Consider the following 1,153,433-nt stretch of genomic DNA (forward strand, 5'->3'; position numbering starts at 1 on the left):
CTCAGTATTATCTTTGTATACTTCAATAAATCTAAAATTACTTCAAAAGTTAAAAGAAGGATTGCTAGTAGTCAATGATGAGGAGTTTGGAAAATTGGAGAGAATTCTCATGAACTCTTAGTAGTAATATATGTTAATACAGCCTGTTTTTAGAGAACAATTAAGCAGTATTTATAAAATTAAATGGTTTATGTATTTTCATTGAGAAAATCTACTTCTAAGATTTTCTCTTATAGAAACTTGAATGCCAGCTTTAGAAATCTCTTTTCCCTTTTAAATAATTCAGAATAATTCCTCCCAATGAATGTAGGAGGTTGTCAGAGAGAGGAATGTTTGGTTTTATAATTTCAGGGATTAAACAATCCATAGTATGGTTAATGTTTGAAGCATGTAGAATGGAAATGAAGTTCCTGGAGTGGAGCTGGTTAAATATTTAAGTTGCTAGGCTTTTGACTGGAGAAATAACAGATCTGAAAGGCAGTGGGGAACATTAAGGACCAGATGCCACATTTGGATGTTGAGAAAATGAGTGGCTTCCATCTGAGGGGGCTGCAGGGTAACTTTCCACTTTATACAAGGAGGTACAAGAATGATCATCGAAAGGGAAAAGGGTTTACTAAGGTTTTAAAATTTTGGAATGGAAGTTTCCTCGGCAAGATAGAAAGATTTGAGTGGGTACATAGCAGTGGTAGTTTGGGTCAGGGAACTAAAGGTTCAGAGAGATTGGAGGGTCAGAGAGACTGCATTTTTAGCAGTGATTAGGAACACAGAAATATGAGGTTGCCGTAACTACTATTGTGGTGGAATATCCTGAGGCACTAGAGGTAGTCCAGCTTTCGGGGAATCTGACTAGCCATACTCTCTTCGTCCTGGTCATTTGCACATGTCCTTTCTTTGGTCTGGAACCTCTGTCTCTTTTTCTCACTTCCCCAGCCAGTTCAGACACTGTGTCTGGATCTAAATATAACTTTCTCCAGGAAGACTTATTATGTGTACTTTTTCTCTGGCAGTCCTTTTCACAACAGAGAGCAATTGCTCACTGACTTCTTTGTGTCCTCAACTGTACCTTAAGCTCTGGCAGGGAAAAGATAACAACTTTCTTGCTGAAGGTTCAGCCTGTATGTAATCATCCCATGACTTGTACTATATAGGTATTTACCAATTTTTCAAATTTAATGTTATAAAATTTAATTCCAGTTTACAAAAGAATTCAACACGTTTTCTTTAAAGAATAAGCGCCACTACTGCAATGTATGATTTGATTCCTATATATTTCATTTACAGTCCTTTGTAACACGGTATTTCCCCATGTTACAAACATTAGCACTCAATGTATATCTGGGGAATAAATGAATCAATTGAATCGGCTTCATTCAAATCTTCCTCTATCCTTGATATATAAACATTTAAAAAGTATTAATACTGCTCAGAGTCTAACATTTTAACATTGTTTTTAAAAATAATTAACCTGTATGTGAATAAACGTGGCGTTTGAAATTGTTGAAGGACTGACGTACGATTGTACATACTCTCCTCATATTTTTATGGATTTAAAAATTCACCTTATAAAATAAATGATCTAAATGTATGCAAGGCACTATTCCACATTCATGGGGACACACATCCTGCTCCGTCTTGTCAGACACAAAAATTGGCCTTCCACGGATTTGGACTGAGGGCCGGGCCTCGGGGACTTATTGGCCAAGGGTCTGGAACTCTCTACTCCCCCCTCGCACTGCTCGGCTCCTCTCGGCTCCCTCTCGGCTTCCGTTCGGTTCCGTCCGGCTCCGTTCGGCTCCTCCTCCCTGAGGGAGAGCGGAGGCGAGGCCGGCGCACGCGCCCTCGGCTCCTGCTGCTCTTAGGGCCGCTCTCTGCCTGGTGTTTTCACTTCCTTCTCTTCAGAGCTGTATCCGGGTCGTTGCTTTCCCTATTGTTTTAGGCAACCGGCCTCGGATTGTGTAAATTCTGAGTCTTTTGTTGCTTTTGTTGCAGGCTAATAAAGTTTTTCTTTCGTTTATTTTTTTTTCTAGGAGTTTTAACAGGGGACATTAACTCCCCAGGGCTGCCGGGTTAGCCGCGCTGCCTGGGCCGGAGGGCGCCTTTGGCCGGGGAAGCGCCAAAGGAAGGCGCGCTAGCGGCCGGGGTCGGTTCTGCGAGGACCAGGGGCCGGGGGGCGGGAGGGGAACCGCGGGGCTGCACCTGGGGCGCCCCGGTCTGGTCCGCGGCGCCGCCTATTTTTAATAGCATCTTTTGGACTCGTTTCCTTGGTCTCAGTCCTCGACCTCGGCGCTGCCTGGGCTCTCGCAGCCTCTCCCTAGGTCTACTCCAAACGACCACCTCGGATTCCTTAGTAAGTGTGTCGGAGGCGTCCGCGGGGCGACAGGTCCATTTCAGCCCTTCTAGAAGTCAGGGCCGGCTGGAGCAGGGCGGGGGTGGGAGTGTCCTGCGGGAAGCTGGACCCTTCGTGGACGCTCCCCCTCCACGGTCCGTGGGAATGAACATAGCTTTTCATATTCCCTGGTCTTTGCATTTTCTATTGACTGTTAAACGATGTCTAAGTGAGGGATTACAAGCGAGTTTCAGAAGCAAGATGTTCAAGAGGGCCAGTTTCGATTTTGGTCGGCCTGGGTTCGTCTTTGCTGCACCTTGGGGCTGGAGCTGCCCGTGGATCTGCCCGGCCCTCCCCAGCCAGTGTTCCCACCCCAACCTTCCCCCACACCTTTTGCTGAGAACTGAATTAAGACAGAGATTTGTACCACCTGCACGAGGTCATCTGTACCTTCCCTCAGTACCACAGCTCTCCCCTGTGCTTGGCGTGATTATGAATGACGGTGTAATGTTTTTCTCTTAACAGTGGATCGCAGCTCCAAGAGGAGGCAGGTGAAGCCTTTGGCAGCTTCTCTGCTAGAAGCTCTCGATTATGATAGTTCAGATGACAGTGATTTTAAAGTTGGAGATGCTTCAGGTAAATGTTTCCTTCTCGCTTCCCTTTTCCCAGCTTTCTGCAGTTGAGCTGATTTTCAGACTTTTCTTAAAAAGAACCCGTTTAATTAAAATGCCAGTATAAAGTTAAAGCACATAAACTTTATTTTGTCTGTTTATTTCCCACCTTTCCCTAAGATCGTATCACTAGATACTATCACTGCTTCTGTTTTTTTTGATACTTCCTCAGATAATTATCAGAGAAGGCCTTATTCCAAAGATACAGTAATACTGTAAATCAACTATACCTTATTAAAAAACAAACAAAAAGGTACAAAGATGCAAAAGTGTTTTCTCTATTCTTTACTTTAAAATATATTCATGCTTATTTTATGGACAGAGGGGAAAAAAATCTAGAGATACCCTGAAGTAGAGTGCCATCCTGAGAATAACGTGAGCCATGAACAGCCCAGGAACAGAGTTCTCTTTTCAGATCACTAGGCATCCCCTGAGGGGAGTTTTGCTTTTTGTCTATTAGCTCCCTTACCAGAATAGAATTGACCAGAAAAGAGTTGTACTTTGGTAGGTGCTGGATCTTGTGGATTGGGCCTTTTAAAAATATGAGGTACAAAGTATGCCTGCTTGCTCGTTATATTTTGTGATTTTAAGAACAATAAACTTCTTTAAAGAGTTGTATATTCACATGGTACAAAATTGAAAAACAGAGAAGTGTGGTTTTCGTTTTATCTCCTGTTCATTGTAACTCACACACATGCACACATATATAGATATAAAGTTTTCATTGCAGGAATCTGAGAAATACAAATTATGTTTAAATATTTTATGTGAAAAATACAAATACATGAACAATAAAAATTACTTAATTCTGTCCCTTTTGACAGAAATTTAAATAAAGTGAGAAATTGGAGCCCTTTCAGTTTTATCTTTTTAACAGTTTTAAAATATTCTTCCAGAGAATTTTTGATGCTTAGTCATATCTCTCTCCTTTCCTCTGGTTTTTCTTTTTCTTTTCTTTCTTTTTTTTTCTGTTCGGTACGGTAGGAAGGGATGAAATTTGGTTGTGTTTTGTTACTATTTTACTTTTAATGGCATCAGCAAGCAGAATTTGCATCGTGATTTACTGAGAACTTTTTGTTTCCACAATCTCATTTAATTTTTACAGTAACTCTGTTTAGCAGATATTATTTTACAGATAACAGGGGCACTGAGTTTAAGGAATTTGCATGAGGCCACTTAGGCCTAAATGGATCTAATCCAATTCTTTTGACTCCCAACATTTAGAATCTTTTTATTGCTTAGATCCTGAAAGTAGATAGATGTAATCTTAAATTGAAACTACTTACTTACTGTATCAAGGTGACTAATTGAGGTTACTTCCAGCAATTAAAAGTTGTTAAGTTTATTTTGATCAATTTTTTTAAACCTTTACTTCTCAGCTCTTTCATCTCCTGTTTCGTGTTTGGTACTTCCAAAGAAGGGAAAGAAAGGGAAGGTAAAGGAAGTAAAATTCAAACCTATTTTAGTGCTCCTGGTGAAAACCTTGGCAGAAAATAATATTCTTGGCTAGAATGTAGCTTTGGTTTGTCATCGTTGAGATTGTAAACTGACAAAAATAGTTAGGTCTCAGAAGTTATGACTTAATTTAAATACCATTAGGGAAAAACTCCAAAGCTTAATTTCTTTAAGTATTCCATAATTATTTTTATGAAAATAAATCCTGACTTTGTATATAATTTTTCTCTTTTTGTTTATTGAGATGTATTACTTCCCTTTACAAGGGTTAAAACAATCTAATGATACAAATTACTTTCTCAAAATAATTTTTGGTATCAAGCAAATTAGAGACTCCTGACCTTGTTAAAGCTTAATCATGGTTGATGGGAATTATCTGTTACTTGTGAAAGTGGTAGAATGAGTTTTGTTAGGTTGATAATTTTTTTTTTAATCTCCTAAAAGCACTCAAAAATGTATACTTTCTGTTACCTAGTCTGCTATACTTGTAATTTACTTCCTGGGCCCCAAAGGTCACAAATTTATTTGTGTAGTTCTTGATACATTATCATAACTGAGAGTTTAGAAGAAAATGATTTTGTTTGAAATAGGTATTAGTAGAAATTGAGTCGTATTTTACACTCCTGGTTAAGGTGCATTGTTGTCTCCAATAGCTGAGATGTTGGCTTACTCTAGATTACCAGTGTTTCCTGTTTGAATCCTCTCTCGTCTCTGCGTAAGACAGTTGGACTCTTACAGGAAATAAGACATTAGACTTATCACTGTTTTCCAAACATGCTGAAGTTGTGGAATCCCAACCCTATTTAGTAATAGGTGATTAAACTGGAGGTGGAGAAATAATAGCTAAATAATAATCTTTAATGATAGCTAATAATAATCTTTCTGATCATAGCTTCTTTCAAAACAATCTGTAGACATGACTAACTCAATGAACTACTGACTTCCTTCAAACTTAATGTTAAAATGGTTAGATTGGTGGCCCTCAATTTTTAACTGATTCTATGCATCAGTTTCTTCTGATTTTCATTTTGAATTCTGAAATTCTGACTACAAAACTTCATATTTCTGTTTGGCTTTAAGAATAAATAGAGGGACTTCCCTGGTGGTCCAGTGGTTAAGACTCTGAGCTTCCAGTGCAGGGGGTGTGGGTTCCCTGGTTGGGGAACTAAGATCCTACATGCTGCAGAGTGCAATCAAAAAGTAAATAAATAAATAAGAATAAATATAGACATTTCTGAAAAGTTATCACCCTTGCAGATAGACATAATTTTATTTTTGTGCTTCTCAGATGATAACATAGAGAAAGATAAATATTATTCAAAAATGACCTGCCAATAAGATTGGCAGGTGATTATAAACAGTTAATAATTATCAGGTTCTACCTTTAGAGAATTGTGAACTGAAAATAGATCATCTTTTATTTTATCTTTAATGTGAAAGTAGGGCTAAATTTCTCATTTTTGATTGAGGACAGTCAATAAATACATTTTCAAATTAGTCCTAAAACAGTGTGTAAGTGTATTAGAGTTATGGTGGTAACCACCAGAAGAACTGTATGTAGAAAAGTTAGCTGGTACCATATGAAATTATCAGCATTATAGGTCTAAGACAGTTAATTATTGGCAATTTCATGGTTTGGCCTAGTTAAAGTGGTTATATTTGAGACTTGGACTTAAGATTGGGTATAGGATAGGAGACATTTAAGATAGGATTGATTACATTTAGTAATCTACATAACGAATGATTATGAAAATAAGTGCATATATTACTTTTATTAAACAAGACAAAATAGCAGTGCTGTGTCTTCCCAACCCCCTAGCCAAAGTAAGATGGCTAATTTTAGATCTTGAGCCATAGTTTAGTTGGTCCAAATTGCCAGAAAACAACTTAACTGGAAGAGTCAGCCTGAGAGTTTGCCATGGTAGTATTTTGTGCTTAACTGCCTTTGGCTAAGTGGATCAAGATATGTTCATTGACCAACTGTAGCTTTGTTTTAAAGCACTTTGCTGGATATTACGGTGAATTCACAAATAATGATAATGTTAGAATAATTAAATAAAATAGCAGATAGATGTTATAAGGCATGATCGATCACTTGTGTAGTTCAAGTCTTTCAAAGGAGATGGGACTACTTGAGACTGGATTTACAACGATTCTTTGAGGAGATGAGACTTGAACTAGGAACTGAAAGAGAAGCAACCTAGGTAGGGGAAACGTTAGGTGTTAAAAATGTGGAGGATGGAAAATATCGTTTATACATGGAGATCAGGTTTCGAGTAAAAGCGTAGTAGAAGAGATGAGCCTGGGGAAGTAGAATGAGGTCAAATTGAGGTCTTACATGCTTGACCAGTGTTTCTCAATCTCAGCAATATTGGCATTTTGAGTTGGTTAAATCTTTGTTGTGGAGGCTTGTCTTTTGTATTGGAGGATGTTTAGTAGCATCCCTGTCTTCTACCTACTCAATGCCAGTAGCATTTACTGTACCTAACCCCTACCCTAACCCTGCCCTTTTGTGGCAACCACTGTCTCTAGACATTGCCAGATGTTTTCTGTGGGAAAAATTGTACCCACTTGAGAACCACTGGTCTAGATCTACTAAGAAAATGTAGAATGACACAGCTGGAACTGGAGTCAGAAGTAGAAGATGAGTTGTGTTGACTGATTGGCTTTTTAGAAAGAGATATACTAGATGGGTTAAAAATGTTTCCAAGATGATAACTGAATAGTAGACTGGTGATCTGTCTGTTATCTGTTATATATATTTATAATCCTAATTACTGTTGCACCAGATCAATAAACAGAATAGTTAAATAATTAAGGTTGATGAACAAAGATGATTTTTTATATTGCAAAGTTAACATAAAACTCTGAATTAAATCATATTGATTTTATTATTTAATATTTATCATGGGGGAAACTTAAGCATTGAATATTGTGAAGGGATTCTTGAAGGTTGGTTTCTAATCTCTGTAACTGTAAAACATTTAACTGTCTGTTAGCTGAAATAGCTATATTGCTTAGAGAGGTTTTGATATATTGTGTTTGAGAAAGGTTACCTCTTATTTAACTGAATAGGAGGTAGGGATTTCCATGTTAAAGATTTTTCTTCTAATGTAAACATTTTTATTGTAGACTTAGAATTAACTCTGTTCTTATACCTAAGATAGCTGTATTTGAAATATCTGGTTTATTTCTCTAGTCTGTTACTACTTTTTTCTTTTATTTAAGGTTGTAAGAGTGATGGATTTGAAACGTTGTTTGAATTGGTAGGAATGGGAAATTTTTCATTACAGCCTACAAAAATAGAATTATAGACAGCCAAGGACAGTGATTTTCTCATTGTCATTATTACTAAGTAATGCCATAACTAAATATTGTTTATCTCCATCCCTCAAGTGCGTATGTACCAAAAAGAACTTATGACTAATCAGTTGAAGAAGTTATTTTTCAGAAATCAGAGAAAGATAAAATTTGATATATTCCTGATCCCAGCAGTTGGAGTATGGATAATGTGATATATGGAGAATGAAGGGTTGGGTAAGCTACTAGGATTTAATTCGTGGAAAAATCTCACATTCTTCTAATAATGTTAACAAATATAAAGCATTTAAATCTTTTTAAAATTCTGCTTTCTATTTAGGCATGATAACAAAACAAAATCAGAATCAAAGAGTTATCAATTTCCCTGTACTTTTAAAAATAATCGGTTGGCATTGCCAACAACAACCAAAACAAAACTGCAGAAATTCTTGACATTCTGTAAAATTTACAAGTAATAGCACAGTTGGATTGGTCTCAGTTTTGATCAGGAGCCCACGTTTGTGCCCCACTTGATCGTTCTTTTATATCTACTGTTATGTTTTTATTGGTAAAAATTATTAGCTGTACTTTTTAGTTACTTAAGAAAAAATTCTACAAGGTTAATCCAGAAGAAAAGTTCCTTTCTCCATTTCCCAGGGCTGTTAATTATAGCATTGCTTGCTTTAGTCAGTGTGCACAAGGATCTATCTTTGCCTTAGAAGCGTTTGGTCAACTCTGCTTATTATTATATCCTTATCTAAAAATATCTAGGAACTATTATTTTTTACCAGGGGTATTTTTTCTTGGTAGGTTGGATTTAATTGTTTTGAGTGGTATAAAAAAAATCACTTCTTTTCTTAATGATTTGTAGAGCTGTTGGACTGAAAATAAGTCCCCTATTTGTAAGTGACATTGGGTCCACGCTCTTTTGGAAATTTAAGAAGCTCACAAATCCAAAGATGTTTCCTAAGTTTGGCATGAATTTATTTGATGGTAAAACCTGACTGGAACTGATAGGAGTTTATTTGTAGCGTTTACTTATCATACTTGTAAATATTCATACTTTTCACTGCAGATGTATTTGATTACAGTATAGTACCATAGACCTCACTGGAGGTGTTAGTGTAATATATTGTGCATACACTATGCTACCTTTCTAAAATCTGAAAAAAATCTAAATTCTGTAACATGTGTGGCTCCAAAATTCAGATAAGGGATGGTTGGCCTACATGATATTGCTTTTGTGTCCTTTACAAGATTGTTCAGGATGAGAGTGTCTTGTCACAACAGTCCTGAATAAGATGTAGGCACCTGTATGATAATCTTGAGATTGACAGTGATTTTATAGGTTCAATCAACATCCACTAAATGTTAGTCTTTATTTTTTATGTGATTTAACTTGCAGGAATTTTTTCATCAGCCATTTGTAAAGGATTTCTGAGATATTTTAGAAACCAGATACTAATTACAGACAATTATTTTTACTTTGAACACCCAGGTTATTATAGAGGCTAACACTGGTTGAGTTAGCAGAAATTAGAATGGTGTGGAAACATGAATTTTTTTCACCGTTTTATTGTTACCCTTATCTTGGTTATAGGTGCAAAATATTCATCACCCTACAGATTTTACTATTGATGTTGGTTACAACTTGACTGTGACTGGTTTGTTTCCCACTGCCTCCTGCTCCCCTTCCACCAATAACCCTCTCCACAAATATTTTAGATTTTTATTGATTTGATTATGTGTAAAGAGGATTAGAATGTTACTGAGTAGTGTTGGTCTAAAAGGGCCTGAGCCGCCCTAGACAGGAATGGAAGGCACTTGCTAGAAAGCTTATGGTCCTGCATGAACTCTTTAATGTCCTCAGCCTATCTTTTTAGTGACTACTGTGCTTGCTCATTTCCGAGATGGATTAGGTTTTAAAAAAATGCATTAATCTCTTTCATTCTAGGGTCTGTAGTAGTTACTGCCTAGAATTTTTGGAAGTTTAGGTAACTCTTTTATTGATATGAACAGTATCCTAATGATCAGAAAAATTGATAACTTACCTTGCAACTTCCATTTTCTGTGCCATTGCTATTGTCTGTTTTTCACTTGTGTATTTGGTGATCCTAAAATTGATTGGTATATTAGGGATGTGGTACAAATTGACTGTCATAAATATCTGTGTTCATTTTTGCTGGGTGAAGAGTGAGATAAATGAAACAAAGTTTTTGGGTCATATTTTTCTTGTTCTGAATGTGACTCAATGCATGTAAGTCCATATAATTTATGAAAGAAAGATGTAAGAGAAGAACAATTTGGTATGTATTACATTATCATAAAGTTAAAATCAAGTGCTCAATTTAAAAAGAAGCACATTTACTTTTCAAAAAAATTGCCTCTAAGGTACGCAGTATAGCATGAGATGTATGACACAAAATAGTGGTCCTCGTTTTAAAGCATATTTTAATTTAGAGTTACATATATTCATCTTCATTAGTGCTATATTGAACTAGAACCATTATTCCAGCTTCATTGATTTATTATTTAATCAGGTTGGGAACGTCTACCATTCTTTGACTTAAATTTGTTTATATTGTTTTGCAAGTTATTCACAAATTTTGGTGGTTTCATTTGTGTCAGCGTTGTGTGTGTGTGTGTGTATGTATATACATATGTGTGGTTTTTTTTTTTCTCATATTTTCAACAGATTCTGAAGGGAGTGGTAATGGAAGTGAAGATCCTTCAAAGGACAGTGGAGAAGGTTCCTGTAGTGATTCTGAAGAAAATATTTTAGAGGAAGAACTGAATGAAGATATTAAAGTAAAAGAAGAACAACTTAAAAATTCTGCAGAGGAAGAAATACTATCATCAGAAAAACAGTTAATTAAAGTGGAAAAGAAGGAGGAAGAAGAGAATGGAGAGAGACCTAGAAAGAAGAAGGAAAAAGAGAAGGAGAAAGAAAAAGATAAAGAGAAGGAGAGAGAGAAGGATAAAGAAAAAGCAACAACATCTGATAATGTGGCTGCTTCTGCTGCTTCCACCACACCAGCCACAAGTCCTCCTGCTGCTAACACATCTCCTTCAGTCCCCACTACAGCAACTACAGAGGAACAAGTCAGTGAGCCAAAAAAGTGGAACCTTCGTCGCAACCGACCTCTTTTGGATTTTGTATCCATGGAAGAGCTGAATGACATGGATGACTATGATAGTGAAGATGACAATGATTGGCGACCCACTGCAGTAAAGAGAAAGGGAAGATCTGCATCTCAGAAGGAAGGAAGTGATGGAGACAATGAGGATGATGAAGATGAGGGAAGTGGGAGTGATGAGGATGAGAATGATGAAGGCAATGATGAAGATCATAGCAGCCCTGCCAGTGAAGGGGGTTGCAAGAAGAAGAAGAGTAAAGTTCTTAGCAGAAACAGTGCTGATGATGAGGAACTGACCAATGATAGCCTGACACTATCTCAGAGCAAGAGTAATGAGGTAGATCAACCCAATTTTTATGATATCTGTCTGTCTGGGGAAAAGGGAATTCTTCTCTAAACCATTCTACCCGTTATATTAAGTGGCTTCCTTGAAATCCTGTTATAGACAGCTGTGGTAGTGAGTGAGCACCCTAACTGTAACATTTATTCATTTGGTCAGCCCGCCTTTATTGAGTATCTGCTGTTTGTCACCGTCCTCAAGGAGCTCACAGTCACCGTCCTCAAGGAGCTCAGTCTCTATACTTAGAGAAATATTTCTATGTCCATACCCTTGGGAAATAGTGGTTTTCCTTTCCCTTTTCTGTCCTCTCACTCCATTGTTCATAGGACTGCTGAATGGTGCTGAGTGGATTATGAAAACAAAGGTCACCTTTCTTTCAACTTAGTTATATCCATATCCGCATAAAAATTTAGACTTTTAGAATACTTTTGAGCAGGGCAACAAACAACTTAATGATCGTCTCAGGCTTTTAGAGATTCATTTTAAAGGTTAATTCCTTTTTCAGTTGTAGCACCCATCTGAATAGTCACCAGATCTTTGCTTTAGATGTATGGGAGTAAATACAAACTATATATTTACATATTTTTAGTGAATAAGTTCTCTCTACAAAGAAATGAAAACAAACAAACATTTCTTATCCTAAAACAAACATTACTATCATAAAACTACAGTAATGACTCAGTTCTTCCACTTGAAGTTCTACTACTGAAAGTTAGGTTTATCCATTGGTCCCAGGATGCAACATTCAAGACTCTTCAGTCAAACACATTTGTGTCTCTTTGTCTGTGTGTTTATGTATATGTTTTTCTTCAAAAGAAAGACTGAGTTGTCGTCTTACATGTAGATGTACCTGTTACATCACATGTAGAACTATAATAAGTCTGTCATGCCATTAATGTGTTTATAGTCTTAAAAATTCACTTCTTTAACAAGCACTTATTTTTTTGTTTTTTCATATTATTGAAATAGGTTAAATTGGTAGAAAGATTTTCCTTCTATGCTTTATTTGTTCTTTTACATTTCTTCTGTTTACAAATTTTACATAGCAGTGATTTTCTATTTTAAGTTTCATTTAAAAATTTGGTGTTTTACCAAAATAATATATAGCAGATTAGGAGGTGTTATATGTCAGTAGAGATGAAGCAGTAGTTTATATTTTACGTTATAAACATTGTTGGTTAACTTCCAGGTTGCCCATTTTCTTAAGAAGAACCTTGCCTGATTCCAGTGCTTACCTAATTCCTATCTTTAGGTAAAGGAAAATTGTCATTTGGAATATAGTATAGTATTCATAATGATGTAGCACAGACAGTTCCATATTTCCAGTTTAAGGAAACAGAAGTATGGAAAATCTAATTGTTCATACTTTATTTAAACATGTATCCAGTTTATTTTATAGCACTTAATACTAACCTATATCTACTGACTAAGGTTACCTTCTGCAGTATCACGTTCTTCATTTTTGTTAGCCTGACATTCACAAAAGGAGGCTGGCTAGGATAGAAGGCAGTATGGATTAGATTTATGCTAAGGTGTGGGGGAACACCTGCATGTGTCTAGAAATTTGCCATGTAAAATATATATAAATTATCCATTTGTTAATAATCTGTAATACATAACAAGTTGCTTAAGAGATTGTAGACTATCCTTTATGATGCATTTAAAGGCCACATGTGCTGTTTAGTTTTTTTCCTACTAAACAGAAGAGATTTTAGTAAATAATGGGACTTTATTTATTTAGATTAACAGTCCGAAAGGAATGAGATTCCAGGGCATTTCTTGGATAAGTGCCTTGATACAGTTGTCAAGAAGATTATTCTTTTTTTTTTTTAATATCATTATTTATTTATTTATTTATTTATTTTTTTTATTTTTATTTTTTGGCTGTGTTGGGTCTTCGGTTCGTGCGAGGGCTTTCTCTAGTTGCGGCAAGCGGGGGCCACTCTTCATCGCGGCGCGCGGGCCCCTCACTATTGCGGCCCCTCCCGTTGCGGGGCACAGGCTCCAGACGCGCAGGCTCAGTAGTTGTGGCTCACGGGCCCAGCCGCTCCGTGGCATATGGGATCTTCCCAGACCAGGGCTCGAACCCGTGTCTCCTGCATTAGCAGGCAGATTCTCAACCACTGCGCCACCAGGGAAGCCCCAAGAAGATTATTCTTATAGTAACTAAATGAATTCCTTTTGTGTTAATTTATGTTAATTTTCCTTTTGCTCTACCCTATGCAGAAATGTAGAATTTATATAAGGTTAATTTTTGCTCAATAATATTCTGCCTGAAAGCTTGATAACTGTTTTTTTCCAAGACTATTATTCAAACTCTTAAGTAATTTTTGATGATTCTAGTTCTATGTAAATGCCACTTAAATTAGATATTAAATTTTAAGAAAGAACTAATCGAAATTATTTTATATTTCTAAATTTCCTGTTCTTATAATCTTGATTTTGTAAAAAAGATGACTAAAGGTAATCCTTGTTGTCTTCTGGCCAACGTTTGTATTTTAATCTTCCTGGTTATTTTAGGTAGTGATACCTTGCCAAGTGTTCATTAGTTAATATGTATATATTTGATTGTATTTGAAGTTTTATTTTTCTATGCTTTTACTTTGTTTTCAAATACTACTTTGTAATAGAGATAGCTGAAAATGTGGTTTTAGAATACATAATAAAATTGTATTTAGTCTATAAGCAGGAAAATTTTTTCTTGGGTGCTATGTCAGGTGCTTTTGTAGGGATATGGTGTTGGGTATCATGTAAATGATGCCCAGGAACTTTCATAATTTTGAAATTTCTTAGGGGAATTTGACATTTTTTTTTTGAGTGGAGGCCTTTTATAATTATTGGCTTTTAATGGTCTTACCATGCCTATGTTGTAGGCCTTGAAATGCTCTAGAGCAGTGGTTCTCAAACTGTTTGGTTCAGGACACCTTTATAGTCTTAAAAATTGAGGACCCCGATTATTATTCATATAGGTTATATCTTTTGATTTGCCATTTCCAATTAAAACTCAGAAATTTAAAAAAATGAGATGTATAGAAACAAGAGTTATTAGATTGATGACACCATCCCGTGTCATGTAACTTCTGGAAATCTTCACCATACACCCATGAGAGAGAGTGAAAAGGCAAATATCCTTAGTATTTGCCTTTTGGATCCCCTGGAAGAGAGTTCCCCAGACCACACTTTGGGAACTACTGTTCTAGATTTGGGCATATGATAGCCTGCATTTTCTTCACATGGGCATATACCTTTGTCAGTGGCATTATGGCATTTTTTGAATTTAGTGCTATCTGAAACAATCCCCTTGGAATATGGTTACATGTCTTTTTCAAACTTTTATCTTGAAGTTTTTGAGATTCACCAAGGTTATCTTGCCTTTAGTTTTCTGAAATAAATTTTTTGGGGAGGGCTGTATAGTATTTTCAGATAATGGTTCCCATTTTCAGGACTTTGAAACTAGAGCTTTGAATGAGAATTAGTATATGATAGAAAATCATCTCAGTATAAATTTCAGGTGGATGTTTTTTACTTTTTTTTTCATAAGGTTAAATAGATTAGATGTCTTGCCGTGTGAAGAAATAGCAATTGTCATCTGAATTTTGCTAATTAAAATGTAAACATTTTGCCAAAATTTTTAAATAGCCATTTCTTTTGGGGGCTTCTGACTTATTAATCATTTGTCTTTTTACACATTTCAAAATAAAACAAATTGCTCTAAAGCCTAAAAAAAAAAAATCAATTTGTAACATTGTACAAAAATTACTTGAGATTCTTGAAAATTTAACCTTCTTTAAAAACTTCTAGGAAGAACTATTGGTCAAACTTGGTATAATAATTTTTTCTCATTTTCAGAGCAATAGGATTCTTTTAATTCTGGTTTTATATGAAGGGTGCTGGAATTTCCTCCTATTAAACACACATATAGCTTAGTTAGAATTTACCCTGTTGTATATGTTATTTATAATAATCTTTGTGGAATACATATATAAATGAACACGAAACATATTTGAGAGCCCATAAAAAACATTGGGCAGAATTATTTTTGGTGTAAATTTTAAATCCCAAGGAGAAAAATGAAATAATTTACAATAAGGAGTCATTGATTTATTACTATAGTGCCCCATTTAATCTTAATAATTACCATTAGAGTCCATTAAATTATTCCATAATATTAAAGTTATATCCTAGATGTGCCATTCAAAACCCATTTTCCCAAATTCTATTTTTATGGAAAAATCATATTTTCAAATGATGTATTTTGTGGTAAAAACTTAAGCTTAAATATTTTCTCCGGAAACTTGAAAAATGATATGTGTTCAGAAATATGCTATTAAAAATTGATACTAAATTGACTTTTGTATTCTGATCAGAGGTGCGCTTCAACCCATGTTTGATCTATTGAAGACAACCTAGATAACTTTTTAAGAGGATGTATTGTTTAGATTTTCCCATTGAAACATTGTCAGCAATTCGGTTAGGGTAATACTGTAGGACTCTAGTTATCCCCATTTCTATCTCTTTGTATTTAATGTCTAGTAAGCGTCTCAAATGATGGAGATCAGAGGGTCAAAATTGCCAGTTAATTTTGTTTTCTCTGCCTCTAAATGATAATATGTGTAGAGAGAAAGTGGAATAGAGATAATTTAGACATTTACTGTTTTTCTGAGCAAAATGGCCAAATAGGAAAATAATGGAATAGAACTGTTGATGCTAGTTTTTCTGATCCATAGACATTTACTTGTTTCCCACATGGGTAAACCTCTTTTTTCAAGGGCTGATTAGTTTTTGTAGTTCCACCAGAGAAATATTGGCAGAGCCCATAAACATGAGTAGCCTCTCAGTCATCAAACTCTGGTTGTTTGCTAGATCTTTTTCTGGTCTGTGATTTTTTTTAACCTAGGTGTGGTATTTTAAGAAAAAATTTTTTTGGACTTACCATGGGAAAATATTTAAAGTACCAGTGTTCATTGAGGCTTATAACCTTTCTTTTGGGGTTCCAAGGAAGATTCCCCAGTGTAATAAATGGTCAACTCATGTTTCTCTTTTTGGACCACCTACAAAGAAGTACAGAGGAAAGGAGAATGGGAATGAACATTTATTGAGTACCTAGTATGTCTCAGGAACATTCTTGCCATACATTATCTTGTTAAGTCTCAAAACAACCTGATGAGGTAGGTATTATTTTTATCATCCCATTTTACAGATTAGAAAACTACAGCTTCGAGGTTCAACAGCTATTAAGTGAGAGCTGAGAATGAAACCCAAGAACATTTGACTTTAAGGCAAATGCTGTTACATTTGAAGCATTGCTAATGGGATGAAAATCTGGGCAGATTTTTGTTTTGCTCAGAAGTACTGTACTAAAGTACTTTAAAACATGAGTTTTCTTTTTAGGAAGTTTTAATCTTTATTTGCCAGCGACGTCCAAAGCCCCAAACTATTGATACTTTGGTTTTATAACAAAAAGGAGCAAAATATAAAATTTTAAAATGCTAGAATTCTCAAGAGAAATGATGCCTCCTTGTTAACTTTCGCATTCTTTTTTGATTTGTTTTTTAGATCAGCTGCAAGTTTAGATTTATTACACAGAAAATATATTGAAAGAATGTTATTGTGACAGTCAAGTGTCTTTCAGATGTTATTTACAAATTGCTATTGAAATAACTCTAAATGTTACTTTTGGATATTGGTCAGTTTAAAAGAATACAGAAATACAAAAATGTTAATATGAAACAATATAGTTAATGTGTGATATGGAACTAATTTATTTTGTTTCTGAATATGGTTAGGTTCTTAAATGAAAATATATAGACTCAAGTGCCATCTTTTATTATATGTAATGCTGAGCCCAGTGTGTTAAATATGACAAGAATCATCATCATGTTAATTTGTCATTTAAAGTTTAAATTCATAATGCTGAAGGTTTAAATTAAATGGAGCACACTCTTCCCTTTATTTTTTTATATTCATTAATACATCTTTCTTTCTCCTTTTATGTTACAATTAACTAGGTATCTTTATTACTAGTTTTCACTAGATATTTCTTGACATAAACCTAATAGAGTACTCTGACTCTTCTAGCAATCAGTCAATCTGGATTCTTTTTTAGATGGTTTTCTGTACCTGTATACACAGATTTCCTATGCAGGCTTTCATGGATCTGTCATCCAGTGGTTTGATGACCCTGGAAATTCTGGATTCCCCAGCACTAAAGGAGTGTAGTCTGTAATATGCCATCACATACATATTTGCTTATACGTTATCTTGATTTTTTTTTACTGTTTAATATGTGTGTGTCTTGTCTCCCCAAGATAGGATTATAAGCTTCCTAAGTGTAGGAAACGTGTCTTATACTTTTAAAACCCATATATAGGATTAGTAATTACTTGTGGGTTAATTTTTCCTTTCTTGTAATTTCAGGGGTCAGATATAGATCCAGAATGGGAAAGCAGATGAAGGGTTGTTGGTTATAAGCTTGGTTTTATATTTCCTAGAGGAGAGAGAATATGGGACTTGCAGAGAAGTGAAAAATTAGGGAGAGGGTGCTTAGAGGGTCTTTGGACAAAGAGATTCACTTCTCAAACATAGCATACTTTGAAATTACTAAAATAATGGAATATGCAGCATAATTTTGGAAATGCCTAAAATGATTTAAGGTGCGAATTTTATTTATTAAAATTACCTTTTAAATATGTGATTTTCTGATATTTTAATATTAGGACTCGCTGATTCTTGAGAAGAGTCAAAATTGGAGTTCTCAAAAAATGGACCATATTCTGATTTGCTGTGTTTGTCTTGGAGATAATAGTGAGGATGCTGATGAAATAATTCAGTGTGACAACTGTGGCATTACAGTCCATGAAGGTAATTTTGCTTTGTTTTGTTTCCTTTTAGAAATGGCTGGTTGACACTGCATTTATATAAGTAATATCAGCTATTTTACGTATGTACTATGCTAAGGTTTTCCTGTAATATTTTATGATATTTGAACTGAAATAAGACATACTGAATTTTCAAAGTATAATGGGTGTTATTTTTCAGATTATGTTCATTTAAAATGTGTTTAAAAATAATTAAAATAGATTATTACTGTATGGAAATCAGTATTTCTTTGAAGGTCATTGTTATGATATTTTCCTTCATGGCATTATTTCTAGTTTTTAACTGAAATTTAGATATAGGAAAACGTCTAGTATGTTAGTCTAGTAGAATGTATTATTTAAAAAGTTATTGTTGGGCTTCCCTGGTGGCGCAGTGGTTGAGAATCTTCCTGCCAATGCAGGGGACACGGGTTCGAGCCCAGGTCTGGGAAGATCCCACATGCCGCGGAGCAACTAGGCCCGTGAGCCACAATTACTGAGCCTGCGCGTCTGGAGCCTGTGCTCCGCAACAAGAGAGGCCGTGATAATGAGAGGCCCGCGCACCACGATGAAGAGTGGCCCCCGCTTGCCGCAACTAGAGAAAGCCCTCGCACAGAAACGAAGACCCAACACAGCCAAAAATAAATAAATTAATTAATAATTAAAAAAAAAAAGTTATTGTTGAAGTCTAGTGGTATTATAGTTTCTTCTTTAATAGTTACACTTTTTAATTTTGAACTTGAAAGGAGAATTTGTAGAGTTCATCTTTTAAAATCTGAATATGTTGAACATATTTTTATATGTAATTACATATTACATATAATATGTTGTAATATGTTGAAAATGTTTTTCCTGATTATGAATTTTGAACCTTTTTTTAATGTAATTTTTTGTTGTACTTTATTTAAAATTTTTTATTTTGACATAATTTCTGACTTATAGAAAAGTTATAAGAGTAATAGAAAGAATTTCCGTATACTTGGCACTCAGATTTCCAAGATGGTGACATTTTGCTATATTTGTTTTATCTTCTCTCATATAAGTTTTTCCTCACCTCTCTGAGGGTAAATCGTAGACAAAATGTTCAGCTCCTAATACCTCAATGTATATTTCTTAAGAACAAAGAACAAGGGCATTCTCTTACACAATCACATAATTATCAAAGTCAGGAAGTCAGCATTGATAGAATACCATAATCTACTGATTATATTCACATTTAGCCAATCATCCCAATAATGTTGATTCTAGCAAAATAAAATCCAGGATTATGAATTGCATTCAGTTGTCATGTCTGTGTAGTTTCCTTTAATCTAGAACATATTTTGAGTCTTTTGTGTTTCATGCCATTGGCATTTTTGAAGAATACAGGCCAGTTCTTTTATAGAATGTCCTCAATATTGGGGTTTTCTTATGTTTTCTCATGATTAGTTTCAGGTTATGTGCTTTTGGCAGGAGTGCCACAGAAGTTATGTTGTGCTCTCAATGTATTATATTAGGAAGCATGCATGTATGTTTATTTGTCCAGTTACTGGTGATGTTATTTTGATCACTTGGTTGAGAGGGTGTTTCTCTGTGGTAAATTTATTCTTTTTTCCTATCAGTTAATTTTTTCTTATCAGGGCCATGACTACTGCAAAACAGTGTTTCTGTGGCCCTTTCTTACTGGCCTTTCTGGTATTATAGCCCTCCTCCCAAATACTTCTGGGCGTCTGCTGGACTCGTGAGACCTGTGGGGCCTGTGCTTCTTTAACCAGTCCTCTTGCCTTCATGTGAAGCTCCCCTCCCTTGCTCTAAGACTCACTGTGGGAATGTCTCCTATTACTGTTATTCATTCATTTTTTTTTTCAGTAATGTTTGTTTAGTACCTTCTGTGTGCTAGGCGTTCTGTTGGTTTTAGGCATGTAAAATAAACAATATAGACATTGCTGACCTCATGGAGCTTAAAGTATAGTAAGAGAGACAGGAATGAAAACATAAAACAATAAATATGTATCAGGTGGTGGTCTGGACTATGGAGAAAAATAAATCAGGAAAAGGAATATTGGGAGTGCTACGAATGGGGGTGGTTGAGTGGGTAGGTGGAAGTTTGTATGTATAAAAGCTTACACAGAAAATCCTCTCTGTTAAGGTGATATTTGAGCAGTGACCTGAAGGATGTGAGTGAGCAAACCATGTGAATATTTGGGGAAAGAGCACTCCAGAATGAGGGAGTAGTGAGTAAAGATGTTGAAGTGGAAACGTGTTTGGGGTGTTTGTATAATGACATGAAGGTTAGTGTGGCTAGAACTGAGTGAGTGAGCTAATTAGTGGTAGAGGCAGAGATGGGGGCAAGCCAGATGAGGCCTTGGAAGTCATAGATTTCAGATTTTACTGTGATGGATCTGGGAAGACCGACATGAGTTTTGAGCAGAGGATTAATAGGATTTGATTTATGTTTTGGAAGGATCACTCTGACTGCTGGGTTGAGAGTAGACTGAAGTGGGTCTAAAGTGGGAATCAGGGAGACCATTTAGGAGACCATAGCAATGATCCAAGAGAGGAATAGGTTTTGAGGTGGAGAGTAAAAGTTTGATTTTAAATTTTTAGAGTTTAGGTAAGATATAGGGGCTGGCGAGATAAATTTGGGACTCATCAGTCTGCAGATGTTATTTAAAACTGTGAGCCTGGATGTGCTATCTAGGGAGTAGTAAAGTGGTCCTAGCACATCAGAGGAGATGGGGAACACATTGCCAGTGAGATAGGAGAAGAACCTTAAGTAGTGACCTGGAGGTTAAGTAAGGAAGATGTTTCAAAAGAGAAGATAGCTCTCAAATACTGTTTTTAGAGTAAGATGAAAACCTGTCTTGTGGGGAATTACTCTAATGCAACCATAGACCCCCAGTACACTACCAGGCAAGCCATCCCAAAGATTATGGGAAAAAAAGGGTTACTAACAAAATGTTTATATCACATGGCTTATTAAATAAATGTAAAATACATAAAAGCAAGGGGAAAGATACGGAATTAGTTAACAGACTATGTACTATCATTTCTGCCATATTCTGTTGTTCACACAGAACAACGCTAGTCAAATGTAGGACGGGACATTCCAAGAATGTTAATACTGTGGGCCATCTTAGAGGCTGCCTACCACAGATGCAGAGATTATATGGCATGTTAGTGTGCTGATGGAAGTGACCAGTGGAAAGAGAAAGGTGACAATTGATGATATAAGGAGAGAAAGTGGAACAGTTGGTGGAGCAAGGGCTTTGTGTACAAGGCTAGAGAGGATGGGATCCAGTACCAAGTGGAGAGATTTAATAGATAAAGGTAGCCATAGTAACTGGAGGGAAAATAGAATATGTGGATACAGATGTAGGTGGGTTGTTAGATGTGATGGTCAGAGCACGTGGAAGTTATTTTTTGAATGCTTCTTATTTTTTCAGTGAAATAGGAACAGTCATTAGCAGAGTAGAGGTGGGGAGGTGTTGGAGATTTGAGGAGTGAGAGGTTGGTGTAAAATAGTTATTTGGGGGAAAAACACAATACATAATATTGTGTGGGTGTGTATACATACATACATGTATTCACACGTATATATTATGTGTATATATCATTACCAGATAGCAATAAGGGACCACTTTAGATTAGTAATGAATATAAATCGAGACCAGTCAACATGATTGTATGTATGCATTTTTTTTTTTTCCTCCAGCAGTGGTTCAGATTTTTGAAGGAGTTACAGAGTAGTTGAACATCAAAAGCAGCAGCTGTGCTGCCATTGTTGTATTGATCACCACTGATGGTCACAAGTATGTTACCATTGCTTGTATTCATGACTGTCATTGCTGATGTGTGATGCAGGCATGACCAGTACTATTAGTGTTGTTGACTTTTCATCATGCTGAGGGCACTATCTCTACTTCATAGGTCATGGGTTTGACCATGGATGTGATTTTTAAGGCTAGCACAATGGTTTTAAGAAATTGAATGGATTGCTAACATTTAAAAACTGGGAGATTTTATTTTACACATTCTGGAATTCGTTCTCTTGAAGTTCTGACAGCAGTAGGTTTTCACTCTCTTATGGCAACAATCCTCTGGAGCTGAATAGGGCTGCCTCCTGCTGGTGAAGCCTACAGTCTTCAGTTTACCACTGTCTTCTCTCAAATCCCTTGCTCATTTTTGATAGTTGCCTGGTCCCTAGAAGTGTATAACTGTATAGTTCCTCATCTACTTTGAGGGTGATGTGTCTTGCTGCTGGTAGGTAGGCTGCTACGGCCATGTGGTCTCAATGTCCCACAGCTATGATAGTAAAGCAACTGTTTTATTGTACTATAGGTCCTTTATTTTGGACTCAGGCCTGAGTCTCCTGGGGACTAGTACCATGTACAAATCAGAATGAACGCGCCCCTCTGACCTCTTATTTATTTATTTATTGAAGTATAGTGGATTTATAATATTATATTAATTTAAGATGTACGAAGTAGTGATTCAGTATTTTTATAGATTTTACTCCATTTAAAGTTATTACAAAATAATGGCTGTATTTCCATGTGCTGTACAATGTATCCTTGTTATTTATTTCATACATAGTAGTTTGTATCTCTTAATCTCCTACCCTTATCTTGCCCCTCCTCCCTTCCCTCTCCCCACTGGTAACTGCTAGTTTGTTTTCTATATATTGAGTCTGTTTCTGTTTTGTTACATACGTTTGCTGTTTTATTTTTTTAGATTCCACATATAAGTGATAACATAGGTATTTGTCCTTTTCTGGCTGACTTACTCGCCTAAGCATAATATTTACTCTCTAGGTCCATCCACATTGTTGCAAATGGCAGAATTTCATTCTTTTTAATGGCTGAGTAATATTCAATTGTGTATACCAGATCTGCTTTATCCATTCATCTGTTGATGTACACTTAGGTTGCTTCCATATCTTGGCTATTGTAAATAATGCTGCTATGAACATTGGGGTACATGTATCTTTTCGAATTAGTATTTCTGTTTTCTTTGCATATATACCCAGCGGTGGAATTGCTGGATCATATGGTAGTTCTATTTTTAGTTTTTTAAGGAACGTCCATACTGTTTTCCATAGTGGCTGCACCAATTTACAATCCCACCAACAGTGTACAAGGGTTCCTTTTTCTCTGTATCCTCACCAACATTGTCTTTGTCTTTGATTTAGTCTTGTACCTCTTGGATTCTTAGTATGAATTCTTTCCCAATAGATTCTTGTTTAAATGAATGTAGATTTCTGGAAGGACACCCCATTAGTTCTCCTGATGTGTCTAGAGCTATTAAAAGTTCATAATGATACTTGTGCTTCAGATGAATAGTCTCAATAATGGCAAATCTACTTTCTTTCTAAAGAAGCTTTGATTTTTTAGAAACAGCCAAAAAGTCTTTCTGAGTCAAGGCAGACAAAGAAGATTATCAAACTGAGTGGTAATTTCATTTAGGTCAAAAGCAAGTTGTGTCTATAAAGTCATGTAGCATTTTTTCTTGTGTTATTCATTTAAATGGCTCTGATGGCATTTGAGCATTTGCTCAAATTTTCTCCCAAGACTAACTCGTTAGAATAGGGGAACTATTTTTATTATGGCAGAAGGAAGAAGGGAGGACACGGAAAGGGAAATTAATACTCCTGAGTGTGATGCTTTGTAGGCTTTTTGAGAACAAACTAATATGTGGAAAAAATAAATAAGGAAAACAATAAATAGAGAAACTGAATAGTTTCTCTATTCAGAAACTGAATCTTTATGTTGTAGTGTAATTGCTTTGTTGGGAGTATTGTTAATTCTGTGAACTTCAGATACATTCAAACTTAAAGATGCAAATTGTAAATCAAAGTAAAAAATAAATCTTGAGTTTTTTCTTTTATTGTTACTACTTTCTTCCTTTAGTATAAATAATTTTCCCTTTCATTAATTTTGAGGTTTCTGTTGTATGATTGTGATTATATAATTCTCTTTCTCACTTTCTTAGTAGCTTTTCTTTCTTTTCTTAGTAGCAGTATTAGAGCTAATATCTTGAAAGATTCCTAGTTTTGGAGATTTTAAATGATCTGTTTTGGTTTAAGGGAGAAATGTTATTAAACATCAATGCATATTTTTATAAATCTAATGAATTAAAGTTATGATTAATATAGTGTTCTAATAAAATTGTTATTCCCTGTTTGTCAGTAAACATACCAAATATGGTATTTGGGATCCTTTTTAATGTAATTTCCTGTAGGTCATTTTTATCTGACTACTAGTCCAAAAGATTCCTTACCAAATATCACTATTTGTTTGAGAAGGGGTTGTTTTGATATGGATATACCCCTGACTTTTCCATTTAAGTTTTTTTAGTAGCATTTGGATGGCGTCACTAAGAAATTGTGTTGATTAGTAGATCTGTGAAGACTTTTTCATCTTCCACTAGCTTTGTAGCAATCTTGTCTACTAAATAGAAAAAGAAAAAAACCCACATCAAACCCTGCTTAATAATCTTTGGTTACATGGTTGAATTTCTCTTTTGAGGAAAAGTAACAATAATCCTCAATACAGTAATGTGCAGCCTGATCAGCATATATATATCCTGGAGCCAATTTGGGTCAAGTCTTACTGACACTGTTATGCACTGTTGCCGCCCCATATTAATTGAAACCTGGGTTGAAAAAATAAGTAATGATGTGTGACCTGGTCTAAATAATGTAGATTTTTTTGTTTTTTGTCTTTTTTCTAGGTGGACCATGTTCTTACTCCTTTTTAGCTTTTAATTTTGTCTTCCTTCTCTAAAACAGGGTCAGCAGCCTCTCAGAAGTAAAGTTTCAATCCTTCCGTTGTTTATCCAAATAGGAGCTTTTATCACTACTTAATTATAGTTTTTTGTAAAAAATTTATTTATTTTTTTATTACTTATCTCCATGATATCATCTTATTTTTTATTTTATTTTATTTTTTAAACATCTTTATTGGAGTATAATTGCTTTACAATGGTGTGTTAGTTTCTGCTTTATAACAAAGTAAATCAGTTATACATATACATATGTCCCCATATCTCTTTCCTCTTGCGTCTCCCTCCCTCCCACCCTCCCTAACCCACCCCTCTAGGTGGTCACAAAGCACTGAGCTGATCTCCCTGTGCTATGTGGCTGCTTCCCACTAGCTATCTATTTTACGTTTGGTAGTGTATATATGTCCATGCCACTCTCTCACTTTGTCCCAGCTTACCCTTCCCCCTCCCCGTGTCCTCAAGTCCATTCTCGAATAGGTCTGTGTCTTTATTCCCGTCCTGCCCCTAGGTTCTACATGACCCTTTTTTTTTTTTTTTTTAGATTCCATATATATGTGTTAGCATACAGTATTTGTTTTTCTCTTTCTGACTTACTTTACTCTGTATGACAGTCTCTAGGTCCATCCACCTCACTACAAATAACTCAATTTCGTTTCTTTTTATGGCTGAGTAATATTCCATTGTACGAATGTGCCCCATCTTCTTTATCCATTCATCTGTCTATGGACACTTAGGTTGCTTCCATGTCCTGGCTATTGTAAATAGAGCTGCAATGAACGTTGTGGTACATGACTCTTTTTGAATTATGGTTTTCTCAGGGTATATGCCCAGTAGTGGGATTGCTGGGTCATATGGTAGTTCTATTTTTAGTTTTTTAAGGAACCTCCATACTGTTCTCCATAGTGGCTGTATCAATTTACATTCCCACCAACAGTGCAAGAGGGTTCCTTTTTCTCCACACCCTCTCCAGCATTTATTGTTTGTAGATTTTTTGATGATGGCTATTCTGACTGTTGTGAGGTGATATCTCATTGTAGTTTTGATTTGCATTTCTCTAATGATTAGGGATGTTGAGCATTCTTTCATGTGTTTGTTGGCAATCTGTATATCTTCTTTGGAGAAATGTCTATTTAGGTCTTCTGCCCATTTTTGGATTGGGTTGTTTGTTTTTTTGATATTGAGCTACATGAGCTGCTTGTAAATTTTGGAGATTAATTCTTTGTCATTTGCTTCCTTTGCAAATATTTTCTCCCATTCTGAGGGTTGTCTTTTCATCTTGTTTATGGTTTCCTTTGCTGTGCAAAAGCTTTTTAAGTTTCATTAGGTCCCATTTGTTTATTTTTGTTTTTATTTCCATTTCTCTAGGAGGTGGGTCAAAAAGGATCTTGCTGTGATTTATGTCATAGAGTGTTCTGCCTATGTTTTCCTCTAAGAGTTTGATAGTGTCTGGCCTTACATTTAGGTCTTTAATCCATTTTGAGTTTATTTTTGTGTATGGTGTTAGGGAGTGTTCTAATTTCATTCTTTTACATGTAGCTGTCCAGTTTTCCCAGCAGCACTTATAGAAGAGACTGTCTTTTCTCCTGTATATTCTTGCCTCCTTTATCAAAAATAAGGTGACCATACGTGCATGGGTTTATCTCTGGGCTTTCTATTCTATTCCATTGATCTATATTTCTGTTTTTGTGCCAGTACCATACTGTCTTGATTACTGTAGCTTTGTAGTACAGTCTGAAGTCAGGGAGCCTGATTCCTCCAGCACTGTTTTTCTTTCTCAAGATTGCTCTGGCTATTTGGGGTCTTTTGTGTTTCCATACAAATTGTGAAATTTTTAGTTCTAGTTCTGTGTAAAATGCCAGTGGTAGTTTGATAAGCATTGCATTGAATCTGTAGATTGCTTTGGATAGTATAGTCATTTTCACAATGTAGATTCTTCCAATCCAAGAACATGGTATATCTCTCCATCTGTTGGTATCATCTTTCATTTCTTTCATCAGTGTCTTATACTTTTCTGCATACAGGTCTTTTGTCTCCTTAGGTAGATTTATTCCTAGATATTTTATTCTTTTTGTTGCAATGGTAAATGGGAGTGTTTCCTTAATTTCTCTTTCAGATTTTTCATCATTAGTGTATGGGAATGCAAGAGATTTCTGTGCATTAATTTTGTATCCTGCTACTTTACCAAATTCATTGATTAGTCCTAGTAGTTTTCTGGTAGCATCTTTAGGATTCTCTATGTATAGTTTCATGTCATCTGCAAACAGTGACAGCTTCACTTCTCCTTTTCCGATTTGGATTCCTTTTATTTCTTATTTCTTTTTGTTCTCTGATTGCTGTGGCTAAAACTTCCAAAACCATGTTGAATAATTGTGGTGGGAGTGGACAGCCTTGTCTTGTTCCTGATCTTAGTGGAAATGGTTTCAGTTTTTCACCATTGAGGACGATATTGGCTCTGGGTTTATCATATATGGCCTTTATTATGTTGAGGTAAGTTCCCTCTAGGCCTACTTTCTGGAGGGTTTTTATCATAAATGGGTGTTGAATTTTGTTGAAAGCTTTTTCTGCATCTATTGAGATGATCAAATGGTTTTTCTCCTTCAATTTGTTAATATGGTGTATCACATTGAGTGATTTCCGAATATTGAAGAATCCTTGCATTCCTGGGATAAACCCCACTTGACCATGCTGTATGATCCTTTTAATGTGCTGTTGGTTTCTGTTTGCTAGTATTTTGTTGAGGATTTTTGCATCTATGTTCATCAGTGATATTGGCCTGTAGTTTTCTTTGTGACATCTTTGTCTGGTTTTGGTATCAGGGTGATGGTGGCCTCATAGAATGAGTTTAGGAGTGTTCCTCCTTCCGCTATATTTTGGAAGAGTTTGAGAAGGATAGGTGTTAGCTCTTCTCTAAATGTTTGATAGAATTCACCTGTGAAGCCATCTGGTCCTGGGCTTTTATTTGTTGGAAGATTTTTAATCACAGTTCAGTTTCAGTGCTTGTGATTCGTCTGTTTATATTTTCTATTTCTTCCAGGTTCAGTCTCAGAAGGATGGGGATTTTCTAATTCTATCATTCCTTCTACATTTATCAGGCAGCATTTATTTTGTAGAGAACTTCTTCCCTTTTATCCTTTTCAGTATTACTGTGGTCTCACACATTATTATCTATAACCTGATTACTCTTTCTGATGCTTAAATTGTCCAAATTTGACCAGTGAAGAGCCCCTTTCGTCAGGCTCTTACTTACACGCACGTGTGCACATACGCATATGCATATTTGCACAGTCCCTGCCCTGAAATAAGTGCATAAATAAGATGAATTCCATGGTATTTTCCTCCCCTATAACTCACTCTATTTCACTCATCTCTATTTCTCTCACTCATCTCTTAATCTTGAGAATCTTTTCATATGAGTACATAGGGATATTTTATTATCATTTTTTAATGGTATGTAGTTAGCTATAGAATGGTTCAACCATAATGTATTTACTTTTTTTGTTTGTAGTTTTTCGGTTATATATAGTGCTAACACATATGTCATATATATTCATGTAATAATTTCTGTGGGATAGATTCCTAGAATGAATCAAAAGATAAGTGCATTTAAACTGTTAACAAACTTTGCCAGATTGCCCTTCAAAAAGACTGTATTTATTTGTATGCTTACCAACAGTGTACAAAGTACTTGATAACTCTGCAACACTGCATATTAATAAATTAAAAAAATATATTTTAGAGACTATCTCAATTAAAATATATGTTCAGTTTATTTGTATTGAAGTTTCGTATCTGTGGCTATTTTCTTTTACTTTTTTTTTTTCTGTTACTTTCTTTATATTTCTCTTGTCATTTCTTGTCTTTTTCTCATTGACTTCTTGGAATTTTTTTTTTAATGTTAATCCTTTGTTAGCTATATGTGTTACAAATAGTTTTCATCCTTGTGAATACTTTTTCCACCCTGTCCTGTACCTTTTAACTTTGTAGTATTTTTCACTGTTTAGAATGTTCATTTTTATACACATATGTAGATATTTCTCTGATACTTTTAAAGTTCCAAAATGAATTTTTATCTAAAATTAATGAATTTAGAAGATGTGAAATTTTCTAAGGCATAATAGGAAACTAGTGTTGCTAGGTTTTATGTTTTTGGTTTTGGTTTTTAATCAGGTGTCTAAGTAACAGACTTCCATATTGTAAGTCGGCCATGCAACTTTTCCTTAAACATTTCATGGTTAAACATGAACTTATTAAATGTTTTATTTTAGAGAAAACTAACTGTCCTTCATAATATATTGCATGAATAGTAAATAAAATGTGGGAATTATAGAACAGAGAGAGAAGATAAAACATTTCTAACAGTCCTAATATCCAGACAACCATAGTTAGTGCTTTTGTGTATTTCCTTTATCATTTCTTTTTCTTTTTTCCCTTTTTTAAAAAAATATACTTATGCTTAAGTAATTATAATTCAGGTAAGTTTTTTAAAAAATTAATTAATTAATTAATTTTATTTTTGGCTGTGTTGTGTCCTAGTTGCTGTGCGCAGGCTTTCTCTAGTTGCGGCGAGCGGGAGCTACTCTTCATTGCGGTGCGCGGGCTTCTCACTGCGGTGGCTTCCCTTGTTGCAGAGCACGGGCTCTAGGCGCGCGGGCTTCAGTAGTTGCAGCACGCAGTCTCCGTAGTTGTGGCTCATGGGCTCTAGAGCGCAGGCTCAGTAGTTGTGGCTCCCGGGCTTAGTTGCTCCGCATCATATGGGATCTTCCCGGACCAGGGTTCGAACCCATGTCCCCTGCATTGGCAGGCGGATTCTTAACCACTGCGCCACCAGGGAAGTCCTAGGTAAGTTTTTAAGTTGAGATTTTGCTAAAAGATAGTTTTCCAGATGTGCTTATTAAATGTATAACTGTCTATTTTTCAGAGTACTTATTTCATCTAAATGTAGATGAATCTCTTTTCTTTTTGGGTTGCAACTTGTCACTTAGTATAAGCACCTTTGTGACAAGATCTTGTAACTGACTTGTAATAGTAGGGTACCCCTGACTGTGATGTCAGTTATCATGATGTATTGATTGCACTGTGTCTGGAGAAGAATGTCACCTACATGTCATAGTACATGACGGAGCATTAGGTAGCACACTTGCCAGCAATGCATTAAATAAGGTCTACTAAGATGTTTTCCCCCATTTGTTTATTTTTCAGTCCGTTAGCCTAGTCCTAGACTATTTTTATTTCTTAGCATATGCAAAAATATATTCTTATGAGTGTTTACTGAGTAGTAAAGTATGTTCAAGTTATAACCATTTGGACTCTATATGTGAGCAGGCACTTTCTCTCTTTTATGCTTTAGGATATATTTGTGACAGGTATCATGCATGTTATAAGTTCTTTTCTCATAAACAACAATATTACTCAATTTAAAATCTTTTATTTTAGTGGGTTTTGTAATCAGAGGTCTAGTGATAGAATGTTAAGTACAGAAAAATGTTTTAAATTTTGTGTTCCTGTTTTTTTATTTTTTATACTGAGAGATAGTTAGAATAGATGTTAAATACTTACTGCAGATGAGGTAACTCAGCCTCAGAGATGTGGTTTGTCTAAAGTTACATAGCTAGAAAGTAGAAGACTGTAGGTCTTTTGGTCTCCCGTGCCAAGCTGAATGGGAAAATTTCCACTGATTTGGATTATACGTATTCTTGTATAACTCAAAACAGTTGTAAGCACATTTTATATTATTTTGCATTAAATATGATTTGTATAAGTTGCATGTGCTACCCAGAGGTTGATTGTTAGACATAGAACCATGTTTTCTCTGTTTACCCATTTAAAAACATGAAAAACCTATATGAAATAGGTTTTATATATCTATAAATTTTTTATTTTATATGTTTACCCATATAAAAAAAAGACTTTTTTTCTGTAATCATATTGAAGGTGTACCTTTTGTATCTATTACTCAAAATTAGATAGGTAGGAGAGAATAAACCTTGTTTTATGGTAGTTTAAATTCTTTTATCTATGGAAGAAAGAAAAATATTTAAAAATGTATTTAGTCATTAATTAAAATGGATTAGAGTGGATATAAATGCTAGAACTTTGGTCTAGAGCTCAGTAAACTCAACAGGTATGGCAGAGAAATAGGGGAAAAGTGGCAGGGGAAAGTGGCAAGTAAAGAACTCTGTAAGGGTAATAACACAGTGTGGATTATTTTTCAAGGGCAGTGCAGCTGAAGAAGAAATACTTATCCACTTGCTGGTTGTTCTTTGTGCTTATCTGATACCAGTCTTGTAGGTTACAAAGTAGGAATTTCCTAGGAGAGACCCTCAGAAATCACTTCTCAGGTTGTTTGTAGGTGGTTTAATCATTATGCAGGTGTTTGTCAGATGTGTGGTATATTCTTTAAAAATTAGAATTGAAACTGCTTTATTCTAAAAGAGTGAACTGCTGTGATTTACCTTGATATTGGTGAATGAGGTGAATAAAATGGATAGTCACTTGGGGGTTTTATTATCTTGGGACTTTGTGTGAATACAAATGAAAGAATTTGCCTCAAAGGAATATTATTTCGTAAAGAAAATAGACTTTTCTCTTTGTAGTATTGCATAACCTTTTGAAAAATCAAATTGACTGTTTTTATTGTTTTATGATTTTTTTGAATAAAATATTTTGCTTACTGTTGCCTTTACTGAAGAATATTCTTCTATTGGTGATAGTTAATAATAACTACTCCCAGAAGAAAATTTTATTTCTTTTTCATTTTATAATTTATCATTTTAAAAATGTATATCTAAACAGAAGTGATGAAGTTGATAATTATTACCAAGCACAATTTAATGATATTAAAGAAATTAATATTTTGATTCCTTTTCTTATCTTGTGCATGATAGTCTAGCTCCTTTAAAATCTTTTCTCTGGCATTCTTTCGTATGACTTTTCAGATTATGTTAAGGTTCACCATTATAAAACCTTTGAATAACATAAGCTTGACAATAATTAAGGGATTTGCGTGAGGCAGCTTATGTAAGTCACAGTTGCAAACAACTTTTTAGTTTTCTGCCTACTAGGATATTTTAATTATAATCTATATGGAGTGGTACTACTGTGTGAATAAAATACTTATGCATTACTGTTGACCTATTAACGACATCTAGTAAATTAATGTTGGTAGTTTAAAATTATTTATTAATGTGTATGGTTCTTTTTCTTTCTGGGTGATTTGTTCAACTCAGTATTTATTTACATACTTATTTATTTGTTTTAACTTGGATGTCTTTGGTGGTTATGAGAAGAAGCTTTTCAACAGGCTCCTGTTGTCTGTGTAGTGTATAACCAGTTTCAGTAATCACATGATCTTACATTGGATGCATATAAACTCACCTACATGGTGAATCCTTTTGAGAGATGCTTGTTACTTATATATGTTTCTCATAGTGGTTTTTTTTAATGGCTTCAGTTTATTGAAGGGTACTTTGGGTACTTAGTGCCCTTTCGAATTTGGCACTAAGACTACCCTCCTAGAATAAACCTGGTCAGAAGTATCCTGGGAAGGTTGATAATAGGCTATCTGTAGAAGTGACCTATCTTGACGGGAAATAAATGTCTTAGGATATCAGAGAAATGCCCAACCCTAAAGATGATGAGCATACATTGGAACTAGAATAAGGTTGTAATCTATTTAATTACTACATATGCATTAAATTATTTTTCTTAAGTATGTTTTGTCATTAGGGCAGTATCTTCCTTTCTGGAAAAAGAGAGTTAGATAATATGAAGTTTGTGGTGTATCCAGCACTATTTAGGTAAAAGAAAACAATTTAGGAGTCATGACTATTGTAGTCACCAGGGAGGTACTCTTTATTATAAGCCATCAATAATAGTTGATGTCCTACTCTAAAATGTAAAGAACTATGCTACATTATCTTCTCTGTTTGGTATGTTCATGAGGATATTTAAAATTTTTAAAATCACATTAGCTGCTTAAATAATTTAACCCTCAGAATATCGAGTTATCAGTGAATGAAAAGAGGAAAAAGAGTATTCTTTTCATTCATTTCAGTTATGGATACATTTTTACGGAAGACAGAAGAATTATAAATGTTTAAAAAGATCAAATACCTAGTATAGCTCTAGATTGGCTCAGCTGTGAATAGAACTCACTTGTCTAACTCTAGTCTGAACTATTCAAATTGTTCTATAGCCTTAATTTATGTGTGTGTGTTTCTGTATTATTTTTCTTTTACTAATACTAACTTTGCATTTGTGGTTGCATGAATTTGTGTTTTAATCTGCCACCTCCAAAATTAGATCAGAGGCTTTTTGTTTGTATGTTTTGCATGATCATGGTCTTTTATATATAAGTGTTCAGTACAAAGGGAGCTCAAAAATATTTACTAATTAATAGTTCCTAGACTCAATAGTTCTGATTTCTTTTTAATGAAAATGCATATTTTTATGTATTTTTTTAATTAAAAAAGTTTTTAAAGAACCATAAAATTTCCCCCTTCTGTAATGCTTTCCAGTAGGTCTAAAACTATCTTAAAGAGTCATTTATTTCATTGCATGTACTGTGGTATGTGAAAAACTATTATTATAAAATGATTTCACTTCTGTGTTTTGGCTTTAATATCATTCTTATAAACCATTAATTTTTCACTACTTCCTTTCTGTTTTTCTTTTGTAACTTTATAAATGTGAGTTTAAAAAATAAACTCTATTTAATCATACTCTTTTTTTCTTCTAGGTTGTTATGGAGTTGATGGAGAGAGTGACTCTATTATGAGTTCAGCTTCTGAAAACTCCACTGAACCTTGGTTTTGTGACGCCTGTAAATGTGGTGTTTCCCCTAGCTGTGAACTATGTCCCAATCAGGATGGAATTTTCAAGGAGACAGATGCTGGAAGGTTGATGTCATAATTCTGTTGGGTTAATATGCCTGCTTTATAATGCGTATGCTTCTGACTGTTTTCCTATTTATGATTTTCTGAGTTACACACTTTCATTTGATTGCTTTTTTGTGTCTTTTTGGCATAGAGTAAATGGACAGGAGGCTACAGATCACGGCAGGGAGGAGAAAAGATCATTTATTGAGGATCTGCATTTGCCTTTATAACCCATAATCCCATTTAATCTTAGTAATGACCATATGATAAGAGAGATGGTAAAGTTTCCTATTTTATAGGTAGTAGCTGAGGCTCAGATCATTACATAGTTTTAATTTGAACAAGTCCATAGTAAATTTGAACTCAGATCTGTTTGACTTCAAGAGTATATCAGGAAACAGAACCCATACAGTGATTTTAAAAGGGGATGTTTAATGTAAAGAATTACTAAGCTATGATAAACAGTAACCATAAGATATAAAAGAACTCTAAAGAATAACACTGTAGGGCTGAGGGAGAGTATCCAGGGAATGACAAACTTGGAAGGAAGAAACCTTCCCCAAGGCTGGGGTTCAGGCTTTGTTAGAGAAAGTGTAGTTCCAGCCTACTGGATGGCAGAGAAGTTGGCTGGTTTGCCTGGGTCACTACCTAGTCTACAGTTCTTGGCAAGTGGGTGACTGGGCAGTGGTTCAAAGCCTGGAGTGTATGGTGTCTGTGTTGAGAGGCCCACAGAAAAGTGATCTCCAGCCTGGGCCTGCAGGGTCACTGAGGGACGATGCATGTGGTGGGGCAGAGCACTGGCGGATGTCCTCTTCCCATCCTGCAGAGAAGCCCCTTCCTCCTACAATGCCTTCTTCCACTCCCTACTGAGACAGCTTAGTATGATGCTCACTGTAAAGGAGAAATGCTGAAGGGATTCTGTCCATTGTTGCAAAGCAGATATTGAAGGGTGGATTTGAGCTGAGAGGCAATAAATTGATAACTGGCACAAAGACCTGTGTTCTTTTCACTATATTCACACTCATCTTTATTACCACATTTGAGCAGTTGTCATCATCATAGTGTTGGCATCTGTCATGTTTTTCTTCTAAGGAGACTACCAACTGGGATGGGTGACTGATATATAAGAGTAGTTCCTAACCTTTTATATTTCATGGATCACTACTTACCCTCCTCCCCCATGTCAGAGGGGGTGCTCAACTTTTTATTTTGCCACATACGTATATTTCAGTATTTTTACTAAACATTTAATATTTTAACAAGAATAACAAAATAACTTGTACAAATTATCACCATTATTTTTCATATTTTAACATATTGAAAAGGATAGGATACATTTTATCCCAAAATAAAGGACAGTCTTTTAAATTTAATAAATTTTTTTTAGTAAAATAAAAAATATTTTTCTCATTTTTACCTCAATTGGCGGATAGGCCCTTGAGAAGTATTGCCATACAAGATTATTGGGATTGCATAGGGTCTACCATGGAATCTTGGAGAACCCTGTGTTGATGTTTAGGAAAAATGACTAAAAATCTTACCTCTTGTCCGTCATTGCCCATCCCCAAAATAAAATAAATATATAACAAATTATTTGATGTATTGACTTGAGTCTGTGGTCTGTATCATGGACAAGAGCATTATTTTATGTTTGGAGTGACTTTGGCCTAGAATTAGGGAATTTAATACAACATTAAAAGCATGTACTTTCAGGTTGGACCGCCTATATTTGAATTCTAGTCTTTTCCTTCTAACTGTAATTTTAGATTTAACCATTTTATGCCTCAGTTTCCTAGCACTTTTGAGAGAATTAAATGAGATGATTTCTATAAACAGTGTAGTTTCTGGAGTGTAGTAAGTGTTTAATAAATATCTCCTTAGTTCTGCTACTGCTACTACTAGTGATTTTTATTACCAATATTATTCTACTTACTTAAGGTAATCTTAGAATACCAACTGCATAAATTCTTTCTTATTAACTCTTTAGTCCTGAGAGTTGAAATTTATGGTGATAAATTGTTGTGAAGTAAGTATGGCAGCTTTGGAAAACCCAGAGCTTCGTTTTAGGGAAGAGCATTTATTTTACCTTTTTTCTTGTCAATAATTTGAAATCTCTATTGAAAAGCAACTATAAAGTAGCTCTCTTATCACACTAATATATAATGTGTACTAATACATAGTCCACAAAATAACTTGGAAAGTTTTTCTGAATGAAGGAAAGGGAGGCCTCTTTAACCATTTAGTTTTACTGAGAGATATTTGTATTGACTTCTGTGGATCTTACGTGTATGTAGGCACCTCCCTTCATGGTGCAGCCTGGCAAGTTTTTTTTATACTGTTTGAACATTTTATTTGTGTTGATGTTCACACTCACCTGTAGGCTAGTGTGGAAAGTACAGGTCTTGATATAGTTTGAAGGATGTAATACTAGCTTGAATCAAGGCAAAAAAAGCCAAGACATTTGACAAGCTATTTAGTATTCTAGCTAAAATGCAAAACAGATGAAAGGAAAGAACAATGCATGGAAAGAATGAAAAAGGTTTTGAAATTAACTTCTATTACGTAGTCTAATTAGACTTTTTCCCCCTCTGTTTCTGATGGGACCCACAAATTCTACAATAGAAGATGATGTGATTTAATGTGAGAAGACCATCAGCGCATTCTTATCATTAAATTTTTATTTTTTTTCCTTAGGGAATGTGTTTTATCCTGTGTTAATGGTATTAAAAACCTGATTATAGGAAGTATTAGACATGCTTTAATATAATAGGGTACCACGCCCTATGCTGCAAACATTTCACATGCATCATTGTAACTTCCAAACTACATGGTGCCTACATGGTGCTCCGTCCCTGGTAAACACTTAGTAATTAATTACTGAATGAATAAATGAAGGAATGGAAATAACATCCTGGAAGTGAATTTTTTAACATGTTATAAAGGCACTACAAATACAAGACATTTCAAAATCAAATTTGATTGATGAATATAGTTCCCATCCTGAAATGAGTTTTTTGAGAAGTAGCTTTCTACTTAGTTTGCTTTATTAAAATATGTAAATTTAAAAGAATCTATTAATAGCTTCTATGCTAGAATGAAAATTCTGACGCTTTGTTTTTTGGTGGTTTTATGGGATGCTTGTTTTCTGCTCCTTTCCCTAATCAACATCTGTCTTCATAGCTCCAAGCAGAATGGATGGTAAAGTAACAAGGAAAATTATTCCTTTTTGATTTCTCAGTTTGTCTTAGTTACAAGGTTCTAAAGTATGTGCAGCTAAACAAATGAACAAAAAAACTATATACAACATATATTAAAAGGGACCAAAATTGTCTCAGCTGTTTGATATGTATTTTAATAAAGAGTCAAGTTGGCATCCTCACATGAGTGGTTGGGGGAAATGACACACTTGTGTGCCAATCACACTGAAATGTCAGTTTAAATCTGTAGTACTTGTGTGACTTGTACTAAAACATTTTAAGAAGGTCAGTAGGAAGCAAGCAGCCAGCTGTTGGGTTTATCAAAGATAAACTTGTACAGAGTACAACAGCATTTAACACACCAGTGGAGCATGAGAAAACTGCGCAAATTAAATTGAGAAAGCAGCTGCTTGTTGAAGATGTGTATCTTTATATTGAACTCCACAGGATGCATTTGGGAGGTTGGATTAAAACATTTTATCTAGAAAATCTCAAAACCTTGGAGTTTCTTCCCAATAAAAGAAGATAATTTTTAAAGATTTGTAACTCTTTTCCCCAGTACATCTATAAAGTGATTCTTAGTCTTATTTCTTTAAAACACATAATGCATCACAAAACAGAACCATGTAGCAATGATAGCCTCTCAAGCTGTGATAAAGCAAAATTTGTTGTTAATATTTTCACAAGGTTAAGAGATATTTGCCATCTCATTTTTACCCTCTGTCTTGCAGAAGTGATATAGATCTGTTTACATTTCAAAATCTAGTGATCCTGTGTTTTGTTTGATTGTAAGCAAACAGGGTGCCTAATATATTTTAAAAATGTTCAGAGCAGTTTTTAAAAAATGGAATTAGAATCAACTCCTATTTATTTTTTCTGTTTAGTATACTTAAACTGAACATTCTTTGTTTAGTGTTGTAGCATCATTCAGACTTCAAAAAATATATGTGGGGCACCTACGTTTTAGTACATAGGTTTGTATGGTGAACAGATGAGTTGAATGAAATATGACTTTCTTATATTATTACAACTGTTCTGTACAGTCTTCTAGCAATCAGTTTCAACCTGGGAAGAAAGAAAGTTAAGATGCACACCAAAAATTGTTTTAAAATATGTCCTTAAGGATTATCTAGTAGCTTTTAGAAAAAAGTAACAGGAAAGAGCAATTTTATGTGATTTATGCAGAGTAACTTCCCAAGTCTTAAATTAGGATCTTTAATTCTCAGAGTACTTAAAATAATGAATGTGAATACCTTTCCGTGCATGTGAAAATGATGTTTCATTTGAATAGTGGTTTTGTGCAAATATTTAAGAATAACAGATAAGTGCAAAGTGCGGTGAATTTTAAGTGAAAGGCAATTATAGATGTTAACTCTCACCTTTGGCTAAGCTGCTGGAAAAGTAGCGCTTATTGCAGTTCCTTTTTCTATAAATGATATCATTGTATAGGTGTTCCATATTCTTTAGTTGTGTGTCTGAGATTGTGAAATCTGATCATAAAATTCTTGGAGTAGTTATTTGAGATGACACATATTTTACATTTATTTTCCTGTGGGCATTTTATCCGAAGGTCTGATAGCAAAATCATATCTTTTCTCTGTATAGATGGGTTCACATTGTTTGTGCCCTGTATGTTCCTGGTGTAGCCTTTGGAGATATTGACAAATTGCGACCAGTAACACTCACAGAAATGAACTATTCCAAATATGGTGCCAAGGTAAGACAAAGTGTTTTTGATTGTCTAAGAGAAAGTTTTTACTTGTTAGTTTACATGACTTTTTACTAATATCATTGTTGACTACAGAAATGCTTATTACTAATTGTGCTATTGGAGAGCAGTTAGCACTAAATCATTTAGTATTGATAGTAATTTTCCCAGAGAGCCAATAATGTATAAATTCTTCTGTATATTTGTATAACTTGTGGGGTAAAATGGTAGTTGATGCCACTGCTGTTTTCCTCGTATTTAGCACACTGCTTAGTGCATAATGAATTCTCAGACTACGTCCTTATTTTTAATCAGTTGGATCAAATACAAGCTTAATTTCTGACTTTACTTTTGAAGTGGAATTTATTAAAATTATCAAAAGAGTACAAGAAGCACCCATTATTTTACTTCCACTGCAGAAGGCCAACATAACTTTTTTTTTTTTTTTTTACTAGCAAATGATTCTCAGCCTCCATAGTTTATAAATAGGTTTTTAACTATGACTGAGTTTTAGGATTATAAGTGATAAGATTACCCACTTATGAATTTAAACTTAAGTATGTAATTATTGCAAACATCTTCAGAATACTACAAATAATTAGGCAATGATATATTCTCTTTCCATTACTACGTATTGGGCAGTTGGGAAGGAAGACTCTTGAAGAGCATTAGTAACATATTAAAGGTGGGGTGGGAAACTTACAGATTGTTGGAAAATTCTGATTTGAAATTTTTAAAATTTCACAATTTCTGCTGTTATATCCAGAATATCCTCTTTGGGCTTTTAACACCATCCCCATCCGTCACCTTCTACCCTCGAATAATCTTGTGCTTTAGTTTGGGAGGTTGTAGCTTCCCTCTCCAGAATTAGATAAAGCTTCCAGGCCCTAGTATTTTTTTTTTTTTTTAACATCTTTATTGAAGTATAATTGCCTTACAATAGTGTGTTAGCTTCTGCTTTATAACAAAGTGAATCAGTTATACATATACAATATGTTCCCATTTCTCTTCCCTCTTGCATCCCCCTCCCTCCCACCCTCCCCATCCCACCCCTCTAGGTGGTCACAAAGCACCGAGCTGATCTCCCTGTGCTGTGTGGCTGCTTCCCACTAGTTATCTATTTTACATTTGGTAGTGTATATGTGTCCATGACACTCTCTTACCCTGTCACATCTCACCCCACCCCCTCCCCATATCCTCAAGTCCATTCTCTAGTAGGTCTGTGTCTTTATTCCCGTCTTGCCACTAGGTTTTTCATGGCCTTTTTTTTTTTTTTTTTCCCCTTAGATTCCATATATATGTGTTAGCATACTGTATTTGTTTTTCTCTTTCTGACTTACTTCACTCTGTATGACAGACTCTTAACTCCATCCACCTCATTACAAATACCTCCATTTCATTTCTTTTTATGGCTGAGTAATATTCCATTGTATATATGTGCCACATCTTCTTCATCCATTCATCTGTCGATGGACATTTAGGTTGCTTCCATGTCCTGGCTATTGTAAATAGAGCTGCAATGAACATTTTGGTACATGACTCTTTTAGACCTATGGTTTTCTCAGGGTATATGCCCAGTAGTGGGATTGCTGGGTCGTATGGTAGTTCTATTTGTAGTTTTTTAAGGAACCTCCATACTGTTCTCCATAGTGGCTGTATCAATTTACATTCCCACCAACAGTGCAAGAGTGTTCCCTTTCCTCCACACCCTCTCCAGCATTTATTGTTTCTAGATTTTTTGATGATGGCCATTCTGACCGGTGTGAGATGATATCTCATTGTAGTTTTGATTTGCATTTCTCTAATGATTAATGATGTTGAGCATTCTTTCATGTGTCTGTAGGCCATCTGTATATCTTCTTTGGAGAAATGTCTATTTAGATCTTCTGCCCATTTTTGGATTGGGTTGTTTGTTTTTTTGTTATTGAGCTGCATGAGCTGCTTGTAAATCTTGGAGATTAATCCTTTGTCAGTTGCTTCATTTGCAAATATTTTCTCCCATTCTGAGGGTTGTCTTTTGGTCTTGTTTATGGTTTCCTTTGCTGTGCAAAAGCTTTGAAGTTTCATTAGGTCCCATTTGTTTATTTGTGTTCTTATTTCCATTTCTCTGGGAGCTGGGTCACAAAGAATCTTGCTGTGATGTATGTCATAGAGTGTTCTGCCTATGTTTTCCTCTAAGAGTTTGATAGTGTCTGCCCTTACACTTAGGTCTTTAATCCATTTTGAGTTTATTTTTGAGCATGGTGTCAGGGAGTGTTCTAATTTCATACTTTTACATGTTCCTGTCCAATTTTCCCAGCACCACTTATTGAAGAGGCTGTCTTTTCTCCACTGTATATGCTTGCCTCCTTTATCAAAGATAAGTTGACCATATGTGTGTGGGTTTATCTCTGGGCTTTCTATCCTGTTCCATTGATCTATATTTCTGTTTTTGTGCCAGTACCAAACTGTCTTGATTACTGAAGCTTTGTAATATAGTCTGAAGTCAGGGAGCCTGATTCCCCCAGCTCCATTTTTCGTTCTCAAGATGGCTTTGGCTATTCGGGGTCTTTTGTGTTTCCATACAAATTGTGAAATTTTTTGTTCTAGTTCTGTGAAAAATCAGGCCCTAGTATTGAACTTACTTTCCTGGTGCTCAAGTAATTGTACACTATCTTGTTACCTCTCTTAAATGCCTTTAAACTATAACAAAATAATTTGTCCACATTATCTAGTTGAGTAGGAGTAATACAAATTACCTGGTCCACCAGTGTTGGAAATGGAAGTTACTGCCTTTTGAGGGCAGTTTCATAATTCATAAGCACAGCGCCTAGAAGGGAGTAGCTTCCATCTTTTTCAATAAGCACATGTTTTTACCATAAATATAAATCTAGAAGCAATTAAAAAACAGTAACCAGATATTACTTCATATAACTGAGACCAGCAGTGACCTCTGGACTGAAAAGGAGAGTCATTAAATGTATAATTATCAGCTGATTATTTTCATTATCACCTGCTTTTGTTTTGAAGTATTACTGGGACATGGAGTCAAAAAATTATGTACTCTCTAGGTCATCTGCAAAATCAAACCCAGTGCTGTGAATTATATCTGGGATAGCTCTCTAGGTCACATTGTCTATCCATTTCCTCCTCCTGATTACTTTCTCCCCTGTGTTCTCAGTTGCTCAGTTCCCTAGCATTTTATTTATTTACTTATTTTTAAATTTATTTATTTATTTATTTATTTTTGGCTGCGTTGGGTCTTCGTTGCTGTGCGTGGACTACTCTTCGTTGCGGTGCACAGGCTTCTCATTGCGGTGGCTTCTCTTTGTTGTGGAGCACAAGCTCTAGGCACGCGGGCTTCAGTAGTTGTGGCTCCCGAGCTCTAGAGCGCAGGCTCAGTAGTTGTGGCACACGGGCTTAGTTGATCCGTGGCATGTGGGATCTTCCCAGACCAGGGCTTGAACGTGTGTCCCCTGCATTGGCAGGCCGATTCTCAACCACTGTGCCACCAGGGAAGCCCGTTCCCTAGCATTTTAAATGATTCAAGCAATTGAGGAAGATTCTGTTTTCTTCATTAGATTGTTGTATTGTCTTATGAGACTTCATTGTTGGAAATTTTTTCTTTGTGTTCACTCTGAAATCCCTTGCCCAATTTCATCATACTACATTAAGTCACTCACTCAGGGGACTGTTCTAAACAATTTGATTCTGTTCATAGTATTGACATCCTTTAAATAGTTTTAATTTCTCCATTTCTCCCTCTCTGACCCCCTCTCCTTCTCTCTATCTCTTTTCTTTCTCTCTCATCTCAATTTTTTGGTTTCATGTTTAGATTACTATTTGCTGGAATTTTTACCATACATATACTGCTGTTGGTGGAAAAAGACCCATAATTAGGCAGTAGAGTGTCAGGTGTTGGGAATGTTTTCACATCTGTACCCAGAGTCCTTTTCCTGCTATTTTTATTCATCACTGATATGTCAGTTTGGTGCTGTATACCAAGTAGGTACTCACTAACTGTTATAGTATTATGATGTTTTTAGTGTCTATTGAAACTTTTTAATTTTATTTTTTTAAATGTTTCTCTCATATTTAATTTACATAGAATACAATTATTAAGCAGTTCTTCCTTAATTGTTTACTGGCAATCTTTCACAATTTAGCAGGTTTTATGTGAAGGTTCCTATTACCAGAGTAGTATATATTTTGAGACTAGGTTTTTCTTTTTCTCTCTCTGTGGCTTAGTTAAAAGTATAAAAAAATAAATCGGGGCAGTGGCATTTGGGGTAATTTCGACAGTTTATGCCTTTAGTTTTGCAGGTTTTCCCTTTGTATGCAGAAAGAATGTAAATAATTGGCTATATTGTGTATTACTACCAATTTCACAAAATTGTTTACTTAAGATTACTTTTAATTCTCTTAAATATATTTTTAAAATGCATTATATCTTTGGTTGCAATGCCTAGATCTTTCAGCGAATTTTCTATGGCTTCTTATTTATTTTTCTTAATTTTTCTGAGTAGTATTGTTCAAATCAGTGTAGCTTAATGGTTAAGAGCATGGACTTAAAGTAAGATTATCCTGGTTTGAAAACTGTCTTTACCTCAGTTTTCTCATGTGTAAAATTTTCTCATATGTAAAATGGAAATATAGTACCTCTTCCACATATTATTGTGGAATAGAGTGTCAAATGATTATATATATTAATATTTATAAAGTGCTTAGAATAGTGCCTAGCACACAGTAAGCCCTCAAATGATATTAATTATTATTATCATCATTACTATATCAGTGGAATTTTGTTTTTTTAGAACTATATAGAGAATTACTTTTTTCATATAAATACTTGGCTTACCTATAGTTATTGTTTGTATTGACATACTGTTGGTTCACTATTTGTATTTTGTAGATGCTTTGTATGAGAATGCAGTTTCTGTTCTGGAAATATTTTTGCTCTGAGACTTTTCCTGTTATTCTGTTGTAGGAGTGTAGCTTCTGTGAAGACCCTCGTTTTGCTAGAACTGGAGTTTGCATTAGCTGTGATGCAGGGATGTGCAGAGCCTATTTCCATGTGACCTGCGCTCAGAAGGAAGGTCTGCTTTCAGAGGCAGCAGCAGAGGAGGTAGGTTGATTTAAGTCCATAGTTGGTGAATATGTTCATGAGACTTTTCATGACTCCATTATGTCCTACAAACAAGTATGCATCATAAAATAAATTTACGAGTTTATTCTTAAAATCTTTGTCTAGATCACAGATCTAAAACTTTAAGAGTAAACAATATATATGAGTTTCTTCAGTGTTAAACCTAACCATACATTTAGAAAACATGTTAAAAATCTTATAGTGAAATCTGACAGATAAAATGAAACATAATTCAAGGTGTTTTAAAGCATTATAATGTCAGCATATTTTATATGAGAATCTGAAATTATATTTGAGTAATAACCTTGCTCTGTTACTCTTTAAATAAAATCATTACCCTGTCTTCAGTCTTCAGTATTTGCATTTCTACTTCTTTAAATTATTTTTAATTCTAAAATTTTCCTACCGGAAATTTAGATTAAGCAATCAGTTGTTTTCAAAGTATGTATTCGGGACTCTTTAATATTCTTTCAAGGTCTTTGAGGTTAAAACTGTCTTCATAACAGTATTAAAATAGTATATACTTTTTTTGCTCCTAATTTTCTCACATGTAATAGTGGAGATTTCTAGAGATTATATAGCTATCTTCTTTAATGTCCACTATCGAGATATTAAAGAGATTTGTAAAAATGTAAAACAGTGCCACTCTTCTCACTAAATTTTTTTTGTTGTGTAAATTATAGTATTTTTCATAAAAATGTTGTTTTTGTTAACATGTAATGGCCTTACTGTTATTTTAAAAATTACTCAATTTTAACTTCTAATATGCTATCTATAAATATAACTCACATAAGCTCTTTGGGGTCTTCAAAACATTTTAATACTGTAAGGAGTCCTGAGAGCAAGTTTTGTTGATTCTTTAAGCACTTTATATAGGCAGGTAATTGAGTATTCTGTAATTCTTACTTTATATTTGGGATATATTGTTATGTATATATGTTATGTTCCATCTTTTATTGGGTAAATTTTCAGTGTCATGTAAAAATATGTTTTTTATGTTGGGCTTTCATCTTATTCCATTTATTTCATAGATAGGAAACAAAAAAGATAATCTGATGAAGAAAATTTGTTGAGCAAATTTTGAAGGATATATTTTATCAATATAGGGATCCTATTGAAATTATATTTTGGGTACATAAATCTGTTTTTGTGTCAGTCTCTGATTCTGATGAGTTGTACTTTGATTAATTGAAGAAGGGTACTAGATGAACACTGAGCATTTTCACAGCTGTTTGGTAGACACAGAGGTACAATTATAAAATAGGGTCGTGTGGATTAGTCATGGCTATAACTCAAGACGGTGGGCAAAAGTGCAGAGAGACAATACAAGTAAGACTCAAGATCAGATAAATCTCAGTGAACAGCTGGATCAGGGAATCCATAGGTTAAGGTATTACTCTCCTTCTGGCAAACTTTGAGTTTTGCCACCAGAAGGGTTCCTTTGTAGCCATTTCTTTTAGAACTTGTAGAAAGAGCTTTGCCTTTTATGCTATGGTAGTTTGGGTCTCTTTGTATAGCACCATCCATCATTATTTCTGGTAGACAGTAGCCATTTAATTAATGAAAATGTGTGAAGTAGCCATGTATGGGACAGTGGAGTATAATGGGGTCTATAGTGATTTAGAGAGTGTATCCCCATATCTAAAGGCATTCAAATTGAATTGAAACAAACAAAACACAATATTGCACTAAATAAATAGTTTGCAGTCTGTGGTCTCTATGTCTATATCTGTGGGCTAATCTGGAGAAATTTACAGGGAAAGTTAAATAAATCTGGATGTGGAAAGTAGGCCTGAGGCATTTTCCTTACCTTGCTCCCTCCCTTGATTGATTAGGTAGGAATTCTGGATTCTGGAATAATGACTTTTCTTCGCATTTGCTGTCTTGTTAAATGAACTCTTTTTGGGGAAATGATTTAAAGCATATTTACATATGTTTATGGTTTCCTCTTATAAACAGTTTATAGAATTGGAAAATCGTAAAGATTTCTGAACAGTGTTTTAAAACCCAAGACTTTGCATGAATCACTATCAATGAGGTTTGCTCTTGACAGTAAGCATTCTGTTAAAATGAAGTTCTTGGCTACTTCTCATGGTTGTACTTCTGTAGATTAAGATTTATGTAATGTATATTTGATTAAGAAACAAATTTTAAACTAAAACAGACCTACTCTTTGTGGGTACACCTTGTCTTCCGTTTCAGTTTTATGACATTCTAGAAAGCATTTTTTTTTTTATTTTTTAAAGACTCATTTATAAAGTTGGATTTCTTACTTCTTAATGGCTGTTTTATATAGGCAGTAAAAGAAAGGTTGAAAAAGAGAATAAGTACCTCAGTTTCATCCAATGACATCATACACCTTAGCCTATTTTCATGTTTTTTTATAGCCTTCTGACATAGTACTTTATCTTACTGGTGAGAATGCATTTGAAGTTTCTATTCTTTTTGATCCACTTTGTGAAAATTCTAGATTATTTAGAATATTTAACCATGTTATGTTACAACATATCTTATTATTATTAAAACTGAACTATAGCACAGGCTCAGTTATGACTGAAACTTACATTATTATGGTTCACATCATATAGTTAGACTTAAGATTACTTATATTTCATTTAAACCATATGGTAGTATGGTAGTATGATAAAGTATGATTTTGGTACTGTGAACATTATTATAATTTGTTACCATGTAGAAAATTCTCTTTGAAACAATGTAAGATAATTTATCGATTTTTTTCCCACAGCCTTTGATAATGCATTGCAATCATTCATGGATTAAATTTCAAAGGCTCAAATTAGATCTTTAGCTGTTGAACTGATGCCTTAATATTGCTAGAAGAACCAGGATGGATAGGAATGGCTCATGGTGGATCAAAAACTTTTTAAATGAATTCATCAAGAAGTTATGTTACTTAAAGTTAGACATTTTATATCAGATCTTCAGTGATACCTTTATGTGGCTGTGTTAGGCATTATTTTAAAAATTATTCTGGATGAACTCTGAGGTAGGAACATGCTTGGTTTGAGGACCAAGAAGAAGACTGGTGTGGCTGGTACAGAGTTAGGGGCTGGGGTTTGGTAAGAGGAGAGGAGGAGGTCATAGAGGTAGCAGGGAGCTACTTCCTGGAAAGGGCCTGGAAAAATATGGGGAATGACTTTGGATTTACACTCTGAGTGAGATGGAAGGCCATAAGAGTTGCATAGAGTATATATGAACCAACTGATGTTTAAAAGGACTGCCCTGATAACTGTATTGAGTACAGGCTGTAGGGAGGCAAGGGTGAAAGCAGGGAGGCCAGTTAGAACTTTTACTGTAACAGGTTTTAGGATAGAGGTAATGAGAAATGACAAATTTTCTAGGTATTTGCTGAAGGATTGTGGAATGTAACAGAAAGAGAGGGTAAAAAGGGTGACTTCTTTTTGGCCTGAGCTTCTAGTAGAATGGAGTTGTGGTTTACTGAGATGGAGAAGACTGAAGGAAGAGCAGATCTGTTGCAGGAGAAAAGGAAACTGAGGACAGTTTTGGACATGTTGAGTTCAAAATGCCTATTAGACATGTAAGTGGAGATATCAGGTAGGTTGTTGGCCATCAGAGTCTGAAGTTTAGGGAAGCAGTCAAGGCTAAAGATATAAATTTGGGAGCTGTCAGGGTATAGATAAAATATTTATGGTGAGATGACTAGATGAAATTATCTAGGTTATAAGAGTAGAAGGAGATGGGAAGAGGTCTGATGACTGTCATAGGGCTACCTCAGCATTCAACAGCATTCAAATTTGGGAAAATAAGGAGGAATCTACCAAGGAGACTGAGGAGGAGTGATCAGTGAGGTAAAAAAAAGAACTAAGAGAGGTATTTCAAAGAAGTGTTTCAAAGAGGGAGTGAGCAAATTGTGTCAAAGGAGTAAGATTAAGATTGAGAAATGACAATTGGAATTGGCAAAATGAAGGTCATTTTGCACTTGACAGGAGCTATTGGAGTGGTTGGGAGTAGTCAGTGAAAACTTAGGAATGGAATAGAATTGAAGATAGCTAATATGGACAGGCCTTTAGATTTTTCCTTTTAAGAGGAGCTTAGAAGTGGAACGACAAATGGGAGCCCAAGGAAGGTCTTTTAAGTATTTTTAAAGGATATTACAGTATGTTTAGCATGCCATTGGAGAGAAAAAATGTGTAAGAGAGATAGACTTGCTGGAGGGAAGACGGGGTGGGATATAATTGCAACTGAAGGTTAAACTTAGAGAGGAACATTGGGCAATTTATCCATAGTAACAGGAGATTAGTCAGAGGATATGTGTAGACATGCAGATAGGTTGAGGTATGTGGTGATAGGAGGTTGTGGAAGTTTTTGTTTTGTTGCTTTTCTCCTCTCTTCGAAACCCTCTCCAGTGAAATAAACAAACAAGGTCATCATCTGCAAGTTAGGAATAGGGAGGAGATATTGAAGGTTTGAGAGAGAGATAAAGCTATTCAATAATTATCTACAAAAATGGAATACAAATTAATTTGAGAATGCGTTCAGCTGCTCAGGTACAGGTACAAAATAGGGGAAGAGTTGGATTTACCTGTGCCATAGGTTTTGTCAAGCGAAGCTCGTTGAGGAAGAGAGGAACAAGCAAATCAATGTGCCATGCAAAGAAGTAATTAGAGAAGGCATGGGGAAGAGCTCCGTGGTTGGCTCACAGTGAAAACAACTGGTTACCCGAAGTCCCACCTGATGCCCTTGACACACATCTCACTGGAGAGAGGACCTAGGAACCATACCTTTGAATATAATCATCAAGGAAGGTAGCACCCATATGTCCCAGTTTCTGTGACAGCCCAACCATGACCAAGTTGCAAAACTACCACCTGTCATAGAGCTGTGTGGACGAAAGGCTCTTGGTGCTCCAGCCAGGCATCAGGGCCGTGCCTCTGAGGTGGGAGAGCCAACTTCAGAACACTGGTCCACAAGAGACCTCCCAGCTCCACGCAATACCAAACGGCAAAAATCTCCCAGAGATCTCCATCTCAACATCAAGACCCAGCTTCACCCAACGACCAGCAAGCTACAGTGCTGGACACCCTATGCCAAACAACTAGCTAGACAGGAAAACAACCCCATCCATTAGCAGAGAGGCTGCCTAAAATCATAATAAGGCCACAGACACCCCAAAATACACCACCAGACGTGGACGTGCCCACCAGAAAGACAAGATCTAGCCTCATCCACCAGAACTCAGGCACTAGTTCCCTCCACCAGGAAGCCTACACAACCCACTGAACCAACCTTAGCCACTGGGGACAGATACCAAAAACAACGGGAACTACGAACCTGCAGCCTGTGAAAAGGAGACCCCAAACACAGTAAGATAGGCAAAATGAGACGACAGAAAAACACACAGCAGTTGAAGGAGCAGGCTCAAAACACACTGGACTTAACAAATGAAGAGGAAATAGGTAGTCTACCTGAAAAAGAATTCAGAATAATGATAGTAAGGATGATCCAAAATCTTGGAAATAGAATAGACAAAATGCAAGAAACATTTAACAAGGATGCAGAAGAACTAAAGAGGAACCAAGCAATGATGAAGAACACAATAAATGAAATTAAAAATACTCTAGATGGGATCAATAGTAGAATAACTGAGGCAGAAGAAAGGATAAGTGACCTGGAAGATAAAATGGTGGAAATAACTACTACAGAGCAGGATAAAGAAAAAAGAATGAAAAGAACTGAGGACAGTCTCAGGGACCTCTGGGACAACATTAAACGTGCCAACATTCGAATTATAGGGGTACCAGAAGAAGAAGAGAAAAAGAAAGGGACTGAGAAAATTTTTGAAGAGATTATAGTTGAAAACTTCCCTAATATGGGAAAGGAAATAGTTAATCAAGTCCTGGAAGCACAGAGAGTCCCATACAGGATAAACCCAAGGAGGAACACGCCAAGACACATATTAATCAAACTGTCAAAAATTAAATATAAGGAAAACATATTAAAGGCAGCAAGGGAAAAAAAACAACACACAAGGGAATCCCCATAAGGTTAACATCTGATCTATCAGCAGAAACTCTGCAAGCCAGAAGGGAGTGGCAGGATATACTTAAAGTGATGAAGGACAAAAACCTACAACCAAGATTACTCTACCCAGCAAGGATCTCATTCAGATTCGATGGAGAAATTAAAACCTTTACAGACAAACAAAAGCTGAGAGAGTTCAGCACCACCAAACCAGCTTTACAACAAATGCTAAAGGAACTTCTCTAGGCAAGAAACACAAGAGAAGGAAAACACCTACAATAACAAACCCAATACATTTAAGAAAATGGGAATAGGAACATACATATCGATAATTACCTTGAATGTAAATGGATTAAATGCTCCCACCAAAAGACACAGGCTGGCTGAATGGATACAAAAACAAGACCCATATATATGCTGTCTACAAGAGACCCACTTCAGACCTAGAGACACATACAGATTGAAAGTGAGGGGATGGAAAAAGATATTCCATGCAAATGGAAATCAAAAGAAAGCTGGAGTAGCAATTCTCATATCAGACAAAATAGACTTTAAAATAAAGACTATTACAATAGACAAAGAAGGACACTATATAATGATCAAGGGATCGATCCAAGAGGAAGGTATAACAATTGTAAATATTTATGCACCCAACATAGGAGCACCTCAATACATAAGGCAAATACTAACAGCCATAAAAGGGGAAATTGACAGCAACACAATCATAGTAGGGGACTTTAACACCCCACTTTCACCAATGGACAGATCATCCAAAATGAAAATAAATAAGGAAACACAAGCTTTAAATGATACATTAAACAATATGGACTTAATTGACATTTATAGGACATTCCACCCAAAAACAACAGAATACACATTTTTCTCAAGTGCTCATGGAACATTCTCCAGGATAGATCATATCTTGGGTCACAAATCAAGCCTTGGTAAATTTAAGAAAATTGAAATCGTATCAAGTATCTTTTCCGACCACAATGCTATGAGACTAGATATCAATTACAGGAAAAGATCTGTAAAAAATACAAACACATGGAGGCTACACAATACATTACTTAATAACGAAGTGATTACTGAAGAAATCAAAGGGGAAATCAAAAAATACCTAGAAACAAATGACAACGGAGACACGACGACCCAAAACCTATGGGACACAGCAAAAGCAGTGCTAAGAGGGAAGTTTATAGCAATACAAGCCTACCTCAAGAAACAGGAAACATCTCGAATAAACAACCTAACCTTGCACCTAAAGCAATTAGAGAAAGAAGAACAAAAAAACCCCAAAGCCAGCAGAAGGAAAGAAATTATAAAGATCAGGTCAGAAATAAATGAAAAAGAAATGAAGGAAACAATAGCAAAAATCAATGAAACTAAAAGCTGGTTCTTTGAGAAGATAAACAAAATTGATAAACCATTAGCCAGACTCATCAAGAAAAAAAGGGAGAAGACCCAGATTAATAGAATTAGAAATGAAAAAGGAGAAGTAACCACTGACACTGCAGAAATACAAAAGATCATGAGAGATTACTACAAGCAACTCTATGCCAATAAAATGGACAACCTGGAAGAAATGGACAGATTCTTAGAAATGCACAAGCTGCCGAGACTGAACCAGGAAGAAATAGAAAATATGAACAGACCAATCACAAGCACTGAAATTGAAACTGTGATTAAAAACCTTCCAACAAACAAAAGCCCAGGACCAGATGGCTTCACAGGTGAATTCTATCAAACATTTAGAGAAGAGCTAACACCTATCCTTCTCAAACTCTTCCAAAATATTGCAGAGGGAGGAACACTCCCAAACTCATTCTACGAGGCCACCATCACCCTGATACCAAAACCAGACAAAGATGTCACAAAGAAAGAAAACTACAGGCCAATATCACTGATGAACATAGATGCAAAAATCCTCAACAAAATACTAGCAAACAGAATCCAACAGCACATTAAAAGGATCATACACCATGATCAAGTGGGGTTTATCCCAGGAATGCAAGGATTCTTCAATATACGCAAATCAATCAATGTGATACACCATATTAACAAATTGAAGGAGAAAAACCATATGATCATCTCAGTAGATGCAGAGAAAGCTTTCGACAAAATTCAACACCCATTTATGATAAAAGCCCTGCAGAAAGTAGGCATAGAGGGAACTTTCCTCAACATAATAAAGGCCATATATGACAAACCCACAGCCAACATTGTCCTCAATGGTGAAAAACTGAAACCATTTCCACTAAGATCAGGAACAAGACAAGGTTGCCCACTCTCACCACTATTATTCAACATAGTTCTGGAAGTCCTAGCCACAGCAATCAGAGAAGACAAAGAAATAAAAGGAATCCAAATCGGAAAAGAAGAAGTAAAGCTGTCACTATTTGCAGATGACATGATACTATACATAGAGAATCCTAAAGATGCTACCAGAAAACTCCTAGAGCTAATCAATGAATTTGGTAAAGTAGCAGGATACAAAATTAATGCACAGAAATCTCTTGCATTTCTATACACTAATGACGAAAAATCTGAAAGTGAAATTAAGAAAACACTCCCATTTACCATTGCAACAAAAAGAATAAAATATCTAGGAATAAACCTACCTAAGGAGACAAAAGACCTGTATGCAGAAAATTATAAGACACTGATGAAAGAAATTAAAGATGATACAAATAGATGGAGAGATATACCATGTTCCTGGATTGGAAGAATCAACATTGTGAAAATGACTCTACTTCCCAAAGCAATCTACAGATTCAGTGCAATCCCTATCAAAGTACCACTGGCATTTTTCACAGAACTAGAACAAAAAATTTCACAATTTGTATGGAAACACAAAAGACCCCGAATAGCCAAAGCCATCTTGAGAACGAAAAATGGAGCTGGGGGAATCAGGCTCCCTGACTTCAGACTATATTACAAAGCTTCAGTAATCAAGACAGTTTGGTACTGGCACAAAAACAGAAATATAGATCAATGGAACAGGATAGAAAGCCCAGAGATAAACCCACACACATATGGTCAACTTATCTTTGATAAAGGAGGCAAGCATATACAGTGGAGAAAAGACAGCCTCTTCAATAAGTGGTGCTGGGAAAATTGGACAGGAACATGTAAAAGTATGAAATTAGAACACTCCCTGACACCATGCACAAAAATAAACTCAAAATGGATTAAAGACCTAAGTGTAAGGGCAGACACTATCAAACTCTTAGAGGAAAACATAGGCAGAACACTCTATGACATACATCACAGCAAGATTCTTTGTGACCCAGCTCCCAGAGAAATGGAAATAAGAACACAAATAAACAAATGGGACCTAATGAAACTTCAAAGCTTTTGCACAGCAAAGGAAACCATAAACAAGACCAAAAGACAACCCTCAGAATGGGAGAAAATATTTGCAAATGAAGCAACTGACAAAGGATTAATCTCCAAGATTTACAAGCAGCTCATGCAGCTCAATAACAAAAAAACAAACAACCCAATCCAAAAATGGGCAGAAGATCTAAATAGACATTTCTCCAAAGAAGATATACAGATGGCCTACAGACACATGAAAGAATGCTCAACATCATTAATCATTAGAGAAATGCAAATCAAAACTACAATGAGATATCATCTCACACCGGTCAGAATGGCCATCATCAAAAAATCTAGAAACAATAAATGCTGGAGAGGGTGTGGAGGAAAGGGAACACTCTTGCACTGTTGGTGGGAATGTAAATTGATACAGCCACTATGGAGAACAGTATGGAGGTTCCTTAAAAAACTACAAATAGAACTACCATACGACCCAGCAATCCCACTACTGGGCATATACCCTGAGAAAACCATAGGTCAAAAAGAGTCATGTACCAAAATGTTCATTGCAGCTCTATTTACAATAGCCAGGACATGGAAGCAACCTAAATGTCCATCGACAGATGAATGGATGAAGAAGATGTGGCACATATATACAATGGAATATTACTCAGCCATAAAGAGAAATGAAATGGAGGTATTTGTAATGAGGTGGATGGAGTTAGAGTCTGTCATACAGAGTGAAGTAAGCCAGAAAGAGAAAAACAAATACAGTATGCTAACACATATATACGGAATCTAAGGGAAAAAAAAAAAAAAAAGGCCATGAAGAACCTAGTGGCAAGACGGGAATAAAGACACAGACCTACTAGAGAATGGACTTGAGGATATGGGGAGGGGGTGGGGTGAGATGTGACAGGGTAAGAGAGTGTCATGGACATATATACACTACCAAATGTAAAATAGATAACTAGTGGGAAGCAGCCGCACAGCACAGGGAGATCAGCTCGGTGCTTTGTGACCACCTAGAGGGGTGGGATGGGGAGGGTGGGAGGGAGGGAGATGCAAGAGGGAAGAGAAATGGGAATATATTGTATATGTATAACTGATTCACTTTGTTATAAAGCAGAAGCTAACACACTATTGTAAGGCAATTATACTTCAATAAAGATGTTTAAAAAAAAAAAAAAAGAAGTAATTAATTGATGGACCATGAAATAATCAGGTAAAGAGGGCAATCATGTGCATGGGCTCTCGGACAGTCAGAAGACAGAAAGTCTGTACATTGGAGACCTGAAAGGTGTTAAAAACTTGTTTGAGTCTTAGAGGGAGTGATCAGGAAAGATAAAAGATGATGCTCAGAGAATGATATTTTAGGCATTGAATTATGGAAAGAGTACAGAATCTAGGTCCAGTCATGGGAATTAAATGGCTGAGGTGGGGTGGATAAGAACATTGATGGTGTTGTAATTGAGAAGGTAAATATGATATGCTCCTAACTCATTATAGGATTTCAGTAAACACTTCAGTTTTATTAAGGTACCAATAAAGCATCCCTACTTTCTTAAAATTACATTGTTTTTACAAGTGCCAGTTGGTTCTCAGTGTACAAGACTCCCAGTAGTTTCTTTCAGTTTATATTCCTTTGATCTGCTGTATCAGTATTACTCAGGGAGCTTTGTTTAAAAAATATATATATTTTTTAAGATTCTAGAACAAATCATGCAATCCAGAGGTCCACAGCCTAAATTAGACCTGTAGATACATTTTTTGGATAAGAATAGTGCTATAAAAAGACAACCTTGGGTTGAGGGGCATTCCACTTTGTCACATTGCTCCTAGTCCTCACCATTTACCCCGCATCCCCCCACCCCCTCACCCCCATCATTACTTTTGTCTTATAATTTTCCAGTGTCTTTTAGGCCCCTTTGCACGTTTACGTTTACTGGTACTTTTTCTCGAGGCATTCACGTTTAAAACTCTTTGCCTTAGACCTACTGAATCACAGTCTCCAGAGTTGGGCTTTTGTCATTTCTGTTTGGAAAAGTCCTTAAGTAAATCTGATGACAGGTAGTGGTTGAAAAAGACAGATCTTAACTTACTAGCAGTGGATCTTGGGTCAGCAACTTAACCTCTCTTGTTTTCAGTTTTCTATCCATAAAATTGATATTAAAATAATAGAACCCACCTCATGTGGTAGTGTTAAAGGATAAATGAGATAGTATGAAAAAAGACACCTGAGCCTGGTACATGGTAGATATTCAGAAAAATATTTTTCCCTTTCTGTTTTCCATTGGGAGTAGGATCTTGAAAGTTTCTCTAGGCAAGTTGAAGGGACATTCCAGGTCAACCAATGCATTAATTAGGACACTATTTTGAATGGTTTAACAAAACCAAATAGCCAGTGACTTAAACAAAGAAGAAGTTGAATTCTTTCTACATTCCAGACTGATTTGATATTGGGGGAGTTTGGTTCCAGGGACCAGGTGCCTTCTTACTTGTTGCTTCATCTTCTCTTAGTCTGTTGCACTTTCTTACATGGTCAGAGATGGTTTATCACACCTTGACTGGGTTCCACCCCATTGGAAGGAAGGAAGAAAAGGTTAAGAGTAGGCAGTTTCCTTTCAAGGGTATGGTTAGGAAATTTCACAAACCTCATTGGCTGGAACTTATCACATGGCCATATCCAGATGCTGAGAGTCTGGAGCAGAGATTTTCTAGCAAGGTCGTCAAGTACCCAGTAGAAACTCAGAAGATTCTAGTACTAAGGAGAAGAAGGGGAGGATAGATATTAGAAGACTGGTTTCTGTCACAGTTAATATTTGCTTGGTATATCTGTTCCACTGTCTAAACAAGGTTAATCCCTTGGTCATTCTAGCCTTAGACTTAGGGTTTATTGTCCCCCAATCCCAAATAATGAAAACACAAAAAAAATTACTTGGGCTACCTAGTCCCTTTCAGATATCTTTTTGACCAGAGATGACTGGTCTTTTTAGCGAGTCAGAGTCTAGGTCCTAACGCTTAACTCATCTATGCAAGCATGAATCCTATCTCTGATAAGTCAATTTCAACCTTACCTACTACTTTAAAACAGTAGAATAGTTCTCCAGATCATTCTGACTACGGTTCAATGTGTTCTTTATTTCCATTAGCCTATTCTGTGACCAGGATGTAGAGTATGTTGTGAGAAAGCAACTGTGTGTGTGCGCGTTTTAATGCAATCTCCTGCCCGTGTTTTTGTATTGTGTACCTATATGAAGTAGTTATTATTAAATCTGTTTTACTAATGAGTTAACAGAGACCCAGAGATGTTTAGCAACTTGTTTGAAGCCACAAAAATCAGTAAATGGTGGAGCCAGGATTTATCTCCAGGTTTTTATATTTCCAAATTCTGTGATCACAGTGTTCACAGTGCTATATTGTGACATCTTTGGATATCACACTACAGAATTGGATCATATGCTTTTTTTTAATGTCAAGGACACTTTAGTTTTATTATTACGATGATTTCTCTTTTTGTACTTTCTCATTTGTTTCTTCTTTTCTTAGTGTCATCATTTCTCTTTGGGCTGTAAAACCCCACCTTACTAAGAGACGCTTTAACATAACTTAGATAAAAACCTATATGGATAGCTTATCTTTATTTTTTTCTTTGGGACAGACCTAAAGAATGAACTGCCTGTTACTTTGTTGGCAATCACATTGCACATTACTTTTTCTGGCTACACATTTACAATTTATTTCTATTTTTGATAGTAGATTTCTTTTATTTTTGGTACCCTACTATTTATGAATAAAAAATGTACCCATTAAGGTAGCACCATGAAATATGACTGTGAGAGAGCTGTGTTTCCATCTGAGGTTTTAGGGTTTCATGAAGAGTTAAAGGGAATATCTAAAGTGTTTTATTGACAAGGCCTGGCCTTCTTAATCCATTTTTGTCCCAGGTAGAATCTGCATGTGCATTTCTAGTCAATTAGAAGTGCCCTACTTATCTGTGTTGGCTAGTCCTGTATTTTCTAGATATACTGTTGTTTTATAATATTAATCTATGTATGCATAACTTTAATATTTAATGATGGTTTCTACCTAAGATTATTGAAATCTTATTTGTTTTAAACAGTGATTATCTGTTAGGTAACAAATATAACTAAATGGTAATACCTAAGATTTGATTTCAGTATTTTTAAATCCACAAGGCCCTTTAAAGAAAAAAATTGCTAATTTGAACTTGATATATAGGATTAAGTTTCTAAAGCAACAATTTTTATCATTATGTATAAAAATTACTTTTGTAACTTATTTTAGGAATAACCAACACTAGGATATTCTTCAAAAAGGAAATATTATCTATTATCATTGTTTTTTTATGACCCTTTGAAGTAAAAATGTTTACTTTTTCCCCCCTGTTTTTTGATATAGGATATAGCAGATCCATTTTTTGCTTATTGTAAGCAACATGCAGATAGGTTAGACAGAAAGTGGAAGAGAAAAAACTACTTGGCTCTACAATCCTATTGTAAAATGTCTTTACAAGAGAGAGAGAAGCAGCTATCACCAGAAGCACAGGTATGGATGGGATTCTTGCCAAAACTCATGTTTTTTTCTTTCAAGGTTATAGGTTTCAGGGAATTCCCTGGCGGTCCAGTGGTTAGAACTCCGCGCTCTCACCGCTGAGGGCCCGGGTTTGATCCCTGGTCAGGGAACTAAGATCCCACAAGCCACGCAGCATGGCCAAAAAAAAAAAAAAAAAATCAAGGTTATAAATTTCAGATCTCATGTGTGTTTGCCAATGACATGTGAAGTATAATTGTGAAATCTGGTTAGTTACCTAGGAAGTGGATTGTCATTAAGGTAAATGGTGAGTATAGTTTGTGGTTGAATATATTACTTGTCACCTAGTCAACAAAGCAGTCATTTGTAAAGCATGCTTCCAGTACATTAAAGAATGTGGCTTTCCCCGCACCGCGATGAAGAGTGGCCCCCACTTGCCGTAACCAGAGAAAGCCCTCGCACGAACTGAAGACCCAACACAGCCAAAAAAAATAAAAAAAAAAAAAAAAAAAAAAAGAATGTGGCTTAGAGGAAATTATTCTATCAGTGTAATATGTTGACCACATCTTTTTTCAGTCTGTTCTAATGTTCTTTTATGCAAAGAATTTGATTAGTTTGCCCATCATATAAAATGTATTTTTATGTAAATTAAGTACATTTATGGAGACTAGTGCAAGGCTAGTTGAGAAGAGAAACTTCAGCTTAATGATATTAGTTTTTGACAATTCTGATCATAGACTAGGACAGTTGTTACTAGGGGTAGACCTGGTTTATTATAACCCAAGAATTATACAGTATACCTTAAGGACTGTGGATAGATATAATTTGCCTTGATATGTGAAATTCTGGTTATCTTTACTTTTTCTAAATGTGGAAGTAAAAATCATAAGGAGTATGTTCCATTTTAATATCTTTTAAAATTTGTATACATTTCTTTTATAGGCAAGGATCAATGCCCGGCTTCAGCAATATCGTGCCAAAGCAGAACTAGCTCGATCCACCAGACCCCAGGCCTGGGTTCCAAGGGAAAAATTGCCCAGACCACTCACTAGCAGTGCTTCGGCCATTCGTAAACTTATGCGGAAAGCAGAACTAATGGGGATCAGCACAGATATCTTCCCAGTGGACAATTCAGATACTAGTTCTAGTGTGGATGGAAGGAGAAAACATAAGCAACCTGCTCTCACTGCTGATTTTGTGAATTATTATTTTGGTCAGTATGGACACTGATGCATGCACATTTTCATTGATGACAATTTGCCGATGGAGATTTTGATATGCTGTCAATTTTTAGAAATTTACTAGCAATGTTACATATATCAAGTAAACGCATGTTTATTTTCCTAATAAGTTGTGGGTTGTTGTAAAATGCTAAGTTAATTTGTGAATAGAGTTAAAAGTGTTTTGAATAATGTAGATTTATCCATGTGATCATCCCTATGGCTAGCTTCTTCCTTTGTGTACTTTGTATATCAGCTTTTATTTTCTACTAAAGTAAAATTGGATATTTAATTTAAATAGAGAGAAATATGCGCATGATTCAAATTCAAGAAAATATGGCTGAACAAAAGAATATAAAGGATAAATTAGAGAATGAACAAGAAAAGCTTCATGTGGAATATAATAAGGTAAGTTGGCTATAAAACAAACGACATAATATATTACATCTTATTGATGATTTCTTTTGTGATTTTATAACATTTTTATTTATGTTTTATTTTGAAATTCCTCTGGAGTTTTTACAACTTGCCTACAATTCCGACCCCTCATTATTTTCATTACCATCACTAACACTTACTGAGTACTTTCTATGTGCCAGGCACAATTTTGAGCACTTTTACTTGTATTAACTCATTTAATTCTCATTTCAGCTTTATAATATGGTTTAGGATTACTGCTCCCATTTTCAGAGTAAACTGAGTCCTAAACAGGGGAAGTAATTTGCCCAGGCTAACATAGGTAGTCAAGTCATAGAGTTGGGGTTTGAGGCCCAGCAGTCTGACTCCATTCCTTATTCCTAACCACTGTATTGTGGAACTTCTCTTTCTAAGTTGTAGAAAACTTTAAAACCTATTTTGAAATTACTGTTTTTTTCTTGAATTGTTTGTTACTTTTGATTAAAAAAAAAAAGAAACTCCTAATTTAAATTTCCCTTCTACTCCTTCATTCTAAAGATGAGGAAGATCAAAAAGAAATATATAAAAGCAAGTTGTGACTAAATATTAGGTAATAAGTAACACGAGCATATAAAACCAAGATTGACTTATTGATAAATAATATTTTAAGTGATAAAAAAATTTGTAGGAAGTAAATTTCCAATAATCAGCCACGCTGTATTGAAAAGAGTACTGGGATTCAATTCAAAAGACCTAAGGATTCTTGCTTGTCTTATAATTTTGGCTAAGTCACGAAAACCTGGTGATCCTTAGTTTTCTCATTGGGAAAATGGTGGGAGTGCGTCTTGATAGACTCATAAGGATTAATTAGCAGAATGTTTCTGAAATTATATAGTAAACTATAATAGAATATATAAATGTAGGCATCATTATTATCATTAGTAAAAATGGTAACATAAAACAAAATGCTTACATTTTGTTGGTGCTGCTTAAATAATTGGAGACCCTCATTTTTCAATGTATTGTATTTGAATGTGTTAAAAATATATGGACTATAAATATAGATATTTTTGGACATTTATTAATAAATTATTTACATTTTCACATATTTTACTGTGTATTTTAATGGTTTACTAATTTGAATTATTTACATTGTAGCTGTGTGAATCTTTAGAAGAACTACAAAACCTGAATGGAAAACTTCGAAGTGAAGGACAAGGAATATGGGCCTTACTAGGCAGAATCACAGGGCAGGTTAGTTTCTTTCCAATTGCTATCTCTTTCTCTTCTTGCTCTCTATATGATTTCAAAGATCAGAACTCTAATACAACTGTCGCTTCACTAACTAAAGAATTCCATTTAATCAGGGCCAACTAATCCTCTGGGATAATGATTCCTGCCTGAAGTACATCTAGAGCTTTGGAAGCTGCCTACTGAGAACTTGTAGCTTAATTTGGTTGTTTTAACAGCTATCTTGTTTGCAGATTTTTTCATTTGCTCTAACTGATTGACCTGTCGTTTGTGATGAAGCTAAGATTTGAAGCATGAGTTACTTCTACCATATTCTTCCACCTCCAATGTAGGGGTTTTAGATTCCTTGCCACATTTCTTCTGTCCTGTTCTTGTGCTATAATTAGTTCTTTTTTTTTTTTTTTTTTTGGACCGGGGGGTGTGTGTAAAATTTAAACGGAAAACTGGAGAGATTTATTTTCATGTTGATTTGGTTTTGAACTGCGTAAGAAATGGTTTTTGAAACTTTAATGTTAAAGTGTAGTTTTTCTCCTTCAGTAGCTATTATTGTAGTTATGAAAAAAATTAACTTTATCCTTGAACATATTTAGCCTTTTATAGTTCTTGGTATTGAAAAGAAGAATCATTGCCAAATGGATTTCTTTGAATGCTTTTTTTTTGGTACTGTGTACATAATTCTTAAATTAAGAATTCATTTGAATAATTTCAGTTATTTTTTTAAGGATGATGGAGACTCACTGTGGTCCTTTCACTATGAAAATAGTTTTGTTTGTGAAGGAAGGTTTTCAAAGAACAGATATTTTTCATTGTACTTGTTTTAAAGGTTTACAAAGAGTCAAATTCATTAAACAATTTGTGTAGACATATTATTTTAGAAGGTAATGCATACTGATATGTATTGTGCCATGCTGGCTTTGAAGATGCTGCTTTTGTGAACAAGGTGTATGTGGCTTATATTTTATAATGAATAACATAATATAAAAGGTGAGAATGAATAGTCGCATATGGAGAATTGACCTTTGTTTCTATTGTTAGGTTGTTGATGAATTTTTGGAAGATTATGGTGTTTTATATTTTATATTTAGATAAGTTAATATTGAATGCAAGCCTATTATTAGTTTATTTGGCAAGCTAGCATTATCTTTTGGCTTGGTTTGCAAGTTTGTCTCATAAGAATTTCCTATTTAGTATAAAACATTATCTACTATAAAAGAGCATTTTCATTTATTAAATCACTTGTAACAGAAGCGCATGCATTTCCTTGTGCAAATGTAAAATACACAGCAGAAGTAGAATTCATTTGTACCACTTGCAGGACACTTTTCCAGTTGGTTAAACAGATGCCAGCCCACCGGGCCACTAAGAAATGACTTTGATAGATGGTTGCTGTCTAGGAAGCCAGCATACTACTGATTAGTAGAAACCCAAAGAGAATCTACTTCGCTTTGTGGAGAGTTTGGTCCAATAAGATAATTTTTCTAATTAACCTTTGGAGCACCAGTGTAGCTGGGATGTTGAGGAAAATAAACGGCCTCAATATTCTTTTTGTCAAGTGTACTTTTTTTTTTTTTAAGTTCTTAAATTCTTGTCCTTGTCTTTCATTTTTAAAGCTAAAGTAGAAGTTTAATTTTCATAATGTTTTAGTGGTCCACTGAAAATCGATGAAAGTATGTTATTATAGGCTTCTAGCAGCAGTGACTGAGACAAAAACTCATTTTAGTCCTTTTTGCCAATGTAAAAGCTTGTAAAAGATTTCCCCCTCACAATCCTAGCATATTAGTTGACTTGAGCGGTGCATAGAGGAAAGTTGTTTTATATTTTTTCTTTAAAACAAAATAAACTGCATTTGTTCAAATCAATAGAAGTTGAACATACCGGCAATTTTGCGAGCACCCAAGGAGAGAAAACCAAGTAAAAAAGAAGGAGGCACACAAAAGACATCTACTCTTCCTGCAGTACTTTATAGGCAAGTAATGAAATTATGATAGATTAATATTGTGTATTTTTTTTTCATTTTTAAAAATATTATTTATTTTTGGCTGCATTGGGTCTTGGCTGCTGCGTGTGGGCCTCTCATTGCGGTGACCTCTCTTGTTGAGGAGCACGGGCTTTAGGTGTGCAGGCTTCAGTAGTTGTGGCACACGGGCTCAGTAGTTTTGGCTCGCAGGCTCTAGAGCGCAGGCTCAGTAGCTGTGGTACACGGGCCTAGCTGCTCCACGGCATGTGGGGTCCTCCCTGACCAGGGCTTGAACCCATGTCCCCTGCATTGGCAGGCGGGTTCTTAACTACTGCGCCACCAGGGAAGCCCTTGTGTATTTTTAAACTAATACTTTTTAGTAACAAGATGCTTCAGATATTTGCGAATAAGTTATGTTTATATTGGAATTTAAGTTAAATGCATTTGAAGTTCATTTTATTAAAACCATCAAAGATGCTTTCCAGATTGAATGATGATAGAAGAGATTTTGCTCCTCTTTTAATGACAAGCTAAATCACTCTTTGTATCCTTTAAGTAACCGGGGCTATGTGTGCATATGTTCCATGGAAATGAACTGTCCTCTTTGGGGAATTGGAAAGTGACTTTAAATAATGTAGATGATTATTTTCTTAAATAGTTTAAATGATATGTTAGATAAATGGGCATTTATATTTTATTTTACTTGAATGAGTTTTAGAGGTTTACATGTGTTTTTAGGTAGTGATGGGTATTATAATATAGCTTGAACTACTGCCTTTGCACAGTGGTGGATAATGAAGATAAGTTTTAGATTTGAATCTGTCTACATTTTTTTCTCTCTTGGCTCAGTTGTAATAATTTCATTCTCCCAAGTATTTTTGTTCTTGGCTCAGTATTTTACAGTATTCACCATTATAGCAATTTTACATAGTTATTAAGACTTCTTTCCATACTTCAGTAGGTTTGGATCTCACTATTTTTTCCATGTAACTGATGATATTAATTGAGAAAAGTCTAGAAGATGCTAGTATATGTTTGTGTGTATACATACACAAATCTATCTATTCACATACACAAGTATGTATGCTTATGTAAATTTATAAATATTCTCCCCACAACCTCTTCCTTTCTCAGAAATAGCAGCAATAGCAACAATATCAGTCTCTATAATTACTTTCTCTTCTTGGTTGGAGGCTCTCTCCATAGGTAATAGCAGATAACTTCCTTGAACTGTGGAAGCCCACTAGTGTTTTAGTGTACTTTATGAAGACTAGCACATTCTCAGTCTAGCTTTTCCAAATAAAATTGGTTCATTTGGAACCATCAGGCATATCACTTATGCTCCTGACTTTTTATCACTACAGTTCATTTTTATTTCAGAATATGCTTTTAAGTAATTTTCCATTTTTACTCTGAGCCACTTTGAGACCCAGTACTGGTCGTTGTTGTCATTGTTGTATATGTGTGTATGTGATCTTTTTTTCTAGGATTATTTAAAAATTCAAACATCATTGCTGTTTCTGTATATGTATGGCTCTTTTAGGTTCTCAACAACTTTTTCCTCAACCTTCACATTCTTAATATAAATATACCCTAGATTTTTAGGTCATGGTGTTTGTGCTCTCAGGAGTAGTTAACTTGTCCTTTTGCACAAGAAAAGTTGGATTTCTTAAGAACAAACAAAAATCTAAAATAACAGTAACAGGGACTTTCCTGGTGGTCCAGTGGTTAAGACTTCACCTTCCAACACAAGGGGTGTGGGTTCGATCCCTTGTCGGGGAGCGAAGATCCCACATATCTCGTGGCCAAAAAACCAAAACATAAAAAAAAAACAACAAAAAAAACCTGGAAGCAATATTGTAACAAATTCAGTAAAGACTTTAAAAATGGTCCATATAGTAAATAAATAAGATAACATAATGTGACATAACAGTAACAACAATAGTAAAACTTCCCATTCTTTATAATAAATAATCAATTGGTATATTTTTAAGACTCAAAGTCTGATTTTGTAAAGAGACTTATATATGTAGCTTATTTACATGTTGAAAGTTCTTTGAAAGATTTATAATTAATGGTAGAAAATAAACTGAATTTTGTTTGTAAAGTAACTTTTGTAGTTTTAGAGAGGTAGAAAATTGAAAGTTTTTTTGTTTAATAATTTGTTTCTAGAAAAAAATTGGTCTAATGTTAAATGGGTTTTAAAGTGATAATTAAAATTAAGATAAAGACAACGTTAACATAAGTATCTAACGTATGCCCTTCTCTGAAAAGTATGACACCAGCAATATTTAAATTTATACTAGATCCAGGCTACTTTTCTACATTCTCAAAAGTATATAGAACTAATAGTTATTGACATTATAAAAAGACATGTTATGAAAAAATATTTCATTTCAATAAAAGAAAAGTTAATATGGTGAAATTTTGAAATTTTAAACATATGCTATAAGTTAACTGTTCACTATGATGATTATTATTCTAATCCTTTATTTGCTGCCTTTATTCAAAGTTGTGGAATTTGTAAGAAGAACCATGATCAGCATCTTCTTTTATTGTGTGATACCTGTAAACTCCATTACCATCTTGGATGTCTGGACCCTCCTCTTACAAGGATGCCAAGAAAGACCAAAAACAGTTATTGGTAAGTAAAATGGAGAGGATTTAGATGTTAGAACTGCTTTGCTCTTAGTTTCAACAGTGTAAGTGTTATATCATATTGCTTCATATAAAGTTTTCAGTAAGTTTTTAATTGATATTTTTATAATTTTTTCCAATTTTATTGAGATATAATTGACAGTTAAAAATTGTGTAGTTTTAAAAATAAACAAATGGGACCTAATGAAACCTAAAAGCTTTTGCACAGCAAAGGAAACCATAAACAAGATGAAAAGACAACCCTCAGAATGGGAGAAAACATTTGCAAATGAATCAACTGACAAGGGATTAATCCCCAAAATATACAAGCAGCTCATGCAGCTCAATATCTAAAAAACAAACAACCCAATCCAAAAATGGGCAGGAGACCTAAATAGACATTTCTCCAAAGAAGATATACAGATTGCCAACAAACACATGAAAGAATGCTCAACATCATTAATCATTAGAGAAATGCAAATCAAAACTACAATGAGATATCATCACACTGGTCAGAATGGCCATCATCAAAAAATCTACAAACAATAAATGCTGGAGAGGGTGTGGAGAAAAGGGAACCCTCTTGCACTGTTGGTGGGAATGTAAATTGATACAGCCACTATGGAGAACAGTATGGAGGTTCCTTAAAAAACTAAAAATAGAACTATCATACGACCCAGCAATCCCACTACTGGGCATATACCCTGAGAAAACCATAATTCAAAAAGAGTCATGTACCAAAATGTTCATTGCAGCTCTATTTACAGTAGCCAGGACATGGAAGCAACCTAAGTGTCCATCAACAGATGAATGGATAAAGAAGACGTGGCACATATATACAATGGAATATTACTCAGCCATAAAAAGAAACGAAATTGAGTTATTTGTAGTGAGGTGGATGGACCTAGAGTCTGTGATACAGAGTGAAGTAAGTCAGAAAGAGAAAAACAAATACCGTATGCTAACACATATATGGAATCTAAGAAAAAAATGGTCATGAAGAACCTAGGGGCAAGACGGGAATAAAGACACAGACTTACTAGAGAATGGACGTGAGGCTATGGGGAGGGGGAAGGGTAAGCTGTGACAAAGTGAGAGAGTGGCATGGACATATATACGCTACCAGATGTAAAGTAGATAGCTAGTGGGAAGCAACTGCATAGCACAGGGAGATCAGCTCAGTGCTTTGTGACCACCTAGAGTGGTGGGGTAGGGAGGGTGGGAGGGAGGGAGATGCAAGAGGGAAGAGATATGGGGACATATGTATATGTACAGCTGATTCACTTTGTTATAAAGCAGAAACTAACACACCATTGTAAAGCAATTATACTCCAATAAAGATGTTAAAAAAAAATTGTGTAGTTTTAAGGTTTACAACTTAATGATTTGATATATATATGTATACATTATGAAATAATCACCACAATCAAGCTAATTAGCATAGTCATCACCTCACATAGTTACCAGTTTTTTGTGGTGAGAACATTTCAGACATAAATATTTATTATAGCATTATATGAATAAAGATGTAGCAGTTTTTTGATAAATGAATTTTAAGTTAATTGAGGCTATTTTGGTATCGTAGCAATAGTTTCTTAAAGCATGAATTCTGTTTAGTGTGTTTATAGTTCTCTTGCTTTATTATACATTTTTTTAAATGCTTTAATTTTGTTTTGAAATTGAATGAATTTATCAAGAATTTGCCTCCATATTCATGCTTTTATTTGTAATTTAGTATTTTATTTCTAAATTAGTGTCACCTAAGGCTTTACTTCTGGTACTTGTCATTTGTGCTAGTTGTATATTTAAGTTCAGCCATTCTTTGCAAATCTAGAAACATTTGACATATGTTTCTGAATTATTTTTTTCATTAACTTAGGCATGTTGAATCACTACAGATGTTTGATAAAAGCTTATGATATTTATAAGTTTTATTCTCAATTTTAGTCCAAGGAAGAGACAGATGTTCAAATTCTAATAGATTGATTCCATACAGGAAGAATATAGGCCACGGAAAGCTTTGGAATGAACTTGACTCTTCTTATTATACAAACTTTATACAAATTCTAGTTTTAGAAAAGACTGGGCCCCAGATTTTTAAATGGTAATCTATACAAAAAGGTGTGTATTCTTCAAACACATTAAAGCAAGTTTTCTGACCTCATTGTTTTATTTCCTAAACCTACCTCTGTTCATTTCATTAAGAAGCTCACATTCTTTCACCATTTTCACATGATTGCTTTTTCATAGTGTTCTTTTATCAGTTTGTCTTGAGCCAGTCATACTGATCAACTCTTTTTCAAATATAGTGGAATGTATTACTTTTGATACGTGTGTGCTTTTGAAACCAGAATTTAAGAGAAACTTGCTGTCGCTTATTAGAATGCCAGCAGTGTTAATAAACATCCTATGTGGGTTTCTAAATTGAAAGCCAGTTTGGTAGTCTCCAGGGCCAGGGAGCTTTGTCATGATCTTGGAAGTGGAGATATGCATTTCTCTTCTTAAATGAGGTTATTAATTTGTCTAATCCCACTGTGCTTGCAGAGCTTTGTTTTCCAGTGTGTAAGAGTTTCTGGAAGAATATCAGATGAAAGTGCATAGCCTGGGATGTTTTAGTGAAAGCTCCCCCCAGAGAACCTAAACTACTTAGGGTTCTATGCATTAGTTGCAATGTTTTAAAGTAAAAGTAGAAGCTAATATTGCAGCAAAGTGAAGTCTTCACTATCTTGTAGCTTCTAGTGATCAAATTTCCTTTAGCCTCTAAAATCAACTTAGCTTTGCTTAGCAATTAATTGGATGTATTATTTTTGGAGTAATTTTTGGAGAATATTTTTTTCTTCAGTGCTCTCAAATGTGGGAGGCAGTTTTTACTTTTTGCTTTTTAACATTTCCAGTTTATTTTTGAAATTATATTAAAGATAATAAATACTAAAAAAAAACTTCACCTCCTACATACTTTACCATTAACTATGCTTTTTAGTTTATTTAAATCTATTGTATATATATGTTAGAAAAGCTGTGTAATGGTGTGCTACTACATCTTATCCCCATTTCGTGCATGATAGCTTGAAATTGACCACAGGTAGGAGTATTCCTACCACAGAAATTGGCAAAAGCTACAAATTAGGACTTTTGCCCATATTTACCATCACACCGTTGCCTAATTTCTGCTTTAATCTCTACCTTAGTTTTCAGTCTTTTACTTAGGGAAAGAGGTCCTGTTACTGGATCCTTATTTCATGACTAAGCCCTAGTTTGGGGCTTAAATTTCTACAGAGCCCACTGGTATACATTTCTGATGTCACCAGTTTCTGCTTTTGCTGTCTTTATGCTATGCAAGCCTGTGTTAACACCCTTACTGCTATATCCCCCTTATGTTTGCTGCCAGCTAGAGTTACTATGCAGTATGTTGCTTTAATTCTCAAATACCATATTCTGCTCGATAGACTATTCTAAGCAACTGCTATCCAGCTCTTTCTTCCAATATCAGCATTGCTTTCCTGAAGATACTAGTTCTAGATCTGGATGCTTTCTGTTTGGTCCATTCCACAATAGTTCACAGCGCTATGCTGGACTGAGTTAAGATATGTGACAGGAAAGAAGAGATGGATAAAACTACAGAAGTAATTATTGGTAGAGAATAGGGAACTTGAGTGAGTTCATGTTAGATAGACTGTTCAGTGAAATAGAAGTAGTCTGTTGAGAGGGAAAGGACCTGGGATGATAATGGGGGCTTGAGAAGAGAGGAAATAGTTTGCACGAGCTACTGTGGGAAAAAAATCAGAGATAACTGACTTGCTGAGGCTATATAGCAAGAATGTTCAGTGAATTTGTTTAGTAAGTGTGATTAATTGATTTTTCTCCAGTAATGCTGAGCTGCCCAGGAGGAGGAGAGGGGAAAACCCAAGGACTTCTTAGGTTAGATTAGAGATGGGTAAATCAGATGAAGAAGAATATTAGGTGGGGGGGGTAGAGGGACTAGTAAAGGTGTAATCTAGGCTCTGTTTTGTTTGTACCTACTCCCAGTGTTTGAAATATATTTTGTTTCACTTTTAGTTTATGTTATCTTGGTTTTTTTTTTTTAATTAATTTATTTATTTTTAGCTGTGTTGGGTCTTTCATTTCTGTGCGAGGGCTTTCTCTAGTTGTGGCAAATGGGGGCCACTCTTCATTGCGGTGCGCGGGCCTCTAACTATCGCGGCCTCTCTTGTTGCGGAGCACAGGCTCCAGATGCGCAGGCTCAGTAGTTGTGGCTCACGGGCCTAGTTGCTCCGCGGCATGTGGGATCTTCCCAGACCAGGGCTCGAACCCGTGTCCCCTGCATTGGCAGGCAGATTCTCAACCACTGCGCCACCAGGGAAGCCCGGTTTGTTTTTTAAAATATATAATTTTGAACACTACCTTACATTCTTTCTAAGACAAACCTGGTAAGGTATAAATAAATAGTAAGGGTTTGATTCGTTAGAGTAGTTCAAATAGTAAATACTTATTTTAATTTTGGGGTACTAATCTTATGTTTCCACCACCCATCTGATCAGAATTTGTCTTGCATTTTCTAATTATTTAAAGAATATTATGAAGAGTATTACTTGACAGAGAATTGAGTAATATTACTTAAAAAATATTACTCAGCATAATGTCCTCAAGATCCATCCATGAAAAAAACTGTGGTGTGAAATCTTTGAAGACTGAAAGAGGTAATTTGTAAAAGAAAAAAAAGTAAATCATAAAGTATTTATAATATTTGGGAAATAGAGTGTTACTAGATTTATTACGTTTAAAAATTCATAAAATCGTTTTTTCTTTTATCCTTTTATTCTCTGGATATACTTTTATTTATTCTTTTAAGACAAAAAGAAAATATGTAGCACAAACCCTTCTATGAAGAATTTTGCAGGTAGTTTTTTCCCGTGTTTGTCTTCATAATTTGTCTTCCCTTTCTCCCATTAACTCTTTTTTTTTAATTGAGATATAATTGACATTTAACATTTTATTAGTTTTAGGTGTACAACGTAATGATTTGATATAGGTATATTGTGAAGTAATTACCACAGTAAGTTTAGTTGACATCCATCACCAAACAAATTTTTTTTTCTTGTGATGAGAACTTTTAAGATCTACTTTGTTAGCAACTTTCAAACATACAGTGTAGTATTATTAACTGTAGTCACCATGCTGTACATTACATCTCAGGACTTATTTATTTTGTAACTGGAAGTCTGTCCCTTTTGACCACCTTTACCCATTTTGCCCACCCCCTCCACTTGCCTCTGGCAACCACCTGTCCATTCTCTGTGAGTTTGTTTTTGTTTTTAATATTTCACATATAAGTGAGATTATACAGTATTTGCCTTTGACTTATTTCATTTAACATAACGTCCTCAAGGTCCATCCATGTTGTTGCAAATGCCAGGATTTTCTTCTTTTTTATGGCTGAATAATACTCTATTGTATATATAGACCACATTTTCTTTATACGTTTATCTGTTGATGGACACAGGTTGTTTCCATGCCTTGGCTATTGTAAATAATGATGCAGTGAACATGGGAGTGCAGATATCTTTTCAAGATAGTGATTTCATTTGCTTTGGATAAATACCCAGAAGTGGAATTGCTGTCTCATACGATAGTTCCATTTTTAATTTTTTGAGGAATCTCCACATTGCTTTTCAGAGTGGCTGTACCAGTTTACATTCCCAGCAGTGCATGAGGTTTCCCTTTTTTCCATATCCGCAGCAGCACTTGTTATCACTTGTCTTTTTTATGACAGTCATTCTAACAGGTTTGAGGTGATATCTCATTGTAGTTTTGATTTGTATTTCCCTGATGTAGTTTTCTATAGGCACCTTTGAAGATTTCCCTCTAAAAAGTGGGGAAAGCATGGGAAAAGGCTTAGAAATAAGAAAAAAAAAACTATGGTATGAAATCTTTGAAGACTGAAAGTGGTAATTTATAAAGGAAAAAAAAGTAAATCATAAATTATTTATAATATTTGGGAAATAGAGTGTTACTGGATTTATTATGTATTATTAAAAATTCATAAAATCTTTTTTCTTTTCCTTATGCAAATTAAATATTCTATAGATTAAATTAGTATTCTTCCTTGTTTTAGCATTATACAATAAAAATTATTTTTCTTTAGTAATTAAGCTTTTTAAAACCTCCTTAGGTAATTATTCTGAACATAAGTTGTAGTGTAGGGTGCTGGGGATCAAGAAGGTACAGCAAATTGAGGAAAATCTCTTAGTATTTCAGTATGAAGGTAGTGCTTTGTCATAAATTCCTTACCTGAATTTTCATTATTTATACTTTAAAAATCCATTTTTAATTAATGGAATTTTTTGATTACATAAGGTTATCTTTAGTACTATGCATAGGAATTATAGATGTTATAGATTCTCTTCCCTAATAGAATATATTAAGTAAAAATATACAGGATTAAGGTGAGTTTAGCTAAATTCATAGATAATAGCAGCTTAATGGATTATTTTTTTCTATTTTTTTATTAATTAATTTATTTTTTAGTGGATTACTAAAAGAAGCCAGGTATGTGTTTTGATATTATGAAAGATAATTATGACTTTCCCCCAAATATTTGTAACTCCATGGAATTGGACAAGCCATGGCTTTATCCTCAGTTATTATTTTTTAGGATCTTGTGTACCGGTTAATGTAGCAGAGATGCTTTTTCATATCTTAAAGGCTATTTATAAGATGAAGACTATAGGGACTTCCCTGGTGGTCCAGTGGTTAAGACTTTGCCTTCCAGTGCAGGGGCGGGTTTGATCCCTGGTCAGGGAGCTAAGATCCCACATGCCTTGAGGCCAAAAAACCAAAACATAAAACAAAAGCAATATTGTAACAAATTCAATAAAGACTTTAGAAATGGTCCATGTCAAAAAAAACAAAACAAAAAAAGAAGATGAGGACTATAGAGTTTAACAGATTGCTGAAAGAGTTGCAGGTAGTGTTTTCATCTGTGTTGGCTTTTTGTACTGCAGGTATCATGTGGCAGTTGTCTTGAAATAGGAATAGATAAATTTCTGCTTTGGCAGTTACATTTTGTTTAGATTTTTCTGAGTTGTTCAGTGTTTTGTGGTTTTCAGAGCATAACATTTCTATTTGAGTGCTCTAAAGCAAGTTTCTTTGTCACCTAAATGTATTACTTTTGGTGGGGGTGAGAATGAGCATGAGAAGTTGGAGAAAGGTTACTGACAAAGGTTATAGTTACAAAATGAGAAACACAGGGGAAACAATGGAAATAATGGAAATAATGGAAATGAGATGTCCATTTTCCTGGAAATGAGGTTCTCCTCCATCCGCAGGGCTTGCTATGTTTTGTTATTTATTTGTTTGTTTGTTTTTATTGTAGCGGGCTGTCTTTGTGCTGGGTAACAGCCTGAAGTGTAAACTTACGATTTTCTCATGTCTTTTCTGTCTTGCCTTTCCCTGGGCAAGTGTGGTCATTTAAAATTTCTTCCCATATATGCCTTTTCTTTTGAAGGTCCTAGTCTTTAATGTCTGGTTCCCAAAAGGGGAAAAAGAAAAATGAAGGTGGGGGGTAAAGGGTACCAGTCTTCTAAGTGCTGGAAGTCACTTTAGAACAATGGGTGGGGTTTGCAATAATAGGAGGGGTCACCCACCTCTTTGTCTGCCATCATGTGATGAGAAGCAGCAACCAGTGATCAGAGCACAGATCCCCAATATTTGGAGGACAGGGTTCATTTTGTCCAACCTGGCTCCTAAAAGCTGTGACATGCTGCTGCAGGAACATGTGCACAGCTGTCTGCCATGTGGCTTAGGATGGGGGATAGGTAGCTGCTACTGTACTAAGCTGAAATTGACCAAAATTAACTGTAATTTACCTGTGCCAGCCTTTCCCTGGAAGTTGCAAGCCTTCAGTAGACTCCAGAGCTCCAAAATAGATAAGTCAGACAGATTCTGCTAATGTAATTGTTGTCTAGGTTGAGATGCAGATTCCTATTGCTTTCTGTTCTGCCATCTTCCCCCCATATTTTTAAAAACTCTACTTTTTAAAATTAATTAATTAACTTATTTATTTTTGGCTGTGTTGGGTCTTCGTTACTGCGCATGGGCTTTCTCTAGTTGCCGCGAGCGGGGGCTGCTCTTAGTTGCGGTGCGCGGGCTTCTCATTGCGATGGCTTCTCTTGTTTTGGATCACGGGCTTGAGGTGTGCGGGCTTCGGTAGTTGTGGCACACAGGCTCGGTGGCTGTGGCTTGCAGGCTCAGTAGTTGTAGCGCACAGGCCTAGCTGCTCTGTGGCATGTGGGATCTTCCCTGACCAGGGCTCGAACCCGTGTCCCCTGCATTGGCAGGCGGATTCTTAACCACTGTGCCACCAGGGAAGCCCTAAAAAGGCTACTTTAATACATTCTTTTCATAAATAAATTTATATTTTTTCTTTTATACGTAGTATAGGCCAACAACCAAAATGATCCATTTATTTTTGTTCAGCACTTCTTAGAGTCTGTTTTTACAGAACTTCCTTAGTTGGTATATTCAGCACAGCTTGCCATTAATTAAGATTCAAGGATATTATAGCTGTGACAAGACGTAGAGTCAGGGTCAATGAATGACTTTGATTTTCTGGTGTCACAGTGTATGTCGCTTAAGGAAAAATCATGATTTCCTAATGGAAACTATCTTTTTAATCAGTACTGGGCCTCTTATGTTGGTTCACTTAAACATGTGGCAGTATTACATGTGTTTTTATTATACTTATTAGGGATACATGGAATTGCTTGATGCATTATACTTATTGTTGTTTCTCTTACAGGAATGTATGTGCTTTTCTGTATGTATAGTCTTTGTATACCCTATGGTCACATGTTCCTGTGCATATTTTCATACATTCTAAACATATACCTGAATTTTGTATTTATAGAAAACATAGCTAATGCTGGAAGGTAAAAATAAATGTATGAACTTATATTTTTTTCTTTATGTAGGCAGTGTTCAGAATGTGACCAGGCAGGGAGCAGTGACATGGAAGCAGACATGGCCATGGAAACCTTACCAGATGGGACCAAACGATCAAGGAGGCAGATTAAGGAACCAGTGAAATTTGTTCCACAGGATATGCCTCCAGAACCCAAGAAGATTCCAATAAGAAACACGGTAATTTATTCCCTAGTTATCATAACCATTACAAAATTCTGAGGTCAAAATTTAAGGGGTGAGAAAGACAAAGGGTAAACATATACTCAGTAGCCAATGAAAGAAACATGTGTATTGCTATTGGTTATTCTTAAAAGTTTATTTTATATTATGAAATATACCAATCATACATGAGAATGTACAGTTTTTATATTCAACATAAAGCATAATAATAATGAAGGCCCATTGTGTTCACAAACCCACTTCAAAAACAGAATATTACCAAAGCCTTTGAAGTCACCTTTGAATTCCTCAGTACTCACTTCACCATCCATCTAGCCCAGAGGTCACCTCGTTTCTCAACTTTGTACTTCTCATTCACTCCTTTTTTAATACGTATTGATATGTATGTATATATGCATTCATAAATAATACATAGTTTTTCAGGGTTTGAACTTTGTATAAATGGAGTCAGACTTTTTTCCTGTTATTTGATACTTTGACCAACATTATCTTGATTTGATTCACACACGCTGATCTGTGTAATTGTAGTTCATTTGTTTTCACTAATATGTAGTTTTTTATTGAAACAATAGATCATAATTAATTTATCTTTTATATAGTTTGGCAGTTTTGTTGTTTCCATCTTTTTACTTTTATAAACAACTCATTTTTAAATATCTCTCTAAATGTCTCCTGCAGCATGGTAACAGGGAGATAGGGTATATAGCAAGACATGGATTTGCTTAGTTACAGGATATCTGCATCTTCAGTTTTGCTAGGTAATTCCAGTATTTTCCAAACCAGTTTACACTTATACCAGTAATGAATAAGTGGTATAAGTTTTGCTCCCAAACATGTTTTGTCCAATGTTTTAATGCTTTCCAGTGTGATCCATGTAAAATAGTACATGGACATTTTATTTTGCATTTCCCTCAACACTTAGATGACTTAGAGCATGTATTTGTATATTTTTGGTCAGTTGTATTTCCTCTTCTAGGATATGTAGTGCAAGTCTTATTCAGCTTTTCTATCAAGTTGTTAGCCTATTTCTCATTGAAAATTCTTTGAGGTCAGAGTTATTACCAGGTGCCTGGGAGCTCTACCAACCTAAGACCATTTTAAATAAAAGTTTGGCATGTGTGTCTCTTCTATTACATGAGTAGTGTTAATTTCTACTCCAAACCCATGAGGGGTGGCTTGCAGTTATGAATCCTTAGGGGAGACATTTTTTACCTTCTTACCTTGAGCCAAGGCAGGCACATTTAAAAAATCTGCCTTCCCCTGAGGGAGATGTAAATATGTTTTTTAGGGTTAGTTATCATCATTCATTTGTTTTATCTGTTTGGTTTTAGAGAGTCTTAATTTTTTTCTCCTTAAACTAACAGTTTTCTCAAAAGTTTTTTTTAATCTGTAGTAACTGTCTATATTACAATATAATCACTTAAAAGATTTTGTTTAAGAGAAATCACTTAGATTATTTCATTCAGTTTTGTGTTGTGGACTCATTTGAAATCAATGAGGCAAATCTGGGAATTTTTATCTTTTAGATAATTGAAGTAGTTAATTTTGAGTGCTCTAAATTGATCAACTTGAAAGTTTTATCTATAACTTCCACTAGTTTAAAACATTTTTTAGACTTCACAAATATATTTTGTTTACAGATGAACTAGAGAGAATTTTCCTTCTTTAAATAAGCCTGTTTGTTTCTATTTCTAAAATATTTTCTATACTGTTTGTTGCTACTATCTGCAGCTATTCTTAAAATCTTAGAGAAAAACTTATTACTTCTTCTTATGTCTATGTCTGCAAAATTATCCTCTTATGAAACATTTTTTCTAGTTTATTGTTTAAAGAAATCCTTAGAAACAGTATTATCATTTTTAACTTTGGAGTTGTCACATAGAGGGGAATTTTGTACATATTATAGTGATATTTATGTGCCCATAGTTTAGTATTACTTAAGATAAATGAGGATTCTGGGTTTTTTTTTTCCAATTTACCTGTCTGCTTTTCCAGCCTAGAATTACAAGGAAGCTTTTAAATTTTCTAATTTAGTCCAATTCCTCTCATCTTATTCTTTGTCTCTAGTTTTCTTGTGTTAAAGTTTTAGTCTTCTTGTAGATGTTGGTAGGTAAAAGACGAGAAAGGATTCTATGCCCAGTAATTTTAAGAAATATAGTATGGTTATTTTTTCTTTGGGGGGAATTCAAATGCATATTGAAGCTTTGAGAAATACTAATGTTTAGAAAAATGATTACTTTTCCTTATTTATCCTTTTTCCTAACTTATTTTATCAAAGAGCACTTTTTTTCAAGACAATATTTTATTGTGGCATAGAGCACCATGAGGTACCATCTTTGGAAATGGTATTCTAGAGGCCACAGATTCCTTGCATCAGGATCACCTAGGGTGTTTGTTGAAGTGTAGACTTTGGATTCATCCTAGAGCTAATGAATTAGAATTAGGGGGTTGGGCTAAGCAGATATCTTAGGTGTTAGTCTTATGCAGACTAAAGTCTGAAAGTAACTCTCTGGATAACATTTATAATTATTACTCTTACTCTTTTCATTCTTCTCTGCCTTTGCTCCATCAGTCTATACAGCAGTTCAGAAAACTTGTGATGAGCATATTCAGTTGGTCAGGTAACAGATCGAGGAACTTAAGAATTGAGAGATGTAGAAGAGAATGATCAGTCTCTTGATCTTGATCTTGGCTGAGTTTCTATTGTTACCTTAATTTTTTTTTTTTATTAAATTTATTTATTTATTTATTTTTTGTTTTGGCTGCATTGGGTCTTCGTTGCTGCCCGCGGGCTTTCTCTAGTTGCAGTGAGCGGGGGCTACTCTTCATTGCAGTGCACAGGCTTCTCATTGCAGTGCCTTCTCTTGTTGCAGAGCACAGGCTCTAGGCGCGCGGGCTTCAGTAATTGTGGCTCGCAGGCTCCAGAGCGCAGGCTCAGTAGTTGTGGCACACGGGCTTAGTTGCTCCGCGGCATGTGGGATCTTCCCGGACCAGGGCTCAAACCCGTGTCCCCTGCATTGGCAGGTGGATTCTTAACCACTGCACCACCAGGGAAGTCCCTACCTTAATTTTTTATTGGTCATTTTTGTTTGAGTTGTATTAACATTTTAAAGTTTCTTTTCTTAGCACTCTGTTAATTATGGGAATTCAAGTATATTACTGCCTAATAATAATTTGTCTAACCAAGTACCTTTCACAATAAATAACTGATTTATCTCTCCCTTTGTTTAATTTTTCAGTTGTTGTTCCTAGTATCTTCCTACTTACACCTTTTATTTTAGTACATATGTTGCATTTTGGGATATTCCATCCTTAAATTCTTTCTAATAGTATTTTTGCTTTTGTTAGTTTTTGTTTTTCCTGCCATTATTCATCAAAATATAGTTCATTTCACAGTAGTCATAGTATTCTATTAGAATTTTGAAGAAAATTTTACCCTTGTGACATAGGGGATTCATGACAGAACGTAAACTTCAGTTTCTCATTTCAAAGTAATATCTCACTCATTAAAACTGTTGAAATGATCATCTCTTCTAAAACTTTCCATTTCTGTTAAGTTTGTTATGTTCCCTTGGGTTATAGTGATAGCACAATTTTTAGAAAAGTAGTTTGGGGTTATTTCATGCTAGTAAAAATGATTTCATCTTGTTTCAGAAATCCATCTTGTGTGATATATGAATTGATATTCTGTTAGAATAATTTTATTTTTAAAAATTCAGACTCTACAGTATAATTAAGTATATATAGCTCTTTAATCTGTTTTTTTGAAGTCTGTCTCTGTGGAACTGTCCAAGAATCATCAAAAACAAAAAATGATCAGAGCTACTATAGATTGACGTTCCATTTGTATTGAATATCTTTTCTTACCATCTGTTATTACTTTCTCTCCTTTTATACTTTATATCTTTATGTTTAAAAATAACATCATGGTGGTAGTAAGGGAGTGAAAGGGAGAAGGAAGGGATTCACATGTCGGAATATTTGAGTAAATCCTGGTATATTACTACTATTAATTTAACATCTTTTTTAATCTATACTGCTAATAAATCCAACCATTTTATTATTCTGTATTTCTTCCTATTATTTGACCTTTGTGTATTTTACTTCATTACATTTTTCAAAGGTAGGTAAGTCAGAAGTGGATGTGGGGAATTAGTTTACTTTTATATAAGATGGTTTAATAATAATAATACCTAACATTTGCTGAGGATTGATCATATACCAGATACTGTAGTAATCCTCCACCCTACTCCCTCTTTAAAAAAATAAGTTACTTTTAACTATCATAACTCCTATATTACTCAAAATGAAACTGAGGCACAGAAACCTTAAGTAATTTACCTGTGATCTTACAGATAGTAAGAGGAATAGGAATTGAACCCAGACAGCCTGAATTAAGAACTGGTGTCTTTTCTGAGGTCTGTAGAAGAGCATTTAGTTGAGGTACAAATGGAGTAGTTATAAAAACATTTGATCATTAGATAGCATAGTTGGGAATGTGATATTCTAATCTGATACCAAAATGGTCATGTGTCGTTCCATAGCGTAGTGTTATCTGTGGGAAGCCAGGCATATATCCACTTACTAACTCATGTAACTGAGTTCATTCACATTAACTATTACATTTAACACTCCTTTTCTTTGTACTTTCATTTAGGTGTGAACAGTTTTCCTTTTCAAGCTTGTGCAAGAGCATTGGCATTAATCTTGTCAATTACAGTGTAATAGCGTAGAAGTTAATAAAATGTTTGAAGGTTATTTTACCTCAAGGAAATTGGTATTTAAAAAGATCAAACAAAAAGAAAAGAAAAAAATTAGAAGCAGCAAATCAATACGTACACTGACAGCATGTGTATGTATGAACAGCCAGTATATGTTTGTCTTGCTGTTCTCTATTTTGGTTTGCTTTTTTTCCCACCAAATTGAGTACTATGAAACCTGCTGTGGGAAAAAAGGTGTATGCTCTGCATTGAGAGTGAAGTTGGAGAAGTACATAGTGGTTTTCTTTACTATTTTTTTTCTTTCCTAACTTGTCTCTCCAAATCTACCTAAAACATTTGGCTTACCGCATCTCAGGTTTTTTTGATTAAGCAACAAATACCTTGATTGTTTCACTTGGTTTGATCAGTGTTAAGAGAGATGAGCCCATAGACTCAGTCTCTGTGCTCCAGTGCCGCTTTTGTGCCAAACAAGGCTGCTATTAGAAAAATGGCATCCACTTTTTCCTGCTGACAGGCAGTTTCCATTTATCATGGCCAAAGTGTGCAACGGGAGTAGAACACTTTGTTAAACCTTACTATATTTTTATTATTTGGATACTGAGGAAAGTCATTTTTTATTTCATTCTACTCTGATTTCCTTAATAAGGATTTATAGAAATCTGAAGGAATACAGCATATTTTGAGACAGTTGATTTAATAAGATATAGATGCTTTTCAAAGTGAATAGTCTCGGTGTTACTTTTTTCGCCTAGATTATTTTTACCCAAAGATCATAAAAAGATTAGCCAGAAAAGTTGTTTGAAAAAAATTATAGCACTAAAGATTCAGTGTTTTTTTTAAAATGGGTTAAAAGAGCTATTTATCTGTATAAGAATGAAAATAGTATACTTTCAGAAAATACCCTTCTTAAACAAACATGGAGATTCTCTGTTTCATATTTTAATGTTATCATATTTAATTGTTAGTTATCAATGCTTTTGAAATTTATCATTCTGAATGTTAGAATTATTTTTAAATTAAGTTTTAACTATAAAAGTAATATGTGAATACTTTTTGTTCTAAGAAATTAAAAATAGAATTAAAGTCTTCTTTAACTTTTCTCCCAACATTCCCCTTCTCCAACCCAATTCACATGCCTTGAATCTATCTTTATTATGAGGGCACATATTTTGAACTTTGATTATCTGACATTTCTATAGGTATATCTGTCAAAAAAATAAGAAAAAAATTGAAGAATGAGCCATATGGAAAAGTAGTATGGAGATAGTTCAAAAAACATAGAAATATTCAAGTATTAATAAATAAAAGAGGAACAATCTGGTTTTAGAAAATTCTTCACATGTTGTTTCCTACTCCAGAGATAAGACTTTGTAACATCTTCTTAGATTGGCTCACAAATATCCCATCTCCAGTATTTAAGCATCTCAGTAGCCATTATTCTCTTTTATTACTGGGTACAAATAGGAGGACTAAGTCTAAAGAAGAAAAAGGGTTGAAAAGCATATTTCTATTTAACCTTTACCTGTTATTTACTGTGTATTTTATATTTATTCAATTGTCGTAGCTACCCTATGAAGCAGTAACTAATGTCATTGCCATTTACAAATGAGAAACTGAGGCAGAGAGTTTAAGTAACCTATCTAATAAGGACATACAGCTTCAAAGTGGTAGAGACAGGAATCAAATTTAGCTAGCTCCTGAGCCCATACTTTAACTACTTTATTAGGCTGCCTTTCTAGACAAGATTACTGGTAGTTGTTCCTGGTATTTCTTGGGCTAGAGTCACAGTATCTTCATGCTTCCAGCAGCTTAGTGACTAAGGGTTTGGTCAGGAAAATGGAAGTCACTCTATGGAGAATTATGGTCTTATACTATGGTTGGCATAGCTGAGGGCGTGGATATCAAGAAAGCTGTCACCATAGGTCAGAGAAGGTCTGCTGAACATCAGAGAAACTGTCAATGAAATATCTATCCTGAAGCACCAAGCAGGTGGTAGGAGCTGACATTAGGTCAGAGAACTTGATGGTGAAGACCTCAGCCTGAACATCACTGGTGAGTGGGTAGAAAAGTGAGAGTTTGTGGGGAAGTCTGCAAAGTCTGACAGGACTGTGAAGTGGGAGCTGATGGAAAGGTCAGCAAGGCTACAGCATCTGAAAAAGCCAAGCATCCGACTCCCATGACCTCCTGATAAAAAATGGCCTTCACTTTACTTATCTGCTTCAAATATGAGGTTACGGACATGGAACTCTCCAGGGAAGGGGGACTGTGGGGAATGTGGTTTCCACCCTTAGACAGAGTAAGCAAGGGTGGTGGTGGTGGTGGTGTGTGCCAGATTGACCACAGACAATCTAGCATAGTAACCAACTGCAGCTTAAAAAGTGCTTAATGTAGTGCTTACTCGGCACACGGTGGGTGCCCTAAAAAGCAACATTTCCAGACTCCTTTCCCTACCCCCACTCCTGCCCCCTTTTCTTTCCTCTTAGAGGACTGTGATACCGTCGTCTTCATCCATATTCTCCCAGCTCTGAGCCTTCTGCAAGGCAAGCATGAAGTTCTTATAAAACGGTTATGTGAATCACTGACAGCATAAATACAGACAGTGACCTGAAGAGTTATAAAATACCAAGAGGATAACCTCAGTGTAGGCCAAAGAGGGTGAACGTGGGCTTTTTACAGGCTTAGCAGTATTTAAAAGAGACAGAGAGAAGTTTAACTCCTTCCCTAGCTTGCTGAATATCCAGTGGAGCCCTCACAGTGTTTGCCGTTGATTTACAGGTGAGTAACAAGTTTTTTCTCACCCTTGTATTTCTTTTCCTTTCTTTTTTTAGTTAATTAAAAGGAAGCATGAGAGAAGTAGAGAATCTTAAAAGATAAAGGTTCTTGTGATAGATGTCAGCCTTGTTAACCCAATGACTCTCTTCCTCTGTTCCTCTTATTTATAAAAGCTACACAAATCAATATAGGGCTTTTCTCATTAGAGATTTTGACAAAGAGAGCCCCTTTTATTTTGATTACATTAAGCAATTCTTTCTTCCAGAATTCCTACAATTTTTTTTTTTTTTTTTTTGAGATTATAGTATAATTTTTTTAAAATAATTTATTTGGCTGCATTGGGTCTTCATTGCTGCGCACGGGCTTTCTCTAATTGCGGTGAGTGAAGGCTACTCTTCGTTGTGGTGCACGGGCTTCTCATTGCAGTGGCTTCTCTTGTTCCAGGGCACGGGCTCTAGGCATGCGGGCTTCAGTAGTTGTGGCACGCAGGCTCAGTAGTTGTGGTGCATGGGCTTAGTTGCTCTGCAGCATGTGGGATCTTCCCGGACCAGGGCTCGAACCCGTGTCCCCTGCGTTGGCAGGCGGATTCTTTTTTTTTTTTTTTTTTTTTTTTTCACACACACTGTATTTTATTTTTACAAGAGATAAATAGACTGACACCAAGCATTGTACATGGATGACCACAACAAAAGCAACAATGATTGCAATTACCAAACATGAAACACACTTATACTATGTCATAATATTGACATTCAGTCCAGTAATCCTCCACTGTAACAGCTCCTTTACTTTGCAGTGAAAATTGATTTGTATATTCTTTTCCTCTGAGTCCTTGTGGGATTTTTTTTTTTTAATTCAGACAGAAAGTCACAAAAATTATACTCATCCTCATCAGTTCACTCAGTCCCATGTAATTAATTTCTTTTTTTTCATCTTGATCTTTTGTTAGCACTTTTATGAGTTCATCAGTTTTTCATTAGAGTTCTGAAAATGCTTATTCATTCAGTTCAGCAGTACAGTCAGTTACCAGAAACCTGTACTTGTCAGAGTCTTTTCCATGAATTTCTTGAAGATGAAACCCTTTTATAGGAACATATTTGCAAAATCATCAGAGTACACCCAGAACTGTCTGTAAATGACAAAAGACTTAAAAATGACCATGGTTAAAGATTTGATGAAAGTTCATAATAATGCAGTTGACAAGAAACTTAGTTATTTCTGAGATATACATTTTAAAGTAATAACTAGGATTATTACTTATAACATTATACCAGAACATATAAGATTTTTAGACGTTTCCTGTAATGTCTGAAACATTTATATTAACATATTTCCATACATATTTCCATACAAATACAAATATAAGATTTTTAGAAATTTCATGTAATGTCTGAAACATTTATATTAACATATTTCCATACATATTTCCATACAAATACAAATATAAGATTTTTAGAAATTTCATGTAATGTCTGAAACATTTATATTAACATATTTCCATACATATTTCCATACAAATACAAATATAAGATTTTTAGAAATTTCATGTAATGTCTGAAACATTTATATTAATATATTTCCATACAAATAACCCAATGAAAGTTTAGTATTAGTTGTTTTGTTTGTTTTTTTATACTGCAGGTTCTTATTAGGCATCAGTTTTATACACATCAGTGTATACATGTCAATCCCAATCGCCCAAATCAGCACACCACCATCCCCACCTCATCGCAGTTTTCCCCCCTTGGTGTCCATATGTCCATTCTCTACATCTGTGTCTCAACTTCTGCCCTGCAAACTGGCTCATCTGTACCATTTTTCTAGGTTCCACATACATGCATTAATATACGATATTTGTTTTTCTCTTTCTGACTTACTTCACTCTGTATGACAGTCTCTAGATCCATCCACTTCTCAACAAATGACTCAATTTCGTTCCTTTTTATGGCTGAGTAATATTCCATTGTATATATGTACCACAACTTCTTTATCCATTCGTCTGTTGATGGGCATTTAGGTTGCTTCCATGACCTGGCTATTGTAAATAGTGCTGCAATGAACATTCGGGTGCACGTGTCTTTTTGAATTACGGTTTTCTCTGGGTATATGCCCAGTAGTGGGATTGCTGGGTCATATGGTAATTCTATTTTTAGTTTTTTAAGGAACCTCCATATTGTTCTCCATAGTGGCTGTATCAATTTACATTCCCACCAACAGTGCAAGAGGGTTCCCTTTTCTCCACACCCTCTCCAGCATTTGTTGTTTGTAGATTTTCTGATGATGCCCATTCTAACAGGAGTGAGGTGATACCTCATTGTAGTTTTGATTTGCATTTCTCTAATAATTAGTGATGTTGAGCATCTTTTCATGTGCTTCGTGGCTGTCTGTATGTCTTCTTTGGAGAAATGTCTATTTAGGTCTTCTGCCCATTTTTGGATTGGGGTGTTTGTTTCTTTGATATTGAGCTGCATGAGCTGTTTGTATATTTTGGAGATTAATCCTTTGTCCGTTGATTCATTTGCAAATATTTTCTCCCATTCTGAGGGTTGTCTTTTCGTCTTGTTTATGGTTTCCTTTGCTGTGCAAAAGCTTTGAAGTTTCATTAGGTCCCACTTGTTTATTTTTGTTTTTATTTCCATTACTCTAGGAGGTGGATCGAAAAAGATCTTGCTGTGATTTATGTCAAAGAGTGTTCTTCCTATGTTTTCCTCTAAGAGTTTTATAGTGGCTAGTCTTATATTTAGGTCTCTAATCCATTTTGAGTTTATTTTTGTGTATGGTGTTAGGGAGTATTCTAATTTCATTCTTTTACATGTGGCTGTCCAGTTTTCCCAGCACCACTTATTGAAGAGACTGTCTTTTCTCCATTGTATATCTTTGCCTCCTTTGTCATAGATTAGTTGACCATAGGTGCGTGGGTTAATCTCTGGGCTTTCTATCTTGTTCCATTGATCTATGTTTCTGTTTTTGTGCCAGTACCATATTGTCTTGATTACTGTAGCTTTGTAGTATAGTCTGAAGTCAGGGAGTCTGATTCCTCCAGCTCCATTTTTTTGCCTCAAGACTGCTTTGGCTATTCGGGGTCTTTTGTGTCTCCCTACAAATTTTAAGATGATTTGTTCTAGCTCCGTAAAAAATGCCATTGGTAATTTGATAGGGATTGCATTGAATCTGTAGATTGCTTTGGGTAGTATACTCATTTTCACACTGTTGATTCTTCCAATCCAAGAACATGGTATATCTCTCCATCTGTTGGTATCATCTTTAATTTCTTTCATCAGTGTCTTATAGTTTTCTGCATACAGGTCTTTTGTCTCCCTAGGTAGGTTTATTCCCAGGTATTTTATTCTTTTTGTTGCGATGGTAAATGGGAGTGTTTCCATAATTTCTCTTTCAGATTTTTCATCATTAGTGTATAGGAATGCAAGAGATTTCTGTGCATTAATTTTGTAACCTGCAACTTTACCATATTCATTAATTAGCTCTAGCAGTTTTCTGGTGGCAGTTTTAGGATTCTCTATGTATAGTATCATGTCATCCGCAAACAGTGACAGTTTTACTTCTTCTTTTCCAATTTGTATTCCTTTTATTTCTTTGTCTTCTCTGATTGCCGTGGCTAGGACTTCCAGAACTATGTTGAATAATAGTGGTGAGAGTGGACATCCTTGTCTCGTTCCTGATCTTAGAGGAAATGCTTTCAGTTTTTCACCATTGAGAATGATGTTTGCTGTGGGTTTGTCATATATGGCCTTTATTATGTTGAGGTAGGTTCCCTCTATGCCCACTTTCTGGAGAGTTTTTATCAGAAATGGGTGTTGAATTTTGTCAAAAGCTTTTTCTGCATCTATTGAGATGATCATATGGTTTTTCTTCTTCAATTTGTTAATATGGTGTATCACATTGATTGATTTGCGTATATTGAAGAATCCTTGCATCCCTGGGATAAATCCCACTTGATCGTGGTGTATGATCCTTTTAATGTGTTGTTGGATTCTGTTTGCTAGTATTTTGTTGAGGATTTTTGCATCTATATTCATCAGTGATATTGGTCTGTAATTTTCTTTTTTTGTAGTGTCTTTGTCTGGTTTTGGTATCAGGGTGATGGTGGCCTCATAGAATGAGTTTGGGAGAGTTCCTTCCTCTGCAATTTTTTGGAAGAGTTTGAGAAGGATGGGTGTTAGCTCTTCTCTAAATGTTTGATAGAATTCACCTGTGAAGCCATCTGGTCCTGGACTTTTGTTTGTTGGAAGATTTTTAATCACAGTTTCAATTTCATTACTTGTGATTGGTCTGTTGATATTTTCTGTTTCTTCCTGATTCAGTCTTGGAAGGTTATACCTTTCTAAGAATTTGTCCATTTCTTCCAGGTTGTCCATTTTATTGGCATAAAGTTGCTTGTAGTAGTCTCTTAGGATGTTTTGTATTTCTGCGGTGTCTGTTGTAACTTCTCCTTTTTCATTTCTGATTTTATTGATTTGAGTCCTCTCCCTCTTTTTCTTGATGAGTCTGGCTAATGGCTTATCAATTTTGTTTATCTTCTCAAAGAACCAACTTTTAGTTTTATTGATCTTTGCTATTGTTTTCTTTGTTTCTATTTCATTTATTTCTGCTCTGATCTTTATGATTTCTTTCCTTCTGCTAACTTTGGATTTTGTTTGTTCTTCTTTCTCTAGTTTCTTTAGATGTAATGTTAGATTGTTTACTTGAGATTTTTCTTGTTTCTTTAGGTAGGCTTGTATAGCTATAAACTTCCCTCTTAGAACCGCTTTTGCTGCATCCCATAGGTTTTGGGTCGTCGTGTTTTCATTGTCATTTGTCTCTAGGTATTTTTTTATTTCCTGTTTGATTTCTTCAGTGATCTCTTGGTTATTTAATAACGTATTGTTTAGCCTCCATGTGTTTGTCTTTTTTACGTTTTTTTCCCTGTAATTCATTTCTAATCTCATAGCGTTGTGGTCAGAAAAGATGCTTGATATGATTTCAATTTTCTTAAATTTACTGAGGCTTGATTTGTGACCCAAGATGTGATCTATCCTGGAGAATGTTCCGTGCGCACTTGAGAAGAACGTGTAATCTGCCGTTTTTGGATGGAATGTCCTATATATATCAATTAAATCTATCTGGTCTATTGTGTCATTTAAAGCTTGTGTTTCCTTATTTATTTTCATTTTGGATGATCTGTCCATTGGTGTAAGTGAGGTGTTAAAGTCCCCCACTATTATTGTGTTACTGTCGATTTCCTCTTTTATAGCTGTTAGCAGTTGCCTTATGTATTGAGGTGCTCCGATGTTGGGTGCATATATATTTATAATTGTTATATCTTCTTCTTGGATTGATCCCTGGATCATTATGTAGTGTCCTTCCTTGTCTCTTGTAACATTCTTTATTTTAAAGTCTATTTTATCTGATATGAGTATAGCTACTCCAGCTTTCTTTTGATTTCCATTTGCATGGAATATCTTTTTCCATCCCCTCACTTTCAGTCTGTATGTGTCCCTAGGTCTGAAGTGGGTCTCTTGTAGACAGCATATATATGGGTCTTGTTTTTGTATCCATTCAGCCAGTCTATGTCTTTTGGTTGGGGCATTTAATCCATTCACGTTTAAGGTAATTATCGATATGTATGTTCCTATGACCATTTTCTTAATTGTCTTGGGTTTGTTTTTGTAGGTCCTTTTCTTCTCTTGTGTTTCCCACTTAGAGAAGTTCCTTTAGCATTTGTTGTAGAGCTGGTTTGGTGGTGCTGAATTCTCTTAGCTTTTGCTTGTCTGTAAAGCTTTTGATTTCTCCATCAAATCTAAATGAGATCCTTGCTGGGTAGAGTAATCTTGGTTGTAGGTTCTTCCCTTTCATCACTTTAAGTATTTCATGCCACTCCCTTCTGGCTTGCAGAGTTTCTGCTGAGAAATCAGCTGTTAACCTTATGGGAGTTCCCTTGTATGTTATTTGTCGTTTTTCCCTTGCTGCTTTCAGTAATTTTTCTTTGTCTTTAATTTTTGCCACTTTGATTACTATGTGTCTCGGCGTGTTTCTCCTTGGGTTTATTCTGTATGGGACTCTCTGCGCTTCCTGGACTTGGGTGGCTATTTCCTTTCCCATGTTAGGGAAGTTTTCGACTATAATCTCTTCAAATATTTTCTCTGGTCCTTTCTCTCTCTCTTCTCCTTCTGGGACCCCTATAATGCGAATGTTGTTGCGTTTAATGTTGTCCCAGAGGTCTCTTATGCTGTCTTCATTTCTTTTCATTCTTTTTTCTTTAGTCTGTTCCGCAGCAGTGAATTCCACCATTCTGTCTTCCAGGTCACTTATCCGTTCTTCTGCCTCAGTTATTCTGCTATTGATTCCTTCTAGTGTAGTTTTCATTTCAGTTATTGTATTGGTCATCTCTGTTTGTTTGTTCTTTAATTCTTCTAGGTCTTTGTTAATCATTTCTTGCATCTTCTCAATCTTTGCCTCCATTCTTATTCCAAGGTCCTGGATCATCTTCACTATCATTATTCTGAATTCTTTTTCTGGAAGGTTGCCTATCTCCACTTCATTTAGTTGTTTTTCTGGGGTTTTTTCTTGTTCCTTCATCTGGTACATAGCCCTCTGCCTTTTCATCTTCTCTTTCTTTCTGTAACTGTGGTTTTTGGTCCACAGGCTGCAGGATTGTAGTTTTTCTTGCTTCTGTTGTCTGCCCTCTGGTGGTTGAGGCTATCTAAGAGGCTTGATGGGAGGCTCTGGTGGTGGGTAGAGCTGACTGTTGCTGTGGCGGTCAGAGCTCAGTAAAACCTTAATCCACTTGACTGTTGATGGGTGGGGCTGGGTTCCCTCCCTGTTGCTGTGGCGATCAGAGCTCAGTAAAACCTTAATCCACTTGACTGTTGATGGGTGGGGCTGGGTTCCCTCCCTGTTGGTTGTTTTGCCTGAGGCAACCCAACACTGGAGCCTACCGGTGCTCTTTGGTGGGGTTAATGGCAGACTCTGGGAGGGCTCACGCCAAGGAGAACTTCCCAGGACCTCTGCTGCCAGTGTCCTTATCCCCACGGTGAAACAGAGCCACCACTTGCCTCTGCAGGAGACCCCCCAACACCAGCAAGTAAGTCTGGTTCAGTCTCCCCCAGGGTCACTGCTCCTTCCCCTGGGTCCCGATGCACACATTACTTTGTGTGTGCCCTCCAAGAGTGGGGTCTCTGTTTCCCCCAGTCCTGTCACAGTCCTGCAATCAATTCCCACTAGACTTCAAAGTCTGATTCTCTAGGAATTCCTCCTCCCTTTGCCGGACCCCCAGGTTGGAAAGCCTGACGTGGGGCTCAGAAACTTCACTCCAGTGGGTGGACTTCTGTGGTATAAGTGTTCGCCAGTCTGTGAGTCACCCACCCAGCAGTTATGGGATTTGATTTTACTCTGATTGTGCCCCTCCTACCGTCTCACTGTGGCTTCTCCTCTGTCCTTGGACGTGGGGTATCCTCCTTGGTGAAGTCCAGGGTCTTCCTGTCAATGATTGTCCAGCAGCCAGTTGTGATTCTGGTGCTCTCGCAAGAGGGAGTGAGAGCACGTCCTTCTACTCCGCCATCTTGGTTAATCTCCCAGAATTCCTACAATTTATACCATCCATTGCCAGTGTATATTTCAGAAGTCGGCTTTGATGTAATTTATTTATTTTTTAGTGGCTGAGCCTATGCTTTGGATCCATATATTCAGTATAAATGGTATAATACCACTTTATAAAATAATAACTGTCATATGTCTAATTATACATTCTGGAGAAAGCTAGCAGTTTTCTCTAATAGTTTTAACTTCTGCATTAGCCAATAATAATAATTGGGGATAATTTTTAAATATAGTTTTCATTTATTGTAGGAATGAAAATGTTTTGTTTTGGGAACTGGGATCTCATTTATCATAATATAATTCAGCTTCCTTTGCTCTGGGAGAATTGCTTTACTTCTCCTGCATGAAAGCCTTTTTATAGGTATTAGTTTTATATACCTAGCCCACCTTTAAATGTAAAATGACCATACTTCATATATAGTGTTTTCCTTTGATTCCTATATTAGATAAAATATTTTTTCTTGAACTTCTTAAAATGTTATGTGGTTCTAATCTTTCAACTATGAATTTTTATTATAGTACTTTTTTTCTACTAGTTTAAAATAGTATCTTTTTCCTTCCACTTTTCCAGTTTTTGTCTCTGGCATCAAGCCAGAAGAACTTGTAATACCACTGACCTTGCTGTTTTAGTGATACGTGTTGCATTCACTGTCTAGTATCACGCAGTCTGTTTTATGATGTTATAGTATTCTAGTTTTAAGACTTAATTGCTTTGTTTTTTACACCTTTACGGATCCCAGTAATTCTGTAGTTATTTCATCTCCCCTGATTTTGCTAATTTTCAGCTTTATCTCACATCACTTAGAGGGTAGATAGTGACTTGTAATGCATACAACAGAATTCTCAGCCTCAGTGGTTTGATCTTTATTTTGTCCTCTTGGGTAAACCTTCAGAGTCAAGGGAAGACAGTACTTTAAGATGAACTTCTGTTTATAATGTATAGAAGCATGAATTGATGTTATATTTTCTTCACAATTGTCAAAATTGTAGGTAATTATCTTTTGTGTGAGTGCTTTATATTTATTCCTGCATTTAATAGTTAAGCAGTAAAAATTGCCTGCATGGGAATCCACGTGTTTCCATACTCTCTGGTCTTTGTGACTCCTTGTCCTACTCTTGAACCATGGATCAGGTTAATTTTTTCAATATACATCTATTGAGCAAGTAACGAGGTAATACGGCACTGGGCAGTAGATGCTGAATAGAACACTAAAATGAAGACATGGTCTATGTCCTCAAAGAACTATGGTGATAGAAAGTTGACCCTCAAATAATGTAATATAAACCAGAAGGTAGAGTGTCCATATGAGAGGTACATTAAATTACCCTAGAGGTAACATAACTGAAATGGAAGAGGAAAGACAGAAGATTGAGGTGAGCAACAAAACTACAAGTTGACTATTAATACTAGTAGGAAAGTATTCTACTGGCTGAGAAAGTCTTTATTTTCCACTGCCCCAAACCTTTGTATTAAGAAGTTGAACTTTTTAAAGTAACAGCAAGCTGAACACTTGTAAAAGCATTGGAGCCTTTAGCATAAAATTTAGTGTAAAAATTTTGAACCACATTTAGATATCATCTAACACCCGTATTTGTCTTTCTTACAATATGTTTTTATGATAGGCATCTTGATGGCTGGCAACAGCTTCTTGCATTAGTAACTTGGCAAAATTTTAAAGAAGTTTATTGGATCAAATCTTAATAGCTTAGTGTTAGTACAGATTCACTTATCAATTAAGGTTATTGATGATTAATGACTTAGAGCACCTTCAGCAAAAAGTCACTTAATATTTCATTCATTCAGTTTTTTCAGATAAATAGGTGTGAACATTTTTTTAGGATAGCTCATTTCTCTTTAAATTTTTCCTGTGTTAAGGAAATTTTGATCATTAGTATATTGATTGATTGAAGTGTTTTTTTTAACTTAAATAACTTTCTCATATTTATTTAATTAGAAATACATATGGATATGACTTCTAATTATGCTTGAGAAAATAATCAACCATTTAAAATGTAATGGTATTTTCCTCTCTAGGACAGCTTTTTTGTCGCATTATTCCCTGTAAAAGATAAATGGTACAAAATCAAATTCTTGAGTGTTTTAGACAGCATCAAACCCTGTAAGATAGCCTCATGTGTGGTGGAAAGTACCTGGACTAGCACATGATAAATTAGAATTCTGGTCCATACTCTGGCAATAACCCTGTATGTGGCCTTGGATAAGTAATTTAACTTACCCTGTTTGTGCTCAATATCCTCATTTATAAAATAAATTAGATGATCTGCAATCTTTTCTAGAACCAAAAGTCTCTTTCTGAATTTCACAATTGTATTCATTTTTTATCCCTAAGACTGTTTATGGGAGGGTTAAAATATACACATCGACGTTCGAATAATCCGGAAACGGTAATACTTTGTAATTATACTATACTTCAGGGTTTTAATTTATTTATGTATGTATTTATTTATTTTATCATTTTAATCATTTTAAATGTACAATTCAGAGGCATTATGTACGTTCGCAGGGTTGTGCAACCATCACCACCATCCACTTCCAGAACTTTTTCATCATGCCAAACAGAAGCTCCATACCCATTAAACGATAATTCCCTATTCCTTCTTATGCCCAGCCTCTTGCAACCACCATTCTACTTTCTATCTGTGTCAGTTTGCCTTTTCTGCATAACTCATGTAAGTGACTGGCTTATTTCACTTAGCATAATATCCTCAAGCTTCATCCATGTTGTAGCATGTGTCAGGATTTCATTCCTTTTTAAGGCTGAATTATATTTCTTTGTATGTCTATACCACATTTTGTTTGTCCATTCATCTGTTGGTGAACACTTGGGTTGCTTCCACCTCTTGACTTTTGTCAGTAATGCTGCTATAAGCATGGCGTATACAAACACCTGTTTGAGTTCCTGCTTTCAGTTCTTTTGGCTATATACATAAGAGTATAATTGCTGGATCATATGGTAATTCTATGTTATACTCTTTGAGTGACCACCAAACTGTTTTCCACAGCAGCTACACCATTTTACATTTTCACCAGCACTACACAAGGGTTCTAATTTCTCCATATTCTTGCCAACACTTTTTTTTTTAAATTTTCATTTGTTGATAATAGGCATCCTAATGGGTGTGATGTTGTATCTCTTAGTTTTGGTTTGCATTTCGCTAATGACTAATAATGTTGAGCACCTTTTCATGTGTTTATTGGCCATTTGTATTCAAGTCCTTTCCCATTTTTTTTTTTCTTTTTTTTTTAAGTTTTATTTATTTATTTATTTATGGCTGTGTTGGGTCTTCATTTCTGTGCGAGGGCTTTCTCTAGTTGCGGCAAGTGGGGGCCACTCTTCACTGTGGTGCGCGGGCCTCTCACTATCGCGGCCTCTCTTGTTGCGGAGCACAGGCTCCAGATGCGCAGGCTCAGTAGTTGTGGCTCACGGGCCCAGTTGCTCCGCGGCATGTGGGATCTTCCCAGACCAGGGCTCGAACCCGTGTCCCCTGCATTGGCAGGCAGATTCTCAACCACTGTGCCACCAGGGAAGCCCCCATTTTTTGATATAGTAGTTTGTCTTGCCATCCTTGTGGAAAATCTGTTACAAATGTGAGGTTTAGGGGCTTCCCTGGCAGTCCAGTGGTTTAAGACTCCGCGCTTCCACCGTAGGGCGTGTGGGTTCGGTCCCTGGTTGGGGAACTAAGATCCTGCATGCAGCGTGAAATGGTAATACTTTGTGATTTTATTTTACTTTACTTTAGGGTTTTTAGTTTTGTTTTATTTTTAAAGATCACATTGGTTGGTAACCTTTATTTTTTCCCTTTTTGGCAGTTACCTTTGTTGTAATCATTGTCTTCTGAAAAAATCGTATGAATGATTACAAGAAACGCTTGTGATCAAGTGGGCCACCAGATGTATATACTGCAGGGCGACGTATTTTCAAGATTTTATTTTTTTGAAATTTTCCTTTTGCTTCATTTACAAATGACATTTGATTGGCTTAGCCAATTTTCTTCATGATAGAAACTTCCCAAAGATAAAATATTGTTTAAGAATAACAGAGCCATGCTCTCTGAACACTTTATGAACTTTTAAACAATAGCACACTTTTTACCCTATTACTGGTCTAAGGCTGGGTAGGCAGGAGTGAGGCAGATTCTGAAGGAAAGGATACAGTTAGACTGTCTCACTAATTAAATTTTGAGGATCCTCATTCATTCAGTTTATTTTTAAAGAAAGGAATGAATAGTTTTAAAAATAAACCATTTGCCCTTCATTGTATTTTCAATTTGTTTAGTTTCTTTGAATCTAAGACTGAGTCTTCTCATAGCCTTCAACTACCTTGTAAAATATCTCTGATAGACAGTTTTCCATCTGGTCAGACATGTCAGATAATTTCTTAGATATTTTCTCTGAGCCCTCTCTCCTCCAGCTCTAATGTGAATTGGTTTTTTATGTTATCCTTGAACTTTATTTCAGCATCATCCTGGGAATTCCTTTTAACCTTTGGTAGGTGGAATTTCCTGTTGCTTGCATTTCAGTTTCTTTTTTCATTAGTCCCTTATCTTGACGGGGCAATGCGTTCAGTGACTTACTGAGTAAAGATTAATGAGAGGTAAATCTTTTGAGATGTTACATGTCTAAAAATTTTTTAATTTCTTATATTTTATTAGTTATTTGGCTGTGTATAAAATACTACATTTTTTTTTAAAGCATCACTTGACTGACTCCTGGCTTCCAGTATTGCTTTCTGCATTCTAACTTTTTTTTCCCCTTCTCTTGAAACTCTTAGGATTTTCTCTTTCTGAGTTAGGATGAGTATGTACTTTCACTGTTTCTTTTAATAGCAGATATTCTTATTTCATGATTGCAAAGACTTCTTTTATATCTTTATGAATATTAATTATATTGTCAAAATTTTTTTCTGTATCGTGCATTGTCTGTGTTTGCTGTGGTTTCATTATTTCTATTCATGTTCATCTCTTTCATGTTGATGCTTTCAGATGCCTAAGGATCTTTGGATGTCCACTCCTATTTTGTTCTAAAAAAGGTAATTAAGTTTGTGTAGGACTGATAAACCCATTGTTTTCCCTGTAGGGTGATTTTATGATCAGGGGGCTTTTTCTTTGGGAACCTCCTTAATGTCAGGATCTGTAGGTTTTTTTCCACAATAATTCAGTAGAAGTATTCTCTCATCTCCTAACTGATAGGTATAATTTTGACTGTCAGAGTCCTGGACAGGTGAGGAGAAAGGGGCTAAAGGTCTCATGGTTTAGGAAGCAGAATTGCATTTAAGCTTCCTGGTTTCTGTTTGCTGCCTCATTGCTCCCTTCTCTGTGCCTGATAAACCCTTGTACAGAGTCTGTCTAGTTCTTTTTCTCCAGAGGATATGCCTCCTGTGTCCTATGGGAGAGGGGTAATCTCTTGACTGCATAGGGAGGGAGTGAAATCCTTACACCTTTATGTTACTGAAGTTTAACCCAAAGTAGCATTTTATTTCTTACCTATGCGAGTTTGTGTGATTGTAATATACTTAGGGATTTTGTTTTTCAAGTGTTACTACTGTTAAATGCCCCATTTCCATCTATAGGATGATAGCTTTAATAAATTCATTTAGTGTATACATTTGATTTCCACAGTGTTGAGTATTGTAGGCAGAATAATGCCCCCCCGCAAAGATATCCGTGTCCTAATCCCCAGAACCTGTTTATGTGTTACCTTACATGGCAAAAGGGGCTTTGCAGGTATGATTAAAGTTATGGACCTTGAGATGGGAAGATTAAGCAGTATTATATGGGCTCAATCTAATTACATGCGGACCTAAAAGGCGAGGACCTTCCCTGACTGTAAGTTAAGAGGGAGATGTGACTACAGACAATGGGTCTGAGATATACAGCATCCCTGCCTTTAAAGATGGAAGAAGGGGGTCTTGGACCAAGGAATGTTGGCAATCTCTAGGAGATGGAATAACCAAGCAAACTGATTCTCTTCCTAGAGCCTCCAGAAAGGAATGCAGCCTGCCAACACCTTGATTTTAGCCCAGCGACACTTGTGGTGTATCACTGTGGTTTTGATATGCATTTCTTTGTTGGCTAATGGTACTGTTGATATTGTAAAAGAAAAAAAATGATGTAGCCCCTTTTCCCTTTCTGCTATCTATGCTGTGTTACACAGTGCAAAAATGATGTTCTAATTGGACTCTTTAACAAATGAAAAATGACAGAGATTGTAGATCTGTTGTAAAGCGTTAATTAATCCTCTGTCATTATTGCCATCATCCCTCAATTTTAGCTCATATGAACTAAGAAAGCAAAACCTAATGTGATACTATGATGAAGTTCTAGAAAAGTACTCTGAGGAGTAATTAATTGAAACATTATTCACATAGCACTATTTTATTTTGCTGCCCTTGTCACAAGTGTAATTACGTTTTTTTGGTATGTTTATTAGTTTAATAAATGAATAAACAGAGACTCTTTACATAATAAAGACCTGGTCATTTATCTTTAAATATTTAAACTTCTGTTACATGAATGCTAGGATAAGTTCAGATAAAACTGGGACCAACAATTAGAACTGTGTTATATGGAACATGCTTCCTTGTTATCCAGAATAATTGAGGCTATATGACTAACAGGGATATTTTTGGAAGAGTTTTCTGCATTGGGTAGAGAGTATTATATGAAATAATATTTGATTTTAATTTTAAGATGCATGTGAAATAATCACGATTAAATTCATTTGACCTCAGTATGTTGCGGGTTTCTTCTTTACGTTTCTAGTCCAATAGCCATCTTTATTCTCACAGTTACTCAGCAGCCTGGTTATCTAGGTACCTCATGCCTTCACTTAGAGTTCCAGTATCTTTTCTGGATCCTATGTTCAGTTATTTTAGTAATGCTTTTGCTACTGTCCTTGATTCTTTTATCCTCTTGCCAATCTGAACTCTTTCTTTTTCCATTCCTCCCTGAGGGTTGCCAGAGTCACACGTAAGTGTGTTCCTTTGAGAATTTTTTTTCCAATTTGTTAGGCATTTTCTCCATACCCATCTTTAAGGTGAATGTAGTTTTATATCATTATTAAGGGCATTAAAATTATGACTGATTCTTAAATTTAAGAACAGTTTTGATTATAGTGAGATTTTGAAAGATCTGAGCAGTATGTGACTGTTTTTATCCTTCACTTTAGTTGCACTTACCATATTTATAAATCATTATCCATCTAATTATTTGTTTGGTATCTGTAGCCTCATGGGCCTGAACCCAGGTGGACAGGAGCTGTCCTGTTCACCACTGTATGTTCATTACCTACCACAGGAGGTACTTAGTTTGTATTTCACAAATGAGTTCTTTTCTCGTCCACTGTGGCTATGCATCTGAAGACAGTGTACTTTGAAAGAGTCTTTTTTTCTGGCCCTTTACAGTTAGGAAGGGAATTAGTCCCTTTCTCCTTGTACATTAATCATATTTCATTGGTGAAACTATAGAATTACTCTGAAGGTAGCCTGGGATACTTCTCTTTAAGTACCTTGTTAGACATTTTCTCTGCATTTTTTTTTTTTAATGTGGAAACTTTTCACTTGCTTTTAGAGAAGGAAATTACTTTTGAAGAAAATATAAATTAGCTTAACGTTCCCTTTGAAGTTACTTTAAAATTGACCTTTGTACTTTTTGTCATATTTTCTAATAACTTTAATGTAACTTGAAAGCTTTCAGATTTTCTTTTCGTTTTCTTTTCACTCTATGTCATCTAGTGACTTTTCATCTTTTATACAAGTGCCAAAGGGACTTGTTGAGACTATCTTTCCATAGTCTTTTACACAGTGTATCATCTTCTACTCTCTTTGAAGTTGTCAGGTCTTTCTTCCTGTCTCATACATTTTTATATTGTTTTGTATCCTTTTTTGGGAAGATAAATGCGGTAAAAAGTCAAAGTACTTTTTAGCAGCTTTGACTGAAACCATGTTGTTTTTCAGGATGCACCTTTTCTTATAGATCATTATTTTGGAAATAGACTTAAACACATCGTTAATCTGTTTTCCATTTTATTTAACAGTATAAATCAATAGCCTGTTACAAGTGCAGTCTTCATTTGAGAGATAATCAAATATCCTAGAGTCTGCTTTCATTACGTTTATTTTTAAAATATTTTTTAGATGCTAGTTCAGTAGAAATACAGAAACGTTTAGATTCAGCCCTATTGAAATGACTAAAGTGTACTAGGCATTCATGATGCCCATGTCTTAATTTACTTGTTACCTTTATACTAATTGTTTTGATTAAATTAATGCAGTTCTGGGAAGAAAGGGTTATACATGGGGGCTTTCGATATTAGAGTTATTATTGAGTTTATTATCAGACCCAAGGTGATCTCTGAAGTACTAAACAGATTCTATAAACTGTGTCTGTCACAGAACCTTAGAAGAAACCCTAGCAAAAATTTTTGTGGTGAACTAAACCATACTTAAGTCACTTTGGCTCACTTGGAAGAAATCCACTGTGGGTGTTCTTAGGTCAAGTAATCGTATTCAGAACCCAAAGGTTCCTGCTATGCTTTTTGCCTCTTGGAAATTCATCATTTTTATTTATTTCCAGGAGCATGGAATAAAGGGAACAAGGACGAGGCAGAGCTTCAGGATTTTACTTATTTTGAATATACCGTTATCTATGAGAAGAGTTGTATAGAAACATTTATTATGTAGAATGTATCTTTTTTATTTTTAGGCTTGTGGTTATTTTAATTTAGAGTGTTAAGCCAATTAGATCATGATATTATTTTTATTTTCCACCTATTTTCCTAACCCTGTTAATATAAATTAGATTAGATAAAAATAAACTCTACAGCCAACTGACAAGAAGGGAAAACACTCATTTTGGGGGATCACCATTCCATCTGTTGTATGCCGATAGCCCAACAGAAACAGGTGGTGCTTTTGTTCACACTTTGTTTATATATGTAACATTTTTCTTTTGAATATTTTATTAGCTTTAATATATGATTGTTTTCAATATATTGTTTTATAATTGGAAAACAAATACTTATTTTTTAAGGAAATATACATACTGTATATATTTCATTGAAGCATTTTGAACAGCTGCCAGACAGCCCCAACATTTATTCCTCAGCATAAATCTGAAGATATTTTAGCTTGACAGGTTTTCAAGGTTTGACTATTGTCCTAATTAACATTGAATTTGGAATTTTCTCATAAATAAGCATTTTCTCTTTTTATATATAAATTACATAGGAGGGTATCTTTATGTTTCATCTAACCATGTATGGCTTATTTATTGTCATTTGTATAAATGTTGATTTGTCATCAAAAAGATAAGTGTTGAATTTAGAGAAATCAGTGTACAAATGAATATGTGAAATCCATCTTAGTGATGTCAAAGATGCTGAGACACTGTCTTTTAGTTTTAAATTTAGTTCATTTGTGAAATGAATCATTCTAACCTTGGAAAAATCATCATGCATCTGACTTAATTATAAATTAAAACAACCCAGCTCTAAACAATTAATTAAAATTTGTTGCATGTTTTCTAGTCCAAATGAGTGAAGTTATTGAAACATTTAATTATTTGTTTCAGATGAATAAGCTATTAAAATGATGCCTGTAGTTAAAAATGTTTTATTCTTTCCTAACTTAGATACATTGTCTCTAATATCATGCCACTCTTTGTGGATGATTTTATCACGTCCTGTTTTCAAGTAAATGTACCAAAGACAGATAAAGAGCCAGATGATCTAAGCAGCTCAGATTGTCAGTGTTCCCTAAGAAAATTAAGTTCTTAAAAACTAACAAAGAAGAAAAAAATAGGAATGTGTCAAGATTTGGAATGATTTTCAAACTTTCATTTACTTTTAACAGTTTAATAATTGCAAAAGGAAGCACAATTTGGAAATATACCTTCAATCATTTGAAATGTCTAGATAATTTATGTGTTAAGTTCTAAAGCACATACTTGTTAAATAATGTTTTTCCTTCTTCCACACCCTGTGTTCTCCCTTCTGCTTTATTTATCTTGTTTCTAAAATAGTGTCAGCCTCAATGTGTACCATTAAATGACAACCTGGTTACAAATACTTCTGTACATCTAAGATGGGGCAAGCTCTTTGATTATTGAAATTATTATTTGATTATTGAAATCTGTTGGATGAGCCAAACATTTTTTTTTTCCTTTTTTCCATCGTTTCTCCCTCTTTTTAACTCCCCTTATATTTTCTGATTCATTCAGGGATACCATGTTTAAGATATCTTATCTGTTATGATTGTAGGCAAGTATGAGTTATAACAGTTACAGTTGCTGCCACTTCATTAAAACTAGAAAAAAACCCCACAACTCTCAGCATTTTCTTGGTTGGGGAACTTGATATTGTGAAACATTGTGTTTGGATTAAATCCTCTTATTTTCAGTTTTTGGAAATACTAGTTGTGTGATAAATGCTAAGGCTTGCTGCAAGTTATTTCGGTAATGGATCATGTTAGTCATTGTATGTATAAGGTACCAAATTGGATAGAATATAGTGTCAGTTTGAGGTATTGAGGTCCCCTCTCCATTGGGTAAATTGTCTCATTTACTTGTTTCAAAATATAAAAACTCTTCATTTACGCATCCCAGTGTTACAGTTTATTTACATATTCAAGTGAGAATAAGAGATTTGCTTTCTTATGATAATTTGCTCATCTCTACTTGGGATTAAATTATTAATCTTGGATTTGTCATGCAAGAAAAATCACTGAATTGAGAGTTGAGAGACCTGGGTTGAAGTTTACCTCTGTCAGTTATCAGCTGTGTGATCATCAAGTCATTTCCCTGGCCTGCTTTCTCAGAGCTCTAAGATGCTATAATTTCATATTGCTTGTAACAACTATGGTTTTCTGGCTAGAACTTGTTTATGTTGCTTATGTTTAGTTATTTAAAATTACTGCAGGAATACATCAGTGATTACCTTTTTGTAATATTGAAAAATGCATTTAAAATGACTGTTTTAGATAATTATATGTTTATTCATTTAAAAATATTACCTTAATAAAATATAATAAAAAGGAATTTATAAATGCAGAGGTATGTAACTATGTCATTGTGTGATAGGATCATTCTGTGGCATTATGCTTTATGATGCTAACAGCAGTATGGGTTTGAAAAACTTCCAATTGATGGACTCAAACCAGATGTTCAAAGATTTAAAGTATTAATCAGAAATGGTAAATAATTATATATCTTCAAAAGAATTGAAAACATGAACTTGGAGCATTCACACATATACTTCAAAAATTACTTCAATGATTAGATGATTCAAAAACTAGATGACTCAACAAAAGATGGGTTGAATGAAGAGAAATATGGAAATGTGTGAAGGACTTTTGAGCATTCTTTAGATGTTTATAGAATTAAAATAAGTAATTTGAATATTTTCCCTTTGATATTGGTTATTAATTTTGATCACCTTTTTGAAATGGATGGCTATATGCAGAAATTATGCAAATTGAAAATAGATTACCAGAAAAGGGAACAATAATTTATACTTTTTGTCAGTTGTTTTATCATTTGTATTATCTAGCGTGTTCATCTGTGAGTTTCAATCGAAACACTTATTATTTATTTTAATAAAACAAATTTATTGAACTTTTACGTAATATGTATTGTATTAAGTTTGAGTCTAGAAAGATGAATATGACATGGTCCTTACCAGTTTTGGGATAAATTGCACTGGGGGAGAAAAATTGAAGCATGAGGAAAGAAGTGTCACAGAGGGGAAGGATGACTATACAAAGGGTTAGGCATAAGGTTTTAATTAGAACTTGGAGAAGTGTTGTCAATATTAAGGGCTGTTTTCAAACTTTAATGTGTGTATGACTTACTTGGGGATCTTTTTAAATGGCAGGTTCCAATTCAGTATGTTGTTCCGGGCATGAGATTCTTCATTTCTAACTAACTCCCTGGGGATGCCAGTGCTTATGAACCATGATTGGTATTTTGAGGAGCAAGGCTTAGTACTAATTCTTTGGAAGTAAGAATAGATGTAGGGCCTGCATTTAAAACCTTTTCCTAGTTATAGTCTTACTTTTTCTTCCTTATTTCTTCCATAATGTAATTAAAACATACTGATTGGCAATATAAGTATAAATGAATATGTAGTCTATAAATTTACTTATTTTGAACGGCTAATTCAGTCAACTCTTGATTATCTAGGGGCAGATTAAACAGAGTGCAGTTAGCCTGGGTACTGAATAACAAGTGACTAGGTATTGTAGAGAATTGAAATGACAGTAATTTAGAAAAACATTAATGTTTTTTATATTGGACAGCAATTCTCTTTAGAATTATTTGGTACCTACTCTAACGTGGGAGTGTTCTTTGATCTCAACAGTCAGGCAAAGTAATTTTGGGGAGTGGTGCCTCCTTTTTCTTCCAGTCCCTCTAAAGAGCAGTAATCTTCACATGGGGATTATAAACCTCCAGAGGCTGTGCTACATGGGTGGAGATTTTTAACATATTGTCTGCAAATCCTATTGTACTTATATTACTTGCAAACATATGGATGTCATCTTTCAAATGGGAAATGTGTTCTGAAATACAGGATATAAATTTTAAGAAAATAAGCTTGAGTCACTTATACCATGTTTTTTTTAGTTAGTTTTATTTTAACTAGGATTGAGAGACATCTGAGACCTTTGCCTCCCACTTTTTTACAGCTGTTAAAGATTGTTTCTTTATGTTATTCAAACATGTTTGTGCACGCACGCATGCACACACAGAGGCATACAACCGATGTGAGTCCAGGTTTAGCATTTTAGCTCTAGAAGTCGTGTAAGTTATGAAAATTTTAATGTTCTGCATAAATCATCATTGTGTGATGTGTATGAGGTGTTCAGAAATCTTCAAGCTAATTTGTAGAACTTATTTTTCTTATCAGATACCTGTGTTATTTAACAGTAGAACACTGTCACTGTAGAGTGTGTTTAATTTGTCATGTGTTTATTTCCTCTGACATAAATTGTAATAAAGTGCAATAGAGCAGTACAGCATTAATTAGAAATGCTAATTTTCCAAGTGCTTAACCGAAGCAGTAACATTTAACAGAGAAAATTTATTTTTATTATTAATTAAACATTAGATATTTTTGTGGATTTTTCTTTTTTTTTTTTTCTTTTTTTCTTTTTTTTAGAGAACCAGAGGACGAAAACGAAGCTTCATTCCTGAGGAAGAAAAACATGAGGTTGGAATAAGTTAAGCATATTTTACACAATCTAAATTTGAGAAACTTTCTTGCTTAAATTTATTTCTGTTTTCCTCATATCCTGATTTTATGTTTTGTTTCATCCTCTCTTGTATGGCAGGAGAGAGTTCCTAGAGAGAGGAGACAAAGGCAGTCTGTGTTACAAAAGAAGCCCAAGGCTGAGGATTTACGAACTGAATGTGCAACTTGCAAGGGAACTGGAGACAATGAAAACCTTGTCAGGTAAGCTGGATGCTGAGACCTCGTCTTTGGGGGATTAAGGCTCCATCTTCATCATTTTCTCATCACAGATATAATGGGGAAAACAAATCACAGCGTAGGACCTTTCTTAAAGTCTTATTTAGTGGAAACAGTACTTCAGAAACAGATTTCATCCACTTAGGAACCTGCCACACATGGTTATTCTCTGGATTTAGATGTAATTAAGAGTGATTATCTGGATTTTGCACAAAAGAGAATTAATTATCCATTGACAAGAGAAGTTGACCATGCTCTGCATATAGAGGCCACAAAAATATATAATTTGATCCAAACCCTTTGTGCTAAGATTATTATGTTTTATCTCATAAAACAATAAAATTACTAAGTTCTGTTAGCATATTATAAAAGTTGAAGTTTATTAGCGATAATGATGACAGATAATTTTTCTTGACAAGAACTTCGTTAGCACTTATCATTTTTCAAAACAATGTGTTAAATGCTTCTCTCTTATGAAATAAAGAAAGGTGAAAAGATGGCCTAGATAGACATTTTTTGTTTTTTGTTTGGTTTTCTTCTTTGCTTCTTTGTTTTGTTTTGTTACTTTTTTTTTTTTTTTTAAATCAGACATAATTCTAATCAGGAATCTCAGCTGATATGGCACAATGGCTATTCCTGAGGGTCCAGAGACTGCTAATTTTAGCCATTTGCCTCTCTTGCTGAGATGAAGAAATTGCTCAAAGCCCTGGGTGAGATGAAGGAGTGGGGGGGTGATCAAAAGGAGACCTCATCTAAATAAAAGAGGTATCCTCTTTCAAAGGACAGTGACACAAAGAATCTTTTAGTATGTTACAGGAACGCTTTCTGATTTCCTTCAAAAATTGTCTTTTGATAAAGCCCTATTAAACTAACTCATGGCACAGAAATTAAATGTTTCAAAAAGAGTAAGTTGATAAAATGCATATTAGTACTGTTACAGGATTTTAAAGATTTGCTTCCAAAATGATGTCATTTATTTGTCATTAAAAGTATAATTTGTTTGTTTTAATTCCTCAAGTAAAGGCATGTGGTTTTAAATTTCATGAGGTTTTTATACCATCATTGAGGAAGGTAATGAAAAAGTAAAAATTCCAGTAAAGAAATACAAAGTGCTTCAACAAAGTTGAGAAAGTCTATAATATTAGGCCACTGTTTTTTGAAGTAGTTTATGTAGAATATCATGAGAGCTCTCCTGGAGGTTAAACTCATTTAAGTTTAAGGTAAATTAGTTCTAATGTCAGAAGATACAAATCAATAATTCTGACTGCAACATAATTTTCTGATTTCTGTAAAAAAAGAAAGCATAAGCATAACAGTGGAGTACATAAAACAACAAAACAACGAAAATAAATAAAAGAAAAAATTATAAAAACAATCTTATGTAATGAACAAAAATTCAATCTAGAAGAAAATTCCCACGGGGGTTGAGGGTGGCATTATAGGGCATGATCATTTTGAAACAGTAGTTAAAAACTTAAGAGACCTGGTTATACTCTTTAATTACTTAAACCTATGTAAATATCTACCTCTAATTTATTTTTTTAAGATAGTAGCTTGATTCAGGCCTTGTTGCTATAGGCCCTATATGTTTTTGCCAGGTTTTTATTTTATTTTTTTGGTCATGTATTTGAAAGAAAGAACCTAGAAAATAAATACAATTTTATTTTAAAAGCCACTTAATACAAGAGCATCTCCAAGACATTGTATTATATAGTTGTTTTTAAAAAAAATAGGTATCATCTTTCTTTGATTCTTGATAAGATTTTTAATTAATATTAGCCTTTCCTCTCATTTATTTAATTAGTTCCTGTTATAAAATTTTCATCCTAATTGCATTATTATAACATTCCAGTGTCTGGGATTTTTGTGAAAGTCTCATGAAAGGTAAAGATATTTTTGTTACTCTAGAAATGATGGTTAACAAAGTCTTTTTCCTTGGTTTTGCCTTGTTAAGAAGATAACATCACAGATTTTATGCAAAGGTTTTAAAGAGGTTATGAAGAGGGAATTAAATGTTTTATAAATATTATATATTAATAACGTTTCTGAGGATAAAACAAGCTGGATATAAAGCAGTGCCATCAAGTGTTTTATGGTTATAATGTGATTGTTCTTTAAATATATATATATATATATACACACACACACACACATACACACATTCAGTTTAAGCACATTGCTCTTGGGATAAAGAAGAATTTTATGTAGAATTTCATGTGTTTAAAAAGGTACTCTTATAAGCTAATATCTGCCATTTTCCTTAATATCTCTTTTCTTTAGTAATTGGCACCATCATTGTTTGCAAATCTGCCCCAAAAGCCCACACTTTTATGATTAAGTTGCATCTTAAATATTATGTATACATGCTATTTTTAACTTTATTTTAAGACATTTTAAATTACACTTTATTTTCCCTAAAGATATATTTCAGTGCTTGATCCTTATACTTACTTTGTATGTCTATTAAGTTCTCTTATAAAATTAAACTTCTTGGATCATAATTTAATTAATTTACTTAATCTTCTATTGAATTTACTGTATTTTCTCAAGTTCCTTTGAACTAATGTACATGACTCTTTAGAATCAGCTGTTTAGCAGTTTTGATTTTGAAACCACACTTCTCTATGTAATTCAGGCTGTATAAAAAAGTTTTCTTATTTTTTTCCTTTCTTTTTCAGTTATTTGTATATATGTATACATTAATTTACATGTATAATTTTTTAATATCACTAGGAAATTGCATTCAATTTATCAGTTAACTGTAATAATAGGTTCCAAATGTTATTTTCTGTTTTGTCTTTAAGTTTTTCTCAGGCCTTTGGCAAATAATTTAGTATTTCTGGGTCTTAGTTTTTCCTTCTGTTGTACATGATCAGAATTGTACTATGCTCCATTACAGGCTTTGTGAGTAATTCTGTATGAAATAGTAGGGCAGTGGTATTACTTAGTAATTTAAAGAATACATATATGTGGGCTCTGGAATAAGGGTTCCAGTTGGTAAATATGATACAGTAATAATATAAATGCATATTTTTTACTTTTCAGAGAATGTGCATGTTTTTGTATATAATTATTCCTGCAATATGGAGAACAAAAAATTTGAATTTGTTGAAACACTTTCCCTAAAATGATTAGACTAATAAACTATTTCCACTAAACATGGGAAATATGAAAATTACCACAAGGTGTTAAAGAGAAAGATGGTTTACAGTATCATATGGATTTAAAAAAAAAAAATAGTGCTTCCTTTTTTTGCCATCTACTTTTTAAACTTAATTAAAATTTGTCTGCAAAGTTTCCAGTTGAAAATATATTCCTTTATGTTATTTAGTGCAATTAAATGTTAAAGGCCAAATTGAAACTGTCTTCGAATTGTGAGGTCTTTTGGGGTATTTATCTCTTTGCTGTGGATGTTCATTGCTGGAGGTACTTTTGAGCCCTTAGTGATATCTTGGTTTTGCTTCCACAGTTCCTGGGACATTTAATGCTCAGTAAATGCTTGGTAAATGAATGACTGTGCTACATAAGTAGTGACTGATTATTCTTTGCTGAATTAATAAAAAAAAACCTTTTACTATTATAATTTATTCCTAGAACAAATTGGTCACTCAGTATAAGTATTTGATGAAGACATTTAAAAGGCTTAATAAAGGAGGATTACTTTCATGTCACTAAAGAATCGTGGGTGAGTTTTTTCTGTGTATTAGGTAAAGAACTAGGAATCACAGATTTGAGATTAGTTAGTTGATACACTGATGTGACAGTAGAAATGATTCTTCTTTTTGAACATACTTAATTTTCAAAAGGTAGATTTTAGAGGTAGGTAGGCTTTTCTCCTCTATAAGTCTTTATCAAACTATCAAATTAGGAATAAGGCCAAACTTTTAGGCCTCAAATTTTATCTTAACTGTGTAAACTCATTGTGACACATTTTATTACTTAATGGGAGATAGGAGGGAGCAAAAAGGTCTCCTAAAACTAAGAACCTTAAAATCCATTGGTCCTCTTAAATAGCATCTTTGATTTTTATCTTGTATTGTATTTGTATTTTATCTTGTATTATTTTATCTTGTATATCTTCTTCCTTCTAAGACTATGTCAGAAGTAGTGAAGGTAGGAGATGATCTATGAAGCTATTTTACTTTTATAGCTAAGTCCACCATTAAATGTTTGCTGTATTCTCTTCCTTATTTGAAGATATGGCAAATTATATCGATATTGAACCATTTTGGTTACAAGGTTAGGATGTTTGTTTGGTCTGTTAACAATGTTGTTAGCACTTTTATTTATTTCACAATTTAAACATCTAGCTTCTGAGTGCCTTCCCCAAAACCATATGGAGAAGGTGGTATGGAGGCTCTCACTGGTATGGAGGCTCATAGATTGCCTGGGTCATAGAAAGGGGTGTTTTCTCCCAGAGATTTGATTAGACCAAGAGAGCAAGGTTTAGTTGTAACTTTAGTTACTGTGTTCACAGAACATAAGATCACTTTAAATAGATTGTTTTAAATTACTTTAAAAAAGTGAAACCTAGTTTCATTTCTTTTAAGAACAAATAAGATTGCATTTGATAGGTTGCTTAAAACAAATAGAATGACTTATTTTATTTTGATTATACACTTACCAGTTTACTGTTTCTTATGCAGTTTATCACATAATAATCACTCTAAATGGTAAAATTTGCTTATTCATGTAGGAATATCAAATGATTGTAAAGTGATGGTGCAAATGTATATTATTTATACTTATAAATTAGAACTTAGAAACAAATAGAAATTTTAAAATGATTTGTCATCTAATAAATTTCAAATTATTAAAAGCATCTCCTGCACAAAGACATTTCTGGCTAATCTTCTGTTTCTTTTCCTTACTTCTACCAACAATTTCAAGGATAGGTTTTAGGTTTTTGTTTTGTTTTGTCTTGTAACCCTGAGTCAGTGATTGGTATAGTACAAATTACTGTATTCTTAAGGATTGTTTCCAAAGCTTAGATTTCTAATATTTCTTTCAATTATGTGTGGTAAAATATATCCCCTCTTGTCACCCTGATGTCCTGTGTGATATACCTCTTTCTTCAAGTTTCACTGCTGTTAGCTCTGGAATATGTTTCACTTCGCTTTTCTCTCTTGAAAGTATGACCATCTTAAAGGCAAGGTCTCTGTTTTACTTATCTTTACAGCTCCCACGTTCTTACTCCAAGTCACTGAGCAAGGATCGCCTCCCCGTGGTGGTTAGTGGCTTACACACTTCATAGGAGGTTGTGTGAAGCAATCATTGGCCAGATGTTAAATCTTCCTAATTTTTATTTTTAATATAAAATAGACTTAAAAATCTGATCTAAAAATAGATTTAATATAAAAGGCAAAGATAAAGTAGCATATCAAGATGTCTCAGAAAGCATATAGACTTCTTGTAACCCATAGCCTGAGGAAATATGCTGCCTAATTCTTTTAACAGGGTTCACATCAAAAGGGAAGATAAGTATAGCATTCTAAATACAAGCTGATGAAGGAATTATTTAGGAATTATTAGGAATTATTAGAAAATTTAAACAAAGGAATATAATTATGACCTGAAACTTTGTTTTCTTAGATTTTTAACTGTTTAAAAAACTTTTGCATTTGTTATTTTTTAAATAAGCATTATAAGAAATAGTTTATAGAAACAGCTTTTCAATGAAATTCTGATATGAATACCAAACAATAACATCATCTGATGCTTAAGTAAAATTGAAATTCAATAAAATTCAGAAGACCTATTTCTGTCACATTCTGGAGGGTTTAACATAATTATGTCCCTATTTTGAGACAATATTTCTAAATTTTCATTTTGTTTAACAGTTTATTTTTAAGCTTTTTGATTTAAAAACAATAAATTATCAGGTCTACTTTAGTTTTGAATGTTTATTATAGTTTTTGAACACCAGCTCATTTAATTGTATTGACTTAAAAAAAAAAAAAACTAGTTAATTGAATCAGCTTAATACCAGAAGTAGAACTCTCTAAGAATGCCAATATTTAATATATGAGTAATGCTAGAATGTGTGAAGAAATCAGCCTGAGCATTAATAAACAAAAGATATTTTTCTTTTTTTTTTTTTTGTCAAAGATAAGTAGGAAAAAAATGCAAATATTACAACTATTTAAAGTTTCATAATGTATCACCCTTCCTGATATGTTTTTTTAAATAGGTATTTTGACAAAATATGATCTTAGTAATTTTGGTATAGACAAAAAAAATTAAAAATCAAGTAAGAAAAATGGCTGTATCTACATAGAAACGTAATTACATGTGCTTTGTTTCAGTGTTTTTAAATCCAGACTGTGTAAACTACTTAGAGAAACAATAATTCAACTTCCCAAAAGTTGTAAATTCTGAATTAATGATGAAACAAGCTTAAACAGTTTCATGGAAATATTTTTTCAATAATTAAAGTGTATTTATAAATTGTCTTGTCCGATTTAGGTTTCAGGACAATATATTTTCCTATTTGCTCAAGCTTAGAATATATAGGAAGTAGTTTCAGAATTGCCATCCCAAACCACGGCAAAAATGTGAATCTAAGTTCAGTAGTTGTTTGGGTGGGTGTGTGTGGTAAAAGTTACATGCAATGAAATGCATAAATGTTAAGTGAATAAATCAGTGAATTTTAGCAAAAGCATGCACTCATGTAACCCCCATTTCTATCAAGATATAGAACATTTTCATCACTCCCCAAAAGCTGTGCCCTTTCCTGGTCAGTCCCTCTTCTCAAAGGCAACCACTTTTCTATTTTTTTCCCTTATAAGTTGCCTCTTGTAGAGTTTCATATAAATGGCATGTTTAGTATTTATTTGATGTCAGCCATTTTAATGAGTGTGTGAGGGAATCCCACTGTGGTTTTAATTTGCATTACCCTGCTGTATAATGATGTTAAGCACATTTTCATGTGCTCACTGGCTATTTGTATGTCTTCCTTTGCGAACTAATTCTTTTGCTCATTTAAAAAAAAATTGGGTTGTATGTTTAGTATTGAGTATAGGAGCTTTTAATATGTTCTGGATTTAAGTTTTTTACAAATACATGTTTTTCAAACATATGCCCCTTATCTATGGCCTGCCTATTCGTTTTCTTAATGGTGTTAAAGAGCAGAAGTTACTAATTTTACTAAGTCCAATTTAGCAACTTTTATGATTATTGCTTTTGTTTACTATCTAAGAAGTCTTGGCCTAGGTCCAGGTCACAAAAATTATCTCCTTTGTTTTCTTCTAGAAGCTTTATGATTTATCTTTTATATCGAGATATGTGATTCATCAGAAATTAATTTTTATGGTCTCAGGTAAGAGTTAAGGAAGATTTGTTTATTATCCCATGTGGGTTTCCAGTTTTCTAGCACCATTTGTTGAAAACGCTTGCCTTTCCACATTAAGTTGCTTTGGTTCCACTGTTAAATATCAATCAACTTTTTAAATGAGGGTCGATTTCTAGACTTTGTGTTGTGTTCCATCAAGCTATGTACTTTTTCTGTGCCAGTACCAGTTGTCTTGATCCTTGAGGCCTTATGGTAAGCTCTTTTGTTTTTCTGGATCCTTTGCATTTTCAAATGAGTGTTAGAAAGAGCTTTTTATTTTCATTAAAAAGAAGAAAGTCTGTGTATGATACCAAAAAAGCACAGGCAACAACAGCAACAACAAAAATATATAAGTTGGACTTCATTCAAAATTAAAAATGTTTGTGTATCAAAAGAATCTATCAACAGAGTGAAAAGGCAACCCACAAAATGGGAGAGATATTTGCAAATCATATATCTGATGAGGTATTGATATCAAGAGTATAAAAAGCACAACAAATCATCCATAACAATAATGAAAAAACCTGATTAAAAATGAGCAAAGGACTTGAATAGACATTTCTCCAAAGAAGATATACAAACGAGTAATAAGCACATGAAAAGATGCTAAACATTAATCATTAGTGTAACTCAAATCAAAACCACAATGAGATACTGCTTCAGACCCATTAGAATGGCTGTTATTAAACAAACAAACAAACAAAAATAGAAAATAACAAGTTTGGGGGAGGATGTGGAGAAGAAGGAATTTCATTTCTGAGTATATACCCAAAAGAATTGAAAGCAGGGACTTAAAGAGGTACTGTACATTCATATTCATGGCAGCATTATTGGCAGTAGCCGAATGGTGGAAGCAACCCAAGTGTCCATCAATGGATGGATGGATAAACAAAGTGTGATATATGTGTATAGTGGGATATTATTCAACCATAAAAAGGAAAGAAATTCTGACACATGCTATAACATGGATGAACATTGGAGACCTTAGGCTGAGTGAAATAAGCCAGTCACAAAAGAACAAATATTGTATGATTCTACTTAATATGGGATACGTAGTCAAATTCGTAGAGAAAGAAAATAGAATGGTGGTTGCCAGGAGCAGGGTGACTGGGGAGTTAGTGTTTAATGGATACAGAGTTTCAGTTGGGTAAAATGAAAAAGTTCTGGAGATGGTTGGTGGTGATGGTTGCACAACAGTGTGAAAATACTTAATGCTTCAGAAATACACACTTAAAAATGGTTAAAATGGTAAATTTTATGTATATTTAACCACAATTTTTCAAAAGAAGCCTACTGGGATTTTGATTAGCTTTGTGTTGAATACATGGATGAATTTGGGGGAACATTAACATCTTAACAGTATTGTTTTCTGATCCATGAACTAGGTATATCTCTACATTTATTCAGATTTTCAAATATCCATTATTTTTTCTCATTGGATGTTTTTGTAGTTTTCATTGTAGAAGTCTTGTATGTCTATTATTAAATGTATTCCTAAGTATTTAATGTTTTTTGATGCTATTGTATAAGAATAAAATATGATTTCTTTTAACTGTTTATGCAGGTGTTGAGAGCTACCAGGAGTTGAGGTAGTCAATTAGGATCACAAGCCAAGCTGAAAGTTACAATTAAAATTATTAATTTGTTGCAGTAGTATAAGCAAGAGGCCAAACAGGAAAGGTTGCTGGTTCCCGGAATGTTCCATTTCCCCCCACTAATAAGGGTCTAGTGGATCAGTGCCAAAATGGGGAGCGGGTGGGGCATTAAGGTCACTAGTGAGGCAGCCTGGACAGAAGGTCCTTGCTGTTTAATGGACCCAGGGGCTGGAGGGGAGGAAAAGGAGAAGGGGTAGGCAGTAGAAAAGTGCTGAGTCGGTGGAGCAAAGTGTCTTTAAGACCCCTCAATGAGGAGAGCTTGGCAGAGGTGCACAAGCAGTCTTTCAGTCTGGCTTTTCCATCCCCGACGGGAAGAGGCCTCAAAAGTTGGATCAGCTAACACACTATTGTAAGGCAATTATACTTCAATAAAGATGTTTGAAAAAATTAAAAAAAAAAAAAAAAAAAAAGTTGGATCAGCCTTACAGTCCTGGGATAAACCCCTCCTGATCGTGAGGTATTGCCTCTTTTATATGTGTATTTTTTTTTGGATTTCATTTGCTAATATTTTGATAAGGGTTTTGTGTCTCTATTCACGAAAGTATTATTCTTTTAATTTCTTTTCTTAAGTCTTTATCACGTTTTGTTATCAGGTTATATTGGCCTTCTAAAAGGTGTTACAAAGTATTCTATTTTTCTTAAAGCATTTATTGATTGATTTTATTTCTTCATTGAGTTTTCATTGAATTCCTCAATGAAACCATCTGGACCAGAGTTTCTTTGTTGGGACGTTTTTGGTAATTAATTCAATTTTAAAAATAGGTAATAGAGCTGTTGAAATTTTTTCTTTTGTCTTATGTTAGTTTTGGTAAGCTGTGTTTTTCAAGCAATTTATTCATTTCAGTTGGAAGTTGCTTCTTTTCTTTTAGTCTTGCTTTTATTTTGAATGTGCACTACAACTATTTGCTTGAGACTTTGTGGCTTCTTATAATATTTGGATCATATTCTCTTCTTCCTTCTAAGACTATGTCAGTATTTACTTCTTTCATGTATCCTTCCAGACTTACATGATCCCATAATGATCTTTTTCTTACTTTGATTGCCCTTGGGACCCTCATAAAATTCCACATCATGCTGTTATCCACTTGCTTGCAAATTGTCTATGAATTTTTACTTTTTTCACTAGATTAGGTCAGGCCTTCTATTTAGTCATGATGATTTTCATAGTCTTATACAATATGGCACAAGAAGTTAATTCAGAATAAATGCTTATTAAATTATTTACTGATGCATTGCTAAATCTGTATGTATTGCAGCTTTATACACTGAAATAGTATGTAATCTCTTTGAGGGCAGAGACATTTCTTTAAATAAGTCCAAATTGATTGGTTTTTTCATTTTTAATTATTAAAAACAAACTTAAAAATAGTATATATATGTTGCAAACAACAGCAGAAAAGAGTGGTAAATAATGGTTTCTCATTAACTGCGATTACTTCACTTAGAGTAGGAGATCTTAGTTAGTCCAAGCTTGTCACTTGCCAGTGCTGGCAAGTCACTTAATCCCTGTGGATCTCAGTTTTCTTATTTTACTGGAGAAGATGTCAAGGCTATATCATCTCTGAGGTCTAACACACTAGCTCTGATATTCAAAGGTTATGTGATGTTCCAAGTTCCCAAATAGATACTGCCTATGTGTTTACATTCCGTCACAGCTCTCCTGTAAACACCTACTTTCAGAATCTCTTGCTAGAGTATTCTGTAACTATGTAGAATATGATTAATGATCAAGTCTCTTAGAGTGGAAGCCATTCTTGTTGCCCTTTCTCTCGTTTAGCTAGAGAGGAGTGGAAAATAAGTCATTTCCTTTGATAAAGCGTACTTCCTTTGATAAAGAGCAAATATCTCTTTTCTTTTTTAAAGTAAGTATATTGAGATCTCATTTTCATACCATACAAATTCATCCATTTTAAGTATAGACTGTAGTAATTTTTAATAAATTTATAGAAGTGTTCAGTTATCACTACAATCCTATTTTAGAGAATTTCCATCACCTCAAAAAGTGTTGTGCCTCTATACTGTCAATCCTAGCTTCCACCCCAGCCCCAGACAGCCATGGCAAATGTTCTTTTATCACTGGTTCCTCATAGCCTATTCCTTTCCTGATCCTTTTTTTGTTTTCATCTTAATATTACTCTTATACATGATTCTGGTTTTTGTTTTGTTTTTTTCAAAAAAATTTTAATGCACTAAAGGCAACAAAGATTCTTTTCTAGACCAAACTTTAATCAGGTTACTGAACTTTCTCCTAAGCTCATCTGTATATTTCCTTATAAAGTCCAGTGTTAACAAGAACCCTGCTAAGTTACTTTAACCAGAACCCCCCACCCTTGATATCTGATCACCCTAGATATCTGATCAGGTTCCTCATCCTCTACCATTCTGATCACCTTGGCCTGTCTTAAGCAAAAATCCTTTTAGGTCAGTTTAGCCAGAACCCCCTTAGCCCTGATGTTTCCGCTTACTAATTTTCTATCCGCTGATCCCCACCGTGTTCTTTGGCTATAAATTCCCACTTGCCCGTACTGTATTCAGAGTTGAGCCCAATCTTTCTCCCCCAATATAAAATCCCATTGCAGTGGTTCTTAAATCTATCATGATGGTCCTAAATAAAGCCTGCCATACCATCTTGAACAGCTGTCATTGAATATGTTTTTTCTTTAACAAAGGAATTTCTAATAAAGGAGATATTTCTAATTAAAGTGAGTCTTGAAATGTGAACAAACTATCCCATTTTATTCTTTCTTCAGCTTCATATTTTACATTGGATGTTTTTAAAACAAGCCTGCTAAATTTATGTGAAGAGCCTAAATGTTATTAAATTTTAAAGTCTTTCTACATTTTGGGAGACAGTTTTATATAATGAATGATTAAGTGGGGATTTATAGCCACTCCGCTGGGTTTGAAACCTGTTTCTGTTATTTGTGAACTCTGCCTTTATGTTCCCTGTGGCTTAGTTTCTTTATCTGTAAAATAACCATAATCAGTAGTACCTAAACCATAGATTGTTGGAGGATTAATTGAGATAAATACAAATGAGTGGCTTGGCACAAGTGTTAGGGAATTGTAAATACCCTGTATATGCAAATGACAACTGTAATAAACCATTTATATAATGCTTACCGTGGGTCAGGTACCTCATGTATACATTTTGAATCATTTAATCCTTACAGCTTCCCTATTAGGTGAGCAGTAGTATTATCTCCTTTGAATTGTTGGGGAAACTAAGGCATAGAGAGCTTAAGTAACTTCCCAAAAGAAAGTAGTGAAACTGATACTCAAATTCAGGTAGTCTGGCTCCAGAGCCTATGCTCTTAACCTATACAGTCTCAACATAAATTTACATTTCAGCTCCCTGGTAGAATAAAACTTGCCTTTGATAGATGTATTTGTTTCAGGCTAAATGATGACATCTCTTTCAAGATCATATCTGATATTCTGTTTATATTATGGTTTTCAAGACTATTTGATGTTCGTTGAGATTGCAGTGCTATAATCTTTATTCTTCTAACTATGCTATTTGATTTTCTTTGATATTAAAAGGACTTATTTAAATAACTACTTTTCCTTTTTAACTTTAGATGTTATTAAATTATCCTTTATTTGTATTTATATTAAATGAGGATCATAGCACTCATAATAAATCTGACCTTTGTAGATGTTTATCTCTGGGACATTTGTGTTTTTTGTTTTTTTGTTTTTTGGGGTTTTTTTTCTTTATTTTGTTTCTGGCTGTGTTTGGTCTTAGTTGAGGCATGCGGGATCTTTCACTGCAGCATGGACTCTTCATTGTGGTGCGCAGGCTTCTCGCTATTTGTGGTGCATGGGCTTCTCTCTAGTTGTGGTGCGTGGGCTACAGAGTGTGTGGGCTGTGCAGTTTGAGGCACGCCAGCTCAGTAGTTGTGGCACACAGTCTTAGTTGCCCCGCGGCATGTGGGATCTTAGTTCCCTGACCAGGGATCGAACCCAAGTCCCCTGAATTGGAAGGCGGATTCTTTACCACCAGACCACCAGGGAAGTCCCTGGAACATTTACTTTTAACGAAATATACTCTGTCTTTTTTAAGGTGCAAGTTACATCTTTTACAAATAACTTTAAGATTGAAGGGTATATGAATATTATATTAATTTATGTATATGAATGAATATAATATATTTACATTGTATGTTATATATACACACATATTAAAATGGCATATGTGTACATATTTAATTCACACATAAGATACATACATAATACTATATATATTAATTGAAGTTGCTGTTTGTGAAGATCTGTGATGCCATCTATATTTTTACCTTTTTGGTCACTAGTAATTTTAATTGTGATCATCTATTTACTAAATGCTTTTGTAGTCCCTCTGTCTTGAAGAACAACACACATCGCTCTAATTATAGATGAAGAAATCTGAGTATATAGGCACAATGATGTGAAATTTTAGAGAGGTGAGTATTTGCATTAACCACCGGTTGTGGGGGAAAGAAAAAAGATGACAGCACAGTGTAATTACATTTGGTAGATTAAATTTGGAGAATAGATATACCTCACAGATAGTCAGCCTCTTGATTACCTGTGATCTGAGGGCTTTGTTTTGTTTTGAGAAGAGAGGTCATTTAAATGAGTAGAACAATACAAGATAATAGACAAAGAATTGCAGTCCTTTGAAATTTAGTGAGCTTAGCAAATAAGAACATTGTTATTTCAGAATCTTCATAAAATAAATGTCAGTTTGTTCCTTAGTTGAGGAGTTTTGCATCAAGTTGATTCCTTCTTCAGCATACGTGAAACGGAGACTTAAATCTCAAGAAATACATAACTTCAGAATTATATAACCTTAGGGTGATCTTGTTCAGGTTTTAAGACGTGCGCATGCGCGCGTGTGTGTGTGTGTGTATGTGCGTATTATAACGTATTTGAACAATGCTTTCATATTTCTATCTCTATTTTATGATTAAAGATAAAAATGAGAAGATTTCAAGCCTCATTTTTTCCCCTCATTTCACCTGATTCACTTATTCTTCAGATGTGGTATGTGTCGTTAGTATAACTACCTTTCTACTTAATGTTGTTGACCTATATGGAGAGGTTGTTAATTAGGAAAACCAAGAATATAATTTTATTAAGGACGGTTTCTCTCTCTTTTTTTTTTTTGTGGTAGTGCATTTAGTATTTATCTTAATAGGCTCAAAAAATGAACCTCACTTGACAACTTTATTAGGTAACTAACCGGGAAAAATGGTGGGGAAGGTATAGGGCTAAAATTGGGAGGTTCAAGACTGTGTCAACCATGAGGATGCAGATAACTTTTCTGGGAACCAGTGTTCTCATTCATAAAATGAGCAGTGTGTTAGATTGATTTGAAAATCCTTTTTAATTTTCACATTCTATGATTTTATTATACCATAAGAATGAAGAAAAAGAGAAAGAAATTCTGGGATTCTGAGTAATTTACAGCATAAACCTCCCACCAACAGTGCTATTTTTTTTTTTAATTTTTTAAAATTAATTAATTAATTTATTTATTTTTGGCTGTGTTGGGTCTTCGTTTCTGTGCGAGGGCTTTCTCTAGTTGGGGCAAGCAGGGGCCAGTCTTCATCGCGGTGCGCGGGCCTCTCACTATCGCAGCTTCTCTTGTTGCGGAGCACAGGCTCCAGACGCGCAGGCTCGGTAGTTGTGGCTCACGGGCCTAGTTGCTCCGCGGCATGTGGGATCCTCCCAGACCAGGGCTCGAACCCGTGTCCCCTGCATCGGCAGACAGACTCTCAACCACTGCGCCACCAGGGAAGCCCAGTGCTATTTTTTATTGTATTATTAACCCATAATATTTTTTCTAATTTTAATTCAGTTATATACTTTATAGGTCATAGCCTACCAGAAACATATGAGTTAATTATAAGGCAGCCACTTTTCATTTTTTACTAATTGAGATGTAGGTTTGTGAGGAATGGTTTATAGTAGAAAATGTTTTCTTTCAATCTGAAAAGTTTTTTTTTCTTTCTTAACTCTGTAAAACAAGATATTATAGATTGAGCTTTTAAATAGACTAAAACATTTGTAGATAAAAATACCATGCTATCTGGATATTTATAGCATATCTCATATTTACTGTAGCTTTATAGCTCCTCATAGGTTTACATGTATGATGTATGGTTTCTTTTCATTTTAATTCTTAATTTTTCTTTTAATTCTTCATTTTAATCCTGTTTGTGAAACAGTTTCAAGAAGCAATTACATTTATCCTAAACTGGAAGGAATTAATATTATAAATTTCTGAATTAGATCTTCCTATTACAATGCAGTTAATAGGATTTAAAGTTAGATATAGTATACCTGTATACAGCAGGCTCCCATTTAAAAAGAGTTTTCTCCAATTCTGGCCTCACTTTCTAGACTGACCTCCTGTAAGAAAATACACAGTCAAGAATTAGGCTGACATTGTGAAATGACTTGGTAGCTGACTTTTACCATTGCACATAAACAGCACAGTTATTCTGAGTCACAGTATCACTTTCAGTCAGATAACCACTAAAATCACTGCACTGTGGTTTCCTGAAAATGCCATAATCCTTCAAATGCCACATTAAACTGAGAGAGAATACCATCAGTAGTGCCTGCACGGTTATGTAGAAGGATGAGCTATGAACCAAGTGAAAAGATGTTCTGGAAGAACAGTAACCTTTCCCTTGATGTGTGCATTTCCCATTACATTTTTGACACAAAATGTTGCAGAATGATTTAATGGTGGCATTTTGTTTTGCTGACTCCTTTTTTTCATTAAAAAGAAACCAAAGTTTAGGATAGGAATGTAGGGGAAGAGTGACCAAGCACTGAATTCTATTACAGGAATCTGTTTTCAAAATAAATAAGTTAAATTTGTTTTAGGAACATGGCTTTTACCCCTTAACATTTTATGTTAACTGTGATAGACAAATCATTTAGTTTTATTATATCTTTAAAACAATGTTGTTTGTTCTTTAAAGTTAGTTTTTTTCCTCCATTGTCCTCCCCTCTTCTTTTTTCTTCCTAGTAACTCTTGATCAGAAATGACATGTCAATAAATAGGAAAGCTTTGTTTAGTAATTACATAGACTGCACGTATTGCATGTAACCCAGAAAGTGTCCTACTTTTTATTGTCACTTTAGATGTATATTACTAGAGCTGATTTTACAGGGAAACAAAGTACGAATATCACTGGTCTAAAAGATCAATGCCTATTAACTTTGAGAGGACACATTTCTATTGGGAATGAAGTCATAAAGTTGTCCCACATAAAAGTAATACAAAGCTTTTTTGCACCTATGAAAACATGCTGAGAAAGAGAAAGAAACTTGCCAAAATATATTTTGTAAGACTTGCAGCATTGGACTTTCAGTTTTAATGTTAATATGGAGTGCCTGGATATGGGCCCCGTCACACAATTATTTAAAAAACAAAAACAAAAACTTGGGAATTTATTTTGCAAATACATATTTCTTAAAATCTCACTTTTGAATAAAAGATACATCAGATAGTGTTTGACTAAACACTACTTTGGTTCCCCCCCCAACCCCCAGGATTATAAGAATATTCATAAAATGTGCAATTTCAACTAAAGAAATGGAAATTTGACTTGGAATTTCTCACTTAGTATGCCGTTTTTCCCAGCTGACTAACTTTTTAAATAGACTGTCACTCTTTATGAACTCTGTTAAGTGTCCATTATATTTAGTTTCCTGACCTGCTTTAATTCTGCTGCTCTTTCTTCCAAATGTCACAAAATGGGAGGGTTTACATTGAGTTCAACAATTCTTTATCTTCAAACTGTTATCTAGATCAAAAGAACTAATCAGAACAATATGCAGTGTGGATACATGTTTTCAACTAAAAATGACTTAGGGGCTTGTTAGTGATATAATTAAAGTATACCTTACTGAACAAATACCTTTATTTTTCTTTCCTTTCCTTTTTCTCTTTCTTCCTTTTTTCCTTTCTTCCCCTCTGTCTCACCCTCCTTCCCTCTCCCTTCTTCCTTTCTCCTCCTTCCCTTCCTCACCCCCCCACCCCCGTCCCACCACCCACCCACTCTCTCCATCATCAGGACCAGAAAGCCACAGAAATTTGTTACATAGAAATGTCTTTTCTGAAAATTCTCACTTAATGGGAACTCAGTATAGGATTACCCAGAAAGATAATTGGGAAATTAAAAAAAACAGTGGTAAGCAATAAAACCAATGAAGTTGTAAAATAATGGGTAGGTTTAAGCAAGTAGGGAAGAATGGAGCAAGACATTCCAGAAGAGAAAAGAGACTTTGTAAGCATACTCAGGAAGATAGGAAGTCCTTTTATGGCAGTAGGTAGATTCAAGCAGAGATCTGTGCAGAATTATTTGACCTAAAATAGCACGATTTATGGTTGTTTTTTGGGATTGTAACATTACATAAGTAAGATATAAAAAGATACTTTATAAGATGCTGTTTCCTTAGCTATTACTGTTTGCTAAAAATGTAGTTAAAAATAATTACAAAACTTAAACATGTTCAGGAAGAAAATATATACACACATACAATACACATATATTCTGGAAAAAATAAATAAAAACCATTAGTAAAACAAATGTTTTGCATATACAGATAGCCTTTTATTTTGGAGATACTGTCATACAGGATTTAGAACACATTAATTTATCAGATTGTTTTTTAAGTACCAAAGCAATATATGTTGTTTGTAATCACTTAAATAATAAGTGTATAGAGGAATGTTGTTTTCACCCTACTTACTCAAAACCCTGTCCATTTGGAGTAACAGACATAGTTTAGTGTATAATCATCCATACTTCTTTCTTCTACATGCAAACAAAAAATTCAGGGCCCATTGGCTGGCCTCCTCCCTCTCTCCCTTTTACAGCTTTTGTAGGCTTTACTCTGAAATTTGTTTTGTTTTTTTTTTTTTAACTTGAGAACACATAATGGACTTTTTCAGTAAATATAGAACTAAGCCAGTCTTTTAAATAGCTACAAAATAATGTGGATGTACCATAATTAATTGTAGTATTTCCCTATAAGTGGAAATTCATGGGTTTTTTTCTGTTTGATTTCTATCCCAAATTGAGTTTGCTAGACCAAAGTATATGCATATTTTACATTTTAATGGATATTGTTATTTCATTTCCCAATAGACAGGATTGTGTGAGGACGTTATTGCATAAGTTTTTGACAGTCTGGTGGGTAGAAATTGACATTTTGATTTTATTTTGTGACTGCCTGTGAGGTAGAGTGTTTATTCATATATTGATTAGCCATCTGGATTTTCTCATCCATGTTTTGTCTTTCCACATCCTGTGCCTCTTTATTTATTGAGATGCTTTCTCTTTTTTAAAAATGAGTTTATCACATATCTTTGTATAAGTTGCAGATCTTTTCTTTCAGGTATTTTGTGTGTGTGTTTGTATGTGTACTTTGCTTGCTAATGGTACTTTTTGCAAAATTGAAATTTTAATTTTTATATGTTGTGATATTTATGTCTGAAAAAAACTAATATGTGTTATTATGACATAACCAACTAATATCTCATACATTATTTAGGCAGGCAGTGCATATTATTTTTCTTTGCCTTTTAGATGATCTTTGTGCAGTTTTGCTTGAAATATTTTTAAAGATCTGAGTTACTATGTCATTTAAAAATAATTTTTTATTTTACATTTTTGCATTAGCATAATATAAAAATGTTATTTTGCTTTACTAGTATATGTCAAATTCTGTTGATTTAAAAACATAATTCGTTTTACAGAGACTATTTTGTTAATTTTTAAGTATTGAGAATGCAAATTTTCAAGCATGTTGAAGCTACTTGTCAATGTTGTACCTTTTGTGTAGTGTTTCAGACCTTGAGGAAGTTGGATACATGTTTGGTGATTGGACCTTGAGGAAGTTGAATATATGTTTGGTGGTTGATTACAGAGGCAAAAATTATTGTTTTCATTGAAGAAGTCACTGGCAAACTCTGAATTGCTAAATTCAATGGCCTTTTAATTTTCTATGTACTCTTCGTATTTGGTCTCATTTCAGCATTTAACATTGGTGACCAACGTTCCTTCTTTTTTTTTTTTTTTTTTTTTAATTAATTAATTAATTTATTTATTTATTTATTTATTTTTGGCTGTGTTGGGTCTTCGTTTCTGTGAGAGGGCTTTCTCCAGTTGCGGCAAGCGGGGGCCACTCTTCGTCGCGGTGCACAGGCCTCTCACTATTGCGGCCTCTCTTGTTGGGAGCACAGGCTCCAGACGTGCAGGCTCAGTAGTTGTGGCTCATGGGCCCAGTTGCTCCACGGCATGTGGGATCTTCCCGGACCAGGGCTCGAACCCGCATCCCCTGCATTGGCAGGCAGATTCTCAACCACTGTGCCACCAGGGAAGCCCCAACGTTCCTTCTTAAAACTTTTGGTTTTCATAGTTTCAGTGTTTTACTCTAGTTCTTATCAGTGGCAAAACTGTGGTTCAAATAGTTGTATTTGAGAACCAAATTATTTGGGTTCTAATCCTCAGCCAGTAGTTATTAGTTTTGACTTTGAGTTAGTTATATACTCTCTGTGCCTTAGTTTCCTCATTTATAAACTGGGAATAGTAATCGTTCCTATCTCATAGAATTGCTGTGAGGATTAAATGAATAGAAATAGAAGTTATATGCCTTCACTAACTCCCTCTTAGTCTATTACAGTAACCAGCACCTTTACTAGTTTGAATGTCACCAGTCTCCATCTAGCTGTATAAAGAATTTGTTCATGTTGTACTTAAATTTGTACAGAAGCTTCTCATTTCTTACAAGGTAAATCCAGAGTTTAAAACATGGCTTCTAAGGCCCTCCAAACCTGACCTCAGTCTTTTTATCTTCATTTCAGTTATTCACAGCTCCAGATAACCTAGTTCTCCTTCCTAAAACTTTCCTGTTAGTTTCATGCCATCTTGCTTTAACTTTAACTTGCTCTTATCTAAAATGATCACCTGTTTTTCTCTGGAATGAGGGCTTCTCAGTCCTTTATATTTAGTCTATATTTCTTGTTCCACCCATGATTCTTAGTGTATAAGTACCATATCTTAATAATTAAGTTAATTTTAATATTCCCAGTCCCAGGCTCCATGCTTATGACATAGTATGCCCTTTACATAACTGTAGAGAATAGAGAATCTACAGATTTTAATTAAAATCACTCGTATTTAATATTTTAGAGTAACAGTCATCAGATATTAGTGGTAACTTGGCTTAGTTACATTATTTTTATGTACAAAATATCAAAGCCTTATTTATTGGGTTGGCCAAAAAGTGCCTTCGGTTTTTTAAGTAAAAATAAAAGACACATTTTTCATTTTCGCCAGGAACTTTATTGACCAGCGTATTCACCCTTTTGTTCCACTACCTTCTGCCATTTTTCAGGCAACTTCATAATTCCATCTTCCCAAAACTTTTTATCTTTTTGAGCAAAGAACTGGTCCAGGTGCGTTTTACAGTCTTCCAGGGAATCGAAGTTTTTTCCATTAAGAGAATTTTGTACAGACCTAAATAAATGGAAATCTGAAGGTGCAATGTCTGGTGAATATGGCGGATGAATCAGAACTTCCCAGCCAAGCTGTAACAGTTTTTGCCTGGTCATCAAAGAAGCATGTGGTCTTGCGTTATCCTGCTGGAAGATTATGCGTTTTCTGTTGACTAATTCTGGACGCTTTTCGTCAAGTGCTGCTTTCAGTTGGTCTAATTGGGAGCGGTACTTGTTGGAATTAATCCTTTGGTTTTCCAGAAGGAGCTCATAATAGAGGACTCTCTTCCATTCCCAGCATATATACACAACATCACCTTCTTTGGATGAAGACCGGCCTTTGGTATGGTTGGTGGTGGTTCATTTTGCTTGCCCCACGATCTCTTCCTTCCGTTCCACATTGTTGTACAGTATCCACTTTACATCACCCGTCACAATTTGTTTTAAAAACGGAACATTTTCATTACATTTAAGTAGAGAATCGCATGTGGAAATACGGTCAAGAAGGTTTTTTTTGCTTAACTTACGTGCAGCCCCAACATCAAAGTGATGAACATAACCAAGCTGGTACAAATGATTTTCAGTGCTTGATTTGGATATTTTGAGTATGTCGGCTATCTCCTGCATGGTATAACGTTGATTGTTCTCAATTAATGTCTCAGTTTGATCGCTGTCAACTTCAACTGGTCTGCCCGACCATGGAGCATCGTCCAGCGAGAAATCTCCAGCACGAAACGTCGCAAACTACTTTTGACACATTCAATCAGTCACAGCACCTTCTCCCTACAATGCACAAATCTTGTTTTGTGTTTCAGTTGCATTTTTACCTTTCTTGAAATAATAAAGCATAATATGCTGAAAATGTTGCTTTTTTTCTTCCATCTTCAATGTTAAAATGGCTACACAAAAATTCACCAATTTTGATAAGTCTTTTTTTAAATGCGCGCTGATAGGACAGCGGTCACATACACTCTAACAAAATTGTTTCGAATGAAGTTAAAAACTACTAAGTGCTACTAGAGCCATCTTATGGAAAAAACCAAATGAAACTTTCGGCCCACCCAATAGATTGGGATGGTAGTTTTTGTCATACTTTGTTTTATTATAATTTGTGTAGTGATTCAGTTCATTTTTTTCTTCATGGCTGTATTGTTCTATGAGTTAAGACATATTTAAACTCTTAAATGAGTTTTATTACCCTTAACATTCCTCTTGTGTTTCTAAGGATAGTACCTACTTCATTGAAATCTGAATTATCTTTAATCTGAAAATATGTATGTTTACCATTAGTTTTTGCTAATTTTAACTGCTTGGGCAATGCAGAGTCAGTTATGTTAGATCTGACTAGGTCATAATCTAATTTTAGTCAGAGCAGAGGAAATAAGGCTGTACTTTGTTTTATAATTTTAATGGTCTGGGTTTCCTTTCCATTTTAATCTGAAAGAAAATTATTAACAGGTTGAGAATTTCTTTTTTTTTTTTTTTTAAACATCTTTATTGAAGTATAATTGCTTTACAATGGTGTGTTAGTTCCTGCTTTATAACAAAGTGAATCAGTTATACAGAGAATTTCTTATTTGGCTTCTGGGGTAATTCCATGGCAATAAAAGACACTGGTTCTTTCTTTACCTTTTTTTTTTTTTTTGATTTGTTTGTTTGCTTTGTTTTTTGATGTGAAACTTGAACTTTCATTCCTGACAGCACCTATTTCCATTCTTCTCATGCTCCTTATTTCATCACCTTTTCTCTTCCTTCTTCATATTTAACAAAAGACCTCGTCTCCTGCTTCACATAGAAAACAGAAACCATCAGACAGAAATGCGTAAACTTTCTGACATGGAACCTGTAACTTACATATAACCTTATTGATATCCATAGGCATCTCTCTTCCACCACCTTTCCCTCACCTCTTTTCATAACAGTACAGTAGAAGAGGTGTTCCCTGTCACTTTTATCCAACAAGTACTCTTTACTCCAACCTACCAAACTATGTGGATTTTCTGACATACTCTTTTTAAAAATTCCTCTGTACTTTCCTTCTGCCTCAAATTTTACCCCACATATTCTCTCCCTGATAAATTCCTACTTACCTTTTAACACTTGCTTTAATCCTCTGTTAATCTTCTGTTTTGTTTTGTTAATCCTTTCCTTAACCTGCTCTCTCCTACTCATCAAGCAATGATAGACTACCTGATATGCTTCATTGGCAGTTTATATAGGGCTCTATGGTAATAATACTTACCACTCTGTATTGAATCTCTCCTATTTAGAGTCTTACACTTTTGTTCACTTGACCCCTCCATCAGACTGTGAATTTAATGAAGGGTTATACTTTATATCTCAAGTGCTGGGATAAAATTTGGCATACTATAATCTTTCTGTAATTCTTTGGATGGATAGTTTGTAAAAGATCACTTGGTTAGTGTGAATTAGGTTTAGAACCCAGACCTCTTGACTTCAGCATTCATTATCATACTGTTTCTACAGGTTCTGTGTTATCAAGTCCTTACAATAATCCTACTCTTTCTAAAGAGACTATTATAGTGCACAATTGTGTCCTTACATGCCCTATTAACAGTATTACTAGTTTTAATGAAATGTTTATACTTCTTAACACTTTTAGTCTAGTATCTGGATTGTTCATCATTTTAGTTGTCATTTTAGTTTTAGAGAATATAGCTCCTTCTTCTGGATTAACTGCACAAGTCTTTTCATTGTTTAAGTACTGGAAATAAGTAAACCTTTTGCAGTGTCATGTCACTGTATGTCATTGGGTTTCCACATTTCCCTTTTGTGACAGTAGCTACTTTTATTCTGTGACATTTTATTCATTTAGTCTGGTCACTTGAGTGGAAATGGTACAAAAAACTTAATTCTTCATACATTTCTTGACCTTTAATCTTCACAGTCACATCTTTTTAAATTCTGTACCCATTATAGTAGTAGTAGTATATCCCATATATAAAATTGCTCACTTTATAAATTTCCTACTTCTTGTTCTGATGTTGTTTGGCTGTCTTAAATCCCTGAAAATAATTTTTGGTAACCATGTGTGATTTATTGATATCAGACAGACATGTTATCTGTGGGCAAACTTTTCAGTCTCATTAAGCCTCTTTTTATACTGGTGAATAAGAATAACTCTTATTTTATATATAAATATATATAAACACACATATATATATACATAAACTATACATAACATTGCTCCCTTTATACTTCACTTCTTAACGTTTAGTACTCGAAGATACAAATTAGATTTGGGGGAATTTCCTGGCAGTCCAGTGGTTAGGACTCAGTGCTTTCACTGCCGTGGCCAGAGTTCAATCCATGGTGGGGGAACTAAGATCCCGCAAGCCGTGCAGTGCGGCCAAAAAAAAAAAAAAAGGAATTAGATTTGGAATTAGATTGTTTTCATCTTGTTTTTTTATCTTTATCAACTACAATTTTGATTTACACTAACTTTATTGGTTAATAGAACTAGAGTTAGAAACTAGAACACAGTAAGTGAAATAATTACCAGAATCTTCTGAAAATTGCCAGAATTTTCAAAAGATTCATTTACTGTTAAATCGGATTTTTTTTTTTTCATTTTAAAACCCTGCATATTTAAAAGAAAGAGAAAAGGTTCTTGTGATCTTTGTTCCCTTGCCAAAACAATACCTTTTCTCATTTACCCAAATTGGTTATTTTGATATTTAATTCTGTGCTAGGCAAGGGTATGTTGTCATTTAACCAAAGTTTGTTTTATTACACCCTTACTTTAATTCTTTGGTGAATGAAAGTAAAGAAAGAAATTTAGAAAAAAATTAAGAAGTGAATAACCCAGTTTCTACAGCCTGTCTTTCATAGATACTCTATCAGTTACATAATTCTTTATAGTTTTCCTCTGAACCTTATCTGAATACTCCATAGTTTCTTTAAAAGTTGAAATTCAGAACTCTGGAAACATTTTTTAATGAGGTACTTAATGTATGTCTATATTCCTAAAATACTTAGGCAAGTTTGAGAAAAATTACCTCATGACTATACTATTAAACAACTGTATGATTTGACTTTAGTATAATATTGTTCATGTATTCTGTGTGTGTATATGTCATTTTTTGGTAGATAATAGATAATACATGAAGGGCCCTAAGTGTGATTTAGCCAGTTTTGATAGATTGAACTACATAAAAGTAACTCTTTGAGTATGTTCTCTCCAAATAATAGCAAGTGGAGGAGGACTTCTGCTTTGAGTGAAATTGTTAGGCACTCCCTGTAAGTGCTCAGTAAATCAGATGGACACAGACAGCTGCACAAGGAAGATAGGCCTAGGAAAGACTAAATAGGTGGGGTTCAGTCACATCCAAGTGAAATTATATCAGTCAATAACTTTCTTTTTTAAGTGACTGGAATCTTCCAGACCCATTTCTTTTGTCAGTTTACTCATTGGTGTCAATTATTAAAGAATTGAAAAATTGCCTGATTATATCAAGAACCTTGTTGTGACATGACCTGTAAATGTAGATCTTTTTAAAAGGAAAGTTGAGTTTCATGTAGTGAGAGCCTTGAGTACTCTGACCAAAAATTTATTTGACTGTGCTTTTGAAGCTTTCATTTGTAAAGAAAGTATGGAATCTATTTTCTCCCTATTTTTAAAAAAATAAGATTCCTATGTTTACTCTCATCAAATTTATTTTCTAAACTATTTAATACTTATTAAGGATATTAAAATGCATTTATTTATTCATCCATCAAACTGTTATATGGAAGGTATATAAGAGACATAAGAATTTAGAGGATGATGGGAATATTCCTAAAAGGATGAGGGAGAAATCTTATGTAAACCAAGGAGACATTTGAGTTGCATCTTGAAGTATGTATGAGCAGGTTTCAGAAGATTGAGATGGGAGGTACCAAATCCTTCAAGAGAATGAACGAATATGAATAAAGAAATAGCGTGGGATCCTTGGAGTCATTTGTAATGTAGGTTAAAGGTAGATTGGGGCCTGGATTCAGGCTAAAGATTTTAAGAGTCCTAATGGGGATTCATTGAAGGTAAGAGATAATAGGGAGAATAGTCCTTTAGGAGATTGATATTATGGTGGCCTGTGTGATGAATGAATGAGCAGCTGGAGATAGACCAGTTTGGGGGCCTAGAACTTAGACTGATGGAAAAATAAATGGAAGGATTCATTAGTTTCAGGAGACATAAGTTCACACTAGAAGTTACAGCAGATAATTAGCGAAAATGAGGAGGCAAGGAAGAAAGGGGAGTGTTAAACCAAACTATCCGACTTTAAGATAACTAATTTGAAAGAATGGTGATACCAGTAACAGAAAGATTAGTGGCTATATTTATTTTTTGGAGAGAAATACAATAGGTGAATGACATCATAGAGAATTGTGAGGTTTCTTTTTAGGAGTTGTTGAATTAGAAATTTTCAGAGTGCACTTAAAGTTATGTGATTATAAATACAGAGAGGAATCCAAACCCTGGAAATAGATGTAGTAACTGTTGCAGATCTGTTCTGTACAACTCAAGTATCCAATCCTAATTTTCCTACCTTTACTTTAAGTAAATGACTGTGTCTCTGTGTCTCTGAAGGTCTGGTAAGGAATCATGTTCCATAAGAACAGAGGAACTGAAAGAATTAGGTAGATGTCCTTGGTTTAGTGGGACCACAGGCTGAGTCCAGAGAAGTTGAATTATCTCATAGGAGATCCTCAAGATGAGATTGTTTAATATTCTGTTTTTTTAAAGCTTTGTTTTGGTGACCAAAGTATCTATGTGTATAAATAATATTTGTCTCTGCTTAGTTGAATGTCAACTGGTCCACCTTAAGTAAAGTTGTGGAATATTTGTAATTTGTCTCCTACCTCCCTTTATTTTTTTAGCTTTTGTTTCTATGCCTCTTTCTTTGTGATTTCTGCACACCAGCTGAATTTAGTCTACTTTAAGGCTCTTAATCTTTAGGGTACATTGAAATCACCTGAAAGGCTTATTAAACCACAGAATTTCTGCTTTGGACGCTCTGGGGTGGTGCCCAAGAATTTATATTTGTAATAAATTCTCAACTGTTGCTCATTCTGATGATTCGGGGACCATACTCTGAGAACCACTGCTTTGTTCCAGAAGCCCTTTAGCTGAAGCTTTAAGATAGTGGTTCTCAGCTTGGCTAGAGATGCAAGTCACCCATAGGAAGAATTACAAACAACAACAATCATAAAACTATTCTTGGAGATTCTGAATCAGTAGGTTCTAAATCTGTGGAGTAGAGTTTGGCAGAGGCAGAGTTAAGGCTAGCTTAGTCCTCATCTGAAAGTCTCCCTTTCTTTCACATTCTCAAGTTCATTGTTTATCCCCATTGCATAACTCAGTAACTTTTTCAATATCATCACACTGAATAAGAATCAGTAAAGTGTGAACACTCCCAGATCTTGGCATATTTGGCTCTTCCTCTCTTTCTGTGTTTCTGGCATTCTTCGCCTTCATTTTTCTCTACCCCTGATCTGTCAAAGGCACCATGATGTGAAAATGACGACTTTAACATTTAAATTTAAATTTAAAGGGAGATGGGGGTGGGGGAGGGGGTGGGGGAGTGTATGTGAATCTTTGTATAGCTGCTCAATTTTTCTGTAAATCTAAAACTTCTAAAAAATAAAGTCTATTAATTAAAATTTAAAGGCAGGTAAGTGAAATTTTCATGTATATTTTTAAAGTTTTGTTCATTATAAAAATATACTTACAAAAAATCAAAAATATAAAAAAAGTTTGAATCGCTATGATCTTATAGCATCTTAGTATATTTACTTTTATTCATATAATTTTAATAATTTTGTTCTAAAATTTAAAAAAATACACCTGCTGTGCATTATTTGAAAACTAAAAATATCAGAGTAATTGGGGAACCATCTTCCATCATAACATTTCTTGATCTCCATTTCTTTTTTTCCCATTTTTTCGGCTTACTTAAGACTTTTCTCAGTGTCTACACTGTTCTCTACGATGTTATTCTGTACACCTTAGCTGCTTCAGTGTTTCCTCTTGCCTTCTTTCTATGTTTCTCACTTCTGATTAGGCCTCCTCGGATCCCACTCTGTTTGCCTTGGCTGTCCACATTTTTTATTGCTAGAGTATAACTGCTTTCTGTAGCTCTAATGTATCTTGATTCCTCCAACCTTCTGGGCTTTTCTCTTGCCTGATTAAAGGGCCTAAACCCGAACTCCAGTCATTGAAGAAATTCTACCAGAATCCTCCCTAACTTTCAGAGCAGGCCATGCATTCTCCTGCTTCTTCATTTTCTGTTGAGCCCAGCTATTCTTTATTCTCCAAATACAATTATTCCAAGGCTGTCTTGAACATTTACTGAACCATTCAGGGTAAAAGAGTCTAAAATTTAAAATTAAATGCTTTATACCACTGTTCTTAGGAGTTACTCGGCCATCCCTAACACTAAGAGTGTCCCTTTTATGCCCTAGACCTGGCTTTATAAAAAGCAGTGATCAGTGATTTTAGTTAATGTCTTTAGAACTAAATTGATGCTGTATTGTACATCATGAAGAGATTAGATTCCAAAGAGGAAATTAGAAAATAAACTGGGTCTTGTGAAGGAAACAACTTAAAAGTTACATTTTAAGAATGCTTTTCTGTTAGTAAAAATTGGAAAAGAGATGTTTAATATTCAAAATATTTATATTTGGATAATGAAAGACAAGCTGCCACTGAATCTTTCTTATTAAGGTGGTATTCTGATAAAATTTGGATTGAAAAGAAAATGTTTATTCAGTATATTTTTTTCCTTTTTAATTAAGTTGATTTGATGATTTTGTTAGACATGTGGAATAGCTAACCTGCCTCACACATTTAATATTCAATGTATGACATTCTTTGATTTTCATATCTATATTAAAACATTAAACCTTTAAGTAACTTAGTGTGATTTATAAGTATTTTTATGTTATGTTATCAGTGTTTGAATTTTTAAATTTTCTTTTTATTTTTAAAATAAATGCATTATAGACAAGTAAATTGTATTTAAAGAAAACAGAAGCCTGAACATGGTAACCATTAATTACATAGTGAAGTGTGGTATTTCTGGAGTATGCAATTTTAGAGTAGTAAACATCATAATTTCTAGCATATATAGCAATGAAATATTTCTCGTTTCACTCATTTATTTTTCAGTAAAATTTATTTTTTGTCATTTTAAACTCATTTTCTATTGCAATGTGGTAATATTGTTAACTTGTTAACTTATACAAAAGGGATTATCTGTTGTTAAGAAAGACTGGGACTCCACCCATAGTTCTGCTACTGGCTAGATGAATGACCTTGAATTAAGTTACCATTATAGTCATTTTCTCATCTGTAAAATGAAGGCATCAACCTCAATTTTTCCCCAGATTTTGTAACTTTTGTAACTCAAAGCAATTTCAAAACAAGTATTAATACTATACAGTTCTGAAAAGGATCTCACTCTTCTTTGACACTTGAATCATCTGCTCAGTATCACTAATAAGCCACAGGGAAAAAGCTACTGCCAGGGATAGAAGTGTATAAGTAACCCATTCCCTCTTGAGGCAGCTCTGACCACTGGCAATTTCTTTCTCCAAGTGAGCTAACATATCTCTTCTTAATAATTTCAATCCTTGGAATCATATGAAACAAGCATAATCCAGCTTCCAGTATTAGAAACCAACTATACTGTTTTTCTGGTTTTTCTTTCTTTGTTTTTTGAAACATCCTGTTTCATCTGTTCCTCCTATAACAAGGTTTTGATTTGTGTTGTTTTTTTATAGTTTCAGACATATAAAATAGACATATTAATGGAATTAGAATTTGTAGATAAGATTGGATATAAATTTTGGAGTTGATGATGGATTTTGATATCTAGGTAATAATGTATAAGAATCTCATATTTTTAACATTTTAATTGAACCCCATAGAAATGTTAAAAGTCTGTATGAACTGGAAATTAAAATAATGCTAGTGTTAGATGCTTACTATATCCCAGGCTCTATTCTCTGCTTTCTAAGTGTATTATCTCATTCAGTTTTTAACAACAGTCCTCTGAGGTATGGCCATCTCCATTTTGGAGATTAGGTAACTGAGGTACAGAGGCACTAAGCATCATGAAATAGAAATTATTCCAATTATATATTGAAATTGTGTTATATAAATTGTTATATATTAGAATACAGTTTTTTCCTTCCAGTAAATACTACTAGTGTTTGATAAATTTACTGTTGTTCATATTAGTTGCCGAGATTTATAGAGTGCTTATTAAGGGCCAATGTGCTAATGCTTTCTATAGTTTATCTCATGTAATCGTTAAGGAAACTCTATTACACAGATATTGATTTTATCCCTATCTTATGGGTGAGGAAATTGAGAAGTATTACTTGTTCAAGATCATACAACTAGGAAGTGGTAGAATTAGAGTTTTGAGTCTAGGCAGTCTTGACTGTGTTGCTAATGCTCTAATCATTAGGCATACTGCTCACCAAACTATGCTCCTTTAGCATATTTGACTTCATTGGGGCAAAAGTAGGTGCTTCTTCTTGGTAGGCATCCAGCTATACAGGATAACAGACCATTGGTGCTTGAATCAGGGAAGCCCTTTGAAAATAGTTAATTCCCTTTTTTCTACATTAATTTGTAAGTAAGCTTATTAGAAGCATATGGAATAAATACAAAGCCAAGACTTCAACTCTGATATAAAAGACCACGTAGTAGTATTTTGTCCTAAGAAGGTAGTAGTAGCCAAGACAAGTCATGTTGCTTACTCTGAATATTAAGTGAAATTTTAGGATGGAAGAATATTAGTTATAGCTTTTTAGTTTTTTTCAAAGTTAAATTTAGATTTAATTAGAATTTAAAGTAGATTTCTGTGACACCTAATGTATCTATTTGGTTGGCCAAAAAGTTCATTCAGTTAGTGAATCGTTCGATAAAATTCTTGGTGAAAATGTTACTTAAAACCAAACGAATTTTTTGGCCAACCCAATATACATTTACATTCCTCTCAGTGTTAAATACAAATAAATCTTTGGGTTGTCTGCTAGTCTCTATCGTTTGTGCGTGTAATTAAAACTTAAATGTACTTCTGTGGTAAATGATGTGGTTGCTTCCTCTTTCATTTTGCTTATCTAGTAGTGCTTAACCCGCAGGCAAAGCACTTCTCAGAATATCAGATTTAGAATGTGCTTAAATTTCATCACTTGGAGCCTGAAGCACTGAGAAAAGTTAGCACATGTGACTATTTAACAAGGGAATTCAGCTCTTCCTGTCTATTTCCTTGTTACTCAAGGAGGGAATTCTGTTCTTTCTGTTTACTTCTCATATGTTGATAAGTACATATCTCTGAAAACTGTTTCACGTTATATTCTTTTTTTCTTGTACAATTTTATTTTTCCTTTCTTTGGAGGTTATTCAGTTTGGCATGGTAGCTCGTCGATGCCATAGTAGTGCTTTATTTATCTGTGATTGTGCCACTTTTCACTTTCTTTTTCTCAGTAGAACTTAGAAGCATTAAACACATCTCTCTAATACTTAAATATTGAAATGAACTTTTTCTATGATGTGTGACTAGTTGGTAATTTAACTTCATCTACACAGATTTAAATATCTGAAGGAAATGATAAAATTTTGTTTTCCACAATCAAAAAGAAAGTTACTTCTAATCACTAGGCGTCTAAAATTTCTCCTCTGAAAATGCGTCGGTAGGGAAGTAAATACAAGAAACACTAAAGAAAGTTTTGAAAAATAAATGCAAGTGAATGACTTGAAAATTTGGGCAAAATTAGTGTTTTATAATCAATGACCAGGTCTTTACAGTGAGGTGTATTCTCTGTCACTTTTGTTGCACAAATCTACTAAAATAGCTAGCTAGGGATATACTTTTCATAATTGTAACCAAATGTTTCCAATATAGTCTTTAAAAAAAGGAAGGCAGTATAGGCCCAGGGAATAAGAATCATCCGAACATTTCCTCCCTGAGACTCTGTACTTGAGTAGAACCAGTCCTGTAATGTACTGATTAGGTGTGCTTGTTTTCAGTATATTGCATGCTTTCTCAAGCATTGTTAAGTTGACATATTTGATGAAAAAATAGCAAACTGCTATTATTTAAAACATCTATTAATCAAATTACATATTTGCTTATATAAATGCAAACCCCTCATCATTTTTATAGTTTCTTTTTTGTTTTAGTAAGATAGATTTATTGTGACAACTAAAAGTAATAATAATACAAGAGGCAACTCAGTGTTTCAAATGATAAAATAGTTCCATTTCAACTAGTAAGAACCTTTACAAGATCATGGCATTTAGGTTTAGGGCATCTATCTCTTTGGACCAGATCATATGTTATTTGAATCTACTATGGTATTGTTAGTGTGTTTCATAAGACATAGTGCAGAGCTGCTGTGATCTTTAAATGTTAATGTTCTTTTCTTATCACTTTACTGTGTAGATACCCTTCATGAGACCCAACTCTGCCACTGCTCATCCTCGGAGGCAATCCTGGAAACCTCTTTTATAAGTGTGATTTTAAAAATGTGGATAACACTCTCAATAGAGTATATAAAGTAAAGGAGAACAGCTATCTTGTCTTTCCCATAAGCTTATCACTGCAAAAAGTTGCCTTTGCTTGTCAGGTTTGGATAGAATGTAATTGATTGGTTTGTTACTTGGACTGACAAGGCAGTTAATTTGCCTGTGTGGATTTTTTTCTCCTTTTTTTCTTCTTCAACTTTTTTTTTTTGCACTAATCAGAAACATTTGATATGTGCATTGTTGAAAAATACTAGATAATGTCTTGTCAGAATTGTCCTATTAAGTAATGTCTTCCCCTCTTGCTTCTTTGGCAAATGATGTACAGTATTTGGACTTGAGAGTTATGGAAGCCTGTGGGACTTACATGCAATGTGCTACTCGTTGTTGAACAAATCTAGTAACAAACAAGAAAGAGAATGCATTCCATTAGTCTGCTATTCTGTTTCATCCAACTTAGTACATATATTCATATATGAAATGCTGCATTGGGAAACAACTGTAGACTATATTAAATGTTACTTCTATTTATAATATTCAGCAAAAGTGAAAGACTTGTGAAAGCGTATGCCATTCTAGTTTTGACTCATTAGTTCTAGTGTGAAAGCACTAATATTAGTAGCATGCAGTTTTTACAACTTCAGATCTTAAGCTTGTAAATGAGAATATATCTGTGTTGATCTCTAGATATTTTTTAGTAATAACCAAATTTATTCACTCTTTATTGATTTAATACGAACTTTCTCTGTTCAGTATAATTTTATTTTTCTCAACCTTAAGTATGAGGTTACAAAATAAGGAGAGAGATACAAAGCTTTTGACTATACAACCTGCCAACTGAAAGATCTTCATCAACATTTGTATCTTTCCAAAGGTTTACAGAATTAAAATTTGGTCTTCAAGCTTTAATGAACCAGTTTTAAATCAACGACAGAAATATGTTGAATATTTCATCACTTCATCTTGAACTGATTTAGAAGAGACTCTTTGCTGAAATTGAAATACATATATACATGTAAATTGTCAACATGTCTCTTGGAATTTCCTGATTTATAAATGTGGTTTGAGACATCTTTTCAGGTATAGTGGCGTTGAAAATAGTTTAAACATTAGGAATAGAGTAGGAAATGTTATAGATAATTAAAAGCAAGTATAAATATAAAGTTGCTGTATGCTAGTAATCTTTAGTTATACTAAGGAACCATATTATTGGATATTTAATTAAAGCAGTATGTATATAAAATATGTATAAACTGAGATTATTAACTTATTGAAAGACCTTCTAACATTGGAGGAAAAATATTAATAACCTGTAGCAAAACCAGTAGGCTTTTTTTTTTTAGAAAAAGAACTCATTATTTATCACTGCATAAGCTTAAGAAAAAGTTGGTAGTTATTACTATTGCTGAACTCCAGCTGATTTTAAGAAAAATGTCAGATTGCCATTTCCTTAAAAAAGAATATGCTAGTGCATTTGGACCTGACTCTCCTTTGATATATGGTAAGATATTACTAGTGGTCATTTTATTTTAGATTTTTTTTGAAAAATCATTAAACCTTGTGGTTTTGGTGACACTATTAATCAAAGTCCTTTCCACCTGGTTCTATTTAGAATACCATATTATCATCATTCTCCATCTTACTCTTCAGTGGTGGATATATGGTTCCATATTTGGTGCTAGCCCTAAGAATCTTTGTCACACATCACGAATATAAACCACGTATATTCATAAGATCATTGGTCCTGCAAATGTGTATTTGGAGTAGAACTTTTGAAGAGAGTAGAATGAAACACTTTCTCCTAATAATCTCCTAGACACTCTCATATTTCTATGGTACAAAATTAACCCTTTTCTGTAATTGGTCCAGTTGTTATTCAAAGGAGATATTAATGTGTATGTCAAGAGAATATACACTAAATAGTTCATACTTTACATACATGTATAAGAGAAAACAGTCCGACAGGTAAATGATGGTTATTTGTCGCATGATAGGGAAAGAAAAAAAACACTGAAATATCAAGAAGTAAAATAAATAACTCTGAACTACAAGAAGAACGACATGGCAGTATATAGATAGCAGTGGTTCTCAAACTTTATAGTACATCAGAATCAAGGATTTGTTTAAAAGCAGATTGCTCACCTACTCCCCTCCTTATTTTCCTCCTCATTTTACTCCCTCTTACTTCTCCTTGCAGTTTCTGATTAAGTGGGTCTGGGATGAGGCCTGAAAATCTGCATTTCTAAAAGTTCCCAAGTGATGCTGAAGCTGGCCAGGGACATCCTTTGAGAACCATTTGTATATAATATTTTCAAAAGAATCATGGTGTTGTGCTTGACATTGATTGAATGTGGCTTTAATTTTGTTAAAAGGGCCCTTAAATTTTCAAAAATACTTGTTTCTAGGTAAAAGAGATTATAGTAGTTTACAGCACATAGAGTATAACTTCTTTATTATACATAAGTTTAGTTAAACAGGTGTTTATTTTATACCTATTTTGGAGACAGCACAATTTTAGGTACAGAAATTAATCAAGGAACATAGCCTTTGTCCATAATTCACTAATTCCTTTGTTAGGAAAAGATTTGAAATTAGGATTATGTTTAACATGAAAACAAAAATTTAGCCTTAACCTTAATCCATTTTGTTTGTAAATGAAATTTATTTATCATTTATATATCATTGTTATTCGTGTGTTTCTTGAGTGTTTATCTGATTTTACATTTATAATGTTAAAAATAGATCACTGACCAATAAATAATAAGAATATTCACACTCATTATCCTATTTCCCTGTTTTTACATCCTATTACTTAACAGATCACTCTTTTTAAACACTTAATGTTCTTTATTTGACAAAACTTACCACTGTTTTACTTGATTCTCAGTATGGGAATATTTTATTAATATTTCACCAAAATCTATTCAAGGAATTCAGAAGGATTCTGTAGCAGAATGGAATACTAATATTACTAATTTTTCTTTAAACTTTCTGAAATCATTTTGACAATTAAAACTTGTTTAAGAGACTCAGCTTTAGAGTTGCATGGCATATGAAGGCAGAAAGTTTTTCCTACCCAGTCAACACTTTATCAATTTACATAATACTAAGGATTGCGATTAAAAATATTTCTGAGATAGACATGCTTTGCAAATACTTTTTAAAAAAAATAAACATATTAGACCTCTTTCTCCCAGTACACAGTCTTAAGACTTTCTGCAGGCCTGCTGTAAGATTCACTGCTGTTCAGGTACATAAGATATAATGAAACTGGATGTTCATGCTGGGCTTTGTGAATAAAATGAGACTGACCCCCAGCCATTATCTCATTTATCTGATTTACGTTGTAAAATCAAGATCTACACTATTGATTAGAGAATAATTAGTTAATTATGAGCAGGGAAATACAGTTATGTGGGGCTTGAGCACAGCAGGTTGTACTGCTGAAATATTTCCAAGGGCATGAGCAGATGGAGATCAGTTTATTAAAGAACAAAGCAGATGTGTTTCAGGTATGAAAATGTCTAATCATTCTCTCATGCTGTTAAGAGGTACTTGACCTTATTGTGTATTTTTATATGAATTCTTTTATTTCATGTTTTAGTTTTGCCTTTCACTTTTAATCTTGTAACTTGACTACTGCAGATGTAGCTAGCTGAATTGATCCCATTATTTAAGTGATCATTAAACATGAATTTGGATTTCAATAATTATCCAAATATTTTTTCCAGTTAATATACTTTAATGTTTAAAGAATATTTTTGTCTTTCCTACCACTCATTCATTCATTATTGCATGTGATGAGCCTTTAGTGACATTAATGAAAATATGTTCAAGACCTCCACATTAGCCTTTATTTGTGAACTATCATATAAAAGATATTTTCTAATTATTTAGAAAATGCTCATATAGGTGATTTGCACTAGAAGTGTTGTAAAAAGGAATAAAGTTTGCCTTTATTGATATTAAATGTTATTCTAATATTGGTAGAGTGCAGAATTTTGTGCAAGCTTGTATTATTTTAAAAGTGATTTAACTCATGGGCCACAAACCTGCATTTTCTCCCTCTGTTAAAAGGAATAATTGAAATAATTGGCTACTGTTCAGTGAAAGAGTCTGTCACTACTGGTTAATATATTTGTGTAGGTGTTTCAGTTGCTAGTAAGATTTTATGTAAGTAATATTAAGACCAATTCTTTTGGTCATTCTTCTATAGAATTTTTGCATAGAAATGATGAAAAAGTAAGAAAATCCAACCCATCAATTCTCTTGATACTTAGTTGTGAGTTTTTTTTTTTTAAATTGAACGGATGTAACAGTATATATTTTCAAGGTCGGTTCTTTATATTACTCTATATAGACTTGGAAGGGACCTAAATCAAATGTTCATTGACATAAAAAATAGCTATGATTATGGATCAACCTGGTCATAAAACATGTACATTACTTTTCAAGTCCCATGTTGTGGATTTCTCTTTTTCCTGAAATTTAGCTGATCATCTGGCTATAAATTATATATATAGGAGGTGCATTTTTTTTTTGGTTAGTTTTGAAAAGTAGTTATTTAGTGTACTCTTCTAGTGAAATTATCAATTGGAAATTAAGAGAATTTAAGAAACACTTTGGAACACTGGCCTGTCTCTTAAGTGTAGACAGAAATAAATAAGTTGTTTCTTTTTACTTGTGTGCATCTTCTCAGTAATCAGATAAACACATGACTGATTGCTCCCATGGATCATAGGACATATGAACATAAATCATTTTCTTCCTCTTCTATGTCTAGGGTGCTATACTTAACCATATCTAAGTAAGTATTTTAAATACATATAGAACTATGTTTATTTGGTCACTGCATTTTGTTTAATGAATGTGTAAAAGACCGTATACATATAGCTGCTTTATTATTGACATCTGTATCCATTATGAATCTGATGCCTAGGAAGTTGTACTTAGTAAGAATCTAATTAAACAATGAGGTTTCCTTTTCTTATAGATGAGATTTATTTTATCTCACTTAAAATTGTAATATTAGAATGTCCCATAATATGTTAATGTGTACAGTTTTATTAGATGTTTAGAGGATATTCTTTAAGCATCCAGTTTGCATTTTATTAAAAAACATAGTGTATCTTTATAGGTTAGTTTTATATTATCTTTTAATATTTTAAGACATTGTCGTCCTATTTAATATATGTGCTATTGGTATAATAGTCTGTTTTTATTACATAGACATTTGTGTTATTTAATAAAGTATATTGTGTTATATCACTGCTTTTGTGGGTCAATGACTGCTTTTGCACAAGATTTATTATTTTGATACATTAAATATGTACTATATTATGTGTTGTAATTACGTGTTTCCAAGTATATGTAAGAAGTAGATGTAGAGGTCATAAATAATAATTTGATCAATAACTACTTCAACTCTATTTCAGCTTTTAGGTAGCAGAATGATTGCAGATCCTTATGAGCTTCTGATTTTTGAGTTTTTAAAATGATCTATATTTGTAACTTAGCCATAATTTGTTGACTGACAAAATTTGCTAAAGTTTACAAAATGGTGTGTGTGTGCATGAAATAAATTATTCACTATTTTTACCATCTAAATTGCTCTTTGATTTCTAGGGTTCTTAATGGCATCTCTTACATTTGTCTATGGTGAATTAATTCTTGCAAATTCTGCTGGAGTTCCCTTGTATCACTCAGGATATTTTTGTTACCAGCACATGAAGCTATAGATTTATTCAATTAAATATTTTAGTGTAGAAACAACTATATTTTTTCCACGTGGAAATAATTTTAGTCATCTTTAGAAAAGGCTAATATTTATATGTTTGTTTATTAACAGAGTTATTGATTTCAAGATTAGGTTATTTCTTTTTCTTTTTGTTTTTGTTTTTTCCTCTCCTGGATTTTGGCAGTTCCTAAGTGTATTAACTACTCCTTTTTGCTACTTAGTCTTGGAATTACAGTTTTTATTTACCATTGAGTGAGCTATAACTTGAGAGAACTCCCATGTCACCCCTGATTCTAACAAGCAAATTCTTCCTTTCCTCTGGAACCCATCACTAGTACATGAGTTCCATGTGTAGACTAAGTCATTCTAAAAAGTATCACTAATGAAGGAATCAGTAAGGATTAGGTCATTTCCAAATGGCATATACTTCAACATTATCTTCTAACAAATCTAGCATATAAAGTCTTTCTTTTCCCTTTTGCATTTATTATTGAGCTGAAAGATAACTTGAGTTTACAATTAATTGAAATCAGCTACAAATTTGAACTATATCAATGTAGCAAACTTGTTCTTAATTTATTAGCTTGAAATATATATATGTACATATACATAATACATATACATGCACACACACACCAGCAAGAACCACATGTACATGAAGGTAAAAGGTAATGAATTATGATTCACCTTTATATTCATCATAGTGTTTGACTCTAGTTGTACACAAGAAACCATAATTTGCAAGTTATTATGGCACAGACTTATAAAGTAAATATGCAGTAATTAGGTTGTAATTTGATATAAACTAGGAAAGCATTAATACTATAACTCTTCACTTATCAAAAGCCCAGATTATTGGCAATCTAAACTTGCTTAAAAACCCTAAATTAAGCAAAAAAGACTATAGTTAACCCAAATTGAGTCCATGTACTTAGTAGTTCTCATTTTCATGTTTTTTTAAACTTATTGTCGGGGAAATCCTGCTTAGACAGATAACACTGACAATGTCAGAAAGTAGTGACTGATATTTTTTAAGCAAGTGAGGAGGACCTATAAAAGTTGAATACAAGAATTCAAACAGAACAGCAGACTGATGATACTCATATCCAAACACAAAAAGCTGTCACACTGTTAGACATGTAGCAGCATCTATTACTCGTACTTGTGACCCTGGAATGATAAAGATAGAGTAAATTATATTTAATGGATTTCCTTGATGAAGCAAAGAATGTGATTCTCTTTAAATTTCCCATTAAAGATGACTGAAATACTATTTTCCATGCTTGAAGGAATACACCCTCAGCTAACTAGAAATCTCAACCTTCTCATAACTCATAAATGCTTATACTCTGAAGGGTCCTCTAACTATGTGTTTAATGTAATTGGAGTTTTAACTATTGAAGGGTAAATAAGTTGAATTGAGAAGAACAAAATTTTGTGGGCTTGCCATTTAGTTTTATGTAATGTTTGATGTTAGCTATATATTATCTATTACTTTTTCTTAATACTAGAACAACAGGTATTTAAACATTTTAAGTGCTTTTAAATATATTTTTGGATGGTTTATTTGTCATATTGGCACAGTAAATAAAGTACTGTTTGTTATTCCTATTTGATTTGATTTTTTTGTATAGCTAGAATTATTATAGTAAACATTTTTATTCAAGTCCATCTCTTGAGTCTAAGTGAAGGGTTTTGGAAAAGTACATAAGTTTATTTGGTTTATGAGAAGGAAGTTGTAGAGGAAGGAGTGCCTAAACTTAAGACACATAATTGTGTTTTAAACTTCTTTATACCTGAATAACTTAGCTAAGTTGCTAAATTTTCTGAAACTTTTGATTTCTGAAATGGGTCTTTGGGAGATTGGGTTTTATAGCATGACATGAAATTTTTACTATAAATGTAGATTTATAGTTCCCTTTATTGTGAAAATAAATTGCTTTTCTTTGCATGTTGTTTATCACAATAACTCCTTCTCCTTTTTTTCTAATAAAAGTTATTTAAGAGTAATTTTGTACTTTAAGTAATATATGTCCTATAAAATATCCTCCTTTCTTAGTTATGGATTCCTCAACTTTTTAGGTTTAAATCAATAAGAGTAACTATATATAAAGAGAATGTGACAGATTGGTTTGGAGAAAGTATTATTTTTTTAACTTACAAAAAAGCACAAAGAATAAGAGGAATATAACCCTTTCTATAAAATGTATACATCTTTGTTATTTGTTGTTAAATTTTGGTCTTGTTATTCCAACTGATGCAAAATTCTTTTTAAAAAACACTGAAATAATACAGATCTTTCTTCATTGTCAGCAGGATGAGATTGTCTGAAACGAAGAATAGGTATGATAGTTTTCTTAGATTTTGTACATCATAGGTGGCAAAGACACTATCAAAACATTTGTTAATAAGCTTTAAAATGTACTAGGAGGTACTTTGAAAAACCAATTGCACTGAAAGTGACAGGTAAATTTTTGAGAAAATTTATATTTTAGAAAATAAACTTCTTAGAATGGTTTTTATTTGCTGTAGATTATGTTAGCATGCTATAAACATTAGAAATTTTATTTACAATCTACCTTAACTTAGAGAAAGAGAGTGATGAGGTATATCAATTGTATAGAATTAAGCTTAGTGTAGCCTAGTAGAATTCATTAGATTTAAAAGTTTTTTTAAATAACCACAATATATTAGATTGAATTCATAATCTTAAATTATATGTATCTTATATTACTTTTAAAACCATCTAATGGGCAAGTGATTATTATTGAAGTTCAAAATTGAAAATGTTAATGTTTGTTAGTTTTGAACACATAGGGTTATACATATAAATTTATTCCTATGCTGTTAACATTTCTACTATCAAAATGTTCTGAATGATATTTGTTTTGTTTATTTTATTGTTTTGGTATTTTGTTTTTCCTAAAGCATTTATTTCAGGTTTAGATTGTCTTTTTCATAAACATTAATTTAATAATCTTGTCAGCTAAGGATAGAATTAACAGTGTTACAGTTGAAATATACAGTAGTTTGCTGTTTTTCTCTGAAAAAGGTGTTTTTTAATATTATGTAAATATACTGTAAATCTGTTTACCCTGCAGGTGTGATGAATGCAGACTGTGCTACCATTTTGGTTGTTTGGATCCTCCTTTGAAAAAGTCTCCTAAACAAACAGGCTATGGATGGATATGTCAGGAGTGTGATTCTTCATCTTCTAAGGTAAGGGGATAAACTTATAAGAAAAAGTGTTGTTTCTCTTTATTTTGATAGCTTTTCTGTATCTCACCAACAGCTTCCTAACTTTAAAGAGAATTGGAATATGAAGGACCAACAGTTTACTCTATGCACTTTAAGAATATATTGCCTTGATGATTTTATTGCCCTTAAATTAAGGAGTAAAGAGCTCTACTGAATTATATAAATTTTCTCTATGAAATATTTTAGCTGTTTTGTGTATTCTCTATATTACTGTAGCATGTTAAATAGTTCTCTAGTAGCCAAAAAAGTCACCCTCTGCTAATTTACCACCCCTAGGGAATAACCAATAAAATCCAATTTAATTTTATAGATGACTCATCTTAAGATATAGTAGGTATATTGTGAAGGTTCTATAAGGTTTGCTCTTTGAGAAAACTAGTTTTTATATCCTAAAATTTTTTTCTGGTAATTATTTTAGATAAGTAGAAAGGATGAAATATCTAATAAGGTTGTTTCGTAGTTTATCTCCAATAATAAACTGTTGAAATCTTTTGAATATCAATATTATAACCTTAAATTGTGACGATCGACATTTTAAGATTATTATATGCTTTTTTTAAGTGTGTGAGTAAATAGCTGGACCCCTGATGCTTTGACTTACTTGACAGAAATATTAATTATATTTGAACTAAGACAGTATGGTCACCTGTGGGTTAATCAAATAACTCTTCTTTAAATAGACAACAGAAGTTAAGTGTCTATTGTAATATGGACCTCAAGCCATCTCTCCTAAATGCCACTTAAGTGCATTTGTTTTTCCTAGAGTGAATTAAAATTGATACTGAATTCCTGTCTGATCATGGAATCAAAAATATTCTTTTTATCATTTAAAATGATTTACTCCAGCTTACCACAGAAGCCATCTGTAAAAGTTTATTTATTAAAAACTGCAGAAAAGCATTTGGCTATAGGGAAAAAAAAGCTATTTAAAGGGTTTTTTAAATAACCAAATTTATTAAAAATTTTACAAATTTGTATAATGATTATTAATATAGAATCTTATGCATTTTATTTAATAATCAAGCATTTTTGCTCAAGGTTTTAAACTATACAATATCAAGAATTATTTTACAGTTATTTTATTAAGACCCAGATTTAAGAGGGAGCGTATTTAATATCAAAAAGTTTTATTTCATAATTAAAAAATGTTTTCCAGAAATTGTATTTAAATGAGAAAAAAATAATGGTGTACTATAGATTTTAAATAGTTGTCTTATGGGACTCTTTATGGTATAATATAATTTTTCTAAGTGTGTTTTTTGTTTGGGGTTTTCTTCTACCCTCAAAAAGCAATTAGGAAAGCAATTTTTGAAAAAAGATTTATTGCATTTTATAAATAAGCCTTTTTGTATACATTCTTTTGAAAAGGTTTTATACTACTGTAAATATGTAGCATTGAATTAACTGCAGAGTGCCTTTGTTAAGTTATATAGTAATTTTGTTAATGAACATTGAAAATGCAAGAGGACATTTCACATATGTTGGGAATATACAAAATGAATATTTTGTAAGTGCAGTAGGCGCATGCCAGTAGCCATTGAGATGTTCTTTTATTTTGCTTTTCCCTGTCTACCAGAGAATAAGATCTTTGGACTCTGAATGGAAATCCATTAGGAAGGCACATTGTTAGAAAAGTTGCATTGTATTAGCTGTACTCTGTTTGACCTGTGATTGAATGAATCCCAGATATAAACAGCCAAGACTTTTAAAATATCCAAATATGGTATCTACCTGACGAATGTCACAGCAGTTTACTGTAAGGATTACAGCAGTGAAATGGATTTGTATTTTTATCATATCAAGATGAATATTACATACTTCTACTTTTTTCCAATGAAAAATTAAGCTTAATATAATAGTTAAGCTGAAAGTTAAGGAAAATTAATTCATTCCCTTGAATACTTGTGTTACATCAGCTCTGTTTGGCTCACTTTGAAAACTTTATTCCTGACAAGTAAATTTCTGTTTACATTTTCTCTTGTAAGGTGTTTGCTAGTATTGGGTCCCAAGAAGAAAACATTGATAGATAATGTCATGCTTTATAATTCAGTAAATTGCTGTAGAAGCTTTTAAATTCAGAAAGCAGTATATTGTTAACATCTGAGTCAAGAAAATTAGTATCATTTTGGGGCCTAAAAGAAATCCGCAATAAAAGTTAATATATTTTGCTTGTCCTTCATTCTGCTCTATTTGCTTTGGTGGAATGGTATTTTTTAGGTAATACTAAGTATATTTGCCATGTTCATTTATTTTAATAGTATGAAAAGCTAAGGTAGAAGTAGTTATTGCCAGGAGAAAGGAATCAGTTGCCAATAAATTTAGGTGGGGAAAAGTGAATATAAAATTGTTATAGCCATAAAATATATATCCAACTTTCTTTCTTTATGGTAGTCAGGATTATTAAGTCCAAAAAGTCTTAACATTTATTATAAAAATTTGACTCCCAAGTAATAAATTATTTATTTTGCTTAGAATTTTAGATTATATATGGTATGGGTGTGTAGCTGAAAATGTACTTGAAAATGCATTGCACTTTAAGTATTATTTAACTGTTGACATTGTCTCCAAATTTTGCATACCAGGGGAAACTCTGAAATATTGCCATGTATACTCTGAGCAGCATAATGTATTTATATATGACTTTGTCTTTCAAGTAATGGGTTTTTTTGCTGTAACCTTTATGAGAGCAAAAATCTTCTGTCGCTAATCCTGCCTATTGCTTTTAATTATAGGAAGTATAGAAATTCCACAAAAGTCTAACAAGATTCATCATATCTCAATCCATATTAAGCTTTAGCTCATGAAAGGTAAAATATACTATATTAAATTAATAATATATAATTAATGATAATAAATTAATGATATTTATTTAATAACAATTTACCTAGCAGTAGAATGATTTTTTAATTGAGATATAATTGACTTATTATGTTAGTTTCAGATATACAACATAATGATTCAATATTTGTATATAGAATGACTTTTATTCTACCCAGATCCACAAAGTATGGCATGATAAGACTTTCTCTGCCTTATCAATCCTTCATAAACCTAGGTAGTCACTTTAGATTTCATGAAAAATGACCAGCTACATGGATTCAGATATATACATTACATGTAACACACACGGAGACACAAATCTGCACACATTCAAACACATGTACAAAATATACTTTCTCCCATAGGCTATGCTTCAAAGATACTTGACTAAGGCAGCAGCTATCCAAGACAGTGTGCTATGTTTTTATTCAGTGGGGCTAGTTCATTGCTACTGATCACCATGCATTAGGTTTTTTTCTCTTGCTCTTTGCTGTGTTGTGAAAATACTGTTACAAATGAATGCTATATGCCTGGAAAAGCAATGTTATTTTATTCTTTCTCCTCCACCTCACCCATCTTTTATTTCTTCTTTCATCTTTACTTTCATCCATTCTCCCAAGCCAAATACCTGGAATCATCTTCAAGTCTTCTTCATCCTGTCCCAAATAGAAAATCACTTGGTGAGTCCTGTAAAAGTGTTCTTCCTTAAATATTTCTCTGGTTTACTCTTTGCTCCTTTTCTCCACTGTTACTGCCTTGATTCAGTGCCTCACCTTTTCCTCATTCTATCAGTTCCTCCTATTTTAGAGGCTATCTAAATAAGTCTGCCAGACTCATCTCCTCTTTTATCCGTTCTCTTCACTAGGTTCCTTCAAAATGAAGTGTTTGTACCTCAGGAGATAGACAAGATGACTAATTAAATTAATTCTATGTAGCATCCCATTTTAATTTCTATGTCTGAGTGTGTTTTCTAATGTAAGTAACAGGTTACTGCTGTAGAATAGGTATATAACTTCACACATATGTACTTATTAAGGTATGTATTTAAGATATTTTAGTATTGGGGTACATCAACAACAGTGTTTGGAGATCATAGTCCCACACTGCTACTAGAGTAACCTTCCTGAAAGTCTTTTTGACACACCACTGCTTTACATCTGTCAGTGTTTTCTCATCCTCCTACATATCCAGAATATAACTGACAAAATCAGGAAATTAACATTGATACACTGGTACCGTCTAATCCTCAGACCTCATTCAAGGTTTGCCATTTGTCCCAGTAACGTCCTTAATAGCAAAATGATCCAATACAGAATCATTCGTTGCATTTAGTTTCTATGTTTCTTCAGTCTTTAATCTGGAAAGTCCCTTAGTCTTTCCTTGACTGTCATTTCATTGCCACTTTTGAAGATTACAGGGCAGTTACTTTGTAGACTTTTACTTTGCATTTTTATGATCTTTTCTTGTGGTTAGATTTGTGCATCTCTGATAAAAATACCACAGATGTGATGCAGTATGCATTCTATCAGGTGACACATGATTTCAATATGAACCATAAATGGTGATGTTAACTTCAATCACTTGACTGAGGAGTTCTCTGCAAGTCTTCTCCATTCTCTTCCCCTTTCTAATTAATAAGTAATTTGTAGGGAAGAACCTTGAGACTGTGTAAATATCCTATTCCTTATCAGACTTTCATTTTCTGTTTTCAGTGGGTTATATTGGTTATTATCATTATTTATTTTGATGTTTGAATTGTCTCAAATTTGGCTAATGAGAGCCACTTCAGGCTGGCTTCTGTGTTCTTTTCATATGATCCCAGAAATCTTTGAGTGCTTCCTTACTAAAGGTGTTCTAGGCTCAACTTGTTCTTTCCCTTCCCCTACTCCTGGAACCAGTGATTTCTCCAAGGAGCTCTGCTTCCCTTTTAGTGGAAAATGGTATTTAGAAACTAAGATCATGGTACTAGATGTGCTCATTGTTACTGGGATGTTGCTTCTCCTAGGTCTTCTCAGTAGACATAGCCAAGGACTAGATGTATGTATGTACATTCATAGACATACACATTTACTTTTCTTTGTCTTCATAGATATTGGAAACCATTCTGGTTTTTTCCCTTTTCATGTTTATAACTCCCTCACTGAAAACTGGCTCCCATTATCCTTGATATATATTATAAGATTAATCCCCTGTTGTAAAACTAATCTCCTATCACCCTCCATTCCCCTGCTGCATGGACACCTTCTTTGCTTGCCATAACCTGATGGCTTTTAGATTGAATTGTTCAGGAAGGAGGGGAGAGAGAGGGATCGAAGACAGACATTTTTATTTTTTACAAGCTTCTAAAATTATTTTAATGAGTGGTCAGGAATAAGAACCATTGTTTTATGTATTTTACAAATTCTTCAGTTACTAAAAAGTTTTTAAGCTAAAAATTAATGTTTTTGCAATTTTAAAACAAGGCAAACTTCAACAAACTGATACTTTAAAATTATGTTGTATACTTACATATAAGATATAGACTTAATATTGTATTTGTTTTAAATTTTTATTTTATTTTGGAGTAGAGTTGATTAACAATGTTGTGTTAGTTTCAGGTGTAGGGCAAAGTGATTCAGTTATTCATATACATGTATTTATTCTTTTAAAAATTCTTTGCTCATTTAGGTTATTACAGAATATTGAGCAGAGTTCCCTGTGCTATACAGTAGGTCCTTGTTGGTTGCCTGTTTTAAATATAGCAGTGTGTACATGTCAGTACCAAAGTCCCTAACTATCCCTTCCCACAGCCCTTCCCCCCGTGGTAACCATAAGTCCATTCTCTAAGTCTGAGTCTGTTTCTATTTTGTAAATAAGTTTGTTTGTATCATTTATTTTTAGATTTTGCATATAAACGATATCATATGATATTTGTCTTTCTCTGTCTGACTTACTTCACTTAGTATGATAAGCTCCAGGTCCATCCATGTTGCTGCAAATGGCATTATTTCATTCTTCTTAATGGCTTAGTAATATTCCATTGTATATATGCACCACTTCTTCTTTATCCATTCCTCTGTCGATGGACATTTAGGTTGCTTCCATTTCTTGGCTATCGTAAATAGTGCAGCAATGAACATTGGGGTGTGTATATCTTTTTGAATTATAGTTTTGTCTGGATATATGCCCAGGAGTGGGATTTCTGGATCATATGGTAATTCTATTTTTAGTTTTCTGAGGAACCTCTGTACTGTTCTCCATAGAGGTTGTACCAATTTACATTCCCACCAATAGTGTAGGAGGGTTCCCTTTTCTCCACACCTACTCCAGCATTTATTTGTAGACTTTTTTATAATAAATTTATTTATTTTTGGCTGCATTGGGTCTTCATTTCTGTATGTGGGCTTTCTCTAGTTGTGGCAGGTGGGGGCTACTCTTAGTTGTGGTGAACAGGCTTCTCATTGCAGTGGCTTCTCTTGTTGTGGAGCACGGGCTGTAGGCGTGCAGGCTTCAGTAGTTGTGGCATGTGGGCTCAGTAGTTGTGGCTCATGGGCTCTAGAGTGCAGCCTCAGTAGTTGTGGCACACGGGCTTAGTTGCTCTGCGACATGTGAGATCTTCCCAGACCAAGGCTTGAACCCGTGTCCCCTGCATTGGCAGGCGATTCTTAACCACTTTGCCACCAGGGAAGTCCCTGTTATTAGTAGACTTTTTAATGATGGCCATTCTGACTGGTGTACGGTGGTACCTCATTGTAGTTTTGATGTGCATTTCTCTAATAATTAGCGATGTTGAGCATCTTTTCATGTGCCTAGTGGCCACGTGTGTGTTTTCTTGGAGAAATGTCTATTTACGTATTCTGCCTGTTATTTCGATTGGGTTGTTGTTTTTTTGATATTCAGCTGCATGAACTGTTTGTAAATTTTGGAGATTAATCCCTTGTCAGTCTCATTGTTTGCAAATATTTTCTCGCATTCTGTGGGTTGTCTTTTTGTTTTGTTTATGGTTTCCTTTGATGTGCAAAAGATTTGAGTTTGATTAGGTTCTATTTGTTTATTTTCATTTTTATTTCCCTTACTCTAGGAGAGACAGATCAAAAAAGATATTACTGCGATTTATGTCAAAGAGTGTCTGCCTATATTATCCTCTAAGAATTTTGTAGCATCTGGTCTTACATTTAGGTCTTTAATGCATTTGGAATTTATTTTTGTGTATGGTATTAAAGAATATATATATATATTTTAAATTAATTTATTTTTTGGCTGTGTTGGGTCTTCGTTTCTGTGCAAGGGCTTTCTCCTTTTGCGGCAAGCGGGGACCACTCTTCATCGCGGTGCACGGGCCTCTCACTATCGCGGCCTCTCTTGTTGTGGAGCAAAGGCTCCAGACGCACAGGCTCAGTAGTTGTGGCTCATGGGCCTAGTTGCTCCACGGCATGTGGGATCTTCCCAGACCAGGGCTCGAACCTGTGTCCCCTGCATTGGCAGGCAGATTCTCAACCACTGCGCCACCAGGGAAGCCCCCTAAAGAATATTTTAATTTCATTTTTTTACGTGTATCTCTCCAGTTTTCTCAGCACCACTTATTGAAAAGGCTGTTTTTTCTCCATTGTATAGTCTTGCCTCCTTTGTCTTAGATTAACTGACCATAGGTGCATGGGTTTACTTCTGGGCTTTCTATCCTGTTCCATTGATCTATATTTCTGTTTTTGTGCCAATACCATACTGTTTTGATGACTGTAGCTTTGTAGTATAGTCTGCAGTCAGGTAGCCGGATTCCACTAGCTCCATTTTTCTTTTTGAAGATTGCCTTATCTCTTTGGGGTCTTTTGTGTTTCCATACAAATTGTAAAAATTTTTTTGTTCTAGTTCTGTGAAAAATGCCATTGGTAATTTGATAGGGATTGCACTGAATCTGTAGATTGCCTTGGGTAGTATAGCCATTTTGGCAGTATTGATTCTTCCAATCCAAGAACACAGTATATCTTTCCATCTGTTTGTGTCATCTTTGATTTCTTTCATCAGCGTCTTATAGTTTTTGTAGTAAAGATCTTTTGCTTCCTTTGGTAGGTTTATTCCTAGGTATTTTATTCTTTTTGATGTGACTGTAAATGGGATTGTTTCTTTAATTTCTCTTTCTGATCTTTTGTTGTTAGTGTATAGAAATGCAACAGATTTCTGTGTGTTAATTTTGTATCCTGCAACTGTACCACATTCATTGACGAGCTCTAGTAATTTTCTGGTAGCATCTTTAGGATTTTCTATGTATAGTGTCATGTCATCTGCAAACAGTGACAGTTTTACTTCTTCTTTTCCAATTTGGATTCCCTTTATTTCTTTTTCTTCTCTGATTGCCATAGCTAGGATTTCCAAAACTGTGTTGAATGAAAGTGACAAGAGTGGAAATCCTTGTCTTGTTCCTGATCTTAGGGAAAATGCTTTCAGCTTTTCACCATTGAGTATGATGTTAGCTGTAGTTTGTCATATATGACCTTTATTATGTTGAGGTATGTTTCCTCTATGCCCACTTTCTGGAGAGTTTTTATTCTAAATCGGTGTTGAATTTTGTCAGAAGATTTTTCTGCATTTATTGAGATGGTCATGTGGTTTTTATTCTTAAATTTGTTGATGTGGTATATCACACTGATTGATTTGCAGACATTGAAAAATCCTTGCATCCCTGGGATAAATCCCACTTGATTATGGTGTATGATCCTTTTAATGTATTGTTAGATTTGGTTTGCTAGTATTTTGTTGAGGATTTTTGCATCTATGTTCATCAGTGATATTGGCCTGTAATTTTCTTTTTTTGTGTGTGTGGTATCTTTTTCTGGTTTTGGTATCAGGGTGATGGTGGCCTCATAGAATTAGTTTGTCTTAGAGTGTTCCTTCCTCTGAGATTTTTTAGAATAGTTTGAGAAGCATAGGCATTAACTCTTCTCTAAATGTTTGATAGAATTTGCCTGTGAAGCCATCTGGTCTTGGACTTTTGTTTGTTGGGAGTTTTTTAATCCCGGTTTCAATTTCAGTACTTGTGATTTGTCTGTTCATATTTTCTATTTCTTCCTGGTTCAGTCTTGGGAGATTGTACCTTTCTAAGAATTTGTCCATTTTATTAGCATATAGTTGCTTGTAGTAGTCTTTTATGATCCTTTATCTTTCTCTAGTGTCCGTTGTAACTTCTTTTTTGTTTCTAATTTTATTGATCTGAGCCCTCTCCCTCTTTTTCTGTATTAATATAGGGCACAGTTCACTATTCTCTTTTTTCTAGGGTGTACTTGATATGGATCTCAACATCTTCTGTGTACTGAAACACCCCAAATGAAGATAACTTCTTTTGGCATGGTTAAATGAACAGGTATTACTATAAATATTTCTTTTAAAAGGACATCATCCAAGTGATATATATTCACAGGTGCCACTGAGAATTTAAATACACATCATATATTTTACAGTGACTGTGCCAGTTATGATTCTAGCTTTTCATCTCTGTTCACATTCTGTTTTGTGAAAAGCCAAAAGGTGTACATGACAGGTCATTGTCTGAATACTACAAGATGAGCTATCTTAGCTTGGAGACCTCCATTTGGTTCACTCTTACTTGATCTTTCTAGTATAGTACTCTTTTTGAGTGGTAATAAGTTGACTTCATATGCATAAAAATCTCATCTAAATTCTTATGGAAGATTTTCTGGCACTACAATTGCATGACACACCAGCTCAGGCAAGTGTGGTACTTTTTGATAATCAGTTGTATTAGAAATCCCTGAGTAGGGAAGTATGATTTTTTTTAATTTTTGTTCTATTTTTCCAATTTTTTTTGCATTGAGCAGCTAGAATTCTGTAACTGAAATGCTTGCATCAAATGACATATATAAATATTTACTATCGAGTAAAATAGTCATTGAGAATTTTGCCTCTTTAAAAAGTGAACAGAACAATCTCTCCAAGGAGTATCTTGCCACAATACATTAAACAAGCACATTTAATTGAACCTGGTGATACTGGAAATTAAATGTCTGAGTTTTATGTATTATGAAGATTTATGAAAAAATAAAATTAAAATGAATTATCCTTTAAAGTTCTTTTAAATTTGAATCATATAACTGACCCATAAAACAGGACTTTTTAATATTTTAACTATTCATTTGACCTCTGGGATTTTATCTGGTATTAGGTTAGATTTTAAGTTTCTAAATTTAGCACAGTTGACAGATAAGTCATTTCCAGGTAAAACTTATACCACTTAACTGTCTTAATTCAGTATTCTTCTAGGACTTGTGTGACATTAGAGGTTATAACAATATGTTTTATCAAGCTTTACTGAGTTTTTTGATTTGCCTTTTTACTGATACAGTTATGTAAAGTCTGGAGAAAAGTTGTTTATACAGTATCCTAAATTAGAATCCCATAGGAAAATCTTTGGTAGTTTGTAGACTTACTAAAAGTCTGAGAATTAAAACTGTGCTGTGGTTATCCTTGATGATGGCTATAGTTAAATATTTAAACTTTAGATTTCATCTTTGCTAGTGTGCGGAATAAAGCCCAAACACTTCCAGGTGATCTTGTACCTTATCCTAGGCCAAGTCTGGCTGTTGCTGGTTACTCTAGCATTTTTCCTGGCAGGCAAAATTGTTTGTATAAATGTCTTTTAAGTCTTAATTTCTAATAGAGTGCTGTACTTTGAGACTAGTAACAGTGTTTTGTGAATTCAGTAAAAAGTTATAGCCATTAGCAATTCTACTAACTATAGATGCTACTGTGCTTTAAAAAAAAATAGTGTTATTTGTTTAAATTAAACGTTTATGAACTGAACTGAACTTTTTATTTGTCATTATTGACTGCTCAAAAAAGTTGTTTACTTGATTGTCCTAGACATGTTTCTGAACCCTGTCTGTAGGTAATATTTTCACCAAGTCGCAATTTTCAACAAAACAGATTGTTTATGGTTATTCTTTATAACAGAATTGGAATCTACACTGATCTGTTAGTTTTTTAACCTAGGGTACTTTTCATGGGGACTGTACATTACACATTAAGCACACTGGTATACTGCAATAAGTCATGGTCAGGTATTCCTTAAGAATCTTTTCAAAAACAGGATTTCTTTCCTTCCTCCAGATAAAATTTGTTAGTGTTTATGACGTCCATTTTTATATATCTCAGCATATTTATAGAGAAAGAAAATGATTAGAACCTCTAAAATTATACAGATGTTTTCTGTATTAATATTTTGAAAAATTGGAAAGACTGCATCATCTTTTAAGTTACGCTTTCTACAAACTGGGAAAACCAAGCCATTTTCTAATTCAGATGGCATGTGGGCTTGATGTGTTTACATAGCGTGCTGTAAACCATGCTGTGGAATACCATATGATGAGAAACTGAATCATAACTGAGATAAATAATCAAAGTACCGTAGGGTGCCATATATAGGACTACCTTTTAGAGCTCACTAACTTCATACTATCCTTTGGTTTAAAAAATTTATCTTTTTATTTTTATTTTGGAGAAAAAGTTACCTACTAAAAATCTGATGGCTAAGCTGAAGGATATTTCATTACAGCTTTTAAAAAGTTAATAAGAATATTTTTACCTTATTAACCCAACATTTGACATACTAATTTTGGGTTATACAATATACCAAGAAGGAATGTAGAATATATTATTTATGTAAGCATATTATTTTAGTATTCATATGTAATGTGAGTGTGAGAGACATTGTTCATTGCAGAGATGGTCTTAGTTGAATTAAGTGAGCCCATTCCCAGAGCTGTGAAAGTAACACCTGAATGATAGGAATGACTTAAATCCTAGCTTCAAAAAACAGAGTGAGAGTTCATGTATTCTAGATGTAGATACAGTTAGATAGTTACTTCTAATTTTAACATTTAGTTTTACTATTTCATCATTTTGTAGAATTACTTCTCTTAAAAAATTGTCTTTCTGACCTATGTATTGTGGTTTAAGAAGTACCCTTTTGCTAAAACTTAGACTTCTTTAAATCTAAGCTAAGAAAATTAAAAGTATGAACTCAGTTAATGAAATTGAGTTCAGAATTTAAGCATTCTAGTCTTGATTTTCTGATAGAATCTTATCAAGGTTAATAAGAAACTACAGATTAGGAGTTAGTGTGTTATGCTATGTTACATTTTAAGACACTCAGTTTTTGACATCTCTCAAATTAGAATGTGTATCTATAAGTAGTTTATTTCTTTGTGATAATATTTCTTTTTTCCATAAAAATTTGCCATTAAATTTATGGAGTTATAATCTGAGGCATTGTTGAGTAAGAATATTGAGTAATTTTAAATGCACAGAAAGTCAAAGTATGCAGTGTGATGTAGAGGAAAGAACTTTATGAGCTTTGAAAAAGAAGCAAACTGAGTTCAGATATTAACCATTTACAATGTTTGTGACTTTCAGCAAGTTGCTTCACTTCAGTGAGTTTCAGGTTACTCATTTGTGAAAGGTTAATGGCAATATTTAGAATAAGAGAGGCACTCAGTAAATGACACATCTTCTTATTCTTAAAAATAAGCAATCATTGGGCTTCCCTGGTGGCACAGTGGTTAAGAATCTGCCTGCCAATGCAGGGGACACGGGTTCGAGCCCTGGCCCGGGAAGATCCCACATGCGGTGGCAGAGCAGCTAAGCCCGCGAGCCACAACTACTGAAGCCCGCGCGCCTAGAGCCTGTGCTTTGCAACAAGAGAAGCCATGACAATGAGAAGCCCGCGCAGTGCAACAAAGAGTAGCCCCCGATTCACCGCAACTAGAGAAAGCCCATGCGCAACAACGCAGACAAAAAAAATACAAAAACAAATAAATAAATTAATTTTAAATAAAACAGACAGACAAAAAAAATACAAAAACAAATAAATAAATTAATTTTAAAAATAAATAAGCAATAATTTTAGCCACAGAGAGAACAGTTCAGAATCAGTGATAATGTTCTGATTTTTCAAATGTAAAAAATGTTTTTTAAAAGGAAGCTGAAGAACAGTTTTCTGTGTTTTATTTTTTATCTTCACACATACCAAGTAAAAATCTTCCTTGTCTCTTTTCAGAGTTTCACACTAAATAGAGTAAGGTCATGTCTAACTTTTTCATTCAAAAAGGTCCATTTGTTTTAATTTCTTGCTAGAGTTTAAGAGGCATTGAAAGCTATTTTTATAATTATCTATTTTTAAACTAAGGCACTTATAGCTCTCCAAACTTTTAAAATTATATACTATTCTATAAGGTATTTCTTCTAAATTTATTGTATAACATTAGCAAATCGTTGGTATTTTTTATATTGATGGCAATGACTGTTTCGCATTAAATATAGAATTATGGTGCTCTGTGAATCGCACTCATCATATACTAATGTGTTTATTTTGTAAGTAGAAGGAATGATATTTAGAAAGTAAAGGTTTACTATTATATTTAAACCACTGGCTCTATCAAGTATTGAATAATAGGAAAAGACATAACTGATACAGGCAAAAGTTCTCTTTTAGGGAAACTTGTTTTTAACTGAAGACATATTTTAATAGGTGAAGAAATATCAAAGAAATTTCCCATAGACAGGAGGGGTATTATTTCTGTGTCAAGGTCATGAAAACTATAAACTTGAAACTGAAATGAAAATAAAAAGTTAATAAAATTTAAAAGTAATGAACCACGAAAGACAGCTTTGAGATAACTTATGAATTCACTTTGTCAACGTGTATACAGTTTTTGATAACAGAAGATTCATCAAGCCTAACGAATAGCTTTTAGAGAGCAGGCATATATATCAGCAACACATCCTTTTATTGTATAAACGTTTGAATACTTTTAAGGATGGAAATGTGGGAAGTTACGGGCTAGCACTTTTACATTCCTGTGGAATCTGGAAATTAAGGTAATTAGCTCTTAGGGCATACTGTGTAAATACATTTAGAATGTCATAAAATTATTATGTGCCTTCAGTATGTCTTACAAGCATTTGTGCCAAGAGAAATCCTCATTCTTAAGTAAATAAGGAAATTTATACTCATTCTCAGGTGCTACTAATGTCTTTCTTTTAAAAATGTAGAATCTCAATATGTGCTTTATATGTAAGAGTTAAAGGGCAGTGATTTATACATGTAAATTCTTTAGAACCCTATCTTTAAACCCCATACCTCTCTCTCTCTGCCACCTGCTCCCTTGATTCCCAGTGGAAGAAACCATTAAAAATATACTTCCTTAATCATAGCATATAAATTTCTCTATTTGTTTATCTTTATGTTACTTTAAAAGTGGAATATCCCTTTCTGAGAATATCAAATATGCTGTTCTTAACATATTTTCTGCTGGTAAAATGCTAAGTAAGGCAGATTATAAGACTATGGTTCACACTATCCTCCCACTGCCCCATAGCCCCAGCTTAGTCCAGTCCTGTTCTATGTTAAATTGTTAGCTTCAGTTCTTATTTTGACAGGACCGTATGAACTACCTTTAACTAACTTTAATAGGTTAGGTGAACACCACTTTATTTCTTCTTGTGCTTTATTTATCAAAAAAAATTTTTTGATCTTCTGATTTACATCATAGTTTGAGATTTTCATCACTTGTCAACACATAGCCCAAATTTCGGTGATTTCTCCTCAAAGTATAGTCTACAAACCACCTGCACTAGGATCGTCCAGAGTAGTTCTGTTAAGTAGGCAGTTTGGAAGGCCCATGAAGATCTGCTAAATCAGTATCTCTGGAATGGTTCCCAGGAATAAGCATTATTATAAGCACCACAGGTGATAATTATGCTTATTAACATTAAAGAACCACTTCTTTGACCCTAATCTCTGTTAAATTCCTTACACATAGTTTTGTCTCTAACTGAAGTATTCACTTATTGTAACTACAGAATATCATTCACTTTCAGACTTTACTCTTCTCTAAGAGGACTTTCAACCCCACAGGCAGGTTCAAGGTAGGTTGATGACATCTGATTCAGGTTCAGTACCATAGCATTTCTGGATTGCTAATATCCTATATTCCCTTTCTTCTTTCCAAGTTCTGGAATTGTCCAGCAACAGCTCAAGGATCTTCTCTGAGCTATAGATTGAGTTTGTCCCCATCAATCTTCCTCAGTTACTCAGCTTCATCTTTTTTCTACTTCTGTGTGGCTGTTGATACTGTTGGTAACGTCTTCCTTTTTATAAACTCCTTCCTTGCCTTCATTGAACCTGTTCTCTTCCTGGTTTTCTCCCTTCTTAGCAGACCTTTTTTTTTTTTTGGTCTTTTTGATAAGCTTCTTTGGCCTGTTTTCAGTCTCTTCTCACTCTGCAGGTGACAGCATCCGTACCCGCTCACTACCCTACCAGTTTTGCTACAGGAAAACCTGGGACTTAAGATTTAATGATCCATCTACTTTCTCTGAGTTCATGTTCATCAAGAGAGAGACTTTCTGCCTTTTAAAATATTATCCTTTAATCTAATAATTAAGACACAATGTAGTGATAAATTCACTAATAAGTTTTAGTTGGCCATTTCCACTATCTAATAGTCTCCTTTTGTTATAAAGCTTAAATAGTATTTGCTTAACTAGGAGAATACATTACAACTTGATCTCCAAGGGACATATTAGTGTGGAGATATGATTAAATTAGTATAACTGAGGTGTCAGACTCTATTTGAGTTTTGTTTAAAGCTAGAGAGTAATAATTCAGAATAGCAAATTTTTAGTGTAATAAAACTAATATCCTTTATATTAAATATTGCTTAAAAAAATGCTTCGTACTCTTTTTTTCTCCTTTTTTCTTTTCTCTGACTCTACTTTTCTGGAGAAATTTGAAGTCAGAAAAAAATTACATACATTACGTGTGTGTTTTTTAATTTCTTAGGAATGGAATACATGGTTATTGTAGAATATTTGGAAAATTTTAAATACATAAAGAAAAATATTTAAAATTACCTGCAATTATAGCACCTAAATGTATTTATATTTCTGCTCATATTTTAGTGGTATATTCTACCTCAACCTACTCTCTAAAAATTGCAATTATATTATACATTCTGTTACATACTTTTTTTTTCATATAACTGCATTATATGACAATTTTTCATAGTGTTAAATACTCTTTTCTAATGAGATTTTTAAGTACTATACAATATTCTTTTGCTCAGATATACTCTCAGTGTAATTTCTGGCTCAAAAAAAATGAACATTTAAAAAATAAGAAAGTACCCTACTGATCTCAGGTGGCCTTGGCCTGCAGCAGCGGCTTGAAGCAGGATTTTGGCTCCCAGACAGAGATTGAAGTCAAGCCACGGCAGTGAGAGCGCTGAATCCTAGCCACGAGACCAGTGGCCAGGGACCAGGCCCTGGCGCATCAACTGTGTAGAAATGAATTTCCACATAGAGTTGGAAAGTAGTGAAGCAAGTAAAGTGTTTATTAGGAGGAAAAAGGGTACGTGTGGATAGACACATGGGTGGGCTCAGAGGGGGCGAGTCACTCCCTCATGGTAGTTTGAATCACTTTTATGGGGCATTTCTTCTGGGTTTCCTTTGGCCAATCATCTTGATTTGCCTGGTTCTGAGTCCATATTTGGTATATGTCAGGAACCTCCCATGTGTGCATGCGCATCTCTTAGCCAAGATGGATTCCGGTGAAGAGGCCTATGGGTAGCCTGACATCACTTCCTATGAGGTGACGCCCCCCTTCCTTTAGACCTTTGAGGAGCCTTTCTGCATATGTATAGTTGGGAAGGTCTCCTTGACTTCGAGAATGAGGAATATGTGGTCTTTTATCTGTTATCTGGGCAGGGCTCAGCTCTTCTCTCCTCCTGCTGATTTGGAGTATCTGTCCACAGGGGAGAAACTCCAGCTGTTCAGACTGGGGCCCATCTGTCTCCTGCCTCACTACTAGTAAAAATATTAGTAATTAACATTTATTGAGTACCTCTATGTGCCTAGCATTATCTAAGCACTTAAAATGTATAATCTCGTTTAATCCTCACCATAGTCTTTATGGTAGTTACTGTTTTTCATCCTCTCTGTGGATTAAAAAAAATGAGGTTCAAAGAAGTTCAACATTACACAGCTAGTAAGTGGTACAACAGTGATTCAAACCCATATCTGCCCAATTCAAGAGCCTGTATTTTAGAAACTTTTCATTTATTGAAATAGGTATTCTCTATTCCTTGTTGCAAGAGCTTCTCAAATTAGATTTTGTCCTGAAGCCATTTTAGATGTTCATCATGTAGAAACTCAGATAATTTTTCTATTATAAATAAACACTGCTAGTAATAGGAAAAGGAAAAATACTTTTATTGTTAAGTGGGATCTATTTTGGTCTTTTTAATGAATAGGAGACTAAAGCCTGGAGGTAATTCTTAAATGAATCGATTAAGGATGGTCCTACTGTAAGGTATTAAAAGATAGACTATAACTCCTCAAGGCCCTTTCTTTATAAATTTCAGTGAAGTATGTGTCTGTGCTTAGGGAGCTGCTGCTTGACAACATAGATGATTTATGTGGACACAGCAGAATCTAATCTGTTGCACTTGGAGGGAGGTGAGGGAAAGGGATCTAGAAGTGAATTTTTTTTTTTTTTAATTAGGCATTAAGCATTGTATTTTAGCTGAGTCAAATATTACTGTCTAATGTTTGTCATGAGTTGTGAAGCTTTGAAAACCTGTACTGTAAAAAGAAACTAAAACCAACCATATTCAGTCTCTTTGCAAAGATAGTTTAAGAATATTCTGATTTGTGCAGTGTCAGCCACTTTATGTATAAACTGGAAGATTTTGTATATTTTTTTCAGTATTAGCATTATTTTGCAGTAAAAAATCCTCTTATTCAAAAATAATGCCTTGTCTATCAATGGATCAAATACTAATTATCATGCAGTTTAGATTCATTTGGGTTAGTTCTTTTGTTAATTCTTTTGTTTTTTAACCAAAGAGTATGAAATTATTACCTCACCTATAAAAAAGTTAAAAAATGTTTCCCTCCTCCTTGACAGATAAAGATCCATATATGTAACTGTTTTTATTCTACTGTATTTCCACCTGTGACCTAACTCAGCCATCTACGTTCTTTTGTGATTTCAGACTTCTACAAATTATTTTAGCTAGCTTTAATATATTGTTCTCTTTTTTCCTCTGGACCATATTCATATGCTAAATTTAAACTCTGGTCACCTAAGATGTAATCTATTTTAATGTTTTCTCTGAAGGTTTCTTAAAGGTTTATGTTGTAGTGTTATATCGTCATTGAAGTTAAGTTGGTTTTTTGTTAAATGTACCTTCAGTAATGGCTACAAATGATTATCGGCTTCGCTGGTTTGAAAACTCTTTAAAATATGCTTATAGAGGTTAAATTTTTTTTTTTTTTTTGAGGTTAAATTTTTTAAGAATCACTTTGAAAAGTTCAAACTTAATCAAAGCATTTTATCAGTTCACTTTTGTGTTCCTGAGGGACTGGAGTATTTTCTCAGCCTCTAAAGACAAATGGTATTCTGTAAATTCTGTTTCTAAAATCAGTTTTTTAAATGTAGATTAGCAGATATTTGTGAACCAGATCCAAAGCATAGATATATAGTCTAAAGCAAGTCATGAACATGGGATGTTTCAGCATTATTTTCTTATTTTAATGCAGTGGTTTCAACATACACACACAAAAAATCATTACTTAATAACTCAATTCAAACTTTATTCCAGCATCCAATCATTAGTTTAGTTATCATTAATCAATTTTTCCCCACTTCATGTCATCTTAGGATTGTGAATGAAGTAGATATTTTTAGAAAACTTTCTTTTTTCTTTTAAAGAAAGCAAAGTGGTATATAATTTAGACATTTTCCTACCCTTTCCCTGTGACATTTAATGACAATGTGGAAGCTTTAACCTGTTTACAGCATAAATACTATATTAAGTACCATCTTATCCTCCATTTCTTTTTTTTTTTTTAATATTTTCAGGCTTTTTTAAAAAAATTAATTAATTAATTTATTTATTTATTTTTGGCTGTGTTGGGTCTTCGTTTCTGTGCAAGGGCTTTCTCCAGCCGTGGTGAGTGGGGGCCACTCCTCATCGCGGTGCATGGGCCTCTCACTCTCACAGCCTCTCCCGTTGCGGAGCACAGGCTCCAGACGCACAGGCTCAGTAGTTGTGACTCACGGGCTTAGTTGCTCCGCGGCATGTGGGATCTTCCCAGACCAGGGCTCGAACCCGTGTCCCTTGCATTGGCAGGCAGATTCTTAACCACTGCGCCACCAGGGAAGGGAAGCCCCCTCCATTTCTTTTTGAGTGCTTCTTTTTGAGTTCTACTACTCATGAATCTAATATTTTCTGTGAGATAAACTTTCTTTCTTCATGATTTAGCTGTTCCCAAATCCCCAAATTTTCTCCTTTCCTACTCTTTCTCCCCTCCTCATTTTTCCCAGACTTAATGAAAGCAGCATTTGGAAACATGACACTCTGTATATTTATCAAGTGTATTTGTGTTCCTTCATCAGTAAAAAGCTTCCCTAAGATAGGAACCTTCCTAATAGGGCCAAATACAATTAGTTGCCTTTTTTTAAAACTCACCATGGCAATTTGAGGGGGAAAAAAAATCCTGCAGTCTGAAACTGACACCTTTAAACAAAATTAATTTAAATAAAAGGATTCAATAGAAATGGTCTTATCTGTTCTCTATATTAAATGCTTTAAGGACTATCCAGATTACTGTTTTTTTAATAAGCTTTATTTATTTATTTATTTGACTGTGCCGGGTCTTAGTTGCACATGGACACAGATCCTTAGTTGCGGCACGCAAGATCCTTAGTCGCGGCACACAGGATCTTTTAGCTGTGGCATGCGGGCTCATAATTGTGGAAGAGACCACATGCCAGATCTACTTCCCTGACCAGGGATCTAACCTGGGCCCCCCTGCATTGGGAGCACAGAGTCTTAACCGCTGGACCACCAGAGAAGTCCCAGACTACTATTTTAAAAAGACTAATTTTCCTTTTTTATTCCGATCAAAGTAAATTTTGTTCCTGAATTCAAGACAAGGTGCACATAGAAAGCAACTTAATTCTTTCATCCCTGTGCCTTTAAACAGCTCTGATGGATTTTCTTTTTTCGAGTGACTCATGGGTTTTCCAGTCTTCTGAGGTATTAATAGTCTTCTTTTTCAATATCAAAAATCTAGTCCAATTTAATATCAAGGTTTCAGTCTCTCAACCAGTTCAAAGCTTCTCCTCTCACCAGCTCAGACCTACTTCAAACTGGGAAATCTGTAGTTTGGAAGGGGCACATACTGGAGTTTGACTCTTGTCCCTGCTTCCTTTTGTGGGTTTTTAGTGATTTCTCATTGCAAGGGCTTTCCTACCTGCTGCTCCCTTTAAGTGAGAGATGTATTCTATTGTGGGTTGCCTATAACTCATTTTCTGAACCTAAGTCCCTCTTGGCTCCTCTCTGATCGGCATCACCCCACTCCCACTAGGCTGTCCTCTTTGGCCTAGATCCCTTTCTAGACAACAGAGCCTTGCTCTCTTTCACGTGTCTTTCTCATTGGTCTTAAGGTAAGCACATGCAACCCCTTGCCCTGTAAGCTCAGAAGAGCAGTCATTCCCCCTGCATCTTTGCTGCTCAACTACATAGATGCATCACCAGCTCAACTCTGTGTCCCTCAAAACTCCTAAAGGACAAGTTCTCTGAGTACTCTTCAGAAGCCTCTTCAACCAGTCTCTGTGTCCCTGAAACTCCTAGGGGACAAACACTTTGAATACTTTTCAGAAAGACTCTCTTATATAGGGACTTCCTCTAGAGTACCTCTTTTAAAGAAATCCTCTCCAATCTCACCTTTCCTCATTCTTCAGGCTTCTATCTCCTTTGATGAATTACCAGACCAATTTTTGTGTGTGTGAGCCTTTGAAGAAAGTATTTTCTGAAGTATTTTATCAGTGTATATCTTTTAAAAATGAAATTTTAGACTGTTTATGAGACGTAGAATGTCACCTACCCAATAGTCCTTTACTGTGAAAATGTCAAATACCCAATCATCGTGACTCAGATCATCATCTTTTTTCTTAGTTCTTCCACTTTTTCGGATACTTTCCACCAGTTCCTCAAGACTCCAGGACATCATCTTCTTTCTGATTTTACCTCCCTCCCCCTTTTTAAGCTATGATTTGGCACTTTAATGGATACTTTTAAAAAACATTAGAGCCCTCTATTATAATTCCTCAACTTTCTCTGGATCCACTGTGTTGTTTCATCTCAATTTTTTTTTTCCTTCTGACTAGAAATAACTGGAGGAATTCATGGACTTAGGTTCAGTACAAATTTTATGCCTCCTAAGTTAAACCAAGCCTCATTGCTGTCTTTTATGTGCTCCTGGATCAGATTTCTTAGAGCAATTACTTCAGATATTTGCCACATACCTCAAGTCTCAGTTGTATTTACAGCACCCTCGTTTTTTGTAGATGACTCTCTTCACTGAGAAAAAAGGGGCCATACACTTACCTTATCTCCTCCCATCCTTAGAAACAGTCCTTGTTACTTTTCCTACTTCAACCTTTGTTACTTTCAAAATACCTCCATCTCATTTCTTTTCTCAGAAGAAACAAAAAAATGTCACTTACTTTTGTTATTTATTCCCAAAATCTTTCTCTTCAGAATCTAAGTTTCTATTCTCATTAAGCCCTCCTACAGAGTTTTCCAAATCGGTCTTTTTGAAAGATCACTTTTCACATGTCCTTCCAGGTTAGAAAACTCAAAGAAGGAGCTCTTCATTGTCCACTACTATAAGACAGACATCAGAGTTTTATCCCTGACTTTCAAGGCCATCTATAATCTGGCCCCATGCTAATATTCCAGATAGGTCTTCCTCTGTCTCTGTCTCTCTCTCTCCCTGCCTCCCTCCTTCCTTTCCTCTCCCTTTTACAGATATCATCAGGGTGTAATGCTTGTTTGTTTGTTTAATTGAATATTCAGCTTAAATCCTAGTTTTCCCAGCAATCCGTAGGACTACACTAAAATTCTTTTGCATTTTGCTAGACTGTTCATTTGACATTTGGTAGATGTTTCTTTGTATTGTTATTCATCTTTTTATGTCTAGGCTTTTTTTACCAACTAGATTGCAAACTCTTATGCAGAAGAATATTTTTCATAATTCCTTGAAGACAAGGCACCTGAATGTTGCACATAATTTTTTCAGAGATAGATTTAAAATTGCTCCTGGTAGTCCTTCACTGCTAGCCTGTTTCCTATTTGTTGTGATTGAAATTATTTTTTAAACTTTCATTTTGCTGAATGGCAGTAGAAGTGGTACAGCTTCTAGTTTTTGCCTTAGATGCCCAAGGCTGTTTGTTGAACAACAGATCGATGTCTGAAACATAAATTTCTGCCAGCTATGACCCAAATATGCAGAAAAGACCTACAATAAGAGACATAAGAGAATATCTATTCAGCAAGTTTAAAATAATATCCTTTCTTAGAATTGTTTCTGTCTAGATCAGTCAGAATTTCTGTTAACATTTAAAAGTACCTATTGATTATAGTAAATTTCCTTAGAATAGAGATATAGTTTTAAATTAAAAAGAAACTGTCTCCTCCAGAATGAAGAACACTGGGGTTGTCTAAGAGTTTAAAACTAATCTGAAAGAAAATGTCTATTTCATATTTTGTACACAGCATTTGATAAGAAACATAATATTTGATAAGAAACAGTAACTTTTATTTATACAGATATTTTCTTTGTCTTGATGGACCTACCAATATAATCTGCAATAGGAACCTCATTTTACTGAAAAAAATCTGTGTAGTATTCAAAAGGTATGCCACATACTCTACTAGGTGCTTGAGATATACTAAAATAATCAGACATAAATCTGACCCTTAAAAAATTATGTTCTATAGGATAGATAAGGCATGTATGGATATAATTATAGGATTTAAAGTGTTAATACAAGATTTAAAGTGTTAAATGCCATTAGAAGGTACAGATAAACTACTGGGAATTAGAAGACTAGAAACATTGCTTTCAGATCCAAGAATCAAAAAGATTGTGGATAATGTGTCATCTGAATGGAATTATGAAAATTAGGTTGGATTTGATAGGAATGTAAGTCAGGATAGGGCTAGGTTAAGCAGCACACACACAAAAATTCCAGATTTTTAGTGAACTAACACAAGTTGATTTCTCATGCAAGTAACATGTCAATACAGGTTGACAGAGCAACTCTGTACATCATAGTCACTTGAGGACCGAAGCTGATGGCAGTTTTATTTCAACATCTATGGTCCAAGGCACTGTAGCAGGAAATATGGCAAATTATAGAATGGCTTTTAAAATCATATCTGGAAATTGACACATTTAACTCCATACAAATTATATAGTTATACCTAATGTTAAGAGGCCAGGAAAGTATAATGCTACCATGTGCTACCATATTTCAAAGGCCTTTCCGGTGTTTGAAGCAGCATAGGGGGAATCCTTGGAGAGAAGGAGTATGTGTACAATTTGTATTGGGGAAACTGCATAATAATTTGAAAAGCAGTAATTATACTAATAATAAATGCTAATATGTTTAATTTTTTTCTTTTTGTTTTTCTTGATAGACTTTTTTGGAGCAGTTTTAGGTTTACAGAAAAATTGAGTGGAAAGTACAGAGTTCCCCATATGCCCCCTCATTCCTGCCCCCACCCCTGTAATATATGAAGCTGTAGTAATGGTTTCCCCTGTTATTAACATCTTGCGTTAGTGTGGTACATTTGTTACAATTAATGAGACAATTAATACATTATTACTAACTAATGTCCACAGTTTACATTAGGATTCACTCTTTATGTTGTATATTCTGTGGGTTTTGAAAAATGTATGACAGCATATATCTACCATTACAGTATCATAGAGGATAGTTTCACTGCCTAAAAATCCCCTGTGTTCCACCTATTTGCCCCTCCTTCCCTCCCCCTAAACTCCTGGCAGTCACAGATCTTTTTACTGTCTCCATACTTTTGCCTTTTCCAGAATGTCATATAGTTGGAATTACATAGTACATAGCCTTTTCACATTGGCTTCTTTTACTTAGTAATATACATTTTTCTCCATGTTTTTTCATGGTTTGATAGCTCATTTCTTTCTTTCTTTCATCTTTTTTTTTCCTTTACATTTTAGGTTCACAGCAAAATTGAGTGGACCATACAGAGAGTTTCCATGTATCACCTGTTCCCACAGATGCACAGCCAACTTCCCCCACTTGTGACATCCCACACCTCAGTGTTACATTTGTTACCACTGATGAACCTGCACTGACACATCATTACCACCCCAAGTCCATAGTTTACATTAGGGTTAACTCTTGGTGTTGTACATTCTGTAGGTGCTGACATATGAATAATTATATCCATCATTACAGTATCATGCAGAATAGTTTTATTGCCCTAAAAATCCACTATGCTCCACCTATTTACTCCTCCCTCCCTTTCCCAAACCCCTGGCAACCACAGATCTTTCTACTGTTTCCTTAGTTTTGCTTTTTCCAGGATGTCATATAGTTGGAATCATACAGTATGTTTGGATGCACCACAGTTGATTTATCCATTCACCTATTGAAGGTGAGAGAGAAAATGTATGAGTACAATTAGTTGTATAATACAACAATCTTGGTTGCTTCCAAGTTTTGGCAATTATGAATAAAGCTGCTATAAACATACATGTACAGGTTTCTGTGTGGACATAAACTCATTTGGGAGGAACCAAGGAGCATGGTTATTGGATCATATGGTAAACGTATGTTTAGTTTTGTAAGAAGCTGCCAAACTGTCTTCCAAAGTAACCGTACCATTCTGCATTCCCACCAGCAATAAATGAGAGTTCTTGTTGCTCCACATCCTTGTCAGCATTTAGTGTTGTCAGTGTTTTGGCTTTTAGCAATTCTAATAGATGTGTAGTGATAGCTCATTATTGTTTTAATTTGCAGTTCCCTTGTGACGTATGATGTTGAGCATCTTTTCATATGCTCATTTTCTATTTATATATCTTTTTTGGTGAGCTATCTCCTCAGATCTTTTGCCCATTTCTTAATTTGGTTTTCTTATTGTTGAATTTTAAGAGTTCTTTGTATATTTTGGATGCCCGTCCTTTGTCATATCTGATACAGATACAGATCTCTGTGTCTATGAATTTGTTTTATTTTGTTTGTTCTTTTGGGGTTTTTTTGTTTTTTTTTTAAGATTACACATATGAGTGAAATGATAGAGTATTTGTCTTTCTCCATCTAGAGTAATACCTTCAAGATCCATCCATATTGTCACAAATGGCAGGATCTCATTCTTTTTTTTTTGACCGCGCCATGCACGGCATGTGGGATCCTAGTTTTCCCCAACCAGGGACTGAACCCATGCCCTCTGCATTGGAAGCACAGAGTCCTAACCACTGGACCGCCGGGGAAGTCCCAGGGTTTCATTCTTTTTTATGGTCGAGTATGTGTGTGTATATATATATGTATGTAAAGAAGATGTGGCACATGTGTGTGTGTATATATATATATATATACACACATGTGCCACATCTTCTTTATCCCTTCATCCATTGATAGACATTTAGGTTGCTTCTGTTTCAGAAGTTTTTAATTTTAATGAAGTTCAACTTAATTTTTTTCTCTCATGGGTGGTTCTTTTGTTGTATCTAAAAAGTCATGGTCAAATCCATGGTCAGCTAGATCTTCTCTTGTTTCTTCTAGGAACTTTATAGTTTTGCATTTTACATTTAGGTTTCTGAACCATTTTGAGTTAATTTTTGTGAAAAGTATAAGATCAGTATGTAGACTCTTTTTTTTTTCTTTTTTTCACATGGATGTCCAAGTGTACCAATGCCAATTTTTTTTTTTTCTTTTTTTTCTTAACATCTTTATTGGAGTATAATTGCTTTACAATGGTATGTTAGTTTCTGCTGTATAACAAAGTGAATCAGCTATACATATACATACAATTTTTAATATTCAAAAGTCAATTACTTTTTTATATCCAGCAATGAACAATTGGAATTTGAAATTAAAAACACAATACCAATTTCCTTAGCACCAAAAAAAAAATCATATACTTATATATAAATCTAACAAAATATGTACAAGATCCACATGAGGAAAACTACAAAGAAATAAATCAATATCAAATGGAGAAAGAAATCAAAATCAAATGGAGAGGGCTTCCCTGGTGGCGCAGTGGTTGAGAATCTGCCTGCTAATGCAGGGGACACGGGTTCGAGCCCTGGTCTGGGAAGATCCCACATGCCACGGAGCAGCTGGGCCCGTGAGCCACAATTGCTGAGCCTGCGCGTCTGGAGCCTGTGCCCCGCGACGGGAGGGGCCGCGATAGAGAAAGGCCCGCGCACCGCGATGAAGAGCGGTCCCCGCACCGCGATGAAGAGTGGCCCCCGCTTGCCGCAACTGGAGAAAGCCCTCGCACGAACCGAAGACCCAACACAGCCAAAAATAAATAAATAAATAAATAAATAAATAAGAAAATCCTTTAAAAAAAAAAAAAATCAAATGGAGAAATATTCCATGTACATAGATAGAAAGACTTTACTTGATATTCTCAAAATGACAGTTCTTCCCAACTTCAATGATAGATTCAGTGCAAACCCAGTCAGATTCCTAGCAAGTTATTTTGTTGATATTGACAAACAGATCTAAAGTTTATATGGAAAGATGTATGTCCTTGAATAGCTAAGACAGTATTGAAGGAGAAGAACAAAGTTGGAGGACTGAAACTATCTGACTTCAAGACTTACTATAAAGCTACAGTAACCAAGGCAGTGTGGTATAGGTAAAAGAATAGACATAGATCAGTGGAACAGAATAGACAGCCCAGAAATAGACCCATGTATATGTAATAACCCAATCTTTGGCAAAGGAGTGAAGGCAATTCAATGGAGAAAATGTAGTCTTTTCAGCTAATATGTTTTTATTGCAAAGCAAGTGGTTGGGAGGGTAGATGGAGACCATATCATAAAGGGTTACAAATATTATACCGTGAATTTGTAACCACTGAAGTCCTGTTTGGTGCCCTTTAGAGGATGTTAGGGATCAGGAGAGATATTATTTAGACCAGTGATTCACAAGCTTTTTCAGTCAGAGATTTATTTTATATAGTTTGCTACATATAACCTAAAGATTTTACAGAATAAAAAGCATGCTGATAATTTTTGTTCTTTTCTTTTTACATTAAAAAATGCTGATCAGTCTCCACTAAATTGATTTTACTACCACTTGTAGCATTAAATAATTTGAAAAATACTATCTGTTCAAAGTGCTTTATTTTACAGTTAAGGGAAGTAAGACTCACAGAAGTAACCTCTTGTTAATCTCAGGTTTACACAGCTAGTTAATGGCAGAGCAATGACTAGGTTAGTGCCAGTTAGTGCTCTTTTTACAGTCATTTATTAATCTATCACTGAGCACTTCAGAAATTATTTTATATTGTCATTAAATCTGTTCAGTAATTAAAAACAAGTTTAGTGCTAAAATATAGATGTCTAAAACCATTTTGCAAATCATAAGTAAACTCAAACTATGGAAGGGTACACGGTGATTGATTGGGTAGAGCAACACACAGTCCTCTGATTAAGCTTTGTCAAAGACTGAACGCTTTCTTGTGTTATATGCGTGTTATATGAGTACTTGCACATAAACGTGCTGGCTTGTCTATTGTCACTGGAACCCACCTCTGTCTTCACTTGACATACTCTTCTAAGTCTCTGAACTTGATTTTATTCCTTCCCTCATCAGTGTCCCTCATTACTACTGCTGCTACAAACAATTTCCTGAAAATTTGTCTCTTAGATGTACTTGGTGTCCCTGTACTCTTAGTCAAATAGTCTCCTTTAAGAATAGACTTGGAATCAAATAGTCTAGGTAACTGTGTAAATTTGGGCAAGTGACTTAATGTCTCTGTACCTCATTTGCTTACTTTAAAATGGAGACAGCAATAAATAATACCTACTTGTTAGGGCTTTTTTTTTTTTTTTTTTTTTTGGCTCCTTTATCAGTGGTTTAGAGTCTAGTAACAGTGACAATGAACCTGACTAATACCTAATTCACTTTTCTATTTAGTTGCACAGGAAAAAGAAATGAAATAGTTTTCACTAAGAAAGATGAAATATACATTTATGTCTAGTATTTCTGAAACACTGAGAATAGCACTTCCATTGTGTTTTTATTTTTTATTTTTATTTTTTTAAATTTATTTATTTATTTATTTATGGCTGTGTTGGGTCTTCGTTTCTGTGCGAGGGCTTTCTCTAGTTGTGGCAAGTGGGGGCCACTCTTCTTCGCAGTGCGTGGGCCTCTCACTATCGCGGCCTCTCTTGTTGCGGAGCACAGGCTCCAGACGCGCAGGCTCAGTAATTGTGGCTCACGGGCCCAGTTGCTCCGCGGCATGTGGGATCTTCCCAGACCAGGGCTCGAACCCATGTCCCCTGCATTGGCAGGCAGATTCTCAACCACTGCGCCACCGGGGAAGCCCGTGTTTTTATTTTTTTTCTTTATCTGAGGACCATTTAAAATTATTTTAATAGAATTGTTGGCTTTAACTATATTTCTTCAGTATTCTATAAAATTTAATTTTAATTAAGTGTTAATTTTTTGTATATTTTTCACAGTATAAAAACATCTTTTTTTCCTTTGAAACTCCAACTTTGTTAAGGAGCAACAATTTCCTGCATTGGTAATGTTAAATGTAACTTTAGCTTTCAATTCATTGCTGCAGTTACATTTCCAGAGCCTGCTGTAAGAGATAAACCCATTGCAAATGAAGACAGTATTCATTTCCTTCCGCCTCAGGCCACACAGAATTGATTGAGGTAATAAAATGACAGCACCTTGTAATATACTGAAGGCTCTTTAATTCAAAAACCAGTTCTAGCCTGATTCAGAGCTTGTTTAAAGCTAATTTATAGCTTGCATAATTTTCAGCTGGCCAAGGTAAAGGATGATATATGAAAACTGATAAAGAATTAACTTATGATACATTCAGACCTGTCTTGTTAAAGTCAACCGGTATTAAAAAAAACAGAGGTGGGGGGATGGTGGAAAAAATAATTGGTAATCTTTTGCTTCACATAAGTAACATTGTTGACAACAGTTTAAATTGCCCACCGTCTTATTTCAAACCTAGCTTCTTGTCCTTTCTTTGTAAAATCAGTTCTATTTGCATTTCTTATTTTGTGAAGTCCTTCATTTTTCATGACATATTAAGGTCAGTGTGAGGCTGAGTACAGTTAGCAGCTGTTGTGACTTCCATAGCGTCAAATATATTGTATGCCACAGTGGCAATGCTGCTGCTGAATAGTTCTCTGTCGGCATTTTAATTACAAATAATCTTTTTCAAGGTGCAAGCTGGAAGGAGTGAGGGCTGTTCATTTTTGTTTGGGCTGAAAAATCAGGATTAGGCCTTTTTGCCTTTGTGGGCTGTTTTTGCTCTCTTTATTCTAGCATATTTATTCACTTTTGACCCACAAATAATACAACTACGATAGTAAAGTACTCTGTACTATGTATGAAGCCAGATTCTCAGAAATTTCATGTCAGCATTCACAAGTGAAACACGGATTACATTTTCCTTTTTAATGTTTAAATCTTTTGCATGGTTATTCTTTCCTCAAAAAACAAGACAACAGTGGAGGATGGGCATATCTTTTGCCATATTCCATTATTATAGGATCCTAGAAAGTGCTGAAAACTTTCAGAAGTGTGTTTACCATTAGTAACCATGTGAATCACACTGTATATTGCAAATGTTTTATATATCAAAGCTAAAAAAGTCAATGAATAGATATAAATGTAAGGTTAGATATATGAGACTGAGAAATTTTTTTGTTTCTTCAGTGTAACTTGTCTAGATATTTAGGTAGTAAGATGAAAAGATTTTGTTTAGTCTAATTATGATGTCTATGGTAAATGGTCATAATTTTAATTACTTTTTTGAAAGTTATAAGCATACATGCTTATTATAGAATAATATATAAAGATGAAAATAAAAATCATTCAGGGAATAACCACTACTAACATTGTGTTAGTTTTACAACTTGAAGATTTCTATTTTTTAGATACAAGCTCCATTTTCATTTGGTTCACTGTCACTAAAATGTTAACTCCTTGACTTGAGCCATAAAATATAAAAACTTTCTTTTCAAAAATTGTACTCCTTTTTAAGTGAATTTGGAGCCCATGTAACAAGTGATTTTGGAGCCCTAGTAATCCAAACAGAAACATACGGTTGTAATATTTTTCCTGCTTTTATAGCTTGGGGAGAATGTTGTTTTTAGAACAAATATTTTATTTTTCCCCCATATGAGTTTAAAAAATCTAATGAAGCCAAAGGCTTGAAGATATTCTTATTACAAAAAATTCAGGGAGCAGGAATATCTGAAAAAGTATTATTGTTGCTTTTATATTCAAAATATTTATATATAAGAAAAATTTTGTTTTACAGCAGAAAGTTTTTTTAGATAGATTCTTTCAGCCTCACTGGAATTAACAATAGAAAGCCATTAGTTTTGAGTTAATTTAAAGCAAATTTTGTCCCTGGCAAAGAATTGATTTATTTTATTTATTTATTTTTTTATACATCTTTATTGGAGTATAATTGCTTCATAATGCTGTGTTAGTTTCTGTTGTACAACAAACTGAATCAGCCATATGCATACATATATCCCCATATCCCTTCCCTCTTGAGCCTCCCTCCCACCCTCCCTATCCCACCCCTCTAGGTCGTTGCAAAGCACCAAGCTGATCTCCCTGTGCTATGTGGCTGCTTCCCACTAGCTATCTATTTTACATTTGGTAGTGTATATATGTCGATGCTACTCTCACTTTGCCCCAGCTGCCCCTTCCCTATACCCCCGTGTCCTCAATTCCTTTCTCTACATCTGTGTCTTTATTCCTGCCCTGCCACTGCATTCATCAGTACCATTTATTTTAGATTCCATATATATCCTTTAGCATATGATATTTGTTTTTCTCTTTCTGACTTGCTTCACTCTGTATGACAGACTCTAGATCCATCCACCTCACTACAGATAACTCAGTTTCGTTTTATTATGGCTAAGTAATATTCCATTGTATATATTTGCCACATCTTCTTAATCCATTCATCTGTCGATGCACATTTAGGTTGCTTCCCCGTCCTGGCTATTGTAAATAGTGCTGCAATGAACATTGTGGTACATGTCTCTTTTTGAATTATGGTTTTCTCAGGTTATATGCTCAGTAGTGGGATTGCTGGGTCATATGGTAGTTCTATTTTTACTTTTTTAAGGAATCTCCATACTGTTTTCCATAGTGGCTGTATCAATTTACATTCCCACCAACAGTGCAGGAGGGTTGCCTTTTCACCACACCCTTTCCAGCATTTATTGTTTCTAGATTTTTTGATAATGGCCATTCTGACTGGTCTGAAGTGATACCTCATTGTACTTGATTTGCATTTCTCTAATAATTAATGATGTTGAGCATCTCTTCATGTGCCTCTTGGCCATCTGTATGTCTTCCTTGGTGAAATGTCTATTTAGGTCTTCCACCCATTTTTTAATTAGGTTGTTTGTTTTTTGATATTGAGCTCCATGAGCTGTTTGCATATTTTGGAGATTAATCCTTTGTCAGTTGTTTCATTTGCAAATATTTTCTCCCATTCTGAGGGTTGTCTTTTCGTCTTGTTTATGGTTTCCTTTGCTGTGCAAAAGCTTTTAAGTTTCATTAGGTCCCATTTGTTTATTTTTGTTTTTATTTTCATTACTCTAGGAGGTGGATCAAAAAAGATCTTGCTGTGGTTTATGTCGAAGAGTGTTCTTCCAGTGTTTTCCTCTAAAAGTTTTATAGTGTCTGGTCTTACATTTAGGTCTTTAATCCATTTGGAGTTTATTTTTGTGTATGGTGTCAGGTAGTGTTCTAATTTCATTCTTTACATGTAACTGTCTAGTTTCCCAGCACCACTTATTGAAGAGGCTGTCTTTTCCATTTTATGTTCTTGCCTCCTTTGTCATAAATTATGTGACCATATGTGCATGGGTTTATCTCTGGGCTTTCTATCCTGTTCCATTGATCTATATTTCTGTTTTTGTGCCAGTACCATACTGTTTTGATTACTGTAGCTTTGTAGTATAGTTTGAAGTCAGGGAGCCTGATTCCTCTAGCTCCATTTTTCTTTCTCAAGATTGCTTTGGCTATCCAGAGTCTTCTGTGTTTCCATACAAATTGTAAAATATTTTGTTCCAGTTCTGTGAAGAATGCCATTGGTAATTTGATAGGGGTTGCATTGAATCTGTAGATTGCTTTGGGTAGTATAGTCATTTTCACAATATTGATTCTTCCAATCCAAGAACATGGTATACTCTCCATCTGTTTATGTCATCTTTGATTTCTTTCATCAGTGTTTTATAGTTTTCTGGGTACAGGTCTTTCACCTCCTTAGGTAGGTTTATTCCTAGGTATTTCATTCTTTTTGTTGCAGTGGTAAATGGGATTGTCTTCTTTAATTTCTCTTTCTGATTTTTCATTGTTAGTATATAGGAATGCCAGAGGTTTCTGTGCATTAATTTCGTATCCTGCAACCTTACCAAATTCATTGATTAGTTCTAGTAGTTTTCTGGTGGCATCTTTAGGATTTTCTATGTATAGTATTATGTCATCTGCAGACAGTCACAGTTTTACTTCTTCTTTTCCAATTTGTATTCCTTTTATTTCTTTTTCTTCTCTGATTGCCGTGGCTAGGACTTCCAAAACTATGTTGGATAAGAGTGGCGAGAGTGGACATCCTTGTCTTGTTCCTGATCTTAGTGGAAATGCTTTCAGTTTTTCACCATTAAGTATGATGTTTGCTGCAGGTTTGTCGTATATGGCCTTTATTATGTTGAGGTAGGTTCCCTCTGTGCCCATTTTCTGGAGAGTTTTTATCATAAATGGGTGTTGAATTTTGTCAAAAGCTTTTTCTGCATCGATTGAGATGATCATATGGTTTTTATTCTGTAATTTGTTAATATGGTGTATCACATTGATTGATTTGCATATATTGAAGAATCCTTGCATTCCTGGGATAAATTCCATTTGATCATGGTGTATGATCCTTTTAATATGTTGTTGGATTCTGTTAGCTAGTATTTTATTAAGGATTTTTGCATTGATGTTCATCAGTGATATTGGTCTATAATTTTCTTTTTTTGTGATATCTTTTTCTGGTTTTGGCATCAGGGTGATGGTGGCTTCATAGAACGAATTTGGGAGTGTTTCTCCCTCTGCAATTTTTGGAAGAGTTTGAGAAGGATCAGTGTTAGCTGTTCTCTAAATTTTTGATAGAATTCGCTTGTGAAGCCATCTGGTCCTGGACTTTTGTTTGTTGGAAGATTTTTAATTACAGTTTCAATTTTGTTACTTGTGATAGGTCTGTTTATATTTTCTAATTCTTCCTGATTCAGTCTTGGAAAATTGTACCTTTCCAAGAATTTGTCCATTTCTTTGTGCTTGTCCATTTTATTGGCATATAGTTGTTTGTAGTCGTCTCTTATAATCCTTTGTATTTCTGCAGTGTCAGTTGTGATTTCTCCTTTTTCATTTCTAATTTTATTGATTTGCATCCTCTCCCTTTTTTTCTTGATGAGACTGGCTAAGGGTTTATCAATTTTGTTTATCTTCTTAAAGAACCAACTTTTAGTTTTATTGATCTTTGCTATTGTTTTCTTCATTTCTGTTTCATTTATTTCTGCTCTGATATTTATGATTTCTTTCCTTTTACTGACTTTGGGTTTTCTTTGTTCTTCTTTCTCTAGTTGCTTTAGGTGTAGGGTTAGATTGTTTATTTGAGATTTTTCTTGTTTCTTGGGGTGAGTTTGAATTGCTATAAACTTCCCTCTTTGAACTGCTTTTCCTGCATCCCATAGGTTTTGGGTCGTCATGTTTTCGTTGTCATTCATTTCTAAGTATTTTTTAGTTTTGAGTAATTTAAAGCAAAATTTGTCTCTAGCAAAGAATTCATTTATTTTAAAATTACAGATTTATTAATGAGACATACTAAGAGAAAATGTTTTAAGTAATTTGTGTTGTTACTGTTATTAAAAATTGAGCATTTACCCATGTTTAACCTTTTAGTCACTGTATTTATTTCAATGTATACTCACTTATTTCTTCTGATATTGAGGTATTTAATAATGACTTAGTATTATTTTCATTGTATAGGAAGATTAATTTTTTAAGCTCTGCTCTCTATTTGAGTAACTTTACATATTGACCTAGGGGAGAACATGATCAAGTTAGCCTAATGAAGTTAACTAATTGTCACCCTCTTATGAACTTCATATTGAGAGGAAATTAAAGAAAGAGAAATCATCAGCCTTTGGTTTGAAATCAAATTTAAAGGATTTTACAAAGTTGTAGTAAAATTTAAATGAAGAATGTATCTATTTTAAACTAACCCTAAATATAGGTAATTTAAAATGTTAAAAGGCAAATGTCTGGAGCATGCCAGGCATTTAGCTTTGTTTCCAAAAGAAATCAAAAATAAATTACAAAAAATGAAATATATGACAAGTAATTTTTTGAACCTTTTAAGGTACAAAAGGTATAGTAAATCAAAACAGAATTGATGAGAGTTGAGTAACATTTTCCATAGGATATGACTTAATGTACTATTCCTAATAATGTACTAATGCATCATTGTGATCAGCAAGTCCACACATTGACTTCTAGATTCCTGTCTGTGTGAGGGGATAACCTGGCTTATGAGGACCCTACACACATTCATATACGTGATTATACACATACATCAACCTTCTCATACCCCTGTACACCCCCCCACATACATTTCCTACAGATGTTCCTACGTACAACTCTACACATAGCCCTTCACACACCCCCTACTCTTCACAAGACTCTATCGTACACACACCCTGTACATATATATGCACACTCTACACTAAAACAAAACTTACTTTGTTATCCTTACTATGTGTGATGTACCTGATTTTATTCTTTTTAATTAAATTTCACTTTTAAAACAACTCACTAAACTCACTAAACCCACATTTCATCTAGACTAGAGCTGTTACAGTAGATCCTGACATATACAGGCCTATATTTTTGCTAGGTGTCTATGTATATGAATACAGATACAGAAGAAAATACAATCTAGGAGGAAGTAACATTTTGCTTACATTCTTAATTTTGTGTAGATATTTTTCAAGCTTTTATGTTGTGATCTTTCATTGTTCAGCAACAATGAGCTATAGATTTGTAAATTTCCTTTTTTTTTTTTTTTAACCATGCAGTGGACAAACTATAAGAATATTCTACGTAGAAGTATTTAAAGAAACTAAGAGTTCAAGCAAAGAGGTTTAAATGATACGATTTGAAAGAGGTTCATATAATAGGATTGATATTTCTGTACTTTATGATAAAATGAAAGGCTTCGTGTTGGTAAAATGGCAGTACACTGCAGATTTTGGCATTATCTGAAATTGTTCCCAAGTACTTACTGACACTGAGAAATGTTCAATTCCTCGGAAACATCTCTGGTATACAGTCAGTCTTCTCATATAAATGTCAAGAAGCCAATATTGTTTTATGTTTATTATCTGTGAGTTAAACCTCTTTTTTTATATGTCAATTTTTGTAAAATTGACCTTAAGTAAAATAGGCCTGTGGAACATCAGGTTTATAATCAGATAGACCTGGATTTGAATATCTGTTCCTCCACTTAGTAGCTTTGCCACTCTGGGGCAAATTCCTTAAGCCTTCTGAGTTTGTATTTCCTCATCAGTAAAGTAAAGGTAATATTGTGTAGGCAAGTTCTGAACATCAGAGAATAGCATATGTAGAATGCCTAGCATAATTACTGGCCCATTAAATTCTCTATAAATTGTAACACATACCATCGTGATTATTATTATAATTATTACTATTGTAACTAATCCCGTGTTATTTTTATCCAGATTTGTGAGCAAAACCAAACTATTTTGTTACATGTGTGTTTGATTTTTCATAACCCAAAGGATAAGAGATGCCTACGAACTTAGAGAAGCTCTTTATATAATAGTTGTCAAAAAAGATTGAGAAAAATAGGATCATGTATAAATTGGATTATAGACATAACCTATGGTTTCTAGATTAATATGGAATCATATATGGAAATAGTACTATTTCATGGTTTTTTCAACAGAGGATTATGTGAATACTTATTTTCTAGCATCTCAATTTTTAACTCAGGCTCTTAGTGTTGAATTTCATATGATATTAAATTATTGCTAATAAAAGAGGTCAGTAGATACTGCAGATGTGCTCAGGCTTACCTAAAAAAGTAACGTCTGCCTTAAAAATTCAGTTTGCTAGAATTATAAAGCATTTACCCAGGGAGAGAATTGGTTCCCCAAGGTTATTTGAGGAAAATAGAGTTTCACCTTGAGTCTTATTCATAATGGTTTACTTCTCATTCATTTAAAATAGTGGAATCTTAGAATTTAAATCTAGAAGTGACTTTATAAAGTTACAGATCAACTGGTCAAATTGCCTTAGACCTTTTTTCCCTCAAGGTTATCACTAGTTAAGAAATCTAGAGTTCCAAGAGGTTTGTGAATGAATTGTTGAAGACCCATGATAAGTGGCAGGGCCACCAATGAGGACTTTGACTTTCTGTCTCCAAGTCCTTTGGTCTTTCTCCTATATAGTACTAATGCCCAGTGCTTGTTTATGTACGTTTGTGGTTAAATATCTTACAGCGCCTATATAATTCTTAAGTATTATGTAATTTCCATGATTATCTAATTGAGCTTATAATGTTTGGCATATGTAGACAGAATAAAAATATTATCATTTTGATACAAAATAAGTTATTTTAAAATTTTCCATGCATTGTGTTATATAATAGTCTGAATTTCATCAAGAGCATAATTTGATACACAGTTCTTCCAGGAGGTTTAATCAAGGTAGAGATGACATTCTTTGGAATTATCAGCTTCATTTTGCATCAGTGTAGTATGTGAATCTCTGATTATAGGTATTTTTGTGTTTCATTCTTTAAAACCTAGTTTAAAATTATTTCTAGCATCTGTAAGTTTTTATGCTTATGTCACTTTATTAATGATATTGCTGTTCCTACTTAATATTGCCTTCTCCTTTCCATGTAGTCTCTCCAAATGTGTAAAACTACTGCTTCATGGAAGAAAAAAAATGCTAGTATATTTTCCTCAAATTATCAGAGTATGAGAATTTGCCTGCACATTTTTTGGTGGTTACCTTTTGAATATCTAGATATCAGAAATGGCAAAGTAAAGGAATAATTTACTTAAATAGCTTCACTGTTTATTATTTTTACATTAGGATTTCTTAAACTTTTTTTTGGTGCAGGTTGTGGTTGGTTTGCCGCTACAGATGCTTCTCAATTAAAGCAAAGTTTTATTGAGTTTCCTCCAAAGTATGCTATAGAGAACAATGTTAAATTTATTATCAATGCAAAATCATGAACCATAAACACATTATCCCAAACACATAAAATTACAGATTTTTTATTTTCTCAGTAACTTTAGGTATCCTCATATTTAAAGCTGGTAGAAATACTTGATGCCCTTTTCTCTTCAGATGGTGATACAAATAGCAATTATTCACTGCTCCATAATGGATCATTTTTATCTACATCTTGCGTCTGTTCTGTTATATAGAATAAATATTTATGTTTTCTCATTTTTCTCAACTGATACAGATAAAAGAGATTTGAAGTATCAGCTATAATTCATTTCTTGAAAAGAAAGGCCTTATACTGATAGTGTATGGAAGAGAAAACTATCTAAATCATTTCAGCAGCAAGCTTATAACCAAGATAACATCAGCATTTTCCTTTCCCTATATTAAAGTAAGGAAGCAGTATTTTATTAAAAATAGTATGAGAAGCTCAACCTATCATCACAAACCTAGCTTAAAGAAGATCCTGTTATGTTTGATAGGGAAAAAATAATGGTAAGGTTTTGTTTTAGTCACATGTTCACTATACAAGATCATCAAAAAATTCCTAAAATGCAAAAACAACAAAAAAAAGTGAAATAGTTCTTATGTTAATAGTTCATAGTTTTCTACTTTTAAGTTCTCAAAACCAAATTATTATTCTACATAGATATACAGTGATAAGACATTAATGACTTAATGGCTAGTGGGCTAATGTCAAAAAAGTTATCAGTTTGAAAAATCTAGAATTTTCTTTTCTGCTCATACACACGATGTAGCCCTGTAATTTAGTACTGCTAGCTGCTTATCTATTTTTTTGTAGTTAAATATTTGTTTAGGATAGGAGCAAGCTATATAACACTTGATCTGCATTACTTAAAAATTAGACATTAAAAGGTGTTAGTAACGTTAGAAATATTTCACATGCTTTGCGACTTCAGATTACATTTCCTGACTTTGACTTGGTAATGCCTTTTCCTAATGAAGAACAAAATTTTATTGAACTAAGGTCTATATGCTAAAATACATCCTTAGATAATTTTTTGAAGATGGTGTGTTACAGTAATTTACAAACAAAATATATAAACTTCATTTAGCATAAATGTTTTCTATAAATAACTATGTAGCATTAATTTATTTTAATTACTACTTTTTTCATATTGCTTATCTATTGTGTAAGGAATTAAGTGAAAAATTACTTTGAACTGTGTTTTTAAATGTATTAATTATTTTGTTCGCATTATGCAACTAATACATGTTTGTTATAGATAATTTGAAAAATGCAGAGAAATGGATAAAGAAAACAAAACTCATAATCTACTTCCCAGGGATTACCACTGTTGGCATATTGATGTATTTCTTTTTAGCGTTTCTTCTTGCATTCATTTTACAAATATTTACTGAGCCTTTTGTAAGTGTAGGGCCCAGTAATAGTTGTTGGGAGTACTGTGGTATCCATGAAAGGACATAACCCCTTTCTCTTGATGCTTATAGTCTAAAAGAGAATATAGACAAATGAGATGAAAACTATGGAAGAACTCAAGATACTGTTAAAACCAGGAGCAGTGGAAATAACCTGGTTTGATGGGTCCCAGCAAATATTCTTGATATTTTTAGAAAGTGGTAGGACTCTTCCCTCAATTCCACTACTATTATAGCTGTATGTTCTTACTTACATCCCCTTCCTCCCTCCTTCCCTCCTTCCTTCCCTCTCTCTCTCGCTCTCTCTCTGTCTCATGTTTTTAAAATTCCATTGGCCATTTCAGTGAGGATCTAGAAGGAAAAACAATTCTTATATGCATATACCTTCATACCTGAAAAATGCATATTATTTTAAAACCACTGTGCATCATTGTCATTTCTACAAACTTAAATAAACTGAAAAAGAGCTAACTTCCAAAATGTCTACAAGGCAATTACTTCACTATGAGCAGAAAAGAATTTAGCATTTCCAAATTATTTTTATGATATAAATATATAAAATATACATAGTATATAATATATATTGTAAAATAACAGTATAATAAATATATTTTATAAATATTTATATAAATATATAAACTTATAATTTGTATTATATATGAAATATATAATACTATAAAAAGTTGCTGATTCACTTGTTACAATTTATGGAAGTATTTTATTTTATCCAGTTTTAACACTGCCATTTGCCTAAAGCAGCACAGTTTCGTAGCATTTTGTAAAGAAAATTTTGTATTAATATAATTAATTTAATCAAACAATTAAAGAACTGTTTTTCTAATCAAATAATCATGTGCTTTGTTTTTATCATCATGAAATAGTCTAATGAAAGTGAAAACTAACGTGTTATAGATATATGTGATAGTACCACCAGGGAAAATATAAAAGCATATTTCATAAGAAAAAATTTTTTAAAAACCAATGGCAAATAGACTCTTGCATGTGTTGAGACTAAATTCTTTATTATGAATTATTATTAACTATATTAAATCAATTCTAGTGTTATTTTAGAATGTTTCATTGGAAAATCTAGGCTTATGACATAGTTCCTAGTACTTTACAATCAAAATATGAGAATTCCTATAATAGAATATTTATTTACATGTTACAGAATTATATTTTGAAAGCAAATAATTTTGGTATGATCTAAGACTTTATATTTGAAACTAGTACCAGAGGGATATCAGATAGAAAATATCTTAGTTCCTTCGAGAAGAATCTCTTCATTTCCTTTGACATGTTTTAACATTTCCCAATCTTTTGGAGAACTTCACCTCATCCTTTCTCCAGTTATTGCCCATTTCTGTACTACAGCAAAACTTCTAAATAGTTGTCTATACTCAGTACCTCCATTTTCTCTTTTTTCCTCTAAAATTGGAAATGTTTATAAAAAAAATAAGTGAAAGAGTTCAAAAATATTATATACGTCCTGATTACAGTCATGTAGAGTTAATTTTCAGAGTACTCAATTGAAGTTGGAAAGATCATTCTGATTTGACTGTTTATGGTTGAAGGTATAAAGGAACACATCTGCACTTGTTTTTAAAAGCATTTATAGAACCCTGCTACGTGTGAAAGTTTTCCTTTCATACCTACATTCAGCTCCATATGTTCATTTCCAGCATAACTAGGACATGCAAACCTAAAAGGAGATATTGAAAAGGTATTCTTTTTACAGTAAATGCAGTAGACTCACTGTTAGTGCAAATTAGTGCTGCAGTTGTTTTTTGTTTTTTATTCAGACTGAAAGTCTTAGAGACCAGGAGAGAAAACGTATCATATATTATTTTTAGGGAAGGGATATTTTTATGCTGTAGGAAAGGTTTGATTAATATAGAGATATAAAATATAACACATAACAGAAAGCCCAAAGAAATAGTATTGTCAGCAGCCCAGGCTACCAGGAGTAATTTTACCATGATTCTTTTGGTTTTTCCATCATAGTTCAAAGATAGCTGCTATAGCCCCAGTCATTACATCTTTGTTCTTGAAATTAAAGAGTCAGAACAAAGTGCAAAATGGCATCTCCCTCTTTAACTATGTCAGCCAGCCTTTGATCCCTACTACTCCATTAAAATAGCTCTTGTTAAGATCACTTGCTATCTCTTTCTCAGTAGTCATGCCTGTCCTGAATCTTATCTGACCTCTCAACATCATTTGACAATGTCGACCATTCCCTCTTTCTTGAAACATTTTCTTATCTTGGTTTCTATGACCCTCAGAGTCCCCTAATATTCTTTCTACGTAAATGGGAACTCTTTCTCAGTCTTCTTAGCTGAATTCTCCACCTGTACCCAAGTTTTATTATCGTGGCGTAGTCCTTGGGACCCTTTTCTTCTCTGTATGCCATTCCCTAGATGAATGCATATAGTTTCATCTATAAGTTGGGGACTTCCAGATTTCTATTGGTAGCCCTGAACTCCTCCCTCAAGATCTAAATTCATGTATCCTCATGTTTGCCTGACATTCCCATTGGATAGCCAAAGATTGTCTCAAGCTTAATGTTGCTGAAATAGAATTTTTTTTCCTGATCCTTCCTCACTCCCACTCCCATCACAACTTACTTCTCTCTTAGTCTTTCCTAACTCACTACTACCATTTTTGTGTGCCCCAAACAGGAATCATTCCTAATTACTCTCTTTTGTTTATTCCCCAATTTCTACCTCGCAGCCTATCCTGACTCAGAATCATGTCATACATCTTTCCATTCCCACCACTACTGCAGTGCTCCACACCACCATCATTTCTGATTTATACTGTTGCAGTTGTCTTCTGCCTTATTTCCCTATTTTCATTCTTACCTATAACCTCTACTCTTCCTTCTCTGTACAGCAACTAAAATAAGCTTAAAGCTCAAAATCATATTACTAGTATTAAACCCTTCAGTGGCTTCTCACTATAAATGGAATACCAGTGTGGCTTACAAAGGCAACCTAACATTGCCTCCTGCCACATATACTGGTGGTCATACATGCTGAGCTCATTTGTACTATAGGGCCCTTTGCCCTTGTTCCCGATGCCTGGACATTCTCTTCTCACAGATTAGTACCTGACTGGCTCTTTCAAATCATTCACGTCTCAGCCTGAATGCCACCTCTTTAGTAGAGGAACGTCCCTCACTACCTTGTCTAAGGAAAACTGTGCTCCCACACATTGTATTCCTTTCCCTTGTTTTTTCTACTACATCAAAATATGAAATTATTTATCTGTTAATAGTTTATTGTCTCTTTCCTGTTGAAGTTTAAGATCTCTGAGGACAAAGACATGCTGTTGTTTACCACTTGTTTCTCCATCTCCTAGAACAGAACCTGGCACATAGTAGACATTCACATATTTGTAGGTTAATAAACAGTAGAAAACATTTCTATATTATAAGTTTAAGTAATTCTTAACATTATAATTACCATTTGTATTGAAATACTAAAACTGTAGTTAGAAAAGGAAGCAAAACTGATCATTTTTATCCTGGTAAAAAGAAAAAGCACTTTCTCCAACCATGTACATCTGAGCTCAACTTTCGACCCTGGTTTTTGGAAATGTATTTTAAATTCTATAATATAATAGCTGCCATTGTTTTGAGCACCTACTGTGTAACACATTTTGCTAGTAAATGTAAACATTTTACTAGTATAGTTTGCATGCATAATCATACTTCCAATCCCCAAAGGCTGTTTTTTGAGGTTAGTTTTTAATTTTTTTACATTTTACAGGTAAGGAAACTGAGACTGAGAGGTCATGTAACTTTCCCAAGGTCACACCAATAGTAAGTGCCAAAACAGGATTCAGATAGATTTGTCTGAGGCCTAATGTATATACACTCTCCACTGTGCTCATGTAGATACTTTGGGTAAGAATACACAATTATTTTACAATATAAAATCGGTTCAATTCTTAGAATACCTAAATGCACACCACCCACACACACACAACGTCAGCAACATTTTTTGTTTTTATGCATGCTCTATTTTTGCCAGCATTTATTTTTTTTAAATTTAATTTTATTTATTTATTTATTTTGGCTGTGCCGGATCTTAGTTGTGGCACGTGGGATCTTTGTTGTGGCATGCGGGATCATTAGTTGCGGCATGCAGGCTTCTTAGTTGTGGCATGTGGACTTATTTGCAGCTTGCGGCCTCTTAGTTGTGGCATGCAGACTCTTAGTTGTGGCATGAGAACTCTTAGTTGCGGCATGCACGCATTATCTAGTTCCCCGACCAGGGATCAAACCTAGGCCCCCTGCGTTGGGAGCGCAGACTCTTATGCACTGGACCACCAGGGGAGTCCCCAGCATTAGATTTAAAATCATATTGATTCATTATGGTCACTACTGGCTCATCATGACAAACAGTTCCAGACAGCGACTTAGGAGACTTGAATTCTGATTCCAGCTCTACTATTAAGTAACTGTGGGACCCTGGGGAGGTAAATTATGTATTTTAAGAATGGCTTCTCTATCAGTAGAGTAAAAAGAGTGGATCAAATGAACCATCCTCTAAGTAAAATACCTTCTGTCTCTGTAATTTTATGGCTCTTAATAGAGAAGAGTGGTCTGGAAAACCACTGAAATCTGTTGTAACTTATGTTAGCATCTGACTTATCTCTTAAATGTGAATTGCTTATTTAATATATTGATTTGCTCTTCTTAGAAATACACACAGTGAGTAGTATTCTTGCTTCAATCAGTCTTGAAATTTAGAGAGGTAATTAGAAGAATATGGGTACAGAATTTAATAGTTGTCTTGAATAATCTATATTATTTTATTTTTTGTTATCTACCTTTGATTTTCCTCATATTACAAATAGAGGTGCTCACTGAATTCTCTTCTGCTTATTGCAGTGTTTCAGTTGATTCTCTTGACATTTCTAGGTATAAACAAATAGGGATGGTTTTACCTCCTCTTTTACAATTTTATACTTCATGTCCTTCTCTTGTCTAATTGTGTTGGCCGGTATCTCCAAAACAAGATTAAATAATAGTGGTATATTTGTCATCACCTTGACTTGGATTGTTTCTAGCGTGTTTCTTGGATTGTTGCTAGCTTTTGAGCTGAAAACGTGTATGTTATTTTTAAAAAGTATAACAAATAAATATGTAAAATATAATAATGAAAATAAACTGGGAGTTGTAGAAGTATAATATGATGCCATTCATATAAAATGTTAAAATAAAAAAGCATACCAGGGAGTGATTAATGTCCAATTCAGCGTATTGGTTACATCTGGTAAAAAGGAAGGAAGAGGAATGGGACGGGGAAGGAATATCCGGAGGGCTTCAATAAGTGTTATAAGTTATGGTTATGATTATTGCTATGTTTGCAACATTTTATAACAAAATAATTGGACTTGCTGAAGAAACAAGGAGGTGTCTGTTGAGGAATAGAGAAGATAGGAGGCATAAATTGAACTCACTTTTATAATTCAAGTGCATAAATTTCCTGAGAGCAGATATCAGCTCTGTTCTCCTCTCTACCATGAACATATGCACAGCACATAGTAGGTATTCACTTATAATTTTTGAATGAAAAAATAGAGGAAAGAAAGGAGGATATTTTTCATTAGTTTTCCCTATTCCTTCTTTCTCCTTACTCTTTCGTACACATCATTAATTAAGTAAAGCTTAGTTTAAATAATTTAGGCATATAGATCTATTTTGTATATTAGAAGCCTACATTTTTTCTAAATGTACAAAATGTTACCAAGTTTTCCATACAGCTTTCCAGAAATCAACATATTATTACATATTTATTGTGCTGCTTGTGATGTATAAAACACATAATACAAATTAATTATCGGGTACACTACTTGTGTGCTGAGTCCTAAAAATGATTCGTGCTACCTACATTCAGAGGAGGCAAAACGGTATCGCAGTCTCAAATGCCTGCTGTTGCTCAGTTATATTCCTGCTTTATCCTTCTTTTGAAATTGAATATGTCATATATCAACAAGACATTTCAAACTGTGGTGAAATACAGAGTATACAGCTTATTTTTTTTATTTTAAAAGAAAATTAGAATAAAAAGATCACATTCTGTTTATGTACTTTCTGTCTATGATAAAATACGTAACAGTAATTTAAAAAGTTAAGAAAAGTAAAATCATTTTTTTAATGCTGTCATAGTTCAGTGGAGAATTAGAAATTTATGTTTCCTAGGTAATTGTTGAACACCTGTACTACGAAAATTAGCACTTTCCAATTGTTTAACGAATTTTGATTGAACAATATGGTTGCCACATAATGTGGCCATGAGATCATTAACTTTTATTTTCTCATTTTTATATATTTAAACTTATAATTTAATTTTCATTAACTGTTCCATTTTGTCAGTTTTGTATTCAATTTAATATTATACCAGGATTTTCTTTTGAGACCCTTCAGTTTGAACTCTCAACGTTTCCAAGAGCTTCCAAGAGTCCTTCATGGACCTACCTCTGTAGAAGCTTGTGATTCTTCTTCTTAAAAATAGAGGCTATTTTTTCTTTCTCAGCAAGTAAGCTTTTGTGTTAATAACTGTCAAAGAATTGAGAAAGTCATGGACCTCAATAATAAATCCTCTTTACATGAGCTTATTTGAAGACAAAAGAGCAGCCATCCCAAGGTAATGGCAGAATTTTATGTTTCTCAGAAACTGATCCTTGCAACATTTTCCCAATACCCCTTTTTGTTCTCAACTATTCCTGTATCCTCATGAGAGTTAGGAAATATAACACAACAAATCCTAATATTGTCAGAATGCTTGAAAAAATGGAAAGGCAGTTGTTATGTTTATCAGGATTTCTCATAAATAATCTTCAGGGAGCAGAATTCTAAACTGTTCTGGATTTAAAGATTGCTTTCCAATGATTTCTGCAAGACAGACTTAGGATCTTTTTGTATAACTGAGTCATTAATGTGGTCAGTATCTGTTGGGCAAAAAATGAATTATTTTGGAAAAATATGTGCGGTTTAAAATTTATTGATCATGAGCAGTTCTACTTGTCTGCGTGGTATATTGGAAAGAGAACTCTTTGGAGTCAGACAGAGCTGAGTTTAAATCCCAGCTCCTCTTATATTTTTAGGTATGTGACCGAGGGCAGTTCTTTAATGTCTTCAATTCTCAATTTTCTAGATGGGAAATGGGAAATAAGACTTATCTTGCCTGGCATTTGTGAGGATTACATACAATGCATGTAAATACTCTGTATTTAATAAGTACTCAAAAAGTCAAAACTACTATTTGTTTCCCATGCATCTATATAGTAGGGAATTTATTCATATAGTCAAGAAATGTTGAGACACTGTGATATGATAGAAATGACACTAGCTTCTGAGGATACTGTGGTTAGCAAGACAGAGAAAATGTGCTATCATGGAGCTTCCACTCTAGTGAAGGAAGTCTGATGATATATAAAATAAGTAAATGATCATTTCACTGTGATAAATGTTACAAGGAATGATCTGGTTGGTGGAGGAAGGGCAGGTTCCGTGCATGAAGTCAGAGAACTCACTGATTAAGAACGTATAACAAAAACAAAAAACAAAAAAAACTGGGCATATAAAATTAAAGGCAGAGGAAAGAGCTAGTGCTATTTGTTCAGGAATCAGAAGGAAGACCAGCATGTTTGGAGCTGCTTAAGCAAGTTGGAGAACTGTTCAAGATGAAGCCAGAAACGTGGAAGGGGCCAGATGATAATAGGACTTTATAGGCCATGGCAGGAGTTTGGATTCTACTCTAAACACAGTACTATTGGAGGGTTTCAAGCAAAGGTGGGATGTGATATTCTCTGTGTCTTAAAAAAATTGCTGCCTACTATATGGACAATAGGTTGTACAACTGTGAAATGGAAGCAAGAAGGCTGATTAGGAAGCTATTAAAGTAATCCAGGCAAGAAATATGACAGCATGGACTAAGATGGTAACAATGGAGATGGAAAGCACTAGACAGATTTTAGATACTCTGTGGTGAGAGAGACAACAGGAGTTGGCTGTGGGGTGTGAGAGAAAGAAAAGAATCAAGGAATGACTCCTAGAGTTTGCATTTGAGCAGTTGGGTAAATTATAGACCAAGAGAGGTATAAGGCTGTTTGGGGAGGTTGGCAGTGGTTAGGAAGAGGAATCAAGTTTGGCTTTGTACATGGTATGTTTGAGGTGCCTATTTAAAAGTTCAGTGAAGACATCAAGTAGCAGTGGACATACGAGTTTAAAGCATGGAATATACGCCAGGCTGAAGATATAAATTGGAGAGTCATCATAAAATAGATGGCATGTGAAGCCCTTTAGAGCCATCTCCAGATAACAGAGTTCTAAAGACAGTGATGAAAAGAAGTTAAAAGAAATAAAAGATACGGGGAAAATTCAGAGAACTAGGAGAAGAAAATTAAGAAAGATGCCTATGTGGTATTGGTAAGAATGCTTTAACTGCAAGTAATAGAAAGCGCAACTACTTTTTTAATATTTCATACCTTGTAGATTCAGAATTGAGAATATTAGATGTTTATAAGGTGAATAAAGACATTTTCTTTGTCTTCTGATGTTATCTGTGTGTTGACTTTAGGTTTGCCACTCCTTCTTATTCTTCAGGTCTCAATGTATCTGTCATTTTCCGGAGGGGGAGGAGCTTCTATGAAATTCTTAGGTCCTTCTAGTAAAACCCTCATAGCACTATACTTTCATTGAACATATCATAATTGCAGTTACATAGTTGCTCGAGTAACCCATTGTTTTGGACACAGATTACAAGCTCCATAATGCTGGGAGTCTGTCTCTTATGTATCAGTTTTTTTTCTGTTTAGCACCTATCACAATACCTGACACATAGTTGATAGTCAGGGAAGAATGTAAATGGCTTTTGTAGCTCTCTGAATGCTCTTTTCAAATAGGGTTTTAAAATGTCATTGTATGTAACATTTTTTCTAATGTTGTATAGCCTAGATCATGGACTATTGAGAAACACTTTATACTTATAGAATAACTCACTGGTCATAGAAAACATTAGTTAACTAAGTACATTTTCAGGCAGGCTTTATAAGTGATTTGGTACTTGCCACATGGCCTACTTTTTGGAATCATTTAAGAACATAGCAGTACATGGTTTTCATTATGGTAACAGTTTAAAACAAGGAGTTTAAAAACTAATATTTTTCTTTAAAAAGCAAAATAGTGTTTATATGGTTATCTGTGAATTCAAGATGTGGAAATGTGGCTGTTAGGTTTGACACTGATCATGAAATACAACTATCAGAGAAATTTTCTTGTGTGGAATTTTCTAAAATACTATTTTTAATTTTTCTTGAAGCAAAATCTACTTTTTGTCACCCATGAAAAATTAATGTGCCATAAGAAATGTGTTACTTGGATGTCTAATGAGCTATTAATTTCCAATAAAACTGTGACGATTAATGGATTCACTCTAGGGAAAATAGCATTCAACTTGAAATAGAGATATTTGAGGCAACTTAATCTGTTCACTTGGGAGTAAAGTTTTTAAAATTCACTTTCTAAACATAAGTTTACTTCTCAAAGATATAGTCCTTTGATGTTAAGTTAATCTTAATAAAAGAGCAGTCAGTGTAAGTTACATTGAGAGGTATTTTTTTAAAGATTCACAATACCACTCTTTGAGAATGAAGGAGGGTATATTATTTCAATGCCATACCCAAACTCTAGAATATCAATCATTAAAAAAAAAAAAAAACTCTCCTTATGTATTGTCATAGTTTAGTTTTTTTCTCTTAACATTTTATACCTGATAGACTATAATATACTTTCTCCATTGCACTGTAATTCTGTGCCTCCCTGTCTTCCACATTGGAACACGGGCTCCTCTAGGCAGCAAGACATTTCATTCATCTTTGTTATTTCCAATACCTTTCCCAGTGTCCGACACACAATCATCGTTCAATAAATTTTTGCAGGAGGAAGAAAGGAAAGATTCTAGGAATAGAATTTACTTCAAGAGTTAAGATTATCTTAAAAAGATAAAATGTTTAATATGAGTCAAGGGATGAAATGTATTCCAGACTCTTCTAAAATGAGGAAATTATTTACCATTAACAGTTGAATCTGGTTCTAATGGTTCTTAAACTTCACGAATCCACAAAACACGGCAATGAGTTTCATGTGTGAAACATCACTCAGTATTACTGAATGACTGTGATTTTACTAGTGAGCAGTAAATACTGATTTATATTGTGGAATCTGTAATGAGCTGTCCATATCACAGAAATGCCAAAACTCTGTTATTCATAACTCTGATTACCTCTGCATACTATTTTGGTGGGTAACTTTATAGTATTTAAAACATAAGTATACTTATTTCTAAATCATCTAACAAAGCTCATTGCTTGCTTGTCTGGTTTTACTTTTTGTGTTGAGATAATTTTGATTTTAAAAGTATGAAGCACCCAGCTTCTCCTTATGGTAACATCTTATGTAATAGGACAGTTATGAAACCTAAACATCAAGTTACATAAATAACGTCATTTTCTTTAAGGGAGTTTGTGTTACCTTTCACTTTTTGAATGTCTTCTACCTCTTCTCTAAAGTAGCACTAAGATTGTGATATTACCATTTATGTAAATTCTGTTTATTTCTTTGACAGTGATTTGATACATATGAGCTATAACTGTCCTTTGTTTAGAATGTCAAAACTCAGCAAAGGAAGTATAAAACTTCAGTATTTTCTCACATTTTTTATTATGGCATCAATTAAAATGGCCAGAGATTATGCTTTTTCTAATGGCAATATAGAAGTTAGTTTGGGTAAAATTTAACTGTAGGGCTTGACTAAGCCAAAAAAAATTTTTGTTTAGTTGCAATATAGTTGATTTACAATATTGTGTTAGTTTCAGGTGTACAGCAAAGTGATTTGTTTATACACACACATACATAAAATATATTCTTTTTTATCAATACTTTTCCATTATAGGTTATTAAAAGATACTGAATATAGTTCCCTATGGTATACAGTAAATCCTTGTTGTTTATTTTACATATGATAGTGTGTATCTGTTAATCCCATACTCCTAATTTATCCTCCCCGTGCCCCCTTCCCTTTTGGTAACCATAAGTTTGTTTTCTCTGTCTACGAGTCTGTTTGTTTTGTAAATAAGTTCATTTGTATTATTTTTTAGATTCCACATGTAAGTGATATCATATGGTATTTGTCTTTCTCAGTCTGCCTTACTTCATTTAGTATGATAATCTCTAGGTCCACCCATGTTGCTGCAAAGGGCATTATTTATTCTTTTTTGTGGATGAGTAATATTCCATTGTATATATATACACTTCTTCTTTATGCATTCATCTGTTGGACACTAAGGTTGCTTCCATGTCTTGGCTATTGTAAATACTGCTGCAGTGAACATTGGGGTGCATGTATCTTTTCAAATTAGAGTTTTTATCTTTTCTGGGTATGTGCACAGGAGTGGGATTGCTGGATCATACAGTAACTCTATTTTTAGTTTTTTAAGGGACACATACCATTTTCCTTAGTGGCTGCACCAATTTATATTCCCACCAAGAGTGTAGGAGTGTTCCCTTTTCTCCAAACCCTGTACAGCATTTGTTATTTGTAGACTTTTTCATGATGGCCATTCTGAGCAGTGTGAGATGATACCTCATTGTAGTTTTGATTTGCATTTCTCTAATAAATAGCGATGTTGAGCATCTTTTCTTGTGCCTGTTGGTCGTCTGTATGTCTTCTTTGGAGAAATGTCTATTTAGGTCTTCTGCCCATTTTTTGATTGGGTTGTTTGTGGTTTGGTCTTTTTAATTGAGTTGTATGAGCTTTTTGTATATTTTGGAAATTAAGCCCTTGTTGGTCACATCTTTTGCAAATATTTTCTCCTAGTCTATAGGTTGTCTTTTCATTTTGTTTATGGTTTGCTTTGCTGTGGAAAAGCTTATAAGTTTGATTAGGGCCCATTTGTTTATCTTTGCTTTTATTTCTTTTGTCTTGGGAGACTGATTTAAGAAAATATTGTTACCATTTATGTCAGAGAATATTTTGCCTGTGTTCTCTTCTAGGAGTTTTATGGTATCATGTCTTATACTTAAGTCTTTAAGCCACTTTGAGTTCAATTTTGTGCATGGTGTGAGGGAGTGTTCTAACTTCATTGATTAACATGTGGCTGTCTAGCTTTCCCAACACCACTTGCTGAAGAAACTGTCTTTTCTCCATTATATATTTTTGCCTCCTTTGTTGAAGATTAATTGACCATTAATTTATTTCTGGGCTCTCTATTCTGCTCCATTGATCCATATGTCTGTTTTTGTGCCAGTACCATGCTGTTTTGATTACTGTAGCTCTATAGTATTATCTGAAGCCTGGAAGGGTTATACCTCCAGCTTTGTTCTTTTCTCTCAGAACTGCTTTGGCAATTCTGGGTCTTTAATGATTGCATATAAATATTACGATTATTTGTTTAGGTCTGTGAAAAATGTCATGGGTAAATTGATAGGGATAACATTAAACCTGTAGATTGCTTTGGGTAGTATGGCCATTTTAACTATATTAATTCTTCCAATCCAAGAGCATGGGATATCTTTCCATTTCCTTGAATCATCTTCGATTTCTTTTATCAGTGTTTTATAGTTCTCAGAGTATAAGTCTTTCACCTGCTTGGTCAGGTTTATCCCTAGGTTTTCTTTTGTTTGTTTGTTTGTTTTTAATGCAATTTTGAACAGGACTTTTTTTTTTACTTTCTCTTTCTGATACTTCATTGTTAATGCAAAGAAATGCAACAGATTTCTGTATACTAATCTTGTATCCTGTTACCTTGCTGTCATTTATCATTTCTAATAGTTTTTGTGTGGAGCCTTTAGGGTTTTCTACATAGAGTATCATGTCATCTGCATATAATGACAATTTTACCTCTTCCCTTTTGATTTAGATACCTTTTATTTTTTCTTGTCTGATTGCTGTGGCTAGGACTTCCAATACTATGTTGAGTAGAAGTGGTGAGAATGGGTGTCCTTGTCTTGTCCCAGAATTTAGTAGGAAGGCATTCAGCTTTTCACCTTTGAGTATTATGTTGGCTGTGGGTTTGTCACAAATGGCTTTTATTCTGTTGAGATATGTTCCCTCTATACCCAGTTTGGCAAGAGTTTTTTATCATGAATGGATGTTGAGTTTTATCATACGCCTTTTCTGCCATCTATTGAGATGATCATGTGGTTGGTGTCTTTTGTTGATGTGGTGTATCACATTGATTGATTTGTGTATGTTGAACCATCTTTGTGACCCTAGAATGATTCCAACTTGATCATGGTGTATGATCCTTTTTATGAATTGTTGGATTTAGTTTGCTAATATTTTGTTGAGGATTTTTGCATCTATATTCATCAAAGATATTGGCCTGTAATTTTCTTTACTTAGTGTCTGTCTTTTTGGTATCAGGGTGATGGTGGCTTCATAGAATGACTTTGGGAGTGTTCCCTCCTCTTCAGTCTTTTGGAAGAGTTTAAGAAGGAGTTTAAGAAGTTTAAGAAGTATAAGTTCTTCTTTGTATGTTTGGTAGAATTCCCCAGTGAAGCCGTCCAGTCTGGACTATTATTTGCAGGGACTTTTAAAAAAATTACAGATCGTATTTTACTTCTAGTGATTGGTCTGTTCAAATTATCTGTTTCTTCTTGATTCAGTTTTGTCAGGCTGTATGTTTCTAGAAACTTGTCCATTCCTTCTGGGTTGTCCATTTTGTTGGCATGTAACTGTTTATAATATTTTCTTATGATTTTTGTATCAATATTTATGCATTATTCATTGTTATTTCTCCTCCTTCAATTCTTAATTTATTTGGGTCCTCTCTCTTTTCTTCTTGGTGAGCCTAGCCAGAGGTTTGTTGATTTTATTTATCCTTTCAAAGAACCAGCCCTTGGTTTTATTGATTTTTTCTATTTGTTTTTAATCTCTATTTTATTTATTTCCTCTCTGATCTTTATTATTTCTTTCCTTCCGCTGACTGTAGATTGTGTTTGTTCTTCTTCTTCTAATTCTTTTAGGTGGTAGTTTAGGTTGTTTATTTGGGATTTTTCTTATTTTCTGAGAAAGGCCTGTATTTCTATGAACTTCCCTCTTAGAACTTCTTTTGCTGTGTCCCATTGATTTTGTATGGTTGTGTTTTTATTGTCATTTATCTTGAGGTATTTTTTTAATTTCATCATTGACCCACTGGTTTTTTAGCAGTGTGTTGTTTGGTCTCCATGTAATCATTTTTTGTTCTCATTTCTCTTTCTGTGATTGGTTTCTATTTTCATTCCATTATGGTCAGAAAAGATGCTTGAAATAATTTCTATCCTTTTAAATTTGTGGAGGTTTGTTTTGTGGCCTAGTATGTGGCATATCCTAGAGAATGTTCCATATGCACTTGAAAAGAATGTGTATTCTGGTTTTTTTGGATGTAATGTCCTGTAGATATCAACTAAGTCTAACTGTTTTATTGTGTCATTTAGGATCTCTGCTGCCTTATTGATTTTCTGTCTGGAAGATCTGTCCACTGATGTCAGCGGAGTGTTAAAGTCTCCTACTATTATTGTATTCCCATCAGTTTCTCCCTTTATGTCTGTTAGTATTTATTTTATGTATTTAGGTACTTCTCTCTTGGGTGCATATATGTTAACAAGTGTGATATCCTCTTCTTGTATTGGTTTTTTTATCATTATATAGTGTCCTTCTTTGTCTTTCTTTATGGCCTTTGTTTTATTTTATTTATTTATTTTTAATTTATTTATTTTTGGCTGCGTTGGGTCTGTTGCTGCGCACAGGCTTTCTCTAGCCATGTTGAGTGGGTTCTACTCTTTGTTGCAGTGCACAGGCTTCTCATTGTGGTGGCTTCTCTTGTTGGAGAGCATGGGGTCTAGGCACGCGGCCTTCAGTATTTGCAGCGTGCGGGCACAGTAGTTGCGGCATGCAGGCCCTAGAGCATGCAGGCTTCAGTAGTTGTTGCGTGTGGGCTCAGTAGTTGTGGCGCATGGGCTCTGGGGTGCACAGGCTTCAGTAGTTGTGGTGCACGGGCTCGGTAATTGTGGATCGCGGGCTCTAGAGCACAGGCTCAGTAGTTGTGGCTCACGACTTAGTTGCTCTGCGACACGTGGGATCTTCCTGGACCAGGGCTCAAACCTTTGTCCCTTGTGTTGGCAGGCAGATTCTTAACCACTGCACCACTAAGGAAGTCCCTGGTCTTTGTTTTAAAGTCTATTTTGTCTGATATGACTATTGCTACCTTCGGTTTCTTGTCATTTCCATTTGCATGAAGCACCTTTTTCCATCCCCTCACTTTCAATCTATATGTGTCTTTTTCCCTAAAGTATTTCTCTTGTAGGCAACATATTGTAGGTTCTTATTCTGTTATCCAATCTGCCACTCTCTCTCTTGATTGGAGCATTTAGTCAGTTGACATTTAAAGTACTTATTGATGATTATGTATTTGTCATTTTAAACCTTGTTTTCCGGTTGATTTTGTATTTTTTCTTTGTCCTTGTCTTCCTTTTGATTTTCCTTTTGTGGTTTGATGGTTTTCTTTTGTATTATGCTAGAGTTCCTTTCTTTTTGGTTTTTGTGAAGCTGTTGTATGTTTTTGATTTGTTATCCTGGTTTTCAAGTATGCTAACCCATAACTATACCTACTTGCTTTAGACGGGTAGTCATATAAACTCAAACACATTCTAAAAGGTCTACCTTTTCTTACTTCCCTCCCCAACATTTTGTGATTTCGATGTCCTATTTTACATCTTCATGTTTATCCTTTTGCTGTTCATTGTAGTTATAATCGCCTTCACTGAATTTTTTTCATTGTTTTTTATTCTGTGTACTGGCTTATTTAAGGGATCTTCAGTCCTCTTATGTATGTGCCTTTCCTGTTGTGATTTTCCCTTTCCTGTAGATTCTTACTTCTTTTCTATTTAGAGAAGACCTTTCAATATTTCTTTTAGGATTGGTTTACCATTGCTATATTCTTTTAGTTTTTGCTTGTCTGAGAAATTCTTTCTCTCTCCTTCTGTTCTAAATGATAATCTTGCCTGGTATCCTAGGTTGCATGTTTTTCCCTTTCAGGACTTTGAATATATCTCGTCACTCCCTCCGGGCCTGCAAAGTTCTGTAGAGAAATCAGCTGATAGCCTTATGGGAGTTCCACTGTAACTCACTGTTTTTCTCTTGCTGCCTTTATAATCCTCTCTTTAACTTTTGCCACTTTAATTACGATATATCTTACAGTAGGGCTGTTTGGGTTCATCTTGTTTGGGACCTTCCGTGCTTCCTGTACCTGGATATCTGTTTCCTTCTTTAGGTTTGGGAAGTTGTCAGCCATAATTTTTTCAAATATATTTTTGATCCCCTTTTCTCTTTTTTCTCCTTCTGGAATTCCTGTTATGTGTAGATTGTCATGCTTTGTATTATCCCATAGATCTCATATATTGCTTTTATTTTTTAAATTTGTCTGTCTGCTGTTCTGATTGGGTGATTTCTGTTATTCTGCCTTCCAGATCACTTATTCATTCTTCTACATTCTTTAGTTTGCTATTTATTGCCTTTAGCTCAGTTTTCACCTCAGAAATTGAGTTGTCTAATTTTGATTGGCTCCTCTTTATGGTTTCTAGTTCCTTGTTACAGTGATCTACATTTCTATTGATAGTCTTTCTTAATTCCTTCAGCATTTTTATTACCTCCTTTTTGAAATTGGGGTCTGGTAGACTGGTGAGGTCTGTGTCATTGTTTGTTCATTTAGGGGGATTCTATTGTTTTTTAAGTTGGCAGTAGTTCCTCTACTTTTTCATTTTACTTATATTTCTCTGACTCTATGAATTTAGGAGAAACAGTTATCTACTGTAGTTTTAAAGGGCTGTTTTTATGTGTGAGTGACCCTGTGTAGACCATGTGAGTCCAGTATTGTTGGTGCCAGGGTTGTTTTTGGTATGGATGCTTGCCAAGTCTTTCCTCGGGGTGTGCTGGCCCTTGTCTCCTTGATAGACGGTGTGTTCGGTGTTTTGGTGACCAGAGCCTGTGCTGGATGTTGGGCAGGGCCTCCTCTTTGCCCTGTGGTTCTCACAGCCCTGTTGGGGTTAGGGTCTTCTCCCCAGTTGTTGGAGTAGAGGCCCCAGATCCAATTCTGAGCTGTGGTGTGAGATAGGTGGGACTGGAGTGCTCCCTCTGGGAAAGGAGCCACTGCGTGTTCTTCCCCAGGAGCTGTCTGCCAGGATGTGTGACTGTGATGCTGCCTGTCACCTGGTGTGTGTGCCCACAGAAATCACTGTTGCTGCCGCTGCACTCAGGGGCCACCTCCACTACAGGAGCGCTAGTAATCAGTTCAGATTTCAGCCCTGCCTCCACGTGAGCGCCCACGAAATTCGCAAAACCCATGGTGGCAGAAGCTATGCCCTGCTGTGAGCACACTGATAATGAGGCTGCTATGGTAGATCCACACCTCTCCCTTACTGAGTTGACAGTGGGGCTCCCGTGACAGATCTGCCGTCCATCCTGCACACGCCCCCTGTTGTGGCCCAGGCCACACTCCAGGACCTTCGGGCTGTCTCCCCACAACCAAACTGGTTCCTCTCCCTAGGTCTGTCTGCTGAAGCCCAAGTTTCAGCACCTAGCCACTGCACACACCAGAAGGCACATATCTCCAGCTGTGCTGGTCTCTCTACCCTGGGGAGCTGCAGGCCAGCTCCCACACTCTCCTCTCCAGCCTCTGAAGCTCCCTGTGTGTTTCAGCACATTTCCCAGCTGGTGAAGGAGGTTCCCAGGGGTGCAGGTCCTGTCCCGATTCCTCCTCTTCTCCCTTTCCCCTTCGTCTTACCTGGTTACGTAGGGATCTTTCCAGCAGCTTTGGTTGTATGAGATCTTCTGCAAGCTTGCAGTAGGTATTCTGTAAGAATTATTCCACATGTAGGTGTATTTTTGATGTATTTGTTAGAGGAGGTGAGCTCCACATCCCTCTACTCCGCCATCTTGATCTCCTCCACCCAAATTCTTTTAATATATATAAAATGCCTTTTAAATCTGTGTTGCATTAAACTCCTCATTGTATTGTGAAGGATAAACAAAATGCTATCACATCCTATTGAAGAGGGCACTTCTTCCACAATGGCCAGTTCCAGTATCAATGGCTATTGCTTATATTAATAAATAAATAAAATATGCTACATATAAGTATTTTCCAGCTTGTATAATGAACTCAGTTATTGCTGAATAATTTCTAGTCATAAAACAGTGCATGTATGACTGGAAATTTTAATGAGCCAATCACTGATTTTTATACAACCTAGAAATTTCTTAGCTATGGAACTATAATTTGACTGGTGAGCTTGCATATCAAACATTTTTAGACTTTATTTTTGCCTCATTTTTGCTTGATGGAATTTTTTTAACTCCTGGAAATTTAAACCTGTATGTGTATGTTTAAAACAAAAAATAAAACAACATAAATTTAGAAATGTCTCTTCTCCTTGAGTACCTGTGGGAAAAGTAGAGGTTCATATGTATTGTCTTCAAATATTAGTACATTTAGGATTTTTGAAATGTTACATTTAGTGAATAATAGATGATTTATGCAAAAATACTTTCTAAAGAGCCTCTTTAAATGTTATTTCTTAATATACCATAATCTTTTAATTCATATACATTGGACTTGTGCTATTCTCATTTGAAAATATACTTATATTGTCCCCTTATGGAATTTGAGGGGTTTTGTTTGTTTTATTTTTCTCTATAGTCAGTACTGACTACCCACCAACTTCAAAAGCAGGTAGCATTTTTTCTTCCAGTTTAATTGAGATATAATTGACATACAGCACTCTATATGTTTAAGGTATACAGCAAAATGATTTGATTTATACATCGTGAAGTGATTATCACAAGTTTAAGTGAACATCTATCATCTCATATATGCATAAAATTAAAGGAATAGAAAAAAATTTTTTTGTGATGAGAACTCTTATGATTTACTCTCTTAACAGCTTTCATATATAACATACAGTGTTAATTATAGTTATCATGTTGTACATTACATCCCTAGTGCTTATTTATCTTATAAGTGGAGGTTTGTACCTTTTGACTACCTTCATCCAGTTTCCTCCCCATTCACTTCTCCTCACCCCACCCCCAACCCAAATGTGATCTCTTTTTCTATGAGTTTGTTTTTGAAATTTAATTGACCTCCAATACTGTTAGTTCCTGTTACATAACATTCAGTATTTCTATATATTTCAAGGTGATCACCATGATAAGCCTGGTTACGTATGTTAGCATACAAAGATATTACATAGTTATTGACTATATTCTCCACACTCTACATTTCATCAAAAGCAGGTAATATCTTTTAAACCAAAGTGTTACAGATGAAGGAAAGTTAGGAGCCTCTAATGTTCATTTCCAGCATACACTTCTATGCTTATTTCCTAGATATTAGTCTGCCAGAGAAGGAAAATATTTTTACCTTTAAGATCATAAGTTCCACAGGGGTTATCAAACATAAGCCTTATACAGGAACTCATCTGTCAGAGAAGAGTGTGATGGTATTCTTAGCCCCAGCAGGTTAGCACCATATCTTAAATACCTAAAAATTCATATTATGAAAGTTATGCTTTTCTTCATGTTTATGAGAAGATATAAGCTTATAGAATTAGGTTTATGCTCATTAAGTGTCTAACCTAACTCACACTTACCATCCATCATTCATTTTCTTTTTTCTAATCCTATTTTGCCAGACTCTTACCTCCCACTCACTGTTCTTCCTTTCCTTTCCTATAAATATGCCCTCCCTAGATGACTGTACCAGTCCTTAGGGCCTTCCTTCCCAGGTCATAGAGATTCTCTTGATCTGAAATCATACATGGGAAATCCAAAGTCTTATTTTTAACTGTCCCATTTCCATGCCACCAAAAGCCACCACAAAGAAGTAAAAAGTAACAGGAGGAACTAAAGACTTAGAAAAGCAAACCTACTCTACTAGATCTGCTCCAGAATCACAAACTGAGAGATAAGTGATTGCTCAACAAATGAAATAGAATTATTCATATATACTCATACATGAAATTAGAAATTTATTACTGTCCTTTTATCTATCTACTTGCTATTAAAATAGAAGGCCATGATTTTATAATATTAGGTAATGGGATATTTCTTTGATTAACTATCTTTTGAGTCACTAAGTAGAGAAAAAAGGTAGAAATTTACAAAATAGCTCCATTTTGTTTAACGACTTATGTGTTTGAGCTAGGTTTACTAAGAACATCCCAGGTTACTTTAATTTTACAATGTAGCCCTAGACTTTTTTTTTTTTTAATGTATCTATTTTATTTATTTATTTTTGGCTGTGTTGGGTCTCCATTGATGCGCACGGGCTTTCTCTAGTTGCAGCGAGCGGGGACTACTCTTCGTTGAGGTACGCAGGCTTCTCATTGCAGTGACTTCTCTTGTTGCGGAGCACAGGCTCTAGGAGTGCGGGCTTCAGTAGTTGTGGCACGTGGGCTCAGTAGTTGTGGCTCACAGGCTCTAGAGTGCAGGCTCAGTAGTTGTGGCGCACAAGCTTAGTTGCTCTTGTGGGATCAACCCTTGAACCCTTGTCCCCTGCATTGGCAGGCGGATTCTTAACCACCAGGGAAGTCCCAGACTTTCTAATTAAATATGCAACTTCTGTCATAAGAAAAGAACCTCTTATGCTTTTTACTGTGAATTTAATTAAGCATTTCTTGTAAGTTCATTTCAGTATCTCTCATGGCCCACTGAAGTTGAGATTCAGTTGTAAAATAGTAGATTAATTGCCTTTTGTATTAAATGAAATAAGAATCTCAAATATGCAACATCAGGAAATTTAATTGTGGTCTTCAATTGCTTATTCAATGCACTGGAAAACTGAATACAGAAGTACAGAAAAAAGGGCCAAAGGTTGTTAAATGTAGCACATCACACACATTTTGCACTTTACTTAATGATCCAAGTGTTTATTACTATGAAGTAAATGCACCATTTAAAGAATTAGAGTGGAATTGTAAAATGTTAAAAACTCTAATTAATTTTAGTCTGAAGCATGCAGCATGCTCATTTTTGCCTAAAACATTTTCATTATCGTATTTTTCCAGTTATTAAGAAAAATTTTTTCCTTATTGTGCAGCACTAGCATATTTTCTGTATTAAAAGCACAATCTTAAATGCCATTGAGAGTTATATCTGGTATATGTTTGTTTTTTCTTTTTAAGTTTATTTATTTTTGGCTGTGTTGGGTCCTTGTTGCTGTGCGTGGGCTTTCTCTAGTTGCGGCGAGCGGGGGCTACTCTTCGTTGCGGTACGCGTGCTTCTCATTGCGGTGGCTTCTCTTGTTGTGGAGCACGGGCTCTAGGCACACAGGCTTCCATAGTTGCAGCACGTGGGCTCAGTAGTTGTGGCTCGCGGGCTCTAGAGCACAGGCTCAGGAGTTGTGGCGCACGGGCTTAGTTGCTACGCGGCATGTGGGATCTTGCCGGATCAGGGCTCGAACCCATGTCCCCTGCGTTGGCAGGTGGATTCCTAACCACTGTGCCACCAGGGAAGTCCCTCTGGTATATGTTTTAAATGAATAAAAGAGAGTAGTTTTTGACCTCAGATCAGAACAATATATTATATATTGCTTTTCTATACTTAGTCTACAACTAACAGAACAGGTTAAGTGTGTCTTCATATTTTTCACCAAAAGCTGTGTATATACTACAGTTTTAAAAGGACCATTATTAAAGCATACAGATAATTTCAACTATTAATTTGAATCCAATTACAGTAACTTTTCTCTGATTAAAGGAATATTTAAAATCTAAAGAAAATATCATAAGAAAATAGAAATATTTTAAGTTAGTACTTAGTTGTACCTTCTCACTTTATTTTACTGTTTGTACCACCATGTGTCATTGTCTGCTGTGAATAGCAAATTCTGTAAAGTAAAAACAACTGACATCATTCTCTTTGAAAACAGACTCCCATTATGCTTACTTATTTCTGGAAATAAAGCTTATGTTTTCTAATTGTGAAAGTAATCTGTGCTCAGAGTAGAAATGTAAGATGAATGCATGGAAGCACAGACAAGAAAATAAAAATTAATAGCATCACCATTATAAACATTTGAGGTACTTAAGGAATTTTAAATAGAAAAATGGAAAGCAAACAGTTTATTTTAGCTGTGTATTTTTAATGTAGAGGCGACAGTTACCTTGAATATTCTTCCACATAAAATCTTTGTGCATACGTCACACTTACTTTGAATTTAGAAAACTTTCATTAAGTAGTTATTTCTATTTTGTTTTTTTAAATCTTTTTATTTTGAAATAATTTTAAACTTACAAAAAGTTGCAAAAATAGCACAGATAATTCCCATTTGCCCTTCATCCAGCTTCCTGTAGTGTTATCATCTTCTACTGTTCAATTATTTTATAGAGTGTTTATCTGATGTTTTCTCCTTACTAGATTTAGGTTCATGCATTATTGGGAAGGGTACCACAGACCAGAATTAATGTGCCCTTTTTAGTGCATCTTACCAAAGAGTTAATGTTAATATGTATTACTGGTAATGTTAACCTTCATCATTTGGTTTAGGTAGTGTCTGACAGATTTCTCCACTCTAAAGGTACTCATAAAGTCACCTTTAAAGATATAATGAAATAATGGGGAAAGTTTGTCCCTTTGTTTAATCCAACCTTTAAAAGAAATAATTTAAAACTTGACAGTCTGTAGGGTAAATACAGAGTCATCTGTATTCATAGACTAATTTGAGTCCAGATATTACCTGAACAGTAGAAATTCCAGCTGCTAAAATAATTGCTCTTTGTTTGGAGTTGGTTACTTCAAGAGAAGGAAAAAGCAGGGTGGATAGGTTTTATTAATTGACATCAATTCTTTGAACTGTTATGAATCAAATTTGTAAATAAGGAAAAATAGAGGGCCTCCTCTTCCAGATTGATGCTGCAAGCTGAGTAGTATTTAAACAGACTCTTCTGGGTTTTATTTGGTGGTAAAAGGAATCTAGTTTAGATTAAAATGGCAATATTTTTACTTCTCTGTTATAATAACTCTTTTAGTCTCATGTTGCCACCTGGAGCATTAGCCCATAATTACATGGTCCATGTGTGCTTAGAAATTTTCATTCTCCTCACTACAACAAGGCTGTCAGTGTACAAAGAGCAGGAAGGCCAAGGAACCACATTTAACTATTTGGCATTATGAGCGTTATTGTTATGTGCATATTCCTGAAATTCCACATGTAACTAGCAGATCTGCAAGGTTGCTATAATCAACATGTTTTCTGGAGTATAAATTAACAAGCTTAAACATTAAGAGGTAAACCTGTCTGCTTTCCAGCAGCCCCAAAGGGTACATTTTCTTGTTGGCTGCTTCAGAACACTTCATGAAACAAATGTCAAACTTGTCAGGGCTGTCACTAAGAAAATGATCCGTGTAGCAAGGTCTTCTTTCACTGGGAAAAAAACAGATGTCTTATCTTAGCAAAGAGTGACAAAAACTACCATCTATCAGAAGAAAATTTTGCTTGCCTTTAATATCCAGTAGTGAAGAAATACTTTGGTAAAAAAACTTCCTTTCTTTGCAGTTTCATTCATTATGCATTCACTTGTGAATGATATTTGATTTGCTGCCTGAGCTATTTTAATGATTTTATTAATCTTGAACTGTTATAAAGTTCTTATAAAAATTGATGTCTATAGAGAATGGGCTTGAGGACACGGGGATGGAGAAGGGTAAGCTGGGACGAAGTGAGAGAGTGGCATGGACATATATACACTACCCAAATGTAAAATAGATAGCTAGTGGGAAGCAGCCGCATAGCACAGGGAGATCAGCTCGGTGCTTTGTGACCACCTAGAGGGGTGGGATAGGGAGGGTGGGAGGGAGAAGCAAGAGGGAGTGGATATGGGGATATATGTATATGTATAGCTGATTCACTTTGTTATACAGCAGAAACTAACACACCATTGTAAAGCAATTATACTCCAATAAAGATGTTAAAAAAAAAATTGATGTGTAAACTTAGAAACACAAATTAGCACTTCCAAAAAAACAAAAAGAAAAAAACAAAGCAACTTCTAAAATTCTTTCTGGAGCTTTATTATATCTAATTCCAATGTTTTATTTACAATGATTAAAGTCTTTTGCTGTTATTTTTATTATTTTGATGATATTATACCATAGCAGTTACGATGTGTTGGACTCTAGCAGTGGATTAAATGCCTTCTCTGCCCCTCCATAATCCTTTTCTGTATCCAGATCACAGCTATTCTTATACAAAGGAAGAAAGAGATTGTATCTTGTTAACTTACACAAATAGTTTAAAGGCATAGAAAGGCAAGATATTTTAAGACATTTTCTCTGCATAAAGAAACTTTTGTACCTGTCCTGAACAGGAGGCAGTATTAGAATAGACATGCATTTATTAACTATACTTTATTACTAAGAATAATTCAACAACGAAAAGACTGACATTATATGAAGAATGTTAGTTAATTATGAAAGTAAATATTATAGATACTTCGTAGTCCTCAGGATCATCAGGGTAACCAAGCTTGTTAAACCAGTAAGTCATATTGCTGTGGGAACTTAGCAGACTGTCCACATGATAAAGCCTCTACTTTTTTTCAAAAATTAAAGAATATGAATTTGATAAGGGTGATTTTGGCTTATGATATTTCAAATATTTTTGCTTATTTCTGTTTTCAATAATGTTTTAGTAAATTCAGAAGTGTAACTACTGGATAAGGAAGGATATTATGCTTTTCCAAATTACAGACCTCTCTTTTACTCATTTTTTATTCCACTGTTTCACATAGTACAGGAAACATTTATTGGACCCCCCTATATACTAAATGTGCCCTGTTAGGTGGTAGGAATATAAGATAAAGAAGATAAAGCCCTGCCTTGAACAACATATAAACAAATTCAGTGCTACCTAACAAAAATTTCTTGCCACCTTTACCTGCTGTTTTAACACTTTCTGTCAGTGTTTCACTGACAGAAGAGGACAGTGGAAAGTGTGGAATAGGATTTGCTTTTTATTGGGTTGTAATTAAAATGTAATCTCTAGAGACTCTTATCTTAGACTCTTAAAGTGGAAACTACCTGTTAATTAATAGATTTTCAAGAGTCAATTGAATATAATATCTCTATTCAGTAGAGACAAATTGGAAAAAAAAAAATTAAACAGCACACAGTGGCTATTATGCTTAGATAAATAAATTAAAATTACATTGCCAAAATTGAGAGTCAGAAACCCCATTCCTTGCAGCCAACATATCTAATGATTCAGCTTGATTGATAATATTGATAATTTCTCTGCTTTCCTGGTGTTGACAAAGGCTAAATCACAGGTGCTGTTGAAATTTAGAGACAATGTATGTAAAGGAAGCTTTCTCCACCTTAATGTTTATGGGCAAGGGTGTGGTTTTTTGTGGAAAACAAATATATATATATATTTGTTATATATACTATAACATTTAACATATATATATGTTATATATATATATATAAAACATATATAAATATATATGTTTTATATATATATAACATTAACATATAATATATATTTGTTTTATATATATATATATATATATATATATATACTTTGATTTGCATTTACTTAATAAAGTCAGTTTACTAAGCAAAGCTCAATAATTATTTAATTGAATTTGGTTTTATAAAAAGATACGGAGATGCAGGGTGATGTGTAGTGATATTGATGTTATTACTGCTGTCCAGAGATACTTAAGAAATTAAGCTACTCATACTTTAATTAACTCAGTAAAGAGTTAGTGTTTTTTACTTCCATTAATAAAAATGAAAGGCCTATCAGAAATATTAGGAAAGCAAGACTGCTTTGTACTTAGGTGTTGTTGAAGGAACATATATGATGAGATGGGTTATAAAATGTAAGATGAAAAATTTTCCAGATTCTCATGATTTATACTTTGGAGGTCACCATTTAATATTGAACACAAGATACACTTCATTCCTATGGAAGCAGACATTATGATGTCACTTTATTTATTCACCATGTTCCACAGGAACCTGCTATGAACTATGAGGCCACCACTTAGAATCGAAACTGGAGAAGAATGTAAGCGTTCTGTCGCCTCACGTGCCCATTTTAGAGTTTCCTATTTTAGAACTGACTGATCTTCAGATAACATGGTGGCCACAAGTAATTGGAAAATTGGCAGACCTGTCAAGAAAGTATGCTGGATGAGACCAAAATGCCATGCTGGGTACATAAAATGTCTCAGAAGTTAAATTTACTGTTTTTTTAATCAAATAGTGAAGTAAAAATATCTGATTGACCCCCTACAAAGGACACTTTTTAGCAGCAGGTGTTTTCAAAATTAATTCTTAGGTCATTGATAAAATAAGTTGTTTTTAAAAACATACAGAAATTTTTACTCAATGTGTAGTATAAAACAGGTACCCACTGTGAATGTTAATGTTTAAATGTTGCATAATTGTGCCATTTTGTTTATAGCCTTTCCCCTACGATTACTGGAGTCATGATAGTTAATTCTTCAGAGAAATGAAGTTAAAGTGTATTAAGTATAGGTGATAAAATGCCCTGAAGTTTATATTTTAATGTTTTCTAAAATTTATTTCACAGGAAGATGAAAATGAAGCTGAAAGAAAAAATACATCTCAGGAGCTCAACATGGAACAGAAAAATCCAAAGAAATAAAGGATTTTCTGCTGTGTTTTGAAAAGTTTGCAACTTATGTAGTAGCAGATGAAATTTCTAATTGTAAAATGTTAAATTGTAAAATCTAATTTGCAAAATGTTCTCAATAAAGTCGTTGAAAATGAAATAGGAACGTGCGTTTGGAATTTGTATTTTTTTAAGAGCGATTTAAACTTTTATATAAAAGTTAGACCGTTAAAATATTTTTTTAAAATTCTTTACTGAAATTTGAGAATAAGAGACAGAATTTTATCTGTAACCCGTGTTAACACATGTGGATGACTTAAAAAAAAAAAACTCTGAAAGTCTTTTCCCCTTACAAGCCTCTGTTGTCTTCTTCAAGGACCTTAACAGAATCCCAATTACTATAAAGAAAGTCCAACATAGTTCAAAAATGAACAGGAAATGCTTGCATGTGAAAACACTGAAAACCAACTACTGCCACAAGATTAAATACCATTTTCTGATTTCTGCCAATGTTTTTGGCAGATGTCTTTGATTATCTAAAGCAGAGTTTCTTAAAATGAGAAGCAGTTTCTTAAAATGAGAAGCAGAACTTTGGAAGGCTTATAAGAGAACACCAGCATACACTTCTTCCCTGTGAGAACGAAATCTGTATACTTAGCCTGGAGCCATAGTTTTATCACAAGCATCTGACGAGCTCAGTAAAGGTGTGACAGTGGGACAGGCTGGCAGCTATGATACAGTAGGCTGAAATGGGGACAACTGCAAGTAGGCAAGATAGAAAATTCATTGATGTATAGCCTCAAATAATGTAACTATGGATATCAGGAAAACAGCTATATCCCACAGATTGGACTCCCTGGATGAATTTTGAAGCAGAGTTTGAGCCAAAGAAAAGCCTGAGCAGGCATGTCAGAGTCTGAGGAGGGCCTGTGCAATAAGCAAATTGCATAATTTGACTTTTTCTCATTTTTTTTTCTATTTTTTGGAATAGATATTACTCTATTTCAAAAGACCCATATTCACTTAGATTGGAGTTACATTAGCGGTGTCACATTTGAAAAGAAACAATAATACATGATTTATATCATCATTAAAATCTATTACATATTCTATGTTGTAGGTACTGTGCTAAACAGTATGCTTTATACCACTAATCATCCCTATTAACATATAAGATAGTTATTATTACTTTTCTTCACGTTACCAATGATCAAGCTGAGACTTAGGGAAGATAAATTAACCAAGGTTATGTAGTGTGTAATTGGCAGAGCAAAACTTCAAACCCAAGCAGTCTCACCCCAGAATATCACACTTAATTACTGTGAACTACCTATTAATGTCATACCTCTTTTCAATTCACTATCTTCCCCAAAAACATACAGTCTTTCTTGTTAGCACCTTATTTACCACCTGCTACCTCCCCTTTAATTATTTTTCTTCCCTAAATTCTTAGCCATGCTTAATTTGAAAACTTTGGCTTAAGTGAAATAATTAACTACTATTCCAGCTCCCCTAAAACATGAAAATCCTGCTTTATCTTTTCTACACTGAGTTACGATAGAACAAGTGTAAAAGCATCTTACTGCTTCTCTACAATTTTTCAGTAATTTTTTGGCCATATTTTTCAGTAGACTGTTGATGCAGTTACTAGTGTGCTGTCATCTCATCTCTTAATACTTTCATTTCTAAAATAAGTTGCTGAGTATGAGAAGAACAGGGACACTCAGCCACCCAACAGGCATTTTAAATATTTATATTTGTGATACCTTTAATCATTTAAAACTCTAGTTTTCCTTTTTAAAAATATTTTTAAATATTTATGTATCCCTCGGCTTATGGACAATGAGTAATAAAGTAAATCACTGTAAATTTCCTCTAGGAAAAATCTGCTGTATGAATTTATCAAATTTTTAGGGTTTATACACTTATGTCTAAGTATATACACATAAGTCTTGTTATAATGCTAAAAGATTGCCCACATTATATGACTAAGCTGGTCACTTTATTCGAATCAAATTTTGCATATTATGTAGTTTTTTATATAGAGTATAACATACTGTATTAGCTCAGGTGGCCGTAACAGAATACCTCAGGCTGGGGGCTTCCCTGGTGGCGCAGTGGTTGCGATTCTGCCTGCCAATGCAGGGGACATGGGTTCGAGCCCTGGTCTGGGAAGATCCCACATGCCGCGGAGCAACTAGGCCCGTGAGCCACAACTACTGAGCGTACGTGTCTGGAGCCTGTGCTCCGCAACAAGAGAGGCCGCAATAATGAGAGGCCCGCGCATCGCGACGAAGAGTGGCCCCAGTGGCCCCCGCTTGCCGCAACTAGAGAAAGCCCTCGCACAGAAATGAAGACCCAACACAGCCATAAATAAATAAATTAAAAAAAAAAAAAAAAAAAGAATACCTCAGGCTGGTTGCCTTCAAAAGCAGAAATGTATTTTTTCACAGTTCTGGAGGCTGGAAGTCCCAGATCAGGATTCAGCAGGTTTTGGGTTCTGGTGAGGACTCTCTTCCTGGCTTACAGATGGTGGCCTTGCTTCAACCTCACACGGTCTTTCCTAGGTGAGTACACACAGAAAGAGGGCAGGTGAGCTCTCTGGTCTCTTTTTATAAGGACACTAATCCTATCGGATCAGGACTCCCAACTTCATGACCTCATTTAACCTTAAGTACTTCCCTACTCCAAATACAGCCATACTGGGGGCCAGAGCTTCAACATGTGAGAATTGGCAGAGGTGGGGATGGGGGGAGGGGCACATTCAGTCCATAACTTATTTAAATAAGTCCAAATGCCTCTGTTATAACAATTCCAGTCATGTTAAGGAACACTAGAGTGAAGTCCCAATGAAATGTTTATGGCATTGTGGATTATATATATTTAGGATCCTTAGAAACATTAACAATTAGAATATGATCTAACAATTGATTTCTAAAGAAGACAAACCACTACACAGTTATATATACCTGTTTTATCTCTACATCCCCATTACTTAGCTTGTTTCCTGACCCATACTGGGTAAGTTAGCTAAGTAACTAACTTAGCTTAGTTACAGCTAAGTCAGCCTGTAACTAACAATATAGAATACCTGAAAGACAAAACTTCTTTATACTTCACGATTCCTGTATAATTTCCACCCACTCAACTGAATTGTATTTTCTTCATGTTAGTTATTGAGCTATACTTCTTCACATTTTCAAAGAATTTAAAAGTAAAACAACTTTTAATCGGTACTTGTCTCTATCATACTTACATACATCATTAAAAAAAAAAAAAAACTGTATACAGAATTCTCTCTCCTCAGGGCTGTGGAACACACAGCAGAAGTAGAAAGAGGTGTTAATGCTGTCCTTGCAAGGAAGTTGCTGGGCACTAAAATGCCCAAGTTCTTAAATTCATCCAACAAAATTGCATTGGAACCTACTATATGCCATGCACTGTCTATCACCGGGGATTCATAACAGACAAACTCCCTCTGCTGTCACTGTCTTAAAATTCTTAATACTTTTTGAATACGGGATCCCACAGTTTTACTTTGCACTGGGCCTGCAAATTCCATAGCAGGTACTAACATATGTTGCTTTTACTCTTTAAATCAGTTTTATTGGAGTATAATTTACATACAGCAACATGCACCTATTTTGAATTTGCAGTTCAATAAAGTTTGATAAATGTACATATCTACATAGGTACATTTATAGCATTTCAAGATATAAAGCATTTCCATCACTCCAGAAAGTTCTCTTTTGCAGTTTTTCAATCATTCACACACCCCTACTATAGCAATGGATGTGCTTTTTTTTCTTGATTAGTTTGCCTGTTTTAAAATTTCATGCAAATGGAATCATTTCATACGTATTCTTCTGTGCCGGGCTTTCTTCACTCAACATAATATTTTGAGATTCATTCGGGTTATTTCATGAATCAGTAGTTTATTCCTTTTTATTACTGAGTACTTTTTCGTTGTATGAATATACAATTTGTGAATCACCATTGTGTGAATATACCACCTGTTGCTGGACATTTGAACAGACATTATACAAAAGAAGATTTACAAATGGCCAATAAGTGTATGAAAACATGCTCAACATCATTTAGTTATCAGGAAAAAATGCAAGTTAAAACCACAGTGAGTGACTACTGTATACCTATGGAAATGTCTGTGTTGTCCAATACAGAAGCCACTAGCCACATGTGGCTATTAAGCACTTGAAATACAACTAGTCTGAATTGAGATGTGCTGTAAGAATAAAATACATAACCAATTTTGGTGACTTAGTATGAAAAAAGAATGTAAAATATCTTAACTTTTGATTACATGCTTAAATGGTAATATTTGGATAGATTTGGTTAAATAAAATATATTACTAAAAGAAACTTCAACTATTTTCACTTTTTTAATGTGGTTCTTAGGAAACTTGGATGTATAAATTCCATTGTATTTCTACTGGACAGTCATAGGTGATCATTTAAACTCTGATAATGAAATGTTGGTGAGGTTATAACACAACTGGAATTCATACAAAGAACTCAGCTAAGCCATATCAGGCTCATGGCCCATAGAAACTCAGAAATAATAATTGTGTTGTTATAAGCTGTAAATTTTGTGGTAATTTTTATGCACCAATAGAACTCTAATGGAGGTATTACATAAAAGGTTAGGGATAGGTTGCTACTTCTGGCAAGTTAGGCATTCAGCAATGGTAACCAAATCAAGAGTAAACACTAATATTATTTTCTATACACAGCCTTCATCCCTTCAGAATGTCCATTTTATTCATGAGCCTATTAAGAAAGCAGTGATGGAAAGAAGCAGACTAACAGCTAAAGGAATTGTCATCTTGTCCACGTGATTGCTGGTCCAAGTGTAAAATGGTACACCACTTTGGAAGAGAGTTTGGAAGTTTCACATGAAGTTAAACATGCCTGTAACATATGACCCAGTTACTCTGCTATAGATTTTTACACACGGGCAATGAAAAGATATGCCCACAAAAAGATTTATATATGAATATTTTAAACAACTTTATTCATAATATTCTTAATAGCCAAAAACTGGAGGCAATTTTTTTTTCTTTTAAGTAGAAGTTGTGCTTCATAATGGTTATTCTTTTTTTTTTTAACATCTTTATTGGAGTATAATTGCTTTACAATGGTGTGATAGTTTCTGCTTTATAACAAAGTGAATCAGTTATACATATACATATGTTCCCATATCTCTTCCCTCTTGCATCTCCCTCCCTCCCACCCTCCCTATCCCACCCCTCTAGGTGGTCACAAAGCACAGAGCTGATCTCCCTGTGCTATGCAGCTGCTTCCCACTAGCTAGCTATTTTACATTTGGTAGTGTATATATGTCCATGCCACTCTCTCACTTTGTCACAGCTTACCCTTCCCCCTCCCCATATCCTCAAGTCCATTCTCTAGGAGGTCTGTGTCTTTATTCCCGTCTTGCCCCTAGGTTCTTCATGACCTTTTTTTTTTTTTCTTAGATTCCATATATATGTGTTAGCATACGGTATTTGTTTTTCTCCTTCTTACTTCACTCTGTATGACAGACTCTAGGTCCATCCATCTCACTACAAATAACTCAATTTCCTTTCTTTTTATGGCTGAGTAGTATTCCATTGTATATATGTGCCACATCTTCTTTATCCATTCATTTGTCGATGGACACTTAGGTTGCTTCCATGTCCTGGCTATTGTAAATAGAGCTGCAATGAACATTGTGGTACATGACTCTTTTTTTTTTTTTTTTCATGACTCTTTTTGAATTATGGTTTTCTCAGGGTATATGCCCAGTAGTGGGATTGCTGGGTCGTATGGTAGTTCTATTTTTAGTTCTTTAAGGAACCTCCATACTGTTCTCCATAGTGGCTGAATCAATTTACATTCCCACCAACAGTGCAAGAGTGTTCCCTTTTCTCCACACCCTCTCCAGCATTTATTGTTTCTAGATTTTTTGATGATGGCCATTCTGACCGGTGTGAGATGATATCTCATTGTAGTTTTGATTTTCATTTCTCTAATGATTAATGATGTTGAGCATTCTTTCATGTGTTTGTTGGCAATCTGTATATCTCCTTTGGAGAAATGTCTATTTAGGTCTTCTGCCCATTTTTGGATTGGGTTGTTTGTTTTTTTGTTATTGAGCTGCATGAGCTGCTTGTATATTTTGGAGATTAATCCTTTGTCAGTTGCTTCATTTGCAAATATTTTCTCCCATTCTGAGGGTTGTCTTTTGGTGTTGTAGATGGTTTTCTTTGCTGGGCAAAAGCTTTTAAGTTTCATTAGGTCCCATTTGTTTATTTTTGTTTTTATTTCCATTTCTCTAGGAGGTGGGTCAAAAAGGATTTTGCTGTGATTTATGCCATAGAGTGTTCTGCCTATGTTTTCCTCTAAGAGTTTGATAGTGTCTGGCCTTACATTTAGGTCTTTAATCCATTTTGAGTTTATTTTTGTGTATGGTGTTAGGGTATTCTGCAATAGTGTGTGTAACAACACTTTAAAAGTAATAACTATCTATAAAAGATGCTAAAAAAGTTTAAAAAGAAATTAAACAACATATAAAAAATTGTAAAAATTCAACATTCAAAAAATAGTGTGATGCCTTCTTGAAAACATTTAATGTAGTTAAAGATTTTTAATGATTTCATGTTCTGTTTTAATGATTTTTTGAATGACTTTGCACTTGAAAATACATTGAAACACAATTTAAAATGTTTAAACCTTAACTTTATCTTCTGGATAATTCTATCCATTTCCATTGGGATTAGAAAGCTTGACTGAGAGGGAAAGCAAGATGTATGCCCAGTTGCTCCAAATTTAAATGACTATAAACTGCTTTGAGTTTCAACTGTCTATGAACTTCTTTGAGTTTTATTTCCACACACATCAAATAAGACATGCTCTTTCCAAGGTATAATATTTCCCATTTGTATCTTTCTGATCATCCAGATGAAATGAAGTGAGTCTAGGTAGCTTTGCTTCTCTAATATTTTTTGGAAAGCAATAATTATATTCTTATTGTGTGTAGGTATATATTCTTTCGTATATATATATTCTTTCTGTAAAACAATCACTAAGACTCTCCTCTAAGATTAAAAGTTTGGAGGCATTTGAAATATCTGTACTCTTGTAATTTGTCTTGTTTTTCCCAGATGCAACAAATTGTTGCTCTTTAAGTTGGACGTTTACAAAACAAAAAACGGAAAATGTTTCCTATAAGTGCATCTCTCCCATGGCTATGTAAGATTTATTCCAAAATCCACTGAGAAAGAAGAAATAAGTTCAGTTAATTGCTTTGACATTTTCCAATGCCTTGGATCCCTGAGGCCTGCACACATTTCTATTGGTTGGGTGCTAGCACCACATGGAACTAGAGCAACTTACTACTCCTAAGAGTAGGCTAAATAATGTTTACTCTGAATAGTGAAGGTTGATTAGAAACCCTCTCCTTTTCACATTACCTCAAGAAAACAGTTTTTATACAGCCATGAATGAGCAAATTTCATCCCCGTCCCACACTAACCTGAACAATCATAGCAAGTAATAAATGTCTCCCCATGGTGAATTCCATGTGGAGTCTGGGGTTTTGTTATCTAGAGAGGAAGTTAAGTGCTAACAGCAACCGCATGAAAACACATGCAACTATGGCATAATTCTGATTTGTTTAAAAAAAACGATACATTTCCTTGTTACAAAGCCAACTAAGTACAACCATTTAAAACTGTTGAACCATGAAAGCCATTTTCCTTAAGGGTTTTAAATTTAGGAAGAGACGCATGAAATTTATGGCTTTAATGAGATATTCTTTGCCTGCAGTCAAAATGAGAGCTAGATCATTGGTTTCTCAGCATGACACCTATAAGTTCTGTGCACTTGATATCATTAGGCTCATCATAACACAGCCAACATCATATTAACATTTGAAAGGTTCACTTTTGTCTCTTAGTTTATGTCTTTCATTTACACCTATGGCATGCTAAATATCTCACTCTAGAATAAAAGATATACTCTACCTTTATCGATACTGTCAATGGAGTAAAAAAATTGCTATTTTCATATCCATGTTTCAAGCCACAGTCAATAGATATGGTTTCCAGGAAACAATAGATAATTGAATCAGATGTTGTATGTATAAGTCTGAATATGATACCCTTACTTTTGATACATAAGGAGCAGAGAATGTGGATTGCCCTGATGCATGCAGTTCCAACCATTATTATTTTTAACATTGAGTCTAATTCTAAATGTGATAAAAGATTATTGTTGCTTTTAAAGATAGATGAACTCTTTCAGGATATTCAGATTTCAGGGCAATGAGAAAGGCAACTTATTAAACAGTATCAGAAAGAGGTAATAACCACTGTAGAAATATGTCATTTTATGTTCTATGATGAAATAACACATATGAAAGAGCTCTGAAGAATCAAACCTACTATTTGCAAAATATCATTATTTTTTGACATTATACAATAAAATTCTATGATTAAGGAAACTAATCATTTAAGCTGTACTCTTAAATTTGTGCAAATGTTTGAAAGTATTTTATCTGTATCATTTATTATCATCAACAATTCCATATATATGCAAGAGAGTGGAGAGCAGAGTACAATGAATCCCCATGTACTCATAACTGAGATTCAATAATTATTAAGATTTTGCCATGTCTGCTTTATCTATGTACTTTTTCCTCTCTCTCACCAAATTGTCTTAAAACAGATCCCAGACTGCAATACTTTTTAGCTTATATTTCTCTCCTTTAAACAACTCATTGCTGATTGAGGTATATTTCATTTAAACATGCTTTTCTATGACAGATGCACATTTTGTTTTGTTTTTTAATAATGTGAGACAATCAATAGGTTAATATGGTAATGGAAGATTGGACAACAGCATCTTCTGCTTCATGCACGTCAGTCCACAGTTTTAGTGAAATTCAAAAAAATTTTGTTTTGTGTTTTTGTATTTTTTATAACGGTGATGGTCTAAGAAGCAGAAATTACACAGCATCACAGTTCACATTTGCGTTTCTGCACCTTAGGCAGAAAAATAGATCTAGTCAGAGCTGCAAATCATAAAGGAGAACACGTTTCAACCTCCAGAGCACTGCTGGACCAAGACATCTTTCTGATTATACTAATAAGGGACAAAACTGGTGCATTAGAAACAAAGACCCAACACAGCCATAAAGAAAGAAAGAAAGAAAGAACGTGAATTTCTTTAAAAAAAAACAAAAAAAAATGGTGCATTCAGCAATGACTTAAAAAATGTATTTTGTCAGTAAAAATCAAATTAACAATTGAACATTGGTTCAGGGTTCTCTCTTTTTTTAAGACTTTTTGGCAAGTGTTGATTTGAGATTTGAAATTTTACACCTGATTGTATCTAATTCTCTAAGTCAGGAATAGTCTTATGAAAAAGGTTTTAGTAGGCTGTTTGTCTTCATTGCCCTTAGACACACTCAATCTGTGAGTTCCTTCTTCCTTCACCCCAGCCTAGGTCTATCTTCCCTGAGGAACAACTTGTGCTCAAGATCTTTCCTTCACACCTACATTTTTCCTAGACTCCTCTGAAATCAAGCTCTCCTTCTGCCTCCCCTCCAATCCATGATCTATTTTCCATGGGGTCCACATACTCCATTTAGTTATATCACAAGAGAACAGCTGACAAATATGGTGAATGAATTCTTCGTGAGTCTATTAGTCAGGCTAGGCTAGGCTATGCTGTGGAACCAAACAATCCCTGAAACCTCAATGCCTTAAATCAACAAAAGTTTACTTCCCACTCACGTCACTATGTGATATGGGTTAGGTGGCTCTTCTTGGCAGTTCTTCTCTAATGTTCACATTGCAAAGTCTCCATTTCAGTGTTCACCGTGAGTGAGGGGGGAAGAGAGACAGAGACAGAGACAGATTCTGGTTCTGGTTGGGGAGACAAAAAGGGACACAGAAAATTGTCATGATTTAAGTGCTCCAATAGAGGTTGATAAAGGGTGATATAGATCACAGCTAAATAAGCCCAGAGGTGGAAAAAGCACTCCATAAAAATAATACTTGAGTCTGACTTTGAAGACCTGGGATTTTATCAGAAATAGTAGTGGGAAGAGTGTTTCAGAGAGGTGAAAGAGCAGTATGCAAAGGTGCAGAGTTTTCAAATGTTAAAGACAACTCAGTGTCTGGATCCAGGAGAATGCAGGGCAGGAGGTGAGAGGAGCTGAGTCTGGGAAGACAGGATGACGTTTTCTTGTGAAAGCCTTTGGGTCTTTGCTAAGGCACTTGGATTTAGCTCTATAGAATTGGACATACATTAATATCAAATGGTAATGAGGAACTAGTGGTAATGGCTGTACAGTATTGTGAATGTAACTAATGCCACTGAGTTACACACTTTAAAATGGCAAGTTTTATGTTATATACATTTTTTTTGCCTCAACTTAAAAAATTAACAATAGAATATACCAAAACCCATTGAATTGTACAGTTTAAATGGATGAATTTTGTGGTAGGTGCATTATATCTCAGTAATACTTTTTTTTTTTAAAGAGTTAAGCCTAAAAAATAATAAAATCATATGAGGAGCTTTTAAGAAAATTGACATTTGAGCCCTATCCAATAATCAATTAAATCAGAATCTCTCAGGGTGGGCCGAGCATTCAGCAGCTTGAAAAGCGCTCCAGGTGATTCCAATGTGTGGCACAGAATCACTGCTGTAGGCAATAAGAAACCAGTGAAGAATTTTAATCAGGGGAATAACATGATCAGATTTGCATTTGAGGAACACAGATCCCTAGCTCAGAGCTTTCAGTAGCCACATACATGCGTATAGAGACTTTATTCATAAATGCCCAAACCTGGAAACAACTCAGATGTCCCTCAACTGGCAAATGGATAAATAAACTTTGGTATATTCATATAACAGAATACCAGTTAGCAATTAAAAAAAAAAACAAAACAAAACACCATCTTGACCATATTAACTGTATTTCTGATGCCTCAAACTCTATTGGCCAAGGCAGAATCTGCCCTTAGTTCCTTTTGGGCTTGTCTGCTGCCAGCCAAGCTTTCCTATTAACCTCAGCAATGTCACTCTCTGATTGTCACTTAAGCCAGAGACCTCATTTTGCCTTCATTTTTAAGAGTTATGATGTACATATAGTAAAATTCACACTTTTAATGTACAGTCCTGAGTGTTTTGACAAACCGTACACTTGCGTAACCACCACTACAATTAAGTCAGAGAACAGTTCCGTCACAGCCCAAAATTCCCTTGTGCCCCTTCATAGCCAACTGTCAATGTCTCCTCCCCACACCCAACCTCTGGCAGGCACTCTTCTGCTTTCTGTTCCTTTAGTTTTGCCTTTTTCAGCATATCATATACATGAAATAATATAGTATGTAGCTTTTTGAGTGGAGATTCTTTCACTTCAAATAGTTCATACGGGACTTCCCTGGTGGCTCAGTGGTTAGGAATCCGCCTGCCAATGCAGGGGACATGGGTTCAAGCCCTGGTCTGGGAAGATCCCACATGCCGCGGAGCAACTAAGCCCGTGCACCACAACTACTGAACCTACGATCTAGAGCCCATGCTCTAGAGCCCGCAAGCCACAACTACTGAAGCCCGCGCGCCTAGAGCCCGTGCTCCGCAACGAGAAGCCACCTCAATGAGAAGCCCGTGCACCACAAAGAAGAGCAGCCCCTGCTTGTCACAACTAGGGAAAGCCCACGCACAGCAACGAAGACCCAAAACAGCCAAAGATAAATAATAAAATAAATAAATAAATAAAATGTTTAAAAAAAATATTTCATCCGTGTGGCTTCATGCATCAGTTCATTCCTTTTTATTGCTGAGTAGTGTTCTTTGTATGGATGGACCACAGTTTGCTTATCTACTCCTTAGCTGGAGATATCTGAGTGGTTTCTTGGTTTTGACGATTATGAATAAAGTTGCTATAAACATTTTTATACAGTTATTTGTGAGGACATGATTTTCAGTTTTCTTGGGTAAATACCTAAGAGTGGGATTGCTGGGTCATGTGGTAAGTGTATATTTAACTTTATAAGTGCTACCAGAGTGTTTGTCAAAGTAACTGTAACATTTTACAACCCCACCAGCAGTATGTGATGGCTACAATTGCTCCAGATCACATTCTCATCAGTACTTGGTATTTTTTGCTTTGTTTTGATTTGGCATTAGCCATTCAAGTGGGCATCTCATTGTGGTTTTAATTGGCAATTCCCTAATGACTGATGATGTTGAACATTTTTTCATGTGCCTATTTGCCATCTGTCTATAATCTGCTGAAGTGTCTGTTTAAATCTTTGGCCCATTTTTCTATTGGGTTGTCTGCAAAGTCATTTTTTAATGTCCCTGATTGCCTTTCTCTAGCTATGACTAAGGCAGTCAGTTGTTCCTCCATTACAATAATCAGATTTTCTTTTTCTATCATTAAATATCCTTCTTTCAGGTCCTGCTTTCAGGAACTGGTAGTATCCTCGTTAGATTCAGCCACCTATCTTTCCTCATTTGAGGCCCTTCTCTCACAAACCTCATGTCTCTGAACTCCCCTCTTCATCTAATGAAGTTGCTGCCTCAGTTCTACATCCTGCTCTGGATAATTCAGACTTCCTCATCGATACCCATAGCTCCCAACCTGCATTTAGCCAAGGCTGTTGTGCATTGTCTTTTTTTCCCCCTCTCTGTTACCCCAAATATCCTTTTTCTCCCTTTTCATGTTGAAGGCTTTCCTCAAATGTCTAGAAATCCTTTCCTGAAGCTCATACTTAAAAAGTGGGCACTATGTACGCAGGGCAGATTGGAGGCTGGTGAGCTCCACCCCAGGAGGTTTTGATGAGAGAATCCTCCAAATGTCAGCACCTCTGATTCTTTTCTGTGAGGCTGGCCATTTCCTCTGGGAAGAATGCTATCACCTCCGTCTTGGAACTGTATGTCTTGGGACAGTGTGTTGGGTCAGGGAGCCAGGGCTCTCGTGGGGCTAGAGAGTCTCATGGCTCCACATGTATACTCACTCAACCTCCTGAGGTCAGTAGGGAGCCTCCCTCTGTCCTTAGGGGAACCTGCTGTCCCTCCATCTGGAGACTCTCTGGTTTACTTTGGGGTCTCCAGTTTTACTTTAGCTGGAGGAACAATCGCCTGACTATGCAAGTTGGGGAAGTCACCCAGACATCTGTTCCTTATTCAAGGTTTTTTTTTTTTTTTCAGCTTCATTCTTTCACTCCAGCCTCCCATTTACGTCTGGTAGTTCCATTTCTTGAGTTTTTAACGGGGTTTGAGACACATACTGGACTGATTCCCATCCCCCTTTACAGGCACCTGGGCCTCACCTTTTCTGCCTAGCTAAGACAGTTGTCATTCATCATGCTCTTTCCATTGTTCTAAATTTGACTTTATTTTTCTCCTTGTCCCTGTGATTTCAAATACTTTTATTTCTTTACTGCATTTTTACTGGATCTTGGGGAGGCAGCAGAAAGAAACATGGATTCAGTCAACTATTTTTAAATCAAAAAAGCTCTAATTTTTAAATATAATTTTTTACAGGGTTGTGAAATTTCTTAGATATAGTTTGTAAAGAATAAAAATCCACACGAGACTATTTATGTAAAGGGAGATATTATGTGGGAGTACAGGGATGGCTCACAGAATCCAAGTGCTGGAAAACCTCAGACATTCTGGAACACGGAACTGGAAAGTCTTCAAGAATCAGAGTAGCCAATTGGCAGTATTCCTGAAATTGGTTTTTTTTTTCTTACCTGAAATTGGTTCCCTTTTCTCTCTTATATATAAAAACTCTTTCTGATTACTCATCAACATAGGTCCTAAATTAACCTTAACAGGCCCCTGATCTTCTAACACCAGGAATTTCTACTAACTAATTCTAAATTGTCCAATGAGGTGGTCTGATTGGCTTAGTTCTCAAGTCACATGCTTTCCTATATCCAATCAGCTGAGGGCAGGAAGTGGTAGGCTACAAACGTAGCAACAGCTAGGACCATTGGAAGGAGCCATTTCTCCCAGACCAGGGTCACTAAGAGTTATCTACCACATGAACATTAAATAAGTAGTAGACATGACAGTGTTCTGGTCATGATAAATATTAAATAACTTCTTTTCCTCAAATAGTTCCAAATTTATGGAATATCTTCTCTATCTCATCCTTTATAATTTCATTAAAACATTTTACTTCCAAATAAGCTTAAAGGGTATTATAATCTAGTAAGAAAAGAAAATGAACGCTAGTAATAGTATCAAAGGGGCTCAGAGAAACTACACATGGTGTTGAAAACGTAAAGCAGGAAGAATATGACTGTCTACAGAGGCCCTGAATGAGAAGGTAGGTGATGTGCAAGGTCCCAGGCCAGAATCTACAAGTCATTGACAAACACTCAGATCAAGACCTGAAACATCTTAACGTGGCCAGAGCACAGTTAAAGCGAAGTCTCCTGAACCAAACTACTAATGGATTAAAAATATAAATGAGGCTGTCCATAGGAGAAGAAAGTTTAATTGGAAAGTAGGTCTAACTCTCCGGGCTGGGGGAGCAGGGGGCAGAAATGAAATATAAAAGAGGAAGCAAAAATCTATATAGAATTTAATTTCATTTTAGAGCTATTGTGGTTTTGGAATAACATTACTTTTCCCAAGAGTCACATTTTCAAGGACACTATATAATGGGTATTCTGATGACAGAAATGACATATTTTGGAATACGAAAGATAATACAAAACTAGGGAAATAATTGTTGATTTAAAACACTGTTACAGAATTGGAACCAATTAATTTTTTAAAAGGATAAAATCAAGTGGGATGTCATGCCCAAAACTTTGAGAACAAAAAAGTTAGACTGGTCTTTAAGTATTCTAAGCATACACAGGGAAGATATAGTTCTCTGGCTTGTAAAGGTTTACATTTTCTGCAGTTCATTGAACAGATGAAATGTCAAAGAGAGATCTCAGCTCTTGGTGTCCATAGTTTATATTATGAAACACAAAAGAATCTGTGAGTTTCCCTTAAAAAAGAAAACAGAAAACCACTACCTACAAAACCCTCTTGCTCTGTACTTATTCAACACCTGTTTAATGTCTTTTTCCTTTTAGTTTAGTGCACCATGATCCACGAATTACATTTACCCTTTGATGAGCTGGGCTGGAGGTACAGGCTTGGGAGGGACAAGGAAATGAATTCTGCCAACAACTTGATTGGAATGAACCCTTTCTCAGTCAAACATTCAGATGAGACCCATTCCTGGATAACCCTTAATTGCAGCCTTGTGGAAAACAAGGTGTAGCCAGACTCTTGAACCACAGAAACTGTCAGATAATAAATGTGTGTTGTTCGAAGCTAAATTTGTGGTAATTTGTTACACAGCAATAGATAGTTAATACAATCAGTGCTTTCAAAGTATGTTTAGTAGGACACTATTCTCATTTTAAAACAAGATTTCCCGTGCAAATCAGTTTGAGGAATGTTGCATTCTATATCCTATACCCCCTTAGAGGGTCACAGCGCTTTCTGAGAAGTACAGTGAGGAAACTGTTAAATCAGAGATACCTTATTTTTGGAGCCCAGCCCCATTTTGATATCTTAACTTCTAGTAATATCTTATAAAAATAGTTTTCAAGTTATCACACCACAAAGTAGTCATTGCAAAGAGCAATAGCCTACAAGCTGGAGAACACATCCCCTTGGAGGTACATCAAGACCTGCAATAGGTACTGGCATGTGGTAATTTTAAGGAAATCCATTTCCAGATTCTTGCCTCCTTATATTCTTTTTCTCAAACTCACCTACCAGACAATACTCCTGGGGAGGAGTCTTCAAGTTTCCCTTTTCCACTTCACAAAAGAAGTGACATGAGTCCCATCCATTCCCAATAAACCTCTAGATGACACACAAAAGGACAATATGAAACACTGGTGTCCATGTTGAGTGAGTGAATGACCATAAGATTGGGCATCACACTGCAGAAAAGCTAATGGAACGGGAGAAATTGATGTGGCCAGCTTTGGAAAACTCAGTGTGCCGCAAAGGGGCAAATAAATTCATAAATGAAAGTCCCCTCATAGGTAATTAAAGCGAAATGAAAAATGTCCAAGGATAGGACTAGGACATCCCTATGACAAATAAAACCCACAGCCTGGAGCTGCTGCTGAGCCTCTCTGAGCATGGCAGCCAGTCATAAGGAAAGAAAGACGCTTAAAAAGCCCTGGGGTTGGAGCATGAGGAAATTGCATCTCTGCACAACTAGGGCACCTACCAGGCACTGGTGGGGGACCATGGACAACTAAGGGGACGGGAGGAACCCCCAGCAACCAGGTAGGACGTGGGGCATGGGGGGGTGAAGGGGGAGGAGAAGTGGAGGTGGGATGGGACTGGTGCCCCTGAGGGGCAGCTGGGGGAGGGGAAGGGATCCCACACCCGAAGGGGGAAATTGGGGAACCACTGGGAGGGCAGAGGATCAAAAGGGAGCGTGGCCAGGTTTCCCCTGCCCACTTGGGCCCCCAGGAACCTGTTGAGACCCCAGGCCTGATCCTCTGCCTACTGAGGCCCCTTCCAGCCACAGGGGTCCTGAGGGAGTGGAAGGGAGGGAAGGGGGAGCAAAAGTAAAGGCCGGACCTCCAGGACTGGCACCCCTGAGGGGCGGCTGGGGGAGGGGAGGAGTCCCTACACCCAGAGGGACCCACCCATGGTTAGGGGTCCAGCAGCTATGGGGGAGATGCTGGGGGAGACGGTGGGGGCGCGCATAAAAGAACGGAAGGGAACGGGGCCAGGCTTTCCCTGTCCACTTAGGAACTGGGAAGCCTGTTGGGCTCCCAGGCCTAATCCTCTGCCCTCAGAGCCTCCCTCCTGCCACGCAGAGCCCAAGCCCCGCCCCTACACCCACACCCAGGGCCCTACCTCTACACTCAGAGACGTCCTCTGAGACCCCCTCTAATGCGCTGCACCTAAACCCCACCCACAGACCCTCACCCAGGGCCCTACCTCCAAACTCCAGAACTCCACACTGCAGAGGCCCTGCTTTGGACATGCTGCCTCCCCCCTTCCCCACAGGTCATAAGCAGAGGCGCCGCCCCATGCCTAAACATCACCGCCCCACCGGCCTAGGTACGGCCCTACCTTAACCCCACCCCTGCCTAAGTTCCACCCCCATCTAAACACTGCCCCCATAGCCAAGGCTTTTTTTTTTCCTCTTATAGATTGAAGTTCTGTTTTACCTTGTTGATTCATTGTTTTTGATTCTTTTATATTTTTATTTTTACTAATAAATCTTTTATTTTTCTAATTTTATTTTATTCTTTATACTTTATTATTATTCTCTCCTTTTGGCTTGTTCCCCACTGCCTCCCCCCACCTCTTTTTTTCTTTTTCTTTTTGTTGTGGTTTTATTTTACCTTGCTGCAGTTGTTTCAATTATACTTTTATTTTTCCTAATATATTGTTTCCCTATCTAATTTTATTTTTTTTTAATTCTTTGATATTGTACTACTCCTCTTTTTCTTTCTTTCTTTCTTTCTTTTTTTTGTTTACCACGCCACGAAGCTTGGGGATCTTGGTTCACGAGCAGGGGGCTGGGCCAAAGCTCCTGCAGTGAGAGTTCCGAGTCCAAACCACTGGTCTAACAGAGAACCTCAGACCCCAGGGAATATTCATCAGAGTGAGGTCTCCCAGAGGTCCTCATCTCAGCACCAAGACGCAGCTCTACCCAACAGCCTATAAACTCCAGTGTTGGAAGCCTCAGGCCAAACAACCAGTAAGTCATGAACACAATCCCACTCATAAAAAAAAAAAAAAAAAAATTGAGATGGCAAAAAAATATGTCACAGATGAAGGAGCAGGTAAAAACCTACAAGACCAAATAAATGAAGAGGAAATAGGCAACCTACCTGAAAAAGAATTCAGAGTAATGATAGTAAAGATGATCCAAAATCTCAGAAACAGAATGTAGAAAATACAAGAAACATTTAACAAGGATCTAGAAGAACTAAAGAGCAAACAGTGATGAACAATACAATTACTGAAATTAAAAATACTCTAGAAGGAATCAATAGCAGAATAACTAGTCACAAGAATAGATAAGTGAGCTGGAAGATAGAATGGTGGAAATAACTGCCAGGGAGCAGAATAAAGAAAAAGGAATGAAGACAAGGTTGTCCATTCTCACCACTATTATTCAACATAGTTTTGGAAGTTTTAGCCACAGCAATCAGAGAAAAAAAAGAAATAAAAGGAATCCAAATTGGAAAAGAAGAAGTAAAACTGTGACTGTTTGCAGATGACATAATACTATACATAGAGAATCCTAAAGATGCTACCAGAAAACTACTAGAGCCATTCAATGCATTTGGTAGAGTAGCAGGATACAAAATTAATGCACAGAAATCCCTTGCATTCCTACACACTAATGATGAAAAATCTGAAAGAGAAATTAAGGAAACACTCCCATTTACCACTGCAACAAAAAGAATAAAATACCTAGTAATAAACCTACCTAAGGAGACAAAAGACCTGTATGCAGAAAACTATAAGACACTGATTGAAGAAATTAAAGATGATACAAACAGATGGAGATGGAGAGATACACCATGTTCTTGGATTGGAAGAATCAACATTGTGAAAAAGACTATACTACCCAAAGCAATCTACAGATTCAATGCAATCCCTATCAAACTACCACTGGTATTTTTCACAGAACTAGAACAAAAAATCACACAATTTGTATGGAAACACAAAAGACCCCAAATAGCCAAGCAATCTTGAGAAAGAAAAACGGAGCTGGAGGAATCAGGCTCCCTGACTTCACACTATACTACAAAGCTACAGTAATCAAGACAGTATGGTACTGGCACAAAACAGAAATATAGATCAATGGAACAGGATAGAAAGCCCAGAGATAAACCCACGCACCTATGGTCAACCAATCTATGACAAAGGAGGCAAGGATATACAACGGAGAAAAGACAGTCTCTTCAATAAGTGGTGCTGGGAAAACTGGACAGCTACATGTAAAAAATGAAATTAGAACACTTCCTAACACCATACAAAAAAATAAACTCAAAATGGATTAAAGACCTAAATGTAAGGCCAGACACTATAAAACTCTTAGAGGAACACATAGGCAGAACACTCTATGACATAAATCACAGCAAGATCCTTTTTGACCCACCTCCTAGAGAAATGGATATAAAAACAAAAATAAACAAATGGGACCTAATAAAACTTGAAAGCTTTTGCACAGTAAAGGAAACCATAAACAAGACAAAAAGACAACCCTCAGAATGGGGAAAATATTTGCAAATGAAGCAACTGACAAAGGATTAATCTCCAAAATATACAAGCAGCTAATGCAGCTCAATATCAAAAAAACAAAGAACCCAATCCAAAAATGGGCAGAAGACCTAAACAGACATTTCTCCAAAGAAGATATACAGATTGCTAACAAACACATGAAAGGATGCTCAACATCACTAATCATTAGAGAAGTGCAAATCAAAACTACAATGAGGTATCACCTCACACCAGTCAGAATGGCCATGATAAATAAATCTACAAACAATAAATGCTGGAAAGGGCGTGGAGAAAAGGGAACCCTTCTGCACTGTTGGTGGGAATGTAAATTGATACAGCCACTATGGAGAACAGTATGGAGGTTCCTTAAAAAACTAAAAATAGAACTACCATATGACCCAGCAATCCCACTACTGGGCATATACCCTGAGAAAACCATAATTCAAAAAGAGTCATGTGTCACAATGTTCATTGCAGCACTATTTACAATAGCCAGGACATGGAAGCAACCTAAGTGTCCATCGATAGATGAATGGATAAAGAAGATGTGGCACATATATACAATGGAATATTACTCAGCCATAAAAAGAAAGGAAATTGAGTTATTTGTACTGAGGTGGATGGAGTTAGAGTCTGTCATACAGAGTGAAATAAGTCAGAAAGAGAAAAACAAATACCATATGCTAACAAACATATATGGAATCTAAAAAAAAAAAAAAGTGGTTCTGAAGAACCTAGGGGCAGGACAGGAATAAAGACACAGATGTAGATAATGGACTTGAGGACACAGGGAGGGGGAAGGGTAATCTGGGACAAAGTGAGAGAGTAGCACTGACATATATACACTACCAAATGTAAAATCGTTAGTGGGAAGCAGCCACATAGCACAGGGAGATCAGCTCGGTGCTTTGTGACCACCTAGAGGGGTGGGATAGGGAGGGTGGGAGGGAGACACAAGAGGGAGGGTATATGGGGATATACCTATGCATATAGCTGATTCACTTTGTTATAAAGCAGAAACTAACACAACATTGTAAAGCAATTATACTCCAATAAAGATGTTTTTAAAAAAAAGCCCTGGGGTTCACATAAATAGAGTCAATTCTTAGTGCAAGGCAAGGAGGGAGTGGGTAATGATGGAACCCTGTTCAATGCCAAACATTTTCACATTAAGTCCTCACAACCACTTGAAGGTAAGGGGAACTATTACCCATATTTTACAGGTGCAGGAAACCACACTTTAGTGAGTTGCAAAACTAGGACTTGAACCCAGATTTGGGGCCTAAAGTTCAGTGTGCTTTTAATACCACACCATTAAGTGGGTCTTCCTCACTACAGAGGGAAGGAAGCCTACTGACCCTTTTGTTTCCACCTTTAAGGTAAGACTTTAGTTCCTTTATGAAAATTTCACCTCTGTAATGGGATCCTGGGAACATTGGGCTCTCGGGATGATTCAGACACAACTCAAATCCCAGAGATATAAGCTATTCAAGTTGCATTCTGAACTCGTAAGCGTGATGGCAGGCCACTTTTTATCTCATGAAATGTCTGTAGAGAGAATGCTGAGGTGCTGGTGTTTGGACAGTACTTTTCTAATAAATAATGATGTGGCTGAGAAATACTTATAGAAACTGAAAATACAGTATCACTTACATGACGTAAATCATTGTCGGAACTGAAACATACTAATTTGACCTTGTTTGACTTTGTTTATCCATTCCTAAAGTGTGTTTAATAGTTACAGATCATATGAACAGGTTAAGTAAGATACCTTAGTGCTTCATTGTGTCTGTAAATGAAACACACCAGGAAAGAACAATGACAAAGCAAGCGGTAATTTTCCCAGAGAATTTCTGTTACAAGATTAAACACAGAGACATGTATAATCTATGTGTATAAATTTCTTGCCCTATGTCTGGCCTATTCCCTAAAAAAGAAGAGATGGCTTCTAAAATGCATGCAGTAAAACAGAAGAAAATAAACATAAATAAGTAAAATCAGGAACAGGAAAAATATAAATTAGGAACCAAGGTCAAGAATGGAGGATGGTAGAATGCAGGCAGGTAGGGTCTACTGAGTTATTAAAGTCGAGTCACAAATTTGGCTCTGAGCTTCCTAGAGGCAAAGCAGCTAGGAATTAATGAGTAGACTAACAGATTTTGATATGTTATCAGTAGGAGAAAAGTATTTTCCATTACCGTCTAGTTTTTTAATACTTCACACTAAATATTCTTTGCAGATAAAGTTTAAATATGGAAATTTTGTGGAAAATAAGGGTTTTGCTAATTAAAAGAAAAGGCATAAAGAAGTGTGTTTACCAAAGTGTTTCTCATTATGAAAACTGATGGTTTCAAAACACATATTATGATAAGAAAGAGACTTTCAAAGAGTTCCCAGGTTAATCAGGAAAAGTAACCAAGGGCCTGCTGCTTTGAAGGTTTAATCCAAGATGCTTATCCAACCTCTTGGTTGAACAAATCTTGCAAATAAGGGCTTCTCAGAAGATTCACAGCATTTTCTGTGGGAGCTTGAAATGTCAGCAGAACAGGCTTTCTGATGATGTTATGCTGGCATAACATCCTAACAGTTGGGGTGGGTGTGCAAGAGAAAGATAGTAAAATTGTTTCATTGCCGGGTTTTTATGCTATACTACATAACAGCATCTCCGGCAACGATGATAGGCGTAACATAAAGAGAAAGCAAAACAAATAAATAAACCAAAAAGAAAAAAGAAAAGAAAGCTTGACAAGAGCCAGAAGCACAAACCCTCGGTTCTCAACAATTTCTAGTGTTAAAGGATACAATTCGAAAGAGAATAACATTATAATGTTACAATCGTTTGGAAGGAGAATCCAAAGAACAGACACATTCACAGATCAGGAATACTGAAATGAATTTTCAAATGAACCCATAAGGCTTTTCCATGAAGAGGAAGGCTGTCCCTCCACCAGACAGAACTCACTTGCATGTCTGTAGACACATATGATTTGTTTTGCCATCAACTGTGAAATAACTCAAAGGCAATGACAAGCTAGAATCAGATAAACCCTGGAAAGGTGTCTCTAAATAATGCACAGTTTTCCATTGGAGACACCTAGTAATCTTAGTTGTTTATTCTGAATTTCCTTACACTGGTAAGTGAATATGACCTCCATCCTGGACACCCCACTGGTATTAGCAGTACTGAACTTTGGAGCATTTTGAGGCATATGATGCTGTTTATCTTACTTCCTGGGATTCATAAACAGAACAGAGGCCTTCAATCTTACTTGAAGTAAACAAAATAGAGGGTCCTGAACAGAGTCCTACTGTTCTGTGGACGCTCAATATTTGCCCTAATAACAGATCTTTCAATAGCTCCTTTTAACCTAAGACTCGATAAATGGATGAGATTAGTGAACACGCAGATCTCATCAACTTCAACAAATCTGTCTTGCAGGAACAGTTATGTAATGCCACAATTTCAAAACAATGCTCTAGTAAAAACTAATTTTAAACACTCAACAAATAAATAGAATTCATCAGAATTTTTCTTTTGCTAGGTTTTTCCACTGGTAAAATACGTTTTTTGTTCACCAAACTCTTCTCCTCCTCCTCCAGGGCCCACAGTTAGGCTGTGTTCCCAGCTTCCTTTGCAATTGGGGGTGGCCATCTGGCTGAATTCTGCCAAAGCAATGAGGGTAATGATGACTGACTCACTTCCAGGTCCATGGCTCCTCTCCACCACCCCAAACCCACCAGCTGGACGCAGAGGACTCTGAGATACACAGGAGGGAAGGAGACCTATTTTGAAAGAAGCCAGGGTATCTGAATGACCATGAGTTTTTGGACTTACTGTGAGTGAGAAGTAAACATATACTGTAGTAAGCCTTTGAGTTTTATGATTTATTTGCAATAGCAGTTAGTAAGCTAGTATTACTTTAACAAATACACATCCCAAATTTCTTTTGAATTTAAATTTTCAAAAATAGGCAATATATTCACATTGTTTAACAATCAAAACAATATAAAAGGTGCACATTGTCAGTCTCACTCCCACCTCATTTCTGTACATGCTGTTCCATGGTCCCTCACCTCTGCCCTCTAGTAAACTACCTTAATAGTTTCTTGTATATATTTTCAGTGTTCCTTTTTTACATATATACAAAAAATACAGACATTTCTCAAAAGAAGACATACACATGGCCAAAAAGCACATGAAAACATGCTCAACATCACTAATTATCAGAGGAATGCAAATCAAAACTACAATGAGGTATCACCTCACACAGATCAGAATGGTCATCATCAAAAAGTCTACAAACAATAAATGCTGGAGAGGGTGTGGAGAAAAGGGAACCCTCCTACACTGTTGGTGGGAATGTAGATTGATACAGCCACTATGGAGAACAGTATGGAAGTTCCTTAAAAAACTAAAAATAGAACTACCATATGACCCAGCAATCCCACTACTGGGCATATATCTGGAGAAAACCATAATTCAAAAAGAGTCAACTACTGCAGACCACAGGCCCTGCCACACCTTCTTTAGGAGGACTGTTTTCTGGAAGAATTTTTTCTTTTATTCACTAAGACAACAACATAATGCACACAGGGAGAGTCAGATAACCAGAATAAAGTGAGGATGGAACTGCCCTCAGCACAGCAGGTGGCAGGAGAAAGGCACGGCGGCCTCATTCAGTGTCTGCCATATATTATGTGTGCTGACCGAGGAGTAGAGCTATATTTGTACTTCAAGGGCCTCCTTCTCCTATTCCTTACGAAACACCATTTTGGGGGCCATCATTAATCTACAAGTCAAAGCCAAGCTTTTAGCTTCTACCCCTCATTGCTGAAAGGACAAAAAGGATACCAATATTTTTTTCCAATTAAAAAATCTGTAGCTCTTGGCCTCCCTTCTCACTTCTCTCTCTGCCTCCTGCACTTTCGCTTGGATGTCTAAAGCCAGACGCAGCAGGCACACCTTCTTATTCCTCCCAGACTCAAGGTCAAGGAGCCATTGTTGAGTGTCCTACATCTGAAAGGCAGGAGCCAGGTCCTTGTGATTCTTTGTTCACAATGTCCCTCACACTAGGCAATGTACAGGAGGCGTGACTTGAAGAGACGTGTGCAATTTCAAATGCTGAGCTCCGAACGCCTTTCTGTGCTGTATAAATTAGTTACTCAGGATGGTTTGGTATATAGACGCTGTTCCCACACTAGTGTTCTCATCCTCCTCATTAACCACAAAGCACTCTGAGAACACATTAAGGCATCAATCCTGGAAAAGTTTAGGAACTGGGCATTCTAGTGAAACCGTAGATTTTTCAATGTGGAAAGATCCTTAGAGATTAACTTGCCCAACAAACGCCTTTCACAGATGAAGAAACAGCATCAAAGAGGATGTACCTTGCTCAAGAGTCCACACAAGAACGAGTGACAGAAATTTGGTCTTCTGAGGACCATTGCTTTTCTCTTTACATTTTATGCCTTGCTTTCAAAACTGTATGATTGGCCATGCTTTTTACTACTCTCAATTTAGTAAGTATATTAATGGGCTGTGTTTGATCTGCCTAAGCAGTCCTTGGTTTAAATAAGGCTGAAAGAAATCATGAAAAATTGTTGACCTTTGCAACTGTGAGGACTGAAGTGCCCTGCGCTGTTTTGAATGCAATGGCAAGCTTCTTGGGTAGGGGTAGGGGTAAGAGAAGAACAGTTGCCTGGGCTGAGATCTGGAGAATGGCTACAGGTACTCTGGGCATGCTATTCCTCTCTTCCCACCTTTTCCCTGAGCATCTGGAACATTGCTGGTTCCAAATCTTCTGTGTCTGTATTTCAGGGCACATGAGTGTATCCCCAAGGGAGCAAAGGAGAGAAAGACACCCATTTTCTGTTATCATTTGGTGCTCAGTCACATTTTTCCATCTCAGTATAAATTTAATATCCTACCCACAGGGTTGACCTATGCAGACTTAATCCATAACCTGTCCAAAATCTTATTCAATCTGCATCACCTCAAATCATGACTTAAAAAGATGCAGGGCCAGAGTAAAAGTTGTTTGGTTGCTCTATCCTTGAAAGTGGGGGTGGGTCCAGGTCTAGGCCATCAGTTTATAGATTCAGACTTAGTTTGATCTATTAGTCTAAGGACCATTGGATATCAAGCATGACTCATGATAAACAAAGTTGATGGCACTGATTCTGTCTGCCCAAGGAAACACCTACCCCAGACTCTGGGACAGTGTTCTCACCCATCTTCAAGCACATGATCCCAAACTGGATCAATCATCTTATTCCATCCCTGGGGCATCCCTCACAAAGGAGCAGATAATCCAAATCTGAACAATAGGAGGCGTATTTTAGGATTTTCTCTGCTGAAACTAGAAAAATAATTTCTTTCTTCTTTCTTGCTTCTGAACTGTATAAAGATATGACTTCAGAGCTGCTGGTATCTTCCCAGATGTAGAAAATCCCAACACAATGATGAGAGCAGAACGTGGAATTCCAAGTTCCATATCCTGAAGGCCCTGAAGCGGCCCTGAAGCAGCCCTGGTGCCTGAAGTTCCTACTCTGTGATTCAAATGGATAATTTTCCTGGAAACCCCTTTTGTTTAGCTTATGTTGGGTTTCTGTAAAATAGAGTCCTGACTACACACCAGACTCCCAAGAGTTTGTTTTACAAACTAGGTTTTCAATTTTTAAATTTATGCTAAGAAATATAACTGCCAAGGGGATTGGAATATTGCTGTAGGCTGGTTAGCTTCTTCTCTTCCCCAGAGGACAGCCTATGTGGGAAACCAAATTATGATGCAAAGGTCTCTTTGTAAGTGCAATGTCAGGATAAAAGGAGTAGAACAATCTCAAGGGGCACTTTCTATATCCCACGGCACTTTAGGGACATAATGCCTGTTAAGTAGGGCAGAGCAACTCTGCCAGCTGGACAAGGCCCCGTTGCCGTGCATAGTTTCTTAGAGGCACACTGGTGAACTTTTCTAACTTTTCACTTTAAAATGTCTTATCAACTACCAAATGATTCTGATCCCTCCATCCGATATCATGTAGTTTTAAATAGTTCTATGACTTTGCTCGTTGCCCTTGCTATCCTCCGCCACATCAATCCCCTCACTGCCAGCCACCTCCTTCCTCTCCTCTGGCTGTAGAAATCCTCCTTAATCTTCTAGAAATTGACAGCACACATCAGTTCCTCTGTGAGGCATTCCCATTTTTGTCCAGATCAGACTTTAATCCCACCCTCTCCTGCATTTCCCTTTAGGGCAAATTGCACTCATTTTGCAGGGTCACAGCTGTGTTTGTGTTGTGTTTCCTTCTAGATTGAGTTCTTCGAGGACAGGGGTTCAACCTGACCCACTCTTTCTGATGCCCAGTTTTTCACATACTTCATTGCAAATAGTAGATGCATAAAATACATGTTGAGTGTTAGGTATGTTAGCATGAATTACTGCAGTTTTGTTTTTGTTTTACTTACAGGGTACTGTATTGCTCAGAACTTTTTCTGTAACATTTGACAGAAAGTAAACCTAAATTAAAAGAGTTTGGGGTGAGGACCTGAGTAGCAGGCTTGAACAACCAAATGACAGGAAGAGCAGGAACACAGCTAAGGCTTGAAGACAACTGGTCCCAGGGCACAGGCATCCTTGAGACTTTTCTCTGTCCTTGGTCTCTGCATCTCTTCCCACATACCACCATGACCAGCTTTTTCCTCTCACTGGGGTATGTGGGAGCTTAAAGCTCCCCGTCTCATAATGCCACTGACCAACAAAGAACTGAAATTCCCCAGCTTGAGATGGAACATTCCTAGAGAAGTTTATGGGATTGTGTCATTGGTCCCGATTCTTCACTTCTCCCTGAATCTTTATCGTTTCCTTTTCTTAAAATTTTTAATTTATTTATTTATTTTATTTTTTAAAATTTTTGACCGCGTTGTGTCTTCATTGCTACGAGCGGGCTTCCTCTAGTTGCGGCGAGCGGGGGCTACTCTTCGTTGCAGTGCACGGGCTTCTCATTGCGGTGCCTTCTCTTGTTGCGGAGCACGGGCTCTAGGCATGCGGGCTTCAGTAGTTGTGGCTCGCGGGCTCTAGAGCGCAAGCTCAGTAGTTGTGGCGCACAGACTTTGTTGCTCTGTGGCATGTGGGATCTTCCCGGACCAGGGATCGAACCCGTGTCCCCTGCATTGGCAGGCGGATTCTTAACCACTGCGCCACCAGGGAAGTCCTATCCTATCCTTTTGACTGTGAAGTCCTCCTCACAAGAGACAGACCACATATCCCACTTCCTGACTGTATCTGGATGAGGTGAAAACAGCAGTGTGCTGATTCCTAGTTCAGGCCTCAGAAAGTCTCTTTTGGTTCTGTCTGGGCTCTTGCTCTTTGACTATTCCTTAAGAAGGACATGCCCAAGCCAGCCCTCAAGTGCCTGGAGACACATGGAGCACAGCCACCAGCCTGCTACAGGCTACATCTGCTGACCCTAGCAGACCCAGCTGTACGAACCAGCTCAGCCAAGGTCATCAGACACACCCAGCTGAGCCCAGCCTCTGCCAGCCAACACTCGTGTGGCCGCCAGCTCAGGGAAAATACATGATTATTGTTTTAAGCCACTAAGTTGTTTACCCAGCATTTTTGTGGCAATAGCTAATGGATACAAATCAAGTCTCAGCTTTGCAACTTTCTAGATATGTGGCCCTGGGCAAGACGCCTAACCATCTGGATTTCACTCTCCACCTCTGAAAAATGGAGATAATAACGGTACCTATATCGTAGAGTTGTTGTGAGAGAAGGTACAGTATAAAATGTCTGGCACATAAAAACCACTAATATATTTTGTATTATTGTTACTGTTTCACATGCTCATCCACAAACAATTGTAGCCAGGGAGTGGGGAGAAGTCCTAGGGATTGGTCTGGCCTGGGCAGGTGCCATCTCTGGGTCAACCACTGTGGACTGAGGGGTTGAGGGTCTGTAAGGAGAAAGCGGGCAGCTCTCATTCAATGAGATGGTGGGTGTCGTGGAAGGAGCAACCCCCAGAGGAGGCGGGTGCTGATTTCACGTGAAGACAGGAGGCAGGTAGGACAGACAAAACAGAAAAAGTACACCCAGTACGTTGTAGTTATTTCTAGAATCATAGTTTCATTGGCAAGCTCTGAATCACAAGAGATGGTTTCAGATACCCTACGCAGAGCAAGCGGCACGAGTGTATGCTGTCTCTTCTATTTACTAGGTATTTAATCTTAGGGACTACTAACTTGGCTCTACTTAAGTTCTTCGAATATTGGAGAATGCAAACAATAATTCCCATTCCCCAGCCTGGTTTTAGGAATTAAAGGAGATAATGTATGCAAAACAAGTGGTAAAGTAAGTGACATATAGCAGGTACTCCATAAGCGGTAGCTATCGTGGCTGTTGTTACTCTTGGCTCCTTCCATGACGTGCTGTTTCTCATTAGCTTCCGTGATTGGAGGGGACCCTTCATTTCTGGGGCTCTCTCTGCTGACTGCAGCCTAAAGCACACTCTATTAAGATCATGCGTATGATGAGGTCTGAATGTGAGCAAGCTGCCTTCATTCTAGTGCAGTTAATGATGAACATGTCCACGTCCCCAGTTTTTCAAAGGTGATGGACTCAGAAGAAACCTTGTGATATCTGATCTAGAAATCCCTTTTTTGTGTGCCGAATCTGAATTGCAAAGCTGTTATTAAAACCTGCAAATGATCAGCAGTGGTAAACGTGTGATATTAACTGCCTCTCACCCTCTTTGTCTCTCTTTGGCTGACACTCCTGACTGACGCCGGGAACTGGGGAGCAGCTCGCTGTGCTGGCCTGGAATTAACGTGTGCCTGGCAATGCATGTTCACAAATAGACCTTTGCAGGAAATTGCTCATTATTCTTGTGATTTCAGGAAATAAAGAAACACCCCAATTAATTCCCAAGCCCAAGAAAGGAAGAAGAGCAACAAGCAGTTTTCCTCTGGCAACGTGAAGAGAAGCAAATCGGATCCAGGTTGACTGCACAAGGTCACAATCTGATGGAGTGCATTTGTCCCTTCTCACCCCCAAGCCCAGCAGCAAACAGACGCGACCTCCTTCTTGCCCAGAGGAAGATGAAGGTGAGCCTCAGTGGGCTGGCCTTCCTGGGCATGGGAAGCAATTGCCTTTTGTCACACCTCTGGATGGTGTCAGATGTGCTGGGGAGAAGGGAAGTTTGTAGTAGTTGAATGAAAGGATTCACCCTGAGGGGGAGATGCACAAAGAAAACATATCATGTCTCTATGTGGAGTTAAATAAACTGCCAGTCATAATTGTAGATATATTCTCCAGATAAATTACCAATTTTCATCCCAGTCTTCATTCGTTAGAACGTGTGGTATATTGGAGTGAGCACAGGGAGAAGGGGAGACTGTACGCCAAGTGCAGTGGGCTAGTTTGTTCTTATATGTTGCTGAATGTCAGGAAAGTGGGATCATGTGCACGATGGGTTGTCCTGGTGCTTGGCTATTAGTTCATCAAAGGCAACGTGAAGTCAGCAGGCTCAGGCATCTCAGCGTGTCCCCAGAAATGCCACTGCACTTACTATCCTTAGGGAAAAGCAGTGAATTCTCAGACTGGGAAGGGGCTGCAATGAACTATGGGGCTGCTGTGATCAGACAGAACAAGTAGTCCTGGCGCCTGGAGCGTATTCCAATGACTTTGCATGGAAGACATGATCAATAGGTTTATTTCAAAGATCTTGTTTTTAGGTAAATTTACTTTCCTATCATGAGTGCCATGCTATCAGAAAGACAAATTAACTTAACATAAGTGACTTAGTGCTCCTTTATGAATTACTTTCCAATTGTTTTTAATAGCATCTCTTTATCTCCAGCACAAGAAAACACAGTTGACCTTTAACAGCCTCTTACAAACAAACCCAATTGCAGTCCAGGTTTTCCACTTTCAGATCTTTATCTCCTGGCACCTTGAATCCAAACTCATCTGAATGCAGGTCCAGCTGTCTCTCTAATGGTACCTCTCCATTAATTAAACACTCTGTGCTTAACAGCTTGCATGCCAGCAGCTGTAAAGGATGAAAAGGCAGTTCTCCTTTAATCTACAAATGTTTATTTTCTTTTGGGGGGATTGGTTGGGAAAAGATTAAGTGTATAGGAGGATCACCAGCTTACAGAGAATGTGTGTGTTGAGGTGGAAGTTTCCTGCCAAGTCACATCAGGTGCATTTAGTAAGCAGGAAGGCTGGCTCCTAATCCCTGCAATTATAAATTATGAAGTGCTGGTTAAAGAAGCATCTCCCTCTGTCTGGGCTGAGGAATGTGTCTGTGGTCTCTGAGTATTTTAATGTGTGCATGTGAATGAGTTTACAGGGAGGAGTGAATATAACTCACATAGTCTCAGACTCTGATATTTATGGGATCCTGTCTGCCCAGGGGCTGGGTCATGGCCTGCATATTCTTATCCTGCCGCAATGCATTATGGGACCCCCACCCCTTAGTCCATTTACATTTTTCCTTGTTTCTCAGACTCATTTATCACTGAACTGTATAGAAATTGTCCTGGAATAACAAAATAACAGGTTGGAAGTTGGACACAGCATTAGTTTTCTCAAAATATTTTCTTAAAATACAGGAGCAGTTTGTGTGTGTGTGGTAGGATATTAGAAAATACAGGTAAGCAAAACTAAGGGAATAAAAGGATCATACTGCAAATATCTAGAGACTGAACAGTCAGTACCTTAGTATATATCTTTCTGGATCATTTTTTTGTCTTTTGGAATACACACACACACATATTCTTAGTTAACAATATCTATTTTTCCACTTCAGTGTTATCTTCATCTCATCAAGTACAAGGCCATATTCACATTTTTATAATTGTCTCAAAAAGATCTTTTATATCTGGTTTGCCCAAACTAGGATCCAATCCAGAACCACACATTGTCTTTAACTGTTATATCTCCTAGGTCTTTTTCAACCTAGCCCGGTACATCTTTCCATGCACTAATGTGTTAGAGTGGGCTAGTTGTCCAGGACAAGATTCCATGGCTTAGTTTAGGGCATTAACTCCCCTCTGCTTCCAGCTGTGCTTGTGCAGGTCGAAAGCTTGTATAGCATGAGAGAAGGCCCTGGGCAAGAACACAGAAAGGTTCACCTAGCATCTGTCCACTCCAGCTGCAGTGCAATCAGAGGTGGGCCAAGGTGATGTGATGTGGGCACCAGGAGCTAGAGCCCACGACACAAATTTGTCTGTACTTTTTTCCTCATTTTTCCTCCATGTAGTATTATTCATTTTGTTATTCTTTAGGAGAATTTCCTATAACCAGAAAGTTATCTAAGTCTAGATACAGTTAAATTAAGCATTTTGGGGAAAAGAATGGTTTGTTTATTTACGTATGCAAAGATGTACTAATATCTTTTATTTTATTTCCAAGAAATTAATTCTCAAACTTCTACTGAGCACCAGATATTGAGTGGGTGTTGATAAAATAACCCTGCCCTTAAGTTTAGCAAGTTTTGAAAAATAAAATATTGTGGTGCTGTGGGAGAATTTTATACGGAGTGTGGTGTTGGGTCAGAGCGGGGAAGTGATCAATTCTTTCAGAGGAATGAGGGAGGAGGTAGGAGAGAGAAAAGTCTTCATTAATGCACTGATGCTTGACTTGGGTTTTCAAAGGCGACTAGATGAGGAGGAACGTGTTTTAGGTTGAGTTATTTTGGGAGCAAGTGTTATATCAGCAGCAAGGGTTATAGGCAGGAAAAAGGAAAACTTGTTTGGGAAACTGAAAGTCATTCTGTATGACTGGCGAGTGGGTGTAAAGGGGTAAAGCCAGAGTTGGAAAAAGAAGAAGGGACAGATCATGGAGACCTTGTATGTTAGACTAGATATTATAGTCACTACTGATTTTACATGGAACATTCCTGGCAGGAACACAGATGCTCAGATGTGTTCAAAATTGTTAATTTGGGAGTATACAAAACTGTGATGTATAAAAACCAATAACCTTTTGTAGAAGGCAACTGCAGGGGCTCATCACAATTTAGTTAGTGAAGACTCTAATGCATACCTTTTCCTTGATTTGCAAAATGCAGCTATGCAGTAACTTCTTCTTGGGTCATGGAATTGCATTAGACATTAAATGTGTGAAATAGAAGCAACTTAGGAGAAGGACTGATGAGAAGTAGAATTGGGGTCTCCTAGGTCTGTTTGCAAGAGCTGATATGCATGAGAGGAAGTAGACTACAGGAAAGTGGGAAACAGGAATGGAGGGGTCCAAGCCAGGTCTGTTGCCTCTGGTGGCCCAGTTCTAGAGCCTTATGTCAAGTCCCATAAAGACGGACTAGAGGCCAAGATTGACAGAGCTGTTTCCATGAGGTATTGTGAGGCAAGGGCCATGGGCAGAGTTCCTTTGGTACCCAGAGGCCGAAGGGCAGCATGGTTGGCGAGAAGAGCATTCTTCTATTTCCTCAGGAGTACAGGACCACTCTAGATCCTTGAAGTTTGGGAAGATCGGGAGATTGTCCCCTTGACAGAGACATTCAAGTTCCTATAGTAAACATGACTGGTAGGACAGCATCTCCAAGTGCCTTTGCTGGTAGTAGTTACAAAGGAGAAGGCTGGAGCAAAAGCTGCAACATAACTCTGGCTGGAACTGACCACTTGGTATGGGAGCACTTCAGGGTGACCCTCTGGAGATTCCCCATAATAATTAGATGAGACTTTACAGGGAACAGTATGAGTGGATGGAGTCAGTGTCATTGAAATTAATGTTAACCTAACGATAGATATTCTGAGTCCCATTTGTTTCCACAGTGGGTGAGGCCTGGAAGATTTGGGTTACAAATAAATACTGGTAGACCAGGAGCATGCCTGGTTGGGTGTTGTGGTTCAGGACCCTTAGCTGTACCTGAAGGCCTCTCCTGTCTGTGTTTATGGCATCATTGTGATGGTGTCCAACTTGTGGTCATATCCTCCTAAAATGTGTATTACTATTATGGATTACACTGTGAAGGTTAGAAGCACTTCAAACGTGAGACATAATCATGATAAGAGTCAGTCCTATTGCTCTGTCCACCCTTTGTTGGCTAGCTTATCTCATGCAAGTGTTGGTCACTGCAAGGGAAAGAGGCCATATATTCAACCCCTTCTGTCAAAGTGAAGAGATTTATCTGAGTACAAGTAATGAAAGCAGGCAGGGAGATGGGAAATATGGCCAGGAATCAGCTACACTTGATGAGACAGTGTTGTCTGGAGGAGTCGGTGACAAAAAGGAGAAAAATCAGAGACGGGTCACTGAGCACAGCCAGCAGCACCTCCAGGTGATGTATGATGCTACAGGTCACAGAGTGCTGCCTTCCTAACTGGGCTATGTAGGGCACTCATGAACAAGCAGATTTATTGTACTGTCACTGGTGCATCCTTGGGCAGAGAAGATGTAGGGAATTGTGGGTAATAGGTTTTTGCTTTCTCTCCGATGGAAGCCTCCTTTATCTCAGCAAGCAGAGGCAGAGCAAATTGGAATTTATACATACATTGATTATGTTCCTATCCTTCCACGTTTTGTTATAGTATGTTTGACTTCTGTTGTTACAAAAATAATGGAATAAAAATAACACAAACTACATCACATGTAATGACTAACTTTTACCGTTTGTCTTTTCTGCTATTCCTATATTTCTACGCAGAATCTACCAATATTTATAACATTTTAAATAATTGTGAGGGAATAATCAAATACACCTGGGGTTTCCTTTTTTGAGGATTAAAAGAGGGAGAGAGCCAATTGTGACAACATGGATGGACTTGAGGGCATTATGCTAAGTGACCTAAGTTAGACAGAGAAAGACAATACTGCATGATGTCACTGATATGTGGAATCTAAAAATGAATAAACATACCAAAAAACTCCCAAACTGCTAGGTGGTTGCCAGAGGCGGGTGTGGAGTGTGGGTGAAATTGGTGAAGGTGGTCAAAAGATACAAACTTCCAGTTACAAAATAAATAAGTCCTGGGCATGTAATGTACAGCATGATGACTATAGTCAACAATACTGTACTGTATATTTGAAAGTTGCTAAGAGAGGGGATCTTAAAAGTTCTCATCACAAGAACAATATGGAGGTTCCTTAAAAAACTAAAAATAGAACTACGATATGACACAGCAATCCCACTACTGGGCATATACCCAGAGAAAATCATAATTCAAAAAAGAGTCATGTACCACAATGTTCACTGCAGCTCTATTTACAATAGCCAGGACATGGAAGCAACCTAAATGTCCATCGACAGATGAATGGATAAAGAAGATGTGGCACATATATACAATGGAATATTACTCAGCCATAAAAAGAAACGAAATGGAGGTATTTGTAGTAAGGTGGATGGACCTAGAGTCTGTCATACAGAGTAAAGTAAGTCAGAAAGAGAAAAATAAATACCGTATGATAACACATATATATGGAATCTAAAAAAAAAAAAAAAAATGGTTCTGATGAACCTAGGAGCAGGACAGGAATAAAGACGCAGAGGTAGAGAATGGACCTGAGGACACGGGGAGGGGAAAGCATAAGTTGGGATGAAGTGAAAGAGTAGCACTGACATATATACACTACCAAATGTAAAACAGATAGCTAGTGGGAAGCAGGTGCATAGCACAGGGAGATCAGCGTGGTGCTTTGTGACCACTTAGACGAGTGGGATAGGGAGGGTGGAAGGGAGGCACAAGGGGAGGAGACGTGGGGATATATGTATACATACAGCTGATTCACTTTGTTATACAGCAGAAACTAACATAACACTGTAAAGCAATTATACTCTAATAAAGATGTTTAAAAAAAGGTTCTCATCACAAGAAGAAAAAATGTGTAATTCTGTGTGGTGATGGATGTTAACTAGACTTATTGTGGTGATCATTTTGCAATATATACAAATATCAAATCATTATGTTGTACACCTGAAGTGAATATGTTATATGTCAATTATACCCCAATTTTAAAAAAAAAGGAGGGAAGGAGCTTGACGAGACGGAGAGGGTGTGTTCACGTACACTGTTGGTGGCAAAGTCACTTGGTGCACTGTTTTGCGGGAACAGTTTAAATTTAAAACATAATTTTCCTTTAATCCAGCAACTTCACTACTAGAAAGTTTTCCCTACAGATATACTCATACAAATGTGCAAAGACAGATGCAAAGATGATCAGAGAAGCACACTTCAGAAGTAAAAAAAAAAAAAAGGAAACAACCTAAATGTTGGTCAGTAGGGGATTTGAGTAAATGAATTACAATGCAACCTCATGATGAAATTACTCAACATTAAAATGACTACTGTGTGTTGGAAAAGCCAGCTGTAGAATAGTTTGTGGAGTATGACTCTATTTGAAAAGTGTGTGTATATGCTTGTATATGCCTAGAACATATTTAGAAAGGAATGGAAACTCTGAACAATCATTCTGGAAAATGTGACCGATGGGCATTTGCAAAGGTGGAAGTTAGATACTGTTGTACAAAAAATACTATATAACCAGCATCTTTTACTTATGTAAATTTTAAACGCACTTGAAAGTAAAAAACAAAAGGGAATATAATTACAGGATTTTTTAACACAACCTGCCTCAAGATAGGTGGGAGCCCCAAATGACAAATCCAGGTATGTCCCTATAGTGTGATCTTATTTTACATATCCCTCCTCAATGGGGTTTCTCCTCCCTCTTTTTAATTTAATTTTTTTATAATTTTTAGCAACTGCAAAATATGTCAAGGAAAAGGGAAAAATAAATTGAGTAAAAGTGGTTGTGTGGAATTATGAGAAAACACCTAGAAATGGTAGGAAAAAATCCTTGTGGACAGCCATCAAGCAAGAGGAAGGCACTGTTTACTCAAGGTTATTTCAACATTAAATTCTCAAGAAGCTGAGACTGGAGTTCTTCCTAATTTTTTTCCTGTGTAAATCTTGCAGGTGAGGGGAGCCAGCATGTTTCAGAGGGAGAGTGTCCCCGGTTCTCCGCAGGAATTTGAGCTGAGAGACCACCACACCCCGAGGTGTCACCTGCTATTTGGTATTACTTGTAAAGAAAACCTGTGCACAAGGCCTATACCTCACTAGCTAAGCTGAACTTCGATAAAATGACCATTTTATTAAATTGACCACAATTCTACTCCATAGGCATCAGTGAGCACTTTCTATGTCTCAGGCCCTGCTAGACACTGGGGATATAAAGATGAAAGTGCATATTCTTACGGAGTTTACAATCTAGTTGGAGAAGTAAATATATGACACAGAAATTACAATTTAGCGTGTTAACTGCAATGAAGCGAGTAGGTTTAAGGTATAATCACCAGGAAACACACACACACTGATATTTATAACTGAGAAATACATGCCCACTTTAGCTTCTTAATTCAGCTGAAGGAACCTACCACACAGACATCACCCTAAGCTCTTCTCAGGACAAACTCAACAGTGTTGTAAAATCACAAACTAATTGTGGGGACAATGGTTTGGGGAAAAAATAAACCATGATATAATTTTGTGACTGCCCATTTATGAAATGCATCCTATATTCATTCTTGAGAGGTTCCCTACTTCTCCAATTAACATTGCAATAAAAATCAGGGTCCTCTTTAGTTTTCCAAATCTGTTCATTGTGAAAAAAGAATTTTTCCTTCTGAATATGGTACAAGAAATAAACAATTAGATTTGGGTTATTCACAAAAACTTACTAGGAAATTCTGAAGCAAAACGTAGCAGCTATCAAAGAGTAAACAAGAGCGTTCTTGACATCCTCAACAAACAGTAAATTTTTCCTTTCCATCCTAAGATCTTCCACACTTGTCAATTCCATTTGCTCTTAATTATGCCACATGAGTAAGTCATATGGAAAAACAATAGATCTGTGTATGCTAATTATGTTTTGAAAGACAGAGATCCAGCAGATTTAACTGAACAGAATAAATATGTGTGCATTCTTTATTTTTGTTTGGCTGTCTGTTTTAACAAACACTACCCAGATTTACTTTAGCAGTAGTGTAAAAAGAGAGCAAAAGGAATTCGATAGGTAAATCTAGGATTATGTTCAACTAAAATAATGGAATTAAAAATAAAGAGCCCAAAAGTTGTGAAATATTTTTTTGTTCTCTAATTTGATATTAGGGGCCCTCTAGAATGTGAACTCTTTCTGGCTTTCCAGAAGGCTTTGGAGTTTGCCTCCCGCCATCTGCTGGATGGTATTAAGGTTTGCATGTGCACTAGGAAGAGATCTGGAAAGACATCCAGATTCTCATGTAATGTCTCTTATGCTATTGACCAAGGCAGAGTACCCTTTTCTGGCCTATAGCATTTTTCTGTGAATATGTTTTATCTTCCATCTTCACTGCCAGAAAGATGGACAGATTAGGTAAATTCCATTTACATTTTCAAATCTGATGTGTATAAAATATGGCCTTTGCCAACAGATGAGATTTAAGGACAGTGAGTGAAAGCAGAGACCTGACCCTCCTCGTCACACACTTGTTTGAGGGGTTATGTCCTTAAGCAAGGGGCAAAAAAAAAAAAATAGTCTGATAAGCTGATCTACTAAAGTCTTATTTTATTTTTCTGTATTCTATCAAATATCTTATAAATAAAGATGTCTACATTAGGTTTATTCTGACAAATGAACTCTATGTGATATAACAATAGGGTAAAGAAAAAAGGAATTGATAAAATAATGAATATTTAAAATATTAGGTTTATGGAAAGATCATCACTTGAAATTGTGATTGATAATTTATTATTCTAGGATAACTAGGCTGACTTTGAAATCAAATCACTGTCTAAATACCTTATGAAATTCTATCACAAAGTAGTATAAATTCAAAGATTATTTCATTACAGATAGACAAAAACAAATAAGCAAAGCTGCAGAAAAATGCCCAAAGGACATTTTCTCATTGGATGAACATTGTGAGGTCTTATTGGTCATGGGTTAACTATTTGGTGTATTTTAGATTTTGAAATTGCTGGAGCATTCCCATGGGAAACAATATAGCCATTATTTTCGTGGTAAAGATTTTTCCATCATCTCTATCTTTACCCTTTTGCCGTTACGCATGCATTATGGTGATTGTGGCAGTGTTACCTGTATTTCTAACTGTACTTTAAGCCTAAAAACCTGTAATACTTCCCATTTAGCCAACCAGCCCTACTTTAACAAGTTAGGAAAAGAAATGCATTTGAAACACCAAGTCCTTGTGGTACAAATTGTGGGGTTTCATGGAAAACACCGAGCCAAATAGAAAGCCAGCATTTTATTCTTTTATGTATAGAATAAATGTTCAGTGGGATTGCAGCACAGGGGAGTGCAAAGGTCTAGAGACGAGGGACACAACAGAATTGACAGCTTGCTGTAGTCTTGTTATGCAAGATCAGTTGCTCAAAAACAGATCTGATAAATCTCACATTTACTTCCTGTCTGTCACTGAGGTTGGCCACTCTAACAGATGCAGATGACAAGAGGAAGGGAACTGTAACAAAATAGAGCCTTGCATCTCAGGGAAACCTCTGTCACTGCCCTTTTCATTTAAGCTCAGCACTGTGTCCCATTAGAGAAGTCTTACAAACACCTCTTTATCTCTGAGCTGAGTTGATCCAGAAAAGACTGAGTTCCATGAGACTTGAGGAAAATAGAATGCGCATGAATAACTATGGATGAAAACTCTTGAATGAGGCCACTTCTAAAAGACATTTGTTATTACAAGAGCCCCTAAATTATTTAGGAGAGTAATAACAATGGAAGTATAGGAAATAAATTCCATCATCATTATGAAAACAGCTGCCATTGGCAACTTTTAATATGTAGTCATGGCACCTTAGAAAGTTCTTTATTTGTGCCAACAAATGATGGGAATGAAAATTTGTCCCTTCCTTCACCAGATATGTACAGTAGGTCCTCATTATTTATATATTTTGTATTTGTGAATGTTGGGGAACATGGAAATCTATATTTTTAACAAGCTTCCCAGGTGATCTCTATATTACAACATTTTAGAACACAGACTTAGGCTCCAAAAGCAGAAACTTACCCACTGGCAAGCTGTGGTCAAATGGGAGCATGGGCATAGACTCCTTTTACTTTCCCTATCCCTCGCTTCAGAGGTAAACACTTTTAATGTCTGGGGTTTGCTCAATCTGTCAACCTCCGAGGCAGAAAACAGACAAAACACTGGGAGGCACTCTTCTTGGGAGTCATTATAGATACTCTGGAGCTCATCTTTGGGAAGTCCTAGAAGAGTAGGTATGAAGCTGCATTTAGTCCCCAACTACTCCAGTCTGCTCTGTCTGACCTTGGATCATGGTCTTTATGTCTCCAAGGCTCTGCTTCTTGAAGACAAATGGGGAATGATCCTAACACAGTAGTTCACCCATCACCCCTTACATGACTCTCCAAAATTTTCCCTCTAGCCTTCATCTCTAGCCTCCTCTTTTATCACTTTCTGCTCACTTACTTTGCTCCATATGCATGGGTCTGCTAATTTGCCCTTGAACAAAGGAACCTATTCCTGTCACAGTGTCTTTGCACTTGCACTTCCCTGGATCTTCACATGCTTGGTGAGAGATCTCATTTGATTTAGCTCTTTACTCATATGTTACTACATAAGAGGTCTTCTCTGGGTACTCAATCACTCTCCTATAATCCTGTTTTATCCTTTAAAAAAAAATCCCTCTCATTGATACTTCACATTATATTATATGGCTATTTTTTAAATTGTCTTCACCCCAATACTCCTCCTCAGAATGTAGACCTCATGAGGATAGAGACTTTGTCTTGTTCATCTCTGTATTTTCTGCCTACTATGAAAAAGCTTGGCACATGTGAGTTCTCAATAAAATGACAGACTGACTGAACAAATATTTGCCTGTAAAGGGGTCTTTAGAAATCCTTTGGCCCCACTATCATTGCCATTCACCTAGTAAAGGGAATCCAAAATTTGATTGAACAATAGTTAACTTTATGTTGCATTAATACATGCTTATATTTAGAATATGTTAAAATTAATATCAAGACATTAACACAGAACAAAGACAGTGCAAAGCACTTATGTGAATGCTTCCTGGGAAAATATTTTTCCTGTTATAGAAGGGTCTAGAAGAGGGCATATTAACTCGACATGTACATCTGGGGGTTGGGGGTGCTTTGAATGGTCATAGGGTATTTCAGGATGCAGGAACAGCATGAACAAAAGCAAGTCATATTTTTGGAAACTGGGAGTAACTACAGGTGACTAGAGATAAGGCACATGGAGGGATGTGGAAAGAAATGAGGGTAGAAAGATAAAGCTAAGTTATAAATAGATTTGTCTATTATGTAGAATACTCCACACTCAATTTTATTTGGAAAAAATGGGAAAAATTAAAGGCTTTTAAATGAAGAAATAACATAATCATGTCTGCGTTTTAACAACATAATACCAAAGGTGAATGGCATGTGGAGTAGAACAATTCTGTTGTAATTAATGAGGAGAGTTAGGTGGAGTCAGGGAAATATGGAAGAGTGTGGGGTGGTGGCCAGGAGGGAGGGAAAAGAAGAAATTTTCCTGAAGTAGAATCAGTAGGATTTGGAATAGTTTTGGGTGTAACTAGAATAGCCGTGAGCAACCCACTTAATAGTACCATCCTTTCCTTTGGGTGTTGGGTGGGTGTAGAACCCTACTACACAAAATAATGCTTCAGAATGATCAAAGAAAGGGAAAACCATAGTCCCTAGTCTTGAGGAATAAACAGTGAGAATACAGGAAACTAATTGTTAATGCATCAGACAATTTAGGATTTATTGCCATAAGATTTAGAATTATTCAGATACCTGAAAGGTTTCTCTGAGAGAGTTGTATAATAAAATGAATACAGAGCAGAGATTTAAAGGAAGAAGTCAGAAGGTAATTAACTTGAAAACAATAAGACTTGAAACAAATAACCAACAGGAAAAACTGATTTAAAATATGCACTTACATTAACTAACAATATACCTATTCCACCTTCCTTAAGATAATTGTTACAAATACCTCCTTTGAGCCATCCAGAAAGCATATTATGGTTTTCCTATAACTCACTCAGATGTAACAATAGAATTGAGCAGTCATTCCCAGGCACTTAAAAAAATGAAAAAGGAACAGACTTATTTGATAAGTGGCAAGGAGCCAAGCGGAAATAGTGGCAGCAATTGCCCACCCTCATCTATTCCCTGTCCCATGACCAGACAAGCTCTCATCTGGGGCACCTTCCACTGGAATGCCTGAGACTGGTGAAGGATGCAGGGGTTTGGGGTTTTTTTTTCTGATCCAAAATGTTTATTTTTTTCTCAACTACATTGAAAAAATGTTGACTCATATTGAAGCAATTTAGAAACGTACTCAGGCACAAAATGGAAATAGATTACATTAAGTTTAACATTTGTTCCTAGGGTACCTGCTAAAAATAACATCGCAAAGTTTTATACTTCCTTAAAAGGGTTTTAACGGCTGTCACATGTATTGTATCTACTTAACTTTTTTTTTTAACTTTTTATTTTATATTGGAGTATAGTTGATAAAACAACATTGTGTTAGTTTCAGGTATACAGTAAAGTAATTCGGTCATACATATACATGTATCTATTCTTTTTCAAATTCTTTTCCCATTTAGGTTGTTACATAATATTGAGCAGACTTCCCAAAGGATTAAAGACCTAAATTTGAGACCAGACACTATAAAACTCCTAGAGGAAAACATAGGCAGAACACTCTCTGACATAAATCTCAGCAGTTATCTTTTTCGATCCATCTCCCAGAGTAATGAAATACAAACAAAAATAAACAAATGGGACCTAATTAAACTCAAAAGCTTTTGCACACCAAAAGAAACCATAAACAAAATGAAAAGACAACCCACAGAATGGGAGAAAATATTTGCATATGATGTGACCGACAAGGGATTGGTCTCCAAAATTTACAAACAACACATGTGGCTTAATATCATCAAAATAAACAACCCAATCAAAAACTGGGCAGAAGACCTAAACAGACTTTTCTCCAAAGAAGACATACAGATGGCCAAGAGGCACATGAAAAGATGTTCAACATCACTAATTATTAGAGAAATGCAAATCAAAACGACAATGAGATATAACCTCACACCAGTCACAAAGGCTATCATCAAAAAATCCACAAACAATAAACGCTGGAGAGGGTGTGGAGAAAAAGGAACCCTCCTACACCGTTGGTGGGAATGTAAATTGGTACAGCCACTATAGATGACATAATGGAGGTTCCTCAAAGATGCAGGTTTAATGGTACCTCCTTGACTGAGACTTGGTAATGACAGGTCCTCTTACCAAGGATCCTATTCATGAGGCAAAGGGAGGGGCACAGAGCAGCAGAGCTGGGCTTCTAGGCACAGGTATACAGCATGTCAACTGTAACAACCTTGGTCTGTGATCTAAAAAGCTCCCCTTCTCAGAGATATGAGTTTATCCCTCAATGATTATGCACTCTAAAGAACTACTCAGAAAAGTGAGGGCTCAACTGATTTCTCTTACTTATGAGGACAAAGTTCAGTAAGACCTAGGCACTTTGTACTCATCATTTTTCATGGCTAGGCTGTACTCATCATTTCAAAAGTATCTCAAATTCACCGTAAACTCATCATTTCATAAGTATCTCAAATTCACCGTAAATTTTAAACCAAAACAAACTCAATATCCAGTAATAATATATCCAATATGGGTTTTCTTGCCTTTTATGGTGAAATAACTCTCCATAATTAGGGTAATCTCAAATTTTCTCATCTCCCCCAGATAGATTGTCACCAATAAAATCTTGGGAGACCCAGTGTTCAACTATTAATTATTGCTTGCATTTTTGGATGGCCAAACACAATATATGGAGTGACTAACTGGAATCTTCAACTTCAGTATTCATGTACAAATTTTCTAAGAAAACTTTGTTCATCTCACCTGACCTTCACAAAGTACATGTGTGCTCAATTAGCTCTTAGGTTCTGTGATTTCCAAGCCAGTCTCGTTCATCTTTGACTTCATAAAATATATGCTAAAGATGTCATATAGCAATCAAATAAGTATTCAGGAATTGCTCTCCTTTTTTTTTTTTTTTTTGAGAGAACACACTAATTATGCATTTTATTCAGCTTAAGGATTTCATATGAAAACTCTAAGAATATAATACAATTCCAACATATGCAAATCCATATGAAGGTCTGCATTATGACTAATATTATTTAGAGGTAAAATTTTTAAAGTGAGAAAATTTTTTTTTTCAAATTCAAGCAGATTTAATTGTGGGTGATAAAGCACACAGACACAAAAAAGGTGACTTAGATTTAAGGCACACAAAAAGGTTAATGTACTCTTAGCAAAAGTAACAGGTGGAATTCTCTCCATGTGCTTTTGGTCAAGTTTCTTTTCATGGTGTGTGCCACATTGCTACACTCCAGAAACAAATGGCAAAACAAGCCAGCTAGCTGTCCATTGCACTGAAATACCAGGTTTTTATTATATCATAAACAAAATGGTGGTCAAGGAGGAGTTCATAAAAATGCTTTAGCCCTTAAGTGAAAGACAACAGGCAGAGAAGGAATTGCTCTTCTTTATCTCTTGGTTTTATAAATAAGTTTTTATGTCTTTTCTAGTCTGGCACATTAGTCAGTCATCTGTAGGTAGCCTCAGAAACTGAAAAATCTTCTACCTACATATACATATATGAGCACATCCATCATTTCTTATTTTCATAAAGATCCACTGCATAATTTAGAGAGTCCTTGTGACTATTATTGCTAGCAGTATTCCATTTGGAATATTTGTCTTGAAATTATATAGGAAGATTATTCTGAAGGCTTGGAGATCATGGGATTAACTGTAGAACTATGGCTTCGAAAAATAAAGAACTGAGGTCAGTAGGATAATGGGATCTACCTGGGGTCTGAGCATACTGGTAAGTCTGAATCATTTTATAAATGATTCAATTGCTAGAAGTCTTGCATTAAATAGAATTTAGAACAATAAACATTGTGTGCAAAGGATAAAGTGGGATAAAGCCCATATACTACCACAGGAAGCTTATTGTCCAATATGGGCAACAGACTTCAATACATCATACTCTAGTAAAATGCGTTACATGGTGATTATCCCCAAATGAGGGATAAACAGGGTGCTATGAAAAGGTAATTATTCTTAACAATGTAATTAGGAAACACTTTATGGAGGAGATGGCACTGGAACAAGGCTTTAAAGACAAGGGAATAAGAACTAAGGCTGATGGAACAGCTCACTGTCATATCCAGGTCAGAGATAATGAAGGGCTAAAAGAGGCCACAGGGAATTGAGAAGGAATCGAAAGTGTGTTCGGGGAATGGCCTATAGCTGTATGGGGCTGGTGTGTGGGGTATCTGTGATTATGCTTTCCATCCTACTTGAGAGAAAATCAGAAGCCACTTCTATATGCCAAGGATGGCAAACATAGGACCCAAAGCATGATTTTAGGTAATTCTATATAACTTTGCATTTTACAGTTGCATATGTCAATCCAGATTTAAGGCACACAAAAAGGCTAATGTACTTTTAGCCTTTAGCCTTTAGGCTAATGTAGGTCTACTGATGATACTGAATAATTTTCTGGTCCCCAGTGATACTGTGAGAAGGTATAGTTTCACATAATTGCATGGCATCCATTATGAACATTCATTTCCTTGAAATTTTTTAATTGAGTGGCTGTTAATTGCTCTCCTCACACCATGGTCCCAGGAATAATCACTGGTGGTTGTTCTCACTCATCAATAATGCTCACTGTGTTGCAGTAAATTCATCCATGAATACTTTCTGAAAAACTTTATTAAGTTTCTCTTATTGTATTGGAAAGAGCAGCCCCAAGAACAGACCTTTTGCCTGAAGTGTAATCATTAATTTTGCCCTTCTTGCTGAATATCTCTGATTCTTGCTTTGTAAATTGCCTATATTATCCTAGATTTAACCATAGCCTGAGATGACATTTACAGGAGCAACGTCCACATTTAGAGGGCTCCATGCACTTCCAATATACTCTGTGTAAGAATGCTGGTATGGATGGTAATCCCTTACTCATGGAGAGAAATCAGGTTCTGTTTCATAAATATATTTAAAGAATATACATCAGTGGGAGTGGAAGTGGAAAATAAAAGTATTCTTCAACAAGGCCATATAGCCATTATGACATAGTGTCAAGGAAGAGAACAAATTCAGGGGACTGCCAGTAGGACATTGCCTCAGGGTAAAGACTGTAGTTGTAAGTCCCTTTGCCAAGACATTTGAAATGATTAGGGTATCCACTAGATCCTTTTACATGGACAAAAGAGTTCCTACAAAGATTAAGGTCTTGGTTCTGTAGAAGCCAGAAACCTCTGAAGTATCTGTAATTGAGTCTCTAGAGAGAGGCATATCTCAAAAAGAATCTTGGGTGTCACATACTGACATTTTGGTGCAAAATGTTTGGAACTTACAACATTTTTAAAAGAGCCATCTTGAAAAAATCATTGCCAGCCTGAACTAAAAGACTGAAATCATTTGAGATATAAAAAGGTCTTGCACCTCCCATCTTTCCTCAGGCAGGAATCAGTCTGGGAAAAGTACTCACTTTTCTAATTAGAGTTCTTACTACTTTTATTCCACTCCTGTTCTACCTCTGTATGTTGGATGTGTGCTGGGCAGATAACCTGTCTTTTTATTATGAGGCCTCTGGATGAAGAAGAGCTACATTTAGACCTAATGTAGATCATAAGGTCCTGGACTTTGAACCTGATGCTGTGACCAGATGAGACTTTTGAGGTTTTGTACATGAGAAGAATATTAATATAAAATAGAAAGCTGATAGTAATAGTTTGTGCGATTGCTCAGGGAAAAAACTCCTATCTCCCTCCCACAGCCTGATTGATGCTAGGCTTGGCCATGTGTTTTGCATTAGCTAGTGGGATGTTGGTAGACATTATATAAGCAAATGCTTGAAATGTGCTTGTGTGGTGGTGCTTCTGTCACTGCTATAAGAACATGTCCCGGGGAGGCTGCTCGTCCCAGGAGGAGGGAGATGTGTAGAACAGAGCTTGCTCAGCTTCCCTGCACACCTGCAGCTTCAAGATGTCACCTTAGTCAACTCCAGACTTATGAGTATGAGAATGAAAACTTACCGCTGTCATGCCACTGAATGGGGGCTATTTGTTATACATCAATAGCTAACTGATATAATGCTATATCCTAGGCACTGAGCTCAGCACTTCATCATTTATCTACCTTGTGAGCTATATTATTAGCTCCATTTTGCAGGAAACTGGAGTTTAGAGAAGTTCAGTAATAGAGTGTAGCCGATAGCCTGTCCTGTCTGATTATAAAACTTTTCTTGTTAACCCTAACAATACTTTTCAATGTTTTGGAAAATTCAGGTTTGATCCTTTTCTCCCACTTCCCCTGACCCTGCTTGTAAAGAATCCCTGCTTTTGGATGAACATACTCAGCGGGTAGGACAAGAAAGCTTTCTCTCTGCCCACTGCTGTTTTTGACCTAAGCAGAGATGACACTAACCAGGGCTGACCATGGTCCCAATGGTGAAACTGGCAAAAGTTGATTTGAGGCCTCGTAATCACCCCCACTTTATGTTGCTATTTCTTTCTCCAGTGAAGTGTACTACTCCTACCTTTCAAGTACGTTTTTTGAGTCCTTCTCAAAAGAAAAAAAAAAAAGGATTTGAAATATTTACTTGGTGAAAGAAACTCATCAGTACTGTGTGCTCTGGATCCTAGTTACTTGCATTTTAATCTTCTTATCTCTAAATGAAGATTGTGAGGGCTGGAGAGAACCTCTTTAGCCCTGAAATACTGTCATAAGTCAGTTTAGCTCTGAAGGGCAGGAAAGAAAGAGAAGAATGGTAGACAGTAGGTTAAAAGAAAGAAAGAACAAAATGTAGATTTGAGCTCACTTTAAGTGCTGGACACTTTACATGTGTTCTGGTGTAGCATGTAGCCCACCTGGACAGAATCCGCCCTACTGAAGACATGGTATGCGGTGCCCCATACCCCTTTCATCTTCTTTTGGGTTCCTGGACCCAATTCCAACGTGTGTGCAGAGTGCTTCCCACATAATACCAAGCAGTTCTAGAACACCAGCAGGGTGTCTGAGAACTCAAATCTGAGCCTATCTGTGGGTGAAGACCAAATATATATTTATTATAAATCACAATGTTGCAATCTCCTCTGAAAAGCTGAACCTTGGCTGAAATAGCCAGGTAGGGGTCTTTCTCTAGCAACCCTTCTCACCAGTAGAAATGACGTACAATTCTTGGGAAAAAGTCCCTTTAGTTTTGTTTTTTTTTTTTATAGCAAACTATGTCTTATATTGAGTGGATTTTACTTTTAAATTTGTAGGTTTTTCTCCACTAATGAAACTGATACTAGTCAAGGAAAAAATTTCCCCACACCTCACTTGGGACAGAATCTTTTTATGCAATGTAATTCATGACTTCCTTCTGGGAAGATATTAGCATGGCTAATAAAATACTAAGCAATTTTCTGATATACTTTATGGGAATTAATGGTGCTAAAATTTGTTCTTGGAAAACTTGTCACCCATTCTTTCTAAAGAAGATCTTTTAGTGATCTTCTGCTTTTTTCTTTTTGTATTTGATCTAACAAAGGCTATTTAACATTTTTCTGTTTCTAAAAATGTCAGTACTAAGACTGAATCTTTCAATTAGCCTGCTGATTAAATTGGCCTCCTAACAGCAAAACTCTAACCAAACATTTGCCTGTATGTGTAAACAGCAAGATTATAACCAAACACATACCTAAAACTAAATTTCTGATATCAAAAAAAAAATGTTTTAGCATTTGTCTGGGCCAATTCTTCCTCTTATTGTGCGGCTTGAGGCTACCAATCCTCTCTGTGGTTCACCCTGTTCTTTTCACAGGCCAGTATCTTGGTGGGGATGGGAGCTGAATTCAGCCTTGGTGGACCCCACATTACATAATAAGAGTTGCAAAATGCCTGGCATGAAACATCTACTCAATGTTGATTTCTTTCCTTATTTGCTCTGCCGTTCCTTCCTTCCTTTTTCATTCCCTCTGTTCAGAGTAACCATTACTGTCAACTGGCCTTAGGGCAAGAAGATTTACCCCCCGCAAACATTAGTCTCTCATCCTCACTTTTTGCTCATAAATTTTCACAATTTCCACTCTAAGTACTGCCTTTATATTTTCAACAGAGGTCTGTTCTTTCAATATACTACATTAATCACAGAATGATTTACTTTCTCTCTGTGTGGCTGACCTTGCAGGTTGATTTTCATTGAACTTGAACGTGCTTGTCCCTCTTCTGTGGCTGGGGGGTTGAAACAGGTGTGGGGATGAAACAGGTGTGATTGTTTTGTTCCAATCCCTTCAACTCAAAGAACAACTTCATGGCTGAGGTCAAGCTGAGCACAGAGCCCTCCCTGCTGGGCAGACACTTTCTGTCTGGCATCATTAAAGCCTATCCCTGACAGCAGAAGCCCAAGGTTGTCCTTTTCCCATCTCTTGCCCCCTGTGGTGTGTGCAGGCTAAAAATCACACTTAATCACTGCAGGGGATCTGAAACATGGGGACAAGTATCTTTATTTTGTAGAGGGGAAAGCGAACTCTCAAAGAGACTAGGTCAGTTTCCCCAAGGTCATATGGCTAGTGAGTGTAGGAGGGGGATTCCCATGCTGGCTGACCGTGCAGTCCGTGTGCTTTCAGTACACATGTCAGTACCTGCAATGCCAGACATGTTTCCTAAGACCTTGCTATACATAGTACCGGCTGTAGACCAGCATTACTGGCATCTCCTGGAAACTCGTTAGTAATACAGAATCTCAGGTGCCACCTCAATACTGAATCAGAATCTTCATTTTTACTAAGATCCCCAGGTGATTTGTACACATATGAAAATTTGAGAAGCACAGAGATAGGACATAATATGCAGCTACTAAATAAAGGCATAACGAGTATAAAAGTAATTTTAAAAATATGTAGGAAAAGTCAAGAAGTTCTGAAATCAGTCACCTGGGAGAATGAAGAAGAGACCAAAAGAATGGATGGAAGGCAACGTGCAAAGAGCAAAAGAGAAGAATTTCTCTGCATTCAATGTCAGACTGAATGGGCCCATTGAGGACTAAGCAGGGAAAAACAACAATATCAACTCATATCTAGATAAATGGAAGATGCATTTAGGATAAACTTAGGAAAAAACTGTTAAAACTTCCAGAGAGAAGAAACAGATTAACTAGGGAAGGAGAAGCAGAGATATTAGTTGCAAGAAGAAACTAGAATAATATAAAAATTCTGAAGGAAAATATATTTGAGCCTAGAATTTCATACCCAGTGAATCTATTATTCAAAGTTCAGAGCAAAATAAATACATTTTCAAACACAAAAGTTGATTCACTTAGGATTCTTAGTGGCAGATCACAGAATTGTCTCTATCAAGTTTAAGCAGAAAAGGACTTATTAAACAATGCACCAGAGGCAGAAGCACTCACCCACGCCACTAGATGGAGCCAGCGAAAGCCCATGACTGTGGCCATTTTATGCTCAGTGCCCATGATGCTCAGATCTGGACATGAGGAACTCAGCTACAGCCCCCAGAGGAATCCGATGCCCTTAATATTGTGCTTCCCCCAAGACCAGCTCTCTCTGCACATGGCCTTCACTTGCAGGTGCACATTGCCATCTCTGAGCCTCATATGGGTGCATCTGCTTGGCAGAGCTGAGGTCCCATAGAGATACCTAGCTTCTGGGGGATTGGAACCATAGTTTCCGTAAGAAGGACTCTGAAGAATAGGAAGGCAAGCTAGAAGAGGGGTTGAATCAGAGTTGAGTGAACCAGATTACAGTGTTTGACACTCAAAGGCTCAAAAGAGTTTACAATTAGTAAACACACTCTGAAATAATTATTCATATTCCAGAGCAAGAAAAAATTTGAATCCAAGATGAAAAAAGAATTGCAAGAAGTATGGTGATAAAAGAAATTAGTGTTTAATATATGTTTAAATGTGTAAATAATTTAAAAAATAATTTGGGTCAAAAATTTCAATCTATATCAAAATATAAAATAGGGGTACATGGGTAGCAAGACAGTGGAAAAGAGTTCTTGCTATTATCTTGTTAAGTAGAAATTTTAATACTGATTAATTTGAAACATTTTTAAAATTATGTTTCAGAATGTGTGCTAAAAATGTGTGGATAATCACAAGGAGAATTAAAAACAGAATGTATAACTTTCAAACAAGTACAAGAAAAACAATACAAAGAAAACTAAATTAACCTCACAAAAGATAGGTAGATTAAAAAAACTAGATCAATCCAGCAAAAGATCGATAACATTTTTCAAAAGACTAGAAATCTTAGGAATTGGATGCACAAAATGAGAAGGGAGGAATAAATCTAAACATATAGGTAATCGAAATAAATGCTAGTGTGTTGTGCCAATCTTTCAAAAAACAGATTCCCAGATTTTAAAAACCATGCCAGGAAGTTTCAGAATAAAGGGATATTCAAAGAATTACAAGCAACTGGTCACAAAAAGAAAGTGTAATAATTGAAATAATAGACTAAATAAATTCAAGATGAAAAGTGCTAAACAGAGAAAAAAGATAGTTAATATCGATAAAAGGAATAATCAACCAAAAAGATCTAAATTCCTATTCTCCACATTGTTAAGTAATTACGTACCTAAGTCATTACTTAAATCAGGAAGAATTTATAGAAAATTATAGCACTGAGGGCTCAAGTTAAAAAATGGAACTAATGTATAATATTGTAGATATACAATATTTTTTTCTATTTTAGAGGAATACAGAATCAGTGGCATACATGCAGAGCATGAAGGGAGTAAGAAAAATCCTTAAAGCAAACAGAACAAGTTCATAAGTAGAGACGAACTATGCAGATTCTCAAACAAAAAAGTTCAAACTGCAGCTGATCTGGCCCAAGAAAACCAAGTCTCCCAGAAGAGATCAACATAACTTGAAGAGCACAGGAAGAAAAAGACTTCCTAGTTCCTAATCAGGAACTAGAGGTTTATATAAAACCCCACTGTATGGCATTTATACTGTACTTTCAGTATTTATGCCTTAACTAATTATTTATTTTACTTTATAGAAAATGTATTTGGTTCATAGTCTAAAATGCAGCTCCATTATACGCAGTGGATAAAGCTATCACTGAAATTGAATAATATATATACATATTTTTTTATATGATGCTACTTTTTTAAAAATTTATTTATTTATTTATTTATTTATGGCTGTGTTGGGTCTTCGTTTCCGTGCGAGGGCTTTTTCTAGTTGCGGCAAGCGGGGGCCACTCTTCATAGCAGTGCGTGGGCCTCTCACTGTCGCGGCCTCTCTTGTTGCGGAGCACAGGCTCCAGACTCGCAGGCTCAGCAGTTGTGGCTCACGGACCTAGTTGCTCCGCGGCATGTGGGATCTTCCCAGACCAGGGCTCGAACCCATGTCCCCTGCATTGGCAGGCAGATTCTCAACCACTGCGCCACCAGGGAAGCCCCTGAATAATATTTTTAATCCATCGGAATATTACTACCACTTACATGATCAAATAAAATATTCTTTCCACAAAGAAGGTTGTAGTGTAGCCAGTCTTGATTTTCTTTGTATTTGAAACCTCTTGTTTCACAAGTGTAGTTACCCACTCTGGTTGGGAGACAGACACTCAGAGGGTCAAGCTGGAATTTACAATCATTTTAGCAGTTTGGTATTTTGGTAGGAAAAATCATATTTTTCCCAAAGTCACCATGTTATACTCAGAAAATTCAGAAAGTGTTTTGGCGCTTGCTGTTCTTAGAGCATCTTCACCTGCACATCTTTGATAGAAGGAATTGGCTTGGTCAGCAAATCTTCCCTGGGACTTTTTCCCTTCATATTTACTGCTTAAAGTTCTGCCTCTTAGGGAGTCATTGTAATCAAGGGACACAATTTAGTATCTGCTAAAAATCAGAGCATAGTAAAAGTTCGCATTCTCATTTCCTTCATCTGAGGACATCCATGTTTTCCAAGTCCCCTGTCAACTGTGACAAGTAGTGATGAAGAGGATGGACTTTAAAATAACATACACCAGCACTTAAATCCAGGCTCTGCTACTTAGTAGCTATGTGAACTTAAGCAAGTCATTTCCCTTCTCTGAGCCTCAGTTCTTGGTTTACAAGGTAGGCTTAATAGCAACAACCAATTTGCAGAATCAGATAATGAGACAATGAATGTAGAGCATTTGACACAGTGTTGCAATAAATGGTAACTATTATCAATACAACTAAATAGCTATAGATGTCCTTGGGAAAAAGGAAGTTAGCTGGGAGATCTCATAAATATCTTTATTGTTGTTTATCTGTTGATGGTGAACGTGGAGCATTAGGGATACAATGCAAGAGAAAAGAGAAAATAAAAGAGGATTAGGGAGGTAAGCTGGAGCCATTCACCTGTTAAGGACCTTAGTATTGTTTGTATGTCTCATCATAGGTATTTTGACAATATGAAGCTAAATAAAGCATTAATGATAGGCCTTCGGGGGCAGCAATTCCCATTGCAAAAACTTTTCCAAATGAGTTAACTCAATCATTTCCTATGAAGCAGGCACTCTTCTATACACTTGGGGCATATCAATATATAAATTAAACCTGCTAGGTTAAATATTTATATATCAGAATGGTCACTGTCGCATAATTTATGTAATGGGTCTGGCCTGAAGTACAGGTAAAAACAGAACTTTTATTTTTCAAATACAGTCTAATTTGATCATGTCTATGCCAGATTGGCAGCAAGTGCAGTAAATCTATGGTGAGAAGGTGGGAGTCCCTCTTTCTTCTGAATTATGCAATAAACACACAGATTCAGTCAGTCCAAAAGAGCTTTACAGAGATTTTTCAGCTGCTATTGTTACTGCTGCTCTGCTGTGGCAATGCTGAAACCAACCCCTTCAGTGCAAAGTATCAAGTCACACAGCTGCCATGACTAGGACACCCGTGCTGGTTCAAATACTTGTGCGTACCCAGTGGTTTTTTGAGAAAGGGAGCCCCAGTTTGCTGAGCATTATTCACAGCGAAGAGTGCTTCATGTCTGAGAATTAATACAACTGATCTCGAGGCACTGGGATTACGGGTAGTTTCATTTTTTTCACTTTGCTTATCTGCAATTTCTAATTTTTCTTTAAGGACATGAATTACTTGTATTAATTTTTCAAGTTAAGAAAAGCCTCTTTTAAAGTGAACTTTATCAGTTGTATTCAATGTGAAATTCCTCTTCTAGAGCTGATTGAGAAAAGAAGATTAGGCCTGGATATTCACTTAAAAATCATCAGATCAAACTTTTCCTTTATGCACTAGCCTTTTATTCAACAAATCATTTGGCACACGGGTTTTGTAACAGGGAGTCATGGATAGAAAAGAGACATGGCCCTACACTCATGTAGTTTACTAAGTTGTCACTAGATGCTAATGAAGCACATGGGTCATTTTTAGTTGCTCTGGCAAAGTCAAATGCTGACTTTCTGCTCTGAATGTGGTGGTTCTGCCATTAGAAGGCTCCAAATGGCATACCTACCAGTCAAGCGCTAAAGAATCCTTGAACTTGCAGATAGGTGTTTATACAGAGGTACAGAGCATGGTGAACAGATGCAGAGATGAGAGGCAGTTCCATCTGGGATCCCATCCTGGTTCTGTCAGTGACTCCTATGTGGCCTTGAACGAATTACTTAGTTCAGTCTTCATGGTTCAGTTTTCTTATCTTTAGGTAGGGACCCATAATAAATACTTATCTTGAAGTCATAATGTAAACTACGTGGCACAATGTAGTTTTCCATAAGGAGTGTTAGTACCCACATTACTGACACCTGCATACCCCTGTTCATGTAAGGGCTGGATTGAACCCACCTCCTTCCTCCTCAAATCTTTCTCTGGTAGGTTTTGGGAAAATAGGACTTGAGCTATGTGTACTCCTGAGTTGGGGCATACCAAGCTTGCTTCTCTGCTGTCTCCTAACAATTGCTTTCCTTGCTGTCATCTCCAGGAAGCTTCACACACCGGGCACTCCTTCCCTTACTCCTCAGGGCATCCTTAATGTAAAACTGCTGTGTCCAACAGCTGTTTACTGATGATGTGAGTAACATAAGGGGAACCCAGCAACAGAGCAGAATCTGAATACATGACATTGCTCTTAAAAAAATTCCCAGGTCTCACGGGGATGAGGGATTTCTTGCTGTCATGTTTGTCTGTAGGTTCTTTTGCTGCCATGTAACCAGTCTTTTTGACTAAGACCCTCTTCCTGTCTCCCCAGATGCCTCGGAGTACATCCGATTTCTTTATTATAAAAAACAATTTGGTCTTCATCTAGATTAAGCTTCTGGGTCTACTTTTGCATATCCAAAAAGAAACGAATGGCTTCTACTCAACAAAATAATCAATCTTTAAATCAATTCTTCATTTCTTCTAAAATGTGAAACTTAAGGCAGAAATTCTCCTCTTTTTTAAGAGAATATTTCCCCTTCTGCTAAACTAGCTACTGCTGTTGTCATTTCTGCCACATTGAAGCTAGATTCTGAGAACAAGTGGCTTGAAAACAATTCAGTAGACTGGGTGTATTCCTCCAAAACCATTTCTCTAGCTATACTTATGCTTTGAGGTGAAACTGTAAACTCCTTAATCTAATTGAGCTTAAATGGTTGTTTCTCCCTTTATTTCTGTGTTGATTTTTTTTTTTTTTTTAATTTATTTATTTATTTATTTATTTATTTTTTGGGTGTGTTGGGTCTTCGTTTCTGTGCGAGGGCTTTCTCTAGTTGCGGCGAGCGGGGACCACTCTTCATCGTGGTGCGCGGGCCTCTCACTGTCGCGGCCTCTCTTGTTGCGGAGCACAGGCTCCAGACGCGCAGGCTCAGTAGTTGTGGCTCACGGGCCTAGTTGCTCCGCGGCATGTGGGATCTTCCCAGACCAGGGCTCGAACCCGTGTCTCCTGCATTGGCAGGCAGATTCTCAACCACTGCGCCACCAGGGAAGCCCTGTGTTGATTTTTGTCGAATGCCTTGCAGTGCTTTCACAAAAGAACTTCATAAATTTGATTTGATTGATAACTTCCATAGGCCTCATAGGTACCAGGGCTGAAATAAAGCTAAAAGCAGAGCAGGAGCTCTGTTTCAATGGTGGTAAGAGGAGTGAGGGATTACTTCAAATGGTATTGCCAAGATCATTTCAACAGCTTAAAAATAGCTGATAAATGCCATAGAATAAAATATTGAAGTCCTCTGTTGAGTGACACCTGCTTGTCCAGATAGGGCTGGGTGGCTGCCAGTAGGTGAATTAAATGTCAGCTGGGTTTATACCATAGGAGGGAATCTGTTCTAGCAGTACTTGGACTGGAAAAAGGGAGTGAACCGGTAAAAAGCTGTTCTACATCCTGCCCCTCTTTCAAGGAGCTGAAGAAAGCCCACTGAACGCCAGATTATTACAGGGTCAGGGTTGTGCCATTCACCTATTAGCAGGCACAAGAGTAATCATTTTCCAGCACTAAGGATAAGGCTTTCTGAAGAATAGCGCCCGGATGAAAAAATGCAAGAAACACATATGTATGTGTTGAAAACTCAGTGGCAGAACTTGAGTAAAATTCATAGCCTCTGGGTACTTCCCTGGTGGTCCAGCAGGTAAGACTCCGTGCTCCCAAAGCAGGGGGCCTGGGTTCGATCCCTGGTCGGGGAACTAGATCCCACATACACGTCGCAACGTTGGAACTAAGATCCAGTGCAGCCAAAATAAATAAAAATAAATAATTAAAAAAAAAATCATAGCCTCTGGGTTTTGGTACTAACCTAGGAGGACACTGGAAAATAAGCAATAGATTCCTTAGCCTATTTATTTCAGGTTACCTTTTAAGGCTTGAAGATTCTCATTTCTTTGTTAATTACAATTTCAATTGTAATAATTTTTTAAATGAAAATAACTTTATATTTGGGAAGATATGAATAAAATATGCACATATTCAAATATTCAGGCAATAAAATTATTTTGAAATAGAAGGAAAAAATCAACCATAAACCACCATCGAATACAATTATTCCTACACTATATGATGCATATCTTTCCAGATGATTATATATATATGAGAGAGTGAGAGGGAGAGAGAGAGAGAGAGGGAGAGAGAAAGGGGAAATGGGGGGAGAGAAAGAGAAATACAAAAATGTATTTGTTTATGCATTTTTCTATACTTACAAAATGAGATCACACTATACATGTTGCTTTGAAACATGTCTTTTTTCATCTAACTATATCACGGCATCTTTCCATATTAATAAATATACAGGTAAATCATTTAATGGCTGCATAGCATTCCATTATATGAATGTACAGTCATGTGTTTATTTAATTTCCTATTCGTGGGTATTTGGATTATTTCTACTTTTTGCCTGTTGCAAACAATGAGGTTGTTTTGGATTAAATTATATTCCTCCCCTCCTTCAACAAATTCACATATTGAAGCCCTAACCACCAGTGTGGCTATATTTGAAGACAGGGGCTTCAAGGATGTAATTAAGGTTAAATGAGGTCATAAGGATGGGTCCCTCATTCAGTAGGACTGGTGTCCTTAAGAAGAGGAAGAAGTATCAGGGATCTCTCTCTCTCCATGCGTGAACAGAGGGAAGGCCACGTGAGGATACAGTGAGAAAGTGGCCGTCTGCAAGTGAAGGAAAAAGGCCTAAGAAGAAACCAAACCTGCCAACACCGTGACTTGGATTTCTAGCCTCCAGTACTGTGAGAAAATAAATTTCTGTTGTTTAAGCACTGGATCTGTGGAGTTTTGTTATGGCAGCCCTAGGAAATTAAGACCATAGTCATCCTAATGGATGTGAGGTGGTATCTCATGGTGTTAATGTGCATTTTGCATTTCCCTAATGATTAGTGATGTTGACCATCAAATACACAAAATTTTAAGCTTTTTTTTTTTTTAAGCTTTTGATTTACATTAACAGTCTGTTCTCCAGAAATCTTTTACCAATTAAAGCTGTTAACACTAGTGCCTCATTTGCCCTCTCCAGCACCCATAGGTGATATTTATCATGTAACTTGTGAACAACACTCATCACAGATGTGGAAAATGTTGCTGTAAGCTCTTTGATTGCAATTAAAAGGTGCTACATTTCTTCAGTGTTATATACATGGCCTGAGCAGGCACTAAAAATATACTTACTGAATTGAAAGTTACATTTTCAAACATATAATTGATCTTTAGAATGACTACATGAGGTTAAACGACTGATCTGATTCTTTTATATCTGCATTCTCTCTGCCTCTCCTAAGACCTCGTACTTCCAATTCCTAAGTGTTTCATGTGGTCTCCGATCTCCCTACAGACTCTTTGATGATATTTAAGTTTACTTATCTAATCCCTAGTTCATGTCACTTTCCTTCTGTTAACATAATCAATAAATAACAGTTATATTTTATAAGAAAGAAAGAAAAGGAGAGCAGGAAAGCATGTTCTCAATTGAGGAAGCTCACATCTCTTGAACAAGGGCCCAAGAATTCACTGACATGTTGCACTACACCCTTTCATCACAGTTAACGTTTCTTTCTCTCCTATTAACTTTAAAGTGACAATTCTACCAGTAAAATCTACTAATAATATGTTCTTCAGTGAGGAAGTGGAGGCTGCTGAGTAGCCTTCCATCCGTGTCCTCCCCCTTCAATCTCAGATTTTAGTGATTTTTTTTTTTGCTATATCTCTGACTTTCTGATAATACAATTGATAGAAAGAAGAGGAAAACTTTCTGGTTTAGACCTTATGTGACAAAATGTCCTGGCTTGTGTGGAAACTGCTTGGAGATTTCATTCTCACTGAACTCTGTATCCTACCTTGACTTTTTGTGCTTTTCTAATCAAAACAAAGAAGCAGCATTCAGTTTCTCGCTTTCCTGGGAATATACAATAAAATAAATAAATAAAAATTCAAATGTTCTACTGGAATGAAAAGGAAGCCATAAAATGGTTCAGCCTGCAGGCATACATAAAAATACAAAAAATAAAACGGCAAGCAAACATAATCTTTCGAGAGGGCATTTAGAGAATCATCATCATCTACCTTCCCACAGGTAAGAAAAGGAATAGACACCTCATATAGGTGGAATCATGCAGCATTTGTCTTTCTGTGACTGGCTTATTTCACTTAGCATAATGTCCTCAAGGTTCATCTATGTTGCTGCACATTGCAGAATTTCTTTTTTTAAAAGGCACAATAACATTCCAGTGTGTGTGTGTGTGTGTGTGTATCTCCACCTTTTCTTTTTTAAAAGGCAAAATATTCCCTTGTATGTATATATATAAATATATACCACCTTTTCTTTATTCATTTATCTATGAACATCTTATGCTTTCTGACTCACATTTGTCTAATTCTATTGATTTAATTCATTTTGTTTTTTACCACAGAGCACAATCACAATATATTGTTCATCCCAAATTTCTGCCTCATTTTAATATGGGAACTTTTCCTCCTATAGTACGGCTCATCTTGTCCTAAAATTTTCTTTCTAAAATTTTTATTTCCTCATACGTGGAGCTAACATCTGAACTTTCCATATTCTTCTCACTTTTTTACTTAGTTAAAATTTTCCTGTGAGGTGTCTTCTGAGAAATTAAGAAGAAAAATAATGGAAAAAAATATTTTGGGCAGTGAATGGTGGGGGAATATTAGAAGGCGACAAAGAGTCTAAGCTTATTTAATGTAACAGGTCTAACAAGCAAAACACCAAACTGAAAAACTGGCATATAAATGTGTTGGGGGTGCTTAGGAGAAGAAAGAGGCTGAGAAAACAAGTCTGTGAGAAAAATCTGTGAGGGACGGCAAGGTAAACCCAGATGAATCAGAACAACGAAGCAAAGCTTAGTTTATCAACATTGACAGAAGCTATAGGAGGGCAGTCTATAGATTTAAAAAAAGAAAAGATGAACATTTCAGGTATTTTATGTTGTCATGTACAGTTTCTTAAGGCATTGGTTTATTTTACTTGATAGTCAAATTTTACGAAATATTACTAAAATGAAGAGGTTTGAACTAAAAAATGTTTGTTGTGTGACATTTACGGAGTGTCAAGCTGCAACTATTTGTAATGAGATCCATTCAGGCATACTAATTAAAACATAATGTTATTATTGGATTACTGGCTGCTCTATGGGGATATTCATAATGAATTGAAGCTGTTGACAGGGTTTAACGAGATTTTCTACTTTTTTCATTCATTCATCTTTTAATAATACCAGTAGTGCCCATTTTTTATTTCAGTGGGCTGGCAACAAACAGTCATTAGAAAAGCAAAACGCCGCCAGGCTGCTTCAGTGTTAAAGTGCTGTTGCGAATTGTCAGCATTTTAGGATCATCTCTTTTTTCCATCCAAATTCCTCTTTATCTGCCTTAAATGGTAACATTGAATTTCTTGGTGTTGGCTGACAACACGCCAGCTAAGCACCATGAACACCCAAAGCACAACTCTCTGCAGAACAACCATCTATGAAAAAAACCCAAAACCTACCAGAAAAGCCCTTCTACCACTAAAGACGTAAAGGAGGCATCACACAGAGACGGCCAGGAGGGGCAAACGAGTGATATAATCAAGGCCTCCACCCTCAGGTGGGTGACCCACAAGCTGGAGAATAATTATAGAGCAGAGGTTCCCTCACAGGAGTGAGGTTCGGAGCCCCGCGTTGGGCTCCCCAGCCCGGGGGTCCTGCACGAGGAAGACGAGCCCCCAGAGCATTTGGCTTTGAAGGCCGGCGGGGCTTAATTTCGGGAGTCCCAAACGGCTGAGGGAAACAGACTTCACCCTAAAAGGCACACACAACACCTCACATGCACCGGGACCCACGGCAAAAGCAGTAATTTGATAGGAGCCTGGGCCAGACCTACCTGCTGGTCTCGGAGAGTCCCCCGAAGAGGCGGAGCTCCCTGGGGACCAGGCACCAGCCGCAGCCGCGTTTGGAAGCTCTTTCTACGCAGAAGCCGCTGGTAGCAACGCCAGGTGGGACCCTCCCTCTCGCTTATTAGCGCCAAAACCTGGCCCCTCCCAACAGCCTGTAGGCGCAGGTGCCGGGACACCTCAGGCCAATCAACTCAGTGGGTGGGGTCAGAGCGTGCTGCCTCGGGTCTTCCTGAGCCCACAGCTGTCTGGAGACGCCGCTACACGCAGCCCTGGCCACCAGCGGGCCAAGACCCAGCTCTATCCACCAGTGGGAGGACACCGGCCCTGCTCTCCGGGAAGCCTACACGAGCCTCCAGACCAGTCTTAACCGCCAGGGAGCCAGACACCAGATGCAAGGAAACCGCGATCCTAGAGCCTACAGCAGGCCAGACCCTACCCTGGGACCGGCTGGGCCCCGGTCCTTTCCACCAGCAGGCCAACGCAGGCTTCAGGACATCTCGGACCCCATACCCAGCTGTGTCAGGAGAAGCGCCCCTCCCCCCCTCCCCAGTGATTTGACACTGGCTCTGGGATTCCTGGGCCCTGTAGCCAGACTCTGGGACCTGGCGCTTCCTGCCAGTAGTCCCACACTAACCCCAGGACATGGCTTCACCCACCAGTGGGGGGGGGACAGCAGCCCTGGAGTCTTCTGGATCCTGACCTCACCCACCCGTGAGCCAGCACGAGTCCCGGGGCCTCTTAGGGTTGCACAGCCAGCTGCCTTGTGACCAGGCCCCACTAACCAGCAACAGCCGCATTTGCACAAGGCAGGGCTTGGCAACAACTGCGCTGGGGCCAACCAAGCCTATCATACCACCCACACTGTCAGCCCGACTCAACAGAAGGACCCACACAGCCCTCTTACGGGGAATCCCTAGAGCATACAGCTTGGGTGATGAGAGGGGAGTGCCCTGCAGGGACGCACAGGACTTCTACAGAGGCCACTTCTCCAAGGCTAGAAAGGTAACTGACCTACTACATATATAAAAATACCAGTAGTAACTTAGACAAAAATGAGGCAGCGGAGGAACATGTTCCAGACAAAGGAACAAGATAAAACCCCAGAAGAACCAAGCGGAGATAGGCAATCTACCCAAGAAAGAGTTCAGAGTAAAGATTGTAAGGATGATGAACTGTAATTAAAACAACAAAAATTAAAGATAGAGAGTATTAAAAGCAGCAAAGGAAAAGCAACAAATAACGTACAAGGGAACTCCCATAAGGCTATCAGCTGATTTTTCAGCAGAAACTCTGCAGACCAGAAGGAGTGGCAGTGTATTCAAAGTGATGAAAGGGAAAAACCTACAACCAAGAATACTCTACCCAGCAAGGCTCTCCTTCAGATCTGGTGAAGAAATTAAAAGATTTACAGACAAGCAAAAGCTAAAAGAGGTCAGCACCACCAAACCAGCTTTACAACAAATACTAAAGGAACTTCTCTAGGAGAAAAAAGAAACGGCCACAACTGGAAATAAGAAAATTATGAAATGAAAAAGCTCACCAGAAAAGGCAAACATATAGTAAAGGTAAGAAATCATCTACACACAAAGCTAGTAGGGGGGTTAAAAGACAAAAGTAGTAAAATTATCTATATCCACAATAAGCAGTTAAGGGATACACAAAATGGTTAGATGTAAAATAAGATATCAAAAACAGTAATCATAAGGGGAGAAGGGTACAAGTGGAGGGTTTTAAAAATGCGTTTGAAATTAAGAGATCAGCAGCTTAAACCAATCACGTATATATAAGCACTGTGCAGTGTTCCAGAGAAGACATACTTTCTTTGAAGTATTTGTATTATGATTTTTCAAAGCTTAGTCTTGTTGCTAGCTGCCTCTTCTATATCTCAAATTTATACAGAGAGTCTAGAATTAGAGAATTAAACAAACAATAACAAATCCCTGATTACTATTTGGGCACTAATTGGGTTTCGTGTATCCATTTACCCTGGTAATATAATGAACTAAATTTATTAAGTATTTTCATTACATTTTTATTATTCCTTGAAGATTTCCAAGCTATTTGTATGTGGGTGTACACAGGCTGTTATTAACTACATTAGGCACAAAGTAAAGAAAATGGTATGTTTATTTTTGATGCACAAGATTTTAACATTTCAGGGAAATTATATGCAAGCCTGATAAATGTAAAGCAACATTCTGAGTAAAATGTGTAATTATTGCTAGTAAACTCTGAGAACCCTGCTATCATTTGCTGTGGTTAGCACCATAAAGCAAATTACCCTATCTTTTGTTTTATATAGTTTGCTTCACAGATTGTAAGGTAACTACATGCTATATTCTTTGTCTAGAACAATTAATATAACCATCAATGGTAGTGGTTTACATGGCTGTAATTATCTCCGTCTTTTATACAGTTCTTCCTTATTAAGTGTTTTAATCATGATGTTACTGAGTTTATGCTTTTGTTGATGCTAGCAGAAAATTGACAGTTTTCTCTTTCAGGAGCCCTAGGGATTTGATTTTTCTACTATGTTGAAGACGGTTCTTTAGTTTTAAATTGTATGATTTGCATGTAAAAGTCTTCCCATCTTTGTCCCTTCTGAAATTTGCAGTAGGTGTTTAATGAGAAAATTAAATAATTAAAAAATTAAATAATTCTACTAGTAGAATTATACTTTTAAATATTTTTTTCCTATACTGTAAATCTCTCTTGAGCTCTGCTTCTCTCTGCATCTTACAACACTGTATCTGCCAATGCACCAGCAGCGGTCCTGGATATTTCTACCAGGGCCATGGCTGCAGCCTCCTAACTGGTTTTTCTTCCTCAGTTTCATTCTCCTTTGTTCAATTTTCTGTTCAAATGTCACTTCCTCAGAGAGGAATTCTCTGGTCCCCCAGTGGAAAACAACATTCCATCACTCTTTCTATTTCCTTGCCTTATTTTTCTTTGAAATATGTATTTTCTTTGAAGTATATTTGTTGACTCTTTCCCCTTTAGAATGGTTCATGGACTTTGTTCCCTGCTGTATCTACTGTATCTATAGTCCCTGGCATATAGTACATACTTAATAAACATTCGTAATAAGACAGGTAATATTGGTAGGTGTCAATGGCTTAACACATTTGTGTTTTAAGTGAGAATTTCGAAAATACACTGTGCACGGTCCTAATCACACACACCACAGCAAAACTATGGGGCTTACGCTTGTGGGTCCCACAGGTCTGTAACCAATGGAGAAAAAGTTCTTAAATGGCTAACATCTTCAGGGCATAGCAAGAGGCAGTACACCCAGGAGCTCAGTCTTTCTGTGAAAGAAGCCTATTACCTTATCATCATAGCTGCAGCTTGAGGGGCAGGCTTCTAATTAAACACACATTTAAGGGCCAACTGTAATCCATTCCAGAGACCACAGAGGATGGGTGCTATCTTTACTGTCTTCCTCTGCCACACTCTAGAGTGCCAGTATTTCCTGGAGGGGAGCTTCTACGTGTGTCTGGTGTCTTGGTTTTTACTTTGGGTGCTGCTGCCCTGGGTCCTGCAGGACTATAATAATCAGAGGATCGTTCTTGGCATGCTGCCACTCCCAGGACACTGCACAGAGAGCAGACTGTTTAAAAGCTTGAATGTAAGACCTAGAATCATAAAACTCCTAGAGGAAAACAGGCAGTAAACTATTTGACATCAGTCTTGGCAATAATTCTTTTTTTTTTTTTCATTTGCCACCAACGGCAAAGGCAACAAAAGCAAAAATAAATAAGTGAGAGTACATCAAATTAAAGAGCTTCTGCACAGTAAAGGAAACCACCAACAAAATGAAAAGGCCATCTACTGAATGTAAGAAGTTATCATAAATCATAGAGCTGATAAGGGGCTAATATCCAAAATATATAAAGAATGCATACAACTCAATAGCAGAAATAAAAAGAAAAAAGAAAAAAAGGATTCAATTTACAAATGGGCAGAGGATCTGAATAGACATTTTTCCGAAGACATACAGATGGCCAACAGGTACATAAAAAAATGTCCAACATCAGGGAAATGAAAATCAGAATAATGAGACATCACTTTACACCTATTAGAATTCCCTGGTCATCCAGTGGGTAAGACTCTGCGCTCCCAATGCAGGGAGCCTGGGTTCGATCCCTGTTGGGGAACTAGATCCTGCATGCATGCCGCAGCTAAGAGTTTGCATGCAGCAACTAAGAAGTCAACCTGCTACAACTAAGAAGTCTGCATGCTGCAACAAAGATCCCGCATGCCGCAGCTAAGACCCAGCACAGCCAAAGTAAAAATAAATAAATAAATATTTTAAAAATAATAAAAATTTTTTAAAATAAAAAGAAAGATAAGAAAGAACAAGTATTGGTGAGGATGTGGAAAAAAGGGAATGCTCGTGCACTGTTGGTGGTCATGTACATTGGTGCAGCCACTATGGAAAACAGTATGGAGAAATTAAAAATAGAACTGCCATATAATCCAGTAATCCCACTTCTGGGTATATATCCAAAGAAAATTAAAACAAGATATAGAAAAGGTATCTACACCCTCATGTTCATTGCAGCATTATTCACAATAGCCAAGACATGGAAACAATGTAAGTGTCCCTAATGGATGAATGGCTAAAGAAGTTGTAATATATATATTACATATAATGAAGTATATATATATACATACATATATATATATATATATATATAATGAAATATTGTTCAGCTATAAAAAAGAAGTGAATCTTACCATTTGTGACAACATGGATGGAACTTGAGGGCACCAAGTGAAGTGAAATAAGTCAGAGAGAGACAAATACCATATGATGACATATATATGGAATCTAGAACAAAACAAAACAAAACAAAATGAAAAACTGAACTCATAGATAAAGAGAACAAATTAGTGGTTCCCAGAGGCAGGAGGTGGAAGATGGGCAAAATGGGTGAAGGGGGTCAAAAGGTACAAACTTCCAGCTATAAGATAAATGAGTCTTCGGCATGTAACTTATAGCCTGGTGATTATTAATAAATACTGTATTGTATATTTGAAATTTGCTAAAAGAATAAATCTTAAAAGTTCTCATCACTAGAAAAAAAGCTTTGGTAACTAAGTAGGATAATGGATGTCAATGAAAAAAATTAATAACAAATCTAAGAAAAAAATGGAAAATTTTATTTGAGCCAAATTGAGGATTATAACCCTGGAGAAGTCTCTCAAATAGCTCTGAGAACTGTTCTGAAGAGGTAAGGGGGGAGGTCAGTATATATGTGATTTTGGTGAAGGGGATATGTGCAATCAGGCACACATCTTAGTAGAAGTTTGCTATTGGCCATAAGGAACAGACAGCTTAGTTAATGATTTTAGTGCTTTTCTAAGTAGGGGAAGATGCAAGAATCCAGGTTCTTAAAAATTTTCTCCTGAACATATCTATCTGAAGGTTTCTTCTGCCAGTTTTCCCAGAGTACAGAGTGCGTCATCCTGATCTTCACCCTGAGTTATTTTCAGGGTGTATCGTAGGTCAGAGACTGCGGTGGCTAATGACCTGACTCTTGTACAACTGGATGGTGGGCAACATTCCTTAGTTTGCAATGCCTTCCCTTTCAGTCTTAATGTAGACCAAGGTTTGGGAGGCATTTCATGATCAATTTGTCCCACAGTGCTAGGAATGCTCATTCCAAGTCAGATGAGGATTTTTTTTTTGATGAGCCACTCAACGTGCTATAGTTGGACTAGGTCCTGTTAACAGTAGCCAAAAGCCTCTGGACTGCCTGTCTTACTAGTCTATTATGGTTCAGGAAATTGTTGCCTCTTGATGCTTCTTCCCAAATCTAGAGTTATACTATTACAATCGTTGATCTTCTAGAACTATATATTCAATCAATCATTCCAAGTCACCTAATCATCATTAATTTTATCTGGCACTCAGTCACACGTTAGGTAATGCAGGTAATCTTGTAAAATAGGCAGACTATAAGTAGTGTAGCTAGTAACATTAATAAGGTCATAAGTAAATATTAAGAATTTCCAGTATCTCCCCAGGTCATCTGACCAGTCTGTTATGCACCAATCACTATCTTTAAGGGAAATGATATATTGGTATTGTACATAAAATTCACCAAAGATCTCTGCATAAGTTGTCTGTATAAGGCAAGTAGTGGGTCATCGTGACCCCTTATAGAATTGTGGAAGGAATGTTATCTTCTAAGGAGTTACATGGCTGGTACCAGAAGGAGAAAAATTGATCTTTATAGTTGAGCAGGTATTTCTGCCATTGGGGAGGTCTGGTTAGCGTGTAATGCAGATGCACAATGCACACCAGAGGGAAGGGAGGAGGCCCAAACAGGCAGAGAAAATTCTTATGTTTAAATTTTTCTTATCTTGACTTAAAATGTGAATTTTTATTTCATTATGGGCTAACTAGGCTTATTGTGGTTATCATTTTGCAATATACACAAATATTGCATCATTACATTGTATACCTAAAACTAACATATTGTTATATGTCAAAATATACCTCAAAAAAAAACCCAACAAAACAAAACAAAACAAAAACTATGGTTAAAGAGTTGTGTTATCAAATGACAAAGTCCTTGTGAAAGACATATTTTAAATATGGATTAAAATTTGCATTCAGGTAAACATTTTCATTAGTCCAGGTAAGAGTGTATGTAGGCTTATGCCTGTAGTTCTATATTAATTTTCTCAGCACTAACATATTTATTGAGCTTCATGATTAACATGATTTCTGCTAAGGATATGGCACCTTCATCTTATGTTGTTCACCAACCTCATTGTCATTAATGAGTGGAGTGGTAATATTTGCTTTTATTTCTAGAATTTGAATCTTCTCATGACTTAAGACATTTATTGAAATAATTTTTGTAGGGGAGGAAACATTTTCTTTTTACTCTACCCATTTTAGGTTCTCCAGCTAGGTCCCTGTAAATTACACTGACAAAAGACAGATTAACAAGAGAAAAACAAATGAAAGTTTATTAACATGTGCATCGCACATATATGTGGTTGTACTCAGTGATGAGTAACTCACTGGTGTGGTCAGAGCCTGGGCTTGTGTAGCATCTTAACAAAAGAACAGTACATTTTGAAAGAAGTGACAAGTGAAAGGAAAAGGACTTCGAGTTTCTAGGGTGGCAAATTGTGGGAAGGTAAATGTATGGGGGAACTAATGGACAATAAAGTCTAGTTAGTAAAGTTTGATGTAAAGATTCCTCTTGTGCATCTCTGGGCTGATATGGGTCTAGAGTTATCACTGATGATGAACTTCTGTCCTTCCTGGTAAAGGGGGGCAGGGGACAACTTTACAAATTTATGTCCTACTTTTAGGCAAATGGGGGAGGGCAGAGAGCTTTTCTTTTTCCTTTTTTTTTTTCATTGATGTGTAGTTGATTTACAATGTTGTGTTAATTTCTGCTGTACAGCAAAGCGATTCAGTTATACATATATACACCTTTTTTAATATTCTTTACCATAGGATAATGAATATAGTTCTCTGTGCTACACAGTAGGACCTTGTTGTTTATGCATTCTGTATATAAAAGCTTACATCTGCTAACCCCAACCTCCCACTCCATCTCTCCCACAACTCTCTCCTCCTTGGCAACCACAAGTCTGTTCTCTACGTCTGTGAGTCAGTTTCTGTTTCGTAGATAGGCTCATTTGTGTCATATTTTAGATTCCACATATAAGTGATATCATATGGTATTTGTCTTTCCCTTTCTGACTTGACTTCACTTAGTATGATAATCTCTAGTTGCATCCATGTTGCTGCAAATGGCATTACTTCATTCTTTTTTTTAGCTGAATAGTATTCCATTGTATATATGTACTACATCTTCTGTATCCATTCATCTGCCAATGGACATTTAGGTTGTTTTCATGTCTTGGCTATTGTGAATAGTGCTGCTATGAACATAGGGGTGAATGTGTCATTTTGGATTAGAGTTTTGTCTGGATATATGCCCAGGAATGGGATTGCTAGATCATATGGTAATTCTATTTTTAGTTTTCTGAGGAACCTCCATAGTGTTTTCCATAGTGGCTGTACCAACTTACATTCCCACCAACAGTGTAGGAGGTTTCCCTTTTCTCCACATCCCACGGAGCTTTCCTTGTATCTATTTCTTCTCAATTATCTTTATGCTAAAGTGACATATTTTGCTACCCTTCACCTATACATTATCTCAATTCATTTTTTAATGAAACTACATAGTCCTTTGTCCTAAGATGACCATTTCCTCAGTTTTAACATTAATTTTCTCATTCATATGCCTCTTTATGCTTTATGATTAGATCTATGAAATTTCCTACAAAAATCTTTAGAAATTTTGATTTAGTTTGTTTAATATCCTTTACTGATAATCCAAAAATAATGCTTTGGTGGACAGCTATCTTGACTTTCAAGAAAAATTACCTTCTTTGTTATTCATATAAATTTACCCTTTATTTTCTAATTACAACTTATTGGAGTTTTTAACTTCCAGCTGCCTTTAGAATTCCTGGCCACCTTTTTTTAAAGGATACCTGTATTAATAGTAACTTGAATCTATATAACTGGGCATAAAAAATTACTCAGAACAATATAAATATAAGCACTTTTCATTAGAAATTTCACTCAAAAGTATTTTTCTTCTAGTAAAAGCTAGTGAAGAGATATTATGAGGAAGAAACAGCAAATAACTCTTAATCTTTTCTTATTCCTATGAATGATTACATTACTTATTTAATCACATAATGTGTTGCTCAGTCTTTGAAGTATTATGCTTGAGGATAAAGGTTTTATAACAACACTATTATTTGTAGTGTTGTTTTACCAAATTAAAAAGTTTTAGTGTGATATGATGGGATTTTATCTGTACTGAGTGAGCACTGTTACTTATCCTTTTTCTCTGGTCCTCCTTTAGAATGTAAATCAAATCATTATTCCCACTTAGAAGCAAAGTAATGCAAATTGAGTTACTTGAAACAAAGCCACCCTAGTGAGCAAGTTCTAATGTTGCAACTGGGGCTGAGAATGCTTCCTTGGTCATTTACCTGTACTTCTAAGTCCAAAGTTAACATCCATAGATGTTAGGTACACCTCATCTCAACTTAAGTGCCCCGAATTAGACACTTTTATGTTAACCAAACTTTAGCTGGTTATTAAACAGTAAAATCAAATTACACATTTTTTCTTATTTACATTTTAGTCCCCTTCCTTCCCTTTTCAACTCCTCACCTGCTTTGTCCCCAGTTACTCTGGTTTTCCTGCGAAAACCAGTGGAAATGCTTTCCACAATTCAATTTGCCCTTGGGACGACAGCCAGTGCTTTTCTGAGAAAAGTGACCTGATGACAGTTTTACTGGCCTTGTTTTATTTTTGAAACAGAAAAATAGCAAGTTCCCATCTTTCTTTAATTTTTCTTTTCCTGGGTGAGAATGCTAAATGACAGCTGTGTGGACCAAGTTCAGCTTTTCAGAAAACTGACTAATGGATCCTCTGATGAAAGTGCTGCTACCATTTGAACACCACAATAGTTTCCCTCCTCCAAAGAACATCGAAACAAGCATGAAACTTGAAAACTGGAAACCAAAGAAACCTTTGTCATTTTGTTTAACAGTTACGTTAACCCCAAATTCTTTAGTATTTTTAACAAATGGACCGAGAAAGAATCCATCTATCTGAGTCCCAAAAACATAATTGAAAATGAAGTCAGAGTTTGTAAATAACCATAGCCACAATCTCAGGTACTTAGAGCTTTGAGGTTTGTGAAAGACCTGCAGGTCCTTTTTCTCATATCCCCATCATAATCACTATCATGATTGTTCTCAATGTGTTTTATTATCAATGATGACTAGTAATAATAAAATGTAATAATTAGGTTTTTAAATTTTGTTTTTGTTTTTACTAAAGCATAGTTGACTACAATATTATATTAGTTTCAGGTGTACACCATAGTGGGGGTTTTTTAGTTTACTTTTTAATTGTTTGAATTTAATTTTTATTTTAAATTGGAGTATATTTGATGTACAATGTTGTGTTAGTTTCAGGTGTATAGCAAAGTGATTCAGTTATACATATACATGTACCTGTTCTTTTTCAAATTCTTTTCCCATATAGGTTATTACAGAATACTGAGTTGAGTTCCCTGCGCTATACAGTAGGTCCTTGTTGATTATCGGTTTTTTATATAATAGTGTGTATATGTTAATCCCAAACTCCTAATACATCCCTCCCCTTCACCTTTCCCCTTTTGTAACCATAAGTTTGTTTTCTATGTCTGTGAGTCATTTCTGTTTTGTAAATAAGTTCGTTTGTCTCATTTTTTTAGATTCCACATATAAGCGATATCATATGACATTTGCCTTTCTCTTTCTGACTTACTTCACTTAGTATGATGATCTCTAGGGCCGTCCATGTTGCTGCAAATGGTATTAGTCCATTCTTTTTTATGGCTGAGTAATATTCCATTGTATATATGTACCACATCTTTATCCATTCCTCTGTCAGTGGACATTTAGGTTGCTTCCATGTCTTGGCTATTGTAAATAGTGCTGCAATGAACATTGGGGTGCATGTATGTGTGTGTGTATATATATATATATATATATATACATAATGTATATATATACACATATATATACATATATTTTTTTTTAAACATCTTTATTGGAGTATAATTGCTTTACACTGTTGTGTTAGTTTCTCCGGTATAACAAAGTGAATCAGTTATGTGCATACATATATCCCCATATCCCCTCCCTCTTGCATCTCCCTCCCACCCTCCTTATCCCACCCCTCTAGGTGGTCGCAAAGCACCGATCTGATCCCTCTGTGCCATGGAGCTGCCTCCCACTAGCTATCTATTTTACATTTGGTAGTGTATATATGTCAATGCTACTCTCTCACTTCATCCCAGCTTACCGTTCACCCTCCCTGTGTCCTCAAGTCCATTCTCTATGTCTGTGTCTTTATTCCTTTCCTGCCCCTAGATTCATCAGAACCTTTTTTTTTTTAAGATTCCATATATATGTGTTAGCATACGGTATTTGTTTTTCTCTTTCTGACTTACTTCACTCTGTATGACAGACTCTAGGTTCATCCAACTCACTACAAATAACTCAATTTCGTTTCTTTTTATGGCTGAGTAATATTCCATTGGATATATGTGCCACATCTTCTTTATCCATTCATCTGTCATTGGACACTTACGTTGCTTCCATGTCCTGGCTATTGTAAATAGAGCTGCAGTGAACATTGTGGTACATGACTCTTTTTGAATTATGGTTTTCTCAGGGTATATGCCCAGTAGTGGATTTGCTGGGTCGTATGGTAGTTCTATTTGTAGTTTTTTAAGGAACTTCCATACTGTTCTCCATAGTGGCTGTACCAACTTACATTCCCACCAACAGAGAAAGAGTGTTCCCTTTTCTCCACACCCTCTCAGCATTTATTGTTTGTAGATTTTTTTGATGATGGCCATTCTGCCTGGTGTGAGGTGATATCTCATTGTAGTTTTGATTTGCATTTCTCTAATCATTAGTGATGTTGAGCATCTTTTCATGTGTTTGCTGGCAATCTGTATATCTTCTTTGGAGAAATGTCTGTTTAGGTCTTCTGCCTATTTCTGGATTGGGTTGTTTGTTTTTTGGATATTGCGCTGAATGAGCTGCTTGTATATTTTGGAGATTAATCCTTTAACTGCTGTTTCATTTGCAAATATTTTCTCCCATTGGGAGGGCTGTCTTTTTGTCTTTTTTATGGTTTCCTTTGCTGTGCAAAAGCTTTTAAGCTTCATTAGGTCCCATTTGTTTATTTTTGTTTTTATTTCCATTTCTCTAGGAGGTGGGTCAAAAAGGATCTTGCTGTGATTTATGACATAGAGTGCTCTGCCTATGTTTTCCTCTAAGAGTTTGATAGTGTCTGGCCTTACATTTAGGTCTTTAATCCATTTTGAGTTTATTTTTGTGTATGGTGTTAGGGACTGTTCTAATTTCATTCTTTTACATGTAGCTGTCCAGTTTTCCCAGCACCACTTATTGACGAGGCTGTCTTTTCTCCATTGTATATTCTTGCCTCCTTTATCAAAAATAAGGTGGCCATATGTGCATGGGTTTATCTCTGGGCTTTCTATCCTGTTCCATTGATCTATATTTCTGTTTTTGTGCCACTACCATACTGTCTTGATTACTGTAGCTTTGTAGTATAGTCTGAAGTCAGGGAGCCTGATTCCTCCAGCTCCGTTTTTCTTTCTCAAGATTGCTTTGGCTGTTCGGGGTCTTTTGTGTTTCCATACAATTTGTGCGATTTTTTGTTCTAATTCTGTGAAAAATGCCATTGGTAGTTTGATAGGGACTGCATTCATTGAATCTGTAGATTGCTTTGGGTAGTATAGTCATTTTCACAGTGTTGATTCTTCCAATCCAAGAACATGGTATATCTCTCCATCTGTTTGTATCATCTTTAATTTCTTTCATCAGTGTCTTCTAGTTTTCTGCATACAGGTCTTTTGTCTCCTTAGGTAGGTTTATTCCTAGGTATTTTATCCTTTTTGTTGCAATGGTAAATGGAGTATTTCCTTAAATTCTCTATCAGATTTTTCATCATTAGTGTATAGGAATGCAAGAGATTTCTGTGCATTAATTTTGTATCCTGCTACTCTACCAAATCCATTGAATAGCTGTAGTCATTGTCTGGTAGCATCTTTAGGATTCTCTATGTATAGTATTATGTCATCTGCAAACAGTCACAGTTTTACTTCTTCTTTTCTGATTTGGATTCCTTTTATTTCTTTTTCTTCTCTGATTGCTGTGGCTAACACTTCCAAAACTATGTTGAATAATAGTGGTGAGAGTGGGCAACCTTGTCTTTTTCCTGATCTTAGAGGAAATGGTTTCAGTTTTCACCACTGAGAACGATGTTGGCTGTGGGTTTGTCATATATGGCCTTCATTATGTTGAGGTAGGTTCCCTCTATGACTACTTTCTGGAGAGTTTTTGTCATAAATGGGTGTTGAATTTTGTCAAAAGCTTTTTCTGAGTCTACTGAGATGATCATATGGTTTTTCTCCTTCAGTTAGTTAATATGGTGTATCACATTGATTGATTTTCGTATATTGAAGAATCCTTGCATTCCTGGGATAAACCCCACTTGATCGTGGTGTATGATCCTTTTAATGTGCTGTTGGATTCTGTTTGCTAGTATTTTGTTGAGGATTTTTGCATCTATGTTCATCAGTGATATTGGCCTGTAGTTTTCTTTCTTTGTGACATCTTTGTCTGGTTTTGGTATCAGGGTGATGGTGGCCTTGTAGAATGAGTTTGGGAGTGTTCCTCCCTCTGCTATATTTTGGAAGAGTTTGTGAAGGATAGGTGTTAGCTCTTGTCTAAATGTTTGATAGAATTCGCCTGTGAAGCCATCTGGTCCTGGGCTTTTTTTTGTTGGAAGATTTTTAATGACAGTTTCAATTTCAATGTTTGTGATTGGTCTGTTTATATTTTCTATTTCTTCCTGGTTCAGTCTCGGAAGGTTGTGCTTTTCTAAGAATTTGTCCATTTCTTCCAGGTTTTCCATTTTATTGGCACATAGTTGCTTGTAGTAATCTCTCATGATCCTTTGTATTTCTGCAGTGTCAGTTGTTACTTGTTTTTCATTGCTAATTCTGTTGATTAGAGTCTTTTCCATTTTTTCTTGATGAATCTGGCTAAAGATTTATCAATTTTGTTTATCTTCTCAAAGAACCAGCTTTTAGTTTTATTGATCTTTGTTATCGTGTCCTTCATTTCTTTTTCATTTATTTCTCATCTGATCTTTATGATTTCTTTCCTTCTGCTAACTTTGGGGGGTTTTTTGTTCTTCTTTCTCTAATTGCTTTAGGTGTAAGGTTAGGTTGTTTATTTGAGGTGTTTCTTGTTCTTAAGGTAGCATTGTATTGCTATAAACTTCCCTCTTAGAACTGCTTTTGCTGTATTCCATAGGTTTTGGGTCATTGTGTTTTCATTGTCTTTGTTTCTAGGTATTTTTTGATTTCCTCTTTGATTTCTTCAGTGATCTCTTGGTTATTTAGTAGCGTATTGTTTAGCTTCCATGTATTTGTATTTTTTACAGTTTTCTTTCTGTAATTGATATCTAGTTTCATAGCACTGTGGTCGGAAAAGATACGTGGTATGATTTCAATTTTCTTAAATTTACCAAGGCTTGATTTGTGACCCAAGATATGATCTGTCCTGGAGAATGTTCCATGAGCAGTTGAGAAGAAAGTGTGTTCTGTTGTTTTTGGATGGAATGTCCTATAAATATCATTTAAGTCCATCTTGTTTAATGTGTCATAAAGCTTGTGTTTCCTTATTCATTTTCATTTTGGATGATCTGTGCATTGGTGAAAGTGGGATGTTAAAGTCGCCTACTATGATTGTGTTGCTGTCGATTTCCCCTTTTATGGCTGTTAACATTTGCCTTATGTATTGAGGTGCTCCTGTGTTGGGTGCATAAATATTTACAATAGTTATATATTCTTCTTGGAAAGATCCCTTGATTATTATGTAGTGTCCTTCTTTGTCTCTTGTGATAGTCTTTATTTTAGTCTCTTTTGTCTGATATGAGAATTGCTACTCCAGCTTTCTTTTGATTTCCATTTGCATGGAATATTTTTTTCCATCCCCTCACTTTCTGTCTGTATGTGTCCCTGGGTTGGAAGTGGGTCTCTTGTAGACAGCATATATATGAGTCTTGTTTTTGTATCCATTCAGCGAGCCTGTGTCTTTTGTTTGGAGCATTTAATCCATTCACGTTTAAGGTAATGATCGATATGTATGTTCCTATTACCATTTTCTTAATTGTTTTGGGTTTATTATTGTAGTTCTTTTCCTTCTCTTGTGTTTCCTGCCTAGAGAAGTTCCTTTAGCATTTGTTGTAAAGCTGGTTTCGTGGTGCTGAATTCTCTTAGCTTTTGCTTGTCTGAAAAGCTTTTGATTTCTCCATCGAATCTGAATGAGCTCCTTGCTGGGTAGAGTAGTCTTGGTTGTAGTTTTCTCCCTTTCATCACTTTAAATATGTCCTGCCACTCCCTTCTGGCTTGTAGAGTTTCTGCTGAAAAATCATGTGTTAACCTTATGGGGATTCCCTTGTATGTTATTTGTTGCTTTTCCTTTGCTGCTTTTAATATTTTTTCTCCTTATTTAATTTTTGAGAGTTGATTAATATGTGTCTCAGTGTGTTTCTCTTTGGGTTTATCCTGTATGGGACTCTCTGTGCTTCCTGGACTTGATTGACTATTTCCTTTCCCGTGTTAGGGAAGTTTTCGCCTATAACCTCCTCAAATATTTTCTCAGACCCTTTCTTTTTCTCTTCTTCTTCTGGGACCCCTATAATTTGAATGTTGTTGCATTTAATGTTCTCCCAGAAGTCTTTGTGTCTGTCCTCAATTCTTTTCATTCTTTTTTCTTTATTCTACTCCCTGGCAGTTATTTCCACCACTTTATCTTTCAGCTGACTTATCCATTCTTCTGCCTTAGTTATTCTGTTATTGATTCCTTCTAGAGTATTTTTAATTTCAGTTATTGTGTTGTTCATCACTGTTTGTTTTCTCTTTAGTTCTTCTAGATCCTTTTTAAATGTTTCTTGTATTTTCTCCATTCTGTTTCTGAGATTTTGGATCATCTTTGCTATCTTTCCTCTGAATTCTTTTTCAGGTAGGTTGCCTATCTCATCTTCATTTTCTTGGTCTTGTAGGTTTTTACCTTGCTCCTTCATCTGCAGCATAGTTTTTTTGTTGCTTCATTTTTATTTATTTTTGATGGGTGGTGCTGTATTCCTGTGTTAATTGTTGTTTGGTCTGAGACATCCAGCACTGGAGTTTGCAGGTAGTTGGATAGAGCTGGGTCTTGGTGCTGAGATGAGGACCTCTGGGCCTCACTCCTATTGATATTCCCTGGGGTCTGAGTTTCTCTGTTAGTCCAGCGGTTTAGACTCAGATTTGCCACCACAGGAGCTAGGCCCGACCTCCGGCCTGGGAACAAACGTTTCGCAAGCTTCGTGGCACAGTAAAAAAAAAAAAAGAAGAAGAAGAAAGAAAGAAGAAAAGGAGCAGTACAATATCAGAAAATAAAAAACAAGATAAAAGTAGAAAGGTTAAAAATATATTAGGAAAAACAAAACTATATTTGAAACAACTGCAACAAGGTAAAATAAAACCACAACAGAAAAAAGAATAAATAAATAAATAAATAAGGGGGGGCAAGCCAAAAGGAGAGATCACTAACAATGTATAAAGAAAAAATAAAATTAGAAGAATAAAAGATTTATTAGGAAAAATAAAAATATAAAGAATAAACAACAATGAATGAAGAAGGTAAAACAGAACCCCAATCTAAAAGAGAAAAAAAGAAAAGAAAAAAAAAAGCCTTGGCCATGGGGGCAGAGTTTAGGCAGGGGGTGGAACTTAGGCAGGGGAGGGATTTAGGGGGGCGGGACCTAGGCGGGTTGGGGGATGACCTGGGGCAGGGCCCCTGCTTATGACCTGCGGAGAAGGGGAGAGGCAGCACGTTAAAAGGAGGGCCTCTGCAGTGTGGAGTTCCGGAGTTTGGAGTTAGGGCCCTGGGTGAGGGTGTGTGGGTGGGGTTTAGGTCCAGCGCATTAGAGGGGGTCTTAGAGGGGGTCTCTGAGTGTAGAGGTAGGGCCCTGGGTGTGGGTGTAGGGGCGGGGCTTGGGCTCTGCATGGCAGGAGGGAGGCTCGGAGGGCAGAGGATTAGGCCTGGGAGGCCAACAGGCTTCCCAGTGCCTAAGTGGACAGGGAAAGCACTGGCCCTGTTCCCTTCCGTTCTTTCGTGCCGCTCCCCCACTGTCTCCCCCAGCATCTCCCCGGTAGCCGCTGGACCCCTAACCGTGGGTGGGTCCCGCTGGGTGTAGGAACTCCTTCCTTCCCCCAGCCACCCCTCAGGGGTGCCAGTCCTGGAGGTCCGGCCTTTACTTTTGCTCCCCCTTCCCTCCCTCCCACTCCTTCAGGACCCCTGTGGCTGGAGGGGACCTCGGTAGTCAGAGGATCAGGTCCGGAATCTCAACAGGTTCCTGCGAGCCCAAGTGGGCAGGGGAAACCTGGCTATGCTCCCTTTTGATCCTCTGCCCTCCCAGTGGTTCCTCTATTTCCCCCTTCGGGCATGAGATCCCTTCTCCTCCCACAGCTGCCCCTCAGGAGCGCCAGTCCCCTTCTGCCTCTACTTCTCCTCCCCCTTTCACTCCCCCCATGCCCCATGTCCTACCCTGTCGCTGGGGGTTCCTCCCGTCCCCTTAGGTGTCTGTGGTTCCCCACGGGTACCTGGTAGGTGCCCTAGTTGTGAGGAGACATTAATTCCGCGTCCTCCTAGTACGCCATCTTGACTCTGCCCTGCATGTATATTTTTGAAGTATGGTTTCTTCCGGATATATGCCCAGGAATGAGATTGCTGGATCATGTGGTAGTTCTTTTTTTTTTTTTTAATTTTTATTTTATGTTGGAATATTGTTGATTAACAATGTTGTGTTAGTTTCAGGTGTACAGCAAAGTGATTCAGTTATACACATATATGTATCTATTCTTTTTCAAATTCTTTTCCCATTTAGGTTATTACAGGGTACTGAGCAGAGTCCTCTGTGCTATACAGTAAGTCTTTGTTGGTTATCTATTTTAAATATAGCTGTGTGTACATGTCAATCCCAAACTCCCAGTCTATCCCTCCCTCCCACCCTTCCCTCCTGGTAACCATAAATTCATTCTCTAAGTCTGTGAGTCTGTTTCTGTTTTGTAAATAAGTTCATTTGTATCATGTTTTTTTTAGATGCCACATATAAGTGATATCATATGATATTTGTCTTTGTGTGACTTACTTCACTTAGTATGATAATCTGCAGGCCCATCCATGTTGCTGCAAATGGCATTATTTCATTCTTTTTAATTGCTGAGTAATATTCCGTTGTATATATGTACCATATCTTCTTTATCCATTCATTTGTCAATGGACATTTAAGTTGCTTCCATGTCTTGGCTAGTATAAACAGTGCTGCAATGAACATTGGGATGCATGTATCCTTTTGAACCAAAACAGTAATAATTCTTGATATTTACCTTATGCTAGGTACATTTTAATGTACTCCTGAATACACGCTTTCATTTAATTCTTACGTTGAACCTATGTGATAGATATACCCATTTTACTGATGAATTGGTTGGGTCTGAAGAAGTTCAAAAACTTTGCCTCTGATCACCAAGCTAGTAGATGGCAGAGATGATGTTTGAACTGTGGTCAATCTGATTTCAGAGTCTTAGCTTAACAATTACAAAGATAAATATATTATTTTAAAGAAGAGTTGCCTGAAACTCAAAATCTATAGGATTAGTTTGAGTTTTCTTTGATTTGGTAATATATTTATTTTAGCTCAGTTTGTTGAGTTTCATTGTACCTGTCTAAAATGTTAATATTTGAAGAATCAAGAAAATTATACAAAGGAGATGCACGAGTTGAATGTGCAAGTGGAAAATCCTATTTATTTTTTATAGAGATCTTGGCAAACATTTTAAGGAAAAATAATCTGATAACCTCTGTGACAAACAAAGGCAAGGCATATCATTTAACTCACAGAGAGAAAGTGTCCATTCCTATACTTGGAGTTCTATGTTAGCATTTGAAATGTGTGCTTCAGTGGGGAGTAGAAGGCTCCTTTGTCTACCGCTTAGAGATAACGGATGGAGGGGTTAGAAAAGCACAGGTCATTTTGTGTCCATCTCTAAAATTTCCATTGTCATCCTCAGGGATGCCAAGTTTCCCTCTAGAAAGTGTATACCAGTTTTATCTTTCCAGTAGGATATAGGACAATTCCAAAAAAAATCACTCAAAATAAATCTGTACATATTAATCAGACTTTTACTATTTGTTTTAAACTTGTGATCAAATGTCTGTGGTTCAGAAAAGTAATCTAAAAACACTAAGATTAACAGAGATCACTGTTCCAAATATACAAGAGCACTCTGACACACATTTAGGGGTATACACGAGTATTGTTATGCTGCATGGCAATTAGGCATAAATGTGGAACAGTTTACGTAAATAACTCTAGTGCTTTATTTTCAACCATATCAAGATTTCTCAGCCTATGAAGTCTCAGCCTATGAAGTTGTCGGTATTGATGGCTTCTTTGCATATCACAGTACTTGTTAGTAATCTCTGACCTCCTAGAACTCTTGTGCATTTCAGAGAGTTTCCAAGAGTGCAAATTTCTTTTCCCTAACATTAAAGTTCTCTGTGGTCTACCACTGAACATTCCAACTCTACATCTGTTTCCTTCTCTAACTCCAGGCTCCTAGATCCGAAAATTTCTGAAATGAATATGCATTACCATCAGCATCACCTGAGGTATTTTACAAAAACACACATACCCATTTCTCTCTCCTGAACTACAGAATTAGAATCTCTATGCCTGAAGGAAGTACTTAAACCAGCTTTCAGATGTTTCTCATGCAGACTGGAGTTCCAAAATCAGCTGTGTTGTTTTGGAGGTCTTGAAAGTGCAGATGAATTATATCATGCGCCTGAGATGTTTGAATGTATGATCAAGATATTGTGGGAAGAGAGGATACCTAGACTGGTGAGGAAAATAGTGAGAAAAGTCTCGGTATTCAGCTTTCCCTAAGTCTTTCTGAAATTTTTAATGAAGAAACGTGAAGGATGTTTGCATATTATATGTGTAGTGGACATAAAGCACATGGCACAGAGTATTACCCATAGTAAGTGCTCATTAGTTGTTGCCTTATGATATTAATTCATTCTTTCAACTAATTTTTAAGTGCCTACAATGGTCAAGCCCTGTGTTAAGCACTGAGACTATAAAGATGAGCAAAAGCAGACATGACTTCCTCTCAAGCAGTATACAATGCATTGGTTAAGACAGACAATAATCAAATAAATGCAAAAATGAATATAAGATAACAACTGAGACACACACTAGAAAGGGAAGAGAGAGTGTTAAGGGAATATATCTAAGAGGGAATTTGACCTAAGCAGAAAACGGGAACAGAATATGTTCCCCAGAGAAATCCAAAGGAAGAGTGGAAGTGTTGGAGAATTGGAGTATTTTAGGCAGAGATCAGCATGTGTTTTACAACCCTGTGGTTATTATAAATGCCTATGTTCAATGATTTGCTTCATTAAGTCTTTAGACTTACACCCTTTTATAGACTAGAAAACTGAGGTTAATTAATGTGGGCAAAGTCACACATGATTTAGCAGGTGATGAGTTTACAATTAGAAATCCATTTGGTTCCATTTGAAGCTTACGATCTTTCTTTTTTATTTGAACATGAATGTTTTTCAAAGGGTAAATGACAGTAACATCTTCTCAGGCTTTGCTTACAGGAAAGTGTTAGAAATCAAGCATTAAGTGTATAAAGTTGGGAGTACAAGGGAAAGAAAAGAGGAATTTAAAGATACTTTCTTGCATCACAGTTTTGTTGTGGGTTGAGAACCAATGGGTATGCATCCCATTGTGGTAGAAATGGCAATGTGGAAGCATCTGGAGTTTCCATTCTCTTCCAAAAGAGTAATTCAAAGTCAACTCTGTATCTCTGGAGAAATTGTAGATGTTAGTGTCACCACCAAATTCTTGAAAGATGAAGACTGATGATTCTTATCACATCCCCAGTTAGATTAATGCAGAAGACAGGTATGTTCTGGAGGATGATGATGGATTATTATAAGCTTCATCAGGTAGTGAATCCAAGTATAGTTGCTTTTCTTGATGAGGTCTCCTTAGTTGAGAAAATCATTACAGCCCATTGAATCTGTTATGTAGCTATTATACTGGTAAATATTTCCCCACTTTGTCCAGTAAATTGAAACAAACAAAACAAAACAAACCAACAAAAAAGAAGCAGTTTGTTCTTACCTGGAAGGGAAAACACCACACCCTTACTGTTTTGCCTCAGGGTCTGATCAGTTGTCCAGTTTTGTGCTACAATTTTGTCTAAAGGAAATGTGGCTGTATCACTGTTCCACTGAAGGTCATGTTGGTTCACCACATTTATCACACCCTGGGCATATGAGGGGAAAGAGAAGTAGAAGAAACCCTGGAAGTCTCCGTAAGATATCTTTCTAAGTGCCAGAAGAGGAGGATAAAACTCTTGACAATATAGCATACTGTCACTTCTTTGAGTACCTGGGGAATATCAAGATTTCTTCTTCAAAGTGAAAAACAAGTAGTTATTTGTTGAGCCTGTTACCACTAAGAAAGAGGTACAATTCTTTGGAATTTTCTTTTGTGTGTGTGGGTATGCTTTAGAGGTAACGTATTTTACATCTGCATGTGTTCTATGACTGAAGTTTTCTAGAACAAGCAAAGAGCTCTCTAACTGGTCCAGGCAAGCAGTATGCCATTTTCCTTTAATGAACCAGCAGAAGTTGTGATGATAAAATTGTCTGTGGCAGATTGGGAAGTTTAGTGAAAACAAGTCAAACTCCAAGAGGAGAATCCATAACAGACAGGAAGCAAAATAATTCTCTTTAGGCAAGTAACTATACTCATATTAAGAAGTGGCTTCTATTTGTCACTAGTTTAGTAGAGACCTTAGGACCAGGGGATGAAGTGACCTGAGTTGTCCCTCATAAATTGATACTATCATACCTGCCTAGCCATTAAGTTGGGGGGTGCCCAGTAGCTTTCCATTATCAAATGGAATGTCAAATCAGCAGATCCTGAAGACACAAGAAAGTTGCCTGAATAGGTAGTTCAAGCTCTCAACATGCCTACTCCTCATTGCCGCCCCTTGTGAACCTATATTTGTGGTGACTTGGGGAGTTTGTTCTGACCTATTTATGGAGGAGAAGACTCAAGTCTGAATTGTGAATGGTGCCGCATGATATATAGTGCTCTTGAAGGACAGTGGGAAGGAAATTTCTGTAGCTGGGCTTAATTTCATAAATATCATATTGTCCTCTTTGGCAGAAGAAAAGGCTTGAGATAAGGAACTATATGACTCATTGGTAATGACTAAGATTGACTGGATGAACAGAAAAATTCAAGGATTGGTGACAAGACAGTCTAAGAGGAGGTAAATATTTGGGGGGGATTTCCTAGAATGGTCCAGAGTGAGAGAATATTTGAGTCTCATGTGAATTCTCATCAAAAATGCCCTGCTCCACAGGACAAGGTGACCATTCTATGGATAACAACAAATCTCTTCTCCAGCCACTCCAGTGCTTGTTTATTGAATTAGTTCATTTGACAAGTCAACAAATATTTTCCAAATTCCTATACATTCTGAGCACTGTTTCAGGAAAGGCGTATAGCAATAACAAAAGAAAAAAAGTCCTCACTCTTATGGAACCTTTAAATTATTCTAGTGGGAAAAGAAATATCAAATAAAAATATACATAATATTTTCAGGAGGTAATAAGTGCTAAGAAGAAAAAAATGAAAAAGTGTTGGTTGGTAGAGAGTAATGAGGTGAAATTTTAGATATTGTTTAGGGAATTCTGCACAAGTAAGGTGTAAATGTATTACAGCCAGCTTGGAATAGTTAGCAAAAACATGCTTGTTTTGTTCAAGAAACAGGAAGGTGGCCAGTTTGTCAGCAAGCAAGGGGAAAATTAGAGGAAGCAGAGGCCTGATCATGTAGGGTCTTGTAAACCATGATGAAAACTCTCAGTTTAATTCTGAGATGGGAAGACACTAGAGGTTTCAACTAGAAAAGTAATGTGATATAAGTTATATTTTAAAAGGATCATTAGAATGCCGTGTGGAAAATAGACTGTAGAGGGTAAGGGGGAAAGAAGGAAACAGGTTAGAAAATATCCAGTGGTTCAGGAAAAGGGATGACAGATTAGACTAGGATGATTGTGGGTAAGGTGGTAAGAAGTGCTTGGATTCTGAATATATTTTGAAGGTAGAACTGACAGAATTTGCCAATGGCTTTGATGTGGGTATGAAAGAAACAGAGGTGTCAAGGATGACTGCAGTGTTTCTGGTGTGAGCAACAGAAGGATAAAATTGGCATTTACTGAGATGAGGACTTTATGAGGCACATACTGTGGGATAGGAAGAAATCACTTTTAGATATATCATTTTTAAGATTCCTATTAAATAACTGGAGATATTGAGTAGGTAGTTAGTTGTATGGGTGTAGAATTCAGGGAGGTGGTCTGACTTGGTGATTTAAATATGGGAATTCCCAGCACATAGAGGAAATTTAAAGCTAAGAGTTGGATGACATCTCTAAAGGGAGTGTAGACAGGGAAATAATGTCTAAGGATAGAGCATAGAGCCCTGGGGCACCCCAGTGATTAGAGGTTGGGTGATGAGAAGGCTCTGGCAAAGAGGAGAAGTGAAGTAGGAAATGTGAGCCCAACAGCATGTATGTTCCTAACTAGAAATAGAAACGTGGCTACCTTGATTGTTTAGTGCCATCTGCAGTTAGAGGGTCTGACAGTGAGCCCCCTATTTGGTACTAACTCTACAGAGACCTGTCACCTGCTTGTAGCAGTTTGATTTTATTGAACTCCTTCCATCTTGGAGAAGGCATCAGTTTGCCCTCATTGGGGTAGATCATTCTGGGTTCAGATGGCTTTCCCTCCTGCATCATGCTCTTGCTGGAGCCACCCAAGGAATTCCTACATGAGGTTTACCTAGTATCCTACACGACATTGTTTCTTTCTAAGGAACTCATTTTAGAGTGAAAGAAGTAAGGAGGTGGGATGCCGCTCAGGAATTCACTGGTGTTATCATACACCTGGTCACCCAGAAGCAGCTGGTGTCCCATCCACAGTAGGACGCCCTACTGAAAGCTCATGCCAGGTAGGAGAACCTCCTTCCTTTAGCTCTGTAGCATACATCTGAATCAACAAGGACATACAGTGCTGTTTCCTCCACAACTGAAATTCATGGATCCAGGGTCAAAAGCACGGTTGCTTTCACTATTTTAACTGTCTCACAAAATCTTCACTTTCCTTCTTGAAGACTCTGGTTTCTGAACTTAGCTTGAAGTGGGGGAATGCTTCCAGAGGTACCGATTGTTTATTTAATTGGAAGTAGAGACTGTCAGCTGCCCATTTCATGCGTCGCTGATAACAAGGAGAAAAGAAAAAAGGGGGCTAAAATGTTTGGCTAGGGTGATTAATTCTGACCAGGAGGTGGAAAGAAGGTTGCTGCTATTCAGAGGGGGAATCAATCCTCTGAGGGTATGCCTATTATGACCAACACCAGTGGTAAAATGTACAGGATGACTAGAGCAACTCCATATAGGATCTGTCTGGAATAAACGTTTGGATTATCCCACTGGGTAAATCACGAAGTGAAAATAATTTTTCTCTTAGGTATATTTTGGTTAAAAATCCCAATTCTAAACCATTATGGATGGCCTAAATCTGTTAGAAACAACACACTTTCTATTACTTAAGAGATAAAGGAGAATATGAATTATTTTTAAAATTATAACTTCGGGAGCAATGATAGTTTCCAAAAAGAAAATCATTTGCTAATGGAGAATGAAACTTAGGGATTTCTGAAATGTCACTAAGAGCATACCACAAAGCAAGGGGAGAAATGAGAAAAAAATTGTTTATGATTTATTCTATGTTGGAGTTAATCACAGAAATGTCTGATTTGTTGAGTTGAAGCAGACTGATCGATATTTTCACCCTGATTCAGTTGCTTTTAGGCATGGAGACACAGTGTTCAATGAGATGTCAAAATCAAAGTATGCAATTTCTCTGTGCTTTAATTTTCCATAATTAAAATAAGGGCAAAGCCTTATCTTCCTTATTTGTCATACCCACAATTATGTGTATTAACCCAAATTTTGTAATTAAAAGAAAATTCCAGTTTTGCGACAAGGAATATCTAACTTGAAATTGGTCACCTACATTTTTTCTTTAAAAAAGTAAAGTATGAAACCAGAAGTCAACAAAAAGTAATTGTTCTGTTTTCAAATATCACATTAGACGTCTTTCCATAAGGCTTGCCTGCAACATTTTCAGTGCAGGAAATGCTGCATCTTTTCAGTTATGGTTGGAGGGATTAGAACAAGGATGAGAAGATAAATGTATTCCACTGTGGCACGGTAGTACCTTTGGTTTTCCCTTCTAATTTCACTGCCTCTTTAGAGAACTTCACTGTACTGACTAATTAGACAGATAAGTTAAAAATTGATAAGTTAGAAATTGATTAAATGATTTAGGAAGAATACAAAAGATGCTTTGGAATATTTTATTTTCTTACTAAAAGACTTAGGGAGATTGGATGTGAGGGTGCAAGGGAGGTAGGGATGAGATGAAGTGACAGAATTTGGGGAAGGAAAATCTGTAGAGTACTTCCTATTAATAAGTTTTGCTAGCCTTCTCTTACAAATGTTCTCATTTAATCTCATGAGTACTCTGCAAGAGAAGTGTTACTATTCTCGATATAAGTTAGGAAGTGGAGACTAACAAAGGTGAAATAATTTGCCCAACTTACACAGTAAGCAGTAATGATAGAAGTTGAACTTAACTCTTCTGGCTCGAATAATCAAAGGTAAAGAAGGATGATGAAAGAGATCATGAGTTTTAAGCACATTACTTATAGAGCTGATCTTATAGAGCTGATAAATGGTCCTGGTATTCATGGTACGTTAACTAGGTGGAAGGTGAGCAACCAACTCATGGAAAGATCCTGCCAAGTAAGGAACTGCAAAATGCTGAATGATTAATTCTCCAAACAAGATAAATGTAGTTTACTGATTTCGTGTGTGTGTGTGTGTGTGTGTGTGTGTGTGTGTGTGTGAATGCAGTGTGTTAGAAGGACTGAATGTTAAAATAGCATGTTCATTTGACACATAGATTCTCAACAATAGGGCTTTTGGAAACTAAGTCCTCAGCTTTGGAGTTGAAAGAAAGAAATTACTTGTCAAGTATAGTTCTGCAAATATACATTTTCTATAGAAAAATGGACATTCAAAAGTATAGCTTTATTTCACCATGCTGGTGTAAAAGGATAGGAAAATGTAATGAACTTAAGGTCCCTTAGAAATTTCTATTTATACAGTTGTATGCATTGAAACGTATCTAAGCAGTCTGTACAAAGAAACCCATTTAATTGTCCTAAACCCTCTTTTTACCTAGTCTATTTGATCAAAGAACCCATTTAACATGGAGCATACATAAGCATTTCGAGGAAAACCAAGTCACGGGAGCACAATTTGAGGAATTATCCTACTCTAGGATAATGGCTTTTTTCAGATTCTTTAAGAACTTCCTATGAGTTACACTGAGTTCATATAGGAAACTAGATACTTACTCTAATAACTGGAAGGGAGTCAGACAGGGTCTCTCCTGATATGCACAACATAGTTTAGGTATAATAGTCAATCTTGAAGTTTCTTTTTTTCTCTCTATTATTCCCTCCTTGTGCCTAACTTCTGCCTATTTTGTTGCAGTTGGTGATCAATACATCAAAGGAAAAAAATAGTTTTCAGTGTACATGTCTACATGAAACGGTAAATTTTGTGAATCTTATGTTTGGTATCAGATTTCTCTGACCTCTTTCTATAATCTGTGAGCCTGGATTCTGGACAGTGTGGAAGACACGAGGGAGCAGTGGAGAATTCATGTGTAATAGGGTAATTAGGCAACTGAATTTCCCGTGAACGCAGGGAGAGCTTCTTCTTGGGATGCTGAAGGGTACACATGAGGCTTCAGGCCATGGTACCAAATGGCTAAACAGCATGGGGGAGGTCTGAAGAGTATATAGTGAAACAGATACCAGCAAGCTATTTCTTGGGCAAAATACACAGCCAAATGTTTTCAGAGCACATTGGTAGAAATTAACAGTTGACAAAGACTGTATTTGAACTTTCCAGACCAAGAACCTGACAGTTTTTGAAACGTGTATTAACTTTTAAAAAATTTTTTAATAAAAAAGATTTTCTAGTTTAGATGTTATGAGTGACAATGATAAGTCAGAAGCAATGGAGAACTTGAATTCTTTCATTTGTTCCACAAATATTTATTAAGCATTAATTATGTTGCTGGCATGGTGCTGGGTGTTGGCTTAATCTTTGCCCTCAAGGAATTTACAGGGTACAACAGACAGAATGGAATAGCCCATATAGGTCAGGGACATTTCCTTTTGCCATACATTGCTGAAGGAACTGGAAATTAAAATTAGACAGACACTGTATATTAATTATAGATTGTTGTGTGCATTATTTCATACTCAGATTAACAGGTAAATGAAGTTCTCACATGCAGTAGTTTAGGATGGCTGAGATTGAGTGCAGACTTTGTAGCCAGAATGTCCAAGTTCACATCTTAGATCTATGACTTAATAGCTGTGTGGCTCAAGTTTGCTTGCACAATGAATTATTGAGTAATGTTTTCAGCCTAATATTTGGTTATATTCAACCATGTATGGTGTCCCTCTTTCTATGCAAGACTGTCAGTTGCAATCAGGCCCTGTGTCTGGGTATAGTGTAAAAATGTGTGAGAACCAGAATACCTTCTCTCCCTCACTCTGCCAAATACTGTCACTATTATTTCAGTTCAGTTAAAAAGCCATTGATTGAACACATGTTATGGGACTATATTAGGTGACTATTAAAATAAACTTCTTGTGTTAAGGAAACCATTCTCAGGAAGCCTGGGATGAGGTACATTTTTTTGGACTCAGAAGAATAATGTGTGAAGTGGTTGGCAGTTCCCTTTTCCATGGCACTGTTAGTCATTGGGTGTGGCTATACTCTAGAAGCCTGGGGTTGAGGACTGAAGAGTGGAGAGAGCTGGACAGTGGCACCTAGAGTCAGTTGTGGAACCTTGGCAGCCAACAAGGAGCTTGGGGTTGAGCATCTGACTTAGGTTTGGCAGGAAGTGTGCAAGATAAACTTTGCTGATGACCAAGTTTAGGTCTTATTGAAGGGAGAGGAAAATAACTTGTAGTATGTGTTTTATAAACCTGTTACTTTAATCACCTTTTATGCTTTGGTTATAGGTTTTAGGATAAGAGGCTTGAGGATGTCAGAAACACATCATAATTCAATGATTTTTGTTCCTGCCATTTTCCACCCCATTTGGAAGTCATAATAGCCCATTTCTAGAAGCTGCTAATTCTTAAAAGAAAAAAAAGTTTAAATTGCCGTTGATTACACTGACCTAGGAATCTCCTAATATCTAATTCTTGCATGAAAATGTAGCTAGCAAGATGACTCCTGCTGGCTTATAATATGCTTATTTAAAAAACCCACTTATCAGGCACAGAGCCTTGATGTGGATATTTGAACATGATTAAAATGAATTTGTAAGCCAAGTCAGTCTGTCAGATGTTTTCAGTTTAAATGTTCTGATGGGTGATGAGACTCAGCATGAGGGCATCCAAAATTGTCTTGTGAAATTTTAAAAAGTCAGCGAAAGAGGCTAGAAAAATTTTGACATTTAGTTCATAATCATTGCTTATTTGGAATTTAAAATTTTAGGTCAAGAAAGGTTTTGATTTTCTAAATTTGGATTTTACTACTTAAAAATCAAATATCATTCCATTGGCTTTTTTTTTTTTAAATGACAGAGGTTATGTATTTTACCACAGATCACCTATGGAATGTTGGAGAGGTCAATTCAGTAATAATATAAGCATTTTTACCTCAGTTTCTGGGATGAACAACACTACAGATTTCTCCTAAATAAATACAGGTAGCTTGAGGCCATTCTAATATCAGGCTATTTTAAAATGTGCATTTTTTTCTAACGAATGTTTCAGTTTTCTTGGACCACAATGCTCTGGTGCATGACCTTCTACTTGACAGCAATGTTCCACTGTAGCTCCTGCACAGGGTCATTACACAGGCTTATTGCTAAAGCCGGAATGGCCTATAGCTATTTGGAGGTGCACAGCCAGCTGATTGCTAACCCAACCCTGCCTCAGTTCAAGGCTTAAAGGAGCTCTGTGTTGCTGCCTTCCTAATTCCTGCAGTCCCACTGTACTGTCACCAAGGCTGTGGCATCCTTAATGCTATCAAGTAGGCATATAAGAGAAGTAAATAATTTGTAGGAGATGGCAAGGATGATCACGATGTAGGCTCTTTGCAAATTAGGCAGTACCTAATATGCAACACAGACTTAGAAATCAGGTTTGGAGATAGGTTCTTAATGATTCTTTCACTTTGTCTGGATCTTTCCCTAGCATTCTGAGTTTAACCTTATTAACTTTAAGCCAATGCCCAACTGCTCAATAATAATTTCTCCTTCCTTGTTTATAGTCTTTCTGAAACATCTATAACCTCTTCCCCTTTACATTTTTGTTTTGCCTCTCAAAATACATTGAAGTATCACTCAATAAGATTTTTCATGGGGCTGTCACTACGTGCAGGGCTAGGTATTGAATGAAATGTAGAATTAACTTAAGTATCGTCTAGTTGGAGATATTAGATTTACATGGGTGAAATGTTTAAATAACAAGGCAGTATCAACCACTGTGAAGGGTCTGAGACTTTACCATACTTATAAGCTTACAAGTTGCCCTGTCACAGTTAGTTTCATGAATACTGGCAGAAGACCTGAGACTCTTAGGTCAGAGAACAAGGACTTCATTACTTACAGAAGGGAAAGCTACATGAGCATTAGCATATTTGAGTCAGTTTCCCTTGCCTCAAAGTCCCAAGGAAGTGATATAAATGGGCCAGATGAATGCCTGCACACTCACTGGGTTTTGATATAAGAAAGTAACCCTACGTTTAGGGAACCTGAATTTTTTTTTTTATATAACAGGCTGTAAGCATGCTTGCTGTTTGCTTCAGAGAGAGACACTATCTCTATTTTCCAGAGTTGTTCACTGTGCAATCATCTTTGAAAGGACAGTCCAGAACAAAGAACAGTCAGTGTCTCTGCTTATAAGATATGCAAAAATGCAAAAGATCTATGGAGAGTTGCTTCCCAACAGGCAACAGCTCTCAAGATGAGTCACCTAAGCAGTACTTGCTAGAGAAATTCAGAGAAGGGGGCAATGAGTTTGATCTTCAATACCAAACTCACATTACTTTAGTTCAGAAAGGTTTTAGAGAGAAAGTTAACATCTAGAAATCTTTGAAAGGTGGGTAATATTCGGAAGGATAAAGAAAAGGGCAGTTGTACTTCTTTTGAGGAACACAGTATGAGTATGAGGCTGATAGGTTACGAGGATGCATTGATTCAGCCCTATTGCTTGTTAATCATCTGCAGCCATTCTGATTGGTTAGTGTCCGTTCTGTACTTATTATTTAGAATTTTAAATAGTAACAGCCGTAGTAGTTGTATGGTGTGGGTGTAGTATGGTCTCACTGTTGCAGCTGGTTATCCTTCAATTAATGTCGCCAGATAAAGTCCTCTATTTTTATTTGCTATATCTGGTAACCTTATCTCCAGTACAGTAAGGCTAGGTCTCTATGGTGCAGGAGCTCAAATCCAAACTGTCATTTACTTCTGTAGGTAAAGGGAAGCCATTAAAGGTACTTGGGCAAGGCATTATATAAATAGAATTGTGTTTTAGCAGAATAAAAATGATATCGTGTGCTGGGATAGATGATGAATCAGATCTTCCTGATTACCTAGAGAATTCCTGTATCTCTGCTTTGGAGTGCGGGTGGAAAAAATGTATCCTAAGTTTAGGAGATGAGTGATTTAAGGTTGGGTTTCATGGAGACAGAGAATAGGTTCCATGGATGTGGTGTAAATATCACGTAGGGGAGCTATGCCCCAAAGCATGGTTGTGACATGCATGACCTGTAATTGTTCTATGAGTGTCGATGTGGAATGTGTCACTAGTGATGCAACTGAGTGGTAGAGGACAGAGATGGCTGATGCCCTTTTATTCTCTAGTCTGCTCTGAATTGAAAGAGTTAGAGGCAGGGAAACTTACCAGAGTGGCCAGTAAGGTATATGATTTCTATGCATTGTTTAATTTCTGTTAGGATGTGAGCCAAAAAATAAAATGGGGAAAAAAGGAGTTTTCACACATTAGGATGTAGATTTGGATAAACTTTCATTTATAGAAAGGCCGTGGGTTTTGGTGCCAGGCGTATTGATGAGGGGAACTAGGATGAGTAAAACAATGGTGGGGAACTGGGCAGGGGGAATGCATTCATAGCAGAGGGTAGCAGCTGAGGAAGGGAGTGATGAGAAATCAGGATGTCTTACCAGGATGAGGTAATGTACACAGTAGTATAACAAGAATACTGAAGGGATAGAGAAGCAAAAGCAAGTACACAGGGGTAGCTTTAATATCCTAAATATTAGAATGATGGGGCTTTATTAAAATAATTTTGTCTTCTCTGGGTTTCAGTGGGGGCCATTCAGATGGAATTTAGGTCTTTTGTTGTCTCCATTTGGAGAGAGCTTATGATCCTTCATGGTAAGTAGAAGATAAAACAAATAATAAGGCAGTTTTAATTTTTTCTGAAAAGTGAACAAAATAAATCTGTTGACATGAGATTTGGTTTATTTTTCATTTGACATAGAGAACAGGTGCTGTAAAATATACTAACAGGTAATATTGGGGAGAATTTAGTATAACTGCTAAAATTTATAAGCAAAGGAAGAAAAAGGCATACATATGAAAAAGATGTTGTCATAGAAGTTTTGGTTGAAGCATGGAGAAAATTAGTGCCATATTTCACAGTGAGCTACAAAACCAAGATGCAAAAACTTCAGAGGAGGTATTTATTCTAACTTTAAAGCAAGATTGAATTTTGACCATTATATAAGAATAAATAATTACTCTACTGCAACTGTATTGGGAGACTTGACCATAGAGCTTTTTATTTAAGAGGCACCAGAAAATGTCAGCGGGCCTTCCAGGAAAGATCTGGCCCATAGTGTGTACTTTAAGAGATAGTAAGAAACAGAAATAACTTTCCTTTTGTTATATATTGTAAATCATGATTGTTGAATGTAATGATTACACAGTTAATCTGGCAATCTGAAAGGTAGAATCTATGAAAGAGAATTAATAGGGTTCCGGAAGTTTGGTGGACAAAACATATGGTATAAGAGTAACATTTGTACAGTCAAGCATGTCTAAAAAGTCTGATTTAAGCAGGCAAAAAGGAAAGCAGGTTTTCTCAAGCACCCTAATATTTTCCAAACTTATCAATGGGTGAAGCTTAATTTTTATAAAGAAAAAAATAAATAAAACTGGTTATCTTTATCTTGTATGTCATATTAGAATTTAGGGTTCAAAATAGCTGGACTGAGCTCAAGAATATGTTAATCAAAATGAAAAATATAAAAAATATCATTGGCCAACATTTACCCCAGGCATATAAGGTATAAAAATAAGGAAAAAACTTTTTTTTCTCTATGTATAATATACATCAAGGACTTCACCAAATATAGGACATGGAGAACCTTTAAAATAATTCATCTAACAGACTAGAAAGTGTATTCCAGTTATTTATTTTCTTCTTAAAAAGATTATGTGTTTTCAACTTTTCTAAAATGAAAATGTATTCTTTAAAAATAAATATTAAAACATTCTAAGTTTCTTCTCCAACATGAAGAATCAGATGTTTTGTGGGGAATTGGAAATATTGACTGATAAGGTAGCTGTGAATTACTGAGACAGTGACTAGTCCCAAAGAGCAAGTACTCTCTTTGCAGGGTCAGTGCTTTCTGTCCGAAGTACCTTGTCTGGCTTATAATGAAAGGAAGGGCAGGAAAATTTCTCTGGGATGGATCGTCTTTTCTCCTGCGTGTCTTGACAGACTGTGACAAATAAGACTGTTTTAGCCACAGGAAATGAAGGAAAAGGCCAGAAAGAGGGACAGCAAGCTGGGAAAGTCAGAAAACTAGGCTAAGTCACAGTGGTTTGCCCAAACACATTGCAAGCAAGCCACCCACCAAGTAGCACTGCATGGCTGTAGTGAAATCTGTACAGTAGAACACCAGCATCATGCCCGGAACAGAGAGGCTTTTTCAGTTGGAGTCCAAACGCAGAGCATCTGTCACAAAGTCACTTATAATTAATTCTGCCTTTAAATTAGCAGCTGTCTTAGAACATTTTGCTGGTGGGTGGGTTGGGGATGAAGACACATTTAGAGTGTAATGGATTGAACTTGTCAGTTTTAGGGTCACCACAGTATCCAAGATCGTGCTTGTCTGAGGGCTGCTCATGTTTATAGAAGTGGTCATGACCTGTTTTTGACATCTTTGATATTTTCTTGGCAAAGACTAGAGAGGCAGCTATTTCAGTGAAGAATTTAGCCCATCAAATTCTTCTAATTCCTCTTTCTTTTTCTCCTACTTGTATTCACATAATTTGAAGGAAACCTGATTCCATTTACAAGAATCATTGTCTTGCTATTCTGCCAATCCCTGAGGTGATGGATACTTATTCTTTTCCCCACAGCACCGTTTGACTTACTATAGAGGGGGATAGCAAGACTACTTAATTCAGGTGTCCTCAGTTGCAGAGTAGAAGACTCTGGTGGTCATGGTGAGAGCAGGCCACCACTTTTACAAGTCTTCAGAGTGGACAGATGTTGCTAACCCTCCTCATGGCCTTTTGCTTCTGACTGTCTCCCTCCTTATTTGATTCCTCATATTTGTGTTCAGATATAAGTTGCTGGATTAGCACTTGATGACTTGAGTTTCATACTTGGGTATATCCCATTTTATTTGTTTTTTAGGACACTATTTGAAGCTTGAGCACAAGTAGTACCTAATCTATCCACTAACCATAAATAAAGAGCTGTTTTGTGGGTTTTCCAGAAGATAATAATCATAGGAGCTAGCATATATTAAGCTCTTATTATGTGTTAGCACTTAGCTAAATACAAGTGTGGCTGGCAGCCTCAAAGATAACCCCCAATGATCCTGTCTCCTGGAATTCATGTATTGCATAATCCCTTCTTTCAAGTGCGGGCTGGATTTAGTGACCATGACATGATATATGTTTGTTGTTTTTAGCCACTAAGTTTTGGGGTAATTTGTTACACAGCAATCAATAACTAATACAACTTTAGATATATTATTTCATCTTTCTAACAATCTAGTGATGTAGGTATTATTATTGCTATTACGAAGAAACATTTTGAGAGGTTAACTACCTTGTCCAAAGTAATACAACCCAGGTGAAATAGGGACTTAAACGTAGATCTGCCTGACTCCAAAGCTGGTTCATAGAACTGTTCAGCTATTCTGTCTCGGGTAACAGAAGTTTTAAACATTAATGCATAAATAAAACTTAGGTTTTCCTCATTCATCAGAATGTTGATGCCATTGAAAACCTCTCTGCCTTGCAGAAATATAGGTGGACATTGTTCTGAACCTTGATTCTGGTTGTAGCTGGGAAGGGACGACTGTTCATGTGGGGTCCATGGCATTATTTCACCCCCAGGCCCTCTGGTTCCCTCTCTGCCTCCATTACTGGCAGCCCTCTAGGAAACGTGGCTGTTTTCTCTCCCCACTCCTGTCCTGCTTTGCTCTTGGCAATCAGCCTCACTTTGCTACTGACGAACTGTAGCTCTCAAGAATTCTGGAGAAAACACATTTTCCCTCCAGTGGAGTTATAAATATAACCAAACTCACCTTAATGATGATGTTAGATTAAAATGTTCCCTAGAGGTATTGCTATGCTTTGAGTCATATTTTCCCCACATCAAGGACATCAGATTGTTGCTTTTATGATAGTTTTTCTGCTTTGATGTATTTTTTTATTCTCCTTTATCTTAAAACACTTTCTTTACAGCCTGGGATGAATTGTATGATTTGTATGCAAAGGAAAAGTAGATAGACTCTGGGCTGAGGGTTGTTTTCTATTGCATGTGCTTGTGGACATTTTATTTTCCAGTAGAGGGTACAGGTTCACAGCTTTGTTTTGAATGACCAGGACAGCCAAAAGTTCATTTTCACCTAAGTGGGTTATTACTCCATTTTTCATTTCATTTCACATTACTTGCAAATATGACCACATTCTCATTTTATTCCTGGATAACTGCAACAGCTCCTAACTATTCTTTCTGCTAGCATTGCATTCCTCTCCGGTCCAGCTGTTCTATGGCTATCCAAAGAGCTTTTCCAAAACCCCACTTACATCATAGTGTAAACTGATGATGGCCTCCAGCATATCTTTATGAAATAGCCTGAGAACTCTTCCTGGGGTTAAATGTAGATTGTGTAAATAAACTGAAATAGAATGTTTAGAGTGAGGACTTGACGAATTAAAGTCGGGCTTTGTCTATTAGAAATTACCAAATAGGTTTATGATGACTGTACCACTAATTCTGATGTATATTAAATTACATTCAAGTATGAAAATGAGCAGGAAAAACTGATTTCTAGTTGAATGATAACCTCTAATATAATGAAAGTCATTTAAATGTCAATATAAATGTTTTTAATTAATACATTATGTTGCTTGAGTTATGTGAGTAGTAACGAAAGTAACACTGGTGATAGTGATAGTAGGTAACTTGATGGAATACCTACAGTGGGACACCGTGACAAGAACCTTATATGGATTGTCTCTTTTTGATCCCCAAAAAACCCTATGATGTAGGTACTAATACCATCCTACAATTTATAGCTTATTTTAATTTCACAAATTAGCTCACTGCTTTTTTTTCAAATTCTAAATAACTATCAGTCCTATTTTTATCAGTCAATAAAAATTTCATGTTTCTTGCTTGTCTCTTACAGGCATGTGCAATACAGTGGTTTAGGGAAATGAAATATCTTCTATCATGAAATATTATACTCCTCTAAATCAAGATTTATTATAGCTGTTTGAAGCTTCCACCTGGGGGAATTTTCTGTCATACAAGTCAAAGAACTTCTATTTGTTCTGCCTAGTTTAGCTGTTCTCTCTACTTTGCTGGATAAAATAAAAAGATGTGACAAAAGGAGACATTAATATCCACAAATCCATCTCTACAAAAGTGAAAATCGGTAGCTTTTATGATTCCTTGGCAAAGGGCTCCTTTTAGAAGGGAGTAGCAATTATAAATAATACTAATAGCTGTGGCTCTAGTAATAGTAGTCCATTTGTCTTAGAACCTTTTTTATAACTTTTATTTTTCCAAGTGAACCAAGATAGAATGACGTTCATAGTGTCTCTATTATAGTTGTAGTGTAAAGATGGGTCAGGAAGAAAAAAATGACACTAATTTTTCTTGCCTATTAAAATATACTGTAAAGAGTCATCAAGCATGAGTCATTATAATGTTCTTAAAGTTCCCAAATCTCTACTATTTCTGAACTTGTTTGATTTAGAACAATCACTTTGAGAGGTAACTTTAGATAAAAACAACAGCAAGATAAATAGACCCCAATCTGTTATAAACAATTACTTTTGGGTATGTGGTCAAATAAAAACCAATCCTCCCAAATATATCCTCCCCCCAAACAAGTCCCACTTGTAGAATCATGTGGTTGAAATAATTCAGAGAAAACTCAAAATTAGTCTTGGTTAAACATATAAAATATATTAAAGAAATCAACATATTCAGCACCAGTCACAACACAATTAGTTCTCTCGATTTCTTTCTTTCTTTCTTTCTTTCTTTCTTTCTTTCTTTCTTTCTTCTTCCTTCCTTCCTTCCTTCCTTCCTCCCTCCCTCCCTCCCTCCCTCCCTCCCTCCCTCTCTCTCTCTCTCTCTTTCTTTCTTTCTTTCTTTCTTTCTTTCTTTCTTTCTTTCTTTCTTTCTTTTCTCTCTTTCTTTCTCTCTTTCTTTCTCTTTCTTTCTTTCTTTTTTGGCCGTGCCTTGTAGCATGTGAGATCTTAGTTCCCAGACTAGGGATCGAACCCACACCCCCTACATTGGAAGCACAGGGGAGTCTTAACCACTGGACCACCAGGGAAGTCCAAGTTCTCTCGATATCTATATTTAGGTGCACAATATAAAAGTAATATGAAATAAGAATGTCAAATCAAAGGATGCATTTCAATGAATGAAAAAATAGTAAAACAACGACTAATTTAGGTACTTTGTATCTTCCAAGGATAAATGCCTTTAGTAGTCTCTTTGCTTGTGCATGCATATGTTCATTTGCCCAATTACTCGTGATTACTCTTGAATAATCACTTGGTGTTATGTTATTTCGACTAAAATCAGGCAGTGATTCAAGGTAGTAGGAAAATAATTCTAATAAATAATAAACAATTTTTGAGTGATTTTGACTGTTCATATTGCTGTAGTGCACTCGATTAATTTACTAAAGTTAGCAAATCAAAAGGCTCACACCCCACCAGCCTTTACACAGTCTTGAGAGGCTTATGTGTTCTGTTAATAGTGTGTATTGTCAACTCAGAATCAATGGAATTAAGAAACATATTTTTCCAACTTAGCCTACTCTTGCAATATCCATATTATCTATATGTTTATCTGTACTTAAGTCCCTCTCCTAAACTTCCAGGCTTGGTACCTTAGTTTCAATTTGGATTAACCCTTCATCCTTATTCCCCACCTAGAGCCACAGTTTTGTCAGTGCTTGCTTTATCATGTGCCTCACATCCCCTTTTCCTCATTTTTTTAAAAATAAGTTTATTTATTTATTTATTTATTTTTGACTGTGTTGGGTCTTCGTTTGTGTGCAAGGGCTTTCTGTAGTTGCGGCGAGTGGGGGCCACTCTTCATGGCGGTGTGCGGGCCTCTCACTATTGCGGCCTCTCTTGTTGCGGAGCACAGGCTCCAGACACGCAGGCTCAGTAGTTGTGCCTCACGGGCCCAGTTGCTCTGCGGCATGTGGGATCTTCCCAGACCAGGGCTCGAACCCGTGTCCCCTGCATTGGCAGGCGGATTCTCAACCACTGCACCAACAGGGAAGCCCCCCTTTTCCTCATTTTAATCTCATTAGTTCAGAATCTTATCAAACCACGTTATCATCATTTTGCATAAAATTGTTTAATATAACCCTGTAACAAATAGGATAATATCCAAAATCTTTAGGCTGGCATTCAAGATATTTATAAACTAAAGCAAAAAATGTTCTGTCTGACTTCCCTTTCATTTCTTTCACATTCTACTCCAACTAACTTTATCTTTTAGCTGTCTTGGAAAATGCAATTCTCTGTCCTGCCTCTGTATTTTCACTTTTGATATTCTCTTTGTCCTTTCTAAGACCTCATAACCTCCTCAGATCATTCCAGTTTATAATAATCATTCCTGAGTTTGAAGTCAGAGAATCTGTTATTCTCAACTTCACTGTTACACTGTGCTCTTCTTCAGGACAGGACCATACATGTATTTCTTTATGTCTCTCCTTTGAGCATATTTTAGGAGCCTTTAAATATCATCAAATTTTTAAAAAGTGTTCAGTTGAAGCTACTTAGGAGAATTCAATACACTGAATGTTATTATTTCGAAAGACATGCTGTGACACCGTTTCTACCTTTTTCAGACCCCAGTCCCCTACCAACACAGAGGTATATCACGTAGGCTCTCTTATATGTGGATTATGGCACTCAGAGTTGTGAGGATTTTTGCTAATGAAACATCTCAACAGAGCCCTTGATTCTATAGGCAAGTTATTTCTTCTATGTCCACCACAGAATTAATAGCAAGGATAGTACTATTTTGGTTGAATATGTATGTGGAACAGATTTATCTACAATTAACAAAAGTTCAGAGGCTAAAAAAGAACAAGATTTTAGGGAAAATTAGTCTAAATTAATGAACTTTTTTTGGTATTTATTTTGAACCTATAAATAGTGGCATTACATTTTTTTCTTGGACCTTTATGTACGGTTTGAAATACTCTGGATAATCTGATACCTACTAATAAAAAAACAGTCTTTCCAAATGTCTCCATAAATTATCAGAATGTCCCCAAATTTTTCAATATTTTAGAACTCAAAAATGTATCTCCTAAACAACCTCTTGAACAGAGAAAATAATTTGACCACCTGTACATATGTACAGAAAATACAGTCATTGTTCATACTGGCTCAGGGGTTCCAAATGGACCAGATAGGTAGATAATTCAAATAGAAAGTTTAAAAATAGCTTATGTTTAAAATAGGTCTAAATTCAACTAGACCTAAGAATCTAGACCTAGAAGACAGAAGAAACAGAGTATTGCTTTTGGTTCAGAAATTGTATTGGGTAAGAATGTCTCATTCCAGTAAGTTTAAGTCTGCATTAGTTATTGAATTTGACAATTTGAAACAGTAAGTCATAATATAACTTAGCAGAAATACTATAATTTTCTGAAATAAAAAATAGAGGGGATGTAATATATAGATTAAAACAAAGAGTTTCTGTTGATCCATAGGCTGTAGATTTATTCTGGAATCTTTCCTCTGAATAGTTAATGGGGTGAAGGTGGGAGGGAAGGGGTGTGACCCACGGGGTAATGGGAAAATTGTTCTTGGAAGACAAACTGATCTATGTTCCAGACCTAGCTCTACCACATAATAGATAAATAGCCTTGGGAAAACTACCTAACTTCTTAGTATATATCCTCACTTATAAAGTGAGTATTCTAATATCTCCTTCTCAGAGTGATAATGAGGATTCAACGAAATAAAATATGCAAATTACATAGCACTGTGCCAGACACCTAGGCACTTCTATTACATTAGCTCCTTGCCCTTCCCTTAGTAATAAAAATAATCTAGTTATCAAATAATATTGTGGGAAAAAGGATTTTATTGTTTTTAAGGACTAGGTATTTAGATTACTGTTAAGAGAATAATGATATAATATATAAATGTATGAGCATTTGCTCCCCCATATGCCTATCCAATAAAAATATAATGTGAGCCACACATATAATTAAAATTTTTCTAGTAGCTGTATTTAAAAAAGTAAAAAGGAACAAAGGAAATTAATTTTAATATATTTTATTTAACCTTATATTTCCAAAATATAATTTCAACATGTAATTAATGAACATTACTAAGGAGACATTCTACATCCTTTTTTGTAATAAGTCTATGAAATCCAGTTGTTTTTCACACTTACAGCATATCTCAGTTCAGAATAACCACACTTCAGGTGCTCAATAGCCCCTGTGACTAGTGGTTGCTCTATTGGACTATGCAGACCTATGTACTTTTTGTTGAAGAAAAAGGGAAGAGGACATAACTCTGTAAACTGAGGACTTATTCCAAAAGAGGTTGTTTTAAAGTGATAAGAGACTGTTCATACTGGTAGAAGCTGGTAGTGTTAACTGAACAGGGTATCCATCAGGACTTTTACTTTCAAGTGACAGAACCACCTCTGGTTAATGTAAGCAGAAAATCAGATTTATTAAGGCTATTAGTTGGTTAACAATTGCTGGGACTGCTAGAAAACTAGACTTGGAGAATACCTAGTCAGAGACAAAGTCCAAATCATTCTGCAGAACTGGTACATCAAGACAGCACTGCTGAGAATGAGTATCTCTACTGGAACTGCCTCCATGATCAGTGCTGGACAATAGAGATAATGCTAGAACTCTTTCCATTGCTGCCACCTTTGGAAAATGGATGCAACTGCTGATTTTATTGCCAATATTGAGAGAATGGATTTTGCACACTCCCTGCTTCTTTGCATCCCAGACTCTAAGCCAAGGTCTAGTGTGTGTGCATCTTATTGGTAGAACCTGGGTCATGTGAAAGCTGGGGAAAAAATTATTCAGTTCTCAGAGTGAGCAGTAGTCACTGCCTCTCATCAAGGTTCATGGAGTAGGGGATTCCCCACGAATAGAGTTGGGTGCCGGTAGGGCGATAGTTATAGTCCAAAGAAAGACAACATCCACCTAACAAGCTTGGGTTTTCTAGCTATCGAGTGGGATAGGATGAGGGCTCCTGAAGAAGATTAAATTTTTTTAATGAATATTAAAATATTACATATATGTGACACCTTTTCTTTCCAATATAATTGTAATACCCATGAAAGTTGTGACTTTGTTTCATGCCAAAAATATAACATGAGGGGATTTTTAAAAGCTGTGAAAATGTGTTTACTTGACCTTCATTTTTTTTTATGGAAAGATGAAGTTCTAACATAGCATTTAGAAACCAGAGTAAATACATAGGAGTGAATGTTCTTATTTTGATATTGAAAGTAATTTAAATACTGAAGACAGAATGTATAGGAACCTGAGTAGGCTAATAAATAACACCCTTATTCTCTGCCTGAGTGTAGAACTGTTGGAGATATAGTTACAGGCAGATGAAGATGAAAATGTCATTACTTTTATTGCTAGTGTGAAGAATGTGGCTTAAGTAAAAACAAATTAGGTTTCTGATGCCTCCCAGATGGAGACCTACCCGGTGTCACTGCCTCACACTCACTGGTTTGGGTGGCTAGAGAAGAAAAGAGACTAAATCCTCAATATTTCAGAGACATAATAGGAGACTCCATCTGATTTGGAAACGTGATCTACTAATTTCTTCCCACAGAATACTGGGTGAGCAGTGGCCATGAGCAGTGAGGAAGTGGTAGTGCAAAGACCTAGGAGTCTTACTCTACCTAAAATCTCTCTCTATAGGGAATCATGAAGAGTGAGGGACAAATATTCCCCATTACATTTCTAACTTTTTGTTCCTCTAAACCATTTGGCTTGGCAATTAGCCTGTGGTTTCCCAGGTATGTGACTATGGGTCCCGGAGGAGATCAACTCTTATACAGATGTGCTCTGACCTCCATGAAGGCAGTCTCTTAATTCCAACAGGGCTCTGCTGTGCAGCTTTCTGGAACCACTGGTGAGCAGTGTAGACTTTGGTCCAGAAGGCTCTAAAAATGAGTGAGAATGGTACGTTATTTAAATTAATTCCAGGACTTTGCCCTACCCAGTGCTTAGAGGTCACCTTATTCTATTTCTCCTCTTACATAATATCTAGACACATGGCCTACTGGAGCTCACCAGAGCGTATGCAATGAGATTGTACAACAACATAAAGATACTCCAATAACAAAATGCCGCCAATATAGAGGGGCCCCAGATTTGAATATCTGTGCTATGCTATCATCAAATTGCCAGGAGAAAATTAAAGTTCAAAGATTGAAAACACAAAGAAATTAAATTCCAGAATTCTCAAGTTAAATTCCGAAACAATTAAAGTCCCAAATCAAATTCTCTTGTCCTTGTGAGTTATAAATCCAATGAATTAAAGTACAATTTTTTTCCTCTACCTCTTCTTATATAATAGGAATTTTTAAAAACCAGGGCCTTGAGGCCCACTTAGTGTCTGTCTCTTTATACATCTGTCCTGGGTCAAAACATTGGCCTACAGTACAGTCCCCAACATAAAGTCATGTATCCCTTTTAGAAGAAAATCTGTGGCCAGTGACATGATAAACAGTAAGTGGGATCAAACAACTCCCAGTCACACCTTATAGATAAGGGTTTGTTTTTTTTTCTTTTTTTTTTGGTTTTGGGGTTTTTTTTGCGATGCCACATGGCTTGTGGGATCTTAGTTCCCTGACCAGGGATCGAACCCAGGCCCCACAGCAGTGAAGGTGCTGAGTCCTAACCACTGGACCACCAGGGAATTCCCTAGATACGTTTTTTTAGATGACATATTGTTACATTTTCCCAGTTAAAATGAGGAATCAATCTATCATCATAAAAATGAGGTTGCCACTATTCTAGGGCAGTGTCTGTAGCCTTTTGTTTCAGAATTTGCCTGGCATACCAAGGCAAATTGGTCATTGGTCACTTAGGTCATTTACAGTACAACTGGCACACCGGACACCAGTTGAAAGATTGAAATTTTAGCCTGAGCTTTCTCGGGTAATGGTTACGTTACAGATAATAATACACATACACCAAAAAAAATGGTACAAACCCAGCAAAATGTCCCAGGCCTCCAAATACCTGCAGGGTGTTTAATAAGGCACTCTCCTCATATCCTAGGTGTTCTTTTATACATCCCAGTATCTACCATTCAGTTTGAGGAATTATCCAAATCAAGTCCTCCCCGAATGCAGTGATCTCATCCCTTTGGATCAGAGTCCCACATGGCATCATTTAAGAGCACCCCATTGCACCTCTGTGAGGTTCATATGCCACCAATAAACCCTATGTAGTACAATGATCTAGGACACAGTCTATAACATATGGGTGTTTCCTAAAAATTATGTGATTGTACATTCTGTACCTTTATTTCTCAGTCTGATAAATTTTCATAGCCACAGTTCAAAATGATCAAGCAGCTATTATTAAGAAACACATTTCATAATATTTGTGTTATGTTTTCTTTCCTCTTTTTGTGGAGGTAGAAGTCAAACTCTGGAATATTTGAAGCATTATTTTAATGATAACTAATGAGTATTATAGGAAACACTCACACTAACTTATGATCCTCTCCCTTTTAAGACAGAAAGAAATGTCAGCTACAGTTTTTCCTCTTACATTTGATACAAGAACACCTGATGAAATCACACTCACTCATACTATCAAAAAGTGTACCTATCTTGAGAGAAGACCAACTGGAAGGCCCTGAAGACTTGAGTATCTTCTCTGAACAGGTGTCAACTAATCTGGGGGCATATTTACAAATGGCATCCTGCTGTCAGCCCCTGACACCTGGTTGTTTTTTCTAATCTTCATGGGAAAAGTTTCCATCCATTGGGATAATTGTAGCTTTTTAACACATTTCACTATAATTAGTGAATCTGTATGTCAGTGTTTTTTAGTGTATTCCCTGATTGAATTGGAGACCGTTTTAGTTCTCCCCATGACCCGTCAAAGATAAAGAATTTGTTTACTGTAAATTGCACACCACTCACTCCTATATGCCATCTGCCACACTTAACTACACAGAGCTACAGTTTTCTAATAATAGCTCTTTGAGCTCAAGAAAAATCATCAGAGGTGTTCATCATACATGCTAAGGGAATATTTACTTCTCTCTATCAACCTTTTACTTCCTTTTTTTTTTAAAATAGATTTTATTTATTTATTTTTGGCTGCGTTGGGTCTTTGTTGCTGCGCGTGGGCTTTCTCTAGTTGCGGCGAGCTGGGGCTACTCTTCGTTGCGGTGCGCAGGCTTCTCATTGCGGCGGCTTCTCTTGTTGTGGAGCATGGGCTCTAGGCACACAGGCTTCAATAATTGTGGCATGCGGGCTCAGTAGTTGTAGCTCACGGGCTCTAGAGCGCAGGCTCAGTAGTTGTGGCACACGGGCTTTGTTGCTCCGCGGCATGTGGGATCTTCCCAGACTGTGTCCCCTGCATTGGCAGGCCGGTTCTTAACCACTTCGCCACCAGGGAAGTCCCTCAACCTTTTACTTCTTGGTGGGATTTTCATTTTAGTGTATTAAGGTGAGATGATATTGTGCTTCTATTAGATAGTGCATAGCCAAACAGGGTTCAGAGATTCCCCTAAGTGGTAGTCATTTAACATAATTTTGAGAGGTGCACTTCCCAGAAAGGGTATAAAGTTCCAAACTTCAGAAAGGAATTTAGATTTTTACCATGGCTTTTATTGTCAAGTCACAGTCAAATCTGTGAAGTTTGCCTCTCGAGCTGTCTCACCTCCTGCTTTACTGTTTTCTCCTTTTCTTTTTTTTTTTTTTTTCATCTTTTATGGAAACCTTGGGTAACCATGAAGTATATATATCATGTTCTTAACTTACTCCTCACATTTTTTATTATTCCCAATGGCTCTCCTGAGCTGCCATATTGGAAGGAGTAATCAACAAATTTAATGCATTATTAACCAATAGACCTTGAATGTTAACAAGGTTTTCTTTCAAAAAAATGAGTTGCTGAAATATATCTCTCAATGGCAACATTGGATAAATAATGAAAGGCTTTATTTGGTTAGGAGTGTTCACAGCCCCTTATACTGAAATAGTTGCCCTCAAATGAGGTATTTATTCCTGTGGAGTCAGAACAATTAAATTTTTTATTTATAAAAATGAAATAAAACAACAACAAAAAAACCACTTGTTCACTACCTCTTTACAAAGTACTGTAGTCCATTGCTCCTTGAAAGTTTTATTTTTTCACTTGGATAATCTTAGAGGACACTGCATGATGGAGGAAAGCCAGCTGGCTGGACTTGAAGGGCAGGTTGAATCCCTTTTTCAACACTTAATATTTATGTTCTCAAATATATCCCCAAACACTTGAGGATATTGATGTTACAACTTTATTTTGTTATCTCTGAGTCATTGCACTGCCAGAGCCCTCATTTAACTAACTGTGATGAAAGAGCGGCATAGATAGTCAGTCTTGCAGAGGACAAGCTGTAAACTTTTCGTCTGAAATTTATCTTTTGGACTTTGATATTTTTGTTACCGGATGTCCCCTGTGCTTCACAAGCTTGTGGATAAAATGAAATTGCATTTGTATTTATGACCACATTTCAATGGCTTTAAAACCTCTCCCAGTTTACTAGCAAGGTTCCCCTTCCCCAATTTTTCTAAGACTCCCCAGGGATGCTTACTCATGACCATGAATCAGTTATCTTAGAATAAGTAGAAATTCAGACCTTTTTTCTGGACCCCACTGAGACTGACATCCACATAAGTTTATCTGTCAGGTACATCCAACCTGTCAGGTACCTCAAGGTTCACTGGAGCCCCGCCTCCTTAAGTCAGTGAGAACAGCCTCAAGGGCCCCAGGAGATGCACAGAGCTATGGGTTAGTTACATTTTCTCTTCCTCCTAGTTCTCCTGCCTCACTTGCTGACCCCCTTGCTATCACCACTGAAACTCTCACCTCTTTGGATGCTTTTCTCAGCCTTGAGGTTTCCTCTCAATGAGGAGGAGGACATTACTTTCCTTGGTGTCACACTCTGAAAGAAGACACCCACAATAAACTACTTGGGTTCCAATTTTTATTAGTTATGATGCTTCAACTCTTGACTGCACATACACAGAGTCATTTCACCAGACACACCCACAGTGCAAGAATGACTAAATGAGAATGGGTTCCAAAGTTAACCAAAAATGGAATCCAGAAGCAGCACTTCCATCTGTAATACAGATCCAAACACCTACTTCCTTATGGTACATTTTCAGTCAAAAACCCTCATTGTGCTTTTTTGAAAAAAGACATGATTTTATATTTTGAAATTTAACGTTGATGGTGGTTTGGTGAGTGGGAAAAAGAAGAATCATGGTCCAAGTTATTTACCTTCCACGAGACTCCTATACCTCTACATAAGTTTGTGGCATCCGATATATGTGTTGAGGGAGGGTTTTTTCCTCATTTCCTCTCTAGCCAAGCCACTGGCGAAGGAATGATATGTCATTTCTACCATTGATTACATCTAAGCACAGATTTTTACTCAAGCAAACTTCTTGTAAATTTTTATACTATTTGTGATAAAATGTTTTGGATTCTTAGAATTAATGTATTCATTTTGAGGTACGCCAAACACTTATGATATGAGGATAGTATGATAGTATGAGAGTTGGGGTTATAACTGTAATGTGAAAACATTCTCTTTTTTTTCTAATTTGAAATAATAGCATTAATTTAACTTAATGAAAAGCAGCATGAATTCAAGTGATGAAAAGATCTGTAAATTACTTGGTAGGTTTTTTCCTTTTCCTCTTCCTAATTACCCATGTTCTCATATTTTTATTCAGCTAACATCTATTTTAATTTTATTAGGTTATGACTTGGAAATACCTGTGTAAATTAGATACAGTCCTTACTCTTAAGGAGTTCATGGTCAGAAGAAACCAAATAGGTTAAACACACACACACACACACACACACACACACACACACACATTGCACTTTATCAGGAACTCAATAAGGGTTTTGAGGTTTCAACTCTACTTAAATGCTTCCCAAGTGAGCTTGCTACAGTTTCATAGATGCTGGCTTAAGACATGAGATTCCTGGCTCAGAGAAAAGGACTTCATTACTCATGGCACAGCAGGCAGCATGAACTTCATGCTCTCATGGATTCCTTCCCCACTCCAACCAAAATCCATGGCGGTGATGTAGAGTGGCCCAGGTAGATGTGTATATAGTAGGCTGGTATCAAAGTTGAGGAACCTATTCTTAGGAAGCTCCCAGTGTTATAAAGAAGGCTGCTGGTGAACTTGCCTAACCTTCACCTTTTCTTTGATATCAACCCAGGTTAGGAAAAAATCCTGCCTTCTTCGCCCTTGAATGGAGACACTATCTCTATCTTCAAAGGCAGTTTGCCATACAAACATCCTTGAAAAGATAGTTGGAAGCAAAATCTATCACTATCTTTGCTCAAATGGGCAGAAATGCAAGAGCCCAATGGAAAATTGTTTCTCACCGCTTATCTAATAACAATAACAACAGTGTGATAAATTCTGTAGAAGAGTTATGGGTATGCCACAGAGAAGGGCACAACCAAATCTGACTCCTAGAGTCTAGGATAAGGCGAGATACATTTTAACCTGATAAGAAGGGAGAAAAACCCATACAAAAAAACTTCATAAGCATGGAAACACTTACTGCTGCTCCGAGACTGCCCTCTAGAGTGTGAAAAGGCTTTACCTCCCTGGCATTTGGCTTTGATGTCTCTGCAGGATGAGAGGATGACCCATGCATCTCTGAGGATTTTTTTTTTAATTTAATTTTTATTTTATATTGGAGTATAGTTGATTTACAATGTTGTGTTAGTTTCAGGTGTACGGCAAAGTGATTCAGTTATACATACACATTTAGCCATTCCTTTTCAGATTCTTTTTTAAAATTTTTTGGCTGCACCATGCACATGGCATGCAGGATCTTAGTTCCACGACCAGGAATCAAACCCGCACCCCCTGCAGTGGAAGCGTGGAGCCTTAAGGGGGACTGCCAGGGAAGTCCCCCTTTTCAGATTCTTTTCCCATATAGGTTATTACAGATTATTGAGTAGAGTTCCCTGTGCTATATAGTAGGTCCTTGTTGATTATCTATTTTATATATAGTAGTGTGTTTATGTTAATCCCAAACTCCTAATTTATCCCTACCCACTGTAAATGGATTTTATCCCAGTTGGTACTAAGGTACCCTCCGCCTTTGGTAACCATAAGTTTGTTTTTGAACTCTGTGAGTCTGTTTCTGTTTTGTAAATAAGTTCATTTGTATTATTTTTTTTAGATTCCACATATAAGTGATATCATATGATATATGTCTTTCTCTGTTTGACTTACTTCACTTAGTATGATAATCTCTAGGTCCATCCATGTTGCTGCAAATGGTTATTATTCCATTCTTTTTTAATGGCTGAGTAATATTCCATTGTATATATGTACCATATCTTCTTTATCCATTCCTCTGTCGATGGACATTTAGGTTGCTTCCATATCTTGGCTATTGTAAATAGCACTGCAATGAACATTGGGGTGCATGTGTGTGTGTGTGTGTGTATATATATATATATATATATATATATATATATATATATATATATATCTTTTTAACAGCTTTATTGGAGTATAATTGCTTTACAATGTTGTGTTAGTTTCTGCTGTATAACAAAGTGAATCAGCTATATGCATACATATATTCCATATCCCTTCCCGCATGTATAGTTTTGAATTATGGTTTTCTCCTGATATATGCCCAGGCGTGGGACTGCTGGATCATATGGTAGAACTATTTTTAGTTTTTTAAGGAACCTCTGCACTGTTCTCCATAGTGGTTGTACCAATTTACATTCCCACCAACAGTGTAGGGGGGTTCCCTTTTCTCCACACCCTCTCCAGCATTTATTGTTTGTATGTTTTTTGATGATGGACATTCTGACCAGTGAGAGGTGATACCTCATTGTAGTTTTGATTTGCATTTCTCATAATTAGCGATGTTGAGTATCTTTTCATGTGCTTTTTGGCCATCTGTATGTCTTCTTTGGCGAAATGTCTATTTAGATCTTCTACCCATATTTTGATTGGGTTGTTTTTTTGTTTTTGATATTGAGCTGCATGAGTTGTTTGTATATTCTGAGCATTGTTGCTTTGGAGGTAAAAACTAGCTCTCTGGTGTACCACCTGGGGATCTATTTCTCTTGGTACTCCTAAGAATTTATACTACTACAAGTTTCTCTTACCTTAAAGCTTCCTTGATGCCTTTATGTGATGAGTTTAAGGGAACACTTTCTCTTGGGACTGGAGAACAGAAGAATAGCTTATTGGTTTTGATAGTTACCCCTCACTGCCTGTAGATTGTAAGTGTACGACATGAGAGTCTGGCCCAAATAAATGGAATCACGGAGACAGAATTTTAGAGCTAAAAAGTTCCAGAGTTATCTACTTGATCCCTTCTTTTGTTCTTCTCTGTTTCTTTCTTTCTCAAACACTTTAATTGCTTATGTATTTATGTTCCATGCTGGGGATACAAAAATGAAGAACAATGGCTTTTTTGCTTAATGTCCTTGCAGAATATTATGGATAAAGAGACATGGTCAGTCAATTATAACAAACTGAGATAAGTTCCAAGGCAAAGGGAATTGCAGGGTGCTGTGGTTGGGAAGCCTGATTCAGATAAGTGTATCACGAATGAATATTCACAGAAGATAATTCTTGAGTTGGGTTTGGAAGGATGAGCAGGGGATATGAGGGCAAGAATGGGTAAGGAGGAGGTAAGTCCCTATCAGGGGCTTTTTATGTCATGCTGAGGAGCCTGGATTTTATCCCAGTTGGTACCAAGGAACTTTTGGAGGATATTTTTCAAGGAAATGATATGATCAGATTTGCATTTTAGAATGATTACTTTGGCAGCAATGTGGAGAATAGATTGAAATGAGAAATACTGGGGACATTGGAGATCAATTAAGATATTGTTACAGTGACCTAGGCAGGAGATTGATGAGGCTCTGACTCAATCATTAACAAACAGAATGAAAGGAGTGTCTAGACACTAGCAATGAAATCAATAGAATTGGTAAAAGGTGGGGAGAAACGGGAGTGAGCGAGGATACAAAAATGACCCTGAGGTATGTGGTTGTGTAACTGGGTAGATGGGCTATCATCAAACAAGATTTGGAGAAAGAAAATATGGTAGCAGTCGAGATTAGTTGAGGTTTTGATATACTGTGACTTAATCACGTCTGGATCATCTATACAGAAATAATATCTGGACTCGGGTATATAGGTATGGGAACTCACTTTTATTCTTCTCTTTCATTACTTGATCAGTATTTATTCCAATTTTTTATTTCTTTCTGTTGTCCCTTTTGAAGTCATCATACTTGAGCAATGGACAGGCTACTGCAAAGCATTGCGGGTTCTCTACTTCACTGAACACATTTCTCGCCTCTGAATGCTCATACATCTAAAGGTAGTTCTTTCATGTAAATCTTTGCTTCATATTGAATGTGACTTGAAATTACTGTAAGGTTTGCACCTTTATTTGAAAGTCAGTGAATTCAGTGGTTCTGTGTCATGAAAATGTTTTTCAGTAGAATCTGCTTTTCTTTTCCCCTCTCTGTTGGAAGTGTTTTGATTGTTCCACAAATGTGTATAGCGTTCTCAGAACTCTATTCAGCTTGCCCAATACTTTTTGAATCTGTTGTATCTGGAAATTGTAGATTCTTATGATGACAAAAAATAGCTTCAATTCTTTTGTTACTATTTGCTGTTTGTGGAATTTGGTTTCTACATTATATTTATTCAGCATGAATAATTTAAGAATAGAGCATATCAATGAGGCATTTTACACACTTAAAAAAAACCAATGATTTTTGCTTTTCATTTCATCGTCATCCTTTGCTCCATGATGTACAATCAACCACTTAACAGTTAATCTTAATTTTATTGGTAACTTAAGATCTACTTCGTCTTTTGTATTATATTATGCTGAATAGCGAATATAGTCTTCCTTTTTAAAAGATTTTTCATCTATTTGTAAACAGAATGACTCTAAGAAGACTTAAAGAAATTATTTATTTCCATCAGAGAAATGAAGCTTCATAGAAAAGGATCAGCCTGAGGTGTATACTGAAGGTTCTCCCAGATATTTTCTGAGTCTGTACCTTTTCCTGGGCATGTATGGTCATTTTCTAATTTTCCCTATATATGCAGTTGCTTTAGGATGTCCCAGTCTTTAATTTCTGGCTCCCAAAAGAGGAAAAGAGAAAAATCAAGTGGGGAGAAAGCAAGCTAGCCCTTTAAGTTCCACTTCAGCCCCGGAGGGTGGGGCTTTCCATAACTGAGGGAGATGCAACAACTGCGGTCACCTACCTCTATGTCTGCACTTCTGTGATTAGAAGCAGCAATCAGAAATCAGAGCACAGACCTATGATATTTGCAGGACAGGGTCCTTTTTGCCCACCGTGTCTCCTGCAAGCTCTGTGCAGGTTGCTCCAGGAACACGTGCATGGCTGCCTGCCACGGGGTTGGTTTTGGGAGATGGGTAGCTGCCACTGTACTAAGAGCTGAAACTGACCAAAATTAACTGCAATTTAGTGTCCAAGTCTTTCCCTGGAAACTCCAGGCCTTCAATAGACTCCAGAGTTCTAAAATAGTTATATCAGACAGGTTCTGCCAGTACAATTATTTTCTTGGTGAGGAGAGAGATTCCTAGTGCTCTGTAATCTGCCATTTTCCTTTTTCTTTCTTCCTCCCTCCCTCATTCCCTCACTCCCTCCATCCTTCCATCCCTCCCTTCCTTCCCACCTTCCTTCCTTATTTTTTCTGGAAAGGCTGCAGATATGTGTTCCTTGGTATAAGCTGGGTTGGGATCAACTGGGCCAGCTGCTCTGACTGCTGTTCTCTAATTAGTCTTCTTCACACTGCCCCATGGCCATTTCCCACTGCTGCTTCAATTCACTGATTCTGGGAGTTATTTTCAGTGGAAGTGTTTGCATCTTGTGGTCCCTAATTATTTTCAAAATCTGGATCTCACTCTTTCCTCACATAGGGATTTTGTATATGTCCCTTTTCTGTAGACACCTGTCCTACCTAAGAACAGAATTGCTTTCTCTCACCATCAGTCCATACTTAGACTCTCAAATGTTGTCCTGTATCATCAATTTCTCATTATTGACTGGGCCATTTCTATGAGTATGCATACATACCCTAGGGCCTTCCTTCTGTTAAAAAACAACAACAAAAACAAACTATCTTGACCCATCATCCCTGTCTGGCTACCATTCCATTTCCACAGCTTATCTTTGTTTTCACACTTCCTACTTACTCTTAATCCTACTTCATCGCTTCAGTGAAACTGTTCTTATCAGTCACCAATGACCTCCATTTTCCCAAATTCAGTGGAGTACTAATTGTTGCATTGCTTCAGAGCTTGTTCTTGATATATCTTCTACGTATTCACTCTCTCCACAGTGAAGTTCATTTAGACCTATTTTTAAAATACAACTTATATGCTGATGATTATCAACTTTATTTATCTAACCCTGACATTTGCTCTGAGAATCTCATATAGACAACTATTTAATTCCCACCTTTATTTGGCGGTCTAATAAGATTTTCAAACTCTACTCATTCAAGTCTGAACTCTTGACTTCACTCCCAAACCTATTAGTCTCTTAGTCTATCTCAGATCAATTATTTTCCCAGTGACCCAAATAAAAAATAAGAGAATTATTTTCATTTTCCCCTTTCTTTCATCTCCCATACACAAACCACAAGGAATTATTCTTAGTTCCTCTATAATACATTTCAAATCTACTTCTATTCTTCTTCACTGTATTCTAAGCCACTACTATTTCTTATCTACAGTGCAGCAAAAGTATCCTAATTGGCCCCTCCATAATTCCTTCATTACAAACCAATTTTTAAAGAACACAATACACCTTGCCAACTCAAGTGATGATATATATATATTCTTGTAAGGCTGGAATCCTATTAATCATGGGATAGGTACCAAACCAAATTCCATACGTGAAGTGCAGTTCTAATTCTTTTAGAGTGGGCTTGTCCACTTAATTAAGTGAGCTTTGCCTTCTAGTGTGACATTTCTTATACAGTTATGATTATAAATTTGGTTTATCTAATTATGTTGAAACCATGCAAACAACTACATTGCCATGAGCAGTGTACAGGGAATCAGTAAAGACCATGTGCATAATAGGTGACCTATTTTACAAGTAGTTTTATAGCAAGACCAATTCATATATATGCTATTTTTACAAAGTCATTATAAATACCATCAGTGGTTTGATTATTTACAGATATTATGTGGTTAGAATCAGTGAACCTTTTACCAACATCTTTTATCTAAAATAATTGTGATTTTTTTTCTGAGCTCAACTCATTTTAAAACACTCCTGAATTCCAAACATTAGAGACATTATACTTAAATTCTTTTGAGAATCCACTAGTTATATCTACAGTTCTCATATGAAGAATTCATAAACTCACAGCCTTTTTTGTAGATTCTTTTGGATTTTCTACATAGACAATGATTTCATCTGTGAATAATGATAGTTTTACTTCTTCCTTTCCTATATGGATTTCTTTTATTTTGTGTTCTTGCTTTATTGATCTGGCTAAAACCTTTGGTACAAGGTTGAATAGAGGTCTCACGGAGGTCCTCATCTCAGCACCAAGACCCAGCTCTACCCAACAGCCTACAAACTCCAGTGTTGGAATCCTCAGGCCAAACAACCAGTATGACAGGAACACAATCCCACTCATTAAAAAAAAAAAAAAATTGCGACAGCAAAAAAATATGTCACAGATGAAGGAGCAAGGTAAAAACCTACAAGACCAAATAAATGAAGAGGAAATAGGCAAACTACCTGCAAAATAATTCAGAGTAATGATAGTAAAGATGATCCAGAATCTCAGAAATAGAATGGAGGCACAGATTGAGAAAATACAAGAAATGTGTAACAAAGATCTAGAAGAACTAAAGAGCAAACAGAGATGAACAACACAATAACTGAAATGAAAAATGTACTAGAAGGAATCAATAACAGAATAACTGAGGCAGAAGAACGAATAAGTGAGCTGGAAGACAAAATGTTGGAAACAACTGCTGAGGAGCAGAATAAAGAAAAAAGAATCAAAAGAATTGAAGACATTTCAGAGACCTCTGGGACAACAATAAATGCACCAACATTTGAATTATAGGGGTCCCAGAAGATGAAGAGAAAAAGAAAGGGTCTGAGAAAATATTTGAAGAGATTATAGTGGAAAATTTCCCTAACATGGGAAGGGAAATAGTCATCCAAGTCCAGGAAGCACACAGAGTCCCATACAGGATAAACCCTAGGAGAAACACACCAAGACACATATTAATCAAACTAACAAATATTAAATTCAAAGAAAAAATATTCAAAGCAACAAGGGAAAGACAAAAAATAATGTACAAAGGAATCCCCATAAGGTTATCAGCTGATTTTTCAGCAGAAACTCTGCAGGCCAGAAGGGAGTGGCAGGATATACTTAAAGTGATGAAAGAGAAAAACCTACAACCAAGCTTGCTCTACCCAGCAAGGATCTCATTCAGATTCGATGGAGAAATCAAAAGCTTTTCAGACAAGCAAAAGCTAAGAGAATTCAGCACCACCAAACTAGCTTTACAACAAATGCTAAGGAAACTTCTCTAGGTGGGAAACACAAGAGAAGAAAAAGACCCACAAAAACAAACCGAAAACAAATAAGAAGATGGTAATAGGAACATACATGTCGATAATAACCTTGAATGTAAATGGATTAAATGCCCCAACCAAAAGACACAGACTGGCTGAATGGATACAAAAACAAGACCCATATATATGCTGTCTACAAGAGACCTACTTCAGACCTAGGGACACATACAGACTGAAAGTGAGGGGATGGAAAAAGGTATTCCATGCAAATGGAAATCAAAAGAAAGGTAGAGTAGCAATACTCGTATCAGATAAAATAGACTTTAAAATAAAGACTGTTACAAGAGGTAAAGAGGGACATTACATAATGATCAAAGGATCAATCCAAGAAGATATGACAATTACAAATATTTATGCATCCAACATAGGAGCACCTCAATACATAAGGCAAATGCTAACAACCATGAAATAGTCAGTGACACAATAACAGTAGAGGACTTTAACACCCCACTTACACCAATGAACAGATCATCCAAACAGAAAATAAATAAGGAAACACAAGCTTTAAATGACACAATAGACCAGATAGATTTAATTGATATTTATAGAACATTCCACCCAAAAGTGGCAGAATACACTTTCTTCTCAAGTACACACGGAAGATTCTCCAGGAGAGATCACATCTTGAGTCAAAAATCAAGCCTTGGAAAATTAAAGAAAATTGAAATTGTATCAAGCATCTTTTCTGACCACAATGCTATGAGATTGGAAATCAATTACAGGAAAAAAACTGTAAAAAACACAAATACATGGAGGCTAAACAGTGCGCTACTAAATAACCAAGAGATCAGAAGAAATCAAAGAAGAAATAAAAAATTACAAACAAATGACAACAAAAACACAATGACCCAAAACCTATGGGACAGAGCAAAAGCAGCTCTAAGAGGGAAGTTTATAGCAATTCAATCTCACCTCAGGAAACAAGAAACATCTCAAATAAACAATCTAACCCTACCCTTAAAACAACTAGAGAAAGAAGAACAAAGAAAACCCAAAGTCAGTAGAAGGAAAGAAATCATAAATATCAGAGCAGAAATAAATGAAATAGAAACAAAGAAAACAATAGCAAAAATCAATAAAAGTAAAAAGCTGGTTCTTTGAGAAGATAAACAAAATTGATAAACCCTTAGCCAGATTCATCAAGAAAAAAAGGGAGAGGATGCAAATCAATAAAATTAGAAATGAAAAAGGAGAAATCACAACTGACACCACAGAAATACAAAGGATTATGAGAGACGACTACAAACAACTATATGCCAATAAAATGGACAACCTGGAAGAAATGGACAAATTCTTGGAAAGGTACAATTTTCCAAGACTGAACCAGGAAGAATTAGAAAATGTAAACAGGCCTATCAAAAGTAATGAAATTGAAACCGTAATTAAAAATCTTCCAACAAACAAAAGCCCAGGACCAGATGGCTTCACAGGCAAATTCTATCAAATATTTAGAGAATAGCTAACACCGATCCTTCTCAAATTCTTCCAAAAAAGTACAGAGGGAGAAACACTCCCAAATTCATTCTACGAAGCCACCATCACCTTGATACCAAAACCAGAAAAAGATATCACAAAAAAAGAAACTTATAGACCAATATCACTGATGAACATAGATGAAAAAATCCTGAACAAACTAATAGCAAACAGAATACAACAACACATTAAAAGGATCATACACCATGATCAAGTGGGATTTATCCCAGGGATGCAGGGATTCTTCAATATATGCAAATCAATCAATGTGATACACCACCTTAACAAATTGAGGAATAAAAACCATATGATCATCTCAATAGTTGCAGAAAAAGCTTTTGACAAAATTCAACACCCATTTATGATAAAAACCCTCCAGAAAACGGGCATAGAGGGAACCTACCTCAACATAATAAAGGCCATATATGACAAACCCACAACAAACATCATACTCAATGGTGAAAAACTGAAAGCATTTCCACTAAGATCAGGAACAAGAGAAGGATGTCCACTCTCGCCACTCTTATTCAACATAGTTTTGGAAATCCTAGCCCTGACAATCAGAGAAGAAAAAGAAATAAAAATAATACAAATTGGAAAGAAGAAGTAAAACTGTCACTGTTTGCAGATGACATGATACTATACATAGAAAATCCTAAAGATGCTACCAGAAAACTCCTAGAAGTAATCAGTGAATTTGGTAAGGTTGCAGAATACAAAATTAATGCACAGAAATCTCTGGCATTCCTATACACCAACAACAAAAAATCAGAAAGAGAAATGAAGGAAACACTCCCATTTACCATTGCAACAAAAAGAATGAAATACGTAGGAATAAACCTGCCTAAGGAGGTGAAAGACTTGTACTCAGAAAACTATAAAACGCTGATGAAAGAAATTAAAGATGATGCCAACAGATGGAGAGATATACCATGTTCTTGGATGGGAAGAATCAATATTGTGAAAATGACTATACTACCCAAAGCAATCTACAGATTCAATGCAATCCCTATCAAAGTACCAATGGCATTCTTCACAGAATTAGAAAAAAAAATTTACAATGTGTATGGAAACGCAAAAGACCCCAAATAGCCAAACAGTCTTGAGAAAGAAAAACGGAGCTGGAGGGATCAGGCTCCCTGACTTCAAATTATAACACAAAGCTACAGTAATCAAGACAGTATGGTACTAGCACAAAAACATAAATATAGATCAATGGTACAGGATAGAAAGCACAGAGATAAACCCACACACATACAGTCACCTAATTTATGACAAAGGAGGCAAGAACATACAATGGAGAAAAGACAGCCTCTTCAATAAGTGGTGCTGGGAAAACTGGACAGCTATGTCAAAGAATGAAATTAGAACACTCCCTAACACCATACACAAAAATAAACTCCAAATGGATTAAAGACCAAAATGTAAGGCTAGACACTCTAAAACCCATAGAGGAAAACATAGGTAGAACACTCTATGACATAAACCACAGCAAGATCTTTTTTGACCCACCTCCTAGAGTAATGGAAATAAAAACAAAAATAAACAAATGGGATTGAATTAAACTTAAAAGCTTTTGCGCAGCAAAGGAAACCATTAACAAGACAAAAAGACAACCCTCAGAATGAGAGAAAATATTTGCAAATGAAACAACAGATAAAGGATTAATCTCCAAAATATACAAACAGCTCATGCAGCTCAATATCAAAAAAACAAACAATCCAGTTAAAAAACGGGTGGAAGACCTAAACAGACATTTCACCAAGGAAGTCATACAGATGGCCAAGAGGAACATGAAAAGATGCTCAACATCATTAATTATTAGAGAAATGCAAATCAAAACCACAATGAGGTATCACCTCACGCCTGTCAGAATGGCCATTATCAAAAAATCTAGAAACAATAAATGCTGGAAAGTGTGTGGTGAAAAGGGAATCCTCCTGCACTGTTGGTGGGCATGTAAATTGATACAACCACTATGGAAAACAGTATGGAGGTTCCTTAAAAAACTAAAAATAGAACTACCATATGACCCAGCAATCCCACTACTGGGCATATACCCTGAGAAAACCGTAATTCGAAAAGAGACATGTACCACAGTGTTCACTGCAGCACTATTTACAATAGCCAGGACAGGGAACCAACCTAAATATCCATCCACAGATGAATGGATAAAGAAGACGTGGCACATATATACAATGGAATATTACTCAGCCATAAAAAGAAATGAAATTGAGTTATTTGTAGTGAGGTGGATGGACCTAGAGTCTGTCATAGAGAGCAAAGTAAATCAGAAAGAGAAAAACAAATACCGTATGCTAACACATATACATGGAATCTAAAAACAGACCCAAAAAAGGCACGGATGAACCTAGTTGCAGGGCAGGAATAAAGATGTAGACATAGAGAATGGACTTGAGGACACGGTGTGGGAGGGGAAGCTGGGGTGAAATGAGAGTGACATCAACATATTTACACTACTGAATATAAAATAGTTAGCTAGTGGGAAGCAGCAGCATAGTACAGGGATATCAGCTTCGTGCTTTGTGATGACCAAGAGGGGTGGGATAGATATGATGGGAGGGAGGCTCAAGAGGGAGGGGATATGGGGACGTATGTATGCATATGACTGATTCACTTTGGTGTACAACAGAAACTAACACAGTATTGTGAAGAAATTTTACTCCGATAAAGTCTATTAAAAATAAATAAAATGTATGTCTGTGCATACATACATATGTACTTACTTTTGGAGAAAGAAACACAGTATGATATAAGAAACTAATGAAAAGTTTTTCCTCTGAAGATGAGTAGGAGTGGGATGGGATAATATTTATGTGAGTGAGACTTCCCTGAGAATATCTTTTTACAAGATTTGAATTTTGAATCATAGTTTTGACTTTTGAAGCATAGTTTTGAAGTTTGTAAATATTTTATGTATGCAAAATTAAACAATATCAAAAGGAAAAAAAAATACTTGATGAACTGCTTGTACTCCAAAAAAACCAAAAAACAAAAAAGAAACAGTGGGAGCAGACATCCTTCTCTTTTTCCTCAAATCAAGGTGAAAACATTCACCAAAATGTCTAATGTTACTTATAGGTTTTTCATAAATGCGCTTTATCATGTTGAGGAAGTTCCTTCTATCCTCAGTTTGTTGAGAAAGTTTTTATTAGGAAAGGATGTTGGATTTTGTCAAATGCCCTTCCTGCATCCATTGACATATCATATGTTTTTTCCTTTTTTAGTTGTTTAATATGGTGAATTACATTGATTGATTTTCAAATGATAAACCAATCTTACATTTCTGGAATGAAACTCACTTATTCATGATTTATTATACATTTTCTATATTGTTGGACTTGGTTTGCTAAAATTTTGTTTCAAATTTTTGCATGTATATATTAATGAGGGATACTGATCGGTGGTCTTCTTTTCTGGTAATGTCTGGTTTTAGTATTATGGTCATGCTCTTTCTTTTAGAATGAATTGGGAATAGTTCCCTCCTTTCCAATTTTCTTGAAGTATTTCTGAAGAATTGATACTCTCTCTAGATATGTGGTAGAATTCACCACTGAAGCCACCAGGGCTTGGAGTTTCCTTTGTCAGAAGGTTTCTACCTAAAAATTTAATTTCTTTAATACATATAGGGCTATCCATGTTATTTATTTCTTCTTGAGCGAGCTTTTGTAGTTTATGCCTTTCAAGAAATTCTAAGTCATTGAACTTTTTCAGTTTATTGGTTCTTTCCTCTGTACTCTGGTCTGGAAACTCTATCAAAATACTTGGTTGGGGCAATCATAGGGCTCACCTCATTCATTTTTCATCTCTCAAACATTGTTGTCTTCCATTGCCTAATGTCCAGTATCTTGCAAATCCTTATATATTTTGTATATATTTTGTTTTTTCAGGCAGGAGAGAAAATCTAAAATTCTTCATTTTGTCCAGAACCAGAGTTCTTGATCCAGGTATTTTAAACCCAGGAATAAAATTTTCTTAGAAGTCAAGTTGTTAGAAGTGACTGTATCAGCCCAACTTCATGAACATGAGTCTACTTCTATCCATCCTCAAAGGTAATACAATTACTAAATTATATTCATATTAATAATACTTTACCCAATTGAGACTAATTTAGGTTTGGTTGAGCTCTTTTTCACTTAACTAAGAAAATGTGGAGCCTATCTATCCTAACTCACTATTGCTAGTATCCCTGCTTTCCAAGGGCTGGCCCTCTGTTACAAGGAGAGGGAATCTGTGCTTCAAGAGAGTACCAGAGATGATTGAGTATGAAAAACACCTGGTCAGTTTATTATTTGGAGTTTGGGGACTTATCTTGGATAGATCAACAATGAAATTATTGTTGAGTAAAATCATAAGTTTCCAAGAGAAAGAAATAGCCACAGTGATGGCTAAGTTATTAACCAGAGTAGTAATACATTATAACTGCCAAAGGAATGTTAACTTTATAGAAGTGAGAAACCCCTTATTTTCTGGTGGATTTGCTTATAATTGTTTATAGTTATGAAATATGCCAAAGCAGCTCAATTCTCAATAAACCTTTTTCACAGTACATATTTGCAGCTGTTAGGCAAAAATCCTGACATCTGGGTAGAATATGAAGAAAACAAAAATATTTTTGTACAGCCTTATATTGAAAACAGACTGTACACTTAAACGCCAATTTTATTTGTGAGCTACCAGAGCTCATTTTCTCCATTATACATAGCTTCTTTCAAAATTTAATCTTACTACCTCCAAGTGTTTTAATCTTAAATATATATACACGTACTACATAATAATGAGATGACATTACTTAAACTTAAATCATTAGCTTTAAAATGCAGTTATTCTTACAAGCACATTTTAAGACAATATTTTACTCCTCTAATTTTATCCTCTTAAAATGAGTATTAAGAAGAACAAATGTGTCTACGAATAAATGAGTATATAAGTAAAAATTATTGTGTGGTGACCAAGTATTTTTGTTTGATACTACTGCTGTGTCTCTCCTTGCCAAATACTATATCCTCTTTTGCAGGAGAGGTTTCTATTTATTTTAATTACTTAAACATTTGTAAGCCTTAGGTTTTAAAGTTAATTAAGTCTGAAGTCATAAAGTTAATCAAGGGTCTTAGAATTACAATTTAAGTTGACACTAAAGAACAATAAATCTACTTGGTATTGAACACTTATCCCTAAAATTTTACTCATATAATACAAATAAGGTAACTGTGGATTTAGGTAATTTGTAGTGTTGCTTGACGTTTACAAGAACAGTGCTTAAGATGTTCATTATTTTAACTCAATATAGTTTTAGATACATATTTACATCTCTGCAATCTTAATTAATTAATCTTAATTAATCTCTGCAATCTTAAGTAATTAATGATTACTTATCCATCTATAAGACAGATATAATATAAGTTGTTTCCAGTAAATTGGCTCCCTATCAGAAAAGAAATGAGGGTCATGCATGAACCAAAATGTTGTTTGCATTTTATCCTACACTGTGACGATATTTAATCCATCCAAGTATTGCCATAATTAGGAGTGTTAAATATTGTAATTTTATATAAGATATTTATTTACAAATATTTATTTATCAATGATTAAAACATTTTTACACCAATATTTTTAAAATATTTGAATAATGGTAAAATCTCAATACAGAAATTTTTCTTAAGGATGGCCTGATGCCTATCTGTTTATCTTTTGGTCTTTTTTATCTTAGTCACCAGGGACCCTAATCATTAAATGAATTTGTTCCCTTTTTGGAGACTTTTCTGCCTTTCTGTAAGGGGAACAGAATTATTTTTCGAACTGTATGATTGGGCCACCTAAGTTGGCTGTTCTTTTGTTCTCGGTACATCCCCTGCTTGACCAGTGCCTGCTTCACCCACACCAACTCACATGACTGACCTTCCTATATACATATCCCTGCCCCAGTTAATGATTGTTCTAACCTTTAGATCAGAACATCTCCATCTCCACCTGTTAGCCTATCAAAGGGGTGGTGAGGGGTGTGCCCTTCTGCTGGTTTCCCTGGTAACCAATAAGCCAACCTGACATCAATTACCCCTGTAAGTGGTAACCTCCCTCTCCCCCTCCCCCCAGGAGCAAAGACTGCCGCCAGTTCCTGCCTGCCCCACACGGTGGGTTGTCGCTCCAGGACCTTGCTTCAGACGTGTAAGCTCTGCAATCCATTAAACCATTGATGTCTCTGTCATGGACTCCGGGCTCTTTCTTCAATCTTGAAGCTGGGCAGGTACAGGGCAGGGTGCAGCCCAACAACAATTTTACACTCTAATCAGCAATATATGTGAGTTCCAGTTGCTCTGCATTCTCACCAATATTTGGGGCTGTCGATTTGAAACAGATTTATAATTCTAGCCTTTTAGCGTATGTGTAATGGAATTTCATTGTGGTTTTAATTTGCATTTCCCTAATGTATTATGTTGAGCACCTTTTCATGTGCTCTTTGGCATTCTTGTTTTCCTTTGTGAAGGTGTATTCCTGCCTATTGCCCATTTACTTTTATTTGGATTGCTTTCTTTTTTATATTGAATTATAGCAGTTATTTATAGATTCTAGAAACCAGAACTTTGAAATGGATTTGGACTAATTTGAACATCTCTGAGATCTCTGTGTTTACATGAGTTTTCCTAGTTGCTGCATTTCTTAAACCAACACTTATTTTTGCAGATTTTTAAAACTGTCTTCTAAGACATTATGTTGGCAATGTTCTGATACATCTTGAATCTCATCCAAAGTAGCTCTTTGACAATTGAACTTTCACTCTTCATTAAGCTTTGAATTTCAGTATTTAGTCTTAAAAAGTAGCAGCCAAAATGTTCTTATCTTTATGTTAGGATATGTGATACCAGAGTGTTGTAAAAATAACTAATACAGGAAGACTTAGTAATTTGCTACTGGCTCTCCAAAGTTTTGTATACAATTTTATATTTTGGCTCAAGAAAAGATAATTTAAATTCTCTACTTTGAAGAGTAATCTCTAAATTGATTTTGTTACCAAACCAAACTTGGGTCCACTCACCAGTGCAGTAAAGCCAGTCTACTGACACCGTGTTGTGGCGAAGGAAAGTGCAGCATTTATTGCAGGATGCCAAGCAAGGAGTCCAGGCAGCTAGTGCTCAAAAGGCCTGATGTCCCCAGTGGCTTTCAGGGAAAGGTTTTTAAAAGACAGGGTGAGGTAGAGGGTCACAAGATGTGTGATCATTCTTCTGATTGGTTGGTGGTGAGAACTGGGAGTCAACGTCATCAACCTTCTGGTTCCAGTTGGTCTGGGGTCTACCTGCTTGTTGTCAGCATACAGTTAACTTCTTCCACATGGTGGGGGTTTCAGTATCTGCAAAACAGCTCAAAGGATATGGCTCAGAATATTATCTATAGCCCTTGAGGAGGAACTAAAAGTCCTTGCCTTTTTTAATGGCTAAACTATTATTATTTTGTCTTGCTTGACTGTTTTCCTTTGTTTCTGCATTTTCTCACTTCTCTGGTTAAATTTATTCTTTGGAGCTTGTGGAAGGCCTAGGAGGCTAAAGTTTTTCTACAAACAAGAGGCAGGTAGAAGACATGGTGGGGTCTCTCCCAGGAAGGCCCCATGAGGTCCTGCTCAGCTATAATTTTATTTATTTAATCTTTTTATTTTAAATTTAAAAGTTTTCTGAAATAATTTATTTCAGGAAAAGTTGTAAAAAAATTATATGTGAAAAATTCTGTGTGAATTACCCTTCACACTAATGCTACAAATGTTAACACTTTAATCACACTTACCTTGTGTTTTCTCTTGGATTAGGTAAATATGTAAAAACATATTATAATTTTTTGAAGCATTTGAGAATAAGCTGCAGATCTGTAATACTTTATAACACTATAAACACTTCAGTGTATATTTCCTGTTAACGGGGTTGTTTGCTTTTATAACTGTGGCACAATTATCAAAATCAGGAAATTAACACCAGTACAATACTATTATCTAATCCAAATTCCTGATTTAAATTTCACCAGCTGTCCCACTATTGTCCTTTAAGGAATATTTTAGAGTATAGGATCCAATCCAGAAACACACATTGCATTTAGCTTTCCTATCTTTTTAGTTTCCTTGAATCTGGACCAGTTCCTAAATCATTCTTTTTCTTTCATCCCCATGATATTTCTGAAGAGTGTAGTTAATTTATTTGGTAGACTCTTCCTCAATTTAGGATTGTCTGAGGTTTCATCTTGATTAAATTTGGGCTATGCAATTTTGGCAAGAATATTACAAAAATGATGTTATGTTCTTCTCAGTGTGCACTGTCAGGGGCCCATGACGTTTATTTTTCTCATTACTGGTGAAGTTAACTTTGATCATTTGGTTAAGGTCATATTTGCCAGGGTTCTTCTTCCTATAATTAAAATGTCTTTTGTTCGGAATTACTTTGAGATCTTGTAAATATTCCTCTTCTTTTTACTGAGTCCAAGCTCGTACTGCTGGCCCCATGACAGGCCAATAAATGGAGAGAAGAGTTGCTGGGGGCAAGGAATAGCGACTTTATTTGGAAAGCCAGCAAACCAAGAAGATGGTGCACTAGTGTCCCAAAGAGCTATTTTACCCAAGTTAGAATTCAGGCTTCTTTTATACTAAAAGGGGGGTGTGGTTGGTCGCTGCCAGATCCTTTGTTCTTGCAGTCGTCCATGTAGGTCCAGTCACAATGTTCCTATAAACCTCCAGCAAGACAAATGTTATTCTCTGTTATGCAACTTTTTACCTCTGTATGAATGGAAAAGTGTTAAATGTTTAAAGGTCAGGGCCTTGAGAATGAGCTCTCCTGTATACTTCAGGCTATAGGCAACATTCTTAACTTGTAGCAAAAACAATAGAATACAAAGATCAGAGTAAAAGAAACAGATCCAATATGGAGTTAGATTTGTGCTTCCATATTACATTCTACTCAACCTTACACTTACCAGCTTTAGTGTCTTGGATGATTTTTGCCTGGAGGAATTATTAACAGGTGGTTGTCAAATGGTGATTTTTCTAATTCCAGTATTCCTTCTACATTTATTACTTGGCATTCTACTGAAAGGAAGAGCAGTCTTCTTTCCCTCTATTTATTTATTTGTGTTAGTATGGATTTATGGAGTCTTATTTTATTTAATAAGATATAATCCATTACTATCATTATTTGTTTTGATACTGAAATTGTCCCTTATTTGGCCAGTGGGAACTCTTGTGCCCTTTTGCCATGTCCCCATCCTTCTTTGAGCACTTCCTTACAAAACAATTGAACAGTATTTTAAAGAACTCACACTTGAGACTTGTCTTGTGTTTTTGTGACTATCTTATCCCCATCGTCTAAGGCAGACACTGACTACAAGAAATTTTGTCACTATTTGATTTGAACATTTCTCTAAGGTGATTTGTTTTAATCAAAAAAAAAAAAAAAAAAAAAGAGAGAGACCTTCAGTGGCCACTTGTGATATATTAAATATGGCCATAGAATCTTTGCAGGCCCTTCCATCAAGCTCTGTGACTTGCTTTGGCTAATTGGATGTGGCAAGTTCCATTTTTACCTTCTTGAAATTTTGCCCTGAGATCACCGTGTAAGGAAGCCAGTCTAGCCCATTGGAGGATGAAAGGACACCTAGAGAAAAACCAAGGTTCCCAGTGATAACCAGTACTAACTGACACGTGAGTGAGACTATCATGGATCTTTTGGCATAGCTGACTCTCCAACTAAACTGGCTCCATGGGTGAGCTCAGGTAAAACCAGCAGAAGAATCATTTGGCCAAACCACAGTATTATGAAAAATGATAAATCTTTTCCTTTAAAGCTTTAAATATTGGGATTGTTTGTTACTCAGGAATAATTAATGTGCCGTTATAAATTCAAATTTTCTCTAGTTTAATAATTCCATGTTTTTAAGTGTTTTAGAGCTTTTCTCAATAAAACACGAAAAGGCAAAAGTCCTTTTGGGTCCCCTTGTCTGAAAGATCTATTTGGCTTGAATTAGATAGCCCCATGGTCACATAAGTGATGAACCCTGCAACTAGCAGCATTTTCTCATGGAATACTATTTTTTATGTGAAGGAAAAACTTGGGTTTTTCAGTCTTGGGTAGTTGGCAGACACATCTCTGAAAATGAATGGAGTGAGTGTCACTTCAAGAAAAATATCTCCTAGTATTTTTTGCCAACGATAAAATTTGAACTTTCAAGTAAAAAATTTGCATTTGGAAAACTTGTATCTGCCACTAGAAGCTTCACAGCTTCATAATACTCTTTTGATATTGGCGATATCAACTAAGGTGATGTTTTGGTTGTTATTTTATAATGAAATTTGTCAGTATTTGGAAGATCCTCATAACCCGGTGAATCTGTATTTTCCAAATGACAAATGCATTATGTTACAAAATTATATATGTGTCAGAAAGATCCATTCAAGCAAATTAAGACCATGGATTTTAATGTGATGAGGTACAAAAGGTTTGTTCATATGGTATCAAATTCCACATGCCAACTAACCTTTTTAAAAACTACCACTTGTAGACTTTTAGTGTCAAAGAAGAGTATTCACAATTATACAAAAGGCTATTAAATAATTCTCCCTTTTCCAAATATTTACCTGTGTAAATCCAGGTTCCTTCATTACTCAAACCAAAGCAACATATTGCAACAGGCTGAACATAGAAATGGGTATGAGAATACAGCTTATCTTCTATTAAATCAGATATTAAAGATCTTTGCAAAACAGTAAAACAATACTAGCCTTATAGCTAAATTTTTGTTCTGGAAAATTTTAGCTCTTCATAAAAACATTGTATTTATGCTATATGAAATTGTTTTACTTATAAAAGAATTAATAAATACGTTAATTTTTTCTTGGTTTTTAATTTGCAATATATTGAAAATAAATGGATATAACTCCCATAAAAAAAAGCTATTTGGAGTCCTCAATTCTTTTTAGGACTCTAAAGAAATCCTCAGACCAAAAGTTTGAGAACAGCTGCTCTCAGCAAATGGGCAGCTGTGTATCTAAAAGATTCCCAGAGAATTTCCACTAACTGTAAACACAAAGGCCTACAAGCAGCTTCTTAAATACATAGGCAAACATATAGAGAATCCTGCGTCAAATATAATAATCTAGCCAAAAGGCAGACAGAAATGTGTCCAAAAATAAACCCAGCAGGAAGAAGACAATATATGCCCATGAATTCCTCAAACAGCTATAGAAGTTCTCAACCTAAAGCATTTACCAGAACCTTGAGGTACCATATCTAGTTCCCGTTCCTGGGGGAATCTGATATCCCCTACATGTCAAATCACATGCTCCCACTCTGGAGGAGGTCACTAACAGGACCCAAACTGCAAACCTAAACTAACTTTCCAAGCTCTTACCTGGGAAAATGTCTCAAAAGCAATCATCTTTTAAAATGGCTGATGGACAATCGTCCTTTAAAATGGCTATATAATAGCCCCCCAAATATGCCGATGCTCTAATCCCTGGAAACTACAAATCCCATGGAACCTATGTTACATGGCAAAAGGGACTTTGCAGATGTAATTAAGGTTATAAACATTAAAAGAGAGATTGTCCTGGATTACTGCGTGTTAGAATCATATGGGCCTATAAAAGTAGAGGCTTCCTCTGGCTGGAGATAGAAGAGATGGGGCTGAAAGAGAAGTCAGAAAGATTTGAAGTGTGAGAAGGACCTGATGCACTGTTGCTGGTTTGAAGATGGAGGGGGTAACATGACAAGGGAAAGAAGCAGAATTAAAGCACCAAGAGAGGCTTTCCCCTGATAGCCAGCAAATAAACAGGCACCTCAGTCCTATAACTACGTGAACTGAATTTGTTCATCAGCTTGAATGAGTTTAGAAGATTCATCCCCAGAGCCTCCAGAAAGGAACACAGCCCAGCCAACACCTTGATTTCAGTCTGTGAGACTCTAAGGCAGAGGAACCAACTGAGCCACACTGTACCTGGACTTCTGATCTAAAGAGTTATAAGAATATAGATTGCTGTTGTTTTAAGATGCTAATTTATGGTAATTTGTTATGATAGCAATAGAAAACTAATACAATGGCCATTGGACTTTGACATGTGAACCCTCTTGAGAATGAGCCCAAGTTTTGACATCTCAGCAGAAACTTCCAGTCAAAGCTTAGGTACTGGAAGTTTAGGACAACACACAGGATCTCAGCAGCATGTTTGTGCTGTTCTCTGATCCTCTTCACCATGGTGGGTCTTTGTGAGAAAAGCTCATCTTGATGGGTCCTCCAAAACTGTAATAAATACTTTTCTGATATTAATTATGAGTTAGTATCAGCATTTTATTACAATTTTGCTGCAATTGAAAAGATCTCTAGCAGACAATTCAGAGATTTTTCTTGGTGGTGAAATGCACAGAAAAAAAAAATAAAAAGGGTTGTTCAATAATCATAATCATAGATGGACCAGACAGAAAGGGAAACAAATATCTGGTTACAGGTCAACTGACAGTCAACTAGGTTACTAGTTTCCCAGACTCCTAAAACCAACTGAAATCCATCAGAATATTGCTTAAGCATTTTATCAGGAATAATAATTCCTTCCCAGATATAAACTGAATGATATTACACTGAAGGTTCTGTCCAAGTCAAGGGTGGGACAATTTTTTTGCAATTTTTTTCCTCCCCTCTTTACTGAATTAACTCCTACTTATATTTTGTATCTCATATCATGTATTACTTCCTCACAGATTCTTACTGTGACCTTTCTAATTCCTAGCTCCTTATTATGCACCCATAATGTACTTCATGCCTCCATAACTCTTTTTTTTAAGTCTTCTAAAAAATATATTTATTTATTTATTTATTTATTTATTTATTTGGTTGTACTGGGTCTTAGTTGTGGCAGGTGGGCTCCTTAGTTGTGGCTTGCGGGCTCCTCAGTTGTGGCATGTGAACTCTTAGTTGCGGCTTGCATGCGAGATCTAGTCTGCCAACCAGGGATCGAACCCAGGGCCCCTGCATTGGGAGCGTGGAGTCTTATCCACTGCGCCATCAGGGAAGTCCCTCCATAACTCTTTTTACACTTGCAATTTTACATTTGTTTTGTTGATTCTTTAAATAATGTTTCTTTCATTTACTAGACTTTAAACTCCCAGGGGCAGGGGCTATAACTGTTTTTGTTCATTATTAGATCCTCAGTGTTTAGTAGTGCTGGCCACATAATAAGGGCTCAGTAAATATTTTTAAGTGAAGAAATGAGTACGTTACCATTTAAATGTGATGAAATATATGAATATCCTTAATAGGAAAATTGAGCTTTTGCTTTCATTCACAGTGTTTTACCACCACTTGCGAGGACCAGTGAGATGTATGGTATGAATGTTTGAGAACAATTGCTCTGGTTCACAGTAAATTTTAGGCCTGATTTAGACAAACTTTGTTCTGGTGAGAAACTGGCCCATTTTATAGTTGGAGAAAATCTGTTCTTTACCAAGTTTACTGAGATCAAATAGAGAGTCAGAGGTGAGATTATTTTCTTAGGTTTGTCATCTATTATTTTAATAAATAGAAAAGCATCCTTAGGAAAAGAAAATAACTTTTTACATCACCGAGTAGCAACTGCAGGATGGTAATAGGTATGAGAATATGTCTGTAAACTCAATATTTAGTTGTCTTGATTACAAATAGGGTAACATACCTGGGTGTTCCACAAAGCTCATATATTCAGAGAGGATGCTGTGAAGCTCTTCGTTTTAGTGGCTTTCTTTTCAGGATATGAAATATTCATTGAGCCCACCATGCCTTCTCCCTTTTTTCTTCACACTCCATTCTTCTGGTCACCTACTTACTCTTTTAGTGAATAGCTGTAAAATATCACGGTGCTTAGAAAAATCTCTTTGCAAATGTTTTTCTTTGTTTCTTTAACCAGGAGCCAAAAATATCATGTGTTTCTGTTTTGGGAATGTAACAAAAAGAGCTTCTGAAAAGTACAGATGGTGTAGCTGAGATAGGATGGCAATATTTTTTAGAGACACGTTTTTATAGAACCAGATGGTCTAGTATATTCTCAAACAAATATGTCACCTATAATTTGATGAATACCTTCCAAAGGAAAATAATTTTTTCAGGAGATAACAGATGGTATCAGTCAAAAGCATATCGAGATGCTTTAAGAAAAACTTAAATCTTGATGGCTCAAGTGATTTAACCAACAAGATTTTCTCCAATGTACCAAGCATGTTTTAGGATCTAAAACTTGTCATCTGCAAATAATTCAGCCTGGTTTCCAAACTTTACTCCATGGAGAATCGAATGCAACCTGCTTTATATGATACCTATGAAAATGATGAAAATTCCAAAGATGTTTTCTGGCTTTGTTTTTCAAGTATCTATTATATTATGGTTAAAAAAAAATACATATATGTGTCCTAAAACAGTAAATAGTCTATATTAAAATACAAAAATATTTTAATAGGACTGAACTCCATTTACCTATGGGAGCATAAAGCTGTATTAATCATGAAATTTTGTTAGTGCTTTTCTTAAAGCAGCAGGCATATGAACATAATAGAAAAAAAAAGAATTCTGAAGCTGCAGGTATGGATTATTAAGGGATACTTAGAATACGAGTCATTTATTTTGCCCCGGTTTTTGGCAAATAATACTGTAACAGGGTCATGGTTCAGGAACCCCAACATACTGGTATGTTGGTAGTAAGTCTAGTGACATACACAAGCTTGTAGGGAAGGAGGTACAATGAAAATCAGAATGTTACCTTTCTTCATGCCTCATATCCATATGTAAACTGAGGTGGGACCAAATAATTTATCACTTTACCTGTAATATGTTTGTGAGTAAAAGAGGCACTGATTGTATATATAAAATGAAACTGTCTGGGGAAAATTGGGATATATATTCATCCCAAGTGTACACAACTAGTACTAGGATGAATAAGTCTACTGCCTTTTGACTGGCATCTTTTGGAGAGTGGTCATACCTTCTCCACTTTAGACATGGGTAGGTGGGTAATGCCAATGATTCTGTATTGTCTAGAGAAGGGGTCTCCAACCCCTGGGCCGAGGACCGGTATCAGTCCACAGCCTGTTAGGAACCGGGCTGCACAGCAGGAGGTGAGCGATGGGCAGGCTAGCAAAGCTTCATCTACTGCTCCCCATCGCTCCCCATTGCCTGCCTTACCAGCTGAACCATCCACCCCCCCACCCCCTTCCGTGGAAAAATTGTCTTCCACAAAACCGGTCCCTGGTGCCAAAAATGTTGGGGACCGCTGGTCTAGAGTACCATTACTGTTTTCAGACTTTTGTCAATATTATAGGTAAAGACTTGTTTTTAAGACCATTTGCAATTCTGTTTCTTAGCATGGATCTCAAATAATTCAACATACATTTGTTTGTTTAAATGTAATGGGATTGAAATTCTGCCTGCAAGCATGATGTAATAGACCATGGAAGGGCAACAATCCCACTATAAGTAAGAAATTTAAAAAATAAAATAAATTACAAAATTATGTTTTTAAAGAAATTGAATTGCTATATTAGTAAGGAGACTAGATGAACTAAAATTCTAGAGAAGGAAGAGCCTTTCCTAAATGGGTTCATGATTGCCAGCCATTTTCTTCCCTAGGGGTATTTCTTATTTGGTCTAGGAGTAAGATTGGCCATAGTCTAAATAGAGGGATCCTGCTGAGGGAAAAACTGGAGCTTTAAAAAAAAAAAATTGAGGTATAATTGACATATAACATTGTGTAAGTTTAAGGTATACAATGTATTTAATTGATACATTTATATTGTAATAAGATTGCTATTGTAGCACTAGCTAATACCTCTGTCATACCACATAATTACCATGTCTTCTAGTGGTGGGAATAATTAAGATATAATCTCTTAGCAAGCTTAATGTTTATAATACAGTTTTGTTGTCTATAATCATGTACTGTGTATTAGATATCTAGGAATTATTCATATACTAGTTGCAAGTACATAGTCTTAAAAAATTTTTATTGAAGTATAGTTGATTTACAATGTTGTGTTTAATTTCTGCTGTAAAGTCAAGTCACCCAGTTATGCATATATATATTCTTTTCATATTCTTTTCCATTATGGTTTATCACAGGATATTAAATATAGTTCCCTGTGCTATACAGTAGGACCTTGTTGTTTGCAAGTACATACTCTTAAACAACATCTCTCCATCCCTTTCCCGCTCCCCACCCCCACTCCATCCCTGGGTAACTACCATTTTTTCAAGTTTGGTTCTTTTTTTTTTTTTTTTTTAATTTGGTTCTTTTGAAGATTGTATAAGATAGTATGATTGATTGAATCCAGAGGGGACTCAAAAGTACAGTTCCTTTTTCTCATGAGACTGCTTGGAGACTGGCTCAGCACCTCTAAAAGGTGAAATTTCTTACAATTTCCTCATGCCTAGAGACAGGTACTGCCAGAGAGGGAAGCCTTGACGTGGCCAGTCTCCACATCAAAATATTAATACTTGACACATCAGTATGTTTGATATATATTTGAAATAGTATGGAGCAGGAAACTATGGAGCTCAGCTCAAAATCCATAAAGGACAGAATAGAATCTCCCATAGATTTTCAGGATTAAAGAGACAAAGACATTCCAAAGCCTAAAGCAAAAGTCTAGAATGCCCATGCCCAAGGAACATTTTTGAACTAATGGTAAACTGCATTTAACTAAAACTACAACCTAGACCTGACTCAGTTAAATCTCTGGATTTAAATAATCAACTTTTTGACTTATCTGCCTGAGAGGAGAAAAGAATAACATTTCTTTGGGGAAAACAACATTCTCAGCAGGTGCTACAATTATTTTTTGTACAATGTAAAATAGGCAATAAAAATTATGAGACTATGAAAAGATAGGGTAGTATGACCAATAAGCAAGAGCAAAAATAGGCAATAAATGCAGACCTTTAACATTTCTCATAAGGCTGGTTTAGGGGTAATGAACACTTTTAGCTTTTGCTTGTCTATAAAATTCTTTATTTCACCTTCAACTCAGAATGATAACCTTGCTGGGTAGATTATTCTTGGTTGTAGGTTTTTTCCTTTCAGCATTTTGAGTATATTGTGCCACTCCTTTCTGGCCTGCAAAGGTTCTGCTGAAAAGCCAGCTGGCAGACATACGGGAACGTATTTATGACCATTACCTCAAAGTCTTTATTGAGTAGATTGCTTATCTCTGTTTTCTTTTTCTGATGTTTTGTTTTGTTCTGTCACTTGGAACATGTTCCTCTGTCTCCTCATTTACCTGATTCTCTGTGTTTATTTCTCTGTATTAGGTAGGTTTGTTACATCTGCTGCTCTTGGAGATGTGACCTTATATAGGAGATGTTTTATGGGACCCAGCCGTACACTGCCTTCTGGCCATCAGAGCCAGATGCTTCAAGGGTTTTCCCTATGTGGGCTGTATGAGCCTTTCTGTTGTGCTGGGGCCAACTGCTGCAGGTGCACTGGTGGGTAGAGAGACCTCCAGCATAGCTGGCTGCGAGGCTGTTGGTGTTTGACTGCTGTGGGCATGCTGCTGGGTAGGGTAGGCCCCCAGCACAGCTGAATGTGAGGCCTGGTGGCACATGACTGCTATAGGTGTGCTAGTTGATGGTAGAATGCCATCTTTAAAGACATGAAAGGAAAATAACAATCAATACAGAATTTTATACACAGTAAAATATCCTTGAGATAGCCTCATCCACCAGAGGGCAGACAGCAGAAGCAAGAAGAACTACAATCCTGCAGCCTGTGGAACAAAAACCACATTCGCAGAAAGATAGACAAGATGACAAGGCAGAGGGCTATGTACCACATGAAGGAACAAGATAAAACCCCAGAAAAACAACTAAATGAAGTGGAGATAGGAAAGCTTCCAGGAAAAGAATTCAGAATAATGATAGTGAAGATGATCCAGGACCTCAGAAAAAGAATGGAGGCAAAGATCGAGAAGATGCAAGAAATGTTTAACAAAGATCTAGAAGAATTAAAGAACAAACAAACAGAGATGAACAATAAAATAACTGAAATGAAAACTACACTAGAAGGAATCAATAGCAGAATAAATGAGGAAGAAGAATGGATAAGTGACCTGGAAGACAGAATGGTGGAATTCACTGCTGTGGAACAGAATAAAGAAAAAAGAACGAAAAGAAATGAAGACAGCCTAAGAAACCTCTGGGACAACATTAAGCGCAACAACATTTGTATTATGGGGGTCCCAGAAGGAGAAGACAGAGAGAAAGGACCCGAGAAAATATTCGAAGAGATTATAGTTGAAAACTTCCCTAACATGGGAAAATAAATAGCCATCCAAGTTCAGGAAGTGCAGAGAGTCCCATACAGGATAAACCCAAGGAGAAACACGCCGAGACACATAGTAATCAAATTTGCAAAAATTAAAGACAAAGAAAAATTATTGAAAGCAGCAAGGGAAAAACAACAAATACCATACAAGGGAACTCCCATAAAGTTAACAGCTTATTTCTCAGCAGAAACTCTACACACCAGAAGGGAGTGGCATGATATACTTAAAGTGATGAAAGGGAAGAACCTACAACCAAGATTACTCTACCCGGCAAGGATCTCATTCAGATTCAATGGAGAAATCAAAAGCTTTACAGACAAGCAAAAGCTAAGAGAATTCAGCACTGCCAAACCAGCTCTACAACAAACGCTAAAGGCACTTCTCTAAGTGGGAAACACAAGAGAAGAAAAGGACCTACAAAAACAAACCCAAAACAATTAAGAAAATGGTCATAGGAACATACATATCAATAATTACCTTAAACGTTAATGGATTAAATGCTCCAACCAAAAGACACAGGCTTGTTGAATGTATACAAAAACAAGACTCATATATATGCTGTCTACAAGAGACCCACTTCAGACCTAGGGACACATACAGACTGAAAGTGAGGGGATGGAAAAAGATATTCTATGCACATGGAAATCAAAAGAAAGTTGGAGTAGCAGTACGCATATCAGATAAAATAGACTTTAAAATAAAGAATATTACAAGAGACAAGAAAGGACACTACATAATGATCAAGGGATCAATCCAAGAAGATATAACAATTATAAATATATATGCACCCAACATAGGGCACCTCAATGCATAAGGCAACTGCTAACAGCTATAAGAGAGGAAATTGACAGTAATACAATAATAGTGGGGGACATTAACACCTCACTTACACCAATGGACAGATCATCCAAACTGAAAATTAATAAGGAAACACAAGCTTTAAATGACACAATAGACCAGATAGATTTAATTGATATTTATAGGACATTCCATCCAAAAACAGCAGATTACACTTTCTTCTCAAGTGCGCATGGAACATTCTCCAGGATAGATCACATCTTGGGCCACGAATCAAGCCTCAGTAAATTTAAGAAAATTGAAATAATATCAAGCATCTTTTCGGACCACAAGGCTATGAGATTAGAAATGAATTACAGGGAAAAATAAAAAACACAAACACATGGGGGCTAAACAATACATTACTAAATAACCAAGAGATCACTGAAGAAATCACAGAGGAAATCAAAAAATACCTAGAGACAAATGACAATGAAAACACGATGATCCAAAACCTATGGGATGCGGCAAAAGCAGTTCTAAGAGGAAAGTTTATAGCTATACAGGCCTACCTCAAAAAACAAGAAAAATCTCAAATAAACAATCTAACCTTACACCTAAAGGAACTAGAGAAAGAAGAACAAACAAAACCCAAAGTTAGCAGAAGGAAAGAAATCATAAAGATCAGAGCAGAAATAAATGAAATAGAAACAAAGAAAACAATAGCAAGGATCAATAAAACTAAAAGCTGGTTCTTTGAGAAGATAAACCAAACTGATACACCATTAGCCAGACTCATCAAGAAAAAGAGGGAGAGGACTCAAATCAATAAAATTAGAAATGAAAAAGAAGAAGTTACAACGGACACTGCAGAAATACAAATCATCCTAAGAGACTACTACAAGCAACTCTATGCCAATAAAATGGACAACCTGGAAGAAATGGACAAATTCTTAGAAACGTATAACCTTCCAAGACTGAACCAGGAAGAAACAGAAAATATGAACAGACCAATCACAAGTAATGAAATTGAAACTGTGATTAAAAATCTTCCAACAAACAAAAGTTCAGGACCAGATGGCTTCACAGGTGAATTCTATCAAACATTTAGAGAAGAGCTAACACCCATCCTTCTCAAACTCTTCCAAAACATTGCAGAGGAAGGAATACTCCCAAACTCATTCTATGAGGCCACCATCACCCTGATACCAAAACCAGAAAAAGATACTACAAAAAAAGAAAATTACAGACCAATATCACTGATGAATATAGATGCAAAAATCCTCAACAAAATACTAGCAAACAGAATCCAACAACACATTAAAAGGATCATACACCATGATCACGTGGGATTTATCCCAGGGATGCAAGGATTCTTCAATATATGCAAATCAATCAATGTGATACACTGTATTAACAAATTGAAGAATAAAAACCATATGATCATCTCAATAGACGCAGAAAAAGCTTTTGACAAAATTCAACACCCATTTATGGTAAAAACTCTCCAGAAAGTGGGCATAGAGGGAACCTACCTCAACATAATAAAGGCCATATACGACAAACCCACAGCAAACATCATTCTCAATGGTGAAAAACTGAAACCATTTCCTCTAAGATCAGGAACAAGACAAGGATGTCCACTCTCACCATTATTATTCAACATAGTTTTGGAAGTCCTAGCCATGGCAATCAGAGAAGAAAAAGAAATAAAAAGAATACAAATTGGAAAAGAAGAATTAAAACTGTCACTGTTAGCAGATGACATGATAGTATACATAGAGAATCCTAGACATGCCACCAGAAAACTACTGATCAATGAATTTGGTAAAGTTGCCAGATACAAAATTAATGCACAGAAATCTCTTGCATTCCTATACATTGACAATGAAAGATCAGAAAGAGAAATTATGGAAACAATCCCATTCACCATTGTAACAAAAAGGGAAAAAAATCTAGGAATAAACCTACCTAAGGTGGTAAAAGACCTGTACTCAGAAAACTATAAGACACTGATGAAAGAAATCAAACATGACACAAACAGGTGGAGAGATATACCATGTTCTTGGATTGGAAGAATCAATATTTTGAAAATGACTATACTACCCAAAGCAATGTACAGATTCAATGCAATCCCTGTCAAATTACCAATGGCATTTTTTACAGAACTAGAACAAAAAATCTTAAAATTTGTACGGAGACACAAAGACCCCGAATAGCCAAAGCAGTCTTGAGGGAAAAAAACGGAGCTGGAGGAATCAGACTCCCTGACTTCAGACTATACTACAGAGCTACAGTAATCATGACAATATGATACTGGCACAAAAACAGAAATATAGATCAATGGAACCAGATGGAAAGCCCAGAGATAAACCCACACACCTATGGTCAACTAATCTATGACAAAGGAGGCAAGGATATACAATGGAGAAAAGACAGTCTCTTCAATAAGTGGTGCTGGGAAAACTGGACAGCTACATGTAAAAGAATGAAATTAGAACACTCCCTAACACCATACACAAAAATAAACTCAAAATGGATTCAAGACCTAAATGTAAGACCGGACACTATAAAACTCTTAGAGGAAAACATAGGAAGAACACTCTTTGACATAAATCACAGCAAGATGGTTTTTGACCCACCTCCTAGAGTAATGGAAATAAAAACAAAAATAAACAAATGGGACCTAATGAAACTTCAAAGCTTTTGCACACCAAAGGAAACCATAAACAAGACGAAAAGACAGCCCTCAAAATGGGAGAAAATATTTGCAAATGAATCAATGGACAAAGGATTAATCTCCAAAATATATAAACAGCTCATGCAGCTCAATAGTAAAAAAACAAACACCCCAATCCAAAAATGGGCAGAAGACCTAAATAGACATTTCTCCAAAGAAGACATACAGATGGCCAAGAGGCACATGAAAAGCTGTTCAACATCACTAATTATTAGAGAAATGCAAATCAAAACTACAATGAGGTATCACCTCACACCAGTTAGAATGGGCATCGTCAGAAAATCTACAAACAACAAATGCTGGAGAGGGTGTGGAGAAAAGGGAACCCTCTTGCATTGTTGGTGGCAATGTAAATTGATACAGCCACTATGGAGAACAGTATAGAGGTTCCTTAAAAAACTAAAAATAGAATTACCATATGACCCAGAAATCCCACTACTGGGCAGATACTCAGAGAAAACCATAATTCAGAAAAATACATGCACCCCAATGTTCATTGCAGCTATTTACAATTGCCAGGTCATGGAAGCAACGTAAGTATCCATCGACAGATGAATGGATCAAGAAGATGTGGTACATATATACAATGGAATATTACTCAGCCATAAAAAGGAACGAAGTTGGGTCATTTGTAGAGATGTGGATGGATCTAGAGACTGTCATACAGAGTGAAGTCAGTCAGAAAGAGAAAAACAAATATCATATTAATGCATATATGTGGAACCTAGAAAAATGGTACAGATGAACCAGTTTGCAGGGCAGAAATTGAGACACAGATGTAGAGAACAAACGTATGGACACCAAGGGGGGAAAGCGGTGGGGTGTGGGCGGTGGTGGTGTGATGAATTGGGAGATTGGGATTGACATGTATACACTGATATGGATAAAATGGACGACTAATAAGAACCTGCTGTATAAAAAAATAAATAAAATTCAAATAAGATATCCTTGAAAAATAAAGGTGCTCGATGCTATCTGTTATCTCAGTATGTATTCTGTGAGAGAAAAAGGATATTAGTGGAAAATATGGTGAATATGAATAAAGTCTGTAGTTTAGCTCATAGTAGTGTTAGTGTTTTAGTTTTGAAGTGCACCATAATTATTTCAAATGCTAAGATTAGGGGATCTGGGTGAAGTCTATAAAGGAACTCTCAGCACCATCTTTGCAACTCTTATGTAAATCTAAAATCATTCCAAAAATAAAAATGAAATAAAGAAGTTTTTAGATAAAACATGAGGACATTTGTCACCAGTAGAAGCAGACCAGAAGATACGCTAATAGAAATTCTTTACACTAAAGGAAAGTATTTCCAGATGGATGCATAAAACCAGAGGGAGAAATAAAGGACAATGGAAAGTATAAATATATGAGTAAATATGAAAGGATATTGGTGTTTAAAACAACAATAATACTATCTTTGTGGTTTATAATACATGTGAACGTAAAGTATATGACTATAATGTCATAAATGTCACGAGGCATGTAAATGGAGTTACATTGTTATTAAGGTTATTGCATTATTTGGAAATGATTATAGTACTAATATTAGGAGGATTGTATGATGGCAAAGGTGAATATTATAATCTCTAGGGTAACTTCTAAAAAGTAATAAAAATGTAAACAAACAGGGTAAAAGAAGAAACAAAAGGAAGTAAATAAAAATTTAGTGAATTCTACAGAAGGCAGGAAAAGATTAAAAAGGAACAAAGACTAGATGGAGCAAAGAGAAACAGTTATTGAGATATTGTTAAATGCAACTGCATTGGTTATTACATATAATGGAGTAATCACTATTTAAAAGACAAATGGATTTTAAAAATGAGATTTAAATATATGCTTTCTAAAGAGATTCATTTTAAATATAGACATAGATTAAAAGTAAAAGAATGAAAGAAGATATACCATATAAACTGTAACGAAAAGAAATTCAATATAGCTATAATAATATCAGTCATAGAAGACTTTACTATAAGAATTATTGAAAGATATGAAAAAGATATTTCATAATGAAAAAGGATCAATTAAACAGGAAGCCAAAACAATCCTAAACATGTATGCCCTTAATGATACAACTTCAAAATATATAAAAATTGACATAATTAATTATGATTGTGGATTTGTCTATTTCTCATTTTAATCCTGTCAGTTATATTCTAGATTTTGATCTGGGTAGTAATTGCATTTAACATTTGTGTACTGTGTATATGTTATATGTCAAGAAAAAAGTTTATAAAAATACACTATGGGCCATTTATCCAGGTAACAATGTTTAATATGGTATATTTCTTTTATAGTTTACCAAATTCCTGAAACTAAATAGTAAGTAGTTTTACATTAGATGTTGCTAGCATGTTTAAGTTATGTTTGATAGATAGGAGAGGTCACAAAACTCATCATCGTCATAAAGAGTTTGTGACACACAGTTAATGTAAAGGTTCCATTATTCTAAAAACATAGTGAGAAATATGGGTTAAATTGTATTTTAAGATATTCCTCAAGAAATGATCTTCTTTATAAATATTATGGAAACAAGATATTACCATAAATATTGCCAGATCTAGAAAGACCAATAAATAGTGGCTAAACTTTCAGGAACATTTAGATAAACAAGTTCTGAAATTAGTATTTATGTTCTGGCATCCTCTTAGACAAAGCTATTAGGATACCTATTCTAGTATACATTATATTCTTTAAGATACTTCAATTTCATTCAGTTCTCTTAACAACTTTCTAAGATATTAATGACCTATATTTTCCATATGAAACATTTGCATTTGCTGGTGGTTAATAGCTACCATATGTTTTTCATGGTTGTTGCTAATGATAATTTAGACAAGAATTTGGGAAAGTGCTATGAGAAATTTTTGTAGTGTGTACAGACAGTCCCTGATTTATGATGGTTCGAATTAAGATTTTTTGACTTTGCAATGGTGTGAAATGTTACATGAGATATTCAACATTTTATTATAAAATAGACTGTGTTAGATGATTTTGCCCAACTGTAAACTAATACAAGTATTCTGAACATGTTTAAGATAGGCTAGGCTAAACTATGATGTTCCATAGATTAGGTCTACTAAATGCATTTTCAGGTTATGATATTTTCAACTTACAATGGGTTTATTGGGATGGAACCCCATTGTAAGTAGAGGAAGATCTGTACTTTGTTCTAAGAACTCTATAAAGTGATTATGAGTCTTATAATCTTTAAAATATTTATATAGTTTTTTTAGTATGTTTTGTGACAATTATTATATACTCAGGAAGCAACTGAAGTACACTTGAGTGCTGTACTAGTTGAAGCATTTGTAGACTTGGAGTTGGACTTAAAGGATAGGTAGGATTTAGACCAAGATAAAGTTACCTGATACAGGAAGAAGAACCAATCATAGTATCATACTGAGAAAGAAAAAATATATATAATGAGATTCCCTGCCTAAAACTTAGATATTTGTGTAGAAGATGCCATGTGCTGCCTAGATTCTTCCTCAGGAATGGTGAATTTATTCCCCCAACTACAGAATATGCTGCTGACAGACAACTCTCAGCTCTCACCTCCTTTTGGGTTTGTCTCAGTTGAAGAGAATCATGTAGCCAAAGGTCATACCCTCTTCCAGGAAAACCTGTATCCAAAGACTGAATGATGACTTTGTATAAAGGCCGGGCCCCCTTGCCCCAGCTCTGGACACTTCTGAGAAGTCATCCCAGCTCCAGAATATAGGGCCGACTGAGTTCTTCACTGAGACTACATTGTATTCAAACTTCTCTTTCTGTCCAGTCCTTCTTTCTTTCCTTTCTCCCAAGTATGTTGCCTTGAAGAGAAAAGCTAATGTCAGTCTCAGAGTTTGCTTTGCATGAGTACAGTTATTTTCATAAGTTTCAGCCTTATTTGTTACTACATTATGGGGGATTAGGAGAGGGTTATTCATTGCTTGCAACAGAGTCGAAAACTGAAGAACTCTGTCTCTGCCTTGACGTGGGAGTAGTTGCTACTGAAGGCCATTGGAGGCCAGGAGAAAAGAGCGTGAGAGAGCTGCTTCAGATATATGACAGTGCAGCTGCAATCCTTAGAAGACATTGGTAGATGAGCTCCTGCAGAGATGGGTAAGGATGGGTATATTGTAACCTGATCTTATGATCAGAGGTCAGTGATGTCAGATATTCACAGTTAATCAAAGTCTTGGTGAGGACATAGGTTTAGAAGATAAAAGGACGTGGAAGAATGATAAGTGGTATGTCAGAAGTTTCGTTGAACATTTGAGAATGACCTACAGATTTTATTTTTCCCCTTAAATAGTTTATTGGCAGTGAGCTGGAAAGGACAATGGATTAATATATACAGACGACAACACCAGGCACCAATGTCATGAAGGAGGCAAGAATGATGGGAAAGAGCTGTGGAACTCTGAATGAGGTCCCCTCTTCAAGAGTGTGTGAGGATGTGGAGGCCTGGAGTGTTGCAGGGAGTATGATGGGCATGTTATAGTTCTTTTTTTCCTAGAAAAGAGAGGACATAAACCACTGAAGATAAGTAGAATTATTATAAAAAGGAATTATAATAATTAGAGGTAGGAAATTCCTTGAAAAGTTAAAAGGAGATAGTTGAGAGTCTCATAATAAAAATGACCCATGTCATTTTTTTCACAGATAAATAGTGGCTTTTTTTCTAACAAGGAAAATTTTAAGTTCAAACATGATATTGAGCATCTTGGAAATGACCACAACATTTTTTAATAAGAGTCCAGTAGGTCCCGAGCAATGTGTTTGGCATACAGAGGAAGTAAAGCTACAGTCTTTGCCCTTGAGAGGAAATAAGATTTTCTTTCATGGACAGAGTTATAAAAGAACGCAATCCAAGGCAATGCACTTACTGAAAGATGAACAGTATGATGATGTGCCCCAAGTTCATAGACACTTAAGTTAGAGATTAAATGCTGGTATTTTGTTTCCCATAAATGTTTACACTTCTTTCTAGGAATCAGAGGGCTGTAAGATTGGTATTAGTAGTTTGAGCCCTTGCTCAGAGTATCCACAACTCCATTGATGTTGGATGATTTGCTAGGTTATAATCTTACTTTCCACCGTATGTCATGGAAAATTATTTTCTCAAGTGAAAAGTAGATATCAAGAGTTGATATCTTTCCTTCTCATTTTGAAGAGAGAGATGTTGAGGTTGTGTGATTCCTGAACGCCACTGATTAGGAAGGCTTCCTTTGTTTCTCGTTTTTGGTCTACCACTTTCTCTGGTGATTCTTCACATCTCTTATGATTTGCAAATCAGTGGGGTTTGGTCTGGCATCCTAGAGAGCTTGGTGTCTTAGGTCTGTCAACTTCTTCTCTAAGATGTTGATTCACACTCTTGACATCTACTTACTCTTTATTATTTTTTCTCCCTGTGGTAGCAGTAGAATTAAACACTGTCTGTAGATCTGGTTTTACAGGAATTTTCTGAGCTCTGTTGAATTCTTGAGAGAAACAAGGTTCTGTATATTCTACTATGTTCTATACGTTGGTGAAAACTGTGGACCACTAACTTTTTGTAGCTCAGGATGCCTTTCTAGGGATTACAGAGGATAAACTAACGTTTTTCAGAAGTCTTCCGGGTTTGGTATCCCATTGACTTGGCATCCACCATCAAATAGTTTCATTGACTATTCATTCATTAGAGGAGTACATGTATATTGAGATTCAGGAATACGCTTGGGGATCCCATCTCTCTTTAGCATAGTGGGCTGGAAAGGGTGCAAATCCAAATCACAGGATAATAAGACAGCTTACCTTATTGACTGTAATAAGAATAACTTGGACATTTAAAAGGGCTCAGAATAAATTTGTAAGCCTCTTTTCTTTTTCTATTACTTGATATAATACCTTAAACAAGTTTGTATTTTCTTGTCCACAATTCCCAGTGTATGATCATTCCCTCAGTGATCAGAGATTTCCACATTTCTTGAGGAGAGTTAAGACTGTTGTAATTGGAATGCATAGAGAAAGAATCAATGGCTGTTCAGTCTTTGACTTCTAAAATAGGCTTTTGAAACTCACATCAAAATCAATATTTTCAAAAGCCAAAGCTTACATTATAAGAACTGAGTTTGATTGAAAGAAAAACAGTCTCTTGAGAATCAAAAGGGAAGACTCTGAAAGAAGCAAGCACAGACACTAGGACAATATCAACAGATAGAAAAGAGAGCAGAGAAGGGTCCAACTACCCCACCCTCTAGGACACTAGATGAGCAACAACTGGTGTGTCAGTTAGGAATTGTGTTTGGTTGCATTTAACAGAAATCAGCCAAATGTGCCTTAACCAAGCATGGGTTTATTTAAAAAGAATTCCAGTAAAAGGCATTAAGGCTGGCACAGCAGTTCCATAATATCAATACCCAGGGCTCTATCCTTCTGCTCTGTTAGCCAGTTATCTCTATCTGGCTTTCATTCACATGGTGATTTCATGGTCACAATATGGCTGCTCCAGCCCCACATCTATGTCCTCAGTAGACAGAAAATGAAGACGACAGGGAAAGGGAAACACTCCAGAAGTATGCTAAGGTATTAAAAGCTAAAGTTGCTTTTGCTACACTTAATTGCAAAGGAGTCTAGGAAATGTCGGGGTTTTTTTTAAAGTGCAGTTTCCTCAAAGAAAAATTTTACTGGGTTGGAGGTAAAAGCATGAAGAGTTGGATGGGAAATACATTAGGAGGATGTTGGTGAGACCTGAGACGTAAGTCCTCCCCGAGGGTACCACGTGGAGAGAAGCTGAGTGGATATCATTGTGCCAATGCTGTGAGCTTTAGGAAGTCTGTGCAAAGAATCCTCATTAATTTTGGAAGGGGAGGGGGCCAGGGAGGACTTTCCATTGACATCTGTCTGAAGCTTTTATAACGTGTATTTGAATTGCCTCCTTTGGAACTGGCTTTTCAATGGTTAGAAATTCATAGCCTCAGAAATAGAGGGTGGGAATGTTCATTGCAGCACTATTTACAATAGCCAGGCCTGGAAGCAACCTAAGTGTCCATTGACAGATGAATGGATAAAGAAGATGTGGCACATATATACAATGGAATATTACTCAGCCATAAAAAGAAACGAAATTGAGTTATTTGTAGTGACGTGGATGGACCTAGTCTGTCATACAGAGTGAAGTAAGTCAGAAAGAGAAAAACAAATACCGTATGCTAACACATATATATGGAATCTAAGAAAAAAAAATCGTTCTGAAGAACCTAGGGGTAGGGCAGGAATAAAGACACAGACGTAGAGAATGGACTTGAGAGCAGGGGAGGGGGAAGGGTAAGCTGAGACGAAGGGAGAGAGTGGCATTGATATACATACACTACCAAATGTAAAATAGATAGCTAGTGGGAAGCAGCCGCATAGCACAGGGAGATCAGCTCGGTGCTTTGTGACCTCCTAGAGGAGTGGGATAGGGATGGTGGGAGGGAGACGCAAGAGGGAGGAGATATGGGGATATATGTGTACGTAGAGCTGATTCACTTTGTTATACAGCAGCAACTAACATAACAATGTAAAGCAATTATACTCCAATAAAGATGTTAAAAATTAAATAAATAAAATCACTTGATACATTTAAGAAAAAAAACAAAAGAAAAAACAAAAAAAAAACCCTACTATGTATAAAATAAATAAGCAGCAAGGATATATTGTACAGCAGGTGGAAATATGGCCACTATTTTATAATAACTTTAATGGAGTTTAATATATAAAAATATTGAATCACTATGTTGTTCACCTGAAACTAATATAATATTGTAAATCAACTGTACTTCAACTAAAAAAATGGTTGACAAAAAAAGAATGTTAAACTATATCACTTCTTAAGATACGGGATTGAAAAAGAACAAAGATGCCTCCAATTTATGACTCCCATAATGTTAACTCTTTTTTTTTAATTTTTATTTATTTATTTATTTATTTATGGCTGTGTTGGGTCTTCGTTTCTGTGCGAGAGCTTTCTCTAGTTGCTGCGAGCGGGGGCCACCCTTCATCGCCGTGCGCGGGTCTCTTACTATCGCGGCCTCTCTTGTTGCGGAGCACAGGCTCCAGACGCGCAGGCTCAGTAGTTGTGGCTCACGGGCCTAGTTGCTCCGCGGCACGTGGGATCTTCCCAGACCAGGGTTCGAACCCGTGTCTCCTGAATTGGCAGGCAGATTCTCAACCACTGCGCCACCAGGGAAGCCCTAATGTTAACTCTTATTCTGAAATCATGTTTCCTAATATTGCTGTCGTCAAGCTTTAAGGGTACAGTATTATCTATTCTGTTAAGTTCTACGGTATTATGTCCACCTCCATATCCCCATAGCCTATAAAAATACCTGATAAAGGAGTAAAGAGTTTCATAAATATTTGTGGAATAAAATAATTTAATAAACAAGTAATTGGCACCCTTAAAAAAAAAAAAAAAGAAATAGAGGGTGTGTTTAATGACACATAAAGACAAGACACCAGCCAGGGAAGAAGGGAAAATTGCTCCTCCTCTTCATCAGGACTGCATGGGGGCAAAATTTCCTCCCATTCACTCCTATGGACAAATATTATAGACTATCTCTTTTGTGATTTAACATGTTTTCTTAAACTCTTTATAGCTCAAATTTCAGTTTTGAGAAAATTTCAGAGATGGAAAAATGTGGAGAAGGAATGGGAAGAAAACTCAAGAGGAATTTTCAAATAAAGCTGTGTCTGAGCTTAATACTGCAATAAATTCAAGAGACTTTCATCAACTGTTCACACTACAAAAGCAGTTAGAAATATTCCTGGACAACTTTTGGGAATGACCTTCATCATTGCTTTTAACCTTTGTGTCTGTGTGTGCTTCCCATTACCTTTGTTTGATTTATATTGTTATCAAAGTTGTTAACACTTCTAGTACAGGGACCTGCAGTAATGGATGTTCATGTGCTCACCATTTTTTTAAAGAGTGTTGGGCAAATAAGATGTTTCCTCTCACAGGCTGTCCCAGAGAGAACACATTGTAAATAAGTAATGCCGCCTAAAAAAAAGAAGGGAAGAAAAACTGTAGATTTTGATATATATAAACCATTTTTATTCTACTTCCATAGTTTCCAAAGTGAGAGACTAGATATTCTTTCTCCATCCAAAATGCATTAGATGGATACTTCCAGAGGTGTGTGCTTTTATTATGCTATTCATTTGATTCATGATTCATAAAGCACCTTTGTACGAAAGCTAGCCAGTGTCTAAGCCAACACACTGACTTTAAAGATATACTTTGGACATAATTCTCTGTGCTCTGACTAGAGCAGCAGGGAATGCCAACAGAATTTAAACTCCTGGTCTTTCAAAGTAAAATTTGATAAAGAGAAGCTTACCTAATATACTGTTGGTAAAAGTAAAAGGAAGACAATGACTAAGACACAAACAAAAAAAGAAACAGAGTTGTTCTTTTTTGGAGCTATATTTTGAAAACAACAAAAAAGAAGGTTAATCTCTTCATTCTCGCTATTAAAATATTTCCCCCACCTTCAGAAAAATAGCCCTATCATTGCAGAAAAGGGTAGTCAGATATTTTATTTTTAACTAGGACCAGAATACTATGATTCTGACTAGTTATTATAAGTTTTAAAATCTGAGAACCTCATTAGAGTCAGGGGTATATATGGGCTTTTAGTGGATGGGGAGGCTGCCTGTTTATATTCTTGACATAGTTCCCAGGGTGCTAGATTCCAACCATCACAGACAACTCTGCTCTCCATTTGTTTTGATGAGCAGAGTCGTTCACGCAATACCGATAAATTCTTTAAATGGTTTTTCTTATATAATGGGCTTTTACTCTTCTTGGTAGCATAAGCAGAGGAGTAAATAATAGCAGTTAGAGCAAAATGTAGTGGTGTAGCTAAGGGGAGAGCCCACTATTATCCCTAGCATTTTATCCCAGTAAAGCTAAAAGCTTTAAAATAAACGGTTTTTAAAGAAAAATTTAAAAATTCTCCTACTAACAAAAAAATGGCATCTTTTGGGGGATAAGTTTCCTGTTAAGCATATATTTAAAAGCTTTAAAGATATACTAAGCTGTGAATAAGGGAGGAAACCTTTTGTGCCCAGCACAAGCAAAACGCTTTGGATTCTACATCTAGGGTCTTGGTTAGCCGTTGACATTATTGGTGAAGGATAAGAAATTAGAATCTCATAAATTCTACTCTAATTTGCTAGGGCCTGTTAGGAAATGCTACCCTAGCCTGTTACCGTTTCTCTCTGTGACATGGGCTTCAGGCATATGGAAATAAGTCTAGGGCCTTCCTGATTAGCTGGGAAGTGGCTCTTTTCTTCATTCACTTTTTTTTTTTCAAAAATAGTAACCACTTTAAAATAATACATACATAGCATTTTTATCTTTTAATTTTTACAGTACCTTATAGTAATCAGACCATAGCATTTTTATCTTTTAATTTTTACAGTACCTTATAGTAATCAGAGCATGTGATATTATTCCCATTTTGCAGATGTGTATGAGATTTTGAGATTTGAAAAGTTTAGGTGTGTTACCCATGCCTAGAACATCCTATAGCTAAGGTGGGAGTGTCCTAAAGTCTGGAGTCTGTTTTTGCTGTTAATCTTGTGTGGCTTTCCATGGCAGCAGGATTGAATGACCTCCAGAAATTCAGCGGGGCCAATTGGCTTGACTTCCAGTGTTGGTAGAGCCCAGATGCTCACTCACCAACCTGGAGGAGGGAGAGATCAACTGAAAGAGAAACATCTAATTCCTGTCTGGAGCTCACTCCCTCTCTCCTATAGCATTGTCTGTTTGAGAGTAGGGATTCTGTCTTCCGTGGTAGTTTTAGGTCTGGCAGAGGGCTCTGGAAAATGTTCTAATGAAATACTTGTAGAAAAAGAGAAAGAGAGATTTACTAATCTCTACAGTGCTCAGATCACTTAGCTGTGAGTAAGCAATGCCTAATTGCATGGAGATTGCTGTGAGGAATAACTAAATCAACTCACACTTGATATCAATGTGCAAAGATAATGGCGGCTATATAGTATCCAGTTATATGCACCATTCAGTGCCTTTCCCTTCCCTGCCCTTAACTTGATATGTAGATAAAAATTACTTTTGTTATTAGGTGTTCATTTTAGAAAGATGTGTTCTATATTTGGGAGAGATCTTCTATTTGATTAATGAGGTGCTAATATATATAAAAGAAGTTAAGAAAATCTCATTAAGGAACCCAAAAGAATAATATTTTGCAAGTTGTAAATACATCACACAGCATCATCTCAGAGTTGGAAGGGTCCTTGGAGGAGCCAGGTGTCCTACCTTATGCACGAATTCCCTCTACAACATTCTGCATGCTATCTCCAGCCTCTACCCAAGTCCCAACATGGACAAAACCATTTTCTTACAACAGTTGATTAGAGTGCTGGATTCCTGTAATTGCTACAGCTCTTTCTAATACTGAACTGAAATCAATTTCCTCTGGATTCCACCCAGGCTGCTAGTCTTAAAAAAAATATTTTTCTTCTCTTCTGGGGAATAAAATGGCTCTAAACTTGCTGGGATGGCATTTAAACTTAAATTGAAAAATCAATGGGTGGTATAAGGCATATGAGTGTTTAAATATACTTTATGAATGGTTATTTGAACTGGATCCTTCAAACAATGCAAAAAGGGTAGAGAAAATTTGAGAATACTTCATTTTTTTCTCATTTGTTCTATTTTTAAGCACCCCATCACACTATTTCACTCATCTAAGTGAAATAGGCATCTCAGTTTTGGACTAAACTGGAATTCAAACATCTGTGGGCATGATTGCCATCTAGTGGATGGGTCCATGATAAGTTCATTTGTAGTAAAAATAATGGTTCGGGGTGGGGAGGGGGAAGTTAGGAAGAAAGTGGTTTGTTTTGTTTGGGCACCTGACCAAGGAATTCAGATGTAGAGAGAAGCATGCTGTCTGCCTGTCATACTGTCCCTACATCAGTCTGTAGAACTACAGTGAGAAGATGGAGGGTCTCTTTGCATGAAGGACTCCACGAGATATGGAAAGAGTGATAGTGCTTTGGCTTTATCACAAGTTACAAAGTGTGACCTGAGTCAGGGAGAGAGGTGTTTTCTCTGCAGCTCTTTGAGTTCCTGGAGATTTAGTGCTCTGAGAGTTTTTCAGTGGTAGCGTTTTGGTCTGGATAAATTGCATGGGATGGAGTTAAATAGGCAAAAGAGACGTTATTCAAGATTATCATAATGGGAAGAGAGTAAGAACTCAACTCCAGTAAGACAAAAGTTTGGAGAGTTTTAAAGCAGTGGGGTGAGCTAGTGGAAAGTAGCTAGAGGACATTAGTGGGGAGGTTGGGCCATGTGTTTAGTCCATTTGTGTTTGCTAATTGGCACTTATTGAAGTCAGGTTCCTACCCTCCTACAGAGACAGGGAGATAGGTGCCCTATCTTTCTCTATGTTTGTATTTAGAGGGATGACTCCCAATCCCATGAGAAAGACATTCCTGGGTTGTAAAACTGGCAAGAGACTAGGAGAAGATTTACATCTCAAAGGGGCAGAGACAAAATTTACAGATGCAAGTTTTCCTAAGTAAATGCTCTAAGAAAGGTAGATCCGGGCGCTAGAGTCAGGAAGAAGCCTGTCTAAAGGTTAGTCAAGCTGAGCGAATGTTAAGGCTATCTTGGTCAGACATCGGTGTTCTCATGGAATATGGTTGTAGCAGTAGAACTGAGAGGTACTGCCCTCAAGTGGTTTCAAGGGGGTGGGCATCACTGAAAAGACAGGGTTGGGAGACTTGTGAGGCTCTTCTGGAACGCCCAGAAACACATGGAGGGCTGTGCAAAGGATCGAGAGTATGTGTGACATAGATAGAGGCAAGACCAGTGAAATTTGGGTTATTGCCATTAACGAGGTCCCACAACTGGCGAGGCCTGGGAAATACAGATTACTGAAGTAAAACATTTTAAGCTGACTTTGAAACTTATTGCAACCTTTAGTCCAGGAGTGCATGTACTGAGACATGTTGCTTTTCTGGCCTTCATACAAAGGGTGTTGTGGTAGAGTGGAAATAACACTTTTACACAGCTAAAAGAACTGAGTATTTTTGTTTGTTTTTTGTTGTATTCTACCATTTACCAGCTAAATAGTCTTATATGAGTCACTCATATTTCCTTTACTTCCTTATGAGGAAATTGGGGATAATATATCTACTTCACAGGGTTGTTATCAGGATGAAATCAATGTACCTGAGATCCTTTGCAAAGCCTTATGAACGACAAGTATGATGTGTTTCTTTTGACCTCCAATGTGTCTCATCCATTACTTAAACACAGCCTTAATGTGACCCCAGTCATGTCTCTGTAGGACCATTGTAACTTTTCATAATCAGACTATTTCTTTTATGCTCTGTGTATGTAAACTTACTCTAGTTCCCATTCATTTAAGCAGCACATACATGTTCTAAATAGATTTTTTTTCTCTCTATTTCATCTGTCATGCTTGATCTATGTACCAGCTCACCAAATCTTGGACTTGGACTTCCATCTTTTCTACATTACTCTCTCTCAGGAGGTCTTTTGTGATGAAATGGAAGTCAGTGGAAGTCTTGCCCGTCACACTCCTTCCTGAATACACATGTTGCCATTTGCTTGCTAAAATGTCTCAGTGCTTGCTTAGTGATTTTTATGTTCTTTATGGGTCTGTTTGAATTTGACTGAATTATACTGTGTAGCCATAAGCTGCTCAACATCAATATCTACACATGATAAATCAATTCAATTTATAGACTATCTAAAGAAGATGCCAAAGAAAAATCTGTGCTCTTTGATAGAAAATGTAGGTGTTGATAAGAAAAGAAAATCATTATTTGGTGGGAGAGTTAAACATTTGCTTACCAGAAAAAAATAAATTCCTAACTTCAAAGGAATTGCTTATTTTTCCATTAAATACTCAGGACAAAAAAAGTAACTATTTTGAGAGGACTATCTAATGATGCAGTCGCCGTTACTTTGGTATTTGGCCCTTGTTCTGTAGCAATTTAGTCTGAACAAGACCTGAGTATGTGCTATTCTTTGGCTTTATGGTCCTCTAAACATAGGCACTGATGGCATTCACGATTATAGATTAAATAGGGCCAACTCTTGTCAGTAATTTGTTAGAAAACTCCCACAGAGATACCTATGGTGCAGCTGAACAATGATGTTGGTAGTGTGTTATTTTGCTTTAGGAAAAGCTACAGCATTCCAACACAGGATTCAATGCCTGGTACTGGAAGGTTCTTCTCTATTTGATGTAAATTAAACATTGAGTACACTCTGCCTGGTATTGCAATTAGCATCTGGGCCCTGACCAAATTCTAATTGTGCAACTGCAGGTTACTTACCACTGGATAAGAAATATACTCCGTCATATCCTTACTTTGTTATATGATTTTGCCTGGGGTTGTGAAATCACTGTTGCATTCTGCCACTGTGTGCAGCCAGTGGGCTTTTAGAAATTTCAGCATGAAAGGCTCTCAAGAAAACATGAAAGTCTTTTAACATAAGGTTATCTCCAGGAGACTACTTTTTGGTTTAGTTATGTGATTGCATTTGAACAAATGTATTTTTCTTTAGCTCTACTTAGTGGTTTTTAAATTAATGGACTTTATGATAGGTTTTCAGATCTTGTGCTTTCAATTCCATTTTTTAGGGGGCGTGGCTAAAAGTTTCAGAATGAGATATGCAGTGTTTTGAGATGAAAAATAAAAGTACAATCAACTAGACATTATTTTGCTGATCTGAATTTTTTGCTGGAAATAAAAACAGTAGAAGGCTAGTATTCTTAAGAGAAAATAAAATTTTTGGAAGACAGCTGCTGGATAGTCTAATTTTTTTATTTATTGGTTAAAATTTTCACATTTTGAAGAAAATATTACTTGAGGTGCAATCGGATTCTTTGTGAGGTGGCAACAAAGGGCTGCTTGGTTTACACCAGGGTTAGCAAACTAAAACCCAGAGGCTCAGTCAAGTCCACCGCCTACTTTCGTAAACGAAAATGGCCATGCCCATTTGTGTATGCATTTTCTATGTCTCCTTTTGTAGAGACAGTATGGCCTATAAGGCTTAAAATATTTACTATCTGGCCCTTTCTAGAAAAGAGTTTGCCAACCTGTGGTTTACATCATTAACTTTATCTTGTGGAATCAGAGCTGAGTTTGTACATCCTCAAAACTATGGGAGAATTAAACCACATATTTGACAAACAGCTAAACCTAAGACTTTTCTATCCCTTGTACTCTGGATAGACATTTGTGGCAACCACAAGCTTCCCTTGTTTTTCCTGCAGAGCCCCAGCTCTTGTCTGTGACTGTGGCACCAGAAATTTGGGGTGGATAGACTATTGTTGGATTAATGGTATGTATTTTTACCTAAACCCTTGAAATTATGTTTTGAACGCAATGGAAACATTATGCGGTTTGCAGGAGCTTCATATTTTAGGCTGCCTGTTTAGGACTGCCCTCGTGCTGCAGTTTGCACTTACACTATAAAGGTAGAACAACATACGTCTCTTCTTTTACTGTTAGCTCAAACTGATCACATGCCCTTTTCTAAACCATTACTGTAGACTAATCAGAATCTACGCCTGCATTTTGGAATAGGGTTACTTACCCCTGTAAGACTTGGGAGAAGAGTAGACACCTGGAATGGTTATTCTCCTTTTGCCCCTCCAGAGCTACCCCTTCTCTGTCTATTTTATCTTGAGTTCCCCCAAAGCAGAACTTGAGAAAAGGGATACATGAAGATAGTTATTTTGGGAAATGATATCAGGCAATAGGAATCAGGGGACTGGAAGTAGTAAAACAGAGAAGGAGGTAAAGTTAATTCAAGAGTAAGAAGTTTTAAAATTGAGTGTTAGTTACTGTTATGGGCAACTGGGGCTGTCTGGCAACTGGAGCTCAGTCTAACAGAGAACATTTGAAGAACCCTGTAGATCCCATCTCAGAATTGTCTGCTGAAGACATGGAAGAAATTATATTTATCTATTGGTTTCCAAACCCAAATGGTCAAGGGTTGCCCCAGGGACCACTAACTTTCTATGTACAGTTTGAACATGCTGCAGAATGGGTAAACAGGCTAGTCTCGTGTAGGTGTCTCACGTGGTGAAGGCAAAGGATTCCTGAGAAACAAGAGACATGCTGTGAAACTGAGTCCAGGGGCTATTGCTGCAGCTAGTTGACCTAGCAATGGCCAGGACAAGACGGTAGGCCAAGGGGATGTGAGGCAGGACATAAAATATGTATATTTCACTGCCCTCCTTAACCTGCTACATACCTCAGGGGCTGATATCGGTAACCTAGATCACCTGATCTCCTTTGCTATCTGGCTTCTCATTGAGTCTTGGTACCAGGAGACATGGGAGGAAATCCGAAGGCAGGAGAGAAAAATGGCGGGGTATTTATTTCCCCCAGCTTCCTCCCTCCTTGTGCTGCCATCGGCACAACTCCTATTGGGTAGGCAGTCCCGCTTCTGTTGCTCCAGCTCTCTTTGGGTTTTGGTAACACCATTCTCTTTATTCCACAGGCCATAGCTCCTTCCAGAAGACCTCCTGTAGCTAAAGCTTTCCCTTGGGTTCAATAACCTCTTGTCCCTCTTTGCCTTCAAGCCTGAAGTAGGTATTAGCTCTCTGCTATTGCTGATCCTTGGAGCTTGCTCAGACCACTCTAAATAGTCCTTTCATTGAACTTCCATCTATTTAATCCTTTGATTGTAGCTTCATTTTCTGTCTAAACAAAACTGAGATTTTGTTAGCAGTAAAGAAGGGGAAACATCTTTTGGGTTGGCATCTACAAGTGTCTGTTATTTCTGTTAGGAGGACCAGAACAAACAGAAAGCTTGCCACTGGCTTCAATACACTTTAAAAAATGGCACAGAGATGAAATCCCTCTTCTGGGACAGCTTTCACCTTCAGTGGTTTCTACTCCCATATTTGAGTTGTTGAACTGGGAATGCTCTATTTAAAATTTTCACTGAATTATTTTTTCTTCTTATAATATTGATATCTTTTCAATGTAAAGGATTTAAACAATACAAAAAGGCATAAAGATGAAAGTGAAAAATCTCCTATAATTCTACTATCCATAGATAAATATTAACATATTGGTGTGTATTCCTTCAGACTCTCTTGAATGGGTCTATAAAATAAATCGGCACCTCAATTTTATGTTTGGAAGGAAGACACTATAAAAAAGTGGAATGGGTGAGAAGAAATAAGGAGAATTAAGGCATCGTGTTGTTGGATAAGCACCCCAAGTTTGGATGTATCTGTTATTATTCAAGGATGTGCAAACAAGAAAAAAGGAAATAGAAGAGAAAAACAAAAAGAAAACAAAAAGAACAAATATTTACAATCCCTCAAAAAAAAACAAAAACAACACCACAATTCAAAGGAAGACCATGCTTTTAAAAAACATTTCCATGATTAAATACTTGTGACAACTTAAATGTCCATCATGGGGTAGTAGACGAATGAATTACGGTGGACTCAGTGCTACTTGCTCACTACTTTGAGAACAGTGTTACTTCAGTGAATAAATGTGATAGCCATTCTGTAATACATTTAAAGAAGTGTTTATAAACATGTAAAAAAGGTATTTGTATGAATGCTACTTGTGTACTACTTTGAGAACAGTGTTGTTATATGTTAATAGAATGAAGTAGAATGTTATATGCTAATATGAAATGATCTTCAAGATATATTAAGTGAAAAAAAACAAGGCTTGTAGAAAATCATCTCATTTGTATTAAAAACAGAAAACATAAATATACATTTACATGCTTGTATATACATAAAACATTTCTGGAAGGAAATGAGAAATTATTAACAATGTTTGATTATAGGAAAGGGAGGGATATTTAGGATAAGAGGGAAATTTACTCTTAATTACATATATTTTTGTCATGGTTGATTGTTTTTCCTCTTCACATATTACTTATTCAACTAGTGAAAATTTACTAGAGGGAACACAATTACATCTTTATTGTGCACTCAGTTAACTTTAAGAAGACACAGACTCTCTGAAATAAGAGAAGAAAGATGACATAAAAGAAGTGGAAAAGGGGTTTCTACACACTTGTAAGTATAAAAGGAACTGACAAGAAAAGTTTAAATTGTAAAGAAATTAAAAATATAATGAGAAAATTAAAGTCTATGTTAGAAGCAGTACAGATAAGAATCCTCTCTCAGAGAAGCAACCAGTGACTTGGAAGACATCTTTCAACAATTCTCCCAGGATTCAGAGGATAAGAACAAAGAGAGGAAATTAACAAGAGTGAAGAGCACAGGTGTAAAAGACACCTGTTCAACCTACAGAAAATTGGTCTTCCAAGAAGAGAGAGCAAATTGAACACAGCAAACATCAGAAAATAACAGTATAAAACTTTCCTGAGGTGAAGAATATCCTGAGGCAGCATGTAAGGCAAAGTGGGCAAAACGAAAACAATACCTAAACATATCCTGGTGAAATTTTTGAATTTCTACAGTAAACAAAGAATCTTCTGCACATCCAGAAAGAAAAAATAGAGAAATCTGACTGGTTTTGTTCTTTTCCAGCATAACAAAAAACATTAGATACCAGTGGAACAATGTCTGTAGAATTTTGGAGTAAATAAAAAGAATTTGAGCTCTAACCAGGAATCTCCTATTCAATCATGATATCATTCATGTATAGAAAAAGAATTTTTATTTAGTATATATTGATATATTTATTATGAGCTTTAGAAAATATACCCCTCATATTATTCCTGATAAAAAAGATTACTCAAAGGTACACTTAAACCAATAATTTTTTTGTAGATATACACAAGGTTATTCTAATATTTAAATGGTTAAATCAAAGGAACTAGAATAGCTAAAACAATTTGAAAAATGAAAAATTGGGAGAAATCAGTCTACCCAGTTTCTACAGTATCAAGACTGTGTGTTATTGGCAGAGAGATAGACACATAGATCAATGGACAGAATAGAGAACCGAAAAATGGACCCACACAAATATGTCCAATTGATTTTTGACAAAGATGCAATCCAATGGAGGAAAACCAGCCTTTTCAACAAATGGTACAGAAGCAAGTAGACATCAATAGACAACCAGAGATATTCACCTTTGGAAAACCAAAGGCACTCAACTAGTTGGAAATAGAAGTAAAACAAAAAATATGATCAATATAGCAAAAAATGGGGGGAAAAAAGAGTAGGCATACAAGAGTATGCTTATCAAGTGGTAAGCATAAAACATATTGTAAATAAAAAGGGAACAGAGTAAGACCAAATATATAAAATATGATAAATTTAAATGGGTTAACCTTTTAAATAAGAAAATGAAGATGTTCAGGTATGGTTAACAAGCATATAACAAATAAAAGTACAAAACAAAATCTAAAAAGTTAAGCTAGGTGCCATGTAAGAGATACACAAGGAAGGGACATTTCAAAGTAAAAGCTAGGAACAATACACATTAGGCGAACACAACAGATAAAAAGCACAGATAGGGCTTCCCTGGTGGTGCAGTTGTTGAGAATCTGCCTGCTAATGCAGGGGACGCGGGTTCGAGCCCTGGTCTGGGAAGATCCCACATGCCGCGGAGCCGCTAGGCCCATGAGCCACAACTACTGAGCCTGCGCGTCTGGAGCCTGTGCTCCGCAACAAGTGAGGCTGCGATAGTGAGAGGCCCGCGCACTGCGATGAAGAGTGGCCCCCACTTGCCGCAACTAGAGAAAGCCCTCACACAGAAACGAAGACCTAACATAGCAATCAATCAATCAATAAAATAAATAAATCTTTAAAAAAAAAAAAAAAGCACAGATAGCAATATTAATATCAAAGAAAATAGAATTCATTAAAAACCATTAAATGGGACCTGGAGGTTCTTTTTGTATAAATTTAATAGTAATTAATTTTTATGTACTGAATTAAAAAAATCAAAATATATAAAGCAAACTAAAAATATTAGGAGATTTAGAACCTACCTCTTTCAGTTTATAACAGATCAAAAAGTCAAACATAAAGAAAAAGAACATATAAATAAAATAATTTATAATAGTACCTAATAATATAACATTTACATTTATAATATAAATAATAAATATACTATGCAGTATTTTAGTATAGTAATATAGTATATAAAATGATAGCATCTAAATAACGTAATTTATATTTCATTGACATACTTCCAACTCTTCATCACTAACAGAATATACATTTTTGTCAACTCACAGTAAAACATTTACCAAAACTGAGAAACTACTAGTCCACAAAGAAACTGTAGTAAGTTCTAGAAAATGGAATTATAACGAATACATCCTTTGGCCCTAATGCAAAATAAACCAGAAATTAATAATAAGGAAGCAAAACATCTCTAACTATTGGAGATGAAACAAACATTATTGCAAACTAGCCTCCTTTAAACTCTTAAGTCAAAGAGAAGTTCAAATCAGTTGTTAGAAAAAATAATAACAAGGATGACATTAAATAAGAACATTAATGGCATATTATCAAAGCTGCAATCAGAGGCAAATTCATAGTTTAAATTTTTCATTATGAAACAAGAAACAAATAATTCACTCAAGAAATTATTAAAGGTAAAACCAAATAACATGAAGTTAAGCAGAGACATAAATTTATGTAAGCCTCATGAGGATATGGGCCTTGTCTGTTCTGTTCAGAGCTGGGAACCCACCTGTGTCCTGAACCTAGTTCAGGCAATTGATAACTGTTTGTTAAATTGATGTGTGAATAAGTGGTTAATAAGTGAATGAATAAAAACAGAATTTGTGGAATAAAGACTATTAGTAGAACTGAAAATATAAGATTTTCCTGAGTGCAAATGCCTGTTTACAGGGCAAAAAGATGAGCTGAGCCTAGTGTGGTCTTAGACACACAGGTGGAGAGTGCCAGAGGCCTCACTGTTCATTTCTGGAATGTTTGGCACCTGCTGGGGGCAAAATCTGTCACAGAGGGAGGCTTTTCTCTGGGAAAACCTGCATTGTGGCAGTTCAGTGGCATTGCAAGGGAAAAAAGCCATCCTTCCCCCTCTTATTGCTTACCCTCGAAATCCTTTGAACAGGTGCTGAAGTCTTCCACTGCAACCTGAAAATAAAATCTTCATAATAACAAAAGTGATTGAGGCTTACTTTGAGGTTTCTTACTGATAGCAAAATGTTTCCTGAACCCACAGTTCGAAATAGAAGATTGCTGCACTGCTGAGCCCTGAGAAACTGAAGGAGAGAAGGAGGGTTTTTATTGCTACAGGAAAGAATGTAGGATCATTAAAGACTCATTTGATTACTTTCTACATTTTCCTAATATTAATTCTCCCAGAAAGAAAGAGGAACAAGTAGAATCGCAAGCTAATGACACATTGTTGGATATATTGACTGTGGAAAAATCACTTTTCGTGGTTCCCTGTTTCAAGTCACTCTGACTGGCTTCCTTCACTTATGTGTACAACATCCCCTAGTCTTCTGTTGCTGAGATGAAATGATAAATCTTTATCATTGTCAATCCTTAGTCCTCAAAAAATTCTCACTCTTTTGACCAGTGAAAAGACCAACCAAATTGAAATGAAAGCCTTAAAATTTCAAAATATTGAATAATGCAGATAATTGCAATTTTTTGGTCACAGCTCAGGGTAAGGTCCCACTCACCTGGCCTTCCACTTAAAAGAGCACAGCATACTCCTTTTAAATCAGAGTATTTCCCATGATCCTGTTTAGAATCCTAGCCATATCTAACTTCTCACGTACTTCACATGAAGACTAGTTTGCCTTTTCGCTTTTGTTTGGAAGGTCACCTTCATCAGGGCTGTAATTAATTCTTGCCAGGCTAATAGTGTTCCCTGTGAATCACACAGGTCTTGAGGGGAGAAAATTGATAATCTAATAACCACAACAAAATGAGACATCTTCACCTTCCAGACCAGGTATCTGGCTCTCTCTTTATTTGGCTGACACAGCTTGGTCTGTAGTTATGATTGCTCCTAGCTGTAGGGAAAATAAAAAATAGTTCATTGGCTTTCTTTAGATCAGCAGCATCTTCTGTTTCTGTTTTCAAGTACAAAGTCAGATTCTGAGTCAGCCCATCCCTTTACCTGGAAGCAAAGGCTTTTCATGCAATGAGATACAATGGCTTAGCTTGCATGAGGTTTTTGGGAAAAGGCCAAATATTCAAAAAACCATCTGCTTGCACTGCTCATAAATCACAGTAATGATTGCCCTTGATCTGCAGCCATTCCCTATTATAGAGGATATTGGTTTCCAAAAGATGTCACAGCATATTGAAATGAGATGGTCTCTTCCAAGCAGAAAATTCCTCTTCACCATTACATTATATAGTGGAGTAGAATTATGTCATGTTAGCCCTCAAAGGCAGATAGGATCTCAGAGAAGATGCAGGTGAAGGGGTGGCTGTAAATTTTGCAACTAGCATAAAGGACAAGCTGCTAAATTTTTTGTGCTTTACTTCAGTCAAATGCTGTAAGAATTTGAAATGATTGGGAGCAAGGAGTTCTATTTCTGAAGACGTCTTTTAACCAGGTGTCCATCTTGTCACTCGTAACACTGTTTCTCACCAGGAGCAGAGACAAAGGCAGTTAATAGAATGAGTATAAAGAATGACTGTACTGCAAATAGCCCATGAAAGCTAGACACTGTTACTATTTAGCACTTGGAGGACCGTCTACAGAATGCTTGGCATTGTACAGAGCACAGGGGGTGACAGGATGTCTGGCCAATGGCTTTGATGATCTAAATGAGACACAACCTTCCAAGGAGCTGGCATGGCACAAACATGCTCCACTCATTTACCCTCTGTGGCAAAAGCCACTGAAGTGCTGGGTCTGAAATCCACAAAGCGTTGGGTAATCCTCGGTACTTTCTTTAACACTCAGGGTTCATTCCAGCTGGGCTGATCTGACAGCATGTTGCTGGGTGATCTGCAGGGAGATGGTTGCCATTACAGCCTCATATGTGGTATCTCTGTTGAGACAGTGGCTGCAATGAGGGCTCTCTCATTCTGAATTTACCATCTGGCCTGAACTCACTTGTGTGCTCTGTACTTACCTTGAGTAACATGAAAATTCTATTGTTACTAAATGGTGATATTTGCCTCAGCTATGTATTCAGATTGTCTTCAGTAAGCATTAAGTACCAGAAGTGTGGTCAACTTTGATTAGCATTTTTGCTTTAAATTTGGTTTTCGTGACAGTTATGTGAGATCTCATTAAACTGCTTTAGCTCCTGAGGATGTTGGAATGTATTACGGTTCATGCTTGGGATGCGGAAGTAGGGGAAAGTCCAGAGTAGGAGAGGACAGGAGAAGACGGTGGTTAAGCAAAAGATTTTGGTGTTTTACAGACCTGGGTTTGTAGTCCAGTTCTACTACATACTTTGGAAATATATAACATTGAACCAGTTATCTAAGCTCTCTAAGACTAATTTTCTTCATTGATAATAATAGTCCTACCTCATAAGAATGTTGTGAGGATTAAAATTAGACATATGTGTGTATGTGTATATACACACATATATGTATATATGTGCATAAATGTGTTATATATATGTAGTATATACATATATATATGTGTGTATGTGTGTGTGTATATATATATATATATATATATATACACACACACACATATTTATGAACATGGAGCCTGAGTGAGTACTCAATAGAAGGTAGCTATTATTACTCCCGTTTGAGAAAGTAACAATTCCAGGGCAGACTTAGGTAGAACAAAAAAGTTAGTGCCTGAAACAGAATTGAACAACCAAAGCGAGAGGTGATCCAATAAAGACTATAGCAGCGTCATTTCCTTTGTCTCCAACTGGTTGTGTGTTTCACCAGTTCTTATGGGGACAAATTGAAAATTCAAAGTGAATCAACATTGAGCACTGTGTGTGTGTGAGTGTGCACACTCACGTGCGTGTGCCTGCCTGTGTATGTATACTTCATTTTGCAAGGAAAAGAAATACTCTCAGTACACTGAGAGATGGGACACGTGGGAAGTAGGGAAATACAGGGAGCTGTATAATACAGCTCCTGTCCTCGGCTTTAAGAGCCTGGAATGAGGTTCACAGCTGCTCCGGTTACAGCAGCAGCTCCAGCGACTGCTGTGTGTATGAAGATTCAGTCATTTTTCACTCCTCAGAAAGAGATGCCTGTTACCGACCACCACCCCGCTCTAGTGAGCATACTTGGCTTGGCTGAAGTTATACCTTTCCCTGCTTCTCTTGACTTTCAGAAGAGCTCACTGTCTGCCTTCTGTTGCTTCACTCTGAGGACTGGGTCTCCCGTTTCATGTGTGCATTACTGGGCCATGCCATCCTGGCAAAGATAACTGATCCAGGGGTGGGCACCTGACCCAAGCTGGGAAAATATTCTTCTTTCTCACTGGAATTACAAAATCAGAATAAATAGCTAGGGAGGAGCAGCTGACTTTTGTTAATAGGCACTCTCCAGAGCAGGGTTTCTCAACCCTGGCACTCAACATTGACATTTTAGGCTGGACAGTTTGTCGTCCAGCTGGGGCTATTCTATCTCTGCATTATACGATGCTTAGCTGCATCTCTGGACTTTACCCACTAGACACCAGTAGCATTCCTTCTCCTCCCGCTCTCTCCCCATCTGCCACAGTGTCACCATCAAAACTGTATTCAGATCTTGCCAAACGCCCCTTTGGGGGGAAGTTGCCATGGTCAGAACCACCGCTAGTCATTAGCAGGTAATGCTCAAAGTGCTGGGACACTGATACGCCAGCCTGGACAAGGGGGTACCAGCAGGCCATCAGGAGTGAATACTCTCTGTGTTCATTACATCAATGATATCAAGGTGTTGGGCCTGAGAAAACAGGAAAAGGGAAATACCCCAGATGTTTTGGTTCAAGGAGTAGGAGATAACATCTGCAAAAGTTCTCGGGTTGATAACTATGACATTTCTATGGCATTAGTGATTTAGAATATGTTGGGATATTATTTCCAACCTAAAATACAAGTTTATATACCTGGTGTCCCTGACATGGAGATGGAAGCACAGCACATGGCATGGTGGTCCTCTTCAGATTTTGAAGACAGTCTGTATCATATTTGAAAGAAGTATGTTGTACATTGTCTCCAACCTGTTTACTTAGCATCTTAGTCTGCTTTCATTTAGTTTTACTATGTCACAAATAACCTTGAGAATCTCAGTGGTTTACAAAAATAAGCATTTCTCTCTCCTTCACTTGTATCACACGTTGCCACGGGAATGCTAATCCAGGCTGCAGGTAGGGTTCAGGTCTGCTCCATGTGCCCTTCTAGGGCCAAAGTTGAAAGAGGGCCACCTACTTGTGATGTTCTCTTGGTGCAGGACAGGGGTGCAAGAGAGCCATTGGTAACACACATCACACCTTAAAGTCTCTTCTAGGAACTGGAATACTGTCATGTCCATCCACATTCCATTGTTCAAAGTAAGTCATATGGCGGGGAAGCACAAAGTCTTTGAGACAAGGAAATATACTTTATCCACAGTGAACCGTGGCAAGAAAAGGGAGAGAAACAATTGTGAATGTGTCACCTCCAGGTACCTGAAAACCTCCCAGAGAAAGAGAAGCACCTTTAACTCTCCCAGAGCAAAGTTCATGCCACTCTTTTCTCAGCCCTTATAACCCAACAAGTCCAAAGGTGCTGTTTGGAGACGGGGTTGCACAATGGAGTCTGTGATAAGCCCTAATGGGACAATCTAACGGTGGTCTCTAGAGTCTGAAAGCAGATCCATGCTCTTCTTTCCAGGTGATTATCCTTTTTAGAATGAGCTCCCAACTTTTAAATGGACTCTGGTGAAGACAGAATACCTGGTCCATAGAAAGCTATAGTGTTTGAACTACTCATAAGCAACTAATAACATTTGATATATCTAGCTTTAAAGCTGGGTATGGCTGGTAATATTCCACCATCAAACCAGATCCTGAAGGCACAAATTACTTACACAATCAGGTCATACATACTCACGTTCACATTCCCATGAATTCCTTAGTCCATACCTATGAATGGCCTCATGGGTGGTTTCCTATGACCACTTGACTATAGATAAAACTGTCATGCTTGATTCTCGGTGAAATGCTGACATGAACTGAAACGGTCTATAGTGTGACAGCTCCAGACAGGAGTGGCTCTGAAAGACAGCGGAGGAAATTAAAACTCTTTGTGGCCAAAACAGCAAGCATACCAATATGCTATTTACTTTGGCCTAAAATCAGGATCGATCTTGATTTCTAGGCAATTGTTATTGTCTGGCCCTTGTTGGGGAAGAGCAAGATTAGAATATTAGTGACAAGAAGCTTAAGGAAGGGGCTGGTGTGGACGAGCTTAAAGCATGAATACAATTGTATCTCACGCCTGCCTTTCAGAAAACTTTCCCTGTAGAAGACACTCTCAGTAATCAGGTAGACAGGATGGTCCACAGATGTCACCATTTTCCTTTATTATTCAGTATGGTGGTTAATCAGTGGGCTTATGAACAAGGCAGGCATAGTGGCAGAGATAGATGCTAGACTTGCTATAGGCTCAACTGTGTGCATTTCCCTTCACTAGATCTGACTCGCCTACCTAGGATCATTGCTGAGTGCCTAATTTTTCAAGCAATGGCATCCCATTCTGGACCTCAATCTGGCACCAAACCTCAAGGATGCTTTCTGGGCACCTGGTAATTAGATCAACTAAATTGGGCCCCTGCCATCAGTGAATAAATTGGGGATTTTTTTTTACTATCAGAAGAGATATGCATGCTCTGGATTCTCTTTCTTCCCTTCATACCTATGCACATCATCTATGAGTTTACTGAAGGTCATATGCACTGTCAGAGTCAACATATTATCGCCAGATTCACTTTACAGCAAAAGCGCCCAGGCAATGAGGTGATATCCAAGGGATTAATGGATACTATCATGTGCCCTATCATTCAGAAAATACTGGCCTTCTATTCAATGACCTATAAAAACCCAGCTGTATGACATGAGCTGGCAGCTATCACCTTGCAATTTTAGGGTGCTATTTTTTAAGATGCACTATGTGGTCTGTACCTGTTATTGGCCGATTTGTACAGAAAAAAAATCCAAGACATCCTGAAGCATTCCTATTTCCTTTTCTTTCTGAGAGTACGTTACTCAAACTTTTCTTCAATTTTATGAAATACCCTAGTATACATCTAACAATCCCTCCCCCACTTTTTGCTTCAGCTTGTCAGTTGGTTCAGTTCCTTGCAACCAAAAGATTCTTTTTTTTTTTAACATTTTTTCATACTTTTTAGTCTTTTCCCAATTGTCTTTTTTTTTTTTAAATTTATTTATGGCTGTATTGGGTCTTCGTTTCTGTGCGAGGGCTTTCTCTAGTTGCGGCATGCGGGGGCCACTCTTCATCGCGGTGCGCGGGCCTCTCACTATCGCAGCTTCTCTTGTTGTGGAGCACAGGCTCCAGACGCGCAGGCTCAGTAATTGTGGCTCACGGGCCCAGCTGCTCCACGGCATGTGGGATCTTCCCAGACCAGGGCTCGAACCCGGGTCCCCTGCATTGGCAGGCAGATTCTCAACCACTGTGCCACCAGGGAAGCCCCCAAAAGATTCTTAATGAATACACCCTACTACTAAAGTATTCTTGGTTTTTAAAATAGCAATAAGAGAAGCTCTAATGATCGTTTTCATCGAGGCAAATAAGATAGTTGACAATTTTTCAAGAGTATGGCAGACATTTTAGTTGTATACTCCATATCCATCCTCCTTCACTTTATTTCTAAAAGACATTCTGATGTTCTTTAAGAAAGCAAGGTACCCAGCTAAAAGAATCTGCAGCAGGGGATGAATAAAGAGGGCCAGAGAGACTTCCCTGGTGGTGCAGTGGTTAAGAATCTGCCTGCCAATGCAGGGGACACACGGGTTTGATCCCTGGTCCAGGAAGATCCCACACGCCGCAGAGCAACTAAGCACGTGCACCACAACTACTGAGCCTGTGCTGTAGAGCCCGTGAGCCGCAACTACTGAGCCTGCTTGCCGCAACTAGAGAAAGCCCATGCATAGCAATGAAGAGCCAATGCAGCCAGAAAGAAAATAAACAAAACAGGGCCATAGCTCTGGTAACGTAGTACAAGTAGATGCTGCTTTCAGAAAAGTCTTCTAAAGGGAACAATAAACCTCCCACCTTACACCCTTGGCCCTTCGCATTCCCTTCTTTTTCTTGCCTGGAGTGCAGAGTGAGTTGACTTTGGAGCTGTCTTGTATCCATGGATGAACCGAGGATGACAGAGTAGAAGGATCGAAGGGCGTCTTTGTGGAGTCTGTGGACTAACCCTGGACTGCCTACTTCTGGACTTACTCTAATGAGAGAAGAGCTGAACCCTCTTTGATTAAACCAGTATATTTTGGAGTCTGTACACTTCATCCAATGCAGTATTGAACTGGCATACACACTTTCCCTTTTTATTACAGTTTCAGGATTGAACAAAAAATCTTTCTATTTCCATACAGGTGACAGAGCTATGCAGATGATTTGAAGCTATTGAAAGTATAATTTATGGCTATGTTTTTTAAATTATAGGGATTCAAATAACTACTAATTTTTGTTAGAATTGCTATGATTTTAGCCGACAAAAAGAACACAGATGAGAAATTTAGGACAAAGTAAGTTTTGATGTGCCAATTTCAGGCATATTTGTTTATCTTCAATTTATTTCCCCCAAACATAGAAATTACCTTATTTTTAAAAAGTGCTATCTTTTCTGTTACCAGTAAATTCTGCCATCACCAGGGAATGTGTTCTGCCCTCTAGTGGTGCTGATGGATTTGTGTTTTACCTTCAGCTCTACAGAACTGTCTCCAGATTTCCTTGAGGAATATTCACATTTGCCTCAATGAGCAGGTAGTCCACTGTGAAGATATTTTCCAGGGCTAACACAAGGGTCATGTCTTTATTTTCTCTTGTTCTGTTTCTTACCAAGTAGTCTCTGAGATTTTGTACATGGCCAGCTGGGGGGTTTCCATTTTAGTTGTACAGAATTTTGTGTCAATATATCTACCATGTCAAAGCACGTGAACATAAACTTCAGGACCCCCAGGAGCTAAGGGCAATATCTAGGCCAACATCCAGACTGAAATTTGAGGATCTCAGTGTCCTCAAGCTGGAGGGGATCTTCAGGATCAGGTCACCAGAGACCTCACTTCAGAGTTGCCTGGACAAAGGCTAAGAAGGTGGAGAACCCATCCTACTCTGGAACTAGAATCAGGGAGCTAGGAACGGAGTCCTAATTTCCTATTTAGTGCTCTTTCTAGGACCTTACACATCTCTTTCCTTCTCTATTCAGATCTTTTCTCCTCATACCCACTTTCTCTTTAAACTTCCCCCCATGTGACCATTTATAGCCAGTTCTACTTCTTTTGAACGTTTCCCACTTAGAAAGGATTTGCATCTACTTGTTCAGTCATGATGCATTTTCTTTGCATGTATCTGAAGTCTCTAATCGGAAGTCAGTAGCTGGCTAACACTGCAATGTCCCCTCTCCTGAGGCTCTGACAACAGTCTTCTGCAGGTGTCTTTTGCACTGACGGCTCAAAACCTCACCAGGAATTCCCTTCCAAGGCATTGCCTCCCCTCCTTGTATTTTAAGAACCTCTGTATTAGTTTCCTATGGCTGCTGTAATAAAACACCACAAAGTTGCTGGCTTAAAACAACACAAATTTATTCTCTTATGGTTCTGGAAGCCAGAAATCCAGAATGGTTTTCACTGGGCTGAAATCAAGGCATCGGCAGGGCTGTGCACCCTTAGAGTCTCTGGGAGGGAACCTGCTTCCTTATCTTTTCCAGTCTCTAGAGGCTGCCTATATTCCTTGGCCTGTGGTCCCTTCCTCCATCTTCAAAGCACATCACTGCGATCTCTGCTTCCATATCCTTTAAAGTTGAATCTCCCTCTGCCTGGCTCTTAAAAGGACACTTGTGATTTCATTTAGGGTTCACTGGATGATCCTGGATAATCTTCCCATCTCAAGATTCTTCACTTAGTCCCATCTGCAAAGTCACTTTGGCCACATAGGTAACATTCACAGCTTCCAGAGGTTAGAACCTGAATATCTTTGGGGGCCATTATTCAGGCTACCATAGCTATGCCTTCCCCTTCTGACCTCTACTTGGCCATCTGGTGACAACAAGCACTGACATGTGAGTGCACTTTCTGATCATATTTGCAGCCCAAGGTGAGGGTGCCTACATAGACTCATAGAAATATGAGCCTGCATTTAAAAATTTGTTTTGAGAAAGATGTCTTTGTTTGTCCAGATAGCAGAAGCTATGCCGTGTACAACTCAGACCGCTTAGTGGTTGTGTTTTTCTGCCATAGGAGCAGAGATCATGACGGCAGTTGAGATAGAGGTGGCATGTGCTAGAGAGAGAGAGGAAGAATATGGCTGAAGAACACACAGCAGAGGTGGGAAGCCCTGCCATGATCCCATGGTCCTGCTTCCGTTCTTGAGGCTCATCTGAGTCCCCACCCTTACCCTGGTCTGCTGGTCAACCCTTTCTTGGTTTCTGTGGGATGCCTTCATATCTAAACAACAAACTCCTTTTCTCTCCTCTTAGTCTGATTTTGCCACCCTTAACTAAGAGTCCTGACAAATGTGAGAATATAGAGACAGAGAAAGAATGTGGCTGGTAATGGGGTGGAGAGGGCAAGACCTGTAGATAAGAATTTGACTTTGATTCCATTGATATTAGGTGGACTGGGGGGAAACAGAGCTACTAGGCTGCTTGTCAGTGTAATATTCTGAGTCTGGTAAATGGTTTTCAAATGTCTAGATGTTGTATAGTGAAAGCTGGTGTTATTTGCAACCAAAAAGTAGGGAGGGAAATACTCGTGACTTGAAAGAATAGTTCCTTCTATTCCCTGAAGCACTGTTACTTAATCTCTTGAAGATTCTATAGTTCAAAGTGTTTTAACAAAAGGACACGCACTTCATTAGGAAAAGGCTGTCACAGTGAAGGAAGAGAGAACTTGGAGATGTTCCTAGCCCTTTTAAAAGTCCCTAATCCTGGGCAACATCCTTGGAGTCACTTTAGAGATTTTATTTAGAACATGAGAAAGAAGCTTTCCAAGGTCATACAGCAGGTCTTCCCTACTTCTCATTTTTCCATTGTAAACCTCCCTGGAAATGGCCCCAACTTAAGCTGGTATTAATTATCTGTTAGCCAGCAGCAGATAGCCAGCCAGAAGGAAAAATGGGGAAGAAAAGGTGCTTGGGGAAGGTGGGCTGGTCGGGGTGGTGGTGGAGGACACAGTTTTGCCTGGGGTTGGCTCTGCCCTCATGACCACCTCACACGTCTAAAGCACAAGGGTGGAAACCCATATTTTTTCCCCAAACTTGAACAGAAATCAAATTTTGCTCATAACACGTATAGTCCTGCACTTTTTTGGGATTTGAGAGCCTTCTGAATTGAAAAGGAAAGCTTAGATGGGATCCCCAGTGTCAAGTGTGGGAGGAGAGATACCCCCAGAGATACCATGTAGTGCTATGATACGCTTCTCAGCCCAAGAACTACCCGAGTTAGCAATGCTTCTAGCAACCCCGGTTTCTCAGAGGAAATCAACAATGCCCACCTAATGAGGAATGAATTATGGCATCTGGGACACTGGAAAAGTGACAGGGATTCTCTCTCCTAAGAAAGAAAGGGGTTGTGATTACCAAAGCCCCTTCCTGCAAAAGAGGAAGGAGGGACGGAGAGAGAAAGGTGGAGAGAGAGAGAGAGAGAAAGAGAGGGGGAGAAAATGGGAGAGAAGAGGAGGGAGAAAGAGAGAAGGGTGAGAGAGGGAGAGGGAGGGAGAAAGATACTGGTAGCAGTGGGGATGCTGGCTGGGCAGTGGGGGGTGCAGAGACTGTGACAAAGAGTTCAGAGAGAAGGGGAAACCTCTGAAAGAAATGGGGGACAGCTATGCGGTACCCCCTCCCCAGGAGGAGACCATCCCCCTGGCAGCACAGCGTGCCTGCACATTTCCTGCGAGAGACGGGGCCCCGCTCATTGCTAGGGTTATATTATAAATGTTAGCTCACCTGACAAGACATCTCTTAATAAGGGGCGAGAACTTCATGTATTTTTGATAGTGCACCAGTGATACAATCCCTCCCAGTTTAGCAGAGAAATACTGCAAGAGTAAATTGTCAGTGACAACATCGGTGTCTTCCCTAGGCTTCAGGGATTAAATGACAACAGTCACAACCAGGACCCAACACGGCTTTAGGCATCTTTAAAAAAAGAAAAAAAGCAACCAAATTAAAGCCACATACATGAGGGAGAGAAGCCTCTTATCCTGGCAGAGAGACACCTTTGATTAAAGCTCAGTCTGACCTTCCTGCTTCATCTCCACGGAAATAGAGACACATTTCCTAAATGACAGGACTTTGCAGAATCATAATGAGCAGAAACCAAGATGCTTTGAGTTACATTTCCACCTTCATTCCTGGAGCGGGCAAAGGAGACAGCCAGGGAGAGGCTCTACTACGTGTTATCAAAAGAACAATGAGGCTCTCTCTCTCCTGTTTCTTTTGTGCAGAGGCAGAATTATCTGTGAAACAAGCAATTCATTCCTGGACACTTTAGATTGCTTTTCTGCACAGCCAAATTCCTACGTTATTAGCGTTTAGTGGGTGCCAGTAGTTTGATTGGAAATCTTCTATTTTGAGGGTGATATGTATTAGTAAATAATTCACCCTGCGAAAGCAACCCAAGCTTCAGGGAATTTAAAGCAAAAGCAAACCCCAACAAAACAAATCTGTTTCAAAGTTAATGAGGGTAAAATAAACCAGAGGGTTTTACTTCTAGGTTCTTTGATGTTTCATTAAATCACAATTACTTAAATTGCAAAGTGCCCAAGTAGGCTATGGAGTCAATAAGACTTTGCTTTTTTTTAAATCACATTAATTTTGTGGGGTCTAAACAATTTCTACCAACTTGGAAAATATGCCCACTGCAACACTGTATTGTTCTTCTTGTGAATTAAAATTTTAAAATGATAAAAGCTGGGTACTTATATTATTAGTACCCTCCATTTAACTTTATTTTTGGTATGAATTATAGAACCTAGCACCTTTTTGGTACTCAGTAAAGATTAAAACATTGTAATATAATATTTGTATTGGAAGCAAGGTCTCAAAGAAATTATATACATATTTTTTAAGCTTGGAAAACAGTATACCCATCCATCATGTTTTTACATAAGCAGTATATGTTGCTAACCGATTTTGGTGAATATATACTCACCTAAGACAGGAAGATAGATTTTCTGAAGATAAACAGTGCTTATTAAAGAGAAAAATTCTGCCAGTTTGTGTAGAATGAAACTACATAATCTCAAACAGCTTCTCCACTGTCCCCATTGTCATTTAATATGTTCTTTATGTATGTCAGGTCTGTGTTCCTGCAGATGGTGAGCATGTGTCCAATAAAATCTCACCTGTGCCTTCATAGGGGAGAAATGTGTTATGTTCACATCAGTGTTCCCAGGCGAAACACGTTGTGTTTAGCCTCAGTCTGCTTGAAAAGGAAAAAAAAATCTCGAGAAGGGGCGCAAAGCCCATTCAAAACTGAGGACATGCTGCCCTCTTGTGGAGAGCTGTGGTGCTAACAATGAGCGTCCCGGATTGAGTGCTTTTTATTTTCCTAGAGAAGAAATGGTTTTAAGTGGTCTGCCTGATTAGGATGTCAGAACAGTATTTGAAAATTCTAGTGGCATCCATATTTATTATTTCACCCACCCTCTGGATGCAGAGGTCATCAAGACCCTCTATTGTTTACTATTTTCACTACTGTTTACTATTTTACTGCCTTTACTATTCTTTTTTTAAAAAAAAATCTCTGCTATACCTTCCCCCAAAAGAAAATATCCATCCCCTTCCTTCAACTACCTCCTCTTGATCCTCTTCCCTGTCTTTATTGATCATATCACTTTCTCTGTAAAATAAACTAAAGAAATCTGGACATTTCTGTTTTGTTTTTTGGTTATTTTTAATAAAAGCTAATTCATGTACAAATGGTAAGTGAGTGAAAAATAAGGAAAATATTGGTGCTAAGCTGAAGAGATGATAGAAAAGTGAAGTAGTTTATCCCCCTTCCCGCCCACAGGTGCTTTGTTCAACTATCCTCGCTCACCTCAACCCTGGCACACTGGTTTTCCCTTCCTTCACAGAAGATCATTTTACCTCCTACTTTATTGAAAAGAGTAGAAAATAGTACATTAATCTGTATTCGAGTTATAATTTCCCTCCATTTACCAATCGATCTAGGTCCGCATTCCAAACCCTTCCACTAGCTGCCAGAATTGCCCTGCCTCCGGTCAAGGCTAATGTTTTCCTCTCTCAGGAATGCACATCTCCTCGGGTGTGCCTGTATTTTGAAATTCTGCCCCTCTACTGGATCACTCCCAACTACTTACAAACAAACACATGTGTCTTCCACACTACAAACAAAAATAGAAAAAAAAACAACCCACAAATAAAACAATACAAAACAGAACACACCTGCCCTCAATCCTGCACTGCCCTCTATCTCCAATCCTACTTCTCTGGACGTTCCTAAAGAAAAATCTACAAGGTCTTATTTCTTCCTTGTCTACTCATTGCTCAATCTGCCTGACCACTAAATTCTAGAGCCTACCACTCCACTGGCCCTTTTGTGGGAAGAGGCCCCCAGCTGTTTTGCACCATCAAGTAGCTCAGCATCTCTGAAAGCTCATTCCCTAAACCGCTAGTTCCTTGCATCTCTGAAAGAAGATTTTAGTGGTTCAGTAAGTGTGGGAAGTGCTATCTGCTACAGACCCGCAGAAACTCATAGTGCAGAGTAAGGCACCTAACGCTCTGAGAAATCCCACAGTAATGAAGTCTGATCAATTTAATCTAACTTAGAATTTCCTCAACATACCTGATTGAGAAATCCTTTTTTGCTTAATATCTATTAAGCACCTGGAGAAATAGCATTTCACTGAACACATGTTTTGCCATGCAAACAATTCTTGACTTATCCTTGAATATATCTTCTTGTAGGCATTTGCAGATCTTTTCGGGGGATAGATTGAAAGGAGGGATTTACTGAGTCTTAGGCAAATTCAGACAAATTGTCCTTCTATGCGGCTGTACCTATTTATAAAGCCAATGGCATATGTAACTGTTTTCTCACACCATTGTCAAATCTTGATATTATCAAATCTTTAAAAACTGCTGTGTAAGAAAGGAAGTATTATTGAGATTTAATGTCTAATTCTCTGAACTGTAACAAGGTAGGGACACATGTATATTTATACTTTCCCCTTATCTGAGAGTTGCCGTATATATTATTTGATGTTTTGGGGGAGGTAGTTTTTATTCTTTATATATATATTCTGGATTCTGATCTTTCCTCTTTTATGTAAAATGGAAATATTTTCACGCAATTTGTTACTTATGTTTTAATTTTTATAATGCTTTGTTGCAACATTTTAAAAAATTTGCTCTTTGCAAGGTTTAAAATTCTAGTATTTTCCTTTATACCTTTTAAGAAGACTTCCTCTTTATCCAAGAAAAAAAGTCTATTGTCTTATGTTTTCTGTATCAAACTTCTTTTTTTTTTCTAATTTATTTATTTTATTTATTTATTTTTGGCTGTGTTGGGTCTTCGTTGCAGCACGTGGGCTTTCTCTAGTTGCGGTGAGTGGGGGCTACTCTTCGTTGTGGTGCACTGGCTTTTCAGTGCGGTGACTTTTCTTGTTGTGGAGCACGGGCTCTAGGCGCATGGGCTTCAGTAGTTGTGGCTTGCAGGCTCTAGAGTGCAGCCTCAGTAGTTGTGGCACACGGGCTTAGTTGCTCCGCGGCATGTGGGATCCTCCCGGACCAGGGCTCGAACCCGTGTCCCCTGCATTGGCAGGTGGATTCTTAACCACTGCACTGCCAGGGAAGCCCTGTATCAAACTTCTTAATTCAACATTTTAATTCAATCCTTTGATATTATCTCAGCATCTACTTGTATTGGCACCTCTGTTCAAGTACATAAGTATTTATAGATTTATTTTACAGGGAATTTTAAAACATGATACATAGAGATTCTTGATGAGGATACTTTCAGGTACATATTTGGGTACAATATAGAAGGACAGTTTGGATGACAAAGAAAATATTCACTTTCCTTTGAAATGAAGGATATTTAGATAGGTAAAAGGGCATCTAGTCAGTAAATGTTCAGAATGGGCTAGATACTGATGCTTATCCTATTCCACGTTATTGGTAATATGTTATTCAACGGTTTTTTTTTTTTTCATTTAGGCAGTTAAGGTTTATCTAAATTTTGATTGTTCTATTTGTTAGAATTTAAAATTCATGTCCTGAAATTCAGTCCAACACTCATGAAGATGTAACTGGCAGTCGCCTGACATCATTCTCTTTCTATATTCAGGAAATCTCCCTGTTTTACTAATAAGAAATACAGACAAATATTGTGCTAGATGAAGTCTGAAAGGGGCAGACTAAAAGGATTACAGTGTTTCGTAGAAGAGTAGAATAAAGTCACTACCTTCTTGACCCAGCAAATGAATGCCATTAGGTGATTTCTCCTGAGTTTTTGAAGCAGCAATTAAGTCTCAATTAGTGATTTCAGTGCAAGGATAAGAACCAATTATAGAGACTCCGGGAGAGGTCTTTGTCCTTGGGTGCTCAGGTGGTTTAGTGCTGCTGCTAAGTTTGTCAGTGGCACTCATGAAATAACTGGAACTTAATTTCATTCCCAAACCAGCGCTGAAAAGAGTAAGGGTCCTGAGAGGAAAAGCATAGAAAGCCACATTAGACAGTGCCCTGCCATCCCAAGGCCCGACGACATGTGTGGGAGTTCTGCGGCAATCCCCTCCCTTCTGAGAAAAAAGTGCTTCTCAATTTTAAGGCCTTACAGGCTACACTTTGCTTCCAGCTTTTACTGGAGCCAGAAGGAATCAGTGAAATGGTCTCAACTGTTGGGGTTCAGAAATGGCCTACTTTAAATTCAAAGTAATTTTCCTTGGAATAAGGAGGTGGATCATTCAATTAGCATGAATTAAAGTGGTGTCTTGGGAGGGGAAGAGAGACAAAGGTACATGACCAGTCTGCCATCTCGAATTGCAAATTTGTGTCTGTGTTTATCTTCCCTACTTTCTGTTTCTTGCCATGAATGTGCGGCATCATGGTGAGGATGATTTGGAAGCCAGAGAAGATGGCAAGGCCACACTGAGCCTGGTCCACGCACTGATGAGGACTGGCTCAATGAGGACCTGACTGTGACACGAGGAACGTCGTGCAGGGACATCGTTGGCACAAGTCAGACCTGGACATGAGCACGGGCAAGCATGGGCACTTTCACAGCAGCAAGAGCTGACTGCTGCGACGTAGAAGCCAACTAAACATAGTCAGTTGACTACGTGTTGACTATGATACCCTAATTGTCACCACGCACAGTGACAGGAGCTTTCCAGAACTTCTCCTCAGTCTGGCTGGAGAACCAGTGTTATCTTTGCTACACTGTAAACCACCTACCCTCACATTTCATCACATACATCCCCTTCTTCCAGCGAATGTACTCAAGAATTAAACTGCTTCTCTAGCCTGATTGTAGGATACTGGAATGGGTCACCCATAGGAGGAGAATTGCCCTTTTATTGTCAGAATGGAATGTACACAAACTCAGGCACGTTTCTGAGTCCAGATAGCTTTAGGAGAAGTGGTCCCTGGATTCAAGACACAGTTAAATCTGGGAACTGTCTTTTTTTTTTTTTTAATTTATTTATTTGGCTGCTCTGGGTCTTAGTTGTGGCATGCAGGTTCTTTGTTGCAGCATGCTGGCTCTATTAGGTGTGGCATGTGGGATCTAGTTCCCTGACCAGGGCTGGAACCCGGGCCCCCTGCATTGGGAGTGCGGAGTCTAAACCACTGGACCACCAGGAAAGCCCTTGGGAACAGTCTTAGCTGTCATCAGAATATCATTATCTATGCCAATATGATGACCTTTCTTTATTTTGCTCCAGTTTATCGTTCCCCATATTTCTTTGTGTATTCTTGTCTCAGAACTTTTGCGCTAACTGTTCCTTCTACTGGAATGCTTCTCCTTCTCTTTCTCCTCCTCCTTGAGGTCTCTGGTCTCCTCCAGCACATCTCCTTCTCTGGTAGACTTTTTTATTTATTTACCACCCTCTGACATAGTGTATATTTTACTCACTTATTTATAATATGACACAGAAACAGGGATTTAAAAAAAAAAACTGGTTTGTTCACTGCTGAATTCTTAGAGTCTGGAAGAGTACCAGGAATATAGTAGATGCTCAATAAACGTTTATTTTCAATTAATAAGTAAACATTCACTCTGCTCACTCTGAACTATCCACTGTCCCCTCTGCCTAATCCATGATTCCTGGGCCATTGCTTTTGCCCATTATCACAGGTCCAAATCCTATCCACCCTTCAAGGTCTGCTCAGTGTCACCTCATGCATAGACTCTGTTGATTCTCCCCAGTTACAAATAACATCACCTCTCTGGCCTCCCTAGAACTTTTACAAACAGCACTTTCTTGTTTTTAATTGAAGTATAGTTGATTTACAATGTTGTGTTAGTTTCAGGTTACAGCAAAGTGATTCAGTTATACATACATGTAGATCTATTTTTTTTCCAGATTATTTTCCTTTATAGGTTATTACAAAATATTGAGTATAGTTCCCTGTGCTATATAGTAGGTCCTTGTTGCTTATCTATTTTATATATAATAGTGTGTATATGTTAATCCCAAACTCCTAATTTATCCCTCCCCCCATCTTTCCTCTTTGGTAGTCATAAGCTTGTTTTCTATGTTTGTGGGTCTATTTCTGTTTTGTATACAAGTTCATTTGTATAATTTCTTATTTAGATTGCACTTTCTAAATGGTATATATACTTATTTATATATGCCTTATCCCTATTGCTACAAGTGGTTTGATGAAAAGACATATTTCTTATTAGAATGAGTGATCCTAGAAGCATAACAAACTGTTAACATACTGCTTTTCACAGAGTATGTATATAACTGCCCAGAGCTTAAAGCTGTGGGCTTTGCAGTCAGATAAACCTGTATTCGGTATTTGACTGCTCCTGTTTACTTGTGATGGAGGGCTTTGTGGTCTTTCACACCCACCCCTTGGTTATGGATCCCAGATTATGATTTTGAGATCACAATGTGGGGTGCTCTCCACGCACTACAGACCACCCCTTCCTACCCCCCTCCTTTTACCAGGTTATAGCTCTGGAAAACAGTGACTTTTTATCTTAACCCAATTGAGTGCCTAGGGCAGAGTAGAAATTCAAGAAATCTTTGTAAAAGGAAAGAAATAGTAATTGTGAGAACTTAACTTTTAACAAATGAGTATGTTCATCCTCTAGGTACTGCTCAGTGAGTGAAGGTACAATGACGGTGGGAATTAGAAAATGCCAGACTGGAACCAGCGTGTTCTCTGCTACATCACTCGCGGGAGACTGCATCGGACGGTGAGAGAGAAATCGCGAGTTTAGGAATGAGCTCTCAGCTGTTGACTCGCTGGATAACCTAATGAGCCACGCCATCCTTTGGGTGGGGGGCGGGGGGAGCGCAATTAATCGTTGGTAAAACAGGATTGTGGAATCCACAAGTTTTAGTGTTACTTAAAATCTGGATCACATAGTGCCTGCCCAGAGACAACCACCAACGTGTGTTGAATGAAAAAGTGAATGGGTCATTATTAATAAGAACAAAGATAATGGTATTAATTGATATCCTAGAATTATTTACTTTTAATTAACTTGTCATACTGTAAGACATTTCGGCGTTACTTTTTCAAGCTTGGTTAGTTACCTCTCTTCGTGGAAGATTTGTTTTTTAATGTTTCTTTCTCAAAGCATGCAAAGTGTGAAAGGGAGTGAGTTATACCCTGAAATTGCACACATTCAGATAGGAGAGATTAATCACTTTTTATTTTCCATTGTTAGTATTATCTGTGATTATTAAGTACGTCCCCTTTGCTTGTTTATATTCCCTCATGTTAGCATTTTCGACTGCGTTTTACCTTCTCACGGTCTTATTTTTTCTTGGGGGTTATTGTTTAGAAGTTACTCAGTTTGTTACAGGTAGCGTCCCACGTCTGCCATCTAGTGGAATAAAGTGTTTAAGACAACTTTTATAGGGACAGTTCCAATTTAAATCAGGCACAGCGTTGCTCCTAAAAGAAATTACTCCTTTCATCAGAGTTCAAAGCAATGCCTGGACTCCAGCTTACCAGATTTGTGTAGTGAAACTGAAAATTGCATTTAATTTTCTAAAATGGTTTCTGGATATATGTTTGCTGTTTTATTAAATTTTGCAGAGCTTCTGAAGAGTTGAGTAAAGAAAGGTAGCCCTGTTATATTTGCTGTGAAAAGTGTGATAGTCAAACTAATGACGGAAAAGATTTTTAGGAGGAAAGCTAAAATTACAAGGAGGTGTATTTTCTGAGGACCATCAAAGGTCACAGCCATTTTTCATAGAAAAAGAAAATTACAAAAATAGGTCGTTAACCTTGTTAACTGTATACCATGGAGTATTTTAGGCTGTGACAGGTGTTCTTGAAAGACAAAGGGAACACATAGCTGTTTCTGTGGAACAGCATAGTAGCAGATGGTTTTACTTATATAGTTTACTCATATTTTTCCACATAGATGAGTGAAGAATATATTAGTTATTTTTTTACCATCAATCCGTGATTTTTCAAATATATTCTCTGATTATAAAAGTAGCACTGTTTCCTTATAGATAACTTAGAAAACTTGGAAGTATATAAAAAATAAAAAAGACACCTGTAATTTTCCTTTCCAAAACACATATAACCACTTTTTTTTAATCATTTTGACGTATTTCCTTTCAGCCTTTAATCTCTTCATAGATGTAATATATTTATAATTTTTCTTTGACAAAATTTTAATTTTGTTTAATTTGTTTAAGTTTGGTTCCACTTTTCTTAATTAACATTACAAGATGAACATTTTCACCAGGTGATTCAAGAACACAATTTTTAACAGCCATAAAATATTTTTCATAATTATGTACAAAAGTTATTTAACCAATACTAATTATTAAAAGCATAGGTGGTTTCCAAATATTTTGCTCTTAGAAATACTGCCACCTAGAAAGCAGCGGGGGAGTGGTCATGGTGGTGTGATGAATTGGGCGATTGGGATTGGCATGTATACACTGATGTGTATAAAATGGATGACTAATAAGAACCTGCTGTATAAAAAAATAAATAAAAAATTAAAAAAGAAAAAAAAAGAAATACTGCCACCTTGAACTCCTGACATGTACATATTGGTAAGAATTTAATTGTTTCCTGAGTACATATTCCCTTGAAGTTTAAGTGTTCAAGATTATGAAATATTTTAAGGCTTGTGATTTTAAGAGCAAAGTTACCTTTCATAAAGTTGTAATAATTTTTTTCAGGCTAGCATTGTATGACAGGATCCCTTTCATCTCACCCTTGCAACATCATTTTCATTTGATTAAATAAATGTAAAAAGAATATCTCACTGAATGATAATTTGCATATCTTTGATTATTAGACAGACTGAATTCTTTTATGTTTACCAGAAATTACATTTCTTACATCATTATTTGTACTTTTTTTCCTCATGTGGTATTTTTCTTGTCAATTTGTTAGAGCTATTTACAAAGTTAGGCTATTAATCATTTTTCATCATATATACTGCCAGTCATTTCCCCAGCTTGTCGTGTGTATTTTATTTGGTTTGTGAAGGTTAACTTTTTTGTGTGGAGTAAAATTCACCAAATTTTTCCTTTACGCTTCATTTTTAGTTTTTGTGTTCAGAGATGCCCCTTTCATTTTCCACTGTCGTCTCTGTCTTTTGCATACGCTTTTCCATTTCCATTTCTTAGAGGCATGTCTTTTTGCATCTTTTTGAAGATACCCTTTAAAAATAAAAATTATTTTCATTTGGCTCTTTATTAAACCATTTTCCAATGTAATTTTCCCCTTAGTCTTTGGGATAAATGGAGCAGCATCTTCCATAGGTCATAATTAGTGTAAATTTCTCTCCACTTGTAGAAAAGTTATTATGAGAGTTAATTTTCAGTACTGTTATGAAGTTTTTCCTTTTCTTTAATTGGAATTTCAATTGGACACTGGGAGACACTGGGTCATGAAATCCTTGCCGTCCTAAACCATACATCTATTTAATATCTTTTATTCAGTAAGCATCAGGAGAGAGGGAGAAATGAGTGAAGGCCGGGAGAAATGGAGATAATTCTAAATGATACTGTTGACGTGAAACAAGTAGACTGCCAGCTATTTCTCCAGCAAAGATGGGTTTATTCTGGATCAACAGAGAATTGCAATTCGGAGTCTGCAACCATGGAGAGCTACGTGCAAATCCCCCCACAGCAAGGGAAGGAGAACACTTTAGAGAGAGAAAGGAAGTTGAGAGGGCTACAGTAAACAGAGTCCATGGCTTTTCAATGGCTGAGTCCTGCAGGAAAGAAGCTCTGCTATCATCACAGGGTGTGAGAGCTCCCCCTTCTGGTCTCCCAACTCTGTTTAATTAAACTTTCTGTTTATTAATTTTTTATAATACTAATTCATGTCTGATACTGACAACAGGGATATGCTTGCCTTTTTTTAAAAAAATTTATTTATTATTTATTTTTGGCTGTGTTGGGTCTTCGTTTCTGCGCGAGGGCTTCCTCCAGTTGCGGGGAGCGGGGGCCACTCTTCATCGCGATGCGCGGGCCTCTCACTATCGTGGCCTCTCTTGTTGCGGAGCACAGGCTCCAGACGCGCAGGCTCAGTAGTTGTGGCTCACGGGCCTAGCTGCTCCGCAGCATGTGGGATCTTTCCAGACCAGGGCTCTAACCCGTGTCCGCTGCATTGGCAGGCAGATTCTCAACCACTGCGCCACCAGGGAAGCCCCATGCTTGCCTTCTTGCTGGGATTGTGGGTCAGGTTAATTCCTTTGATATCTTAAATATGGAGTTCCGAGGAAATTGAGGCAGTCAGAATGGCTGGTGGTTTTGATCCTTTAAACATTTCTCCCGCCTATACCTTGCTCAGCCATTACTAAATCGTAGCATCTCAATTTTCTCCAATCCCTACTCATGGATGCGAAAGGTTAGTGAAATTGAGGAGTATGACATTCCAAGCCACAGTGTGCCCTCCCCCTGGGGTCCATCTGATAACCTGAACTTTCTGCCCTTCGGTGGTAGGAAGGCACCTTGAATGACACTGCAGCTCTGCACACTTGTTAGTGGTTTTACCTTCTAATCCAAGATGAAGGCAAATGAAGGGAATGCCCATCCATTATGTTTGGTTCTGTTTTTTTTCTTCTTCTTCCCCTCCTCCAGTTTCTCCTATAACACCACCATAATCTGAAGTTTAAATGCATATGAAGTGAAACAGTAACTTATGGCACCTCCACACAGTGGTAAAATGGTTAAGAGCCAGGCCTTGGTCAGACCTCCTGGCTTGAGTGCCTGATCCATCATTACTACCCGTGGGCAAGTCACTAAGCTCTTGCTGTGCCTCCCTTTTCTCATCCTCAGTGCGGTTATAATTCTACCTACTTCACTGAGTGGTTGTGAGGATGAACTGAGATGACCCAGCTAGCATATTTAGAAGAGGGTCTGATACATAGCAAGAGCCCTAGAATGTTATTGGGTGTGTAGAGTTCATCTCCTTTAAACAAGATACGCAACATGTCCAAGTGGAAGTCTCATCACATCAAGGATAATCTAAGGGGTGATAATTGTACACTCTTCCACCAGGGGTCTTTATAAATATATTCAAGTGTTAATATTCAGGGAGCAGAATTTGAAATGTTAGAGATTATAGATAATTTGAGAGATCAGAGATATATACATTTTCTCCCTAATAATAATGCAAGTCTAGGTATTTGGGATTTGCCATTACAGCAGCCTCTTTGAACTAGCATAATTGAAAATGGGGGAGTTAGGAGAGCTCCAGCTGAACTTTAGGGACCAAGGGACCTAGAACTTTTGCCTCAGGATTTCCTTCTTGCTTGTCTCTTGCTTTACTCTTCCCTCTCACTCTCAAATGGCTCTCTCTGTTTCCCGTTTCCCAGGCCACAGGATCAAAAACATCGCTTTCAACAATTCCAAGTTTATATATTAATGCTCCGGCCACCAGAGCAACAGAATGAATCAATACTGCTTTCTAATTCTAGCTCCACCCATCCCCCAGACCAATACACTGGGACCCCTTATGGGACCATCCAGGTGAGTATGCTTCCCACTCCTGGTCCCATCAACTGAGACTCCTTAGGGCTGGGAGTTTACATAGAGAGTGTCCACGAAATGATGGTTTATAAATCTCTGTTGGGGCAGAGAAACTACAAATGCTAGAAATTATAGAAAATGAAGACGGTTTAGAGAAAATAAGAGCTCTGAAATAAACATTTTATTTATTTATGACTTGTGACTTTATACCTTACTTGAGACCACAAAACTTTGATGAGAATAGAAAGTGATTGATTTACAAAATTTTATTTTACCAAATAATTTGGGGGAGTGGGCACATCTATCAGTAAAGCAAAAATAGTACAGCTGTGGTTTGTTTCAAACCGTGTTCACACTTGACTATTCTTAAAATCAATATTTATTTGAGGAGAACTATTTCTATAGCATTTAGAGCTGAATTCTTCTAAGATGCTGCTCCTTGCAGCTGATATTTAGCAAGTGACTTTTATAGGTTTAATTTATCCTGCAACTATTGACTGTGAGATTTAGAAAACCCTAAGTAAGCTGTGTGTTCACTGCAGAGATTAATGTCTCTGTTCGTCATACAAGATCTAAAACTGAATATAAAGTTCCCTGTCCCTTGTAAACAGATAAAGTAGCAAAGTGTGTTTTTTCTGAAGCGCCCCTTCCCAGTCCTTGCTTCAATCTCCACCAACCTTCAGGCACCCAGTGTTCTCTGGCGCCCCCTTGTGACTGTCAGGAGATCCCAGAAAACTAGTTTTCAGAATCATTGTTGAAAATATTATATATTAGTTTCTTTCATTTTCGAAAGTTCTGTATTATTTCAAATTGCAGAAAAATAGAGATTAATAAACAGCCACTTACATATTCACCAGTTAGATTTAAGAAATATTAACATTTTACCATTTTGCCTGAGACCTGTCTAGATTTACATACAGAGTAAAGCACATATCTTAAACATAAAGTTAAATCAGGTTTGGCAAATACATGTTTTCATGTAACCCACACTGCTACCAAGAAATAGTGCTTTTCCATTACTCTAGCAAGCTCCCTTTTGCCCCTTCCCAATTAACTACAATCCCAAACCCCCAGAGGCAATACTGATTTCTATCAGAATTATTAGTTGTCTTAGAATTTTATGTAAGTGAAATCATACTGTTTGGATTCTTTGGCTTAGAATAATGTTTTTGTGATTCATCCACATTGGTACCCGCATTAATAATTATTGCTTTTTAAAAAAATTTCTAAGCAGCATTCTCTTGCACGAATATACCAGGTTTATCCTTTCTCCTATTGATGGACATTTGGGTTGTGTGTAGTTTTTGGCAGTTATGAATACAGCTACCGTGAACAGTCTTGTATAATTCTTTTTGAGGGCATATATTTTTGTTTCTCTGAGTAAATGCCTAGGGGAAGAACTGCCAGGTCATAGGGTAGATGTATAACATTATAAGAAAGCGCAAACAGCTTTCGAAGTTGATGAACCATTGTATGATCAGGCCACCGAGTTGGCTGTTCTCTTGCTCTCTCTACATTCCCTGCTCCACCAGTACCTGCTTCACCTACACCCTACTTGCAAGACTGACCTAACTACAAACTTGCCTAACCTTTAAATCAGAACATCTCCACCTGTTAGCTGATCAAGGGGGTGGTGAGGGGCGTGCCCCTCTGCTAGTTTCCCTGGTAACCAATGAGCCAACCTGACACTAATTCCCCCTATATAAGTGGTAACCTCCCCCTCCCCCGGGAGCGTGGACTGCCGCCATGTTCTGCCTGCCCTCCGCGCCCAGTGGGGAGTTGCTTCAGGACGTTGCTTCAGAAATGTAAGTAAGATCCCCCGTGCATTAAACCATTGGTGTTTCTGTCGCCACTGACTCCCCGCTCTTTCGTCCGGCTCGAACCTGGGCAGGTACAGAGCTCGCAGGCAGGCCTGCTGGGTGCAGCCCAGCAACCATGTTACAATCTAATCAACAATACGTGTGAGTTCCAGTTGCTCTGCATCCTCAACAATATTCGGGGCCATCAATTTTAAACAAATGTATAATTCTAGCCTTTTAGTGTACGTGTAATGGGATTTCACTGTGGTTTTAATTTGCATTTCGCTAATATGTTGAGTGCCTTTTCACGTGCTCATTGGCATTTTTATGTCTTCTTTGTGAAGGTTTATCCCTGCCTATTGCCCATTTACTCTTATTTGGATTGCTTTCTTTTTCATATTGAATTATAGTAGTTATTTATATATTCTAGAAACCAGAATTGTGTGACAAAGATCAGAAAAGAAGTAAAACTGTCTCTTTTCAGAGAAGACGATAGTTTACATGGAAATTCTTATAGTAAGTTTTGAAATCGTGTAGTGTGGGTCTTGAAATTTGTATTTTTCAGGATTGTTTTGATGATTCTAGTTTCTTTGCATTTCCATATAAGTTTTAGATTCAGCGTGTCAGTTTCTTCAAGAAAGCCTGCTGGGACTTTAATTGATACCGCATTGATTTTATAAATCTGTTGCAGGAGAGGGAAGTGTCAAGTCCTGGGACCCACAGGAGTCCTTAGGATGGACTGCCAAGTGAGGGTTCTTGGCTTTGGGCGGGGAAGAATTCAAGAGCTAGCCAGAGTAAAGGGAAAGCAAGTTTATTTAGAGGGATATACAGTCCATAGGCACAATGGGAAGCCTCTCAGAAAGTGAAAGTGGCCCCAGGGCATGGGGTCATTAGTTTCTACGGGGTTAAGTAATTTCGTATGCTAACGAGCGGGAGGAATATTCTTGCTGTTGCGGGGAAAGGTGGGGATTTCCCAGGAACTGGGTCACTGCTCACGTTTTGGCCTTTTATGGTCTGTTTCAGAACTGTCATGGCATAAGGGGGAATGATATTTAGTGTTACAATGAAGGTATGAGCTAAAGGTCAATGACGGAACTATTCTCAAAGCCACCTTGGTTCGCTGGTTCCAGCTGGTTCCAGCTGGTCTTTATCACATTCCAACAGCTGAGACCCTTCTTCACTATCTAGCCTTTGTGTCCTGCCCCTTTCCCTCCTTGAATCATGAAGACCTAGGATCTGCCTGGGCTGTCCTTACGAAAACAAAAAACCCAACCAAACCAAGCCCTGCTGTGCTCACTGGTGCAAAGAGAAGATCAGGGCAGCTTAAGTGGTCTAAGAACCCTTCACATTCTTTAAAGAGACAAAGGATACTGTTAATTTTGTGTGTTTCGTACTCTGGATTACTTTTTCCCTCTCTCTGGGTTTAAGAGATTTTTTGAAATAGCAAGGAACTGACCATTATACCATATGCCTTCACTGGCTTCTTGTGCAATAATATGGTGTTTTGAGTGTGCAAATGAGTTAGAGCTGGCAGCTGAATGATAGACAAATAGTGCAAAGTTGCCACCTTGGAGCTAGAAAGCAATTAAACAAAACCAATTACTTTCTTTCCCACCTTTTTCCTTTGTTGAACTTCTTTTTGATTTGATTCTGGTTACAGTGCCATAAACCTTGTTACATATGTATATCAGAATGTAAAAAAAAAAAAAAAGACAAATATTTATTTAAAAATATTTTTCTCAAAAAAAAAACAGGTTTTGAATTTTAACATTTTTTCTGCATTTTTTGAGATGATCTTGTACATCTTCCTCTTTAGTTTAATTTGGTGAGTTACATTTATTAATTAACAAATATTATTAACCAACATTGCTTGTTTAGCACCTTACATCCATGTGATAAACCTGATTTTTGTCATCATATATTATCTTTTTTTTTTTTTTAAACTTTGGGTTTATTTATTTATTTATTTATTTATTTATTTATGGCTGTGTTGGGTCTTCGTTTCTGCGCGAGGGCTTTCTCCAGTTGCGGCAAGTGGGGGCCACTCTTCATCGCGGCGCGCGGGCCTCTCATTATCGCGGCCTCTCTTGTTGCGGAGCACAGGCTCCAGACGCGCAGGCTCAGCAATTGTGGCTCACAGGCCCAGTTGCTCCGCAGCATGTGGGATCCTCCCAGACCAGGGCTCGAACCCTCGTCTCCTGCATTGGCAGGCAGATTCTCAACCACTGCGCCACCAGGGAAGCCCTATATTATCTTTTTAATGTATTTCTGGGTTTGATTTGCAAATTTTAAAAGGGTATTTATATGTGTATCATGAGGGATATTGATATTGTTCCTCAACTTTCTTTACTTTCACTGTTATTCTCAGGTTTTCATATTAGTTTAAGCTGGTCTGGTAAAATTATTTGGATATTTCATATCATCACTTTTTTTTTCTGAAGGAGTTAGTGTAAGATTGGTACTATTAATATTTCTTCCTTGAATATTTAATAGCATTCACAGGTGAAGCCATCTGGGCCTGAAATTTTCTTTGTGGGAATGTTTTAAACTACAAAGTCAATTTACTTAATATATAGGGGGAACATTTAGATTTTCTATTTCTTCTTCTGTCATTTTTGATAATATTTGTCCTTCAAGGAATTTATTCATTTTGTCCAAGTTGTTGAATTTGCTGGTATAATGTTGTTCATAATATCTCTTGATTATTTTTTTTTTTTTGGTGAGAAATTATCTCAATGTAGTTTTAACTTGCACTCCTCTTATTATAAGCTAGGTTGAGTTTTTTTCATAGATTTGAGTGGCATTTCCATTTCTTTTTCTGTGACCTGTCTCTTCATTTCTTTTGTCCATTTCTCTATTAGGTTTTTTTTTCCCCCCAATATGTAGAAGATCCTCATATACTAACCATATAATCCTTTGTATTATAAGTTGCAAATATTTTTCTCATTTATCTTTTCAGTTTGTGGTGGTTTTTGCCATGCAATTTGTACTTTAATGTAATCAAACACATATGTCTTCGTCCTTATTGGTTCTGGATTTTATTATTTATTTATTTATTATTATTTTTTTAACATCTTTATAGGAGTATAATTGCTTTACAATGGTGTTAGTTTCTGCTTTATAACAAAGTGAATCAGTTATACATATACATATGTCCCCGTATCTCTTCCCTCTTGCATCTCCCTCCCTCCCACCCTCCCTATCCCACCCCTCTAGGTGGTCACAAAGCACCAAGCTGATCTCCCTGTGCTATGCAGCTGCTTCCCACTAGCTATTTATTTTACGTTTGGTAGTGTATATATGTCCATGCCACTCTCTCACTTTGTCCCAGCTTACCCGTTCCCCTCCCCGTGTCCTCAAGTCCATTCTCTAGTAGGTCTGTGTCTTTATTCCCGTCTTTTCCTTAGTGGAGACTAGTGATTGATGCATTAGCTTCTGGGAACAAACTTGTATAGGTTCTTAACTGAATTATTCAAAATGGAAGCATTTAAACACTTTGAATTTACACCTATCTTTTGTGTTTGCTTTTTAAATAAAGTGCTTGTATTTGTATCTCCATATTTTGGAGTAATTATCTACATGATGTTTATAGGTTCTGTGGTTTTTCAGCTAAGAAGTAGAATCTCATTTCAGTACATTTAGTTTTGTAAGTCATGAAGCCAAATCTTTGATGGGCTGTATTAGAGGCACACGTATGTATTCACAATAGTGCACATTTTGTGCCTTGAATCACTTTGAAAAGTGTCTCAGAAAACCTGAAGAGTCAGTCCTCTTCTATCTTCACAAGAATTTTATATGTATTTATGAAAATGATTCTGTACCCTAGTAAATCTTTTTCGGCGTGGACTAATTTGTATCTCTTCATAGTCATACTCTGCACGATCTGTATATAATGCATTGAACTTAGAGGTGTGACCTTAAATTTAACTTTTTTTAAAAGTTGAACTCCTAGGTTCTTCATGACCTTTTTTTTTTTTTTAGATGCCATATATATGTGTTAGCATATGGTATTTGTTTTTCTCTTTCTGACTTAACTTCACTCTGTATGACAGTCTCTAGGTCCATCCACCTCACTACAAATAACTGTTTCGTTCCTTTTTATGGCTGAGTAATATTCCATTGTATATGTGTGCCACATCTTTATGGTTCTGGATTTTGAGTCATAGTTAGGAAATCAGAATTGTTTCAGATGGGAGTCATTGTGTGAGAAAATCTCTGAGGACCTTTGTGCCTGAGACGCTTTCTTATTTTTTATTACTCTCTCATATTAGAGTGAAAATTTGGCTGGATATGAAAGGCTAGGTTCAAGTTTCTTTTACTTTGAAAAATTTGATTTGCTCATTTTGTGTCATTCAGGTTGCTGAATTTGTTGGTATAATGTTGTTATAATATCCTCTTGATTATTTTAATGTCTAGAGGCTCTGTCGTAGGTTTCCTCTTTCACCTGTGACATGGATAATTTATATTTTCCTTAAAAAAAATTTTTTTTGATCATTTGGGCCAGTCTTTAATTAATTTTATTGATCTTTTGAAATAATTTGCTCTTGAATATACTGATTTCTCTCTGTTGCTTGTCTGTTTTCTATTATTGATTTCTGCTCTATTTTTCTTTCTACTTGGTGTTTAGTTTACTCTCTTTTATTCTTTTTAGCTTCTATGGTTGTAGTTTAGATCATTATTTATAACCTTTCTTATTTCCTAATATTAGCATTTACACCATAGCGTTTCCTCTAAAGCTCCACTTCAGCTGAGTTCCAAGAGTTTTGATATGCTAAGTTAACTTTATTTCTTCCCCTGAGCTCTTTGGAGAGAGAGACCTTGCCTTATTTAGTATATCTCCAGCACCTACTGCAATGCTTGGTAAAGAGTAATACTCAACAACTCTTACAATAAATAATATCTTTCCTTACCAATTTTCTCTGCTCTCAGTACCCTTCTGATAGCTGCTTTGTCAAGAGGTCCTTTTGTTCTCTGGTAGCATACAAAGTCCTCTCTGCACTAAGGGCCTGGGTTACTTCTAGCTCACATCCCCTCTTAGCTATTTAGGACATTCTTAGTCTTCATTTGCGCTGTCAATCATAACAGGTAAGATACCCAAGATCTTTTTATAATCAACAATAAAAACCACTTTAAGGAAACATCCACAGCTACATAAATTAAAAATAAAAAGCAAAAACCAATCTAAACAGATTTATCTCATGGGTGTTTTTCTCCTTCAAAACCTATGCCTTTTGTCCTTAATTCAAATTACTTATTATGCAACCTCCTCATGATCCAGGCAATGTTTTGTCCACCATGGTTAACGTACTTATTTCCTTACTGCAAGAACACAACTTACCTCTCTGAAGAAGTGGAGGAGAGAAATACATTACCCTCCTTTGGGATTCATCTGCATTAAGAACAATTGATGGAAACAAAGATTCACAATATTACCTGATTTTTTTTTATTAACATTTTCTAAAATCTCATGGTAACCTTCTTTTGCAGTCTGTTGCTTTAGACAAGCTCAATTTTATGCTGCCAAATTATGAACTATATAGAAGTGTGCATAGAACAGGTTCCTTATTTTCCAGATGTACATGATACATCTGTGGCTTCTTGAGCATCAACAAAGGCACCATGGCAGTTTTATAATGAAGACCCCAAACAGATCCTCTTGTTTTTCATTTAAATCAATTGCACATTTTCCAGTCAGAGCTGCTAGGCATAACAACCTTGGCAAGTTTTTCTTAAAAACCATTTAGAGTAATTTGTGATGGAGATTGGAGATGATTTAGTTGCCTGACAGCTGCTCTGTAGTCAATCACAATGGCAGAAGTAAATTAATCCCCTGGCTTTCTCAAGAAACCTTTATGCAGACAATCTTGTCAAAGAGAAATGTGATGGCTCTAATATTAAATAGATGTCGAAGCATGTTTTCTTTAAGGTACACAAAGCTATCCTGTGTTTGACTGCCAGCCTCACTCTCAGCAGCTCTTCTGGAAATGCTGAATCATCTAGGTCTTAAAGGGATGAAATTTGGAGCATGTCTACACAAAAATTTGGGAGAAGGAAATACCAGTTATGATTGTGACTCATTAAAGAAGCTCTTGAAGTTTTGTGTTCAAACCATAATTTGTGGAAACGTGGGCAACTAGGTTTAAGATTGTTGAAGCCAATTGATTTTTATAATATGAATGAAAACATTTTACAGTGCAGTGTTTTTTATCCCAGAGAACAAGAGGGAACTCAAAATATATGTTTCAGGCCATCCTGACATGGAAGACAAGTTTTTGTTTGTTTGTTTTTTGTTTGTTTGTTTGGTGACTTTCCATTGTTCTGTGAAAACTTGACAAAAACTTTTTGGAGGTGGAAGAAATAATGCTAGAGTAGGCCAGCTTTACTGACAAATGTACTGAGTTCTCCTCACTAAATAAATCATCGAGTTCATAGATGCCACAGACATACTTCTTACTTTTAAGATGATCCTTTTTTTTTTTTTTCTCTTTTCCTGTGAGGCTTTATGTGAAGATAGAAGGAATTTCAGATTGAATGCTCCATGGTCTGAATTCCAGGGAAATAGCTCAACGAACTCCAAACTGAAATGTTTCTCCTTGTGATCCTAGTTAAAAATAGGGGATAACAGTTTAAATGCTTCACCCTGTAGGATGATGATAATAGCCTATGTTTGCAATTATCTCATTTTATTCTTGCCCCAACCTGTCAGGTAGGCAAGGCAGGAAGTAGTATTCCCACTTTTATACAGGGGGATATGGTAAGGTGACTGGCTTAAAGTCATATGGCTAATAAGTAACAAAACCAGCACTCTGACCTAGACTCTGGTGCTTTACCTCTGTCAAACTGCAGGGATTTCTACCAGCACTCTGACCTAGACTCTGGTGCTTTACCTCTGTCAAACTGCAGGGATTTCTACCAGCACTCTGACCTAGACTCTGGTGCTTTACCTCTGTCAAACTGCAGGGATTTCTTTTATTTTCTCCTTTGCTTTCTTTTTTCCTTCTAGGAAACAAACAGCTCCAAATATTCACTGGAGTTATTATAAAATGTCTAGACTAAAGATTCCTATGAGGAAATAACTGGGAATTGTTACATTTCCAAAAATTGATCATAAACATATTTACAACTATTCTTTTTATGTCTGCACGTGAAAAGACTTGAGTTTAACTGGCTTCAAATCTGAGATCATCCAGCCAATTTTCTAAAAATGTGAGATATAAAAGTCAAGAGATTTGACAGTTCTTTTTTTAAAAAAAATATTACAGTAGAATTTTCCATTTTGGAATTTTGTATATATTGGTAACATCTGGGGAGCTACTTAATAAGAACATATTTTAAATATAAGGTGGGTGTGGTAGGCTGAATAATGGCTTCCCCAAAGATATCCAGGTCCTAACCCCTTGAATCTGTGAAGATATGGCTTTATGTGGAAAAGGGGATTTTGCACGTGTGATTAAGCTAAGGATCTTGAGATGGGAAGTTTATCCTGGATTAACCGGGTTGGCCCAATATAAACACAAGGGTCCTTATAAGAGAGAGGTGGGAGGGTCAGAGTTAACAGTAGGAGATGTGAAGATGAAAGCAAAAGCTTGGAGTGACACGAGGTTGGAGTGAGCCAAGAAAGGAATGCAAGTGGCCTCTAGAGGTCGAAAGAGGCGAGAAAACAGATTCTTCCCTGAAATCTCCAGAAGAAATGCAGACCTGCTAACATCTTGATTTTAGATTTCTGACCTCCAGTACTGTAAGAGAATAAGTTTGTGTTGTTTTAAGCCACTAAATCTGCGGTAATTGTTACTACAGAAATAGGGAAGTAAAATAGTGGGAATTTATCTTAGTTTTTTTTCCCCTTCAATTCAGAACATCTTAGTCAAGTAGAAGTGTATCTATTTTTACTAGATTAAAGGCAACATTCTCTTGCATTACATTGTTTTATGTAGATTTGTGATATCTTAATTACTGGCGAAGTTTCAAGTTTTGTTTAATTGAACTGAATCTTTTCAAAGGAACATTTGATTTTTGTTGGAAAAAAGTAGGCTCCCTGAACAAACATTACTCAGATGTGGGCTTATTGTTTTTTTTTAATGAAAATGGTTTATTACATTTTCTTGTTATGAAAATATTTATTCTCCATGAATGTTTCAGGAAGTAAAAAGGTATAAATAAGAAAGTCAAAGTTGTCTGTAATCCTACCATATCTGGAAAATGCTCTGATGTCAAATACAGTCTAATCTTGTGGAGTTTCCCCTGAAAGCAGTGTGTTCTTCTCCAGTTGATTATCAGAGAATGAGGGCTCTGGAGGTGGGCTTTGGACCCGAGAATGAGCTTGAGAAATGAAAGAAGTAACACTGACAGATATCAAGGGTCTGTGTGGTGTTTAGCCTGATAGAAATGCCTCAAGTTGTCCTGGAGCCATGGGCTAGGACAGGAGACTCTAGCAAGGAACCCAGAGGATACAGCTAGACTTAGGCCCTATGTGTATATGTAGAGCCATAAATAATGTTCCTCCTAAACACTTCCCTTTCCTCCCTTTGCCCCAGATCCTTCCTAGGGTCTTGGTGAAACTTATGGATTGGTCTCTTCTGCTGCAGAGAACTAATTGAAATTCTGCCTCTGGGGTGGAGTCACAGAGGTTAGCATGGTCTCCTCTTCCCAGGAGCTTAGGTGTTACCAGCCTTCAAAGAAGGAGTCACTTAGTGTTTGGTGGCTTCTGCTAACATCATGAAATGCTGTCTGGCTGCTGCAGAAACACCAAGTCCCTTTACCGATCAGGCACTGCTGCACTAGCTCTCAAGACTCTCCTTGGAGTCACTTATCTGCCATGGCAAGTATCCAGAATCTTCCAGATATGAAGCACAGGGACCATCTAGCATTGGATGCTTGTGTGATGTAATGTCACCGAGGCAAATGCAGTAGGAGAATGACTGGCGCTACCTTGATTTCAACACCCAAGTTAGAGAACTGAATTATGTTCTCTTCTTGAATTTCCTGTTGTGTGATTACATAAGCCTATCTCCTTCTTCAGACTCTTCAACCAAGAGACAGATGTAGAAGGGAGTCTGGACATGACTACCCTGATGTTGACCTTGTCTTCCATCTCATGGATGAAGCAATGCAGGGGCGGTAGGCAGTTCAGAGGTACTTCTCAGCCCCAGGTTCACATTGTCTAACCCAAATTAGCAGCGGTCATAAGCTGAGGAGGCAGCAGCAAAGTGGTGTGATGAAGAAGCTGGAGCTAAAGAATGCAAGGGACCTGTTTCTAAAGCATGTGAGACAGCATCCTGGGGGCCTTAGAAGTAGCTGGAGTTCGTGGTGAGGGGGACTTGATTTCTGACACGTTAGTGGTAGCTCAGGCATGTTTATTTGGGCGTGGAAGGTAAAGTGATGGCATGTGGAAGTTGGAGAGCCTGCCTTTTACACTGGCAAGCTGTCGTCTACAAGAGCAGCAATAGGAGATCCTTGTGTCATGTAGCGCTCTATGTTTAGAGGCAGCAAGAAAAACACCTGCTGGGCTGCCTTGTACGGCTGTGTAGGATTTGCTCTGAACAGTTCTGGTCTATGATGTACCTGATTTTCCCTGGAGTTTTACAGTGCAGCTGCCCTGCCAACTGACTTCTGTGGATTCAGGTATCTGAAGTTCAGTGTTGGGAAATAACTAATGTGCATAGGGTTGTCTGACATTATCTATCACATACTTGAGCATTAAAACCCTCAGGGGTTTGCCATAGTCTTAAAAGACATTTGATGTCAATCTGTCTAAAGATGAGACATCTATGGAAATGTGTGTGTGAGTGTATCAGTGTGTGAATGCGTGTGTGTTACAGCATGATCAACTTTGTTTCTTGGGATTCTAACGAAGTTATAGTTGTAAATGTGTGTGTAATCTGCAAGACTTTCAATCCTGTTGCCTTCGATAATAACCAGGCTCAGAAGTTAACAATTAGGAGGTGCTAGATACGGCTCTTTCGGGGGGGCGGTGGTGGTTGTGATGAGATAAGTGGATATACGGCCCTAATTTTTCTATAGAAAATTTAAAGCATAACATTACAAAATTTCTTTTGGAAAACAGATGTTGGATTCATGGTGGTTAAAATTTCTGGCTGTAGATAACATCTTGCATTAGACACTTTGCACTCAACCATTGTTTCAGAAAGGAACAACAGTACAAATAATCCCATATGTAAAATAATCCAAAACAGGCTTTCTTTGATGTTGGAATGCAAAGTAGCAGCTTCGCCTGTAGTTGCGCTGAGAAAGCAAGCTAGCTCATTCAGGAGCAAGGGGGTGAAGACGTCTTGCAGGTGTGAAGACTTCTTGCAGGTGTTAGATATTACCTGGTTTCCCATTCTTCTTCACGAAATGCCTTCTGCCATTTTGCTCCACGTTGAGTACGAGTGAAACCTGCTCTTAGATGGATGGAGAGCCTTGTGCTGGTGAGAGAGGCCAGGCCACCAAGGCCAGTTTGGGCTTTAAGAATGGCCATTCTCTCTCAGCTTAGGTTGTTTCTACTTCAGGTTCAACCGCAAGCAGTGCAAAAGACTAGGTAAGGAAAAGAAAGAAGTGGACACAGCTCCTTGTTACCTCTCTGGTTCTTCAACAAAATCCACCTGAAGTTTGGTCGGTGTGACCCATGTGGAATGGGGAATCCTTTAGGTCAGGGCAGCTCTGGGCAGGAGCAGACTGCCATTATGCCAAAACTGCACAAGTCAGATGGGATTTGAACCCAGCCAAAACTCAGATTGGGACTCAAACCCACACTTTTAATTGAAATCACACACCTGGTCTCAGGACTTAATGAAGCTCAGGTTCTTTATGTCTCATCATCACAGAAAGAAATCAGTGAGAGACCAAGTGATAGGTAAGAAGTGGATTTATTTAGAGATACACACAATCCATAGACAGAATACAGTCTGTCTCAAAAGGCGAGAACAGCCCTGAAATATGCGGTGGTTAGTTTTTATGGACTGGGTAGTTTCATAGGCTAACAAGTGGGAGGATTATTCCAACTCCTTTGTAGAAAGGGCGGGGATTTCCAGGATTTGGGCCACCACCCACTTTTTGGCCTTTGATGGAACTGTCATGGCACCTGTGGGTGTGTTACTTAGCATTTGCTAATGTACTACAATGAGTGTATAATGAGGCTCAAGGTCTACTGGAGGTCGAATTGTCTGCCATCTCAGGCCTAGTTGGTTCTAACAAGTTTATGCCATGTCCTCAATGGCTATGTCATTCTTTTAAAGGTTGTGCCCTGCCCCCTTCCCTCCTGTTTCAATATCACTAGGCTGAGAATATGCCAGATTGGCATTTATCGGCTACCTACTACCATATAAGGGATTCCTAGCTGGGCACTAGTCTTTTGTTCTTATTCTTACTGACTACACCTGCCAAAAAGATCATTCCAAAGGTTTTGTTTCTATCTTTTGTGGCACAGGATTCACTTGGCAGTCTCCACTGCCTCGTTTTGAGCTCTGGCTAACATGAGCGAGGGTCAGACTGTGGTTATCCCCCGTCTTTCTGAGGCATGGTTGACCAACCTGAGACTATATTTGCCAGCCTCCTTTGCGACTGGGTGTAGTTAGGTGAGCGAATTCTCACTGATTATATATGAGTGATACTAAGAGTACAAGTGGTACAAGAACCTGAATCCTTGATGACGTAACAGAGCCGGGGATCCAATCAGTCTGGCAGTGGTTGGTTGTGGTCTCCTGCGGTGTAAGATGATTACACATGGCCTCACTGTTTCAGCACTTTGAGTCAGGGTACTTGCAGCTGAAAGCATGCAGATGAATACTGAGGAGGCCAACTAGTTCATCTCTGGGCTTCTTGTCAGGGTTTCGTCCAGAGCAAACATGACTGATTTAGATCTTTTCAGAATTTGCAGGCTTAACTCTTCTGCCAAGTGCATTTTAAATTTAGCCCGTCTCCTTCCTGCTGTTGTTTAAGCACATGATTTATTGTCCTGTCAGTGGAGAAAAACTCTAGGTGATATACTGAGTGTTATTTTGTGAATCTTCCCAGCTACTTCTATTCCAGTATTAATTAATCTCTAGAACTTTAAGACTTTCTTGATAGATCTTATTTTATAACCCTTTAAATTGAATCCAAAGCAACTAATTACATTCTAGTCTAATTGATCTCTTTTTTTTTTTCTTTCTTCAATTATACTTGAAAACTTTTATGCTTCAAAAACTTGGGAGTGAATAATTGTTCTAACATGACTTCCAAACTCCACAATTGCCCTAAGTTAGGAAAGGCCTGTAAACAATTAATAAACAGAAACCTCAGTTAAATAGAGTTGGAAGACCAGAAAGGGAGGTCTCAAGCCCTGAGGCAATAGCAAAGCTGATGAGAAGAAAGACCCGCTTTCTTTCCTGGCAAGGACTCAGCCAATGAAAAGCTTTGGACTCTTTCTTTACTATAGCCCTCCAACTTCCTTCTCCCCCTCAATAAAAACGCTCTCCTTCCCTTGCTCTGTGGGGACTTGCATGTGCCTTGCCATGGTTGGAAACCCTGAATTTCAATTCTCTCCTGATCCTGAATAAACCCATCATTGCTAGAGAAATAGCTGGCAGTCTATTTGTTTTAGGTCAACAGGCCCTTACAGCTTTCAAAAGCAACCCTTTGGAGGCCCTCCGGCTTCTACCTGCTCCCTGGTGGCAAAGCCAATGTCACATGTTTTAGGTTTTCGTAACTTCCAGGGACCAAATTCTGTTATCTATTTCTGAGTAACAAATCATACACAGATTAGTGGCCTAAAATAACAATAATATATTTGGCTCACAAACCTGTGATGTGGGCATAGTTTAGTGGGGTTAGCTCATCTCTGCAGAGTAATGACAGGTGAGGTTTCCTTTAAGATAACTCACTCATCTTGTCTGTTATATTGGTGCTGGCTAATGGCGAGGGGTCCAGCCAGTGTTGGTTGTTGGTTGGAGACTTGATACCTTTCTAGAGTGGCCACTCCACGGAGCTAATTGAGCTCTTTCACAGCATGGTGGCTGGGTTCCAAGAACAAATGCTCTAAGAGAGAGGAAGAGGAAGCTATCAATCTCTTAAGCACAGCATCACTTCTACAATATTTTGTTGATCAAGCAGTCACAACGTCTGCCCAATTCAAAACAGTGGAATGTAGCAGAAGTAACAAAAAACTTGCAGCCATCTTTACCAGGTAGAAGACATTAATTTTATCTAGATTTTAAAAACCAAGAAAAATGGAAACACATAAAAGTTAATTAATTTCCTCAAGGTCACACAGCTTGAAAGCATAGAGCTAAGATTTTAATCTAGGTGGTATTGTTACAGACTCCTAGTTCTTTACAAGTACATTTTTATGAGAAAATTTGACAAAGGAAAACTTTTTACAACTGATCACTATGGTTTAAGTCTGCCAATCAAGACCTAAAGAGAACCAAGTCTTAAAATATATAAGTATAGGAAGCACTCTGGTTAATCAGTGAAGCCTAACTTATTTCAGTGTGGTGATGTAACAAATTTTAACAATTATTAAACAAATTTTTTAAAATTTTATTTTATTTTTTATAATTTTTATTGGAGTATAGTTGATTTACAATGTTATGTTAGTTTCAGGTGTACAGCAAAGTAAATCAGTTATACATATACATATATCCACTGTTTTTAAGATTTTTTTCCCATATAGGGCATTACAGAGTATTGAGTAGAGTTCCCTGTGCTATACAGTAGGTCCTTATTAGTTATCTATTTTATATATAGTAGTGTGTGTATGTCAATCCCAATCTCTCAATTTTTCCCTCCCCCAACTTACCCCCTGGTAACCCAAATTTGTTTTCTACATCTGTAACTCTATTTTTGTTTTGTAGATAAGTTCATTTGTACCCTTTTTCTTTTGGATTCTACATGTAAGTGATATCATACGATATTTGTCTTTCTCTGTCTGACTTCACTCAGTATGACAGACTCTAGGGCCATCCATATTGTTGCGAAAGGCATCATTTTGTTCTTTTTTTATCACTGAGTAGTATTCCATCGTATATATGTACCACATCTTCTTTATCCATTCCTCTGTTGATGGACATTTAGGTTGCTTCCATGTCCTGGCTCTTGTAAATAGTGCTGCAGTGAACATTGGGGTGCATGTATCTTTTCAAATTACAGTTTTTTCTGGATATATGCCCAGGAGTGGGATTGCTGGATCATATGGTAGCTCTATTCTTAGTTTTTTAAGGAACTTCCATACTGTTCTCAATAGTGGCTGCACCAATTTACATTTCCAATAACAGTGTAGGAGCGTTCCCTTCTTTCCACACCCTCTCCAGCATTTGTAGATTTTTTGATGATGACCATTCTGACCATTGTGAGGTGATATACCTCATTACAGTTTGATTTGCATTTCTCTAATAATTAGTGATGTTGAGCATTTTTGTATGTGCTTTTTGGCCATCTGTATGTTATCTTTGGAGAAATGTCTATTTAGATCTTTTGCCCATTTTTTGGTTGGGTTATTTGTTTTTTTAATATCTATCTATCTATCTATCTATTTATTTATTTTGGTTACCCTGGGTCTTCGTTATGGCATGCGGGATGTTCGTTGTGGCATGCAGGATCTTTAGCTGCGGCATGTGGGCTTCTTAGTTGTGGCATGCATGTGGGATCTAGTTCCCCCACCAGGGATCGAACCCGGTCCCCCTGCATTGGGAGTGTGGAGTCTTACCCACTGGGCCACCAGGGAAGTTCCGGTTGTTTGTTTTTTTGATAGTGAGCTGCATGAGCTCTTTGTATATTTTGGAAATTAATCCCTTGTTGGTTGCTTTGTTTGCAAATATTTTCTCCCATTCTGAGGGTTGTCTTTTCATTTTGTTTATGGTTTCCTTTGCTGTGCAAAAGCTTTTAAGTTTAGTTAGGTCCCATTTGTTTGTTTTTGTTTTTATTTTCATTATTCTAGGAGGTGGATTGAAAAAGATCTTGCTGTGATTTATGTCACAGAGTGTTCTGCCTATGTTTTCCTCTATGAGTTTTATAGTATCCAGCCTTACATTTAGGTCTTTAATCCATTTTGAGTTTATTTTTGTGTATGGTGTTAGAGAGTGTTCTAATTTCATTCATTTACAGGTAGCTGTCCAGTTTTCCCAGCACCACTGATTGAAGAGACTGTCTTTTCTCCATCGTATATTCTTGCCTCCTTTGTCATAGATTAGGTGACCACAGGTTCGTGGGTTTATCTCTGGGCTTTCTATTCCTGTTCCATTGATCTATATTTCTGGTTTTGTGCCAGTACCATACTGTTTTGATTAATGTAGCTTTGATTACTGTTTTGGTTCCTGTAGCTTTGATTACTGTTTTGGTTCCTCCAGCTATGTTTTTCTTTCTCAAGGTTGCCTTATCTATTCAGGATCTTTTGTATTTCCATACAAATTGTAAAGTTGTTTGTTCTAATTCTGTGAAAAATGCCATTGTTAATTTCATGGGGATTGCATTGAATCTGTAGATTGCTTTGGGTAGTAATTTTCACAATATTGATCCTTCCAATCCAAGAACATGGTATGTCTCACTGTCTCACTGTTTGTTTGTGTCATCTTTGATTTCTTTCATCAGTGTCTTATAGTTTTCTGAGTACAGGTCTTTTACCTCCTTAGGCAGGTTTATTCCTAGGTATTTTTTTCTTTTTGAAGTGATGGTAAATGGGATTGTTTCCTTAATTTCTCTTTCTGATCTTTCATTGTTAGTGTATAGCAATGCCAGAGATTTCTGTGTATTAATTTTGTATCCTGAAACTTTACCTGATTCACTGATGAGCTCAAATAGTTTTCTGGTAGCATCTTTAGGATTTTCTATGTATAGTATCATGTCATCTCCAAAAAGTGACAGTTTTACTTCTTTTCCAATTTGGATTCCTTTTATTTCTTTTTCTTCTCTGATTGCCATGGCCAGGACTTTCAAAACTGTGTTGGATAAAAGTGGCAAGAGTAGACATCCTTGTCTTGTTCTTGATCTTAGAGAAAATGCCTTCAGTTTTTCACCATTGAGAATAGAGAATGATTTTTGCTGTGGGTTTGTCATATATGGCCTTTATTATGTTGAGTAGGTTCCCTCTATGTGTTTGTGGTCTCCTTTCCACAGGCTGCAGGATTGTAGTTCCTCTTGCTTCTGGTGTCTGCCCCCTGGTGGGTGAAGTTGGTCTGGAGGCTTATGTCATTATCCCCTTGATAAGGGGTTTGACTGGTATTGTGGTGACCAGAACCTGCCCTGGATATTGAGCGGGGCCTCCCCTTTGCTCTGTGGTTGTCCCTGCCCTGTCAGGGGCAGGACCTGCTCCCTAGTTGTTGGAGTAGAGGCCCCCAGATCTGTTTCTTAGCTGTGTTTCTGATCTGCAGTGGGAGGTAGGCGGGATTGGGGCATTTCCACTGGGAGGGAAGCCACTGAGTATTCCTCCTCTGGAGCTGTTCACCTGTGAATGTGCTCTGTTGTGTCCCCTTTTGCCTATTGTGTGGGCTTACAAAGTACACTGTTGTTGGAACTGCTCTCTGTCCCACCTTAACTGTGGGTATGCCGGCAATTGGCCTTGGTTGCTCTTAGGCATTGTTTTCACCAGGCCGCTGGTGCAGGTCCCAGGACTGCAATATTTGTGCACCTGGACCCGCTGTGGGAGGTATGGAGGCAGCTCAGACTCTGGTCTGTCCCAACCCCTGTGTGTACGCTCCCACAAAGCCCACAGCTGCTAAAGCCAGACCCTTCTCAGCTACAGGAGCACTTGTTATCTGTTCTGATGTTCCGCAGGTGCTGAATTTAGGAAGCCGTCAGTGGAGGTGTAACTCCATGGTTCATGCAGCCAGGAGGAGATTTCAGCTCTTTTTCCTTAGTCACACAGCCCCTGGGGCTCAGCTATGGTTTCATCCCCCACTCTGCATGTGTTCCTCCCACCAGAGTCTGTTCCACAGGTTGCTGGAGCACGGGAGCCCATCAGGAGAGAGGGGGCTAAGGTGGCGATCAGGCTGCCCAGGCGGTAGGGTGCTGGGTGGCAATCCAGATGCACGAGCCCATCAGGCAGGAAGGAGCCCATCAGGCAGGAAGGAGCCGAGGCAGAGATTGGGGTGCGTGGGCTGCCCAGGTGGGGAGGGCGCTGGGGTAGCAATTGGAACGCACGATCCCGTCAGGCAGGAGGGAGCTGAGACAGTGAGTAGTTTGCCCAGGCCGGGGTGGGGGGCGGAGGAGGCAATGGTGGGGGCGTGCGAGCCGGCTCTGGAGGGGGCCCTCCCTAGTGCCCATGGATGCGGGGGCCAGCGCGTGAGTAGAGAGGCTGCAATGGCGGCCCTGCCCCCTGCACATCACTCAACAATGGCACTTCCCTTCTGTAGTGATCAGGGCTTCCTCCACGAGCATTCTGGGTTGTGGAGCTCCTCACTCCCGTCCCCCCCCAGGCTGTCTCCTCACAGCCAACAGCAGTCCCCTCTCTGGGTCTGCTCTCCAAACTCCACATTCCCCCGTGTGCACTGGTGGACACCCGCCTCAGCCTGGGCTGTGGCATGGACCATCCCTGTAGGTCTCACTCTGTCCTGCCTGCCACAGACCGGTTGCTGGGCTCTCCTCTAAGCCCCCGAGGCTCCCCTTCTGTCCCAGCTGACCTCCCCCCTAGTGAGGGGGCTTCCCCAGATGCAGGAGCCTCTCCTCACCTTAACCTCCCTGCCAGGGGTGCAGGTCCTGTCCCACTTCTCCTCTTCCTTTCTTCTTTCTTTTGTTCTACCCGGTTATGTGGGAATCTTTCATGTCCTTTTAGGTGTCCAAGGTCCTCTGCTGGTGTTCAACAGGTGCTCTGTGAGAACTGTTCCATTTTTAGATGTATTCTTGGTGCGTTCGTGGGGAGAGATGAACTCCACGTCCTCCCACTCCTTCGCCATCTCGAGGCTCATCTAAACAAATTTTAAGTTTTAATAAAATTTAAATTCCCATTTTTATTTTGTTTGAACTTGGTAAGAGGGAAAATCTGGTAAGAGGGAAAAAAAGTAAACTTTTCAATCACTATAATTTCCCACAGGCTGTTCTGCCAGGTTAGCCAATACTGAAGCCAGTTTACCATGGACATTTTCTAATTTAGCAGAATCAATTTGTAGACCAACTAAACAGATTAAGATACCAAATACTTTTCTTTCAATTAAAAAATCCAAGAGAAAATTTGCATGAATAAGAAAAATGATAGGCAAAGCCTCTGATGGAAGAAAGGAGAAAAATCGTAAGAATTTCTAAGCAGTTGAATGAAACAGGATGCTTTTGGAGGTACAGTCTGGTGGTCCTGAGAAAGATAAAAGAGAAGGGGAAGAACTGAAGTGATTGCCAGAGAAAAATAGAGAAGGGAAGCAATAAAGTGTCCTAGTTTAGAAGGCTCCAGTTTTTAACGTGAATTCTCCTGGAAAGTATATATATATGTATGTATGCATTTATTATTTTATTGTACATTCAAGATGATAAATAATTTTGAGTTTAACACTATGGTAAATATTAAAAGACGGAGGTCCACTTGTATTGTCTTCCAAACGTACATCCATTTTGTCTATGCTATTTATTAAATAACTCATTTTCTTATGTAATTGAACTACCATAAGCATCATCTATTACTTCTCATGTATACTGGTTGCTGTTTCTGGACTCTGTATTTCGCTCCACTGGTCTATTTGTATTTGTCTTATACAAATACAATGTTTAATTAATTTTAATATTTTCAAATATGTGGTATATCATTGTGGTCCTTTTCTTGGCTACTCTTTGGTAATAGTAATTTTTTTTTTAAAGAAATACTAACTTGAAGATTATTTTCTCCAATTAGAAAAAGCTGTTGAGTTTCTGATTAGAATTTCATTAAACATATATTAATTCAGGAAAAAATTTCTTAAATTAACTTTTCATTCTATCCAGTTTAAAATATGATCTGATCTGGTAATTTAAATTTTTTTCAGTTTTTTTGTTTTTTCATTTAAAAAGTTCAGTCTGTAGTCTATTTCTCTTCCTACTTCTTTTTAAAAGATGGTATGCTGCTCTATGGGCATACTGAGTCTGTCCTCTCGGGAGTCCTCCCAAGAGTAGCACAAATGCCTCTTTAGTATTTTGAACACCTAGAGGAGAGCTATTCATCTGACAGCTTATGCTTATCACTGTTCATCTCCTTTCACTTTGGTTGGGAATGCCATAGGCCTTTTTTTTTTTTTTTTTTTTTTTGCTGTATTGCACAGCTTGCGGGATCTCATTTCCTGGACCAGAGATTGAACGTGCGCCCCTGACAGTGAAAGCATGCAGTCCTAACCACTGGACCACCAAGGAATTCCTTAATTTTGCTTTTTTTTTTAAAATTAATTAATTAATTTTATTATTATTATTTTTATTTTTTTTGGCTGTGTTGGGTCCTCGTCTCCGTGCGAGGGCTCTCTCCAGCTGCGGCAAGTGGGGGCCACTCCTCATCGCCGTGCGCAGGCCTCTCACTATCGCGGCCTCCCCTGTTGCGGAGCACAGGCTCCAGACGCACCGGCTCAGCAGTTGTGGCTCACGGGCCCAGCCGCTCCACGGCATGTGGGATCCTCCCAGACCAGGGCTGGAACCCGTGTCCCCTGCACCGGCAGGCAGACTCTCAACCACTGCGCCACCAGGGAAGCCCGGCCTTTTTGTTTTTAATTTTAATTTTATTTATTGTTTTATACAGCAGGTTCTTATTAATTATCTATTTCAAACATATTAGTGTATATATGTCAATCCCAGTCTCCACCACTACCCACCCGCCCCGCTTTCCTCCCTTGGTGTCCATACATTTGTTCTCTACATCTGTGTCTCTATTTCTGCCTTGCAAACCAGTTCATCTGTACCATTTTTCTAGATTCCACATATATGTGTTAATATACAATATTTGTTTTTCTCTTTCTGACGTACTTCACTCTGTATGACAGTCTCTAGGTCCATCCATGTCTGTACAAATGACCCAATTTCGTTCCTTTTTATGGTTGAGGAATATTCCATTGTATATATGTACCACATCTTCTTGATCCATTCGTCTGTCAATGGGCATTTAGATTGCTTCCATGACCTGGCTATTGTAAAGAGTGCTGCAGTGAACACTGGGGTGCATGTGTCTTTTTGAATTATGGTTTTCTCAGGGTATATGCCCAGTAGTGGGATTGCTGGGTCATATGGTAATTCTATTTTTAGTTTTTTAAGGAACCTCCATACTTTTCTCCATAGTGGCTGTATCAATTAACATTCCCACCAACAGTGCAAGAGGGTTCCCTTTTGTCCACGCACTCTCCAGCATTTGCTGTTTGTAGATTTTCTGATGATGACCATTTTAACCGGTGTGAGGTGATACCTCATTGTAGTTTTGATTTGCATTTCTCTAATGATTAGTGATGTTGAACATCCTTTCATGTGTTTGTTGGCAATCTGTATATCTTCTTTAGAGAAATGTCTATTTAGCTTTTCTGCCCATTTTTGGATTGGGTTGTTTGTTTTTTTAATATTGAGCTGCATGAGCTGTGTATATATTTTGGAGATTAATCCTTTGTTCTTTGAGTTGTTTGCAAATATTTTCTCCCATTCTGAGGCTTATCTTTTCATCTTGTTTATAGATTCCTTTGCTATGCAAAAGCTTTTAAGTTTCATTAGGTTCCATTTGTTTATTTTTGTGTTTATTTCCATTACCCTAGGAGGTGGGTCAAAAAAGATCTTGCTGTTATTTATGTCAAAGAATGTTCTTCCTATGTTTTCCTCTAAGAGTTTTATAGTGTCCCATCTTACATTGAGGTCTTTAATCCATTTTGAGTTTATTTTTGTGTATGGTGTTAGGGAGTGTTCTAATTTCATTCTTTTACATGTAGCTGTCCAGTTTTACCAGCACCACGTATTGAAGAGGCTGTCTTTTCTCCATTGTATATCCTTGCTTCCTTTGTCATAGATTAGTTGATTAGGTGTGTGGGTTTACCTCTGGGCTTTCTATCCTGTTCTGTTGACCTATATTTCTGTTTTTGTGCCAGTACCATATTGTCTTCATTACTGTAGCTTTGTAGTATAGTCTGAAGTCAGGCAGTCTGATTCCCCCAGTTCCGTTTTTTCCCCTCAAGATTGCTTTGGCTATTCGGGGTCTTCTGTGGCGCCATACAAATGTTAAGATTTTTTTGTTCTAGTTCCGTAAAAAATGCCATTGGTAGTTTTATAGGGATTGCATTGAATCTGTAGATTGCTTTGGGTAGTATAGTCATTGTCACAATATTGATTCTTCCAATCCAAGAACATGGTATTTCTCTCCATCTGTTTGTGTCATCTTTGATTTCTTTCATCAGTGTCTTATAGTTTTCTGAGTACAGATCTTTTAGTTAGGTCCTTAGGTAGGTTTATTCCTAGGTATTTTATTCTTTTTGTTGCAGTGGTGAATGGGATTGTTTCCTTAATTTCACTTTCTGATCTTTCGTTGTTAGTGTATAGGAATGCAAGAGATTTCTGTGCATTAATTTTGTATCCTGAAACTTTACCAAATTCATTGATTAGCTCTAGTAGTTTTCTGGTGGCATCTTTAGGATTCTCTGTGTATAGTATCACGTCATCTGCAAACAGTAACAGTTTTACTTCTTCTTTTCCAATTTGTTTATTTTTTTATTTCTTTTTCTTCTCTGATTGCCGTGGCTAGGACTTCCAAAACTCTGTTGAATAATACTGGCGAGAGTGGACATCCTTGTCTTGTTCCTGGTCTTAGCGGAAAAGCTTTCAGTTTTTCACCATTGAGAATGATTTACTGTGGGTTTGTTGTATATGGCCTTTATTATGTTGAGGTAGGTTTTCTCTATGCCCACTTTCTGGAGAGTTTTTATCATAAATGGGTTTGCTGTGGGTTTGTTGGGGGTTTGTCATATATGGCCTTTATTATGTTGAGGTGGATTCCCTCTAAGCCCACTTTCTGGAGAGTTTTTATCATAAATCGGTGTTGAATTTTCTCAAAAGCTGTTTCTGCATCTATTGAGATGATCATGTGGTTTTTACTCTTCAGTTTGTTTATGTGGTGTATCACATTGATTGATTTGCGTATATTGAAGAATCCTTGCATTCCTGGGATAAATCCCACTTGTTCATGGTGTATGATCCTTTTAATGTGTTGTTGGATTCTGTTTGCTAGTATTTTGTGAGGATTTTTACGTCTATATTTATCAGTGATATTGGTCTGTAATTTTCATTTTGTGTAGTATCTTTGTCTGGTTTTGGTATCAGGGTGATGGTGGCCTCATAGAATGAGTTTGGGAGTGTTCCTTCCTCTGCAATGTTTTGGAAGAGTTTGAGAAGGATGGGTGTTAGCTCTTCTCCAGATGTTTGACAGAATTCACCTGTGAAGCCAGCTGGTCTTGGATTTTGTTTGTTGGGAGATTTTAATCACAGTTTCAATTTCATTACCTGTGATTGATCTGTTCGTATTTTCTATTTCTTCCTGGTTCAGTCTCGGAAGGTTATTCCTTTCTAAGAATTTGTCCATTTCTTCCAGGTTGTCCATTTTATTGGCATTGAGTTGCTTGTAGTCGTCTCTTAGGATGCTTTGTACTTCTGCAGTGTCTGTTGTAACTTCTCCTTTTTACTGATTTGAGTCCTCTCCCTCTTTTTCTTGATGAGTCTGGCTAATGGTTTATCAGTTTTGTTTATCTTCTCAAAGAACCAGCTTTTAGTTTTATTCATCTTTGCTGTCGTTTTCTTTGTTTCTATTTCATTTATTTCTGCTCTGATCTTTATGATTTCTTTCCTTCTACTAACTTTGGGTTTTGTTTGTTCTTTCTCTAGTTGCTTTAGGTGTAAGTTTAGGTTGTTTATTTGAGATTTTTCTTGTTTCTTGAGGTAGGATTGTATTGCTATAAACTTCCCTCTTAGAACTGATTTTGCTGCATCCCATAGGTTTTGGATTGTCATGTTTTCATTGTCATTTGTCTCTAGGTATTTTTTGATATCCTCTTTGATTTCTTCAGTGATCTCTTGGTTAATTAGTAATGTATTGTTTAGCTTCCATGTGTTTGTGTTTTTTACGTTTTTTTCCCTGTAATCTATTTCTAATCTCATAGCGTTGTGGTCAGAAAAGATGCTTGATATGATTTCAGTTTTCTTAAATTTACCGAGGCTTGATTTGTGACCCAAGATGTGATCTATCCTGGAGAATGTTCTGTGTGTACTTGAGAAGAAAGTGTGATCTGCTGTTTTTCGATGGAATGTCCTATAGATATCAATTAAGTCTATCTGGTCTGTTGTGTCATTTAATGCTTGTGTTTCCTTATTAATTTTCTATTTGGATGATCTGTCCATTGGTGTAAGTGAGGTGTTAAAGTCCCCCAGTATTATTGTGTTACTGTTGATTTCCTCATTTATAGCTGTTAGCATTTGCCTTATGTATTGACGTGCACCTATGTTGGGTACATATATATTTATAATTGTTATATTTTCTTCTTGGATTGATTCCTTCATCATTATGTAGTGTCCTTCCTTGTCTTTTGTAACATTCTTTATTTTAAAGTCTATTTTATCTGATATGAGTATTGCTACTCTAGCTTTCTTTTGATTTCCATTTGCATGGAATATCTTTTTCCATCCCCTCAGTTTCAGTCTGTATGTGTCCCTAGGTCTGAAGTGAGTCTCTTGTAGACAGCATATATATGGTCTTGCTTTTGTATCCATTCATCGAGCCTGTGTCTTTTGGTTGGAGCATTTAGTCCATTCACGTTTAAGGTAATTATCAATATGTATGTTCCTATTACCATTTTCTTAATTCTTTTGGGTTTGTTTTTGTAGGTCCTTTTTTTCCCTCCTGTTTCCCACTTAGAGAAGTTCCTTTAGAATTTGTTGTAGACCTAATTTGGTGGTGCTGAATTCTCTTAGCCTTTGCTTGTCTGTGAAGCTTTTGATTTCTCCGTTGAATCTGAATGAGATCCTTGCTGGATAGAGTAATCTTGGTTGTAGGTTCTTCCCTTTCATCACTTTAAATATATCGTGCCACTCCCTTCTGGCTAGTAGAATTTCTGCTGAGAAATCAGCTGTTAACTTTATGGGAGTTCCCTTTTATGTTATTTGTCATTTTTCCCTTTTTGCTTTTAATAATTTTTCTTTGTCTTTAATTTTTGTCAGTTTGATTACTATGTGTCTCAGCGTGCTTCTCCTTGGGTTTATCCTGCCTGAGACTCTCTGTGCTTCATGGCCTTGGGTGGCTATTTCCTTTCCCATGTTAGGGAAATTTTCGACTATAATCTCTTCAGATATATTCTCGGGTCCTTTCTCTCTCTCTCTTCTCCTTCTGGGACCCCTGTAATGTGAATGTTGGTGCATTTGATGTTGTCCCAGAGGCCTCTTAGGCTGTCTTCATTTCTTTTCATTCCTTTTTCTTTATTCTGTTCCATGACATTGAATTCCACCATTCTGTCTTCCAGGTCACTTATCCGTTCTTCTGCCTCAGTTATTCTGCTGTTGATTCCTTCTAGTGTACTCTTCATTTCTGTTATTGTATTGTTCATATCTGTTTGTTTGTTCTTTAATTCTCCTAGGTGTTTGTTCTTTAATTCTTCTAGGTCTTTGTTAAACATTTCTTGCATCTTCTCAGTCTTTGCCTGTATTCTTTTCCTGAGGTCCTGGATCATCTTCACTATCATTATTCTGAATTCTTTTTCAGGAAGGTTGCCTATCTCCACTTCATTTAGTTCTTTTTCTGGGGTTTTATCTTGTTCCTTCATCTGGTACATAGTCCTCTGCTTTTTCATTTTGTGTATCTTTCTGTAAATGTGGTTTTCGTTCCACAGGCTGCAGGATTGTAGTTCTTCTTGCTTCTGCTATCTGCCCTCTGGTGGATGAGGCTATCTAAGAGGCTTGTGCAAGCTTCCTGATGGAAGGGACTGGTAGTGGGCAGAGCTGGGTGTTGCTCTGGTGAGCAGAGCTCAGTAAAACTTTAATCTGCTTGTCTCCTGATGGGTGGGGCTGAGTTCCCTCCCTGTTGGTTGTTTGGCCTGAGGCAACCTAGCAGTGGAGCCTACAGTCTCTTTGGTGGGACTAATGGCAGACTCTGGGAGGACTCACTCCAAGGAGTACTTCACAGAACTTCTGCTGCCAGTGTCCTTGTCCCTGCATTGAGCTTCTCCTTTGTCTTTGGATGTGGGGTATCCCCTGTGGTGAGTTCCAGTGTCTTGCTGTCGATCGCCATAGGCCTCTTAAGAGCTGTTTCACAGATAAAGAAAACCTAGCAGAGGCTCTGAAGTAACCCCACAAATCCATGAAGTGACCAAATTTTTAAAACTGGGTGTTCTCCTCCTTTGTAGACTGTCTTTGGGACTCTAGAATGAGGTGAGGGGTGGAAGTATTATTTCTTTATTCCACTTGCTCTTGAAATGGTGACTTGGACATGTGGGCATCCTTTGGAGTATTCCTAACTAAAGGATAGGAGTGGGTAGGGGTCCTCAGGCCAGAATCAGAAGAAGAGAACTGCCATTATTTTTTCAGGTCATGATAATAGGGAACATGATTGGTTCATGGAAAAGGTCTTGGTATTTTCTTCACTTGGAGCAAATATCGATTTTAATTGACCTAAGTTAATTTAATCATGCTGTTTTAGTTTATTACTTTCCCTACTAATTTGCTTGAACCGGGAAAAAATTGCAAGTTTAAAAAGTTCTTTTGATAATCCCAATTTCCTTTACAAGGAGTGAAAATTTCAGCAATTTCTTTTATTTTTTACATCAACATTTTGGCAGTGATCCATTTCTTTTGTCTAAAGTAATCTTTCTCTTGAAATGTGAATCAATGAATCATGGGCCCACTAAGAAGAAGGATTATGATATTTTCATCACTGGTGTCTGTAGAATATCGCATATAACCTGACATATATTAGATACACAAGTAAATATCTGTTAATGAATGAATGGGTAAAGAAATGTATCCTATGTGGTTGCCAAGTCAGATTTTTTTTTTAAATGTCAATCAATTTCTTATTAATTATTTATTTTTATATTAATTTTTGGCTGTGTTGGGTCTTCATTTCTGTGCGAGGGCTTTCTCTAGTTGTGGCAAGGGGGGCCACTCTTCATCGTGGTGCGCGGGCCTCTCACTATCGTGGCCTCTTTTTTGTTGCGGAGCACAGGCTCCAGATGCGCAGGCTCAGTAGTTGTGGCTCACGGGCCTAGTTGCTCCACGGCATGTGGGATCTTGCCAGACCAGGGCTCGAACCCGTGTCCCCTGCATTGGCAGGCAGATTCTCAACCATTGCGCCACCAGGGAAGCCCAGATTTTTTAATTAATGTTTTTCCTAGGAATTAATTTGCTCAAGTATAACGTATCTTTGTTAGGAAACTTTTAAGTATGAGAGACTGTTGGCTTACAAATTAATCAATAAGGGAAATAAAAATAAGCAAATTATGATATAATTGAAGTACTTTCCAAATCAGGAAATGCAAAACTAAATGACAAAGTTGCAATGTTAAAGGTGAAAACTGCCATTCAAAGACGAGATATCACTGACTATTAAAGGAAGAATAAACTCTAAAAGAAAACTGTCAAAGTAACCTTAAAGTTATTCAGGATTTTTTTTCCCCAGATGGTTACCCAGTTGTCTCCATACTACTATTTATTAAAGAATTAATCTTTTCCTCATGGATTTGAATTAGCACCTTTTATTATAAACTGAATGGATTTATTTCTGGACTCTGTTTTGTTGCACAAACTATACGTATTGAGTCCACAAAGTTATCTTTTTTCAATTTTTAAAAATTTAATTTAACTAAATTAATTATTTAATTAAATAAATTAAAATTTTAATTTATTTTTAATTGAAGAATAGTTGATTTACAATGTGTTAATTTCTGCTGTATAGCAAAGTGATTCAGTTATACATATATACACATTCTCTTTTTATATTCTTTTCCATTATGGTTTATCATAGGATATTGAATATAGTTCTCTGAGCTATACAGTAGGACCTTGTTGTTTATCCATTCTATATATAATAGCTTACATCTGCTAACCCAACCTCCCCCTCCATCTCTCCCACAACTCCCTCCTCCTTGGCAACCACAAATCTGTTCTCTATGTCCATGAGTCAGTTTCTGTTTCGTAGATAGGTTAGTTTGTGTCATATTTTAGATTCCACATATAAGTGATATCATATGATATTTGACTTTCTCTTTCTGACTTAACTTCACTTAGTATGATAATCTGTAGTTGGATCCATGTTGCTACAAATGGCATTATTTCATTCTTTTTTTTTAGCTGGATAGTATTTCATTGTATATATGTACTACATCTTATGTATCCGTTCATCTGCCAGTGGACATTTAGGTTGTTTCCATGTTTTGGCTATTGTGAATAGTGCTGCTATGAACATAGGGGTGCATGTATCTTTTTGAATTACAGCTTTGTCTGGATATATGCCCAGGACTGGGATTGCTGGATCATATGGTAATTCTATTTTTAGTTTTCTTAGGAACCTCCATACTGTTTTCCACTGTAGCTGCACCAACTTACATTCCCACCAACAGTGTAGGAGGGTTCCCTTTTCTCCACACCCTCTTCCAGCATCTGTTACTTGTAGACTTTTTAATGATGGTCATTCTGACTGATGTGAGGTAGTACCTTTTTGTACTTTTGATTTGCATTTCTCTAATAATTAACAATGTTGAGCATCTTTTCATGTGCCTACTGGCCATCTATATTTCTTCTTTGGAGAAATTTCTGTTAAGGTCTTCTGCCCATTTTTCAATTGGGTTGTTTGGTTTTTTTGTTGTTGTTGAGTTGTATGAGCTGCTTATATATTTTGGAAATTAAACCCTTGTCAGTTGTATTGTTTGCAAATATATTATCCCATTCTTTAGGTTGTCTTTTCATTTTGTTTATGGTTTCCTTTGCTGTGCAAAATCTTGTAAGTTTGATTAGGTCCCATTTTTTTGTTTTGTTTTGTTTTGTTTTTATGTCTATTGCCTTGGAAGACTGACTTAAGAAAACTTGGGTACCATTTATGTCAGAGAATGTTTTCCCTATGATCTCTTGTAGGAGTTTTATGGTGTCATGTCTTATATTTAAGTATTTAACTGTGCTCTAACTTCATTGATTTACATGTGGTCCAACTTTCCCAACACCATTTGCTAAAGAAACTGTCTTTTTCCCATTGTATATTCTTGCCTCCTTTGTGGAAGATTAATTGACTGTAGGTGTATGGGTTCATTTCTGGGCTCTCTATTCTGTTCCATTGATCCATGTGTCTGTTTTTGTGCCAGTACCACACTGTTTTGATTACTGTAGCTTTGTAGTATTGTCTGAAGTCTGGGAGGATTATGCTTCCTGCTTTGTTCTTTTTCTTCAGGATTGCTTTGGCAATTCTGGGTCTTTTATGGTTCCACATGAATTTTAGGATTATTTGTTCTAGTTCTGTGAAAAATGTCATGGGTAATTTGATAGGGATCACAATAAATCTGTAGAATGCTTTGGGTAGTATGACCAATTTAACAATATTAATTCTTCCAATCCAAGAGCATGGGATATCTTTCCATTTCTTTGAGTCATTCAACAAGTTATCTTTCTTTAAAAATTTATTGTTTTATTTTATTGAAATATAGTTGATTTACAGTGTTGTGCTAATCTCTGCTATACAGCAGAGTGACTCAGTTATACACATATAGACATCCTTTTTTTATATTCTTTTCCATTATAGTTTATCACAGGATATTGTGTATAGTTCCCTGTGCTATACAGTAGGGCCTTGTTGTTTATCCATCCTATACATAATAGTTTTCATCTGCTAACCCCAAACTGCTAGTTCTTTCCTCCCCCATACCTCCTCCCCCTTGGTAACCACAAGTCTGTTCTCTATGTCTGTGAGTCTCTTTCTGTTTTATAGATAGGTTCATTTGTGCCATATTTCAGATTCCACATATAAGTGATATCATATGGTATTGTCTTTCTGTGTTTGACTTACTGCACTTAGTGTGATAATCTCTAGGTCCATCCATGTTGCTGCAAATGGCATTATTTCGTTCTTTTTGGTGGCTGAGTAGTATTCCATTGTATATATGTACCACATCTTCTTTGTCCATTCATCTGTTGATGGACATTTTGGTTGTTTCCATGTCTTAGCTATTGAGAATAGTGCTGCTGTGAATATAGGGGTGCAAGTATCTTTTTGAATTATAGCTTTGTCTGGATATATGCCCAGGACTGGGATTGCTGGACCATATGGTAATTCTAATTTTAGTTTTCTGAGGAAACTCCACATTGTTTTCCATAGTGGCTGCACCAATTTACATTCCCACCAACAGTGTAGGTGGGTTCCCTTTTCTCCACACCTTCTCCAGCATTTGTTATTTGTAGACTTTTTAGTGATGGCCATTCTGACCGGTGTGAGGTGGTAGCTCATTGTAGTTTTGATTTGCATTTCTCTAATAATTAGCGATGTTGAGCATTTTTTCATGTGCCTGCTGGCCATCTGTATTTCTTCTTTGGAGAAATGTCTATTAAGGTCTTCTGTCCATTTTTCGATTGGGTTGTCTGTTTTTTGTTTCAACAAGTTATCTTAATATGAGCCCACAAATTTAATCACTACCAAGGTAATGAAATAAAACATTAACAGCACCCTAGAAGCCGTTTCTTGATAAATATTTATTGAGTGAATGAATGAATGAGAGTCTGTGGTGAGTAGTTAGGGTCTGTTTTCTACTCGTCATGTATAATATTATGAATGTGTTGGGTGAAGATATAAATGTGCTTACTAAACCCACAAATAGCGCAAAGATGGGAGATAGTAATAGATTGGTTTACAGACAAGTCTTCAAAATTTCTCAAAAGTCAGGGACCATGAAATGAGACTAAAATTATGTAATATATAAATGTAAATGATTGAATGTCACCGTAAGTGCAGTATTGGGAAGAATTCACAACTCTTCTTTATGGGAATATGACAGTTTAGAAGTGTTATTTTAAAGGACACTCTGAACAAAAACATGTGACTATAATCTTAGCATGTTCATATTATTGCTTGCTGTCAGAACAACGATGGTTTGACCTCATCTGGCATGTTGTTACAGTTGTGGGCATTTTATCTGAAGAAGAATGATATGCTGGAGAATGTCTGCAGTGGAATGACAGTTGGCAGGAAGTCTGTGAACTTCAAATCCTTTTGTATAAAAGGCACGTTTAAAGAGAAGCGAATGTTATCTGAAGCACGGTGATAGAATTGGCAATGTTTTGCTTGAAAAGGAGTTGTAAAATGACATGAGAGCTTTCTTTAAAGGCTTAAAGATTAGCAGTATGGTGAAAAGAATTATAGTTCTTGTCTGTAGTTCCAGAAGAGAATCTCACATTTGTTTGACATTTTCATGGTCCAGTGGTTAAGAGGATGGGTCCTGGAGACTGACTGGCTGGGTCCATGTGCCTGCTTTGTTGCCTGAGTCTCAATATTGCCATTTTAAAGATGAAAAAGGCTACCTCATCGAGCCTTTATTCAAATGAAATAATAATGCATGCTAAACTCTTAGTTCCATTCCTGTAGTAAACTTGAAACAGACATTATAATAGCAAATAGCAACTGTCTCCTTCTACCTTCTGTATCTCCTGTATTTTTATTGTTCTATCTTGTATTTCCTTTATTTAGGGAAATGTCCTATTTGTCCTATTGGCCAACTACCTCAATAGGACAATCTATAAAATGACTTTTCTTCTGACCTCAACTTTAACTTGCCCTTCCACCAACTTCTGCACCCAGCACTCCACTGACCCTGCTCTTACAAAGGTCAGCAATAACCAAATTGCCGAATGCAATAGAGCCAAATCTTCATCTCACTTTGCCTTCTCTGCAATATTTTGACAAGCTTTTTTCTTCTTCGCTGTTGATATCACTTTCGTCTTGTTCTCTCTCGTTTTCATATGAACACTATCCTTTGTAAATGAATCTTCATTTTTTTACCCATTAAATATTGGTGTTTCTTAGGGTTGGCCCTTTGCACAGCGCTCTGGGTGATCTTATCCAGCTGAGACCTAATGACTTACAAACTTGAATCCACAGTTTTGGAGTTTTAACTCCATTGTATAAATCTCCCTGAGTATTTCTATTTGGATGTCTTGGAGTCATCTGAAACTCTACAGTTGCTCCCAAATCCAAATTTTATTCTGCATTATCAATTTTAGTAAATAGCAATTAAGCTAGCACCTGGAAGTTACTTTCCATCAATTCAACTTCATTAACATTTCTTGAAGAAATCTTCTTCTCACATCTCCTCTTCCTTCCTTCATTCAGCTCTCATTTTATCTTTCCTAGACTGAGGCAGTAGTCTTCCATCTAGTCTCCAATCCACTGTTTGCATGGCTGCCAAAGTGGCAATGGCCTGGCCATATGGTCAGGTAGAAAGGCAGTAGAAACCAGGCCTATTAAAGGGAGGCCTATATGGGGCATGGTCCTGTGGATATCACTGTGGGAATTTGAAGGAGGCATTAAAGTAAGACGTGTCAATGCCCATCAGAAGAACTCCCTTCCAGGTTTGGAAGGTGACTGAAATCAACAAGCAGATACCCTTGTGTGCTTCTGTGAGATACCATTGGGTCCATGAGATGAGTGGATGTGGAGGCACTGCAGCAATGCAGAGATGAGCTAAATCTAGACGTATTCCTCTTGTACCCTCTGAGGCACAAAATGTCAGTAAGAGCTGTTCTGTCTGTCAGCAAAACAGACAGAGACTGCAGATGGCCCTGTGGCAGATTCTCTGTTGGGAAGGTCCTGAACAGAGCTCAGCAAGACAAGCTGAGGCTGCTGTTGGTAGCCCGGGGCGGGGGGGGGGTGGGGAATACAAATGGGCCCTGACAGGAATAGACACTGACTCTAGACTGCTGGAAATACTCTGAATGCCATCAAAGAACTGGAACAGAAAATACACCAATTTAAATGCTGAGCATCATTTCTTCAGACAAAGGAACTTGCTTTATAACTGATAATGTCCAACAGTAGGCAGAGACATATCCTCCTCAGATTACTAGTCTGACAGAATTGGACTGGGCAGTTAAAACATTGGTTGTCTAAAACAAGGGGAGGTGAAAGCGTGAAGGGCTGGTTTACACACCTTCATGAGTGTGTGTTCATACTCAATGTGAACATGAGTGGGGCTAAAGGAGTGTCCCCACTGGATATTTTTCTGTTTTTTTGGTGGATCTGGCAAAGAGGGCATGGAGAAGGTGATGGTATAATTTCTTCCCCACATCACTTCAACTTTTTTTCTTTTTCTTACATGATGCTGTGGTCATAGGACCAGGGCTGCAACTACAAGGGCTGGAAGCAGGGATAATTCCTAAGCAAGAAACTATATTTTTAACCTTTATGTCAGACAGAATTCCTAAGGGCCTGATGGGGTAGGATGTATCTTCACCCATCTGGCAAAATTGGGATTAACGGTGAAGGCAGCTATATTGCCTGGTGGTAAAGATATCCCACTAGTTCTGTACCTTTGTAACCTTACTCTGTATGAAGAGGAGTAGATGGAGGGGAGGCATTTGCTAGACTAGTATTGCTGCCTGCATTCTAGACCCGCACGATGGCCAAACCTAACATTCCTTCCAAAGGTGGGAAAGTTTGAGTACAAACAGAGAGAAGTTAAAATAGTAGCTCTAGGTAAAGGAATGAATAAATGGGTTATGTAATGAGGGAAACTGAGTATTACATTAACACCTCATAAGAAGTTCAGAACAAGAGATGATAACTGTTTCTTAGCTCATTTATACCAGATGCCTGAAAGAGTGAAGCCATATATTGCTGAGACCACTCTTGCTTTTGGAACCTGACAAGATGAAATGGAAACCTGAAAATCTGAGTGGCCTCCCCCTGGGAGGTATTTTCATACAATATGATGGTGGACTGGACAGTTACTAATGACTGAATGAGATTCTAGGACCAGTATCTTGATTTTTATGATCGTTTACTGTAAGGGATCTATGTTCAAAGACCGGGGGGGTTGACAGTGATATAGTGATTCATAAGAAATATATCTATTTGGTCACTCAGATATTCAGAGAAATATGTGTTTCTCATGTGTATTTGGTCTTGGTCCATGTTTTCTGGCTCATAGTTTTAAAACCCTTGGAATTTCCCAAGTGATGGGAGCAATAAAGCTGTCTTGTGTTATGTTAATGAGGTGACTTCAGGAACTCACCCGAGGATGGGGGCTGTTTGCCAGGAGGACGGACCATGTGATTAGAGTGTTGGAACTTTCAGTCCCACCCTCAGACCTCCAGGTAGGGGAGAGGGGCTGGAGATGGAGTTCATTCACCAACGGTCAGTGGTTTAATCAGTCATGCCTATGTAATGAAGCTTCCCTGAAAACCCAAAAGAGTGGGTTCAGAGAGCTTCCAAGTTGGTGAACATGTGGAGGTGCTGGGAGAGTGATGAGCCTGGTGTGGGTATGAAAGCTCTGATCTTGGGTGGCCTCAGCCTGCAGCGGCTTGAAGCAGGATCTCAGTTCCCCAACTAGAGATTGACGTCAGGCCGCGGCAGTGAGAGTGCTAAATCCTAGCCACTAGACCACGAGGGCCAGTGACAAGGCTCTGGCTTGTCCGCTTTGTAGAAATAAATTTCAACAAGGAGATGGAAAGTAGTGAAACAAGTAAAGTGTTTATTAGGAGGAAAAAGGTACGTGTGAATAGGCACACATGGGCAGGCTCCGAAAGTTGCGCTCACTTATATGGGGCACTTCTCCCGGGTTTCCTCTGGCCAATCATCTTGCTTTGCTTGGCTCTGAGTCCATATTTGGTATAACTCAGGGTCCTCCCCTGTGTGCACGGGAGTCTTTTAGCCAAGACGGATTGTAGCACAGAGGCCTATGGGAAGGTTGACGCCACCTATTATGGGGTGGTGCCTCCTCCCTTTTTGGTTCCCGAGGAGCCTTTCTTAGCATGTGTAGTTGGGAAGGTCTCCTTGACCTCAAGAATGAGAAACACGTGGTCTCTTTATCTTTTTTATCTGGGCAGGGCTCCGCTCCTCCTCGCTCCTGCTATTATCTTATCTTGGAGTGTCTGCCCACAGGGGACAGACTCCAGCTACTCAGCCTGGGGCCCATCTATCTCCTGCCTCAGCTCCATGCCCTTTCCCCATACCTTTCCCTATGCATCTCTTCCATCTGACTTTTCTTGAGTTCTATCCTTTTATAATAAATCGATAATCTAGTAAGTAAATGTTTCTCTGAGTTCTGTGAGGTGCTCTAGCAAATTGATCCTGAGGAGGCGGTCATGGGAACCCCTGATTTATAGCCAGTCTGGTGACACCCTGGACTTGCAACTGGCATCTGAAGTTTTGGGGAGGGCAGTTTTGTAGGACTGAACCCTTTACCTGTGGAACCTGATGCTCTCTCCAGGAAGAGAGTGTCCAAATTGAGTAGAACTCTTGGACACCCAGCTGGTATCCGGAGAATTGCTTGTTGGTGGTGTGGTGAAACCTCACTCCTCTCTCCCACCCTGACCAGTGGAATTGGGTACAGGAATACAAATTATTACCCTTATGGTGGGGGACTCCCCTTCAATGCTCTAGCATTCCCTATCACCATATCCTACTTTATTTTCTCCACGGCAACTTGCACCAACAAGCATATTATCTTTCCTTCCTTTTTTAAAAAATTTTTTATTGGAGTATAGTTGATTTACAATGTTGTTTTCCTTATTTCTTTATTGTCTTTCCCCTCATTAAAATGTATGATCAGTAAGGGCAAGTTTTGGGTTTTTTCTTTCTCACTTCCCACCATTCACAGCCAAGAATGGTGCCTGGCATATAGTAGATTAACAACGATTACTGAATGAATGAATGAATGAATGGATAGAGAGATACACACCACATGCCATTGCCTGTGTTCAGCAAATACCACTTCTCAATCTGTTTGAGGGATGGTTTCAGACATCTCGCTAACCAAGTGGTCTTCTCAGACTCATAGTGCTTCACCATATAGTGAAGCAATCGGGGAACCTTAGAACTGAGTGTTTTCACATGGCATCTAGCATTCTCATTACACCTACCTTTGGATTGACCATTTATGTTAAATTCCCAGTATTTTTACCTCTGGATGGAAAATAGAAGTTTCTTATGTGCTTGTTGTTCTTGGTCTTTATAGCCAAGTTCTAATAGAGTGTTTCAGAAGATATATAGTGATAATCCAATTAGATAAACATTTGTTCCATTTCTGTCCCCCAGAGGCCTCTAATGCATATGTTTGGAGATTTTTTTTCCCTACCTACTTTATTAGCTTTGAAAGTCAAGGCTGGATATCTAATCAGAAAGACAATTAGCAGTTCTCTGTGTTTCCAAGTTGGTGTTTTGTGTTTTTCTAAGTCCAGATGAGCTGCAAACGTCTTGCTCATTAGCTGGTAAGAACCGACCACTACAGACAGGCTTCTTTCTCCAGTTGCTCTCCCTAATGTTGCAGAAACCTTCCTTTTCAGTTCATTAAATTTAACTCCAGGCAATTACTAAAAGACAAGATAATTCTTTTTTGTTGTTTCTTTGGCACTTCCAAAGTTCAGTCTCACATTAGCAGCAACGAGCCAGAGGGGTTTTTAAGTTTTTTTTTTTTTTGGTAGTTATTTCAGAAGATAGGAACTTAAAAAAAAGATCCATTCCAAATGACAAATATTTAGCATTATTTTTCCTTTTATTTATATTGAAGTACCCTCAACTGTAATCATTTTCTAATTTGGCTTTATAAGTACATGATCAGCAGGAACTATTTCTGAGTTTCATTTTGTACCAAAAATCTGGACTCTCAGTTTCCAATCAGTTGTTTGTAAGACTGAAAATAAATGGCTTGAAGGCCATTTTTAAAGCATAATTAAGAAATAGTTTGTGAATATGTATGTGCTCTGATTTTTCACTAATTTTTGCCAGTCCCCAGTTCTGAAAAATTAAAGATAGAGATAAGAGGATCTTATAGATAGGATCTTGGATAGTATTCTGTTATGAATGCACCATTATTTATTAAACTTTCCATTATTGAGAGCCATTTATGTGGCATCCATATGTTTGTAATTACAAATGTGATAATGTCCTTATACTATATCATTGTTCACAGGCTTTATATCAATTATCTATCTACATACCTATCATCTTTGTCAACAGATGCTCGAGCACACACACAGTGTACACACCCATACCACACATGTTATCTATTATCTATCTTTCCCTCTTACTCTGTCTATTTATCATATCTCTCTCTAGACTTTAGGATCAGTTCCTGGAAATGGAATTGGTAGGTCAAAGGATATGTTTATTTTTAATTAAAAAACAGTGCTACATTGCCCTTCGTTGATTTGAATTAATATTTTCCCCACTAGTATAAACAAAAATCTTTTTTTCTTTTGCCTCATACTTCATAAGATCATATACTGTCAAACTTCATTTTCTTCATCTATAGGGTCATTGTTTTAAACGGCACTTCTTCAACTATGAATGTTCATGAGAATCTTTTTCATAAGTTTAAAAGTCACTTACATGTTCTTCTCTGTTCTTCTGACCCTGTTCTTATATCTTACCAGAAAGTAAAACGGAACTTTCAATCAAGGTTTCTGGTCCCCCCTTAGTTTTTTTTTTTTTTTTTTTTAAACAAACTTTGTATAATATGCAGGATCTGATAACTGCCAGTGGAAGGTACTTCTCTTAAAAGTTATGGACTGTGTTTATGCATGGTGTTGTAGTCTAAGTAATATATGTACCATTTACTGCTACATCTGCCTTGGTTTAAATATTTTTGGCTAGGAATTGTTAATTTTTGAAAGCCAATAGGATGCCTATTCTGAAGAGAATTGTATCAAAGTCCTCTTTAGTTTTTGGGTTTTTTAAAAATTTATTTATTTTTGGCTGCGTTGGGTCTTCGTTGCTGCTTGCGGTCTTTCTCTAGTTGCAGTGAGTGGGGCTGCTCTTCCTTGTGTGCTTCTCATTGCGGTGGCTTCTCCTGTTGCTGAGCATGGGCTCTAGGCGCGCAGGCTTTAGCAGTTGTGGCTTGCGGGCTCTAGAGCGCAGGCTCAGTAGTTGTGGCACAGGGGCTCAGTTGCTCCACGGCACGTGGGATCTTCCCAGACCAGGGCTCAAACGCGTGTCCCCTGCATTGGCAGGCGGATTCCTAACCACTGCGCCACCAGGGAAGTCCCATCTTTAGTTTAGTTTTTATCGCTGAACAAATGTTGCCATAATCTTCTTGCAACATGCATTATACCATGATTACTACTAGACATGGCTTGAGTCCATCATTTTCTACTTCATTATTGGAGACATTTTAATTTGATTTAGCTGTGGATTCTTACTTATAGACGTTAGAATGAGCATGAGCATACAAAAATTAATTTTCTTGTAATTTTTAAAGATCTTTTAAACAAATATCAGATCAAAATCCTGTCCATTATGACTCCTTCTACAGTTAGGATACTTGCTTCTTGATTTATTTTTATAAATTATTTTTCCCATAGATAGCAAGGTAGTATCATCAGAAGACTTGTAGCCCTTGGGAAAAGATAGTAAAAAGTGATGAACACACACACACACACACAAACCCCAGATGAATACTATAAATGAGGGAACCTTTTATAAAGATAAATTATGAAAGGGTACAGTTATACATCAGCTGTCAGACTGGCAGCTTGGAGGGTCACTGGGGATGTGGTTTGACAGGGTTTTCATCACTGTGAAAGACGAGGACACAGGCCTCTGACTCCCCTTAAGATGTTCACTCTCTCCTCCATACTACTTCTAGACTCACTGCCTGACCCTGATTTTGAAATTCTTTTCACTCTTCCAGGAAATCAAGACATTGTATTCTAGAAGGAATGGATTTTAAATGGTCCATTAATGTATTTAACATGATTGCTGAATGTTCCCCTCTATTGTTCCAAAATGAATAATGGGGATTTGGGAAACACTTTGAATTGTAATTTTATTCTGTGCTTTCTGTTTTATTTTTGCTTTAAAGCAAGCAGATATTATAGTACTTGACTATTATTGATACCATAAAGTAAATTAATATAATTTAAGACTTAATAGGATAGTCAGGCTGCTTTTATATCCTGGAACAAGGGTTTTTTTAAGAGATTTGCAATTGCCTTTTTCTTTTCTTTTTTTTTTTTTAACATCTTTATTGGAGTATAATTGCTTTACAATGGTGTGTTAGTTTCTGCTTTATAACAAAGTGAATCAGTTATACATATACATATATCCCCATAACTCTTCCCTCTTGCGTCTCCTCCCTCCCACTCTCCCTATCCCACCCCTCTAGGTGGTCACAGAGCACTGAGCTGATCTCCCTGTGCTATGCAGCTGCTTCCCACTAGCTATCTATCTTACATTTGGTAGTGTATATATGTCCATGCCATTCTCTCACTTTGTCCCAGCTTACCCTTCCCCCTCCCCGTATCCTCAAGTGCATTCTCTAGTAGGTCTGCATCTTTATTCCCATCTTGCCCCTAGGTTCTTCATGACCATTTTTTTTTTTTTTTAGATTCTACATATATGTGTTAGCATACAGTATTTGTTTTTCTCTTTCTGACTTACTTCACTCTGTATGACAGACTCTAGGTCCATCCACCTCACTACAAATAACTCAATTTCGTTTCTTTTTATGGCTGAGTAATATTCCATTGTATATATGTGCCACATCTTCTTTATCCATTCATCTGTTGATGGACACTTAGGTTGCTTCCATGTCCTGGCTATTGTAAATGGAGCTGCAGTGAACATTGTGGTACATGACTCTTTTTGAATTATGGTTTTCTCAGGGTATATGCCCAGTAGTGGGATTGCTGGGTCGTATGGTAGTTCTATTTTTAGCTTTTTAAGGAACCTCCATACTGTTCTCCATAGTGGCTATATCAATTTACATTCCCACCAACAGTGCAAGAGGGTTCCCTTTTCTCCACACCCTCTCCAGCATTAATTGTTTGTAGATTGTTTGATGATGGCCATTCTGACCAGTGTGAGATGATATCTCATTGTAGTTTTGATTTGCATTTCTCTAATGATGAGTGATGTTGAGCATTCTTTCATGTGTTTGTTGGCAATCTGCATATCTTCTTTGGAGAAATGTCTATTTAGGTCTTCTGCCCATTTTTGGATTGGGTTGTTTTTTTGATATTGAGCTGCATGAGCTGCTTGTAAATTTTGGAGATGAATCCTTTGTCAGTTGCTTCATTTGCAAATATTTTCTCCTATTCTGAGGGTTGTGTTTTCGTCTTGTTGATGGTTTCCTTTGCTGTGCAAAAGCTTTTAAATTTCATTAGGTCCCATTTGTTTATTTTTATTTCCATTTCTCTAGGAGTTGGGTCAAAAAGGATCTTGCTGTGATTTATGTCATAGAGTGTTCTGCCTATGTTTTCCTCTAAGAGTTTGATAGTGTCTGGTCTTACATTTAGGTCTTCAATCCATTTTGAGTTTATTTTTGTGTATGGTGTTAGGGAGTGTTCTAATTTCATTCTTTTACATGTAGCTGTCCAGTTTTCCCAGCATCACTTATTGAAGAGGCTGTCTTTTCTCCACTGTATATTCTTGCCTCCTTTATCAAAGATAAGGTGACCATATGTGCGTTGGTTTATCTCTGGGCTTTCTATCCTGTTCCATTGATCTATATTTCTGTTTTTGTGCCAGTACCATACTGTCTTGATTACTGTAGCTATGTAGTATAATCTGAGGTCAGGGAGCCTGATTCCTCCAGCTCCGTTTTTCTTTCTCACGATTGCTTTGGCTATTCGGGGTCTTTTGTGTTTCCGTACAAATTGTGAAAATTTTTGTTCTAGTTCTGTGAAAAATGCCATTGGTAATTTGATAGGGATTGCATTGAATCTGTAGATTGCTTTGGGTAGTATAGTCATTTTCACAATGTTGATTCTTCCAATCCAAGAACATGGTATATCTCTCCATCTATTTGTATCATCTTTAATTTCTTTCATCAGTGTCTTATAATTTTCTGCATACAGGTCTTTTGTCTCCTTACGTAGGTTTATTCCTCAATATTTTATTCTTTTTGTTGCAATTGCCTTTTTCTTAATCAGCCTCCCTCCTTTATTTCCGGGTATTCCCTGCTCCCTCATGTCTCCCACTGGAATTTCCCATGCCATGAAATTAAAATTAAGAGAAAGCTATGACAGAATTCTCTTTCATAGACTCCATTCTCAAGACAGTTTTTCAAATTCCGTAGCTCACGTCTTCCTGGCATGTCCTCAGCTGCCATTCTTCCATGATGCCAGGCTCAGTCATTACTGATTTTATTTCTTCGAGTGCTCTGTTACTATTCTTCCCATGTCACAACATTATGCTTTCTGAGGAATTTAGGTGAACATACTTGTGGCAAGTGAAATGAATATAAAATGATTCATGATGGAGTACTGACAACTTTAAGCTTTGGATGAATTAGTTGGTCACTTAACCCTAGTGGTCTCTTTATAATTGATCTCCTAATTAACCTTAACTACTCTTTGTCCATAAACCTCACAGTTCACTAATTCTTTTGTTCAGGTATTCATCCAACAAGAATTTATTGTTCTTGCTATGTGTTGGGCTTCATTCCAGGCAAGGAACAAAACAGATAAAGACCTGGCCTCTCTCATGTGTGTGTGAGAGACTGTAAAAACACAACCACCATCCAAAAAGATACATAATATAAGGTGCCATAAAGAAAACTAAAGAAGAGCAGGAGGATAGAAAAGTGACACAGGGAATCAATGAAAGCTTCTCAGATGAGGTGGCATTTGAGTAGAGACCTGCATGAAGTAAGGGAGCTGCCAGGCCTGTATCAACGGGAAGAGTGTTCCAGGTAGAGATAACAGTAAGGGCAGTGCTCTAAGGAAAGTGTGTGGTTTTAATAGAAGATTGGGTTCCAACTTCATCACCTCCATGTGACATTGGCCTCAAGGGTTAGCATGAGAGGGGAGGCGAGCATGCTCAGAAATAGCGGAGAGCTGGGGGCAGTGAAGCGGCAGGGGCCCTTGTAAGAGCATCTCTGCCTGGGATAGAAAACTAGATTGTGGAGAAATAAAATTCAGAAAGTTTTCTTTACCAAAAAATTTAAATTTAACTGATGGCCTGAAATTAACAACCACTTTGGTATCACCAAAATTGCCATTTAAAAATGATATGTAATAGAGGACCAAATCCAAATAGTCAACATACAGGAAAAGATAAAAGTTGCTCACATTTGCTAGTCAGCAAGGAAATGAAAACAATGAGAGGGATTGATGTTTTGTTTTAGCCTGGACTGAGTGTTTTTCATAACTCAAATTGTGACCAAAGAGCTATGGGATTTGCATTATTAGAGTTGCCAAGGGGAGGACAAAGGACATTTTAGTGTGTTTGAAACAGTAATAGGAAAAGAAATGAAGCTGTTTTCTAATTGTATCTACTAAATTTAGCCCGTTTCTCTCTCTCTGTTCTCCTTTTCTACCCCTGTCCCCATCATATTCAGATTATATGATCAAGGAGAAAAATATGGCCGGATACGTATCAGACTGTTGACTTGAGTTACCTTGGCAGGGAGATGCTGTGGAGGAATGTGGAAAGGGGGAGGGGGAGTGATCTGGAGAAAAAAAAGAAAAAAGACTGCAACATCGGAAAGTCTGACTGCATGTAAGCATTTTGGTATGTACACACTGTCTTCAGAGTAATTGACACTGACAAGACCTGTCAATTGTAGTGTGTGTTGGCTCTTCTTTGGAGTATGTTCAGAGTTTAATGAAAGGAATCACTAGGGACTCAGACCAGCAAAATGTAGACCAGTTGTGTTCATATTTGTGTTTGCAGGACATGAATTAGAGATGCAAAATGAAAAATGAAGTTAGTGATTGACTATGAATGTCCAGATACATATAAAGAAATATGTGGGTTATTTAAAAAATTTTCGTCTAGATTGAGCTGTAATGAACAATACAGAAAATAAGGAGACTGCAGATCACAGGTTTTTCAACAAGCGTTTGAGGCTAGCTGTATATTTGGAGTGGTTCATACACTGTGTTTAACAGGTTCCTTGCTCATTAGTTATATTTTAGCAAACAGCGATTTCAGAAAATGTTTTAGTTGCAAGCTACCCTAGCAGTAATTTATCTAATTTGTGCATCTCTTCCTCAATTTGTTAATGTGTGAATCTTAATTTTGGGAATGAAGGGGATCTTAATTTGTTAATGTGTGAGCTTCTGCCTTGTTTTTTAGGATTGGTCTTTTACTGGTAGACATAGGGAAAATGGACAGGGAGAGGCTCGCCTTCTGACTGAGGGGGAAAGAAGAGCTGCACCGTATTCTAGAGTATCTTATGATCCTCTGCTATTTAGTCTTTTTTAATTTACTGGAAACCAAGAAGAGTTCCTTTGTCCAGGATGATTAATCTGTAGCCTCTGCAGACTTTGAAAGTAAAGGTTTGCATCTCTCAAACTTTCTAAATTGGAATTGTTAAAAAAAAAAAAAAAAAAGACCCAGGAAAGCGCAGTACAGTAGTAAAAAGATTTGGTTTTCCACTGAAAAAAAAATTTAACCCACATTTGAGCAGCAAATGGTGCAAATTAAAACACAGATACACATGAGTAGAATGAAAATGATTTCCGTGTTTATGTTCATCACCAACATAGTTATTTACAAATAACCCATATGAAAATGTAAAAAAGCATATTACATCTTCACATGCCATCTATATTAACTGAATAAAGCTTAGTGACATTATTTGCAAATCTGTAGTTAATTGTACATAGACATTTTGTGCGTTAAAAAAGAAATGTACATAATTTAAAATAAATTACATTACACAATTTACAAAGTAATATTAACAAAAACTTCTTAGACAGCTGCCTCCTTACTTAAAATATTAATAAATACTCAGGTAATTAAATTAACCAAAAAACATATTTAGGGGATTATAATTTATAGAAAGACATTGCAAATTTAATAAAGTTATATTTTACAATAACAGATACTGATCACTTCAAATCTTTGTACTAGAAATAGGCAGGAAAAAGTATCAGAAAGGAAATCTCAATGTTTCCTTTGAAAAAATAAACATAAATAGAGTCCTGAAAAATAGTTGGGAAAAGCTCACTGAGGGTTCAAAGTAGGTAATCTAGAAACTATTGTTTGAAAAAAAAATCTACAAAACACAAGACTGACACCCAGTGATAGTTTAAATAGACTAGAGGTTTTCGATCACTGGAAACATGACTCTCACAACCTAAATGTCTTCATATAACTGCCATTTTAAGATCTGCCTTGGTAGAGGCCCGAAAACATAAAACTACAAAATTAACTCTATCCATTTAGCATTTGTTTTACTCATTTCATAATGTAGACATAACCATTTTTCAGTTTCCCTGCCAGATACAGAACTATATCACACTGGAAAACATCCTTTTTATAAAGAGTCATGTCTGCTGGGCCCACACTCCAGTTTCAGACGCCTGAAATCCTGCCCTGCACTCCCAACCACCTGAGGGCAGGACCAGAAGAGACAGGCAGAAGTTTCAGTTCTCACATCTTAATTAGACCCAGGAAAGATCACTGACGTGACTCCTCACAGATTTGTTCATGGACTGCTCTCCTTTCAATGCCCTCAGCTTCGAGTGGAAATAGAACAAGAAACATATTTGAATTTGGTAATATTTTTACAAATAGTGAGACCCTGGATCATTTGGGAAGCCTGATTCTTGCAAATCTGTTCAAACCTTGATTCAGCCTAAGAATAGGCTCTTCTTTCTGTAAGTTTTGAAAGATGCAGGCCTCCCTCGCTGTCTTGTAGGCTAGCACGTGGACAAAGGCATGAGGGGAAGATTGGTGAAGGGGTATAGTACTGGGTAGGACTAAATCTAAGGTAGGAATTGACATTTTTACAGAAAACGTCTATTTTTTTTTTTTTTTTGGCATGTCCTCCACAGCTTTTCTTTGTTTTTCACTCATGTCTTTGACCAGTACATTCTGTTTAAATCAACCTGTTCACACTCTAAATGACACTTTGACTCCAATAGGAAAGACATATAGGTATTCACCACTTTTTTTTCTTATTAAAAATGTAGGCATGTTTAGCAGAAGGTGGTTCTGAGGGAAGCAGACAAGATTAATTGTTGGTAAGAGAGCAGAGTAGACAGAGACCAGGCACTGAACATCATCATAAAGGAGAAGGATATACGGGGAGTTAGAGGAGGTTAAAAAAAAAATTGAGAGGTGTTACTTGCCACTATGACCACTGCCACCTGCCTGAGGGTAGAGGAGCCATATAGCCAAAGCCTGCCAGCATGGCCCGAGACATGGACATTACCTAAGGAAAAATACTAACCATATTGAACACTAAATCTAGAGTGAAGGGTGATGTGTGTGTCATTTTCACTCATTAAGCATTTTTCCTTGTTTTGAATGTCTTAGATATATATGTAAACAAAAGCCATTACTAATATTTTACAGTGCCTAGCAGAGGGTCTTACATGTGATAATTCAATAAATATTTGTCTTGTTATAGGTACTTGTGCTTTGTTATAATTAACAACATGCTTTTATGCACTCCTTTTTAAATTAGCTTTAAGCTACACCAGAGTCCTCAAAAAAGCTTTGAAATAAGGATTGTGGTCAATTTCCTAGATTAGATATTGATGAATGAGCAAACCACCCTCTTTCAAGAGACATCAGTTATGCTACTTCTATGTCGTTTAAATGGAAACAGTCCAACAAGATAGCATAATACTGTGTCAATATTTTTCATTTCTTTTTTTAAAACCAAGCAAACCTTCATACTTATAGTAACAGTAATTCTTAATCTTTGTGGGCTCACAGACCATTTTGGTAAGGCAAAAGTGTCAATAGACAAGTTACTACTATATTGCCCTCCTGAATTCTTAGAATGAACAGGAGGAATAAGGTTTTGATGAAATTCCAGTAAAGTACTTAACTCATTATTGACTCATGCCAGGAACAAAAATAAGGCCATTTTCATGTTATAAACATGAATATAGTAACCTTCATTTGTCCAAAACAGTCAGCTAGCTACATTCTCCTCTTTGTACCTTTCTAACAAGAGGCCATCCGGTATTTATCCTAATGATGAACTTCCAGTATGCTCCCTAGTGTTAGATCACATTGAACCTAGTTTCCTTCATATCTGTAAAAGGTAATCAAGTTATGAATAAAATCATCTTGTATTTTCATGACATTTTATAATGTTGATCTATTCATTTAATTTTAACAATACAGGTAGGATGATACTGATCTGCTTTCTGAATTAATGACTTTCAAATGATCGTAAGTATAGCATTAGTAGCAACAATATTTTATTCTAGTCAACAATTTCAAGGGTATTGGCTATGGCACGCATTTCGTAAGACTGTCAGCGAAACTCTTCAAGTAACTGCAACGGACTATTTCTCAACCATTTTGGACAAATGGAGTCCATTTTATTCAAAGAGATCAACTTGAGGATTATCTGGAAGACCCCTGAGTACATATATTGACAATCACAGTTTTAGGGTGACAATATTATTTTTGTCTTCCTCTTTAATAAGACAGATGAAATGGAATTTGTTTTTATGCTTTTCCTTGTTTAAATCCTTGGTTTAAGGTAAAATTCTCATTTTCCTGACATCCTGTTTGCTTAGAAATGATTTACATGTTGCTTAATACAGTGAATGTTGAATAAGGAATTAGTGCTTACCACATTTAATGCTTATCGAAATATGTAGAAATCTGTTTATTTGAGGGACAACGACATTCCAATCTATCTTTTGTAATCTTTGCAAATACTCTAGCAAACAGTAGGGGGAGTTCAAACTCTAGTATGAAGGTAAGATACCTTCTAGTCCAAACCACTTGTATAGCTACACAGCTACGTTTAAGATAGAATAGCTTGTGATGCTATTTTTTAAAGACCTGAAAACGTAACGTCCTTCCGTCTCCCAAAGGTTGTCACAATAAATGTTGCCTGAAAAATGGTATCGCTTTTTAATGGCACCTTTTGAATTTTCCTTTCATACGAAAGAAACCAGCCAAGTTAGATATCATTTTACTGTGCCATTCCCAGGGCTACATCTGTGAAAAATATAGCTACTTCCAATACAGTGATAAGTTGAATGACTGTTTTTCATTTTTGAAATAAAACACTGATCGCAGTCTGAGGGTAAATGAATGAAAGCTCAAGATGACACAATGGAGAGTGAGTTAGCACTGAAAAAGCTTCTAGACCAGGGACCAGCAAACCACAACAAATGTGGCCTGCTGACTTCTTTTAAAGGAAGTTTTATTGGAAAACATCCATACTCATTCTTTTATGTACTGTACTGTGTATTGTCTATGGCTGCGTTCTCACAACAGCAGAATGGAGAAGTTGCAACATAGACCTGGCTGAAAATCTTTACCATCTCACCTTTTACAGAAAAAAGTGTGCCACCCTTGGTCTAGATATTTAATGAAGCCCTGGACAAAATATTTATTCTTCTCTTTTAAAAATTCTAGTTTTTGATATCATACATTAAAAAGACTCGCTTCAAATTTTACCGGTGAGAAAGACAAAACCATGGATTTTGAAATACATTCCATCTGAAACTAGGAAAACAAATCAGGAAGAAAGAAAAAAATCAACACACAATTTTGATTTCTTTTAGTTACAAAAATCACGAACACACTATTTTTTCCGTCTGCTCAAAATTGAAAAGACAACCAGCTCCTTTTTTTCTTTTCTTTTCTTTTTTTAACAAAGATAACAAGTATAAAAATCTAGTCATAAACAGCCTTCAAAGTACAGTTAAAAGCCAACTAGAGGGATCCACCTTTTGGAGGGTTAGTGAGTTCGGGACTTAAACACTTAAATTACCGCCATGTTGTTGATTTCACAATGGCTGCAGTGATGAGGAAGAGTGTGAGCAGCAGATGTAATAGCTAATTCCATCCTGTCGCCATCCCAACAGAACTTTACTCTCTTTAGGACACAAGAACTTGTAAATGTCTCCATGACACTCTGAGCACACGTGTCTTCATCCCATATGAAAAGAGGCAGTTTCTATGGCAATACTGGTTAAGTGCCTATCATGCTGCACTAATATAGTGCAAAAATGTGCCTTCCATATAGCAAAAAAGATGCAGGCAACCAGTTTGAAAATTAGAGAAAGTAGAAACATACTGTATTAACACAAGCAAATTAGTTTTCCAGACAATAACCGCTAATAAAATACTGAACTTGAGGACTCTTCTAAGGTACTAGTACCTGTCCAGCATTTGTAGTTTGGAGAGAGACAAGAATTAAGTCTTATAAAAGGGTCTTTGCCTCTGAAATGCAGGTCAATGAAACTATCATCAATCACCAGGATGCTGAATTTATTCAGTGGGTTTTCTGCTCAGTTTAGAGTTTATCTTTATTCACCATTAAAATTGCTTATTAACAAGTACATAATCTGACATAATGTGTATCATCAATTGAGTATATATGTTGTTATGTTTGACTATAGTAGCGTAGAGATCTTGGTATAAACTCTTCATGCGAAAATGTTACTATGGTTAACTGCAGACAGAGGCTTGCATCAGGCATCCTAACTGGCCAATCCCACCGCCGTTATTTTAGAGATGAAAGTGAATTATCAGTTGGTAGATTTCAGAAAGATCACATAAAACTCTCAGAATGCAGCATGTATTCAACTAAATCTCCTAGAATTCTCAAGGCTGATGGTTTCTATGTAAGTGGTACTGTCTTGATATCTCCAGTGGCACTGTGATTTTCACTCTTAATGATGATCTTTTAAGAAGTTACAATGTATTTTAATCCATACAGTTTGAATAGCTTTGTGGCCTCTGGATATCTACAGCAAAGGTAGAAAGCTGAGACTGGTTGTTGCAGGATAAGTTATGGTTTACATGTCTGCATCTCCATCATAGGCTAAGGTTAAAGGTTTCAGTCGGTTGTTTTGCCTTCTTTGGGGTTTCTTTGGCTTTTTGCTGTAAAGAAAAAAAAAATCATTAAAATTGGGAGAAAGAAAATCAATATTCAATTGCAATTTTAATTGTTTTAAATGAAAAAACTGGAAACATTGATAAACCTAAATTGCTTAATTGCCTACACTGCCTAAATTCAACCTTAAAATTTGATTTTCTGGTTTTTTAATTTCTGTTTTATGCTCTGAATAAACTTGAAACAGAAACCTTGAAATATTTTATTATCCTGTAAAAGATGAATTGTTTAAATGGAATTCCTCTAGTACTAACAATGGAAATAATGTTATAGTATAATCATTTATATTTGTCCATAAACTTTTATAAATAACACTATTTATAATTAATGTTTTAAAAGATAGTTGAATTGGGTATTACCATAATATCTTCCTCAGCAGTAATTCAATATAAAAATCTACAGTTCATCGTAAGTATACAAAGTAATATTTGCTTATAGAACCAAGGAGAACATACTTGAGAAGATGGCCTGGGGCAGCTCTGGCTCATCTTCAGAAATTAAATGGCTCAGATTTGGTAGTTTTTAGACTATCTAAGACTAAAGCCATGCTTATTCAGAAATTCAGATGAACACTAATGTGGAATACTTATTTGAGACATTAGATTGCTGTTCCTGGTTATGGCCAATTGAAAGTGTTTCCTCTGAAATAGAGATCCCCTTAGATTTTGAAATATTTAAACACTCACCAAGCTAGATAGATCATGGAGACAATGAAGACGAGTAACACAAATGCCCCAGCTGCTACACCGTAAACCCAGGTCTTTAGTCTCCCATCTAAGAAGAATGGATATTAGTCATTAATTTACATTAGTCTGGTATATATATGTATATACCAGTCACATATGACCAAGTCCTTTCAAAACTCAAAATGAATTATTGCTTAGGCATAATTAATGATTAATGCAAAGCTGCTATAGTGAGTTAGATGGTCCTTCATTAAAGATAAATTATCAATGAAAATTGAATTGAAAAGCAATGAAGTTTGAATTCAAGTTCAGATTTCAAGTTAACAGGTCTAAATTTCTGCTGCTTCTTATCTGAATTTTATTTTAAACCCAATATATGTGTAATGGTAATATAAACATTTTCTTCTGATTTTCATTCTATCTTTAGAATGGCAGTTGTGAGAAGAGAAGAAAAAATAATGCAATTTCGAGAAAGTCCTACAACTTTGAGTTAATGCTGACAGGTATCTCAATGTAAACTTTGCCATTTAAATATTTTTTCCAGATGAATTGATAGTAAATATATTTAACATTTTTGGAATTAATAATCCTTTATTTAGTTTATACTTAGAGCGTGCTTTAAAACTGATTTGACAATATCATTTGTAAAAACAGCCAAGTTTGATTAACATATAAAAGGATCTCTAAGTAACTTTTTTCTGTCTTTTCTATTGTATGGAATCAGGACAGGAATTTTTCTTTTTTTCCAGTTTTATGACAAGAACTTTTAAAATTTGGTTTTCTGGTCTCATTCTCTTTGAACTTCTCAGTTTTATAGTCTGGATAAACTTCAAATGAGTGATACTATTAATGACTTTGCCTAACTTAACTTGATCCTCACACCAACATATATTTTCTGTTGCACACATACAGCTAAACATATGATTTTAGAATTAAAATTATAGATTGGGCAAACTGACCCCACAGATACTCTGGTTTATCCAATATTTGGAAGGCATCAAAAGCAAATTAGTACTATGAACTTTTTTTTTTTTTTTGCCTAGAGCTGGATCAATTAGGGGTTCACTTGCTGGAAATAAACTAAGTGAATATTCTAAATACCCTTTTTTTTTTTCTCTCAATTCTAAAGATTTAAAAAATTTGAGTCTGGGTTCAAAATCGAAAGAGCTCTATTGGGTTTATTTGCCCTGAGAGAAATTCAACAAATATTTTTGGGTTTTTCATAAACCAAGAGCAAGGTCTAATTGTATGTTTTTAGAACATGTACCTTTTTAATATATTAAAATGTTCACTTTAGGAAAACTATATATTAAATGAAAAATGACAATAATAATATTCTCTCTTTAAAAATCAGTTTTGATGTGAGGAGATCTGCTTGGATTTTTGGTCAGGGTAAGACTGCAAATGGCCATTTGCTGGTCCGCTGTCCTGGACACTGAGAGGAAGAGTTTCCCATGCTTACAGAAACAGGTCAGCTTTACAAAATAAATTTTATTTTCAGCTCAAAACCTAATCAAGGCAGGGATGATGTGGTTAAATATGAATCACCCAAATATTGAACGTACTTAAAAAAAGATTCCCAATAGTGATTCACCAGTAAGGGAAAGTGTTTTGACTAAATGCATTAAAAATAGAGATGTGCTGGCTATGCAAATCGCTTCCTTCCTTTCTCATGTTTCTAACGGAGTCAGGAAGTAGTTTATGCCTGGCTTTGCCTGGAGATTTCCTTCGGTCATGAACTAGTCATCCCTCTAGGGTGTGAGAAGAAGTGTCATGATCTTAGTTACCGTATAGCTCTTGTAGCACATTTTTAAGCACCAGCTTAGTTCTAGGGCTAAGCATATGGTTGAATCAACTGAAGAGAGAAAATGTGCAGAGTAAGGATAGCATCTGATGAGGCTTCAAGCTATTGTCTGTATGGGCTTCAAGTCCATTACTAGATACATTACGAGCTGTCTGTTGAATATGACAGGGGTCTGGTCAGTCTCCAAGTTTAGATTGTCCCATCTAGACAGGAAGGCTCCATCCCTGCCCCCATTAATCTGGTGCTAGTATAGATTCTGAGTATTTGAGTGTGCCAACTCTAAGGGTTGGTAGAAATTGGTCTGGCTGCCAAGTATCTCCTGCATTGCTGATCTTCAAATATTTAAAACTCTGTGGTGAAATGGAAAAATTCTTTAATGTCTTTATAGTTTTATTTGTTCGAGTTCTGAATGACAACACTTTTTCCCTAATATTTTCATTGTTAGATTTCTTTGTTCAATGTGAAAATAATTATACTTCTAAGTTTAGGACTGAAATTAAAATAAATAATATCAATCCTAAAATTTTTCTCTGAAGAAAGTAATTTCATTTTTCTGGATTTTCAGCATGAGAGCTTTTTTCGTAATAGTAGAAAATTATAATAATATATGGCAGTATCAACATAAATGACTATACATAAAATAATTAACTCATATGAAAATGCTTGCTCATTTTTTTAATCCTTTGGCATTGGTTAAATATATAGCTAAAGAATTCTACATCAACACTGTCTAGTCACTTCACCTGGCCCAAATGGCTGTAGAAACCAGGTCCTTCCCCGTCCTGCTGGGTTACTGGAGGGTTGGGTTGGATGTACTGCCCGACTGGTTTTCACATCTCCTCTTTTGTCCTCCACAGTGGGTATCACCACCACGGGGATAAGTGTGCATTGCTCAAGTGTACCATTGGAAGACATGACTTCAGTGTACCCTTCTTCACAACTGCATATCCTTGTCTGCAGGAGAACAAGACTTATACTGTACATGCAAGGTGATCTTTGTAAGCATAACAGACCTGACTTGAAGAGCAGGCTTTAAAGGAATATTGTTCTGGGAATTTACTTTATGTAACTTCTGTCATAACTATGTAAAAAAGAACACACTTTTTGTCCCTTTACAAACTTATTCTAACAGTAGAAGCAAGTGCATTCAGAATTGTTTATAGTGATAAAAGGAGAGGTCCCCAAATAGAATTTTTATGCCTCAAGACATGCTTTTTTGGGGTGGGGGAATGGATTGTACCAGAGGCAGTGGGGTGACAAATGATGAAGCTGGCTTGCCTACTCTAATGAATTCACACATACCTCGCTACAGTACGAGTGGGGTTGACTACACGGTGGATTACAAGACCTGTCAGCATCAGGCTGGCGCACCACCAAGCAGCCCCCTGCAGAACAGAAAATCATATTTTGACAAGTAGCATCTCTTGCAATGATTAAAAATACATCATTGTTGTAGACTTGTCTTTGAATCCTGAACCACCTTGGGAATCCCACAGACTTTTCTGAGGGCAGCTGACTGAAATATTTGGTTGACCTTGAGCACTTTATTTAGGATCTTGAGGCTCTTCTTATTCAGAGGAGACAGCATAGTACCTGCCACTCAGCAGGTGCTCAATAAGCACCTGTTGAATGGATGATTTTATAGTTGCTACTTTGAAAACACTAATTGCCTGCAAGCTATTTATCATAGTTTCTGAGTCCAAGTCCAGCACTAAAAAGCAGATTTAATATTCTTTTAAAATTCTTTCTTGGTTATTCAAATAAATAGTTTTCATGTTAAGATGTCCCTTTGATTCATGTGACTATCTTGTATATGTATTTTTTATAATACATGTTTGTTTTTGAGAAAATCACTAATTCAGGATATTTTTTGGGTATAAGAAAACAAAGGCAGCTACTAAGTGTGTGTTTGCACTATTGTTTTAACTTGACATTGCAGTTCTCTGTTTAGTCCTCTTCTTTCTTCCTTCAAGTACAGTACCAGGTGTGCCAAAGTTGTTGTTATAATGAAGTTTCAAGACAAGAATAGATGTCATAAAGAAACAGTATTGGTGGCATGGAAAGAACTGATAGTTTCAAACCATACTTGTTCAACTTAGAATTTTAGCAAAGCAAAATTTTTCCTTTGTTTGTGGAATTGATGATCCTCTGGAATCTAATCAAAGGTGCCTATTAATTCCTTGCCTTATCTCTCTATATTATAAACCAAATATTCACAGAAAAATTGTTATGGAAAAGCAGTTAGTCATTGCAAGGCAGTTGCAGTTACATGGCTATATTGAAGTTATCATCATTATACATATGAAGACAAAGTAAAACAGCATCTTGAGTTTCTTATAAGGACAAATATTCATAAAATTAAAGCAATCAAGGTAGATAATATACTTTACATGCTTGTCTATTTCTCATAATCTCATCTCTCCTAAAAGATGGAAGAAGAATGCATACAGAGTTTATCACAAATCATTTACACATTTTTTTGGGGGGGGTATAAAACAGCATTAGAAGGGAATAAATACATGGGATACTTATATGGAAAAGAAATTGAAAATATGATTTCTACAGGTAAGTCTTTTAAAATTTGACTTACCTTTGCATTGGGGAATAGCCCCAATTTCAGTGTGAAAAGAGCTTTTAACACGTAGAAGAAAAGGCAGACAACTATTTTTTGCATCCATATTTGGAAAAAAAAAAAAAACACTGAAAACTAATAGGATCCTCTGGGGAAGCTGTAAAATTCCCTCTGAATAGTTTAAAGAAGAATGTAGACATTCATTTTCAACACCTGAGTTGAGTGGACCACCTCTATAATGCCTTTGGGTTCAGAAAGCCTATGCTTCTCTTCCCAGAACTCTGTCTCCCTCTGTTGCCTCTGAGAGTGGTGTGCTTGGAACAGATTTTTCTTCCAGAAAATAATAGTGTGAGAGAGCAAAGTGTTTCTTGGTAGGTGTCTTTTCTTTGTTATAGATGTATCCACTGGGAGTTGCTATTATCAAGTGTTTCTTAACACAGATTTCTCATGTATAAAATCTTATCTTCACAAGAATACAATCTGACATCCTGCTCTAGCTTTCATAAGGAGGAAATGAGTAATTAGGTTTCAATAAATCCAGGTAATTTAAAATTCAGTATAAAAATTTATGCTTTCCAAAAAGCATATCGACCCCTGCCTCCTATCATCTTACTGTAGATATTACAGTTAAATTTATAAATGGACATTACTCAGAGGCAACAAAATGCACATTACTTTTTCTCCCTGCCAGAGGGTCAAAACAATGGCAGCAAGTCAGCAGGTCCTCCTGAACAGTTAACTGTCAATACTCAGGCTGCTGCTATGCTATGGAGATTCCTGTAGATGAGATCTCTACAAATACATTGTTTAAGAAGAGACATTAGATCTTTGGGTCCATGGGCTTGAGGCTGAGGTTCTGTTCTGACCCTGGTTTCTTTGTAGGAAATTTGCAGGGTGGTTCACTCCATCTCTGGAGCCAATTTTCTTCCCTCTTCAAAGGGTCTTTGGGATCCCTTGCATTTACTGGACTCAGATAAGGAAACTTCAGTAACTGTAGATTAGAGTAGTTCTTGGGGGTATATTTGGGTCAAAGGAAATTCAAAAAAAGTTCTTCATTTGGATTTCTTCTTTCAATGTACAATGATTTTTGACTTGGGACAGAGTAGGTACATTGGCTACTCATATGCTCTGGGCTTGAGTTTTACCAATAGGTCTTCTATATTAATTAATAAAAAACTATAAATCATAGATTTCTGAATTTAAGCAAAATATTTGGATTTGTGTAATCATATTCTCGTGGCAATATTTTTGGACTGCATGTATATTGCCTTTAAGGCACAGAAACAGAGTCAACAAAATATTGACTTTCTTAGCACGTAAGAAGTTATTAATATTTAAGATTTCTAGGAAAAACAATCTGATAATTATTTACTTAAAATCATTTATTAGAATTAGTATTTTAATTAAATTATAGCAGCAATGTCTAAAATGGCTGGGTGAGGGAGAATTTAATTGAAACATTAAACAGTAAAATATTTTATCATTGGTCATCAGGTACACAGCTCAGGTGTCCTGAACCCAACCACGTGTGGAATACTGAAAGAATATCTTTGTTTTCTTAATTATTTTCTTTAACCAATTACATGTGTGTTACAGGAAGACTTTCAAAGAACAAAGAAATGGGAGGTTTACCTGTTACATTTATACCATCTGATCTTTGACACCAGACTGTTCGGGAAGAGCCCTTCCAAGCACTAGCCATCCATTTATACTCGTAACACTGTCCATCTGCAGGAACACAATAAACATTAACAGAGGCATTCTGTAGGCCAGCGGAACAATCATGGAGATAATGTATTCATAAAATATTTATAAACAATTGCAAAGGGATGAGAAGTCCATCCTGAATGATTCAAATGTCAAGTTATTATCCAGAAGTTGCCATATAAATGTTACAAAATTCCAGATACATACCTAAATTCCAACTAATCTTCCATGTCTGCTGTCATACTATCTAATGTGAACCTGGATTTTCAATTTAATTTTATGTTTATTTGAAGTATTATAAAATATCCAACATACAGACAAGGACAGAGAATAATTTTAAAAATATCCAATTACCCATCATTCAATTTTAACTAATATTACCATTTAGTCATATTTGCTTTAGGTTTTTTTTTGCTTGTTGATGAGTAAAAAAAGTAACAAATAAACTTGATGTTCTGTTATATTGCTTCCTGATCGGATCTCCCTCCTTGTTTCTCCAGCAATACCCAGTCTTCTGAAGTAGATACATGCATTTCTGTGACATGTTTTTAATTCTTTTAATATAAATAGAATGTAAGTATAAATATATACAACCTATAAATGATTTATATAATTATTTTTAGGTTTTTTTTTTTTTTTGGGTCTGTGTTGGGTCTTTGTTGCTGCGCGTGGGCTTTCTCTAGTTGTGGTAAGCAGGGGCTACTCTTCGTTGCAGTGCGCGGGCTTCTCTTGTTGCAGAGCACAGGCTCTAGGCACGTGGGCTTCAGTAGTTGCAGAGCATGGGCTCAGTAGTTGTGGCGCACGGGCTTAGTTGCTCTGCAGCATGTGGGATCTTCCCGAACCAGGGGTCGAACCCATATCCCCTGCATTGACAGGCGGATTCTTAACCACCGTGCCACCAGGGAAGTCCTTTAGACAGTCTTAAAATTTAAAAAGTATCATACTGATACATATGATACATACATCTTTTTGAAACTTAATAGTCAATGTTATATGTAACATAAAATGTTATAAATGAAATATTTCTATGTGATGTTTTTAATGCAGACATAGTCAATTTATTTTAACTGCTACATAGAATTCCATGGTACTATCTACTACAATTTATTTAGCTATTTCCTCTATGGGTGGACTTTTAGGTTGTTTTCAACTTATGCTATTATAACAATGCCTCAGTGGTCAGTCTTGTGCAAGCCTCCTGGTGCTTCTTCAAGGTAAATATTTAGAAGGGAAATTTCTGGGTATCACTGTAGGGACAGCTGCAACTTTACTAAATACAGCTCATTCTTTTCTTTAAAAGGTGACAATTTATATACCCACCAGCACTGAATAAGAGTTACTATTACTCCAAACCCTCACAAACATTTATAAATTCCAGATTTAAATTTCTTGTCAGTCTTGTGGGTGTGGAAAGCTATCTTGTCATTTTTAACTTGTGGTTGATTACCAAAGCTATTAAACAGTGAGAAAAATATTTGGGGGCATTTAGATTTCCTCTTGTGAATTGCTTATGTATATCTTTTGGCTCCCCCCACCCCTTTTTTTCTACTGAAATCTATGCCTTTTCATATTGGGGTGTGGGAATTTTTTATTCTAGAATAACAATTCTCAAATTATGGTCCAGGGACCAGGGAAGACTTTGACATTCTTTCAGAGTACGTGTGTGAGGATTTTCCCCTTTAACTACACACCTGGGTAAGTAAGGCTGGATTTTCTTCATATACATCAACTAAACTAAGATGGCAATAGACTGAATGCAGAAGCAGAGAAGAGAAGCCAGCTGTCTTCTGTTAAGCCAGATGTTAAGCCAGAGATTTGAAAAAGTGTAAAACGAGACCATGCCTGTCATTAAAGTTATTTTCTTTTTGTTTTGGAAAATAGTTATTTTTCAGGAAATATTTATGGTAACAAATTGATTTATGATTGTTTTAAATAAATTATCAAATATTTTAAAACATCAGTTGTCATTTTTTAATATGAAAAATTTTGATATATATAACTCACAGAGAAAAGCAGTTTGGGGTACTCAGCAATTTTACAAGTATGAAATTGTCCTGGAATGCTGAAAAGATTTAGGATAGTTGTTCTAGACACTAATTCCTTAAAATTGACTTCACAAATATCTTTTCTAAGTCTGTGGCTTGTCCGGTAACTTTGTTTATGATCTATTTTACAGTATAGAAGATTCAAATTTTGATTTAAAAGAATTTTTGTTTTTCATTTTAGTTTGTGATTTTGGTGTTGGATTGGGGAGATTTTCCTCATCTTTTTTTTCTACCCAACTTAGTTTTATTTCTTAAGATTTCACAATAAATGGGAGTTGTCTGTTTCTTTAAATTTTAGTAAAACTCATAATTAAAGTCATTTAGGTTTTAGTGTGTGTGCATGTGTGAGAATATTTGATAGACTTGTGTTTTTAATAGTTGCAGAATCTATGGTTTAGCTTCTCTATTACTCTCGATAAATAACATTCTAAATTGTTGTCAAGTTTTGACATTTATCAGCAAAATTTATTCATAGAATTATATTTTTAAACACTTTTATTAGTAGTAGTAATTTTGTCCTTTTTTTTCTTCATTGATTTTGCATGAGGTGGTCTATTTTGTTAGTTTGGTCAAAAAAACAAGCTATTGGCTTTGTTGATTATCTTGTTTATTTGTTTTCTATCTCATTGAATTTGTATTTATCAGTACTGTATACACTCTATTTCCCATTTTTTTTAAAATTGGGTTGAAAGTCTAGCTCTTATTAAACTTTTCTCCCTCCTATATAAGAATGTAAAGCTTCAAATTCCCTTCTAAGTACTTCTGTGCTGCATCCTGCATAACATTTGATATGTAATGCTCTAGAAATGTAGCTTTCAGTTTTCACTTCTGTGTGGGCATGGGGAGAATTTCTTTGCAATTGTTACTGATTCCTAATTTTACTTCATTGTCATTTCAGGGTAAACAATTCTTTTTCTTTTCTTGGGAATTATTTCATTTATTGTAACCTCTGACCTTTCTCTCCTTTACCTACCCAGGAATATGAAATGTTTTATCTGGTTGGTAAATTTGGGAAGACTTAACTAAGAAGGTGGATAATTCTATAATTCTTGGGTTAAGGCATCTAGCTCAATTGGCTTTCATTCTAAGCACTGTTCTCCAACATTCTAAGATTTCTTCAACTTTTCAGTAATATAGATGTTATTTTGGCTCCTATTTGCTAATATATGTCATACTCAATTGCTTCAGAACACAAGCAGGAATGAGAGGGTTGTTTGTTGAGCAAGACATTCTCCACTAGATAACAATTCTTTTTTTTTTCATTTAGATTTCTTCTGTGTTCCCAAACTAGAACATTTTAATGCTCTGTGGTTCTTGTGAATGTCATCTATTGCTTATATTGGGTGCATGGCTCTATGTGTATGTACACATATACACACAGACATATAAAGATGTATTTTTATATATGCTGTATGTCAAATTCAGACTAATCCTTACCAATACTTAGATTTATCAATTTCTGAGAATATAGTAAAATATCTCATTTTGCTGTTGCTTTGTAATTTTTCTTTCTTTCTTTTGATTTAAATAAATTGAGGATATTCTTAGATTCACACATCATCAGGGTTGCTACAGGTGTACAAATAACGTGCTCCTAATGATCTCAGCCTTCTTTAGCTCATAGAACTTGGAAATATTTTTACAATATTTCATTTATGAAGGGTGGCAAGACTTTTATTCTCTAAATATTTAGAATTCAGAATCATACCCTTAACTCAATTCTCAACTTTAAGTGATATCTTAGAAAATTTGCTTATTTAACAGAAAATTTTATATCTTATACTTTTGCTTATCAACACAAAACTAAAATAAATAGATTTTATGAATGGTAGCACTCACCATCACATGATTTTGTTTCTAACATCTGCTCTGGGCACAGATGTTGATTCTCTAGCTCTTGTATAATCACCGCTCTGGAACGGACCTGTATTCCACCAAAACCGAGGTCCTCACCATTCACACAGGTCAGCTGACACAGGCTCCAGGAAGACCACTCCTTCAAATAACAGTCACCTGCAAAACACAGGTTTGTAGTTTATACCCATACCCATAAAGAATAGCCAGCCAGATAATCATTTTATGTTTAACCCGACTAAGCAATGTTTTTAGGTATGCCAGTCATTCATGATATTTGTAAGATTTGTATAAGTATTTAATATTTGCAAGTTTGTATGTGGTTTTGTAAGTTTGTATTAATAGTGTTATTTTCTGAGTGGATGTTACTGAGTATAGCATATGTGTTGCTTAATGATATCAAAGGTAAACTATGGTTTGAAGGAGCTTGTCCATCATGATTTCCCTTCTCTTAAGTGACAACAATACTTGATTAAAACCTGCTACTATCACTCTTGTCATTATCATCATAAAGGGGTTTATTAAGCACTTGGTACTATTAAAAGAAAATCTAAATATACATAGGACTTGTCTTCTAGGTGTTCAAAATTTCAAAGAGCTTGAAGTCCAAGGCTGAGAAAGCTGGTATTTATGCTTGGTTTCTGTTTCTTCCCAAAGTTGTGGAGGTGAGACAGCTAACCAAGCAGCTGCAGTAGTGGCAATAATGAACACAATTTCCTCTGATCTACATCTTCAGTCAACTTCCTCCCCTTTTTTCAATTATTTATTGAAGAGTAATATACATGCAAAATGATGACACATCATAAATGCACAGATAGCTGAATTTTCACAGTCTGATTAAATACCCATGTAACCAACCTCCAAATCAAGCAACAGAGCATTCTCAGAATCTCAGAAACCCTCCTCATGTTATACATGGAATAGAACCATATGTACTTTTTTTAATGTCTGGTTTCTTTCACTCATTTATGTTTTGAGAACCATCACATATTTATGTTGCTCTAACTTGCTCATTTTTACTGCTGTGCTTTATTTATAAACAAACCACTATTTACATTTCGATTCTACTATTGATGGGCATGTGGAGAGTTGTAAATTTTTCCTATTATGAATACTGCTGCTGTGAACATTTTAGTATGAGTCTTTTGGTGAACTTATATATGCATTTCTTTTGGGTATATAACTAGAAAATAGTTACAGTTATATAGGAATTGTTGGGCCATAGTATATCATGTGTTCATCTTCAACCATTTTCAGAACAGGGAAGATTTAATGAAATACACCTTTCTCGTATACTCATTCATTCTTCAGGACTGACTGCTTGGTGATACTGTTCAGAGGATGCAGTACATTTTGATAAACACAAATCCATAAGGGATTCTTACCACTTTAATTATTCCAGCCATATCGCATGAATAATTTAAATTGCCTTATATTATACTGAAGATGTCTAATGTTAGCAAAAAGTTACCTGGAGATCTGATTAATGAAAAAACTTCTTGTGCCAGGATTAAGAAATCCTGGAAAGACATGAATTACTAACAGATACATGTATAATACTAAAGTGGAGTGATCTTTGTACACCTTTACTATAGTGTGTCATTATTACTCTGTCTGATGTCATCCTAAAATGAAGAAAATTCTAGTACATTTTGGAAGTGCTAAGGAAAAAGAAACTAAGAAGAATTTTTAAGTAGTCAGAGAAAGTTTTATAAATATTTATATCCCCTAGGAAATGCTACTTTTGGCTTACTCAGTTTTTAATTATGCAAGAGAAACTATTAAAAATAAGATAGAGAAACGCCTGTCAATATGAATGTAGTGTAACTTCACCTCAGTGACTGCAAACTATATGGAAGTAAAATATACCTTTTTACTAATAGGCTTTATCTCTGTGCTTGTATCACTTGACATAGTGTATTTTTACACAAAACTCAATAAATCTTTTAATGGTAGTCTGTGGATTATATAATTATCACTCCAGAATAATCCATGTCAAGCTTCAAAGATTTAACAACAGCAAATAAGTGTGAGGCATTGACTTGTACTAAATATATTTTTATATTTTGACCATATAAAACATTGTAATAATAAAACTACACTCTGCCTACCAAAGATATTAAGTGTCTGAAATGCATTTCCTACTTCAGTATTCTCTTTAAAGCTTATTAGCTCACATGCTGCTAGCTTTCAAAACCCATCACTGGAGAAAACTAGCAAGAGAGGAATGGAAATGAATAGATTGTAATTTACAAGAGGAGACCAGCCTCCTCCTGGATTTGTAATTGCTTTAATTAAAATGGTGAATTACCCTGTTCTATGCTACTATGGGATCTTGCAGTTTTTCTTCACATGGTTTACCACAGATTTCTTTTTTTTAAACTTTTATTTTATATTGGAGTATAGTTGATAAACAATGATGTGTTAGTTATAGGAATACAGCAAAGTGATTCAGTTGTACCCATACAAAGTATCCATTCTTTTGCAAATTCTTTTCTCATTTAGGTTATTACAGAATATTGAGCCAAGTTCCCTATGCTATACAGTAGGTCCTTGTTGGTTATATATAGTAGTGTGTACATGTCAATCCCAAACTCCCAATCTATCCCTCCCCACCTTTCTCCCTGGTAACCATAAATTCATTCTCTAAGTCTGTGAGTGTTTCTGTTTTGTAAATAAGTTCATTAGTATCATTTTTCTTAGATTCTGCATGTAAGTGATATCATATGATATTTCTCTTTCTCTGTCTGACTTCACTTAGTATGATAATCTCTAGGTCCATCCATGTTGCTGCAAATGGCATTATTTCATTCTTTTTAATGGCTGAGTAATATTCCATTGTATATATGTGCCACATCTTCTTTATCTGTTCCTCTGTCAATGGACATTTAGTTTGCTTCCATGTCTTGGCTATTGTAAACAGCACTGCATTGAACATGGGGTGCATGTATCCTTTTGAACCATAGTTTACTCTGGATATATACCCAGGAGTGGGATTGCTGGGTCATATGGTAGCTCTATTCTTAGTTTTTTAAGGAACCTCCATACTGTTCTCCATAGTGGTTGTACCAATTTACAATCCCACCAACAGGAGGGTAGGAGGGTTCCCTTTTCTCCACACCCTCTCCAGCATTTATTGTTTGTAGATGATGGCCATTCTGACTGGTGTGAGGTGACATCTCACTGTAGTTTTGAATTGCATTTCTCTAATACTTAACAATGTTGAGCATCTTTTCATGTGCCTTCTGGCCATCTGTAGGTCTTCTTTGGAGAAATGTCTATTTAGGTCTTCCACCCATTTTTTGATTCGGTTGCTTGTTTTTTTGATTTTGAGCTCCACGAGCTGTTTGTAAATTTTGGAGACTAATCCCCTGTCAATCACATTGTTTGCAAATATTTTCTCCCATTCTGTGGGTTGTCTTTTCGTTTTGTTGATGGGTTCCTTTGCTGTGCAAAAGCCTCTAAGTTTAATTAGGTCCCATTTGTTTATTTTTGTTTTTATTTCCATTACTCTAGGAGATAGATGGAAAGAGATTTTGCTGCGATTTGTGTCAGAGTGTTCTGCCTATGTTGTCCTCTAAGTTTTTAGTATTCTGTCTTACATTTAATTTTCTTTATTACAGAATTAAGAAAATTCTTAATTTTCTTTTTTTGCAATATCTTTGTCTCGTTTTGGTAACAGGCTGATGGTGGCCTTGTACAATGAGCTTGGGAGTGTTCCTTCCTCTGCAATTTTTTTGGAAGGGTTTCAGAAGTGTAGGTTTAACTCTTCTCTAAATGTTTGATAGACTTGGCCTGTGAAGTCATCTGGTCCTGGATTTTTGTTTGTTGGAAGTTTTTTCATCACAGTTTCAATTTCAGTGCTTGTGATTGGTCTGTTCATATTTTCTATTTCTTCCTGGTTCAGTCTTGGGAGATTGTACCTTTCTAAGAATTTGTCCACTTCTTCCAGGTTGTCCATTTTATTGGCATAGAGTTGCTTGTAGTAGTCTCTTATGATCCTTTATGTTTCTGTGGTGTCCATTTAACTTCTTTTTCATTTCTAATTTTATTGATCTGAGTCTTTTCCCTTTTTTTCTTGATGAGTCTGGTTAATGGTTTATCAATTTTGTTTATCTTCTCAAAGAACCGGCTTTTAGTTTTATTGATCTTTGCTATTGTTTTGTTTCTATTTCATTTATTTCTGCTCTGATCTTTATGATTTCTTTTCTTCTACTAACTTTGGGTTTGTTCTTTTTCTAGTTGCTTTAGGTGTAAGGTTAGGTTGTTCATTTGAGATTTTTCTTGTTTCCTGAGGTAAGACTGTATTGCTATAAACTTCCCTCTTTGAACTGCTTTTGCTGTGTCCCACAGGTTTTGGATCACTGTGTTTTCACTGTCATTTGCCTTTAGGTATTTTTTGATTTCTTCTTTGAGTTCTTCAGTAATTCATTGGTTATTTAGTAACATACTGTTTAGCCTCCACATGTTTGTGTTTTTTACAGTTTTTTTCCTGTAATTGATTTCTAATCTCAGAGCATGTGGTCGGAAAAATTTCAATTTTCTTAAATTTACCAAGGCTTGATCTGTGACCCAAGATGTGGTCTATCCTGGAGAATGCTTCATGTTCACTTGAGAAGGAAGTGTATTCTGCTGCTTTCAGATTGAATATCCTATAAATATCAATTAACTCTATCTGGTCTAATGTGTCATTTAAGGCTTGTGTTTCCTTACTAATTTTCTGTCTGTCTGGATTATCTGTCCATTGGTGTAAGTGGGGTGTTAAAGTCCTCCACTATTATTTTGTTACTGTTGATTTCCCCTTTTATGGCTGTCAGCATTTGCCTTATATATTGAGGTGCTCCTATGTTGTGTGCATATGTATTTATAATTGTTATATCTTCTTCTTGGATTGATCCCTCGATCATTACGTAGTGTCCTTCCTTGTCTCTTGTAACATTCTTTAATTTAAAGTCTATTTTGTCTGATATGAGTATTGCTACTCCAGCTTTCTTTTCATTTCCATTTGCATGGAATATCTTTTTCCATCCCTTCACTTTCAGTCTGTATGTGTCCCTAGGTCTGAAGTGGTTTGGATTAAATGCTGTGACCAAAAGACAAAGACGGACTGAATGGATATAAAAACAAGACCTGAATATACGCTGTCTGTAGAGACCCAGCCATAAAAAGAACAAAATAATGTGATTTGCAGCAACATGGATAGACCTAGAGATTCATCATACTGAGTGAAGTAAGTCAGTCAGAGAAAGACGAATATATGATATCGCTTATATGTGGAATCTAAAAAAATGGTACAAATGAACCTATTTACAAAACAGAAATAGAGTCACAAATGTAGAAAACAAACTTACAGTTACCCAGAGGGAAAGTGGGGGGGATAAACTGGGACATTGGGATTGACATATACACACTACTATATATAAAATAGATAAGTAATACGAACCTACTGTGTAGCAAAGGAACTCTACTCAATACTCTGTACTGACCTATATGAGAAAAGAATCTAAAAAAGAGTGGATATATGTATATGTTTAACTGACTCACTTTGCTGTACGGCAGAAACTAGCAAAACATTGTAAATCAACTATACTCTAATAAAAATTTAAAAAAAAAATAAAGAGGAAAAAAAGTCAGTATGGCACTGGCACAAAAACAAAAATATCGATCAATGGAATAGGATAGAAAGCCCAGAGATAAACCCACGCACCTATGGTCAACTAATGTACGACAAAGGAGGCAAAGATATACAATGGAGAAAAGACAGTCTCTTCAATAAGTGGTGCTGGGAAAACCGGACAGCTATGTGTAAATGAATGAAATTAGAACATTCTCAAATACCATACACAAAAATAAACTCAAAATGGATTAAATGTAAGACCAGACACTATAAAACACGTAGAGGAGAACATAGGCAGAACACTCTATGACATAAATCACAGCAAGATCTTTTTGGATCTACCTCCTAGAGTAATGGAAATAAAAATAAACAAATGGAACCTAATTAAACTCAGACGCTTTTGCACAGCAAAGGAAGCCATCAACAAAACGAAAAGACAACCCACAGAATGGGAGAAAATATTTGCAAACAATGTGACTGACAAGGTAATTCATCTCCAAAATATATAAACAGCTCATACAGCTCAATATCAAACAAACGAACAAACAAATGAACACCCCCCCCCCCAAAAAATAACAACACGGAATTAAAGAATGGGCAGAAGATTTAAATAAGACATTTCTCCAAAGAAGACATAAAGGTGGCCAAGAAGCACATGAAAAGATACTCCACATTGCTAATTATTAGAGAAATGCACATCAAAAGCACTCCTGGGCATATATCCAGAGAAAAACCATAATCCGTAAAGTACATGCACCCCAATGTTCATTGCAGCACAAATATCATATGATATCACTTATATGTGGAATCTAAAACAATGATACAAATGAAGTTATTTACAAAACAAACAGACTCAAAGACATTGAAAACAAATTTATGGTTATCAAAGGAAAAAGGTGAGGGGGAGGGATAAATTAGGATTTGGGATTAACATATACATAGTACCATATATAAAATAGATAATCAACAAGGACCTCGGGCTTCCCTGGTGGCGCAGTGGTTGAGAATCTGCCTGCCAATGCAGGGGACACGGGTTCGAGCCCTGGTCTGGGAAGATCCCACATGCCACGGAGCAGCTAGACCCGTGAACCACAACTACTGAGCCTGCGCGTCTGGAGCCTGTGCTCCACAACAGGAGAGGCCGCGACAGTGAGAGGCCCGCGCACCGCAATGAGGAGTGGCCCCCGCTTGCCGCAACTGGAGAAAGCCCTCGCACAGAAACGAAGACCCAACACGGCCAAAAATAAATAAATATTAAAAAAAAACCAAAAAACAAGGACCTACTGTACAGCACAAGGAACTCTACTTATATTTTGTAATAATCTATATGGGAAAAGAATCTGAAAAAGACCATATACACACACACACACACACACACAACTGAATCACTATGCTGTACACCTGAAACTAACACAATATTGTCAACCAACTATACTCCAGTATAAAATGAAAATTAAAAAAGATAGGCAATTCACTTCCAATCTTGTTCTTTTCTAGCCCATCAATACACTGTTGCCCCCATATCTTTCTTAAGGCCATAGGGTCATGCTTGACACTGAGGTTATTTTGACCTTCTATCTACCCTAAAGTCCTCTGCATCAAGCCCAAATTCCTAATCATTAACTAATCACTTCCTGCTATTTATTTCTAATCTCCTTGATATACAACGTTTGCTTTCTACATTTTCCTGCTTGTACCTCTGTGTCCAACACTAAATCAGAATTTCTTTCATTCAAAATTTTCTTCCATAATACTATTTTTTCTCACTCTTGAATGGTAATTTATCTAGGGGTAGAATTTTAGGTTTCATACTCTCCCTGTCAAGCATGAGCCTAAGGCCTTAATTTCCATTCTTTGCAGAAGTTAAAACTCGAGGGGGGGTGAGTGTCAACAGAGGCCACGTAGGAGAACTGGACTTCACCCCCACCTGGCAGTAAGGAGTCAGTGCCCCCCTTCATCCACACTACAGTGTCTAGCTGTTGGCACAGATATTACTGAATTAGAAGACTGTTGACATCTCTTAACTTAGACTTATACATGCAACCCCTTCTCCACCCTGGTCCTGGTAAGGAATAGCCAAAGTACAAATTCTGTTTTGCTGTTGTTACCTGGGCAAGGCTGGGTGCAGGTTTCCTCAAGAACCACTTTTTTATTACCATCTATAATGGGTTCAATATCAGTACAGAATTCTTCATCCACCACCTTGCTGAAATCATCAGCTGACCCATCACTCACTACACAAGAAATATTCCTTGTTCTGGCCCCTTCGCCACACTGGGCATCCTGAAATGGAGGAAGAAATATCTAATTAGGAAAAAAAAATAATTCATTAGTTAGCTCATCGCTTACAGTCATCTCTGCACCATTGGTTTTGATTTATGAGCAGTTAAAGGAGCATTTGAAACCCTAGGGAAGAAGTCCTATAGGGCACTAGCTATAAAGCATAGCACGAACAATTTATTTGTTTTCTAGCCAAAGACAGGCAAATAAATTTTCATTAAAATGAATCAGTCTCCAAATGGTTTTAAGATACAGGACAGGGAGTGCTTGTTATCAAAACTAATTAAACAGTTATGAAATGGCAAGGTACCTAAAATCTTTAACAGGAAACATGCTATCTGTAAGCTCTGAAAATATTTCTGAAACCAAGTCTCTCCAGATAAAGAATACACACTTCCATACAACTTCTTGAGATTGGTTACCTGCACTTGGCATGCAGACCACTGGCTGTATTGCCACCGATAACAGGGCTTCACTGGGCAAGGCTTAGACTGTTCCATCAGGGCAGGGCACGGTCTTCCATCACCCTGAAAGGGCTGGGTTACTGTTCGTCTTCGGATCATTTTTCCTTTAAGAGATACAAAGTGGTGCAACCTCAGTGATACACTACAGTTGTGCAAGCATATATCTTATTGGGAGAAGGTATCAAAGACATTTCTCCCGAGATTAGAGGAACAAGTAAGGCTTAGACGTTTTGGAAAGAAAGATACCCTGATGCAACCTTTCTGCAGATTATTTGATATGACTTAAAGCAAGAGGGACACTTTATTTCATATTCCTTGACCATCAGTCTAATGCCAAATAAAGCACAAACAAACCTGTGAGGCCACATGTTTGAGAACACTCTGACCAAGGAGACCAGTCAGAAAGCTGACAGTTCACAGGACATTCCACCACGCAGGACGTGTTCATCTGCCATTTCTTCTCCAGGCCAAGCTGAAAGGACAGAGGTAGATCTATTTGTACTGACGGGAAGGCATGACCACAGTGCAGTGTTGATGGAAGGAGGAAGGAAGGGCAAGATTGGAGCGGGGAGGAGAGGAGAGGAGAGGAAGAATAAGCAAGATGTATAATAAAATAAAAAGATGTCTGCAGGACAAAGACCCAAACTGTTAACAATATAAAGTGGTTCAATCCAGGAGAGTGGGAGCAAAAGGAACAGGATGAATAGAGGAGCCCATTTACTCAGTAGACTTATATATTGTTGAATTTTTTATATAAAAAATGAAAAAAGGAAGATTTAATCTCCAAATTAGTTGAATTTCCCTAAAGGAGGAATAAATAGGTATAAGCACAAATATTTTCTATTAGTTAAAAACCAGGAATATCATCAATATACAGATATATAATTGTATTTTGGGGATATTATTTATTTTTACATGTGCATGTCAAACAAAAAAGAGCGAGGTTAAAGACCAATTGCCACTCAAAACCAAAAATATAATGTACTAAAATAATATAAAATAGTTTTAAAGTAAGCTACCTCTCTCAAAAGGAGGGGTGGGTCACTAGAATTTTTATTATGAATATTTTATATACATTTATTATTTTTTAAAAAAGATTTTCCCTTCTAAAACTGATCTCAGCTAACTGTGGTGTAATTGTTATTTTGGCATTAGTCTCTCATCAGATAATAATGTTGTGCATTTTACTGCATTAAGTAGCATTACTTATTTAAGTATTCTACCTTTAAAAAAGGATGAGATTTCAAACTCATCCACTGTATATTCAAACATTTAAAAATTCAAAGGTACAAAATAGCATTGAAATAGAAAAATTAAGAGCTTGTTAGGAAAGTGCAATTTTTTAAATTAGTAATCCTTGGGGATTTTCAAGACCTTTTTTATTTCTGCATGAAAGTACGTTTACAGTGTAATTTATAGAGCAGAAAAAGGCAAAAGAAAATTTTTCTGAAATGTTATGTTGCAGTTCAAGTAGAACTCTTGGCTCTAAGTTATGCACTGAGAGAGGATCAGATCGATGATTTATGTACCAGATCCCTCTGTAAACACTCTCATTATATTCTCCATCAGTAATACTTGACAAAGCTGAGTATTTGGTATGAAAACTTTTACCATATCACTTAATTTAAAATTAAATTAAATCACTTATAATCACTGGAGATTAGAAGTTTTAAGGTGATACGATAAAAATGATGTGTTAAATTTAAGGTACCTAATAGTTTCATTGAGAAAGGTTTTGAATCACAGAATTCAACTACTACTGGCTTATTTATTTCGCTAGAGGATTAAAAAGGATGTCTGTTTACAGATATTTTGGGTATCTAGTAGTAAGACATTTCAACTCTGTACTACTTTTTCTCTTAAATTTCTTGTAGCTTCTTTTTCTGCTCTCTCTCTATATCTATCCACCTCTACCTATCTATCTATCTATCTGTCTATCTACCTATCTATCTATCTATCTATCTATCCATCCTATCATCTATCTAATCTATCATTTATCTAAACATATGTTCAGGGATAAAAGAATAGGAAAGGAGAAACCAGTTATTAGGTATCCGGTGAATTAACGTCTGAAAAACATCAAAGACAAAAGTGCTATATAAATGCTGGATGGATTTAACCCTAATTTTCCTCTCTGTTGGACAGTAATGCCATCTTTCTTTTTGGCTGTTAGAGAAACAGCAAGAGTTAGCTACTGCTATTGCACTCAATTCAGGGTTTGCACATGTATTAGTAGGTAGGCAATCTACTGTTAAAAAAGATAGCCAGCTTTTCTCAGGGCTGTTATTTAAGTCTACTGCTTTTTAGGGTGGATAAAATGGGATATGAGTTGTTTAATCCAATTCCTGCAGAGAGTAGCACTGCTCTCCCTGAATACAGCATTTACTAAAATGTTATGATCTGAACCCCTGTCATCACAGTATTCAGACATTATAATATTTGTACATAAAAGTAAAATTATCTAGGCTCCTGGATACTTAAAATTATTTCTCAGGTTTTAACCCACGTTTCACTTAAGAAATAAAAGGCCCTATTTATATCTTTGTCCTGTAGTCATGAGATATCTAAAAACTGGTCTTGTATGATTTGGGTTTAGCTTTCTAAAAGCTCTCAGAGCTATTAATAGTTATCTCATTCTGACCCAGGAGGACACTTACATGTGCATTTGCAAAAAAAGAGACATATTAACCAACTAGAGGTAGACCACAGAAAGCTCTCCAGCCTGTATATGACTATAATAATAACGTTCATTAATAATAATGTTGTTTTTATAATGGTCACATCACTTCGATGTTATTAGTTTCAAAGCCAAACTGATTCAGGTATAAAATTTCTGATGAAATCTAAAGCAGTAATTGACTAAGTTATGTTATAAGATGACAGAGCAATTTATTAACGCAACAATTTGTTTTCAGCACACTTGGGAGCTCTGTTCCCATGGACAGAGATACAGAGAGTTAAATTAGGTCCACAAAGGGCTTCCCTGGTGGCGCAGTGGTTGAGAGTCCGCCTGCCAATGCAGGGGACACGGGTTCGAGCCCTGGTCTGGGAAGATCCCACACGCCGCGGAGCAACTAGGCCCGTGAGCCACAACTACTGAGCCTGCGCGTCTGCAGCCTGTGCTCCGCAACAAGAGAGGCCGCGACAGTGAGAGGCCCGCGCACCGCGATGAAGAGTGGCCCCTGCTCGCCGCAACTAGAGAAAGCCCTCGCACAGAAACGAAGACCCAACACACCCAAAAATAAATAAATACATAAATTAATTTAAAAAAATTAGGTCCACATCGATAATATCAAAGATATCAAATGGATTAAAATATTTCCATCTTGAGTTTTCCCTTAGGAGTTTGAATAATTTACCATGAGCTTATGATAACCCCTAGGATGTGTAGACAGAAGTCATGGTCCCATGTCTACTGAACCCTAATGAGGTTATAAGTTCCTCCCGGGTGTTGCACGTCTACGGAGGCTGTTGCTTATCTTGGTTCATGTTTAACCCAGTGGCCTCAGATGCAGGAGGAGTCAAAATCTGTCAGGAATGTGAGTGCCCTTTTGGTCTGGAAACCAGACAAAATAGTCAAAACCCGAAGTGTAGCTTCATGAAAACTACCGAAGGACAACAGCTATGTTTTCTCGCGTTTCCTAAGGTCATATTAGAAACGATAACATTACTTTTGTAAATTGGAGAATTAACAGTTACAATTCTCTGTACCTAAGAGACACTAATGGCAGACTCTATTCCTTTGTTTGAATTTCAAGCTCTCTCTTATCCAGACCTGAGTCTTAGACTCTCACAGCTGGGTATTAGATCCTAATATCAAAATCTGCTACCAAACCACATGCGATCAATGTTTTGCAACAGAGAGAATAAATGATGGCTCTTGGCAGGTGTCCCAGGCAACACAAAATTCATATGAAATTACAAAAGATGATGAGTAGTCTGATTAAGATTTATTGCCTTTATTCACCTTGATTACTTATTGTTCCCCAAGCATTTCTTTCAGAATAGGCTAATTAGCATACCTTTGGGCTCCAAGCAGAACAAAATACAGGAAATTACGTGTAGAAATCAGTAGTGTTGGACAGTGTCTCTTTTCAAGAGAGTGTTTAGCAGCCTCTGAATAGTGCCGAAAACATCTGCTGGCAATGAGCTGCATAAAGCGCCAGTCAGGTCACTTGGCTCAGCATGAATTGAAATTATTAGGGAAGAATTTACTCGCAAAGACATAACACAGCATCCCCTCACCTCTTCACAGTATTTCAGGTTAACCGACTTGCCATCACTTCGAACACAATCCAACATCCTTGTTTTCATGCCATTTCCACAAACTGCCTTCTCACTCAGCTGGCATGTACTCCAGTCTGGAAGGAAGGGAGCATATCAGAACAGAAGGCTATGTATGAACCGGATTTCAAATGAAACTCAGATGACCTGAATCCCATATTTAATTCACAACTGCTTCCTAAGCCCCGCAATCAATCATCCCACATGCAGAGCGTATGGGTCCCGGCTTTGAACATATCTGGAGTCAAATGGAAATGCTGGCGTTGCACATCGCTACAGGGACTATTCCTGAGGCAGATGTCTCCCTGACAATCTTGCTAGCTAGCTGTTTGGTGATACTGTAGAAATGGCTGTGGCCTGCAGATCAAATGTCATTTAAAAACTTTTTTCCTAACGAAAGTAGAAATTTAAATTTCAACATTTTTGTTTAAGCAAAATAATCATAATTTTAATGGCTCGTACTTTAGGTAGTTATATCCAAATAAAACTGTCGTTCACTTACTGTCCGTACTGTAAAATGTACACTTATTTATTTCAAAATCACTTTGGCCATATTTATTTAATTCCCTTTATTATACGTCTTTTGCAAAATAATTCTTTTATCTTTCTTTCCAGGGTAACGTAGCATGCCCCAGAGAACTGTGATTTCATTGTGTCATGATAGGAAACTGAAAAACCAAAAGAAGCAAAAAGCCAATCTGACTGCTGTGTGTCACTGTACAGTTTCTGGGGATTATTTTGGTGTGAAAATTACTCGGGAAAAATTCCAAAATAAGCTTCAGCGTTGCCCTAAGTCATATAAACCATGAAACTCTTCTTTCCTAGAGTATATGCCTTGATGGTATGAGATGAGGGTTTGGGAAAGAAATGGAATTTAGAATAAGCCTTTTTTTCTAAAAAACACTCATCTAGGGCTTCCCTGGTGGCGCAGTGGTTGAGAATCTGCCTGCTAATGCAGGGGACACGGGTTCGAGCCCTGGTCTGGGAAGATCCCACATGCCACGGAGCAGCTGGGCCCGTGAGCCACAATTGCTGAGCCTGCGCGTCTGGAGCCTGTGCCCCGCAACGGGAGGGGCCGCGATGGAGAAAGGCCCGCGCACCGCGATGAAGAGCGGTCCCCGCACCGCGATGAAGAGTGGCCCCCGCTTGCCGCAACTGGAGAAAGCCCTCGCACGAACCGAAGACCCAATACAGACAAAAATAAATAAATTAATTAAAACACTCATCTATCTTTTTTCACCTATACCTTTGATAATATTTATATCTCTGAAACATTTATATTCTCTTCACGCACTTCTTGGCAAGCTTAAGATTGCTGATGTCTTTACAGCAGACTAATCACGCCTATGAACTGCCCCCACAGAAAGAATTGTTGTCCCAGTATTCACAGTGATTAAACACATTCTGAAGAAGAAAGACATCTTTCAATAAACTGATACCCATGGGAAGATATATCTTTTATGTGCACCTTCTGAAAGTGGGAGGGTGGCTTAAATAGGAACCCTCAGGCTATTCACCGTCTGCCTTAAGAGCTAATGTTTGTGTGATAATTTCTCTATTTTGATGTTTATTAAAAATAAGGCAGATAAATATTTCTTTCCTTTAATACGGAATTATTTCTGGGAGAGTAAGCAGCATGTCCAAAAGGCACGCAGATGGAGTTGAACAATATTTCCGGAAACGCTGCTGAGCTGACAGACGTGGGATTTGGCCTTTGACTCTATAAAGAGATGACTATTCACGTACCTGTTACATTATAATCATAGTGGAAGCAGTTTTTGTTCAGGTTACAGGGTTCCTTCTCAACAGCATCAGGGCAGGCTCTTCCTTCATCAGCAGGTTGTCTGATGGGATCCGCTGACCTTTGCCGGAAACTGCTTTGATTGCAAGGCTGACAAAGAATAATATAGCTCCTCAGAAAGGTGAACACTCAGCCACACAAGAGCTAATGTATTAGGGAGAGCACTGGAGCAAGAGTTAGTTAGAACCTTTGGGACACTGGCTAACTTAAACAATCTCATAACACCTCAGTTTCTTCATCTATAAAATCAAGGTGGTGGATGCATTTCTCATGTTCCATCTAGCTCTAAGATGCAGGGGACAGGGAATGTTGCCTGCCATTCCAGCACACAAAGACTGTTGCCTGCTGTCTCAGTTCTACAATGATCAAGGCACCAGCCACTGCAGCTGCTGCAGGTGACGTGCCCTGAGGGAAACAGGATGGAGAAAAAGAGGTCGCATTCTGTGCTTTGGATACTGACCCAAGATAGTTAAGATACATGTCCAAGGAATAATTTCAATGAGCCCAGATTCTTGCATCTTCCTATACACAGGAAAGCACTAAAGTCATTAACTAGAGATGTCTGTTTTAGTGATTGGCAGTAATCTTTTGATGTCTGACTGTATGTTCTTTCCCAGCAAAAAACTCCTGTTTATCCTGGCTCCTCCTTTACCTTTTCAGAGCAGTTCCTCAGAGCTATCTAAAAGGTTGTCTCCCAGGCTATAATCCTCAGTAAGATCCCCGAATAAAGCTTAACTCGCAACTTTTAAGCTGTGTGTGTTTCTTCAGTGCTTAAGAGATGTGTCTAACCTGAAAAGATATCTGCACCCCCTTGTTTATTGCAGCCCTATTTACAATAGCCAAGATATGGAAAAAACCGAAGTGTCCATCAATGGATGAATGGATAAATAAGTTGTAGTATAATTATACAGTGGAATATTATTCAGCCATAAAAAAGGAGGATTCCTACAATTTGTGACAACATGGATGTGGACCCTGAAGGCATTACGCTAAGTGAAATGTCAGACAGAGATAAACAAATACTGTATGATCTCACTTATATGTGGAATCTAAAAAACAAAAGAAAAAACAAAACACATAGAAAAAGAGATCAGACTTACAGTTACCAGAAGTGGGGGTAGGAGAGAAGGGAGAATTGGAGGAAAGTGGTCAAAAGGTGCAAATTTCCAGTTATAAGATAATAAGTAGTAGGGATGTAATGTACAACATGATAACTGTAGCTAACACTGCTGTATGTTATACAGGAAAGTTGTTAAGAGACTAAATCTTAACAGTTCTCATCACAAGCAGAAAGTTTTTTTCCTTTATTCTTTTCTTTCTTTTCTTTTCATCATACCTATTTGAGAAGATAGATGCTACTGAACCAACTGTGGTAATCATTTCACAATATATGTAAATCAAACCATCATGCTATATGCCTTAAACATACAATGATGTCTGTCAATTATTTCTCAGTAAAACTGGGAGGAAAAGAGCCTATGTGTCAAATATTAATAGATACATCAGGGCTTCCCTGGTGGCGCAGTGGTTGAGAATCTGCCTGCTAATGCAGGGGACACGGGTTTGAGCCCTGGTCTGGGAGGATCCCACATGCCGCGGAGCAACTGGGCCCGTGAGCCACAACTACTGAGCCTGCGCGTCTGGAGCCTGTGCTCCGCAACAAGAAAGGCCGCGATAGTGAGAGGCCCGCGCACCGCGATGAAGAGTGGCCCCCGCTTGCCGCAACTAGAGAAAGCCCTCGCAGAGAAATGAAGACCCAACACAGCCAAAAATAAATAAATAAATAAATACTTAAAAAAAAATAGATATATCACATCATCCATATACAAACACATACATATGCTCATATTAATTATTGTAGATCCCTAATACATAAATTATAATCTATCTATTTATCTAATACAGTTGACAGGACCTGAAAAACGGTTTTGAGGGTGAACTTTAAATAACTAGTTATATACAACCTTTATTTTCCTAATGTGCACTCATGTATGCACACAAACACAACTTAGCACTAATGAAAAAGACTGGTTGCCATTCTCCTACTGGTACAGTCTTGTTTTGAAAACATCTGGTTACTAAGATCAGAAACAGTAACTTCAAATCTGATGCTATGGAATTAAATAGAATAGAAAGTCATTTGCATATGCTTGTGAAACAGCTGATTCTTAATTGCAATTTAACCTGTATCCAAGTCAACTGCCAGCCCTGTTTTGCTCCTGCTCTATCAGTTGGCTGCTAATCAGCATCTTTAATAATGTTAACACTGAAATAGAAAATTAATTTCTCCTTGAAAACATGCATCTGTCCCATATTATATTTCAGCAAATTAATTCCACATTAGATGTATCTTTTCCATGATTTGATGCCATTCTGAAGTGTGCAGCTTTACAAAGGTGCACAAGGATAAGCCAAATTTCCCACATCATCAGCCAGTTCTGTTTCAAGTGACTCTCCTCCCAGGGTCCCATGGAAGAGGCCCTACGGGCTGCTGAAATCTAGAAGCTTTGTGTGATTTGAAACTCTCAGCTGGCTTTCCAGGCCCAAAGAGACTCAAGAGTCAGTGTGTGGAAAGAGATTCACTGATGCACAGCTTTCTTCTTTCTACTCCCTTTCTTACCAGGATCTTTTGCGTTTTAGTGTCAATACTCCTGCTGCCATACCCCTACTGTGTGAAAGATTATTTCTACAATTTAAAATGGATTGGGCAAAAAGCAAGGGATGATAATAACCTGACACCATTGAAGTATTTTTACTAGATTTTCATTCTTTTTCCCTTTACCTGGAGGGAATCATTATCACCACTGCAGTTTTTAACATGCTGTGAATTCAAAAGCAAATGTAAAGGCATTTTGGGACTTCCCTGGTGGTGCAGTGGTTAAGAATCCTCCTGCCAATGCAAGGGACACGGGTTCGATCCCTGGTCTGGGAAGATCCCACATGCCGTGGAGCAACTAAGCCCGTGTGCCACAACTATTGAGCCTGCGCTCTAGATCCCACGAGCCACAACTACTGAAGCCTGTGCGCCTAGAGCCCGTGAGCCACAACTACTGAAGCCCGCGTGCCTAGAGCCCATGCTCCGCAACAAGAGAAGCCACTGCAATGAGAAGCCCGCGCACCGCAACGAAGAGTAGCCCCTGCTCGCTGCAACTAGAGAAAGTCCACAAGCAGCAATGAAGACCCAACGCAGCCAAAAAAAAACCAAAAAAACAAAAGGCATTTTGTGCTGGGTTTAGGAGGATGGTGGAGGAGCATAAAGCTTGCAAGAGGTTGAGCTGTTCCGCTGTGAGTCCAAACATTGCTGATTTTAAATGGCACAGTCCTAAGAATGAAGTAGCCAAAAATACACCTTGCTTTGGTAACTAATTTAGTAACTAATTTAGTAACCAAGCTATTATTTTCTTAATATTTTTAAAGCTTTAGTGGTTAAGGAATTAAGCAAATTCTACATTAATAAATGGTTAATTGTCTCACCAAAGTGCATCGGGTCCACGGACCCCATTCAGTTATCACACAATCCTCGGGACATGGTAATTTGCACTCTCTAGAGCCCAGAGGCATCTCTTCTGGGTCACAGAGGTAATCCTCTACATGGTCAGAAGGGCCATCCGCCGTGTTCTGCATGCATCTAGAAGAAAACATACCTATCAGTGAAGGAACTGGGACAATTAAACAATGGCCAACCCGTTAAGGTACAAGGTTTTTCATAAGACAGCACCATGGAGGTGGGGGATGGGAAGCTTTGAATTTAATGAATAAAATTCTCCAAACATAAAGACGTAAAAGGATCTCTGCCTCCCATACATAGTTGTATAGCTTATGATTTAAAAATCTATGCTTGCATGTATCATCATAATCTTTTAAAGTTATAGCCACTGTGTATACACTCCGTGTACATAAACTAAGTGTCTTCCTCTTAAAGGAGAGGGTCATTTACACCCATATATGATGCAGAAACTAATGAGTTCACCAAAGATATTCATAGATGGGTTACAATTTTGGAATATAATGCATGTTTTTCTTCTGAGGAAAATGGTGAATTCCATGGAGAAGGCAGATTCATATATGATGGAAGACAAGGCACGCCGAAATCTCCTAGGGAGAGATTTCAGTTAAGTGGTTTTGAGAAAGTAATTGATGGCATTTATCAAGTTGTTTTGTCATTTCAAAAGTAATTTTAGCTTCCCATCTGCTGATAACCTTAAAAGAAAGGCAGAAGTGAAGAGACAATCATAAGAATAATAGCACAAATTCTCTAAACATGGTTGTTGGGATCTTCCTATATCTTGACCTTTTTTATTGTTAGTTTTCTTTTTAACAGAACAAATTCAAACATTTTATTACATTTCATTGTATTGTAAGCAGTCATAAAGGGCTCCTTAGTCATCTCTTGGGAATCTAATTAATGTGGCTAGTACCAGACTTAACTTTTACTGTAGTTAATAATCTCTCAAGGCACTTTTTGAATAGAAGAGAAAAACTTTATCCCTCATTTGTAACTCAGAGAGAAGGTCAACCAAATTAATAGGTTTGGGAAGAGAACTGCATTGCAGGAGATGAAAAGGAAGGCTTGAGCTCTTAAGCCTCTCAAACCCATTGCAATGTTTTAAACTGTTGGTTGTATTACATTACCAATTATACCTGGAATGTCAACTTTTCTCAGGGATTTACAATCAGTAGGGACATTGCATCTTCACAAATCTCCTCTGCAGAATCACGTTTCTATACAGTGCTGCTAATTTTAAGAGAAATGTGGTTTTCCTGTGGAACACATTCAAAGACTGGAAAACTAAGCTGTTGGTTATGTCTTAACTGGGTTTGTAACCTGGAAAAATATCCACACAAATACCCACCTCTGCATTTTTTTGATATTGAATAAATATATAAAAAGTAATCACAAAAATATGCAAATGTAGACAGACATTTATATAGTTTCATTGCTGAAGGAAAAAAATAAATTATAAATTTCGCTGGGAGAATTTTAGTTTCCCAGGAAAAAAGTTCTAGCTTCAGTGGCATTTTAAAAATGTTCTGTTGACAGCAGCTATGAGAGGACAAGGAGCAGACGGGACAGTTCAATCTCCAAAGTTGGATTTGCTGCTAAGAAAAGATTACATTAATGTGAGGCCCTGACATGATGTACAAGGATTAACTTGCAAAATTACCTATTGATTCAAAGTTAAGGACAGATGTTCAATACTCTATTAAGTAGTTATGTGCATAAAACTTTGTTTTCAAAGGTATTTCTTTTCCTTCAATTTTTATTATACAGGTAATAGATTCATTTTAGGAAAATCACAAGAAATAATAAAAATTCACTACATTCTATCAGAGATAACCACTCTTAACAGACCACTATATTTAAACCTATATTTTCATTTCATTAAATAGGAGCAAACTTCACCTACTCTCTGTACCATTTAGGAAAAACATCAACAATACATTATAAAAATCTTTTTGTGTTATTAACTGTGTTTCTAAGACATAATTTTTAATGATTACATTTGAATTCCATCATTTGAATGTGCCACAATTGCTAAAAAACCCTTCTTGTTGACATTCAGATTATTTATGGTTTATTTATTTGAGTTGGTATTAATGATATTTTTATCACTGTAGAATAGAATAAATATTTGGATCAAGTCTTGAGCCCAAAGGAAAGCACTTTAAGTTCATTTGCTTTCTTCAAATTCCTGGCCTTTTCTCCTTTCCATAGGAGAAGGGATTATGCTGTGAGAATACTGAACTATTTTAGAAAACCACCACCAAGTTGGAGGCCAAGGGTGGGCCCAGATGCCCACCACAGTTGTAGCAATAAGGGGGTGCATTGCCTGCAGAAAATTCATAAGCAACAATAGAAATAACCAAATCTGTTTGGTTTTTATTATCATTATGTGCTGGCAATTCTACAAAAATGTTAGTGAAAAAATATTCCTTCCCAGCAGGGCAAACCGCTACTATTACTCAGTCTTTGCTATGTCACACCATCCTAAAAGAGAAAAAATGAGATATTTTGAAACCTGCTCTCTTATAGACTCTTCTGTCCTGAAATGTCACCCAATGCTTGCATCTAACAGGACATTTTACCTTAATTAGCAGAGGCTAAGGTCTGGGAGGTATACTACTGAATCAAGAAAGAAACATTATTACACAATCAGAAATTCCAATCAATACTGATCTTCTCTTTTCTCTGTTTGCATTAAAAATGTTTACTGGAAAAATAAGTTGACCAGAAAAGTTACTTTGTTTAAGATGTGTTTGGAAATGTTGAGAATACCTATTCACAAAGCAAAAAGAAGCAACATATACACAGATAGCCAAAGGGAAAGCCGAAAGAAGTTCTTTATTATAATTTTTCTACTAACAAAAACCACAACCTGATCAAATTTTTAATATAAGAAAAATATTTTTATATTTGAAAGAGAAATTTTAAATTTGGCAGAAGATTGGTAGAAAACAGAATCTCTGTCTTTTTCTTCCCTGTTTCCCTATTAACTCATTACCTCCACCCACCTCATCCACCTTTAAAAGTTACTCCGTAAAATAACTTGAGAGTTCAGATGGGCTTTTGAAAAAAGAGATAGAGACTATTTTTACTGGAAGAAATGTTTTACATAGTGTGCCAAGGTTTTATGATATAAACGATAACTTGTTCTACTTTCCTATTGAAACAGATTAAGAAATAGGAATCTTAAAATTCATGAAAAGTTATGTCATGAGTGAGAACGGGATTCTTCACAACAGGAGTTCTCAGGTTTTGGATGTTTTCATATTTTTCTTTACTGTGTGTCACTCAGCAGAGTTAGAAGAAACTGGTTGTAGTTAAAGAGTGACAAGAGACTTGAGTTTGAATGCAACTGTCCCTTTACTAGGTGTGTGCTCTCAGCACATTACTTAGTACTTCTGAATCTACTCCGTAACGTGGAGATAATAAAGCCTCATATATTTGTTTCCCAGGTTTAAGACCCTTCAGGATCATATGTAGATGGTGTAGGGATAATTTAATGAGTTAATTTAATCGTATTACAATTATTACAATAATTTAATTGTATTAGGTTTTAGGGAAGTTCTGTGAATATGACAGGGTCTCAGTTTGGAGAAACAGGATTTAATAAACGGGACAGACATGTAGATGGATCTTTCAAAACAGTGAGGGGTACGTGGGGTATTATAGAACAAGGCTGCTCAGTAGAGCTTTCTATGACAATGTAAATACTGTGCTGTCTCACAGAATTGCCACTAGCCACCTCTGGCTATCGAGCACTTAGAATGTGTCTAGTGTGACCGAGGAAATGCATTTTATTTAATTTTAATAGATTTAAAGTGAAATAGTCATACGTGGCTTGTGGCTACCCTACCGGACAGTGTGGTTCTGAGAACAAATGAGAGGCACGAGCCAGCGGGGGGTTTAGGGAAGGCTTCCTAGAGCAGATGAGAGTATTCAAAAGATAGCCAGTTTGATACAAAGGATAAAGAGTTTACAAAAGATTATCACTAAGATACAGTTAGAAATATATCTGACCTTTAAGGAAGAAGTTACTGGGGTTGGAAAATCTGCATTCATTCACCTCACATTCAATATGCAGCCCTTTCCCTGCAAGGGTACCTTGAAGCAAAGCTTCCTAAAATCAGAAGGCAGAGGATGATAAACTGCTGTTGGAAGCAGATCCCTTTAGAGCTTTCTATGAACACAGACTCCATAAAAGTAAAATTGAAGACAGTTTCATTCAGGAGATTGGGAGGAGGGCAAGCTCACGTTGACACATGAGAAATCGGGACGTGGCTGTGCCTTTGCTTCTCTGTGTTACTAGGCTTGGCCTTACCTCACTTTTCGGGTTTGCACGCCCTCTCCACAGTTGTCCCGCATGTTCACAAAGGTCACCTTGCAGATGCTCCATGGCTCTGTAACCCATATGTACTGGCTGCAGTCACTGTGGCAAGGGACGACCTCATACACCTGAAACACACATGGTTCTCAATGACCTCACCTCACGGAACCCCATGAGGTGAGTGGGAACACTTCATATCACAGTTATCATGATATTCTTGTTTAGCTACTCTGAAGCCTTTCCTTTACTGTTCATTATTCTAAAACAGGACTATAGAGGATCTCTTGAGAGTTCTAGCAGTGAAGGGAACGGCTAACTGTGTTGTATCATGCTGCTCCTCTATCACATTGCAGATGGACTCTGGACCTCATGGACCACATCAGACACATTCCGTACTTTCTTGGACTGACCCTTACCACACAGTATTGTAATTTCCTGGGCCATATGTCCTGTTCACAGTTTCATGTGTCTTCAATACTTAGCCCAGGGTGCTCATATGTCAGGCATTCTATAGAGATTTGCTGAGTAAGATGAATAAATGAATAAAAGAATTAATGAATTAAGTAAGCATATAAAAGTAGCTGTTTTCAAGTAAGTATAATTTGGCCTGTTTTCCAAGTAAGTATGTATACCAATAAGAATTTTGTGTGTGTGTTCCATATATGAAATTAAATTAAAAGATAAATAATATGAAATAAAGCTATCTTAAAACTAACTAAACCTTGGAAGCAAGGTCTGAAATTGGTCTCATATTACACAGGTACTAAGCAGTGAGGGTCACATAAAACAAAGCAAATTGTCTCTGCTCTGGTGCCCATAAAGGCTTGCAGACCCAGGTCTGGGGTGGTGTGGTTGGTTGTTTCAGGATTTTTAGCACAATGAACCAATTATGCTCTTTTCTCAGTGAGAAAGAAGAATGACTAAATAAATGAAAAAAAGGACCATAATCCACTGGAACAGAGCTGACTCAACCATTAAAGAAAATTGTCTCTTAAAATCATTTCAAAATCTATGATAACTCTTATTTCCTATTTTACACACACACACACACACACACACACACACACACATAAACTACATGAATATTTTATATAACTATTTAATTCCAGAAAATATAGATTTAAATAGTCCTTTGGAGCCATTCTTTTGTGCAAATTTTAGTTTTACTAAACATCCAAGTAAAGTGAATAAAGTTGACCTATTCCACACAGGAATAAAAAGTGTGCACTGTTGGAGTGAGAATCTGTAATTACTGTCATAAGTTATCACCTTCACATTGGGTGCTGTATTAAAATAGGACTAAATACTGTTTTAGTATTTAGTAAAATATTACCCTACAAGTTGTCGGGAAGGGAACAACTGAAGGGGAAATGCCATCTTTCCTAATCCTTTGATGGCTTTCATTTTAATCTCCTACACTGGAGTGAATACAAATCAGTTCAGAGCCACCTCCTGCTACCGCTTTGAGCCCACCTGCCCCTCTCCCACTCCCTCTCTGAGAAGCATGCGACCATTAACAGGAGGTGTCCTTGCCTTTTCAAGGGTGGTGAATTATGCTTGTTCTCCGCTATCCCTGTACCTTAGGCCCTGATATTAAAATGAGAAAACACATGTAATATGCTAGGAAAACAAAGGGAATAGCTGCAGAAGAAAAATTTTATGGAAAACATGTTTTTCCCTATAAAAGAAAAGAAATAGCAGGAAAAGAAATACATTCTCTGATGCCAGGAGTAAAATGAAAACAAACAGCACTCTATTATGAACGATGAGGTTTAAAAGTTCTTACCTGGGCCTGGAGTAGTGTTCACCAGGAATGAAGAAAAGAGAGAGAAACAAAGATAAGTTAAAATGTCAGTATATTTGATGAGAAGAACTCATGTTCTAAGTTTCAAATATTATCCATATATAAAAGGTGTTTTTTTTTTTTTTGGTAAATGATTAGAACATCTTTCTTAGATCTTGAAAGAGAAAAACCACCTCCTTATTACTGTTTAAAATTAAGATACACAAATGAGTATTGCAAACAGCAAGTTAAGGAAAGGATTTGATGGGCAGGATGAAGAAATCTTAGAAAACTGAGTAGACGTCAAAATACGTATCATGGGGAATCAACATATGACTGCAAATATCTTGTGGTTCAAATTGTGAGTGGACTATCTATAGATTGATTGACTGACTGACTGATATATTGATTTTAACCCATCCATCCACCCATATTTCTGAGGAAATGGGGATTTGCTTCCTCAATTGGAAAATGGAACCTCAGAGATCATTTTCAAGGCAAAGTACGACTTAATTACTGAGGAACGTATAATTGCAGTAAAAATATATGATTTACGATTTTCAACACTTACACAAACCTTTGCATATTCTTTACTTTCCTAACATTGTACTAACAAATAAATCCCTAGAAGTTTCTATTTTTTAATGTAGAACATTTGTGCTCAAAGTCAAAGATTCAGGAATCTATTATTTCTTGTTTTAGCTTTGATTTTTCCATTGTTCATGTCTCAATATACCACCAGTAGGCTGATAACAAATACGCAGATGTCCTTATCATACTCTGCATTAGATTATATCAGAGTGACAGAGAAATGGCTTAGGTTAAAGAGTTTTTAAGCAAAGACAGCTTGGTACAACCAATTTGAACTTCTGCAAATTCACTATGTAAAAAATAGCTCATTTTAATTTTAAAATCTGGCTGTTCACATACACACTAAAGGTATGAAAATGTGTAGAATTTATTTGAATCATGGATTAAAATTTAGATTTACTATTGGAAATTCAAGATTTCAAAACTTGTAGAACCATATTCTTTTGCATTATAAACATTACATTTCAGTTATTCTGTTTAATCGGGGTCATGCATTTTCTTTTTTGGAAATATTCACTAGGACAGAGAAACTCGATTACCAGTAGATGGCAGCAGTGCAGTATATTATTCACCTTCAGTTGTATTTAAGGGCAAGTTCAGCAATTTTTCTTTGGGGGAAAAATCAACATCCTTTTGGAGTACTTTCTATGCAATTTAATTCTCCACTTTCTTGGCCTTTAATCGATTTATTAAAAAGTTGTTTTTATTTTCTCTATAATTTACTTTTATTGTGATGAACAAATTTAGATTAATTTGGGAAGGCAAACGTATGGGTAAGCAGTGTGTTTGGAGATTAAAATTAGAAAATCTATGTGTGTATGAAACATACCTACATATTTAAGGTTAGTTCATACATATGAATTGGTTCATTTGTGACTTAAATTTAAACATACATCTTAATACCTACACATATTGTGTGAAATTCACTCTTTGTTAATTCACATGTAGGCCAAACATGGCAATAACTGTCTGATGAATCTTATATTACATTAAACTAGTCACAATTCCCCCCATTAGACATTTTATTTCCAATGGAACACGAGTAACAGCTATGAACTGCAGCTAACAAGGTGTGCATCCGAAGTCAAAGAAAGTTCCACATAAGATTGAAAAGGCCAATCACCAAATTGATAGATAACAATTGGTTACTTTGACTCCATCTTTATATTTCTTTTTTCTTTTATTTATTTTATTTATATATTTTTATTTTTGGTTGCGTTGGGTCTTCATTGCTGTGTGTGGGCTTTCTCTATCTGCAGTGAGCGGGGGCTACTCTTTGTTGCGGCGCACAGACTTCTCATTGCGGTGGCTTCTCTTGTTGCAGAGCATGGACTCTAGGCGCACTGGCTTCAGTAGTTGTGGCATGCGGGCTCAGTAGTTGTGGCTCGCGGACTCTAGAGCGCAGGCTCAGTAGTTGTGGCGCATGGGCTTAGTTGCTCCACGGCATGTGGGATCTTCCTGGACCAGGGCTCGAACCCGTGTCCCCTGCATTGGCAGGCGGATTCTTAAGCACTGCGCCACCAGGGAAGTCCAGTATATTTCTTTTTTCTTAACATAGTTCATATTGAACAAACTTAAGTAAATGTACAGAATATATTTCTCAATTTTAGACCCAAACCCATATACTTTCTTTGATTTTAATTTATGTACATGGTAATTGAGATGTCTTTTCTGAGAGTCTAGTGGATCTATCAGAAAAAGACAATCTTGCTCTCAGCGCACAAATTATTGTATAATAACAGATTAAATACCTTGACAGTATTTCAAAAGCAGATTTCATTTTTATTTCCATTGAATTATATTAATATGTATATATATATATATATAATACAGTGTACTAAATAAATCTCTTGAGAATACAGAGATCATCTATCTGATTTGGGATTTTAATAATTTACTCAGGCATTCTAAAGATAAAGTGGGTCAAATTTCTTATTCAGGGGCTATTATTTATTCTTCTCTATTTTGGATAAAAAAAAAATAGATCATTGTGCACCTAGAAAATATTTTACAATATTCCCATTGGTAGAAAATACCTGGTTGACATGGTCCAGTTTCGGGCATGGTCTTCCTCCATTATAGGGTTTTTCACGCAGCCATTTAGACCGAACCTTCACGCCACTCCCACAGGACTTGCTGCAGCGTGACCAGTTGGACCACTCACTGAGCTTGCAGTCTGAGGGGCAGGGGATGATGCAGGCCTCTTCAATGTAACCTGAGTGGAGGAAAATGAGACAAGAGCCATCTCCTCCACATGTCACTCACCTATTACTACCCACCATTCTAGCTCATTTAGAAGGTCCAAGCTTGACCTGACAGCAACATGCAAATGCAGAGATGTCTCTGTCGTTAGGGACTCAAATTAAATTCTGCAGGAAAATGACACATACATACAGTGACTCTGTTAAAATAACAGCTGAGCAGCTGTCATATGATCTGCTTAGGATTCATGCTCACCACATTTCAACATTTCTGACTTCCTGACAGCTCGTGTTTAATTGACAATAACCTGTCTGCTGCCATATCATTCTCATGTGGCCAGACTGATACATTAAAAAAATTATAACAGTTTTCTATAAAATCCTATCTGTTAATGTCACACAAGTTCAAGTGTCTGAGTCCATGCAACATTCTTCCTCAAGAAGAAAGCCAGACCCTCTCAATCAATATTCAAAAGGAACCATTTAACTTAGCACCTTATGGTTCCCCTTCATTGAAAATCAAGTCTGAGGAAGAAAAATGAAGGATGTTAAATAAACAATGCCTCATATTTTTATAGTGCTGTCAATTTCAAAGCACCTTCACACCTTGCATTCATTTGATTCTCTTGCAGATATTATAAATGTATTGGGCATGTGATGCTCTACTGGACAGATAAGAAAACAAATACAGAGAGATAACTGACAAGTGCAAGGTCACACAGTAAGAGATAGGGATAGGATTTCTGAGGTCCAGTCTAGTACTCATTCCATCAAATCACACAGTCAATTAACTTAAGAGTCTACAGATTTATTTTGAGAAATGGGAGCATTTTCCTTGACCAGTCCCTCACTACCAACTTGGCATTTCACAGTATCAGTTTATCACTATTGTTCTCAAGGCAAATAAGTGGAAAGAGCAAAATTCCTCTGGTCAAGAGTCGTCTGTCATACTATGTGGAGTGGTTGTTCTTAAAACAAGAAAACACTCTGTTCTTACCATTTTACATCAACATCAAAGATTCGATTTTGAAAATCATTATAATGTAAACAACTTAAACTAGGAACTCTAGGTAGATTTTTAAAAATTTTATTGAGACACAATTTATATACTATAAAAATCAGCTCACGTTCTGGTCTTTAATATAGTCTGAGTAATGCAACCATGACCACCATCTAGTTTCAGAACATTTTCATTACCACAGAAAGAAACCCTATACCTATTAGCAGTCATTTCCCATTTTTCCCTCCCTGGCAACCACTAATCTACTTTATATCTCTAAGAATTCACCTATTCTGAACAATTTATAAAATGAAATCAAACATTATGTTTTATGATTGGCTTCTTTCATTTAATGTAATGTTCTCTGGGTTTTTCTATGGTATAGCATGTGTTAGTACTTCATTCCTTTTTATTAACCAAATAGTATTCCATTGTATAGATATATCATATTTTTTTATCCTTTCATCAGCTGATGGACATTTTAGTTGTTTCCACATTTTGTATATTATGAATAATGCTGTGAATATTTGTGTACAAGTTTCTGTATGGACAAGTTTTCAGTTCTCTTGGGTATATATCTTGGAGTGTATTTAACTTTTTGTAGACGTGCCAAACTGTTTTCCAAAGTGACTGTACCATTTTACAATTACACTAGCAAGGTATGAGTGTTCCAATTTCTACATTTGTCAAAACTTATTATGTCTTTTTTATTTTAGTGTCCTTTGAAGAAAAAAACTTTTAAATGTTAACGAAGTCCAATTTATCTATTTTTACTTCGGTTGCTTGTGCTTTGATGTCCTATCTAGGAAACCATTATCTAATCCAAGGTCATAAAGATTTACACCCATTTTTTTCTTCTAAGAGTTTTATAGTTTTAGTTCTTATATTTAAGTATATCATTCATTCTGAGTTATTTTTGTATATGTTAAAACAAAGGCAGTCCAATTTCATTCCTCTGTATGTGATTACCAAGTTACCCCAGGCCCATTTGTGGAAAATACTATTTTTTCTACAGTGAATTGTTTTTGTACCCTTGTTGATAATCAGTTGACTATAAATGTAAGGGTTTATATCTGGATTCTAAATATCACTCCACTGATCTCTCTACCAGCACCACACTGTCTTGATTACTGTCACTTTGTAGTACATTTTGAAATCAGAATGTCTGAGTCCTCCTTTGTTCTTTTTCTTCCAAGAAAGTTTTGGGTCCCTTACATTTCCACATACATCTTTGAATCAGCTTGTCAATTTTTGCCCCAAATGGCAGATTTTGATAGGAGTTGTGATGAATAGTTTGATCAATTTGGGAGTATTGCTATCTTAACAATCCAGGTACATGGAATTTCTTTCCATTTATTTAGGTATTCTTTAATTTCTTTCAATGATGTTTTGTAGTGTTTAGTGTATGTCTTGCACTTCTTTTCTTAAACTTACTCCTCAGTATTTTGTTCTTTTTATTCTAGGCAGATTTAAAAGAGAGCCAACAAACACTGATTTCTTTTATTACAGTGAAATAAGACCACCTAAAAACCAGTATGACAGATCTAATCTATAAGCTTGTGCCCAAAGTGTCCTGACTTGATACAGTGTTAAAAAGTTAGCCAACTTACTACATAGTATTTCCTAGCCTTGCTTTATAAATTACCTGGAACACATGTTAAAAGTACAGGTTTCTGGCAACCCCAGACATTACAATACAGTTCACTTGGGAGAGTACCTGATTTTTGGAAATTAATATATTTTCTTGTGTTTATTCATCACTCCCTCTCTTTTTAATTGAAAATTTTCTTATTAAGGTAATTGTAGACACATATACTTGTAAGAAATAATATAGAGAGGTCCCCTGCATACTTTCCCCAGTTTCCTACAATGGTAACTAAAGTATAATTTCAACCCAGATACTGAGATTGATACAATCCATTGAGTTTATTCAAGTTTCACCAGTTTTACTTGTACTTATTTGTGTGTGTGTGTGTGTGTGTGTGTGTGTGCGTGTGTGTGTGCATGTGTGTGTGTGTGTGTGTGTAGGACTGAAATTAAGGAACTCTGTTGTAAGACACAGGAAGAATCAGCAAAATCTGGGTGAGAAGTAGTTTTGTGGGATATTTCTCTCTATATTATCTTCTGTATTTTTGTCAAGTATACACATCACCTGTTTTAAACTTATTGTAGTCTCGATACACAAAAGTGTATCTTTCAAAAGTATAAAGTTCACTGAACACATGCATGAAACCAACACTACTCCAGAACCCTCTTTTGTGTTGCCTTCCAATCACTACCTCTTCTCACATGGGCAACTACTACCCTGATTTCTTACAACCTAGAACAGTTTTACTTTAAAAAAAATTTATGTAAATGGAATCATACAGTATATACCCATGTGTGCTAGCCTTCTTTCACCCTACGTTGTGATGTGAGATTCATCCATACTGTTGCATGCTGTTGAAGATTATTCATTCTAATTAATGTATAGTACTCTATTGTGTGACTATATTATGGTTTTTTAATTCATTCTATTGTTTGTGAGCATTTGGGTATTTTTCAATGGCAAGCTACTACCAACTGTACTGCTATGAACATTCTAGAACACGTCTCTTGGTGAACATACGTATGCATTTCTGCTAGGCATATTCCTAGGAGTGAATTTGATGCCTCAGAGGATATGCATATTATATCAGCAAATTGTAAGTATAAAAGAAAACTTTCTTAAAAAGATGGGATCATGAATTTGGTATGAAGAGCAGGATGCAATGAAAGAATGCTCAAAAGTGAGAATTAGTCTCAGAGAATCTTCAAGGGGGCAGATGTGTCAGCCGGGGCTTTGCCAGCTGTGAAATACTGAAGACAGAAAGAAGATGTTAATGTTGAGTTTTGAATGTACTTCTGATATTGAAGAAGACTTTTGGAGTATTGATAATAATCCAGAGGGAAGTCCAATAGAGAACTGAAAAAATACTTTACAATAGTGTTTACCAAAATTTTGAAAAGCATAACTGTTCTTCAAACAGATTACCATGACCTACTTAAAGCTCATACTTTGACTTTAAGTATGATTTGAGGTGGGAAAACAAGCCCAGCTCACAATTTTGAGTTAAAATATGTTTCAAATCACATTCTCCTTTTCAATCAGCACAGCCAGTAAATAAATCTATAAAGTGTGCGATACTTAAAAGTGTAACTCCTGATAGGGCCAGTAATAATCTGTGTTTCATAGTAATAGTTTAAGAAATAGAATCAAACTGTACAAATGTCTAAAGTCATTTCCAAATCAATGCCATCTGTAACCAGATTATTTAATGTTTGTAAAAGACAATGAATTAAGAAAAAATCCCAACTATTTCCAAATATTATCAATAGCTTAGTTAAAGGACACTAGTATTTCGAAGGTAATAAATTATTGAAATATTTCTAGAATTGCATTTTCCACCTTGCTAAAGATGAAAATGACTGCAAAAGTAAACCTCTGATAGAGAAGATGGCGGAAGAGTAAGACGCGGAGATCACATTCCTTCCCACAGATACAGTAGAAATACACCTACACGTGGAACTGCTCCTACAGAACACCCACTGAACGCTGGCAGAAAACGTCCGACCTCCAAAAAGGCAAGAAACTCCCCCCGTACTTGGGTAGGGCAAAAGAAAAAAGAAATAACAGAGACAAAAGAATAGGGACGGCACCTGCACCAGTGGGAGGGAGCCGTGAAGGAGGAAAGGTTTCCACGCACTAGGAGCCCCTTTGCGGGCGGAGACTGCGGGGGGCGGAGGGGGGAAGCTTCAGAGCCACGGAGGAGAGCGCAGCCACAGAGGTGCGGAGGGCAAAGCGGAGAGGTTCCCGCACAGAGGCTCGGCGCCGAGCAGCACTCACCAGCCCGAGAGGCTTGTCTGCTTAGCCGCCGGGGCAGGCGGGGCTGGGAGCTGAGGCTCGGGCTTCGGTCGGATCGCAGGGAGAGGACTGGGGCTGGCAGCATGAACACAGCCTGAAGGGGTTAGCGCACCACAGCTAGCCGGGAGGGAGTCCGGGGAAAAAGTCTGCAGCTGCCGAAGAGGCAAGAGACTTTTTCATGCCTCTTTGTTTCGCGGCGGGCAAGGAGAGGGGATTCAGAGCGCTGCCTAAACGAACTCCAGAGAAGGGCGCGAGCCGCGGCTATCAGCGCGGATCCCACAGCAACAGGGGCGCAGAGGGAAAATCGGAGAGACTCCCGCACAGAGGCTCGGCGCCGAGCGGCGCTCACCAGCCCGAGAGGCTTGTCTGCTCCCCCGCCGGGGCGGGCAGGGCTGGGAGCTGAGGCTCGGGCTGCGGTCGGATCGCAGGGAGAGGACTGGGGCTGGCGGCGTGAACACAGCCTGAAGGGGTTGGCGCACCACAGCTAGCCGGGAGGGAGACCGGGAAAAGGTCTGCAGCTGCCGAAGAGGCAAGAGACTTTTTCTTGCCTCTTTGTTTCGCTGCGCGCAAGGAGAGGGGATTCAGAGCGCCGCCTAAACGAACTCCAGAGAAGGGCGCGAGCCGCGGCGTTCAGTGCGGACCCCAGAGACGGGCGTGAGATGCTGGGGCTGCTGCTGCCGCCTCCAAAAAGCCTGTGTGTGAGCACAGGTCACTCTCCACACCGCCCCTCCCGGTAGCCTGTGCAGCCCGCCACTGCCAGGGTCCCGGGATCCGGGGACAACATCCCCGGGAGAACGCACTGCGCGCCTCGGGCTGGTGCAACGTCACGCCGGCCTCTGACGCTGCAGGCTCGCCCCGCCTCCTCTGTACCCCTCCCTCCCCGCGGCCTGGGTGAGCCAGAGCCCCCGAAGCAGCTGCTCCTTTAACCCCGTCCTGTCTGGGCGGGGAACAGATGCCCTCAGGCGACCTACACGCAGAGGCGGGTCCAAATCCAAAGCTGAACCCCAGGAGCTGTGCGAACAGGGAAGAGAAGGGGAAATCTCTCCCAGCAGCCTCAGGAGCAGCGGATTAAAGCTCCACAAACAACTTGATGTGCCTGCATCTGCTGAATACCTGAACAGACAACGAATCATCCCAAATTCAGGAGGGGGACTTCGGGAGCAGGAGATATTAATTTTTCCCCTTTTCCTTTTTTTTGTGAGTGTATATGTATATGCTTCTGGGTGAGATTTTGTCTGTATAGCTTTGCTTTACAATAGCTTTATTTTACTTCACTATATTATAGCCTCTTTCTTTCTTTCTTTCTAATTTTTCTCCCTTTTTCTTTTTTTTGTGAGTGTATATGTATATGCTTCTGGGTGAGATTTTGTCTGTATAGCTTTGCTTTACAATAGCTTTATTTTACTTCACTATATTATAGCCTCTTTCTTTCTTTCTTTCTACTTTTTCTCCCTTTTACTCTTAGCCGTGTGGACGAAAGGCTCTTGGTGCTCCAGCCAGGCATCAGGGCCGTGCCTCTGAGGTGGGAGAGCCAACTTCAGAACACTGGTCCACAAGAGAGCTCCCAGCTCCACGTAATACCAAACGGCAAAAATCTCCCAGAGATCTCCATCTCAACATCAAGACCCAGCTTCACTCAACGACCAGCAAGCTACAGTGCTGGACATCCTATGCCAAACAACTAGCTAGACAGGAACACAACCCCATCCATTGGCAGAGAGGCTGCCTAAAGTCATAATAAGGCCACAGACACCCCAAAATACACCACCAGACGTGGACGTGCCCACCAGAAAGACAAGATCTAGCCTCATGCACCAGAACTCAGGCACTAGTTCCCTCCACCAGGAAGCCTACACAACCCACTGAACCAACCTTAGCCGCTGGGGACAGATACCAAAAACAACGGGAACTACGAACCTGCAGCCTGTGAAAAGGAGACCCCAAACACAGTAAGATAGGCAAAATGAGACGACAGAAAAACACACAGCAGATGAAGGAGCAGGCTCAAAACACACTGGACTTAACAAATGAAGAGGAAATAGGTAGTCTACCTGAAAAAGAATTCAGAATAATGATAGTAAGGATGATCCAAAATCTTGGAAATAGAATAGACAAAATGCAAGAAACATTTAACAAGGATGTAGAAGAACTAAAGAGGAACCAAGCAATGATGAAAAACACAATAAATGAAATTAAAAATACTCTAGATGGGATCAATAGTAGAATAACTGAGGCAGAAGAAAGGATAAGTGACCTGGAAGATAAAATGGTAGAAATAACTACTACAGAGCAGGATAAAGAAAAAAGAATGAAAAGAACTGAGGACAGTCTCAGGGACCTCTGGGACAACATTAAACGTGCCAACATTCGAATTATAGGGGTACCAGAAGAAGAAGAGAAAAAGAAAGGGACTGAGAAAATTTTTGAAGAGATTATAGTTGAAAACTTCCCTAATATGGGAAAGGAAATAGTTAATCAAGTCCTGGAAGCACAGAGAGTCCCATACAGGATAAACCCAAGGAGGAACACGCCAAGACACATATTAATCAAACTGTCAAAAATTAAATATAAGGAAAACATATTAAAGGCAGCAAGGGAAAAAAAACAAATAACACACAAGGGAATCCCCATAAGGTTAACATCTGATCTCTCAGCAGAAACTCTGCAAGCCAGAAGGGAGTGGCAGGATATACTTAAAGTCATGAAGGAGAAAAACCTACAACCAAGATTACTCTACCCAGCAAGGATCTCATTCAGATTCGATGGAGAAATTAAAACCTTTAAAGACAAGCAAAAGCTGAGAGAGTTCAGCACCACCAAACCAGCTTTACAACAAATGCTAAAGGAAATTCTCTAGGCAAGAAACACAAGAGAAGGAAAACACCTACAATAACAAACCCAATACATTTAAGAAAATGGGAATAGGAACATACATATCGATAATTACCTTGAATGTAAATGGATTAAATGCTCCCACCAAAAGACACAGGCTGGCTGAATGGATACAAAAACAAGACCCATACATATGCTGTCTACAAGAGACCCACTTCAGACCTAGGGACACATACAGACTGAAAGTGAGGGGATGGAAAAAGATATTCCATGCAAATGGAAATCAAAAGAAAGCTGGAGTAGCAATTCTCATATCAGACAAAATAGACTTTAAAATAAAGACTATTACAAGAGACAAAGAAGGACACTATATAATGATCAAGGGATCGATCCAAGAGGAAGGTATAACAATTGTAAATATTTATGCACCCAACATAGGAGCACCTCAATACATAAGGCAAATACTAACAGCCATGAAAGGGGAAATTGACAGCAACACAATCATAGTAGGGGACTTTAACACCCCACTTTCACCAATGGACAGATCATCCAAAATGAAAATAAATAAGGAAACACAAGCTTTAAATGATACATTAAACAATATGGACGTAATTGATATTTATAGGACATTCCACCCAAAAACAACAGAATACACATTTTTCTCAAGTGCTCATGGAACATTCTCCAGGATAGATCATATCTTGGGTCACAAATCAAGCCTTGGTAAATTTAAGAAAATTGAAATCGTATCAAGTATCTTTTCCGACCACAACGCTATGAGACTAGATATCAATTACAGGAAAAGATCTGTAAAAAATACAAACACATGGAGGCTACACAATACATTACTTAATAACGAAGTGATTACTGAAGAAATCAAAGGGGAAATCAAAAAATACCTAGAAACAAATGACAATGGAGACACGACGACCCAAAACCTATGGGACACAGCAAAAGCAGTGCTAAGAGGGAAGTTTATAGCAATACAAGCCTACCTCAAGAAACAGGAAACATCTCGAATAAACAACCTAACCTTGCACCTAAAGCAATTAGAGAAAGAAGAACAAAAAAACCCCAAAGCCAGCAGAAGGAAAGAAATTATAAAGATCAGGTCAGAGGGGCTTCCCTGGTGGCGCAGTGGTTGAGAATCTGCCTGCCAATGCAGGGGACATGGGTTCGAGCCCTGGTCTGGGAAGATCCCACATGCCACGGAGCAATTGGGCCCGTGAGCCACAATTGCTGAGCCTGTGCGTCTGGAGCCTGTGCTCCGCAACGAGAGGCCGCGATAGTGAGGGACCCGCACACGGCGATGAAGAGTGGTCCCCGCTTGCCACAACTAGAGAAAGCCCTCGCACAGAAATGAAGACCCAACACAGCCATAAATAAATAAAATAAAATAAATAATAATAATAATAAAAAATTAAAAAAAAAAAAAAAAAAAAAGATCAGGTCAGAAATAAATGAAAAAGAAATGAAGGAAACAATAGCAAAAATCAATGAAACTAAAAGCTGGTTCTTTGAGAAGATAAACAAAATTGATAAACCATTAGCCAGACTCATCAAGAGAAAAAGGGAGAAGACTCAGATCAATAGAATTAGAAATGAAAAAGGAGAAGTAACCACTGACACTGCAGAAATACAAAAGATCATGAGAGATTACTACAAGCAACTATATGCCAATAAAATGGACAACCTGGAAGAAATGGACAGATTCTTAGAAATGCACAACCTGCCGAGACTGAACCAGGAAGAAATAGAAAATATGAACAGACCAATCACAAGCACTGAAATTGAAACTGTGATTAAAAACCTTCCAACAAACAAAAGCCCAGGACCAGATGGCTTCACAGGCGAATTCTATCAAACATTTAGAGAAGAGCTAACACCTATCCTTCTCAAACTCTTCCAAAATATTGCAGAGGGAGGAACACTCCCAAACTCATTCTACGAGGCCACCATCACCCTGATACCAAAACCAGACAAAGATGTCACAAAGAAAGAAAACTACAGGCCAATATCACTGATGAACATAGATGCAAAAATCCTCAACAAAATACTAGCAAACAGAATCCAACAGCACATTAAAAGGATCATACACCATGATCAAGTGGGGTTTATCCCAGGAATGCAAGGATTCTTCAATATACGCAAATCAATCAATGTGATACACCATATTAACAAATTGAAGGAGAAAAACCATATGATCATCTCAATAGATGCAGAGAAAGCTTTTGACAAAATTCAACACCCATTTATGATAAAAGCCCTGCAGAAAGTAGGCATAGAGGGAACTTTTCTCAACATAATAAAGGCCATATATGACAAACCCACAGCCAACATTGTCCTCAATGGTGAAAAACTGAAACCATTTCCACTAAGATCAGGAACAAGACAAGGTTGCCCACTCTCACCACTATTATTCAACATAGTTCTGGAAGTCCTAGCCACAGCAATCAGAGAAGACAAAGAAATAAAAGGAATCCAAATCGGAAAAGAAGAAGTAAAGCTGTCACTATTTGCAGATGACATGATACTATACATAGAGAATCCTAAAGATGCTACCAGAAAACTCCTAGAGCTAATCAATGAATTTGGTAAAGTAGCAGGATACAAAATTAATGCACAGAAATCTCTTGCATTTCTATACACTAATGACGAAAAATCTGAAAGTGAAATTAAGAAAACACTCCCATTTACCATTGCAACAAAAAGAATAAAATATCTAGGAATAAACCTACCTAAGGAGACAAAAGACCTGTATGCAGAAAATTATAAGACACTGATGAAAGAAATTAAAGATGATACAAATAGATGGAGAGATATACCATGTTCCTGGATTGGAAGAATCAACATTGTGAAAATGTCTCTACTACCCAAAGCAATCTACAGATTCAATGCAATCCCTATCAAACTACCACTGGCATTTTTCACAGAACTAGAACAAAAAATTTCACAATTTGTATGGAAACACAAAAGACCCCGAATAGCCAAAGCAATCTTGAGAACGAAAAATGGAGCTGGGGGAATCAGGCTCCCTGACTTCAGACTATATTACAAAGCTTCAGTAATCAAGACAGTTTGGTATTGGCACAAAAACAGAAATATAGATCAATGGAACATGATAGAAAGCCCAGAGATAAACCCACACACATATGGTCAACTTATCTTTGATAAAGGAGGCAAGCATATACAGTGGAGAAAAGACAGCCTCTTCAATAAGTGGTGCTGGGAAAATTGGACAGGAACATGTAAAAGTATGAAATTAGAACACTCCCTGACACCATGCACAAAAATAAACTCAAAATGGATTAAAGACCTAAGTGTAAGGGCAGACACTATCAAACTCTTAGAGGAAAACATAGGCAGAACACTCTATGACATACATCACAGCAAGATTCTTTTTGACCCAGCTCCCAGAGAAATGGAAATAAGAACACAAATAAACAAATGGGACCTAATGAAACTGAAAAGCTTTTGCACAGCAAAGGAAACCATAAACAAGACCAAAAGACAACCCTCAGAATGGGAGAAAATATTTGCAAATGAAGCAACTGACAAAGGATTAATCTCCAAGATTTACAAGCAGCTCATGCAGCTCAATAACAAAAAAACGAACAACCCAATCCAAAAATGGGCAGAAGATCTAAATAGACATTTCTCCAAAGAAGATATACAGATGGCCTACAGACACATGAAAGAATGCTCAACATCATTAATCATTAGAGAAATGCAAATCAAAACTACAATGAGATATCATCTCACACCGGTCAGAATGGCCATCATCAAAAAATCTAGAAACAATAAATGCTGGAGAGGGTGTGGAGGAAAGGGAACACTCTTGCACTGTTGGTGGGAATGTAAATTGATACAGCCACTATGGAGAACAGTATGGAGGTTCCTTAAAAAACTACAAATAGAACTACCATACGACCCAGCAATCCCACTACTGGGCATATACCCTGAGAAAACCATAGGTCAAAAAGAGTCATGTACCACAATGTTCATTGCAGCTCTATTTACAATAGCCAGGACATGGAAGCAACCTAAGTATCCATCATCGGATGAATGGATAAAGAAGATGTGGCACATATATACAATGGAATATTACTCAGCCATAAAAAGAAATGAAATGGAGGTATTTGTAATGAGGTGGATGGAGTTAGAGTCTGTCATACAGAGTGAAGTAAGTCAGAAAGAGAAAAACAAATACAGTATGCTAACACATATATATGGAATCTAAGGGAAAAAAAAAAAAAAAAAAAAGGCCATGAAGAACCTAGTGGCAAGACGGGAATAAAGACACAGACCTACTAGAGAATGGACTTGAGGATATGGGGAGGGGGTGGGGTGAGATGTGACAGGGTAAGAGAGTGTCATGAACATATATACACTACCAAATGTAAAATAGATAGCTAGTGGGAAGCAGCCGCATAGCACAGGGAGATCAGCTCGGTGCTTTGTGACCACCTAGAGGGGTGGGATGGGGAGGGTGGGAGGGAGGGAGATGCAAGAGGGAAGAGAAATGGGAACATATTGTATATGTATAACAGATTCACTTTGTTATAAAGCAGATGCTAACACACTATTGTAAGGCAATTATACTTCAATAAAGATGTTTGAAAAAAAAAAAAGTAAACCTCTAACCTTTTTGTTATTCAGTAATTATAGTTGAAAATAGAATCACATGATTTTTCACGTCACTACTACAGAGTAACAGATAAATGGAAATTCTTTCTTTCCATTTTATCTGTTGAAGTATTATGGCATTAGTGAAATATGTCATGTCTGACTTGAGTCTGATTCACACTGTACTTTCAAGTAAACAGATATAAAATTTTTATGTTTGATCTTCCAATAGAATATTCCAGAGAACGTCTCTCAAATAAAACTCAATCCATTAAATTGTTGAAAGATACAGATTAGGCACTGAGATAAAGACAAAACTGCAAAAGAGTATAATGCTTAGCATTCCATTTTAATCTTCTAATGTGTAACAACATTCCATAATTGCCTGTCATGTTTATCTAGTACAATTAAAATCCTTAATGCTACTAGTGAACTGCTAGATAAGCATTCCCCTGTCTTCTCTGCTACGATCATTTGTGAGGGCAATTAACGCCAAACAATCATGGGGGATAGAAAGACAGAAACATTTGAAGCGTTTTAAGGCTAAATAAACTGCTGGTATCTTGTAGCAATTTATGGCTCCTGAGGAATGCTGGAATAAAATAAATGACTTCACAATTAGGGTGTTAAAACTTTAGTAGCTCAATACTGAACCTGACACATGGAAAAATCAAACTCCTGGCTTCTGATTGTATTTTTTGTATCTATTATCTATTCTGATGTCTGCTTTCAGGTTGAAATGAATACAGAACACTAGCAGGCTTTACGTGGCAACCAGAGGACTTACTGCCTTTGACATATATCCAGTCACCTCATTCATTTGAATTATAAATGTGCAGATAAAGTAGCTTTCAGCAACCCTCACGATTACTATATTGTGCTGTTGAAAGGTGCACTGTTGATAGATTAAAGAATTCATTTTGAAAGCACGTGGAAAATATTGGTTGGTTCTGATTTACAGCTGTGTGAATAAGCAACGCTGGCACTCTATCTGATACATCTGGATTAATCTCAAAAGAGACCTAAAAAATCTCTCCTACTTAAATGTGTGTTATACGCACATGACTGCAATCGCAAATGAGAACACGTTGCTAGAACTTTATCTACTGTGGTCCCTGTGGATTTGAAAATACTGAAAAAAATCATTTAAAAATATTTTCAAAATGAACAGAATATTCTTTTGTAATTATATATTAAGAACTGATAACTTGAAAAGCTGCAGAAACTAAACTACTCTGTATATATCCAAACTCCTATAATCAACTGTTCTACCCAGATTCTTATATTCAATATATGAAAAGTTATGAATCAACACTGGGCAATCAAAATTTTCATAGTGAAGTGTTCAGGTAAATTTATGTAACTGCAATGAAATGCTATTTTATTTATATTTATTTGTTTTATAGACATATGAAGGCATATCTCTTCATATCTGCTAAATACTTACAGATTTTCTCAGAAAATTTCAACATTAGTTGTTTTTTTTTTTAATAATTTTATTTATTTTTTACTTTTGGCTGCGTTGGGTCTTTGTTGCTGCACGCAGGCTTTCTCCAGTTGTGGTGAGCGGGGGCTACTCTTCGTTGTGGTGCACGGGCTTCTCATTGCGGTGGCTTCTCCCATGGCAGAGCACGGGCTCCAGGTGCACGGGCTTCAGTAGTTGTGGCATGAGAGCTCGGTAGTTGTGGCTCACGGGCTCTAGAGCGCAGGCTCAGTAGTTGTGGCACATGGGCTTAGTTGCTCCGTGGCATGTGGGATCGTCCCGGACCAGGGCTCGAACCCATGTCCCCTGCATTGTCAGGTGGATTCTTAACCACTGCACCACCAGGGAAGCCCTCAACATTAGTTTTAATTGCTGTGGGATTTTGTAGCTGTTGCTATTCCAATACTGGGAGATTACCCAATGACTAGGCACCTTCAGATTCAGGTAGCATACCTATGTACGAGTTCACCATCAAGGCCATTTCTTATAGCAAACTCTAAAACTCTCTGCTGTATAACAAAGACTTTGGCTGGTCTGTTTCCCCGATTCCTGGGAGGCAGCCTCTAAGCCCTGAAATTTCCTGAGTGATAGGAGTATCTTTGTTATTCTTGTTGGGCCTCTTGGACTACATGTGAAATTATGATAAGAAGATGTCTAAGGAAGGGGTATGATTATACAACCAAACCAAAGACCAACCATGTGTTTAAAAGGTTGGGACTTTAAGCCACTTGATATCCTCCCAAACTCTGGGGAGAGGAGATTGAGTTCAACTGTGTGGTCAATGATTCAATTGATGCCTACATAATACAACCCCCCCAGAAAGCTCTGGATACAAAAGCTCAGGCTGGTAAAGCACATCCATGGGCCAAGAGGGTGATGCCTCCTAGCTCCATGGGGAGACAACATGGACACCTTGGTTTGGGACCTTCCCAGCCCTCGTCTATGTGTCTCTTCTATCAACTGCTTCTGATTTTTATCCTTTTGCTATGATAAAACTGTAATTGTAATGGTGCTTTCCTGAGTTCTCTGAATCATCCCAGTGAATTACTGAACCTGAGGGGGTAGTGGGAATCCCCAAATCTGTAGCCAGCTGGTCAGAAGTGAGGTTGACCTGGGGACCCTGAAAGTGCACAGCTAGTGTCTGAAGTGAGAGCAGTCTTGCAGAGGACTGAGCCCCTAACCTGTGAAGTTTGGCCCAAATCCAGGTGGTTAGTGTCAGAATTGCATTCTACTTTCAGATGTATATTTTATTAAAAAAGGAAATAAACTTATTTATGAAAGAGCCCATATCTATAGTTTATTTATTCAGCCAAATTAAAACTTTGGGAATAATTACATACATTAAGGCATTTATGGACTTTTCCCCCCAAATTTAACATTTATAACTTTAACTAATATTAAAATATTAACTAATATTAAAAATCAGCCCGTGAGCCACAACTGCTGAGCCTGCGCGTCTGGAGCCTGTGCTCCACAGCAAGAAAGGCCACGATGATGAGAGGCCCGCACACCGCGATGAAGAGTGGCCCCCGCTTGCCGCAACTAGAGGAGGCCCTTGCACAGAAACGAAGACCCAACACAGCCAAATAAATAAATAAATAATAATTAAAAGTGCTAATAATTTTAGAAAAAAAAAATCAGAAAAAAGTTCTAAGAACCCACTTTGGAAGTAGGGCTTTGTCAGCAATATAAACATCATATTTGATGGAGTGTTCAGAGTATGAAGTAACGGGAAATAAATTAACTTTGAAATTTAGTAGAGTGATTTTTTTTTAACTTGATCCAATGCAGGGCATTGTTCTTTCAGTCAACAAGAATCATATACTGACACTGAAGTATTTCCAAAGGATAACCTTTAAACTCTAGTTTGCTGGATTCTAGTAAGTGTTAAACATAATTTTTATAAAAAGCATTCTGTGGTCATGTAAGTTGGAAAATTGTTGCGTTAAGCAGGTCTCTTCACCCCGAGCTTTCTTTCTTTTTTTTTTTTCTTTGCTGACATGAACTGTGAATCTCTCGGAGAATGACTCAGACACTGCATTCTATGCTTATTAACTTTTTCCTATAGCATCTCACTGGACCAGTGAGAAATAGATCAACAGATCATCATGATACGTTGTAATTATAATGCATTAAAACTGGATTCATGTTTTGAGCTGTACAGAGTTTTAATGTTTAATTAGGCCTTTTTATGTCCATTTCCAGATACGGAAAAAAATGCAAAACTCAACAAACAAAAAACAAAACCCCCAAACTTAAGAAAGTTTCTTCTTAAATTATTTTATACTTTAAAGTTTTAAAGCATTAAAGGTCAAACCTATGGCAAAGGGAGAGGAAACTTATCCAGAAAAACTTCCTGAAATTTTTTTTAATGACTATTTTAAACGACCATTTTGTTTTCTGTAAATTAACTAAAATTTCCTGTAAGGGCTAAATTGGCCTTCAATGCGACTACGAAGAAATGGGATAAACATGAAGAGTAACTACAAGTAAAGATCTTCCTTTCAAATTTAACTTTAAAATGCCCACAGATGTGTTGGTGTGCTCTCAGGTTACTTTTTGAGCCCATTGATATGGCTTATGTCTAATATATAGTGCCTTCTTCATGCATTTACCAAAAAAAATTCCTTATGCATAAGCCGTACTCACTACATGACCATTTTGATGATACTTTGAAGTAGAAAAAGACCTGTTTTAAGACCTATGTTTTAAGAATGAGACTAAACTCAACTAATGGGACATAGAGCTTTACAATTATTTTGGATTGCGGGACATTAACGTAACAGGAATCTATATGAGGGTCAGTATCTTTATGAATTATGAAACCTTATAACACAACATAAGTAATGAACAACTCTGCGATTATATCAATAACATTATCATAGAGATCAGCAAGATTACCACTCCTAGCCATTTCACTGAAATTAGCGTTATCCTTCCTCTAAGGCATTAAGAGGAAAACTGGGTCAGAGGCCAATAGAAAGGATGTGGAGTAAAACATAATAGCAGAAATTGTTGATAAAGGCAAAGATAAACAAATTTTTTTGTTGCTGTCGCAAATAATGAATTGTTCTTGGCAGTTAAATTTATTTTAAGCAGTGAAACACTTTCTTCCTAAAAAGCTGGAAAGCCCAGTAGGTGTATGGGATATTCTGGAGGCTATGTTTGACAGCCTGGCCTGAGGGGCTCCACGGAGCCCAGTTTGAAAACCTTGTAAGTAACAGATGAGTTGAGGTCTCCGTGACATGGAGCACACAGAATCAAATGATAACACCAGATGTTTTCCCATCACACACGACAAGATGGTAGCTGCGGGAAAATTTCCAAGGGAAGTCTCCCTCATCACCTCTATAGTCCTCCTTCAGGCATCCTGTTAGAAAATAATGCTGGTATCCACACCTTATTTAAATTCGACCCTAGACACCTGCTTTCTTTTTGTACCCACATATACACAATAGCCCCTTCTTTATTTCCCTGATTCTTTAAACTTGCAACTGCTACTTCAGGAAAAGTCTGTGACTCACTCCCTGCCTGTCTTTTACATTTGAAAGGAAAAAGATCTCAATTGTGAATGATGACTGCAAAAGCAATACTAGCTTCATCTGTACTATCAAATGAAAGATTTAAATTCTGAAATGAATTAGACATTAAAAAAATACTACCAACTGAAAAAGCTTTTCAGAGAAATCAGAACTCCATTTCAGCTTATTTACAAAACTCTACTGCCTTTTCTCCCTGGTTTAATTAAACATGCTCTTCCTCAAATACAAGCATCCACTACGATAGGGCACAATTTCTCACTCAATTTTGTTTCTAATTAACCTCTAATATTAAACTTATATCATCTTCTATAGAATCCCATTACAAAAAGGAATACATTGCAGGTATATTATGGTTGAGTGGTCACGTAGGTTATCCTCAGAATCTACTCTCCTCATATTCATAATTATTTTTATCAGATGTACCCTGAGTTCCACAATGTCTTAAAAGTACATGCTCTTGAACTAAAATCTACTTGTAGATTGAGTACTCTCTGAATTTTAAAAAATTCAATTGGGCACTTGTACCACAAATACACCCAGGATGTATTCCTTTTCTAAGTTTTGTTGATGGTCTTTTTTTTGTTCCTGTAAATTCTAATAGAAAAAAACCCCACACCTGTGGCATATATACTAGAGTTTCTGACTGAATAAGGCAGCATCTGGTATTTACAGTTCCTTACAACATCAAGGGATGTCATTTAAACATGACACCTGCTTTAAAATCATCCACATCATAACTTCGGGAGGCTGGTGAAATAGGATGTAGATCGCTTAGGCTATTAGGCAATAATGTTAAATGCTGCCATATAAGGGTCAGCTATAGTTATAATATGAAAATATTTTATTAAAAAGCTTTTGTTTCACTTGTAAAATTTGTAGAGCTTTCTTTTTTTTTTTTTTTTTTATTAATTAATTTATTTATTTTTGTCTGTATTGGGTCTTCGGTTCGTGCGAGGGCTTTCTCCAGTTGCGGCAAGCGGGGGCCACTCTTCATCGCGGTGCGGGGACCGCTCTTCATCGCGGTGCGCGGGCCTTTCTCCATCGCGGCCCCTCCCGTTGCGGGGCACAGGCTCCAGACGCGCAGGCTCAGCAATTGTGGCTCACGGGCCCAGCTGCTCCGTGGCATGTGGGATCTTCCCAGACCAGGGCTCGAACCCGTGTCCCCTGCATTAGCAGGCAGATTCTCAACCACTGCGCCACCAGGGAAGCCCAGAGCTTTCTTTTTATTATAATACTTAGTGCTGTAGTGCAAACTACCTATGAAACAACCTGTAAGAAAGACTTTGAGTGCTAGCAAGGGTTTTGCAAAATATCAAATTTTAATGGGCATACTTTGAATCCTACAGATGCTTACAAAACCAACTGATAAAGCCATTCATTAATGTTCAGAAGGTTCTCTGTAATATCATTCATAAACATAGTAGGCAAAGAGAGAAAGCTTTAATTAAGAAGAATTAATATAAATCATTATATTTAAAAATTAATGTTAAAGGGAAATTAATCTTACACTAATAAGGCATTAGACAAACTATGCTGAACAATTCAATAGTGACTACAGTTAAAAGACAAACTGAAATAATTAAAAGGGTGTAATGTGACCTAAAATAAGTAGTACAGCTGTTTAAATGCCAGCATGATGGTCAAATGGCAGTACAAAGTCCTGAGAATTTTAGAGTCATTGGATCATGAATACTGAGTGCACAAAGTCAAATGCACACAACACTTCAATATAATATTGTATTCTGTTTATGAATACAGCAGTAAATAAACCCAGAGCTCTCTCTTATTTCTCTAGCTGAACCAAAAAAGACTTTCCTCAGGGCAGTCATTAACTTGCCAATATCCTTTCCACAGAAGATCCTATAGACTCATTCTGTTTTCAAAATCATACCTAAACAGGCATTCACTTTATAAAGACCCATCTTTACAAATTTCAAAAGTTTCCTAATGTTCTCTTGCCCACAACTGGTAAGCAAGTGAACTGTCTCCTGTGAGGTGCTGATTATTTTGCCTAAGACAGCATCACATTGTGATCCTCTAGGAAATGATCTTCATAGGCCTTTCGCACCAAGGTTAATAAAGCTCATGATCCCTGCCAAACCCTGTGAGTGTCTGCATGACCCAGAGAAGTAGTCTTAAACTTTAAATGTGTTATAGAACCCCCTGGGGACCTTGTCAGAATGCAGATTCCCATTCAGCAGGTCTGCAATGTAGGTTGAATTTTGCATTTCCAATGGTTTTCCTGTGACGCCTACGCTGCTGCTCTGTAGATGGCATTCTGAGTAGGAAGGGTTTAAATCCTAGTTGGCAAATGAAAGCCCAGGCTGACAGCCTGTTTTTGTAAATAAAGTTTTACTGGAACATAATTGTGTAATTCACTCATATATTGTCTATGGCTGCTTTCATTCTATAACTGCAGAATTGGGTAGTTGTTACAGAGACTTTCTAGCCTGCAGAGCCTGAAATATTTGCTATCTGGACCTTTAGGAAAACATTTGGTAACAAGTAATCTAACCAAATAGCTGATTCTTGAGTTTCCTCATGGGCTCTCCAAATTGGTATTTGATAGGTATCAAAGCAACATATTACTTTTAGGCGATAGGATACCTATGTATATTAAACAGCAGGGGCTCAGGAAGAACAGTCATATCAGATAGGCCTTTCTGCTTACTTGATATTAACAGATGATAAAATATCACAAATAAAATTGAATTCAATTTTAGAATATCTATTGATAGTACATTATGGCTTAAACTCCCTATAAGGAACAGCAAAGACAAATTTGCTGAGAGTAAAGATTCAAGAGAAGTGTCTGGAAGGAATTATGTAACTAAAAGGGCTGAAGACTTCAGCATCTGACATTTTTACACTTTATCCAATTCGCCTTCAAAGTGTTCCTTTGAGATAAATCTAATAGAAATGTTATTGCTTATTTTCTCAAGGAAAGATGAGTGGACACAAAGAGAATTAAATGAACATTCCATACTCCCAATTAAAGTTGTAAACACAGGCTGGGAAAAAGCAAGTTGTCACAATTACTAATATAAACCAAGAGATTAAGCTGTTGTCCAAATCTGGTGTTGTACAAAGCAGGCAATTCTGAACAATAAGCTTTAAACTGGAATAAAGAGACTTACCAATATCGATATTACTGGACTAATTCAGTGGAATGGGTGTGTGACTATTATTTCTTCTACCTACCAATTAGTAGGAGGAGAGAAGCATAAATATTTGATGAATATCATATAGAAAGTTTGTGGCATGTATATAGTTTATTCCAAAGATCTTAGTTGTTCTCAATGATCTGTTTGATTATATTCCAGAACTGTGACACAGAGGGAAGGACACTGTCTGGAAAAAAGGAAGCGTCCAAGCCTGATTGTGGATCAAATACAGCTACAAAAATTCTCTCCACCTCTTCACTCATTCATTCATTCTACAAATATTTACTGAGTACCTACTGTTCTAGGTGCTTGGGATACATGAGTGAATAAAGTAGTCCAAGATACCCTCACCAATCTACATTTTTGTACAGGATGAAACATAAATAATAAATACAATAAATAAGTAAATTATGTGGTATGTTATAGAGTGATACATGCTTTTGAAATACAAAAAGTAGAGCAGAATAAGAGCTTTTGGGAGATCTGGGTAGGATTGAGGGGCAGCATAATAAAATTCTATCACTTATGTTTAAATGAAAATCTTGTACACGTGTACCTTGCATAAGCTAGGTTACCTCTAACATTCTTTAAAATATCAAGATTAAATGATATAATAAAAAAAAGTTCCAGAAATTCTACCTCTTGTTCTGTGAAATTTTAGAAGTGATTAACTTGAGAAGTACCTAGTACTATGTGCCAAGGCAATCAATTTCTAGTGAACCAATTAATTAAGATCTCAGAGTATTCTAGCAGTAAGTAGAAAATGTGTAATTTGGTTTTTTAATGATTTATAATCTGTTGCTAATAGTGACACCATTCAAGATTTCATACCAAAAGTAAATATACATAATTTGTATTATGATATCAGGATAGATAAATGCCAAAAATGTATTTATATATCAACATTTGTGCAGGAACTATATTTAATACCATATATCAGGATGGATGAACACTTATGTGGCTCCCAAGGTATACTTTAAGATCTGATTTCTGGAGTATCGATATATTGCATTTCAGTACAGAGTCTATTCTTATGAGAAATTCCAGACATAATAGAATTGTGCCTCGAGTTTCAGACATTAAAAAAAAAAAAAAGGGTGACCACATGGGAAATGACCTAAAATAATATACTTAAGCTGATGAAAGTCAAACTGTTTTATCAGTATAATAACTGATAATATGATCTACAGATGGATAACACAGATTAAGTAGAAATGCCATAAGGCCACTACTGAATAGGGTAGGGGATTAGTGTCTTTGTACTGCATACATGTGGGGATCAATTTTATGTTTAATCTGAAAGCCGTAAGAGACTTTTTCTTGAAAGCCACTTTCAACCCCATTCCCACCATTCATCTGGAAGCTGCTTTGGCTGAGCAAAGGCAGTGGTCATAGAAACTGCAAGTTAGCGCATGCCTAGGATAGAGCATCAAAGTGACAGCACTCCACTATCACTATCGGCATTGACAGAACAGCAGCAGTAATTCCCAAGAAATCAGGCAAGAGACACTCAATTTCCTCAGACTTTGAGTAAAAATGTTAGTAGACGCTAAAATATCCCATTGGACATCCATCTTAGATCAGATTTAAGGAGAAAGGAGTGATGTTGGATAGACACAAAGAACTAAACTGTAACAGTTCACTTAAACATCTTAGATTCTTTCACAATCTCCATGAAGTTCAGTGCTGCCAGGGACCCATCTTTTTTTCTACATGTGCTTTTCTTCTAGAATATACTACTGAATTCTTCATGCTTTGAATTGACAGTGCTAAGGCAGAAAGTCTACTGCCTTTGGCCAATTTCAGTTTTTCTGTACTTTTACTTTTTTCAAGGGATCAAACATTTTCGTGAGAGTCACAAGATATTTTTAAAGTTGTTTCTTTTTTTTTTCTAAAAATAAGATTGACTCAAGTGTCTTACTGAAGCTCTCATGCATCTAATTAACAGGTCAAGGTAAAGTGAGAATATATGAGAGTCATTTTGAAAGCTCAAAGGTTATGTTAAAAACAAATGATTATCTTGGTGATTCACTATGCATAACAATTTAAAATGTGAGCAAGGAGGATTAACCAAGATGGCGGAGTAGAAGGACGTGCTCTCACTCCCTCTTGCGAGAGCACCAGAATCACAACTGGCTGCTGGACAATCATTGACAGGAAGACCCTGGACTTCACCAAGGAGGATACCCCACGTCCAAGGACAGAGGAGAAGCCACAGTGAGACGGTAGGAGGGGCACATTCAGAGTAAAATCAAATCCCATAACTGCTGGGTGGGTGACTCACAGACTGGCGAACACTTATACCACAGAAGTCCACCCACTGGAGTGAAGCTTCTGAGCCCCACGTCAGGCTCCCCAACCTGGGGGTCCGGCAACGGGAGGAGGAATTCCTAGAGAATCAGACTTTGAAGTCTAGTGGGAATTGATTGCAGGACTGTGACAGGACTGGGGGAAACAGAGACCCCACTCTTGGAGGACACACACAAAGTAATGTGTGCATCGGGACCCAGGGGAAGGAGCAGTGACCCTGGGGGAGACTGAACCAGACGTACCTGCTGGTGTTGGGGGGTCTCCTGCAGAGGCAAGTGGTGGCGCTGTTTCACCGTGGGGATAAGGACACTGGCAGCAGAGGTCCTGGGAAGTTCTCCTTGGCGTGAGCCCTCCCAGAGTCTGCCATTAACCCCACCAAAGAGCACGGGTAGGCTCCAGTGTTGGGTTGCCTCAGGCAAAACAACCAACAGGGAGGGAACCCAGCCCCACCCATCAACAGTCAAGTGGATTAAAGTTTTACTGAGCTCTGACCGCCACAGCAACAGGGAGGGAACCCAGCCCCACCCATCAACAGTCAAGTGGATTAAGGTTTTACTGAGCTCTGACCGCCACAGCAACAGTCAGCTCTACCCACCACCAGAGCCTCCCATCAAGCCTCTTAGATAGCCTCAACCACCAGAGGGCAGACAACAGAAGCAAGAAAAACTACAATCCTGCAGCCTGTGGACCAAAAACCACAGTTACAGAAAGACAGAGAAGATGAAAAGGCAGAGGGCTATGTACCAGATGAAGGAACAAGAAAAAAACCCCAGAAAAACAACTAAATGAAGTGGAGATAGGCAACCTTCCAGAAAAAGAATTCAGAATAATGATAGTGAAGATGATCCAGGACCTCGGAATAAGAATGGAGGCAAAGATTGAGAAGATGCAAGAAATGATTAACAAAGACCTAGAAGAATTAAAGAACAAACAAACAGAGATGACCAATACAATAACTGAAATGAAAACTACACTAGAAGGAATCAATAGCAGAATAACTGAGGCAGAAGAACGGATAAGTGACCTGGAAGACAGAATGGTGGAATTCACTGCTGCGGAACAGACTAAAGAAAAAAGAATGAAAAGAAATGAAGACAGCCTAAGAGACCTCTGGGACAACATTAAACGCAACAACATTCGCATTATAGGGGTCCCAGAAGGAGAAGAGAGAGAGAAAGGACCAGAGAAAATATTTGAAGAGATTATAGTTGAAAACTTCCCTAATATGGGAAAGGAAATAGCCACCCAAGTCCAGGAAGCGCAGAGAGTCCCATACAGAATAAACCCAAGGAGAAACACACCGAGACACATAGTAATCAAAGTGGCAAAAATTAAAGACAAAGAAAAATTACTGAAAGCAGCAAGGGAAAAACGACAAATAACATACAAGGGAACTCCCATAAGGTTAACAGCTGATTTCTCAGCAGAAACTCTGCAAGCCAGAAGGGAGTGGCATGATATACTTAAAGTGATGAAAGGGAAGAACCTACAACCAAGATTACTCTACCCAGCAAGGATCTCATTTAGATTTGATGGAGAAATCAAAAGCTTTACAGACAAGCAAAAGCTAAGAGAATTCAGCACCACCAAACCAGCTTTACAACAAATGCTAAAGGAACTTCTCTAAGTGGGAAACACAAGAGAAGAAAAGGACCTACAAAAACAAACCCAAAACAATTAAGAAAATGGTCATAGGAACATACATATCGATAATTACCTTAAACGTGAATGGATTAAATGCCCCAACCAAAAGACATAGACTGGCTGAATGGATACAAAAACAAGACCCATATATATGCTGTCTACAAGAGACCCACTTCAGACCTAGGGACACATACAGACTGAAAGTGAGGGGATGGAAAAAGATATTCCATGCAAATGGAATTCAAAAGAAAGCTGGAGTAGCTATACTCATATCAGATAAAATAGACTTTAAAATAAAGAATGTTACAAGAGACAAGGAAGGACACTACATAATGATCCAGGGATCAATCCAAGAAGAAGATATAACAATTATAAATATATATGCACCCAACATAGGAGCACCTCAATACATAAGGCAACTGCTAACAGCTATAAAAGAGGAAATCGACAGTAACACAATAATAGTGGGGGACTTTAACACCTCACTTACACCAATGGACAGATCATCCAAAATGAAAATAAATAAGGAAACAGAAGCTTTAAATGACACAATAGACCAGATAGATTTAATTGATATATATAGGACATTCCATCCAAAAACAGCAGATTACACGTTCTTCTCAAGTGCGCACGGAACATTCTCCAGGATAGATCACATCTTGGGTCACAAATCAAGCCTCAGTAAATTTAAAAAAATTGAAATCATATCAAGCATCTTTTCTGACCACAATGCTATGAGATTAGAAATGAATTACAGGGAAAAAAACGTAAAAAAGACAAACACATGGAGGCTAAACAATACGTTACTAAATAACCAAGAGATCACTGAAGAAATCAAACAGGAAATCAAAAAATACCTAGAGAAAAATGACAATGAAAACACGACGACCCAAAACCTATGGGATGCAGCAAAAGCAGTTCTAAGAGGGAAGTTTATAGCTATACAAGCCTACCTAAAGAAACAAGAAAAATCTCAAGTAAACAATCTAACCTTACACCTAAAGAAACTAGAGAAAGAAGAACAAACAAAACCCAAAGTTAGCAGAAGGAAAGAAAGCATAAAGATCAGAGCAGAAATAAATGAAATAGAAACAAAGAAAACAATAGCAAAGATCAATAAAACTAAAAGTTGGTTCTTTGAGAAGATAAACAAAATTGATAAGCCATTAGCCAGACTCATCAAGAAAAAGAGGGACAGGACTCAAATCAATAAAATCAGAAATGAAAAAGGAGAAGTTACAACAGACACCGCAGAAATACAAAACATCCTAAGAGACTACTACAAGCAACTTTATGCCAATAAAATGGACAACCTGGAAGAAATGGACAAATTCTTAGAAAGGTATAACCTTCCAAGACTGAATCAGGAAGAAACAGAAAATATGAACAGACCAATCACAAGTAATGAAATTGAAACTGTGATTAAAAATCTTCCAACAAACAAAAGTCCAGGACCAGATGGCTTCACAGGTGAATTCTATCAAACATTTAGAGAAGAGCTAACACCCATCCTTCTCAAACTCTTCCAAAAAATTGCAGAGGAAGGAACACTCCCAAACTCATTCTATGAGGCCACCATCACCCTGATACCAAAACCAGACAAAGACACTACAAAAAAAGAAAATTACAGACCAATATCACTGATGAATATAGATGCAAAAATCCTCAACAAAATACTAGCAAACAGAATCCAACAACACATTAAAAGGATCATACACCACGATCAAGTGGGATTTATCCCAGGGATGCAAGGATTCTTCAATATACGCAAATCAATCAATGTGATACACCATATTAACAAATTGAAGAATAAAAACCATATGATCATCTCAATAGATGCAGAAAAAGCTTTTGACAAAATTCAACACCCATTTATGATAAAAACTCTCCAGAAAGTGGGCATAGAGGGAACCTACCTCAACATAATAAAGGCCATATATGACAAACCCACAGCAAACATCATTCTCAATGGTGAAAAACTGAAAGCATTTCCTCTAAGATCAGGAACGAGACAAGGATGTCCACTCTCACCACTATTATTCAACATAGTTCTGGAAGTCCTAGCCACGGCAATCAGAGAAGACAAAGAAATAAAAGGAATACAAATTGGAAAAGAAGAAGTAAAACTGTCACTGTTTGCGGATGACATGATACTATACATAGAGAATCCTAAAACTGCCACCAGAAAACTGCTAGAGCTAATTAATGAATATGGTAAAGTTGCAGGTTACAAAATTAATGCACAGAAATCTCTTGCATTCCTATACACTAATGATGAAAAATCTGAAAGAGAAATTATGGAAACACTCCCATTTACCATTGCAACAAAAAGAATAAAATACCTAGGAATAAACCTACCTAGGGATACAAAAGACCTGTATGCAGAAAACTATAAGACACTGATGAAAGAAATTAAAGATGATACCAACAGATGGAGAGATATACCATGTTCTTGGATTGGAAGAATCAACATTGTGAAAATGAGTATACTACCCAAAGCAATCTACAGATTCAATGCAATCCCTATCAAATTACCAATGGCATTTTTTACAGAGCTAGAACAAATCATCTTAAAATTTGTATGGAGACACAAAAGACCCCGAATAGCCAAAGCAGTCTTGAGGCAAAAAAATGGAGCTGGAGGAATCAGACTCCCTGACTTCAGACTATACTACAAAGCTACAGTAATCAAGACAATATGGTACTGGCACAAAAACAGAAACATAGATCAATGGAACAAGATAGAAAGCCCAGAGATTAACCCACGCACCTATGGTCAACTAATCTATGACAAAGGAGGCAAAGATATACAATGGAGAAAAGACAGTCTCTTCAATAAGTGGTGCTGGGAAAACTGGACAGCTACATGTAAAAGAATGAAATTAGAATACTCCCTAACACCATACACAAAAATAAACTCAAAATGGATTAGAGACCTAAATATAAGACTGGACACTATAAAACTCTTAGAGGAAAACATAGGAAGAACACTCTTTGACATAAATCACAGCAAGATCTTTTTTGATCCACCTCCTAGAGTAATGGAAATAAAAACAAAAATAAACAAGTGGGACCTAATGAAACTTCAAAGCTTTTGCACAGCAAAGGAAACCATAAACAAGACCAAAAGACAACCCTCAGAATGGGAGAAAATATTTGCAAATGAATCAACGGACAAAGGATTAATCTCCAAAATATATAAACAGCTCATTCAGCTCAATATCAAAGAAACAAACACCCCAATCCAAAAATGGGCAGAAGACCTAAATAGACATTTCTCCAAAGAAGACATACAGACAGCCACGAAGCACATGAAAAGATGCTCAACATCACTAATTATTAGAGAAATGCAAATCAAAACTACAATGAGGTATCACCTCACTCCTGTTAGAATGGGCATCATCAGAAAATCTACAAACAACAAGTGCTGGAGAGGGTGTGGAGAAAAGGGAACCCTCTTGCACTGTTGGTGGGAATGTAAATTGATACAGCCACTATGGAGAACAGTATGGAGGTTCCTTAAAAAACTAAAAATAGAATTACCATATGACCCAGCAATCCCACTACTGGGCATATACCCAGAGAAAACCGTAATTCAAAAAGACACATGCACCCGAATGTTCATTGCAGCACTATTTACAATAGCCAGGTCATGGAAGCAACCTAAATGCCCATCAACAGATGAATGGATAAAGAAGTTGTGGTACATATATACAATGGAATATTACTCAGCCTTAAAAAGGAACGAAATTGAGTCATTTGTTGAGACGTGGATGGATCTAGAGACTGTCATACAGAGTGAAGTAAGTCAGAAAGAGAAAAACAAATATCGTATATTAATGCATGTATGTGGAACCTAGAAAAATGGTACAGATGAGCCGCTTTGCAGGGCAGAAGTTGAGACACAGATGTAGAGAATGGACATATGGACACCAAGGGGGGAAAACTGCGGTGAGGTGGGGATGGTTGTGTGCTGAATTGGGCGATTGGGATCGACATGTATACACTGATGTGTATAAAACTGATGCCTAATAAGAACCTGCAGTATAAAAAAACAAACAAAACAACTAATACTAAACTTTCATTGGGTTATTTGTATGGAAATATGTTAATATAAATGTTTCAGACATTACATGAAATTTCTAAAAATCTTATATTTGTATTTGTATGGAAATATGTTAATATAAATGTTTCAGACATTACATGAAATTTCTAAAAATCTTATATTTGTATTTGTATGGAAATATGTATGGAAATATGTTAATATAAATGTTTCAGACATTACAGGAAACTTCTAAAAATCTTATATGTTCTGGTATAATGTTATAAGTAATAATCCTAGTTATTACTTTAAAATGTATATCTCAGAAATAACTAATTTTCTTGTCAACTGCATTATTATGAACTTTCATCAAATCTTTAACCATGGTCATTTTTAAGTCTTTTGTCATTTACAGACAGTTCTGGGTGTACTCTGATGATTTTGCAAATATGTTCCTATAAAAGGGTTTCATCTTCAAGAAATTCATGGAAAAGACTCTGACAAGTACAGGTTTCTGGTAACTGACTGTACTGCTGAACTGAATGAATAAGCATTTTCAGAACTCTAATGAAAAACTGATGAACTCATAAAAGTGCTAACAAAAGATCAAGATGAAAAAAAAAATTAATTACATGGGACTGAGTGAACTGATGAGGATCAGTATAATTTTTGTGACTTTCTGTCTGAATTAAAAAAAAAAATCCCACAAGGACTCAGAGGCAAAGAATATACAAATCAATTTTCACTGCAAAGTAAAGGAGCTGTTACAGTGGAGGATTACTGGACTGAATATCAATATTATGACATAGTATGAGTGTGTTTCATGTTTGGTAATTGCAATCATTGTTGCTTTTGTTGTGGTCATCCATGTACAATGCTTGGTGTCAGTCTATTTATCTCTTGTAAAAATAAAATACAGTGTGTGTGTGTGGAAAAAAAAAAAAAAAAGAAATCTCAAGACCTGAAGTCAACAAGCTGGAGCCCCAAAAGAGTCAATGATGTAGTTCCAGTCAAATCTGAAGGCCTGGGAACCAGGAGAGCTGATGGTGTAAGTTCCAATCCAAAAGCCAGAAGGCTTTCAGACCCAAGAAGAGCCAAAGTTCCAGTTCAAATCCAGAGGCAGGAAAAGACTGATGTCCCAGCTCAGTAGTCAATCAGAAGAAGTGATTCTCTGGAGGGTTAGTCTTTGTGACCTATTCATGTCTTCAACTGATTAGATGAGGCCCACTCACATTGGGGAGAGCAATCTTCTTTACTTAGTCCCTCAATTTATATGTTAATCTTATCCAAAAATACAGTCACAAACACACTCGAATAATGTTTGGCCAAATGTCTGAGCACCCTGTGGCCTACTCAAATAGATTTCAATAGTTATCTTTAACTATCTGCCCCAGATATAATGCCTGTTTTATCATTTTTCATATTGGTTTTATGTGTCTTTGTTTGTTTCTTAATGAACCATGTCACACTTTTGTCAATTTTGTTAGTTTTATCAAGGTTGAAACTATTGGCTTTACTGTTCCATTCTATTTTATGTTACTTTTTTACTTCATTATTTTTTTTTACTTTTGCCTTCCACCTTCCTGGGGTATAAATTGCTTTTCTTTTTGTAACTTCTTAAAATGGATGCTTAGCCCATTAACTTTTCAGGCTTTCTTCTTGTCTATCTTATGTACATAAGGCTATAAATTTTTTCTAAATACTGCTTTAGCTGCATTGCACAAGTGTTGATATGTAGTATTTTATTACTGACTTCAAACTATTTTCTAATATCCATTAGAATTTCTCCTTTGATTCATAGTTTACTTAAAAAGGTATTTCTTGATTTACATTAGGAATTTAACATATATTTTAAAATATTGATTTATAACTTAGCTTTCTCATGGTCAGAGAGCATACTTTCCATGAGTCCAATCCATTTACATTTGTTGTTGAGTCTTAGTTTGTGGTCCATCTGCTTATTTTTGTTAATGTTTTTGTGATTTTAAAGAGAAAATGCATTCAGCATGTGTTATGTGAACTGTTCTATATTTGTCCACTTTCCATATTTGTCCACTTCTGTTAATCATTTTATTCAAATATTGTCTGTCAATTACTGAGAAATGTGTGTTCAGATCTTCCACTGTAGTTGTCAGTTTGTCTATTTCTTCTTGTAGTTCTGTCAAATTCCATATTATTTATATTTAGACTACATTATATGGTCAATATATATTTAAGATTAGTGTGACTTCCAGGTAGAATAACCTTTATTATATAATTGACTTGCTTTACCTACAATAATTTTTTTTGCTTTAGATTTTATTTTATCTGATATTTATGTAACTTGTTTTAGCTAATGTTTAGATATTAATGCTTTCTGTATACTTATGTTTTAGATGTTTCCCTTATGGACAGTATATGTTAGATTTTATTTTTATCTAGTCTGACAATCTTTATTTTTTCACTGGCGTAATTTTCTTCACTTTTAATCATTTTAGTTACTGACTTACTGAGATTTATTTCTATCATCTTAGTTTGTGCTATTTGTCCCATCTATTCCTTGTTTCTCTTCCTCTCCTTTCTTGTCTTGTTAGATTAGCCAAATATGGTTATAATTACTTTTTCACCTTTGAACTTGTTAATACTGTTCCTATCCTATTTGTAGTTTCCCTAGAAATTAAAGCATGTACAATTAACTCCACAAATCTGAATTTGATCAAATCCTTACCCTCCTCTTGAGCAATACATGGATCTTGGAATACTTTCAATTCATTTACCCTCTTTTGAATTAAATGTTATTATCTCCAAAAAAAAAAAAAAAAAAATGTGAGCAAACACTTACATGTTACATTTCAGGAGAAACATTTTTAAAGTGATCTTCACTTCTAACTATGATATTCTACATTATTATATCAGCTCAGAATGCGAAGTGCATTTACATTTTTCCTGGTATCTAATTAATAGCACCTATGTTATTTGATATAGAGAATAAAAAACTCAGTTACTCTTACAGAAGTTTTTCAAGGCTTACTAAACTCTTTTTAGTTATTGTTCTAAATGCATGGGATAATCTTAAACATAGCAATGCATGCATGCAAAATACTTATATCTAGAGCTTCAACATAATGGACTCTTATGATGGGTGCTTATATCACTAGACTTTGATAAAACAGTAATTATGAGATAAGGTAAAAAAATAAAAGTCAGGGTTTTGGGAAACTGTTTTGGGGACAGATTTAAGAGATTCCATAAATGTGTCACCATGATACCCCATAATGGTTTATATATGTGAGATGGTCCTATTAGTTCATGTTGTTTTCTGAACCACATAATAAAAATGGAGGAGCACTGTTCCAACAGCAGAAGTTACTTCAGCAAGGTTGGAGGGTAACTACCATATCCCTCTCTCCCAGTAATTTAACTTATCTTCGTTAGGTCACCTCCGTGAAGAGAGGGGAATCAGTGTCCAGTGTTTGCAAATATGTGACATCCATGATTCAGGCTGACCCACTGTAAACTGATCTCATTCCACAATAAAAGGACAGACACATTAACATAAAACAATGAAGAAATATTGCTTAAGGCTGACTGTATTATGATGTAGAATCAAAGAGTTCACTGCATACTCTGGTCAAAACCACTCTTTATAAACTTTGGGCAATTCAATTACTGTCACAGTATTTTAGCTTCTTTATGATTTTCTGTTTGTTTGTTTGTTTGGAAATCAAAAGTTTCCGAAGTGTATGTACCTTTTTCTAGTTTTGTTTGTTTGGGCCAATCTCAGCTTAATGAGGAATAAACGAGATGCTTGAGTTTTCACCAACTGCAGCTTTCCGTCTTTCTCCTCTGCCACTTGAAATCTTAGGCACGTCGCAAATCTTGCCAGTTCGGTTATTAAAAGTCTGTCTAGTTTAACACTTTATTCTCAAATTAAATTCAATCTTCTCTTCTCCTCCCTCCTTTTCTGTACACGGACTTGGTGTGGATTGCTGAGCCTGTTCAGTAGACTCTGGACCTGCCCCAGGGGAGGTTTCTGGCACCATTTTTGCCTACATGTAAGGCTTCCTTATCACCAACTTTGGGACCTAGTTGCCAACTTCTAGACAACAAGTGCCACCGAATGTCCCGTTACATATAAATGATATATCAATACATACAGAGTGGTGCCCCTAATGCTCAATTTAGAACACACTCCCGTAAACTTTCATTTCTCTCCATTCTGATACACTTGCATTTTACCTCCACCCCCAAGGACAGCAAATGTATAACAGTGAAGAAAAGTTGGATTACCATGGCTGTTACATCTGGATGTCTCCACGAGCCTGCCGTTTTGATCGTAGCACGCCATTGCTTGGTAACGATATCCTTGACCACATTCCTTGATGTCTCCTTGTACCTTCATTCCCAGCAACACTTCCACTTTCCCCTCTGGCAAAATGCAGTCTGACCAGTTCCCCACAGGCTGTGCATTATACTTGTCACAGGGACAATACTGCGTCTCAATCAGGGGGTACAAATGAGAATTTTTACATTTTTCCTTCTTTTTACTTTTTCCTGTGGAGAAAATTAAGTTGGAAAATATCAGCATTAATATCAAGCATCCCTAAGTTTTTCTCCTTTCCTAAACTTCCTTTATCTTTAACCGTAGCCTATAAATAAATGCTATTTTCGCCCCTCCGTAGCGCTTTCTATGTAGGCTTTTGTTAGAACTGGGTGCTTTGCATAGTGAAATTTCTCTTATTTTCTCACTTAAAAATAGCCCATTTTGAATAAGGCACTAACTGTTGTGCTGAATTTTACACTCCTCAAAATGATTAAAATCCTCTCAAGTGATCATGTGCTTTCACTGACTGGGGAGTTTGAGGTAACTGCACAATTCTCTCCTTTATAACATGTGCAAAAATATGAAATGGAGAGAGAGAGTCACTGCACTGACATGCACAGTTAAGTAACTCTGTTGTTAAATCCGAATAGATGGCTTAGTTATACAGGATTACGATTCAGAAAGTGAGATTTTTGCATTTACTTTTCTGATTGTGATTTTGCATCTTTCAGTATTTCTGAAAAATAATCACTTTGACATACTTGGTGATTAATGTAGTAAATAATAATATTCAAAATTAAGATATTTAATATCACAATAAAAATATTAGAAATGGTTTGTATATAAATCTAAATAAATTCCCTTTCAAAATAAAAAACCTTGAGTATAACAGTAATATGTGCCTGAAAAATATCGTTTTAATTAGATCATAATTTATATTATGTCATATATGTTATATACTTTAAATTATACTGCATGTAACTAATTACATATGTTTTACATATATTTATCTCTAACTTTCATAAGCTGCCTTATATAATTTTCAACAGTCTTCATTATGACAGCTGGATCATTTTACAACTTTAAATTCTGAATACTCTACTAGCACCAATATTTTTAGGTTTCTTTTGCCACTGATAATATTTTTGAGTGCATCAGAGTTTAGTTCATTATGACGGCTCCTATTCCTGCTCGTTATATTACAGCTTTTTGTCATTGTGACTACCTTTTAAAATGTGTTTTCAGGTACAGAATTAATGCCATATTTCTCTTCCAGGATATGAAGGATAATCTGAGGCTGTGACAGTGAGAATGGCTTAAGAAAGTGAAGTGGCAACCTTTCCCCATATTCCTAAAAAACTCTTCTCCAAGTACTTCACTGTCTGTAGGTAATCCACCAAAGGTACATGTTTAAACCAAAAATTAATCTACTGCGTATTGTATAGGGAGACAGAGTTCAGTTTTCAAGGCTACTTTTTCTTTCTACTAAAGGTACATAATGCATCTGTCACTGCCAACTTACATCAAAATATGGCTCTGAATCCATTGCCGTATTATGTGTTAGTGTAACAATAATAACGCATATCTGTGCATTTTCCAAATACATTGTCAGAACTATCTTGGCCTGACTTTTTACTGTGTTTTTCCGCCTTGACAAGTGTTGGCTTTGGCATCCCAATTATTCTTACCAACAATGGTGCGCTTTCTGGTCCTAACTGCACCACAGTCTCCATTGCATGAAGAAAACTTGGACCAGCTGGTAAACTGACAGTCATCTTGGCAGGGGATCTGGCAGGCTTGGGTGAGGGCTGGCACGGGGCCTGCATACCGGAGACATTCATGGATACCAGTCTGTCCACCATCTTGCTTTCGACAAGTAATGGCTAAAAGAAAAGCAAAAAGCTGTTAATCATGAATCTGAATGTCTGTAATCACTCTGTAATTTAGGAATTAACCTAACATTTCTTACTCAGTCAAAGGAGTCCTCTTTTAATTCTTTATTTGCAGCAGAAATTTGGTAGGAGTGTTTTTAGTAATCACGGTAGTCATTAAATTGATCCTATAGGATTTTTTAAATAACAGATAACCCTCAGACACACACACACACACACACACACACACACACACTTAGCCGTTTTTATTAGATGCTATTAAGGATTTCACGTCACATGTGGAATATACTTAGAAATGAATTAAGAGACAAATAAATAATACATGGGTTCTGATAATAGTTTATGTTGAACTAAACATATTCATGGTGGTGCTGGGAGACACTGCATACCTTGAATAGTTGTTTTCATACCGTTGTCCACTCTGAGATTTCTATACAGAAGGGTCTTAATGACAGCAAATTGGTTGGAAGGTTTGGGTGGAGAGAGAACACTTATGAAACTTATGAAGCTCCATTTGCATAGAAAGCATGATTTTGTTTTTTAAATTACGCTCAAAGTTTGTTGTGATGGCTTTGAAGTGGTTAGTGGTTAATGGGAGGAGGCGGTGTCAAAATTTCCCACTTCCCTGTGTGTACAAATTCTTCACACGCACAAAGAACAACCATGAATTTAAAATGAAGACAAAAACTTTTAGCAATCTTAATCTATCACATCATAATTGACATTTCCAACAATTACATATGGACTCTCCAAAAACAGTCAGATAATTTTGGCTTATATATATTATTTCCCCCAAGACATTGTTCTATGGAATTTTTTAAACCAAGTCATAGTTTTATTACGTATTGAACATAAATGTAGAATTGCTTAAAGGTAACAGGTCTTAATGAAAAAGAGCAAGTGATGTTTAAGTCCTGTTTCTCCCTCAGCCATTTCCCACTGTTGGTTTTAGAAATACTTCATTTTTTTTATTGAGGAAGCAGATGAAACATTTAGACCTCGGTCCTGAAGTTAAGTCTTCATTGAACTAGCTTAAATGGCCCAGTCAGACTGATTTACACGGCACTTTCAGGTTTGTGGTCTCGGCTGACACTGCAGCTGGTCTCTGCCCTGCTCAGAATTCTATCATCATGAAACTAAGATGAAGGAGCCTGGCATTTTGATCCTAAATTACAGTTAGGGCACACAGGGCCCCAGGTTGGACAAGACTCTCTGGATCTGTACACTAAAACTTAACACCCAGTAGTATAGGACTGTGTGATGGGGTGTGTAAAAAGATTTAACAGTTTTAGCAAAGGAAGCCTTTCTCTGTGCAGGTGAACACAACTTGTCGCAACTGCTGTAGGAAAAGTTACATAATTGTGCAAATGTAGGTGAAAACTCACCTATCTCTTAGCTATAGATATCTCTTCATTTAATATGCGCAACATTGGAAGAGCCAATTTGTATGACTAGACAGCGGTCCCTGAATTTTACAGATATGAAAACCTGGTTGAGTGGACTGTAGTAGCCTTTAGGAAGGTTATATGACAGGAAAAAATATTAAGTGCTCCAAAGAGACTCTCACCACTTGGGAGAGGAGTTGTCTGGTGCACTGTGGTTATCAGACGAGTGTAAGGCAGAGGCTCTCAAATCAAGCTGCAGATGATAATCACATGGATAGTTTTTGGAAAAATGTCTATGCCCTTGCTAGACTCCAACATTCTGATTTAATTGGTTGAGGACAGGGTCCCAGGCATTAACATCTTTTTAAAGTTCCCTGATGATTCAAACACGCAGCAGCAGGTACTGTATTTCCACTGGCATCAGAAACACCTGGAATGCTATTAAAGTTGAAGATTCTTAGATTCATTCCAGAGCTCCTGAATGAGATCTCTGGGTGTGAGGTCAAGGAAAATGCATTTATTTTCAAGTTGCTCAGATGTTCCTTATGCACATTCAAGCTTAAGGCCTATGAGCCTGAGTATTCGAGTCACTAGGATATGTTTGCCTGAGACTTGTGACTAAAACTGAAGGTCCTTTGGTACCCCAATCACCCTGGCACTGTGCCAAACTTTGGGAAACAAAGGCTGAGCATGTAGGAATGAACTAAGGGGAGCTTAAACTTGGAGTACAAGGAGTGGACCAAAAAGAGCATCCATGTAGCTTGGAAGAATGTTATCTGTGGATTGGTATAGGAGGAATCCATAAAATGCAGTATATTAATAAGCTGACGTGATTTTGCAATTCTCTCTACACTTGCTTAAACAGTTTATACACAGCAAGCTCTGATAGTTTGTGGGCAAAGTTGCCCAAGGATGATCAAGAGGAAGGATGGATAAAGAGGAAAATATTAGGCTTTTACTGATCAGAATATGTAGGAACCTCAAGAATGACTAATTTGGAAAATAAGAAATTTGACCATCAGAACTCTAAGCTATGAAGAGGGTCACACTACAAAATTAAATTTATGTTGTTTGAAATAAGCCTACTTTTATCTAAGCATTCCAATTTGGTTCTCTGAAATAGAGACTTGACTATAAATCTTTTAAACTAAATGAAATTGCCTTAAGTTATCCATTAAGGTTTTCTCTCTAAGGTTCCCTGTTATAAATTTTATTTCATAATTGCTCCAACCATCGTCACATTAAGGGACACCAAAAAACCAAAATAAAATAAAGTAAAACCACTATCAATACAATTCCAGAAACTAATTTCTTCTGTGCAAATCTATACCATTTACATAAATCTAAAGCCTATATACCTGCAGTACGTAAAATCTCAAAAAGTATCTCAAGTAGGTGAAAAGAAACGATGTGTAAAATTCCCAAATCTGTACTCAGAAACCCACTCAGCATGTCACTCCCCTTACCTGAGCATTTAGACAGAGTACCTTGAGTGAATTACTCATGCAGTGTGATCCAAACAAGTAGCAACGGTACCATTTGTACAATATATTGAAGTTTATCACACATCTCAACTTGTTTCTATTCTGACTTGGAGGAAACACAACAATTCAAACACAGGAATGTAATCTGAAATGAACTTCCTGCTATTAGGGTGAAGAAAACATAAATGTTTGGAAAGGAAACCATCTGGTCTCTCAACTTTATAAATCTTAAAAATCATTTTTAAGGCACTGAAACCAGGGTGGTTTTAACTGTAGAAAAGATGCGTCATCCTAAGCATGGTTTCCTTGCACACCAGAAAGCTACACATACCCAGACAATTGTATTTGTATTTACAGGTGCAGGATGCATATCTTGTGTATAATGATTATGCAAGTTTTCTTTGGGCTGAGGCCTTGTTAGGAAGAAGGGCCAAAACCCATGCTGCCCTATGGATGAATTACCATGAAAATGACCATGAAAGCTTCTTAGTGAGGTCGGCATATATCAAAATAATTATTTTAAAGTAAAATTCCATCTTTAACTCTATGCTGATTATATCCATCTGTTTTATTTAAATTTTATTTTATTTATATGAAGCACAGAAGTTAAGTGTCACAGACAGGCTGCTTCCAGCAGGCTGAAAACCTAGGAGACATTCATATGACTACTTTGTGGCTTACTTATAAATTAAGCTAGGCAAGCTCAGCCCATCAATACTGAGGGAATGTTGGAAAGATGAGCAAGAAAGCCAGTTTCTTCAACAAATAAATGCCCTGAGAAAGGGAGCTCAAATTGTTAGATTAAAAGTGACTGAAGAAATATTCTAGCCAAACGCAATGTGGAGACGTTTATGAACCCTGATTTGAACAAACTGATTGTAAACAGGCATTTTTGAGTCAATGGGGGAAAATTAAACGTGGTATGAATATTAGACATGGTATGAATTATTCAATTTTGTTTAGTGTTATAATAATACTCTTGCTATGTTTAAAAATATTAGGTATTTATGGATGATGTATATCTTACCTGGGAGTTGCTTTACAATACTCCAGCAAAATCTCTTTAAGGCTATGAGGAGTGGCAGATGACCAAGAGTGACAGCATGTTAAAATCTGTTGAAGCTGTGTGAGTGATGACTACACAGCTAGTATTCATTACCACAGTCTCTCTACTTTTGTGTATCTTTGAAACTTCCCATGAATTTAAATAAAAATGATTAATAAGTAGAATAAGTAGAGTCAATTCCAGAATGTTTTCATGTAAGTTGAATTTTGAGCTATGTTTTAAAGAGGAGACTAATAAAGGTTCCTGAAATGAAAGGGAATAGATAACATTGGTTTGAGCTAAAAGGACATGGATATCTGCGTTATGCATATATGAGTATGTAAATGGAAGGCTACCGATGCAGCTCTGAAGTAAATCTAATAGAATTCAGAATGGAGTTGCTCATCTTCATTTTCTTGAAGAGGAATGAAACGCCCTTATTATTCAGGATGCACAAAAAGAAGGAGTTCTATTGGTCTGTGGATTGCCCTTTGGCATGCAAGACCATGTTGTCATTTCGTTTGAATAATCAGAGTGAAATAAATGACTAGATTTAAAATGTGCACACAGAAGTTCATTACAGGAAACAGAATAAGATCAATGCCCGAGTGCAGTGAAAACTGTTGGATTATTTGTAACAAAGAGTTCAAGGAGCTCTGAGACCTTATTTATTAAACTGAGCCATATTAACACGGTTTATCCCACAGCAACAGCATCTGGGTAGCACTGGAGACAGAGTATGTTCACCAGACTGAGTGATTAGAGGAGTGATTTTTTTCCTATGGTGTTACAAAAAAAAATGACAACAGTGAGAATGAATCATGTAGAAATAAAAAAGAGAAAGCTTAATGTGAGTGGGAGCTAGTTACCAAGAGACCTAATTGTGCTTAGAAATAAGACCAAACCTATAAATAATGCAAGAGGGCTCCAGTTGTTTACTAGGTGGATTTAATGATCCTGGTCTTTCTCTGTGTGGAAGAGATTTTCACTGACAAGTTTGCCAAATTACACTTCCTAATTACAATTTGTGAATGTAACTCTGGCAGAAGGGAAAGAAATGCACTTTTCTTTCTTATTGATCCTAAATAGTTACCAATGATCCCTAGTCTTACTGATGCTCATAATATATGCAAAAGTCCTTCTCTGTGGACTTACTAGGAAATAATAATCAGCTCCCCGTGGAGTAGCTTAGACCAAGGTCTGCTAGATCCTTGATTGGGATCTGGAAAGGGTTAACTAACTTCATCACAACGAACCAACTCACTGGGCATTGAGGAACCATCATAAAGACAGACATCCTGGTGTCAAGCTTATTTTATCAGCTATTTAAAAAATAGCAAATGCTAATCATCATTTTATGACAGGACTCTCATAGAGAGATAAAACAAAACCAAAATCCCCAAATCAGCTAGAATGCTAATAGTCACAGAAAATTAGAGGAAGCCATTTAAAAGTAGAAATAATTCTAGAAGTTTTAAATAACAGCTTATATAAATGAAGAGTACAAAAATATTACACGGTAATTAATAAGTATATTAGCCCAAAGAAGAGTTTAAAAATCACGTCTGTGCAAAATTTCTTTAAAGCAAGCTCTTTGACTCTTTTTTACCTAGTTCTTTTTCTGCTTCCATTATTTTCATTCCTATTATATAACAATCTCTGAAAATTAACAGATTAATGTGAGTTACTGAGATAAACTGGCCCAGATATTCTGGGCCTAACTTCAACAATGCCTCTAAGGTATAATCTTTTAAAAAGAACAAAGTGGACCAGAATTTAAGCAAGAGAGTGATGCGAAAGGTGTCAATATAGTTTAAGCTACTTAATTTAAGCATAAGATTTAAGCATATTTGCTCACAAAAAATAACAGCATAAATTGTAGTTAAATACTTATATCTCACATTCTACAAATTCACATGGATTTAATTTTGGTGGAGGGAAAATTAGAACTTTCTTTCGTATTCCTAGACTTTCCTCGAATAACCTTTTTAACGAATAAGTGATGTCGGGTGAGGACTCCCAGGACCAGGAGGGTCCCTGCCACGTGAGGCATATAATTAAAGTTTTTTTTCTTTTTTCTGTGGTCTGGATTTGAGAATACATCTGAATCATGCTGGCTTCCACATAAAGAGATTGATGTCAAATCTCAGTGACAGGTTAACATTACAGTGGACATTCCTTGGCAGGCAAGGATACAGAGGGGGTGGGGGATTACGATAGGTAGGGTTGGCCCTGGGGATTATTAACTCTAGCTCCATCTGATTTATAGAAAGTACACTTGGCAGGAAATAGCATTAAGATCAACACAGAGATTGAGCAAGAGTAAATTTGAAATTATTTTTATAACATCCCACCATCTAATCGATGATACTTTTGCATCATATTCCTGGTATAAATATGTCACAAAGTAATAAACACTGGAATTATTTATACACACACACACACACACACACACACACACACACATATATACACATTTTAAGTAGTAGTGACATTGTCCTTTAGGGCAGTCATAGAGAAAAAATAAGTAAATTGTCCAAAATTGTCATTAATATGAGCCACCTCTTTTATTTTGAATGCAAAGGTAATGATAACTCTAGCTACGGCTAGGATGGTTATGTTTCAGTGACATAGTCGCTGACCAATCAATAACTTAGCCCTCTAAATGCCATCTGAATTGTAGAAATGTGAGCAGAGAGAAGAGACAGCAGAGGTTACAGTTCCATTAAAAGTTTATACACAAGTGACTTGAATAGCATGAAGCAAATAGAACCTGTTTATACACTTAAAAATTAAATAGATTGTGGACATAACTTCACGTTATTTGCATTTCTTTTATTGACAATATTATAGGAAAGATGCCTATTTCAAAAGCCCTCTAAACTTTCCCTGTGAGATTTAAGAATGATTTAAGTTTTAAAATTGCAAAATCCTGTTAATTCCGTCTTTAAAATACCTCTTTCTCCTCTCTCTTTTTCATTCTTATACCATTAGATAAAATTTCCTGGAATACACCACCCTCGATATTCAAAGCCTTGCTAAAATTCTTTAGTACTTCTAACTTCCTATTGTGTTCTAATGTAAAGCATTTCCACAGAAAGCACTTTCACATAGTTTTGAAATACACAGAATGTAGACTTGGTCAAGACTGCATTTACCTGATTGTAGTAGAATCTTCCTATCTTCTTATGCCTGGGTTATTCTGACTCAGTTGTGGGTAAGGCTGATTCTCAATGATTTGCTTTACAGCGAGTGCCAGTGCTGAGGTGGTAAGCAGTTACCATTAGTGACTCGTTAAAGAGACTCTGGGAACATAACTGCCTCCCAGCTCCTTTGAAATGCATCACCAGGGATAGTTCCTACACTTGGAACAATTATGCTATTAATAGTACTAAGAGTAAAAATGAAAGTCTGTCTATAATGGCCACTTTTTAACAGGTGGCTAAAAGTAGGTGCAGGTGACTCAAAAGGAGAACAACAAGGATGGCTTGCTAGAAGCTGGTAGGTAAATTTAGAGTTATATTTTTTTCTACTAACAGGGAAGGTTCAAGTCATTTTAGAGAAAACGAATCATAAAAGGTGACCTTGTAAGTGTTCTGCTGAGTGAGGCATAGTATATGAGACACACATTATTGCTTTTCTATGCATACTTAGGAAATTAACTTCTTTTTTGGTTCATATGATATTTTTATTTAACTGAAGAAATCTAAATTATCATTTCAAAATGTAGTCCACATCAGAATGAAGGTCAAGATAAATCCTGTTCTTCCTGAGCCTTGAAATGCAGTGTTTTACAATTACAGCCCATCTCAATTCAAAAGCTAAATTTGATCTGTTTCAAGATTTCATAAGATTTCCAGTTATGAGAAGATTCACACAGAGTATTTGTTAACCCTCTTTAAAACAATAATTCCCTGTGCTATACAAGCTGAAAATATTGGAGTTAAAAATCATATGATCATCTTTGACTCAGTTAGGTCTACCTCTGCTGCTATTGTCTGCTACTGAGTCCTAAAGTTATTTTCCTCTATTGTATGTGGAAAATCCATTTATTTTTACCCATTCCAACTACAGTGGTTCCAATCTGAGCCCTTATTACTTCAACCTTGCATTGCTACAGCAGCGTCCCGGCTGGCATCCAGACCCATGTGTCTTATCTTTCTAACTTATTCTGAACACGCTGACAGATAAAACACGGCTTTCATCAGGTCCTTGCTCCTACCACTTATTGAACAAGGTCTAAAATACTGATCCTGACATTTTTAGTCCTCTACAAAATTACCCCAGGCTCCAGCTCACATCTTCAGCGCTTCAATCTACCCACTTTTCTGTGAACACATTTAATGTTTTTGTTTTTCTTACCTCAAATGCTTAACTTATAGAATTGTTCTCATTTCGTATTCTTTTCTCTTTTCTACTTATTCTAACATTACGGTACAAGTCAAGTCCCAGCTCATCCTTTAGATCTTTCTTAAGCTCTTTAGCTTCAAATGACTGCTTTTGCAATGGATTGGTTTCAGTCTTTAACTCATACTTGTTGGGTGACGTTACCAGTGATCTTATTTCCCTAAACAAATTAAATTCCCTGGGTTGAACATCTTCATCCCTTCCTGACACTCATGGCTCTTTCTACACTGTCTTCTGAATGCAGTCATAGTTACGTGAGTGCCTGAAATTAGAAAGTCTGAAGTATTAGAGAGGAAGGGGGTAGCTTCTCCACAGTATTTGCTGACTGATATTAATCCTTACTACACAATTATTTTAATTATTGAAAAATCGCACAAGTTGGCATTTTTAAAGTCTCTGACTGGATAAGGGCAAAGATGGAAATAGCAAGAGTCTGACAGGTCAATTATGCAGAGGTCTGAAAACAGCCATGACCATCAAAAAAAAGAATTTTTTGCCTTTTTGCCATTAGTAAAGATATTTCTACTCTCTTAATTCTCTCCTTTTCATGTTTCCATAGAAATATAGGCTCTAAGAAAAAAATCTTTATCAAGGCAATAAAGAAAAAGATTATCTTCATATAGAGGTTAAAGGAGTTCTTCGGAGTATATTTATGCATATATTACTTGTTATAATGCAACTTTCTCTTCCCAGATATCCCATAAGATTGCTGATAGAAAAAGTGGCCTGACAAATATGGCAAGATGAGGAAGCATTACTTAGGTACAGGCAGAGGAAGAGGCACCAGTAATGGGAACCATCAAAAAGGCAGGAGAAAGTGGCACTGAGGAAGCCGAAGATCCCTGTCGCAGTGGAGGTGGGTAGATATTACAAAGTAGTCACCTAGGATGAGGAATAAGCAGAGGTTTTCAGATTTGGAAATGAGAAGATCACTGGTAATCACAGAAAGAAATGTTTTTATACAGATTGTGTCAAAAAACAAAAGACCCGTGTTAATATTGTTGCTTTTATGCCTACAGTGATCTATGCACACATTCACTGAGGCCATGATCTAACAGGAAGGGGAAAGGAATTAACATTTAATGAAGATTTAATATGTGCAAAGCGCTGAAAGGATCATTATGTTCTCAGCCTCAGAGGGAGGAAATAAATAAACCAAGGTTGTGCAGTTAAGTAACAGAGTTTGAAACTAAAGCTGTTTTCACACTTGCACAGCTTCCACCACATCTTAGATTTCCTCCAGTGGTATTCTAGAAAAATATGGTTTTCATCTTTTTTACCTAACTTCATGTCACACTTTGATCCCTGGATATCATCTCTGCATAGACTGTAGAATATGAAAATTGGAATAATCCTGAAAGATCATTTGGTCCAGCCCTCTTTTCTTTTTTTCCCCATCTAAATAAACTGATACCCAAAAAGGTAAAGGGATGAATAAAACTCACATTGTATTGGTGAAAGAACTGGGACTAAAACTTACGTTTCTTGATTCCCAAACTCATGCCTGTTTTCATCATAAACTCTATGTAGGGTCTAAATTGTATGCAAATGTATGCTTGATTCAAGGAGGAATTAGCAAGGCATGACAAGAAAGTCTTATATCCCTCAATTTCTCCATGAATGGTTTCAAATGGGGAGAATGACTTTTTTAATTCTAAATACCTAAGTCTCTATAACTGTAAAGGAGACAGTTACATTTTAGCAGATGCTGATGGTGGAGGATACATAATGAAAAATAAGCATATAAAATAAAATCCTAAATCACTAGATAGTTAATATTAATTGTAAACTAAGTGTTATGTTTCAAATGAAGATTCCTAAAATGACTATCGTAATGGAAGATTTTTACAAAAAAGACGCTATTTTTTGCAACTTTTAAAAAAGCAATCTTTTCACTGTAAAGAAAAGGGGTCCTGGATCAAATCAGCAAAAACTGGAATCCAATTCTGTGTGTTCAGAGTTCTGCAACATCATCAAATACATAACTACAAATGAGGGTGCAAAGCATGTTTTTATGAATTAAAAAAGGTGGCTGTGTATTCAATTACATATTCAGCTACATTTTAGATATGTAGCAAGAATTACATTCTAAAACTCAACATGAGTAAAAAGAATCATGTACTCTTTACAGACTGAATTTGCTACATGTATAAATAACATGTTCCAAAGCCTGGAATGTAAGTATTACCCATAATATCTAGTAAATAATCATGGCAAGTTGGAAACATTTCCATCACTCATTTCTGCAAGAAACCATGTTATCTAGTAGCGTCGACAGATTGCAATCCACATATGGCAGGTTTAGAGTACATAAATCTGCCATTTAAAAATCAGTACTAAATATGAACAGAATTGGGGGTTGCCATGACAATGACAAGGATGTCGTTACTGAGAATTTCTGGGAAAGTTAACCAGTTATATTACATTTTATGCATGCACGTATATAATGCATATGGGCAATGATGTAAGGATCTTATTGATTGTTAAGGTGACAAGCAAAGTGTTATGGAATACCATGAGCCAAAAGCTAATTACAAGAACACCAACAAAAACAAGCTGCAGTGTACAATCTATGTCCTAACGCTTTCAAGAGCTTGGTCTGATCATCTTCTAGATATGAATGAGGGGAAAGTTTAACCAGACAAGTTATGAACTAATGTCAAAGAACTAAGGACACAATTTAAAAAGTCAGGTTTCCAAGTTCTGGTGTAAGGTAGAATGGGTGGTAGCAGATTCTTAACTGCTTTTCTCTGTTTGCCTAGCATGGCATCAAAATGACAAACTCTTCAAGCTACTGGTTAAGTTAGTGCTGTTGGAGAAATGCAAAGCAAATCAACTGTAGAACGGGGCCTCCCACCTCTTGCCTGCCGTCCGGGCCCACAGCCCTCCTGCGCTCCAGGGCTGTCCTGTTGCACGCTCCAAGGGACTAACTGGCACCTGCGCCATTTGTGAGTCTTCCACCTACAGGGAAAGAACAGAAGCCTCATAGAGAAGAAGCAAACGTACTAGGAAATCACAGAGACCCAATGCCAAGGAAGCATGACTTTGACCACTGCAAACAGGAATTTATTTGACAATGCTGATGAACTTATTTGCAGGGCAGGAATAAAGATGTAGACATAGAGAATGGACTTGAGGACATGGCGTGGGGGGGGGGAGCTGGGGCGAAGTGAGAGTAGCATCGACATATATACGCTACCGAATATAAAATAGTTAGCTACTGGGAAGCAGCAGCATAGCACTGGGAGATCAGCTCGGTGCTTTGTGACCACCTAGAGGGGTGGGATAGGGAGGATGGAAGGGAGGCTCAAGAGGGAGGGGATATGGGGACATATGTATGCATATGGCTGATTCACTTTGGTGTACAACAGAAACTAACACAGTATTGTGAAGCAATTATACTCCAATAAAGATCTATTAAAAAAAAGTCCTATCTAAATTTAATTTAGATTTTCATCAAGGAATTATAAAAGGCAGCACTAAATATAAAAGTACTTCCTACTCCAGTGGAGACAAGAGTCCATCACTGTCAAGTTCTAAAGGAATGGACTCTACTGATAGCATTTAGCCTTTTTATTTTATTTTTTTTTAAGGCTGCGCTGCGAGGCATGTAGGATCTTAGCTCCCCAACCAGGGATTGAACCCGTGCCCCCTGCAGTGGAAGCACAGAGTCTTAACCACTGGACCACCAGGGAAGTCCCACATTTAGTCTTTTTAATGATTAGGACTGCCAGCAGATGTATCCAGATAGTACCAGAAGTGATGTGTTCCACTTTAGAAAGGTATATTTATTTTACATTCAAGTTATAAAATTGCATTCAAGTCAGGAGCCTTTTGTATAGTGCTCTTTTGATTAGCATTGTAGCGGTAACTCAGAAGCTGCAATTTATAATACACTTCACAAAAACACATCCCCCAAATAAATAAGTTTGGGCTAACAGTTAATGTTCATCATGAAAGCATGCAGTTGTACTGTTTGTCATCTCAGAATTAAACACAGATAAATTCAGATGACAAATTTGCCATCAATTTCATCTTAAATTACTATTTTGGGATCACACATTCCATCAATTGATGCCATAATATTTCATTTGTTGTCAGGACTGCAATTATTCACCACATCAGGTTTCAATTAGGTACTTTTTTAAATAGTTATGAAAAAAATTTTTTCTAATAATCAAGATGATGACATATAGCTTCAATAACCTTAATTTTCCTTGAGGTGGCCACAAATGAACAAAACAGACATCTTACTAACATCAATGAGACAAAGATGTCATTTCACGACCCAGAATGCCAGCATTTATGAGGAACAGGTGCTCTTTGCAGCCAGGGGAGGAATGCTTAGGCTATTCCTGTAAGTGAAAAAGAACTGCTTCCAAAAGCATATGTTTCATAATTATTAATCACTTTTCTGCATTTTCTATAGATTATATCAACATAAGAAACTTTTCAAGCTCCTAAAGCTTGTAATACAGCTTGGAAGTTTACACAAGTATTTGTGTCCCTGGAGATGATTTCAGTAGTAAAGCAGCTCTTTAAAACAGGCAAGAGATGGGACCCACAGTCATAAACATCCTGAGTTTATGGGCCGTGTTGGCTTCCTTTTCTCATTGTCGGAAAGACCATGAACCCGAAGTATTTTGCTTAGTGCATCGCTCAGAAGGCTTTCCCTTCACTCCATTACCTGTAGCTTTGGCACACTTGAGGGGCCTCGCAGGCCTTCTCTTCATAGAGAGGATCCGTGCAGTCCTTGCCTCCGTTGGCCGGCAGCTGAATGATGACCCGGTGCCGAGTCTGCTTCCTGATTCCGGAGTCCCCTGGAATGAGGCAGCTTTTTTAACCTCTGTTCTCTGCACTGATGAAAGAATCTCCAAATACCAGCCTGTGTGAAGAAATTACATTGCTTCCAGCTCCATGTGCTTTGACATCCCTGACTGAGAGGCCTCGTCTAGTCATTTCCTAAATTCTCCCGAAGACCGCTTATATTGAAAGCCAATCAATGTATATTTAAAAATCTGAAGAATGGAGAAAATAGTTCCACAGTCAGCTAGTCTTCCTAATGCTCACTTACAACGTGATTGCTCTTTTGTATGCTTCTTTCCCCTTGAGAAATACGACAGATCTAATTAATCTGTTTTTCTCTGCCTTAAGTTTATTTTCATGCCGTTTCATATAGCCCTGTTTACCACATGGGACTCATACACATCTAATGAATCTTTCTCAGGAGAATATATTCAACGTTTTAATGTGAAATTCTATTTCTTTGTTATTCACTTAATTTGAAATGTATAACTCATAAATTATTCTAGTCATTTATTATTCATGTTAAACACTTTAAGATCTTTAATTCAGGTCACATCCTAAACACCCGAGCTATAAGTAGTGAAATGAAAGTCGTTTCCTAGAGGCAGAATTTTTAGAGAAGCATTCAAAATAGCAATAATTACTATAAGTAAGTTACTCCAAATTATGTTACAAAAACAATGGAAATAATTAAGATTTACCTTCGATGAAGATATCAAATTGACAGTATTGCTGATATAAAGATGCTCAGAATTTTTTAGTATGAGAAACAGATGATATATAAGACTTGACAACTTTAATAAAATACATTCCAACTTACAATATATACACTTTAAAGATGAATAGCCATATGCCATGAATTTGCTTACAAAAGAATTCCCTAAAGAATTACTTTAATAGAGTTCCCCTGATGCATTTACATGTTTTCTCAAGATCATTAAATATTTGATATGTAGACTACAGAAACAGAGAAATTTAGAAGGGTTAGCAGCCCCTAACAGTGAAAGTTTAATCAGAACTGAAATGAAATATCCTTAAAGTCACTGTGTTCGTAGAAAAATATGATTTGACAAATAGAAGTTTCCAGTAATGGAACATCCTTTGACATGAAGTCAGGGTATCCCTCAACATAGTCTGGCCACTGACTCCTAGCAGTGTGACTTGAAGATTCCTGTATTAAATGGGAGAATGGATCAGATTAGTGATTCCTAAATGTCTGACTATATAGGAGAATTTCTTTGAAAAAATAAAAACAAAAAACCAAAAGCAGATTTCTTGGCATGTACCCAGAACTACTAAATAAGAATCTCTTGGGAGCTGGATGTGGGAATCTGTGGATGTGGGAATCTGATTTTTACAAAGCTTGCCAGGAAACAGTGATAAACAGCTAGGTTTGAGATCTACTGGAATAACTGACCATGGATGTCCCAATTTAAGATTCTAGAATTTGCATGTAACCTTTTACGATTATTCCTATAGTGGGGGAAACCTGTACTATTAATGACTGCATTAACTATTTTAGTGAATAGTTGGAATACTACAGGTAATGAAGTACGGAACTAGGGCGTGGAGGTAGTGGGTAGCAGAGAGTTAAAGTATTTGAAAATACTGTCATAGACTTTTAAGAATTGTAGCAATAACAGTCTGAATGCCAGCTGCAGCTTTTACATATTAAGTATAATTTATCTAAGAAAGATCGAAGAAGTGCCAATAGGACTTTTAATAAAATTGGTAATGCTATCTCCATCCATTATATTGTTCAATGACCCCTATTTTAAGGAATTTAATGATAAATTCCTCTAATAATTTAGAGCTGGGAAAAATCTTGTTTCCCTTGACAATCCGTTAAGAATCCACTGTGCTTCTGTTTTTTGCTTTGTTCACCAGAATCTCAGAGCTAATTTTCTTCTCAATTTCAGGAGCTTACCTTAACTTTGATTTTATATTATAATTTTTCTCTTCTTCTCCCCTCCCTCTACCCTATTTACTACCTGACTCCATGCTTTTTTTACACTATTATCTATTATTTTTCCTTTTGTTTTATATTTATGCTCTGTCTTTAATCTTTTTAAAAGACTATACAAACTAAATGAGCATTCTTATCATTTGTTTAGCACTGGGGGAAGGAGGGAGGTGTGTGTGTGTGTGTTTAACAGGGGAAAGAGGGAAAGACCAAAGGGGAGCAGGTCCTTGTTTCCCAGGTGGTCGCAATTCTTAAGAGTCAATAACTCTCCAACCCTTTTTAACCTGCAGATAAAAAATAGACATAGAATTGAGGCCAAGGGATCCACAGACTGGAGGGGACAATGAGAACAGCATCAGTGGTACCATATAGCCTGAAGCTCCTGGTCATTAACTACCTAAATATCACCTGGTATATACATACCCAGGGCTGTTCAGATTTGGGAAGCAGCAAGCAAATGTTAGTGTTTCAATTCTACTTTGTTTATTGACTTGAAAGCAAAAAAGTCACCTAATATAAAACTCTGAAACATTCTAGTGCCTTCTCATCACAATCTCCACAAGTTTGTACTTGATATATAACACCATGATAACTCTTTTCACTTCCATAATTGATTCCACAATGGGAATCCATTTATTCTTATAAAAAAGTTCAAATACCTTAACCTTGCACAGCCCACAGGAGAGAGATTGTGACCTGATTAAAGTGGAACATTCCAAAGCCATAACACCTAGAGAGGAAGTTTAATGGGGTTACACAGGAAGTGTCATGACATCCATGTTTCTACCCACTGGGAGGTTTGTTTCTTCCCAGATCGCAGTTAGCAAATTACACGTACGCTCAAAGAAACAGCACTTTAGAGCTCTGCCAGTTACAGAGCCCTCAAATCAGAGTGCAGACAAAGGGAGAGCTACAGCACACGTTAAAAAATAAACTAATAAAAGTGGAAGGCTCCTAACTAATAACTTGAGCTGGCAAGTGTGGAATTTTACAATCTTCAGAGTTTCCCACATATATTTACACCCAATTTATTGTATGAGGTGGGGATACATACATAATTTCCATTTATCTTTGTGTTTTAGTACCTAAAACAGTGGTCACACAGAGTAAAGTCTTAATAAATGTTTGCTGAATGAGCAAACACATTTATTTCACTTCTTCTCAACTGGATTATAAATCAGCATCTTCTTTTCCTTTATATCCATTTCCTTAGAGTATTATGCACATGGGTACTAAGTCTGTTCTTTAGTATTAATAAAAAATAAGGTACCACTTTGTTCATTGGAAATAATAAGCATGGGAAAAATAAAGGAATAATCCTATAGTGTTTGTACTTGAAAATACCTACTTAGGATAGATAGAGAAAAAAGGGATTATATATTCAGAAAACATTTATGTGGTAATGGGCCATAGAGACTCAGAGGATATGTAATCTCTCACTCAGCTACGGCACTTTTCAGATATCTTAAGATATTCAAGATACATTTCACTGGAGAAGTTCCTTGATGGAAGGATTTAAAGGTCAGGCAAAACTAAGATGGGTTAAGCTGGAAGCGAGGTGGATGGCAGGTTGGAGCAGCACAGTGAGAGGAAATTGAAAGGGAAACGTTTCATGCAAGAAGTAAAATGGAAAGGCAGTTTTCAGACCTTTGAGGGGTAATTCTAGCATAGTACTGTTTGAGGGCATCAAGGTAGAAAAGATGCCTCTGCAATATCCCTGCTAGCCCTCAAGTCAATAAATGTAGTAAGAAAAAAAGGAGCAAACACAATTTGAGCAGCCAAGTGTATTATTTGATCAAAAGTATTGATTTTTTAAAGATTAGAGTTACAAATAATTTATATGCATAAATATTTTCCATCTTTAATAAAGCCCTTTGTAAAAATTTATGAAAATTTGGAAACATTAACAAGTACACTGGTTTGAGGATTAAATTACTTTCTGTTCAATACTGATGTTTACCAGCATTGATTTTTCAAGACATATCATGAGAGAGGGCTGAATAATATTTCAAATTACTCTGCTTGTTCTTCCTGGAATCCTAAGCTACTCTGTTCCATTTTCTGCAATACTATACTGTAATTTTACCTATTTAAAGTGACTTAAAAGGGAGGGTAGCTCTACATTTTCATAAGTTCAAACTCTTACAAAATGTAGATTTTTACCTACAGAATTAAGTTTAAAAGAACCACCTCATTCCCGAATTAATTTTCGTTTGCTATTATCTATCCTTGAACATTCAAAATTTTAAGCATTTTTTAATTGCACGCGGAAGTCAGTGTAATTTCAATGAAGCTTGCCTTATTTCCATTTCATACCAAATAATGAAAAGCTAACTACATGTCATTGCTTTATTTTCCCTACGACAAAAGGCTAGTCTTCTATAACACCACTGTATCCTTATTCTCAGTTACGGCAGTCTACAGGTGAAACAAAAAAGGTTTCTCCCAGCACACAAAGCATCCTGGCACTGTGTCCAACAGCAAGCCCCTCTGCCAACACCCTAGTCTTTCTTTTTTTCCCTCAATACACAACTATAGTTATTCTTTTTAAGTCTGAGTGCCTAGGTTTAAGATTTCTGAAAGCCTTTTGTTCTAGGAGACGCAACCCAGAGCTGCCAAATAGAACAGGTAGGGCTGATCTGCTGGTGGTGAGATGTGACCTGAGCTTGGCCAAACACAGCTCCACGTCTCAGAACCTCTTGCTCACAGGACAACAGATTCCTGAGCTGGCATTCTTGCACTCCTTGGCCACTACCACCCAGGAGCTTCAGAGAAGACTAGTATCCTAGTGGCAGCACGCATTTTAATTTACAGCAGTTACCTACCTTTCACCAAGAGACTATCCCAACTGAACCCATTACATCTAACATGCCTGTCGCACCATAAGAAACTAGCACCCTCAATCCCCTCTGCATGTCTTCCATCATACCTGGACCACAGCATACAAGCTGTGCATAACCTTACTCAATTTCTCTTTCTTTTCTACCCTCTAATCTTTCCACCACTGTACCTAAAGGAACACACTGTCTCTCATCTCCAATCTCTTCTTAGAAAGTTTCCTTCACATTCTTTGCCAGTGGAGGCTGGCTCTACCTAGCCATTTCCCAGTCTTTCCTCCTCTCTTTACCTTTAAAAACATCTAACTCCTCTGAAGCTCCTGTCATCAATTTTACCATCAGCTTATCTACTTTGTAGCACTCATCCACCAACATTTCATTATTTAATGACCACAGAACATCCCTCACTGTAATCCTTTCTCTTCCTACCCCTGCAACCCCTTTGGTGGTTTGGCCATCCACATGGTTATCCCATCCAAGGCACTGGACTCTGAATTACTGTACCTCCTCACCTCCGATGACCTTTTCCTGCATCTTGCATCAACTACTAGCTCTTCTGTTCAGGCCCCTGATGATATCATCATCAACAGCTGCACATTCTCATCTTCAAACATATTAATTTCTGGTCACTCCTTTTAACCTTCTAGTTCACCTACTTTACTAAAAGTGAATGTTCAGGGCTTCCCTGGTGGCGCAGTGGTTGAGAATCTGCCTGCCAATGCAGGGGACACGGGTTCGAGCCCTGGTCTGGGAAGATCCCACATGCCGCGGAGCAACTAGGCCCGTGAGCCACACCTACTGAGCCTGCGCGTGTGGAGCTTGTGCTCCACAACGAGAGGCCGCGACAGTGAGAGGCCCGCGCACCGCGATGAAGAGTGGCCCCAGCTTGCCGCAACTATAGAAAGCCCTCGCACAGAAACGAAGACCCAACACAGGTATAAATAAATAAATAAATAATTAAATAATTTTTTTTTAAAAAAGTGAAAGTTCATCTTACTAAAAATTCTTCAAACTCAATCAAGATTGCCAATCCACTTTCCCAATCACTTTTTCACTATATCATCCCTTTTATGACCTCACTTCCATCCCAACCCACCTTAGATTCCATAGTTTGTTATTACCTAAGCACTCCATTGAAAACACCCTTGACTCTCTGTTTTTCTCTCCCTTTCTTGTACTCTTCTGGAAAAGCCCTGACCTTAATCAATGCTAATTATTTTCCTACAGCTTTCCTTCACTCAGGCAGCTGAACATGGCTGAAGAAACACTGGCAACTGTGTTGAGCAATTCCTTTTTAAAATGCATGACTACACGGGTACTCCATGTTGCCTATTACAAATTCTATTACATATTACTAACTTGCCCACTTTTGTACTCTCCAAAATGATGTCACATCTTCTTTTTTCTCACCCACCCTGCATTGTTCACTTGATCCTTCACATGCAGCGAGACAGAACAATCATTAAATGCCTTTTCTGTCTCATACCACCAGAGCGTAAGCTTCCTAAACGCAGGAAAATTGTTTTCCTTGTTTACTGCTATATCCTTTATATATAAAATTGTGCCTGGTGAATTGCAGTTACCTGAAAAATCTGTGTAGAATGAAAAAAGTGAATGATTGCTTTAAAAAATATGTATGATGTTTAATGACACAGTGAAGCATCTAAAAACAATTATCAGTAAATGTACCAGCAAATCCTCAATAATAATAATCAGAAATTTGTATTAGTAAGTTTTCCTTCATCATGACCTAAATACTTTGCACATATTGCAACATAATTGAACTTCTAAGAAAGAATGCTTTCAATACACCAAGTTAAAACATTTACCAGATTCTGACCATATGCACTATGTAGTGTCTTTCCTACAGGAACTTATAATCACTATAGACAACAAATAATGTAGCTGTAGCTGAACTACAGTTCACAAAGCATAGAGCACTTTACCATATGTTATTTCATTTTTGCCACAGAACAACTCATAGATGTTATAATCAAGGCTTGCAGAGATTAAGTATCTGGAGAGATTAAGGTCACTTGGCTGCTTTGTGGCCAAGATAGGTGTCCAAACCAGATCTGCTGATTCAAAGTCCATACACTCCATTATACCATGAAACTCACTACTCATTTTTATGTTCAAAAACTAAAACCTGTGTCCTGTTATATATGAGTAAATCTAATTTGGTCTTCTACAACCTGCCTCTATTCTCCTTTCCAACTTCACATCTTGACTTTCCTCGACACACTCCAAGCTCCAGTGGGTTGGATCCCACTTTCTTTCGAACAACACATCTTTTTCATGGTCACTAAGACTTTTCCTGATGCCTTTGATCACTTTGGATTCTTTTATGCATTCTCTCTTTCAAAAAGGCCTCTTCTACCTTTTTTTCAACAAGATTTTCCCTAATATTTTTTCCCTAATATTTTCCCTGTCTCTTCCCTAGAGCTCTTCCTGCTTTACCACTAAATCTTGTTACTGAATCATGTAAATCTTACATTATCTGATCTATGAAGAAGAGTTCTACGTTTTAAATGAGATCAAAAGCTTTTTTGAAGTTCTCTGCGGGGCCATCAATGTGCTAGTTAAGTACAGTAATCAATAAATTAGATTTGCAATAAGTATTTATGCATATATTACAGATGAGTATTAATTTAATAAACACATGTACAGTATTCACAATCTATTTGTTCCCTCATCTATCTGCTAAAAATTTTTTTAAGTGCCTTATATAAGTTATCACAGTTTGTCACATAAAATTTTCTGTATTTTATAAATGGTCAGAGAAGAGTAAATCAGTCTCTTAGAACTGTAAAAATCATCAGCAGAGATCAAATTAAAAATCACGTTATTTGATGAAATTTCAACCCTATTCAGTTACTCATTATCCTCCTTCCCCTTATTTATTTTTCTTCTAGCATTCATCATTGTCTGATTTATGCCCTGGCTTATAGTACCACTGAATCTACAACTCTTCAAACCTGGTATTTTTCATGCCATGCAAAGCAACCCAATGGAATGACTTGCCCAAGATCGTACTGTAAGTGAAATCACTGAGACCAGACCCTGGGGTCCCTCACCTGCACCATGGATTCCCCTGCCTCAAGACTTTGACTGCTGTGGCTGTCAGTGCTCACTGGCCATTTGGAGACTGGATCACTGTGGGGGCCCAGATCCTTTTATTAGCCCCCAGCAAGTAATTGATGTCCTTTGAGAGAATGAGAAGAAAGCTAAGGAGAGATTGGTTCAAGATGGTGAAGTAGAAGGACGTGCTCTCACTCCCTCTTGCGAGAGCACCAGAATCACAGCTAACTGCTGAACAGTCATCGACAGGAAGACACTGGAACTCACCAAAAGAGATACCCCACACCCAAAGACAAAGGAGAAGCCACAATGAAACAGTAGGAGGGGTGCAATCACAATAAAATCAAATCCCATAACTGCTGGGTGGGTGGCTCACAAACTGGAGTCCATCCACTGGAGTGAAGTCCACCCACTGGAGTGAAGGTTCTGAGCCCCACGTAAGGCTTCCCAACCTGGGGGTCCAGCAATGGGAGGAGGAATTCCTAGAGAATCAGACTTTGAAGGCTAGTGGGATTTGATTGCAGGACTTCTACAGGACTGGGGGAAACAGAGACTCCACTCTTGGAGGGCACACACAAAGTAGTGTGCACATCGGGACCCAGGGGAAGGAGCAGTGACCCCATAGGAGACGGAACCAGACCTACCTGCTACTGTTGGAGGGTCTCCTGCAGAGGTGGGGGGTGGCTGTGTGTCACCGTGAGGACAAGGACACTGGCAGCAGGAGTTCTGGGAAGTACTCCTTGGCGTGAGCCCTCCCAGAGACTGCCATTAGCCCCACTAAAGAGCCTGGGTAGGCTCCAGTGTTGGGTCGCCTCAGGGCAAACAACCAAAAGGGAGGGATCCCAGCCCCACCCATCAGCAGACAAGTGGATTAAAGTTTTACTGAGCTCTGCCCACCAGAGCAACAACCAGTTCTACCCACCACCAGTCCCTCCCATCAGGAAACTTGCTCAAGCCTCTTAGATAGCTTCATCCACCAGAGGGCAGAGAGCAGAAGCAAGAAGAACTACAATCCTGCAGCCTGTGGAACAAAAACTACATTCACAGAAAGATAGACAAGATGAAAAGGCAGAGGGCTATGTACCAGATGAAGGAACAAGATAAAACCCCAGAAAAACAACTAAATGAAGTGGAGATAGGCAACCTTCCAGAAAAAGAATTCAGAATAATGATAGTGAAGATGATCCAGGACCTCAGAAAAACAATGGAGGCAAAGATCGAGAAGATGCAAGAAATGTTTAACAAAGACCTAGAAGAATTAAAGAGCAAACAAACAGAGATGAACAATACAATAACTGAAATGAAAAATACACTAGAAGGAATCAATAGCAGAATAACTGAGGCAGAAGAACGGATAAGTGACCTGGAAGACAGAATGGTGGAATTCACTGCTGTGGAACAGAATAAAGAAAAAAGAATGAAAAGAACTGAAGACAGCCTAAGAGACCTCTGGGACAACATTAAACATAACAACACCCACATTATAGGGGTCTCAGAAGGAGAAGAGAGAGAGAAAGGCCCTGAGAAAATATTTGAAGAGATTAGAGTTGAAAACTTCCCTAAAATGAGAAAGGAAATAGCCACCCAAGTTCAGGAAGTGCAGAGAGTCCCATACAGGATAAAGCCAAGGAGAAACATGCCGAGACACAAAGTAATCAAATTGGCAAAAATTAAAGACAAAGAAAAATTATTGAAAGCAGCAAGGGAAAAATGACAAATACCATAAAAGGGAACTCCCATAAGGTTAACAGCTGATTTCTCAGCAGAGACTCTACAAGCCAGAAAGGAGTGGCATGACATATTTAAAGTGATGAAAGGGAAGAACCTACAACCAAGATTACTCTACCCAGCAAGGATCTCATTCAGATTCGATGGAGAAATCAAAAGCTTTACAGACAAGCAAAAGCTAAGAGAATTCAGCACCACCAAACCAGCTCTACACCAAATGCTAAAGGAACTTCTCTAAGTGGGAAACACAAGAGAAGAAAAGGACCTACAGAAACAAACCCAAAACAATTAAGAAAATGGTCATAGGAACATACATATCGATAATTACCTTAAACGTGAATGGATTAAATGCTCCAACCAAAAGACACAGGCTTGCTGAATAGATACAAAAACAAGACCTATATATATGCTGTCTACTAGAGACCCACTTCAGACCTAGGGACACATACAAACTGAAAGTGAGGGGATGGAAAAAGATATTCCATGCAAATGGATATCAAAAGAAAGCTGGAGTAGCAATACTCATATCAGATAAAATAGACCTTAAATAAGGAATGTTACAAGAGACAAGGAAGGACACTACATAATGATCAAGGGATCAATCCAAGAAGAAGATATAACAATTATAAATATATATGCTCCCAACATAGGAGCACCTCAATACATAAGGCAACTGCTAACAGCAATAAAAGAGGAAATCGACAGTAACACAATAATAGTGGGGGACATTAACACCTTGCTTACACCAATGGACAGATCATCCAAACAGAAATTTAATAAGGAAACACAAGCATTTAATGACACAACAGACCAGATAGATTTAATTGATATTTATAGGACATTCCATCCAAAAACAGCAGATTACACTTTCTTCTCAAGTGCACACGGAACATTCTCCAGGATAGATCACAAACACATGGAGGCTAAACAATACATTAGTAAATAACCAAGAGACCACTGAAGAAATCAAAGAGGAAATCAAAAAATACCTAGAGACAAATGACAATGAAAACACGACGATCTAAAACCTATGGGATGCAGCAAAAGCAGTTCCAAGAGAGAATTTTATAGCAATACAAGCCTACATCAAGAAACAAGAAATATGTCAAATAAACAATCTAACCTTACACCTAAAGTAACTAGGGAAAGAAGAGCAAACAAAACCCAAAGTTAGTAGAAGGAAAGAAATCATAAAGATCAGAGCAGAAATAAATGAAATACACAAAAAGAAACCAATAGCAAAGATCAATAAAACTAAAAGCTGGTTCTTGGAGAAGATAAACAAAATTGATAAACCATTAGCCAGACTCACCAAGAAAAAGAGGGAGAGAACTCAAAACAATAAAATTAGGAATGAAAAAGGAGAAGTTACAACAAACACCGCAGAAGTACAAAGCATCCTAAGATGCCAATAAAATGGACAACCTGGAAGAAATGGACAAATTCTTAGAAAGGTATTTCCTTCCAAGACTGAACCAGGAAGAAGCAGAAAATATGAACGGACCAATCACAAGTAATGAAATCTTAACTGTGATTAAAAATCTTCCAACAAACAAAAGTCCAGGACCAGATGGCTTCACAGGTGAATTCTATCAAACATTTAGGGAAGAGCTAACACCCATCCTTCTCAAACTCTTCCAAAAAATTGCAGAGGAAGGAACACTCCCTAACTCATTCTATGAGGCCACCAGCACCCCGATACCAAAACCAGACAAAGATACTACAAAAAAAGAAAATTACAGACCAATATGACTGATATATATAGATGCAAAATACAGATGCAAAAATCCTCAACCGAATACTAGCAAACAGAATCCAACAACACATTAAAAGGATCATACACCATGATCAAGTGGGATTTATCCCAGGGATGCAAGGATTCTTCAATATACGCACATCAATCAATGTGGTACACTATATTAACAAACTGAAGTATAAAAACCATATGATCATCTCAGTAGATGCAGAAAAAGCTTTTGACAAAATTCAACACCCATTTATGATAAAAAAAACTCTCCAGAAAGTGGGCGTAGAGGGAACCTACCTCAATATAATAAAGGCCATATACGACAAACCCACAGCAAACATCATTCTCAATGGTGAAAAACTGAAAGCATTTCCTCTAAGATCAGGAACAACACAAGGATGTCCACTCTTGCCACTATTATTCAACATAGTTTTGGAAGTCCTAGCCATGGCAATCAGAGAAGAAAAAGAAATAAAAGGAATACAAATTGGAAAAGAAGTAAAACTGTCACTGTTTGCAGATGACATGATACTATACATACAAAATCCTAAAGATGCCACCAAAAAACTACTAGAGCTAATCAGTGAATTTGGTAAAGCTGCAGGATATAAAATTAATGCACAGAAATCTCTTGCATTCCTATACACCAATGATGAAAAATCTGAAAGAGAAATTAAGGAAACACTCCCATTTACCATTGCAACAAAAAGAATAAAATACCTAGGAATAAACCTACCTAGGGAGACAAAAGACCTGTATGCAGAAAACTGTAAGACACTGATGAAAGAAATTAAAGATGATACAGATGGAGAGATATACCATGTTCTTGGATTGGAAGAATCAATATTGTGAAAATGACTATACTACCCAGAGAAATCTACAGATTCAATGCAATCCCTATCAAATTACCAATAGCATTTTTCACAGAACTAGAACAAGAATTCTTAAAATTTGTATGGAGACACAAAAGACACCGAATAGCCAAAGCAGTCTTGAGGGAAAAAAACGGAGCTGGAGGAATCAGACTCCCTGACTTCAGGCTATACTTCAAAGCTACAGTAATCAAGATACTATGGTACTGGCACAAAAAACAGAGATACAGATCAATGGAACAGGATAGAAAGTCCAGAGATAAACCCCCGCACCTATGGTCAACTAACCTATGACAAAAGAGGCAAGGATATGCAATGGAGAAAAGACAGCCTCTTTAATAAGTGGTGCTGGGAAAACTGGACAGCTACATGTAAAAGAATGAAATTAGAACACTCCCTAACACCACACAGAAAAATAAACTCAAAATGATTAGAGACCTAAATGTAAGACTGGACACTATAAAACTCTTAGAGGAAAACATAGGAAGAACACTCTGTGACATAAATCACAGCAAGATCTTTTTTGATCCACCTCCTAGAGTAATGGAAATAAACAACAAAAATAAACAAATGGGACCTACTGAAACTTAAAAGCTTTTACAAAGCAAAGGAAACTACAAACAAGACGAAAAGACAACCCTCAGAATGGGAGAAAATATTTGCAAATGAATCAGCAGATAAAGGATTAATCTCCAAAATATATAAACAGCTCGTGCAGCTCATTATTAAAAAAACAAACAACCCAGTCCGAAAATGGGCAGAAGACCTAAATAGACATTTCTCCAAAGAAGACGTACAGATGGCCAAGAAGCTCATGAAAAGCTTCTCAACATCACTAATATTAGAGAAATGCAAATCAAAACTAGAAGGAGGTATCACCTCACACCAATTAGAATGGGCATCATCAGAAAATCTACAAACAACAAATGCTGGAGAGGGTGTGGAGAAAAGGGAACCCTCTTGCACTGTTGGTGGGAATATAAATTGGTACAGCCACTATGGAGAACAATATGGAGGTTCCTTAAAACACTAAAAATAGAATTACCATATGACTCAGCAATCCCACTACTGGGCATATACCCAGAGAAAACCATAATTCAAAAAGACACATGCACCCCAATGTTCACTGCAGTACTATTTACAATAGCCAGGTCATGGAAGCAACCTAAATGCCCATCGACAGACGAATGGATAAAGAAGTTGTGGTACATATATACAATGGAATATTACTCGGCCATAAAAAGGAACGAAATTGGGTCATTTGTACAGACGTGGATGAATCTAGAGACTGTCATACAGAGTGAAGTAAGTCAGAAAGAGAAAAAGAAATTATCGTATATATGTGGAACCTAGAAAAATGGTACAGATGAACTGGTTTGCAGGGCAGAAATTGAGACACAGATGTAGAGAACAAATGTATGGACACCAAGGGGGAAAAGCGGTGGGGGTGGTGGTGGTGGTGTGATGAATTGGGAGATTGGGATAGACATATATACACTAATATTTATAAAATGCATAACTAATAAGAACCTGTTGTATAAAAAAATATATAAAACAAAATTAAAAAAAAAACATGTTATTTAATTTTCAATGATAGGTTTCTTTAATGAGTAAGTTACATCTATTTTTCTTCCCTTTCCAGACATATATAATATATAATAAGATAACAAATTCTTAGACTACTAAATTGGTTCTTAATTCCTGGACATATTCCAATATCTCAAATTAGTTTCAAATTAGTTTGGGATATTGCAATATTCCAAAATGTCTCATTTCTAATGAAATGAGAAAATTTTACCTGATTTCTCATTTTGAGGAGCGTCTATCCTAGAATCAATTTAATGAAACCTTTTCTAGTTTATTATTTTATTTTATTTTATTTTCTTGAAATGCTTTAGACCAAAAGAACTGTTATTTCGAAATATTTTACTCAAAATAAGGAAATGCCCAACATAAAGAAAAGGCAAAATTTTTTGTACTTTCAAAAATTTTACTTACAGATGTTAAACTTGTGTGAGATTATTAATCATGTCATTATAAATGTAACTGCCTATGTTTTGGAATTATTAGTAAATGGCCTATCTCATACCAATACAAAACATCAAGTATAAAAAAATCCAGCATAAAATTTTCAAGCACATAAATTCCATGTAATCAATAAGCTTTTTCATTGTAGCAATGAATAGCCAACAATTGTCACAGAAATACTAACCTATGAGAAATACTAACCTACAATCCTACTGCTGATTATGACCAAACTAAAGGATATCATATGTTATTTAGTTTTTAAGAAAGTAAGGGATAAAAGAAGAAAATCTGGATAAAAATGTCAATGACATTGCTTTATCAATAAGATTAATGCCATTAACATTTTTAAAGAGTTAATGCTAACTCTTTTTCTCCCAAAAGCTTTTAAAATGCCTTAAAAGACTTTTCAAATCAACATTTTCTATTCTTGCACACTATGTGGTTTAATTTATTTGCTATTTCGAGGGTATTTAAAACAGAAAAAGCATGAAAAGGAACTCATGTTTCAACTATATAAAATAATCACACTGTAAAAACTATCCATTATTAAGTTTATAATCTTATGTAATATCTTCAGGATTTAAAAAAAATTCTGGTGATTTAAAACAGTGGTTAAACTAGAAGTTGATTCTTTTTTCAAAAATTTTATTAATTAATTAGTTTATTTTTTGGCTGCGTTGGGTCTTCGTTGCTGCGCACGGGCTTTCTCTAGTTGCGGTGAGCTGGGGCTGCTCTTTGTTGCCGTGCACAGGCTTCTCATTGCGGTGGCTTCTCTTGTTGCGGAGCACAGGCTCTAGGCCCACGGGCTTCAGTAGTTGTGGCTCACGGGCTCAGTAGTTGTGGCTCACGAGCTCTAGGGCGCAGGCTCAGTAGTTTTGGCGCACGGGCTTAGTTGCTCCGCGGCATGTGGGATCTTCCCGGACCAGGGATCAAACCCGTGTCCCCTGCATTGGCAGGCAGATTCTTAACCACTGTGCCACCAGGGAAGTCCTAGAAGTTGATTCTTAAATTGAATCTCTCTAGTGAGAGTCAAGAAGCATAAGTAAAAGCATAAAAGGAACTGAAGAAAATGTCTCTATTTGTCGAGAGAGTAAAATAAAAAATAGGAGACAGTGTCATTTGTGACACTGAGAGACAATGTGATCACTTACTGCATAAGTCACCTGGAGAATGCTCACATCTTTCTCAGCAGCAACGAGAAAGGACCCTATCCTGGAGGGTAAAGAATTAACAAAGTATCTGCCATGATATTAAAGGGTCTTTGTGAGTAATGAAAGCAAAAACAAACCAAACTGGGAACAAATCCTCGTCTCGTAAATGCCTCATGTCATGTTAAGTGTTGGCAGAGGTACAATTTGACCACTTTTCTCTTTCCTTTATTCCCATCCTTTGGGTCATATAATTGAATCTGTACTGAATCTGGTCCCATGGCTATTTCTTGCCACTAAGTAGGTTGAGAGCCATGAGAACTGAGAAGATCACTCTATATTCTTTTTGAAATACATAAGGCCACTATACATTCTTCTAGAATCAATGTTAAAGGAAACATTATTAATAAAGTTTAGAATCCTTTCACCTTGATCTATAGTATAAAGTTATTTAAGTCAGTTTTGGCATAAAACTCATTTGTTTGGTACTCTAAAAGCTGTATTATTTTCTAGAAGGAAACCAAAATTTTATGGCATTGAAGCCAAACCAGGATTACACAGCCAGCCCCATGTAAGAATAAAAACATTGCTCAACCAGAGGAACTTGGAGGTCCCAGTGAGAGGGTTCCTAGGTGAACCTCCTTCAAAACTCTGCAGATAATACCTTCTTTACACGAGGAAGGGCATGATGTCCAGTCACTGTGTGGCGTCACGATACAGTCCTTCCTACAAGGAAGCAGACAGGGCTTCACTGTTTCAGGTCGAAGGTTTTCAGGACACCTGGGAAAAGCAAAGGGAAACTACTAGACCTCTACAGTAATCCAGAAAACCAGGTAATTTAGTATCTTTAGAATTTTTATTGCTGAAATTGCCAAACAGCCATCAATCTGCATTATTTAACTTAACCTCTAGGAGCCTTTCTGCTTTTGACAAGGGCTATAAAACCAAAATAATTATTCCAAACTGAACCCCAATAAAGCTTCTCAAGGCAGGAAGTGTAAATTTAATTATAGTAATTGTGCTATGTAGAAGAAAATATAATAATTGTATTTTATCCATTTATAACAATCTCTCCATTAATAAATCTGTATTTTCCAACATGCTTTACAAGAAATTTATGGAAGTTCAAATTACCAATTTAAGGACCCAATGCTACATCTCTGTATAACTAAATAGGCTTATTGCCAATTATAATCTTCCAGGTTATTCTGCACTTTATTTTTACAAAATATGTTTAGCACAAAATAAATTTATAATGGAGTATATTCTATACATAATATATGCTCAAAAACCAATATTGTATTTACAGCTATGTATTTCATAACAAATAAGTAATAAAATAATAAAAGTGTATAGCTCATTAAGATAAACAATTTTTGCTTTATTCCTGGTTTCATTCACTGTCTCTATTCTTATCTTTTCTTCCATTTTATTCCTAGTTTTAAATATTTTTATAAATTACAATATTTTTAGAACAAAAAGAGTGAATATAAATAAAACAAAAATAGCCAATAAGTAATTTAAAGAAAAATAAAACATTGTGTTCTTGACATAAATTATAGTAAAATTATTATTTTAAAAAAATACACCAAAAATATATTATTAGGAAAACAAGAGAAAAATAATGACAAAACACTGAAATGTCTTACGCTATATAAGGTTTTCACTTCCTAAAAGATAATTTTAGGAAGCTGATGTATGAGTTTTAAATATAGTTTTGTTTATTGTATACTTATTACATGGTTTTCAAATTTTCCAATTCTTCTCTGCATCTTCACAATCTGATTCTACTATCATTAGTGGTCAAATGTTGGTCATGAACACTAGAAGAAGATGTATATTATGACAACAAAATATAATAACATAATTCATGTAACTAAAAGTACTTAATGCTCTGATTCCTAAGAAGTTCTCTTTTGAGGTCATATCAATCTCTGACAAGTAAGCTAAGAGGCAGTGAAGAAATAAACCAAACAACCAGTATAACTGTTGCTGGAATAATTTGGCAAATTAGTGAAAAATGGGATTTAAAAATACTCCCCATAGAAGAAGCCAAATTTTTTGTTAAGTCAAGATAAACTCCTTCAACAAGTAAGTTAATCAGGTTTTCAGAACTGAACTATGAGTGAAAAAATCAACATCATTCATTTCCTTCTCATAATTTCTTTATAGTGCTTTGCTGACACTTCATTTTTGATATATCTGTAATTTTTTAATCTACAGATCCTATCTCATCCATAAGTATTATGTTCTATTCAGCTATACAGATACATGCCTTTCTCTCTCATTCTGTAACACTAGGGTTTATTTGAAAGTGGATTTTTAAAAAATATATTGGATTCAACATTTCAAAAAGAAATTATCTCCCTGGTTTATGTTGAGCATAGGCTTGGATTTTCCTAATTGCTATGCCTACTCAAAGGCATGGACGGCAAAGAAATTTAGATAAGAATCATAGAAGGTAATGTTTTGTTACAATTGAGATTATAAATCACTAGAATTATAACTTAACCTACATGCTTAACCAGGAAATATTATATGGCAAAACCCCCATATAATCCTGTTAATTCTTTTGAAACTATGGAACTATTGATTAGTAATTATTATTGGAAGCACTCCTCCTCAATGAGGCAGTTTTATAACTTTAACAATGGGAGAGCATTACTCAATTACATGCTCTTCAAATTTTAGCCCTCAATAAATCAACGGAATTTACGTTATCATTGACAACCTCCAAAATTCTGTTTTATATGGTTTAGAAATTTCCTTAGCAAGATACTTGGTTAACTGTGGAGAACAAAATTACTAAAAACAAAGCTGTTAAATGAACACACAAAGATAAATTATACAGCCTAGATTACATCCAGTAAAATGAATTCAGACTTCCTTTGGTGAGGCAATTGGTTCAGTCAACATGCTTCTTTTCTCCTTTGTACTGTTTGTATTTAGTGTCTGTGGTTTAAATCAAGGAATTGATTTTCCCCCAAATCTTTTTCAAGGTCAAATTAAACAGATGTGATAGGAGTTGAAGTTTGTTACTCGGAGGATAGATAAGATCAATAACATTGATTTTACCATTGCACAGTAATCTGTTTTATTAAGAGGAGTTTAAAACAAGATTTCTATTTGCATTTTTGTTTCAAATGCCTAGTACTGAAAAGCAGTCATTGAATTTAACCTAGTATTTAGGCATAAGGGTAGTAACATTTTCTTTTGAATTCACAGTATTTGCTTAATTTTTTAGAACTTTAAGGGCAAAGTAAACCCATTTGATTTAACAAATCTATACTTGTATCCAGGTCATTGAATAAAGGCTGCAAGGGTAAAGCACATTTTTAATGGATTATTGTGGTGGTCTGACATGGGGCTTCAGGATATCCTTTCTACTGAATGATTTAATAACATTAATCCACCAGGCTTTTCCACACATAGGCTTGTGCATATGTACATCCACTGCTCAGAAATATATTTTGTAGTTTGCGTGAGGAAAATATCAACAGCAACATCTAAAAAGTGATTAACTGCAAAATAGGAACAGAGTGAGCTTACCCATAGAAGCTCAGCACAATAACCCTTCAATCTGTACCATGACAAGTTGGTCAGGTTATAACCCTCTACAGTGAATATTTCAACCTCTCTGCTTGTCCCAGAAAGACCCACAATTCTCCAGCACTTGGGACTTCCGCTTCTGCTGTTACTGCTATTGAATTTTAATACACTGCACATTAATATCCTTTGTTAGATTCATTACAACTTTAGCATTATTTCTATTAAAATATTGGTTTGGGGCTACCTATTAAGCATGTGGAATTGTTTCTCAATGTATTCAAGTCTTTTTGGCATGTATTTTCTAATATATTTCTTAATTTCAAAGTACACAAACAAATAAAGTATGGGACAAAATACTGCTAATGTCCAGAACCCTGGCCATTAGTAAAAAAACAACTCATAATGGGATTCTTATTTATCCCCTGGAGTTTGTCATATATCAGTTACATTATTATCCTTTCCCTGAAACACTAAGAACTATCTCAAATTTTTAAGAGAAAATATAATTTCTAAGGTTTATTGAGTGCTTACATTACTACATTGTTTTTCATTAAATCCCTTTGAAAATTTTTGAAAACTGAAGCCAGAATCTGTTAAGTAGTATGCTTAAGATCACACATGATACCTAAGCACTTAGCCAAGTACTTGGAAATTATGAGGCCATTTTTATACCAATGCAAACTGATGGGTTTTACTTTCCATGTTTCACATGGCTAAGATGATTTGAATTTTAAAAGATTTATGCTGTCTAAATCTCAAAAGGTAGAGTTCTTTTTTCCTCTTGGCATATATATATATATATATATTTTTTTTTAATTAATTAATTAATTAATTTATTTTTGGCTCCGTTGGGTCTTCCTTGCTGCATGCAGGCTTTCTCTAGTTGCGGAGAGTGGGGACTACTCTTCGTTGCCGTGCACGGGCTTCTCACCGCGGTGGCTTCTCTTGTTGCAGAGCATGGGCTCTAGGCGTGTGGGCTTCAGTAGCTGCAGCATGCGGGCTCAGTAGTTTTGGCTTGCGGGCTCTAGAGCGCAGGCTCAGTAGTTGTGGCGCACAGGCTTAGTTGCTCCGCAGCATGTGGGATCTTCCTGGACCAGGGCTCGAACCCATGTCCCCGGCAGTAGCAGGCGGATTCTTAACCACTGTGCTACCAGGGAAGTCCTTGGCATATATTTTTATAACTGATTAACTTTGTCTAAGAAATAATTAGCCCAGTTATGCTATGACATATTTTTGTTTATATCTCTCACAAGGCACATACAATATGCCAACTTTCTAGTTCTTTGCCCTCCCCTCTAGCAAATCGTTTGCCTTGTTGTTACTCTACTGGTAACTACAGTAAGAAACTGATGGTTTTTCTGCTTATTATAACACTCATCCTATCCTAAGGCTCTCTCTTGGGAACAAATGGCTTATTCATTTAACCATTAAAAGATGTAATAAGTTTGGCCTCAGTATTTTTGATATAGTACTTTCTAGGGGAAATGAAAGGCAGAGCATAGAGGGCTACTGCCCAATTAAACTAGATCGGCAGCCTCCATAGCCTACGGATATAAAGGAGGTCATGGATAACCTCCACTGCTAGGATTTCGTATACTGTCATTACTGATCAGCCAGGCCAAAAGCAAGCAGTTTTTTCATTGCTTCACTAGCTCAATAAAAGCAGAAACTGCTACTGTAACACTGAAAGTAGATACCACATAGAAAGATTTCTAGAGAATTTATCGATCCCAGGTACAAGACTCTCAAGCTGTTACAATTTTATCAGTGGCTGCATTCAAAACAAAGAAGTCTTACTCTTGAGGCCAGGTATGATAAGAATCAAATGCTTCATTTCATGAAGCAAGTAAAGCCTGAGCCAATCCCTGCATGGTTGGCCACAGGATTTACTGTTGTCATTCTAAAGCCCTTACTTTTTGGGTCCCACTTGGCCAACATTGACCCGCACACAGATGACTTTTCTTGTCTGCATGCCAACAGAGCAAGAGGTCTCCCCGTTCCAAGTTGTAGTTGTGTTGAAGGATGAAACTGAGGTGTCCTCGATGCACTGGCCCCAGGGACCAGTTTGCCAGTGGTACACAGTACAGGGATGCTCGTTACAGCTGCGCACCTCTTGCAAAGCACTGCTATTTGGACACTGAGCTCCACCTATAAAAATGGACAACATTAGCAGATTAGATATGGTGCCAACAGGAACCTGACCATTCTCTGTTCCTTGTAATTAACAATAACAATGACACCTGCCACTTATTAGTACATGTGACCAGCGCACTGCTAGGAAGGCAAATTGCATAGTAATCATCTCATTTGGCATGGCCTGGCTTAAAATTTAAACTATGTGGTATATATGATATTTGGTTTGGGGCACTCAGGAGGACCTCAAAGAGAGAGGCCATTATTCACTAGAGAAGATGAAAATGGGGAACAAATAAAGTCTATGTAATTGCTAACCAGGGGAAACATGGGCATTGAGACTCTGTGGATGGAGAAAACCCACTGTGTTTTCAAATGTTATCCCTCAAAATGAAAGCCTTAATTACAGGTTTCAAAGTGCTGCTTATTTCAATGAATTAGGATTTAGGGTGATTAGAAACAGGGGTTTTAAAATCAACTGATGCTTTCTGACCTTCCATAGCATTATTGGAGAAGCCATGTAGTAATGATAATATCGTATTTCTTCAAATCTAAGATGTGATTGACTGTGGGATAGACCATCATTTTATGTGTCCCAAAGAAAGAGAAATGGCTGCAAATTAAACTACAATACTTTTTATCAACTCTAATTTTTACTGTATGCTTATTGAAATAGCTTTGTATGACTTACTGACATAATTTTTAAAAATATAACCCTTTTACATACTTTAAAAGGGAAGGTATTCCTAAAACTTCTTTACATTCAGAATCCAAATCTTTCAAGTAGCTTTTAGACTCACACTCATCAAAGTTTGTGTTCTCCTACACTATCATCTGTGTGGCATCGAATGTGTTCATGATGCAGGATTTCTTCAAGAGTGTTCCCCTGTTGTCTCCAGCATTTTCTTCCAGGATACTGGTACCCATTTCTAAGTTCTGGTGCTGTTGCATTTTTAATCATACCAGAAAATGTCTATGAATGAGAGGTTTAAGCAAGCAACTGAGGAACGGTTTATTTTCCTTCCTCAAATGGCCCTTAGCTGTTTTTGTTTCTCTGTTTTTGGCAGAAATATCATGAGGTTGCTATTGCTCCCAGGAATAACAATGAAATTCACATGTACTAGCAATGAAAACTGTGTTATAACTGCTGCTTGGCCACAGTGATTTAAAAATGCATCCACTGTGGATAAAGAAGATATGGTACATATATACAATGGAATATTACTCAGCCATAAAAAAGAACAAAATAATGCCATTTGCGGCAACATGGATGGACCTAAAGATTATCATACGTGTGAAGTAAGTCAGACATAGAAAGACAAATATCATATGATATTGCTTACATGTAGAATCTAAAAAAAAGCGTACAAATGAACTTATTTACAAAACAGAAATAGAGTTACAGATGTAGAAAATAAACTTATGGTTAGCAGGGGGTAAGGAGGGGAGGGATAAATTGGGAGATTGGGATTGACATATACACACTACTATATATAAAATACATAATAAGAACCTGTTGTATAGCACAGGGAACTCTACTCAATACTCTTTAATGGCCTATACGGGAAAAGAATATATAAAAAAATAAGAATGGATATATGTATATGTGTAACTGATTCATTTTGCTGTACACCTGAAAGCCAACACTGTAAATCAACTATACTCCAATAAAAAATTTAAGAAATGCATCCACTGTAAGATGTAGTAATTACAGAGATGATGAAGGGTCAAACAGATGTGTCCTTTAATCAACAGAATATGGTGTGGAGTTGTCAATATGGAACTTTTTTATGTGCTAGCCCCATTATAAGTACTTTGTAGATGGGACCTCATTTAATATCCACAGCTGCTGTACAAGTTAAAAATTATCAAGTGGATGAGCCCATACAGATTAAATAATGCGGCCACAGTAACAGGAATTTAGGAAGTTTCTTACCACTATTTTATTTATAATGTCAACTATGAAAATAAAAAGCTTTATATTGTTAAAAGCAGAGTATTGGAGGAATTTATTGCTTACTTTATTAACAATTTGATCTAGTCAAACTTATGTAGTCTCTGGGTTTCATCTTAAGAACAGAAAATAACTGGTTGTTCATGTGGAATGGCAGAAACCTTGGGTGTTCATCACACATATTTGTAATAGTAAATGGAGGAAATATTGAACATAGTAAGAGGTGGGTTTTAGATATTAGGAAAGCAAGTCTAAAAAAGTTAAAAAAAAAAAATAAGAAAAAGTGATTCAATAGCTAGTGACCCTAATATGGAAGATGGCCTCTAAAGCTTGAGATTTGAGTAAAAGTCATAAACAAAACCACACCCTGAGCTGATCTTTAGGTATCATTTCATTTGTGAGTAAGGACATCCCGCTATTCAGCATATAAATCAGTAGGCAGTTTACGTGAGACTTTAACTGCGATTTATAATCACTTATGCAGTGTTGAACATGGGATCCGAATAACCTGCATTAAACAGCATTTCATTGCTGTCCCCTGCTTCATGAAGGTGAAAACATCTGTCACAGTTCATATCCTATCTTCCATCACTGGAAGCAATAAGTTTAGGATTTGAATAGGAACGACTCCTAAACCTCCTAATTGGATTGGGGAGAAATAAATGAATACTCTATTACTCATTTCCCTGAGGCTCGAGATTTGTCCAGCCTTATTTCTCAGGAAAACACATGCTAATTGTAGACATTTTACATAACCATTTTAACCATACCTTCATATTAATGGTGAAATTATCCTTCTTCAACAAAATAATGTGTGTCTTTACTTACCCCATTTTCACTTTGAGTATACGTATGCTATTTAAATTGTGATTTTAAAACTCTGAATTGCTTTTGACATTGGAATTCACTGCTTGGCTTTGAAAAAAATAAGAACTTCTACAACATCAGCATAACGTGTCCAGGAGCTACAAGATAACTGTTAAGTTTACAGACATAAAGACTATTTATTTTCTTGCCCCAATCCACATTAAAGCCACATCAGCAGTTTTGGGCTGATGTCAAGATACTTGCACAGATAAGCCCCAATGTGGTCTTAATTATAATAACAATGTGGCAATTTGGAAAGCATGGCTTGGAGTAATCAGTCACTGCAGCATGGTCATGTTGTTTGGGGAATAATTTTATGGTTGAAAAATTGATAGATATAATACTGAATTTACTTATTATTTATCAGAAGATCTAATTCCAGACATCTGGGAATATTCCCATTTCTGTAGTACTGAGGAGATTATAAAATGTCATCTGTGACAAAATTAGTGATAAGCGTATTTTTAAAAAAATCCTCTTATATGTAAAAACATATGCTTCATACTAATGTGACTATTTAGATTTTCTATCATTCCACCAAAAGGAAAGACTTTATAATACTTTGATGAAATCCTGCTATATAAATAAACTTTCATGTTCATATAAAAATACCAACTATTATGTGAAACTTCTCTCTTAGGAATGAAAAAGTGACTTTTCCTCCCCACATCAAGCCCATAAAAAGCTTGATTAGGAAACATTTAACAGAACTATGGTGTTACTGGGTCTGGCATTGAAGTCCTTACAATTTAGATGGCCAATTGAAAAAAAAAAGAACTTTTTCAAAACATTAATTAGAAACCTATGTACTGACTGCAATATGCAATGGTTACCTGTGCTTCAAGGGATATCTAGAGGGGTTAGAAATAAATCTTGCTACTCTCAAGGATCTTACAATGCAGTGGAGAAAAGTAATAGGGGGATAAGTTGAGCAAAAAAATGAGTATAATTCTAGGTAGAATATAATAATTATGTTAAAAGAGGTATTTAGTATAATTGGGATTCAAAAGTGTAAGATTACATTAATTTGGGGGGGGTACTAAAAATGACTCAGGTTATTGAGATAAGGCATTGATATGAGTTTTGAAGGAGTAGTAGTTTAATAAGCAGAGTTCTGGGAAGGGAGAGAAGGAAGGGAGGATTTTATTTAAGCAGAAGAAAAAATAAATAAAAGCAAGGGTACTCAGGCAGGCATGACCCTGGGAATTAGTAACACTGATGCAGTCAATTGGAGTACAGAGTCCACACAGGGAAGTTACTGGCAATAAGGAAGTAGACTGGGCTCAGGCTAAGAAGAGGCAGTTACAGTGTACTATATATTACAGTTTTAAGATACTTGTAACTTTGCCTGCTACTGCAGCCCTAATCACTTTGATAGCAGCCCACTGTGGATGAAAAGAACATTGGCAATGGCATGATTTCAGGGAATTTAATTGGAAGTGCGTTAGCCATAGAGAACCTCAAGAGACTCTGCTGCAGCTGCTACCCCTTCTACTTTTTTCCCCTTGTAGTAAAAGGTAGAAGACGTCCCAGTGTGGAGTCTGCATAAATCCTGTCTGGTGGTCCTGTAGGAACAGACTGAAGCAGAACTCCTTTTCCAAAGTCAGTAGTAGGAAGATGAGGAAGTGGCAGTATTTGCTTAGAAGTCACAGTTATGTGTGTATATACACATAAAATAGATCCTGGGTTCTTCAAATTCCTCTAGGAAATATAAATACTCCCTGATTCTTAGAATTAAAATCATTTAACTATAAAAACTAAGCAAGATAAAATAGAAATATTCCTCTCCCCAGTGTTTTATACCGCAAAATATAATTTTTGAAGATACTAATTATTTGAGAAAAAATTTGGCCTAATTTTATTCAATTGTCTCCATTCTCTGCATGTACAAAGCAGGTGTAAAGACACACTAACATTTTGCTGAAGTTATAATATCAGGTCATTTTGAACTTTACAAAAATAAATATTCTCTCATTTCTTGCTTTGTAAGGATAATTGAATCTATAATGAGAACTAACAAGTTACTGCTATACTCGGTGGAAAACATTTTGAAAATCATTTTTCCTTTTTAAACCAAGTTTGTTAAGAATCTGTAACACAAGTTAAAAAAATGGAGAAGGCCATAAACCTAACATCAGTTTTAAATTTTTCATTAAAATTCAACTTACTACTATTTATATTAAAAATATGCCAGACTTAAATGTTAAAAGACGGCATCCTTTTAGAACTCCTGAAATAACTGTGAAGTAGCTCTTGGAATCCACCCTGTAGTTTTACAAAATACAAGGAAGATTTTTACCTCAAAGTATCAAACAAATCAAAAAGCAAATTACTAATCTTATTTAACTAAAAGTCAAGGCTTTGGAAGTAAGACACAAACACACACACACACACACAATTTTATTTTTTAAGTTGAAAAGAAATATTTTTACTTTCTCCAGTATATTATCTATCTCCAGTTGCTATCATTTGTGATTTGGTTTCCAAATGATAATACTTCAATAAGAGGCATTTTATGACATTTTTGTGTACTGCCGATACACAAAGTAATAGGCTACATAATGTTACTCAAGATGCTATGAAAAGCAATTGTATTCAAATTGTTTTCATTCTATTATTTTTTGTTTAACTTTGAACCAACCTCAATAATTATAGGAAAATTAAAAGTATTATCAATAGTTTCTTCCCTTGGATCACTTGGAAGAAGTTATTGAAATGATACCCTATTACCCTAAAAACTTCAATGTGTATTTCCTGCAGTCAAGGGCATTTTCCTACACATAAGCACATTCAATATTTAAGATCAGGAAATTAACACTGATACATTGTTTCCGTCTAATCCTCAGACCCATTCAAGTTTGCCAACTATCCCAAAATATTCTTTATAGCAAAAGGACCTAGTTCAGAATCAAGTGTTGCATTTAGATGTTATGACTTGTTAGTCTCCTTCAATCTTCCTCAGTCTTTCCTTAATTTTCATAATTTAGACACTTCTGAAGTTTAAGGGCCAGTTATTTTGTACAATGTCTTTCAGCTAGGGTTTGCCAGATCTTTCCTCATGATTAGATTCTACAATATGTATCTGTGACAGGGCTGTTACAGGTGTGATGTCATGTTCTCATTGCACCACACCAGGAACACACGCTTTGCATGTGCCCCATTACTGATGATGTAAGCCTTGATCACTGGATTAAGGTGGTGTCTGTCAAACTTCTTCATTAGGAGGATACTTAAGATTGTAAATATAATGCTCTTCATCAGACTTTCAATTAATACATTTATTTATATCAAGTATGGATCCATGGTTTCCTCTCTTATTTAAAGAGTTATAACCAGCTGTTATCGTTATTTTGGCATTCACATTGTTCCTGTATGTGGCCAGTGGGAGACCCTTCAAGCTAGCTTCTGTGACCTTCTGACATATTCTCCTCTTCCTTCCTTTCTGGCACAAGATTCTCCAGGCACATCTTGTACTTTTCCTATCTCAGCCTTAGAATCAGCTATTTCTCCAAAAAGCCCTGGTTCCTTTCATTGGAGAATGGCATTAGACACCAAGATCTGAGTGCCGAATGCACTTATTGCTATTACGGTCCTGCTGCTCTCGTGTCAGTTCAGTGGACAGAGCTAATATATGTATACATCCATAATATGAATGTATATCATACTTATGTTTGTATTTTATTTCTATGTCTAGATTTATAAACTGGACACCATGAATTCACACTGATACCTTCAAGTTCCAATATAATACAATAGGGTTTATTCTAGTTTTCTTTCTTAACATACTTATAACTTCCTTCTCTAGCAATAAGAAACCCAACTCCTATTGTGTTTAATACATGTACCTATTTGGTCACTCCCCCACCCCAGATTATTCCAATCTCTCACTGCCATCTTCATTGCTGTACCCATAGGATATCTTCATCACTCTGCCCATACTCTGACACCCTGCATTCGGCCACCCCACATTACTGAAACCCTCCTCATCCCTGCTTGGCTCCAACACCCCACACTGGGCTGGCTGCTTCAATGCTGGGATTCTCTCTTCACCCTGCTCGTGCCCTGGCATCCTGTGTTGGGTCGCTGCTTTTACCCTCTTATATAATCCATGCCCCCCCCCCACCTCCTGACCCCTTTAGACTTCTCAGTGTCTCTGACACTTCATGCCAGGCCATCCTTTTCCTACTGGGGATGCTCATCTCACTCAGCCTGGGCTCTGACAACCCACTCTGGACCACTGCAGACCCCCCACCTGCTGGCACAGATGCTCAACTGCTTGGTTCCACTTAATGATTTTGCAGATAAAATTGTTCAGGAAGAGAGATACAGAGCCTAGAAAGGAAGGGAAGGAAAGCAAAAAGAAAGTATAACATGAGGAAAAGGAAGTGCTACTCTATTATTCTATCATTCTTTTAATAGGAACAAAGAAATAATAAGTCATAACATTTTAACAATGGAGAGCTTATCTACTGCACTGGGGCCATATGGAATAATCCTCTATCTCACACACACACACACACATATGGAAATAGATATACATATAGACAAAGAGGTAGACACACACATGCATACAGACATATAAAAAAAAAAGACCGGTAAGCCAGGGGTAAGACCAGTAGCCAGCACTTCTCTCTTTCTAGCACACAGTAGGACTATATTTCTTCTGCCCCGCTTAAAATTAGGTTCAACTTCCAGTCATGATTATATGATTTGCTTTGATAATGAAATGTCAGTGGAAATGACACAAATCACTTCTGGATCAAAGAATTTAATTGCTGATGCTTTTAAATCAGCAGATAGATTCCCCAGCTATCTTCTTCCTCCGGCATGAGGATTGTGAGGTAGGCCTTCATATGCAGGTGCAATGCTGAGACATTTCATGTAGGACAGACTGCCTTGGAGAGTCACTGCAGCAAAATTCCCAAGAGGGAAAAATAATTGTTTTTTTAAGGTACTGAACTTATGGGCTGTTACTGCAGTACAGCTTAATGTTTCCTTATTAATACAAAGAGGTTATATTACTGAGATAAACAAAAGTACAAATGTATAGGTTGTAGCATTTATTTTGTAAATCCAGATAAATACATTTGTCCTGTAAGTTATTTCACCAGAAAGTTGTATAATTTCATGTCTTATGTTTACTCAATATATAATTTTATTAATGTGATCTTTTCCCTTAAGGTTATCACAGTAATTTTCTGATCCACAGATAATTAAGAACATTTATTACACATACAAAATACTAATTCTTGGGGAGTAATAGAAATACCTGCTTTTGTGTAGAATTATAAAGGGTTAGCTAATTGGCAGGGAATTGGCATATTTTAAAACTTCCTGCAAATGCAGTTTCTAAATCATTTAAAAAATAGCTCAGAATTAGAAAAGGCTTATTTTGAAGAAAAGAAAATGTGTTTCAGTGTCCAGCAAATAATAGGTATTATATCGTTTTTGAAAGATAAATTCTTCATTAAATATTTCACATAATTATACCAGTTTTTGTAGCTGTTATTAAGAGACAAATAGCAGCAGATTCCTCATTGCCAGAGTTTCCTCTACAGTTTCCATTTAAAATGATGTTTCGAATTCATGCCTTTATGATTAACTATATACACATCTGTAATTTTCCAGCATGGGTTGCTTATGATGCAGCTATTAGCCTTCATTAAAAATTATCGAAGTCCCACACTTTCAAACTAAGTGGATGATACATACCAAACAACAATCGTAAATTTTTGCCTTTAAAGCATTCCATGACCTTTCAGTGTGAAGCATCATGTCTATAGAAATAATGATCTGGTGAGTTCTGCAAGCATGGCAAAATCTCAGCCATGTGACTCATAGGGCGAAAAGTCACTTATTACTAGTCACACAGCAAGTGTCTGCAGAGCATAATGGATTTATAGGAAGCAGGGTGACCACAGATCTAATTTTAATGAAGCCCAAGACATAATCTGAGCTGACAGAGTGTGAAGTCTGAATATAATCTATACAAGGTTAGAGTTATTGTTTGACAACATAAGGAATATAATTTTGTCTCTAAAAGGTTCTATTTTTCTATTAGGTTCCATAGATACATTTTTCTCTTGGTAGCAAATAATAAAAATTATATTGAGGTGACAAGAAAAACGTTTTTGGACACTTTAAAGAAAATTCTAAATTTTCTCATAGGTTGACTACTTTAAATATGTTAAATTTTCTCCTATGTCTTAAGTCCACGGTAGTTATATTTTTGGATAGAATCACATACACAGATAGCAAGTTTGATTAAGTAAGAATACTAGCAGATTTCTATCACTAAAATGCTTCATAAACAGAAAAATGAAATAGGCAATATGAAAACTCCTCCAAAATTGATTACTTGGAGGTTTACATAAAGAAACATGTGCTTACTACAAATAGAAATCATTATTTACTAGTGTTAAATGTGAATGGAGAAGTGTCATTCAGCCTGATAACATTTAAATAACATACGCCTATATTCTTGAGACAGAACATGCCTTAATGTGACAGAACTTGACTTATTTCTACGTTTTCCTTACTCCTGTGTTATTTTCCAGAATGACAAGATTAAATATGACATTATATCACCCAGTCACACAGAGGCCAAATTAGCATCTGGATACAAGCTTGAGAGACAATTACCAAGAGCCTTGTATTTCTCGACAATAAAGCTTGAACAACTGAGCTATGAATATATGAAAAACCTGTGCTTTATTCACCCAAAAGGGTGAAGTGATTTAGGAGCCATGTATTTTAAAAATGAACACAATACATTCTGGATCTCAGAGCCTATGCTCAGGAACCTGAATGCTAGAAAAATCCATGTAATTTTTAGTCAAGCAACAGTCATGCTGGTGATTATTTAAAATAAAGCTTACTATTTATGAGAAGGTAGAATATGATTTCATGGGGAAAATTGACTACTGAAATAGAGAAAAAACAATGAAACCTGACATTTGTAATGTGGAGAGTCATTTTCAAATTTTTTCACAGGTTTAACACTTTGAAGTAGAAAGAACTTGAATTATTAGGAGGGAGAAAAGGCAAAGTGAGTTCACTTTTCAAAGTCTTTTTGATTAAAGATCTATCTTCAAGGTTAATTTTGGGGAACAGGAGAAAGCTGCCCAATATGTCAAGAGATATTAAATCTTCTTGGATTGCTGGATTTCTGGAAGTTGATTTTTGTAAAACATCATTGTATCCAGGCTACACAAAGAAAATGCACCCCAACTTCTGGAAGAAACCTAAGTCCCTTCTGAAGCTGGTGACCTTACCTTCCTCTCCTGCATAGGCCAGGATGGACCGCGCTCGTATCTGTTTCCCTTCTGTGGTTTTCCCTGAGCAGGTGTGGGAGCAGGAGGACCACGCAGACCACATGCTGAGCACACAGTCCTTGGGGCACGGGGCATCGCAGGCAACAGGGATGGGGAAGATGGCGTCTCTGCACAGCTGTCTGTCAACTTCTTCTCCTGGGAAAGACATCATCACCAACAGTCTATCATTTTAAAATAATGTAAAATGAGCAACTGAAACCAGGCACCAAGATAAACTAGGTTACTTCCCTCTTGTTCTTAGTTAAAAGCAAAACCAAGAGAGTCACTGCATACTATAGCCAGATGCTAAAAGAACAGCAGGAAGGAATAGATACATAGATAAGATAGATAGATCGCTCCATCGATCCCTAAATGAGGCTTCTTTATTATCAGTGTTTGGGTGTGTAGATCAAGCACATTGCTACAAGTATTTTATGCTGTGATACCTGCCCAGGAAGTGATTTTTATACTTGTATTATTAATCTTTGCAATAAAGAGCATCAATGAAATACGTCTACCCCCCTTTATTTTATTATTGGAGATAAGCCATCATTCACAAATAATGAATCTATCCATAGCATGTACCATTTGTTTTCCTGAACCAACTCATATTCTCTATTTGCAAACTCTCTTGTGTCTCCCAGAGAATTTTTTTTTGTACAATTGGCAACCTTTTTCTTTCACTAAAAAAATTAGTCTGTTAGTTGGAAATAGCCAGGAAACATAAATAATAGGATAGTAGTATAAAACCACTGGCTACAGTGATCCCACTGGGAAAGGGGGAAAAAACAACAAGGTAATCTAATGGCAGAAGTAAGACTGTGTCATTCCAGTGCTTAAAACTCTTCAGTAGTTTTCTACTGCTCTTAAGATGAAGGCTAGATTTCTCAAAAGTTCATGAGACCTCAAATGATGTGGCTCTTGTTTTCTTTTCTAGCTTCATCTCACTCCACTCTTTCTGTTACTCACAAAGCTCTAGAGACCGGCACTCATCTAGCGTTTGAGTAAATGAAAGGCTATATACAAAAGGTCAGTGAGGAAGAAAATATTGTTGCTGCTAATAAATGCCAAAGAAAACTAGAAGAATTACAAATAAGTGACCAAAATACAGTATGAAAACGTCTGAACTCTGTGGCTTAGCTGGTAAGTGTAGGTGCTAATGAGGTCAGTGGAACAGAGTAAAACAAGATACAAACAGGCAAAATTAATCTGCTGTTTTGCCACAGAATATATCCATAAAATTCTGGATGGGTGTATCAGAAACGTGTGCCTTGCGGCATTAGGCATTCAGATGAGAAAGGGTGACTAATCATGCCCTTCCTCGTTGCTATAAGCCAACAACTCAAAGCTGTTGGTCACTGACGGAGGGTTAGGAGCATCATTTGAATGGACAGTCCTTTATTCATGTATTTGAAAAACAAAGACAGAAAATCAGAAGTCAACTGGAAATGCTCTAACATTAATAGCTACTAGTTTGTAGGGCCTTAAATCATTAGGCAAAATCAGAAGTCAATTGGAATGCACTTACGTGTTAATAGCCACTAGTTTGCAAGGCTTTAAATTGTTAGGCTTGCTCACTAGTAAGTAAGACTCACTAAAATGACTGTTGGGTCATCATTATATTATTCATTCTTCTTTAGTTACTCTGATCTGTGAGAAGATCTCCTTTCATTCTGCTTTTATTGGCTTTAGAGTTTGGCTTATATCCCAATAAATGACGTGATAGATTGTATGGTAGATACAATACAAAAATCATTATAATCCAAAACATGTAATATTCTACAATTTACATAATGACTCTTGAGTGTACTAGACTTTTTTCTTAGTGCAAAGAGGGGCCTGCATATGTCTTATTTCCTTTGTTGCTATCTTTTATTGTTCTATCTACTCTCATTCACTTTCATTTCCAATATTCTGTGAAAAGTAAGGCAAGTTTGGGGCTACAGCTTATAGTCAACCAGGAATTATAGTTTCGTGTTTTCTATAATACTTAATCATTTCTATTCAGAAAAATTTAATTCATCCTGCAACATTAGAGGAGAGTGTGCTACCTGTGTGCTATTACATTAATTTGCATGACATAAATAATACATTTCTGTTTCTTGTAGTGTAAACCTAGGGATGTACAATTTTAACCTTTCTTGCTTTTTGAGTTAGTCTTTTTTTTTTTCCCCCAACCTGTGTCCCACACCTTATGTTAGATCTTTTTCACTCACCTTTTTCTGCTTAGTCAGGTGTATTTTCCTGTAAGCCAATTCCTTCTAGAGTCCAACTTAACCCTCTGTGGAGCTGTTAAGATCCACTTTGGATCCAACCTCCAAGATTTCAGCATTTACTTCACTTTCCTCCCTGGCAGTCCCCCCTCTACACACATCCCCCCCCCCGCCCCGCCACAGCCCCACAACTTTGTCAGGTGTGACCTTGCCCCTGTTTGCCCCTCTAATCGCTCCTGATTGCCCATCACGGTCTTGCATCCAAATAATGGCATTATGCCCTAGCCACAGTGACTTATTTTCCTTTCCTCCTACAGACCAATCTCACTGTTGCCTTTGCATTCTCTCTTCCCTTTTCATGAAACTTTCACACCTTCACACAGCAGACTGCTTCTCAACATTCAGGTTTCAGTTCAATTGTCTCCTTGCTAGGGGAGCCTTGACTGACCATACACAATCTCACAGTAACTTCAGTTTATTTTCGTGATAGTTTTAATCACCACTAGAAACTATTTTAATTAACTGTTTACATGTTTATTATCTGATCCTACTACTAGAGTACAAACTCAATAAGGGCATGATTCTTATCTGTCTTGTTCATTATTTTATACTTAGAACCTAAAACAGTGCCTGGCACCTAGTAGACACTAGATAATCTACTATGTGAATAAATGAATTAACTTTAAGCTGTTGTTCTAGGAAACAGAATGTTGGACTAGACAAATATGGATTTAAGTACAGTATTTCTTAAAATACCATGCATTCAAGTGGTCTGGGACTTCGCTAAAGTGTGTTCAGTGGACAGGCAGCATATGCCTCATCTGCAGTTTGCTAGAAATGCATCCTCTCAGATCCCACCCATAAATCATAACTTGCATTTTAAAAAGATCCCTGGTTGATTTGTATACAGGTAAAACTTGAAAAGCATTGCTCTAAGATTTTTTTGCCTTTATTCTCTTGTGGTTTGATTAGAACTGAATTGCCTCTTGAAAGGGCAGCTATATAAAATGAATTCATCTGGATTTCCTACCTAACATCATTCACTTCTCTGTGGGACTTCCCTTTATACGTCTCTTTATACCTGGGTGAAAACATTCATTCAATGAAGAGTTACTGATTGCCCATCTTTGGTCAGGCACCATGCTATGAATATTATATACATCATCTCAGCTAATTGTGACAACAGCCTTCTTTTTTTTTGAGGTGTAATTGACATATAACATTAGTTTTAGGTGTACAACATAATGATTCAATATTTGTATATGATCACCACAATAAGTCTAATTAACATTTGTCCCTGTACATAGTTACCATTTTTTCCTTGTGATGAAGATTTTTAAGATGTATTCTCTTATCAACTTTTAAATATGCAATATAGTATTATTAACTATAGTCAGCATGCTATGCATTACATCTCCGTGACTTATTTATTTTATAACTGAAAGTTTGTATCTTTCACAGCATATTTCTGACATGGATATTAATATGTATTTTTCACTTTAAAGGAAATTCAAGCTCAATAAGTTAAATTTTACTGTCTCAAATTAGCAGAAGTTTGACTAAAGAAGCAGAGATTTGAACTGAGTTCTAACCAACTTCCCAGTCTACCTTTTTAACAGTTATGGTGGTAGGGAGAACTTGAGATGCCAAAGGAGATAAGAACGGATGAGCCTTTGTCTGCAAAGAAGTCAAGGAACCAGCACTTTAAATTGTTTCTCAAGGCACAGAGATGTGTGGTGGCAGCAACATTCAGCCTCAAATATAAAGAGTGTGCACTGTTGATACATCCAGGGTTACATATTTTGGCTTGTGACTATTGAACAAACAGCAATGGATCTGTGAGAACATGGGATCATTCAATGGACACGTTAATAAACTCAGCTAATTGACCATTAAATGGAACCCTTAGAAGCCTTGCTCTTTTTAAGCTAAATCTCCAGCATTCCTGGCATAAGTCATCTGGGAAACATTAGGGAAAAAATAATGTTGGGTCTACAGCTAGCACAGGTAACTCCATAACTTGTCATCTCCAGTCACTTTCTGAGGCTGTTACTTCTGTCTTATTTTTTTATATAAAAAGTGACCCTGGAAATAAGCTCCTTACTTGTAAGAGCTGCAGAAAATAATTTCATCCCTCTTCCTCACACTAAAAGGTTTTTGGTTGATAAACATTAAGTAGATAAGAACTGTTTTGCGTGACACTGTATCAGAATATATAGCAGGAAATTAAACATAAACATATCCAAATATCAGGTTAATTTATAATCTTTCCATAGAAATAAATGGAAATTTTGCTGCTTAGCACTTTGGAAATTTCCATTTTTCCATATCAGCCGCCCTATTATTAGGACATTTTCAACCACCATAGGCTTCCATTATAGAACCATATGAGACCCTGATTATCTGAATGTGCATCACCGTAAGTCTGGGCAGACACATCCGATTATCATGATGGTGAATGATGTAGTTCTACAACTCATGAAGGCATGGACCAATGCAACCTGTTTTTTTTTTTTTCTTTAATCTTTCTGAGGTTAATTTCTTGCTATTCTGAATGTGATGCCAACACTTAGAATCCTTCTCATGCTTGACTTTGTGTATTAAATATACTATATTTTTTGGCATGCATTTCCAACATGAAAAGTTTCGAAGGACTGCTTTGCCTTTATGTAACATGCTCACTCCTCACCCCACATCAAGCTCTAGGCTTTTTTTTTTTTTTTTTAAGCTCTAGGCATTTTAACCAAATCTTTAAAAAATGCATATTTTACATGAAATATATAACACAGAAGTAAATGAATGAATCATTGTCCACATATTACAATTTACATCTTACTTAGAAGCCTTAACTGAAGCATATCTTATTCAAACTTGGTGGTGAAACACTTTAGCAAGAGGTTGAGAAATAAAATGAAAATGCTTGGGTTTATTTATTTTTATGAACTCAAAAATATATTTAAATATTTAAGTTGGTGACACTCATTTAACATTTTTCTCCATAAATATAATCTTAAGAATTTTAAAATAATTTATCATTTTAATCAACTTAAACATGTATTTTGGCACTTTAAAGTAACTCCCAAATTTCCCCTTTTTTAATCTATTTTCATGGAAACCACCAAACTCTCAGGAACTCTTCTAAAATATCTCCTCTCATTCTATTGCGTTTCCTACTATAGGATAAGAGAATTAAACATCAGCTTGAAGTAATTACACTAAAAATTCATGAAGATTTCCAGAGAAGTAAAACAAAATGAGAATTGGGGTTAGAGGATAGACATTTTCTTTTCTTGGTAAAAGTATATACTGAAAGTTTATTGCATTCATTGTGGTGAAGCTTAAATGTAATATAAAAGATAAACCTTGGTTTATGAAGGTTTTTATAGTTTAGGAGTTGAGTTAAGAACACTGATACATTAAAAATATAATGAACTGTATTTTAATGTAAGGTGTATGTATGTTTAGTCCTATTCCATAAATGCCCCTGGCATCATCCTGATTTTTTTAAATCACAGAAATGTGGAGATTGCTATGGTTGACTTTTAAAAAAAATTTTATTTTATATTGGAGTATAGTTGATTAACAATGTTGTGTTAGTTTCAGGTATACAGCAAGGTGATTCAGTTATACTATGGTTAATTTTTAACAGTCTCAGTAGCACTATGTGCAGTGCACCTCCAGAAGCCATTGCAAAATCAAAACTCATCAGTGTAATGAAATTGAGAGGAGGGTAAGCAAAAAGGAGAAATCAAAGTAGAGAGAAACCAGATACAGAGTCAAGATTTTTTTTAAAAAGCATACTATTTAGAAGGTCTCTAGTATTGTAACCTTGGGATCAGATTCCTCTTGCTGGACCTGTACAAACTCTATAGTAACCCTAAGAATTATTATTAAGTTGACAATGTCTTTTGTATTCTTCAGAAATTGTCTTAAAAATTCATACTGACTTTTGATAGTAAAAGTCATTATTCATATACTTACTTATATATTGATAACCAATATAAATTCAATAAACAATTGAGATGGGAAAAGAATGGAGGCTCATATTTGCCTAGATCTCCTAGAAAACATTTTCATATAACCACCTTATCTGAGCTTTAAAACAACTGTAAGACATGTAAGTCCAGAATCACTCTCAGCTTACTGAAGTAAAAGACTCATGAATTGAATCTTATAACTCTTTCTTCATTCCCCGTCTTGAAGAGAAGCTATACATCTCTTCAACTTAAATGGGAAGTTTCCAAATCATTTTTAATCCCTGCACTCCCTCTGCAATCACATCCAGGTAGTGAGTCTGATTTATTCAACATACTAAGTATTGCCTCACCCCATATTCTCTTGCACACCATTTCACACTTTCCTCTGGCCTCCTGCTGTGCCCCATTTCTTCTGCAGCCAATCACCCATCCTGAACACAAGGGTGTATTTTTAAAATGCAGATATGAGCATCACAGTCTCCCCGATACCTATCAGCTGAAGCCCAAATTCTTACTAGAGCAGAGGACATTCTCATCTTCCACCATTGCCTCATGTTTTCCCTAAATTCTATCCCCTGAAAGCTATTTGCTTTTCCATGAACTGACATGCTGCTTTCTCACTCCTCTGTCATTTCCTGTACACTCTTCTCCATGCCTCATTGCCCCATCATCTTGCTAAGTCATCCTTTAGGACTGGATTTCCTTCCTCTGTGAACCTTCTCTTTCTCAAACTGCCCAGATGGGGCTGTGCTCTATCCTCTCTGTTCCCACAGTGTTGTAGACATAACACTCTTTAAGACTTTTTATACTTGTCTGTTTACTCACCTTTATCTCCATTAGCCTATGAGAACCTTCTGACCAGATATATTGTCTTATTCAACATCTTTATATCTGGAGTCCTTGGTTCAGTTATTGTTAAAGAGTTTTGCAGAAAATATTTGTTGGATGAGGGAAAAAAATGAATTGGAAATCCCAGAACATAAGTTGCTTTCCTGAAAAAGCCACTGGTGTTTATATTGGCTTGGGTTGGCCAAAAAGTTCATTCGGGGTTTCTGTACAATGTTATGGAAACCCAAAGGAACTTTTTGGCCAGCCCAATATATTTCCAATTGATGGTTTACTAGAACCTGACCAAGATGGCCTTACCATTACCCACAGTTTGACTAAACTTTAGACAGGTTTCTTCCTGACTCTAGGTCCCTGACCTCCCTTTACTTAGAAAATTTATTTTAGAAAAAATGCAACTGTAAATTTTCTTTCTGCCCCTTTGAAGTTTGTGTAAATCTTCTCCTAGCTTCTTGCCAGTTTTACAAACCAGAAAATGTCTTTCTCAAGAGTTGGGAACCATCTCTGTCACGGAAACATCAAAGAAGATAATGTCCTGATCTCCCAGTATGGTAGGTACCTATTTTCTTCACTGGGCACCAACTAGCAAACACAGATGGCCTAATGACAGAGAAAACATTTGCAAACTCAGGAGTAACTCAGTGTGCTCAACACATCCCATTGATCAATCTCTTCTCTTACATCTTCCAGTGTTTTTCCACTAGCTCACCTCAGGGCTTAAAAAACATCTTTCATTTCTGCAGAGTTGATTTTAGTTTCTCTCCAGTGTAACAGTCTAAAGTCCTCCTTACTTGTGTAACTTTGGTGCAGTTTTTATTTTGACCAACCAATTTATATCCAATTTATAATATGAATGTTATCTTTAGCTTCACTTTCTCTTTCTTTATATATATAGATGAAGAAAATACATTAAAAAATTAAAGATATTATTTATCGCTATATAAAATATAAACATTTTTTACCTATTGACTTTTAAATATCTTTAAACAATTTAGGGTCTTCATACTATAATTTTTTTTCAGAATTTTCCTCCTTTCTGATTATCTTCTTCAAACTCTTTCCATCCTCAATAAGTTTATCTTTTATGTCCCTACTCTGTTCTTTTCCTTGCCACCTTTCTTTGTTTTGTTATCTCAAGTCTCTGTCTGTGTTTTCATTCTTCACAATCCTGGCAAAATTGAAACAGGTGACCCTTAGATAAAAACTTGCCTTCCTTCCCTGTCAGCAGCCACTTTCCAACTGCAGGCCTTAATGTAGTCAATAATACAAGCTTTAACCAGAAAACTACTAGAGCTCATCAATGAATTTGGTAAAGTAGCAGGACACAAAATTAATACACAGAAATCTCTAGCATTTCTATACACTAACAATGAAAGATCAGAAAGAGAAATTAAGGAAACAATCCCACTTACTTCAAATCAAAAAGAATAAAATACTTAGGAATAAACCTACCTAAGGAGGCAAAAAACCTGTACTCTGAAAACTATAAGACGCTGACGAAAGAAATTGAAGGTGACACAAACAGATGGAAAGATATACCACGTTCTTGGATTGGAAGCATCAATACTGTCAAAATGACTATATTACCCAAAGCAATCTACAGATTCAATGCAATCCCTATCAAATTACCAATGGCATTTTTCACAGAACTAGAACAAAAAATGTTTAAGTTTGTATGGAAACACAAAAGACCCCGAATAGCCAAAGCAATCCTAAGAAAGAAAAACGGAACTGGAGAAATCAGGCTCCCTTACTTCAGACTATACTACAAAGCTACAGTCATCAAAATAGTATGGTACTGGCACAAAGACAAAGATATAGATTAATGGAACAGGACAGAAAGCCCAGAAATAAACCCATGCACCTATGGTCAATTAATCTATGACAAAGAAGGCAAGAATATACAATGGAGAAAACACAGTCACTTCAATAAGTGGTGCTGGGAAAAGTGGACTGCTACATGTAAAAGAATGAAACTAGAACACTCTCTAACACCATACACAAAAAATAAACTCAAAATGGATTAAAGACTTAAATGTAAGACTGGATACTATAAAACTCTTAGAGGAAAACACAGGTAGAACACTCTCTGACATAAATTGCAGCAAGATCTTTTTGGATCCACCTCCTAGAGTAATGAAAATAAAATAAAAATAAACAAATGGGACCTACTGAAACTTAAAAGCTTTGCACAGCAAAGGAAACCATAAACAAAATGAAAAGACAACCCACAGAATGGGAGAAAATATTTGCAAATGATGTAACTGACAAAGGATTGATCTCCAAAATATACAAACAGCTCATGCAGCTCAATATCAAAAAAAACAAACAACCCAATCAAAAATGAGCAGAAGATCTAAATAGAAATTTCTCCAAAGAAGACATACAGATGGCCAAAAAGAACATGAAAAGAGACTCAACATTGCTAATTATTAGAGAAATGCAAATCAAACCTACAATGAGGTATCACCTCACACCAGTTAGAATGGACATTATCAAAAAGCCTACAAACAATAAATGCTGGAAAGGATGTGGAGAAAAGGGAATCCTTCTACACTGTTGGTGGGAATGTAAACTGATACAACCACTATAAAGAACAGTATGAGGTTCCTTAAAAATTAAAAATAGAACTACCATATGATCCAGCAATCCCACTCCTGGGCATATATTCAGAGAAAACCCATAATTTGAAAAGATACATGCACCCCAATGTTCACTGCAGCAATGTTTACAATAGCCAAGACATGGAAGCAACCTAAGTGTCCTTCGACAGAGGAATGGATAAAGAAGATGTGGCACATATATACAATGGAATATTACTCAGCCATAAAAAAGAATGAAATAATGACTTTTGCAGCAACATGGATGGACCTAGAGATTACCATATTAAATGAAGCAAGCCAGACAAAGACAAATATCATATCACTTACATGTGGAATCTAAAAAAATGACACAAATGAACTTATTTACAAAACAGAAACAGTCACAGACTTCAAAAACAAACTTATGGTTACCAAAGGGAAAAGGTGGGGGGCAGGGATAAATTAGAAGTTTGGGATTAACGTATATACACTAGTATATATAAAATATATAATTAACAAAGACCTACTGTATAGCACAGGGAACTCTACTCAATATTCTGTAATAACCTTTATGGGAAAAGAATCTGAAAAAGAACGGATACATGTATATGTATAACTGAATCAATTTGCTGTACATCTGAAACTAACACAACTGTGTAAATCAACTATACTCCAATATAAAATAAAAATTAAATTTAAAAAGTAATACAAGCTTTAACTTCATTTTTGAGATGAAACCCATTCTAACAAAGCCTAGTAAATACAATGATTTGTTATAAAGAAATGATGAAAATTTTGTGCTAAATCCTTCAATTAAGGCACTTATGGCATAAATTGCCTGCTTAGTGAACAGGGCATTAGGTGAACAACTCTTTATTACTACATTAATGACTTCCTCTCCTAATAACTCTAGTTAAGGATTTCACTTGGGGTTAGGCAGAAAAAAAGGGTAAACTGTAAAGATTGACATCAGCCCCATGACTTCTGCCTCTGTTTAACATCAACTATCATGGCACATTTTTATTTTAATTAATTAATTAATTAAATTTATTTATGGCTGTGTTGGGTCTTTGTTGCTGCACGCAGGGTTTCTCTAGTTGCAGCGAGTGGGGGGCTACTCTTCATTGCGGTGCATGGGCTTCTTATTGTGGTGGCTTCTCTTGTTGTGGAGCACAGGCTCTAGGTGCACGGGCTTCAGTAGTTGTGGCTCACGGGCTCTAGAGTGCAGGCTCAGTAGTTGTGCACGGGCTTAGTTGCTCTACGGCATGTGGGATCTTCCGGGGCCAGGGCTCGAACCCGTGTCCCCTGCATTGGCAGGTGGATTCTTTTTTTTTTTTTTTTTTTTTTTTAAATTTTTTTTTATAGCTACTTTATTTATTTATTTATTTATTTATTTATTTATGGCTGTGTTGGGTCTTCGGTTCGTGCGAGGGCTTTCTCCAGTTGCGGCAAGTGGGGGCCACTCTTCATCGCGGTGCGGGGACCGCTCTTCATCGCGGTGCACGGGCCTTTCACCATCGCGGCCCCTCCCGTTGCGGGGCACAGGCTCCAGACGCGCAGGCTCAGTAGTTGTGGCTCACGGGCCCAGCTGCTCCGCAGCATGTGGGATCTTCCGAGACCAGGGCTCGAACCCGTGTCCCCTGCATTAGCAGGCAGATTCTCAACCACTGCGCCACCAGGGAAGCCCGGCAGGTGGATTCTTAACCACTGCACCAACAGGGAAGTCCATGGCACATTTTTAAATGCATGTCCTCCATGTATACAATATGATAGTGGTAAAACTGAAAGTACATGTGTTTTGCGATAAAGGTGTGAGATGTGTTTTCTTAACTGAAATTAATATTTCATTTTTATGCCTTTTCCTATTATCATTTTGTTCATCTGCCTGAACCCCAGATTACCCTGCTTTGTTTAATTTCAACGACTAAAAGGCGAATGACTCATGTTTATAAAAGCACTCTGGAAACTCTAGAAAAATCAAATAATAATTTTACCTCTGGCATTATTTAAGATTAAACAAAGCTTTATTCATTCTTAGTTCCGCAGATTTTTTTATTTCATATTTTCATTCTTGATTAGTTCTTTCTTCTGACTTCATTCTTCTTAATTGTTTTTGAGTTTGAAATTATCTACACTGTTAATTTCATCTCTTCCAAATGTACTTTTTTAGTTAACTAGAAGTTAAACTGTCCTGGTTCAAATACTGGCTCTACCACTTACCAACTACGTGTTCTTGAGCAAATTATTTAGCCTCTGTGAGATTCAGTTTCCTAACCTGCAAAATGGAAGCTAAATAATAGTAATATTTATTTATGGTACTGTTGTGCATATTAAATGAGAAAAATGGTTTAATGAGGTTCCTAGCTCAATGTCTGGCACATAGTTTAAAAAGGTTACATATTATAACAGTGCCATGCCTACTTTAATCTCCTTCTGTCAGTGGAGGAGTTGAACGTCTCTCCCATACCACTGTGGAAGGATCTGCTCCATTCTAAACACCACTGTGTTTCAATCAAGTTGAGTTAATGTGATTAATAATTTTCTCCTTAGTTCTGCTTATAAGAGGGCTTGTAGAAAGATATTAGCAAATACCATTGCACTAAACTCATAGCATAACCTTCATATTCAGCAAATTTGGGTTTTTCTCTTTGTTAAAGTGTGGGAAATCCTTGGAAAAGCCAATTTATGTAATTATGACTATCAAATTTTACAGTTCATATCTGAAAATTATTTAGAGTTGTGTTGTAAATATATTTTGGGCCTCAATCAAAAATTTAAATTTAAGAGTTATGCTAGAGAATATTTAGCTCACAGTGATAAGCAGAAGTACCAAGATATGTGGCATCCTATAATGTTCCTTTACTTCTCTATGCAGTAAATAATTGCCACCAACTTTTTTTTTTTTACCATCTTGAAATTCTTAATAATTCTGTCATTGAACTTGTGATTTGCAAGTTAAGTCTGATGTAACAAAAGAGCCTGTATGTGAGCAGATTGGATATGCACAATCTGTGTGCTCTCCTAGTCTTGCTATTTAATTTGCATAGTGTTGTAATGCCCCATGATAATAGAATTCTGGCAGACCCATGAAGCTTGAGAATTCAGTGAGACTCAGAGTGAGTACTATCATGTTACACTTATGACTAGGTAAGCAGAGTCCTTGAAGGGTCACACTTTCCAACTTAACCAGAACTTGCTCAGAAAGAATTGAACTCACAAAGAAGGCAGCTACATTCCAAGAAACACAAATGACCAGGGAATCCTATCACATCCTTTCTTACTCCTGTTACTTGCCTGTATTAGCCAACCACTAATGCTGAAAATGACTTAGAAAGATAGAGCAACCTATGTTCCTTTTCCTTCAGTCCTTCCTTACTCATCAGTAACTTGAAGATAGAGTGTTGGTAGAATGTGTGCATATCAAGAAGTGAAATAAAAATAGTTGAATTAGTTTTATGGAGCATTTCTGCTATGCTGGTAAGAATAAAATATATATGCATGTGTGAGTTATAAAATGCCAATTATGTCATTTTGATGATTCTGCATATGAGTAAATGCCCTTATAGTCACTTTTTATTTTTTTTGAATTTCGTTTCATCTATTTTTTTATACAGCAGGTTCTTATTAGTTATCCATTTTATACATATCAGTGTATACATGTCAATCCCAATCGCCCAATTCATCACACCACCACCCCCACCTGCCGCCGCTTTCCCCCCTTGGTGTCCATACGTTTGTTCTCTACATCTGTGTCTCAATTTCTCCCTGCAAACCGGTTCGTCTGTACCATTTTTCTAGGTTCCACATATATGCACTAATATACGATAATTGTTTTTCTCTTTCTGACTTACTTCACTATGTATGACAGTATCTAGATTCATCCATGTCTCTACAAATGACCCAATTTCGTTCCTTTTTATGGCTGAGTAATATTCCATTGTATATAGGTACCACAACTTCTTTATCCATTTGTCTGTCGATGGGCATTTTGGTTGCTTCCATGACCTGGCTATTGTAAATAGTGCTGCAAGGAACACTGGGGTGCATGTGTCTTTTTGGATTATGGTTTTCTCAGGGTACAGGCCCAGTAGTGGGATTGCTGGGTCATATGGTAATTCTATTTTTACTTTTTTGAGGAACCTCCATACTGTTCTCCATAGTGGCTGTATCAATTTACATTCCCACCAACAGTGCAAGAGGGTTCCCTTTTCTCCACACCCTCTCCAGCATTTATTGTTTGCAGATTTTCTGATGATGCCCATTCTAACTGGTGTGAGGTGATACATCATTGTAGTTTTGATTCACATTTCTCTAATAATTAGGGATGTTGAGCACCTTTTCATGTGCTTCTTGGCCATCTGTATGCCCTCTTTGGAGAAATGTCTATTTAGGTCTTCTGCCCATTTTTGGATTGGGTTGTTTGTTTTTTTAATATTGAGCTGCATGAGCTGTATATATATTATGGAGATTAATCCTTTGTCCATTGATTCATTTGCAAATATTTTCTCCCATTCTGAGGATTGTCTTTTTGTCTTGTTTGTAGCTTCCTTTGTTTTGCAAAAGCTTTTAAGTTTCATTAGGTCGCATTTGTTTATTTTTGTTTTTATTTCCATTTCTCTAGGAGGTGGGTCAAAAGGATCTTGCTATGATTTATGTCAAGGAGTGTTCTTCCTATGTTTTCCTCTAAGAGTTTTATACTGTCCGGTCTTACATTTAGGTCTCTAATCCATTTTGAGTTTATTTTTGTGTATGGTGTTAGGGAGTGTTCTAATTTCATTCTTTTACATGTAGCTGTCCAGTTTTCCCAGCACCACTTATTGAAGAGACTGTCTTCTCTCCATTGTATATCCTTGCCTCCTTTGTCATAGATTAGTTGACCATAGGTGCATGGGTTTATCTCTGGGCTTTCTATCTTGTTTCACTGATCTATATTTCTGTTTTTGTGCCAGTACTATACTGTCTTGATTAGTGTAGCTTTGTAGTATAGTTTGAAGTCAGGGAGTCTGATTCCTCCAGCTCCGTTTTTTCCCTTCAAGACTGCTTTGGCTATTCGGGGTGTTTTGTGTCTCCATACAAATTTTAAGATTTTTTGTTCTAGTTCTGTGAAAAATGCCATTGGTAATTTGATAGGGATTGCATTGAATCTGTAGATTGCTTTGGGTAGTATAGTCTTTTTCACAATATTGATTCTTCCAATCCAAGAACATGGTATATCTCTCCATCTGTATCATCTTTAATTTCTTTCATCAGTGTCTTATAGTTTTCTGCATACAGGTCTTTTGTCTCCCTAGGTAGGTTTATTCCTAGGTATTTTATTCTTTTTGTTGCAATGGTAAATGGGAGTATTTCCTTAATTTCTCTTTCAGATTTTTCATCATTAGTGTATAGGAATGCAAGAAATTTCTGTGCATTAATTTTCTATACTGCAACTTTACCAAATTCGTTGATTAGCTCTAGTAGTTTTCTGGTGGCATCTTTAGGATTCTCTATGTATAGTATCATGTCACCTGCAAACAGTGACAATTTACTTCTTCTTTTCCAATTTGTATTCCTTTTATTTCTTTTTCTTCTCTGATTGCCATGGCTAGGACTTCCAAAACTATGTTGAATAATAGTGGCGAGAGTGGACATCCTTGTCTTGTTCCTGATCTTAGAGGAAATGCTTTCAGTTTTTCACCATTGAGAATGATGTTTGCTGTGGGTTTGTTGTATATGGCCTTTATTATGTTGAGGTAAGTTCCCTCTATGCCCACTTTCTGGAGAGTTTTTATCATAAATGGGTGTTGAATTTTGTCAAAAGCTTTTTCTGCATCTACTGAGATGATCATATGGTTTTTATTCTTCAGTTTGTTAATACGGTGTATCACATTGATTGATTTGCGTATATTGAAGAATCCTTGCATCCCTGGGATAAATCCCACTTGATCATGGTGTATGATCCTTTTAATGTGTTGTTGGATTCTGTTTGCTAGTATTTTGTTGAGGATTTTTGCATGCATATTCATCAGTGATATTGGTCTGTAATTTTCTTTTTTTGTAGTATCTTTGTCTGGTTTTGGTATCAGGGTGATGGTGGCCTTGTAGAATGAGTTTGGGAGTGTTCCTTCCTCTGCAATTCTTCTCTAAATGTTTGACAGAATTCACCTGTGAAGCCATCTGGTCCTGGACTTTTGTTTGTTGGAAGATTTTTAATCACAGTTTCAATTTCATTACTTCATTACTTGTGATTGGTCTGTTCATATTTTCTTCATTACTTCATTACTTGTGATTGGTCTGTTCATATTTTCTATTTCTTCCTGGTTCAGTCTTGGAAGGTTATACCTTTCTAGGAATTTGTCCATTTCTTCCAGGTTGCTTATTTTATTGGCATAGAGTTGCTTGTAGTAGTCTCTCAGGATGCTTTGTACTTCTGTGGTGTCTGTTGTAACTTCTCCTTTTTCATTTCTAATTTTATTGATTTGAATCCTCTCCCTGTTTTTCTTGATGAGTCTGGCTAATGGTTTATCAATTTTGTTTATCTTCTCAAAGAACCAGCTTTTAGTTTTATTATCTTTGCTATTGTTTTGTTTCTAATTCTATTTCATTTATTTCTGCTCTGATCTTTATGATTTCTTTCCTTCTACTAACTTCAGGTTTTTTTGTTCTGCTTTCTCTAGTTCCTTTAGGTGTAAGGTTAGATTGTTTATTTGAGATTTTTCTTGTTTCTTGAGGTAGGCTTGTATAGCTATAAACTTCCCTCTTAGAACTGCTTTTGCTGCATCCCATAGGTTTTGGATTGTTGTGTTTTCATTGTCATTTGTCTCTAGGTATTTTTTAATTTCCTCTTTGATTTCTTCAGTGATCTCTTGGTTATTTAGTAACGTATTGTTTAGCCTCCATGTGTTTGTGTTTTTTATGTTTTTTTCCCTGTAATTGATTTCTAATCTCATAGTGTTGTGGTCGGAAAAGATGCTTGATATGATTTCAATTTTCTTAAATTTACTGAGGCTTGATTTGTGACCCAAGATGTGATCTATCCTGGAGAATGTTCCATGCGCACTTGAGAAGAAAGTGTGATCTGCTGTTTTTGGATAGAATGTCCTTTGAATATCAATGAAATCTATCTGGTCTACTGTGTCATTTAAAGCTTGTGTTTCCTTATTAATTTTCAGTTTGGATGATCTGTCCATTGGTGTAAGTGAGGTGTTAATGTCCCCCACTATTATTGTGTCAATGTCCTATTTTATAGCTGTTAGCAGTTACCTTATATATTGAGGTGCTCCTATGTTGGGTGCATATAAATTTATAATTGTTATATCTTCTTCTTGGATTGATCCCTTGATCGTTATGTAGTGTCCTTCCTTGTCTCTTGTAACATTCTTTTTTTAAAAGTCTATTTTATCTGATATGAGTATTGTTACTCCAGCTTTCTTTTGATTTCCATTTGCAGGGAATATCTTTTTCCATCCCCTCACTTTCAGTCTGTATGTGTCCCTAGGTCTGAAGTGGGTCTCTAGTAGACAGCATATAGATGGGTCTTGTTTTTGTATCCATTCAGCAAGCCTGTGTCTTTTGGTTGGAGCATTTAATCCATTCACGTTTAAGGTAATTATCAATATGTATGTTCCTATGACCATTTTCTTAATTGTTTTGGGTTTGTTTTTGTAGGTTCTTTTCTTCTCTTGTGATTACCTCTTAGAGAAGTTCCTTTAGCATTTATTGTAGAGCTGGTTTGGTGGTGCTGAATTCTCTTAGCTTTTGCTTGTCTGTAAAGCTTTTGATTTCTCCATCGAATCTGAATGAGATCCTTGCTGGGCAGAGTAATCTTGGTTGTAGGTTCTTCCGTTTCATCACTTTAAGTATATCATGCCACTCCCTTCTGGCTTGTAGAGTTTCTGCTGAGAAATCAGCTGTTAACCTTATGGGAGTTCCCTTTTATGGTATTTGTCATTTTTCCCTTGCTGCTTTCAATAATTTTTGTCTTTAATTTTTGCCAATTTGATTACTATGTGTCTCGGTGTGTTTCTCCTTGGGTTTATCCTGTATGGGACTCTCTGCACTTCCTGGACTTGGGTGGCTATTTCCTTTCCCATTTTAGGGAAGTTTTCGACTATAGTCTCTTCAAATATTTTCTCAGGGCCTTTCTCTCTCTCTTCTCCTTCTGGGACCCCTATAATGTGGATGTTGTTGTGTTTAATGTTGTCCCAGAGGTCTCTTAGGCTATCTTCATTTCTTTTCATTCTTTTTTCTTTATTCTGTTCTGGGGCAGTGAATTCCACCATTCTGTTTTCTATGTCACTTATCCGTTTTTCTGCCTCAGTTATTCTGCTATTGATTCCTTCTAGTGTATTTTTCATTCCAGTTATTGTTTTGTTCATCTCTGTTTGTTCTTTATTTCTTCTAGATCTTTGTTAAACATTTCTTGCATCTTCTCTATCTTTGCGTCCATTCTTTTCCTAAGGTCCCGGATCATCTTCACTATCATTATTCTGAATTCTTTTTCTGGAAGGTTGTCCATCTCCATTTCAATTAGTTGTTTTTTCTGTGGTTTTATCTTTTTCCTTCATCTGGTACATAGCCCTCTGCCTTTTCATCTTGTCTATCTTTCTGAGAATGTGGTTTTTGTTCCCAATTGACACCAACTTGTAAAAACTATAAGTTAAATAGCTGTACACAACTACTTTCAGTCATCAAGCCTCTCAGGCATCTTCTGGATAAGAAGAAAAAAAGCTTCTTTTGGAAGTGTTGTGATGCAGTTACACTGAACTGTAGTACAGTACTAAATGAGAGAAATTATGTTACAAAATGAAAAAAAGTTATATCTCAGGAACATTTTGAAGTTATCAGTACAATCAACAAAATAGTCATGTTTATTTTAATCTATTGGTTTAATTATTTTAACTTTAAAAGCTTATGTTTCATGTCTTCATCTGTGATGAAATACAACTCCTGTGTTGATCTCTCCAGCCTCACTCTCTATCCCATTAAAGCATCTTACAGGCTGTATCCCAGTCAGCTCCTCTGGCAACCTTGTAAGGATCTTTGTGGATGAGGGCCCTGGGAGTGATTTTTCCTTTAGTTTCATTCATTTTTTCCCCTTTTTTCAGGTCTTGGTTACCTCACATTCTTTCTCTGAGTGAGTCTCACATTTCCAATCTTTCCTGCAAATTACCAATCAAATAGTCTGCCAGCCACACTGCTGTGACTGCATTACACCCTTTAAGGACTCCCTGTAGTTCTCCAGATCAAGCATTCATACATGTCTGTTGTGTTTTAAGACATTCAACCATCTGTCCCCACTAGACATACCTTGTCTAGCAAATTCATTTCCCCTGCTCTGGGTATAGTTGCAACAAGATTAGGCTCAGGGGACCACATTGCTTGGAAAAGGATGACTCCAAGCCTTTATCAACCATTTAGGACTAAGTTAAAAACCAACTTCAATTTGTAAATCTTCTTGTTCAAAGCAATTTTTACCATCTCTCTTTCTGCACTCCTGCATTTTGGGATCTCTTTCATATTCACAAAAATAAAAAGAAAGTATAGTTATTCTACAGATAGCTATTACAAGATCACAATGTAGAAACACGTCTATGGAGTAATGGGAAAATTACAAAAAAAAAATTTAAGTAGACCTATATTTGACTTTGGAATCTTGCCATGATTAAGAAGACCAAATGACTTAGAGATATTATATGTATCACATAAAACATTCATTAATAAACAGTGTAAAATTTGGCTCACCGATAGAGACTGTGGATTGATAGGTGATTAGAGATAACACATTTTTTTGAGGGAGACATTTTGAAGGCAGTGAAATTTGAACAGAGTTTTGAGGGAATGAAAGTTAAGTAACTGGAAATGAGGAAGAGAGAACAGTAAAATAAAGGAGACTTTCTACATGGAAGGCTCTGAAGCAGAAACTAATCCAAATAATTAATCATCATCATTAATCTTTTCCAAGATCTTCCATTTTGTCCTCTGATGACCCTCACGTAGAAACACAGAAAGTTTGGACCATGAAGACTGTAGGCTGAGAGCTAAGTCGCAGTCTGTCCCTTTAATTTGCATCATTGTAGTGCAATGTCTGCTAGCAAATCACAGGAAAAGAATCCTAGGGAAAATAAAGTTTCACTGATGGGAGAAATGTTATTCTATTAATTGGTCCAAAAGCTGTTCAGTTCCATAATGAAAATCACAAATGTGTTAGGAAATACCAGCCCATTTCATCAAGAGTTAACATTTATAAAAAGTTGTTCAGGACCACCTCAGACTTAATAACAATTGCAAGAGTTTGTAATAAAAAAAAAAGGATAGCTATAGCTGATAGAGAAAGAGCATCATACACTCAGCAACTGAAATAGAAAGTCTCTGTTAAGATCAAACAAAGCCAAACCATGATTAATGAATATTTCCAGAAAGTAAACCTAAGAGTTCTATAAAACATTAGTATCTGTACTGATAAAGAAGGAGTTGATTAGACGGAGATGGGCCAAAATGGAACTCAGGAACCAGTCAACATAAGTGAAAATTAAAGGCCAATGAGAACAAAGATCTGGGAAAAGATAGAAAAATTACCCTAGTTCACTGTTTTCCAAACCTGGCGGAAGGTGGGGAGTGGTGGTGGTTCTAAATAGTCCTACCATCAGGTCCCATTAGAAGATTAGTCAATTGGATCTACCAAGCAAGATCTTAGAAATATTTTAAAAAGATCCCTGACACCTCCATCACATCACATCATTACCATTTCTTTTATGTGGTGAGAGCATTTAGGATCTACTCTCTTAGCAATTTTCACATATATAGCACAGTGTTGTTATCGATAATCACAATGTTGTGTATTAGATACACAGAACTTATGCATCTTCTAACTGGAAGTTTGTGCTTTTTGTCCAACACCTCCTCATTACCACCCCCCCACTCCCACTCCCTGGAAATCACAGCTTTTTCAGATTCCACATATAAGTGAGATCATATATAGTATTTGTCTTTCTCTGACAGTTCACTTAGCATGAGGCTAACACTAAGATGGTAATCATACTGCAATATACGTGTATCAAATAAACACCTTGTACACCTCCAAGTTACACAATGTTATGTGTCAATCACATTTCAATACAGCTGGAGGAAAAAAAAGATCCCTAAATGATTGTGATACATCAGTGTTTGGGAGCTATTCCGTCTACTCATTTCTGAGGGAGGGAGGGAGGGAGGGAGGGAGGAAGGAAGGAAGGAAGGAAGGAAGGAAGGAAGGAAGGAAGGAAGGAAGGATTGACAGTTCAAAGTAAATTCTCAGTCATATTTGGGACTAGAAATTATATATACTTATTTAATTAAAAGTAAATAACATTGTCCCACTGCATCATCTTAATTTACCTCAAATAACTCTTTGTTTTTGTTCATCTCAAGCCCAGAGTTAAAGCAATAATTTAGGTATTTTAAGGAGACATAAGTAAATCAGAGTGGGCTCTTTTTTACTTCATCTTCTATAAAGAGACTAAGTAATGAAGTTTTATAGTAGTCATTTCCTAATAAAGACATTTGGGGGTAATAACATTTTGTTTATAAGGTACTTTGATGAGTGCTATGTGGGCTATTTAATCATAAATCAATAAAATACAATTGCTGCTCTGAAGGAACACACACATTTATATCAATACATACATAATATAATTTGACACCAAATCTGAAAGCAAGTATAGGTATACATTAGTGGGAACTTCGCTCTTACAGGAAAGAGTAAATATTTTATAAAATTGAAACGTAATTAGGTTAGGCTAAAGATATACAATTTTCTCAGGTAAATATGGTGCTAATATTCAGTTGGTGTGTGCTGGCTTATACAGAAAAACGCACACTGCTTTTTAAAAACAGACCAATAGATTAAGGCATCTTTTCAGATTGGTCAGTGTTTGTGTCTTGATCAGTGAATATTTTGTTAAATATTACAAATAACACCCTGAGTGCAATCAACAATTTATTTATAAGTCCTGCTCTCTTAATTCCCAGAGTTCCCATTATAATTTCAAAGGAAAACAAAAAAATCACACAGTTGAGCTCAAGAATCTTACACGTCTCTCCGATCTAAATCTACCTACCACAGCAATTCAAGGTAAGATGATCTCTCATGTTTCTTTCCTGCTTAAAAACCTATAATAACTTCGCACTGATTATTATATCCTGAATGAAGGGAAAGGAAATAACATTTTTGAGTACCTACTATGTGCCCAGCAAATGATCATCATGGCAATTCAATAGGTAAATATTTTTCTTAGTCACATTTTACAACATTTGAAATAGAGAATGAAACAGTTTTTTTTTCCTTTGCCCCAAGTCATCAGCTACTTAGTGCAGAGGCAGAATTTCAAGCCCACATTCCTAGACTCCAAAGCTCATGTTCTCTTTATCATAACATGCTAAATTCCAGGCATAAGCATTTTGTAGACACTTGATTAAAAACTGGTAATAAATATGAGTTTATATTTTACCCAAATCTATATACTAGTGCATTTTTCAAAATACATTTTTCTTTTTCTTTCAGAGTATAATCTACCCTTAAATTAGACCAATTCTATGTAGCATATTACAATCTGGAAATCATCAACAGTATAACTTTGAGAAATGGAATCACAGTAAAGTCCCAACTTTTAATAAATGGATGCTTAATTTCTTTGGAGATTTATTCTTCTATGCAGTTTAATTGTTTCTGACATTTCAGTAATGCTTTTATAAGCAACTTGACCTTTGATGCATTTCTTTTTTCAAGCTTGGAGCTTGACAAAATGCCAGAAATAGAGCATTCAGGAGGAGAGTTAAAAAAGCAAAACAAAGCAAAACAACTAAAATAACTGGGTTACAAAGCAATGCTTTTTCAGATAAAATTTTATCTGATTTATAATCTCATCTTCTGATTTATTTTTAATACCCTGCATGTAAATATACGCTATTTTACATTGTACTTTCATAATCTGAGGTTCAGAACATATGCAGTAACTAGGTAAGTAAGCTTTAGGGAGCATTGGCCCTATATGTTTATGAGGATAAATGTTCAAAGTAATAACTGAGTAAACAAATAAAGAAAGAAGAGACATAAACAACAGTTACACTTGAACTCTTTTACTAAAAATCAGCCTGAATACTAAGGAAACCATGATCACATTCACTTACAAACTGGCAGTGCTTTTATTCCCCAATTCTTTAAGTACCTGCTGAACAGTATCAATGAAGATAAAATAAAATCAACGTGACTACTTTCTATTGTAAAACTATATTTTCTAGCATTGTGTGCCAAGACAATGCTCTCCAGAAGGCATTAAAAAAAATCAAAACCACTATTGAACTGGAGAAATCTTAAAAAGTGCTTGGCTATGTGTACATCTGAAAGATGGAATAGAGGCTGCCTATTTGATCAAACAAGGAGAGAAGATGCAGGCAGAATGAGTTCCACAGCTAATGTGCTAAGACTTTTGAAGTCTCTACCCTGAGGGTAGGAACAGTAAGCTACTCTGCTTGGGTTTGGATGGACTTACAAAACCGTGGTAGGGAGGAATGGATGAGATGAAATACACAGAATCAAAATAACAGGGGATTTGGGGAGTTAAGATTTTTAGACAAGTTAAGTTACTGGAAAGTCAATGCTAAGAATAACAATAGATACCCAAATAGGAAAATCTTGTTAGTAATATTCTAAGATCATAAATTTTTCAAGTGATAAATTTTATAATGAGTCAGAAGTATAAGTAAATGCTATGATCATATGTGAACACTATGCTTCTATTTCCACTCTAAAGGACATGAACATAAAATCACAATCTGGAACTGATAACTGTTGACATTTATGAGCATTGCTATGTGTTAGACATGAAGTGTTTTACAGGTTTTAGCTAATGTAATTCTCCAACAATCTTATGAGGTACACATGGTTATTATACCCATATTATAGAGAAGGAAACTAAGGCATGGAAGTTGAATAATATGTGATTAATCTCTTACGATACTCCAGTAAAAGACTGTTGTGCACACAGAATCAGAAAAGTGTGGAAAGAAAAGATATGGGAGTGATTCAGCTTAAGGATTGGGGGCCCACAGAAAAGGAAAGACTTGCCCAAGGTCACACTGCAGGTTAATGATATAGCTGGGTTTCTACTATTCATTCAATGACCATATGAAGCTAGGATTTAGGGATGAAACATTTGTTATTTTCTTATGTATGAGGCCATTACAGAGATTATAGATACTATTTCACAACACTGTGCTCAATTACCTGATGCACCAAGAAACACAAATTACACTCCTCCCAAGGGTCAGACACCTGTGTTATATAAACTGCTTACAATAATCTTGAAAAGCAGAAAATATCTTGCTTTTACATGTGAGGAATCTGTATGAATCACATACAAAAGCAGTAAATCTCACTCAAGGATGCATGGGATTAAAACATACAATGCAATTTTCTTGAAACAAAACAAAAGAAACAATGAAGAAATTTGGCCAAACAAGAGTAGAACCAAAGTCAACAACTTAGGAGTAGAAAAGACAAGAGGTTATAGGCCTGATAACAAAAACGGAATATATGTCAGCAAAGGAACTGAGGCTAAATAATTGTGAGAATTCATTACAGAAGACCACATAGATGCCATGAATCCAGAAATCAAACTATCCAACAGAAATCAATAAGGTAATTTTTTTTTTAAAAGTTTTACTTGATTTTTATTTATTTATTTATTTATTTATTTATTTATTTATTTATTTATTTATTTATTTATTTATTTTTGGCTGTGTTGGGTCTTCGGTTCGTGCGAGGGCTTTCTCCAGTTGCGGCAAGCGGGGGCCACTCTTCATCGCGGTGCGGGGACCGCTCTTCATCGCGGTGCGGGGACCGCTCTTCATCGCGGTGCGCGGGCCTTTCTCTATCGCGGCCCCTCCCGTCGCGGGGCACAGGCTCCAGACGCGCAGGCTCAGCAATTGTGGCTCACGGGCCCAGCTGCTCCGTGGCATGTGGGATCTTCCCAGACCAGGGCTCGAACCCGTGTCCCCTGCACTAGCAGGCAGATTCTCAACCACTGCGCCACCAGGGAAGCCCAATAAGGTAATTTTAATGGACATATATCTGCTGACATAAGCAAGATGTTTTGGTACATCTTCCAATAAATGGTACTGACAGAAATTCACCCCATTCCATTTCTTCAGGACACTATAGAAATGAAGTAGTTCTTGAGAAAGCAATTCAAACAAAGCCAATCCCCAATCCAGCATTGTTTCAAAGATAGCATGGAAATCACTGATCATCCCGTTGGTAAACACATTTTGCAGTATAATGCACTGTTGATAATCTTTATTACTTAATATCACCTTCCACTCAGAAAAAATTTACCTTAAGGATAATTGTCCAGGTACATTATTATCTTCATTGTACGTACAAGGTAGAGACTGCAGAGTCGCAGGTATGTTTTGGAACTCCTGACTGTCAAACTGTGGCCATCACATTCTCTTTCGATTCAGTGTGCACTTAATGGATTTGATAGGGTATCAATGCTTAGGAAGAGTTTTCAACTTATTAAGCATCAGAGGATGATAAAATTCAATTCTGCTTTAGTAGAACTGAGTATCCTCAATGTCAGATTAAAATACTTTGATAAAAGGAAATAATAATCAAAATTTTGTAGTGCATTTCATTGGTTGTCCTAATTCTTCTCTCTAAAATGTCTTACAAATAAATGGTCACTAATTCCAAACATCCATTTCCAATATTTGATGTGAGAGTCTAATTCCTTTTGCCTTTTCAACTTAAAGTAGCAATGATTTAAGAATTAATATTTAAAAGAACTCAGCTACAACCTATGCTTCAAAAAATATTACATTGTAAAAGAACTATTTTTTATTTGATAAAGTTGACATGTTACAACTTGTAAATTTAGGGTGTACAGTATGTTACTTTGATACAGTTATATATTGTAGTATGATTGCCACTGATGCAATATTATCACATTACATCGTAATAGTACAGTACTATTCGCTATATTCATTATACTGTGCGTTAGATCTCCATGGCTTATTTAGTACTCATTACAAGTTTGTACCCTTAAATACTATCAATCATATCCTGCCTCACTCCCTGGTAACCACCACCCCATTCTGTTTTTTGTATTTTTTTTTAACAAGTTTGACCTTCTTTTAGATTCTTCATATAAGTGACATCACACAGTACCTGTCTCTCTCTGTCTGACCCATCCTACCTAGCACAATGTGCTCAAGGTCCAATGCAAATGGCAGAATATCTTCTCTTTTCATGACAGAATAATATTCCATTATGTATACATACCACATTCTTTTTTATCCATTCATCTGTGGGAATCTTTTTTTAATTCAAACAATTAGAGTAAAAGACTTAAAAGATAGAAGGCCAAGTATTTGGTGGGCCAAAAAGTGCCTTCGGTTTTTAAGTAAAAATAAAAGACACATTTTTCATTTTCACCAAGAACTTTATTGAACAACATATTCACCTTTCTGTTCCATTACCTTCTGCCATTTTTCAGGCAATTTCGTAATTCCATTTTCCCAAAACTTTTTATCTTTTTGAGGAAAGGACTGTTCCAGGTGCCTTTTACAGTCTTCCAGGGAATTGAAATTTTTTCCATTAAGGGAATTTTGTAAAGACCTAAATGAATGGAAATCCGAAGGCATAACATCTGGTGAATATGGTGGATGATCAGAACTCCCCAGCCAAGCTGTAACACTTTCTGCCTGATCATCAAAGAAACATGCGGTCTTGCGTTATCTGGATGGAAGATTATGCATTTTCTTTTGACTAATTCTGGATGCTTTTCATCGAGTGCTGCTTTCAGTTGGTCTAATTGGGAGCAGTACTTGTTGGAATTAATCCTTTGGTTTTCCAGAAGGAACTCGTAATAGAGGATTCCCTTTCAATCCCACCAGATACACAACATCACCTTCTTTGATTGAAGACCCGGCCTTTGGTGTTGGTTGGTGGTGGTTCATTTCGCTTGCCCCACAATCTCTTCCATTCCACATTATTGTACAGTATCTACTTTTCATCACCCGTCACAATATGTGTTAAAAACGGGACATTTTCATTACGTTTGAGTAGAGAATTGCATGCGGAAATATGGTCAAGAAGGTTTTTTTTGCTTAACTTATGTGGAACCCGAACATCAAAGCAATGAACATAACCAAGCTGGTGCAAATGATTTTCAACGCTTGATTTGGATATTTTGAGTATGTCGGCTATCTCCAGCATGGTATAACATTGATTGTTCTCAATTAGCGCCGCGATTTGATGGCTATCAACTTCAACTGGTCTACCCGAACTTGGAGCATCGTGCAGCGAGAAATCTCCAGCGCAAAACTTGGCAAGCCACTTTTGACACGTTCGATCAGTCACAGCGCCTTCTCCATACACTGCACAAATCTTTTCTTTTTGCGTTGCAGTTGCGTTTTTACCTTTCTTGAAATAATAAAGCATAATATGCCGAAAATGTTGCTTTTTTTTCTTCCATCTTCAATATTAAAATGGCTACACAAAAATTGACCAATTTTGTTAAGTCTTTTTTTAAATGCACGCTGATATGGCAGCTGTCACATACAATCTAACAAAATTGTTTCAAATGAAGTTAAAGGCAACTATGTGCTACTAGAGTCAGTTTTTTCTTACGGAAAAAACTGAACAAACCTTTTGGCCAACCCAATAGTTTTTAGAGTAGAATTGGGAATAAAAGTGCTGCCACAGATAGAAACATCAAAATTAAAAGCAGGTACTTCGAACATACATTTAAGGCAAAAAATTAAATACACTAGAGAATTTACATAATAAAAACGCTTAGATGGATTCAGGGAGAGAACTCCTTTCCATTAGAGTGAAAAATAGAAATTCATATAGCATTGGCATGTTTAGTGAATAAGGTTATGGGAAATTGCACATGGTTAAAAGTAAAGGAAGGATTCAGAATAATGAGGAAATGAAGCATACTAATCGAATGTCATTTGGGCAGTTATTGCATTACTGGGTCATGCATTACAGCTTGAGATTTATATATCTGTGGGGCTCATTACCTAATTCTTCTCCTTCTGGTAGTGACTTGGCATGATAAGAATCTGGAATTAAGGGATGGAGAATCTAAGAGTGCTTTACAAAGAGTACCTGTTTTTAAAAGTACTTCTGAAACAAATTAAAGTTTTATGAGAACAATACAGGGATAAAGAGATCCTGGAGCAGCAACACAACTCCTAAAGCAGGACTAAAGCAGAGGTACCAGCGCGTACAGATCATTTCACCAAGGGACACTGAAAAATACACGTTTCAATGTTTGTAAGTTTTTCTGTTAATTAAATATTTTCTTAGCAAAGAAAATGCATTTTGCTACTAAATATAAGGACTCTCCTTGATGTATATGGCTGTTGTTGTACTTGGTTCATTTGTATCCTGGTCATTTTATTACTGATTCGACCACTTTCTAGGTTCCAGCTTCCACTCTTGCTCTTCTCCACTCAGCGGCCAGACAATCCTTTTAAAAACAATTCTGATCACATCATTCCTCTCCTGAAATCTTCCAGTAGCTTCCCATTAATGTGGAATTATCTCCCAAGTCCTAAAAGGCCCTCTATGATTTGGTTCTTGGTCACATCTACCCTTTTCCAGCCACACTGGCCTCTGTGACACTCCTGGAACACTTGAAGCATTCTCCTGTCTGGACTCTTCCTTCTGGCTGTAATACTTTTCTCTCTGATACTCACTCTATTGCTCCCTCACGTCCCGTCTCTGTTTAACTTTCTTCTCCTAAGAGAGGCATTGCCCGGCCATTCTGTCTAAGATACTCTTCTCCCCACTCATAGCTCTCCATCACAACACCTTTCTTTGTTTCCAGGTATTTTTCCCAATTGTTATTGTAAAATATATACATTAATGTATATACAATATATGCATTAATGATGCCTTGTATCTTTCTGTGAGTTTGTTCTGTCTCCTTCCCCTAGAATACAAGTTCTACAAAGTCAGGCATATTATCTGTTGTTCGTCTCTCACTGCTGTATCCCTAATGGTTAAAAAAGTACCTGGCACATAATACAAACTTATTAAACATTTTCTGAGTAAATAAATAAATGACACCTAGCGACTTTAGGCAGTCATAATAAGGAATACTTATAACTGAACTGAAAGACAACCCAATTAAAAACAGTCAAAGGATTGAATAAACATTTCTCCGAAGAAGATACACAAATAACCAGCAAGCACATGAAAAGATGCTCAGCAGCATTAATCATTAGGAAAATGCAAATAAAATCACAATGAGATACCACTTCACTCTCACTAAGAGAAAAGAAAAGAAGAACCGGCGTTGCTGAGGACATGGAAAAATTGAAACCCTTGTATGTTGCTGGTGGGAATGCAAAATTGTGCAGCCATAGTGGAAAGGTTTGGCAGTTCCTCACAACATTAAACCAGAACTACCATATGACCCAGCAATTCTAGTCCTTGGCATATACTCAAGAAAACTGAAAAGATATGCCCACACAAACACTTTCCCACAGATGTTCATAGCAGCACTATTCACAACAGTCCCATGGAAACGTCCCGAATATCCATCAACAGGTGAATGGAAAAACAAAACAAGGGCTATGGAACATTACTCAGACATTAAAAAAGAAGGAAGTACTGATACACACCATAATGTGGATAAATCTTGAAAATATCACGCTAAGTGAAAGAAGCCAGGTACAAAAGGTCATATATCATGTGATTCCATTTATAGAAATATCCAAAACAGACAAATCCATAGAGACATAAAGTAGACTGGTGGTTGCCATGTATTGGGGGATAAGAAAACAGGGAGTGACTGCTTAGTGGGTACTGGGTATTCTTTTGGGGTGATGAAAAATGTTTTAGAACTAAATAGCAGTGGTGGTTGCACAACATTGTGAAAATACTAAATGCCAGTGAATTGTACACTTTAAAACACAGTTACTTTCATGTTATATGAATTTCACCTCAATTAAAAAAAGAGAACAAAAAACCATGATGTGTTTATAACAGTCTATAAAGGCCCTCAGGATCTGTCTGGTCCCAGCTACATTCTACTACCCACCCCCCATCTATCTCTCCTACACACACACACACACACACTGAGTCACACTCAGCTCACACTCCTGGCCTCATGCTCAGCCTCAAACCAGCCAGGTGTGCTCCATCTCAGGTCTTTACACTTGTTCTTCCCCACATATGGCACAGATTCCCCACACTTGCCTGACAGCTTATTCCCTCTTTCCTCTCGGGTTCTGCTTAAACGTTGCACCCCAGAGAGGTCTTCCTTGACCACCCAAAATAAACTAATATGCTCTCCCATCTCTCTCACCCTGTGTATTTTTCTCCACAGCACTTATCATCATCTGACTCATGACATTTTACTTATTTACTTTTTAATTGTCTGTTTCCTCCCTAGAATGTGAGGTCCATGAAGACAGGTACATTATTTTCATCCTGTTATAACCATTACATGTAAACAGTGCCTGGCACAAAGTAGGCAATCAGTTAATATTTACTAAGTAAATTAAAATCATTTATATGAAGTTCCAGAATAAGTAAACATAAAATGCTCAGGGACACCTTCCTATGTGGAAAAACCATGTAATATGCAAAAGCAAAATGATGAACAAAAAATTCACTTAGAACACCACTCTGGAGAAGGGTTGAATAGGAACCAGAGGGATGAGGCCATGAGGGTCCAGGGAGTTTCAATTCTATTAGTAAAGTTCTATTTACTTAATTGGATAATATTTTAATGGATGTTTATCTTTATGCTTTATGACGTGTAATACTGTAAGATCTTTTGTATGCATCAAATATTTCACAACATTTTAAACAGGTTAGCAGTATAATTATTTGGTAACATTTTAAAAATACTAAACATATTTAAACAAATTACTTGCTTCTTTTTTTTCAAGAATATTATTTTACTCTTTAGAAGAATGTAGGGACGTTTGGCTAAAACTGCATGGAGGCTCCAAAACTAAGAATGATCAACACTGGGTGGGGAACTCAGCCTCAGAAACAGTGACTTCTGTTACTCCATCCCTAACGCAGCAGGAAGGAGGTTTTCATCCAGTCCTGAACAGATCACCAGCTGCTTTGTATTTATACTCACTTAAAACTGTTTTCTTTTTGCTTTGAATGGTAAAATCAGTGATAAATGAATTCACAAAAACAGTAGCTACAGAGAAAAAACGTTTACATATAATCAGGAATCACATTAGAAAGCCCTGATGACATATTTAAGATCATTTATAAATCAAAATGGAGTAACTATGGTTCAGGAGCCGGGTGGCCACTGTGCATGTGGTTTCAGACACATTCCTGCATCACTGAGAACTTTTCTCTAAACTGCATCAAACACAAGGACAGCACCAACAGTTTTCAAAATACTATCTGTAAGCAGCTACTAGCTGCAACCTTGTAATTTCAAAGTCTGCCTCCCCACCCCCTTTGCAACTAGGTAATCTTTTCGAACCCCAACCAATCCTTGCTTACCAAGCACCCTTACTTCTTGCCAGCTCCAATCCTAAATCTTGACAATTTATATAACCTTAGGGTTTTTTGCCTTTATAAGCTTCCCCCATTTTGTAGTCCAGCAGAACACAATTCAAGTGCTTCTTGGATCTGTGTCTCCTGGGCTGCAGTCTTAACAAATCCCCCCAAAACACATTTCTGTTGCCTCAACCAGGTTCTTGGAATTCTTGATTAACATTACATTAGAAAATATTAAAATACATGGCTTCAACTGAAAATGGAAAAATTTTGCTATGATTCTGGTTTCTGTTCTAACAATGAAATTTATTTACTGGACTCTGTATTGGCCCTATTGCCCTCAGAACAATACAATCAGTTGCTGGGTATGTAATATTTTAACAGTCACAACTCCAACAAGACTGGCATCAAACAATCATAGGAGATGATGATGGAAAATTGATCTTATTTTTCTATTTGTTGATATACTGGGTTGGCCAGAAAGTTCGTTCAGGTTCTTCCATAAGATCTTACGGAATAACCCGAATGAACTTTCTGGCCAAACCAATATCTCTGGCTGACCTCTAACAGTTGTCAACTTGACTTCATGCACGTCTACCTTTTAGCTGAGAGAAGAGAATTCCTCTCTGATCCTGTAAATATTCAAGACAGGCAATTTAATAATCCAGAGTGCCTTAAATCAGCACAAGTATCAATAATCAAATATAATGTATTTACTTAATATGGAAATTTCACTTATCATCTACTGATCATGAAAACAACTTAATGTCATTGCATTTAGCTGGATTCACTGCCAGAAACTGAGTTATCACCATAGAAAATTAAAGCTTCCGAGATTTTGTCCACTTTTTTAAAGAGATGAATAAACTGAGCTGGTGATAGTAGAAAAGATTTGTCCAATGTTTTACAATTAGTGACAGAACTAGGATTAGAATTCATGTCTCTTTATTCATATTTCAGTAGTCTTTCCAGTATACCTCTGGTGATGATTTGCATACATAATATCTTGGTTGTACTATCCAGGTATATAATCTCAAAAGTTGCTGAGAAGAGCAGAGTACTGCTTTGGCTAAATGAGTTGGGATTTCGTAACTGTGACTGGCCAAACCACAGTAAGAGCCTGTCAAAATATTTCAAGCAGCAGTATCAATCACGATTTAGAATATACTGTGACTAAGTAGTGAATGAAAGTTGTTTATATAAAGATAAGAACTTCTGATTGTGGTCATTTTTAAAAGTTATTTGCCAATTCCCCTTCCTATTAATTAGAGATTTCTAAGAGCTACTATTTGTATGCATTTTTATTTTAAGCTGTATTCTAGCTATAAGGAGGTATAATACGTAATTAGTAATTTAATGAACTTACTGAAAATAAATTCTACCCCAAAGGTTACATGCATACATGGAATACACTCATAAAATCAGAGACTTTAATATATCGACCCATTTCTTGAAACAGGAAAGGCAGAACGGAAGATAAGTAGGGTTGTTGATTAAGCCTAGCTAATGTCTTTGTACCCTAGGAATGACTCTGAGAATTGATTCATGACTCCAGGTGACCTACTACAGATTTGTTAGCTCTTCCAGAGTAGAAATTATGAAACTGCACATCACTGATGCAATACAGCCACCCACCTCCACATTCCTATAAAACAGGGCTTTCACAAGCCAGTCGACCTTGCCTGTGTGCAGAGATGACCTTGTTTGTATATGTACTAAGGCCACTGTCTGGCTTTGGTGGAAAAATGTCGTAAATAATATTTTGGTTATAAATTCTTAATTACCTGCAGAACTCTTAATTCTCTTTTTCTGAAGAAAAAAGTAAGCTATTTACTGATAATAGAAAATTCCACACAACAACTTCTTTACAGAAGAAATAAGCAAGCAGAATTTAAATTGCACTTTTGAAAGATTAAGTATTAATTTTAATTGAAAATCTGGATATACTTAAGTAATTCCTTAGGAGACACCATGTGAGTTTAATAATGAACTTGAATTTGGGGATACGGTGCCAATTATTCCATAATTTCATTAGGACCTCTATTTGGTAATAGGAGGACATACATATCTTGATTTATATTGCTGTTATCTTTCAGAATTACAGTAGTGGTCATGTAGAAAAAGTCTTTACAGGATGCAAGGGGATAAAAGAGAGAAAGTAACAGTATTATTCCCATACCAATAATTGTTTTTAGATGTAAAATGCATTGCCATCTGTCACATTCACAGAGTCAACAGCTTAAGCAAAGGAAGGTAGAAATATTTCCATATAATTTAAAAAATCAGAAAACTACATTTCAAAACCTACTACATACTGAGATAGTAAAAAAAAAAAAAAAATGTTTTCCTTCCTGAAACACAGCTATGTCATTAAAATGCATTGAGTATAACAAAGTACAAGCTATAAAGTAAAGCATAAGCATAAGGGAGTCAGATAAGAGAAAGGAAGAAAATTCCAACACACAATGTAATATTTTGGTGTGAGCTTTTGATTGCCATTTTACCTCAAGTCCTTTTTTAGGGCCTTCTATTGATCTGAGCTGTCAGAAGACAACTACACTACTTTAAACACAACTTCATTAAATGTCTTGTATAGAAAGCACATTTTAAAGATGCATATAATGAGATACATGGAAGAGGATTTTGTAGTAGACTTATTTTTCTGATATTTTATGAAAACCAGCAGACATAGCATCTCTATATGCTAATGTGCTTTCTTCCAATCTGGAATCAGGTGCTTTTCAGGGAAATTCAACATTTGTAAGTGAAGAACCAACAAACTATTCAGATTTACAACTCTTTCTGGACCACCCCCATGGAGGACACTAGCTGAAAGAGCCACAGAGAGATAAGGCAGACACATTGCTATGGAGAGATGAAAAAGGAACTGACTTCAGAGACACAGGGACCTGGGTATGAAGAAGAGGTTGCCTCCTTGCTAGATGCGTCACCTTGGCCACGTTTTCTAACTTAGAGCTGAAGTGGCACTCTGCTCAGAGTCTGGAATGCAGAACTTTAAAAAATGATAGTGTCTGTTTGTTCTCCCCATGCTTTCCTCCCATAATCTACTATCTTATAGCTTAACTCAGAGAGACAGACATGCTCGAATAAGAGTAATACAAGGAGAGCATCATACAAGCCATGATAGGGATACAAAGAAATTGCTACTATCAATAGAATGCAAGGCGAAAGCATTTGGTTCTGAGGGGAAGAGTGAGGGAGACTTTGTGGAAAAGACCTTTCAATTTGGCTCTTAAGGAATAAGTAGAATTTCAATAGAAATATATGGGTAGGAGAGTGTATATCAAGTTGATGGAAAAGCAGAAACATGGCATACATAACTGAATGGTCTGAGAAGTATCAAGCTTCATTCACGTGTGTGCTGGCACCATTCTAGGTACAGTGCATACATCAGTGAACAAAATATAACAAGCATTCTTTTCCTGACAAAGTGCATCAACTGACTAACCTAGTAGAAGGAAAAAAGTGCACAAGTATGTATCAGATTATTTTTTGCCTGATATTGTATTATACAAGAGATATTTGCCATATATGTGCTATGTGCCTAGAACTATGTGCTGTGGGTAATTAAAACCCAAATAAATATGACTTGTGGTTTCCCGAAATTTATAATCTAGTCCAGGGGACAAAATGAACTCATGTGAAATAATAAATAATCACATTTTGTGGCACTGACTATAAAAGACATCAGTTAAGAAGAGGAGATAGCCCTCCCTCCTCACCGGGTCTGTGGGTCTGTCCGGCGGCCGGGCTGTCTTTGCGGACCCTGCCCTGTGACTGGGAAGGACCCGGCAAGCCCGGCGTGTGGTATAGACGAGGACGTGGTGGGGCAGCTGCCTGCTGGCATCCTCTGCACTGCCCTCCATCCCCCAGCCAGTGTGGGAAGTAAAGATCAAACTGAAAGGGAGGGAGGCATGGAGGCAGGAGCTAGCGGAGTGATGGGAAGCACATGAACCAGGGCCGACACCCGTGTGGCTGACAGGGTCTTGGTGCTCTGGGCAGGTGTCAGGCCTGAGCCTCTGAGGTAGGAGAGCCGAGTTCAGGACACTGGACCACCAGAGACCTCCCGGCCCCTCATAATATCAATCAGTGACAGCTTTCCCAGAGATCTCCATCTCAACACTAAGACCCAGCTCCACTCAGCGACCAGCAAGCTCCAGTGCTGGACACCCCATGCCAAACGATTAGCAAGACAGGAACACAACCCCATCCATTAGCAGAGAGGCTGCCTAAACTCACAATAAGCTAACAGACACCCCAAAACACACCACCAGACGCGGTCCTGCCCACTAGAAAGACAAGATCCAGCCTCATCCACCAGAACACAGACACCAGTCCCCTGCACCAGGAAGCCTACACAACCCACTGAACCAACCTTAGCCACTGAGGGCAGACACCAAAAACAAAGGGAACTACGAACCTGTAGCCTGCAAAAAGGAGACCCCAAACACAGTAAGTTAAGCAAAATGAGAAGACAGTGAAACACACAGCAGATGAAGGAGCAAGGTAAAAACCCACGAGACCAAACAAATGAAGAGGAAATAGGCAGTCTACCCGAAAAAGAATTGAGAGTAATGATAGTAAAGATGATCCAAAATATTGTAAACAGAATGGAGAAAATACAAGAAACGTTTAAGAAGGACCCAGAAGAACTAAAGAGAAAACAAACAATGATGAGCAACACAATAAATGAAATTAAAAATTCTCTAGAAGGAATCAACAGCAGAATAACTGAGGCAGAAGAACGCATAAGTGACCTGGAAGATAAAATAGTGGAAATAACTACCACAGAGCAGAATAAAGAAAAAAGAATGAAAAGAATTGAGGACAGTCTCAGAGACCTCTGGGACAACATTAAACTCACCAACACTCAAATTATAGGGGTGCCAGAAGAAGAAGAGAAAAAGAAAGGGACTGAGAAAATATTTGAAGAGATTATAGTTGAAAACTTCCCTAATAAGCGAAAGGAAATAGTCAGTCAAGTCCAGCAAGTACAGAGACTCCCATACAGGAAAAATCCAATGAGAACACACCAAGACACATAATAATCAAACTATCAAAAATTAAATACAAAGAAAAAATATTAAAAGCAGCAATGGAAAAGCAACAAATAACATACAAGGGAACTCCCATAAGATTAACAGCTGATCTTTCAGCAGAAACTCTACAAGCCAGAAGGGAGTGGCAGGACATATTTAAAGTGATGAAAGGGTAAAACCTACAACCAAGATTACTCTACCCAGCAAGGATCTCATTCAGATATGACAGAGAAATTAAAATCTTTACAGACAAGCAAAAGTTAAGAGAATTCAGCACCACGAAACCAGCTCTACAACAAATGCTAAAGGAACTTCTCTAAGTGGGAAACACAAAAGAAGAAAAGGACTTACAAAAACAAACCCAGGGCTTCCCTGGTGGCGCAGTGGTTGAGAATCTGCCTGCTAATGCAGGAAACACGGGTTCGAGCCCTGGTCTGGGAAGATCCCACATGCCGCGGAGCGACTACGCCCGTGAGCCACAACTACTGAGCCTGCGCGTCTGGAGCCTGTGCTCCGCAACAAGAGAGGCCACAATAGTGAGAGGCCCGCGCACCGCGATGAAGAGTGGCCCCCACTTGCCACAACTGGAGAAAGCCATAGCACGAAAACGAAGACCCAACATAGCAATCAATCAGTCAATAAAGAAATCTTAAAAAAAAAAAAAAAGTTGCTTATAAAAAAAAAAAAAAAAAAAAAAAAAAACAAAAAACAAACCCAAACCAATGAAGAAAATGGTAGTAGGAACATATACACCGACAATTACCTTAAATGTGAATGGATTAAATGCTCCAACCAAAAGACATAGGCTCGTTGAATGGATAAAACACCAAGAGCCATCTATATGCTGTCTACAAGAGACCCACTTCAGACCTAGGGACACATACAAACTGAAAGGGAGGGGATGGAAAAAGATATTCCCTGCAAATGGAAATCAAAAGAAAGCTGGAGTAGCAATTCTCATATCAGACAAATTAGACTTTAAAACAAAGACTGTTACAAGAGACAAAGAAGGACACTACATAATGATCAAGGGATCAATCCAAGAAGAAGATATAACAATTGTAAATATTTATGCATCCAACAGAGGAGCACCTCAATACATAAGGCAAATGCTAACAGCCATAAAAGGGGAAATCGACAGTAACACAATAGTAGGGGACTTTAACACCCCATTTTCACCAATGGACAGATCATCCAAAATGAAGATAAGTAAGGAAACACAAGCTTTAAATGATACATTAAACAAGATGGACTTCATTGATATTTATAGGACATTCCATCCAAAAACAACAGAATACACTTTCTTCTCAAGTGCTCATGGAACATTCTCCAGGATACATCATATCTTGGGTCACAAACCAAGCCTTGCATACTTAAGGAAACTGAAATTGTATCAAGTATCTTTTCCGACCACAACACTATGAGACTAGATACCAATTACAGGAAATAAAGTATAAAAAATACAAACACATGGGGGCTAAACAATACACTACTAAATAACCAAGAGGTCACTGAAGAAATCAAAGAGGAAATCAAAAAATACCTAGAAACAAATGACAATGAAAACATGATGATCCAAAACCTATGGGATAAGGCAAAAGCAGTTCTAAGAGGGAAGTTTATAGCAATACAATCCTACCTTAAGAAACAAGAAACATCTCAAATAAACAACCTAACCTTACACCTAAAGCAATTAGAGAAAGAAGAACAAAAAACACCACAAGTTAGCAGAAGGAAAGAAATCATAATGATCAGAGTAGAAATAAATGAAAAAGAAATGAAGGAAATGACAGCAAAGATCAATAAACCTAAAAGCTGGTTCTTTGAGAAGATAAACAAAATTGATAAACCATTAGCCAGACTCATCAAGAAAGAAAGGGAAAAGACTCAGATCAATAGAATTAGAAATGAAAATGGAGAAGTAACAACTGACACTGCAGAAACACAAAGGATCATGAGAGATTAGTACAAGCAACTACAGGCCAATAAAATGGACAATCTGGAAGAAATGGACAAATTCTTAAAAAAGCACAACTTTCTGAGACTGAACCAGGAAGAAATCGAAAATATAAAAAGACCAATCACAAGCACTGAAATAGAAATTGTGATTAAAAATCTTCCAACAAACAAAAGCCCAGGACCAGATGGCTTCACAGGTGAATTCTATCAAATATTTAGAGAAGAGCTAACAACTATCCTTCTCAAACTCTTCAAAAATACAGCAGAGGGAGGAACACCCCCAAACTCATTCTACGAGGCCCCCATCACCCTGATACCAAAACCAGACAAAGATGTCACAAAGAAAGGAAACTACAGGCCAGTATCACTGATGAACATAGATGCAAAAATCCTCTACAAAATACTAGCAAACAGAATCCAACAGCACATTAAAAGGATCATACACCATGATCAAGTAGGGTTTATCCCAGGAATGCAAGGATTCTTAAATGTATCAATCAGTGTGATACACCATATTAACAAACTGAAGGAGAAAAACCGTATGATCATCTCAATAGATGCAGAAAAAGCTTTTGACAAAATTCAACACCCATTTATGATAAAAACACTTCAGAAAGTAGGCATAGAGGGAACTTACCTCAACATAATAAAGGCCATGTATGACAAACCCACAACCAACATCGTTCTCAACGGTGAAGAACTGAAACCATTTCCACTAAGATGAGGAACAAGACAAGGTTACCCACTCTCACCACTATTATTCAACATAGTTTTGGAAGTTTTAGCCATAGCAATCAGAGAAGAAAAAGAAATAAAAGGAATCCCCATCAGAAAAGAAGAAGTAAAGCTGTCACTGTTTGCAGATGACATGATACTATACATAGAGAATCCTAAAGACGCTACCAGAAAACTACTAGAGCGAATCAATGACTTTCGTAAAGTAGCAGGATACAAAATTAATGCACAGAAATCACCTGCATTCCTATACACTAATGATGAAAAATCTAAAAAAGAAATTAAGGAAACACTCCCATTTACCACTGCAACAAGAAGAATAAAATACCTAGTAATAAACCTACCTAAGGAGACAAAAGACCTGTATGCAGAAAACTATAAGACACTGATGAAAGAAATTAAAGATGATACAAACAGATGGAGAGATATACCATGTTCTTGAATTGGAAGAATCAACATTGTGAAAATAACTATACTACCCAAAGCAATCTACAGATTCAGTGCAATCCGTATCAAATTATCAATGGCATTTTTCACAGAACTAGAACAAAAAATTGCACAATTTGTATGGAAACACAAAAGACCCCGAATAGCCAATGCAATCTTGAGAAAGAAAAATGGAGCTGGAGGAATCAGCCTCCCTGACTTCAGACTATACTACAAAGGCACAGTAATGAAGAGAGTATGGTACTGGCACAAAAACAGAAATATACCTCAATGGAACAGGATAGAAAGCACAGAGATAAATGCATGCACATATGGTCACCTTATCTTTGACAAAGGAGGCAAGAATATACAACGGAGAAAAGACACCCTCTTCAATAAGTGGTGCTGGGAAAACTGGACAGCTACATGTAAAAGAATGAAATTAGAACACTTCCTAACACCATACACAAAAATAAACTCAAAATGGATTAAAGACCTAAATGTAAGGTCAGACAGTATAAAAGTCTTAGAAGAAAACATAGGCAGAACACTATGACATAAGTCACAGCAAGATCCTTTTTGACCCAGCTCCTAGAGAAAGGGAAATAAAAACAAAAATAAACAAATGGGACCTAATGAAACTTAAAAGCTTTTTCACAGCAAAGGAAACCTTAAACAAGACGAAAAGACAACCCTCAGAATGGGAGAAAATATTTGCAAATGAAGCAACTGACAAAGGATTAATCTCCAAAATATACAAGCAGCTCATGCAGCTCAATATCAAAAAAGCAAACAACCCAATCCAAAAATGGGCAGAAGACCTAAATAGACATTTCTCCAAAGAAGATGTACAGATTGCCAACAAACACATGAAAGGATGCTCAACATCACTAATTATTAGAGAAATGGAAATCAATACTACAATGACGTATCACCTCACACCAGTCAGAATGGCCATCGTTAAAAAGTCTACAAACAACAAATGCTAGAGAGGGTGTGAAGAAAAGGGAACCCTCTTGCACTGTTGGTGGGAATGTAAATTGATATAGCCACTATGGAGAACAGTATGGAGGTTCCTTAAAAACTAAAAATAGAACTACCATACGACCCAGCAATCCCACTACTGGGCATATACCCTGAGAAAACCATAATTCAAAAAGAGTCATGTACCACAATGTTCACTGCAGCACTATTTACAATAGCAAGGACACGGAAGCAACCTAAGTATCCATTGACAGATGAATGGATAAAGAAGATGTGGCACATATATACAATGGAATATTACTCAGCCATAAAAAGAAACGAAATTGAGTTATTTGTATTGAGGTGGATGGACCTAGAGTCTGTCATACAGAGTGAAGTAAGTCAGAAAGAGAAAAACAAATACCATATGCTAACACATATATATGGAGTCTAAAAAAAAAAAAGGTTCTGAAGAACCTAGAGGCAGGACAGGAGTAAAGATGCAGATGTAGAGAATGGACTTGAGGACACAGGGAGGGGGAAGGGTAAGCTGGGATGAAGTGAAAGAGTGGCATGGACATATATACACTACCTAATGTAAAATAGATAGCTAGTGGGAAGCAGCTGCATAGCACAGGGAAATCAGCTCGGTACTTTGTGACCATCTAGAGGGGTGGGATAGGGATGGTGGGAGGGAGACGCAAGAGGTAGGGGAAATGGGGATATATGTATATGTATAGCTGATTCACTTTGTTATACAGCAGAAACTAACAACCATTGTAAAGCAATTATACTCCAATAAAGATGTTAAAAAAAATAACAGGAGATAATGTAGGAATAGATTTCATTCACAGGTGTTTTTTTTAATGTTTCCATTTTCACTGTTCATTGATTTAGACTTCCTGACAAATTTGTTCACCAAATTTGAACATGCACCAAAGTTTTACTCCTTGTATCTGTTCTAGTGAATGAGGATAAATCATTCATAGGCCTTGAAGTTAGGTAGACCTGAATTTGAATCCCTTACTTCCATTTTCTAGCTAGATGACTTTTTTCTTGTTTTTAGTATTTTGGTTTTACTTGTATTTTTATTGAAGTATATAGTATGCATATGGCAATGTTCTAAAAAAAACATACAGTTCAATAACTGTCTCAAAGCAAACACCTGGGTAATCATTCCTCTGAGCGCAAAAGAGAACATTGTCAGCAGCCTTGAGCCCACCGTGCTCCTGCATGACCATTCCAACTATTTCTCCTTCCCTCTTCCCCACAGTAACCATTATTTTGATTTTTAGCTCCGTTGTTTAGTTTTGTCGCCTTTTGAAATTCATAGGAATAAGGTTTTAACATTCTTTATATGGTTTTAGTGCACTTATGCCCACATTTCTCTTTGGTACATACTTAGGAGTGAGTCTCCTAAGTCACTGGCGATGAATATGTTCATTTTTGCTAGGCAACGGCAAACCGTCACTTTTCTGCAGCAGTGTTTGAGAGTTCTCTTCCTCTGCATCCTCACTAACTTTTGGTATTGTCTAACTTTTTAATTTTAGCCATTCTGGTGTGTGTGTAGTGGTATAGCATTTTGGTTTTAAATGGCATTTTTCAGTTACCAATGAGTATGTTTTAATATATTTATTGGCTTACAATGTCTCTTTTGAAAAATATCTGTTCAAGTCTCCTGATGATTTTTATTCTATTGGAATGACTGTGCTTTTCTTACTGAGTTGTAGCAGTTCTTTGTATATCCTGAATACAGAAAATTGTCAGCACATATGTTCCTCCATTCTTTCTTTTGCCTTTCCATGATCTTAATAATGTTTTGTGACAAGTAGAACTTTTTGACTTTAACTTATGCATCTTTTTCCTTCACAAGTTGTTAAAGAAAGCTTTCTCTATATCAGTTTATAAAGTTAATCCCCTATATTATCTTCTAGATTAGAAAGGTTTATCTTTTATATTTTGATTTACAATTCAGCTAAAATTGATTTTTGTATATTGTTTGAGGGATCAAGTCCCTATTTTTTTTTATTGCTATCCCATTGACCTAGCACTCTCTATTGAAAAAAAATTTTTTTCTCTATGCATTTACATTTCCAACTTTATCATACATTATAAATATGTGGTTCTGTTTCTGGATTGTGTATTCTGTTCAATTGGCATAAATGCATATTTTGCCCCAACACCACTATGTCTTATTAGGTTAATGATAAATCTTGTTCTCCAATACAGAATATTCTTCCATCTTTCTGTTTCCTGAGTGTATTGCTTACTTGTGGCCCTTTGAATTTCCATAAAAATTTTAGAGTAAGTTCTAGATTCCCTATTGAAGAGTGACTGAATAATAAGTATAAGTATCATTTTTATTACAATCTTATAGTTGTTGGATGTTTAATATACATTGACTTGAGCTGATAATTAACTAATTAATTCATATAATTGGTGATAGTGTATATCCTTCTTTGTTGCTTATATTAGAGGGAAAGCTTTCATATTTCACCACTAAATATCATATATGGTTTAGTATTTTAATCATATACTTATCAATTTAAAGAAGTTTCCTTTCATCACTAGATTGCTTCAAGTTTATATCTTGAACAGAGGTTAAATTTTACCAAATATCTTTCCTGAATCTATTGAGAAAATTATATGTTTTCTCCTTTACTTTGTTAACTAGTTGAATCAACTGTTTGATTTTTGAATGATAAACTGACCTCACATTCCTGGAAAAAACCATAACTAGTTGTTATATATTACCCTTTTTATATATAATTGGGTATAATTTGCTAATTTCTACTTATAATTTTTGCTTCTAATTTTGATATCCAATTTTGACTTTAATTTTGGTATTAATATTACGCTTGGTCTCATTAAATAAGTTGGGAATTATTTCTCATTTTTTATTCTCTCAAAAATTCGTATAAGTCTCACAGTATTTTTTCCTTAATATTTTTGCAGTACTTGTTAGTGAAGCCATCTGGATTTGTACATTTCTTTATGGGAAGATATTTATTTTGGATTCAATTTTAGTGAACTGTATTTTTCTGGAAATCTGTTCTTTTCAGCTAAATTTTTAAATGTACTGGCATCAAGTGGTTAATCATATCCCTTTACTATTTTTTATGTTTTTATAATCTCTAATGATGTCCCCCTTTTTACTCTGAAATTGGTAATGTGTACTTACTATCATTTCTTTCTCTTCATTTGCTCTCTGTATGGGTTTATAAATGTTAGTCTGTTAAAAGAGAAACTTGTGTTCATTTATTGTATCTAGTGCATGCTTCCTTTTCTATTCCATACATTTTTTTGCTCTTAAATTTTTTCTTATTATTTTGTGCTTATATTTCTAGATTTTTAAAAAGTGCATGTGAGGGATAATTAGCTCGTTGATTTTTTTCAGTATTCCTTTATTTCTAATATATATGTCTTTAAGATTATATATTTCTTTACATATGGCTTTAGTTGCATCTCATAACTTTTGATATATAGTATTTGCACTATAAATCAGTTCAAAATATGTTTTACTTTCCATTTTGATTTTTTTCTCTGATCCATTTACTGCTTGGAAAATTATTTCTTAATTTCCACACATATGAAGAATTTATATATATATTTAAATATTGATGTCAAGCTTAATAGTACTAGGATTAGAAAGCACATTCTGGAAGATTTGAAACCTTTTAAATATACTGATACTTGCTTTATGTCCCACAATATTTAAAGATTTCATATTTATTGAGAATTGGATATTGGACTATTGGATATAGCATTCTTCTAGTTCAAATTTGTTAATTGTGCTTTTCAAATCTTTGTTATCCTTACTGGTTTTTGGGTAACTGCTCTATCAGTTATTGATAGTGGTCTATTAAAACCTCACACAAAATTTATGTACTTGTCTCTTACAATCCTGGGTAACTTAATCCAATATTCATGATTAAAGTGATCTGAAGCTAGCCTTCAGACTCTTTTTGTGTATTGGTCTATTTTTTATTTATTCTTTTGATTTATCGTAGGGTACAGCTCTTTGAGATCTCATCCTAAAGACTGATGTATTCACTAAGCACCCCCCCCTTCTTTGGCTAACCTTGAATTCTAATCCTTGTCTACATAGCACTATGTGGCTATGAAAAGCTCTGCTAACCTTCTCAGCCACACAGCCTCCTGTTCTAGAGTTGCAGCGATCCACAGAGCTGAGACTACTCAAATACCAAACTTACATTTTTGCCATTCTCCTCTCAGATCTTTGGCCTGTAATTCTTCACTAGCCTTGTTAGCTCTCCAGTGTCTTCAAACATTTCTACAAATATATTTTTTCAGCCTTTTAAATTGTCCTTAGAAGTAGAGTTAGTCCTAATTATTATTCTTTCATTATCAGTAGTGGAAGTGTTAATAGCTATGACTTTAATAAACTACTTACCCTGAGTCTCAGTTCATTCTACTATAAAATAGAAACTAAATTACTACCTTTAAAATTTTCTAGTGCATACTTTGCATATAGTAGTAACTCAGACAAGAATTGTATTTGACTTCAACTATACTTCATTTACTTAGAGATCTGATCTAATCTGGTGGTTTTATATATCTTTATACATTTGACAAGCCATACTTCATTTCCTGACATCTCTTTTGATGTTCTATCTCATATTCATCATTTGCTGGTTGCTTTCAACTTCCTTATGTTGCTAATATCTCATATACAAACTAATTCATCTAAATAACCCTTCTTCTCAAAGTCACTTGCTCCTGTAAATTAGATAAATCTATTTGTGGTAACATCGTTTTTCCAGTTAGCCCCTAAATTTTGAAGGTATGTTTGAATCAACTTTCTACTAATATTTGTTTAATTTCAAAGATGTGATTTGTCCTTAAAAATATCACTAGCCTACACTCTTTTAGTTCCATTGCATGAATCTTGTGAAACAGCCTCATATCTTTGGACTAGTTTAAATGTCTCCTAATTCTTCTACTTCAGACACTCAGACTCTAACCTGCAGTTCTGTCAGGTTAATACAGTAGTCTTAATACAGCATTTGATAGTATTATACTTTCCCCCAAAAGCTTTCAAGGAAATGTGGTACATTCAATAATAAATACCAAGCCATTAGGTGGCATGCACGCCGTTCTATAATCTTATGTTACTGACTCTCACTTCAACTTTATCTCCAAACTACTTTCAGATGAAACTCCTCTGAACTCCAGGACGCATGTGCTCCTCCTCCTTTTGTTTTCACTAACCAACTTGTGCCTTTTCTCCCCACCTTAGAACCACTTCTTCCTCTCTCAACTTTTTAAAATCCTTCACACCAAGAAATGCTGAATCAGTCTGCACCAGCTCTGTCAAGTCTTCCTGACAACTATAGCTGGAGGCAATCTCTAACTTCTGAAAACCTATAACATCTATGGGGATGCAATATAATGCTTTGACAGACTGTAGGCGTTGTCAAAGGGAGCTAAACTTTAAACTATTTCTTAGCTCCACAATCTTGAGTAGGTTACTAGTTCCCTGTCTGCAAAATGGATTTAAAACTAACTCTTTTGAAGGGCTGCTATAAAGATTAGATATGATAGATGTAAAAGCTGAACACAGTATAAGAACCTGGTACATAATAGTTGTTATAATAAGTGATATATATTACTTTTATCATTAATATTATGACTCATTTAAATTTAATTGTGGACTATTTTTATTGTCAATTATGTTTTATGTATATATTCCATATATGCTACAGGGATATAAAGTCCTTTAGAATAAGAACCATGCATATATATACTTTTGCAAATCTTGCAAATAATGAGTGCTTGAAAATGTCTGTTGATTGATATATTTACATATGAGTACATAATACTTTTTAGAAACAGACTTGCTGAATATTTTAGGTTGATAAAAGAGGTTACAGTTGTAAAAATACTTCAAGTTTTGGTATAATCTGACTAGAACCTGAACCATTCCAGCTTTCATTTATGAAGGTAGTCACTGAAAGGTCTGTAAAATCAGTGAACACAAGCATATTGATTGTACTCAATGACGGAAGCCTTCTTCTGTTGAATAATCCAATCAAATGTCATTTTGGCATAAGAGAAAAAGTAATTTGATGACAAGCGAAGGTCTCAGTGTGGGCAGGAGGAATCAATTTTAGTCATGGAAACAAGAGGGATCAACATGCACACCACCAGTCTACAACTATATTGAAGAGTCTTACAGGAAATCAGTATGCTGACTGGGCTACTCAAAAGAAAACCCCACACATATTACTTTCCAAAATGTAATCTTTTAAAATTTCTGTGCTTTTATCAGATAATTTTCAAAACATCACCAATAATGATTGGATTATTAGTGATCATTTAAGGAACACAGTGATAATAAACACATACTAATACTCAGACATTTCATACATCAGAATGTATCTGCATATGTATACATACACACAAAGATATGAAAAAGAGTGCTCAACTTGAGCTGCCCCATTAGTAGTACTACTTTCCAATTATAAAATGTCATCTAGGTCACCTTTCGTTCTCTTATACCTTTAAAGAATGAAACATGCCAAGTACATTTACACAGCCTTGCATTTCAAAGAACTTTATACATAATTACTAATTTAAAAAAAATTATTTGCTAATTGGCGAGTGTTTTTTCTGAGACAGAACTGTCTAGAGACACTGAGTCACAAGCTTAGGGCTCTGAGATAGAGCCACATGGTTAAAGAAAACAAACTTATGGTTACCGGGGGGAAAGGGGGGGAGGGAAGGGATAAATTGGGAGATTGGGATTGACACATACACACTAGTATATATAAAATAATCAACAAGGACCTACTGTATAGCACAGGGAACTCTACTCAATACTCTGTAATGACTTATATGGGAAAAGAATCTAAAAAAGAGTGGATATATGTATATGTATAACTGATTCACTTTGCTGTACAGCAAAAACTAATGCAACATTGTAAATCAACTATACTCCAACAAAAATTAATCTTAAAAAAAGGAGTTTTCATAGCACAATGCTTTCATTGTAAGACTTTTTCCTTCAAAGGACTGATTGGGGAGTGAGAGGAAAAGAAAATTGCTATAGCAGTTACAGGCAGTCACTACCTTCTGATTGTTTGACTCCAAAATTCCAGGCAGATGTCTGGAAATGGGAATTTAATACATTAATTAATTCCTATATAATCTTGCTTCAAACAAAGTTTTAATGTAGTTTGCAGCACCTAGCTAACAGTAATGAAAAAGTTGAGTAATAAATTTATTTTAAGAAGTACAGACATTTGAGAAATGAAGTTAATACAAGCGGTTGTGCATATAAAATCCCACATATTGGTTACAGGTTCCTCATAATCTTAGTTCTCAGCTTTTTAGCTGGCAACATAAAGGGGGATTAAATACAAAATCCATCCAAGAATCGAACTATTTTCAGGAAAGGTAAAATTGTTCTTGATTTAAGAAACCAGTAAATTTCTTCCCACAATTTTCATAAAGGAGATAGTACATAATTTAATGCATAAGTGTTACCACACTTTCACATGCCGTTTGTGATAGTGTCTTCAACATAGGCACATTAAGTAAAACAATTCCGTGAAAAGGCAATTGTACAGAGCAACTTAGAATATATTTTCGTATGGAAAATACTACACCTGACTATTATTTTCTAAAAAGATTTCATAAACCCTTTCTGATATAGAGTTGAGCTAGATTTCTGAAATTAGTCCTAAAACTTTAAAGTTTCTAAGCTCATTAGCTCCTAAATCCAAGCAAGGTGCGACCAAAATTAGGAAAAGGAGAATTCGGGCCTAATAAAAACTTTGATAGTAGGGACATTCATGAAAAACTCAACTGTAGGAGAGCGGTAAGGCGGCAGCACTATTTGCCAGCATGAGGGCATTCATCGTTCCGTTAGTTATTCAGAGGACAGAATTCCTAGCTAGAAGCCCAAGAGTCAGAGCCTGCTTCCCCCATTTCCTTTTAAAAGTACATGTTTCCCCACAGGCCACTAGACAAATGTCCAATTGAAGTAGGTCACTTTGCCTAAACAGAACTAGTAGAAATCAATATTATTTAAAATGTTCTTTGGATAAATATTTCATCACATTGATTTATAAGTTTTCTTTCACTCTCGTGTTTATGGATACGAGTTAATACTTACCTGCTGTTTTAAAGTATTTTTCTCATTTATCCCTGGGCTTTGTCTTTTGGATTGTTTCTTTTATTTTTGGTTGCTACTATAAGAGACAATCTGAGATAAAACCTGTTCTTGACAGTTAAAGAATAATTATTCTTATTAGGGTATCCTGCATCATTATAAATAAATCATTGTAAATAAAAGATAAAATAATGATCAGTTTAATGCTAAAACATTGAATATAGGAACCAAATTATATCAGGGCTGTGGGAACTATAGTATTAGAGTTCTTTAAAAGTTTCCATCAGCCCATTGCTTTCACTTCCCTTACAGGAAAATATTTATTGTGGTAATGTTTGCTCGGTTTCTACTATAATATGAAAGTACTTGGAAAATTAAAATATCAAGGCATAGCACACATTTAATCAAAACTATCAACAGGTACATATGGTATTTTTCTTTTGTTAAACATTCCCTGTCCCTTTCAGGATAATCTGCACTAGGTGTTCTGAGGCATTTTAAATATTTCTGTAGAATTTGAATGCCAAAGAAATAAAAGGATTATCATAGTTGACAAACTCAGATCACTCTCTCAATGCCCAAACTACAAAGAAAAGTTACAGGAAAATGGTGCTTTATTAGTAGTAACATGAATTTTAATATAAAAGATACTTTCTTAAGACCTAAGATATGTATCACACCATTTTCAGTTCTGTGTTGATTCTGCACTTCGGTGAATGGAAGGTTCACAAAGTTCAATGCATTATACAAAAACTACTTAAAGCAGCAGTTAGAAGCATAAGTAAAAATCAAGCGTTCTGATCCCTCTAAAAATATGGCTAAAGTCTTTACATTAATATATTGACTTTTGCTTTTCGAAAATAATTACTAAACGAGAGACAGGCACTAGAAAATGAAAGTAATGGCAATAATCGTATCACTCCTTCTCTTTCTCTGAGAACATCTTTCTTTGACATAAAAAACAATTTTCAAATCTCTACTAAGGAAAATAAAGAAAAACTTGACAGATAATGGAGAAATACTCCAAGCTTTTAGATGGAGAGGTTATACATAATAAAGATGTCAGTTTTGTCTAAATTCATTTAAGACTTGCATAATCCACCTTCCTACACTGTTGGTAGGAATGTAAACTGGTGCAGCCATATGGAGAACAGTATGGAGGTTCCTTAAAAAACTAAAATAGAGCTACCATATGATGCTGTAATCCCACGCCTGGGCATATATCTGGAGAAAACCATAATTCAAAAGATACATGCAACCCAGTGTTCATAGCAGCACTATTTACAATAGCCAAGACATGGAAGCGACCTACGTATCTACCAACAGATGAATGGATAAAGGATATGTGGTATATATACACAATGGAATATCACTCAGCTACAAAAAAGGATGAAATAATGCCATTTGCAGCAACATGGATGGGCCTAGAGATTATCATCGTAAGTGAAGTAAGTCAGACAGAGAAAGACAAATATCATATGATATCACTTATATGTGGAATCTAAAAAATGATACAAATGAACTTATTTACCAAACAGATACAGACTCACAGACTCAGAGAATGAATTTATGGTTACCAAAGGGGAAAGGAGGGGAGGGATAGATTAGGAGTTTGGGATTAAAATATACACACTACTATAATATAAAATAGATAGCACAGGGAACTATACTCAATAAACCATAATGGAAAAGAATCTAAAAAATATATATATACATGTATGTATAACTGAATCACTTTGCTGTACACCTAAACTAACACATTTTAAATCAACTATATTTCAATAAAAAATTTTAAAAAACTATACCTCAATTTTTTAAAATGTAGATTTGGTTTCAGAGTGGGACCCAAGATTTGGATTCTGGAGTGGGACCCAAGATTCTGCCTTTCTAACAAGATCCCGGGAGATGTTATGCAGCTGGTATATGGACCACAATTTGAGTAGAGAGAGAAGAGAGAGCAGACAGGAGAGGCAGACAGCCTGCAGAGTCAGCTAGTTCCCAACCCTGTATTCAGATACTCCTCTGACCATGTATTTATCTAGGCACGTATTGCTCATAAATAAACTACTGTATTCTTTAAAAAATTTAAAGGGACTGATAATCACAATGTTCTAATAATATATACAAATAATACATACAGAGAGGTTTTCTCTGTAAGTTATGTGTCCTCTAAACAAACATGCTTTAAGCCATGTGGACATTTATTATTCTCTGTATTTCTGCATAATGACTCTTCTGTCATTTTCATTGATCTATTTTCTTCCTTGATCTTGTACCCACAACTCCTGGAAAAATAACAAAAATAGGAAGCAGTTCCCTGAAAGATGCAATTTGCCAAAACTCACATAAGAAGAAATAGACAATCTGACTAGGCCTATATCTATTAGGGAAATGAAGCAATATTTAATAACCTTCCAAAACAGAAAGCATCAGGCCCAGATGGGTACCCTGGAGAATTCTATCAAACATTTAAGCAAGAAATTATGCCAATTCTCTGTGATCTCTTACAGAAGATAGAAGCAGAGGGAATACTTCTAACTTCTTAACCATAAGGCCAATATTACACTAATAACAAAACCAGGCAAAGACATTACAAGAAAAGAAGAATACCAACTAATATCTTTCATGAATACAGATGCAAAAATCCTCAACAAAATAGTAGTAAACGAAATCCAACAATGTATAAAAAGAATTATTCATCATGACCAAGTGGGATGTATCCCAGGTATATAAATAAGGCTAGTTCAACATTCAAAAATCAATTAATGTACTCTATCCCATCACCAGACTAAGAAAGAAAAAGCACATGATTATTTCAACATATATAGAAAAATTATTTGACAAAATCAAACACCCATTTATGAAAAAAGAAAAAAAGATTTGTATATTCCCAGTCAAAAATTTACCCAAAAAGTGAATTTACAACTTAGAAAAATGACTTACCAGTGAATATTTGAAAGTCTACAAAAGAATAACAGGGAGATCAATAGACCAGAATATATTGTACAGCCCTCCTTCATAGTAATTATTATGACTAATACCTTTTCCTACACAAAGACATTCTCTCTATTCTGTTCTCTTTCTTGCAGTTCCTTTTAGGTCTTCTTTATTGGCTACTCCATTCTTACTCCTTTTAGTATATGCTGCAGACAATTTTTTTTTTTTAAGAATCCACATTTTGGGTATTATTCCTCAGAGTAGCTTACTAGAGGTGGTATAGATGAACATACTTGAGGTTTATAATATATATTGTTTACCTTCTAAAGATCATAATAATTTACAATTCTTTCTCTTTGTGTAACCAGCTTGGCTGGTTCAGCTGTAACAGGTTTAAGACTTGTACCATTTTTACAAAAAGCACGAACCCTACTCATTTAGAGTAACACTTTTGAGTGTTTCAGTGAACCTTAAGTTGAAACTAATTCGTCTTAGATGAATAATCCTTTTCATGGATGTAGAAACTTCTTAAAATAGATGAATATTTTGGTAAATAGAGCGGTGATTTGGTTGTAAAAACGTTTTCAATCTTTATATGGCATACGTACTTAGCCAGGCAGAAACAGAGCATCATATAGTCTGAGTTCGCTGGGGTGCTCTGAATGGCCCCAGTACTCTATTTTCCGCCTCTCATGAATGTGGGCAGTCAAAATAGAATAATGGGACCACCCTACTTCAAAAGAATTACTGCCATTCTTCTATGAGAAAGAGTAAAGTTGTTAAGAAATCGAGATTTACTTAATTCAGAATGTATGATTAATGCATACACAAATCCACATGCAATATAATTTTGTAAAAGAAAAGTTCAAAAAAATAATTTTTTTCCCTGAATTTGACTAAATAATTATGGGATTATTTAAAAAGAAACAGCAAGGAACCAGCCTTGACTTTCTTAATCTTAGCAGGAGATAAACACATCCATTTTCTGGGGGTGAAAGGTACATGCTTCATACATATTATTATGTATTTCACATTTAACATTAACCTTTCTATTTACCAAAGCTACATTTGTAAGTCCATTTTGAAATGCTTTTATCAAATTATGAGAAGAGGATATGATTTTGTGAATAAAGGGAAAGGATTCTTTCATGACTCAGATGCAACTTTGGTTTCTTGTTTTCCCCTCACTGTAATCAATTAACCATGCCTGAGTACAGTCCATCCAAACAGCATAAAGTTATTATTTAATTTAAATCCACCCTGCTAAGAAACTTCATTATAAATGAATGCATTAAAGTACCATAAAATACATAATATTCTTCACACTAAATTGAAAATATGAGAAAATCAATTTTTCAATTAAAAGCATAAGAACAATCAACTTTTTTTAACTTTATTTTTTACACAGCAGGTTCTTATTAGTTATCTATTTTATACATATTAGTGCATATATGTCAATCCCAATCTTCCAATTCATCCCACCACCATCACCCCCCTGCTTTCCCCCATTGGTGTCCATATATTTGTTCTCTACATCTGTGTCTCTATTTCTGCCTTGCAAACCAGTTCATCCATATCATTTTTCTAGATTCCATGTATATGCATTAATATACGATATTTTTCTTTCTGACTTAATTTACTCTCTATGACAGTCTCTAGGTCCATCCATGTCTCTACAAATGACCCAATTTCATTCTTTTTTAAGGCTGAGTAATGTTCCACTGTATATAATTACCACTTCTTCTTTATTCATTCGTCTGTCGATGGGCATTTAGGTTGCTTCCATGACCTGGCTATTGTAACTAGTGCTGCAATGAACACTGAGGTGCATGTGTCTTTTTGAACTATGGTTTTCTCTGGGTATATGCCCAGTAGTGGGATTGCTGGGTCATATGGTAATTCTATTTTTACTTTTTTGAGGAACCTCCATACTGTTCTCCATAGTGGCTGTAACATACATTCCCACCAACAGTGCCAGAGGGTTCCCTTTTTTCCACACCCTCTCCAGCATTTATTGTTTGCAGATTTTCTGATGATGCCTATTCTAACTGGTGTGAAGTGATACCTCATTGTAGTTGTGATTTGCACTTCCCTAATAATTAGTGATGTTGAGCACCTTTTCATGTGCTTCTTGGCCATCAGTATGTCCTCTTTGGAGAAATGTCTATTTAGGTCTTCTGCCCATTTTTGGATTGGGTTGTTTGTTTTTTTAATACTGAGCTGCATGAGCTGTTTATATATTTTGGAGATTAATCCTTTGTCCATTGATTCATTTGCAAATATATTCTCCCATTCTGACGGTTGTCTTTTCATCTTGTTTAAGGTTTCCTTTGCTGTGAAAAAGCTTTTAAGTTTCATTAGGTCCCATTTGTTTATTTTTGTTTTTATTTCCATTTCTCTAGGAGGTGGGTCAAAAAGGAACTTGCTGTGATTTATGTCATAGAGTGTTCTGCCTATGTTTTCCTCTAAGAGTTTTATAGTGTCTGGCCTTACATTTAGGTCTTTAATCCATTTTGAGTTTAATTTTCTGTATGGTGTTAGGGAGTGATCTAATTTCATTCTTTTACATGTAGCTGTCTAGTTTTCCCAGCACCACTTATTGAAGAGGCTGTCTTTTCTCCATTATATATTCTTGCCTCCTTTGTCAAAGATAAGGTGACCATATGTGTGTGCGTTTATCTCTGGGCTTTCTATCCTGTTTCACTGAGCTATATTTCTGTTTTTGGGCCAGTACCATACTGTCTTGATTACTGTACCTTTGTAGTATAGTCTGAAGTGAGGGAGCCTGATTCCTCCAGCTCTGTTTGTCTTGCTCAACATTGCTTTGGCTATTCGGGGTCTTTTGTGTTTCCATACAAATAGTGAAATTTTTTGTTCTAGTTCTGTGAAAAATGTCATTGGTAGTTTGATAGGGATTGCATTGAATCTGTAGATTGCTTTGGGTAGTATAGTCATTTTCACAATGTTGATTCTTCCAATCCAAGAACATGGTATATCTCTCCATCTGTTTGCATCATCTTTAATTTCTTTCATCAGTGTCTTATAGTTTTCTGCATACAGATCTTCTGTCTCCTTTGGTAGGTTTATTCTTAGCTATTTTATTCTTTTTGTTGTGATGGTAAATGGGAGTGTTTCCCTGATTTCTCTTTCAGATTTTTCATCATTAGTGTATAGGATGCAAGAGATTTCTGTGCATTAACTTTGTATCCTGCAGCTTTACCAAATTCATTGATTAACTCTAGTAGTTTTCTGGTGGCAACTTTAGGATTCTCTATGTATAGTATCATGTCATCTGCAAACCATGACAGTTTTACTTCTTCTTTTCCAATTTGTATTCCTTTTATTTCTTTTTCTTCTCTGACTGCTGTGGTTAGGACTTCCAAAACTATGTTGAAAAATAGTGGCGAGAGTAGACATCCTTGTTTTGTTCCTGATCTTAGACGAAATGCTTTCAGTTTTTCACCATTGAGAATGATGTTTGCTGTGGGTTTGTTGTATATGGCTTTTATTATATTGAGGTAGGTTCCCTCTATGCCCACTTTCTGGAGAGTTTTTATCATAAATGGGTGTTGAATTTTGTCAAAAGCTTTTTCTGCATCTATTGAGATGATCATATGGTTTTTATTCTTCAGTTTGTTAATATGGTGTATCACATTGATTGATTTGCAAGTACTGAGGAATCCTTGCATGCCTGGGATAAATCCCACTTGATCATGGTGTATGATCCTTTTACTGTGTTGTTGGATTCTGTTTGCTAGTATTTTGTTGAGGATTTTTGCATCCATATTTATCAGTGATATTGGTCTGTAATTTTCTTTTTTTGTAGGATCTTTGTCTGGTTTTGGTATCAGGGTGATGGTGGCCTTGTAGAATGAGTTTGGGAGTGTTCCTTCCTCTGCAATTTTTTGGAAGAGTTTGAGAAGGATGGGTGTTAGCTCGTCTCTAAATGTTTGATAGAATTCACCTGTGAAGCCATCTGATCCTGGACTTTTGTTTGTTGGGAGATTTTTAATCACAGTTTCAATTTCATTACTTGTGATTGGTCTGTTCATATTTTCTATTTCTTCCTGGTTCAATCTTGGGAGACTGTACCTTTCTAAGAATTTGTCCATTTCTTCCAGGTTGTCCACTTTATTGGCATAGAGTTGCCTGTAGTAGTCTCTTATGAGACTTTGTATTTCTGCAGTGTCCGTTGTAACTTCTCCTTTTTCATTTCTAATTTTATTGATTTGAGTCCTCTCCCTCTTTTTCTTGAGGAGTCTGCTAAAGGTTTATCAATTTTGTTTATCTTCTCAAAGAACCAGCTTTTAGTTTTATTGATCTTTGCTATTGTTTTCTTTGTTTCTATTTCATTTATTTCTGCTCTGATCTTTATGATTTCTTTCCTTCTACTAACTTTGGGTTTTTTTGTTCTTCTTTCTCTAGTTCCTTTAGGTGTAAGGTTAGATTGTTTGAGATGTTTCTTGTTTCTTGACGTAGGATTGTATTGCTATAAACTTCCCTCTTACAACTGCTTTTGCTGCATCCCACAGGTTTTGGATCATCGTGTTTTCATTGTCATTTGTCTCTAGGTAATTTTTTATTTCCTCTTTGATTTCTTCAGTGATCTCTTGATTATTTAGTAGCGTATTGTTTAGCATCCATGTGTTTAGATTTTTATACATTTTTTCCCTGTAATTTATTTCTAATCTCATAGTGTTGTGGTCGGAAAAGATGCTTGATATGATTTCAATTTTCTTAAATTTACCCAGGCTTGATTTGTTGACCCAAGATGTGATCTACCCTGGAGAATGTTCTGTGTGCACTTGAGAAGAAAGTGTAATCTGCTGTTTTTGGATGGAATGTCCTGTATCAATTAAATCTATCTGGTCTATTGTGTCATTTAAAGCTTGTGTTTCCTTATTAATTTTCCATCTGGATGATCTGTCCATTGGTGTAAGTGAGGTGTTAAAAGTCCCCCACTATTACTGTGATACTGTTGATTTCCTCTTTTATATCTGTTAGCATTTCCCTTATGTATTGAGGTGCTCCTATGGTGGGTGCATATATATTTATAACTGTTATATCTTCTTCTTGGATTGATCCCTTGATCATTATGCAGTGTCCTTCCTTGTCTCTTGTAACATTCTTTATTTAAAGTCTATTATATCTGATATGAGTATTGCTACTCCAGCTTTCTTTTGATTTCCACTTGCACGGAATATCTTTTTCCATCCCCTCACTTTCAGTTTGTATGTGTCCCTAGGTCTGAAGTGGGTCTCTAGTAGACAGCATATAGATAGGTCTTGTTGTTGTATCCATTCAACGAGCCTGCGTCTTTTGGTTGGAGCATTTAATCCATTCACATTTAAGGTAATTGTCGGTGTATATGTTCCTACTACCATTTTCTTCATTGGTTTGGGTTCGTTTTTGTAAGTCCTTTTCTTGTCTTGTGTTTCCCACTTAGAGAAGTTCCTTTAGCATTTGTTGTAGAGCTGGTTTTGTGGTGCTGAATTCTCTTAGCTTTTGCTTGTCTGTAAAGCTTTTGATTTCTCCATTGAATCTGAATGAGATCCTTGCTGGGTAGAGTAATCTTGGTTGTAGGTTTTCCCCTTTCATCACTTTAGATATATCATGCCACTCCTTTCTAGCTTGTAGAGTTTCTGCTGAGAAATCAGCTGTTAACCTTATGGGAGTTCCCTTGTATGTTATTTGTCGTTTTTCCCTTGCTGCTTTTAATAATTTTTCTTTGCCTTTAATTTTTGTCAATTTGATTACTGTATGTCTCAGTGTGTTTCTCCTTGGGTTTATCCTGCCTGGGACTCTCTGTGCTTCCTGGACTTGGGTGGCTATTTCCTTTCCCATGTTAGGGAAATTTTTTACTACAATCTCTTCAAATATTTTCTTGGGTCCTTCCTCTCTCTCTTATCCTTTTGGGATCCCTATAATGCGAATGTTGGTGCATTTAACGTTGTCCCAGAGGTCTCTTAGGCTGTCTTCATTTCTTTTCATTCTTTTTTCGTTATTCTGTTCTGGGGCAGTGAATTCTACCATTCCGTCTTCCAGGTCACTTATCTGTTCTTCTGCCTCAGTTATTCTGCTATTGATTCCTTCTAGTGTAGTTTTTATTTCCGTCATTGTATTGTTCATTTCTGTTTGTTTGTTCTTTAATTCTTGTAGGTCTTTGTTAAACATTTCCTGTATCTTCTCGATCTTTGCCTCCATTGTTTTTCCGAGGTCCTGGATCATCTTCACTATCATTATTCTGAATTCTTTTTCTGGAAGGTTGCCTATCTCTACTTTATTTAGTTTTTTTTCCTGGGATTTTATCTTGTTCCTTCATCTGGTACATAATCCTCTGCCTTTTCATTTTGTCTTTCTTCCTGTGAATGTGGTTTTTGTTCCACAGGCTGCAGGATTGTAGTTACTCTTGCTTCTGCTGTCTGCCTTCTGATGGATCTCAACATCTTAGTCATTGTTATGATTATGATTTAATCATTGTTATCATATAAATGATTAGATCAATTCCAGGAATACAAAGCTTAAACAACCTACTACTTCTAAGTAACAGAACTAATACAATTATGCTACCATTTTTTTTTCAAGTATTCCTGGTATATAAAATGTGATATTTAAAAATTACAACTTTCACCAATATTATAATAATCTATCAGTCTTCTATACTTTTATGTAGATGTCAGAGGTGTGTATGTATAATGTTTAAATATGGATTTCTCCAATAATTATGAAAGACATACTTACAGCTACATTATCAGGGGCTCTTTAAAAAAAAATGTTCAGTATAACTTCTTTCTTCATTTACTTGCCAGATCATACTAATTTCGAACATTTCTTCTTTTCATTAGCATTATGACAACCCGTAAAACATCTTTCATATTCTATGAAATATATAAAACATAAATTCTAAAATATGTGGATTCCCCTACTTTCTACATTTAATGTGTCAGGGGAACAAGTGAGCATCAATAACACTGATTAAACACAAATTCCACTACAATAAAGTCCTCAGGATTATTCCTAGATCAAATATTGTGTTAAAGACAAATATACTTCTTACTTTAGTTTAAAAAAGAATAAGAGCATCTGTCTCAACTCCCTTCCTCTCTGCTATGGTTGGAGTTTTATTTCTAAATGATCTGATTATACCACCTCCATAGCAGAACACTTTTTTAAAAAATTTATTTTTACTTTAAAAAAATATCTTATACAATTTTTAAAGGTTGCTTTCCATTTACAGTTATTACAAGATACTAGCTATATTCCCCATCTTGTACAATATATCCTTGAGCCTATTTTATACCCAATAGTTTGTATCTCCATTCCCCCACCCCTATATTGTCCCTCCCCACCCCCTCCCCACTGGTACCACTAGTTTGTTCCCTATGAGTCTGCTTCTCTTTTGCTGCATTCTCTAGTTTGTTGTATTTTTTAGATTCCACATATAAGTGGTATCATGTAGCACTTGTCTTCCTCTGTCTGACTTATTTCACTTAGCCTAATGCCCTCCAAGTCCATCCATGTTGTTGCAAATGGCAAAGTTTTGTTCATTTTAATGGCTGAGTAGTATTCCATTGTGTGAGTTTGTATATATGTACCAAAGCTTCTTTATCCATTCAACTCTTGATGGACAATTAGGTTGCTTCCATATCTTGGCAACTGTAAATAATGCTCCTATGAACACTGGGGTGCATATATCTCTTTGATTTAGTGGGTTTTTTTTTTTTCCGGATATATATCCAGGAGTGGGGTTGCTAGGTTATATGGTAGTTCTATTTTAAGTTTTTAGAAGAAACTCTTCAACAGTGGCTGAACTGATTTACAATCTCATCAATAGTGCACAAGTGTTCCCTTTTCTTCACATCCTCGCCAACATTTGTTATTTCTTGTCTTTTTGATAATAGCCATCCTAACAGGTGTGAGGTGATATCTCATTGTGGTTTTGATTTGCCTTTCCCTGATGATTAGCGATGGTGAACATCTTTTCATGTGCCTGTTGACCACAGCAGAACATTTTTAATACCAATAGAATGGAACAGAGTTTCTTTTACTTGGCTTCTTTCATGGTCTGGTATCACTCACAAAGACTTATCTCCTTCAACTTTCCAAACACAAATTAGGTAGTGACATATCCAAATATTTGCAGCTCCTAAAACATCCCAAGTTCTTTCACACCTCTGTGCTTTTGCACAGCTGTGCACTTAGCCTAAAATAGACTGATGTTCTTAAGAATTTTTATTTATCCTTTGAGTAAACACATAAATCATCTCCTTTTTTAAGCCTTCAGTGACCCTCCGAGCTAGAGAGTAAACCCTACCCACTTTTCCTCTTAGCACCCTGAATTTATTTCTAGTTTAGAAATTACTGTACTATGTTAAAATGATTTGATTACACATTTTCCCATCTCCAACTAGGTGCTTGTTGGGATGGAGGAAGCTATCATTAGTATATCACATCACTAGCACATGCTACAAAATGCCTAAAACAGAGCATTAAATAAACGTTGTGGAATGGATGAATGAATGAGTCTAAGTAGCAGACTCTTACAGATCTAACCAATTCTAAATGTTGTTTAGAGGGTTCTAGCCCTCTCATGGCATATGGCAATTTTCTGGGTTGTGTAACCTAGAAAAGCCCAAACTAAATATTCAGAAGTCTGACTGCATACATTTCTTATTTAAAAATTCTGATACAGCTCTGAATCAAAGTTGACATTTTGGAATCTTAACACTGGGCTGGCCAAAAAGTTCGTTCAGGTTTTTCTGTAAGATGTTATGGAAAAACCCAAACGAACTTTCTGACCAATCCTCCATTAAAAAGTACCAGGCAGAAATTTTGTGACGTCATGTCATTTCTATGATCTCTACAATGATGTCCAGCAATGGAATGTTTCAATGTCAAAGGAGTAGAAGAGAATGGGAAGGATAAAAAGCATCTTGTAACAATAGTGGCAAAAAAAAAAAAAAAAAAGCCTTGAGGCACTTTAGACACTGCACCATTTCTGCTGGCCTACTTCTGCTTTGGTAAGGACAACTGATGTTTTCTTTATCTAACATCAAATGCTCTGAAGATACAAAACAAGTCCTTCTTCTTCCAACCAGACTGTTGCCCTGCATTCTTTTTACTGAGAAATCTCCTGTAGAAATTAGCTTATTCAGAAAAGCCGCTTTTGACCCTTCTTTAGCATAATGTAAAGGTTTTGCAAATGGTTCATAGACATATTTTTAAGGAAAATAGAGATTGAATAATTGCTTAGAGGCGAATTTTGGATACATCTGGGAGTATGAGCCCACGTAGCCATTCATTCAAAGTGGGAACTAACTCGCTAGTCTCTTTCTGTATCAGTTAGATCTATTCTGGGATAGAAATAATGAAGAGACTTTACTGGTTTAAATAATGACCTCAGGTAAGGATTAAAAATGGCTTCAGGTGAGGATAGTATAGATTCAATGGCTCAAATGGTACCAACAAATACCTCCACCCCTGTCTTTTATATTATCAACTTTATATAGTGACTCTGGATAGCTCCAGTATCTCTTTTAGTTTCTTCTGCACAAGTTCTTGGGTGTATTTTCTCTTGCTAGCCCAAATTGGGTCATACACTCATCCTTAAAGCAATCACTATGGCCAAGTAGATGGAATACAGCTTTGGCAAGTACAATCCCAGCAAACCTTGTGAATACGTTTGGGGAATGGATGAATTCCTCAAAGAAAAATCAGAGGCACAGTTAATGAGAGAAGAGAATGAATGAATGTTGAGGAGGCAAGCAACACATGATGAACATATATCTTGAAAAATTTTATATCAATTTAGCAATTCTTTTAATCAAGGATTTAAGACTTTAAGATATAAGATCAAAGATTTAAAATTTTTACTAGTTAATTTACTTAAATTCTTTACTCCCTTTTAGCCTATTGGTAAAACTGAAAATCAAGAAAATGCACTGTATTAATCTTATAGCTTTTCATACCTTATTCCCCATTTCAACACTAGGTGCTCCTGAAATAAGAAATCTCAGATTGAGGATCACAGCTAAGCCTTACTTCCTAATGTGGATTTTTGGGGAGTATTTTGGGATACCAATGGTCTTAAAGTTCGAAGATTACTATAGATTTATTTTCTCAGATATTTAATTGCCATTCCACAAAAACATTCCCTGATCTGATATATAAACCAAGTGAAGTCCAGTTTCTGACTAGCTTATTATCTCTCTAAGGAAAGAGAGAAAACTACAGTTTTCTGTGCATGACACAGTGCATTTCTTACATCATATGAATATAAAATGCATAGTCATAATCTATACTTTAAAATTGATGTGGGCTTCCCTGGTGGCGCAGTGGTTGAGAATCTGCCTGCTAATGCAGGGGACACGGGTTCGAGCCCTGGTCTGGGAAGATCCCACATGCCACGGAGCAGCTGGGCCCGTGAGCCACAACTACTGAGCCTGCGCGTCTGGAGCCTGTGCCCCGCAACGGGAGGGGCCGCGATAGTGAAAGGCCCGCGCACCGCGATGAAGAGCGGTCCCCGCGCCGCGATGAAGAGTGGCCCCCACTTGCCGCAACTAGAGAAAGCCCTCGTACGAACCGAAGACCCAACACAGCCAAAAATAAATAAATAAAAAAAAAAAAAAAAAAAAAAATTGATGCAATATGTTATGAGAATTAATTTTCAAAACTTGGTCAAATTCAAATAGTCTTAGTTCTCTTCAGAAGACATTACTAGCTCAATACTAATTTGAATCAATAGCATGTGTCAAGTGGAAAAAAAGAAACATCAATTCAGACATCTATTTCCTTGTGTAACAGGTAAAAGGATTTTCTATGATGAAAGTTTACTATTATATAATACTTATTATTTTCTGATAGCTAATAGAACAAAGAAGCAGGCACTCATTTTTGTAAGGATATATACATATATAATATATAATACATATATATAATATATATGCATATGCTTTTGAAAATACACTTATTTTATAATATATAGACACTTAAGTTTTTGAAAATACACTTATTTTATGAGAGTGTTATGAAAATAAATGAGATAGACTGTAAATCATTTGATCGGTATGGGTAAATAAAATTCTTATCCTTAGCCAAACAAACAAAAAAGAATGGTTTTTGTGCTTAGTCCTGTTTTTCACTATTGAACTCATCTCAAATGAATGATAGTAACAACAAATACTTAAATAGTATTTATTATGTGTCAGGCACAATTCTTAGCACTTAACATATATTAACTCATTTATACTCTACAACAATATTATGAGTAGGTAACTGTACTATCCTAGTTTCACAGATGAGGAAACTTAGTCACAGAGGATTTAAGTAACTTGCCAAAGAAAATGGTAAAGTTAGCATCTGAACCCATACTTAGTGCTTCAATGACTGGGCTCCAGAAAATTGAATCTCAGCAAAAATCAGACTAATGATAAAATGCTATTAGAAGAATCCTTCAGATTATAGGTTTTTATGAACAATCTGTTTATTTTTTCTCTTTATGCAAATGCAGTGGCTGTTTTGCTCTGGTGTACTGGGACTTGAGAGTAATGGAATTTGAAGGCATATTGAGATGGTAATAGAGTGTACAATTTGGTGTCATGCTTTATCTGACATCTGGTAGGCAAAGTTTGAATTTGCAGTGAGACCATTAACAAAAGTTTACTTAAGGAGAAATTGAGAGCCATTTCCTGAAAGGATGTGATGTTTAGGAATAAAAGAAAGCAAGAAATTGGTGATGAATCAGAGATTCACTATTGACAATCTGTTATATGGAGCACAGGGCTAGGAAATAGGTATACCAAAATAAATAAGACATGATTCCTACCCCACGGTAACTAATAGTATAGAGGGGATAATGGGTAATAGTAAAGTGGAAATAACCAAATTCTATAAAATGTACAATGATGTAATAAACAGAAGGACAGAAAGACGACTGGTAAAAGGACCAGATGAGATCAGGGGAGACATTCTGTGATTCCCAAATAGCTCTGAACTTTATGCAGAAGGCAACAGGAAGCCAGCAAGAGATTTTAAGCAGCTAAATTATATGATCAAGAGAGGATGTTTGGTGGGAGACCTGTGATCCCCAGATAAGGAAAATCTGATCCCGGGATCCCACTACCTCTATTAACTGCCTTAATTCTTCCTAGACAATCAGTTTAACTCTTTTAACCCCTTCCATTGTTGCAACCCTTATCTAAGCCTCATGACTGTCTCTCACCTGAATTATTGCAATAGCCTCTTCACTGTTTCTTATCCACTCTTTCAAATTTGATTCTCAACAAAGCAACATGAACGATTCTTTAAACACCAAAGTCATTTCCCGTTATTTGTCTGCTCAAACCCTCCAACAGATTCCAACTTAGTCAGACTGAAAGCCAAAGCCCCTTAGTGGTCTCACTCCTCCATAACCTACTCTAACCTCATTCCTGATTATTCTGCCCCTAATTCACTCTACGCCAACCACACTGGCCACCTTGTTGTTCCTCAGATTCAAAGCAGTTCCCACCTCAGGGTCTTGCATTTGGTGTTCCTTCTGCCTAGAACATTATCTTCCCAGATTCTCATGGGGCTGACTTCTCCACCTCCTTTATGTCACTTCACAGCTGTCACTCTGTCAACAGGACTGAGCAAATTGTGGTGCTATGAACTAGGTGAGGAAAACTGGAGGAGAAACCAGTTTTGGAGGAGAGGAGATGAGTTTGACTTTGGTACATACTGATTTTGAAATGCCAGTAGGGTTTACTTGGAGCTTCCAGGTAGAGCTCAAAAGCAGAAGGTTGAAAGGGAATGTTAACATTTAAAGAGGAAGCACAGAAAGAATACAGCATACAGGAAACAGAGGAAGTAGCCTGTGGTAGATTAAATATGTCTACAAATTCTGACAGGAAACTCCCATCAAAAGGTATAATCGAGTCCATTATCCCTTGAATCTGGCCAGCCCTGGGACCGTCTTTGACCCAAAGAAGTAACTTTATGATTGTTCCAGAACCCAGGCATTACAAGGTCTTTCATCTGTTTTGCCCTTTTGGAACACTGCCCTGGGATCACCTTGAAAAGAAGCTGGTCTAGTCTACAGGGCTATGACAGGACACACAGAGGAAAAATGAAGTACCTACATTGATATTAGTGAGGCCAACTTGCACATCATCCACACCAGCCCTCCAGCTGAGTGCAGCTGTACCAGTGAGCCCAGGAGGAACCAATAGAGGAACTGCCCAGCCAACCAACAGAATTGAGAAAAAATTTTTAAAAAATCATTAAGTTTAGGGTGGTTTGTTACACAGCATACATATCTGGTAGAGAACTTGGTACCTAGAAATGGGGTGCTTCTTTACCATAAACCTAAAACATATAGCAATGGCTTTGAGACTTGGGGTAGGTAAAGGTTAAAAAGTAGGTGAGAAGATTGTTAATGGAGGATGGAGACAGAAAAGGTTGTTAATGGAAGATGTAACATCATCATGTTACATATTGATGGAAAAATTCTCAGAACTGTTGCTTATAGAAACTTGCAAGACAGAAAACATATCTAATGGACCTATAAATCTAGACATTTCCAGAAAAGAGGTTAAAAGTGTCAATTTAATTTTTTTACCCTGAGAATGATGATATAGGGAGAGAAATAAACTAAAAAAGGAATAATCAGTGTGCAGTTGGAATTAAGATGATGCCATGATATACTGAAATGGAAAATAAAATTGTTTCTCACCCCTGGTTAGCTGGCAAAAGATTTTCAGAGAAATATATGGCCTAAGGTAAAAATCAGCTCAAGGATGTAGCTAAAAATTCTTTGATAAGACCTCAGAAAGATTTAAGTGGTATTTAGAAGACTCTCTGACTTTTAAAAGGCCTCTAAAAATCTTAAAGGTAGTTTCCACAGCAGCCTCATATGTGGCTCAAAGTAAAGAGAGGCTTTTTCAAAAACAAATTATCCAAATTACGGATATGGCTTTGGTGCCACGGAGTGACCTCCAATGAGATTCTTAAGAAACTCAAAACAATTTAAGAGTGTTATATTGATAAAAACACTGTCAGCTTGGTCTTAGAGAAACTGAAACATTTCAAAATGAATAAAAGGACTCCAGGCTCTCTGATTTACATGGGCAGAAGGCAGACTGAGAAAGTTCCTCAGCTATAAATATGAGCCATTTCTTATGGAAAAGGCAAGACATCTTATGGAAAATCCAAGATCCCAGGGTGAAGAACGAAGAGCCAAGGAGAAAAATGGGCTACGGAACCACTCTCAGAAAACAAAAATAGGCTTAGATCAAGGAATTTTCCCTGCCCGTGGTATAGGGGAGACAGGCTGGGTCTTAGAATTGATGTAGACCAGAGACTGCTGAACGTTTCCTATTTTTCTCATCTTCGAGTGGGAGAGTCTATTCTGATTTTCTGGTCCCTGTTACATCATTGTATGTTGTATGTGTGGAGAAGGTTATCTTGTCTTTTTTTGTTCAAAGCCCTCTGATTCAAGAGTAGCCATACCCTAGAAACCAAAATTTCCGATTTCAATCTGAAATCAGGTTCTTTGTGACAAGTAACATAAAACAAGGATTATATGAAGTCATTATCTTAAAGAAAATCATTTTTCATAAATCACTTTGTGAAAAGCACCACACTAGTGTGTAGTAAGATCTTGAAGGAATGTGTATGTTAGGTGCAGGACAAAAGAGTTTCATTTTTTGGGAAAGTTAATTAACTGAATGATTCAAATTTTTATTACATCTACAAATTAAAATATCTTTCAATATGAGAGTTATATTTTCCATGTCTTGACACCTTAAATAATTATCCAGACATTCAGCTAAACAGATAGATTCTGTAGGACTGAGTCCTTTCTAAACTCACAGGAAAGGTTTCTGAATACAGGATTTAATTAATAATAAGAAGATTTAAGCACTACAATAAACTACTTTTTTTTAAAACTTAGAAAGGAATAACAATATACAAGTTAGGGACAAAAGCGCTTGAACATTTACAGGTTTTTAAAATAAACACTAATCCTATCTTCTGAAATAATTTTTTTTGATGTGTGCGTGGTATTATGTGAAGATACATAGCACAATTCTGTTTAAGAAGTTCTATAATTTTAATTTGATCAAATGAGACTGTCATATTATTTGTACATAATAAGAGCCTATATATTTATTTTTATATTTTATGATTTATTTTTCCCCTCAAAAAAATCTATCATTAAAGGATAGCACTAAATGACTTTGAAATGCACAGGAAAGAGTTTGCCAAATTGCCTCATGGGGCAAAACATCTCCTCTGAAAGTAAGAGCTCAAAGCAAATATGTGAAAAAAATACAAATAAGAAAAGAGTAGCCACACCCAATTGTTGTCCCCGAGATGCCTCATCTATATTGGAACTAGATGCAGAACATGAGGTAGTGAACTTTAAGCCTGATGGCGTAACTGCATGAGAATTCTGATGGTCTCGGGTGAAAAAGGGGTGTACTTTGCATGTGGGAGGAGTGAAAACAATTGTGACCAGAGGGTGGACTGTAGTGAATTAAATTCTTTGCCACAGCTCTTCACAATGTCTCTCATCAAGCGGTAGAGCCTATTTCTCTCCTCATTAAATCTAAGTTGTCATCAGGATTTCCTTTGACCAAAAGAATGTGGCCGAAGTCACACTGTAAAAGTTCAAGAGGCTTGTCAGCTTCTGCTTCTGTCCTTTTAAAAGCAGTGCCCTACAACCACCATGTAAGGAAGCTGGTCTAGCTCAACGGAGAATAAGAGCCCCTGTGAAGAAGCACCAATGCACCTTAGCAGGCAGTTAGCAGCAGATGCAAAATACGTGAGGGAGACCATCTTGGATCTTCCTCCAGTCACAGCCAAACCTCTCCGAGTGAGCACAGTAAAACTTGAACAGGAACTCTGCAGAATCATGAGAAATCCTAACTGGTTTTGTTTTCAGCCAGTGAGTTTTGAGGTGGTTTGTTATCTGGCAACAGTTAAATGATACACGGCTTGAGAGGGAGGAAAGAAATCAGAGGAATGGAGAATCAATGAAATCAAGGGAAAACAAAGTCTGACAGGGGAGATAAGAGATGAGCAAAGTCACAGAAGCAAAAAAGCAAAGGATAATGTAAGGGATGAGATCCATCTGTTAGGTTGAAAGATGTACCTTCTATCGTACTGGCTTTTACTGACCCAGCTATGAGAAAACTGGCTGCCCTGGGTTGTGTTAAGGCATTTGACCACCTATAAAATGAAAGGCTGTTTTCTCTTGCATTTGCCATTTGAAGTGGTAGATAACACTTAGTGGGAAATTTATATCATCCTATTAAGTGGCAAGCAAACTACTGTTCACTTAACTTTCATCTGAGGTTTCTGCTATAACTAACCTACCTTAAAGAAGAAAATTCCTTATAAAACCCTACTCTTTGCTAAGACATTGATGTGCAAAAGAACACTGGCTCAATCCTGATGGCTTCCTTACAAACAAAAAAATACTTCTTATTTACAGTATATCAAAATATATTATAATATACATACCCCCCCCACACACACACAGAAGATAGATCAGGGTATCTGATGCCAGATTTTTTAAGGCCAAAATAAAATTGTGATTACTACAAACCAACATTGAAGAATAACCTATTGTCTTAAATTTTCTAAAAGGCTATAATGACTTTCATCTTTACAACAAATTGAATAGAGAATCTCAATGCAATTATAGGAAACAAACTCTTACCAACAGTGTTAGATGATCCTAATTGTAAAGTAAGGGACCTTAGATTTAAGCATAATATCCAACCTAATTATATTGCAAACGCATTAAATGGCATAGCATTCTACAGGAAGGAAACTCCTTAGTTGATTTATTGCTTAAATTATGGAAAAACAATTCAGTTTAAGGACGTATTCTTGCATTTAAAAGATCAGCTTTTCCATGTAATGGCTGTGTAATTTGTGTTAAGAAGTAGATTCCAGTTCCAAAGAGTGATCATGCTTTTGAAATTGTATTCTCAACTAGCTCTACAGATATTTCAATTGATCTGAACTTGAGCTCTTGCCAAAGTTTTTGAAGCAAATCCTAGGTTAGTTTCCCTTATAAACTTACACAAATTTTAACTTAAGTTTTCATCACTGCTCCTTGTGTATTATGATGTCCATCACTGATAAATAATTATGAAAAAATATAGCACAAAAGGTATTATCCTGATGGAAAAAAGCAAAAATATGCTTTTTGTCTCCTCTGCCTCACAATTTATCAGTCATTTCTAGGGTGATCATATTACTTATTCTCCAAACCAGGACAATTTTGGGGACAAATGGGAGTGCTATCAAAAATGACCTCAAGAAAATGGTACTATCCTGATCAAAACCATGAGACCAAATCACCTATTTCATACCAAAGGGTATTTCCAGTTATCTGTGGCTGTCCTCAAACTTTTTCTCTTTCTTCCTTAAGATCCTTACTCTCACTTCTCCTCCTAGAACTATCTTTCATTCTCTTTTATCATTCCCAAACTGCTTACCTCTCTCCCCATACTACCAGAAGTAACTTAAAAATTCTCTTATTTTGCAGAACTCAGGTCTTCTCTTATTATCCAGGCAATGTAGAGAGTACTGCAGATTTGTCAACCAAAATTGTCCCGAAGTGTTTCCCTAAACTGGAAACTATATCCTCATGGGGATTCCTCTGTAGTATAGAAGACACTGTTACCAGGTTTTAGGTTTGCTTTAGTATACACACATTTATACTCCTTCCCACCATATTTGGATCTCCCTCCTGTACAGTGTTCTTGCCCAGCTTGGATCCCTGAAGACTCCTTTTACTGGATCTTTGCACCCATCTATCAGATTCTGCTGCTAATATCTCATTCTTGACCTTTAGCTGAATGGCCTTGGGCACTAGGGTGGTCTGGCCAATATAGAGAGCTCGAAGTTTCTTGGATCCACCTTCCTCCTCCCAGCCAGCATCTGTGGGCCAATGGTGACTGGTGTGAGAGCATAAAATCCCAGCTCCTTTACTTCTAAAGCTAGAAGCTTTGGGGTTTAATTTACCCTCCAGAGTGTCTCACCTAATTAGACTGAGACTGCAACTTTGGTGTTCCCTGCAGAAAAGAGTTAACTTAGCAGGCCTGAGACTGTTATCCTTAGACACTCTTGCTCACTAGGCTGGCCTTTGGCTTGCATCTGGGACCTTGAATTTCTGGAGGGCTCCACATTCTCTAAATGATAAGTGTTGCTCAGTAGGCTTAAAGTATTCATACAAACAACATGGCTTATATTGAACACCTGCTTTCCTTCTGGGAGTCTGGAATTTTGGTATGTGCTAGGCAGAGCGTGACTGCATGGCTGAACCAATATAAACCCTGGACTCCTAGGCTCAGGTGAGTTTCCCTGGTAGACAACACTTCACACACGTCACAATTCACTGGTGGAAAAATTATGCATATCCAATTTGACTCTGCTGGGAGAGGACTCTTGGAAGCTTGTGCCTGGATTTCTCTGGACTTTGCCCCATGTGCCTTTTTCTCTTGCTAATTTTGCTTTGTACTCTTTTGATGAAATGAATCATAGCTGTGGGTATGACCATATGCTGAGTTTTTAAGTTCCCCTAGTTAATTAAAGAAACTGGGGGTGGTCTTGGGAACCCAAGACACACTCTCCTTTCACTATTTTGCTTCTTTATTTCCCCTTCTCTTACTGGCTTCCCCTGGGAGCACATCTTTAATAAACTGTGGGCATCCTAATCCTTGACATGGCCTATGCTTCTAGGAGGGCTTATGAACATTCTCAACCAGACAAAATATGAGTTTCAACTATAAGCTTTGTAATTTCTCTCCTTCTATTCCTGGAATGATTTGCTCCTTACCCTGTACTCTTTATTCCACATATCTCTATCCCCCTCCAAACTGTTACTCCTTAATAAATATATATTGGACAAATTAATTCAGCATTTATATAATTTGTAAATTGTATACAAATTGTACTACAAGGCTTAAAATAGAGCAGAGCAGTGCCTCGCCCCATTTCTCCCCATATTGAGTCCTGTTTTCCAGAGACAAAAATTTTCCATTTTTTTTAGGAGCTTATTTCTGATTTACCTCAAGATATCAGCTATGCCCTTACATTCCTCTTAATACTGAATACCTGGGGAAAGAAGAGTACAACATAAACTACTTGGGAAAGAAATAGCATTCAAGTTTTCCCTTCCATATACTCATATGTGGATACATATCTCATTCCAGTAGGAAGAAATTGGTGGTAAAAATTCAGAAAGACTAAGCAGTCACATGACAAGCCAGTGCCTGGGATATTAAGTTCATCTTCAACCGTCTTTCACAGTCAGTTCTTTTGGTACTTCCGATGCTATACAGAAATGGTTCCCCCCCCAAAAAGGCAGAAAATTTTACTTTAAAGGCTTGCTTCAGCATTACTCTCTTAGTGTTCTTAATCATAGGTCTTCTTCAGCATTACCCAAATCCAGCCACTATGCTTTGGTGCTGGGAATCTTTGGGTAACAGAGTCAGGTCTTAGGTTCCACCAAAACAATCCTTTTGTCATTTTAGTACAGTGGTTCACAAACTTCATTGTGTATCAGAACTATCCAGAAAGCTTCATAAAAATGCAGCTTTCTGGGACTTGCCTCCATAGATTGTAATTAAGTCCGTAGATAAGACAGGAATCTGACACTCCTTTACAAATACCAAAAACAAAATAACAAAACTGTGGTTTTGAAATTCACACAGAAAGGTGTCAATACTCTGATATCTAGAATAGAACACATGGTAATGAAATATAGATGGTATCATTTATCTTTTTTCAACAGAGGGGAGGGAAATATGGAAACAATACTTGGTTTACAGTATCCTTAAGTAATCAATAATATTATAGATTATGTTTTGACTTTCAGCCTAATAGCCTTGCTTTCTTCTGTCTCTAACCAACCAATTTGGGAAACAAAATACTCTTGCCTCACCAATTTACACCTTTAAATAAAACACAAACAAATTTTGCAAAAACTGAAAGAAAGCAGATTTTGGGTTTTCTCATAGGTTCAACATTCGCTAGGATTCCACTCGGCACCCTGACCCATTACCACCAGACCTTTAGAGTAGTTCCTGTGTTTGTACCCATAGGTCTGGGATTGCTTTTCTGACAATCTTTAAATTATGAGTAATATTTTTTTCTATTACACATAAAATGTTTCTCTCTTCCTGGACAGTCTAATTGTCTTCTGAGTTCTCTTTCACCTTGCATTTTTGTTACACCCCTCTGTCAGACAATCTACATAAAACTCCTCCTGGGTGCTCTCTCAACCCTCTGTCAACCCCGTTCCTTAGAAGACAATTGGAAAAATGGACAATAACAGCAGCAGCAAATCCTAATGATCTCAGAAGCCTGGATAAAGAACACTTCAGAAAAGAAGAGACTTTAAATGCTTTGAGATCATTAACAAAGTGGTGAAATTTGTGAGGAAGGTGGGAGAAAAAACAGTCTTTCTATTATTTGCTAGATTCACAGGCTCTAATTCTTCACTTCCCTAGTTGAGCTTTAACTTAATTATAAAACAAAATCTATAGCCACAGCCAGGCCTAGAGGTAGAGTCTGTACAACTAATCAACTTTAATTCCCTGGGCTCGATTTAATTACAAAATGACATTTGGTGCAGCTGCTAAACACTTACCAGGTGACCACATGATAATACTGGAGTAGTATTTACAGGTCTCCGGCTTTTGCACTGATTCTCACAGCACAATTATGTTTCAGTTATATATAAATTTGAACAGCCTCTAGGATTTATAATAAAACATTTTCTTGATTTTATACATTCCTGTAGTTGAGGCAGTTAAAACACTGAATTGCACGACAACTAATATATGTCAGGGAGTAAAATGTAATGACGGAGGAGATGCCCTGATAATGAACAATTATAACAAACTGAATATTAATAACACATTTCTTACCTTTTAAAATTCATTCTGTTTGTTAGGTGGACAAAGTGAAACCAGCTTATGTATACTGAGTTTCAATTTGCCTTTTAGGTTACAACATACATTACTTTCCAACATAACTAGACATATCTAACTCATTCTTCTTCTTGTTCTTTAATGTTCCACAAGACAATTTAGGAAGTGATTATATGTGCTACAAAATATTTTTTAGCTGACAGAATTAAAATTAACCACTGTTGTTTTTAAAATGGCCACCTCCCCTAGTACATTTCAAATATACTCAATTTGCACAAACATCCAGGAAGACCACTGCAATATGTGAGATCTGATTTTTCATTTTATAATATTTAGGCAGAGGTTCCATGCACAATTAACTTTTCATCTTAAGAGTTTTTTTCAACCTAGCCCATGCAAATATACTTTTTATAATATTTGGGATCCCAGTTCCTCCCTAGGTCTATAGGAGGATAATAAAAATTATTGAAATTGAGGAAAAGGAATCAAGAAGCAGTATCATTAAGGAAGTCACTAACGATACTAAAACAAATGTGACCCTTACTGTTTCTACAGCAACTCAGATAGTAATATAGAGTGCCTTTTAATTCAAATTAGGATTTTAAGCACAACAGAATGCATTCCATTTGCTCTCTTTTTCCTAGATGTTAATCTCCTTTTCTTTCCTTTTAGAGTAGAACTGAGTAAAAGCTAAAGAGAGGATGTATCATAGCTAATTATACCTACAGAGAAAAAAGCGGCATTCATCGTAAAATATCTGGGGCAATAATCCCCTCTTCACCTTCCAACTTCAAGTGCTGGTTCAGATTTTACCTGATGCTGTCCTGCATGACTACCTTGGACCCTGGACAAAGACAACACTGTAGGTTTCAAAGTTGAAAGGCTAATTTCTCAGTACTAGCAGTGTCTGTCAGTCTCTTACCCCAGAGAGTATCTTTCTCTACTGAGCAGTGATTGAGTCACAGGAGGTAACAATTCTGCTTGCTGGAAGAAAATAGGATGGAAGGAATGACGACAGTTACCAGATGTTCCAGTGCCCCTGAGGGGGCACCAGAATGTTCCTGCATATGCTGTAAACAGCATCAACTGTCAACCATGGGACCCCGGGGTGTGGTGCTCATGCTGCTCTGATGTGCAGAGTCTCCGGATTCCAGAGTTGGAAGAACCTTGAAGATGCTCTTAGCCAGAGGTTTTACACTATGTCTTTGTTTGGGGAGTTCTTTGTTTCCTAAGGGTGATTCAGGCATTGCTGAACAATAAGGGGGAATCTCCCTGGAACAGTAGCAGCACTCTTGGAAAGAATGTAAAGAGCTTAAGTCAGGGCTAACAGCAAGACAGGATATTTTATCCAACAAAAATCAGTCGTAAAAGTCCAAGGTAATTCCTAGAGTTCAAGGAAAGAACTTTGTGGAAAATCCCCGTCCCAGTGGCTCTATGACATTCCTGGAAGGGAGGCCCTAGAGCTCAGAAGGTTGATTCAGGAACTCTAGGCTGCAATAGGCCTCGTGGCTTGGAAGTGTGGAAATTAAAATATATTACTAGGACACAGTATCAGGGTGGGAGATGAAGGCTTCTAAAGGCAAGTTAACCAATGCTTACAACCCTTCTTTATTTACATATCACTTTCCATGGCAAATAGGAAAAAAAAACACTTAGAAAAATGTTACCTTTCCTTGTTATTTTAAAATTTGTCAATTTTACACATTGCCTTGATGATGGTTTCTTATTCTATGTTACCTGTTTTCAAAGTAAAGAATACCTTGTGATTGTTCAAGACCCTCTCCACAGCCACCATCAGGAAGGAAGAAAGGAAGGAAGGGAGGAAGGAAGGGAGGAAGGGAGGGAGGGAGGGAGGGAGGGAGGGAGGGGAGGAAGGGGCAGCTATTTCTGTGTTTGTAAATGGAACCAGCTATGATGTGAGAAGACAGGAGATTTTAACATAAGGAAAACCGTATCTCCAGGGTCAAACAGACATCCATAAAAGCAGGATAGATAATCTTTCTCACCATCACTGTTGATGCACACAACCTCTTGAATTTGAGTGCCTGGACCACACTCCCTTCCATTATCTGGTTCACAGTCTCCTAGCCTCACTGCTTTCCAGTCATAGCAGGACGGCTCTTCACAGGGAATGGCTTCCAGTAAGTGAGGGCAGTTCCCAGCACCCCCAGAGCCTCCAGTGGGCTCATTGGTAATGCGCCGTTTCCTCAGTTTAAAACCTGAATTGTTGGGGAAGGAAAATATTTATTGTTACCATCATGCGTTGAATATTTCAGAAGGCTGAATGAAACTCCAAGTGAAAGCTGGATGAGGGTAGAGGGTAGAATTCATATCTGCTTTAATCACTAGTGTATCCTCAAACTCTAGTTTAATATGAGCTCATTAATAATTTATTAAATGAATAAATGAATGAATAAACAGAATGGCCAAAGAGGGACTTTTGGTGTCAGCTTACTACAGTAAAAGTAAAGCAAGAATGGGCTGGAGAGAGATAAAGAGAAAGAGAGACAGAGAGAGAGGTGATTGGTTGATTTGGAAAGTCTGTAGTTGTAAAATGTTCAAAGACACAATAAAATCTCAAGCTATTCAGAAATATTCATGACCAGACAAAAGTGCTATTACTTTGAATTCCTCAACAGGATCACCTGGTTAAATTTGAAAAGGAACCTCTGAGAAGTTGGATGATTTCAGGAAATTGTTTCTTGAAACCTTAGTTGAATTTAGACTCCCCAGAAATTTGAATTTGGGATATAAACCATCTGGGCTCTAACAAGGAGTATTCAAAGTCCTGCTCTGTGCTTTAATAACACCTAAGTGCTGCCCTTTCTGACAATGTATAACAATATTAATAAGTCTGCCTACTGCTATGTGAATATATTAGAATCACTAGAAAACTGTCCTTTGAAACAAAGTAGAAAAATGTTTTCAATTACTAGATCATGTGAAAATTACTCTACCATGCTGAACATGTAGTAAACAATTGCATTTATTCTATTCCTTTTAGATATATTATTTGCATCATAAAAGCAATATTCATTATTTGTTTGTTTACCTTCAAAGTAATAAGTAGTTCTGTTTACTAGGCACTAGCTACAGGTCAGGCAATGAAATAAGTGCTTTATGTTTAATTCATTGAATCTTTAAAGAAAACTTGGGTGCCAGATCATATTACATCCCTTTTACAGATAAGGGAACAAAGATTTAAATAAGTTAATTAACTTATCTAAACAATAGAGGACAGACTAGGTTTTGCGATCCAGGTCAGCCTGACACCGCAGCTCATCTTAACCACTGCACCAACTGCCTCAGATGCTCTCCATCTGTTGTCTAAATTAACAAGCATCTTGCCTACGTTCTGCAGTTTTAATCTTCTGGTATCATCACCAGAATAGGTTTATAATTCTTTTGTGCTAAAGATCAATATTCTTTAGCCATTCTGGAAAATACTGCAAATGAATGATCACAGGAACACAGAGCAGCATTTGTTAATAATTCATGGTTTGACCCAATTGATGGGAGTTTTAAGCATGCCATTTCAATATTACGTACCTTTTTTGCCTTGCTGGTCATTACAATTTTCGTAAGTACAAGGTCCCCAAGCTGTCCAAGGTGAAACCTCACATTCAACAGGACAGGGAACGTGGCACAGCTGTGTCGTATTAGGGGTAGGGCCAGCGCATGATTTCAAGTCCACTGGTTTTGAGGCTGTTTGGAGAAAAACAGAGGTTCCTTAAGAATTAAACAGATTGTTATGGTCAATAATATGATTTTTCAGAGCAGTTTTGTCTATGGAGAAGGAAAGTGCTTAAAGAAGTGCCACCAAGACATTACTCGAATGCTTCTCAGCTCCATCCTGAGAATAAAAGGAGAAGGAGTGGGGGGAAAAGAAGCAGTGTAGTATAGTCAAAGGAAACTGGGCTACAAGTCTTGCAGACTGTTTGATCACCAGCTTCACCACCAATTAGTCATGCAATTAATAACGCTGAGTCTAACTTTCCTAGTCAGTAAAATAATCCTTACGGTTAATTTTATTTCTAAAATTTTATAGTTAGGTTCTAAAAAAGTAGAATTTAGAGGACTGAACAGAGTAGGAGGGGAACTACAGCTTTAATGTATATGGAAAAAATCTCCACTGAGTGGCTCTGGCAGAGCAGTTCCCCTTCCCTTTTGGTCTGCAGAAAGGTAACTGATGGATCTGATGAAGGAAGAGCTCAGGCCACCAAATGAGGCATCTCTATCTCCAACTGCATGACTCGCCAGATACTTTCCAGAACTTTAAAGAATATACTATTTGCATATGTGATCCAAAGCTCAGAATTGCTAAGGGGACAAATTTATAATTGTCCACATATGTTCATGAGTTGACTAACAAACTGTGTATAAATAAATACTGCTAGCCCTTGCTTCTCTTCTACTATGATGACTGCAGTTTGGCTATCTTGTACAGCACATATATTTGATAGTTAACGTCAGAAGGTGTCCACAGTTCTGGTTAAAAATGACTAAGTAAGAATGATACTTAAAACTTTATGGACATCAGAAGAGAATCAAGTTTACTACTGTCATAAAATTTTTGAGAAGTAAATGTCTTAAGACACACATTTCCTTTAATAAAAGCTAGCCCCTGTTACTCTCCGATGCTTTGAAATGCCCATGCATGTGGCACAGAAGCCTGAAATAATAAGAGGTCTTAGCTAATTCTTATTCTCTTTATGTAAAGGACTATCAAATTCCAATTGCATGGGATTGCATATAGAAGCTCATAGAGAAAATAAAATATTTTCAACTATATTATCCTAACTTTTAAATAAAAGTACTAAATATATCTGCTTGTAGTATAAACACTAAAGCAAACTGTAGGTACTTGTATATCCGTCAACTTTCTGCACACACAATCATAAATGCTACCTAAAGACTAATATATTAACTCCTCTTTCTGCCACAGCTTTTCAGTTCTGAAAAATATTCTATAGATTTTGTTTCTTATTTTTTCTTCCTAGCAGTACTTATTTTCATCCCCTCCCACTCTCCAGCACCCCCACCCCACCCTGGAACACACACACACACACACACACACACACACACACACACACACACTGCAGTGAAAATAAATGACTGGCCATCCCTAATTTGCTTAGCATGAGCACCAAGTGCATTCTCACTTAAGTTTATCAGAATTGTTGCTAATTTCTATCATAACATTAGGCAAAGCCAAAAATGATTAATTGGATTGCTTTCCAACAGCGAAAGTGCTTGGCACACTGATGACAGAAAATACAGGAATAAATGTTTCATTTCTCTGAATATAAAAAAATGACATCAATGATATATATTTCACATAAAACGATTTGTTTTTAATATTGTTACAGGTGTAAGAGTCTTGTGATGGTTAATTTCATGTGTTAACTTGCCTGGGCTAAGGGATGCCCACACAGCTGGTAAAGCACTGTTTCTGGGTGTTTCTGTGAGTGTGTTTCTGGAAGCGATTAGCATTTGAATCAGTAGACTAAGTAAAGCAGATTGCCCTCACCACTGTAGGTGGGGCATCATCCAATCCACTGAGGCCTGAATAGAACAAAAAGGTGAAGGAAGGGTACATTCCTTCCCTTCCTGAGTTGGGATATCCATCTTCTCCTCCCCCTGGACATCAGAGTTCCTGGTTCTGGGAAACTGGGAATTATACCAGTGGCCCACTCCCAGGATGCCAGGAGCTGATTCCTATAATAAATCTCCTATTACATATCTGTATATATACTATTGGTTCTGTTTCTCCAGAGAATCTTGACTAATATAAGTCTACAGTATGAAGAAAAACTCCTATAACTGCAAATTAACATAAGTAATTCCTTCACTTGTTGAATCCTTCAGACTATCATTTAAATTAGTGGTTATATGTATAATTACCTGAAAAGTCTCCATTTTTTTCCTTTCAATTGACTAAAAGTAACTTTAGTCTTTAGTGTTACTATACAGTTTTGGAAATTACAGTTACTATAAAGGGAAGTCTACTGAGCATGCAATTGTGAGAACTATGATTACAGCCTGAAGAAATATATTTTATATATAAGGTTGAAAACTGTAGGAGGAAAATACAGTTTTCATTAAGGAAAAAGGTACAAACATTAATTCCTGGCCATTTTTCTAAAGCTTAATTTTAGCTCTTGGTGTATTCTGAATAAATCAAACAGAATAATCGGTCACAAATTCTCCTTGAGCTATTAAAAGAGAAATGTGATGAATAAAGGCTTAAGGAAGTATTGCTTGAAGCAAAATACTCTTAAGATCTTCTGCTAAGCTGAGCAAATCAACACTGAGATAATACGGTCCTTGAAAAATAGACCAGCTAAAAAGTGGCACTTGCTATCTGATTCTACAAGGATTAAACCGTAAGCTGCTGTGACTGCCGACCTTCAACATACCCTGAAAGGAGTGCAGGGTGGAGACCAGGAAGGAGGCACCCTGTGCTCTGGGAAAAACTGGCAAAACAGGCCTTCAGATAGATATTTTCAGGAGAAGATTTTATGAGCCTAATTCTTGCATGTCCCCATATCTGAAATGGCACTAAAATCCTTCATGGTGATGTCTGCTCCTCGTGACTAGCAGCAACCTTCTGCAAAAATGTGTGCTTGAGTGCATGTACTCCCCCCCCCTTCACCAAAATCACATATATACTGACCTTCCCCCACACCTCTTTGGAGCAGTTTCTGAGAACTATCTGAAATGCTGTCTCTTGAGCCATAGTCCTCATTTTGCCCCAAATAAACTTAACTCACAACTCTCAACATTGTGCATTTTTTTTCAGTCGACAATAGCCTCAATTTTACAGATAACTTTCTATCTATCTATCTTTCATTAATCAAAGAAACACAGGGGGAGAATATTTTCTGTATGATTCTATTCCTTTGGTGATTTTCATTATAGGTTTTCTTATCCAGTATATGCTAATTCTTTTTTTTTGCATTTTCAATTTTTTATTTAAAAGAACACTGTAAATAAATGTTCTCGGCCAGTTTTACAAATATGAGTCACACAATTATTGATCTAACTGGTGGGGTTCTATCTTAGACCTTCCCTGGCATACAAAGAGTTGGCAAATGTGAGGCTACCACTTCAAACCTCATGCCCATAGCACAGGCTGACCAGTGGAGGTACCAGGACCAAACTACAGCCAGAAAAAGAGAGGGCCTTGGGTAGTGAGAGCACAGGTTCAATAGAGTCAACTCTGTGCCTGTAAACAGTATATGCTCATTAATGTAAATCACAGATACTAGTTGAACTCCTCAAAAGTGGTCTTTTTGTTTTGGCAATTGCCCAAGATTTATTTGGAATCAGTATGATTAAATAATGAAGTAAAGAACAGACCCAGGAGATCTTACTGGGTTCTAGTTTAATCTGTGGGATATAATTCCCATAGTTTTGTATTACATAATGTAGTGTTTATTGCTGATCCCTTGTTCTCAAATATTGAGAACTAAATTTTCTAAAATGGCCCAGTCATTATTCTTATATAATTTTACTAGAAATTATAAAGAAATTGTTCATCCAGTACAAGTTCCAAGGAAGTATATATTAGATTTTTTTGACTTATTGTTGATCTCTTGAAAATAAAGGAGACCTTTTATTGTTCTCATACAACTTAAAGGGTTTTCAATTATATGTACTTTGTACGCTTCACAAGGTCATAAAAGAATGTCTGAACTTCTCAGGACTTAATAAAACAAACAAAAAAATAAAACTGGTACATTTTTGTAGGTAGGTCTGAAATAGTTTTGTATTTGTATATTTAGAGTATTACGATGGAAAAAAATTCATTATAGGAGGTAAACTTAAATCCATCTGTTTCCAGTAATGTGGCCAATGAGGTATTCTGAAAATATACTCACTGTATAATCCCTAAGAACAGTGAATATATAATTTTTTGAATTAAATGTTTTATTCTGAGATAATTATAGATTCACATGAAATTGTAACCTCACAGAGATCCCATATACCCTTTACCCAGTTCCCCCCAAGAGTCAGATCTCAAAAAACTATAGTATAATACCACAATCAGAATATTGACATTGATACAGCCAGGGTACATGTACTGGGTTGAATAGTGCTTCCCCCCACTCAAATTCATGTCTACTAAAAACTCAGAACATGACCTTATTTGGATATAGGGTCATTGCAAATGTAATTAGCTAATGAGGTCCTACTGGATTCAAGTGAGTCCTAAATCCAATGACTGGTGTCCTTATAAGAAGGCCATGTGAAGACACACAGAAAAGAAGACACTGCAATAATGGAGAGAGATGGAGTGATGAAGCTACAAGGATTGCCTACAGCCACTTTGCTCCTAATCTTAGAGGCAAAGAATTCAGTCTTTCACCATTAAGCATGATGTTACCTGTAGGTTTTTGTAGATGATCTGTACCAAGTTGAGGATGTTTCTCTCCATTCTTATTTTTCTGAGAGTTTTTATTATGAATAGGTGTTGAAGTCTGTCAGATGCTTTTTCTCCATTGTTTGATGTTATCATGTGATTTTTTTTTTCTTTAGCCTGTTAATATGGTGGATTATATTAACTGATTTTCCAATATTGAACCAGCCATGCATCCCTGAATAAACTGTACTTGGTCCTATATATACATTCTTATAATGTATTATAAGAATATAGAATAATGTATTATAAGAATATAGAATAAGAATTAAATACATTCTTATAAGAATAATACATTATTCTTATAATGTATTACTGAATTCTAATTGCTAATATTTTTGTTAAGGATTTCTGTATCTGTATTTATGAGAGATTTTGGTTTGTAGTTTTCTTTTCGTTCTAATATCTTCGTCTTTGTTCCCTCTTTTCCTATTTTCTGGATAGAAATGATCTGTTTCACATTGAGTGAGTTACAGTAGTTTATAGTTTTTTTATTTTGATTTTTAAAATTCCTTCAATTTTGTCTAAGTTGTCAAATATATGTTTATAAAGTTGTCTGTGGTATTCCCCTGTTATTCTTTTGCTGTCTGTAAGGTCAATAGTGATACCCTCTGTTTTATTCCTGATGTTGGTGATTTGTGTCTTCTCCCTTTTTTACTTTAGCAGTCTTGCTAGAGTTTTCAACGTTAATAGTCTGTTCAAAGAACCACCTCTTTGTTTCACTGATTTTATCTATTGTTTTTGTTTTCAATTTCACTGATTTCTGTTCTTATTTTTATTATTTTCTTCCTTTTGCTGGCTTTCATCTTATTTTGCTCTCTTTATTCTTGGTTCTTGAAGTGGGAGTTAGATCATTGATTTGTGTCTTATCCTCTTCTAATGTAAGCATTTAGTGTTATAAATTTCTTTTTCAGCACTGTTTAGCTGTGTCTCACAGATTTGTATATGTTATATTTTCATTTAATTCAGTTCAAGTATTTTGATTTTCTTTGAGAATTCCTCTTTCACACATGGCTTATTTAGAAATGGGTTGTTTCGTTTCCAAGTGTTTGCAGACTGTTATCTTTCTGTGATAGAATTCTAATTTGGTTCCAATTGTGCTCAGAAAACACACTGTGTATGATTTAAATTCTTTGAAATCTGCTGAACTTTGTTTTATGCATCAGGGTATGGTCTATCTTAGTATATGTTTCATAGATACCTGAAAAGAAGACGTATTCTGTTGTTGGAGTGTTCTACAAATGCTTAATAAATTCTGTTGGTTGATGTTGAGTTCTTCTGTATCCTTGCTGATTTTTGTTTGGGGAGTAGAATGTTGTCATCTCCAACTTTAATTGTGGATTTGTGTATTTCTCCTTTCAGTTCTATCAGTTTTTGTTCACATATTTTGTAGTATGTTGTTTAGTGCATAAACATTTAAGATTTCATTATCTCCTTGGTGGATTGACCCTTTATCATTATATAATGTCCTTCTCTATTTCTGGTAATTTTCTTTGCTCTGATGTCTAATTTATCAGATATTAATATAGCCACTCCTGCTTCTCTTTGAATAATATTTTCATGATTTATCGTTTTTCATTATTTACTTTCAACCTGGGATATTGCTATATTCGAAGTGAACTTCTTGTTGAATGTGTATAGTTGGGTCATATTTTTTAATCCACTCTACCAATTTGTGTTTTTTCTCCTTATAAGTCTAATTTTTTATAGGTACAGAATATATTTTAATTTTCATATTGTGTTAGAAGCAAATTAAAACATTGCCTGAATAAGCATGTGTTAGGGTCTTTTAAAATCTGCTCCCACTGGCATTTCTGAGTGGTTGTCTTCTCTCACTCCAAGTCTGAGATGTGGGAGGCAAAAGGAAAACCAAGGGAACTCAGCATCTTGTCATTTCTTGAGTCTTAAAATCTCTAGCTTGCCTGCCTCCCTCTCCGACTTTCAGAGTCATCTTAACGGTCTGTTTACTATATAATGTTCAGGATTTTTTTTTAATTTAGTAAGAGAATTAGGAAAAATTACATCTCTTCTATCTTCCTGGAAGCAGAAGCCTATATGTTATTTTAAAAATAAAACCTTTCAATTTTGTAACTAGGATCACAAGAAAGGAAAATCCTCCAATGATTCCCCAGATCCACAGCATGAATCTGGTATGGTACCAGAGTCCTAAAGCTGGCCTCTCCCTTGAGGCAGTACTGATCCCAGGTCACAGAACTTGCATATCCAGAGTTCTTTAATTACCAGGGACAAAGGAAGGCATTTTCAGACAGAAAATGAGAGTTAAACTATAACAAACCATCATTAAGGAAATATCTAAAGGATTTATTTCTCATACAAAGGAAAGTGAACAGAGAAGCAGGGTCTAAGACGCCAGATGGAATGGTGGCCAAAGAAAATATTAAATGTGAGTAAAAGTAAATGTTGACTGTAAAAGCATAATTATGATGATTAAATAGGGGAGTGTGGTAGGCAGAATAATGGTCCCCCAAAGATCCCATACTTTAATCCTCTGAATTTGTGAATATGTTATCTTAATGGGAGAAAGGACTTTGCAGCTGTGATTCAGGGTTCAAACCCTGAGATGTGGAAACTATCCTGGATTATCTAAATTGGCCTAATCTAACCACATGAGCCCTAAAAAGCAGAAAACCTTTCCCAGCTGGTCAGAAAGGTGAGATGGAAGAAGAAGGAGGAGAGATTCAAAGCATGAGAGGTACTTGATTTGCCATTTCTGGCTTTGGAGGAGAGGGGTAAAGGCCAAGGAATGTGGCCTCTAGAAGCTGGGGACAGTCCCTAACTAGCAAGGAAATGCAGATCTTACTTTTCCAAATGCAAGACACTGAATTCTGCCAACAAGCCGAATGGGCAAGGAAACAGATGCTTCTCTAGAGCTTCTAGAAAGGAATGCAGCTCTGCCAAGCCCCCTGATTTTAGCCAGGTGAGAACCATGTCAGAATTTTGACCTACAAAACTATAAGATAAAGTGTTAAGTTTTTGGTAATTTGTTATGGTAGTGATAGAAAACTAACACAGACAGTTATAAACAGCAATATAGAACTAAAATACAAGACTACATAATATGTAAGTTGGTGAAAGGTAATCAGAGGTAAAGCAGTTTAAAGCCCTTAGCAAGGTAAATATATTAATTATAGATTGTGTTCATTTAGGTCTGGACCTTAATATTTTAAGGTAATCTCTTTATATAAATAGGATAAGAATGTGTAACTTCCAAACTAAGGGAAACAATGTAACAATAACAAAACCATTGCAATAAATTCAGAAGAAGGCAAGAAAGAAGAAACAATGAAACAGAAAAAATGTAACAAAGAGAATAAAATAAGATGGAGGAAATGAATGCAAGAGTATAAACCACTAAAAGTCAAAGATTATCAGACTTAATAAAAAAATAACATCTGAAATGACATTTTATATCCACTAGTTCATGAAAAAACTTAGATGTTTGACAATACCAAGTGCTGGAGAAGATGTGAAGCAGCCAGAGCAGTTAAACACTGCTGGTAGAAATTTAAGTTGTTTTACCCCATTTTGGAAAATAACTTGGAATTTTCTAGTATGTTTGAAGACAGGCATACTCCCAGATATATAGTTTGGAAAAAGCTATCAGACATCAGACATTTACCTCAGGAGATATTTATAAGAATTGTCACTGTAGCATTGTTTATAACTGCAAATATCTGGGAATAACTCAGGTATCCAACAAAAAGGGAATGGATACTAAATTATGGTGTCAGTACTACGGTGTCAATACAATGCTATACAGAGGTGGAAATAAATAAACTACAGTACAATCACTGATATGATGAAACCCACAAATACGTATCAAAGAGTGAAGAAAGCAAGCCAAAGAAGAATATATACTAAATCAGCAGTCCCCAACCTTTTTGGCACCAGGGACGAGTTTCCACGGAAACTGGTCCACAGCCTGGGGGTTGGGGACTCCTGTACTAAATGATACTATTCATATAAAGTTTTAAAAAGCAAGCATTATCATCATGTTTTGGGATAAATACGTAAGTCTGGAAAAGAGGAGAGTGGCCACCATTGTCTGGGAACTGACCTGATCTTTTCAGCTAGGCTATGATGGAGGAGTAAGACAAAAAGTAAGACTACTTCATTTGTCTAACTAAAAATAAGGTCACCGTGGGAACAGCCAAAATATCAAATATTCCCATCTCCCAGCTAATATGAGTGAGTTCTGCTTCTTTATCAATTACAGCTTTAGATTCCCTCTAGTCTTTCCTACTTCCAAATAAGGTTTATTAAGATACCTGGTTATAGAATTACTCTTGCTTCCTTACAGCATTCAATCCACAGCAAAGCCCACTTATTTAAAGCCCCCTAAAATAATTACTTAACTGAAGCCCAAATCCTAATATAAGTGCTTTCTGACACTCTTACTGAGATGCCCCTGGTTGCCCAGGGTGTGGTCTCTTCCTTGCTGCAAAAAGTAATAAACCCAACTTGTTCAAACACAGGTGTGTACCTGGTGGTCTTTGGCTGAAGAGCATGGGCATGTCAAATACACAAAGAAAAGCAAGGAATGTTAAGCATAAAATTGAGAATAGGAGTCCCACATCCTGTGATGGAGTGGATGTGATTTATTTAATGACAAATGCTTACTGGCATTTACAATGTACCAGGCAATGTATGGTGCTCCAAGTACTTAACAAATATTAATTCATGTAATTCCCTCAAAACCCCATGGGATAGGTATTTCAATTATCCCTATTTGGGGTGGTGGTGGTGGATAATTATTTCCAAATGGGGAAACTGAATATGGAAAGGTGAAGTAACTTTCCCAAAGTCACACAGCTAGGAAATAGTATATTTTGGACTCACATCCAGGCAGTTTGGTTCCATAATCTTCAGTGTGTACTTCTAAGTACTACTCCATGCGATCTTGGAAGGATAAGTGAGGGAGCTTCAATAATATGTAACAATATGTAATGACACACACACGCATGCAAATACATTTGAAATAGGTCATAATGTATTAAAGTACAGTTAATGGGGATTATTAATATTGTATATGTATGTCATAATAGTAAAATGAGGCTATCAAGATAATCCAGCAACAACCCTGGTGGTCAATCATTGAAAATTATTCTGACTTTCATACATCAGTTGGGAATGGAACTAAATTTTCATTCTACAAGATATCAAGAACTAGCTGTCCAACTAAATTACTATTAAAATGGGATGTTCTACACCTATACTGTTAATAATAATAGTAAATACTTATATTGAATTTAGTAAATAAATTCTTTCAATCCTCACAGCAATCGAATGAAGTAGGTACAAAAGTAGTAATCCCAAATTTGGAGATGAGGAAATTGAGGCACAGAGAGATTAAGTAACTTGCCTAAGGTCACACAGCTAATTAGAGGTAGCTGGTATCTGACTGCAGAGACCATGCTCTTATCCACTTTGCTATATACTATGATATGACAATTAGTAGAAGCCGCGTTCTTCCCCCATTTTTTAGTCCGACTCCTAGAAGTCTATAATATGAAGGGTGGCCTGACTAGAAGACATACACATATTTTAAACAGTCTATTTGATTACTGTTGTGGGGGTGACAGAAGAAACTGGGAGTGATATTTATCTGGCAAGGGAGTCCTCAGTATTTTAATACGAAACATTTTAGATTCTCATCCATTTTTAATACTAAATTTTTAAAACTAAATAATTTTTGTTCTAATGCCTAAAAAATACACCACATGTGTATTTTAAACCTTTTTTATCATGAAAATATATATTTGGATTTTAAAAACATTTTAAATGACAGATCTCACACCCAGCCTACTTCAGACCTATTTGTACAACAATATGCCTTTTCTGAGTCATTCAAAAGATATATTAGGGTTCAAAGGTTGAGAAAAATGCAATAGGTTTAATAATTCATTCATCCATTTAGCAAAATGGCTGAGCATTTTAGGCATTCAAAGTCTCCTGATACTGTATTTATTTTCCACTGTCTTCCCTGAAAATCTATCTTTTTCTTGAAATAGCATTGCTTCTTCAAACAAGCTTATTTGATTGCTAATTCAAAATTACAAGGAAATTCTCTTGGATTTAAGTCTTAGTTTCAGTACAGGAACTGACCAAACAATATTATTAAACATAAGGATGCCTGATAACAAAAGAGATTCCAAAGATCTATAAATAGAATCAGTTACAAATGGCTTTCCTTTCCTCTGTTCTTATATTGCTCAATGTGTTAAAATAAATATTAGATGCCTACTCTGTGCAAAGCCCTGCCACTGTGTTAGTAACGTTATGCCCAAGGGTGCTATAGGGTCAATGGCAGTGGCAATGATGGTTTGTTTTTCTTAATTATTACAAGTATGTGATAGTAATTTAGGGTATATTTAACCAAAGTAGTTTGAATTCCACGAAGGTTCTATTGATGGTTTACTCAACCCTCACTTACCGCTAGATGTAAGAATTGATGTCAAGCAAATAAAGAAAGCCTATGTTCTGAAAATTAATCAAATTCTACGTGTATCAGTGGTTGCTTAAAGCTTTTTGAAGATGTTCTTGTACTAAACTTTATTCACGGAAATTTCTTTTATCTTTCACAGGCTGGTATAGTTAGTGGGGACATAAAACCCATTTCCTTCTTAATAATAGAGGGCATTGTTTTAAGATAATACACTTATTCTGTAATCAATTTTGCAACCATATTTAAAACGATGGTTGAGAATTATCTCTCGGTATTTAATGTGCTTTGAAGCTTACTGCCAGTCCTTTCTGCCTATGATTAATTCATTATAGAGCTATTGTTTGGATTAATCATTTCTTATATTAACACAAGACATATAGTTTACTTAGCAAGCATACATGATAGTCTTGAGTGCATTTGCTACACCATAATTAATGTTCTCAGTATCCGATGGACCATCACTGCTTCTGTGCAGCTCACGAACTGATAGCCATGATTTTCATCCCCAGGCCATCCTGTTTGACCACAGCTTTCTTCCTCTTTGTGCTTGCTTGTGCTTGCTGTTTGGATAACCTCTTGAATTGTGTTGAGGTCACAAATCAAAACATTTGAGGCCACAAAACATTTTTTAATTTTGTTTTTCTTATATTAGACAATTTCAGAGCTAAGGTATTTGAATGGTCCCTCTGTTTGAAACTGTGGTATACTTACATCTTTCTGATTTTTCTGTTTGCTTATTCTTTGGGGGTTAAAGCCCAGGCTTGCTCTATCTTGGTTTTAATAGTCAAGTGAAAGTTGCACTGGATACATGCCATAAATTTAGGTAAGGTTCTTCCCAAATATCCCAATAATGAATATTTAGGCCCAGATTAAAATAAGAAGAGAGCATTCCTCTTTCTTTTCTTCTCAGCTATATATTCTAGTTTTAACTTTTCAATTATGGGTGTTAAGGAGACTGACGGTGGGGAAGGAGCTAGCCCATGAACACTAGCAGTGTTGTAAACTTGACAGACTGGGCAGACTTCTAAGAAAGCCGTCTTCTCCCTATAAAGGACTCCACCCACCCTGTGGCTGGTCTGCTGTCAGCACAGTTAGGAGGGCACCAAGTGATAGGCCTGTAACTTCTTTTGCCTGCAGCCTTCACTCTGCTGTGCTGATGCCAGGGAGAGGACTGTCAGGTCCCTTCCTACTTCTCTCAGGAATTCTACTCAATCTCACAGGTGCCTCTGTTCCTTCCATCTGATATCAATATCACCCTAGCAAATAGAAACTCCTTTAAGGGTCTAGCCTCTGGACGGGCTCTCTCCTGGTTTCAAGGACTGACACAGGTTTTTCCTCTAGTTGTATATTCCACTGGTCATTTTAGGAAATTACAGAGAGAGGTTCATATGCCTATGCTTACAATGCCATACTCCCTAGAAAACGACTATCCTCATGTCTTGACTCAAATAAAACAGAACTGCGCTATCCTTTTAAGTATTTATAGGGACAAACATATGTCAGGTAATTTCTCTCAGGGACCCTGATTCCTATAAAACAAGAACATTTAAAATACATGGGACTGTTCAAAATATATACCTTCATAGCAATGTCAATCATATTAGGATTTAAATTTCACAAACTGTATCAACAGCTTGACGAGGACATCACTCTCCTAATACAGGGATGTACCATCTGTCATAACACTGCAGTATGAGGGTTTTTTTTTTCCTTTTTTTCTTTCTTTTTTTTTAAAATACAGGACATATTGTAGAATAATCTATATAAAAGTCACACTGAAACCTTCCAACAACACACTATTATTGACTCAGGTTACCATTTACAATGTCCCTAACTTGGAAAATAACATTAATAAATATTGTAAATTAAAATAAGCAGTTTGGAGCCTGTATGTTATCCACAATATAATGACAGAGAACCTTAGCAGTTAGAATTTCAAAGAACTGCAACTTTCGCTTTAAAAAGGGTTATTTAAAAAATTGGAATATCTAATCAAACAAGGCCTGCAACTAGCTCCAGAGACTTGCTGAGCTCCTCCAAATATAATTGTTCTGATGATCAAGTGTATTAGTCTGTTAGGGCTGCCATAACAAGATGGCACAGACTAGGTGGCTTGAACAACAGAAGTATATTTGCTCACAGTTCTGGAGGCTGCAAGTCCAAGATCAAGGTGCCGGCAGGGTTAGTTTCTGTGAGGCCTCTCTTCTGGCTGCCTTCTCACTGTCCTCACACAGTCTTCTCTCTGTGCGCTCATCTCTGGCGTCTTCCTCTTCTTCTAAGGGCACCAGTCCTGTTGGATTAGGGCCCCACCCTTTTGATCTTATTTAACCTCAGTTACTTCTTTAAAGACCCTATCTCCAAAAAAAATCGCACGGGCGGTTAGGGCTTTAACAAATGAATTTGGGGGGAACACAATTCAGTCCATAATACCAAGCTTGATGGGATATTGAAGAAAAAATAATCTGTGATAATGACTTAAGCATAGTCATATTTACTGGCATATTTTATCAACTTTTCCCTGTTCTTCTGGGGGAAAAAATCTATGCTAAACTTGCACTCACTCAAGTTTCTGCATAGCAGGTTGCTGCCACTATTACTCTCTACACTTTATTTAGAAGCAAACATAGGTAAATACCTACAGTATGAGATTTTCTGTTTTTCCTGAAATCTTCCATTCATTTCTCAAAATCTCCATTTATAGAATTCCAAGTGTAGAGTCCCATTTCCTGATCACTGCACAGACAGAGGATGAATTTGATAAAAGAAAAGTTTTATGGCTTTTCCTTCTAATGTCTTGGTGTTAAAAAATAAAATACAACCTGGAACACTGAGTCAAAGGCCAAAAGCCTGATTTGTGGGCAGCCTTGAACTGTAACCTCAAAACTACTTACCACCTACAAATAAACCATTGTCATAATGAGTTACTTGGACCCAGGCCCACTCTGATTTTCTGACCCACCCAGTTATTTTTACATATCTCAGACCTGATTCTTATTCTAATTACTTTTCTCTACTTGAGTCTTTGTAATTACTCCTAAATTTCCCCTTACACTTTGTCAGGATCAATATTTGTGAATATTTACTTAAGTAACTCACTCAACAAATGTCTACTGAACGCCTACTAGGTACCAGGCACATACTGGTACACAGAGATGCTCAGGATTTAGTAGAGAACAAAAAAGATAAAGGTGTCAGCTTTCTTGCAGCGGAATACTCATTGAGGGAGTGGGGAGACCTAAAAGTAATAAGCTTAATAAACTACTACCTGGTATAGTATGGCATAAGGCAAAAAGGGCTATGAAAAAAGACAAAAGAGTAGAGGAAGGGGTCTGAGAGTGTGTGGGGGAGAGGTGGGCAATTTAAAGTAGGGTGATCACATCTAGCCTGTTTGAGAAAGAGACATTTGAGACAAGGATGGAAGGAGGGGATGGGGTTATTAGCCAAGCACAAGTCTGGGGGAAGAACATTCCAGGCAGGAGGTGTGGTACGGGAACTGCAGAGGAGGTCCAAGGGATTGGAGAAAAAGGAGAATGAGGCAGAAGCATGGGAGATGGGGTCAGGAGACAAGGGGCAGAAGAGGGAGATGGGCTTTTACGTGGAGTGAACTGCAGCACAGAGGCAGGGCTTTGAGCACAGGAGTGACACAGCCTGACCTGTGATTTTGAATGATTGCTCTGCTGCTGTGTTGAGAATGGATTGTGGTGGGACAAGGGACACCTGTCAGGAGGCAAAAGATAGTGTTTCAGACCAGGGGTGATAGTGGAGGTGAAGTGGTCAGATAAATATTGAAGGTAGAGCTTGAAGAATTTCCTGAGGAACTGATTGTGAGAATGAAAGAGAGAGAAATCTAGAATGACTCCAAAGATTTTGGTCCAAGCAACCAATATCTAACTTTTGGTGGTCACTGCATCATTTTTCCTTGTTCTTGACCTTTGAGACTGTGATGAGTCTATTTTCTCACACTGCCTTTCAGAAGATCAGGATCCTATGCTCCATACAACGTTGCAATCGACAGGAATCCCAATTCCTCCTCCCGGTACCTCTATCCCCGCCCTGTTATGCTCTACCTCCAATTAATCCACCCGTTTCTGCAGCTGCCAGCTGTACTGGCAACTCTGGACTAAACTGCTGGGTTTGACATTTCAACAAAGTTTCTGAGATGTCTAGATTCCCCCTTTATTAGGCTATAACATGAGGGCTGCTAAGGTTCAGCCCATTCATGGTAAGACACATGAAATCCATGTTAAGACTTCTTGAAGAAAAAAAAAAGCACTGAAGTTTCTGGCATTAAACTCTAGTATGTGTTTCTAAAAAAAACAACCATCAAAGGTGGCTGAGTCACAACATCGCTTGTTGGAAAATGTCATCATGTAGCATTAGAGCTTTTTGGAACATGCAAAGTTACTGATTTCTGGGTCTGGGGAGTAGAATCATGATTTTCAGGATCCATGCTTAACCTAACAAGAGTGACTTTTCAATTTTCAGTGCATGCAACAATTACTGGAGGGTGGGAGTGAGGAGAGGGGTTGTTTTAAAGAAGCAGACTCCTGGGTACCATGACCAGAAATTCGGATGCACTACATTTGGATTCAAACCTAAGAATAACCTCAGAATATGGATTTTTAACAAGCGCTTCAGCTGATTCTGATGCAAGTAATGTTCAGGTTACCCTTTGAGAAACACAGCGATGCAGGACTAGAGTTGAAGTTAACCACAGGATGCCATATCACTGTGGCACTAAATGCTTATCTTTTAGACAATGTCATTCATATTCCAGAATAGAGATGCACACACTCTTAAAGAATTGCTTGCTATTGTCTTTGGCCATAAGAATATTAAGAATTATTTCTTCAGTGGTATATTTTTTTCTATTGGTGGTGTATTTCTTCCTGGACATTTTTCTAAGCTTAAATCCACCTTTTAATTTATGGTAGCATGTAAACTGAGTTTCAATACTTTCCCCAAGTCTACACTATATTCTTTTAAATAAAACTGCTTGGAAAATGATACTGGAGATTTGAAAACATCTGCCATTGTAGATCTCAAGCCTCACTAGGAAATGCTTCTGGAGCTTTGATACTAGTGATCTCCTTGACTCACTTTTGTGGGCTGATAAAACTGCATCTTAGGGAAAACGGATAAAATTGTGGGAGAAAGGGGGAGATCCCTAAAGCAGATTGGCTCGTATATTTTGGATATTAAACACTTATCATATAGGCGCTTTGCAAATATTTTCTCCCATTCCATAGGTTGCTTTTTCATTTTGTTGGTGCTTTCCTTTGCTGGGCAGAAGCTTTTTAGTTTGATGTAGCTCCACTACATCATTGTTTATTTTTGCTTTTGTTGCCTTTGCTTTTAGTGTCTAATCTAAAACTCATTGCCAAGGCCAATGTCACGGAGCGTACCCCCTATGTTTTCTTCTAGGCATTTAATGGTGTCAGGTCTCACATTCAAGTCATCAATAAATTTTGAGCTGAATTTTTATTAATTATTAATGAACCTCTCTTACATTTTATCTCACAGATCTTAAACTTTTTAATCTCAACTTTATTTCTTTCACATTTATGTTTTTCTTGACTTCTAGCCTATATTAATGAAAATCTTATTTTTTTTCATTTTTATTTTTTATTTTAATGGTATTTTGAGTATATTATTACCTCATTACTTTTCCTCTAAATCTTTCTGTGCAATTTAAAAACTCTATTCCTAATCTCTCCTATTATTATTATTTTTAAATTCCCTGTTCTTATATAGTTCAGATTTTTTTCCTCTGGAAGCAAAAATGAGAGACCCCGCAGCAATGTATATGGAGTGGGGAATTCTCCTTTTACTCTGCTGACCTTCTGATTAACCCCAAAGCGTCTCTGAGTGTTTTCAAATATCCCTTAAAAAAATGGAACGGTCTTGGTTTTTAATATTACACATCATTCAAAGTTTACATGAAGAGCTACATGTTTTAAAATCCATTCAACCTGACGCAAAGAATCACTGAATGTGGGGAAAAAAAGAAAATGTCAGCATCACAGCCCAAGCAAGCAGGGACTGTAGGCATGGGGGTGGGGAGAGGCTTTAACCTTCTGGCTTCAACTTGATGAAGGACCAGGTGGCATACAACCTGAAAAGAACTCTTGAGAGGATATTTAGAAGTGGATCCAAAACTAGGGATCTTGACTTATATGTATTTCGCTTGGTTCTTGTGTTCTGTCAAGATGACTTCTGTCTCCAGTCTTGAAGAATTCATCAAAGAACCCTCTTGGCTGTGGCATTTCTCAGCTCCATCCTCAGGTTAGAGGAAAGTTTGCCAATGAGCTCAGCAGGATTTAAGTTGGAAGGCCGTGTTCATTTGTGAAGACTCATATTAGGCCAGCTGGCACCAAATAAATCTGAGAAACCACAGATATGAGAAGGAAAGCTGATCTTTCCTCAAGACTATGGGTTTTGGTTCCACCAGATAAAGCTCTCTGGAACTGAAGAAATGGTGGAGGTGCCTCAGATCCTTTATCTGTCACCCAAAAAGAAATTAGGGATGTTATTCTGGGAGAAGGTAGAGAACTGGGGCCTAGAGGCACTTACTCAATTCCCAAGGTCTAAGCTGACAATTTTTTTTCAGCAAAGACACTGCTTTATTATCTCTGATGAGATTTCGACCCTCATTTGTTATCTTTATTCACATGTATATATCATGTGTTTTTTCCTCTGGATGCTTTGAGAATTTTCATCTTCAGTGTTCAGAAATTTGAGTTTACTGTATTTTTGTTGTCGTTTTTATATTTATCCTGCTTGAGTTTTGCTGAGCTTATCACATAAAAGTTGATAGTTTCTTTTTCAACAAATTTGAGAATATTTTGGCCTTTATTTCTTCAAATATCTTTTTTCTCATATCACTCTCTCTCTTCCCTATAATATCATTAATACATGGATAGTCTGATATTATTTCACCAATCACGGAGTCTCTCTTCACTTTTTTTCCCCTCTATCTTCTTTCTCACTGTTCTTCAGATCTGATCATTTCTATTGATCTGTCTTCAAGATCAATAACCTTTTCTTCTACTCAGATCCAATAATTTCTATTGATCTGTCTTCAAGATCACTTAACCTTTCTTTTGCTAGCACCAAGAATTAAACACAATGAATTTTTTACTGCAGATCTGTTACATTTCTGAATTTCCATATTCTTATGTCTATTTTTCTCTTTATACTCCCATCTGTTCACTCTCCAAGACAATCTTTTCCTTTAAACCTTTGAAAATATCTATAATAATAGTTCCTTAAAGTCCTTGTCTGCTAACTGTAATATCTGAGTCCTCTCAAAGTATATTTCTACTGACTGCTTTTTCTTGATAACAGATCTCTTTATTTAATTTTGCACATGGAATAACTTTTTTTTCTTCTGGCCGCACTGTGTGGCTGCTTGCGGGATCTTAGTTCCTTGACCAGGGACTGAACCTGGGGACTGAACTAAGTGAGAGCACTGAGTCCTAACCACTGGACTGCCAGGGAATTCCTGGAGTAACTTTTTATCGTACTTTCTAGACTTTGTGAATGATACGTTGTAGAGAGTCTGGATTATGTCATCTTCCTTTATGAATTTTGTTCTGTCAAACAGTTAAATTGCTAGCAGATCCTTCTGATCTTTTCAAGCTTGGTTTCATTTGGATTAAGGCTTGTCTGGTTCAGATTTGAACTTGGCTGTGACACTGTGGTCCTCACTCCTAAGCCATGAGGGCTGAGGTGTTCAGCGAGTATTCTCATCCTTGCGGGGCTAGAACTTTGACATCTCCCAGCACTGCACTACCTGTTCTATTGCCCCGCAGCCCTCAGCCTTGCAGCATAGGATCTCTGCTAGACTTCACAGAGTCTCAATCTGCACATGTGCAGCCCAGCCCTGGGACAAGGCCCCATGGGATATCCCCACATAGACTCCTGGACTCCACCCCACTCCCCTCAGTGCAAATGCCCTTTCTCTGTACCCTGCCCTGAAATTTCCAGTCATTTCAGTATCCTGGAATTCAGATTTCTAACTCTTTAGTTCAGCAAGACCTGATGCTATGCTTGTCTTCATTTTTCCTACTCTGTGTTAGGAGAGGAGACCCTCCAGTAGAAGGGTGAGGTGATTGATCACCTCAAAATTGTGGTTATAGTTTTCTGCAGCTTGCTGTTTAATGTCTAAAAGTAGCTGTTTTGTAATTTTTGTCCAATTTTATAGTTATTCTTATTGAGAGGGTTCCAGTTACTCAATTATAGTTGGAAGCAGAAGCCTAACAATATGCTTGCTTTTCTGATGATTTACAATATTTAGTTACCAGGTTTTGTGATATATTTCTAAATATGCATATCATAACGTTCATCTCTCTGGCTATCAAAGTAATAATTAGTTGGAAATCATATATACCAACCCTTGGAGGTCATTACTAAGTCTACTTATTCATTTACTCAACAAATATTTACTAAACAATTATTTTGTGTTGCCTATTCTGTTAGTGATTATTTTCCCCCTAAGTAGCTTCAAGGGATTTATTTTAACACATGTATTAAATAGATCATGGAACTTGTACTATTCAGGTATATTGTACTCCGATATTGTTTTAAAACTTTTATTTATTCTGCCGTTACAAGAGTGTATGGAGGGGAGACAGGCACACCTGAGTGTTATGATTGGAGATGTCAAACAGGAAGATAAATATATGATTTTGTTCTTCAGAGGAGAATTTGTGAGAAGATATATAAATTTGGGAAGCCAAACAATACCTTAGAGTGCCAAAAAATATCCCCAAACATCCTCTCTCACATCATCCTATTTTGATCCTCTGCATAGTACTTGCTATCTGATAATTTCTTGTTTATCTCTTGGCTGATAGTTTGTCTCTTTCCATAAATATATAAACTCTGTGAACAATGTAACAGAACAATGTCTCACATGTAATAAGCGTCTATCATCTTCTCAATCCTCCTCATCATTATCATTATCACTTCAAGTTAACTCATTTAGGTCCATAGATTTACACTTGCAAATTATTTTATCTTGAAGAAGATACCAGAAAGTTAAACTGCTTCTTCTAAGAGATGGCATTAATGTCGAAGCTCGTCTCCCTTGCACCTGTATCAGATTTTTGCTATGGGTTAAGTGCTGGAATAGACTTAAGGACCTTTGATCTTCCTTTATCTGTGTCTAAACTTTTTCTCTGTCCTACATCTAGTCAGCTCTGAACTCATCTCACTGTTCGAAGTGGATCATATTTTATTCAAGTTTATGTCTTTGTCAAGCCTTTTGATTTTCTTTTAAGGATGCTAATCCTATTCTCACCTAGATGATGGCTGGAAAATGTGTCTCTGCATTTAAGTGCAACTAAACAGAAAGCAGAATAAAAGTACTCCAGATCCCTGTGTCAGGGGATGTAAGGGAACTCTCTGCCTCTCAATATCTATCAAAGCTCTGAGGAGGGTTGCCTGAGGGAATAGCTGTACATCTATTCATTTAGATATTCTGAACTCGATCCCTGGGTTATCCTGCTTAGCAGAGACCTATAAATCTGTACCGTATCACATTAATCCCTACTGATTTGCCTTTCCTGAGTTACACTTTCATATTTATGCTAGTGGCCTACATTGAGGAAAACTGCTTAAAGAAAAAACTTCCGTATAAAATTCATTGTGGTGTTTACACTACAGATGTTAATGAAGCTGTAATGCAATATAGTCACACTATCCTCTTTAGGAAGCCCTACTGATGAATTCTTTCTGACCCTAAAACCAGAAATTATGCTTTTCCTTTACAACTGGTTTCTACTGTCTAATGGATGCTGTGAATTTCATAATTAACACACTATTCCTCTTTGCGTTGGCTCTCAAGCTTAGAGTTAAAACTATTGGTCCCACTTCAAGAAATTCACAGGATCTTATGGCACACATTTCGTACATTATCCTCATTATATTCATCATTGGTTGGATATCCTCTTTCTACTAGTATTTTTCCTCTGCCCCACATTCCTCACCCACTTATCCTTAAAATGACTGTAGCTCCTTTTATTTCATATATTTACATAAAACAAAGTGGGGCACAGGTATTAAAATTCACATAATACAGAAGATTTCTAACTGCATAGAATAAAAGCTGCTTGATAAATTCAAGTCACTCTCAAGCCATCAATATAAGTTATCTTCCCATAAATAATATCTACTACAGGGAAATCTACGTATTTTTACGGAAGACAATCGTTACCCTCTCTAAAGCACACTGCACACAGCACAAATGCATATTGTCCACGTGGAAAGAATGACTACAATTCATAGCCAATAGCTGCAGGCTTGATTCTGACAGTGGAAAGTCTGGAACAGAGCAGTTCTGTTCCACTAGGTGACTTAACACAATACAGTAAAGGTACCTCTTCAGGTGATGTATAGGAAATTGCCACTAATCAACAGCTCTTGACCTACAAAACTAACAATTTCATATGATTCAACACAATACTGGTTCACATGCCCATGGGCAAGACTTCATATTGACCTTATAGAACCATCTCAGGGAATGAATCTCTTAATTGTGTTGAATCATAAAAGGGAATTAAATTATCCTTAATTTTCTTTCAATTTTCTGTTATAAGAGGCAGATCTCCATGGCATTTTTGTTTATTTTTGCAACAGCAATATCATCAGATAATTTAATATAATACAACTACTTTCAGTGATTTTGATAAAGTTGTGGGTGGCTACTGTACCCAGTTTTTTATTCTGAAGCAAATTCACAGGGCAGAGGAGTAGGACTAGATAGAATTTAGACTTGGAGTCAAAAAATGGCTCAAGTCTGTCCTCTGTCACTTACTGTCTTGGTATGTCTGCGAAAATTTACTCATGCATTAATAGGAAAACACTATCACAACATGTTAGTTTCTTTGCTTACTCCCTTTGCTATGAATTTTTGAAAGACAGTGAGAAATGGATCAACAGCTTTCTTAGTGAAAAACATGATTTTTTATTTTCAAAGTACTTCTGGAAATTCCTAATGGAGGAGGAACTTAATTGATCCCAGCCTTTCTAACCAGACCTAGCTGAGGACATGTAAAACAATAAGACTCTTTTGTAAATTTTTGCATCTGTTTATTAATATTATTTTGACCAAAAAAGTTAAGGTCTCCCAGGCATAGCGCTGCCTAACCAATGTGGTCTTAGAAGCCCGGGAATCCTGTGTAACGTTAGGGGCAGATGGACCAGTGTGGCACAGGCTGAGCAATGATGAAAGTGTGCTTTTAGAGCAACCAAACAATCCCACGGTTATTGCAAGCATTTCCTTCAGAGTCCTTTGGCAACAGAGTGCTGCTTAAACTTCTCAAGGATTCAGTGTCACAAAGTAAGGGAAGCTGTAATTATTCTGTCTCCCATAAATACAGAAGTAAAATAAGCTCTATTTCTGTTTGCTCTGAAATAATACAAAGGAAGTCTACTTTTTCCAAGAAAGGAGCAATTTCATGTATAATGTAAATACACGAAAGGATTTTGAGACATACTGAAAACAGATTCCATGAATTATACATCCTCCGTTATGTTTCTCAACTAGCAAGGCCAGTATACAATTCCGCCTTTATTACATGCAAAATGCTTGGAGTAAAACTATCATTTAAAAAATTCCTCCCTTTTTCTCAATTTAAGCAGAAAAGTAAACACATAAACAAAAGCAGTTAATACTTATTTGGCATATAGTAAGTGCAAGGCCTTATGCTAGGATGTGTTTTACATATGTTATCTCACTAAGCCTTTGCAGAGGGAAGGAAAACAAAGGAGGAAAAGAATGAAGTTAGTGAGGCATACAGATTAATTCAAAATGAAACACTATAAATTAGATGTCTAGGAAGTAAACATCCTCTCATTGAAGAGCTTTTTAATCTCTCTTAAAGATATTTCTAAATGACACAATTCACAAACTACCCAGACCTCTGGTAAGAATAATGGATCAATTAAAATTTAGGCGGGAAAAAGTGCCATTCCCTCCTTAGAAGCTTAAAATCTTGGGGAGTTGGCATAATACTCATGAGGCAACTGTAAAAGCACAGAATTCTATGTAATCAAATGGTAACTTGAGTAATATAGTATAAGAAGGGCATAGGCTTTGGATGAAAAAAGATCACTGAAATCTTAACAGTGTGAAAAAGACAATTTGAAACAGGAGATATGTGGATAGTTGTGACAACGGTTGAAGGCATTTCAAGTCAGATAATAGAGAAGCAGCACGAGAAAAGGAAAAGAAATGTCACTGGTCTCTGTTGCAACAGGCAGGTGACCCTTGGCTTAGAGAAAGTTCTTGTCTATAGACAGACACAGCACAGAATCTGAAGCTGAGAACATGTAGCTTTGCTGAATATTGAAAATATGAAACTGTAAACTGATACATCAAAATCACATAATTACAATAATATGGATGGCTACTTTAAATTCTTAGGTTGTGTTCAATATATAATTTTTTTCATAAATTAGTTGACCCACAGAGGTATTTTTAGTGGATTCCAGACTAATAATATGGATCCTTGTATTTCAAGTGTATTTTTGTGTGCAATAAATGGTGAAACCTTTTCAAGATGAATCTGTTGTCATGGCTTCCTTTTCCCATTGCTATTCTACCCAGTTTATTTCCCTTTTTATTGCCCATTGCTTTTAGAAGGAATAAATATTAATGAGTTCCACAATGTAGTTTGTACTCCTCTGTTAACACTGGTGAGAGTAGCTACTCCCTATTGAGCAATCATCAGCAAGGCAGGGAACAGCCCGCCACAAACCACTTCTTGTACATTCTTAGATTGCAGGAGTGTGCTTCTGAAAAAAATGCTATTCATTCGCCAGCACAGGTCCCTGAGTGTTCATTTCAAAATTCCTTCTGGTGCTATCATTCATCTACAACTGACTCGATGAAATATGTGCTTAAGGGTTACAAAAAGCACACATAGTACAGTCACTTGATAGTGTCAGGTTATGTGACATTTTATCTAATGTTTTTCTTTCATTAATGGAAGGTCCTTTACTAACAGCTATGGCTTCTTTCCATCTTGGGTTACAGGTATAAAGTGAGATGAAACAGTATCTCAGTGTAAAGTGTTCTTCCTCACCAATTTCCTAACTTAACTACTAGCAAGGTACAGTGGTTTTCTAAAGATTTGCAGCTCAGGGACCTAAAACTAGGGCTCAGTGAACATAACTAAGACCAATATGAGAACTGAAAGTTCTACTTCACTTCTGAACACAAAGAGTGACTTTTCCCAGTCACTGCGTTCTCCCCAGTTTTATCTCTAGAACTTTGGGAAACCTGTTTTCAGGACACGAATGCCTGTGTTTCTGTTTCTCATCTTAATGTACTGATTCTCTTTGGCTCTAATAGAGGCCAAAAATCTGTGTTAGAATTTGGGACAGATTCATTAAGAAACCCATGAGGCTTAAGGTCAGGGCACTTCACATGCACAGGAGCCTTCTGAAACCCTGACAGAGATCTTACTGATTTTGTATTTGGAATTTAGCTTTTTTTTCAATGCATAAATTACATAAGCCTTGGGCCTCAAAAAGAAGGAAAAATGGATTTCCCTTTCCCTATCCCAGTCTCTCCCAAAGCTTTGGAAAGGGCCTTTTAAAAGGACCATCATGAGCTTTACGGTAAAATCATCTCCTAATTATAATCACCACGGTGCATATAAAAAAAACAGAGATTCCTGCACCCATTTCAGACCTACGGAATCACAATCCCAGTGGATAACATCCAGGGATTTTTGCATTTTCTTACAGCATACAGGTGATTTTTAAACTACATTTTGAAAATATGTGATTTCCAGAAAAATAATACACCCAGTGAATAAGGGTAAAGGTTCTTTGTTAAGGATGGACCACGGTTGTAGTATATTTTCAGATTTTAACTGAAGAGCCCCAAACTGGTATGTCTGTAGAAGTCTCTCCATGTTAGCCTTGTGAAGGGGCAACCCTGAACCTCCAGTAAACAAAGCCTTAATACGAGGTTATTTGAGGTTCGGTTATATAAGGTAGGTTCTAAGCTCCCTGACAGGGATCAAGTCTGCTTTTTAAAACATTCTATATTCAACATCTTAATCAGTGGTGCAACCTAACAGTTGCTCAGTATGTACTGAGTGAATGAAGGAATATCAAGTGAGATATCCAAATTTTAACACTTCATTGATCAGCTTGTGATTGATGTTCAGAAAAGTAACACGGGAGAACAGACACAGAATGAGTTTAACCCACTGACACATAAAAAGATGCTCAACATCGCTAATTATTAAAGAAATGCAAATCAAAACTACAATGAGATACCACCTCACACTGGTTAGAAAGGCCATCATCAAAAAGCCTACAAATAACAGATGCTGGAGAGGGTTTAGAAAAAAGGGAACCCTTCTACATTGTTGGTAGGTATGTAAATTAGTGCAGCCACTATGGAGAACAGCATGGAGGTTCCTTAAAAAACTAAAATAGTTACCATATGATCCCGCAATCCCACTCCTGGACATATATCCTGACAAAACTCTAATTTTAAAAGATGCATGCTCCCCAATGTTCACTGCAGCACTATTTACAATAACCAAGACATGGAAGCAAGCTAAATGTCCATCGACAGACAAGCGAATCAAGAAGATGCGATAATCACACACACACACACACACACACACACACAATGGAATATTACTCAGCCATAAAAAACCACAAAATAATGCCATTTGCAGCAACATGGATGGACCTAGAGATTGTCATACTGAGTGAAGTCAGACAAAGAAAGACAAATATCATATGATACCACTTATATGTGGAATCTAAAAAAAAAAATGATACATATGAACTTATTTACAAAACAGAAATAGAGTCACAGATGTAGAAAACAAACTTATGGTTACTGGGGGGAAGGGGAGGGGAGGGATAAACTGGGAGATTGGGGTTGACATATAGACATGACTATATATAAAATAGATAAATAATAAGGACCCACTGTATAGCACAGGGTACTCTACTCAGTACTCTGTAATGACCTATATGGGAAAAGAATCTGAAAAAGAGTGGATATGTGTATAACTGATTCACTTTACTGTACACCTGAAACTAAGACAACATTGTAAATCAACTATACTCCCAATAAAAATTTTAAAAAATAGGTAAACAACAAGGTAATACTGTATAGCACAGGGAACTATATTCAATATCTTATAAGAGATAATAATGGAAAATAATCTGAAAAAGAATATATAATCATATATATATATCATTCAGTTATATATATATAACTGAGTCACTTTGCTGTACAGCTGAAACTAAAACAACATTGTAAATCAACTCTACTTTAATAAAAAATAATAATATTAAGCAATCGATGCCATCTGTTCCTTCCCCACATTAAACACTTAATCTTCACAGCAACCAAATAATTAACATAGTGCCTTAATAAACACAATCAATACTCTCACTGTCATCGTATCATCATCATCATCATCATTATGGTATCATTTCCTTTTAGAGTGGGCATTTGGGTCTTAAGTGTAGGTATTTGTTGTAAGTATTTCATTAGACTTCATATTGTTGGAGAAATTTCAATGTGTCTAACCTATTAATATCTTTTTGTATCATAAAATTATTATCTAGTATGTTTTATCCTTTCTAGCTTAATATCACTCACATATTTAACAGCACACCATCTATGACTTTGTCAAAGGCACCAACATACACAATGAATTTTATTATCTTCTCTGGGTAATAATTCCTTTGTCATTATTACCTTTGTCTAAGTAATCAAACCAGTGTCATTCACCTTTCCCATTAGCAAACTGGGAAAAAAATGAGAATGATACAAAGGGAGATAGGTTTGAAATACTCATGAATTTTCAGATGTTTCCTTCAGTTTTAAAAGTTTAGTCATTCTCATGTTTCACTGAACAATATCAAGTTAGCAACATAATTTTTATTGAGTTTTATGTTTGTGAAGATTATCCTTCACTCTAAAAATACTGGAGAAAATTCTGGGCATTTTTGATTACCCAGTAAAATTTTCTATCAAATGCTATTTAATCAATCCAACCATTCAATCTTCTGGATAGTTTTGACACTGCACACACATATAACTTAAATCAATCTCATGTTATTTCTCTTGTTACAATAAAATTTTCAGCTGCACTTTGTATATAAAGATGGCATTACTGCCTGGGAAATAACAACGTGTGATCTGTTCAGGTATTTTCCAGCAGTGGTAAATGTTTGGACTGAGTAATCCACACTCTTAGTTTGATCACGGCAAAAAACTTATAATACAGTTGGTTGGTCTTATAATAATAACAAACACAAAATGACTTTCTGTAATAACCTTTAACTCTGACATTTGAAAAGTCATATTTCTAGATTTTGAGTCTTTTTTATTTGGTATTAATTAGATCGTCTCTAAGAAAACAATGATTTTTTTTCTCTTGTTCAGTACTTTTATTGAATTGACTGATTTTTATTTAATCCCTTTTAGAAAAGTGTGTATATATATAATGTATTTTTATGTTAATAATTATTCTTAATTTTTTAACAGGCATAATAACTTAGTAATATATAAGGGTGTTCAATATCTCTACGCTTTCCCAAACAATATACTCCTTATTATTTCCTCCTGTCATATATCATTGTTGGTCATTAACTAATTTACAGTGTTTTAATCATGAAAATTATTGTTGTTGCTTCACACATATTTATACTTATTTAGATTACCCAGATGCTTACCAAATTCTTTGCACATCTTGAATTCTTCTCTTTCTGGGTTCAATTTCCTTCTTTCTAAACATCATTTAGCAGTACTTTCAGGAGGGTTTATTAATCCTTTCACTTTTGTCTTAATTTTGCCCATAGTTTTCAATGATAGGTAGCTGGATAAATAATTTTAAGTTGATGGTTATTTTCCTTTCAGTACTTTCAATATATTATTTTTATTATATTGATCTTCTGTAGCTGTTGAGAATTTCACTGCTAATTTGTTAATTCTTTTGTAATTAATTTTCTCCTTCTCTCTGTTCCTTTTAATATGTCTTTGGAGTTAATGAGCTGAGAATTCACTACATTGTACATAAAGTGTACATATATTATTATCCTGCTTGCAAATTTTCTTGATCCTGTATACCTTGTCTTTCATCAATTCTAGACAATTCTCTCATCTTTTCTCTTGATTCTCTCACTCTGAACCTTCTTGTTTAATTCTTCATGACTGTTATCCTTGCTTTCATTCTCAACTTCTGTTTTCAGTGTTGCATTTTGAATAATTTGCTTACATTTGTCTTTAGTTTACTGATAATTGTTTATCTCAATCTGTATAATCTACCCATTTGTTTATTTCCAGTTAAATTATTTTTCAGTTCTAGAACTTTTGTTTCTTTTCTTTTTCTTTTTTTTAAAATCTGGTCTTTTTAATTGTGACTCATTATATTTAATGGTTTAATTTTTCCTTTACATCGTAAATAAGTTTTAGCATATGTATTTTATAGTTTGTATCTGCTTTTTCTAATATTTCCAAGTCTAATATTTGCAAATCTAATATTTAGTCTAATATTTGCAAGTCTAATTTTACTGTTTGTTAGGCATTTTAAATCCTGTTTACAATGAATAATTTTTCCTCATGTAGTTCACAAATTTAAATGGTGCAGTTTATCTGGGAAAATCCTGCAGCTTAGTTACGGTATTCCCCTCTTTAGAGTGTTTGCTTTTGCTATGTCAGGCACCTTGCTAATACCACTGCCTGACACCATTTCTTATATTAATTTTCAGCTTTGTGGTCTTTGGACTTATGGAAGTACCATACATTTGAAACTTAAACTCATATGAGTACAGGCCCATAGATGGAATTTTTAGGAAAGGTTTGTTTTTGCCCTGATTTAAGGCTGAAGCTGATCTGCTTCCTTGTTATCTCCCTCTATAGGTAAGTTGAATTTCTCTGCTCACTCAATCATTGATGCTATAACCCTTTGAGGCTGATGAAGTAATGCAGTATTTCTGCTTGTACTCTCTTTCTCTGAGTACAAGTTTATGTCATGCCCTCATGTCCCCATAATGTAAACCCTTGTTCTGTACCATCCCTACCCAAGGGCAACCACAGAAAGCATCATCTCAGCCTTCATGGTTTGCTTTGGGAAATTGTTTAGTTAATCAAGACCTCAGTTCTGTTCTTAAAAGTATTTAAAACAATATTGTATCCTGAATGTCTAGGTTTGTTTGTTTGTTTTTTAATTTTATTTATTTATTTATTTATGGCTGTGTTGGGTCTTCGTTTCTGTGCAAGGGCTTTCTCTAGTTGTGGCAAGCGGTGGCCACTCTTCATCGCGGTGCGTGGGGCTCTCACTGTCGCGGCCTCTCTTGTTGCGGAGCACAGGCTCCAGACGCGCAGGCTCAGCGATTGTGGCTCACGGGACCAGTTGCTCCGCGGCATGTGGGATCCTCCCAGACCAGGGCTCGAACCCGTGTTCCCTGCATTGGCAGGCAGATTCTCAACCACTGCGCCACCAGGGAAGCCCTGTCTAGGTATTTTGTAAAGAATGATTTTCAGCTATTCTAGTCTGCCATGTTGCCGGAAATGTAGCATAAGTGCAATTAAATAGCCATTTTTAGGTAAATAAAATTACGTAATGTGCATCAAGATATAAGGTCAAGCAGAAATGAAAAACAGATTTCCTGATTATCTGTCTGGGGTTCTCTTGAAAGTAGTCTTAAGATGAAAATTCAAAAGATTTTTAAGCTATCTATATAATTAGAAAAGAGGAAAATAGACATATAAAACTATTCTCTTAAATGAGTGGCCAACCTGACACAAAGTGTATACATTTTGACTCTCATCATTTGATCTAACAACTAGATCATGTGTCCTCTATTCAAAGTCAGAGGTGTGAATAGTGAATTATACAGGGGTGAAGAATGGTGTGCGTGGATATAGCCCCTAGCTGAAATAGAGGGTGTTTAAATGTACCTGAAACGCTGAAGAGATAATTTTCAGACAAATTCAAAAGGAAATTGTACTATTTTACAAAGGGGAGGGTAAACATGTCAAACAACAAATGTTCATTAAACATTGACTAAGTCAAAGGTACTGTAAGCATTGTTATCATGTTTACACACTTCCGAGCTGCCTCATTATATTTTTCTTTGATTGCCTTTTTGGTTGAATACTTCCTGACATGTCATTAGTAAGCTCTTCCTCTACTAAAAATTGTAAGTTACCTCTGGGGTAGACCAATGACCAGCTTAATCTAATTCTCAGAATGTAAGTTTTTATTAGCTTCCATCCCAAGGGCTGAAACCTCTTGACATCTCACCTTCCATTTTGTAATCCACTGATCACAGAGAAATTTCCTAGGGAAACAGCCCTTCTCTTCCACAAAATATCCAGAGGACTGATTTCCGAGGAAGGTTTGATTCCTTCAGGGATTTAGGATTTAAGACATAGGAATGTTTTAGTTATTCTATAATTATATCACAGAGCTTTTTACAACCTACTGCACCAGTGTAGGCTATGTTTCCCAAAAGTAGCCATTATGTGATTTAGTTCCTTCTTCATTTACCGTAGGAAGATTAAGAGAGCACAAAGTGGTGTGTTTAAAAATATAATGATAAATTATGAAAAGTGTTTATACCTTCATTAATTTACCACAACAAAAGTGTTCATAACCAAACTTTATACATGCTTATATAATTATGGTATTATCCTAGTGACATTTTAAATAACTAATTAATTAATTAATTAATTAATTAATTTGGCTGCATTGGGTCTTTGTTGCTGCGTGCGGGCTTTCTCTAGTTGTGGTGAGCGGGGGCTACTCTTTGTTACAGTGCGCGGGCTTCTCCTTGCAGTGGCTTCTCTTTGTTGTGGAGCATGGGCTCTAGAGTGCACGGGCTTCAGTAGCTGTAGCGCATGGGCTCAGTAGTTGTGGCTCACGGCCTCTACAGCACAGGCTCAGTAGTTGTGGCGCATGGGCTTAGTTGCTCTGCAGCATGTGGGATCTTCCTTGACCAGGGCTCGAACCCGTGTCCCCTGCATTGGCAGGCAGATTCTTAACCACTGCACCACCAGGGAAGTCCCCTAGTGACATTTTAAAGTCAGTAAATTTAAAAATCTTTTTATGTTTTTCTATAATTTATATCTATATAATCATGTTCTAGAAAGACAAGAAACACGAAATCATTTCTATTTCATGGGACAGCTTCAGTCTATTTCTAGAAAAATAGAAAGTAAAAGTAAATTACTATCTTTCCTAGAAGGTTTAAGAATTATATCAGGGAATGTATAGAGAATCCTGATACACATTTCTGATTGAAATGTTATGCAAAATAGTCTCACACACCTATTATTTCAAAAGTGATGGATAGGAAAGATGTAGCACTACACTTCGATGTACTCTCTGATATTTACTTTCTGAAATAACAGGGAAACAGCACCATAAGCATAGCCTTTTTTTTTTTTCATAATAGTGTTGACTGAAGTGGGCTAGTCTGTGGAAACTGTAGATAAAAGACTACAATTATAAAGAATTTGCATTTCATTTAGGGATGGTGACTATTTTATTCTTATTTCTTTGCAGATGGGAAAACATGAGCTCTTTATTCATCCTTCTGTCTACCATTCACAGTACAATCATCCTTCCCTCAATCCATCTTTCTATTGATTCTCCAAACCTTTCTGCTGGTTTATCTCATTCTGTGTCATCATACAGGCTCATTATCCAGGCTGTCTTTCTTAATAACCTCAAATCCCACAGACCTTATCCAGATTTCGGTGTGGATTATTTGATACATTTTCTATAAAAGAATGTTCTAAAATTTCCTATAATATAAATTGCAGTAAGTTTTATGGTGCTTTATAACCAATACCATTGATGCCCCTCATTTAAAAACATGTTCAATCTGTATCAAATGGAAGAATTTCTTGAATTGCTATAGCTAAAATCTACTTTCAATTCACTTTGAACTCTTAAAGAAGTCAATTCGCGTTCATGCATCTAATGATCAGCAACATTTTCATCAGCTTTCTAGGACTTACACTGATAACCTCCCCATGGGCAAGGCCTCGTCCTGTCATATCCTGAGAAGGATAGATTTCATGCCAGAGTAAGTTGGATATTCTTCAAGCCTACTGGAATTCTGAATAGCCAGATGACAGAAACTGTCAAAGATTTTACTACTAAATCTTCTCAGTACAGAACTTGTCAAGCCTTTCTTCTAAAGAAGTGATTATGGAAATTTTGATCACCTGAATATTGTGTAAGAATTGGGAGCATTCCAAGAATAAAATGTGGATACTCTCCAATATCAAGTAGATATATTTTTCCTATTGTCTATAGATGCCATCACCAACTTAATAAGTATTCTGATAATTCAACTCATTTCAAGTTTTGAATAACATACTTTACACTTTGTGAGTACTTTAATAATAAATATTTCAATTTTCTGCAAATTAAATATATTAGCTCCAAGGAAAAGAATTTTTAGGGCCTCGTGTGGGGTGAGTCAGTTAACAGTAGTAAATACGCCAGTGAATAAAGTGATTTAATGTGACCCTGCCTTTGTGCTAAGGTGGTCATTATCATTCTTCTGTGTAATATGATGTACTAAGATAATAAAGGAAATTTATGTGAATTTCATATCACTTGTTTACAGTATTTTTTGTATCAAGGAATTTTATTTTTGAGCTAAAGTATTTTATTTTGAATTAAGGTATTTCTAATCGTTTGGTTATGTGTGAAAACGACATTTATAGGACACATAGTGTGAATCTACAAAAACAACAGTGTAGTCCTTGTTCTTCAAATTAAGTGCAATATGAATTGCTCTTAGAGTAGGTTGTTCATGGTTACACAGTCAGGATTTCTTGAGATCAGTACCTTCTAATTAGGATTGAATGAGGAAGTTATTTTGAGAGGTTTCCCTGTTTTTATAAAGTAAGCTTTCATTCTTTCATATTTGTTTAAGAAGACAGACTGTGAACAATCTTCACAGCCCACAGTCTAATTGTTCTCCATTCACACATATTTACAGTCTTTACATGTCACCCTTGGGATGCTGGTGTATTAAACAAGTTTCCTGTTGGGCAATGTTAAGTACTTCTAGGGGGAACTCACACAGTCTAAGTTCTGAGAAAAAAAAGCTGCAACTTTTAGCAAGAATCAGCTGTTTTTGCAAAGACTATAAGAGGTTTGTTAATATTCTTGGTATTCAACATGAAAGGACAAATTCCTAACTTATTCATGTTACATACTTACATGATTAAATATTAATTTTAGGTGAATTGACTACTTCCATGTCTATTAATCTCTGCTTTGGTATTTGCTTTAGTCCAACAGATACATCTTAATAATAATATTCTTTGTGTTTTCCCTTTTTTCTGTGACTTTTACTGTTGTTGCTCTGCAGTGCTTTGACAGCAGTAGAAGGGGAATTCTATGACAAAATGATTTTTTAAAATGTCCTGTTGCAATTCAGAATTCTGAAGGATCTTTTTGAAAGCAATAACCTACAGAATATAACTGACATTCAGAAACTAAAATCTGATCTACCTCTAGCAGTGAAATTATACTACTCTGAAAGGACTGCTATAATAAATCCACCTAAGAGTGTTAAAAATGTAGCCATTAAAGTGGCCAAGACAATATTAATGTACTAACATTGCATGTTTTATGGTATTTCCTTAAAACCTCAAGATACATTAGTAGTAAAATGTATCCCTAGGCTAGATTCCTAAATGAGCTGACATGCTGTGTAAAGCTAGTGGATACAAAACAATTAAAATTTTCAAGTTGCAAATGTAAAACTTTAGTCCTTATTTCCTAAGAATTACTGGTCACCGGTGCCACTCCTTTTTTTGGGGAGGCAAAGGAGCCATCTCTTCTTTTGTTTTATGAAATGCCCATTTCTCTTGGTTCTTTCCCTTCTTTCTGTTTTTTTGATTATTCTTTGTCAGATTCCTTCTCTGAATATTTCTTTTATTTTGATCTTTAATACATGCTGTTCCCTCTGCCTAGAATAAACTCCCTCTTGCATTCCTGACCCACTTAACTGTATGAAGTGTATGTGTCATAACTCAGCTCAAGTTCCACCTCCTTTGTGAAGGTTCCTCTTTCTATGATCTCCCTACGGTTATTCTAAAACTCAATTATAATGCATATCATACTGCATTATAACTATTGGGCTGTTTGCGTGCCCTCAAGATGACCATGAGCATTTTCCTGACATGAAGTTTGTATTGATATTTTTATCCTCACCACCATACACAATTTGTGGAACTCTCCTGGCAACTAATCAATATATGTTGAATGTATTAGTGATGGAAGTCCTGCAATCCCTCAGGTAGTGAAATGTAAGAGGGTCTGCTTACAGCATTGCTTGAAAAGTCTCATATTTGTATGGACTAAAGGGCTACTAATTGAATATAAACTTGATCCAATAATGATTAGAATTTTAGAGTTGAGACAGGGCAGAAGTTGAGACAAAGATATAGAGAACAAACGTATGGACACCAAGGGGGGATAGCCGCGGCGGGGGTGGGGATGGCGGTGTGCTGAATTGGGCGATTGGGATTGACATGTATACACTGATGTGTATAAAATGGATGACTAATAAGAACCTGCTGTATAAAAAAATAAATAAAATAAAATTCAAAAATTAAAAAAAAAAGTCATGCCTTTGGGTTAAAGATTTTTTCCTGTAGTTTTATTCTGTATTTATTTCTTTTAAATTCAAACTGAAATTTTCACTCAATACCATAATTAACTTATTTTTTCAACCCCATTATAGACAGCAAAATAAGGTGTTCTTTTTACAAACAAGTTTTACTACTTCTTATATGAAGAAAAGAAAATTTGGGCTTCGGAACACATACTTGCATTCTATATGTATCCTTATGAGATACATCTTTATTCTATTTTTATAATTAATTACTCCTACTAAAGAGAAGTTTGTCAGTAAATCAGAATGGACCAAAGATGGAACTGTATTAATTATTTTTACAACCATAATTTAGACTATTGTTCACCATAGTCAATATCAGTCATAATGTGAACAGAAATATGACTCTTCCTGCCCCAAAAGGCTACATATATACCCCTGCAGGATGATCCCACTCTTGGTCTCCACAGTTGAGTACTGGAGAAGAAAACAGTTTACCTTCTTTGTCCTTGTGGGTGTTTAAGTGTGAGAGGAGGTCCTCGTTGGCCTGCACGCAGTACACCTCTCGGGTCTGGACCCCTCCTCCGCAGAGGGCCGTCTGGTTGCCCCGCCTCTTGTCCTGCTGACTGAGCAGAGGGTCCACACGGCACTCGGTCCACTCTGTAGTCCTCCAGCCATACCTAGATAAAGAAAATGATGGCAGTGGCAACCTGTTTACTGAATAAAACTTTTCTCCACTCCTATTTTTTGTTCCTCAAAAAGATTAATCTGGGGCTTCCCTGGTGGCGCAGTGGTTGAGAGTCTGCCTGCCAATGCAGGGGACACGGGTTCGAGCCCTGGTCTGGGAAGATCCCACATGCCGCGGAGCAACTAGGCCCGTGAGCCACAACTACTGAGCCTGCGCGTCTGGAGCCTGTGCTCCACAACAAGAGAGGCCGCGATAGTGAGAGGCCCGCGCACCGCGATGAAGAGTGGCCCCCGCTTGCCGCAACTAGAGAAAGCCCTCGCACAGAAACGAAGACCCAACACAGACAAAAATAAAATAAACAAAATAAATAAAAATTTATTTTAAAAAAAAGATTAATCTGAAAAATACTTTCCTCTTGAATTAATCTTAGACTACATCTAAGGTGCAGGTTCAGTTTCAATCCCTTCTTCTACATCCTCACCCCGCTCCATTTAAAGAGGGGTTAAATTTAAGATGATCCAGTTTTAATTGCAACTACTGGAAGTTACTTATAAATATTTTATGAAAAGAGAGCATAATGCTGAAAACATGAAATTTTATGTTCAATTAAGCTGAACTCAGGCTTGCCCTTTCTTGATGCTTATAAACAAAGGAAGGTTGAATCTGAGAATGGAACACATTCTAAATGATGATGAACCCAAACATTTGTTTTGTCTCTAACAGAATGCATGAAAATTGCTGCTTCGTACTGGATCAAAATTATAATTGTGTGTTAGTAATAAAAATGTAACATAATTCAGAGTTTTCTCTTTACTGTTAAGAATAAGAGTTGTTTTTTTTTTTTTCCGGTAGCACTGAGCATCCCTGACGAGTGCTGATGAATGATGAAAAGAGCTGACGTTTCTAATCAGTGGAACACAGGAAAGATGATCTGTGATTCTAAATTAAAGCTCCAATAAAGATTATGATGTGAAAAAAATGTCAGGGGATTGTCAGCCCAACACATGCTTTAAGGAGATAGACAGGGAACCATTTCCCGATGCCACTGAAGATAGAAAGTGATGGCATTTCTCCACCTCAAGGAAAATGGATATTCTAAAAGCACAAAGAAAATGGCTCATGTAGCACTTTGTTTCACTTTAACCAAGATGCCTCCTTAGGAATCAGATTAACAGCCAACATAGGTACAAATGGGTGTGCTAATGTTCACCTCAGTTAGACAGAAAGGTTAAGTGGGCTCTAGGATGTCTCATCTAGAGGCTTTGCTTTGTCAATGGTAAAGTTTCATGACAGTAAAGCTGAACTTCATGCTCGTTTTTCAGTTTTTATAAGTGGGGATTCATGGCTTAATAGAGGTGCAGGACTGGGGCATCAAGGAACAACACTCTTGACATACATTTATAAAGGAAATGCAGCATTCAGGTCAATTCTAAAAACATGGATACTTGATGCCTTGGGAGGAGAGACAGTGAAGGAAAGTAAAACCAAACAAGTCATTCATTAGGGGAGCTAAAATGAAAATTTTGGTTTTTTTTTATAGAATGGAGTCCCAATTTAGGTCATCCTAAGGAGTCCTGTGAGAGGAACAAATTTTTAGTAATGTCAATTGATTACACATTCTAAAAAGATGCTACCATCCATAAAGGGTTAGAAGAAAGATTCAGAATAGAGATTTATTTTAATTAATAGTTAATGGCATTTGAATATTTGAGAGGATAAAGAATAAAACACTTAGCTTGGGACAAAAATGGAAGAAAGTTGTAGGAGACAAAAATGGGAGAAACTTGTAGGAGACAAAACACTCTGATTAGAGAACCTGGCAACTTCCTTGAAACTGTTACGTAGAGGGGAACACACAAGTCAGCAGGACAGGCGGAGTAGTTAAGAAGAAAACTCTCCAGAGCGTTCTGTCACTTGTTTATATCAGAGAAGGGATGATTCCAAAGTGCTGCATAATTGAAGATCCTGTATGAATCATTACTATTCTTTGTTATTATTATTATTACTGTTAGAAATGGGAGGAGGAGGAGGAGGAGCAATAATAGTAGTAATTTTCCTCCTCACTGTGTCATGAAGTTCAAGCTGTCTGCATGTTCTCTAAATATCTGAAATATTCCAGGGAACCTTTCAGTGAAGCTTGTGCATATCTACTGAGAAACTAAGATTCTGTAAGTTGTTTCATAAATATTCTATATTCAAACTAAGCTGAAATATCTTTATCACCAAGATAATTCACAGTAATGTCTTAGAGATGCTATTTTTTAAGGATAAAAAGAATATAGTTATACTGCCAAATATTTCAAAATTAGTCTTATTTCATCTGAATTCAATGCACATTTATTGGGCACTTACTCTGTGCCTGGTCCTATGACATGCAAGCAATTAAAAAACAAACAAGCCCCACTCCCAAGGTTCATAAGCAGTCTTTGTCCTGAAGGAGCTTAAAGTCTCATTATTTTGATGTAGCATTTTACACTATTCAATAGGAATTGTTATATACAGTACTGAATTTTAATAGGACTTGCTCAATAAGCAATAGGAACCTATATTTTGAAACTTTATTTTACCTTATAGACTAGATGACAAACTATGGCCAAATCCAACCTGTCCCCTGTTCTTATAAGTAAATTTTATTGGAACATATCCACACTCATTTGTTTACATATTACCTACAGCTCCTATGGCCGAGCTGAAGCGTGACAGACACACATGTGGCTTGTAAAGGCTAACATATTCACTATCTTCTCCTTTATGGAAAAAGCTTGCCAATCCCTGTTATAGAAAATACACAAACAGGGAATTGCCGTTAAAAATCTAACTTTCATGGAGACTGGGAAATACAGCTTGTTAAAGACACTTTTATCCTGTAAAACCAGTATTTTTTATAGGATAGTGTTTGTAGAGAGATATTTTTCTACTTAGAATTTGTAAAAATCTCTATTTCTCAACATACTGCCCGGTTGAAATCAAACCGCTAAAGGAACATGCAGTTTGGGCAGACAGGGCAGCAGATGCCACCATCTTTAATTTACTCACATGGCACAGGGGGCAACTCCATCTCCTTGAGACACACAGGGTTCTTTTTCCTCAAGTTCTGGACACTCCTTCTCACTGCCAATAGGAAACTGCCTGATGAGCCGCGTCCTCACACGGGTGCCTTTAGGGGATGCCATATCATGGCACGTTTTTGAGCAGGGGCTCCACTCAGACCACTCTGACACCTGGCACTCTTTGGTGATCACACAGGCCTGGAAGGTCAGCGGCAGCTTCTCTTGTTGGCAAAAGCTGCAAAAGAGCATTAATATTCTCATCACAGACTCATAGGCAGGCATGAACTTTGTCTTCTACACTCCAGAGTGAAAGCAGCTTGGACATTTTTATTTCTACTTGGAGGTACAATTCCAATTTCATTAAAAATATATCAACATTTACGATGTGTAAAAGCTGTTAGACTCAAAGCTAACATTTGCATTTCCTCCTATTTTGTAAGAGTTGTTAAACCATTCATAGGAAATAGAAAATAAAGGGATTATGCAAAATTAGCTGAAACTAAGTTTACCATATTGTTCATTTTACTCATTCCAGATTTGTTTTAATTTAGGAAATGAGGAACCAAGAACTGTTAACATATGATAATTTCCATTCTGTTTAGTGATTTAAATAAACATGCCTGGGTAACTAATACAATATTGAACAGAAAAAGTAATTTAATTTATGCTTAACATTATTTTTAATACTGTTTGAAACTTTAGCTGTCAATTACAATGTATGCTTATTCAAATACATCAACTTTTCCAGTTCATACTTTAATGTAAGGTATACATATGAGTATATTAATTAAATACATCATAAGCATTAGAAATATAAATCTATTTAAGCTATATTACTGTAGAGATATCCTCTAAATAGATCTCTAATTCATCAGTGAAGTATTTATGTTCAAATTCTTATCTATCTAATCCTCCTTGAATTAGAGGGATGTTGAATTCTAAATCGTAATGTCTACATACGAAGATGAAGATCATGTTACAAATGTCATCAACTACAGGCATATGCACTTTGAGGGGTTTTCCTGGAATTGGATGGCCTTGCACTGATTCTTAGGTGAACTCTTGCCCATTCTCAGTAACTAGTAGCTCACGTTTACAAGACACAGGAGCCATGTTGCCACGATAGGGCATCTGTTCCAATGGGAGAGTTCACTGATAATTCTGTCTCATCATTCAGGTGCTATATTTAACTATGATAATCAACCATACAGAGAGGCAGGTCCATTTTAATATAACAACTCACATACAATCTTTCTAATTCTACTGGCACGTGTACGAAAACTGCATTCCTAGGAGACAATTAGAGCTCAATACGTCAAAGTCAATTTGTCTGAGCTGAGAGGTCTGGGCAGGAGAATCATTTGAGAGGGGCAGTAAAAGGGCCCTGTAAGTCAGCTCTGTTCTTCTTATAACAACAGAGAGGACCAGAATCCCAGTTTTACTCAAATGTCATATATTGAGTGTTAATGATGCATTAGGTACAACACTAACCTTAGAACAAAACTTTCTCTGTGATGAACAAGTTTTCACTCTAACACTTGTGAGTTTATCCATGAAAATCAGGCAAAATAATGACCAAATGATGACCTCTATAACTCCTTTCTTACAAAACTCTCCATGTTTAATTTCCTCTTAGATACATTTCTAATCCTACATGAGATTGTATTCATATACATATACGCATATGTTATCCTCTAGGTGTTACTTATCAAGTCCATATTCTATGTAGAGGCAGAGAATTAAGAATCCCTTTTAATCTTTTGTGGAGAATTTGACCATCAGTTAAATACCTCCAGTTACAGTTACCTGGTAACCTGATGAAAGCTGAAATATCAGCTATGTTACTAGATAATATTATTTATGATGCAATGATCAATTTTGATAAATTCCATTTGCTCTGGAGAAACTAAAACTACCTGGTAGGCAGCCACAGCTTTGGGCTTGCCTGAATGTGTCAGTTCTTGGAATAGGGCTTGTTTTTTGTGGGGACTTTGCAGGCTATGACTATGGGATCACTTCAAGAGATATCAGCACCTGTGGGGCCTGAGACTTTTAAGCCAAGGCAACTCTTGGACTTGTCGGATGTAGAATTATCTTCTTCCATCTGAACTGTGCTGCATGGATTTCTAGAGGAATTACCACCAGATGAGGAATGACTGTTGCTACAATGATGACAAGTTCTTTATCCTTCTAAGTAGACTGATGCCAGACGGCAGTCTTGTGTGTCTTGTCTATCTGAAAGTCTGCACAGCCTAAGTTTAAAACTTAATTCATATTACCTCATTTAATGCTCCCAATAATTCTTTTATGTGGGTACCATTATCATTTCCATTTTACAGGGAAGAAGTCTCTGAAAGGTTAGGGAATGTGTTTAAGATCACATAGGAATGTGTAAGTAGGGAACTGAAATTTGAACTTGGATTTTCTAAAATCAGAGCCCATTTTCTTAATCACTTTGCCCTACTGCTTCTCACAGTTTAAACTGACTGTAAATCTCAGTTTGTTAGAGCAACTGCTGTAGCTGAGGTCAGTGCCAAGGTTACTGGCACATTGTGAATCCAATAGTTTCACTATTTCACAGCCCCAGGATTTGTACCACCCTAGCACTTTGCAAATGTGCTACTTGCTCTAAGGAGGACTTAGTAATTATGGAAAAGTCAAAACAAATACATTTTCCTGATAATGTTAACAATTTTTAATACAGGTCCTACATATGAGAAATCAGCAGCATAAACATGAGAACAGTATTAAGTTATATGATTATATAGTTTTTAATATATGTGATGTATATAACATACCTACCTATTTATCTATCTATAGTTTGTTTTTCCTTTAATTTTCCAATACCATTATTTCAGCAAATGTGAATCAAGTAACTCTACATATTGGGCTTTAGAAGTACAAAGACAAGATTATAGTAATTAAATTGGAAGCATATAATTCTGCTTGGGGAGGCGCAGAAGGCTATATGAAGTAGTACATTACTACGAAGTTTTCATATTGAGTGAAGGTAATCAATGGAAATATGAAATAAAAGTCTTTTGTTTGTTTGTTGGTGGGTGGGGGAAACATAGATTTTTCCTTGGCCTCAGTGTAAGGAGTTTTTGTTGAGCAGTGGAAATAAGAGTGGAATTGAAGCCTAGGTCCAATCAAGAGCAGTTATGTAGATCCAGAAAAGCACCTTCTGTGTGTGAGAGAACCATTCAAAGTTGTGGAGCATAAAGGACATGATATTTGTATTTTATGTAAATTCCAATAGCAGGGTGCAGGACAGAACAACAGGGTATAAGATGAGAAGCAGGCTAACTATGATGATGATGATGATGATGATGATTATGACATTAATATTTATAGTAAATATATATTGAGCGCTTACTATGTGCCAGACACTGCTCAAGCTGAGTGAGGTATGATTATGAACATGAGATTAATCATCATTGCATGTCTACTGTGAGCCATGCACTGTATTAAGTTTTACTTAGAGTATCTCATGTAATCCTTAAAACTATTCTGTAAGATGGAGATCCATCTTTTTTTTTTCTTTTTTTAAGATTAGGAAATGGAATCTAAATGTCTCACTTAAGTCTAGATAAAGTAGCAAAACTAGGATTCTAACTAGATCTTTCTGCTTATGAGGCTTATCAAAGTGTGAACAAAGGCAATGGCAGTAGAAATTAAAAGGGGTTACAAACTATAAAAAGGGGAGTTAAAAACTATACAACCTGATGGATAGTTGAAGGGGTTAAAAGAGAGGAAGGAGTCATTAAATAACTTGGAAGTTTCTAGCTTTGGCAATCTGGTGAGCATCCCTGCAGTTCTTCGAAATGGAGAACATGGAATAAAAAGCAAGTTTCTGGCAGTTGATAATTGAATTCAACATTATTATCTTCATTTGATATGGACACATCCAGGACATATCCAACACGCAGAAATGTCTAGGAGACAGATCCAGAATTAAGGATCAGGGTTTAGTTGAAAGTTCTGGATGGCTTGTATACTTTTAAAAATCATGAGCATAACAGAGTTCAAAGCCAAGGCCACAGGAGTAGCTGAGGGCTCATGGGGCTCATTTTAGGCTTGAATAATTCACACATGGCCTTACAGTGGACTTTCGTAGGTTCATGAACACTGTGATGCATATTAATTTCATTTTGTAATTGTTAGTGAGACAAAATAGGATCACCAAATCACCCATGCTTACTAAATTATTCAGCTGCCATCCTCAACCATTTTCTCCTTTATTCTGGCCATGCAAAAAGTTGACACTAGACAGCTTAGGGGAACTATCCATTTTGGTTCATTATGGTTTTCCTGAGAACATGCCTCTCTGGACGTCAAAGGCATAGGCTACGCTTCTGCAAGGGCAGCCTGGTAGAAGATGTGACGGTCACTGTGACAGTTTCCTTTTCATTTATGTGGTATATTCAGGATAGCCCAGATGGCTAAGACTGATAGAACAAAAGTTTGGCTTTGAGACAAAAGGAGATATTACTTAATCACCTTGTATCAGACACAGAGGAATCAGGCTAAAAAAAAATGAAAAAGTGGAGAGCAGGAACTTCAAGATGGCAGAAGAGTAAGACGTGGAGATCACCTTCCTCTCCACAAATACATCAGAAATACATCTACGTGTGGAACAACTCCTACAGAACACCTACTGAATGCTGGCAGAAGACCTCAGACCTCCCAAAAGGCAAGAAACTCCCCACATACCTGGGTAGGGTAAAAGAAAAAAGAAACAGCAGAGAAAAAAGAATAGGGACGGGACCTGCACCAGTGGGAGGGAGCTGTGAAGGAGGAAAGGTTTCCACACACTAGGAAGCCCCTTCGCGGGCGGAGACTGCCGGTGGCAGAGGGGGGAAGCTTAAGAGCCACGGAGGAGAGCACAGCCACAGGGGTGCAGAGAGCAAAGCGGAGAGATTCCCGCACAGAGGGTCGGCGCCGAGCAGCACTCACCAGCCCGAGAGGCTTGTCTGCTCACCCGCCGGGGCGGGCGGGGGCTGGGAGCTGAGGCTCGGGCTTCTGTCAGATCCCAGGGAGAGGACTGGGGTTGGCGGCGTGAACACAGCCTGAAGAGGGCTAGTGCACCACAGCTAGCCGGGAGCGAGTCCGGGAAAAGGTCTGGAGCTGCTGAAGAGACAAGAGACTTTTTCTTGCCTCTTTGTTCCCTGGTGTGAGAGGAGAGGGGATTAAGAGCGCCGCTTAAAGGAGCTCCAGAGACAGGCGCGAGCCATGGCTATCAGTGCGGACCCCAGAGACGGGCATGAGACGCTAAGGCTGCTGCAGCTGCCACCAAGAAGCCTGTGTGCAAGCACAGGTCAATCTCCACACCTCCCCTGCCAGGAGCCAGTGCAGCCCGCCACTGCCAGGCTCCCGTGATCCAGGGACAACTTCCCCGGGAGAACGCACGGCATGCCTCAGGCTGGTGCAACGTCACGCCGGCCTCTGCCGCCGCAGGCTCACCCCACATCCGTACCCCTCCCTCCCCCGGCCTGAGGGAGCCAGAGCCCCCTAATCAGCTGCTCCTTTAACCCCGACCTGTCTGAGCGAAGAACAGACACCCTCAGGCAACCTACACGCAGAGGCAGGTCCAAATCCAAAGCTGAACCCCGGGAGCTGTACAAACAAAGAAGAGAAAGGGAAATCTCTCCCAGCAGCCTAGGAGCAGTGGATTAAATCTCCACAATCAACTTGACGTACCCTGCATCTGTGGAATACCTGAATAGACAACAAATCATCCCAAATTGAGGAGGTGGACTTTGGGAGCAACGATATATATATATGTTTCCCTTTTTCTGAGTGTATATGCGTATGCTGCTGTGTGTGATTTTGTCTCTAAAGCTTTGCTTTTACCATTTGTCCTATGGTTCTCTGTCCGTTTTTTTTTTTCTTCTTTTTTTTAGTATAGTTTTTAGCGCTTGTTATCATTGGTGGATTTCTTTTTTTGGTTTGCTTGCTCTCTTTTTTCTTTTTTTTATTAGTTAAAAATTTTTTTTTGATAATTATTTTTTATTTTTTATTTTAATAACTATGTTTTTTATTTCATTTTATTTTATTGTATTTTATCTTTTTCTTTCTTTTTTTCTCCTTTTTATTCTGAGTCGTGTGGATGAAAGGCTCTTGGTGCTCCAGCCAGGCGTCAGGGCTGTGCCTCTGAGGAGGGAGAGCCAAGTTCAGGACATTGGTCCACCAGAGACTTCCCAGCTCCACGTAATATCAAATGGCGAAAATCTCCCAGAGATCTCCATCTCAACGCTAAGACCCAGCTCTACTCAAAAACCAGCAAGCTACAGTGCTGGACACCCTATGCCAAACAACTAGCAAGACAGGAACACAACCCCACCCATTAGCACAGAGGCTGCCTAAACTCACAATAAGGTCACAGACAGCCTAAAATACACCACCAGACGTGGACCTGCCCACCAGAAAGACAAGATCCAGCCTCATCCACCAGAACACAGGCACCAGTCCCCTCGACCAGGAAGCCTACACAGCCCAGTGAATTGACCTTAGCCACTGGGAGCAGACACCAAAAACAACGGGAACTACGAACCAGCAGCCTGCGAAAAGGAGACCCCAAACACAGTAAGTTAAGCAAAATGAGAAGACACAGAAACACGCAGCAGATGAAGGAGTAAGGTAAAAACCCATCAGACCTAACAAATGAAGAGGAAATAGGCAGTCTACCTGAAAAAGAATTCAGAATAAGGATAGTAAAGATGATCCAAAATCTTGGAAACAGAACGCAGAAAATACAAGAAATGTTTAACAAGGACCTAGAAGAACTAAAGAGCAAACAAACAATGATGAACAATACAATAAATGAAATTAAAAATTCTCTAGAAGGGATCAAGAGCAGAATAACTGAGGCAGAAGAACAGATGAGTGACCTGGAAGATAAAATAGTGGAAATAACTACCACAGAACAGCATAAAGAAAAAAGAATGAAAAGAATTGAGGACAGTCTCAGAGACCTCTGGGACAACATCTAAAGGCACCAACATTTGAATTACATGGGTCCCAGGAGAAGATGAGAAAAAGAAAGGGACTAAGAAAATATTTGAAGAGATTACAGTTGAAAACGTCCCTAATGTGGGAAACGAAATAGTTAATCAAGTCCCAGAAGCACAGAGACTCCCATATAGGATAAAACCAAGGAGAAACATGCCAAGACACATATTAATCAAACAATCAAAAATTAAACACAAAGAAAAAATATTAAAAGCAGCAAGGGAAAAACAACAAATAACACACAAGGGAATCCCCATCAGGTTAACAGCTGATCTTTCAGCACAAATTCAGCAAGCCAGAAGGGAGTGGCAGGACATATTTAAAGTGATGAAGGAGAAAAACCTATAACCAAGATTACGCTACCCAGCAAGGATCTCATTCAGATTTGATGGAGAAATTAAAACCTTTACAAACAAGCAAAAGCAAAGAGAATTCAGCACCACCAAAACAGCTTTACAACAAATGTTAAAGGAACTTCACTAGGCAGGAAATACAAGAGAAGGAAAAGACCTACAATAACAAACACAAAACAATTAAGAAAATGGTAATAGGAACATACATAGCGATAATTACCTTAAATGTAAATGGATTAAATGCTCCAACCAAAAGACATAGACTGGCTGAATGGATACAAAAACAAGACCCGTATATATGCTGTCTACAAGAGACCCACTTCAGACCTAGGGACACATACAGACTGAAAGGGAGGGGATGGAGAAAGATATTCCGTGCAAATGGAAATCAAAAGAAAGCTGGAGTAGCAATTCTCATATCAGACAAAATAGACTTTAAAAAAAAGACGATTACAAGAGACAAAGAAGCACACTACATAATGATCAAGGGATCAATCCAAGGAGAAGATATAACAATTGTAAATATTTATGCACCCAACATAGGAGCACCTCAATACACAAGGCAAATACTAACAGCCATAAAAGGGGAAATTGACAGTAACACAATCATAGTAGGGGACATTAACACCCAACTTTCACCAATGGACAGAGCATCCAAAATGAAAATAATTAAGGAAACACAAGCTTTAAATGATACATTAAACAAGATAGACTTAATTGATATTTATAGGACATTCCATCCAAAAACAACAGAATACACTTTCTTGTCAAGTGCTCATGGAACAGTCTCCAGGACAGATCATATCTTGGGTCACAAATGAAGCCTTGGTAAATTTAAGAAAATTGAAATCATATCAAGTATCTTTTCTGACCACAACGCTATGAGACTAGATATCAATTACAGGAAAATATCTGTAAAAAATACAAACACATGGAGGCTAAACAATACACTACTAAATAACCAAGAGATCATTGAAGAAATCAAAGAGGAAATCAAAAAATACCTAGAAACAAATGACAATGAAAACATGACGACCCAAAACCTATGGGATGCAGCAAAATTAGTTCTAAGAGGGAATTTTACACCAATACAATCCTACCTTAAGGAACAAGAAACATCTCAAATAAACAACCTAACCTTACACCTAAAGCAATTAGAGAAAGAAGAACAAAAAACCCCCAAAGTTAGCAGGAGGAAATAAATCATAAAGATCAGATCAGAAATAAATGAAAAAGAGATGAAGGAAACGATAGCAAAGATCAATAAAACTAAAAGCTGGTTCTTTGAGAAGATAAACAAAATTGATAAACCATTAGTCAGACTCAGCAAGAAAAAAAGGGAGAAAACTCAAATCAATAGAATTAGGAATGAAAAAGGAGAAGTAACACCTGACACTGCAGAAATACAAAGGATCATGAGAGATTCCTGCAAGCAACTATATGCCAATAAAATGGACAAACTGGAAGAAATGGACATATTCTTAGAAATGCACAACCTGCCGAGACTGAACCAGGAGGAAATAGAAAATATGAACAGACCAATCACAAGCACTGAAATTGAAACTGTGATTAAAGATCTTCCAACAAACAAAAGCCCAGGACCAGATGGCTTCACAGGTGAATTCTATCAAACATTTAGAGAAGAGCTAACACCTATCCTTCTCAAACTCTTCCAAAATATAGCAGAGGGAGGAACACTCCCAAACTCATTCTACGAGGCCACCATCACCCTGATACCAAAACCAGACAAAGATGTCACAAAGAAAGAAAACTACAGGCCAATATCACTGATGAACATAGATGCAAAAATCCTCAACAAAATACTAGTAAACAGAATCCAGCAGCACATTAAAAGGATCATACACCATGAACAAGTGGGGTTTATCCCAGGAATGCAAGGATTCTTCAATATACACAAATCAATCAGTGTGATACACCATATTAACAAATTGAAGGAGAAAAACCATACGATCATCTCAATAGATGCAGAGAAAGCTTTCGACAAAATTCAACACCCATTTATGATAAAAACCCTGCAGAAAGTAGGCATAGAGGAAAGTTACCTCAACATAACAGAGGCCATATATGACAAACCCACAGCCAACATCATCCTCAATGGTGAAAAACTGAAACCATTTCCACTAAGATCAGGAACAAGACAAGGTTGCCCACTCTCACCACTATTATTCTACATAGTTTTGGAAGTTTTAGCCACAGCAAACAAAGACGAAAAAGAAATAAAACGAATCTAAATCAGAAGAGAAGAAGTAAAGCTGTCACTGTTTGCAGATGACATGATCCTATATATAGAGAATCCTAAAGATGCTACCAGAAAACTACTAGAGCTAATCAATGAATTTGGTAAAGTAGCAGGATACAAAATTAATGCACAGAAATCTCTTGCATTCCTATACACTAATGATGAAAAATCTGAAAGTGAAATTAACAAAACACTCCCAGTTACCACTGCAACAAAAGGAATAAAATACCTAGGAATAAACTTACCTAAGGAGACAAAAGACCTGTATTCAGAAAATTATAAGACACTGATGAAAGAAATTAAAGATGATACAAAAAGATGGAGAGATATGCCATGTTCTTGGATTGGAAGAATCAACATTGTGAAAATCACAATACTACCCAAAGCAATCCACAGATTCAATGCAACCCCCATCAAACCACCACTGGCATTTTTCACAGAACTAGAACAAAAAATTTCACAATTTGTATGGGAACACAAAATACCCTGAATAGCCAAAGCAATCTTGAGCAAGAAAAATGGAGCTGGAGGAATCAGGCTGCCTGACTCCAGACTATACTACAAAGCTACAGTAATCAAGACAGTATTGTACTGGCACAAAAACAGAAATATAGATCAATGGAACAGGATAGAAAGCCCAGAGATAAACCCATGCTCATATGGTCACCTTATCTTTGATAAAGGAGGCAAGCATATACAATGGAGAAAAGACAGCCTCTTCAATAAGTGGTGCTGGGAAAACTGGACAACTACATGTAAAAGAATGAAATTAGAACACTCCTTAACACCATACAGAAAAATAAACTCAAAGTGGATTAAAGACCTAAATGTAAGGCCAGACACTCTAAAACTCTTAGAGGAAAACATGGGCAGAACAATCTATGACATAAATCACAGCAAGATCCATTTTGACCAACCTCCTAGAGAAATGGAAACAAAAACAAAAATAAATGAATGGGACCTAATGAAACATAAAAGTTTTTGCACTGCAAAGGAAACTGTAAACACGACGAAAAGACAACCCTCAGAATCGAGAAAATATTTGCAAATGAAGCAACTGGCAAAGGATTAATCTCCAAAATATACAAGGAGCTCATGCAACTCAATATCAGAAAAACAAACAACCCAATCCAAAAATGGGTAGAAGACCTCAATAGACATTTCTCTAAAGAAGATATACACGATATACAGATTGCCAACAAACACATGAAAGAATGCTCAACATCATTAATCATTAGAGAAATGTAAATCCAAACCACAATGAGATATCATCTCACACCGGTCAGAATGGCCATCATCAAAAAATCTACAGACAATAAATGCTGGAGAGGGTGTGAAGAAAAGGAAACCCTCTTGCACTGTTGGTGGGAATGTAAATTGATACAGCCACTATGGAGAACAGTATGGAGGTTCCTTAAAAAACTAAAAATAGAACTACCATATGACCCAGCAATCCCACTACTGGGCATATACCCTGAGAAAACCATAATTCAAAAAGAGTCATGTACCACAATGTTCATTGCAGCTCTATTTGCAATAGCCAGGACATGGAAGCAACCTAAGTGTCCATCAACAGATGAATGGATAAAGAAGATGTGGTACATATATACAATGGAATATTACTCAGCCACAAAAAGAAACGAAATTGAGTTATTTGTAGTGAGGTGGATGGATCTAGAGCCTGTCATACAGGGTGAAGTAAGTCAGAAAGAGAAAAACAAATACTGCATGCTAACACATATACATGGAATCTAAAAACAAAAACAAAAACAAAAAAAGGTCATGAAGAACCTAGGGGCAAGACAGGTATAAAGACACAGACCTACTAGAGAATGGACTTGAGGACACAGGGAGGGGAAAGGGTAAGCTGGGACAAAGTGAGAGAGCGGCATGGACATATATACACTACCAAATGTAAAACAGATAGCTAGTGGGAAGCAGCCACATAGCACAGGGAGATCAGCTCGGTGCTTTGTGACCACCTAGAGGGGTGGGATAGGGAGGGTGGGAGGGAGGGAGAAGCAAGAGGGAAGAGATATGGGGATATATGTATATGTATAACTGATTCACTTTGTTATAAAGCAGAAACTAACACATCATTGTAAAGCAATTATACTGCAATAATGATGTTAAAAATAAATAAATAAATAAGTAAAAAGAAGGGAAAAAAAGTAAAAAAAGAAAAAAAACAAATGGAGAGCAAACTTTAACATTTGTCTTTAAAGAGACTTCATTTTAAAAGTTGAAAGAGCACAAACACTTCTGACAGTTACTTTTAAACTCTGATTATCCAGTATATTTAACATTTTTTATTTTAGGGCAAGGTTAAAACTGATAAACTGTAGATTACATTTTGTTTCTTTTTTGATAATTTAAGTTATACTACACAAAAATAAAGTGCTGTTTCAAATCTTTTTTCCTAAAATTACTTCTGTAGTCCATTTAATAATCATAACACCTGACAAAATATACCTTCTTTCTGAAGGTAGCCAAATTAGCCTCCCAAAATACCATTATCATTCTTTAGCTTCTTAAATAGAAACTTTCCAGGACTCTCATTTCCTTAAGATCAAATCCAAACTTTCCTTTCTGGTAACTGAAGCTCTCTATAATCTGTCACTGCTTCCACGGCCCTCTCTCTGGTCATCACTCAGCCAAAATTAATTTTCTGTCTTCCTCCCCAGTAGCCTGCAATTCTGCCCAGTCTCCTTACTGTCTCCAGATAACAGTGGCCTGCTTCTATCTACCCACTTTTGTCTACACTATTTGCCATGTGGAATCCCATCTCCCATCTTTCTTCTGTGTCTCTGTGAAGCGAACTCGCTCAGGACCTAGGTGGTATGGTTGAAGCTCAGGAAAAGTCTCGAAATGCGGCCTGAACCATCCCTCCCCAAATAGCACCATCTGACAATTTTTCCTTCTCACGGAAAGCAGATGAAATAGTAGACTGAAAATACAATGTCGTAAGTTATTGGCAAGAAATGTGTGTCCTTAGTGGCATGGACATATATACACTACCAAATGTAAAATAGATAGCGAGTGGGAAGCAGCCACATAGCACAGGGAGATCAGCTTGGTGTTCTGTGACCACCCAGAGGGATGGGATAGGGAGGGTGGGAGGGAGACGCAAGAGGGAAGAGATATGGGGATATATGTGTATGTATAGCTGATTCACTTTGTTATAAAGCAGAAACTAACACACCATTGTAAAGCAATTATACTCCAAAAAAGATGTTAAAAAAAAAAAAAAGAAATGTGTATCCCTTACAAATAGGTAGGCTGAATATCTGCATTGAGGTGGCCCAAAAGTGACATCTGTAAATCCCCCATTTGAAGTCTCTTTGCTTAGAATCGACTTGTTTAATCCCTTTCTTTCTCGTGTCTCCTCTTTACTGATAGAGAGATAGATAAATAGATATCGGTATATGAAAAAAAAAGCTTTTTCTCTTTTTGTTCTAATAAGGCAAAAGAGAAAAAAGAAGTCATAGTAGTTATGCTTGGAAATCACCATAGGCCCACTGTTTCTAATTCAGGGAAAGTAATAAAAGGGATCAGAATAGTTTCTCATCATCTTGCTGAAGCCTAACATCTGTAGTAAGGGGCTCTGGAGGTGGAAGTTATTCCTGAAGGCTTATTCTGACCTAGAATTTTGCTACTAAAGGTTTGGTCTGTGGACCAACACCATGGCAATTAACTGGGAGCTTGTTAGACGTGCAGAGTCTCAGACCCCCAGGTTACACTACTGAGTCAGAATCTGTATTTTAACTACATTCCTAGGTGATCCATAAGCACACTGAAATTTGAGACCACTGGTGGAGAGCTAACTCTCTCGACTACTCAAAAAATAGAAGCCATCCACTATTTACAGTTGGCTAATCAATCTTTAACAGTATAGCCTTTCTTCCTGCAGACGACAGAAACTGAGTAGATCACACAAAATGGGATTTATTACCAGATATTAGGTGGTTTATAAAATAACTGGATAGGCTGAAGGAGAAGGCTTCTAAGGACAATTGCAGCCCTCAGAATCACATAGCCATTTCTCTGACCCATACGGCTGCTTTTGTGGCCGCAGGAAGCCACACTTCTGGCACAAACTTCCCTGTGAAATGGGTGCTTTTCTCTCTTCCTCCCGACCTGAGTTCAGAATCTAAGCCCAGCTCTAGCACACTGTTGGAATCTAAATCACATCCGGAAACCTGGCTGCAAGCGACTTTGGGAAGTATGGTTTAGTTTTCTGCCTTTATAGTATAGGAAAACCCCACTAGAGCAGCACTAGTCAAAATGTGGTCCATGGAGGAGGGCAACTGATTGCTAGGGGTATGCAATGAGCTAAGCACAGGAATTGAAACTAAGTACTGAGGCACTGTTACAGCAAGTTGAAGTTTGCAACACCTAAGCACATGATCAGTAGATGCAATTCTATGAACAGGTCATAGGCCAGTTTTGTTAATGATGAATTCCATGGTGAGAGGCATACAGTGTGAGCTACATGCTAGACTACGTAGGACCATGTTACTGGATCAGTAGGAAATCGAACAAAAACGAAAGTGAAAACCAGCAACCAAAATCTGATCCTTCCCTGTAGATAGCCTGAGAAGCACTACTCTGCCACCAGAGTGGCATGATTGATGGGTCAGCCAATATGTGGTAACCCTCAATCCCAGCTCAATGCCTAGCTCGTTTATGAGGCCTATGGACTGTAATGAGCTCATATGACTTTTCAGAAATATAAGTCATTTTGGCACTTAAAATATTTATAAATAAGATCCATAGCAACGTATCTTTCTTAGTTCCTGTAGAATTAGCCTACAATAAGCACTTAAAATATTCTTTTTGAATTAAAGGACATGTTTTCTTCCTGTAAAGATGCAAATGAATTCAATAACACTATTCATGTTACAGGAGGATTTTCTACATAAAGGATAATATCTTACATCTTTTCATAATATTAACAAGCATCCCCAAGTTTTGTAATAAGAACAAATGTAATATCGTGTTCAGAGTAGATTAAAATATTCATTTTGTTGGTATAAAGCAAAATATATTTGTAGGCTTGTATACCCTGTTAGGGCAGCATGGTCATGTATTTAATTTGATTACATAATTTGTTCCAAGAATGAAAGTGGTTGTCCCTATCCTGGCCTGCAAAATATGAAGCTATGGACAATGTTCACAGCAGCACTATTTACAATAGCCAAGACATGGAAGCGACCTAAGTGTGCATTGACAGATGAACGGATAAAGAAGATGTGGTGTCTATACACCATGGAATGTTACTCAGCCATAAAAAAAGTGAAATAATGCCACTTGCAGCAACATGGATGGACGTAGAGATTATCATACTAGGTGAAGTAAATCAGACACAAGAAAAGACAAATATCATATGATATCATTTATATGCAAAATTTTAAAAAATTGATACAAATGAACTTGTTTACAAAACAGAAATAGACCCACAGACATAGAAAATAAACTTACGGTTACCAAAAGGGATAGTGGGGAGTGGAGTGAGAGAGAAACTAGGAGTTTGGGATTAACATATACACATTACTATATATAAAATAGATAATCAACAAGGTCCTACTGTATAGCACAGGGAACTATATTCAACGTCTTATACTAACCTATAATGGAAAAGAGTCTGAAAAAGAATATATATATATATATATATATATATATAAATAAACGGAATCACTTTGCTGTACACCTGAAACTAACACAACATTGTAAATTAACTATACTTCAATTAAAAATATGGTAAAGAAAATATAAGGGTATGAAACTTAAACCATATACAGAGTATTAGTGTAACTCTACACTAATAAATGACATGCTTTTTGAGGCAGATGCATTTTTCACATTTACAAGATAGCCATCAGCCAACTGACAGTCATGTCTGTAGTCCCATTTCTTATGCTTACATACAAACGATTTAATTTTAAAATTATATTCAGAGGTTAATATAAGAATATTCAAATGTATATTTATTTTTCCTACCGATCTACTGTTTGCTTTTCCAATGGAAAAAAATGAATGGACCAAGAGGATTGCTCAGTTGTCTGAGTCCCCAGTTTGTAACAAGATAGAAATTGATGAATGCTGTGCTCATAGTCAAGAGACCCAAGTCATTTCTAAACTGCCACTCTTGAGATGCATGACTCTGATCAGGTAGCAATTCTTCTACCATGTAGCTTTTCCATATGATGAAATTACATTTTCCTAAAAGACCTCTAAAGTCCCTTTCTTCAATAAAATTGAACTCTTAAGTCTTCATAATCTAACCAATCTAAATTCTTATTGGTTTGTGTTTTTGGATTGAATCTTTAAAAAAGTACTTTTCCCACCTCTAACTACGTTCAAATTGTATTCCTTTTTTTTTTCCCCCACAATTATATAGTGTAAGGACATTTATCACATTTGTAGTTACAAACGTATGGAAGCAACATAAACGGCTATAAATAATGGAAAGTTTAAATAAATAAATTATGGTGCGTACATAACACAGAATACTATGCAAGATCCTATCTATAAGATTGTCTTATTTGTCTTGAATTTTTCAGAACTGGGAACTGGCAAAAATTAGTGAAAAATCATAGCACACATACATATTCACAAAATACTTCTTAATTATGCTCTAAAAATGGTCTTCAAACCATTTATTTTAAATGTTACAATTCATTGGAAATTGAGAGCCCAGATGTTTTAAAAATACTTTTCCCACCTTTAACTATGTTCAAACGGCATTCCTTTTCTAAGCACAGACTTCGACTTCCTCTAATTTTGCACTTATTTATCCATTTGAATGAACAGTTTACACATTTTCCGAGCTAATTTCATTTCTAAGTGTGCCCTTTCCTTCACAGAATTCAGCAAGTTAGAAGCAACAATTCTTATGGAAGCAAAACGCATGCACAAATTACTTTCCTTACAAAGGCAGAGGTCTTTCTCCTTGCTTTGATATTTGAAAAGCTTTTGTTGAGCTGCTGGGAACACTGCCAAATGGTGTCACCTGCCAGCTGGAGGGATCATATGCTCCCTATTAAAGCTGAGGGCCACGCTGCTGGTCGGCAGCTGAATGTGAGGGTATCACCGCTGCAAGTATTTGGTAATGGGGTAAACTGCTATAGCAGTGAGGCCTCCCTGGAAGGGCCAGTACGTACATTTTCTATCCTTTCGCACAGTGAATGCCTGCATGCAGCTGCTTCCTTATCACCCATGCTATTGCAGCCGGCAAACCACAGTGAAGATTCATGGCACAATCCCAAAGCCACCCCAAGTGAAAACTCCAGATAGCTTTATGAGACAGGGTGAGAACTACCTAACGGACTTCTAAAATGGTGTCAACATGGCAATGATTGATTTGGGCAGTTCTTTTCATTAAAGGCATTCTTCAGCATTAAGGAATTTTTGTCTCTGTTTTCAAGCTCAAACTAAAGAAAAAGAGAATGGAAACATAGCCACAAAGATATTTTGGCATTATTTTGGATTCTGCACCCAATTTCAGGTGTGTGTGTGTGGCAGGGGAGGGCGTGTGCAGCATCAACAAGCAATTCTTGGATACCAGCTGGGCGTCCGAGAATTCAACTTAATTTCAGGGTGTGTGTGTGTGTGTGTGTGTGTGTGTGTGGCAGGGGAGGGCGCGTGCAGCATCAACAAGCAATTCTTGGATACCAGCTGGGCGTCCGAGAATTCAACTTAATTCTGACACTATCTACCCAGAGATAGCGTCAAATTCCAAAGGCTAAGGGTTCAGTCCTACAAGACTGTCCCCATCCTCTCACTTCAGATGCCAGTCATAACTCCAGGTTGTTTCCTGTTCTTCTGATTGACTGGCTATAAACCACAGGTTCCCAAGAACCCCCTCCTCGGGTTTGATTAATTTGCTAGAGGGGCTCACGGAACGCAGAGTAAAAACATTTTACTCACCAGATGAGCCATTTATTACAGAAGGATATAACTCAGGACAAGCTGGACAGAAGACATGCATAGGGCAAGGTATGGGGGAGGGTGTGGAGCTTCATGCCCTTACCAGGCAGGTCACTCCATCTGTACCTCCGCTTGTTCACCAACCCAGAAACACCCCAAACCCAGTCCCTTTGGGTTTTTATGGAGGCATGATTGGTTAAATCATTGGCTATTGGCAACTGGTTCAACCTCCAGCCCTTCTCCTCTTCTGGAGGCAGGAGGGTGGGATTGGAAGTTCCAACCCTTTAATCACAGGTTGGCTTCACTGACAGCCCCTAGCCTTAGGTGCTTTCCAAAAGTCATCTATTAACATAACAAAGATACCTTTATCACTCTCTACACTGAAGAAATTCCAAGGGTTTGAGAGCTGTGAGCCAGAAACTGTGGACGAAGACCAAATATACATGAGAAATAAGTTCTGGTCATCTGAATAAACAAATATGTATTTTTCTTATAAATCACAATAACATGTATCAACTATTTAAAAGGAAAATTACTAAGTATCAATTCAAACACTGATTAACTGTCATGACTTTATGATTAACGAAAGAGAGAGAGAATTAGTCTAATATATCCCAGTTAAGGGATAAAAGTGAAAGGCAAGAAAGCTTTGGGGCAGTGATAATGATCGTAAATTCTTTTCCATATAGACACTGGATTCCATCAACATTCACCTGACCTGGCTAACTCCCCACTGCGTGGACAATCTGAAGGTCCCAGTGATTACTCTATTGAAATTAGTATAGAATCTAATCATAAAATCTAATTCATAAATCATAAAACTGTAAGAAAAACAGAATGCAGTTTTTCTAAAACAAAATACCACGTTTCCTGCTTTTGATCACCATTTCTAGGATATTTCTCTGGTCTTTTTCTCTTTTCTCTGAACTTTCACTCTCTTAGATGAACACCCATAACCATGCTCAACTAGAATAACTATGGACGTATTTCTATTTACCTCAAATAGAACAGCTCTCAAACCGAATTCAACATCTTCCCCTCCAACTGACATGCTGCATATCTTTCCCAAACCTCCTGATTCTTCACTGTCAACTCTCCCTTATGCTAATGAGCAAAAAGCTATCACAAATCATTACATAGGACATCTTTTCAGATCATCCTCTGATCTCCATTTCCACTCTTATCGTCCTGAGCCAAGTACTCCTTGTCCTGTGTCAGGAGTAAAAGGATAAACTGCCATTTTTCTTTAATCTGCCCCTGCATACAATGTCCCACAATGCCCTGTCACAATGACCTGACAACTTTATATTTATCCAATTTATCATCTGGTCAAGAACCCACAATGGCTGGCTTGGAGCCCACTTGATCCAGCTGGAGCCATTTCTCCTGACTTTCAAGGTTTTCACATGACCCCTATCATTTTCTCATGGATGTGGAGACACGGCTCACTGATTGCATTCTTCCACTTCTTTATAGCTCCTAGTTCTCTCTGGCTATTTTAATTTTTCAAACACCTACTCAAGCCCATGATATTTTTATTCAGTACTGAATTTAAAAGGGGGAAATTTAAAATATTCATTTAGATGAACAAATGACATACTCAGAATTGAGGAGATTTACTTGAGTAGTAATCCCTGTGACAAAGTAGCAGAGCTGGTCCCTAAGAATAGTACATCATCAGGATTGACAAAGAGAAATGAACTGGTTCAGAGCAGGTAAAACTTACATGAAGGGAGAAATCCTGCTTCGCACGGGGAAGGATTCCTAAATATTATTGCTGCTCAACTCGTAAAGAGCCACCCAGAAAGAGACCAGGTCTGGAAGAGCTGAGGCGGGCTCTAGGTGAACACCCATCAGGATAGCGTGGTGCGCCTTAGGAAGGGAGGCTAAAAGGACTTTAGTGAGAGGGACTCCTGGATTCTCACCCCCAGTTCATGCAGAGAAGCTTATGTATGTGCTTTTTTTTTTTTTTTTTTTTTTAATACTGAAGGCTAAAGCTTAATTTTGTTTAATTAAATGTTCTGGTGCCATTTTTTGTCTTTTTAATGAGTGGCAGAAAAGAAGAGAATTGGCCTGGGGAGAATGAAAAGACCTGCACTCTTGTATTTTCTTTGCAACATGATCTTGAGCAAATCACTGATCTTTTCTGACTCTCTAAATTAGGGACAGCAGCATTTGGCTTTTCTATTTTATTACATAGTTGTGAGAATCATGTGAGTAAACGATACGAAAACTACTTGAAAATGGTGAATTCTCACAAATGTTAGATATGAAGATGACGGCAAAGATGAGATGGATAAACATAAATATTTGAATCAAACTTTCAGTATTAACTTTCTTCTCTGGAAGTTATATAAACTTTCACTTAACCTAAAACTGTTATCTCTGACACAGAAAGAGACATTTGATTATTTACTGTCTCTTGTTCACCTCTAATTTCTGCATGTGTGATACTATTTTCTCCCCTATTGGACTTTATTCTTCCTCAAATATTGTAGTCTTATTTATTCATTTGTTTATTTTGCCTCGATACTGGGTATTGAGGCAAAAACCCAGTATTGAGGCAAATACTGAGTATATCTACTCAGTATATAACATATACTCAATTTATAAACTACATGATGGAGACAACGAAACAAGAAAAAAAATCACTGTCAATGCAGCAGGTGAAGGTAGTGAAGGGTACTTTATACGTGTTAAAACTGGAGAAGAGACTTTAAACTGGAAGATACAAAGACTTCTTGAGAAATGGTACTTTAAAATCTCCCACCCACTACTCAAAAACTCTTTAATAAATTCTTGAAATATGGAGTATGTAGGGTGAAGAACACAGTTTGCTTAGTTCTTTCTACACTGAGAAAAATGGGAAAGCTAAATCTTTTAAAAGAAGATAATTCTATTTGCCTTTCCATAATGCATTCTTCAAAAGGTTCAGGAAGAAACCAAGACATTCAGAAATAGGACTTAAAAATCAACATCTTTAGGTATATTGCAATAAACAGGAAAAATGAAAAGTCATTACAACTATATGGAATTCCTGCTAGAATATTTGTTCAACTTAATGGAAAAGTACCTATTATTAGCTATATTTTTATCTCATCATTTTTTCGCTATGTTCCAATATATGTATCTCATAATCTCAAAATTATTTCTCTTTAATGGTAGAAAGTTCTTTTGTTGAATTACAGAGTTACGTGGAAGAGAATGCTTAAGGGAGATTAATAAAAAGGAGAGGGTAGTTCTCTGTTTAAATACCTATTTGACATGTTATAAGACATAGAGGGTTTGAGTTATAAATGGAAGTCTGATCTGGACAATAATAACCACAGATGTGAAAGAACCTCATCTTTCAACCTGACTTGTACATATTTGTCAAAACTATGAGAACTTGGAAAGATATTTTTTCAGTTAAAATACAGTTTTCTTTTATTGCAAGTCTATTTCAAGTGTTAGGGAAGATCTATCTAAATCAACATTTAATGAGCAATAAAAGAAATGAATCCAATTTTTATTTTAGTGGATGAAGGCAATGTATTAAATATATGCAGAGGGCACTTTTAAATATATAGATTTTAATTTTAGGAGGAAGAACTGACTACAATATGTTATTTTATCATACTACATATCCTATGATAACTGATTACTAAGGCTATTCTTCATAGTATATTAATAATATTGTAACATTATTTACTGGGATTTAAACTTCCTGAATCGAAGCAATATATGGGGCTTCCCTGGTGGCGCAGTGGTTGAGAATCTGCCTGCCAATACAGGGGAAATGGGTTCGAGCCCTGGTCTGGGAGGATCCCACATGCCGCAGAGCGACTAGGCGCGTGAGCCACAATTGCTGAGCCTGCGCGTCTGGAGCCTGTGCTCTGCAACAAGAGAGACCGCGACAGTGAGAGGCCCGTGCACCGTGAGGAAGAGTGGCCCCCGCTCACCGCAACTAGAGAAAGCCCTCGCACAGAAACGAAGACCCAACACAGAAATAAATAAATAGATAGATAGATAGATAGATAGATAGATAGATAGATAGATAGATAGCAATATATGAAACCCAGCAAATGAATGAAAGCAATGAAATGATCACAATGGAATCCACTGGTCTTAACACGTACCCTCATCATCCAGAAGTAACTGGCCCTATGTAAAGACAGAATAGTGAAAAGATATTTCAGTTAAGGTGCCATCTGAGAAAAAATAGCTGGTGAAGTTGAGAAATTTTACCTGAACCAGCAGTAAATATACAGTGCTATTTTTTTCAGAGGCAATATACATATTTCTGGGAACCAAAGCGTAGAATAAGTTACATCTAATGATCCACTTGAAAAAATTTTGGTTTGCAGGACTTTGGACATCCTGCTGTAGAGGTTTTAGCTTCCAAATGATGAATGCTTCCACTAGGAGATTATGTCTAGTGATTTGGAAGCTGATGCAAACAACAGGCTGTTTTTGGTTCTTCATGCCACTAAATCAAGCAGCAAAAAAAGGAGGAGTTTCTTAGTTGGTGTGGTGATTCGTCCTGTGATCATCACAGGCAAATGGAGGTGCTGCTTCACGATGGGGGTGCCTCCTGGTACCGCCATGTCTAGTGTTATGAAGGCAGATCTACCAATCTCAAACCAACAGGGAATGCAAGGTTTGGGTCATTCCACTAGATAAAGGATCCTGAACAGCTGCAATTCTAGGTGAAGGTGAAAGGAAAACTGAATACACACTGAAAGAACTAAGTTACATATCACAGCTATACTCTTGTAACAATTACAGAAACTAGTATTGGGCTAACTTTTCTTTCTTATTCTATTATATATATATGTTTTCATTTATATTAATCATATTCATTTTTTCTTCCTATTGTCCTTTCTATTTTATATAGGGCATTCTGGTGGTGGATAATATCATGATACAGATTTATCTAAATTTTGACTGTAGTTGATTTAGAGAAATAAATATCATCAAGGGATGGAATTTAGTGAATATTTAGAGTCTGGAGAGAAGGTGAACATATTTTCCTCCATAAAAGGGCTAGTTCAATTTCAACAGCATGTTGCTGTTACTACTGATATTTGAAATATTAGAATGGAATCAAAGTATTATAAATATTGAGCATCCAAAAAAGGGGATGACTCACCAAGGCAAATAGCACAGACTATCTTACTTCACTCTACTCCAGCCTCCTTGGAGCGTGTCTTCGTGTACATCAGAGACTGGAAGGATGAAGACCAGGTATCCTGGCTCCCTTGCAGCTTGGGTTACACATGTGGCCTAGATAAGTAAATGCAACTGTATGCAACGTGGAAAGGATATGAACACTACTTCAGGCAACTTAAGGAATGAGATCATCCTGAGAAGAAGGCAAGTAGTCACAAATGTCTGGCTATTCTTCACCAGCTAGTGTTCAGCTTCTGGCTTTAGGGGTGCTGAAGAGGGAGTGGTAAGACATGGGACCTCTGCTGGTACTCTCCCCTGGTGGGACTGGGTAATTCTCCCAGCTGTACTTTTTCTGGCCATGTGGCTTCAAAGCTTGTTTCCCTGGCTCTCTCTGGAATTCTGCACTCTGTCCATTGCCAATAATAAACTCCTTTCTGCTTTTAAACTAGCTGTTATGGAGTCTCTTATTTGCAGATAAGACAACTGACCAGTATACTAGTTTTCTAATAAATTCACTTAAGTCTGTAATTACTGTTTTGGCCAAATACCAAATTATGTATTTTCATTTATAATATATTCAATTTCTATTATTTATAAGTGGCTTTCAATTTTTTAGCTTCATCCCCTCTTTAGCTGGAGAGTATATATTTTTCTTTTGGCTCTCTTTCAGTTGCCAGTTTCTAAATGTAATGTGCAATTATGGTAAATGTAGTCTGTCTGAAATAAGTAGAAGAACACTGATTTAATCCAGATTTGTCTGGTCTCACCCAGTGTATTTTATCTACCACATTATATAATTTTGACCTCTGTGATTTCCTCCATTATTTTAATTACTTTAATGGAGGAAATCATCCACAAATTAGATAATATTTATTTGCTTTCTTCTATTTTCCTCCATTATTCAACATTTTAAAAATATCTCACTAGGATTCATTTTATTGTACTGTGTACAGTAAGGTTTTAAATTTATTTTTAAAAATGATTTTCTGTTGCTAAATTCTTATACATTACTAATGTCACAGTACTGTTTATTGAATAAATTTTCCTTACTCCACTGATTTGTGATACTTTCTTTGTTATATACAAAAATTTTAAATGGATAAAATCTTTTTTTCAGATTATAGTCCATTGTAGGTTATTACAAGATATTGAATATAATTCCCTGCGCTACACAGTAAATCTAGGAAAAACCTTTTAATACTCCACTTTTTATATGTATCTCTGCACCAGTATAAGCACATTTTCAACATCATTACTAGTCGCCATAACTTTTGACGCATTTGCTACTCCTACCTTTATGAAGTTGTCCCACTTCTCAATTTCTCCGCTTTTAAAAGGAAAATGCATCATCACAAAACACACTTAGAATTAGTTCAGAGTGGTGTTCTGATTTCATCTCTCTCTTCCCACTAAGTTGGACATATAAATTTTATAATTTTATAAATTTTATTATAAGTCCAGAGGACGTATGTGGGAACACCAGTAACAGATTAAGGCACATGTCCTCTAAACAACAATATGGTCTGACAATTTTGATCCAAGGCTACCTAGAGAGGCAGAAATAAATTTTTGGAGAGCATTGCCTTATCTCATCCAAGTATGATCTTTAAAAAGCAGAGCCAAAGTTGAAATTCAGTCTTTTCTTAATTTCTCTCACACATTAAAAGGAGTCTATAAAATGTGTTTCCCAGCAGCCGTGATTAAATTGCTGGTTTTCTCTTATTCACTTAAATCCCAGGAAGTGGCTCACTGTTAAATTATTTCAACCCTTCCCTCTTGGTTCCGAAGGCTCTCTCATTCTCACTTGGGCCATTCCCTCCTTAGCTCTCCCCAAGGTCTTGTTTCACCATAGGCCACAGTGCCCTGAAAAGTCTAGCTCTTCTTTTGCTCTAATTGCTTTTCTCGAGAGAATACAACCCTGCAACTTCTTTCCTTTTTTATCTTGAGAGAAAATAGGCAAAGGGGAAAATATTACATAGTAAAATGAGCCGAAGAAGGTTGTGAATTCTCACAGATTGATTTTTTTTTTTTTTAATATTTTATTTATTTATTTATTTATTTATGGCTGTGTTGGGTCTTCGTTTCTGTGTGAGGGCTTTCTCCAGTTGCGGCAAGTGGGGGCCATTCTTCATCGCGGTGCGCGGGCCTCTCACTATTGCGGCCTCTCTTGTTGCGGAGCACAGGCTCCAGACGCGCAGGCTCAGTAGTTGTGGCTCACGGGCTTAGCTGCTCCGCGGCATGTGGGATCTTCCCAGACCAGGGCTCGAACCCGTGTCCCCTGCATTGGCAGGCAGATTCTCAACCACTGCGCCACCAGGGAAGCCCTCACAGATTGATTTTTATTCTCTGACGCCACCATTCATTTAAATGTTTTTATTTTTTATTCCCACAAGAAAAATGTGATTTAGTTCTAGAAATTTACAAGCCAAGATAAAATAAAAAGAAAACGTGGAAAACCCCATGGGACCAGCAGTCTTAGACTTGAGGTCGCGTCCATGGCAGCCCCGTGGCAGGGGCGGCGCCCGGTCAGGGCAAGACCGGGGTCTGGACCCAAACGCCGCCTCCAGCGTCTGCCGCTGTCCCAGCTGGGCCTCGGCTGGCGGCGCTCCACAGAGTGGGTCCGGGGTCGGCTCTGAGCCTCAGAACTAGAGGCTGAAGCCTGGGCCCGGGACCCAGGCCCCCTGGTTCGTGGTCACGAGGTGGAAGCCCGCCTCCTTCAGGTCGTCCTCGCGCAGCTGGCTGTAGCCCAGGCTTCCCACTGGGGGCTGGGGGCAGGTGCCCCGCTTCCCACTTTGCTGTTCCCTCTTGGCGGGCCACGTGGGGAGCATGGAGGGGTCTATGGGAAGGGGGGTCTCGCGGAAATACTCATGCTTGAGGCCGTCCTTTGCGTTGACCCTCCGTCCAGCGAAGTAGGTCAGAAACTTTTTCATGAGGTCGAAGCCCTGGTCTGAAAGCAGAGCCCCGAAGCACTTGCGAAGGTTGTTATACGAGTACTCGGTGAAGGTCGTCTACCTGACGGCGGGGAGGTCTTTGTAGCGGGCAAGATTTTCTCATTGCGGGTCCCCAGGTCCTTGAACACTTTGTTGATCTGATCGATTTCTGACTTCCCAGGGAACAGCGGCTTCTGAGTCAGCAGCTCCCCAAAGATGCAGCCCACCGACCACGTGCCCACGGCCGTGGAGTACTCCTGGGGGTCAGGAAGCACTCAGGGGGCTGGCGGGTCGGCACGCCCAGGGCGGGCTAAATGTTTTTATTTTTTAAAGGTAATCATCATCTTATTCTTCAAGGAGACTCAGAAAAAAAGTTGCTGAATAGATAACATAAGCAATATCCTTTGAACTGACAGTGACGGTGTATCAGTGCTTTGCAAAATAATTGCAAGCAGTTCAAGCAGATACATCCAAGCAAGACATTCTATGGAACCCAAGATTTCCTCTAACCAAAAGAAACATTCTATCTGGTCCATAGTATTTTGACCCCTCTTGAACTGCTTTATACAACTGTTATATAAACTTGCGCTCCAAAATTCACCAGCAGCTGACAGAGGAAACCAGTATACACACAACACACACATGTACACAGACACATATTAAATAAGAATCATGCTTCATTTCTTTCTACTAGTTGCCCAGGTATATGGATCTAACTTCTGTTTCCAATTGCTATAGCTAACCTACAAATGTGATTTTAAAACTTCATATAATATCTTCCTTCCCTTCCTCTTTCACTAATTGCATTTACATATGTATATATGTATATATCATTCATTCGTTAATTCATTTTGCTTTATTATTGTAAACCACCCCCAAATCCTTATTGGAAGTAGACAGATTATAACTACATTATATGAATGCTAAAAGAGACCTGAAATAAATTTCTAACACTTTTATGGTTGGCAAATGACATTAAAAGTTCACACTACTTAGCATTCTATTTATCATAGATTATCAACAATCACCAATTCCTTCGTTGTTACATTAAACTTACCTTTTATTAGATGTTAATGTCTGGTCTAATTCGGAAGTGAACTAGGATAAAGGTAAATTAACCACAATGTTTTGTTTCAATACTTAACTACTCTTCTTTAAGTAATAGGCTATTTAAGATCTAGAGTTAATTGAAAACTGCCATTATCAAGAGTCTGTCTTCAATTAGCAATCAGAGAGGTAGAACGCGTTTTACTGTATCTGAAGACCATAGGTCTCACTGCCAGCTCCGGGCTCCAGTGGGAATTCCTGGAACATGAACTCTTAACTAGTAACACTGTGCACTTCCTTAGACAGGATTCAGTTTACATAGACTGTGTAACACAGTCAATGTTACAAGGCTTTTCATCTCTAATTATTTTTATTATAGTATACTAATTTCAATCTAAAGCACAGAATAAATTTGAGGTTTCCTATTTGCAGAACTTCTGAAGATAAGAGAACTGAAATACCATATTACTAGTTAATGCCTTGATTTAGTTCACATATTTTCTTCTTCTGTACTAAATAATTAAAAATAATTATTTCAGTGAACTTAAATAAAGCCCCCAGGGAACAAATTTTTATTGATCACTGTTATAGTTGAAACTGCTTTGTTCACCCAAGCAAAAACATCATGCAAATGAAATAACTGACATAAACACTGGAAAAGATGAGAAATTTCTTTTGTTAATGCTACCACTGTATACTATGAAAACATAAGAGACTCTAATAAAACATTTTTGGAATTAAAAAAAGAATTGGCAATGTGGATGGATATAAGTTAAAAAGACATAAAAAGCAATAGCTTTACCCTTGTAATAAGCACCTAGACATGGAAATATTAAAAAAATTCTATTTATATTAGCAAGAAAAAAAATCACCTATAAAATATTTAGGAATAAAGACAGCCAGGAATATTCAAAATTGATATAAAAATTATAATGTATTATTTTAAAAGATGATACACAATACAAGAGCAGAAGATACAGAAAACCATAATATAGTCTTGCTGGTAGTTTATAATTATATTCAAATATAAATTATTCCAGTTAAAATCACAACATGGTTTGTCCTGTAATTAGATATAAAGACCTCAGTGTTAGAATAGCTAGAAAATCATTAAAAAGAAGTAGGAAGGAGCACACTTGCCATTCCAAATATGGGAAAATACATTATATATTCCCTAGAGAAAAATGTACATGCTATTGAACAGCAGAAGAAAAACAGATCAGTCATATAGTATAGAGAATCCAGAATTAGAATCTGAAAAATCTGAGGTATAGATAGGTCAAGTAAATGAGGAAGACAGGACCTTTTAAAATGGTGCCAGCAAAGCCAGATGTCCAGAGGAAAGAAAATTTAAAAAAGGAAGCCCTATCTTGCACGTACATACACAAAATAAAGTCCAGAGAGAAATAATGTAAATTTAAAATTAAAACAACACAATATGTCTTACAAGAAAATCTAGGAGACTAAATTTGTAACCCATAACTAGGAAGGCCACCTTAACCTCAACTGAAAATGTAGAAGCTGTAAAAGAAAAAAAATACGTATCTGATGTTTTAAAAATGTAAACTTTGTGCTAGTCAGCAGATTTGTGAATTTGAAAAAAATTTAATGAATATTATGAAGACTTAGTTACCATAAAATAACATGAATTACTATAATCTGATAAGAACAAAACACATAAAAGAGAAAAAATACATATCTTTTGTTTATTATATACACAGATGCACAGAAGAGGAAACTCAGAAGTCCATATGCGAATGATAAAATGCTCAGGTTTGCTACCCAGGGAAATGAAAATTCAAATAATAATGCTATGTCACTTGATAGGCATGAGACTGGCACTAATTTAGAGCTTTTGTTTAGAGGAATGAGAGGAAAAGAGTAACCTCAAACACTGGGAATGCAAATGTTAGATGTTACCACCTTTTCAGAAAGCATCTAGAAATATCTTTTAAAATAAAATTTGACCCAGCAATACTACACCTGGGAATATGCCCTATATAAATAAAAATACCAATTCACATGGAAATATATATGAGGATATTTATTGCAGGCTGGTTCCTGGTAGTGATAAACCAGAAATAAAGTTAACCCCATCAACAGGGAACTTAAGAATTTAAAAACAATGGATTAGAACTATTCTGTATAAATTGGAAAGGTTTCTGTGAGGTTTTATTTAGCAAAAAATAGGACACAGAAAAATGTGTACAATATGAACTATTATTTAAAAATGAGCAAAATAAGTTAGCTGTGCATTTGCATACATATATATAATCAATATGTGCAGGTTCATATGAATATAGCTTGTTAACATAACACTTCATGGGGGAACGGGATGTGCTTGATGTGTTAATATGATTCAAGAAAGGGAATAACAATAAATTTAGGTAAAATTACATGATACACTATAGATACATAATGTGATGCATAGGCACCAAAACATTAATGGTGGTTATTTCAGGGTGGTTAGATTCTAGGTGGCTTTTACTTTTTCTTTATATTTTAATATATTGTTCTCAGTTTAAAGATAATATTATTTACATAAACAGAAAAATAAGTTTGTTTCCATTGTGTACGAAGAGTAATAAAACTAATTTTTAAAAAAATAATTATATTATGTAATATTTATGAGCTAGAGGGCACACAGCAAGGAAACATGATAAGCAAATAAGAAACAAAAAGAAACTGGTTCCATTTACTGTTACTGAAATGTACTGGATTTTCAAAGCTTTGAGATGTAAATTTCAATGTAATTTTATAATATTGACAACTGCAACAAATGCTCATAAGTGATTAAACTATGATTTTTGCCACCATATCTAGGCATTAACAACTAAGTTTCAAAGATAAATTTTGATATGATTTGTGTGCTTTATCTAGACTTTTAAATTAAAATAGCCATACGAGTAGAGAACAATTTTATTCTTTACAATCTTTGTACTTTCAAGACCGTAGGGGATATGGAGAAAGGCACAAGGAAATATGAGTATCAAGTGATCCTAATTTGTGAGTCAGTTTAAATATTTATGAATTTCTGATTGTATAATTAATATTTAACTCTGTTCTCTTCCTAGAATAATGTGACAACTTTATAATATTCTATTTGTGCCAAAATCACATCATTTCTGCCTTTGTATAAGTGCAAATTGCTGACACTGCACACCCCTATCAGGTAGTACTCACCTCTAACCTAGAGCGAGGTTCTAGTCCGGTGCAACACTTTCTGAACATCCGGTTTACTTCTCTCTCAAATCCAGAGAGTAAGTTGGTAAAAGCAAACCATGGGGTTGACAAACATATGATCAGTTACGTGATGATTTTTCTCAATAAAAACTAGTTATCTAAGTAATTAACAATTCTATTTTTCTTCATACCTTTCTTCTTCTACACATACCTTAAAGTTGTAATTCCAATAAGTGCTCAACAATCATTTTCTTTTACTGAAGTATGTGGTACTATTAGCAATTTTTCTTTAGCATTTTTTAGAAGTCTAAAATGTTCTTTTTACCCATCTTCCCTTTTAAAAAGTTTCTGGACAAAATTTACCAGAATTTTTTTTTTTAAATCAATGATATACCTATGGTATTAATAAGGTTACTGTCCTAGATTAATGTATTTAATTTACATATAGAAGTACTATCATGCATTTGTATACTAATGAAATAATAAATGCAATGCATATAAGGAGATTACAGGTATAAGACATATCTGAAATTCTAACTTTTAAAACTGACGTTGCCAACGTGGTCATTTCTAATAGAGACGATCCATGCAGAACAGTGGATGCAGTTTCAGGGGTTGCATTTACTAGGTGTTAATGATTACACCCCCTCATCCTTTGGTAGCTGTCAAGCGCTGAGCACCTCCTCAAAGTCCTCTCACAGTAGAGGGATAGGGAACAAGAATCAAGAGACAGTCTCAAGTAGTTCACATTCTACTTGACAAAATACTGCATATGAATGATATAAAACATGTTCTTATTATCAAAAGCAAATTAATCTAGCACAACTGAGGCACTTCATTTAGGCTCAAGAAGATAGAACTAGACCTTTTTCATCATTACTGTTCATTCACCCTGTACTTTTCCATCACCCATTCTCAGCAAATGTCCCTGGCAAGCAATAAACGCTCGCTATGGATTATACAGCTCTGACCATACCAACAAAATAGGACCTACTCCCAACCCCTGCCCCTACTTCCAACCTATTCTCAGCTTCACTTGTTCCTCTGGCTCCCCTGGGCTCTAGACTGTCAGCTTCATAATGAAAGTATGAGAGAGAATGAAGCTATGCAAAAGTATGTCACCAGGGTACTCTTACCAAGAAACTCCACAAATCACATTAGGGAATATTTTCTTTTCAAATTGATTTATTTCACAACACTCTGCTTTGGTTGTTCAAATGCAAACAGTTTCCGAAATCAAATTTGCAAGTCTAAAATTTAGATGCCACAGCGGAGCATATGCATCATTCGTGATGATTTCACAGTGTTTCCTAGTCTGATTTACAGTTGTCAAAATTAACATTACGTGACATGATCCATTATGTGTTTCACTCAACACTGCATCATCCAAATCATGACAAAGTCAATTAAAACTAGCTTCGCTTCACTTCAAGCCTTCCATTGATTTCTTTTAGCTCTTTATTACCCCTTCCTTTCTTTCTGCCAAGATATAAACTTTATATGATTCTAATTATGACATCCCTTTAGTAACAATTTCTTCACAATTTCCAACACAATCCTCATTTTCATATTTTAATTATTTAATTGCAGATTTGTTTTATCTTACTTTTCTTTTCTTGATTTACCTGTATTGTGTAGAAAACCCCACATTGTTCTGAACTAAGTCACAGAATTCTGTCTCTATGGAGGGGTTGCTGTAGACATTAACCCCTGACATTTAACGATACAAATATATAAATGAAGTCTCTTTACATCTAGTTTTATGTTGAATGTACTGTCTTATAAGCTAGGAAACAATTAAGGATGAAATAGTTAAGAAATGTTAAGTCAATAAATGATTTTTCAGTGGAAATCTGTGATGCAGTAATTCTTCAGGGAAATCTCTGATTTATTTGAATATCAAAATAGTCAATGACATTAGCTATCACAGATTTATATAACATTTGTTGAATATCACAAGTCATATAAAAATTATCTTTAAATATCCTTTATAGTATAACTATCCATAATAGTACAACTTTTACAAAAAATAGTTTTATTTTATGCTTAGTAGGATGTAGCTAAAGATAATATCTTAGTAATGATATTTTGGATCCTTCTAGAATTTAAAATAGTTCTTCTGTATTGTGTGAGTGGAACCCAAGATTCTGTGAGCTTAGCAGAAAAACATTTTCATAGTAAAATGTGTAATTTACAAAGTAAATATTACCATATTAATATTGGTCTTATCCTATCATATTAAAGATACAAAGATGTAAAAAAGGTGTTTATTTTACTTTGCAAAATCATTAGACATCGATTTCTTTCCTCCTTATGTAATGCAACTCTGCCCTTCTGAAAGGGATTTCATGAACCTAAGAAGGAAAGGGCTGTGTTTTTTTCTTTTTTTGTTTTCAGTGATCTTTACCATCTAATTATTTTAAAGCCATACTTTACTATAAATAAAAATTCACATTTTGCTCAGCCACGTCAATTTACACAGCAATTTTACACACGTAGTTTTATTTTATATCCTCACAAAAATCCTAACACATATATAATGCAGGAATGTTATCCCCATTTTGGAATTAAAAAATAAATGGTAGGATTCTGGCTTAAATCCAGACAGTCTAAGTTTGATGCTGGTGTTCTGTCAATTACATCAGTTGCATAAAATGATTTTTTTTTCCATGAAACTATTCCTTGAGTGTCTAATACGAGTTAAGTTTCTAAGCACCTAGCAGATGGGGACACTACGTCCTCTTCTCAAAGTAACCAAAAGAGAAAGGTGCTACCTCTAAAAGGGCCACCAAAGACTCATCTGTCTTAACTTCTCTCTCTTATTAGTCTGTCTGAACACCTAACATTGTTCCCCTCATTATTCCTTTCTAATAACAAAGTGAAGAGCCATGTTTTATTATGAATACATTATATGAATTTGTTAGGTTAAATAATCAGTCACCATAGAGGAGCAATATAAAAGCCAGATGGAATTTAGACTGAGTAATGAAAGTCTCCAAAATGCCATTGCATGGGTACTGCTTAGAAAGGCTTTAGATAATATATCTACTTAAATATAGAAGAGAATAAATGCACAAAGAAAAAATAGAGTCAAAGGGACTTCCACAGAGGGAGACACTTCGGCTCAAAGAAAAAGGAATTCATAATTTTACGCCTGTTCAAACTTCACAGTTCCTTGCACCTCCCTAAAATACTGACAGATTCTTGGAACGTCTAAGTTAGAAGGTAGAGATAATCAAGGTCAGTGCTATAAAAACTTATTTTTCAAATTAAATATTAAACATATAATAGGGGCTTATTAAATATTTGCTGAATAAATAAATAGATGCAGATGATGAACTGCCTTTGGAAGAGAGGACAGGTGAGTCCTCAGACCATCGGCCAACTCACTGCTCTTCTCACCCAGGGTGAGGCTAAGTCAGGCTAAGGGCCTATGGAGCAAAACTGAAGGAGGCACCGGCAGGCCCCTGGGAGTGAGTGAACCCTTAAGTTTTGTGCCTTGGGAGCCTCTCTTGCCTCCTGCTAGTTGGGCCCTATTCCCATCCCCCCACTAATCTACTACGCCTTGATTAGGAGTCCTTCTTCCTTATTCATAATCTAGAAGAAAAAGGCTAAGCCACACCCCTTCGCAGATTTGGGCAGACTTGGTGGTGGGGAGTGAGTAGAATGAAGCGATTATTAAAAAGAAACCTCTTTCACATCCCTTTCTTTTCTTTTTTGAAAGGGTAAAGCCTGGGGAGTGTACAGTTTGGCTAGCACACATAATTATAAGGCTCAAAAGTGATATACGTGGACATGTTTAACAAAGAGTAGAAGAAAACCTTAGTTATCATCATCATGAAAATTTATCCACAGGGACAGTCAGGGATCAGCTTCAGTGCTTTGGCATCATCCCACAGCATCCTTGGCTATGATCTATTATGTAAGTGGGACCCCAAATAAAATGGCCAGTTTAAAGTCTATATATTATTTGAGGAGCATGAAATAGCTGACCACCAAAATAGGAAAAGCAACTTCTTTTCTTTCTCTTTCTACTACTTGCCAGTGTTCCATTTTAGCTAACCCTACTATCCTAGCGTTTTGTCATTTATTGGTCACAGTTGCAGAAATTAGAGGCTCATAGCAAGCAGAGATCAAAGATACAGTCAAACTTTTCAATGGAAATTGCCAAGATTGAATTTCCCCCTAAATTGATTCTGTATTGTCTGTTTGAACTCAATATTCCCAGCACTGATACCTTGATTCAGGTATTCCTCACCCCATTCTTGGATTATAAACATGACCTAAGCCCTGGCTGCCCATACTCTAAAATCTGGGCCCTCCAATTCATTCTGCATGCCATTCCTGTTTGTGAACATAATTCTGTCCCTTCTTACTGGAAAAACCTTCAAATTTCTTTGCTTTACTATCTTCGCTGTCCTCTACAAATAACCTGCTCATTCTCAATTCTGAGATTTTTTTAAAAATTATGTCTGACTTGGAATGCTCACTTTTCCCATCACACCACATGTAGGTAAATACAATCCATGTTGGGGAACTTGGTCAAATTCTGTTGCCTTATCAAATTATTCTAGTCAATACAGATGCAGCTTTCTCTTGAAAACTTTAGTCATTTTATCTTGGATTTATCTTTCCATCAAGTATTGTTACCAACTATGAACTATATATTATACAACTCATAAAGGACAAAAACTTTCTGGGTCTACATGGAGTTAGAGTAATTTAAAGTAATTTTACTTATTTTTTTCCCTTTTTTTTCTCCTTGTTTCTCATGCATAGAATTAAAGATATCAAGTGCAGGAACAATGCTTTCCACAGAGCTGAAACTATACAATGTCTACCATAATTTAATTCACCTATTTCTTTTTAAGTTTTACTATACAGGATCCCTGATAGACATGAACCTGCCAGACAACTGCATTTTTGATAAACTTTGTGAAACCCTATATAAAATCCAAAATGTATCCGTCAAAATTGATTTTTTAAATCAAAAACATGCTTTGTTTGTTCCAGCTCTCTACACTGTACATGACTGTACCAACATTCCAAGATCTTCAAAGTACAATGGCTTCTTGTATTAAGCACAGCACAGTTATTTTGTTCATTTACAATTCAACTGCTATCCTGGTAAATACTACCCAAACAAATTTTCCATGATCACATTCTTTTAAAATGTAGTATCAATAACCACATATCTATACTAAATAGAGAAAAAAATCTGTCAAAAAAATTTGGGGAAAAAAACTGGATAATCGACTTATAATAAAATGATACAAAATTAGAACAATAAAGAACATAGCAAGGTGAAAGTGTGAGAAGAGGCCTAAAATAATGCCCAATATATAAGCAACAATTTTAAGGAAGAAAGAAGACAAAACACATGAAGTTAGTAACACAATGTATTAGTAGATTCTAAGAGTGAGCATATTCTTAATTAGGTTATACAAATAATGCATTAATGATTTATTAAAATCCTTATCCCACGTAGATTTTTTTTTCCTTTTGAAAGTATTTCCTCCCATTGAAATTCTTCTTGTTATGTTCCAGTCAGACAGAGATTCAGTACTACCCATATAAAGCTGGTAGAATTCCAGCAAATAAAACAGAACAATGGATGAGATCAAAATTGCTGCCAAGGAGATGCAAGGTCACTGCCCAGACAGTGGCCAGGCTGCTTAAGGAAGTGTCCGCTCAAGGAAGTTTCTCAAGGAAACATGCTCTCACACCAGCTCAAGGAAAAACGCTAAACTTAGAACAGTCAAATGGGAGATATTAATAAAGCTCTGAGGAAAAAATGAGGTGGTTGGAATGGACTTTAAAGTTTATGTGAAGGAACATTAGGCATTGATATCTACACTGTGGCTTAAGGTTAGCCCCAGCCCTAAATGTTTTCTTGTAAGTTAAACACATTTTAAAAGCTACCTAAGAACTTCCTTTTAATTGTCCCATGATAGGATCATCATTTGAACCAAAAATACTCCTGGGAGGCAAAAGAGACAGATGTAGGAGAGGTGAAGATATCCTAGGCATGATGGGACAGTGGTACCTTAGGATGTGGGAAGTGACTCTGAGGGTCACACTGATATTTTTGAATTTGATATAAGTTTATAGGTGGGTATTGACAATATTAGCCTTTTAGTTTGCTGTCATCAACACCAATTAATTGATAGTTATGACTAAGTAGCTTAGTGGCTTCAAGATGTAAAAACAGAAATAATACACTTACAGTATAACTAAAAATGTTAATAAATGGACTAAAGATTAAGCTAAATAAGCTAATGCTCAGAAACTATTGGAATACGTTTACGATATTAGGAATGGTACATTTTCTATGTTCTACAGAAAATATACTTTATCTAATTATGCAACAGCAATTGTTTGGTGTTAACCAGGCACAATAATATTGAAATATATTCTAAGTGATGTCACCTGAATGGTCTAATATCTATACTCTACATTCTATATATTCTATATTCTCTTAGTTGAATATGACTTATCTCTCTTGAGTTATTTACATATTTTGGTTACTTTCTTCAGAATCTACAGAAATTTCCACTTTCCCATTGGCCTTACTTGACTCCATATTATTCACCAAAAGGCTCAAGTTCCAAGACCAAACACTCTCTTAAATTTTAATCCTTTGACAAACATTTATTGGAGGCTAGGCACTGTCTTAGTTGAATGGGGGTAAATAAAGACTAAGTTAATAAGTAAACCAGCAATGACACAGTAGTAGTTCTCTGGCTCTAACATTGTTCTCTAGTATATGTCAAGGTTAGCAGAGAACAAATTACAAACTCACATGGGTTAATTCAGAAGAGTTTAATAAAAGGATTATTAACAACAGCAACAGCAAGGGCAGTGTTACATCGCCAAGATATGGTGAAGAGCTCTGGGGCTAGCTACTATGGGAAAATTTATCACCCCAAGGTGACAAAGGGACCAAGAAAAGGATTTTAGCAGCACTGAGCTAGATGCAGAGCAGTAGGAGAGGGCTGCTGGGCAGGGGCTGAAGCCTTTTGTTAGAGGAACTCAGGCACTGCTGACCCCGGAAGACAGAATGAATAGCCCAACACCCCTCTCTTCCCACCTTCTGATAGACTGCTGCTGCCTCCCGTGGGTAGAGCCCAACCAGGAAGAAGAGAACTGGGAAGGCTTATTAATGTGCTGCTCACAGATCAGCCTCCAGGCATATAAGCAGGATCTGGAAGGTCTGCGAGTGACTCTCTAAGGGTAAATATAATATATGCCCAGTTAGTTCTACATTTTGAGAAAAGTAAAGGTTTTCTGGTTAGCCATATATTATCTACAAAAGAATGTGGACATATTGACTACTTCTTTAGTCAGATGTGGCCAGAAAGCAGCTGAGGCAAGCTCCTGAGAAATGCTGGTATCTGGCAGGCAAATCGACACTGGGGATATTACAGAAAGTTTTTAATCTAAAAGCCTGCTATTTATGCATGAGAAGTAGTAATTTTATAAATGGATTCTGAATAACCTAAAACTAGTCAATATTACTTTAGGAAGTGGGCAATTTACTCCCTTCTTTTTGGTAAGGTCAGGATAAGATTTGCAGTTTCACTGATTCACAGTCGTATCCTGGGAATGGGCCCTCAGGAACCATGTAGCACATCAACTGAGGAAAAATCTTGCAGTTACTTTCAAGACCAGGAGAGCTGTCTTATTCTACAGGCACTGCATATACATTCATTTCCATGTTTCACAATGAACTGATTTGTGGAACACATTGAAAATTAACTTTCTGCCAAGAAAAATATATATGACTTTTTATATATATGACAATTTTAGGTATGGTTTTGGTTCAAGGTTCATTGGAATCACAAAACTTGGAAGGCCTTTGGAGAATTTTTAAGATCCCTCCTTCTTTCACTCATCACTGCCCATTGCCACACACACATATGGTTTATGGGTGAAAAAAAACTGAGTCCCAGAAAGTTTAAATGACTTGTTCAATTTTGTGGAGCCATGAGTGCACAGGTTTCCCTACTCTTACTGAGTACTTATTTCTCATAATTATCCATTACCTAAATTCCCCTCTTGTTGACTGAGTGAAATTTTCAGACTGTTGTAAAACCAGTGGCTTTATATTGAACTTTTAAATGACCATTCTAGAGAGCAAGCCTAAAAGAGAAGGATGGAGTAGTGAACAACAAGTATCCTAGAGTAAAATAGGAATCAGGCATAAAGAGAGAGACTGTGTTGAGAAAAAATACAACTTCCTATTCAACAGATTTAAGTTTGAAGTTTAGAGGGCATGTCAAAAAAGCATGAGTTTAGGAAAAAAAATCAGAAAGTCACTTGAGCATGATTCATTACTATTTGAAATGCTAAGGTTGAATTTATATAGAGACTAAAAAAAGAAAAAGAAAATTGATAACAAAATGAGAGAAAAGTATTCCAATTTGTCAGTATTTCTAGGAGTTACTAGATTATTTTCCTCTTCATGTATTAACCAGTTTTTTTTTTAAAGTTTAATTTTTATTTATTTATTTATGGCTGTGTTGGGTCCTCGTTTCTGCGCGAGGGCTTTCTCCAATTGTGGCAAGTGGGGGCCACTCCTCATCGCGGTGCACAGGCCTCCCATTATCGCGGCCTCTCTTGTTGCGGAGCACAGGCTCCAGACGCGCAGGCTCAGCAATTGTGGCTCACGGGCCCAGTCGCTCCGCGGCATACGGGATCCTCCCAGACCAGGGCTCGAACCCGTGTCCCCCGCACTTGCAGGCAGACTCTCAACCACTGCGCCACCAGGGAAGCCCCCCAGTTTTTTTAAAAAGATGATTTATTTTACAGCAGTTTTAGTTTTACAACAAAATTGAGAGGAAGGCACAGAGATTTTCCATATACTCCCTGCTCTCACACATGCACAGCCTCCCCCATTACCAACATTACTCACTAGAAAGGTACATTTTTTACCAAGGATGAACCTACTTTGACACATCATAATCACTCAAAGTCCATAGTTTACATGACGGTTCACTCCTGGGGTTGTGCATTCTGAGTTTGAATGAAAGTACAATGGCATATATCCATCATTATAATGTCATACACAGTACTTTCACTGCCCTAAAAACCTTCCCTATTCATCTCTTCCTCCCATCTAATCCCTGGCAACACTGATCTTTTTATTGTCTCCATAGTTTTGCCTTTTCCAGAATCTCACATATGTAGTTGGAATCACACAGTATGTAGCCTTTTCAGATTGGCTTCTTTCACTTTCTAATATGCGTTTAAGCTTCCTCCATGTGTTTTCATGGCTTGATAGCTTATTTCTTTTTAGCACTGAATAATATTTCATTGTCTGAATGTAAACACAGTTTCTTTATCCATTCACCTGCTGAAGGACATCTTGGTTGCTGGAGGCTGAGTTAATTTTTGTGAAGGGTGTAAGGTCTATGTCTAGATTCTTTTTTTTGCACGTGGATATTCAGTTGTTCCAGCACCATTTGTTGAAGAGACTATCATTGCTCCATTGTATTGCTTTTGCTTCTTTGTCAAAGATGAGCTGACTATATTCATGGACCCAGTTATTTTTTATCCTTACGTATTTGTGCCTAAAATGTCTGATTTATGGAGTTATCTGGAAGCTGGATAAAGCTACTTTTTTTGTGTCTTACCCAACAGAAATCTGTTTTAAATTCTAATTCTTATTCCCTCAGGAATTTACTGGGCTGAATTTTCCACACTTCTTGGCAATGCTTCCATTAGATTTATAATTACAACTAATTGTCTTTGTCAGACAATACAACAAAACAATGGGTGTTCAAAGGGAAGGTATTTTCAAAAGTAGGCTCTACTTCCACTAAATACTTCTTGTATTACATATAGAAGATTTCATAGTTCTTCCTGAAACATGTTCCCTTGAAATGCATACTCAGGTCCTTATTTCAGGAATTGGGGACCTGGGACAGCTAAAAGCTTTCCAGATGTGAGGGTGGCTTACAGCAAAGCCTTAGATCTTACAAGCCTTAAAGTTATGCTTGCTGCAATCTAGAAATATCTGCCTCCTATATCCCCTTCTTCTCCACTTCACTTCTGACAACTTAACTCAGCCAAGAGATGAGGGGAGGTATGTTCTGTTCCTCCAGCTATACTTCCCCTGTGGTTCTAGGGTGAGGAACTGGATCCTAAGGGACTTTCCCCATCGCCTCTGTGGATGGTCCACGCCCACCTCCCAAGACTGAGATATTCCAAGGAAAAGATTCTTGAATGGATCTTCCTGGATTGGGTCCTAATTACTTTAAAGGAATCTCCCCACCTCAAGTCCTAGATTCCTCCGTCCTTTAGATCTGGATTTTTCATGTGGATACTTTCTTTCTCTCTTTTTCTTTTTTCTTTTTTTTTTTTTTTAACTGTAAACAGAAGTGATTATTTCCTTTATTGGTGTTTCTGGCTAATTTCAAGGCAGTGAATTAAAATAAAACTACCTTTACTCCCTTATGTTTAATTAGAAGTCACATACTGCAATGGACTGAATGTTTGTGTGCCCCAAAATTTGTATATTGAAAACCTTAACCCTCGGTGTGATGCTATTAGGAGGTGGGACCTTTCAGAGGTAATCATGAGGGTAGAGCTCTCATGAATGGGATTAGTGCACTTATAAAGGAACCCTAGAGAGAGCTCTCCTCCCCTCTTTCTGCCATGAGAAGATACAGTGAGAAGTGAGCAGTCTGCAGCCTGGAAGAGGGCCCTTACCAGACACCAGATTTGCTGATGCCTTGATCTTGGACTTCTCAGTCTCCAGAACTGTGAGAAAAAAATTTTTTCTGTTGTTTATAAGCCACCTAGTCTATGATACTCTGTTATAGCAGCCTGCATTGACTGAGATACGTATCTCATTTGGTAATAACTACATGGCATTCCACACGTGGAAGCACCATGATTTAAGTAGTCCTTTATTGGTTGGATTTAGATTGTTTTTCTGTAACAAATCATGCTACAATGAGAGATGTACACATATTTACACAGATATATTTTAGAAAAAATTTCCAGGAATAAAATCACTGCCAAAGGAATGTGTATTTTTAATTTTGACACATATTATAAAATTATTTTTCAGATATTTGTACCTATTTTTGCCCCCACCAAAACTGTATAAGAGCAACTCTTTCCCCAATTTCTTTAATATTAAATACTATTGTTGATAAAATAGCAAGCAAGTCTCAGATTTCTATCCATACAAGATCTGTTTGCAGGATTGGCCTTTGGCTGGCATCTGGGAACTTACCTGGTAAACAGTTCCCTACACTGATATAAAATTTTCTCTAAATGATAAAACTGCTCTAAATGATAAAGTGGCTCTCTGTGCCTAATTTGTTTGTCTAAACAATGTGATTTATGGTGAATACTTGCTTTCCCTCTGGGAGTTTGGAATTTTTGTACATGCCAGGTTGAGGGTGCCTATGTGATCAACTGCCAATAAAAGCTTGGGGGCACTGAGTCTCTAGTGAGCTTTCCCAAGTAGACAATGCCTGGCCGTGTTGTTGCAGCTCTTTGCTGGAGGAGTTAAGCGTAGGCTGCGAAACTCCTCAGGGAGAGAACCCTGGAAGCTTGCTTCTGGTTTCCTCTCATCTTTTCTCCATGCACATTTTCCTTGGCTGATTTTGCTTTCCATCCTTTCACTGTAATAAATCTTACCTATGAATGCAACTATATGCTGATTCCTCTGAGTCCTTTTAGTGAATCACCAAACCCGGAGGCTGTAATCCCTGATACACTATCAAACATTTTTATTTGCTCATTTGACAGGTGAAAATGAGATTTTAAATGTTTTATATTTCTTAATTATGATTGAAGATTAGCATATTTTCTCTGACCTGATCCTGTCCTTTGCTGATTTTAATAGACTTTATTTTTTAGGGCAGTTTTAAGTTCACAGCAAAATTGAGTTGAAAATATAAACAGTTCCCATATACCCTCTGCCTCGACACATGCATAGCCTCACCCATTACCATCATCCCCCAGAGTGGTACATTTGTTACAACTGATGAACCAACACTGACACATCATTATCACCCAAAGCCCATAGTTTATATTATGACTCACGCTTGGTGTTGTACATTCTATGGGTTTGGACATATATCAACCGTCATAGTATTATATGGAGTAGTTTCACTGTGCTAAAAATCTTCTGTGCCCTGCCTATTCATCCTTCCCTTCCATCTAACCCCTGGCAACACAGATCTACTTATTGTCTCCATAGTTTGCCATTTCCACAATGCCATATATTATAGTTGGAATCATGCAGTATGCAGTCTTTTCAGATTGGCTTCTTTCACTTAGTAATATGCATTTAAGTTTCCTCCATGTGTTTTCTTGGCTTGATAGCTCATTTCTTTTTAAGCAATGAATAATATTCTATTGTCTGAATGTAACACAGTTTCTTTATCCATTCACCTACTGAAGGACATCTTGGTTGCCTCTAAGTTTTAGCAATTATGAATAAAGCTGTTATAAACATTCATGTGTAGATTTTTGTGTGGACATAAGTTTTCAGCCCCTTTGGGTAAATTCTTGGTGAAGCAAGATTGCTGGATCATATGGTAAGAGTATGTTTAGTTCTGTAAGAAACTGCCAAACTGTCTTCCGAAGTGGCTGTACCATTCTGCATTCCCACCAGCAATGCAGGAGAGTTCCTGTTGCTCTACATCTTCACCAGCTTTTGGTGTTGTCGTTACTTTGGATTTTGGCCATTCTAATAGGTGTGTAGTGGTATCATATTGTTGTTTTAATTTGCATCTACTTGATGACATATGATGTGGAGCATCTTTTCATATGCTTAATCTGCCATCTGTATATCTTCTTTGGTGAGGTATTTGTTAAGGTTTCTAGTCCATTTTTTAATCCAGTAGTTTGTTTTCTTACTGTTGAGTTTTAAGAGTTCTTTGTATGTTTTGGATAATAGCCCTTTATCAAATGTATCTTGCAAATGTTTTCCCCAGTGTGGCTTGTCTTTTCATTCTCTTAAACTTATGCTGATTTTTATATTAGATTTTGGACTTTTTCCCTAGTGATTTGTAGGAGTTCTTTATGCATTAAGAAAACTAGCTCTTTGTCAATTTTACATATCACAAATATTTTTTCTTCATTTGCTACTTGGATTTTAATTGGTTAACATTTTTCCTGAGCAAAATTTTCTTTATTCAAATAAATATAATCGTAGAGATGAATCTTTTCCTGTATGTTTTCTGCATTCTGTGGCCTAATAGGTCACATAAGGATACTTTCCTTATTTTGAGACTTTAACTTTCTAGCCTTTCTTCTAGTATTTAAAAAGAAAACATTTTTAAGTACTAAATGAACCTGGACTTTGTTTGGGTATGCAATTGAAAAAGGGATACAATTCTTTTTTTCCCTTCCTTCTTCTTTTTCTTCTTCTTCTTTATGTGGCAAAGCAATTGCCCTCCAAACAAAAACAAATTGATTAAATTATATCTTTTCTCCCAACTTGGAAATGCTCCTTCACCATTGGCACCATACTGCAGGGTTTTGAGGAGCTTTTTTCTAGACCCTTTTCTGATCTGATTATTCATGTGCTAACATAAAATTATTATTATTCAAAGAATAAAATGCATTTAATTATCTTGTGACACTAGTATTTTCTCTCTACTTTTATTTTTCAGAATTTTCCTGGCTTTTACTTATTTTCCTCTTGTTAATTTTATAGTAACAATGTAGGGACAATTGATATATTTATTAGATGTTCTAGATAGGCACACATTTACTTTTGTACTTTCAAAGTCTGGTATTATGTGCAGAAATTTTATAATTAGGTTTATTAACAGAATTTTTACTATTGTAAATGGGATATTTTAATTTTTTGTGTCCATCATGTTTAGCTAATTGTTGTTTGCATCTAGGGAATATACTGATTTTGAGATATTATCTTTGTGTCCATCCACCCTACTGAGGTATTTTATTGTTTATAATATATTTTCAATTGAATATCTTGAGTTTTCTATAACATCTGGAAAAATCTTAATATTTCCACCTGTTTTCCAATTTTCATTTCTTTCTCTTTTCAACTACATTGACTAATACTTACAGATCAATGTTAACAGTGAAGATAATGTGTTGTCCTGTCTCATTTTTGACTATAAAGGAAATGCTTCTAGTGTTTCAGAACTGGGTACTAACCTGGTCTTTGGTTTGGTGTCTCTTTGTCTCTCTTCATAAAATTGTTCTATATCAGGTCTTCCATGAGGACATTATCTCAGCCTCCTCTACCAGAATATTGGCCCTGTGCAATTTCAATCTGTGGATTAAAGTCCTCCAACTTCAGGAAAGTCTTCTATTATATTTTGGGGGGTTTTGTTTTGTCTTGTTTTGTTTTTCTTTTTTCTGTTCTTTTTCTGGTCCTATCTTTAGGAATCCCAGAATTTTATATAGTGATCTCCTTTCCAGACCCATCATCTTTTTAAAAAATTGGAGTTGATGTTCTTAAACTGTTCTCCATCTCACTGACTCCTCTTACCACCAAATATTTTCCAATTACTGTTGCATGTAATGTGAATTTATTTACTTGTTTTATAATTCTCTTCCTTGTATTTTCTGAGCTCTGTCAAATCACTTTTAAAATTCTATTTTCTTGACTCTTCTTTGAATACTAAAATTACTTCTGGTTTTGATTCAAAAGACCATATTTTCTTTAATATGTTTGGTTTCTTGAAGAGCTGTTTATCGAAACTTTGAAAACAACTCTTCACCTGGGGTAAGACTCTGTTCAAGCCTGGCTGAAAATCACTGGTTCACAGGGAAGCCCCCTGTGTCATGGTGTGGGTAATGATTTAGAATTCTCTTCCACTGGTCATCAAAACTTTAATCCCCCAGTCCATCAAACTAATAGTCTTTTCTAGGCAATAATGGCATAGTGAGTTTTCCTCAGTCCTGTCTATTATGCCATTCTGTTTTCAAACAGAACACAAGGATGCTTCAGCAGCCCTTTCATTAACACAGACCATGCCATCATAAAACATGCCATTAACCTGGCCCCTCAGAAGTTTCAGGCTACTCTTAGAGATTTTGAGTGTTCACGAAAGCTATAAAGACATAATGCCCCTTTAACTGTCCTCCCTCAATTAGATCTATTTAATTTATAGATTGAAAATTAATCTATAATCTTCTCTATCAATTGTGGTTTGGGACTGTGATTGTTTCCTCTTGTCATAAAAGATGGACTTTCATTCATGTTTTTCATTCTTACTGATCTTAGTCTGTTTGAAAGCAGAAAGCATGGGAAATCTATCATCTTTAGCTTTGAAGTTCTAGCAGCAATTCTACTAAAATTGTTTTTATTTGCCCTATGAACTGCTTCCCCAAGATTCTTAGGTTTATTTAGATAAATTCATTTAGTTACTGTAATAGGACTGTTTTAGCCTTACTAAACGACTTTTTTATCCTCTTACACAATAAAATTGTTTCTGAATTTGATATAAGATGAAACACTTTAATCATCAAGTCTTTCACCTGTGGTCTTGTTCTTTGTTGGAGTTATCCATCTATTCTTCACTTTAAAAAGCTCCACTGGTATGGTGTAATGTTTGAGAAAAATGTAGGCAAAATACCTAATTGTTGTATCTTCTTTACTAAGACTAATTTTCTTACTCATATATATTTATTCATATTATTCTTATATATAATTGTCAAATAAGAGAAATATTAAGAAGCAATTTGTTTAACATAATATTTAATCTATACCCTAGTAAGTTATAACATACATGCAACTACCATTTTATCGGAATAGATACGGTATTTCTAATGGAATATAAGCACCTGGCAGAGGATCTACAGATTTTTATATCTATTCGCTTACAAATAACTGGATGGAAATATCAGGCTCTATGCAGTAGTAGCTACTACCCTAATTATACTTTTAATTGAGTAGTCAACACGAAATTAAATGTCTACATCATATTAACCTAGCGACAGCAGGAGACAACTCAAGTTGCCTTGGAGGCTTATTCAATTACATGGTGGGAGCCAAGTAACTAATATAACTGTAACACTTCAGGAAAAGAGATCAGAAAATCACCAGGAAAGGACAGTCAGAAAAGAATTAAACAGGGATTGAAATTAAAATGTCCATGACACAGAATCAGAGGTGAACACACACACACACACACACACACACACACACACACACACACACACACACTCTCTCTCACTCTCTCTCTCTCTCTATCTCTCCCTCTCCCTCTCTCTCCCTCTCTCAAGGAGTTACAGGGAACCTGGGGAATGAAGGCAGGAGAAGCAGCCTTTAGCAAGACCAGGAAAAGAGTTGGATTGATGACCTCAGAACAGAGAGAGAGCAAATTACTGTACGGCTGAAAGAAAATCCAATTGTGTATGTACAAAGAGGGAGTAACAAATATCCTAAAAATAGCGACCAGAACAATGGTATGATGAGAGAAATTGTCTTAGGCAGATACATCAATTGTTTGTTTACTCACTTATTTAAACTATATCCTGCTCCAAAAAGGCTTTCAGTCAGCTTTCAAAATCCATAGATAGCAAAATCATTAGACAAGAATGAATGAAAGAAAATAATGAGGGTGAGAAGAACATGAAGCCGGTGGGGGCTATTAGTAAACAACACGCATGCCACACAGTCCTACTTATGTTCCCAAGGTAAACGGAAAATGTGATCTATAACAAGATTTCCAGGGGCCATAAGGAAAACGATCTAGATGCTCACCAGAAGCACATGGGTTGAGACTTCAGTGAAATTTATCTTATGTGTTTTTAATCAAGAGAACAGACTGTGCAATGGAGTAGATGACACTTCCAATGTCATTTCTACAATAAATATGATATAAAATTCTGAGTGATGTTGCCATAATTTCTCTCAGTTCAGTCCAAATCATAGCTGCATAAATATTTCAGAAGAAGCAATTATGCAAATGATCCAAATAAGCCCCTCCCAGATGGTCTGGCTTATCCAAGAGCAAAATTTAGAATATCCAGAAAACATCATACCCTTTAGATAATCCTCAATGAATATTTTCACAAGAAATAAATCATGCATGAGAAGTCTTTCATAATATAGTCATTATTTACCCAGAGATAATTTGACAAATAATTTCTGTCTAGACAATGCAGTCAATGAATTACATCTTTTCTAAAGTAAGCTACTCATGATTAAATAACCTCTACTTACCTTATTTTCTGCTGGTTTCCCTCTTCTTCTCTGGGGAGAGTTATTCCATTTTATAAAATGTAAAAGGAACTATTCTTAAGTATAGCTCCCTGGGTGGTTGTTTATATTTTGTTTATAGGGTAATTCTGAACATGTTATAAACTTGAGGAAATTATAAGTGTGCCTTATTCTTACTAAAATAAGTATCTGAATTGAAAATTCCCAAACTCCAGCCCGCTACGTTTTTTTTTTTCCCCATTATAGATGAAAACAGCATTGCTGACCTAAAGAAGCAATATCATCTCATGGAGAATCTCTCATGCTTTAGATTTTGACAGGAAAATTTAAATTACCTCTAGTGGTATAGTGCCTAAACATGTACAAAACAGAGGTAACTTCAGGAAAACCACAAAAGCTTAAATGGCTTCAAGTGGAAAATGTCCCACTTGGGGGTAGCTCGTCCTAGGTGTACACATATGAATTCCAGGACTTAGTACAGCAGGTCTTAAGTACTCTGTAGCCCATGGTCTTGACAGAGAGACACGCTTATTTAATGGTAATAAAATGTTACCTCAAATCAGCAGCTTTCCCCGTCTTGTTAGTACACATAACTTCTCTGGTCTGGTATCCAATCTGGATGTCCCAATATTTGTTCTCTTGTCGGTTCTGTCTGTTTCTATTTCTCTTTTTCTTGATCAGTTCACGGGCCTCCGGATCCTTCACTCCTTTCCCTCGGTCCTTGCCCCGTTCTTTATTCTTCCCACGTCTCCTTGTTTGTCTTACTTGCCTCGAGTGGGGTATCGAGCACGTGCTCCAGGGCCCCACCTGCAAGCTGTACATGCTCTCTTCAGCTTCACAGGCACCGGACTGGCACACCTGAAACTCAGTCAGATTTGGACAGCCTGAGCCTCCAAACTGGGGGGGCGCCACCACGTGACGCGTCCGGTGCTGGAGCCCACTGCCACAAGTCTTGGAGCATTCCGACCAGGCAGAAAACTCAGACACAATGCAATCTTGCTGGCAGGGAATGAGGCAGGCCTGTTCCAGAAGAGGCTTGGGCTCAAAGTACTCACAAATGATATCCTCCGCAGGGATGTCTTTCTCTTTCTGGATGCACATTATCTCTCGCACCTGAATGCCTTCTTCCCCTTTAACGCACTCAAGGGGTTTCTCCAGGCTTTTTGAAATCACAGGCTGACAGTGATTCCAGGGTCCCAGCCTCCAGTCGTATAACTCTTTGTGCCAGTCACAAACTTTGAAACAATTTTGCTGGTTACTGGGTCTCTCGGCCTGCTTGCAGTTTGTATGCAACGTTGTCCATCCTTCCACATGAGCACACCACACAGCCCGGGTCTGAATGCCTCCTGGACCACATTCGTCTCCCATGCATCGGCCCCATGGACCTAAAAACGATACAAGAGTTAACAGTGCTACTAGAAGAAAACTACAAATTACTTCACGTTCCAGAAAGGCACTTCAAGATCTAGTACATTAACTTCCCTGAACTGTTATAAAGTAGGTCTCTGTACATGACTGTTGGAAAGTAATGATCTACACTCAGTATTTTTGCAGAAGGGGAACTGTGTCACAGAGTCTATATAAGGTAACTGCTGGGACAAGTTCATTTTGAGTCCTTTTGGGATTAATGAAAACTTGCTTTTATTCATTTTCTTAATTTTAAGTAGGTAGAGAACCCTCAGCTCATTAAGAACCCTTGCTTAATTTTAGGTAGGCAGAGAACCCTTGCTCACATTAGAAACTAGTCACAGTGAAAACCCATTACTCCTGCCTCATAACCATCACATTCATTTCACTAATTGGCAAAGAAAACGGCTGCTTGTGAAGAACTTTGTCTCCTGCAGACTTTTCTTTTCCTGGGCAATTAACTATTTTGTAGAATATGCTATCTTCCCTCTCATTTTCTGTTGTTGTACATACTATGACCGAAAGAACCTATTAGTTGCATACGTGTGTGCTGACAGAAGTGTTTACTTTCTTGTAACCAAAGCTGGGAAGTGAAAAATTCTTCATTCTAGCACATTCTGCCTTTAAATTTACAACAAAAAAATTTTTTTTCTCATCTCCACAGTGAAATGGAAAGATGGGTAAGAGAATTAAAATTTAACTAAAAGATTTTTGGAATTTTCTGCATGTTAAAGGGTTACTTTGAGTTTTATCAATTTATTCATTTCCTAAATATGAACTACTTGGCATTATGGAACAATTTTATGGAATACTTAAGTCAGTGGCTTTAAAATGAAATGTGGGCTTTTTACCTTAGAATCCTTCTTATCATAGATTGAAACCTACTTATATCTGCATATATCATTTCTTTTTTTAAGGTAGAGAATAGGATTCTCAAGGCTTTAATAGACAAATAGCAATTTATGTAATAGAGATTACATTATTGGGGAATTTTAAAGAAATGTAATAATCATATAATTACATGATTTTCAAAATGTGGTCCCTGGCATTTGAGGAATGATTTGATGTAGACTAGAGCCATCTTCAATAGGCTGTGTGGGAAGGGGGTGAGCAGCATACAGGGTCCGGCTCTAGGGTCACTCAGCCCCACCCCACTCCCTTCCTCCCTCATTGCTGCTTCCCTAAGAAAAGCTCCATTATTATTATTTATTTTTATGTATGTTGAGATTATACATAGATTTTGTCTGAGAAGAGGCTTCTGTCGCTGAAAAGTAAAAACCACTAAACTACGCCAACAGATTCACTCTATGAATGAGGAAAACAAGTGACAAGGAGGGGAGGTGACTTGCCAAGTTCACATCTTAAATGAATAAGAAAACCATCCTGGATTTTAGATTCCAGTTCTGACTTTTATTTTTATTATTTATCCTAGATTTCAGACCTTGAGACTTAGATACTCCTATACAAAACGATCAATCTACCAAGAATGAAATATGAAGAATGTGCTTATATTTAAACATTTAATTTTGTTTAACTAGGAAGATGTTTACAACTTAAAGATGTTAACTTCATTACAAATGGAATGATGGAGTTGTAAATAGAAAACAGACTGACTGAAAATACTGTGCTAACTAACAACAGTTGCATGAAAATTTGGCATACCTATATCATTACTCTATGAAGTTCATATGCATATGTAGAGAATTACAAGTGGCTTAAAATACATTTAGGGAAACAGCCTTCCCAGAGTGCTGAGGTCAAAACTTTATGAGCTAAGAAAGTCAGCGAGTTTATTACATCTGTAAACATGGAATACCTGATAATATGCTAATCTTATTTTTAATTTGTCAAAGGAAAATATATATTCATAAATCTGTTGACGCTCTCTTAGAGATTTCCTAAATATCCAGTTTGGGAATCAGAATGTGGGACCCTTCTCAAGGGAACACAGTAAAATATATGAAATTTTAGTTAATTCCATAAATCTTTGCTATTTATTCCTTTTCCCCTTCAAACTTGAACAACAGTAATCTTTACTTCTCATCCTAAATACAGCTTATAAAGATACGTTTATGTTGGACCATCAAGTTAGGAGTAAGCTATATGCCATTAAGTCTAAATTTCAAAATGTAAGTGTCTTGCATTAACTCAAAGTGTAAAACCCAGGTGTAATTCAGGAGAACTTCTTGATATTTTGTTTTCCAATCTTTGAAATTAATTATGAAATTAGACTGATGAATCAGACTAGGACTATTAAGAAGTTAGTCTTTTATCCTCCAAGTAAAAACAAAAAAATTTTATAGAAAAGTTACAAATATGGCACTTAAAAATATTTGATTGTACTCTTTAGGTAGGTTGTACTATTATTAATGGGTGTGTTTCAACTAACTGATGAAAATTAATATTTTATTACCGAAATCTGAGTATACAAAATGTGGACTGACTTTAAGTCTGTGTGTTATTACTGAGTAAGGAAAACACATACTAAAAAACAAACCCTCTAAAACTATGAAGCAGAACTATACAACACTAGTTAACTACTACGTTTGAAATTTACCCTAGACAAAATAAGGATGGGTGAAGATATTACTCTTATAAACCAAATTTTATCAGAAAACTCCAGCCTTTCTTATAAGTTTCTTCAAAAATAAAAGTGAATGATGGTTACTCTGAAAATGATCCATGGCTTACAAACATCAAATTAGGGAGAAATCCCTTCTTACACATTCTTAGAACACTCCGCATGTCTCTCACATCATGTTTACCACAATTTCAATTAGTTTATTAAATAATAGTTTGCCAATATCTGTTTATCACATTAGACTGACTCAGTGGCTCCTTAAGAACAGAACTTTGCCTATCTTCCTCAACATTTGGTTTGATCATGTCTTTTAATTTTCATGGCTGGCTTTTGAATGAATTTCCTCAGTTATTTTGTTCAGAAAAGAGAGAATTTAGTTCGCAGATTTTATTATCCAAGGCATTGATATCAATGCCAACAGAAAGAAAGAAACTGAGTTTGAGAAAAATTCTACACTATTTCATATACATTGATAATGAATAAGCATTTCTAAAGTTGACTTAGATAACTAGAAAAAGCATACATTCTATATACAAATTCAATTCAATTTCCATTCCAAAAATATTATCATAGATTCCTATTAACCAGCTAGTAATAGATAACATTGTTGGGTTTATTTTATTCCAAGTATAGTTACATTGAGAACCAGAAGATAGGCTATCCCAAGAAAATTCTAGAGATCTATAAAAATACTAGGCTAAAGGGGGGAAAAAAACGCATGAAGTCACCAGTGAAAGTAGAGGTGGCAATATAATCACAATTGAACCTAAAGAAAACTCATTCACTTTGCAGGGTATCTTATCTGCTATCATAACTTTTCATTACACCATGGGTATTGCACTTGTGTCCAATTAACAGACCTCTTGAAAAATCAGATCTTCACCACTGCACACCAGATGAAGGGCCATCTAGTTCTGTCCTCCAAGTAGTCTTAAAATAATCACATACTGAACAGAACGAGAACCACACCTAAAATTGCTCTTGGCAGCTAAGAATTATCAGCCCAATTAGCTACCATGTTTCAAGAAGTACAAATGTTTTAAAGTGCAATTTGAAAAGCACAATATGCAAACTCTATCAAGAAAAACATGAAGTTGTCTCCCAAGCACAATATGAGAATATGATATTTAATTCATAGGTCTCTGCACAAATATTAAATTGTAGCCCCACATTTCATATTACTAAGAGTGGGAAATGGTGGTGTTGGAAATGTTGTGAGTGTCTGCGTGAGTGTGTGTGTGTGTGTGTGTGTGTGTGTATGTGTATCAGGATGTTTGTATTTTTAACAAGAATAGAAAGAATTTCCATTGGTTTGAAACTTGCTTCCTTTATTATTCTTGTTCATGATTATATACAGAGAACTTGGAATCTATTTGTGCAAAACAAAAGATAGGCACCTTTCTACTTAAGGGCTTGGATAATGTCCCTTTATGGATGGAAATGTATTCCTGCATACAGATTTGTAGGATTGTGTTCATTCAGTATCATGAAAGCACTTCTAGGATGTAGGTTAAAAAATACATGTAGAACACTTAGCTTGACAGATTTTATGTAAATTGAGAAAAACATACTGGACATCTTATTCCACTAAAAAGAAGTTAAAACAAATGTTTGCATATACAAAATATTTATGTAATTGTTAGACTCACAATACAAATATTTTCACTTGGAACTGATGCAATATCATGCAAAATTGTTACAACAACTTTAAATGAATGCTACTTGGCTTCGTTTTCCACTGACTAGTGCTTTAAATATAATTCTTAACTCAATTTCCAAAAATGTTGATAAAATAATGAATTTATTTTTATTCCCCCTAAGGAAGATTTCATAACATGCTTATTCTCTTCACGTCCATCATTCAAAACTCTCTCTTTATGTCAGTCTACAAAAGACAGTCTTTTAAATTTAAAATTAGTATGTTGCCCACCCTATTCAACACCGACTCCTTCAAAGATTGTTTTTCTATATGTCAAGGGCATGAGAACAATAAAAGATTGAGTCTATAAAAGGCCACATTATTGACAGGTGGCTAGCAACTGTTCCAAAGAGCCTTATAAAAGATAAACACTATAAAAGGAGCATGAGAAAATTATGCAAACTACTTTCTGTCCCTGTTTGCTATAAAACTCTCAGATGAGCCAGTTTCTTGTTTGACTAAATATGTTTGCATCCTTCAAATGAGATGGTGCATTTTCCCTCCTGGATTTGTTTATGGAACAGCATGTCCTAGTTTACCATGATCAAGGAATACACAAACAACTTAGTAATATATGAAATTCTGTCTCATGAATGCTGCACAGTATCCTATTTTGAAATGCACAAGTCACAGATTTTTATTTTAATATCTTTATTGGAGTATAATTGCTTTACAATGTTGAGTTAGTGGCTGCTGTATAACAAAGTAAATCAGCTATACGTATACATATATCCCCATATCTCCTCCCTCTTGTGCCTCCCTCCCACCTTCCCTATCCCTCCCCTCTAGGTGGTCACAAATCACCGAGCTGATCTCCCTGTGCTATGTAGCTGCTACCCACTAGCTATCTATTTTACATTTGGTAGTGTATATATGTCCATGCCACTCTCTCACTTTGTCCCAGCTTACCCTTCCCCCTCCCTGTGTCCTCAAGTCCATTCTCTACATCTGCATCTTGATTCCTGTCCTGCCCCTAGGTTCATCAGAACCATTTTTTTTTTTTAAGATTCCATATATATGTGTTAGCATACGGTATTTGTTTTTCTCTTTCTGACTTACTTCACTCTGTATGACAGACTCTAGGTACATCAACCTCACTACAAATAACTCAATTTCGTTTCTTTTTATGGCTGAGTAATATTCCATTGTATATATGTGCCACATCTTCTTTATCCATTCATCTGTCGATGGACACTTAGATTGCTTCCATGTCCTGGCTATTGTAAATAGAGCTGCAATGAACATTGTGGTATATGTCTCTTTTCGAATTATGGTTTTCTCAGGGTATATGCCCAGTAGTGGGAATGCTGGGTCGTATGGTAGTTCTATTTTTAGTTTTTTAAGGAACCTCCATGCTGTTCTCCATAGTGGCTGTATCAATTTACATTCCCACCAACAGTGCAAGAGGGTTCCCTTTTCTCCACACCCTCTCCAGCATTTATTGTTTGTAGATGCTTTGATGATGGCCATTCTGACCTCTGTGAGGTGATACCTCATTGTGGTTTTGATTTGCATTTCTCTAATGATTAGTGATGTTGAGCATCCTTTCATGTGTTTGTTGGCAATCTGTATATCTTCTTTGGAGAAATGTCTATTTAGGTCTTCTGCCCATTTTTGGATTGGGTTGTTTGTTTTTTTGATATTGAGCTGCATGAGCTGCTTGTAAATATTGGAGATTAATCCTTTGCCAGTTGCTTCATTTGCAAATATTTTCTCCCATTCTGAGGGTTGTCTTTTCGTCTTGTTTATGGTTTCCTTTGCTGTGCAAAAGCTTTTAAGTTTCATTAGGTCCCATTTGTTTATTTTTGTTTTTATTTCCATTGCTCTAGGAGGTGGATCAAAAAGGATCTTGCTGTGATTTATGTCATAGATTGTTCTGCCTATGTTTTCCTCTAAGAGTTTTAGAGTGTCTGGCCTTATATTTAGGTCTTTAATCCATTTTGTGTTTATTTTTGTGTATGGTGTTAGGGAGTGTTCTAAATTCCTTATTTTACATGTAGCTGTCCAGTTTTCCCAGCACCACTTATTGAAGAGGCTGTCTTTTCTTCACAGTATATTCTTGCCTCCTTTATCAAAGATAAGGTGACCATATGTGCGTGGGTTTATCTCTGGGCTTTCTATCCTGTTCCATTGATCTATATTTCCGTTTTTGTGCCAGTACCGTACACTGTCTTGATTAAGTCACAGAATTTTTTTTAAATTCTCTTCATTTTTACTTGAGCAAATCAGTGTAGGAAAAAAACCTTAGAAATTACTGCTAATTATCAGGAAAGAAAATTCTTCATAAATCCCATAAACTAAAGGTAACTAGTCTTCATATTTTGCTGTCATCCGATTAGGCAATTAAAAATATATTTAAATAAATTTAAGGTCATCCTATAAGTTGTTTTATAATTTGCTTTTTAACTACACAATATGCTATAAAAACAACTCTGTTTCAATAAATGTTGGGGGGCTCAGGTATACACACACACACACACATACAAAGACTGACCCTACTAGACAGTTAATCTCATATGTTCTTCATGTTTGCACAATTAGATCTAAACTATGGTTGTTTGGCATGTTGTATCAATTTACCATGATTTATCTAATTGATATTCTATTTGCGGAAATTTAGGTCTTATAAAAATAAAAAATTTTTCCAACACTATACAGAATGTTACAATAAACATCGATTGTTATATATTGGTCAGGTAATTTAGCCAAGAGTTTTGCAAATTTTCAAGCTTTTGATACATCTGGTATTGCAAATGTGTCCACCCAAATGTACCAGTTTGCCCTCCAAACAGCCATTTGTGAATACACATTTTTTTCCCTGATGTCTACAGACTGCTAGTTTTCCAAATTTGGGCTTCTGTTGGGGGAATCTGATGTGCTTATTTCCTCAGGGGGTCCATCTTTTGACTACTTTAACTACACAGATAGTCTTTATTCCCTTAAATCCAATCCTTTATGTACTGTGGTCTACATAAGACCTCAAACCTTCTGGAGAATTGCTAGTATCCTCCTTTTTTCCAACACTGAAAAATAAGTTGTTTTATTTTGTATTCATTTTGGTCATCTCAAAGGATTTTTGCTGTGCATAGAAGCAAACATGGGATCTTAAATGTCTGTCTTGAAATAATCCCACAGATTGGTAAACTGAATGCCTGGCATACTGTACCATTCTATATTATACTAATTGATTTAATTATAAGTATGCACTCTCTCTAGGAGACCCCTTTGTGTAGATTTATCAACATAAAAACAATTAAATTTTGAATATTCACTGACCTAAAATGGATTAAATTTTCTTTTTAAAGGAAAAAAAAGGAGTGCTCATAACTTTTTTGACTTGAGTTTTAATTTAATTTCACTTTAATTTAAAATATAACTCTCAAATGACAAATCAGTTTGGTGGATAAGGAGAGATCACTGTGAAGTCAAGCTGAGCTTTCATCTTCCATAAGTAATTAAACTTTAGTAAGAAATTATATAAGAGTATCAAATTAAATGTACAAAAATTAGAACAAGCTCTTTAAATCTGATGAGACAATGAATGATGAATCAGTGACTAGGATAGCTGATTTCACAGTTGCCAAATATAGTAATCTATTTTCAGGCCCTATCAACTTGATCTCTCTTACGAAAATTACTTAACCTCTTTGAATCTTGATTTCTCCCATTTGTAAAACATAATATAATATGTACCATGTCATTAACTTCCATCGTCTCATAACACCATCTGAACCATAAGCTAAGTATCAATATTATGAGGAATATTTGTGATAAAGTTGTGAAATGCTTTTTTATCACACAAAAAGATTTCATTTTTATGTGACAATCTTTTAAACTCTTCATGCATCAGTGGTGATTTCTTTAGGCTAGACTCCATGCCAAGTCTGTTGACCCATGATCTCCTTGGAAGCAGATCCTTCAGCACCAGTCAACCTTCAGATAACTGCAGGCCTGGCCAGTCTTGACCACAGCCTCATGAGAGACCCTGAGTCAGAACCCCCCAGCTAAGTTGCTTCCAAATTTCTGACACATGGAAACTGAGATAATAAATTTTACTGGCTGTAATCAGCTAAAATTTGAGGTAATTTGTTATGTAGCAATAGATACCTAACACAGACTATGGTCCTTGAAGCCGTATGCTGTCATAACCAAAAATTTAAAATATGGGAGTGGCATATTGGAACCAGGCAGTGGGCAGAGCTGGAAGGACAATGAGGAAAGTGTTAGTAAAAGCCAAAGGTACTTTTTAAAAACAAGACTGTTAGAAGAAGGCTAATGGTAACTGCCAGTAAGAACTTAAAAAGAAGTGAGATCTCCAAAGACGACATACAGATGGCCAAGATGCACATGAAAAGATGCTCAACATCACTAATTATTAGAGAAATGTAAATCAAAACTACAATGAGGTATCACCTCACACCAGTCAGAATGGCCATCATCAACAAATCTACAAACAATAAATGCTGGAGAGGGTGTGGAGAAAAGGGAACCCTCCTACACTGTTGGTGGGAATGTAAATTGGTACATCCACTATAGAGAACAGTACGGAGGTTCCTTAAAAAGCTAAAAATAGAACTACCATATGACCCAAGAATCCCACTACTGGGCATATATCTGGAGAAAACCGTAATTCACAAAGATACATGCACCCCAATGTTCACTGCAGCACTATTTACAATAGTCAAGCCATGGAAGCAACCTAATTGTTCATCAACCAGATGAATGAAGAAGATGTGGTACATATATACAATGCAATATTACTCAGCCATAAAAGGGAATGAAATAATACCATTTGCAGCGACATGGATGGACCTAGAGATTGTCATACTGAGTGAAAGAAGTCAGACAGAGAAAGACAAATATCATATGATATCGCTTATATGTGGAATCTTTAAAACATGGTACAAATGAATTTATTTACAAAACAGAAATACAGTCACAGATGTAGACAACAAACTTATGGTTACCAAGGGGGAAGGGAAGGAGGGATAAATTGGAAGATTGGGATTGACACATACACACTAATATATATGTAATGGATAACTAATAAGGACCTACTGTATAGCACAGGGTACTCTGCTCAAAACTCTGTAATGACCTATATGGGAAAAGAATCTAAAAAAGAGTGGATATATGTATATGTATACCTGATTCACTTTGCTGTCCAGCAGAAACTAACACAACATTGAAATCAACTATACTCCAATAAAAATTAATTAAAAAAAAAGAAGTGAGGTGAATGTTACAGAAATTTGAGGAAAGGGGATTCTTATATCATGACAGAAAGTTTAAGCAATACTGTCACCTACAGTCATGGAAAGTAGAAAATACACCTTATGAACTGGGTGATCTAAGATTTCCAGTCAGAGTGTTGAGGGTGCCCCCTGGTTTTTTTTATTAGGATATCTCTAATAAATAATCCCTTCCTAGTTGCCAAATCCATGTCATGTCATGAATATAGTGGACTAGTGTGATGTGCTTTTTGACAAAAGGCAGAAGTGTTAACTATCCCCAGGGTAAGGGAGTGATTGCATCTGTTATATAGTCTCAAGTAAAAGCAAAGAGCTTTTGATCCTTTTTACTAATGAGAATTGAAGAAAACACCTTTGCTAGATCAGTATCTGCATACCACGGGCCTAATACTGTGTTGATTTGTGTTGATTTGTTGTAGTTTAAATACCACATCTTTCATAGCAGCTGCAATTGGGCCTAACACGTGGTTAAGTTTACAGCAGCTTGCTGTCATCTTCTATGATCCATCCAGTTTTGTTTTACCTTTTTTAGAAACAGCACAGGTCAATTAGACAGGAATATAATGTGGACCATGTCTCCTGCATCTTTTGAATGTTTGATGTGGCACTAATTTCTGTAATTCCTCCAAGGATGTTATGTTAGACCCTAACACAAAATGCCTCACTTCCTACCTACAATTCATCTCAATCTATCATCTCCATCTATCAAAAAGTCAGTCTTAGTAACTCTCAGTAGTAAGCTACTGTATGTCAGCCTAGCAGGTGATATTGCAAAGCATTTATCCTCTTGCCCCTATTCCCCATTGGTCAAGAATGGTCCCATGATCATTAACTCCCTCACAATTTCAAGCTGTGCGAGAGTGAGTGCTAAGTGGGTTTCTGCAGGCGTCTTGCACTACAATGTCAGAGAAGCTCTGGGAAAGTAGACTGCTCAGCCTATGATAAGTTGCAGTCAGTTTTCATCTACACGAATCTAGTTAAACCTGTGCAAAATTGGAAGTCACAGGAGTGACTGGAGGTGGAGGTGAAGCCATGTGGATTGGAGATGGCACATAAGTGACATCTCACGCTTAGCAAATGATGGTTTTTGTTTGTTTTTTGTTTTTCTTCTAAAAATGCCAAACCAAAGTCATCTATCTTTTTATGAACACTATACCTTCAGGACAAAATTGCTAAAGGCTGAAGATGCCTGAATTTTTATCATGTTTATTTATTCATTTAACAGACATTTAGTGTGGGCTTACAGTGTGCTAGGTGCTGTGACAGGAAAGAAAATAGATATGTATTAAGATAAGAAAGCACTACAAAAGGTGGAAACATCAAAAGACGGAAGAATAAACAAAATATGGTATATACATAAAATTGAATATTATTCATCCTTTAAAAAGAATGAAATTCTGATACACGCTACAAGATGGATGAGCCTTGAAAACTTAGGCTAAGTGAGATAAGTCAGACACAAAAGGACAAATATTGTATGATCTCACTTACATGAGGTACCTGGAATGGCCAAATTCTTAGAAAGAGAGGCAGAATGTTACCAGGGGCTAAAGGAAGGAGGGAATGGGGAATTACTGCTTGATGTGGACAGTTTCCGTTTGTGATGATGAAAACGTTCTGGAGATGGTTACTGGTAATATGGTTGTACAACAATACGAATATACTTAGCGTCACTGAATTGTTCAATTAAAATGGTAAAAAGGCAAATTTTATATTATGTACATTTTACCACAATAAAAAAACATATAATGCTACAACAAACTTTAGCCAACAATTTTTATATTCAATCTATAATCTTATGAAACTTCGAGAAAATTCTGGATATAGCAACATGGTGCCAAGGTTCTAGGAAGTTACTGCCAAGTTCAAAGCCTTGGGGAATTCTTAAATTCCTTAGGCCTAGAAGCAATTTATTTGAAACCTTCAAGCAAAAAGGGAAGAGCCAATTATAGATCTAATAGACCCTCCTTGTCTTATTAAACACTGAAAAAAGACAGTAGCTCAGAAATGCCACCATTATCATCTTAGGTCTAGTGCCTAGCATATTAAATACATAGTTATTATAAATAATATATTCTAAGTTCTTCTGATGATGTTACACTGTTAACTGCATACCTCTATAATTACAATATATTTTTAGTCAGTAATGTGAGATTATGGATATGATCTTCACAAAATGGAAAATCAAAATGAATGGGAGTAACAACCTTTTGACATCTGTGCTGTTTTAATAACCCAACTAAAATATATTTTATTCTTTGATTATTTAGGACATTTTTTTGCACATACTTTGGTTAATAAATATGTACATGTCTTTTACTTTTGTGTAAAGCTCATTTTAGGTATATATTACGATTTAATACCCCGCTGCATATAATAAACCACTCTAGTAAAACAGAACCAAAGTAGATTCTCCCCCTAACGTGATGTTACAATTAATAAGGCTAACAAACAAAAAATGTTAATTTCTTCCTTTCACTCACTGGGGCAAGACTGCATTACAGGCAATTATTAAGGATAACAATAAATTCCGTTTTTATCTTCTTACTTAAAAGGACTACAGTTATACATTTAGGAAACTGAGAAGTATGGCTTCTTTACAAGAAACTATAAAGCCTTCCTTCATGGTTACCTTAGTCAATGCCCTTATGCATCGCTGTATATTTTCATAATCTCCACATAATTGATATCGCACTAAATGCTGTAATTATATAGAGTTAGAAGTAAGCAATTCAAATACCTGAAACATTTAATTTTCAGCACACTAATCGGTATGTATATGAATGTAATTGTAAATTATCTGTAAATATACTTTTTAAATACAAATGATTTTTGTTAGCAAAATACTTCATCTGAAGCCAAGTTAATCTTTCCAAACTCCACGTGTCCAAGGAACTTGAGTGTATAGTTTAGGGCGGTAATTTGCAACATCAGTGACTTGGAAATGTCTACTAGAGCTTAGATTATTGTTTCCATAATGGGTAAAGTCAAGTGTAAAGCTTTTGTAAAGCTAAGCATGAGCTCAAAATTATAACATGCTGTGAAAAATAATCAGTAGGTAATTTAAGATTTGAATGCATATGCTTCAGTTTCCCAGAAAGTGAACTGAAGACTGTCTTAATTTTTTAGGAGGCTCTTCCCAACTTTGATAAAATATAACCCATAAACATGCACAAATTTCTTAAGAATTAGATTATTTGATCAGTATTTTTCATGTAATAATTTTACTTTGGAAAATATGGCATATGTAAGATAGCCCCAAATTAAGTTATAAAATGTAGAGCCATAACTGGATTTGATCAATGCTGAGTATTTCTAACTTATGTCCTTTCTTAATAAAATCAGATATTCAGTCTTATCTTCAAAGAAATGTCACCAATAAAGCAGTGTTGAAGATGCATACAGTTCTGTTAGTTGTTTTTTTTAATAACTGTGGACAGTATATCTTTAACTAGGGCAAGTTTCTTTTAGCTAAAACATTAAGATCTTATTAAAAATTAGGGAGTCAGAAATAAGCATCCATTTTCTGATTTTTGTTTCCATGTACATTTCTGTGTTTGGATATAAATTTCTCCTTGATTATTAAATTTCCACGGCTGACAAATTCCACAAGTATTAAATAGCTATAATTTAAAAATCATATTATATTAATACCAGTGTATTAGGCTAATCTATACTTTAAGACACATCATTACTCTTTCTGAAGACACATGTAGATGTAACACTTCTTTTGCCTGATTTAAAATCACAGTAAGGGGCTTCCTTGGTAGCGCAGTGGTTGAGAGTCTGCCTGCCAATGCAGGGGACGCGGGTTCAAGCCCTGGTCTGGGAAGATCCCACATGCCGTGGGGCGGCTGGGCCCGTGAGCCACAACTACTGAGCCTGCGCGTCTGGAGCCTGTGCGCCGCAACAAGAGAGGCCGCGACAGTGAGAGGCCCGCGCACTGCAATGAAGAGTGGCCCCCACTTGCCGCAACTGGATAGAGCCCCCGCACAGAAACGAAAACCCAACACAGCCAAAAATAAATAAAGAAATAAAATTTTTTAAAAAGAAAAAAAAATCACAGTAAGGATGCATTTAAAAAACATAATATATATCAACTGAAGTTAACTCAGGGCATTAATACACATGGCTTCACTGAGTAATTGGTTCCAAGAATATGACAGAGAATCAACTAAGGCAGATGGGTAAATGAGGAATAGGGGAGCTGACAGCTGCACATTCACAGAAATTGCAAAATTTAAAACTGAAGGACACCATAGTGATAAACAGTGCAAGATCTTCAGACCATCAGAAGTTAAGTGCAGCTTACACAGTCATTATCGAAGCCTAGGTCAGAACCCAGATGTTCTGACTTCCCAGCTCACGTTCTCTGACTTCCCACTCTCACATTCTACCGTAGGAGACTTTAATTCAGATGAAATAGCTCACACTGGAACTCTATTTCTCAAACTCTAGTTAGTAAATTATCAAAGTAGCCTCAGGCTCCAAAAATTATTCACTAATTTACCATTATCTTGGAATCTGTGATTTGGAAGCGGCCACAGAGATCCTGTAATATTTATAAACTTTCTTCAATCTTTCTTAGGTTCTTTTAGCCTCAGATAGAATACTTCTGGTGACAAGAGTTCATTGTTTAGCAAAGTTGCCCATTCTGGTAATTGTCAGCTTTATTTATTAGAGATTTCTTTGCAGTATTCCTATAAAATCTTCCACTCTAAGAATTCTAATCTAAACACTTCCTTATAGTTTTACAAATATTTTAACACTCCTAACTAAATACTAACCTCCTTATTTTTTCTTATTCCTAAGAAGACTTCTGGTCTGATCATTAGGCTTGTTGCTTTCTGTGGCATTGTTAGATTGTGCAATAATACAATAGAGCAATCTGGAAACTAGTAAATAAAATGGACTAGACAGATAAATAAAACACCTGACCACATCCACATATCTTTTATTCTAATTGAGATAAAAAAGGTAATAACCTCATATCCATTTCAACATGATGAGTCTCACCCAAGCTTCTTACATTAACTCTGTTAACTCATCTCACACATATTCTGTCGAGATTTAGACTTTTTTGATTCATACTATGCTATGTAATGAACTTACTCACTATGGCCATTCTTTTGGTAATTGCTCGGCTAACTCAGCCCTGTAAGGACAAAGGCACATATTGAAAAATCTTGTCCCTGAATATATATTTCTTCAATGAATCCTTATCCAGAGGCCAACTCAAGGAACTAGAGGTGTGTTTCACTTCTGAGCTCTTCCAGATTCCTTAACCAGCAACACTCTCTGACCCAGTTTCTTGAGGTGACATGCATTCAGTTATCACTCCCCAAACCTTTTCTCTCAGAACACTGTAATTCCACTGCATAGTCCAGACTTGATAACTTTTAGGTTATATTTGAAGATAAATGTTCATAATATATGTTTGCATGCTTTGATATAGTGTTCATATAATGCCACGAAAAATTAGGCTAATTACAAAGCAAATGCTTTACACATCTATCTGCGTCAATTTAGTATTCTTTTGGTGGAAAGGAATGAGAATTATTTAAATCAAAATTACACTCATAAATTAAGTTCTCATTATAGGAAGCAATTCCAGTGCTAAAAATGTTCTGAGCATTCTATACTGAATGCTCATTATTTGCTAGAGTACAAAGGTCATAGGGGCTCACAGTTCACAGATGGTCTCCAGGCTGAATAGGACACACCAGAGGGACAGAGGAAACTTGCATTTAGATTACCTAGACTGTGTTCCTTACCAGAATTTAATTCTAATTTTAAAAAATTTTGTTTTTTTGTGGTAAGAACACTTAGCATGAGATCTACTCTCAGCCAAATTTTAACTGTACAATACATTATTGACTATAGGTACAATGTTGTACAGCAGATCTCTAGAACTTATTGAAACTTTATGCCCATTGATTAATAGCTCCCCACGTCCCCCTCCCCCAGCCTCTGGAAACCACCATTTTTACTCTCTGCTTCTATGAGTTTGACTATTTTAGATAAGCCCATTGTGTATCACATTTTCTTTTCTTTTTTTAAAATAATTAATTTATTTATTTTTGGCTGTGTTGGGTCTTCGTTGCTGCGTGCAGGCTTTCTCTAGTCGAGGCGGGCGGGGGCTACTCTTCGTTGCAGTGCGCGGGTTTCTCATTGGGGTGGCTTCTCTTTGTTGCGGAGCACAGGCTCTAAGGCACGCGGGCTTCAGTAGTTGTGGCACCTGGGCTCAGTAGTTGTGGCTTACAGGCTCTAGAGCACAGGCTCAGTAGTTGTGGCGAACAGGCTTAGCTGCTCTGCAGCATGTGGGATCTTCCTGGACCAGGGCTCGAACCCGTGTCCCTGCACTGGCAGGCGGATTCTTAACCACTGCGCCACCAGGGAAGCCCTGTACCACATTTTCTTTATCCATTTATCTATTAATGGATATTCAGGTTGTTTCCGCATCTTGGCTATTGTGACAGTGCTGCCATTCCTCCAAAGAAGACATACAAATGGCCAAGAGGTATAAGAAAAGATGCCCAGTATCACTAATCATCAGACAAGTGCAAATAAAACCAAAATGAGATATCACCTCACACCTGTCAGGATATTATCTAAAAAACAAAAGGCAACAAATACTGATAAGGATGTGGAGAAATTGGACCACTGTTCATGGGAATGTAAACTGGTTCAGTCATTATGGAAAACAGCATAGTGGTTCCTGAAAAAATATTAAACATAGAACCACCATATAATCCAGCAATCCCACTTTTGGGTATTTATCCAAAATAACTGATGTGAGTATCTTGCAGGGATATCAGCAGAATTTATTTTGTCTTTTTGAGGTATCCACTTTGGCTCTGGGCATCAATTTAGATCACCTGTTTTTCTTAACATGAGAGTTCTAACTAATTATTTAATACCTACGTCCCTGTTCATACTAATACTGTACCTTGTTAACTGAACAATTCCATTCGATTTAATAAATAGTATGAATACCTAGAATTTTAAGCATCCACATCTCTTTGCTAATCCAAGGAATCAGAATTATTTCTCAATTACCCATGAACTTCTTGAGTTAAAAAGTACCTGAAATCAGAGGTTGGTGGAATTTTCTTTCCTGTTATTGAAAAGTCATTATTGGAAGATTCAAAATAGTTTTTAATGTAGAAAAACATAAATGAGCATTGTTATCTTCTTTTTAACTATTGATTATTAACAACAAGTTCTGAGGTAAGTTCAATGTGACCCAATTGTTAAAACTGCCATGTAGTAAATTTTATATAATGTTCTTTTGGCCTTATTTTGAAGAGTGGGCATGAGAAGACATACACTTTAGCAAACTAGCCTTAATGACATACTTTAAATCATAGCTCCTTGTCATATATCACAAGTTAACACTCAATATTTTTAAATAGTAGAATGAGTTCTGTGTATTCCAGTCAGAGAGGAAAAATAGGTTCACTGGAAGCCTAAAGAAGGAGGATATTACATTCCTACTGGGGAACTCAAAGCTTGATGGAAATAATGAGATCTGAGTTGGAGAGGCAGAAATGGAATCACGGGACATAAGGTTGACAGCTGCTACTGTGGGCGTAGAGAGTGCCAGGAACAGGGGACAACATGGACAAAACCAGAAAATGAAGACTGTATAAATAAGTAAGCACGTGGAACATAGATCTGAAAAGGAAAGGGAGCTTGGGACCAGGTTGGGGAGGCACTGGAAACTTTTCTGTAGGTGAATCCTAGTTTAATATATTTTATAATACCTTACTATAGGTAAATCCTAACTTCCTTTCAATAATCTGCTTTCATTGTGCTCATTCATTCTCTTCTCACGCTATGTATGTTTAAGAGAATTTCTCACATTATCTGTCCTACATATTCTGACCTCTTGTTACAGTGTCCTATTTTGTTTACCAAGTATTTTGCATATGCAAACCTATTTCTCCAGTAAGATTTTAAACCACTCAAGGACAGGAGCTTTGACATGTTCCTTTTGTAATTCCCACTATAATGCTAGACTGCCAATGAAAATTCATATGAAAGTTCTTTCCAGAGTACATTTAAGATATAATTGGGATTGCTCCTGAGTATATACTTGTTGAGCTGTAAGAGCTAGCAGAAGACGGCTGTTTCTAGGAATCCTTGAAGGAAAAGATGTGAATTAAAACAAATAGCTTGACATCCTGTATGAATTATCAAGAGGCTAGAAAGTAGAGTACCCTAGCTATGGAGGTCTAGGTTATAGTACACTCAGAAAGTGACAGTAATGAAAGTCAAGCACCAGATAGGATGGCGACCCTGCCAGCATCAATAGGGGACCAGCAGTCTGTTAGTTCAGCACCAAAAACTCATTAATTGAGTGAGAAAAGTAAACCATAGTTTAAGAAAATTTGTGCCTGAAAGCTAATTCAAGCCTTAAGGACATTAGGCAATTAAATGGTAAAGCATGACTATTTCTTTTTAAGAAAGAGCCACCCATGATTGTTGAAAATGATATTTAATTTAGTAAAATTTAACATTATTAACCTTCTGGTTTCTTTTCTATTTTTTCCCTGAGGTTGTCATCAGAAGGATGCATGCTTATCATGTGTATTTTACTTTAGACTTGTTTGTCACTTGCTAATATGCTTGTGAAGATGACTGCAAGAAGTGATGGAATTCAAATTATTTTCCCCACATAGGCCTTCTTTCACCCTGATGGTGTTAATAGTTGACTCATTATTTCAATGGCATTTTCTTCAATGTCACGGTGTTTCTCTGAGGATGTGTTACATTTTCATAATTGCTATCTTCCCAAGCATTCTGGTTTCTCAATGTGACAAACACTACACCTAAGATTTGAGATTCACAGCTCTCACAGGAAATCTCCATCTCTTAGAGGGTTTTTAAACTCATTTTGCCAACGGCTGAATTTTTTATCTGTAGATAAGCAGTTTTTCAGAATTTTATGCCATAAAAAAATTCCAGTCTTATGTTATTTTGATATCTTGCAGTTTTCATGACATAAGGAATTATAATGCAGAGGCTACTGGTGAGGGAACTCTTTTATCTCTGACCTCTCTGTAGCTCCTAGAAAACATGGTAATTTTTGCTTGTCTTGAAAAGAAAATGAGCACACGTAAGGTGCACTGGAAAGTATTTTAAGATTCTTAGCAGAACTCAGTAGACTGCTATATGCCTAAGAGGATGAGTGAAAAAACCCGCATAATTTTATCAAGTAAGGGCATATTTCTTAGGACTTAAACTGTACTTTTTGGAGGTATTTCCAAAGGAAAAATATTTGACATATTTTGGGTTTTGAACTTACTCAAATTAAAAAACAAACAACAACAACCAAAAACGTCTTTCATTTACCTCCAGCTCTTCTGGTTATTACCCATCTGTCACTGATTTCCTTACTGTGTAAATGACTGGTCATGAGTAACTTAGATCCCATTTATTACAGTAGCTATCCATTAGAGTAGAGGAGCTTATTAATGTGCTTAAAGACACTAGAGCAACCTATACTCACACCTGGAATTCTAAACACTCTAGCTATGCAAGTCCACTTTGGCCCACCTCTAACTGTTCTCTGCACTGAGCAGCCAGAGGGAGATTTTCGACATGCAAATCTGTTCGTGTCACCTTCTTGCACAGAACTCTTTGATGCCTTCCCTTTGTTCTTAGGTTAAACCAAAGCTTGTTAGCACCGTCTAGAAATTCCACCAGGATCTGATCTGAACCTCCCTCTCCAAATCTGTCTTGTATTTTGCTCCCTCTCAACACTGTGCTTTAGCCATGTTCACTTCTACACCATTTTCCCACAAACAGATCTCCATTATAGCACTTACTGTGCTGCAATTATTTGTTTATGTCTTTCTTCCCTATAGGTCATTAGTACCTTAAAGGCAGCTACTGTCTTGTTATTTTTCTATCCCCAATGCTTAGGATAAAGCGTATCACCCATTAACTGCTACTACATAAATACTTGTTTAATGAATACATTTTAATGAATAAAATTTCAGCTGCCTAATTAGAAAAATTTATCACTGCTTTACATTAGTGAGGACAAACCTCTCCCAATAAGCACAATACCTTAATGCAGTTAAAATATAAATTTCCACATAAGTCCTATCTAAGAACCTAGACCCTTTCTACCCAGTGTGTGATCCAGGGAACAGGAACATCAATAATGCCTGGTAGCTTATTAGAAATTCAGAATCTGCAAACCCTAGCCCAAACCTACTGAATCAGATTCTACATTTTTAGAAAACTCCTAGATAATTTGTATGTGTATTAAGGTTTGAAAAGTACAGATCACTAATTATTTTATACCGATTTATAAAAGATACCTTTAGATCAGTCAAGATAGAGAGGCATGTGCTCCTAGATGTGAAGAATTAATATGGAAAAAAGTCAGTTTTTTCAATAATAATTCATAAATTCATTTATGCTTTCAACAAAGAGATAATGAGTAGCAACCATCTGCTAAGTACTGTGCTAGACTTGGACATACCATGATGTTTAAAAGTAATGCAGCTACTGCCCTCATGCAGCGTTCCACCTATTCAGAAGATTAGCTTATATAAAGCATTAAAAAACTATCACACACTTAAAATTAGAGCGAAGGCTAACAGAAAATTCAGCTTAATATAAATCAAAAATTCGAATAAAACAATTTTGAAAGAGAAAATGATTCCAAACTGCATCTTTTGTTACAATCAACTGTATCTAAGATAAACATTATAAATTCAAGCAATGGTATTGGGATTTGCCTGTTTTTATATTAAGCCACAATTTGGTGTCAAAAAAAAAAAATGACAGTCAAGTAAGAATTGAAGAATAGTTCAGCAGAATACAATATTCAGAAGCATATATATGCAAGTAAAATATAATGAGGTGGCATTTTAATATGCAAGTAAAATATAATGAAGTGGCATTTTACATTAATAATACATAATAAAATATATGAATAAAAAATAATAAATAACATTGAACTCTTGACTAACTCTTTGACAAAAGCACTTAATCTCTACCTGGTAATATACAACAAAATAAATTACATATGTATAGAAGAGTTAAATATTGAAAAAAAAAAAAAAAACAACCAGAATTGAGAAAAACGTGCAAATTTTTAAAACATAGAAAGACATCTTCTGTCACTGACTCTTATACTTGCTTGTGCCTGACCAATCTTTCCAATGAGATCAATTAGAAAAGCTAAATTTAACAAAACCTGAAGTCATCAGAGAAATATGAATGCAGCAAGAACTTGGAGAACTAATACCCTAGACAAAAATGAAGTGCATAATAAGTAGTCTGAGATTTGTCTCAACTTGTACCCTTGAGGCATTTTCTATTTCTTAAACTATGGGCAAGAGGTGAAAAAGATGAGCAGAACTTTTAGCAGTTTTATGGACCTGAGAAGAAAATATTATGTCCAGGGTTGACCAGGAAGAAGAAAAACAACTCAGCTATCAGTTATAATTTCCAAAGGCTACACTTGTGGATAAAGGAAAAAGAAAAAAAGATAAGCTTTTAAGATTAAATTCAGCTGATTAGAAGCTGAATTTCAGCCTAGATTAAGATGATATTTCCATAGCCTAATACCAGACACACATAAAAATCCTATCTGAAAGATTATGTCAATTATACAGAGTCCCCACGCCCACAAAAAAAAACACAAAAACAAACAAACAAAAAAAAAAACCGCAACAGCTGGCATTCAGCCAAAAATTGCTTTGAATACCAAAATGTAGGAGATCCATATTATCAGGGTTATCAGACCTTCATGTTTAAGTAACTGTGATGGATGTTTTCCAGAAAGTGGAAAACATGACAAAGGATATCAGCAGAGAGCAGAAATCTATTTTTAAAACAGTCAAATGCAAAATCCAGAGGTGAAAAATACAATAACTGAACTAAGAACTTAACATAGATTTAGCAGCAAAAGGGCCAGTGAGATAGAAGATAATTCAGTTAACCCAGCAATCTCACTACTGGGCATATACCCAGAGAAAACCATAATTCAAAAAGACACATGCACCCCAATGTTCACTGCAGCACTATTTACAATAGCCAGGTCATGGAAGCAACCTAAATGCCCACTGCCAGATGAATGGATAAAGAAGATGTGGTACATATATACAATGGAATATTACTCAGCCATAAAAAGAAATGAACTTGGGTCATTTGTAGAGGCATGGATGGACCTAGAGACTGTCATACAGAGTGAAGTAAATCAGAAAGAGAAAAACAAATACTGTACATTAATACATACATGTGGAATCTAGAAAAATGGTACAGATGAACCAGTTCGCAAGGCAGAAATAGAGACACAGATGTAGAGAACAAACGTATGGACACCAAGGGGGGAAAGTGGTGGGCGGCAGTGGTGGTGGTGGTGTGATGAATTGGGAGATTGGGATTGACATGTATGCACTAATATGTATAAAACAGATAACTAATAAGAACGTGCTGTGTAATAAATAAATAAATAAAATAAAATTCAAAAAAAGAAGAAAATTCAATTAAAATATCTAACATGATGCAAAGACTGAAAAAAAGAACATATGGGACATAGAAGAAATCTTTACAATTCAAACAAGATAACAGGAGAAAAAAAATCCAAGAAGAAATCATTCAGGAAGTAATAAAGAAAGACTGGAAAGCTAAATCCAGGTGAATATTGAATGTATGAAACAATGATAATATGCCTAGTGGGATTTACATTTATATAGAATAGAAATACATACCACTAAGAGTGTTAACAATAGAAGATGGGATAAACAGAGGCAAAGAGTTTTAAGGTCATTGAATTTTCTGGGATGAGACAGAATTACTAATTTAGAGTTGACTTTAATGAATTTAAGTGTACCAGTGAAAGATTATCCAAACAATGTATAATTAATGAGCTATCAGAGGAGAAATAGTGATAATAAAAATAATTAATGAAAGAAGAGAAAAAATACATAGAAAAAATGGAAAAACAGAAAAACAGTAAGATGGTATATTTAAACCAAAATGCACGAATTTACATCAGATGTAAAATAAATAAATATCCCAGGTAAAAGACAAAGGTGGTCAGATTGGATGTAAAACTGAAACCCAATTCTTGCTGTTTATGAGAGTAATGCCTTAGATAAAAGGAAATTGGGTTATAGTCAAAAGATGAAGCAAATTATAGCATAAAAATACTAAACAAAAGAAAGCTGGTAAAGGTATATTAATATCAAAGTATATTTTAAGAAAAGATGCAAATATAGACATTTAATAATAAAAGTATCAATCCACCACTATAATAAAATAGGTAAAATTTTCCATGTACCTAATAACATCCGGCCCCAAAACACATAAAGCTAAAATTGATAGAACTAGGAGAAATACACAAATTTATAATTATAATAAAAGACCCTAAGACACTTCTCTTATTAACTGATACCACTAGCAATTTAGAAGATTTGAACAACATATTAACAAAATCAACATAATTGACATATATATAAGCTTGCATCCAGAGCTACACAATAAATACTCTTTCTTTTGAATACACACAAAACATTAGTCAAGATTGATTATATGCAGATGTTAAAGCAAATCTCAACAAATCTCAAAGGACAGATATCAGACACAGTATATTCTCTGACCACAGTGGAATTAAGCTACAAATCAATAACAACAAGATAAATAGACTTTCCTTGAGTGCTTGAAAATTAACAATATGCATTTAAATGATACACGGGTCAACTAAGGAATCACAATGGATATTAAAAACTATTTTGTGGTAAATGAGACTAAAAATGTGATATCAAAATTTGTTGAGATAAAGCTAAACTAATTCTTAGAAAAAAGTTTACAATTTTAAGTGCTTAAATTACAAGTACTTAAAAAAACTGTAAAAACCATGACCTAAGTATTCGCCTGTAGAAATGAGAAAAGAATAATAAACTCAAAGAAGTAGAAAGAAGAAATAATAAGGGTAAGAGCAGACATTAATGAAATGGAAATCAAATATTGCATAGAGAAAGCTATTTAAAAAATATACTGATAATACAGATAGACTTCAAGACCGAGAAATTTTTAAAAGAGAACAGCTACAAATGACTAATATTAGAAATAAGACAGGAGACATCCTTAGAAATTTTGTGGATATTAAAAAGAAAAAGAGGGTATTATGACAAATCTTAAGCCAAAATAATTGAAAATTAAATGAAATAAATTTCTAGAAAAACACAAAAATTATCAAAACAGACACTGAGATATAAAAAAATTTAAATACATATTGTTCTATCCATTCAATTCATAGTAAAAACATCCCCACAAAGAAAATTCTTGGCCCTTGATGGCTTTATTGGTGAATTCATTCAAACATCCAAGAAAAAAAAAAACCCAAAAAACTTTGTGATAAGCTGATTCCTAAAATATTCCAGAACACAGAGGAAAGGGTAATCATTACCAGCTCACTTTACAGAGTCAGAATAACCATGATCCCAACACCTGACAAGGACATTAGAAGAGAGGAAAATTACAGACCAATCTATCTCATAAACACATGTAAGAAAATGCTTTCACAAAGCCAATCCAACAATACATCAAAAGGATAATACATCATAACCAACTGGAAATTCCTCCAAAAATACAAGACTGGTTTTAATTAATGTTTGAAAATCAAACAATGTAATGAAATGAGAATTCTCAATATGTATTGTTAAGTCAAAGTATAATATATTAGACTAAATATAAAAGAATCTCAATTTTGTTGGACAAAAACATAACCAGAATGACATTTGCAAAATGCTAATAGTGATTTTTTTCTGCCTCATAAGATAATGGATTTTAATCTTACTCTCCATTTTATTTTTCCCTTGATTTTAAATAATGAATTATGATAAATTTCCTTAAAAAAAAGAAATGTAACACATTACAGTAAAAAACTGAAATCATCCTACATTCTGGGCTTTTTACTTCTAGATACCATTAGAACTAAAAACTGCCTATTTATCCACCCCTTGTATTATACTGGTGCTCTCTGGACTCACCCCTATTAAAAAATCTTGTTATTCACCTTTTATTTCTTTCAGTCTCTATCATCCATAGTTTTTTATGAAAGATTTTTTAAAGTTTCTAACATAAGGTATTTCAAAAAAGCAAAGAAATTAGCTCTTAAAACAATAAATAGGGTTTCTGAAGTAAATACCTCAAAGCATACGTATACTATCCCCATTTATAACAAAATATAATCTATGGCAGTCAGAAGAACAGAGTGCTAATAGTATACTTGGTATCAGATTAATTTGGGTTTGTGTAGATGCTTGTCTTTTATTATACTTCTTTATATTACTTAACCTCTGTAAGCATCTATTTCCTCATTTTTATATAAAGGATGATAACAGAACACAGCTCCTAGGGATGTTGTGAGTATTAAATAGATCACACACTTAGCATGATTATTACTGAAAGGGAAAAACCTAGAGATCAGAAATCACATTTGCCTAAGGTTCAGAGACATATTTTGACATTTTAGTTACTCAGCAATGAGTAGCAAATAGCCACTGAATCTGATGCCAGGTTGTATATGGCTATCAACTCTAACATTTTAAACAGATTTGCACATAGAAACATAAAAGATAAGAGATACATGCTTTCTAAAGCACTTAAATTACTACCAAGGATAGAGCAGCAGAACAGATTCTCAACTACATGATGGTAACCTTAAACTGCTTTTTCTAACCTCTGAATACTGTCCCCTCAACAGCATTTACTGAGACCCCAGTTTTCCTTGGGAACAATCCTTCCCTTTAGACTCTATCCATGGATCACCTTGACAGCCTCTTATCTCTGTTACATTTTTGTTTTTCTTATCTTCTCTTTCAAGGGTTGAATGGAATCAATAAGAGAGTGTCACTTTCTAGTAAGATGGATGCAAATCAAGGAAAAGGGTGACTTAAGTATTAAGTTGACCGTTCTGTTACTTGTAGGAGAATTTCACAATTCAGGAGCCATCAATACCAATCCACAGGTAAAGCAGCATCAAAGGCTTTCTCTGTGATGTCAAGCAGAGCTTACTTGGCTGCTTCTTGATGGCATAGGCACATTTAGATTCCAAATAAAAGGAAGGAAAAATCCCCGGTTGTCTCTGCATATGTAAGGTCATGCAACAAAGCTTATTTCTAAGGAGGAAATGTGAATGTTGGAAGAACCAACCTTCTGAACTAGTTATTATGCCATGACGCCAATTTCCACTGAAATTGTTCCTGCCCATTAATGTTAATTACGAATAATTTTCAGACCCTGCCAGCTAGAACAGCTTTGCAGGCATATAAATTCAATAAATACGGTACGACTAGAACTAATAAGTACTAAGGTTAAGACCTAAAACCCCAGAGGAAAATAAGGCAAATGTGAGTTGGGTTTCTATTGTGTCCTCAACTGAACCTTTCTTGATCTTTCAGGCACATACATCCCACATTCAAAAGCTGTTCTCATCCCTTCTCAAGAAAACCTTCTGTAGTGTGACAATTATAAACCCCCCAAAATATGGGATATAAGGGGTTTGGAGCACTCATCTCCTTTTGTAATCTCTAGATGTCTGCAGATAAAACTCCCTTTGTATAGGGAATTTTAATTTACTAGACGGAGAGGTCTCTAAGACTGTGGGGCACAATGAAAAAAAGCAGTCTTTTGAGACTTAAAGATGAGCCACCCACTTCGGACACTTTTAGCTGCAGGAACAGATCCAGGTTGTGGGAGATCTGAAGCTTGTACAGTTTGGGAGCCCTCTCTAAGGAAAAAGAATACAAAATTACAGATACAAAATTTATTACAGATACAAAATTACAGACACAAAATTAGATCCAAGAGTGAATTTTTACATAGAATGAGCAAACAGACACATACTGCAAGTTTTTTAAAGACAAACAAATATAAAAAATATTTGACCGCTCAGGGCTTTAGAAGGTCTTTTGCAACCGAGAGGCTTTATTCTCTTCAAAGTAAACCATCCTCTAATTAGCCAGGTAAAGGTAACCAGGGTATTTACCTCATTGATTCTCAATTAATTATTTGGACCTCAAAAGGCCATAAGGAGTAAAAAAAAAAAAAACATTTAGAAATTATCCTGGGCAGTTCCTGTGGGTGTTCAAATGGATGGCAGGTAATAATTAATATTATTATAAATTACATTCTGCCTATTACATACTGCCTATCACAGCAACTAGCATATATTGGAGACTACCCAGCATTTTATTGAATAATATCTTTTATGAATTTATTATAAAGGAACACATAGTACATTTGACTGTCCAGTGGTGATGAAACTTTTTTATTCCTTTAAATATTATTCTAATCTATAGTGCAACAATCTGTTAAAAATTAAAGATATGTTTTATAAAGTATATCAAAAAGAATGTAAAACAAAGTTTTCAAAAATATGAAGGATGACATTCCATTTTATAGGAGCAATGAGTTAATAATTTAAGAAAAGGAGGAATTAAAACATTTGAAATTCATTACTGGTTGCTTCATTTAAAAATGGTTTCTCCCACTACTGGGCATATACCCTGAGAAAACCATAGGTCAAAAAGAGTCATGTACCACAATGTTCATTGCAGCTCTATTTACAATAGCCAGGACATGGAAGCAACCTAAGTGTCCAATGACAGATGAATGGATAAAGAAGATGTGGCACATATATACAATGGAATATTACTCAGCCATAAAAGGAACGAAATTGAGTTATTTGTAGTGAGGTGGATGGACCTAGAGTCTGTCATACAGAGTGAAGTAAGTCAGAAAGAGAAAAACAAATACTGTATGCTAACACATATATGTAGAATCTAAGGAAAAAAAAAAAAAAGGCCATGGAGAACCTAGTGGCAAGACGGGAATAAAGACACAGACCTACTAGAGAATGGACTTGAGGATATGGGGAGGGGGAGGGGTGAGATGTGACAGGGTGAGAGGGTGTCATGGACATATATACACTACCAAATGTAAAATAGATAGCTAGTGGGAAGCAGCCGCATAGCACAGGGAGATCAGCTCGGTGCTTTGTGACCACCTAGAGGGGTGGGATGGGGAGGGTGGGAGGGAGGGAGATGCAAGAGGGAAGAGATATGGGAACATATTGTATATGTATAACTGATTCACTTTGTTATAAAGCAGAAGCTAACACACCATTGTAAGGCAATTATACTTCAATAAAGATGTTTAAAAAAATGGTTTCTAATTTAATACAAGCATATTAAGTCAGAAAAACTGAAATGTCAACTCATATACTGTAGAGTCTAGACAGTACTGTCATTTAAAAAAACAGGTTTTATACTAAGTGCTAACTGTCTGAACTGATATAGGTCCAGTCATTGAACAATATAGGAGGCATTCTCAGCTTTGTTAACAGTTCTCTTTACATTTTCCTACAAAATCAATATTGCTTCAACCTACAAGCATAAACATTTGTACTCTTTTTTATGCTTCCTCTTTCTTCTTAATAGTCGTTATTAATCATGGACCATTTTCTATCAAAAACTTAGCTTCTGAATAGCAACAGTTAAAATAAGTTTTAAATTAATATTAAGAGTAGGGCAAGATGGAGAGAAGAAAAGCATCTTTTCTCTCCAATGTACTTGCAGTGGTCATACATTACAGCCACACTAAATAAACATACTCCTGAAAAAGATGATGTTCCCTCTGGGCCCACAGTCTAAATGCCAATAAACGTTAATGATTAAAGAAGTATTTTGTTATCAGTAACCCATTCATAAATCAATTTATGAAACTGAGAGTAATCTATGACTACCATGATTTTTTGATAATCCCTGTGATTTACTGTAATTAAATTAAATAAAACCTTGAAAAAATCTGAAATGAACTGCTCGTTTGCTTTATTAAAAGCACTTAGAAAAACCCCAAGCCATACATTAAATAAAAGTATGTGGATTAGGAGAAAACAACATGCACAACTTTAATATTAATAGTTAAACAAATGTATACTCTTTTAAAGTTAGAAGAGGCTTCAGAGACCACTGAACTCAAATGTTTCATTTTGTGTACATTGAAACTAGAATGCTGAAGTGATATTTCCAAGGTCAAGGTGGGAATCATGATAGCAAACTGGACCAAGAAATACCGGTCTCTGAAGTCGGTGCAGTGCTCTACTCTGGATGTGAAATCTATTTTTCCCCATAAGATGTGGAAGTATTGTGGTTTTTAACCTCACAATATATCAGCACAATTAAACAAGAATAAATGAATACAACAAACAGTAAACACTTATAAGACACAACTAAGAGTTAAAGGGCTGCCCTAGGGAGATTCACAATTTTATGATGTCAGTAAATGCAAGTCCTAAAATAGAGATATGGATGGAGGAAAGTGCAACACAGAGGAAAACACATTTAATCTAGCCTTCTATCTTGAAAGAAATTATTTCATTAAGATAAACATTTACATGAAGTCAAATAATGAGCCTGGGCATAACTGGTTAAGATATACATGGTGTAAGTATACAGATTTTCCCCACTATTCCAAATTCTCCACCTAAATTAAAGCCAAGTTCCAAAAAAGATGGGCTGGAATAGTATTTTTAGATGAGTGACTCTTGGCTATGTCTATGGCATAACTCTCAGCATTTCCCCTAGAATCAGGGTTTGACATGTTCCCCAGTTCAAGCTATTTCTCACTTAATATTTCTATTTCACTAATCCATATGCCATTATGTATATAGAGGGTCTCTGCTACAGAAATGTCCCACATGGAATATGAAAGAACAGAATAAAATATCAATTCATTGATTTATAACTTAAATAATGAATTCTGCAGTTAATATGCACAGAAAACCTACCTCACAAGAGAAGAAAGACCTTTACCTCTGACCACCCCCAACAGGAAATATTTCTTAGTGTGATAGAAATACAACACTTAAAAGACAGTTTTCAAAAATCAGTATTTTAAGTCATTAATTAAAGATTTCTTTTTCTTTCAGCTACTATATCATGTGTAGAGATACAAAAAATAAGATGCTTCGCCAACCAGTGTGAGAGAACTCTTTGAAACAGACACTCTGCAAGTTGAAGAATGCTGTAACTTAAGAATGTACAAAGTATCAAGTGACTCCCAAATAAATGAATGACCGCAATTGTTCAGGAACTTAAGAGGAAGGATCAGGCCACCTTATTTTTTGGTTGTAGTCTCCCTAATTCTAGATAAATTATTAGTGCTTAAAAAGAGTAAAACTTTTGGTTTTTAAAGAGTCTTATTATGTCTAGAGATTTATGAATATAAATTAATGTAAATAAACAAGTCATAACCAGAATCTATGATCTCCCTTTAGAGACACAATACCTCTAAATTTATCTATTATCAGTATAGTTCCACAGAAATTAGGAAATAGACATTGCCTCATCCAACCAAGTATAATCCTCTATCTAAGAATCTACTGTTCCTAAATACTCCTTTTCAGTCTTCCAGACCTTTGTTACCTTATTGGAAAATATGAGCCATTTTCATTCCCAGTGACAACTCTCCCAAACTTTTCATGTCGAGGGAGTGCTATATTTATGTGTGTGTGTACATGTGTGTTACAAATATCAGTACCGTAAGTTGTAATGTATAGTATTCAGCAGGCATGCAGCAGCAACAACAACAACAAAAAAAGGGGTGGGTGGGGAAGGTTTTTTGGATTAACATATTACTGAGGAGTTTAGTTTGGCTATAATGTAGAATATAAGGAGAGAGACACAGATTGGAAACCTTGTTTTCACCAGATTCTGGACAGCACTGAAGGTTGAGGTAAGGAGTTTATGCTTGAACCTTTAGGGGAATCTTCAATGAGTAGGCAGAGGCTACAATTTAAGGGTCTGTGGCTGTAAATTGGAAGGGGGAACAGATGCTCCAGGCATTCAGCAGGGCACGACCTGGTGGGGGCCTGAGTTCTGAATTTTCATATACATGAATTAGAGTATCTGTATTCAAGAGTTTGCCTTAGGGTTCTCCTAGGTAACTAGATAAACTGATAAACAAATATAACCCTATGTTAATGGGTGATAATAGTTGATCTTTTACTCTGATGCTGTATGAACACGTATCTAACAGAGCCCTGCTGAAAACAAACTGACTTTTACCAAAGACATCATGGCTAAGCTGCACATTTCTGGGATTCTGATAGTTTAATAAAGTGATCCACTGGGGCAAAGGGGCCTCATATCAAAGCACTATAGAGAGTATTAACTTATTAAGCAAAAGCACAAGACATATATTTCAGAGTTCTTGTACAAATCTATTATTCACAGAGATTCGATCCTATCTTTTTGAAGATTTCAGAGTATCTTAAGCTAAGAAAACTGGATCCCAATACTCAAACTGTTCCCCAATATTTCTACCTCTTTACTGCTATGATGTTAAATTAATACCTCTTGTTAAATGCTCACATTTTCTTAATAGTCCAGCAGCTAGCACAGCAACTGGCCTTAGATGGTGAGACTCCCTGACTTATGTAAAATCATGCTATTTTTCATAAGATTTAACAAGTTTCATAAGATGTGTCAAATTTCATAGAAAGTTTTTCACGTGTCCAGTTCTGTAGGCTGACAGCAGATAATGAAGAGCTCTCCTGTCCTGTCTATGTAATATATGAAGGCTACAAAGGAACACTAATGGACCTTCAATGGTAAACAGTGGGAAAGGAAAGTAGCAAATGCTTTTGGTTGCTTTTCTGATGCTCCCAGCACTAGTGAAATCAATCTTCAAAATGAGAGGGAAATCTAATGGTCAGCTCCACTGACAGTCTCTGGTTGTGTCCCTAGCACTAAATGGTTTTATTTAAAATACATTACAAACTCCTAGGATAAAACAGTTTACTTTTCTGTTCCAGATGCAATTCAGAGCTATAAATTGTTTATTAGTAATAATCAAATACCTCATTATTTAAATTGTGGAAATAACAGTAAAATGATTTTATAGGCATGAGTATTTTGAAGTCTAGAAGACATTCCTCTTGCTGAGAAACATCCCATAGAGCCGACCTTTCGTTCATTGATTATTCATCGTAGTTTCCAACTTGCTGAATAGCTGTGAAACCCATTTACAGTTTTACACACCCTTTTAAAAGACGATCACATAAAATCTTTTTTTGTTGTTTTAAATATTCTAATTTGCGATGCTTAGCTTTATAGGTAGATGACTAGAAACATACAATACATATAACGTATTAAGAAACAGATAAACAAGGTTCAATTAAGAACATCTTTTGGGTTATCATGAAATCTTACTAGGGCACAGAAACACAATGTACCCATTTCATCTGTAATACACGTAATCCAAATAAGGGTGATTAAAATTTTCCATAGCAATTTCAATTTTTTCATTCTGTGGTTGTCTATTTAACAGATTCCTAAAGGGAGTAGGAGAATTTATAATCAGTAGTATGTTGAACTTCTGATGATTAGTGGTATTAAGAAAATAATGTTTACTGTTTTTTCTCTTTGCTCTCTTTGCTTTATTCTTTTTTTCCTCTCATTTTTTTAAAGAAAATAGGCCAATTATTATGAAGAATGGAATATAGTCCAATTTGGGAAATTTCAATTCTTAACTTTTATAAAATTATTCTTGTTAGAGCTTATAAAATATTCCAGAACTTCTGGCATACTTGATATCATAACTTTGAAGGTCTGCTCATTTCCTGACTGTCAGTATTTCTAATTAGAGAATCATTACACTTCTTTCTTTCAGGTATTCCCATGGGGGAAACATTAAAATCCTCAGAAAGATTTTTTTTAAACCCAGGATTATAATTTCTGATTTTTTGCTTAAAATATTTTTTCTGCTCTTATTGTTTGCCATCAGAGAACAGCAAGTACAATTGCTATTTAAAACGTACTGCAGATTAACCAAGATGGCGGAGTAGAAGGACGTGCTCTCACTCCCTCTTGCGAGAGCACCAGAATCACAACTGGCTGCTGGACAATCATTGACAGGAAGACCCTGGACTTCACCAAGGAGGACACCCCACGTCCAAGGACAGAGGAGAAGCCACAGTGAGACGGTAGGAGGGGCGCAATCAGAGTAAAATCAAATCCCATAACTGCTGGGTGGGTGACTCACAGACTGGCGAACACTTATACCACAGAAGTCCACCCACTGGAGTGAAGGTTCTGAGCCCCACGTCAGGCTTCCCAACCTGGGGGTCCGGCAACGGGAGGAGGAATTCCTAGAGAATCAGACTTTGAAGTCTAGTGGGAATTGATTGCAGGACTGTGACAGGACTGGGGGAAACAGAGACCCCACTCTTGGAGGGCACACACAAAGTAATGTGTGCATCGGGACCCAGGGGAAGGAGCAGTGACCCTGGGGGAGACTGAACCAGACGTACCTGCTGGTGTTGGGGGGTCTCCTGCAGAGACAAGTGGTGGCTCTGTTTCACCGTGGGGATAAGGACACTGGCAGCAGAGGTCCTGGGAAGTTCTCCTTGGCGTGAGCCCTCCCAGAGTCTGCCATTAATCCCACCAAAGAGCACGGGTAGGCTCCAGTGTTCGGTTGCCTCAGGCAAAACAACCAACAGGGAGGGAACCCAGCCCCACCCATCAACAGTCAAGTGGATTAAGGTTTTACTGAGCTCTGACCGCCACAGCAACAGTCAGCTCTACCCACCACCAGAGCCTCCCATCAGCCCTCTTAGCCTCAACCACCAGAGGGCAGACAACAGAAGCAAGAAAAACTACAATCCTGCAGCCTGTGGACCAAAAACCACAGTTACAGAAAGACAGAGAAGATGAAAAGGCAGAGGGCTATGTACCAGATGAAGGAACAAGAAAAAACCCCAGAAAAACAACTAAATGAAGTGGAGATAGGCAACCTTCCAGAAAAAGAATTCAGAATAATGATAGTGAAGATGATCCAGGACCTCGGAATAAGAATGGAGGCAAAGATTGAGAAGATGCAAGAAATGATTAACAAAGACCTAGAAGAATTAAAGAACAAACAAACAGAGATGACCAATACAATAACTGAAATGAAAACTACACTAGAAGGAATCAATAGCAGAATAACTGAGGCAGAAGAACGGATAAGTGACCTGCAAGACAGAATGGTGGAATTCACTGCTGCGGAACAGACTAAAGAAAAAAGAATGAAAAGAAATGAAGACAGCCTAAGAGACCTCTGGGACAACATTAAACGCAACAACATTCGCATTATAGGGGTCCCAGAAGGAGAAGAGAGAGAGAAAGGACCAGAGAAAATATTTGAAGAGATTATAGTCGAAAACTTCCCTAACATGGGAAAGGAAATAGCCACCCAAGTCCAGGAAGCGCAGAGAGTCCCATACAGAATAAACCCAAGGAGAAACACGCCGAGACACATAGTAATCAAAGTGGCAAAAATTAAAGACAAAGAAAAATTACTGAAAGCAGCAAGGGAAAAACGACAAATAACATACAAGGGAACCCCCATAAGGTTAACAGCTGATTTCTCAGCAGAAACTCTGCAAGCCAGAAGGGAGTGGCATGATATACTTAAAGTGATGAAAGGGAAGAACCTACAACCAAGATTACTCTACCCAGCAAGGATCTCATTTAGATTTGATGGAGAAATCAAAAGCTTTACAGACAAGCAAAAGCTAAGAGAATTCAGCACCACCAAACCAGCTCTACAACAAATGCTAAAGGAACTTCTCTAAGTGGGAAACACAAGAGAAGAAAAGGACCTACAAAAACAAACCCAAAACAATTAAGAAAATGGTCATAGGAACATACATATCGATAATTACCTTAAACGTGAATGGATTAAATGCCCCAACCAAAAGACATAGACTGGCTGAATGGATACAAAAACAAGACCCATATATATGCTGTCTACAAGAGACCCACTTCAGACCTAGGGACACATACAGACTGAAAGTGAGGGGATGGAAAAAGATATTCCATGCAAATGGAAATCAAAAGAAAGCTGGAGTAGCTATACTCATATCAGATAAAATAGACTTTAAAATAAAGAATGTTACAAGAGACAAGGAAGGACACTACATAATGATCCAGGGATCAATCCAAGAAGAAGATATAACAATTATAAATATATATGCACCCAACATAGGAGCACCTCAATACATAAGGCAACTGCTAACAGCTATAAAAGAGGAAATCGACAGTAACACAATAATAGTGGGGGACTTTAACACCTCACTTACGCCAATGGACAGATCATCCAAAATGAAAATAAATAAGGAAACAGAAGCTTTAAATGACACAATAGACCAGATAGATTTAATTGATATATATAGGACATTCCATCCAAAAACGGCAGATTACACGTTCTTCTCAAGTGCACACGGAACATTCTCCAGGATAGATCACATCTTGGGTCACAAATCAAGCCTCAGTAAATTTAAGAAAATTGAAATCATATCAAGCATCTTTTCTGACCACAACGCTATGAGATTAGAAATGAATTACAGGGAAAAAAACGTAAAAAAGACAAACACATGGAGGCTAAACAATACGTTACTAAATAACCAAGAGATCACTGAAGAAATCAAACAGGAAATAAAAAAATACCTAGAGACAAATGACAATGAAAACACGACGACCCAAAACCTATGGGATGCAGCAAAAGCGGTTCTAAGAGGGAAGTTTATAGCTATACAAGCCTACCTAAAGAAACAAGAAAAATCTCAAGTAAACAATCTAACCTTACACCTAAAGAAACTAGAGAAAGAAGAACAAACAAAACCCAAAGTTAGCAGAAGGAAAGAAATCATAAAGATCAGAGCAGAAATAAATGAAATAGAAACAAAGAAAACAATAGCAAAGATCAATAAAACTAAAAGTTGGTTCTTTGAGAGGATAAACAAAATTGATAAGCCATTAGCCAGACTCATCAAGAAAAAGAGGGAGAGGACTCAAATCAATAAAATCAGAAATGAAAAAGGAGAAGTTACAACAGACACTGCAGAAATACAAAACATCCTAAGAGACTACTACAAGCAACTTTATGCCAATAAAATGGACAACCTGGAAGAAATGGACAAATTCTTAGAAAGGTATAACCTTCCAAGACTGAATCAGGAAGAAACAGAAAATATCAACAGACCAATCACAAGTAATGAAATTGAAACTGTGATTAAAAATCTTCCAACAAACAAAAGTCCAGGACCAGATGGCTTCACAGGTGAATTCTATCAAACATTTAGAGAAGAGCTAACACCCATCCTTCTCAAACTCTTCCAAAAAATTGCAGAGGAAGGAACTCTCCCAAACTCATTCTATGAGGCCACCATCACCCTGATACCCAAACCAGACAAAGACACTACAAAAAAAGAAAATTACAGACCAATATCACTGATGAATATAGATGCAAAAATCCTCAACAAAATACTAGCAAACAGAATCCAACAACACATTAAAAGGATCATACACCACGATCAAGTGGGATTTATCCCAGGGATGCAAGGATTCTTCAATATACGCAAATCAATCAATGTGATACACCATATTAACAAATTGAAGAAGAAAAACCATATGATCATCTCAATAGATGCAGAAAAAGCTTTTGACAAAATTCAACACCCATTTCTGATAAAAACTCTCCAGAAAGTGGGCATAGAGGGAACCTACCTCAACATAATAAAGGCCATATATGACAAACCCACAGCAAACATCATTCTCAATGGTGAAAAACTGAAAGCATTTCCTCTAAGATCAGGAACGAGACAAGGATGTCCACTCTCACCACTATTATTCAACATAGTTCTGGAAGTCCTAGCCACGGCAATCAGAGAAGAAAAAGAAATAAAAGGAATACAAATTGGGAAAGAAGAAGTAAAACTGTCACTGTTTGCGGATGACATGATACTATACATAGAGGATCCTAAAACTGCCACCAGAAAACTGCTAGAGCTAATTAATGAATATGGTAAAGTTGCAGGTTACAAAATTAATGCACAGAAATCTCTTGCATTCCTATACACTAATGATGAAAAATCTGAAAGAGAAATTATGGAAACACTCCCATTTACCATTGCAACAAAAAGAATAAAATATCTAGGAATAAACCTACCTAGGGAGACAAAAGACCTGTATGCAGAAAACTATAAGACACTGATGAAAGAAATTAAAGATGATACCAACAGATGGAGAGATATACCATGTTCTTGGATTGGAAGAATCAACATTGTGAAAATGAGTATACTACCCAAAGCAATCTACAGATTCAATGCAATCCCTATCAAATTACCAATGGCATTTTTTACGGAGCTAGAACAAATCATCTTAAAATTTGTATGGAGACACAAAAGACCCCGAATAGCCAAAGCAGTCTTGAGGCAAAAAAATGGAGCTGGAGGAATCAGACTCCCTGACTTCAGACTATACTACAAAGCTACAGTAATCAAGACAATATGGTACTGGCACAAAAACAGAAACATAGATCAATGGAACAAGATAGAAAGCCCAGAGATTAACCCACGCACCTATGGTCAACTAATCTATGACAAAGGAGGCAAAGATATACAATGGAGAAAAGACAGTCTCTTCAATAAGTGGTGCTGGGAAAACTGGACAGCCACATGTAAAAGAATGAAATTAGAATACTCCCTAACACCATACACAAAAATAAACTCAAAATGGATTAGAGACCTAAATGTAAGACTGGACACTATAAAACTCTTAGAGGAAAACATAGGAAGAACACTCTTTGACATAAATCACAGCAAGATCTTTTTCGATCCACCTCCTAGAGTAATGGAAATAAAAACAGAAATAAACAAGTGGGACCTAATGAAACTTCAAAGCTTTTGCACAGCAAAGGAAACCATAAACAAGACGAAAAGACAACCCTCAGAATGGGAGAAAATATTTGCAAATGAATCAACGGACAAAGGATTAATCTCCAAAATATATAAACAGCTCATTCAGCTCAATATCAAAGAAACAAACACCCCAATCCAAAAATGGGCAGAAGACCTAAATAGACATTTCTCCAAAGAAGACATACAGACGGCCACGAAGCACATGAAAAGATGCTCAACATCACTAATTATTAGAGAAATGCAAATCAAAACTACAATGAGGTATCACCTCACTCCTGTTAGAATGGGCATCATCAGAAAATCTACAAACAACAAATGCTGGAGAGGGTGTGGAGAAAAGGGAACCCTCTTGCACTGTTGGTGGGAATGTAAATTGATACAGCCACTATGGAGAACAATATGGAGGTTCCTTAAAAAACTAAAAATAGAATTACCATATGACCCAGCAATCCCACTACTGGGCATATACCCAGAGAAAACCGTAATTCAAAAAGACACGTGCACCGAATGTTCATTGCAGCACTATTTACAATAGCCAGGTCATGGAAGCAACCTAAATGCCCATCAACAGACGAATGGATAAAGAAGTTGTGGTACATATATACAATGGAATATTACTCAGCCATAAAAAGGAACGAAATTGAGCCATTTGTTGAGAAGTGGATGGATCTAGAGACTGTCATACAGAGTGAAGTAAGTCAGAAAGAGAAAAACAAATATCGTATATTAATGCATGTATGTGGAACCTAGAAAAATGGTACAGATGAGCCAGATTGCAGGGCAGAAGTTGAGACACAGATGTAGAGAATGGACATATGGACACCAAGGGGGGAAAACTGCGATGAGGTGGGGATGGTGGTGTGCTGAATTGGGCGATTGGGATTGACATGTATACACTGATGTGTATAAAACTGATGCCTAATAAGAACCTGCAGTATAAAAAAACAAACAAAACAACTAATACTAAACTTTCATTGGGTTATTTGTATGGAAATATGTTAATATAAATGTTTCAGACATTACATGAAATTTCTAAAAATCTTATATTTGTATTTGTATGGAAATATGTATGGAAATATGTTAATATAAATGTTTCAGACATTACATGAAATTTCTAAAAATCTTATATTTGTATTTGTATGGAAATATGTATGGAAATATGTTAATATAAATGTTTCAGACATTACATGAAATTTCTAAAAATCTTATATTTGTATTTGTATGGAAATATGTATGGAAATATGTTAATATAAATGTTTCAGACATTACATGAAATTTCTAAAAATCTTATATTTGTATTTGTATGGAAATATGTATGGAAATATGTTAATATAAATGTTTCAGACATTACATGAAATTTCTAAAAATCTTATATTTGTATTTGTATGGAAATATGTATGGAAATATGTTAATATAAATGTTTCAGACATTACATGAAATTTCTGAAAATCTTATATTTGTATTTGTATGGAAATATGTATGGAAATATGTTAATATAAATGTTTCAGACATTACATGAAATTTCTAAAATTCTTATATTTGTATTTGTATGGAAATATGTATGGAAATATGTTAATATAAATGTTTCAGACATTACATGAAATTTCTAAAAATCTTATATTTGTATTTGTATGGAAATATGTATGGAAATATGTTAATATAAATGTTTCAGACGTTACAGGAAATTTCTAAAAATCTTATATTTGTATTTGTATGGAAATATGTATGGAAATATGTTAATATAAATGTTTCAGACATTACAGGAAACGTCTAAAAATCTTATATGTTCTGGTATAATGTTATAAGTAATAATCCTAGTTATTACTTTAAAATGTATATCTCAGAAATAACTAATTTTCTTGTCAACTGCATTATTATGAACTTTCATCAAATCTTTAACCATGGTCATTTTTAAGTCTTTTGTCATTTACAGACAGTTCTGGGTGTACTCTGATGATTTTGCAAATATGTTCCTATAAAAGGGTTTCATCTTCAAGAAATTCATGGAAAAGACTCTGACAAGTACAGGTTTCTGGTAACTGACTGTACTGCTGAACTGAATGAATAAGCAGTTTCAGAACTCTAATGAAAAACTGATGAACTCATAAAAGTGCTAACAAAAGATCAAGATGAAAAAAAAAAGAAATTAATTACATGGGACTGAGTGAACTGATGAGGATGAGTATAATTTTTGTGACTTTCTGTCTGAATTAAAAAAAAAAAAAAATCCCACAAGGACTCAGAGGAAAAGAATATACAAATCAATTTTCACTGCAAAGTAAAGGAGCTGTTACAGTGGAGGATTACTGGACTGAATGTCAATATTATGACATAGTATAACTGTGTTTCATGTTTGGTAAATGCAATCATTGTTGCTTTTGTTGTGGTCATCCATGTACAAAAAAAAAAAAATATATAAACGGGAGGGTTCACTTCAAATATTGTAGAAATGTCTATTAATAACTATTCTTCAAATAGCTTTACTTGTATTTATCATAAATTGTAAAGAGAAGCAATAATTTTTTAAACACTACCTTTTCACTATTTAAAGGAGCTGCTATGAAATCTTTACTAAATGTATCTGTTACAGTAATATAGTTTTTATAATATATGGAAACATTAACTACATGTCAACTTCAGGATATAATTCAAACAATTTAGTATGTCATTTAAGGTCTCTGTGTATGTCTCTAGACTTGCCTTCTAAAATTTGCAAGTAGTATATTGATTAAGGTATGGTTTAAAAACATAAATAGAAATATAAAGCTAAAAAAAGAAAAAATAAAAAAATAAAAAAATAAAACGTACTGCATTAAAAAACATTTGGTCAAGCTGGTATCTAGCCAGTAAACCCGCCTTCCACTCTATTATTAAAATTCTCTCATTGGATTACGTATTGATACTATCTTAGATTAAGTTGAGGTGTTAATACTACAATTATGAATCATTCTATTACCCTTCCATTTTAAACAAATGTTGTATATTTATGCTTATACCATATTATGTTACACTTCAAAGGACATAAATGTTAAACCTTCATTATCAATACAGAACAATCATCTTTGTCTCACTTTTAACTTTTGCCAACAATTTTAATTTGGTTTAATAGTGTGACACATTTACCTTTGGTGGGCAGTTAAATTACCTTATAAATAAAAAGTCATTATGTGTGTCACAATGCTGTGTGAAGGAGCCCTGGTGGAGGCGAGAGGAAATCTGTGAACTCTGGCTGTAATGGAAGCAAATTCATCGAATTCTTTTTTTCAAAATCTACTTCTTTGCTTATCTCACTTTGAATTGAGAAAATTGCCATGTTTGACAATTTCTCTTGACCAAGAGACAACCTAAAATAATTTTAGCTTCAGCTGAATTAAAATTATAATAGTTTTGTGCCAAATATTTAGCATAAATATCATTTAAACATTTTTCATCAACTATAATGTTCTGAAAAAATTACCCATTAAAAAATACATCAAAACATGTATCTAGAGGTGCACATTTTTCCTTTTGCCTCAGACTGTGATATGGTTCAGCATGGCAGTAATCTTTATTTACAATTTTGATATTTTCTTCATGATGGATTTTTTGCATTAATTTGCATTTCTAAAAATATTACATTAAAATGTTACTATTTTGATTACTGAGTGGAAGCCCCTCACTTAAATTTTGCACTGAGAAAAATACCTCACTTGCCTCACTCCAGTTCTGGCTCTCATTATATAACCAAATCACCAGGTGTGAAAAAATGTGCACTAAAATACAGATAACATTTAAAAACTAAAATGAATTTTGCTAACAAGCAGTAAGTCGAATAACAAGTTTACATATTTAAAATTTAATTATTTTGACTGTGTGTAGTAAGTTGGAATGACTGTCCTATGGTAAGGATACTGGTTTATGGCTTTAGTGATTTATGGATAGATTCTCAAAAGTAAGAAAAATGAAATATACATACACACGCATACACACACACAGCTCATGGTCATATTTTGTGGCAGACATTCTTAAAACGTTCTTCTCAGTAAAAAAACTGAAGGAAAATATTTTCTTTACATCACTGGAAGGGGAAAACAGGATTAGTTTTTACTCTGAAGCTCAGAAGCGCTCCTTACACTTCCAAGTATCTTTTTCATTTCAACTTTTAGACTATTGCTGCTTGAGAATACTTTTATCATCTCCAAGGAATATTTTGACAAAGAAAACTAGAATGCCAGTGATAAGCCAGACGTTAATTCAAACATTCATATCCCATAGTTGGTCATAATGGGTCTCATACCTAGCAAGCCCTGTGCTAGTGGTCAGTGAAGCCGACTGGTGCTTTCCTGCAGCTCAGGGCAGAGCTCCTTAACTCTGCTGTGAGTTAGAATCATCTGGGGAACTTCTAAACAATACTGATACCTGGCCCTTACCCAAGGCCAATTATTGGAAATTTCTAGCAGATGGAGCCCAAGCACCAGTACTGTTTTCCAAGCTTCCCAGATATTTTAAAGTGCAGCCTGGATGGAAACTCACTGGCATATAGTCTAATGGCAAGAACATACGCACTACGTACAATCACTCACCCATACATTCAAAATGACAAGATGCCATGGGAGAACAAAAGGATACTGCTTTAGTAAGGAAGAGGTACCACCTCACAGGATGCACAGACAGACTTTCCTGAGAGGTAAAACCTAATCACAGACTGCATGATGAGGCATTAGCCACACAGTGGGCAAGCATAGGACATTTCAGGCAGAGAGAGAAACATGAGCAAATGTTCTGAAGAGGAAAAGAAGGAGTGAGTGTGTAGGACTGTAGAGCAGTGAGGGGAGAGTAACAAGAGGGAAAGTTAGGTAGGTACGAAATGGGGGTGGTGGAGAAGGAAACTGACCAAGAAATAAGAGTTTTGGGTGCCTACCCCTCATCAAGTCGACTACTTTGAACTCGCCTTGCATTACCGCAGTTAATTCACATAGCAACCCTTTGATGTCCGTGGTAAGTGAAATGTAATGGTTCAGCTACAAAGAAAAATATAATAAAGATAGACTTCACTGGAATTCATGTAGATAGAAAGTAATTTTTTTAAAAAGAGTAGTATCCCTCTGTCTCTGTCTTTCCTCTATTTGTTCTCTCAAGTAGGAATAAGCTTTTGTAGGCTTTCCTTCTTTTTAAGATTAAAATGGGGATAAGAATTAATTTCTATACAATACAGAGAAAACATTTAAGATATGACAATGTAAGCTCTAGCCATGATAGGGCTATGTCATAAAGGATTAAGCTACAGAGTCTGAACAGAGGAATTCTTTATTTGACAAACTGTTGGCCAGTAATTATAACCAAACTGGTTAAAGCTGCTAAAATGATAACTATTATGTCAGGTCAAAGCACTTGCTGGTTCAACGACCGCTTTCGATATCACGGTGTGCAATAAAACGCTTTTCTCTTAGCTGTCACTTTCCCTAATTTGACGGGAATAAAGAAGTAACTCTTACTGGAACAGGGTTATGACTGAATAACTGACAGTGCAGAGAGTAGACTTGACTTCTGTGACCTTGGCCTTGTCACATCCTACTGAGAAAAGGTTTTGAGGATCTTTCTGAAAAACAGAATCCATGCTCCTCTTTTTCTTTTTTTTTTTTTTTGGTCAATTGAACATGAAATCATGGTTTTCTTTTACCAAATTAGGTAAATGATGTTATCCTCTTAAGAGCCATAGGTTAATGTCATGGGTCATTTTAGTCCTGCTCCTATGGTCATATTACTTTAGAAAATGGAAATGTCATCCCCAGGTGCCATTCTCCTTGAGGCAAGAAGGTTAACCCACAATTTTGAAAAATACGAGGTCAAGCCTTTAGAAATCAATAGTAAGTGGAGTGAAGATAGCTTTTTATGTTTGGAACCTACTCCAATTAAGAAAGCTCTCACCCAGTTGGAGTGAATAAAGAAAAAAGGTTAGCACTGGACAAAGACCACTGAGCATTCCTGGCAAGCTGGGCTCCAGAGGTTTGTTATCTGCCTGCATTAAATTCAAAGCTTTGGCTGTTAATAAAATGCTGCCAAATTATAAATTTCATCTTATTTCAAGAAGAATATCATGAGGCTTGTTTAGCTTCTGGCAAATAAAGAATTCACAGTAAATACCAAATATGAACCTAAATAGTCAACATTACCACGTATTCGTCTTAGAGTGAAGAAAGAAACAGCACTTCATAGTCTCCTGAAATTCTTAGAGTAATTTCCTGTCATGAAATACGTGCTGAGGCTGATGTCTGTGCTTTCTCTTCAGCTCTGTTATTTAAGGAAGTTGCCCCAGTATTTCAGAAGGTGGAAGTTTGAGACTTCCAAGTTTCATTTACTGAGGACTCTTGCTCTATGATACATATACTGATCCACCCTGAGAGTCCTTTAGGGAGATGTTAGCACCCTGAAGGCTAATTTTTGCCACTCCCCAAACAACTCATGCTTTCCTCAAATCTTCTCCATGGGGAAAACAAGGCAACAATTTCCCTACAAGAATCATTTTAACATATGTGTGTGTGTACATATGTCTGTATATTCATACATATACAGACATATATATACATATATGGGGGGAGGGGGAGAGAAAGAGAGAAAGATTACAACTATACACATTTTTTGTGCTGATATTCCTAACCTCCCTCCTTAGCTGAAATATTCCCGTTTAAAATGTTAGCTGAGTTGAACACAAGTGTTCATGTAGTGGGATACCTGGATGATACTTCCTTTACCAATCTTTAGTTTCCCTTTAAATTCTTAGTGGTATTTTCTAAGTAACAAAATGTTACCTAAAGTAGATAGGTATCAGTGATAAATTTAAGTGAAACACTGAAGTCATACAATCACAAAATTTATGCAAGTCGTCACTTTTTTAAAAAAAAAAAGAAGGGTGACATTTTTATATTTTGGGAAGAAATTATTTACCTATGAATAAAATGTCCATGATGTGTTAGGTTTTCATATCCTTTAAAGTTTGGGGTGAACGTAATTCCAAATGAAGGAAATAATTCACATCCATGCATTTATTCAAATTTCTTCAACACTTATTTTTTGAGCCTGGTAGGTCCAGCAGTAGGGTAGACACTGAAGATACAATGATGAACAAGAAGATTGATTCTCTTGGCCCTCAAGGAACTCACAGTCCGATAGGGAGACAGACATTAATCAAATGCTCATGGTAAAACGCACGGAAAATTGCAATTGTAATAAATACTACCAAAGAGAAGTACATGGTAGTAAGAGAGTACAACAGAGGTATTTAACCTGGACCAGGGGGTCAGTGGAGGCTTCCTAATGGAATGAGAGGGTAAGCTGCCATAAAGGCTGAAGAGAGGATAACTTGGCAGAAAGAGATCTACCTTCCCATCAGGATACAGCTGCCTTTGAAACTCTTCCAAAGCTCATATTCTACAGATCCTTTTGCAAGAGTGATGTATAAATGTTATAATTCCCTACATATAGCTTCTTGTGGGATGTTATACAAATATATAAAAGATATTAAAAGAGAAAACATTCATATTTCTCCTAAGCCTAGAGGTAACCATGAAACAGGAAATACTATTCTCAAAAAATATATATATATAATATTCAGATATAAAATAATAATTTAACAAATAAGTGAATATTTAAAAATCACACATAGCATTACAGAAATATTCTGTCAATTAGAAGGCAGAGAAACTCCAAAAAAATTTCTACGTTAACAAAACCCAATCACAAAAAGCCCATGTGCATGATTAAGTCACCAGTGTCGAATGGAGTAACATGTAAAGCTATGAGAGGCTTGGGTAGGGCAAAATGGATCCAAAGGTTCTAGCTCAATAAAAGATGATGCGATCGGGAATGACAACCGAAATCTGTGGGAGGAAGAAAGTCAAGAGTAGAAATGATGGTTACAAAATGTGAAATCTGGAAATAACGCATACTTGGATTGGGCGTAATTATAGGTCTTGTGCAATGGCTTCACGTAGTTCCTACTGAAGCGTGTGCTAACAGTGCTGCTGATATACTTAAATAAGAAGATAATAATTTATGTAAATAAAATGGATAAGGTGATCAATCCGCATGGCTATATGACGGGTGTATTATTTCAGGAGCAATTCTCTATCTCCCATGGGAAAACAGGACAGCTTTACTTTTTAGGCCATTGGTTTTACACTTCTGCTCTTCAGTTTTAGCAGCTGAATATTTTTTAAAAAGGCTAAAATATTAGGCAGATGCTCAATGTAATAACAAATAAGGATAAAGCTGAACTGGTTTGAAGAGGATGCTGTTATTTAGTTAGCTCCATCACTCTCATCTCCCCCCTCCATCCTCCCATCCCACCCAAGTACCTCAAGTATTCTTACAAAACACTTTAAATATGACTGCTTTAAATCAATTTAAAGAAAACAACTTTCCTTAAAATAACAAGAACATTTTAGGGAATGTTCTTGAGGTGAATCTTGGAACATGTGAAATGTGAACCTTGGAATTAACTTTTCAATATGAATTTCTAGACCTAAATATTGAACTCTGAAAACAAAGGATCCTGTGAGATGTGTAACATCTTACTAAAAATAATATAATTTAAGCCTAATAGTTGAAATCCTTCAGGAAAAGATTCTATGATCATGTCTATGGCTCCCCAGACAGCCCTTAAGCCTTTGTTTGAGTCACTTCCTCAGATACTAACTTGTATCTTGCAACTACAGGGAATCTCAAGCTACAACAATTTTTCTAAGAGAATATGCTGTTGAAATATTAAATGTATCCCTCATGATTCTTAGCTTCTGTGCTTAAGCCTAAACTAGTGAACTTTCAATACTATAAACTTGTCAAAATTTGTACGAAACATCTTAAAGAGAATTCAGAGTAGGAAAAACAGAATTGTACTTTGATTATGTAGACATACGTTTAAATTTGTAATATAAGAAACATTCCTAACAAAAGATATATACAGTCTTGTGAAATGTGAAATCTTGAAGATATGTGCATATTATAATCCAGGAAACTTATTGATCTAGAACACTATCAAAAACAAGTACACCATTTGACAGTTCACAGAGTACATTTATGCACTAACTAGGTGGAGCCTCATAACCTAGTAAAGCTAGTAATAACAAAACTCACTACATATTATAATTTTAAAGTAAACTCAGGAACTTTAAAGTGATTGCTCCAAGTTAGCTAGAAAGCAATCAACATGAGACTAACATTTAGTCTGGAGTTCAAGATTAGCACCACTGAGCTGTCCGGTCAGAATATTAAAGATAAGGTTAACCATAGTTAGACACCGTATTATTTCGTTTCCATATGAGAAGATTAGTGGGTTAGGTGTAATAAAATAGTAGTACCTTTGCTACTGACTAGCTTTATTCTCTGTTCCCCTTATCTTGAAGACAAGGGTAATAATACTTCCAGGGTAATAGTTGGAGCAAATTAGAAAATACATGTGCACAGAACCTGCCATGTATCGGGTTCATGTACCATGATAAACGGTAGCTGTTGATATGGTTCACAACATTATTTTTATTGCATGTATATTTTTGAAAAATTTTCTATAATATATAAGATTTATAACTAATTAAGGCATCTATTTTACTTCTCTCATGAAAGCTCAATAAATATTTTTGGAGTAGTTTATTTCATAAAACTCAGAGGAATAATTTCACGTATTTTTCTCAACATCTCAGTAATTAGGTTTATAAGGGTACTCAAAGAGGTTTTGCGTTGGGATTTTAAATATGCAGGTATGTAAAGGTATAAGTAAGTGAGTGTAGCTAAGTTTTGCCACTCTTAAATACTTACTTCATCTCTCATTGATTCCCATGCTCTCATTTTGCTGTACCTCTTGGCTATCTTTCTAAGCCTGACTCCAGATGATTAGTGACTCCATTTTGGACTTTTTACAGTGTCACTCTAGATATGTCATTTTCAGTTATTGCTGTTACCTCCATACATTTTAAGCAAGGGCAAAAAGTAGACCAACTCTATGCTCTTCCCAGACCACCAGAAAATACAGCTGGACCAATATCCATTGGTGAAGAACAGGATTCGGATACACTACACTACATTTGTATGTCTGTTCCAAGCCAGCCACTAAAATTCAAGCTCTACTCTATCTCCATCATAGCGCTTTCCAGTAACGCTGAATACTGAGAGTATTCAGATACAGGGTAGAATACCAATGAAAGGGCTGAAATGACAGATGCTGCTTTGTAGAGAGAGCAGCTGACTGTGATCCCAACAATTGAATATGAGGTGGTAAAGCTTTCATAAGTGTGGAGATTGTTCATCACACTGCTCACGAAGCTTGTTAAATACAGTCCACGGCAACCAGAAAAGAGACAAGTGGGTTTCTATTTGAGCAACGTTACTCTAAACATAGACACGATATTTGAATTGAAGTATGCAGTAGGCTTCCTATTCCAATTTTTCAACCTATATGTATTAAACTGTTATATTCCATTTCTCAGAACTATAAATCCATTGATATATCTATCAAAAGAGTGGGAGTTCAAAGCCTAATTCTGGAGGACTATTTGACAAAAATTTTAGCATAAGCGTTATGTACTGCAGTGATGTGATGAGTTCCAGAATATAAACCTAATGTAAAGAAATGAATTTTTTTTCTTTGACAAAATAACATCTACTTTTTCTAAGAGGTGACCGCACTTAACAATGGTGTGTATCTTTTAAATTTATTTACTTGCACGGGAACAAGTATATAATATTAATGAGCTCACACTACATTTAGTTAATACTTATGGCTATAGACAGCACACCAGACTCAGTCTAGTTTTTTAAACAGATTTCGCCAATGGTTGTACAACTGTGAGGATACTAAAAACAGTGAATTGTATATTTTGCTTTTACCTTTTGACTTCCTTCACCCCTTTTTCCTACCCCCCACATCTCTTACCTCTGGCAACCACCAATCTGTTCTCTCTATCTGTAAGGTTTCTTTTTCTTTTCTTTCTTTTTTTTTTTTTTTAAGAATCCACATGTAAGAGAGATCATATGATATTTGTCTTTCCCTGTCTGCCTTATTTCAGTAAGTATAATGCCCTAGAGGTCCATGAATGCTGTTGCAAATGGCAAGATTTCATTCATTTTTATGGCTGAATAATATTCCATTGGGTATATACACACACCACAATTTCAGTATCTATTATCCATCAATAGAGACTTAGGTTGTTTCAATGTATTAGCTATTGTGGATAATGCTGCAATGAATATGGGAGTGTGGATATCTCTTGAATATCTTGTTTTCATTTCCTTTAGCTATATACCCAGAAGTGGGATTACTGGATCATATGGTAGCTGTATTTTTAAATTTTGAGGAGTTTCCTTACTGTTTTCCACAGTGGCTACACCAATTTAGAGTCCCACCAACAGTGCACAAAGGTTTCCTTTTCTCCACAACCTCACCAACACTTGTGATCTTCTGTTTTATTGATAATAGCCATTCTAACAGGTGATGTCTCATTGTGATTTTGGCTTGCATTTCCCTGACAATTCATGATGTTTAGCACCTTTTCATGTACCTGTTGGCCATCTTTATGTCTTCTTTGAAAAAATGTCTATTTAGATCTTCTGCTCATTTTTAAATTAGGCTGTTTTTTTGCTATTGAATTATCTGAGTTCTTTATATATTTTAGATATTAACCCCTTATTAGATATGATTTGCAAATTTTTCTCCCATTTTCAGTAGGTTGTCTTATTTTGTTGATGGTTTCCATTGCTGTACAGAAGCTTTCTAGTTTGATGCAGTCCTGCTTGTTTATTTTTACTTTTGTTGCTTTTACTTTTGGTGTCAGATTTTTAAAAATCATCACCAAGACCTGTCAAGGAGCTAGTACTGCCTATATTTTCTTCTAGGAGTTTTATGGTTTCAGGCCTTATGTTCATATCTTTAATCCACTTTGAGCTAACTTTTGTGTATGGTGGAAGATAGTTGTCCAGTTTCATTACTTCACATGTGGCTGGTAAGTTCCCAACACTATTTATTGAAGAGATAGTCCTTTCCCCATTTTATATTCTTGAGTCCTTTGTGGTAAATTAATTGACCACATATTCGTAAGTTGATTTCTGGGCTCTGTACTCTGTTCCATTGATCTATGCATTTGTTTTCATGCCAGTACCATACTGTTTAGGTTATTATAGCTTTGTAATACAGTTTGAAATCAGGGAGTGTGATGCCTCCAACTTTGTTCTTCTTTCTCAAGATTGCTTTGGTTATTCGGGGTCTTTTGTGATTCCATACAAATTTTAGGATTGTTTGTTCTATTTCTGTGAAAAATGCCACTGGAATTTTTATAGGGATTGCATTAATCTGTATATTCCTTTGGGTAGTATGGATAATTTAACATATTAATTCTTCCAATTCCATGAGCATGGAATATCTTTCATTTATGTCTTCTGCAATTTCTTTCCTCAATGTCTTGTAGTTTTCAGTATACAGGCCTTTCACCTTGTCAAATTTATTCCTAGGTATTTTATTCTTTTTGATTCAATAGTAAATGAGACTGTTTTCTTAATTTCTCTGATAGTTCATTATTAGTACATAGGAGTGTGACAGATTTTTGTGTATTGATTTTGTACCCTGTAACATTACTCAATTAGTATATTAGTTCTAACAGTTTTTTGCTGTAGTCTTTACAGTTTTCCATATATAATATCATTTCATCTGCAAATAGTGACAGTTTTACTTCTTCCTTTCCAATTTGGATCCCCCCCCCCCTTTTTTTTTCTTGCCTAACTGCTCTGGCTAGGACTTCCAATACTATGGGTTTTTATTTATTTATTTATTTATTTATTTTTAAAGTTTATTTATTTTTGGCTGCATTGGTTCTCCACTGCTGCACACAGGCTCTCTCTAGTTGTGGTGAAAGGGGGCTACTCTTTGTTGCAGTGTGCGGGCTTCTCATTGCAGTGGCTTCTCTTGTTGAGGAGCACAGGCTCTAGGTACGTGGGCTTCAGTAGCTGTGGCACATGGGTTTAGGTGCTCTGCAGCATGTGGGATCTTCCCGAACCAGGGATCAAACCTATGTCCCCTGCACTGACAGGCGGATTCTTAACCACTGCGCCACCAGGGAAGTCCTCCGATACTATGCTGAATAAAAGTGGTGAGAGTGAGCATCCTTGTCGTGTTCCTGATCTCAGAGGACAAACTTTCAGCTTTTCACCACTGAGCATGACATTAACCACAGACTTGTCATATATGGCCTTTATAATGTTGAGGTATGTTCCCTCTGTACCCATTTTGTTCAGAGTTTTTATGATAAATAGGTGTTAAATTTTGTCAAATGTTTTTTCTGCATCTATTGAGATGATCATATGATTTTTATCCTTCATTTTGTTAATATGGCCCATGACACTGACTGATTTGTAAATGTTGCAACAGGCTTACATCCCTGGAATATTCAATTCGAGTGGGATTATATTAATTTGCTGAATGTCAGAATCCTTCCCTAGACTGTATCATTTAATCTCAGCAATAACCCTGTGATCAGATACTATTATTCATATTTTATGGATGAGGAAACCAAAACCCAGTGAGATGAATAAATTTCCCCTAATCACACAGGTAGCATCTGAATGAAGTATTAAACCAAGTATATTTGACTTTAAAGTTCATACATCTTTCATCACAGAATTATGTCTTCCTGTTCATCTCTTCCTGATCATAATATACCTTAATTAAAGGAGAGTATTGGCAAAACAGAGAGTATATCAAGAACAGTCAGGATAATGAAGTGTCTTAGAAAATATGACAACCTAAAGATTATTAACCTATAAGTAGTCACTGATTCATTTATCCAATTAACGTTTAATGAGTGCCAAATGTGAGCCAATCTCTTTGCTAGATGCTAGAGTTCCAGGAAATTATCAAGATATCTGTATTCTTCATAGCATACTTAGTATTAGAGAGAGAGAAAAAAGAAAATACTGATTTCCGTGTAGTGCTAGCTGTATGCATAAGTTACTATGGAAAGACAAAACTGAGTACCTAATCTGTCTCAAATGGGGTAGAGCAGAATGGTCTGACCAGGGAGGCTTTAACTGAACTCATATTACAGGACCCAAGAGAGTCAGGCTGTCAAATGAGACAGAAAGGATATTGGGAGAGGAGTTAGTTGATAGATAATATGGAAAACTAAATGTTGGTGTGACAGTATATTGGAACATAGTAGTAACTAATTCTGAAAAGCAAGCTAATGGTTTGAACTTCATTTTGAATATGGTGGTACTCCAATGGCATTTTTTTAAATTAGGGGAATAACCACAAAAATCCACATTTCAGAGAGACTTTATGGCATCAGTATAAAGACTACACTGAAGGTGAGCATAATTCAGGACAAGGGGACTAGGAGGCTATTGCCATGGTCCACAGCAATGATGAAAGACTGAAATAAATTTCAGCGCATGTGGTACGTGCTGAATAGATATGGATGTGAAGTAACACAAGGAGTTTAGGAAGACTGTGGTTTCTAGACTGAGTCATTTGATGAATGCTGAGGTCAGTTACTAAGCTAGGGAATACAGAAGTAGAACCTGGTTTGGTGGGGAAGACGATGAGTTTAGCCTCAATTCACACATGTTGTGTTCCAAGTTCTGTGTGACACAAAGACCTAGAAGTGTTCAGTAGGCAGTGGAAAATAATGAGTTGGCGACATGGTTGGTAACTAAATCCATAAATAAGGATGAACTTGTCAAGAAATAATATATTATTTTAAAGGTTTACCATAGGAAAAAAGATCAGACTGCTTATGTGACTCCATTAATCATATTTAAGACAAATATCTAGAAGATACTAGGAAGCAAATTTTAATTCAGTATAAGGAAGAATTTCTAAAACATGTTCTGAAACATGACGGGGCTACCTCAGAAGGAAAGGTTTTGGTAGTGTTCAAAGAGAGGGGAGTATAAACTGTTAGGAATGTCAAACAGGGAGTTCCTGATCTACTAGATCAGGGTTTGCAAACTCACATACCTACAGGCACTAGGTAAGAAGCATTAGTAATTGAAGATTCAGCAGTATTATAATATGGAGAGAATGTCCAATCTATACTAGAACATGAATTCTGTTCTGATTATGCTGATAAGAGAATATGGACTCACCACTACAGTTTTAATCAGAAGTTCAAGAAAATTGGAAATACAAATTCATTATCAAGCTTTTAAATACCTGCAATGAATTCAATATCTTTAAATTTGGTGAGGCTAAATTTATTGCCATCTCTGTGGATTAACAATGGACTTTGATGACATTTCCCACTGTGAGATATATGGTTTCTTTTAACCTATGCTCTCCAAATAAATATTGTAACTTCCAGTGTTTTAATATATAATAGTTTAATGTTTTCCTATATTTGCATCTAATTGTATTATTTGTCATTGGCCAACCTATCTTTTGCCTTGAATCTTCCAAAACTTTCATGTATTACATTCCCTATACTTAGAATAACGTCCCCACTTGACTCAGACTGTTGACTGCTAATTAACTCTTTAAGGCCAACTTACGTCCAAAAGTCCTCACAGATTCCCTCCGGAAGAACAGAATTTTATTTTTCCGTAATTCAGCTAACAGTTTTTTTTCATGTTTGTTATATGCTACCATATTTGTGGACAACAAACTCCTTCAGGATACTTATGACTGACAATTTTATGGCTCATGTGGTATTCTGCATAAATTTAATGTGTAGGAAATATTTCTTACATGAACATCAAGGCAAATCTTGAGATTATGCAATGAGATAAATATTTTATGTGAATACGCAAGCAAGAGGCATGCACAATCCTTGTTCTTCAGCTGCTTATTGAACTCCAAGAGATAATAATAATCATTATTGATCCTTTACAGTTTATAAACTGCTTTCAAATGTCTTCTTGTTAATCTTCACAAGAACTCTTCAAGATGAGAGAGAAAGCTATTTTTATTAACCGGCTACCTAAAGATCTCTGTGTAGAAATGCAGGAACATGTACAGTAAGAAGACCAAACTGAAGGTCACTTAGTTTCTACACTTAGGAGTCTTCCTAGGAATTGAAAATCATAAAGTTCCTCCACTAAAATTAACACCAATTAAATGCATGTTAATAAGCACTACACATTGCCATCTTCTAGTAAACTACTGCCGATACCTGGTGTTTCAACTATATATATTATACAACTGCACCCACTTGATTTGGAAGCTGTTGACTGTTTTTACTGTATAATCATATTAAATTAACCTTTGATGAATTCTGACACTTAATATTGTAGGTCTGCTGGCATGTCTGATTCCACATAACTTTTTTTTCCAAAAATGGAAATTTGTTGACTATATGTATCTAAATATGATTTAATGATTATTTCTCTGTAAAATATTTTCATAAAAATTACAAACCAGAAAAAAACACAACCTTCCTAGATAACACTGGGCTGATTTGGGGAACAGAAGTTGTGATCGTGACAGATAGGAGCTTCTGGCTGTAGAGGATTTACATAGTGAATCTAAGAAATGATTTCTTTTTTTTTCTTTCAAATTTCATGCTTTGGCAAATCAACAATACTGTATTTCATTTCAGCTCTCATATAATTTATTCACTGCTGCAAAGAGACAAGACCCCCTAGGGAACTTCCCAAATCTATGTAATGTTACCTCTTACTATATTTTCCATTTAGCTACAGCTGACAGATGTGACAAAATTGCAAGTAGCCAGGCAATTCCCCCAATCGGGCCTATAGAAGCAATTCCCACAGCTGCACAGAAGAAAGACTGCAAATTATTCCACACTCAGGTTAAATTATTTCAAGTTAATTTGCACTTGAAGTTCTCTCTCCAAAGACACCTTTATTTCTCAATGTATCACAGAGCTGTTCTGGGCTGATTCTATTTAGGTTCAAAACAACACTTCAAATTGGAGCGTTGGTGGTATAGTGGTGAGCATAGCTGCCTTCCAAATTGGAAATCATCCAACACAGAAAGGAAGTACAAAGATTTCGGAATTTGCTGATTTCAGAAATGGTAATGTGAAGAGAGAGCAACGTTAATTACAGAAACTAACAGTTCTAATCATTTTAAATAGGTACCTAAAATTGGAGAATCAGATCAGGTTTTGAGTCAGCTATGTAGCTCAAGTCTATTTCTTATTTTATATGACGTGACTTAAAAAATAAGCATATCTGTATGTAGGTGCCTTGAAATGTTACTGATTGTTTTGCTTTTGCATTTACAATGTCAATATACCTTAACATTGCTAAGAGGCAGATAACTAATTAAGAGCCAGAAAAGCCCAATACAGCAAATTTGCAGCAAGAGAATAAATGAACTTCTGTCATACTAATAAAACAGCGTGACTTCTGTGTTCAGGTTAGTTCGAGGCTGACCTTGAGGCATGGAGTTTCACATTCTAGCTAAGCACTGCGGCCTCACTCTTCTTTTTAAATTTAATTTTTATTTTACATTAGCGTATAGTTGATTTACAACGTTGTGTTAGTTTCAGGTGTACAGCAAAGTAATTCAGTTATACATATATCCATTCTTTTTCAGATTCTTTTCCCATATAGGTTATTACAGAATATTGAGCAGAGTTCCCTGTGCTATATAGTAGGTCCTTGCTGACTATCTATTTTACATATAGTAGTGTATATATGTTAATCCCAAACTCCTAATTTATTCCTCCCCCCATCTTTCCCCTTTGGTAACTATAAGTTTGTTTTCTATGTCTGTGAGACTGTTTCTGTTTTGTAATTAAGTTCATTTGTATCATTTTTTTTTAGATTACACATATAAGCGATATATGATATTTGTCTTTCTCTGACTTACTTCACTTAGTATGATAATCTCTAGGTCCATCCATGTTGCTGCAAATGGCGTTATTTCATTCTTTATGCAGCCTCACTCTTTAAAACACATTTTTTAAAAAAATCATGTCCTTTAGCCATAGAGAAGAGAAAATGAAGTATATGAATATACTTTAAAATACAATTAAACCCATATTGTACTAATATTGGTCTACTTTGATGATGCTTTTTAATGTCTTCTCCCTGAAGAAAACTGGGGAAAACCCACTAGAAATGTCTTCCTAGTAAAAAGTACTAATGTAAGCTCTGCATCTTTCAGATGTCCCAACTATTTGTTATCACTGGTTGTTAATTTTCTCATCAGTTTAAGTTTTCTGATTTTATGACTATAATTCCTGAGCTCAACTCACAAAGTATACATAAAAGTAATATATAAAGTATAAGTAAATCATGCACAAGGCAGAAAGAATCCTTAAAAATTGAGCAAGTGTGTTACCTTCAAAGTTAGTTATGATGATGAAAACGTATTCTAAATAAATAAATGTTGCATGTAACATTTTAAAAATTCCCCTTCAAACTCACACTTAATTTCAGAACACACTAGTTTTGCTGCTTGATGACAGCACTTCTCCACGGTGACATCTTCAACTTTCCATCTGTGTAACTGAAGTGTAACAGTTATCACATAACTTATTTCTTGGATCTCATGTAAATAGAGTGTGTTATAAAAGTGATTATAATTTGTATTGATGGAAATGTCAAAAAAGGGCATTGAAGGTATACACATACATGGTTGCTTTGTCCCAATACATCTTGTGCTGCTCTAAACGAAATCTTAAACAAAATTTTTATACACGGTTCTGAAGCTGAATCAGAACAGTAAGAAGAATATTCTTAAAACTGTATGGAAATAGTATTTATTAGTTGAAAATTTTATAAGGTTATATTTATTTTAATTGTTTGTAATTATTGAAGGTTCACTATTTTCATAATTACTTTCTGAAAATGACAAGCCATACAACGTGCTAAAAGATGTGGAATGTATTTTACAGGTCTTCTGATTGTAGATCAGGTTAAATGGATATCACTTGTTGGATCAATTTCTGGCAGACTTCCAACTCATGGGATAACGAAAGGGAAATTGATTAAATAATGTACTCTCTTTTTCTACAATAATAGTGCAAAACATAATAAAGGGCACTCATTTCGAATACAAACCAACCACATGATATTGGAAATGTCTTACAACTTTTAGAAAGTAGTTGGGTTTTATGTAATTCTATTTTTCCCTACTGAAAAATCCACTTAATGAGAAAAGAATTCAAGTCTAATACAAAGATTACTAATTCAAATTAACAATTAATACATATATTGGCTTCAGTAGAAAAAGTTAACAGTTCAATGTACAACCAAATGGCAGGAACTTCACAGGTAAAGCCTTTACTAAAAATTATCTTATTGCCAAAACTGTAGTTGGAGTGTTTTCCTGTTGTGTCTGTTTACATATAGCCCTTCCCGAAAGTAGGTGAAAGATTAAATTATCTCTCACAAACATTTCTAAAACTTATAATAATTTATTTTGATCTTAATGGCAATCTCCTGTCAGGATTGTTGTGCCCTGGATTTCATGCCTGTTTGCTCTCACTGCCTTATCTCTCTAATAAAGTATTCCTGTATTCATGATTGCTTCATAGCCCAAGGAAAAAGAACAGACTTCATCTACAAGTAACTCCAGCTTCACGTTGGAAAAAATGACAATTTTAAATAACTGTATGTAAATTTATATGCCTAGGTTGTTTGCTTTGTCAATTTATATGCCTATGTTTTTGCACTGTCCTCTTTAAAGCAATGAAATCTTTGATTATTAATTTTATTCTACAAGAACATGAAAAACAACCTCCCTTTCATATACTGATTTTTAAAAATTCTTTTTGTAATTCTTATTATTTTAAAAAAAGGATTTGTATGATTTAAAATAGTGATATTTGCTTTAAAATTTGAACAAGCAATAAAATTTCTTAGGGCTCTAGTCGCATGTTTCAACATATGCACACCATTCAAACTGTTAAAAAATACAATGTGTGGGTTCTTTTCTTTATGTGGGATGCTGCATACCCAGATAAATAAGACAATGCAAGCAGGATGTAGTAAATATATTATCAGGGTTTCATATACAATTCATACACATTGTTAACATGCAGATCTTTCTTTAAAGACGTATACAAATCATTTGAAGATTCATGGACGTGAGTTATTTTCTTTCTCAGCTCTGCAATCCATTTGTTTCATCCTTTGAATTTTCTGAACAGTTTTTTCTAAGCCATATAGATCACTACAATTTACTAGAAGGATACTAAAACATAGAAAATGAAGAGAAATATTTCAAATTCCATTAAGATCTTTTCCCTCATCTATACTCTATTTGGCAACTGACAGAAACTGTAATACAGAAACTGTTGGTTTCTTCTTTTTTCCTAGTGCAGTGCCTCAAAAACTTTACTGTGCAAATAAATTATCTAGTATCGTGTCAAAATGCAGATTCTGACTTACTACGTCTAGGGCAGGAACTGATATTCAGCATTTCTAACAAGCTTCTAGGTGATGTTGGTCCTCAAGCCACATTTTGAGTTGCAAGGCTCTAGGTGACATACTCATGCTCCTTCTGTCCACTTCCCAAACACCTACAGACCAGGCTATGCTCCCTAAGGTTGACTCATGTGATACTAAGTGGGCTACAGAGGGATCCAACTTCTGACCCAATCAGTGTCTGCCTCTGTCTCTCAGATAGAGTAGATAGCTACATAGCTAGACAGATAGATAGTAGATAGATATCTTCCTATCTCTCTCTCCTTCTCTCTCTCATGACCTGGGCACACCTCAGATCACCTTTTCCCCTGGAGATGATTTTTCATGCTGAGCTACTGGCTGCACCACATCACCTCCAAGTCTTAACTCTGACTGCAGCCTATGTGTATTTCCTGGGTCTGAGGTCCGTTTTGTGTCTCAGTCTATCTTCTACTTCTAAAGAGCTTAGCAGGTTAAGAACATGTGCACTCAGTTTGTTTGTTTGTTTATTATTTTGGCCACGCCACTCAGCATGTGGGACCTTAATTCTCCGACCAGGGATCAAAACCACGCCCCCTGCACTGGAAGTGTGGAGTCTTAACCACTGGACTGCCAGGGAGGTTCCCACTCAGTATATTTATGACAGTACTAGTTTTCTATTACTGTCACTACAAACAGAGCCGCTTAAAATAACATTTATTTGATCAAACTTCAGTAAGCCACAAGTCCAGTATGGTACCGCTGGGTTCTCTGCTCACAGTACCATGAGACTAAAATCACATGTCGGCTAGACCGGGTGGTTGCCTGTAGGCTCTGCGGAAAAACCCACTACCAGGCTGATTCGGTTGTTGACAGAATAAAGGTCTTTGCTGCTGCAAGACTGTGGTCCCTGTTTTCTGGCCGGCTATCAGTAGGGGTCATTCTCAGGTCTTTTCCAGTCTTTCTCTCCATCATTAAAGAAGTCAGGGGACCTCAAATCCTTCTTGCTTGAATCTCTGACTTCTGCCACCAGCTTGAGAAAACTTTCTGCTTTTAAAGGGCTCGTGTGATTTTGTCAGTCAGGTCCACCTGGATAAATCTCCATACCTTAACATCAATTGAATTTGAATTTGAATTACATCTGCAAAATCTCTTCACAGCAGTACCAAGATTAGTGTTTGATTGAATATCCAGGAGCTGGGAATCATGGGGAGTCATCTTAAAATTCTGCCTGAGCAAATTAAATAATTCTTTGTGCTTCAGTTCCTTCATTTGTAAATGAGGATAATATGAATACCTATCTCATAAGATCTTTTTGGCAATTAAATATTATAGTCTATATGAAGCATTTAGAACACTGTCTGGATCAGGCTAGGTATTCAGTACCTATTAGCTGCAATTATTATTATCAATATGATGGTCAGTGACATCTTTTCTTTTCTTCAAACTTATCTCTGCCTCTGGGACTATGCTAGCTCAGTGTAATTCTTCTTAGCTTCTCTAGATAGAAAACTACAATCATGTCTGCTCAGCCCTCTGGAAACTCTCCAAAGAAGACGCTCAATTAAACAGCTCTTTGAACATACAAATGGCCAAGAGGCACATGAAAAGATGCTCAACATTGCTAATTATTAGAGAAATGCAAATCAAAACTACAATGAGGTTATCACCTCACATCAGTCAGAATGGCTATCATCAAAAAGTCTACTAATAATAAGTGCTGGAGAGGGTGTGGAAAAAAGGAACCCTCCTGAACTGTTGGTGGGAATGTAAACTGGTGCAGCCACTATGGAGAACAGTATGGAGGTTCCCTAAAAAACTAAAAATAGAGTTGCCATATGATCCAGTGATCCCATTCCTGGGCATATACACAGAGAAAACTCTAATTCGAAAAGATGCATGCACCCCAATGTTCACAGCAGCACTATTTACAACAGCCAAGATACAGGAGCAACCTCAATGTCCACTGACAGATGAATGGATAAAGAAGGTGTGGTATATATGTACATGTGTGTGTGTATATACATACACACACACACACACACACACAAACAATGGAATATTAGTCATAAAAAAGAATGAAATAATGCCATTTGCAACAGCATGGATGGACCTAGAGATTATCATACTAAGTGAAGTTAAGCCGGAGAAAAACAAGTATCATATGATATCGCTTACATCTTTTTTACATCTAAGAAAAGATACAAATGAACTTATTTGCAAAACAGAAATAGATTCCCAGACATAGAAAACAAACTTATGGTTACCAAAGGGGAAGGTAGGGGGAGGGATAAATTAGGAGTTTGAGATTAACATATACACACTACTATATATAAAATAAACAAGGACCTACTGTATAGCACAGGGAACTCTACTCAGTGTCTTGCAATAACCTATAACGGAAAAGAATCTGAAAAAGGAATATACACACACACACACACACACACACACATATAAATGAATCACTTTGCTGTACACCTGAACCTAACACAACATTATAAATCAACTACACTTCATTAAAAAAGAATCGAAAACAAACAACAAACAACTCTTTGAAGGGACATGCTCAAAGCTGAGAAGTTCTGCTCAGGGAAAACATGCACAACACTCTTGGCTAGTGCCTTTCTCTAGGTAAGATCAGCTCTCTGAATGGCCCTCCCATTGTTTTCACTCCTCCCAACCAAGCTAACGTGTACTGTTGCACATACATTAAAACTTTCTGGCAGTGTTCAAATTCTGGTGTCGAAAAACCTTCCCCAACTTGTGTTAAATTGCTAATTACAGACACAGGAGCTCATCTGCAAACAATGAAAAATATCTTCAAATTCTCACACACACACACACCTGTGCTTATTGTTTATTATTCCTGCTTTACAGCTCAGAAATATTAGGATCAAAGAGATTTTATTTCAGAATGAATATAATTTATTTTACTAAATAAAAGTAATTTCACCACACCCAATAAGTGGCAGCACCACGATTAAAACTGTACTGGCTCTCTCATTAATCATGGTTGAGAAGTTGGTATTCTTCTGGAATTAATATTTGCCATTACTGAAGATATCTGTAGTTCTTAAATGTTTGCAAAAATTTACTACTATGTACTAGCAAAGTGCCAGGCATGATATCTTATATGAAGTCTGCACTTAAAAAATTTTTGTTCAGATAATATTAAAATTAAATACAACAGTGTCTGACTATATTTGACCTTCTCTTTCCCTTTGATTTCACCTATACCTATTATATCTTCCTAATGCTCTAATCAAATAGACTCTGATGGACAACAGGACTTACTGAAATGCACTGAATATGCTTCATAGAGCATATCTTTTTTGAAAGAGGAGCAAAGCCGTAAGATCAGAGAAGCTTCAGTTAAAGGCATCCCCTCTATCTAGTGCAGTGGAGGAAAAAAAACTGCTCACACTGAAACTGGAGTTAATTGGGGTATAATTGGCAACAAACATAGACTTGAATTGGAAACACAACAGGTTTCAGAATACATTAGGTTGTCAATTAGTGGCATCTTTGAACCATAAACCAATCTTTACACTAATTCTATACACAGAACAAGCATTTAATTGCAAGGAACAAAGCATTGGAAACCCTCATTAGGGTCCCCTAATACAAGTGGGAAAAAGATAGTTTCTACCTACAACAAGTTATTTGAACTTTTAATCAAACTTTAAAGCAAAATTGAAAGCAATGAATCATGGTACACCATTACTCCTAATTACACAAGGCTGCCTGAAATCCAAAATCCTCAGCATTTTCAAATTAAACATAAGGATAAATAAGAAATACAATATTTTTAAGACATAGTAAGTAATAGTAGATAGATAATAGCATACCTTGGCATACCCAAATATGTCTTGCTGCTAATAGAATTACAAGGTTTTCTTCCCAAATCATGCACAAGATATAATTTAAGTGACTTAACCTTGTGGGGAATAGGGATACGCATAGAATATCCCCCTGAACTGTTTTAGTACAGTTTCTTCCTCACTGAATTTCTTTGAGGGACAAGGAGAAGAAGCAGAGGAGACAGAGACCCTTGGGCGTCTCACTGGTATTTGGATCCTCAAAAGGTCACACAGACTGGTTCCATCTCTAGTCTTCTTTGTGTACTTTTCTCACCCTCCACGCCTGTGCCAATTCTGCTTGAAAACAGTTGAGCTATACTTTTGTCACTTGCATCTAAAAGAATTCCATCTCTATTATCCAATTACCCCAAGTCGCATCCTGGAGTAAAAGACCAATCCTCATACAAAATCACCAATTCTAGATTATGCTTTCTGAATACGATTTATCTTCCAGCTGGATTGTTCAACTATTCCCCCTACAAAATTTTTTGCAGCTTCACTGGAATCGTGAGTATATTACTTCTTTGATTGTCTCACATTTTCCCTTATTAATCTCTGACACAGTACCCTATAATTTCATTAGTGGTCCTGCCAATGTTCTAATATCTTTTTGTTGTATGCTTTCTCCATACCTGCACTGAAGTCTCCCAGAATTGCTGGGAAAAAATCTACTCATAAGCCACATTATTATCATTATTTTCATTATAAATTCATGATCATTGTTCTCGTATAAATTCTGCAAATCATATTTTCTCTGGTCAATTCTGAGACACATATTCCATCAAAAAAGGAAAAGCATTTTAAATATTCTCAAATCAAACTTACCCCTTAGGTCCAGGATTAAACTTGTCTCATACTTCAGATCAGAAAGAACATCACTGCATGAGTTTCAACTTTCTGCTACCAAACCTACAAAGCTGTCATTGTTTTAAATATTGCAGAGTGATTAAGTTCCTGGGCTTTAGAGCTGGGCTCTTCCACTTATTAATAGTGGCATTAGCCTGTTAGTTATTTTCTATAAGACTCAGTTCCTTCATCTGCAAAACTGGAATTTAATAGTCTCTATTTTATTGAGTTGTTGCAAGGATCAAATTAAATTATGCATGTAAAGTGCTTAATACGGAGCCTGGCACACGATAAGCTTAGATAAATAATAACCATTACTGTATTATGGTTGTTATTATTATTGTTATTATTATATTGTGGAACTACTTTCTCTCCCTTACTTTTTGTTTCAACAGACAAAATTCTCCCCTACCAAAGGCCAAAGTTTTCACACATCTTTTGAATCCTTTCCAGCTTCCTTCTCCTTTTGTTAACAGTGCTCAGTGTCAAGCAGTAGTTACGGAAGGGCTTCATAAAGGGCAGTTTTTACAACACTTTGGAAACATTTATACCAATCCTGCTTCCCAGGGTGGGGTTTGTAACCTGAGGCTAGCCTGGGGTCCATGAATTATACGTGAATTCATGGATGTGCTGTTTCTCTCACTCGCTTCCTAGGGAGAAGGTCCTTAGCTTACATTCTATTTGTGGTTCACGACCAAGAAAAGGTTAAGAAACAAATTGCTCTATAGCTTCTGAGACCCTTGGGGGCATAATAGGCCACATTGAGTGGTGGTTTGGGAACTATATTATGGGGCCCTATAAAGAAAATCAAATAAGTTAACATGCTTCATTTAAAATAGTTCTCCAAGCAATTATACTCCAATAAAGATGTTAAAAAATAAAATAAAATAAGATAGCTCTCCAAAGAAAAAACATACTGTCAGTGGGCGCTTCACCCAAGATAAGTTTAATGGCTGCACCATATTTGAAATGCTAATCATCAATTGACATTTCAGAACTAAGTGACTTTAAAAAATACATTCAAAGTACTATGACCTGACTGATTTAAGGAAGTGATTAATTCCCCATGCAGAGAGAGGAAGAATAAAAGCAATGTTGGGTTACTGCACGTAATTTAAAAGTATTTGTCACTGTTACACTGACAATTTGAGATAATATTATCAAATAATGGGAAACGGACTCAAACCTATAGGTATGGTGTAGTAAGTAAAATAAAAAGCCTCATCATGATTATATTTGCTTAATAAGAGTCACAGAAACAGTTAAATACCCTAAAAACATGTTTAAACTACTGAGGTGAGGAAATATCATATACAAAGCTTAAAAGTACCTATGATACATTTCAGTAACTTAATATACAAGTATTAGCAAATTTAAATGAGCCAGGCCTAGGTACGTCTTTTACTTCCGAAAGGTGACCCAGTGATATTCACTTTGATTTGGTGTTACGGTGATTCCAGGAATCCTATTTTCTTTTCAGAGGCACATGGGACTTTGATTTCCTCTTACTTCCCTTTCAATCAGACTATTGCACCTGGGTTTACACTGTATCCCCATTTTCTTTTATCTCTTCCTCAAAAAAGGACCGGAGGAGATATGCCCTTAAATTGGGAATTGAGGTATGCAGGAAGATTTTTAACTTTTACATATTTATTAGGTTTTATAATAAGATTTGTACTGTATTTTAGGTACACTTCATCTAACTTGGTTTAGTGGGCAAGGGGTTCCTTTATTCTATGGGAAAATGTTTTTGGAATACCACAACCCATTACAAATTAATTTCTATAAATTAATCCCTGAGTGTATCAGGGATTACCAAAATAATTATCTTCCATGGTTCAAAAACCTCAGTTTCTGTATTCCAATCTTACTGTTATTCAGTGTCTCTAAGAACACCTATCACATAGTGAGGCTTCCAGTTGGCCCATAATATAGGCTGTTTGAATAAAATGAGTGAGCACATAATATGTTATAACATATAAATGCACATAATTATCAAGAATAACATTTCTATTATTACAATCTCCATGTTACACAAATGATTCACGTTTAACTTTTTACTAATATACTCTGAAGCCATATTGATCTGGTCCTTACAAAATGTCTCAGAATTACTGTAATTTTACACTTGAAAATTGATCTAATGTTTGCTATTCCATGTAGACAATACCTAAATGTAGTATTGTCAGCCACTATATTTACATTAAAATGTGCTAAAAAGGTACCACTTTGCAATATGTACACATACTTCTTTTCGTTATAGTTACTACATGTGTATTGCTCTGGTGTCAGACTAAATGCTATGGTCTTGAGTATGAATACACACTAAATATTTATCAGACTAAGCGTTACTTTCATTGAGATGCAAATGATTTTTCAAAGCAGGGATTGCACATTAAACTTGCAAGTGGGAAAGCACACAATGAGACTCCAGAGGCTACAGTTCCTCAGAAAGTAAAGAAACTGCCATTAGTTTGCAAAAATATCCTTTATATTTTGGCAGCTACACAATCTACTTTTATTCACAAGGCGGGTCTATTAAGACAGGACACGTGTTTCGCTTGTGTTCAGTAGTCTATTAGCATCCACTTAAACCCTATATATTTAGGTTAATCTTCCTTTTTAAAACTTTCAATCACGTGGGTTTTGAAAATAGTCTAAAGATTTTGAAAGGATACCATTTAAAAACAAAAATATCAACTGCTTGGCAGGAACACATTTGCTTCTTAAAACAAGCTATATCTATAAACCAGGTAAAGTAACACAAAACAGAAGAAATGAGTTCTAATCACTTTCAAAGATTAAGCCCATGCTTAACAGAAAATCATTAATATACATTTATCAGAGTCTAAAGAACCAATGACTTATTGGTAAATGGGTGATCAGTCATCTTCTTGTCATTATCTGAACAGAGCAGATACCAAGCAATCCACTCAGCTCTGATTCAGGGTTTTTCACCTTGTTCTTTGTACATAAGAAGAGTTTCTCATTGATGTCATTTTCATTTCTTTATTTTTTAAAACATGAACTGAAGAGGTGGACTAAAGTGCAGTCTAGAGAAAACTGTTCGTAAAACATACAACTGGCTTAAATATAAAATGGAATGAATTTCCAAAATGATTTAACCGTTGAACTAAGGGGGTCACACTGAGTTTAGGAAATGAGATAGTCCTTTCTGCCCCTGATGCAGAACCACCACTTTGAAACAGACCTCTGGATTCTTATCTCTAGCCATGACACCATTAATATTTCTGATTCCTTCCACTGCTTTTCCTTGAATTCATGCCCAATTAGCTGTAAATCACAGTGAAGCCACAGTGGGAAGTAAGCACAGCGTTTGTCTTTGCAAGAGTTCTTTGGCCTCCTGGTTTGAATGCTGCCTCTCAGTTATGGAGCTATTAATTTTTTACAGACCTTCTGTTTACCACCACACCATCTCATATGCCAAGTGTGTTAGCTGCTTGCTGAACCAGTATATATAGTTCTGTTGGGTTTAGGAATCATGGAAAATTCTGGGCATTTATTATTAAGGGGAGCCCCAACTGACTTTTGCTTTGCCATTTGTTAGCTAAAATCAATACATTCTATCATTCTAATCTCTGCAAAACCTCGGATATGTGTGCCTGGCAGGCAAAACCGTCAGAGAGACTAAGATCTTCCCCAGCTGTGGAGAAATCTTATTTTTATTTTTAATTAATATAAAATGCACATTGAAACCAGAGGCTGAAAGACCCAAAGGAATCTGTTCTAAAGCCTTCAGCAGTGTGTGGTACACTCTCGTTTCCTTGTCTGCATTTTTCAATGCTTATTTGATATTCCTTTGAAATTCACTTGGCTTGGGCCAAAATAACTCCTGAAAGTGAAAGAAGCTCATACAAATAAAATATTTTATTCAAGGATCTTAATGTTTTCTCATTTTTTTTCCTAACAGTCTGTCATACCTTTGAATATGCATATTTTATCTCTTTCCCTCTCCATGATTTCTTAAACCTAAAAAAACAGCACATAGCTGAATCAGACTGAGGAATGCCAAGGGGTTACCAAATATTCCTTGCAGTTTTCCCCACTTTAAACTCTTTTTCACCCCAGTTCTCTAACCTGGAAGTGAATTCCAGCTTCTCTGCCTAATCACGATTTATTAATCTTCAAAATGCCTGGCTTAAAGCCTAGAGTTAAAGCTAGTTAAACAGATACTTTATATATTATAAGGATAATGTACGACAATGCTATAATTTAGTACTCAGTGTTAAACATTTACGCATGTTGAAATATTTGTCATAAATTATCAATACTTCATAATCATAGGTACTATTAAAACATATTTAGTTTTTAAAAAATCAAATGGATTTTGCTCATGTTTTCCATAGGTTTGAGAATGTTTCCATAGGTTTAAAAATAATAAAATAACCAGTAATGAACAGAACTCATAAATGTTTACTGTTTGCTTTCTAATATATATTTGCCTATAGCTGTATTATGTTCTATTGAGGGTGCACAAAACTTCTAATAAAATCAATCAAAGATCAACAACTCGAGATAACAGAGTACAAATCAACATAAAACCATATGACCTTTAAAATAAATCATTTACTCTTTTAGGAACTAGGTTTTCTCAGCTGTAACATGGAGACTTTTGAGTAGATTACCTTTAAATTCCATCTTAGCTCCAAATTGTTGTACCATTAAAGTTTTCTCCACTTACTCTAGCCCAGGGATTTATGTTTACTCTGAATTCAAAAGTTTTGGACCACTCACTCAGCTGGAAGTGTTATATGATATGTCATCTCTTGAATCATCGTCTAATACACTGTACTCCAATATGCTATTTCCACAATCATTAACAAATAGCCATTGTGGATCAACTAAGCATAATTCTTAGGAGTTTAGGCATACGGAGTATCATCTAATGGGACTGACAGATTTCTAGACATTGTACATTGGCAAAACATATCAACATAGGAAACATAATGGAAATCTAAGCAATGTATGATTGATGCTACATGAGTGGTTTAGAAAATTATTATAAGAAAAATTCAGAAAAGGAAGAAATTGAATAACCTTGATTTATTTTGAAATGACTATGCACTAAACTCTGTATTAAGCCCTGGAAAAATAAAAAAGATAAGACCTCTGCTCTCAGGGAAATCACTAGTAAAGCCTAAGCTAGTCTACGAAGACGACAAGGCTGTAGGGCTTTTGAATCATTTATCCAGAATATTTAAGTCCCTGCTTTTTGTAGGCTCTCTGCTCAAGCTGCACAGGTTCAATGTGACATGTATCTTTATATTCCCCATAGTGCCTTGTGCACGGTAGGCACACCCAATGATACCTCGTAAATGATTGATTCTCTTAACCACATGAATTTATACTCACAAATACCCTACTACAGCCAGATCAGCCTGAGATAATAAAAATCTGCTGACATGATTTAACACCACCTGGGCGTCAGGACTGCTGTGCTTTCTAACTTGTCAATCTCATGATTTGGCCTGGTAAATGAGTTATGGACAGTTGAATCACTTGTGATTCAGATTTGATTTTATGGCCATAACTCATAGCTGGGATGGAAGGAACCAGAAGGAGTGTCTTCTCTACCCATCTTCAATTGCTGTCTCTTTTGGTCTATATTTCAGTCTGTATCTGACATATTATTTTAAAAATATAACAAGGCCTTTACAGACACCTAAGAAGTAGTTTAACTTAGCTTTGATAATGTTATATTAAATCCCTGGAAGGAACCAGTACTTGGAGGTTGCAGAAAATGGTCCTTTATCAACAGGGAAATAAAAGATTTTTTAGAAGGTAAACCATGACTGGGAGGTCACTGAAGGAACAGCAAGTTTGTCAGGAAATGTAGTATTTCCTGCTAGTTAAAGCCTGCTACCTTCCCATGTGAGATAGAAGCTGAAGGTACTCTGGCTTCTGAACAGGATCAATGCAAATAGGCTTTCCTACCTGGACACAATTTCATATAGCCAGTCTTGCTGACTGCTAACTCTCAAAAGGGCAGGTAAAATACATGTGTGATCTATAAACTTCTTTAATGCCACTGTACTTAAGAATCTTGTGAATATTCAGTAAAACTAAATGTTTTACAATGTGACTCTATTAAAAACACAAATAATTGAATAAGCACAGAAAATTGAGGGATCTGCTGTATGCATTAAAGTGGTAGTTTCAAAGCCTTAACAAGCATCAGAATCCCATGGAAGCTTATTAAAACATAAATTGCAAGGCCCCACCCCAAGAGTTTCTGACTCAGTAGGTCTGGGGTGAGGCCCAAGAATGTGCATTTCTTACAGGTTTGCAGGTAATGCTGATGCCAGTGGACCATGGAGCAAGCCTTGAGAACCAGTGCACTAAGAATTAATTAAATATATTTTACACACACATACACACACATACACACACACACACAGACACGAAGAAAGAAAAGAAAACTTTGACAGCTATTGCTCAGTGACTTTCCTAATTTCAAAAACATGTACTTCCTGTAACTCATATTTCTTTCAAGTCACTTGGGGAACCTGAATTAGATTCTCAGTAATTCTGATTTTGTTTCATCGACCCATCAAGGCTAAGTCTCAGAGATGAAGTACAGTAACGGGTAGTGTAAGTTTTCACCTAAAAAAACATGCAGCAAAAATTTACCCTAGAAGTCCCAAGGCAGTGGAGGCTAGAATTATTTGAGGGTAGCCATAAAATGCAGGGTAGATATCCCCTGCTGAATTCTTGCATACAAAATTAAAAAGTACTTCTTGAGTTCTAATGCAGAGAGCATTTGTATGCTCACCTACTTCTCAAGAAAGCACGATTAAGTTTGCAAAATGCTCTGAGGAGGAGAAGTGCTTTATTATTTCACCCAAGATGCCAAAAAATATGTTTGCAGTATTAACTTTCTATTTGTTACAAGCCCCTATTTACAGACTATCATCTACTTCAGATCATCACGGTATTATGCAGGTTATATCAAAAATGAGAACAGAACAATATATAGTTGAATGTAAGTTTTAGGATCTAACAGCCTCATATTTGCTAATCAAATGATAATTGTGATTGTTACCTAATATGATAATATAATGTATTTATCAAACGGTTTGAAGAGAGCCAATAAGACAATATTTGCTTTATTTGCAATATTTGCTTTAATAAGGTATTAAATGGCCTTAAGATGTACCTACTAAATAATGTGTGTATTAAAGAGTTTTAATTCAGCAAACAAAGAATCTTCAGTTTACTTCCCTTGTAGAAAAAAGCTTTAGGAATATTCCTAATACTGTCTTATTTATTTTCCAAGGACTGCTAAAAAGTCTTAGAAAGTTGAAGGAATAGAAATCAGATAAGCAACTGTGCTCTAAGTATTTAGTTGAACACACAGGCAAGGAACTTTCGATGATTTTGTGCCTCAGTCGTTTCCAACCATGGTTTTGTCCTCCACTCCATGTGCTATAAATGAAGGATTTTATAGAAGAGCAGAAACTGCCTACTCTTGAGCCACACAGCCCAGACTTCAAATCTGTGTCCTACTGATTAGTTGTTGTGTCAATTCCTCCAGGTGAATGTGACGTTCCTGGACCCAAATGAAGGTTTTGAAATACCACTTCAATCTTAAATCTGACATTTATTTCTTATAAAACCAATTAATCTCTATTCCTGTGTTTCTCTTCCCTCTCTATATAGATTCACACTTACACTTCCATGCTTTAACATCCTCAATTTCCTCATCAGGCAAGTGGCATTCTAATTAGCTACCAGACGAGACTGTTACTAGGATTATGCGAAATAATAAATGTGAAGCTATAACACAGAGCACAATGTAGGTACTAAACATGGTAATCTTTGTAAGGAAAAAAATGCTAACTGGTTATATCCCAATGAGAACTGATAGAAGTCTGTGATTCCAATGACAATAGGCAACTCAGCTGTGCTCCAATTTCATCTTTTGGGAAAGCACTCTGAACAAGAGAAATGTGGTCAAAGACGAATTCATATGGGAATATCCTAGTTGAGATGAGAACTGGTTATTTACCACCTTTGTATTCATATCAACAAAAGCCTTAGGACTATCTTTAAGGTGCTCACTTATTTGGATTTCTCTTTTCGTGCCCAGAGACAAACAAAATACTCAGCTAAAACCTTCTTCCCAGTTAACACACGAAGAGAAATGTTCAAAAGAAACCCTCTTGCAAGAAACCACATAATATGAATGGGAAAAACTAGAGAACTTGTGTCTATGGTGTATGTTTCCAGATTATCTTGCAGCTATTTACTGGGGCTACTACGTGGTGAATTTACCTAAAAGAATGATGACAGCATCATACAAAATGACAGGTCCGTTTACTCCTGGGTGATGGGCTGATCCTATGTATTAAACCCTAATATTACTGTCCACAGTCTACTACAGTAGCTAAAGATTATTCATTACTGGTTTGTGCTTGGGCTTATAAGCCATAAATAAGTAATCATAAACCAGTGAAAGGAACAGATAACTTTTCCTCTCGCCGCATAAAATGCCATTTTGCTTTGGAGTTTACAGATCATACACATGTCACCTAACCTTTACTGTAATCATTTACTTCTGGAAAAGGTCAACATTTTGATATAGCACAAATACACTCATTAATCTACGCAGCAGATTTTAGGTATTCCCCTCACTTCCAAATATCGGCAGTTATTTTCATTTCCTATGCGCACAGCTACTGGCCAGATCTCAGGTATCCATGACCCAGATGAACCTGATGCCGCAGTGGCCCAAGTAGAACATCAGATTTGTTGCCACAAACTTAGACTCTGCATTTATTTACTTACAAGGGACTTCTCTTTAATCCTACATCAAGTCTCATATCCAAGGGTAAGGTAATAAGCAAGTGGCTGACTGTAAGTTATTATAGGAATCAAACTTTTTTGTTTCCCATTTAGAAATCATAAATTTCCTAACAAGCTTTCTTAAACTGTTAAGTCAAAGCAAAGGGCACAATTCATAACACAGAGCAGACAGTAATTCTAGAACTCGACGAGCTTAAGTCCCTTCCAATGTGAACATTCTAAGCCCAGGAATTAAGTGTCAAATTTCCCCTTCCTTTTAACTTCCACAGCGTGACATCTCTACTTGCCCCTAATCAATTATTCATCTTAGTGTGTCCATGCATATGTAAAGACTGACTGAGTGGACAGATAATCTTCTTAATTCTTCCAAACACAGGATGCGTTGATCTACCTATAGCTCTAAAGCTATGGCTCATCAATTAACAGTTCTGCATAGCACATTGTTGCTGAACCAGTTAGCAGCCAACTAAGTCATGCAAAACTCAACTCCTGAGACTGGCACTTTGTGTTTCACTTCCATTCCTCAAAAGGGGGAAGGACTAGAAGAAACTATAAAATAGGCCAAAAAAAGAAAAAAAGAAAAAAAAAAAAACAGATGATCCTACTTTACAGGGTTCAAGTTTATTTTTATAATCCTTTCCTCTCTAAATGCCTCTTTCAACTTGGCTAAAACATGCCATGTTACGGTAGCGAGCAGCAGTTTAAAAACACATGAATTGATTGATCATCTCTTTGTCATAAATAAGACTCTCTGCTCATTCATGCTCTGAGAATGAGGTCTGAATTTACTGTCACTCTGCCCCTTTAGCAGATTACTCATGTGGGCTTAAACAAGTATATGAAGAATAGAGGGAAACTTCCTGGACAGAGTAATTTATAGAAACTTATTACATATATCAGGAAGCAATTTTAAGCATATCTTATGCATGAGAATCTTTTTTTAAGGATTAAGAAAAAAATATACCTCAACCTATATTATAGAGGTCAGATGATCATTATTTCTCAGTCTAGTGACAAATCTCTACAAATTCAACAGGTACACTGAAGCCAGATATCCCCATGTCACCTGAACTTTGTAACTCTTATCAGTGGGTCCTGAACATTTAACATGACTCAGATTTTATTAAATGTAATGCTGGTAACATAGTCTTTCTTGAAATAGTAACAACCAATAGGCAGATCAAGATCAGCCCTTTTAAAAAAGTGAATAGAACAGAATAGAGTAGAAGATAATAGGAAAGTAAAAAAAAAAGGAAAGAAAAAAAGAAAAATATCACAGTGCATCACACATAACAAGGGTTTTATTTCTTGAAACTTTTAAGTTGCATATGTGTGTGTATACTGAGTCCCAATTTTAAAATTTTTAATGAGGGTCACAGTAAAAAAAAAAAAATTTTTTTGAAAAGCACAGATGTAATAAATCCTGCAGTACTGAAATAGCCAGATGTGTTAATAAAATAATTGTCTAACAATATTTCAAAGTGTGCGCTCTGTGCCAGGCAACATTCACAGTGATTTACCTGCATTTTCTCAGTTAGTCCTTGCATTAACCCTGGAAGGTGGGTATTTTTATCTTCCACTTTGTACAGATTGCGCTACTGGGACATTTATCTGAGGCTCCTCTAATAACATTTTGGTTGAATTACTACCAAATAATGCATGTTTTCATAAGTTACATGAAAGTATTTCCTTATAAATGCCACAGAAAAAAAAAAAAGCAGTTTGCCCAGAATTATAGTCTAACCAATGGAATATCTGGAGCCAATAAAGACCATTTGACTAAATTTGCCAGAAAACCGTGTACACAGAATACTCTGCATCATTATTCTTTCTCTTTGATGCCCCTCTGCCTACATGGATCTTCTCAGTCAAGTTTAAAGAATTCCAAGCTTGCAAACTACAACAGATTGTTTAGCATGGCCGTTGCAAGAGGAGTATCCATGTTAGCTGAGCACATCCAGGAATAATCATATGAAGAAGGGGACCCAGGCAAGCACACTATTCTCATTTTTCCTCCTGTGAGGCTGTGCAAATCTGGCCAAGTGGCTTCTATGGTTCTCCCATGCTTTATAGCAAAGAAGAATTAGGTGGAATAACTTGCCTCTTCCAGGTCAATACAAGTTGGGTCAGGAATTGCAAGTATTATTGTTCAAGAAGAAAACTGTGTATGAAAGAAGTGAATAGTTATACTGAAGTTATGCAAATTAAACTCTAAGTGGAAAAATCAGATTTTCTTTTGAAAGGAAATAAACCACTTGTTACACTGCAATGAAGCCTCATTTGTGAAGAAGTGGAAACTCCCAGTTTATGTAACGAAGGTGAGTCTACAAGGACCCTCCAAAGCAAAACAAAATCAGTTTTGCATTTGCTGATTAAATAGTATAACAGCAATTCTAATAGAAACAGAATAAAAGCCATGATGAATGCTTAAATTTTTAAGGTCTCCATTTCTAAATGGCTTTATTCAGCTTAATTAACTGAGAAGACTGATTAAACTAGTTAGAAATACATGTGTATGAAACATAACTCATACGCATACAACCTGCTGTTAAGATTATTTTCTCCCGTCTCTCAGAGCAATAAAATTTTGATTTGAGAATTATGTCATATTATAGTTTCGTGTTTAAAACACAGAGTGCCATTTAATTTCTTAAAAAGTATTACTTTGTTGCCTACCCAAGTTACAGTGTTATTTGAACCTGAGATGTTTGCATTTAAATTTCTGCAGAAGCCTGGGACTCTCATTCTTATTTCACTGGCCGTAAAATAGCACAAGGTGCTCTACAGGGTCTAATTTACCTCTTGTTTCCTCATCCCTAAACCTTCCAGAGGGACGAAAAACAGTAATTGATGGACAATCTCTAACATGAAAGCCATTTTGTAAATATTAAAAAGTAAGTCGAATTTCTGTTTGTTCTGCAACTACATGAAAAGAGCACCATTTTCATTAAGGTAGAAAATAGAAAACTAGGGGAAACCCATGGACCCTAGAATGGATGACATGGAGTTGCTAGGCGTCTAGAAAGAAGAGAACCCATCAGGATGTGATGACGACGCCAGCGAGGAACACAGGGACACATCTGTCTGCCTACTGGGCCCCTCGAGCAGCATGCCAAGCTAACGTGGATACTGCTTTGCCTCTCTTTCTAGCCACACTTCTTGCCTTTCCAAGTTCTTCCCACAAATTCCTACCTGTGTATCGCGCTCTTCCACATACAGGGATTTACACCTGTAGTTCACTCTTCCTACAAAACACCCTTCTTCCAACTCTCTCCTGTTCAATGCTCTGTGACTCATCCAGTCCCAAACTGCCACATTTAATTCATCTCTCCAGCCAGCGTATAGCAGATGACAATAATGAAGTAGAGATTAAGAGAGAAACAAGAAATGACAACATATGGTTTCAGGGAGGATGATGTGGATATATAGAATGCTATGGGGAACAGAACAGAGGTGAATAATGCTGCCTTGCTGCTCCCACAGACATCCACACTCCCTTAAGCCACAGATTCCGGCTCTCCTGCTTTGCTACCCCAGTCTCTGGTTTCTGGGCTTTGGGATCTTGGAATTTAACTATGACCCTGTAAAACTTCTATCACTAAGTTCTTCAACAAAAACAAAAACAAAATCACACAACCCAACAGATTATTCAGTAGGTATCTTCTAACTCATTATATGCCTCATATTATTGCATTTTTCTTGTTCTTATTGCCACTAATCATATTTATGTTTACATCACTGTTGCCTACAGTATTCTCCAAACTGTTTTTTAAATCTGATAGTCAATTTTATGCATCAGCTTGACTGGGCCATGGGAATGTAAGGGTTTATCATGATGAGACTAGCCTTTTAATTGGAGGACTTAGTAAAGGAGACTGTCTTCTCCAATGTGGGTGGGCATTATTCAATCTGTTGAGGACCTGAGTAGAAAAAATAGCAGAGGAAGGGAGGTTTGTTCCCTCTCTTCCTGCATGCTGAGCTGGTACATCAGTCTTCTCCTACCCTTCGATTGGAATTTACACCATCAGCAACCCTGGTTCTCAGGCATTTGGACTCAGCTGTAATTTACACCACCGGCTTGCTTTCCAGGGTCTTAGGCTTGCAGATGGCAGATCATGGGACTTCTCAGCCAATCATACGAGTGATATATAATTGGTTTTATTTCTCTGGAGAACCCTAATAGAATATCTCTATTTTTTCCTCATTCCAATACATTTTATGTACATGGCTGTCCTATTTGTCTTTCTGAACGAAAGTCTTATCTTACTGCTCCTATAATAAGGATAACAACAACAAAAATAACAATATAGTACAAACACAAAACCCAGAAAGCAAACAAAAAACCTCAGTAGCAATAAAGAACTTTCATAAATTGGAATCATTTCTCACCTTACATTCTACTATTCTTATCATGAACTCTTCAAATCTCTTCCTTGCAAAAACAGCACACTTCCCCATGGCCACCATTTGCTCATAATTGTTCTTATAAATGAAAGAGGGTAGAAGGTAACACTTATTAAAAACTTATCATTTGCAAGTATAGTGCTAACTGTCCTAACATATTAAAACATAAACTTGACTTGATTCAAAGGTCTGATTGCAGGAATGGCATGAAAGCAAAGAAGGTGATCTCTCTCAGTCAGAGGTAGGTGTATAAAAGGTGGCCTATACACTAGTCTGTCCTTTTAAATATCCACATGACCAGGGTTCTCCCTTAAGCCATCTTTGTTGCTTACATTTGTGAGGAACCTCCTCCACTCTTGTTACAGCAAGGCCTCCTTTCCCTATTCTCCTGCCTCCACGTGGAGGGACTTCTACTGCAATCACATTCCTGCCTCTTCTCACTCCTTCTACCACCTCACCCTTTATTTACTCTTCTCCATGGAGGGAAGAGGATTTAAGCAAAAGAATTGTACAACGCCTGCCAAGCCCCTTTCTCTCATTCTTTCTTGGAACCAACCTTTCCGTAGGATGGCAAATTCTGATCTGTTCTCTGACATTTGGGCTGCCTCTATGGAGAAGTCTATCTACTGTCCACTTGTGAGTGTTACTAGGAGGATATGTCTGTCTAATTCCACGGCAAAGTACCAGGGAACCCACTGTGACAATATTTCCCTCGATCCACAAATCTGTTATTTCTATTTCCATCTGTGTCTGACTCTTGTCTCTTATTTGGTTCCAAACTAAGACATGGATATAAAGTGCTATTTGTTGGTCTCCTAGCTGCTCCAACCTCTGATGTCTTTAACTAGCACTTTTGTGCCTATAGTCCCAGATACATATCTTCATATGGTTCCTATGATATTTATTTTGTGAAGAGCTTGCAGAGTACCTTCTAGATAATCTTTTCTAGGATCTTAGCCCATCTGCACCTTCCGAAATCAAAAGCTTCTCTCTATGAAATTCAAGACAACTAACTTCTCAAAACTTTATTCTCTATGTATTGTCAAAGATTACCAACAATATATTTGCAATCGTTACTGAAGTAATCTACATAAAAGGAAATGTAATTTCTTTTGGACCAGAGCCTAAACACAAGTTTGTAAAGAGCACTCTGCGTTCTCACTTGAGAGTACTTTAATTTTCTTTGATATATAGCATAGCAAATGCAAAACTATGCAAAGATTAGCAAGCTCGTGTTTTGCAACACAATTTGTATGCCTCTTTGTATGAGGGCTTTTTTGATCGTAGGAAGGCTCTAAACAACTTTATATATTTCAACTTTATTCTTTCCATCAAACTGCTTAACCCACCTAAGTATATATGTATATACAATTTGAACTATGGTTGTTTTGTTTACTATGTCTAATCTGGTAAAATATTCAAAATAATCTCACATTTATATTGACCTATTAAATATCTGCAGTTTGAATACTGGCATATTCTATACATTTTATGAAAAATTAAAAAGCTTGTGTTAAGTGGAACTAGCTGCCAGTACATCCCAGCTAGGGTCTACCAGGAAACAATGTGTACAATTGTGATAATTATCCACATTCTTTTCCTTTAAATAAATCATTAATCTGTGCCTAAATTGCTCTAATCAATAGGTCCTAATATAGCATTAGTCTACTGAGTGCATTCACTGAGGATAAGGAACTGACTGAAGAATTAGCTGATAAGAAATCTTTACCTAAAACACAGGCAGAACACTCTTTGACATAAATTGCAGCAATATCTTTTTGGATCCACCTCCTAGAGTATGAAAATAAAAACAAAAATAAACGAATGAGATCTAATTAAACTTAAAAGCTTTTGCACAGCAAAGGAAACCATAAACACAACAAAGAAACAAACCACAGAATGGGAGAAAATATTTGCAAAGGAAGCAACTGACAAGTGATTAATCTCCAAAATATACAAACGGCTCATGTAGCTCAATAAAAAAAAAACAAAACCCAATCAAAAAATGGGCAGAGGATCTAAATAGACATTTCTCCAAATAAGACACACAGATGGCCAAAAAGCAAATGAAAAGATGCTCAACATTGCTAATTATTAGAGAAATGGAAATCAAAACTACAATGAGGTATCACCTCATACCAGTCAGAATGGCCATCATCAAAAAGTCTACAAACAGCAAATGCTGGAGAGGGTGTGGAGGAAAGGGAACCCTCCTACACTGTTGATGGGAATGTAAATTGGTACAACCACTGTGGAGAACAGTATGGAGGTCCCTTAAAAAATGAAAAAGAAAGCTCCTTATGATCCAGCAATCCCACTCCTGGGCATATATCTGGAGAAAACCATAATTCAAAAACATACATGCACCCCAATGTTCATTGCAGCACTATTTACAATAGCCAAGACATGGAAGCAACCTAAATGGCCACTGACAGAGGAATGGATAAAGAAGATGTGGTACATATGTACAATGTATTATTACTCAGCCACAAAAAAGAATGAAATAATGCCATTTGAAGCAACATGGATGGACCTAAAGATTATCATACTAAGTGAACTAAGACAGAGAAAGACAAATATCACATGATATCACTTACATGTGGAATCTCAAAAGGTGATAGAAATGAGGTTATTTACAAAACAGAAACACACTCACAGGCTTCGAAAACAAACTGATGGTTACCAAAGGGGAAAAGTGTGGGGAGGGATAAGTTAGGAGTTTGGGATTAACATATACACACTACTATATGTAAAACAGATAATCAAAAAGGACCTACTGAATAGCACAGGGAACTCTACTCAATATTCTGCAATAACCTAAATGGGAAAAAATTCTGAAAAAGAACGGATATATGTATACATATAACTGAATCACTCTGTTGTACACCTGAAACTAACACACTGTAAATCAACCATACCCCAATATAAAATAAAAATTAAATTTAAAAAAATCCAGAAAACTGAAGAAGTTGTCACATAATCCACAATCCTTTTAAAGATTAAAAAAATACACAACACAATACAATATAACTTAGAGGCATATTTGGGTCCTAATTTTGTTCAAATAATTTAAGACAAAGTAAAGTTCGGGCATATAAAACTTTGAATTTCATTGAAAATTTCCTTTTTTGTCTCAACAGGTTTTAAACATAGATACCAATGTTGAAATGGGTAAATTATTGAAAGCAAAAAGGATGTCAAAGAAAGCATCAAATTTATTACTTTATAGTTATTGAGGAATTTTGTACCTGTTATTGCCAAAAGAACAGCTGGACTTTATATTTTCTGTACAAACATATTATCTTTGTGTGAGTGCGTATGTGTTCTTTTAAAAGTCTACATAAGGCCAAGTGTCACATCTTTCATTTTCTAGAAAAGGTAAGCCTTTTGGTCACCTACATAAAACCTGGATTAGCAAACTTTCCTACTCCTTCGATAAATTCTTTTCTAGGTTCCTTCCATCTTCCTGCCTTAGCTGAAACCAGGCTTTTCATTGTCAGGTCCATTTTCTGCAAAGTGCCTTCTAATATATAAGAATGATCCCTCTTATTTTCTGCATTCTATCTCTGCTTTCTTGGGGATCTAGGTCTTTAATTATCACCATTCCCTTATCCTTGATCTCTTTCTACTGGCTCATTTCCATCAGCCTTTAAATATGCTCAAGATTCTCTCAGTTTAATGAAGCAAAACAAAACAATAACACTCCCCCTTAATCCTACATTGCATTTTAGTTTCTGCCTTTCTCTAACCTATTACTTGTAGCTTAACTCATCCAAAGTGGCTATTTCCATTTCTTCACTCCTCTACCTATAAGCAACCTACCACCAACTGGCTCCCACCTCCATCACTCCTGAAACTGCCAGCATCATGGTCACCTCAGACATCTACATTGATAAATCCAGTGGATCCTCCTCAGTCCCTAGTTACTTGGATGTTCAGAAGCAGTTGACATTCTTGACAACTTTCTCTTCTTTAAACATTATTTTCCCCTGTGTTTCAGAGTCTCATAGTTTTAGCTTACCACTCTTGATTGCTCCTTCTTCCTCTCCTTTGCTAGGTCCTTCTACTCTGCCTATCCCCTAACTGATGGGACTCCTTAAGGTCCATTTAGGCCCTCCTCCATTCCTGATCTGTATCCCGAGTGATGACATCTAATCTCACGCTTTCAATTACCAAGCATATGCTTATGAATCGCAGATCATTTTCTCAAGGCAAGACATTTAGGCTTCTGACTAATATAGGAAACTGTTAGAAAACTCCACTTTCTACTTCTATAATCAACATGTACAAAACAAAACTAATCTTATCCCCCAAATCTGCTTTTTCCTCAAATAGTCCTAAGAAATCCTGAATTAGGCCACGTCTCTCCATTCCCACTGCACTCCCCTAAAGCGGCCACAGGCATCTCTCACCTGGATTACTGAGACGGCCTGAAAACTCTTCTTTACACCAAGTCTTCTTCCTCTTTAATTCATTCTCCAAGTTACCGCCCCAGTGATCTTTCTTAACTGGAAAACTGATTTTTACATTTTTATTTTAAACCCTTCAATCATTCCCCAAGGGTCTTCGGTAAAAACGCAAAATTCATATGCTATTCCAGGCCTTCTGGTATCTTGCCCCACTCTACCGCTTCAACCTCATTTGGAGTCTCTCTTTTGCTCTCTGTGCTCCATATATACTGAACGCTTATTACCTTTTTGCCCCTAAGATCCTTTAATATGTTCTTTCCTGCTTCAAAACTTTCCCATCATCTTTGCCTGGTTAGTCTGTACTCTTATTTACACTAGTGGCTCAAACTACATTTTGTTCCAGAAAGCCTTATTTGTCCCTCACAACCCAGTTAGGTCCTGCCCCTGAGGGCACTATGGCAACCTATACTCTCATCATACCATTGATCAGGTTTATTTACACACTCTTTTTTTTCATACTGTTTTGTTTGTCTTCTTAGTCAAACAGTAAACTCACTGAAGTCAGATAACATGCCTGTCTTCATAGATTTTCTTCACGACTCTCAGTTCATACACAACAGAAATTCAATAAACGTTTTTTTTTTTTTTTTTTGGATAAAATAGTGTGTGAAGTGGTAATACCTTCTGTGTGTATGCATAGGCTTTAAACAAGAACAAATTTATATTCCATATACATTTATGAAATATCTTTGAGCTATTAGGGAACCAAGAATTAATCTATTTCAACACTCTCACTTTTAAAATGTGAAAAGATTTGATGCAAAAAGATCAGTAATTTGCCCAAGGTCATAGAATTAATTTATTTGTTTTCTTGCTAATTTACATTTCCAAGTAGCATACCTCTCTCTCCTTGCTTCCTTTATTTCTTTTTTTTTTTAAAATAACTTTATTTATTTATTTTTGGCTGCTTTCGGTCTTCGTTGCTGCGCAAGGGCTTTCTCTAGTTGCAACAGGTGGGGGCTACTCTTCGTTGCGGTGCGCGGGCTTCTTACTGCAGTGGCTTCTCTTGTGGAGCACGGATTCTAGGCACACGGGCTTCAGTAGTTGTAGCACGCGGGCTCAGTAGTTGTGGCTCACAGGCTCTAGAGCGCAGGCTCAGTAGTTGTGGCACATGGGCTTAGTTGCTCCGCAGCATGTGGGATCTTCCCGGACCAGGGCCGGAACCCATGTCCCCTGCATTGGCAGGCGGGTTCTTAACCACTGCGTCACCAGGGAAGTCTGCTTCCTTTATTTATGTCAATCATGTAGATGTGCCTTCTTCATAAGATTTTGAAAAGCTGAAGCTGTTATTCATTTGGTATTTAGATACACAAATAATCTGAATTAAAAATACTGGTCCAGAGAAACAAATATATGTCTTTAAAGTGTTTTACATATGCCAAAACTCGCTTCTAATATCCGTACAATTGTTATTTTTATCACCTCTCCAAAATACTGTGGTAACATTTTTGATTATGTACAAAAACAAATGCAGCAATAAAGCCTGTATATTTTCCATCCCTGAGAACTATCTTCTTGAAATAAATTCATTCATTCATTCAACAAATACTGACTAATTGCCTGCTAGGTTTCAGGCACTGTTCAAAGTGTGTTGCATATGGCAATAAAGGAAAGAAAAAAGTCCCTGACCTTACAGAGCTTGGCTCTAGTTGAGGAGATAGAAAAATAAACTAATAAATAACTTAAATGGTAAGTTAGATAATAATAAGTATTTACTAAGAAGATAAATAAAGCAGATAAAGCAAACGTCTCTGTTATTTGTTGGTTGGTTGATTGGCTTTGCAGTTTTATCTGGAGCTATGACCAGAGGTTCTCATTTGAGTGAAGATGAAGGAAGATAAGAGAACTGGCCATGTACCTATGAGGGAAAAGAGCACTTCAGCAGAGAGAAGAGCAAGTTCAAAGGATCTGAGGTATAAGCATGACTGGTGTGTTTTGATCATAACAAGGAGGTCAGTAGGGCTGGAGCAGAATGAGCAAGGAAAAGATTAGTGGAATCTTTTCAGATAGGAGGTAATTGAACCAGACCATATAGGACATTGAAGGACACTGTAAGCACTTTGGATTTTACTCTGAGTGAAATGGAAAGCTCTTGGAGGGTTGTGTGTACTCTAGCTGCTGAACTGAGAATAGACCCAAAAGTAGCAAGGGTAGAATCAAAAGACTAGTTAGGAAGCTATTGCAATAATCTGGGCAAGAGATGATGGTGGCTTGAATCAAAAGAGTAGGAGTGAAAGTGGTGATAAACTGCGGAATGGGGATATATTCTCAAAATTGAGGCCATAAATCTTGCTAATGGGTTGAATGTGCGGTATGAGTGTAAGAGAGGGGTCATGGATGACACCAAGGTTTTTTGCCTAAGTATATAGAACGAAGTTGCCATCTATCAACTAGATGTGTTATTATTCAGAATATTAGAGTAAATACTGTTCTGGAGGCAAACTATAATAATCTCTAGTACAGCATTCAATACAGTGCACAGTCTTCCTGCAGTGAAGCCAGGATAGCTCCATTTTTGGAATATGCAGCAGAAGCATCTCTTTATTAAGCATTTTCAAGTAACACTCCTCTGACCTTACTCTGTGGTATTGACAGCAGCACTCTATACTGATTTTATTGCTTATAAAGGGTCATATGGAATATTACTGTGGATCAAAACCTAGGCAAAAAGTTTAATTAAGGAAAAAGAAAATATGTGTGTTTACAATATATATACATATATGTGTGTATATATATTTTCCCCACCATAACAATGTATTATTTAAGCTTAAATTTTGATATTTTGATATTTGGTGGATTAAGAGTAGTTTTCAACTTATTTTCAACATGTTGTGGACATTTAAGGAAGTTGAGTTTTTAAAAAGGAAAAAAAAATTTTTATGTTACTGAAAAATAGTTCTTTTCTTTCTTATATACCATCATATATATCTGCGTACCCAAATCAGTGCATGAACATAAGGAGATACACATGCATAAGTACATGTAACAGCTAAAAACTACTGATCAAGCCTGCTGTGTAAGCTGTAAGTACAGTAATCAAAAAAGTAAACGTTGAGATGTTTCTCCCAGATCAAACCAGGGAAACACACTTTTTAAAAATCCCTAAATACAACCCTTTAGTGTAAGACCTATGATAAGGATAACGCCTAAATTAAAGACACTCCTCAAAATTAAGATCAAAGAAATAGCAGAAAAGCCATTTAATTGATCAACATTTTTTTTTGTAAAATATAAAATCCTACTCAAACATGACTCATTGAAGAATAACATATTTTTAAATTTCAGTTTTGATGGCAATCCTTTGCACTTTTAAAACAAAATGCTAAACTTTTAACATACAGAAGCATTAATTCAATATAAATCCTACTTTCTAATTCCCAGGGATGCCTGATGACACTTGTTAACTTGATTACACATGTAGTGAAATAGGATTAAAAGGATTAAGTTTATATTCTTAAACCCGAGATGTTCTTACCAGAAACTGTATATAGGGACTGAACTTGCTTAAGCACTGCACACAGTTTCTATGATAAATATTTGTCCCAAACATTTTCAGATATATTGTTTTTTGGAATATTTTTGTTGTTAAAGTTATGAAATACTTAGCTTGTTTGGCTTTGAATGGCAGTGGATTTACTAAGACTCACTACTTTCTCCTTCTGTAATTTTACATTAATTTAGAACCCAGATCGGGAAGTGAAATGTCAATAGGGTCATTAAAAAATGGAAAACTGGGCTTCCCTGGTGGCGCAGTGGTTGAGAATCTGCCTGCCAATGCAGGGGACACGGGGGTTTGAGCCCTGGTCTGGGAAGATCCCACATGCCGCGGAGCAACTAGGCCTGTGAGCCACAACTACTGAGCCTGCGCGTCTGGAGCCTGTGCTCCGCAGCAAGAGAGGCCGCGAAAGTGAGAGGCCCGCGCACTGCGATGAAGAGTGGCCCCCGCTTGCCGCAACTAGAGAAAGCCCTCGCACAGAAACGAAAACCCAACACAGCCAAAAATGAATAATAAATAAATAATAAATAAATTTTTTTAAAAAGGAAAATTATTTGTATTTTTGATTGAATTTTATGTAGTTAATTAGTTTGAAAATAATCTACTTTATATATTTGAAATAGCCTTCTATTGTGTATGCTGTGATGTTCATGTTATTTTTCCATGTTTATATATGTGCATGAAATAGGTCTGAATATCCCTATCATATTTACTTAATTAAACATCTAAGAGTATTTGTGTGACTTTAAGTGCAAATCTCTTGCTTTCTCTAGGCCTTAATTATCAAGAGTGCTAGGTTTAGAGAAACAATTTGGTTCAAACTGTAGGTTCAGTAATTATGTGCTGCAAGTCCTAATGAATTATTTTATTCTGTGTGAGTCTGTTTTTTCATCTATAAAAAAGAGATAATAATTTAACAGTGCTGCAAAATTAAATTTTACAATACATTTACAGTAAAGATAGACTGAAACGGACATAAAATCTTAATGCTTCAATAGAAACAATTTCAATTAGAAACACTAATTTGCATTGCTCTTCTTTTACTGTGGTTATCACACTGTGGTTTGATCACACTTTAACATTATTTAGGAAAAAATTGTGCTTTATAGAGAAACACAATGATGTGAAGCATTTTTCATAAGAACTACAGTAAAATAGAATTTAATATATGTACTGCCAAATGCCCTCCATCGTTCGGCAAAGTTGTGCAGTCTTGAATGATACAGTCCATTTTGGCAGCTGAACCAGAGCTCAAAAGGGAGATGTGAATAAAATACCATATTTTATATTTCTAACATAAAATGAACCTTTCTATTAATAGTTTGACAATGACAATCCATCACGCCTCACCTAATCTAAAGCTTCTGCACACATTATAGTTTTAGGTCTTAGAAATAATGATTAGGTGCAGCTGTAAAACACAGTGATTCAAAATGAAAGGTTCATTAGTCACATAACAGGAGTAGCACCAAAGAACTGCACAGGGAAATCTGGGATTTCCCTTTTGCCTATCTTTTGGTACTCAATCTGTTTTGGCCTGAGGTCTGCATGCAGACAGATGCCCAGAATTGATTTTTTTTTTTTTTTTTTTGCGCCCTAATGATTCCCTTTGCCCTCTTTGCATTAAATTGATTGAGGTGGCAATGACTATGCTGATATTCTAAATGGACTGTGAGTCCCTCACGGCACACCTGAATCAAGGAGAAATACAATTTGAACCGGTATTTTTTCCACATTGGCTATTTTATCTGTGAGTACCACATGAATTCTGACCAGTGTATGAGTAGTGCTGAAATTAACTTATTTTCCCCTTATATCATCTCCCATAGTCTGAAGAAACAACACTGGCTTGGGAATCATAAAACATAAATACCTCATGCCTAGTGGGTCTCATGTTTTCTAGATTACCTTTTCAGTCACTGAAGAATAATTTCTCATATCCACCCCAGTCTCTCTCATAATGAAAACCAGAGGTTTGGGGCATAGTTCTTGACAAGGCTGTTGGAGTTCTGATAAGAGCTACGTGACACACCAAACACTGGTTGGACGGCAGGGGTTCTGAGGTTCCCCTTAGAGGAATCCAGATATTTTTGAATTTAATCTTGAGATCCCAGTACTAACATTATATCACATTATAGGTGGCGTCTTTCTAATGAAAATGTAGGCTGCAACTGACAATATTCTGCCATTGTACCAGGAATGTAGCAGGCAATGGATACATATTTGTGAAGTTGAGTCATTGAGATTGTTACCAATATCACCAGATATCCATTTTTAACTCTCTTGAACTCCTCATTCATTTCTTCCCTACCGCCTCCTTGCCTTTTCTTTCACTGACCTTCTTTTTTTCTAGGCCATCATACTTTCATTCTAATTGCAGCAGTCCCCTTCCTGTTCTCTTTCACCCTACCAAGAAAGTGTGAAATCTCAAAATGATAACACCCATAATAAGGGGAAGGAACAATTCAAAACAATAAACCAGTGGTGAAATAACTTATTAAATATATCACCTACAAAAATACCTATTATAAGGAACACCTTCATTTATTACTCTTTCTCTAAATTCATTTTGGGACCAAAATGTTGAAATAATTGAAATGCACTATTACCAACTTAGCACAATGGACAGATGTGGAAAACCAATGAGGGTTTTGTGTTTTTAAAAAGTGAAAGATATCATTACATTCTTTATATTTTTCTAGTTTACTTAGAAGGAGATTTAATATTTCTGTTTTAAATTAATAACAGAAGACCATCTCAAAACAGTACTTAGAGTTATTTCAATATCAATAGGATTTGTTCATTCATATTACTGAGATTTACTTTTCCCTTAGGATACATCCAGTATTTTCCATTTCCATTGACAACACTAACACTGTTTACCTCACTACTGCAATAGCTTACTAACTGGCTTCTTTCTTTGGTCCTTAAAATAAACCTGATTTTATTTTCTCTTACAAAACCCTTAAATGACACCCCATTGTCTATAGCTCTCTTCAAATAGGAAGCAAGCTTCATATGGTGTTTGTGAGAAGATGCACTGGAGTGTTGTAGAATCTCGTTATTCCAAGCATGGTCCAGGGACCAGTAGCCTAAGTCATCCGGGAGCTTGTTAAAATGCAAACTATCAGATTCCACCCCAGACCTACTTTATCAGAATCTACAAAAAGTTCTCCAGGTGTTCTATAAATTTTTACTCAAATTATATTTTATCTATAAAATAAAAAACACATTAAGAATTGCTAACATTTAGCATACAAATCAATACTGGTGCCTTACTTACTCCATTGGCTACCTATGCTATTCTGAAAGAAGGTCAGAATTAGATCAAGTAAAGGCATATTTAAACTTTTCTTTCATTTTCACTTGTTTAATATATTGGAGTTTCCTTGTATATTAATACATAGATTGAAGTGTTATATAATCTAGAGTAGCATAAATCAATTTTCCCAAAATAAATATATGGCATGAAAGTGTGAACATGAATTGAAGATAGGACGAAGTATGCAAACACAAGTGAACAACAAACTGGCAAAGCAGATTCTGCTTTTCCTACTACAAACTCTTTTTCAGTCATCTGGCGGGGTTGGGGATTGGGAACAATGACAATCTAGTCATATCTGATAAGAAACTGACCAGTAAAATTATTGAGATTATTTGAATTATGATACACAAAAGCTATTACTAACTAACGTAAGTGTACTTTGTACTTTGAGGTTTGCATTGATCAAAACCTAAACTTCCCTCAAAATATTACAAGAACTGAGTAGACTGAGAGAGGTTGCCAGTATCAATAAGTACAGTAAATATTAGTAACACTTAATGCGTTTATTTTCTAGTACCTTCAGGCTTCATGGTGAACAAGACATTTTAAAACTAAAGATTTTGTTAATAATGACAAACCTCTTTCTCTTTTCCAGCAACATTAAGAGTTATGATACACCATCACTTAACAGAAATGTCCTAAATTAAAAAATATTTTGAAGTATCTTTTAAATTTCTAACTTAATAATGAAATAATTTAATGAAATTGTACCATTAGAGGAATATAGCTTTCTTCTGCCCTGGTCAAAGAAAATGACTGAAATAATATACGGTAAACAATATGATAACAACTTAAACAAAATCCTTTGTCAGCAAACTTTTGGGGAGAATCACACAGAAAATACTGCTGATGAGTTAGCTGAAAGAAGAGGCATATCAAATTAGGTAATTTTCGGAGGTTGCTCATACTGAGACTCAAATATAAAAGTTTCTGTTCTGTCTTAGCTCATGAAAAGTTTAGTTTGGGACAGTAAATACGAATATGTATGGAGAAAGGTATGTTATGAGTGGTGGATGACATTTAACGAAAGTGGTGTTTTGTGCGGAGACCACTGTCTGTAAGGGTAACCACTGATGAAATAGATTCTAGAGCAAGGTTACTAAAAGATAACACTACATGTGAATTTCTTTCACTGCATCCTTCCAGGACAGTGCAATGCGAGGAAGAAGTTGAAGCGTGAAGGGCCAAAAATGTTATACTATGTTTTAGAAGCAAGCAGGCAAGGAAGCAAGCAAACAAAAACCCAAGATCTACAGTAAATTCTTAACAATAATCTGTAATGATATATGGGCAGTGATCGTGAACATCATTTATACTACAGAATGCTTTGCTGGTTTGCTCATGTAAAATGCTTTAAAAAGAATCAGATTTAAAGGTACACTGAGGGCTTCCCTGGTGGCGCAGTGGTTGAGAGTCTGCCTGCCAATGCAGGGGACACGGGGGTTTGAGCCCTGGTCTGGGAAGATCCCACGTGCCGCGGAGCGGCTAGGCCCGTGAGCCACAACTGCTGAGCCTGCGCGTCTGGAGCCTGTGCTCCGCAACAAGAGAGGCCGCGAGAGTGGGAGGCCCGCGCACCGCGATGAAGAGTGGCCCCCGCTTGCCGCAACTAGAGAAAAGCCCTCGCGTAGAAACAAAGACCCAACACAGCCAAAAATAAATATAAATAAATAAATTTAAAGGTACACTGAACAGTTTTCTCTTATTAAAAAAAGAAATCCAAATTTACTGACTTCTAGAAGAATGCTGCCTACTACATTGTTTGGAAAAAAGTATAAACATATTTAATCTGTCTTTTCAAGGTAGTATTTTAAGCAAATGAAGTCCCCATGGACACTATGCACACTTATATTTGGAGTCAAAATTTGCTCACTTGTTTAAATGTTTGAAATAAAGATTTTCAGCAGATTTTAGACCTATGTGTTGAATGTATAGGAAAAGTCTTCCAATTAGTTTGCCAAACAACTGATTAACATTAGCGAAGACAGAGATACAACCAGCTAATAATGAATGCGGAAATATTCAACATCAACAACATCAGCATACTTTCTGTCATTGGTGAGTGGATTTGAAATGACCATCATGATTTAGTAAGCATGAACAATGATACATTCTTTCCTTTTGGATTCACCTATTTTGTTGCAGAATCATTTTGCACCTAGACACATTGCACCTTAACTGAGCTCAGAACCAGAGCTTGAAACTTTGTATTCAACATGTTTAATAGGAATTTTAAAAAAAGAAGTGAAGCATTTTAAAAACAAAATTAATAATATTCAAATTAGTTATTAGCTAAATTGAGTAACTTTTTAAAATTTCTCTGTTTATCTTATATAAAGTATATAAAATAAAAACAAATGGCGCTTCTGGAGGAGATAAAATGTACTCTAAATTCCTTAATCTTATTTTTCCCTCTTTTTAATTTATATTTTTGTCTTATAAAAATTAATATTTTAAAATACAAAGTGTTATTTTATATAATGCATTACAATATACTTTATTGTGAAATTAGTACTCTAAACTTACTGTTTGGATATTACATTTTTATTTTCCTCACCCTTGGTTCAAAATAAGAGCCAAATACAAGATATTTCTGTCTACAACTTACCCTCCTCACCCAAACATTTCAGCTAATTAAATGTTTATTAGCTTATCCTCCTGTACACTGGTCAGTAGTTATAACTCATGTTCAGTTCCTTTATCTTTGGATCAATACTACTCATCTCCTGCAGCCTGGTGGCCACCCATTTTTGAGTCCTATCTTTCACTGAATATCCCTTTTATATTTTCTTTTCTGTCTCCTGAGATTTTCTCAATCCCCTGAGAGCTCCTCAGCTGTTTATCTGGTAGTGCACCCATTTGCCCTCCACAAGGCAATCTCAGTTGACCTTTTCATTCATATCTCTTTCTCCTACACCAATTCTGTACTCCAGTTAAAACAGCCTCTCCATCTTCTCCAGGACATACCATGTATATATATACGTGGTCTCACTTTGCAATGACCACTATATTCTTAAAAATGCTTTTTTGTCCTCTCTGCAACCTAATTAGTTCCCTTGAAGACAGTTCATATTTAACTTTGTCCCTTTTCAATAAACTGAATCCATTTTTTTCTCCTGAAATCCTATATTTATTCCCTATGCAGATAATGTGCCTTGTGCTATATACACTGTCATATTGTACTGTTGTTCCGTAATACACAGTGATGTATTTTCCCATTTAATTATTTTGTTACTTTTCATAAAAATAAGCTTTGTATCTATGAAGTTTGAACTTCCTTGAGGGAAGATAACTTCTGATTATTGTGCATTCCCAAGAGTGCCTACCATGCTGTTGACAGAGAATAGATGCTTCTTAATACAGTCTTAATAATTTAGGAAAGATTCATCAACTGTGTATAACGCATATGTTTAACTCATACAATTAAGAGTTCTAACTACTTCCATTATGCCTCAGAGTTATTAGTAGAAATTACATGTTTACAGTGAATTCTTAAAGTCAAGTTAACCCAAGTTTGCTTGGGTTAAAAAACTGGTCTATTTCTGTTATCTCAAGATCACTTTTTCTTTGACTATTTCATCATAGTCTACTTTATTTCACTTGTGGAGTTAGAGTAAGTTCAACTGCCTAATCTAAATAAATAATACAAGCAATGAGCCACACAGAAATCAATCCACCTGTAAAACAGTAATGTAATGTGGTTGAAATGACAAAGGAAATCAAACTATAGACTAAATCTCAGACAACCTTTGCAAAAGAATCTAATTTGTGCCTCATGGAAACAGACAAATTTTGTTGATAGAAGAAGTATTATGATGCATGGCCTTCCATTCGTCTCCTTCAAAAATGCTATTAAAAAGCCTTATATACTTAATCACCCTAACCACTATCACAAGTAATGGCACTCTAAGTCCAGCTTATTTTAGTGTTACACTAAAATTTAAACAAATACACTAATGTTTATGTATGTTTTGCTGTGCATTTCAGGCATTTTAACAGTGTTAATAAGTGAATATTCACACAATTACACATAAATTTAGAACAATGCCATTCATTATTTAAGAATTTTTAAGAGTGTCTCTCTGGAAAAAAATCCTCATGGCAGAGATATGATTTTATCTGCAAAAAAAGAGACGGTGTTTTTATTGAGCATCAAATACATGGGTACGTATTTGATCTTTCAAAACATGAACACATATTTTTATTTTAATAGAGATTCACATGACATCCTTTGGTAATACCTTTACAGTAAGATTTTGAAAAACTGACCATGTATTGCTTCAAGTATGATAATGCGTAATCATTAAATAGATAAGCCACAATTCAGAAATGTAAAATAAAACTGTGAAAACCAAGTGCAGTCATCCATGTGGCATACGGCAGAACACAGAATGCAAAGTGAGTGAAACCATGTTAAACATGAAATTAATTCTTATTCATGAGCTTAACCCTACAGGGTTTACTCTTCCAAGCTTATATGTGCTTTCATCTTTCAAAATATTTTCAGCACATTTTAAAGTCAAAGATATTTTACACTGTACCTATAGTATATAGCGTACGTATAAAACACAAAACAACATTTACTCATGTAGTGAAGACCTTTCAACTATTTATAAAGCAACAAAACAACAACAACAACAGTAAATGTGCTTTCAACTCCATCTATAGAACACTGCCTAACCTTGGATCCAGAGCTAATTATCTTTATGGCTTTGAAAGTACATGTAAAAGGCCTATGGCAGTGACCTTACTGTAAGATTATCAAATGGAAGTGAGGGCATACGAACCATGGTTGAAAGCCTATTTCTTCAGATGAATCATTTTCAAAGTTTGTAACCTATACACCTCACACAATTTTTTTTAAATGCCTTCAAAGAATGTAATTTCAAAGGCACATGTATACTGGACTTGACCCTGAACATATTTAGTGACATCGAACTACCTCTTATAACTATGAACTTTTAGTAAACATAGCCCTTGGAACATAAATATCCAAACAGTATTGACTAGTGTTAATTACCCAGAACTGTAACTAAATATACTTGTATGAGAAAAATGACTGACAATATTTGATGACAGTTCTATCGTCACCAACTAACAAACCAATCCCATCTCATGTTCTCAATAAGACAATTTCTTTCCATGCTGGGTTTTGTCCTCTAAAAAAACCCCTCAGGAAATTGGCGTTTCCTATGGGATATAGGATTAACCGAAAAGCAGAAATGACATATCCACGCACTATAGGTGTGAGTTCCTCCACTTCGTATTATGTCAGTATCACCCAAGTTATCTCCATTGCTGAATTTTGATTGATATCTCCAAAAGTCAGAAACTACATCTTGACTTACATACAGTAACATCTTCATGTTGATGTTGGTGTTCCTTAAATGACATTTAATGATAAAAAGCCAGGATATATGTGTTCAAAAATAATGCAACTCTAAGAGCCTTTGATCTCTTTACCTGCTCCTGTATCACTTTTTAAAAATTTTTTATTTTATATTGGGGTATAGTTGATTAACAATATTGTGTTAGTTTCAGGTGTACAGCAAAGTGATTCAGTTATACATACACATGTATCTATTCTTTTTCAAGTTCTTTTTCCATTTAGGTTATTACAGAATATTGAGCAGAGTTCCCTGTGCTATATAGTGGTCCTTGCTGGTTATCTGTTTTAAATATAGCAGTGTGTACATGTCAATCCCAAACTCCCAATCTATCCTCCCCCTGACCCTACCCCCTGTAACCATGAGTTCGTTCTCTAAGTCTGTGAGTCCTGTATCACTTTTATGTAGCTGTTAGAGACAGAGAAAACTATTGATGGCTTGATCTGGCTGAAGTAATGTTGAATGTAACTGAGGAGAAAAACTCATCTTCCAGTACATAAGAGGCAGTTTTTAAACACAGTATGGGGAGTTGAGGTCTGAAGGAGTGAGACTTTTACAAAGTCCATGCTGAGAGTTCAACATGATTGAGAAAGATATGTGCTCTGAAGAAAAATTAAAAACAGAGAGCTGTACATAAGTTGGAAACTAATGATCTCTTCCTTTTAGATCCTCTTGTATTACCTCTTTGACCCCTCTCTTGAACACCTGTAATACTGTTTTGGTTTCTCTTAAAGCACTGATAACGACCTTTCTTATGTTACTACTGTTTATGTCCATATTATTTTCTTTTCTAGAATGTAAACTTCCTTAGGAAGCAAATTGCTCCAAAGGATAGGAATTTCAATTTATAAAATTTTTACTCCACACAGGGAATAACACAGTACCTCACTGTGTTTCCTGAAAACTATGTGACTGTGGAGAAAGAGAGAAAGTAATTGAATAAACTTCCATTTTATTTGACAAAGCATCTTTTCCCTAATTTTATAGTCATTTTTAAAATTTTCTTGTCAATGATTTTTATTGCTTAGAGGACTAAATCTAATTATCTTATTTTTACCAGAGGCTATACTTATTGGAATTTCCCACCTTTAAAAGTTACAACACTTTTCTGTAAGAACCCTCTGCTTCTTCAAATAGGTCTTCTTACACATTCAAATTCCCTCTGTGAAATGCTTTCCGTTCTCTAGTTGTTTATGGCATACACATTTCCAGCTCAAATTCTTAGTACTCTATTGGAGTGTTAAGAATATATTAGTTGGTGAGAGTTTTTGAAGTATCTATAATGTCACAGTAACAGAACTATGTTTCTGTATATTAAAGAGAGGCAGGGAATGATGTATTATAATTAATTGACTCTCAAGCACAATTTTATGGATTAGTCTCAAAATTACTTTTTGTTTCATCTGAATCTGTAAGAAACAAAAGTTGACATAGTGTAACATGATGCTAAAATTGTTAGTATTCATTCTTGGATAGATAATGACACTTTTGAATCATGGGAAAGCAAAGCCAAGTGTTTTGTTTATAAATATAAATATCTTGTTTTCACATTCTTAGCTATGGATGTAAAATGGACATATACATAAAAATATTCTGTATTAAAATGAAAAATGTATGACCAGAAAAATGGAACCACTATGAGCTGGTTTCTTATACTCAAATGGCAGTATATTATTTCAAGCGTTATAGTAAACATACTTAAATATATTAAGTTTTAAACATTCACATGGTAAATACATAGTACTTAAAGTTCAACAATGCTTTTTCTAACATACTTAATTTACAACTAAATTTTCAGGTTAATATCTAGGCAAAGAAGCAGCAAATACAGTGTTTATAGACATTGAGTGAATTCTTTTCTAAAGATGAATACTTAGAGTAAATAGAGATATCACAGATGCATCTAAGATGTTCTGAATAATAATCATTAATAATAATAAACTGGGTCCACATGATAGGAGTCAGAGCAAATTTCTTCATCTTTTGTAACATTCTAGGGCTGTTCAAAGCTTTTTTAAGGCTGCAAAAAGAAAGCACTAGATATTATTTTTATTCTTCTGGAACCAAAATCATAAAGGAAAGCCACCATTTTTCTTGATACTCAAAAGAAAGGGCTAAGTATACCTACAATAGTCATTTATACAAATGGAAAACTAAGAAGAACTAAATGATAAAAAAAGGCATTCTTGACCTCCAAAGGAGGATACTGACATTTACTTCATTTTGTTGACATAATAAGAAGAGTATTTTATATGCCAGGGGAAACTCAGATCAGACTGAGGGGACTGTCTGCTTCTGAAGACAGAAGTTTTATGTGTGATGGTGGTAGGGAATGGAATTAGTGACACTTCTTTTGGACTAACACCAAATTTGCCATTTTCTCAGAGGAACAGGTCTCCTAGGAATATTTGCGCCAGATAAATATTATCATTTCATCATTTTCCACGTATAAATTAAAACCTAAGTTAAAAAGAAAAGGTTTGAGGGAGATTGATCAGGATAGTGGAATAAGAGGACATGGATCTAACTTTCCCCCACAAACACATCAAAAATACATCTACGTGTGGAACAATTCTCACTGAAAACTAATTGGAAACTGGCAGAAGGACCCTGGAACAACAAAGGCTGTAAGAAAGATCCACACATAACTGGATAGGAAGGAAAGAAAGGTGATCAGATTGGGACCACGCCCCTGGGAGGAGACTCAGAGAAAGAGGGAGAATACACGGGTGGACAACTACTCTGAGGAGAGAGTGGTGAGAGCCACAGGTTGGGCACCCTAGTCTTGGAGTCCTACATCGGAGACATGAGCACCCTTGACTGGCTGGAGGACCACTGGGACTAACAGGAGGGCTGTGGGAAGCCTGGACTCAGCTTGAAAGGAGTGTGTGTGCTGGCCTGACCCCAAGGCAGGGCAGAGAGGGTGGAGAGAAGACTCATCTAGTGGCTGCTAGGTTTCCTGTGACCACCTTGATGCATGCCCCGGCCCTAGCCAAGCAAATGTTCAGGCCCAGCTCACTCTACGTCACAGCATGGCACTGGATCTGGGACAGCCACAATGGGGGAGAAGACCTGGCCAATAGATGTAGAGGTGACCCTATCCTAGGGCAGAGCCTGGGTGTAGCAGTGGCGGCCATTACTGGTACTTACTCAAGCAGCACATCAGAAGCAGCCCACAACTCTGGCAGCAGCTGCTCGATCAGGGCTCATGCCCCAGTGTAGGCAGAGAGTCCATGTAGGCCCTGCCTGCCCTGCAGTATGGACCCACAATAGGGGGAGGGTGGCAGAAGCAGGGGGCAGTGACCCACTGTAAGTGACGAAGGGGACTTGCACCCAAAGCTGCATCTGAGCAGAGTGAGAGAAACAATTCTAAGTGTATGCACAGGCAGTGCATCAGAGACAGCTTGGACACCTCTCTGTAGTTTACACAAGCCAAGAGCCCACACAGGCCCCCCTGTGCTTCAGCACTTCCCCACTCTAGGGCATGGGTCCCTGTGTGGGGAGAGAAGAAAACAGACCCCTCAAGGGAGCAGAGCCAGAACCCCCAGGGCTTCTGCTCCAGCAGCCTGGGAACAGATCTCACACCTGATAGGGTGTTGATGGCCACTGAGTAGAGGTAAAGTCCCAACTCAAACCTGGCTCCAGCTCTAGACCCTCCATCTTCAGTCCCACCCCCTACCAAAGCAGTAACTGCCAGCACACCCTGAGGAAAGACATGCCTTGCAACCACGTCAAATCCAGCTTTCCCTCCAAAGGCACTAGGCACACACAGTCTGTATAAGGATGCTCCCGCATAAGAACACCCCTTTGAGATCTCAAGAAGTAAGTGTTTAACCTAAATTCATAGAGGCAGATAAAGTTAAGCAAAATGAAAAGGCAGAGGAACTGCTCTCAATGGAAAGAGCAAAAGCAAATCCCTGGAAAACAAACAAACAAACAATTTATCAGATACAGAATTCAAAGCATTGGCAATAAAAACATTAACTGAATTAGAGAAAAGAATAAATGAGCACAGTGAAAATTTTAACAAGGAACTAGGAAACATAACAAAGACCCAATCAGAAATGAAGTATTCAATACCTGAAATAAAAAACACGTTAGAAGGAATGAAGAGCAGACTAAGTGATACAGAAGAACACATAGGTGATTTGGAATATAGAATAATGGAAACCACCCAACCATAAAAGCAAAAAGAAAAACAAATTTTAAAAAATTAACACAGTTTAAGACATCTCTGAGGTAATATTAGGCACACCAACATTCACCTTATATGTGTCCCAGAAGGAGAAGAGAGAAATAAGGCGATTGAAAATGTATTTGAGGAAATTTTGGCTGAAAACTTTCCAAACCCAAAAAAGGAAACAGATATTCAGGTATGGAAAATGCAGAAGGACTCAAACAAGATGAACCCAAACAGACCCACACTAAAACATATCGTAATCAAAATGGCAAAAGTCTAAGATACAGAGAGAATTCTTAAGGCAGCAAGAGAAAAAGAGTCATATACAAGGGAATCCCCATAAGAAGGACTGACTTCTCTGCATAAACTTTGAAGGTCAGAGGGGGTGGCATGATATATTCAAAGTGCTGAAAGGGAAAAATTTGCAACCTAGGATACTCTACCCAGAAAGATTATCATTTAGAATAAAAGGAGAGATAAAGAACTTCTCAGACAAGCAAAAACTAAAAGAATTCATCAGCACTAAACCTACCCTAAAAGAAATGTTGAAGGGTCTTCTTTAAATGGAAAAGAAGAATCTTTAGGAGAGAGAAAAATCCCACTTGGAAAGACAGACAAATAGCAAGGACTGAAGATTACTTAAATAAGCCAGTATATAGATTAAAAGACAAAAAATTATAAAAATCCACTGTAATTACTATAATAAACTGTTAAGGGATAAGCACAAAGACATAAAACATGACATCAAAAACACCAAATGCAGGGGAGAGGATTAAAAAATGAGGATCTTTTAGAATGTGTTTCAACTTAAATGTCTACCAGTTTAAAGCAAGTAGATATGATTATGGGTAAACATATATGAACCTCATGGTAACCACAAACAGAAAATCTGCAGTAGATAAGCAAAAATCAAAAAGAAAAGAACTCAAGCATACTACTAAAGAAAATCATCAAAGCATAAGGGAAGAAACAAAAAGAATAAGAAATGAACATAGAACTACAAAATAACTGGAAAACAAGTAATAAAGTGGCAGATAGGTAGATAGCTATAAATAATTACTGAAATGTCAATGGACTAAATGCCCTGATCAAAAGACATAGGGTGGCTAATTGAATAAATAAAACCAAGACGCTTCAATATGCTGCCTACAAGAGACTCAATTCAGGGCTAAAGACACACACAGACAAAGTCAGGGGATGGAAAAAGATATTTCATACAAACAGTAACAACAAAAAAGCAGAGGTAGCAATACTCATATCAGACAAAATGGACTTTAAAACAAAGGCTGTAACAAAAGACAAAGAAGGGTATTACATAATGATAAAGGGATCAATACAAGAAGAGGACATTATACTTGTTAATATATACACACCCAATATAGAAGCACCTAAATATATACAGCAAATACTAAGAGACATAAAGGAGAAATTGGCAACAATACAATAATAGTAGGAGACATTAACACACCACTTACATCAATGGACAGATCATCCAGACAGAAAATCAATAAGACAACAGTGGTCTTAAGTTACACAATAGACCAGTGGACTTAGTAGATATCTATAGGACATTACATTCAAAAACAGCAGAGTGTACATTCTTTTCAAGTGCACATGGAATATTCACCAGGATAGATCACATAATAGGCCACAAAATAAACCTCAAAAATTTAAGAGGATAGAAATTCTATAAAGCATTTTTTCCAACCACAATGGTATGACACTTGAAATCAATTACAGAAAGAAAAATGGGAAAAGAACAAACACATGGAAAAATCAATGGGTCAATGATGAAATCAAAGAGAAAATTAGAAAATACCTTGAGACAAATGAAAATGGAAACACAACTTTCCAAAATCAGTGGGATGCAGTAAGAGGAGTTCTAAGAGGGAAGTTTACAGTGATAGAGGCCTTCCTCAAGGAACAAGAAAAGTCTCAAACAACCTAACATACCACCTAAAGGAATTAGGAAAAGAAAAACAAAGGCCAAAGTCAGCAGAAGGAAGGAAATAATAAAGATCAGAGAGGACATAAATAAGATAGAGATCAAGAAAACAACAGAAATGATCAATGAAACCAAGAGCTGGTTTTTTGAAAAGATAAACAAAATTGATAAAAAAAAAGAGGACCCAAATAAACAAAATAAGATATGAAAGAGGAGAAAGGAGAAATAACAACTGATACCACAGAGATAAAAAAAAAAAACTATAAGGGAATACTATGAACAGTTACATGCCAACAAATTGTACAACCTAGAAAAAAATGGAGAAATTTCTAAAAACATAAAAGCTGCCAAGACTGAATCAAGAAGAAACAGACAATTTGAACAGACTGATCACTAATAGTGAAACTGAATTTGTAATTTAAAAAAATCTCAGCAAACTAAAGTCCAGTACCAGATGGTTTCACAGGGGAATTCTATCAAACATATAAAGAAGAGCTATCCTTCTCAAGCTATTCAAAAGAATCAAAGAACATGGAACATCCCCCAATTCATTCTACAAGGCCACCATTACCTTGATACCAAAACCAGACAAAGACACAACGAAAAAAGTAAATAACAAGGCAATATCTTAGATGAATACAGACGCAAAAGTCCTCAACAAAACATTAGCAAATCAAGTCCAGCGATATATTAAAAGGACTAAATACATGATCAAGTGGAATTTATTCCAGGGACACAATGATGGTTCAATATTCACAAATCAATCAACGTGATATACCACATTAACAAAAGGAAAGATAAAAAACACATCATCAGCTCAAGAGACACAGAAAAAGCATTTGATAAAATTCAACATTCATTGATGATAAAAACTCTTATATAGTGGATATACAGGGTACATATCTCAACATAATAAAGGCCATTTATGACAAACCCATAGCTAACATCACACTCAACAGTGAAAAACTGAAAAGCTTTCCTCTAAGTTCAGGAACAAGACAAGACTGCCCACTCTTGCCACTTCTATTTAACATAGTATTGGAAGGCTTAGCCACAGCAATCAGAGAAAAAAAAAAGAAAGAAAGAAAGAAAAGAAAAGGCACCCAAATTGGAAGGGAAGAAGTAAAACTCTATTTGCAGGTGACATAATACTTTATATAGGAAACCCTAAAGGCTCCACTCCAAGACTACTAGAACTAATAAATGAATTCAATAAAGTTGCATGATACAAGATTAATATACAGATATCTGCTTTTTTATTCACTAATAAAAAACTATTAGAAAAAGTAAAAAAAAAAAATCCCATTTAAATCATACCTCCCCCCCAAAAAAATACCTAAAATAAACTTAAGCAGGTGAAAGACCTATATCCAGAAAAGTATAAAATACTGATGAAGGAAATTAAAGATGATACACAGAAATAGAAAGATATCCTGTGCTTCTGGAATGGAAGAATTAATATTTTTAAGGTGACCATACTACCCAAAGCAATCTACAGATTTAATGCAATCCTATCAAAATACCCATGATATTTTTCACAGAACTAGAATAAACAATCCTAAAATTTATATGGAACCACAAAAGACCCCAAATTGCCAAAGCAATCTTGAGAAAAAAGAACAAAGCTGGAGGTATCACCCTCTCAGACTTCAGACTATACTACAAAGTTACAGTAATCAAAACAGCATGGTACTGGCACAAAAACAGATACATAGATCAATGGAACAGAATAGAGAGCTTAGAAATAAACCCATGTACCTATGATCAATTTATTATGACAAAGGAGGCAATAGTAAACAATGGAGAAAAGACATTCTCTTCAGTAAGTGGTGCTGGGAAAACTGGACAAGCTACACGTAAAACACCATATACAAAAATAAACTCAAAATGGATTAAAGAAACAAGTGTTAAGACCTGAAACCGTAAAACTAGAAAAGAACATAGGCAGAACACCATTTGACATAAATCATATCAATATTTTTTTGATATGTTTCCTAAGGCAAAAGAAATAAAAGCAAAAATAAACAAATGGAACCTAATTAAACTTAAACGCTCTTGCATAGCAAAAGAAACCATCTTCAAACAAAAAGAAAGCCTACAGAATGGGAGAAAATATTTCCAAACGACATGACTGACAAGGGATTAATATCGAAAATATATAAACAGCTCATACAACTCAATATCAAAAAAAAATTAAACAAACCAATCAAAAATGGGCAGAAGACCTGAAGAGACATTTCTCCAAAGAGGACATGCAGAGGGCCAACAGGCACATGTAATGATGCTCAATGTCACTAATCATAAGGGAAATGCAAATCAAAACCACAATGAGATACCACTTCACATCTGTCAAAATGACTATCATCAAAAAAATAAATAAATAACAAATGCTGGCAAGGATGTGGAGAAAAGAGAACCCTTGTACACTGCTGGTAGGAATGTAAATTGGTGCAGCTCCTATGGATAATAGTATGGAGGTTCCTCAAAACACTAAAAATAGAACTACCATATGACCCAGCAATCCCACCCCTGGGTGTATTGGGGAAAAAATGAAAATACTAATTTGAAAAGATACATGCACCCCAATATTCACAGCAGCACTATTTACAAAAGCCAAGATAGGGAAGCAACCAAAGTGTCCATCAACAGATGAACAGATAAAGAAGACATGGTGTACATACACACACATACACACACAGAGCTGTTAAAGAGAATGAAATTCTGCCATTTGCAGCCATGTGGATGGACCAAGAGAATATTATACTTAGTGAAATGACTCAGAAAGGGAAAGACAAATACTGCATGATGTTGTTTATATGTGGAATCTAAAAAATAAAACAAACAAATGTGCCTAGCAAAACAGAAACAGACTCACAGATATAGAAAACAAAATAGTGGTTACCGGTGGGGAGAGGGAAGATGAGAGTGGCACGATAAGAGTATAGAATTAAGAGAGACAAACTACTATGTATAAAACAGATTAGCAACAAGGATATACTGTATAACACAAGAATAGTATGATTTTTTATGTTTTATCTCCTTTGTTAGATTCCCAGTTCCTTGCCTGCTGGATCGAAGTTCAATTAACATCACATCCATAACAGCACTCAGCATATTATTTTCAGATATATGTAACAAAATAGCATCTCACCAAACACTTGCTAACCCAATATGATCTAAATATAATATAGTACTAGCAATGCCTTTCTCTTCTTTAGCGATGGCAGTATGACTTAGTGGTTAAGCATGTAGATTTTGGAGCTCATGGCTACTTACTAGCTTCGTGGACTTTGACAAGTTCCTGAACTTCTTTGTGCCTCAGAATCCTCACTGTAAATTGGTGACGATGTTTGTGGTAGGCAGAACATTGGCCCCCTGAAGATGTCCCTGCTCCAATTCCCAGAACCTGTGACTATCTTATGTGGCATGGCAAGGGGGAATTAAGGTTCTAATCAGTTCATCTTAAAATAGGGAAATTGCCCTGGAATATCTATGTGGGCCTGATGTAATGACAAGCATATTTAAAGTGGAGATGGGAAACAGAAGAGATAAGTCAGAGTGAGAAAGATTTGAAGATATTACTTTGAAAAAGGAAGGGGCCATGAGCTAAGGAATGCATGTGGCCTCTAGAAGCTGGAAAAAGCAAAGAAATGTATTTTTCCCTAGAGCCTCAAGAATGAACAAAGTCTTGCTGTCATCTTGATTGTAAGATCATAAATTTGTGTTGTTTTAAGCCACTGATTTTCTGGTAATTTGCTACAGCAGCAACAGGTAAGTAATATACCACTAATGGGTACATCACAGGAATTCTGAGAGGAATAATATGTAAAAGCACACAGATCAGTGTTGGATCCACTATTATTATTATTGGGTGGCCCAGGATAAAAATGATATATGCTTCATGAAGGAAGTGAATCTTGTTGGACTGACATAATTTGGCTACAGAGAAGGTAATAAGGAAAATCCTAGGAATATGAACATACTTTGAGCAGTAAGGAGATTATAATGTTTCAAGAAATATGATAAATTTGGATAACTTTAATGAGGCCAATGAATGGAAGAGCTTGAAACACAAACAAAAAAATTAAAATTTAATATGGTGATAAACTGAAGGACAAAGGCTTTTGAGTACTGGAATGACATAGAAAAATGAAAAAGTTGTTGGAGGAGAGAAAAGAGATCAAAATAAAACCATTTACGAGAGCGTTTCACTCTTGCAGGTAAAAAAACCCCCCAAAAACAGGTAGGTAATATGCTGATGAAGAAAGAGGAAATAGAAAAGTATATATTTAATTAAATCACATTCTTGGTTACCAGACATTAGCAAACACTACATTCCAAGCCACCAGCATCTCTTGACTGGACTACTTTAATATCTTCCCAACTAGTCTTTCTACTTCTCCTCGTCTTCCTATCTTAGCTTGGTTTCCCTAGAAAGTAGAGGAAGGGCAAAAGTTTATATGTTTCTCTTGTGTTAGGAAGTGCAATCCTAAAAGAAACAAAAGGGGGGAATGGTAGGTCAGGCGGAGAAGAAAAAGCCAATAACAGAGTACATTACAATGCTGGCCATGGATTGATACCAAGCACAATGGATTGCTCACTCTTTCAAGACAGACATTTAAGAGACCACATGAGCTACTCTATCTCAAGACAATCTGTTTTGAGGAAGAGAGAGAGAAAAATCTGTCCATATGCTCTCTTCTCCTAATGGTCAAAGACTCAGCCTGGAGTATTACTTCCCCTACAACTCCAGATTGTGCTTGCATGGACACTAATAAGATCTCATGCATCTCACACCTCAATGGCTTCAGTAAGGCCCTAGAATGGAAGGTAAGAGGCAGGAGACACAAGCATGAGGAGAAGCAATCTCAGGTCTTGCCCACATTAATTTGGAAGCCATGGTGACTGGGTGAAACTAGTCAAGGCCTCAGAGATAGGTGCATCTGCCAGTACCTGATGAGGTGCATTTGAGGAGTGTGATACACCTCTCTGCAGTCTTTTCTTCACGTAGCACGTGGTATGATCATTTTAGAAGCTAAATTCAGATTGTGTCCACCTCCAATAGCTCCCCAGCGCATTTAGAAGACAACTCAGACTCTACCATGACACTCAACCTCCCTCCAACCCCATCCCTTCTTTGCACACTTTGCACCAGTTGTGCTGGTCTACTTGCTGCTAATCAAATATGCTAAGTTTCTTTTCCATCTCAGTGGCTGAACACTTAGGAAAGGTGTTCCCTGTCCTGGAAATATCCTTCTTTAAGATATTTAAATGGCACTCTCCCTCAGGTCATTTGATGTTTTCCCAAGTGTCATTTTTTGAAAGATGCCTTCTCTATCTCAATGTACCTTCCTCATCCCACAACATTTTATTTTCAATTACCTATCTTCAGCTTATGTTATAGTACTTGTCAGTCCCTAAAAGTTTATTATGTATGCATTTATTTACCACTCTATAGAGTCTGCTTTTCTGCTAAAATATACACTCCCTAAGGTCAGGAAGTTTACTTGTCTTGTTCCCTATGATTTTACCAGCACCTGGAACATAGTAAGCACTCAAATATTTGCTGAATGAATGAATAAATGACTTTAGTTTTACCATAATACTGTTTCTGTAAATAATTCTGGTAGAAGAAAAGAAATTGTCATTTATTAAATGGTGACCATATAAATTATTATTTAAACTGGGACACTGAAGAGAATGTCAACATTTGCTGAGTACCTATTATGTAAATGATTATGTAATTCATTGTCCAAACTGGGAGAGTGCAAGGGGTGCTATTAATAATTACACCAGAATAGCAGGCATGGTTGCCCTTGTGTCCTAGGTACTCTGGTAGGTATTTAAATGTATCGTGGCTTTTCCTCCTGATGTACAAGATGTTTGGCTCTCTGTAAGATTACCCTGCTTTGTGCTCTTGACTTAGGAAAGACTTTTTTAAATTGAATATAGTTGATTTATATTAGTTTCAGGTGTACAACATAGTGATTCAATATTTTTATAGGAAAGATTTTTTGTTTGGCCGTGTTGGGTCTTTGTTGCTGCACGCGGGCTTTCTCTAGTTGTGGTGAGCCGGGGCTGCTCTTCATTGGGGTGCGTGGGCTTCTCATTGCAGTGGCTTCTCTTGTTGTAGAGCACAGGTTCTAGGCATGCAGGCTTCAGTAGTTGTGGCTCGCGGGCTCTAGAGCGCAGGCTCAGTAGTTGCGACGCATGGCCTTAGTTGCTCCGTGGCATGTGGGATCTTCCCGGACCAGGGATCAAACCCATGTCCCTGCACCGGCAGGTGGATTCCTAACCACTGAGCCACCAGGGAAGCCCAGGAAAGACTATTTTAATTAACCTATGGCAGGAAACTTAGTCCCTGCTTAAGAGATACAAAGGGAGCACAGACTTCTCTTCATCTAAAACATTCATGCCATGCCAAGTTCTGAGTGAATGTTTATTCATTATCCTGTGGCCATCCTCTCCCGCATCAGTAAGATACTGAATACACTTAATAATTAATTTTGCAGGAATATAGATGCTACATATATATACTGAAAAGATGAACACTGAAATAAGCTCATGAGCAATTTTTCAGTCAAGTTGTCTAGTGTTATATTATCTTTATAATAGATAAAATACTGGATAGATAAGTGGAAATAAAATATTGGTTTCATTAAATTTATAACCTCTGTGTATTCATTGGTTAAAGTAAATCTGAGATAATATTTTTAAATTATAAAGCTAACATCTCTAGGAAGGCAAAAGGAAAGTGAAATGTAAAGTAAGATATATAGTATCTATATAAATCAATTTTTTAATAACTATGTTGATGACAGAAACAAAGAATATAGTTGAAGTTCTCATATTACCTCCAAACTTTATATAAATTTACTATTTCCAAAACTAAGGTGCATACATTGTTTAATATGGTACTCACCCCAAAAATACTAATGTTAGATAATGCTGGCATGGTAATTTTTATTTTATAGATGTGAGTGCTAAATCTCAAGGATAAGTAACGTGTCCAAAGTCACACAAGGCTTAATCTGGAACTTAAACCCAGGCTTCCTAAACTCATACTCCTTCTATTCCTTCAAGCAAGTGTTTTACTTTTAACTTTGGGAGTACTGAAAATTTGTAAAATCAAAATTGAGCCTCACTGCTTCTTGCTTATCATCTGGTTATGGTTTTCAGAAGAAGCTGTCAAACTCAGAGGCAGTACAAGAACAACTGAACTTAAGATAACTGGAAAAATATAATTTAAAAAAGAAATGATCAGATTCAATTGTCTTTGTAACAGTTAGAGTGGGGGAGGGGAAATAACTAAATCCAGTTCCTGTTTCAAGTTGTCATTTAAAAATTTGATTCCTCTTTCAAGTGATTAAATTAGTAAAAACCAGATCCTTTGCTCATTGCCTCAATTTTATTTTCATTAAAGAGAAATAAATTGAATAGTGATTTTTTTTGTTTCAAGAATATACCTACTCTAATAATACAAAATTCTCAATTCAAATCGTTGTGATAGTGGCTTGATGTGTTGATAGAACACATTCTAAGAACTCCTACACTGTCTAGTAGATGAAGTGCTCAGATGCACAACCCAGAAATTCCGTATCCACTTCTAACAAATTCTCATAGAAAATTCACATCTTTTCAGCTGAAAGGAAAACCTTTGTGCATGTCACTTGCACTCACAGTGATTGCCAGAAGTCTTGGATGTTTCTATTAATAAGGATCCCTGCTGTGGCTACACTTCGTGATTTATCACCTTCACATCTAAGTGGGAGGAGGTCAGATCAGACAGAGCAAGCTATTCATTCAAAGTTGACATTTCTCCTTCCACAGCCAGCGCTTTAAGACATAGTAATTCATACCCAATTAATGGCTGTCTTTTGTGTCATTATGATTTTCTTCATTGCGATTCATAATACAAACTGCTACTTTCTAATATAATTCTTCAAAAATATTACCATTAAGGTTAAGAGTGTGCCTCTGCAATCAGGAGCCCTGACTCCTTTCCCTTACTGAAGGAATCAGCTACATCACGGTAGGCTTATCCTTTATTCAAAGGGTAAAGATCAAAAAATTCTATGATTTAAAATACTGTGCTACACATTACTGCCTTTCCAAACTCTAATTTATAGTCAATGACATTTGTTTACCTATTCTCTTTCATTAACATTTATGAAAGCACACAAATATTTCATAGCCCTAAAATATGAAATACGTAGCAATGCTTTATTGACTTTTGTTATCTTTACAAGGCAGCTCAATAATAAAGAGTTAAGGGGTTTAGAATGTAACACTGAACCTAGTTTTACTGGTACTGTATTTCCTTATCTCTTAGACCTGAAATTTACAGCAATTGGAAATAAATTTATCCTCCACTGGGAATATTCATCTAGATCTCAGAGTTCAAATTTATAGTCTGCATGTTTTTTAAGTATCTCATCAATTTTTGGATGAGTTCAATGGAGAGCAGTATTTCTGTGAGAATATTAAATAATTAAGAACAAACATTGCACTCCCTTCTATACTCTAATTCTATCCATTCTGGTTTCACATTTTATTTTATCTTCAGTTACTACATTTTAATATATTCCTCTTAGTGTGTAATGTGTTTTCTCAGGGATACAGTTCCTCTTGGAAACTGTCATTTCACTCTAGAGACAAACTACAACATGAAGTCACATGAAGACTAAGTACAAGCTAATGTGAAAACTCACTTATTTGTATAGAAAGCTCTAATATCACTGGACTTACATTAACACATGTCAACAGTAAATAAAAAGTAAAAATAAAAAATATTTTTATTACTGTCAAAAAACTCACTTATTTTTATTATTGTCTATAAACACTCAGAGCTGTATTAATAGATAGAGATCTGTCTGCCCAATCCTATGCTATGGTCACCAACCAATACCTCTACATTACACTTAGGGATCTCTTCAAAAAGCACTTCTTGCCTATATTATGTGATATTCAAGTTGTCTATAAAGAATTACAAGCTGTCTATAAAGATATTCAAACTGTCTATAAGGAATTACAAGGGTCTTGATTTTTTTTAAAATTCAAGTTTTAGGTAAAATTAATGAATGGTAGAATATTCCATCATTAAATAAACTTTGCCCATGTTGTTAACTTTTGATGGCACCTATGAATTCTTCCCAACACAACCACCTGGAATGTAAACCAGTTGTCAGACATTTTATACAGACTAGATTGACATGGCCTGACATGATATAGCACTTTGGAGGATCTTACACTTTCCTTCTGGAGATGCCCTGATTTTTAAGGAACCCAAAACTAATCCACAGCTTTCACAGAAATTTAACATCTCATGACTTCTCACATACCAGGTTGAGTATTGCAGATAAATGTCTTTAATACAATTACTGTCCTGTTAATAATGGTCTAGAAGGAGATCTTTTTTGACCTTAATATAACTGCCTTACTGGATTAAAATTAAGCCCTACATTCATACTGACTAATGTACCAAAACATGTGGCAATAAACTTGTAGAGCAAGCCTCTTCCTGGCATCAAAAGATTGATTAATGAATGTACATTTGTTTTCAATTCAAATGAGTAGATTAATGTGTTTACATAAATATTTATGATACCATGTTTAATTGACCTTTAACTGGAAACTGTATTCACTTCTTGGTATTTTCAATTATTGCATTCATCCTTATAGTTTCTATATGAACATTTACCTTGGAATAATTACAGAATTACAGAAAAGCTGTAGAGTGTATAAAGAGTTCCAGTATAATCTTTACAATTTCCCCTAATGTTAACATCTTAAACACCATAGCACATTTGTCAAAACTAAGAAACGAACATTGGTAAACTGCTATTAACTGAATTCCAGACTTTATGTAAATTTCATGGTTTTTTCCTCTATTTTTACTGCTTCAAGATCCAATTTAAGATTCCCTCACTGAATTCAGTTGTCATGTCTCCTTAGGATACTCTATACTATGACAGTTCTTCAGATTTTCTTTTTTTATGACCTTGACAGTTTTGAGTAGTACTAGTCACATATTTTGTAGAATGTTCCATAATTTAGGTTTGTCTGATGCTTTTCTTAAGATAAGCTTGTGGTTATTGGTTTTATGAACAAATACCTCAGAGACAGAGTGCCTTTCTCATCCTAATATGTAAGGGGTGCATCATTTCAACTTGACATCGTTAGGGATGTTAACCTTGATCATTTGGCTAAGGTAGTGTTTGCCAGGATTCTCCACCGTAAATTGACTATCTTTCCTTATCCATAGTTAATCAAATTGTTAAATGGGTACAATTACACTTATATTGTAATCTAAATTAGTTTTATCAATTTAGCTTCTTGGGTTTATTTATTGATTCTTTCATTCCATAAGTTTTAAGTCTAGCACATGTCAAGCCTTGTGCTAGGTGCTGGAGATGCAGAAAGAGAAGACAGTCTCTACCTGTAAGAAAATGATTACCTAGTATGGATAGATAGATATAAGTAAATGAACAATAATTCTACAGTGAATATGTTGCTGCTGTAAAGATGGAAAAGGGGATCTTGTGAGGCACAAAGCCAGGAGAGTTTAATTTCTCTGGCAGGCCATGGAAAACATCTTGGACAAAGTGACATATAGTCTTGAGTCTTAAGGAGGGCAATAACCAACAGAACAATGGAAAAGTAGAGATTTTTGGCAGTGACAAAAGTATGTAGGAAGGCACAATGGTATTCACAGAACAGGCCACTTCCAGGGAAATACAAACAGTTTTTGCATGTCAGAATATATACGGAGATTGCAAACAAGAGGGCTGAAGCTATTTGCCAAATCATGAATGGACCTATGCCATGTGAAGGAATTTGTGCTTTAATTCAAAAGCTAGGGAACTCTAAATAGGGGATCTGTATACTATATGATTTTTACTTTTTTTTTTTTTTACATTTTTAATTGAAGTACAGTTGATTTACAATGTTTTGTTAATTTCTGCTGTACAGCAAGGTGATTCAGTTATACGTATATATACATTCTTTTTCTTACTTTTAAGAGCAGTCTGGCACAGTGTCAAGACAGAGAGGCCAGGTAGAATGCGACTGAAGTACAGAGGGCCTGTGGAAATGGAGGGAAGTGAGTCATTTGCTAAATTGTTTAGAAGACAGAACTGATAAGACTTAGTGAACTGATTAAATTTCAGGAGTGAAGAACAGGTTTCTTTCTGGGAAAAGCTTGGATAGGAGGAGAATGAAATGAAGGTTGTTTCCGATAATGAAGCTGACTGTCAAACTTGTTCATGAATATGGCTCGTAGGTGATTGGAGATGAAGCTGTTTCCCAACTTATGAAAGGTACTTTGTTCTTGAAAACACTTTTAAGGCAAAGTATAGGAAGAAATTTTAAAAGTATTTGCCATTTAAATTGTTAGCTCACAAACAGTTGAACAGTTAAGAAAAGCAAACATGTATTCTTGATATTTCTGTAATTTAATCTTTAATCCTCTCCCAAAGAAAACTCAGAACAAAGCCAAGAGAAATCATCTAAAGGCATGCAAATGACATAAAAGATTATTAAAATTATAAATTTCCAAACTACGTACACCCTTAGAGTTAAGGAGTAACACATAATTTGCTAGGTCCAGGGAAAACTGAAAATGCAGGACCTTTTTCAAAAGGCAAGAAGTAAGTGCTAACAAATATCAGAAATGAAAGAGGGGACATCACCTTACAGCCCATAAAAATTAAGAGGATAATAAAGGAATACTATGAACAGCTCTGTGCCCACATATTTTATAACTTAGATTAAATGGACCAATTCTTTGAAAAACATTATCTTCCAAAACACACACAAGAAGAAATAAGACAATCTGAATAGGCCTATATCTACAAAAGAAATTGAATCAATAATTAATAACCTTTCACACAGAAATTACCAGGCCCAGATGAGTTCACTGGTGAATTCTACCAAACATTTAAGGAAGGAGTTATGCCAATTTTCTACAATCTCTTTCAGAAGACAGAAGCAGAGGTAATACTTCATTATATGAGGCTAACATTAATACCAATACCAGATAAAGACATTACAAGAAAACTACAAGCCAGTATTGCTCAAGAACACAGATGCAAAAATGTTCAACAAATGTTAGCAAATCAGATCCAAAAAAAGTATAAAAAGATATACCACAATCAAGCAGGATTTATCCCAAGTATGCAAGGCCAGTTCAACACTGGAAAATCAATTAATGTAATCCATCAAATCAACCACTATAAAAAAATCACATGACCAAATCAATAGATTGATAGAAATATCTGACAAAATCCAAATACCCATTCATGATAAAAACTCTGTAAACTAGGTATAATGGTAATGCTCTTAATAAACACTACAAAAATCCTACAGCTAATTTCATACATAATGATGAGAAACTGGTGTTCCCTCTGAGATCAGACAGAAGGCAAGGATGTTCCCTATCATCACTCCTTTTCAACATTGTACTGGAAGTCCTTGCTAATGTAATAAGGAAAGAAAAGGTATATAGATCAGGATGCAATGTAAAACTATCTTTGTTTGCAAATGACATGATCATCTACGTAGGCAATTTGAAAGAATCTCCTGGAACAAAACTCTCCTGGAACTAATGAGCAATTACAGCAAGGCTGCAGGATACAAGGTTGCAATATAAAAAAATCAACTGCTTTCCAATATAACAATAATGAAAAAGTAGAATTTGAAATTAAAAACACAACACCATTTACATTAGCACCCCAAAATGAAATACTTAGCTATAAATCTAACAAAATATGTAAAAGATCTATATGAGGAAAACTACCAAACTGCAGTGAATGATAAAGAAGAACTATATAAATGGAGAGATATTCCATGTTCATGGATAGGAAGACTCAATATGATCAAGATATCAGTTCTTGCCCACTTGATCTATGGATTTAATTTACCAATGGAGCAAAAACAGTCTCTTCAACAAACAATGCTGTCTTTGTCTGGCTTACTTCACTCAGTATGATAATCTCTAGGTCCATCCATGTTGCTAAAAATGGCATTAGTTCATTCCTTTTTTATGACTAACATTCCATTGTATATATATATATATATATACACCATATGAACTTATTTATAAAACAGAAATAGACTCACAGACGTAGTAAACAAACTTATGGTTACCAAAGGGGAGGGGAAGAAAGATAAATTAGGAGTTTGGGATTAAAATATATACACTATTGTATAAAAAACAGATAACTAACAAGGACCTACTGTATATCACAGGTAACTATACTCAATCTTGTCATGACCTATAATGGAAGAGAATGTGAAAAAAGAATATATATATAAAAGAATCACTTGGCTGTATGCCTGAAACTAACAGAACATTGTAAATCAACTATATTTCAAAGAAGATTTTAAAAATTAAAATTAAAATAAAAACAACAAATGATGCTGGAACAACTGGACATCCACGTGCAAAAAAATGAATCTATACACAGATCTTAAACCTTACCCAAATATTAACTCAAAATGGATCAAAGACCTACATGTAAAATGCAAAACTATAATACTCCTAGAAGAAAACCTGAGGAAACCTACATGACCTTGCGTATGGTGATGCCATTTTAAATACAACAACAAATGTACAATCTATGAATGAAATAATTGATAAGCTATACTTAATCAAAAACTTTTGCTCTGGGGAGGAGAGAAGATGGCGAAAGAGTAAGATGCGGAGATCACCTTCCTTCCCACAGATACAGTAGAAATACATCTACACGTGGAACTGCTCCTACAGAACACCCACTGAACGCTGGCAGAAAATGTCCGACCTCCAAAAAGGCAAGAAACTCCCCCCGTACTTGGGTAGGGCAAAAGAAAAAAGAAATAACAGAGACAAAAGAATAGGGACGGCACCTGCACCAGTGGGAGGGAGCTGTGAAGGAGGAAAGGTTTCCACGCACTAGGAAGCCCCTTCGCGGGCAGAGACTGCGGGTGGCAGAGGGGGGAAGCTTCGGAGCCACAGAGGAGAGCGCAGCCACAGGGGTGTGGAGGGCAAAGCGGAGAGGTTCCCGCACAGAGGCTCGGCGCCGAGCAGCACTCACCAGCCCGAGAGGCTTGTCTGCTCCCCCGCCGGGGCGGGCGGGGCTGGGAGCTGAGGCTCGGGCTTCGGAGGTCGGATCGCAGGGAGAGGACTGGGGTTGGCGGCGTGAACACAGCCTGAAGGGGTTAGTGCACCACAGCTAGCCGGGAGGGAGCCCGGGAAAAAGTCTGTGGCTGCCGAAGATGCAAGAGACTTTTTCTTCCCTCTTTGTTTCCTGATGCGCGAGGAGAGGGGATTCAGAGCACCGCCTAAATGAACTTCAGAGACGGGCGCGAGCCGCGGCTATCAGCGGGGACCCCACAGCAACAGGGGCGCAGAGGGAAAAACGGAGAGATTCCCGCACAGAGGCTCGGCGCCGAGCAGCACTCTCCAGCCCGAGAGGCTTGTCTGCTCACCCGCAGGGGCGGGCGGGGCTGGGAGCTGAGGCTCGGCTTCAGTCGGATCGCAGGGAGAGGACTGGGGCTGGCAGCGTGAACACAGCCTGAAGGGTTTAGTGCACCACAGGTAGCCGGAAGTGAGTCCGGGAAAAAGTCTGCAGCTGCCGAAGAGGCAAGAGACTTTTTCTTGCCTCTTTGTTTCGCGGCGGGCAAGGAGAGGGGATTCAGAGCGCCGCCTAAACGAACTCCAGAGAAGGGCGCGAGCCGCGGCGATCAGCGCGGACCCCAGAGACGGGCGTGAGACGCTGGGGCTGCTGCTGCCGCCTCCAAAAAGCCTGTGTGTGAGCACAGGTCACTCTCCACACCGCCCCTCCCGGTAGCCTGTGCAGCCCGCCACTACCAGGGTCCCGTGTTCCGGGGACAACTTCCCCGGGAGAACGCACGGCGCGCCTCGGGCTGGTGCAACGGCACGACGCCTCTGACGCCGCAGGCTCGCCCCGCCTCCTCCGTACCCCTCCCTCCCCGCGGCCTGAGTGAGCCAGCGCCCCCGAAGCAGCTGCTCCTTTAACCCCGTCCTGTCTGGGAGAGGAACAGACGCCCTCAGGCGACCTACACGCAGAGGCGGGTCCAAATCCAAAGCTGAACCCCAGGAGCTGTGCGAACAGGGAAGAGAAGGGGAAATCTCTCCCAGCAGCCTCAGAAGCAGCGGATTAAAGCTCCACAAACAACTTGATGTACCTGCATCTGCTGAATACCTGAATAGACAACGAATCAGCCCAAATTCAGGAGGTGGACTCTGGGAGCAGGAGATATTAATTTTTCCCCTTTTCCTTTTTTTTTGTGAGTGTATATGTATATGCTTCTGGGTGAGATTCTGTCTGTATAGCTTTGCTTTACAATAGCTTTATTTTACTTCACTACATTATAGCCTCTTTCTTTCTTTCTTTCTATTTTTTCTCCCTTTTACTCTGAGCCGTGTGGACGAAAGGCTCTTGGTGCTCCAGCCAGGCATCAGGGCCGTGCCTCTGAGGTGGGAGAGCCAACTTCAGAACACTGGTCCACAAGAGACCTCCCAGCTCCACGTAATACCAAACGGCAAAAATCTCCCAGAGATCTCCATCTCAACATCAAGACCCAGCTGCACTCAATGACCAGCAAGCTACAGTGCTGAACACCCTGTGCCAAACAACTAGCAAGACAGGAACACAGCCCCATCCATTAGCAGAGAGGCTGCCTAAAATCATAATAAGGCCACAGACACCCAAAAATACACCATCAGACGTGGACGTGCCCACCAGAAAGACAAGATCCAGCCTCATCCACCAGAGCTCAGGCACTAGTTCCCTACACCAGGAAGCCTACACGACCCACTGAACCAACCTTAGCCACTGGGGACAGATACCAAAAACAACGGCAACTACAAACCTACAGTCTGTGAAAAGGAGACCCCAAACACAGTAAGATAAGCAAAATGAGATGACAGAAAAACACACAGCAGATGAAGGAGCAGGGTCAAAACACACCAGACTTAACAAATGAAGAGGAAATAGGTAGTCTACCTGAAAAAGAATTCAGAATAATGATAGTAAGGATGATCCAAAATCTGGGAAATAGAATAGACAAAATAAATGCAAGAAACATTTAACAAGGATGTAGAAGAACTAAAGAGGAACCAAGCAATGATGAAAAACACAATAAATGAAATTAAAAATACTCTAGAGGGGATCAATAGTAGAATAACCAAGGCAGAAGAAAGGATAAGTGACCTGGAAGATAAAATGGTGGAAATAACTACTGCAGAGCAGGATAAAGAAAAAAGAATGAAAAGAACTGAGGACAGTCTCAGAGACCTCTGGGACAACATTAAACGCACCAACATTCGAATTATAGGGGTCCCAGAAGAAGAAGAGAAAAAGAAAGGGACTGAGAAAATATTTGAAGAGATTATAGTTGAAAACTTCCCTAATATGGGAAAGTAAATAGTTAATCAAGTCCTGGAAGCACAGAGAGTCCCATACAGGATAAACCCAAGGAGAAACACGCCAAGACACATATTAATCAAACTGTCAAAAATTAAATATAAGGAAAACATATTAAAGGCAGCAAGGGAAAAACAACAAATAACACACAAGGGAATCCCCATAAGGTTAACAGCTGATCTTTCAGCAGAAACTCTGCAAGCCAGAAGGGAGTGGCAGGATATACTTAAAGTGATGAAGGAGAAAAACCTACAACCAATTTTACTCTACACAGCAAGGATCTCATTCAGATTCGATGGAGAAATTAAAACCTTTACAGACAAGCAAAAGCTGAGAGAGTTCAGCACCACCAAACCAGCTTTACAACAAAGGCTAAAGGAACTTCTCTAGGCAAGAAACACAAGAGAAGGAAAACACCTACAATAACAAACCCAAAACATTTAAGAAAATGGGAATAGGAACATACATATCGATAATTACCTTGAATGGAAATGGATTAAATGCTCCCACCAAAAGACACAGGCTGGCTGAATGGATACAAAAACAAGACCCATATATATGCTGTCTACAAGAGACCCACTTCAGACCTAGAGACACATACAGACTGAAAGTGAGGGGATGGAAAAAGATATTCCATGCAAATGGAAATCAAAAGAAAGCTGGAGTAGCAATTCTCATATCAGACAAAATAGACTTTAAAACAAAGACTATTACAAGAGACAAAGAAGGACACTATATAATGATCAAGAGATCGATCCAAGAGGAAGCTATAACAATTGTAAATATTTATGCACCCAACATAGGAGCACCTCAATACATAAGGCAAATACTAACAGCCATAAAAGGGGAAATCGACAGCAACACAATCATAGTAGGGGACTTTAACACCCCACTTTCACCAATGGACAGATCATCCAAAAGGAAAATAAATAAGGAAACACAAGCTTTAAATGATACATTAAACAATATGGACTTAATTGATATTTATAGGACATTCCACCCAAAAACAACAGAATACACATTTTTCTCAAGTGCTCATGGAACATTCTCCAGGATAGATCATATCTTGGGTCACAAATCAAGCCTTGGTAAATTTAAGAAAATTGAAATCGTATCAAGTATCTTTTCCGACCACAACGCTATGAGACTAGATATCAATTACAGGAAAAGATCTGTAAAAAATACAAACACATGGAGGCTACATAATACATTACTTAATAACGAAGTGATTACTGAAGAAATCAAAGGGGAAATCAAAAAATACCTAGAAACAAATGACAATGGAGATACGACGACCCAAAACCTATGGGACGCAGCAAAAGCAGTGCTAAGAGGGAAGTTTATAGCAATACAAGCCTACCTCAAGAAACAGGAAACATCTCGAATAAACAACCTAACCTTGCACCTAAAGCAATTAGAGAAAGAAGAACAAAAAAACCCCAAAGCCAGCAGAAGGAAAGAAATTATAAAGATCAGGTCAGAAATAAATGAAAAAGAAATGAAGGAAACAATAGCAAAAATCAATGAAACTAAAAGCTGGTTCTTTGAGAAGATAAACAAAATTAATAAACCATTAGCCAGACTCATCAAGAGAAAAAGGGAGAAGACTCAGATCAATAGAATTAGAAATGAAAAAGGAGAAGTAACCACTGACACTGCAGAAATACAAAAGATCATGAGAGATTACTACAAGCAACTCTATGCCAATAAAATGGACAACCTGGAAGAAATGGACAGATTCTTAGAAATGCACAAACTGCCAAGACTGAACCAGGAAGAAATAGAAAATATAAACAGACCAATCACAAGCACTGAAATTGAAACTGTGATTAAAAACCTTCGAACAAACAAAAGCCCAGGACCAGATGGCTTCACAGGTGAATTCTATCAAACATTTAGAGAAGAGCTAACACCTATCCTTCTCAAACTCTTCCAAAATATTGCAGAGGGAGGAACACTCCCAAACTCATTCTACGAGGCCACCATCACCCTGATACCAAAACCAGACAAAGATGTCACAAAGAAAGAAAACTACAGGCCAATATCACTGATGAACATAGATGCAAAAATCCTCAACAAAATACTAGCAAACAGAATTCAACGGCACATTAAAAGGATCATACACCATGATCAAGTGGGGTTTATCCCAGGAATGCAAGGATTCTTCAATATACGCAAATCAATCAATGTGATACACCATATTAACAAATTGAAGGAGAAAAACCATATGATCATCTCCATAGATGCAGAGAAAGCTTTCGACAAAATTCAACACCCATTTATGATAAAAGCCCTGCAGAAAGTAGGCATAGAGGGAACTTTCCTCAACATAATAAAGGCCATATATGACAAACCCACAGCCAACATTGTCCTCAATGGTGAAAAACTGAAACCATTTCCACTAAGATCAGGAACAAGACAAGGTTGCCCACTCTCACCACTATTATTCAACATAGTTTTGGAAGTGTTAGCCACAGCAATCAGAGAAGACAAAGAAATAAAAGGAATCCAAATCGGAAAAGAAGAAGTAAAGCTGTCACTATTTGCAGATGACATGATACTATACATAGAGAATCCTAAAGATGCTACCAGAAAACTCCTAGAGCTAATCAATGAATTTGGTAAAGTAGCAGGATACAAAATAAATGCACAGAAATCTCTTGCATTTCTATACACTAATGACGAAAACTCTGAAAGTGAAATTAAGAAAACACTCCCATTTACCATTGCAACAAAAAGAATAAAATATCTAGGAATAAACCTACCTAAGGAGACAAAAGACCTGTATGCAGAAAATTATAAGACACTGATGAAAGAAATTAAAGATGATACAAATAGATGGAGAGATATACCATGTTCCTGGATTGGAAGAATCAACATTGTGAAAATGACTCTACTACCCAAAGCAATCTACAGATTCAATGCAATCCCTATCAAACTACCACTGGCATTTTTCACAGAACTAGAACAAAAAATTTCACAATTTGTATGGAAACACAAAAGACCCCGAATAGCCAAAGAAATCTTGAGAACGAAAAATGGAGCTGGGGGAATCAGGCTCCCTGACTTCAGACTATATTACAAAGCTTCAGTAATCCACACAGTTTGGTACTGGCACAAAAACAGAAATATAGATCAATGGAACAGGATAGAAAGCCCAGAGATAAACCCACACACATATGGTCACCTTATCTTTGATAAAGGAGGCAAGCATATACAGTGGAGAAAAGACAGCCTCTTCAATAAGTGGTGCTGGGAAAATTGGACAGGTACATGTAAAAGTATGAAATTAGAACACTCCCTGACACCATGCACAAAAATAAACTCAAAATGGATTAAAGACCTAAGTGTAAGGGCAGACACTATCAAACTCTTAGAGGAAAACATAGGCAGAACACTCTATGACATACATCACAGCAAGATTCTTTTTGACCCAGCTCCCAGAGAAATGGAAATAAGAACACAAATAAACAAATGGAACCTAATGAAACTTAAAAGCTTTTGCACAGCAAAGGAAACCATAACCAAGACCAAAAGACAACCATCATAATGGGAGAAAATATTTGCAAATGAAGCAACTGGCAAAGGATTAATCTCCAAGATTTACAAGCAGCTTATGCAGCTCAATAACAAAAAAACGAACAACCCAATCCAAACATGGGCAGAAGACCTAAATAGACATTTCTCCAAAGAAGATATACAGATGGCCTACAGACACATGAAAGAATGCTCAACATCATTAATAATTAGAGAAATGCAAATCAAAACTACAATGAGATATCATCTCACACCAGTCAGAATGGCCATCATCAAAAAATCTAGAAACAATAAATGCTGGAGAGGGTGTGGAGGAAAGGGAACTCTCTTGCACTGTTGGTGGGAATGTAAATTGATACAGCCACTATGGAGAACAGTATGGAGGTTCCTTAAAAATCTACAAATAGAACTACCATACGACCCAGCAATCCCAATACTGGGCATATACCCTGAGAAAACCATAATTCAAAAAGAGTCATGTACCAAAATGTTCATTGCAGCTCTATTTACAATAGCCAGGACATGGAAGCAACCTAAATGTCCATCGACAGATGAATGGATAAAGAAGATGTGGCACATATATACAATGGAATATTACTCAGCCATAAAAAGAAATGAAATGAAGGTATTTGTAATGAGGTGGATGGAGTTAGAGTCTGTCATACAGAGTGAAGTAAGTCAGAAAGAGAAAAACAAATACAGTATGCTAACACATATATACGGAATCTAAGGGAAAAAAAAAAAAGGCCATGAAGAAGCTAGTGGCAAGACAGGAATAAAGACACAGACCTACTAGAGAATGGACTTGAGGATATGGGGAGGGGGTGGGTTGAGATGTGACAGGGTAAGAGGGTGTCATGGACATATATACACTACCAAATGTAAAATAGATAACTAGTGGGAAGCAGCCGCATAGCACAGGGAGATCAGCTCGGTGCTTTGTGACCACCTAGAGGAGTGGGATGGGGAGGGTGGGAGGGAGGGAGATGCAAGAGGGAAGAGAAATGGGAACATATTGTATATGTATAACTGATTCACTTTGTTATAAAGCAGAAGCTAACACACCATTGTAAGGCAATTATACTTCAATAAAGATGTTTAAAAAAAAATACTTTTGCTCTGAGAAAGACAATGTCAATAGAATGAGAAGACAAACCACAGACTGGGAAAAATATTTGTAAAAGACACATCTGATGAAAGACTGTTATCTAAAATATAAAAAGAACACTTAAAATTCAACAATAAGAAAACAAACAACCAAAACCTTGGACACCTCACCAAGGAAGACATACAGATGGCAAATAAGCATACGAAAAGATGTCCCACAACATATGACATCAGGAAAATGCAAATTAAAAGAACAATGAGATACCACTATACACCTATTAGAACGGCCAAAATCTGAATCACTGACAACACCAAATGCAGGTGTGGATGTGGAGCAATAGTAACTCTTATGCACTGCTGATAGGAATGCAAAATGGTACAGCCACTGTGGAAGACAGTTTGGTGGTTTCTTATAAAATTAAACATATTCTTACTATATGATCTAGTAGTCATTCTCCTTGGTATTTATCCAAAGGAGTTGAAAACTTATGTCCACACAAAAACCTGTACATGGATGTTTATAGCAGTTTTATTCGTAATTGCCAAAACCTGGAGGCAACCAAAATATCCTTCAGTATGTGAATGGGTAAAAAAACCCCAAAACACTGCAGTACCTGAAGACAGTGAAATATTATTGAGCACTAAAAGGAGATGTAAAGACAAGCCATGTAAAGACATGGAGGGACTTTAAATGCATACTGGAAGTAAAAGAAGCCAATCTGAAAAGGCTACATACTGTGTGACTCCAACTATTTGACCTTTTGGAAAAGGCAAAACTATGGAGACAATAAAAAGATCAGTGATTGCTAGAAGTTGGCTCAGGGGAGAGATGCATAACAGGCAGAGCACAGAGTATTTTAGGGCAGTGAAAACACTCTGTACAATACCATAATGATGTATATATATTATTATACATTTGTCCAAATCCATAGAATGTATGGCATCAAGAGTGAACCCTAAACTATGGACTTTGGTTGATTATGATATGTCAAAGTAGGTTCATCCTTGGTAACAAATGGTAACATCACTCTTGTGAGTTATGTTCATAATAGAGGTGCGGGGACCTCTCCCCCCAATTCGTGTATTGGGGGAGGGGATATATGGATATATGAGAAACCTCTGTACCTCCATCTCAATTTTGTTATGAACCTAAAACTACTCTAAAAAATAGTCTTCTGGTAGAAGTGCTGTTAAAGATACTAAACATAAAGCTTTCTCTTTTAGAAATAGTTTACTTATAAAAAGTAACTGGGGCAACAGTGATACATGAATAATAATGTAACTACAAATTACAAAAAATATTTTCATGCCACTATTTTATATAATTTGATAAATAATAATACATTGTTAATACATATGATATCTTTATTGATCATAAGATTTTTGTGCTTATATTTTTGCAAATTCATTTATTAGGTCATCACAATGTATACTTTCATACTTCATTATTCTTTGATAAAACTGAAAACAATGTCAGTCCCTCTTGGACAATACAGGATCACAATTAACTTTTGATAATTTTGAATTTTGAGAAATGTCTTCCTGCTGATAAAACTGTTAGTGGAGGTGTTAAGAGTACTCTATAAAGTTCAAAATAAGGATAAATTCTGAGTTATGATTTTGAAATATAAATTTTAAAACATCTAGAGGTGATGATTCAACATGCAAAAACTTTCTAAAAAGATTTAACTCTATATAAATCAGTACTGTGTAAGTTTTAATTTAACTTTAAGGGTAAATTTATACAACAGAATTTTAATGTTTCCTTGGGCATTTCCTATAAATTATGGAGGTTATACAAGAAACTAGATTGGATTTAAGATTTATACATAATTCAAAAACCCATTTATGTCATCTATCACTGTATCTTCAATTACAAGAAAAACTGGTTTAAAAATTGTCTTTCTCTTTAATTGGTTCATCTGAAGTTCATATGAAACTGTTCTTTTCCATTGGATATGATGATCTTTAATTTTAATTTGTATTTCTAAACCTGTGTATATTGGCTTTGCAATATTACATTACAGATTCTAAACTTTCGTAAGAGTTTTGATACCTCCCCAATAAGCTTAATTGCAATGTCCACTTATACAGTATTACAAAGTAAACTTTGTAATAATTTATTCACAAAGTTTACTGTCCAACCACCTGTTCCAGCTCTCAGGCCAGATGGTTAATATCTGTATAGATGTTGGTAGATATGAAACTGAGGAACGAAAAGGCGAGCTGGCCTCCCATTGTGGGTCTCAGCACCGCCTGCACATGGAGTCCTTTCCCTTTCTCACGGCTGCAGTCGGTGCCACCATCACTGTGTCTGCTGCAGCTGCCACTGTCACCACTGTTAATCTGGGCCCAGTTTCCAGATTAAGGAGGGACCCACCTTGGGGTCCCACTGCATTCTGGACTGTTCTGAGATCTGAGATCACACGCATGGGAAAAACACTCAAGAAAGTTCTCTTTCAAAAGATTAATATGCTTATAAACTCCTAGCAAGACTGATAATAGGGAAGGATGAGAGGGAAAGAGAGATTCAGAACATAAATTACCAGTATCAAGAATAAAAAGGGGCATTATTATAGATTTTTAAATAATTAGATCCAAACTTTATAGAATTAGTTCATGAATTTCCTTCAACAAATATAGAGCAATATGAACAACAATAACAACAACAAACGGAGAGGGAGGAGTACAACTTTCAGAGTTGCCACATTAAATTTCCACTTTTTAACAAAAATAATTGTAAGACACAAAAAGAAACTGGAAAGTTTGATCCATTTATAGATAAAAGCGATCAGTAGAATCTATCCTCAAGGAAGCCCTAATGTTTGACTTAGTACACAACGATTTAAATCAAATATTATAAATATGTTCAAAGAAATAAAGGAAATCGTGACTTAAAAAACTAAAGGAAAACATGAGAATAATGTTTCACAAACTAGAGAATATCAATAAAAAGACTGAAATTATAAAATATAGGGAGTAACTGGGAGTAGGGAGTTTAGGTAAGGAGATGTGGCACAAAGATCATGGGTTTAGCAGTCTGCACTACAATGGAGAGAAGACACACTGAAGTCACATGACGAGGCCACACACAGGATTCAGATACCAACTGACAGAATAAAGGGAATAAAACGAGGAAATACATAGTTTTCGCCTTAGGGAATATTACTATCGTAGAAGTTACAAATATCTACTGCACCACTACCAGTATGGACTTTTCTTCTGATTCTGCCAAGACAGTCTCCTTGGAAACGGCTTTCTTTTATGTGCTTTTATTTCTGCTTTTGTGATTTAGGTCATGAAATTAATCCTGCCTAGAAGGTAAGCAAATCATTGTCATTCCTCAAAATCTGTCTCAGTGCCATCTCCTAAAAACCTTTCCTAATATTTCAGCTGTAATGACCATATCTTATTTCCTAGGGCATAATTGATTCTACCAGATATTGTATTTCTACAACTGGGAATGATTTTGCCTATGAAAGGCTGTTGGCAATGTGTGGAGACGTCTGACAATGTCTTCAGAATGGAAAACAGTGCTACTGGCAGCTAGTGGGTAGAGGGGCCACAGATGCTGTTGAACTTCATACAGTGCATAAGACAACCTGTCAAAACAAAGAATTATCCAATAATTTTATTAGTGGTGATGTTGACAAAATCTGGTTTAGGTACATACTATAAAATAGGTGAACACTTCATACAAATCTTGAATAAAGTATTTCTCACAATATCAAGCATCCACATTGAGTTATTATAATTCCAACTAAAAGTATAAATATGAAAACTATGAGGTCATGGGCAAAATCCTAAATTCAAGAACACTATAACATAGGTGTGACAGTTTATGTCCTCTGTGAAGCAGATGCCAAGATACGATTGGACATACAAGATATTTACAGAGAAAAATGCTAATTAAGACTAAAAGGGAAGGGGCAGAAGTAATGGGGAGGCTTTCAGTCCTTGATGCAGTCCTCTTACCTATGACAGAGATACGGAAGAAAGGACGGGGTAGACAAAGCCTCAGACTGAGGCATAATTCTGGGAAGTCTCAGTCAGGCCGATGGGAAGTGTTTGGAGCAAAAATACAAATTAGAAGAATCTCTTGTTGAGCAGGATGCCTTAGCTCTAGTACTCCTGCTGTGGGCAGTCAATGGCTGGGAAAGCCCAGGGGAAGCATGGTCCTGGCATCGACACTACCCACTACTAATGGATCCAAAGGTGTGGCAGCTGCAGGCTGTCAGTGAAGCATGCTTCCAGAACCAAATTTTATCACATAGATATCTGAGCAATATACCTCCATGACCACCGCCATAGTTATCTGAAATCATTTTTTTTCCTTGTTTGTCTACTACCTTCAATAACACAGTTAAAGGAATATCATCTAATAGCAAAATAAAAAGAGGTTGCTATATTTATGAAACCAGCTGTGTCATTCACTTTGGGGCTTGAAGGTTCAATGTAATCATATTTCTAAGTTAACAAATGTACGTATTCAAGGCATATGAGTTCTGCAGTTCACCTGTTATAAAAATAAGTTAGACTTTTTCATATGTTTATGTTTCAAAGAAATACTCCTTGGAAACACAGCTAGGTGTTTTCAGTTAAATAACTTGAAATAAAGTAAAAAAGAATTTGTGTATTTACAACAATTTTTAGATAAATAAAAGTAAAAATATGCCAAATACATTTTAAAAGCAGTCTAGAAAAGACTGTTATGCTCAAAATAAAATTTTGCGTATACACTTACATTTTTATGTTTCAGCTAAAATCTAAACAATGTTTAAAGATACTTTACTCAACCTATCTCAAAGCAACTTCATCACTGTATATGATTTTAAACAGCTCTATATTCTAGTTTCTTTATTTACATAGCCAATGCACCAGGTTATTCATTCAGGCTCCTTTGATTCCTCCCATTTTCTCTCCTCCATATTCAGTATGTTACCGAAACCTAAAGATCCCACCTCTTAAATGCTCATAAAGCCATTTCTTCCTTTCTTTTCCTCTTGTCCCTATTCTGGTCTAGGACTTCTTTACCATTTCTACTTATTTAGCATAAAATATTAATTTCCCACTTCAAGTAGTTTCTTCTACATTTCTTTCATTCTTTGCACTGTTGCCAAAATAATCTTCTGAAAGCATATCTCATCCAAGTACCCTTCAGAGAATCCTTTGCTGTCCTACAGCCATTAGCCAGCCCTACGTGGATGAATTCCAAGTTGATATCTCCAGCTCCATCCTTTTCCTTTAATTTCTGCATCATATATCCACTACCTACTCAGAACTCTATCTTGATATCTCACACACATCCTTAACTTCACATGTCCTAAGTAAATCCTTTATTTCCCCCATAAACCTGTTCCTCTCCCAGTCTTCTCTTTCATAAATGAAAACTTCATCCTTTAAATTACTGACTTCTTCTCATTTTATCATATCCAGTCCATAAGCAAATGCTGTTGAATTTACCTTCAAAATATATCAATTTTACGCATACAAAAAATATGTATTAAGCCACTAATATGTAGTAGGTACTGTTTTAAGTGTATGGGAAACTGTCAAAAGTCCCTGTCCTCCTGCAGCTTACATTAGACTCTGAGGAAAAGTCCACAGAGAGAGCAATGTAAACACAACTTTGAAAGTACTTGTTATCCCTCAAACTAATGGCACAGCTTCTTCCCTACTTGCCAACCCCCATCCCTGTCTAGGACACCCAGCCCCAGATTCCATCACTTTGATATTAGAGGCTAAAGGTTATTGATTGCTCATGGAAGTTTCAGAAGTTTAGACTTATTCTGATACACACTGAGTATCTAGATCTCCCTCATGAGCCCAGAAAAAACCATGAGGGGCAGAGAAAGGCTGCTGTTAGGCTAAGTTGTTGGGTAATAGTCAATGGTGAAATTCAAAATCATGTTTGTAGAGAAAAGAACATAGTTGAAATAATATGAATATTAAGCATCAGATTGAAAGGTGAGAAAACGCTTTAAACCAAAGTTACGAATAAGAAGAGTGTGGTGCAATGGAAAGGGCAAAATTTTATGTTGCAGTCTGTGTGAGTCTGGGTTCGAATCCATCTTTTATTCAAATAATAATAATTGAACCCCTTTTATATGCCAAGAACTTGCCCAGGCACTTGGTATATCATAATGAACAAGTACACTCTCCCTAATCTCATGAAACTTATATTTTAGTAGGGAGAGAAAGACATTAAAAACCATTATCAAATAAACAGTAATATAATAATAGATGTGGGGAAGAGGAAGAAATATAAAGCACAGTCATAGGGTAGAAAGTGATAGGGGAAGGTGCTATTTTAAGTAGGATGGGCAGTGACCTCTCTGATAGGATAACATTACGTTGACCAAAACAGAGGGTACAGGAGGTGCAAACACACTGAGATGGACACATCCTTGCTTTAGCAAGGTATAGCAAGAAAGCAGTTGTGACTGGAGATTATAAAACACATAGGAAAATGGCAGATGAGAACAGAGAGTTAAATCATTCAGGTCAAATGATTCAGGGCTTACATAATCATGGTAAAGAATACGGATTTTACTCTTAGAGAGATGGGAAGCCACTGGAAGTTCTTGAGGCTAATTTAATTATACTTTAAAAGAACCACACTTGTTTCTTTGTTGATAACAGACTTTGGGGCAGAAGCAAGAGTGATGTTACAGAAATCTAAACTCTTACTTCCTTCACTTTTCTTTTGCTCTAAATAATTACAACATAAAACTTCCCAGAATGAGTAGACTGAGATTAGAGGTACTTTTTTGTTATTGACAGATTAGAAGCTGACTCCTTTGATTCTCCAGAATGTTAATATTCTTATTCCCTTTGTCCACTGCAACATTTCTTATGACTTAGAGTAAATATCTTTTATGGGCTTCCATAAAGTACGTGTAATATAGTGAATATCTGATACTTATTCTCTTACCCCCAGAGGCTAATAAAGTGCTAACTACTAATTTTTACTTTCTAGAATAAATGATTTAAGGATAAGCTTAATTATTTGTAGAATAGGCCAATACAGTAGTAGTAGTAATTATATTAATAATAACTATATATCATTTTTGCTAACCACTTACAATTGCTGGGCAAGATGCTAACACTATATATACTTATGCATTAATATTTATACAAGGTTTCATTTTTATTGCCACAAAGTCTCTAAGAAATAGGTGCATTTATTATTATCATTTTACTGAGATGAAATAGGGGTTTAATGGTGCTTACATAACTAGCCCAAGGCCACAGGTAGAGAAAGTGGTGGACAATTAACTGTGTCCAGCAGTCTGAATCTAAAGCCAGTAGGCTTTAGCTATCCCTGGCTTGAAAGAAGCAGCATGGCTTGAGATCATTCCTAAAATAGGTTATGCTCCATATCTGGTAATATGGTGGAACTGGTGTCTAGAGAAACCCTCTTAGTGTAGAGCACCTAAAAATTCTAGATAAAACATAACATGCATATTTTAAAATGCATGGTTGATCAAATAGAAAAGGGAAATTCTCAGATGCAGAAATGATGAGAAAACATTAATTCAGTGAGACAAGAAGATGCTAAAATCTATATTTGCCAGAGGTACATTTTCATTCACCTTTGATGGTATAGGATATGGCTTTAAAGGTTAAAGATATACTGGACATATGACAAAGTCTTAAAGCAGCTCAAATTGGGAAGTCAAATTAAAGACCAATACAGGACTTCAGGACTCCAACCAGGTGAATCTACTGATACACTAAAGACAGAGGGTTAAGGTCGTTTCCTGTCACATCACTGTCTCTGTTTGGAAGGGAATAAGAAGAAAAGTTTCCTATGAGAATTCATAACCACAAATCTGCCTTTAAAGAGTTGGGATAGGAATTCATACTACCTCTATGGTCTAAAACCAGAGTTGACAAAGTTTTTCTGCAAATGGCCAGATAGTAAATACTTGAGAGTTTGTGAACCATATGGTCTTTGTTGGAGCCACTCAATTCTGCCATTGTAGTAGAAAAAGCAGCCAAGAACAAAACATAATTGTGGCTGTATTCCAATAAAACTTTATTCATAAAAGCAGGCAGCAGGCTCAATCTGTTCTGAAGGCTGTAGTTTGCTGATCCCTGGTCAAAAGTACCTTAAGTAAAAAATCAGTTTTAAGTGGCCCCATGCTGGTAATGATACAGGGACCTGGCAGAAGAAAACACAAAACACTTTTGGAGAAAATACTTCAAACCCAGGCTTCAAAGAATTCCCATAAATAATGTTCCAAGGAACAGGAGTTCAACAGGACAAGAACAACCAGGAGCAAAAGTCAACAAAAACCAACACATTACAGTTAATATGTGCAAAAAGGGCAAGTAATGGAATTATAATCTAAGAATGTTTACTTACTTAAAAGAGTAACAGCATGTAATAAAAGTATGCTGAAATAAAGAGGCTATGAAAATGACCAAGTAGTTTGAAAAACAAGTAATAAAATAATCACAAATAAAAGATATGCTTCAGGGACCTCACTGGCAGTCCAGTGGTTAAGACTCTGTGCTCCCAATGCAGGGGTGTGGGTTCAATCCCTGGTCAGGGAACTAAGATCCCACATGCCGTGTGGGGCAGCCTAAAGAAAAAATAAATAAAGATATGCTGCAAATTAGAAATTCAGTGAGAATGTTAAATAGCTGATTAGATACAGCAGAAGAGAGAACTAATGAATTGAAGTACTGATCTGTAGAAATCATTCACAGTGTGACACAGACATGAATGCATGACAAGGAGAAAAAGAACGAGAAGTTCTAATATCTCTAATCAGTATTCTGAGAATGAGGGAAAGCAGTTTCAGAAGAGGAATGACTAAAAATTTTTCACTATTCATAAAAGATACCAGGTCTCAGATTCAGAAAGTCATGTGAATTTTTAGAAGTAGAATTTTTTCAAAAATCACATCTAGAAGCAGAACACCAAAAACAAAGGAATATATTAAATTTTCTCAAAGTGCTAAGATAAAATATCTGTCATCCTAGAACTGTACACAGTGAAAAGCATTATTTCATAATAATGGTGAACTAAGGACATTTGCAGATACCCACAATTTGAGACAGCTGACCAACTACATATTCTCATTAACAGAACTTCTAAAGAACATACTTCATAAAGAAGTTATTGAGCCCAAAAATCTGCGAAGCAGTACATACATGTGTATGGATTTAAGCCATTATTGACTGTACAGGCATACCTCTCAGTTTATTGTGCTTTGCTGCACTTCACAGATACTGAATTTTGTTTTTTTTTTTTTTTTACAAACTGAAGATCTGTGGCAGCCCTGCATTGAGCAAGTCCATTGGCACCATTTTTCCAACCCCGTTACTTTTTGTTTTTTGGAGGTTTTTTTGGGCTGCATTGGGTCTTCATTGCTGTGTGCAGGCTTTCTCTAGTTGCAGCGAGCAGGGGCTACTCTTCGTTGCAGTGCACGGACTTCTCATTGCGCCGGTTTCTCTTGTTGCGGAGCATGGGCTCTAGGCGTGTGGGCTTCAGTAGTTGCAATGTGCGGGCTCATTAGTTGCGGCACGCAGGCCCTAGAGGGCTCAGGCTTCAGTAGTCGCAGCGTGTGGGCTCAGTAGTTGCAGCATGCGGGCTCTAGGGAATGCAGGCTTCAGTAGTTGTGGTGCACGGGCTTATTAGTTGTGGCTCGTGGGTTCTAGAGCACAGGCTCAGTAGTTGTGGTGCACGGGCTTAGTTGCTCCACAGCATGTGGGATCTTGCCAGACCAGGGATCGAACCCACGTCCCCTGCATTGGTAGGCATAATCTTAACCACTGTGCCACCAGGGAAGTCCCCCAACAGCACTACTTTTTAATTAAGGCATGTACATTGTTTTTTTAGACATAACACTGTTGCACACTTCAAACTACAGTGTAGTATAAACATAACTTTTATATGCACTGGGAAACCGAAAAATTCTTGTCACTTGTTTTATTTCAATATTTGCTTTATTTTGGTAATCTGGAACTGAACTTGCAATATCACCACGGGTATGCCTCTCTAAAGAATTAATAAGAATATCTAACATTTAGGGAATAAAAATGTAAAAATTAAATATGATAAATAATATCAAATAAGTTGGGAAGGTGTAATTTGATTTAAAGCAGTCTAAGGCACTTGTATTTTACGGAAGGAAGCAACAGTAATTAACTTCAGAATTTGTAAATTTAAATATTTCTGATAAAATATCTATCATAACCACTAAATAGCTAAGAAGTATAAAACTACCAAACCAGAAGATCAAAAAAATTAACTGAATGAAATTTGGGGAGATTTAGAGGATTACAAGTAAAGTACATTTACACAAAGGCAGGAATAAACATGTGTCAAAAATAAGAACACCCAGTAATATTCACTGGATAGTCATTTCAGAAATATCAATGTAGCTGAATTTCTACTAGATAAAAAAGAAACTAGATGTAATTTTGCATTTCATATCCAAAGAACAGTGATACAAGCTTGAATTGCTGTTCATCATTATGTGGACTTTGCTAACTCAAAAGTATCAGTCAACAAACGTAAATGTTGTGAAATCCAATCTTCTAATTCACTGAGCTTCCAGGAAGGATTGCAGAACTCCAGCCTCACAGGAGGCCAATTATAGCAATGTAGCCTCCAGGCTCACATAATCACAACATCCGCAAAAGTCCCCTTCATGGATGGTTTACAGTAGATTTTATTACAGCTTTCATGTTGTACCAGAGGTTTTAGCACATACTGTGCTCATAGTATCAGCAAACAACCAATTAAAAACCAGATAATCAAAATTACTACTTTTACCTGGAAATAATTTATGAAGTTTAACTTGTTCTAACCTGATACTAATCATTTATTATTTAAAGTACTTAAAAGCTAATTATCCACTAACTTTACATATTTTGGAACACAAAAAATACTCAATTATAGTATTCTAATTTATTATTCTAATACAAACTTGTCATACTGTTAAGATAGTGATAAGATAGAAACATGTCTAACACAAAATTACAAACATGTCAAACAAACAAAACATCTGGTGGCAGACCTTAAAGGTTTAATTGCTGTTTGTGAAACCTGAGGAAAAATCCAATCACATCAAACACTGTTTAAGACTTTTATACTCAATTTTTTAAAAGTAAACCCATTTCTAAATACAAAAGTTGCCCTGGGGGCTTCCCTGGTGGCACAGTGGTTGAGAATCTGCCTGCCAATGCAGGGGACACGGGTTCGAGTCCTGGTCTGGGAAGATCCCACATGCCGCGGAGCAACTAGGCCCGTGAGCCACAATTACTGAGCCTGCGCGTCTGGAGCCTGTGCTCCGCAACAAGAGAGGCCGCGACAGTGAGAGGCCCGCGCACCGCAATGAAGAGTGGCCCCCGCTTGCCGCAACTAGAGAAAGCCCTCGCACAGAAACGAAGACCCAACACAGCCATAAATAAAAATAAAAAAAATTTTTAAAAAAAAGTTGCCCTGGGTGTTCATTAATGAAATGTATTTCATTATTGGTTAAATAAGATATTAAAAAAACAGTATTTTTTCATTGAAAAGGGAAGTCCCAAATCTGCTAATCTAAAGTTGAAAAAGATATAATGCCTTTGAACATTACAATTTTGGTCAATATATCACATACTTGCAGATGGAATAACTTATATAGAAACACTTTCTTAGAGCTTATTTCACAAAGAGGCTTTTAGCATGGAATTTTTTTTATAAGGGGCATTTATCTCATTGTATATAAAAAGTGTGTCCTTGAGAAGGCTATATTAACATGTGCATGAAAGAGTTGCAAATGACAAATTTTAAAAGCCTCTTATTCTTTTTACAACAGCCTTCAAACCTTTCTCTCTTTTGACATTACAATTGTATTTCTAACTAAATTGGGTTGTAGTTCATCCCAACCCCTTGTTCAAAATTCTTTATTGTGTCCCTATCATCGACCAAAAAAAAAAAAAAAATCAAAAAGAAAGTTTTGTATGACAGATAAGGCCATTCTGAATTGTTTTAATACTTTCCTATACAACTATTTTTTTCAAAACAAACTATGCTCCTACCCTACTGGCAACCAAATCATCTCACAGCCAGACATACACTCATGCTGTTCTCTCTGCCTCAGATGCCTTCTCCCATCTCTGTCCTCATCTACGTTACAGACTTTATTCAACTTTCAGGTCTCAGCTAAAATGGCACTTCTTGGGGTAATTTTTGGCTGCCTATATCTCCATTAGATTGAGTTAGATGCTTCCTCCTTTGTGCTCATAGAAATTAAAAATATTTTTACAATGCATTGTTAGGTGTGTATGTGTATGTACATATGTATGTATAGTATATACATAATACATGCACAGGTGTACCTGTATATGTATATACACATATATACACAGATATCTATATAGTGTATGTGTACATATACTTTTTATATAAATAAAACCTAACATATAGCATAGTGTCTGAAAACAGTTACTCAAAAAGTCAAGTAGATAGATTAATAAAGCTTGTTAGCTCTTCCAATTTAGTTTATCAATAAACAATCAGTTTTTACCACCTTGACTTACCTGTAGAACATAATTTTCCTTAATGATTACAGCAATATTTGTGGCTGGTCATTAAATATTGTTCCTGCCTTTCCAGAAGAAAAGATATTTCAGTAATTTCTTTAGTTTTTCTCACAGCTCTTCTCTACTGCTCATTTTATCAGGATTTAAAGATGATATATTTTATAAAAACATGTCGGTTGGAAAGATAACATAAAATTTGCTTTGTGGAGTAGTTACAATAAGACTATGATTAGTAAAAGAGGAGATCAGTCAGATTTTGCAAAACTCTTAAAAGAATTTAAACTGTATGATCAATCAGTTATTCATTATATTGCTAAATATTTTCCTCCCTTTACTATTTTAATTCCTTCCAATCAAAAATCAGAAAAATATAGATTAAATCCTGCAATTCTTCCTTTTAAATACATAAGTACTAATTTATTGTTCTAAGAGATTTATCAATAATTCACTACAACAGGATTATTCAATCCTAACTTAAATCTCAGAAGTTGAATGATTCACACTAAGGCAGAAAGATTATGTCAGTATTTGACAACATGGTTGTCTCTTATTAAATATCAATGGGGGACTTCCCTGGTGGTGCAGTGGTTAAGAATCCGCCTGCCAGTGCAGGGGACACCAGTTCAAGCCCTGGTCCGGGAAGACTGCACATGCTGCAGAGCATCTAAGCCCGTGCACCACAACTACTGAAGCCTGCGGGCCTAGAGCCCATGCTCTGCAACAAAAGAAGCCACCACAATGAGAAGCCTGCACACCACAACGAAGACTAGCCCCTGCTCGCCGCAACTAGAGAAAACCCGCATGCAGCAATGAAGACCCAATGCAGACAAAAATAAATAAATAAATAAATTTACTTTAAAAATAGCAATGGAAGTTAAATAAATAATATTTACAAATAAACCCTGCTATACAAATGGATAAATAAGAAAAGGGAATGAAATTATAATGATCTTAGGCAGACTGTCATGTAAAGATCATAAAGAGAATCAGATCAATATTCTGAATTATTAAAATCTAAATCTTGATTTCATTATAATTTTGAGTAACTATGGGTGAACAAATATAGTAAACTAATAGATCATAATACTTAGAAGAAACTTTAAGATGTCAATTTACTCTACTTCAGCCTTCTGGCAAATATGTTATTTCTAATGAAGCAACTAAATTTCAGAAAATTTAAGTGAATTTCCCCAGTTATATAGTTCACTAACTCTTAAGGTAGGAAAAACTATAAAAATAGGCCAAGGATTTCAAGAGGTTAATATGTCACACCCTAACATAGGGAGAAATGGTTTGAAAGTATATAACAGTATGAAAACTCTAAGACTTGCCCAGCCTTGGCATGTGTTAGTGAGACATACCAGTCAACAGCAATGTGAATAGCACTTTTCATCAGTCCCAAAGGTAACCAGCTACCTATGAAGAACTGCAAATTATAGTAGCTCAGTTAACAAATGCTGTCACTACTTAAAAGCTGCTTAGGCTAATGGAAAATTTAAATATATATGGTTTGTATAATTTCTAGAGAAAGAACTTCAGCTATTGCCAACTTAAACTTTGTTTTTCAACTACGTTTTTTTGGTTTATTTTAGTAACACGTCCTGTCATTAAGTGAGAATACTACATATTTCACCTGCTTCAAGTCTCCTGAAGAAAGACTGGTTCCCTTGAGTAGTTTCATACAAGTGCATAGCAGCAGTCTTCCATTTTATCCCCAGACTGGTTATGACTCCATAGTCTGTCCCTTCTAACCTATATACCCCAAACATGTATGACACTATAAGGAAATAAATCCCATTGTCCTTACAAAGAGGCCAGAACCTGAGCAACTTAACTGAATAATGATAATCATCTGAGCTTGAGTTCCCATCTCGAAGAATAAACAGAGATTACTTTTTATCCTAGACAGAAATCTAAACAGTTTGACTTTGCAATGATCTAGCAAAACATATTCTAACCACTGGGTATGCACACTGTCTATTCAGTGATACTAGACCCTGAATAAATAGTTAAAAGTTAAAAAAAATACAACTACTTATATGTGGAAGGACAATGAATTTTAAAAGAAGGTTTATGCAGTCCCATGCCCCTTGACCTTCTCTTATTACTACTGCCCGGCGAACCTTTTCAAGATGAATGGTGTATATCTTTATCTATGACAGTCCATTTAGCAATCACAATATTTCCTTTAAGTTAGATAAATTGTCCAGTCACTTAACAAGAAGAAAGGCCAACATCAACTGCAGCAAAGGTCACTCAATCTAGTTTTGTTCTATATTAAATTGTCATCAGATCTGAACAGCAATTTCGTCAATAGCACATCTAACTAGAATGTTCCAAAACTTAGAAATCAACTGCCTGCCACTATGGGAAAAACAAAGTAGGTAAATAAGACACAACTTTCCAAGGCAAACTCAAGGGTATTGAACCCAAGATCATTCTCTCGCCAAGAGTCTCATTTATCATTTAAAATGAATATGACTTTTAGAAATAACTCTATTGGTTCAATGTTTGTCCTTCTAGAGATTACACAAGTGAATGTCATGTGAACTTTTTATAAGATTGGCTTACTCTGCCAAACTAGCCAAGCAACGAATATATGAAAGAAGCAAAGTATATTATGATATTATGACCTGAATCTAATCATGAGGAACCTGTTACACAGATCTAGAATGAGGGTGATCTACGGGACAAGTGACCTGAACTCTTCCAGAGATTAACTGCCATGAAGAACAGAGGGAGGGAGAAGGACTCAGAATGGAGAAGAATAAAGAGCTCAGCCAATGCAATGAGTGGGGCTTGGCTTATCCAGGATTAAAAAACAACCAGGTAGTTAAAAGGATGTTCAAGAGAAACTGGGTAAATTTTAAAATGTGGGAAATTTGAAAACTATTATTTACTGTATTAAGTATGATAATGTTGATGTAGCTCTGTAGGAGCAAGTCTTTGTTCCTGGGAAACGCATACTGAAACATTTAGGGGAAGTGTCATGTTTGTAGACAGCTTTTGATGACTTGGTAAAATGGAAGAGTGTGTGTGTGTCTCTGTGTGTAGACTGAACAACTATGGGAAGAGATAAAGAGTTCCATGAATATAGGAAAAGAGTGTACAGAGGTACATTGCATATTATTTCAACTTTTCCATGGGTTTAAGACATTTTAACTGTTTTAAATCAGATGTTATTCATCTGCTCAGAAATCTGTACTGGTATGCCATTTTATTTGGAATTAGGCCATTCTTCAGAGGGGCCTACAAAGCCCAACATGATCTAATTCCTCATAATCTCTCTGATCTCTTTGTTCATAATTCTCCCCGTTTTGTTCATTCATTTCAGCCACTCTGGCATTTTTGTTGCTTCTCAAACATATCAGGCGTGCCTTTGTACTGGCCTGTTCCCTCAGCCTGAAACACTGTTCCTCCAGACATATTAATTCCTTATTTAAAGGCACTTCAATGAGACCTAGTCTAACCAACTTATTTAAAATTGTAACTCAGCTGCAACACACTGTTAACCTGTACATTTTCTTTTTTATATCACTTCTCAAATTATTACATATTTGATTACATAGTAGTTTCACTTTTACTGTATGCATTATCCCAAAGTAAGCTCCAAGATGGATGGACTTTAGGGTTTTATGCTCATTGAAAAAGCTAGGAGAGTTCCTGGCACATAAAAGATTCCTCATTAATTCTTGTTCAAAGTTTGATGAAAGAAGAAAAGCTTTATTGCTTTCTGTTTAGTTAGAAAATTAAAGATACTAGTGCAATTTTGTGGTGCAACACAATGGGTTGGGGAAGATAAAAGCACAAGGAGGAAACAGCTCAGCACAGAGACATAGAAGTTTGGGAGGAGATCTAAGGAATAAAGAGTTGGAATGAGAGATGACCTCAAGATATCCTAGATATCTGCTCACTTTTACAATATGAATGAGGAGCTGAAAAGGGAGTGAAATGAATATATTGTCTATCCTCTAAATATTTTGTAATGTGAGAAAGATCATTAACATTCAAAGGATTTAGAATAAATATAATCCAGTGAGACCCCCATGAAGTATCTGATAAGTAACGTGCAAGAAGTATTTAATCAGAATTTGAGTAAGAAGACTACACTTGTCAAGCTATTTACTATCCTAATGACCGTACTTTTGTTGAGATTGTGTATGACCTGCCTTCAAAGCTCATTTGCAAAAGAGCCTGGGCTACTACCAATGCTTGTTGTCCTATAATATATTAAGGACATTGGCAAATGGAACATATGCTTGTCATGAGGCAAAACCACCTACTAAGTTTTCCATATTTCAAATACTAACATCACCAGCGCAATCATAAACCAGCTTAACACCATAGGAAACAAACAAACGATGGCATGTAATTCATATTTGTGGCAACATGGAATCATTTAAACTGTCAGAGAGTGGAGAGGTGAATAGGAATCTTCAGGTTGGAAAGCATGACATTCAAAGCTTCTTTTCAGTATATGCATTACATTGTCACTCTTCTCTTTCTGGATACTTAGGTGGGACTTATTTAGGAAATTAGTGATGGGTATGATCAAACGTGATCTCCAACTCTTAGAGATTCTGAGCATAGAAATAGACTTCTTGAACAAGGACACTGAGACCATGGTTTTATTTCAAAAGTGTTGGGAGATTTTCCATGTGTTTAATGTACATCTTAGGTTTTTAAAAGAAAAGATAAAATTAAGGACAACTTATTATGCATCGTTAACTTATAATATAGAATAATTTGCCTTTGAAGCCTTATTTTAAAAAGTAATATTTAAATGAAAAATACATTTTGAATTACAATCACTTGGCTTACAAATTTTCTGGAACACAATCAACCTCAACATCCCAAGCATCACAATCCTTTATGCTTTCAAACACGTGGCCTATCGTAATACATTTAATAGATTTTAAGATAATCATTTGCAAAGCAAGCTAGTCCATAAAATTCATTCCAAATATATTTGTAACCAAACAAGAGTTAATTATTAAACAATCAATTGTGGTGGTCCTTTGGTTGAGACTTAAGAAAGTGAGTCCATAAGGTTATCACTGCATTGCCATTTAACATTAGCGTGTGATGATAAATGAGTTTAACTAGACATATATTTTTCTTGTTCAGGATCTATTCCCCAAGAAATGGTCAGCAGGGAAACACTTTTATAAGTAAAATTCTTTTGAGTATGTTTAGCTAGAAACACTTCTGGTATTTATATCTAAGGCATTTACCACTCCACATGTAATCCTGTCTCACCTGTTTTATTAATTTTGGCAAATAGTTCTTGAATCCCTACTATTTATAAAGTACTACATGTAGTTTTTCTATTTATTTATGTAAAATAAATATTTCTATTTATTTATATCCAGTTGATTTACTTATACCCAATAAATAGTTGCAAATTTAGTTTTATTCACCAGTAGTTTAATTCTTAATGAGAAATATTTCAATGAATCCTAACTTTAATCTAAAAGCATTTTTATGATTACTTGCAATATATAGCAATTATTAATTTCAAGCATCTTAAAAGTTAAATAATGTAAACAAGCAACAGTTTTGAAAACTGGAGTTCATTTATATTATTCTAATCTTAATTTGTAATTCCTTGTCACTATTGCATTTCATGCTAATACGAAATACTGAGATATGTCTAAAGGTGTATGTTAGAAGTTGACTGTAAACTGTTGTGATTGAAACATTCATACCACTACTCCACATGTGTTTGTTCTTCTTTCACATATTGAACTGACAATTCTGTGATCTTTATGTATATTTAAAAGACTTAAAAAATACTTGAAGAAAAAAATAACATCAAATTGTTATTATGAATACTTCTATAAAATTATTTTATTATCAGTCACTTATTTGAATTATATTTTATTATTCCCAAGGGATCAAAGTTAGATCACAGTTAATTTTAAGTGATTGGTGTTTTAATAATTAATGTTACACTCAGAGCCAAATCAAATATTTACTTTGCTAACATGAATAATAACATTTCAAGAATTGTATTTTAACTGCAATTTCAATAATCTGGTTTAATCTTAGGTTTGCTCAATATTTAATATTAATGAAATTATTACTTACAAGAAACTACAGAGTATATTTTCTGTTTTTCTAGAATCAAAAGCATACTTTAAAGAGCAAGGTCAGTCCTGGTAGTGAGCCACATTTTACCAATGTTCTGCAGGAAAGGACTAATATTACCAGTTGGAAATTGACAAATGTAGTTTCAATCTGACTTGTGAATTTTATCATTACTCAAATCTTCCTAAAACCCCCTCTATTCCACACCAAGGGCTAAATGCATTGTGAGAAATGCATCTTAAACAGGATTACCACAGATAATTCTCGATTGTGTGGTTTAAATGATTTGTTATATGCTTTCAGTATTTTGAGAAAAATACGCATGACATCACTTCCATTTTAAAAAATAGTCACTATTTATTTACACTTCGTGAAGTAATAATACTAAAGCAAGGACAATATTTATGGGTTAGTAGTCTTAATCTCCAAATCCACTGAATATACTAAGCTTTTGGCTAAATAAAATTATTTATGGTACAGTAAAAAACAGCATTTTCTGTAATATATTCTATTTTTTAAATCAAACATAATAGTTATATGTGAAATGAAGAAATGTATTAATATCTGTAAGTTTACCTAATAAATATAAGAACATTTGAAGATGTTTGCATTTTTTTTTGAAATTTAAAAGGCTAAAAAAAAAAAAGACAAAAAGGACAACTTCTTCATACAAGTGTCCCATAACACCTTTCCTTTTTAATTTTTCCCTCACAGGCTAATTTGTCAAAGCTGAAAAAGATACATTTAATAACACTATTAAAAGATTTGTTATCACAATTAATATTATGAAACAGACTTACAATTTAAAAGCCCATAAATATATTTATAACTATTTCTCCACAATTATAAAAATCAACAGTAGCATCTTTTCAACCTGGTAAAATTTGCATACTAACTGCATTCTAGTCACTTCTAATAATAGATGAATAAATGGCCACAACAATCAAATAGTTTTAATTTAATGTTCGTTAGAAAAGTAAAAATAAAACCAAGACAGAATATGAAGCTATTGAAAATGTTATAAATATAGAGAGAAAAAAGTCTGGCATGTGAAAAAATAAGTGTACATTTATAATTCAATACAAAAATAAAAAATAAAAATACAGCCAATGCAAAAAAGCTCATTTAAAACATGGATAAATGAAGTGACAGTCATCAAATATCAATCTATATTGACTTGATATAACAAAAGCAGTTATTATCAGATTACTATATGCAATTCCAACCAAAATTGTAGTGATATTTTTTCCTAGAGTGTGGAAATGTGACCCTAAAATTCACTTTGAAGAACAAAAGTCCAACAGCAGCCAAACAGTTTGAAGAAATGTAGCAATGAGGCCAAATTGCATTTTAAAAGAAGTATTTTTTTAAAACTACAATATTTAACACTGATACTTATGCAGGAATCAACAATAAAATTAAAGTTAAGTTAAATTAAGTTAAATAGATGGAAGAGTCTACGTAAGACCCAGCATACCCAAGAATTTGATATATAATAAAGGCACCATCACGTTTGTTGAGAATGAAGGGATGACTATTTTGGGGACATTAAAAAACACTCTCTTAGAGTCCATGGTAACACACAATAAATTCCACATAAATTTAACGATTAAATGTAAGATCAATACTAAACAATAACAGCATTATAAGAAATATTTAACAACCATCATAGACAGTGAGTAATGACCTTCTAAATGTGAAAGCGATGAATTTTACACAAAGGGGGTAAATCAAACACATTTGAATGCATAACACTTTGAATTTCTTTCTTTTTTAAGAAAAGGAATGACATGAATTTATTCTGTCTCAACAAGGGTAAATGATGGCTATTTCTTCACAATTTCCAATGTGTGCTAAAATTAAGTATAATCCTAACTATAAACCTAAAATTATGATGGACAACCCCTTTCTAATAATAACACTAAAGTCTCCCCAAAATCCTGGTAGTTATATTGCCAAAGAATAACTAGAGACCAAGCATCAGCAGAATTTTGTTATTCTGTATAAACAAAAACAAATAAACAAACAAAAGGCCATCAAAACCCCCCAACATTGCCATGGTAAAATAAATATGAAGAACGTTTAGTTAAGCCAAGTAAAACAGATTTCCTTACTGTAAGAAAATAAAAATTCTTAGAACATCTCATGGAACTGAACTTTAGCAAAGCATTGTGCTTTATTCCTGAATCCAAATAAATTTTTTATTTCACCTAAAAGGATTAAAGTGTTCATATACAGAACACCTCTATATTAAAAATAACTTGATGTTGTCCTGTTCTGAATTTTCTTCTAAACTTCAGGATAATTCCTATAGTTCCACCTGATTACCTGGTTAGGACAACATAAGGCAACTAGAAAATGGGCCACAGCTACCGTGACAAACTCAATACCCAAATTCTATTGCTAAGACTTTGAATTTCTACATGGCATAATTACAAAAAGGTATTAAGAAGAAAAATTGCATATAAGATATATAATAAAAAGTTTATTACTAATGAGAAGAAAAAAACTAACCACAGAGAAAAATGAACAAATGCCATGAAGAGACCCTTCACAAAAATGTGCAGACAAAAACAAGTAGACAGAAATGATAAGTAATCCAAGTTTACCTAATAATAATCTGTGAATCACAATAATAATGGGTTTCATATAAGATGCTGATGAAAGAAACTGAAGATGACACAAACAGATGGAAAGATATACCATCTGGATTGGAAGAATCAATACTGTTAAAATGCCCATATTACCCAAGACATTCTACAGATTCAATGCAATTCCTATCAAATTAGCAATGGCATTTTTCACAGAACAGGAACAACAAATTTTAAAATTTTTATGGAAACAATAAAGACTCTGAAGAGCCAAAACAATCTTGAGAAAGAAGAATGGAGCTGGAGAAATCAGGCTCCCTGACTTCAGACTATACTACAAAGCTACAGTGATCAAAAAGAGCATGGTATTGGCACAAAAGCAGACACATAGATCAATGGAACAGGACAGAAAGCCCAGAAAAAACCCCACACATTTATGGTCAATTAATCGATGACAAAGGAAACAAGAATATACAATGGAGAAAAGACAGTCTCTACAGTAAGTGGTGCTGGGAAAACTGAACAGCTACACCTCAAAGAATGGAATAGAACATTCTCTAATGCCATATACAAAAATAAACTCAAAATGGATTAAAGACCTAAATGTAAGACTGGATTCTATAAAACTCCTAGAGGAAAACATAGGCAGGACACTCTTGGACATAAATTGCAGCAATATCTTTTTGGATTTGTCTTCTAAAATAATGGAAATAAAAACAAGAATAAACAAATGGGACCTAATTAAATTTAAAAGCTTTTGCATAACAAAGGAATCCATAAACAAAATGAAAAGACAACCTAAGGCCTGGGAGAAAATATTTGCAAACTATGTGAGAAACAAGGTTTTAATTTCCAAAATACACAAACAGCGCAATATCAAAAAAAAATAAAAACCCACTCAAAAAATGGGAAGAAGACCTAAATCGACATTTCTCCAAAGAAGACACACAGATGATCAATAACCACATGCAAAGATGCTCCACATCACTAATTATCAGAGAAATGCAAATCACAACTACGAGGTATCACCTCACACAGGTAACAACGGCCATCATTAAAAAGTCTACAAATAGGAGGAGCTTCAAGATGGCGGAAGAGTAAGACATGGAGATCACCTTCCTCTCCACAAATACATCAGAAATACATCTACATGTGGAACAACTCCTACAAACACCTACTGAACACTGGCAGAAGACCTCAGACCTCCCAAAAGGCAAGAAACTCCCCATGTACCTGGGTAGGGCAAAAGAAAAAAGAGACAAAAGAATAGGGACGGGACCTGCACCAGTGGGAGGGAGCTGTGAAGGAGGAAAGGTTTCCACACACTAGGAAGCCCCTTCACGGGTGGAGACTGCGGGGGGCAGAGGGGGGAAGCTTCTGAGCCACAGAGGAGAGCACAGCCACAGGGGTGCGGAGGGCAAAGCAGAGAGATTGCCCCACAGAGGATCGGTGCCTACCAGCACTCACCAGCCCAAGAGGCTTGTCTGCTTACCTGCCTGGGCGGGCGGGGGCTGGGAGCTGAGGCTCGGGCTTCGGAGGTTGGATCCCAGGGAGAGGACTGGGGTTGGCAGCGTGAACACAGCCTGAAGGGGGCTAGTGCACCACAGCTAGCCGGGAGGAAGTCCGGGAAAAAGTCTGGAGTTGCCGAAGAGGTAAGAGACATTTCTTTGCCTCTTTGTTTCCTGGTGCGCGAGGAGAAGGGATTAAGAGCGCCGCTTAAAGGAGCTCCAGAGATGGGCGCGAGCTGTGGCTATCAGCGTGGACCCCAGATACGGGCATGGGACGCTAAGGCTGCTGCTGCAGCCACCAAGAAGCCTGTGTGCAAGCACAGGTCACTATCCACACCTCCCCTCCCGGGGGCCTGTGCAGCCCGCCACTGCCAGGGTCCTGTGATCCAGGGACAACTTCCCCAGGAGAACACATGGTGCGCCTCAGGCTGCTGCAACGTCACGCTGGCCTCTGCCGCCGCAGGCTCGCCCCGCACTCCGTACCCCTCCCTCCCCACTGTCCTGAGTGAGCCAGAGCCCCCGAATCAGGTGCTCCTTTAACCCCGTCCTGTCTGAGCGAAGAACAGACGCCCTCAGGCGACCTACACGCAGAAGTGGCCCCAAATCCAAAGCTAAACCCTGGGAGCTGTACGAACAAAGAAGAGAAAGGGAAGTCTCTCCCAGCAGCCTCAGGAGCAGCAATTAAATCTCCACAATCAACTTGATGTACCATGCATCTGCGGAATACCTGAATAGACAATGAATCATCCCAAATTGAGGAGGTGGACTTTGGGAGCAAAGATATACATATTTTTTTCCCTTTTTCTCTTTTTGTGAGTGTGCTTCTGTGTGTGATTTCGTCTGTATAGCTTTGCTTTTACCATTTGTCCTAGGGTTCTGTCTGACCGTGTTTTTGTTTGTTTTTTTTACTTTTTAAAAATTTTTTCTTAATAATTATATTTTATTTTAATAACTTTATTTTATTTTCTTTTACTTTATTTTATGTTCTTTCTCTCTTTCTTTTTTTCCTCCCTTTTATTCTGAGCCATGTGGATGAAAGGCTCTTGGTGCTCCAGCCACGCATCAGGGCTGTGCCTCTGAGGTGGGAGAGCCAACTTCAGGACACTGGTCCACAAGAGACCTCCCAGCGCCACGTAATACCAAATGGCGAAAATTTCCCAGAGATCTCCATCTCAATGCCAAGACCCAGCTTAACTCAACGACCAGCATGTGACAGTGCTGGACACCCTATGGCAAACAACTAGCAAGACAGGAACACAACCCCATCCATTAGCAGAGAGACTGCCTAAAATCATAATAAGGTCACAGACACCCCAAAACACACCACCAGACATGGACCTACCCACCAGAAAGACAAGATCCAGCCTCATCCACCAGAACACAGGCACCAGTCCCTTCCACCAGGAAACCTACACAACCCACTGAACCAACCTTAGCCACTGGGGGCAGACACCAAAAACAAAGTAAACTACGAACCAGCAGCCTGTGAAAGGAGACCCCAAACACAGTAAGGTAAGCAAAATGAGAAGACAGAAAAAGACACAGCAGATGAAGGACCAAGGCAAAAACCCACCAGACCTAACAAATGAAGAGGAAATAGGCAGTCTACCTGAAAAAGAATTCAGAATAAGGATAGTAAAGATGATCCAAAATCATGGAAATAGAATAGAGAAAATACAAGAAATGTTTAACAAGGACCTAGAAGAACTAAAGAGCAAACAAACAGTGATGAACAACACAATAAATGAAATTTAAAATTCTGTAGAAGGGATCAATAGCAGAATAAGTGAGACAAAAGAACGGATAAGTGAACTGGAAGATAAAATAGTGGAAATAACTACCACAGAGCAGAATAAAAAAAAAAAAAGAATGAAAAGAATTGAGGACAATCTCAGAGACCTCTGGGACAATATTAAACGCACCAACATTCAAATTATAGGGGTCCCAGAAGAAGAAGAGAAAAAGAAAGGGACTGAGAAAATATCTGAAGAGATTATAGCTGAAAACGTCCCTAATATGGGAAAGGAAATACTTAATCAAGTCCTGGAAGGACAGAGAGTCCCATACAGGATAAATCCAAGGAGAAAAATGCCAAAACACATATTAATCAAACTATCAAAAATTAAATACAAAGACAAAATATTAAAAGCAGCAAGGGAAAAACAACAAATAACACACAATGGAATCCCCATAAGGTTAACAGCTGATCTTTCAGCAGAAACTCTGCAAGCCAGAAGGGAGTGGCAGGACATATTTAAAGTGATGAAAGGGAAAAACCTACAACCAAGATTACTCTACACAGCAAGGATCTTATTCAGATTTGAGGGAGAAATTAAAACCTTAACAGACAAGCAAAAACTAAGAGAATTCAGCACCACCAAACCAGCTTTACAACAAATGCTAAAGGAACTTCTCCAGACAGGAAACACAAGAGAAGGAAAAGCCCTACAATGACAAACCCAAAACAATTAAGAAAATGGTAATAGGAACGGAACATACATATCGATAATTACCTTAAATGTAAATGGATTAAATGGTCCAACCAAAAGACGTAGACTGGCTGAATGGATACACAAACAAGACCCATATATATATGCTGTCTACAAGAGACCCACTTCAGACCTAGAGACACATACAGACTGAAAGTGAGGGGATGGAAAGAGATATTCCATGCAAATGGAAATCAAAAGAAAGCTGGAGTAGCAATTCTCATATCAGACAAAATAGACTTTAAAATACAGACTATTTCAAGAGACAAAGAAGGACACTACATAATGATCAAGGGATCGATCCAAGAGGAAGCTATAACAATTGTAAATATTTATGCACCCAACATAGGAGCACCTCAATACATAAGGCAAATACTAACAGCCATAAAAGGGGAAATCGACAGCAACACAATCATAGTAGGGGACTTTAACACCCCACTTTCACCAATGGACAGATCATCCAAAAGGAAAATAAATAAGGAAACACAAGCTTTAAATGATACATTAAACAATATGGACTTAATTGATATTTATAGGACATTCCACCCAAAAACAACAGAATACACATTTTTCTCAAGTGCTCATGGAACATTCTCCAGGATAGATCATATCTTGGGTCACAAATCAAGCCTTGGTAAATTTAAGAAAATTGAAATCGTATCAAGTATCTTTTCCGACCACAACGCTATGAGACTAGATATCAATTACAGGAAAAGATCTGTAAAAAACACAAACACATGGAGGCTACACAATACATTACTTAATAACGAAGTGATTACTGAAGAAATCAAAGGGGAAATCAAAAAATACCTAGAAACAAATGACAATGGAGATACGAAGACCCAAAACCTATGGGACGCAGCAAAAGCAGTGCTAAGAGGGAAGTTTATAGCAATACAAGCCTACCTCAAGAAACAGGAAACATCTCGAATAAACAACCTAACCTTGCACCTGAAGCAATTAGAGAAAGAAGAACAAAAAAACCCCAAAGCCAGCAGAAGGAAAGAAATTATAAAGATCAGGTCAGAAATAAATGAAAAACAAATGAAGGAAACAATAGCAAAAATCAATGAAACTAAAAGCTGGTTCTTTGAGAAGATAAACAAAATTGATAAACCATTAGCCAGACTCATCAAGAGAAAAAGGGAGAAGACTCAGATCAATAGAATTAGAAATGAAAAAGGAGAAGTAACCACTGACACTGCAGAAATACAAAAGATCATGAGATTACTACAAGCAACTCTATGCCAATAAAATGGACAAACTGGAAGAAATGGACAGATTCTTAGAAATGCACAACCTGCCGAGACTGAACGAGGAAGAAATAGAAAATATGAACAGACCAATCATAAGCACTGAAATTGAAACTGTGATTAAAAATCTTCCAACAAACAAAAGCCCAGGACCAGATGGCTTCACAGGTGAATTCTATCAAACATTTAGAGAAGAGCTAACACCTATCCTTCTCAAACCCTTCCAAAATATAGCAGAGGGAGGAACACTCTCAAACTCATTCTACAACACCACCATCACCCTGATACCAAAACCAGACAAAGATGTCACAAAGAAAGGAAACTACAGGCCAATATCACTGATGAACATAGATGCAAAAATCCTCAACAAAATACTAGCAAACAGAATCCAACAGCACATTAAAAGGATCATACAACATGATCAAGTGGGGTTTATCCCAGGAATGCAAGGATTCTTGAATATACGCCAATCAATAAATGTGATACACCATATTAACAAATTGAAGGAGGAAAAACCATATGATCATCTCAATAGATGCAGAGAAAGTTTTCGACAAAATTCAACACCCATTTATGATAAAACCCTCCAGAAAGTAGGCACAGAGGGAAGTTTCCTCAACATAATAAAGGCCATATATGACAAACTCACAGCCAACCTCGTCCTCAATGGTGAAAAACTGAAACCATTTCCACTAAGATCAGGAACAAGACAAGGTTGCCCACTCTCACCACTATTATTCAACATAGTTTTGGAAGTTTTAGCCACAGCAATCAGAGAAGAAAAAGAAATAAAAGGAATCCAAATCGGAAAAGAAGTAAAGCTGTCACTGTTTGCAGATGACATGATCCTATACATAGAGAATCCTAAAGATGCTACCAGAAAACTACTAGAGCTAATCAATGAATTTGGTAAAGTTGCAGGATACAAAGTTAAAGCACAGAAATCTCTAGCATTCCTATACACTAATGATGAAAAATCTGAAAGTGAAATTAAGAAAAAACTCCCATTTACCATTGCAACAAAAAGAATAAAATATCTAGGAATAAACCTACCTAAGGAGACGAAAGACCTGTATGCAGAAAATTATAAGACACTGATGAAAGAAATGAAAGATGATACAAATAGATGGAGAGATATACCATGTTCTTGGATTGGAAGAATCAACATTGTGAAAATCACAATACTACCCAAAGCAATCTACAGATTCAATGCAATCCCTATCAAACTACCAATGGCATTTTTCACAGAACTAGAACAAAATGTTTTACAATTTGTATGGAAACACAAGAGATCCCGAACAGCCAAAGCAATCTTGAGAAAGAAAAATGGAGCTGGAGGAATCAGGCTGCCTGACTTCAGACTATACTACAAAGCTACAGTAATCAAGACAATATGGTACTGGCACAAAAACAGAAATACAGATCAATGGAACAGGATAGAAAGCCCAGAGATAAACCCAAGCACATATGGTCACCTTATCTGTGATAAAGGAGGCAAGAATATACAGCGGAGAAAAGACAGCCTCTTCAATAAGTGGTGCTGGGAAAACTGGACAGCTACATGTAAAAGAAGGAATTTAGAACACTCCCTAACACCATACACAAAAATAAACTCAAAATGGATTAAAGACCTAAATGTAAGGCTGGACACTATAAAACTCTTAGAGGAAAACATAGGCAGAACACTCTATGACATATATCACAGCAAGATCCTTTTTGACCCACCTCTTAGAGAAATGGAAATAAAAACAAAAATAAACAAACGGGACCTCATGAAACTTAAAAGCTTTTGCACAGCAAAGGAAACCATAAACAAGACAAAAGGACAACCCTCAGAATGGAAGAAAATATTTGCAAATGAAGCAACTGGCAAAGGATTAATCTCCAAAATTTACAAGCAGCTCATGCAGCTCAATATCAAAAAAAAAACAAACAACCCAATCCAAAAATGGGCAGAAGACCTAAATAGACATTTCTCCAAAGAAGATACTCAGATTGCCAACAAACACATGAAAGAATGCTCAACATCATTAATCATTAGAGAAATGCAAATCAAAACTACAATGAGATATCATCTCACACCAGTCAGAATGGCCATCAGCAAAAAATCTACAAACAATAAATGCTGGAGAGGGTGTGGAGAAAAGGGAACCCTCTTGCACTGTTGGTGGGAATGTAAATTGATACAGCCACTATGGAGAACAGGATGGAGGTTCCTTAAAAAACTAAAAATAGAACTACCATATGACCCAGCAATCCCACTACTGGGCATATACCCTGAGAGAACCATAATTCCAAAGGAGTCATGTACCACAATGTTCACTGCAGCTCTATTTACAATAGCCAGGACATGGAAGCAACCTAAGTGTCCATCAACAGATGAATGGATAAAGAAGATGTGGCACAAATATACAATGGACTATTACTCAGCCATAAAAAGAAATGAAATAGAGTTATTTGTAGTGAGGTGGATGGACCTAGAGTCTGTCATACAGAGTGAAGTAAGTTAGAAAGAAAAAAACAAATACCATATGCTAACACATATATATGGAAACTAAGAAAAAAAAAAAAGGTCATGAAGAACCTAGGGGCAAGATGGGAATAAAGACACAGACTTACTAGAGAATGGACCTGACAATATTGGGAGGGGGAAGAGTAAGCTGTGACAAAGTGAGAGAGTGGCTTGGACATATATACACTACCAAATGTAAAATAGATAGCTAGTGGGAAGCAGCCGCATAGCACAGGGAGATCAGCTCGGTGCTTTGTGACCACCTAGAGGGGTGGGATAGGGAGGGTGGGAGGGAGGGAGACGCAAGAGGGAAGACATATGGGAACATATGTATATGTATAACTGATTCATTTTGTTATAAAGCAGAAAGTAACACACCATTGTAAAGCAATTATACTCCAACAAAGATGTTATAAAAAAAAAAAGTCTACAAATAAAAAATGATAGGAAGGGTGTGGAGAAAAAGGAACCCTCCTAAACTGTTAATGGCAATGTAAAGTGGTGCAGCGACTATGGAGAACAGCATAGAGTTTCCTTTAAAATCTAAAAGTAGAACTACCATATGATCCAGCTATCCCACTCCTGAGCATATATCCAGAAAAGATGAAAACCATAATTCAAAAAGATACATGCACCCCAATGTTCACAGTGGCACTATTTACAACAGCCAAGACATAGAAGTAATCTAAATGCCTATCGATAAAGAGGATGTGGTATATATACTTAGCCATAAGAAAGAATTAAATAATGCCATTTGCAGCAACAGAGATGGACCTGGAGATTATCATACCAAGTAAAGTAAGTCAGACAGAGAAAGACAAATATCATATGATATCACTTATATGTGGAATCTAAAAAAAAAAATGATACAAATGAACTTATTTACAAAACAGAAACAGACTCACAGACATAGAAAACAAACTTACGGTTACTAAAGGGGAAGGAGCAAGGGAGGAATAAATTGGGAATTCAGGATTAACAGATATCCACTACTATGTATAAAATAGATAAAAAACAAGGACCACAGGAAACTATATTCAATATATTATAATAACCTATAATGGAAAAGAATCTGAAAAATAATGTATATATGTATGTATAAATGAATCACTTTGCTGTACACCTGAAACATTGTAAATCAACTATACTTAAATAAGTAGAGTGTTATGAAGCTTCACTGATTAAAAAAATTGAGTTTTGACAACAAAATTACTCAAACTTAAATAATAATAACCAGCATTGGTAAGTATTTGTTGAAAGTGGCACTCGTATACTGCTAGCTGGAGTACAAATTAGAATAATAATTTGTAAGACAATTTGCTTAGAATCATACAATTAGCCTTGCCTCTATGCCAATAAATCTCTATCTAGAAATGTCATCTAAGAAAATAAAGATATAAGATTTAAGTAAAAGACTTTAAGGCACTATTACCTTTAACAAAAAATGGGAATCAACACACCCATTAGAATAGCTTTTAATTAAAAAACAAACAGAAAACAACAAGTATAATACAAATATGTGGAAAAATTGGAACCCATGTGTACTGTTTTTTTTTAACTTGAAACATATGCTTTATTAGTACTCTAGATTTAGCATCATCTTTTTAGAAATGATTACTTGCGGTACTACAATTTTTTTTTTTATATTTCCATTTAATATTTGGAAACACAGAAGTATTACATGAAACAGCATTGCCAAATATTGCACAAAACATTTGGATCACTCATTATATGTGTGTGTATTTATCTGTGTGTATGTGTTTCCCAACCTTTCACTTTTCAAAGGCTTTGGCTTTTTTTTTAAATTTTTAATTTTATATTGGAGTACAGTTGATTAATAATGTTGTGTTAGTTTCAGGTGTACAGCAAAAGTGATTCAGTTATACATATACATGTATTTATTCTTTTTCAAATTCCTTTCTCACTTAGGTTATTACAGAATATTGAGCATAGTTCCCTGTGCTATACAGTAGGTCTTGTTGGTTGTCTATTTTAAATATAACAGTGCAAACATGTCAATCCCAAACTCCCATTCTATCCCCCCCCACCGGACTTTCCCCTGTAACCATAAGTTCGTTCTCCAAGTCTGTGAGTCTGTTTCTGCTTTGTAAATAAGTTCATTTGTACCTTTTTTTTTGTTTTTTAGATTCTGCATATAAGCAATATCATATGATATTTGTCTTTCTCTGTCTGACTTACTTCACTTAGTATGGTAACCTCCAGGTCCAGCCATGAAACCCTTGTGTACTTTTGACAGAATGTAAAATGGTACAGTTGCTGTGAGATACAGTATGGTGGTTCCTTAAAAAACTAAAAATAGAATTACCATATGATCAGCGATTCTAGTTGGGTATATACCTCAAAGAAATGAAAGTAAATAAGTTCATTTGTTTACACATTACTATATATAAAATAGGTAACTAATAAGGACCTACTGTACACCACAGGGAACTCTGCTCAATAGTCCGTAATGGTCTATGTGGGAACAGAACCTAAAAAGAGTGGATATATGTATATGTATAACTGATTCACTTTTCTGTACACCTGAAACTAACACAACATTGTAAATCAACTATACTCCAGTAAAAATTTTTTAAAAAAAGAAATGAAAGTAGATTCTTGAAGAGACAGCTGTATGCTCATGTTCTCAGCAGGATTATTCACAATAGCCAAAAAAGTAGAAGCAACCTAAGTGTCCACTGATTGATGAGTGAATAAATAAAATGTGGTATATACCTAGAACAGAATGTTATTCAACTTTTAAAAAGAAGGCCATTTTGACACATGATACAACATGGACAAACCTTGAAGACATTATGCTAAGTGAAGTAAGCTAGCCACAAAAGGACAAATACTGTGTGATTCGACTTATATGAAGTACCCACAGTAGTCAAGTTCATAGAGACAGAAAGTAGAATGGTAGTTTCCAGGGCCTGGCAGGGAGGAGGTAATGAGGAGTTATTCTTTAACGGGTACAGTGTTTCAGCGTTACGAGATGAAAAACGTTCTGGAGATGGAGGATGGTACTGGTTACACAACAATGTGAAAATAATGCCACAGAAAGGTACACTTAAAAATGGTGAAAATGGTAAATTTTGTTATGTATATTTTACAACAATTTTTAAAAAGCAAAAAAGAATCAAATTAAGTGTTCCATAAATTAATAAAAATAACTATGAACATTCAAATAATGAAATATTTACATATTTTCTATATATTCCCCCAAAATATCCTCACTACTGTAATTATAAACGTACATTTGGTAAGTAAAATAAATGAGACCTGATATTCTTTTAAAAGGTAAGGTAAGTGGAGTAGGCTTCCTTCGTAGACCTCTTCTGATGGTGAAGCAGATGTTTCCTAAGGCATGACTGGCTCAAGGGAATTGCAATTTCAATTAAGCAAACTGAAAATGATTCTCTAGATAGGTTCTATGGGGGGGGAAAACTGCCTCTTCGTAGAGGAGCAAAGATCTGAAACATGACCATTAGGGCGTATGTTTCATTTTCTCCCCCAGGGCAGCTAACAAATTTGTAGAAGAAGCTGTTCTAACCTCAGTATGAAATTCTGCCCCTGAGACTGAATCTGCATATGAAAAATCAGTCCCAATAATGAAACACATCAAGCTGCTGAGACTACAATGCCTGTAAGGAAAATGTTGAAGGCTTTATAACTTTTCAGAATTCCCTAGAGAGAAAAAGAAATTTCAAAAAAAACCTTCCCTTTATTATCTGGTCACTATTCACAACCTTATTTGCTAATAGAGTGGGTGGTCCATTATAATCAGATCTCATTTTCTGTTTTATGACTTTATATAGAACCTACTTTGAATTCATATTATGCTGGGTGAAGAACTATATCATGTTTGTCTCTTTTGGATTCTTCTGTTTTAATGTTTGCTTATGTTTCATAAAACATGGGGTTTTATTTTTCCATTCTTCATACCCCATTTGTAAAATTTTTAAAAATCAGCTTCTGAAAGCGTAGTCATTATATCTATTGAATGAACTGATGAAACATTATAGAAGTGTTCTAAAAGAGCCAAAGACACATCCTAACAATTAATACAATTGTTTTCATTTAAAAGTCCTAACACTGGAGAGTTTGAAAGTATTCCATAGCTAAAAAAAAAAACTTGTGAAACTCCAATTATTAGTGGTTCTCTCCCATCAGGCCCAGTTTAAATTTAAGGCATTTCAGCCATCAGTGGCAAAGACTATTACCTTTGAAACATTGCTATAGATGCTGCAGTTGATTTAACATCAACAAGTCTAACCGTTCTACATTTGTCCATTTAGGCGTTCATTCTGTATATATTCTTAGTTGTTATAAAAGCATTAAAAGATATAATTTATCATTTTCAAGAACAGAATGGAAAGCAATGCTTATTTTGCATGAGAGCAAATCACAAGAGATAACGTGCGAAGAGAGAAATATAAAAAGTAACATACATTGCTCAGCTCAATTTCTGAAAAGCCCATTTCCTTGAGAGGATGCAAAGTTATAGCTGTCTCTACCAGCAGAAGGGGACATTTTGTGCCATTTAATAACATTTTCAAGAATTCATTATACTTTTTTCCCACAAGGAGAACAAAATTCAGTAAAGATAAACCTCACAGTTCCAAAAACACAGAGAATATTAAAGCCAATAGACCCAATAAACTCACAGGAAAGACTATCATTGTGCCATAATGGTACAACAAAAGCTGTTACAAATGTAAATTAATTACACACACACACACTTTAACTTGTAGCCTTAAGCCAACTGTGGCCAGCATCTATGATGTAGTGTATTCTAATATGATTCAAAGTCTACCTACATGGGTAGATCATCCCCCTTACTGAGGACTCAGAGTAGGGAATGGAGAAGATGATTCCTAGATCTTACCTATTTGTGTGTCTTCTAAATTTCCAATGTTCATCTTGGGTAAACAGTCCTATAGAATCCCCTACCACTTAAAGTCCATGGATGCAAGGAAGGCATTACTGAAGTCGAATTCAGCAAATCTATATTAAATTAATAATATTTAACAGGAATGAAATAACTGGTATGGGAATTATGGCTTGGTTTCCTTTTGAACCTGGTATATTTTTTCTATTATCATTCTGAATATATTACACAATGGAAGCTGTTAAAATTGCATCTGCTCCTACAACAAAAAAACCCTTCTCTGTGCAGGAGATACATTAACAGAGTTCAGGTGTCAGTTTCTAGATGGGGCTTTGGAAAAGATAAACCACTAAATAGATTCCTAGGAGTCCCTAAAAGACAAAAGCATCTTCATCACACATTTTAACACTTGATTCAAACAGAAAGCCGTTCATTATTACTCACTAGATGATGCTTCAGTTATGACTAACCAAGTTGTAACACTTATTTGATGGGTAGTTATAGTTTCACATCTATTTTTAATGATTTGTATGTGGTTAATAGTGTCAACAAAAATAAAGCTCAATATAACCGAGTCCCTGTTTTTGACGAGATCAAACTAAATGGACAGTACCTTTAAAAACTAATGAAATACTTTTAAAATGATAAAGAATGATATTCATATTCAGAGATCACAATTCGAGCCTTATGCCTAGAGGGACGATTAAAAGAGAAAAACCGCATACCGATTTTTTAGAAACTACTCTCATGTGAACAGAAACTGTCACGTTGAAATCATATACTGAGAAATATACCCAATGATTCTACCAACTATATACACAAACAAAATATATAATATCCTTATTAATTTTTAAACATCATGCAGATTCTGCATTAATAATAATTTATATGCACTTTTACATACATTATCTTATTTTGTTCTTATACCAATCCTATGAACAAGAATATTAATATTCACATAAAACAAATGTAAACATCATAAGTGTCATTAACTTTTTGACCTAGATGTACTATAGAGATTTCCTAAGTCTCTAATAGATGTGAAATGTAAGGATAAGAGAAATTGAATGATTTGCCAAAGATCAATCTGCTAGTTAGTACCAGAGATAGGTTTGACACGATGTGATGTCCTTTTCACTATACCAAGTTACTTTAATTGGAAAATAGTGTTTACTTCATCAATTCTATAATGTACTACCAAGAAGTATTTCATCCAACTTTAAGAAATATCCACTTCTGCTCCATGTTAATGTTCCACCCCACACACACCCCTCTCAACTTTATCCATGTTAACTATACCTATTTAGCAGTTAATTCCAAGACAAGATCTCTTATTAGGTGCCCTCTCCCATGTAACAGATCCAAGTTTCCCACTCCTTCCTGGATATTTTTATGTGAATTTCTTTTTGACATATCAAGGCCAAGAAGATCAAAACTAGGTTCATTATCTAAAAGTACTCTTTACCTGTGTGTTTTGCTGTCTTACTTAAGGTCATGTTCTATCTACAAGAAGAGGTAAAAATTCTCAGAATCATCTCAGTATATGCCTCTAACTGACATCCAAAGTTTATGTACTCATCCTCGCATTTCCCCATTCTTTTCCCACCACTCTGTTTATTTCTGCTTCCATAAGCCTAGCCCTCATCCTCCTTTGAATGAATCATTATATTAACTTGCTTATTGATGTCTCTACTTCTAGATGACTTTTCAAGTCATCAATCAATGGGCTGCAGAATTAATATAAAACACAACTAAATAATTTATGAACATACTCTGTGACATACAGAAGTAAAAACTTTGGCTAACTATAGTAAAATATTTTATTGAGTATATCAAAAGTGTGGAAACCAGAATCACAGGTGCCCCCAGTGGTTTGTACCCCCTGGGTTCTGTGTCTTATACAGTTTCCTCCCATAGTGAACAAGGCTGATTTTGTAACCAATCAGATATTGTGGAAATGACAGCGTATGACTTTTGTGACTAGGTCATAAAAAATATTCTGGTTTCTGCCTTGCTTTCTCTTGGATCACTAGTTCTGCTGGAAGCCAGCTGCCATGTTTTGAGGATATTCAAGCAGCCCTATACAGAGGTCTATGTGGTAAGAAACTGAGGTCTGCAGCCAACAGCCAGCTCTAACACGCTGGGCATGCAAATGAGCCACCTTAGAAGTGGATTCTCTTGCACTAGTCAAGCCTTCAGATGGCTGTAGCTCTACAAACATCTTGACTTCAATCTTAAGGAGATCCTGTTCCAGAAGCATCCAGTTAACCCATTCCCCGAATTTCTGACCTGACAGAAACTGTGAAATAATAAATATTTATTGTTTTAAGCCACTAGGTGAGGTGTTTTAGTATTTTTTTTTATACAGCAATGGATAATTAATACAATGAGAGCTTTAATTTCCTGGGGAACATTATGTAGCAATAAGATATCCTGGATAGAGAACATGGGTGCTAGGTAAGAGACAGTAGAAGCAGATGCTGTATAAAGCACTCTACAAGGAGATAAAGAAAAAGAAGGTAATTCTGCAACCTGCATTCCCATGTAAAAATCCACTTTAACAGCCTTTTCCCGGAGTCCATTTTATTCCATACATGGTTAATGTGTTTGCTACAAATGAAATAGATATTGTCAAAACCTGGGTTGATCCTAAATAACAAAGACCTGCCAAGTCACATGTTACTCTTACTTGTATATTTATTGAACATCTGTTTGAGATACTAACAAATAAACAACAAAATGATTTGGCTCTACAATGAAAACAAGACAATTCCTCTTCTCTGTTTTGAAATCCAGTTGCTAAAGGGTTCTATCTCTAAAAATTTAAGGCAAAAATAATATTTGAATATCTTAAGTAGCTGTAAATTAAAATAAACATGTGCAAATTATCCTAACATATGGACCAGGGTTTCCCAAGTTCTACTCTACACGTTCTTTGTTGCAGGGGGCTTTCCCCCGTACTGCAGGATGCTTAGCACACCTCTTGGCCTCAATTCGCCAGATACCAGTAGGACCATTCTCTCTACTGCTCCAAGTCATGATAATAAAAAATGTTTGCAGACATCATCGACAAGCGTCCCTGGGAGGGCAAAATCACCCTTGGCTAAGGACCACAGTTACAGACTCCAGGATGTAATGTAATTTATAAGCCTTTAATGGAGAAAAATTTTTTTTTCCAGCAAGTAGGAATGTTCCCATCTGTTCTGTACCACTTCATACTTTAGGATAAGATTTAAGGAAAATCCAGAACCTTCAGTTTGGATTTTCTGATTAAAAAGTCTGAGGCCATCTGCCATAGTTATAATAATCTGCCAGACTGTCACAACAAATGATCAGCCCAATGTTAGGAATCAACATGAAAAAATATGTTTAGAGATGGGTGTATGATGTCTTTATTGCAGAAGATAAAGAAAGCTTTTAATTAAACACACACACATACACACACAGGTACTCTGGAAAAAGCAGTCATTCCTTTTCTGTACTTCTAGTAGTTTCCCAAACGAACTGTAAATATTATTTAGGAAAGAAGAAAAGTAATGACCTTTAAGCAATGGGGATGAGAGAAATCACTATCCAGGTCTGTTTTGTTGAAACTTTCAAATTTGACCGAGCAATATTCATCACCTAAATTAGCCAAAGGTCTTAAATAAATTTGGGGTCAGAAACTGTTTTAATAATGGCCTTAAAATCTTATTTTATTTTATACATGTAAAATAAAATACACATGTAAAATGTAAAATTATGTGATTCTCTCCTACTTAATTAGATTTATAGATATTTCTGCCATGAAATGTTTTGCTGTGGCACATGTGACTACAGAAAAGGAGAGGGAATGATTTCTGCAGTAAGAGGGACTTCTTTGAAATATTACAAGGTATTTGAGATACTTTTCCATAACGAATGATTAAATTATATAAGTTTTTCCACTTTAATGACTGGGGAACATCTATTTCATTGAAATCTTGATTGTGAAAATTTAAAAAAAATAAGCTACTTTTGTTTTAGTTATGGTTCCTGCATAATCAAACTGTAACATAATGATCTGAGTGTTCATAATTTATTTCCTCGTAAAGGAAACATTAGTAGAGGGATGGGAAAGTGAGACACAGAATGGGTGGGGGAGCCAATAAAGGACACATAGTTAAACTAGCTGTCACACAAAGCAAATGAAGCTTAAACTCACTAGGGAAACTCGGAGAGCCAATACAGAATTACCAGTTCACTGTCATCTGCTGAGGGGCAACTGGGGTATTTGTACACCAGCCCTCACTGACTGTTGTTTGAGGGCTACTGCAAGAACATTAAGCATATTTGACCTCCTCCACAGGCAGAGAAAGCAGACTTCAGTGGCCAGAGGAGGCCCTCAGACAAATAAATACAGAATTGGGCAGTTAGAAGTCAAACAGCTAGTGAGCTAGAGAAGACAGACAGCTGGGGAACTGGCTGCATCTGCTGATTTGTCATGTCTATTATACAATAAATACCATAGTCAAGAAATGTCAAGGCAATATTGCCTTCTTAATTAGATGTACCTGTATATTTGCAAAGAGGAAATGTTTGTCTTTCCATATTGAAGATGCAATAAAAATGTCCTTTTAGGAGAATCCAAATGAACTAAAAAATGCAAAAAACAATTCCCCCTTTGGTTTATCAGTTAATTAATATAGGCCATAACTACCCACTTGTTATCTGTTCGTTTTTTATAAAGTATATACTTTTTTTAAAGATAAAGAAGTTTTAAAAATCCCTGGTGACTGAAAATTACAGCATTAACAAATTTAAATTGCACAGAAAGTTACAAAATAAAAGTCAATACCTCCTCCTCTGAAACCAGGCTCTCTCCCTAATCTTGCTAAAGAAAGCTATTGTTAATATTTGCTTGTTATTCCTTCCAGAAATCCATATATATGTATTTATTCTATTCTGACTGGGGTTCTTTAGTGCTTCCTGAATCTTAGGAGGTACGTTTTTCATCAATTCTGGAAAATTCCCAACCAATATTTCTTCAAATACTGCCATATGAAATTCCAATTAGATATAGGTTAGATCAACTCTTTTTTCCTTCCAATGTGCCTTAACCTCTTCCATAATTTCCAACTCTTTTTGCTCCATTAAATTTAATTTCTTCGCCTTCTTCCAGTTAACTAATTCTTTATTCATCCATACCTAATCTGCTCTTAATTAATCCACTGAATTCTTAATTTCAATTATTACTATTTTTGTTTGTTTGTTTCTAGGTTTACTTCCTTCCCTTTCAAATATCCCTCTTGTTCTTGGATAATAACTGTTTCTGTTTTCAGAAGTTTTCACTCCATATTGCATTTTTCAATCATTCTAAACATACTTTTATAGATCGGGGCCAATAATTTCATGCAGTGAATAATAATGTCTGTAGTTTCTCTTGAGCCTTAGTCAATTTTTATGTGTATATTGCAAACAGAATGTTGTGAGCAAATATTCAGACTATAGGAAATTCTGTAAATTTGTAAAACTGTAAATTCTGGGTTTGTGGTGACTTTTGCCAAGTACTTCAAGGAACTCAAAAGAGACCGCTATAAATTAACTTCTCACATTATTTAGGTAGTACAATTTTGAACTTAAAATATATGAAATAGAGACCTATGATTATACCCCTTTTTTTGCAAGGGTTTATAGCTCTTTGCATGTCTGAACTTTATGTGGGAAGTCTCAATTCCAACTGCCTACCTCTTCTATTTCCATAGCCTTTTCTCCTGTCCTCAGCTTCTTACAAAAATCCAAGTTCCCTGATTATTAAGTTTGTACACTACCCTTCACTGTAGGGTTCACAACTCTGGATTGCAATATCATTTTATTTCTGGCCCTTCAAATTTCCTTTTCATTCTTGTGAGCTCACCCCTGCTTTCAATGTTAGACTACATTTTATTGAGCATTTACATTTTGTATAAGGAGGTCTTTCATGATATGCAGTATTTCACAGTGTGTGAAATATTATCTCTGATTTCATCTACTCATTCCCACTTTTACCTGCTCTTTTTCTTCACTGTTTTAATCCTGTCCCTCAATATCTCCTATTCCTTTGGCCCATTATGTGCCCCAATTGCTTTTATTTCTTCCATATTCATGATTATTAAAATAATGTTCTAACAAGTACTTTAAATTCACTCACCTAGTTTCTATATTTTACATCATATCCCGAACATTTAATATATCCTACCCTCAACTGAACTTCACATACAGTTGCTATCAGTTTGCCAAGCCTTAATGAAGAAAGTAATTCGCTAATCTTTTGCTCTACAAAACAGAACAAAACAAAGAAGAAACAACAAGCACAAAAAACCTCTCTCAAAATTCAAATGGGTTTATTTGTAATCTTTAATTAATTCATCTTTCACTAAACTTTGGAGACGTTTTTATGCTTTCCCCTCAACGTCATTCCAATTTCAGCTGAAGTAATTTCCTTTAAAGAGGTTTATCCATTACGGAGTATCTCTGCATATTAATTCATTTATTTCTCTCTTCTCAAAAAATAACTTGTTTTACTTATTATTTCCTTTTATTTTGAATGTTCAATTGTTCCTTCCCCAACAGATCCTTCATCACATTGTAGAATGTTTTGTTTATTATTTATATTCACTCTTCTCCCACCTCTACACTGTGACAGACACTGGACCAACCATACAAAAGCCATCATTAACCCTACTCTCTCTTACCCTCCACTATAATAGAGACAAGCAAACCAAATTACTCCATTGTGCATTCTCCCTTGCAGTCATGAATAGCCATGCTACAGGGCTGTGGCCAAACAAATATAGCCAGAAAACCCTGAGGGAAAGATTCCCTCATTAAAAAGAAAGGCAGGGGACTTCCCTGGTGGTGCAGTGGTTAGGAATCTGCCTGCGAATGCAGGGGACACGGATTCGATCCCTAGTCTGGGAGGATCCCACATGCCGCGGAGCAACTGGGCCCGTGTGCCACAACTACTGAGCTTGCGCTCTAAAGCCCACAAGCCACAACTACTGAGCCCGCGTGCCACAACTACTGAAGCCTGCACACCCTAGAGCCCGTGTGCTGCAACTCCTGAGCCCACGCGCCACCACTACTGAAGCCTGCACACTCTAGGGCCTGCGTGCTGCAATTACTGAGCCCATGTGCTGCAACTACTGAAGCCCATGCACCTAGAGCCTGTGCTCTGCAACAAGAGAAGCCACCGCAATGAGAAGCCCACAGACCGCAAAGAACAGTAGCCCCCACTCGCAGCAACTAGAGAAAGCCCGCGCACAGCAACAAAGACCCAACGCAGCCAAAAAAAAAAGAAAGGCAAAACCTTGCAAGGAGAAGTAAGTTTTCTTTCTTTGTCTCTCCCACTTTCTGCCTGGAACGTGGTTGTTAAGTCTAGAGGTGCAGCAGCTAGCTGTCTTGCAGTTGCTGTGACCTTACAAAAAAATGCTAAGAACGGTGAAGTAAAAAAGCAAAAGGCACCTGAGACCTTAGTATATTTTTCAGCCACAGAACTCTCTGGATGTTAGAGAATACTCATTAAAAAACAAACAAAAACTACTGTAGTTTGACTTTTGTTACTTGCAAACCAATATGATATTAAATATCTTTCTTTGGTATCTCCCTCCCTCCACACCCAGCTGACAAAAATTAAAACATTAAACAAACTGTATATGCTTGCTAATCTTTATTTTGTCACCAACCATTCACACAATGCAGTGGCTACAGACTGGTGGCCCTCAGGGCACGTTAGTGCCAAGAGTTACCTGCTTGGCTCTAAATAGTTTATATAAATTTTAAATTAATCACCAACACTTAAGCATTAGAAAATGTTAAATTTTAGAACTCTGGGTTCATCAAAACATAAAAAGATTAGGGAACACTGGAGTGACCCATACTTCCTGAGAGCAACACAGTTGAAGTTGTATAACGGCTGCTTTTGAAACTGAAGCAAACAATACAATGGAGAAAAGACAGTCTTTTCAACAAATGTTGCCTGGATATTCACATAAAAAAAAAAGAATCTAGACACAGACCTTACACCCTTCCCCAAAATGAACTCAAAATGGATCACAGATATAAATGCAAAACACAAAACTATAAAACTCCTAGAAGATAACATAGGAGAAAATGTAGATGACCTTGGGTATAGTGATAATTTTTTAGATACAACATCAAAGGCACAATCCATGAATGAAATAATTGATAAGCTGAACTTCATTCAAATAAAAAATGTCTGCTCTGTGAAAGACAATGTGAAGAAAATAATACAAGCCACAGACAGGGAGAAAATATTTTCAAAAGACATTGTTGATAAAGAACTATTATCCAAAATATACAAATACCTCTTAAAGCTCAACATTAAGAATTAAAAACCAGATTAAAAAATGAGCCAAAGACCTCACCAAAGACACAGATGGCAAATAAGCATATGAAAAGATGCTCCACATCACAAGTCCTTAGGAAATTACAAATTTAAATAACAACCGAATACCACTACATACCTATTTGAATGGCTAAAATCCAAAACACCGACAATGACAATGCTAATTTCTAGTGAGAATGTGGAACAAGAGTAACTCTCACTCATTGTTGATGGGAATGAAAAGCGATTCATTTACTTTGAAGGACAGTTTGCCTGTTTCTTATAAAACTAAACAATCTCTTACCATATGATCCAGTAATCAACTCCTTAGTATTTTTACCCAAAGGGGTTGAAAACAGGTTCACACAAAAACCCACAGACAGATGTTTATGGCATCTTTATTCATAATTGCCAAAAGCTGGAAGCGACCAAAATGTCCTTCAGTAGGTGAATACATAAATAAAATGTGGTACATCCAGACAATGGAATATTACTCACTGCTAAAAAGAAATGAGCTATTAAGCCATGAAAAGACGCGGAGAAGATTTAAATTCACATTACTTAATGAAAGAAGCCAATGTGAAAAGGGTACATACTGTATGATTGCAACCATATGACATTCTAGAAAAGGCAAAATTATGGAGACAGTAAAAAGATCGGTGGTTGCCACAGGTTAGGACAGGCGGAACACAAGATATTTAGGGCAGTGAAAATACTCTGTGTGATACTATAAAGATAGATGCATGTCATTACACATTTATCAAAACACATAGAATTTACAAAAAGAGTGAATCCTAACGTAGTCCTAAATGAACTATATGGACTTTGGGTGATTATGACGTGTCAATGTAGGTTCATCAATGGTAACGAATGTACCACTCCTGGTGGGCGATGTTGATAGTGGGGGCGACTGTGCATTTGTGAGGGTGACGGGCTATACGGGAACTCCTCACACTTTCCACTCAATTTTGCTATGAACCTCAACATGCTCAAAAAGACAGTCTATGAAAAAAATTGAAGTGAGAACTATCCTCCAGGTCATTACCATCCTTACCTAGTCAGCTTTGTCCACTTGCAGCACATGCCTGCCCTCCATGGGCACTTAACACTTGCAGTCTGGATTTTGTCTTCACTGATCAACTAATCTCAATAGCCTTTTCTTAGTTCTTCATCTCTTCAGTTTCTTTGGGAACACTGTCACTTCTGAGCACCCCCTTCTTCTGTTGTGTACGCTCTCCTCCCTCAGTCTCCCCTAATGCTGTATTCTCCATGTTCTCCTTCTTTGGTTTCTGTTCCTGCCCTTGCTCCAAAGGGCAAGTGTTGCCCTAGGATCTTTCATCTTCTTTTCTGTCTCTATTCATTCTCGGTCTGCTGTACTAGAGAATCACTCAGAGTGGAACAGTGTTTCCACACTCGTACCTTCCATTCTCACAACTCATGAGCACTCTGAAGCACCAGTTCCAGACTGCCAGTGCCTTTTGGAATATCCAATTGAACATCCTGCAGTCACCGCAAAGTCCACACATCCAGAACCAAACTCATCATCTTCCCTACAGAGTAGGTTTATTTCTCTGTTTCCCCTCTTTTTTAAGGACACCACCATCCTACAAGTTTTTATTTGACCTATGAACAATATTTTGCATCTAATCCTTCCCAATGATTTCTACAAGCCCACTGTGTTTGTCATCAATATCTCTTGCCTGTATTACTGCAGTCATGACGCAGCCACCTTTAGTATTCTACTGTTCTTTCTTGTTGATTCTGCCACATTAATCTTAAAACAGAAATTTGATAGTTACTCTCCTACTGAAATACCTCAACTGTTTTTCAACTGCTTAATTTTATCTGGCATGTGTCATTCTGTAGTCTGGCCCAAATCTACTGACCAGATTTATATTTCTAAGGTATTCAATATTCCCTGTACTTTCCCCCGATTTTTTTTACTGAGAGCCTCTTGGTATTATTCACTGCTGGGAAAATGTCTTCCCTTCAGCTTCTACACAAGCCATGTATGCCCAACACATACTATTCAAGGCCTAGCCTGTCTTTTTAAACTTTTAACAATTATTCGAGTGCAGACAATGGGACATGCTCTTTCTTAGACACTGATAAGGAAGACAGTGTGGAGACTACAGTGTGTCACAGAGCTGTGGGTAAATTCACAGGCTCTGGAGTCAAGCTGCCCTTATTCACATCTTAATTCTATCACTCACTTGGAGTTTTTAAGTCTTTTGTGACTGGATTTCATTACCTGTAAAATTCAGATAATAATATAATGAACCACTGTTGCTCTGAAGACTAAATGAGTTAATACTTAGCACTGAGTAGTAACAGACTAAGTACCGAAAATAGTAAGTTGTCAATAAATGTTAGCTGTTGTTATTGCTATAGTCTAGTGAGGTAAATCATACAAGAAGCAAGAAGTTATATAGCAATAAGTGCAATGAAAAATATTAAACTGAGTGATTTATGAAATATCAATAGTAATTCAGGGTGAGGAGACAGATTGGATGGTCAGGGAAAGGCTCTTTTAACAGGTGACAGTGGAGCACTGACCTGAATTACCAAAGCACCCAGTTCCCCATAGATCCAAAGGCAGGCTTTCTAGGCAGAGGGAATAACAAAGTGCAAAGGCCTGAAGTGATGTGTTTAAACAACATAAAGGCCTGTGTGCCCGGAACTTTGTTGAGCAAAGTAGAAAGAGACAAGAGATTAGATCAGAAAGACGGATGATTAACCAATCGTGTAGGGCACTGCAGTCCACTGTAAATGGTTATGCTTTTAGTCTACAGGAAAAGGGGAGCCCTTGGAGTATTTTAAGCAAGAGCAGGCATGATCACTGGAACTGCTATATGGAGGGCAAAAATGGAAGAGGGAAGACCAGTTAGGAGGCCACTGTAGTCCACCAGACAAGAGAGGATGATACCCCCAAATCCTCTTTTCCGAGTAGATAAATCTTTGTCTTTTAAGAACCAACTCAAAAAATACCTTTGTTTTAAAAACTCTCCTGATCTTGCTTTAAACTGCCATTTATCTGTACTTCCCTTATGGCACTTGGTGTATAATTACTCATTTGAGTGCACTTCTTCCTAAGTATCCTCTAAGCTCCTTATGAGCAGGATTTATGTGATATGAACTGCTGGGTGTCCAATTTTGTATCATAAATACTTGCTGGAGAAAGTAAATTTGTATATGTAATTTTGCATATCTAGAATCAATACTAAAATACTATAAAATATTAATAACAAAATCTTTGCTCTGCATTGATATTTTTCTTCCAATAATTATTTGAAAATTAAATCTTTGGAGATACAATGAGAGGAGGCAAGGAGATGCAAAAAGTGTACTGAAATAGAGATTATAAGTGAAGTAAAGATACATTTGGAAGTCTAAAAGGGGCAAATTAAATATTTATTGACTTCCTAATCAGAGTCAAAATAAAAGCAGATATGACTCAGCTAAAACTGCTGAGTGTTTTATAATGAGGGCAACCAAATTGTTGGGGGTTGAAAATCAAATTAAACAGCTCAAATACTGCTATACTGTACAAAAAATAAAAATAAATAAAACAGAAAGGACTGGTGCTGACCGTGGTATATGATAACCAATATTGTTGAGACAATACAATAATTACACACTCTAAGGGAAGTAAGTTGTAACATATCTTTAGAGTGGAAACATTTACACAGAAGGAACAGTAAGAGCAATTGTATAGAGATTTGAAGGAGCTTCAGAAAAGAACAATCAGTTCCTTAGTTTGCAATAGAATGGCTTCATATTCAGCCCTTCAAATTCTTATACGTTGGTTCATTTCCTGTTTTAGTACAACAACAAAAAATTAAAGTTTATAAAGTAAGACCTTCCTAATGAGGGATAAAAGGAGCATTTCTGCATGAGGAAATTAAAAATTACATTGTTTCCACTTAAAATTTTCCTAATATTGTAAAAACTTTGAAGAATATTAGTCTGACAAATACTGATAAAAATCTGATAATTTAATGTCTAGAAAAGCTTTTACCAAATGATTTTTAAGATTTTTAGATTCAGTTACACACATACATGTATATACATATAAATGCCAAAAATATATATTATTACAAATTTATAAAAATAAAATACATATAAAGACTGGTAGACAATAGTCATTCTGACAAGTCAGTGAGACAATAGTAATTTTTTTTTTAATTTCTGTAATTTTTATTCAAGAAATAAAATTTTAAATAAACATTTTTCCACTGGGTTGACTACTCACAAATCTTACTGCTGTCACCATTTCTTTAAAGCACAAAACCTATTCTACATATCCCCTTGTATTCTACTGTAACATGCAATCATGCTTCTAATATTATGAAGAATGAAAAATAGTGAGGAAGGTTGAAAATCAAGCCATGTATAATTTTCTTATCTACTATAAATTTACAAGATCAAAATAAAACTCTATTTGAACCTTTTATTTCTGCAGACAACATTAATAATATGTATTTAATTAACCTGGTAGGACACAGACAAGTCAATACTAATAAATATAGTATAAATAAATATATAGTAATGTAAAAGAAAAAGAAATTATAAATATAATAAATAATATATAAACAAATATAGTTTCAGATTACAGCCTAAAACCTTGAAGTCTGCATGACTCAGCAGCTTGTTCTGATTATCACTCAAAGTCCTCCATCCAATTTACTTGGCAACTGGTATTTGTTATCTCTTATTATAGAGAGCCATGGCAATTTTGTTGGACTGCTCTCCTACCAATAAATACATTATTCTCCCCTCCCCATTATCTCCTTTTCTTAGAAAATTGTGGAGGATAGGCAGTTAGATCAGATATGTTTACCTTCTATTAAGGATTGGGGAAAAATTCTAGTTTCCCAAAGCTGAGTTGATTGTGACAGTTGAGGAGTTTTTGTAAAGTATGTTTCATGGTGAATCTTTATCAGCTCATAGAACAAAAGTTTCATAAAGAAAATTCCTTAGTAAAGTATGGCAGCCTAGGTATTTACTGTTGTCTCCCTTTTAAGACATAAAGAGCACATAACCTATAAAGTCTAGTTCTTTAAATTTCAAATATTGGTACTAACGGCTATTCTTTCATATAAGCAATGAAAAATAATTTATACATTGTAAACTCACAGATGGACTGCATGCAATGAGTGATGTATGTAAAGTAATGATGCACTGCACCATTTCCTTTCTGTGGATGCTTCATCTTGTTCCTGTTTGCTTCCTCCTCTTCCTTGCCTACCTCTTTCTTTGGGGCATTCCCTGGTGCTATCCCCAGAAGGTTTTTCTTAATTTTACTCTTGTTTACTGGTGGTCTATTCATTTTATAACTTCACCTAAATTTTCCAGAGACACCTTCAACTTCATATGCCTAAAAAGTAAACCATTAGTTCCTACCACTCTTCCCTGTGCATTTCCTACCATAAACACAGTCACCCAGACTAGAACCTTTAGAACTGTCTTTCCCAACCCCTCCATTTCACTTTTTCCATCTTATCTGTCATTGCTTTTACTCTCTAAACATCATTCTATTACCTCTTCATCATTACTGCTTGACTGAAGTTTCTTACCCTTTCTGGCTTAGATTATTCTGCATCATAACGGATCATTCTGCTGGGAATGGAGAAGCTTTTCAACTTTACAACAGAGCTTTTCCACAGCAGCAGAGTGATCTGCTTGCCCTAAAGCATAAATCGGAAGGTCATTCTCCTGTTAAAAAGTTCTTGATAGCTGCCCATTGCAAACTACTATTCATGGTATATGTGTCCTTAATAATCTGACTCCTAACTCCAAGCTCTGTCTTCCTGAGTTTATTACCAGTTCTGCTCTCCCTCAATATAACTAGCAAGCCTTATAGTGGAGAAAGTTTAATCAGAGCTTCACTACAAAATGCAATCTACTCAAATACAAATTCCAGGAGACGTACATCTGAATAAACTAACCAAGGTTATTTGTTCAGCATGCAGTAAATGCAATAGCTCCCAACTGTATCCAATGAAGAAGCTGTACTTCCAATAAAAGACAGAGAGGGGAAATGCATGGGTAGCCAAAAGCAAACATAACAAAACACAATTTTTAAAAAATCTCTGCTATTTCACAGGTCAGCAAACATTTTCTGTAAAGGGCCAGAGAGTAAATATACAAATATAATACCCATACAGTCTTCGTCACGACTATTCACCTCTCCATTGTAGCACGGAGGCAGCAATGGACAATGTGTAAAGGGATGGACATGGCTGTGTGCCATTAAATTTTATTTTCAAAAGAAGATTTGGGGCAAGATTTGGCCTGGGGGTTGTAGTTCTTCAATCTCTGCAATGTATCATAGCACCATGATTTCAAAGTAAGACACCCGTGGATCAATTAAAATTTTGTTGTCTGTGTTCAATGAGTTATTACTGGAAATGAAAAAGTTACATTAAACTGTTTGGTATCTCCAAATGAATAAAAGAATTATACAGTCTCTGTGCAAGAGAAAGGGACAACCACAGAAGAAATTAAGCTAACACGATGAAATGGTAAGACAATAAGAAGGGTAAAAGGAGAGACTAAGGAGGTAAGAAGTATTTCAAGTCATCAAACTGGAATGGCACATTTTAATATCTACTTTTTAAGCAACAAAACATAATTACCAACACCAAAAAATTCTTCCAGTATGTAATGGAAAAACATAAAGCAATGACAAAGAGAGCTAAGACAGACAGAAACTGAAGAGTGAACTTCAAAAAAGTTTCGGCCTCTGAGGAAGAAATCAGAAGTTTTTCACAGAAATAAAATTTAGACTTAAAAAAAGAAGCAAAAACTGAAGAATCTGGAAATCATGGTAATACAATGTACTGTATTTTTTCCTTCTAGAAATCTAAACTAAGGATATGGTCTGAAATGAAAAAATTTAAAAAGATATATTGTTTCAATGTCAAAAGTGGAGAAACCTAAATGTAAAAAATTACAAAAATAATCAAAAAGGAATATTATGCAGTCATTATATAAGATACTGATGCTTTCTGAAAGTCCCGTGGAAATGCTATACTTTACTTTTCAAGTAAAAAAAAAATCAGATATAAAAATTTATAAACAGCTAATTTCAAACTGTTCTTTTTTAAAATAACTGAATAAAACAAAATGAAAAGACTCATGTGTAATGTTAACAATGCTGCCTTGGACTTCTAATATGATGTTTTTCTGCCTCCTGTGTATTCCTTTTCTTTTTCAAACATTTTTAGGAAGAACAAGTAAAAAACATAAATAAATAAAAACTAAATGTGCAAAGGCTTTTTCAATCTGGTGATCAGATTATCCATGTAAAATGATATAAAATTTTGGAAAGTTTAGGAAGAAAAACAGAATGAACCTTAGATTCCGTTTTCAAAAATGAATGTAATATAATGAGGAAAAGAGAAGAATTGGAAGAACAGGAGTTTTCAAGTGCATAAAGATTTTCTAAGTTACATTTTCATTTACTGAATTATATTCTAATATATTTCACTTCCATTAAACTCAGTAAAACACAGAGGGTAAAAGATAAAGAAGTTTGTGAGGTCAAGATACATGTGTTATACCTCCTACCACTTTTTTCTTCAATATAAAAATAAAGGATATACTACACAGAAACAGAAAAAACAATTTTACTCAGAACCTGAAAAATTATAGTCAGTACTTCAGAGCTTATCCAGTCACTTGTCATTATTTCTCTGCATAATTAAACTGAGAATTTCTTACTAAGTCAAACTGAATAGCATCTCCCTGGCCTAGAATCATATCCATATCAAACTTATGCTCAGGAATTAATGATCATTAGTAATGTCCTTCAGACCAGATATAAAGGAAAATGGAAATCTCTTCTCTTCTACACATCTAGTTCCTTCTCTCCCCCCTGCTTCTTTTCTAACAGGCAATGCGATATAAGGATTTAATTCAGGTCAATCTCTTACTAATCCACAGCATGAACGAAAAAGCAGCATAGCTGAGGGGTCTGTACCAGCATTAAGCTTGCTTAATTTTCCAGTAAGCTTTAATATCATCACCTAAGACCAAAGAATCAATAATGAGGAGCTCATCTTCATAAAAGTCACCTAAAATATAAGTCTCTTGCCAGTGAGACGTTTATCAACATCCCTCCCACCCACTCTACTATCATACAAAAGCACACATACCATCTTTGGTTTCTTCAAAATAGAACTAAATTCTTTATGTCAGAGCACTGTGCACCAGAAGGTTTACTTTTTTAAACTGTGCTATATTTAGGGACAATAACATACCAATGGAATAGAAACAGGATTTCATTTTTCCAAGTATCAAGAACAATGAAATAAATTATATACCTAATAAATACTACCATTGGCCTTGGAACACTGTGTCCTCGAGAACAGTTTCAAACATGTATAATGTAAGTTGAATGTTGTTATATCTAGAAGTTAGAGAATTTAGCAGTGTGATGTTTTTTAAATAGATTATACTTTGACTCTTGAGGGGGGGGGGTTCTTTTTATTTTTACTGCACCAGTACCCAACCTTGGATTTTGCAGAAAATTAGAGAGATATTCATTTTAAGGAATTACAGCATTCTCAAGAAAATGAGCTACACTTTAAACTTTTAAAATATATGTGAATTATGAAACCCTGATGAAAGAAATCAAAGATGACATAAACAGATGGAGAAATATACCATGTTCTTGGATTAGAAGAATCAATATTGTGAAAATGACTATACTACCCAAAGCAATCTACAGATTCAATGCAATCCCTATCAAACTACCAATGGCATTCTTCACAGAACTAGAACAAAAAATTTTACATTTTGTATGGAAACACAAAAGACCCAGAATAGCCAAAGCAATCTTGAGAAAGAAAAATGGAGTTGGAGGAATCAGGCTCCCCGACTTCAAACTATACTACAAAGCTACAGTAATCAAGACAGTATGGTACTGGAACAAAAACAGAAATATAGATAAATGAAACAGGATACAAAGCCCAGAGATAAACCCACGCACATATGGGTACCTAATTTACGACAAAGGAGGCAAGAACATATAATGGAGAAAAGACAGCCTCTTCAATAAGTGGTGCTGGGAAAACTGGACAGCTACACATAAAAGAATGAAATTAGAACATTACCTAACACCATACACAAAAATAAACTCCAAATGGATTAAAGACTTAAATGTAAGCCGAGATACTATAAAACTCTTAGAGGAAAACATAGGAAAAACACTCTTTGACATAAACCACAGCAAGATCTTTTTTGACCCACCTCCTAGAGTAACAGAAATAAAAACAAAAATAAACATATGGGACTTAATTAAACTGAAAACCTTTTGCACAGCAAAGGAAACCATAAACAGATGAAAAGACAACCCTCAGAATGGGACAAAATATTTGCAAATGAAACAAGAGAAAAAGGATTAATCTCCAAAATATACAAACAGCTCATGGAGCTCAATTTCAAAAAAAACAAGCAATCCAGTTAAAAAATGGGCAGAAGACCTAAACAGACATTTCACCAAGGAAGATGGCGAAGAGGCACATGAAAAGATGCTCAACATCATTAATTATTAGAGAAATGCAAATCAAAACTACAATGAGGTATCACCTCATGCCGGTCAGAGTGGCCATCATCAAAAAATCTAGAAACAATAAATGCTGGAAAGGGTGTGGTGAAAAGGGAACCCTCCTGCACTGTTGGTGGGAATGTAAATTGATACAACCACTATGGAAAACAGTATGGAGGTTCCTTTAAAAACTAAAAATAGAACTACCATATGACCCAGCAATCCCACTACTGGGCATATACCCTGAGAAAACCATAATTCAAAAAGAGTCATGTACCACAATGTTCATTGCAGCACTAATTACAATAGCCAGGATATGGAACCAACCTAAATGTCCATCAACAGATGAATAAATAAAGAAGATGCGGCACATATATACAATGGAATATTACTCAGGCATAAAAAGAAACAAAACTAAGTTATTTGTAGTGAGGTGGATGGACCTAGAGTCTGTCATAAAGAGTGAAGTAAGTCAGAAAGAGAAAAACAAATACCGTATGCTAATGCATACACATGGAATCTAAAAAAAAAAAAAGGTACTGATGAACCTAGTTGTAGGGCAGGAATAAAGATGTAGACATAGAGGACACGGTGTGGGAGAGGGAAGCTGGGGCAAAGTGAGAGTAGCATCGACATATATACACTACCGAATGTAAAATAGTTAGCTAGTGGGAAGCAGCAGCATAGCACAGGGAGATCTGCTCAGTGCTTTGCGATGACCTAGAGGGGTGGGATAGGGAGGATGGAAGGGAAGCTCAAGAGGGAGGGGATATGGGGACATATGTATGCATATGGCTGATTCACTTTCGTGTACAACAGAAACTAACACAGTATTGTGAAGCAATTACACTCCAATAAAGATCTATTAAAAATATATATATATGTGAACACACACACACACACACACACACACACACACACAGGCACATGCAAACACACACACAAGCATTCACAGAACTCCTGTCTTCTTAGGGAGGAAAGAAAAAATGATATTAAAAACTCAAGTCACATAATATTCTAATAATCCTAAACTCAGCCCCCAGTAGCATTTACAAGCCATTTATGATTTGTCAGAAAATGATGCTATCTATATATAGAAAATCACAGTTAAATTCAAGCTTTATAAATAGCAGATGGCATTCAATTACTTTTCTGATAATGGCCTGATTTAAAAAAAAAGTTTTAATTCTAACACAATTGTAGGCTCCAGTCATTATAATCCATTTTATTAGTCCACAGGTTTAAGTTTTAGAATATTTGATTGAAATAAGGATACTTACTTATAATTCAAATATATATCATATTATTCAGAAGAACTTGTACATAATTTATAAATAAACACACACATTTGTTGGATTGTTCTCTGAACCCCTTTCCTTCTGTTTCCTGAACAGGATGGAGACCAAAAAATTTGGAACTAATGAATCTGAGTATGCAATGAATTGCTGGAGTGAGAAGGCCTAAGAAATATGGAAGATATTTGAGAAAAAGAGAAAGGAGTAAAAAATATGGGCTCAAGGAAGACCCAAAAGAAGAGTCAGCAAACAGCTAAGCAATACTTCATCTAGTTCAAAATTTTATCTAAGGTCAACCCATCAACTACTTTCAAATAAAATTTTGATCATTATAAATTGTAACACTTCTAATTATGCTTCGACTGTTTCCTAGAACTGTGCTAAGACATGTATATTTGGTACTTCTTTGAATTTAAATCCAGCATAACGTTTTTTAAAACCATAATGACACCTAAATGTAAACAGTTAGCAAGCATGGATTAGCTTTTATAATCATCTTCAAGATAACTCTGCACAGGTCTCTACAAGAATCCATTGGTATTGTGATCACAACTACATCATACTTATATATTGATTTGGAAGTTATCTTCATTTTTATGATATTGTTTTCCATCTGGAATATGGCATACTTTGCTATTTACTGAAGCCTTGCTTTATGGTTTTCAATGGAATGTAATCATTTTCTTCACTTAGGTCTTGCTTTTCTCTTGTTAAATTTCTTTCTTTATATTTTATGTATTTGCCACTGTTATTTTTTATAATGAAAAAGGTGCCTTTCCCTTTTTTGTTTGCTTAGTTACTTTTAAAATAAATATAATCTTTATATATTCATCTTGCGTCCAGCCACTTAGCAAACTTTCCCATTAGTGGTAATATTTTGCTATACTATATTAGATTTTGTAGCTTTACAGTCACAGCATGTGTAATATGGTTTATAATGTATGCATACTAAAATAACATTGCTGAGTTATCATTCAAGATGCTATTCAAATGTGAGTAACAAATTGAATGTGTGACAGAGACTTTTTTTATTTTTGTTTTCACTTCTAAGTCTGGAAAAAACTCTCTAAAAGAAGCCACTAATAGATAAAATTATTTGAGGCAAATTCTAGCTAGACTTCCCAGACAATCTGGAAAAATTCTCAGTTAGAAACTCTGCGCCAATCAAAATGACTCTGATTAAATATATATACATTATATACATTTTTATGCATATTTTCTTACCTTTTTTCCTCCAGTAGAAATAAAAAAATTTTGCTTTTGGATTTAACTGATTCATATTTCAGAATACTGATGTTATTTAAGGATAATACATTCAAGTCGATGTTATTAGTGGCAATTTAACTTCTACATCACTCATTTGCTTTCTCAATTTTACTCTTCTAAGAGTAGATGCTTGTGGAATTTCACTTTCACATGCTAAATTACTTTGTAAATAAAAGTAGGACACCATCTCAATAGATAATCAAGCATGTATTACTCCTTTGAATGACCTCAAAAATAGTTATTCAATTTACTTGTATTTAATTTAGAATACTGCCTCAGAAACTAGTAACATTTTAAATAATTTACCAGAGAAAATTTAACTCAGCCACCTAGACCTTCATCTTAAAATAAAATATACGAAATTCAGACATTGTGAGCAACATGCAGGCAGAGGCAAAGGCAGAAGCATCAATCAGAACTAATGCACAATTATGATAAGAAGTTTGCATAGGATTCATCTAACCATCTGTGTCCTATTAACATGAACAGAGGGGGTATAATTATTCACACTATCTTCTTACTGCTATAATAGAATTATGTTCCTTTTTTCTTACTTTTGTAGAAATAAAACATGCATACGAAAATGTATATAAATCATGTATTCTTGATGAATATTAATGAATTGACCACACTTGTGTAACCATTATTTAAGTGATTTGAGTAACATTTTCATGTTTTCTTTTAATACACACAACGACAGAACTAACATATTTTATGTTATTAATGCGTGAAGTCAATATATAACTGATAAATCAGATAATCCTCTTTAAGTCTTTTATTCATTTTGAAAAATCAAGAATAACACCATGTACATATATTAGCAATGACATTCATACTTTAGGGAAAATAGTGCTATATGAAAGAAATAACATTAAACATATTAGCAAATAATATAAAAAGCACTTTACCCCTTTTATTTATTACATATCTATATTTTGTTTTAAAGCTAGGAGTCTAATTGAACAACTTCTATGATCACAGTCACAAAAAAGAATCACTGTTTTAGTTATAAGACTGGTTAGAATAGGCATATGGATTTGGGCAAATAAATTCTTTACTTTCCAGTGAAGAAAACTCTACAGCACTGATGTCCTTTTCATTTGTAATGACCTCATATGATACATTGTTTTAATTTACATTGAGTTTTAGACTACATAATGCTCCAATCCAAATTGTATTACTTCATAACTGCATCAGGAAAACATTAATGCTCAGTTAATAAAGCTATTCCATTTTGTATAACCAGAGGAACTAATAATACATTTAATTGGAAACTAAAGATTTTTTATTCTAAGAAGCTTCATCAATCTTTTGTGATGTTCAGATGAATGAACTGAGGCTAACAAGCTTAAGAAACCTGTCCAAGATAACAATACTAGAAAGTGCCAGAAACAGGATTTTAAACCAGGTGCCTTTGGAAAGAAAAACACTAATTTGAAAAGGTATATGCACTCCAATGTTCACTGCTGCATTATTGAAAGTAGTCAAGATATGGAAGAGGGCTTCCCTGGTGGCGCAGTGGTTGAGAATCTGCCTGCCAATGCAGGGGACACGGGTTCGAGCCCTGGTCTGGGAAGATCCCACATGCCACGGAGCAACTAGGCCCGTGAGCCACAACTACTGAGCCTGCGCATCTGGAGCTTGTGCTCCGCAACAAGAGAGGCCGCGACAGTGAGAGGCCCGCGCACTGTGATGAAGAGTGGCCCCCACTTGCCACAGCTAGAGAAAGCCCTCGCACAGAAACGAAGACCCAACACAGCCAAAAATAAAAATAAATAAATAAATAAATAAATAATTAAAAAAAAAGATTCCCATTGAATCCAGAAGACCCTGATCACCTTCTAGTGAATTCCCTTTAAAAAAAAAAAAAAAAAAAAGATATGGAAGAAATCTAAGTGTCCACTGACACATGAATGAATAAAAAAGATGTGGTATATACAAACAATGGAATATTACTCAGCCATAGAAAAGAAATTTTGCCACTTGTGACAAAACAGACAGATCTAGAGAGTATTGTGCTAAGTGAAATAAGCCAGAGAGAAAGACAAATATCACATGACCTCACTTATATGTGGAATCTAAAAACCAAACCAAAACAAAACAAAACAAAACGTCATTCTGGGGGGTTGCCAGAAAGGGGTGGGGGTCAAAATAGGTCAAAGAGATTAAGAGGTACAAACTTCCAGTTATGTAAGAAATAAGTCACAGGATGCAGTATACAGTATAAGGAATATGGTCAATAATATTGTAATAACTTTGTATGGGAACAGAGTGTTACTAGACTTATGGTGATCATTTCATAGTGTATGCAAATGTCAAGTCACTGTGTAGTACACCTGAAACTAACATAACATTGTACATCAACTGTATTTCAACAAAGACAAAAACAAAACCAGGTACATTTGAGTTCACCCCTCAAAATATCATGGATTCCAAATTAATGTAGTCAACATTACTCAGTTATAATTTTAAGTAGTCACATCTACCCATATAAAAGTTTAACACATATAACTTCAAATATGTAAAATATTTTTCTAAAGAATTAGAAAAAATAAGTAAAATCTGTTCAGATTTGGAAAAGTGAGTAGCTACATGGTTTTTCTTTTGTACCAGAGGAAAAAAATGAAGTCCAACAACAACAAAAACAATTACAAAAATACAGAACAATGAAAATAACCACACTAAATCTGTAAGTTATAATCATGTTTTTGTAACTTGTTCAAGAGCAAAAATTTTAAGCCTGTGATATTATGCACATAGTATATTATTCTAATTAGGCAAACTTACTACAAAACTACAGTGACATATATTTAAGAATATACATGCACACTCTCACACGGCATGGTTATTAGGAACAATTTTAAATTAGTTCACATGAATGCTTCTAGTGTTACTTTTGTCAAATGAGGATTTCTCATCTCACAGGCAGTGTTTTGGTATGATTTTTAAAGCCGTTTAATGTTGACAGCTTTTCTGCCTACTGTGTGTGGTATAACTATCTCTAACCATAAAGACGCGGCTATGCTCTTAACAAAATTTTTAGTCTCCAACAACGAGAATTTGTTTTCTAAAGGCTGAAATTTCTTGTTTTTAGAGTAGAGGAATCTTCTCGACTGTATCACGTTCTTACTCTATACCTAAGTGGCCCTACACAATCTGTTTCTTTCCCCAAATCAGAGTTCCTCCGGCTTAAGTTCCTCCAACATTGACATAGACATGGCACCTGCATTATCATCACCTGGAGATTGTATGTTGAATTAAAAATGTTGTAGTGGGAAAAGGGTGTGGGCACTGTGACCATTTTCTCCCGTGCTACTGATGCAAACAAAAGTTTATGAAATGCCAACTTTGTGTTAGAGGCCTTGAGGCTATTGAATCTGAGACTGTGAATGTGTGATCACTACCTTGTGGGAGAAGCCGAGGAGGAACACTGAAAAAGGTCCCTGGATCCTGTGCTTGTGCCAACACTGGGACAGCTTATTTGCATTTAGGAGTAAATAGAATAAATAAAAGGGAAGGATGGCGAAAGGATGAGTTACAAGTGGGGTGGGAAATAGTTACTTTTTGCAGTTCTGTTCTTTCTCATCTTTGTATCATTGGGTAAGTTAGTCAACCTTTCTATGATTAAATTGAGGATATAAAAGTACCTAATAGATTTTTGTGTATATATGTGTTAAATTATTTGATGTACAATGTCAGACACTTATTAAATGTTCATTAAATATTTCCGCTACTATATATTCATCCATCCATCCATCCATCAAACTACCATCTGCCTCCTAAAATGTGTCAAGCTCTGTGCTATGTTATCAAAAAACAAAGATGAGAAAATCTAGATATGGCAAAATCTTTCCCTTTAGGAAGCTTAAAGTATTATGAGAATACACATATTAATCAAATAATCACTCAGATATTAAATAACATCTGTGATAAATATAGAAAAGGAGAAAGAGATGGAGCTAAGGGAATATACAATAAGATAACGTAAATGTTTTCTTGAGAAACCTGAAGGAAGAGCAGGAGTGAATACAGTAGGGACAGGTGGTACCTTTTAGGCAGAGAACAGCACGTGCTGGCCCTTGGGGCTGCTATAAATGCCTCAGTTTGGGTGACTATACTTGGCTGGGGATTTTATCTGAAATCATTACAATTCTTTACATTAGGAATTTCAATCAATATTTTTTAGTTGAGAAAAGTGAAGCTTAGAAAGAGTAATTACTTAAGCCAAGTCACATGAAATGTAACAAGTAATAGACCTAAGAGTGGAAATTCCGATCAGTTCAAAGTCTATTATTTCTTACTCTATTTGGGTACAAATGTATTTCAAAGCGTAAATGATGTTAAAGCCCTCTCCAGAATTAATAGAAGAGTCAGATATCAGGAAGGAGCTAGGTCTATAATAGTGGGAGTGAGGAGACAAGGAGAAGGAATGGTAAAGAGGAATTTGTCTCTTAAGTATCAGTGCTGGAAGGACAGGTTCAGTCTAGAGACACTGCATGTAGAGTAATTGTGGGATAATTGAATGCTCTTGTCCAGAAGGCAACTGAATGCTATTAAAATTATTTTGGTTTACATTTTCTATTTTAGAAATCTAAATGAATATTTAACAATTTTTTACAACCTATCATTTACTCTGCCACTAAAGACAATCTTATTATTAAACAGAATTTATTTGTAATTAATTATCATTCATTTTTATTCCAAATTAGTAAAATTAGGTTTTAGAAACATATGATTAGGTATTCTTTCCTTCTAAGCAAGATATTTATGCACAATATTGATTAAACGATTAAAGTGCTCCTTTTGTGGATTCTTGGATTTAAATACTGTGTATTAAGAGAAAGATAGATTTCTTAACTATTTTCCAGAAAACATATGTTCAGCTAGATTTGTCAAGATGTTTCAAAATTATTAGCTTCCTATAAAAAAATGACATGAAGAACAGATTTCTTGACATACATAGATGTAAAAATAAGCAAAAAAACCCCAGACCTACATATCAACTTCAAACTCAACACAACTGAAATAAAGTTACTTAAAATACTTTTGGAGAGTTGTTAAATGTGCTACACAAAATGCTATACATAGTGTTCCAGTCTGCATGGATTAAATTGGCCAAGACAATGGTTATGGCTGATAAATTATATTTTTATTATATCATGTGACCTTCAATTCCTAGCTAATGGTTAAGGCTAATATCTCTTTCTCAAAGGAAATGGAACCCAGGCTTGTAACACCTTTAATGCTTTAAATATTGTGACTGAATTTTAAACACTTCCATTGTTTGTTTAATGAGCTGCCTGGTAGTGCTCAGTCCCCACACCTGGGGCCAGAGAGGCCCCATCTGCAGGCTGAGCCCACCCACCATTTGACTGAGACTGTGGAAAAGTAATAGGGGATTTACACACATTTGGTGACTCCGTAAAGAAACAACATTAATTCTGGTAATTTGGGGAATTAAGTCTGATAATAAATTTTTTCTTCTTGTTCACTATCCTCAAGCCCTCAGATTTCCTCCCAGTTCTGGGAATTGAGTAAAAACTTGAATCCCTGCACTGGTTCCCTGCCAAAGGCTGTAATTATGCCAGAGCCCACCTCTTGGTCATTACATCTTAGCCTACTACCTGCCTACACTTCTATTCATGTCAAGTCTCTTAACCTTTAACCCATATACCCAGACTTGCTCGTCTTGTTTACTACTCAAGACTTCCCATTCATGTTCTCACTGCAATAAATACTTGTATTTCTTCTCATTCCAAAAGGAATTTGAAGGAAATGGAGACTGTCTCTTTTCTATATCGCAATGATTGATCCCACACCATCAAAATATTAATTGAAACATTATGTTGTATTTATTATTGTTAGCACTTATAGAAGCACCATAATGTGATAATATAATATTACCTTTGTTTACTAAATAAAAGTATACGCACTTGCTATTTCACTTGTGGCCACGGTTCTTTCTCTTATTAATGCAATGTTTTCGGACAAATATGTGTATATTTGTTTATATACATATATATGTATATAAACAAAAATCTCCACAGACTTCTAATGGTCCCTGATAATATTCTAATCATGGAAATCTTTTAACACCTCTCTAAAGCTTCTTTAGAGAACATAATTCCCTTATATCATGCACAGATGAAAAGATTTGATGATAACTTTTATTGACTCACATCTGATTATATGGCTTGGAAATGTCAGCTAATAATATAATGTAAAATAAATCATAGTGATTTCAACTTTAAGACAAATTTATAATCATATGCAATTTTAAACATTTGAAATATCAAAACCCACAATAATTTTATTCAGAAATGGTGATAATATGCTTACATTCAATACCATTTATGTATCACTCTCTTAAAAATACCAAATAGATAATCAACAAGGACCTACTGTATAACACGGGGAACTCTACTCAATATTCTGTAATAACCTATGGGAAAAGAATCTGAAAAAGAATGGATTTATGTATAACTGAATCACTTTGCAGTACACCTGAAACTAACACAACATTGTAAATCAATTATACTCCAATATAAAATAAAATTTTTACAAAATGTTTGAATAAAAAATAAAAATACGGTGAAGTTACAACATACATAGGTCTCAGAATTTCACTTGTTTTGACTGTAACTCTTTTGCAAAAGAATACGAATTATGTTTGTCTTATTGGTCGATTTCAGGTGTTTTCAAGGGCAAAATGGAAAACTATTCAGTGATTGATTCTTCATTTTTATTCTGATCTTCATTCAAAAATCACAAACAGGGATTTCCCTGGTGGTCCAGTGGTTAGGACTCTGCGTTTTCACTGCCGTGGGCCCACATTCAGTCCCTGGTCCGGGAATAAGATCCCACAAGCCGGGAGGCACAGCCAAAAAAAAAAAAAAAATCAAAAGCAGTTCTAATTGTCATACTTTTCTGACCTACAACACATTATTTCGAGTTATCCCTGTGATAGCTGGAGCACATTTAATTTTTTGTAAGCAAAACAGAATCTATTTAACGCCCTATGATCAGCTGAATATTCACACAGTTCTTCCTCACAAGGCTAACCAGTGCTCTTCAGGTCAGGAAATGTAGCTCCACTTCACGTTCTTAAAACACTTATTTTTAGTTATGTTCAAACTTCAACCTCTGCAATAAATTCCAGAAATACATTTTTTGTATTTCAGGAAAAAATTTTTTAAAAATAGAAATAGAAATAGCTCCCTAAATAAATTTCAAAAGGTAAACCTAAATATACCATTTTATTAAAAGTTAAGTCACTAGGAATTCAAACACTCAATGTGTAAAACACAGAGCTTTTGGAACATGGACTTAAACAGTACATCTTCCCAAATAAATGGTAAAAAGGAAATATATTAGAATTTATAAATAGGAGACTGCCAACGTTAGTCCACAGAGTTTAGAAACAGTTGTTGGTATACAACCATTTTTTAATAAATAAAAAGGCCGATGGGTAGGGCTTCTTGTGTGAAAAATAGTCCTGTGTTAAATCAGATTGATGTCCTGCCCCCGTAGTTCTTAGATGATCAATTTACTATTGGTGATTTAAGATAAGCAGAGCACTGTTCAGAACCTGGAGTAAGCAAGCAGGAAAGGCCCATGGGGAGCAGGTAGTGAGCGGAGAGCTGGTGGAGAAGAGGTGTCCGGCATGCAGCTAGGAGAATGCAGGTGCCAGCGCCCAGGCAGTCTCCTCTCTGCTGCAGAGCTGTGTCTTAAGCTTCCTACTTTTCCCATCCAATATCATGTCTCCCCTCCACTGCTAATCTAAGACCTCCAGCATAATTCCTGCACCTGCATTGAAATATTCAATGCAGCATTATTATTTTTATGGATTGAAATCACTTAATCCTCCTCCTTTTCTTCCCCCACCACTTGCCTCTCTCTCTTGCTCTCATTCTCTCATTGTTTCTCTCTTGAACACACACACAAACCTATCTCCTTCTAGGGGCTTCTGATTTGCCTTAAAGTTTTAGGTTGACATGACACAGACCCAAGTCACCAATACTAAATGCCTTCTCATTTTTTTCTAAGAAAGATGTTTAGAATCTGTCTGCTATACCCTCAGGCCTTCTAAATTACATGTGGCTATGGCCAGCAGATGCCAAAGGCCAGTACTAAGATCTGTGAGGACGTGGGCTTAGGGAAAATGGAAGCAGGAACTTATTTGCACAAATATTTCAAAATATTTCTGATCAAGGTAACAACCTGAAATAAGTGTCTGAGAGAAAGGTATTCCCACATACTACTTACTTTGGGTGTCAAGAAGGATCAAAATTATTTACTCTAAAGTCTGCTTTCTTAAATATACAGATGATATGGGAATAAAATATAAAAGGTGGCAAAAATATGAAGCACATTATTGGTTTTATCATCATTTTCATTTGAAGGCTTATATAACTGTAAACAAAATTGGAATAACATTAAATACTGCAATTTTAGCCACACCTAAACTCAAACTTATTTTGAATAAACCATTTTAAATGTGACAAATTATTCACAGTAGTAATTTATGATTGAAATTAATACAGTATGCTTTTTATTTTTCAAGAAAAGATTGATCACACCCAAAGCTTGGTCTGAGCAGTTCACTCTCTGTAAAAGATCACCTGACATGAGTTTTAAATCAATGAATATTTCACTACAACTATAATACACAAGCCTGAATTCTATTTTTTTTTTTTGCCAAAAAAAAAGATTTGTCTCTTGCAAAGCTAACATTTTAAGCCTATTTTCCAGATCTCAACTAGAATTAATAATTCTAAATTAATACCAAAATGAATGATAACAATAAACAATACACTGTCAGAACAATATTGATACCCACCCCCATACCCATCTTCTAAATGCCTCATTGTTCTCCTATCCTAAGTACCTCGGGGGGCCTCTCACTGCCCCTCACCTATCTACCTGCCTATACATACACAGCTCCCCAGAACCCTCCTTCCGTCTTGTGAGAGGTTCTGATTATGCCAGGCTGGAACACCTCCGGGCCCAGCTCCAACCTCTTCAGGATAGTTCAGAAAGAAACCAAAATAAACAAAACCAACCAAAATAATTATACATCAAAATGGAAAAATATATTTTAACATATTTAAAAGTTATCAATTAAAAAATAATGATAATACTGAGACAGATGACTTGAGATTTGTCATATTGGCAAAAGTTCGTAAACATTTACGCCCAGTTTTAGTCATGTGACATAGGCACCATCCATTCCCTACTAGTAGTTATAATAATTTGACAACCTGTACCAAGAATCTTAGAAGAGTTCATCCTTTTAACTGAATAACTTTCTTTCTAGGACTGCATTATAAAGAAATACTCAGAGATGTGCAAAAGAGATGTATTTACAAAAATATAATTCACAGCATCTTTTCCATAATAAAAGGAAACAACCTAAATGGCCAGTATTATATAATAGAAAATATACTCCATTAAAAGGTATCAATTTTTCTAAGGTTATTTAATAAAATAAGACAACTGTCCATGAATGTTATGAAGTAAAACAAAAGTAATATAAAAATTATGTCATCTAAAATAAGGTGCAGTAACTTATTGATTCATTAACCATATATTGACATCTAGCATGTGATAGATACTAAGTAACAAAGATGATTAAGATAACCCCTGACTAAAAATGTTCACATTTCAACAGTAAGAGACTTATAAAGTATCAAAAAGAAAGTTACAGGTACTTCAGTGGAGGCACATACTGTAAGACATACACAGGGTTCAAAGAAAAGGAAATCAAGTATCGTCTGTTAAAGTGCTACCACAAATCAGGAAGAAAGATCACAAAAGACTTCACGAGGAAATGGTGCCTGAGCTGAGTCTTCACAGGAGAGCAATTTTTGGAAGCCATAATCTTCTACTCGTAGAGTTATGGCTATCTGTTGCTTATGTACCAAGAACTTCAAATAAGATATTACATTTTACTACACACAACTATCCTTCCCTTTCTGTGTGGTTGCCCATGAGGGTAAAGAAAAATCACAGCTCACTTACTGTAGGAGGATTTTCACAGCCTTATCATCACAGCCTTACAAATGTATCAAATTACATTTTACATGAAGGGGAGCTCTAAGAGTTAACCACACTGAATATTAGAGTAAGCACCAATATATCATCAAGTAAGACAGAGCTAAGACATTCTTTAAACACAAATGACTTACTTTATGTAAATCTGGAACTTGCTCACTTGCTTAATTCCTGGGTCTAATGGAGATACAACTTACTTCCTGACACAAATTTTCATTGGTTTTCCCACTAAAGCCCAAAAGAACGTTCATACGTACCAAAGCATAATGGTGTAACACATGGTTCAAGGTAAATATGGCTGGGAGTTGGATCTAATAACCAATTACAGTTATTTGATATTTCTGGGTTCATGTCGAAGTTGGGGTTTGTGGAACAGTGGGCTGGACAAGGAAGGTGAACTCAACTGACCATTTGTTTAAACTATGAAACCAAAGAACATGGAAAAGTAACTGGTTAGGATTAAGGTCAGAATTTGGAATTCAAGTAGACATTATAAGAGACCAAACAAGGAATTAGAAACCAGGTAGAAACTGTAGCTGTTGCATAAAGCTGGCAGGTTGATGAAGGAAGAAACAGAACTGACAGGAATCACGGAGGTTATTGAGGATACCAACAGGGAGTTATTGTAGTTTTCACAGGCAGGGAAAGAGCTATTCACAATATAAAATCCATTTAGGTGGTTAATTTACACTTCTGTGACTTTACCATGCATGCTATCCCATCATTTCATCTCTCAACTCTCAGATATTTACTCATCCTTTCAAGCCCAGCTTAACTGTAAATCCTCCATCAGGCCTTTCCCTCCTGGTCCTTGCCTTTCTCCAGCCCAGAAGAATTGATCACTCCCTCTTCAGTGTCCTTAGAGCACTTCAAACATGCCTCCTCGATAGCCCCAGTTACACTGATTTATGGTTGTTGTGTTTCTGCATCTCTTTAAAAGATATGAGCTCATCACTGACCAAGGGACCAGTCCTATGTGTCTATATTTCCCCATTGCTAGAAGAGGATCTAGACCAGAGTTGAAAATGTTTGTGCGGTAAATAATGGGGCTCAAAGGGTACCACACCTAATGCTGATATCACTAACATGTTTGTAATAGATTAAAGCAGGGAAAGGGGGAGAACAGCTTTGCTTGGAAGATGAAATAACAACACTTCGTCTACCGCTTAAATTTATCTGTCCATTCTAGATGCATTAATATGATGCAACACATAATAAAAGAAATATTATACACATGTACATGTAGGCACAATCACTGAAGATATTAGCACAGCCCTAGAATGGTTTAATTTCAACTCTCAAAGGTGTGGATGTGAGTAGGATGACGTAGGTTTCTGTAAATTTTTGAATGTAGACAATCATCTAGAAAAATACTGCCACTTTTAAATGTCTTAAAAGTACACAATTAAATGAGAAAGACTAAAAGACTCCTTAAATATGGCTTAATTCAGCATCCTACCAATGAAAAATTTCTTGCAGAACTTCTTCATAATTCTATTCAGCAATAAATTTTTGTTCACAATGAAGACTCTGGCACACTTCAGCCTTCTGAAGACATTTATGCATCACTATAAACTACAGATTAAATTATGTGCAGTATGATGTTATTGTTAAGTACATCTTATTGGATTACAATATTTTAAAACTTGGTGATTTGTGTGTAATGTCTCTTCTGTCCATTAAGCAGACTTTAAGACACCAAATTTCCTGTGCACATTAACCAAGAGAATTATCAAATACACACACACACACACACACACACACACACACATAAAACAACTTAAAATAAGGACATGTACTGTACAAAAGTTAGTAAAGACCTTCAAAATAGAAAGAATAGTCCACATTTTCCTCCAAGTAAAATTGCTATCTGGTTGTATACTTTATACTTAAGGAGTTAAATGCTTCTACAATGTGCTCATGACACATTCAGGAACTAATCATCCACTTTGTCAAAAGGGATTTTTGATATTGGTCCAATATTTAGGAAGAGATAAGCTTAGATCTGAATTCAAATTAAAAATCCTATCACACTGGTGATAGGAGAAACCTACCACATAAATCCCTGAACCTACCACATAAATCCCTGAACACTTTAGGGATAAAAATCCCTAATTTTTATCTCTTTCATCACATGTCCTAAGATATATAGTGTCTTCAGAAAAGTCATTTTTAAAGTACAAGAGACAGAATGAGAGTGTTCCAAAGCCTATTTACTGTAATGTTTGCAAAGAATTTCATTTGAATAAATTTACACTAGTTCTTTTACTTTCAATAATAAATTATAGCTCATTTCACAGCTGTATCCCATACAGTAGTCCACACTGAATATATCATAGTTTAGCTGCCTAGAGACAAATATAATGATGCTGGCAGGTTTTCACTTCGTCTCTTTCTGGGAAGAAAAGAAAAGGAAAACTACAGCTGGAATAAAGTCTCCCTGTACAGCACACTGCAAGTCAGCATTTCTATTGTCAGTAATATCCCTATTCAAGAAATTACATCAGTTAATATACTTGGAAAATGAGTCCCTGAAATTAAAGGTGGAGTGCAATATTGTACCAAAGCACAACACAGATGGTCAGACCAATTTTTTTCAGTGTAATACTTTATTTTCTATTGTATCAAACTAAGGCCAACAAAAGTAAAGTTAAATTTAAAGGCAAATCTTTACTCCTTAAGGAAAAAACACAAACTGTGATACTTTTATAATAGGTCATTATATTGATAGTTTACATAATATAAACCAAATCACTAATGTATCTATATGCTTGGTTTCCGTAAGCTACAAGGAACCACAGAATGGGTGGAAAGTAATGGGAGAGAAGGGACAGGGAGAGCCTAGGAGTAAAGAAAACTTTAAAGAGAGAGTGAAAGAAACCTGAGACTACTTAGGAGAGGGAAAGGAGATTATGTGTAAGTGTGCGTGCGTGTGTGTGTGACAGAGAGAGAAGTTCTGTGGGGTATTTGGGGAGATGTAAAGAAGATTTGAGATGTTTCTTTGTATGGTGTTCAGTATAAACTCCTGTGTGACGCTGTCAACAAAATCTACAGTCTCAATCCATATAACACTCTAAAAAAAAGAGGAATAAAAAAGGGTAACATCAATATACTGAAATTAAATATTGAGTTATGACTTGAAGCAGTAGTTCATACTTTTCAATGTTAAGATTCACTGCATCACGGAACAATATGAGAATATGCTTACACTTGATTACAGGGCAATGAATTGTTTAGAAAAAACATGTCATTATTTTATATCACAAAAACTGAAGAAAACTATGAGAGTAAATGTTGAAATCTCAAGGACATTGTCAAATGCTCAATCAAGATACCAAATAGTCAAAATAGTTACTAAAATACAAATCTGTAATCATTTACTGTATCTCCCTATGCTTGTTTTAAAGTGTTAAAACTAAATTTCTGTTATTGCCTAGTAATTATACCATATGATGCTAATTTAAATATTTGAAGCTTACTCTTCACAAAACCCAAGAATATTTTCCCTATCACCTCTTCAATTAAAATATTAGGCATATATTTTAAAGTGTTTTGTATAAAATTTTTATTTTTGTGTATGTCATAGCATAAAAGACAATAAGATATTTGTCCTGGCTGCTAGTGTTATACTAAGAGTGTGGCTTGGGTCAAATTACTTGACCTCAGGTACCTTGGTTTACCCTTTCAATAAAAGAGAAGGGCATTACTTCTTGCCCTACATTAATGAAGAAACTGTGAGAATTCAGTAAAAGAACACGTGAGTATGAGTGCTTAGAGAATTGTAGAGTACCATGATAATATAAGCAGGTATTGTTATTACATACACTAAGCTGTAGAAACCAAATGGGCAACTTCTAAAATGCATTAACATATAAATTTTTCATTAGTATCACGTAGGTTCTTCTGTGCATTTTAAATACATGTGATTAAGTAATCCACTCATTCTTTAAGTCATCACACCTCTCCCATCCCAACTACTTTTTTTCTTTACTGAAGCTTCACTATATGATCAGATTAAAAACCCAAAAGAAGCTTCCCTTCTAGGCATCCTATCAAGTGTACTCAAGATTTTCCTCCTAAATGTGCTTTTATTCTTATGAAATATGTTCCCTACAGCACTTTCCTATATTTCACAACTACTTACCTTCTAATTACACAAGATATTTTTATTGGAATTTTAATGTATTTTCTCAAATGATAATTATATCATAATTGAAGTTCCCGGAAAACACAATATCTATTGTCCTGTGCTGAGTTCAAAAAATATGGCTCAAACAGTCTGGCAGTTCCTCATATGATTAAACATAGTTATCATAAGACCCAGCTATTCAACTCCTAAGTATATATTCAAGAGAAATGGAAATACATGTCTACACCAAAACCTGTACATGAAGGTTCATAGCATTATAGCCCAAAAGTGGACACAACCCAAATATCTATCAATTGATGAATGGATTTTAAAAATGTGATATATCCATACAAATGGAATATTATTCAGCATAAAAAGAAATGAAGTACTGCTACATACTATAACATGAATGAACCATGAAAATATGCTAAGTAAAAGAATCCAGTCTCAGAAGACCACATAAGGCATGATTCTATTTATATGAAGTGTCCAGAATAGGCAAATCTATAGAGATGGAAAGTAGACTAGTACTTGCCTAGGGCTGGGCCTGACAGAAAAGCATGGAGTTTGAGAGCAATGGCTAAGGAGTACAGGGTTTCTTTTTGGAGTAATGAAAATGTTCTAAACTGATTGTAGTGATGGATACACAACTCTGTGAATACACTGAATTGTACACATTAAAAGGGTGAATTGCATGGTATCTGAATTATGTCCAATAAAGCTGTTAAAAATGGCTGTGACAGCAATTCTAATACTCAGCATATGGCCAGTAAAGGTGATTCATCTTGCCTATAATGACACAGTATGAGAATCACTCTTTCCTCTATTTTTCATATCTTTCATTAAATAATCAAATTGATTTAGCTTGTGGATGATTCTATCAAGAGAGAAAATTACTTTGAGAAGAATGATCTTGAAAGCTCTGAAAACTTTCATCACGATTTGGGACATCATGATGCCCATGTTGCTGCAGCGTTTGATCAACCACGGTTCAAAGACCACCTTGTCTGCTCTATAATATTTAATCTCTTCCTGGGGAATTTTCACAGCTGAAGCAGTTCAAAGCCAGTTCTCATATAAAACAAGCCAAGGGAACTGAAGAAGTTACATTAAACCTTGCAGTAAGAGACAGGGTGAGAAATGTATCTTAGCGGCACTCAAAGCTTTCCTTATGAATTATGTGATTCCATAAATCCAAATCCAGTCTGATGACTCTCCCATTAGTGGTGTGTAGTCACCACTGCAAACTGTCAGAAGAAGCTGTTTTATAGAGTGATTGAACCCTATGATCTTCACTGCATTTCTGTGATTATACACACCAGCTCAAGGCAGCAGATGCCTTGCTCCAACTAGCTCTTCTTCCATAGGGCCTGTTAACTAATGAGAACAAATGAAGCACAGCATGTAATGTGGAGGGAAATACTGACGCTGGCTGGAAGTGGGACTGTTCAGATACTTTGATTTTGGAGTTGCATATATTCTCATGTAAGTCATTCTCTCAAACTCAAAAAAGTATTTTTTAATTATCTTTTCCATCCTATATTTAAGCTTCAGATTTTTAAAGACCTGATATGATGGTCAAGCAAAGGTTGTGAACTACTACCCCATAATCCAACTCTGGCTCACTAGACACTGTATTTGGCAGACAATGTTGTCCCTTATGAGAGTTTTTTTTTAATGGAACCCCCTCTCTAAATTATGGCAAATAACAGACCCTCAGCAGGGTGAGGAGTGGCGTAGCTTCTTTAATTAACCAAGCCCCCATAGAGAAGAGTGAGTTCAACCAGCCTTTACCCTATGGCTGGTCCACTTTACTCATTTATATTCTCTGTCACTGACCCCACCAGAGAAATAGTACATAGATTTCAGGTTTACTCATTTCAACATTGGTCTAATCAAAAGTGTAGAGGAAAAAATATTAAATCACCCTTATATATAAACCTGAAAGGATCTCCACTCTTGAAGTAACTGTGTTTTAATCAGCATTACTTAAAGACAGCATTGCTCATAGAAAGTTTGCAAGGAGAACAGCTTACTTAACGGTTTACTTATACAATCAACAATCTTCTAAAATTCATAAATTCACATATGGCTTAATATTTGCAAATATATTCTTCTATTCTTAGTAATATTTTATCCATCCAAACAGAGTTAGGCTCCTAGATTCCACAAGTCAAACAATAGCTAACAAAGGCTAAGCTCCGTGTGATGGCCTACTCACCCTAGTCCACACACGCCCTCCTCCAGACACACCCAACTCGCTCCCTGCTTGCTCCTCACGCCTCAGAACTTCGTGCTGCCCCTGGACACGCATGCCATTTAATTTCTTCACAGCTGCTCCTCTCTGCCTGGAATTCTGTCTCTCTAGAGCCTTTGTCCCTTTTGTAAATGGTTTATTTTTCAAACTTGTGTATTATGAAATCTTCCCTTCCCTGTCTCCTTCTTCAAGATAATCAGCCCCTTCTCATTCTACATCTATCTATATAGGCTTCTGTTTTTGTAATAAGTTCACTCACCAATAGTTACTTATTTACCCATGATAGGGGACTTCAGAAGGGATGGGTCCATGTGCTGGTTATGTTTGCCCCCCAGCACCTAGCTTGGCATAAAACAGGCATTAAGCACTTGCCAGTTTTACTTAATTGAACCTGATCGATACAAACTGATGAAGAAAAAGGTTACCCAATTTTTTATTTATTTATTTATTTATTTATTTTTTACTGTGACTGGAGTCCCTGAAGTTGTGTGATGTAGTGGCTCTGAGTAAACTATATTTCCCATAGAAAAAAATACATTAGATATAACATATATATTATATACACACACATACAGAATAAAACAATAGGTAATCCAGATAATTCCACCTGGGTCTGTTATCTGTACTGCCTTAATATATCACAATCAATGTAAACTATTTACAAGTAATATTTTATATAAATGATGTTCTTGGACATGCTGGCAGGCAGTGCTATTAGAAGAGAAGTGCTTCTTGGAAATTTGTGTAGGGACTGCAGTTTGAAGACTGTTCAGGCACCAGAGGAGCAAACACAGGAAGATGGTTAGACATAAAAAGGATCTTAAAATAAAAGCTATAAGTTAGTGGGAGTTAATGCAAGGACTTATTAAGATCTTTTATATGACTTGGCTCTTGATGAATGTTGTATTGGCATAAAATTTTGTAAAATAAAATTTTAACATAAGTTTTGTATAATTAATATTTTAGTGAAAAGTATTAGTAATTGCACACATTTTTAAAACTCACCTCTATAAATACCAGATATAAAACACATGTGAGGAGGTATAAAAATTTCCACAATACCAGATAAATTGTGAAGTTCTGCATAGTCATTTAACCATAAATAACTGTGCTATTTGCATGTGCATGTATGTTGTATGCATTTATATATCTAGGTATGTATGCATGTATATGTATGCTTGTAATGGTGTCTTAAATTGTTATTGTAATTCTACCATAATTTTATAAATGCTAGAAAATTTTAGAGAATATACAGATAAACGAGTTGTAATGGGCATAAAAAAGTTGAATAATCATCTCTCCTCCAAGTTGAGAAACATTTTAATTTCCTTCAAAAGATTCTGAACCACATATATTGAGGTGTGTAAGGATATTTATATATTCGAGATGTGCACGTACATATACAGAGCATATACATGACATGTGCATGTTCATTTACATACAGAGGGAGGGAGGGAAAGAGAGAAATAGAAAACATACTATAGGAGAGGAAAGAGGACTTTGAGAGAGGAAGCCTCAGCATTCACTGTACATTCCCTACACCCTTTCACTCAGCATCACAGACCAGGAAAATCTTGCCAAGAACATTCTTAGGTGTTTCCACACAAAGGAATTTTGGAACACATTGTCCCACTTAAAGAGTCACACCTCCAGCATTCCTTGCATGGCAAAGATACGCAGCATCACAAGTAAAAATGAAACACTAAGGCAGAATGTCTCTGTTTTAAAACTACTTTGAACAACTCTGCAAACAGCAAAGCTGAGGGCTTTGCAACTACGCTGGTGGCTCTGACAGCAGGTAGAAAGCAGAGCAATGTCAGTTGCAGAGAAGCTTGAGATGCAAATGCAGATCCAAGAAGAAAGAAGAATCAAAATGAAGGAAAGGATCCAGACAGATCCAGGAAACAAACTCCATCCCAGAAAGGAGGCATTCACAGCTTACACCAGGATCACACCAAGTAAGAGAGAACACTTATGAGCACTGATGTGTGCCAGGCATCGTCTAAGTACTTTACAGGTTTCTCTCAAGTTATCTTTAAAATAACCTGAAGAGGTAGATACTAACATCATACCTATGGTATGTCTAAGGTACATGAGACACAGAGAGATTAGAGATCACATTCTTAAAAAATTATAAAATTAGGTCAAGATTCATGTTTGTCCGGCTCAAAAGTCTCTTCTTGAACATCGCCTTTTATTTATTACATACACATGCAAATGCACACAAATATATATTTATTTAACTCCTGAGCAATCAGTGTCTCTTTCATTTCAAGCTATAGGTTCAATTCTCTGCCAACACTCTCACTGTGAAGGGAAAGTACCTGAATACAGTGGGTCCCACTGACATTTACAGTTGCACTCTCTGATTTTGGTAGAGAAAACCAAAAATAATCTTTAAATATGGAACCCAAAGAGGCACTATTTGTGCTCTGATGCCATTCTCTAGGAGGCACATTATGGAACATACTTGCAAACATATCTATCTACAATACCCAGAATATTCTATTACTGCTATAATAATCCAAGGGATAACTTTTTATCCAGACTGTGTGGCACAATTAGAAAGCCTTGCATTGGCCATATACCATAGGTTAAATTATTGCAACCACATAATCCATGCCTGTGCCTGATACATTTGCTTGGGAAAACTAATTTTCTATCAAGCTCTCTCAGTAGAGCAACATCGTGTGCTATATTTCTACCCCCATGCCCACAAACTATCCACTTCTAAGTCATTGTCCTACTACCCCCATTTTGGGGGTACTCAGCACTTTGTGTTCATAGGAAGGTCTGTGGGAGCAATCTGAATAGCAGGCTGCCTTGACAACTTGGTTCCCAGGTCAATTTACCAGAGGTTCAGGACAGTGGACCTCCACTGTTTCCCAGAAGTTTAGAAGGATATTGCACCTTGACTTTCTGCCAGCCCATGGCTTCCTCCATGCAAGAACAAGGAAGAGTGAATATGTAGCTATGTCCGTGATTTATTAACCAGACCAGAGTCAGCTAGAGATACAGCACATTCATAGTGTACTTGAAAATCTCACAAGCTTGCAGGTCCAATTTAACCTTTAATAATATCAGGCCATTTTCTTCTCTTTCAAGGTATTGTTCAGCACTTCCAAACTCTCTCCCAAGGTTTCTCCCTCAAGGTGGAACAAACTTGACCAAGTGTACGCCCATCTCCATTTATTCTTTACCTAATTCCCATGTGTGTTTTTTCTTTATGTAAACAATTGTGCTTAGTGTGGGTCACATCATCAGAGCAACAAGAGGTGGAGTACGTGCAGCACAGGCTGAACTGAGACTTTGAACTCTGTCACAAAAGAGTTCTACTGGCTCTTACTACTCTTATTTACATGATGAAAAGGATGCAGATCCCTTAGCAGAGAAGGCATACAGATGACAAGTAAGCAGATGAAAAGATGATGCTCAATATCGTATGTCACTAGGGAATAGCAAATTAAAACAACAAAATACAACTGCATGCCTATTAAAACAGCTAAAATTCAAAACACGACAACACTGGCAAGGATGTAGAGCTATGGGAATTTTCACTCATTGCTGGCAGGAATGCAAAATGGTACAGTTTGGAAAACGTTTTGGCAGTTCCTTACAAACTAAATATACTCTTACTATACGATACAGCAATCACACTCTTTGGCATTTACCCAAAAGAACTGAAAACATAGGTCCACACAAAAACCTGCACATGAATGTTTATAGCAGCTTTATTCACAACTGCCAAAACTTGGAAGCAACCAAGACATCCTTCAATAGGTAAATGGATAAACTGTGCTACATTCATACAATGGAATATTATTCAGTGATAAAAATAAATGAGCTATCAAGCCATGAAAATACATGGAGGAACTTAAATGCACATTACTGAGTGAGAACGAAGCCAATGTGAAAAGGCTACATACTGTATGATTCCAACTGTATGACAGTCTCGAAAAAGCACAAGTATGGAGACAATAAAAAGATTAGTGGTTACCAGAGATTTGGGGGGAGAAAGGGAGAGATGTAGGGATGAACAGATGAAGCACAGAGGATTTTTAGGGCAGTGAAACTACTATGTATGGTACTGTAATGGTCGACACATGTATTGGTGGATATATGTCACTATGTATTTGTCCAAAACCACCCAATGCACATTAGAGTGAACCCTAATATAAACTGAACCTTAATATAAACTACGGACTTTAATTAATAATAATGTATCAATATTGGCTCATCAGTTGTAATAAATGTACCACACTAATGTAAGACGTTAATAATAGGGAGAATTGGGGAGAGAATGAGGCGGTACATGGGAACTCTGTACTTTTTGCTTAATTTTTTATAAACCTAAAATTGCTCAAAAATAAAGCCTATTAAAAATAATTTTTAAAGGAATGTAGATGATTTGCCTGTTTTTTTCTCTCCTTGTTTTGTTGCTCTCTCTTATAATGTCTTACTTTCTTGTCTTACTTTCTTTTCAAGTTTTAGCAGTCATGCATAGCTTCTCCTGAATTTACTGATGTCACTCTATGTGGACCATCTCTCTCTGATGGCTCCTGGAACAAGAGCCCCTCTGAACTTTATTACATGTGCCATTTGAAAATTATTGTCCTTATAAAGGAGTGTATTTGTGATTTTTCCCCATCTGCCCCTATTTCATTTCTTTTCTCATAGTATAACTTTGATACAATAATACAGAATCAGTAAAAATGATATCCCAAATATTATGATTTCACATGGTAAATTATGCAAAACACCAATTAGGTCACTAGTTCTTCTGGAAGAATGAGAGGACATCCTTTTGGTTAGGTCCAATGACATACTGGAAGCAACAGATTACTTTTGGCATCAACTGTTTTAAGTACTACCAGGTTTCCCCCACTCTTTCCTTATTGGGTTGTTTTTAATTGTTGTATCTCTTCCTCCAAATAGAAGTACTTTTCTTGCTGCTTGGGTACCTGGGGATTAAATGCAAATGCCTGTATTTTTTCATCATTTTATTGCATTCTAAAGTGTCAAGTGTAAAGTTCTGATGAAGAAAATCAGAAAAAATCTCTACCTTATGACTCACTGGCACCTCTAACTCACAGTCTATGATGTTCTTGTGATAGGAAAGGTATATTTTCCTGGATGCCACTTCCCCAGTGCTTCTGTCATTAAGGGCCACTCTAATGTGCCTTCATATTAGGAAGCCTGGAGGCTTCCACTCTCCCCTTCCCAGAGAGATCCACTGTCCAGTGTCACCATTCGAACTTAAATCAGAGGCTAAGAGGCTTCATTTCCTCCTAAAAGGATCCAAAGCGTATCACACTTCTCCAATAACCTAATCAGCACGTCAGCATCTCATCCCACCACCAGTTCTTTATATAACAATAAAGGGTAGGAAAAGACCTGGGTAGTGTTGCTCTACAGCCCTCTTAATGCCAGTCCTGACTGGGACCTTCATTATTTTGCAGACCAGGCCGCTAACTATAATTTGCATAAGGAGTGATCTGTGTTACCACAGTCCATTGAGCTATTAAAGCTTCATAAAACCACCTGAGCATTTGACTTTTTTGGACCAAATAACCAATAAGCTCTTGATGAATTCTGAGCACTAACCGGGCTATGTATGCTAAGAAAGAAGGGTAGGAAAACAAGACAAACTGTAGTTTGTTTGTTTATTTATTTAAATAATCACCGAAGATGTTAAACAAATCATAAACCACAAACAATTCTACTGTGAAAATATTTAATTTGGAAGGCACTGGTGACAATGTTAACTGCAAGAATGTGAAATTTCAGATTCCCTAGAAATCCCGAGACACTAAACAAAATGAAGTACACAAAAAATCTGTTTATAATAATTCACCCTGAATTTGTGCTCAAAGTATTTTGATAGTCTTTGATCCATGCTGTCTACATATAAGTGCCAAACTAATAAGAAAAGACAAGCCTACAGTAAAATAACATCTCTTTCTAGACTTGTTTTATTTGTTTGTCCTGGCGTCCCTTAGTTGGAGAAAACAGATAAATGTGTTGGATCATTAAAATTCCTTCCAGATATGTCATTTTTAGGAGAGGAAAAGGTAAAGAATGGGAAGAGAACTAATTTTTTTTAATGTTTACTATATTTAGGGTACTGTGCTAGACCCTTTCTATTTACTACCTGTTAAAACTTCACAAATACCCTCTCACTTCAGAACTTCTGTCACCATTCTAAGGTGAGAAAACAAAGTCAGAGAGTTTAAGTAACTTGACCAGTCAGGTAGAGGCAAGATTTAAATAGTGGTTTGTCTGATCCCCAAGTCCATGTTCTTTCCATTCCACAATGCTGCCTTCCTTATAACTTGTGGGAATATCTAGCCCTGTAACTAGATCAATTTGTAATTTGTAGTGCATTTACAAGAAGAGATGCTTTAGAGAAAGCTAAAGTTACTAGCCTTGTTCCAGGTCATAAAATTAAGTAACCATTCTATTATATAAGAGAATAATAGCAATAATATAGCCTACCATTTATTGAAGTCTTAATACGTATCAAGCACTCTACTAATATATACATATGTTACCATATTTAATCCTCAGAAAACCCCTATAGAATACATAATATTTATCCATACTGCAGATGAAAGAAAAAGATTCAGGGAGATGAAATAATTTCATAGGTCCCATGGATAAAATATTTCAATCCATGTTGTTCCAGATTAATTGACATTGACGCCCACGCTCTGTCCATCCCTATCTCTGTTCCATCTCTATTCTTCATTTAATAAGCAAACTGTGTCACATTCCAAATTAAGACAAATTGTAAGCACAACTGAAATGCAAAACACTTTTTTAAGGATAATGCCACCCTTATGTTACTACTACCTGGTACAACACCCCTCTCTCCTTTGTTATTTAATGAATGGCAGGATTAGGATGGATATTTTTCCATGTACATTGCAGAATATTTTATATTAGTATAAGTACATGAAAGAAAAAGAAAACACTTGTTTTTATTTTAAACTGAGGAAACAAAGTATTATTTTATGTGCAATTAACTATGTAAAGGACACGGTGACTGTCATTAATAGCACTGTCTTGCAATGCATGAACCCTGGTCAAAAGTGTTTAATGTGAGAAGTAATTTCCTTAAGACAAAACTCAACTGTAAATACCCTCATCACCTGATGCTGAAAAAATGGCTACTGTGTATCTTTCTTGGATTTTATTGTAATTTCATTACTATAAAAATAAATTCAACTACTTCATTAAGACCTTTTGAAAATATATCTCTATGCCATAAGTTGATAAAAGTTGGTTGTATTCACTATTTTCTGTCTGACTCATGTTTCAATCACATTTTGTTCAATGCACTTCATTTGGAATTGCTAGGTGAATATAATTAGCCATAATTATTATTGAAACAATTCTATATTCAAGAATATTAAAAAGTGAAAAACTGTCTAACACTCACCAGTAACAGTAATTATTCATCTTCCAATAATATAAGTGCTTTAACTCTGCATGTATGAAATGTTTTTCAAGTATTCAAAGTTACCTTTCAAATGACTGTGGCACAAAACTGTTGAAACATTAACTTTTATATTTTAATATCTTATATTTTGGGTTTTTCTCTGTTGAAAAACAACAGTGTAGTAGAGAGACTTAAATACCACTTGCTTATTCACTTTATCAATATTATAACTTCTCCACTATCTGCTTTATTATTCAACCAAGTTTCTAGCTCTATCAATCTACTGAAAATGTCTTTTCCCAAAACAGTGTTAATTATCTTACCAGTTCCTCCTCTTACTTGATGTTTTCTGAAATATTTCATAACCCCTTTCCAGACTCTTGGAAATGTTTTATACTTTTTGCCCCCATCCCCTTCATAAGATATCTTCTTCATTTAGCACTACTGGCATTTTCTCTGGACCTGTTCTGACCATACTTTCTCAGGCTCTTTCACTAGTTTTTCTCCCATAGTGACTCTTAAATCTCAATATTCTCTGTGAAGTACTCTGGCCCCTCTTTTCAATATTTTTGTTGTTTTAATGATCCCTCCCACTACTATGCCTTGAAATATTATATATGTATTGAGTTCCAAGCCTATACCTTCAGCCTAACACTTTCTCCTAAACTGCCCACCCATTCACTAATTCCTCTATTAGCTGACTGAATTACTGCTACTGCTACAGTATCAGTATATCTGATACTGAGAATTAAACTGATATTCTTTCTTCCCCAACCACAAGAAACCTGTTCTTCCTTCTTTCATATCCTCTGTCTCAAACAAGTAACTGTGTGCAGACATGATGCAGATAGCATTAGTTCCACCTCTCCTTGGCAGACACTGTGTCCCCTGCACTCCAAACCTGAGCTAACACTTCTGCCATGTGCCCCCAGCCCTCCTCTACTCATCCTTCACTATAAGTGGTTTGTTCCCCTTTGTCTCTCAGTCCCTCTCCTCACTGACCTCCCAACCTCTTAATTTACCTTTCTCCCTTCTGGGTGAAGAATATGTCAATCCTCTGCTCTAAGGCTATAATGGCTTCCACCTGCTTATAGGTTACACTCTAACATCTTTACCATAGTTTGAAGGTTTTCTTACAATCTGGCCCAACTCATCTCATTAGCACTAAATCCATTCATTCCCACCAAATATTCTGGACTTGAGCTGCAGTACTTCTAAGACCTAGGAATATTGCCATGCCTTGCATTTCTATTTTTTGTCTCTATCAGCTACACAACTTCTCTGCTCTCACAGTGTTTTGTTCATGAGTATGGTATGCCATGTTGTAATTGTTGTGTATTGTTCAACTGTAACTTTCTTGGGGGCAGGGACAACAATACCTTAGCCAGCCTCTACCACATTGACTTCAAATAAGTCACACAGTGAGTCCTCAACAACTCTTTGTTGTGAACTGACTTAATAAAACATTCATACAATATACCTTATGCATTAAACGTTCATATATATTATGTACATATATATGTATATATACGTTAATATACTATGTATGTGTATAGATGCATACATGTATGTTTATGGTGTATGTATGTGCATATGTGCACACACTTTAGGGCTGAAAAGGCCTTTAAATGCCATCTTTTCTAATCAATGAATAACACAAAATAGGAAAATAAGAACTAAAGTTGTTAAATGACCTAGCTAACATTCTAAAGCTCGTTAGTGACACAGTGTTACAGTTCCTCTCTTAGCTCCTCATCCAGTGTACCTTTCACTACATCACTTTAATTCAATGATCTCACCAATAATGTGATTCCAAATAATCTGCTCTACCAAGACCAAGCTTATCCCACTAGAATCTTGGACTGTTTCACCTCATTTTCTCTCTCAAATCCCTGCCTGCCTCTTTATTTTCATCAAGTGAGGAACACTTATGATTCTGTCATCTCTATATCTTCATTTACAGTGTATTCCTCTCCTTTAAACATTCCCTATTTCCTCCAGTAACTATTCTCAGTTCCTTTATAGATATGGTAAAGTCTCCTTTCCCTCTGGAAAAAAATAAAGAGGTCAGTATTTTTCTCTCCTGTTTAATTCACCACTTTTTTCACCAAACCAAGGCTCACCATAAAAGAGATTACATTATTCTCATCATACTACCTTATATTTGTACAGCCACATAACTTTGAAGTTTACAGATTACTTTCTCATCACTCACTCATTTTATCTTCATAATACTACGAATAGTCAGGAGAAGGTCCCATTTACAGGCAGCTGAATAAACTGGGGTTCAAAAGTTAAGTGGCATGCCAACGTTCCTATAGCTAGCAAGAGCTGGAACTGGCACTGGAACCAAGGTCTCCATATCCTGCTCCTGAGAGCTTTCCACTATCTTAAACTGTTTATTGGCTTAAGTTCCCACCATGACCTTTATATTGACATGTATTGGCACCTCAGATGCTGCACAGGGAATGTTGCCTAGCCTCTTCTTTGATCTGAATTACTGCTTGGCTCTTGTTACTTTAATAGCACAAATTTCAACAGGGCAAGTACTGTTTTGTCCAACACTTACTTACTTGAGAAGCTCTTACCGAGCATCCAAATAACACCATTTAATGGTAAATTACAGTTTGACTAGTGTTTGTTATGACTGAGCTTCCGAAAATTAAAACCATGGCTTCAGCTAAATTAGAGATCTTTATTTTAAATTGAAAAAATCAATTTGATTTCATCTGCATCCACTAATCAACTGATCTTTAAACTGCAAGTGGTAACAAGAATGGCTAACACTAACATCCGAATGGCTTTTCTAAACGTGTGTTTATGTGTGTTATTTCATGCAAGATTCTGAGGCAAATTCTGTACTCTGGCTTTAAATAAGTTTCTATTCAATCTCCTCACTAAGTTGTTAGATAGATGCAACTTCTTTAAAAATTCAGGCTATCAGTGTAATTGTAGAGTAGACTGATCTGTCTCTGCATGGGGGGCTACAGACAGCTGAAGCCAGGAAAGAGACACACTCACTGTAACTTGTTTGTGATCCCATGACCAATATATACTTTCCCTCCTGTCTACTGCATCCTTCTCGTAATGTCTAGTCATTGCCAAGCAACTCTTAATTCATTCCTAGCAATAAGCAGTAAGAATAATGTTTCCCACTTTGTTCTTATAAACCTGAAGTTTCAGGTCTGCTGAAGAATTCTCAGTGTCCTTCAGAGCAGAAAGGAGCCTCAGGAGAGGGAGTGGTAATTCCTCATTTGGTATTGTTTTCCTGCCTGTCACTGCCTCACACCAGGACCTCTAGTCAGCACTTTGCTGGGAGATTCTGAGGGGCAATTAGTTGCTGCTTTTGTTGGCTGGTTGAAAACAAAGCAAAAACTTTTTCAAGGCAGGAGAAGTTAAAACCTAAACATCCTAACAATCGCACACTTTAAAAATCCCTCAATTCGCTCATTAAGAATCGAGCTTCACAAGGTCTCAGTCAGCTCACTGCAGCCCCGTTTGCCTTCAACTGTCAGAACTGTCCTCCCTTGGCTTGTTTCCACGTGTCCCACATAAGCTGTACCTTAAATGTAACTCTATATCCATATATATCATGGCACAGAGTGAACTGTTTGCCTAAACACAGAATAAAGACCGGAGTTAAAATGTTTGCTTGCTCTTTGCTAGAAATATATTTAAGAAAGTCCTAGTAGAATGAGAACGTAGAGGTTAAAAATATTGCACGTAATTACGAAAGTGCAACGTTGGTTGCCCTCATTAACTACGGAGCTGTGAGAAGAAACAGTCCAGTGACTCACTAATGCTTTTTAGTTGTTAGGTTTTTCTTTCCTAACAGCATCGGCCATGACCTAATTTGCTTCCTAAGAATCGTACTTTTTTACCTTAGGGTCCCAGTACCCCCGGGTCATCAGAAGCACAGGGGTCCCTCCCGAAGCCCAGCAGTTTCGTAATGTGGACCCAGATGGGAAGATGGGAAGCAGGGGGGCACTCCGTCCCACTTACCGGTCTTCCACAGATAGAGGGTGGGTGCCTCCGCCGCGCCCGGCGCCGCAGCCCCGCAGGCGCCCGGGCACAGCAGCAGCGGCAGCAGCAGCGGCAGGACGGCCGGGCGCCGGCCCGCAGCGTCGGGGCTCCGGGACGCCGTGCGCCTCTCTTGCAGCCCCATGCCGCCCGCAGCCGCTCCAGGGTCCAGGTCCGGGACGCGGTTGGCAGGGAATGTTCCTTCGCCCTCGGACTGTCTTCCCAAGTACAGAACGCAAAGCTCTCCCCGCTATTGTTCTTGTCAGATGAAAAGGAGGGAAAGCGCGTTTAACACCAGGGAACAATAGCTTCTGCGGCGGCCGTGGCTGCCGCCGCCACCGCCGCTGGCGGGGATGCTGCTGCCGCTGCCATTCCGCGCAGAGTGGCAGGTCCTAGAGGCGAGGGAGGCAGCCGTCCGCAGGGGGCCCCAGCTGACGGAGCAGGTCCCGAGGTCCGGGAGGCAGCGCAGCCCCCACCGCTGCCAGCTGGAGAGAGAGGAGGGGGGCGTGAGCCGACAGGAGCACCAGGCAGGGGGAGGCGAGAGAGCCAGGGCAAGAAAGGAGGCGAGCGAACGGGAGCGGGGGCACCCACAGCCAGCACACCCGCCCGAGAACTCCAGTGCACATGGCGCGGTGAAATATGTTTGGACGGATACACCACTAAAAAGGATCATCACCCGACAGGCTTCCGCATGACAAATAACAGGCACTGAAATTCATCGTCACCCAACGAGTCAAATGCTAGATCTAGTGGCATGTTCTTCTTAGTATATATTTATTTACGCAAAGCATCAGTGTTCATCATTTATTTTTAAGCCGTGGCTTCTGAATTACTTTATGTGGGGAGCAGTATTTATGATCAGATGTGAAAAACAGAGGAAAACATTAGAGATGTTTACTTGCTGTTGAAAGGCACTTGAACTCTTTTTTAAATCTTTTCTTTTTAACTTAAAGGAATCTATTCCCAATAAAAATATGAGCAGTATTGATCTACGGTTACAAAACAAAGTACACTGTCTTTTAACAGCCTTTAAAACTGAATTAGTATTAATAAGTATCCACAATGATATCTAATTAGATGGATAACATTTTACAAAAACTAATCATGAAATTATACTTCACCTATGAAGTTAATAAAAGTGCTATCCCTTTATCTACGCTCTGTCAAAAACATGCTACCTTTAAGGGTCCACACAGTTCTGAGTAAAATTAGAGAACAAAGTGAGTTTCCTTTATTTGTGTATCTCCAAATTAGTAAATTCTTTACTTAAAAATCCTTGACACTAATGTCTCTTAACCGTTACTGTAGAAAAATGCCTTTATAATCTATATAATCTAATGTGCTTGGGCCTTTTGTTCTTTGTGTTTTCACTTTCTTAAACCAGTAGTAATAAAGGCATGAGTGTGAAGTCAGACAATGCTTTGCCCTTTCTCTTTCTCTCTTCTCTCCAATACTAACCCTTTACTAATTCATTTCCTAGTAAAACTAAAATAATTTCCAGGCATTTAGCCAATTAAAAACTGGGCAAAAAGAAAGCCAAAGAAAACTATTCACATCCGGTCAGCAATATCTGGCCAAATAAAATAAAATTTAAAAAGCAGGAAAACTACTCTTTATGAATTTGCTCCATCAGCACAGCCAACCCAAGAGTTTAAAATGAGGAAGCTACGGTTTCTGAAAGAGGAAACCTTCCATAAAGCTCTCTTGGGACGCCTGTCGTTTTGCAGATCATTCCAGACACAGCCCTGCTGCATGCATTAGATTAAAAGCAGGTTTTGATCAAATAATTCCCAGGTCCTGCCTATTTAAGTTATTCTGACATCAGAGGAAATTAGCAATGTTGAAGGTTGCAAATTTGGTCCTTATTTACTTTCCACTCTGTTAGGCCTCTAAGAGGGAATTAAAAGCTCAGAGAGCCCTAGCTCTGTGGGTCTGTGATTAGGAGAGATAAACTAGCATGGATTACTATTTCTTCACTGGTGAAAAATAGGCAACAATCGAAAGATTATAGGTTGATAAGGGATACAAAAAAGCCTGATTCCAACTTAGGTGTGGCTCCCTGAAGGAGCACTTGTTTCAACAGTTACACCAAAGAAGAAAACAGAAAATAGGAATTGTATGGCTTCCTTGGGTCTGTCTTCGTAGGGAGCACGCTGTAATACCACTCTACAATGGCAGTGTTTTCCTATCCTGTTTGTTTTTATTTCTCAGCTACTGTTAGGGTGCTAAAGCCTAAAATCATCTAATTCTGTCACAGAGAGCATTTAAAATGAAGTACTCTGTTAATCAGCCCATTCTAAGCATTCCTGGGAAGTCCCAAATCAATCCACCAAGTAGAAACTCATTAAATAACAGAAGACAGAGAATCTAAGGAGTCAAGCTAGTACAATTTGATGTGCAGGATAATTACTTAGCCCTTTGAAAAGCCATCAGATGCTATACCTAAGAGCTTAATGTCAAAAGAAAATTTAAGATTCTGATTTTTATATTTATCCATAGTTGTGTAATAATTACTCAACTGGTCAAGAGTTTAAACATCATAGCTAGAACTTCAAGCATTATATAAAAGAACCAGGGACCATTTCACAACTAGGGTTAATGTTCTGCTGCAGTGTTTGAAACTAGCCAACAATTGGTTTCCTTCTTTTACTTTCAATTTAGACAAAGCTTAAAGATCACTCCAAATAATATTACTCAGCCATAAAATCAATTGAAATAATGCCATTTGCAGCAACATGGATGGACCTAGAGATTATCATACTAAGTGAAGTCAGACAAAGACAAATATGATACCACTTATATGTGGAATCTAAAAAAATGATACAAATGAACTTACTTATAAAACAGAAATAGACTCACAGACACAGAAAACAAACTTATGGTTACCAAAGGGGAAAGGTAGAGAGGGATAAATTAGGAATTTGGGATTAACAGATACATAATACTTTATATAAAATAGATAAACAAGGGCTGACTATACAGTAACGGGAACTATATTCAATATCTTGTAATAACCTATACTGGAAAAGAATTTGAAAAAGAATAGATATATACGTATGTGTATGACTGATTCACTTTGCTGTACACCCAAAACAGTGTGAATCAACTATATGTCAATTAGTTTTAAAAAAATTTTTAAAGAGTTAATAAAAAAATCACTCTAGATACATACACATGTACAATTAGTAATAAAGATACCCCTGGACAAGGTTACAGAAACTAAGTCATATAAACATTTGTCTCCACCAATGCCACACATCTGTTCTATAACAATGTCATTATTGCACTTGAGGACAAAAATGTATGGGTCTCTGAGGACACAAAAATGATATATATTTTCAGATACATGTTCCTTTGTGAAAGCTATAGTGTCCAGTCAGATAAATCCTATCCATAAAGCTGATAGATTACAAGAGATAGCAAGACATAGCAATCTTTGTTTTCTAGCATATGACATAAATAATACACAAATGTTTAACGACATGATGTCAAAATTTAGTCATGAGAAGTCTCAAAGATGCAGATTAAATTGACCATCTGTACAGCCTGCCATGAAGTAAATCGTTCATCATTTTTCATAAATAACTGTTCAAGTATTAATGAGCCAGGGCTATATAAAAGTTTCCAAACCAATGGATGAAAAATGCAAAGCATATATGTTTTTTAATATTTAGAAATAAGACAATTCTGAACCTATCACTTCTCATGTGTTGTCCTTTTATCTGTCTTTATTATTTTTGCTATCGTTTCCAAACTCCAGAGAGGGTGGGTGTGTACAGATCTACACACGTGTTTTCTCTTTTATTAGAACATAAGCATATAACCATACTTGAAGACCCAAAAGACATACGGACAATGACTTGTAGGGATTAGTACCAGCATTTAAAGTCAATCATCAAAAATTCATTTATTTGACAGAGAGGGAAACAACTTTCAATATCATCAGTTTTTATGAAGAAAAACAATGAGTAAATGAAGGAATATATACAAAGTTATTCACAGCTACATAGGGAAGTATCTAAGAATATCCACTTTGAAATAACAACTTTAAATAAATTTCTCTACCTAAATGCATCTTGCCTTACAAAAAAACAAAATCACCCAAAGGAATTCTGTTTGTATGGCCTCTAGGTGTCATAGTTGACCAACATTTGGGGTAGAAAAAATTAATTTGGGGCTTCTTTCTATTCCCCCCTTCTTGCCACACCCATGAGATTATTAAAAGATGAAATATTTCCCTTTTTATCTTTGTAATAAGTAGCCACAAATTTTACTTTCCCAATTCTGACTCTAATATTCACCATTTATTTTCTTTCCAATTCCTTTTTCTTTATAACTACTTTGTTTGTTGGTTGGTTAGTTGATTAGTTTGCTGGTTTGTAGGTATATCTGGTGAGGGGAGGGGAGATTATAAATTTCAAATAGTTTTACAGAAAGAAAATAAACCCCACGGTTTCTCCATTTTACTCAAAACTAAACCTGTTTGGAAACAATAACGATCTGCTATGAATAATCAGATTCCTTGTTTTGAGTGTCAGGTAAAAAGGTACAGTATTTTGGTTCAGATCCTTCTAGGTTTGGGGAATGGATCACTTACTGTAAACCGTTCAATAAAGATCCCATCCTCGGTGGTATGTGAGGCATCAATAGTCCCTGACACAATGCAGTACCCCAGTCGTTAAAACATTTCACCAGGGGTTCACTTGGGAGCATGCTTGCATACAGAACACCCAGGCCAATGCAATGATTCAGGTATTTGAAAGTGCAGAGGAATAATGTATACAAAGGCAAAAGAATTGACTAGCTATCACTAGTTGTGTTGGTCCTACAGATGGATAATGAAAAGGTATCGACCTTTAACAAACAATTGAAAACTAAATATGAAGGAAAGGAACCCTTAAAAAGAGACCCTTGTCTCCTGCAGTGGCAGAGTAAAAAAAAAAAAAAAAAAGCTGAAGATCAAATTAACACTTAATAGTTAAGAGTTGACAACTGCAAAGATAAATGAATGATCAACTGAGGCAAGTTTGTTATGAAAAGATCAAGGTCTGCTTAGGAAAACCTGGAACCTGATACATGGACAAGTTTATCTGGGTCAATGCGCACATGTCTTTGGTTCCCCGGACTCCTCTGAACTCTCAAAGCCTTCAAAGGCAGCCCACCTCTCCCTGTTAAGTACTGGCATACCGCCTTTCCTAGTTTTCAGGCTGCTAGCTAGGATTAAGTTGCAGCGTTAAGTCAGCCTAGTCACGTTGGATCTGTTAAGAGTAAAAGGACTACACAGCAAAGGAGCTACCAGGATTAGCTAGCAGCTAACTACTGGTAGGAGCCAGAAGGCTATTCAGGAGGCTTGATTTTGAGAGTGTTTGATTAGGGGCCAGAACATACAGGGATAGAGAGTTTATTAACTTGGAGAAATACTCCATGGGTATGGAATTTAACACTCTGCCAAGGACTGAAAGGGATGGTGCAAACTGGTGGTTCCTAGAAGCCTGGAGAAACACTGATGGAAAGTGAAATGTCAGGGAAGGAAGGGACATGCTGGCGTAGATACATTATGTAAGGAAAAGGAAGACCCAAGACAGGATTATGCTCCTCCAAGGGGACACACAGAGATCACACCAATCACCAAGGCCTTCAGAAATGTACTGGTGAGAAGGACACCAGCATCACTGAGTTCCATGGTGGCTCTTTGCACGCCACCAGTAGGAGAGGTGGTCACATAGCTTTAAGTCTCTGATCCATCTGAGTTCATTTTTACGCATAGTATGAAGTTCTAAACTCATTATTTGGCACAAGGATACTCAACTGTCCCAGCACCATTTAAAGAGTGTTATTTTTTTCATTGAATAGTCTCAGCACTTTGTAATAAAAAATCAACTGACCACAAAGGGAATGGTTTACTTTTGTTCCACTCCAAGGCATATCTCAGAGATACTGCGGGTTCAGTTTCAGACCATCATAATAAAGCAAATATCATAATAAAGGGAGTCAGAGGAATTTTTTTGCTTTCCCAGTGCATAAGAGTCATCTTACCCTATACTGTAATATATTAAGTGTGAAATAGTGTGAAATTGTCTTTAAAAAAGTGTACATACCTTAATTAAAAATACTTTATTGCTAAAAAATGCCAACCATCATCTAAGTCTTCAGCAAGTTGTGATCTTTTTATCATAGTAACATCTAAGATCACTGATCACAGGTCACCATAACAAATGTAATAGTGAAAAAGTCTGAAGTATTACAAAAGCTATCAAAATGTGACACAGACATGCAAAGTGAGCAAATGCTATTGGAGAAATGTCACTGATTAAGACTTGCTCCACGGAGAACGGTAATTTGTAAAAAATGCAGTATCTGCAAAGCACAATGAACCACAGAGCACAAAAACGAGGTATGCCTGTATTCCTATCTTTATGCTCATACCACACAATCTTGATTTCTTTAGCTTATACTAAGTTTTGAAATTCAATAATGTAAGACCTTCAACTTTTTTCTTTCTCAAAAATGTTTTTGCTATTCAAGGTCCTTTGCATTTCCATATCTATTTTAGGATCAGCTTCTCAATTTCTACAAATTGCCTACTACAATTTAGATAGAGGTTGCAATGAATCCACAGATCAATTTGAGGTGATCGGCCATCTTAACAATACCGAGTCTTCCCATTCATAAACAGGAATGTCTCTCCATTTATTTAGATCTTCATAAATTATTTTCATGACTATTTTATACTTTTCAGTGCAGAATGCACTTATTTTGTTAAATTATACCTGTTTCATTGTTTCTGACGTTCTTGTGAATAGAATTTACTGAATTTCACTTTGAATTCTTTATTGCTAAAATACAGAAATCAAATTGATTTTTACACATTGATTCTGTATCCTGCAATCTTGCTTAACTCATCTATTAGTTCTAATAGATATTTTCCAAATTTGAGATTTTTCAACATATAAATCTGCCATCAGCAGATAGACATCTCTAGTCCTCATTTTTCAATCTGAAAGCCTTCATTTTTATTATTATTACAATTACTGTTATTGTAATTGTTATTTTGCCTGTTACACCAGCTAAAGCTTCCAGCACAAGGTTAAACAGAAGTGGAGAGAGCTCATATCCTGGCTTGGTACCTGATCTGAGCGAGAAAATGTTCAGTCTTTCTCCATTAACTATGATGTCAGCTATAGATTTTCATAGATGCCATTTCCATTCCTAGACTGAGAAAGTTTCGTTAAATTTTTAGATTGTTGAAAGTTTTTATCATAAATGGGTGTTGGATTTTGTCAAATGATTTTTGTGCATCATTTAACTGTCTTATATCCTTTAATTGATCAATACAGTCTATTAATTGATTTGATTTTCAGATGTTAAATCAACCTTGCATTCCTGGGACAAACTGCACTTAGTCATGGTGTATAATCCTTTTTGTATGTTACTAACTTTGATTTTCATATTTGGTTTAGGTTTTTCCTTCTATATTCATTAGGAATATTGGTCTTGAGTTTGTTTAGTTTTTCTTGTTGCTGTTACTTGTGATGTCTTTATATATATATATATATATATATATATATATACACACAGCAGGTTCTTATTATCTATTTTATACATATTAGTGTATATATGTCAATCCCAGTCTCTCAATCCATCCCACCATCGTCACCCTGGCCCCACTTTTCCCCTTTGGTGTCCATACGTTCGTTCTCTACATCTGTGTCTCTATTTCTGCCCTGCAAACCGGTTCATCTGTACCATTTTTCTAGATTCCACATATATGTGCTAATATACGATATCTGTTTTTCTCTTTCTGACTTAAATTCACTCTGTATGACAGTCTCTAGGTCCATCCACATCTCTACAAATGACCCAATTTCATTCCTTTTTATGGCTGAGTAGTATTCCATTGTATATATGTGCCACATCTTCTTTATCCATTCATCTGTCAATGGGCATTTAGGTTGTTTTCATGAGCTGGTTATTGTAAATAGTGCTGCAATGAACATTGTGGTGCATGTGTCCTTTTTTTTTTTTTTTTGATTTGTATGTGTGTGTTTTATTATATATTAGTCTCTTAAATCAAATAGAAAACAAAAAGTGGAGTTACAAACCAAAGTTACAATAGTACTAGCTTTTCTTGTTGCCCGTCTGTCTACTTTTGCCAGAGGTCTTTATTTCTCCATAAGGCTTTGAGCTACTGTCCAGGGTCCTTGACTCCAACCTGAAGAACTCCCTGTGGCAGGCAGGTCTGGTGGTTAAGAACTCTCTCAACTCTTGATTAACTGGGAATGTCTTGATTTCTCCCTCATTTTTGAAGGAAAGTTTTGCTAGATATAGGATTCTTGGTTGATGGTTTCTTTCCTTCAACACTTCAACTACATTGAGCCATGCCATCTGGCCTCCGAGGCTCCTGATGAGAAATCTGCTCATGACCTACCTTCCTGGCAAATCTTCTCTCAGCTTCATAGACTTTCATAATGTACCTTATCATGTCTTATGCAACAGAACATTTTGTATAGCATCGTGAAGTCAGTTAAGTTGTAACATTATTTTGAGACCGGAATTTAAGGAAAAGGAATTGAATATTTCAAGTGTAGACATTATGAGGTCTTTAAAATTATTACACATTTTCAAACTAGAAATAAAAAGGCCACTGAAGTATCCTACAGATTTTAATTTATAACAAAGTGAATACCAATATCTAATAACACACGTAAAGAAAAATTTCTTTGGGATCCTTTTTCCTAAGTGTAAAGGGGCCTTGAACTCAAAAAGTAAGAAAACCACTGTGGTTTATCCCCAGCGGTGATGGGTCCATTTCTTGCTCTGACCTCAGAGTGCACCACTGTGATGTACTTCACAAAGCCCTATAAAAGAGAAAGCTAGGCCCAGGTTTTTGGTCCTTAGAGCCCAGGAAGCTGCTTTCGGTGACCTGACGGCCTTGGACCTACAGTTAGCTTGTTTTTTCCTTGTTTCTGCCATTTGGTTGATTTTTTCTTCTCTTTTCTCTACTCTTTTTTATTTTTCTCATTTTTCTCTCTACAGTTACCATAGTCAGTATTGTTGGTATAGTTAGCACAGTTGGTATAGTTAATAGTTTATTAGCATGGTTAGTGTAGTTAGTACTAGTTGGCGCTGTTGGTACAGTTAGCGTAGTTAGCGTTGTTAGTAGAGATAGCATACTTAGCACTGTTAGTACAGTTAGCATTGTTAGTTAGCATAGTTAGTATTGCTAGGTAGTGCTGTCAGTCAGTGTAGTTAGCAGATCACCATGATGCAGGGCCTCACAGCCAGCTCTGCTGACAAGGAGGTTCATATTGATGACTTCGAGATCCTCCGCACCATTGGTGAAGGCACCTTCGGTAAAGTGAAGTTGGCCCGGCACATTCTGACCGGGACACAGGTGGCTGTCAAGGTCATTAAGAAAAGGCGTCAGAGCTTCTCAAGTGTCCAGGCACTTTTCCGGGAAGTGTGCAGTATGAAGGCTCTGAATCACCACAATATTGTAAAACTGCTGGGGGTGATTGACACGGAGGAGACATTTTTCCTGGTGATGGAGTACCTCAGTGGGGGGGACATGTACCGCTATTTGAAGATCCATGGCCGTATGACAGAGGCAGAGGCCCGAGGCCCATTCCCAGCAGCTGGTCTCCGCCCTGTAGCACTGCCACCAGAGGGGTATCGTGCACCGGGACCTGAAGCCACTGAACCTCCTCTTTGATTCCAACATGAATATCAAACTTACAGACTTTGGCCTCAGCAACAAGTGTGATGACACTGGCCAACTGGACACGATCTGCGGCACACACCCTTATGCTGCCCCGGAACTCTTCCTGGGGCAGAGCTACAGCGGCCCTGCGGTGGACGTGTGGAGCTTGGGAGTAGTGCTCTATACCATGGTAACTGGGTCCCAGCCCTTTGTGGGAAAAGACTTCCAGGAGCTGCGGAAGCAAATCCTACAAGGGCAATACCCCATCCCACCTTATCTGTCTTTGGAGATAAGGGATCTATTACAAAAAATGATTGCCCTCAACCCCAGTGACAGAGGCACCTTACATGACCTCATGAGGCATCCATGGGTGAACATGGGCCAGAAGGAGCCACTCCAGCCACCCTGTGAAGAGGACCTGGAGGTGACAATGGTGAGGACTCCGGGCTTGACTTGCGACCTGATCCAGGACACTGGAACAGGCAGTGTGAGCTCCAAGAAACCCAAGGTGGGGGTCTCCATCATAATTGTGAAGCCCTTCTCTTCCAGGGACCTCAGTGGCAGTGGACTTGAGCCTTCTCCAAGCCCTGTGGTGTCCTCCCTGCAAACCAGGTGGCTCTACCAGGGAGAAAATGTGCAGCTGCAGGAAGACCAGCAGGCAGGGCAGAAGACCAGTGAGTCTGCCTGTCCCCCACCCAGCCTGGAGTCGAGGACTGCCACCCCCAGCCCAGCCCCCCAGTGTGGCACTGGGACATCCACCTCCAGCAGCAGCAGGATTGGAGCCCCAGAGGGAAGCAGCTGCCCCCTGTGTGTGTCCAACACTGGAAGGTCCTCCCACACTGGGCAGCCTGAGAGTGTGTCCTCATCCACTCTCTCTGGCCACAGTCAGAAAAAGCAAGGGGTGGCTGGGAGAATCTGGAACTTTGTTTTGAAACATCTTTGTTGCAAGCTGCCCAGCAAGAGGCGTCATAATAAAGTGAGCCCATGTGAACCCCATGGATGACCGAGGCAGGAAGGTCAGGCCGCCGTGCTCCCTGGGGCCTGGTGCAGGGGAAGATGAGTGTGTTCTCTGCACGGCCTTCAGAAGCATCGTATCCAAGACCCTGGCCAGCTCAGAGGATGGTCCGGAGCAGCCCGGGCGACCGAAAGCGAGGCCACCGTGGCTGCAGGTCTGCCCCTCAACCCCCACCTGGGTGAAACTTCAGAGACTGGACTGTCATTCCTGGGGCACGTCTCCCCTCCCCTACTCTTCTGTCTTCCGTGTTGGTGGGGGAGGGGGATAGTTCCTGTTCCAAGAACTCCTTGGTTCTTCCAATTCTAGTTAGTAAACTTGATGCTCCAGAAGGATGTATCACACTCTGCTTTGCGTCGTCCTTGCACAGAATTGGGGCTGTGCATTTTCCAGTTAGACAAGTGTGTAGCCATGTAGTGCTTGGAGTTAATCAGAACAACTAAAGGGAAAAATGACCTAAGAGAATTAGCACAATGACTCCCAACAGCAACAACTGCTGCACTGCAGGGCAGAAATGCAGAAAGTGTGTATTACCTTCCTGCACTAACATTCCCGAACATTTTCAGAAGGGCCGAGGGGAACTTTCGGTCCCTGTGGCCTGTGTTAATTACAACAGAGAGGCCCATTAATAGGATAACAAGGTCCCGTGAACCAGCCTGTGCACGGTGTGGTAAGGTCCCTGTGCAGCTGAGTTTCATGACTGTCGTGCAGCAGTTGGGCTCTCCTGTTCCCCTGTGCGGAGGGGCCCTGATGCATGGATTTATTTTATTATATTTTATTTTTTTGATGTGGACCATTTTAAAAGTCTTTATTGAATTTGTTACAATATTGCTTCGGTATTATGTTTTGGTTTTTTGGCCTCGAGGCATGTGGGATCTTAGTCCCCGACTAGGGATCGAACCTGCACCCCTTGCACTGGAAGGCGAAGTCTTAACCACTGGACCACCAGGGAAGTCTCTTTTTTTTTTTTTTTTTTTTAAAGGATTTTCTTATTTATTTATTTATTTATTTATTTATTTATTTTTGGCTGTGTTGGGTCTTCGGTTCGTGCGAGGGCTTTCTCCAGTTGCGGCAAGCGGGGGCCACTCTTCATCGCGGTGCGGGGACCGCTCTTCATCGCGGTGCGCGGGCCTTTCTCTATCGCGGCCCCTCCCGTCGCGGGGCACAGGCTCCAGACGCGCAGGCTCAGCAATTGTGGCTCACGGGCCCAGCTGCTCCGTGGCATGTGGGATCTTCCCAGACCAGGGCTCGAACCCGTGTCCCCTGCATTAGCAGGCAGATTCTCAACCACTGCACCACCAGGGAAGCCCGGAAGTCTCTTTTTTAATTTTAGTTTTTTGATGCATGGGTTTCACCACAGGGAGTGGATGATTATACTAGATGATCATACTATCAAAACACTAGATTTGTCAGCGTTCCCTAGTTCCCTGGTTCAATAAGCCCTTGAACACACGGGTGACTGGAGCAGGGTCTTCTTCCCAGAGGCCTCTCTCTGGGGGCACATGCTCTCGGAGGCATCACCTGCACAGTTCCATTGGCTCTCGTGCGCTTACAGGTCACTTGCCGACTACGGAATCCTTCACCGCAAGACACAGAGCACTCTGACCACGTGCCCGTGAACCACCTCGAGGGGCAGTCCCAGATGTTACAGGGCTGGAACCCAGCCAGCGGCTCCTGGAGGTGCTCACAGAAGGCCTCACTCACTTCCTGCCCGTTGGCCATTACACACTGGGGTCTCTGAACTCGGGCTCCCAAGTGGCCGCAAGTGGCAGAACAATGTGTCCAGCTACCAAGCTCCCAGAAAGTCTCCAGCAAGTGGAGGATGGATGTTGCCATCGCCTTTCCAAGAGCATTGGTGGCTGTACAGACGTAGGTTCCTTCACTTTCAAGGGAAACATTCTTTTATAGGACATTGGATGGTCATGTTTGCTCGCTGGGGTGCTTTCACGATGCCTCCAATCACGACGGAGAGATGGCTGTGCTCCGGTCTGGTGATATTTCTTCCAGTAGACAAGATAACAGGTGCCTCTGCATAGAGCACAGAAGAACTTTCCACATCCGAACCGAGATGATTAGCGACAGAACATCCATATATTCCTTGTTCTTTCTTTGTAGGTTTCTGTATCTGTATTTCCCCCATTCCATCCACAATGACTCTTTATAGGTTGGGAAAGTATCCAACTTCCCTTTTTTAACTTGTCTCTCCAAAGGCCGAGCTATTGCCACACGCTGCACTTTACAAGAATTAAGATGCCGTTTGTAGGAAGTACCAAGATCAATCTCCCCCTGCTTTGGTTTATACTCTTCTGGTGCATGGCGAGGCTGTTTGACTATTTCATAAGGACGAGAATCCGACCCGCAGGTACAAATCTGACACAGACACCAGGTCCTCATGCTCCCAGCTCGCGGGGTCGGCTCCACAGCTCCTCCGCACCCGCAGCTTTTGCAACTCCACCGCGCCGGCCTCGGCAACCGCCGGGGCGTGGCTCTGTCCTTTTGAATTATGGTTTTCTCTGGGTATATGCCCAGTAGTGGGATTGTTGAGTCATATGGTAGTTCTATTTTTAGTTTTTTAAGGAACCTCCATCCTGTTCTCCATAGTGGCTGTATCAATTTACATTCCCACCAACATGCAAGAGAGTTCCCGTTTCTCCACACCCTCTCCAGCATTTGTTTGTAGATTTTCTGACGATGCCCATTCTAACTGGTGTGAGGTGATACCTCATTGCAGTTTTGATTTGCATTTCTCTAATAGTTAGTGATGTTGAGCAGCTTACTTGTGATGTCTTTATATGGCTTTGGTATCAGGATAATTCAGGCCTCATAGAATGCACTGGGATGTGTTCCTTTCTCTCTTATTTTTCAAAGTTTGTGAAGGACTGTATGAGTTCTCCTTTGAATGCTTAGAATTCACTACTGACACCATCTGGGCCTGGACATTTCCTTCATGGAATGATTTTTAATTACTATTTCAGTTTTTTTACTTGCTATAGATCTACCCAGGTTTTCAACTTCTTCTTCCATAAGTTCTGGTAATTGTGTTCTAGGAATTTACCCATATCATGTAAGTTATCAACTTTGTTAGCAAAAGTTTGTTCATAATATTCACACAAAATCTTTACATTTATATAAGGTTGCCTTCTCTTTTAGGAGATCATAATTAGAGGGGAGAGAGAGAGATACGAGTAAGTATCTTGGTATGGGCTCAGTTGTGTTCCCCCAAATTCATATGTTGAAGTCCTCACCCCCAGTACCTCAGAATGTGACTGTATCTGAAGAAAGAGTATTTAAAGAGATAATTAAGGTTAGATGAGGTCATTGGTGTGGGCTCTAATTCAATATGACTCGTGTCTTTATAATAAGAGGAGAACAGGACACAGACATGCAGGGAGGGAAGACCATATGAAGACAAAGGAAAAGACAGCCGTCAACAAACCAAGGAAAAATGCCTCAGAATGAAATCAACCCTGTGGACTTCTTGATCTTGGACTTTTAGCCTCCAGAATTGTAAGGAAATAAATTTCTATTGCTTAAGCCAAAAAAAAAATTTTATGTAAAGTTGGTACTGATTTCTCCTCTCTCATTCCTGATTTTGGTGATTCATGTCTATTTTCTTTTTTCTTAATTGAGCTAGTTAAAGGTATGTCTTTTTTTTTCTATCTTTTCATAAAACTTCTGGTTTCTTCGATTTTTCTCTATTGATTTTCTTTCTTTTAATTCATTGGTTTACACTCTACTTTTATAATTTCCTTTCTTCTGTCTTAGGCTTAATTGCTCTTTTTTTTCTCATTTCTTAAGGTGGAAACTTAGGTTACTGAGGCCTTAGGTTACTTAGGTACTTAATTAGGTTACTTACTGAAGTTATGTAGGCCTTTCTTATTTTTTAAGATTTTTTTTTTTGATGTAGACCATTTTTTTTAAAGTCTTTATTGAATTTGTTACAATATTACTGCTGTTTTACGTTTGGGTTTTTTGGCTGCGAGGCATGTGGGATCTTAGCTCCCCAACCTGGGATCAAACCCGCACCCCCTGCATTGGAAGGAGAAGTCTTAACCACTGGACCACCAGGGAAGTCCCAACCTAACTTATTTTTTGACATAGGCCTTAAAGCCAAAAGAATTTCCTCCTAAGCACTGCTTATCTGCATTACATTCAGTCTGATATGATGTGTTCCATTTCATTCAGTTCAAAATATATTTTTAATTTCCCTTATGATTTATTCCTTGTTCTGTGACTTATTTTTAAATGTATTTTTTTAATTTCCAAATATTTGAGGGTTTTCGAGATCTATTTCTGGTGTGCAAGTCTAATTTACTGGTGTTAAGAATAAACTTTACATGATTTCAAGTTTTTTACATTTGCTGAGCCTTGTTTAGTGATCCAGCTTGTGGTCTATACTGAAGAATGTTTCATGCACACTTAAAAGAAAATGTATTCTTCAGACATTGCGTGAAATGTTCTATAAAGTTCAAGCTAGTTGATGTCACTGCTCAAATGTTCTATATCCTGGCTGATTCTCTGTCTAGTTGTTTTATCAACTATTGAGAGCACATTACTGAAAGCTCCTGATATTACTGTTGATTTATCTACTTTTGCTTTTAATTCTGTCAGTTTTTTAATGTCATATATTTGGGAGCTCTGCTGTTAGGCATGCACACATACATTGTTTTATTTTCCTGATGTACTGACCTCCCTCATTAGAACATGTCCTTTAATGTCTCTATCAATTTTCCCTTGTTGTGAAGTCTACTTTTCCTGATAATATGGCTAGCCCAGCTCTATTACGGTTGCTGCTTGCATGGCGAATATTTTTTCTATCCTTTAACTTTCAACCAACTTGTGTATTCAGATCTAAGGTATATTCTTGTAGACCGCATATGGTTGAGTTTGTTTTTTATTTAGTCAAATATCTTTGCCTTTCAATTGGTTTTTGGTTTATTCGCACTTAATGTAATTATTTATATGGTTATATTTACATCTGTTATTTTGCTATTTATTTTCTACTTGTCTTATATCTTTTTAAAATTATAGTTTTAAGACATAATTCACATATCATAAACATACCCATTTAAATACAATTCACTGGTTTATTCACACAGTTGGGCAACTATCACCACTGTGTAATTTCACAACATCTTCCTAAAGCTAAAAAAAAAAAAATCCCAAACCCATTATCAGTTACTCTTCTTCCCCCAAACTGTGGCAACCACTAACTTTCTGAATCTATGGATTTACCCATTCTTGACGTTTTACATAAATGGAATCATACAATATGTGGCCTTTCGTGAATGGCTTCTTTCACTTAGCATACGTTTTCAAGGTTCATTCTTGGTATATCATGAATCAGTACTTCATTGTTTTTTCTGGTTGGGTAATATTTCAGTATATGAATATACTACATTTTCTTTATCCTTTAATCAGTTGATAGACATCTGTGTTGTTTCCACTTTTTGGCTATTATAAATAATGTTGCTATGGACATTTACATACATCTTACATCTTTTTTTTCCCCTCTGTTCCCCTTTTATGCCTTCTTTTGTGTTTTTGTCATACTATTCTAACCACCCAGGGTTTTTTTATTTATTTATTTTTTTTATTTTTTTTTTAATTTTATTTATTTATTTATTTATTTATTTATTTTTGGCTGTGCTGGGTCTTCGGTTCGTGCGAGGGCTTTCTCTAGCTGCGGCAAGTGGGGGCCACTCTTCATCGCGGTGCGGGGACCGCTCTTCATCGCGGTGCGCGGGCCTTTCACTATCGCGGCCCCTCCCGTTGCGGGGCACAGGCTCCAGACGCGCAGGCTCAGCAGCTGTGGCTCACGGGCCCAGCCGCTCCATGGCATGTGGGATCTTCCCAGACCAGGGCTCGAACCCGTGTCTCCCGCATTAGCAGGCAGATTCCCAACCACTGCGCCACCAGGGAAGCCCCACCCAGGGTTTTTAAAAGTAATTTTTTGAGTTACTCTAAAGACAACAATATCTACCTATGTCAGCTTTTCACTATATACTGTTGAATATTAACTTAATTCCCAGGAAATATAGAATCTTTTTTCTAACATGTCCCCCTTTTCTTCCCTATGTTATGTGATCTATACATGGTAAAAAACCAACAAAACAGTATTATTAATACTTCTGTATAAAATCTTATATATTTTAGAAAGGTTAGGAGAAAATATGAATAAATATATTTACAGGCTCTTTCATATTTAATAACATGTTTACCATTTCTGACACTCCTCATTTCTTCATGTAGGTTAGAGTTACTCTCTGGTTTCATTTTCTTTCAGACTGATAGACTTCCATTAGTAATTCTTGGAAGGCAGGTCTGTTGGTAATTAATCCTCTCAGACTTTGTTTAGCTGGTAATGTGCTTACTGCATCTTCATTCTTAAAGGATGCTTTTGTTGAATACAGATTTCTTGCTTTACAGTTTTTGTTTTCTCTCAACTCTTTGAACATAAGACTCTGATGTCTTCGGGAAACCATTGCTCCTGGTGAGAAGTTAGCTGTTAGTCTTACGATGATATTGAACCAGGTTCATTTTGCCCAATGCACAGCAAGCCAAAATGCTGAGATACCAAGGTTTGCAGCAAAGAGAGTTTATTTGCAAGGCAGCCAAGAGAGGAGATGGGAGAACAAATCTCACATCCGCCTCCCCAAAGGCAAGAAGCTCCAGGTATTTATGGGATAATGAATAATGAAGCAGGGGGGTTTGAGGCATGGGGAGCATGGGGAGCATGGGGAAAGGTGATTGGGAAAAGGTGTGGTAATCGTTATTCTGCAAAGGTGTTACTAAGCTACAGACCTATGTATGTTCAAAAGGTCACTGAGAGGATACTCAGGCTTGCTCAGTTGAAGGATCAGTGGTCCTATCCAATCTTAACCAGCTCAGTTGGAACTAGAAGCAGCTGACTCCAAGTTCCTAGAAAACAACTCAGGCAAACAGCCTATTGCTTAGGCTACATACTGCTTGGAGGACGTGCAAGTCTTAAAATGATTTTGATTAGTGAAGGAAGATGAAATGGATTTAACCCATGGTTTCAATTGTGGTTCCTTTGCACTTGAGGAGTCTTTTTTCTCTTAATGTTTTATGATAAATTCTTATTGTATTTGATGTAGATCTCTTATTTTATCTGGGCTTTGTTGAGGTCCTTAGGTGCTTAGGTAAATGTTTCTCATCAAATTTGGTAAGTTTTGAGGGCTATTTCTTCAAATACATTTTTTTCTGTTCACTTCTCCCTCCTTTCCTTCTGGGATTTCCATGACCTATTTGTTGGCATGCTTGATGCTGGCTCACAGATCTGTGAGGCACTGCTCATGTTATCTTTTTTTTCTCTCTATTCATCAAATTAGATCATTTATACTGATCTATGTTCAAGTTTACTGATTCAACGGTTCTACTTTCCAGGAACCTAGGGTACTTCCATATTTTGACTCAGGATTTCAACATGTTTCCTACATGTTTGCCTCTGAAGGAAAGCAGAGGGCAAGAGAGTGCTACAGTTCTATGAGATGTCTACATTATTTCTCTCTACATATCATTGGACAAAATGATACCATATAGCCACAACCTAATTGCAAGGGAAGCTGGGAAATTTGTCTCCCAGTATGCCCAAGATGAAGAAAATGGAATAGATTTAATAAATACATAGCAATATCTCTACCATAGATTCCTACATTCAGGCAACTGTGTCACCCTAAAGACTTTATTATTTTTCTTTGTCTGATTACCTAGATGTCATAACCCTCTACATGTTTTCAGGTCAAATTGCTGAGCACGTAGGTAGACAGTAGATTAATAATCATTGAAATGTAAAAAGTGGAGTCTAATCTCTAAAGAGCTGTTAGTGATTAAGGTGGCAATGGTAGACCTCTCTCAGGGTTTAACTTGACCAAATAAGAAAGAAAATTCACAATGAAGGCAGACTGGGAGTGATTACTTCATAAAAGGTAAAATGATGGATTGAACATAATAGTTCTCTCTGCTTCATCCTCAAACCCCACTAAAACACGAACAGCAGAATTTTAAAAGTATGAAACATGTAAGGCCGAAGAAAACAGTAGAGAAAAAAACCCTGCATCTTTAATAAAAGAGGTAAATAGATAGTGGTTTCCTATGTTGCATTACTCCTTTAACTCTATATTTGAACAGGTTTCTGTGACAGGTTATCAGGCTTCACTTCATAATCCCTCACATATCATTCATATAAGCTACCATGTGAATAGCTCTCTCTGGGTTGTACAACATGACAGCCCTTCCTTACTCCACCTTCAGAGTATGAGATGCCTCTGATTTCTGACCCTTCCTGATAAACATATTTGCTTTACTCTTTGACACATACAGGATCTCAGTTTCACCTAGTCTACTGAGTCATTTAAAAAGTTTCTCCTGATTGAATTTTCAATCTTTTTCTAAAATTTTTTGACACCACTATTTTGTACTATCTCCTCTCCATTCTACTTGGCCTTACGTATTTAAACATTTTAAACTCTGCTATTGACGTTTTAGTGGGGTTTTGGGATGAATCAGGCAGTACCCTTTTGTTCAACCCATAATGTTTAACTGGGAGTCAATTAAAATCCAAATGAGGTGGTTCATTTTCTATTTTTATTTTTCTTTTATATTTTTTAATCAACTAGGAAAACAAACTTTAATATTTAATTGATGCTCATTACTTTCATATGTTGAATGTCAGCTAAACCTTTCACATCAGAAGAAATAAGTGGGAAAGGTATCATTATGTGACAATAGAAAAAAATAACAGTTTAACAACTTTCCCACGTACTTAGTGATAAGTTTAAAAGTAGTAGGATACCGGACTTCCCTGGTGGTCCAGTGGTTAAGACTCCGTGCTTCCACTGCAAGGGGTACAGGTTGGATCCCTTGTTGGGGAAGTCCCTCATGCCACGAGGTGAGGCCAAAAAAAAGAAGTAGTAGGATGCCATAATCTCCCTATACATTGTGTTGCCCAAATTAGAGATAGCTTTCTGAAAATCAGTGGTTTTGTAGAGGACATCTGCACTAAAAATATAATAGACACAAATATTTGTCTAATTTAAATTTATTTAGAGTACTACAAGGTCCACAAAATAAATGCATGAAAAATTCTTATGAAAAAAAAAGTACTTACAAAAAACTGGAAAACAATTTAAATATATAATTCACCTGACTAAAATTTAAAGGAACTTTTTTTTTTTTTTAGTAATTAGAATCAGAGAGAAACAACCGTATCCAAGTGTTCTAGGACCAAATGTGCAGAACGAATGCAAGTATAATACTTTCCTAAGAAAAATATGAATCTTGGCATACACGATTATCCGTAAAAGAACTACAAACCTCAAGCTTGTCCTTGAGATAAAATTTGTTATATAAAAGTTACGTTTGTTTTTTTTAATGACAATTTTTGACAGTATTGCTACTGATATTTTAAGTTGACATATCTTTCTTTACTAACAGAGTGGCCTTTCTTTATACTTCTGCTTAGTAGGTGGTGAAAAGAGACCAGCTATTCAGGCTTCCCTGGTGGCGCCGTGGTTAAGAATCCACCTGCCAATGCAGGGGACATGAGTTCAAGCCCTGGTCCGGGAAGAGACCACATGCCACGGAGCAACTAAGCCCGTGCGCCACAACTAACGAGCCTGCACTCTAGAGCCCACAAGCCACAACTACTGAGCCTGTGTGCCACAACTTCTGAAGCCCGTGTGTCTAGAGCCCGTGCTTCGCAACAAGAGAAGCCACCACAATGAGAAGACCACGCACCACAATGAAGAGTAGCCCCCGCTCTCCGCAACTAGAGAAAGCCCGAGCACAGCAACGAAGACCCAATGCAGCCAAAAATAAATCAAATAAATTAAAAAAAGAGAGACCAGCTATTCAACACATCTTGGCATTCACAAATGTAAGATGCATTCATTTTTATAGAGTAAGATATGCTTACATCTTATATACCGTGCATTATAATGCAAAAAAACACCTATAGTTATGCTGAATTCATCATTTGGCAATGAAAATCAAGCTCAATGTAAGATGAAGATATAGGACACTTTAAGAAAAAAGCAAATGTCAGTAAATTAACTCCATCCATTGTACTACCCTGTGGCGACAGCAGACGTCACTACCAATTTTCTCAAGCTGCTAGTACATGTCTATAGCTGAAAACAGTATGAAAAGCTTTCTAATTAATTGCTACTGGCAGATCTGCTACTTCCAAAAGTTTTTCCCTTGAGATACAGAGGCTAACCTGTCTTACTATATGACAATTGCATCCTTTTGCAATTTACAAAGAAAATAATTTTTCTTTCATTTGCTAATCGGTGGCACAGAAAATGTTCCAGATCCCAGAAGGTGATAAAGGGGACAAAAAAGGTATTTAAAATTTGTTTTCCTTTCTAACTTGAATAATGGGCTGAGGACTGCCAAGTTTTGGCTGAACAATAGCTCACCATCCAATTTTACTTTACTCAACTGAAAAGGGATGAACATAAGCAGCTTAACCAGGATGTGAATAAAAGCAGTACTTCAAAACTATATTAGCAAACATGACTACTTAATCTACAACATATCTCATTTACCAAATTTCTGTAAGGTCTCAATGTAAGAGGGTTGAGAGTGCGGACAAAATGCCCTTATAAACACATGTATCTCTAAATGAAAAGCGATAGAAACTACATTTTGCAGCTGTTTGAATATTCTGAAATTTTTACACTTTTAGTCCAAAATAAAAATAAGAAAATAACACTGACAAGAGCAACACTATCAACATCATGCAAGCCAAATATCTAGATCTAGGCTCTTCCCAGGGCTTTTTAAGTCATGACCCAAATGTGGCTGTGAAAGTCCATTTTATCACAGTTTTTATGTGATCTCCATTATGTCCTCCAAATCAAACCTTTGATGAAAATTGACCCATTCATTCAACCAATGGGAAAATGTTTACTGAGTGCCTACTATGTGCCAAGCACTGTGTCGAGCTCTGGAGATACAGTGACTCACATATACATCATGCATCACTCACTGAGCCTTCATGTATGCATGGTACTGAGCTTGGAAATGTACAGGCTAGCCAAACTGCCATGTCCCTCGACCACAGGACAACATAATACATATGACAGCATTACGTACACAAAGATAAAATGTAAAATGAATCAAGAGAAAAGCCCATTAATATATCAACACCCAGGGTACTGTTAGGCACGTAAATAACTAACAGTGGGCCTTATCCGCAATCGATACTTTGCAGAGTAAACTGCTCCAGACAGGCAGCCCCCACAGCATGTAATGAGCAGAAACTTCAGGCTCTCTGTGTTTTCATTGCAGATGTTTGGATCCTGCTGTTTTCACATTCCGGGTGGCTGCGATGACTGTACTTTCTTGGCAGCCAAAAGGGAAGCTTGCTCCGGTTTCTCCCATAACAAGCTAGGGACAAAACCTAGAATCTATCTTATTTTCACCCCATGTGACTGAAAAGGAGTGTTGGTAGGGGCAGGAAACATCACTGACAATGGCTAGTGTGGAAGAAAAACACCAAAACAAACTATAAAAAGGTATTAACTCAATGGGTTTAAATTACAAGAGATTTCTCTTTCGTAAAATGCAACACAGACTCACACCCAACTGTATTTCACTATCTCATTATGCAATTATGGGGGCTACTAATGGTTTATATACTCTTAGAAAAAAATAAGTCTCACAGAAGAAAAAGAGAGTAGTAGAGATTTTTATATGGGTAATATGTTGTTGACATTATCACAGATTTTTTTTTAATTAATTAATTAATTTATTTTTTTATGGCTGTGTTGGGTCTTCGTTTCTGTGCGAGGGCTTTCTGTAGTTGCGGCAAGTGGGGGCCACTCTTTACCGTGGTGCGCGGGCCTCTCACTATCGCGGCCTCTCTTGTTGCGGAGCACAGGCTCCAGACGCGCAGGCTCAGCAATTGTGGCTCACAGGCCTAGTCGCTCCACAGCATGCGGGATCTTCCCAGACCAGGGCTCGAACCCGTGTCCCCTGCATTGGCAGGCAGATTCTCAACCACTGCGCCACCAGGGAAGCCCACAGATGTTATTTTTAATGAATAAGAGTACTAATGTATTTCACTCTTCCAGATCACACAAGTACAAAGGAGCACCACTGTTAGCCTATTTTTAATAACTATTTTCTTAATATATTCTCATGAAATTCCTGCAAGTATATATGTTTATCCCTGACATAATATGGACTACTTCATTAGTTTTCCACGAAATTTAAAAACCTCCTGCATTATACTGCTTCATATTGGACTGATAGCCACCATATTCTTCAGTCATTAAAAAGAAGAGTCTGCACCATACCATAAATAAAGCTAATGCTTACCTCTAAGCAATAAGTAATTAAAATGAATACTAAACATTCGCTTTAAAGCATGTTTTTCTTCTCTAAATTATGATTTTTGCAGCATTTTTAATGGGTTTCATTTTTATTGCATTGCAAAAGTGAGATCATATTCTTCGTATGTACTTCATTATCTCATTTGATTGGGTTTTAATTCCTGCAACATACAGCAAAGGCTGATGTGACTTTTGCAATTTGAAAACTGTGGCTGCATGCTGAGAATAATTAGCTTCACTAAGGCAGAACAAATGATTTCTTTGCAAAACACCAAGTCTGTGTTTCAACAGATAATTGCATAATGCCCAAGTTATCTTGGGACTTACAGTATAGTGGTTACTTTGAGTTTAATTAATATTTTTGTAATCTTAATTCCCTAATAACTATGTGACCCAGAGATTATCTTAAAGAGTGTTGTTTTTGAAATCTGGAGGTGAGGAGACTTTCTCAAATTGGTTCATTTGATTTGTCAGTTTTCATTAAAATACTTATGAAAAATATTAATATTATTTATATCTAGTCATAATTTATGCAAAATTTCATTATTGGCTGTGGCTACCTGAATAGTAGTAGGCTATCTTTCCTGCCCAATTCACCCTGAAATGTTGAAGATCTTTTATGAATCCAATAGAGAAACACTTAAAAGTAACCAGATTAGTTGAGTTTTCTACTTAATTTTACTGAGATAATATAAATGTGGTAATTAAATCCCACAAGTCAATTTATACTAAAGAGAACTCATTTAGTAATAGCAACAACAGAGGAATCTATAATTTCTTGTAATTAAGAGGTTAATCTTCTTTAAACCAGTAAAATCTGCACTGAAAGCTTCACTCAATTGCTTATATTTTAGTTAAGATTCTTATTGAGTTAACGATTACAGCAGCACCTTAAGTGGAAACATTAAACAGAGTTCACTACACAGCAAAAAGGTCATGAATGCATACTGCTCTGAAATTAAACCTTACTTTGATTTCCCTACATGGCTGCAGGAAACTTAAGCTGCTGCTGAATTACAGAGCCATCTAGTATCTTACAGTTCCAGTTATCAATGGCCTGACAAGTCTAATTCCAAGCAAGACTCCTTCAACTACTCCAACCTCACTACAAACAGATTCATCCTCTAAAATGTCTCTGGAATAAGCAGGTAAATACAAGCTTTAAATGTTTTAAACTTTATAGTCTATATTGACTTCTATGGCATCGTTGGCAAACAGACAATGAAACTATTATCAAATTAAGTTTCATTCTATATCTATAATTTTAATCCTAAATATTAACAAGCTTCTGTTATTTATTTGATTGACACAGAAGGAATGCTTTTAAAACCTAAGAAATTATTCTCCTTTCCTTGCTTTGAGACTACCGAATCACCAAAAAGTTTAGTACTTTTTGTAAAGTGAGTTTTATCTTCAGAATTGTAACTCTCACTACAATTTTGAAATGCAAACAGACTGCATTATATAGATGCTCTTAATATATCTATAAGTTGTTAATGTGGACACCAGCCCAGTTAGCAAATACAATAAAAGGAATGAAAATTACTTGAAGATTATTGAAACAACAGTGGGAAAAAAAAAAAAGGATTCAGCAAAAACAAACTTGAATTCAAAGACTATGAAATTCAAGGAGTATTAAACAGTTTGCCAAAGAACACTGCTTTATTTTTATTCAACTTTTTAGAGACTGTTTATCTGATAACGTGTTCTTTACATGCCCAAGCACCACTGAGGTTTCCAAATTAATTTTTGCAGTAAACTATTTTGATTAGAATCAAGGTATTATACCTTGGAATATTTAAAATATTCATATTTCACTTAGATTTAGAGACACAGAACTATAAAACTCATTTTCTCCTAGTAATAGCTTCCAAGTAAAGTCTTTTTCCTTTTTGTTTGGCAAGCATGTAACTTTGACATTGCTTTTTTCCCTTCTCTCACTCAATTCCATCTCTGCCTTGTATTGGTTAGATCAGGTTCAAACTTATATTTATTTCATTTAATAAATATGAATTCAAAAGAGGGTTAAAAATAGGAATGTTCACTGAAATACTGTACCATTACAGTAAAAGTTAATTTTTGTTGCAAATCTAGTTACCTTAGCAACCCTTTTATTTTATTTTTTTTTTAACCCTTTATTTTAAAAGTTCAAAGTCAATCAAACTCTATTAAGAGAATATAATTGGAAAACCATGGCAATTTACTACTAAAAATATCATGATGCTGAAATAATTTAATCATTTGTTTAGAACTGGTGATGCCACTGACAAATTATTAAGGTTTCATATAAAAAGTTGATGGTTACTGCTCAGAAGTACTTAAGTGACAGTAAATGTGGGACTGTGTTTTTTCATATGTGGTAAGAGAAGACTGATCTGGTTGTAAACCAGTGAAAGCATACAGTAAGAAATATTATTTTACCTTCTATAAAGTAGTAAATATCACCAAAATCCTTCACTTTTTATGTACTAGTTGGGGTATCCTATGTTTCTACCATTCAAAATCAAAGATTAACCAATATATAACTATATAAATTACACCCTTCCCACTCTTGCTTCCACCTGATTCACAGAAATATATTTTATTTTAAATAAAACAATGCAGACAAATCATACTAATGGAGAAAAACAGCCTGATGTGAAGCTGGATGGAGGAGCGGAGTCTTGCAACAAGACATATTCTTTCATCAATTTCCCTAAATTCACTTACAATTTAATGTAATTAACATATGGAGTTATTAATGTATCATTTGGATTTGCATTCTTTTCCTTGTCTCATTTGAAGCCAACACCATACAAAGATATAACAGTAATAATTAAGATTTCACTTTTTCCTCAGGATTGCTTTGGCAATTCTGGGTCTTTCGGGATTCCATATAAATGTTAGGTTTATTCTAGTTCTGTGAAAAATCTCGTGGGTAATCTGATAGGAATCACATTAAATCCGTAGATTGCTTTGGGTAGTATGGCCATTTTAACTATATTAATTCTTCCAATCCAAGAGCATAGGATATCTTTCCATTTCTTTGAATCATCTTCAGTTTTCTTTATCAGTGTTTCACAGTTCTCAGCATATAAGTCTTTCACCTCCTTGGTCAGGTTTTTTCCTAAGTATTTTATTTTACTTTCTCTTTCTGATATTTAATTGTTAGTGTAAAGAAATGCAACTGATTCCTGTATGTTAATCTTGTATCCTGCTACCTTGCTGAATTTGTTTATCAGTTCTAATAGTTTTTGTGTGAAGTCTTTAGCATTTTCCATATAGAGTTATCATGTCATCTGCATATAATGACAATTTTACCTCTTCTCTTTCAATTTGGATACTTTTTTATTTCTTTTTCTTGTCTGATTGCTGTGGCTAGGACTTCTAATACTTTGTTGAGTAAAGTGGTGAGAGTCGGCATCCTTGTCTTGTTCCAGATTTTAGCAGGAAGGCTTTCAGCTTTTCACCACTGAGTATGATGCTGGCTGTGGGTTTGTCACAAATAGCTTTTATTATGCTGAGATATTCTCTCTATACCCACTTTGGTGAGAGTTTTTATCATGAAGGGATATTGAATATTATATCAAATCTTTTCTCTGCATCTACTGAGGTGATCATGTGGTCTGTTCTTTTTTTTCATTGATGTGGTGTATCACATCGATTTGAGTATGTTGAGCCATCCTTGTGACCCTGGGATGAATCCAACGTGATCATGGTGAATGATCCATTTTATGTGCTGTTGGATTCATTTTACTAATATTTTGTTGAGGATTTCTGCATCCATATTCATCAAGGATACTGGCCTATAACATTTTTTGGTAATGTCTTTGTCTGGTTTTGGTATCAGGGTAACAGTGGCTTCATAGCATAACTTTGGGAGTGTTCCCTTCTCTTCAGTCTTCTGGAAGAGTTTGAGAAGGATCAGTATAAGTTCTTTTTATCCCAGAACAAAGTTGGAGGCATAGTCCTCCCAGACTTCAGACAATACTACAAAGCTACAGCAATTTTTAAAGTGTGGTATTGGCACAAAAACAGACATGGATCAACAGAACAGAAAGCCCAGAAATATATACACATCCTACGGTCAATTAATCTTTGACAAAGGAGGAAAGAATATACAATGGAGAAAAGACAGTCTCTTCCACAAGTGGTGCTGGGAAAGCTGGAGAGCTGCATGTAACTCAATGACCTTAGAACACTCCCTCACACCATACACAAAAATAAACTCAAAATGGCTTAAGACTTAAATATAAAACATGACACCATAAAACTCCTACAAGAGAACATAGGCAAAAGATTCTCTGGCATACACTGTAGTAATGTTTTTTTAAGTCAGTCTCTCAAGGCAAAAGAAATAAAGCAAAAACAAACAAATGGGACCTAATTAAACTTAAGAGCTCTTGCACAACAAAGGAAACAATAAACAAAATGAAAAGACAACCTACTGACTGGGAGAAAATATTTGCAAATGATGTTACTGACAAGGAATTAATTTCCAAAATATACAAATGGCACATACAGCTCAATATCAAAAAAACAAACAACCCAATCCAAAAATGGGCAGAAGATCTAAATAGACATTTCTCCAAAGAACACATACAGATGGCCAACAGGTACATGAAAAAATGCTCAACATCGCTAATTAGTAAAGAAATGCAAAACAAAACTACGAGGTATCACCTCACACTGGTCAGAATGGTCATCATCAAAAAGTCTACAAATAAATGCTAGACAGTGTGTGGAGTAAAGGGAACCCTCGTACACTGTTGGTGGGAATGTAAATTGGTGCAGCCACTATGGAGAACAGCATGGAGTTTCCTTAAAAAAACTAAGAATAGAAGTACCATATGACCCAACAATCCCACTCCTGGGCATATATCCAGAGAAAACTAATTTGAAATGATACATGCACATGCACCCTAATCATTATTTACAATAGCCAAGATAGGGGAGCAACCTAAATGTCCATCAACAGATGAATGGATAAAGAGGCTGTGGTATATATATATATACTCAGCCACAGAAAAGAATGAAATAATGCCATCTGCAGCAACATGGATGGACCTAGACATTATCATACTAAATAAAATAAGTCAGACAGAGAAAGACAAATGCAATATGATATCACTTATATGTGGAATCTAATAAAAAAAAGATACAAATGAACTTCTTTACAAAATAGAAACAGACACACAGGAGAAAGTGGGGGGGGGGGGATAAGTTAGAAGCCTGGGATTAACAGATACACCCTACTATATATGAAAGAGATAAACAACAAGGTCCTACTGTATAGCACAGGGAACTATAGTCAGTACCTTGTAATAACCTAAAATGGAAAAGAATCTGAAAAAGTGTGTGTGTGTGTGTGTGTGTGTGTGTGTGTGTATATATATATATATGTATTATATATATATACATAAAACTGAGTCACTTCGCTGTACACCAGAAGCTAACACAACATTATGAATCAACTATACTTCAATTTTAAAAAAAAGGTTTCACTAGAAATGTAGATGCAAAATTTTGAAATAAAATATTGGCAAATTGAGTTACTTGGTAGAGCAATAAAATACCACAATAATATTATTTAGAGCCATGCCCAGAATGCAAAGATGGTTGAATACTAGAACTTATATATTAGGACTTATATATTTCCCCATATTCCTAGGTAAAGAGAGACACATTCTGCAATCATCATAATATACTGAAAAGAAATTTGATAAAGTTTCTTACGAAAAAATAGATCCATATTTTCATAATGATAAAAGATACGTATCACAAAGGAGATAAAAGACTCCTACCACAAAGCAATTATATTCTTCAGAAAACATTTAAATATATTCTCACTAAATTAGTGAACAAGATACAAATGCCACTGTTGCCACTAAAGTTTTATATTATTCTAATAGTACAAGAAAATATAATTAAGAATAAAGAAAGAAAATAAATGACTATTAGAGTGAAAATTATCAGTAACTAAAATTTATAATATTATATATCTAAGAAATCCAAAGATATCAATAGGAAAGCCTTTTAAGTGAATGAGAAGTCAAAAAATTAAATGTTTAATGTATAAAATGATCATTAATTTTCTAAAACTAAGAATAATCAGTTAGAAAGTATGATTAAAGGGATTCTTATGTATAACTGATAAATGAGGTAAACTAAAAATAAAAGAACTTGGGAATTAACAAGAGTTGTATAAGACAGATAGAAAAAGCTAATTTGAATTTTTCTAAGGGGACTTTCCGAAATAAAGAAAAAACTACCTATTTAAATGTAGATAGAAAACTTTTCCCTAAGTCACTTTACATGCTCATTAATCCACTTTATACACATATTTTCCTTGCATTACTCCACATGATTAAGGGATAGTAAAATATGCAATAGGACATTCCTAAACCAGATAAGTGGATTCTAGCACTTAAATGAAAATATACAGCCTTGAAAACAGTCCTTGTAATAAAAAAGGAATCTGGTTATACAAGATAAACTTACCATTTTAAAAGCAACATGGGAGTGGCACAACTGGAGGTGTGCAAAACTGTGGGCCTGCACACAAATCACTGTATAGAAATTTAAAAACAAACAAATATTTATTTGATAGTTTAGAATAGGACAAAAGGGACATTTCAAATCAGCAAAGAAGCAATGAAGAAAACAGGAAATGTTGTTTGGACAAACTGCCAGCCATTTGGAAGTGAGGAATAATGAATCTCTCCTCAAACTTTAAATAAATTACGGATGAATCAAAGACATAATCATGAATAAAAACAAAACTGTACAAGTACTGAAATAAAATGTGGGAGGATATTTTTATAAATTTCGTAAAGAGGCCTATGAAAGTCAAAAACTCAGAAGTCATAAAGAAGATATGTGGCTTCACCATATTTAATTATCCAAATAGCAAATAAAATAAAATAACCCACCAAAAATAAGATCACACAAAAAAGAAAAACTGGAAGAAGCATTTTCTACACTTGCCTTCATTTTTTTTAACATATAAAAGAGAAAATGTTTAACAATACTATAAGAAAGCAGATAAAGTTTGTTGATAAGCAGTTCACTGAAAGTGATATACAAATCGGCCAGGAGACAGGAAAAAATGTTCAACCATATAACTTAAAATTGAAAATAGCAATAAGAAGCCAATTTTTTACCTATTATATTAGCCAAGATTCATATGTTTAATAACACTTAGTAGACACCTACCTATTATGTACCTAGCAATCCTTCTGGTGAAGAAGCACCATCCTCCCATCCTATAGCAATTCTGTCTATTCCATATTCTCCATGAGATAGTTAACTGCCCCATCATCCCCCGGTTCCAGGAGTAGCTACAGGCTGCTCTAAGTAATACTGTGGATAAGCCTGCTCTCTCACACTCTATAGTGAGACCCTGTTTAGGTACAACCTCTTAGCAGTTTGGCAATATTCATTAAAATTAAAGGGGCAATATATCCTTTAATCAGGTGAACTTTTTAGAAATTTATCCTAAATATATAAGATATAAAAGATGTAAGATACAGGAGACATTTTTTATTTTTGTGCTTTGAGTTTTGTTTCAAAATAAGCAAGTACTATTTGTATGATTAAAAAAATCTATTTAAAAAAGAAAAACATGTAAAATTAAATCAGTAACAAGAGAATTAAAAATTCAGGTAAAAAGAGCAATAACCAGAATTATAAAAGCACAAAATAAAATTAGTGGTATAGGGGACAAATGATAGAAATATACAGAGGATACCACAAGAAAGGTCCTAACTGACATATAATGACCAAAGTGATGATAAGTAAGGTATCTCAATGGCAGAGAGCCTGTATAGCTCTCAGGGAGGAAACAGAGATAACTAGAACAAAATAAGTAGTTACATTTAGAAGAAAAGGGGAAAAAATATCCTAAAATTCAAAAAAGGAGTCTCCATTTTGAAAGTCTTATAATTTCTCCATAATAATTAGTGAAATGAAGATCCACTCAAAGAAATAACATACTGTAAGATTAAGAAGAAAAAAAGCAAAACCTCTCAGCCTTTGACCATTGAATTAAAGAAAATTTACTTGAACATATATTTGAATAACATGATTTAAAGTGTAGACTTATTAACCATGTATTGAACTTCCTACCCTAAATGCAGAAAATGTTTTGGATTTCCAGAAATATATTACTGTATTACTGCTATTACTCTTCTACTCTACAGGACACTGGAAGTTATTTCGAGGAGAAGTTAAACCAGCGAGATGCGGGGACACCAGGAGAAGTTGAGTATGGAAGTGAGGAACTCTACTGAAATGGGAAAGACAAATGGATAGCTATATAGTGAACTGGAAGACCTTCAATCCCCTCCCTTCATGCAACTCTGAAAATGCTAGAAACAGGGTATGTACTCACTCTCCAAGGAGACTTGAGGATACCTCTATGAGGAACGCCAATCCCAAAGCAAAGAACAATAGATACTGCTGTCTTCAATAAACAACACCTACAGAGTGCCTATAGAGTGTCCAATTTTGACTTTTAGTACTTCATTCTTAAAAGTCAACAGATAATTCATAGAGGAGCTTCTAAAATGAAAGGCATATACTAAAATCACACACACATGTAATTTTAAAAAAGGAAAAAGATAAAATGAAGAGAGCCAAAAATAAAATCAATAATATTCAGAGAGAAGAAATGACATCAAGAAACAGAAACAAGAGGCTACAAAACAGAAAGAATCAACAGAGAAATAACACTTCAAACTTAAGAATATGGTAGTAGATTTTTTTAAAATTAAAGTTTTACCAGGTTAAGAAATCTCCCAAAAAGAAGTAGTAAAATGAAGCTGAAAAACTTATTTTCTAATTGGCACTTTACTAAGTAGGACAGTCTTTAAAGAGTAAGAAATTATGAATAGTTTACCAAGTACAAAAGTCTTCAAAACTCTTAAAGTGATGAAGAATTCAAGAAAACAGAATTTTTGAATGTTTGTCTTATTTTCCCAGTTTTATTGAGATATAATTACTTATATCATTGTATTATTTTGAGGTGTACAACATGATGATTTGATATATGTATTTAGAAAACACAATTTCTGAAAAGAGAGAATGGACATTATGAGGATGATGAACTGTGAAGGCATCAAATTTTGTAGGACATTTTTCTCCTTCAAAGAAAATAACAAATATTGTAAAAATTGAACTTTACTTTTGATGGAAAATTTTAATGAGGGATCATACAATTTCTCCTCAATAAACTTTTAAAGAAAATTTAGCTTTTCCTGTGACAAGATTCTGTAACTGTCTAGGTGCTTTGTTATTCATTCACAGCAGCCAAAGCTGTCTTCTCCTCTAAACTTTCTTCTTCAAGGAATGGGTGTTATTTGGCTCAAAAACTTTTCACAAGATAAACTCCACACTTTATAATAGGTACTTCCACTTAAAACCCACGTGAAAACACACAAACAGAACATGAAGTCTGAGTATCTATCTATTTAGAGATTATCTATTCATACTTTCTAATGCTTTGGCAACTTTAAATCATGTGCTGTGAGCCTATCAAAAAGTAGAAGAAACTAAGCTTTTACAGTAGACAAACATTAATCATCTCTTGATCATGGTTTCCATACTAAAGACTCTGAGGCAAAGGAGTGCATGTTAGACAAACACAGCAGTTTGTGTTTCAGAATTCTTAGCAGTAGCTAACTAGGTAAAGCTCACACAATAAGAAACTGAAGGAATGCTGACACAAACATAGTTTTAGAAGCAAAATCTGAAACATACTGGCCTTACATACTGCCTAAGGCAAACGCTGGATCAGTAGTAAGTCTGGGTTTAGAATTTGGTCCTTTACTTTTGCAAGACTATCTTGTCTAGGACTGAAGCAAACCAACCAGTGAATTTTTAGACCTGCAAATTATATACAACAAAAATAAAAATGTTATATGCCCTGTGGACTTCCAAAATTTTATTTTGCCATACTTTATTTTTGGACAGTAGCTTTAAATGTACTACATTTTTACAACTCTTAAAAATACTCCTGGTGTTGGTATCACAAAGGACTTTTCATTCTCAGAGATGACAGATTGTATTTCTTCACATTACAGTTATGTTAGAAACAGAAGACAAGTTTCTTTTTCAATCAATATTTCTTGAGTTTAGGGCAAATAATATTTTCTGTGAAGTATAGTTATCTGCATAATTTTAAGCATTTCCACCTTCTGTCTTTTCATTTCGGTTTTATCAGCTCTTATTCCCTTCAAAAGAACAAAACACACACTTTATTACTCACCAAATACTGTTAACAGCCTTTGGTTACTAGGAAAGTAGCTATTTGTAAGGCTGATAAAATTCAGTTCATGCTGCTTAGACAACACAGCATGAACTGGTTCATGGGAAGTAAGTTTTTGCCTAAGGGTTTGCTAAAGAGGTTTCATGGGCTGTTGAGGTATTTCCGATTATATTTTGGAATGTGGTTAAGCCCCACGGTTCACTCATTTCCCAACATGTTTCTTAACATTCAGAGGGAATGTTTGGTAGTATCATTACCTTTGTAATCATAGCAATAAAGGGAAGAAGATTCATACCTTATTGTTCTTTGGCAGTTCTATAAAAGGATTGAGATTTATTATCTTTACAACTGCATCTAAGATGATTTTCTCAAAATAATAAAAAATGGACAACTCATGTACACAGACTTACTGTCATCTATATATAGCGCTATCAAGACTCTCAAGCGACTGGCTTCTTAAATTATCTGCAATCTTCATTATTCACATCCACTGAAGGATTCCTCTAATTATCCCAGACCTTACCTCTTTAGATGCCAGTATTATATACTAAGGTCAATTAAGATGGACATTAAATTTCTTGCCCAGCCAATGCCAAAGTACATCAGGCAAATATGAGACAATTACGTTGATGGTGGCTAAAGCCAAAAAGGCTGACTCGGAGCTGGCCTAGAATGTCTATAGAGATCCGACTTTGTCAACTAGAATCCATAATTAATTAATTCTGGCATTTGTTTTATAAACTTCCTCCAAGATTCTGTGTAACTTTCCTGGTAAACAAAATTTTATGATACCTGATCTCAAGGAGTTATAATATGTATCTGTACTCTCAGACCTTCAGTGTGTGCTGCCTAATAAAAGACTAGGTGGTTTCTTCATTATACTTTATTTTGAGTTTTTGTTTTTTAATTTTAGGAAACTATTTTTAAAATGCCATCCCAAACATCTGTGCACCCATACCAGAACTGAAAATCATTAACATTTTGTCATATTTACTTAGTAAAGAAATATTTTTACTTAGTAAAGAAAGAAAATCATATAAATGGAATTTGTTTTGCAGACCCAATTCCACTCCTTTCCCTCCTACTAATCCCCACCAACAAGCAGAGTCATCAGTTTAGTGGGGACCAGGGTCTCCCTGTATCCCCCAGGCACTTGCCATGGCCCTGACTCAGAACTGCCAGCACTTGCATCTCTTTGCCTACTGTTATCTTTGACCACTAGAGCCCACCCATCCCAGTACATCAGGCCATAAGTACCAAGAAATAAGCCCCTCTCCTCCCCCACAGCAGCCCTTAACAAGCAACTGATCAATGCTGATATCCCTGGTCCCTTAAGTGAGCCTGTTCACACAGTCTACCAGAATTCTCCAGCGGGACTGTACTTATCCCAGTTATTCACAGTTGTCAGTCACTTGATAACACACACTTTACTGGCTTTCTTCTCTTTCCTGTTTCATTTCTCCACCCCCCATCGGTATTTGTTGAGATCCTCTCCCAAAAAAACTATCTGCACTTAAAACCTTGTCTCAGGGTATGCTTCTGTGCAACCCAAATTATTATATTTCCCAATCTATGTTAACACAGATGACGACTCATGTTTGTTCACTTTAAAATCTACTGCATAAACATACCATACTTTATGTATGCATTTTGGTTTTGGTGGTCATTTATACTGCTATTAAATACAAGGCTGCCTTCAATATCTTTGTATACTATCCTTGGGCACACAGGCAAGTTTCTCTCCATTAAACACCCTATGTGATATTATTGCTTCATCACAAGCATGCATATCTTCACTTTATCAGATGCTGCCAAATTACACTCCAAAACATTTAATAAAATTTTATTCCAGCAACAACTGATTTCATAAGATTTAAAATTTTTGTCAATCTCATTTTTTCTACATATTTCTTCAAAGAATCAACAAATCAGAATTAATCATTTGTTCCCCTGGAGAAAGTGGAAAAAAATAGAGAATTCTGTGTGCCCAAGAAACAAGAACCGAGTTGAAAATTAGTACTTACATGAATTAAATTAGAAACAACTCAATAGACATAAATATATATGTATATGAGAAAATATGTATATATCAAATTACATGTGCTTATACTATAATTAAGTACCAGTATATGTTCTATAACTAGGCAATATAAATGTATAAATATATTTGTATATCTATAAATCAATGTAACTATAAAATTTATATATCTTCATCATTAATAATGTACACCACATATGCTCCTTACGTGGAATCAAAAAGTATAGAATATGATGTGAAATTGCCATTTTCCTAAAATAGTTTCCTTTTAAAGGCCCAAATATCTTCAAATAGTGATTGTTTATACAAAGACTTCTGTTAAGTCCTCTCATTACCTAGAAGAAAAGAAGTGCAAATAGAAAGGAACTAAAACTGGGGAACTTGAGGGTAGATAGGTCATAGCAGGAATCACTACAAAACCAAGAATTATGAAAGTCATGGTTACAAAACATTGGTGAATGTGCTCAAACAACAAAATGTGCGGATCTGTCCAGGGTCAATTACATCTAAATAATAGTACTGGTGGTGTATTCTTGCATTTCACCTTTTTCCTTTCTGGAAAGTTTTTTTCAAATTATGAAACTGCTTTACCAGAATCAAAAACACTTTTAGGCTATTTATTTTATTAAGTTATCCTTCATGTATCATACACAAAGGCTATTTAAAATAAAGCATACTTACACTCCATACACTCTTAACATTCACATATTCCAGTGAAATTCTAAATAAAAATAAATTTGGCAAAAGAGTAATTGAAATGATATGATTTCAATTTTCTTAAATGTACTGAGGCTCATTTTGTGGCCTACCATGTGATCTACCCTGGAGAATGTTCCATGTGCATTTGAAAAGGATGTGTATTATGCTGTTTTCAGATGGAATGCTCTATAAATATGAATAAAGTCCACTTGGTCTAGTGTGTTATTTAAGGCCTGTGTTTCCTTATTGATTTTCTGTCTGGATGATCTGCCCATTGGTGTAAGTGAGGTGTTAAATTTCCCTACTATTACTGTGTTACTGTCAATTTCTCCTTTTATGTCTGTTAAAATTTGCCTTCTATATTGGGGTGCTCCTATGTTGGGTGTGTGTGTATATATGTATATATATACATGTATATATGTATATATTATACATATATATATGTATATATATATGAACAATTGTTATAGCTTCTTGTTGGATTGATCCCTTGATAATTATGTAGTATCCCTTTTTGTCTCTTGTAACAGTCTTTATTTTAAAGTCTATTTTGTTGTCTGATGTAAGTATTGTTACTCTGGCTTTCTTTTGATTTTCATTTGTGTGGAATACCTTTTTCTATCCCCTCACTTTCAATATGTATGTGAGTCTCTTACAGGCAGCATATACACAGGTCTTGTTTTTGTATCCATTCAGCTGTCTTTTGGTTGGAGAATTTAATCCGTTTACATTTAAGGTAATTATTGATATGTATGTTATTACTGCCATTTTGTTAATTGTTTCTTGCCACTTTTATTCCACATAGTTTTGGAAGTCCTATCCACAGCAATCAGAGAAGAAAAAGAAATAAAAGGAATCTAAATTGGAAAGGAAGAAGTAAAACTGTCACTGTTTGTAAATGACATGATACTAAACATAAAAAATCCTAATGATGCCACCAGAAGACCACTAGAGCTCATCAATGAATTCAGTAAAGTTGCAGGATACAAAATTAATATACAGAAATTGAATACATGATTCAATTTCTATACACTAACAACAAAGTATCAGAGAAATTAAGGAAACAATACCATTTACTATCACGTCAAAAAGAATAAAATACCTAGCAATAAACCTACTTAAGGTCTTTAGCAACAAACCTAGCTAAAGACCTGTACTCTGGAAAACTATATGATGCTGATGAAAGAAATTGAGGTTGACACAAACAGATGGAAAAGATAAACCGTGTTTTTGGATTGGAAGAATCAATATTGTTAAAATGACCATATTACCCAAGATAATCTACAGATTCAATGCAATCTCTATCAAATTCACAGTGGCATTTTTCACAGAAATAGAACAAAATTTTTTAAAATTTGTATGGAAACAATAAATACCCCAAATAGACAAAGCAATCTTGAGAAAGAAGAACAGAGCTGGAGGTATCACACCCCCCTGACTTCATACTATACTACAAAGCTAGAGTAATTAAAACAGTATGGTACTGGTACAAAAACAGACACATAGATCAATGGAACAGGATGGAAAGCCCCAAAATAAACCCACACACTTATGGTCAGTTAATCTATGACAAAGGAGGTAACAATATACAATGGAGAAAAGACAGTCTCTTCAATAAGTGGTGCTGGGAAAACTGGACAGCTACATGTAAAAGAATGAAATTAGAACGTTCTTTAACACTATATACAAAAATAAAATCAAAATGGATTAAAGACCTAAATGTAACACCGTATACTATAAAACTCATACAGGAAAAAACATAGGCAGAACACCCTCTGACCTAAATTGCAGCAATGTTTTTTTTGGATCTGTCCCTTAGAGTAATGGAAACAAGAGCAAAAATAAACAAATGGGACCTAATTAAACTTATAAACTTTTGTACAGCAAAGGAAACCATAAACAAAAGAAAAAGACAACATACTCACTGGGAGAAAATATTTGCAAAAGTTGTGACCAGCAAGTGCTTAACTTCTAAAACACACAAACAGCTCACATAGCTCAATATTTAAAAAAAAAAGAAAAGAAAAGAAAAAGAAAGAAAGAACTCAATACAAAAACTGGGCAGAAGACCTAAATAATTATTTCTCCAAAGAAGACACATAGATGGCCAACAGGCACATGAAAAGATGTTCAACACTGCTAATTAGTAGAGAAACGCAAATCAAAACTACGAGGTATCACCTCACACTGGTCAGAATGGCCGTCATCAAAAAATCTACAAATAATAAATGCTAGAGAGGGTGTGGAGAAAAGAGGACCCTCTTACACTGTTAGTGGGAATGTAAATTAGTGCAGCCACTATGAGAACAGTATGGAGGTTCCTTAAAAAACTAAATCTAGAGTTTCTTGTATGATCCAGCAATCCCACTCCTGGGCATATATCTGGAAAAGACAAAACCTCTAATTCAAGAAGACACATGCACCCTAATGTTCACATCAGCACTATCTACAATAGCCAAGACACAGAAGCAACTAAGTGTCCATCAACATATGAATGTATAAAGAAAATGTGGTATATATATATATATTCTACAATAGAATATTACTCAGCCCTGAAAAAGAATGAAATAATGCCATCTGCAGCAACATGGATGGACCTAGACATTATCATACTAAGTGAAGTAAGTCAGACAGAGAAAGACAAATATCATATGATATCACTTACATGTGGAATCTAAAGAAATGATACAAATGAACTTATTTACAAAATAGAAACAGACTCAGAGACATGGAAAACAAACTTATGGTTGTGTAAGGTGAAGGGGGGAGGATAAATTAGAGATTGACAGATACACACTACTCTGTATAAAATAAACAACAAGAATCTACTGCAGAGCAGAGGCAAGTATATTCAGTATCTTGTAAATAACCTATAATGGAAAAGAACGGACATGATAAGAATACTTCTATGACATTTGGATAAAACATAGAATCCTCTACAAACAAATATAATAGAAGTGCATCTGACATTATAAAAACAGGAACACTGTCAATTTTTTAAAACACTAACTGGGCATAAAGCTATTGTTGACTTATTAACACTTTGGATTTTATTAACAAAAATATCTAAGGTTGATTTTTATTAATAGCACCTAGAGTTGGGGGGGTTTGATTTGGAATGCTTAACTCTTGATAATGAGGTGGTTATCCGACACAACTAAAGCCATCCACATTATATTCATTTTATCTAAACCTATAAATGTGTTAAGGTAATCAACCATGACAAGATTTCAAAGTTCTTGAGCTACAATTTTAATTCCACTGAAGAAAATTAAAATAAACCTAACATATGTGTAAATATAAAAATTTAAGCAAATTCTATTGTTGCGTCAACTTTGTATCTGTCAAATAGTGGATTATTTGCAAAATTTAGTTACAGCATACACCTATAAATAAAGAGACCAAAAAAAATTGAGTAAGAATTTGAACTTAAAAAAATAAAATGTAGGATATATTAGGATAACAAATAGCCCCATAAAATACAGTTTATTCTTTTTCATTATATATTTCAGATATTTCCTTAAAGATGAATGGAAGAGAGAACACAGCTTATTAATATGTAAAGGTAATTTCATTTAGAACTCAAAGTTTCAAATATTTATCACACCCTAGAACATCAACTAGCAGAGAAATATTAGTGAAAGAAAAAAGCACAATGTGGACACTGGGTAGAAAGATTTTGAAAAATATACCAAAATAATATTACATGTAAAGCAAGTAATTATCAAAAGAAGAAGGTGGAAAGTTTTGTTGTAAACCTCTAAGAAATTAAAATAAAAATACAGTATAAATATATCAATATTTATACATAATCATCTATACACACATATATGTAGATACACAAAAAAAGACATATGCATACATAAAGACTCTTGACTGTGGACTTTAAAAACTATTGGGATCACTTGCAGGCTTTTCCAGGCTGACTGATGCTCAAGGAAGAGAGACTAGGGAAACCCATTTGGCCTGATCCAATTTAGATATGCAAATTTTATCTTGTGTGCTTGAAAGGAACATTATGGCACAGGACAATTTGCATTTGCAGTTGTAAGACAAGAGTATTTTTAATCTAATAAAAACATCCCTCTGTCGTTCACTTTAACACTCACCACATTTTATCCTATCCATTGTTCGCTTTCACTTTTAAACTATACTTTCTTATTTTAAACTATCAAATTAGTTTATTAGGAAAAGACAAATATATTATGGAAGTCACTCTCTCTACAAAAGGGGGAAAAATCTTAAGTGGTATTTAACTGGTAACATATGACATATTTTAGAAGAACACACAAAAAGAGTCCTTGGGAGAAAAGAAAGAATTACATTATTGTACGTCAAATATATTTTTTAATTAATTTTTATTGGAGTATAGTTGTTTTATAATATTTTTATTGATGAGTCTGATGGAAAGTTAAATTTTGGAATGAAAGCTAGAGTTTTCAATTAACAATATACTTTCACAGAAACATATTACACTTAACTAAAGTTTTATTGATTTGGCCAATAAGCTCTGAAAAATCATTTTAAGAAAGAGACTATTGGGTTAAGATCTATCTGTAAGTCATATTTTTAGAGAAACCCTTCTCTCGTTATCGGGTAAGTAAATGCCCACATCACATTAATGATTATTTGCAGTATTCATAGATACCGACCTCTAAATAGGAGAAATAAATTGTATATCTCCCCGCACATTAATGCTTCTATCTCACTTCTACTAATATCTCTGTCAATATCATGTCTACATGGAAAGCATTTAAATAAGACCAGGTTTCATTCAGTCAACAAGACACTATGAAATTTCTATTCTAAAAGTGGTATTACTTCTGTTGACTCTCAATCATACTCATTTTCCCTCTATGTTATCCAAGATGGAGGAGGTGAGAGGAAGAGCAGTTTGGAAAGAATGTATAAGAGTTCCATTTTGATCATGTATAATATGTAGAGATGTGGGAGAACAATATAAGTGGGCGAATGGATATAAGTTCTGGTAAGAGACACTAAAACTAAAGATTTGGGAATTATTTTAAAATTTGCATTTTCAACAAGTTCATGCTCATCTTTCCTCCTAGACAATAAAGAAAGCAATTAGGGAGTCACTAATTTTATATTTCTTAAGTTTGCCCTTTCTTCTCCAAGCCAACTTCCATTAACTTGGGTTTGGACCCACTAGTCTCAGAAGTGGTATTTTTCTCTAGGATACCTCTCTGTGATACTGTCAATGCCTCTAACAAAACCACATTTTAAACATAGAAATGTGGTCTGCTTTTGCCCTACCTAAAACATGCCCCATGGTTCCCTATTGTCTTCAGGAAATTATCTCAACTCTTTAATATCTCTACCATTTTATCATCCATTTCTAGAGCACCATCTCCCACCTCTTCCCCTCACACATAATAACTGCACTAAAGACATTGTGGTCACTCAAGTTCAAAGTTCAAACTCAGACCTTCCTGTCTTTGCTCAGGATATCTCCTCTTTCTGAAAACACTCCTAACCACCTTTTTTATTTGGTTTACCTCTACTTGTGCTATAAAATTCATATCAATTTTTCTCATTTAGAGGCCCTTTCCTAATCTTTAGACTGTTACACAACCCATAGCATGCTATAAGTGCATCATGCTCTGTCCAGATTCAGAAATTTATTTTCATTATTTACCTCTACAGTTAGCCTGTAAATTCTGGGAGCTGATGGTGTTTTTTAATATTCAGGAGCAGTCTGCGCATAATAAGCACCGTGGGTATTTGTTGAGTTGAATTTGGATTTTCACACTGAGTGTTCAACTGATAAATCAATCATCAGGAAATAAACATTGTGGATAGGGAAAAGAACCCAGTTTGTTACTACATTTATAACTTATTTCCAGTTGTTTTCTACTTTGTTTTCTTCATGGTACTCTATGACCCTTAATTCTCTTTCTATTCCTCTGAAATCCATAAACTAGCAACACTCATTTTAATATCCACAAGTCTTATAAACCATCAGCAGGGGAAGGTATTGCAATTAGTAATTGAGTGTTTGTTATCCTGAGTCACTGCACAGTTCACACTCCAGCTTTAGCCCTCACTGGCTAGAATGTTGATCAGTTACTTAAGATGGTATAAGCCTCAGTTTTCTTATCTCAAGCATGGGATGAGTGCTACATCAGAAAACAACAGAATTTATTAAACATATGCAGACTAAATGAAGCCACGCATTTTAAGTTTAGCTACAGGAGTAGGGATAAAAAAATAATAGCATATTTATACTTTAATAAACCAATTAATTTCAACTATATTTATAAACACAGATAAATCTCAAATATATAATATTGGGTGAAGTCACAAAAGGATACAAACAAGATTACTGAGTTATGTGAATGTTTAAAACACACAAAAGTATGTACCATATTAAAACTATGTATGATAACACACATACTTTCTAAAATTATTTAAAAGTGGACAGGAGTGAAACCAACTTTAAGATATTAGTTATCTTTGTGAAAGCAGAGGGATGGGAAGGGAACACTTTTAATCATAAGTCTTTTTTTTCTCTTTAAAAATCTTGAGAAAACATGATAAAATTTAACTTTGTTAAACTGGACATATATACATAGTGATTGTGTATTTTTAATATATTTGAAAGAGTTTATACTTTGAGTTAAACATTAAAGAAAATGGAAATAATTTATATTACCTAGAAACACATCTTTCAGCACCAATTTAAAGATCATTAGCAAAACAGACTTTTAACAACTCTGCATAGGCTGATTACTAAAGCTGGAATTTTTTTATTCATTATAGAACTCTCAATTATATTGGTTAGTGGATCAAGAGAAAAGGGGCTTAAATTAGAATTATTTTAATCATTATCACTTAAATACAAATCATGACAAAACACAAAATCCAAGTCCATTTTCAGAAATTTTGCAAAATATAATACTTAAAAAAGTCTTTAATATTCTACCCAGCCATCCAATTAAAAAAATGTAATGCCAGCAGCTCAAAAAATTGACGCTCCAGGATAAACATTAGGCAACAGCATGAAGAAGAAAGCTAGTTATGTCATTTCTCAAGCAACCATTTTAAAAATAATGTCTTTCATGAAATTTGGAATCATACTATACAAATTTCTGGTAATCCATTTTCTCTATTACATTAGCTCATGGACTTTTCACTATTCTACTTCAATATTCTCCCATAATGTACTTTTTGATTGCTGCACAGTATAATCACACTATAATTCACAGAACCTGTATCATATATTTGGTTATTTTGTTTCTAATTTTTCATTTTTAAAATCAACATTTCTATATACATTTAAATAATTTTAAGGTAAATTCCTACAAGTGAATCACTGATTAAAAATCTATAAGTTGTTGAAGACTTTATTTTTTAGAACAGTTTTTAGATTTGCAGAAAAATTTAGCAGATAGTACCAAGCATTATCATATATCCCAAACCCAGTTTCCCCTATTAACATTTTACACTAGCATGGTATATATGTTAGAGTTAACCAGTATTAATAAACTATTATTAACTAAAGTCCATAATTGGATTTCCTTAGTTTTTCCCTAATTCAGTTTTTCTGTATCCAATGTACTTTGTTCTGATCCAATGTATTTTTTCTGTATCCATCAGGTATTTTGTAGGCTGCCTCACTATTGAAATTTGTGGAATATTTTTCTCATGGTAACAGTGGGGTTACAAGTTTCTGGGAGGAAGAACATAGAGGTAAAATGACATTTTTATTATGTCCTATCAAGGGTACCTATCATCCACATCATTTACAAATGTTGATGTTGACCTCGATCACCTGGCTGAGGTAGTGTTTGTCAGGTTCCAGCATAAAGTTAGTCTTTATTTTTCCTCCTTTTTCACTCTTTGAAGGAAATCAGCTCGTGAAGCAGGCTCACAGGGAGTGGGGAATTATGCTCTTTCTCCTTTAGAATGGACTATCTATATAAATTATTTGGAATTTATCTTCATGGAATATTTGCCTCTTTTCCCTCATTTATTAATTTAACCATTTATCTATATCAATATTATTTTATACCTTAGATTATAAACCAGTACTTTATTTTTGTTGCTCATATTGTTCTGGCTTTGATCATTGGGACCTCTTTCAGCTGGCTCCTCTGCTCCTTTGTGAAGTCTAGAGCTTTTATTCAATATTTTGTTATAGAAACTTTAAGGACCCAGAAAAGTTGAACAAATTAAAGAATTACATCTCTATATCCACCACCTAGATTCAATTCAGCAATTTTCGGCATTCTACCATATCTGCTTATTTCTCTCAATGTATGTTTTTTTTTCTGTTGAACTACTCTATAGTAAGGTGCAGGCATTTCATAGCTAAACAAGCATACTAAAAATAAGGACATTCTTTTATATAACCACATAAGATTTCACATTTTAGAAAATTAACAGTAATTCTGATATAATTACCAATTAATACTCAAATTTTATCAACTCTACCAACAATTCAGTGGTTTTTTTTTTCTTTTTTTAAACTTAGATCCATCCAAGGCTCATCATGCCTCTTTAGCCTCTGCAACAATCCCCCACTCCTTACCCTTTTAAGGTGGTCTCCTTCAGAACCAACACATCTTTTCATAGGTAAGGATTTTTTTTTTTTTTCTATGTTCTCCTATTAACTCTCTGAGAAAGAATCCTAACTTTCAATTATCACAGTCCTGGAAGAATGCCAACGGTTCCTTTTTTTTTTCTTTTGAGAATACAGATACAGTATAGTAGCAAGTCTGTGCTTGTGCTCCCGACGTTATTTTGCCATTATTTTATTTTTATTGAAGCAGAGTTGGTTTACAATATTGTATTAGTTTCAGGTATATAACATAGCAATTCAGTATTTTTGTAGATTATATTTCATTATAGGCTATTACAAGATAACGGGTGTAATTCCCTGTGCCATATAGTGTATCCTGTTACTTATCTATTTTATATATAGTAGTTTATATCTGTTAATTCCATCCTATCTCCACTTCCCTCTCTCCTTTGGTAACCACACGTTTGTTTTCTGTGTCTGTAAGTCTGTTTCTGTTTCACCTACACATTCCTTTGTATTATTTTTTAGATTATACATGTAAGTGATATTATACAGTATTTGTTTTTCTCTGACTTATTTCACTAAGCATATTCTCTAGCTTCATCCACATTGCTGCAAACGGCAGTATTTCATTCTTTTTTATGGCTGGGTAATATTCCATTGTAAACATATATACCTCATCTTCTTAAATCAATCATCTGTTGATGGCACTTGGGTTGCCTCCATGTCTTGGATATTGTAAATAATGCTGCTATGAACACTGGGGTGTGTTTATCTTTTCAAATTCGTGTACTACTTTTTTTCCAGAGAACTATGATATGATCTTGCCAAGATTATTTTAGTTCCCCTTAACAGTTTCCTCAGCATTACAAACAAGGTTAAAACTAAGACAGGACTTAATCCAAAGACAATCAACAGACTACATGAAAAATGGCAAGTTCTCACAAGCTTAAATAGAGGAATTAAAGAGTTAATGTGATCCTTAATCCTTTTACAGTGTTAGTATGTAGTCTGTCCCACTCACTCCCATCAGAAAAAGAGCATCATATCATGTTGGCAGAGGCACTGCCAAGGGCAGATTAGTTTGAATGCTAATAAAAAAGTCACTTTGTTCCAAAAACTCATCTTAAAGAGTCTTTAAGCTATTTAAGTCCACATGGATAAACTAGATGAGCATTAACAGTTTGGAATTAAAGCAGTGGGCAGAGGGAAAACAAAAACGAAAATCAAAGTCACCTTACCAATATCTAAAATAACATATATTCCCAGCCAAATAACTGGGCACATTACCTGAAGACTCTAATGAAAACACAGATAAATGCAATGGCATATGTGCAATTGTGACTCTCCAAGAGAACCTAGGATTCATGGCTGACACAGTAATATCACGTTAGAATAAAGACTGCTTCTCAAATTCATGGAAATAAAGACAATCCAAATAGTGTTTCAATCACCTTATATCAATACTACATTTGAAAATATTCCACCCTTCCCTAAGTTTTTGTTTGTTTACATTTTGAAGCTCTTGTTTTCCACAGACCAGTCTTTAAAGTAAATTGGTTTTACACACACCCTGAGTTACATCTTTTTTCCTAATCCATGCCATCCTCAGCAGGAATGCATGAAGCTACCAAAGAGGTAATGGCAAGTGAATTTACAGGTGATTAAATTAAGCTAGGCTTAAGATGCGCAGGAATATTAGAAAAGCCTCCAACAGCCACCATACAGTTTCCCTTCCCACCCCTCCCCAAAATATCCCAGGGGCTTCATTCTGTACTCAACACCAGTAATCTCAGGGGCTTACCACACCACATGCTGTTTCCTTTGGAAGTGGCATAAAAGCCTCCCTGCTCCCATGATTATCTCACCCCTCAAGGCCCTAACAGAGTGTCCTTGGACCTCAATTACATAGTCTCTTTTTTCTTTCCCTGTGAAGAATCTTTGTAAAATAGCTATTATACCTCTATTATTCTGCAATATAGTTTAAATAAATGGCTAGAGTGTAAGAACAGATTATTAACACAAATTAACCTGACTTGTTCTTCTTGATTTAGCACATTGGTTGCTGTATGTGCCACAAAGTTGTGGTAATTGGTTCTTACTTTTTACTCAAGATATGCCCATTATATGGACTTTCAACATGGCATTTAGATCCCTCTATAGATAAAGAAACAGGATAATTAAATATTTAGCCCAAGTCTCACAGGCCTCCTAGAGCAGTTTGTATGCTTTTAAATTTATTCTCACTTAATCTTTGAATCTTCCACCCACACTGATTAGTTCCCAAACATTGTGGGTTTCATCATAAAAGTCAGGAGGCTCTTTATCTTTTCAAGTACAAAGTTTCTTTTCCTTTGTGATGATTTTAGAGTTTATTCTAACAACTGTTTCCCAACACTGATTTTTATCTTAATGAGCTCTTATGAAAATAAACTTCTCCCTACAGAATTCATTTTAATCATCATCACTGGTAAATGTTTTTTCATATGAATTATTGTTACAGCCTTTTGTTTCCTCATATGGGTTTTCCTACAGGATTCACTTACATAGCTGGTTTGTGTTTGAGGCTGTGCGTTTTCAAAACAGCCAAAAATTGGCTGAAGAAAGAAGCAAACTCAATAAAATGACAAACAAATCTGGGCCTAAATTTTCCCCTGTAAATGTTCTCAACAGGAAATTTAAAAATATTAAATAAAGCAATGTCCACTTGGGGAGAAGGAGCTTATCTGTGAGATAGGTTTTTATTAATTAGATATGGTGTATGTTATGTGCATTTGAAATGAATATTCTGTTCATCAGTCAAGTAAAGTATCATCAAGAAAACTGTGACATCCCTTTCCCTAAGATTTGTATTCATTTTATTCTGTTTTTCTGCCCTTTGAACAGAATTGTCTATGTCCCGCTTTCCCATGGGAAAAACCTCAATGAACTTTTGTGTAGCCATATTTCTTTTAAACCTAAGCATGCAATTATACATAGTTAATAGATAAAATTAAGTCTGTTTTTACAGTTTTTACATATTATGTCATAAATGAGAGCATTTTTCTATTTAATGGCCAACAATCAAAATCACTGTAACGCATAGTATTTTTCTGGGGGTTGTTCCTTATTAAATTCAGAATTACAAAACTCTTTGCCTTGCAAACCTTGATTGAATTATCTAGACCCAGCTGTAAAGAGAAGTGCAGATCAAGTAAATATTTGCAATCCATTATATTTGGTGATTAACAGTCCATAAAGAGACTTTAAGCAAAGCTATGGTTTCATCTTACGCCGGCTTTACATCTAGGATGTCACCCTGCAGCAGGCTGTTTTAGTAGGATGTCAATGGTGCGGCCACAATTTCTGAACCATCACAGAGAATTTTTTAAAACCCTGAGGAATTGCAGGCCCATTTAGTCCATCTGTGGTACAAGGCGGGGTAAACAGGAGCAAGGGTGTACGAGACTTCAGTTACTGAATATAATGATTGTTCCAGGCGTCAAGGGCTAACAAAACACACGTTAGCATGCACTACAGGGGGTTTAGCATTTTCCCCAAAGTGAGGGAGAAGGGCTTTTTATCACTAAACCCAAATTGTCTAGAAAACCCATCTATTCTTAAGTTATTTTCAAAGGCTCTAATATCTTTTTATGACTATTTATTCAAACAATTCAAATTAATTGACATTTTAAAATCTTGATGGATTTATCTTCTGTAACTAGGAGCCTCAGCTCCATAATTTTAAAATATGCCTTTACAAAAAAATGAATTCACATATATAGTGAGAGTAGAATCTATCAGGCTACATCTTTGTACAATCAAACAGTTACACTAGAAAACAACAGAAAACAGCAAAGGAAACAGTGCTATTTTCCCAGATTAGTCACAGATCCCTTTTTAGATACTGATTTGTTCAAGCAGTGCAATAATTATGTGACAGTCATTTGACTGAGGATCCACATCTAGGATCCAAATGGTGTTCAGGCTTAACTACTTATTTAGCAGGTCTATCCTGAGCAGGGCATTTGAAATGTAAACAAACAAACAAAGAAAGCAAGCGTCTCCTGAATAACAAAACATCTGGACAGCTATCACCACTGAAGTAGAAATAGAAAAGCGTTGAAGAATTTTCAGATTTGAGATTTGAGGCATATTAGGAATTTATTTACTGTTAATTCTACTTATCCATTTCACTGTTTGAGAGTGACTTGCCTATTAAAGACAATAGAATGAATGGCTAAATCAAATCCAAGTTCACAGTTCTTAAAAACTATGTTATCAAATTCTTTCTTTGTCCTCTTTCCTTCTAATGCTCCTATCCAAGCTATTGGCATGTAGGCACTTGTACCTTCACTTGGCTTTTTCTATGTACAAGGAAACTCTTAGTAAATGGTCTCAGAACCCTAACAAAATTAATTCAATCAAATCCGTCTATCTATTGTCTACCCATCTACTCAATTCCTTCATATTCCAAGAATAACTTGACATATATCAAAGTTGTATATACAGTAAGGGTAATAGGATTCTTTTTAAAGGGATGATTGAGTAAATTGAGGCAAAATGAAAACAAGGATAAGAAACTTAGATGAACTAAGGCATCACTTCCTGCCTTGTGACCTAGTCACACATTACATTTACAAGAATGCTGAGCATCCTAACTGCCCAAACACGCAAAGAAAGAAACATGATAAGAAACAGGTATACAATTTTACAGTGGCTGCAACATTCTACAGTGTATAATATGTCTTGAAAATATGAAAATGTATTTCAGCTTTAGGGTTCCAAAATCCCACTTTCCAAGAATATCTGAAGCAGATGGGGCTAAAATTATTTACATTTTACAGATCATTTGTGTCCCATATTTTTTTCATTTGCAATTTGGTGTACTTTCATAAGGGACATAATTTGATACTGAACACTCTAGAAGGTGAACCTAACAGGTTGATACTGAACACTCTAGAAGGTGAACCTAACAGGTCAATCTTAGTCAGGAGGTGATAATAAATTACAGGCATACCTCCTTTTATGGAACTTAAGTTTACTGCACCTTGCAGAGACAGCGTTTCTTACAAATTGAAGGTTTGTGCCAACCCTGCATGGACCACGTCTATCAGTGCCATTTTTCCAATAGCTCATTTCATGTCTCTGTGTCACATTTTGGTAATTCTTGCAATATTTCAAACTTTTTCATTATTATTACATTTCTTATGGTGATCTGTGATCTTTGATGTTGCTACTGCAAAAAGTTACAACTTGTTGAAGGCTCAGATGATGGTTAGAATTTTTTAGCCATAAAGTATTTATTAATTAAGGTACACACATTGTTTTTTTTTTAAGACATATGCTATTGCACACTTAACAAACTACAGTATAAACATAACTTTTATATGCACTGGGAAACCAAACAATTCGTGTAACTTGCTTTATTGCGATATTCACTTTATTACAGTGGTCTGGAACTAAACCTGCAATATCTCTGAGGTATGCTTGAAATAAGAGTATGGTTTGTGGACATTTAAAAGAGCAAGCAATGATCACTACAAACAGCATGAATTCATTAATAATATCCTAGACAACTCTCATTTTCTTTGTAAAGTTTTTAGTCTTATAAATTAAGAAAAGCTGGAATATATACTGTATTAAGGAAAAGTGGAATATAAAAAGTATTAAATCTTGAGCAAAGTAGGTTATACTGCCCCTCAACCTGTTCTTAAGAAAAATATGGTAAAGTATAAATTGGGAACAGTGACAATTAAAGATATTAGTGATTATAATAGTAGAGCTGACAACCTCAAGTAAGTACTCAAGACAAACTACACATCTATTCTTTTTAATATTTTTCATTAAAATTTTGGATGAATACACCAGACAGATGTTCATCACACTGATAAACAAAACTAAACTGCAGGGATATTAAATACATATTACAGATGAAAATATATGCAAATATATGGAAAGACATAAATGATAAGCTGTATGTAATAAGATATACTTAATGGGGAAAATGTGAAATTTTTTGATAGATTAAAAAAAAATCAGGTCTACTTCTGAGTGTGAAGGCAAATTTCATTAAACATGTCCAATTCTTCCCCCTTTCCCTAAATTTCACCTGAAGGGATGAATGAAATTACTAGTCACTTAATTTTTGGCGTGAGTCCGGGAAACTAGAGACGGATGATATGGACACACTTGAAACTTTGAGGAAGTTCTCCTCCATTAAAAGGAATCAAGAAATAGAAAATAGAAATAGAATCTGAAGGAAGGGCTGCCTTACAGATGCTTCAGTGGTGAAAGAGGTTACTTGGTTTAAAAAAAAAAAAAGAAAGAAAGAAAAAATCACTGCTGAACCACACTGATATTCCCTAACCCAGAGGGATAATGTCCCTGGGGAAGCACACCTGTATCTTTTTCAAAACCTCAGGGAACAGATGAATTGTCAGAAGTCGCCCAAATGGAAGTACCACTGAACTGTGCTTACTCTCTGCTTACACACTGCACAGAATGCAAAGAACAGGGACTCTGTTCCGACTGTCAGACAGGAAGTGGTGCTCTTTCCTGCTACAACTGTTTTGGATGATTCCTACCTTCCTAATTTGACCAGGCAGCTGGACCACTAATCTGACAAAGTAAAACCACCAAAGAAAAGTTTATCTCTGTTCTGTCATCTGGAACTGAGCTTCGAACAGGCATGCAAATGAGATATTAATAGGACTCAGCTCAGTTACCAGTTGTGATTAAGGTTTGTGACTTTACCCATAAATATCATCAAAAAGACAAAAATTATACAGACATGTGAAAACATACTAGAAATTTTAAAGAAGGGGGGTGCATATTAGAGCATATGTCTTCAGGAAAATAAAATTACTCAAAAGAAAACAAGGAATTTTTAAAACATGTCTAATTTATGATCTTAATAAGATTCAAGAAGACACTGCCTCTATCCAAACAGAATGGGCATTCATAGAAAAGAACAAATCTGATATCAGGAAATGGAGATTTAAAATACAGTTGAATTAAACACTGCAGTACAAAGAATGAACATCAGACTGCATTAAGACAATTTTCATAAAACTCAATATATGAAGTTAAAATGAAGCTTAAGCAATTTTCCCTGTTTTCATAAGTAAAGGAACAAAAATGTGAAATCATACAAGATATATCAATTATTTCAAAGAAATTCCTTCTGCCTACAGTGAAAATTCCAGGGTCAAAGAGAGGAAAGGAAGAAACAATGGCCAAAAAAAAGAGAAAGAAATCATAGGAGGACTTTTCTTGCAAAGTTCACAAAACAAGAAAGATAAAAATTAGAAAACAAAAAAATGATCAGCAAAATGACAGAATAGAAGGTGCCCTGCTCACAAGCCCCCAGGAACACAATAATTTAACAGCCATCTACAGACAAAAGTATTTTTGTGAGAGCTGTGGGTTCCAGGTAGAAAACTGTGAAACCCCAGTGGAGGCCAAGACTGAGGAGGGCTGTTCTGAGAAGAGAGGCCCAGGCTGAGGTGGCTGACTCAGGAACTACGGTCCTGGCTGCAGACTCAGAAACAACGCTGACCCTGTGGACTTGGCTACAGCCCCAGTGGCCTTTTATTCTACCACTGACATCATATACCAAGTGACCCAGGAGGAGTCATATCTGCACATGCCTCAAGCAGGACATGTGTAGTACTTACTGCTGGTTGTGGACCCTTAAACAGTAATGGTTCCAGCCTCTCTCAGCTACAGTAAAGGGACAGTCCTGACCACTCAAGGACTTACCAAGGGAGCTGGTGGGAGTCAAGGCCATCTGTATACCTTGCTTATAACAGGCCCAACATCTGTGGACCCAAATGTAAACCATAAAGCAGCCCCTTACTCAGTGCCAAACCCTACTGAACACGGTTTTGGAGGTAGTCCCATTCACTGAGTGATCAGTCTGCCCAAACCCCTGGTAACAGGTTCACCAACTGTGGAACCCACTGTAGACCCAGCAACAGTCATGTGACCCAGCTCCAATCTAAGCTGACTACAAGTCTGGAGGTAATTCCATCAGCCTGGGGAACCAACAAGAGAGAATGTCATCTTATGCTGAAACCAGTCTGTAAAGAGTAGAGGAAAGGTTTGCTTTTTCAGATGCACAGATACCAACACAAGGCTATGTGTATGACAAAAAAAAAATCAAGAAAACATGACAACACCAAGGCAAAGGAGTGGTTTTATATACTTGAAGCACTGAAAGAAAAAAAACTGTCAGCCAAGAAGCCAGAAAAGCCAGAAAAACTATTTTCCAGAAATGAAGGAAAGATAAAGACATTACAAGACAAAAATCAAAGCTGAGGAGTTTGGCCATCACTGGACCCTCCTACAATAAACACCAAAGGGAATTCCTAGAGTTAAAAGAAAAGAACTTTAAGTAACAACATGAAACCATATGAACATATAAAACTTACTGGTAAAGGCAAATATACAGGTACATTCAGAACACTCAAATATTATAACGGTGAACATAAATCAGTTTTAACTCCAGTGTAAAAGTTAAAAGAAAAAAGCAATAAAAATAACTATAGCTACAATTATATGTTAATGGAAGTACAGTATAAAAACATGTAAAGTGTGACATCAATAACCAAAACGTGGAGGGAAGAGAAGTAAAAATGTAGAGTGTTTGTATGAAATTAAAGGTAAGTTGTCATCAGTTTAAAATACTATTTTAAATGTATGTTGTTTCATGTAAGCCTCAGAATAACCACACACACACAAAAAAAACTTTTAACAGAGACACAAAATATAAAGATAAAGGAATAAAACCATGTAACAACAACAACAAAAAAGTAGGTTACAAAAAGAGACCACAAGAGAGGAAAAGAGGAAAAAGGAACTACAAAACAGTCTTAAACAACTAACAAAATGGGAATAAGTCCTTATCTACCAATAATTAGTTTAAATGTAAATGGATTAAATTCTTCATTCAAAAGACACAGAGAGGCTGAATGGATTAAAAAAGAGAGAGAGAGAGACCACAATATGCTGCCTACCAGAGACTTGCTTTAGCTTTAAGGACACACACAGGCCAAAAGTGAAGGGACAGAAAAAGATATTCCTTGAAAATGGTAACCAAAAGAGAGCAGGATTGGCTATACTTTTATCAGATAAAATAGACATTCAATCAAAATATACTTATACCTCAAAAAAGCTGAAAAAAAATTAAAAAATAAAAATAAAACCAAAAGAGGCCATTCACCCCAATGTTCACTGCAGCACTATTTACAATAGCCAGGTCATGGAAGCAACCTAAATGCCCATCGATAGACAAATGAATAAAGAAGATGTGGTACATATACACAACAGAATATTACTCAGCCATAAAAAGGAACGAAATTGGGTCATTTGTAGAGACGTGGATGGACCTCGAAACTGTCATACAGAGTGAAGTAAGTCAGAAGGAGAAAAACAAATATTGTATATTAACGCATATATGTGGAAGCTAGAAAAATGGTACAGATGAATTGGTTTGCAAGGCAGAAATAGAGACACAGATGTACAGAACAGATGTATGGGCACAAAGGGGGGAAAGTGGGGGGGGGATGAACTGGGAGATTGGGATCGACATATATACACCAATATGTATAAGATAGATAACTAATAAGAACCTGCTGTATAAAAATAAAATTAAATTTAAAAAAAAAGAAAAAAGAGTCACTATACCAATACCAGAAAATTGAAATAGCTAGAAAGGAAATCACATATATACAGAGAGAAGTCCAACGTAATATAAGTTGCACTGTTACGACCAAAAAAAAGAAAAAATGTGTTAGAGCTAAAGTTCTATAACAAATGGTAAAGACTCTCAGAAATAAAAATACTTCTAGATTGTGTGTGTGTGTGTGTGTGTGTGTGAGGTATAAAGCTGCCAACCTGAACTGACAGGGAAAGAATGAAAGTAATCATTCTAGGATAATTGTTTATTATTTCCTCTCAATATAATATTAAATAGGTTGAAAAGCAAAACACCAAAAGAGACCATCAGCATACTGAAACAAAATATAAATATTTATGAAAATATTTTTGTGAAATGGGCACTTATTTCTAAGCATAATACATAAGGAAAGTATTAAGGTAAAATATTGATAGAGTTGACTTAAATTTTTGGTTTCTTATAAAACTACCTTATGTAATAGAAGGTTTTAATTATGTTGCAAAATTTCTAATCCAGCATGTCTGGCCTGACTGATAAAGTATCTTTCCAATAAATCACATTGATTGATTCAAGGATGGGCTCAGGAAGAAAGCCAGAAGAGTAAGATCCAGCGCTAGGACTACTACTAAAACTATCAAAAAAATGAGTGATTTTCTTTTCAATGGCATTGTTAATTATAAGGACCGAATAAATTTGGAGCTGACAAGAGACTGATTAAGAATAAGGTCAACCCAGAAGATAACCAGTGAATTAAGCAATGGATAAAAAGATGACGTTCCTCTGGTGTCTGTATCTAACCCATGCTGCAAATCTGTGGATGGTCCCATAAGCCTATACATTTCCTTTTTCTCCATTTCTTTTTTTTTTAAATGAACTGTAAGTTGCATCCTTGACACTTGAGAGGAAAATATTACTAAGGGGGAATTTTTATTTTATTAAGAAAGCAATATATGCTCATTTAAATGGTTCAAATGGTAAACCAAGCATACTCACTTGAAATTGTTGTCTATAACTGTTACCTGCTTGGATAGTATCCTTCTAGATTTTATTTATATAAAAATGTACATATGTATATACTTTTTAAAAACATAAGTGCAAGGACATTAGAGATATCATTTACTACTTGTATTTTCACTTAACAGGAATTCAAGACACTCTTCTATGCCTATAAATCTGGATTGTCCATATTCTTTTTTAATAGCTACCTAATATTCCATTAAACAAATAATGGGAAAACTGGACAGCTACATGTAAAAGAATGAAAAAGAATGAAATTAGAACACTCCCTAACACCATACACAAAAATAAACTCAAAATGGATTAAAGACCTAAATGTAAGGCCAGACATTATCAAACTCTTAGAAGAAAACATGGGCAGAACAGTCTATGACACAAATCACAGCAAGATCCTTTTTGACCCACCTCATAGAGAAATGGAAATAAAAACAAAAATAAACAAATGGGACCTAATGAAACTTCAAAGCTTTTGCACAGCAAAGGAAACCATAAACAAGACGAAAAGACAACCCTCAGAATGGGAGAAAATATTTGCAAACGAAGCAACTGACAAAGCATTAATCTCCAAAATATACAAACAGCTCATGCAGCTCAATATCAAAAAAACAAACAACCCAATCCAATAATGGGCAGAAGACCTAAATAGACATTTCTCCAAAGAAGATATACAGATTGCCAACAAACACATGAAAGGATGCTGAACATCACTAATCATTAGAGAAATGCAAATCAAAACTACAATGAGGTATCACCTCACATCAGTCAGAATGGCCATCATCAAAACATCTACAAAAAATAAATGCTGGAGAGGGTGTGGAGAAAAGGGAACCCTCTTGCACTGCTGGTGGGAATGTAAATTGATACAACCACTATGGAGAACAGTATGCATGTTCCTTAAAAAAACTAAAAAGTTTTTAGTTTTTAGTTTAGCAATCCCACTACTGGGCATATACCCTGAGAAAACCATAATTCAAAAAGAGTCATTTACCACAATGTTCACTGCAGCTCTATTTACAATAGCCAGGACATGGAAGCAACCTAAGTGTCCATCGACAGATGAATGGATAAAGATGTGGCACATATATACAATGGAATATTACTCAGCCATAAAAAGAAACGAAATTGAGTTATTTGTAGTGAGGTGGATGGACCTAAAGACTGTCATACAGAGTGAAGGAAGTCAGAAAGAGAAAAACAAATACCGTACACTAACATATATATATGGAATCTAAAAAAAAAAAATGGTTCTGAAGAACCTAGGGGCGGGGCAGGAATAGAGACGCAGACGTAGAGAATGGACTCGAGAACACGGGGAGGGGGACGGGTAAGCTGGGACGAAGTGAGAGAGTGGCATGGACATATATACACTACCAAATGTAAAATAGATAGCTAGAGGCAAGCAGACGCATAGCACAGAGAGCTCAGCTCAGTGCTTTGTGACCACCTAGAGGGGTGGGATAGGGAGGGTGGGAGGGAGATGCAAGAGGGAGGGGATATGGGGATATATGTATACATATAGCTGATTCACTTTGTTATACAGCAGCAACTAACACAACAATAACAATGTAAAGCAATTATACTCCAATAAAGATGTTAAAAAAAAATAAAAACAATGACAAACAAAAAAATAAAACCAAAAAAATAAATGCAATGACATTATAGATATCATTTACTACTTATATTTTCACATAACAGGAGTTCAAGACACTCTTCTATGCCTCTAAGTCTGGATTGTCCATATTCTTTTTAATAGCAACCTAATATTCCATTAAACAAATAATGATTTACTCAATCTTCTATTCTGAGGCATTTATGTTATTTCTGTTATTTTTAAAACAAATAATATTTAGTAGACATCTCTGTATTTACACATTTGCACAAGTGTACAAATATACTGAATAATGAATTCCTATCTCAAATTGTTTGGCATGTTGGTGGGGGAGTGCAAAACACAGAAAATAAGATTTGTGTTGAAATTCATTACAGAAATAAATTTCATCTTGAAACAATGAGTATAAAATGAAATTGGAATGATATCTTTGCCTGCCTGAGAGGAAAATACTCTTGATGAAAAAGAGCTATTATGTTTTATTGTCCTGGCCCTGGTTTACCCTTCCTTCCAGACCATCACAATCACTTTGCTTCCTAATTCTCTTCATTATGGCCTCAGTCACATACCAACTTGTGTGTCTTTTGTGGACTTATTAAGTACAATATGTAGGTTGCTGATTTTCAAATAAAATCAAATAATAAATGTTCTTCAATCCTATCAGGTAACTAGGTATCCTGGGGCACAAAAAAGAGTAATAACTATGAATAGCTAACATCTGTTGAGTGCTTATTCTATTTTTGATAAAAGAGCTATTTCCGAAAGACCTTTGCATAGATTATCTCATTCAATCTTTACCTAACCCCTATGAGGAAAGTACAAATAACATCACAACTTTATATAAGGAAAATGAAGCATGGGAAGTTTAAATAGCTTGCCCACAGTCACACAGCTCAGAAATGGCATAACCATGACTGTAAGCCATGGTATCTGCCTACAAAGGGTTTACAATACAACTGGGATATATAATATACTGTGAACAAAGGCATAGAGATTTGTGTATTGAAGACTGAGAAAGAACTAATGAGGCTAAGAAAGAAAAAGAATTAGAGGTACAGGAAACAGCATGGAAAATGATGTATAAATATTATAAACATGATATGGTGCATTTGGGAACCATGATTTGCTCCTTGTGCCTAGAATGTAATTTGAATGAGGAGGTGGCAAATGAGGAAGCTGATGAGCTGGAGATGGGCGTGGGGATACAGGCAAAATCAAGAGGGACAATGAAGACTCAAACTGCATTAGCAGCCCAGCTCATCAATGTGGCTACAAAAGTAGAACACATTTTCAGAAAGTGGACACAGTACACATTCTGGTGTGTCTCCTTCGATAGCACAGATTCTGACAACTGGAGCAGCTACATTATGACCTGTGTAGGAAGCCCTGTGTACAGTGAGAACGTCAGAGCCAGCATTCTAGCTTGGGTCGCTGGATAACTCAGTGGAGTAGAACTTGCCTACCCAGGATCGTGTGTGAGAAAGAAAGAAGCTTTTCTCTTTGTAAGCTATCATATTTGTGGTGTCTTTGACAGCAAGCAGCTCCTTGGCCCACTCTCATTTATTCAAGGATTAATCATGTTTCTTTAAATAACTTCATGTGTGAGTTTCATTTTGAGACTAACATTCAATTTAAACATGTCAATACAAAAGCCGTTATCCGTTACATTTACATGTATAAATAAACAATGCATTATCATAAGTTTGAGAATGATAAGTATGGAAGAAGTGTTGAGAATACTTATAGAGGAAAATTTAAATGGGATGTTTTAAATACACATGGTTATCAAGAGTATCCTTTATTCTTAACATATGTTCATTCTACTTTCAAGGAAATTTAAGGAGGTTAGAAGCTCAAAAGCAACGCAAATAAACTGATATATGGATAAATTACATCACAGGCCACCTAAGAGTAAAAGGACCACGAGATGTATATTTCAAGATGGTGTTAAAACTAGGCACTGAATTTATCTCTATGTTTTCTTGCAGCTAAGATAAATAGACAAGAATGTCATATATTCTATTTTATTTTTTAATATACAAAATACTTTTTTGAAACAGAAAACAATAATGCAAACTTTTTACTTAAGGTCTCACATTTTGGACATTTACAAATATGACTTTTCAGGAAAACATTTCAATCAAATGCAAAATCCCAAGGCATTCTCCTAAAATATGGAATCTAATCAATTAAAAAGAAGACTTAAATCTTACTACTGCATAACCATTTAAATATGGATATGTATGGTTTAGGAATTATATACAAGTTGAAGAAAATCAATAAATTAGCTAATTTTATCCCTATATCACGTACACTGATTTACGACAAGTTGGCCATAATGTCACAGAGTGCTCACATTTCTACAGTATTAGCATCATACAGATAGTGTTACTCAATCATCATAACACGTTCTTCACTCATGTCAAACTAGTCAAAATTCATAATTAAAGTAGTCTTCATCAAGTCAAAAGTAGAAAAAAAAAAAAAAGGTACATGCATTTAGTGAAAGGTATTAAGGTTGATATTATCCCTTCATTTATCTGAAAGGAAAATGACTACAAAAGAAGTAGGAAAATTCCTGGTCTATAATATAGTCCATGTTTCTAAGATTCTGATTTTGAAGGATGACCTGCCCCGATTTCATATTGACAATGAAATCAGCCATAGAAATTAACAGATAAAAATTCCTAGTCCCACTCAATTTTTTTTTCATGTTGGGAACCCTAATTTCAACATAGCTATTCACTTTTCCTTGAAAGACATTCAGTAGTAGCTGTTTTTTCCTACCTAGTACCAAGAGCATATGAAGATTGAAAGCTAAAATTTTATGCTAAAAAAATGCTTAAACGATCAGAAAAGATGATCTCAGATATTGAGATGAGCCAATTTTATCAGAAGGACACTGGATTTTAAAAATGTCATATAAAGAATCCAAACATAAAAGCCTCCTTCAGTTTTAGTAAGAAATCAAGTTACACCAGTAACTATTCTTCCAGCAAGTTTCCAAAAAGGAATTGTTTTACAAGATTTTTTTTTTTTTCAGTTAATTACGTATTTGCTAGGATGGCTCATAATTCTGAAAGAAATCTGGCAATTGTATGGGCATGGGAACATGAGATACAACAGTTTCCAGACTCAACATAGAATATATTCTCCTCTAAAAGCACAAGCGTAACATTATTTACTACCTTAGCCTTTCCATGGATGTTTTACTGTACTCTAGGAAGTTATAAAACACTGGAACTATTTGACTTCAAAATTTCATTTCTCCTGTTACTTTCCTTTCAGGATTTCTCTTTAATGGAAAGATTAAAATAATTACGGGAATTCAGAAAAGTACACTAAGAATAAATAGGGATTGATAAAGTAATCTCAATGGAATTAAAATAGGTATGTTTTACTGAGGAAAGATTAAGTCAAAATTAAAGTGTGACAATTGTTTGCAAATATCTGGATGGCTTCCAGAGAAAGTTAAGTTCTTTTGCTTGTTGCAAGCAAATCTATCTGTGAACAATAACAAAATAGAACAGGAAATTATGCTAACAAGTACTAAAAATTTTAAAGATGTGATATCATAATAATTTGAAAGAAATGAAATCTGGTTAAAAACTAAATTTATGCTAGATGAAGAGTTAACTGATAAATATATTCATTTACCTATGATGATAATTTTAGCGTAAAACTCATCATTTGAATATGAATCTAATACAAAAATTTTTATAATGAAGAAACCTTTGTAAATTAGGAAGACTTCTGTTGCATTAAAGAGATAAACCAAAGCAATTTTAAATTAACATATCCCATAGAAAAATGTTTTTATTTTTGAAAACAGATCCAATTTTGACATTAAGGCCCATTCATTACTGATGATAAATGAATAAAAACTTAGTGAACTGACTGACCTAAGTCACCTAGAATATGCCAATCATTTTTTTATTGTCAAGAAAAATTAAATTTCAAAAGAATACATGGAAGTCTATACATCTGAATGACTTCCTTTTTAAAGAAATGTTACAATACAGAGTTCCTGTGGGCTGGAGAATAATAATGGTGACCATGACCTACCATATGCTAGGCTCTGATCCTGAGCACTTTACAGAGGTAACTTGGTGTTCTCAGCAACCTTAAACGACACCTATTTGTTACTATAATTTTATAGATGAGCAAAACTGAGGTAGAGGAAAGTTAAGTAACTTTCCCAAAGATATAAAAAGAGGCAGAGCTGGGATGTGTATCTGGGCTACTGGGTTCTGGATCTTATAACGCTCAACCCACTAGACTAAACTGTCTCCCACTAGGATAATTTAAACCAAATTAAACTTGGATTACCATCAAAACTGAATTGCCATTTATATAATTCATTAAAGAACTTCCTGTGTAAAAATGGTGGTATGATATTGGCATGACCCTTTGTCTTTCTGAAGATCAACTCATAGCCAATTACGGAATATACAGAAATGTGAATAACAGCTTTGATAACCATAAACCACAAAATAGATAAAAGGGCAAAAATCAAACCATGATGCAAAATCAAAATCCCAAGTCTTCAGCAGCAGTAATGGGATGCATAGGCTGAGGATGAAAGCACATACGCAAACTATGTTCGAAAACATTATTCTGACCCTATGTCATCAATGAAAAGGACATCTTTTATTGTATGCTAAACTACAATGGCGTATCTCCACTGGCTTGGAATACAGATAAACAAATATAAACACAACCCCCTAGGTCGTGCACAAAAATCTGTTTGGTTGGAAAATTCCCCTGGTCCTTGATGGTTTAAAAAGACAAAAATGCCACCTCTTTAAGGGACTAATCCAGTACAGAGCCCTATAACAAGCACACAATAATACTGCAAGACAAGAAAAAAAAAAACAGTGGCAGATGAAGAAAACTCACTACAAAAAGCTTGCCAATTATATTAGCTTCCTAATAACAAATTATCAGAAAGTGGTTGGCTTAATAGAGCAGAAATTTATTCTCTCCTAGATCTAGAAGCTCGAAGTCCAAAATCAAGGTGTGAGCATGGCCATGTTCTCTCTGAAGGCTCTAAAGAAGAATCCTTCCTCCCTAACTTCTGATGGTTTCCAGCTATCTTTTGCAATCCCTACTGCAACTTCTTCCTCCACTGTCACATGGATCTTCCCAGCATGTCTCTCTATGTCTTCAAATGGCCTTCTTACAAGGACATCAACCACCGGATGTAGGGACCACCCTAAATCCTTATGACTTCATCTTAACACATTACATATGCAAAGACCCTATTTCCAAATATCCACCTTCTGAGGTTCTGAGTGGACGTGAATTTTGGGGGGACACTATTCAACCCAGTATATCACGAAATACATGCAAATTTTGTCCAAAAACTTCTCTATGAATTTACAAAATGAATTTCATCAATCAAGAGAACCAAACAAAAATATAGAAATTTAGGGAAGAGATGGTGAGAAAACAGAAAGATATAATGGAAACTGAAAGAGCTCAGAGAACATGTAATATTAATATTAAAACATCGCAGATATTAAGGTAAAGTTAGAATAAGCCTGACAGAAACAAACTAAAGAACATGAAAACAAGACATTATTAAGGAAGAAAATAAATCACAGAACAAAATTAATAGTTACCGATATACAAATAAGTAAAATCTTAAAATACAACTATATTTGAAACTACACTTTGATAGAAATATTTAATACTACTGGAAAAAAATGGCCAGAACAGACAACATGCAAACTCATCCTACTGAAGTTATCACTAACTGAAACCAAAGAAACCATCATGGGGCTTCCTTGGTGGCACAGTGGTTAAGAATCCGCCTGCCAATGCAGAGGATACGGGTTCGAGACCTGGTCTGGGAAGATCCCACATGCCACACAGCAACTAAGCCTGTGTGCCACAACTACTGAGCCTGCGCTCTACAGCCCGCAAGCCACAACTACCGAGGCCACGTGCCACAACTACAGAAGGCCACGGGCCTAGAGCCCATGCTCTGCAATGAGAAGCCACCGCAATGAGAAGCCCACGCGCCGCAACAAAGAGTAGTCCCCGCTCGTCACAATTAGAGAAAGCCTGTGCACAGCAACAAAGACGAAACAAGTCAAAAATAAATGAATAAAATAAGTCAATTAAAAAAAGAAGAAGAAAGAAAGAAACCATCAACTGTGCAGCTAGATAAAAGATCAAAACGTATACGGGGAAATCTTTGGAACAGCCCCAGAATCCTTTGTATCAACCTTTAATGTCCAAAGACCGTGGACAATTTCCACAAATTCCTAAGTGAAACCAAGTATGACCCCAAAATTTGAACCAAGGTAACATGCAAGAGTTTTAAACATGTAAAAGCATTGGGAATGATGGTCCCATAAACTTTTCCTGAACAATCAATTTGTGTCAACTAAGATATGACTGGGAAAATTAAAGCAGTAAGACTATCGGTGAATGCTAAATTTTTATAACAATATTATGTTCTCATAATATACCTGAAGTAAATGTGTGTATTACGATGACAGGAAAAAAATGAAATAGAACATATCAAATTAGAAAAACCTAAAAAGGGAAGAATGTAAAAAGATGGAGATAATGCAAGTATAGTAGTTTCATCTCTTATATGTAGTCAAATTATATCAACAGGCATATTTTAAAGCCTAAAACTCAAGAATGGTAAAACAAGCTTATTAAATAGTATATAAGTAAATTCTAAGAAAAAATAAAATTGACTAAAGGGGGACATAGGCAAAAGGAAGTGGGGAAGGAAGGAAGAAGATATTTTATCATTAGTTTTAGTAGAGCATTTGAACATTCTATAAATGAAACAGAATTTTTAATTTATTATTTTGTCTTCCTAGGGTAAAATAATATAACAAAGATGAATATCTGTATATACAGAACAATATGATACCAACATTCATAAATCAAAAGCTTTAAGTGATGTAAGACAAAATATATTGAAAAAATCAGTAATAAAAAGCTGATTAACACCTCTCATTAATTTTCAGATTAACTGAACAAAATAATTATGATAATAGAAAGCCTAAAAACAATTAATAAAGAAACCAGAATACACCTTTCCAAGCAAAAGTCATAAAAATGATTAGTATGATTCTATAGAGAAAGATGATATTCTCTACAGGAATGTAGCATCTTTTAAAAATAAGCAATGTAAAGCAAGTACATCATAGGTTTTCTGTCTTATAATTTACTATTAGGGATTACTAATGTTATTTTTTTTCTTAGTAGTGTGATATTGTCTATTATGCTGCACTTCTAAAACAATTATCTTTGATATGAAGCATTTAGGACAATAGTATTAAAATAAGAAAGACACAATATTCCTATTTGCCCCTCATGTAATAATTAGGAGTTTCCTCATTTTTATTTCTTTTGCAAACATTTTCCAAGGCATTTTCACTTGTGCAAAATATTGACAGTGTATTACCAATGAATAACAATTTTCAAACGATGTGGATGTGGAATTAAATATTTATTAAAATCATTCCATTTATTACTTGACTTGCCAAGGAAAATATGATTATACCCATTTTGAAAATAACAATGATCCCTATAAGGTTAAGAGCAGATCTTTCAGCAGAAACTCTGCAAGCCAGAAGGGAGTGGCAGGACATATTTAAAGTGATGAAGGAGAAAAACCTACAACCAAGATTACTCTACCCAGCAAGGATCTCATTCAGATTTGATGGAGAAATGAAAACCTTTACAGACAAGCAAAAGCGAAGAAAATCCAGCACCACCAAACCAGCTTTACAACAAATGCTAAAGGAACTTCTCTAGGCAGGAAACACAAGAGAAGGAAGAGACCTACAATAAGAAACCCAAAACAATTAAGAAAATGGTAATAGGAACATGCATATCGATAATTACCTTAAATGTAAATGGATTAAATGCTCCAACCAAAAGACATAGATTGGCTGAATGGATACAAAAACAACACCCATATATATGCTGTCTACAAGAGACCCACTTCAGACCTAGGGACACATACAGACTGAAAGTGAGGGGATGGAAAAAGATATTCCATGCAAATGGAAATCAAAAGAAAGCTGGAGTAGCAATTCTCATATAAGACAAAATAGACTTTAAAATAAAGACTATTACAAGAGACAATGAAGGACACTACATAATGATCAAGGGATCAATCCAAGAAGAAGATATAACAATTGTAAATATATATGCACCCAACATAGGAGCACCTCAATGCATAAGGCAAATACTAACAGCCAAAAAAGGGGAAATTGACAGTAACACAGTCATGGTAGGGGACTTTAACACCCCACTTTCACCAATGGACAGATCATCCAAAATGAAAATAAATAAGGAAACACAAGCTTTAAATGATACATTAAACAAGATACACTAAATTGATATTTATAGGACATTCCATCCAAAAACAACAGAATACACATTCTTCTCAAGTGCTCATGGAACATTCTCCAGGACAGATCATACCTTGGTTCAGAAATCAAGCCTTGGTAAACTGAAGAAAATTGAAATCGTATCAACTATCTTTTCTATCCACAACGCTATGAGACTAGATATCAATTACAGGAAAAAAATCTGTAAAAAATACAAACACACGGAGACTAAACAATACACTACTTAATAACCAAGAGAACAGCGAAGAAATCAAAGAGGAAATCAAAAAATACCTAGAAACAAATGACAATAAAAACACGACGACCCAAAACCTATGGGATGCAGCAAAAGCAGTTGTAAGAGGGAATTTTATACAATCCTACCTTAAGAAACAAGAAACATCTCAAATAAACAACCTAACCTTATACCTAAAGCAATCAGAGAAAGAAGAACAAAAAAACCCCAAAGTTAGCAGAAGGAAAGAAATCATAAAGATCAGATAAGAAATAAATGAAAAAGAAATGAAGGAAACGATAGAAAAATCAATAAAACTAAAAGCTGGTTATTTGAGAAGATAAACAAAACTGATAAACCATTAGCCAGACTCATCAAGAAAAAAAGGGAGAAGACTCAAATCAATAGAATTAGAAATGAAAAAGGAGAAGTAACAACTGACACTGCAGAAATACAAAGGATCATGAGAGATTACTCCAAGCAACTCTATGCCAATAAAATGGACAACCTGGAAGAAATGGACAAATTCTTAGAAATGCACAACCTTCTGAGACTGAACCAGGAAGAAATAGAAAATATGAACAGACCAATCACAAGCACTGAAATTGAAACTGTGATTAAAACTCTTCCAACAAACAAAATCCCAGGACCAGATGGCTTCACAGGCGAATTCTATCAAACATTTAAAGAGCTAACACCATCCTTCTCAAACTCTTCCAAAAAAGTGCAGAGGAAGGAACACTCCAAACTCATTCTATGAGGCCACCATCACCCTGTTACCAAAACCAGACAAAGATGTCACAAAGAAAGAAAACTACAGGCCAATATCACTGATGAACACAGATGCAAAAATCCTCAACAAAATACTAGCAAACAGAATCCAACAGCACATGAAAAGGATCATACACCATGAACAAGTGGGATTTATCCCAGGGATGCAAGGATTCTTCAATACACGCAAATCAATCAATGTGATACACCATATAACAAACTGAAGAATAAAAACCATATGATCATCTCAATAGATGCAGAATAAGCTTTTGACAAAATTCAACACCCATTTATGATAAAAAAAACTCTCCAGAAAGTGGGCATAGAGGGAACCTACCTCAACATAATAAAGGCCATATATGACAAACCTACAGCAAACATCATTCTCAATGGTGAAAATCTGAAACCATTTCCTCTAAGATCAGGAACAAGGCAAGGATGTCCACTCTCATCACTATTATTCAACATGGTTTTGGAAGTCCTAGCCACGGCAATCAAAGAAGAAAAAGAAAAAAAAGGAATCCAAATCGGAAAAGAAGAAATAGCGCTGTCACTGTCTGCAGATGACATGACACTATACATAGATAACCCTAAAGATGCTACCAGAAAACTACTAGAGCTAATCAATGAATTTGGGAAAGTAGCAGGATACAAAATTAATGCACAGAAATCCCTAGCATTCCTATACACTAATGATAAAAAATCTGAAAGTGAAATTAAGAAAACACTCCCATTTACCACTGCAACAAAAAGAATAAAATATCTAGGAATAAACCTACCTAAGGAGACAAAAGACCTGTATGCAGAAAATTATAAGACACTGATGAAAGAAATGAAAGATGATACAAACAGATGGAGAGATATACCATGTTCTTGGATTTTAAGAACGAATATTGTGAAAATGACTATACTACCCAAAGCAATCTACAGAGTCAATGCAATCCCTATCAAATTACCAATGGCATTTTTTACAGAACTAGAACAAATCATCTTAAAATTTGTATGGAGACACAAAAGACCCCGAATAGCCAAAGCAGTCTTGAGGGAAAAAAATGGAGCTGGAGGAAACAGACTCCCTGACGTCAGACTATACAACAAAGCTACAGTAATCAAGACAATATGGTACTGGCAGAAAAACAGAAACATAGGTCAATGGAACAAGACAGAAAGCCCAGAGATAATCCCACACACCTTTGGTCAACTAATCTATGACAAAGGAGGCATATACAATGATATACAATGGAGAAAGATATACAATGGAGAAAAGACAGTCTCTTCAATAAGTGGTGCTGGGGAAACTGGACAGCTACATGTAAAAGAATGAAATTAGAACACTCCCTAACACCATACACAAAAATAAACTCAAAATGGATTAGAGACCTAATTGTAAGACCAGACACTATAAAACTCTTAGAGGAAAACATAGGAAGAACACTCTTTGACAAAAATCAAAGCAAGATCTTTTTTGATCCACCTCCTAGAGTAATGGAAATAAAAACAAAAATAAACAAATGGGACCTAATGAAATTTCAAAGCTTTTGCACAGCAAAGGAAACCATAAACAAGACGAAAAGACAACCCTCAGAATGGGAGAAAATATTTGCAAATGGAGCAACTGACAAAGGATTAATCTCCAAGATTTACAAGCAGCTCATGCAGTTCAATATCAAAAAAACAAACAACCCAATCCAAAAATGGGCAGAAGACATAAATAGACATTTCTCCAAAGAAGACGTACAGATGGCCAAAAAGCACATGAAAAGCTGCTCAACATCACTAATTATTAGAGAAATGCAAATCAAAACTACAATGAGGTATCACCTCACAGCAGTTAGAATGGGCATCATCAGAAAATCTACCAACAACAAATGCTGGAGAGGGTGTGGAGAAAAGGGAACCCTTTTGCACTGTTGGTGGGAATGTAAATTGATACAGCCACTATGGAGAACAGTATGGAGGTTCCTTAAAAAACTAAAAATAGAATTACTATATGATCCAGCAATCCCACTACTGGGCATATACCCAGAGAAAACCATAATTCAAAAAGACACATGCACCCCAATGTTCATTGCAGCACTATTTACAATAGCCAGGTCATGGAAGCAACCTAAATGCCCACTGACAGATGAATGGATAAAGAAGATGTGGTACATATATATAATGTAATATTACTCAGCCATAAAAAGGAACGAAATTGAGTCTTTTGTTGAGACGTGGATGGATCTAGAGACTGTCATACAGAGTAAAGTAAGTCAGAAAGAGAAAAACAAATATCGTACATTAACGCATTTATGTGGAACCTAGAAAAATGGTACACATGAACCAGTTTGCAGGGCAGAAGTTGAGACACAGATGCAGAGAACAAATGTATGGACACCAAGGGGGGAAAATCGCGGTGGGCTGGGGATGGTGGTCTGATGAATTGGGTGATTGGGATTGACATGTATACACTGATGTGTATAAAATTGATGACTAATAAGAACCTGCAGTATAAAAAAACAAACAAAAAAAACCCAACTAATATTAAACTTTCTTCGGGTTATTTGTATGGAAATATGTTAATATAAATGTTTCAGACATTACATGAAATTTCTACAAATCTTATATGTTCGGGTATAATAAGTCATAATTCTAGTTATTACTTTAAAAAGTATATCTCAGAAATAACTAAATTTCCTTGTCAATTGCATTATTATGAACTTTCATCAAATCTTTAACCGTGGTCATTTTGAAGTCTTTTGTCATTTACAGACAGTTCTGGGTGTACTCTGATGCTTTCACAAAAATGTTCCTATAAAAGGGTTTCATCTTCAAGGAATTCATGGAAAAGACTGTGACAAGTACAGGTTTCTGGTAACTGACTATACTGCTGAACTGAATGAATAAGCATTTTCAGAACTCTAATGGAAAACTGACGAATTCATAAAAGTGCTAACAAAAGATCAAGATGGAAAAAAAATTAATTACATGGGACTGAGTGAACTGATGAGGATGATTATAATTTTTGTGACTTTCTGTTTGAATATAAAAAAAAAAAATCCCACAAGGACTCAGGCAAAAAACATACAATTCAATTTTCACTGCAAAGTAAAGGAGCTGTTACAGTGGAGGATTACTGGACTGAATGTCAATATTATGACATAGTATTAGTGTGTTTCATGTTTGGTAATTGCAATCACTGTTGCTTTTGTTATGGTCATCCATTTACAATGCTTCGAGTCAGTTTATTTATCTCCTGTAAAAATAAAATACAGTGTGTGTGAAAAAAAACCCTAAACAGAGCAAAACAAAAAAAACCCGATAACATTGCCAGTCTTGAATATAAAACAAAAAAGAAGCTTCTAACACTGTAACCCAAAATACGTAGGGGGATGAAGAAATTCCTCTAGATTCATAGAAATCCATAAGAAGATTAGCAGTCATTTTAATAAGCCAAAAGACCCAAAGAAATACTATGCATGATATTCAGGGAATAAAAGATTGCATTTATTTCGTTCAACAAATATTTATCAAGCACCTTTACGTATTAGGCATTGTTGTGGGTCTGGGTGAATACAAGCTGATAAAATCCCTTCCCTTGGCGCTTACAGTTTTATGAAGGAAGAAAAACCAAGAAAAAACATACAGAGAAAAGATTTTGGACACCAGGTGGGAATTAGGTTGTTGGGAAATGAACTAGAAAGAAGACAGAATGTGCTGAAATGGGGATTCAATTTAAACAGCGTGATTAATGAGGGCTCACTGGGAAGTGGATATTTGAGCCAGGATTATATGAAGGTGAGGGAGTGAACTCTCACCTTCTATTACAGTGCTGTTCTGAATTTTCTTTTGGTTTTTAAAAAACAAAACCTGTTGCTTAGAAGCCATGAACTATTTTACTTTACTTCAACTTGTCAAAATTTCCTTGTTTTAAAAAATCATTTGGGTTCACTCAGGAAATGCATGTCAGGAAACTTTGTATTATAAGTTGTCTAGTTGTGATGTATCAGTAACTGCTGTTACTCCTTTTTCAAAGAAATATAACTGATTTTGAAGTTTTCTAGATTGTCACATGCTTTGTGACTAATGCAAGGAAATCAAGTCCTGTGTTGTATTTGTTCTAGTCATTTCTATTCAGGCTATATATTGTAGTTGATTAGGTAGAAGGAATAACAAGACCAAATGTCCTGAGGCAGCACAGTGCCTGGTGAGTGAGAGATCCAATAAAGAGGCCAGTGTGGCTGGAGAAGAGCGAGCACGAGAGACAAAAATAGAAGAGACTGGAAGGGTCATGGGGAGCCAGGTTGTGTGAGGCTGGCTGAGATGTTTTAAAGGCTTACACTTCCACTCCAAGCAAAATAGAAAGCCCTGGCAGGGCTTTAAGCAAAGAACGACATGATCTTACACGTGTTTTAAAGGCATGGCTGTGATGCTGTGTTGAGAATTTAAAAGAAAAATCTAAACAAATAATTCTCCTTTGCCTTGAAAACAAGGAGTCCATAGAAGTAGTATCTATCAATCGAAAAAAGAAATGCCTTGTCCTTTGTACAAAGATGTGGCTCCTTCGTTTGAGCGTTTGGCAGAAAAATGGTGGTAAAGTTGGAGCTGATGCACCCACCCTGTCTAACCCTGTCACTCTCCTGCCCAGTGTACACAGAGGAGACGGCTGGCCAGGATTAGGTGCTTCCTCCCACACAGGGAATGAAGGAAGGCGTGGGCCTTGGGAGCTCTCTCTCCTCCTGTTCCTACTAAGATGAAAATCAGCTTAATCTCAAGAGCAAATAAACAGCATTTTTTTAAAAAATTATTATTTATTTTTTTATTTTTATTTTTATTTTATTTTTGGCTGTGTCGGGTCTTCGTTTCTGTGTGAGGGCTTTCTCCATTTGCGGCAAGCGGGGGCCACTCTTCATCACAGTGTGCGTAAACAGCATTTTTAAAGATTAAAAAAAAAAAAAAAAATCTTCCAACAAACAAAAGCCCAGGACCAGATGGCTTCACAGGCGAATTCTATCAAACATTTAGAGAAGAGGTAACACCTATCCTTCTCAAACTCTTCCAAAATATTGCAGAGGGAGGGACACTCCCAAACTCGTTCTACGACGCCACCATCACCCTGATACCAAAACCAGACAAAGATGTCACAAAGAAAGAAAACTACAGGCCAATATCACTGATGAACATAGATGCAAAAATCCTCAACAAAATACTAGCAAACAGAATCCAACAGCACATGAAAAGGATCATACACCATGAACAAGTGGGATTTATCCCAGGGATGCAAGGATTCTTCAATACACGCAAATCAATCAATGTGATACACCATATTAACAAATTGAAGAATAAAAACCATATGATCATCTCAATAGATGCAGAAAAAGCTTTTGACAAAATTCAACACCCATTTATGATAAAAGCCCTGCAGAAAGTAGGCATAGAGGGAACTTTCCTCAACATAATAAAGGCCATATATGACAAACCCACAGCCAACATCATCCTCAATGGTGAAAAACTGAAACCATTTCCACTAAGATCAGGAACAAGACAAGGTTGCCCACTCTCACCACTATTATTCAACATAGTTTTGGAAGTGTTAGCCACAGCAATCAGAGAAGAAAAAGAAATAAAAGGAATCCAAATCAGAAAAGAAGAAGTAAAGCTGTCACTGTTTGCAGATGACATGATACTATACATAGAGAATCCTAAAGATGCTACCAGAAAACTACTAGAGCTAATCAATGAATTTGGGAAAGTAGCAGGATACAAAATTAATGCACAGAAATCCCTAGCATTCCTATACACTAATGATGAAAAATCTGAAAGTGAAATTAAGAAAACACTCCCATTTACCACTGCAACAAAAAGAATAAAATATCTAGGAATAAACCTACCTAAGGAGACAAAAGACCTGTATGCAGAAAATTATAAGACACTGATGAAAGAAATTAAAGATGATACAAACAGATGGAGAGATATACCATGTTCTCGGTCTGGAAGAATCAACATTGTGAAAATGACTCTACTACCCAAAGCAATCTACAGATTCAATGCAATCCCTATCAAACTACACTGGTATTTTTCACAGAACTAGAACAAAAAATTTCACAATTTGTATGGAAACACAAAAGACCCCAAATAGCCAAAGCAATCTTGAGAAAGAAAAACGGAGCTAGAGGAATCAGGCTCCCTGACTTCAGACTATATTACAAAGCTACAGTAATCAAGACAGTATGGTACTGGCACAAAAACAGAAATATAGATCAATGGAACAGGATAGAAAGCCCAGAGATAAACCCACGCACATATGGTCACCTTATCTTTGATAAAGGAGGCAAGCATATACCGTGGAGAAAAGACAGCCTCTTCAATAAGTGGTGCTGGGAAAACTGGACAGGTACATGTAAAAGTATGAAATTAGAACACTCCCTAACACCATACACAAAAATAAACTCAAAGTGGATTAAAGACATAAATGTAAGGCCAGACACTATCAAACTCTTAGAGGAAAACATAGGCAGAACACTCTATGACATAAATCACAGCAAGATCCTTTTTGACCCACCTCTAGAGAAATGGAAATTAAAAAATAAACAAATGGGACCTAATGAAACTTCAAAGCTTTTGCACAGCAAAGGAAACCTTAAACAAGATGAAAAGACAACCCTTAGAATGGGAGAAAATATTTGCAAATGAAGCAACTGACAAAGGATTAATCGCCAACATTTACAAGCAGCTCATGCACCTCAATATCAAAAAAATAACCCAATCCAAAAATGGCCAGAAGACCTAAATAGACATTTCTCCAAAGATATACAGATTGTCAACAAACATGTGAAAGAATGCTCAACATCATTAATCATTAGAGAAATACAAATCAAAACTACAATGAGATATCATCTCACACCAGTCAGAATGGCCATCATCAAAAAATCTACAAACAATAAATGCTGGAGAGGGTGTGGAGAAAAGGGAACACTCTTGCACTGTTGGTGGGAATGTAAATTGATAGAGCCACTATGGAGAACAGTATGGAGGTTCCTTAAAAAAACTAAAAATAGAATTACCATATGACCCAGCAATCCCACTACTGGGGATATACCCTGAGAAAACCATAATTCAAAAAGAGTCATGTACCACAATGTTCATTGCAGCTCTATTTACAATAGCCAGGAACCTAAGTGTCCATCGACAGATGAATGGATAAAGAAGATGTGGCACATATATACGATGGAATATTACTCAGCCATAAAAAGAAATGAAATTGAGTTATTTGTAGTGAGGTGGATGGACCTAGAGTCTGTCATACCGAGTGAAGTAAGTCAGAAAGAGAAAAACAAGTACCGTATGCTAACACATATATATGGAATCTAAGAAAAAACAAATGGTCATGAAGAACCTACGGGCAAGACGGGAATAAAGACACAGACCTACTACAGAATGGACTTGAGGATATGGGGAGGGGGATGGGTAAGCTGTGACAAATCAGACAGTAGCATGGACATATATACACCACCAAACGTAAAATAGATAGCTAGTGGGAAGCAACCGCATAGCACAGGGAGATCAGCTCTGTGTTCTGTGACCACCTAGAGGGGTGGGATAGGGAGGGCAGGAGGGAGGGAGATGCAAGAGGGAAGAGATATGGGAACATATGTATATGTATAACTGATTCACTTTGTTATAAAGCAGAAACTAACACACCATTGTAAAGCAATTATATTCCAATAAAGATGTTAAAAAAAAAGAAAAGAAAGAAAACAACAATGATCTAGCTTATAAAATAATTATTTGTTCGCATACCTATACCTTCTATGTTATTAGAACCTCCTTGAGAACAGGGACCATATTAGTTGTTTCCCCATTACCTTGCACAGTACATTATATATAATAGATCCTTATCAATATTTCTTGAGTTTAACTATTTTACCTACAGGCAAAGATATTTGCTTGTAGAAGAAATATTTGACGTTATCACTCAAAACAGATTAAAAACAATATGATATAAGGAAATAGTAAGGAGAAGTGTTAAATTTTTGCTTATGCTAACTGCCCAATTCTCATTAGGCCATGGGTACATGGGCCTCTACTTATTTTCATATCTCCTTTAAGCCCTGGAGATAACAGAACAGTGATCATGGCAACCAAGCAAACCATATGGGAACCAGCAGACCACAGCTTAATTAGCACTGAAAATTTATGCCAGTAGTGTCAGCTTCTATTTTTATATTACTTCATCTTCAGGACCTCTAAGTTTTAATAATATTGGCTGTTTTCCCTTTGCATTTATATTTACTTAAAACACAAATGTTAGATAAAGGCACAATTATATTTATCAAAGAAATTTAAGATAAAAGCTTGCTATAATAACAACGAAAAATTTGTTAAACCCTACTTTCCAAAATCACTTTACCATTAATATGATTTAAATATTATTTACTATTAAAAGTAAATTTTATATTTAAACAAACTATACTGGTTTTATTTAAACAAAGTACCTGTAGCAAATTCCAATAATAAATATTCAAAATTAAGATGTTAAATAAAGCCTTGACTTTCTATACTTTGCATCATAGTGTATCAACTTTACAACTTCGGAAGCAGAGTTGAAAGCCAAACTGTGGTTATCTGAATCTCACTTCAGCACGTTTTTACTAGACTAGGAGGCAAGTGAAATCTAAAAAGAGCTAGATTCAATTTACTTAGCTATCATTTATATCTAAGTTTCATTCATTTAAAATACTATATGAACTCCTAAAACTCATTGAAACATTATCTTCATTTCAATGCCTATAAATAACAATTTAATTTAAAGAAGAGATAATCATGAGTACTTTAATATTTTCTGCATCTTTCAACCTAACCTAACCACTATACTGAAATAAAAAAAGAAATTGGCAATTTCTGATCATATAAATTTAATCAGTACTTAATAGCTTGGAATTTGTATTATTCTAATTAAATTAACAAATAAGAAATTTTTTTAAAGAGCTTGTATTTTTGTTGTTGTTTTTTTTTCTCCTCCCTAAAATTCCTTGTTGTACCATTTGGCCTAGAAAGCTTGCAAACATTGCTGTCTGGACAGAACTATGACCAAGTACCCAGAGGTGAAAGCCCAAAACATTAACAGTCTTCAATAATTCACTGCTCAAACCACCAGTGTGCCATTACTATATATTTTACCTTTAATGCATCAACTATCATATTAGTCATGTTGACTTTTAAACTTAGCTTAAATATTTTATATAATATTTATGTAAAGGTTTTGTTTAAAAAGTTGTAATAAAGATGTCTGCACGAAAAAAAAACAAACAGAAAAATACCATAAAGCCAGCTAATATGGTGAAAAGAAAGTGGATGTTAGCAGCACTGAAGTGACATTTTTAGATTTGTATAATAAATTTGGTTATTATCAAATAAATTATCTGAAACAAATTGATAAAGCTTGAGTTAATTCAGTATCAAAAAATTTACATTTTCCTAGGTTTGTCTTTAAAATCTCCTCCTGAAATCATAGTAATGATTACAAATATCTAAAGAGTAAGCAATTAGCAATATAATGGAATATTATAATGGGATTTATTGACTTTGATGATGTGAAATGAAATACTAACAATAATAAGTGGAATGTATATGAAAATAGTATAATAGACACAAGAAAAAAATCAGTTTTAAATTTAGGGTCTCTGAAACAGATTTTGGACTTCTCCATATTTGAAAAAAAAGAAATTTACCTAAGAGCATGCTATTAGGTAGCATGCAAATTTCTATTGACCTGGCACTACTGGAGCTTGCCACACTTTATCCTGTCACTTAATTTCACTTTTGACACTTGGTTCTTCGAGGCACAAATTCCTGGAGTGAAGGGCACCTGCAATGGCTTCCTTCGCTCAAGGAAGAAATCTTTGGGAATGGGCCCCTTAATGGCAATCTGGACAGCTGCTTCCATTCTACAATATTTTTCACACAGAAAACAAAAAGAGTTAAAGGGAACCAAAGTGACAAATACAGATCCCAACAGATCCCTAGGTACTTAGACAGAAATTTTAATGACCAAACACAAAACATAAAGTACACAACTGCTTCAAGAAGTGGGCCCGGGTGGGTAATGTACCTTTAGATGTAAACTGATAGTGTGATGAATGTTTTGAATTATATTTTGCACCTGTCTTTAATTTCTTTGCTATCACTGGCTTTCTGATTATATAGAACACATCATGGGAGGAAGATTTAACAGAAGTGAATTGGAATGGTGAAATGAATATATTTTCAGTTTACATATATAAAATACACGTAATAAAAGAGGTAGTGCCAATACAACAAGTTTATGATGCTTTCTAAAGTTCACAATAAGCTATGTGAAATCTGTAAAATAAGAAAATAGCAGTCATACTCAGTTAAGCATATGAAAGTTCAAAAGAATAGCTGTCCTTCTCAGCAGGGACTAACAAGGAATTACCTTGAAAATTAAAATCTTTTCACTATGAAATCTATTTATTGTCTAGCCTCTCGATGTCAGATAAATATTGGGGTGGATTGTTCAACACAGATAGTAGGTTAAATTAGCAAACTGCTTTGATGGTTATTTTGCAAAAGACTGATTTGATTTACCCTACAGTCAATCTAGAAATTAGATTTTCTATTCAAGAAGAAATCTGCTCTTTGGGAGAAAGGCTATCTCAGCCCTCTGCTTACTCTGCATTTTGTCTGTGGAAGAATATACTCATATTCAAGTTTTCTTTTACCACCTGTAGGCTGATAACACTCAGCTCTGCGTCTCCCCCACCCATGTCTCTCCAGAGCTCATCTCATGGGCAATGATGGTGAATAAAACTGATAACTGATTTTAATTGAATGTTCAATAAATATAAAAAACAAATTATAGCTATTAATGATTACCTTTACCATCATCTCCTTTAACAATATGCATGTAATAAAATAGAATATAAGGGAAAGAATACACACTGGTAAATATGAGAAAGTATTTTCCCATTAGAAATGCTAACAAAGGTCTAAAAATTAACCAAAAAAAGTAAAAATACTTAAGATCTGGATGATAGCATAATCCCCTCATAGCTGTGGTTTTGTTTTCCATAGTTTCCATCAATCATAGTCAACTGCAATCCAAAAATATTAAATAGAAAATTCAGGAAATAAACAATGCAAAAGCTTTAATTGCACACCATGCTGGGAAGTGTGATGAAATCACTCACCATCCCACTCTGTCCCACCTGGAACGTAAACCATCCCTTTGCCCAGAATACCCACGCTGTAAAAACTACTCACCCATTACCCACGTGGTAGCTGTCTTGGTTGTCAGATCAACTGTCTCAGTATCATAGCTCTTGCGTTCAAGTAACCTTTATTTTACTTAATAATGGCCCCAAAGCACAAGAGTGGTGATGTTGGCAATTCAGATATTGTCTTACTGTGCCTGATTTATAAATTAAACTTTATCATGTGTATGTATGTATAGGAAAAAAAAAAGCTCTATACAGGGTTTGATACTATCCCTGGTGTCAGTCATCCACTGGGGGTCTTGGGACGTAACCCCTGCAGATAAGGGGGAACTATGGTAGTATCTTTCTCTTTAGAGGATGTAAATGTTTCTGCCCGGGATCTAGGGGACCGGACTTTCCAAATAATCTTAATCAGAGACTAAGAAGACTAGTTGAGCTTCAGTCTTAGTGATGGATAATCTATTTCTTGCTCATTTTTATTCCTAGGGAGTGATCCTTCCGGTTCCCAACTCAAAGCTCAGCTTTACCAGGGCCCCTCCTTCTTGGAAGCACATCTGCATTTAATATTTGTTTCCATTCATTATACAAATTCATTCTTTCTTGAATATTTATCATACTGCATTATTTTGTCTTAAGTATACAAATCATGAGTTGAACAGACTTAGAGATTATTATTATCCAGAGATATTTTTTGTAAGGAAGTTTAAGCCATTCACATACATATTTACTACTATTGTGCTTCCAATGTTTTATTTCTCTTACATATGATTTTTTTTTTACATATGATTTTTTAAAATCTTTATCCATTGTTAAAGGTATATTATCTTTTAAATTATATAACTGCTAATTTTTTAAGTTTCTTAAAATGATATTCCTTCAAATTCAATCCTTAAAATATTAACCTTAATGTCACCTCCCTCAAGTGGCAGGGCCAGGGCATCCCAGTTAGGGGTCATGGGGCCCAGAAGGCATTGAGCAAAGTTTTATTCTTTCCAAGCTTATTTAATGTTTTGGGATTTTGAAGTCAATTTACTGTTATTATACTATGCTTTATGCATTATCTCTTTTTCACAAAAACAGCTTTTAATAACTTCATGAAATTTTAGGACTAGAGATCCTGTTTCCATTATTTCCCCATTTTTGAACAGATTTTTTTTTCTTAGACCTCAGTTTTTAAAACAGGGCTTGCCTATCTGAAAATGTCAATGTTACTTTCTTTATTCTTTTCAAACCTTTTGACTAAAAACTACATACATAACTCTATCATTTCCTGGCACTTAACACTACACAAGAGAAGTCAGATAACAGCCTGGTTTTCCTTTGTAGGTTAACATGTTTACTCCTTTGAATCATGTAGGAATTTTCTTAATCATTTTGGTTAAGAAATGTGGGTGTAGCTTCTCAGTTTGAAGCATTTTTTATTGACTGTCTAAGACAGAGGTTGCTTTTAATCCACATATAAAGGTGTTTCTTCATCCCAATAGAGTTTTATTCTTTCCTTTGATTATATTTTGTTTGTTTTTACTAAGTCCCTCTTCAGTAACACTATACATCCATATAATGTCTTCTATTCTCTGTCTTCCATGTCAATCATTTTTCATCTCTGGCATTCTTTGCAGTTTGGGATAGCTTCTCTTGTTTGCTTGTTTTCCATTTTACAAATTGATTTCTATTGCATCAGTCTTACTTTTAACTTCTTCCAGGGTGGATTCTATATCTGGTATTGGGTTTTTGTTTCTTTTTCCTTGACTTTGTCTCCCTTTCTCATTCTCATTTTTGTCATCCTATATACCCTTTATACATTATTATCTCCACCTCAAGAGGACAAGTTTTATTGTACTCTATTAAAAGTAACAAACTGATCCCTACTTTTTCTTTTTCAGGCACTTATAATGAAGTATGTGTTTCTTTTGAGCTTTTCAGACATCATCTCTTTTTCCTTGCTCATTAGTAATTTGCAAAGCATGCTATATTCTTTTCCTCTCTTTATTCATGCCCCAGAAATGGTGTTGGCTCATTCATTACTGAAAAACATCAAGGACTTTACTTACCTCATGAAGTAATCGCAAGAGTTAAAAAGGGTGTCAAGTTCCCTGTTTTATTTGTGCTCTAAGTTTCCGCAACAAGATACAGATTTTGGAAGAAAGGAATGAGAAAGCATATCATTGCTTTTCATCAGGTATTTTGTTTCATAAAAAATTAACCAAGCTTGGGGGAAGTGGTCAAGATGGTGGAGTAGGAAAACCGTGAGCTCAACTCCTCCCTTAGGCACACCAAAATTAAAGCTATTTACAGAGGAACTGTTTATAAGAAAGACCAGAAAAGATCTTCTACAGCTAAAAATATGAAGAAGGAACAATGAGAAGATATGAACAATGAGACAGGTAAGACAGGCAGAGAAACAGTGTAGTTAGAACCCATACTCCCAAATGGGCAACCCAAAAACAGAAGGATAATTACAATTGCAGAGATTCTCCCCAAGAAGTGAGGGGTTCTAGCCCCCCACATTGGGCTTCCCAGCCTGGGGGTCCTGCACTGGGAAGATGAGCCCCTGAAATGTTTAGCTTTGAAGGCCAGTGAACCTTACTTTCAGGAGAGCTAGAAGGCTGTGGGAAATTGAGACACCACTCTTAAAGGACCCACACAAAATATCACAAGCTCTGGGACCCAGGGTAGAAGTAGTAATTTGAGAGGAACCTGGGTCAGACCCAACTGCTGATCTTGGAGAGGCAAGAGGCCACTGGACTTCACCCTGGGGACAAAGACACCAGTGGTAGCCATTTTGGGGAGATCGTTCTACCACCTGGATGCTGGTGCTGACAAGCACCATTTTGGAATTCTCCCTCCAGCTTATTAGCACAGCCCTGCCCACTAGCCTTCTCACACCAGTACTGGGACCCCTCAAGCCAAACCAAGCAACTAGCCAGGAAGGGACATAGACTCACCCACTAGCAGGTGAGCTGCCTTTAGACCTCCTGAGCCAACAGCTTTCCCAGGACATGACTCTGTCCAATAGTGGGCCGAGGACCCAGCCCTGAACACCACTGCTCCAGCACTAACCCTGAGACCACCAGGACCCAGCAGCCAAAGGCCACAGGGCCCAGCTCCACCCAGCAATGGGCCAGCACTAGTCCCAGGACTGGCCTCACACACCAAGGAACCAGCATTTTGCCCCAGAACCCTCCTAGGCTCTGTAGCTAACCACCTCATGACCCAGCCCCCTGCCCACCAGCAGCCAGCAGCCTCCACACGAGGCAGAGCCTGGTAATCAACCAGACCAGAGGCCAGAAATGCCTACCAGACTTCCCATAGTTGTTAGCCTGCCACAACACAAGGACCTACAAAGCTCACATAAAGGGCAGCCTTAGAGCATATAGCTCTGGAGACTAGAGAGGAATGTATTGCTGGGACTCACAGGACGTCTCCTACAAAAGGCCACCTTTCCAAGGTCAGGAAATGTAACCAACTTTTCCAATACACAGAAATTTAAACAGGAAGTTACACAAAACGAAGCAACAGAAAAATATGATCCAAACAAAGGAAAAATATAAAAACCCCAGAAGAACTAGGTGAAGTGGAGATAAGCAATCTACCCAATAAAGAGTTCAAGGTAATGATCATAAAGATGTTCAAAGAACTCAGGAGAAGATTGGATAAAAAGAACAAGAAGTTAGAAGTTTTTAATAAAGAACTAGAAAATATAAAGAAGAACCAGAGATGAAGAATACAATAAATGAAATAAAAAATACACTAGAAGAAATCAACAGTAGATTAGGTGATACAGAGGAATGGATCCACAAGTTGGACGACAGAGTAGTGGAAATTACTGAAGCCAAGCAGAAAAAAAGAAAAAGAAATGAGAACAGTTTAAGATACTTCTACGACAATATCAAGCATAAAAGCATTTGCATTACTGGGGGCCCAGAAGCAAAAGAGTGAGAGAAAGGCACAAAGAACATATTTGAAGACATAATAGCTGAAAACTTCCCTAACCTGGGAAAGGAAACAGGAATCCAGATCCAGGACGCACAGAGAGTCCCAAAGAGGATCAACCCAAAGAGGACCACACCAAGACACACTGCAATTAAAATGGCAAAAATTAACAATAAAAAGAAAACATTAAAGGTAGCAAGAGAAAACCAACAAGTGACATACAAAGGAACTCCCAAAAGGCTCTCAGCTGACTTTTCAGCAGAAACTCTTCAGCCCAGAAGGGAGTGGCATGATACATTTACAGTGATGAAAGGGAAAAAACTACAACCAAAAATACACTACCCAGCAAGGCTTTCATTCAGATATGAAGGAGAGTCAAATGTTTTACAGACAAGCAAAAGCTAAAAGAGTTCAGCACCATCAAACCAGCTTTATAATAAATGTTAAAGGAACTTCTTTATGTAAAAAAGAAAAGGCCACAACTAGAAATAGGAAAATTGAGAAAGGAAAAGTCTCATTGGTAAGGGCAAATATACAGTAAAGGTAGTAAATCAACCAAGTATAAAGCTAGAGCAAGGTTAAAAGACAAAAACAGTAAAATCATCCATACCCACAGTAAGTGTTAAAGGATACACAAAACAAAAAAGATGTAAAATATGATGTTAAAAACAGTAAACGTTAGTGGGGGGTGGGCAAAAATACAAGGCTGTTAAAATTCATTTGAACTTAAGAAATCAACAACCTAAAATGATCATATATATATATATATAGATAGATAGATAGATAGATAGATAGATAGATTGATTGCTGTATACAAGCCTCATGGTAACCACAAACCAAAAATCTAAAGGTAGTCACAAAAATCACAAGAAAAGGGAGCAAAAGAAAAAGCAAGGAACAAAACAGAACTACAAAAACAACATTAAAACAATTAACCAAATGACCTATCAATAATTACTTTAAATGGAGATGGACTAAATGCTCCAATCAAAAAATAGAGTGCCTGAACGGGTACAAGACCCACACACATGCTACCTATAAGAGACTCACTTCAGATCCAAAGACACACACAGACCGAAAGCAAGGGAATGGAAAAAGGTATTCCTCACAAATGAAAATGAAAAGAAATACTTTTGGTAGCAATTTCATATCAGACAAAATAGACTTTCAAACAAAGACTAACAAGAGACAAAGAATGACACTGCATAATGATCAAGGGATCAACCCAAGAAGAAGATACAACTATTGTAAATATATATGCACCCAACATCGGAGCACCTATATACACAAAGCAAATATTAACAAACATAAAGGGAGAAACTGACAAACACAATAATAGTAGGTGACTTTAACACCTCACGTACATCAGTGGACAGACTGTCCAGGAAGGAAATCAATAAGGAAACACAGGTCTTCAATAACACATTCGAACAAATGGACTTCATAGATATATAGAACATTCCACGCAAAGCAGCAGAATGCACATTCTTTTGAGGGGCACATGGAACATTCTCCAAGATAGATCACATGGTAGTCCACACAACAAGTCTCAATAAATTTTAGAAAACTGAAATCATATCAAACATCTTTTCTGACCACAAGGCTATGAAACTAAAAATCAACTACAAGAAAAAAGCTGCAAAAAAACACAAACACATGGAGGCTAAACAACATGCTACTAAACAACCAACTGATCACTGAAGAAATCAAAGAGGAAATTAAAAAATACCTGGAGACAAATGAAAATGAAAGCACAATGATCCAAAATCTACAGGATGCAGCAAAAGCAGTTCTAAGAGGAAAGTTTATAGTGATACCAGCCTACCTCAGGAAACAAGAAAAATCTCAAATAAACAACCTAACGTTACAACTAAAGGAACTAGAAAAAAAAAGAACAATCAAAACCCAAAGTGAGTAGAAGTAAAGAAATCATAAAGAGCAAAGTGGAAATAAATAAAAGAGACTAAAAAAAAAATAGAAAAGACCAATGAAATTAAGAACTGGTTCTTTCAAAAGATAAACAAAATTGATAAACCTTCAGCCAGATTTGTCAAGAAAAAAAGAGAGGGCCAAAATCAATAAAGTCAAATATGAAAAAGGAGAAGTTACAACCAATACCACAGATATACAAAGGATCATAAGAGATTACTATGAAAATTACACACCAGTAAAATGGACAACCTAGAAGTGATGGACAAATTCCAAAAATGTACCATCTCCCAAGACTGAACCAGGAAGAAATGGAAATATGAACATTCTTTCTGCCAACACTTATCAAACCACATTAACCATCATTGGCTTTTGAAAGGTGTGTCACAAAGCAAAGCAGGTATGCCTCGTATGTCTCACATCTTGCTTCATTGCTTGTTCTACACTGGGGAAACATTACCTAGTGCCTGTTTTTCACCTAAAATACAAGGTATATAAAGAGAAGAGAGAGAGACCATCCATTTATGTCTTTATATCACCAATGCACAATACAATGACTGGAATACAAAAGCTATTCAACAAAACTTTTATGAATACATAAATAAAAATCAGAATACAGTTGAGGATACATCATCATAAATATCTCTAAGAATACTGTAGAATTAATGTTTAATTCTAGAAAGAATTGTAGCATTGAACTTTAAACTTCATAATATATATTTAACCTTAAGATGATTCAGAGATTTAAAAGCATTTATGTAATTAAAAATATCAAAGGTAATGGATTTTTAAAGTAGACCAATACATTAATAGTCAAGTAAAACATGAAATCCATGTTAGCTAAAAATTCAATAGAAGTATGATAACAGACATAAAAAGATACTGATAAACATGTCTTAGTTCAGTAAACTAAATGAGAAAATGTGGCTGAAAGATCAGATTTACTAAAAAGAAAAAGAAATCATACTTGGATGAACTAAATCACACTAAATATGATTTAAAGAAGGGACAGGAACATGGAGACCAAGTTGCCCAGCTTTCTTCCAGCTTAGATTTAAAATTAATCAAAATATTTGACAAAATGTTTTTACCATTTTGGTGAGAAATATAGAAAATTGAAATTTTAATTAAGCTATCATCTAAAAGCACTTCACAATTGAAAAGTACATTGCTCCTAATAAAATTGGTTCATAAATAAAAGGTAATTTCTACACAGCAATTTGCTAAATTTTATATGGAAGTGATAGTAAGAAAGGCCTTAAACATCATATCCTTTGTACTCACTTATTTGAATAAGAAACTAGAGCAATGTTTTAACTTAGAGTCATCAAATGTTTAACACAAAACAGTCTTGGGTAATAATAAAATGAAGAAATATATTTCCTAAGGGTGTTTAAATAAATTTTTAAGTCTTATTAACAACATAGAAATAAAATAATGTATAGGACTTGAAACAAGTAATCACTAATTATGAGATATGCCAAAGCACTTAATAATTATCCATAGACCTCTTTGTCACATAATTCACTTGTCAGAAAAATTATTCAGATAGGTAAAATGTTTTTAATTAGGCAAGTATTAACCATAAAATAAACTTTGCCCATTAAAGAGCGATATCATTGTATTACCTCTATACCTAAAATCCAGTAATTCAGTAAAAACTTGTGTGTGAATACTGATGATTAAAGTCTTTGCTCTAGGACAGACTATTTTCATTTAACAATGCATTTAAAATCTGTAGTCAAGTCTTAAACTATTTGAGGTATCCATGCATGGAAACAGCAAAACAAAGCCAAAGTACATAGTCAATAGACCTGAAACAATGTGGGTGTCAAGAAGGTAAGGGAAAAAACAGTCCCTAACAATGATTTCCACATAACATAAAAAATTTAACATAAAATAATTGGGGCTAACTACGAATCACATTTCAAAGATTTCATATTTAGATTATAATTCTTTTCCAAATGTGGGATGCCATTTAAGTTAATCAATGCTCTCTGGCCCAGGGCTTCACAAACTATCTGTGATGAAGGAATGATTTTTTTTCTATCCATTACAGATAGATAGATAAAGAGATAGATAGGTAGACAAATAGACAGATAGATAGATATACAGACAGACAGAAAGACAGATACATAGATCGATAGGAAAAAAACAGAAACAAAGAATAAGCTTGGTTTGAAATGGAAATGAAATGATTAAAAAAATGCTCATATGAAACCAAAATTAATGACTACAGTATTGTTGTATGCCATAAGAATATTAGAAATGCTAAACCTAAAATGAGATAATAACATTACAATTAGTTTCTGAACCATGTTTATGATACGAGGACTAGCAAAGGAATAGGCCCACATTCAGGGCAAATAATACAATGCAGGTTTGACACATTGGCAGCTCCCACCCAAGACCCTGATAGACACTGCTAATTGATTATGCCACTTTTTAACCAATAACTAGAGAAGCAGCTTCTCAGTCTTTCCCCATACAGCACAGCAGACAGTCACTTGCAATTGATTGGTGTTAACGTAAGACCAGTATGTCACGTAGAAAAATGAAAAAATATGACAAGAATAAAAAGACCTATTCAACTCTTATTTTTTCCTGTCTTTATAATTAAACACATGTACATGACAGCATATAACAAACTTGCTTAAGTGAAAATGTATAATGGAATAACCAAGCTATTATGAATGAACACATAGCTCCAAGCCAAACAAATCATATTCCAGGATACTGTAATAATGCAGAAATGTGATTATGAATACATGAAAATCAACTTGAGACTGGAGCAGGCAGGGAAGGTTAAGCACGGTATGGCCCTATTTAAATAGACTGAAAAGAGCTACGTATTCCATACATGTCACAAAGCAATAAGAGGATATGAAGAGACAAAGAAAAAGAACTTGCAGGAAGATTTTGAGCAAACCAGTATGCAGCAAAAGATATAAATAGGAAAGTTCTTGGGATGAAAAGCCAAAATGCAGGTTAGGGTCTGGTTCTGAGAATCTTCCTTGTTCCCTAGTTCTTTTCAGGCCTAACCCCTATAATGAACAAATTTTACACATTCTTTCCTATTTTTTGAAACATTTTCTCACTGGCATAAGGGACCTTAATGTGACTTTTTTCAATTATGAAAAGCCAAGGACACGGGGACACAGTTTACCAATTTGCTTTATATTGAATTTCTTTTAAAATTTACTCACATATTTTCTCATATATTGATACATGTTTTAAGAACTTAAATAAGAAGTTCTAAATAGAGATTATACACACTGGATCCTATATATATTATGAAGTTATACTTTATATATACACACTATATACATACTTTATATATATATATATAAAATATATTACACACACAAACCGTTTTACTAATAGAAAGGCTTGATATTGTTAAATTGTAAGTTCTCCCGAAATGGATTTGTATGTTCAAGACAATCCTATCCAAAAATGCAGCAGGCTTTTATTTTTAGAAATTGTCAGGCTTATTCTAAAATACATAAGGAAATACTAAGTATCTAGAAGAGATAAACCAAATCTTAAAAAAAAAAAAAAAAAAAAAAGACAGGTCTTAACACTACTTGATTGCAAAAATTTCTATAAATCTACAGTAATCTTCACTGCCTGGGACTGACAAAAGGCTAAGTTCAGTGACACCAAATAGAGGTACAGAAATGAACCCACGTATGCATGGCCATTTGACTGTCAAAAGAGGTACCAAAGCAATTCAGTGTGAGAAATGACAGCCTTTTCAACAAGTGGTGCTAGAACTGGTCATCCCATAAGGAAAAATATAAATATTGAACCTTAGTTTTACCATATCCAAAAATTAGCATGAATTATAGACCTAAATGTAAAAGTTAAAATTATACAAATTCCCAAGGAAAACAGATGTATTTGCCACCCTGGAGTAGGCAAAGATTTCTAAGACAGGTTATAAGAAGTACACACTAAAAACACATAAGGTGAAAAATTGGATATCAAAATTTAAAACTCTTCTCTTTGAAAGACTATCTAGAAAATAAGGCATATCACACATAACAGAAAATATTCTTAATATACTTCCGGCCAAAGAGCAGGTAGACAAAATAATGAACTGAGAATTCAATAATAAAAAATAAACCCAAATCAAAAACAGACAAACTATTTGACCAGACCTTCCACAATAGACAAAAATGACAAATAGGCACATGAAAATTAGCTCAATATCATTGGTCATCAGAGAAATGCAAATTAAACCCCAAATGAGATTCCGTTACGTAACCGTTAGAATGGCTAAAATTTAAAGGACTCAAAAATTCCTTGTAACTTTTTACCTCAGCTGGGCAGCAATATAATGAAATAAACTTCTTAAGCTAACTTGATAAACTCAAAACCAACGCACGTTTTTTTGAGGCTTATATTATTGCACTGGTTGTTCTCCACAACCTAGTGGAAAGCGCAGACAAAAATGCAAAATGACAGACACAATGCTGAGGAAAAAGGAAGTAAATCAACAAATATGTATAAGCCATAAAAAGTTAGGTTCCATCCGAATTAAACTCTTCTGTCTTTATCACAAAGAAACAGTTCAAAGTAAAATCACCTCAGCTCCTTGCACATGACTCACTTTACTCATTTTATACTACTTAGCAGTCAGAAGATGCTTTTTCTAGCAAACAGTATCTTCCCTACCCCCTTCACTCCAATATAACAGTGGTCTTGGTTTTTCATACTTTTAAGCTACTCAGAAACTGTTACGAGAATTAAATGAGATGTATATGAAAGCAGTAGGTATACCACCAAGCGTTGCTGCAGGGTCATCACTTACCATTAGTTGTGCCACCTGAATCTTCTCACTGAGCTGTAGCCGAGTCTGCAAGAAAAGCTCTGATAATTTTCTGGAGCTGCCTAAAATAAAGAAAAATAAATAAATCTATCAGATGTTACAAACACAACTTTTATAGAACATGGAAAATGCTATCTTCTCACTTTTTATGTTAACATAATGTAATCCAGCCCTTAACGGTTGTTTAATTTAAATTTTCTCCTAACTATCCATCCAACATTCCCTCACTTAGAGTCACCCAAACATAAGAGGTAAGTATTTCTTTGAAGCAAAAACTGAAGAAGTTCAAATGGACACTCAAAATAACCACCTTTCAGGTGGGTACTGTTTTGTACCACTGAAATTTTCCTAGAAACTAAATGCTTTTAATAGCCTTAAAATTACATGACATACTTTTTATATTTATTAAACATTTTTTAAAAACCTATATGGTCCTTGGGAATAACGTTACTCAGATATTTCTTTGCAAACTTCAGGAGTCCAGTCTACACTGATAACAGTAACAGTGTGAAGCAAAGCTACTTCTAGGAAATGTCAGATAAGCAGATTAGAAAAACAGTGGGGAAAAAAGGGACTAAACAGTGAATTGGGACATGATTAAAGAAAATAATTTATTGATCACAATATGTTCTACTTCACCAGCTTAAGATAAAAATGTCCAAATTTTTTAACTTATTTTGTGACAATTTTAGACCCACATTTAAAAGTTTTGAAAACAGTACAGTTTACACCCCAAGAAGATCCTTTCACTCAGCTTCTCCTTATGTTAACATTTTAACCATAGGGTATTTATCAAAACTAAGAAATTAGCCTTGATATACTATTTTAACTAATATTTTGAACTTATTGAGACTTTATTAATTTTTTCTCTAACATTATGTTTATGTTTCAGGATCCCATCCAGGATTCCACACAACGTTTCGTTGGCAGGTTTCATTAGTCTCCTCCTGTCTGTGATTTCTTCAGCCCTCCCCTGTCTCTCATGACACTTTTCAAGATTACTGATCAGTTACTTTTTTAGAATGTCCTCCAATTTAGAGTGTCTGATGTTTTCTCATGATTAGGCTCAGATTTTGCATTACTGGGAGAAATCATACAGAGACACTATGTCCTTCTCAGTGCATTACAATAGCAAGTATATGAGGCCGGTATGTATTACTGGGATGTTGACCTCGACAACCTGGTTAAAGTGGTGCTTGCCAAGACTCTGCGCTCTATAGCTACTATCTTTCTTATTTAATTACTAAATAAATGTGTAGGAGGAGGACACTGGAGATGATGTACGTATTTTGGGCCTGTTTATTTTATACCCACTAGTTCTAACATCCATCTGTGGACCTTTACTATGGAGACTATTTATGTTTTCCTCTAATTGCACAGTTCTATTTCCCTCTCCATTGTTGCTCCTCTGACAACGTCCCAGTGAGGTGTGGAGGGACACCTCATTACACCCTGGTGAGAATGGAAGTCCAAGCTCTTTAAGTGGTCTCCATTGACATAATGGGGGTCTTAGTTACCGGCTTTTGGAGATGAAAAGTCCTGGCTCCCTACTTGACCTAGAGTGACACCACTCAAGTGGGAGGATTGGGGCATCCTGTTACAGAATAGTGAGAGTGGAAGAGGGGAAGGAGGGGACCACTAAAAAAGAAATCTAAACATAAACAAAACTAGTTTTTTTTTTAAGTGACAAATATAAACTAGATAAAACATAACATCATAGGAAAACAAAACCTGTTGGGATGCATACCTGAAAGTATACTGGGTTCTAAATAAAACTGAAAATAAATCATGAGTGCTTATTTGAGGCACCATAACAGAGACACTAAGTAAATTAAAAACAGAGAGTGCAAAAACACACTCTGGTTCATGAATTCATCATGTTCATGGTAACAGTTCTCCCAAATGCCAAGAAAACTATTCTCAGTGTGTAAATGCAGCATTTATGCCAAAACAGCAGAAGCCCATCAGTGCCAAAACAATAGCAGCAGGGGCATTTACAGCAACTGTACCTTCCAGGCTGACAATGGAACTGAGTTACCAGGAAAGGAAACATGCTTCAGTGATGTAAGGAAACTAGCCTAAGGACAGAATCTGAGAAACAATGCACCAGAAGAAGAATCCTACGCAATCTGGGCCATCAGGAACTGGCACCTTTGATGTAAAAGGCACAGGAGAGGCAATAAGTCATAGTTTTCTGTTCTTTCACATTGATTTGCAAGAGATAAGGAATTATAAGAAAATTATCTAGTAGTATTTATTCTTCAAATTAGAACTTGTAAACCAGTAGGGAGTTTTAAAACACCAGATGGTATAAAATCAGGTACAAGATGATTGCTACATAGAGAAATACTAATTAAAATGATAAAATTAATTTCACTTTTTTGTTGTTTAATAAGCCATTTAAAGATTTAGGTTGCTTGTACACTTCACATGAAAGTGCTTTCCATTTTATTTGTGTAACTTAATAAAATCTGGGTCTAGAAGACAAAATACAATTTCTAATAAAGCTGATATATGTATCAGTAAATCAGAAAAAATACACATTAGTGTCTTAAATTTTCTTTATACTTTGTGAGTACCATCAATAGTTTAATGATTATAACATTATCTTTTACCACACCATTCAATTCTTTTCTATTGGGTTGGCCAAAAAGTGCCTTCGGTTTTTAAGTAAAAATAAGACACATTTTTCATTTTCACCAAGAACTTTATTGAACAACATATTTATGCTTCTGTTCCACTACCTTCTGCCATTTTTCAGGCAACTACGTAATTCCATCTTCCCAAAACTTTTTACTTTTTTGAGCAAAGAACTGTTCCAGGTGCTTTTTACAGTCTTCCAGGGAACTGAAATTTTTTCCATTAAGAGAATTTTGTAAAGACCTAAATAAAGGGAAATACAAAGGTGCAATGTCTGGTGAATACAGCGGATGAATCAGAACTTCCCAGCCAAGCTGTAATACTTTTTGCCTGGTCATCAAAGAAACAGGCAGTCTTGCGTTATCCTGATGGAAGATTATGCATTTTCTGTTGACTAATTCTGGATGCTTTTCGCTGAGTGCTGCTTTCAGTGGGTCTAACTGGGAGCAGTACTTGTTGGAATGAATCGTTTGATTTTCCGGGAGGAGCTCATAATAGAGGACTCCCTTCCAATCTCACCATATATACAACATCACCTTCTTTGGATGAAGACCGGCCTGTGGTGTCGTTGGTGGTGGTTCATTTCGCTTGCCTCATGATCTCTTCCATTCCACGTTATTGTACAGTATCCACTTTTCATCACCCATCACAATTTGTTATAAAAATGGAACATTTTTGTTATGTTTAAGTAGAGAGCCACATATAGAAATACGGTCAAGATTTTTTTTGCTTAACTTATGTGGAACCCAAACATCAAAGCGATTCACATAACCAAGCTGGGGCAAATGATTTTCAACACTTGATCTGGATATTTTGAGTATGTCGGCTATCTCCCATGTGGTATAACATTGATTGTTCTCAATGTCTTGATTTGATCGCTATCAACTTCGACTGATCTACCTAACCGTGTAGCATCGTCCAGCGAGAAATCTCCAGCACAAAACTTCACAAACCACTTTTGACACATTCGATCAGTCACAGCACCTTCTCCATACACTGTACAAATCCTTTTTTGCATTTCGGTTGTGTTTTTACCTTTCTTGAAATAATAAAGCATAATATGCCAAAAATGTTGCTTTTTTTCTTCCATCTTCAATATTAAAATGGCTACACAAAAATTCACCAATTTTGATAGGTCTTTTTTTAAATGCACGCTGATATGACAGCTGTCACAATCTAACAAAACTGTTTCAAATGAAGTTAAAGACAACTAAGTGCTACTAGAACCATCTTACGGAAAAAACCAAACGAATCTTTTGGCCAATCCAATACATATATGTTACTTAACTGAACTAAAGACACAGATTACTAAAAAGATCATCTAAAAGGGTGTAATTCATCCTAGCATTCCTAGCCCCAAATAAGATTAGTCCTGAAGACTGAAAAATAAAATTGTAAAAACCATATAAATATAGAAAGCCAAAGGCTTTGGTGGGGGAGGGGGAGAAATGAAATTCTTATCTTCTGCTATTTTATGCCCTTCCCATTTAAATTCTTAATTTTACATCAATGCTCAATAATAAACTCTTTCATTCAGTTAGCAAATACAGATATTGGAAAACCAATAAAAGAGAAAAGTGAAAAACAGCTAATTGGTATTCAAGAGTGGCTAAACTTTAGTTTCTTAGCCACTCTTATTGCTGTAAGTCCAACTCTCTTTAAGACCTTACAAGTTTGCATTTAAGATTTATCAGTAATAATGGAAGTTCAAATGGATAGTAGGGAATTCCCAGAGAACAGATAAATATAAATATCTGCCACCTTTTCCAGCTATTCTGCCAAATAAGGATTTTTTTCTCTAAAATATACTTACTAAGGCTTTTCCAAGCCTGAAGTATAATATGGTTTCTACTCCTTGCCTTGGAAGAATTCCAAAACAAAACACTTTATAAAATGATATTCATGCTAAGTAACTTTTAGAAAAAACAATATCATGATCAAAGTATTTATTATTAAAGGAGAATATATTTAATTCTAAAACATGTTTTTAATTTTCTTAACAAAAATCATAATAAGAGGAAAAAAATTTAACAAAAGGATAAAAGTCCCAAGACCCTTGATATTCACTTCAATATTGTATTTTTTTTCAAGAATATTTAAAAGATATGACAAAAGTCTAGGTTTCATAAATACAATGAGCTGAGATTATAGCATCAGTGAAAATATTATATCATAATAAATCATCTATTGGAATGGGTAGTAATGAAATAATAAAATCCAATATCTTAATATTGAGGCTTTTAGGCTATTAATAAATTTCACCAAAACATTCTGTGATAACACCATTGTTTCTGTTTTAAACTGAAGAATCTGTGAAATTAAACAATTTCAATATTTTATTTTCAAAGGTTATTAAGTTCAAGAGTGCTAAGAAAAGCCAGGAAGCCTCTCTCCAAATATGCCAAATGGCACCAATGCTCAAGCTGAGTCAAACCAGAAATTCCCATTGTTAGTTTCTACCTTAAATTCTGAAGAATTGATTTTCGATTAAATCATGTTCATTATAAAACTTTAAGCCCCAGCTGACAGACCTTCTATTATTCAATGTACAAAATAAAACATTAGCCATCTGTTAAAATCATCTTTCTACCTTTTAATGAAAAATTTTTATTAGTTGGCAGAATTTCTCTATTTTCCAGGAATAAAAGACACAAGAAACTTCCATTGTTCAAGCTGACAGGGCTGCCAGACAGAAGCCTCATCAGTCACTGAATTGCCCTTGAGCAGCACAGCTTTATGATATTTCTAAAGAGTCTGTTTGGACCTGAAAATGTTCTTCCACTTAAATACACTCTGGAAGTAGACACATTTTCTTTCTATTCTATTCTCAGACAAAAAAAAAAAAGGTATTTTTCTTTACTGCCTTTCTTTGTTTTCCACACGCACATGCAATAAACTGTTCTGTCAAGAGAAAGAGCAAAGGGCTCAATTCAATAAAAAATTGCAGTGATTATGCTATGCAATTTCGCTCCTGCTACTTTATCACAATTTGCCATTCAAGTGGACACTGCTGTGCTCCCGGCTTTAGAGGGGGGAAAGTCCATCAGGTGCTGCAAGGTCATTTTATACCAGAAAGACACAAGTCCAATTTGAGAGTGTGCCTATGTCAGATTGTCAGCAGTCCTTGTATCATAAGCCAAAATCATGACTTCATGCGACACAAAGCAACCAGAATGGATCATTATCAAATAACGCTTATTTACCTAAGAACTCTCAGGGTCTGAGTTAATCGCTGTTACATAAGAAGCTACACAGTTCAGGCCTCAAAGGCACGACTTAACTAGTTAACTGCTCTCTATTACTGTTCCACCTCAAGGCCATTCAGGAGTGTGAAAAACCAGAAATGAGCTCAAACTTGGGAAGATGATTCGGTTGGTTTGTTGTGTACATAGACTTGAAAAGGAAAAAAATTTTAAAGTCTCTACAGTCCAGATGATCTAGGTCTCCTTTCAATTAGGGTATTTTTCTGGAAACTCTGTGACTTCAGAATTGCTTTAATATTAACATAGTAAAGATTTCTACAGACATTTTTGTATGTGTGCTAAAAGCTGCAGCATGCTTGTAGCTTTTATGGTTCAGTATAAGAGAATATTAAGATATTATACATGTTTTTTTTTAAAATAAATTTATTTATTTATTTATTTTTGGCTGTATTGGGTCTTCGTTTCTGTGCGAGGGCTTTCTCTATTTGTGGCAAGCGGGGGCCACCCCTCATCGCGGTGTGTGGGCCTCTCACTATCGCGGCCTCTCTTGTTGCGGAGCACAGGCTCCAGACACGCAGGCTCAGTAGTTGTGGCTCACGGGCCCAGTTGCTCTGTGGCATGTGGGATCTTCCCAGACCAGGGCTCGAACCCGTGTCCCCTGCATTGGCAGGCAGATTCTCAACCACTGCGCCACCAGGGAAGCCCTACATGTTTTTAATTCATAGTTAAGTCATGAAAATCTGGTATGCATTTTACACTTACAGCACATCACTTCAGACTAATCATAGTTCAACCGCTCAACAGCCTCATTTGGTTAACTGCTACTACAGGAGACACACTGCTCTAGAATCTTACAGGTAAAGCCAGACATGTACAAAAATATATCAGACATATGCCAATATCTCTAAGGTGCTCATGGAATTCAAAAAAGGTAGAAAGATTCTATCTGGACTGTCAAGGACAGTTCATGACTACATTTGCTCTACTGTGATTAGTATCTATCTACTCATGGTTTTAACAGCAAAGTATGTAAGAAACTGTATTTATTAGGGGCTTTACTTTGAGATTGGAAAATAAAGTATATATGAGGCAGAGAATGTATTTTTGGTGTACTTGGAGGTGACTTTAAGAGGGCAGTCAGTTATACAGAAGCTAGCTTGAATGCTTTTATTCCTTAATAAGTAAAACATAATGATGAATTGAACAGCAGTGATAGTGTCTGGGAAAAAAAGTGAGTACAGGGAAAAAAAGCAGCATTGAACCTACAGAATTAGCAGGTCTTTGGAGCCCAAGCAAAAGTTCCATACCAAAGTGATTCTGATATATCGACCCTGTAAAAGCAGGAAAATGAGATCACCAAAAAGGTTAGAAATGGCAAATTTCTAAAAAAAATTTAATGAAAGAAAAATTAATGAAGTAAGCCAAAAATAATAGAATTAGAGTTCAGATATATTTAGTTGAGAAACAGGAAAATAAATAAGTGGATGTGATCTTCAACAAGATATTTCAGAATAGATATCATGACTAGATTGCAGAACTGAGAATTGTGCAGAAAGAAGTAGATGTTAGAAATATGAAAGTTGAGATAAATGAGAGATAACATGTTGAGGGAAAAAAACCCAGCAGAACCATGAAGAATTTCACATGCAAAAGTCTACAAGGTTAGAAGAGAGGAAGAGACAAAGCAGAGGGATAAAAATCAAAATGCAGGGGCTTCGCCGGTGGCACAGTGGTTAAGAATCCGCCTGCCAATGCAGGGGACACGGGTTCAAGCCCTGGTCCAGGAAGATCCCACATGCCGTGGAGTAACTAAGCCCATGCACCACAACTACTGAGCCTGCGCTCTAGAGACCGTGAGCAACAACTACTGAGCCCGCACGCCACAACAATTGAAGCCCACATGCCTAGAGCCCGTGCTCCACAACAAGAGAAGCCACCACAATGAGAAGTCCGCACACTGCAACCAAGAGTAACCCCTGCTCCCCGCAACTAGAGAAAGTCGGTGCACAGCAACAGACACAACACAGCCAAAAATAAAAAATAAATAAATAATAAAATAAATAAAAAATAAATAAAAATGCAGTTTATCTTGGAAGCTGTATTACTATGATGCCTCAGAGGTTATTCACAAAATCTAGTTTGGAGACTTGCAAAGAACATGGTAAGGTAAGTGACCCCCACTGCTACACACTGTCATAACATCATGAAGATACTCAATGAAACATTAAAAAAATTTCATATTGTAAAATATACAAAGATGCTTCATACTGTTACACTCTGAATCAGGTTTTATGATTTGAAAAACAAAACACTGAAGAATGCCATTTACTGCCTGAAAGAGGTTGGGCCATATAAAATGAATTTCGGTAGAATTAAACTCTAGAAATTTTCATTTTGCACGTATTCCATTACCTAACTTACTCCCAAAAAATACAGATTGAGGCTGGAGGAGCAAAGGATAAGAAATATGATTTTAGTTGAGAAGGTATAGACCAAGGAGAATCCTATTTAAAGCTAGAACGTGACTGAGAGCTGTGTAAATTAAGCTGATCCCCACTGTGTAGCTGAGATTTGACCTGCACAAAAGTAAGCTTGAAATTGGAAGACAGTGTCAATTAATTAACCACACTTTCTGAGAAACACGGTGTCTGCACAGTTCTTCCCTCATAGATGATGATAAAGCTATCGAATAATGCAAATGAAAACCCTGCAATACTTGCAGAATAAAGGCATCAAAAATAGTATGTGGAAGATCCAGAATACACATATATTTGACACGGACATTTCAGGAATGAGGAAAAGAAATGTTGGAGACACGAGAAAAATATTAAGCTGAGAAAAGTGGTAAATACCTAAGTAAATCTAAATCAATTTTTGTTTTATGGGACAATGATAATACTGAGCAAGAGCATTTGTGCCAGAAGCAGAGTGACCAGTGTTACCACACTCTGTAGTACTTGGATTCTTCAGGAAACAGGAAAGATGCTGACTGAATATAAACCTAGGTTAGTAACACGTTTCAATAGTAACCTCAAAAAGAACAAAAATAAAGTGCGTACCTTCAAAGTTAGTTAAGGAAAACACTGGAATGGATGGGGAAATATATTCAATAAATAAAAAACAAAGACTGGGTAAAACACAAAAAAACCTCCAAGATATCCAGGGATGTTGGGACAAAATGCCATCTTATACTCCTTGTGTGGCCATTAATTGTTTAAAACTTTGTTCATATACCCAAGTAGTGAAATTGGGAGAGTTCTGAGTTTTATATTATGTTCAGGTGAACTTCTACTCTTGAGATACTTTAAAACTCTTTATACACAACATATATTTGTTTACTAAATGAATTATAAAAGTGTACAATAATTTGTAGCTATCGCTAAGAGGATTAACAGGTGCAAAATTTCTGGTGAGTACATCAACAGTAAGTATCAGTATCACCTGAAATGGATGTTCCCTTTGTTCTTTACAGCAATGTTTAATTAGGATTTTGTCATGGGATGAGAAAGATTCATTTTTTTAAATGTTCCTGACTTACTTATAATAGCAAATGTCTATCACCAATATTCTTCATTACAGTCTCTATTCTGCTGACCCCCTTCTAACATAAAGAACACAACGGAAGAGATGGTGTGTTCAACATATAGGAATGTTCAAATATAGGGACTGGTTAAATAAACTGTGGATCATCTTTACGAGTGAATAGTATGAATGCTTTAAAAATAATAATATCACAGAAGGTTATCAGTGGCATGGGAAATGTTTAATATACGTTAAATGAAAATTTTCTTAAAATTATATACTACATGATACCTTACTAAGGACACATACCCAAGGCAAAAAGTGACTCTTTATATGTTGTTTAAGAATTCTCTATTTTCCAAATGTTCTACAATAATCATGTATTGTAACTATGTAATGAGATAATTACAAAATAGAGTAATCCATAATTTGACTATACAATATTGTATGTCACCAAACAATACTGATATTAATAAATAAAATGGCTCATTTTCGCATATAATAAAAAATCCATGGTTTAAAAAACATCAGCACTCACATAATATGGTACTCACTGTAATGAAATAACCCATAATGTGGTGTTGTGATCCACACAAATCAGCCACCAAAGTGACTGTTTCAGAATCTAAGTTTCAGCTAATTAAAAATGTAAGTGAATGTGTCACAAATAAGCAGGCATTTATATAGCACACTATACTGAAAGACTTCTCAAGCACTCTTTGTGTGGTATCTAAGTCTTTTTTCATCCTCTGTGTTTCAGTGAACATCCTGAAAAAATACACAGGATAAATATGTACATAATCCACTTTAATATCAGTTTGTTTTTAACAGTATCTGCCTCGTACCTTTATAAGAGTAACAAAGACAAACAATATCACCACTTTAGGAAGAAAAATATATTCAGTTTTTAAAATATTTTGTTCTCTAATTCTTGAAATTTTAGGATTTAAAAGTAATTCAGTTTTTGATAAAATTTGTAGGAACCAATTAGAAGATAAATCTTCTTTAAAGCTTACCTGTTAAAATTTTGCTTGCCACTAGGCCATGCATAGTCTATATGTATCAATTTTACTGGTTGACCCACACTCACAAGTACTTGTATAAATAAAAATACAGTTTTTTTATATTTAAGTTGGATACATTAATAAGTGCCTTCCAGAACAGAAAATAATGTCATCCCTTTCCTTTATCCAATGTATCCTTTTCCTTTATTTAAGGGGTGGATGCCACTGTTTCAGAGATTTCTTACTGTTATTATTTTAATTACCCAGGTCCTGTTCATACACACTTGTGTATATAGAAAATCAATAAGCAAAAAAGGAAAATACAAAATAAAAAAATCATACATTGATGCTTTTAGAGGGAGAATTTTTTACAAACTTACAAATCAACCAGCTGTTCAAATAATGTATGCTGCAGCTGGCTCTTACATGGGCCTGAGTGTCCAAGAGTAGCAGATGTCCCAGTTCTATAAATGTGCTAGTAGAAGGTGGTCCTAAATTGAAATGGAAACAAATGGCGATGCAAACCTACAAGTGAGCATTTGACTGTAGAAATGATTCAATATATATTTTTCTAAAAATTTCTGTAAACATCAGAGTAAAGTGCTTTTCAGCTAAAAGCTATAAAAATATCCTATAGCCTCCAAAAGAGTGAATTGATCTCTACACTGATTTTTTGTTTGTTTTAGATAAGCTCTTCCTCCCCTATACTACGCAAGTGAATGTGGTTTTTTTTTCAATTTAGAAAAGTGTTTAGAACCTAAAGCGACAGTAATTCAGACAATTAACATGGATCTGTCTACAGTGACATTTAACTTAGTGATTTAAAAGATGACCTGTAGAGCCCATAACTGCTCATAAGCAAATGCCAAGATGAAAAATCTCAAATCAAATAATGAAAATGTTAAAATATAATAGAAGTCCTGTTCTCAAGAATGTCCACCTAATGGGGAAAAGAGATTTGAACAAATAACAGTATTTCAACTCCAATGAGTGAAGGGTGCATACGAAACAACAGTAGCACAGATAAGTAATGCCACGATGAGCACGACAGGAGGCCAGAGACCTCCTCATAAAGAAGATGACTATTAAATTGGTTTCAATTCTTTATAGACACGCCCTGAGTAAGCAACATAATGGAAGGGAAAGTATTCTAGGCAAAAGGTATAACATGTACAAGATCAGGTATATGTAAATGAGCATAGTAAATAGGTTTGGAATGACTGAAATACAAAGTAGAGAGTGGAAGCAACAGTCTGGAAAGGAAGAAAGGGGAGGTCATGAATGATCTTGTAGGCGATACTCAGAGTTTAGCTTTTATCCTATAAGCAATGGAAATCTACTTAAATTTTCTTGAGAGATAAAAAAACATATATTGGATTTTTCACAATACGAAGGTAAAATTCCTTCATTTCACTGTAGTTAGAATGAAATAAAGAGTGAATACACTGGAGGTGTAGATGGGAAGACATTGAAGCCATCCATATGAGAAAAGATGATACTTTGAGCTAATGCAGTGAGGATGGAGGCCATTTCCTAGTCAAAGACAAAGTATGCTTCCTTACTGACCTGAAATAAGATCCAAACTCTTGGTCTGAGCATTAACTTTCTCAGAAATTTGAGAGAAATTTCCATTTTAACCTATTAGCCTATCCTTTTTAGCCTTTCCATTTTAACCTATTAGCCTTTAACCATTAGCCTTTAACCATTAGCCATTTAACCATTAGCCTTTCCATTTTAACCTATTAGCCTATCCCCAACCATATTCCCATACCAACTCCATTTCACTACACTGGATCAATGTTCCAAAATAAGACCTAGTCTTCCCCATCCATGTGTCTCCTAAACTCATCTTTATCCAGCAAAGTTAATTACAGCTCTTCTTTGATGCCTTTCAAATCACTTTGGTTTTATCCCCTGTAATACCTAGAAAAATATCTTCCACATGGTAGAGTTTCAATAAATGTTTGAAGAATTTAACTGACTCTCTTGCCTCTCAGAACAGTTGACTTGTTTATCCAATAGAAAACTGCTAGTTCATGGCAAAGTCAGGGGTATAATTTAATCTAAAACTTTGAGTTCTCAGCCTACTTCTTTCTTGACCATACCATGAGACTTGTAACAGTCAAACTGCCTCTACCTAGATGTTCCTCTAGCATTATAAACTCAATAGTCTTATCCAAATTAACTGACTTCAACTATTTCCTATCTTCCAGCTCTTGCCAATATCTGTTAATTAAATCACCAATGGCACAGTCATCTAGATTTAACACTTCAAAGTCAGCTGAAATTCATCCACCCACAACAGGACTTCAATTACTCCCCAAGTTCTGTCAATTTCATGTCTGTGGTTCTTCTTTGCTCCATTTCACTCTATGCTGGACTTTGAAATAAGATCCTAACTGTTCTCCCCACTGCCATTAAACCCCTTCTTCATCCAGTTTATTCTATAGATCAGAACAAATTAATCTTCATAAAGTACAATGCTGACCATGCCACTGCAATGATAAAAGTTTTAATACTATTGAACACTATTTTAAAGTGTTTAGCTAATACAATTAGCTTAGAAAATTAAATATTTGAAAGTACATATTGAAAATAAAGAACATATATTTTCTTTGGAGATGATACTGAAAAAAAATCCTATTCTCAATAGTAATAATTTTTTAAATTATAAAATACCTAAAATTATAATATAAAAATGTCTTTATACTGAAAATAAACTTAATAAAAATGAACTACATAAAATTATACAATAATGTTGGAAAAATCAAAATAAGAAGAATAAAAAGGTTTAAGTGGAGATAAACTCCCTTTTTCTGAAATAATTAATATAATTCCATGATTGATAATTAATATATAGTACAATTTTAATGTTTCCTATTATTGTTTTTTTATTGTTTTTGTTTTGGGAACCAGAAAATAATTAAAAAATGAACACAGAAGAACATATGTCCCATAAAAGCTGAGAAGCGTTCGGAAAGAAGTCAGTAGTATAAATAAAACATTCTACAGGTGCAGTAGTTTACTATTGTTGTGTTTCAAATTACCACAACATAAGATGCTCAAGACAATGTCCATTTATTACATCTCTTCAGGTCAGAAGTTCAGCACCACATAGGTGGGTTCTCTGCTTGGGGTGTAACACAACTAAAATTAAAGGGTCAGCTGGCTGCATTCTCATCTGAAACTTGGGGCCTTTTGGATGATGGTGCAGGAAATAATGTATGCTGCTACTTCTCACTGAGAAACACTTCACCCTGGCTCTTTTAACAAGGCTAGATATGGAATTGAACATCTAGCACAGGCAGAGGTAAAATCTAGCATGGGGAAGCATGTCTGTTGCCAGGGCCCAGGCCATTGCATGATGGTAAAGTAAGTAAGCACACAAAAGGTAGCCACACCATTACTTTGTTTACATGTTTCACATCCTTACTTTAACTCTTAAACTATTTTTATAATTTTAACAACGCTCATGTCACCTTGGTTCAGGGCAAAAATATTAAAACATCTTCTTTTGGGCCTATTGACAAAGAAAGACACTGCCACCTCTGTAGTCCCATCCATTGTGAAGGTAGCATTGGGTTTACAATACATTATTCTAAACATATAATTTTCCTCATCACACATTTTTTTCATGTAATCCAACACATTTTCTGAAAAAGTGTTATTTGTCTGAAAATATTTTAGGGTCAGCTACATGTAGTACCTACATTTTTCTCTAAAAAGAACAGCATAATATGTATTATATTCCAAATATATCTTAAAATAAATGCAGTTATGCTTACACAATATTAACAACATTGTAAAATTTGGTGCTGGTGGACAGCAACATTTGAAAAAGCAATTCTAATGCCATGGTTTTTAATATGAAAAGCAATCATACATAAGACCTAGAGAAAAACTCACTAAGGCTGTTAAAATAAGGATGGGTCATTATTACAGCTATTTATCTAAAAGACAAATAATCGGTTAACAACTTATCATCTGTAAATTATGCCATGAAATAATTTTGTTTATTACCAAATTATTAGCTGATGTTATTTCTAATCATGTTCAACCAGTGATTGGTCCTCTCCTCCCCAAATGGTCTAATCATCTCAGGGGTAACTATGAGTATATGGGGATTCCTTTGCAATTGTGACTCTAGTTAAAGCAAATTTATCCCATGAATACATTTATGCTGCAGGGTATTTCCATCTAATCCTTTCCTTCTTCTAATCCACACCCTTGGAATTAAAATGAGAAGCTTTTGCACTTTAATGAATGCACAAAAACAGTATCAATATTTACTCAACAATATTGTTAAATTTCCCAGTGCAAAAAGAAAATGGCCAAACTCATTTCCACTGACAATTACTCAGCATGGACTCAACTGGCTCCCACCAATGCTTTCATATCCTTGATAAACACAATAGTTTGGATGAGTCCATGTCTCTGCATACACATTTTTTTCCTAATGCTCTGAAAAGAAATAATGTGTTAAATTTGCTATTTTAAAAAAAATCAGCCAGCTTGAAACCAGAAAATTCCTAAGATGATAAGAACAAAAAATACAGCTTCCTAACAGGGATAGATCCTTGTTATGTGTGTCAAAATAGTTTTCTGAAAGTCACCAGGTAAGAGAAAACTATGCACACTTAAAATGACAGTTAAATGAGTATCTGCATATGTTTTTGTGATTGGAATTATTAAATAGAATTTTATTAAAAGATTAATACATTTCTTTGTCTCTTTTTCTTTAAAATAGCTGGAAAAGGTACACAAATTCAATAAGTTTCTGGTTTTTGGCTCTGTGTATTTTTTGTTTGCTTGCTTACCTGCAAAAATAGCTAAAATGCTTCTCTTCTGTTCTACCTACAGGATATTACTCTACTTGTATAAAGAAAATCATATTAAATCTTCTAGTCTATTCATCAGGACCATACCCTAAGTCTCTTTCAATTTAAAAAAAAAAAAGTAAAAATTTAGGGTTTTTTTTTTTTTTAAAAAAAAACGCAAAACACTGATGAAGTGCCAATTATAATAGCTAATCCCTGATGTTTCTTGTCTGTTTTCCTGACTGAAGGAGCCTTTTTTATAATAAAGAGAAACATATCTCATGTCAAAGCCAAGCAAGGTATCTTCAAGATTTATTGAGCCTAATACTTGCTTTATTTAATATTCTGAGTGAATATACATCTATGGACACAGAAGAAAAAAACTATTTTATAACTAATATGTCTGAAGTAAAAGCAGAAATTTAATCAGTAGATCGTGATTTGGAGGTTTAGAGACAACTAGCATTATTTTTGGTAAGTCCACCTCACCTCTAGGTTTTAGTTAAAGAATAAATCAAATCCTTAATAAATTTTAAAGTACTGAAATCATATCAAGCATCTTTTCCAACCATGACAGGATGAAACTAGAAAATAATTACACAAAAAAACTGGAAAATTCATAAAATGTGGAGATTAAAAACATGCTAATGAACAAACAACAGATCAAAGAAGAAATAAAAAATCAAAAAATACCTTGTGACAAACAAAAATAAAAATATAACATACCAAACTTTGTGATACAGAAAAAGCAGTTCTAAGAGGGAAGTTCATAGCAATAAATGCCTACCTCAAGGAACAAGTCTCATATAAACAACCTAACTTTACACCTCAAGGAACTAGAAAAAGTAGAACAAACAAAACCCAAAGTTAGTAGAAGGAAGGAAATAAAGATTAGAGTAGAAATAAATGAAATAAAGACTAAAAACATGAAAGAGAATATCAATAAAACTAAGAGCTGGTTCTTTGAAAAGATAAACAAAATTGACAAGCCCCTAGCTAGAATCACCAAAGATAAGAGGGAATGCAAATAAATAAAATCAGAAATAAAAGAGGAGATATTAAAATTGATACCACAGAAATATAAAGGATCATAAGTGATTACTGTGAACAAGTATATGCCAACAAACTGGACAACCTAGGAAAATAAATGAATAAATTCCTAGAAACCCAACCTACCAAGACTTAATTGGGGAGAAATAGAAAGTATTTATTAGCAGATCAATTACTAGCAATGAGATTTATTCAGTAATCAAAAACCTCCCAACAAACAAAAATTCAGGACCAGATGGCTTCACTAATGAACCCGACCAAACCTCCAAAAAAGAATTAATACCAATCCTTCTCAAATGCTTCCAAAAAAACAGAAGAGGAGGCAATTCTTCCAAATTCATTTAAAGAGGCCAGCACTACCCTGATACCAAAACCAAACAAGAACACTGTAAGAAAATAAAATTACAGGCCAATATCCCTAATGAACATAGATGCAAAAATCCTCAACAAAATATTAGCAAAGTGAATTCAACAATACATTAAAAAGATAACAGACCATGATCAAGTGGGATTTATTCCAGGGATGAAAAGATGATTCAACATCCACAAATCATACAATGTGATACACAACGTTAACAGAATGAAAAATAAATATTATATGATCATCTCAACAGATGCAGAAAAAGTGACGAAATTCAAATTCATTTATGATAAAAACTCCCAACAAAGTGGGTATAGAGGGAATGTTCCTCAACATAATAAAAGCTGTATATGACAAGCCCACAGTTAATCTCATACTCAATGGTGAAAAGCTAAAAGCTTTTCCTTTAAGATCAGGAACAAAACAAGGATGTCCGCTATCAACACCTTTATTCAACATAGTATTGGAAGTCCTAGCTAGAGAGCAATTAGGCAATAAAAAGAAAAGGCATCCAAATTATAAAGGAAGAGGTAAAACTATCATGGTTTCCAGGTGACATTATATATAGAAAGCCATAAAGATTCCACCAAAAAACCAACACCAAAAAACCAGAATAAATAATTCAGCAAAGTTGTGAGATACAAAATCAATATATCAAATTCTGCTGTATTTCTATACATCAATAATGAACTATCAGGAAGAGAAATTAAGAAAACAATCCCATTTACAATTGCATCAGAAAGAATAAAATACCTGGGAATAAACTTAACCAGGCAGATGAAAGACCTGTACATTGAAAACTATAAAACATTGATGAAGGAAACTGAAGAAGACACAAATAAAGGGAAACATATTCTGTGCTCATAGATTGGAAGAAACAATATTGTTAAAATGTTCATACTACCCAAGGCAAACTACAGATTTAATGCAATCCCTATCAAGATTCCAATGTGTTTTTCACAGAACTAGAAAAAATAATTCTGAAGTTTGTGTGGAAACACAAAAGACCCTGAATAGACAAAGCAATCCAGAGAAAGAAAAACAAAGCTGGAGGCACTGTGCTCCCTCATTTCAAACTATATAACAAAGCCATAGTATTAAAACAGCACAGTACTGGTATAAAAATAGACACAGATTAATGAAACAGAATAGAGTCCTGAAGCAAACCCACACATATATGTCAATTAATTTATGACAAAGGAGCCAAGAATATACAATGGGGAAAGAACAATCGCTTCAATAAATGGTGTGAGGAAAACTGGACAGACACATGAAAAAGAATAAAACTCAGCCACTGTCTTACGACACACAAAAATCAAATCAAAATGGATTAAACCCTTGAACATAAGATCTGAAACCACAAAACAGATGGTAAGCTCTTTGACATAGATTCTTTGAAATCTGACCTTCATCACCAAGACCTGACACCAAAAAGTGAAAGCAGCAATAGCAAAAATAAACAAATGGGACTACATCAAACTAAAAAGCTTCCACACAGCAAAGGAAACCATCAACAAAATGAAAAGGCAACCTATTGAATAGGAGTAAATACCTGCAAATCATATATCTGATAAGGAGCTAATATCAAAAATATATAACTCATACGACTCAATAGCAAAAATAAAACCCAATTTTAAAATATGCTGAAGATCTAAATGTACATTTTCCTGAAGAAAATATATAGATGGTCAATAAGGACATGAAAAGATGCTCAAGGTTACTAATCGTCGGTGAAATGTAAATGAAAACCATAATGAGTTATCACCTCACACCTGACAGAATGACTAGTATCCAAAAGATAAGAAATAACAAGTATTGGTGAGGATGTGGAGAAAAGAGAACTCTGGTGCACTGTTGTTAGAAATGTAAATTGGTGCAATGACAATGGAAAACAGTATAGAGAATCCTCAAAAAATTAAAAATACAACTACCATATGATCCAGCATTCTACTTCTGGGTATTTATCCAAAGAAAATTAAAACGCTAACCAGAAAAGATATATGAGCCTCCATGTTCATTGCAGCATTATTTTCAATAACACACATGAAAGAAAATGAAACATGTTTACAAATGTTAATATGATAAAACTGACTTTACAATATCAATATGCATTATAAACTGCAGTAAAACTCACTTATCACTTATCTATTGCCATCTGGTAAAGTGCTAAGTAGTCTGTGTTACATTGGGAAAAATGAATTCCCCATGTTTAGAGCTCAATACCCTTGATGGTTATAACTGCTGGTTAATGCTGTCATCACTCAGGGTACTACTGGGCTTTGACCTGCCCTATTGTTAGAATAGCTTGGATTTTCTAAAATCCAGTTAAGGGCATTTGGGAAATGAAAGGAAGCAATTATACAACGGAGTCCCTATTTGTCTTCATATCACTTGAAGAAAAAAAGTACCATGGCAATGTGGATCACATCAGCCTATAAAAACTGGGCAAAACATCTTGATATGTTGCCCAGACGTTTACAATATACGTTCAAAACTGATGTTGTATCCTACAAATATGAGTTTACTTCGCTGAATGGGATAACTATATTTAATGCCAATCATGGCTCTTTGGTTAATAGAGCTCTAAGGTTTAAATTGTATTTTATACTAAAAGCCAATTGCAGGACTTCCCTCGTGGTGCAGGGGTTAAGAATCTGCCTGCCAATGCAGGGGACGCGGGTTCAATCTCTGGTCCAAGAAGATCTCACATTCCGCGGAGCCACTAAGCCCGTGCGCCACAACTACTGAAGCCCGCGCCCTAGAGTCCGTGCTCCACAGCAAGAGAAGCTACCACAGTGAGAAGGCCGCACACCGCAGCGAAAAGTAGTCCCCGCTCGCCGCAACTAGAGAAAGCCCATGCGCAACAACATCCAACACAGCCAAAAATAAATAAAATAAAAATTAAAAAATTAAAAAATAAAAATAAATAAAAGCCAGCTGCTGCACATATATCAATCACAACGAGTAGTATAACTCAAAAAATAAATCATGCTGTCTAAACCCTGTTCTTTCTCCTTGCTCTGATATATGTTCATCCTATAAAGTTAATGGCAAGTACACAGTTTAGAATTTGGGGTTATATATTATTTAGAGTCATCAGCATGTGGCACTGGGAGAGAAGCTATGAGTGTCACCAGGGGTTTTACCAAACAGAGCGTAAACTCTCCATAGAATGCCGTAGAGACATTTGCAGGAGCTCTCTAGAGAAAGTACAGGGCATCATTCTTTAAAAGTCAGTTTTTCCAGTCTAGCTAATTGTTACTAAAAATTTATATGTTTCTATTCCCAAAATCACATTTTCCTCATGAGTTTCCTGAGTTACAGCATCTTCAAAGTAGAAGAGATTCTGTATTATTCACTCAATGCCCTCATATGTCCCCCTCATAGGTTCTCCTAATGCCTAAACCATTAGCTTACTTATATGTATTTCAGGAGGTCTGCTGCTTATTAAGCAGGTACAAATAGAAGTTACAGTTAGAAGACTTTATTTAGCAAGTGACATGGCCTTGTCCTGACACCAGTGTCTTCTGAGGTACACACTAAAGTCTGTGGGCAGTTTTCCCTTAAAAAAAAGAAATTCTTCAGTAAGTGCTCATTAATTTAAAATAGGGGAGAAAACAGGCTGTAACTTCTTCGAATGTATGCTCTAGACTATTTGTGCCATTAGCAAAAAGGTTGTAAAAAAGAAATTATACCAAAGAACATGGTATTCACATTAATATTACTTTTCCATAATATTCTTCTTCTAACCCTCAAATAAAACTTATTTTAGACAACTAGAGGAGACAAAACCTAGAGGGGTGGGATACGGAGAGTGGGAAGGAGATGCAAGAGGTAGGAGATATGGGGATATATGTATATGTATAGCTGATTCACTTTGTTATAAAGCAGAAATTAACACACCATTGTAAAGCAATTATACTCCAATAAAGATGTTACAAAACAAAAAACTACATGCCCTTCTGGGTTTTTTTTCCCCGTGGTCCCAAGATGGCCCTTATAATTCATTTAGTTCAACTTCTTAATTTCACAGATTAAGATGAGACATACATTCAAAGTAATGTTTTATCTAACTGAATTGGTTACATCTCTTCAAAATAATTTTTCCAATGCAAAAATGCCTTAGCTTATGAAATACATACATATTTAATTTTTCTCTAATTTATTATAGCATACACTGATTTGAGACCTGGTTTAGTATAAAACAGCAAGAGAAAACAGTTACTTTAACAACAGGCTTGTTTGTGATTATGAACTATTTAAAATTGCTAGCAGCATGGATCAACTGATTCTGATTTTCATTTAACTAACAGAACCAACAAGATTATATTGTTAAACAATGTGGAATTTAAATAGAGCTAAGAGTGATATTATGTTTGAAAGGTAAATCATTTTTGAAGCATTCTGTACTCTGCCTGCAACCGTGATTACTATATTTTTCCAGATTTGGATAAATTTTTGATGAACACGGATGCCATAAGACTTGACCAACCATAAAGATTTTTGAGTTTCACTTATCACTCTTCAATAACTCAGCGAGTAAAGATTATAAATTTCTGGACAAACCTTATTTGGCCAGGACCTGATACGCATTTATCAGTGAACTGAAGTATTGTGGAGAGTAGCTTGTAAAAGCCTGATTACCCGCTATACCCACAACCACAGGTGAGTGCTTACATAGTGATTGGTCGTGACCTGCTCCCCCTGCTATAAACAGTAGGCTAGAAATTGGCATTCAACCACTGAGATGGTCTGGTTTAAAAAAAAATAAATTGAACATTGATAAATAGAAGTATTTGATCCAGTGTGTTGATTTTTCAACAAACAATCTTCTCTCTTGGATAAATTGAATTTGAGACCTTTATAAAGGAAAAATGAGTAATAATTAGCAAGGTTTATTATCCAACAATGATTGAAACAAATCCCAAATACACTACCAAATGTTCAGTTATCATTTAACATCCCTAGAATGGCAGGTGCACTTGGCCCTTTGCCTTTGATAAAATTTTTGAAATCAGCTGTACTTCTGAGTCAAAAGGGAAAGGGATGGAGATATGTTTTGGTTTCAACTTTAATTCAATAGGTTACCAGTATTAGAAAACCAGGGAGACTTTGTGTGTTAGTGTGATAGGACTGCCACAACAAAGTATCACAAACTGGGTGATTTAAACAACAGAAATTGATTGTCACAAAAAAGGCTAGAAGTCCAAAATCAAGGAGTTGGCAGGGTTGGTTCCATCTGAGGCCTGTGAAGGAAGGATTTGTTCCAGGCGTCTCTCCTTGGCTTACAGTTGACCTCTCTGTCCTATGTCTTTTCACATCATTTTCCCTGTGTGTCTCTGTGCCTAGATTTCCCTTTTATAAGGACACCAATCATATTCCATTAGGGCCCAATCTAATGACCTCATTTTAACTTGATTTTCTCTGTAAAGACCCTAATTCCAAATAAGGTTACATTCTGAGGTACTGGTTATAAGGACTCGACATATGAATTTTAAGTTGGGGTGGGGGGAACACAACTCAACCCATTAATGCTCTGTAACAATAAATTCCAGATTTTTAGCTTTAACTGAAAAAAATAAATCACACCACTTGGCAACTGTGAGCTTGCATTCCTGCAAAGCCTCCATCAGCATGAGTTAAACTGTGGTTGCTCTCTCCTGTATGCCGTGTTCTCTTTTTCTGTTGTCCTAATCTCTTAATTCCTTAATCTCTGGTTTAATGCTTGTCATCTGTAAATTTATGAATACCAAGAACTATTTTAAGCCTTTCTGTTCTTGGAATAATACAGGAACATTTAACTTCCCGTTCTACTAGTGTCAACTGCACTGAATCTAGTCTTTCACAACTGCTGTGAGTACAGCCATCTTTCTTTTATGTATAAGTAATTATTGGACCAACCATGTGATAGGTTCAGACTGAACTATTAAGTGGCCAAAAGCCATTATGAGCAGCTACTCAAAATAATAAAATGGATCTAAAGAAACTGGTTGAATTAAAAGAGTTAGGCCTAATCTCCATGTTTCTCTTTTGACCACATGGCAGACATGTAACAACCAAGCAGCAGTAAAAGAAAAAAAGACATTCTACAAAAATTTATGATTGTCTGTCAAGCCCACAAATCAGATTTCATTTTCCCTTGGTGGGAACAATATTCAAATCATAACGTGTCCTTTTTTAAAAAAAATATTGACTATCCTCTTGTTTAAATAACGGTGTTTCAGGTTGGAAACTTTGATTTTGACCGCCTCTAAAAAGGAAAAGCCAAAAAATAAAAAATAAAAATAAAAAATTTTTAAAGTAAGTAAATAAAAAGGAAAAGCCAATCCAATACACATGTTTTGGAGGAGAGGAAATGGGTCAAACCGTCAAACTACACCCCAATTCCATAGCATTGGGGTAGTATGTCTATCTTCTTGATTAGAGATTCCTTTAGAAGCTGCCAATGTTAGCAATTTAAAAACAAACCAAAAAAACTGCCAAACACACACAAACATTATGAAGAAAGTAAGCAAAATCTACGAGGAGTAGAAGTCACAACACTGATCAGAGAATAGAGAGAGGAAGGCAAAGCAGGAGGAAGCAGGTAGGACAGGAGAGAAGTAGGCAGGAGGGAGCCATATCAGGACAGAACTCAAATTCCCACTGGGTCACCAGAGCTGTTGACAGACTATAAGAGCTATTGATTTACCCCTGACAAGAATAAACAAAGTTTTAGCTCCTCTGAGCTCCCTTGGTCCCCAAGGTATCCTTAAAATAAAGCCCCGTTAAGTTGGGGGGGGGGGTGAGCGTGTCTGAGTTCCATAACGCTAGAAAGAAACTAACATAGATAAACTACAAACACCTTCTGAATGAAATTTATATCATGAATAAGGTGATCTTGTGATAAATGAAAATGTCTTCTTTTCTAGCATTTACCAATTAGACTAATACTACCTTCTCTCTTCATGACAAGAAATGAGTTTAATTCATCTCACTTCCATCTAATGATTAGTTGTTCACGTACAACTGCAATAAAAATGCAACTAAATAATTTATTTAGTTCTTTACCAATTACATCTACCAAGAAACTATAACACAGAGGAATAAAAATTAAGCCCTAGATATTAAAATTACTGTGTCCCAATAAAAACTCGGAACACAGCAAAAAATATACACACAATGCACACATGCATCCATGCACACCACACAGCATAACTGGTGGTAGAGTTGGAATTAATTTTTTAAAAAGCTTTAGTCAGGCTCATTGGACCATGAATTTGATACTCTCATTTATAATATGTTACAGAGCGTGCATTTGCAAACTATGGCCTGTGGGCTAGATCTGGCTCCTGCCTGGTTTTATATCAGTGGTGGGATTAAAATGTTTTTTTCACATTTTTATATGATCACATTTTAAATGATGATATAAGAACGTACATAATATTCTCAGTTTTGCCTTTTGGCATACAAAGCTTAAACTGTTTATTACCTGACTATTTACAGTAAGTCTGTCCTGGTATTGAGTATACTGTACCCATTAATAAACTGAAATGTTGTTATAAATTAATTATCCTATTTTGAGCTAGGCTCTTAATAGTTCAAAAAGCAACCAACCTTCACCAAGTTATCAGTCTCCCTGTCCTCAGGTTAATTTTTTAAGCTGTACCCGTCTGGCTACATCTCACTCCCTGGCCATCATTCAGAGAGAAGATATAAAGTCAGGTAAAAAACAACAAGATTTTGTAAAATATTACATATTGTTTTATTCAACAAAATTCATTAGGCATTTCCTTTGTATTTGAAAAAGTACATTAATGAGTCTGGTCTAGGTCAATGCCCAAGTTACTGGCTTGGCCAGCTGTGTGGAGAGGTGTGCACTCATCCAGTAAAAGGACACTGAAAAAGCTGCAAGGTGAGCTTCCAAATAAATTAAAGTTCTGAAATGCTTATGAGGCATAAGGTGGAGATACAGGAAAGAAGCTGAAATACGGTCTAGCAACTCGAGAGGAGTATGGCCTGAAGAATATTTCAGAGCCACAAGCATGTATTTGGGAGTTGAAATATTTTGAAATCAACCAAATAGAGATGTATAGGTAAAGAATGGAAGAGGAATACAATGGAATGGGGATTACCAACAGTTATGGCTAAAGAACTGCCATATCAGGAACAATACTGGGAAAGGTATACTTTCCCAATACTGGGAAAGGTTCAATATAATTTTAAGAAAAAAGTCATAGTTATCACTAAAGAACAGTCTTAGAGATGTCAATTAATGAAAGGTTTTTAAAAAGTGAGTATTCATTATGAGAAAACTTGTGATCTTAGTGGAAGAAGATAAGAAGAGGAGTGTTTGGGGAATAAAGATTGTACTGGTCAAAGCAAAAACTGTACTGGACACAGTTAAAAAGACAAGGAAGACTTTATTCATGGCTATTGCAAGATGGGAGAAAGGCCAGAGTCAGCCTGAGATCAACTCCACTGAAACAAAGGGCTGGAGAGTTTTAAGAGATGGGGTGGGGGCATTTTAGGCCATCTGTGTTTGCTAACTGGCTTTATCTGGGGACAAAGTAAACTTTCTCCTATCTTCATGACAGGTGGTGGTTTTACAACTTGGAGCAAGGTGTCTCCCAAAGATAGGTTTCCCACTCTTTCACAGAAACTGGCAGCTAGGGGCCCTATCTTCCTTGATGATTAAGGGAGGGCTCCCAGGTCTTTGAAAAAGACATTCCTTGGTTGTACCAATAAAACTGGCAAGAGGCCTTTTAAAAGATTTGCATTTCAAAGAGGAGAGAAAGAATGGAAAATCACAATTTTTCTGAAGTAAATGCTCTAAGAAAAGGAAAGTTAGGGGCCTAGAATTAGGAAGAAGCTTTTCTAAAGTTTAGTCAAGATGAGGGGATCTTTGAGGCCGTCTTGGCCATCTAATTTGAAGAGTGAACTGAGAGAAAAAATTGGAAACAAAAATAATAAATTACCTCTTCAAGGAACTCAGGTATGGAAAGATGAAGACAGCCTGAAACTAGAGAGACTACAGGATTAGAGACTAAATATAAGTTTTTATGACAGAAAAGCATTTTATAGTCTGAAGGAAAATGAGGGGGATATGATATAGAGATTGTGGGAATAACCATGGAAACAAAGTCCTCGAGTGAAAGTCAGAGTATTGGGTACAGAGTACATTATTAAGGGTAGACAATGAGAGTTTCTCCTCCACTGAGACCGTAAGGACGAGGAATCATAAATATTTTTGTAGTACAGCTTAGCAAAAAAATATAGAGAGAAGTTAATTAAAGTTAATTTCCCCCAGAATAGAGGGCTTATATCAATAGGAACAGGCTTTTTTACAACTTCATATTAAAATGTTTTGAACTAAAATTCTGTTAATATCATCATCTTGTTGACAACTCACATTTTACTACATAACTTTCAGGTATTTTAGAAAAACACCCAAAACTGATGACCTTAGAAATTACAAGAACTCTCTCATTGTCCAGTAGTGACCCTACTATTTTTGGAGGAGTGACAAGCTGTTTATAAGCAATAGCTGTTTAGACTGGAAGTAGGATTCTAAACTGAAGGTTAAATGCCATCTTCTTTCCAGTCTGCAAGAAAAGTGATGTCATAATCTTGGGTTTTTATAGGGACAACTGAATGCTGGAATATTTCATGTGACAAAACAAAAATATAACTAAATATGAATGGGCTCTGGTAAATAACTACACCCCTAAATCATACACAAAATTCTGTATACCATCTAGAGTAGCAGCTTTTACATTCTGTGGCGTCGTGATACTCTTTGTGAGGCTGATGAAACCGACGGACACATAAATTTCCTCCAGTACAGGTGGAATTCATTGCCTGTGCTCTCAGTTGGAAATGTTATACTGGGATAAAACAGAGAGCACATCATAATATTTAAGGAGAAATAGAAAGAATATTAAAATGGTCTATTCTCATAAATTGAAATGGAGTTTCAGGTAAAAAAAATGTTACTTTCTGTCAGTTACCCATATTTCAGTATTATATAATTCTATAAATTTACTGCAGTAATATTTCTGTAGAAGACAGAATACTAAATTTAGGCTCTAATTTGAAATTTGAGAAAACTTTTAAATATCTTCATATGTGGATCATACTGTACTACTTTGACATAAAATGAAAATATTCATACTTCAAATGTTTCTCAGTAAATTAAAAAGTTTACAAATAAAAATTCATCACTAGTGTTAGGAGATAGCCATAAGAAACATTTTTCCTGGAAAAATCACTAGAGAAGCATCAACATCCTAGCATTCAATAAAAGGAGATCTTTTAAAGAAATACGCAATTTTACGCTTAAAATTTTATATCTAACATAAAAAGCTAGTTTGCATAATAATGCTGAGTATTACTGATCTTTGAACCAATATAATTAGGAAAAGCTATGTCACTTACCGAAAGTTGTTTTAATCTAGATCTTACAGGTACAAAAAGTAATACATAACATATAGTAGTATTAAAATAAAATAGAGACCAAGCTTAAAAATCTCCCAAGCAGACAAAAAATCATTTAAGCCACATAAGCAAAACTAAGTCTAGTTTATTTCATGGATATAATCGAAACTTATTTTAGGTCATTTCTTATAAATGCCTCTGATAATCATAAAAGAAACTTAAGTCATCTTCCAAGATACTCACTTGTACCCAATCCCCTGCTGTCTGGAAATACCCACAGTAATAATTAATCCTTGTAAAGGTTAAACAACTTTCTGATTTTCACTTTATAAGTCATCCTGTAACATTATGGCCCTGAGTGTCAGGCCAGTTTGAGATTTGAAGTATCTCTGCTCTCGAACAGTTTGTTTCTCACTCAATAAAGTTTTCATATCAGGTAAAGCTCTCTGAATTGTCTTTTAACAGTAGAGAGCTAACAAAAATTTGAGACCGATTTTGTTTAAAAGTTTTCAAATTGATTAACAAGGATTTTTTTTATACTGGTAAGATATCTAGAAAATAAGATTTTTTCTTCCCTAATAAAGTGATTCAAAGGAATATTAAGAGGGGGAAAATCATGACACACAAAACAAGATGCAGGGCATGTTAACATATGCCACATAAAACACAGAGTAAATACTCACAAGTGGTTCCCTTTACGCAGTAGAGGGATAATGAGATTCTAAATCTACCTATAACTGAGACCAATGGTTACTACAGAATAGGAACTACTTTCAACTCCAAACTCACTCTCAACCTCAGTGAATAAAGAAATATAATGATTTAACACCTATTGCATCAGACCACAGTAGGGAAATCTAGAGATTGATTCTCACAAATGCAGTCTATATCTCTGGAGAAGAACAGAGCTATTACAACACTGGATGGCACTAATTACCAATGTGGTCTCCAGGCTAATTATTTTAAACCTAAGTAGCAATATTTATGAACTATTAGTTGTCAAGTTATTAATTAACTATGAAAATGTATTTACAATAGAATATAGCCAGTAAATTTGATAGAAATCAAACTCCATTAATTATTTTACTAAGGTGCATATTACCATCAATACCACAAACAGCTTGTGTGGACAGCTATAATAATAATGCTGCCTGGTAGTCTCACCAAAGGATAAGTAAACAAGCAGCAATGCCAACAATAAAAATCACCCATTATTAATATTTACTGAAGGGGAAATGCCCACCACAGTACAACTTTTTGTTGCACTGTTTATAACTTTTTGTTCTCTTTGATGTACCAGAAAAATACACAGCAGCTCTTCGCCCAAATAGCTTTAAGGTAGTGAAATGAAGTATATCAACCACACACATGAAGGCATGAATAACAGAAAAATATAGGTAATTAGATACATGTAGGTACATATTTAGAAATATCAATCTATATCCATTTAGATACATGAAATATATGACAGTCTCAAAAGTCATAGAGCATTTAATCAAGCTTTAGATGCTCTGAAAATCAGATCCAAATACTGATGCAATACTTTAGCTTACTAGCAAACAGTAGCAACTGATGACCAAACTGTACACCCAGAATCTATTCATATTTTTCTTCCTTGCTCCCTCCCTTCCCTTTCTTGTTGTCTCCTTTCTTTATTGCTTTCTTCCAACACTCAGGTTGTGCACCTTCTTTGTGCTATGTACCACTCAATATGCCGGGATACAGTTTTTTAAAAAAGCTATTAAATGCTCTACCATGTCATGACTCCCTTCCAGTGGGGAAAGAGACCAAAAAAATTCAATTCAAAACAAAACAAAACAAAAGATCTAAGCGTATGTATGATGCCAGATAACGATAAGTGCTATGAGTGAGATAAAGGAGAGTAAAAGAATAGAGAGTAAAGTGAGTGAGTTGGGAGAGGAAATTTTTGACTGAATGGCAAAGGAAGACTTCTCCAAAGAGGTGGCATTTTCGTAGAGCCGTAAATGAGGTGAAAAGCAAGTCATGAGGCAATGTGGCAGAAGAACACTCTAAGATGGGAAAATTCCAACTAAAAACTTTCTGAGATGGGAATGATCTTGTTGTGAAAAACTAGAAAGCCAGTGTGATGTACATGGAGTGGTTAGTAGACTGACAAAAAATGAGTGTGGGGCTTCCCTGGTGGCGCAGTGGTTGAGAATCTGCCTGCTAATGCAGGGGACACGGGTTCGAGCCCTGGTCTGGGAAGATCCCACATGCCGCGGAGCGGCTGGGCCCGTGAGCCACAATTGCTGAGCCTGCGCGTCTGGAGCCTGTGCCCCGCGACGGGAGGGGCCGCGATAGAGAAAGGCCCGCGCACCGCGATGAAGAGCGGTCCCCGCACCGCGATGAAGAGTGGCCCCCGCTTGCCGCAACTGGAGAAAGCCCTCGCACGAACCGAAGACCCAACACAGCCAAAAATAAATAAATAAATAAATAAATAAATAAGAAAATCCTTTAAAAAAAAAAAAAAAATGAGTGTGGAGAGATGGGCACAGAGCTTGTGGGCCATGGCATGAGAGTTGGGTTTTCTCCACTTTGTATGGCTATAATGCAGAGAAGCATGTGACAAGCAACTGTTTTTTCAGTCAAACTAGAGGTTCAGAGGCAGTTTTTAAATGGAGACAGCTAATCATTCCATAAATCACATTTGGATACAGATTTTTAAAAGTATGGTATGCTTTTTAGTGCTGCTACATATTCCATTGTCTGGCTGTACCAAAGGTTATTTATCTATTCCATTACTAAGGGACATCTTGGTTGCTTCCAAGTTTGGGCAATTACAAAGAAAGCGGCTATAAACATTCATCTGCAGGTTTTTGTATGGACACAAGGTTTCAGCTCCTTTGAATAAATACCAAGCAGCATGATTACTGGTTCATATGGTAAAAGTATGTTTAGTTTTGTAAGAGACTGCCAAGCTGTCTTCCAAAGCGGCTGTACCATCTTGTACTCCCAGAAGCCACGAATGAGAGTTCCTGTTGCTCCACATGCAGCATCCAGTGTCCTGGTTTTGGGCATTCTAATAGGTGTGTAGTGGTATCTCATTGTGGTTTTAACTTGCATATCTCTGATAACATATGGTGTGAAGCATCTTTTCATATCCTCATTTGCCATCTGTATATCTCCTTTGGTGAGGCGTCTGTTAAGATCTTTGGCTCATTTTTAAATCAGGTTGTTTTCTTGTTGAATTTTTTTTTTTTAATTGAAGTATAGTTGATTTACAATGTTGTGTTAATTTCAGGTGTACAGAAAAGTGATTCAGTTGCACATACGTATATACCTATTTTTTTCAGATTCTTTTCCTTTATAGGTTGTTACAAAATATTGAGCACAGTAAAGAAATGAGCTATTAAGCCATGAGAAGACATGGAAGAAATTCAAATGCATGACTAAGTGAAAGAAGCCAGTCTGAAAAGGCTACATACTGTACTATTTCTAAGGTATGACTTTCTGGAAAAGGCAGAACTATGGAGACAGAGGTTGCCAGGGCTTAGGGGATAGGGAGGGATGAACAGGCAGAGCACAGATGATTTTTTAGGGCAGGAAATATACTGTGCATGATACCATAATGATGGATACATATCCTTATATTGATACATTTGTCCTAACCCGTAGAATGTACAAAGCCAAGAGTGAACCCTAATGTAATCTACGGACCTTGGGTGATAATGATGTTTCACTGTAGGTTCATCAGTTGTAACAAATGTACCACTCTGGTGGAGGATGTCAAAAATGGGAGAGGCTGTGCATCTGTGGGGGCCAGGGAGCATATGGGAAACCTCTGTACCTTTCCCTCAGTTTTTGCTGTGAACTAAAAGTGCTCTGAAAAGATAGTCTTAATAAAATACATAAGTAAGTGAAAAAAAAGTATGGTATGCTATACTTAAATCCTTTCAGCTATACATGGACATGTAATACTGTTACTTAACACATTAATGATACCTTTCAGCTTATAAAATACTTTTATTACATTATCTCATTTCACACTCACAACCTTTCATAGTACACAGAGATATTTTAATCCTCATTTTACATATGAATCAATGAAAACTTAAAAGTCCAAAGTGAATTAACCAGTCAAGATACTAAAAGGAGTCCTGACTTTTTAATCAAATCACATACGACTATGTAGATATGAATCATCAGTAGTAAAATCCACCAAAATATGAATAATGGAATATGGTATATAAAAAATAAGGAGAAAAACTCCTTTCAACTTTCTCTCAGTTAATCTTCTCCGTGGTCTCCTCTGCTCTATGCAATGGGGAAGCCTTTCTCAGGCAGACCTCTTCGCGTCATCTAAAATCAGTTTCTTTAGAACTGCGAATATGCACTGGACCCCCATGGGCTTTTCCTCACAGCAGTGTCTGACTCCCTCTGGTTAAGCACTAAGGTGATACATTATTGCACTAACTGCTTCCTTTTAAAGAAAACACAACAATCTCAATGACTAACTTAGACAAATAATGATTGCCACACTTTAAAAAGGAAGTAAAGATATTTAATTCTCCCTCACTTCATTATTTTACTATGCTTAGGGACTAGTGTAAAGATCTACTAATAACATTAGGAAATATTACCAATATTTAGTGACAGTATTCTGCAAGCTGCTTTTAATTCTATCCAGTTTCACAACTCCAAGCTGCACAAAGGTTAAAAATATGTTATAGACAAATTATGTTTATAAACTATGGAAATGCAGAAATTAAGAAGAGTATTCAGGCCCAGTCACAACCATAAGCTAGAATGACCTTTAAGTTATTACACATGAGTACCATATAGGTACATTTGGAACATGTTCAACTCCTGATCTCACCAGTAAGTACACTCTGGATTGTGGGATCAAGCAAGCTGTTTTGGCCCAATGTATTTCTTCCCCCTTCCCCACCACCCCCTCCCCCAATCCTGGCATGAGGACATCAGAACTCTTTCCATGCGACATCTATTTCACTGTCAAGGTTATAATATCCTTTCTTTGGAATATCATAAGAGTATCCATCATAAAGTGATAGGTGTGTAACTCTAAAGTACTTCTAAAATTTTGTTTTAATGTCTAAAAGATTTTTTTTTATTTAAACAAACATCACACGCTCAATGACTCAAATTCAACAAACTTCAGAAAAATCAGCTATTTTAGATACTGTATTATTCTCCTAGGTTTCTCCTTAGCTAAAATGAACTGTCAAGGAGGCATGACTGTTTATACATATCAGCCACCGAAGAGAAAGCATGGCATAAAAACTACACGACCATCTCCAAATCTCAAGACAAAACTGACTTAATACAGTACTTCACAGAAGTGTCATTGCTCTTGTGGTTCACTGTTCCTATAGTCAAGAGAAAGCTATGGTTCATTGCTTTTGTTTTTATTCCTTTAGAACTCTTAAATTAGGTGGTATGGGTTTTTTCCCAGCTTTATAGAAGTACAATTGACAAATAAAAACAGTATATATTTCACATGTACAACATGATGATTTAATACATGTATATATTTTTAAATGATTACTTAACAGAACCATCACCTCATATACTTACCATGTGTGCTTGCTGAGAACACTTAAGATCTATTCTTCTTTTTTTCTTTTTCTGGCCACGCTGCGCAGCTTTCGGGATCTCAGTTCCCCAACCAGGGATCAAACCCCGGCCATAGCAGTGAAAGCACCAAATCCTAACCACTAGACCACCAGGGAACTCCCAAGATCTATTCTCTTACCAAATTTCAATTACACAAAGCAGCATTATTATCTGCAGTCATCATGCTATATGTTAGATCCTCCAAACTAGTTCATCTTATAACTGCAAGTTTTTACCCTTTGACCAATATCTCCCCATTTATTGCACCCTCTGGCCCCTGGCAACAAAAACTCTACTTTCTACTTCTTTGAGTTTGATATTTTTAGATTCCACATATAAATGAGATCAAATAATACTTGTATCTTCTTGTGTCTGATTTATTTCACCTAACATAATGTTCTCCAGGTTTATTCACATTGTTGCAAATGGCAGGATTTCTTTTTAAGGCTGAGTAACATTCATACATATAAATATATGAATATATTTTCTTCATTCATGCCTGGACAAACACTTAGGTTGTTTCCATATCTTGGCTATTACAAATAATGCTGTGGTGAACATGGGAGTACAGATATCTCTTCGGGAGAATGATTTAATTTCCTTTGGATATATGCCCAGAGTGGGATTGCTGGATCATACGGCAGCTCTATACTTAATTTTCTGAGGAACATTCATACTGTTTTCCATAATGACTGTACTAATTTACATGTCCATGAGCAGTGTACAAGGGTTCCATTTTCTCTACACCCTTACCAATACTTGCTACCTTTGGTCTTTTCCGTTAATAGCCATTCTAACAAACGCGAGGTGATATCTCACTGTAGTTTTAAAATATTTGCTTTTACATGACAAGTAGCAACAGAATATCTTTTCATATGCCTCTTGGCAATTTGTATATCTTCTTTGGAAAAATGTCTATTCAGTTTCGTTCACCATTTTTTAATTGGATTATATGTTTTTCTGCTATTCAGTTGTATGCGTTCCTTGTATATTTTGCATATTAACCCTTTTTCAGATATAGGGTTTGCAAATACTGTCTTCCACTGCATAGGTTGCCTCTTCATTTTGTTGACTGTTCCTTTTGCTGTGCAAAAGCTTTTTAGTTTGATGTAGTTCCACTTGTTTATTTTTGCTTTTGATGTTTGTGCTCTTGGTATCATATCCAAAAAATAATTCTTCCAATCAATGTATACAGGATATTGGTATATTTATTTATGTCATCAATTTCTTTCATCATTGTATTACTTTTCAGTGTACAGATACTTCACCTCCTTGATTAAATTCAGTCTTAAATATTTTATTCTTTTTGATAAAATAATAAATGGAATCGTTTTCTTTCTTTTTCAGATAGTTCATTATTAGTGTATAGAAATGCAACTGATTTTTCTATGTTGAATTTGTATGTTGCAAGTTTACTGAATTCATTTATTATTTTTAACAGTTTTTTTGTGGAATCTTAGCATTTTCTATATATAAGATCATGTCTTCAACTGCAAACAATTTTACTTCTGCCTTTCAGATTTGGATGCTTTTTTTTCCTTTTTCTTGCCTAATTGCTCAGGTTAGGATTTCCAGTATTTTGTTGAATAGAAGAAGTGAGAGCAGACACCCTTGTCTTGTTCCTGATCTTAAAAGAAAAGCTTTGTGCTTTTACCGTTGAATGTGATGTTAGTTGTCGGCTTCTCATATGTGGTCTTCATTTTATTAAAGTACATTCCTTCTCTACCTAATTTTTTGAGAGATTTTATGTTGAAACAATGTTGAATTTTGTCAAATTCTTCTTCTGCATCTATTGAGATAATTATATGATTTGTATCCTTCACTGTGTTAAGGTGGTGTATCACTTTATTGATCTGTGGTATAATAAATCATCTTTGCATCTCAGAAATAAATCCCACTTGCTCATGGTATATGATTCTTTTAATGTGCTATTAAATTCTGTTTCCTAGTATTTTTTCAAGATTTTTACATCTATGTTCATCAGGGATATTGGCTCATAATTTTTTTTTTTTTTTGGTGGTGCCCTTATCTGGCTTTGGCATGAGGGTAATGTTGGACCCATAAAGTGAGTGTGAAAGAGTTCCCTTCTGTTCAATTTTTTTGCAAGAGTTTGAGAAGGATTGGCATTAATTCTTTAAATGTTTGGTACAATTCACCTGTGAGCCATCTAGTCCTGAACTTTTGTTTGTTGGGAGATTTTTTATTATGGATTCAACCTCCTTTCTCTTTAATGGTCTGTTCAGATTTTATTTATCTCTTCATATTGAGTCTTGTAGGTTGTATGTTTCTAGGAATTTATTTCTAGGTTATCCTGTTTGCTGATACATAATTGTCCACAGTAGTCTCTTACAATCCTCTGTATTTCTGTGGTAGCAGTTGTAACATCTCCTCTTTCATTTATAGATTTACTTGAGTCCTCTCTTTTCTTCTTGGTTAGTCTGGCAAAACATCTGTCAAATATTTTTATCATTTCACAAAACCAACTCTTAGTTTTGATGATTTGTTTCTATGGTTTTTCTAGTGTTTGTTTCACTTATTTCTGCTCATATCTTTGTTATTTGCATCCTTCTACTAAATTTTAACTTACTTTCTTCTTTTTCTAGTTCCTTGAGGTTTAAAGTTAGGTTGTTTGTGATCTTTGTTCTTGATACAGACACTTATTGCTAATGAATTTTCTTCTTAGAATTGCTTCTGTGTGACAACAAGATGGCAATATAGAAATTTCTAGCACTCATCCCCTCCCAGAAACATCAATTTGAGCAACTATCCATGCACAAAATACCTTCACAAGAGTTAAAGTTTCCAGGTGAGGGTTTACAGCACTTGGGTGAAGAAAAGAAATAATAAAAGGCACACTGAAGAAGATAAGGAAGGACAGTTTCACATTATCTTCCTCAAGCCTGGTCAGGCCAGTATAGGGAGATATACACTCCCCATGTGGAAAAGAGAATGAAGCAAACACCCAAATTCACCACGGACCCCAGCACTGGCCCTCACTTGCGTCAGGGTGGCTCCAATGGCCCTGTCTCCTGTCCCACTCCAGTTCTAGGCTGTGCCGCCCATCCCATAGATCCTGACTGCAAACTGGTTCCTGCTCAACCACAGAACCAGACACCAAACCCATCCCCATGACTCCAGGCAGGTTCTCTCAGACCCAGGCTTCTAGCCCACCCCAGCGCAAGGCTGGCCTCCACAGACCTAGCCCCTCCTGGGAACCCAGGCTCCTGGCCTTCCCCAGCACCAGGCCAGCCCCCATGGACGTAGCCTACAGACCAGATCCCACAGGCTGAGGCTTCCAGCCTGCCCCAAGACGAGGCCAGCCCCCACAATCTTTGGCTCAAGAAGAACTCCAGGAGACCGAGGCTTCGGGACCACCCCAGCATGAGGCTGGACCCTGTGGATCTTGTTTGCCTCTAGACCAGCTCCCATGAACCCAGGCACTAGGCCAGCGCCTATGGACCCAAGTACCAAGCCTGCCCACCATCTGACCCAGGCACCAGATCTGCCAGTGCAAGGAGTCCTGTTAAGTTGTTATTAGCTTAAAATAGTGTTATGTCTATAAGAGGTATTATACAAGCCTCATGGCAACCATCAAGAAAAAATCTACAGTAGATACACAAAAGAGAAAGAGAAGGGAATCAAAACCTAGCACTATGGAAAATTAACAATCCATAAAAGAAAACAGCAAGGAAGGAAGTAAGGAACAAGGGACTCCAAAACAGCCAGAAATCCATTATTATGAAGGCAATGGGAAGTCCTTACCTATCGATAATGACTTTAAATACAAATAAATTAAATACATGAATCAAAAGACACAGAGTGGCTGAATGGATAAAAAAACAAGACCCAACAATATGCTGCCTACAAGAGATTCGCTTTAGCTTTAGGGACACACATAGGCTGAATGTGAAGGGATGGAAAATGGTACTCCATGCAAATGGAAACCAGCAGAGAGAAGAGCTGCTATCCTTACATCAGACAAAGTAGACTTTAAGTCTAAAAGTGTAAAAATAGATAGGACATAATAAAATAATAAAGGGATCAATTTATCAAGAGGCTATAACAACTGTAAACACACATGCACCCACATCAGCACACCTAAATTTAGTAAGCAAATACTAACAGATCTGAAAGGAGAAATAGACAATACAAAAGAAGTAGGGGAGCTCAATACTTTCAACAACAGATAGATAATCTCAAAAGAATACCCGTAAGAGAACATTGGACTTAAGCTATACTTTAGACCAAATGGACCTAACAGACACATATATGACATTTCACCCAACAGGAACCGAATACACACTATTTTCAAACACACACAAAATATTCTCCAGGATAGATCATATGTGAGGTCACAAGTCTTAGTAAATTTAAGAAGATTAACATCATACCAAGTTTCTTTTCCAAACACAATGGTATGAAACTAGAAGTCAGTAACAGAATGAAAAATGGAAAATTCACAAATACGTGGTAAAAAGTATATTGAAACAAATGAAACAGAAACTTGGTGGATGGTGCTGGTGGGAGGACCCAATCCAAATGGGGCTGTAGTTGAGTCCACAAGGTGACAGGGCTGTGTCAGGCTGGTAACTGGGACCATGGTCAGCAAGCCTACCACCAGGATGCACCTTGCCTTCTGAAAATGACCCTTCTCAACCTTGGGCTCCACTAGGGTTTCACAGCTTCCTATCTGGATCCCAAAGCTGCCACAAAGGCACTTCTGTCCACAGATGGCTGCCAAATTATTGCTGCTATGGGGGAATACAAGTGGGGGACCTCTTATTTCAGCACCTTGCTGACATCACATCACCCAGTTGCTATGGGTTTTTAAGTGAAGAATGAACTAGCCTATATTAACTTAAGCTTTTCTTTTCTTGAAAATCTACTAACTCTGTCATTTTAAAATTGCTCTGCAACCCCAAATTTTATGACAAATAAACAAGGAATCTGATTTTGTAAGTAAATATCTTGTATAATCTCTGTCAACTACTACAGTTACACAAATTAATATCGTTTCTACTCTAGATAAAGAACAGACACTAGCCCTACAGAATGGATGGGTTATATGGAAGAGTTTGTCATTAATAAGCCTGCTTCTTAAAACAAATGCACAAGTAATATAAGTGAGAATATTTTGTAAATTTACTATATTATACTAGTTTTTTGAATTATTAGCACTAACAGTAGTGTTAATAGTAATTAATAACATCATTAGTAATAATTCTTATGATTACCATGAGGGGTGGGCAATCATTTACCACAGTCCAAGGTGGAATAGGAATAAGCAATATACAAGCAACACTATTTAGCTGTGTAGTCCACCTAAACCTTTTTTCTGGTCTTTTCATGGAATAATACCTTGGTAAGTTTCTTGTATTTCTAAGTATTTTCTCAGTCCTAAACTGTGGTTGTTTTTGAATGGTATTTTCAGCATTTTTAAGAAAGTATGATTCAACTTTTAACATGATTTTGAATAAATGGTGGCTCTGATTGATCAACATGCAAATAAGATTTTCTTTAGGCTGTAAAGTAATTCCCCGTATTTACGTGTCTTTATTGAGACATTTGGAAGACTAACCATGTTAAATTATTTGCTTCACTAGAAGCTCTTCTAAAAACTTTTTTCATATTACACAATATACTCCCAAGGACAGTAAGAGAAGAATCCTTATTTTATACACTGTCATGGTCATGTTTCACAGAAAACAGTACCTGTACAAACTCTACACTGCACTGTTTTGGCAAAAAAAAAAAAAAAAAAATTGCTCCAAAGGAGACATGACTTCAGGCACAGCAGAGAAATAAGGTAGAAGGTGCTATAAAAATTTCCTCTGTGAACTATTGGTTTCCTCATATTTTTCCCAATTGGCTCATATACAAAGATTTGAGCTGGGCATTGGGCCAAGGCAAAGACTAAAATTAGACCATGGAAGCAGAAGCACACTCTGATTGCAGATAAAAATCAATGGGATGACCAAAAATAATTCCAAAAGAAGATAACCTGAACAGATCTAAAAAAGGAAAAAAAAAAAAAAAACAGTTATAAAAGAATCCATTTCAAAACTAAAAATAGAACTACCATACAATCCAGCAATCCCACTACCGGGCATATACCCTGAGAAAACAATAATTCAAAAAGAGTCATGTACCACAATGTTCACTGCAGCTCTGTTTACAATAGCCAGGACATGGAAGCAACCTAAGTGTCCATCAACAGATGAATGGATAAAGAAGATGTAGCACATATATACAATGGAATATTACTCAGCCATAAAAAGAAACGAAATTGAGTTATTTGTAGTGAGGTGGATGGACCTAGAGTCTGTCATACAGAGTGAAGTAAGTCAGAAAGAGAAAAACAAATACAATATGCTAACACATATATATGGAATCTAAAAAAAAAAAAAAAAAAGTCATGAAGGACCTAGGGGCAGGGCTTCCCTCATGGCACAGTGGTGAAGAATCCGCCTGCCAATGCAGCGGACACGGGTTCGAGCCCTGGTCCAGGAAGATCCCACATGCTGCGGAGCAACTAAGCCCGTGTACCACAACTACTGAGCCTGCGCTCTAGAGCCCACGTGCCGCATCTACTGAAGCCCACGCACTCTAGAGCCTGCACTCCGCTACAAGAGAAGCCCGTGCACCGCAACAAAGAGTAGCCCCCACTCGCCACAACTAGAGAAAGCCTGCGTGCAGCAACGAAGAAATAAAAATTAAAAAATTAAAAAAAAAAAAAAAAAACCTAGGGGCAAGATGGGTATAAAGATGCAGACCCACTAGAGAATGGACTTGAGGACACGGGGAGGGGGAAGGGTAAGCTGGGACAAAGTGAGACAGTGGCATGGACATATATACACTACCAAATGTAAAATAAATAGCTAGTGGGAAGCAGCTGCACAGCACAGGGAGATCAGCTCGGGGCTTTGTGACCACCTAGAGGGGTGGGATAGGGAGGGTGGGAGGGAGAGAGACACAAGACGGAAGAGATATGGGGATATGTGTATATGTATAACTGATTCACTTTGTTATAAAGCAGAAACTAACACACCATTGTAAAGCAATTATACTCCAATAAAGATGTTAAAAAAAAAGAATACATATGTATGTGTATATATATACTTTATATATTTACATATTTTTGAATATATGACAAATATATTAGAAATATGTGCATAGAGAAAATAATTTAAGTGCAACAAGAGTTATTATTCACTATAATTAAACTATAAAGTATAATTTATTTAACAGCCTGCCAATTTTTAAGACTGAATTTTATAAATGTTCCTTAATGCAAAAAGGGGAATATAACCCTTATATCATATATTGGTAAACATCTTTTTTCTGCTGCAGCTTATATGTAACATTAAGGGCACTGAAGTTTTAATTAATTTTAAGCTTTGTGACCATAGTATGCAACTTCCTTTAACAGAAATTGTTTCTGAATTATTTTATATGATTGAATTTTAAAGAAAAACAACTCATTAAGAAACTCCTATTAAATGATGTACTTGCACTAATTAGGTAAGAATAAAAATTGAGATCAATGTAAAAAAAAAAGAATTCGTTTCAAAAGAATTCCCAGACTAGGTATTTGAGCTCACCACATAATGTCAGTTCTGCTATAACATTTGTTTTAAATAATGAATTTGTTCCAACATGATTGGAATATTAAGGAAGAAACTTAAGCATAGCAAGAATTTTGTATTTACCTAAAATGTTATTTCATCTGCAAGAAATACTTGGTGACACCAGAAAACTGCACCCAGCTGAACAGAGCTGGTAGAAATGCACGATACAAACAAACACACACACACACACACACACACACAGCCCTTCCAGCCACCTCAGTTCACAGTGTGTACTGTGAATCACAGTCACCCACAGATGGTGTTACAACTTTCCTTCTATTTCAGTTAACCTTCCTTCCACCACTTCGAAATAACTCATAATCTGCAACCCGTTCAACTCCCACTTCATGAGCAAACTTCAGGTCCTTTTAAGAAATGTTAAATGCCATATTTCTTGTTGTATTCCTATATTTTTTTAAGCATTTAACGTGTAAAACTGTGCTTCCATTTTTTATGAGGTTTCAATTTTTTTTGTCATTGACGGATCAAGGTTTTGAGGGCTGTGCTTATATTTTTCCTATGATCCTTGTAGTTTTTTATTGCATCATTTTGCATAATTTTAAGGTAATTTTTAAGAATATATGTGTCATGTTATAAACTGACTACTGAAAAAAGGTATAATTACAATGCTATATAAACCATTAAAGAAATATTCATTCATCCATAACATATTTATTTAGTATTTGCTATGTAAGAAATATAAGTTGGACAATCATTTTTATCTAGCCAACACTATCAATATGACTAGCCAATATGATTTTGGTACAAAAATTATTTATGCAGTGCAGAGTTATTATTTTTACCTAAAGATATGTCTTTTTGGTAATAACAAACATGTTTTTTTAACCCTGGTTTTTCTCTATACATCTTTAAAAGTTTTTCAATTGTTTCATATATGGTCAAGTTGAGATTCTTAAGAACCTCATTTTTAACTTTCAATAAGTGTTTACTTGAGTTTTTCAAAAGAGTCAAACTTCAAGCACTTGTTAATACAGTAATAAAACCACATGAAATAATAAAACCAATGATCAAACCACTGACCTGTGAATGTGAATTTCATAATTCTAAACAAAATACTAGCAAATAAATGGAATTCAAATGTAGAGTAAAATAGTTATTAATTATAGTTATATTATAGATTAATATTTTAGCATTAGGTGTCAGTATCATGTTATAGGTATAACTATGTGAACAAGGAAAGGAAGAGTAAGAACATGACCTACCTCAAATGCTTCTGATAAAATTCAATACCATTCCTTACTTAAAAAAAAAACTTTCAAAGATAATTACTGTTCAATTCAACCTTATACTTAATAATAAAATATTAGAAATTCCTAGCTAAAGGTGGGAACACTGTTTCATAGTACCAGTAATAATTTCATTCTGCAAGTCCTAAAACACAAAATGATGAAGCAAAACAGCTATCATCTTTTAGAAATTCAGCACATTTCAAAAACATTCACTTAAAAAAATAAAAGTAGAAGAGAACTAACTGAAAAATATATCATTGATGTTTGTTAAATAAGCGTTCTCAGGAACCAAAGGAACGGATTATTTAATGGATAAGGGAACCATTAACCAAACCATTAAAAATAGTAAAGAAAGAAAAGCAAATAATAGCTAGCTTGGAATATGCTTTTAAATAGATAAACTGTACACCTTTATAGAAATGCATGCAAAAATACCGAAATAAACAGAGAGAAAAAAATACCCTGTTAACTGAATGGGAACAAACTATTTGCAAAAAACTTTGATTCTTCCCAAAATAAGACTCCAATGGGACTGGAAATTGAAAACAAATTTAATGAAATTATTAAAAAGTTCAACTAGAAAAGTAACAATCAGCCAAGAATTTTTATAAGAAGTCTTAAGAAAGGATTTGCATTATCACATTTAAATAATAAAAAAGCTGCAAAATAGTAGAGTAGAATGCATGCTATTTATATAAACATAAATAGAAGGCAAGATATAACTCAGAAATATGTTTTTAATGTAACATTTAACATGCGATAAACCACCAAATCAATAAAGAAAATGTATTATTCAGTAAATGCTAATAGGGAACTAAAGAGTTGTTAGGAAAATAATCAATTTAAATGTTCAACTCCCATAGTACCCTAGAATAAATTCCACATGGATTAAAGTGCTGAACTTTTTTTTAAATCATAGATACTTCTGAAGAAAACTACTAGAAGAAAAATACTAGAAAAAAAAAGTATCCAAGGAAAAGTTACGTCTCTGTTCCTTAGATAAAAGACATGCTTCTAAGCATAAAAGTAAATAAATCACAGAAATTTCCTATGTTAAAAAAACAGCAAAAAAGACTACAAACTGAGAAATCATTGAATACTCAAATATGAAGGGCCATTCAAATAGATTTTTATAAATAATAACATTAAGATCACAAAAGAAAAATGGGTCAGGCATTGATCAGTTTATACAAGGATAAATACAATGGATAAATACAGAAAACAGAAAACCTTACTACTAATAGCATAAACACAAAGCAAGTCAATCAAAAACAGCTTTGAATTTACTAAATTAGCAAATACTTTAAAATGTTTAGCACTGAATACTGGTGATGTTGTAACAAGACAGGTCCTCTCATATTTTACTAGTGAGGTATTGTATTATTTTACTATGGCTACCAAAACAAAGTACCACAGCCTGAACAACTTAAACTACAGAAATTTATTCTTTCACAGTTTCGGAGAGTAGAAGTCAGAAATCAAGGTGTTAGCAGGATTGGTTTCTTCTAAGGCATCTCTCCTTGGCTTATAATGGTCGTCTTTTCCATGTATTTTCAAACAGTCTTCCCACTGTATGTCTCTGTCCTAATCTCCTGTTCTCATAAGGCACCAGTCATATTGGATTAGGGCCCACCCATATGACCTCATCTTACCTACCTACCTCTTTATGTTTTTATTTTAATATCTTTATTGGAGTATAATTCCTTTACAATGTTGTGTTAGTTGCTGCTGTATAACAAAGTGAATCAGCTATATGTATACATATATCCTCATATCTCCTCCCTCTTGCGTCTCCCTCCCACCCTCCCTATCCCACCCCTCTAGGTCTTCACAAAGCACCCAGCTGATCTCCCTGTGTTATGCAGCTGCTTCGCACTAGCTATCTATTTTACATTTGGTTGTGTATACATGTCCATGCCACTCTCTCACTTATCCCAGCTTACCCTTCCCCCTCCCCATATCCTCAAGTCCATTCTCTGAGTCTTTATTACTGTCCTGCCCCCAGGTTCTTCAGAACCATTTTTTTTTTTTTTTAAGATTCCATATATGTGTTAGCATACAGTATTTGTTTTTCTCTTTCTGACTTACTTCACTGTCTATGACAGTCTCTAGGTCCATCCACCTCACTACAAGTAACCCAATTTCATTTCTGTTTATGGCTGAGTAATATTCCATTGTATATATGTGCCACATCTTCTTTATCCATTCATCTGTCGATGGACACTTAGGTTGCTTCCATGTCCTGGCTATTGTAAACAGAGCTGCAATGAACATTGTGGTACATGACTCTTTTTGAATTATGGTTTTCTCAGGGTATATGCCCAGTAGTGGGATTGCTGGTTCCTATGATAGTTCTATTTTTAGTTTTTTAAGAAACCTCTATACTGTTCTCCACAGTGGCTGTATCAATTTACATTCCCACCAACAGTGCAAGAGGGTTCCCTTTTCTCCACACCCTCTCCAGCATTTATTGTTTGTAAATTTTTTTATGATGGCCATTCTGACCAGTGTGAGATTATACCTCATTGTAGTTTTGATTTGCATTTCTCTAATGATTAGTGATGTTGAGCATTCTTTCATGTGTTTGTTGGCAATCTGTATATCCTACATATCTTCTTTGGAGAAATGTCTATTTAGGTCTTCTGCCCATTTTTGGATTGGGTTGTTTGTTTTTTTGATATTGAGCTGCATGAGCTGCTTGTATATTTTGGAGATGAATCCTTTGACAGTTGTTTTATTTGCAAATATTTTCTCCCATTCTGAGGGCTGTCTTTTTGTCTACCTACCTCTTTAAAGGCCCTATCTCCAAATATAATCACATTCTGAGGTACTTGGAGTTAAGACCTCAACATGTGAATTTGGGGGGTAGAGGCACAATTCAGCCTATATCAGGTATCAAAGTAAAAATTACACTGGCCAAGGAGGACTGTGATCAAGGCTATTACCACAGGGGAGAGAGGCCAGAGTTCAGTCTGAACTCAACTCCACTGAAAGGAAGGGCTAGAGAGTTTTAAGAGCTGGGGTGGGGAGGATCTTAAGCCACCTATGTTTGTTAATTGGCTTCACCCAAAGGAAAAGTATCTTCAATTATCTTTATGACAGGAGACAGAGCACCTATCTTCCTTGATGATTACATTTCAGAGGGATGGCTCCCAGGCTTTGAGAAAAACAGTCCTGGACAGTAAAACTGTCAAGAGGTCTTTAAGAAAATTTACATCTCAAAGGGCAAAGAAAGAACGAACAGTTACAAGTTTTCTAAAGTAAATGCTCTAAGAAAAGGGAAGTTCAAGCACCCAGAGTCAGGAAGAAGTCCGTCTACAGTTTAATCAATCTGAGGAAAAGGTTAAGTCCATCTTAGTCAGGGGGTTAGTTTTCTCTACTCTTTCTTGTAAGCATTTTGAAAGCTGTGTCAGTTCTTGTCAACTCATTTCTTTTGAAACATTCATTTAATTTGGGGGATGCTACTCCAAGGGGGAAAATTTTTTTAAATGCATATAAAGAAATGTGTTTTCAAAGCATTATTTGTAATACTAAATAACTGTAAACTTCTTAAATTTCCAAAATGCACAAATAATTGATTCTGATATTTACCACAAAATATGATCTAACTACTACTGATACGGTTTACTAGAAATTTTTCATATAGAAAATGCATATGATTTCTTTTCAAGGAAAAAATGAATATAAAAATTGCACACAGTATGATCTGATCTGCAAAAATATTTTATGTATATACATACATATACACACAGAAACAGAGAACAGATAGATTTGAAGGAAACTCAAAAATATTTACAGTATGCATCTATTATAGAACTATGGGATTTTTATACTTATTTTTATATATTTCTAATTTAAAAATATAAGCAGGTCAAGAACAAGTAGAATAAGCATGACACCAATGAATCAGGTTAATTTATAGAGCTGGTAGAAGGGCAGAACATATTACTGAAGGGGAGCAGAATTTGTCACTCCAAAATACACTTCTTTGGCATAAGGATTATTTTTAAGAAACAGCAAACCTATGAAAAGCTCTGAAAACTGAGAAATTATCCTTTTGTATGAGAAATTTACATTTATGAGGGAAATCTCCATTTGTAAGAATGGCTTCCTCACTGTACCATAAGAGGAAGATTACCAAAACTGTAGAAACTCTTATCAATAAAGAGGGCAGGGACTTAAATCTGCAATGACAACCATACCTGTGTTTACTCTGCTTTGCCTGGTAATCTCCCATAACTGGATCCTCCCCCAGCCCCCAACCACAACACTTCTTTCTCTTTAGCTGGACATGGTATTTAAGACCAAGGCTTCGGCCATTTGAGGGAGTTAGTCTTCCTGGGTATCTCCCACATATACAGGAGGTACATATGAAACAGGAGGGAAGAAGGCAGGGCACAACCTTTGAAAGAATGACATAGCCCGAGGACATGACATAAACTGATTAGAACCAAATGGGTACAAGATGGTGGACAAGTCAACTTCCACTAGACCTTGAGCCTCAGTATACGCTCACATCAGCAAGCTAAATGACACACCCCCAGGTGCCATAACAGTTCCAAGACCAACCATTAGGATCAAAAAAGTGGGTGGTGGCCCAATTCCTGGAAATCCCCACCCCCTTCCTAAAAGAGCTGGAATATTCCTCCCACTCATTAGCCTATGAAATTGCCCACTCCTATAAAAACTGACAACCCCATACTCTGGTGCCTTTCTCACCTTCTGAGATAGCCCACACTCTGTCTGTGGAGTGTGTTTCTGTCTAAATAAATCCACTGCTTACTTATCACGTTCTCTCTCACTGAATTCTTTCTGCCATGAGACATCAAGAACCTGAGCTTCATTAAGTCCTGAAACCAGGTGTGTGATCTCAGTTGGAAGATTGTGGGTTTTGGCCGGGTGCCAGTCCCGGCCAAAACCCAAACTGGTACTTGAACCCAAGCGGCTGGGACTCGAACCTGATCAAAACCCTGACTGGGACTTGAACCCATGCAGCCGGGACTTGAACCCGGCCACAACCCAGCTTGAGACTTGAACCCACGTGGCCGGGACTCAAACCTGGCCACAACTCAGCTTGGGACTTGAACCCACACGTCTGGGACTTGAACCCAGCCAAAACCCACAGTCTTCCAACTGAGATCACACACATGGTTTCAGGATTTAATGAAGCTCAGGTTCTTGATGTGTCATCACAGAAAGAATTCAGTGAAAGACAAAGTAACAGGTAAGAAGTGGATTTATTTAGAGAGAAACACACTCCACAGAGTGTGGACCATCTCAGAAGGCAAGAGTGGCCTTGGAAGAAACACACTGGACAGAAAGAGTGTGGGCCATCTCTGAAGGTAAGAAAGGCACCAGAGTATGGGGTTGGGTTTTTATAGGAGTGGGTAATTTCATAGGCTAATGAGTGGGAGGAGTATTCCAGCTATTTTAGGAAGGGGGCGGGGATTTCTAGGAATTGGGCCACCACCCACTTTTTTGATCCTTATGGTCAGTCTTGGAACTGTTATGGCACCTGGGGGTGTGTCATTTAGCTTGCTGATGTGAGCGTATACTGAGGCTCAGGGTCTAGTGGAAGTCAACTTGTCCACCATCATGGACTGTGAAGATCCAAAGCAACTGGGGCTTGCAGACATAAATTCAAAACAGAGTTGCATAAAAGAGAACTTTCTTAAAGAAACCCAGGGTTGTCATGAGATTAAAGCCCAGTGAGGAGACCCAGAAGGTGATTTCAAACTACCGGCGCAAGGAGATTCAGCACTGGTTGAAAAGGAACTGGAAGGAAACAGTCAACAAATGATTGCACAACCCTATAAATCAAGAGAATAGGGGGATTATTGGTCTTCTTCACAACTTTATCACTTTCAGAACTGAAACAGCTTCAGTGTGGCCTCAAGGAGTCTTATACTTCACAGGACCTAGCAAGTTGCAGTATGCCTAATAGGCACAAAATAGTTAAGTGTCAAAAAGAAATGAACAAGGCCAAATTTCCCTTTTTTCTACTGCAGTATCTGATAAGCCTTTATTGACATAGAGCTATACCAAGATTTAAAGGGAATAAATCCTGCCTGAAAAGAATCCTAATTAGCAACTCAATTTAAACACTGATTGTTCTAAAATGCAAGTCTGTTCACTCATTTCTCTCTCCATTAAAACCATTTTATAGCTTGCCATTGTCAATGAGATGAATTTCAAAATTCATAGCATAATTCATTAGACAATTTATAATCTGGTTCTGCCAACTCTCCGTGCTTTGTAAACTGCGGCCACATAATCCCTCCCTTAACCCTACATATAGCCCAGTCCCCTACCCATACCAGACTAGACTCACTGACTATATTCTATATTCATAGAGCACACTAAAAGTTCCCCTCCCTCGGCCCAATCACCTGGATCTGTAAATCATAAATCTGCATCCCTTAAAGAATCAAATTCTGCAAGACAAGACTATATTCATCCTATACAATACTTGCCCCATGTACTGTGTGTAGATGTACAAGAAATATTTTAAAAGAATGGATGACTATTTAGGAGTACTTATAGTCTCCAGGGAAAGAAAAACTAGTATTTACAGAATACAATTTCTATAATATTTACTCTTTATAGGTTATGAAGGAAGTTATATTACTAACAAAATGCCCGAAGTCCTCAGACAGCGAATGGAGTTTAAATCTAGCACTTTGCTATTATCTTAAATACTCTGTCAATTCAAATAAAAATTCCTTTATGTTCTGGTTAGAATCAGTTGCTGCCATTTCAGACTAACCTTCTAATAATTCTCCTTTCCTTACTCAAAGAAAATCTAGACAAAAAATTGGTTAAGTTTAGTGAAAGTATTTCTAAATTAGACTCACTATATATATTATGGCTTAACTGTGAGGAAATGTGTGTCTATGTGTAAATGCATATACAGAGGTAGACAAATGTACATTCACAATCCAAACTGAAAGCAAGATAAAGCAAATAAGAAAAAATTGAAAAATTGAAAAAAGATAAAGATTTGTGTCACTTTCTGGAGTGGACTGATTAACTTAATCAATTTCCTTCACCACCTACCTCTTCCTCCTCCAAGTCCAAACCACACCACTCTGCCTAGCTGAACCAAGTGATATTCTCTATTGGTTAAAAATGAAACATGTGGCTCATCTGTGCACTCAATCAAGGCTCAGTTTTCTTGAGAATGACCCAACATTTACTTCTGCATGAATGTGCCTAGCAGGCAGTTCCATATGTAGTTGCTAATACTGTGAATGTCTACTGCCAGACATCTGGTTTACACCTATCTTCTTTATTGTAGTTACTCCATCTAATTGCATTATTTTGGTAAACAGAAGAAAGTAATTTAAAATGACATCTATCTGAATCAGTCCCAAACTAATTAGTTTTTTTCCCTCCCCAAAAGATGTAAAAACATATGTTTCTGTTATTCTGCTCTGATACTGCATATCTGTTTATTATGGAATCAAGTTGTTTAATCTTTCCCATTTTCTGCTTTTAACTGATACTGCTACTTGCAATCTGATACAGAACTAATCTTAAAACATTTATGCTTGAAATTGTTATGTTTTAACTGTTAATTTTCAAACCCGATATCCTTTGATGTGAAAGTATGAAGATGTGGAAATGACCCCCACTGAGCCCAGCGTTTGCACTGGGAGGACTTCAGAGCAGGTAATGAAATCCATGAATAAATACCATTTCTGATAAAATTAACCTGTGGCATCAAATAACTACTCAAAATTTGTTTCCTCATCTGAAATATTAAGAAGTTAGAGTAGGTAACAACTCGATTCCCCAGAGTCAAGCATAGGACCCTGGCTTTTACGCCTTTTTTTGTGGGTGTTAAAAGAAAATGGCGCCAGAAAAAGGCAAAGAAAAGGAACAGTCAGAAAAGCTGGAGAAAAGCTGAACGAGATCACTGTCACAAGGCCAGAAAGAAAATAGCTGAGTAAAGAAAAAGGTTTTCAATAGTGCCAAGTGATAATGATAATAATTTCACACATACAGTATTTTACAGCTTCCAAATATTTTTTCATACATTAAAATTTGTTACCAATGACAACTCTGTGATGGAAGCAGGACAGAGATTCATTTTCCTATTTTATGAATTAAAAAGTCAGGATTAAGAAAGATTAGGTCAAAGACATAAACATGAGTATAGGAAAATCGAAACCATAAAATGTTTTTACTCCACAGTCATGACTTGTTACAAGCATATCTTCTGATCTGGATGGCCTGGGTTCAAATCTCAGACCACTAGGTGTTTACTGACCCTTTGACCACCCTGAGCCTCAGCACGCTCATCTGTAAAATACAGGTCCTGAATAAACTTAACAAAAAGACTTGACGATTAAAAAGTTGAATATACATGTAAAGCACAAAGATAACCACCTGGCATTTGATAAGTGTTAGCTGCCATTATTACAGTCAATAAGATGACCAGCAGACAGAAAATACAGCCACAACATCACTGCCTCAGTTTACCTTCCCTTTCTGGGGCTCTGGAGGAGTTGATAAGACAAAGAAAATGTGTCAAGGGAATCAATGAGCAACAGCCATGTAGCCACGAAAGGAAGCAGGATAACAAGGTCTAAGGCCCCACTCCCTGCCACAAATGCTGGGAGTGGTGAACCCTGCCCTGGACAGTCTCCTCAAAGGACAGCCTGTGAGTAGATAGCCAGAATGTTCTCATTTACAAGGAATTTACATCATTCTAATAAGGGCTTTGTTTCAAGACAGAGTTACAGAAAGTCATAACATGTGAATTTAATTCCAGTCTAAGAAATTGTACAAGTGTAAGCATGTAAGTTAATTACTTTTAATGTTGAAGACAGACTCATGTCTAGATGTTACTAACTCATGTAGTAACATCTGGTGGGCCTATTTGCTTTTTCAAATTAGGATAATTAGAACTGACAAAGTACCTTCATTCCAACTTCTCTTTCTCATCACCGCTTAGATTATTTGCCAGTTTATTTTTTGCTGTTATTGTGGCAGGGATTTTTCTTTCATTTTACTCAACATCACTCAATTTGTTTTACACTAAACTATAGCAGTTGTAATCATCACCATGCCACTGTTCATAATATACATTTATATTATGTTGGAAAAAATCTTAATATGAAGAAGTACATAGCATTTAAACGGTCAGTATTCATTCTCATTATCATTGTATAGTATCTATGAAACTATACAAGTTGAAAGACAACTTTCTAAAAGAGTTTCAATAAAACATTCACTCTAGTGTTCCAAGCTCTTAGAACAGGTCCTTAACATACAGTAGGCACTCAATAAATATCTGTGCCATGAAAGAATGAATAAACCAGACAATCATCTATGTGCAATTTTATACAGCTATGTATCAGAACATAATTATTTTGCCTTTATTTTAGAAGGTTTTTATTGCCATTTTAATTTATGAAACTTTGTTACATTTATTCAAACGTATAATTATCTCCCTTGGATTGTGTGTCTCTTTCTTCCTGTGCATCCTAAAAAATCTTTCATTGCTAGGAAAAATGCCTGTACATATAAAACTCTCATCTCATGTTTTATTTTAAGTATAGAACTATGCATTCTCTAATTTTATAATGATTTTTTGACCAATCCTTTATAACTGATACAATATTCAGAACAGTTGAGCACCCATTCAAGCCCTTAAAATATTCACTTAATTTCTCTGTGCCTAAACCTCTTCATCTACACGATATTAATAATCATACACTTATTTTCCTTAGTTCAGAGGGTTGTTCTGTAGATCAAATTATTTCTTAATAAAAAGCTAAATAAAATGATTAAATTAGAATGCACCCTAATGTGTTTCATAATTTTCTTTTGTTTAGTGAAAATGATAAAATATTTCAAATACTTTTTAAAAATCTATATTAGGACAAAATTTTTGCTTTAATGTACTGGAAGATTTATGTGGCAAAAATATGACATTGTGGTTGAGTAAAATAAAATAAAAATCAGAGAATCTACCTTTAAAATCCTATTTTTAAGGTCATCTGAATCTATAAGTACCAATTGCTAGGTTAGTAGGACAATTAATATTTTAACACATGGTCTAAATCAACCAATTCACGTAATAATATTCTATAACATCTTTCAGTTTTTCCATCTTTGTCCAGAAGTGAGGTGAGGTTTTCATAAGAATAGTTGTGAACATGTCTGAAATAGTTACATGAAGATTTTAATGTTTTTAAATATCAATCTGAGCCCTGTGGCAAATATTTAAAAAGAAAGCTTCAGTCAGGTTGTATTATACCCAAAGCATATTTATCACATAATGGTAATAAAATTTCACAAGCTCAGTATCAATCACATTGTGGGATTAAGCTTGAATACAAATTGAAACTCAGATCTTCCTATCTCCTAATTTCTCTTAAATATTTGTTCTTTGTATTGTCCTTGGATATGCTACTGTGGAAAATTTCCATAACCATTTTTTAATCTACAATGCATACTGGTTCCAAAAGGTCTAGCATATAGTATCCATTTAAAAATCATAAAAATGAATATAATTAAAAGCTAAGTTGAGACAGCAGTTTCCATTATATCCAAAGTATATCACAGAGTCTCATTCAAGGAGTATAGATTCCACCAAGTATAAATGCACAAAGAGCTATAAACGTTAGTTTTTCAGCAATAATTTCATTGAGATTATTTAAAGTTAGAGTTTACTCTGCCTGAGGCAACCTAACAACTGCAGTGTATAACAAACATTCTAATTTACAAAGCATTAATGAAGCAATTAGCAAAGAGATGAATGCAAATTGTAAGCTGTTATGGGGAAATGGGAAATTAAAAGAAGGAAAATTCAAGCCATTGAATACTTGATTATTTTCCCTACTCAGTACCTTTGAGGATAACCTGGCTTACCCATTAAAAAATGAGTGTCTGTCAAAATCGTTGTATGTAAGATGCTTTCTTGTTTTAAACATGTATACCAGATGGTAGAACTCGCTGCAGACCTTTACCTCCAGAGTACAGTCAATTCTTATACAAAAGACTTCAGCATTTGCAGATTATCTTTTATTCAAGGACCCCAAAGGATGTTTCAGGAAAAAATAAGAGGGGGGGTGGAATTTATTCCTCCTTAGTGTCTTTCAGTCCCACGCAGTAGGTAAACAGTCACATTAACTATGTATGAGATTAGAAATTAGAGAATACATTAAAAGATATTCTCAAATCACAAAGAATCAATGCACTGATTTCCCTTGGCTCCCTACCTATTGTTCAAACCAGAAGTTTCACTGAAATTTTTGGTTGGGTTTATTCTCACTGGCCTTTAATATTAGCTAGGAACAAAATTCATTTCATTCTACAATGAAATTAAGACCTACTGTACAAATATATAATGATTTAAAGTGACTAAATTAAGCAAGTTGATTCTATTACAATAATATTGTTTATTCAATACTTCTTTTTTTAAATGATTAGAATAAAGATCAAACAAAACAAGCTATTTTGAATCCCAGTCTGCCAAGTATTGTGTAACTCTGGGAAAGTCCCTAATGTTTTACACTTAAATTTCCCTGTTTATAAAATAGGGAAATAATAGAACCTGTCTTCTATACTTGTTTTGAGATTTAAATTAGTGAAAACTAGTAGAGAATTTAGCAAAGTGTCCAATCCTTGTAAGCACTCAAAACATATTATTATCACAAATTAAATAATCTAAAAATGTGTAAAGCAAAATAGCTCCTATTCCCTGACACACTGAAAACCTTAATTCTTTGAGGAAATCGGTTCTCATGTACCATTCTATGTCACTCTTTACACACGTACAAATATAAGCACACCTAATTTTCCTTTATTAACAAAAAATTGATACATTACATTCTAACTTGCCTTTTTACTTAGTGCAGCAGATAATTAATGCAGTCAATAATTTTTAAATAAGACACAATTTTTGAAGTACTTTTGTCCCTTATTACGGTTTTCTTAAAGAACGCAAAAGACAAAGGAATGAAACATGTTCTTGGCTATTCTAGTAAAAAAAAGAAAGATCCTTAAAAGCAAAGTCCAAACCACACTGTGAAGTATATAAAGGTAAATCCAACATTTTAGGAGAACACAATCTGGAATAACTGTCTTGAGAAGTTTGAAGGAAACAGTTATTTAATTTGTCTTAACTTTTAAGAAAAACAAACAAACAAATGCTAAATGTCATGCAGAGAAAAAGACATTAAGTCAGCTAAGCATTCTGGAGATAATTTAACCCTAAACTGTCATTCATCATATAAGGAAAAGAGATTTGAGGAGGCAAACTTTCTGGTAGACCATTCAAATTATTAGGATTGATGCAAATCAACATTTTTACAACACTAAATTTGAATAAAAATAAAGAAATTCTTGGCTTCTGCATCTAGTAATGGTAGATTAATGGTAATGGTAATTTATTAACAGATCATAGGCATTACAGATAAAGTTATCAGAGCTTTAAAATAGCTATGATTACTATTTTCATATAGTTTAAGAATGATATTGGAAATTTAGGCAGATAACTGTAAAAAAATATTAACTAAAAAACTGAGTAAGAGGGAAGTACTTCTGAAAGGGTGAAGTGAGTGCCTCAAAAACAAAAACTCTTATCCACAGGACCAACAAATGCACTGACAAAAAATGTCAAGGTTTTCTGAACTCTGGAAATTAACCAACATTTTGGAACAATCCTAAGAATGTTTATTCAAGAAAAGTGGCTCAATCTTCTTAAGATCAGCAACCTTTGTGGTGTTTTTACTTGCCCATCACTTTCTTCCCTGTTCTTTGGTAGCCTTGAAAACCAACAGCCTTGCAACTACAGCAGCTGTGAAAATCAGCAAACACTCAACCACAGGAGGGGCACAATAGGTTTGGAGCTCTGCAAATGCCGCATTCTCAATTGTCACTATTTGACCCGACAGCTCCCTAAAAAGCCCCATTCTCAGGGCTTGTCTTTATTTGGCCTGATGTAGACTTCACTCTGGGTGAGTACCCCGATCCCTAGGGTATTTGTGAAAAACAAATGGGGGCAATTATTTAACACTGCAGCTGGGCTTCCCTGGTGGTGCAGTGGTTGAGAGTCCGCCTGCCAATGCAGGGGACACGGGTTCGAGCCCTGGTCTGGGAGGATCCCACATGCCGCGGAGCGGCTGGGCCTGTGAGCCACAACTACTGAGCCTGCGCGTCTGGAGCTTGTGCTCCGCAACGAGAGAGGCCGCGACAGTGAGAGGCCCGCGCACCACGATGAAGAGTGGCCCCCGCTCGCCGCAACTGGAGAAAGCCCTCGCACAGAAGCGAAGACCCAACACAGCCAAATATAAATAAATAAATAAATTTATAAAAAAACAAAAAAACACTGCAGCTGACTCACTTTGAGGGCTGGGGAGTGTGGTATCAACTGAGGCTAAAAGGACTCTGGCCAAAAAATAAGGCTTTGAAAATCTAACATTTTCTTGGAAATCTAGAAGGCCATGAACATGTTCTGGGTATGTCCAGAACATACCTGAGAAGCCCTTAATCTCTCATCTCTGGTTGACCTTCAGGATCTATGCAAGCAGGAAGTGAATGCTATAACAGATTTATAAATTCCCTGATGAAGGGCTGAAGGAATGCTCAACACAAACATAGAACTTCTTGGTCAAGTATGGAGGACTTTGGCTCAAGGCACTTAAAATTTCTCCCTAATCATTAGTTGACCACTAAATTAATCTAGCAGAGACTTCAGTAGCTACATGTAAAAAAGGATACAAACTTGAAGAATTAGTCCAGGAACATCACTAAGCAAACAGCAGCAACCACTACAAACAGCAAAAACAAAAGACCATGGGGGAGCAAGACACAGAAGGACAGGAATGTATGGCACACAGACAGGATAAAAAGTAGGCAAGAGAAATTGTTCCTGAGGAAGTCCTGATGTTGGATTTACTAGATAGCTGTTATAAGAATGTTAAAGAAATAAACCATGTCTAAAAAATTAAAGTATGAGAACAATGTCCCACCAAATAGAGACTATCAATAACAAAGAACTTAATTAAAACAGCCAAACAGAAATGAAGTTGAAAAGTACAGTAACTGGAAAAAAAATTCCTTAGCGGAGCTTAGTAGTAGATTTGAATGGCACAAAGACTCAATGAACTTGGATTGAAGATAGGTCAACTTATCCCATCTGATGAATAGAAAAGAAAAAAAATGAAGATAGATGAAGAGAGCCTCAGAGAGATAATGGGAATCTCAGAAAGGGAATATGCATATATTTTTAAAAGCCCTCAAATCCCACAAATTTGGTGAAAAACATTAATCTACACACCCAAGAAATCAATGAATTCAAGTAGGATAAGCTCAAAGAGATCCATGCCTTGAAACATCATTGTCAAACTGTTGAAAGTCAAAGGCATATAACAAATCGTGAAGGTAGTGAAAAGCAACTCATCACATAAAAGAGATCCTCAATACAATTAAAAGCTGACTTCTCAACAAAAACCATGGAGGCTAGAAGGCAGTGTGATAACATACTCAAAGTGCTAAAAGAAAAAGACTGTCAACCAAGAATGCTATATCCTTCAAAATTATCCTTTAAAAGCAAAGGAGACATCTCCAGATAAACAAAAACTGAAAGAATTCTTCATCACTAACATATTTGCCCTATAAGAAACACTAAAGGGAATCCCTCAACCTAAAATGAAAGGACTAAGGAGTAACTGAAATCGACACAATAAATAAAGAGCATTGGTAAAAGAAACTCCATAAATAAATGTAAAAAAAAGTATAAGTGAATATTTGTAATTATTTTCTTCTATCTGATTTAAAAGACAACTGCATAAAGTAATAGTTATAAAACTGGTGATAGCTTATAATGAAAAATGATATAATTTGATGGCAAAACTAGCACAAAGGAGGGGGAAGGAATGAAGCTCTATTGGAGAAGAGTGTTAAATAGTTTAAAGATTATTGTGGTATTAATCTGAACTAGATTATTCTAAAATAAGATATTAATTACCCTGGGACAACCACTAAGATAATAACTAAAGAAATAGAGGAAACAACAAGAAAATTTAAAAGAAATACTATGAAATATCTATTTAACACAAAAAGGCAGTAATGGAGGAATACAGAAAAAATAAGATGTAGAAAAACCAAATTGCAAAATGGCAGACATAAATCCTATGTACCAGTAATTAAATATAAATGAACTAAATACTCCAGTCAAAATCAGACTGTCTGAATGGTTAACAAGGGACTTCCCTGGTGGTCCAGTAGTTAAGAATCGCCTTCCAATACAGGGGACATGGGTTCAATCCCTGGTCAGGGAACTAAGATCACACTTGCTGTGGGGCAATTAAGCCTACGTGCCACAATTAGAGAGTCCACACAGCCAAAAATAAAAATAAATAAATATTTAAGAAAAAAGAAAGCAAACAAAAAGATCCAATTATATGCTGTCTACAAGACATACTTCTGATTCAGAAATACAAATGGATTGAAAGTAAAAGGATGAAAAAGGTATTATGCAAAGAGAAAGCAAAGAAGAGCTGGAATGGCTACAGTATATTCAAACAAAGTGACTTCAAGACAAAAATTGTTACTAGAAGCAAAGTCAATCCATAAGGAAGACATAACAGAGACAACCATATGCACTTAACAAGTCTCAAAATACATGAACAAATGACAGCACTGAAAGGAGAAATAGACAATTCTATAAGAACAGTTGGAAATTTCAATACCTAGTTTTCAATATTGGATAGAACAACCAGGTAGGATATCAACAAGGAAATAGGTAGAACACCTGAACAACACTACAAACCAACTAGTGGTAACAGACATTTATACAATACTCCAACCACAACTAGCAGAATACATATAGAACCATGTCACACCATTTTTTTAAAAAGCCTCAATAAACTTTAAAGGATTTAAGTCACATAAAGTGTATGAACTGAATTTTGTCCTCTTAAATTCATATGTTGAAGCCCTAACCCCCAATGCCTCAGAATGTGACTGTATTTGGAGCTAAGGCTTTTAAAGAGGTGCTTCAATTAAAATAAGGTCACTGGAGTGGACACTAATCCAATCTGACTGGTGTCTTTAAAGAAGAGATTAGGACAAAAAGAGAGATACCAGGGGCATGCATATACAGAGGGATAACCATCTGCAAGCCAAAGAGAGAGGCCTCAGAGGAAACCAACCCTGCTGGCACCTTTATCTTGGGTGTCCAGCCTCCAGAACTGTGAGAACATAAATTTCTGCTGTTTAAGCCACCCAATTTGTGGTATTTTATTATGACAACACTAGCAACTAATACACAAAGTAAGATCTGATTACAATGGAATTAAATTAGAAATTAATATCAAAAAGAATACAGGAAATCCACAAATATGTGTAAATTAAACAATATATTCCTAAATAACCAATGAGTCAAAGAAGAAATCAAAAGGGAAATTAGAAAATACTTCGAAATGAATGAAAATGAAAACACAACATACCACTACTTATAGGATGCAGCCAAAGCAGTGCTTACAGGGAAACTTTTAGTTGTAAATGTCTATATTAAAAAAGAAATATCCCAAATAAATAATCTAACTTTTCCCCTTAGGAAACTAGAAAACATGAGAAAATTAAACTCAGTACAAGCGGAAGAAAGGAAATAATAATAATGATCAAAGTGGAAATAACTGAAGAATAGAGGACAGAGAAAAACAAAAACAAAAGTTAGTTCTCTGAAAAAGATTAACAAAATTTACCACAGCATCAAAAAGAATAAAAAAATGTAGGAATAAACTTAACCCCTCTTCTCTTCAGATACAATTCAGCCTACTTTATCAAAACTACTTAATTCCACTCAAGGAATCTGTCCAACTCAAGGCACACAGAATGACTTCTACTATAATATATAATAACCCTATATATATATATAAATATATATATATATATATTTATATATATATAATATATAATCCACCCAATACTCTATGCCCCACTAGGATACTACTTTTTATATGGGCATCAGGCTTATAATTATGTACCACATTCTCACTTGTTTTGGGTATCTGGAGTAATTATTAGGGATTTCCAGATACTGAAAACTACCATCCCATCAGTGAGTCTTACCTCCTTCAAAATGATATCCAGAACTCTCCAAAATAAAATAAACACAAGTATTTTTAAAAATTCAGAAGAGACTATTCAATGTCTTTTAATGCATACTCTCCAAACTACAACTTTCATATGGAGATTAAAACTAGAGAAGATGGTTTGAAACTTATCTCTAACCTTAGCACAAAGTAATAAATTACCACTTCTGCTCTGAAAGCCTGAAAACCCAGTCTAAATACATTTATTAGAGTTGTCATTGACAATTGTATAGCACTTAATTTCCTTATAGCAAACCAAAGGGTAGTTTATGCTATAGTGAATACTTCCTGTTACACCTATATTAAATACTACAGGACAAATAGAACAGTCTGTTACTAAGTTAAATTTAAACAAAGCTACATTACTACCTAAAGCAGAACCAACTGAATTCTGGGACATAGTATCATTTCCTGGGTTTCATCGTCTAGGTACTTGACTTCAAAACCTACTTAAAGGACTAGAAGTCATTTTGTTTCTGCTAATGCCCTATATGATAGTTGGCCAATATGTCCTGTCCAAAATCTTAAATACTTCTGTGCAGCCACCATAGTTTCGAATTATTCATCAACGCATTCTACAAACAAAAAAAACTTTTTAAAGATTAACCATAGTGTAATTACAGACTATGTTCAATATATACTCTTCTAAGAGCATTTTAACAGCAAACTGTCTAGACCAAGCCCTCTGCTTCCTCAGAGTCTCCTTTCAAATCACCTCCAACCAAAGCCCAAATCCTGTAATAGGTTCTTCTTACTAAAACACCCCACTGTCCCCTGTGGTGTGTATTCTCCATTCTTGCCACAAGGAATAAGCTTAATTTATTTAATTACAGGTAGGATCCTGGTGATCTCTGGCTGTAGGGCACTGATAAGTTCAATACACATAGGTGCAGGGAGTATGGAGTTGGCTTAGCCTGGATTCCAACCCTGGGTTGCCACTTACTGGCAACTCGCCTTGGGCCAATTCATTACCACTCACAAAGCCTCAGTTTTCCCATATGCAAGATGAGAACATTCTAACTCAGAGGACCCGGTGTGAAGAACTAAGATGAGGCCAAATACATAAATGCTGGCTGTTCAAAAAAAGGACAAGCAAAAAATTATCCCCAAAAGAAATGGATGGGTTTAAGTATAATTAGACAAAACTTAAGAGGATGAATTAACTGAAGGATAGGTCAGATGAAAATATCTAGAATGAAAGAGACAAAAAGATTTAAAAAAATAAAGAGAGGGTTAGAAACACAGGGGATTATAGTGATAAGGTGTAACTTATGTATAACTGGAGCCCCAGAATGAGAGGAAAGAGAGGGGAGAGAGAGGGTATAAAGAAAAACTTTATGATATAATGGCTTAGAACTTTTCAAAATGTATTATAGCCACCAAGACATAGATTTATGTACACTCCCCCCAAATAAAATAAATCTATGCTGGTGAACATATTAAATTATTAAATGCCAAAAGAGAGAAACCTTAAAAGTAACCAGGAAGACTACACATTACATTTAAATGAGAAGCAACCAATCTAACAAGTAAGTTCTCAAACAGAATAGAAACCAAAAGACAGTAAAGTACTTAAAATGTTGAAAAAGTAACTCATAAACTTGGAAATGCAGAAGAACATATAATGATAAACAGGTGGGTAAATATACTTGAGTGTTGGCTGTATACAGCAAGAATAGGAATGTTTTGTTTGAATGTAAAATCTGTATAGAATTAAATTCACAATGGCTTTTATTATGTTGGGAAGGGGTAAATGGAGTTCTTAGGCACTTGCTTTGCACAAAAATTTTAATAATGACAATATTTGATTTGCTAAGTCAAGAGTGCTTATTTTCATATGAAGGGAATCCACTAAATAAATAGTAAAAATACATAACTGCTAAGTGGATAGATGGAGGAAACACCAGTAAGATAAGCAAAAATAATATAGAATAAGTAGGACGTATATAAAGCACTTAGATAAGTAGAAAGATGGCTGATTAAAACCAAAACAAATCATTACTTACATTAAATGTAAGAGCACTAAATGCTCCACTCAATAGAAAAAGATTGATAGGCCGTATTAAAAAGCAAAACAAGAACAATTCTTGGTCATTACAAGAAAATTGTAGAGATGAAGAAGCCTCTTTCATAGTGGTAAAAGGGTCAGTGCACAACAAACACCTAGTAATTCTCAACTTGTGTTCCCCAAATGTTATATCCACAATATTTACAAAACAAATATTGAGAGAAATACAAGGAGAATGAACAAATCCACAATTACAGAAGATTTTTAACACACCTCTCTCAGGCACTGATAAAACTAGAAGACAGAAAGTAATAACTATACAGAAGATTAAATTATACTTGTAGCAATCTTGGTCTAGTTGAAAATGTATATATAAACACATACACATATATACATATATGTAACAAACATACAGCAACTGAAAAATAAATGTACCTTATTTTCAAGGCATATAGAACGTTTACAGATATTCACCACATGTTAACAAGACTCAATGAATTTCAATATATTGAAATCATACAGAATCTGATCCCTGATCACACAGGAGTAAAAGCAGACATCGATAACAAAAAGAATATTTTGTTTTAGCATATATTTGGAAATTAAGAAATATACTTGTAAATAAACCACTGATCAAAACAGAAACTGTAAAAGAAAAAATTTAAATACACATTTTCAATATATAAATGAAAAATATATGTATATATATTTTTAAATGCTTAAAAGGAAATACATACCTTTTAGATGAATATAAAAGAAAAGAAAAACTATCTGAAAATCAGTGAGCCTCAATATTGCATGCAAAACTTAAATGCAAAATTTAAATTGAACCTAAAAGTTGACAGAAGAAAATAATGTTGAGACCAGGAGAAAACAAACAAACAAAAAACGTATGAAAAGATTAACAAAGCCAAAAGTTAGTTCTTTGAAAAACCTAATAAAATTGATTAACACAGGCTAGACTTATCAAGGAAAATAAAAGGAAATACAGTATAAATAGTGTCAGACATGAAAACCAGTTACCATTACAGACTGTATTAACATCAAAATGATTTCAAAAGGTATGACAACTTTATTTCAATACATTTCTAAAAACATACACAAAAATAAAGGACCAAGGATACCCAAGGAAACTATCAAACAAATGGTATCTGTTGCCTGTCACCAGAAGTCTGAACACTTCTTCCTACTGCCATCTTGGGATTGGAGTCGACAAGGAACACACAGTGGATAGAACAAGCACTGGATGGAATGCCTTACTCACCAGAGATGAGACTGAGAAAGATTATCCTCAGTAGAAGATACTGGTCCCCTCCAAGGCCAGCAAGTCCCTCCTAGAAGCCAACGCAAGGCCATTGGTCTACACACACCCCTCTTGGTGCTGCAGAATCAAGGTCCCTGTCCCCTCCTTGCAAGGAACAGACACAATAGTGGGGTTGACCAGATGCCATATGACACACATGCTTAAAGCAGATCAAAGGAGTACACATAGAGTCAGAAAGAGGAAAAGATATTCCCACACAAAACAATAAGCCCAGTACAAATAATGAGGGCTCCTTACCTCCTGGATAAGCCCAAAGCCTATTCTTAAGTGGCCAAGAAGGGTTGAAAGACTGCATGCCCAAGATGAGACTATCAAAAAACAATACTGATGCAAAGATAGACAAATGGACCAAAGCAAAAATGGATATGAGAAACAAATCCATACATATAGATACTAGATTTATGACAAAGATGGAACCTCAGAGCAGCAGGTAAAGGGCAGTCTTCAATAACTGGCGGTGAGCCAACTGTATATACACATGGAGAAAACATGAAACTCTACATCATTCACAGAAAAATCTTTTCCATTTGGATTATAAATCTCAATGTGGAAAAGCAAAGCCATTAATCTTCATGGTTTCAGAACTGGGAAAACTTAAAAGGGGTGGGGGGGCGGTGTCAGTTTCTTTACTGACCATAAAGAAACAAATTGATCATTTGGACTAGAATGACATTAAAGAAGTCTGTTCATCAAAAGACACTGTTAACAACTAAAAAGTTAAGAAGAGTAAGAAAGATATTTGAATATGTACAACATGAAGAACCAATAAAGTGTTCAATGAGGGAAAGACCCAAAAGGTAGAACAGACTAAATATTTGAAAGGCCCTTCATTAAATAGCACGTATTAATACCAACAGCCTATATGCCTAGGTTTTCTACTTATCGGTAAGTAGGAACATGAAAGGTAAAACCACAATGAAATACAACTACAAGCCCATAAACAAGGTGGCTCAGTTTGAATCACTGAAATGTCAAGATTTTAAATAAATCCACAAAAACAGTATCCATTTGCTTAAAGTGTATAGAATCACTAATTTACTTGCTGTCAATGTAAGAACACATGGTGCACTGTGATAGTGACCACACACCCTAACATCAGGGAAATTAAAACAGGATTGTAGGGGAGGGAAGCAGTGGTGCACTAGATGTGCAAGTCTTTTCTCTTCTTTGCTGTTTCGACTGAATGTCTGTATCCCACTTTCCCCCCAGATTCATATGTTGAAGCTTCAACCCGCAATGTGATGGTATTAGGTGGTGGGGCCTTTGGGACATAAATAGGTCTTGATCAGTTCATGAGGGCAGGACCCTCATGATGGAATTACTGCCCTATAAGAGAAGAGAGACCAAAGTGCTCTCTCTGTGAGGACAGAGCAAGAAGGTAGCTAGCTGTCCACAAACCAGGAAGCAAGCCCTCACCAGGCAGAGAATCTGCCAACACCTTGATCTTGGACCTCCAAGCCTCTGAAATCATACAAATAAAGATCAGTTGTTTAAGCCACCCAGTCAATAGTATTTTCTTAAAGCAGCCCAAGCTGGCTAAGATACTTTCAGTGAAATCATGTTGGTAAGGTGAAATTGGACACACTGGGAGTGTTTACACTATGGAAGTTGACAAACACTACGATTCAGTGCTCCTGGTTGTTAAATACTTCACAGGGTACCACTGCAGGATCGTAACCCTGTCCTCCACAGCCTTACAGAAATAGGAAAGCTGATTCAATTTGAGGTTAAAAGCTCTCACATCTAGTATGTGAGCCAAACTTTGCCATTAAATGGAGAGGCCTTCAGAGTACTGAGTATTTAATGAGCACTGGAAATTCCCCTCCCCTAGCATAATAGGTCAATCTGGTACAAATTTAAATTTTGATGTGGCATGTTTGATACACCAAAATCATCTACTTCAAAATTTCTAGTTTTTTAAAATTATGAGACAAGTTAAATAACTTCATTGTTCACTTCCAAAAATATAATCTTCCAAATCAGACAAATGTGAATTGCCATGAAAGAGACAAAATTCTTGTTAAGCATTCATGATGCTAAATTACACGTTTTCGTCTTGTTCAAAGTTGTTCCTCAGATAAACTGGATTATAGCTGATTTGGGGGAAAAAATGGCTGATGAACAGATTTTGTTATTTCCCTTGTTTCTAATTATACAGCAAATAAAGCATACACCTTTTAATAGTAGCATGACAGAAATATACATTTATTTTATTGAAGAAACGGGAATGACTGGATCACTCATTTTCTGCCTATTCACCCCACTGGAATGGTTTCAGTTTATTTTGCTCTATTAACTGCATTTTTTTCTTAGATTATATTTTTTTCCTCTTACATGTAAAGTAATAAATACTACTTATAAGTACTGTTAATGTAGAATTATTAACCTACCTTTTATGTTTGCTTTTGTTTAATCTAATTATCTTGTAGAATTCAAAAGCTAACTGATAGAAAAACAGAAATTCCAGGTCCTGTGTTTGTAACTCAACTACTTAACACATGCTATGGGGGAAAAAAAAATCAAACTTAATACGTGGTTTGTCTTGGTTAGATAGGTATTCTCAATTTCAAAATTTTCTTTTTCTCCCAACTTTGTGAGTAATAGGCTATGTATACACTTAAAAGGACACAAGAAGCAAATGAAACGAGTTTTCTGGGACATTTTAGGAAATGATCATTTTCATAACACTAAAACATAGTAAGATGTGCTTCCAGTTTTCTGTTTGAAAGCTACCTAAAATGTCTTATGTAAAAATACTGAGTATAAATAATATTCAGTTTGTCACATTGATATGAGAGCTATTTTTTAAAGGTTTGCTTTCCTTTTTGATTTACAGTTGGCTCTTAGGATAAAAAGCACCAGGTATACACAATCACAGGAAACAACCACCACTAAAACAGACACATTTATAGGACATGCAGCATCCTAATAAAATTATTCTGTCCTGTGGCAAAATTAAGTTTTCTCTTTTTAAAACCCCAATCAAGGGCTTCCCTGGTGGTGCAGTGGTTAAGAATCCGCCTGCCAATGCAAGGGACACGGGTTTGAGCCCTGGTCTGGGAAGATCCCACATGCCGCAGAGCAACTAAGCCTGTGAGCCACAACTACTGAGCCTGCGCTCTAGAGCCCACATGCCACAACTACTGAAGCCCACGTGCCTAGAGCCTGTAGTCCGCAACAAGAGAAGCCACCACAAGGAAAAGCCCGCATACTGCAATGAAGAGTAGCCCCTGCTCCCCGCAACTAGAGAAAGCCCACCCACAGCAACAAAAACCCAATGCAGCCAAAAATAAAATTAAAAAAAAAACAAAAAAACACCAATCAACTATGTATAACCCAGGGTCTTTTATGATACCCACTTAAAACTAAAGGTCTACAAGTGCGGTGCTATTTCTACATTGACAATGCCATACCACTCACTCCGTATGGCCATATGGAGTTGTAACACAAATGTTTAGTCTTTATCTTTCAGACACTGAAAAATAACTATCACAGACATACATTTAATTTTCTCCTTTTATTGTGACATCTCAAAATTTTCAACTGAGTTGTTTTGTGCTGGAAGAACATCTACTTAGTGAACGGTTTTAAGAAAAAATAAAATATCAAGAGGGAATTTAAATTTCTTAAAATTTTACTTTATCCAAGGAAATTCCTAACAAAAAGAATTTCATGGAAGCAGTCTACTATATTGTAATGACAACAGCATAATAATTGGACTATGGCTTGTAATTCATTCAAGATTCAGTCACAGTTTAGTACAAATACTTTATAATATTAATGAGATTGTTTTTCTATTTTGATATTCTCAAACTCTCAAAAACATATAAACCACCATATCACTAACACTGTTTCAAAAGAAAATTGTGGTTTGCATGGGACAATACAAGTGCCTGAGAGAGAAATGGTCAACATAACTCTTCAGTGAAAAAGGAAAATGGATCTTAGCAAAAGGTAATATACCATGTAGCCAATGAAGATAAGTTTTAGGGTCCCTCATTTCCATCACCTTTTTAAGATCCTGATTATAATATTCGTGATCTTGCATATACTCTTTCTTAAAGATGGTCTTGAAATTTTTTTACCCTCAGGCCCTATGACATCTAGGACCACACCATTTTAAGCTAATTCATTAGGTAATTTTCAGAAAACATAAAACAATCAGACATCTATATTTAACTACAGACTGACATATTTTTCAAATTCCTTTCATAACAATGAAAAAGAAAACCTTCAATATCAGTCATTTGCAACATTTTCATCATCCAGAAGCACTTGGATTATATTTTCCTTCATGACTTTGCTGTTCAGTAGATTTTATATAACAAATGGATTTTACAGAAAAAAATGAGATTAGGGTTAAAATAACTGATTCAAATCATTTTCCTGCTTTACATAGCCTATGTAATTTGTGGCAAGTTGTATCTCCTCACTTTTTTTTTTTTTTCTCCTCACTTTTTTTTCTATTTTTAATGTAAGTCTACATGATCATGCTAACATATATATTAACATATAAAGGGAATTTTTATCATAAAAATAAGATCATATTATACCCATTTATCACAAATATATTTTTTTACTTAAAAAGATGTCAGGCACAACCCTCCGGGATGAAAAATCATTCACTTTTTGTACAAATGAATACCAAGAATTTACTACAAATTATTTGGCCATTCCCCCATGATGAAAAAGATGGAATAATGCTGCCATAAACATCTCTATATAGACAAATAAAGAGACAGAGAAAGATCTATGTACAGCACAGAAAATACAACTATTGTGATCTTCCATCATAAATATGTGTCCCCTGATGATCCTAATTGTTGTTTTAGTTGTCACATCTCTGTAAGTGTTCAATATTTTGTGTCCATCTATTCTATTGTTTTAACAACTCATGTTTGAGGTCTTGGTCCATTTAATTCATGCTCATATGGGGTTATATTTCTAGGTTTGGGTTTCTGGTTATTCACAGCTGTTTAGAGAGTCAGTTTATTGCCTTACGGTGTTTGAGTTTTGCTATCTTGTGTTTGCATGACTGCCATGTTATTCCTTCTGACCTTGGCCCTGATTGTGCAGATCTTTCAACACCTTTCATCTTCACTAATAGAGTGTGAATGGTCGACTGATTTCCTTTTTACTACATCTAAAGCAAGAATGCTTCCCCACTAGTATGTGGTTTCAGATTGGAGAACTTTATTTTTCTGTGGTTTGAGAGAATGAGTAGTGAGAGGCTGAAGACAGAGGAAAATGACAAGTGCAGTGCAAATCTTTGTAAGATATCTGAACTCAGTCCTCTAGAAGTTTTTATGAACGTCCTGTACTAGGACATACCTGAGGTGGTTACCCATTCTCATGGGAAAAACCTCCATGACTCAGATGGTTACCCTCAAACTCAGGGTGTGGCCCTGAAGCATGCTCAGTTTTTGACTTCACAGAGTCCATTTGTTTTCAGATCTCACAGTCAAGGGGGAAGTGGGAGAGGAGAGAGGAGGGGATTTCAAGACTGAGACTATTTCATTATTATAAGATAATTTCCAACCCTGTTTCTCATCCTTCTCCTGTCCTATATGTATGTTAATTGTGCTTTTTAGTTGCAAGAATGAAAATCTATGCCAGCCACTTAGAAAAAAAGACAATATAGTAAAAGTATCTTTCATAAGATCCAAGATGTAGCTGAACAAAATCATGCTTCAGAGAAAATAAAAAGAACAAGATTAGCTCTGCAGAAGTTTGTAGATCTTCAGTGCTGCCACTGTCACTGACAGGTGGTCTAAGTCTTATCCCTAAGCCTCTTGTTCCCAAATTTCAAATTCCCAAGAAACCCTTACCACTGACCAAGATTCTATTTGGCACCCAGGCTTGAACTAAACATTGTGGCTAAGGAATTGGGTCATACAATACTGGCAAAGCTACTATCCAGGACTGTTACACAATTTTGTGCCCCACTGCAATATGAAAATGTGGGTTCCCCTGTTCAAAAACTAAGAAGTTTTAAAAGAGCTACAGAAGGGTATTAAAATAGGGGTGGAGTCCTGTGTAACTGTACAGGTCACAACATCCATAAAGCCATGCCCAGAAATCATGGTATCTGCATAGGTGTGTTAGGGGTGGGGTAGTAGCTGCCAGAAGAAGCTACTAAACAGCAGAGAAGAGGGAAAGGGGAAAATATCCAGTACACTGTACATGTCATGCCATTATTCTGAAAGGAGGCCGGGGGTCTGTAACCTTTTTGTAGCCTGTATTGTTTCTGATGTCCAGGGTCTACAGCATCCTCAAAAATGTTGTTAGGTTTAGACTTCTCCTTCCATACCATTCTTTCCAATGCATTATTATATTTTAGAACCTAGTACAGTGCTTTTTATTTATTTTCAAAAATTTATCTCCAAATAGTTGCAGGCTAACATATACATAAAAGAAATTATTTGAAAAATGAAAAACTTTTTCATAATCCAGTTTTTATTATTAAGATTCAAAACACATTCCAACAATATAATCATAATAAACACAGGATAAGAGAAGAATTTAAGAAAAGTTATTAATATCTATTGAAAATGTATATATGGGTGATTAATGTAGAAAATCATGATAACTCTTGCAACTTTTCTTTTTGTTTGGAAATTGTAACTTCAAAATATAAGAGAGACCTTCAAAATGGCGGAGGAGTAAGACGTGGAGATCACCTTCCTCGTCACAAATACATCAGAAATACATCTACATGTGGAACAACTCCTACAGAACACCTACTGAATGCTGGCAGAAGACCTCAGACCTCCCAAAAGGCAAGAAACTCCCCACGTACCTGGGTAGGGCAAAGAAAAAAGAAAAAACAGAGACAAAAGAATAGGGATGGGACCTGCACCTCGGGGAGGGAGCTGTGAATGAGGAAAAGTTTCCACACACTACGAAGCCCCTTCACTGGTGGAGACGGGGTGGGCAGTGGTGGGGGGGGAAGCTTCGGAGCCAAGGAGGAGAGCACAGCAACAGGGGTGCAGAGAGCAAAGAGGAGAGATTCCCGCACAGAGGATTGGTGCCGACCAGCACTCACCAGCTGGAGAGGCTTGTCTGCTCACCCGCCGGTATGGGCAGGGGCTGGGAGCTGAGGCTCGGGCTTCAGAGGTCGGATGCCAGGGAGAGGACTGGGGTTGGTGGCGTGAACACAGCCTGAAGGGGGTAGTGCACCACAGCTAGCTGGGAGGGAGTCCGGGAAAAAGTCTGGACCTGCCTAAGAGGCAAGAGACCATTGTTTCAGGGTGTGCAAGGACAGGGGATTCAGAGCACCGCCTAAACAAGCTCCAGAGATGGGCGTGAGCTGCGGCTATCAGCGCGGACACCAGAGACGGGCATGAAACACTAAGGCTGCTGCTGCAGCCACCAAAAAGCCTGTGTGCAAGCACAGGACACTATCCACACCTCCCCTCCCGGAAGCCTGTGCAACCCACCACTGCCAGGGTCCTGTGATCGAGGGACAACTTCCCTGGGAAAACACACGGCACGCCTCAGGCTGGTGCAACGTCACACTGGCCTCTGCCGCCGCAGGCTTGCCCCGTATTCCATACCCCTCCCTCCCAATGGCCTGAGTGAGCCAGAGCCCCCTAATCAGCTGCTCCTTTAACCCCGTCCTCGCTGAGCACAGAAGAGACGCCCTCAAGGCAACCTACATGCAGAGACAGGATCAAATCCAAAGCTGAACCCCAGGAGCTGTGCGAACAAAGAAGAGAAAGGGAAAGTTCTCCCAGCAGCCTCAGAAGCAGCGGATTGTATCTCCACAATCAACTTGTTGTACCCTGTATCTCTGGAATACCTGAATAGACAACGAATCATCATAAAACTGAGGCAGTGGACTTTGCGAGCAACTGTAGACCTGGGGTTTGCTTTCTGCATCTAATTTGTTTCTGGTTTTATGTTTATCTTAGCTTAGTATTTAGAGTTTATTATCATTGGTAGATTTGTTTATTGATTTGGTTGCTCTCTTCCTTTTTTTTTCATATACAGAAATATATTTTTTTCCTTTTTCTCTTTTTGTGAGTGTGAATGTGTACACTTCTTTTTGTGATTTTGTCTGTATAGCTTTGTTTTTACCATTTGTCTCAGGGTTCTGTCTTACCGTTTGGTTTTTTTTAATATACTTTTTAGCACTTGTTATCATTAGTGGATTTGTTTTTTGGTTTGGTTGCTCTCTTCTTTCCTTTTTTATTATTTTTCAATTTCTTTTTAATTTTTAATAATTTTTTAATTTTTCATTTCAATAACTTTATTTTTTCTTTCTTTCTTTCTTTTTTTCTCCCTTTTCCTCTGAGCTGTGGGGCTGACAGGGTCTTGGTGCTCTGGCCGGGTGTCGGGCCTGAGCCTCTGAGGTGGGAGAGCCAAGTTAAGGACACTTGTCCACCAGAGACCTTCAGGATCCACTTAATATCAAATGGCGAAAGCTGTCCCAGAGATCTCCATCTCAATGCTAACACCTAGTTCCACTCAACGACCAGCAACCTACAGTGCTGGACACCCTATGCCAAACAACTAACAAGACAGGAACACAACCCCACCCATTAGCAGAGAGGCTGCCAAAAGCCATAATAAGGTCACAGACACCCCAAAACACACCACTGGACATGGTCCTGCCCACCAGAAAGACAAGATCCAGCCTCATTCACCAGAACACAGGCACCAGTCCTCTCCACCAGGAAGCCTACATAACTCACTGAACCAACCTTACCCACTGGGGGCAGACACCAAAAACAACAGGAACTATGAACCTGCAGCCTGCGAAAAGGAGACCCCAAACACAGTAAGTTAAGCAAAATGAGAAGACAGAGAAAAACACAGCAGATGAAGGAGCAAGGAAAAAACCCACCAGACCAAACAAATGAAGAGGAAATAGGCAGTCTACCCGAAAAAGAATTCATGGTAATGACAGTAAAGATGATCCAAAATATCAGAAAGAGAATGGAGAAAATACAAGAAAGGTTTAACAAGGACCTAGAAAAACTAAAGAGCAAACAAACAATGATGAAAAGCACAATAAATGAAATTAAAAATTCTCTAGAAGGAATCAATAGCAGAATAACTGAGGCAGAAGAACGGATAAGTGACCTGGAAGATAAAATAGTGGAAATAACTACCACAGAGCAGAATAAACACAAAAGAATGAAAAGAATTGAGGACAGTCTCAGAGACCTCTGGGACATTAAATGCAACAACATTCGAATTATAGGGGTCCCAGAAGAAGAAGAGAAAAAGAAAGGGAGTGAGAAAATATTTGAAGACATTATAGTTGAAAACTTCCCTGATATGAGAAAGGAAATAGTCAATCAAGTCCAGGAGGTACAGAGAGTCCCATACAGGATAAATCCAAGGAGAAACATGCCAAGACACATATTAATAAAACTATCAAAAATTAAATACAAAGACAAAATATTAAAAGCAGCAAGGGAAAAACAACAAATAACATACAAGGGAATCCCCATAAGATTAACAGCTGATCTTTCAGCAGAAACTCTGCAAGCCAGAAGGGAGTGGCAGGACATATTTAAAGTGTTGAAAGGGAAAAAACTACAACCAAGATTATGCTACCCAGCCAGGATCTCATTCACATTCGACGGACAAATTAAAACCTTTACAGACAAGCAAAAGCTAAGAGAATTCAGCACAACAAAACCAGCTATACAACAAATGCTAAAGGAACTTCTCTAGGCAGGAAACACAAGAGAAGGAAATAACAAACCCAAAAACAATTAAGAAAATGATAATAGTAACATACATATCGATAACTACCTTAAATGTAAATGGATTAAATGCTCCAACCAAAAGACAGAGACTGGCTGAATGGATACAAAAACAAGACCTGTATATACGCTGTCTACAAGAGTCCCACTTCAGACCTAGGGACACATACAGACTGAAAGGGAGGGGATGGAAAAAGATATTCCATGCAAATGGAAATCAAATGAAAGCTGCAGTAGCAATTCTCATATCAGACAAAATAGACTTTAAAAGAAAGAGTATTCCAAGAGACAAAGAAGGACACTACGTAATGATCAAGGGATCAATCTAAGAAGAAGATATAACAATTGTAGATATTTATGCACGCAACATGGGAGCACCTCAATACATAAGGCAAATGCTAACAGCCATAAAAGGGGCAACTGACAGTAACACAATCATAGTAGGGGACTTTAACACCCCACTTTCACCAATGGACAGATCATCCAAAATGAAAATAAATAAGGAAACACAAGCTTTGAATGATACATTAAACAAGATGGACTTAATTGATATTTATAGAACATTCCATCCAAAAACAACAGAATACACTTTCCTCTCAAGTACTCATGGAACATTCTCCAGGATAGATCATATCTTGGGTCACAAATCAAGCCTTGGTAAATTTAAGAAAATTGAAATCATATCAAGTATCTTTTCCAACCACAATGCTACTGAGACTAGATATCAATTACAGGAAAAAATCTGTAAAAAATACATATACATGGAGGCTAAACAATACACTATTAAATAACCAAGAGATCACTGAAGAAATCAAAGAGGAAATCAAAAAATACCTAGAAACGAATCACAATGAAAATACAACGAGCCAAAACCTATGGGATGCAGCAAAAGCAGTTCTAAGAGGGAAGTTTATAGCAATACAAGCCTACCTCAAGAAACAAGAAACATCTCAAATAAACAACCTAACCTTAAATCTAAAGCAATTAGAGAAAGAAAAACAACAATAACCCAAAGTTAGCAGAAGAAAAGAAATCATAAAGATCATATCAGAAATAAATGAAAAGAAATGAAGGAAATAAAAGCAAAGATCAATTAAACTAAACTAAAAGCTGGTTCTTTGACAAGATAAACAAAACGATAAGCCATTAGCCAGACTCATCAAGAAAAAAAGGGAGAAGACTCCAATCAATAGAATGAGAAATGAAAAAGGAGAAGTAACAACTGACACTGCAGAAATACAAACGATCATGAGAGATTACTACAAGCAACTATATGCCAATAAAATGGACAACCTGGAAGAAATGGACAAATTCTTAAAAAGCACAACCGTCCGAGACTGAACCAGGAAGCAACAGAAAATATAAACAAACCAATCACAAGCACTGAAATTGAAACTGTGATTAAAAATCTTCCAACAAACAAAAGCTCAGGACCAGATGGCTTCACAAGTAAATTCTATCAAACATTTAGAGAAGAACTAGCACCCATCTTTCCCAAACTCTTCCTAAATATAGCAGAGGGAGGAACACTCCCAAACTCATTCTACGAGGCCACCATCACCCTGATACCAAAACCAGACAAAGATGTCACAAAGAAAGAAAACTACAGGCCAGTATCACTTATGAACATAAATGCAAAAATCCTCAACAAAATGCTAGCAAACAGAATCCAACAGCACATGAAAAGTATCATACACCATGATCAAGAGGGGTTTATCCCAGGAATGCAAGGATTCTTCAATATATGCAAATCAATCAATGTGATAAGCCATATTAACAAATTGAAGGAGAAAAACCATATGATCATCTCAATAGATGCAGAAAAAGCTTTCGACAAAATTCAACACCCATTTATGATAAAAACCCTCCAGAAAGTAGGCGTAGAAGGAACTTACCTCAACATAATTCAGGCCATATATGACAAACCCACAGCCAACATCGTTCTCAATGGTGAAAAACTGAAACCATTTCCTCTGAGTTCAGGAACATTACAAGGTTGCCCACCCTCACCATTATTATTCAACATAGTTTTGGAAGTTTTAGCCACCACAATCAGAGAAGAAAAAGAAAAAAAAGGATCCAAATCGGAAAAGAAGAAGTAAAGCTGTCACTGTTTGCAGATGACATGATACTATACATAGAGAATCCTAAAGATGCTACCAGAAAACTAACTAAAGCTAATCAATGAATTTGGTAAAGTTGCAGGATACAAAATTAATGCACAGAAATCTCTTGCATTCCTATACACTAATGATGAAAAATCTGAGAGAGAAATTAAGGAAACACTCCCATTTACCATTGCAACAAAAAGAATAAAATACCTAGGAATAAACCTACCTAAGGAGACAAAAGACCTGTATGCAGAAAATTATAAGACACTGATGAAAGAAATTAAAGATGATACAAATAGATGGAGAGATATACCATGTTCCTGGATTGGAAGAATCAACATTGTGATAATGACTCTACTACCCAAAGCAATCTACAGATTCAGTGCAATCCCTATCAAACTACCACTGGCATTTTTCACAGAACTAGAACAAAAAATTTCACAATTTGAATGGAAACACAAAAGACCCTGAATATCAAAGCAATCTTGAGAAAGAAAAACAGAGCTAGAGGAATCAGGCTCCTGGACTTCAGGTTATACTACAAAGCTACAGTAATCAAGACAGTATGGTACTGGCACAAAAACAGAAATATAGATCAATGGAACAGGATAGAAAGCCCAGAAATAAACCCATGCACATATAGTCACCTTATCTTTGATAAAGGAGGCAAGAATATACAGTGGAGAAAAGACAGCCTCTTCAATAAGTGGTGCTGGGAAAACTGGACAGCTACATGTAAAAGAATGAAATTAGAACACTCCCTAACACCATACTCAAAAATTAACTCAAAATGGATTCAAGACCTAAATGGAAGGCCAGACACTATCAAACTCTTAGAGGAAAACACAGGCAGAACACTCTATGACATAAAACACAGCAAGATCCTTTTTGACCCTCCTCCTAGAGAAATGGAAATAAAAACAAAAATAAACAAATGGGATCTAATGAAATTTAAAAGCTTATGCACAGCAAAGCAAACCATAAACAGTACGAAAAGACAGCCCTCAAAATGGGAGAAAATATTTGCAAATGAAGCAACTGACAAAGGATTAATCTGCAAAATTTACAAGCAGCTCATGCAGCTCAATATCAAAAACACAAACAACCCAAACCAAAAATGGGCAGAAGACCTAAATAGACATTTCTCCAAAGAAGGTATACAGATTGCCAACAAACACATGAAAGGATGCTCAACATCACTAATCATTAGAGAAATGTAAATCAAAAATATAATGAGGTGACACCTCACAATGGTCAGAATGGCCATCATCAAAAAATCTACAAACAATAAATGCTGGAGAGGGTGTGGAGAAAAGGGAACCCTCTTGCACTGTTGGTGGGAATGTAAATTGATACAGCCACTATGGAGAACAGGATGGAGGTTCCTTAAAAAACTAAAAATAGAACTACCATACAACCCAGAAATCCCACTACTGAGCATATACCTGGAGAAAACCAGAATTCAAAAAGAGACATGTACCACAATGTTCACTGCAGCTCTATTTACAATAGCCAGGACATGGAAGCAACCTAAGTGTCCATAGACAGATGAATGGATAAAGAAGATGTGGCACATATACACAATGGAATATTACTCAGCCATAAAAAGAAACGAAATTGAGTTATTTGTAGTGAGGTGGATGGACCTAGAGACTGTCATACAGAGTGAAGTAAGTCAGAAAGAGAAAAACAAATACCTTATGCTAATACATATATATGGAATCTAAAAAAAAAAAAGAAGAAAAATGGTTCTGAAGAACCTAGGGGCAAGACAGAAATAAAGACGCAGACATAGAGAATGGACTTGAGGACACGGGGAGGGTAAGGGTAAGCTGGGACGAACTGAGAGAGTGGCATGGACATATATACACTACCAGACGTAAAATAGATAGCTAGTGGGAAGCAGCCGCATAGCACAGGGAGATCAGTTCGGTGCTCTGTGACCACCTAGAGGGGTTGGATAGGGAGGGTGGGAGGCAGACACAAGAGGGAGGAGATATGGGTATATATGTATATGTATAGCTGATTCACTGTGCTATAAAGCAGAAACTAACACACCATTGTAAAGCAATTATACTCTAACAAAGGTGTTAAACAAAATTTCATCAGTAGCTCGTTTCAACAATTTAGCCTGTATTTTAACTAAATATACATCTTTAAATAAAAGTCGTTGAGTAAATTCCAAATTTTGTACATTTCTGGGTTGTATTTGTACAACCCAGTAATGTACAAAATTTGTATTTGTATTTGTACAATTTAAAGATTACAATTTTTAATCTTAAAATATTACATGCTATAATGGGATTGGAACACAATTTGTGTCTTCTGTGACTCAACACTCAAGTTCAACAATGCCCTAAATGGTTTATACCCTGTTCAACAAGCCCGTCACTGACCACATGTTTAGATGTCATGACAATGTCAAATTGCCATAAAAATTTCTGAACACTATCAATGCCTACACCTATTTCACTGTTAACAGGTAAGAGTCCACGGATCATACTTTTTTAGTGTACCTTCCCAGTATGCAGCACCCATGCAACAAAAATCTTTTGCGAGATTTTTTTCATGGTATTGAAATACAAGCTTTAGTATATTAAAAATAACGTGTACATGAGTTACTAACGCTCTAATTCTCAAATGTGCTGGAACAGGAAAAATAACCATTTGTAAATTTAATTCTCTAAGAGAAACTCTTGTCTTAAGTTCTTCTCACTTGGTCTGTAAATGCTTGGGCAATTTAATTAGTAGATCTGGCTCTCAGTAACAGTTCCATACTTGGGTTCATTTACTAGCTACAGTAAGTAAGCCAATAGCAAAGGAACCAAATAATAATGCAGAATGTGGAGTAAAGTATTCTAAAGCAATACCTGGAGATAGAGAAAAGCCACTGTAAAACTCTAGCAATTAAACTCTTTAAGAGAATGTCAGGTCCCTGGGTACCAAAGGTAATTTTAAGTGTTCATCCTGCTTTTATAGTTTGCTCCAATTCTGATAAATATTAGATGTCCCTGTGGTTAATAGTAATGTCTGCAATTTTAGCATTTTATAATCCTCAAAAACACAGTAGACCACCTGACCACACTGAACTCAATCCTTTTTTATTTCTTGGTTCTTTGGAGCCAGAACCCATGTTTCTATACTTAAAAGCCATCACTGTCACAGTTTTCTTCTGATACCTCTTATTTTCTTAAAGTTATAAATGTGAAGTAGAATGGAACATGGGAGGAATGTTTGGAAGGAACAAAAGTGTTTCTAAACAGAGAAATTAAATGGTGTATCCACATAGATGTATTCATCTATGCTAAGTCCCTCAGGAACACCTCAGTCCATCACACAGCCCTAAGGCACCTCCAGGAAAGAAAGAAAAATCCCAGGCTTCAGTGGATTGCTGGTAATGTCAGCTGCCCCAGCTACAGTAGTAACACAAATGAAGAACATCCTCATCTAATTATAGTAAAAACACAAAACGTACAGTGGATATTAATGTAGAGACAATACAAAACCTGGAGGTAGTGATGCATACTTTGGGGCTCAAATGATTAATTTCATAGTAATTGATATGGTGTTATATTATCTTCAAAACAGCAATTAATAAAATAAAAACTTCTAACTGATAGCATATTGTAACTCTCAAGAAATTCTTTAAGAGTTCTGATGCTGAGAATGTATGACTTGATGTTCCATTGACTCATGGTATTGATATACAAGATATAGTATATTAAAAATAACCTGTGCATCAGAAATACTAATGCTCGGATTCTCAAATGTGCTGGAACAGGAAAAATAAACCCTTTGTAAATGTAATTCTCTAAGAGAAACCATTGTCCTAAGTTCTTCTCACTTGGTCTGTTGATACCTGTAAATGCATGGGCAATGTAATTACCAGGATCTTGCTCTCAGTATCAGTTCCATACTTGGGTTCATTTGCATGTTTCTTCTGTCTTTTTCTCCCTGTGCTAGCTTAACATACTTGAGCAAGAAAATCTCTTTAACTGTTTTTTAAGTTATGATAAGTATTTAGTATTATAGATTTTTTTCCTGTTTTAAAAGAAAATATGTAGGGCTTCCCTGGTGGCGCAGTGGTTGAGAATCTGCCTGCTAATGCAGGGGACACGGGTTCGAGCCCTGGTCTGGGAAGATCCCACATGCCACGGAGCAGCTGGGCCCGTGAGCCACAATTGCTGAGCCTGCGCGTCTGGAGCCTGTGCCCCGCGACGGGAGGGGCCGCCATAGAGAAAGGCCCGCGCACCGCGATGAAGAGCGGTCCCCGCACCGCGATGAAGAGTGGCCCCCGCTTGCCGCAACTGGAGAAAGCCCTCGCACGAACCGAAGACCCAACACAGCCAAAAATAAATAAATAAATAAATAAAATCAAGTAAAACTTTAAAAAAAAAAAAAAAAAAAAAAAAAAAGAAAATATGTACATATTGTGGGAAATGTAGAAAACAAAAGAATCCATATAAAAAATAAATCAAATAATTTAACCTCTCAGAAATAATGACTGTCTGCATTTTAGTACACATTCTTAAATATAGTTGAAATAAATATCAAATTTCCTGTTTTTATCTCCAGTTCCAACTTCTACTCCCCTTTCCAACAGAAGCAGATTGTAACATACTTTTGGCACTGTACATAATACTGAGCATCTTGCTAGGTATTTATATATTCTTTATAAACATAAATTTCCCCCCCAAACTAAAAATCTCCCCTCCCACATTCTTGTAACTTAAAAAATGATAAACTTGACAGGATATATCCAGGTATGAATCTCTTTTTATTGAATTTATCTCTTTACTAACTTATTGGAATGTGGTAGACTCTGTTGAGCTAAATAATTAGCATTCAAATTCCCCCCTCTAATGTCATATGTTATTGCTTCTATTCTGTTTCCCTCTTCAGGAATTCTATGTCCTGCATACCTATTCTCAGATTTCTCACTGTTTTCCATGTGTTGTTTTACTTTTCATTCTGGAAGGACTCTTCATTCTTAACATTATTGATCATCAACATTACTAATTAAATTATAGCCTTTTCCCATTTATTTTCACACATGCCTCAGCTTACCCATTTCTTTGAGATGTTTCAATTGTTGTTTTGAATTTCAGAAACAGATAACTGAATGGCTCATACTCTTTATGTCATGTCGTTAGTTGGTATGAGGCCCTTCATGTTTACTCCCTTAAATTTCCAATTCTAGTTCTCATTTCCATCTCACCAGCTACATAAGCAGTCACTTCACCATTTATTATGTGTATTTTGACAAGTATTTATCTTTAAAAATATATATAATGTTATTTGGCACATATTAGCATTTTTTAATTTATAATAAATGGGATGGTGCTGCAAGTGTTTTTTTTCCCCCTCCATTCAAGACTGAGTTTTAAACATCAATTCATAAAACCAGGATGCATCTAGTCCTTTACAATTGCCTTCTGTACAGTTATTTCTATCACTTACCTATTCTCTTAGTGATGGATACCTATTTTGTCTAACTATTCCTGATAGCACAAACAGTGTTGTAAATATATTTATACAAGCTCCCTCGTGGGTCTACTGAGAAGTTCTCCCCCCTCTAAACACTAAGAATACAACTGCTGGGTTATGGGATTTTGGCATGCTTAATTTCAAAAAATGCTGCCAAATTACCCTCCAGGGAGCCTATGTTAGTTAATATATCAGTCAGAAGTACATAAGAACTTGTAGGTCCCCTATGTCCTAAATAGTCTAATAATTCGATTCTAATATTTAAGAATCTATTCCATATATATATATATACACATATATATAACAGAGTTACTTTAATTTGCAATTCTTTCATTACTGATGGGCTTGCATTCACCCATCTTCATACATTTGTTAGTCATTTTCTATCTATGTACTACCTATTTATATAACTTGCCCATTTTTCTTCTGGGTTTCCTGTTTCTTCTTGCTAATGTAAATTAGTCCCCTCAGTACTTTTGGACATTTATCCATGTCTTACTTAGTATGGGCTACAATAACAAAATACCACAGACTGGGTGTCTGAAACAATAGATATTTCTCACAGTCCTAGAGGCTGGGAAGTCTAAGATCAGAGTGCCAACATGACCGAATTCTGGTGAAGGCCTTCTCCCTGGGTCTTCACATGGTGGAGAGAGTGCCTCTGGCTTCTCTTCCTCTTCTTATGAGGATACTAATCCCATCATGAGGGCCCCACCTTCATGACCTAATCTAAACCTAATTACCTTCCAAATGCCATCACATTGGGAATTAGAATTTCAACATATAATTTGGGGGGAACATTCATTTTATAACAATCCCTTATTGGTTTGGATGCTGCAGATACCTTCTCCCAATTTAACTTCTGTGTGCTTGAACAAAACATGACTTTGATGCAATCAAATGTACTGGTATTTTTTCTCATTACAGTTTGTGCTTCTATAATCCTAGTAGGAAGTCCTTCCCCATTGCAAAGTCACAAAGACAATCTTCTATACTTTTTAAGACTTTTGGTCTCATTTTGTTATTTCTCAGAGCTCAATTCAGGAATAGTTTGCTATTTCTTGAGTTCCTTTCAAAACAAATAATTTCTGGTGCATCATCAGAACACTGACAAGTGAAACAGAGTGTGAAATTTCAGACACAAGTTCCTTGATAGAGCCTTCTGATGCAATTAGACTGTGTACACCTTTGATATGTTGCCAAGGTCATTTTGCCTTAGTAACTTTTAAAGGCTCATATTATCCAGGCAGGATTTTAATGTTCTGAGGTGGGTTTTTAACTGCATAACTGGTCACACGGTGTTCTGAACTTGGTGAGTGACTAGAGCTTATGGTGGCTTTGTCTATAGCTGATTTCTATTTCTACAGGTTCCCCTCAGTCCTTGGCAAAGACACCTGGGTGGCTTCATCAAACACCAGTGGGCCAATCCTCAGCCATTAGCAAGCAGATACAGCTCCAGGGTTAGCGCTACTGCAGCTTCCCTTAGAGTTTTTCCTCAGCAGAGGGGTCTCAGGTGAAGATTCTGTTGTAAGAAAAGTCTTTATAGGTCTATTTGACATTTCAGAGGGCAGAAAAGTATACATTATTACACTTATTTTCTCAGCCAGATCTACAAGTGGAAACTTTAAAATGTAATATGGTAGCTGAATTCTATGTTTTACTGAAAAGTCTTTAGTTCAGTAGCTACTATCTAACTTGGTAACTTGAAATAAATGTCTTAGATACAAGAAAACTAAAATGTCTATTATTAAACTTAGTGATCATTTGGAGGACAGAAAAAATTGACCCTGGAGGCTAAAAAAGAGGGAGATGCAGGAAAACCCAACAAACACTTTCAGTTAAAATGCAGTCTTGGGATAACCTGCAAGAATACTGCCTGCCTGCTGAGCCTACAGCTCTAGGGAAGAGGTGAGGAAGAACGTGAAATGGCAATGGTGTTGGCTTGTCCTTTCAGTCTTAGCAAGGTCATACAAGAAAGAGAATTTCAGGTAAGAACCAATGAGGTTGGAGGCAGAAATGAAAGGTAACAAATAGAATCCAGAAAGTGGTACCTTCACAGGGTTTAATAGGCCAACTGCTGCTGCTTTTTAAAAATAAAAAATAAAACTGAAAAAAGCTTTTACTAGCAAAGCGACTATAGCTTCTGATTTTAAAAGAGAGACTTGGGGTAGGGGGTAAGCTGGTTCCATTTTCCTGCATCTATATGCTCCCAAGACAAACTGGCCCAGAAGATACCCTGAAGTCACTCACCACTCCCTCTGCCCCAGCAGGGACTGGTGTGGCCATGCAGCAGTCTCCTACAGTGGTAATGGAAGGCATAAAATTGCTTCCTTTTTCATACGCGAGAGAAAATATATCACAGTTAATAACCTCCCTCCCCAGCATATTCCTAGACAATGTGAGGGTAACAGCTTGGCCACCTTCCACTCTTGGCTGCTGTTTTCTATCAGGATCCAACAACTCTCCCTCAGAGTTTTCATATTTTCTGTGATGCATCAACTCCCCATGTACTTCTCTGGCTTCTTTAGGACTGGGCTGGGGAAGGGAACAGCATTGTTAGTGTACCTTCTTGACCAGCTTGTCCAGGAATGCCAGTCTTTTTTGTCTTTTTATAACTTTTGGTTTCAAAGAGAAGAGGCTTTTGTCTACTTGAATACTATTAAGAGAAAAAAATTTCTAAAATTTCTCCTAACTCCTATGGAGAATAATTTCCCAAAGTATGTCCTTCTTCTAAACTTTCAAGCTGACTGTGAAGTTATCCTATGATTGAAGTTTCCTATTTATTCTTCATCAAATGAGGAGAGATCTATCAATGCCCGGTCATCACTAGTAAGTAGGGTGTGTGAATTGCCCTTCATCCTACTTTGTTTTCACTTCAAATAACTGAATCCACTTTCCTGGACCAAATCTCAGTGTCAGGATGTCTCTGTCAGCTTCAGATGGGACTCTCACAAGCTTACTTGACTACCTCTTTGCTTTTTAACAACATATGGGATATATGAAAACCCAAAATTCCTAGTATGAACTGCTATTGGTTTTCCTCTCTCTACTCCTACCTTACCTACAAATATGGTAGAGCAGTATAAGATTTACCCCATTCTCTGCCTGCTAGCAACTGTTTTCTGTAACTTTAATTACAAATGAGTAAAAAGATGGTATGGAGGCAGGGGTAGAATGTCCAGAGCAGCATTTTGGCTGTTAAAAACAAAACAAAACAAAACAGCACCAATGAAGTAGAGAGTTGGTTGTCTATCATTCCCTTCAGTCAAAATTTTCATTTCTGAACTGGGGCATAGAGGATGGAGAAATGTCTGTATAACTTTTCTTTATAGCTTTATATCGTGTTTCCAGAAGCACGAGTAGACTTAAATTCAGTTAAAAAGCCTTTCAATTAGTGGAAATTTTTCTAGACTTAATAGCTATTTTTTTTATATCTTTTGACTTAAGTCTTTCAGTATGAAGCTGGAGAGGGCTAAGAAATGATTGATAGTCATAGACCCATTTTAATTTCAATATCTAACATGTTATGCTTTATTCATTCTTCTCCAGCTAGACTGCAAATTCCTTCAACCACAACCAAGGAAAAATAATGTGTATTCCCTAAAGTAATTAGTCTAGAGTTATGCATATTGTAGGCATCTACAAATTAGGGGAACACATGAAAATTTTTATCTAAATTATAAGAAAAAAACTGAACTAAAATGAATTCAGAGTATAGTTGAAGTTATTGAGTTAGCTCTTGTCAGGCTCTTACAGATACTGCTGTTTTACTAGACTAAGTCAGTGTGGTTTATGAATTTTACCCCGATTCTTTTGAGAGCAAGAGTGCCATTATTTTAATCAAATATTTATATAAGACCTCTTTGAGCAGCTTGGGGTCTAAATGAATGGTTGTCTATGATGATGAAATGAAAGTGACTTTGCTCCACCAGAAATGTATAACACACCAAAGTAAACACTAAAGGACAAAAATTTCAAGACGATGGAGGGAAAAAGTGTCAGTGGTAAACAAAATACAACACTCAAAGCTCCCATGTTGTGGTCTCAGAAAAGGTTTATTTCCTAAGAGTTTTTAACTCTGGGATAAAGATATAATTTTATATACTTTGAAGTGTTTGAAATAACCTCAAAGACTTTCTGTTACTGGAAAACACTTCTAGGACATAGATCACCTGGTCATGGCTCTCAATTTCATAAAAACTCTTTAAATTTGCTCACTTTAAAAGTAGACTCAAGGCACAAGGAGCAAGGCAGGAACATGATAGCAAAGTGCAATCACAAAATCACAAAATAATTAAGTGTTCTTTATTGAATCTGAGAAAATTGCTACAAATGCAACTGAAATGTAGTAACCACTTTGTTGCTATCAAAGATTCAATGCTCAAACTGTCTCTGTTTATCACAGCCATGCTCAGTTACATAAAATGGAAGGACCAATGACATATGTATACCAGTGTATAGATCTTAAATTAGGCACAAAATGAAAGGCATGTCCATTCAAATAACTCTGAGTATAGTAGATAAAAGGGAGTGATAGGGTAAAGGAAGGGAATTGACATTGGTAAAAAGAACTTACTATATTCAAAGCACTGTGCAAGGTGTTTCACTCTACATATTACTAATAATAATTCTGTAAGTTAAATTATTCTCATTTTAGAGATAACTATAAAAAGGTTCCAAGAGGTTAAGGAAATTGCTTAAGGTAACACATGTTGCCTAGAGCTGTCTGCCTTAGAGTCCATACAATTTATTATAGAGGATGCATCAAATCTTGATGCAGAAGGGGAAGCAACTTGTTTACTCAATTAAAAGGCCAATCCCAGGGAGCCTTAAAAACTGAACAATAAAAACTTGGTATTGATCATAGAGAAAGGTGAAGACCAGCAATTTAGGGGAAAAAATAAAATGAATCAGTATTTTAAGAAACAGAAATATAGTCAAACATTGAATTACCACAGAAAGACACCAGAGGGAAACAAGTCAGGAAGCTATTTTCATAATTAGACAGAATGTAATAAGGATTAGAATGAGAACAGGGGAGAATACCATGTTTATGATAAAACAAAGCCTATAAAAATGTGTTGTTTATTTACTTGCAAAATCATTTTCATCGCCCCAATTTTTTTTTGATAAGAAAAGAGACACTCCACTCAATGGACTCTGGGAGAACTAAAGCTCAAGTCTTTATCTCCCCTTCCCACCACTGATGCTGGTGAGAAAAGCAGCTGAAGAGGAGTGAGTCTCGACCACTGGGGATATACAACTTTCTATCAGAGTAACTGAAAGACTGCACCCATGATTACTTTCTGAGATCAGACGTCAGTGTTGGGAGAGACTTTAAAAACAACCAACATAGGAATTCCCTCTGCCAAACCTCTGACAGATGCTCATCCAGCCTATTTGAGCACTTCCAGATATGCTTCTCATTCTGAGGTGGGGCAACTCTCACTGTTGGAACGATCTCTCATAGTTAATGTTCAAATAAATGGCAAGAAAAAAAGGGAAGGTCACAGCAACCAAGTACACTGTTTGAACTTTGGATCTAAATTGGAACAAACCAACTGTGAAGAGACATTTTTGAGATGACTGGGGAAAACTATGGATTTAATATTAAGAAACTATTTTATTGTTACATATAGGTATGGGATTATATTTCCAAAAGTCCTCTGATAGAGATATATACTGAGGTGTCAATATTTCTGGGTACAAAAAATATTATATTGAGGTTTTCTTTACAATATTCACACATATATACACAAAGGTATTGGAAGAGATTATACCCTTCCTCCATTTTCTAGATGCTTGAAAATTTCTAGAGGTAAAGAAAAAGTGACAGAAACAATAGAGTGTGTGTGTGTGTGTGTGTGTGTACACACACACACACACACACACACACACACACATAAGCTAAAGGAAAAGCAATATGAAAACACTATTTCAAAAACACTGGCCTGGGAGATCTCAATATTGCCGGTGGTAATGGGGAAATAGAAAAGCAAAGAGAGCTAAGATTGCAAGACCTGTTGTTCACAGATGAATCTTACTGATGCTGATGGATGCAAACTGTGTTTTTAAGTGTTTTAGTGCTGTATGTGTTGGTCTAAATTTGCAAGGAAGTGCTTCAAGATACTCATGATGACTATCTCTATGTCCTGGAATTCAAATTGGCTTTTAATTTCACTTTTATATGTCTCTATATTTTATCACATTTCAACAACGTGCATATTTTTACTTCACAATCACAGGAGACATAAAACAAAGGTACAGTATATAAAAATGCATTAAGGGTTAATTTTTTAAAACTGTAACTTCTAACTTTGCCGTATTTTCCTTACTTGGCTACAGAGCACTCAGTTTGAAATAAACGGCCAACAATAAAGGACCAATTATTTTTTCAATAAAAAAATAATCTCTATGAAGTAACAGATACAATGGAAGAGACGAAGGTCAGGAAAGAACTCCCAACTGCACCTTTCAAGCAATCATATTTACTACATGATTACTGATCATTTCTAGTGATACTTTATAAATGCCTGCTGGTATTCAGTTTAGATGCAGAGATAAAGTATGCCTTGGCAGTGAAGCTAGTTATTTTATCCATCATAGGGAAATATAATAAGCTACTCTGTATATAAATCAAAAAAGTGGTGAGTCTTCCAAACTATCATTTAGAAGGAATTTCCTTGAAAGCATTGTTTACAAGCATGTAAAACTATATAAAAACTTTTGCCTCCAATTAAATATTCTCTTGGAGTTCTTCTCTAACTTGACTTTAACACTTCTCATTCATTTTTTCTTTCCACTCAGTGTCTGGCCAGATTGAACACTGAAACCTGCAGAGTGCTGTTTTTTCCCCAGAGTGGGAGGGTGCATAATACTTTTCCTTCTCCCCAGTGACAATGTTTTTGCAGCTGCTTTTCTTGGCTATTTTGTCACTCCTAAGATTTTTCTTCTCCATTAACTAAAAAGTAAATATTTTTATTTGTTTTCAATTTTCGTTTACTATATTTTACTTTTTTGTTAAAGAAACTGACCTTGCCTTGTCAAAGAGCTGTATCCCTAATACCTAACATGACATCGAGTGTAAATTAGAGGTTCCATAAATTCTGAGTAATTAAATAAATGCACACCGTCATGTGCTTATGTACTCACTACATAAAAACAGCAAATGCAGCACTCAGAGTTTAAAATATTCAGGAATCTCTGCTAAAATATACTTATCTAACTTCAGAAGCCATTATGATGTTTCTGAAGGCACAGAGATCTTGTTTCCTTATTAGTTTGCTAGACAATTTAAGCTACTGATGATTTGCACCTAATAACATAGAAACACTCAAATTGATCAGAAGTAGAATGGGTACTCGTTTTGTATAATAAAGCCTGCTATCTTCTCTGTGTACAAATATGCTACTAATTCATAGTGAGAGAACTGTAAGATGTTTCTCTCAGCAGGGCTGCCGGACTTGAGCTGATGTATCTTACTCTCCAGATCTCTCTACTGGTGAGGAGAGAGGAGGGAGTGAGATGAGGGTGCAATCTGTAGTTACACAACAGTCAAATCTACCTGACTACAGTGAATCTTAAATCAGTGATGCTGAGCTCGCCAGTAACATGTACCAACTACGCAACCATGCTTGTCCCAGGCTTTCATAATTTGATTACTGCTTTTGAGTACAAACTTCAAAAGGTATGCCAGCCTAATTGTTTTCTGTTTGAGACTGATAATGTCACTTGATACATTGTGTTTCAGTTAGAATGTCCATATTTTTACATGGTAAAAAAAAACGCACTCTGGGGCAGAAAGGAATTGCAAAACTGAAAATTCCTCCTAGAAGTAACTCAGGAAGAAGCCATGATATACATATTTTTTTAACTTCTTCTTTGTTCCTCTTAGAATACTGTGAACCACAGAGCTGCAAGTGCTCTTATATTAAAGTAAAATAAAACATCTGATAATCAACAAAAATGTCTAAAGAATGGGAACAAGGCTTCCTCACTTTCTTAATATATGCTTTTGTCCCTCAGTGATAAGGCATGAAGGCTTAAAGAGGGGACTCTCCCGAGTCTACATGTAAAAAACCTGAAGACATCTTAAGAACAAAGCTTGAGGAAAGGTTCTTAAAGTTTCTATATACTTCCTCACATGTTCCACCATTCCATTTTAAAACAACTCAACTCTTAATTTATCTTTTCTTGTCACTAACATGACACAGAGTAGAAGTCTTATGGGGAACTGCAATGAGACAACTGCATATCACAGAGCATGAATTTATGCTATAGCAGAAGTAAAGCACATTCTAACACAAAGGTTCTTCTGTACCATCACACACAGGTCCGAATTCTTACAGTTATTAAGGAAAGTTGGTCTTATAACCAATCATTTTACAGTCAATTGTGTTATGGTTTCTGGCCTGATGTTTTCCTCTGGGAGATCCAAAAGAAAAAAGTACAGTATCCTCCTTTGTATATAATTTTATAAATATAGTTGGTGGGAATGTAAATTGGTACAGCCACTAGGGAAAACAGTATGGAGGTTCCTCAAAAAATTAAAAATAGGGCTTCCCTGGTGGTACAGTGGTTGAGAGTCTGCCTGCCAATGCAGGGGACACGGGTTCGAGCCCTGGTCTGGGAAGATCCCACATGCCGCGGAGCAACTAGGCCCGTGAGCCAAAATTACTGAGCCTGCGCGTCTGGAGCTTGTGCTCCACAACAAGGGAGGCCGTGATAATGAGAGGCCCGCGCACCGCGATGAAGAGTGGCCCCCACTTGCCGCAACTAGAGAAAGCCCTCGCGCAGAAACGAAGACCCAACACAGCCATAAATAAATAAATAAATAAATAAACTTTAAAAAAAAAAAAAAGGCTTGGTAGCAAGTTTATAAAAAAAAAAAATTAGAAATAGAACCACCATATGATTGAGTAATTCCACCCCTGGGTATATATCTGAATAAAACGAAAACACTAATTTGAAAAGATACACGCATCCCGATGTTCATAGCAGCATTATTTACAATAGCCAAGATATGGAAGCAACCTAAGTTTCCATCAAAAGATTAATGGATAAAGAAGATATGGTACAAACAATAGAATATTACTCAGTCATAAAAAAGAAATTTTGTCACTGGCAAAACATGGATGGATCTGGGAGGTACTATGCTTAGTGAAATAAGTCAGACATAGAAATACTGTATGTTATCACTTTGTTTTTAGTAGCTCTTTTTTTTAAACTTTTTATTTTATATTGGAGTACAGTTGATTAACAATGTTGTGTTACTTTCAGGTGTACAAAAAAGTGATTCAGTTATACATATACATGTGTCTATTCCTTTTTAAATTCTTTTTCCATTTAGGTTTTTCAGAAAAGAAAGGTACAATCTCCCAAGACTGAACCAGGAAGAAACAGAAAATATGAACAGACCAATCACAAGTACTGAAATTGAAACTGTGATTAAAAAACTCCCCGAAAACAAAAGTTCAGGACCAGATGCCTTCATAGGTGAATTCTATCAAACAGTTAGAGAAGAGCTAACACCTATCCTTCTGAAACTGTTCCAAAAAATTGCAGAGAAAGGAGAACTCCCAAACTCATTCTATGAGGTCACCATCACCCTGATACCAAAACCAGACAAAAACATCACAAAAAAGAAAATTATAGGACAATATCACTGATGAACATAGATGTATTTTATCACTTATATGTGGAATCCAAAAAAATAAAACAAATGAATGAATATATCAAAACAGAAATAGACTCAGAGATATAGAGAACAAACTAGTGGCTACCAGTGGGGAGAGGAAGGATGGGAGGGGCAAGATAGGGGTAGGGGATTAAGAGGTACAAACTATTATGTATAAAATAAACTACAAGAATATATTGTACAGCACAGGGAATACAGTCAATATTTTATAGAAAATTAAATGGAGTATCATCACTATGCTGTATACCTGAAAATAATATAATGAATCAACTATACTGTTTTAAAAATTTATAAATATAGTACTCTCACAGCTAAGTATGACTAATTTTTTAAATTCTCTAAGTGATGTCACATTCTAGGAATTGGTATTTCTAGACCCCAATAAATTTCAGGGGAAAAATTCTCCTTGATATGGAAAATTATAAAATAACTGATTTCTTACATCACAAAAAGAATTCCAACTCCCTGCTCAGATTTACAGTTAGATATAGTTTATAATCATTATTCTTCCTGCAATTTTTCCAAATGAATGTAGCTAGTAGAATCACCTTTTTAAAATCATGAAATTGGATTTTTACCAACTGAAATGCAAAAAATTTGTACATTTTTATCTAAGATGCTTTCTCTGACCTTCCAAATTAATACTAATAATTTGTTTTGAGGTGGAACACAGGAAATACTGAAATAAAACACTTTTTTTGAAAACAACAATGCCAATAGAAATTAAGTGTTCTTGCTCTCTGTCTCATTTTAGTTTGGGACACAATATTTTCCAGTATAATATATATAGCTAACCAAGGTTTTAAATGCTAGATGCAGATTTCCAGGGGAAAAAAAAAAAACTTTTTAAAATGACCCAGCAATTCCACTACTGGGCATATACCCAAAGAAAACCATAATTCAAAAAGACACATGCACCCCAATGTTCATTGCAGCACTATTTACAATAGCCAGGTCATGGAAGCAACCTAAATGCCCATCGACAGATGAATGGATAAAGAAGATGTGGTACATATATACAACGGAATATTACTCAGCCATAAAAAGGAACGAAATTGGGTCATTTGTAGAGATGTGGATGGACCTAGAGACTGTCATACAGAGTGAAGTAAGTCAGAAAGAGAAAAACAAATATCATATATTAATGCATATATGTGGAATCTAAAAAAATGATACAGATGAACTGGTTTGCAAGGCAGAAATAGAGACACAGATGTAGAGAACAAAAGTACAGACACCAAGGGGGGAAACCGGGGGTGGGGGCGGGGGGGTTGAGGGGGATGAGTCTGGAGATTGGGATTGACATATATACACTAATATGTATAAAGTAACTAATAAACAAATAAATAAAATGGAATTCAGTATGTAACTCTACCACTGACTTCTCATCTAAATTTTTCATCACTTTAATATTTTTTCTTGCTGGATTATTCATACACTTTGCATTAATATATACTAAAATAAAACAGTAAACTATCTTTCATTTCGTATGGAAGAATAAAATCACTCATATATGCATTGATAAAGTATACTACATATCATTCTAAAAGACTTCTCATGGGTCATGATTGATAAAGGCAAGAACAACCTGAGTCAAACTTTCAACCAAGATTTGTAAGAAGATCCAAACAAGCTTTCTGCTTCAACCTTTTGTTTTATTTTACTGAAACCAGACAGACTTAAGAGCTAGAAAATAAGCAGAAAGTATTCAGTTTGGCACACACAGGTCACAAAAAGACTCTTTACGAAGACACAGCCTATGGAGGGTTTGTCTTCCTAAAATCAGGAAAAGGGACAACTAGAAAAGGTCTTTATTATAGACACAGAATGAACATTAAATAAATTGTTGGTTTCTTCTTCCTCCAGACTTCTTTTAAAAATACAGTAATATAAAAAAATCAACAATAAATTATTCCTAGCATCTGTTCAAGTTTTACTATACACAATTGTATTAAAATCATGCATTCATAACGTGTCCATAAAACATCCATTTCCTCTCTTTCGTTTATTTCACCTTTCTTTTCCTTTGTGTTTGTTGAAGAAGGATGCCCTCAGGCACTTAAATTATTCAATTAACTAATATTCAACCATCATAAACTAAAATGACATATTTGAAAAACAGTCTTAGCTATGCATTATATTCAAAATCATATTCACCATCCCTAAGTTAACTAGCAATTATCTATTCTGTGCAAAACTGAAAGTTACATACTGAGAAATGAGAGAAGCATTTGGGCAAATATGGCTTATTAAAAATATATTTATTTCCAGTGTGCAAATATAAACTGCATTAAAGTCAGGTTTTAGTTTAGGAGATTGCTTATAGAGCTTTCAAAATATCTGTGTTTTAACTGTCAAAATTTTGCTGACAAAAGGGGAATGCAATTATTTTAAGTGTTGTGGAAAAAACCATGAAGGATTCAAAGGTTGTAATAGTACTAATGAACAGTTTAATTTAGAAGAAAAATGTGGGGGGGAGCAAGAGGAGGGAAATACAGCTGGAGGAGGATGGCTGCAGGCTTCTGAGGTCAGGGCCTGTCTTTGATATGCAGCCACCTACTCAACAGTAATAACTGAGAAAAAAATGTATTCTCAGGAGTACGGTCTCTCCTCTAGATCTTATTAAAGTGTTCACATTTAAATGTTAAGGACTCAAGAAAACATTTATACAGAGAAATACATGAGAACATTAAAATATATGAGGCATATATTTCAATTCAGTTGGTAGTCAGAATTTTAAAAACATGTCAACATGGAAACTGCCAGCAAAGTCATAATTAAGCTATTAAATTATCAAATTAAGTTCCTTGTTTAGTTAAGACAGGGTTAGACAAACTAAAAGGAAACTCACAACAGAATAACATGAAATTTTTAATGAGTGTTTTCAAGAAAGAGTACTTATGGTTCCTAAGACTATTGAGACTGACTCCAAAATCATTTACTTAAAAACATTTGAAGTGCATTTCAATGTAGTTAAATAAATATGTGAAAAGTTCATATTGAACATGATTTTCCTAACATATAATCATTAATTTTAACTACAATCGAATATATTAAGGTCACATAATCTACATGTCAAAACCTTGTGCCATATGTAAACATCATGTTAGAGTTTATGGAATCGAGTTGACACCAAATAAAAATAAAAACTGTTCAGATTTCTCTTATAATTTAAATAAAACATTGTCCTTAGTCTAAAATTATTCTCCAGAAAAAAATTTTTTACTGGAAGGAAGACTGTAACATTTATCTAAACACAGTACTCATTTTTGTTTTTGTAATAACTATATTTCTTAAAATAAAAAGGATTTTGGATTTTGAAAAAGTAGGTATATATAAAATAGTCATCTTAAGTGTTCAAGAATCTAGTCACATTTAATCAGCCATTTTATTAGGCAAAGTTTATCCAAGTGTAACTATATTGTTTAAGGCTATATTAAGATTTCAAATCATTTAATTCACCAAAAGTACCAAATTAAGAAGGCCATGACTTGGATCTTTTAAAATATGACTAACTCCCATCCATCTAGAATATGAAAAAACACAAAACACAGTAGCAAGGAGCTAAACCTCAAATGTATTCATAAAGTAATAATTCTTATTTATCAAAATGCACAAGTATTAACTAGATAATGATGGAGATTTTTTTTTAAGGTTTAAATTTAAGCAGAATAAACTTAAAAAAATGTAGAAGTCACAGCTTCCCTGCCTTTTTTCTTTCCTTTTTATATTAATTTATAGAAAACCACATTACATAGAGCATTGTCTTTTATTTGACTGAGGCATAGATTTCTCTTTCAGCTTTGTCACTAACATGTGTGCTCTTGGAGAAGTCACTTCACCATTCTGCATAATTAGGTGATTGAATCTGATGATCAGTACTATAGTTTACTCTTACCCTCCGGGGTGACTTAACAATAGACCATTGAGGAGAAGTGGTTTAGAAAAATAAAACAACTCATGTTTTTACTCAATCTTCATCAGTAAATCAGGCAATTAAACAGATAATTCTTCAGGTAGAATTGGGTTAATTTACATGATGATTAAAGATGAGCATATTCTGAGTGTTTCTGTGTAGGCTAATTCATTCTTACAGGGCCCTGGAAATGTTGTTTTAAATGACCACAGGGATATAATTTCAGCTTTATTACAGAATTCTCTAGCAACTTAAAACAATGTACAATATGACATCTTAATTGCAAATTAACTAAAAATCAAGCCAACAACTTTATTTTTACTTTTAAATACTATGAGTTTAGTATTGGCTTAGGAAAATTTCTTCTAATTGCTTGGTTTTTATATATTTTTATCAGCAATGTGGAAACAAATGTTAATTGTAATTTTTCTTTAACTGTTAGCTTCAGCTTAAGGAAGGTAGATTAGCTTTTAACTTTAAAATCTACCCCCCTTTTTTTGCCAATAGTAAAATATATTGGCAAAATAGAATCAAAAAATAGAATCAAAAAATCACGTTCACTAAAATATCCTTTTTTCCATGATTTTGGAATGTCAAGGTTTTAGTGTGATCCTCTCAGTAGAGAATATAACATTGGGGAGTGTTTTTTTTTCCTCCCAGAGGAAATGAGAATTATTCTGGATCATGAGAGGACAGCATAGAGGGTTTTGTTTTGTACTGTTTAGGGGAGAACATGTGACTAGGGTAAACATATTTAATTAGTCGGCATTCTCAAGACCCTAAGGAGTCAGGCTTATGAAAAGAACAATGTTGTAAACATAATACAGTAACTTAACAGCATTAAAGTAAAAAACGTTATCTAATGTGTATTTTTGAAAATCCTTTATTTCTCTTCCATTATTTACTCTGAAAATCTTTAAGACAGACAAATTAAAGAATCCTTCACAAGAACGTGGAAAAGGAAGACGAACCTTTACTATTCTATGATATGTAGAGTAGGAGACATACACCTACTGAATTTTAAAATTTACTGGCCAAAAGATCAGCAGAAAGAAGCTGTCCATAGATATTTCTTGGCAAGCCCATACTTTCTATCAAGCACTGTATCAGATTCATTCACAGTAAGTCATTTTCTCCTCACTGTAATGCCATCAGAAACATTTGCTGGAGTCAGATTAAAACTCCAAGAAAGGTTTATGCCAGCCTCGTTTTACCTCTATGGTTACCAAGCTTTTGTAATATGATAGCCTAAGAAACACAGAAGGATTGAGGCAGTAAGGGGACAAGCTTTCAGTAGAAAAAATATTTTAAGATTTTCCCTCTCTTTAATTTTCTCTCTTGAAAGCTCTTTTGTTTCCTTTCTTAGAGCTCTCCCTGTTAGGTTCCTTCCTTCTTCCTCATAAGGCCACCATTTTCCAAGCTGTAGTCTATATTGTAGAACTTCAAACACCAACCAAGGGCTCATGGGAAATGATGCATAAAGAAGATGGCTAGACCTATCTCTAGCATGGCTAAAACACTCCTTATTTTTTTACACTGAACCATGCCAAGTGTTCCATGGTCAGGTTCAAGATCTCAGATTTCCTGAAAACTCCAATAGCCATATGCTTAGGGTTCCCCAAATCTAAAATATAGAGCTGTATTACTTATGAAGTAAATAAAGCTACAGCTGTGGGTGAAAAATAACTGGAGAGAGAATTTAAAGCACTGAGTCTCAGACCTGGCTGAACATTAGAATCACTTTACGACTTAAAAAAAGAAAATGCAGAAGCCCAGTCTCCTTCCACATCCATTAAATCAGAATCTCTGAGGAAGATATTCGGTCATTGGTAATTTTTCTAAAGCTCCTAGGATGATCCTAACATTCAGCAAGGTTTGAGAGCTAATGATATTAAATCAGAAGAGATTACTTATCCTTTAGGAACTCCAGTACTTGAAAACTATATTGAAGGTGATGAACAAGTAAAGATGGGATGGAAATCAAGGGATGAGACAGTTTAAGTATGTAAGAAAATTGAGATTGGAAGTAGAACCATGTTTCTTGAGTTTGTAAGCAGTGGTGATTGGATGAGGATATGGATTTGGGAAGAGTTTTTAAAGATGAGAGATATTTTAACATACGTAAATGCTGATGGGAAAGATCCAGCAGAAAGGGAAAGATTGAAGGTATGATTACAGAAAAGGGAAAATCCATCTTTAAGGTCTCAGAGACTGGATGAAGAGTTGAAATTCAGAGTACAGCAGAGGGAATCGATACCATAAAAGAGAGTATCTCCTCTCCTTCCTGTAAAGGAGGAAAAAAGGAAAATATGGGCCCAAAGCATGTGTACATGGTTTGGAGAAGGTGAGAGCATTCCAATAGAATGGCTTCTCTTTTTCCTCTAAGGTAGGATCTAAAACTATATGGGGGGTGGGGAGACAGGGGGAAGTGAAACTGTCTTATAAATAATGAATATTTTCCAGGTTATGAGGTAACAGAAAATATGTATATATTGATCTTTGCCTTTGGTTCCTGGCACAGAGCTCCTGAAAGCCTTGTAACATCCTAAACAAAAAGAATACTAGCAGCATCTCTTGTTCTAATATTTGCCTTTGAACCCATCCCTCACACAGGGCTCAAAACCCTTGTAAAATTTTTAAGTGATAAGAGCACTAGGAGCATCGTTTGTTCTATTGGCACGACTCTGAATAGGGTCCTAGATGGCTTCTGGTTGGATGGGAGTCACCAGAAAGACCAAGCCACGATTAGAAGCTTGGAATTTTCAGCCCCACCCATCATCCTCCAGAGAAGGGACAGGGGCTGCAAATTTAATTAATAACTGATCATGCCTATGTGAGGAAGCCTCCATAAAAATCCCTGAAGTACAGGGTTCAGAGAGCTTCCAGGCTGACAAACACATCTACACTGGGAGAGTGACAAACTGCAACTCCATGGGGACAGAAGCTCCTATGCTTGGAACCCTCCCAGACTTCACCCTATGTATCTCTTCATCTGGCTGTTCATCTGTATCCTTTATTCTTTAACATACTGGTAAACCTAAGTGTCTTTCTGAGTTCTGTGAGTGCTCTAGCAAATTCTGGAACCTGAGGAGGGAGTCATGGAACCTCCGATTTGCAGCCAAATCTGACAGAACCTGGGAACCTACTACTTGCAACTGCCATCTGAAGTGGTGAAGGGACTTAGCCCTTAACCTGTGGGATCTGACACTATCTCTGGGTAGATGGTGTCAGAATTGAGTTAAATTGTAGGACACCCAGCTGGTGTCACAGATAATTGCTTAGTGTGGGGTAAAGCCTTCACACAGTTGGTGACCAGAAATGAAATGTATTGTGTGAGCAGTAAAGGAGACACACACAAGAAGAAAAAAGGGAAGAATTGGGTTTTTCCCCACCTGGAAAGAAAAATACCTGAGTTTTTCCTACACACAGGTATTATTAACTGATTTAATTCTCAAAACAACTCAATGAAATAGGTACTGGCGTCCTTCGTTACAGCTGAGGCAACAGAGAAGGGTTGGGTAATCTGCCCAAAGTCTGAGGGGTAGACATGGTCTGTAAGTTTGACTCAGAAGCATGAGCTCTTAGCCACCACACCCCCTGTCTGTCAGCCAAGGTACCTCACCACTGAAGACTAGGGTGAAATGCTCTCCCACATTAGACAGACCTCATTCGAATTCTATTTCAACATTTACTCACCTTTATAAAGGTATATAACCGTTTCCAGACTCAATTACATTAGCAAAATGGAAATAACAGGACTTTCCTTAAAGAGATGTTGGGAAGAAAACTGAGATTCCAATGGACATTACACAGATATAGACTCCTATTATGTGCAAGGCACAGTTCTAAGTACTGGGGGCTACAGAAATCAATGGAAAAGGCAAATTTTTTTCATGCAGTTTATGTCCTAGAGGAAGAGAAGAAGAATAAGCAAGTACACAAATTCCATGGAGTGGGGGAGATTTCTCTAAATTCCCAAGCATTTAAAATTTCAGAGACATATCAACCTCCAAACTCCTCTCATTCTCAAATGATGCTTCTGCTTTGCATAAGGTTAGCCCTTTTGGGAAACAGTCTCCTTTTATGATTTTCATCATATCAACAAAACTCACACACACTAAGCATTTGTGCTATTGAAAAAAGAGACATCCTTTCAAACAAAGCAGAAAGATAATCTTAAGGTTTTGCAGAAAGATAATCTTAAGGTTTTGCAAAAAGATGATGACAATAACTAAAAGAAATTTGATGTACCTATATTAATAATAAAAAATGTAGACTTTAAGAATGATTAATCACTAATTCATAGTGATAAAGGAAGCTATCATAACCTTAAATTTGTTTGCATCTATTAACATGATTTCAAAACATATAAAGCAAAAACTGACAGAACTAACAAAAATAGTTAAATACATAATCACTGTGGAAGACCTATGTGTAGTATTATCAATACATAATTATCAGTAACAATATGAAAGGATATGGAAAATCAAAAAGATAAAGACACAGAATATATAAACAGCAGAACTAATATATTTGACATATTTAGAATACCATATCCAAAAATGAAAAATTTAAGTGCAAATTGAACATTTAATAAAATTGACAATATATGCCATAATGCAAGCCTTAACAAACTTCAAAGAATTTAAATTATTCATAATATATCCTCTAACCAGGGTGAAATGAAGTTAGAGGATAAATTAAAACAGACAGAGTGAGAAAGAGAGAGAACTAGATAGAAATTCCTGTATTCCTGGAAATTAAACAATACTAAATAATGCATGGAATGAAGAAGAAATTTAAACAAATTATAAATTATTATTAACTCAAAGATAAACCATTTCACAATATGTGGGAGGTAGCTAAAGCAGTATTTTGAGAGAAGTTTATAGTTTAGAATGCCTTAGCTGGGAAATAGAAAGCTTAAAAATAAATTATGTATCCTTTTCTTTCAAGAAGTTAGAAAGAAAAAAGCAAATCAAACCTAAAAATATAAAAGAAACTAATAAAGAGATTCAAATCAATAAAAGCAAATTTTAAACTTCAGAAAATACTAATGAAATTGTTTAACCCCAGCAAGACAGAGTAAAGAAAAAAATGAAAAGGAATAAACACAAACTACAGTATAAAGAATGATGAAGGGTAATATGTTAACATTTACACTGTTCCTAGCTACATCAAAAAAGATCAAAGAGTATAAACAATTTTATCAGTAAATTAGAATATCTGAATGAAATATACAAATTCTTCAAACTAACACTGTAGAAAGATGAAAACATATATAGAAAATACGCATTACGTGGTATCAAGTAAAGAAGTTGAATCTGCTATTTAAAACATTCTCACAAAGACCCTAGGTCTAGATGTCTTCATCACTGAAATCTTTGAAATCTTTAAGAGATAAATAACACCAATTTAATAAAATGCTGTTTCTGATAATAGAGAAGAAATTTTCCCCAATTCATTTTAGAAGGCCAGTATAATCTTGATACCAAAACCTGATAAAGACGTTACAAAAAAGGAAAATTATCAAGGGATCTTTCTCAAGAACATAGAGGCAAAAATCTTAAATAAAATAAAAGCAAGTTAAATTCAGCGATAATGGGAAAAAAATAGTACACCATGACGAAGTGAGTCTTATTCTATGAGTGAAAAGTTCCTTTAACAATCAAAATAAATCAGTATGATTAATTACATTAACATAAAAATGAGGAAAAATCATATATATTTCGATAGATGAAGTAAAAGAATTTTACAATAGTCACCACCATTTATGATTTATAAAACCTCTTGGCAAACTAGAGATAGAAGGGAATTTATGTCATGAAGAATATCTAACATGTTTAAGGACTGAAGCAAAAAACTGAGGCACAAGAGATTACGTACTGTATGATTTCATTTATATAAATACAAAAGCAGGTAAAACTTATCTATGCCATTTCAAGTCAAGATATTTATTACCCTTCCATGGCCAATGAATTGATCTTGGCTTTCGTTTTGATTTAAACACCCCTCAGCTTGACTCAACTTTAGACAGATTTCTTCTCGACTATAAGCCCCTGACCTCCCTTTTTTACTTTAGAAAAGTGAAGTGAGTTCTCTCGCTTTAGAAAACTTGCTATTTTAAATTCTTTCTCTGCCTCCTTAAGATATAAATCTTCTCCCAGCCTCTTGCCAGTTTTACAACCCAGAAATGTCTCTCTCAAAGACCTGGAAGCCATCCCTTTGAAATGTTATCATCCAAAAAGACAGAGTGCTCTCGTTGGTGGGTAGAAGCCATAATCACCAATTAGCAAACAGTTGGCCTAGTCACTTTGACCAACTACCTCACCAATGTCTCTCTCACTACCTCACCTCAGTGCTTACCATCTCTCCAGCCTTTTGTTTGAGCAGAGTTGAGTTCCACCTCTCTCCCGTATTTCCAGTCTTGAATAGACTCTTCCCTGTCTAACTCGTCCAGTTCAATGTTCCTTCACAGTTCTAAATAAAGGCTTGGGCATAATCCATAAGATACATAAACCATGGTAAATCCTACATTCCTATCCTCCTGAGCAGTACATTTTATAGTTGTCAGAAGTATAAAACCTTAAACTTTTTACCAAGAGGAAAGTGAGGCTACAAGAATGAGAATGGAACTGATGAGAGAAAGTTTGAGCTGAAGTTTTCTACTTCACTATGAAGAGCATGCTGAGCTAATCAACCAATTATGCCAGAAACGTAGACTACATAACTTTACTCAGGGTTCAGAAGGAAAAGCTACAAGAATATGCTGTTTTCCAAGACATGGTTCTTCATATGGTCTATTATTTATGACCTAATAATACCTATCACCCTAATTTTAACATTAGATGAATTTTTAAAATAGAATTACCTGAAAAAAGAAAAATTATCTTTTACACTTTTCTATAAAGGATATTAATTAATTAAAAAAAAGACTTCATGGTCTTGATTTTCGTTTCTCGTATCAAAAATAAGTCATTTGACCCTCATATCACTATTATTTGTTTAAAAAGAGCTTTACTGACAGAAAAAATGACAGTCTCCCTTTTGTTGCTTTTTTTCCCCTGTTCTCAATTTTGTTCCCACACCAGAAACATACATTTATTTATCCAAAAGGGGAAAAATGAAAGTAATAAAACAGAGAAAATACTGCTCTAATCTTAAGTTTATTTTCTCATTATTCAAGGTCAAATACAACAGCCAAACAAGCTTAAAGTTAACTCTAAGAAATGCAATAAACCAATAACTTATAATTCTCTTAAGGGATATAAATTGCTGAGGATCTTTTTATATTTTAATGGAAAAAATAAATCTAACATGATGATTTACAAAATGTTCCCACAAAATAGTATTCAGTAAATTATTCTACACAACCTCACATTTGTCATAAAGCATGGCTATTTTCTTAAGCATATTTAAATGCGATCTCAACAAACAATCTTATTTTCCAAACTGCTTTTTTTGGTCACATTTCATTTTAGCAGTGAGGCACATCTCATTTGCTCCCTCATGAAAAGCTATATTTTGGCTATCTTCATTTATCTATAAGCCAACTTGAGTCAACAAATAAATTAATTCATCTGCTCTGCTTCTAATTTTTAAGTTGCCATTTGGCATAGTTCTCCAATTAAGGTATTACAAATCATTATATGCTCCCCAAAGTCCTTCAATGTGTATCACACACTGGATCAAGTGCACATTTAGGGAAAATTCTCAAAGCACAGATTGCTGGTTCCCATAAGTTTTTTTTTTTAAGTATGTCCTTCAACTGCGTGACAGAAAGACCAATTTTAACCTTTCTAATATTTATTTCCATTTTGCTTTGCAGAAGGAAGGTACTCAGGATATGTAAGAGTGAACTGACTTTGCTCTGTTCTACTTCTCAATTATTTTCTCAGTGTTACACTCCCAACACTTACACTAGTTATCAACTGGTTTTCTTTATAGGGATGATGCTGTTAAATGATTTTCAGAGAAAATTATAAGCAGCAGAAACTAGTCAGAAATGCAAAAAATACTATCATTTGATCAGAAATTTTCCTATAGTGGATTTTATTAATGTAACTACTATTTCGGCATTGAGGTTAGTAGCTGACAGTGTTAAAGGTATATACCCTAAAATGCTCAAGAATGATTACAATGATTACAACCCTACCTGGAGGCCAGGATGCTATGGGGACATCAGTAATCTCAGCACCACATTATTTGGTAGGTAAGTGGGAAAGTCACATTTAAGAGGTTAAAGGAAGTCTCTTTATTATTTGTGTCTAAGTAAGCCATCAGCTATGTACCAGTTGTACAGCACAACCTTCTTATAAGTTATCTTCAATTATATAAAATGGTGCTCATGAAGTAAAGAGTTTAAAATCATTCCCTCAATAAGAGATGAAAGTGACATTAATAGAATTGGTTTACTTTGACTGGAGTTTTTCACATTCAATAGGACTCCAAAACAGGTTATTTCATACCCTACGCTGAATTCTATTGGCATGTCTTAGAGAAGGGACCTAAAAAGACTTTTCAAAGTGGTGATATATGCATACCATATACTTAGACATCACAGGAAAAGACTCATTTGGTCTGTACAACCTGGATAATACCACTGCACTATGGCTTAGCCTTTGTCACTCTTTGCCACAGAGGTGATATGGAAAACGGATCATTAGGCATTGACTTGAGAAATGGAATATGGTAACAACACAAGAGAGGCAAGGGACATTGAAAAATGACCCTTTTAGAACAGACAAGAAAATCACAAGCAGTAATTGTGCACGCAATTTTTTTTTCCTCTCTACCCTATCTTTTTTTTTTTTTTAACATCTTTATTGGAGTATAATTGCTTTACAATGGTGTGTTAGTTTCTGCTTTATAACAAAGTGAATCAGCTATACATATACATATATCCCCATATCTCCTCCCTCTTGCATCTCCCTCCCACCTTCCCTATCCCACCCCTCTAGGTGGTCACAAAGCACCGAGCTGATCTCCCTGTGCTATGCGGCTGCTTCCCACTAGCTAGCTATTTTATATTTGGTAGTATATATAAGTCCATGCCACTCTCTCACTTCGTCCCAGCTTACCCTTCCCCCTCTCCATGTCCTCAAGTTCCTTCTCTACATCTGCATCTTTATTCCTGTCCTGCCCCTAGGTTCTTCATAACCATTTTTTTTTTAAGATTCCATATATATGTGTTAGCATACGGTATTTGTTTTTCTCTTTCTGACTTACTTCACTCTGTATGACAGACTCTAGGTCCATCCACCTCACTACAAATAACTCAATTTCCTTTCTTTTTATGGCTGAGTAATATTCCATTGTATATATGTGCCACATCTTCTTTATCCATTCATCTGTCGATGGACACCTAGGTTGCTTCCATGTCCTGGCTATTGTAAATAGAGCTGCAATGAACATTGTGGTACATGTCTCTTTTTGAATTCTGGTTTTCTCAGGGTATATGCCCAGTAGTGGGATTGCTGGTTCGTATGGTAGTTTTATTTTTAGTTTTTCAAGGAACCTCCATACTGTTCTCCATAGTGGCTGTATCAATTTACATTCCCACCAACAGTGCAAGAGGGTTCCCTTTTCTCCATACCCTCTCCAGCATTTATTGTTTGTAGATGTTTTTGATGATGGCCATTCTGACCAGTGTAAGGTGATACCTCACTGTGGTTTTGATTTGCATTTCTCTAATGATTAGTGACGTTGAGCATCCTTTCATGTGTTTGTTGGCAATCTGTATATCTTCTTTGGAGAAATGTCTATTTAGATCTTCTGCCCATTTTTGTATTGGGTTGTTTGTTGTGCAGACAATTTATACATAAGGCATAGCATGTCTACTTAGAGTAAGCTCATTTAAGTCACAAGACTTTTGACAATACTATGAAAAAAGAAAACAATAAGCTGAATATCAAATGGATTTCACAGACAACTTCAATCCCCCTTTTAGGCCTTGTGAAGCCCAAATTATTCCTCATGCTTCTGAAAATTCACATGAGGCTTATTTTCTAGTTCTACTCACTGACATAGCTGGCAACATGACGACATCACCCACAACGTCAACTGGATCATGACTTATTCTCCCGCTCACCCAAAACATTCTCGTTCCTTGAACGTGCCAAGCTCTTTACCACATTCTTGTCTTTGCACATGCTAAATCCTGCCTCGTGTTGAACAGATGTAATCAAGAATCTCAAATGGGTTCATCCTGGATTTAGGGTATCCCTAAATGCAATGACAGTTTCTTTATAAGAGAAAGGCCAATGGAGACTTGTAATAGAGACACTCTCAAGACAGAAGGCAATGTGAAGACAAAGGTGGAAACTGGAGTAATGCAATTACAAGCCAAGGAACATCAGGGACTGCCAGCTGCCACGGGTAGCCAGGAGAGAGGCATGGACCAGATTCTCCCTCAGGGCCTCCAGAAGGAACCAACCCTGGAGACACCTCGATTTTGGACCTAACGCCTCCAGAACCAGGAGAGAATAAATATCTGTAGTTTTAAGCCACCAAGTGTGTGGTTGTCATGGCAGCCCTAAGAAACTAATACACAGGGACATGTCCGCCCTCTTCTTGGATGGTCTTTGCTTCAGGTATGCTTAAGGGCCTCCTCCCTCAGAGGAGCTTTCTTTGGCCAAACCATTAAAATAGATCTCTAAACCTATCCACCTCTATCACTGAATCCTATTTTTACAGCATTCACCACAAGTTACAATTACATATTGATGTGTTTATCTATTTACTGCCTGACTTCCACACTCAACTATTAGCTCTATAAAGGCTTTTGGTTTTCTTTGTTTGGTTACACACAGTGTGTCCAGCAACTCATACACGCTTAGCACAAAGTTGGGTTCAAAAGTCGTTGCTGAATACATAAATATATTCATAAATGAATAATCTACCTATAAAATTCAGCCCATTCACCAGTTTATAAAAATAAAGCACACATAGAACATTCATGAGCACAGAATTTACTAAAGAATGGAAGACAAAGAGATAAATTGTATCATCCACTGTACAAATAACTCCATATCCTAGCTATCTCTGTTCTCAAAACTCCTTTAGGTAGTGCCACAACTATCGGTTTCTCCTGACCTTCCCCCATACAGTGCTCCATCTCGTTTTTTCTTTAACTCATGTTTTTTCTGATCCCTTCTCTATTATCACATCTCCCCCACCTAACACTTGGGAATAAAAAAATTCATATTTTATGCAGAGTTTTATTCTCTAATCTTAACCCTAACCGTAAACTCCAGTGTGTCACCTCCTAAGCCATTTTCCCTTGTTTTTAAACATTTACAGGTTGCTTCTTACACATCAATGACTGCTCTGTTAAGAAAAAAATATTCACAGGTAAAAATAAGGCAAAGGGAAAGCAGCATAGCTTTTGAATTTCACATGGAGCATTGTTTAACCCGTCCATCTAAGGATTATTTAATTATCTAAGAGAATATGTCTTTGATTGACTTAGTATACATTATTAATTAAAAGCCAAAGGAGGCAAAGTTACAGGTTAATTTGTAGACTTCTGTCTGAAAGAGAGGCAAATGATTTCTGTCTGGTAGAAAACATAATCCCCAAGTTTATGGACCACTGCCCTGCAGGACATTAACCAGTTAGGTAACTAACATAGCCATTCTTCCCCAACAATCTTTCTCTGATGCCAACATAGCTCTCTTCCTATAATCAGCTGCACAAATGTCTGGCATGTGCTCATCCTATGAGAGTCATATGACGGACTTTTTTTTTTTTGGCCACACAGCACGGCTTGTGGGATCTTAATTCCCCAACCAAATCCGAACTCTCCGCAGTAAAAGCACAGAGTCCTAACCAGTGCACCACCAGGAAATACCCATTATGGACTTTAAAAAATGGTAGTTTAGCAGTTGTAAGTGCTATAAAAACATTAACTCACCAATTACTACTTACCAAGATTTTTTTTAAGGAACTAAAATTTTTCCCCTCTGAGTTGTACTGCCAGCTCTTAGGATACCACCTTAGTAAATTTCCCACACACACATCACTTAATACATAGTATTAAAGGGTTTAGAAGATCAATAATAAAGAAGATAAAATGCTATACAGGATTTGCCTTTGCTTTACCACCAAGTAGTAGACCACATTTTCCCAACATTTCCACTCTCATTTTTACTGATTAAAGTCAAAGTTATTTAAAGAAGCAGTCACATGGAAGTCAGAAAAGTGCTCTCTCATTCACACTAATACTATGTTACAGAGGTAGCTAGTTAGCATGGCCTGTACTCATCGTGATGCTGCCCACCACTCCCGCAGCATCCACAGCCAAAGTTACGTCTGGGCAACAGGTCTCTGTGGAAATGGCACTAGGTCAGGGAGAAAGTGTATGGCAGGCCACCTTCTTTAAATATCTCCCTTCATTTTGGAAAACATTCCTGAAGCATCAAGTAAAAATAATCTCAAGCAAAGCCATTGACAGATTTATGATAATCTGCTTTTACCATCTTGGGTATTTAAATTAGAACAGTCATAATCAAAACCTGAGCTCTTCAGCTTATATATTATAAGCATACACATGCACACATTTAAATTACAGCAATCATATTAAAGAAGTAATCTGTAGTTACACTAACTTACAGCAGACTATCAATTTGACTTCATTAAACTTGAAGATTTCATTACAGAAAAAGGTACCTTAGTAATGTTATTGATTCTTTAAAATTTTTAATGTGTGCATCAAGATTACACACTGACAATCAAAATATCTACTATCCTTCACTTAGCATTTGTTTTTAAAATAATGGGGACATTAAAAACACTAATATCATAGTTGTATTAGGACATCAGATAAAGAGCTGGCATTATTACCAGATGAGTGTATGTGTGTGTGTATTCATACATACTATATATCTACAACATATTCTTTTTGCCACATACAGACTACTAAGGATGAAATTCTATTATTTGTTTATAAAATATATTTTGTGGTACATTTTCCTGACAAATGATTAGATTCAAGCATTAATATGAAAAATAAATTATTTTACTCTCCTACAGTTTCATATGCAATTGTAGGTCATTCATAGAACAGAATCAAACATACAAAATAATGTTAATATAGAATATGTGATAATATTTCACTATTCAGTAAAAAGGCTCTGTAGGCAGAAAGAACAGAAGGCATGGTTTGTTTTTGCTGTTTGATTTTTTACTTGCTTTAGTGACATTTAGCCTGAGTAGTAGTATCATAGGATATTTTGTGTGTTTTCTCAGACTCATCTAAAGTATGCTTTTTGAAGGGAAGTCTTCAAATATAGGAGCCTGCAAATATGCATGCGAGGGTTCTTTCCCCTAAATTACAGAACTGCACCTGCATAAGTGTTCTAACCAGTAACTAATAAATCACGCACAATACGGACCATTCACCAGAAAAAAACAAAAAGAAAAAGAGCTCTAAACAGTAATTATACACACAAGATATCTGCCAGTAGTTTCAACATGGTTTTGATCAACCATATGCTGCTCTATTCCTCATCAGCACCAAGGGCCACCAGTGCTGAGCAAGACCCATCAGGTACCCCCAAAAGACCTAAAGTCTTGGTAGACAGTAGGAAAAAAAAAAAAAAAGTCAGGTAGAAAGGAGAGAGGCAAAAAAAAAGTGTTAAGAAAGAAAGAATAATAAGCTAGAAAAGGATGAGAGATCCAACTAATGACGTGTGCCAAAAGAATGACGTTCCAATGCCAGCCTGATGTCGTTTTACATGAATGTTCATGCCTGCCTGGTCGTTACATAAACTAGAACTACAAATCTCTCCATTCTTTATTCAAGGGAAAGTAAATAAAAATACTGCAGGCTTTGTGTTTGAACTATTTATCTGTTACACATAAAGAAAATACTATTTTTCATTTTGCTGAATAATATCAGAAAGGCCGGAAGAAAATGTAGACATTTAACTAAATCTTGTCGTTAGACAATGTGGGCACAGGGACCTCCCTGGCGGTCTAGTGGTTAAGACTCCACACTTCCACTGCAGGGGGCACAGGTTCAATCCCTGGTCTGGGAACTAAGATCCCGCATGCCACACGGCGCAGCCAAAAAAAAAAAACAATGTGAGCACAATAACTGGCAGGAATCAACTCTCCCTTTCTCTCTATCCCTGGAATTAACCAGAAAATTCTATATGTATCAGCAAACTGATCTGTGTACATAATACAAATTGGTTATATTTTCCATAGTCCCTTCATTACTCAATGTATTATTTAGACAATCTACTAAGTATCAGGCATTCTGCTAGGTGATATGATACATATATATGCTGAATAAAACCCTGTACTGATGGAACACAGAGCTAATGTCAACAGACATTAAACTAATAATCCATCAATAATATATAAATGTATATTTAAAATCTTGATGACTACTATAAAGTTAAAGTGTTAGGATAGCGGTTGAGTGTTAGGATAATGGTTACTGGGGTGGAGGGCACTTTTCCACATGTATATTTTACTACACATTAAGAAGTTTTAAAATGTTGATAAATCTCAGTGGAGATGTCAATTAGGCAACTGGATGCATAAGTTTGGGTTTTAAAAAAATGTTCTGTATTAGAGCATAAGTTATCAGATTCAAGCATGTAGGTGGTATTTAATACCATAGAAGTGGATCAGAAAAACTAGAGAAAGCTCACTGTTGTCTTCCAATGCTATCCTTGCAAGAAATATTTAAACGTTAAAATTGGGTGTCAATCAAGGGTAAGTTACTTAACTCTTCGATTCCATCTTTTAGTCAATGTGCTATTTAAATAAAAGTCATATTTAGCAATTCCCACCTCTGCCTCCAAGTGCTATCAATGGAGCTAAAGTAAATTTTAAAACAATGCCATTTCTTGCTTATTTGAAATGAGGAAGGACTGATGGTGGGGGGGGGGGGCGCTTTTCAATGCAATCACCACCGGTTCTTTGATTTCACATTATTGCAAGAAAAATTAAAAATTAAAGTAACTGATTGGGGGTTCAACAGTAACAAAAACAAAACTCAATTGCTAACATTTATTTCTCTTATTCAAACAAATATCTAAGAATGTGAATGGTAAGAAGGAACAATGCTAAGAAAAGAGAGTCCCAAAATTATGGGCAGTATTCTTACATAATTGGTAATGAACTAGTGTTCCTGAGCATAGGCTTTGGATGCATAAAGGACTGGGTTCAAATCCTGGAACCCTCAGATATCTAGTAGCTCATATAAATTATGTGTCTTTCAAAGTTTGAATTTTCCTAAATGTGAAATGCTGCTAATAATTCTTATTTCACAGGGCTAATATAAGCTTTAGTTACTTATGATAATGTTAATAAAATACAGATTCAGTAGAGTCCACAGAATGATCAATTTTATTTTAAAACTCCACTCACAAGAATACCAGGACAAAGAGATAATTCATTTGACTTGACCAAAACCAAAACTATACTTAATTTCTTCTAATCCTCAACAAAGCAATTCTTCTAAAATGTCATAATATTCTGCTATTTAGAGTGAGACATAATCTTAATTATCTTCACTATGAAGAAAAAAACAGGATAAATAATTAAGACATACTTCTGTTTATGAAAACCATTTCTTTCACTTAAAGATAACTAATGCTTCTTCAATTCTTATACACAATATCTGATTGCACGAGCTACCCTGAAATATCCAGAATAAAACAGAAACAGCACAAAAACTGAATCTGAAATTGGAGAATGAATAATATTTACATTTTTTTGTGTTTCTCCATCCATGACTCTTTAGACTGTCTAAGAAATCTTTAGAAAAAAATCACTATCCTGATATTTGACTTACCTCTAGACTTTTTGACCCCTGAAGCATAAAGGATTGACACTTCTAAGACAGATTTTGATTATTTATTCTGCTTTATAGATAAGCGGGTCAAGACTATCATGAGATACAACAGCTCAAATATATCCATCATCCTTAAGAAATACACTCAACCAAAGATGTTTCTCAAAAATTCTGAAAACCCCTTATCACACATACCCATATACCTTCCCAGATAAGAGTTCTAGTTATATATCATGTATCCTGAAAATCACTCAAGTCACATTTACATATATATGTATTTCATTTTCCAACATGTATTTAAATGATCAAGACATCCACCTAAGATTACTGAATATGCTGATATATGCAACATGATGAATTCTTTTGCATACCTTCATGCAAACTATTCTATCATTATGATAGTGTCCTCTTAGCAATGGAGCTACTGTACATTTATCAAGAAAAAAGATCAAAAATCATCTGGAGAATATTTAAATCTGTATATTAGTTATCCTAATCCAACACATTTCTAGGATTCACATTTCTAAAAGGTGTTCTTGGCTAGTTCAAAGAATTAAGTTACCGTGTCCGATGAAATCCTTTGCCTTTTTGATAATATTACCACCTGGACTGGTTTCAACCAACTCTTATGTTACTGGTCTTTGCTGACTGAAGTTCAGAGTGATCGAGTTCACTACACTTCAACACAAAAGATCAATATTGAAAGGCAACATGCAGCTGGGTTCCACGCTCAGTCACTATATCAGTTGATAAAGCATCACTTGTATAGACATAACAGCAGAAATGGGACCCCCAAAGAGAAAATGTAGAAACTGCTATCTTGTTCCTGAAAGGCAGAGAATCACCGATAAATTTGAGTCACTTCTCATTTTTATGGCAGCTATTTGAAAATTATTTACATAATTTTCATATGGACTGAGTTCAGCAGAACTGTTGCAAATGTTCAGTGGTAATCCATTGACCCAACTGAATCAAAACTTCAAATTAGGTCAGCTGGGTCACCGAAACTGATCTGTACAACAGATTAATTTCAGCACAAGTCAATCCAAAACCATCCAATTTTCAATTCTGATTTTAGTTCTCTAATAATTAATATCCTTTGAATGCCTCTTATTGAATATAATTGACAACCATTAGAAAAAAGTATCCTGGGAAATTTGTTTCTAGGATTCTCCTGGAGAATGCAGGGAAAATGTACAAGTGGGTAGCAATGATTCCAAGTTTATAATAGAAACCTAGCAGATGAAGTGCTAGCCTACACATTGGATAATAAGGCTTCTGATCTATGAGAAAAACTGCTCTGCTTTATTCACAATCAAAGAATAACAAATGTTAACAATGATTTAAAATAGCAATGAAATTTATTGTTGTTTTTCATCATTGTCTAGAACAGTGAAAAGTGAGAAAAAAACATAAATATCCACCTCCTGGAGCACGATTAATCCAGGAAGTAGAATGCCAGACAAACAGTGAAAATGAAAATATTGTAATTGAAAGAAGTAAAGTAGATGGAAATTTTTTTAATATTTAACATACTTGTGAGGGAAAAAAATGTAGCAGAACAGGACATACAGTAGCAGCCAGTATGATCCCATTTATGTAAAATATAACTTTAATGCACAAGAAATCTGGAAGGATATATGTATGTAGGTATGTGTATGTATGTATGTATATATGTGGACAGAGACTGACTTTCCAATATATATACACTTTTCACTTGGTTTAGCTTATTTGTTACTAGTATGTCTTTTTATGATAAAAAGAGGTATTTTTCCTTTTTTTATTGAGGTATAATTGATATACATTGTATTAGTTTCAGGTTTACAACAAAATAATTCAACATTTCTATACACTGTGAAATGATCACCACAGTAAAGTCTAGTTAACATCCATCACCATACATATTTACAGAATTTTTTTTCTTGTGGTGAGAACTTTTAAGATCTACTTTCTCAATAACTTTCAAATAGGCAACATATAGTTGCCATGCTATAAATTACATCCTCATTTCTTATTTTATAATTAGAAGTTTGTACCTTTTGTCTCCCTTCACCCATTTCATGCACCCCCACACCCCTGCTTCTGGCAACCACCAATCTGTTCTCTGTATCCATGAGGTTTATTTTTGTTGTTTTGGTTTTGTTTTTATTCCACATATAAATGAAATAATACATTTGTCTTTCTCTGGCTTATTTCACTTAGCCTAATGTTTCAAGGTCCATGCATGATGTTTTAAACAGCAAAATCTCATTCTTTCTTACAGTTGAATAGCATTTCATTGCATATATACATACCATAATGCCTTTATCCATATATCCATTGATGGACACAGGTTGTTTCCATAACTTGGCTACTGTAAATAATGTTGCAACAAACATGGGGTGCGGATATCTTTTCAAGTTAGTATTTTAATTTTCTTTGGATAAATACCCAAAAGTAGAATTACTGCATCATACGGTAGTTACATTTTTAATTTTTTGAGGAACCTCCATACTGTTTTCCATAGTGGCTGCACCAATTTACATTCCCAGAAACAGTGCACAAATGTTCTCTCTTCTCCATACCCTTCCCACCACTTGTTGACTCTTCTCTTTTTGAAAACAGCCATCCTAACAGGTGTCAGGTGATACCTCACTGGGGTTTTGATTTGCATTTCCCTGATGATTAGTGGTACTGAGTATCTTTTCATGTACCTGTTGGACACATCTGCATGTCTTCTTTGGAAAAACATCTATTAAGATCCTCTACTATTTTTTAAATTGGATTTTTTTTTTTTGCTATTGAGTTGTATGCATTCTTTATATATTTTGGATATTAGCCCCTTATCAGATATATGATTTGCAAATATTCTCTCCCATTCAGATGGTTGCCTTTTCATTTTGCTGACTTCTTTTGCTGTACAGAAGTTTTAGTGTGATGTAGTCCCCTATATTTTTTTTGCTTTTGTTTCCTTTGTTTTTGTTGCCAGATCCAAAAAAAAAACACACACACACACTGTCAAGACCAATGTCAAGGAGTTTATTGGCTATGTTTTCTTCTAGGAATCTTGTGGTCTTAGGTTCAAGTCTTTAATCCATTTGAGTTAATTTCTGTGCACGGCATAAGAGAGTGGTCCAGTTCTCCCAACACCATTTATTGAAGAGACTCTCCTTTCCCCATTATAGATTCTTGGCTTCTTTGTTGTAAATTTTTCTTTTGAGCTTTTTAATTAATTTATTTATTTTTGGCTGTGTTGGGTCTTCGTTTCTGTGTGAGGGCTTTCTCTAGTTGTGGCAAGCGGGGGCCACTCTTCATTGCGGTGCGCGGGCCTCTCACTGTCGCGGCCTCTCTTGTTGCGGAGCACAGGCTCCAGACGCACAGGCTCAGTAGTTGTGGCTCACGGGCCTAGTTGCTCTGCGGCATGTGGGATCTTCCCAGACCAGGACTCGAACCCGTGTCCCCTGCATTAGCAGGCAGATTCTCAACCACTGCGCCACCAGGGAAGCCCTGAGCTTTTTTAGACGTAGACCATTTTTAAAGTCTTTACTGAATTTGTTACAATATTGCTTTTGTTTTATGTTTTGGTTTTTTGGCCACGAGGCATGTGGGATCTTAGCTCCCTGACCAGGGATTGAACCTGCACCCCCGGCATTGGAAGGCAAAGTCTTAAGCATTGGACCGCCAGGGAAGTCCCCCTCCTTTGTTGTAAGTTAATTACCTATATATGTGTGAGATTATTTCTGGGCTCTCTTTTCTGTTCTATTGATCTGTGTGTCTGTTTTCATGCCAATACCATATTGTTCGATTACTAAAGCTTTGTAATATAGTTTGAAATGAAGGCGTGTTGTGCCTCCAGCTTTGTTCTTTCTCAAGATTGCATGGACTATTCAGGATCTTTTGTGGATTCATACAAATTTTAGGATTGTTTGTTCTATTTCCGTGAGAAATGCCATTGAATTTTTCATAGGAATTGCACTAAATCTATAGATTTCCTTGGGTAGTATGGACATTTTAACAATATTAATTCTTTGAATCCAAGAGCATGAAATACCTTTCCATCTATTTGTGTCTTCAATTGCTTTCATCAATGTCTTATAGCTTTCAGTGTACAGGACTTTCATTTCCTCTGATAAGCTTATTCCTAGGTATTTTATGATTTCTGATGCAATTGTAAATGCAACTGTCTTCTTAATTTCTCTTTCTGGTAGTTCATTATTGGTGTATAGAAATGCAACAGATTTCAGTGTACTGATTTTGTATCCTGCAACTTCACTGAATTCATTTTTCAGTTCTGTTTTTGGTGGAGTCTTGGGTTTTCTATATGTACTATCATGTCATCTGCAAATAGTGAGTTTTACTTCTTTCTTTCCAACTTGATACCTTTTATTTCCTTTTCCTGCCTAATTGCTCTGACTAGGACTTCCAATTCCACGTTGTTAAATAAAAGTGGTGAGAGTGGCCATCTTTATCTTGTTCTTGATCTTAGAGAAAAAGCTTTCAGCTTTTGCCAATGAGTATGATATTAGATATGGGCTTATCATATATGCCCTTTATTACAGTGAGTTACATTCCCTCCATAAGAGGCATTTTTAATAGAAATTTTTACAGTAATTTTATCTAGCTACAGAGAAAGATTATGAGGATAAGGATGTTGTTACTAGCAAGTAACCAAAAAAAATCTCTAACTCCCTGGTTTTGTGGAAGGCAGGGCAGGGATATATACTGTTTAGGGCTATGTTACAAGCCATTACTTAGAACAACGCAAGTATTCAAGAAATATCAACTAAGTGAATGAATGGTCAAAAAGTCTTATGATAGGAGGAAAGAAATAAGACAACAGATGTATCACACTAAAAATAGAACACGGTTAATTCATTAAGGAAAACTGGACTTTCCTGGTGGCACAGTGGTTAAGAATCTGCCTGCCAGGTCGCAAGTTGGCGCCACTGCCACCCCCTGGTCCGTGCTCTCGGCCACTCAGCCGGGCGGTACCGAGCCCTCCCGGCACTCCCCTCCTCTCTTCCCTCCGGCCCTCCAGCCTGCCTTTCCCCGCGGCACTGCCACACACCCCCCACCTTCGCCCCAGCCCTCTTCTCTCCCCGCCGAGCTGCGGCAGCAGAAGCAGCAGCAGCAGCAGCCAGAGGAGGAGCCGGAGGTGGCGGTGGTCGGGGAGCCCATGGCGTACAGTCAGGGAGGCGGCAAGAAGAAAGTCTGCTACTACTACGATGGTGATATTGGAAATTATTATTACGGACAGGGTCATCCCATGAAACCTCATAGGATCCGCATGACCCATAACTTGCTGCTAAATTATGGCTTGTATAGAAAAATGGAAATATATAGGCCCCATAAAGCCAATGCTGAAGAAATGACAAAATACCACAGCGATGAGTACATCAAATTTCTACGTTCAAGTGGTGCTACAGTGTGGTGCAGACTCACTATCCGGTGATAGACTTGGTTGCTTCAATTTGACAGTCAAAGGTCATGCTAAATGTGTAGAAGTTGTAAAAACTTTCAATTTACCATTACTGATGCTTGGGGGAGGTGGATACACAATCTGCCATGTTGCTCGATGTTGGACATATGAGACTGCTGTTGCCCTTGATTGTGAGATTCCCAATGAATTGCCATATAACGATTACTTTGAGTATTTTGGACCAGACTTCAAACTGCATATTAGTCCTTCAAACATGACAAACCAGAACACTCCAGAATATATGGAAAAGATAAAACAGCATTTATTTGAAAATTTACGCATGTTGCCACATGCAACTGGCGTCCAAATGCAAGCTATTCCAGAAGATGCAGTTCACGAAGACAGCGGAGATGAAGATGGAGAAGATCCAGACAAGAGAATTTCTATTCGAGCATCAGACAAACGGATAGCTTGTGATGAAGAATTCTCAGATTCTGAGGACGAAGGAGAGGGAGGTCGTAGAAATGTGGCTGATCATAAGAAAGGAGCAAAGAAAGCTAGAATTGAAGAAGACAAGAAGGAAATGGAGGACAAAAAAACAGGTGTTAAAGAAGAAGATAAATCCAAGGATAATAGTGGTGAAAAAACAGGTACCAAAGGAGCCAAATCAGAGCAGCTCAGCAACCCTTGAATTTGAGAGTCTCATCACTTTCAGTGAGAAAATATTGGGAAGAAAAATGTTTTCTTTTCAAAGACTTCTGGCTTCATTTTATACTACTTTGGCATGGACTGTATTTATTTTCAAAATGGCTTTTTTGGGTTTGTTTTTCTTGGCAAGTTTTATTGTGAGTTTTCTAATTATGAAGCAAAATTTCTTTTCTCCACCATGCTTTATGTGATAGTATTTAAAACTGATGTGTTATTATGTCAAAAAACTGCTCTATTAAAGAAGTAGTTGGCCTTTCTGAGCTGATTTTTCCATCTTTTGTAATTATCTTTATTAAAAAATTGTACTTGGATTGTCTTTTGTCTGTTTATTACATCATGGAGTCTTTTTTCATAGGCTAATGACATGACTGTTTCTGTAGAAATAGAATACACTAGAGGTGGAAGATACTGATTTGCAACTTCAAAGACATCCATAAACTATTTCTTCAGGAAATTACTGTATTTACAGTAATTATTATTTCTTCATGTAGTAGGAGTTCTACAGTCTTGTTCTCTATAGCTTAGCCAGTCAATGTTGTTGAAGATTGATATCTCATTATCATAATTTATCTCTGAAATTAATGATACAAGCTATGCAATTGAGATATAGGAATTATCTTTGAGCTGAACCAAAGATTCTCAAAAACTGGAAATGGAGACTCTGAGTTGAAAGAAGAAATCCATAATCAGAAAAGGAAACTATAGCTTCCATACTGAGCTATATGTGACTCTTTTGCCAATCCCCACTATATACCAAGTAGACAAGAAATTGTATGGTTGTGTTTTACTAGAACTTTCCTGTGTTTATATTAAGGCTAAAATAAAACCTGCTGTTTAGATTTTAAAAAAAAAGAATCTGCCTGCCAATGCAGGGGACACATGTTTGATCCCTGGTCCGGGAAGATCCCACATGCCACGGAGTAACAGAGTCTGTGTGTCACAACTACTGAGCCTGCACTCTAGAGCCCATGAGCCACAACTACTGAGCCCACATGCTGCAACTACTGAAGCCCAAGCACCTAGAGCCCGTGCTCTGCAACGAGAGAAGCCACTGCAATGAGAAGCCCGCGCACTGCAAGAAAGAGTAGCCCCCGCTTGCCGCAACTAGAGAAAGCCTGCACACAGCAACGAAGGCCCAACGCAGCCAAAAAAAGGAAAACTGAGTTGGATACAATATTAGATAACATCTGAAATTTTCCCAGGAAATTAAGTCATGCCAAATATTACTTTACAAATATTTTTACTTTCATTTTTAAATAGACATCAGTATTAGTAATCAGGACATAGCACAAAAATACTTAGATAAAAACTACAAATTTTAATTGGTGTTATCTATTTCCAACACTTAAGTTACTAACATCATATGGAATATAGCAGAATAAGCTGGCTAGGTATTTGACATCAAAACAATAGCTCAGCTAGAATGTTAAATCAGGTAACACATGTAAGGCAGAACAACTGTCATGTACTAAGCAATTAATGTCAACTAAGTTTTTTTTCCTGGTAATGTAAAAATATTATTAATTGCATTTCCCAAATAAACACAATTTGAAAAATGTGAACATATTTTTCACTCTATTATTTCATATAAAAGTGAATCTTAACTTTGGTCACCATTTTGTATTGTTACCTTCTAACTGCTGTATCATGATAATAACACTCCCCACCATTTCCAATAACCTAAATCAAATCAATCATAGGAAGAGAAAAGTGAAATATATTTAAGATAATCCCCCACATACACAAAAAAACAGATCAAGAACCCAGAAATTTTTCAATTATTTAGAAATAATAGTTCAGACTACCTTCACTCTCCAGCAATGCAAAAGGACTGGTTAGTACATAGGGTTCAAATACGGATGTGGAGATCTACAATAATTTGCCATCATAATAGTCTCGAGGCTATGAATTATCTGCCATCATAAACCAAGGTATACCTGAATCAGACATTTCTCTGGAGCTTACTGTGAAAGGTTCTTGACTTCAGGAACAACAGCATGTTTGTCTTTGTGTCCCTAGGGCCCCTAGCACCGTGTCTGTCTGGCACATGACATCGTAGGTAATGAATGAACTCATGAATGGATAATGGTATTTCATTTGGAACAGTGGAGGGATAAGATGCAATTCTTGTTACTCCACATATCACTAGATCATTCTCCTTCCCATTCTAAGACCCTTGGAAAGGAGGTAAAGTCCAGCAACAAAATGATGAAAATATAGTTATAGCAAATAATTTTAGAAGAATAGCAGGAAAGGGGAAGATATTTGGTAATGATAGGGTCAAGGCAATAGGCAAAGAAGAAAAGAAAAAAGCCATCTAGAAACATAAAGATGAAATGAAAAGGAGATATAAGAATGGTAGGTACCAGGGGTGATGAATAGGTTCTATCTGTTACAACAGCCAGTAACAGATTAGTTAAGGATTAGGACTAAAATAGCAAGTTTCAGCTAACCAGAGAAAGAAGCAGATACCACAGTATAGGTAAAAGAGAATTCAGAAAAATTAAAGCTCTGATACATATTATTTATCAAAATATTACAAAATAGTCTAAGAGTCTGAAGGTCTTGTTTAATAACAGTTGAATATGTGAAGTTCATTTTCATAAGAGGAAACTATACTACTTTGTGGCTATTTACAAAAAATAATCACATTTGTGAAAATATTCATTCTTTGAGGAGAGCAGCCATGAGGACAGAGGACATAAAATCTACACTGATTAGAGCGGGAATGAAGAAAATGAGTCTCTCTTAGAGGCTATGTTTCCTGGTTTACTAATTTCAGCACAACACTTGACAAATTATTTTTTAAGAACTGATTTGGTGGACTGAATTTCTTTCCCATCCCTATTATTCATGAAGAAATCTAGAAACTGAAGAGAGGCAAATAGACATAACCACCTTTCATTGCCTGTTAATGTAATACAATTTTTCACATAGCCCAAGGCAGAAAGGCGGATGCTCTTGCGTTCTAGTAAGATCAGAGTCATTAGTTATTTGTTTATTACAAATAAGGTCAAAGTTATGTTAATAGGAAGAATATGAATTTCTCACAGAGACCAGATGGGGACCTTTAGAAATAAATGAGTCATCACAGTGGGAGGTGTGTTTGATTTCGAATACTTTGGGTGAAAATAAGCTACAGCCTGGAATAAAAACCCCTACCCCACAACATCATCTATTTCTTCTGTCAAAATGGGAAACAAAGTCTTCATTATTCTCCTCTAACAGCCAAAAGACACAGAAACCCTAGCACAAAGCATCCATCTCTGCAGGGCCAGCAGAAAACCATCAAGAAAGGGGAGAAAAGCCTTCAGCAGATGCTTTAGGCTACAAAATTTGAAAAACACAAGGGATAATAGGAAAGAGAGGGGTTAGGAAATTCTCTGTATTTGTGTATGTGTGTGGTTGGGAGGGGAGCCTCCAGACAAAAGAAAAGAGGCTAGAGTGGGAGGACTGAAGGACAGGGGCAGAAAATGAAGACACTGAAGTTTAAAATGTTCAGGTGTGACATCTACCCATTCCACAGTTCAAGACCTAGTCCAAGTCATTGATCCTGATGTGACAAGCAGTCGGGTAGCTAAGCCACCTCATCTTCCACCTATTGAACAAAGCAACAGGTAACTTTGGGTCAACTACCTGAAGCCTACAGTAAATTCATTAAGTTTCCCTTAATATTTTACATATTCACTTTGGGAACAGGAGATTGTAATAGAATCTAGCATACAGAAGGTATAGCCCCATCCCCATGCCACAGGCAATAGCAGACTTCGGCAGCATCCTAAATGTGATGTACTAGCTATGACTGCGATTTATCCACAAGGCCAAGTAAGGTAGGTCAGGCCTCCCCACTTTCATCCTTTTTCTAAAAAATGGCTTGAGGCAACAGAGGTATGTAGATGGGCAAGGAAAGACCACCACATGGATTACAAAGCACATTATTTCTCTTGAAATATGGCTCTCATCAATATCAGATTCCTAAAATGTAAAATAGGAATCACCAGAAAGATTTCTTCCCTAGCTATGGCCTTCAGAATATCATCAGAAAGATTTCTTCCCTAGCTATGGCCTTCAGAATATCACAATAACAATTTTGCAAACAGAATGATGATCTACATTGAGAGAGTAATACTATTACTACAAAACCTTAGGTAGGAAAGATTCTTCAGGATTAAGAGCAAAGAAAAGAAATATAAATGTATATATTAAGAAAAACACAAGATGAAAGCTGACAACTATAACATTCTCTAGGTTTTCAGGAGGCTATAGCAGCTTAACACTTCTTTCAGGTTGTTCTTATGTGCTATTAATATTACATGAGAGGTTAGTCCCAGAGACAGTTGCTCCAAGGCAAAGACCTTAGGTGACTTATTTTAGCACAGCGTGTACTTTTTACATCCAATTAATTAAAAAAACATAGAACGAACACAGTAAGAAACAGACAAGAGACTAGCAAATTTTTTAAATGTGAGCAACCAATTTTATAAAACTCCACTCAAGTTAGCAGAGATGCAAGTGCATATTGGAGAAGATATACATTTTTAAAATTTGACAAAACAATTCAGTTATAACCTATAGAGTCACTCTTCATGCCATATGTATAATATATAAAATATTTACATAGAATATACATACACACGTGTGTGTGTAAATAAATTCAATTTGGAGCTGTATTTGAACATCTCATCAAAGAGAAATCATAAGCAAAAGCTCACTGTTAAGGTTTCTATGACTATGTTAATCATGAGATCAAGCAGTTAGAATTCATAAATAGCTTGCCTAGGGCTATGATGGTGTATGAATGCTATTTTTACTGAATAAAATAGATGGGAAGATGAAAAGTCGAAAGGTTTTATTTTTAAGGCTTACCAGTTTAAAAAAATCAAACTGAATTTTATATCTGTAATTTGTTGTCACAGAAATACAGTTTGAAGATAAACACAGTAATTGACAAAAAAGAACACCTTAAAATCCAGATACTGTAAGAAACAAGGAAGCAGTACGCTATGATCAATTGCACACTGCAGTCCACTATTCCAAAATGAATTTTTACTATCTCAGAAGATGTGATTAATTTCAGGGCTGTCATACATATTAACTTCTGAGCTATGTCTGTACTCCTTCTGACTTGCAAAGGGCAAGGTTTATAAGTGGAACAAGATAAGAGAAGTAATAACAATAAAAGCAAAAAAGGAACTGAGAAACAGTCTCATAACATGATCCCGCCCTTATTTTTTCCCATAGCTAAACTTTTCCTGGTCAGTTAAGAATCAAATGATGATACCATATAATTAGGGCAGAGACAAAAAAGCATGAAAACCTAGGTTTATTCCTTTAATTATTTTCCTTATTTACTTATTTTTGCTGTCTTTTTTCCCCCTAAGACATTCATCCTGGAAACTTTTTTTTACTTCCTTCACCCTAACATATCCATTTTCTCTTTTCTTCATTTGTTTTTCTTCTTTCCTTAAAAAGTGACCTCTAAACTTTCTCCATGGTCCCTTTTTAGTTGTTTTGTTGATCAAATCATGAGACAAAAAGAGAAAGTCAGGAGGGGGTGACTATTATTTTCACCAGATGAGACATACTTTATAGAAACAGGGGAGCAGGAAAAAAACTCTTTTAAAAATATTTTCAACTTTAACAAGTAATCAATGAACAAACTATCCATTAGATATCAGGGAAAGCTAGTTCATATTTCTGAACAAATTTTTTTCTGTTAACATTTTTGAAAGATTTACTTCAATTGGACCACAACCCTGGTAAAATTTAAATGTTTCAATATACCCCTATTCTCCCCCTCAAAAAATTACACAACCGTCCATGAACACAATTATAAAAAATGAGAAACTTCAAAAGTCTCTTGTAAATATTGCAATTAAATATTCTACAGCTTTCAACATTTAAATTTATTTTTCTTTCATCACTAATGTAAAGCTTCAGCACTTTGCTTGAAATTGTGTCATTTTCATTCCTTTCTGGAAAAGGCTTGCTAAACTCATTGTTGACAAAACCTACATATGGAAAGCAGAGTGTCTCAGAAGTTGCACATTAGTATTTAATATTTTTGTTGAGATTCACAATTTCCCTCTAGCAAACTCATATAGACACATTCTCATACTAGATGATAATGTATTCTATATATTAAAGAAAAATATATAAACAAATACATTTGAGAGACTGAGGAGGCATAAAGGCTGGAGGTAGGAAATGGCAGACTTTAATAAAATAATGTATTCTATAGTGGCACATAAAATTTCTCACAAAGCACAATGTTGGATAAATGAATCTCCAAAACTGTATGGATATCATAGTTTTTTTAAAAAAATTAACTCACACAAGCATGCACACGCACACACACAACCCCATTACACACACAATGGACACCACTATTTCTGTAGCTTAAGAGACATTTATTCCTTCTCTGTTCCGTTTCTTTTTTTCTCTTTGCCTTTCAGTTCAACTTTCTACTGACATATCTTTAAGCTCACTGATCCTCTCCAGTCTGCTGATCAGCCCATTAAAGATAGTTTTTCTTTACTAAAGTGTTTTTGATTTCTAGCACTTCCTTTTGAATCTGAGTTTTAATCTCTATTATCTGTTCCTGTATATTGTCCACTTTTTCCATTTGGGCCCTTAGCATATTAATCACAGTTAAATTCCCTATCTGGTCATTCCAAAATCTCTGCCATAAGGGTCTGGTTCTGACCCTTGCTTTGTCTCTTCAGCCTATTTTTTGGTTTTTAGCATACCTTGCAATTTTCTGTTGAAAGCCAGATATGATATATTAGGTAAAAGGAACTGGGGTAAACAATCCTTTAGTGTGAGGTTTTATGTTCATAAGGCTAAGAGTTAGGTTTTGTTTACTCTTTCACTGCAGGTGTGATTTCAGAGGCAAAAATTTCCTCTAGGGTCCTTGTTTTTGTCTCCCTTGTTTTCCCTAGAGATTCCTTCTTAAATAGGGCCTGAGGCTTACAGTTGTTTCAACTGTAACTCATTATTTTACAGAAGGCCTATTGATGTGGTGGTAGGTGTGTGGCAGGGCAGGTGGGGGTAGGCATCCTACATTCCTATGATTAAGCTTCAGTCTTTTATTGAGACTGTGTCCCTGGACTCTGACCTTCACAAGTGCTTCTCAGCTTTTTTCTTTTAAATTTTATTTATTTATTTATTTATTTGTTTGTTTTTGGCTGTGTTGGGTCTTCGTTTCTGTGTGAGGGCTTTCTCTAGATGCAGAGAGTGGGGGCCACTCTTCATCGCGGTGCGCAGGCCTCTCACTGTCGCAGCCTCTCTTGTTGCGGAGCACAGGCTCCAGATGCGCAGGCTCAGTAGTTGTGGCTCACGGACCCAGTTGCTCCACGGCATGTGGGATCCTCCCAGACCAGGGCTCGAACCCGTGTCCCCTGCATTAGCAGGCAGATTCTCAACCACTGCGCCACCAGGGAAGCCCTCAGCTTTTTTCCTTTCCTCTCCCCTTAGGTAAGGCAGGAAGGCTACAGGGAGCCAGATTTAGGTATTTCTCTTCCTCCAGGGAAGTTAGGTTCTGGTAAAACCCAAGTCAATCAGACTCTGGTAAAACAGTTTCCAATGAGGACAGGCCTCAGCTTATTTCAAAATGGTTACTTTTCCCTTCCCCCTGCTAAAAGCATGAATGGAATTTTCCACCAAATTTTCTCCTGGTGGGGCTCCTGGAGGTAAAACTCAGGAAAGCGTGGAGGCCTTCCTAAGGTTGGGCTCACAAAAGTTTCTCTCTCTCAAGCTAGTCTCCAACAATTAATTACCCTTTAAGTGTTCCTACCAAGGTATAGTAATGGCTTCTGCTCCCCATAAACTGTGATTCTCTGTGTTTGTCTGTGTTCACAGTTTGGGGGCAGCAGTTTGCCCTGTGGCTTCCATTCTTTGATGAATCTATAGAGTTGGTAATTTTCAGTTTGTTCAGCTTTTTCCTTGTTGCAAGGACGGGAGTTCAGACTTCTAAGCTCTTTACATGCTAGACCTGGCTTTATAAAGGCTTATAATTTATAATATTATAAATGCTTATAATATTCTTTAATCATTAAAAATTTGATTATTCAAGGACATAATCCCATCAGTCACATTTATCCTAGTTCAGCTATTGTGAAAACTTGTAGACTTTATTTTCCTGACCTGCTGGGAAACAAAACTGGTTCTCCTGACCTTCACAACATATATCCTCCTTCTGGAACAAGCCTTGATCCAAAAAGGCCTATCTGTGGCTTGAGACACACCTAGTTTTCACTAGCATATGAATACCTTAATTGGCAAGAATTGCTGGAAAATCATCATGAATGTGATTAGCAAGTCTGTCTTTACTATATTTGGCCAAAGGCCAAATACCCACCATTAATTGAAAGGTTGCCTTCCCTCTGGAAATTTATGAAAGGAACAGCAAATTATTAGAAGCTGAAAAGTAGTTCTGTTTTATTTGTATGCCATTCCCTGAAAACACTTTTATCTAATTTGGCGGAAATTTTGGTGGAAAGTACCAAAACACTGCATACCAAAAGTTAAATAAATGAAGGGAAGAGGATTAAAAAGTCAATGTTTTCTAAACTCAACCTTGAAAAATAATCTTGTTGAAAAGAGTTTGTTGTGATGCAGTCATGATGAATCACGCCAGTCAAACTAAAGGATTTTGGGGGTTGCTATTTTTAAGTTATATACTATATAGTGAGTTTGGCAGCATTCACACAGCCAAAACAAATTATTTTTACTTTTAAAATATTGTTAACAGACTGAGTCACCACATTTTCACATATCCACTTTCAGTTCATGCTTCAACTATTTTTTAACTAAATTACAGAAGAGAATTACATTAAACTGCATCAAATTTTCACTCGATATTTGTCCTTAGTAGAAAGAAAATGCCTCCATGGATAAAATGACACAAAAGAAATAAAATACAAGCTAAACTTTAAGGGAGGTGGGGACTAATGGTGTGTGAAAATTTAATAGGCTTCAGTATGCCTACCATGCTGTACTCCATTTGTTAAAGAATGGAAGAAGCAGCAGCTCTGAGTAATGTGAATGAAGGTTATTAGCAATAATAATGGTTTGCTAGCTGATAAATTTGCAGATTAAGCAACGTCTGCCATTGAGGTTAGTAATATTTCAAAGATATTGCTCAAAAGAGAATAGAATGGGTATTTTATTTTTGTATCAAGAAAACTAGACTCTTTACCAAAGTGTGTGGCAGCAGAAGTCTTGCTTCTCTCATTTTTCAATTTAATGGGCAGTGTGAATTCTACCTAGTACTGAAAATTTTATGACATTTTACTCATTCAATCATACAGTGCTCTAGAGTTATGCTCAAACTGTCTCCTACTCTGTTCTTGTTAAAGATCACATCAGATAAAGTAACAACCTATTTCATATCCAGGTCAGTTTTATAATAAAAATAATGAATAATGTATGTAAGTTTCTCCACTGGAACTGCATTTTTGCCATTTTTGTAGTGAAAACAGCTAGTGCTAAATTTTCAAAATGGCCACTAGGTTTCCAACATTTGAGTTTTCATTTATTAGACAAAATACCTTTAGGAAAGAACCTTTGAAACTTTCATAAAGTAAACGCAGGGTGCCAAGTGTTCTGATTAGCTAGCCTGATGGTCAGAAATGTAGGTGTGGACCGACCATGTGATTATTTTGTTGATAACACTAGGAATTCAAGAAGGTCTCTAAGAACATGGCTCCAGGGCTTCCCTGGTGGCGCAGTGGTTGAGAATCTGCCTGCCAATGCAGGGGACACGGGTTCGAGCCCTGGTCTGGGAAGATCCCACATGCCGCGGAGCAACTAGGCCCGTGAGCCACAACTACTGAGCCCGCGCGTCTGGAGCCTGTGCTCCGCAACAAGAGAGGCTGCGATAGTGAGAGGCCCGCGCACCGCGATGAAGAGCGGTTCCCGCACCGCGATGAAGAGTGGCCCCCGCTTGCCGCAACTAGAGGAAGCCCTCACATAGAAACGAAGACCCAACACAGCCAAAAAAATAAATAATAATTAAAAAAAAAAAAAAGTAAAGCCTTGCTAACCACATAAAAAAAAAAAAGAACATGGCTCCAGAGTTGAGTACACTGTGCATGTGGTTTAGTCTGATCTACACAGCTTTGTGAATTGTCCATCATAATGCCTTGTTTCATGACATCTTTTAGTGGAAGCCAGAACCACTCAAATTACATGATTAATTACATTCCTTTTCAATCACTAACTATTTGATATAAGCACACCCTATGACAAATGCTGTCAGTAGTTCTGTGAACATACAGTATTAGTAGCAACTCTCAGTACCAGCCAATTTGGCTAAAATAACCAAATTTCCACTAAATCACTCAAGTAGATCTTGCCTAGATGACATGGAGGCATTATTTTCCAGATCCTATTCTGAAAAGCACAAGTAAAAGTATTTTGGAGAGAGAACAGTATACACTTTGACAATAGCTTGACTGAGACTGTGGTCCAAAGAGCCAGGAAGGAAGTAGCCCAGGGTAGCTGACAGTGCCTGAGCCCAACCCCCTCTGAATCACAATCCATTTAGGAAGCAAAAGGCCAACACCAGAGACTAGCAGACATAGTACTTGAGTAGTCTGGAGACTCAGCTTAGGAAGGTAATGATCATAGTTCATGATATAACCCCAGAAAAGTAAAGAAAAGGATCAAACCCAGGATTTGAAGATGAAGATGACAGTAAAGACAGAAACTCATGTACCACAAAAAAAATTCCTTAGTCCACTGGTTTTCAAATGTTGCTGCACCCTTGAATCACTGATGGGAAAATTATTTGAGGAACAGATGTTAAGCAGTTTACTTTAAGAAAGGGAGCTAAAGTTATTCAAAAAGGTCTGCAGTTTGTATCCAAGCCCCATTCCCTTCACCTTTCAGAAACTGGCAGGAACGAATGTTCCTTTCCATTCCCACTTCAGGTTTGGCCTTACATCCAGCATAAAAGAAGAGTGTTCATAACTCAAGAAGCAAAGGAGACTAGCAGATTGCAAAGGAGCCAATCAGGAGCATCTTGTTTTCATTCCTGAAACATGGATTTTGCCTATAAATTAAAGGTCTTCACTGTAGGTACTCAAAGTGTGGTCCCAGACCAGCAGCTTCAAGGTCACCTGAGAATATTTCAGAAATGCAAATTAACCCCAGACCTACTAAATCAGTAACTCTGAGGGTGGAGCTTGGCAATCTGCATTATAACAAACCCTCCAGATGATTTTGGTGCATTTTTCAAAGTCTGAGAAGCAATGGACTTTACAAAAATTTATGTAACCTATTCACTATTTTTTTCTTGAATGGGTGGGCAGTCCTATAATAAATCTGTAGATCATTAAGATTTTCAGATTCAATTATCTGTGTCCTAAACTTTTATTCAAATATAATACAAACTCTGCCCTGGCCTGTCTGCATATTTTACTCAAAGTTTTAAAAGTCAGAGGGAACATTTGTTATCAGTCTTCCTAAAAGGAACCTGAAGTACTTGTACAGATAGGCCACATTCCCTGAGGGTTTTCTGAACCAAGAATGAGCCTGTAATTTTCTAGGACATCCCTTTTCTGTCTGCTACCTTGTGAACAATCTGGAATAGCCATAAGAGGAGGAAGTCTCAAATCAGAGGGCCAATTAAGCCTTTGGCTCCTCCTGTAACTAGAAGCGTGACATGACAATGTTATGAGTCTCAATTTTCACATAAAGTGGAAATAATAAAGTAAAATGGAAAAAAAAAAACACTTCACATGGTGATAACTGAAAGAGATCATTTACATGGGGGATGAAAGTCCTACCCATACTAATTTGCACATTTTACTTAATAGTTCTGTGTATTGCTGTCTTAAACTACTCTGTGGTAAAAAGAATGTCCACCCTCCCCCAAAAGCTGTCCACATCCTAATCCCCAGACCTGTGATATATTACCTGACATGGCAGAAGGGACTTGGCAGATGTGATTAAGGTTAAGGACTCTGAGATGGGGAGAGTATCCTGGATTACCCAGGTGGGTCCAATCTAAGTATATGAATTCTCACAAGTGGAAAGTTGTTCCCAGCAGCAGTCAGAGTTTTAAGAACAGAAGAATGGTCAGGAACATGAACCTTGCTGCCTTTTAAGACGAATGAATGGGGTCATGAGCCAGGGAATGCAGGCAGCCTCTAGAGGTTGGAAAAGGCAATGAAATAAATTTTTCCCTAATAAGAGTACAGCCCTACTGACAACTTGATTTTAGACCAGTGACACTCATGTTGGACTTCTTACCTTCAGAATAGTAGGATAATAAATTTGTGTTATTTTAAGCCATTAACGTTGTGTTAATTTGCTATGGCAGCAGTAGGAAACTAATATTCCTATACTTATTCTAAGCTACTTTAAGATGTAAAACTGGGGTGTGCACAACAGGACCACTGACATCCAAACGGATCCCAGGAGCAGATTAATGGTGCAGAGAACCATCATTACAACACATAGGCAAAGTAGTTACTAGAGGTAACCATTATGTATCCTCCTTTCACTGAATCAGAGCATAAACTCATTTTAAGAAAACAGTCAAATCACAATTTGGCAATGAAGCCGGGCCTTTGAACTTTTCAACTTGCTTGTGAAAAGTAATGCTTCTTCTGTCTTTTGCAAGAGTTGAAATATAAAGTCTTAGCTGCCCTAGCCGCCACAAAACAGAGCTATACTTACCATGAAGTTCCCCAGAGAGAAATCAGAAATTAGTGGACATAGCAGAACAATAAGTTTTTTGAAAGTGCCTGAACAATTTGTGTTTGTCTAACATTGTAGGGGAATGTGTAAGCAATGAACCATGAGCTTACTGATTTTTTTAAAAATATGCACCCAATTGCCTCACCAGTGGAAATACATTCTAATAGTTTTGAAAAGAAATTGAAATATACCATATTGATACTGTGTTTCACCAAGACTGCAAACAACCAGGATCTCCCTTTCTGATTTTCAAGATTTATAATTTTAATATTTCACGTACAAACATAAACTGGGCAAAATATGGGATTACAAAGAGGTTTAAGTAGCTTCTCTACAGACTAGAGAAATATTTCTGAGATGCTTACAGATGGCGATCTTCTCACTGTATCCACACATGGTAGAGAGTAGAGAGAGCAAGCTCCATGTCTCTTTTTTAAGGGCACTAATTCTATTCATGAGGGCTCCACCTTCATGACCTAATTACCTCCCAAAGGCCCCACCTCCTAATACCATTACATTGGGTGTTAGGATTTCAACATATAAATGTGGGGGGGAGGCGAGTACACAAACATTCAGCCCATAACAGAGAATAAATATTTAACCATTATACCCTCCCTAGCAAAGTCAGTGTTTCATGAAAGGAACAGTTTAACTGTGGGACCAAGTGGACTACCCTACAGGACCATTATGCAGGCCTACACAGAGTCTTGAGACATGCGTATGGGATGAAGTATCTGACAGTCTATTAAGAGTGGAATGAGTGGGAGGGTTGATGCAAGGGATGCTGGCCTGTAGCCTTGCAGTACTTCACAACTCTTCTGTAAAAAAACTACTTAAGAAACTAGGCTGGAAGGCAGATTGTCTAGGGTTGGAATCCAGTACTATCACTTAATACTTATACTTCCTCTAGAATTTCTCTCAGCTCCAGTTGCCAATCTGTAAGATGGAGATGTGCATCTGTCTATACGGTTGTCATCAGTATTAAATGAGACAATCTAAGTACTTACCTAATCCTGTACATGTAGCGAACATTCAGTAATATTAAGTATTTTCAAAATTACTGATGACAATCATTATGCTGGGTCTGCTGCTAGAGTTAACACACGTTGGAGTTGAGAGAAACTCAGAGGGAAAAGGAACAACCTATGTTTTCTTCTTCCATCATTTTTTTAAAATTTATTTTTATTTACTTATTTATTTTATTTTTGGCTGTGTTGGGTCTTCGTTTCTGTGCCAGGGCTTTCTCTAGTTGTGGCGAGCGGGGGCCACTCTTCATCGCGGTGCGCGGGCCTCTCACTGTCGCGGCCTCTCTTGTTGCGGAGCACAAGCTCCAGACGTGCAGGCTCAGTAGTTATGGCTCACGGGCCTAGTTGCTCTGCAGCATGTGGGATCTTCCCAGACCAGGGCTCGCACCCGTGTCCCCTGCGTTGGCAGGCAGACTCTCAACCACTGCGCCACCAAGGAAGCCCCCATTTTTTTTTTTTTTTTAACCAAGGTATATCACATGCTGGCCCAGACCTGGGTTAAGGAAGACACCAAGTCAGGGTCTCACGGGACGAAATATAAGTAGCAGGCTGGTTGTCAGATATGTAAATACAGGAAAAGAAGGTGAAAGGTGTCCCTGGGTATAACAGGTGGGCTGAACGACAAGGTTCTTGACCCCTAGACCGAGGAAAATTTGGCTGCAAGTAATAACACTAAGCCTCACACACAAAATGTGACCTTTTTGTGCATTCCCAAAATGAGAGTTGACACTATTTGGTTGTGTGTCCAGTTCATGCCCTTTCTTCCTGATAGGTCCAAGCCCCCAGAAGTCAGTGCTCAGTGATATTAACACCAGGCCATCACTAGTGATGAGTGGGTTCCTGAGCAAAGCTGAAATAGTCAGATTATCTTTTCCAGAGCCACTTAAACTTTGAATATGGCTCAACCTACCACATGCACTAAGGAAAGGGGGTTGGGGGGTAACCATATCCCACCAACTAGATGTAGTAGAAGAGAGAATTTGTTTGCAAAAATATACGGTAAAACAGACATGCAGGGAGGAATAAAAATGAAGAATGGAAAGTCCCAACGGTTTTTCCTGTTTCTGTTAGGTAACTGAGGCTTGGATGAATTTCTGTCCCTGGACTTCAGGCTATGCCCCAGCACCCTCATTATTAATTTGCCTCATGACTTAAGAAGGTTCTCAAGTTTGTTTCCCTTACTTAGAATCAAAGAATTCAAACAATGTAATTACATAACCTGTGATAGTGAGCCATGGATTTTTGCCTCTATGATTACCCTCTAGCTCAATTTGAAAATATTATTGGACCTTCCTCTTGAATAGTGAAAGTAATGGGCAGAAAGTATCATTATAGCTTCAACAGCCTAATGCTGTTAAGTCATTAAAGGTTTTCACATGTGTTGATGCTACTTTATAGAGATAACAGTATGATACTCTAGCTGATTCCAAATAATAAACTTGAGCCAACTACAAAACCACTAAAATATCCTGAGCAATCTTAGTATCATTGAGATTTACACTGTGTAGTATGAAAGTCCAGATTACTGGTACTTTGTGAATACATTATATATATTTTTTGTGTGTGTTTTAACATTGTTTGCCAAGTAAGCAATGCACTACTTTTTTAAAAAAAAAATACTTATATTTTAGTGGTTGTTTTGATAAGAATAACTGAAAAAAATCCAAAAGGAAGGTTAATGCCACAGCATACATTTTTATTGCTTTTTTAATGACTATGTATTAGTTTTTGTACACAAATCTCTTCCAATAGGGTGGAAAAAAACCACTTACCATATAAAACAATCAAAATGCAAGTCATAGAGTATAAAGACTTCACTACCAAACAAAATTTCAACCTGTTCATGTATTTTGGTTAACAGATTGCATTTGTTTCCAACCCTTTCTGGTATCATATGAAATAAATTGTTACCAAGTTATATTCCAAATATCTATCACTATATTCATCAATAGGAGTTAATCCATGAAGACTGAAATTTCATACTATAATTATATATTTTTGAAAAGAAATTATATATTTTAGATAAAAAGTATTTACAGCCAACCTATTTAGAATTACTAATACAAGGAAGAAAAAACAGATGAGCCATATTATCTAGCTTTAAGTGACGTGATTTTTGGGGGGCCAAATATTTACTAATTTTAATAGCAGTTATATACTGAAATGCTAATATATTTTCATTGTATCACTGAAGAGGATGGTAGGTAGGCAAGTTTCAAACACTTTGAATTGGGGGGTACACACTTTGAGGGGTAAAATGCACACAATGTTTCATGAGCCCATATGTCTAGTAACAGTATGGATTACAGTCCAGCCTCCTCTCTTGGCTGAGAGAGGAAGCTGGCCTAGAGTTGCAGGTTGTGAAGCCAAGGTTAATTACTGTCTAAGTCTTGAACAGCCACGAGCTGGGAAACCAGAAGAAATCTGAACAACTAGAAAAAGCACAAAGGAAGATTCAGTACCCAAAATTAAGCAAGACTTAGTCAAAAGGTGGGACTTCGCAAGTACCTCTGGACAGAAGTAATACGTGGAATGGCCAAGTCCATGGAAAAGTTACAGGGGACCACACTCCTCTCTCTCCCCTGCCAGGAGGGAATAGCTCTGGGGTTTCCCTAAATGATCTAAGGCTGTGTTCTCCACCCAAGAAGTACATTAAATCACCTGAGGAGCTTTAAAAACAAAAACACTAATACCTTCGTTTCACTCAAGACCAATTTAGTCAGAATCTCTAGGGGTTCAAAAAACACAATGAGCATTGAGAACTACTAATTAAATGGCAAAAACTACCCAACTCAGGGAAATGCTGATGGTGAAAGGTAGGTTCCTACAAGGAATCCCCTGCAACCAAACCTTCCCAGGTGAGTGTGTACAAAGCTGATAAGGTCACAGGGCTTGTAGGTTCACCAGCAGCCATGTGGGGAGGGAGCTCCCAAGGCACTAAGCCAGTTCAGAGGACATGCTAAGCACCGTAGAGCAGAAAAAGATTACATAAACTTGTTCATAACTTGATGTCTATAATGAAGTATATTCCAAAATGAATTATCACAAAATGATTATGACTTAATACCCTATGTAAGTGCCCATTAAAAGCAAACAATAAGAGATGCTCTAAATTCTTTCCAGCTTCAACCCAAGGCATGATATAGGGGGGAAAAGTTTCCTTTTGTCTAAAATTCATTGAAAGGATCTTAATTTCTAAAATCCGCTTTTGTCCCAAATGTTCAGAAGTTCATACATGCAAAAATTAAAAAAAACTAAGAAGCTGATCCTTATAGCTGCAATATTTTTCCATCCTGAAAAGCAGCAGGCTTCTGTGTATTTCTAGATGTTTTTCTCCTAAAATGTGCATCTGACAAGCAAAATGAGATGCCATCCCCTCTCTATTTCTGAGAGTCAGAAAAGGGGCTTCCAGCCTTTGCCCTAAGGAGGTAAGAGCTTTCTTGGAATGTGTCCATCATTAAAACAGTGCTTGAGGGCATTTATCTGCTCATATTTTAATTACTGTTCTCATGTTATTTATGTTAACCCTATGGAAGTCAACCCCAAGCCCACTTTTAGCAATTAATTATTTTCCTTTTTTACTAAGATATTTGGGTTTCAACCAAAGAAATAAACTGCTTTATAAAATTCATCATATTCACTAGCAGTACACTGAAATCAATCCCTTTACACCACTGGTGCTGGAGGACAAGATAAACATGCCACATGGGCTAACATTTTAGCCTGAGTCAGCATAATAATTATGTTATTAGAGAATTCTATTGTACTGATTAGCATACATCAGCATATAAATCAACTTCAGTGTCAGGGCCAAAATCTTTCCCTAACTGTGGATACACTGGTGCAGTTCCCTACCTGCCCCCACTTCCTTTCTGCCAGAGGAAGCTGGGAAACTTAGAGTCAAAGAAGGGTTTATTTTTGCAACATCACTTCAGTCTGGAAAAGACAAGGTTTACTTTGTAAATAAACTATTTTCCTGTAAGTAAACTTGAAGTGAATTCTGCAAAACAGGGGAAGAAAAAGGAGCACATAATGCATTGGACAGCGTGGGGAGGATTCAACATTAAAGTGTGAGTCTGGTGTGTGTCCAGTCTAGGGTGAAAGATAAGAGATCACTGGATAGTTTTGAAATGTGAAAGAAGACAGAAGTTCATTCTCTTAAGGACCTCCTTGAGGATAGAGATTAAACCTTGGATGTCCTTGAAATTCAGTACTTTTTTCTCTGTTCTAAGAGCAAAAGCTCTATTAGAGGAAAACTTTCCCTCCTCAAACCTCCACCCTTTCTATTCTCTTTACCTGCAATTTAGCAAATTCCATTTTTATTTACCTATGGTTAATATTTACTTTTATGTTGTTATGTCTCAGGAGACAGAAATCGCATCTTATTGATTACTGCACGTCTCATGATGCCTAATACTCAATATGTTTCTGTTCATTGTTTGCTTTGCTCAGCGTAGGTAATAAGGTATCTGAAAAATTTACTCAGAGCATCTCCAAGTAGAAGAGATGAATGGAAGCTCCTATGCCAGCAGGTGTCACCTCCCAGATCTGGCATGTGCAAATAACCATGTGTATTATGGAAAATAAATATATTTTGACATATATAAGGTCAAATTACATATCCAAATAGATAATTAATCTTATAAATAAACTCATTTTTCTAAACTATGAATAGTAATTGCTTAAATGGTAAAGGTCCATGACTTGGAGCCACACATTCTAAAATATTCTTGGACCAAGACTGTATAAATTTTTTTTAAGCCTTGCTCTTTAACATGTCCAGTTTCACCTTTGAAGATGCCCTATTCACTATCATTCCTACTTTATGACCTTCATCGTGTGAAGCTAAGATAGCAGGAACTCTAAGCACTTTGAACAGAGACTGCATTGTATTCAAATATATCTTGGTGTATGCAATACATCTTAGTTAACATAATTACAACGATAATGATAATTATCTTGTTTAAATTGTTTATCTTTCATTTCTGTATGTAAAGCTTCTTGGTGGCTACCAGTTATTTCTATAAACCTTAATTCAACAGTCCATACATTTTGTTTTATGTATGTAAGTATAAACATGTGTAAAAGAACAGACTGCAAAGCAAGGTTAAAGTAATCAATGCTCAAATGCACCAAATGCATTCATGTGCCTATAAGAAATTCTATATATTATAATTGATAGCTACTTAGTACTAAAAGATGAAAACCAAAAATCCATTTTAACAAGAATGTGCTAAATTTTTTGGAATTTATTCAGTATATGAATAAATGCAAAAGCAAAAATAGCATATAAAGATTTACACAGAATTGCATGCTTTAATTCTTGAGCTCAGGGGGATGATGATCACTATGGTGAAATAAAGAATGGTGATATTAATTCATTTATCAAAAAAAGACCTCATGTCAAAGACAAATAGCCTCAACAAATTATTCATGTAGGATACTAGTCGTTATATATGTCACAAGTGAAAGTTGTGCCACTATTGACTTTTCAGGTATAAGAAAAGCTCCACCATTAGAAGTCAAACTCTTCTAGTATGTATACATGCTACTGGTTCAGTATCAACCATCCTTCCAGCCCTTCCTGCTGTGAATGGCCCCTGAACATTAATTGATGGTTGTGGTTTGCAGATGGTCATAAGGAGGAATGTTTTTCTTGTTAAACTGACGCACACAACATTTAACAAGAATGTTTTTCTTGTTAAACTGATGTTAAATTGACGTCTATAAAAAGCATCAATACTTAAATGAATGCCCACGGATTACGGTAATAATAACTCACATCTGAAATTTTGGAACCAAATATTTCAAAGTGTAATTTGTAGTCTATTTTTCTTGAATCAATTACTTCATTGTTGCATTAAAACGTTATGTCAAAGCTGTAAGTTAAAAGTGCTACTAAATCACTAAAATATTATCTAATTCCTTTCATGTGCCTTTACATTTGTTTGCAAAGCTATGTGAAATATGCTTCTGGGAAAATGGTATATTAATGTGCATTTGTAGTAATTCATATTGCTGAGTTACATGAAGTAATAAAATGGCATTTCCTCTAATTTACTGAACACAAGGTTCTCATCAGGAACCGAAACAAATGACATTTTTATAAAAAATGTGAACTTAGACTAACAGTCAAGAGTAAGGAATATGTATATATTTTCAGGTTTTTTTATATTTGTCATCATTCACACTATCACTCAACCTCAAGCACTTTACCTATTACCACTTTATTACAAGAAAAAAACAAATTGATAGCAATGATGAAAAATGAAAAAGATTAAGTTCAGACATGAGTCACAGTAGCAATCCTGTTGACACTTGGTTCTAGCTATAGCATGGAGCTTGAGGTACAGGTTATGTAGCTACTTAACTTTGTGAAAAGCATGATGTTGTAGTCTAAAATATAAACTACAATCTAGACTAGGAACCCCAGATTAAACCAATTACTGAATGAAATTATCCATTATATGTTAAGTATCTGTTAAGCACATTAGTTTATTCACTCCCAGGTTAATATGCTATTTACTACACAGTATGTTTAACAGTCAAGTGTTCTCAAATAAATTATCGCTAATTTTATAAAAAAATATACTTAAGTATGTTTTACATTTTTCATTTTCTCTAATGCATTGAGCTTTCTGCAGAAAAACTTGTTGCAGAACAATGTTCCTGGTTAGCACTGGTGTTGGAAAAACTACCCAAAATCCAAATTACACCATTTTGAAGGTATTGAAGAATTATCAAGACTGTGGACTTGAGAGACCCTGACCCCAGAGAGAATGGAAGTACAAAGGACAGAGCCCAACATTCACTACTGCTTTTCCCTTTAAAATCATTTGCTAATTTGCAAGCACAGGGTAGGGGCTGAAAAACTGAACAGAGCTTCTCATGGGGATGGGGCAACAAATTGGAGTTGAGAGACATCAAGGAGAAGGGGTCCTAAGAAACACCCCAGTTGGGACCCATGAATGTTGATATTACACATAGCCAAACAAGCCTATATACCAAATGCTTACATTTGTATTTGTGTGTATATGTATACACATATGCACACATATTTACTTCAAAGTTGAAACACGTGAGTAGCCCTAAGACTGAACTGCAATTCTACAACTGCATTGAATTGAATTGAACATAATCTATCCCTTCTCTCTGCCTGAAGGAAGCAAAAGTGAATTCTCTCAAAAAAAAAAAAATATTCAGAAACTAAAATCATCCCTAAAATTTTTCATACACTATGGAAAGAGAACATTCCATTAAATTTTTTCAGGCATATCATAAAAAAGAACAAATTAATCAAGGCCAAAATAGAAAAAAGACAACAGAAACAAACCCATGGTAGAGACAGATATTGAAATTATCAGACGTAAATATGGTGAGTACTGTCATGTGGTTACATAACAAGGTAGAGAACACTTCAGTCAAGAGCTGAAAACTATAAAAATTAATCAAATAGTCATTCTAGAAATGAAAATTTTATAATGGTTAAAATTTAAGTAACACACTGTGACTCTAGGCATGTAATTATATTGAGCATTACACTAAATTCTATCCAAATGAGATTAATATCATCCTTTTCCTAATAAGTATACATTTCTAGTAAGCACAAATTAGACAAAGTTTCTTTGGCTAATCTTCCTGAAAATTACTCCATTTGTACGTGAATTTCATCCTTACACTCAAATACAGGTTGTGATTTTCATTCTCCATCTATGAAAGTATCATTTTTTATACATATGTGTCAGACCACTTGAAAATTTCATTTTTCCAAATGTATTAAAAATGAGTTCAGAGGCAGGATCAAGATGGTGAAGTAAGAAGATCCTGAGCTCACCTCTTCCCACAGACACACCAAAACTACTACTACATAAAGAACAACTCTTAGAACAACCTGAAGACTAACAGAAAAGCTCTTCTACAACTAAGGATATAAAGAAAAAACAATAGAGATGGGTAGGAGAAGCAGAGACAAAGTCTAGTCAGGACCTACACCCCTGCTGTAGCAACCCACAAGCAAAAGGGGCTATCACAAAGGCAGAGGTCCTCCCTAAGGAGCAAGTGGTTCAAGCCCCATATGAGGCACCCCAGCCGTGGGAACCTGTATTAGGAAGATGAGCCCCGTTAACATCGGTCTTTGAAAACCAAAGGGGCTTATATTCAGGAGAACCTGAGTGCTGGAGAAAACCAAGACTTCACTCTTAAAGGGCTTATACATGAATTCACTTGCTCTGAGACCCAGCACAGAAGCAGGCGTTTATAAAGTACTTGGGCCACACAAGAAAATGATTCCTGGACTAACTGTAGGCAAAGTGCCAAAGGTCAAGGATCTGTTGGAACTTTCTCCAGGGACTGAAGCATTGGAAGGTGCCATTTTTCAAATTCCCCCTCTACCTAGCTAGCTCAGTGCTGGCAGGTGCCATTTCTGACCTTTGCCACCTATCTTGCTAGTACCACTTACCCCACCCCAGAATTCCCCTGTGACTCACACCCAATCCACCCACCCTGGCAAGGGCCCCTTCAAAGTGGCTCCCACCCTGAGGGTCCAGTCCCACCCACTAGGGTACCCACAAAAGCCACAGACTGGCCTCACAGACAGCTGTGCCAGAGGCCACCCCTGCACACCTGTGTACCACAGCAGCCAAGCAAGCACAGCACCAGTAAAACAGGTGGGCCCACTCTAACTCCCTGGAGTTTCTGGCTCTGGTGACCAGTGGGGCATTGTTCTTCTGAGTCCCACAGGAAACCTTCCACAAAAGACCACACCTTTAAGACCAGGAGACATTGTTGATCTACCTTATACATAGGAACAGAGAGGCAAAACAAGGAGATAAAGGAGTAGTTCCAAACAAAAGAAAAAGACAAAACCTCGGAAAAGAACCAAACAAAACAGAGATAAGTAACTTACCTGAGAAAGAATTTAAAGTAATGGTCATAAAAACACTCACTGAACTCGGGAGAATAATGGATGAAAACAGTGAGAACTTCAGTAAAGAAATAGAAAATATAAAAAAGAACCAATCAGAGCTGAAGAATACAATAACTGAAATGAAAAATACACTAGATAGAATCAACAGCAGAATACATGATAAAGAAGACTGGATCAGCAATCTGGAAAACAGGGTAGTGGAAACCAACCAATCAGGAAAGCAAAAAAAAAAAAAAAAAAAAAAAAGAATTAAAAAAAATAATAGTTTAAGAGCTCTCTAAGACAACATTAAGTGTATTAACATTAGCATTGTAGGGGGTCTAGAAGGAGAGGAGAAAGAGAAATAGAAAAACTTATTTGAAGAAATAATGGCTGAAAACTTCCCTAACCTGGTGAAGGAAACAGACAACTAAGTCTAGGAAGCACAGACAGTGCCAAACAAGACGAACCCAAAAACACTTACACTGAGATTCATTACAATTAAAATGTCAAAAGTTAAAAAAAGAATCTTGAAGGCAGGTAGAGAAAAACTAGTTGCATACAAGGGAACCTCCATAAGACTTTAAAAAAAGCTAAAGGAGTTCACCTCCATTAAACCAGCTGTACAAAAATATTAAAAGGACTTCATTAAACAAAAAAGAAAAGCCACAACTAGAAATAATTCATGAAAGGAAAAATACCACTGGTTAAAAAAAACATACAGTTGGCCTTCTGTATCTGAGGTTCCACATCCATAGACTGAACAAACCACAGACCAAAAATATGGTTGAATCAGCAAATGCAGAATCCATGGATACACAGGGCTAATTGTAAAGGACCTGAGCATCGGATTTTGGTATCCACTAGGGGCAGAGCGTTCTGGAACCAATCCCCTGTGGGCACAGAGGGCCAACAGTAAAGGCAGTGATCAACCACACACAAAGCTAGTATGAAGGTTAAAACACAAAAGCAATAAAATCAACTATAACTATAGTAATTGGTTAAGAGATAAACAAAATAAAAGGATGTAAAATATGACATCAAAAATGTAAAGTGGGGAAGTAGAAATATAGTGTTTTTAGAATGTGTTCAAACTTAAGTGACCATCAACTTAAAACAGACTGCTATATACACAGGTTGTGATACTTGAACCTTATGGCAACCACAAACCAGAAACATATAACAGATACATACACACAAAAAGAGAAAGAAAAAGCATAACACTAAAGTCATCAAATCACAAAGGACAGAGAAGAGATACAAAAGCAACCAGAAAAAAAAATGTACTAAATGGACTAAGTAGACATCTATCAATAGTTACTCTAAATATAAATGGACTAAGTGCTCCAATGAAAAGAAATAGAGTGGCTGAATGGATTAAAAAACAAGACCCATCTATATGCTGCCTATAAGAGACTTACTTCATATCTAAAGCAACACACAGGCTGAAAGTCAAAGGATGAAAAGAAGATATTCTACACAAATGGAATGGAAAAATATGGGGTAGCAATACTTCTATCAGATAAAATAGACTTTAAAACAAAGGCTGTAACAAAAGACAAAGAAGAGCATTGTATAATGATAAAGGGGTTAATCCAACAAGAGGTTATAATACCTGTAAATATTTATTCCCCCAACATAGGAGCACCTAAATATTAACAGACATAAAAAGAAAAAGTGACGGTTACACAATAGTACTAGAGGACTTCAATTCCCCACTTACAGCAATGGATAGATTATCCAGAAAAAAAAAAATCAATAAAGAAATACTGCCCCTAATCTACACCTTTTACCAGCTGGACTCAATAGATACTTATAGAACATTACATCCTAAAACAGAATACGCATTCTTCTCAAGTGTACATGGAACATGCTCCAGGATAGATCATACACCAGGCCACAAAACAAGTCTCAATAAATTTAAGAAGACTGAAACCATACTAAGCATCTTTTCCAACCACAATGGTATGAAACTAGAAATCAACTACAAGAAAACTGGAAAAAACACATAGACTAAACATGCTACTAAACTATCAATAGCTCAACAAAGAAATCAGAGAGGAAATCAAAGAATACCTTGAGACAAATGAAAAAGGTAACACACCCTTCAAAAATCTTTGGACACAGAAAAAGCAGTTTTAAGAGGAAAGTTTAGAGCAATATAGGCCTGTTTAAAAAAATTTTTTTCAATCTAACATTACACCTGAAAGGAACTAGAAAACAAAGCCCAAAATTAGTAGAAGGAAATAAAGACCAGAGTGGAAATAAGTCAAATAGAGACCCCCCCCAAAGAAAACAATAGAAAAGATCAATGAACCTAAGAGTTGGTTCTTTGACAAGACAAACAAAACTGACAAACCTTTAGCCAGATTCATCAAGATAAAAAGAATGCCCAAATAGATCAAAAATGAAAGAGAAGGTATAACCAATACCACAGAAATACAAAAGATCAGAAGAGACTACTATGAACAACTATATGCCAACAAATTGGAAAATCTAGAAAAGAAATGGATACATTCCTAGAAAATACAGTCTTCCAAGCCTGAATCAGGAAGAAACAGACAATCTGATGAGACTTATCAGTAGTAGTAAAATTGAATCAATAATCAAAAAAAGTCCCAACAAATAAAAGTTCAGGACCATAAGGCTTCACAGATGAATTCTACCAAATACTGTAAGAAGAGTTAATACTTATCCTTCTTCAACTATTCCAAAAATTTGAAGAGGCATGAAAGCTTCCAAACTTATTTTATCAGTCCAGACTTACCCTGACAAAATCAGACAAAGACACTACAAAAAGAAATTATAGGCTAATATCCTTGATAAACATAGATGCAAAAATCCTCAACAAAATATTAGCAAACCAAATCCAACAATACATTAAAAGGAGCATATGCCATGATCAAGTGGGATTTATTCCAGGGATGCAAGGATGGTTAAACACCCAAAAATCAATGTGATATACCACATTTTTAAAAAAGGATAAAAATTGTATGATCATCTCAATAGATGCAGAAAAAAGCCTTTGATAAATCCAACCACCATTTATGATAAAAAAAAAAACTTTCAAAGTGTGTACAGAGGGAATGTACAACATAATAAAGGCCATGTATGACAAACCCACAGGTAATATTACACTCACTGGCGAAAAGCTGAAAGCCTTTTCTTTAAAGATCAGGAAAAAGACAAGGATACCCACTCTCACCACTTTTATTTAACATACTAATGGAAGTCCTAGCTACAGCAATTAGACAAGAAAAAGAAAAGGAATTCAAATTGGAAAAGAAGAAGTAAAACTATCACTATTTGCAGATGACATGACACTATATATCAAAAACCCTAAAGACTCCAACAAAAACTATTAGAACTCAGTGAATTCAGTAAAGCTTCAGGATATAATATAAACACACAGAAATGTCTTGAATTTCTATACACTAATAACAAACTATCAGAAGGAGAAATGAACAATCCCATTTACAATTACATCAAAAAGAATATAACCAGGAGGTAAAAGACCTGTACTCCGAAAACTATAAGACATCAATGAAGAAATTAAAGGCAACATATAACTGGAAAGATATTCCATGCTCAAGGATTACAAGATTGTTATAATATCCATACCACCGAAAGTAATCTACAAAGTCAATGCTATCCCTATCAAAATACTAATATAATTTTTCACAGAACTGGAACAAATAATCCTAAAATTTGTATGAAACCACAAAAGACCCTGAATTGCTAAAACAATCTCAAGAAAGAATAAAACTGGGGTCTCACATACTCTGGCTTCAAACTATACTACAAAGCTAGTCATCAGAACAGTATGATACTGTACAAAAAACAGGCACTTAGATCAATGGAACAGAATAGAGAGCCTAGAAAAAAACCCACACACATATGGTCAATTAGTCTATGACAAAGGAGGCAAGAATATACAACAGAGAAAAGACAGTGTCTTCAGCAAGTGGTGTTGGGAAAACTGGACAGCTACATGCACAAGAACAAGTTTGGACCACTTTTTTATACCATATACAAAAATAAACTCCAATGGATTAAGACTTGAATGTAAAACCTGAAACCAAAAACTCCTACAAGAAAGCATAGGCAGTCAGCTACTTGATACTGATGTTAGCAGTATTTTTTAGATATGTATCCTCAGGCAAAGGCAACAAAAGCAAAAACAAGTTAAGACTACAAACTTAATCTTTTGCACAGCAAAGGAAACCAGCAATGAAATGAAAAGGCAAACTACCAAATGGGAGAAGATGTTTGCAAATCATATATCCACTAAGGCATTAATATCCAGAACACATAAATATAACTTACAAACCTTATCAAACAATCCAACTGAAAAATGGTCAGCGGATCTGAACAGACATTTTTCCCAAAAAAGACATACAGAAGGCCAATAGGGACATGAAAAGATGGTCAACATCACTAATCAAAAAGGAAATGCAAATTTAAAGCACAATGAGATAATCACCTCATACCTGTCAGAAAGGCCATACCTGTCAGTGAGGATGTGGAGAAAAAAGCTCCTTGTTCACTGTTGGTGGGAGTGTAAATTGATGCAGCTACTACAGAATCTACTGCACAAAACAGTATGGAAGTTTCTCAAAAAATTACAAATAGAACTACCATATGATCCAACAATCCCACTTCTGGGTATATATCCAAAGAAAATGAAAACACTAATTTAAAAAGATATATGCACCCCTGTGTCTGCAGTATTATTTACAACAGCCAAGATATGGAGGCAACTTAAGTGTCCAATGATAAATGAATGGGTAAAGATGTGGTATATATTATACAATGAAATGTTAGCCATAAGGATAAAATCATGCCATTTGCTACAACATGAATGGGTCTAGAGGCTATTATGCTAAGTGAAATAAGTCAAAGACAAGTATTGTATGATTTTACTTACATTTGGGATCTAAAAAACAGAACAAATGAAAAAACAAAACAAAAGAGAAACAGACTCATACAGAAAACAAACTGTTGGTTGCCAGAGAGGTGAAGAGGATTAAGAGAAGAGGATTACAGAATAGAGAATATAGTAAATAATTTTATAATAACTTTAAATAGTGACAGATGGTAACTTATCATGATGATCTTAATATATATAAATGTTGAATAACTATGGTATACACCTGAAATATAACTCTGTAGGTCAAATATAATTCAATAATAAATAAAATGAAATGCAATTTTAAACAACAGACGAGCTCTTGATTATACTGCAGTCAAGTTAACCAAAGAACACTGAAATACTAAATGGACCTAAAGATATTTAGGTTTTTTGGTATGCAATATGCTTATTTATCTTTTTCATTTATATCTCTAAGCTTTGTTACAGTTTTAAAGGAGAACAAGTTAAAGGTAGCCACTTTAATTCTCTTAATTTTTTCTAAAACGTCAAGAAATTATGCATCAACTAGAAAAAAATTTTAAACACAAATGTCATATTCACCACTTTTTAACAA

The 1,153,433-nt window shown here is 36.2% G+C and overlaps 3 protein-coding genes across 8 annotated transcripts; 2 read left to right on the plus strand and 1 right to left on the minus strand.

Annotated features, from left to right (window-relative positions):
* The first annotated feature begins 1,861 nt into the window (after positions 1 to 1,861).
* On the plus strand, positions 1,862 to 209,317 carry PHF14 (PHD finger protein 14). Of its 6 annotated transcripts, none has more exons than XR_009008864.1 (19): positions 1,863 to 2,350; positions 2,855 to 2,965; positions 10,451 to 11,229; positions 17,949 to 18,093; positions 33,589 to 33,748; positions 38,530 to 38,641; positions 43,599 to 43,736; positions 57,504 to 57,650; positions 58,578 to 58,848; positions 59,157 to 59,263; positions 60,410 to 60,505; positions 62,365 to 62,468; positions 64,972 to 65,103; positions 74,066 to 74,234; positions 102,501 to 102,551; positions 102,673 to 102,794; positions 143,678 to 143,795; positions 146,567 to 146,641; positions 209,131 to 209,147. XR_009008864.1 is itself a non-coding variant. In XM_057550199.1 (19 exons), coding segments are annotated over exons 1-19 (2,868 nt in total). In that variant the 5' UTR covers positions 1,863 to 2,349; the 3' UTR covers positions 209,206 to 209,317. The 6 variants fall into 6 exon arrangements, 5 of the variants coding, with proteins under 5 accessions (XP_057406185.1, XP_057406182.1, XP_057406183.1 ...); XM_057550199.1 differs by lacking the exon at positions 146,567 to 146,641 and adding an exon at positions 142,890 to 142,919 and having other exon boundaries at positions 209,131 to 209,317; XM_057550200.1 differs by lacking the exon at positions 146,567 to 146,641 and adding an exon at positions 142,893 to 142,919 and having other exon boundaries at positions 209,131 to 209,317.
* A 226,409-nt stretch (positions 209,318 to 435,726) lies between these two features.
* On the minus strand, positions 435,727 to 922,963 carry THSD7A (thrombospondin type 1 domain containing 7A). The gene is made up of 28 exons (XM_007191805.3): positions 922,340 to 922,963; positions 719,834 to 720,665; positions 672,233 to 672,481; positions 669,007 to 669,188; positions 633,527 to 633,682; positions 631,984 to 632,196; positions 557,657 to 557,851; positions 547,342 to 547,576; positions 542,544 to 542,659; positions 526,357 to 526,489; positions 524,527 to 524,630; positions 513,145 to 513,339; positions 511,423 to 511,686; positions 478,463 to 478,641; positions 475,839 to 475,844; positions 474,047 to 474,180; positions 469,698 to 469,851; positions 466,169 to 466,313; positions 464,384 to 464,499; positions 460,493 to 460,610; positions 460,097 to 460,242; positions 459,503 to 459,677; positions 451,763 to 451,936; positions 447,804 to 447,899; positions 444,902 to 444,984; positions 444,343 to 444,553; positions 441,796 to 441,883; positions 435,727 to 441,096 (listed from the first exon to the last, which is right to left on the minus strand). The coding sequence occupies exons 1-28, from the start codon at positions 922,500 to 922,502 to the stop codon at positions 441,012 to 441,014; spliced, it is 4,947 nt and encodes a 1,648-aa protein (XP_007191867.3). The 5' UTR covers positions 922,503 to 922,963; the 3' UTR covers positions 435,727 to 441,011.
* Positions 922,964 to 1,124,328: 201,365 nt separating this feature from the next.
* Positions 1,124,329 to 1,125,620, plus strand: LOC103000794 (histone deacetylase 2-like). The gene is given in 2 exon segments (XM_057549830.1): positions 1,124,329 to 1,124,595; positions 1,124,597 to 1,125,620. Coding segments are annotated over 2 exon segments (933 nt in total). The 5' UTR covers positions 1,124,329 to 1,124,358; the 3' UTR covers positions 1,125,293 to 1,125,620.
* The last annotated feature ends 27,813 nt before the right edge of the window (positions 1,125,621 to 1,153,433 follow it).

This window comes from Balaenoptera acutorostrata, chromosome 7, assembly GCF_949987535.1.
Source record: "Balaenoptera acutorostrata chromosome 7, mBalAcu1.1, whole genome shotgun sequence".
Taxonomy (NCBI): Eukaryota; Metazoa; Chordata; class Mammalia; order Artiodactyla; family Balaenopteridae; genus Balaenoptera; species Balaenoptera acutorostrata.

Coding starts and splice junctions, on each gene's coding strand:
- PHF14 (XM_057550199.1), top strand. Junction 57,651..58,577: donor AGCTATCACCAGAAGCACAG/GTATGGATGGGA, acceptor TTTCTTTTATAG/GCAAGGATCAATGCCCGGCT. Junction 60,506..62,364: donor TAGGCAGAATCACAGGGCAG/GTTAGTTTCTTT, acceptor TCAAATCAATAG/AAGTTGAACATACCGGCAAT.
- THSD7A (XM_007191805.3), bottom strand. CDS start 922,502: ATGGGGCTGCAAGAGAGGCGCACGGCGTCCCGGAGCCCCGACGCTGCG. Junction 478,642..511,422: donor ATCCAGATGTAACAGCCATG/GTAATCCAACTT, acceptor TCCTCCACTCAG/GTTACATTGAAGAGGCCTGC. Junction 441,884..444,342: donor TCTACAGCCATTTGGGCCAG/GTGAAGTGACTA, acceptor CATTCTTCTTAG/ATGGGAGACTAAAGACCTGG.